This window comes from Phyllostomus discolor, chromosome 1 (genome assembly GCF_004126475.2).
Source record: "Phyllostomus discolor isolate MPI-MPIP mPhyDis1 chromosome 1, mPhyDis1.pri.v3, whole genome shotgun sequence".
Classification (NCBI taxonomy): domain Eukaryota; kingdom Metazoa; phylum Chordata; class Mammalia; order Chiroptera; family Phyllostomidae; genus Phyllostomus; species Phyllostomus discolor.
In genome coordinates, this window is record NC_040903.2 from 50422138 (window position 1) to 51443057 (window position 1020920).

The window sequence follows — 1020920 nt, forward strand, 5'->3', positions numbered from 1 at the left end:
ATTATGCTAAGTGAAATGAGCCAGGCAGTGAGGGGCAAATACCATATGATCTCACCTTTAAGTGGAAACTAATCAACAAAACAAATAGGCAAGCAAAGTATAACCAGAGACATTGAAATTAAAAACAATCTGATAGTAACCAGAGGGGAGGTGGGAGGGGATAATGGGGGTAGAGGGGAAGGATTTTCAGGAACATCTATGAAGGACACATGGACAAAACCAAGGGTGGAAGCAGGGGAGGGAGGTGGGGATGGCTGGGGTGGGGAGGAGTGGTGGTGGAGGGTAAATGCAGACAACTGTAATTGAACAATAAAATAATTTTTTAAAATTGTGTATTTAGATTTAGAGCCTTACCTGGAATGCCAGAAGAGTATCTGCCCATAATAATCAACCAAGCCATAAGTTACAGTGGGCACAGCAGCAATCCTGTGCATGAAGGCAGACAAAGTTTCTTTCAGGTTCAGACTTGCACCGATTTAGAAAGAGCAAGCAAATTACATGACAGGCTGCCATGGAAACCATCTCTGTTGTACCAAGGCCTTCCCTTCAAATCATACCTTCTAGAGGTTGACTCCTCTGGCATATGCTGAGATCCACTACCCAGATTTTCCTTTAGGAATTACCTACCTGATGTAATAGCCAACCGTCAGCTGTCAGTCCTTTTAGTGACTGCTCAGCTGAAAAGAGCTTTCTTGATTAAGAACACTCTTCTCCAGAGCAACCTACATTTATTGGCCATTCATAAAGGCATATAAAGGTCATATTCTTTTGTCCTATCTCAGGACATCTCTCAGAGTCTTCTAGTCTTAGACTTTTCTGCCCGGCTGACTCAGGAATCCCATAGATACTATTCTCAAGAGCACATTCTATTAAACCTCTTGCATGTTAATCTCTGCTTCCTAGGGAGCCCAACCTAAAACAATTATGACCAACTGACAGAGGAGGAAAAAGTCAGGTCTGGTCCACAGATGGGAAGACATAATACATTGGGATTAGCCAGAAATAACTGCTACCACATTACAGCCTCACTCAGAGGTGGCCCTGGAAAGACTGGGGAAGAAAATTCTCTCAGTGTTCAAAATTGTGAACACCACAACCTACTGTCTACTCTGTGTGGAAAGCAGAGTGGTTTGAGATATGAATATACATTGGTCCCTATTCCTGAAGGAACAACCATCAAAGAGCAGAGAGAAGGAAGTCTGAAAAAGAGGCAAATAGAACAATGGAAGTGAGTATAGTATGCAGCTATTTATGTCTCACATTGGAGTATGTTAGTATGCAAATATTTATGTTTCGCTGAGGAGGAGCATTCACCACAAAGGAGGCACTCAATCACCAGCTGGACAAGATGATCCATTTTGACTCGATCATCTTAATTACTCAGCCCAGTGATGCTGACACAATGAGTTACAAATAACGTGGCCACTGTGTCAGAGATTGAGGCTATACATGGACTATATGGCATGGGCTTTCTCTCATCAAGAGTAATCTAGCTACTGCCAGCTAGAATGTCCTACCCCCAGCAGCAGTGTGGCACCATTCCTGAGAATAGCCAACTACCTGGCTTCATTTTATTATACTGGACCACTTACATCCTGTATTATCTTTACCAGAATGGACACCCAGGTTTTCTTTTATACCTACAGAGCCTCCTCTAGCACTGCTATTAGAGTGTCTATCCAATGCCTGCAACATTAACATGGTAACACATATAACATCGCCTTCTACTAACAGATTGTTTTTTGTTTTGTTTTTTTATATTTTAAGATGTGGCATACATGTTTATTACAATTCACAGATAGGATTAAACATTGGGCACATGCTCCTTGGCATTGAGGTCTGGCTCTGCATAGCAAGTGCTCACAGTCTCAAGGGTGACTCTTCCTTCTCGCTGGGGCCAGTGTTAAGACAGCCCTGTCTTCTGAGGACTCTGTAGAAGAAACCTCTTCAAGGTCTGAGAACTGGGTAACCTGTTTTCTAGATCTAATGCCACATTTGCCTCATTTTCACTTTCATCCATGTCATTGAAACATTCAAGCTCAATTGTCTTATTCTGCCAGGAAATGAAGTCATACCCCATAAGGATCTCAGCATAAAAGGTGTCATCTGTGGAGTCCAGGTGGACTGCTTGCACAGTGAAAAATGGCTTAAAATCCAAGACATCCTTCCAATAAACTGTCTGAGGATCAGAACAGAAAGGAGGCCCTAACATATTTGCTTCCAGTCTCTTGAAATTGTTTTTGAACACAGGGTCCCAAGCCCTTGCAGCCCAGTCACAGAAGCTTTGCATTCATAGTGAGTTAGCTACAGCTCTCTCTGTCCCAGCTTTAGTGGAGCTCAAACTTCTTTTGCTCCCACAGACTTGTAGTCTTGTGCCTGCCCCACTGTCTGTACACACCACTTTGCCCTATTGTTTTCTGTAGTTCAAGTATTCTTTCTTCAAAACAAAAAAAAAATGTGCCATACTGCATCATTGCAAAAATTCATATTAGAAAATGCTTTGTAGCTGGTGAGAAAGTAATAAAAGTTGATTTTTTAATTCCTTACTATAAATTATTCTGACAGTACTTTGCAAATTCATGATTTCAAACCGCATTTTCTTTTTCTAAATTGCTCACAGTACTCAAAGTTCTTGAAGCTAATGTGGCTGTTTCAGAAAGGAGGATGGGAAAATGGAGAAGAGGAGGTAGCAGACATCAAGGAATTTCCATTTCTCTCTCAATGCCCGTGTACTTGGGCATCAGACTGACTGCAGTTGAGATCAAAACCAGCTCTTCACCAGTCTGGGGGGCTCTGTTAGAGAAAATCCCTATCTTGTGATCACCATTAACTATCATAACTTCTGCATGGCAGTTTAGATTTATTGAATGATTTGCAAAACAAATTTTGTTACTTTTGTGGTTGTACCCATCACAAAGTTATTATTTGAGTAGAAAGCTACACCTATATTTATCATGTATCTTCCCTCTTCTGCCTGCTTCATCTTGAGAACAGACCAAATTTATAGGAAATAGAGATATAAGAATGGGCACATGTCCCCAGAATCCATTAGTCTTGTTACACACCTCATCAGTCAGAAACAGTAGGCCTGAGTAGAACAGCTAACTATACAATCAAATAGTAGGAAGGCTTCACAAAGCTACCAGCTCAAGTACAGCATTCTGTGAGGTAGGCATGCAGTCCTCTAAAATGTGGCTATATTCTGTACCAATGGCCTTGTTCTGGTCCATGTCCAAATGAATAGAATATACAGACCTGAGAACTAAGGGCAGAAGTAGGTTTGGTGCTTCTCACCATCACTCCCAGGGACCCACTTTCAGAATGTATGCTTCTAATCACCATCACTTTAGGTCATAGTAGTCCTATTTCCCAGGATGGAACACTTCCATGAGGGCACACTATAATCATTCTAATATACCTGAAGCTACAACTACCATCTGGTCCAGTTGGGCTCATCATGCCAAGCGATTAGCAAGTAGAGTTCACTATATTGAGAATAATAATTGACCTTAATTCCTGTGGGTAGTTAGGATGGCTGCTCCCCATTGGGGTCAAGGAGGAGTATATCTGAGAGAGGAAGCTCACTGAGATAACTTCTGGTGCTTCTACATTGATAGGTAACTGAGAGTCGGCAGTTGCAACAACCACAGCCTAATAGGGGTAAGGCAACGCAGGGCTCAGATCCCCAGTGATAAAGGTCTGGGATCATTCTACCAGACAATGACTAGACTGTCTTATTAGCCAAGTATAAGGGATTTTCAAAATAAATAGTAGAGGAGAGAAAGTATTATGGCTTCAGGACTAGCTCCAGCAGTGAGGACTGTAGCTCATTCACTAATTCTCTTTTATTAAGTCCTTGCAAGTTTGGCCACTACCTTGGAAGGGACACTGTAATGGGAATGAGAGAATCTGTGAAGTGAACAGGATAAACTATAGCAGATGCCTCAAGCTCTACTCCAGATCCTCTCTACATTCTACTCCAGGGCTGTTGTGGTGACCAGTTCTTGGAAGGCTGTACACAGTATCCCACAGGTGCAGCCTGACAGCACTGGACTCAGACCTGTGAAAAGTATATGTCAGGTCCTGCCTGGGTGTTTGGTTTTGGTTTATGGGAAGTCAGCAGGAACATGTGCATCACTGAGAACTGCAAGGGAGTAAATATCAGGGAGGCTTCCCTTGACCAATGGGAGACAGAAGCTAAAGGATTGATGTTCACCCTTTTGCTACCCAGTTGGTCAATTCTGAAACACACGCCCTAAGGCTCTTCAGAAGGAACAGCAGAAGTGAGCACCACTGATGTGGCCAACTCAGTAATGCATCTTTATATTTGCTTTCCCACTTCCTCTCCAATCCTCCACCACTTCTCCTTACTTTCCAATATCACTTGTTTCTTGCTTTCCAGTTATTCATGAATCAACTACCTGTACAGAAGCCTTTGTCTTAGAACCTGCCTTCAGAGTGTCTAAGACAAATCCCTACTAGGGAATCTAAAGTCATGGTAAGCCAGAAAGTAAGAACTTCTGAAATATCAAAGTGTTAACCACTTCAAGAAGTTTCTACATTGGGGGCCTGGGAAACATTACTTGTTTATTAGATTAGGACTTACCCAAATTAAATTATATTTGTAGCTTTTTGAGGGCATTTAATTCTCTTTACATTTGATTTTTAAGCCTGGAAAGTATTCTTATATCTATAGAATACCCATCCCATGATATATCCAAGGCTGGAAGGACTTCATCCTGACATTCCCACTTCTGTCCCTGGGCTGTGTACATGAATGTCAAAAGACAATGCCCACCTGGCCTTTCAACAAAGAGAGGTCTCCGTCCTGTGGCAGATAGGCATAACGCACATCTTCTCTTCTGATTTTGAAACTTTTCACTCATCTCTGAACATCTCTTGATAAAGCTTGAGAATCTAGTGCCCTAAAACACAGCAAGGAAGAGGAGTTTGAGGTTCACAGATGATGTTCACAGCTACCCTCGCTTGACACATTTTTTAAGCATTCCACATTGGTATACAAGTGTTTCCAGGTTTTTTTGAATAAACAAATTGAAACACATCAAAGGCTTTATGTTGGTATGTTAGATATTTAAATATTAGACAAAATATATAATGCAAATATGATAATCAACAAACTTTAATTATTGAGATTTTCATTTTTTTTATTATTGTTCAAGTACAGTTGTCTCCATTTTCCTGCCACCACTTTCCCATCCCACCCTCAGTCCTTCCTCTCTTTAGCTTCGTCCATGGGTCCTTTATACATGTTTCTTGATGACCCTTCCCCTCTTTTTCCCATTATCCCCCTCCTCAATTCCCTCTGGTTACTGTCAGATTGTTCTTTATTTCAATGTCTCTGGTCATTTTTTGCTTGCTTGTTTGTTTTTTTAATAGGTTCTACTTATCAAATTTAAATCTAGCTATTTTTAGAATTTGAAATTAAAAATAATAAAAAACCCTCTCCTTATATATATAAATCACTCACTTGCTAAACAAATTTGGAGGGTGCTGAATTTTTTTGTACATTTTCAAATCAGACAGTAGTGATGATTATGAAAAATAGAAGTTATATGCTACCTTCAAACAAAATTTATCATTTTAAAATTAGTATATTCTTGACTGACCCAAATTTAAGTGAATAATGATGGTGATGATAAAGATTATTATAGCTAGTAGTTACTGAGTACTTGCTACTCCCCAGCATTTTGCTAAGCACTTTACATATATTACTCCATTTAATTTTCAAACAACTATAGCAGGTAGATTCTAATATTATCTCTATTTTGTAGCTGCAATTACACAGGTACAGTGAAATTTAAAAGTGTCACAATAACACCCAGCTTGTAAATCATGACACAGCAATGAAATTCATTCAAAGAACTAAAATGGAGGGGAAAATTTCTTCATATCGCTCCAAGGTATGCATTAGTAATAGTGTCTTTCAGTTCAGAGGAATGAGATAAGATTAAGTAACAACTGATTCTCTCTTAAAAATAACTGCCATTCATATTATGGATCTATTTGACAACTCTGAAAAGTCATTTTAGTAGACTGAGGTTTTTACAAAAATAAGTCATAATGTGAGCAGTGACACTGAAAAATGGAAAAGATCTTTAACATATATTTTTAATTATGAAAATACAGTGGGACTTTATGATTTGCTATGGGATTTCATGCCCTGTTGTATCAAGAGCCTCTGTTCTTAGGCTTTAGTAAACATGTCTGTCATCATATTACCAAATGCTAAGAAATATACAAAACTTTTAACCTCATTATAAATGTCTTTGCCCTGCAGTGTGGTCATGCCACTCAACTTGTGTTATGTTTCTCTCTTCTCACACTGCCCTTATATCTGTGGAAAGTGCCCTTGTGTTAGTTGGAAGTGTCCTCAGGCTGCTTAAGTTTACTTACAAAAGGGGATTTCTGGACCCTCTGTAGAATCCTTGGGGCTTTTCCCAATCATCCCTCCACAGCTGTTCCCTCTCCACCTGGCCTGGCTCCGAGGAGATGATGCAAGGCTGTGAAATGGGACTGCACGGGGATCCAGCTGAGGGGAAAGCCTGTTGGAAAGGTCACAGAAACTTCCACATAAACAGAACTGTGACTTGACTGGCTCTGGGTGAGCAGCATTAGACATTATCCTTCAGAAAGGAACACACAAAAAATGCTTCCCCATCATTTACGCAACACTGGGAGGTGCCTTTGACCTCTCTTGCAAACATGGTTCAATGTCTCATAATAAATTATTTCACCATGCGATGGATCTTAATGTATTACATTCAGAGCAGGCCCTCAGCACGATTGTGAAGCAAGTCAGATTCCTTCAATGAAGCCTCCTCCCTTGTGACATCATCAGTCACCATTGTCTGTTTTTGTTGTTGTTGGATTTTGAATGTCCTTAACCTGCACTCTTCTGATGTTAAAGTGACACTGCTCAGTCTGATCTCCCTGATGCTGAGTTCTAAATCTTCTCACAACCAAAATTTACTCCTGTATCATACCATCCTTTTTTCTCTTCACTTCAGTATCTATAGTCTTTAATGAGCACGTAGTTTTCAATAAGACTTCACATGTTAATAAGGCTTAACTTTTCAAAAGGCCTGCTAGAAATAATCTGTTATGTCAAAACCAAAGGTAACAGAATTTGAAGGCACCCTTGACCTTGGAGAGGACTGTATTTGCGAACATGTAGGGAGTCTCCCGTCCCTGACTTCATTGCCTTCATTTCATGATTAGGTAACAATATATTTTTGCCACACCTAGAGAAGACCAGGAACATATTTAAAACATTTTAATGCATAATTATCTTAATTATGCACAGTCATTTTGTTTATTTCTTGAAATTTATGTTTTGGAGAAATTCCCAGTGCCTTGTAATCCACGTCTTAGGCCTTCTGATCGTTTCCCAGTCTGTCCGGGTTGCTCAGTTCAGCCCCAGCTATAAGCCTTCCTTCAGTGTTCTCTTTACCAGAATGGAAACCCAAATAAGGATAGGTAAGAGTGAAGGATCACTAAACAATAAAAATGAGTCCTAGTCCCTAAAAAATTCTTGGCCTGAATAAAATTACTAAATAAAAAGTATGGTTTTAATTAATAATCTGACTTACCCTAAGGGAGTATTCTACGTTAGCCAGAAGTAATCAGTTATTCTTCAAATAAAATTTTATTTGGCTCAGTATAAATAAGCCCAGAGGAAAAAACCATAAAACGTAGAGTCAAAAAAAGGATGTTTAATTCCCAGCTCTGCCACGTTTAGCTGTGTGGGCTTGCTCGAGTTTTTAACCTTTCCAGATCTCATTTTCTTCTATGTAAATAGGTAAAATCAAATCTACCTAGCAGGAATACTACAAAATTACATAAAATTCTAGAATTCAATATACCAAAAAATGTTGTTTAGTATAGTATAGTTTAATTTGGAAAACAGGAAGCAAGAAAAATCAAGGAAAGAGCAAATGAAGCAGCCAGAAGCAAACAAACATGTCTTGAAGTGTTCTGTAATAGATGGCGTAGTGTGTGCCCCCTTAGGGAAGTACAGGCCCTGAAGGAAAAGAGACAGGTCTGCTCATACAATGCACAAGACCCAGTGCGAGCCAGTCTCTAGCCTCTTTTTCACCCTCTTCTCCAAGGCTTGAGTGTTCCACTAAGCATGTGTCATACCAAACTGCCTTGACTTCCTGAATTCCCCTGCTGTATTATGTCTTATTATTTTTGCATGAGCCATTCCTCCCACCTAGAAAATGGTTTTTCCATCTTGATCTCCAGAAGAAACTAAGACACTTGCACGTATGCTAGCGCATATATATATGCACACACTGGCTCATTCTTTCCAGTGTGCTCATGCTGTACCACAAAACTTCTAAAAATAAGATTAACCCCCATATGGACTTTCATAAATGACCTTGAGGGAAATTAAAAATCCAAACTCTTGAAATTATATGCAAAATTTTCTTAAATGTGCCTTCACACATTTTTTTCTTAAATAGGATTTGCAGCTTTGATCACAATCCTGTAAGTGTCTGTGACCTGAAACAGTCAATGTAAAACTGCCGTTGCCGTTGAGGGTGCAAATCACCACTCTACCGCAGAGTTGTTTGCAGAGATTGGGTCTTATTAATCTCTCTCTTTCCAGCCTCTAAAATGAACTAAGTGCTCAATAGCATTGAATGAATGATGAACTGCATTTGCAAGAAACTTTCCTCAGAGTACTGGGAATTATTGTAACAATGCTATACAAGGAAAAGTGATATTTGTGAAACAGAAAAGTCAACCTTTGCTGAACCACTGTTAGATAAAGCTTGGTTAGTGCAGTTTAAAATTTGCTAATAATTAGTGCTTTTCTACATACAAAATTAATTATAGCATAATAAAACCTAATAGCATTTGTTCGTAATTCTCCTCTGATCTCCATTCTGTTGTTTATTCTCATTTGTTCTGATAAGGTCCATTGTCTCTAATGCTGCTTCATAAAGGGTAAGAAATAAATCAATGGTATTTAGCTTTTCTAACCATCTGGTCTGGCAAACATCCCAAAATTAATGTTTAAATCTGGGTGCAGATCATGTATTTTGTCTTGTCTTAGGGAACATCTCTGGAGAAAGGAAATGAGGAGTAGGAATTGCCCTCTAATCTCACTGAGAAATTTGAAATTTTTGTAGATATGGATTTGTAGGTATTGTAGGTTTTTATTATATGCAATGAGATTCAGCTCTACAACAAAGGCTATGACTGATCAGTTTGAAAGTTCCCGCTCTGGACTTTTTTTTTATGTTTTACAGCAGACCTTAGCAGAATTTTTCCTGCAAAGAGCCAGATAGTAACTATTTTAGACTTTCCAGATCATGCAGTTTCTGTTGCTTATTCAACTCTGCTTTCGAGATTTGGAAGCAGCCATAGATAATGTGTAGAGAAACAGACATGGTTACAAAACTGGGTTACTCTTCACTTAGATTTCTGACGTTATCTCAGAAAGGACCATGCAGCTTCCTCCTGCTTCTCCTGGGACAACATTCTGGAGAAGCTTGTCACCAGGTAAGAAGTCCATGGCTGTTTAATTAAAAGCAGTACTCTTTACCATCGATTTCTGGAACCTCTATACTCTGAGGACACATTGCTTTCCCAGCCTTACCCTGCTTTAGCCTCTCTGTGCATCATCAGCTCCTGCACTTGCCTTCTGTTACAGTGATATCGGTGAGGACAGGATGATGTGAGAGCTGCTACTTAGTAAGTGGGTGTATCAGGGCAGTGAGAGGAAACATGATACAAAAACTTTCTGAGATTCCGAAGTTGGATGAATAAGAGGTGGTACTTTTAGTAGAAAAGGTAAAGTCCATTGAGGGAATTAATTTAAAAGAAAACATAACTCTAGTATTATATAAATCATGCTACCACAAAAATCCTCCTTGTGTACATTCTCAGTTCCTTTGCACTTCTCTCATTTAGCATAGTAGACTGGCAAAATCCCCATCCTGGTTAAATTCAACTCTCTAATTGCACTGCCCCTCCACCCAGCTGAACATGGCTGGGAAATCACACAACTTGAAATGTTAGGTGCTGTCAAGCGGGTCCATTATGTTGCTCAGGGACCATATGTATTTCCCTAATCCATTCACTCTCCCATCCTTCTAAGAACCATTTCAAACCTTCTCTATCCTCATACTCCCAACACATCCTGTCCCAACCTCACTTTAGCTGTTGACTCTGTTTCCTTTAACAGGAAAATAGAAACAATAAAAAAACACAACTCCCGTAAGCTTGCATCATGCATCCATCCACCTCCCTGCATCTGTGCCAGTGTGTTCTCCCTAGCTTCCTGTCATTCTGTCATTTTGTACAAACTCTGTTGCTATCTAATGTCCTCTGTTACTGAATCACATGACCTCTTGACTACTCAAAGCCATAACTCCAGCAATTCTTTGTCTTTTCTCACATCAACAACTTCCCCTCTCGATTGGATAGTTCCTAACAGCTTACATTGCATGCTATTAACTCTTCCATATTAACAAAGGGATCCTTCTCTTGTTTTCACAGACCCCCTTCCAGCCATAACACCACGCTGGTCTTCCCTTTAGAAGTTGTTTGTATTCACTGTTTTCTTTTTCCCTTTCAATTTTATTTTGTATTGGTTTCAGGTGTACAGCTTAGTGGTTAGGCAATTATCTACTTTACATACTATTCCTCTCAATTTTTCCAATACTCCATCTGGCATCATACATAGTTATTGCAATATTATTGACTACATTTGCTATGCTTTATTTATGTCCCTGTGACTATTCTGTAACTGCCAATTTGTACTTCTTAACCCCTTCATGTCTTTCACCCAGTCCCCCAAACCCTCTCCCCTCTGGCAACCACCCAATTTGCTTTCTGTGTCTATGAGTCTGTTTCAGTTTTATTTGTTTATTTTGATCTTTAGATTCTACATATAAGTGATATAATATGATTTTATCTTTATCATATTTTATGTACCTTTTAGTCCCTTTATGGCCCTCTCCCCTCAGCACTCACCACATTGTTGTCCATGTTCATGAATCCTTTTTTTTTTTGCTCAATTTCTGCACCCCTCCCACCCTCCTTCCCCTGCACTAGCTGTCATCATGCTCTCCATCTATGAGTCTGTCCCATTTTCCTTGTTACTTCAGTTTGTTCATTAGATTCCACATATGAGTGAAATCCTATAGTATTTGTCTTTCTCCAACTGGCTTCTTTCACTTAGCGTAATGTTCTCCAGGTCTATTCATACTGTCGCAAGGGGTAAAACTTTCTTCCTCTCTTACATCCAAGTAGTATTCCATTGTGTAAATGTCCCATCCACTCGTCTGCTGATGGATACTTGGGCTGCTTCTATATCTAGGCAATTTTAAATAATGCTGCAATGAACACAGGGGTGATTATGTTCTTTTGAATTAATGTTTTGGATTCCTTGGGATATATTCTCAGAAGTGGGATTGCTGCATCAAAAGGTAGATCCATTTTTAATTTTTTGAGGTAATTCCAATACTGCTTTCAACAGTGGCTACAACAATCTGCATTACCACCAACAGTGCAAAAGGGTTCCCTTTCTCCACATCTTCATAGGCACTTCTTTGTTGATTTATTGATGATAGCCATTGTTACATGTGTGAGATCGTATCTCATTGTGGTTTTCATTTGCATTTTTCTGATGATTAGTTACATTGATCATCTTTTCATATGTCTGTTGGCCATCTGTATGTCCTCTTTGAAGAAGTATCTATTCAGGTCCTTTGCCCACTTTTTAATTGGGTTATTTATTTTCTTGGTGTTGAGTTTTGTAAGTACTTTGTAAATTTTGAATATTAACCCTTTATCAGATACATTGAGAAATATATTCTACTATTCTTTGGTTGTCTTTTTATTTTGGTGATGTGCAAAATAACTTTTGTTGTTGCACAAAAACTTTTTAGTTTGATGTAGTCTCATTTGTTTATTTTCTCTTTTGTTTCCCTTGCCTGGGGAGGTATACCTGATAAAAAATTGCTATGCAACAATGTCCAAGCCTGTGCTGCCTCTGTAATCTTCCAGGATTTTTATAGTTTCAGTCTAATATTTAAGTCTTTGAACCATTTTGAATTTATTCTTGTATGTGGTGTCAGAAGGTGGTCTAGTTTCATTTTCCTATATGTATCTTCCCAATACCATTTGTTGAATAAACTATATTTAACCCATTGTATGTACTTGCTTCATCTGTCACATATTAAATGACTATAAAGTTGTGCTTTTATGTCTGGGCTCCCTCTTCTGTTCCATTGATCAATGTGTCTGCTTTTATGCCAGTATCATGTTGTTTTGATTTCTATGGCCTTATAGTATAGTTTGATATTACAGCATGATTCTGCCAACTTTGTTCATCTTTCTCAGGACCACTGTTACTATGTGGAGCCTTTTGTGATTCCAGGTAAATTTTTGGTATATTTGTTCTAGTTCTGTGAACTATGTCATTGGAACCTTGACAGGAATTGCATTGAATCTATGGATTGCTTTTGGTAGAATAGACATTTTAATGATGTTAGTTCTTGCTATCCATGAACACAGTATATGCTTCCACTTACTTGTATCTTTCGAAATTTCTCTCTTCAGTGTCTTATAATTTTCTGAGCAGAGGTATTTTGTATCCTTGGTTAGATTCACTCCTCTGTGTTTTACTCTTTTTGAAGCAATTGCAAGTGGGATTGTTTTCTTAATTTCTCTTTCTGTTTGTTATTGGTATATAAGAATGTAACTGATTTCTGGGTATAAATTTTGTATCCTGCTACTTTGCTGAATTCATTTATCAGTTCTAGTAGTTTGTTGGTGGAATCAATGGGCTTCTCAATGTATAGTACAATGTCATCTGTAAATACAAAAAAGTTTTACTGTGATTCTGTTCCTGTTCTAGTTGTTTGCTTAGCAGTTGGGCGGGGGAGGGGAAGAATGGGGAAAAGGTACAGGAAATAAGCATGATTGGTAGGCATAAAATAGACAAGGGGAGGTTAAGAATAGTATAGAAAATGGAGAAGCCAAAGAACTTATATGTACAACCCATAGACATGAACTAAAAAGGGCAGATGCTGGAGAGTCGGGGGTGCAGGGCAGAAGGCAATGTCAGGGAGAAAAAAATTGAGGCAACCATAATAGCATACTCAATAAAATATCCTTTAAATTAAAGAAGTTTTACTTCTTCCTTTCCAATTAAGGTGCCTTTTATATCTTCTTCTTGTTTGATTGCTGTGGCTAGGATTTCTAGTACTATGTTGAATAAGAGAAATAAAAGCAGACATCCCTGTCTTGTTCCCAATCTTAAGGAGAAGGCTTATAGATTTTGCCCGTTGAGTAGGATGTTGGCAGTGGGTTTGTCATATGTGGACTTTATTATGTTTAGGTATATTCCCTCTATTCCCACTTCACTGCGAGTTTCTATCATAAATTGGTGCTAGATTTTATCAAATGCTTTTTCTGCATCTATTTATATGATCATGTGATTTTTATCTTTTTTTAATGTGAAAATAAGTGTGAAGTGAATCACACTTATTGATTTGCAAACGTTGTACCAACCTTGCATTTCTAGAATAAATCCCATTTGATTATGGTGTATGATCTTTTTGATGCATTACTATATTCAGATTGATGATATTTTGTTGAGGGTTTTCACATCTATGTTCATCAGAGATATTGGCCTATAATTTTCTTTGTAGTGTCTTTATCTGGTTTTGGAATTAGGATAATGTTGGCCTTGTAAAATGAGTTTGGGAGCCTTCCTTTCTTTTGAATTTTATGAAATAGTTTGAGGAGCAGAGGTGTTGGTTCTTCTTGGAATGTTTGCTAAAATTGGGAAGCCATTCAGTCCAGGGCTTTTGTTTTGGGGAGTTTTCTGATTAGTGCTTCAACTTCACTACATGTAATGTCTATTCAGATTCTCTGATTCTTCCTGATTTAGTTTTAGAAGATTGTATGTTTCTAGGAATTTATCCATTGTGTTTAGGTTATCCATAATATTTTGGACACATAGTTCATAATATTTTCTTACAATTATTTGTATTTCTTCTGTGCCAGTTGTTATTTCTCCTCTTTTGTTTCTGACTTTATTTATTTGGGTCTTCTCTCTTTTTTTCTTGATGAGTCTGGTTAAAGGTTTGTTAATTTTTTTTATCTTTTCAAAGAACCAGCTCTTAGAATCATTGATCTTTCATATCATTTTTATAGATTCTATTCCATTTATTTCTGCTCTGATCTTTATTATTTCCTTCCTTATACTCACTTTAGGCTTTGTTTGTTGTTCTTCTTCAAGTTCCTTGGAGTGTGAAGTTCAATTGTTTATTTGAAATTTTTCTTGTTTTTTTTTTTTAGATAGGTCTGTAAGGCTATGAATTTCCGTCTTAGGATTGCTTTCCCAGTGTCCCACAGATTTTGGATTGTTGTGTCCTCCTTTTCATTTGTTTCAAAGTATCTTTTGATGTCTTCCTTGATCTCATTGTTGACCCATTCATCATTTAATAACATGTTATTTAGCTTCCATTTCTTTGCATGGATTTCAGTGTTCTTGTGACTGATTTCTAGTTCCATAGCATTGTGCTTAGAGAAGATGTTTGATGTAATTTCAATCTTCCTAAATTTATCTAGATTTGTTTTGTATCCTAATGTGTGGTTTGTCCTATAGAACATTCCATGTGCACTTAAAAATATGTATATTTGGCTGCTTTGGGGTGAAATGCTCTGAAGGCATCAATTAAATGCATTTGATCTAGTTTGTTGTTTAAGGCCACTGTCTCCTTGTTGATTTTCTGCCTGGAAGATCTATCCATTGAAGTCAATAGGATGTTAAAATCCCTGACTATGACTATTTCTGTTGCTCTTTCCCTTTATGTCCATCGATATTTGCTTTACAATTTAGGTGCTCCTATGTTGGGTGCATAAACATTTACTGGGGCTGTACCCTCTTGTTGGATTGTTCCCTTTATCATTATAGTGTGTTTCTTTGTCTCTTAGTTGGTTTTAAAGTCCATTTTGTCAGATATAAGTGTTGCTAGCCCAGCATTTTACTCTTCTCCATTTGCATGAAATATCTTTTTCCATCCCTTGACTTTTAGTGTGTGTGTTTCTTTCAATCTGAGAATGGTCTCTTAGAGGTAGCATATACATGGGTCTTGTTTTCTTACCCATTCAGCTACCCTATATCTTTTGGACTGAGCATTTTAAACATTTATATTTAAGGTGATTATTGATTGATACATATGTAGTGCCATTTTATTGTTAAACTGTTTTCCTTTTTTTCTTTCTGTTTTTCTTCTTCTTCTTAAAGCAAGCCCCTTAACATTTGTTGCGGTGCTGGTTTGATGTTAAAAACCTTCTTTATTTTTTTCTTGTCTGGAAAGCTCCTTATTTGTCCTTTGGTTTTAAATGATAACCTTGCTAGGCAAAGTAGCCTTGGTTGTGGGTCTTTGCTTTTTATTACCTTGAATATTTTACAGTACTCCTTTCTGGCCTCAAATGTTTCTGATGAGTAATCAGATGACAGTGTAATTGGTGCTCCCTTGTAGGTAACTGGCTGTTTTTGTCTTGCAGCTCTTAGAATTCTCCACTAGTCTTCAATCCTTTCAGTTTAATTAAGATATGTCTCAGTGTGGGCCTTTTTGAGTCCAACTTGTTTGGGACACTCTGAACTTCCTGAACTTGTGTGTCTTTTTCCTTCAGCAGGTTAGGGAAGTTTTCAGTCATTATTTCCTGATCCCTTCAGATCAGATAAATTCCTGATCCCTTGCTCGCTCTCTTCTCTTCCTGGTATTCCCATGGTGTGGGTGGTGTTATACTCCACACTGCCCAAAATGTTTCTTAAGTTCTCTTCATTTTATTAAATTCATTTTTCTCTTTGATTCTCTGTTTGGGTGTTTTTTTCTACCTAGTATTCCAAATCACTGATGAAGTGATCCTTTGCTTCACCTAACCTCTTGTTTATTCCTTCCAGTGTATTGTTATTTCAGATATTGTATTCTTTTTTTTTAAAGAATAAAAAGGCCCTGGCTGGCGTAGCTCAGTGGATTGAGTGCGGGCTGGGAACCAAAGTGTCCCAGGTTCGATTCCCAGCCAGGGTACATTCCTGGGTTGCAGGCTATAACCCCCAGCAACCGCACATATTGATGTTTCTCTCTCTCTCTCTCTCTCTCTCCCTCCCTCCCTTCCCTCTCTAGAAATAAATAAAATCTTTAAAAAAAAAAGAATAAAAAGAATATTTATTTTAAAGTATAAAATATTCTTTTTAAAGAATAAAAAGAATATTTATTTTAAAGAATAAAATATTTAAAGAATACATATTTAAAAAATATTTATTTATTTTTAGAGAGGGAAGGGAGATAGGGAGAGAGAGAGAGAGAAACATCAATGTGTGGTTGTTGGGGGTTATGGCCTGCAACCCAGGTATGTACCCTGGCTGTGAATCGAACCTGCGACACTTTGGTTCGCAGCCCGTGCTCAATCCACTGAGCTATGCCAGCCAGGGCTTCAGATATTGTATTCTTTATTTCTCACTTCATTTTTATCATCTCTATGTCTTTTCTCATGCTTTTCAGTATTCTCATAATCACTGCCCTAAACTCTTCCTCTGATAAATTGCTTGCCTCCATTTAATCTAGTTCTTTTTCTGGAGAATTCTATTTCTTTCATTTGGGGTCTGTTTCTTTGTCTTCCCATTTTGGCTGCTTCTTTGTATTTTTTGCCTTAGTAGTTTAATGAGCTATTAAAGCGATCTGTTGTTAAAATAATCAAAGTGTAAACAGCAGCCTGGCTTAAGCTCCACAGGGTTAGGCAGAATAATTATTTGGGCAGGGCTCCTCAAGTTGATGCCACTCGGGAGTGCTCTGCCTGAAAAAGATGGCTGCTGCAGTATGGGGAATGACTTAGCACAGGGAACCTGGAAACTGTTCCTTCAGTTCTTTCCCCAGAGCCACCAACCTCAGACTCTCCTCAAGCATCTTTATTCCACTTTGTCCTCCCTTTGCTGGAGCCTAGGTTAAGTGGCTGCATACGAAATTTTGTTCATTGTCCCTTTAAGAAACTCTCTGCATCTCCAGCCATTTCTCTCTGGCAGACAGAAACCCTACTGCTTTCCACAGCTGGATGTTATCTGGATCCCTTTCCAGCTCTGGTGCTATAGGCCGGGGACCCCAGCTTGAGGTTTAGACTCCACACTTCTCAGGGTATCCCCCAGGCTACTGAAATATCCCTCTGGAACCTCAGCTGCCACCCACGAGAGCCCAGCCAGCCCTCTCATGCCTCCTCCACACTCCCTACCAGTCTTGTTGTGGTGATGTGGTTTCTTTTGTCTGTCTGTGGTTGTAAGGGTTCTCTCTAGGGAGAGCTCAGTTAGTTATTCAGGATGATTTCTCTATAGTTTAGTTGTAATTCCAGACTGGTCTTGGGAAGAGGTTAGTATAGCTTTCAGTTACTCCTCCACCATCTTGGATCTCCAAAATCACGTGTTTTTAATCTTCTTGCCTCTTACTCTTGAACTCCATCTGACTGACTCCTCCACCTCTCTACTGAAACTGCTCTGCAAGATCATCCATGACTTCCACATTGTTAAATTCAATGATTAATTCCTAATTCTCATCTCGCATACCCCCAGCAGTGTTTGACACTATTGAAACTCTTCAGCTGACTGCTATGATTTCACACCATTGCTGCTACCCTCTACCTTAACGTCCAGTCCTTCTCTGGCTCCTTCACAACCTTCTTCTTAGCTGCTCAAACCTCTATACCTGGAGTGACCCTGACCTCAGGCCTCATACCCCTTTTCCTTCTCCCTGCACACCCTACCTCAGTGACTCATCCAGTTTTGTGACTTTAAATATCATCTATGTGATGATTATTTCCAAATTTACAATTCCTCCCAGGCACTCTTCTATACTCCAACTCATATATCCAGCCTATGCCTTACTTATATTTTCATTTGGATTTCTAATAGGTATCTTAAATATATTATATCTAAAACCTGATCTCCTCCTAAACCTACCAACTGTCAAATTCTTCCCAGTTTCAGTTGATAGCTATTCCTTCATTTCTGTCTTTCAGGTAATTAAAATTATCCTTCATTCCTCTTCTATCTCATATTTTCATTTGTAGCAAATTCTATGGTTCTGTCTTCTAAATACAGATATATCTTGAATTTTGACTCATCTTCCTACATCTATTGCTTTCATCTTTTACAAAGCCACTAATATTTCAGTAGTTTCTAAGAGTTATTAGTTTACACCCAATCTGTAGCCTGGTCTCAATACACCAGCCATATCATAACAGTCTTTTCAAAACTTTGCAATGACTTCTCATCTCCTCAGAGCCCAAGCCATTATCTTTAGAGAGGCCTACAAGGCTCTCTCCATCCTGACACCATTACCTCTCACTCCATCTTCTCCAGTTCTTCTCTCTCTGGCTTCCTCTCTTCTGTAACACCTCCTTTCCTTGTACTCATGAACATTCCAGTCATGTTGCTGCCTCAGACCTTCTGCACTTTGTTTCCTTTGCCTTGACTTCTCTCCCCTCAGAGAATGCCTCCCTCACTGTCTCCAGGTCTCTGTTATAACACTGTATTCTCAATGAGGTCTTCATTGACCACATTTTTGAAAAGTGAGACCTGCCCCTTGCTCCCTGTTGACACCCTTTTCTGCTTCCTTGCACATTCAGCATCAGCTGACATAATTTTGGTCTGACCTTCTTTGTGAAGGCCCAGATATGGCTGTGCAGCTGGGGCAAAATCCTGTCTCATCACAACTGCACACTACCTGTTGCTGTAGCAAAGGCTTGAGCAAAGAGTGGCCCAAGATGATGTAAGGCCGGGTATGTGAAACACTCAGTTTAGATGCCAGTTCAAATAATCATGCCAAAACTTCAGCCGGATTTTCCCAACTTTTCTATTTGAAACACTACCTCCAATGCCCTGCCCCTTTTTTTAAGTGATTCTATGGAAACGGATTTAAAACTTTTCCATTTCTCTATCTGCTTAACTATTTTATTCAGCCCATTAATCTTATATTCACTATATCTTTTAAATTTTTTAAAATTTATGCTCACTTTACTGTACCTTCCCTACATTACTGAAAAATGTGTTTGACATTATTAATGTTTTTCTATAACCCAATGCACCAGTTTTTTATGCCTCTGGACAGGTGTCCTTTCCTTGAAGGATCAAGGACATAAATCATTTTCATAGTAAGTTTAGTTAGGCTTTGTTGGAATGTCTTAACAAATGGGTTTTTAGCTCCCATTTTACCAACTTGGTATAATGAAGCAAATATAAAAAATATATAGCTTAATGTATAAATTTGCATATTTACATGTTTTCGAAATGAAGAGAAATATATGATGTTTGGAAGTAGGATATGAAAATATCATTTTCACAAATTACAGATGTCCTTATAACTCCTAAGCTGTGAAACTATATAAGGTCATCTCTAATTAGTAAAAATACTTTTAATTTCACACTTTCCACATGTTATAGTCTTTTTATAAGAATTGCTTATAGGGTGTTTTCAGATTAAAAAAATTAAATGGTAGTTTAATTTTTTAATTAAATTTTTATATTTAATTATAATTATTTAAATTATTTAATTATTAAATTCTTATAACTAAATAAATACCTCTTTAAACAGTTTGGTATTGTTTGTGAAGTTTTCATTTGACGGAAAAGGATTTGGAAATCATTTTAAGTAAATAGCTGACAGACATTTTTTATAACTCACAGCCACCTTATATATTTTTCATGTGACAGATTATTTGTGAGTTTAATGATATAATTGACCTCAGAGCAAAAAACATCTCAGAAACAATTTGTTCACTTTTTTGGGTCATTTCAAGGACAGAGTTCAACAGAAGCATAATAATTTCAGAAACATTTTTCTCTGACTTGTAAAGTTTAAATCCTAAACTCACACATTCACATTAATTATGAGCACAATTAGCCATAACACCTTCCCTTGCATATCAATATGGAAAAAGAGGTAGAGAGACCAGATAAGAACCCAGTTACTGGAATCTGAGTACAAAGTGAGGCCTGTGAATCTGGCCTGACCAATCATGATGTCACATCCAATGGTGACCATGGCCCTGTGGTCACCCCATCACTACAGGGATACATATGTGACACCCACATCCCTAGAACTTTTCATGCAGAGGCTTATAGAAACTTGTTAATTCATGCAAACTCACTGAATTGGAATGAAATGAACTTGAAGCTATTGATAACCATATTACCTGCCACACAGAGAAAGCCTATCTGGATTAGGAAAGGATAAGATGAACAAAGGCAAGTGAAATAATAAGAAATATATAGTTATTCCCTAGATGGTGTTGCTTCCCCCTCTGAATCACAGCATGGACCATAACTGGAAAAAGTGTGAACACAACAGATCAGGTGATAATCTGGAACAACAAGAAGCCTGAATTCCCTCTCGCTCGTGAAAGCCAGATTACAGTTCCAGCTGGACATGCTGGGATCCAGGGACCAGCCTGTGCATAAATATGTGGCCACCAAAGAGGTCCCAGGTGATGACATAGGAGGATCCTGAACTACCTCCTGCCAGGGACACGCTGAATCTAAAGATACATACAGAACAATTTCTTCTGAAAGAAACCCAAAATCTAGCTGAGTGACTCCTACACAGCAGACAAAAAAGAAAATACCCGCATCTAAATGGGTAGGAGAGACTGAGACACAATCTCCCCATAAACAGCACCCTAGAATGGCAACCCACTATCAGGAAAGAACTCAACTTCAAGCAAAGGGTTGGAGCCCCACTTCTGACACTCCAATTTACAAGAACTGTGCCTGAGTGATCAGCCCCCAAAACACCTTTGAAAGCCAATGGGGTTTGCATCCTCAAGAACTATAGGCTGTAGTGATCTGAGAAACAGACCTTAAATGGGACATGTGTCCTCATAGTGGCTACGCCTCATGGCCAAGTACAGCAGACTTAAACACCAAGTCTTCTTGCTTATACAATAATAATAGTAATAATAATAACAACAACAACAACAACAACAACAACTTTGTTTTTTATGGCAATCAGACTTATGTGTCACTTTCAACAACAAAAAAACTTGATTGAGATGTAACAAGTTAGTGATTTAATTAACTAATGTGTGGTAAAGAACTAACCACCACTGGGAGCGTGAACTGGATGTGAGTCCCTTTTTGTAATGTGATGTTTTATCTTTTAAATAAGTCATGATTTCTGTTTGACAACAAAGAAAATAAAGAGAATTTCTAAGAGAGCATGATACTTCTAACTTCTGAAAAGGGATACTCTCCTCTATGGACACAATACATTTTGAACATATATGTGGGTATTGGCTGGTTGTAACATTGTGATAATGCTGTTGGGCTGTATATAGGGAGTGGGGTCTCTAGTGAAAGGAAACTTCATTTATACAGTCAGCCATCATGGCTGATAAACTCCTGAGGATAGAAGCGTGCATTTCACACAGGTGTTTAACAGGTGGTCATGAGGAATAAAAAAATTAAAATTATTCTGCTGAGTTTGCAAAAGCAGAGCTATAAATGAAAGTTATAGGCACTAAGTTATAGGCACTAAGATTCAGATAAAAAACTGGCTCTCTAGCATTCCTCATCATTACAAGTATTCAAAGAAGACTTTTCAGGAAAATTTAGAGAGTAGAGTATTACTGAACTGGGCAGAAGAAAACACAAAGATGTTTCCCACATTGACTCGAATGACTTGTACAGTGCTTCCAACCATAACTTAAAGTATTCTATCCTCCAAGATACACATATAACTGTTTAGTATGCAAGTTCTTTAATAAGAACATATAAATTTGAATAACCAGTGTTTTCCCACTGATTTATATTTGTATAAAGCACTCTTAGCAGTATGGAAAGTTAGTAAACTTCAAATTAATGTGTTTTATTGCTTCATCTTTAAGGACACCATGTCAGATGTTTGAAACAAGTGCCAGCTATCAAGAAATTGTCAAAGACCTTAAGACATAAGAAATAAATCACAAAGATTTCTTTATTTGGGGAAAAGTTTCACTTGAAATAGAAAGAAAAAGTGGAGTATGGGAAAGTGTCTTCTAGAAAATTATATTTTTCCAAAGGTAATTTAAAATTTTTAATAATGTAATTAACCATCTGATTATGAATCAAGTTAAGAGTCATAAAGGATTATTATAAAAAGAGAAACTTGTAGTTATTCAAATACTGATGGCAGAGAATAACATCATGAACTGTGCTGAGCAGAAAACAGAAGTCAAATAAAGGAGAAAAATGTCTGATGATGCTCATCAGTTAAAAGTGCTTTTCCCCACAGGACCATCCTAAAGCCAAACCTGTGAAAACATTTCCTACTTGTGCATATAATGATCTCTATTCCATCTTTTGCATGATGTATGTGTCTCTGAAACTTGGTTTGTATCTAAGCATCTAAAGAAATACATTATTAGAATACAACACATTTTTGTGGTCATTGATGTGATCTCCAGATTTAGGGTTACCAATGACCTAAATGAAGAGAATATGGGTAATTTGTGAACAAGGAGAGGCAATCATATAGCTGCCCTACTGTCGTTGCTCTGTTCACAGTGAGGATTGAGCCATTCTAATCCCCTTGGATTTTTTATGTACCAAAACAGCTTGGGCCCATCAACAAATTGCAGTGACATATGGTCCAGGTTTACGAGTAATCTGGCACATGATTAAGGCAAGGGGGATGTCATCCTTCAGCAAATACTGAGACTATTGTAGGAGAATTTGGTGGGCTTTTAAAAAGTCAAACTGACAAAATTATAGTTATTACATAGTTTTGAAAGTCAACAATTTAAATTTTGTCAAAATAAAATTTTCTCTAAATATAGGAAGTTACCATGGGAAAAAGAAATCAATGCCCAAAGTGTTAAGAAATAGAAGTTCTGTTTCTCCATTATAGACTCAGTAGCTTGTATGCTGACCTTCAGGATCTCAGGGGAATCCAGGAATCCACTAGTCCTGGGTTTCAATGAGAACCAAGTTTCCACCCCCCTGCAATCAGTTTACCATTGTACTTACAGCTATTCTAAGGTGCCAGTGATGAAGGAAGCAATTTCAAAGAGAAGTGTAATGTGAAGACAGGTGTAATGGCTAGTGTCTAATGTAACATCCCCATTTCTCAAAGTGGAGTAAGTCGCCAGTTACATCAGGGATTCTCACAACTGGCTGAGATTATAAAATATATCAATGTTAAGAACCCATCACAGAGATTCAGATTCAACTGGACTTTGACCCAGACATTGGCATTTTAAAAATGTACTCTAGTGTTTCTACTGTTTAGCCAGAGCTATGACTCATTAAATTAGGGCAACACTTTGGCATGCTCAGTGGTACACAAAACTATAGAATAAAAACAGAACACAACTTTCTGGAAAATCCATCTTACTCAAAAATTTGGGGAAGAAAACCTTTCATAATTTTTGTTCCTCTTAAGAAATTATTATAAAGACATCACATATTATAAAGAAATTACTATGTAAGACATTCCCTTTATAATAAGTCTAAGACAGACACAAATATGTAGTAAATTGCAAAATTAACATGAAGTTTTCAGGTAAAACTGTATCCCAATACCCTAAGAGGACTATGTTTGTTCATTTATTAAATATTTTTGAGGAACTAATATACATAAGTTCCTCATGCAATACAGAAGTATTACACTTTCATTGAGGCTACTTCAGTGTGTTAAATTTCTCTCATTTGCTTACTCATACACAATATTATAATAACTACCTAAATACCTAAATATTTATTTAGTCATCAATTTAGGAATGTGTGTATGAGTTTATCTTTTAATCAGTAAAAAAAATTAAGAGTCTTTAATACTAGATTGCATCTATATCTTAACAGGTACAGTTATAAGCCTGATTTAGATTCCAATTCCCCCATAAGCTATTGGCATTTAGGACTGGGAGGACACTGAATAACAAGTCAAGCAGCAGTAAGAAAATAGGTAAAAATGTTTCATCTCATTCTGCTTAATATCACAGTGATCTTTAGAGCCACAATATAGCATGAACCATTTTTCAATTTCTCTTATTGGTCTAACCATTATGTTCTTATTTTATCAAGTTATTTCTCATTATGATAAAGCTAATTAGTACTATAGAAATTTATAACTACATAATTCAATCTGTGTATTAAAGGGATAAATTTCCCTGAACCTCTACTCTAAGCACATACCATATGAAAGTTTACCACAAGCCAAGTTTAATTTCACTATCATCTAGTCTTTGACCTTGAAAACATCAACACTTGCTTCGTCAGGATCTAGAAACTTCCCTTATGGACGACTGTCCTTACTTTTCTTCCATTTTCTCCTCACAGTTAATTAATCAAAATATATTCATTGATCCATATTTCCTACATCTTCCAAGGGAGAATAAAAAGTTTTGTTTTTCTCTCATCAAAGTAATTTTTGCAAAAATTCCTGTTGGGCAAACCAAAAAGTGACCACTCAGCCAGCTGTAGAATCACCATAGCAACATAGTGACCTCATCATGTCCAAGACTCCTGAACTAGCTGGGCTTTTAGGAAGGCTTCATGTCCAGTAATACAAACTGACACAAAAGAATGGACATGAGAGAATCATGACTATGGCTCTGTTGGGGAAAAGAAAATGTCTCCAGCTTTAATTTAAAATATTTATGTTGAATACTTTTGTTATTTGGAAAACCCCACAACCATAAATCAAGGAAGTGTTAGAAGAAGTGTGGACTAGATCCCATGCATTGGAACAAAATCTTCAGAAGTCTCCCAAGTTTACTGATGGGGGAGGGAAAAATGAGAAAATAGATGACATCAAGGTGGTTTCCAACATTGGAAGGAACCCACTTACTTCCTCCATTTGGTAAGATCAGAGTAGATTCTGATGATTTGCTTAGACTATTTTAGATGGTTAAGAGCCATTTTTCAGTCTGCGGATTTTTAAAGTAAAAACCAAAAAGATCACAGCATGAGGAAACTGTAGACTGGGCCAGAATCAGTGGTAAAAGGGTTGAAAGTGATTTTCCTGGCTTCCCCATGAGTCATATACACTCTAATGGTATTAGAGTGGGTTTCAGAGAAGTGAGCTACTTACCCCAACAAAGATGTTTCCAGGGCTGATGAAGAAGGAACTGGAGTCAAAGCACAGAGTCAAGAAAGCCAAGATGCGGCTCAGACACAAGATCTCAAAGCAAACCTAGGTAAGGAATAAAATAGCAGATTTAGAAAAGATAAATAGGCTTGTTGGTAGAGATCACCCAAATTCACCATATGCTCATCTGACACAGTATAATATCTTCCATTATTTAAATGAAAAATAATTTTGCTAAGATGTCTTTTTCATGACTTCAGTTTCCCCAGGATTTCTGGAAAATTTCATACTATAGCCAGTGATTGCCATTGGAACTCAAGGGTTTACACATTCAAAGAAAATCCAGGAGAGGCACAAACTAACTAGAAACCTCAGCCACACTCTCCCTCACTATTAGCCATGCAATAAGAACTGCATAACATAAATGGAAAATGTTTAGAAAATGAGAAAGTGCTTTTGGAACTTCTCCTTAGAGGAAAAGTGCAAGCAGGTTTTCCTAGGGGACGTGGACAAGCACACACAGCATTTTGCTGGCAAACTGGCCTCTGGCTGTGCTGCTGGAGCCACTTCCCTCTCCTTTATCTATTCCCCAGAACTGGTGTAGAGGTGGTGAGGGGAGAGCAGAGTGGGGAAATCAGCATTCAGAGGGAGCTCCAAGTCCTGAGAGACTGTCTAGTAAAGGTCGCCATGTCTGATGGCTACTGGGGCCTGTAGCAGTGCTTCATCATTTCTGTGAAGAGCATCCTCTCCACCTGGCTGCCTACTTCAGTGGGTCCGAAATGCCCAGAGGTGTGCTCCCTGAGCCAAGAATGCACACATTGCCATCAGCTGGATGATTGTGAGACAGTAACAACCGTGGTCAAATGGTCTCCTACCCCTTCTGACACTGTGAGGTGGTGGCTGGTGATGCAGTTGGCATAAAGGAGCTGAAACCATGTACAGGGGCTGCTGGCAGAAGATTTTCAAGGACAGAGGGGCAAGACCTTCTTCAGGGGTGCCTGGTCTGAAGTCCTCAGGGTCGTGGGCAGCGTCATGAGCCGAAGAAAGTCATTTAGGCACAACTCCTTGCCTAGACACAGGGACCAGGAGAGTGACAGAGAATAATACTTCACTGTTATGGGCCATTGGCCTTCCAGAAATTCCAATGTCCTTATCCAGCCAGATCATGTGTGGATGGCTGGGGAGGGCTCTAGAACTGGTTCACTGTGACCGCTCCCACTGGCACCCTGATTCCGTTCACTGATTACAGGGGGAGGAGAATCCTGACATCTTTGTGGGTCCACAGGCAGGAAAGCTTCCCCATTCAGACTCAGAACCCAGGTGCTTGTAGGACTGAGCTGTGTTTAAGCATTTACTTAAAGGAAATCACATCTCCCATTTGTACTTAAACATGATCCTCTTTTGCACACCTGAAGATTTGCAATTCTGTTTAATGTTAGACATTCTGTTGCAAACAATTACAACCCAGCACCAGACCAAAAACAAAACAACTTTTAAGAAAAAGTCGTATGCCAAGAATCAGCAATCAGAACAATATCAGGTGTTTCGACAGCAGCATTGGGACCTAAAATAGAAGATAGTAAAATCATAACTTACAACCTAGAATCCTAGAGCCTGCCAAAGTGCCAATGACTGAGCAAATGGAACACAGATATTCTCAAACATACAGTACTTCAGAACACCAATCTCCCATGCAACCTTCCTCAGAAAGCTACCTGAGAGCTTTCTGAGGAAGGCTCAGAAAGCTCTCTATTGATTCACTCTCTTAATTAGAGAGTGAATCAATAATGCAGAAAACATGAAAGCTAGCAATGTGGGATCCAAAGCAGAGAAGGCCGAGACAGCTGTGAAGAAATCCTGGAAGATCTTGTGATTGACAGTCAAGATTGAGACATGAAAATGAAAACTCCTGGACGAATATAGAGGACTTAAAAATGATAATTTAACTGATAGTTTATTTGATGTGTTTGGTCAGTTCTTTTATAAAATTTACAAACTAATTAATAACTTATAAGTAAATAAATGAAGAAAACATTCTTATAGAAATAACAAAAATTGTGCAAGAATGAAAAGCTGCTTTATTATAGCAAGTGACTCAACAGTAATGAATATCTATATAGTAATAGTAATGTACATGCTGAATAATGACTTAATCAAAAGTAGTGAAACAACTAGGTTAGAATGATAGAAGAAGGAAGCATGTATGCCAGCAATTAGGGGTGCCTGAGTGGGGGAGTGGATATAAATACTTATTGTCTGTAGTAAGAAATCAAACAATAATCTATAAAAATTTTAAATTAAGAAATCACAATATTATTGTGCTATTTAGACACATGGAGAAGATTACCAGAGGAAACAGCTGAAAGAGTTCATGTAGGAAAGTGGATCTCAGGGATGGAAAAAGGGTGTGAGATGTGAACACTTTGGTTTTAATTATAATCTCCACATAGTTTAATTCTAATAAAATTAAAATGCATAGTTTAATGTATATAAGAAGAAATACAAAATCTAAAAATCTATCAACCCTCAAAGTCCTCTGGATTCTCCACGCAACAGTGAATTTTCCACCAATGACATAACTTCTGCTAACTCTGAAAGAAAAGTAAAAAGTTTCCTTTGGTCTCTTACCTGGAACCCTATCTGCATTCCCCTTGTAGTACTTAATCACAGGTGTGACTCTTAGAAAAACAAATAATTAATTTAAACTGTGACATACTCCATTGCTTTGGTCACTAATTTGACCAGCACAGGCAATGATGTGGATGTGGGTTTTGTGTTTGTAGTTCCAAATATTCACTGTGTATCTTACCCCCGATCAGTTCGCCTTCATCAGCTACGTCACCAATGCACACGCACGTCATTAACAACACTAGGTGTCTAGGTCTGCGAGAATTTTCTTACCCCAACCAGAGAAAGCACATCTCAGGATTTTATCCACACTTCCAGCAGAGGAAACTTTGGAGTTTACCCCTAACTAATAAGGAGGACTTCCAGCTAGCAAGTTGTAAAACTCACCAATATGCCTTACAGTCCCTTCCAATATACATACATTATACTGAAAGCATTCCACTGTGGCCAAGAAGAACAAAACCCACAAACCAAAAAAGTTACTTCCACACAAAAAAATCCTGTGAACACAAGACAAGTTTTATAATCCTTTGAATAATCATGCTATGATACTCACAAGAATGTGTGGCAAAAATACATGTCACAATGGTGCAATTAAATGTTTTTAATTTTATCTAAACTCAGTGAACTCTTGAGAGATTTTAGCACCTGTGGTAATTTGCCTCTTGGTAAATATGCCTGCATGGTGGCATGTCTTGGCTTCTACTTAGACAATTTTCTCTTAGAGTATGGGACCCAACCGAAATTAAAAATGCATTAAAAAAAAAACCTCATGATGAGGTTGGTTTTCAGAAAGTTTCAAGTGAACTACAATTGTATAAGCAGCTTTAAAAACCTTAGTGCAAGCAAGGCAGAAATCTTCCTCAAGGGTGGCCACAAATGTAATTCCAACAATGGGTCTTGTGCTCCTAAACCTACTGAGTTACTCTGTTAGTCTTGCAGAGTCAGCACCAAAGCTGTAGCACATTCAGTTACGCACACGAGAGGCCCATTCGTGGGATTGTGGTTTATGTCAGTCAACACAGAAGCCACAAAATCAAAGTCACCACTCATTTTATTTTTTAAATTTCATTTATTTTTTTATCTTTTGATTTGAGAGAGATTGACAGAGAATGAATGATTTCTTGTTCCAGTTATTTGTGCATTCGTTGGTTGATTCTTGTGTGTGCCCTGACCAGGAATCAAGCATGCAACTTTGGATGATGCTCTAACCAACAGAGCCATGCAGCCAGGACCCACTTATTTTCTGAAATCTGGTATCATCTAATGAATTTTTATGAATTCAGGAACATTCTGTTTCTACTCAAGGAGTCTAAAGCACACATTCGTAGGGACATGAAAAAGAAAGGAAATCTATGTCCAAGCAGGGAAAATGCCAGAACTCAAACAGCCTACCCCTCCCAGCACAACCTATTCTTATGCCTGAGGAGAGGTTCCAAGCTCGTCATCTGTTTAAAAGATTCAAACAATTTAGCTTGATATAAAAATAAATTGTTACCCAATTAACTGTCACAGGAAGTTGCTTTGCTTGTCAAACAAGCTCTCAGTCCTACTGACATGAATGGTATTATAACTGAATCACAGCTAAGAACACATAGGCATGTAGAGAGAAGGCCCACCTCACCCCCTCAGACAGTGGGCATGAAGAGAGAGCAAGAAGAAAGGCAATGAGTGAGAGTCAAATCAAACTGATGTTTCGCAAATGGATTTTTGTATGAATCAGTGACCAGAAGAAAATTCTCAAACTGAATATTAAATTTCCATGACACATGGCAAAAGAAATTGGAAACACAGCTAGCCAAGAAGCTGAGATTTTCCCCCCAAGATATCAAGGAAAACATGACTGGGCACTTGACCTTTAATGACATTTTTGTATTGACTTATACTTTATTAAGTTTAAAAGATTAAAAGATAGTTTGCCCAAAAGAAATAAAGTATTCTCAGAAAAAAAATCCAAAGATGAGGTCATGGCAAATCCATTTTGATGTTTGAAGCTCTCACGTAACAATAACATCAAGAAAGGAATATCGGGTTTCTAATGAATCGTGTTATAACGAAGCTGAGCTCACAAGTTGCTCTAGTTATTTCTGAATCTCTGCCCTAGTATCTAGTACATGTTTTTTGAATGGGTGAGTGCATAGACAAGTCTATTATGGTTTCTCTATTTAGCAATGAGGAATAACATTGAGACTTTCCTGTCTTACTTTGAACACTTCAGCCCTCAGGGGTTAGATTTAAGGTAAAAGTGGGAGATAACAATCTTAGTAATGCTTTTGGGGGGATTGGATGGAATTCTAAGCACATTCTCACCTTGCTCACCTCTGAAGAGTGAACCTAAGGTCAAAGGAAACTCAGCAATATGGTCAATTTTCTGAAATCTATAAGAGATTTCTCATCCTGATTTATAAATTCACTGGCACTTGTGACTAACAGTTTGCTATAAAGCAAAATTCAGCATAAGGCAGGTCCATCTTGAACTCTATCCAAAGGGGTTTAATTACTGAATCTCACACACACAAAAAAATCTTGTTATAAAATGGATTTACCCAAAAGGCAGCCAGATGGCCTAGTTCCAATGCATTAGTGAGGATAAAAAGAACGACAAACATGTTGTTTCCCCCTCCAAGACGTTTGTTGTGTTGCTTAGAGGAGTCAAAGCCCAGGTAGTCAGAAGCTGATGCCTGGAAGAGGAGACCAAACCGGTTTCCTGACACCCCCGCAGCAACTGAGCAGAATTCCTTGACCTGGGTCTCGGCAGGTATTGTGGAAAGTCTGTCCCTCCAGACCAAGATCATTGTTTCCAAAAAATGTGCATGCTACTTGCCTCCATAAGCAACTGTATCTTAGGAACAGAAAATTTAATTGACTGAAGCCCACTGTGTGAAACTTAGAATGGAAATTGGGTTCTCCACCTCCGCAGCACCTTTATTTTGGGCTACAAAGCTCTGGAAGGACAGCAGGGAGTATAAACTGGCTATTGGCCGTCTACTGTATTATTCAGTTATGTACCAAAAAAGAGAAGAAATTAAAAAAAAAAAAACACCTTCCTGGTTCTAAGGAAGTCATATGAAGGGAGAGGCACTGCTGGAATGACCTGTGCCTGTTGGCTTGTGAAGTAAACAGACCTTTTGTACATTTTGTGATCAAAGGAAGGGCGATTGTGATCAGTCATCTCTGGGAAGTTTGTCACCCATGACAATTCTATCAGCCGTCAGTATAGCTTTACTCAGTTTTCTGCGTGCATTTCTTGGAGAACAGGGACTGTTTCTTATTCATCGCTGTTGCACCTAAGTCAACACAGGGCTTGGCCCTGAGCATGTTCTCAATAAATATTATGGCATAAAAACACATTAATAAATTAAATAATGAACCCATCTTATTTACATTTCTATGTATTTTAAAAACTCAAAAATATATCGGCACTGTGTATTATAGTGTAGACAAGAAGCTGTTGTGTAGGAAACAATCCTAAAAATAAATAAATAAGTAACAATCAATCTTGATTTTAAAGATAAGGAAATAAGGCATAGACAAATTTAACATATAATATTAACTACAAGAAGAGTAAAAAGGTCTCAAGATTTTGAAAAACACATATAAAGTATGTGTGATGGCCACAGTTTCAATTAAAAAGGAAGCATTCAGAAAAACAGGTAAATGTGAAAGCTTCTTTAAAAGGAATGTTAATGGTCATCAAGGAATTCAAATATTTATCCAGGCATGCGCAGTTGATCATTTTTTTTGTAACTGATTTTAGAGAAATGGGGAGATGAGGGGCATTGATTTGTTGTTCCACTTTATTTATGCATCATTAGTTGGTTCTTGTATGTGCCTTGACTGGGGATTGAATCCACAGCCTTGGCATATGGGGAGGATGCTCTAACCAACTGAACTACCCATCCAGGGCTGTGCAGTTAATCGTTATTTTTATAGCTCATGTTTTAATCTGCTGTTTTGGACTTACTAATTTTAATCTCATTTTGTTCTTGAACCTAAAGCTATTATTCAAACACTGTCCTTCTGAATGCACTTAAAATTAATAAGTAAACATAAAATAAAAGGACATCTCCACCCTTCCCAAAGAAACCAAAGCTGAACCACCCTTCCCTTCCCTTAATATTGAGACTGAACAGATGAGGCTTGGCCTGTGCCCTGGAGGTTAGCGCTCTCAGGGTGTGGCAGAATAACAACAGAAACGAACTCCACATGGAAGGTTCTCCACCCTCCTAGCACTGCTCAAACTCAAACTGACAAAGGCAATGGGTTCTCCTAATGGGAGGATTCATATCTCGTCACGAATTTCAATCTCTCTTCTTCTTAAGGTCAGAATCTCCTGGCAGTTATTGGAGTATTTCTTTGGACTTAACAGATGGGAAGAAAAAGAAGTATTCAGCCATTGAGCTTGGTTCAGTCACCTGGTGGAGGGAGATACTACTGTCAAGGGAGTTTGATCCTCTGTGTCTGGGACTAACGTGGGTTCCTGACTAAGTCAGATTAAATTACAAACTTTATCCCTGATTTATCTACATTTTAGTTAGACTCGGAGGCATAATTATTCCCTTCTTTGCATCTCCTTCTTATTACTCATCACATTTTATTAATAAATTGATTTTGCTTTCATTTTATACATAGTAGGTTGTACAGAGCTTATGGGTAGAGTTTGATGAATTTTGACAAATGACATCTGTGTAACCATTACCCAGTCAAGATACAGATGATTTCCTTTATCCCTGAAAGTTCCCTGTCCAGTCAGTACCTACCTTCCCACCTCAACTGTCTCTGGAAAGAAGGGGCTGGAAAGAAGTATTCAAAGTCATGAAAGGCAAGGACCTACATCCAAGATTGCTCTATCCAGCAAAGCTTTCATTTAGAATGGAAGGGCAGATAAAGTGCTTCCCACATAAGATCAAGTTACAGAAGTTCGTCATCACCAAATCCTTATTATACACTGGATGAATACATTTTCTAGAAGCTGAAAGAAAATGAAGGTTAACATTGAAGATTTTTCAATCTTTCCCTTTGTTCTCTAAATAAAATCCAAATCCCTTACCAGTCACTGCACGATATAATCCACTTGTCTTTCTAACCTTATTTTACAATGTCCCTGCTATGGACTATACTTATGTACACCCAAATGGACTGTTTTTGTTTACTCCCAATATGACCATTTTTTCAGATAAGATGTTTAGGAGGTAAATAAGGTTAAATGATGTCATAATGGTGGAGTCCTAATCCAATAGGACTGGTGCCTTTATAAGAAAAGAAAGAAAGGGAGATCCTTCTCTCTCTTCATTCACACATGCCAAGGAAAGGCCATAGCAAGAAGGTAACCATCTATAAGTCAGGAAGACAGCACTCACCAGAACTTTATCATGCTGGCTCCCTGATCTCAGAACTGATGCCCCTAAAACTGTGAGCAAAGTGTCTGCAGTTCAAGCCACCCAGGCTATGTATTTTGTTACAGCAGCCTGAGCAAACTAAGACTATCTGGAATCCTGTTCAGCATGCCCTAGCCACTTGAGCCTCCTTTTTGTTCCTCAGGTTCATCAATCCTCCCCGACTCTAGAATTCTCTTCCAGCTCTTTTAATTCTTTAGATCTCAGTTCACATTACCTCCTCTGAGAACTTCCCTCTAATAACCTTATCTCAAAGAGCCTTCCCCAGTTATTCTCCATCTCAGCACCCAGTTTATAATCTTCACAGCACTTTTATTCTCTGTGGCCATTTGCTCATTTATTTATTTGCCCACATACTTACTTGCTCACTTATATCACAATGTTGTTCCCTGCCCCCAACACACACATGTGGATTCTCCAGAGCAAGGATCTATATATTCCCCACTTTATTGCTAGTTCCTAGCATGCCTGGCTTATTACTGGGTTCACTAATATTTTTTCAATGAATGAAGAAATGATCATTTATGAAGATTTTATTATCTAAATAAGATTCTTATTCTAAAAAGTATTAACAGACTTTATTAAGTATAAAAATAACATTAACAAAGAGAATAATAGCATAAAAATTAGAATAATTTTGAAAAGGACAGATACTGCTCTACCAGTGGCCTCCATCTGATCTTGAATAAGTCAACTACACCTCCTGCTTAACATGTTGAGAAATGAATATAATATTATTTATTCTGCCTGCATCAAAATGATACTGAAACTTAAGTGGGGTTCTATATTTGATTGCATTTTATATATTTATTGTAAAGTACTTTGTAAATTAAGGAGTTGTTTCCTGTTAGGTACCAGACACTTTAGGGAAGAGTAATAACTTAAAATATACTGTGTCTGGCACTGAAAGCTGCCTTATTCAATATGGTAGTCTCTAACCAAATGCAGCTATTTACATTTAAATTAAGTAAAATTTTAGTTCCACAGTTATACTAGCCACTTTTCAGGTGCTGAGCAGCTACATATGTCTAGTGAGTATTCTGTTGGATAACATAGTTATAGAATATTCCCATCATAGCAGAAAGTCCTGTTGGGAAGGCTATCTCAAGAGCTTAAAAGTTGTTTTGGGAGACAAAAAAATATTGTTATAATAGTGTGCAAAAACAACTAATATGTTAGGATCTGCAGAGTAATATTCTAAAAAATAAAATAAAGTAAAATAGAATAAAACACAATACAATACTAAGGAAACACACAGGAAGAAGAGAGTGAAAGAGAAATCAGAGTATGGCAGATGAGTTCAAGAATGCTTCCTGAAGAATGTGATATTTGGATTGTCTCTTTAAAGAGCTGAGTCAGGAAAAGGATGGATGGATTCCAGAGAGGAAAAAGAGAAGGCATGCCAGGAAGAGAGACACTGAGACACAGGTTAGTATATGTAGAATGTGAGTTTCTCAACCTGGAATTTAATGGGCATTTATTTATACAGAAAATATTTATTTCCTGACATTGGTGTTACCTAGTAGGAGTTAAGGATATATGGATATATAATAATATATATTCTCTGCCAAGGCAAAAGGTAAGCACAAATGTCATGTAACATCCAAGGCCAGTTAAGTGTTACATAATTGTTACAAAGGCTCTCAGGTGTTCTGTACTTTGTAAGCAGGGAAGGGACTTTGAAGAAAAGTAAGATATTGGCAAATATGGGTGCTTTTAAGGGAAAGGAGGGATGGTAAGGGTAGGTTTAGGAAAGTATGGCTTGTCCAGCTGGATGGAGACGAGTGCATACATAGAGGAGAGAAATGGGACAAATCTAGAAAATATAGGCTGGTGGTGTTACCAAACCAAAGTGGGGTTCAGCTGTCTGCTACCACCAGAAGGCAAATTCTAGAGGCAGAAGCTGGTGAAAAGGAAAGAGGTTTCCGCTCCAATGCAGAACAATCTGGAATAGTGGGGGACTCCCCATCTCTAACCTCAACTCTCCTGCAAAACCCAAAACCAAAACAAAATTTAGTGCCTAGAATTCCTGCTCCATTTTAAAGTACCTTTCTTTGGAGCCCAAGGTGACTTCTAAGTGGTTTTCTAAGTAACTTAGCTTATTCCCACCTGGTGTCCAGCTTCAGCCTCCCTCCTGGAGGCTGTGTGTGGAGCCTGTGCTGCCATTAGCCATGCCACTTCTGGGGCCACAGAGTCCCATGCTACCAAGCCAGTGAGTGAGTGAAGGCACTGGCAAATGCTCTGCCAGGTCAGTGAAAGAGAGAGACTCCCCGCTGAAGGCCATGGGCCACGTGATTTCTGGAGAGGACAAGACAGTACACTGTCCAACTGCAGGTCCCGAGCAGCAGGCATGAGCAAGAGTGCAATTTCTTTGTTTCCCTGGGTTTATATTAGTTTCAGGTGTGAAACACACCAAGCATTTCCTCAGAAACACCAGTTAACTTGCTGGCTTTGGGTAGGTCCACACCCCAACCAACACCTTCTTTCCCCTGGCTAGACTGACAAGATACTTTGGTTCAGCACCTCCCCCTGCCACCATTTTAACTTCTATTGTGCATGTTCCTGCCTTCTCCTAGTCCCACCTTCATCTGGTACCAAAGTGGGTAGGAGAGCTTTTGGCCTCTTATCCAATTATTTTGCTAGCCTTGTACATGCTCAGTATAAGGACTTCCCCCTGCTGCCGTCTTGTGCGGGGTGGGGGAGCATGTGCTAAGTTACAATTCAAGTTGGCCTATAGGAGTGCTGCAAAACTCAATGCCCTTGCCATGGCCCCAGGTGGTTCACAAAGGTATTGTCTGGCTGCATGCCACACCCTTAGTGCCCACTCCCAGTGGTCCAGACAGTCTGTCTATTGGTGTTAAGCGGACAATGACTACAAATATGCAATTCCTACCCTTATGTCTGACAAGTGTCCAGGAATCTCAATGCCATATGGTAGGTCCTCTGGTAAGGAAAGTACAGATGTTTTGGAAGCATACTGGAGGTGGTAATGCAAAAGATAATGATATAATATTCAATCGAAGGTGAAAACACAGGCTGTGATTCAAGGAGAGGTTCATGTTGCACTGAAGGATTAGCTGGGTCTCTGAGGTCAATACAGAATGTTTTGAGAGGTGGTATTGCAGAGGAAAACCACCTTAATGACTTTTGTTTAGGCACAGAAAATATTTAAAGATCTCTCTGAAGGATGTGTATAAATGAGAGTTTCACTTAGTTTTCATTGGATCCTTCCCTCTCTGTTCTCTCTCTCTCTCTCTCTCTCTCTCTCTCTCTATCTATCTCTCTCTCTATCTCTATCTTTATCTCTATCTCACTGCAGTGTGTGCTGAGGAAGAACAAAAACCCATAGGCCAGCCAGTTGCTATTATAGCAAATTTGGATGAGAGACAATGGTGATCTGAATGCAAGGAGTCATCATGAGATACAAATGAAACAGAGTTTAGATGTTTAAATAATACAATGACAGGACTCGATTGTTGATTGCATTTGGAGTATAGAGGGAAGGGGTGTCTTTCTCCTTTTGTTTTGTGGCTGAGCAAACTGTGCTAGGTCCATTTTTGGACATGCTAAATACAGATGACTCTGCACTATCCAAAGAGTTGACATGGGGACAGGTGGGTGCATGAGTCTGGAGTGAGAAGAGAGACCACATTGAAGGTCAAAATATAAAACTCTTTAGCACATGGATGGTATTGTAAGAGCTTCCAGGAAAAATATAGTTCATCTATTTTAATAAGTTTTTTCTATATTTACTAATTGGATTAGATTTTTGAAGATGGATCAACTCAGTTTTCTTGATATTGTAGCAATTGTCATCCATTGCTTGAGGCAGTTGCTTTCATTTTTTGTCATTTAACTCCTCTATATAGAAAAAAACTAAAATAATGTACTACAGGCAAATCGCAAAATGTCTATCACAGTTTCAAGCTTCCCATTTAACTGCTTAATTTCTCTTGGGATATTCCTAGAAACCTGCTGATACTTCAATATTCAAGGACCTTGTGCTTAGTTGTGTGAAATAACCATGCTTATAATCAAGGAGGAAAGATATTTTCAAATACCTGCTCTTTGAAATAACCTTTTAAAATATTCTTTTATGTGACTTAAATTATTTTCATGTGTGCAAGAAAAGTGTCTTGATCATAAAAGTATTTTTGCTTCAATAGAGGTTAGGATTCCACAGTCTAATTTATAAATTTTATTCAATACTAAGTAGCGTATGAAGAGAAAAACTAAGTGAGAGTAAACATTCTAAAATAACATTAATCCCTCTAAGATTATGAGATATTTTTTCTTCTATAAATTTTTGTGCTTTTATGATTTGTAAGAATTAGTTTACATTATAAAAAAGAACATGGTTTTATTGTCATATTGCCATATATTTGCAGAAAATAATATTGGCATTGGTATTGTTTTTTAGTGCTTTGAGTTGTATTATCCAACATTCCTTTAAATGTCTTTATTACCCACACACTCATTTTAATTTTATTCTAAGAAAAATGTAATCCAGGTACAGATGGCTTAAAGATGACTTAATAAGCAGGAAACAAATCTTTCAACAATCTGGTTCTATATCCACCATGAGAACATTGTATTAAAAATGGTCTTTATCATACAGATAAAGCTGAGAGAATGCATGGCTTTATAAGATGCTCATTAGTGGCAGAAGTGAGATTAAAACATTAGTTCTTTGCACCAAGCTCAGGGGGAAATTATTAGCATTTTATATATTTAAAAAAATCAACTCAATTGACCTTCCTATTTCCAGATTCAGTATAATTGGCAAATCAATATCATCAACAGTAGTTAAAACTGCCAGCGTATGAAAGGAAATCACTCTGATAAAATGTATACAATTAAACTATTATTTAAATGGCCTTCTATCACAAATGATGGAAACAAGGATGGAAGCAACATTTCTGAAAGTGTAATATGTGCTCTATACTGGTAAGGAAAAAATAAATTCTGAGAACTCTTCCTTCTTCCCAATTAGTATTTGCCTTAAGAACTAAAACAAGTGTCCCATACACATTTTGGACTTCATGAAAGTCTTTTTTTTAAAAGAATAATAGAATAAAGGAAAGAAAGAAATGTTTTATGAACCAGCCAGTAAGGCCAGGGAAAAAAGTGTTCAACAAAATGTACCTTACTTTTAAAAATAATCAACAACTTAATTACAAATTACTTTTCACATAAAACCAATTTAAATCTCCCTAATAGTTACAAGAGGGAAAATGAAAAAATTTTAAAGGACATTAAATGCATTTGCTTTAGTAATTCTTTAGTGAAAATTATTTAGTTATGCTTCTGTTTATGCACTAAAATAATGGTGTAATTACAGTGTGTGGTACCTAAAATAATCTCATTTATTTCGTTTCATTCATACCAGCCTAATTTTTTTTTGTTTTTTGTTCTCTACTATAATATAGTGTCAAATGACATAATTTCCTGTATATTAGTCATAGCCCTCCTTTTTTCCACATAAAATGCTGGTGGCCAGATGCGTAACCTATTGAACTCATTGTTAATATCTTTGCCCTGGAACGTTTCAGAGACAGATGTGTTGGCTGGTTTCTGGTTAAGTAAAGTACTTCCTTAAGGAGAAAATCATTCATTCTATTTTATTTTTTGAAAATTATTCATTTTAAAAATGAGAAGCAGCCCATCATAAGGGCAAACATAAAATTACATCATCTAAGATACATCTCCAACCTTGGGTGACTCTAGACATGGAAAATTTATTTTTATATGCAAATATATCTAGTATTCTCTTAATTTTATCTCCAACTTTAGAAATTTTGGCTTACAAAATACTATTTTCACATGGGAAAATAATTTGCCTATTTATTTTTTATTTTTACAAAGCCTAATAAGGGATACAAAATAGATTAGACCTTGAAAACCAAAAAGAGGAGTGAGCTTTGAAACCTCTGAGGGGAAAGGGCAACATTAAAGCCTTCTGTTGAGATGTCCTTTCTGAGGCGAGCATGAGACAGAACACTCTTGAATGGCTACTTCCTCGTGAGCAAGTGATTAATGTTGTTAGTAGAAAGACATGATCACAACATACAGCTCAGCAGCTCAGTCTACTGCACCAGATTTATGAGGCCTGGGTCAATATAAATTGTTATAGGAGAGCTCTCAACCTTGTAACTCACTAGAAAAGAATGATCAGAGTGAAAACATGGCCTTGATGTTGTCTTTGCTCGCCATTGTCATTGGCAGATGTATAATTGAGTAAAAAACTATCTTGACATCTAATGAGGAGGTAAAGTGTGAGAAATAGCCCTCCTTGAATCCCGTCTTTAATCTTCAGTGATGGCTGAGGCATTAGAGACAAAGGTGAATTTTAAAGGGGCAGAGTGGACTTGTTTTGTTAGAAGACTCATCATCCAGTTTTCCTGGTTGAATTACCGTATTTATTTTTACGTTTTTACATGTCGAGTAAAAGAATTCTTTTACAACAGGCACATGTTGGGAAGATATTTTGCATATGAAAACTATGCCTTTCAAAATTACATAATTCAACAATCAACAGAATAAAGAAAGTTCTCTGACTTTGAAGTTTATTTTAAAGTCAAATGGTAAACCAGCTATTATCTCTGTATAACATATATCCACCAGGATGACTCTTAAAGGACCTTTCAGGCCATTAGGATAAAATAACAAAATAATTCATCAGCATATCATCAAATAGTTATTTTCACCCCCTTGTAATCTAAAAGGCTCGTTCCTTTTATTACATCTACCTTTATAGTATATCCTTTTTAAAAGGCTTTCATGTTTTAGCAAAATTGTCCTCATCAGTAAAAGCCTTGTATGAATTACATGGTTCTTTGAGTGTGGTGTTAACTCTTAGTTGCTCTCAGGTACCAATTCAGAAAGGGCAGACATTCAATCATTTTTCTGAGAGACACAAACTGGAACCTGCATGAGGGGAACAGTATTTACTTTCATTTGCAGGTATGGAAGGGAAAAATATAAATGAATGAGTCTCAGATAAGATGTCCAATATAAAAATAAATGGAAATTTCGTGAGATGGTTCTGGTCATATCAACTTAAACTGGTTTACAACATTTTGCATGATTTTTAGTTTCATCTCTTGTTTCATCTGTTTGATGGAAAAACTAGATATCTGGGAATAATGACTGGGTGAATTTACTTTTCACTTGCTATCTGCTATCAAGTAGACGAGTATGTAAATATACCATAATTTGACTATCACCTAAAGGATCCCTATTTCCAACACTGGCATGTCTGGAATTCACAATGTTAAACATGATTTCAGAAGAAATTATCAACAATCCTTATTAAGGTAAGAAAGTAATTCATTGAACTGCTAATAGCTTAATACCTTATTACAACTTAATTTGAGATTAACTCAATAGTAATCTGGTGGCAATAACACTAGCTAACACCTATGTTTGTTGGGGCATGGGGTGTAGAAGATCTGGGGTCCGTTAGTCCACCACAGCATCAATGGTGTCACAAAGTGGAGAGAGTTCTACACACACACATGCATGCACATGCGTAGGTAAGTGTGATGCCTCACGGACTTGTCAAGGGCCAGGGACATGTAGATCAAGATGGAAAAACAGTGTGGTTATGCATATATACTCATATATATAGGGATATGCATACATGCATATTTATGTTCACACATGCATAATGCAGGTTTATATAAATGTATCTGAATATAGCTGAGACACTGGGGACAATATGAACTAAGAGAACAACAGTGTTCTAACATCTAAGGCGTAAAACATCTGTATCAAATTCATAGAGTTCAAGTTGTAAGTTGCCTTCCACAAAAATTGTACTTAATTAGGTTCAAACTCTCATTTATATCTTTTTCATCATTTATATCTCTTTTATAACTTTTTCAAGTTTTGCCATTGTTTTCAGTCATTTCATTGCCATTAATTAGTATTTATTGAGTAACTGTATGATGATTATTAAGGGACTTAATTAATTATTATTTATTGAGTGCTCACAGTATGCCAGGGATGGCTGCTGGAGCATAAAGGGAGACAGTCCTCACCCTTGAAGAATTCATCAGATAAAGAGAAAAGACAAATGCATTTGGCCTTAGTCTTCAAATGAGGTTAATTGTGTTTTTGTTACACTGGGAGGATGTTCTTGTGTGTACATGTGTGTGCATGTGTGTTCAGCCAAATTTAACTATTGTGCCTGACTTAACTATTTACATGGTCACCAATCCACAGAGGCTTGGTCCTCAGAGACTGGAGGTTAAAGTCACATACCATGTTGGAAATGAGTACTAGAAGTCTTGTGGAATTATGAAAGTGTCCCTGATGGTGTTTTTTTAAAAAAATCATTAAGTATATTTTTAAGCATACAACAATAAAATGCTATAACAGATACCTGTATATCCACAAATAAGAAAACATGTTAACATGTTTCATTGTATTAGTGTTTCCTGTGTCAACCATGAGGCTTAGCCTAGTTGCCTCCCAGAACCTCCCTTTCCTTCCCATTTCACACACACCAGAAGTAACCAATTTGATTTGTGTTATTCTCATAGATGTTTTTGTACTTTTGCTCTCTATATTGATCCACCCATAAAATATACTATTGGTTTGTTTGTCTTAAAAATGGACATACATTTTAGCATATGGCAAGTATCCTTTCTCAGGTTGTTTTTTTTCCCCTCAATGTTATATTCTTCTGATTTATCCTCACCGATACATTTATTTTAACTATGTGAATGATCCATGCCTTATTCAGCCAGCGGCACATAAAAATCATTAGACGATTTCCATTATTTCACAGGTACTGATCCCTGGTAAACATTTGCACCCCGCGTTCCATTCCACCATCTGCTTCTGAGAATCCAGCCTGTGTAACTCGGGCAGTGGCTCCCAGCTGCGAGGAACATTTCTTGTGACAGGTTAGTTTCTGAATCCTGAAAGGACCCTCCAGACTTCCATTACTCTCATCAAGCACCTGCCCATTCTCATCCCAGTGATTCCCTCACTATCCTGCTGTGACTGGAACCTCCTTTCCCCACCACACAGAAAGAAAGAGAAAAGTCCATGTTCTTTGCACGACAAGGCACCTGTCTGCTCTCTGGATTTTGCTTTGCTCTTTGACATTTTATTTTGCCTTCCCTCTCTATTGGCTTCTTTATTCTTAGTCTTTAAATAAATGTAAGTCCCCGTGCTTTATAAAAAGCACTAACAAAAATATAACTTCTATAATAACTTCTTTAGAGCCTACAAAGTCCTATTTTTAAGGTTTTTCAGCCAGTCTCCTTATTAACTTCTTATCCCACTGGAATCTAGTTTCTACTACTACTAGTTCACTGAAATCACTTTTTATCACTATTTTTTAATCCTCACCTGAAGATATATTCACTGATGAGAGAGAGAGAGAGAGAGAGAGAGAGAGAGAGAGAGAGAGAGAGAGAGAGAAGAGAAATATCAGCGTGAGAGAGAAACACGAATCAGGTGCCTCCCAGACATGCCCGAGTTAAGGATCAAGCCCACAATCTAGTTAATATGTCCTGACTGGGAATGGAATTCATAATCTTTTGGTGCAAGGGACAATATTCCAACCAACTGAGCCACCTAGCCAGGGCTGAAATTAGTTATATTGAGGTCCCTAATGACCACATTATTACTAAATTCAATGCACACTTTTCAGTCCTTGCCCTACTTGACCTTTTGCAGAATTTGGCAAAGTTAATCAGTTCCTTTGAATTTTATTAATGTGATAAGTACTTCACATACACAAGTTTTAAATATAAAAGTATGTAAACATGTAACAGTCACTTATTAGTTACCATTCACATTAAGCAAATATAGACATTTATTGTATTTTCTTGAACTCAATTTTATTTAAAAAAACATACACACACACAAGTGATACCTAAATATCCACATCCTTTCCCTGTTTCTTCCTCTCCAGAAGCAGCTTATAACCTAGCCAATATGTATTATACCCACTCCTCTCTTCTAAAAGTGCTATAATTCATTCACTTATGTGCACCACTCTTGGTCCTCCTCGCACAGTTTGGCTATTAGTTTTTGGAACCATTTACTGGGTTCCACTTCCATCAATATCCTACTGTCAGTATCCCCAGGGGTTTCCTACAAGAGATTCTGTCTTTGGTCCTGCTGTTTCCACTCTCCAAGCTTTCTTGAGTGGTTTTCATCCATTCCCATGGCTTCAGCCAATATCTCTCCTGAGATATAAAATCATACATCTTATAGTCTGTTGAAGGTACCTGTTTATATTTTATGGAGGTAAATTAATGGGACCAGAGCTAAGTTCATAGTTTCCTACATTAGTTAGAGAAAAGTTAACTATTATAGATGAGCTTATATTTCCCCTACATTACTGTAGTAGTTTTAAAATATGTCCATAAGTTCTTTGATAACAACTCCTTTCAAAAGGTGGAGCCTAATTCTCTCCTGTCGAGTGTGAACGGACTTAGTGACTCCCTTCTAACAAATATGATATGGCAGAAGTAATGGTTCGACTTTCAAGACTAGATTCCAGTTTGTTCTCTCTCTCTCTCTCTCTCTCTCTCTCTCTCTCACACACACACACACACACACACGCGCACACACACACACACACACATTCTCCCTCGCTCTCTCGCTCTCTTATCACTTACCTCGGGAGACAAAACCTTCTGTTTCTTGGGGACACCCAATAAGTTCTATCAACAGGTTCTTATGTCGAGGAGCTGCAGTCTTCTGCCAATAGCCGTGTGAATGAGTTATCTCAGATATACTTTTCAGCCCAGGTCAAACCTTCCTGCATTAATGAGTGATATAACCAGTCCCTTGCAAGCCAAATTTGCCAATAAGAAACCTATTTGGTACTTGGTTCCCTGAGTCCCTTCAGCTTACCCAGGTAATCAATCATCAAATCTTGTTCATTCTAACTCCATGATACATTTTTTATATTACATTTTATGTTCTCTCTGTACTGCCACTGCAGGCTAAGATCACGGCAACAATCTCCCAATTGCCTTCTCCACAAATTTTGTAACTTCCATCCCATTATCCACCTTATATCTTATAACCTTTCTATTATTCACATTTAATTATATCTCTCTTTTACTTAAAATAAATGAAAAACAAAATAACCTTGATCAGTCCATTACCTAATAAATATGCCCTAAGCACCTTAAAACAGAAACAAAAAGTTAGACGTGATTGGCATCTCTGATTAACTTTCTAAGCTCATCTCATGACATTTTTTTCAAATTTCATATTTCAGTCACTCTGAAATTCTATAATTTGCCCCTAATGGAGCATGTTCTCTTTTGCCTTACTAACACTGTACACGCTTCCTGTATTTTCTCTTCTCTCATCTTTACTCATTACCCATAGTCTTATTTCAAGCTCCACCTTCCCCCAGAAGTCTTTTCTGAGCTTCTGCTTGATATATTCTATTCTTTCATAACACTCTGGGCTCACACCTCTATCACTTTATTTCCTTTGCCACTAGACACTGGGAATTTGAATTTTCACTATGCCTTGGTACAGGTAGTTTATCCCCAAAAATATTTTTAAATGACTAAATGCATCTATGAATGAAGTGAATTTGTGAAGCCCCTCACCTGTGCTTCCCAATACAGTAGACACTAGGTATAGCAAATAATTAGACTTAAATTAATTAAATTTAAATAAAATCGAACATTAGTTTCTAAGTCTCTCCACCTGTATTTCGAGTACTCAACATGTGACTAGTGGCTACCATGTTGGACAGTGAAGATTTATAGAAGCTTTCTATTATCTCAGACAGTTCTGTTGGATAACACTGCCTCATATTAAGTGGACTGGAATAGAAATAGCAATGATGAGAAAGAAAAAAGTACCAGTTAGGAATAGGAAAATAAAGAGAAAGAGACATTGTTTATGATTTCTAGATGTCATGATTGGTTGATGATTGATGGACACAAAAATGTTAAGATATGTGGGGGGCAAGATGACAGATTATTAGTTGCTGCTATGTTGTTGTTGAATGACAGTTCTATATCCTGGTGGATATTTCCTAAGTCACTGCCCACAGTTAATCTTAAAACCTCTGTTCTGTATTTTGTCCTTATATGAGGATATATTTCTTCATAAATTATCCTGCTTCTCAGACTATTTAGAGAAACCTCTCTAAACAATACTGGATTCTTCTTGTCATGATGCTCTTTTCTATTTAGAACAAATAAGTTCTATGAAAATCAATTGTTTCTATTGGTTTATTTCTCCCATTCAAAAGTATTTTTCCTGTGGATTAAATTTGCAATTAAGAAAAAAGATCATAATGGTATCATACAAGGAAATGTATAGAAAATTATCAAGCATTTGAATTTTTAAATAATTGCCCATAAGAACATCCAAGTATTTTTAAATTTCCCTCTAGAATGATATGACACTAACTCCCATTTTAACAACCCTGATACACTGCTCCTTAAGTGTCTCAGTGTATTCCTTTGAGACTACTACACTCTATCCTGTAAATAGGCATTCAGAGGCTTATACAAATATATGTTAAGTATGATGGATTACCTTAGAGTTCATATTTTCTCTGTAATGCAGTACAGCTGTTAGCACTTGCCATTAATTTACTGGTCAAGTTATCCAAATGTAAAGACTTTCCTTGTTCCATACGACAAAGCCATGCTTTAAAGCCAAATCCCTGAGCAGGATATTTAAAAAAACCCTGTGTTTTAAAAGACCTTTGATATCTTATGTTCTCTAATGAGTATTAAATATTGCACAGAATTGTGTCTAATTAATTAAATATAGCTGATTTGCATTTTTCTTTTTATATATTAATCTTTTATCATGTAATAATCAATAGATATTTCTGAAATAAACCATTTAATTTTCATCCAGTTGGAGTATTTAAACAACTCATGGGACATCTCATTCCCTTAATATCAGGTGCTCCCTCACAATCTGCTCCTCTATTTTCTTTATATTGTTTGGTGGGTTTTATTTTTGTTACTTTTGTTTTCATCCCAAAATGTAAGCCATTGTGTTTTGAGGATGTTTTATGAACAGTGAATCTTTGTATTTGACTTTTTATTTTAATAATAAATATAATGTACATAAAATAAAAGTTTCTAAATACTTAGTTCTATTGATAATTTATTACATCTCTGTACTACCACTCCAAAGTATTGATTCTCAAATGTTTGCACATATCCAAAATCTCTGGGAGGGTTTATTAAAATACAGATTGGTGGATCTCACTTTCAGAATTTCTGTTTCTGTTTTGAAAGTCTGGAGCATGGTCTAGGAATATTCATGTTCAGCAAGGTCACAGTTAATACTTCTGTTGTTGGTCTGGGACCACCATTTAAAAACCACAGATTATAGACATTTTCACCACTCTGACAGATTCCTTTCTCTTTAGAGTAAATCCAATGCCCCACAACTCACCCCTTGCCCCCATTCTTCTACCACCTCCTGATTTCTATCACTGTAGTTTAGCTCTGCCTGTCCTGAGGTGTGATATAAGAGGAATCATTACTTTGTGTCTTTTTCCATTCAACATAAGTCTATGATTTTGTAAGGATATTTAAACAATTCCATTAACAGTTACAATGTATTTGTTTGATTTTTGAACATTTAAAATTTTTGATTTCTGCATTTTACCTTTTATTACTTATAAACTTTTGTATTATTCATATTAAAATTATTGAATTTTACTTTAATTTATGCTTTCTGTACTTATTTCATATTATATTCTTATATCATTTAAAAATTATTAAATTTTGTTTTTATATCTATTTTAATTTTTACAATAAAATACAAGCCACTGAATTTTATCAAAGAGTTTAAAACACTTTTACTTGCAATTATAAATTATATGTTTGGTCTTGTTCTATCATTTTGGCATTTTGGTTTCTGTTCTTTGTCTTTATTTTATGTTTATTTTATGCTTACTTTTGAATCATCTGCTATATGAGCAATTTTGTTTGGTTTAGATCTGTTTTTGTCTCCCCTGGTTATTTGGAAACAAATGCTTTGCTTTTAATTATAAAACTGTCTACTTTTGAAATGATTTTTTTAAGGTTTCAACAGAAATGGCTCTAAATACCAAACTCAAGAAATTATTTACATATTCATATTCTCCCATATGTAAAATCAAGGCTATGACATGTTTCTATTTCTTCCACTTCATAGTTCTCTACACTATGAAAGTTCTACGGGTATACATCATGAGTTTATGTTATTTATATATAGTATATATTTTTATGATTTTAGTAATTGTTATCTTTTAAAAAATAAGCTCTTTTATTAAATTTGGATTTCTATTTTATAACCAGATTATTAAAGTGTGATATTGTTTTTTTTATTTTTCATCTTCCTCTAAATTTTTACATTATATATTATATGAAATAGTTGTACACTTGCATACAGTACTACAATTATATTTACAAATTTTAAAATTTAACTGAGCTCATTGATAATAATTAGTTCCTTAACTGCTTGACTTTTCATTTTTTGAGCACTTAATTTTTCTTCATATCTCAATAGTTTTCAAGATAGGAATGTGGATGCCATAGTTTATGTAGTTTATGAAGTCTTTCACAGCTTACTCTTTTCTTCACATTTAAAACAACATGTCTATGTATAACAAATAGAAGTTACCAAAGTTCTCCCCTCCCACTCTGAAGATATTATGAAGCCACCATAATTTTTCTTCTTAAATTCTAACTGAAGTTTTCCTGCTTAGACAAATGAATAATTTATTTTAACTCACCAATTTAATTAATGTACAGCTTTTCTTCCTTCCTCTCTTCTTCCCTCCCTTCCTTCCTTCTTTCTTTCTTTCCTTCTTACTTATTTGACAGTATATGATAAGGTCATTTCATCTGCATATTCAGATCTTGTTTGGAGCAAAAAATGTTTTCTTCACATATGCCTTTGATTACAGCTTTTGTTCCATTTGTTTTTTTTTCTTTTTCCAGTGGTTCCATGTGTTGTCTCATTCATTTTTATATCTTTAATACATTCAATAAATACTTATGGAAGATTTGTCATATATGGAGAATTTAGAATAACATAAATCCTGAGATCATATTTTTACAATTCTGCAGGGAACAAAAAGACAAAAAACTAAAAAACTGCAATATAGATTTATGATAGGAGAACTTAAGGGCACATGATGAGAGGGACATATGAAGGATCAGGGACAGTTTCCAAGAGAAAATGATAACCAGTTTGAGACCTGTCGAATAGAGTGAAACAATAGTGTTAAATATCTAAAGTAGGCCTAAGGGAATCCCCCATGCTAGAGTCCACATCAGCAAACACAACCTTAAGTTTCCATATTCAGCTCTCCCAAGAAAGGAAAGACTTTGTCAACCAATCAGCTTTTGCCTGCTCAGCCCAAGTTACCTGACTGGATCCAGGATTTCACTTTGCTTTCTGTAAGGGAAGTAACCCTGCTTTAACCAAACAGCAAATGCCCAGGACAATTTTCTAGTTCCTGCTCACTTTGATCTATAAAACTCTCCTACCTTGCACAGCAGTTTGGAGCTACTTTTTATCTGCTAGATTACATGTTGTCCAATTCACAACTGCTTAATAAAGGTCTGCTGGATCAGTACATTGTGGAACATTTTTTCTTAACAATAGTTACTAGCTTAAGAGAGCTGAATGATTTGGAGGGGGCACTTTCAAATGTGTCTTCATTGTTTTTCTTTTCTTTTCTTTCTTAATTTAAAAGAGCTTCTCCATGTTTTAACTTAATGTGACTAAATGTTCTGTAGCACCAATTCTGGTAACATTGATGTTTGTTGATCTAGCTACTAAGGTTCTTTCCAATTTTTACCTTTACTTATTCATTCCCTCTTCATCTCACTTCTGTATTCTTTGTATCATATAGTATTAAATTTTAATTTCCTTCTTTTATTATGCATGTTTACAAATGGCCACATCTGAGGTGACAACTGAAATGACATTTAACTTGGAAATATATTTGCTTATAAATGAAATTATAATAATAAAAAATTATATATCATTCAGTATTACTACTCACCTTTATGGTGCACATCTACTGCTATGTCTAAATTTCATATTTTTAAAATTTTACTTATTGCTATTATGTAACCTTAATTTTTTATGACAAAAATTACAGTATACATATATTTTACAACCTAGTACTTCTAAATAAATATATGGTATACATATTTTTCATGTGATCAAGTATTTTTCTTCAATATATCATATGCACCAAATTTTATTTTGCTAATACCCTATTATTGTTTTTTAGATGGGTTCCTATATTTTATTATTATTGATCGTGCTGCAATATTATATCATGTGGTTATATTTTTGTTTATGTATCTATTTTTTCCTTTTTAGGAAACAGAAAAAACATATTTGATTCCAGAGACTGCACATTAAAGATTTTCTGTCAGGTTTCAAAACTACTCTCCAGGAGAGAGAGGTATTTATTCTCAAGTGCAATAAAATTATACTTGATCCTGGAAAACTACACCAACGGACACAAACACACACACAGGACACCTTGTTTCATTGTGCTTCACTTTATTTAACTTTTCAGATATTGATCCTGCATTTATACAAACTGAAGGTTTATGGGAACCCTGCAGTGAGCAAGTCTGTTGGTGTCATTTTCCCAATGAACTCAGATAATGGTTAGCATTTTTTAGCAAAAAAGTGTTTTTTTTATTAAGATTTGTACATTTTAGGTATAATTCTATTGCACATTTAATAGACTAAAATATACTGTAAACAAAACTTTAATAAAAATTTGTGTGGCTCACTTTATAATGGCATTAGCTTTATTGTAGTGCTCTGGAACCAAACTTGCAGTATAATATTTCTAGGGTGTGTGTGTGTGTGTGTGTGTATGTGTGTGAATGGTGCTAAATGGTGGTTGACTCAGTATCTTCTAACAGTGTTCTTTAGCCCTGTAACAGAAGACTTGAAAACAGTAGATTAGAATTAGGAACATTTGAGTTCTAGCCAAGATGGAGTCATGGATGGAAACATTTCACTTCCTTGCACAACCAAAAGAAGGATAACAACCAATTTTAAAACAATAAACAACCTGAACTGCCAGAAAGTAGAACAGCGTGGAACTCTAACAACCAAGAAGTTAAAGAAACATTCATCCAGAATAGGAAGAGGGGTGGAGACAGGCAGACAAGTAGAGAGAAACCCTAGCCAGGCAGCAGGCCATGCAAGTGAGGTGGGAGGGGGCGGGGCTGGCTGATTGGGAAAATAAAGGCTCAAAACCTCTGGATGTAGAATCCTGCAGGGTTTGTGATGGCGGGAGAAACTCCCAGCCTCGCAGGAAAGTTGGTTGGAACCTGGGGCTAGAGCTGAGCCAATGAACAGCATTGTTCCCTCTCTGATCCCTCCCCTCACAGACAACACTGCAACACAGCAAAGTGGGTTGCCCCACCCTGGCGAATACCTAGGCTCCATCCCTTACAACATAGCAGGTGTGTGGAGACAAAGAAATATGCCCAAATGAAAGAACAGATCAAAACTCCAGAAAAAAAGCTAAGCAACGAGGATATAGACAACCTATATGATGCAGAGTTCAAAACACTGGTAATCAGGATGCTTACAAAATAGATTGAGCTTGGTTGCAAAGTGAAGGAAGAAATGAAGGCTATACAAAGTGCAATAAAGGAAAATATACAGGGAACCAACAGTGAAGGGAAGAAGATCAAGACCCAGATCAATGATTTAGAACAAAATGGATGAATAAGCATCAAACCACAACAGAATGAAGAAACAAGAATGAAAAAAAATAAGGAGAGGCTTACGAACCTTTGGGACAACTTTAGGCATTCCAACACCCAAATCATGGGGTGCCAAAAGGAGAAGAAAAAGAACAAGATATTGAAAACTTATTTGAAAACATAATGAAGAACTTCCCCAATCTAGTGAAGGAAATAGACTTCCCAAATGTCCAGGAAGCTCAGAGAGTCTCAAAGAATTTGGACCCAAGAAGAAATATACCCAGGCACATCATAACTAAGTTATCCAAGATTAAAGATAAGGAGAGAATCTTAAAAGCAGCAAGAGAAAAGGAGACAGTTACCTACAAAGGAGTGCCCATAAGACTATCAGCTGATTCCTCAAAAGAAACCTTACAGGCAAGAAGAGGGTGGAAAGAAGTATTCCAAGTCATGAAAGGCTAGGACCTGCATCCAAGATTACTCTATCCAGCAAAGCTATCATTTAGAATGGAAGGGCAGATAAAGCGATTCCCAAGTAAGGTCAAGTTAAAGGAGTTCATCATCACCAAGCCCTTATTATATGAAACGTTAAAGGGCCTTGTCTAACAAAAAGATGATGATCAAAAACTATGAACAGTAAAATGACAACAAACTTACAACTGTCAACAATTGAACCTGAAAAACAAAAACAAAAAATAAGCAGACTACTAGAACAGGAACAGAATCACAGAAATTGAGATCACATGAAGGGTTATCAGTGGGGTGGGAATGGGGGAATAAGGTATAGGGAATAAAAAGCACAATTGGTAGGCACAATGTAGGCAGGGGGAGGTGAAGAACAGTATAGGAAATGGAGAAGCCAAAGACCTTATATGTACAACCCATAGACATGAACTAAGGGGGTGGAATGGTAGAGGGTGGGGGAAGATACAGGGGAGAGGGGGGGATAAAAGGAAGAAAAAATTGGGATAACTGTAATAGCATAATAAAAAATATACACTAAAAAATTAGGAATATTTATGGTGGGTGTGGTGAACTGGCTATAGATAAAGAGCCTGAGAATGTTGAGCTTTTCAAAATTATCAAAAAAGACCCTACTTATCTTGAGGATAACAGAATTTTTCCACCTGGGTTTCAGTAAATTGGGCTTGTCTAAAATTAGAAGTAACAAATTGTCAAGGCCATTATGAAAATTTGAGTAATTTTTAATTTAGTTACATTCTCAATACATATGATATATATTTAAACTGTTACTTGAAATAAATTTATTTAAAAATATTTTTACTGGCCTAATTCTTAAATTCAATTCTCTCTAGTAGTGTAGTAAACAGAATAATGCTTCTGTCACCCAGAGATATCTGGAACCTGTGAACCTGTTACCTTACATGTCAAAAAGAGCTTTGCAGATATGATTAAGGTCTTTGGAATGAGATTATCCTAGATTATCCAGGTGGCCTGATCTAATCATCCCTTAACAGTGTGGGAGAATGGTAAAAGCACCAGTTAAAGAGATGAAAAGTAGGAAGATCTAACTTGCCATTATTAGCTTTGAAGGTGGAGGAAGCAAACTGTAAACCAGGGAATGTGGGTGGCCATTAGCAACTAGAGAAGTCAGTCCTATAACATCGAAGAAACAGATTCTTACTTATGGCCTCCAGAAGAAACACAGTCAGATTTCTGACCTATAAAGCAGTAAGATAATAAATCTGAGTTTTTAAAATCATTTGTTATTTTTCAATTACAATTGACACACAATATTATATTAGTTTCAGGTGTATACCCAGTGATTAGACATTACTCACTAAGTGATCATCCCAATAAATCTCATACCCATCTGACACATACTTATTATAATACTATTCACAATATTCCCTACTCTGTACTGCACATCCCCGTAACTATTCTGAAACCACCCAATTTGTACTCCTTAATCCCTTCACCTTTATCATCCACTCCCCCTACCCCTGGACCCAATCTGGTAATTGTCAAAATGTTCTCTGTATATCTATGAGTCTCTTTCTGTTCTGCTTGTTCATTTATTTTGTTTTTAAGATTCAATTGTTGATACATGCATATTTATTGCCATTTTATTATTTTTATTTTTTTCTTCTTAAAGAAAATCCTTCAACATTTCATGTAATACTGGTATGGGAGTGGTAAACTCTTAGCTTTTTCTTGTCTGGGGAGCTCTTTAAATGTCTTTGGATTCTAAATGACAGCTTTGCTGAGTAATCTTGGCTTTAGGTTCTTGCTTTTCATCACTTTGAATATTTCTTGCTAATATCTTCTAGTCTGCAAAGTTTCTGTTGAGAAATCAGATGACAGTCTTATGGGAGCTCCCTTGTAGGAAACTAACTGCTTTTCTCTCGCTGCTTTTAATATTCTTTCTGTCTTTAACATTTTGCATTTTAATTGCATGATGTGTCTTGGTGGGCCTCTTTGGGTTTATCTTTTTTGGGATTCTCTGCACTTCCTGGATTTGTATGTCTATTTTCTCACCAGATTAGAGAAGTTTTCTGTCCTTTTCTCAAATAGATTTTCAATTCTTAGTTCTCTCATTTCTCCTTCTGGCAACCCCATGATGAGAATGTTGGTATGCTTGAAGTTATCTCAGAGTCTCCTTATACTATCCTCATATTTTTGTATTCCTTTTTCTTTTTACTGTTCCAATTGGGTGTTTTTTGCTTCCTTATAATCAAAATCATTGATTTGATTCTCTGTTTCATCTATTCTGCTGTTGGTTCCCTGTAAATTATTCTTCATATCATTAGTGTATTTTTTATTTTATGACTGGTCCTTTTTAATACTGTTGAGTTTCTTACTAAGTTCATTAAGCATCCTGATAATCAGCATTTTGAACTCTGCATCTAGTAGATCTCTTGTCTCCATTTTGTTTAGTTTTTGTTCTTTGTAGTTCTGTTTTGTTCTTTCTTTCATTTGGGACACATTTCTTTGCCTCTTCATTTTACCAACCTCCTTTTACTTGTTTCTATGTATTAGTTAGAGTTTCTATGTCTTCTGGGTTTGGAAGAATAGCATTATGCAGTAGATGTCCTGTAAGGCCCAATGGCAGAGCTTCCTGGTTCACCTAAGCTGGGTGCTCCAAATGCCAGGCATGCCACTTCTCACATGGGCTGTGTACACTCTCCTATAGTAATTGAGCCTTGATTGCTGTTGTAACATCAATCGGAGGGATTTACCCCCAGGCCAACTGGCTGCAAACACTGGCTGTGACCAATGACCACTCTGAAGGATCAGCTCTTCAGGGGCCTACCTTACAAAGCAGGACTTACTTTAGCAGGGCTCTGGTGCCCAGTGAGTCCACCTCTGGAGTGTGTCACTTGTGGAGGGGGTTAGGGGGTGCTTCAACATTGTCTGAAACTGTCTACCAGGTTAGTTGGCTCTGGGGCCTCCTGGGAGGTACAAGTCAAAGTCAGCAGCTGCCTGTGTTCTGCCCAAAGCCACCTGGCATAAGCTACAAAGCAATCTACAGATGGCTGCTACTTGTACTAGGCTTGGCAGTCCCCAGGAGAGGCCAAGTTGTGAACAGAGCCTGGCTGCCTCTACTGCTGGGCCTGGGTCCACTTAGCTAGAGGTATGGTATGCTGAGCACAGTGCTGCTTGTTTGACAAATTTTAGGAAAACCTGAAGCATGAGCCAAGACTGCCACTCATATGGAAAAACCAGTAGAAACAGCTCATTTGGGCCCAAATGTTGGTGGGGGTGGGGTCTCAGAGAATCACCAGGGCAGAATAAATGGTGATAGCCAGGTTGATGGCAACTCAGATTTGGCACCCATTTACTGGCTATGTAATGTAGGGGGAAAAACTCAGCAAAGAAACAATGGTCTCTGCCAGCACTTCTGTCTGGGAGAAAGTTGACCCTCCAGCTATGACCCTAGTGCCAGATAATTTAGTTCCTCTCCGCATGTCTCTGGTATCTGTCAATCTGCTGCCCCAGCCCTGGAGCTCTGAGGAAGTGAATCCAAGTAAGTCTGTGCATGGGCCCTTTAAGAGGAGCACCTGGAACTCCTGAAGCTTTCTGCCTCACTCAGCCTCAATCCCCACTGACTTTTATAGACAGAAGTTATAGAGACCTCTCTTTCTGGCACTGGAAACCTCAGCTAGGAGGCCTGGTGTGAGGCGGGGAGCCCTGGCTCCTCAGGGTAGGTCTCTGCAGACAAGATATGTCTCCGAATTTTTATCCACCGCATGTGGATGTTGGAATAGTTTGTGTACGTCTCTACCCCTCCTACCAGTCTCAACACAGCTTCTTCTTTACATCCTTAGTTGAGTTGTAGAATTTCCATCAGCTATATTTCAAGCAGTTCTGAATGACAGTTATTCTGTAGCTTAGTTATAATCGTGACATGATTGTGGGAGGATGCAATTATTCCATTTATTATCTTGCCACTATCTTGCCCAAAGGCTAGATGAAATTTTAAATTTGTATTGTTTTAAAACACAAGAATCATATAGTAATTTCTTACAGCCGCTATAGAGATAAAAAGCTTCATGAAAGGTAAGATCATGTTTCTTTTTCACCACTGTGAATAAGTGGCCAGCAAAGTGTGTGGTATGTAGCCAGAATCCATAAAAATCTATTGATTTAACTAATTAACTAATTTATTCATGAAGCCCCAAACATTGTTCTCATTATTTTAGTTGTACTTATTAAGGAAAATAGTCTCACTAGATTTTAGGAGAGGAATAGAACACCCTGATTAAATTCTGACTTCTAAGTAGCTTGAAAATGCAAACACAACCCTGGGAAAAGAGTAATTTCTTATGTGATTAGCTAAGTATAACTTTGTATGAATGGTGAGGTTGGACCCTTCCAATGTAATGTTTGATCTCATTTTACTTGATTAGGCAAATTATGGAACAACAGCATGAAATACATAATGTAACCTCCAAAATGTGAATCTCATTATAACTGTGGTCTTGAGGGTTTTTAATGCTAAATCTGAATGAACAAGTTAAAGTAGTTCAAAAGAGTGTTCACATACATACACAAATGTGTTAATTAAACCCTTTTCAGAGGAAAGCTTAACCTTTGTGCTATTCAAAAAGAAAGAGGAGGAAATAGCATATCAGTCAATTTGTAAAAAATGGTAATGAGCGGTCAAAGCACTTGAGTGTTGCAGCAAATCCAAAAATGCTTAATTGTGTGATTTGGGAGATGGATGGTAGTGAAGGCAGCACAATAATATAAGTGAACTTACTATCACTGAATTATACACTTAAAATTATTATAATGGTACATTTTACATTATGTGTATTTCACCACAATAAAAAATAGTGAAAAAAATCTGTTACCCCTCCCAGGGAGGATGACTCCATTCACTTCTGCCCATTGCAGAATCACCAAGGGAAATGAAATGCAGTTAAGCACTGGATGGGACCATGGTTTACTTATATAGAGAAGACACGGGGCAAGCTCAGTTTCAGTAGTAGTGGGCATCAGTCCCCCATGGCCTGTAGGTCTTTCCCACAGGCACCTTGTCTGGGATGAGGCAACGAGGAAACTCAGGGGACTCACCTGCAGGGTGCTCCTCAAGTCCTGAAGCAGTGTGCCTTCTTTCCTCCTTTCAGAGACTTCCCATGTTTTTTGTTGTATGTGCAAGTATTATTAGTTGTTATAGGAGGATATGGGATGAATGGGACTACTCAGTCTTGAGGGAACTATGAGTCTAATAATTATTTTTTAACTCCTTAACAAATATTCATTAGGAGCTTATTATGTGCCAGGTACTCTGCAATTTTATGTTATATCTGAGTTGCTAAGTGGATAGGACTGACAGAGGAAGGAAGGGAGGGAGGAAGAGAAGGAGGGAGAGAGGAAGGGAGAGGAGAGGAAGAGAACTCATCCTTCCGGCCTCAGCAAATATTTCACTGTTTTCCATAATGACTCAGACTAGGTTAGCCCCTTCCCATTGCATGCTCTGATAGCACATTATATGAATACATAACTTCTGACCTCACATCTTCTTTTCAGTGTCTGTCTCCACTTGGCGATAAGATTGGTGAGATCAATTTGTCTTTCTCATGGCAATATTCCATGACACAGGCACAGGACAGGTACCTGCCAGTGTTCTTTAATTAAGCTAATGAATGTGCAAATTCAAGGCTCTTTTTCTCTCTTTCTGGCTTTGTTCTTATCATTGTTTTTCATCCCTGGTATAATTGCTTGTATGGCTCTGACCTTCTTGGTCAGTTTTTGGCTCCTTTCTCTTGGCAATAGAATCAACTCCCCGACCTTAGGCATGGTTTGCACTCATCTGGGTGGTCTTCACACTGCTGGCACTAAGCATAACTCATGTCCTTCTGTCCTCTACCTCCAAGACTCTGTCCCAAACACATCATCCCTGCCCTGTGCTAGGGGCTATCAGAAAACCAGCATGCTGAGGATGGCTGGAAGGTTGCCATGCCTGGCTTTGCCCTAAGCAGCATTATTCTTTACCTGCTTTGTGGAGGTCACTTGGTAAAATGGGAGGGAAACACTGATGTCGATGTACAATAAATACTCGGTACAGTTAATTATCACAAGGTAAGAAAACATTCTAAATCTAGTTTACTTTTACATTGTGAGGAGTCACTTTACCATACGATCCTTGGAAATTAAAACTAAGTCTCTGAGTTCACTTTCCTTTCACTGTCCTGGATTTTCTTTATTTTCTTGTTCAATATTAACTGCCCCTGGAATTGTGTTAAAGCAGAGATTTTTAATTTTTAAACCCTGCAATACCTGACTATTTAGTCAGGGGCACTGACCTCTTTTCCCTCAGATTGTCAAATTGAAAAATGACAACAGCCAACACAACAATGGCCATCTGGTGGGAATGAATAAAAATTATACCTATTTTTTTTGTCAGATGGGCAAAAAATTAAATGTATTTTTTTGGTGTGCCACAGAATTTTAGTAATTTGTTTGTGTGCCATGAGATGACAAAGGTTGAAAATCTCTGTGTTAAAGCCATCATCTCTGTCATAAGTGCCCTTCAGCTGGCCCTGAAAACAATTTTCTCCAGAAACCTCCCTTTTTCCTCGGAATCATGTCAAACTTCTTAACCTCATCATTTTTATGGTATTCTGTTTTGTTTACCCTGAGGGAACATTACATTTTTATGCTCTTAACTGACTTGGGAGTTAGACCAAAGTAATGTTTTGCAACAAATAGAATGATTTAAAACTATTTTGATTCCTCGGGAAAGCTGTTAATATACATGGAAAATGATGTGGCAGCAAAAGGAGATACTCTCAACAGCACAGTTTATGTGGGATTGCCCATATAAAACAGGCCTCATTTAGCATTAAATCTCATTTTATGTGATCAGGGTTTATTTTTAAATGGGCCACTCAGGATTCATGCTGTACAACGCTTCTTCCTGAGTAAAGCCCTCTATCGCACCTTCTACCTGCAACCTCCCACCACAATTTTATGTTAAATCCTGACTAGGTTTGGAGCCAGTCAGCACTATATATATATATTATACAGGCAGTACATGCTTATTAAATGAAAACAATGAATAATACATGTGGAAGTACTTTGGAAAATTCTGAAATTATATATAAATGCAAGTTATTAATGTTTCAGGTAGTTTGCCTGGTTTTCATTAAATATGGTAAGAAATCATTATTTTTAGATGTCAAATTGCTTCACTTGATATTGTGAAACACATAAAGTTCCTACTGTGTGTCATTCATAGCATTTTCAAATATAAATATACTTCCTAGAAAGCAGTGTATGTGTGTGCCCATGTGCTACTATTATATAAAATAACAAAATATATGACAGGCATAAACACTATTCTTACTGCATGTATAGAATTTAATAATGTGTTCCTAAGAACTCCAGGGCCGTTGGCATATGATTATATTTTAAATTTAGCTGGAGAATCTGATCCCTTTTATTTTTATCATTTTAGACTTTATCAATTTTATTATTGTCCAGTTTAAGATTATTACTTAAATAATTTTTTAAGTAGATGTTTGGTTTTATTAACTTTAAAATTACTCAGATATATACATACATGTGTTGTATGTGTATATAAATTCTTGGGAAAAACAGTTAACAGATGAGGACAACTTGCTTCTTAAGACCCATATGTTACCCTGGCTGGCATAGCTCAGTGGATTGAGCGCGGGCTGGGAACCCAAGTGTCCCAGGTTCGATTCCCAGCCAGGGTACATGCCTGGGTTGCAGGCCATAACCCCCAGCAACCGCACATTGAAGTTTCTCTGTCTCTCTCTCTCTATCTCCCTCCCTTCCCTCTCTAAAAATAAATAAATAAAATCTTTAAAAAAAAAAAAAAAGACCCATATGTTAATTTAAAACCACCCATTAATTTTGTATTGACCAGTCCTCAATGTCTCTGCAAGTTTTCAGAGAGGCTTATTTTTTATATTAATTTTAAGAATTCTTTTAAGTGACCCAAAAACTGAGTCAGCAAACCACTGGAATTATGAGATGGAACATCTTCACTCCTAAAAGTACACACAAAAACTTCTCTGTCATTTTCTCAAGTTATGCTTAACCTCCTGTGATGTTGCTGAGCCCTTCTCCCTCTTTTCTTTGTTCTTCATTTCATTTCCCTTCCATTTCAGGGGGAAAGAAAAAAAAAGCCTTCCAAGATTTGTTTGATGCTGAGAAATTCAGTTTTGTGCAGCCATTACTTCATTAACTCGGACCTGAGCCCCACTTCACGTGTAAGAACTCAACTGAAGCTTCGAATGCATGACTTGCAAGAGCCCTGCCCCCTCCCCTCACTTGCTCCACTGAGTTCAGTTTTTAGACAAAGGCTGGCATTCTCTTTTGTGCACTCCAAAGAAGGGCAGAGAAAAGGCCATTTATTTTTCCTGTTATCCAAGTACATAAGCAACTAGAGTGTAAAGTTTTTAATTTCCTGGTATTTCTCTTAATAATCTTATTATCAACTTGAAATACAGCTTGTCTATATTATTAATTCCTGTGCTTTGAAAAATATATACATGATCTTAGAATTTTAAAAACAGAATCTCTCAGTACTTCACACCTGTCTCTCTGCTTCCTCTATTTTTGCTTCCTAAAGTTTACTCTCCACCCAGAAGCTAGAGTACTTCTTTTCCTAGAATAAAGCAGAACAGACCAAAAGCCTGCTCAAATCCTCCAAGAACTGGCTTCTATTACAGAGTGTAATCTTATCTCTTACCTGGCCCTACCTCACCTTCCTCTCCTAACACACTGTCTCATCCATACCCTGTAGTTCCCCATTCAACTTCCGGTTCTTAATGAGCTCATTTTTTTTTTTGTCCCTGGACCTAGGAATGTGCTCTTCCCTCTATCTGAAGTTTGTGTGCCCTCAGAGAGGCCTTCTGTGAACACCTCAACTGAAAGTCCTTTTCTACTTTAATGTTTCTCCTTTAATGTTTATCTCATCCTGCTTCATTTTCTTCCTGGTGCATATGTCACATTTATATACTTAATACCTTATGAAAGAGAACATCTCTCTGCAAGTGCCATTTTTGTTCTGTTTCCATACTTAAATGTAAAATCCTCGAAAGCTGAGTTTTTGTCCCTCTTCACTACTGTTTCCCCAGCATCCAAACCGGTCCCATTTTAATAAATGATAACATAATGCTCCATGGGGTTTTTGTCTCAGTTGCAGTAGAAGCCCTCAAAGTCAAGAATAATGTAACAAGGTGACATTGTAATGTGCATTCTACTAGGTCTTCTGGAAAGGATATCCTGACATTGCGGAACTGGCTGTACTAGCATTAGCAGGTCACATCCAGCCAATGTGAGAGTAAAGCTGAAAAATCTAGAGCAGCTGCAGGACACCAGGTGGAGGTCAGTGCACAGAAATCTAGGCACAGGGTGAGAAGCCCCATAGAGACAGGTGTGGGGAGGAGCAGGGGGAGAGGTAGTACTGTGGGCCAAATTATTCAAAATAGTACTCCTCTTGAATAAGCAAAAGAAAAAAAAAACAAATGTGGAGCAAGAATGGCTACTTCTAACTTTAAACACATGACATCTGTTTAAAGCTGAGGGGAATGTTTTAATTGAGGGACTGGCAAATACATGCTCCCATAATTCAAAGGGAATTTAAATTATGACAAGCTCAAAAACTTAATATCCAGACAATGCGAAATGAAGATTTGAAGAGAGATGTTGAATGACCTGTGATACACTTTATTTTTATGTTTTCCTCTCTAATTCATGACTGCTTCAAAATCTCAACCTGATAATACTATTTCCTGCCTTAGACCTTCACTCACTGAATGACCTCTTTTTATCCTGAAGATACATACAGTCAAAAATAGTGAACTTTGTGATCTTTTCCCACGCCACCCTGCCCCATCTGTTTTCACTCTTCCTGGCTATTCTGTAATTTCTCTTCCCTTTGTGTCCTTACCCTTCGAAGTTCTTGATTCCAACACTTTCTCCCGAAGACCCTACACCCAGTTAAGTCCTCTTGTTCTATGCAACCACTGTGCTTACACATTCAAAATGCTCATTCAACTTCTTACCTATTTACTTAAGGTGATTTTTCCTCTACTAGAATATAAATTCAAGTTATTCATTACCACTTCCTTAGTGACCTATATGTTGCCTAACCCTTACTTAGTGGGCATTCAATAATTATTTGTGGAATTTTCTGTTGTGGAAATGTATATTCTACTGTGGAATGTATACTCTGGAATGTACATTATACATGGAACCAAATATTTACATATATAGCTCCTAAGCATATTGTTGGGGGTTGTATATATACATAATCTCCTCACAGATGAGTGGTAAGATTGGAATCATTGACCTATGTAAATACAGGGTGTGTCATATGTAAATGCCACATGATTTAGGACGAAATTGTTAAAACAACAACTTAAGAAGTGTTTATTGAGTTCTTTATATGTCTACTGCTGATGTTAGCATTAGAACATCAACAACCTTTGTCCTTTCTCTCTAGTGATATTTCAGTGCCTGCTAAGCAGATTGTCAGTGTGACAGTGGAAACTGTAACAGGCACGGATCCAGGTTAACTTCCGCACTTAGGCAGCAAAGCCAGGTAAATGCTCCAGCAGCCACAACAAAACTACCCATGTGGTTTTTAGCCTCATTCAAGACTTTCATCTGGCAAAAGTCTTCCAAGAATTTATCCTCTGCCATTTTCCCTTTGCTGAGAAAAATCTCAAATAAAATATGAAGCAGTAGAATGGGAACAAATAGAGTTGCTCCCACACTAGAATCATTTTGAATCATTTTGTGTGATGACAATATCTTAAGAATTTGCAAAGGCAAGGATTTCATGGAGAAAGTAGAACTCAACTTGTATATTTTCTTACGGTCTCACATACAAGGACAACACGTAATGAGAGGAAAATTATTATAACCTTTATGGAAGGCTAAATTAATACCACCTCCACAAGATGCCTATGTCTTCATCCTCAGAACTGGGGATTGTGACTTTATCTGGAAAAAGGGACTCTGCAGAATGATTACATTAGGGAGTTGAGATGAGTAGTTTATCCAGGATTATCCAGCTGGGCCCAGAGCAGTCACAACAGTCCTTATAAGAGGGAGGAAGGTGATCAGACAGAAAAGAAGTGATGTGACTGAAGGTAGAAGAAAGGTCCAAATGCAAGGACTACAGGGGGCCCCTAGAAGGTGAAAAAAGTGAGGAAACAAGTTTTCCTGTCACAGACCTCAAAAGAAACCAGCCTTGCTCAACCCTTAATATTTTTAGCTCAACGAAACTGGTTTTAAGCTTCTAACCCCCAGACCTATAAGAGAAAAGAATGTTGTGTTGTTTGAAGCCACTAACTTTGTGGTAATTTCTTGCAGGAACAATAGGAAAATAATACAAGCCCCGTTTTCTTAATTTGATTGTTATTAAGTGTTTTTTTCAAAGTTAGATATTATAAACATATGTAGTAATGACCTTGAGTTTAGATTTACTGGACTACTATTTGAAGAGTTCAGAAAAAAATATTTCTTTAAACAAATAATAATTAGCTTTCCATTTTATCTGTGATTTTAAAAGAATAATTTCCTGGTCAGGGCACATGCCTGGGTTGCAGGCTCAGTTCCTGGTCAGGGCATGTACTGCTGGCAACTGGTCAGTGTTTCTCTGGCACATTGATGTTTCTCTCCCTTTCTTTCTCCCTCCCTTCTCCTCTCTGTAAAAATAAATAAAATCTTTAAAAAAGAATAATTTGGGAAATATACCATTTTTACTCTACCAGCTCAACAAATGTAGTCATTTTGAAATTATCTCTGAATTGGCCATTATCATTTTGAATTAGGATTTTAAAATCATTGATATAAATACCTCAGTTCACTATTTTCTGGTGATGACAGGAACACAGAGATAATGAACAATTGTTAATGCCATGGTCATTTCCTTTTGTTTTTAGTGTTGTGCCATAGTAATCTACTGACACCAATCAATATCCCTTAAGAAGAGAAAAGGTACTCCTAATATTCCAGGGTATAGTTTAGTCTTTGATATCCTTTAAAAAATATTTAAAATCCTTCCAAACTTTCTGAAATATCCAGCTCTCTATGAAGAATCCCAAGATGTTAATTGCAAAAGTCCTGGAACTTTCTCTTATTTTTTTAACATTAAGAATTTGTTGAAGATTTTTTACACTTGAACATATTGTTTAAAATATAATCTTTCTTTCCATGTGACAGCCTCACACAAACAAAGTATTTAAAGAAGATGAAGATCTGTCATTGCTGTTTAATTAACAGACTTTTAGAATTAGAGAATGTTAAAAAAAACACGTTAGAGTGATAATGATAATTGTCTCATTTCACATCAGAATTTTGACTAGCAAAAATTCCATTTACAGGTGTCATCTGCTATAAGTAGCCAGTGTTATTTTATATTGTCAGTTTTTCTTTCCCCACTGACATATACAAATCAGATGGTGGAGTACAAACGCATGCTGAGAGGTTCAGATTTGCTTTCAATTTAGTACACAATGTAACAATTTGCTTTTTCTATCATCTATGACTTTGGAAGCTCTCAGTTCCTTTGTTCTGCATCCAAAATTGTTTAAAATCACCTTGCCTTTTAGTGCATAAAGGCAAGACATATCTTTTTGTTACTCTGCATTCTAGAAGGTTAACGCTACCAAACTGAAATCTACTGAATTGTACATTTTAATAAATTTTACAACGTATTTTGGGTTCTCCATTGACAGAACCTTGCAAATATAATTCATCTAAGATATAAATAACTTTACAGTAACTTGGAGACAATGTTAAGGATTCTATTTTTAAAAAATTCTTGTTTTCACAGTTTTCTTCTGCAATATGATGATGGTAACTTTGTGACAGGCTAGTAACTAACAAATTATACATCCTAAACTGTGGTCAAACTACTTAATAAAATGCTATCCATTGAATACTTCCTATGGGAAACCTAGGCATAGTGATTGTAAATTAACATTTTCCCCAATTTTGACTAAGAAAAAGGGAATTTAATGATTTAATTCTGCAGGGTACAAAGCACCTTGACCATTAAAGCTGGTGGCATATATCTCCTGTAGCAATTTCTGTACATTTTTACATATGCCTTTGAGACATTTGCTCAGACTGTAAAGTCAGATTAAAATATATGAATTCATTTCTCAATATTTTACTCATCTTTTGAAAGATTTCATCAGATTTAAACTTTATTATCAGTTGCCTCTTTGACAAATTCTAGTTAAAAGAAATTGAGAAATTATTATGGCTAATTATCAAATTATGGACTATATGATTCAATGCAATTTTTGTAACTAAATAGCAATTTACAGAGCTAATATTACCTTGCTTTACAAATAAAGCAAGTCATTAAAAATATGAGATAAATAAAAGCAAAAACCTGCAATCTGACTATATGCACTAATATGCTATCGGAGCTGGAATAAACCAGATAGCTCCAGTTCATCTCCAGCTTCTGGTTGAAAGCTGAGTTTTTCCATTTTAGTAAGTTAGTTGTGGCTAGGTCTATGGTTTAGGCCCTCTACCATCAGATTCTTTCACACACGCACACATACACACTCACTCACTTTACCTTAATATAGTTCTTGCAAAGCAACCTGAACAAGCACCTTTTAACATAAATTTGCATGTTATATTGTGTACTTTCTTATCAGTATTTTCTTCTGGTACAGAAGAAAAAAAATATACACCAGGCTTGTGACATTATGGGAGAGAAAAGAATTTTTTGTTTTTCTCATCAAATTCACTAAATTAGATCCTAGTAAGTATAGAGATATATTAAAATTAAACTGTTCTCAGAAATATGCCATAGATATTCACTAAGTGAAATATTAATCTAACACTGAGGCTATAATATATGGCTATACACACTTCACTACGTGCAAATAGACAACATTCTCCAGCTTCACCTGCAAGCTTCTTTCCTTAAACATACAACAAATGTATCAGAGTTGTTCTATGATTCTAGGTTATGTATTCCCATTCATATTAAAATGAAGAGTGCGTGCATCTCTCTCCTGTGTGCATATACCCACCAATAATTTCCAGTAGCAGTTGAACACGAATAAATTTCCTAACATAATATGATGCTGTGCAAAATATAGCAGAAGTTAACCATAGACTTTGCAATGAAAAAAAAATAACACTTGCTTTACAATACTTGTAAAAGTGATCTAATTCTATTTTGTCCTCTTAAAATTAAATAATATATATAAGATGATCAATGAAAAATATTTTAGGCACTCTGTTGAGCATACTACAGACTGTCATTTTAATTTTTAAAATAAACTAAATAAATTGCCTCTGAGCAGCAAACAATGGTCACTGATATTTTGATAAAGTTATTAAGTCCACCCAGACACCAGACCTTATATTCAGTAAAGATTTATTTGAAAAACAAATATTGAATAATTTATGATTTAAAGTGATTAGAATCAAGTTCAAGGGAAATATAAGCAAGTCATTTTTTCTCTAATGATTTGAAGTATACAAAGTTAAAACCTTATATATTTTTGTCAAAATAGTAATTATCCACAGTGACAGATGCTCCTCCCTACTTAATGGAGGGTCTCAAATTTTACTCTGCATTTCATTGGGAAGGAAATATCAAATTTTAAAATAGAATTAACTTGGGGAAAGGCATCAGTGCTGCAACTCTTAGCACCAAATGTTTTTTCTTGGAGCACCAAATGCTTTAAGGAAAACATTCCAAGTACCAAAGTTTTCAGATAGATAAATATTTATGGATCAAATCCATAAAGAACAGACATTGTTATGAAATATATATAGATGCCTTCAAAACTTTATTTCCAGGCAGAGTAGACACATAAGTTAGGAGTCATTTCCCACTTAATTGTTTTTGCAACCTTATGCAACACAAATGGATTATGGATAAAGACTTACTCTTTTATCCATAGAAAAGAAATTTTGACTGATATTATGTCCAAAAAATTAAATAGGAATTATTTCTCTATATAAATTATAAAACATTACTGAAATTATAGAAATGGCTTTATTTTCCTGGTTGAAAGTAGAGGTTTTCAATTTAGTGAGAAAGCAGTACTCTTTCAAGCAAAGTCCTCTCTCACTTGCTAGTTAGCCTAATCAGAGAAAATCATAACATAGATCTGATTGTCATCTTTCAGTGCAATGAATGTCCATCTGTCTTTGAACATTACAAATGGCACTTTTTTAGACTACATGTAGACCATTGCCTCTGTTTTCAATGACAACTCTTCCCAGTGGTGTTAGAACTGGAATTCCATATGGATGACAATCCACAGAGAGCTATTTTGTCATTGAGAGGCAGAGGTCTACTTACATGGCTTACATAGCAAAATATGAGTGTCATACAAATGCCAAATGATACTAAAGAAATTCGAAGTAACTATCAAAGAAACAGCCTTAGCTTCTAAGCATCCTTGATGCTCATAAATGCTATTTAGGGATGTGCACTGATCAAAAATGAAAAGTCAATTTAAGAAAATAGAAATAGGTCCTGACCCAGATGCAAATGTAGAATAAAGGTCTACAAGAACTCATTGGGTGTATATTTGGCTTCCAAGTCACACTTGCACACATGGATAATTACTGCCAATAGTATAATTTGTGAACATAAGGGACATTTTGGAACTCAATATAATTCTGTCTCAGAAACTAACCAGGACTATGACATATTCAACCAAATAAGGTTTGAGTTTATGTAGGCTTAAAGAAAATGGTAGCAGAGGCACAGGTAAAAATTTTATTTATGAATACGTAGACTCATGACTTTGGATCCAGCCAGCCAGTGACATAAATAAACTTGAGCAAAAGATTCAAGCTAGTAAATATACATGTGTGTGTGTGCATACATATATATATTTGTGTGTGTGAGTAAGGCTTCTTGGAGCAGTGCCACAATTCTGGACACCAACCAACAGAATCAATCCCGTCCTTTGAAATTTCCATTAAGAGCACAACAGGGATAATTACACTGGGTTGCTCCAAATCACTCTTTTCCATCTTGTGCACTCATGTGCCCACTAAATATGAAATGTTCGACTTCTCCCTTCCAACGTGATGGTTGTTGAACTTATTTTTAGTGTCATTTGATAAGCCTTTGTGCTCACAGAGAGACATCCCACTGACCCAGCCACTGGTCATTGTCTATACCAGTTCACATCAAAGCAGGCGCACTTTGTCAGGTTTCGAGTCGAATATCCATTTCCCATCTGAAATACAGTATCGAAAGTGACTAGATCATTTGAGCTTTTCTCTTCAGCTGCTGCCGTCTTCCTCCCCACAGTGTTTCCGCTCACACTAACATCATTTGGCACTGTCGACATGACACGATGGTAGGTTTTCTAAAACATTAGAATACATACATTTTCGATGTTGTGCAGTGGCCAATCCTCCTGAAAATTTAATTTTTAAATTGATGAATGGAGGTCTTTTCTTCTCTACTGAATCATATCCAAGGTAAAGTGCCTCCTCAAAATCCAAGTAATGCGCATACAGTAATAGGTCATTCAATGTCAGAAGGCATAAAAAAGATGAGCAAAATCTTCACAGGCTGCTGCTTGCTGTTGCCTTTAATTATATTAATTAAATTTTGAAATTTTCATGCAAAGAGAGTTGCTAGCTTGTGATGCTGAAGAGCCCTTGGAGACTTGGAGAAAGAAAAACCCTGAGCGGAAGCTTTGTGGTTATTGCTTCCTTTAAATTAAAAGCCAACAAAACTCCTAGGTATGTATACAGTTGTTAATGCTACATGCACTACTAAACCCTAAACATAGAAAAAGTGTAAATCTACCAATCACAGGGACAAGTTCTCAGTTCACGAATCCCTCACATTCCACTCAAGATCTCTGGTTAGAGGCTGTCTTCCTGTGGAATAACGCTCTATTAATTTTCTTCTTTTCCCGAGTGCATAATGAAAGAAAGGTGTCTTCAAAAACTAAAGGGCAAAATCTTGCTTGCTACCAATACCTTGAGGCATCCTGTCTACATTTTGTCATGCGTGTGCACTTTTCAGTGTTAAGAGTGACAAGATTTTCCAGGCAGAAGCTTCCCGTAAGGCACGTTGTCGGGGAACTTGGGAGGGTTTTGTAATCTGACAGAGCTATGAGGCAGTGGACTCCTTCATTTGCTTATCCTGGTGGGAAATTTCAAACTCTGTCTGTGGATACACAACCTCGCCTCGTAAAAACACAAGTGCCACGTTTCCGTGTTAAACACTCCTTCCTTCATTAAAGATCCATCATGGCCAGTGGTTTCATGGTTCCCATTTTGATATCAACTTCATGCTGTTGTTTTTTTATTTTTTCTCCCTTCTACACATTCATGCAAACTTTCTTCCATAAGCCATAGCGTGCAGATCAATATTCCTCTTCATTTTCAATGTCATGAATCATGAGTCACCTCTGTGTTTCATCGACTCCTGTGTAGACAGCAGAACAACTCTTTGAAAATATCTGGTGTGAGCAAAGCAGAAGGCAGAGAAAACGTTTCCTGACTGAGAGGAATAAAGCTGCTCTTCCAAAAACTTCTAAAATGCACTTATTTGTTTCTCATTTTGTTGGAAATCAGCAGTGTGAAGATGAACCATCTTCATACCTTCTTGGTCTTCTTCCTTTCCTTTTACTGAGACTGAACTCGGGAGAAGTTTATGCACCGGCCCTAGAAAAGAAACAAATGCTTATTATTTATTAAAGCAATTATAAAAAAAAGCATAAAAACAACTAGTTTTCCTACCATAATATAATAAACAATCAGCCAAGGTAAGGTCGCTGTTAAGATGAGACGTGAAGTCATAACTTTTTTTCCTTGAGTCAAAGCATTATGGCTCATTGAAGTATTTTCCATAGCAACTTCACCTACACAATTGTATGGTGACATTAGAGTGGAAAAATTCTTTGGAAAAGAGAAAGATTTTATTGCTATTTAAAGAATAGTGTTACGCCCTGGCTGGTGTAGCTCAGTGGATTGAGCGCGGGCTGCGAACCAGGCATCGCAGGTTCGATTCCCAGTCAGGGCACATGCCTAGGTTGTAGGCCATGGCACCCAGCAAACGCACATTGATATTTCTCCTCTCTCTCTCTGTCTCTCTCTCTCTCCCTTCCTTCCCCCTCTAAAAATTAAAAAAAAAAGAATAGTGTTACTACCCTAGCAATAAAAATATCAAAGTCACAACCTTGTATGTTTCTTTCTATAATGAATTTAAATGAAAATGTTCCTTTAGGCAACCTGGTGCTTCTAAAACTGATATAAAGTTGTTACTTCTAAAATGTATACATGAGGAGGGCATTTAAAGGAAGAGATGCCATCTCTTTATCATTCTCCTTTATAAAAGGCTTTTGCAAGACTTATTTGTGATGCTATCCATTGTTGTCAACTGGTTCTCACATGCGCACCACATTATGTATTCTCTCTAAAGGGTGACTGTTTATTTGCATTACACATTTCCAAAGAGACTTTGCTATTCCTATTCCTTAGTAGTTCGGTGAAGGCTATGGAGACACATTGTTTCATATGTAATTATAAATAATCTAAAATTTATTTGTAAACCAAGTTTCCAATTAGTGATAAAGGGTCCCCCTGCCCTTCCCTCTGCTTAGTATGACACTGTTGATACACTGTACTACATAAATCATGTCCAGATTCCTCAGCAGGCCAAATGCTAGCATACCACTTACTATTTTAGGGTCAAGATTATCACCCTATTGAGATTTTTATTTTTCTCATAATACCTGCTTTCTAATTTCAGATATTAGAACTTCTCTTTAATTCCCTCTAAATGTGAGCAATATGTTCATTTACAATACATGGCAATATTCAAAAGAAACAACAAACATTGTGAAAGAAGAAAATTTGAAATGTAAAAACAGGATTTTAGTCCATTTTCCTTTCAAAATGACTACTCAATAAATTTGAAAATTTTAGAAATGAGTGAAGTAAGAGAAGAACATAAAAGCCAATAGTTTTCATTAGCTTTTTGATTAGAAGATGAACATTCATCAAGTCTTTTAAATAATTTTGGAAACAACACTGTTACTATAATTGTCAATTTAATTAATTTATTTCTACAAATAATATTTGTGCAAAATGAAGTAGGAGAAAGTATAGAGAAGAGCATCTTAGAATGAGGTCAAAATTTGTTGGTAAATGCAATGGTCATAGGCCATGTTACTCACACTATATTTTTGTATAATCTAGAATCTTCAAATAAGATCTGTAGAATGAATATTAAGTGAAAATATACTCTTCTGCAGACTAGCTATTTATGTCACTAAATGCCATGAAAACATTAAAGACATTTTTATATGTATCCCTTTCTAAACTTTATTTTGCAAGGGAAACAAGTAGAAATCTGGCATAATTAATACATATTTGATCAAAGTAATAAGGCAGTGCTTCTAAGCCACAACAGTGTAACTAGACATGCCATGAGAAACAGATATTGACTATGTAATTTCAATAACGATGAACACTAAAACTATTACTTTCTGGCAATTTTCCAGAATCAAACAAATACATGAGGAATTATAACAGCAACAATATGAATTAATGATATCTTTTTCTTATGTATTTATGGACCAAAAAAGTAATTTTCTCTCTTCTGAAAAGTGTGGGCAAAGCAGTTATCAAGAATCTCTACTTTTACTTGAGGTTCATCACTAATTAATTGGGTATAGAGAGAAGGCTCCTTTTCTGACCACTTCTGTCATCAGATTAATCTTGGTGACTCTGATTCATTTACTTTAAGCAATTGGATAGTTTAAAAAGTGAGATTCACAGTTCACCTGAATTTTCATAACCACTTCAATGCCTAAATTATTCCAGACCTACATGATTTTCTATTTCATATGGTGTGGTTTAATTAAAGACATAGAAACTCAAAAGAAGAAAATGCTGTTGATTTTGATTGAGGTCCTTACTTCAATTCTTCCAAAGCTGAGGATTAAGTATTGGTTATCAGCTGCCAAATGTCTATAGATTCAAGTACCCAAAACCCCCTGCAAAATGCAGTATACACCCCCGTGTTTTAGTCACACTTACTAACAAAAACAACCACATGTCTTCTTCCCTCTAATCATGGACTTAGTGTTTTTTACTTTTATCAAGAGTTGTTAAGGTCTGGATGTACTTCCATTATACACAAATTAAAAAGTTGGTAACTTCGAGGAGTTTTGTTAAGCATTGCCTAATTCCCCCAGCTGTGGGGCTCCTTTCACCCAAATGCCCCATTGCATGTTCCCTGCAGCCAAATCACAACACGCCACTCAGACTTACTGACTGTGTGACCATGGGCAACATTCAACAGCTGTGTGCTTCAGTTTCTTCATCAGTAAAATTAAATCAGATGATTTACATCAGTAACCAGATGATTAAAAATTGGACCTATTCTTAGGACTGCTAAAAGGATTAAATGTACATATATGTGTATGTATATCTGTATATATATATACATCTGTATTTACATATATATAAAACTTAGAATACTGCCTGAGATATAATATATTCTCAGTGAAAAAACAGGTATTTATTATCCATCTTTCCTCTAACTGTTACTGCACAGTATCTAACATGGAACAGACTTGTGATAAATAATCACTTAGAAATAAATGTATGAATGAGGAATGTATAAATGAGTGAATACTAAATGACTAGATCTCAACTAGGGGAGGACCCAGACCTCAAATGTGCAAATACTGAATAAGTATGAATTTGAGAGAGAAAAAAAGGATTACAAAGGAGAAGAACTTAATGGTGGAAAAGGAGAGAAGCAAATATGGAGAAACAGAAGAGAGTAGCAGTAAGGAGAAAAGACAAAAAGGTATAATCAAGAAAAAAAGAGAAATTATTGGTCACAGGGAAAATTGTATTCAGTATTCCATCAGGTACCTCACTCCCAGGACTATTTCATGCCAGCTGCTAACATTAATTTACCAGAATATTCTAAAATCAAGGCAACACATGCTGGTTGTAAGTTGCTGTGATTTGGTGTCTGTGGCCCTTCAAATACTACTCAGTATCTTAAAAATCCATTGAGATGATGCTAATTATGTTCAAGGTCATGAGTGTTTGGGCTGTCACTGATACCATGGCAAGCAGTCTGTGCCAAAACTGTGCAGAGCAAGTTTTATTTGCAGAATATGGGGCAGGTCAAGGTTTACAAAACTCCATATCCTCATGCTTGCAATGCCTACACTCTAAAGGTATGTTATCAGGGTCACGAGCACAGCCATATAAAAGAGCTGAAACCTACAACTCATTAAAGAATTGTACAGAATAAAAAGTAGTAGTAGTTGCTAGTGTTCATTTTTCTTAGACTATTTTACTCTAATGATGAATAGTATGAATGCTGAAAAAATTTTAAGAAGTTAATTACATGGCTTAATAAAAACTATTCAATGTTACCTAAAAACATAGAAATATACATTGAGACATACATTTATAATTTTAATACCTTATTCTCCATATAGAGATTGATACTGGTATCAGGTAGGAGGACTATATAGTCTTTTGAATAAACCACTAAAAGTATAATGTGTTAAAATAGACGAACACAAGATTTCTGCTAGCAAGTGTTAAAACAAATGAGTAATATTATGCTTGTTGTATTTTACAAAATAATTTTAAAACTTTAAACTTCAGTAGAGTAAGTATATACAGGATAATATAACATATGGTATTATATTACAAATTATAATTAATAGGAACAAATATATAAAGTTAATTTTTTGAATTTTTAAATCAATATGTTTTCTAAATTTTCTTGACATAAAACCATGCATCTAAATGATGGACAGAATCAGAGCAGACTGTTGTGAGGCTTTGGGCAACCCCTATACTATGCCTTCCCATTAGATGATCAGTATGAATTTAATGTGCTTTGTGAGCCATTTGGTCATAAACAGCAACAGTAATGATACACAGTCAGTATAAACTTGAATTCAATTAGTATCTGAGGACTGCATTCGTTTAAAATGAACTATGAATTACAACATTCCTTGGGAATACAGCATTCCTTGGAGGCCATGAAATTATGTTAAATCTATTCATTTTGTATGACATAGGAGATTATGAGTAAAATTTCTTAGTATTTAAAGAAACTAGGTTTAGGCAGGACACACAAAATTGAACTCCTGACTTTAGAGCATAGCCAAACACTTTTAAAGAACGTTAACTTCAAATTGTGATAGCTTAGATATTGACTGACTAGGTTATAGTTTACTTTCCCATACATTAAAAAATCAATTAGGAAAATTAACTGTTAGCAAGGCTACTATGGCATGTAAAAATGTTTGTGACATATCAGAAGTCCATTCATATATTAGAATTTGACATCATTATATTATGGTCTTGGTATGACAACATTTTACATAATAAAAAATTATGGTTTGAAAGGACTAAAACTGCTTCCCTTTTAAGGCATGCTGTCTTGTGTAACCTTATATTAATCACATTACCTAATTAGTGAGCTTCCATGGCAAGAAAAAAGCTTCTGTGTATTGCTAGTGGAAGTATAAACTGGCAAAAACTATATAGTAAGCAGTGTATATAGTAATAGTTTTTAAAAGCTTATATTCATAATTGCCTCTGCAATTTCATGTCAGGATTCTGCACAACAAAATATCTAGACAAAGATTTAAAAATATTTACCACAGTGTTTTGATAATAATAAAACATAACCAGTCAATTTATATTTATTTCTGTCCAACAATCAGAATAATTAAATAATTATCTAGGTAAACATTGTGTAGCCATTAAAATAGAAAATTAAAAATGTAGGAAAATGGTAAGTGAAAAAATGCCAAATTATATATATATGTAATTGTTATTATGCAATATATATCTAAAGAGTAAAAGACAGCTAATGAACAATACACCAACATTCTATGAGTGGAATTGCATATGGTTTCTATTTTATGTATGTTCATATATTTGACAGTTTAGAAAATTAGTTTTTCAAAGAGTAAATTTAATCAGCAAAAATCCAACCCTTTCCAGACATCTGTATGTTTTTAAAAATCAGCCTAGGAACTAGTCCACTACTTACACCCAAAATCACCACCAACTACCACCTATGTCAAAGTTTCTCAGCACTCCTTGTTCCCATAGCTCAATGCGCACCAGTCCTGGGGTTGCATTTGACAGTTAACATCCTGATAAACCCATCTGGATGCAGTTTTACTCATGAGTGGATGAGCATGGAATTGTAGAAGCCAGTGATTAATACATCGTATAGTCCACAGTCAGCATTTTCATTTTCATGGTACACAATTCTAAGAGTTTACATAAAATACCTGTTCAAACATTTGTACAGTCACAATCAGTGATCTAATTTTTAAAATGTGGGTGTATGTGTGCATCTGTGTGTACACACAGCCTACTTCAAGCCCTGTGCATACTGGAGTTGAGTATATTTAAATAAAAATGTTATGGAAGCTCTTCCATTTTCTTTTTTTTTCTTTTTTTTAAATTTTAATCATTGTTCAAGTACAGTTTTCTCCCCCCTACTCCCATTCCAGCCCACCCACCCAACCCTCCCCCCTTCCCCCCCATTACCCCCCACCCCTAGTTTTTGTCCATGTGTCCTCCAAATTTGTTCCTGTAAACCCTACCCATTCCCCCGTGAAATTCCCTCTTCTCTCCCCTCTGGTCACTGTCAGACTATCCCCTATTTCAGTGTCTTTGGTTATATTTTGCTAGTTTTTTTTTTTGTTTTGTTGTTTAGATTCCTGTTAAAGGTGAGATCATGTGGTATTTGTCTTTCACTGCCTGGCTTGTTTCACTTAGCATAATGCTTTCCAGCTCCATCTATGCTGTTGCAAAGGGTATGAGCTCCTTCTTTCTTTCTGCTGCATAGAATTCCACTGTGTAAATGTACCATAGTTTTTTGATCCATTCATTTACTGATGGGCATCTAGGTTGCTTCCAGCACCTAGCTATTGTGAATTGTGCTGCTATGAACATTGGGATGCATAGGTTCTTTTGAATTGGTGTTTTAGTGTTCTTAGGATAGAGTCCCAGCAATGGAATTGCTGGGTCAAAAGGCAGATCCATTTTTAGTTTTCTGAGGAAGTTCCAAACTGCTTTCCATAGTGGTTGTACCAGTCTGCAGTCCCACCAACAGTGCACTACGGACCCCCTTTCTCCACAGCCTCTCCAACACTTGCCGTTTGTTGCTTTGTTTATGATGGCCATTCTGACTGGTGTGAAGTGGTATCTCATTGTGGTTTTAATCTGCATCTCTCTGATGGCTAGCGGTATTGAGCATCGTTTCATGTGTCTTTGGATTTTCTATGTGTCCTCCTTGGAGAAGTGTCTGTTCAAACCCTTTGCCCATTTTTTAATTGGGTTACTTGTCTTCTTAGAGTGGAGTCGTGTAAATTCTTTATATATTTTGGAGATTAAACCCTTGTCTGAGGTATCATTGGCAAATATGTTTTCCCATACAGTTGGTTCTCTTTTTATTTTGATACTGTTTTCTTTATCTGTGCAAAAGCTTTTAATTTTGATGAGGTCCCATTTGTTTATTCTTTCCTTTATGTCCCTTGCTCTAGGAGACAAGTCAGTAAAAAAGTTTCTGCGTGAAATATCTGAGATTTTCCTACCTACATTCTCTTCTAGGACTTTAATGGTGTCACATTTTATATTTAAGTCTTTTATCCACCTTGAATCTATTTTTGTATAAGGTGTAAGTTGGTGCTCGAGTTTCATTTTTTTGCGTGTAGCTGTCCAGTTCTCCCAACACCATTTGTTGAAGAGGCTATTTTTATTCCATTTTATGTTGCTGCTTCCTTTGTCAAATATTAATTGACCGTAGAGGCTTGGGTTTATTTCTGGGGAAGCTCTTCCATTTTCATACCACATCAGACCTCCTAACCACATGCCCAGTACCTAGGACATATATTTCTCTATTCAATCAACAACAAAAAAATATGCAACTCCAGGCACTTATTAGTAATAACTGTGGAATTCTTTCTCTCCCAATCAGTTGGCAAAAACTACCTTTGAGAGGGAAGTTCTAAGTGAATCTACCTCTGCAGTTCAGTGTTTTTCTCACACTGCAGTCCACAAAGCCCTGTGGGCTCTCCATGGTGTCTTGGGGGCACTGTGGCTGGAGTGGCACACAAGGGAGCCAGTAGCCACTGCAAGCCTCCAATCCTAATCCAACCCGAGAAGCTCCACTCTCATCTACCCTTTAAAATTGCAATTCGGTATAAGACTTTTTGGTTTGCACTAAAATTGTAGTTTAATAACTATGATTCAGGATACTCATGCCTATGGTAAGCCAGCTCGCCACTAATCTATTTACCTAGGCTTGGTTTCTTTATTTCTCTTTAGAAATGCCTTCCTAGGTTTATGACAACATTATAGCATTCACTTCAACTTTTGGTCATGTGAAGAGAATTTTGCATTTTGGAAAGGTGCTATTGAGGACACTCATATTAAGGGATCAATTCTTAGAGTTCAGAGCTAGCTAGAAGAAAAGCTTGTCACTTTTGGTAAGCTCGTGTGTTTTCTTCTTATTATATAATGGCAACTGTATAAGTCAGTCTTCTCTTTGTGCCTTGGCTTTCAAAAAGCTCAGATTTACATGATGTTCTAAAAGCAATTGCATCTATAAGATTGCATTGGGTAGTGTGGGCATTTTAGTGATATTAATTTTTTCTATCCATGAACACAGTATGTGCTTCCACTTATTTGAATCTTCTTCAATTTCTTTCTTCAGCATGATAATTTTCTGAGTACAGGTCTTTTACATTCTTGGCTCTGTTTATTCCTAGGTATTTAATTATTTTTGAAGCAATTGTGAATGGGTTTTCTTAATCTCCTGTACTGGTAGTCCAGTATTAGCATATAAAAATGCAACTGATTTCTGGATATTAAATTTTGCATCCTGCTACTTTACTGAATTCATTTATCAATTCTAGTAGTTTCCTGGTAGATCTTTAGGGATCTCTATATACGGTGTCACAATGACAATTTTACTTCCTCCTTTCCAATCTGGATGCCTTTTGTGTCTTTTTCTTATCTGATTGCTATGGCCTGCAGTTCCAGTACAATATTGAATAAAAGAGATGAAAGCAAACATTCCTGTCTTGTTCATGATCTTAAGGGGAATGCTTGTAGTTTTTGCCCACTGAGTGTGATGCTGGCAGTGGGTCTGTCATATATGTCCTTTATTATGTGTATGTACGTTCCCTCTATTCCCACATTGCTGAAAGTTTGTATCATAAATCAGTGCTGGATTTTATAAATGCTTTTTCTGCATCTATTGATACGATCATGTGGCTTTTACCTTTTCTTTTGTTTATATAGTGTATCATGTTTACTGATTTGAGAATGTTGCATCAAACTTGCATCCCTGGAATAACTCTCACTTGATCATGGTATATGATCTTTTTGATATACTGCTGTATTCTGTTTGCTAATATTCTGTTGAGGGTTTTAGCATCTACGTTCATCAGGGATATTGGCCTATGATTCCACTTCTAGGAATTTATCTGAAAATACCTGAAATACTAATTCAAAAGAATGTAAGCACCCCTGTGTTCAATGCAGTGTTATTTATAATAGCCAAGATTTGGAAGCAGCCCAAGTGTCCACCAGTAGATGGGTGGATAAAACAACTATAGTGCATTTACACAATAGAACACTACTTGGCTGCATAAAAGAAGAAAATTTGCCCTGGTTGGCATAGCTCAGTGGATTGAGCACGGGCTGGGAACCAAAGTGTCCCAGGTTCGATTCCCAGCCAGGGTACATTCCTGGGTTGCAGGCCATAACCCCCAGCAACCACACATTGATGTTTCTCTCCGTCTCTCTCTCTCTCTCTCTCTCTCTCTCTCTCTCTCTCTCTCTCTCTCCCTCCCTCCCTTCCCTCCCTAAAAATAAATAAATAAAATCTTTAAAAAAAAAAAAGAATCACTTTAAAAAAAAATGAAGAAAATTTTACCCTTTGTGACAGCAAGGATAGACCTGGAGAACATTATGCTAAGTGAAATAAGCCAGTCAGAGAAAGACAAATAACATATGATTTCAGTCATACATGGAATCTAATGAACAAACTGAACTAATAAGCACAATAGAGACAGACTCACAGATAGAGAGAAGGCTGACAGCTCTAAGGGAGGAGAGGAGTTTGGGGGGTGGAGGGACTAAGCAAAAAAGAGAAAGGACTCATGGACACAGGCCATAGTGTGGTGATTGTGGAGGGAAGGGGGCTGGGTGGATGTGAAAGAGGGTGTATAAGGGGGATAAGTGGTAATGGAAAAAATAAAATAAAAAAAGAAATTCTTTCCTCTTGGCTCAACTGATGGCCTCTTCTACAGCCATAAAAATATAAAAACTAAAATAAAAAAATAAGAGCAATTGCTACCCTTAGTGTACATTTTCTGGTATAGCTACATATTGACTTTGGCCCATGATTTTTTACTCTGTTTTTATTCTAAATTATTACTGTGTATTTTTAACAGTACTTATTTAAAAGTAGACTAGGTATAAGTAAATGTGAATTAGTATTTCCTTCTTCCTTAATTCTTTTTTAAAGATTTTTTACTTATTTATTTTTAGAGAGAGAGGGAGGGAGAAAGAGAGGGAAAGACACATCAATGTGAGAGAGATATATTGATGAGTTGCCTCTCATACTCACCCTGACCAGGGACCAAACCTGCAACCCAGGCATGTGCCCTGACTGGGAAATGAACTGGTGACCTTTCGGTTTCCAGGCTGGCTATTTCTTATAAATCCCCAAATTCATCTAAACCTCTAAAAAGCTCCAATAAATATATTACCTCAACTTCTACATTACACAAACAGATCATACCATGTCTATCTCCCTTCTCTGTTGCCTTTTCTAATTCTAGTAGGACTTATAGTACATTGCAGATAGCTGATTTCAAATGATGATAAAATTGAACTTAGCCCAAACTAAGTTAACATAGGTAATGAATATGAACTTGAGGTTTATACATGAAAACATGTTGCAACTATACTGTTCTTAAAATCCTGCATTCTTTTGCAAGAATAAATCTACCTAGGTCTGAAGACTGCATGAGTAACTTGATTTTCTTAAGTTGCTAGGAAAAATAAGACAATATTACTCTTTATAAACTAGAAATGTATTAACATTCCAATTGATCTTTTAAAGTAGAGCTCTGTGCAGAAGCTTTACCCCATTACTCACTTTCTCTCAGTATAAAAAGAACAGAATGTACCAAGGGTAGATTACCAGCGAAACTCTAGTCATGGCAAAGGCTAAATTCACAATTAGAATCTGTCAGTGTTAACTTCACTTAAGTCATTTTCAAGCAATAACAAGTGTCTATTAGAATAAAAAGTTCACTGGCATTGCTTTGGAAACCAATGTTGATGCAATGCCTTCTCTTGGGTCTCATAATAAGTAGGAATTAGAAGTTGATGTCCAAAAGAAAACTGTCTGGTTCTGTTACTGCTCTGCAGTGAACCAAACAAAGAGATGAAAACAAGACAACAGTAGGAACTGACATATTCACTGCTGGTTAAGAATATAGACCCCAAGTCTGTTGCAATATTCGGAAACTGACTTCACCCATTCCTTTTCACTGTGGCCAGTAAGAGTAGCATTAACCAGAGAAAGTGTCATGTTTCCATCTCTTCATTAAAATTCTGCTGGCATTAACACTTGCAAGCTCCTTTACTAGCTTTCTGTTCAGGATATATTTCACTGCTAAAACCTTTATAGTATTATGCTCACCTCATAAATATCCATTGACAAGCTGAAGCATACAACTGCACTTTAGTTTAGACTTTTCAAACATAGATAGATGATTTACTTATATTCTCACCTCAGAGAGAGTTTACTAAACCTTCATGTTCTGTGCAATAGTAAATAATGATTCAAATTTAAAATTGTATACAAAGCACAGATACAAAAGAAATACACAAAAGACAATTTAAAAGGAAATTTCTAGGAAAACCCAAATATCAGGCACAAATGCCAACTTGAGGACATAATAGGTTTTTTGAATAGATATTTTCTGTAGCTACGGGAGAGAGAGCACACACTATCATCTTTCTCTTTTATACATATGACATACATTTAAGAGATCTATCAGTATGTGTGATATATACAGAGATTTATATATAAATTATTATGTAAAATATGAGAGAATCTGTGCTATCTTCTGCTAAAAATAATAATAAATCTGCAAGATTTTGAGTTCAGGTATAAATTCCACATACTCTCTTCTGACGGATGTCCAATATATAAACGTCCCATTTCACCATGGAGGCCACATACCATACAGATATTTAGTAGATGTTATGAAGGAAACTGCTGAGTTTGCCTGACAATTGACTTTCAATTTTTTCCTTTGTGTTCTGTTATGACACCTGCAAAATTGTAGTAACTCTACATATACTGTTAACATTTATTTTGCACGTATTCAAGTCTCTTAATTTTTTTTTGAAATTCAGGCATATAATGGGATGTTAATGAAACACATAACCCATACCTTATAATAATAATATAAGAAATTGACCCCTCTAGTTTATTGCTTTCAAATTATATATACATATATATGGAGAGACAAAGAGAGAGTGAGTTAGAGTTCTCCACAAATCACTGGTGGCAATACCTTCTCTTGCACCTCATCATAAGTTACAACAAAAAGTAGATGCCCAATAGAGATACATACATAAAATCAGGAAAGAATTACACATATCTTTTTAGTTGGTTAGCTTTTTTATTTTTGGTTTGGGCACCTCATAGGCAGTACAGGAATAATCTCCTTCTTCCTTATCTTAGAGTACTATTTATGCCTTAGGTTTTAAACCAATAGTTTATAAACTATTTAAAAATTCAACTTATAGAAAAACAGAAGTTTTGCACATGCACATTGTGGCATTACTGGTATTAATAAAAGGTTGAAAACAACCCAAATATCCCTAAGTAGGGATAAGATGAATAGTCCATAAAAATCAGATAGATAATGAAATGTTATAAATAATATACAGCTGTTGAAACAAATGAGAAAAATCTGTGTATATTACTGTGAAGTGATGATCAAGATGTATTGGGTAAACAGTCAAGGTGCATCTATTACACACATGATGCTATATTTTCTATTACAAAAAAGGAAATTGGACTAGAAGTAATGTATTCTATTTTCAAAGAAAAAAACAACAAAATTTGTTTTGAAAACAAAATCAGTGAAATAGAGGAGCATTTAAATATCTTTGAATAGATCTTGTTATATGCTATTAAATGCAAAGATGCAAATATTTTATATTTGCAAAAAAGTTATGTAATCAAATCACATAACCTTTAGTCTATAGACTAAAACAGCCTTTTCTAAGTTCAAGGCAGACCCCTTGAACTTAGCAAAGTTCTTAGAAAAGCAAAGAAAATGGCAGGAAAGCTGAGAGAGACCACATCATAGCACATCAGGTTTTCCTTAAAATCAAGGAAATAGTCAACTGAAGTCTGGGAGAAATAAAGGAGGGCAGAGAAATATTTCTTTCTTCAAAAACACATGGAGTTTTCCCCAGGGGAAAGGGAACAGCTTACTGAAACTTTGGGCATGGCAAGAGTAATGAGAAAATTAGCCCTGTGACAACTGCCTTTTGAAACCTGGGAGCAGGAGAACTGAGAAAGATTTCTCTACAGCTCATGCGTACTTCTGAGAGTGCAAGGGATTGGCAGTGCAAGGCTATAGGCAGGAATCAATATAAAAATAGGTATCTCAAGGTACAAAAAGTAGTAGGGGCTGGTGAGACAGGTGTTCAGGATCTTGAAAGTAAAGAGAATTTGGATGCAACACAAGAAGCTCAGAGGTGGCAGAGAGAGAGAGAGAGCATGAGCACTTTGATGAAAGGAAATCTATAATTCTGCTCTCAAAATTTTGACAGTAATGAACAAAAATAACTAAGATGGCAAGATACCAAGAACTAGCCCAACTGCAAATGAGCAACATGTCAGATGGAGTGTTATATATGTTTCTAGAGGTAAATACCATCTAAATTAGTTCCAATTTTTATGTACAATGCCTGGCATAAAAATAAAAAATTATGGTATACAAAAAAATTACGGACCATAATTTATGGGGAACAGAATTAAGCAAATTTACAGTTAATAGACAAGACTTTAAAATAACTGTGATAGAAATATTTAAAGTTCTAGGGAGAAAAATGTATAACACATAAAATATGGTGAATTTCAGCAAAAATATACAAATTATAAATTAGAATGAAAAGAAGGATAGAGAAGAAAATGACAAATCAGGAATAATTTTTTGTTCATGTAAATTAGACTGGACACAGCAGAAGAAAAATTCATTAAAGTTGAAGGTACGAGTACAGAAACTGTTCAAATTGAAAAACAAAGAAAAAAAACTAAAGAGAATCTGAAACTTGTGGGACAACACATAATGGTCTGTTATAGGAGTAATTGATGTTACAGAAGGAGAAGAGAAATAATGGAGCAGAAGGAAAATTGGAATCATTATGACTGAGACCTTCTTAGAATTGATAAAAAGCATAAATATACAGATCAAAGAAACTTAGTGACCCTCAAGCAGAATAACGATATAGAAAACTGTATCAAAGAATATATAGTAAAACATATTCAAATCAAAGAATACCATAAAAGCATACCTCTCTGTCCTTCATCATCATATCCCAAGACATACAAATACTTCTCAATTTACAGTGGGGTTATGTTCCAATAAGCCCACGGCAAGTTGAAAATATCATTAATCAAGTATGCATTTAATACACCTAACTACTAAACATCATAGCATAGCTTACCTTCAACATGCTTAGAACACTCACATTAGTCTACAGTTGGGCAAAATCCTCTAAAACAATAAATACACTGTAGAGGTCACTTGTTTACCCTTGTAATCTCATGACTGACTAGGAGCTTCTGCTCATTACTACAGCCCAGCATCACGAGAGAGTATTGTACTACATATCACTAGCCCAAAGATCAAAAATCAAAATTTGAATTATGGTTTACACTGAATGCATATTGCTTCTGCACCACCATAAAGAAAAAAAAATCACTAGTTGAACCATTGTAAACTGGGGTCCATCTGTATGCAGAGAAAACATTTACAGGCATGACAGCCAACATTGTATATGAAACAATGGAAGATGCAAGACAATGGAACTCCCTAAAATGCTAAATGAGCAGTGGGAGTCAATCTAAATTTCCATATCCAAAAAAAATTATTTAAAAATGTAGGCAAATAAAGACATTTTAAGAGAAGTAAACCTAACAATTTACCTGCAATAGCCTTCAACAACCATAAGTGCTAGCAGCAATAGACTTCAACAACAATATGTGCCAGTAGAAGTTATTGAAGCTGAAGGAAAAGACACTAGATGGAAGCTTAGATTTACAAAAAGAAATAAACAAAAAAAAATTAAATATGTGAATAAGAAATATAAATAGGGAAAAGAAATAAAACTTTATGACATCATTGATTAGTTAAAGCAAAAAGTGGTAATATATTATTAACTTACAACATATATAGAAGTAAAATACATGACATTAAGAGTGCACAGAGCTGGAAGAACAAATGGAAATTAGGCCACTATAATGTTTATTTATTTTTCTTAAATTAGTATCATATTTGATGGTATATTGTGAAATATTAAAGAAGCATATTGTTAAAGCAACCACTAAAGCATATCTAAAGCAACCACTAAAAATGGTACAGAGATATAACTGAAAAAATTAGAGTACATGGATTACAATAAAATGCTATGTTAACACAAAACAGGCAGAAAACAGAAGATCAAAAAATGGACAGGACAAATAGAAATCAAGTACAGTAGACAGAACTGGAAATAAACTGAAACAAAGCAATTGGATACATTGGAAAAGAACTATGTCAGGTGACTTAAGACAGTCTGCATACTAATAACAATATAAAAGTAAGTAGAGCAGCAAATAAATCTTTTATTTTATTCATTATTCTTAATTTTATGAATACCATTTTATTATCAATTTTTAGCTATATATATTATAGAGTAGAGCAAATAAGTAGGTACTTTAATATTGTTAAAGCCAAAATTTCTCATGTAAGAGCAAAGAGATACAAGTATAAATTCAAAAATATTCGGTAAGATCCCCTAATGCTGTTAGAATTTAAAATATAAACTCATGAATTTTTCAAAAGTATTGAATTTCCTAGTTCTACCTGCTGAAAATGCATAGAAGCAATGACAACCCAGTAATAATTAGCACACCTATTATCCAAAACATGTCTTCTAAATATTATTTCTACTAAAAACATCTAGGGCTTCTTGAATGTTTTATTCCAGTTTTGAAACAGAAAATGTAGGAGATGAGCTTAGGGCATATTTTTCCAAAAGAAAGGAAAGGTATCAAAGACTGCTGTGGGCCATGTCAAAAATGTATAATAATAAATATGATGGATCAGGCTTTTACCATTTGCTTTGTCTGATTTACCTCAGCATCACTAATAGTAGAAAAATTCATGTGATGCATTATAAACTGTACAACACCACTTATGAATATCCAAGTCAAAAGAAAAAGGTGAATTTTAATCAGAGTAAGGAGGTACAGAATATCAGTATATGTCAGTGTGTGTTCGGGACCGGTACTAGAGGACTTGTCATTTCATAAAGAAGTATTCAGATGGCACTTGAGCAGACACTCAAAGGGAAGTCAATCAAACTGTGTCTATCTAGGGTGGAATGATTTTGGTAGAGAAATCTGCAAGTACAAAGGCCCTGGGGTAAAAGTGTCTTATCTGTAAAAAAATAATACAGATAGTGTAGCAGGAGCAGATTAAGTAATGGAGAAAGTGGAAGAGGGAGAGAGGACACAGAGACCCTATCATGCAAAGCTTTGTAGTAGTAAATACTATAAATCCTCTTTTTTAAAAAGATTTTTATTTATTTATTTTTAGAGAGGGAAAGGAGGGAAATAGAGGGAGAGAGAGAGAAACATCAATGTGTGGTTTCTGGGGGTTATGGCCTACAACCCAGGCATGTACCCTAGCTGGGAATTGAACCTGCGACACTTTGGTTCGCAGCCCACGCTCAATCCACTGAGCTACGCCAGCCAGGGAAAATCCTCTCTCTCTCTCTTTTTTTTTTTTTTAAAGCTACTAATTATACAAAGTTAACATCTGGATCCTTTCTCATTTCTTTTACATGTTAAATTATTGCATTATCAAAGTTCTGAAAATTCACAGGTACCAAAACTTTCTCTCTCTCTCTCATCTCTTATCTTTCTCCACTTCTCATACACCAATGCACATACACACATACCAGACCATATCAGAATAAGGAACCCAAATTCCAACCATTATGTCTGATAATGGTTAATTGAAAACTCAATCCATATTTAAGTTATACATTTAGGAAACTGTTAGAAAAATCCAACTGAAAGACATATTACATCACTCCTGTTTAATAAAGTGAGAAATAGAATATATTAATTTACTCAGCGGGGAAGAATGCTGCATGAAAACACTAATTTTCACTTGACTATTTCTAGATTTAAATTTTTAACTGTTATTAATACCACAAAACAAAAATTTTATAGGTAATTCATGTATTTCTCTCTAGAAAATTAGGCATTGAGATAATTCATCTTCACAAACTGATTTTTGCCCATTTAAAGAGAAATACTGAAAGTTCATATATCATCAGCACTGAAAAACATTATTAAGAGATTTTCATAATGTACATGATCTTAAGGATGCGATGATTTATCCATACCTAAGTTTCTAAGAATTAAGCCCTCACTTTTGGGAACCTAAAATAGTATATGTTGTCCCCATAAAAAATTAATAACTAAAAATGTGTTGATGAATTCAGCCTATACTTAATTCACATGGGTTTTCATTACCTCTCTCTACTTAAAAGTATCTACAACTTTGTCAGATGGTTAAATTCCTAGCTATCCCTTTTTGTATGTGCAGATACAAGTCTGACCATGCATTTCACAAAAACCACAGAGATTTATATTACAAAACTAGATGTCACTGAAACCCAGAGGTTATTTCACTGAGCAGTGAGTATATAATGACATTTAATAGGAATCCTTTGCTCAGTTTGAAAAGAAACACAACACGTATTAATTTTGTCCCTTAATTAGTACAGGCATTTCTAACATGTCAACTACAAGACTCTTAAAACAACTGTGAAAACACCAAACCATCTCTAGATCACGCCAGTGGAAAGGACAATTAATTCCACCAGTGGAAAGAATAAATTTTCAAAGTTGAAGCATTTATACAAGGATTTACAAGAAGCATGTAGATCCATTCGAATGGACAAGCATGATTGTGACAGTGTCTCAGAGCACTAATGACTTATTCATGTGTACTGAGTTGCCTCTATGTACAAAGGATCATTGGCTTTCTGGTTCACAGAACTCAAAAATACTAAAGACATGTACATTTAAGAGTCAAATAACAAAAAGTGATTGCCTTTGATTATTTAATCTCCATTTGATTGTCTGTATGTAATTATGTAACATAAACCCCGGAACCAGAAACTGGAGTTTAGGTCTATCTACAAGTCAAGGGTTGGGTCTGGTATTAGTGCAAGTCAGATGATATATAGATAGGTAGGTAGGTAGGTAGGTAGGTAGATGGATATGGATATAAAGAGTCCATTTTTCAGTTAGCTTACAGAAGCACATTCTGATATTCTAACATGAAATGATTTTCTAAACCAAAAGTATAATAAGACTAATATCCTACATTAAAAATATAATTAACTCTAGATAATGAAGTTTGTTCAGTATTATAACAGTTCTTCTATTTTTTTTAAATAAAGAAACCTAAGTATTTGTTTAAACTCTACCTTCTGTCCTAGATTGTTAACCTCATGATGGTTTTTCACTACCATTTTGCAAATGCAGTGTTCACTCTACAGTTCAAAGTGCTTAAAAACAGCCAAATTAATGATGGTAACTGGGTTTGAAATAATGAATTTTGACCCCATGTGGCTAATATAGCTCTGAAACATATAATTGATATTGATATTTGTATAAATATTGAGATAGTTTAATTCAACAACACAATGATTAGCAAGCTATAAAATAAAATACAATGTTTCACTTTTCTAAACATGCAAACACAAAACTAGAAAACTATACTTTAGGTTTTGCCAAATGATTTGTAGCTAAGCAATAGTAGCAATCATTCCATGGGCAAAAGTCTTCCTGGTTTATTTTGGGACATGAATATTCAAGCACTCCTAGATGTCACATTTCTTATATGTTGGCTCAATGGTGAGGCATAATAGGATAATGGCTGAACTGCAGGACAGAAGTGTTCTAAGCTGGGAAACAAGTAGGCATCAGAGAGGAACTGAACTTGATGTCAATTTTAAATAGAGAGCAGATGGTTGAAAATGAAGTCTGTTTCATGCTGGAAACCACCAACAGACAGAAAAGATAAACTATATATTCTAAGTCCATTATAATTCTTATATCTAAATATAACATGTTTTGACAAGCAGAAAGTGGTCATTATGAGCAACCTAACTACATGTAAACATATATAGTAGTGAAACATTAAATCAATGCCCACTTAATTAATTGGTTTCATGGTGCTTATTTTCCTTTATGCTCCTGTTATTCCCTGTCAAAGAAACCAATATTTTTTGTTCATACAATGGCTACCACTTGCTATCTCTATGTGTATCAACAAAATTCCAGAGACCAGGTTATGTATCAAGGAGATATTATTCTACATTTATTAGTTAATAACATCATTACATTTGAAAGCAATATAGCTAATTTATGCAGATTTCCCAAAACATATAATATTTTTAAATGCTCTCTAATTGATGGCATTTAATGACAAATACGAAAGTTAAAATTTAGTTGATACTAAACTCCTTATCAACAAGTAAAGGTTCAGGCTTAAAAGGAATGAAAATATTCTTAAAAAGAATAAAATGATACATTAATTTCAATTACTACATATTATCTAAATCTAATGAAAAAGTCTTTACTATACAATGCATCGTGGGAGCTGTTCTTTTGGTGAACGATAATCAGAGAAAGTATTAATTACAGGGCAGGACTGGAGCACAGAACATTCTTCAGACTCAGGAACATAAAAGGAAAAGACAAGAAACTGACTTTTTCAATTGCAAAAATATCTAGTGTGCACAAAGCTTGCTTTCTTTAAATGCAGTCTTTGGTACACTTTTTAAATATGACAATAAACATTCCTTTTCAAAACCTTGCTGCCTGAAAACATCTCTTTGACTGAAGGAAAAGAGAGGTGTTCGTGGTCATGCACCAGTACAACGCCACAGTAAAAGCTGTGCCGAGCTGTCACACCCTCACCTAGCGTCCAGAGAGGCTGTGAGATGACAGTGTAATGTGCCGTTTGGATGGTATTGCTGAGAAAAATCTAGCAGCAGCAGCAGCACATTTTTAGATCTCAATGTGAAAGCCCAGTCATTCTAAATATGTATCATTGTATTTTTTCATCCAAATCAACACCTATCTTTGGAACTTAGAGAAGAATCAATGAATAAGGTATTCTTCTATTGGCAAGCCTGGACAATCATATCAGCATTTTTATTCAGTCTTTTCTGACATCAATGCACCTTGTGAAAAGAAAGCCAGATGTTCATTCTATTTGGTGCTATTGAAAGTCTGTTTTATAGACTTAAATTATATTCACTGTTTCTTTTTCTCTAAATGATGATAGCATTGAAGCCTCTGATAATGAAGAAAACATATTTTAATGTGGGCTTTTTGGTACTTCTAGTTTTAAATATACAACTTAACATATGTTTAAAACAGAGCATATGAAAATAAGAAAAAGCAAACATGAGTTCCAGGCACAAATATTGGTTCAAAAGCTCCTTTATAATAACTTCAAACCATGCAGCCTCAAATCTTTGGAGACTCAGAACTAACAGAAATATAATCTCTTTGTGGTAGTCACACTAACCTTCAGGATTTCAACTTGCCACATTGATATCTCACAGTTCAGGCTCTAACAAATTTATTCCCAGATTTTAAAAGGATTACATCAAGAAAGTCCTTCTCTTTGTGTGACTTGGGATCATTTCTCATTGAGTAATAATACAAATAACACATTTACAAATCAGCCAGTATATAAAGCAGTAACCAGTGAGTACTGTTAGTATAACAATGCCCATCTATCCACTTAACTGCATTACCTTTCACAGAGGTGGTATCCATGAACACATAAGTATTGAGCAAACAAAGCTTGCCCCCCCCAAAAAAAATTAACATCATTCAGTTTTTTAAAATATTTTCTTCTGTTGTTTTTCACTTTCATAGGAAAAAGCCAAACTATACCTAACGAAATAACCTTAGAAATTACCTACCACCTATCAGTGTGTTTTTAAAGAATCACTTCAGTGCCCTATGTTCTTTTCTTGGAAAAATTGTGTCATAAAATTAACTCCCAAAAATTGGTTTTGAAACTTTCAAGACAGCAAAAGGTCAATAAATTAATGGCGATTTCTATGTGTTGAATAAAACAATCAATATTTTTGAAAAGAATTTTTAATCTAATTTCTTTAAGAATAATCTACTTAACATTCATGTTTTTATGTATGTTTCTGATATAATTTAGCTGATTATTAAATTTGCCTAACACAACAATCCCAATCATGTCTATAAAAAAAGTTTATTACACCATGTTCTCAGTGAGACAGGAAACATGCCTAACTTGATTTCAGAAGGATCTAGTTCTAACCTTCTTGTTTCACAAACCACATGTCAACAGCCCATCTAGAAGGCTATGTTAGCTCATGTGGATGGAAAGAGGAGTGAGATGGTTGCTATACTGAAGGAAATAAAGGCATTTGATTTAAAGTTTAAAAAGGAAACAGAATAAGATCTATAAATACTTGCATGTGAATGTAACTTTTATTTTAAAAACAAGACAATTTCATCAAATGTGGAGATAGCTGAACATATCTATAGATATTCTTCAATGAACTAAGAAGTCCAACTATATTTTACATATTAGAAAGCTGCTATGAGCTTAGAATAATTTATCATATACTTCTTTTGTCTTTGTATTGCGATGTCAAGCAAAATACCTGAGTTAGAAGGACATACTACCTATTTACAAGTGGAAAAACAAATGTAACTGGAAAAGTAGAGGTTAAAAAATCTGTCACTATCCTCCTTCACAACCATTATGATAGCTAGTATCAGAAAATTGATAAATAAATAGCAAATATAAAGTTCTGGAGAGGATGTGGAGAAATCAGAATCCTCATGCCTTCCCAGGGGATCTGTAAATGGAGCAGTGACTGGAAGACAGGATGGTTGTTTCTCAAAAAATTAACTATAGCATGTCATGGTATCCAGCAATTCTTCTTTGGGTATATACCCCAAATAACCCAAAGCAGGGCCTCAATATTTGAAATCCATGTTGATAATAGCATTATTTGCAGTAGCCAAAAAGTAGAAACAACCCAAATATCCAAGGACAGATGAAGAGATAAACAAAATGTGGTAAATACATACAACAGAATGTTATTCACACTTAAAAAGAATAAAATTTTGATGCATGCTACAATACGGATGAACCTTGAAAACACTATGCTAAGTAAAATAAGCCAGGCAAAAGAGGTCAAATATTGTATGATTTCACTTTTATGTAGTACCTAGAACAGTCCAATGAAGAGACAGAAAATTAATGATTGTCAGGGAATAGGGGCAGGGGAGAATGGGGATTAATTGCTTAGTGGGTACAGAGTTTCAGTTTGGGATGATGAGGAAGTTCTGGAGATGGATGGTGCTGTTAGTCGCACAATGTCAATGTACTTAATGTCACTGAACTGTAGACTTAAAAATGGTTAACAATGTAAATCTTACGTTGTGTAAATTTTACCATAATAAAAATTATTATTGTCCTGGCTGGTGTGGCTCAGTGGATTGAGTGCCAGCCTGCAAACAAAGGGTCACTAGTTTGATTCCCAGTCTAGGGCACATGACTGGGTTGCATACCAGGTCCCCAGGATGGGGTGTGCGAGAGGTAGCCACACATTGATATTTCTCTCCCTCTCTTTCTCCCTCTCTTCCCCTCTCTCTAAAATTAAATCAGTAAAATATTTTTAAAATTATTTATAGATTTTAAAATCAATTCAAATTTATCATAATTTACAGAAATCAGTAATAAAGCGAGATCAAGAACCAAAATTCCCCATATTACAATAATTAAATTAGGAATATTATTGAAGAATTATGTTTAAATTAAAACATTTATTAATTTATTTTAGATATATAATAGATTTTATTGAAATTACTAATATGTGGTTATCTATATATTTATCATGATTATTTTATATACCAAACTAAGCTCATCAATTAATTTTAATGAAATAAAACTACTGATGGTACATAGCAAAAAAAAAAATGTTGCTTAATACATATTTTTGTAAGACATATAGCCAAAAAGTACTTGGCATTTCAACTGTTAATTCAAAATTCTATTTTAGATATATTACTATCTAAATCTCAACAGAATGCTAACAAGTCAAAATCTTAACTGTATGTAATAGTTTGGAATAAGTAATTCAGAGTGGAATAATTATCCTGATCATTGAAAGTGGGAGGCAAAGGAGCCTCTGTTCCATCCCCTTGGCCGTGAGAGCTGGCTCTCATAGAGGTCTTCCTGATCACTTACCATCTGGTGAAGGTAGGAGATCACTATCAAGCTCACAGGCTTGGTCATCAAAGACCAAAAGGTAAAGGTTCCAACTATTGGTAGTGAAACAATAAAGTTCTTGTTAGCTGTCTTGAATGCTGCTGCCACCAGGAGCTTCTTCAACTGAGAGAGGCCCCAGTGCCCAGGAGGAATTGCTGTGGCACTTCTTTCTTGTAGTGCTAATGCTGCCAGACCTCTCTGGTTCTCCAGCTCTTTTCCAATGGATACATAGTTAAATATAACTTTAAAAAATCATAGAACTAGTTACAATCACTTTAAAAAACATAATCTGAACTATAACCAACTGTTTTCCACATGTATATAATCAATAGTTTTCTGACAGCAATACTAGTAATGACTAACTATTATACAATTTAGTCCTATGTACCAGGTGCTTTTTCCTAAGGGCTTTAGAAGTACTAGAATTATTTAATCATCACAATGGTTCTCTACGGCAGGTGTTAGTTTCCTGAATATATAGATGAGGAAACTGATGCTTGGAGAACGCAAGTCATTTACTCAAAATTCCATCCTAAGTAAACGGCAGCTCCTGGGTCTGGAGCCAGGAGAGTCAATCTCCAACACCCATAATCATAAAATTCTGTATCTTGGGTATTGGTATAGATCTTTCAAAACTACATTACACATAATGAAGTATTACTGGATGGGAATATAGGGGAAAATGCCTACCTTTAGGAAACTTATTCCAGCTAAAATACAGAAATTAAATATATTATAAATTAAGTCTGAAGAACATCAAGAAAAGGAGTATAAAATAGATTATGGGAACTTATATGAGAGAGAACACACCTGTGGGACCACAGAAAGTGAACCTTCTCTGGATCTCCAGAACTTAAAGCACAATACAGGCCAGTGCATTAAGGTTAACTGTGCATTAACTACATTAAGTCCTTCAACTTTGTACAATTTTCCACTTGAGATGGAACTCTTCAAGAATGTAGTCACATTTCCATCGTCCTCAACTGAGTTGTCTGCACATATTCTCATATCAAAGCTTTATAATGATGAATATTGATCATTACATCAGGATGTAGCCCACCAATATACTCAAAGCACTCTAGGGAATGTGAAGTTGTTTTTTCTTACATTACATCAACCCAGATTGCAGTGTTTGTCCAAGTCTGGTGTCTGTTCTCTCTCTCACTCTCTTCCTTGCAACTCTGAACTTTCATTACTTTGCTGTATCCATCTTTCACAGTCACTCTGCTCCAATTCTATTGTATTTCTTCTAATTTGCTACACATATGGAAGTCAGATAAGCCCACTAAAAGTAGGTGTAAAATAAAAATACATGATTGTGTAAATGAGCTGAAACTCTACATATCTATTTTTACTGATCAGAGTTATTTATCTATGTATTTCCATTTACAGCAATAGAGGAAGTTGCTGATCTATTTTGCAATACCCTGTAGTTTAAAATAGTATAATCTCATAAAGATTCTACAGGATATATTGAGTACTAATTATACATTGACTATAGAACCAGACTTTTCCTACACATGATTGTAATATTCGTAAGTCTACATTTCAACACATTTACCAAAATAGAGTCCAACTCAAGCAGTCTACCAAATCTAAATGAAATCCAATTCACATATGTATATTCACTGTGATTTAAGAAGTGCACACATATTCAAATTGTACATAATTTTTCTCAACTTGAAAATTTTGCAAATGTGTTTTGTTATATTTCCTTATTTAAATGCTTGGTTTGAACTTCTTTTGCATATCACAGGCTAAAAGTAAATAGCTGTTATACATACATTTTTAAGAGAAGCAAATGAATAGAGATAACTTTATAAGGGTTGAAGTCAGGGACACCAACTGAAAATATTTTATGCTTACCGATGTGTCTCTTTCCTAAATTCCACTTGTGCCAACAGTGAGTAAAATAAATGCTCTAGGATCTCTCTCATTCATATTTTCTTTTCTTTCTCTCTTGCTCTCCCCCCCACCCCGTCTCTTTCCTTCCAGATAAATGCCAGTCATTTGGCCAGGGCTAACTCACAGAAGGTACAGCAGGCACAGATGGCACTAATGCATAAATGTAATCTAGCAAAAGAATGCCAACGCCAACCCAGATAAGGTTCCAAATAACTGCAGTGCACTTACAGGAAGTCTGTGATTGGCAAGGTTAAAGCTGCAACCATGAATGCTCGCTATTTGTTCCCAGATCAACAATAGAAACTCTGGAGCAAATGTGCATATTTAATTTGTTTTATTTGTTACAAATGTATTAATTTAGATGGTATTTAGATCAATGATACATCTTTAGAAATAATACTAAATGAGGATAATCTGATTTATGCGATGTCTGAATGCATGCACAAATCCATGTGCATCTGAGTTGTCTGCACACTCTTTCCTACCCAGTCTCTATTTCCTTACCTCATAACAGTATTCTGGTGTATATTCAAATTTATGGCAAACTGCTGATATAATGTTACTTTGCAGATAGATAGTATGTTCTTTCTTTTTTTACCAAGTAATATCACCATACCCTAAATTTAGAATGCCCACAAAATATCCATTATATAGGTAAATTGACTAAGATCTTTAGTATTCATACTTATTTAAACTTTAAATACAGGCAAAACATTAATGAAATTTGTGTGTAATTCTACTTGTGAGTGCCTATCCCATAGTTGTTTGTTTCATGAGGAATGTCACCAGGAAGAGAAAAGGGTTAAACACTTAAGGTGTGACTCAGTCTAGAGAAAGCAGGAAGATCAGCAAAGGAGGCTGTGGCAGGGAACAGCCACAGCGCAGAGAGAAGTTCATTGTTCAGTTCTCAGTGACTCACCACAACTCTTAATGGCACAAAGGAGTGGTGCATTTTCCTTAGAGAAAGATATCCCTTCTTAATTCTTCATTATAAAAGTATTGATTTTCTTCTCAAATATACCCAACTTGGAGTAAAAGTCATCATTGCTGCATTAGTTACAATGGCGCCCTTCCCAACACCGAAAAACATCATTAAATATCCAAACACAGAGGATTCCTAAATTGACTATAGTAAGATGCTTGTTAATGTTATGTGATTGCTATTTTGATATCTGTTTAACAGTGTAAAAAACAATAATGACACAGTTTTAAAGAATAAAAATTAGTATTTATATAGTATATTTCAACTACATATTTTTCAAAGGCTCATTAAAAATACCCTGGCTGGTGTGGCTCAGTGGGTTGAGTGAAGACCTGTGAACCAAAAGGTGGCCAGTCAGGGCACATGCCTGGCTTGTGGGCCAGGTCCCCTGTTGGGGACATGTGAGAAGCAACCAATCAATATTTCTTTTGCACATCAATGTTTCTCTCCCTCTCTTTCTCTTTCTCTTCCTTTCTTTCTAGAAAATAAATAAATAAATAAACAAATAAATAAATAAAATATTTAAAAAATAAAATAGCCCATCTTAAAAAGAAAAACTTTGAAGTATTACTTTCTTTAATAGTTTTGGTTTATAGAAGAAAATATACTTTTTTCCTTCTTTATCCTGAAACTTTTGCAATTTTTCTCTAAGTACATATTTATTTTTATAAAAAAATAAAAGAAAGCCTACCACTTTATTTTCTTATTTTATCCCACATCTTCTACAAAAAGAATGAAGTTAATTTTTTCTCAATTATAATCTTACCATTGAATCAAATTACTGGAAGCAACTAGAGAGCTGTTAACAATTTTGAGTTTGCCCTCAGATGTGAGCTGTGTGAGGAAGGAGCAAGAGAACAGAACTTCTGCGACAAGAGCAGCAGCACCTAACCATCACTGCTGTTAGGCAGGATGAGAGGAGTGGTCAAGAACATGGGTTCTTTTTGTCTTTGGAAACCAAATCTACCATTTAAGAGTCATTCGACTTGAAGCAATGTATCTTTTCCATCTTATTTTCCTCATGTACAAAATGTAGAAAACAGTAGCACTGCCTCATAGAGAGAGCAGGAGACCTGTGGGCCTGTGCATGAAGCTCAATGCCCAACACACGACAAACTCAAATGAATGCCATGTACTCCTACTACCACTTCTGTCTAACAGAGATGAACTGGTAAAGAGTTTCATTCATAGAATTGTTTGCAATAAAACCTCAAAGTACCTACTGGAGAATAAAAGAGAACAAAAACAAATGAAAACTTCCTTCATTACTCAAGTTCCAAACCAAAGAAATATCGATGTACTCATCACTTCCTTTCCTGAAGCAAATACTCCAGTCGTGGGGGTGAGAGCTATGCATGCCACCTATGAATGTGAAAAGTTTAACAATTTTTTATTCCCTTCAAAAAAAGGGTACCTCCGTGGCCAGTTAGAACAAGTACCCTTTCCTCTAGGTGGACTCAGCTAGGCCAGCACAAAGCGGGTTGGTTTTTAGTGAATGCCCTCATCACTCTCTCCACTTTTATGCAGCACATAATTTGCTCAACTAGCACCAGCATTCCTTAAATTATATATGATCTGTGCTAGTCTATCATGAACCACCAATGTGAATGAAGAGTTGGGTGTACGATAGATTACCAAGAGAGAAATACTGAACAGAAAAAGAGAAGCTCAAAGGCCAGCTGGATGGGAAAAAGGGAACTTAAAACTGGGGGAAATACCAGAAGGAACAGTAAGTGGGGTGAAGGCTGGATCAAACACTAATATGAGGAAGCAAACTAGAAACCAAAATGCAAGACTGTACACTGATACTTACTTGCGTGCCTAAGGTATATGAAATAAAGGGGAAGAAACTCGTATTTCGTTTGGCTACAGATACTGCAATGTGAAGAAATTTTAAGCTATGTTTACAATTCAAGCATGGAACTTGCAATTGTAAGGTGAATTAGAGATGAGTGCCCATATGTGTCTAAGTTGGCTACTTGCCTTGGGAAGGAACCTTTGCTATTTCACATTCCCTGCAGTAATATGTAGTACATTTTGACTGCTGTCTAGCTGTTGGATAGCCATATTAAAGACACTTGAGTTAGTGTACTCTCAAGAGATGACTCAGCTTCCAGTAGGATCTGTTCTTAAACTAGTATTGCTTCTTCCACAAAAAAGCACCAAGAATTATGATCCCATTTTAAGGCTGTAAAAAACTGGGATTTATTAGGATTTGCCATTTGTGCAACCTGATTAGAGATCACACATTCCAATCCTAAGATCTTATTCATAGCTCTAAATGTAGGGAGTACTACACATCATTGCCAGTATGATTATGATGCTACTTTTGAAAGTTCAGTTGTTTCAGACATCACTCTTAAATAAGTTCTAACATGATATAATTATTTAGTCATAGGTACATTTTCTTCTACTGAATTTTTAATCAATCCCTACTCATGTAAATTTTAAATCGATATATCACTATTCAAGTGTGCTATTTTCAGATCTTCTCTCAGCAGAACTTGGCTATTCTCTTTAAAATTATTACCATTCTCTTACCTAAATCAGAACTATAATTGGTAGTGCTACTTTAGACCCTGTGTGAAGGATTCTTATACAAGTTTCCCTCTTAATCTCACAGTCAAAATCTAAATGAACAGCTGAAATGTCACATTTTTCTAATTATATAAAAGTTTCTTTTCCTTTTCAGATCATTTATCCCCTCATAAAAGTTCAGGTATAATTGCTGATAGAAGGAAATAGTGAGACATTTCAACAATATTCAAGCTGGTCTCAGAGCCTGGAGAATGATGTAAAAAATAAAAATCTTATATTAAATGTAAAAGATATGGAAGGAAAAAAACTAACATGACATAATTAGAAAACAATTAATTTTAAAATTATTGCACAATACTCAAAATAATTCACTTTAGGCTCTGGTTATCTGTCCAGAAAAAGTCCAGCCATTGTTAATATATTGAGAACCGTTTGCACAACACTGACGGAACCTGGCAGCCGAGGAGAGTGGGCTGGAATGTGCATACCTGAAACACAACTTCACTGCACTAGTCACTGGGGGCAGTAGATGCCATTTAGTGAGTAGATGCCATATAGTGAGCATCTGTGTGAGCGAGTAGAGCAAGGAATCTGCATCAAATTTTGCATTAAGCTTGAACATTCCTCTGAGACATTATTCGGATAATTGAGAAGGTTGCAGCTATGGGCAAGTGGTGATTGGCAGTTTCATCATGACAATGCGCCCACTCATGCATCATGTCTTGTGCAGAGATTTTTGGCAAAATATCAAATCACCCAGGTTTTTTAGCCCCCCCTACAGCCCAGATTTGGCTCCCTGTAACTTCTGGCTTTTCCCAAAACCAAAATCACCTTTGAAAGGGAAGAGATTTCAGACCGTCAACTAAATTCAGGAAAATACAACAGGGCAGCTGATGGCAAGTGGAACTGTGTGAGGTCCCAAGGTGCCTACTTTGAAGGGGACTGAGGCATCATTGTTCTATGTACAATGTTTCTTGTATCTTGTACCTTCTTCAGTAAATGTCTCTATTTTTGATATTACATGACTGGATATCTTCTGGACGGACCTCATATATTACCCTATGGTTTATAGTGATCTTTATACTTATAACCATTCCTACCTAGTACTACACGAGAGTAACAACTATACTTGTATTTTCTATTTTTCCATCTTTTGCAGAAGCAATGGAAAATTTGGTTATGCATTTACTCGATTGTTTGAAGGCATTTCTCATGTTATCTTTGTTACAAAGAAGAAAAAGTGTATTGATGATAGTTTTTTCCTTTACTCTTACAAAATTAATAAATGAACTAGTCTTACTTTTATACAGTTTAAAAAATACCCATAAACTTAATTAGGCTTTTAATTCCATCATAAAGAATCAGAACCAGTCACTACAGTCTCAACTGCAGCATTAAGAAAACAAGGTGGCCATTTTGGTTTCTTAATGAGGTAATTACCAGTAACAGGAAAATCTCAAAAGATTCAGATCTGGCTTAATTAAGTTCATTGAAAACCAATCTCATATAACCATCTAAAACAGTATCAAATAGGACAGAAGGAAATATTCTCCAATTGATAGTTTGCAATATCCATAAATATTTAGGCTGGTTTCTGATTATCTGCATTTGTATCTTCCTTGGTATTCTCACTGTACTATATCCACAGAAAACTGTCTATGTGAAAGTGACTTTTTTCCTGCCACTCACTTGAGCTACTCACTCCCAACTCTAATTTCTATCTATTCTGAAGAAATACTGCCTAGATTGTGCCATTCCCTAAAAGCAGATTTCTGTTTCAAGATCTAACCTAGAAATAAAGAAACCATAAAATGCTGTGCATCGGTAACAAGGTACAAACTTGAGCAAATACATATCTACTGAGTATCAATATTCATAATGAGTATCAACCATGTGCCTAGCACTGTGCTGGTGTTGCTAAAACTCACTGATGGTACTGAATGATTCATTGGTTTTAGGTAAAAACAAGAAATAATATTGTGATATCTATGTGCTATTTTATTGTTGTTTTACTCATAAATAACTGCCTTACCTATTCCTCACTTTTAGGGATTTGTTGTTCCAACTCAGCAAAAGCTTCCATGAGGTTGAGTGTAAATAATACTATTGCCCAGGTAGATAGAGAAGGTCAGAAGGAAAGAACACTAACTGAAATAGCAAGTTCTCTTGCTCGGTCTGAGGCAGAATGTCATTCATTTCTGAGTTTGAATCAACCTAATTCAAACCTGCCAGAGGCTTTGCAAACCCTAATATCACTGGTAGTGCTACTCATACAAACTACAAAATATTTTACTCTAGAGGATATCTCTGTGAACCACAGAAAGGTGAGATAAAAGCAGGAAAAAGAAGAGAACTGTAGAATTCAAGCCCCTTAAATGTATCCAAAACATCTGGAAAATATTTTGGTTGGCATCAGCATTTTCATGCCAACCTCTCTAGAACCAGTTCAATACCTACAGAAAAATTTAAATAATGCTGAAAAAGTAGTACATTATATTTAGCACTGCTACTTTGCTATCCATGGTGGTTAATATATCATGTTATATATGGGAATAATTACTACTATTATACTCATTAGAAACCACTACATCACAAGGCCATTTCAAACTGCTGCTGTAGGAGAAAAACGGTCAGATTTTTACAGTATCACATTCTGGCACCACACCAAAAAAATGGCGTACTGCACTGCTTGGGGGGGTGGGGAATGTGAACATGAGTTCTTGTGTTTAAGTGTAGATTTTAATTTGAGTGACAAATAAAAGGTATTTATTTCAGCCTTCACAATAAAAAGGCCTACTCCATGCCTGTCACAATACAAAAGCAAGCCATTGGCTTAAGCTGTAGTCCATATGGTTGCTATACATACATTTGTGAGTTTGGTAAAACATGCTTTGTGTTGGCAATTTTCATTTCAATAGCCTATTAAATACATTTCAGCAGGTCCACCACTGCTGCCAGGCCCTCCCACCCTGTGCTTCCCCTTCCTTCCAGTGTTTGCTCCCTGGAGCTTGGGGTTTCAGCAGAGTGACTCCTGCCAACAGGAAGATAAAGAAATGCAATTAAAATCACAGAGTTGTTCTGTGATCGCCAAATGACACCATGATTTTTTGTGCTTGAGCTTTCTAAAACCAAGCATAAGTGCTTCTCCAACAGATAATTCTTTGCTTTTTAAACCACCACATGAATTCTGTAACTCATGAATCCAGGCTTGGTTCCAGGCAACTTTAATGGAATAGGTTCCTCCTAATAGAGATGCTGAAATGAGGAGCTCGAGGCCCCCTGACCCTCCTCTTCTGTCCACGGACAGCAAACATGCGAGAGTTCTTGTCCAATTAGAGGGCAGCTTATTATGTGAAGCAATATGTACAAAAGTCTAACATGGAAATCTCTCTTCAGGAATATGCCCCCATATTTTGTATACAGCAATAGTTAACCTAAATATGGAATAATCTTACTCATCAAAATTCCCCTTACAATATCAACTTCCAGATTTCCATGAGAGTCATCATCCACCTCATGTCAATTTGTTGGAAGAAATGCACTAATCTATGTATTGTCACCAATGGTTAAAATATTTAACACTTACCAAGCATTTACTGAATGCCTGGGCACTGTTTTAGGTGTCTCACATGTGTTAATTCACACAGTCGTCACAAAAATGAAGCAGGATATTCACATGACGTAAAATAAAGTGAGGGAAGCAACTGTATGATGTTGGTGGTGGTATTGCTGCTTTAATAAGCTTACCATCTACTGATTTGAGGTCCCTAATACAAGTTCAAACCAAAATACCCGGTTTTCATTAGCTACCTGTGCATCACAGACATGCAGATTCCTTTCCTGGCGTCCATTTGGCAGGCTACCAGAAGATTCCACCATCCCTTCTCTGAGAGGGGAACAGTGGATGAAGGAGCCCATGCAGTCAAAAAGATCTGAATTACACCAACTAAAACTTAAATAAACTTATTTTGGGTATCACAAATAGGTCCTACTTTAATATATTTGTTCTTACATGTAAATATGTATCCTTGATTTACCCACTTCATAATTATCTAAATTTAAAAAACTTGAAATTTAAAAAGCTGAAAGCAGAGAAAGTGAGCTCTTCCTAAGTGGAATATTTAAAATGATAAAATGTAGAGTGGGGGTGAAATTGAGAACTAGAAACTACCAATTTTGAAAATAGAATAATAAAAGTGGTAAAAATAATAACAGTCAATGTTTATTAAGAACTTTCTGAGTTTCAGTCACTGAGCTATGTGCTTTACTATCTTAATCTTCAAACAACCCTGTGTGGTGCTATTAATACAACTATTTCCATTTTAAATACTTAAAAAAGAATAATGAGTTTTACAGCCTAAAAATGTGCTAAGGGCACAGAGCTGATAAGTAGTACAGTTAGGAATGGAATGAACAGGTATAACCAGACATTGAAGGGTTACTAAGTGAGGTCATGTGCCCCTGTAAATGGACTCTTCAGATGAATATTTGTGTGTAAAATGTTTTTTAGAGCATGCTCTCATAAACAACCTGTTTCTGTGAAGGAAGTAGGACTGGGAAGGCGAGAATTTATACTGTGTTGCAGTTGCAACAGAGGCCTCAGCCAACTCCATGGGGACCTCTGAAGCTGCAATGGCCCTTCTGTTTGCTCTTATTTGAGGAAGAGAGCCAAACCTTGGCATCCCCACATCAATCAGTCATTGACTGTGGGCTGTACTACTCCATTCTTATTGAACCATCAGAAGAAATACAGTTTTCCTATAGCTTTTCATGAGCTGCCCAACTGAAAGAAAGGAAGAGGAGAGGAGGGGAGGGGAGGGAATGAAGAGAATAGGTAATGAGTCATAAAACCCTCCCTGTTTTGTTTTGTTTTGTTTTAATAGAAGACATTTATTTTGTTGGGATGATCAATGCTACAATACTTAAAGCTATATATCAGAGAATTTATATTCTATAAAATCCTAATCCTAAAATCTTAAGATCTAGATACCATACAAAATATAAAGGGCACAGCGCTTTACCTCTTTTCTTTCTAAAGTGAAGATTAATATATCCATGCAGACAGTATTCCAAATTACTGTGCATCTCTTCATGTGGAAGATGCCTGCTTCTTCTGGCCAGAAGCAAATACAAACCAACTACAATAACTGAATCGCAGTCCTTACTTCTCAGCCAGACGGGGCTGTTCTAAGACCACTGAGAACAGCTGCCCCAAGGTTTGCAGCTCTTCCCATGAGGAACGTTCTCCTTCTTTCAAATTTCAAGCTAAGAGGGTCATTCACATTTGTCTTATTTTAAGCTAGCATATTCAAACAGGAAAGCTAGTTCTCATCAATGCAAGATAAAACTGGGAGAAAAAATAGTAATTATGCTATTCCGCATTGCTGCTACCTCCTCTGATAACCAAATCTGCCCTTGCAAATTGGTTCAATTAGGTAAATCTGATTATTTAGGCAGCAAGATCCTATTGGCAGCAAGGGTTGGTTTGGCATGACCATCATTCATGTTTTGAGGCTATTAAGACTAAACAGTGAACTAAGCTCATAATATTGTATAAACAACATAAAAATGTTTAATATTTTGTTTCAGCAGAACATTTTCTAACCCACAGCTTCCAATCACCCTATATTGTGGGCAATGTCAAAAGCACTTATTACCCAAGCAGAGATCTGTGTTTCCTTTGCCACAGACAATAAATCTTTAGTGTCTTTTGATATTCATCATTCCATGTGCTCTCAAGGGGCACTGCATGTCTCACCTTCCCCTCATCTAGCAAGGTCACTTTTGAGTGACAATACAACTTACTGCAAAAGTATATATCATGTACCATAATTATTATCTACTGTTAAGTATCTTGTCAGTAGATATTATAAAACTACTATAAAACTGTAAAAAAAGTTTGCATTCCAAGTGCAACACAATGTATACATAAACTTAGCATCACAAATACGGAACTAAATGAGCCCATTTAAATACGGATTTGTCCTCACCATTCATTATTGTTATAAAATTATACCTCATCTAGAAGGTACACATTTGAGAAATTAAACTTAACTTCAGAGAAATCTCATCTTTTCTAAGTAATACTCTGGGAACTAAAAAAAATAAATTGCTAGTTGGCTGCATTCATCTTTGGTTTGTAAAAGCAAATAATTTTTCTCAATTAATGAGAAAAATAGTGGTAAAAATATGTAAAGTGAAAAAAAACTTTTTAATCCTCATTAGCTTTTCTCAACCAGGGTTACATAAATACATTAAAACTTGGAAGGCATCTATTATTTATGATAAAATAACTTCTCACCAAAGCTTTATGATAGTTGTATGGCATACTTGGGAGAATGAGAAAATAGTCCCTTATATTATGTTCTCTGTTCTGTGATTCAGATAAAAACCTTAATTAAAAAATTTTGCTTAAGAAAAAAAGGTTCAGAGAGGCTATATAACTTGCTCAAAACCAGTTAGTTGATAAATTCAAAACCTTGTATTTGAATTTCAATTTCTGACAATAAAGTTGGGATAAATCACATAATAAATACAAGGCATGTGTTATTCAAAATTTCAGGTATGACTTATTTTGTGTTCTTAAAGTGACAAATTAGGATAAACAAATTCAGTAGCACATTTTAGGTTAAGTCTCCTAAGTAAAAAAAAACATAACAGATGCCTATAAGTAGGGCCTTAAGCAAAACAAAGATAATACAAGTCTATAAAAAGAAATCACAGTCTTCACCCATAATGCAACAACATTATGCTGACTCAGAGTCATGGTAAAGGTCTCTTCCATTTCAATAATATAGTGAATCCAGTGTTTCTTCCCTTCAAACTAAAGGAAAGAAAGAAGAGAAACAATTCTTCCTGAAAGCCACTCAGATCTTTAAACTAAAACAAAGTTGTTAATACAGGCATAATAACACCCTCTGTACATGATTTACACCATTTGGATTCAGTCACTGTCCTTTCCTTGTGTCAGCACTGCTGTGCCTTTCTCTGATTTCCACTTTAGCTGAGCACTGCTATTCCTTTCTCTGATTTCCACTTTAGCTGACCAGTATTTTTAGTAGGACTAATAGAGACTTTAAATTCATTGGCCATGCTTTATGTTCAGAAAATATTATCCCTTAATAAATGTCTGGCTATTATCTAAAAACTGAGGAGAAAAATCCTCTTGATATCAGTGATAAACTAAAATTACTTCACTTTAAGTATAAAATGTATTTTAACGTTGTGAGGAAAAAGGAAAGACAGAGGACATAGCAACCCACACACAGGATGAGGACACAGGAACTAACACAGGTTTGGTACATCATCACATGACATTTGCAGGTCTGGGATGACTAAGAGCTGTCTGTTAAATAGAGGATGACAGGCAGTAATTATTCTAATGCAATACATTGTACATTAAACAAGGATGGCTGGGATAAAGTGTCAAGTGCAGGTCATTAATGATGACAAGGGCTGGATGCAGCTGCAGTAGCTGTCAGCATCCCAGGTGGATGGCCACACAGCCATAATCCTTATCTCCATGGAGGTCTTCCTGAGAAAGTGCAGGCCACTATACCTGGTTAGATATAGGAATAATAATTCCTGTATATAGGAACACATAACATCTCAGTGTCCTCAATGTCCCAAGAATTGACTCATTGGAAGATTATATCTTTACAAGTCACTAACTCCAGTGTAATGTAAGTGAAACTTTGGTGTCATTAAATTCTGAGTGTAAATTTCACCATTTACCAACTGTTTGACCTTTGTCAACCTCCTATGTGCATCATGGGGAACCTGCTTTTTATGAGGATCACACAGGTTATTAGGATGCTCAGGGAATTCACTGGGTACTTCACCAGCATAAAATGATCCAATCAGAAATGAAGGTTACGCTAAGTGAAATAAAGAAAAATTTACAGGGAATCAACAGTGGAGTGGATGAAGCTGAGAATCAAATCAATGGTTTGGGACATAAGGAAGAAAAAAAAAAACATTTAATCAGAACAGCAATAAGAAAAAAGAATTTAAAAAATGAAATAGAAGCCCTGTCTGGCATAGCTCAGTGGATTGAGTGCGGGCTGCGAACCAAAGCATTGCAGGTTCGATTCCCAGTCATGGTGCATGCCTGGGTTGCAGGCCATAGCTCCCAGCAACCTCACATTGATGTTTCTCTCTCTCTCTTTCTCCCTCTCTTCCCTCTCTAAAAGTAAATAAAATCTTTTTAAAAATGAGATATAGTAAGGAGCCTTTGGGAAATCTCCAAATGTACCAACATCTGAATCATAGGGGCCAGAAGGAAAAGAGGAAGAGCAAGAAATGAAAAACTTATTTGAAAAAATAATGAAGAAAAACTTCCCTAATTTGGTGAAGGAAATAGACATACAAGTCCAGAAAGCACAGAGTCCCAAACAAGATAAATACAAAGAGGACAATAACAAGATGCATCATAATTAAACTACCAAAGGTTAAAGTTAAAGAGAAAATCTTAAAAGCAGCAAGAGAAAAGAAGATTGTTACCTACAAAGGAGTTCCTATAAGACTATCAGCTGATTTCTCAAAAGAAACTTTGCAGGCTAGAAGGGACTGGGAAGAAATATTCAAAGTGATGAAAAGCAAGGACCTACAACCTAGATTACTCTATCCAGCAAAGCTATCACTTAGAATTGAAGGGCAGATAAAGTGCTTCCCAGACAAAAAGCTAAAGGAATTTATTATCACTAAGCCATTATTATATAAATGTTAAATGAACTTATTTAAGAAAAAGAAGATGATCAAAATTATGAACATTAAAATGGCAATAAATTCACAACTATTAACAATTGAATAAAAACACAAACTAAGCAAACAAGCAGAACAGAAACAGAATAACAGAAATGTAGATCATTTGGTTGGTTATCAGTTGGGAGGGGGAAGGAAGAGAAAGGGGGAAACATTGCAGGAATTAAGAAGTACAAGTTGGTAGTTACAGAATAGGCAGGGGGATGTTAAGAACAAAAAATGGAGTAGTCAAAAAACTTACATGCCTGACCAATGGACATGAACTACAGGGGAAGACTGGCTGAAGGAGTCGGGGATGTGGGGTGCAGGGGGTCTTAGGGGGGAAAATTGAGACAACTGTAAAAGCACAATCAATAAAATATATTTCAAAAAATGGCAGAGTAAGAAACTAAGAACATTAAACCAAAGAGAGGACAGGATGGTATTTCTAAAAAACAAACAAACAAGCCCTGGCTGGCGTAACTCAGTGGATGGAGCACGGGCTGGGAACCAAAGTGTCCCAGGTTCGATTCCCAGCCAGGGTACATACCTGGGTTGCAGGCCATAACCCCCAGCAACCGCACATTGATGTTTCTCTCTCTCTCTCTATCTCTCTCCCTTCCCTCTCTAAAAATAAATAAAATCTTAAAACAAACAAACAAACAAAAAACCCTTAAAACCTATGCTGCTTTTGACTCATAAGAGAGAAACTATTTGATAATTTATGAATATAGTAACTTATAATATGTTAATTTTATGTGTATAACATAGTGATTCAACATTTATACTTTGTGAAGTTATCACCACTAGTGGTAAAGTTATCTAATAACCTCCACCACCATACTAAGTTATTTTAATATTTTTTGACTAATCCTATGCTGTACATTACACCCATGATTTATTTTATAATTGGAAATGTGTAACTTAGTTTGCTTCATCTTCTTGCCAACCCTGAATCATCCATTTGCTCTCTATATTTATGAGTCTATATGTTTTGTTCTGTTTATTATTAATTTTGATACTAGCATTTCTATATGAGAGAGAACACACAGAATGATACCCTGGATTAAAGGAGTTTACAATTTGGTAAAGGGGTATTTTTCTCATCAAAATAATAACAATAATAATGATAATGTCAGCAGGTCATGATGTGAAGTCTTTCAAAAATGCCCCATGAAAGACCGCTTTATCATAAGGAAACACCACCCTCCCCCACTGCACATGAAATGTAAGGAGCAGAAGGAACACACACATACACTGTAGACCATTATGCTGACAGCAGGCAGACTGAAGAGGCCTTCAGATGTCAACATTCAGTTCCCATTACTTACACACTAAGGATTTGTCTTGAATGTAATGGGCAGCAGCCCATGTGCCTGAAATTTCACTAATGTACCTGAAAGGACACTTTACAAACCACCTCAGTGAGGGAGCTTTGTTAGGATAATTTTGGGCACACTATTTGCAGCTAGATCAAGGGTATACATTTGACAAGTGGCATCAGTTGCTCCATAGATCAAAATGAGGGCTCAAGCAAGAGAGAATGATTGAGGAAATAAACAGTAAATTCAGAACAGATTTAACTGAGGTCTAAAATGATAAAATATTCTGAAAACCAGATTTTAAGAGGAATTATAAACAATAAATTATGTGACTGTGTGTGCTAACACTATCCTGAACCAAAAGTTACCACTTTTTCATTAGTGAATATGGGTTTTGATACAAAGCACATTTGGAAACTATAATTTGGGGTTTTGTCATCATCTTAGCCTCCAGACGGAAGTCTTCTTTCCAGTTTGATTTTATACATTAGAAAGAACAATCGTGCCCTGGCTGGTGTGGCTCAGTGGACTGAGCACCAGACTATGAAGCAGAAGGTTGCTGGTTCGATTCCCAGTCAGGGCACATACCTGGGTAGCAGGCCAGGTTCCCCAGTGAGAGGAGCACAAGAGAAAACCACACATTGATGTTTCTCTCCCTCTCTTTTCTCCCTCCCTTCCCCTTTGTCTAAAAATAAATAAAATCTTAAAAAAACAATCAATTTTTAAAAAGTCAAGTATTAAGTAACCCGTTGATTTGTTTTCTCCCACTAATTATATATATCTCATTTCCTTTTTAAGGAAAATACATGTCTTATAACCACTCTTAGGCCTGCATAATATCTGTAGTTGCAGGAAAATAAATCACAGGTAATTTTCTAACTCTGATATTTATAACAATGTGATTGATAAAAATACTTAACATTTATGTTTTGGATATTTTATATTTAAATATCGCTAGTGATTTGAATGTTATTTAATTAGTTCACTAGTAACTCCCATTTCTATATTGGCCTTTTCCATTAATTTCACTGTTTATACTCATTCACAACTAAAACCATGAATTCTAAACTGTGGTACATTTCTTGTATATCTGGCCAATTAATTTCAAAACATAAATTAAAGCAGAATTTAAGTGGCTAATTAAAATTTCCAATGAACTGTTTGAAGCTCAAAGTTAATGCACACACTACCAACTCCCTGCAGGACCCTGGCCACTTGCCTGACCTTTCTGAGCCTTGGTTCTCTAACCCCAAAGATGGGAATGAAAGCCCTTTGCCATTAGTTGCCTTGAGAATTAAACCAACCTATGTAGGATCACTAGTAGAGTTTCTGGTACACAGCTGCTGCTCTATAGATTATGTTGGTTTTTCATTAATAATGACAATAATGTATGCTGCCTTCCATAAACCATGTTCTAAATGTTTTAGTTAAGTATATTCCTCAAGTTTTGACTTGCTATGCTGCTGTCACAGCTTTGGGTCCTTGCACTGTCCTGATACTACTATAATTATCTAAGGTAAATGCCACAATGAGGTCTTTCCTGATTTTTTTACTCTTTTAAAAATAAAGTTAAAGATTCTCCATTTCCATGTCTTGCAGGATCCCTGCATTTCCCAATAACAGGTCAGTATTTCCATCCACATTTTATTTGTAATGAAATTATTCTGATATACATTTGAAACACTAATGGACTAAGAATTTGTGATTAAAATAATATTAACTCAGAATTTTTTTCTATTTATAATATCTAAAATATACTTTTATCTAAATGAGTAAGAATAAGATAATTCTAATAGAAGAATAAAATTATGATCAAGCCATTGACCTCAGAGGTTTATATTAAAAATATTTAAAGGCTAGACATTACCACCCATGTGACTTGTCTTCACACGCACACACACACTCACACACACACACACACCACTTAACCAACAGTGTATTCAGCTGATTTACAAAGTGATGGATTTTCATTTAGCATTTGTCTACTGCTGCCAGGCCAAGTTGGAAAATCAATTTCAGAGTGACCCCATGGCAGAACAGCTCCATGCAGCTATATATCACACATTCACAGACAGGGACACATTTGTACTTCAGTGCTTATACTAGTATTAAATAAAATAAACTTTGTGTTCAAATTATTTTGTAGTTGTGACCCTAGGCAGCAAGTTGCAACACATCAAAATAACAATGGAAATAATCTAATACTACACATTAATATCTCCTCTTTTTTTGAAAGAAGAAAACCAGCAAGAAGTAGACAATTCTGATAAAGACAAAACTGGCATAAATTTTAAATATATTGCTCTTTTAATCTGTATCCTGTTTATTTTCTTCTAAATACAGTCTTTTCAATTTATTTTAAGAATAATGGTAGCAAATACCCATTAAGGATATGTTGTATCATCATAACATTCAAACACATTTCAGAATATTGTAAAAAATATGTGCCATTTTTTAATTCTTATAGTAACTCATAAAATGTTTATATGTATTTATTATTTATTGGTGGCCTCATGAGATCTAATTACTAAAAAAGTATGAATTTAAACAGACTTGTAAACAATGACCCAACTTTTTATCTATAAAAATTCCTTCACCCATCAAAAATTATTAAAGCCCAGGTCTGAAGGACAAAGCACAAGGTCCCAGGCTCATCCAAGTGAACTTAGCAGAAAAAGTGCCTTCTTCATAGAGCTGGTTCGGCTGGAATTATATAAAATAACATGATTGCTAAAATTCAAAAATATTCTTGTGATTACTTATTTTTCTATAAACAAATGAGAAAACTGAGGATGAAAGAGATGAGGAAATTTGTGCTGGGTTTCAAGATAATCGATGATCATAGTGAATCCCAAGTTTTATGACTCCAAATGTAGGGACCTTACCAGTATGCCACCAAGGACATTAGGAATATCTGTAATTCTGCCATCTTACCATAACTTACCTCCCCAACTACCAGGGTCTTGCTCCAGCCTAGAAAATGGCTTGCAATTCCTAAAGTATACAAGTTAGTTCATCCTTCAGAAAGGGTTGCATGGTGCAACTTCTAAAGTCCTTTGTCATGCAAATGAACTTTCTGTGGAATTTATTGCCACTTCTAAATACTGCCTTTTGTTTATATATGCATGCAGAATTAAATATATATCATATTAATATTAAATAGGAAATTAAATATATGTAATATGCATGCATTCCGAACACCTGCTGAAACGATTTATCAATTTATCCATAGACATGGATACAAAGTTAATAACTTCATTACGAAAGAATCAGACTCAAAAGTGAAATTTTAAAAGTACTTCTCTACCTATAAAATAGCCCTAATTCATGCACTTATTGACTGAAGAGAGAAAAGAATACAGTGTCACACTGCAAAATGACAGTATGGCATAATGGAGCACTCACGAAACTGGAAATGAAAAAAAACTGGGCTTGAATCTAGGCTTTGTTACCTTTTAGCAATGCAACCTTGGGAAATGTGCAAAGCATCTCTGGGTCTCAAAGTCTTCATCTGTAAGATGGGAATGATATCACACCTATATCTCACACCTATCTCTTAGCACTGTTAAGAGTTGAACATACCTGAGAATAAGAGGTGCTCAACAACTGTTACCTGAGTTTGAGTTCTAAATCTTCCTTATAAAATAAATGGTTCCCTCTTTCACAAGATTATGAGTTGCTTTAACAAGTACAATGCTCTGACCCTCCCATTAGACACATAAACATCCACTCATATGTATATCCATGCACATACATATGAACACACACATGCATTCACATACAAATCTGCAGTAAGCCTGAGCTTCAGTTATCTATCTAAACATGTCTAATGAGACATGTAAAAGAGGCCCCCTAACAAATCAAGCAAAACTATCTAGAGCTGTAAATCTCTGACATTTTTTAGCTAATGAACTTGAGCTGACGTTCTTAAAAAAGAAAAAAATGGTGAGATTTCTGTTGGGGAAAAATGGTATTTTATCTAAGAAATGACTTGACAGCATGATAATCCACCCAAACCTGCTATATCATAATTTTATGTGATTCTTTTTGTGGCTCATGGTGAAAGACTACGTACAAAGATAAAAACATTGGTAAAGGTTAAGCTATACCAAAAAGACATATTATCTCTACTCCTGTCGTACATTTATTGTACGCTTTCCAAGAGCCCAATTCTAATTCCACTTGATCATGTTTCTGCCCGGCTCCAACACTTTACTGGATCTCTGCTGCTTATTAGTTAAAATCTAAGCTCTTGACGCCTGCAGATAGTTTCATTCTCTCCAATAATTAGTTACTATGTGAAGAAATAAAATGAATGAGCACTGTTTCATTTTCATGTTGTTTCTATTTACATTTAAAACTGATCATAAATGGGAGAAAAATGCTGTAAAGAATAAATATATAATTCAAATCCAAATGCATTTTAAATTTGTGGGCAACGATAGTTAAGCCGCTGACTCTAACTTGGATTGAAATGCAGGTTACAGTCATCAAAAGTAAGATATACATGTAAAAACTAAATTTGAAATTTAGTAAACCCTAAACTAATTTGGCATATTGTATGTTTTCATTATAGGCCTTTTCTTTTAATTTTGTCCAAATATATGGAGAACATGAGATACAACCCTGAAATCATATTTCCGAAGTTTTGAGCTTTATCTGCTTTTTAAAGATTTCCCCTTGAAGAATTACAAGACATTTTTTGAAGCCAAAGTGCTTGTAATTAATACAGTTGGTTGCAATTTCTCATAGAAAAGTATCTCAGAATAATAACAGATTTAATAGTAAAGGGAATTTAACCCCACAAACATGTGTGGAACAGCCACCAGGGGAGAAGAAAAAGAAGAGAGATTTTAAGAAAAGACTACTTAGTCATCTCAACGTTCAGTTTGTTTAATTCCAAATGATTAGGGTTGCACCAGTGAAATGTGACACCTTACAAGCATAATTCTCCTATGCCTTCATATTTTTCAGGAGAATAATCTCTCTTCCCCATTCATTTATTTTTCTTTGTTCTTCCCTTCATTTCTCCTTACTAGCTCCTGACTTTCCCTGCTTCTATTTCACTCTATAATCTGACATTTCCTCTTCAGTGCAGTATTTTGTATTCTGGTAACCATGAAAGTGATATTGCTCAGATTTACTGCTGTTGCTATACCCAGGGATTTTATTTGGATTTATTGTTACTTGTCTATAATTCCAACTGCCTTACAGTCACTGTTAAAAGGTGAAGGCCTGAATATTAACCCAGGGCAATAGTTGATAGATGTAAATGAAAATATTTATGTAAAGTACACACACACACACACACTCTCTCTCTCTCTCTCTCTCTCTCTTTCCCCTCCCTCCTAAACCTCTTATCTCATAAAAGAACATTTGATGCCAACGCATGAACAGTATATTAAGGGCTTAACTTCAGTATTAATAACTCAGATTTAAAACTCCTGGCAATTAATTAAGATTAATGACAGAAGTCATCCCCTTTTCTCCAACGTAACACTTCCTCCCATCTCTTCAATTCCCTACTCCCTGACCCTTCCATGCTCAGTTCAGGCTGTTAAAACCTGAGGTCCTGAAACTTTGATCCTGTTATCTGCTGCCATTTGTATTTGAGATTAACGAAGTAGACATTAGCAAATTTACAACCAACAGCTCAGACAGCTGCCCCTCTTTAAGTAGTTAATGAAAAAGGGACTAATCTAGTTAAGAGCACAGGACTAGTTCATAAATCTGGATTCAGAGGACAGATAAAGCCATCACAGCTCTTCTGGAGACTAGGAACGGAATTCAATCTTCAGCCCTCTTCTCACTATTTGTTGAGAAGAGCCCGGGTTTCCATAGACTGGACTAATGAGACACCAAGAGCTAGCACAATCCACATATATACCTGCACAGAAGATAATTATGCAAGAAATTGACATCATAATACATGATTTCACTGGCATAAATACATATTTCACAAGAAATTCAATCACTGAAAACTCTTCTTTGATATAATAGGACACAAAAATTAAATCTGCTTTAGAAAAGGTAAGAAGAATGCAACTACAAGCAACAAAATAAACGTATCCTGATAAAGAGAATTGATGAAAATTATAAGTCTTCATCTCAGAATTCAGCCTAAGGAAAATGATTGTGTCATGCTTTTTAACCCAGAAAATGTTTGATAGATTTAATTATAAATTGAAAATTAATCATCCTCCAAAATGATAAATCTTTGCACCATATAAATAACATTTTTTATGTAGCAGCATCCTCAGCCATATCTTTATAAGAAATAATTCAACTTTGTCAATTTAAGAATTGCTCTGATGTCTTAATCTTCTCAAGTAGCTTAGTTTCAGGGTAGAATCATGAAGGTAAAATTATAAGTCCTGATAATAAAAACATTTAAATTATACAATATCAAAATGACATCTCTCTTAAGAATCCCTAGAGTCTAATAGGGATATTCATCAATAGCTCATTTTTATTTTTAATTGCTTATAATAATACTAAGAGAGGCATTGATAGGCACAATTCTCTTCAATCAATCAATATCTTGTACACACCACAGGGAAATATTGTGACTTTTGGCATAGGACATCACACCGAGAATTAGGAAGATAAAGACCCTGCTCACTAAGTTATGGGAACCATGATGTCTACTGAGCCTTAGCTTAGATACAACAGGTGAAGGACAGAGAGAATGACAGAGAAAATTTAAAATTTGAAAGTCAGAGGTAAGGAATATGGTAATCCAGTTAAACACAGATAATGTGGTAACCATAGAATGTGCAAGAGGAAAATTCATGTAAGCTTTCGGAGACATGCAAGTAGAAGTCAGGAGGGAGGATAGATTGCTGAAACAGTGAAAGCCTAGTGCTCTCCAGAAAAGTACGATGTGAGAACATAAGATCAAGGGTTAAATTTTAGGAAATCATCCAGTGTTAGAAAGTACAAGAAAGGGGATACATGAGAGCTAGAGAAAGATAACCAGAGAGTAAATGCTCGTTTCTCTAGAACTTTTACCTTTATGCCCTATGTGTGTGTATATGCGTGTGCGTATATGCATATGTATGTATATATGTATGTGTGTATATAGAGACACACATACATATATGTGTTATTTAAATATTTATTAAAACATGTTTTACAGATTTTCTTAGTAACTCTTCTAGGCAATTAAGATATGATATGGTATATATGATATGATATGATATGATATATGATATGATGTTATATGCATGTAGTTACAAACCCATATAACCCCATGTGTATCTGTGTCTGTACAGTTCTCACTAGGGTTCTTAATGCTAAGTGAATGAAATATACTGAATTCATAATAAACTCTGTCCAGAAGTCATCAGCACCAGGAAATGGCTCTCATAGAAAAATTTATTATAAGCAAAAAATAGTGCCTGATTTAAAAAGAAAACTGTTAGAAATCTCTAATTCTGATTCAAACAAAACGTGTGCTTAGTACTGGACAAAACTGTGAATATATATATTTTCTTATATATATATATATCATATATATATAATATCTTCATCTATATACTATTATTAGTACATTAACCTGCTTGCCAAGAAGCATTATGGGAATCTAGAGTTTAGGAAATTAGAAACATCTTTTTTCCTCTCACATTTCCCATTTAAAAAGAACTCTCTAATGAGAGAGTTATGAGGTATATCACAGTATAAAATTATTTTGAAATGGTAAAGAGTTTGTAATAACTACTACAACTCCATTAACTCAAAAATAGCAAATGGAGATAAAAACAAAATTTCTTGAAACCCTCTTGAATAAAAAGAGTTCATTTTTAATCCAAAGTCAGATTTAAAAAATGGTAAAGAAGTCCACTGGTATTCTTAAACATAATTTCATGCAAAGTTTGAAAAGCAAACCATTTTTATTTTATACCTTAAAGTTATATCAGTTTCAAATTTCTCAAATGTTAGAGGCTGTGATTTGATTCATAGCAGAATTAATGGAAAACATAAGATTATGTGAAGCAATTTTAAGGATGACTTACTTAGATATTATAAATGTATATTATTATATAAAAATCCTAGTGTCCTATTTAGAATGAAAGGATATTAAATATATGTAGCCCAGAAAGGCATTTATTTCTCTTTAAAAGTACATATTTGTAAAATGTGTTAATATAAATTCATTTTTAAGAATAAGGGGGCAATGAAAGCTTCCTACTTAAGCCAATTTCCTTAACTGAGCTATGAAGTTTCCCTTAAACTGAATTTATAAATGGGGGACAGGAAGATAGAAAACCACCATCATAATTTACTCTTAAAATAATAAATTGTCTACAGTTTATTACTTTTCCCTACTTGGACCGAGTCCTTTGAACTCTAAATTGAAAACTGAATATTTAACATATGCAGAATAATATAGATTTTTGTAAATTATTAGATATTGTAAAGTGATTTAAATAAATATAAATTTAATCCTCTCTAAAATTATATAAAGAATATATATAAATTACATGAAAACAGGAAAATAAAGATTAAAAACTGTATCTGTGTTGATATTTCTGCTCCAAATTGGGTGATTTAATTGATGACCTCAAGGTGCTCTTCATCAAAATTGTATGCTGAGCCTAAGAAAATATTGTATGTTAAGCCTAAGAAAATAATGTGTTTAGCTCTGGACTACCAATGTTAATTTTTGATATTTTTAAAGCATTCTTTTTAGTGTGCCAAAGCTCACTGATAATGAAACAGAATTTATTTCTAATATCAGTGCATTGATTTAAAAAGAGAATATTTATACTATGTAGTATTATAGTACTTATATTATAAGTACTGAGTATAAGTACTTATAAGTACTAAGTATATAAGTATTATATATTATATATATACTATATGTATAATACTGTATATATATACACACAATACTGTAATTGTATACAATATATAGCAGATATATTGTATATAGTATACTATATACTATATAGTATATATATAGTCTCACTTATCAAAAGGTTGCTGATCCATTTCAACCAAAAAATACTAGTATATACCATAATTAAGAAATGGGTTTATTTAAGCTAAGAAGTAGTATAAAAAAGAACTGTATGTTATAAATTTATTATTTTCCACTGAAACAGACATTAGTTGACAACATACACACTGAGAAAAATGTCCTATAGTAATAGATACTTATATTAATCATATTGTATGCACATATACAGGTAGATATACACACACATATAGTAAGTGGGACTGTAATAAAAATGGCGTGTTCATGATGTGGGTTATTCTAATAGAAATTTATTTTTCAACTACATATAAACCAAATAATTACTCCTACTAATTTAAACAGGATATGTAAGGTATTTTAAGGATGCCATGAAATATAAAGACAATAAATAATAAGAATGAAAGACACCAGCAATAACATAAAGGACAGAAAAGTCTAGTGGTCCTCCCTCCTGGTGATGCAACATCATAATTGACTTAAAGAACCATATCAAATTTCAGATACCACAGAAACAAAAGGTAAGCAATCACTTTACAGTTTTAAAAAACTGATATTTTTCTACTATTGGGTTGGCCAAAAAGTCTCCTGTAAAATAAAAGATACATTTTTTATTTTCACCAATAACTTTATTGATTTGGATATTTTGAGTATGTTGGCTATCTTCCACATGGTATAACATTGATTGTTCTCAATTAATGTCTACATTTGATTGCTATCAACTTCAATTGTTCTACCTGACCATGGAGCATCATTCAGCAAGAGATCTCCAGCATGAAACTTTGCAAACCACTTTGGACACATTTGATCAGTCACAGCACCTTCTCCACACACTGCACAAAATCCTTTTGTGTGCTTTTACCTTTCTTGGAATAATAAAACATAATATGCTGAAAGTGTTGCTTATTTTTTCCATATTCAATATTAAAGTGGCTACACAAAAATTTGCCAATTTTGATAAGGTTTTTTCAAATGCATGGTGATATGACAGCTGTCACAACACAAGCTAACAAAATTGTTTTGAATGAAGTTAAAGACAACTAAGTGCTACTAGAGCCATCTCACGGACAAAAACAAACACACTTTTTGGCCAACCCTATTTTTAAGAGTAAAATAGGTAAGGTATGAAAGCAGTGTGAGCATTTTGTATGCAATTAGACTGACTCAGGCTAAAAACAAGGGTTTTCTTACAGTCCCTACAATCTATTAACAAAGTTCAGCTGTATGACTCAAAATAAAGGGTGTGGCAAAAGCAGGTTTACAGTCATTTGTATGGAAAATACTATAATAATAATAAATATAATAATATAATATAATAATATAGACTAAACTCTGTTTCACATATTCACAACTCTAAGGCAACATTTGCCCTGCTCTGCATTTAGATAGAACAGAAAAATTAAGCTTAAGAATGCAGTCATTAGCAGCATAATGCCAAGCACTAAAAACATTGGAAATATCAAATCATTTGAGTGAAGGTTTCAATCTGTTCAGAAACACCCATAAATGGTTTACATTTTGCAAAGGTGATGGGGAACTTAAAGGCCATGTGGCACAAAGTCTCTGCTATCAGCATGTTCATTCAGTCTGAAGGTGAAGTGTTTGAAACGACTGAGCAGTGGGCGACCTGTCAGCAAGACAAAGTTCAGGGTGATCCTTGGGAGGGTTCGACTCATTGAAGAAGCCACACTGAAGAGCATAAGGCCAGATTATTTTGAGCATGAGAGCTCAAAAGCAGGACTGTCAGAAGCGTGAACATAAATCTAGAACCAGAGGTGTGAATAGGAGCACCAGCCTGAGGTCACGTGCCACTGAGGCTGTCCAGTCACTCTGGGGCCTTTAAACGACCCTGCCCTATGTTTAGATGCTTTTCTGTAGGTTTTTTTAAAAATTGAAGACTAACACTGAGCTCTGTCAGAATGGACATTGTTTTTGAGTAGCTACCATTAATCTTTTCAAAAAATTAAAATTGTATTTGCATAATTAACAAAAGTAATCTCAACAAAATAAATTTAGCTTAATTGGAAATTCACCATGCACTCCTATTGCTTATTTCACCATTAACTGATGAAAACTTTGTCACCTTCTAGCCTCTCTCCCCACACCATTGTTCCCTGGCTACTCCCACTCCAAAGGATGCTTTGGAGTCAGCCAGCATCTTTCTTTTATCTCACAATGGTCAACCTGACATGCCCTCAGGTGAGGGAGCCTAAATTTCCTCAACAATAATAGTTTACATTTCCATTGAGTAGTTTTTATCTTACCATACCTGGAGCTTTATTTGCCACAATAATATTTTAACCAGGTCTGTTATGTCAAATATGTGTATGCACAATGACGAGTTTTGCCATATTCCCAGAGAAAAATACACACATTTAAAAAAATTTTGTGGGTGAATCTAGATGGTAGAGGGGAGAAATCCCCTCAAAAATGCCTTTTAACATGTAGTTCTTACTTTCAACCTCAAATGTTATTTTTAATAACCAATAACAGGCACTAAGGAAGAAAATAAAGTCAATGCAATTTTCTAACCTTCGTTTTACTAAAGGAGAATTCCCATCTTTAAAAAATCTCATTACATTTCATCTCCATGTCGTAAGAAGCCCTGTGATGTAAGTTTAAAAGCAAACAGTGGGTGTACCTCAGGGGTGTTACTATTACTAGGAGTCTTCCACTCCAGTATATAAATTTATGTCTGCTTACCGCTGAATGAGAGCTCGCGGTCTGAAGGTTAACGTAACCTCGATTACAGCCAAGAAGCTCCGCGGAGATTTAATGGGTTTGTGGAACAACTCCAAAACTAGTGCTAGGTTTTCCCCTTTCTTTGCCTTTTTGCTTTTCTAACTCTCCCTTTACAAATAAATTTAAATTAAAAAAGAAACAAAGGAGGACGCGTGGTGATGCATCATTTATAAATTACCTTGTTACTGCAAAAACAAAACACTGCTTTGAAAACCAAACAAACTCCTGCTGCGGACTCCAGCTTGTTTGATGGAGGCCCTTCAAAAGAGTCCATGGCTTAATGGAGGTTGTTTATGTGGAGACTTCGATCGGTACCTGCTGTCCCCCGTCACTCCCTGGAAACTTGGCGGCAGATGTTGCAGCGTTAAGGTGTCTCTGAAGTGGCTTTCTGTCCCTGTTTCCCCACCGCAATGAAGTCAAACTGCATTAGATCTCTTTATTTGTGCCTAAGGCAAGTTTGGGAGCGCAGCTGTGTCCACCCCTACTCCTACCTTTGTGTGTTTCGGGCCTCCAGGCAGCCAGTGAGACCAAAACGGTTCTGCCTCTCTCAACTACCTCCGCTGACAATCCTGTCGCTCGCCGCTGGCTGGGGAGGCCTCCGCGGCCGCTGCAAACAGATGTCGCCGACAACCTGCTAGCTTACACCTGGCCACGAGGCCCTCACCTCACGCGCGGGCGCTGAAACATTCATGACTCCGTGGAGTTGCAGCTACAATCAAAGCCTGCGTGTGGCTGGTGTGCGCGCAGCGCGCGGAGTGCCACCTCGGCAGGCGCTGGCGGCGCGGAAAGGTAGCGGGAGCCAGGGACGAAGAGATTTCTCGCGCCGCTTTGATACTTTATGCCTGAACTTCAATTACTTGATCAAGGACTTCAATTCAGCAGTGAATTCTGTAAATGAGCCCAGTGCAGCCTCTGAGCCATAAAAAGAGAGTATTTGACTTGCAGAATAAATGTGTGTGACTCTGGGTTTAGTTCTACGTTGTATGTTGGCTGATTTGTTTATTAAACCGCACTCTCAAGAGGCAGAATCTGCAGTAAACAATTTATAAATAGATGACAAGATTGTTTTCCAAGGTAGAAATCGTACCCCTGACTAGGCAGAGGTTCTGTTGTTTTGGAGCCATCAGCCACAGCCTGAAAACAATTGAGTTTTATTGTCTCTTAAGCAGCATCAAGTTTTGTTCTTTTTTGTTTTTTGAGAGAGAGTGACTATTACTCCCTTTAAAAATGCAGGCATGAAAGTATTCTCATTTGTTTCTTGACAGTATAAAACAAACAGCATTCAATTCCGACTATTTAAAATATTTTCCCAAAAGTCAATCTAATTCCTACAATACACAAACTGCTTCACATTTACATACACAGCTCCTACACCATTACACAACTACTTCATAGGGAGCATAATCAGTAGTGAACACACACTAGCCTTTATGAGTACAGGAAGATAACAATATTATTTGCAAAAGTTATTCCCCAGTTTACATGCTGATAAACTTTATTTTAAAAAGAATTGACCTTGAATAGCTAACAACTTTTGTTCCAATGAATTATTTGATGTTCAGAGGCAAACCTTTCAGGGGGAATCAGAGTACTGACCTAAAATAACACCATACTATTGGCAGATTTCCTAATAGTCAATGGAAAAGTTTAATGGGAAAAATAGATTTGTGATAAAAAATTGATAACTGGTTTCAGGGGGCAAGGAACATCTCATGTGTGTGGGTATGTGAACATATGAACATACATATCATTTTTCATGAGTAGTCTGAGTTCAGTGTTTAGTTTAATTTGGTTTAACCTGGTACTGGATTGTTTTAGGGGAGAACAGCTGAGGACAAGCTTTTACCCTTCCTTATGCTGTGGGGCCCTGTCACAAGTGAGAGTGGTTAACAAAAACACAATCACAACAACTCCAAGATTTTCTCACTCAATGATTATGCCCTGGCTACAGAGAAAGCTCAACACCAAGAGCCAGAGAAGAAGAGAATGCTGCCACTTGGACATCCCAGTTTCCTAAATTTAACATTTTCTTTACGTGTATAAGCAAATTTAGTGAAAACCATGGAGTTTAGGCAGTTTAGTTTTTATGGACTTAACTAACTAGACACAAGTAGGAGGTAACAGAGAGCCATGCTGTTCTTCTCAGGAACAGATGAAGCACTACCAAGGCAGGTCATCCCATTTTCACCATACGTCACAATGAACTGTGCCCAGTGCTACTTGCTGATTCTCTCTTTACTTCTGGAGCCTCCTTTTCATACTAGGTAAATTACTTCAGGTTTCTCAAATGAAAATTACTCTAAAGCAAAAAGTACTGGAATTTAAGAAATATTATAGTCTCCCATTTTATAAAATAAAATTTGTGAGATGGAGTCTCAGTAAAATTATGCCACTGCACCATGCAATTGTAATTTTATTTAAACAAATAATTAAATATGACTCTTTTGGATAATAATATTTGATATGTTTCAGTTATTGTAAAGATTTTTAAGTTAAATCCACCAAAATATTTACTATAATTAATTGTCCTGTGATTGGTGCAGATTCTTTTCAGCACAAGTATCATAGAGTTACATGGTAGGCCTTGTCAGTAATGATTTTACTGTGTTCATTAGGATAAGAATAGAGAAACTAAAAGTCTTCAGTCATTCAAATGAAGCCAAAAAGAAAATTGGCATAGTATATAAGAAATGCATTAACTGGTATAAGGAATTAGAAAACCTGAAAATGAAAGCATAGTGGAGGTAAACATATTTAAGAGACAAAGAACAAAAAAGATGGATAGAAAGAGGGAAGGAAGGAAAAAAGGAAGGAAGGAAAGGGAAAGCATTCTAGAGATCTTGTAACCAAAGCAGTACGATGGCTTTATGAAACATAACGTAAAGATATGCAAAAATTGGAACTCTTTGGTTACCCTAAATTATTAGTATACACAACACTAATTCTGCTACAGTATTGACACGATTCTTGCTGATTCTATCATTTAATCTCTGAAAAAGTCAGGTTATATTTCTGTGGGAGGGGAAATTTACATTGGAATTAATTCTATCAAACGTTGAGGACCTGGTTAATGATGTGGAATTCACAGAAACAAATATTCTTAATAGTCCTTGTGAAACATAAAACATGAGATGAGAAATAAACAAAGGAGGCAGGAGGGAAAAGATTTCCCAAGTTGTTTGAAGGGAAAAGGGTATATGTCAATAACTACAGACTTTGTATCAAACCCCATCCTAAAAAAATAGATATAAAGGATCATTGGCAAGAAAGCAGAAGCACAAGAATAACTCATGTAAAGCATACCTGATTTCCATGATCAAATAATTTTGCATCATTGATTGCTTGGATGGGGGAACCCATAAATATACATTATACCTTAAATTCAGCAAACAATTTAACAAAATATATTAAATAGCCTTATAAATAAAATGGTAATCTGAGCTTGTACAGTTGGGTGTTTGCTAACTTTACCATACTAACACTAGCTAACTGTGGAGCGTCAGCCTGTCAGGAAAAGCTTTCACAAAGGGTCACACTGAGATTTTAACAGTGGCTTGAAATAAGTGACAAAATTTGCAGGTGACAAAATGTTGGAACCAGTAACTGTATCAAAAATAGGCATTATGAACAAAGATTGTGTCAGACTGTGTCAAGCACACATAAAATCATATATATTTGACAGAACAGCAAATTAGCTAATTGAACCAACAATCGATGTTTACTAAGCTTAAAGTAAAAAACAAACAACAAATCAAAAATAGCATATATAGAGTATGGAAAAACTAATTTATCACACAGTAAAGGCCTACTATCTTTTATCTAAACTTTCAAAATATGAAATATTTGAAAACAAATTGTTGTGCAAAGTTTGTCATCAAAATGCATTTACAAGTAAAAACCTGGCCTGAGCTAACTTGAGACTACTTATAGTCTATATTTGTCCACTTTTAGCAATTAATATTTTGTAGCAAAATGTCTGAATAATGATCAGGAGGTGCTGTTTACATAAATGTAATATATGGACTCTATCAGATTCCTAAAATCTGAAAATTTATGAATTTTGAAACAATTTGGCCTCAAGAGTTGGAATAGAAGGCTTTGGGACTATATTAAATGAAAGTGTGTGCAATTACTAAAAATCAAAGGAAATCTTGGTCAAAATAATGGAAGTATTAGTCTTCCATCATGGAAAAATAAATACAAATTTAAACAGTTGGGGCAACATGTGGAATATTCCAGCACTATAATTTAAGAAGGACGCTAAATTTATTTGGTGTCTAACAAAGTTCTCAGTACATGGTACGCACTAGATAAGTATTTGTTGAATCAACACAAGAATGAGTGTAATGCATTGTTTTAAAAACCAAACATGTCAACTTATCCAGACTAAAAGATCTCTTCTGTTGCTAACTTATTCTGGTTTCCCCCCAGTCTCCAGACTATCTAGTAACCCTCAAGTCACTGTATTCTTGGCTATCTCAGGGACTTTGCTCATGATGCTTCCTCAATGGAAACTCTCATTCCTCATTTCACCCAACTCCATCGGATGAAATCCTACTCATTTTCATAGTATAAGGCCTAAGGTTTTGAATAAATATTCCCAAATTCCTCCAGGAAAAGTTAATCTCTCTTGCTGTGTGCACTCAAAAGTACTTGATACCAACCTATAATATGACCCAGATCACATTCTGCAATAAACATTATCTTTGTATATATTTTGCTTCCCAAACAAATTTCAGGTTTCTTAACAACAAAGGCTATGGTTAACCCTTTAGTATTACCTGATGGCGTTACTTATACATATTTACAATTTAAAAAGTATTGAATTAAATAAAAAATAGTAGGAATGTTGAAAGACTAAAAAACGTTTTAATTATGAGCATTAAAAGACTATATAGAGTATTGGCAAGAGCACTGGAAACACTCTCTTTTTTCTGGCCACTACATCTTCAGTGTTAGCAATACTCAACACACAGAAAGGTAAAAATGATGAACCAATGAACTAGTGTTTAACATGAGGGACAGAAAACTAAAATGGAACAAAACTACAATGTCATAAAAACAATTTTAAAACATAAAGTGAAAGTCTAGCATGTTGAAGGGCAAGTAGAGTTGTTATAGGTTGTTCCAGAGGCAGAATTCCAAATCACGCACACATTTAAACAGGGGCACAGATCTCATTAGATATTAAGACCATTCTATTAACCACAGTGGCGTGGTAATGAAAGAGGCTGCTTCATACACCACCTGGTTATCTCCTACCTGTGGTCCTAGCAAAGGGTAAATGATGTGCTGGGAACATTCCAGGAATACTTTCTCAGTTGGATTTCCTAAATGGTTGAACTCAGATGTTTTTAAAATTACCCCCATTTCAAAGAAGTAAAATCATAAGATTTAGATGTTTTTATATTTTAAGCAGCAAGACAGAATCCCATAACACTGAATATGACAGCTTGGCACTAGAAACTAAATATGAATCTCATCAAATATGTTATTATGTTATCTTTTAAAAAAAATAGCCTATTGGACTGGAATGAACCTAAAGTCCTCTGAAGCTTAAGTGAATGAAGTTTACAGGCTTGCTGACACATAATGAAGAGACCCTATTAATATCAGTAACAGTAGTGTGTTTCTGAACCAAACTTACCATTGTTACATATTCAAAGGTTTAAGCCATTTTTCTTACATTAACATAATAGGAAATAGTCCTAATATATTAATTATAAAACTATAGTTATTCCATATGCTTCAATGGTAGAGAAAATGCATATACACAAGTGTGTGTGTATTTATATATTTTGACATATATGTGTATGTGTGTATATACATGTATACACTTCTACAATGCTTTTAAAGACACTTTCATATATGCAAGAAAGTAGATTACATAAACTGTTGGGGGCAGGGAAATAACATATGTACACCTAAACAAATGGAAGCCCTGAGGCATGTTCTCCAGGCCTCACTGGTAGTGAGTGCTAGAGGCTTCAATTCTAATCGCCAGTCTGTTCTCCCACTTGGTAAAACCTCAGAATGTGATGTTGTCCAAATCAAAGGCTGAAGCAACCAGTCTGCTTATTAAAGCATGTGTACTTGCTTTAATAAGCAGTCATAATTTTTTATGTATTAGTTGAAAAGGGATTTGCATTAAACTGCAGCTTGAAGATGCATTCTAACAAATAATAATTTATTAAGCACCCTATGTAACAGGAATTTGCATGAGATGATAATTCCTTCCTCAAGTGTAATGAGGGCTTTCAATTCTTTCTGATTATTACTTTACTGCTTTCATTATATGGACCCAAGCAGTGAGCTGTTTCCCAACACAACCCCACACACAAACCTCATCTCCTTCCTGAGGTCGCATCAAGGAAACCCGGTCATACTGTCGCCGCAGCAAAGCCCAGAGCGCATCAAGCCGACCCTAAAGGGAACATGATTTGTAAATTCCTAGGGGACATACTCAACATCTATCGACTGAATAAATGAGTTATAGTAAAGAAGGTAAAGCCTTATTTCTACTCTCATTTATTTAATAAATTAAACTAATGAATAAGTAAATAACGAAAAAAGGAGGTTCTTGTTGTTCAGAAAGCATTCATTGCTATAATGCAGAATGAATGTGTGCTACTAAAGATAGTCACAGTTCCCCGGGGAAATTTCAGTTCAATTACACAAAACTTGGACAGTCACCTTAATGGGCGTGTACCACTTTGTCTGAGAAGGCTGGTATGTGGGTTTGGGTCGAGGTGGCCTAGGCCTGACAGGCTCCTCGGTTTCTTCAGGGATCGTCACCACAGCATTTTTGGCTTTCTCTAGCCTTGCACCTTCCTCAGTAGATCCTTTATCTCCCCAACGAACCTTTCAAACAAAGGAAAACAACCTATGTTAGACAAACAGTATCCTAGAAAAATTAATTCTGACTTAGCCAGTGGTCCTTCAATTAACCACCGCAGAGTGAAAAGATGAGTAGGTAGATTAACTCTAAATTCCTCCTTTTCTGAGTTTTAATAGATTTATCACCAGTACTTATATACTTAACATTAGGATCCCAGAAAATAAAAAAAAGACCCTTTGTAAAAATCTGGAGTCAATTAAAATTTGAAGCAAGCATTTCTTCACTGTTTTAAATATGGAGTTAATTTGTAGTTTACATATGAAATGCATGACAGTGTGTAATCCTATTCTCTGATTAGGGAGGTTTCCCTTCCAACTAAACACAGACCCATATATACTGATGGCACTGGAGGAAATAGATGATAGTAATAATAATTAGCATTTATTGAGTGCTTACTATGTGCCAATCTGCATTTAATCCATATAAAAATGCAATGAGATAATGTATTTTTCCTTCCAGACGAGGAAGCTGAAACACGGAGAGGTTTAGTGACATGGCCAAAGCTGCACAGCTAGCAACTAGCAGGCAGGGATTTGAATATTGACAGTCTGAAATAGGTTAATAATTTTCAAATACATTTGCATTTTATAAAGGTATTTTATGCAAAAGAGTTAATTGTTCCTTCCAAACTTTTTTCATAAATTTCTTTATTGTTGTTAAATTATAGTTGTCTGCATTTTCTCCCCACCCCTCCCCCACCTCCAGACAAACCCACCTCCCTCCATTGCTTCCATGCTCCCCCTTGGTTTTGTCCATGTGTCCTTTACAGTGGTTCCTGGTAACCCTTCTCCCAATTTTCCCCTCCCCACTTCCCTCTGGCTATTGTTAGATTGTTCTTAATTTGAATGTCTCTGGTTATATTTTGTTTGCTTTTTTCTTTTGTTGCTTATGTTCCAGTTAAAGGTGAGATCACATGGTATTTGTCTTTCACTGCCTGGCTTATTTCATTTAGAATAATGCTCTCCATTTCCATCCATGCTGTTGCAAAGGGTTGGAGCTCCTTCTTTCTCTCTGCTGCATAATATTCCATTGTGTAAATGTACCACAATTTTTTGAGCCACTCATTTGCTGATAGGCACTTAGGTTGTTTCTAGCACTTGGCTATTGTAAATTGTGCTGCTATGAACATTGGGTTGCATAAGTTCTTTTGGATTGGTGTTTCAGGACTCTTAGGGTATAATCCCAGCAGTGGAATTGTTGGGTCAAAAGACAGTTCTATTTTTAGTTTTCTGAGGAAATTCCATACTATTTTCCACAGTGGCTGCACCAGTCTGCATTCCCACCAACAATGCACTAGAGTTCCCTTTTCTCCTCATCCTCCTCAATACTTGTTTGTTGATTTGTTTATGATGGTCATTCTGACCGGTGTGAGGTGGTATCTCATTGTGGTTTTAATTTTCATCTCTCTGATGGTTAGTGATGCTGAGTATCTTTTCATATGTCTCTGGGCCCTCTGTATGCCCTCCCTGGAGAAGTGTCTGTTCACCAAGTTCAATTAAGGCAAAATGTGTGATTCAAACATTTAGCCTTCAGAAGTAAAATAATTATATGCCTTTTCTTTACTTTTGTAAAGCTTGATTTTATAAAATCAGTCTTTATTTAGTTCCTGCTCTCATCTGAGTATGTTAGTTGACATACCAATCTTTCATTGAAGTAGACAAATCTGGAAAAAACTGCTTTGGAGAAAAAATTCGGGGAATTCCATAAATTTTAGGGAATTCCATTTCCTAAAAATTCTGTACACTGAAAAACCACAGGGTCAAATGACAGTCTTCTTTATTTTACAATGAACGAGAAATAAGAGCTAAATCTGAGCTAAACTTTTTCCTGTGTGAGCACGTAAATAGGATATGGCCCCTTGAGGAGGGCTTTGCACAACCAGAGCAGTGGGGAAGTCCAAAACCAAGGACATTTCCAAAGATGACAAAGATAACCTAAGTGAAGTGCTGAAAAGCAATAGGAAGTCCTGTCCAGGGCCCCCTGACTCACCAGAGCTAAGTTATTTCTACAAAAAAAGAGATTAAATACACTTTAAAGCATTTTAATGACCTGAGTTCGTGAGTAGGAATACGGATGATCACTGTTCATAGGAAGAACTATTGACAGCTTTTTGATAAGGCTTACTTAGATATTTTTACCCATTTTTACTATAATTTTAGAACGGGCTTTCAATTTCAATTGGACCCTATTGAGACATTAAAATGTATCTGTATCTTTCATTGTGATCAGCGGTACTAGAATGTTCTTTATGAGGTTGTTAAAATTGTGTTAAACACCATTAAACCTTTAGAGCTAAATATCTGACTCTCTTTCCAAAGAAATGACCTTCTCTTTCAAATCATAGTGTCTTCCCCTAGATAAACTAAAACTTTTCAAATCTTTAGATACATCTAAATTGAATTACAAAATCCTAAAATCACAACACATGTCCTTATAGTTAGTTGTAAAGTCTCCATTTTAAGGGAAAAAATAAAACATGGAAAAAGATACATGGTTAAGTCAACATGTGACTATCATAACTCAAAGAAGTAACCCAGAATAGAAATATAAGAAGGATACATTTTAGATCCATTCAGAAAGTACAGATTTTAACATTTACTGCTCCCTGGCCTAGCCTCCACAGCTGATATTGCTCACAGAGGCAATGGTCATCACACTTTTCCTCCAAATTTCACTGATACCATTCTCAGATAAGAACACAAAGGTAGTTAGATTGGAGTTCTGACCCAATGTGGCATTTCTAGGGACTCAACTTTCAAAGGACTATACTTATGAAATATAGCTGCTGAGCTCTAAGGAACTTCATTAAAGGAATCTACGAGGGTTAGTTCATGAAGTAGCTGTATCATCATCATCAACATCAGCACAAACAACAAAACAATTCTCACATAATCTCAAAGTCTAACTTTATTGTTTTCCCAAAACTCTTAGAGCAGTTAAATATATGTGCAAAGTATGTGCATAAATTCAATATTTTAGTTTGACCACATTGAAATGGTCAGACAGGATAAAGGAATATCAAGATTAGATCACTAAAGGGAGCCTTAGCACAGTTGACACACGTGGTTATTTTTACTGTGAAAACAGAAATAAGCACAAGCTTGATAGCTAAATTCTTGCAACTCTACCTGGCTTTCATGATAAACAATACAAGTCCATAATTCCCAGAGCATATTTGGATGACCAGGAGATTATATAATAAAGGAGCAATTTCGGAATTGAGAAAAGAAACAAAAACAGTTTCACACTGAACTGGCAGAAACACACTTGAAGTCATTAGGTATTGTGGATGGGTTGTGCTAACAGCTGTTATTAACATCAGCTCGGTTCCAGTTTTCTGCAAATTTCCATTACCATAGTGTTTAAATATTTAATTTAAAATAGGAGTAAAAAAAATTTCTAGGTGAAATCCCTATACCAGCTTAAAACATTAGTTATGAAGATTTGTTCTGTAATTCAGATGTAGTCATATTTCTATCATTCCTTTTATTTTCCCCACTTGAATATATTTTTAAAAGGAAATGCTCTCCAGGTTTGAATAGGCATAATTTTAAAACAGATTATGTATCCTATTTTCTCTCTCCAAGTTTAAATAAGTTCATGTTTGAGAAAGTTTAATGATGCCTAATTCTCATTTCAATTTTTATTCTGCATTTTTATGTATTGTGTTTCCCCTTTGTAATGCCCTCATTTACTTTCTCATGTTTTCTCATTCTCATTCCCATTTCCATCTCATTGATAGAATACACCATGAAATGTAGCCAGAATTATCTAAGGCTAAAATGGAGCTTAATTTATTAAAAGTGGGTGAGTCCTTTTCATAAATTTTTCTCAACTGAATAGAACGGGCAATATAATTTCACATATTAAGAGTCAATAACACTTAAAGCTTGAAATGCAAGTTATTAAAAAATATGCATGAGTCCTTGGCTTTCTTGAGCATAAACCTATAATATGCTTCTTAACTCAGGAGCCATTTAGATCATGCCTAGGCTTTGCTTCTCTTTAGAAAGAGATCTCAGTCTTTGGAACACTGGAATATTGAACTAGCATAAATCTGGCATAATTTCTAGACTTTTCAGCAAGAACATGATTTACTCATTTAAAATATACTAATCTATCACATACTAACACATCCATATCTTGTGTGTAGTATTTTACAAGTGTGGATTTCAAAATAGAATTTAATTTATTATTCTGAATACAGGGTTGGGCAAAAATAGGTTTACAGTTGATCATATGGAAATAATGCAAAAATTAACAAATAATAATACAAGAATAATTATTTCACATACTTACAACTGTAAACCTACTTTTGACTCACCATGCATAAGTAGTGCACGCTCAATGTCAAATAAGTTAGGAAAAAACAGAGAAATATATAGCACAAATTGAAAATCACTCCATCCAGAGACAGCTATTCTAACATCTTATGGTGTATCCTGTCAAAACGTTTTTTTCCCTTGCATACATCTTTTTACACATACATTTTGGAATGAGGCTAAATTAAAAATAAGTTGTGACAGATCATATTTAGATATCCATATGTAACACTTTTATTTACAAGTGTATTTTTTAAATACATCAGAATATCTAATCCAATCTTTCCCACCCCTCCAAGCCTAGAACAACACAACAAAGGCAAGCTGAAGGAAGATGACCTGCCTTCTGTGTCAAGAAACAAGAGTTAGCCCAGCTACACTCTTCATATTACTTGATATTCCCAGCCACCCACATGCAAACACAGATGCCATCTCTTCTCCAAAACATACACTTAATAGCTTCTACTCCCTGCCTTTTCCGTGGCGTATTGGCAATGAGGTGCTTGTCTCAGAGGGTATTTCAGCAATACAGTGGCAAGCTCTGAGGGCAAAATGGGCATTATTTTAACATCTAAAGTGTTCAAGGAAGTGACAATCAGGATCAGATGACTTGAATAACCATTTAGATAATAACAATCATGTTAAGTAGGCCTGCACTTCTTTTTTAAAAATGCTGAAATTTATTCTGAAAAGAGGAAACTTTTCTTGGGAATTTGAATTTTACTGAAGTATATAAAAACAGGAAATTGCAACAGTTTTGAGGTTGTTAATTAGCTGACTTTTGTGGGCGGCAATGGGACAAAGCAGATATGACAGTAGGAGACATGTGCCATGAGTGCACAGCATAAAAGAACTCATCAAGAAGCAAAATTAAAGGATAACTAATGATGAGAAAAATGTCAAGATCTGTGTTTAGTAATAAAGTCAATATATCAATGAAAAAATTCCTTCAGTTGCTTGTTGAGGTGAAATGCTGGACTATCTAAAGTTGTTAAGGGCTCAGGGCTGGCAATCATTGCTTATTATTAACTAATCACTTTTAAAAATATTTATGTGGTGGCAAGAAGACCTCATCTGATTCTTAAGATATAATATTAAATTTCAATGTATTCCACAATTTGAGTCAGCCAAAAAATTCAGTACTTTCTATAAATGATACTTAATTATCATTGTTCATAAGTGGTAACTAAAATCTGTAAAAAAAAGCAATGAATGTGCTGCTTCTACATTTGTGATAAGGTCATACTCATACTATTGAATATTTTAACATTTTTCTCCTCAAATAGTACATAGCTATTAGATCTTTTCAAAGATGAGCATTGTTGCAATTTTAAGTGGCTAGTTTCTTCAAAGTTGATATTCTCTGCAGTCATTTTTTCCAAAATAGTGAGAGAAACCCTAACTTTGTTTTGCCCTTTAGAATTCAGATGTCTTATCAATGCAATTCTTTGACTAATGAAGTCAGTTCTTCTTGAACAGTTTTCAAATGGCTAAAATGATTCTACAGAGGAAAAAAATCCCCAAAAGACCCAGTGTTAAGTAAAAATGGATGTATTGTGAAAGTGAATTATAAAAACTACAGTTTCCATGGCTTAATAGTTCTGGAAATACATATTCCAAATTAGCAGCTTCTATTTTTTTAAAGATACCAACCTCCATTCTTTTAATTCCTCCAACTCCTCGACCTCCATAATAGGAAGCGTCCACAGTTGGCCATTTCTTGTTTGGCAGAGGATCTTCTTCCTCCTATTTCAGTAAAAATTTTAAAAAATGGTTAAATTAAATTATTAAAATATTGTTTAGTTAGAACTGGCTTACATTTAACCATTTTTATGATTAATGCAATTCATATGGCAAAAATGTAGTAAAAGTTTTATATGAGGAACACAGATGTATTTATGCTCACATGCACAAATTTCTAGTAGAGTTCTAGAGAACATGAGGACTCCCCCCATTCTACAACTTTAGGGATCTCCCTTATTCATTAGGTTGCCAAAAGTTGCTATGAGCATCATTTTTTCTCCTGTTCATCACTTCATATTTAAAAAGATAAAACATAAAAATCAGGATGGCATTTCAATAATCATTTAAAGCAGCAAAGTATGTATAAGTTTGAATTATGTAAAGTACTAAATTGTTAGGTAGTTGAGAAGTTTTGAAAATGTACACCACCAGTACATTCTGTATTTCATATTCTGACACAATTCTGGCTAATAGAGTTATATGAAAGTACAGTAGTCCTCTTCCATTTCCCCCAAAACCCCGATGGCGCCTGAAACTGGGAATAGTACCAAATCATAGATACAGGATTCTTTTTTGTACATACATACCTATAATACAGTTTAATTTATAAATTAGGAAATTTCATGGTGAGAAGATTTGTTCTCAATGTAGATCTTAGCAACCTCAGCATATTTTTTTCATATTAAGTTGAGAACTTTCAATTTTTTACAAAAAGGAAGCCCTTTATGGATTCTTTTCAGCACATCCAAACTGCTAGCATCACGAGTCTTGCACTTTGGGGCCATCGTTAAATAAAACAAGGTTTAACTGAACGCAGGCGCTGAGATGCTGTGGCAGTGGATCTGATAACTGAGATGGCTACTGAGTTAGTAAGGGGTGGGCATACAGCATGGCTGCTCTGGACATAGGGGTGACACATAGGGGTGTCCCAGGAAGGAAAGAGTGAGAGGGGGTGCGACCCTATCACCCCATTCAGCATGGCATGTGGTTTAAAACTTACGAATTATTTATTTGTGAAATTTTCCATTTAATATTCTCAGACCTCAGGTGACCACAGCTGACCACTAGTAACTGAAACTATGGAAAGGGAAACTGTGGATAAGGGGCCTGCTGTAATAATCCTTGTGAAGAAAGGGACACCTTTAAACTGCCACTTTGGATTTTCCAACATTTTGTAAACAAAATAAGTGATATCAGAACTATTGCTATATTGCTGTAAGAAGTCAATTAAATCTCTCTGTACTGTTGATCTCCATAGCCAGCCTGTGTTTATCAATGTGTGAAGCACTTGTTCTTTTAACACATGAAAGAAATCATAAGAGGACAAACAATAATACTTGATTTTCATGAATTCAGAAGTCCATACATGGGTGCCACAGTTATTCAACAATAATGTAATTGGTCAAATTTGGGGATAATACCTTCATACAGAGAAAAACAGACTTATTTGGCACTCACCTCTTTTGGTGCAGGGGGTGGTGGTGGGGGAGGATCCTTGATAACCTGTCCAAAAAACCAAAATCAAATGTAAAAACTTTTGGTGGCATAGAGAGGAAACAGTAAGGATGTGTAAAAAATAATTATATTAGTATAATACTATGTTAGCACCCACGATGTCCCCAGTGATCCTTGCCTCCCTATATGAATGTTCCTCCCTTTCCATTTTAACTCTACTCTAAGTAAGTTTTGACCATCTAGCATGAGGTAGAAGTGGTGCCATGTGACTTCTGAGGCTGGGTCAAAAGAAGTTTTTCTGCTTCCCTCGAACCCTTGAAACCATCATTCCAAGGGAAGCCTGCTGTCATGTCAGAAGTCCACCCTGAGATCATCAAGCTGTGAGGAAGCCCAGGATAACCTTACAGAATGGCTGGGTGATCAGAGAAAGGCAGCTGGCCAGCCCCCAGCTATGTCAGCTTTCCCAGCTGAGGTGCCAGATGTGTGAGGGAAGAATCTCTCTCAGACATAGAGGCCTCTTAAACTTTTAGTTGACTCTAGCCCAGCTGCCACCTGACTGCAATCACATGAGAGAACACCAGAGTGAGACTGTCCTAGTAGAGTCCATCTCTACATAAGTGTGAAGATACTAAATTGTTGTTGGAAGACATGAAGTTGTGGAGTCATTTGTTAGACAAAACTAGATAAAAAGCACCTAAAATTCACAAAACCCTTCATTCACATTCATTCATTTTATCTTATGGTATAGATATATCATTAGATTCATATTATTAGATTCAAAATTGTCAAGAACCTTGCATGAAATTTCACTAAGTGATTCTTCTAATGTCAAAATGTAAATGTCACTAGACTGCAGTATGTCCCCCCAAATAGAGTAGAAATTGATGAGTGAAATCTTCCTGTTAGACTCATTGACTTTTTCATAAAATGGCAATACTAAACTTAATTTGCTTTAGAGGAGATAATAGAGAAATTAACATACTCCTTCCCCAGCCTTTAACCTAGAAACAAACCAACTTTTTAGCCAACATTCCTTTTCCTGTGGATAACTACTTATTATATTCTTTCTTGAAATTTTATATCATTAGTTCTTTATGTGAATGGAATGGAGCCTGACATCTAATTTAAATGAACTCAATAGTGCTGGAGTATCTGGACTTTCACACCATCATGTTAGAAAATTATTGACCAAGGGTCAGTGGCTTCTGATTATTCAGGTACGCATCCAAGTCTCTACACCAAGAGAAAAAAAAGCTTTGAAAAAAAAAAAACTCTTCACTTCATCTAATGCCAAATGTTCCAATTATATTAAATTTGTGCAAGTTTAAAATAATAACTTTGAAAATGAATATCATCAAAGAATTATTACTATTTAGGTATGTTACTATTAATTATCCTAGATTTGTTTTTTTCAAAGACTGCTTGCCTTTTGAAAATATGTGCTGAAGTTTTTCTAGGTTAAATGATATGATGCTGACACTTTCACCAAAATAATTTGGACTTAGGGTTAGCCCAAAATTGAGAATCATTTAAGCTGAGTGAAGGAGACAGACATACGTGATTCATTATTTTAGTCTTTCTCTGTGTGTATGTTTGAAATTTTCCTTAATGAAAGGTATTTTTTTAAAAATTAATGTTATTTATAATGTGGAGAGGAACTGACTCTTAATTTTTTATGTATAATATTTTCATCATTCAAATTTTAGTTTAGATGTAAATCTCAGGGAAAGAATACACAGACAGTAATTACAACCCCACAGATATAACTGGACAGTAATTTAGCATGACTGCATCTCAAACTAACCGATTCTTGTTATTTTTGAATGCTACAAGAAGTGCTATTATTTCTATGTAACCATTTTGTTTAATCCAATTTTATTTTATTAATAAAATTCTAGTTCTTTCTGGTAATTCTGAAAGACAAAAATTTGTGAACTTTTACAGTTAACCCCAAAATAAATGCCAGTAGAGAATTAAGATGTAAAATATCATAGTAAAATAAAAGAAAGTTAAGAATATTACCCTACAGGTGAATTTCCTGTATAAAAAGAAGCACTTCATATTATTATGAACCTAAATGTCCAAAATCAATCAATAAAAACTGAATCTGTCCACATTTTACACTCAACAGAGTAAAAATCAACTTAAACACCTTCATTTAAAAGCCAACTCTTCTTTCTTCTCTGTTTCTTCTAGTTGCAGCCTCAAATTTTTCACATAATCTGTAATTTCTTCCTCTTTTCTAAATGACTTCACCAAATCATTTACCATATCCAATAGACTCTTTGAAGTATTTCCCCCCTTCCATGAATTCCTCCAAATTTCCCAAAGCAGATCAGATCCCAGTCATATGCATGGATGCACCTTTGCTCTTCCCTAGCATTTATGAGAGTAGATAACAGCTCCAGAAAAACTGTAACTTCCATAAGGATGGGTTTCTGTCTTCTTTGTTCCTTACTGTACTCCCAGTACTTAGCAAATTTTCTATTTTGTAAGGGAGAGAAAGGAAGGAAATAGGGGAACTTAAAAGGAGAAGAAATGAGGAAGGTGGGAAAGGTAGAAAAGAAGGGGAAGGCAGGGTCAAAGAGAGAAAGGAGAGGGGAAAAGGGGGAAGGGAGGGGTGGAGAAGGAAGGGGATAAAAGTACAACATTTTTCAACTTCTCCAATGTACATTCAACCAAAACTTCAATATCGTGAAAAATTCCCACGAAGCTGTAATCCAACTATGTCTGAACTTTTGCAGTAAAGGGAAATTCACTACCTCACAAAACAAGTCATTCCACTGGCAAGAAACTCGTATCACTGGAAAGTTTTTCCCCCAAAAGAAGCCAAAGCCTCCTTCTCTGTAGTTTCCACTCTTTAGTACTAATCTTTAGATGTGGAAACACATAGACACACAACTAATTTTTCATCTAGAAGAGAGCAATTTATATTTTTGAATACTAGGATGATAACCATATATCTATTGAGCCTATTCATCTGGAAGTTAAACATTGCAATGGTTCTGAGTTATTTGTTCATTTCGTTGTTTCCTTAGTATATATTCACTTGATCAATATGTCAAAGTGTGGTTTCCAGAACTGCTATTAACATATTAAGTATGGCCAACCTATTTTAAGTAAATGAATAGTGCTCATGGAAAACAGATGCACCCCACCACTCCTCACTCTCATTTTATGAATTCTAATTAATAACATGTTAATAACATTGACTGATAGTCTTTAATTACCATAAACTTTTATTTTTGGTATCAATATCTACATGCTCTCCTTACTTAAATTAGACATCTAGCTTGTCTCTCTATCTCTAAATCCATCCCTTAATCTAACCTATATAGCCAGGTCAATATTTTTCTAACAGAAGCTTAATTGATCACTTCATTAGTCAGAATGGATTAATGGTTCCAATGACCACAATTGAAATCAATGAATTACTGAATGTTATTCAGACAACATTACAAATCACACTCCCACTGTTAATTTTGCAAATTACCATCATGTGTTCTCTAAGGTTCTCTCACTAAAAAAAGACAAAGATATATCCTTCATTCCTGCGAGTATAATGTATCTAAACTCATTTCATTTCCTTGTAAGGATTTCAAATTTACTCCGCCTATTACCTCTACTTGTTGCACTGGTATATAAATTCCTAAGGACATAAATAGTATTGCTAGCCTTGTTCTATAGATCTCCCAAGAACTACTGAACCACCCACTCTCTGACTCCACCATTTTTTATGTCATACTCATTATCTTGAATAGCATCCAGTATTAGTACTGATATAGACAAACTGTATTTCAACTTAAAATCCTTATATGATCACTGCTCACAAACTCACAAACAGGATAGTGAGAGGTATCTTTGCATTCTTTCACTTTACTGGAAACCCATTATCCGGTATCATAAGCCACAGACTGAAAAACCAGAGACCTTCTCAGTACATTTACATAAGCCAGGTCTTCTATTCTCATTGTTCAAATGCCTCAATGTGGTATAGTTCTACACTAGCCCCTATTTACAAACATCCCTTTACAAGGACCTCTATGCCAAGCAAACTGAAGATCCCTTTGTTTCCTCCAAATAATATGACCATTTTCACATTGAGTCCTACCCAGCTTTCACAGACTGGTCTATCAAATTACTATTGTTTTATCTGGAAGCTTAAAAACTTCTAAAACTGTATTTTGCTGCTCAGTTGAACCATTCTTGATTTATATGTATATTTTGGAATTTTTCAATTACCCATTAAGACTGTAGATTTCTTAAGAGCAATAATCATTTCTCCTTCTTTTTAAACATCACTAGTGACTAATAAAATGCTCTGCAAACAGCAGGTAATAAAACATATGAAAGTAAGCTGAAGGAAATGGCTGAGAACTTTCTCAAAGGCTCACAGCCAACCTCTAAATTTGTAAGAAAAAGAAGAAGAAAAAATATAAATGATAAACAGAGATGACTTCCATGAAACTAAAATTTGCTTGTTCCAAAGAAGATAATCAAATTTCTCTTTCAACCAATAAAGTCAGAGAACTGAGGAACTCATTGGCAGGTGGGAAGATATAAGATTACCCAAATCTCTTCATTTGGAAAATTAATGTGATTAATTGTATGTCTTTTCCAGTATGAAAATTCTAATAGAATGTTTTTAAATACCTACAAATCATAATATTTCCACCAGGACTTTTGCTTCTGTGCCTTTCCATAATTAAGTAGGCCATATGTCTAAATGTATTTGTACTCACCTTATTCCAGAAAAGAATATTAGAGTTTGTTTTCCAATAACATGCAATTAATTTTACAAATGACTAAATGTGTAACATTATAAGTTTAAATTGATTTTGAAATCCTGAAGATATATACATTGTTAACAATGGAAACAAAGGCCTTAAAACTCTGCTTAAATCAAATATTTATCTAGTAAATTAAAAGACACAACCACAACCATGACAAATAACAGCACCTTCAGAAACTGACCAGAGCTGTGGCTCATTACTGCCCTTTATTGGTTCTGCCATATACCACACACTGTGTTTCTCTTATTTGCATAACCCTGTGTGGTTACTATGCTTCTCTCCATTTTAAATACAAAGAGAGGGAGACTCTTACTTCAATAACTTGCTCACGGATATACAAAAACAATACATTAGAATTAGGATTCAAACCCAGGGCTCAGGTCCATCTACCTCCAAACTCTAAATTCACCATTTCTGCCATATGACATCCTTTTAAAATAAGATTTGGACTGCAAGGGGAAAGAGTACAGATGAAAAGGTTTAAGATTTTTTGAGAAATTGTTACTGGCTAAGATTCATAGATGAATTGATGGATAGACGGATAGATGGATGGATACATATATAAATAAATAGGCAGGTATCCATACAGATAGAAATAGTTTAATATTTATGGTGACTGTGTGTGCAATAGAGGTTATCATCCCCATTTTATTGAGATCTAACTTGTCAATTCACATACCCAGCATGACTAACCTAGAGATGACGGAATGGAAAATAAAATGGTTATGTGTGTGTGTGTGTGTGTGGCATTTCAAAATACTCTCTCTCTTCAGTCTACCATGTGGCCTCATAAGTAACAAAGGAGGGGGAAAATAATCTGAAGCCATTCAGCCCAAAAGCCAAAAGTGGCAAATATCTGTGTTTAACTGATATCCCTGTATTTCATTAAAACTACTACAGGATAAAAGAAAACCTTACTGTAAGTCCAAATACATTTAAAAAAACAGTCATGAGAATCCCATTCTTGTATTAAATAGTGCAAGAACACATTCATTTCACAAAAAGATGTATTCATATGCACCATATTTTATGAGAATTTGCAGATTTTAAAAGGCATAATATTGCCCAGTTGCCAGGATTTTTTCCACTTAGCATCCCTCAGCTCTGTATTGAAGATTCTGGAAAACACTTTCACCACTTTATGAACCATATGCAGAGTTTGATTCTTCTCCAATTTTTTTTCATTTGTTATTATCATCATCAGGGAGGATTACATCTCATCTACTTAGCTGCTAGAATTAAGATTTCAGTTTGGAGGAGAGCCGATTTCTTAGGGAAAAAAAAGTTAGCTGCTTCAGGCAACAGTCCTTTTGATCTGCTCATTAACACTTTTCAAATGTTCGAGTGATGTGGGCATTCTTTGCGCTAGAAAATGTCAGCACTGGAGCCTGCAGCCAGCTTGCTGCAATCATATGTTCTGATATTCAGAAAAGAGTGAAAAGAACTGTCAACAGTGAACTGCATTGAATTAAAAGGGGGGGGGGGGGCATACAGTACAACAACTGTAGATCAACGACTATTTCAGACCTGATTCCTGCCAGTGACAAAAACAAATGCCCAGTTTGTCAGCAGTGTCATCTAAGTGCCTAGGAGCCCACAGACAATAGAGAAATCATTCTTCCTGGTTACAAAAATCTGTTTAAAATACCAGTGGATCTTCTTTTCATACTCCTTTCTCTTTTTAGTAAGATCAGAGAGCAAGTATAGTTCCTCTCCTCTGAAACACATGAATACAAAGTCTCTTACCCTGGTGTTTGGGATGTCCTTCTCTGAATCTCACAAACCTAGATGCTTTCAACATCCAGACCAAAATATGGTCCGGATTACCTTATCTTCCTTTTCCTTTTCTTCTTGACAGACTCAACAATGGTCAAAGACTCTTACTATGCACAAATAACTGGTGGGAAGTCTGGACAATAAATATTTAAAATGCCAAATGGGGACTGGGAAGAACAGTGCGAGAGTTTACTCTGCCAGGGGTTAAGTCAAGGTTCTGCTGTCAAAGCAAATACACTAAGACCAGGAAGAGTTTGCAAATGATGCTCTGTTGGAAAACATTACCATGGAAGCAGTAAGTACTAACATCACACACTATTTCAAGGAGGCAACCAAACATAAATCATTTTAATTAATGGTGCAAGGAAGGCATATTAAAATTTAAATTACTTCTGTTTTATTGTGTATTCTAAAAAAATAGGCTGCTCTCAAAGTAACTCAATAAAGGCACCAAGAGCCCTCCTCAACAATAAAAAACAAGTGAATGTAGAAGCATTATTACTAGTTAGAAAAAACCAGCACAGCTGTTGCTGGCTAAGAAAATGATTCCATAGAGCTCCAGTCAGATATATCCTCGTCCTGAAAGCTCAACTTACTCATAAGCAAATTGGGCTTTAAATAGATAACTTTTTAAATGGTTTTTTAAATTAAGATTTATGAGATTTTTTAGGTAATGTCTTAAATGCACTAAGGAAAATGAGCTTGCAGTATTCCCTTGAGGATGGAGAACTTTGGCCAAGGACACTAGAGCAAAGTAAACATTTATCATTTCCAGCATATTCAGATATTTATTTGCAGCTGTATAACACACTGTAATTGACAGCACTCCAGAAAGCCTTTGTTTGCCACCTCATTAGCCTTACATCTGTAATTCTGTGGAGTGTCTGTTTCTTCCAAATGATGCAACCACAGGACTGTCATTTCTGCCATCCTGATAGTACAACAAATCTGCTATAAACTCAACATACCTTCTGAGTTAAAAATGATGAGAACATCCATATTTTCTGATATCTCACTCATGATTCAATACATAAATTCACTTTTAATCTTTCCCATCCCATTTTATTTTAATTTAAGGGGAAACGATGTCTTTGTTAAAGAAAAGCAGTTGTAAAAGAGGGATGTGAGGCTAGTCAATAAGCAGGATGCAGACTCTTAACAGATGGTGAGAAATAACTTCACACAAAAATGAGAACTTCTCCCCTTATGGAATAGTTTGCAAACTCAACACACTCCATAATTCACTACTGGTAGCGCCTAAAAATTTCAGTTTTGCATGAGAACTCTTTCATTATGATCATAACTGGATGAAGCTCTCCAAATATCACTGGTTTAGATTTCTATTTGTCATGGAAAGCCCAGGCACACAGAGGACACTATTCTGCAACATTTTAAATTAATCTCATCTCCTGGCTGGTGTAGCTCAGTGGACTGAGTGTGGTGGGCCTGTGAACAAAAAGGGTTGCTGGTCAGGGCACATGACTGGGCTGTGGGCCAGGTCCCCAGTAGGGGGAGTGCAAGAGGCAACCACACAATGAGTTTCTCTCCCTCTTTTTCTCTTCTCCTTCCCCTCTCTCTAAAAATAAATAAATAAAATCTTTAAGAAAATAAATTAATATCATCTCTCTTTTATCCTTGAAAATACCCATTAAAATGAACTGAAGGAATTTTTTAAATAGTCTGTTCAGATTCTATTGCAGCATTCTTTTTCCCTTAACCTTTTTTATTCTAAGCCCCTCTGTGGCAATGCAGTGAACCTATAAAACCCCTTCTCAGAATAATTAAGCCAAATTAAAATACACAGGATTTAAAGAAAAACAATTAAATGTAAATATAATTATCAAATGTGTAAAAGAAACAATCTTTGATATAGAAACATATGTTTCTTCATTAATTCATTAAACGATGAGCTATAGTAGGTCTAGGAACTTTCATATTTTTGAAGTAGTGATATGTGTAAAAGATATTTCAAAAATTTCTGGACAACAATAAACATGATATAGGATATCTATGGTTACTATTAGTGACCAACTTCTCAGAACTGCTAATACTTTTGTAGACAGTGGCCTTCATTCATAAATGAAAAAAATGATAAATTTCAGTTAAAGGTAAATATAAATATTTTTTTCCATCCAAGTTCCTAATCCTAAGGTCAGAAATCCTTGTGGGGTATACGTAAAAGCAACTAGAAAAGAGTTAAATTGTTTGTACTTCAGTGTTTTATTACGATAGAAATTTTGTATGCAGTTGTAATCATATTTCCCTTTACATAGAGTTATGAAGGTCACATTTCCCATTATTTGTACATTATAAAGTACATAGTTTAAATAAAGTCAATGAAAATCCTACAAGAAACTGATATTGTACTGTGAATCCCCTTATGCATAATACTTCCTAATAGTTGACAGAATTTTTATTAAAACTGTGTACAGTTTGCCCTATTTTGAAATTATCTTCCAGGTAAAAAGATAAGAAGTGTCTTACTTTTAAGAACTGAGAAATTTCAAGAAGGCTAAGCACTTACTGTGCACCATGCCTGGTTTACAATGATGAGTAAAACAATACAATAGTTTGAAAAATGTTCAAAAAATCACAGAGCTAGTTGTTTAATCATAATTTCATTTAAGTGTCACAAAAAAAGTACCATTTTGTAACCTGAGTAACCTTTTAAGGATTTTGGCTAAAATTTTGATGTAAAATATTCTAGAGACGATATTCAAGACTTTGATGCACTTCCTATTCCCGATACTAAATCAGTACAGCCAAGGTACAACCTGTGCGCCACAGGTTCACAGACACAGGATTCACTTAATTGTTCAAGTTCTTTGATTTTCCCTGAAGAGTAAGAAGGTCAATTTCTAGCTTTCAGAGGATTTGGTGGTTGAACATCTAAACATGAATGGAACTGTACGGACTTCTTCCAACAAATAAGCAACCTGAGAAAACTGTCCTTGGATCCCTATTGTCAATTAATTCTAATGCCTTGGATACTTCTGAAATTAAGAAAACTGTTTCTTCCAAACTTCCTTGTCACTCTGAAACAGTAAGCAAATTCTACTAAGCATACAAAGCACTATGCAGATTTACTCTACAATTATCCCAAACAAATAAAATGGTAATTCTAATTTTAGAGAATGCATATTCACTTCAGTAGCCTTGGAACCACTGCAAACATTCTGAAGAAGAGTTCATTGTCTTCCACCTTGCAACCTCATGTATATCTCTTGTGTACTCCATGTACAGTTTTTGTAATGTGTTGATCTGAAAATATATTACATAAAAATTCCCCAAATCCATAGCCCGAAGCAATGATTCCCAACCCTGAGGAATATCAGAACCATTTAAGGAACATATTAGTTTCTTAATGGTGTTGTAACAAATCACCACAAAATTAGTGGCTTAAATCTGAGAAATGTGTTCTCTAATAGTTTGGGAGGCCAGAGGTCTGCACTGAGTCTGACAAGGTTAAACTCAGGTGTTGGCAGAGGTGGTTCCCTCTGCAGGCAGCAGAGGTATGTCTGTTCTTTGCCTCTTCCAGTGTCTGGTAACCCTCAGCACCCCCTGGCTAATACCTCTATCACTCTGAACTCTGCCTCTAGGGTCACATTGCTTTCTCCTTTTCTGTAGTCTGATCTCCTGCAGTCTAACTCTTATTAGGACACCTGCGATTGCATTTAGAGCCCACCTAAGTCATCCACAATAACCTCCTTATCTCAAGATCCTTAGAGGATCCAAGATGGCAGAGGACTACATGGAAGATACACTAACCTCCTCCCAGGAGCAATCTGGAATTACAACTAAATTGTAGAGAAATCATCCAGAATAACCAACTGACCACTAGCTGAGGAGAAGCCTTATAATGAAGGACAGACAGAGGAAACCACTTCACCACAACAAGAGTAGCAGGCAGTGCAGAAATGATATGAGAGGGCTGGCTGGGATCCCACGGGTGGCAGCTAAAACTCCAGAAGAATATTTCAGCTGCTGGGGTGTTACCCTGAGAAGTGTGGGGTCTAAACCCCAGTCTGGGCTCCCCAGCCTACAGTACCAGAGCCAGAAAGGGACCCAGATAATATCTAGCTATGAAAAGCAGCAGTGTTTCTGGCTCCCAGGAAGAGAAGGCTGGAGACACAGAGACCCTCTTAAAAAGCAATACACAAAATTTTGTTTGCAGCCACTTTCCCTGGGCTCCAGCAGAGAGAGGACAGAGTAGACTAGAGAAGCTTGAGGAGAGTATGGGGTTGGTGACTCTGGGGAGAGAACTGAATGAACAGCCACCAGAATCCCTGTGCTGGGTCATTTCACATACTCCAGAAGCCATCTCACTCATACAGAGCACTCCCCTCCAAGTGGCATCTGCCTGAGGGGAAGCAATAGCCCTGCCCACAGGAATTACTCTGCTCTGACCTGTGAAGCTTCAGCCTGGCTGCTGATTACAGCTTGATTATATTAACAGATCAACGAATCCAAGAGCTGCTTCTTTGAAAAGATAAACAAGATTGACAAAACTTTAACCAGGCTCATCAAGAAAAAAGAGAGGGATGCGAATAAATAAAATCAGAAATGAAAGAGGAGAAATAACTGACACCAAATAATACAAAGGATGGTAAGAAAATATTATGAACAAATATATATCAACAAACTGGACAACTTGGATGAAATGGCTAAATTCCTAGAAACATACAATCTTTGAAAACTAACTCAGGAAGAATCAGAGAATCTGAATAGACAGAATACACCTAATGAAATTGAAGTGGTAATCAAAAAACTCCCAAGAAACAAAAGCCCTGGGCCAGATGGCTTCACAGGTAAATTTTACCAAATATTCCAAGAAGAACTAACACCTGTCATTCTCAAACCCTTTCATAAAATTCAAGATGTGGGAAGGCTCCCAAACTTATTTTATGAGGCCAGGATTATCCTAATTCCAAAACCAGTTAAAGACACTACAAAGAAAAAAAAAATTATAGGCCTATATCATTGATGAACACAGATGTTAAAATCTTCAACAAAATATTAGCAATCCAAATACAACAAGGCTTCAAAAAGGTCATATACCATGGTCAAGGGATTTATTCCAGGTATGCAAGGTCAATACAGCATATGCAAATCAATAAATGTGATTCACCACATAAACAAAGGGAAAAACCACATGATCATATCAATAGATGCAGAAAATGTATTTGATAAAATCCAGCACCCATATATGATAAAAACTCTCAGCAAAGTGGAAATAGAAGGAACATACCTAAACACAATAAAGGCTATACATGACAAACCCACGGCCAGCATCATATTCGGTGGGCAAAAACTACAAGCGTTCCCCTTAAGATAGGGAACAAGATAGAGATGTCTGCGTTTACCTCTCTTATTCAACAATCCTAGCCACAGCAATCAGACAAGAAGAAATAAAAGGCATCCAAATTGGAAAGGAAGAAGTAAAACTGTCTTTATTTGCAGATGACATGATACTATACATAGAAAACCCCAAAGATTCTACCAACAAACTACTAGAACTGATAAATGAATTCAGCAAAGTAGCAGGATACAAAATTAATATCCAGCAATCAGTTGCATTTTTATATGCCAATAACAAACTAACAGAAAAGGAAATCAAGAAAACAATTTCATACGTAATTAATTGCTTCAAAAAGAATAAAATACCTAAGAATAAACCTAACCAAGGATGTAGAAGACCTGTTCTTGGAAAATTATAAGACACCAAAGAAAGAAATTGAAGAAGATACAAATAAGTAGAAGCACATACTGTGTTCGTGGATAGGAAGAATTAGCATCATTAAAATGTCCATACTAACCAAAGCAAACTATAGATTCAATGCAATTCCTATCAAGATTCCAATGACAGATTTCACAGAACTAGAACAAATATTTCAAAAATGTATATGGAACAACAAAAGGTCCCACATACCAACAGTAATCAAAACAGCTATAGTAATCAAAACAGCATGATACTGGCATAAAAACATACACATAGATGGAACAGAATAGAGAGCCCAGAATAAATTCACACCTTTATAATCAATTAATATTTGACAGATGAAGCAAGCATATAAAAGGGGTTAAATATAGTTTATTCAACAAATGGTGTTGGGAAAACTGGAGAAATACATGCAGAAAGATGAAACTAGACCACCTTTTGACACCACACACAAGAATAAATTCCAAATGGAATAAAGATTTAAATGTTAAACCAGAAATCATAAAAATTCCAGAAGAAAACATAGGCAGCAAAATCTCAGGCATTGCTCATAGAAATTTTTTATCAGATATATCTCCTCAGAGAAGGAAGCAAAAGGAAAAAAATAAACAAATGGGACTATATCAAACTAAAATGGTTTTTTTGTACAGCAAAGGAAATCATCAACAAAATAAAAAAGCAACCCACCAAATGAGAGAACATATTCACCAATATCTAATAAGGGCTTAGTATCCAACATTTATAAAAAACTTATAAAATTCAACACCAAAAACAAATGGACAAAGGACCTGAATAGACAGTTCTCTAAAAAGGATATACAGATGGCCACTAGACATAGGAAAAGATGATCAATGTCACTAATCTAATTGTCAGAGAAATGCAAACTAAAACCACAGTGAGATATCATCTCTCACCTGTCATAATGACTATCATCAATAAGTCAACAAACAACAAGTGCTAACAAGGGTGTGGATAAAGGGGAACCCTTTTGCACTTTTGGTGGGAATGCAGACTGGTGCAGCCACTGTGGAAAACAGAGTGGAAATACCTCAACAAAATTAAAAATGGATCTGCCTTTTGACCCAGCAATCCCACTTCTAGGAATATATCTGAAGGAACCCATAACCCCAATGGAAAGAACATAAGCACCCCAGTGTTCACCGCAGCATTATTTACAATCACCAAGATAAGAAAGCAGTCCAAGTGTCCATCAGTAGATGAGTGGATAAAACAACTATGGGACATTTACACAATGGAATTCTACTGGTCCATAAAAAAGAAGAAAATTTTAGCCTTTGCCACAGCATGGGTGGACCTGGAGAACATTATGCTAAGTGAAATAAGCCTGTTAGAGAGACGCAAATACCATATGATTTCACTCATATGTGGAATCTAATGAACAAACTGAACTAACAAGCAAAACACAGACAGACTCAGAGATGGAAAGCAGATGACAGTTTGTGGCAGGAGGAGTGGTTAGGGAGCGGAGGGATTGAGCACAAAGGAAAAAGAATTAATGGACAAGAACAACAGTGTGGTGATTGCTGGGGTGCGGGGGGTGTAAGGGGCTAAATGGTAATGGGAAAGAATACAACAAAGATTTTTTCTAAAAAAGAATATAAATTAAAGAAACATAAAGACAGGTAGAGGTTAAAAAAATCCTTAATTTAATCACATTTACAAAGCCCTCCTACCCATATGACATAACGTTCAGTTTCCAGGAATTAAGCCCTAGATACCTTCAGGGATCATTACTCAACCCACCACACAGGGCTTTCCAAACTGCGCTGATCCCTGGAGATACCTCACCCAGCCCCATGCCTTTCCTGGGGAAAGAGCCACCACCAGAAATCTGATGGGCACTGCTCTAAGGGCCTTCAGGGGCAACAAACAACTGAGAATCACGTCTAAGATCTAAGTGCCACTGTCACATTTGAGTCATTAGTATATAACCCTGAAATCTTAATCTCTAAGCAATGACTGATTAAATCATTTCACATTTATTTGAAATGAAAGATATTTTCACTGTCAGCCTGTTCTCAATTTCAGTGTCTTTGGTTATATTTTGCTTGTTTGTTTGTTTTGTTGATTAGGTTCCTATTAAAGGTGAGATCATATGGTATTTGACAGTGACCAGAGGGGAGAGGGGAGGGAATTTCAGGGGGAAAGGGGAAGGGTTTGCAGGAACAAGTATGGAAGACACATGGACAAAAACTAGGGGGGGGGGGTGGAAATGGGGCAGGGAGGTGGGGACGGCTGGGGGGGGTGAGCTGGAATGGGTGTAAAAGACAGAAAACTGTACTTGAACAACAATTAAAATAAAATTAAATGTAAAAAAGTATTTTCATAAAATATGAAATGATTGAGTGAAGAATGTGTGACAAGTATTGAGGCCTCTGGTGAGGGCTTTTCCCCAGGCTGTCTATCTTGATAAGAGGTCTGGAGCACAGGACCCCCAAAAAGGTGAATCACAGACATAATTTAAATGTGCTGGCGGACAGACCTTTCAGACTGTTAGTCATGCTTCAGCCGGAAGATTAGTTTTAGCTCTCTATCTCTGGTACTTAAAACACACTGAAACAAAAAGAAATGTGTGCAATACCAAGCTGAAATAAATATATCTTTTCCCATTAAAAAGTAATATGACTGCTAATAACAGATAATCAAAGTCAAATTTATCCCTAGTAAGTTAATGCTAAGGATTATTTAACTAAGCACACTCTAATTCCAGCATTGCACATGTATATTCTCTAAAAGCAACAAAATAAAATGAAAATCCGTCAGTCGTTCTACAGCACCAGATATACTCAAGATCTTTCTGTTTTTCTACAAGGTTAGCCTCCTTTGCCCCTTCTCGGATCACCTCCTCACGGTTCTCCAGCTCGTGTAGCCTCTGTGTTACACTCCAGCTCTCCGCACTTCGTCAGAGACACTTTGCTCCAGCCATCCCTAAGATGCACTATCTGTCACTGGCTTTCCATTTCAATTGTTGCTGAGACTGAGCTGGACACAGACTTTAATCCCTGCCAGGACCAGACGTCCAGCCAAGAAGCAAGCAAAGCTTCTTTCAGGGGATTTTACAGATCTAATCTCTCCAGTGGCTTCTCAGCATTCCTGGGGTGAGTTCAAACTTACTAAAAGACACAGGAGGCCCTCCCTGCTGGGGTTCAGTCCTGGATCTCAAACCATCTTTCACACTCCCTGTCAGCGGCACCCTAGGCCTCAGTCTAGGCCTCCCCAAAGCATGGCAGGATAACTTGTAATTCTGCACACATGTCACCTGAAATGTCCTTCTTCACCTGCCAACAATTTATTCATTACTCCAAACTCAGTTTGGAGTCAGCAGCTTAGGTTTCTCTGAAACAGTCCCCTAACTCTATCTAGCAAATCCCTCCTCCTTTGTGTTCGTGCTGTTCTTTACATGTATTGCTCTTGGGACACTCACCTCCCTCTGTATACATTTTGCCCACAGTGCTGTATTTTTTCATTAAAATGTGAGCTTCCATATCATATTATAATTATTTCTGGGGCCTGAGAGCCCCCAGCTCCTAGCACAATACTGGCACAGAGGACATTGCCATGGGCTGAATGCAGAAGTTTGCCTTTCCCTTCTCCCTGCTTTCAAACCCACTTCGGAGAAGACTTGCTGTGATTCATTTATACCTAGATCTAAGTATCAGCTGTACACAGTGGCAGCTGCCCTCTAAATTTACATTTCTAAATGTAAAGTAAAAGTGGTTTTCTTCATTAAACCAGCTCTAGAAATTAGCAAGCATTCATGATGTGTCTGAGGACTAGAAGCCCTCACATCTTAAAGGTATAGTAGGCCTGGCGTACACTCCGTGACTTGCAATCTTCAGAGTGCTGGGGTGAGAATGGATTCTTTCCTTCCGACCTGGTGATTGAATCCTCGCTATAATATCCAAAATGATAGTCAAGGCCTCACCTGAGCACATCTAGCAACCTCCCAAAGAAGCCTGTTTCAGTTTTTGCAAGTGTCTTTAAAAAATATCTTATACTTTGACACTTTTGAGTCCACTGGTCAATATTATATGAAACTGCAAAGTAATAAAGGAAGAAAATCCAGAACTGCAAAGTTAAAAAAAAAAAAAAACCCAAGGAGTACAAATCATTTTAGGGCACAGTTTTGCTTTTTAATGTGCGACTCAAGAGCCCTAGTCAACCTAGGCACAGCTAGGAAAGTCAAGATTACAACAGGAAGCCATTTGTGCACAAATTGCTATGGCAGGAAACTGATTATTTCAGCAAAGAGACAGGATGCTTCTTGTTTCTACTGTTGTTTAATTCCGTGCCTCCTGCTCTGAGATACAAGATTGTAAAGTTGCCTCATGAAAGCACACTGCAGTACACGCACTGCCTGATGTTGCAAGGAAGCTGAAATCATTCAGTGAAGGTGAGGGAGTGAAAGGCAGTCTCGTAATATTATGTAAAACAATACTGTGAGCTACAGAATACAAAGTTCTATATAATGTGCTGATCATAAAAGGAACACTATCAAAATAAGTAGTTGGCATGCTTTGAAAAAGTGCTTCTTTGGAGTAATCTTTTCTATGAAACCCAAAGAATCCAAATTGGGTTGCCTGAAATCTGTTGCTATTTATTACTCAACATTCCACCCTGTGGTAGGCAGAATTACAACTCCACAAAGATGTCCACAGTCTAATTTCCTGGAACTGTGACTAAATTGCCTTACAAGGCAAATGGAACTTTGCAATGTGATTAAGGTTAAAGACCTTGAGATGGAAGATTATCCTGGATTATCCAAGTGTCCAACCTAATCACATGGTTCCTTAACATTGGAGGTCCTGTCCCAGCTGAGTTCATAGTCAGAGGCAGATGTGACTACAGAAGAATGGTAGAAGAGATGCATCTTGCTGGCTTTGAAGATCCAGGAAGGGGCCCTGGAGACAAGGAATGTGGGTGGGAAATGTGGGTGGAAAAGGCAAGGGAACAGCTTTTCTTCCAGAGCATTAAGGGAAGAATGTATCCATGCTGATATCTTATAGCCCACTTTAGCCCAGTGAGAGACATGCTGCATCAGTGATTGCATCATGGTGAGATAATAAATCCATACTGCTTTGAGCTAAAATAATACCAAATGTGTGGCAATTTGTTACAGTAGCAACAGAAAACTAATATACTCTCACATCCTTTTAGAGGGTTTACTCAAACATGAAAAATGATATAAACTAAAACCAACTGTCACAACTTCAAAAGTGACTTTTAACAGATACCCTGACATTTGCACATGGCTTATACCTAAAATGTTTTTCTGAGGCGCAAACAAAGAAGGTTCTGAAATAGGAGATCTCTCAAAAAGGCAATGAGAGATGCAATAAGCATTTAAAAAGATAACTGACAGATTATCAACTTCATCCCATAGTCCAGTAGACCATATCATTCATTTTACTTAAAGTTCTTTTGTAATTGAGTGGAGAACCCTTTATCCCTATGACTTCTCTCTTACCTTTCTCTCCCCTTCTTCCTCCCAACCTGATTTTGAAATTTGGTTAGATGAAGTTTTATAACAAATATTTATTGGCATGCATGTTTTCTAGAAGTTATTGCAGTGATAAAAACTAGTAAAATTCAATTTGCTAACTGAAACTGCAGTTGTTGAACAATGTAGCATTGATTCACATTTCAGGTTTTATTTATATCTTACTGGTTAAGAAAAAAAGAGTAGGGTTGGAAATCTTACTCACCACTTTGCAGCAAAGGGGCCAAAACCACCACATCAAACCAATACCCAAGAGTAGCAATAACACCAAAATAACGATGACGGCTGCAATCCCACTAGACTGGAGCAGGAAGAAAACAAAAATAAGGCAGTTAGCAAAGCTAAGGGTCAAATCCCTGTGGAGAGAAAAGGGGCTATATACTAAACCTGATAAAGTCAGAGAAAGCCTGTGTGGTGGCCTTACAAACTCAAGAAAATGAAAAATACCACATAGGATGGTCTCAACATAAAACTTCCTAACTAAAAGTGAATCACTAAAAGTGGGTAGTCATGTCCTAGGCCAGTATCTTCCTTGGCAAAGGCCAATATTCACCTGAAGAGAGCCTGTCCATTGTCTTTTTGCATCTAAGATGACACACCTTTAAAATGTCAGCATGATCTCCTTTTCCAGACCCCTCAGGACATACCCACCAGAACTGTCATTTTGTTCCTTGTTCCCTGCATCCATCTCTGTGCTATAAATGTTAATTATGAACTATTGTATGTCTCTCTGTTTTATGTTCCATCCAATCCTAAAGATCCCCCCTGCTTTGCTTTCTCCCACCCCTTTAATCTACTAACAATGGATTTCACATAACTTTATTTAGGTCTCCTCCTCTGATTCCGATGGTTAAGTAAGCTGCAAAACTGCCCTTCTCTGGAGCATTTTCTCAACCCACGGAGATTTTGCTTCCCAGCAATGTCACCAGTTTGACTCAAATGAGCTAGAAAATTGTCAACAGGTACATTGACAACCAATACTTATTTTTTAGGAAACACCAGAAAATACTACAAGAAGCCTAATAATGTCAAACCACATTTCTATCATATTCCTTTAAATTCTTTAAGTTGTATAAATTCCTTTATATTCTATTTTATACGTGTTATTATAGAGCAAACAATAATAAATATAAAATCTTTCAAGATGCTAGAGATTGCTTTAAATTATGCCTTGTAGAATGTAGAAAGGGATGCAGAAGACATCACTCTCTGGGGTTACAGGAATAGTCCCTGTGGTCCCTATCTTTTGTCTCCAGGAAAGGATCATGTTGGTTGCAACCATGATTACCTCTAGGCAGAATTTTCCCAGACTATTTGGGGAACAGGACACTATTTGCTTTACATATTTAATGATAGAGCAGGTGAAGATCACAAATCACCAAGGAGGTGACAAATGAACAACAGTGGTTCTTGTGGGCAAATGGCAAACATGCACCAATGCAAGAATGCAATCTCATGTATCCATGTACCAAAACCCTCTCATGGCTGCTCAAGCACTATCTTTCCAAAGCCATGGTGGTATTTTTTCCCTTCTTATTGAATTTATTGGGGTGACACTGGTTAACAAAATTACACAGATTTCAGGTGCACAATTATACAACATAATATCTACACACTGTATTGTGTGTTCACCACCCCAAGTAAAGTCTCTGTCTATCCTTTGTCCATTACCATTTATCTCTCCTGTGCCCTCCACCTCTCCCCACCCCCCGCACTGCCCAGCAGTCAGTGCACTGTTGTCCATGCCCATCAGTTCTTTCTCTTTTTTGTTTCTTTTTTGCTCTATCCCCCTCCCACCCCCCTCCCAGGTCTTCCAGCCCAAAGGCCCTGCTCTGAGCTTGACCTCCAATCTCCTTCATCTAGCAACCACCTGCTTCATCCCACAAAGCTTAGCTGAAGCCACATCCCCAGGAAGCCTTCTTTGCACCCTCTGGCTAGCAATGCTCCTCCTTACTATACAATGCACAGTTCTCTATACTTTAATCTTTAGCACTTATCACAATTTATTTGTATGTTTATTTATTTATGGATAACTATGATTATTGTTTAATTTCTCTTTTCTGACACTATTCATTATGAGCTCTAGGAAGGCAGGGACTAGGTCCAACCCACATACCAATGTGTACTCCATGCTCGGCTATTTACTAAGAGAATGAACTCCAAAGAAATAAGACTGCAAAAGCCAAATCACAAAGAAGAATGATTACTAAACTTTTAATGTAGAGCTAAAGTTTCCAAGGGAGCAGGTGTCTCCTAATCTACTCCATGGGATCCCCAGTAATAATGTTTTGTTTTGTTTTTTAAGGGAAAGAATTCAGGGAAGAAACAAGAAGTAGAAGCCCGGAGGTCAGGGCGAGAGCCACATTTATCCAAAGAGCTGAGAGACAGAGGGGTTGGGGGAGGGGGCAGGGCAGAGAACCTACCAGTATATATCTTAGAATGCCATTGTATTAAAAGTATTAGAAAGTGGAGGCCCTGGGAACTTAAGTAATTTGATAAAATTAGACCCCTATACTAATCCACAAAATAAGAAAGCAGGTTGTTCCCAAAGCAACAAACTCTGTGGAAAAGCCACAACTACTATATCTCTCTTAGAAAATCACTTTGCACATTAACATATTTATAAAACTCTGAATTTTTTGGAGAAAAGAAGTTCAACTTAATATCAGCACAGAACCGTTCTTTTTTAACATTTTCAATATCCTACAGAACCAATTTCCCTAGAATCCACTTTGTAAAATATTAGCATTGATTAAAGCTAAAAGACTTTCTGATGTTTAAGCAAGAATGGTAGTAGCTTTTAATTAGAATATTTTATAATGGAATTTGAAGTATAATACATAATGACCTATGCCCCAAAAGAGAGAACAATCATTATGTAAACAGTTATTTGCAAATAACTGAAAAAAGAATAAATGGTAGTTTTCAAAAGGATTAGCAAGGAAGTGCTGAAAAATATACTTGGCTTAGTCAATCTGAAAAATCTTGAAATGTGTCATTTCCGTATCATCTGTTAGTATCACAATAAAAGACAAAGAAAAAGATTACCAGATAGTTGCTTGGAAACTATCCCAAAACAAATTGTTTCAAAGATATTTATTATTAGCAGACTTTCAGTTTTAATAAATCCATTTAGCTTTTCAAACAGTTCTCGGGGGACTGAGTGAAACAGGTGACAGGGTTAAGAAGTACAAACTGGCAGTTACAAACCAGTCACAGGGATGTAAAGTAGAACACAGGGAATATAGTCAATAATATTGCAGCAACTATGTGTGGGGCCAGGTGGGTACCTGAAACGTCAGGGGGATCACTGTGTAAAGTATATGATTGTCTAAACACTAAGCTGTACATCTGAAACTAATACAAAATAACATTAAATATAAACTGTAATTGAAAAATAAAACTTTCAAAAAATAAATAATTCTCAGAACAGCATAGACCATAAAACATTAATTAACTTCAGAAATTTTCAGGGAAAGGTTAAGCATCAAGTGTACTTGAACAATTATACTATCATTTGTTTTCTAATTTTGTATCTGGATGGAAAAGGGGATAACCATGGAAGCTACTTAGGTAGCAGATGTCATGTTGCAAATTAACCAAAACAGACACCACAAAAGTATCACTTAGAATCCTTAATCATTTCATTAAATTTATCTTTCAGAAGACAACAGGTAATTCCAGTCAAGATGGAAGCATAGGTAGATATGCTTCACCTCCCCCCACCACCAAAAGAAGGACAACAACAAATTTAAAAACAAAAATAAGCAGAACTTCCAAAAAATCGAACTATATAGAAGTCCAACAACCAAGGAATTAAGCAAGAAACATTCATCCAGACTGGTAGGAGGGGCAGAGACGGGCAGCCAGGGTGGACAGGACATAAGGCAAGGTGTCAACTGGCAGAAGGGCAGTGCCATATTTGAGTGTGGATAAACAGGGAGGAACAACGAAGGAGCAAGGCAGACCATGGAACCCAGGGTTCCAAAGCAGGCAAAATAAAGCCTCAGAACCTCTGGCTATAAATACTTGTGACAGTTGTGGTGGCAGGAGAAACTGCTAGCTTCTTGAAAGTGGGGCAAGAGGTGAGCAAGCAGCATTGTTCTCTCTCTGACTCCTCCCCAACATACAGCACCACAACGAAGCTACATGGGTTGCCCTGCTCCCGCAAATGTGTAAGGCTCCTCCCCTTACAACAGAAAAAATGCACCAAGACAAAGAAGTATGGCCCAAATGAAAGAACAGATCAAAACTCAGAAAAAGAACTAAGTGACAAGGAGATAACGAACCTATCAAAAGCAGAGTTCAAAACACTAGTAATCAGGATGCTCACAGAATTGACTGAATACAGATGCAAAATAAAGGAAGAAGTGAAGGCTATAAAAAGTGAAATAAAGAAAAATATACATATAGGGAACCAAGAGTGAAGGGAAGGAAATTTGGACTCAAATCAACAATTTGGACAGAAGGAAGAAATAAACATTCTATTAGAACAGAATAAAGAAACAAGAATTCAAAAAAATGAGGACAGGCTTAGGAACCTCTCAGACAACTTTCAACATTCCAACATAAAAATCATAGGGGTGCCAGAGGAAAAAAGAAGAGCAAGAAATTGAAAACTTATTTGAAAAAATAATGAAAGAAAACTCCCCTGATCCAGTGAAGGAAATAGACATACAAGTGCAGAAAGCACAGAGTCCCAGTGAAGTTGGACCCAAGGAAGCACACACCAAGACACATCATAATTACATTACCCAAGATTAAAGATAAGGAGAGAATCTTAAAAATCAGCAAGAGAAAAGGAGACAGTTACCTACAAAAGTGTTCCCATAACACTATCAGCTGATTCCTCAAAAGAAATGTTACTGGCAAGAAGCGGCTGGAAAGATGGATTCAAAGTCATGAAAAACAAGGTCCTACATCCAAGATGATTCTATCCAGCAAAGCTTTTATTTAGAATGGAAAGGCAGATAAAGTGCTTCCCAAACAAGGTCAAGTTAAAGGAGTTCATCATCATGAAGCCCCTATTATATGAAACCTTAAAGGGGCTCATCTAAGAAAAAGAAGATCAAAACTATGAACAGTAAAATGACAAGAAACTCACAATTATCAACTGAACCTTAAAAAACCCCCTAAAAAACAAAAACAAACTAAGCAAACAGCTAGAACAGGAACAGAATCACAGAAATGGAGATCACATGGAGGGTTATCAGAGGGATGGGAGAGGGGGGAGAATGGGGAAAAAGGTACAGGGAATAAGCATAATTGATAGGTGCAAAATAGACAGGGGGAGGCTAAGAATAGTATAGGAAATTGAGAAGCCAAAGAACTTATATGTCATACCATGGACAAGAACTAAGGGGGTGGGGGGAATGCTAGAGGAAGGGGGGCAGAGCAGAATGGATTAAAGGGGAGAAAAAAAATGGGACAACTGTAAAAGAATAATAAATAAATATACTTAAAAATAAATAAAATATCTGCTCAAGAATAAAAAATTACACTTAAAATAAGTACTTCTTTAAAAAAAGAAGACAACAAAAATACCTACAAAAACTTCACATACCCAGACTATTTTCACATAGCTCTACCATCTACTGTTAATCCATTCTTAAGGTACTCAAAGATGCTATTACATAACATTTCCCATAAAAATCAATTTAAAATAATAAATAAAAGGGCATGTACACATCTAGCAACTTCTTAGTGTAAAGTTAGAGAGAATGAAAATGTCAGCTCAAAATTTGGTTACTAATATATCTTAAACATCTAAATAAGTGTTTTGCATATAGAAAGATGTGTGTATGTGTGTGTGTGTGTGTGAGAGAGAGAGAGGATAGAGAGAAAGAAAGAGAGAGAATAAGTACTTTAATAAATGCTTTATAGAAATTTTTCCAGGCAAATACCTACATTCTCTTAAAACCAACAAAAACAATTCAAACATGCGTCAGCCTACTTACAAGGACACTCAAAGTACATCTTTCTACACAGAATTCTAAACATTCATGAAAAAAAATCATGTAACTCTCTACAGGTTTGATCATATTCAACTCTAAAATCTAGGCAAACAGGAATATTAGCAGGAAAGGAATGTTAAAGAAATAACATACAAACTGTGATATCCTATGGAAGAAATGTCAAATCCAAGATCCCACTTTCAAATGTAAGGGCTTAGATAAGATACATCCAGTCTGTGACTGTTCGTGTGTGGAGTGAGCACAGCATCCCCCAGCAGACCCCTCCTGTATGGGAATCTAGCTGTGGCACTCATGGAAACTGCTCACCATTTGGCTGTGCTTTGCAACTTTCAAAAGTCTTCTATGAACATTTGGCTTCCTTTCTTAGAATCCAAATCCTGTGTACAGAAATAAGGATATGCAACTAGGAGATATGAATCTGCTAAAAGTCTACTGATTAGTTTTTTTCTATGAATGTTTCATGAATAGGAAATTCAGAAAATCATATTGAGTGTATATAAATAACTCAGTAATATAAAATAGATGGGCTGGGCATGATAGGTAAAATTCTTGATGCCCCCCCCCCATAAAAGTCCCTATTAAGAACATTGACAAAACACTATGCATGTCCAGATGCAACATACATTTATTATGACAATATTATCTCAGCTGATTCCAAAGATATGCCTATGATAAAATTAAGACAAATATATAAAGACCTACAGACCTAATCTTTATCATATTTAAGCTAAGCATGATGGAACACAGGTCAGAAAAAACAGAGAATTTCATGCATCCTGTACTTGCTGTAAAAGTATGAAACCCAGCCCTAGATAACAGGACCCAGACTTAGCTCAGTTAATTGTATACAAATTCAGACTCTCCCAGTTCCTTTGTTTTGATTTCCTGAGCCATTATCAGAGCATGAAAGACTTTGGTCATGAAAGGAAAACAATTTCATTGTTCACATAACTTTATAAACAAATTATGGAAAGGTCAAACCCATAGACTGCAATCCCATGAGCAGATACTATGCTGTGAACCACAGACTTAAGTGTCAGATGAAACTAGATATGATTACACATAGATCTGTATCACAGGCAGAAACCAAATGGTTCTCACTTCTGGTTGGGCTCATCTCTGTTTAAACACCAGGCAGCTGAACAGGTACCAAAGGCATAATGTACAAGTCTTCCTGAAGCTCACAGTTTAGTTAGAGAGATAAACCTTGAACAAATAATTACAAATGTGAGTAGAATGGAAGGAAACTACAATAGAAACATGTCAAACTAGGAACTAACCTGGTCTAGGGTTCTGAGAGAACTTTGTGGAGGAAGTATAAGCAAGCCCAGGGAGGGGGTGGGGGGCAGAATTAGTGTCTTCTAGCAAAAACAAGAAAAAGACAACTTCAGCTAGAACACAGAGTTTGAGGATATTTGATAGCACCCGAAGAAGCTGAAGAAAAGACATAAACAGAAATTTCTAAAAAAGCAGTAACTCTCTTTATTACAGGAGGAATTGGTCATTTGTTGATCAGTTCTTCCTAACAACAGTGTTGAACATGAAGCATTATAAGATGTCCAAGGAGGCCAGAGTGTAAGAAGGAACAGAGGGGTCCAGTCAGCGACCTAGTACCTTGATGCAGGTCAATGCTGTGAAGCCAAAATACTTTTAAGAGTTAACTGGGACCATATCAGAACATTGAACTTGATGTTAAGGTAGAAGAAATATATTTTCTAATCATCTTGGACACATTAAGTTTTTTAACTTCCTCTGCATCTGATTTCCTTTACTTCATTGAAAGCAAGTTATTAATGTACAGTCAAAAACGTAGCCAAATATAACTAAAATCCTAGCTAAAAGAATCATAGAAGTACCAAAAAAAAAAAAAAAAAACCAGAGTCACTACTGTACTTGCAAAATAACTATGGAAAAGAAGAATCACAAGCCTGGCTGGCATAGCTCAGTGGATTGAGCGCGGGCTGGGAACCAAAGTGTCCCAGGTTCGATTCCCAGCCAGGGTACATTCCTGGGTTGCAGGCCATAATCCCCAGCAACCGCACATTGATGTCTGTCTGTCTGTCTGTCTGTCTCTCTCTCTCTCCCCCTCCCTCCCTTCCCTCTCTAAAAATAAATAAATAAAATCTTTAAAAAAAAAAAAAAGAAAAGAAAAGAAGAATCACTCAAAATTTCAAAACTGCGCATGAATCATGTTTTTATCTAGAAAATAATCACAGCAATCATGTTAAAATAAAACAGACACAGAAAAAGGGGAATAGGTCCCTACAATTTTGTTTCCATGAATTCAGAGTTAGGAAAAAATAATCATGGAATTAGCAGCAACTTCATTTACTGGATTCTTCTGGAATATTCCATATTAAGAATTGGCAAACTACGGTCCAAAGGCTAAATCAACTTATCTATTTCATAAGACCTCTGACAAGCTAAGAAAAAAAAATATTTTTACATTATTACATAACTGAAAAAAATCAAAAGAAGACTATGTTTCATGAAATTCAAATTTCAGTGTACATGTTTGTGTTGAACACAGCCATGCCCATTTGTTTACAGAAATCTATAGCTGCTCTTGCACAACATGGCAGAATAGTTGTGACAAAAACAGTACAGCCTCCAAGACCTGAAATGCTTACACTCTCACTTTTCACACACACACACACACACACACACATGTCGACCTGTTTTATAAAAATCAATTTAGGACTTAGTTACAAATGGCAGATTGTGCAACTGTTCAGGCTGGGAGCAAGGCAGATTTGGGTTCAACTGTCAATTCTACTGTTTACTCACTTGGGAAACTGAACAAGTAACTGAAGAGGCTTCAGAGCCTCTAGCTTCAAAATCCCCCCTCTCTGGGGCACAGCCAGGGCTCAAATCAGCCCATGTTCTCATCAAGCCATGTACCCCTGCTGAGGGCTGGGCCCACCTAACAGAAAAGGTACCTTCTAACATCTTTGCATAAATGTGCACTAACAGTTGAAGGTGGCTCTCTGTTCCCCAGTTTTCTAATCTGTAAATTAAGCAATGGCAATAGCCTCCTCTTGAGTTTTGAGTATTATATGAAGTCATAAAGGGATTAACACATACATAGTGCTTAGCACAGTGCTTGGTGCTTAGCACTGCACTTAATCATGCTCAGAAAACATTCTTAGGGAAAGGAGGGGGAAAGAGAGGAAGAGAAACATCAGTTGCCTCTCGAGTGCCCCCAGCATGGGGGACCGGTCCCACTACCCAGACATGTGCCCTGACTGGGAATCCACAGGTCTGTGTTGAATCCACTGAGCCACAGCAGCCAGGGATGTTCTTGGTATTATTATTACAGGTGATTCAGAAGAGTGGTTACAAGGAGGGAAAGAAGACATCTTTTGCTGTGGTTTTTTTAAACAGACATTCAGATCTTCTGAGACGGAAGAGAAATGACTGCCTAAATACCTCCTCAGGCTCTAACCTTAAATCTCTTCAACCTAAACCTTGATTTTTCCACTTTCAAACCAGATATACGACCACTTTCATTTATTCATTTAACAAATAACTTTGGAGCATGAACCCTGTGCAAGGACCAGGCACTGGGAGGGGGGCAAGCCCTGTATCAGCCTCTCTAGACTACTGAGAAAGGCCCAGAGTAAACAGGAAATGACAGCTCAGTGACATAAGTGCCTTCACAGAACTGAGCCGGGATGTTCTTGCAGCACCCAGACAGGCCTCTTCATTTGTGGGATTGCTGCAATTAATCAATTGCTAAACTAATGGTGTTTTTAAATGCCTGTGAAATCCCAAAGCATCACGGTATAATAAGTAATATTACTAAGTATATCTCACCTAACTAGCACATCTGAATGTGCAGAAATACTGGATATTTTAAATACAATGCCCGGGTATTTTTCATAATTTTACCCACTGTCATCTTCTATTCTGAATAGAGATTTAATGCATATGTCAGCAGGTACATCTGATCAGCCCCAGTCTTTTTATATCTATAAAATAGTGCTATTACTATCACACACAGAGGAATGTGAGTTTGAATATAAAATAATAGTTACAGTTAATGAGAAAAAGGACTATCCTGTGATTATCTTCAATATAAAGTAGATTATAATATTTATTATCCTATAATAATCAGTGTAATAATAAACTTTACACAAAAGTCTACAAAACATCAGCCTGGACTGAAGCATCAAAGTCACTGTGACCTCTGACCTTTTCTCCTTCCACTCTCAGAGGCATCTTACACTGCCTTATTTTCATGTTGGAATTCCGTGCTCCTTTGGCTTCTTCATGGGGTAAGCATCCTGACTATTCCATTTCTTGAGCTGTTCCTTCTCTAATTCACTTCACTTACTCTATCAGCCAAGAGAGCCTTACATTTTTTCTTCAGCTTGATTAAACTTCAAACAGGTTCCTGACTATAAGTCCCTGACTGCTCTTTTTTAGGGAATCTACTTTAGAAAATTTATAGCTGCAAAATCTTTCTCTGCTAGTTTGAAATACATAGATTTCCTTTAAAGTCACTTTCCAGTGTCCTAGACCCCAGGAGACTCTGTTTCTGGACCCAAGAACCAACCTTTTGAAATGTGATCGTCACAGTGTCTGTGGGATGGTAGGAGCCTAACCTTGATGGGTGCTTTGCTCCAAGTTTTAACATTACCTTAGGTCAGGAAAATGGGAAAAGGTGAGGTCAATTAGCAGGCACAGGTGCCTACACTCCGGCTCTTAGAAACTCTCCAGCCCTTTGTCTCAGCAGAGTTGAGTTCAATCTATTGTAATTGTGTTAAATAAGATCTTCCTTATCTGCTTAACTTTGTCCATTGTAATTTTTCTTTATCACTATGTATTCCTGCCACATCAAGAAAGAAAGGAGGAAAGAAGAAAGGAAGGAAGGAAGGTAGCAAGGATGATTATAGTTATCTTTTCCTCAAAGTATATTTTAAAATTAAATGGGAGAGAAAACAAATTCAGAATAAAAATATTCTTTCACGTTGAATAAACCTAGCATTATGAAAAATATCATCTTTTTTTTCAATTTCATTAGTTTGGATATCACTGGTTTATTATAAAGATACACAAAAATTATTTACATGATAAAAGATCTCAGAACTTCAGTAGAATGGGCAGCTTCACATGATGCCATTTCTTTTCTTTCTTTATTTATTTTAAGATTTTATTTATTTTTAAAGAGAGGGAAAGGGAGGGAGAAAGAGAGGGAGAGAAACATCAATGTGTGGTTGCTTCTTGCACGTCCCCCACCGGGGACCTGGCCTGCAACCCAGGTATGTGCCCTGACTGGGAATGGAACCAGCAATCCTTCAGTTTGCAGGCCGGTGCTCAATCCACTGAGCCATATCACCTGGGCACATGATGCCATTTCAATAATGACGTATTTCAGTCTACATACTTTCCAAGAATGTCACCATCTCTAAGTAAGAAATAATCTTTGCCAACTAGAACTACTTTGGTGCCTCCATATTCTGGGAGAAGAACTTTATCTCCAAGTTTCATGCAAACTAGTTAAATCTTTCCACCTTTATCTGTACTGCCTGCTCCAATAGCTAGTACTGTTAGTCGCAATACTTTTCCTTGAGACTTTTCTGAATGAATAATGCCTCCTTTGGTTACTGCTTCAGCTGCACTCCTTTGAATGAATAATCAAATAGAGAAACTTTCTAAATGCCTGTCCTGCCATGATTCCACTGCAGAAGTTTGTACTCTGCTCTGTCACCCAGCCACAAGAAGGGACACACAGATTGGTCCTTGGTCCTTGGGTTGTGAATGTGGGAGATTTTCTTTCTTTTCTTTTTTTTTTTATTTCAACACTGACATCTCTGTGCACTGGAGTTTAGAAAACACACACTGGTAGGATTAACTCCAAACTTTACTTTCAGGCTATTGATAATTTGGTCTAAATTTTCTATTTCTAAGCTTTCCTTCCACTATTTTCATTCCAATCAAATATATTTACCCTCAATTTATGTTAGCTATTTATCTGTAAAATGCTTTCCCCTCCTCTCTTCTTTCAAGAACCAATTTTTCTTGATTCCTCCATAAGTTCAAAAATTTTCCCTTACACTCTTTCACTTCTTGTTCTATCTCCTAAAAGTTTTTTTTCCCCATTAAAAATCAGGTGGAATTTGGGTGACTACTTCATTCCATACAACACCTCCCAAATGTGTGCCTCCAATCCAGAGCTCTCTCTAGCACTTTAGGCTTGTGTATTCAACTCCCTTTCTGACATTTTAAGGGAGACGGCTAAGTAAATATCTTTCATTCAATATTTTCAAAACAGAAATCCTCATCTTCTTCTAAAAACTGCTTTACCTGAAGACAACCCATCCTAGCTGCTCAGGTGAAAAAGATCAAAACCATTCTTAATGTCTTTCTCTCACATCCACAACTACTCTGTCTAGGTATCCATCCCATGGCCTCCACCTTTAAAATATATTTAAATTCAATCCAACAATTTCTCACCATCTCCACTGCCATCCCCATAGTGGAGCTATGCCCCCCTCACCTAGATCACTGAAAAGAGACACAAAATTGGTCTCCAATTTCCACTTTGGTCCCTACCTGCAAAGTCTGTTTTTACCTAAGAGCCAGAATGATTCTTTTAAAACATTAAGTCATACCATGTCACTTTCCAATGGCTCCCTGTTTTACTCCGAAGAAAAACTCAAGTCTTTATAATGACTTACAAAACCTTACATAATTTGTTTCCCTCCCTCCACTCTCTTCCACTCATCTCAAGACTCCGACTGCCCCCAACTACCATCACTCCAGGAAACTGGCTACCTTGTTCCTCTTTAAACTTGCTAAATAGAGTCCCTACCTTAGACCTTATTCTTGCTGCTCCTTCTGCATGAAACACTCTTCCCTTGGGTGATCTTCAGAGTTCACCCCCTCACCTTCCTTAAGTATTTTCTAATATATTTTCAATAAAAATTACTTTGATCCCTTATTTAATATTACCACTTGTCCTTTCACTCTCTCTCCATCTGACACAACCAACGTCCTTTCTCAAAATTACCTTACTCTTAAACCACCTTAAGTCACATCACATTTTCCTGAGTAGTAGCAAGATCTAGGAAGACCTCCTTACAGCACATAACTTACAAATTCCAGATGAGTCATTTAACCCCAGCATCCCTCCCTGCACACTGCAATCGTGTATGGTTATGAGATACAGAAAAGGTCTGTTTTCCTGCTTGAAGCAAAAAAAAGACAGGCAGAGGTGCAGAATAGGAAGAAGGATGGAGAAAAAATGCCATTTCAGTGAGCTAAACACTATCTATCACAAGTGTTTGTAATCTCAACCACATCCTGAAAGACCAGGAAACCTACAAATTGCAACATTCACAAAAACTATAAATTACAACATGAATGACAGATGAAAAGAGGGGAAAATATTTTCAAAATAGAAACAGGTATTGATAAAGACGTGCCCAGAGAATTCCATAGTGACCCAAGTCCATATGGATGCTTGTTTTCCCTGTAATGTTTTCTCACAATGAGAAACACAACTATCTCTTTAAAGGCAATATCAAGTTGTTCTGTTTGTTTTCTGGAGAACGAATGTCTCTCAAGTTAAAAATCAACATGTAAAATTATGAAACCATGAGATGTGAGAAAAAGTTAAGCTTAGGGATTTTCTTTTGAAGGGCAGGGTTTTCTTGTGCTTTGATTTATATATATTTTTACAAAGAAAATATATTCATAAAAATAATAGCCACATGGTCAGTCCATTTTAGTGTTCTGTTTTCATGTTCAACAATCTAATATCAAAAGTTTTCATAAACTCAAAAAATTCACCAGAAGGAAAGCAGTGTCTTATCGATGGAGTTTACATTTCAAAACATGGACAGGTAATGTAAATCAATCTCAACTAAAATATACTTTCAGTGCAGTTTCAAACTAAAATGTTTTCAAGCTATCAAAATCAAATTCCTCACTCATATGAGAAAGCACCAACATTAAAATGGATAAAATAAGAAACTCACTCATTAAGATGCACTAATAATTTCAAAAAACAGTGTGTCTCCGATACTAGAATTCAACCTTCATAACAAAAAGCATTATTCTGTTTATATTTAATGTTTTAAAAAATAATTCTTCATTTGGAAATCATTCACCTACAAAATTTTTATTTTAAATGACTTGGATTTTAGAAATATCAACATAAGAATCTCTTTAAAAGCAGCTTCGGGGGGAAAAACCTAAAATAAATTCTATACAAATTTTTCCTTGTAATGATCTCCAGCTTTATTGTTTGTACCCTTTTTATTACAGTACACAGCAACACTGAGGATCCATAAATTATTTCTGGATAGAATTATTTTTAAATGGTAACTTTATGCAAACTTTTTACTTACACATTCTGTGGCTGTGACTATTAATGAGCTTGAGATGACAGATTTTCCTCCATTAAAGCTCACTGATACATCAAGAGTTCTGAAAGAAAATGAAGACACAATAATTAAAAGTAAATTAAAAACTAGATTATTGTGGAATACTTTTATTTCCTTACATAATTCAAAACCAGCCAGAAAGTCTACTCAAAAAGTCAAAGCTTTTAATCAGTTAGCTCAGCCTTTTTCTTTCTCAGTTCCAGTCCTTACTGGAACAGCCAGAGGCAAATTCCTTAAGTGATGTGATTGTTCCTAAAGGAAGTATTAACAAAAGTGGAAATGGTAAGAAATTCCTGTTTGTTTACAGTAGTCCTCTCCTCATCTGAAGTTTTGCTTACAGTAGTTTTAGTTATCCATGGTCAACTATGGCCTGAAAAAATTAAATGGAGAATTACAGAAATTAAAAATTCATACATTTTAAATTGCATGCTGTTTTGAGTAGCATGATGAATTTCTCACCATCCTGCTCTGTCTGGCCCAGGACTCAATCATCCTTTCCTCCAGCTTATTCATTCTGTACACGTTTTTCCCACTGTAGGCACTTAGCAGCCTACTCCTACTCCTTTATCAGATGACTATGAAGCTTTCTCAGTGCTTGTGTTCACGTTAAGCTTATTTTATTTAATAATGGCCCCAGAATGTAACAGTGATGCTTGCAATTGAGATATGCCAAAATAAAGTCACTACATGCTCCTTCTAAATGAAAGGTATATGTATATAGGAAAAATATAGTATACGAACATATAGGGTGTGGTACTATCTACAGTTTCAAGCACCAACTAAACAACCTTGGAATGTGTCCCCCATGGATAAGAGGAAACTACTGTAGTTTAAATAAATTAGAAAAAAATTCCTTAATCCAGAGAAATGCTGAGATAGTTTCAGGTTTAAAAAAATCTAAAGAGAAAAAAAAAATCTTAATTTCCATATAGTTTATTTTTCCCACCTATAGATATTACTATCATCACAAGATCATTGATTAAGAATATATAATTGGAAATAATAAACTATTCCAAAATTAAACAAAGAAAGTGATAATAAAAGACAAAGATAAACTAAAAGGAAAAAAATAATGTTATTTATTTGTAGGCATTGGTTATACATGGTCCCAAGATATTGGGTTGGCCAAAAAGTTCATTTGGTTTTTTTCTATAAGATGCCTCTAGTAGTGTTTAGTTGTCTTGAACTTCATTCAAAATGATTTTGTTAAATTATATTGTGACAACTGTCACATCAGCATGCATTTTTAAAAGCTTATCAAAATTGGTGAATTTTATTTAGCCATTTTAATATTGAAGATGGAAGAAAATAAGCAACATTTTCAGCATATTATGCTTTATTATTTTAAGAAAGGTAAAAATGCAACTGAAATGCAAAAAAAGATTTGTGCAGTATATGGAGAAGATGCTGTGACTGATTGAATGTGTCAAAAGCGGTTTGCAAAGTTTTGTGCTAGAGATTTCTCACTGAACAATGCTCCGTGGCCACGGTAGACCAGTTGAAGTCGATAGTGATCAAATCCAGACATTAATTGAGAACAATCAACGTTATACTATGTGGGAGATAGCCAACATACTCAAAATATCCAAATTAATAAAGTTATTGGTGAAAATGAAAATATGTGTCTTTTATTTTAAGGAAAAAACCTTTTGGCCAGCTCAATACTACAATATCCTGACAAAGGTAGAAAAGAGAGAGTGTAAATTTTGTCCATGGCTAAGAAATATCATAGTTAAAATATAGTTCTCATTCCCTAAATATAACTTCCAATGATAAAATAACTCATAATAATTAAAATTCTATTAATTTAGAGACCAGTAGTTTATTATCTGGGATCAGTCAGCCAGAAGTTAGTATTTTTTTTTAAAAATAGCTCTAATAAACTATCAAAGGAAAAAATGACAAGAAGATTTTAAACTAGTAAGGAAACAGCTTTTTTTAAAAGAGTTGACAAAAAATATCATATAATCATCAGTTGGCTAGCAAATCAAAGCTATCCATTCATTAAAGCAAAAATATAGGTAACATTTTGTTAATCTGGCTTCTATACAATGCTGTGCTCCCAATTCTCATAAAATATTTTAAATTGCAAAAATTAATAGCCAGAAACTTTGCCTTAATTACTCTGAATTAATATAATTTTGTTATATTTAAAAGATTTCTTGTCTATGTTTTTGAATCAGTTGCCAAATACTATTAGTAATGAAGAGTTAGGATTAAACAAAAACAATCTCAAGCCACTGGTAAATTTTCAATAATGACACCGGAGAGGGGAGATGAGAAATGTCGTTTAGTGCCTGCTACGTGCCAGATGCTATCTTAGGCATTTTATGGACATTGTCTCTGTTACAATGTCTCCTCACAATAACCCTTCCAGCAAGGAGTAGTTCCACAGTTCTGCAAATAGAGTACATGAAGCCCAGAAATGTTAATTACCTTGCCCAGAGTGGCAAAACTAGGATTCTAACAAATTTTGAACTCTTTCCATCATACTACAGATGCTTGATGAAATGAAAATTCTTAATGTTTCTTGCCTCAAGGCGATATTTTGTTTGGATTTGTACAGAAATGGAGCCAACAGAAAAGTAACTACTAGCAAACTTCTTCAAATGTGTTTTTTTTTTTCAAAATTCAGGAATACTATTAAAAATACTTCTTGTAAAAAATTCTCTTCAAAACATTATTTTAAAAAAGCTTAGCTAAATCCACAAAAAAATGAGAACTTGGGGTGTTTATATCAACTTCACTGAACTTCTGAACTATTCCAAAGCAGAATGCCAAGTGGTTTGCTTAAAAAAGAAAACTTAAAACTAATTGCTTATTCTGCAAAACTGAGTCTTGTTTTGTTTTGTTTTGTTGAAGACTAAGCATGATTGAATCCAAAAATAATCTTTTCTAGTTCCTAATTCCTCCACTTCAAAGCACGTACCAGAAAACATATGACATGGTAGGCATTGTTTTAGTAGGGACAGAGATTATTTGATTTATGATACTGATATGTATGATGGTTGCAGGTAATCTTACTGATTCAACTTGCAAGGGATCAGTAGAGCAAAGTTTTTATTTTACAACCAAGTTCACTTTTTCCTATAGTAGAAATGCATGCTGATCAGATCTTGTAGGCAACCAAAATAACTGCACATTATCCCCAAACCTCAGCCTAGTATAATGTGTCTGGTGTCATATAAAACTGAATTAAGGCTTCACAGACATGATTCTTTTGATATCTGGACTCAATTAAAAAAATATAACCCTCACCTTCCTGATCAAAGCATGGCCATCAACAACACTACTAATAATAATGGCATTTATCGATTCCTTACTATGAGCCAGACACATTACACTTATCTTCTCATTTACTTCTCACAGTCACCCACTGAGTTTGGCAGTAGCATTATCTCCAGTTTCCAAATAAAGAAACTGAAGCTTAAAAGATAACTTGCCCAAATACTGGGTTTCTCTAATTCTGTAGTCACTTCTACCTCATACTACCTTAATCTTCGATAAATATTTTCGAGTGTTATATTTAAATTCATCTCACTGGCAAGAGCTTAGTATCATTCCTCTAATTATTCACTACATTCACATATTTCTCATGACTAACTATAATGACATTTACTATACGCTATTTATTTGTGAATGTATACACACGCACATACACATATATATTTGCTGGGAAATATTTTTGTAAGTGTTGCAAATAGGAAAAACACACTTTGAAAGTTCCTTATATATTTTTAAAGATTTTATTTATTTATTTTTAGACAGAGGGGAAACAGAGGGAGAAAGAGAGGGAGAGAAACATCAGTATGTGGTTGCCTCTTCCACACCCCCCACCAGGGGCCTGGCCCACAACCCATGGGCATGTGCCCTGATTGGCAATCAAACCAGTGATTTTTTGGTTCGCAGGCCCACCTTCAATCCACTGAGCTATACCAGTCAGGCCGAAATTTCATTCTGTTTTTAAATTTTTTTGCTTCTTCAGAAACACAGTTTTTAAATCATTAGGACAATTTTGGCAGGGTTATGAGCTGATGCCTTTGTCCAAAGCTGTGCCGCTCCCTCGCTAGCACACAGGCTGACAAAGCCACCGCACCCTCTAATCCAAACCAATACCTTGACCTTTCTTTACCTCAAGACTCCAACATGTGTATTTAATTTTTCCTGTCATATTTTATGTTTCTCCTGTTAGTATCTATGGATTTCTTACTCCTATTGCTATGTAACTTCTGCATAAGTATGACAGTAGAACCTGTACTCTTACTTATAGAGACTTTATTACAAACAAAAATGTGTAAAGCCAGGTTGTTTTTCCTTAATTCCATACAGGATGGGGCAAAAGTAGGTTTACAGTTGCTAGTATGGACAATAATACAATAATTCATAAATAATAATACAGGAGTAAACTCTGTGTTTCACATACAACTATAAACTTACTTTTGTCCCACTCTCTATATAAGTGAGAGGTGAGGGGAGATTTCATCTATATTTGCCACAAGAATAAAACTAAACTTAAAAAGAGGATATAGATTCAGCTCACATGTTAAGGAATAAGGAGTTTTGGGTTTTAACCCTAGTTACTCTACCCTCAATCTTGCATTCCTCAATCTGTTTAATGAGTATAATTGTAACCATTTCATAGTTATTTTGGGGAAGAGAACTTGATAAAATAATATACATCAAATGTCCAACCCAGTGTCTGGAACACAATACTTACTCTATAAATTATTGTAACACTTATTTGTCTAACAGATTATTCAAAATATCAAGGTAACCTTTTGATCCAAGTGTAAAAAAAAACACAGATATTACAAAAGAATGTAAAGCAGCAGTGAAATAAATACCTAACACTTTTTTTGTTTTATTTAAAGAATTTTATTCTCCTACTGCCATATAAAAATAGAGCTAAGCTGTTCACAAAATACCTAGTATATAATGTCATGCAGGTTCATGTAAAGACATTTTTCAAGGCTATTTCCTTCCTGTTGCAAAACATTATCTTGATTAAACCCAACATTATAGCAACATTGAGCTGTGTGTTAAACCTAAAATCTAAAACTGCAGTCTAAATTGGTTGATAAATGTTTGCCAATAAGTTTATTCAATCAATCCCTCAATCACTTTATTACTAGTTAATTAAATAATACTCATAAATTACTATAATAGACCAACCTAGGCTGTGCTTGATAACAGGGCTGCAATAGCCAATAAAACGAAGCATTACAGTGTAATTGAAAGGAAGTCACATAAACCATTACAATGAATGTGACAGTAACTAAAATAGGTAAGACACCAGGGTCCTAGAGGACAAGATGGGAAATACAATGACTCAGCCTTGCCATGGGAGCATCAGCAAAGGTTTTCTGCAGGAAGACCTCTCTAAAATGAATCCTAAAGAATAATCAGGAGTTAGGAAAAGAGATTAGAAGGGAATCCAAGTAGATGGAGCACTGTTTCACAGAGTGAAGGCAAGAAAGTCAAAGAACAAGCAAGGAACAAAGGCCATTCAGTGTGGCAGCAACACAAAGTGCAAGAGTGAGGATATATACCTTCAGCCTGAAAAGGGCAGTAGGGGAAGGATCATGCAGAACACAGGATGCCACCTTTAACCATTTGGAATTAGTCTTAACAGTTTTTCAGGTAGGTAGAAATATAGTTAAAATTGTGCTTTTACAAGTATCATTCTTGTTGCAGTGTAGAGCATGGGTTGGAAGAGTACATTTCTACATAGCAAGACCAGTTAAGAATGTATTTCAAAAAAACCAAAGCAGAATTGAACTAAAATAGTGGCAATGAGGGTAGTGTGAAAATCAAAATTGAGAGATAGTAAGGGCTTAAAATAAAAAGGACTGGGTCATTTATAGGTTGTGGGTGGGGAATAAGGGATAAACAGGACTTCAAAGGTTCTGTCCCGCACAGGTGGGTGGGTAAACTTACACAGGAAACACAGGAAAAGAAGCAGGTTTGCACAGAAGTACACGAGTGTAACTTGGGAACTTCAAATTTAAGGTGGCTGTGGGAAATCCAAATGAGTTAGCAGACACTGGGATAGTGGGGATCGTAGACATGTGAATAGTGGGTTTTGAGCAAAGAAAAAGATCTTGTTGGAGCTCTAGAGCCCATCTGCAGGAAAAGGAAGCCTTAAAGAAGATGGGTTTGTGGGTCAGGAATCCAGCCATGCTGAAAATTGAGAGTTAAAGGGCTGTAAGAAAAGGAGCCTGAGGTAACATCTGAAAAGAAACAGCCGGGCAGGTAAGAAAATGGAGTTGTGAAACACCAGGGAGGACCTTCTACCTTCTGAAAGAGGACGGGCCGCAGCGCAGACACTGCAGAGTGGGCGGGGAAGACAAGGCTGAGCGCTGACAGCTCCTCCCAGTTCCTTTTCTATAAACTGGTTCTACACTGTTTAGACTGCCTGGCAAATAGCTTAATCTACTCTGCTCCATCCTTAATATATTTTTATCAAAGTAGATGGAGAGTAGAAACCTAAACAACCTAACATAACAAAAAGATTGTTTGGAGTGCATTTTAATATCAATGATCACTACTGATACTCAATAGTGATAAAACTAAATTCATTACATATGAGAAATTATTCAATAGTATTGTGATATATAATTGAGTAAATAAAATTCAATAAGGCCTAATCGTCACAGTGTTTATATTTGATTTTTAAAGATGTATGATGATTCCTAAGCAGGAGAATAGCTAAGTGCCATATGTCAGAATACTATGATCTCAGAAATTTCACACTCCATGAAATATGACTGACATTTCAATCCACAGTAACCAATTTTCAAGGTATTCATTTGCTACTGACTTTATGCATATCCAATAAAAGACTGCCATTTTATGATCCATTAAAAAAAGATGAAAAAATTAAATAAAATTGTGAAAGACATTTGCTGGAAGTAATAAATAATTTACCTTCAATTTGCACATACTGAAAATTAAACTGGCAACTACTCAAAAAGTTATTAAAATTAAAGTGACTTCAGCTATTTTGAAATCAAGTGATACTATTAAATATTCTGCAGAGCTTTTTAAAAGTTAGCTTTATGCATAATAAAGATCAAAAGTAAAAAAAAGATTTCATATTTGTGATAGTTTAAAGATTATACTTCTAGTTAAGAATATATATGTAAATTAATGTTTTGTCTAAAATTATATTCTTCGAAATGGTTAAAAGATTCCTGAATAAAGTAGTTTCTTGTTCGGCTATCTCAATATATGTGTATAACTAAAACAAACATTGCAGTCAGGAAGACTGCTGGATTTCAGAAGAAAAAACAGCTATTTTCAGAGATGCTTTGGACTGTTGGGAACCGCCCTGATTGGTATCAGAAGCTGAAACCCCCACCTAGGCTAAGGCTAAGGGTACGCCCTTGGAACCATAAGCCAGCAAGGAGACAAAAGCTTATCTCCCTGGCAGGAATGCTGCTTCTGCTGTTTTATTCATAACTGAACCCCAAAAAGCTTGGTTGGTTAGCCAAAGACGGGTAAGATTCCCCAAGGGGGGAACGACCTAAGACAGACACGATCACTTTGGGAGGCCCCCCAAAAGGACTTCGGGGGCTGCAGCAAAAGGGGGTGGGGTGATGGACCCTCGCTCCTCAGCTTTGACATAGCCTGAGTTCTCATCATCTGGGAGAAAAACTCCTTATCTCTTGGTTGCCTTAGTTCCCTTGCTCTACCTAAGCCTGAAACAATGACAGGGTGGTGTAGCTCTGTGCTGAAAAGGGTGGACTCCCCGGGTGATCAGGCCTAAGAAAGAATATGTAAATTACTGTGAAACCTTCTTTGTTTAGAATGCTCTCAGTTGAATGAGAAGGGTCCTAGGAGGAAGTTAGTTTGTTCCTCAAAGTCTTACAGCTCTTTGACCCTGACTCAATAGACTTGCAGAGTTCCTTGTTTTCTATAGTTCCTTTCTTCCCCCTGATAAGTACTGTACTTTACCTGAATTATCATGCAAAATGAGCCCAATAAAAGCAGGTATGGACGGTTGGCGCGCTCCTCACTAGAAGGGGTGGCCATTTCATCCCTACTTCTCCACAGAAACTAGTTTGTCTCTATGCATGTTTTCTCTCGCGTGTTTTTTGTCAAGCCATCCGCAGCGTTCCATGATCACTGCTGGCTGGTGACCCATGCATCACTGGACATAACACCTAAATTGTATTGTAATGTTTTCAGTATTACACTAAAGATAACCTCTTTTTCACTGATTTACACATTTTAATAAAATAAAAAAGACACTTGAAAATAATCACTCAGTTTTTAGTGCCTTTCATTCAAATGTTAAATATCTTCATAATAGTAAAAGCTTTATGATAATAAAGTTTAGAAGCAGGTATATAAGAAGATTTACATACATATTTAAGGATATCCTCTACCTCATTATATAGCTGTCCCTCTTCAAAAATTTTAATTACCAAACACTCTAAAAATAATTCTAATTGTTAGAAAGATCTCTCTAATGTTGAACTAAAATGTGCCTCCCTCTACCTTCCACTCTTTTTTTCTCCTTTCCTAGGGGCAAATCAATCTTCCACATGACAGATCAGACCTGATATTTGAAGGGAGCTGATACGTTACACCTGAACTCTTTTTCAGAATTTTAAATTTTATCTTATTTAGACTTCCAGTCATGATGGAGGCATAGGTAAACATGCTTTGCCTCCTCAATCAACCACAGAAAGAATTACAGCTAGACTTCCAAACAAATAACACCAGAGCCATCAGAAAATTGAGCTGTATGGAAATCTGACAACCAAGAATTTGAAGACCCCACATTCATCCAGATGGGCAAGAGTGGTAGAGAACAGAAACACAGAGACGGCAGAGAGGTGCAGAGACACGAAGTAGTATGCAGAGATGGTAGTGGCAGAACAAGCAGTCCTACATTCACACGTGGTAAATAAAAATCGGGAGGGATGCCTTGGGAGCAAGTGATCCCAGCCCCAGGCCAGACCACACATCCCAGGGTTCCAGTGCCCAGAAGATAAATCCCAATAACTTCTGGCTGTTAAAATCAGTGGGGATTGGGGTGGCAGGAAAAAACTGCCAGATTTTCAGGAGACTCTGCTCAAAGGGCCTACATGGACCTAGAATGTACACAGACTCACCCACTCTGGGATTCAGCACCAGGGCAACAGCTGGAAGGGCACCAGTTGCACACAGGGAGTAAGTGAAGTGACTAGAAACAGGGAAAGTGCCAGACAAACCTCCAGAAGCCAGGAAGTGAAATTGTCTCCTCTGCAAGCCCTCCCTCCACACAGAGCCACAAAGTGGTGCAGTGAGTTTCTCACCCCAACAATTACCTAGGACTCAACCCCATGTAAGTTGCCCATGCCTTTCCTACATAGGCCATGCTACTAAGACAGGGAGTCAAAGGAACTCTATCTAATACACAGAAACAAACACAGGTAGGCTGCCAAATCTAGGAGACAAAGAAATATGGCCCAAATGAAAGAACAAATCAAAACCCCAGAAAAAAGACCTAAACAAAATGGAGATAACCAACCTATCAGATGCAGAGTTCAAAACACTGGTTATCAGGCTGCTCAAAGAACTCATTGAATGTGGTTATGGTGTAAAAAAGACCAAGGAAGAAATGAAGGTTACATTAAGTGAAATAAGGGAAGATTTACAAGGAACCAACAGTGGAGGGGATAAAGCTGAGATTCAAATCAATTATTTGGAACATAAGAAAGAAATAGGCATTCATCACAACAGCAAGAAGAAAAAAGAATTCAAAAATATGAGGACAGGCTAAGGAGCCTCTGGGACATCTCCAAATATACCAACATCCAAATACTAGAGATGCCAGAAGGAAAGAGGAAGAGCAGGAAATTGAAAACTTATTTGAAAGAACAATGAAAGAAAACTTCCCTCATCTGGCAAAAGAAATAGACATACAAGTTCAGGAAGCACAGAGAATCCCAAACAAGTTGGACACAAAGAGGACCACACCAAGACACATCATAATTAAAATGCCAAAGTTTAAAGATAAAGAGAGATCTTAAAAGCAGCAAGAGAAAAGCAGAGAGTTAACTTCAAAGGAGTTCCCATAAGATTGTCAGCTGATTTCTCAAAACAAACTGTGGTCAAGAAGTATTCAAAGTGAAGGAAAATAAGGACCTACAACTTAGATTAATCTATCCAGCAAAGCTATCATTTAGAATGCAAGGGTAGATAAAGTGCTTGCCAGACAAGTTAAAGCTAAAGGAGTTCATCATCACTAAGCCATTATTACATGAAATGTTAAAGGGACTTATTTAAGAAAAAGAAGATCAAACTCATGAACATTAAAATGGCAATAAATTCACAACTATCAACAACTGAATCTAAAAAAACAAACTAAGCAAACAACTAAAACAGGGACAGAACCACAGATATGGAGAACATTTGGAGGGTTATCAGCTGAGAGGGGAAAGAGGGAGTATAGGAGAAAAGTTACAGGGATTAAGAAGCATATTTGTAGGAACAAAATAGACAGGAGGATGTTAAGAATAGCATAGGAAATGGAGAAGCGAAAGAACTTATACGTATGACCCATGGACATGAGGGGCGTGATTACTAGAGGGAAAGGGGGTACTGGGCCAAGGGGGGGCAAACAGGGAAAAATTGGGACAACTATAATAGCATAATCAATAAAACATATTTTTAAAATTTTTTATCCTATTCAATATTTCCATACTTGGCAATACCTTGTTAGCTACCCCTGGCAGTGCTTAAATTAATTGTTTTTCCCCTTAAAGGACAATTTCCAGAACTGAATATAATATTTAAAATAGAAATATAATGCAGATTAGGTGAACTTATCACATTTCCATATATAATCAGAAAGCAATACACCCTGTGAAAGACAAACATTTCACCACCGAAGGGCAGGTAGCAAGATAGAGAAACAGAGAGGGTCATTGGCCTCAGTGCAGCTCACCAAGATTCTAATGTTTGTATTCAAAATAAAGACATAACTAATGTTCTGGTATCCATGATAAAAATAGATAAATTAAGTCTCATTCTTCATAGGAAACAGAAGAATAAAGTTGTGATTGTATCATCTCCTAATAAAATAGTGGAATCAGGGACTGTATAAGTAAACATTACACATGTATCTCAATACATAAGTATATTGAAAAGAAGTGTTCATGTGAGAAACTGGATTACAGGCAGCATTTGTCCAACCAGGAAAAAATAAATGAAATTAATCAATTTTATTCCAGAAAAAAATGGATTATATTGAAAAGTAACAATATTGAGAAAAATAAAAAGGTTCTATTATCAAGTCAGGCTCTAACCCCAAATCTGCCACACCATTTAGCTCAATGATCCATCAGCATCAGATCCTTAAAGTTTTCCACATTCACTGATATCCTTCCACTTCTTACTCAAATCACTTTGTCAAGTGTCTTCCCACACTGCCTTTTAAGAGAACTAATACTATCAGTTTTATCTGACTTAGATACTGATTTCATATTTGCCAGAAGATTCTGGCCAATGTTTCTGAAAGCACATTTAACTATACCATATGCCTCCTTAAATCATCTCTATCAAACAAGCTGTAGGATAAGGCTCTGGATCATTCTGTTCTGTTTTTCTTTCTTCACAATGTGTTTATGTATGTTTACCCAATTCGCTCTGTTCTTCTTGCCAAATTACAGGTTTGAGATCTCGATGACTGCAGAGCAGCTGTGTTATTGTTGATGTCTCACTAAACAAGGGTCAAAGCAGGAGGCCACCCTGCAAATACTGGACACACCTGCACTTAACACCACAAAGCGACTGTCCTGAAATGGGGAGGATTCAAAGACCTTCCCAGAGTCCTTTCCATTCAACCTTAAGGCATTTTGGCACAAGTGAACCACTTTTAGAAATAAACTCCCAAACAATCTACAGATTTGTCTTGGTCAGAAAGTTTAATCACGGGACATTTGAAAATCAAGTTGTATAAAATGAAAGAAATAGAAAACAACAGCCTTGTTACAACCACTTTTACATAATTCCTGCTTAAATACTAAGAATTTGTTCATCTTGGTCTAAACATCTCTATCAAATAAAGAACTTTAACAGAGATTCTCCCAAAGAAAGAAAGTACTTCAGAGACCTACTTCAACAATGCTAAACATGATATACCTGCGTAAGATTTTCCCAGACGGCTTTCCCTTTTGTTTAGTCCATGACATCAACTTCTGAATGCAAACTGAGTCCTAACCACTGGGCTACATTCTTTGTTCTCGTCTCCAAGTCAGCATTTTCATGTTAACACTGTTTCAAACCCAAATTCACAAGCCCTGGGTTTTTTACAAAATAATCTTCAAACAAATATAATTTGGGAAATATGACACAAGGAAGAGAAAGGAACTGCGAGAGTAGGCTAATGAGATGAGGCACATGCCCACAGAGCCAGCTCTGAGACTATGCATCTGGCTTTGAGGCTGTCTGTCTAAGGTTACTTCACCAGCACGATGTTAATTATTTAAGTGAGAGAACAGGGGGAACCATCACCACATCTGTCACCCTCACACAGGAAAAACCTTCATTCATTGTTGGGCCAGATGTGTTTACTTGAAATATAGACTAACTAGCTACTTAATGGGTTTGAGTCCTTAGCCAAAAGATAATTAGGCAAGTAAATTAAGCATCAGTCACCTTAAAGGGCTAAACTGTTTCAATTGTGTTGATTTTAATCCAATCTCAGAAGAGAGCTCATCATCTACAAAAGTATGTGAAGAAAATTCAAAGCAACGAAAAGCTCCAAATTACTTGCGACATACTTAGTAGAACAAATAATGATGTCCCCAAACGCCCAATACATTAACAAATAACATCTTCTTAACTTTTGCCCAGTGGTATCATATACTTGATTTTTTAAAAAAGTAAGTCAAAAGTAATTATTTTACTTTGGCTGGGGTGGGTGGGAGTGGTGGGGGTGGAAAAGGAGATAATTGTACTTCAACAATAAAAAAAAGAGAAAGAGAGAGAGAAAGTAATTATTTTAAACAGCGCTCCTTCCCCAAAACAATCTGTTTGCTTGTTGGTGGAATCCTAGCGTCAAAAGCCAAACAGATGATGACCTCTCATGTCTGATATTTATTATGCTGTATATGATTTTTAAAAATCACATCTCCTGAATATTTAGCCTATCTACCAATCACTAAACATTATCAGCAGCACTCTCAAAAGGAAAGTGTGCCCAAAGGTAAATTTTAAAGAAAATACTTCAGTATCTGAGAACAGGAATACTGCATTTTATAATTACTTTGGAGTAGAAAGTAAGGTGTCTTCCTTAAATAGACACTATTATTAATAAGCCAAGATAATTTTCTGCTCTCTTAACTGGCATTCCTTCCAAAATAGGAATCTGATCATTTTTCTCCTGCCTGATATAGGCCCCTGCCCTGGAACAACCAAATGTACTCTTTTAACTGTTTGTATAACTAGTAAATCAAAGTATTTGAGAAAAATATATTCATCCTTCAGGTAACAAACATTGAGCAAATCTCCAGCAGGTCAGGCATTGTGACAGGTGCTAGAGATACAGCAAGAAACAAGGCAAACGAAATTCGTCCTAGCAAAAAGCAGACACAATAATAAATAAATGCTTTGGAGGAAAACAAAAACATTAAAAGGGAATGGAGTACCAAACAAAGAAGGGAGAAAATCACATGATTAAATAGGGTGACCAGGAAGATCTTCCTAAGAAGGTAACCTCAGAATAGGACTTGAAGAAGATGAGAGTGAGCCATGAGGGAAAGAGCATTTCAAGCCGAAGAAACAGCAAGTATAAAAGCACTGATGTGGGAGCAAGCTGATGTGGCTAAGAAACAGCAGAGGCCAGCATGACTGTAAGTGAAACAGCAAAAAGAAGATGAAGTGTGAGACATGGTGAGGGGCCAGAGCCTGTAGACCCTCGTGAAACATTGCAGTGCCTCGACTTTCACTGTGAGTGGAATGGGGAACTCATTATGGAGGAGTTCATAAACCAATTTACTTCAATAGGGTCACTCCTGCCAAGAACAGATGCAGAAAGTCCAGTGGAGAGGCTAATATATCAGGCAAGAGATGAAAGCAGCTAGGTCTAGGATGGTATCAGCAAAGGTGGTGGGGAAGAATTGTATCGTGAATATATTTTGAAATTGGAGCCAATAAGGTTTGCCGATGGCCTGCATGGAAGAGAAATTATTAATGAATCAAAGGTTTTTGACTTGGACAACAAAAAGAGTGGAGCTGCCAATGGCTAAAATAGAGAAGACAGCTGTGGAAGCAGATTGAGGGGAACAATCAAGAGGACCAATATGGAATTACAGATTTGTTAAAACAGGACCTAACATCAAGTCAATAGATTTATCATTGCTAATACAAGATATGATTACCCAGCAAGTCATGGAGTCTCACTATGCACTTGGGGTTAAGATGGCTCTAGGCAGAATGGATCTACTTTGAATTCTAAGACACAGTCTAATATAGCCATAAGTGTGTTGTCAGTAATAGCAGATTCTCAGGTGATACAGAAAATGAACAGTTTTTTACAGAAAGAAGAAAATGGTTCTGAGAGTCTCACCTCTGTCAGTTATATTATGCACTCCTTTAATCAATGTAAAATAGAAAACCAATATTGCTCTAAGCTACTCAGATGACCAGAAGTGACGTCCAACAGATATCTTGCATATGTTTGCATCCACAGAAGCTGAATGTGCAAGTACACTTCAAACTACTAGATTCTGCTGGGTTGCAAGGAGAACAATATAATCTTCACTCTCTGAACACCAATTCAGACTGTGGGTTGTATACTTTACTTTCCTCTGTTCTAGGTTCAAGACCAGTGTACAATGTACCCTTCATCCTATTCATTATCATAAACATATTGCATCCATTACCATTGGGCTAGGGAACATTTGAAACGTTTCCAATCATTTCCTTTATAATTGAATGCATAGAAAAAAATCATAAGTGGGAATACTAAATTACTAGTAAAATTAATTGTAAGTGATTAAAATAAAGGTCTTCTTCCAAACTAAATATCCCTTATTTTAACCAGTTATCTTTATGGTTCATTACCACACCAAGGGAACATAAGAATATAGACCTTAACAGGACTGAGAAAGAAAGCACAAATATTTCCCAGTCTGAGGTGTGCCTTACTGAGCCACTTTCCTTTTTAACTTTAATCTTAATATTTAAAAACTATAGTAATACTCAGTCAAAATCTCACTTTCAAACTCATGTGTATGTGCATGTGTGAATTTAATACACTAAGGTAAAATATTGGCTGTGGCCCTGATTATTTAAAGGCTCTAACAATACTTCTCAAACCAAACTAGATAAATATTTATAGAGTTTTTTAATCAACAGGTAAGAAGTAAGATACAACAGACTTTACTGTTTTCAATGTGCTAATAAGAATATAGTTAAAGTACTAACCAGAGTGGTTTGTTTAGGGCTTACTATTTCATGTTCAATCTGTACAACAGAATACAATAAAACAACCAGTGTATATGTGTCATCATTTCCTAATCATCTGGAGCCAAAATGTTTTTGAAATGTTTTTAATGAGGTACTCACTCTCCAACTTTACTCAGGGAAGGTGCAGGACAAAGCATAGAATTCAGCTCCACACTTACTGGCTGTACACCTGGAAAATAAAATGCCACTGATTTGGTAAAGGGCTTGATAAATCTCATAGTTTCATTAGTAATATGAAGGGTATAGGGCAATCAGAGTTCAAGTGTGGCACATTAGCTATATTAGCATGAAAAAGCAAAAAGACACTCATCTAAACAAAGAGAAGAAAAAGAAAGTGAAACATAGAGATTATAGCATGCCTCATTGATACATAATATTGGTAAATTATAAATCATAACTTTTTTTACTTAGACTAAGTTCATACATTGTAGACACTGTATTGTTATCATCTACCCCCTCAATAAGTCAAATATTTTAGATTTTTTAAAGCTAGATGGCATAGATGTATATAAAAGCAAAATTTTAAAATGGTAACGAAAAAAAAGGAATCTCCAAAGGAGAATGAATTTATTTCAAGAATTTAGTAAAACAGTTATGTCTACAATAAAAAATACATTTTATAAAGCTGAATGCTTAAATTGCCCTTGCAATTTTAATAATATATGGGAAAAATAGTCTAGACTATAAATCTTCAGAAAAGTTACATAATCAAATGTATAATCCCAGAACGGTAATGGTGAAAATGCAATCTGACTCCACTTATTCATTTGAATATTTACTTTGATAAACTTAACTTTATGTAGCTAAGTGTAAGATATGTTTATAGTATAATCAATTCAGCTATGTAATCAAAAGGAATTAGGTAAAGCTCATTGTTAGATACAGATAACTACTGATAAAAACAAAATTATTTTTTCTCTTCAATTATGGAAACTACTAGGAAAAGAATTAGTTAAAGAATACTATTATCTTGCCTTACCAAAATGATCTTAATAGGAAATAAAGGAATTCATTATGACATTTATCACGCTGAGATCATCACCACTTGAATTCAACAAGCACATATTGAACAGTTACTGTGTGTATAGACCAAGCTGTGCTAATTGGAGTATTTAGTACCATCAGATAAACAGCAAAATTGGAGATGAACCTCTCAAAACACAATTCTACCCGAGTTCAGAGTTGTAGCATATGTCTTCCAGTATAACATTTTAGAAGACACAATAATCATCAGTGAGGAAAAATTATCTTAATAGGAACACAAAATGCTCAGAATACTAACATCATTTAAGTGGATGTTTTCTCAGAATGAAGACTGAAACATCATACTCATTTGCTTTTTTGAAAGCCAAGCTAGGAAAACTAAAACCTGATTCCATAAATGTGGAATCTCTAGAGTACCCGCTGGGTGGGCACTGGAGATACAAAATATCTTTAAGACAAAAAGTCTGTCTCGAAAAAGCTAGTTGACAAATTATGGAGAAACTGTTTAGATAGAAAGCAAGTGACAATACAATAAATAGTAGAGCAGTCCAAGTGAGATTTCTAAACAAGAGTGATAAGAAGTACATAAATCTAGAAAAAGAGGCAATTAAATCAGACAGTTGATATAGTCCAAACGGAGCAGGAAAACTGGGTTCAACTGTCAGCTCTGCCTATTATTAACTGTGTCACCACAAACAAGTTATTTGGCTCTTTCAGCCATGAGGCCATCCATCATCTGTATAATGAGGTTACTCAGAATGGGGCCCAGTATTCATTAAGCTGTGAATAAATATTGCCATCATTGCATAACTACAAAATAATTATTATTATTTGTATTATCATGGGACTGCATTTATTTCTCCTTTGTTAAAAAATACAGCAGAGTTGGTGGCAGTTGGGGAAAAGTAGGAAACATCTGATGCTGACTTGCTGTGCAGGTATTAGAGCAACATGGAGATTCTGGGGACCTACTCTTTGTGTAGGTTTCATTCACTGTGTAAGTGCAGAGAACGCTGCCACTGCGACTGCCCAAGTTGAATCCTCTTCCCTTCAAAACAATTTGAAATTCATCTAGAAGTAAAAGGAAAAATAAATATTTTAATCATTGTTTTACCAAAAAAAAAAAGCAAAAGTAAAAGAAAATGTAACTTGAACATATCAAGTTGCATAGAATGAATTTTATTCATACTATTCAGCCAACTAATAATACCAAAGAAGACATGGTTATGTTTCCAACTCTACTTGATTTCTTAGACCCTTTAAGGAAAGAGTGGAGATATTATTCACTACATCATAGCGAGGCATTTTATTTTTTAAACAAAGTGTTTTCCGATAGTGACCAAGATATCAGAATTAAAGCATAGCAGTAATTCCCAGATAGATACCACACAAACTTCCTCAAATTCTACCCTTAGGAAAATATATCAGCAAAAATGAAACCTTTTTGTTTACTCTACTATCAGGTATTGAAGTGTAGAAATGTAAAGAACATTAATTATTCCCATGTTTTGGTTCTTAGAACTATCATATATTGTATTTTCTTTAATCTATAATACTCTAGAATTCTTCTTTAATAACTTCTTCACATTATTAATCCCAGTTTCATTTTTTTTTGTTGCATACAAAGTTATAACTCCTCAGAGGAAACGTATTTTGGATTACTAATGATCTATAGCCAGTCACTAAAGTTGATTTAACTTACTGTACTTTAGGTATATAGTAGGAGCAATCACTTAATGTTAGAGAGTGAGACAATGCTAGAAAAAAACTTAACATCTAATATCTTGACTGGCAACTAAATGTTTGCTGCTTACCTGCAAAATGATATATTATAACTGTTTTAATGGTGATTGACTCTCAGTTCTCTCAAACACCTCCTATCTAACGTAATCTAACACATACACAGTAAGTAACTATGGAAGAAAATACTGCAATGCCACTCTCCATTAAGAAAGAGTGTTTGTTATAAAAGGAATTCTACTTGTAAGCTAAAATAAAATGCATGTAAAACTTAAAATAAGTCTCAGTAAAAAGGACATGAGCTTTAGTATAGCAAATACTGAACCTGTGCCTGCCTCAGTTTCCCCATCTGTGAACCAGGGATTATAAAAGTGCTGGGACATTCAAATGCGCTACTCCTCTTAAATATCTCAGTAACCAGTAGCTAGGAGACTAATAGGTGCAGAACTTAATACCATGTTCTGTCTGCACTTGGGAGGCTCTGTGGTAAATCACACAGCCCCATCAAGACACAATATTTTTTCTTTTCCTAAGTTAAGTCAGACTTGAAGACGAAATAGAATAGTCCAAAGAGAATCACACTCTCTTTGGATAAGGATGGCTTTGAAGTTTCAACACTTTCTTTTCTTAACACCAGTGATGAAGCCACTGGCTTCCTCCCTGCCATGCAGCTGTAAGTCACTCCCCTATGAGCCCTGGGCTGACAGACACTGCACTTTGGCCAGGTTATCAAAGCATGGAGCTAAAAATCAGCATATACACAATTGTTCGTACAATCAGAGAAAAGAAAAAATTTCCTATGTTATTTCAGTTGTCATAGGAAAAAGGTCTCAAACATGAACTAAATATACAGAAGATTCTAAAAGCCTGTCACACAATATGTTCATTATTTAAAATAACACTCCAATCTTAAAAATTTGAATTTAAAATAGAAATATTTCAAGGAATTATTTTAAAATTCTTACAGAAAATGATGCCAAAAAAGTTAATTTTGCTATTCTCTTTCCAACATGAGTTTCAAATCATATATTTTAACTAGGAAAAAATACATTTTCTTACATGATATTTTTAAATTCTAACCACTTACCCCCAACACATACACTTGAGGGCTGCAATTCCAGGATTTCAGTGCATGACTGAGCGAGTATCTGAAAAAGAAATCAAGGAGACAAAGATATCAAAGTGAATTATAACATGTGAGGTCCATTATAAGAGTACTAATAATCTTGAGGTCCTCCCTTTAACATCAATAGATAGCAGGAAAAAATCTATTAACTATCACATACACAGTTATGAAGCTCTTAGGAAACTTCTGTGATGTCTTTCAGTATATAGTCTAAGACTTTATTCTGTAGGAATCTTTATTTGATCAAACACAGATAAGAACAGATAAAAGTGAGTGTTGCCTCCAAGTCCATAGCCTTGGCTATAAAAAGATAAGTAAATCCTGGTAGCCATAAATTCAATGCTGGCTTTTTCCCACTAGGCAAAAACAAGATAGCAAATCAGACTTTCTGTTTAATTATTCTAAGTTAATGTTTTCTAATAAGAGGTTCAATATAATACTGATAAACACTTCTTTGTGGCATTTCTATTTGATTTCTCAGCCTCAAGTCCCATGAATGCTAATACTCCTTATATGTATCAGATACTATACTTGTGGAACACAGGCTCCTCGTATGAGCCAAATATCATTCTCGAAAGCAGAGATTGGCCCTGGCTGGTGTGGCTCAGTGCACTGAGTGCTGGCCCGCAAACCGAGGGGTCACTGGTTTTGATTCCCAGTCAGGGTGCATGCCTGGGTTGCGGGCCAGGTCTGCCAGAGGCAACTGAATGCTGTTTCTTTCCCTCTCTTTCTCCCTCCCCTCCCTCCTCTCTAAAAATAAATAAATAAAATCTTAAAAAAAAAAAAACCCACAGACTGCACTCCCTCATTCCCAGAGCACAGAAACACAATGGTTCTTCTCAGCAAACTTGCTCTGAAAAACAGAAACCACCATACAAGGTACAAGGCTACAAGAGAAAAACAACAATGATGAAATAAGCTGTTCCTAATGGACACACAATCCTGTCTTTATTTTTGGAACTGCTCTGCACTTCATTATCAAAGTCAGACAAACTCCAGATGATCTTTGAACAACATTCCTTTCTTGGCGGAAGTTGAAGACAGATGATGTACGTGCAGTGGTTTCTAGCATCTCCTGCTCATAACTAGAACAGGAAGGAAGAACTGTAGCAGGAAATAATGCTTTTCACTGTTGTTATTAACAGTGAAAATATAAATTGCCAGCCTCTAACAATCAGCTACATCAAATCAGGGAACTTTTGTGGCTAAACATGCATCAAAATATGCACCTTCTATATGTTTTTAGATTGTTTCCCTGTGAATCCACTTTTCAGCTGGTGATTAGAAAACATGTATATAGTAAAATTTTATATCTGAGAAACTCTAGATGAGGTCTATTTAAATGCAGAAATTACCAAAGATGTTCCACAGCACCCAAAATCCTTTCAACACCCAAACACCTCCTCTGAGGAGTGAGTACCATTGTTCAATTAAGAACTCAGCTAAGAATTGAAAACTATTGTCAAAGGCTAATGTGCCCTCTTGGACAGGATGTATCTCAAATTATTAACATCTTTAAATATTTTGACATCATCTAGATAACAAGACTATAAAGAGCACAGAAAAAAGTTTTTTCTAAAGGAATATAAATGTAAAAATGTTCCAACTAACAACAACAACAAAAAGGCATGATAGCTTTAGCTTTGGCCAATCTGAGATGAAAGCGAGAACAGTGAGCCACCAAAATGGAAGGTCAGAGGAAAACACAAAGGCCCCAAATCTGTTTTGTCTGGCAGCAGTTCTGCAAGACTTTATTTTGAAACAGATCTTATTAACAAGGCTGACTCTGTCATTTTTAGCCACACTCCTGTTAGAACCACTAAAAAGAGTTTCAAGCATCGGAAAAACAATGAGAGTGGTTTAAAGATTTAATCTATTGGAAACAGACATTTTTTTTAAAGTTTCTTAGAATGAGGCAAATCAAAAAGTTACAAAGAGATTTTATAAAGGTGATGTTGGTGAATATGTATCCCAGAATGACCTGTCTGAATTTCTGAAATTATGTTGGTTTTCTCTCTCCTACCAATATTGACCATCATTAAATTAGATCTCATAATATTTAAGACAAATCTATGTGTGTTGACTTCCTCTTTCACTTGAGGTAATGCGAATTTCCCACAGACCTTTACCTGCCCTTCTCTAAAGTTCATTTTCACCTTTTCAATTTCTCTGGCCTTTATATCATATTGTTTGAGTGGATGAATCACCTTCTTCATCAGAAGACAAACTCTGGGTGTAGAGATGGAGTCACACTAAACTGCACAACCCTCCCAGGACCAGCACGTTGTTTCGTAAATGCAGCACAACCCAAACACGTTTAGGGTCTACAGACTGAATGCGTGGATTAATGAGAATATTAAGGACGTCTATCTAGTAAGGAAAGCAATGATCATATTAGCACAAAAGTAAGGCAGAATAAAGTTAATTTGTATGAAAAAGCATCTACCTCTTCAATAAATTGTGAAGATTGGAAATACAGGAACATGTAATTTGAAACTAAGTTAACCAAAACCATTTCCAAATGAAAAATAATCAAAGACAGAGAGAAAATGTGGTAGGGAAAAAAGTGAAAAAAGAAAGTGTATGAATTTTTAGAAAATAATATTTTTTCTAACTTTGTTTTTTTATCTAGTTTACCATGTTCCTATTTTAAGAAAACAACAGGAAGTCAAAGTAATTTAATGTGCATATGCAAAAAGTTTACATCATTAAAATTTTTTAAATAGTTCAATAAATACAAAATAGTCCATAACTTAGTTTTACCAAGTAATTGTACAAGATCAAGTATTCAAAATTTTAAAATGGGTCTGTAATTAAAATTGTCATCACTAAATGGCAATAAACAGAGAGGAACAGATATTTTAAATGCTCTAGTTAATTTTTCACATATTAAATACTCTTATTGATTGACTGAGCATTGGATCAGGTGTCCTATCTGTGATCACTGATTCATTATATTTCATACTCTGCACTTTCATTATTTGTACAACAGAGGATCTTGTAAGGATGTTTCTTCAAATATGTGGTGCCATCCGTCTTCATTATATCCCAATAGAAACAGAAAACAGTTTCCAAGTAAGGTCAGCCTTAGTTGACACCGGAGAGAGCTAAGAGCCCCACAGACCAAATTTAAAGACAAGCCAAATACTATTAATACAACCAGGGCACTTTAAGTCATGTTGACACTAGATGCAAAATTGTACCATTTGAGATTTTGGAATATAAAATATTTATCAATTGACAATGAACTTAATGCCCACCATGAAAAATTATGCTACTGAAGCATCAGTTTAATCAGAAGCACCAGTTCACTCAACAAGTGATATTAGTATTATATTAAGGAATATTTATAAGTGCAAATAATGTATAGATCATTACCTAATCCCTACTTTAAATCCTCAAATATTAATATGGATGACAAAAGTCAAACTTTCTAAATTCAGTAAAAATATCAGTAGTCAAAAATTCAAACAAATTTCTAACCATGATACAATTTATCCGTGATAACCATAATTATAATTTGTTGCACAACTATTATGTTCCAGAAACTGTGCTATGCACTTTATCTGAATTTCTTCCAGAGTATTATAAATACCTACTATTACTATCACCATTTTATACATGGGGAGGCTGGGGCTTACAGATATTTTTTTTTTAATTTGCCCTAGAACAACTAATTTTGCAGCAGCTGAGCCAGATTTCCGCAGGTCTGATGAGTCCAAAGCCATTTCTTCTCACCAGTACACTCTACTACCCTCCACACTTTTAACAGTCTCATCATTACACAACTTGATATCTGAAAAACTAGTGAAATTTAGTCTGTTGTTTGCCTGGACTCCTTTTATACTAGTAAAAACAATAAAAAATCTATCTTACATTATATCTTCAAATGTATGTCACTAAGCATTGACTTTTGGGGAAGACAGATTTTATAAGTTTGTTTTAAAATTTCTAATACCACTGAGTTTGAATTAATTAAAAATTTAGATAATCCTATAAATTAGTAATATATATATAGGATAGGATACCCAAATGCATAGGGTTCTCTTTCTTTTTGTTTATTTTTCTCTATTATCTTACTTTTATACTGGCTCCTATCACAAATTTGTTTTATACAGATAAAACACTTATCCTGTTTACTTCTCAGCATCATCCAGAACCTAAAAGTCAGGATACCAGAGATTCTGGTTCTTGTTTGGGGACACAGCAAACATTTGGAAAACTAAAATTAAACTTTGTTTAGAAAAATTAATTTGTTTTTCAATCTAAGAGCACACTTTTTTCATAAAGGTAATGACATCAATGTCATTTAGTTGTCATAGTTCAAAAACCCTAGAACCTGCCTGGAGTTCTAGAAACAGAAAGGACATTCAGAAGTAGAAGGTAGAAGTTTGGGGCTTTTATTTTGCTTTGTTTTTCTCTATTTTTTCTGGACACAGAACTGACTTCCGGAAAAGTTTTAACAAGGAATACGTTAGTCTTAGCCCCTCCTCACCCCCACTGTCTCACACAGACACTTTCTTTCTGGACTCAGTCGCTATCTAGGTTTGCCTCACCTTCTAAAATGCTCTATCTCAATGTAACTGTTCTCACTTCACCCACTCATTCACACTAATACAGGGTGAGGTAAAAGTAGGTTTACAGTTGTGAGTATGCAAAAAGTTTATTTTTGTATTGTTGTTTATTAGTTATTATATTGTTTTCCATACAAACTGTAAACCTACTTTTGCTCCACCCTCTATGTGAATGTGAATATGTGAACTGATGATCCTTTGACAACCTAGATAGGATTCTATCTAGGAAAAATCAAGAGGATTTTTTTTTTAGCCATAAAAATCTATACATGGAAATTCAGGCAGCATAACCACTAGTAAAGCAAGTGATGCAAGCAGCATGAGGGAAAGTGATTCCTAAAATGAGATGCGGACATTGGAAGGTACAGTCTGCCTGCACGTGTGCCTGAAGGAGATTTGCCTTCTGCTCTGTCTTCTAGTTTCTTTCCCTCCTGTGTTTGTGAACCACAGGACCCTTTTCAACTGGCAGCTGCACCTGCAGGGCACAGGTTGGGTAGGAGGTAAATGTGTGAACTTCCGAGAGGAAGGTCTAGACACAGAAGCTGTCTACTGGTATACAGAGGACCATCTGCAAAATTTGTATTTATAATCTAGTAAAAAAAAAATCTATAATAGAAAAGATGTTAAAATACATAGAATTCTAAGTTCTAGTACTTTGTGTAAAAATGCTGCATTTCAGCATATTGTTGCAAACTGTGAATAAAATACATAAAGATGGTTTATATATTTACTCTCTATAATAAGTCACTGTCCTCATGATCAAAACTTTGTGCTATTTAAAATGTATTTGTTTTGAAAGCCTCCTTTAACATGCATGATTAAAGCCTGCCATATATTAACATAAGAAAGTTAAAAGCCAAGTGTTTTCTCTTACTAAATTCAATGATACCCAAACATCTCCAACATTTTAAAAACTTTATCAAAAATTCAAACTATTCACCACAGCAGTAGTTTTCTAACACTGACTTTGGGTATATAACACCACCTACAACAGAACACTACAGATAATTTACAAGCACCCTCGGTATGTCCTTAACAGATCGAAACTGCTCATTTCCATGACATATAGCATGTCAGACAGTATCAGCAGGAATGACAATAAAGTCTAAAAAGCAAGCATTTTATGTTCTGACGTTCTGAGCAGCTTTAAGCACTACAGGAGCTCATCCCAAATATGACAGATTCCAAGGTTAAATCTCACAAGAAAAGAAATCACTGAAACAATAGTTGAAAGCTGCCCCCAAAATGAAGCATCAGTAATTTGCCATACATGTGTATAAAATAAGCAGCCAAAGCAACTGGGAAGATGTTTCTCATGATTTTTTCTTGCTTGCTTTTTACCTTTCAATACACAGGTTTATAATTTTTATTTTCTCTCTGGCTGCCAAATATATTTTGGCAACATTACGACATATATTTTCCTCTAAGAGGTAATACTTCAGTGAAAAACAATGGTAATTTGTAATCACATGTTTTGGTTGAGTTCATTTTTAAAAAATGCTTGGAGATTCAAAACACCAGTTGCTCAATACAGCGTGTTCTGCACCGACCCGATTCTAAATATGGATTCCCCTTCCTCTGCAAGTAAGCCAGTAGTACAAGCACAGTGACAAAATTTTAAACAAACTTTTACCCAAAGAAATCTGGGGAAGAATGTAAGTTATAATCATTGCCTTTTACTATTTTCAGCTCCAAACATAACAGATGCAGAGTTCTGATTATACTATTGGTGAAAATTGTGAAATAATCCCCCCCCCCAAAAAAAACCCAAATGATATCTAAATTCCTCTACACTCACAATTACAAGTTTTACAACAAATCATATTAGCAGGCCTTCCTTTATGATGTTTTCTACAACATGGAAATATGCCAAAAATGGACTGTGACTTGAAAGAAGAGCTTATCTGCCTCTACTTTTTTTTTTTCTTTTCTTTTGGTCAGTACAAACTCAGAATGATGATTTTGTGTTTTCTTAAAGGATGAATTGAATTTCCACAAAATGTGCATGGAAACTATGGGATATAGTAATACTAAGTGTACATGTTTTAAGAATCTAAAGAAATTGAGTCCCAACATGTTTCTCACTCTGATGCACATATTACTTCAAATTAGTCCTATTTACCTATTTTGTTTTATTAACTAAAATGTGAAATAGATCTACCAAGCATTCTAATTCTATTTTTGTCCCATTTGATTTTTCAAAACTCCACAGTGGCAAATAAAATATTTTCCTATGCAAGAAAAATAGAAAAAAAGCTTTATCAGTTTTTCTATTAATTTTACAATCAAATATATATACCTGAACACTGTGAGCTCAGAAAAGTCAGGGGTACCATATCCACTTTTATAACCCAACATCCAGAAAAATATCTTGAATACAGTGCATATTCAATAAGTGTTTCTGAATAAATTAAGAATTATAAGATTTGGAAAAAAATAAGATATAACAGAGAAATCATGCACTTACCCATTATAATTTACACTGATGATACAGTTAGTCATAAACTTTAGCCATTTTATCCTCTTTTTCAGTGACTTTCTATGGAATTGAATCTGCTTTTTCCAGAAAGGGTGAGTCTCTAAAGATTGTCTCCTTTTGTAGCCCTACAAATGACTAGTAAGAAATAAACATTGGACACTAACTTTGGCTATTTAAACCTACATTACCAGTTAAGCTTTCTCACAAAATATCACAAAGCTGCAATTATTTATTCAAAGTGATTTGACTTCCTTAACCTACAATCCCAACCAACTAAAGAAAAATAAATGAATAATGTTTGTATTAAGTAAAATTGTTGTGTAAATACAAGTAGAGCACTGGATAATGAATATCAATATAACATTGTAAAATTTCAGTAAATAAAATGAATAATTTAAAGCAAATTTTCTATTTTTTTAGTTCATTGGAATTTAGAAGAGATGTAGTACCTTATTAGAATATATGTCAAAATATTTAAATGCATTTGAATATATTAGACTATAGTAGCCATTAATTTTCTTTTCTACCCAGAACACTTTTTTATCTTTAACATGTCTATGAACAGTGTTTCTGTTTCTATTGGGGAAATTATTCTCCACTCCATGTGGTCCTAGTGAGACTATGGATCAGAATGTCTTCTTTCCTCTCCACCTTGCTCCCAACCTCTTATGAGAGTGGCAAGCTACTCAAGCTAGTCCACACAATGTCAATGACATAATTGGCAGAGGAATGAGCACTTGACCCAATTGAGTTCATCAAGGTCCTCATCTACAACCAAATATCCCGACGTCCAGAGACAATAGCTCTTTCTTTTCAGTGGGTTTGCTAACTGAAGACCATGTAAGCCTGAAACCATTGACAATTACTTCATCTGACACTCATCTGAACAAGGAGGGTGAGGCAAACAGAAGCACAGGCAAAATTTGCAAAGGAAGAAGACCCTAAGAACATGGATTGATCGATTCCCTGGATCCAACTGCAACTGAGACAATTTCTTCCTCTGGACCGCCCAGTTATACGTGTATAAGCCAATAACATGTTTTTCCCCTTAAGCTAGAGTAAACTTGGTTTTTGTCACTTAAAACCAAACATCTTAATACAGCGGAATATAAATGAGAGGATGAAATCTAAGTTACATATATGGAATCAGAAGTCAATTCACAATTAAGCATTTCCTGACCCCCCCCCATTAAAAAGAGTTGCTTTTCTTAATGCTTAAATATACCATAACTCTATTATAAAAATAAAAATATTTTCAAGAAGCATGGATTTTATTTATTGATAAATTTGAATTAAGCAAAGACTGCTTACCGATGCTGTATTAGACACTAGTTAAAAAAAAAAGGAGAGGAGGGAAACACGATCCCAACCTTCCTACCATTAATATGAAAGATGTCACAATAAGGCCCCTCATCTACATTCAGTACTGAAGATCCTTGGATAAACAGAGGTCCAGCAGAATCTGATTTATAGTGAGCCTTACAGTATACCCAGGCTTGTTTAAAACGCATCCTAGAAACCGATTTACAATTTTGAGTAAGTCCTGCCAGTTTGGTTGTTTTTCCTGTTAATATATTTATATAGTTAACTCAGACTTTAGGTTTTTAATCAAACAGTGATTTTATAACTAGAGATTTCCACAACTAACCAGTCAACATTCATAGTAGAATCTGCTAAAAATCACTTAAACTAAGGTCTTATCTGAATGTTTATTAGGTACACTCTTCTAGGGAAATGTTTTATCTGAAGAGGAAATGATTTGCAATGTCTTCTCATTCCATTAAAACATAGTTTGACACCTTTCTTAGATATTTTTTAAAAAAACAATAACGACAATGGACATTACTGAGAAAAATAATTTGGCTCCAAGGTCCGGTGAAGTTTCTATTTCCAGCACTATGAATGAAGTTACTTTTGAAATGTATGTTACACTTTTTTTCCCTTTAAAAAGAACCTGTTACAGTTTTAGTTAAATTTCCTACATGTATGAGTGACCATTGCCTTCCTGTTTCTGTCCCTGTGCTTCCCCACTAGGAACTAGGACCTGGGACGTTAGCTGCCATCGCCTGGGATGCAGTGTTCTTAATCCTTTTCTACCAGGGTTATTTATTAAACCAGTTTCACAATTGATCCATCTCTTCTGTTTAATACTTTCTGAGGTACTCTATCAAAAAAGTGTGGAAATAATTGCTAAGTAAAAACATCCCATGATCTTGCTTTTAGAAAAAAAAAAGAAGGGAGGAAGGAAGGAAGGAAGGAAGGAAGGCAGGCAATGAGGGAGGGAGGAAGGGAGGAAGAAAGGAGGGGGATTTTCCACAAAGTATTTTGATTTTTATTCTTTCCATATTTTTCTGGAATCTTGACTTTTTAAACTTTTTTAACATTTTCTTCCACAGGACTGCATTATGAAACACTAATTTAGAAACCACGTGATACTCACATGTCAGTCTGACTTATACTAATTTGAATAATATTTTACTTTTAAATAAAAGTTCTGCATTCACCTCTCCAAGAATACAAAAGTAATTGTTAAACATTCTGAGATGTTAAGGATAATCTAAAGTGGAACATAGAATAATTATATCTGTGTGTTTGTGGGCAATGGGAGAGAAGAAAGAACAGAAGGAGGAACAATGCCTAAGATTCTGAAGTTTTCTGACTTGAGCATTTCACTGGACTCCCATCTCTCTATTAAGGAACATCTCCACCAGGATTTCTCATAGGACCAACTAATCATCTCTCTCTAGCCTTCTACCCAGTTCCAGCTTGTCTTCCAACACTCCAGGACCCTCTGTAAAAACAGCTTTCACTCTCACTGTTTCTAGTCAGTCATCTTAGGGGGATAAAGCCTAAGTTACATTTGACCCACTCTTTTTACTATTTATTATATATCCAGTGAGCTGTCAAGGTCCGTTAACTTTTTAAAGCTTCCCAGATTTACCTTTGTATTTCCAGTGTCACTGCTACCACAATAACACAGCAACAAATAGTTGCCAGCTAGTATTTGCCAGAGCCGTCAGAGCCCGACTCAGAAAGAGAAAAGAGTTTCATACCTACTGCCTCAGCCCCACCCTGTCCCTGACAAGATTCTGACAGGGACAGAGAATTTATTAGTCATTTCCCTCAAGGTTCCTGGCCTAGTTTTGTTTCAAAAGACCTAGAATCCCAGTGACTGAAATAAGCCCTGAGGAAGTAGTATCCATTAGGGATGCTCTTTCCTCCTTCATAACTTAAGTTTCTGTTCCGAATCACTAATTAGCACTGCAGGTTACCCCACGAGAATGGTGGCTCTTTTCCAAATGCAGGGTCCTGAAATTCCTCAGAGCTTTTGTCTTGGGAATACTGAATCTCCTCTCCCAGCTGTTGACTGGGTTCTAGGCCCTGGACCTCAGTTTTTAGAACTAGGGCACAGCCAAATACTTGACTTTGGGTAACTACATCATCTAGGAATCTTTGTTATTATGACTGGCTTGCTAGATTTGATCATCTCACATATAAATGCCATACCCTTTTAAACCCAGATCATTGACTGTTCAGAATGCTGGCCATCTCTCTAAAGGGACGGCTCTACAGAAGAATCAACACCCTCCATCTTACATGGTCCTAGTTCTGTGCCATTCTTAGCTTCCTACCAACTGCTTTAAAGGCCAGCCCTGCTGAGTTAGATCATTCTTAAACATTATGTCATTTAATTCACAAAACAACCCAATGAAATAGACATCATTATCCTCGTTTGACTGATAAGAATTTCAAAACTCAAGGAGATTACACTATAGAATATACAACAGGTCACCGTTAGGCAGTGACAGACCTGGAACTCACAGTCAGGTCGTCCTACTCCCAACTGTATTGTCTCCACCACTCTATTAGGTTTGCTTCACTATATATCACAAAAATTATTGCAAGGGACTTCGAATACACCTTTCCATCTTCCAAACCATCCTATGTATTAATATGGGTATTCTTCCTAAACATTCACTGCTATCATATAAATTTCGTGTTTTAAATTAATCTTCCATGGTTCTCCAATTATTTATAAAAAAGGGACAATTCCTCACCCAAATTTTTTAAGGGTCTCCATTATCTGGATCCAGCCTACCAGTCAGTGTTTATTCCTCATATCCCTCCATAATCCAGGCCAAGCCACACTCCCTCCTGTGCCTCAGCTCCTCAGCCCAGGTCGTCCCAAAAATTATGTTCCTTGTTTCTAATTAAATCTATTCTAACTGCCACAGCACAATCCAAATCCCACCACAAAAAGCCTTCCATGACTTCACACACCCAAACTTAATCCATCCTTCTGTACCTTTCACCATATTGGCCTTTTAACAGAAATTGCATTATATGATTCCTTTGTATCACAAAGGGGGGCTCATTGAAATTTCCCTCCTCCAAATCCGCACACTTTATAATTCTTTCAGGGGACACCATATTCCAAACCTCAAATTATCATTATTTTCAAGCCCCTTCAGAGCAGATAACTCATCTTATTTAAGGGTGTGTCCCTTCTTCAAATCCTAACGTGATGCCCCTAAGCTTAGTAAAAGCTCAAGAAATCAGCATATAAAAGAATAAATTAGACAATGGGAAAAGAAGAGTGAAAAAGAGGAAAGATTTTTTTTACCAGTACCTACTTGAGATAATGAATTTTAAACTTTCATACATGCTAATTAACATTGGAGATTAAACCAATATTCCAAAAACTGTTACATATCATGTTTGCCTGGAAGAGAAACCTAAAAATTTTGAAATGATATATTTCCCTCCCAATTAAAATAAAACATTAAAACAACTTTCTGAATCAAGTAAATTTTTCAAAATGTATTAAATTGTTAACAAAGTGTTCATAACAAAGACTGTTTTGCTTTTGAAGTTATCACAGATCAAATTACTATCGTGTTACTTTACTTTAACCACAATGAAGAAAGGCTCCGAAATGAAACTCCTGTGCTTGATGATTAAGAAGCTGATTCTACACAAACTATGTCTGAACAAAATGTGGCATCTTATGTAGTGAGGGGTTCAGACCATACAGGTCACTGGATTTTGATGGGTAAGAGACGGAGGACAAAAATCAAAAACAAAACAGGAAAACCATGTTATCAATTTTCTTCAATTAAAGATTAACTTAATGTAATGAACTGACAATTAAAAAGGCCAAATGCATTTAAATAACTTCTAGCAAGAAAATATGATCAGTTTAGCAAATATTCTGCTTTCACAGTCCCAAAGATCTGAAAGATTTAAATATTTGTATTTCTTCCATTTGCTTGGCTTTGTATAAATGCATTCAACATACAATTTTATACATTAGTTTGGAAAATCGTAAAAAAAATAGAGGGATAGTCTCTTCCATCTGCCCTTACCCTTTACATACACTTTATTTGTTTTAAGTATCAAATATAATTTTTAAGACAAGATTGTACGTAAGTATAAAGTGCTATTCTAATTTGAGGCAGAATTATAGTTTTTCTATGTTATTGGGTGGAGCAATTTTCTGCCTTGAAGAGAGTTATAGTGCCTGAAATTCCTTAAATTTTTACAAAGTGGGCAAAAATCCCAAACTGTCATCATGTTGATAAAAATCTCAGCTATTAGTGAGATCATCTTTGGTTGTAAAGGCTCCATTTGTCCACCTACCGACTCTGCCAGTGTTTCCATAAAGGCTGGCTTTCCTGAGGATAATTTACTCCTTTTGTGACAAAATAGCTAAAGTTCATCTGTATTGAGATGAATGCTGTAATCATCAGCCCCCTCCAAATGAAATTCAAGAGGCTCTGTTAGCCATTTACGGTTAAAATAATACAAATCTCTCTATTATTATGCTGTTTTTCTTAAATTAAATTAAGTTTAATTTAATTTATTGAGGTAACATCGGTTAATATAAGCTTCAAGTGTACAATTATATAATTCATCATCAGCAGATCGCATTGTATGCTTACCACCCAAAGTCTAGTCTCCTTCTGTCACCATATATCTGGCCCCCTTTACCCTCTTTACCTTTCTTCCAACCCCATACCCCTATGGTAACCACCATATTGTTGTCTGTGTCTATGAGTTTGTTTGTTTGTGTTACTTGTTTGTTTTTTCTATTTAATATCTCACATATGAATGAAATCATATGGTTCTTGTCCTTTTCAATCTGATTGATTTTGCTTAGCATGGTACTCATAAGATCCATCCATGTTGTCTCAAATGGCAGTATTTCATCCTTTCTTATGGCTGAGTGGTATCCCATTGTATTTATGTACCACTTCTTCTTTATCCAAAGTGTCCTTTATCAAAGGACACTTAGGTTGTTTCAATGTCTTGGCTACTGAGAAAAAGCTGTAATGAAGGTAAGGGTGCATATATCTTTACAAATAAATGTTTTCAATTTTTTTTTAGTAGATACCCAGAAGATACTCTTCTGGGTCAGGAGGAGGTTCCATCCTCAAGTTTTTAAGGGACCTCTGTACAGTTTTCCATATGGCTACACCAGTTTACATTCCCACCAGCAGTGCATGAGGGTTCCTTTTTCTCCACACCTGCTCCAACATATGCTAAGTCTTTCAGCACAACTCACTCAAGCTAAAGTCTGTCAATAACTTCAGAAAAGAAAGACTGTAGTTAGAGATTCCATTCTAAAGTTTCCCTAGTACAAATTTTAAAAAACAAAAGTTCACAAATAAATATAATAAAGAACAACAACAACTTTATGTCCTCTGATAGTCAACTAATAATTTCTTGAAGGAGAACTCTGTAGTCATAACCCATAAAGAGTTTTGAAAAGGCAATTAATCACCTGGAGAATTTTGAATTAAACATTTTATATTCAGAAAAAATATTACAAAGGGAATAACTCAGTGAGGATTTTTTTTCGTCCCAGTACAATTATTAAAATAATTGAGAATTCCCAAGCACAATAAAATCCTATTTAAAATACAGTCCATTGATTGATTTATTTATAGGGTCAAATTATCCTCCATTTTCAATGCCATCCATATTCCTATATTTTAAAACAAATCACAGTTGTATTTATCTTGAATCTGGCTATAAAAACATTGCTTTTTTCATAAAAACTAAATACAATAATATATGTAAACTCTTAAAATATTTAAATCTATGTTCCATTCTGCATTCACACTTGGCCTGTCCTCTAGAAGTACTAATATGTGATAGAGCCAAATTATATGTTTTCTCTGAAAAGTTCCATCAATTAAAAAAAGAAAAAAACCTACATGATACTAAAACCAAATTCAATAAATCTCACTCTGTATTTCTAAAAAACATGATCTTTAAAGAGAAATTTTAGTGCCAGAGCCAAATATCAGAAGAAATTGTGATTTTTTCCCCTTCGATAAATACCTAAAGCTTAAAGGAAAAGCTTTGACTTAGAGAATATTATATTATTCACTTCCATTTTAGGATGATGTTTACCCAAATATCATAAATACTTAATAGCAACTGTTCCTAGTGCTTCTAGCAAAAAGCAGTAAAATGAAACATAAACCTCAGCTGTGAAAGCCCAGGAGTTTTGCTTTGCATTTCATCATTCCACTTCCCCATACCCTGCTTAGGATAGCCCATGTTCTGATAATCACCAGAGACAGCTCAGCTGAATTCAAAACAGAAATGTTATGAGCTCCAATGAAACTATTAATCATGAAAATGGAAAGAACAAGAGCACTCAAATATTCAGCCGGTGGTTCAAGTTGCCTGACTAATAGCTAGGAAATACCATATTGGAAAGAAAGTAATCACACATTCCAATCCCAATTTTTATTTTACATTTCTTCTATAAAGCCTATAAAACTATCCAGATATCAAGACGGTGAGAAACTCCATGCTCAAATGGTGGAAGCATCTAAGATGGTTTATGAAAATCTTAAACTTGAAATCACAAACCCAATCTCATGGAGCTCAGTTTACAAGAATTAATGCAAAATCTAACAAACAAAATCTAAATCTTTAGAATCACACTGTGTTTGCAGTACTGAATCTTTTTCTTAATCTTTTTCTTCAAGATAATGACTATCTGAACCTGATATCAAGATTACTTCTTACAGTTTAAAATATGTCTGAAATTATTCGCCTTTCCTGCTCCCAGAGAAATACTCACAGAGTTAATTATTCCTTTTAGAGCTTGAAATCCACCTTTGACAGGAAAAACTTGTTCCTTGGAATCAGCAATTCTTTCAAGCTTTAGAAAGAGGAGGGAAACTTAATTAAGAGGTGGTTGAGACATATAACACTTTATAAACATCAGTGCATTTTAATTATGTTCTTTTGAAAAATTATACCACAGGATTAATCCACTTGGGTAGCCTATCAGAAACAGAAGGTGCTGGTACTAGGGAAACTCTAATGTGTCACAATGACATGAACTGAGATCAGCCACAGCCCCTTTACAATGACCTCAAGTTTCAATTTCAAAACAGTACAAAGCCCTACTGGCTATAAATATCATGAGAAACAGAAGTCTTAGTCATGTTCAACCAAAAATTTAAATGTAAAATCACTTTATGAGTGCAAATATTTTTAATATATAAACTCTTAAAACTTCATGAAAAAATTGTTTTTAAGGAAAATTATTAAAGATTTCTCATAAGCAAACTTCATAAATCCCTGCATCCCTAATGATTTAGTTTTAAGTCAAACTAAAATACCTATATATGACTGTCATAATAATCTTGTCAGTTGAGTTAAAGAACAGGAGTAGTCATATTATTTTAACCCAAATATTTGTCCTATATTAGTTTCTCCAAACCAAATAAATATTCTATAAATTTAGAGTTTTGTTTTCAGTAATGAAACCTATCAAAACCAGACATTATTAATGAAGATATACAACAATATGGCCCTTGTTATAGAAAATCTTTAACAATTAATGTCATAAGTCATCAATGAAAAGAATTTGATAAACTATCCTTAAAACAATTATGTGATTTAAATTAAAGTTTGCAGGTCAGCTGTACTCACCTGAGCTTGTTCAAAGTCAAGGACACCAACACAGTAAACTCTAGCCCCAAATGACCTGGATGTCTTTGCCTATGGAGAAAAATAGAAATAGAGGTAGGTGGAGAATGAGAGAGGTACATTATTCAAATATCAGGTTACACAGGCAGAGACACACAGTAAAATACACTAGGGTGTAAAGAACAGTTTCAGTTCAATACTCACCTCTTTCTCTGCATATGATGGCACCAGACCGTCCAACTTACCATCTGTCAGAGCAATTATGATACTGGAGGTTTTTAAGCCTCCTGCTTTCTCAATTTGTTCGTTAGCCTGAAAATGAAGAATAATTATCCAACTCACAATTTAATCTTAACTTTGAACCAACATGTTCTATCAAGCTGAATCAGTAAGCCTGACAAAATCAAAATATTATAGACTGGCTTTTGAAACATGACTTTTGTGTTAACTATTTTATTTGAAATATGCATGTATTTATATTATAAGGTAGTTGCTATTGGGTTTAAATGACATACATTTTTAGCTTTGCTTGACTATAACCATAGAGAAAATAGAAAATTTCTTAAAAGGCAAAATGGCATCTAAGGTTTTCTTTATTACCATGATACATAATGTTTTCTACCAGCCTTATTCCTAGAACAACTAAAAGAACTTCAAGTTTATTTCTGGAATAAACATGTAATGGGGTCTTTCAGTTTTACTAGGGAGTTAGAAATTATTTTATTACAGCATAAGAAAACAATTTCTCCCATACGCATAAAGGTAAAAGAACTTACTAGCTTTAGTCCTTCATGGATGTATGTCTCTCCTGTTGGAACAACACGTTTTAAATCCTCCAAGCCTTTACTGATTTTGCCTCTGAAAATAATGTTTTATAATGTTAAAATAAAGAAAAATGAGCAAAGATCATAATAAGCACTTCTCAAAACATAAGGTCGCATTGCAATGAAGGCATCTTCAGAAAGAAAAGGAAAAATGAGCTTTGAGGGCCCATAGCTCTTCATACTTTTCATCATGTTAATAAGTATTTAGCAATGCCTATTTTAACTACAAAAAATAAAAATACTAACAGTGTGAAATGTCTTGAAAATCTAAGCATATTCTAGGCATTTTGAGTTGAGAACAACTATTTTCAATCATATTCATTTTACTGAATGCTAAGGAGTAAATCATCTAAAAAAGAAACACCAAAGATTGAATAGGTCAGCTTAACTAAAAAAAGTATTTCTGGAGCACTTAACCCACCTCCCTACAGGTTGAAAGTTTGTTATCTGCAAATTCCTAAGTCATATTATTTAGCCATGTTACTTATGAAAATTAATATTTTTCAACTTTTCTCTTCCAGAGTCTCATGAGGTAGGCAATTTTGTAGCACCTTCTCACCCATCCAGACACCAGTTTATTCTCTTGAATATTGTAGATACTTAACACATATTTGATGAACAAATAAAAGAATTAACGGAGATGAGCAAATAAAAGAATAAATGGATGGAGACAATGGATTCCTCAGAGGAGTAATATAACTTAAAAAGAGACACAACCATAAACTAATCTTTTTCATCATGACTAATTAGTTGTCCCAATGGAGTATGTCTAAATGAAGTATGACTATATTAAAAGCCATTTTTGTGTATGAGAAAGAGAAGACTCATTTTTCAGGTTATTTAAACATAGGTTCCAAAGGTCCCTTTAAAAAAAAATAAACTAACCCATAAGAATCTTGAGATAAATATGATAATGTTGTGAAAACAACCCAAAATAAACTAAAAACTTATTTTTAGAATGTTAAATTTAAAAGATCAGAAGAGAGATCTTAATATAGTGCTTTCTGAATTTCAGTTTTAAACAGAAGCAAAGAAAAATACCTTTCTAAATTAAAATCTTGAAGTATTAAAGTATAGGTCTTTAAATAAAACATAAAGAGCAGTCACACTATTGAAGATGATAGATGAAAGAAAACTGAAATTTAATTTTATACCAACAGATGATAACAAGTGTATTATCTGAACATCAAGGAATTCGCTGGGTTTATACACAAAATTATATACATATATATACACATATAAAATACACTATTTAAACACATGTCAAAAATAAAAAAATATTATTATTATTTTGTCATACTGTAATGTTGTTTCAAATATTTGAATGAGTCATTCACCAGATCCTCACTCATATTTTAAAAGAACTTATTGGTTATATTTTAACACTGTAATGAAATTACTATCAGACAGGTTCTCCAACTCAAAAACTTCCCCCAAAACACAAAACAACTTTCGAAGTATGATCTTAATCTTCCCCCTTCCTGATTCAGTCATGTCTATGGACACACATTGTCTCCCTTAGTACTTGGTTTAAAATCTACCTAATCTGCACCTCTCTCTAACTTCATCAAACTCTTTTCCTGTGGTGCCCCAAACATATGCCTGTCCAACTTTCACTATAGTGAATGACTCGGTCTCTGAAAAACATTCTACTTTGAAATAATTTAACTAATTTAATTTAATATTGTCACTTCTCAACAAGACTAGAAGTTTAGAGTGGCCTGTCTCCGTGTCTATTATATATACTGTATCTCCCTACTCCATTATAATGCCTTTTACAAAGTAAGTGTTCAACAAATTTTTCAATCTACCATAGGAAACAATTCATAATTCCACACATGATGGAGTAAATTACATAATTTATAGTCTCATTTTATCTAAATATTTACATTTAGTATATACAGAAACAACTTGAAGCTGATTTTGTCTGAATACAGAGAAAACCCAAATATTTGGTGCTTTCCAAAAATGAGTGGCAGTGTGTCCTCAAGCATTAATGTTTGCTGCCAAAAAGAAAATGAAAAGACAACTGAAATTCAAGTTTACACAAACAGATTTTGCATGGCAACAATTGCCTTCTCCACTCAGTTCAGATTCAGCTCACCATTACTCCTGAGGGCCAGACAACAAAAGCAGAAGACTCTAAGAAAAGGAAGAAGAAGAAAGAAGAAGAAAGAAGGAAGAAGAAGAAAGAAGGAAGAAGAAGAAAAAACCCTTTGCCAAACGTGGAATTCAGACTCTTTTGGGAAGATGGGTGGGGGGCTCTGCCAGCTAATTTCATTGGAAGGGGCAGAGTGCCTCTTGCTTTTCTATCCATACTCATGCCTGCCACCATAATATTTTAAGGTACACTAAATCCCACCATTACTTTTGCATCTGCGCAGTCAAGGTGTATCTGGCTCATGTCAGTAACATCAACACATGTGAGTCCTGGTTGTGCTACCTTCCAGACAGATTTTGAGGCCTGTCAGCCTCTCTCACATCCATAAATGTCACTTTAAGGAAAAGGAAAGCCAACACAAGACTGGGCAGATTCAGGCCTTCGAAGGATCCTGAGCAACTAAAAATAAGTTCTAAATTTCTGCTAGTAAACAGTTAACTGAGGGAAAACAAAATTGTGTCATGGGTTAACAACAGAATTCATTCATCTACGCTGTGACTTAAAGGAATCTCTAATAGAAAGCAAGGAGGAAATGATCAAAATAAAGAAAAAATGGGTATATTATAAAGATCAACTCAAATCCAACAGCTCCTTAGAAGGTCAACCGTATTGAGTTGGGCTTTAACATTATGTCTTCAACTACCAGGAACAGAAATAACATAACTACTTGGTATTTGTTTTGTGGCTCTAGTCAAGGATGTTGCTATCCTGATACATAATGTCCCCTGTAAAGTCTCAAGACAGAAGTTTCTTGTCATCCCTGAGTAATCACTGTACACTTCCTCCTTTTTGCTAACTACATTATGTAAACTGTTTCTTCTCCTCCTATCTGGAAGTCCGCAGTAAATTTCTTACTCATTCACAAAATTTGGCTAAGCTCCTACAGTTATCATAATGCTACAGCATCTTTTCTAAGATTTTTACTTTCATCTTTATTCCTGCAAGTTATGTATGCAGCTTCAAATACTTTTTGGAAAGAAGAATAATTAAACAAAATGGTGTATTTAACCTCTGATTTTGTGTTTTTGTTGAGAATTGGCAGACCAAACTTTATAATCAACTCTTCTTCTTTATAATTATATGGACTAAAGGGTGAGGGGCACAAAAAACAGATCCTTTTCTTTTAATCTATAAAATTAACACTTTCATCTCTATTAGTATATCTCAAATTTCTCTTCTGAGTAGGGAAAGGAAGAGGTAAAAGGGAAGGGAAAGGATAAGAAGATGAGGGAAAGATGGGAAGGAAGGAAATGTAGCAATTACTGCTATCAGGCACACATTTCTCAGGGGCTTTTCCCCATTTCTAGACACTTTGGATTGTGGAAGGTGCCCATGACATCACAACTTAAAGATATATTTTTATAAAGCATGGCATAATAAAAAGTTTATGAGAAAATTCTGACTTTCCCAAATGACACAATTAGGCACAATATTATGGTAAGTACCTTTTACTTATGACAAAAGATGTATATTTATACAATATATCTGTATAGTACTTTTCAATGCACATAATCTTAACTTTCCAGATTCCAATCATTCAATCTACACACATCTGTTGCACACACACACACACACACACCCTGTTAACCCTGTGGTTCTATAGGATGGTGAGAGAACAACTCACACATAGACCGTGGCTGTTCCCTCATAGTTCTCTACAGATGCAGTGTAGTTATCCACCCTGGCTGCACCCTGGACTGACCTAAAGGGTTTTTTTTTTTAAATCTCTTCTAGGCTCTGACTGAAAAGATTTTAATTTACTTACTTTGTGATAGGGTTGGGTATTTTTTGGAAGCTCCTAAAGTGCAGCCATAACTAAGAACCTCTGGTCTAATCTAACTTAAAAACTTTTCCATGTTGAAATATTGTTTTCCTTACCAATGTTGCCAGTCGGTCCTTCTGTTGAAGGGGTTTTTGAGAGACTATGATAAATTGTAAAATACAGTTTCTGAAATGGTATGCCTTATAGCCAGAGAGAATTCCAGGACCTATCATGTTTCCTCATCTATAAAATAGGGATGAAAATATCTGCCCTATGGGGCCATCGTGAGGACTAAATGGCACATAGTAAGTACAGAGTAAGGTGTCACTACTAGTGTCATTTTTTGACATTAGTTATTCCCCATTAGTAGGACTTTGTTCACCCAGTTCACTTTGCCTCTTAATTTCAAGGAGAGCTCACTCAGCAGACTGAGGGTTAAAACATTTTTAATATAGAGACCAAAAAGGAAGGGGAAAAAGGAAAGGGGGGGGAGTGTTATATTGAAACTTTGGTGAGGAGAAGACCCTGGAGGAATTAGATGGGAAGCTTTATAATGAGGTGGGAACACTCAGGGACTGGAGTAAATCAGAGACGAACTGAGACTCTAGTTCTACAACTAATAAATTATGCAACCATCAGCAGTTATTTAATTTCCTGGAGCTCAGTTTCCATAAATAATAATGCCTGCTCCAATGAGGTTCAATCATTCAGTCTATAAATATTTATTAGGTGTCCATTATGATATTTATAGTACAATGTTATTTGGAAGCTTTGAACATTCAGTAAGTAGTGGGTGCCTAGATAAAAGAAATATTAGAGAGAGATAAGAAAAAGAAAGTGAGTAGCACCCAAACCAAACCCTCTTTGCTACATTTCTCCTTTACACTGCTATGTTGCTCGTCTAGAAAACATATAAAAGGTGGCAGGCTGGTTGTGAGGTAACAGACATCAAAATGGTAAGACACCAGGCTCTGGCACCAGACTGCTCCTCCACTTCCTAGGCATGTGAGCCTGGGCAAGTTAGTGAAACTTTACGGCCTTCAGCTGCTTCATGCATAAATAAAAGTAATGCTAATGTGAACTCCATAAGTCTGCTGTGAAAATCAAATGAGTTTATGCTTATAAAGTGTTCGGTACAAAGTAAGTGTTACACAGATATTAGCTACTATTCTTTTACCATGTGATAGATATGTCAGGGACCAAGCCAGGTCATATGCCAATCAACCCTCAATTCCTTCATTATGTCATTTTGCATCAAACAATGATCACAACATACGGGTCAAGCATTAGGATTTGGCCTCAATTCCTGGCTCAAATACTTACTAGTCTTGTGACTTTGGGTAAATTATGTAGCATCTCTGGTCCTGCATTTCTCCCATACGAAAAAAAATCATGAAAATCGTAGTGATCTCTAGAAAGCAAAACTTCTATCCTCACACTGTACTATCAAAGTATTTCTACATATTGTTAGTTCTTAAGTGCTTGAGAGTTTGAATTTAATAATACTATTTAAAATGATGGAGGTAAAGGAAAATGTGCCAATCTATTGTAACTTAACTCAAGAAGGAAATAATGCCAATATTATTAAAATAATAAAAGAGAATATATCGAAGTTATTAATAAACAAATATTTTAATTTATACAAAAGAATAAGAGGAATGAGAGGGAATGGTTAATAACAAGTAACAAAAGTAAAAGACATTTGTCATTAAAAATTTACTGAGATGGGGCATTGGTTGCACTAGAATCTAAAGGCTAGTGCCAAAATTACCTCTCTAATTTGTTATATTTGTTGTTTAAATCACTAAATTTTCAGGGGTTTTCTCATGCATCACTAAATAACCAAAAACAAAAACCAAAACAAAAAACCCTGGTACCATAAATGTCAGATATTTTATTGCTGCATTGTTCCCAATTCTGTGCTTCTCAATCCTACTTCCTGGAAATGTACCTTCTTGGCTCTTGACTCCACCCCCTGGGCTTTGACTACACGTTCTGAGTCATCTTTGTCTTTTCATTAGAAATAGCCCATAAGTGCTGGCTATTCCTGCCTGTAGGACATTGAGGGCCCAGAAGTTGCTTTTAATTTGATATATCTCTCTCCCAATCTACATTTATAAAACTCCTTTGAAAATTCTGTGAAATTCCAGTGTGTCAAATTATAATTCACTGTATTAGATAAAAGGCACAGGCACAAAATATCTTCAAAAGAGGCTCTTCTCTACTTCAGGCTGTAAGCCAAGCAAGGCACAAACCCAAAAGGTTTAGAAGCCGTGGGTTTACTTGAGCATATCTATGAGACACATTTTTCAGATTCTTGTAAGCCTTTTTGTCTAGATAAAATGGTCTGCCAGAGACCATCTTAAGTCTTTCTGAAGTCATAATAAAGGATCTTTTAACTGCACCTTTAATCTGATTTTTCTTCCAACACCATACTTTACAGGCAGCAATCTGGGTTTGATTGTTGAACTACGGCCATTTCTTAAATCGGGGTAATATTTTTGCCAAGGGAGGCTGGGGATAAGAGTTTTATTTTCAAGTCCATCAAGTCCTGACTCTTTATATTTCTTCTAAATCCTGTTTGAAAACTAAAAAGTTCCTTCTTTAGCTCATCTCATATCTCCCATATGTCACTATAGGTAGTTGAGAGAAGCAAAACGAGGCCTTCAACAGTCTTCCTGGAAATCTACTTGGCTATATCCACAAGTGCATTTTGTGCATTTTCTGTTTTCCACCTTACCCCCAAACTTCCTACCACTACATAAAATGGTCATCTCTGCTTCAGCCTCCAATAACAATTTGTCACTGCTCTTCCAGTTTTTACTATCAGTCTCCTCAAGGTCATCCAGCTTCTATTCTAGCCACAATTTCTACTGTGGTTGCCTATTGCTATATAATAAACTACCCAGAAATTAATGGTATAGACACATTTTATTGTTCCTCATCATACTACGCATTGCACAGGAAGTTTTTAGACTTCAGAGGGTGAGCTGGGAAGATAGAATGGCTGGAAGGGTAGAAGTGACCTCACTCACATGGTTGGCAAGTTGATGCTGGTATTGGTGCTACCTATGGCCTGGGAGCTCAGCCAGGACTGCTGATCAGAGTTTTTATTCTTCTCCATGTGGCTCGTCTGGGTTTCCTCCTACCACAGTGGTCTTATGGTAGTCAATGTTTTATATGGCACCTGACTAGCAAACCCACAAAAAAGGAAGCTCTCATGCCTTAATAAGATTTAGACCTGGAAATGATACAGTTCCACGTGTGTGTCTGATGTAACCTATTGATTAAAGTAAGCAACAGGGGCAACCCAGACTTTTAAAATGATATATTTAGGTAAATAAATATATTTATTTTATATACACATACATTTTATACATTAAGATATTACATATATAATGATATATACAAATATATATGTACGTATATATTCTGTGCTTCATTGGAGGTCACAAAAGAATGATCTACCACAAAAGCTGATAGCTGCATACATCTATATTACCAAATGTCAATTTTGGTAATTGCATAAGCATAAATGTATAGGTATTTATATCATAGGTCAATTCTGTTATTTATCCTTAAGGAATTATTAGCCAGGAACATTATTCCTTGAAATAAGCAGTAACTACAAACAAAATATAGCAATTCCTAAGAATTATATTATATAAATTGCTTATTATTATAAAATTAAAATTATAAAAGTATTATATAAATGGCTTGTTATTATAAAATTAAATTTCTCTTTTAGACGTAAAACTTAGTGGATTGAGTAGAAACAAAATTCTCAAGATGTTCTCAAGGTGTTATTTATATCTGTACAAAATTACTAATGATCTGAATCCACTTAGCACTGTACTTTATCTGCACTATTGCATATAAAACATTTAGCAAAATGTCTGATACATAGTAAGTACTCAATGGACTTTACCACTTTAACTGTCTCCTTCCTCTAATAAGCCACAATATTAAAAATACTAACCAGGCTGACAAAAACAGAAAAAAAAATTACAAAGAAAAACTTGTTCATTCATTCAAATATACCCACTCTAATTATCTACTTAATTGTGTTATTATATACTGCTATATTACATAGTGCACAAAGGATAAATTGCAAAAAATTAATTTTTCTCTTATTAGCTCCTCAAATGCAAAAACATTTATAGGTTTCAAAAGAATGAAAGGTCATTTCCTAAATGCAAACATTGCTAATATATTCTATTATCTTAGGAACTAACAGGTTTAGCCATCACTGTATATAAAAACTTGCTTATTATTTACATAACATGTCACTCTAAGGCCAACATATGCCCGGTCTCTGTGGTCAGGAGTCCAAACCAATGAACCCAAAGGTAGCAGTCCTGATTCAAAAGCATTTGCTTACAAAATGCTCCACACAATCTGTGTTTTGTGAGAGATTTTCCTCCAGTGTGGTTTACACTAACCCACGTGTGCTACATGGATCACACCTGAAGTCCATACCTCCTGCATTTTGTATATTTTTATTCCATTTCCCCACTCAATGCCTGACTGAGAAATTGACCTCTGTGTTACCACGTCAGTGTGCCAGGGCTGCCGCACAGGCATGAGCAACAGTGTAGTTGATTTTCTAGACCACACTCATGAAGCAGATGTGAGACTTCATTGGAAGCAAGTATTAATACATTCATGACTAGAACCTGAGCTGCTGCCACACCCTGACACTCCAGTATTAGCATGATGTGTGGCCAGACCACTTCCCTGTTAGAATTTTCTGTAAGCCCAACTATAGTCACTTCCTCTCACCACATCACTGGTTTTTAAGGTAGAATAAATTTAGAGAATGAATATGTCTTTGAATTATGACAAATCCTGAGTAATTGTGAAGGCTGGAGAAGGAGGAACACAGAGTCTCAGGCAGGGCAGCCGTTAAGTGCTCCTGCTCAGGAGTCGGACTGGGCCTGAATTCTGGACCTAACTGCTCAGCTGTGTCACTTTAAGCAAATCACTTCTCTGAACTTCTGTTACAATCCTGGCACGTCATTACGAGAACGATGATAACAGTGTACCCTGATAACCTCCAAATCCCATTTCAACCTTAGCCTCCGTCCCACCCTGTCATTACACTGGCCTTCTCACACATTATATGCGTTTATTGTCCCAATATTGCTGTAGGGTAGGAATGATTAGCTCCATTTAACAAGCAAGGGAATGGGCAATGAGGTGAAGTCACTTGTCCAAGGTCACACCGCTAGTCTAGAGCTCCTCAGTGTATTTGACCCCAGGTCTAATTCTAGTGTTTTCATTCTAACAGGGAGACTCTAAGAGCCTCCAGTGTAAGAGCTGGATATGCTCTATTCCTAATGCTCACTCTTCCCCACCCCTGAACTTGTTCTGATTTCAAGAGAGCCATCATTGGCTACAGAAAAAGTCACTAAGGTTTCTTTTAAATTTAAGCATTTGCTTAATTTTTACATAATACATTATGGTTGAAATAAAATAGAACAAGATGCATGTATGGAAACTGAAAATGTGAAGGCTTTGCCCACCTTGAATCTCACCACAAAGGCAATAACATTGTTAATAGTTCACTGCATATCTTCCAAACATTTTTCTAGGCATTTATAATCACACACACACACACACACCATACCCCATGAAGACAGTTAAAAGTTTTGTTTTTATTCTTTAAAACTAAAGGACACTTAACAGAGTGTCCTACAACTTTCTTTTCTCAATCAATATAGCTTAGATATATTTTCATGTCAATATATATGGATTTTCTAATTCTTCAAATGACTACATAGTATCTCATTCTATGTATATACTCTAATTAGAGTATCCTCAATTTATAGGCATTTAGACTGAATAGAGTTTTTCACTGTCTTGAACAAGGCTGCAATATCTAGTGTCTAACATGCTTGTCTTTGCACACTGGTGCTGGTAAAAGTAGAACTGCTAATAGGAACCTTCTAAACTTTTGCAAATGCTGTAAAATGTCCTTGAACCATGAATATGTCGATTATAAGTAACCAACTCTCAAAAGGACTATTTTAACACAAATAAATTTTTAACTGAGATTAAAAGGAATTAGGAGAAATTCTTTCAAATAATAGAAATATGCATATTATCTAAACTTAATCAAATGGCTTCCCTTCAATTTCCAACAAGTTTGCCTAAGGAATATTTTTGCCTAAGGAATATTTTGTCCTAAGTAATTGATAATTGTGTTCAGGTCAAACAATTATATAACTGTTTCAATTTGGGGATATTGAAAACAGAGTTGGAAACGTTTATAACTTATCTATGAGAGTAGGAGTGAGAAAATTAGAAAATATGTCATCATTTGCCATCTCTCAAAGAGAGAAAATACATTATTGCAGTTAATAACTAAGGTTCCAGAGTCAGACAAACTCAATCATTCATTCACAAATATTTATTGAGCATTTACTATGTGCCAGGCTCTGTTCTAGGTATTGGATATGTGGGTGAACAAGACAAAGAAGACCCCTTTACTCTCATGTGATTTACATAACAGTCATGGAGATAAAAATAAATTGATTAATTAACAGAATAATTTCTTTTTTTTTTTAACTTTTTTTTATAGTGTTTTCTTTTTTTTAAAGATTTTATTTATCTATGTATTTATTTATTTTTAGAGAGGGAAGGGAGGGAGAAAGAGAGAGAGAGAGAGAGAGAGAGAGAGAGAGAGAGAGAGAAACATCAATGTGCGGTTGCTGGGGGTCATGGCCTGCAACCCAGGAATGTATTCTGGCTGGGAATCGAACCTGGGACACTTTGGTTCCCAGCCCGCGCTCAATCCACTGAGCTACGCCAGCCAGGGTAATTAACAGAATAATTTCAAAAAGTGATAACCAAATAGAGTATTGTGAGAAATTACTGAGGGGGAGGGTCTGACTTCCTTTAGACTTGATGGCCAGGCAAAGCCTCTCAGAGGAGGTAACACATGGGATGAGCCCCAAATGACAAGAATGGCCTAGCCATAACAAGATCTGGGGCAGAGAAAGAATAAAATTCCTGCCATGGAAACAACCCTGGCCTTTTCAGGGAATGCAAAGGCCCGTGGACTAACCTGTGGCAACCGATATAAGAGGGTATTGGGTGAAGCAATCAGGTAGAACTTTTAGGCAATTGGGAGACATGTGCTCCTATTCTAAGCCATTAGACTGTATTAAGCATGAGAGTGGCATGATCTACTTTATACATTAAGAACCCATTCTGGCTAATATGCTGCTCACCACTTATTAACTAAGTATCCTTGGACAAGCTACATTACCTTTCTTGGCTTCAGTTTCCTCATTTGTAAAGTTGAGATAATAATAGTATGTATTACATGGAGTTGATAGAAGGATTAAATGAGGTAATGAATGGAAAACATTTTGCACACTGCCTAGCACATAATAATTGTTCACTAAATGATTTCAACTAAATCATTTTTATATCATTAAGATCATATTAAACAGAACTGAGCATAATCCACTATCCCCAATTATGCACCATACTAACTAAAAATATCCTTTAAAAATGGTCCTGTTTCAAATTCTCTAATACTGAGAGGCTGGATATTTTTCATATTTAAAAAAGTAACACTCAGCACTTTCCTTTTACCTGATCCCTTCATACAGCCCTGAATTGTGTGTGTGTATGGGCATGCCCCTTACTCTCACATACACTGGATCACACATCTTTGTGTTACACCCAGAACCCACAATGCTCAATACATCTTATAAGGAAGGCAAGCAGGTAGGAGGGTAGGAGAAAAAATGGACTAACATGTATGGAGGATAAAAATCATGTGACAAGAGAAAAGAAGGGAGTGTTTTTAAACTGAAATACTTAAAAGAATAAAATAAATAAGTATATAAAGTATATTACTGATTTTTTTGCCATGAGTATTATTCTATGCATGCATTTACATAGTACCAGACACTATGCTGAAGCCCTAAAGGAGGCCTAGCTAACAGAAGCCCTATCGTAAGGATGTATTGCCTTCCCATCTTGCCTCATCTCTACTGAAAATATTTGGCAACACTCTGAGAAACACGAAGGAAGCACTTCTCATATTTACCAAGGTACTGAAGAATTATGAGTACCAGAACCAAAAATTGTGAAACCCTCTGTACTTAAATTTTTGTCTTTTTCATGTACTCAGATCTATTTGTCAGTGTGATCAAGGAAGCTGCCATATAGAATACCCATTTCTATGCTTTGAAACAAAGATCCACAATAGTTGTGGAAACATTTGTTCAGTGATCTTGATCTAAATATGCAAATTGTTTCTACACACTTGAGAGTAACAGATGAAAAATGACACTATATCCAAATATAGAGGACCATAGAAATTTAAAGTTACTGGTTTACTTAAATAAAACTAGTATAAGAAGAACTACAAGCAAAAAACAATATTTTTTAATGGAGACTATTCTGTGATATACAAAGTAATTTTCTATGTATTATCTTATTTTGATCTTCATAACATCTCTATTAAGAAAACCTGATAGTTTATGACTAGAGTTCATACATATAAAAAGTAACACACTGAGTAGATACTTTGACCCAAGTCTCCAAATCAGTAACAAAACTGTAACTCTTCTTCATAGTGTATTTTCTGCCATCCCAAACTAATTCAATGTGCCCCAAATAGAGCAATTCATTAAAACTGAGTGTATTTCTATTTAAAGAGACAGGCAAGCAAGCCACATATAAAATGAGTTGCCCCAAACTAATTCAATGTGCCCCAAATAGAGCAATTCATTAAAACTGAGTGTATTTCTATTTAAAGAGACAGGCAAGCAAGCCACATATAAAATGAGTTGCAAGTAGCATTATGAAAATTCTGCCTGGAATATTATAAATCCTTCTAAAGAGAATAATACTCTCTTTATATCTTCCCTGATTACTAAAATACTACATATTCCCTAGCTCCAGCTCACAACAAATAAGAAGAAAACTTTAGTCTTTGAATATATAAATGCCAGAATCTATCCTACATTGTCCCATTGACTTCAATTCTTACAAAAATCTTATGAGGTAGGTATTGTCATCATCATCATCATTGTCATTAGTATATAGATGGGGAAACAAGGAGGCATAAAGAGGTTAAGTAACTAGTCCATCACCACTTGACGAGAAATTGGTTCAGTAACTCAACAATGGTATGCTGTCTCTTCAAGAAGAAGCCTCTTCACCCATTCCAACTTCTCCCCTATTAGATTCAACCAGTGATAAGGCAAGAATCTCTGATTTAGATTAATGATTTAAACTCTGTGTGCACCTCTAAGTGATATCAGTGTTGTCAACCAGTGACTGCTCTTCATCTTCAAAGTGCCAGAGGACCCATCTATCAGGTGTATAACAGAGAACCTGGCACAGCATATGCAGGTGACAATTACTGAGAGTCTACTGTGTGTCTGGTATTACACTAAGTGCTTTTCTCTATATGTGCATGCTGTAAATGTTAATATTGTTCTCTTATCTGGCCTAATGATAGGCTGGATCCAAAGCCACTTTTTTTGGAAATTAAGCTGGGCAGTGGAAAAAATTTTCATGAAGGCAAGGACTGTGGTATCACTGGGTATAGAAAGCTGTCATAAAAGGCTACTATTGCTCTGGCCCTTGAAGAAATCCAGATACACACAGGAAATGTGGAAGGGAAGGCTCAGTAAGAAGACTGAGGTTGTAAGCTGGATATCACATCTACACAGAGGTTCCCTCTCCAGAGAAACTAGTACTTGAAGCACAAATAAATTAAAAGTTTATGTAAGTGCCCTCCCTGAATCCTTTTAAATATTATGCATTTTTTACCTATTTAAAGAAAAAATAATTTGTAAAAGAAACCTGCATTCAAACATAACTCTCAAGAAATCCACATAAGCAAAACAAAGTACACCAGCCTCCCCTGCTAAAACTGCATTTGGGAGAAATTTGATTTCAAAATAATGCTAACCCAGACATTAATTCAATAAGAACTGATAAGAACTATCTTGCATACTCTGTGTTAAATAAAGTAAATATAAAAATGAAGAAGAAAATCTCCCATCACTATGGAACACAAAGTCTAGTAAACAAAACCGATCCCATAGAAACCAGCCATTTTTAAAAATACAGCAATGACTATTTCCAACTTGCTACAGCGGGTTCAAATGACAGAGAAATGGTCACATAAAATATTTGACATTGGCTTGGAAAAAGAGACAAGTTTCACAAAAGATATATATCTGTGTGTGTATGTAAATAGACACATACATTCATACTATATATCTTATAAAAGATGTAAGATATATATGTAATTTTTGTGTGAGTTATACATAATATAAGAATATATATTATATATAATATTATATATAATAGATATAATAAATAGCAAGTTCCTTTACAAAAGTAAATATATTCAGCACCAATGGACCTCAGAGAAAGGGTAGAGATCCAGGATGTCTGCTGAACCTAGTAAATTATCCAGCTAGACCTTATCTTTCTTGACCCCTAATGATCTTCAAATTCTTAGCTGATTAATGTGTTACATCTAAACAAGAAAGATGTAGAGCTATTAACAGTAACAGAGAAGGGAAAAGGTGGGAAGTAGTAAATATATAACTAAAGCAGAATTCTGGGTTTCATTGTACTTTCCACAGCCAATATGAATGATATTGATTTTCAGATTATCTGCTCTTTTATATCACTCATACCTCCTTTCCCCTCTATTAGTGAAGAGAACCCAATTGTATGTGCATTTGCTTGATTCCACTGAGAGGCCCGAATCACCACTTGGAATATCAATCATTCTCTTAAGATTAGTCTCTACTAAAAGCCTGCAGTGAAATGATAATGCACTAACCTGTCTCCAGTTAATGGCAAAATAATGGTTGCTTGAGAAGAAAACACAATGAAAGATAATCTCATTTGAGGGCTGCAAAATAAGAAGAGAGGCAGTTAAAACATTTTTAAAAGAAATATCAATACTGTACAGATGTATGGCTAGGGAGTCTCATTTAAAATCAGTCTCACTGAATGGTCCAGGCTTCTTTTAAATGGAACCCTCTAAGCAGATACACTAACTCTGCTTAATGTTACTGCCTAAATCATTTTGGATTTAGTCAGTGCTTCACAGCACTCAAGCACTCCTCCATGACCCACCGGGCCATTTAGGCAGAGACTAACTAGAAAGACGAATTCTAGGCCAGTGTAATTCTCTTTTCTTTTTTCTTGTAGAAACTGCTTGATGTTTTGCCTCATTTCCTTAAAGGAGACCAAATACTGAAGAATGATTATCACTAGCAATATCTAGGACTAGAGAGTAGCCAGTTTGATTTAATTACAACTCTGATATGAATTCACACAAAAGTTATCCTGAAATAAGAATACTTAAAGAGTACCGTGGACAATGTGAAAGAGACCAACAGACCCTCCTGCTTGATGAGGCATTTTCAATTTTCCAGGTCTCAAACGTCATACTTCCCCTTGTCAACAGTCCCCCCAGTTAGCTACATCTTTTAAACTTGAGATATATATGTCACAGAATGGTTCTTATTTCTAAGGCACTTTTGCAACTCTTACTAAGATTGAAAACTGCAGATAAGAAACTAAGATCTATAAACTGAAGATCAGAACAATCTTGCAAAGTCTTATGCATATTTTGAAAGTCATTCCCTTTAGCATCCACCCCTTACTCACTTCCTACAATGTATGGTTAGTAACCAAGCAACTAAACTGCCAGAAAACAGTGTATTCAACTTGCAAACCAGACCAGATAAGAACCCTGCCTCATGAAAATGTTCTATTGAAATGACCCATTACTTCTGGTCAAATTCTGTGATGCTCTCTGTACACTCTTGAGTAAAATCAGAAAATTTATAAACAACTGTCTCTTCTGCCTTTGACATGTAAGGATATAGAGCCCTGTTTACTTTTCTTTCCTAGGCAGTTTCACCTCAGACCCTCTCCAGAAATGAGAGTGTTATACTGGCTTCTTAAACAGAAGACTGATGATTGAACATGGACAAGCATACATTTTTATAGGGGTAAGTTTACTGCTGCCAATAAATGAAAGCAAGGATTGCCTAGGCCTCTACAGATTGTTGAAGTTACTTGCAACATGACTTTCAAAATGTTTTGATCATCCAAGCCTGTTTTACAGACAACATTTGGGCTAACAAGACTGAAAGAAGCAATATTTAATGATACGGCTCTTTTTTGTGTCCTTTCCATTATCTCAATAAACTTGCATTTGCTCATTGCATTTTTCTCTAAAAAAGAAAAATGAAAGGGGAAAAAACCCCTCAAAAGCCTAGTATCTTAGGGCTAATTTTAAATAGGGATGCCACTAATTCCTAGTTACTTCTAAATAAGAGAGTAAGTTGGATTTCATAGTAGTTATGCTTTTTATAGGAGGGAAAAAATCAGTCTTTCCTAGTAAGGCTTATTGCATATATAGAACAGTTAAATTTTAAACCGGTCACACACCCACACATTGTGTAAACACAAGTCATTTCTTTAAACATACACATAAGTGCCTTTGCTGGTAGTAGTTATTAACACATGTTCATTTGAAGTTTACCAACACTTTTTTTTAATGAGGACCTCTACAATACTAAGAATTGTATGGAAAGAAAAATATATTATGGGTACTATTAGCATAAAAATTGTTAATGTGACAAATTATGAGAAAGCATAACTGAAATTTAAAACAGATGAAAATTCAAAAAGGAAAGACATTTGGAATAGTATTTGAAGATGCTTCCCCAGAGCCTGGGCCAAGTTTCTGGGACCCAGATGAAATGAGCCCTCAACAACCGACGGGCTGTCCTAATAACAGCATATGTGTAATAATGATCTGGAGGCACATTAAAATCCACATTTCAGTGAGGTCTTTTCCTGCAAAGGGTCTCACAAAAGGGACACCCTGCATTTTAGTCTACTTCCCTCCACCTCAAACTCCAGTGGCTAGAAAGTGAGAGAAAATACCTCACAAATCGGTCCGTGAGTTGCTGGACAAAATTGTAAATTTCAATCCAGTTATTCGCCACACTCCCAGACCTGAGAAAATGAAATTGAACAAATAAGAAAAAGAGACATTTACATGGGGGTACCCTGGCCTCTTCCAGAGGCAAAGTAACAATGTCAGTAACTGAAACTTAGGTGCTCCAAGAATCAGGGAAGTCAACCCATTTTGGGGACCACCTGTCTGCTAATTGTTTGGAGTAGGATCCCAGCTCTTTAATAAAATAAACACCGCCTTCCTTCGAAAGAAATGCAAACCACACGGGTATGTTAACCTTAAGTATTTCCTAGGATAAAACCAGGCAAACTTCAGCCAGTATCACGGAGTGAGGACAGGGAGGCTGAGAAACAGTCTGGTCCACGTTCTAGGGACACAGAAGTGTATCCCCAGCGGCTGCACTTCCATTACTCAAAAGGCCCTTGACTGGCAAGCAGTGACTACCCCACCATCCGTGAGAGTCCAACCCCTTGGGGCTCCCGTCACCAGCCCCTGCCAGCAAAGATCGGAAGGCACTTGAATTGTGCACGGAGACAGCAAAAGGGCACCCATCAATGGATTTCTAACACCCCTCCCAGGGCACGCACACATCCCAGATTCCCAAGCCACAGCTCATCCAATGCAACCCTCACCAAAAGACACTGGACCTCCCTCTTGCACTCACTTGTCCAGGACGAAGTAGAGATCAAAGGCTCCTCTGCAGGAGGGCTGCTCCTGCGCGCTCAGCAGTCCTCCCGGGCCACTAAGCGTAAGCAGGCACAGCCCGGGGACCAGCCAGCTCCCGGGACTGCGGGCCAGGGACAGCCGCGCCACCATCCTGTGGCCAGGGGCCTGCGACTCTGCTCACAGCCCCCTCGGCTCGACTCGGTGGAACACTACGGTGGTAGGAGTTACCAGGGACCCTGGGGTGGGGACAGCGAGCAGCTGGGGCACTGGGGCCTGGGTCAGCGGAACCCACTAACTGACAGAGGGAGGAAAAAAGGGTGGGAGGGAGGTCCTAGGAGGACAAAGGGAGAATCTGCAACCTCCGCAGCTGCCGCCGGAACTCTTGGCGAATCCCAGTGGAAGAGCGATCCAGTCCTTCCCCACCGGATTCCGGAGAGTTCCTGCACACAAGGAGGGCCCACGGCGACAGCTCGCAAAACAAGTTCCTCCCCGTCCTCTAGTCCTCTAGCCGAGCTCCTAGCGCTCGCCTTGGTCCCGGACCGAGAGCCCCATTCCTCCGGCTGGACTGAAGTCTGGCTGCTGCAGGGCGCTGCGGGGCGGACGCCCCCGGAATGAGGCGACGGCCGCTCAAACTTTGAGTGGAGGTCCCTGTCCTCTGGCTCCCTTCCTCCGGCGGCCCAACTCCCCCAGGCGCTCCAAACTTTTCTCGTTGTGCTGGGCTCTGGCACCACGCAGCCGGGCGGTCCCCTTTAGGGGAGGAGGCTGAGCGGGCTCCGGGCTAGTGGCTGGGATCAGCCACTGCAACCCAAGCCAAGAGTAAGATCGGCCCAAATCTCATCTAAGTGTGGGCGGGGCCTGATCTGAAGCGAGCGAGCCTCACGGGCACACTTGCGGGGTTCGTGCCGAGTTGGAAATGACTAACGCTGGCCAAATTTTGGAAAGAGGAGGAGTTTAGAAAAACAAATGTCCTGTAGAAACTAAACATACCCATGTGTCCTACAGGCCTGGTCTATTTCAGCGCTGTGTGGCTGAGAGACCAAAGACCAAAGACTAGCAATTCCACGGGAAGTGATAGCCTGCTTACTCCGCCCCCGCCCCCACCACAAGCAAAACATGCTTTTTACTTGCCCAACCCTCTACCTAGGAAGGCAACTTCTTCTTTTTCTGTTATAAACCTACTTTGTACTTTCACTTCACCAAGCCAAGGGAAAGGTGGTGGAGAGGGTAAGAGGGGGAAGACAGAAGCCTTTAGAATTGAAAAGTTGGACTTCAAAATATTTATTTCCACTGTCATTTACCCCAAGCTCCAGATATTAAGAATTTCCTCTTGGGGCAAGCCAGGCTGCCTTTGCCATACTTGTGCAGGAGCTGACGTCTGCGTGCATTCAAACACTCTGTGTACTGAATCTCCATTCCCTCCCTCCTCTGTCCTCTCCACCACTTCCACCTAAGACTTTTCCTGCCTTCTTGTTGAAACTAGCTTTTAGAACTTATAATTATTGACAGTAATATCAGGTGTCGTCTCCTCCTTTGTCCTTTTTTATTGATTATGTTATTATAGTTGCACCAATTTTTCCTCCTTTGCCCACCCCCCCACAAACCACCTCAGCCAGATACCCACTTTCCATTTAGGAATCACCCCCCTCATGTCCGTGGGTTGTATGTGTGAGTTCTTTGGCTTCTCCATTTCCTATGCTATTCTTAACAGCCTCCTGCCTACTTTGTTCCTATCAATATGCTTCTTAACCCCTATACCATTTCCCCATTCTCACCCTTCTCCCTCACAGCTGATAACCCTCCAAATGATCACCATATCTATGATTCTGTTCCTGTTCTGGCTGTTTGCTCAGTTTGTTGGGGGGTTTTGTTTGTTTGTTTGTTTTCATTTTTGTTTTTAGATTCAGTTGTTGATAGTTGTGAATTTGTTTCCATTTTAGTGTTCATGGTTTTGATCCTTTTCTTTTTTCTTAAATAAGTTCCTTTAATACTTCCTATAATAATGGCTTGGTGACAGTAACTCCTTTAGTTTTACTTTTTCTGGGAAGCACTTTATCTGCCCTTCCATTCTAAATGATAGCTTTGCTGGATAGAATAATCTAGGTTGTAGGTCCTTGTTTTTCATCACTTGGAATACTTCTTGCCAGTCCCTCTTGCCTGCAAAGTTTGTTTTGAGAAATCATCTGACAGTCTGATGGAAACTCCTTTGTAGGTAACTCTCTGATTTTCTTTTGCGGCTTTCAAGAATCTCTCTTTATCTTTAACCTTTGAATTATGATGAGCCTTGGCAAGGTCCTCTTTGTGTCCAACTCATTTGGGACTCTCTGTGCTTATTGGACTTGTATGTCTATTTCCTTCACCAAATGAGGGAAGTTTTCATTCATTATTTTTTCAAATGAGTTTTCAATTCCTTGTTCTTCCTCTTCTCCTTTTGGCATCCCTATGATTTGGATGTTGGCATATTTGGAGATATCCCAGAGATTCCTAAGCCTCTCCTCATTTTTTTTGAATGTTTATTTCTTCTTTCAGTTCTGGTTGAATGTTTATCTCTTCCTTATGTTCCAAATAGTTGATTTGAACCCCAGCTCCCTTCCCTTCTCTGTTGTTTTTCTATGGATTACTCTTTATTTCACTTAGGGTAACCTTCATTTCTTCCTTTATTTTTTTGCCATACTCAAGGAGTTCTCCGAGCATCCTGATAAATCGTGTTTTGATCTCTGCACCTAATAGGTTGGTTATCTCTATTTCACTTAGTTCTTTTTCTGGAGTTTTATTCTGTTCCGTCATTTGGGCCATATTTCTTTGTCTTCTCAATTAAGCAGCCTCCCTATGTTGTGTATTAGGGAGAGCTGCTTTGACTCACTATCTTAGTAGTGTGGCCTATGTAGAAAAGGCACCTGTAAATTGTATGGGGTGGAGCCTTAGGTAATTGCCAAAGAGCGGCACCTGCTTCACCACTCTGTGGCTGTATGGGTAGGGCTTGGAGAGGAGAGAGTGCCTCTGCCTGGCTTCTGATGGTTTGCCCAGAGCTTACCACATTTGCAGTCACTTCACCCCCTTCCCATGTGCCATTGGTGCCATTCCAGCTGTTTCTCTGGTGGTGAATCCCAGAGTGGGTTGGTTTGCATATGTTGTAAGACTATGCTGGCCCTTTAAGAGGTGAAAATCTGGCAATTTCTTCGGCCTCCCCAACCCCCACTAGTTTTTACAGCCAGAAGTATCAGGGATCTATCTTCCCAATGCTGGAACCCTGGAATGTGTGGTCTGGCAGGGGGCTGGAACTCACCCCTAAGGCATCTTAGGGGTGGCCATCTGTGCCACCCCACTGCCTTTTCACCATACTACCTCTTCACCCATCTCCATGACTCTACCCCTCCTGCCTTTCTGGATGAATACGTCTTCTTTAAATCCTTGGTTGTCGAGCTTCCATACAGCTTGATTTTCTGATAGTTCTAATGGTGTTATTAGTTTTGAGATCTGGTTGTAATTCTTCCTATGGATGCACGAGGAAGCAAAGTGTGTCTACCTATGCCTCCATCTTAACTGGAAGCCTCCTGTTCCTTTGTGTTTTAACTAAATCAATGCTTTATGATAAAAAGTTCATATAGTACTTAGTCACATTTTGCCTTTTAGTATCTCTTCTGTTTGTTGTCTTGTGTATATAGCTCTTCTTTTATATTATCTTTGATATACAACCAGATTTGTTTGTGAGCATTTTGCAAATTGAAACCTGTCACTTTAACAAAGATTTACTGAGTATCAACTATCCATTAGGCACTGTCCTAGGACTTACAGTTAATGCACAGAACAAGGTGACTAGCCCCTGCTTTCATGAAGCTGGCAGTCTGGTTGAGGAGGAAAAACAAACAAAAATAAATAAATGAATGTCCGTGAGAAAAGGTGATTTGCAGTTTAAGACATGCTAATATAATAAAGAATGACTAACTAGATAACTAACAAAAAAAATGCAGCATTCCAGCAGCTGAAAGAGGAAACATCCCTAGCTCCTGTTATACCACGTAGGCATTAACTTAGCACGTTCAAGAAACAGGAAAAGCAGAGTGGCTGAAGCTTTGTGGATGAGACGAAGTAAGAGAGGTAGGTGGGGACCAGATTATGTGATGCCTTGTAAACTGTGATAAAGATTTCAGATCTTAGCCCTGGCTGGAGTAGCTCAGTGGATTGAGAGCGGGCTGGGAACCAAAGTGTCCCAGGTTCGATTCCCAGCCAGGGTACATTCCTGGGTTGCAGGCCATAACCCCCAGCAACTGCACATTGATGTTTCTCTCTCTCTCCCTCCCTTCCCTCCCTAAAAATAAATAAATAAAATCTTTAAAAAAAAAAGATTTCAGATCTTTTATATTAAGTGTGATAGGAGCCCATTAGAGGAGTTTAACCCTGATGGTGGGGTAGGGGATAAAATAATATGATCTAAGTTTTTCCAAGTTCACTCCAACTGATATGATACAATGGACTTGGAGGCAGTAGGAATGTAAGCAGGTAGACCAGTTAGGAGACTACTACAGTACCAGAGCACAGTGAAATGGCACTGTGGACTATCATCCTTTAGCAGCTAAACTGAGAAAAATGAATGGATAAGAGCTCCAATAAATACAAATGGACCTTCAGTTTGGAAATATCTGCCACTTGAAGATGGAAATTCTATATCTTCCACTGGACCCACCACTTCTTAAGTGATAGGATAGGGAAGGTACAGATGGGGCAAGGAGGTGATTGAATGAAAGATAACTTACACTTTTGTTACAAAGAGACAGGAACTCTCCATTGTTTTCAAGTAATTGAGCTCTAGAAGAAAAATGGCGATATTAAAAGTATCCTTATTCTGTCCCCCTTGGCTTCACCTTTTCTTGAGGTTCTGAAATTCTGATTCCTTTGCAGACTTTAGGCCTCCAGGGATGTGCTTCCACGTGTCATTTCACCTTTGAACCCAACAGTAGATACATTCATCCCCTTGATTTCTCATAGCAAAGCTGAAACAGGCTAGCATTTTCAGGAAACTTGTATTAACGGCTTGTTAAAGTTCCTTTTCAAGGTTTTTATTATTTATTGTTGGTTAAAACTGGTCTCCATTTTCAACATTAGTTTTAATCAAGACAATCAAAGACATCGCATACCTTTAGCAATGAATATCTTATCAGTATGACTGGGTAAAATCCGGGGAACAAATCTGCCAATAACTAATGATAACTGGTTTCAAGTTAGAAGGGGACAGAAGGTGAAGAAATCTGAGATGGGATGCTAACCATGTTCTCTATCCTCATGGTGAAGCATTTTGAACTCACAGAAAGCATTGGCTTCCTGTTCCTCTAGCTTCTTGACTTACTGTTTGTCTTCTGAGACTCCACAGATTGATCTAAAAAACTGTCTTATCTCAGACCCAAAGCAAAGCAGAATACCTTGAACTAAAAATTGTTCTTCCTCAAAATTTCCAGGCCCTTTTCAGGTTCTCCCACTCAGTTTCTCCTTCCTGGTTACAAGGCCGGAAGGGGTGATTGAGGTACTAAAGCGGGTCACCATTCCTTTGTTTGTTTGGGTAAGAAATTCAGCTCATTTCTGGAACTCTTTTCATTTCACTCACTTGCACATGTAAGTGAAATGTCAGCAAAGCAGGGAAATGGCCTCTCATAGCAGAGACCAATAATTAATACTTACATAATTATCACAATCACTTTCATCTTATCAGTGGGAAGAGCATTAGTTACTGGACAAACATTTAGTTACTGCCCTGATCTGTCCTAGATGAGGGATTTCCAGAAGTTTTCAGTGCTAAAACTGGGGTAGTCCCTGGGATAGTCCCTGGCAAAGGAGGCTGTTGGTCACTGTATTTCCAAGCACTGATGAGGTCAGAGTTGAAATGTCACCACACTATGAAGAAGGAGCAGTAACAACAGCAATGCTTACTCTCCTCCTCTGTCAGAGGAGAGGTGTAGGGCATTGTGAGAGCTGGACACCAGCCAGGTTAAGGTTTCAAAGTTACTCTTCTACCATAGCAGACCTGCTGGAACTCTGTTTAACCTTCAGTTTTAAATTATGAATGGGATAGGGAATGTAGATTATTCAGCACAGAGAGAGAAAAAAAGAAAAGAGGGGGTTAGGGAGGAAAAGGAGTATGAGGGACAGGGATGGAGGAAGGAGCTAAACTAGACTGAATTATTTAGGTAAGTAAATCTAAAATATTTCTCTTTTATAAAATTAGCTAGATGTCTGCTGAAGTATTTTGCTTCACAAACCATGGAAGCCCCTACTCTTTGAAGATTATTCTTTGTATCAAACTAAACTTCAAATGCAATGTTAGAATTTATCACTTCGTTATAGAAAATATGCTACTAAATACAAAACCCTTTTAAACCTAGTTTCATGCAGTCACAATAGTTCAGATTGACACCTGATGACTAACAATGTTCAGTAGGCCCTCTATCGCTGTCTCTTTGACCTGCAGAGCTCCTGTGAACTTCATGTTAAGTTTTAGTTAGTTATTTCTTTACTAAGTTTTATTTAACAAATACTGATACCTACTATGTATCTGGTAATGTTCTAAGCACAAGTGTTATATCCCCTCCTCTCAGGAGTTCACCTTTCCAATATCTTATCATTAATTTATTTCTATCCCCCCCCCACCCTGACAAACAACAAACAAGAGGGACAAATAAGCAACAACAATAAATGTAATAAAGTAAAACAAAATAAATGTATCCTTTATGTGTAGAAAACCGTATGATCTATACGATTTACAGGTACGTAATTCTGCATCACACCCACAGTGATAAACACGACTCTGCTGGAAGGAGCACGCTGGAAATGACTCAGAGTCACATCACATGTAGAGTGATTCGTCACATCTCTACAGTGATTCAGAGGAGGGAAATGCATCTTCAGCACCTATGGGGGACGAGACTTATCAGGTACAGTCATTAAAGAACTAGGCTTCCCTGATGTCTGAGTGACTTCCTGAGAGGAAACAAATGCTTTGAGAAGGAGCAAATACTTCAAAATTAATATCTCCATGTACAACAACAGGGGACATCAGCCAATGACAGAATGATTATCAACATCTACATTTGGGATCGAATGTGTTTTGAATCCAGTTTCCCAGGGACAGACCTGAGACTCTGAGATCTGCAGGAAAGAGGTACTTGGAGCATGCCCTCAGGATCTCACACTCTGCCAGGTGAGAGAAGCAAGAATGGTCAGAGGGAAAGTTGAACAGGATGTGGTTGCAAAGGAGTCCCCAGCCAACCCTAGGGGTAGCTCCTGGAGGTGGAATGGTCCCGATTTGAGTGAAGGAATGGGGCCAGGGTTTTTGTCCCCTCATGGACCAGTCATTAAGTGTGGGCCGACTCTTTACAGGGAGCATAACCTAGGGCAAGGCAGCTTCCCTTCCCTCAGGAGGAACTCGGTGGCGAGCTGTCAGCAGCCAAACTCCCGGCTACGGGGAACACGTGCTTCAGTCCTAAAGGAGGAATTTAGGGGAGACAGTCATAAAATCTAGAACATCCGCAGAAAGCCAAGACACCTGGCAGCTTGTTTGACGAAAGTCATATCTCACATGCAATGTCAGACCACCACAAACCAGGCCAGACTCAGAATGGCGTTCTGGAATGATAAAGTCCTATAACCACTCTGTCACCGCATCCCTTCTTCTCATGCCCTCTGTCATAGACCTGGTCCAGATCAGTTTCTCAATTCTCAGTGGACTTATTCCGATAGTATTCTGTCTTCCCACACCTCCTATACACTTCGGTGTGATTTACTTTTCTGAAATATAAAAGCCAATCACCTGCCTAATAACTACCAATATGGCATCAGTCCCTAACAATTTAAGGCCATCCACAGTAGCATCACAAATTAGCGCTGTATCCTCACCTCTCACAAGTTAAGTCCCCTCATGTACTCTATGCTCTGGAGAAACCAGGATAGTCACTGTGTCCCTCACATTCACACACAATTATACCTTTGGGTCTTATCTCACTTGGTACCCCATTTCCCTGATACCACACTCCACATGTCAAATCCTATCTCCTATTTCTCTTCCCTTCCATTGCCTTAATGAACAATTCAGGTCAAAAGCCACTAGGTAGAGCCAAGAAATGGTGTCAGGGGGGAGAGGTCTGATACAGGGTGTCAGAAGCCAAGCAGACAGAGGAGTGTCCCCCTGGTGCAGGAGAGACATCCTGGCTTGGGTCTTAAAGTCCAAAAATGGTAAGAGTGATGTCCACTCAGGAAGGCAGTGGCCCAACCTGAGGAGTCAAATAACAAGCCAGGTGAGGAGGATACGTGTGTGTGCATGCGTGTAGAGGCAGCACTGCCCAATGCATGGTTTTCAAGCTTAAGTGAGGGGTGGAGGACCTCTTCATGGGGGGAAACTCACCGTGGAGTAGTTGCAGCCCAAGCACGGACTTCTGTGCAGGGGAGTCACCCCACAGAAGGTGTCAGAGCATGAACAGGAAGAGAAGAGAGTCTGCACCGGAAGGTGCACTGTCCAGGATGTTGGAGCAAGAGTGGAGCAAACAGGGCAGGACAGCACAGTCCAGACCTAAGAGCCAGGGCACAGCAGTGTGAAGATGAATTCTGCACAAGGGAGCGAGCCTGGTACAGGGCCGAACCCAAGCAGGGGAAGAAGAACTTCAGAACAAGGATCATCCAGGCCTGGGAGATTACAACCTATGTAATGCATTGGAGCTTTTGAGGGAGGGGCATCACTTTTCCCCATAGGGTGTCAGAAAATCTGGGATGGGCTACAGAAAGTACCCAGGCAGACTGGCAGCCAAGTATGGTGTTTCAGAGACTGAGTGGGGAGCAGCGTGGTGACAGTGTCAGAACTGCTGCAGGCCGAGGGAATCGGTGCTGGGGGAGGCTCACAGTGGTGATGAGGAACTGGTTACATCCAGGGGAGACTGATGAATTAAGTAAATCTAGATAACGGGGGCCACATTCTCACCACCTGAGAAGAAAGTTATACAGAAGGAAATGGGGAAACAGTTATTTTTCACATTGTTCCTTGATGCATGTTGACACAACTTGATTCATAAGCTGGTTTTCAAATTCTAGTCATTTTTGCTCCTTGTCAACCTCCCAGCTGGGGGAGAGGTGGGAATCAAAGTAAAGAGAGAACAAAAGTTGCCTGACATGGCAGACTCTGTGGATGAACCCAGCAATGATCTGACTCCCCTCAAACTTGTCTTTCTGCATGCTGAGAAAAGCTTAAAATAGACATTTTCTAGATTCTCCTACAGGCAGGTTTCCTCATGATTGAGAATCCACCCAGGTAGGCTCATACCAGACTTTGAATCAGAACTGAGTCACACGAGGAGGGAGGCAGGACATGAGATGTCTCTTTTGCTGGTGTGGGTCCTGACAGAGGTAGTGTGTAGGAGGCAGCAGCTGGGGGCCCGTGGGATGGATCTGTGGTTCATCCCCTCCTGATCACAGCAGAGACAGCAGCATCCTCGCAGCTCAGTGCTGGAGTCTACTTTGGGAGTTGTTCCTGGAAGTTCAGCCTCCACTCCCCTTCAGCAATCCAAATGACTGTAAACTGCTTGTACCCCTGAATATACCCCAGTCATCCAAGGATGCTAGAGTCTCTTTTCAAAGACATTGACAAGTCCTAACATTCTATCATCTCTATGAATCTTAAATTAGTCATTTTGTTGTCATTTATAATTATGATAAAAAGTTCTAAATGAAAGGACAGAGATAAGAAGTCGTGAGTTTTTAAATTATCCATTGCACTATTATTCCTTTCCTTGGTAAACACACATGCCCTAGAGGAAAAAGAAAAATTAGATATTTAAAAAACAAGATCCAATCTACTTGTTTGAGAATACTGCAAGACAAGTACAAATCTTTTTAGCTACCCATGGGTTTTTCTAAATTTATTTTTACAGTATTTTTTCCATTGCCATTGAGCTCCCTTATACCCTCCCCTGCAATCACCACACTGTTGTCCATGTCCATGAGTCCTTTTACCCTTTTGCTTGATCCCTGTTCCCCTTAATCCCCACCCCGCCCCCCGGCTGTCATCCTGCTCCCTCTCTATGAGTCTGTCTCTATCTTGAAATAACAAACTGTTAGTTCAGTTTGCTCATTAGATTCCACATATGAGTGAAATCATGTGGTATTTCTCTGACTGGCTTATTTCACTTAGCATAAATAACAAAATTCAAAGAATAGGAGTGAATATAGATAGAAGCCGACAACTCAGAAGGGAGATGAAACAAGTTACAGCTAAGAGTAATTAAAACAGCAAAGGACATAAGGAGCCTTTCAATCTGCCAATCCCAGATTACTTTAAACAAATAAGTCACATATTTCTACCTACTTCCCAGCGGTTACAATACAGGATAACTTAGAAGAATTTAAATTGCTATTGTAATACTTATTTTATAATATGTTTTGATAATATAAAGCTTGAAAAATAATAACTGAAACAAATTTGGATAGCAGTTTATTTGCCTCTCCTTGCTCTCTTTCCTGCAACCTGCTGTGGGAGAGGGGCGCCCTATACCTATGTCTCCACCATTTTCAAAAAGAAAAAAAAAGTCTTGCTTTTAAGCTAAGCACTATTTTAAAGATTTTGCAGGCAACATGAAAGAGAAAACTTTCTTTTGCTTGTTTCAAACTTGTTTTACAACATTTTAAACAGCCACAGTGTTTTTGCTCCAGGATATTTAAGCTTTGGTACAAACTAGTTCTTCAGATAAAAAAGTTTGAAATGTAATTTTGCTATTTGGAGCGCCTACCATAAGTACTACAATTAAAAAGATTTTTCATATTTTGGAGGCCTTGTGTTTCTCATGGAAACCGCTTGATTAGTGCATATCCAACTTTATTTTAACAGCACATATGGCACATAGATTATCCATCCCAGTTTTCTTGGGAAGTTCTTTGAAAGGAGCAGTAGGAGAGTTGTCAATCCCCAAATGGCCAGTGGGTTTCATATGTAGCAAATTTGGCTAGCAAAAATGCCAACTTAAGTTCAACAACACTGGACCACAAGTGCCTGAGGATATTTTTTAAAGATTAGTAAACCAGAGGTTTGCTTTTGACCTTGATCTTTATATAGAGTTAACACTTTTTCATCAAATAAAGGGAGCTTCAATTTGAAGAAATCCATTTGTACAAGTGTTAAAAATTTATTAATCAGATAACCATTTAATGCCTACTCTCTGCAAAACACTGGTCTGTGCTCTCTAGGATATACAGAGTCTATTAGGAGAGATGCTCTAGTTAGATATTTTAGTTATTGAATTAAAATACTTAAAAATAACCATAATATCAAGATCAAAATGCATGATAGGGTGCAACAGGAATCCCAAAGAGGGAGGAATTACTGCCAGTTGGAAAGATCAGGCTTAATAAACGACAGAGCATTTAACCTGCAATGTGTAGGGTGGGTACTACTTTTACGATTAGAAAAGAAAAAGGAAAGAAAACGCAGAAAGAAAGGCACACCCAGCTTTTATATGAGAATAGGGGCTGATGAAAGGATGACATCATTAATTAAGACGGGTAGGAGAAGAAACATATTTTAAAAAGTGGGCACAACCCTTTGACTACCTTCTTTATCTGTTTCACAGTATTAGTGCTGAGTATTAGTCATATATTTTACTATGCTTTCTTCAGAATATTGTCATCATCCACTTAACAAGTAGTAAGACCATAAACTTGATGTAAAGGCACTTCTTATGAAAATGTGATTGGTGAAACCACAGTCTCCCGTGCCCCGCCCCAGCCCTCCTCCAAGGGAGTGGAATCATAGAGTGGTGAATGTACAGTGTAGCTAATGGGCACAGAAAGAAATTTCATTTTAGTGGAGCCCCGAGTGTGTGAAGGCATGGAGTAGGGAGTAAAGTGACAGAGCTGACTGAGATCTAGTATGAATCAGGCTTTAAGTCAATCCTATGTCTGCCATCTGTTTTGTAAATAAGGTTTTATTGGACACAGCCATGCTCATTTGCTTATACATTGTCTGTGGCCACTTTTGTGCTACCATAGCAGATTCGAGTAGTTGAGACAGAAGCCATGTGGCCCACAAGACTAAAATACTTACTGCCTGGCCTTTAATGAAAAGGTGAGAAAATGAGAGCACTTAAAACTATTTTCAAAATAGATAAAATGTACTATTATTTTATTTCTTTTTATCTTATGTTCAATGAAATATTAAAGCCTAGATTGCTTTAAAACTGTAAATTTAACAGTAAATTGGAAGAATGACACTCTTAACAGCAGGAAGGTAAAAGAATTTCCATGCCTCAGAAGAACACATGTATTCTGAAGGTAAGAATGTCTGGAAGAAAACTGGAGACTGGGCCCCCGTGCTGGGACTGTGGGTGGGAAGGCTTGGAGGAAGCAGTACAGAGAAAATCTTGCTGTTGGAATAGGGCCCCAGAAGGTCTTGACAATAGTCAGCCTGCATTTTCAAACCAAAGTCTTTAATCCAATCCATTGGGTTCACCCCAAGGAAGAAGTAAATCTGGTTATAGTAATAGATATTAATGTGAACTAGGTAAAAACAAAAGGAAGCATTACTAAATTACAGAGTGTGTCATATATAGAAACTAAGGAGAGGAGTATAATATAACGTATGGATGACACTAGAGTCTAATTGGAAAACTCCAAGTCCCAATTTCAAAGTCCCAGGAAAAAAAGATTTTATTGTATTGATCTAGTTTGGATCCGTTGTCCAGACTTGTTCACAGCTCAAGTTCATAGGCACGAACATGTAACCAAAACATGGCAGACAGGGCCCAACCCATGGTGGTGAGAGAATATTTCGTAGGGATAGAGTGCTAGGAAGATACCTCAAAATATATCTTCCACAAGAAATGTAGCCCCTATTTTATAAAGCAAGTCCTCAAAGGAGCAAGATTCACTTTCAAAAATTCTCCTTACACCCAAATTCTTTGGGATACTTCAGTTCCATAGAGTGTAATATCTGTTTTGTTTATATTGATTGTATTCTCATCTTCTCCCTGTCCAAAAGATTTTTCCCTTACATGAGGCTCAATTAGACAAAGAAAAGGCTGATAATGACTTTTATAAATTAATTTTTAACTATTGTAGTCACTGTTTTGATTGATAATCAAACCAACTACTAGAGAGAAGTAAAATGCAGTGCATGGTTCAACACGAGCCTCTGATTTTGCAACTCTGACCTTGACAAATTTGCATTTTAAAGGCATTTATTAATGACTTCCCTTCTGTGGCAAATATTGAATATGAACCAAGGGAGCAAAGTAGGTATAAACATCAATATGTAAAGAACACCGCAGATAAATTCATTACACCTTGAGGTGATTAGTTTAAAACTCATTGAATTTCTGGTCTTTGAATTAATGCCTTTTGGTTTATACATGCTATAGTACATGAAGAATCATGTGGCAGTAAAAAAAAAATAAGCTAACAAAGTTAATACCTTCACCATTCATCATATCCTTGACCCTTCTGATAAAATGGTTTTCTACCCTGAATTGACAGTCCAAACAGGGGGACTTCACATAGAATTTTAAACTGCAATCGTGTTAGACAGTGTCATAACACAATACCAAACTCACAACATCAAACAAATAATTTCTCTTTTCCCTGATACAGACTTAAGAAGTGTATCATCCCCTTTAACTAGCCATTTTTTTTACAAGACCATCTTGTAGGAAATAAAGTACATTGACATTCTTCATACATTACTGTATGCTGGGATTTAAACTGAAAGCAAGTTGTTCCATAGGGAAACATGGCTGAATAAAAACATATTTTTAAGATTTCTTGCTGTGGCTTAATAAGAAAGTTAACAGTGCAGACTAAAAATGTATATGTGTATAAAGCAAATTTCCAGGAATATGACCAAAGATTTAAAACCACCCATCTGCTAAAACTACAAGCCAGTAGTTCCATTTCCAGTACGTGACTGGGACTGCCCCGCGATGGTGTTCGCACTGACGGCTCACTCTTCGGTCAGACCTCTGCTAGCGAAACAGGTATTTGATCCTAATGCTTCAGGAAAATGTTTTGGATTTGGGGATGGGGTGGTGTTTTCCCTCTTTCTCTCTCTGTCTTTCTAACTTTGTGGACTTAGTTGGCCCAATATTTATACACATCTCTCTGAAATATTTATCTGTGAGTGCATATATGTACATTGCATCCCATGTATTAGCCTTAGGACCTGTCTCAGGTAAAGACATCTTCCTTTTATTTTACCTGTGCTTTTGATGTTTGCATCCTCTTGAAATTAAACTTTTATTTTTTTCCAACCTTCTCTGTAGGGCTCTGTGTTTGGAGCATTCATAGAAATGATATTATCTGACACACCTTTAGTCTCTGGGAAAGATGTATGTCTCCTGGATAAGAAAAATAAGGCACGGAGACTCGAGACTTAACCAGAACACTGCACAGGAGAAACCTGAATTTGGGTCTCGTGATACATGCCCAGGGCAGTTTGTTGTCCACTGTGCGGCGGCCCTGGCTCTGCAGGGTCTTCCCCTCAAGGGCACCACTTCTATGTGGAAGTCCTCTCTACACAGCTCTCTGCTACTACAATCTACTCCTTCCTGACCTATTCCTACCTCATCCTTTAGCAATCACCTCTCCATTAGGTTATTCGATTCAAATGTTTTCCATCTGTTTCCTGCTAAAAACCTGATTGGCATGGCTACAACCCTCCAACTCTCCCAACTTTCAAGCCCACTTCCCATTTCTACCAAGCTCTGTCTCAACTACTCTTTCCCTTGCTCCATTTAAAGTACACTCTCCTATTTCTTGCTCTAGACAAAATAAGTTCTTCAAGTTTTCCTCATAAAAAAGAAAACAGTCTGGAAAAATCCACATGAATTTATGCATTACTTCACACGAAACATGCATAAATATTTAATGTATTACTTTTCCTTCTATTCCATCTCCAAGTGGACCTACAGTATTTGCATGTTTGCCTTAATCTCAAAGAGTAAACATCCAATGGGAGAATGCCGGGCACCTGTTGCAGGTGGCCTAGGGGCAGCTGTCTTTGACCCTGTAGGCTCAAAATTCTGAGTGAAGGGCAGGGAGTGTTGCTAGAGCAGAATTTCAAAGCTACTTTTAAAGCATCTAACTCATACCCTACCTTGAATCTGGTTGGTGATAAAAGCATCTAATATAAAAATTAGTAGGTAATACATTAATATGAAACAAAAGCAAAAGAATGTGATTTAGTGGAAAGTTTCAAGAGTTTCCTCTATAGAGAGTTTCTATATAGGATGCTTGTGTGAGATCTCCAACTCTAAGCACATGGGCAGTTTGCTTAACAACAACAAAATCCTCAATGAGAAAATATAATCAAGTACTTTTCAATGAACATATTCTTTGTTATTCCAGGTAATTACTTATTATCTTCTTATTTAATATGAGTGCAAGAAGTCTTATGTGAGGTCTTAACTAAATAAAATAGAAAATTTTAAAATACAATCATTTAAAATTTTCCTGTGGACTTTTAAAAAAAGACACATTAAAAAGGATTGTAGATTGGATTGTCTGTACGTTATCAAATAATAACCCAAATAAAAATATGCCTCCAGACATGTACAGATGGCTGTTTTATAATGAAACTTAAGAAATGATGAAATATGGCTGGCCTTTAGGTTTCCTGGATAAAGTCTATTACAGGATGATTAAGCATCTGAGGATCCAGAGGATATATAACAAGTGTTATCACCAAAATAATGTTGGTAAAGTCTTGAGCCTAGCAGAAACAAGAAAGCAGCCTGGAGCCTTGGCAACCTTCTGTCTGGCCTGTGGCACCGCTATCTACCACAGTATCTAGTCTGTACAGAAACCTTATTTTAATTTCACTTGAGATCCATATGTTTCTGCTGACCTTTCCTTGCAAAGATGACTTTTTTCCCACATTTTGCTATTTTTTGCTTTTAAGCATGTGGGTATTTTTTAAAATTCTTTTGGTTTTGTTGAAGTGACATTTCTCTAGCTAAGACAAACAAAGCTTCTAACATAAGGATAGTAATTAAAAGAGTTTGATAGTATCTTAAATGTACACATGAGTTAAAGAATATGCAGATTGTGCATTCAATATTCTGACACTAGCACCTATGCTTCTGATGCCATATTTATTTAATCCAATAGATAAATCATCTTTAGCTTCATTCTTATCAAAATTAACTCAAGTTCATTTTATTTGACTTTTGGGTTTATTTTTAATGTGCTTATAGCAGTATTAAAAAAAAACAAATGGATATATTACTCATTTTTAATCCTTACAGAAAGTGAGTTTTCTCATTACAATTTAAAATATATCATACTCATCAAGAAGACATGCCTGGAATGTGACTTGATATAAAAGAAGCCTTTAACCTAACCCACTGAAATATATGAAATACAGCTGAAGAGTAAGTGTCACAGATGGGCTGCATGAAGTCAAAGAACACAGTGCTGTCAGCATACTTTCACCACCACCCAGAGATGGAGGCGACACGGCCTGCTAGCACGGATGTCCTGGTGGCCTGGCAAACACAGACTTAGAGTGTGCTGGGGGCCATCAGCTGTCATTATTTGATGAGATCAGCCTTTAATACCATCCCACAAGGGTGCCTTCATTGCATTTCTACCAAGCAATTTGAATTTCCATGGAAATATATTTTATAGGGAAGAGGATGTGCAAATCGGGTGATGTCAGTATTTTAGTTCATTTGGGAGTTATACTTCTCACTGAAAATTAATAAACAAATTGTCACACTGAGTTTTAAAAATAGGTACCTATAACAAAATTATTATCTCTTACTTCCATAGCTCTGCTAATGGTTAAGCAATTTCTGTAGTTTTTTTCTTTTTACCACTCTTTCCCAAATCCTTCCTCCTAACACTGCCAACTGTAAAGTGTTATCCATCCTATTTTACAGGGCAATTATAAAAATAAAGTGGAAGAATAAAAATAAAAATGCTTGTATTAAATATAATATCTGTATAATTTTATAATTGAAACTAGTGCCTTGTACATTGTAGGTACTCAGTAAATCCTTTGGACATATTTATGTCAACTTGTTCTACAAAGTAGAGTTAAGGTGAGTCAACAAAAGAATATTTAGGAATTTTATCTCTCTACCTCTTTCTAAGTAGAATTGACTGTTTCTTTTAATCTGATTCTTTTAATTTAAACATAAAGGACAAATGTAACCATCCCTATAATGTACTTATCCTTCACTCACTTCCCCTTCTCTTTACGTGCTCTGTGTGTGTTTATGCTTGGAGTCAGACATTTATTTCTCTCCTTACTCTGGGTTGATTTTTCTTCCCATCTTTCACGAAGCATTGTCATAATAGTATTAGTTAAGCTTTATTGGGTACTACACTAAGTATTTATATATATTATCTTATTTAATATTCAAAACCACCCTAAGATATTTATTCAGTGCTTGGTCCTTTTTTTCTCCCATTCATTTATCAAGGAGAGAACTAAAGTTCATAAAATTTAAGCAACATGACCAAGATCATAGAGTTCACAGGTGGAGAAGCTGAATCCGGCTGGATATGTTTGACTTTATGGCACTCTACTGATTGTCCTTATTTATTTTTTACTTTTATAAAATAATATACTTCTTACCCCACTCCTAAACCTTGATAGGAGAAACACAATGGATAAATCTATTTTCAAATACATTAGCAGCATCTTCTGGAATTATCTCTATATTTCTAATACTATGTAAAAACAGTTAACATAATTATTGTGATATGTCTAGATTTTTCAATAAATGACTACATGTTGTAAAAGGTAGGATTTATCTCCCTTATACCACTGCCTCACATGCTGACCTTTCCCTCCCCCTTCTTCCCAAATGATCTATATTACTGGCAATACATAACTATATAGCCTTCTTTATGGGCTGTTTCCCCAGAGAAGAGTCCTACAATCTCCTAACTGAAGAATATAACTTGAGCTTCCAGGATTCTGGATATTGAGAACCCTATGGAAAAGGATTCTTTGAATCTCATTTTTCAGAAGTTAGACTTTCATGTTTTCTTCATTTTTATTGTGATATCTCCATAACCACTCTCAACTGGATCTGGTATCTCCAAGAGCAGAATATCTTTGGTTCAACCAGTTACCTCCAGGCTTCTGCTTGGGGAGAAGTGAGAGTAAGGAGGAATGGAGACTCCTCCTTATAACTGTGTCCACCTGTTCTCCTACGACGTTCAGCCCCACCCTGCATTCTCACCTCCAGGAGCACCTTGTGGTTTCAATTTCCAGGATTCAGTAGTTTTAGTCAGCTTATTAGGAGGCTTAGATTTCAGCCTTCCTAAACCTTCCAGGTCAGTTACCATTCATCCATCTGCTTGGCAGCTTCTAAAATTATCTGTTTTCCAAAAATATACTGGAATGTTAAGTGAGCAATTAAGAAGTGAGGTCTTATACTTCAATTTAGCAAGCCAGATCAACCAATGAGAACTCATTTGTCCACAGTGTTCTCATTATCCTGGCCTTCTCCAAAGCTATTTAAGGAATGAGAATGTTGTTTGAGGGAGGATATTACAGATTGTTGAATTTCCACTTGAGTCTATGATTAAATAAACATGTGAAAATTACTTGTAAGAACTATAACTTCCATCACTCTTAATTCACATGAAATCTAGCTTGTCTGCTACATACAATCCCTCGCCTGAACTATGTATGCTTTGTATTGGTACACCCCCTGTGCCTGACATACAATTGGTGCTCAATGTCTGTTGAAAGAATAAACACAAAGACCCATCTCTCACATAGAGATTTAGTTCACCAAGAAAGTTTTAGGATTTATTGTCATTGTTATTTTCAAATACAGCTATATTGTATCAACACTGGCTTGATAATTATTGAGAACACAGTAATTCCTTATTCATAAGTATTGCAAGAACATAAGTCTTTCTTAAAATATTCTACCTAATGTCTATTTTGGGTAGAAATGAGAAATTCAATCAGAATATCTATATATATTTTTCCCAATTGTGTATATATACAATATATATACATCACATCTATGAGATGTATGTATGTTTCACATTTGAATCTCCTCTGCAAACTCAGATGTTCAAGAATTTAGTATTATTTCCTTTGTTATGACTACTAAATTTCAACTGGAGTAGAAAGTCCCTGAAGTAATTAAGCAACCTCCATCAATCACAGGGGCTCCCACTCCCTTTTGCATGAAGCTCCTACAACCAGAGGGGCTTTTCAGTACCAAGGTATTTAAAATATACAAAGGTGTTTAAACTATATGAAAGGAGTGGAGGAAGGACAGGTAGGTTCTTGTTCTCAGTGTCATCTTTCCATGTGGCACATGCCAACCAGCTTCAGTTCACAAAAAGGGAAGGGATGGAGGATGAGCTCAAGAGGAAGACACTGGGAATGAAAAATGCCAAGAAAAACTTGATTCGTAACTCAAAAATATTATCCCACCTTCTCCAATTGGAACCCCCTGGGGTTGATCTACTTCAGTTTTTACTTTAATACATCCCTGCCCAAACTTCTTCCTCATTCTCACTTGCCTCCCACGAGCTTTCTGCACCCCTTCCCATATCCCCCAGTGGTTCATTTCTCTAGGCCCAGGCTGTTTGTTTGTCTCACAGTTGTCCAGCTGCCAACAGGGTGGGATAACTAGGCTGAGCAAAGCAGTCCTGATAATGTCACTCTTGGCAGCGAGAGAGATTTGCAACAGTAACACACATTGCACCCTCCTCACATTCCGGACACTCCCAGGAATGGTGGGGCCCACTTACACAGAACTGGCTCTCTGCTTCACTCATCTGGCAGCCAAGACCCATAAACTAAATCTGGTTTCCAGCAACAGTGGTGGTAACAACAATATCAAACTGCTTTGGGCCATTCCACAGATGTAAAATTTGTTTTTTATTGGCTTTGACAAATACTCCTGTAAGCAGTGTTTCTGGAGACCACCAACAGCCATTATTTTTACTGAGAACTTGAGTTTTTATGACTCATAACAACAATAACAACTGACATACAGTGAACTGTTTTTTGAGCTTACACTAAAGAGCTTACATAAACAATCTCCTTCAATCCTCATCATAATCTCATCTTCACTGGACAGATAAAGAAGCAGAATTTTAAAGAGAGTAGTCACATTACTTACCTAAAGTCACACAACTTGTAAATACTGAGTTTACAAAGAATCATACCAGAACCTTAACTCTTAACCGCTATCATATGTGGCAGATACCATCCAGCAGTATCCATCTCTGCTGCAGATGCTCATCAAAACATGAGAAAAACACACACAGAGACAACCAGGTCCTGTGGGGAAATAGGGACAGAACAGCCACTCTCTCTAGTGGAGAGCACGCTGTTCCCATTCCCAAGCAGATTTTTACTGAGAATACAGACCTAGTTTGTGAATTCACAGTCTGGCAGAAAAGATCAAAAGAAGTAGGTGACTTACAAAGTTGTAGACAGAACCCCCACTATGATTCTGGGCAGAGGTTGGGGTTTTATCTAACAGGGCTCAAAGGGCTAGTTTTGGTTTCCTGTCTGTGCCTTCAAATTCTAATCTAATAACATCCTCCAGCAAACAGATCTCACGGGATCTTGCATATTCTATGTCCCAGGCCTGATTACCCTGAGGGTCTCTGGTCTGGGCTACACCGCCCCTGTTATTTCTGCAGGCCTGAGTTAACAGACAAGGTAAAGGAGACTTGGATTACTCACTTCTAAGAACAAGGACTCAGGCTTTGAAAAAACCGAGGGGGCAGGGGTTGATGTCCATCACCCCTTCATTTCCACAGCCCCGAGTCTATTCCCAGAAGCCTCCATGTGATCATGCCTGTCTTGGGAGAGTCCCTCCATGGGAAATCTTACCCGTCATTGGCTAACTGATCAAGCTTAGGAGGTCAGGCACAGAACAGGCAGCATTCATGCCAGGGAAATAATTTTTTGTTTCCTTAGCGGCTCCTGGTCCGGAGGTCTCTCACTCAGCCTAAGTCACGGGGGGTTACAGCTTCCTGAGACCAGGAAGGGTGGTCCCCAGCAATCATATTCAGCCAACCAAACAAATGTAAGAATTTTAAGTAATCTGCAACTTAAAAGATAGTACAAGAAAATTAAATGTCTTAAAAAAAAAGAAATTCAGACGCATATTAACTGTTCTAGGTAAAAACAATTTTTATCTTTCAATTAAAATACTAGCACAGATATACAATGAACATAAAAATGTGTTTGAAGAAAGCAACCATGAATATATCCATGTTTTAACTTTAGGAACATTTATAACTGTCACAATGGTGAAACCAAATAACCAAAAAAAAAAAAAAAACAAATAAGAAACATTGATCCAGTTTCATTTCTGCCTCTATTCCTTTAAAAAAATAAAACATTTCTTCTGGTACCTGTATATAAAACATTACTACAAAAATATACATATTTTAGCCCTGGCTGGCGTAGCTCAGTGGATTGAGTGCGGGCTGGGAACCAAAGTGTCCCAGGTTCGATTCCCAGCCAGAGTACATTCCTGGGTTGCAGGCCAGAATCCCCAGCAACTGCACATTGATGTCTCTCTCTCTCTCTCTCTACCCCTCTCTCTCTCTCGCTCTCCCTCTCCCCCCCTCCCTTCCCTCTCTAAAAATAAATAAATAAAGTCTTTAAAAAAAAGAAAATATACATATTTTTATCCTCATATTATGAAAAGACAGCCTGAGATACCTGAACCATCACAACACTAGGATCAGAAACTATATTTAGTGCAAACTCAACCACTAACCAGCTATTAGAACATAATAAAATAAAAGAGCTGGACTGAATAAACCTGCAGGTTCTTCCCAGCTAGAACATTCTATGATTTCAGTTATGCCGCTCAAATTATGAATATTCCTTTTTAAAACTAGCAGATCCAGATGGAGAATCTGAAGGAGAAAAGTGTACTAGGAAATTAAAATTAATTAAGGATCAATCACTACAGACAAGCCCAAAGTTCCATATACCTAAAGTTAAGTAATCCTATCCTCTCAACTCTTATATCCTATAAATGCAGTTGAAAATGACTCAGTAGCCCTAGCTGGTGTGGCTCAGTGGATTGAGAGCTGGCCTGTTAACCAAAGGGTTGCTGGTTCAATTCCCAGTCAGGGCACATTCCTGGGTTGCTGACCAGCTCCCCAGTGAGGGGCGAGAGAGAGGCAACGACACATTGATTTTTCTATCCCTCTCTCCCTTCCTTCCCACCTTTCTAAAAATAAATAAATAAAATCTTAAAAAAACTTCTGTTAAAAAATAGAAAATGACCAAATAATAGCATTTTTACACCATAAGCAGGCTCTATCTTAAGTACTACTCCATCTCTTTGTTTCAGTGCTACTTATTATTTTCTGTTTTCACCTCAAACATAATTTGCTCGAGGAACATTTCTCTAACTCCCTCTGGAGAAAGAGAAATGTACCCTCTATGTGTCCTGGTACTCTGTGCATTTCCTCACAGAGACTTTTTATAATTTATTTTATTTGTTTATGAATTAACTGTTCTTCCAATAATATCATAAACTCAAACTGAGAATCTATCTCTTTTACTCATCAGCACTCTGGCACAAGGTAGTTGCTCCATTAATGTTAACTAAAATTTTCTCTAGTCCAGTTTCCTCACTGTACAGATGAGAAGCTGGAGCTCCTGAACAAGAACACCAAACCACTAGTAAAGAGCTCTTTTTACCACACAATGCTGTCTCTTAAATTTTGAAGTACATATTATGTATTTCCAGAAACTTTAAGTAGAGGTAGGAATGATAATAACTAATTTTAAAATACAAATATGATAAGACACATGGAATTTAAAAAAGCCTTGCCCTAGATCAGCAACTTTCAACTGGTGTGCTGCAAGAATTTTTAAAACATGTAACACCTCACTAATTAGTCAGGGGCACTGACCTGTTTTCCCTTAGACTGTCAAATTAAAAAAATGATAATAGTTGAAAATAAAATGACAACAGTCATCCAGTGTAAAGGAATCAAAATTACATCTCTTTTTTTGTCAGATTGAAATATATATATATTTGGTGTGCTGAAGAATTTTAGTAATTAGTTTAAGTGTGCCATGAGATTAAAAAAAAAGTTGAAAATTGCTGCCATAGATAAATGCTAACAAAAGAACTTTAAATTGCAAGCTGAGTGTGATCACAGATGTGATTAAAGAAGTGGCAGGTGATTCCTCAGCTTTTAAATCTGATCGCCACAGTGATCAGTTCAAATACATAAAATTGGGGAGGGGGGAGCAGAGAGCTATGACACTTCAAAGGAAAGAGAAAGTTTGAAATATTTTTTGTTTTTTTTCCATTACCATTTATCTCCCTTTTACCTTCTTCTACCTCCACGCACCCGCCTCCCCACTGCGATCACAACAGTGTTATCCAGGTTCAGAGTCCTTTTTCTTTTTAGCTCAATCCACCCCTAGCTCCACCCCAGGGTTGTCAGGCTGCTCTCTATCTATGAGCCTGATTTGCTTGTTAGTTCAGTTTGTTCATTAGATTCCAATATGAGTAAAATCAAGTGATATTTGTTTTCTCTGACTGGTGTATTTCACATAGCATAATGTTCTTCAGGTCCAGCCATACTGTCAGAAGGGTAAAAATTTGTTCTTTTTATGGCCAGGCAGTATTCCATTGTGTAAATGTACCACAGTTGTTTTACCACTCATCTACCAATGGACACTTGGGCTGCTTCCATCTCTTGGCTATTGTAAACAATGCTGCAATGAACATAAGCATGCTTATATTCTTTTTGAATCAGTGCTCAGATCTCTTCAGATAAATTCACAGAAGTGGAATTGCTGAACCATAAGGCAGTTCCATTTTTAATTTTTTGAAGAAACTCCATATTGGTTTCCACAGTGGCTGCACCAATCTGCATTCCCACCAACACTGCACTAGGGTTCCCCTTTCTCCACATTCTTGATAGCATTTGTTGTTAACTTATTGATGGTAGCCATTCTGACAGGTGTGAGGTGATATCTCATTGTAGTTTTAATTTGCATTTTCCTGATGATTAGTGACACTGAACTCCACTCACAATCTAGCATTGATATATACATGTAACTAACCACACAACTGATAACAGCCAATAACTCATAATCTGTACATTAATGTAAGGCAAAGTGAAGAAAATGATTAAGGAGCTAGGTTATGTATTGCTAGTTTGGAGGCTTTCTCTTTTCTTATTAGCAAACTGTTGAAAAGCCACCTCTTTCTAATGCTTTTGAGAGGAAAAATAAACATACATTTCCCATGTAACCTCCCAGTTATTTTGTTATAAAAATGTGTCCTATGACACCCTTGAATATACAAATCCCATGCTCACTAGACTATGACAGCAAGTCTGCATGAAAAGCAAAGGGCTCATATTAACATAGAACAAGTGTGCATTCCATATTAGTTATATATATTTAGAATATTATCAAACATTTTATCTATTACAATTTAGATGTTATTAATAAAACTCACAACAATAAAAATAGGACACTTCTGCACATTGGTAAGCAAACCAATATAGGAAATAGAATAGATAATATATTTTTAAATTGGATCTTTAAAAGTATAAAATATGTCATTTTAAAATATATGTAGTTTCTACAATGTAAAATAAAACTGGAGGAAACAAGAGAGATCCTTTACATTGTTTTAAGGAAAAGGAAATTATCAGAATTATTAAGTAATGAAAACTGAAAGAACTCCTCAACCAATGCTTCTGCAGAAGATTGTTTAAACCTCTAATAACCAAAGAAAATAGGGAGAGGGGTATATTGCTCTTCAAAACTCTGCTGTTCCATGTCACCTAATTCGACCTTCTGTTTTCTAATAGTCTCAAACCCTGAGTGAATTCTTTCCCCTCTGTCCCTCTGCATTACCTTCCCCACAGCTAGGCTCGGTCTAGTTCTTCTTTTTGTAGATTAAGAAAAATATATTACATGAAAGGTACTGCTACCATTTCACTCATCTTATAAAACGCTCTGGTTCTAAGATTTTCCTCGAAACTTCTCTTAAAGAATGAGAAATCCTTAGAATAACAAGTGACCACTTCTTCACCAGGCGTACGAATGGAAAGAAATAATAACCCAAGAGAGAAAAAGTGATTAAAAAAAAAACAACTGCCTATAGCGGTGTTTGGAGAAAAATTATGTAAATATTTATGCAAAGACAGCTTTGCAGAACACGTCGAGCTGCATCAGAACTGCTTGTTCCAGTGCACACAGGCAGCCTCACAGTTGGATCAACAGCCTGAAAAGCAGATGTGCCAATTTCCTGTATTTGATTATGATGATTCCTAATTATGCCAAAGCTGTGGCAATGTCCTTCCCTAGAATGACTCTTAATTTTGTTTTGCTAAACCACACACACAACCTGTTATGGACGTGTAATTCATTGTCACGTTAAGTCTATGAAATACTCATTCGTTTGCGTAATGGTTCTGAGGACAATGGCTCACATGGATGCTGTTTTCTTTTTAAATCTGGCATTCTCAAGCACGTAGGGGAGAAAAGAAAGAAAATATGCATAGCGAAAGAGCCATGCTGTTCAACGCCAGTGAGGCTTAGGCTTTTCCACCAAGGGTCTACAAATGAAAAGAATACCATTATATGGTTGATCCTGAAAGGGCAGTTTCCTTGCTTTACTTGTGTTTACAATTACAATGTCATTATCAACAAAAAACTCAGCACCATTAATAATTAGACAGGGACTGTAAGCCATAGCAAAGAGATAATACCTACATCATACATCAACATTAACAAATAACTTGGCCACTAATGTGCTTAAACCTAATTGTATGATAGTTTGAGAGAGAAAAGTAAAATACAACTGATTCAATAGTCATAGAAGCTTCCATCTGATATTTGAACTTCTCTGGCACATAGATCTAAAGAAACATTTGCTAATCTGAACTTTAATAGAAACACTCCTTTGCCATTCTGACCCCACAATTGATACTCATAGTCACTTTATAATGTAAATTGTATTTTCACTTATAATCCTTTATTTACATTGCACAACAATACTCTGAGGTCAATATTGTTATTATCCTTATTTATAGTTGTAAAGTCAGTACAGAAGGTTAAATCAAGTGTTTAATGTATGCAGTAGAACAAGTACTTAAACTACAACTGGTACATAAATAAAAATTATTTATTAAGTATTTATTTGTTAACTAGCTTTACTCTTATGAAAAGTGATGTAGGTAAAGCATGAGCTTGGTCCCTTTCCATCTCAAACTTTTAACACACCCACCGTGACTGTGTCTCTCTCCCTCCAGGAATCTAGCAACCTCCTGCTTCCCTCTGTATGGGGAACCAACACTGCTCCTCTGCCTCAGGTTCTGGACCTTTCTCTCCAGGCTTCTCTCAATTTTTACTTACTTTCCTCTTTACAAACCTAATCCAGGTTCACTCACTACGAAAACACTTTGGTGACTTGATTATGATTTGCACTGGAACATAAGTTTGATGAAGAGAGTCTTTGTCTGTTTATTTCCTACTGGGAATACTGTAGGTCTCAGTAAATATTTGTGAAGTGAATATGGTTGTAGTCCATCCTTAAACTCATAAAGGAACTAGCTAACTGTCTTAATATGGGTTCCCCAAAAGCAGAGCTTCAGACAAGGACTCAGATTTCGGTAGTTTATATGGAACATGGTGCCTGGAAACAGAAACAATGGAGTAGGGGTAATGATTAGGGAAGGAGAAAAAGGTTTCATAATGAAGGATGCTTTGTAGATGATAGTTGTTCAACACACGCTCCTCTCCTGGCCCCAACCTTTTAACTATGTACAGCACACTCATAGACCTATCCCCTTAAGAAATAGGAGGCTGGAGCATTTATCTGTGGGCTCTACTGATTGAGGGCCATCCTGGGAACATTAATATGCCCCTATTTCTAAGAAGCACAAGTAGGTTTCCACAGCTTTAGAGAAGATCCTGTGCTTGCTTCGGCAGCACATGTATTAAAATTGGAACGATACAGAGAAGATCCTGAGGAAGAAAGTAGGAAGACACAGGGTAGTGATGCTATCAACATGAGGTGAGTTGGAGCTTCCACATAACTAAATGTGGTAGTAACAGCTAAAATTAGTGGGGCAGAGAGGTTGTGGTACAAAGAACTGAAGCATTTGTTCCACCAACACAAAAGAAAATAGATATGTATTCTTCTAATTTCAGAAACTAGAAGAATTTCTGGAATTTTGAAAAACCATGAAGAATACCATGTTTTGATGACTGTATTAACTAAATATCTCAAACATTGCAACTTCTCTTTCAGTTATCCAACACAGTTGAAAGGCACTTAGAAAGCAGTTCAAACTTAAAAAGATGCTACAAGTTGAATAATAAGATTCTTAAACCATATGCTCAAATAGAAAAAAGAATTCCAGATCATTATCGTTAAATTCACTTCCACTTGAAGACCAAAAGAGCCCTTTTAGAAGGAATCCCCATATTATTTAAATAAGAAAAAGATTGTTTCAGCCTTGGCTGGTGTAGCTCAGTGGATTGAGCATGGGCCTGTGAACCAAAAGGTTGCTGGTTCGATTCCCAGTCAGGGCACGTGCCCGGGCTGTGGAACAGATCCCCAGTAAGGGATGTGTGAGACACAGCCACACACTGATGTTTCTCTCCTTCTCTCCTTCCCTTCCCCTCTCTATAAAACTAAAAATAAATAAAATTTTAAAAAGAAAGATTGTTTTAAGCTGAAATATACACTCGGGACCAATGGCCTTACCAGATTTTAAGAAAACCATGGAGGCTTAAAATAGATTTATATTGGACAAGCAACTACTATATGCATAACTATTAGATATTAAAATGTTTTCACGCTGGACACATCATGAGGTCAGAGAGTCAAAGTACCTACTATAAGGAAACCAACACCGAGCTAGGAAAATAAATCACTTGACATCATAACGAGCATTACAGTCAATGCATTATACTTGCTAATAAAAGGTGAAGCAAACAATGCTATGAGCTCATTGTAAAAAGTAGCTTCATAAAGAAGATCAAATTGGGAGTTGGCCCAGAAGGTGAAAGGGATGAGGATTTGGTAAACAGAGGATAGCTTTCCAGGCAGAAAAATGCTGGCACAGAAATGATAAAAAGGAAGAGTATATCCCTGGGACACAAGATAAATTATTTTCACAAAATAAAAGTAAATTTTGAGAAATAATGAAAGAAAATAAGATAGGAAAGGTAGACAAGTCATTTTTAAGAGAACTGTAAATTACCAACACTACAATTTGAACTCTTAAGCTCTGAACAGTGGATAGCCATTGAAGATCTGGGATATGTGGTGGAGAGAGGATTAATGTGTTGTTTTCAGAACACCAAAACAATGATGGCTGAAGGGAAAATAGGTATTTTGTAGTCCATCTTCAATATCCCTGGCCTTGACTGAATTAAAGGTATAGAAGAATGTCTCCAAATGTGAGAAGCCCATGTAAAATCCCTCTGGAAAAATATACGATCTCTTAGGCCTCAAATCAGTGTTCCATACACCATGGAAGATCTGTACTCCAAGTTAAAGAGAACTTGAGAAGACAAAACAAACTGATCAAAACTAAGAAAAACATGAGAAAATAAAAGAGAGCCACAGGGATGTCAACAGTAATGTTAAAATAACTGTGCTTGAAACGTTAAAGGAAATAAAACTGATAATTAGTGAACTTGAAAGTGAGTCAGAGGAAAAGATTCAGAGAAACTATAGGGAGACAAAGTATGGAAAACAGAGAAAAACATGTTAAAGACGCAGAAGATTCACTAAAGAAAAATCTAACATGTATAACTGGAGAATCAAGAAGGCAGGAAGAAAAAGAATTGAGAAGGATGAACAGAAACGATAGAAGCCAAATTACTGCCACTTGGAATTTGCCACTGAGGGAAAATATCTTCCAAAAACTAAGAAGAAATAAAATTATTTTAGACAAATATAAACGAGAATTTGTTGATTTCAAACAAACATTGGAGGAAATTCTGAAGTGTATTCTTCAAGCTGGGGAACTACGATCCCAAACAGAAATGCAGAGATTCAAACAGAACACAAAGGAAAAAAATGGTAATTGTGTGTGCAATTCTATGTAAATACTAATGTTTAAGAAATAATAGTAATGTCTTGTAAACTTTAAAATTTCCTAAGAAATAAAATAAATGGCAACAATGGCATATAATTGGGAGGGAGATTAATGGAGTTAAAGTGTGCTAAGGTCTTTACACCATCACAAAAAAGTAATAATACTAACCTACATTACTTTGAAAATTTAAGGATGGATGCTTTAATCTCTAGTTCAATTAATAATAGAATTGGAAAAAACGTATGAGATAAAAAGGAAAAAAAATAAATGATTTGGAATTAATTGAAAACACATAGAAATATGGTAGATTTAAATTCAAATGTATCAGTAATTGCATAAATATGAGTGGCTTAAGTGTTCCAATTAAAAGACAAAGATTAGTCAGAGAAAAATTATAAAACCAAAACTCAGCCCTGGCTGGTGTAACTCAGTGGATCGAGCATCAGGCTGCAAACCAAAGGGTTGCTGGTTGGATTCCTAGCCAGGGCACAGGCCTGAGTTGTGGGGTTAGGTCCCCATTACAGGCCATGCAAGAGGTAACCACACACTGATTTTTATCTCCCTCTCTTTTTCCCACCCTTTCTCTAAAAATAAATAAATAAAATCTTTAAAAAATAAAAAATTCAATTATTTTCCACTTATAAGAAAAACAAGCAAAAGTATATAGATTAAAAACAAAGGGAATATACATGTGTATAATGTTTTGAGAGACATATCTCTCAAATATATATACGTATCTCAAACATTTGAGATATACATCTCAAGTATATATATTTATATATCATATGTATTATATATAACATATGTATATCTCAAAACATTAACCAACAAAAGAAAGCTGGAATAGCTGTATTACTATTAAGCCCAGTAGATTTTAAGGCAAAATCATTATAGAGCTCAAGAAGACATTTCCTAAGGACAAAAGGCTCAATTTGCCAGGAAGATGCAATAATTCTAAACGTGGAAAACAAAAATTGAGAGAACCTTTTGAAGAAATAGGTAAATCTACACCCAAAGTAGTATATTATAGCATACTTCTCTTAGAAACTAATAGGATAAGCAGAAAAAATTAGTAAGGACATGGAAGATTTTATCAACATAGTTAACAAATATAAACTATTATCATGTAACAGACACTGCATGCAAACTCTGTAAAAGACACATTATTTTTGGATGCCCACAGGACTCTGACAAAAACTGACTATATGCTGGGTCAATAATCGAAATTGCATGCAAAGTATGTACAAAGTATAACCACAATGAAAATAAAGAAAAACCAATGTTAAAAAAATAAAAATACAGTTTTAAACAATTGAATGATAGAAGAAAAGTGACAATCTTGAAGTTTTTAAAAAATTTTAAATGAATACTAGTAAAAATACTACTTTTATCAAAATTTGTGGAATACAGCTAAAGCTGAAATTATAACATTGAATGAACATATAAAAGAAATCAAGGCTAAAATTCTATCATCTAAACATCTATTTCAATTTTTAAAAATAGCCCAAAGAAATTAGGAAAAAAATAATACAATAAAACATAAGAAAAAATTAGTGAAATGGAAAACAAACATGCAATAAGGAGAATCAATAAAGTAAAAAACTGGTTCTTTGAAAATAAGCCACAAATTAGGCAAACAGCAAAAAGCAGAAAACTGGGGATAAATGTTTTATGGTTAAATGACCTGCAATGCTGATAAAAACAAAGATTTTTATTTTCAAATTTTTAATCTTGACATTTAGTCCTCTTGTTTCTGATCTAACCTCTGTCTCTCCATCTCATTATTGCCTGTGTAAAATGTAAATATTTGCTGAGCAAATGAAAAAACATTGCTGACATGTGGAAAACTTCTCCTGAGGGTACTCATAATTGGGATCCTTAGTAGTCAATCACTGCACGTGCCAACCACTCCACATCGTGCAAGCATTCTCAAGGATTCAGAAAATTTTTCAATCCCCATTAAGATTACTGCTCTTGCAACAGACAGGCCTTAGTATAGGCCATGAAGTTTGACCTCAGACTCTTTTGCTGTAACCTATTTTGTTTCCACTTCCAGCTTAGAGTTACATACTGTCTTTGGCCTCTAGTCCTCTGAGCCTTAGGGAGACTACAGTTTTTTCATCTTTGCACCACATAAAACGATGGAGAGCTGACTTGGGTAGAAGCCATAGTACTGCCATAACCACCTCCACTATACCCAGAGACTTCACTACCCTGTAACCAAAATGGACAGAACTAGCAGGCAAAAAGTCAGCAAGGACACAGTGGAACTCAAGAACATGATCAATCGATAGGTGCTGACAGACTACTTTACTCAGCCCCAGCAGAAGACACATTCTTCTCAAGCTCTCACGGAACAGTCACCAAGATGGAGCACCTTCTGGGCCAGGGATCAAATTTAACAAATTTAAAAGAATAAAAATTAAACTGAAATATGAAATGCTTAGGTATAAATCTATAAAATATATATAAGATCTATATATAAGATCTATATAAAGAAAACTATACAATTCTGATGAATGAAATAAAAAAACTATATGAACAAGAAGACATTGTTAAGATGTCAGTTCTTCTGAAGGTAACCTATAGACTCAATACAATCCCACTCAAAATCCTTGCAAGTTATCATTTGGGTATCCATAAAATAACACTAAAGTTTATAGACAATCAAAAGACTCAGAACAGCCAATGCAGTGTTTTAAAAAAAAGAAGTTGGAAGACTGACACTCCTAGCTTCAGCTGATCCCAATCAGAATTAAAACGTACTTAGGCTGCACCAAGGGTCTTTGTTTGGAGAAGCCCTGCCTGAGCCTAAAGCCAAGGAGCAGAAAGAAGAACAAAAAACGGGGGGCAGGACTGAGCTCCTTATGACATTAGTTGAGCCTTGGATTTGAAGCTATAGGAAATGATAATATGCTGGGAAGGGGGTTTGTATTTGTCTTCTGCTTAAGCTAGTTTAAGTTGGGTTTTCTGTCATTAGCAACAGAGTCTTAAAGACTCTTACCTAAGACTTTTATTTTGTCAACCTACTACTGAGGTCCTGGAGATACAATAGTAAAACAGACATTTTTTTTGTCCTCAAAATGTTTAGAGCCTGGATGAAGAGATAAGTATGTAAACAGTATGTCAAATAGTGAGACAGAAAAAAATCAGCAAGCTATTTGGGTATATGTAAATTATAGATAGCATCAGTTCTTTGGATGAACTGAAAACTAGATTATCACCAAGATGATCATTTAGACACGAAGTGGTAAAAGCTGGCTGGAGTTTAACACTTAAAACTTTGTAGACAGGCTGGTTGGAACCCTGGGAGCATCAGTGACCCTGTATTGACTGGGATCCAGAACCCAAATTCCTTACTGATGGGGTCACACTAACAAAGAAACCACTTATCAAGGGCCATGGCCAATTTGGCAGAACAGCTTCATAAAAGTGAATTTTAGGAAGATAAGCCTCAGGATAGTTTTTTCATTGGATACACACAGTGATCTGAAGTCTCTTAAGCAGAAGACAAGTATACAACAGGAAAAGAAAAAAAGGGGAAGAGTTATATTAGTTTCATATTCTAATCTTAAACAAGCTCAAATCCCTCCCTTTAATATAGAACTAAATACAGTTAAAAAAAGATTTAGAATAAGCAGCAGTAACAAAATAGTGTGGTGTTGATTAAAAAAACAGACAAATAGATCAGTGACCTAGAAATAGATACATATAAAAAGAATCAAGTGACCTTTGACAAAGAAGAAAAGACAATTAAATGGAACAAAGATAATCTCTTCAACAAATGGTGCTGATACAACTAGACATCCACGTGCTGAAAGAAAATACTTTCGAAAGACACATCTGGTAAAGAACTGTTATCCAAAATATACAAAGAAATCTTAAAACATGACAATAAGAAACTAAACAGAGTGACTTAAAAGTGGGCCAGCCCTGACTGGTATGGATCTGTGGGTTGGGCATCGTCCTCTGAACTGAAAGGTCACCAATCTGATTCTAGGTCAGGCCACATGCCTGGGTTGAGGGCCAGGTTCCCAGTTGGTGGCATTAGAGAGGCAATTGATCAATGTTTCTCCCACACATCAATGTTTCTCTCCGCCTCTTTTTCCCTCCCTTCCCCTTTATCCAAAAATAAATAAAATCTTTTGAAAAAAGAAAAAGAAAAATAGGCCAAAGTTCTTAAGAGTCACTTCACACACACACACACACACACACACGCACACACAAATATATATACATACATACACACATATGGAAAGCAAGCATATGAAAAGATACTCATCATATGTCATCAGGGAAATGCAAATTAAAAAAAAACAATGAGATGTCACTACACATCTGTTAAAGTAGACAAAACTCAGAACAGTAACAACACCAAATGCTAGTGAGGATGTGGAGCGATGGGAATTCATTAAGGCTGGGAATGAAAAATGGTACAACCACTTCGGAAGACAGTTTGTTTATTTCTTACAAACTGAACATACTTTTACCATGAGATCCAGCAATAGCTCTTCTTGGCACTTACCAAATCAAGTTGAAAACTATGTCCACACAAAAGCCTGCACATAAATGTTTCTAGCAGCTTTATTCGTAATTGCCAAAACCTAGAAGAAATGAAGTTGTCCTTCAGTAGGTGAATGGGTAAGCAAACTGTGATGCATCCAGACAATGCAATATTATTCAGTGCTAAAAAGAAATGAGCTATCAAGCCATGAAAAGACATGAAGGAATATGAAATGAATAATAATAAGTGAAAGAAGACTGTGTGATTTCAACAAAGACATTCTGGAACAGTCAAAACCACAAAGACAATAAAAAGATCAGTGGTTGTCAGGGGTTGGAAAGGAAGGGGTGAATGTAGGTGGAGTACAGAGGACTTTTAGGCCAGTGAAGGTACTCTGAATGATATCATTATGATGGATACAAGCAGTTATATATTTGTCCAATATACCAGCAAATGTTGCCAGCAAAGGGGTTCTTGCCTCATCCCCCCAGTAGAAATCAGAAGAGGGGACAAAACAGATTCAAAAGAAGAGGTTTACTGAAAACAAGGTAGAGGGAAAGGAGAAAGGGAGGGAACTTGATGCACCGAGGGAGCGCACACTAAGACAGCATGGTTCTTTCCCCCTCCAACTGCTGCTGGGGTCTGGCTTATACAGGTCTGGGTTCTTTAAGCAGGTGCCCAGTGGAGTTCCCTGCCTTCTAGGAGCTCTTTGCTTTCCAGGTTCCTGTGGTTGGCTGGTATCCACCCCCACAGGCTCAGAGCTCTTTGAGGAGTGCCTGAAGAGAAACTTTAAACATAACTAGAAGAAGCTTAAAATAAATAATTGAAGAGTATTCCCATCCTTTTAAGAAAGGCTCTGCCTGTCTCACCAAGAGTGAACTTTAATGTAAATTATGGACTTTGGGTTATTATGATATGTTAATATAGGTTCATCAATCACAGCAAATGTACCATTCTGGTGAGCAACATTAATAATGAGGGAAGCTATACATGTAGGGGGTGGAGGGAGGGCAAGGGTATATGGTAAATCTCTGTACCTTCCCTTCAATTTTTCTGTGACTTTAAAAAAACAAAGTTTAAAAAAGTCAATAAAAATAAACTTTAAAAACCAATTAACAAGAATGAAATATTAGCATCGTGATTAAGAGTATTGGTTGTATAGCCAGACTGTCTGTCTTCGCATCACAGCTGTAACACACACTAACATTGTAACCTAGAGCAGAGTAGTTAACCTCTCAGTTTCCTTATCTTTAAAACAGGGATAATAGTAGTACCTACCTCATAGAGTTGTTGTGACTAATAACACCTGGACAGCACTATGAACAATGCCTGGAACAGAAGTGCTCAAAAGGTATAGTTGTGGTTATTAGTAATTGGAATACTGGGGTTATCCCAACTGTTGGAATCCTTAAATTACTAGTATTTAGAGTTTCTGCCAACTCCTGAAGATCTACAAATCCAGTAACAAGAAAACTCGTACTAGAGATGCCCAATATATTTGTCAGTGATATTGAATGTTACTATCCCACTAAGAATGTGCTAATCAAAATTCAGCAAAAGAAGTCTTTTAAAAACTTGTACAAATGTTCTGCAAACACCCAGAAAAAAATCCAACTGCATTTGGTACTGCATTTAATGTATCTATTTTCGAACATGGAGGCACTATCCTAGAGGCAGGATGATTTAAAATACCAGGAGGGGTCAGGAGAGACTCAAAAGCCCACATAGTAAACGTGTTTCCAAACGTTTCACAGAGAGCTGACCCCAGGCCCCTGATACCATCTCAGATACCTGAGACTAAACAAAGTGGATGAGTAGTGCTGCCTTTTGAACCAACATAAAAGTTCCAATCAAAGCAATGTCTTCCTCAGATGTTCACAAATTCAAGTTTACTGCATCCCCTAACGTGTTGACACGTTTACCATGATTTGCTAAGAGGCAGGGGAGACTCTTTCCCACTTAACAGGAGGCATCTACAGTCAGGCTCCTGAAGGGATTTAGCAGTTCAGGCAAGTTAGGGACAAATGGGGTTCCAGTAAACAGGAAATGGAAGCTGGATCTGCAGCTTCTCCTACCCACCCCTCCCTTATAAAATATTCACCTTAAAATGCTACAATGATGAACCTCAAAAAATGTAGCCCAGTGATGCTCCCATTTTCAAGCTGTTTTTAACCACTAGTCAGACATCTAGTTAATACTGCTGTGCTTTGTGTGACTTAAGGACGAGGGAGCCTGAGTGATTTGCTTCTCACCATCATCCAGTACCGTCATCTTGTAGCAGTTGGGACACAGAGGGAGAATTCATGACAAGGAAGATGTGATATTATCAAAAAAGAAATGAACTGTATTGCTGCCAGTCAAAAAATAAAGACAGTAGTCTTTCACATGCCAGCTGAACTTCTCACTAACTTTTCCTACATACTACCTCTTACAATCTCCTGAATGATTTTTACAAAGTTTAACCTCTAAGATTAAGAAGTATTTAGGGCTCACACCCTGATGATCCTAAGAAAAAGGAATCTGAAAACTCAAGGAACAAGCATCTACAGCCAAGCAATTTTCATCAAGCCTGGTCATTATATTACCTTTGTAATTTTTATATGTCTTCACTCTATATAAGGAATATGACATTCTCAGGGAAGGAAAGTCAGATTTGCTAAAATCTACTTTTTAAAAATTGTTCTATAAATGATTTTCACTTAGCTCTCAAGTTTGCATTAATGAGAAACAATCTTCCTAATTCAGGGTGGCTCAGTCACTTGCAGATATGCCTCAGTCTCTTTGGGTTTAAAAATCTATTATTTCATGCTTTTCTCCTTCCCTTTCTCCTGAAGCAGGACCAAAGTTCTATGAGACTCACGCTGTCTGCAGCAGCAGACCTGGAATGTCTATCAAGTGCACCATCCTCAGTCCTCAAGGGCTGATGCTAAGTTTTGTTTGCTCTGTCTTTGGGTATAATTTTGTCACTTGATGCCTATCCTGACTCTCACAAGCCTGACCTGTCATAGCCTCCAGTCATCTCCCCTTTGGGATGACTGGCCTACATTTAGCTCTTGCCTCTCCCTCTAGGGTGCATGGGGCTCTGAGAGTCTGTCCTTGAACCTATTGATCAGACACCTCCTTCAGCAGGGCCAATCAACAAGTAAGGAATGATTCTGGACTTGGGGCTTCCCAAAATTTCAGTTTGGAGGCTGCACTCTGTGGAGGCTGCACTCCATGGTCCCGCCTGCTCTGCAATTCCCACACACCTAACCAGATTTTCTTTTGCCCTCCCTCTAGGGTTTAGACTCCAAGGAATTGGAAGTAAGCAGGGCCCTTTCTGGCACCATCAAAGCTCCAATAGGGCACTCTCAAATTTTCCACCAGCTGGTCACACTTCATCTCATCTAAAAGTGACAAAAAGAAAAAAGACCATGCCCTGGCTGGTGTGACTCAGTGGATTAAGCATCAGCCTGCAGACTGAAAAGGTCACCAGTTTGATTCCAGGTCAGGGCACATGCCTGGGTTGCAGGCCAGGTCCTCAATTAAGGGCATGCTAGAGCCAACCAATCTATGTTTCTCTTGCACATGTTTCTCTCCCTCTCTTTCTCCTCTCTCTAAAAAAAATAAATAAATAAAATCTTTAAGAAAAAGACCCTGATCCTGTATTATCCTGCATTTTTGCCGACTCTATGTTACAGTATGTGGCACATGGTAACCAACAACTGCTAGGAGCATTTCAGCCTAAGGAAGTTAAGCAAAAATCTTTTATGCATTAGAGTTTGACTAAGTGAATAATTTTAATTGAAATTACATGATAAGAAGGTTAGAGGAGTGGTAAACTGAATAATGGCCCACCGAGATGTCAAGGTCCTAATCTTCAGAACCTGTGACTATTACCTTAAATATCAAAAGGGACTTTGCATATGTAATTAACTTACGGATCTTGAGGTAAGAGGTCATCCTGGATTATCCAGGTAGGTCCAATGTAATCACAGGGAATCTTATAAGAAGGAGACATGAGACATCAAGGAGACGGTAAAAGATGTGAAGACAAAAACAAGACACAATAACCATGAGCCAAGGCATGCAGGCAGCCATTAGTAGCTAAAAATAAAGCCACCCCCCCAAAAAAAAGGGAGAGAGAGAGAAAAGATTCTCCCCTCAGACTTCATAAGGAATCAGCCCTACTAATACCTTGACTTTCTCTTCAGAAGACTCATTTTATACTTCTGACCTCCAAGACTGTACAATAATACATGAGTTGTTTTAAACTACTAAATTTATGATAATTTGATATAGCAGCAACAAAAAATTAATAGAGACTATGAAACAAAAATCAAGTTATTACCACTTTAAAAAACAATTTAGTAATATATTAAAAAGTTAAGTATACATTAACTATATGACTCAGCAATTCCACTCCTAGGTACTTGTCCAAAAGAAATGAAAATACAGATTCTTGTACAAAGTCTTCATAATAGCCAAAAACTGATAGCAGCCCATCAACAGGTAAATAGATAAACCAAATTATGATAAACTCACACAACAGAATACTACAGCATAACAATAAAAAATGAATAATTGATAAACAACATGGATGAATGTCTAAAACATTACGCTAGCTAAAGCCTAGAGCAAGGAAGTACATACTACATAACCCCACTTTTGTAAATATTAGTCTATGGTGTTAGATATTAGATGAGTGGTTGCCTGTGGGTGTGGGACATTGTCCATAAAGAAGCATAATGTGAGGTAAAGGAAATGTTTTGCATTTGATTGTAGTGGTGAATGCACAGGTGTGTGAATGTAACACAACTCCTTAAATTGCTCTGGTGAACCAATGGCTATATTCAACACTTTAAAAATGTGAGTCTAGATTAGAGCCTTAAATCTATGGGGATTCTTGATGTTTCCACCTAATTTCCAGAAAATAGCATGGCGAATTTGCATGGACAAATATTTTTCTGATGAATTACAAGTGATATAGCTGCAAAGTTTAAGATGCTATTCAAAATATATAAAACAAGAAAGAGTTGCTGTTTTAAAAAGTATCTCTTTTTGGGGAGACGTTATTCCTTTGAGACAGCCCTACATTTTAGGTTGAATCATGTGAAATTACCCTCCTTGTAGGTTAAAAATAATTTTTTAATATCAGCAATTTCATAGAATTCAATCTAATGAAAATCCAACTCTTTTTAAAAATTTTATTTATTACCAGAGAGAGAGAAAGTGATGGAGGAAGAGAGGGTGAGAAACATGAATTGGTTGCCTCTCACATGCATCCAATTGAGGACCTGGTCTGCAACCCAGGCATGTGCCCTGACCTGGAATCAAATCAGTAAACTTCTGGTTTGCGGGATGACACTCAGCCCACTGAGCCACACTGGTGAAGGAAAAGCCAGTTTTTCAACCAACTTCACTTCACAGCCAAGTATTAAGAACCAAACAAAAACAACAAAGAACCCAACACCCTGACCTGTATGGCTCATTCAGTTGTGCCATCCGGCAAAGTGATAGGGCTGGTTCCCTTCCAGTCAGGGCAGATGTCTGGGATGCAGGCTCAGCACTGGTTATGGTGCGCATGAGAGGACCAACTGATGTTTCTCTCTCACACTGATGTTTCTCTCTCTCTCCTTCTCCCTCCCCTCCCCTCTTTCTAAGAAAAACTATTAAAAATGTTTAAAAACTGAGAAGATATTCACTGTTTTCTAACAAAGTAAAATGTACATCCTTGAGTAAATATCTTCTTGCAATGTATACTTTAAAAATTAGAATAGGCCCTGGCCAGTGTTGGCTCAGTTGGTTGGAGCATTGGCGGTAAACCAAAAGGTCAGTTCAATTCCCTGTCAGGGCACAAGCCTAGGTTGCAGGTTCAGTCCCAGGTCAAGACAACCAATAGATGTCTCCCTCCCTCTCTTCCCTTCTCTTCCCCTCTCTCTAAAAGCAGTAAACATTTCCTTGGGTGAGGTTTTGAAAAACAATAGAATAGAATGATGATTGTTTACTCTCCATCAATTGAATTTCAAATATGTGAGTATTTTTACATTAAAAAATGCTGTCAGTTTAAAACACCCTGCATATATTTACATTCTAAATCAGTGTCACTTTAATCATATGTTACTATAGTGGAGTGTTTCTTCTGTAACACATTTTTAAAAAGAGCAAAAACAGGGTATTCTTAAGCAAACAGACTTTGACAAGCTGCTCTGCAAAGCTTAAGTACACGTTTGTGACTACTTTAGGTGTCTATAATTATCTAAAAAGCAATACAGAGACAAGTAATTTTAATCTAATGCAGGTCATTCCTTCAAGTTTTTCTGCCTCTACTTACTGATTAAAATAATGGTCTTGTTATGTTTGAAAACTACTGTATTATGACTGAGTTGAGTGACAGAGATCAGGTGAGAACCTATTGTAAAAATAAAATTTAAAAGTCAGATATCCATGCTACCTACTTCTCCTTGGTGGTGGCAACCATAATTGATCTGGATGAAGAGAGTTCTGAGGGAAACCTTTAACACTATGTTTTCTTGCTTTCTCTACCATTGAATTAAAAATAAGTATAAATATATCTGTCTTACGTTTCCGAAAGACTTCAGTCTTCTTGGACAAACATATACTGAAAACATAATGCTAGGAATCTTTTTCCTTTGATTGGAAGGGGCTTAAGTTTGCATTAGAAAAAGAAGTTTCTGTGAAAAAGAAATTCAGAATGATTTATCTTATTAAGATGGAGGATTTGGTGCTGGAAGAAAGGCCCTATAAAATTCTGCTTGTCATTATTAAATAATACCTAAGATGCTAAACCTGAAACAAATAGAGAGATGGCATGACCATGTGCATTTCCCCCCTGGATATTTAAGAAATATCCAAAATACATTTTCCTCCATTCTTAAACTCAGAAAAACTATTCGAGGTCATTAATATTTTGACCTTAATTTTTTTTTCTGAAATGATTTTCCTCTTTGGGAACCCTAGAGAGTATTTCATAGAATTTTCACAGTGTTTTTACTCAAAGTAATAAATTTCTTTCTGTCGTGTATCAAACCATTCCCATGCTTCTTGTCCCCCTTATCTTACTGTTCTTCGTTTCCCAGTGAGCGCAAACTTTCGGTTCCACTACCATTCAGAATCACACAAGGTACAATTCTTCAGTGTGTTTTTCTGTTTTTGCTGGTATGGCCTAGTCCACATATAATCCAGTGACCGAACATAACTATGAGATATGAAGACATATTTCAAATACTTCTTTTTTGAGAGGAAAATAAAGCCCTCTTAAATTGTTTGTTTCTTTTTAAACAGTCATACTTTTAACCTTCTGTCTGCCAGATGGTGAAACTGAAGATCTACTTAATATGAATGTGGTACCTAAATAGGTTAGTTTGAGTCATAACAGACAGAAAAATTGGAATGTCATTTCTCTATGCTTCAAAAAATATGCTTTTTATTTTCTCCTCATTTGCCTGACTGAGACAGTGAATACTTATTACAAAAGACACACTGGTGCACCCAACTTCAGTCCATTTTATCCATCTGGGTAGAGAAAGCATGACAGGCGTGCGTGGGTGTGGATGTGTGCTGTGAGAATGTATAAGCAGGAACACAGGCTTGAGACAGCGAGAGAGTGAGAGCAAGAAAATGGACTGTGAAAATTTAAGTCTACCCCAAATCCTGATTAACAAGTCTGTTATTTAATCTTCATTTATCTTAACTCATTTCGTAGTCAGGGCACACGGATGTCACTTTTTTCAAGGTAGCTTTCCCTCATTAGAAATGCAGAACCAATAGAACTGTGGGCTATTATTTGAAATGCTTCCCTGGTCCTTATCTTTGGATGCCTGTCAGAAAATACAGATACAAATGGGAAGGTTTCAAGTGTAATAACTAAAACAAAGTGTAGAAGACAAAATGGTCACACTGGTAATGAGGACAGATAAGCCCAGAGCTGCAAGCTTTCTATTCAGTGCTATGCCTGCAGACTTTACATTTACCCTGAACATACATTCCTTAACTTCGCCTTTTTAATTCTTTCCCCCATTAAATTCCCATTGTTGCCCCTATTTTGGTTTTGCCCCTTGATTTACCAATCATCTTCTACTTCTTTTATTTCTCTAATTTCTTGCTCTCTAATATTCTTTTCTTCTTCCTTTTTTTAACCCTCACTCGAGGATGTTTATTGATTGTAGAGAGAAAGAGGGAGAGAAAGAGAGAGAAACTTAGATGTGAGAAACACTGACCAGTTATCTCCCACACGCACCCCTACCAGGAATTGAAACTGCAGCCTAGGCATGTGCCCTGACTGGGGATCGATCCCGATCCCACATCCCTTTGGTGTACTGGATGGCACTTCAACAAACTGAACCACCCGATCAGGGCCATTTTTTTTCTTAAATGCTTATTATCATTTTTATCATTTATATCAGCTTCTACAACTTTTCTTTATCATTTCTTTTTACAAATTTTAGGGTTTATTTTTCTTTATAAATATACAATTCTTAAAACCTCACGATTATTTTAGTGAAGATTTTATTGCCACATTCTCCTTGGATTAATCCACTTCTCATTTAGGGAAACTGTACAGATTAATTAGCCTGTGAAAATACTCAGAAAAAAAATGGCATTTGCTAACCAATGACCCAGGATAATGGTAACGGTAACTGTTACTGCATTTAAATGTTTATAGGTGCTTCTCACAAAGTCTTCTCATTAATATCTAATTTAATTCTCACAAGTAAACATTACTATGGTCTCATTTTACAAAGAAAGAACAAAGTCTTAGAGAAGTTAAGCATCTTGCTCAAGAGGACACAGGTAGGAAGTAGAACAGGCCCTGATCCCAGGTCCTTCAATTGCAAATCTCACGTTCTTTTCAACATAAAACCCTGGGCAGAGCAGGACAGGTCTCAAAAGTAAAGGTCTACTGTACACACCAATTCAGCTAAAGAGAATTCCTGTGAAACACATGCTTTAATTTATTGTCTTTACTTGGAAAAGTTTGCGTAAGTTATGTTTAATATTAGCAACCCCTTAGTTTAGATGTCCGCTGACCTACAAGACAAGTGAGGCCTGGTGCCTGTTTTTGGAAGCCAAGCTCCATTGGAACAAATAGCCTCATTGGTTTGTTCGGGTGTTGTTTGGGGCTGCCTTTGTGCCAAAGTGGAGGAGCTGAGGCATTGCAACAGAGGTCATCTGGTCCAGAGAACCTGGAATGTTTATGATCCGGGCCTTTACAAAAAGTGTTTGTTGGCACCTGCCTTTGACAATTTGTTCACTATTGTTTGTCTTTAAAAATCTTCAGGCAAATAGGAATACATCATAGCCATCAAAGTATAATTTCTGTAGAAGTAGGCTGTGTCTATGCATGTCTGTCAAATAACCATTCTAAGGTTGTTTTTGAAGAGCATCAGGTGCCAGTCACACTATAGTTAACTGATTCTACCCCAGGGCACTCTTAATTACTTACCGAAAATCAACAGAACTGAATCAATTAAGGCGTGATCCAGTTATTTTACACCATAAACTCAAATCACAGAGAAATTCCTGAGCTTTCAGAATGTTTCAGCAGGGATTTTGCTAATATTGGCTAGTCTTCCCCAGATGAGAATTTATTAATTTGTTTAGGAAAGAAAAAATGTTGAGAAATGTTTCTGTTTTACAAAGATTAAATCTGTTAGATGTTCACTGCCTTGTCTCAATAGTAACTAAACAAGATGATGTGACAGATGTGTGAGAAACTCATGCACTAATTATACGTCTCCATTTTTAACTTCCCGACTCATGGAACTGCTGGTCCGGAGGAACTGCCACTAGTTTTTCTCTGTCTCTGAGGAACACCAAAGGTAGACAATAAGAATATTCAACTTGAAAAGCTAGAAATAAATCTGCAATAATGTTTCCCCCTAAATAACAACTTAAATGCATGCTACAAGGGTTTATTAAATTCTGTTTGGAAATTCTTTCACCAGGAATGATCTCTCCAGGAAAGAGTTTCATAAATCTGCTCTCTGCTGAATTTGCCAATTAAACATTCCTTTGGATTTTATCTTTGTTAGGGCTCTTTTAAGAGAGTTACCTAGTATTCTGATACAAAATAGACTTCTTAAGGATTTTGAAGGTTTTGACTCCATTTTCTCTCAAACGTTGCCATTTTATATTGGAGTTTATATCTTTTTAGTCTGTCATGCTACATTTACACGGCAGTATTGCCAGTCTTCTTGGTTGTTTCAGATGTCTTATCCTTTAGTACTTTCTATTTTATTATGTTCTCAAATATAAGGGCGAGACCTATAAAAAACAGGCATATCTATATCATGATTTTCTGTAAGAGGAGGATACCGTTTTATTTTGTTTCTCTTCTATTCTTGGTGATTGTCAGAATTTTAACAGCGTTTAACTGACACATTGCTTTCATCAGAGAAGAGCCTACAATGATCCCTGAGTGGTAACACTTAACTCGAAGCTATTGCTTGAAAGGTATAGTTTGGGTTATTTTCTTCCCATATGCATTGGTTCATTGTCTTTTTCTGCACCCTCTCTGAGGGTCACCTATCTTTTTTTTTTTCTACTAACCAGCCTCATGAGGTCTTCCTGCAATTTATCCCCAATCAGTTTGTTATTTCAGTAATCAGAGGAACTTAGGGTCATTGGTAAACTTGGGAATTTCACTGTGAACTCTTCCTTTTTCACATTGTTTGTAAAAATGTTAATAAGACCAGCCTCAGCCAGTCCCACATACTGAGTAGTTGAAGAGGTTGCTAAAATAAAATAGTTTATGGAGAATTAAATCCTACATTTGTTATGTCAGTGCAAGAGACAGTTTTGAACCATATGATTTAGAAATGAAGTAAATCAACTGTTGTATAAGGTGAAACAATAGTTAAGGAAACACTTAACTATTCATAGTAAGACCCCGTAGCAAACAACTACTTTCTTTAGCAAAAGACAAAGAAAGCAAAGTCCACACAGTGTGGTTGGACACTGCTCTTGAAGATTCCCTTACTCATAAACCATCACCAGGACACAAGATGTGGGCGTTATTATCCCTTAACATGAAGGGCCAATTGTGAGCACCAATTTTTTTCCTTAATATCCATGAGCATGACAAAGAATGAACTAAAACATTTCAACAAGGTTCTATTTAATGCCAGAGGACAACAAAAGAAAAAATATACAGAAAGAAATTGAATATAGCCCTGGCCAGGTAGCTCAGTTGGTTATCAGTACAAAGTCAGTGCAAGATAAGGAAGTCGTGACTGGGTCAGTGGAGAGAGAGATAGACAGAGAGATGTACAGATACAGATATATCTGACTGCTCTGGATTTGGAAGGACTCAAAGCAACTTTACTTGAATTTGTGAAAAAACAAACAATTGTTTAGCCATACAAGATCCACAGCGAAGGCACTTATTGATGGGATGAATTTAGCAAGTAGTTGCACTCTTTTGAACATTTTCTAGGTAAATATTCTTCCAGGTAATACTCGAAGCAGGCACTTAGAGCCCTGTGTCCCATCCCTTCAATTTATACTGGTCTTCAGCTATAGCTGTGGTGGACAAGCTGTGGTACAAGCATTCAAGTGAGAGTTTCTCCATGCCCCCAAGTCCCTGCTGGATCATTCCACCTTCCTTCATTCTGCTTATACAAGGGGTGGCCCAGAAGTTGGGAGTAGTTAATTATCCCAGTATCAGTCAATTGGAAAGAAGAATAACTTTTGGCCAAATGACCTGATCTCCTGATCTCTTGTCCTTTGGAAGGACAATACTGAGTGCATTTTACTTGATTCCTCAGAGGATCCCAGTAGGAATGAGCTCCTGTTGCACACAGCAGAAATCAGTTCAGAAAGATATGTTATACACTGGCCCTCCTTCCCTGTCTCACTCTCCTATCTTCTAACCAGAATCCCTCCTACCCCCAAGCAAATAAACTAGCAGCATCCAAAGTGCTTGCTCCAGTCTCTGCTTCAAGGGAACTCAGACTAGCACAGTATCTGTATATCACATTTATCGACACACTTATCATTAAACAGTCCATTTTAATACCTGAAAAATAAGGCAATCAGTCATAACATATAGCAATGTTAACCATGGGCAGCATAGATGTTACTAGCAAATAAAAGAAAAAGAACTTTTGTCCATTAAGAACAATTTTGTAAAGTAAAATTATAGAAGAATGACAAAATATATCACAGTCTTAGAAAAGTCATAGAAATATATGTCTGATTTGGTTTTGAAAGTGCAAATCTAACTGTAGTTGTGAGATTTGTGGAAGAGGAACTACATTCATGACAAGAAATTGTGTAATATTGCAATCATTGTCATTTGTAACTATATACAAAAAGAAAGAGTCTGTGAGGAAATTTCAAGCTTTCTATGGCTTGAAGGTAGGATGATGTTGGAGTGGGAATAACAGATAACACCTTTCTTTTTATAACCACATTTTGGATAAAATAAGAGACAAACAAGGGAAAAACAAGGAGACAGAAATCAAAATACCACTCTTATTGCTTAGACTTGTTAACAGGCCAGGGGCTTTCCTTGTACTTACTCATTCAATCACAGGGAACAGTTTGTCGCCACAGGCATCCTGAGTGGAGAGGCGTGTGCTATAAAACTTATAGCAGAAGAAGTGAAACCGAATGTTTATTTTCTCTGTACAGCTAGATATTAAGAGAAATGAGAGATTAGAAGAATAAACTATGCTTGGCTACTTTCTCAACTATCATTTAAGTTGCCAAACTCAACCATCAAATGAGTTGCTCTTACTTCTCTAAGGGAAGAGTAAGGGCATGGGCAGAGGGCATAAACTCCACACTAATTAAATGCCTTCCACTTGGGACAAGACACCAGGAGTGGGGAAAAGCAAAGTATCAACCCCTAACAGAGTGGGAAGAAGTTTCTCTGGATCTGCTTCAAGGGAACTCAAATTTGCATGATATTCCAGATAGTGGAATGTCCTACAACCCTTGTCATTATCTACTTTTTGTTTCTGTGAGGAAAAGAAAGTATATATTTGTTGAAGTGAATCTAAATATAACATGGGAGATTACAAAGTAAATACAGGCCACTATTAGCTACCTAAAAATTACTCAAGAATGAGTTATTCTTAATTCTTTCATTTGAATTAGAGTTCTTGCCTACATTTGAATTAGAGTTCCTGGGTAGTCAGAAGTGCAAGGATTCCCAAGGGTAACCTACATGTGCACATTTGTGTATAATGTTTCTTACATTCTTTCTGAGGCAAACATTGCCGTTTGGCTGAGTCAATATTCACCTTTATCCCCCTCACTTTTGTTGCTTTGCATTATAGCAGATATGGAAACAAATACTCAGTTGAATAGTCATCAATACAATTAGGCCATGTGCTACAATTCTGGGCAATGAGATGGGAGCTAGTAAATCAACATGCAATTGAGTCCTTAGAATATTCTTCTAGAGGGACAACAATGAAATGGTGGTAATTCCTATACTATTGTAGCAACATAATAAGAGTCTTACCTGTGGTGCATTGGGATGGGCTTCACGTGAAAGAGGAACATTGGTTTATGCCACATCTCTGGGTTTTGAGAGGCTAGGAGACAGTGGTAATGATAAAACCTGTGAAGATGTCTGGGTGTTGTTTGCACCATCAAAGTGATGAAGGAAGCAAATCACCAGGTCATATCAGGGAACTATCAACTCAAAACATGGTGTGAAAGCCAGTGGTCCATTACCTTAATATTTAAAGAGACCCTTATCTTTAGCAGCCAGAAGGCACACTGTGCTGAAAATCAGGCTATGGATCTTATAGGAAAAGTTGCAGTTACAAATAAAAGCAGAATTTATAATCCCCTGACAAATCCCTCTGCTAAAATCATAGTCCTGATTGAGAAGAAAGGGACCTAAAAGCTGGAATAAGAACATCTGGGTATATACACATAAGTATCTTGAACCACTAAATCCTCTAAAACTCTGCTGCAAAAGCAACTCTCTCGTGGTAGAGGATCATAGACTTTCCTTGCCTGGAAACCATGAAAAGTCATCACTTAAGGTAGATGACCCACAAGATGAATATCTGCATTTCTTAGTATCTATCCCTGCTTCTGCTCATGGCTTCTAGATAAGCCATTTACTATGCATCAGCATCACCTGGAATGCTTGTGAAGTCACAGGTTATTGAGCTACAACCTCAGAGTTTCTGATTCAGTAGGTCTTGGAGAGGACTTTGGAATTTGCCTTTATAATAAATTCCCATGTGATACTAATGCTGCTGGTCTGGAGACCACACTTTCAGAACCACTGTTTTAGAGCAATGTAATCAGGAACAACTCTCAGGCCAGCCCAGATTAAGGAAGTACTGTCTCTTCTGTGAAGGCAGAAGTGATTTACCAAAGAAGTCACAGAATCTGACTCATCTGTACCAGTTTTAGTGAAGAAATGGTGACAACTGATACAAATTTTCTTTGTAGCCAAACAAATCCCAAGAATGGGTCTGAGGGTAGAAAATGAGGAGGGAGCAGATGTAAAGCAGTTTGAGTTTGTTGACCTGCAGCCATACCCCTATGACTCAGGGCTCTGTGAACAAAGATGCTTTGAGTCAATCCAACCATGCTGCTGGGATAGCTCCTTGAAATGTGGAGATGATAGTGATCTATACCAAGTGAGATAGAATTGCTTTGGCAAAGTATAGATGATGGGGTCAAAGCTTCCAAGGAATGGATGTGTTAAAGTTGGTGTATCATATATGACCAGAAAACCCATCAGCTATTTTCCCCAGGAGGGCCCAAAGGATATTCCTTTCATTAAAGTAATAAGGAAGGCACCAGCATCCTCAAGTAGAGGTGTCAGTCCTCTTTAAGTCAGAGATGTAAACAGGATTTGTTCATATGGAGTGGGGTCCCCTAGTTTCAATGGGAAAGATGGAATTCAAAATAGGAGAGGCCAAGTGATAGCATTTAACCTCCTGAAGCAAAATGGATGTAGGCAGCAAAACTGGAATGGCCACAATGGGTCCTCACCCAAAGAAACCATATAGAAATAGCTAACAAACCTTGGTGTTTCGAAAGGCAAACTTGACAATGTGTGTATTGCTTTACCTGTAGAACCAAAAAACAAAAACAAAAAGGCCAAGAGCAAATAAGCAGAAAATCGGTGTCAGTGCAACTAAATGTCACAATCTTTTACCCAGTTTCCAGATCTCAGCCAATTTTCAGACCTAGAGTCCATCAATCAAAGGGGAAGTCTACCCCCTTGCAGAAGGATCCTGCATACTACAAATACTATGTATACAATGGTGATCCCCTTATACATACCTGGAGTGACCACTTATAGGAGAAATTTTACACTCATAAAGTGGAATACCCAGGAATACAAGGCTCGTGGATACTAAAGACTGAGATAATAATACAATACCAACATGTTATAAAGAAGGAAGTAAGACACATGACCCCTTATCCTACCATACAGGGCATCATCCAGAAGGTGCAATATTGGATGACCTCTTAAATGTGAAGCCAACTGCTAACTAGGGTTGACACCCTGTAAGAAGTGCTGTCTTTTAATATGGGCTATAAACTTTGAAACAATGGCCATTATATGGTGCTGAATCCACCACCAAGAAGTGGAAGTAGGAATGGCCTCTCACACCATTATTCCTAGTGCTTCTTTTGAGGGAATTTATGCATCCCATTACAGAGTTCTAAGCTCTGCAGAACAGGAGTTCATGATTCCCTATGGGTGGTGACTTTTTCTACCAGGAGATATGGTAAGTTTTCCAATAAGCATAAAGCTGCAGTGACATCTAGTTGTTTCAAGCAGAGAAAAGTCATAATACTACCTGATGATCATCATCAATCACTATACTGGCTAATATAAAATAGGGAGAAGTATGTCTGGAATTCAGAGAATTCACTGAAACGCCTCTTAGTGCCTACATGCCTGATGGTAACCACAAGTGGAGAAAGTAAAAAATTATAGGAAACTAAGCCAGACAAAGACATAGTAACTAGGTACTCAGACCCCTCTGAGTGAAGGTTTAGGATTCTTGAGTCAGCAACCTAGATGAGCAGAAATGCTTTCTGTCACTCAGTGTGTAATAGAGGAGGAAAACAAATGGATTTCAGTTACAACCACAACATTAACTACAGAAGTGAGATCTGCAGTTTGTCCCAGTAACCCTCTACTGATAGTTTATTTGGGGATTTAGTGTTGTTTTGTTTTCTTGAATTCTGACCAAGTACAAATTTGAAAAATCAATAACAGAGCAGGGTAAACTCATCATGGGTCATCAGTGTATCTAAGTGGGACCAGGTAGAGACTGTTGCAGGCACTGCTGATGCCCAGCCATATCCCCGCGGCCTTTGCCATCTGTGCATGCCAGCCTGAATTCCAATGACAGCACCTACATCCCTCTGCCTGATGGCTTTCTCTGGCCACCAGTGACTGTTCTTCTTCCACACACAGAAGACAGAGAATTCTTGAATATGAAGGACCCCAAGATTAACTCTCAAGCCAATACTGGTGGACAGGGTATATAAATACCCCAACTCAGTGATCCCTTGAACAACATAACTCTGAGGCTTATGTTCTACTCTTTTTCAAACCACATCATTAGTTGCTTGATCATGCACTCTTTATTAGCTTTTTTCCTTTCTTGGTCTCAGTTCCCCACTTCTCTACTGAGGTTTCCATAGATCCTCTCCCAAATAGGTACACTTAAATATTTGTTTTTGGCAAGAAATTCATATTAAAATATACAAGTAAGCAGCATGGGAAGTAAAGTTTCTTCACTTTCTCATTTGGAATTCTAGCAGATCAACCCCTAGGCTGCCCATTATCAACCCGGGACATCTGATGGAGATTAGAAACTGTCATGTGGCACTTAAGCATAAAACAGGGGCAAGAATAGCACCTTCTGAGTCTTTCACTATGTGGATTGTAAGAGATTTAGAAACTGATGTGACATAAATGAGTCAAAGGCCAGAAGACTTGCAAGGCTGAGATGAGAAATGAGGTGGTATCATTATTAAAACTGCTGAGGATCAGCGAGGTCACCAAGAGATAAGATGAAGCCCCTTCTGGGAGTGTGGGAATCACTGGGCCCTGGCCATAACAAGAGGCCAAAAAACAAGTTTCATCAGCTTCAGACTTCTGCAGGTGATTCCATGCTGGTGCTCACAATAAGGAGTGACAAGAAGCATTGTCCAGCAAACAGGGAGAACACAAACCCCCATGCAGATCAGTCTCATTCTTTCCCATGATCAGGAGGACAAACACACAAGCCCTCTTAAATGCAGATAACATCTTTCAAGTGGGACAGGAGAGGAGGAGTCATAGGAAGCTGAATTTTGGAATGTCTGACTATTTCCAGAAAATGGGACTGTTTTAAACTGAAAGGCAGATCATTTTAACTGGCAAGTGAAAATGTGGCCCAGCATAATCCACACTATCCAGCAAAGGGAGATCAAGAGGAAGAGTTTTATGTTAATGTCATCCCACTGTATAGATTAATGCTTCTCAAGAGTAACTAAGTCCACAATTTATTTCATTTATGTTAAGGGAAAAATACTTTTGCTTTTAGATCTCATTTTTTAAATATGCATCCTGGAGTACATCAAGAAGTACATAAATACATGTACAGTTTCCAATACCTTAGAGAAAGAGAAAGGCAAGTGAATTAGCACAGCAGGCTGTATAGACAAGAGAGTTCTCATATAAAGCCAGCACACCCACCTGCATCCAGGAAAGAAATGAGGCTTTGTATTAAAAGATCCTGAACCTCAGGGCACCTGAAAGGTACAACTGGCTAAAAAGCAAATAACAACTGTCCCTGATCCTTCTCCTTCTCTCTGGAGACTCATGTCCTAAAACTTTTTCATACCTGTCTTATGTCTTCTCTTAACAATTTATAATTCAACTACTCTGAATGCCATTAAGAAAGATAATCACACAGAAAGGGAATCTTTAGACAACTTCAACCTGAAGAACTTCATTAGGAGGAAGAAATATATACTGTATTTTGCCATGTATACTACACACTTTTTTTTGCCCAACTATTTAAAGGAAAAATAAGGATGTGGTAGTATATGGTAGTACATGAAATACCTTGTATCTGTTCTTGTGTTTTGTAATTATTTGTTACATAAAATTTCTTGTACCATACGATGTTGAAAAATAAATGCTAAAATTCCTATATAATACAAAAACAGGTATCTAAATATAAATAAATAGTTGAATTAAAAAATTAAAACAAGGGTGAAACAGAAAGTGGGAGCTGCACAGAGAGGGAGCAAAAAGCGGGGCTGAGGGTTGCCATCACAGCTGGGAAACCACCCCAAGAGTCAGTGCCCTGGTGGTCCCAGCTGGCCTGAGAGCCAGCTCTGCCTCTAAGGCAGAGCAAGAATGATCAGTAACCCAAAGACAAGGTGCCAAGGTGCCTTCCTCCACCCTGAAGCAGCATGACTGGGAGAGTTGGAGAGTTATCCAGTATATTAGTATTTTATTGATAATGGCAGAACAACCACCACCACTGGACACATCTCAGATTTTAACTAGTGATATTTCTCTTCTATCCGCCCCTATTGTAAGTGTAAATGGAATACAACAAAATACAAGATGAGGCAGGAGTTGTGACTACCAGTAAGCCCACTGGGGGGGAGAACCCAACAACAAAGAAGCCTCCAACAAGTAAAGCCCAAGTACAGTAAGAGAGCACACACAAATAGAAGAAAAGGCAACCCTAGAGCATCCAGACAAGGAGATCAAAAAGTCTGTACCACTGAGTCCCATAAAACCCCTACCACAGAAGTCCACCCCATGAAGACAGGCAGGCAAAGCAGAGCACCTTGAGATGCAGAAACATACAAAAAGAGTAACATAAAATGGGGAGACAAAGAAAGAACCTCCAATCAAAAGGAATGGAAGAATCCCCAGTAAAACAGCTAAATGAAATTGAGGCAAGCAATCTATCAGACATAAAATTAAAAAAATGGTTATAAGCATGATCAAGGAACTCAGTGACAACTACAAGGAACTGAGTGGAAATTACAACAGAATAAACCAACCAAGAAGAACCAACCAAATAAACCAGAACCAAGAAGAAATGAAGAATACAACCCCTGAAATAAAAAATACACTAGAAGGAACTATGAGCAGGCTAGATGCAGATATGCACCCAACATAGGAGCAACCAAATATATAAGGAAAATCTTGGAGGGCTTCAAGAAAGATATAGACAGCAACACACTTATGGAAGGGGGTTTTAACACCCCATGGTCAACAATAGACAGATCTTCCAAACAGAGAATGAACAAAGACATGGTGGCACTGAACAGCATGCTAGATCAAATGGGCTTAACTGATATATACAGAACCTTCCACCCCAAAGAAGCAAAATATACATTCTTTTCAAAAACTCCTACCCTTCACAATAGCATGGATGAAACTGAAGAGCACTATGCTAAGTGAAATACGCTAAGTGAAACGAACCATATGATCTCTCCTGTAAATGGAACTTAATCACAAAACAAACAAATGAGCCAAATCTAACCAGAGACTTGGAAATAAAGAACAAACTGACAGTGACCAGAGGAGAGAGCGGAGGGTGATAATGGGGGAAAGAAGGGTAAGGGGCAAGCAAAGGAACACAAATAGAGAATTCGTGGGCATGGACAATGTGGGGGATTGACTGTAGGAGTTGGAAAGGTGGGGCAGGGTAGAGCAATATGTAAAAAGGCAGGACAACTGTAACTGAACAACAATAAATGGGAAAAATATTAAAAATAAAAAATTAAAATGGAAGATGTTCTCCTTAAAGTTTGGGCCAAACAGATGGGTGTGCACTATACATAGCACAGAAAACAAAAAGGAAAGAAAGCACGAAGGAAGGAAGGAAGGAAGGAAGGAAGGAAGGAAGGAAGGAAGGAAGGAAGGGAGGAAGAAAAAGATCTCAGAGGGTAACTAGGCCATACAACTGTTAGTCTGTGGTCAAACCCACATCAGTATTAATCAAGATGCCTTAAATTATGTCTCTAAAGTACTTTGTAAAGTGACACATCAAGAGTATTATTATTGAAAACCTAAACCAGAAAAGACATACAACATATAAAATTTATTTTACAGACTCAATATGATCATTGGTATAGGGAAAAGAAAAGATGAGGATGGATTATGTCTTCCATATGTCTGGGAAGTAGGAAGGATTTTAATGATGAAGAATCAGGGGCTTCATTGGTGCCTTTGTTAAGGAAAACAGCAAAGTAATTAAAGCTTGGCTTTGACACCAGATGGATTTGGATTTTAATCCCAGCTCTTCCACCTGTTACCTGTACAGTCTTAAGTAATTTATGTAACCTTTCTGAGAATTAACTGGATGTTGTTGTATAGATTAACTGAGATAATATAATGTTTCAGGAACATCATAGATGCCCAATACCTGTTAATCCCATCCCCACCCAAAGCCCTACACATTCCATATCCAGGAGAGGAAAGGAGTGGAACCTCAGGTAAACAAGGCTGAATGTACAGAGAAGAAAACAGAGCATTAGGGGAGAGAGAAGAAAGAAGAATGAAAGACAAAATATTTTAGGTGCTTGATTTTCTAACACAGGTGCTCTAATAAATCCAAGTAAATTTTTATGTCTAGTCTGAGAAGCCAAGTACTCATGTCATTATAACACTGACCAGGTCATTTCCAGTCTCCTCAAAATCCTCTGGAATCCATCTGATGTCAGTGCCCAACATGGGGAACCTGCTAAAATGCTAATATTTTGAGATAACACCTGAGGTTTCTCTACCCCATTTATCACTCAATTCCTAAATTCTTTTGTTGCTCATCCCCTATTCAAGCAGAAAGAGCATTACCTTAGGATAAAAATGATAACAAGAATCTAATATCAGTGTTCAACAGAAATTTTAATTCCACAGAGCCTACAGCTTTGAAAGGTGGGGGGAACCTTACAGCAAAATACAAAGATTACACCATAGACAATGGATTTGAAAGAAGGCAGATAACATCACATTTCCTAACCACCCCCCCACCCAAGAAGGGATGGAGCTTGCCCAACTAGAGAGAAAGGAACCTGGCAGAAGGAGAATACAATTATGTGTAATGTGGAATTCCTGGCCAGCAAAGATCCAGAAGCTTAGAGGACAGTTATGACCAAACTTCTAATGCTGTAGAACCATTTATAAATAACTCTGAAACTTAGATACAACTCCAGGAAAAAGCAGAAACCTGTTGCCAATGGCCTTTCACTGGGAACATGCCACCCATTACTCCTCCAGAGAGAGAGTCTGTCCTTATAGTGAAGTTCACCCAGGTCCAGCATTATCTGCACTTGGGAAACTCTATTCACCCTGGCCTCAGTTAGTAGGCACATTTAGCTTTCAGATCATTTAACTTACCTTCTCTAGGAAACAAGATCTTGTTTTGGTCTACAAATGCGTTCCTTTGTATTATGTATTAGTTTGTTTGAAAACTGGACAGTGAAGAAGACTGTTATTTAATGAGTTTCTAAGAAATCCCAGCACTTATTTTAAATGGGATAAGTAATAGCCGTGAAATTTACCCAAAAGTCTTGATTTTTATACTCTGTGGCCCAGAAGTTTCATCTAAAAAGTTAAGCAAGTATAGAAATATTGATGCATAATAATTTTTATATTTAGGCATAATAAATTTTACAGTTGAAAAAATGTAAATATCCAACTAGTTAAATTATGATACATCCATAAATTGAATGTTATGAAGACATTAAAAATAGCATTATAGATTTCAAATTCTAACCAGGTGAAGTAACAGAGACTAGATATACTCTTCCAATTTAAACAGCTAAAAACATGGACAAATATATAAAGAAACAATTTTCAGACTGGAACGACAGCAGCACAGGACTGTGACCCCTGAAAGATGGGAAACAACACATAGCTCAGCCCTAAATTTTCACCAGCTTATTGCTTGGAGACAGTTTCCGGCCCACAGAACAGGAAGGAAGAACCCCAACAAAAATCATCAGTATTGCCTAGCTGAGGAGACAGGGATGGAGTACAAGGCAGTTATAGTTTACAGAACAAAGTAATGAAAAGGAGAGAACTCTCCTTTCATCAAAGAGCTCCATACTCTACACCTACAGGTGGATCCTACTGAGTCTTTGGCTGAGTAGTGATCTCCACATGTGTGAGAGAAAACTATACAAAGCTATGGTTGGGAAAGTACCAAAGAGGAACAGGCGAAGCAATGCTAGAACTCACACAGGACTGAGAATAATTTGTCTTCCCTCCAGTCAGAGTGAAAAGATCTCATAATAGGTCATCAGATGACATTCTCAGAAGGACATCACCTTATTAGTGGGGCTAAATCAGTCCCAGACTAAAGGGTTGTCTATACTTACAAAGAGTAAACCTTGAAAGAATACAACTGATTAACTGTGCACCTGAACAAAATCCAACATTACTTAAAATAATAAATCAAAGTCCATCCACCAACAACATAAATTCACAATGTCTAGTATGTAATAAAAAATTACAATTCATGCACATGAACAAGAAAATATGATAATTAATCAGAATAAAAATCAAACTGTGGAAACACACAGAAAAATTACATAAGTATAGAAATAGCAGAAAAGAATACTAAAACAGTTAATATAAATAAGCTCCGTATGGTTAAGACAGTAAAGGAAAACATGACCCTGATGAGGAGAGAAATGGGAGAATTTATATATATAATTGTACTTCTAGAGATGTTAAATACCATATTTCAAAAGGGAAAAAAAGACATGGAATTAAATCAAGAGAAGATTAGATGCTGGAGAACAAAATATCAATGAATTTGAAGACATAAGATTAACTTTCTAAAATGAAAGACAACAGGAGAAAAGTATTGAAAACTAAGTAGGCAGAGAATTAGTAATGTAATCAAACATACAAATGGTTAGAGAACAGGAAAGAGGAGGTGGAGAGAGAATACAATATTTAAAAAAATAATGGATGGAAATTTTCCAGGTTTTTTTTATTATTGTTCAAGTACAGTTGTCTCCACTTTTACCCCACCACTCCCCCCTGCCCCACCTCCCACCCTTGAACCTACCCCCTTTGGCTTTGTCCATGTGTCCTTTATACATGTTCCTTGATGGCTCTTCCCCTCTCCTCCTCCTCTCTGGTAACTGTCACTTTGTTCTTTGTTTCAATGTCTCCGGTTGTATTTTGCTTGTTTGTTTGTTTTGTTGATTAAGTTCCACTTATTTTCCAATTTTGATTTAAATACTAAACCTACAAATCTAACAAACTGAGTAAACCTCAAGCAGGACAAACTTGAAAAAAATATGCTAAGACACATAATAATCAAATTGCTGAAATGTTTCAATAGAAGCAAAAATCATAAAAAGTTGACTAAATTCAATGCCTATTTGTGATAAAATTCTCTGTGCTACAGGCAGAAAGGACGTTCCTCAATCTAAAAGATACCTATGAAAAACCTATCATAGGTAGAATACATAGTGGTGGATGACTGGTTACTTAACCTGTAAGATTTGGAATAAGTCTAGGATGATCACTCTCAGCACCATTTTTCACAATGTGCTAGAGATCCTCCTAGATGATGAAATAAGGCAATAAAAATATATCAAATTAACTCTATTGGAAGGAAATAAATGTTAAGAGTTTCCTTTTTCATAGAGGACACATAGTCTTTGTAGAAAACCCTAAGAAATTTAAAAAAAAAAAAAAACAGCCCTGGCTGGCGTAGCTCAGTGGATTGAGCGCGGGCTGCAAACCAAAGCATCGCAGGTTTGATTCCTAGCCAGGGCACATGCCTGGGCTGCAGGCCACGGCCCCTAGCAACTGCACATTGATGTCTCTCTCTCTCTCTCTTTCTCCCTCCCTTCCCTCTCTAAAAATAAATAAATAAAATATTTTAAAAATATATTAAAAAATAAATAACACTTTAAAATTTAAAGAACCCTAATTCTAATAAATGAATTAAGTCACAGAATACAAGGTCAATCTATAAATACCAATTTTATTTCCGTACTCTAGCTATACATGTTTGAAAATTAAAATTAGATATGTATCAACTTTAAAAGTCTTGCAAATTCTGTTTTTCTGCTAAATAAATGTTCACTATTGTACTTAATTTTCTATTCATTCTGTATTCTTGTTCTTAATGAACTTCTCCAAAATTCTACAAGCTTCAAGCCCCACAAAACCTGGGTCCTTCCATAACACAAATTTTAGGGTCTACTTAAACAAAGTTTCACTGTGTACCACTGTAATTCAGAGCATACTTAAGAGACAATTAAATTTATCAATGCAATATTTTGTGTGCTTCCTTCCAACAGAATAGTTCTGAATTATCAATGAGATCATTGATGGAAAGCATTCTGAAAAGTAGTAAGTGCCATATCAGTGCAAACTATTATCTTTATTACCCTTTTAAATGCAACCATCTGGAGCTCTCAACATGTGTTGATAACTGTTTTGTGATCTTCCAGTAAGTGCATGACACTCTTAGGGCTGTGGAGAGTATAAAGATGAAATACATACAATATTTGCCTTCAGGAAGTTTTCGGTCTCCAGTATGAAAATAATGTAAACTAAGCACAAAATTAAGATACAAACTGTTAGTGCTATAAACTGTTAGTGCTATAAACTGATTTGTGTACTCCCAAAATTCTTTTAATGAAGCTCTAACCCCCAGTATGATTGTATTTGGAGAAGAGGCCTTTGGGAGGTAATATGATTTTGATGAGGTCATGAGGATGGAACCCTCGTGATGAGATTGGTGTCTAAGAAAAGAGCTTACACTCTGCCTCCCCCATCATGTGAGGAAGGCAGCTGTCTGCAAGTCGAGGAGAGAGTTTTCACCACAATCCAACAATGCTGGCACCCTGATATCTGACTTCCAGCCTCCAGAACTGTGAAAAAATAACTTTCTGTTGTGTAAGAACCTAGTCAATGGTATTTTGTTATGAAAACTTGGTAAGACTAATATAGTCAGCATATTTCAACCTTTTTAAAATTACAATCCATATTTTAAAGCGAAAATTGTGATCCAAATACACATAATCACAAAGGTTTCATATACAAAACACACATACAAACCAACAATACTGACATTTATTACATGCTATATACACCCTCTCATAGTTTTCTATTCTACTTTATTTTGTAAAATGCTGTTCACAACTCTGTCTTAATGGATCACAACCTATCATTTGAAATACTGTTCTATGTGACTACTTTGTTCTGAGGGTGACAACTAAAAAATCCATTAATGTACCCTGAATGAAAATCTCTGTTAGCACTGATAAATTTGAAGTCTACTGAGTGAAAAAAGGGGCATGAGAATGCTAACAGGCCCCTTCTGCCAATTATTCAGTGTATTTCATTAGAGTAAAGACCTCAGCTGTCCCTCTATATATGTACACACTCATGTACACAGGAGCGCACACACACACCTGCCTTCACTCCCTGTATCTGTATGTTAAGTTTGAATGCTTTTTCACAGTGACAACTGCAATGAAAGCTCCCAGCAGGGAGTCTGAGTAAAGGGGTTATTTTAGTGGCTCTTCGGCATCTGAGAACCACATTGAGCCACAAGAGCTTTCTGACAGGACTTGGCAAGCTTTGCATTATATTCAAGATTGTTTATTCTGTTGGCAAATTTGACATAAAGGGGTTTAGCTCTTTTCTAAAATATATTTTGTGTGTATGCACATGCATGTATATAATTAAATATTCCATAACATACATACAGATGGATATATTAAAATATTTTCACCTTTCTTTAATGGTAACATTTGTACCTGAGTTATTACAATGTCATTATAACGATAAATAATTATTTACTTAGAAAATACATTATGTTAATGGAATAGCCCTGAGCTCCTACCTCCTCAGCCAGTACTTACCTCTATTTAAAATGCACTTTCCGTACTGGCAATTAGTACTTCTTAATCCCTTTGACCTTTTTCACCCATCATTCCAACCCCCCTCCCATCTGGCAATATAAATGTCTAATTACTATGTTGTACACCTAAATCTAATGTAATATTGTATGTCAACTGTAATTGAAAAGTAAATAAATAAAAATGCCTTTTCCATCATCAACTCTGCATATTTTCAGAGATGATCCACAAGTATAGGTTGAGAAAATGTGCTTTAAAATATAAGGATATTAATAAGCTTTCATTACTGTAGATGCTTTAAAATACAATATTAATATGGATTTATAGATCCTTTACATGAACAAAAGTTATACTGAATTCATTTCTCTTTCTTTATCTGAAGGATACATGTTACCATTGCCCTTCTTTGGATATTCCATTGACCAGAATTCACCAGCAGATTTGTTCTCTTTGGTCATTTCAAGAATGGGTAAAATCAGGCTGAAGTAAGGACATGACCAGCAACCATGGGGAATCCAAGAAATGTCCTTGTTGTAATTCCCAGAATGATACACGATAGCCTGTGGTAAAATTAATCACTCTCAAACCCCCAGCTGTTTAACCATGCCACAATACCATGTATATTCGCTACAGAGACATTTAGTGAGGTGAGGGTCAGGGGATGCAGGGAATGGAGGGATAAAATGGTGAGGAAAATCTAGAATTACAGATATATGACACACCTGTCACCATTTGTGAGTGTGCCTAAATTATGCCAATTTTAAGCTAAGTTGCACTTTGCATCTACTAGTTGACTAATCACAGTAACTGGACCATCAATAATTTCCTTATTCTGCAAATTACTAATAATATCTAGTTGCTGTATTTCAAGTTCCCAAATTCCTGTTTATAGTTCATCTTCTAGTTATCTTTTCTGTAACCCATTTTTCAATAAATCCCAATCTTTTATTTCCTGCTATTTCCAGTATGATTCTTTCAGACCTTCTAAACCCACTACCTCCTATTCCTTTGACTGTAAGATCTTCCCTCCCATTCTGGCAGGATCCTCTTGATCTCTCAAGATCAAACTCAGCTACTTCTTCTTTGAAGTCTTCTGTGGTCAATCTAAACAGAATGAATCACGCCCTACCTCATACCATGGCAATAGTGAGTCTCACATAGTCTCCTTCCTCTTCCATTAGACTATCAACTCCTTGAGGGTTGAGACTATGTCACATTTATATTCTATACCGTGTCTCTTATAGAATCTTGTTTTAGGGTATTTAATTGATTGACTGATCTAGAGACTAATATGTCTGTCCTGTGTTAATGTGTCTGTCATTCTTGGGAGCCCTACTGTTTTATGAAGCACTTTTCTCAGTCCACTCTGAATTTCTCAAAATGTATTTATTAGTAGTTCATGAGGGTGCTCACTTTGGCAGCATATATACCAGAAGTTCATGAAGGTAGGTTGAACTTCTTTTGAAGTCTGACTTCTTTACCTAAGATGTAAGTAAGCATTGTGGCCTAGTCTCATTTGGGAATTGTTATAATCGATGGTGGATGATGCTAGTAGTCTCTGGAGTAGGTCTGCATTATATTGGGCCCTTCTAATGATCAAAGGTAAGCTATTTTGAGCTTCCATCACCACTATTAGTTTTGTCTGATGGAAAGATTTCTCTGGTAGAGCAAGTATATCTATCTAAAATGTCCAAGGTCAATGGTAAAACTAGGATAATAGGATGTTGCATTTTCTGCTAAATTTGAGAATGCTATTTTCTCCAACCCAGACATCTCCTGTCTGAAGATAAAAGTGTTAAAATTCTACATGGTACTAGAATTGACATTATTTCCTCAGTAATTGGAGCCCAATAATAAAGGGACTACTTGTTCCTAATTGCTGATTCTCTGCATGTCTGTCCAATATGCCATAGCTAAAAGGAGAGAAAGTGTCGTTTCACTTAGTACTTTTTATTATTGTTTTTCTTGGCAGAAATTTGGAACAATTTCACCTGCAGTGAAACTCAACCATAACTCCCTTTTATTTTCTTTGGAATTCAGAGACAAGTTTTTCCTATTTTATATGTGGATATATACATATCAAAATACTTATTAGTCAAATAAAATTCCTAAACAAAAGCAGCTTCAAAAGGAGAATTTATTTATTTTCTTTCAATTCAGTGATGAAACTTTTCAAAAAAAGAGTTCAGCAACTTTAAGTTACCTTGTTTCAAAAAATAGTCATAATTACCCATTTTATCTGTACCCATGGGAAGGAAAAGTTATTATTACATTATTCCAGGGACCTCAGACCTCATTTGGGAATTTTCCTATGGAGTTCCCTGTAACATAAGCCCATCTGCTTTTCCTGTAGGTAGTCTAAGCTCTCAAGTTTCCCAGAGAAATAATTCTTCCAGACAATTTTCTCCTACAGGTAAGAAGAGGTGTATTCCCTGACCCCAATGACTGGCAGTAAGACCATGGGTAGTTTTAATAACTCTTCGAATGCAAGTTCTCTTATCTTCCTCTTTGGAACAGCTCTTAGCACCCATTTCCTAAGCATGCAGTTGCTCCTCTAACTTTTGGGTAATGTTTGTAACATCTCTTCATACTTATATCTTGGACCTCAGATTAGACCTGGAGAGAGTTTTCAGTCCTGCAGACTACATTCCACCTCCCCTTCCCAATGCCCTCAAATTACCATCGAAGCTACCACAGACAATTATTAGGTAAAATATTACATAGAAGGATACTTCAATAACCTAAACAAGAAATGAAGATTTGAGCCCTGGCTGGCATAGCTCAGTGGATTGAGTGCGGGCTGCGAACCAAAGTATCTCAGGTTCGATTCCCAGTCAGGGTACATGCCTGGGTTGCAGGCCATGACCCCCAGCAACCGCACATTGATGTTTCTCTCTCTCTCTCTCTCTCACTCTCTCTATCTCCCTCCCTTCCCTCTCTAAAAATAAATAAATAAAATCTTAAAAATAAATAAAATCTTTAAAAAAAAGAAATGAAGATTTGGACTGAGGCTTAGCAATGCAAAAGTGAGATTCACTTTTCAGAGGCATTTCAGAGTTATAAACAAAATACTTTGGTGACTAATTGGGAGAGATAGAAAGGAAAGAAGCTGTTAAGCAGAAATGGAAATCAGAATGCTCTTCCAGTTACTAGTTACTTCTTAAAAGAAAAGGATGGGAGCCTCTGTGTGTGTGTGTGTGTGTGTGTGTGTGTGTGTGTGTGTGTTATGGGGGACCCACCAAAACAGCTACAAAGATCCAAATGAAATTTCTTCTATTAGACCACTTTGATTTATAAAATGGCAGTTGCATGTGATTCAACCTAAAAGAATTAAACCCAGAAGGAGTAATTTTCATTGGTGTCCATCCTATCGGCATGTTCACAATTTTCCATTTCCACTACTTCTTCTAGGTTTTTGTACAGAAAAATACTCAGTGGTAAGTAGTCTCTGGACTACCAGAAAAATCTACAGCTGCATTCTTTTAAATAACAATAATCCTAGATAAGTGCACTTCCACAAAGATTATATCATATTATCCTCACAGCAACATCCCCCGGGAAGGTATCCTCCTTATTGCACATCTGGAAACAGGCTCAAAGAGGCTTGTGTGGTGACGAATGGAAAGTACTGACCTCCAAGTATTCCAACTGCTGGCCTGTTCTTCTTTCTTGGGATTGCCCATCTAGAAACAGAAAGGAAGAGATTAGGTGTGCTTCCCATCAGCTATGTCTAAATCAGCAGGGAAAAAAAGCAATTCAACAAAACAAGGTTAATTTTTATCCTCTAAATTGAGATCCTGAATGTTTGCAGGAACTTAAAAATATGAAAATTATCATTACATCCCTTTCTAAAGTAACTATATCTACAGGCCTCCTCTCACTTTACATCCTACAGGACTGCACTGCTGGGAAGACCACTGAACACCCTCACAGTAAAGAAACTGCTCCCCAAATTTACAGTTTCGGTGTTCACTCCTTTCCCCTGACGACTGCGTGCTGTGTGGAGAACATGCCTAGTGTATTTTCTTTGTTTGAAGAAGAGGCCTGCAGAAGACTTTGGATTTTAATTTGAAAAAAAAAAAAAACAAATAAATGCCATTGAAAAGAGATTAATGTATTCCCTTAGGCCTCTTTCATTAATATGAGCTTCATGAAATGCAGAGTTCAGTAGTGGGATTCAAGGTTAGAGGCAAAAGACCACACAAACTTGGAGAAGCCTTACAAAATAAGAGAGGAAAATGTGGTTTATTAGTTACACTAGTTACAGAATGAACAGCATATTGTATGTGCTGTGTTAGAGGTATGTTATGAATAACAAAAGCCCTGGAGCATTTACATATTTGTTTTCAGCAATCCTGGCAGTTGGATTTCACCATTCTATGCCTCTTTGCCAGAATCACTAAACACTGGTACATATGGCATCTGAAGCACCATATGCCATAGGAAATGTTAGCTGATGCCTATACTTCTATATTATATTTTTATTTCAGATTTTTGCAGTTTGAACAAAGAATAGTAGAAAAAACAAAATATTGGACAGGCAGTAAACAGTAAAGTGAAAAAAATGCCTTCAGAGAAAGCAAATAAAGGAAATGAATTTATCATGAGTTAACATGGCTACATGGTAATGAATCAGATATGAGAAGTAATTGTTTTGCATGAATAAATTTAGATAGCCTTTCATTCTATTATTTTGGAACTAAAGGCTGCAACATGAATAGTGAGTGTTGACATGTTTTTTTTTACCTTATTCTTTTTGCTATTTCTTGCCGAAATCATAGTCTCCCCTTGATTGAAATTAACATAAAGATCATAGTGATGCTGAAAATACAGGTTAAAACAGAAAAATTCAAATACCAGGAATTATTAACAGATATTTACATTTTAGACTGAAATTTTCAGCTAGTGTCTAGATTTTTTGTTTTGTGCTTAGATACAGAAGATTTTAAAATTAAAAACAATGTAATCAAATATTTAAGTTTCTCAAGCAGAGAAATAAACAAAACCCCCACAGCCAATGATTTACCAATAAGATAAACATCAGAATAACTGGATGGTCCTGGTATGCAGCAGGTAGTAGCTAGCCAACTGGAATGACTTGGCAAATGTATTGATTGCAGGAGGAAACTGCTATTCACAATTTTCCAAAGGCATCTTATTCTTTTTAATAGTGTAAAAAATGGGACACAAAATTCTTAGTCTGAATTTGCCCTGAAATAAGTATATAGTCTAAAATGTGGGAACTGATAAGAAGTTGACTCAGGCTTGAATGAGTGAGCCTAATGGAGTAAGAAGTGAGAAAACAAAAGCAGAAACAAAATGAATTGACAATGTAAAGCAAAAAGTTGTAATACTTGGGCTTTATATCTTCTAACAAAATGAATAGATTTAAAGTAAATCTGTGTAATGTGTCAAGGTTCTCCAGAGAAAGAGAAACAACATAGAATTAGAACCAAGAAAGATGATTGATGGATGGACAGACAGACAGACAGGTATACAGGTAGATAGGTAATGAGGAACTAACACACAGGATTATGGAGGCCAAGAAGTCTCACAATCTGCCATCTGCAAACCAGAGACTATGGAAAGCCAGGAGTATAATTTAGAGTTTAGTCTGAAGGCCTAAGAACCAGAGGACCCGCTATAGTAATCCTACCATAGAGTAGGATTACTCTATAAGAGTTTGCTCTGCTCAGGGGGTGTGAAGGGGTCTGTGTAAACTTTGGGCTGTATTTTCCACGTCTCAGTCATTCCAGAACCAAGAATCCTAGGGTACTAAACTTATACAAAGAAACCAAATACATATGAGGGCTCTTCAATAATGCTAGCAACCTTCCCTTGACAAAGCTCTAAATCTAAAAACATAACAAGTAGGTATATTTGCTTCCTAGGGGTACCATAACACATTACTGTAAACCCTGTGGATTTAAACAACAGAAATGAGTTCTCTCATAGTTCTGGGAGACAGAAGTCCAAAATAAAAGTGTGCTCTCTCTGAAACTCTAAGGAAGAAAACATCCTTGCTTCTTTCAACTTCTGATGTCTCCAGGCATTATTTTGTTTCTGGTGAATAACTCCAATCTCTGCCTCCACCTTCCCGTGGCCTTTTCCTCATCTTCCTATGCATCATATTTCTGTGTCTTTTACAAGGACACTTGTTATTACATTTAGAACCCACTCAGGTAGTCCAGGATGATCTCATCTTTAAGATCCTTAATTACATCTGCAAAGATGCTTTTAAAAAATAAGATCACATTCTTAGTTTCTAGAGACTAGAATGTGAATGTATCTTTTGGAAGGTGACACCATTCAACTCATTACAGTCTACTCTCTGGTCCCCCAAAATTCACATCTGTCTCACATGGAAAGTATACAACATCTTCCAAAGCCTCAACTCATTATGTCTAAGACCAAATTCTCATCTAAATATCAGTTCATAAGTCCCAGATTTCATCATCTACCTTAGGTATGGGTTAGACTCTTAGTATAATCCATCTTGGGACAACAGTCTTCTTTCTGTGGACATGTAAAACAAAAGAACAAATTATCTGCTTCCTAGAGACAATGGTGGGATGAGCATAGATGTTAGATATAGAAAGAAAGGCATTTCTTTTAAAGGTGTCCCTGGTTTCGGGTAAATACAGACAGAAAAATTCCATTAGGTTTTAAGGCTCAGAAATAATACTCTACTCCTCAGTACTATAGTTTCATCTTTTTGAGAATGTCATATAAACAAAAACAACAGTATGTAACATTTTCAGATTAGCTTTTTTCACTCAGTTTAATTCCTTTGAGAATCATCCATGTTTTTCTATATACCAATAGTTTATTCTTTTTTCTTGCTGAGTAGAAAAGCATACATACATACTGTATGTATATATGCTTTCCACTGTAAGTATGTACCAAATTGAGTTATCCATTCCCCATTGAAAGAACTTTGGGCTATTTCTAGTTTTTCGCAATTATGAGTACAGCTGATATGAGTGTTAGTGGCTGATATTTTGTAAGTTTCAGTTTCATTTCTCTAGTGTAAACACACAAACAATAGGATTGCCAGGTCAAATAGGTATATGATTAACTTTATTGTCTTTAAAGATTTTATTCATTTATTTGTAGAGAGAGGGGAAAGGAGGGAGAAAGAGAGGGAGAAAACATCTCATCAGTTGTCTCTTACACGCGCCCAGCTAGGGACTCGGCCTGCAACTCAGGCATGTGCCCTGGCTGGGAATAGAACCAGTGACCTTTTAGTTCTCAGGCTAGCATTCAGTCCACTGAACCACACCGGCCAGGGCTGATTAAATTTATTTTTAAAACTTTCAAATTTTTCCAGAGTGACTGGATATCACATTCCCATCAGCATTATACAAGAGTTCCAATTCTTCTGCATCCTCCTTAGCTGCTGTGAACTAAATGTTTCTGTTCCATCGAAAATTCATATATTGAATCCCAGTGTAATGGTATTCGGAGGTGGGGGCCTTTGAGGGGTAATTAGATCATAAGAGTGAAACCTTCATGGACAGGATTAGTGCTCATATGAGAAGAGACTTGATACTGACATTCTCTCTCTCTTTCCCTCCCTCCCACCCACCTTTCCTCTCCTATTTGAAGAGGGAAAACAAGAAGGGAGCTCTGCAAACCAGCAAAAGGGCCTTCACCATGCTGACACCTTGATCTTTGTGAATTTCCAGCCTCCACAACTATGAGAAATAAATTTCTGTTTTTTGAGCCACCCAGTCTATGGTAATTTTTTTTACATCATCCTAAGCAGACTAGTGCACTGCTATTTGGTATTATCAGTATTTTTTTAATTTAATCATTCTAATATTGAAAATCATTATAGTTTTAATTTTCCAATCTGTACTGACTAAAGATATTGGACATCATTTCATGTATTTACTTGCCACTCAAACATCCTCATGGGTGTCTCTTCAAATCATTTACCCATATTATAATTGGGCTCCATATTTACTTACTGTTGAGTTTTAAGAGGATTTTTTTTTTGGTTTTGGATAAAAGTCCTTTGTTAGACATCTGATTTGCAGATATTTTCTCCTTGTCTATAGCTTGTCTGTTCATTCTCTTAACAGTGCCTTTCATTTTTAAAAAGTTTAAAACTTTTGTTAAGTTCAGTTTATCATTTTCACTTTTTTAAATCATTCTTTTGATATCATGACTAAGAACTCTTTTCCTAACACCAGGTAATGAAGATTTTGCTATGTTTTCTTCTAAAAGTTGTATATGTACAGTGTCAATGAGTACTAGCCTTATTGGGATGAGTTATATAAAAATGTCCAGTCAGTACATTGTATACCTGAAACTAATATAATATTGTATGTTAACTGTAATTGAAAAAAATTAAAAATGAAGTTTTATAGTTTTAGGTTTTACATTTAGATCCATGGCCATTTTGCAATAGTACTGGTATAAGGTATGATATTTAGCTGTTTTCTTTTGGTTTTTACATAAGGATTGTTCCAAATCACTTTTCAAAAATATGTTTCTTTTGCCCTGGCTGGTGTATCTCAGTGGACTAAGTGCCAGCCTATGAACCAAAGGGTCCCCAGTTTGATTCTGTGTCAGAGTTCAGACCTGGGTTGCCGACCAGATCCCCAGTTGGGGGCACGCAATAGGCAACCAATTGATGTTTCTCTTCCACATCCATGCTTCCCTCCTTCTCTTTCTCCCTCCTTTTCCTTCTCTCTAAAAAAGAAATAAAACCTTTAAAAATATTCCTTTCTCTATTTAATTACTTTTTCACCTTTGCCAAAAATCAAATGGTTATATTTGTCTGAATCTGTTTCTGTACTCTCTATCCTGTATCATTAATCTATTTGCCTATTCTTTTGCCAATACCACACTGTCTTGATTACTGTAGCTTTTTAAAAAGATTTTATTTATTTGTAGAGAGAGGATAAGGGAAGGAGAGAAACATCAATGTGTGGTTGTCTCTCACATGCCCCCTATTGGAGACCTGGCCCCACAACCCAGGCATGTGCCCTGACTGGAAATCAAACCGGCTACCCTTTGCTTCCCAGCCCATACTCAATCCACTGAGCTACAACAGCCAGGACTGATTACTGTAGGTTTATATTAAGTCTAGAAGTTAGGTACTATGAATTCTATAAATTTATTTCTCTTTATCAAAATTGTTTTAGCTATTCTGTTTCTTTTGTCTGTCCATATAAATTTTAGAATCATCTTCTCTCTCTATATAAAATATGCCTCTGTATTTTGATTATAATTATGTTAGATCTACAGCTTAATTTAGGAAACTTGACAACTTTCCTATATTGAGTATTCCAACCCATAAAAAGGGCATATTTTTCATTATTTAAGTTTTCTTTACTTCTTCCATCTTCACTTTGTAGTTTTCATCATATAGATACTGCAAGTTTGGTTAAATTTTATTTCTAGGTATACCCCTTTATTATGGAAAAATTTTGCTTGTAATTTTCAAATTTTTTGGTATTCAATTGTAGAATGATTGTTTTTGTGTATATATTTTGTGAGATTGTATTCAGTGACCTTGTTTAACTCACACATTCATCACAGGATTCAAAAAATGGATTCCTAGGTATTTTGTTATGTTGGAAATCATATCATCTGTAAACATTTTTAAATTTGTTTTATTTTCTACTTTACAGTCTTCCTTCCTACACTATACAGCTTGTATTTCTTCATTTCCACCCTGTACACTTTTTATTCTTTTTCTTGCCTTACTGCAATGGCTAAGACTTCCAAGATGCTGTTCAACACCAATGGAGAAATCAGACATTCTTGACTTTTTACAGTCAGTGAAGAGAAACATTCTATCACCAACAAGTACAATGTTAGTGCAAGACTATTTCTATATTTCCTTTACCAGGTTAAAGAAGTTCTTCTCTACTGCTAGTTTGCTGAGAGGTTTTGTTTTTTTATCAATAATAAATCCTAGTTTTGTCAAATGTTATTTCAGCATCAATTGATATGATCATGTAGGTTTTTCTTCTTCTGACTGTTGGTATAGTAGATTATTTTATTGCTTTTCAAATATTGAACCAGCCTTTCATTTCTTGAATAAAATACATTTTTCTTTGGCACCACTTTTATTTTATGTAATGCTTGGTTCAATTTACTAATATTTTACTGGGGACTTTGTGTTAGTTCATAAGTAATATTGATCTGTGTGATTTTTTTCTGGATTGCCTTTTTCTGGATTTCACATGTGGTCTCATAAAATGAATTTTGAAATATTTCCTTCTCTTGCATTTGCTGGAAGAGATTTTGTAGACTTGGTATTATATCTTCTTTAAGCATTTAGTAGAATTCACCAGGTGAGACAATTTAGTGTGGAGTGTTCTTTTTCAGAATGTTTTGTTGTTTTTGTTTTCCTATAAATTCAATCTCTTTAGTATTTATAGGACTGTTCAAGTTATCTATTCCATCTTGGGTGAGTTTTGGTAGTTTGGTGTTCAAGGAATTGGCATTTCAGCTAATATGTGGAATTTGTCGAATTTTCATAGTATTAGCTTAATATCCTTTTATCTGCTTCTCTTCTTTCATTCCTAATATTAGAAACATTTGCCTTCTCTCTCTTTGTCAGCCATGATAGAGGTTGTCTATTTCATAAATATTTTCCAAGAACTATCTGTGTTTTCATTCATTATATTTGTTTCTTGTTAAATTCCTTTTATTCGTTTTTCTTTATTACTTATTTTCTTCTCTTCTCTTTCTTTTTCTAGTTTAAGGTGGAAGCTTAAATTATTTATTTGAGATCTTTCTTCTTCTTTAGTGTGCTGTATGGGAATAGCTCTCAGGAAGCAAGCTCAACCAAGCAGGGGTTTTTTTTTTTGTTTAAGCATACTTAATATGCTAGCCTTCAGTCTTCTGGTCTCCATTATTTCACCTGAGAAGTAAGCTATTAATTTTATTAGGGTTCCTTTACAAATAAAGTGTGATTTTTCTCTTACTGCTTTCAAATTTTTTCCTTTTCTTTGACTTTCGACATATTTACTATGATATGCTTCTTCACAGCTCTCTTCATTTATCTTACTTGGAATTCATTGAGTTTCCTGGATGCATAGGTTTTTGTTTTTCAATAAACAAAAGAATTTTTCAGCTATTATTTCTCATGTTTTTTCTTCCCCTTTCCTTCCAATACTACTATTACGTATATGTTGGTACACTTAATAGTGTTCCACATTTCTCTGAGGCTCTATTCATTATTTTTCCTTCTCTTTCCTTACTGTTCCTCAGCTTGTGCACTCTCTATCAATCAATATTCAAGTCTGCAGATTCTTTTTCCTGCCAATTCAAATCTACTGTTAGGCCTATTCAATGAATTTTTTACCTCAGTTATTTTGCTTCCTAATTCCAGAGTTTCCTTTTTAAAAAAATTCTCATATTTATATCATCTACTTGCTGTATAGTACTGTCACCATACATTCCTTTACTTCTTTAGTCATATATGTTTCTTTAGTTCTGTGAATATCTTTATATTAGTAGGTTTGAAATATTCGCCTGTTAAATCCAGTATCTAGTCATCCCACTGGCATGTTCAGTTGCCAGCTTCTTATACAATATATAAATCATACATTCCTGTTCCTTTTCATGCCTTGCAATTTTTTCTTGGAAACTCAGGAATTTAGATAATTAACTGTAGCCACTCTGGGACCTGGTCGCCTGCCTCAAGCTCATTATTCTTATTACCTGCCCCTACTCCTCCACAGATACAAACATGCGTGTTCTGATCAGGTAGACATAACCTACAGTGATACTACTAGGATTCTCTTCCACACTGTCCATGATCACACCTACCTGCTAAACTGTATTAATTCCCAGCCTATTGTCTATTTCAATAGTGCCCTCACCTCACGTTTTCCAAAGAAATAGAAAAATTTGTAAGAAACCCAAATAGCCAAAGCAATTTGAGAAAGAATAAAGTTGGAAGCATCACACTTCCTGGTTTCAAACTATATTACAAAGCTATAATAACAATAGTACTTTCAATAAATCATGTTGGGAAAACTGGATATCCAATTGCAAATTGGATCCCTATCTTACATCATTCACAAAAGCTAACATGAAATGTACTAAAGACTTAAATGTAAGAGTTGAAACTCTGAAACTTGTAGAAGAAAACATAGAGTAAAAGTTTCCTGACATTGGTCTTGGCAATGATTTGTTGCATATGCCACCAAAAGCATAAACAGGAAAAGTGAAAATAGAGAAGCAGGACTACATCAAACTAAAAAGCTTATGCATAGCAAATGAAACAATTAACAAAATGTAAAGAAAACTTACAGAATGAGATTAAAATATATGCAAATCATCTAATAAGTGGTTAATAACCAAAATATGTAAGGAACTCCTATAACTTAATAGTAAAAAAAATGCAAGCAATCCATTTAAAAAATGGAGAAAGGACCTGAAAAGACAGATACACAAAATGATGCCCAATAGATGATGAGCACATGAAAAGATGCTCAGCATCACTAATGATCAGAGAAATACAAATCAAAACCACAATGTGATATTACCTCACACTCGTTAGGATAGCTGTTACCGAAAAATATTGGTGAGGATGTAAAGAAAATAGATACCTTATACACTATCAGTGAGGATGTAAATTGAAATAGCCATTATGGAAGATAGAATAGAGGTTCCCCAAAAAGTTTGAAAACAGACCTACCAGGTGGTCCAGCAATCCCACCTCTGGATATATATCCAAAGGCAACAAAATTAGTATTGTGAATGTATATGTGCACTACCACATGCATTGCTATATTATTCACAATATTGAAGACATAAAAGACAACTTAAGTGTCTGTTAATGGATCAGTAGATCAAGAAAATTTCATATATGTATATGTATGTACATGTATATATGTATAAATATGAAAATTTATATATAATACATACATATACACAGTGGAATATTATTCAGCTGTAAAAATGAGAAAATCCTGCCATTTTTGACATGGATGAACATGAATGCCATTATACTAAGTAAGATAAACCAGACAAAGAAAAACAAATACTGTGTGGTTTCCCTCATATGTGGAATTAAAAAAAAAAAGTCAAATTCAAGGAGACAGAATAGAATGGTGGTTGCCAGGGACAGTGGGGTGGGGGAAATGGAGAGATACTGGTCAAAGGATATAAACATTCAGTGAGGAGTATGTGTTGAGGATCTAATATACAGCATGGTGACTGTAGTTAATAATACCATATTGTATATTTAAGATTAGCAAGGAGAATGGACCTTAAACATTCTCAACAAAAATGTAACTATATGAGGTGATGAATGTTAAATTAACTTGACTGTGGTAATCATTTATTTATATGTATATATTTGACGAATATATTTATATCTATATTTACCTTGGACACTTTAAATATATTTGTCAATAAATCTGGAAAAAGATTAAAAAAAAACAGTTCCCAGGAGCAGAATTCCTCTATACACTAATATAATCATATCGTGGCTCTTTGGATGAACAGTTTCTGAGGTCAGTGTTAGATTTTTGTATTAACCCTGGGAGGGCTCCTCAGAGCTCTTACTCCCTGGTTCTTTCATAGGAACTAGCTAGTTTACATCCTATGCTATATCTCCAGTAGATTCACAAATTTTCTCCGAATTACTTTTAACCACAACCTCTACTGTTCTTGAAAGCAGCCTTAAATTTAAACTTCACCCTGCAGTTGCAAATGAAGGCAGTTCTTTCAGGAAGAGATTAGGAGCTATCTGCTCCCTGACCCAGTTTTTCCCCTTCTTTTCAGATGCAAAATTCCTGAGCTAGGGGTATAGAACTGTGGGTAGAAACAATGACAAGCTTTTCTCTCTAAGAGACAACCCTGCTCCAGGAGTTGAGTGCCTGGAGAGAAGTTGGAATGGGGATGTTGCAGCAATTTATAGTCCTCTCAGCTTGCTTCTCTCCTGGCATGGGACCTCCTCCTCACATACTGGAGGAAGGGTTGTGCAGGGATGGGGGCAGGATTCTCAATGCACCACACCCAAAGGAGATCCTCCGTTCCACAAGTAAATGTTGAGCAGAAGCAGGAAGCTTCTCCCATCCAACCACATTCAGCTGAGACTTAGCCTTAGCAACAGGCAGCAGAGACCAGGATCAGATAAGCAGATGTGCTGTCCCTATTGCATAGAAATTCTCCAGCTGGGATATGAGGAACAGAGGAAGACCTGCACTCTTGGCTGCAGCAGTCTGGAGTTGAGTCTATGGCTTACTGAGTTGGGATGGGGCAGGAAGGGTATATAGTCTTGGTTCAAATACCACAAAGTCTAGCTTTTTTTTACCAAATTTTCATAGAATTTCTTAAGTGGTTATTTCTCCACTTGTTGTTTGCCTTTAGGACCATTTCCAGAGGCTTTAAATAATTGTTTTTATATACATATAATTTTTACCTCTTGGAGTGGGGAGTGGGTCAACAGAGCTCCCTGTATTGTCATGCCAGAAGTTGATCTATTTCAGTTGCATTTATTTTTTAGTTCTACACAGCCCTTCCAAAAGTATTCATCTTTGATTCTCTCTCCTAAATCTAGAATTTTCTATAATTTAATACTCTCCATTTAAACAGTGATTGCAAATTTTATATCAGTCCTCTCAAATATTCAAACTCTTAGTTTCTAGGAGATTAAGAAATTAGGCTTTTGCTGTGCAAGTATCTAGAGTGAACACTCAGACTCTGGTATTAGTTACAATTTTTGTCTAAAATTAGGGAACAGAAGATCTTTCTCCACTACTGTCTTCTTTCATTATTTTTGTCTATGGGTTAGTCTAAGTTCAGGAAGAAAGGATGGGATGGCAAAGTTGGAAAAAGGAAAAATTGCTTCAGTCTGAAGTCCACACAGACTCTGAACTCAAGGGAAGCCATTAGTAGGATTTCCTGTTGCTATGGGGTTGATTCATTATGAGGTAGTCATCTTTTGCTGAAGCCTGGCTGGCTTTCTTGAAAACAGCGGTCAGTAACTGACTAACTAGGCCTAACGAGACTAATCCCAACACAGGAAGCCACACAATGATGAGAGACCTGAGGACACCCAAAGGAAGTCAGTAGGATGTACTCTTGAATTCTTCCAGGTGTTGGCTTGGCCAGCCAAGACTCCTGGAAATCTTTCATGAGTGCTAGTAAGAACCTTTCTGCCAAAGGGCTCCAAGAGATAATTCTTAAAATTTTGGATGCTTAGGTTTGCAATGCTTGTTAACTTTTAATTCCAGTTGGCATTGTGCCTTGAAAAGATGTTTGCAGAAAGGGTTCTCTACGAACATTCTTTGTAAATAGTAATACTTGCATGGTAGTTATTCTACATTTGTGTCCCCAGAATCCATTCTACCCATTCTTCTGTGCCTGGATCTTTGTCCTCTGAAGCTGACCCATGCAGATTCATCGCCATGCTCCAGCACCCTGTGGACTAGTTTCCAGCTGGGTTTGGGCAAGGAAAGATATCAACATGAAACTGGAGGATGCGAAAAGAGAAATACTGCGCTGTTTCTTCACTGGTCCCTCCCTGGCAGTAGCTGTGTCCCAGGACTCTCACTGGGCCTCTAGAAATACTAATTCCTCTCCAAAGAGCTTCTGGCTGTGCTGTTTCTGTGTGCTTCATCATCGCATTTGTTCCCATAACTGTGCCCACATCTTTTTAAGTAGTCTCTTCATATTATCCATTTATACTGGCTTCTGTTTCCCGTTGGGTCCCTAACAATTACATTTTAAAACTTATATGTATCATTATTTTAAGCCTCACCATAACCCTGCAAGTCATTATTATCGTTATTAACTCATTTACAGATAAGGATATATAACTTACATAAGTAACACACCCAGAGTCACACATCTAGTGAGTCACAGAGTTGGGGTTAGAATTCTTGTTCTTCTAACAAAAGCCATTTTCCTTATTTCATTTAAATTTATAAACAGGTTCTATTTATATTTTTCTTCCAGATGTTTTATTTAAGTATAAGTCAAATTTTATGTCAGCTGTCTTATAAGCATATTAAGTCAAAGCCCTTATTTGAAATGGACTTTGGTGAAATTCACAAAGAAATTGCTAAATTCAAGTATAGGGTCCCTGACTGATAAGTTTTAATGACTATAGTAAAAACGAAAGATTTCATTCAAAACAATGATAAAACTTGATAATCTGCTTTTGCCAGATGCTACTATTAAGTCTTCAGTGTTTTAGCAGATTCCCTTGCTGCAACTCAACAAACATTTCCAATCCTCTTTCCCTCTCTTTAACACTTTAAAGGCCAGTTTTCCCAGACTCCTTTCACAGGATCTGTGGCCTGGTTACCTCAGTCTTCCTAATGAAAAGTAGTTCCTTCACAGATAAAGTGAAAGAACTACTTTTCTTTGGCCTATCCCTTTCTCCATGATTAGAACAATGGTATAATGCCTGGATTATAACAGTCATCTTGTAACCATAAGACAATATAAGTATGTCCCACATGCTTTATAATTCTATATACCTATACTAAAAAGAATTATAATTTTACACATATTTGTATGAATATATTCAATAAAATGCTATAGATTCACCTTAAACATGGAGTTCTGCAAATCTTAAACTTCTGAGTTTTGTTATTGTTTTATCAAATGTTGAATGGATAAAAAGAATATTTCTAAAATATATGCATGCCATAAAGAAAAACAATACACTGACTGCCTAGGTAACTATGGTTTAGAAAAAAGAATGTCAGAGACAATCTCTATTCTAGATTTTATGTTTATCCATCCTTGGTCACTTGAATAATTCCCTTGCTTTCCTTTGTTCATCTTTATGCCCCTTGAAAGGCTAGGAATTGAAATAAGAACTTTACCTTTTTAAATCCATGTTGTTAACCCTTTATCTTTTAAAATACAATAAATATTTTATTCAGTGAAGCCTGCATCCTCAAATTACAAGGTGAAGGGACTAATGCAATATTAAAAAGTTAGGTGCTGGTTATATTGGTAATCACAAAGCTCTGAGGAGGGCAGAGAAGCTCATCTTTTCAGAGCTACTTAGATAAGGAGTACATATGGGGAGGAGAGGTCTTACTGTTAGGGTTGTGGGGTAGGTCTTTGTGTATTCTTAGAGTAGCTACTTCAACTTTGAAGTTTCTGAAGGGGTTCCCCTGCCACTCCCTCAGCTCAGTCCTAGGCAGGCAGACCTCTGCCCCAGCCTCCCTCCTGAGATCCCGCATATGCTTTCTTGCTAAATGACTCTTCGCACCGTTATCTCCTCACGGGATACATCTGTTGGGTGCCTCGCATCCTCAGCTCTGCTTTCATCTTTTCGCTGCTCAACACATTGTTTCCTCCAGTCCTGGTGCCAGGGTGGAAGGGAGCCATCCCGCTCGGCCGCGCTCTGGGATTGGCAGCGAATGAATGATTGGCAGCGGGCATCTCTGTCAGGGCTTTGGCATGCTGCAGAGTAGAAGCCCTGTGCTAATGAATGCCATCTACACCTACCAGATGTGCCACTGGGTGACATGCCAGATCTTTTACATAATGCCATTCTGCCGGACATGAGACAGCTGGGGGGGGGGGGGGGGCGGAGATGTAGTTTAATGCCTCGGGGTGGGAGTGGGCCTGCCTTTCTCTTTTTTTTTTTTGTAAATTCAGACCTCCCGCCACTACCCATGCACCCAATCAGCTCCCCTTACATTCAGCTAAAACCGCGGCTGAGGGCATCCCCGCCACAGATAGCTCCGGAAGCTGGAGAGCTTTGTTCCCGGAACTTCTCCGGGGCCCGCTCCCACACTCGTCCTCTTTTCCCTCCCTTGCGTGTGCTCCCCGCCCCCATCCAAACTCAAGGAAAGACGAATTATTATATTTTTTAAGATGTGAAAACACTAGACGAATCTGAAACAAAAGGAGGGGAGGAGAGAAACCACATTTATTATAATTCGGAAATGATCGGTAATAATTGGGAAATCCCCCTCCCATTTATTCTCCCCTTCCCTACGCTAAATGTGCGAGGATGAGCTTCCCTCACCCCATCTCCTTCCTTTTCCACTCTCCATCGGTAACCAAAAGTATTCCTTCCCAAGGGCGATGCCCGGTCAGTGCCTGCCTGGTTGAAGCAGTGCCTTAGTGCGGAGGTGTCCAAAAACCCATGCTGTTTGGAGAGGAATGTTTCCTGGAGCGGGATGGGCTAGGTGGGAGGAGAGGGAAATGGGAAAACCACTTCTGAGGGAAAGCGGGTGTGCGCGCGTGTAGGAGTGTTTTGGTTCCCACCCTCCGGTCTCCCCACCTCGTGAAGGGTGCGGGGGCGTGGGGACGACTCCCAAGCTGGCGCCCAGACTTTCGTTAGACTGCCCCGGGACTCTGGGGACTTAGGAGCCGTAGGCCTCTGCTCCTCCTCCTCCCTAGGGGCCGCACACCCCCACACAAACTCTCCCGCACACACACTCCGGCACTGGGGCAGAGCGGGCGCTGCTCCCACGCTCAGAGCCCGGCCCTAGTGCCTCGCGGGCCCAGCCGCCAGGTCCTTTGCCGAGCACCCGCACCCCCGCCCGCTGCCGAAGCTCCACTCCAGATGGCGACTCCTCCAGCCCCCAGACGCCGCCCGGCAGCAGCCGGCGGTCGCTCCCTCCCTCTCTCCCAGCTGCTGCGGCGAGACAGGGCGCCTGGCAAGGAGGGAGAGCTCCACTGCAGGCTCGGACTGGGGCGGGAGCCGGGCCTCCGAGGGGTACGCCGGAGTTGTGGGAGCGGGGAAGGAGCCCCGCAGGCACCAGGTGAGAAAGCCGCGGGGGAGCGCGCAGGGATGGGACAGCCTGACTGCTCCCGCACTGCCCTCACATCCCACTCCGACCCCCGCCCTTCCTTCTTTGCCGCACCACCACCACGCCTCTGCGCCGCGGGCTGGGCAACCGCGGCTGCGAGGGAGCACCCTCCGGGCCACGGGAAACCGGCGCGTAACCTCCAGGAGGGGGCGCCCCGCATCGCAGAGCGCGGTGCTAGAGGGCAGCTCTGCAGGAGCGTCAGCCCCCGCCCACTGGAAGGCTGTCTTGTCCTGAAAGGTGCCCCCTACTGCCGGAGAACAGTAATGCCCACCAGCTGAGACACCACTTTTCTCATTTTTCCTCTCTTCTGAACACCTCTCCTTTCCCGCTTCCCATTTGCTCTCCCCCCTCCCCGCCCCCGCCCCCACGCCCTTGCTTGCAGGGCTACTTTCCTTTTCCCTGGCTCCTTGCATCCTGGAACTTTGCTCTCCTGCCCCTGCTCCTTCAGCCTCTCGCCAAGGGTTTGTCCGCTCTCTGGGGTGGTGGGGAGGAGAATGTACTTCCTGCCTAGGCTCTGGCTGATCTCTTCAGGTGCCTCCCTGGGTGCCCGAGAAAGCAGTCCTGAGAATGGCAGACTTGCGGAGGTGAGGGCATTCTCTTCCCGGCTGGGACCTCGAGGCTCTTTGATTTCGTGGTGAGTGGTGCTTTTGGGAGCAGCGCTTCCCCTGAATGCGGAGTTCGGAACTTCCCTTACTGGATGAATGTATGAAGTTCAGTGGTTTGGTAATGATCCCCTTTCTCCCACACTTGAGAGCATCCTCCCCTTACACCTACCCTTAACAACCCAAAATCCTCCACCCACGGCAGTCCTCACTGCGGTCCTCCGAAGCAGTTGTGCTGGGGCGGGGTGAAAGGAGGAAGAAGCTAAAAGGCCCGGTCGCCTGGCGCCTGGCGCGCACCTGACGTCTCTCTAATCCCTCAGAGATCGGGTGTGTGCCCACGATCCTCTGCTTGCCCCTGCGCTGGGCATTAGACCCCGAGAGCGCGTTTCGTAAGCTCCCAGCACAAATCCCCTGGGAAACATTAATCAGAACCAACAGTAAATGCAAAATGTGTTTTCATGCTATGTCTTCCTTTTAATCCAGAACGTTATTCTGGAAGCAGCAATAGACAGGGGCTCTATTAATCCCTTACACAAGGAAATACAATCTCTGACCTACTAGACTCTTGCAATTTCACGAGGAATTAGCCTTACTAGAAGCATGTTCAAAGACAGAAGGAAAACTGTGAGACTTGAGGCGCGTTGGCCCAACAATGGGGTGCATTTCAATCCAAAGGCGCCCCGGAAGTGGAGTGGATCACTGGCCAGGAGTCCTGAAATTCCGAAGGAGCTGCAGAGTGTGCTTTGGGAGGGCGGGGAACCGGCGCCTAGTGAGTTAGGAGCCCTAGAGGAACCCGGTTCTCTCTCCACTGAAGGCTTCGGATCCGAGTGACCTAATCTGGGGACTGTTCCCTTGCCACCCCTCTAGAGAGGGAGCGACCCCACCCGCAAGACCCCCTGAGGTCTGTACGTCGTACTTGAGATTTCTCTATCATGTCCTTCAATCAATCATATTTCTATTCTCCCATTTTATTCAAAACCGTCTTCCAGTTTCCTCATAATCATAATTTGCACCATTGCCTTTTATCTTTGATTAATTAGGAAATCGAGAAAGATAATGAAAGGTCATGCCAATAAATTAGCTTTAGGAACCAACGGACGGGATGTCTGGAGCAGCTGTGTGGGTGGGCACTGCCCACGGAGGCTGGTGGGGGTCGCCTCCTGCGCCGCAGTTTGGGCTAAGTGGAGAGATCCTCTCCAGGATACACCCAGTGGGACCGAGACTTTTCACCATAGTAGCTGGAGGGCCTCCTGTGAATTTTAGCTTTTCCTGTTTGAGTCTAGAAAAGAGGAGAGGAGAGATCTTGGGGTAGGGTGAGGGCAGGACTCTGGTTCTTTCAAAGAGGCGTTCTTTCTGGCCTAAAAACCCGATGTTTTTAGGCGGAGATTGTGGGGTTAGAGAGGTCTATTTCTTCGGGGGATGGCAAGTTAGGTTTACTTTTTTTTGCAACCTTTCCTTCCCTGTCCATTAGTCTATCAGTAGGGTAGAAGGTTAGGGAGAGGGGGAGAGAGAGAGAGAGAGAGAGAGAGACAGAGAGAGAGACAGAGAGGAAGAGAAAGAGATAGGGAGATTCTGTTATTCCCATTAGAGCAGTTTCTCTCTGACCAAAGAGGGGGCAGCTAGTAACATGGAGCTGCTCCTGCGGTGGCAGAGGTACTGGAGGGTTCTGGGCTCACCCCCAACCCCCATAGCCATGAAATCGATCACGCCTCCCAGACGGCTGAGAGAGAGCACTTTGCCACTCCTCACAGTTTCGCCCCAGCCTCTTAAGCTTCCAATTGAAAACCAATTAAAGGTTTCTATAAATCTGTTAGCTCTCCTTTTATCTGGAGACCCCTGATGCATGCGATATTGCCCTTTAGATGCCTCTTCCGTGTTTTGTTTTACAATTGTTGTATCAATATAATGCCGTCTTTCTTCCCGTCTCTATAGATACAGATACACAAGGAAAGCCAAAGCTATTCAGTCTCCTCATTTGTCCAGCAGCCGAACAGTGGTGCCCTTTCTCTGCTGCTGCTTTCCTTGCTTCGGGAGCAGCAGTCGTGGTAGAAGCAGATGGCTACTGATTGGGGGAGCTTTGTGGCTCTAATACTGAATACTTTATGGAAAAGGACTTTATCGTGCTCCATTGGGCAGACGAACAGGGGATGAGATTTATGGCCAGGAAAAAGAAATCTTTTCCAAGTTGTGACTCCTTCTCACTAGTTTCCTCCTTTGCTTGGGGCTCACAGCACTGAGGAATTGGTTTTATTTTATTTTATTCTCCTTTCTGCTAACAGTATTCTTTGGTCAGAGTCTGAGAGGACAGGAGACTAAAAGCCAAAAGTTTATGAAAAACACCTTAGATCAGCGATTTTCAACCAGTATGCCACAAAATTTTTTAAAACATGCAATACCTGACTATTTAGTCAGAGGCACTGACCTCTTTTTCCTTAGAGTGTCAAATTAAAAAAAAAAAAAAGGCAACAGCCAATGCAACAATAGCCATCTGGCATGACTGAATCAAAATTATACCTATTTTTTGGTCAGATAGGCAAAAAATATAATTTGGGTGTGCCACAAAATTTTAGTAATTAGTTTATGTGTGCCATCAGATGAAAAGGGTTGAGAATCATTGCCTTAGATTGCTGTTGCTGTATCAGCATTCTCTGCCCTCAAGAAAAAAGCAGATGAGTCAGGTGTTGAATACCATGTTCAGGAGGGCCACGTTTTCCTGGATGTCCTGTTAGTTGTGAAGAAAACACCATCATCCATTATCCTACTATGGATAGAGAACAAAAGAAAGATGTAAGTACTCCCATCAGAAAAGTCAGAGGAGGACCCTGGTATTGAAGGAGTGAGGCAGTGATGAGGCATGTGGTGTAGATATGCTTACCCACTCTGAAAGGGTCTGAGTTGTAAGGATGATAAGGGATGTCCATTAATGTATCATATTTTTCGAACTATAAGACGCACCTTGCCCCACCCCACCCCCCAAATTTGGGAAGAATAATGGTTGTTAATGCTGCTGTTGAGTTCTGTTTACATTTACATTGGTGAAATATTGTGTTATGTTATTACATATTTTACCACATTTTTTTGCTTCAAAATTTTTTCCCTATTATCCTCCTCTAAAACCTAGGTGCATCTTATGGTCCGAATAATATGGTAAGTGTTTGAGCTCCAAACTGAATTTTCAAGCTTTGGGGAACTTACGGATTCCAACCTTCCTCTGGAGGCCTAATTCACTGTGTCCTTGGCCATGACATAAGGATACGCAGAAATGCTCCCAATATGCCTACTGTTGGCCAAGCACAGAAATGGAAACCAATCCAAAGCTGAGTCTTCCACTCTACTTCACACTGACTCCTGGTCTCCTTACTATGTGAATATGTGAAAGGTAATTTTTGACAGAACAAACACTTGTCGAACACCTTCCATATTCTCAGCTCCATTCCTCTGCCTTTGCCGTTCTTTTACCTTGTCACTAGAAATTGAAAAGGAAAGAACAGGAGAGGCATGGAGATTCCAGAAGTGTTACCTATCTTTCTGCCCCAAGCTACTCTTCCCAATTCTGTGCACACTGCCATCCCACATATTGGCATGCACCTCTGCATGTTGTTTCTCTCTGAAGAAGAGAAAAAGTGGAGTGGGAGAGGTACAATTTAAAAATTATATTTACCCAGCATTTCGAAGTGGCAGGCACTAAGATGTTTTAAATAATTAACTATTTTTGGCTCTTACTCTATGTTAGGTTGAATGCATTGCCATGCTTATCGTATTTAATTCTTATGGCCTTTTGAGTTAAATATTATTATCCCTAGGTCACAGATCCACTTCCTTCACCGGAAGCAGTGGCTAATGAACCCAAGCAACCAGTCCAGCTGATAAGTGAAAACAGGCTTGTCCTTGCAATACTCTTAGCCGCCCTATGAGGTAAATGTTGTTTTTGCTATTTTACAAATGAGGGAACTAAAACTTCAGAGAGGGTAGGTGATTTGCTCAAAGACACACAGCTAGTAGATTGCAGATCTGAGTTAAACCTGTTTCGGATTCCAAATTGCTTGCTTTTAACCGACTGCCTCTCAGATCCTTCGGAAGAAAGCTTAACGAGGATCCCACTGACCCGCTGACCCCTGTACTGGGCCTCCTGCCTGGGCTGGACGTTTCAAGCCTCAGGTGACCGTAAAACGCTTCGCTCCGGGGGTCAGCTGCGCCAAAGCAGTGCTCTCCCAGCCAGGGTTGGCTGGGACGCGGTACCGTCCTCTGCGCCCACAATGCCCCGCGTACAGCCGCGTGCGTGCGTCGGGGGGCGGGGCTTAGCGGCAGTCAGCCTGGAGCAGTCCTGCTCGAAGCCCGGATGCCGGTGTGCGTGGACGCAGGTCCTGGCGCGGAAGTGCTTCGTCCCGCTCTGCTTCCCGACCTGGGCGTGGGGGGCGGGCTGAGGCTGCCCACCCTGATTCGGGGCCTGCCCGCCTCCCAGGCCTGCTGAGCCGCAGCCCTTCGAGGTGGAGGAGTGCCCGCAGCACGTGGAGGCCCGGGCAGACTCCTGCGTTCCCCAGCGTTCTCCGCCCACCCAGGCCTCGGCTTTCCGGCTTCGGCAGGGTCGCTGCTCAGCGTTCACGTGTTCACGTGTGTTCACGTGCGTTCACGTGTTTCTGGCCCCACAGGCCGCGACGCCTCAGCCTTGCCGACCTGACTTCCCCGTATCCAACGTGGCGCTGCTGTCGGGCCTAAAGAACGGCGTCCTGCATAGGTCTGGGGGTGGACCCCCGGCGTGCCAGCCTCCCGACAGGAAACCGCTCGCTGTTCGTGAAGAGCGGAGGAGGCTTGCGGCGTTTGGCTGGAACTTGCAGGCCCCTCCTTCAGCAGTGAACGGGACTCCTGGACACCTTAACGTATTCCTCCCGCGTGCTTTTACTCTCCAGGACTTCCTGACTATCTCCCTAGAGACATCGAGAAATCCTCGGCCTTCACTGAGTGGCTTTGCACGCGGGTGCCCAACGCAATTCCCAAATTTTCTAACGAGGAAGCCCAGGCAGTATAGTAACAGTAATGATAGCCAGCGCCGGAATGGGCATTTATGACACTGTGGTCTGAGCTTGCTAAGTGCCAATTCGGCCCTCACAATAACTTTATGGAGAGCGTTTCCTTTATTTCCCCGCTTCACAGATGAAGGCCTGAAGCACGGACAGGTTAACTTTCCTGCATACCCTCAGGAGTCGGGATTCATTCAAACCTAACCTCCTCCTGATGGGACTTTGCAGCCTGAACCTGAGTTGTTGCCCCTTCTTAGTCAGTTTTCCAGACATATTTCTTCACGAAGGTGACTGGGGCCTCTCTGGGATGCCCAAGGCTGAAATGAAACTAACCCAAGCTCTTGGAAGTAATCCCTTACCATCTGCTCAGCAACAGGCTTTCAAAAGTGCACTCACCTTTTTTTTTTTTTTTTTGACTGAGTCCTCACGGAGACCGGGGAGGCAACTCTCGCCAGCCTCGGTTTACCTGAGGAGGAAAACCGAGGCTGGGAGAGGTTTCTGTCTGCCCAGCAAGTAAGAGACAGGAAAACAGACCCACAACCCATGAAAGGTGTGGTGGTGGGGGGGGTGGGGGGGCAGCCAGGGGACCTGCGCAGGGGGCAAGGGTGGTGGTGGTGGAAAGAGCCTAGCTGTTCCTGAAAACCCTGCCCTCGGGACGCCTTTCTTCTGGGAAAGTGGCCGCCTAGCAGGAGGCAAGTTTTGACACTTTCGAAGGAGGTGATAGGAGGTTGGAGAAGGCGGAAAACGTGACTGGCCCTTGAGTGCACTTGGTTCGAACTCGGTGCGTCTTGGACTGTCCAGAGCATACTGCTGCATGGTGTCTCTCTGCCTCATGTTCATGGTTTCCTCAAGCTGCTTCTGAAAGAGTGACACCCAGCTGAAGGTGGCTTGCTTTGTTCTGCCCAGTGCCCTGCTGTGCCAGAGCTCAGCACTCTTGGCGAACCATCCCAAACAAATGTAATGGGAGCGGTGTCTGTCTTCTCGTGATGCTGCCGGTGGTGGTGTGGGGTGGGGGGGTGCCCTTCCTGGGTCTCTACCAGAGATCTCCTTAGCCTACACTGAAGCCCATCTCTGTCGTTTGGCCTTCTCTGCACACTTCACTCTGTTGTGATGCCCTTTACTGAGACATGAACACCACAGAATTCAGACAGGCATCGTCTGGGTCTAGCAGGCACTTCTTGCCTTGCCTTGCCACCCAAAAGTTGGGCCCAAACTCCGCTGTGAGTGGCTTGAGGGATAGAGCAGCTAATTCAGTCCTCCAGGTAAGAAAGGGAACTTGCTGTGCTCTCTCAGCCAGTTGGTTCTCCCCAGGCTGTTTCCAGAAGTTCAGAGGATCTGTGCCTATCTGGGAACATTAACTTCCTAGGGTCTAAGGTAAACTGACTCCAGAATAGATAATACTATGAGTCATCTGATCTCATGCACGAGGTCCTAGATACAAAAATCATATGTAGGAAACATATTCTATAGAACTCTCTTCAGCTTTGCTTCTCCAGAACCAACTGTTCTCTCCTATGACTTCACACAAACTATTTTCTCAAAACCATCTTACACAAAACAGGGGAAAAGGAGCACTGACTACTTTATGGACATGAGCCAGAAAAATGACATATCCAAAAAGTAATTTTTTAATTGCTACCCTCAATAATAATCACCACCAACCTTCATACACGGGACCAAATCTGATCAGGTATAAACTTGTTCAGACCTAAATTGAACTCTAGGCCTTCAAAAGTCTCAACATCTAGGTCTTTACGTACAATATGTTTATTCTTATTCACAATTTGTGAATGGTTTAATTGGACAATTCTGGATATTTATTCTTAAAATATGGGTTTTCCTTAAAACTTTAAAGGAGATTATTAATATCTTGGTTATCTTTGTATTGCATTACCAGATGGCTACCAAACAATCAGAGAATTGGCTTTTCAACCAGTAAGTTCAAGAGAACAAATATAGTTTGATCCCTCTGCCTGTCGTTTCTATAAAATATAGGTACAGGATGCAGGGGAGGGTAGTAAACAGTAAAGGGGGCCAAATACATGATAATGAAAGATGATTTTACTTTGGGTGATGGGCACACAATGGAATATACAGACCATGTATCATAGAAATGTACATTTGAAACCTATATGATCTGATTAACCAATGCCACCCCAATAAATTTAATAAAATAAAATATAGGTAGTGTTATTTATAGTAGTCATGCTATTACTATTGTATGTGACAAGTTGATCTTGGAATTCTTTAAGAGACTACTTCTCCAAGTATTAGAATTGAAGAAAGACTTAATTAAAAACTTGGTAGTTTTTATTTGCTTATGAAAAATCTGTTAAAAGCTATTGACTTTCCATGCATTGTTTAGGGAGACATTCTCCCATTGATGCTGTAGTAATAGCCCTGGATTAAATAATGAAACTTGCAATTTGAACTGAAATCATGAACAATGGTTTTCTCTCAAACAGTCCAATTTGCAATATGAGTGGAGGGGCACTTTGAGTATGAGAGCATAGTTTGTGAAGAAATAAGCTATATTTCCAAAGCTCTCATAAAGCAATGTGAATCATCACTGTGTGGTAACTAATTGATATCTACTCCCACAAATCCTTTTTTTTTTTTTTTTTTCCTCTCTTTTCCTTGGAGAAAATCAGGTATCTGTCTCTCTCTGGCTTCAGGGAAGTATGCCATGGACAGATTCCAAGCTAGAATGTCCTGGGCATGTTCTGCCTAGACCCCATTCCAGGAGAGGAATGGTTTATGCTGCTCATCTCCCAGCAGTCCAATTTACAGTCTAAGTCCACACCTCAGAAGGCAAGCTGAGTCCAGGTGCCAGGGAATCTGCCCACACTGTAGTATACACTGTGTGTCAATCCGCATATCTCTTTTTAACTCAGGAATTACCCAGAGTCTAAAATGGAGAGGAAATGAGGTTAAATTCAGGTACTGAGTGTTGGGATAATATCCCTTTTCCTGGTTGCTCAAAGAAATTTAATGTACAGCCTCTCAACTTGATGACATTCCTAAGGCCTAGAGTCAATTTTCCTCAAAACCTGATGTTCCTTTCCATTTTAGAGTGCTAGACACCCCTGGGTCCTCAGTCTGCCTGGAAAGCCCATCCAGGAGGGTGAGGAGGCCCAGAATGACTGGCTGTGGCCCTGCCTACGTTTCCTTCCACCCACCCTTCTCCTACTACTGAGGTCTATTCAAGGATTGCAGTGTCTGACTATGGAAAAACTTTGTATTCTGCATATTTGACAGAAAATCTTGCCAGCTCTCTACATAGTCATCTGGGAAGGGATATAAAAGCTGGGAGAACCCAGTGGGTCAAGATTCTGGGTATTGGATCTTGATTGCAGGTCAAAGACAGGTGAGCATGAGACATAGATTTTGGATCTGTGGTAGTTGCCTTTAATGTCATCTCAGTTGCTAGCCCTGCTGGAATTCAAATTCAGAAGCCATTAAGCCTGCCGACTATAATCCAGATCCAGGAGAGGAAATGAATTACACAAATTTCTCAAAGACCATCCAGTTTGCAGCTGAATTCCAGCAGAGTGTCAGGTAGAACTTGAGAACCCTAAGAGAGAAGGTTTTAAACTTGAGAAAGGCAGGTTATAATCATAAGAACAGCAGCAGTTGTAATGGTAGTAGCAGCAGCAACATTAAAAATAACTACCATTTATTGGAAAAGAGGAAAAGCTGAAGAGAAAAAATGTGAGTCAGGAGTTGGGAGCCTAGAGTCCCTCCCTCACAGGCTACAAAAGTATCCATCCTTTCCTTAAGTCTCTTGCTCACCCAGAACCAGTTTGGGAAACACTCACTGATTTCTCACCTGATGAACCAACAGTAATACTTAGTGTAAGGAATAGACGCACACCAAAATTGCCATGTATAATTATTTATTTATTTTTTAAAAGTATCCTCAATCCTACTCCACAAATCTGTCTCTTCTTGCCCCTAAGTGATTCCTCAGAAACTTTTAAATTCTCTATGGTGAGGCTGTGAAGCTCCATTATCTTCCTGCCCCCACCCTCACCATCCCTTCCAGAGATTTCTCTTTGGGAAAATTATAAGCGTAGGAAAAAGTCTCCATTGTCTGCTTTCTTGGTATCTCTCTTGACTTCCCGTGTGTTCTTTCTTCACCATGATAAATATATTTAAATCAACAAAACCTTTGCTGGTGTAGAGCTTTGGAAATTTGGGATTTTAGCAGAGGATAAAAGAGGACCTAGAAAAGAATAAAGAAAATGTGTGTTCATTTCTATAGGGTAATAATCTAAGTGGGTAATTCTCAGAGACTTTACCTGCCTCCTATCACAGAGGTTGAGATATTTTGGGCCCCATTTCTCTACTCTGGGAAGAGAAAGGACATATGTGTTGTAATACTCTCTAAGAATCAGATTTCCTTTCTTACCCTTTCTTCATCTTCTCACTTAGGTCATAAAAGTCACCACTCAAGAATCATTCATTCATCAGCCTTCTCTTCAAAAACAATACTGCAGTTGCCTACACATATATTTTTACTATAACTGCTGGAAACCTTGCCAAAGTGGAGTTAGGTGAACGTACCGTCACTATTCATCGGCATCTCTCTAACTATTTAATTGAAAATAAAATCCCAGGGAAAAGAGCTCCAAATATATGAATAAACCCATTGTTCCGTGTGAATTAAATAAAAACTTTTGACTGAGGTGTGCTTTTACAGCATTGTTTATGGATAAATGCCTCAAGTCTTTATGTAGTATTAGTGAATTCCAGAAAGTAGTAATGCAGAGTGATTTCAAAGTAGTTTATGCACGATTTTAGTCCATAAATTTCTAGAGAAATAAACATAATTTGTAGATTTTTAAGCTCTTATCAATGATTGTCATTTACACCATTTATATTACCAAGCAAATATGTTTCACTTAAAATACTAGAAAACCATCAAAATAGGAATTTCTAGCTTAATCTTGCCCATATTTGCTTTTTTGTTATGTCAGTCATTTAATACATAAGACAAATAATTGGATTAATAAAATGTTAGAAAATCTTTTATTTGGGCTTTTTTCTGATATCAATAGGGGAAATCTAATCATGGGGGCAGAAAAACGAAGCTGAGAGAAAATGTCATCTAATGGTCAACTTCTCAAGACATCCCTCCCCTTTTTGATGTATAGAATCTTAGCTATTTTCTGCTTCAGATTTGGAAGGTCAAGCTCCTCCACTCCCAACTTAAGTGTTGGAAGCATTCTTTATTTCATACAAACTGGAGTCTAGGTCTCAGTACCCCAAAGGAGACATAGTCTAAGATATGACCTTTATGTGTAAGGAGGAAAAAGCCAGGGTAAAGAAAAATGCCTTCCATTTAAAGTTTAAGATTTTCTAGAATGTCCACATTCTGGAATAGATGCTTTTATATTTAGAACGTGAAATAGAAAGTTTTTTTAAGTGGCCTGCATGGGCAGATGATTTTTCCTGGGAAAGGCAAACTTCCTGTTCTCTAAATAACAGCAAAAGGAGGCTCTAGGGAATGTTCTGTTCAACAGTTTAATGGAATTCAGTTTGAGGACACGCTCCCCAAAGCTCACACATACACCTCCCTTTGCTTTGACAGACTACAGTTTCTAAGCGACCACAACTCTCTTATGGCTACTTCTTTATCCAGCTCTTGTTTACACCTGTGCCTCCTTCTTTATCCTTTTCTCCTTCTCTGAATTCACTTAAGTGTTTGGAGACTATTTTCCCAACTTGTGGATTATTTCTGAGATGTTTGAGGCAATTCTTTAGATGTTTCTAATCCCCCTCCCCTTTCTTGAAACAAGAGATGGAGGGTGAGAGGGGAGTGGGAGGAGGAAGAGAGGGAGAGAGGTGAATGGAACATCTTGTCCTAAGACAATTGGTAGCCCAATGCAGTGATTCCCATATACGGACTGTGAGAGCCCTCGGCTTTGTGCTTTGGTCATTACATGAGTTGCCCTTAGGCAAACTATGTAAAGGTGTTCACACACGTATAAATAGAAATAATATGTGAAGACAACTGCAGTTTGAAAGCTTTCTTGGAAAAACCAGTAGCTAACCTGAAAATTAAGGGGGAACTGTCTTCATTCTCCGTGCCCCGTCACCCCACCGCAATATGTAGGGATTTTTCAATCCTACTTTTCTGGAGTCCCAGCTAATCCTAGGCAACGCTGGCTGAATCTGATAGGAAGGATTGTGAATTTATTTGTGGGGGCTGACCAGGGGCTGTTGAAATGTCAAGGGGGGGAGAGAGAGAGAAAGGGGGAGAGAGAGAGAGGAGAGAGCGAGAGACCAAGGGACCAAGGCCAGGGAGGAAAGAACTCACTCTTTCTGGCTTCCTTGGACCACAGGCGCCAGCGAGGAGAGGCGCTCAGAGCCTCGCTGCCTCACTACTGGGTTCCAGAGGGAAGTCTCGAAGCTGCGAGAGAGAATGAAACTAACACCATGAGCACCTTTTCCTTTTAAACTGCTCTTTGCCAATCCACATCCCACTACCTTATTCCAACGCCGGATAAAAATGAGGCTGTCTTCACTCCTTCTTAAATTGTTCGGCGTCCTCCAGTTTAGCAGGCTACACATCCGGCTTATCCTAAAGCTAACCGATTGTCCTCTTCCACGTAAGGTTTTGTGGGTGGGGCTGAAGGAGTAGGACGGTCTATAACACTCAAAGGCCTTCTTCCCTTAGGATTAGAGAGTTGAACGGCGAAAAAAATACCCCGAGAATTCCCCAGCGAAAATGTGTTGCAGCCCCTGTGGAAGGAGTCAACTTTCAGGCTCTTAAAGACCTGGAGTCGTTAGCACCAGCCGCTGCCCTAAAGGGGCCAGCCAACACCTCTAAGTGGCCTAGCGCGCAAAACTAGGCTCCCGAGGCAGCAGCGGTGGCTCCATCCACTCTTCCACTACGGGCTGGACGAGAAAAGCTCCCCGGAGCGCATCTGGGTGATAATTTTTACATTGACACCCACACACACACCCAGAAGTCTTAGTATATGGGCCTCCCCCAACACGGGCCCCCTCCCTCCAGGACTACGCAGAATGCGTGGGGCAGAGGGCAGAACAGCGGGAATAGCTGGAGTGTTCAGTAACCTGGGTTCATCCCACCCATCTGTCTCTCACCCCTTCCCCCGCCCAGGTACTTGTTTCCTGGGACCAGACGACCCCTGTAAATCCCCTTAGGAAGTCTGGCAGCGTTCTCACTTTATTGTCCTTGCTCCATCTCCAGCTCCACAGAAAGACTGGATCAAGTTCTCACCAAAGCGCATCCTTTCTGTATCTTGCTTAGAAGGGCTTGGTGGAGTGAGCGCTCCTGGAGAGAGCTGGAGCTGTTTTATCAGCCCCAAGCGACTAGCTGCGTGAACCAGCGACGCCTCAATGACCAGAGAATCCCTTGGGGCTAATCTGAAAACCCCGTCCCCAGCACAAAACTCAGACTCTGGAGATGCGCGTGGGCTCCGCGCGCTCGCTGAGTGGCCACCTTTCTGTCAGAGGTTCCCCAAGTGCCAGGGGAAACGGGAAAAGGCCATTTCCACTTATTTTGGTACTTCCCTTTAGGGCCTTTAGGCCCCCGAAACTGATTCCCCCCTTCCTACCAGTCCCAGAGGGGCGATGCTTTAGGAGGAGGAGGACCAGCCAAGCTCAGAGAGGCGTTGCCTTTTGGGGAAGGAGCTCAGGACAGGCGGGCAGCCGGCAGGCCGGAGAGAGACCGCTTCCAGGCAGGCAGCGCCGGAGGGAGCGCCCAGCCCAGCAAAGAGTTAAAGGGAGGGGACGTGGGCTGTCACGCGTCATTGGGCAGATTATGTGCAGCAAACAAAAAGTGTGTGTCTGCGTGCCAGTCAGTCACTGCATCGGGTCCATCTGTACAACTCTCATTCTCTCTCTCTCTTTCCTCTTACTCTCCTCTCATTTCGCTCTCCGCATCTCTCCATCTCTCTTTCCCCTCTTTAGGCAGCGCCTACTAGACAGCAACCAACACCTCTTGACATGGAAATACACTGATACAATAGGCAAAAGAAACAGTCGATAGCATCTCTCGGTTCCAGGTGGCGTTATTTGGCCGATTCTATCCTGACCTTATTCCTGGTAAGTCTATTTGCATTGATGGGGAAGGGGGATGGGAGGAAGGCTGGTTTCGTAGGAAGAGTGGAAAATTTTGTCCTCCGTTTCCTTAGTATCCAGAAGAGGGGGGGAAATAATTGTAGAGGGGATCTCTGCTGCCAATAAGATTATACAAAGGGAGGAGCTGGTGGAGAGCACTTTGCCGGAGAAGCAAGCGACTGGGGCGCGCGCGACCGCCAGACAATGCCTGCTTCCAGGGTAGGGCGAGCGGCCGGCGGCAGTGCCCGCTTCCCAGCGAGCTCAGCCGGCTCTGGAAAAGATGCCCCGGCGGACGAGAACCGGGGCCCTGGAAGAGGATGCTGAGCTGTGCAAGGCTGGGTGGCAAAGGCCACCGCGAGCGGGCGAGCGAACCCAGGCTTTCGTCTCGCCCCGCGATGACTGTGACCGGCTGGGTGCTCCTGACGGCCGCCAAGGCGACGCGGTCCCCTATTAGCGCGCGGCGAGGACCTTTTCACCGTATTGTTAGGTAAAACTGCATTTTAATGATTGTGTCCCTGCTGTTGCCCGACGTGACGGGGCGACCTCACGGCACAATGAAACGTTTGTTTGAAAGACACTTTTAAAAGGACGAGAGAAATTGGAGCATAAAACGCTGAGTTGGGGAAATTGAAAAGGAGAGAATAGGATTCCGTTGAAAAGGAGATGGGAGGTTCTGGAAGATTTTTGAAATATATCTAAAATTTCAATTGGCGATAAGAAACGCTATCTTGTGTGGGGTAAAAATGTTCACGGATAGATGCTCTATCTCAAAGTAAGTTTCTACTTTATGGGTCTTTCTCTTATTTCTGTCTGGCAGATGCTGCTCAACACTTGACATTTGGTGGGGGTGGGGTGGGGTGTAGAAGAGTGAATGAAAGAAGAGGCTGACCAAAGTTTCATGCTCTGTTAGCTGTAAAGGGGGAAAAAAAGCAGTACCTTGTAATCACATTGGCAAAATTATTTGGTTAATAGACATTAAGATAAAAATGGGCATTACTAATATTATTCCATAATGCACAATTTCTCTGGAAAATAATTAGGTCTATTCTGTCCTGCTACTTAAATTACACCAAATATACATGAAATACTGCCTATGGTGGCATTATTGGGGAAAAACCAAATTGGGGAAATCTTCTAATCAATCAGAAAGAGTGAACAATGCAGTTACTTCAAAGCCAGTTTAAATGTTAAATAACAGGTTTTTCAAATGGTAAATATTGTAGGCAGTGTCCAGTGAAAAAGGGAAAAAAAGTCAAATGATAGCTTAATAGAGAGCCCTCCATTGGGGCATCACTTTCTAAACTGCTGTGGATGAAACAGCTGGAGTGTCCACTGAGGTCTATTTAAGCGGGGCTGCCCCCTCTTGCCCAGACTGGGTTGCATTTAGGGAGCAAGAATTCACCAGTCATTACACACACCGTGCTTCACACAGGGGACGCTTCGGACCTGCCCTGTACCTTTTCACTTCATGAGGCACGTGTGACTCAATCCACCCCCTTGTATAACAAGGTAACTGGGATTCACCCTCATCCATAAATAAGCATGTTGAGAAAAAAATAATTACCTCTGCTTGCTGCTTTTAATTAAAGCCTCGGAGGGACAGTGTTGGATTATGGTAATGAGCAGACATACGTCCTTTCTTGTAGGCTGCAGAGAAAGGTTAGCTGACACGGAATCAGTGGCCCTGACACTCCACTTGAAATCCATTCGCCATGCTTGACTGTCTCCACCTGTTCTCTATTGCGGCTCCCCTCTTTGGAAGAAAATAAAATAAAATCAGCTCCCAGGCATCCAGTCCAGTGCATAAGAGAAAAGGAGAGGAGCTTTCTCCCAAAAGAAGTTTCTTTCAGTCAAGAAAGTCTATAGGCTAGTAAAAAAACAGTTTTATCCTCCACCCTCACTTCCCCCAAATCCTGGCCCATCCTCCCCAACTTGACTGCAAAACAAAACAAAACAAAACAAAAACCTTGTCTTCCTTAGCCCTACATGTTCTCTCTCACAAGCAGTTAGTCTACCTTGAGCTGACACTATTCCAATTTTTTAGTTGGTATCTTCAAAATATGCCAGATTTAATCTGCCTTTGGCTTTATTTCTGAAATAAGAGCTATGCAAAAAAGCAGGCGAATTCAAGAAAAATCTGTTGAGTAGTTAAAATGTTCTGTCTGGATTCATAAAGGCAAAACGAGTAATGTACTTCACTTTGGTGTCCTATGTGTCTGTCTCTAGTGATGGAGGATTCAGGCATCCAGCGAGGCATCTGGGATGGAGATGCCAAGGCTGTCCAACAGTGTCTGACGGATATTTTCACCAGCGTTTACACCACCTGCGACATTCCCGAGAACGCTATATTTGGTCCCTGCGTCCTGAGCCATACTTCCCTGTATGACAGCATAGCTTTCATAGCTCTCAAGTCTACTGACAAGAGAACAGTTCCTTACATCTTCAGGGTAAGTCTTTGCTGATACTGCTTGGGGTAGGAAGGTGATGTCCAGCTGAAAACTGACTATTATTCTAATGACAAGCTGAGACAGGTTGTGAATGTAGAAACTGCAGTAAAGTGAGTTGTCCTGTTTCACACACCCAATATTGAAAAGGAAAAATTAAACTGAAATCATTGTCAACTGATTTTTCTGGAATAAATGACAACATTTGGTTTGGAGTACCAGCTATACCTAAATCAGTGGCTCAATCCTGGGCTTTCCTGATAATGGTATTGACTCTGGGAGATTTCGGAAGATTGAGGCTATTTGCATAATGAGTACTTTCTGTAAGTATGGGAGCACTTGCCTTCCAGTATAGGGGTCCCCTTCCCCTAAATATATTACTCTTTCTGGGAGAGGTAGCTAAGGCCCAGAGTTTGTATTTGAATAAAAATGTTAATAATCTGACAATAAAACATCTTTAAATCCATATGTTTTAGTGTGGATATAAAAGTCCTTTTCTCATTCTTTCTTTACAAAGAAGAACTAATACTTGTTTAAGTCAAAATTAAGATGAGTGAATGCCATATGACAATTTCTGAGATCTAAATTTTTCATTTCCAAAGCAAACAAAATTCCCCCACATTTTTGTAGTATGGGATAATTTAAAAGTAAATTCTTGAGACATTAACACTAATTTGAATTGAAAGAAGAAATTTCGTCATTTGATGTTCAACTGGTATATGAAAACGACGACTTAAATAAGCTCTATGATTTACCCAGCATCTCAAAGAACAGTTCTCTTGCCTGCTGGACACAAACAAGAGGATGGGTGCCAACTTGGGTCAAGTTCTTTTGAATCTTGATCTCAAATAATTCTTTGGAAAAGAGAGACGCGTAGGAAATAGCCCCCAATCCCTTCAGCTTTATTCTCTCACAAGAGTGTTCCTCCCCAAACACTTTCCTCCTTGTATTCTTTCTTTCTTTCTTTTTCTTAAACTGTAGGTAGACACCTCAGCAGCAAATGGTTCCTCAGAAGGTCTCATGTGGCTGCGTCTGGTTCAATCGGCCAGAGATAAAGAAGAGCAGAACCTTGAAGCCTATATAAAAAACGGACAGCTGTTTTACCGCTCTCTCCGAAGGATTGCCAAAGATGAGGAGTTACTAGTTTGGTACGGCAAAGAACTGACTGAGTTACTCTTGCTCTGCCCCTCTAGACCCCACAGCAAAATGAATGGTAGGTTGGCTTTTGACCCGCGTGTGGGCCCTTAGCAAACGGGGGGCGGGGGGGGGGTGGAGTGCAGGGAGCGGCGGGGTCTCACTCTGGCTCCTGGAGGCGCCTTTCCTCTCTTTCGGTGTCTCTTAGGAAGCTTCTGTGATCTAGTCCGTAATGAAGCTGGGGCAGATATGTGAGGATAAATTAGGGGGCACTTGGCTTAATTACAGCCCTCCTCCCAAATCAGGAGGGAAAGTTAGATCAAGTCGTACAGGATCCCTTCTTTTTCAGGCAGAGGCCTGAGAGATTAAGGTGGATTTGTGAAGGGGATGATGACAACTGGCCTGGAGACGATCCTGAGTAATCATGTGGTGTGCGTGCGTGTGCCTGCGCGCGTGTGTGCGTCTGTGTGGTGTTTGCTCACTAAGCAGGGTCGTCCCCTTACACATGCCTGGAATGCAGCCAACGTTTCCAGTTTGAGTTCCCCTATGTGGCGCATCTGCGCTTCCGCTGCCCCAAGAGAATTCACAGCGCTGATAGGAGCCCCCAAGACGAACAGGGTGGCGGCGTGGGCACCAAGGATCACGGGGGCGGCGGCGGCGGTGGCGGTGGCAAGGAGCAGCAGCAGCAGCAACAGCAGCAGCAACAGCAACAGCAACAGGAGGCGCCCTTGGGCCCGGGCCCCAAGTTCTGCAAAGCCGGCCCGTTCCACCATTACCCGACCCCCTCCCCGGAGGGCAGTAACCCTCCTGCGACTGGCGGCGGCAGCTCGAAGCCATCCACGGACTTTCACAACCTGGCACGGGAGCTGGAAAACTCCGGCGGAGGTAGCAGGTGCTCCCCGGTTCGGAGCCTCAGCAGCAGCAGCAGCAGCAGCAGCAGCAGCAGCAGCAGTGGCCACCAGGAGGCGGAGCTGAGTCCCGACGGCAACGCCGCGGGCCTGGGCAAAGGAAAGAGGAAATTCCCAGAGGAGGCGACTGAGGGCGGTGGCGGCGCGGGGCTTGCGGGGGGCCGAGGCCGCTTCGCCGAGCGGCCCCTGCCCGCCTCCAAGGAGGACCTGGTATGCACGCCGCAGCAGTACCGAGCCTCGGGCAGCTACTTCGGCCTGGAAGAGAACGGCCGCCTCTTCGCACCGCCCAGCCCGGAGACAGGCGAGGCGAAGCGCAGCGCCTTCGTGGAGGTGAAGAAGGCGTCCCGAGCGCCTGGACTGCAGGAGGAGGCGGCAGCCGATGGCGGGGTTGCAACCGTCGACGACCAGGACGCGGGTAGCGGCGGAGGCCCCTCCACGCCCGTGGCCGCGTCGCCGGCTAGTGCCGAGAAGCTGCTGGCCCCGCGGCCCGGGGGCCCGCTACCCAGCCGGTTGGAGGGCGGCAGCCCGGCTCGTGGCAGCGCTTTCACCTCGGTGCCGCAGCTGGGCGGCAGCGGCGCTGGGGGCGGCGCGGGCGCGGGCAGCGCGGGTGGCGCGAGTGGCGCGGGCAGCTGCCAAGGCGCCGCGTCGGACGAGCGCAAAAGCGCCTTCTCGCAGCCGGCGCGCTCCTTCTCGCAGCTGTCCCCGCTGGTGCTGGGCCAGAAGCTGAGCGCCCTCGAGCCGTGCCACCCCAGCGACGGTGTGGGTCCCACCAGACTCTACCCCGCTGCTCCTGACCCTCTAGCAGTGAAGCTCCAGGGAGCCGCAGACCTGAACGGAGGTTGCACGGCCCTGCAGAGCGGCGGTGGCGGCCTTCCCAAACAGAGCCCCTTCCTCTACGCCACCGCCTTCTGGCCCAAGAGCTCCGCAGCCGCGGGGCCGCTGCAGCTACAGCTGCCCTCGGCGCTTACGCTGCTGCCTCCCTCCTTCACCTCGCTGTGTCTGCCCGCGCAGAACTGGTGTGCCAAGTGCAATGCCTCCTTCCGCATGACCTCCGACCTAGTATACCACATGAGGTCGCATCACAAAAAGGAGTACGCCATGGAGCCCTTGGTGAAGCGAAGGCGGGAAGAGAAACTCAAGTGTCCCATTTGCAACGAGTCCTTCAGGGAGCGCCACCACCTCTCCAGGCACATGACCTCCCATAATTGACACCGAAAGGACCCCAGCTTTCCACTCGGCACGTCCACGCACAGCACAGTCAAGCCACCTGTAGGAACAAACACGTGATGGCATCCACCACCTCCTAGTGATCTGAGACATTGCACCCAGAGAGACGGTCACATCACACACAGAGTCTCAAACACGTGGGCTCCTCCAGTAATCTCATTCAAATGTTTACCTGCCACCTACACTACGCACACACGCACGCACACACAGGATGGTGGATTTTTGATTGGGTGGGTTGTTTTGAGGGGTTTTCTTTTGAATGCACGCATTTTCACTTTCCAAAAAACAAAGGTACATTTTTTAAAATGTCATATATTGCAACATATTGATGCATTTGTCATACGTTTCTACTTAAATTATTAAGAACTTACAGTTTAGATGTAATAATTGTATGTAAGGGCAAAATTTATTTTAGATAAAAAGTAAAGGAGGAGAATGAGATGCTTTCTGCATTTCTTGATGACAGTTTGTGTTCTTACAAAAATCAACAAACGGGGGTGACTATTCAATCAAAGTTTCCAGGGGGAAGTGCATGTATCATGAAACGATTATGGACTTCAATGAAGAATGTCATCATTATGTAAATATATATTTCCTTTTAAAGAAAGTGTAATTTTGTGCCAGTGAAATGGAGTCTGAATAGTTATGTGTTTCTTTTATCCCTGGAAAGATTTATTAAACTTTATAGATGATCTGGGTATGTTGGATGCTTTCAGAATAAATGACTATTTTCTTCAGAGCAATTATTTGGAAAGTTTTTAAATAGACTTTTGTAGCCAAGAACTACACTTTGAGGAGATACCATGTATTTTCACTGAGTCCCTGGAAAGAAGAGGTAGCAGGAGAGGGACGATGAACTCTGCCCCACTTGCATTTCTTTGCTCTAAGACAATTTTGAGCCCCAAAGAGAGGATATGAGGTTTGGTTATTAGTTGGAGAATCTTTAACTGGAACGTGGTGAGTGTCCTGACCAAAGGACAAAGCATTTAAGCAGAGATGCCTGCCTTGAAGCTAGCCTGTCACTAGGACTTCAGTGTTCTTTTCAGCAGCAGGCTAATTAGCATCTTTACATGTGACCAGAGACAATTTTCAGGCCTGGACCACAGAAACCAGATGAAAAGCCCACTTAAGTTTCTATTGGTGGTGCCTACGTGGAAGAGTATGTTGTCCTCTAGAACTAGTTAACATTCTCTCACTACCCATTAAGAGGCCCTACGGAGGGTTTCTTTAGAAACCAAAGTGAAAGGACCACAGTCATCTGTATCGCAGGGCACAGCTCTCCGTCTGAATTTTTGAGCAACTGCACAGCTTCTGGAAAATACTAGTCCTGGAGTATTACCATAGAGAAGAACCAGATAACTTTCCTCCTCTCCCTGTCCTTCCTCTTATGAAAAGTCCCTTTGTATTTTTCATATACTGACAACAGATCTTAGTTAAATAGAGTGTATGTGAGAGTGTGTGGTATATCCAGTAACCATTAAATGCAAAACTAAATGGATCATCATCCTTTAGGTATTAGGATGGCATGAACTTAGTCCCTGGGCATCTTCAGAGTCACCCTGTGCATGCTCTAGTTACAGACATGACACTGCGTAGATCACAGGTGTTCTTCCCACTGTCCCCCTTCCCTCATATCTTGCCAACCCTCCGCTGTCAGATGGAGGACACTTGTGAAGAGGCCTGAAGTGGGAAACTTGCACAAGTTTTCATTGTAGGCATTCAAAGCTTTTTCCCAAAAGTGTTTCAAAGACTTCATTATCTTGGGGCCATTACAGAGCAAGTTATGATTAGGGCGGGGAGCAGGCAAAGACCAGAGGCAGGGCAAATAGATGTATCCATAGTGTGACCCAGGTTGGTGAAAATTCAGACTGACTTTCCTACGATCATCCAAGTACTTTTTGTACTATGTATTGTTGAAGCCTTTCTCACTTTTGCTAGGCAACAATTGGATAATCTGAAACACTCATCCCCAGCAATGTGTGATAAGAACAGCAGTCCAAAATTCCAGTTCCAGCTGCCGCTCATGACTAGTATGACCCTGCATCATCATCGGCACCATTTGATTTACCTGCATCTTGGTTTTCTCATCTGTACAGAGTGAGGCAGGTTCTACAATCTTTAAAGTACTTGTAGTAAGGGATTGATTTTTCTCACGGTTAACCAGACTCCTATTAAATCTAAAGGGGGCTTTGTAGGGAAAAGAACAAGGCTGGTTGCGAAGCAAAGGTGAAAGCAAGGATTGAGAAGAATATGTGGGGCAAATGGAAGATGGTGTTCAAGAGACCCTTAAATCACACTGCTTTAGAGGCTGACTTAATTGTCCATGCCTGGAGCACTAGTGGGTCTCTGAAGAAAGTCTCTTAAAAACAAACAGACCCCAGGTTGCCTGGGGTCTAACTGTAAAAACAAACAAAAATAAACAAACTTGAATGCCCTTTGTTATATGTCCAATCCTTCCAGAATCTCTTTTTCACTGTGGTGGCTTTACTACCTGTTGGGGATTCAGCAATGAACTTAGGTCTAAAACAATGTAAGCCAATACTGCTTTTTGATAAGGGCTTCCTCATAGTTGGGAATCACATTTTTTGGGGGGTACCGGTAGACACTCCCTAAGCTTCCCTTGTGTTTTCTTTCATGTGGTCATTAATTTAATCACACAATCAGGAAGAAAGCCAAGTGTTGGCTAAGCTACTGCCCAGGTGATCCAGGTAGGTGTGTTGTGGCAGACACTTTAGGGCTGGGCAGCACTACTGATCAATCTGCCCACAAGACCTTTTGGGCAGGAAGTAGTAAGGGAAGAGTGCCCAGAGCTAGTTTTGTCCTCAGCCAAGACAAACTGACAAATGTTTTATTTTATTCCTGAATTTTCAAGCTTTTCCTGCCTGATGTATCTTAACTCTCTGTGTCTGAATTTTCTCAGACGAGAGTTTCTAAATTCCGTAACCCCATCATCTGCCCAGCTAACTGAGGTCGCTGGCTCAGGTCTTGGGCTTAAACGTCTGCACACAGCTGCGGAAGAAATAAGGTCTCGGGGTCATGTGGACTTGGAGCTACTATGAAGTCCCGGCAGGTGGCCTGAGTTCCCAGTGCCAAGGCCGCAGGTCCTAAGTAGGGAGAGGGAAAACCGACCGGTTGTTGCAACAGCATTTGTTGCGTCCCAGAGGCAGAATGTCTGGGAATGCAGCGCTAGAGATCTCCAAGCGTGCACTAGAGTGGATCTGACTCCCTCTCCTCATTTGGCATTTTTTAAGTTGAGGGACACCTCTATTACCCACGATGTGCTTCCAGGGTATAGAATATGCCCACAGGCGTGTGGGAACCAGAGGATGCGGATAGAGACGCACGCACATCTCAGCACCAGTTTGCAGGTGCTGCAGAACCCAGATGGAAACCGACCCTCCCGGGAAAAATTCCCATGGTCCCGGGCCCACTTCTACGCTCTGCGGCCCTCCGAGGACCAGAGTCACGACTGTTGCAGTTGCAGCCACGCGTGGACCAGTTGCAAGCCCAGACGTGGGGACGCCGTCGGTCGCCGAGGAGGGAGGAATGGGGTGGGGGGTGGAGACAGTTGTCTACCCAATGTTCGCATTTCCCGCATCCCACCTGGTGTGTGAACCGCTCAGCACCACCTTGCCGGTCCTCTGCTGAGTTCCACCTCCCACCCCCGGCAGTTTATCGGCTTAGGGGCCCTGCCCAATGGGTGTGACCCTGAGCAGGGAAGTGTTGGACCCCCGAGGCCACTCTTACCCAGAAACTGGCCAGGGAGTGCGCCCTCTCCTCACTCTATGGATTGAGCAGCTCTCCTGAGTCCAGGTCTTCTCATCTCTTTCTCCACCTACTACCGGCCAGACTCCCCTCCGCTGCGAACTCGGGTGGAGAAGTCTTCGCGTGTCTGCAAGGCTCAGGGCAGGTGCGCACACAGCCCCTCCCGCCTCCAGTGCAGCCCTCGCTGCTGGGGCCCGCACCTAGACTCCCGCCGCTTGCCGACAGAGCGCGGGGCAGGCAGGTAGAAGGATTCGCCTGGAGGTTTCAGATTTTCTTTCTATTTTCTCTCCTTGCCCATTCCCATGCTCTGGAGTCAATTTGGCCCTTTCTACGATATCTTCCAGTTTTTCTTCCCTCAATCCTTCTTCTCCTCCATGCTCTCTTCCATGTTTAGGGACTTACAGAGCTTTGAAATCATTTCTGGAGTTTTGTGAGGAAACCCCCTTGATGATTCTCAGCCATACAGACCACTCCTATGGTGCTTGAACCAGCCCATCAGGAAACTACACTGTCAATTATCTGGCACTGAGGACCACCCCACACACCACCCAGGATGCAAAGAGATGGGCAAAGTGCCAGTGCCCCCCCCCCCCCCCCCCCCCCCGCCCCCAGAACCACCTCTTGGACAGTTCCTCCCAGGAGAGGAAGTACCAGGTCTGGCTTTTGAACTGATGCACTTTTGGCTTTCTTTGCAAATGTCGTCTTCCCCTGGAGGTGCAAAAATATCTTCAAGGAGTGTAGAAAATTTAGCCTTCCCAGAAGCTGAACTGGGTATGAAGTGAGAAGCTGGGACACCTCCCTTTCCTCTTCCAAATGTGTTTTGGTAGACAGGTGGGCCATGAGGCCTAGAATGTTGCGACAGAAACATATGTCTTACTGGTGGGCCCGAGTGCCTTCTGGCTTTGTAGTCTGTGTGGCACGGAGAAGTGATGCTCTGTGACTCTTCTTAACAAATCGTAGTGCTAAAGCAAACTTGGTTTTTCTTACTTTAAATAGAGACTTAAAATTTTTAAGAAACGTGTCTATTCTCCAAAAGTAGTAAATGAAGAAGCTGAAGAAAAAGTTCTTTTATAAATTCTTCTCCTTTTTCAATCTTTAGGGTTAGGGATATAGCTAAGAGCCTTACTTGATTAGCTAACCTGGTTATGGTAACTATTATTTCCTTATCCCTTTTCAAGTTCTGTGTGTGCCTGTACATGCACCAGAACATACATGCATGCATGTTTGCACACATAGCATATGTCCACATATCTTGTGTATACTATACATACACATATATTTACATATACAAATGCACATATCTATTTTAGTACATACACATGTAGGCACACAACTGACAGGCACTATTCTTAGTACTTTTTACATGTTGACTGGGTTTAATTCTAACAACCTACGCAAGAGGTGGACCATGAAGGATCCTACTCCATCATGTTTTAGGATTGTGTGGTTAGTATGGCTGTCATCTTGGAACAGTAGGATGAGAAATAATGGGAATGTAGTGGAAAGACTAGTGGCTCCTAAGTCAGAAGGCATGCTCCAAATTTTGTGAGCCTTTCATCTATGTGTCTCAGTTTATTGTACTTGAACTTATGAATAATACCACCTTTGGACTTATCACACAGCTATGTCTTGGAAAGCAAGTAAAATCACTCATGTAGAACCTTTTCATACTATTATATATGATTGCCTTTCCTGCTGGTGAAAGAGATATCCTTTTAGCCAAAACTTATCTTCCTCAGCTTATCAGGATGCTCTAGTAATTCTATAAGAAATCTTTTGTGGGCTTGACTTCCTTTAATGATCTTTGCTCATTCTTAAGCAGAGGTGAGAGTGATAGCTGGTTTGAGTTTGTAGATGTGTATTTAACTATTCAGTGGTTCTTCCTAAATATCCCAAACATACAGAAGGGTCACTGAAAAAAATATTGAGCAATACAGTTAAGTATACCTGTAGTCTATTTGAGCAAATGAAGTTTTAATTGGCTTACCTATAATAATCCTAAATTATAAGTACAGTGTGTTCACAGTACTTAAAGATTATAAACCAGCATAGCACTGGCTGAAGAGTGAAAAGGGCTATAAGAGGAGTCCTAACTAGAATTTGTCCTGCTGTAGAAAACATGGTCAAAATGCAGAAGAATAGCCCTTTTTCTTCCTAGGTACCATGTGAACAAATGATACCTTGTTTAGAACGCTGTTCTGTGCTCAGTGCTTAAAGAAGACAACTCTGGGTCCGCAGATTCTGGCAATTCATGAATGATAGTCATCATCAGATAATGTCCTTAGAAGGGACCCTTGATTCCAAATCAAGGTTTTGTTTTGTTTTGTTTTAGTTTTTTTCAATGGAGCTTGAGCTGTAAATGCATTATTTCATCACACATTTTCCCCTCTTTTAAAATGGAGATTTGAAAAATGCATACCATATCTTCTTTTTCTCAAATTCTTGAGGGAATGAATTCTTTGGGAAAACAGAATGATCCTTTGTAAACCCCAGAAGAGGAATGATATTTGCAAGAAAAAGATCATGGGACAAAACCAATGAACTCTATCCTTTCTTTGGCTCTTCACTTCTGTTCAGATGTCCAGCCATCAATTCCAAATTCTTTTCATCACTTATTTTACATTTTCTCTGGAGAAAAGCAGGGCTGTGAGTGTCAGGGAAGAAATCTGGAAATCAATCCTACCCTTGACCAGGATCCTAAAGCACAACTGCCACAGGGGTCCAAATCTAGAAACCTGTAGCGTGATTCCACTTTTCCCTGGGGCTTCATCTGCATATGGGTGTGCTGGTCTTCCACCATGGCTTGTAGAACCTCAAGTGGCTTTATCTTGGCTTTGTCTGCGTTTAGTTACTTTTCTGTGAAGTGTGAAACTTGAAGGAGGAGGACGGACGGAGGGGGGGGGGAGGAAAAGGAGGAGGAGGAAGAGGAGGAGAAAGAGGAGGGGGGAGGAGAAGGAGAAGAAGAAGAAAAAGAAGAATTATTATTATTAGAAGAATTATTTGATTACTCTTTTCTCCCAAACAAATGGATTATCTATATTCCACATGCCCCCACCCCTCCACAACATAGCACTGGGTATTTGAAAAAGGCAAACACACATCCAAACAGCAACACCCAGCCCTGAAAACGGTGTGAACCACCCAGTTAGAAAGATTTTAGTGTCTATACTGTTCTCTAGTGTAGGAGATTAATGAGGGTGAAAAAAAAAGTAAAAGGAATATTACTGCAAGATCCCTTGTAGAAAGAGGGGTAAATTAGACTTCTCTGTGCAAATGCTTTTGGAGAGAGCAAAAGTTTTAGCAGGGCTGGATAGAGGTAAACAGTTATTGCCAGCAAGCTTATCTTTATGGACATTCATTCTGCTCTATGATTTCTATCTCAGAACCTCTCGTCTTCAGTTGCCTTTTGACTTGAAAGCTTAAGCTTGAAAGAAAGCTTAGATTGCTCTTGGTCTTTTCTCCCACAGCAAAGCCGCTGTATACAAAGTTCCTTCCTATTGGTGTGAATACATAGCAAAACAAACAAACAAACAAACAACAAAAAAGAATTTATATGAAGGTATTTTTTTCTCCATTTGTTTTCTTAATCTCAATTTCTAATTTTGGAACAACCTAAGGAAAGATGAGGCATTTGTAGCAAAGGTACTTTTCCTCCTTGGATGATAATGCCTAAAATGGCTTCCAAATCAGAGGTCTTTGATTTTGAGGTTGTATTTGTAAGTGCTTATTAAGCTTTCAAACATGCCTAAACTTAAGACCAGTGAGATATTTAGAAAATCTACCTTTCGAAAATCTAATTCCATGCATACTAAAGATAATAGCATGGTAAAACAAGTTTCATCAAGTTATGATTGCCAACAGCTCACATCTAAGTTTCTTAAGCCCTTTAAATATTCAAAATACATTTATTTTGGTATTTAGCCAATGTTATAATAGCTCAGAAACAGGGACTTGAGATTTCAGATAGTACAGTTTTCTTCTCTGGAATGGTGGCTTGCCTTTGAACATGTTTCAGGAGAAATTTCAAGTTTAATATGTATAGTTTCTGAGTCTCTGTTGTATCAGCACTTTCCAACAGCCAGCTCAGGGACCCAGGAACAGGGTCACCCCTCAAATCAGAAGAAAATACTGAAAAAAGGGGGATTTCTGATAATGACTTCATAATTTTATTGACTGTAAAGAAACAACTCAAAAAGAAGATAATTTCCCCCAAAGTCCCATTCGCAGAAAACTTGGCTAGAAGTGGTAGATATTAAGATCTTATAGAGGAGGGAAAAAGTAATAATGTCTATAGGAGGACATAATAGAGACCTCTTTAAGTCACGTAAGTGGCTGTTAAAAGTGCAATTCCCAGACATACCTCCAGAGATTAGAGAGATCTCGTGAGGGCCTAGGATTTGATTTTAGGTCATTATGCTAGGTGATTCTAGAGCAGGAGTTTCTTGATCCAAACTTTGAGAAACACTGATGGGGTTAGAATGATAGCCAGCTCTGTAGAGACTTAAATTTTCTAGTATCTCAGTCTAGAAAATTACTATGTATCCGACATATTAAGGCTCAATTGATTTATAGAGTTATAATATACATACAAATTTTTAAAATTTCCAGTAGTGCTCTGTTTCAGATCAGTTTCCAATTTCTGGTTATTTGTAACATGTCAACATTTTGCTCGTCATTCCCTACTCAAGTCTGGGTCACTAATGTGAACAAAAAAACACATGAAGGCATAATAAGGCTCTGTTTCAGGAAACCTTTAAAGAAAAGTCCTAAAATGTTCATGGATCACCACCCCCTGAGGGGTTTGCCTTTTAGTTTTTGGAAGTCAATACATTTGGTTTTCTAACATTGTATCACGACTTATTTACATGTGTGTATTCATGACCTTCACCAGCTAAGTGTCTGACATCAAGCTCCCAAGAGCTCTCTCATCCGTGATTTTTGAATGTATAAGAGTAGTGGAACTGAAAATCTCTTGAGCTACCAGTTTGCTTCCCATTCCAGCTCACCAGTCAACCACGGTGCCTCTCTGCCTGCCAGTTGATGCTGCACAGAGGCTGCCATTCTCTGTCAGCGAGTGACTCTAAGCACCAATTCCTGAGGCAGAAGCTACTGGTAGCAGGAAAACAGACTCTTCCACTGACTTCATCTCCCTGGATTTGCTAACCGGGTACTAGTCTCCTTCCACCTAAGGTTTAGGCGTCAATCTGAGGAGGCGGGGCCAGAAGAGCCTGGCAGTACCAGGTGTAATGTAGTAGTAACCAAATCCCAACATTTCTAATGATACCTATTACCCCTGAACACAGTATGGGCTCCTAGAATGCGTTTTTTTAAAAAGATTTTGTTTATTTTCAGAGAGAAGGGAAGGGAGCGAGAAAGAGAGGGAGAGAAACATCGATGTGTGAGAGATACACTGATCAGTTGCCTTTTGCACGCCCCCAACTGGGGACCGGGCCTACAACCCAGGCATGTTCCCTGACTGGGAATCAAATCAGTGACCCTTCAGTTTGCAGGCTGGCACTGAATCCACTGAGCCACAGCAGCCAGGGCTAGAACACATTTTTTAATGCAAACATAGCTGTGATGATCCTGCCCTAGTAGGCTTCCAAAATTGTCAAGACATGTCTGCATTCAAGAATAGATGCAGTCTGCCCTGGCTGGTGTAGCTCAGTGGATTGAGCACGGGTTTGCAAACCAAAGTGTCGCAGGTTCGATTCCCAGCCAGGGCACATGCCTGGGTTGCAGGCCATGACCCCCAGCAACCGCACATTGATGTTTCTCTCTCTCTCTATCTCTCTATCTCCCTCCCTACCCTCTCCAAAAATAAATAAATAAAATCTTTAAAAAAATGAATAGATGCAGTCTAATACTGGGGTCAGAGCTTTACAAGATTATTTTAAAGTCCATACAATTCTTTATTAGCACAGGAAATCCTTATAAAAATTAGATGGGATGTCAGATCTAACATCAATCTAATCTTCTGGCTCTGTCCTTTTGTAGCTGTGTGAGCTTGGATGAACTAACTTCTCTAAACCTCAATCTTCTCATCTGTAAAATGAGAGGGTTAGACTATATCAGATCTTCTCACACATTGGGGTTCATGATCATTATAAGGAGGCTTGGTAAATGGACCCTGCTTTGTTTCTGAGGATTATAATGAAGGTGCAGTGGTCAGTGTGTTGAAATTTAAATTTTAATAAACCCTCCATATGATTCTGCAACCACCTTTGAAAAATATTTGTCTAGATCACTGGTTCTCTACTCTACCTCGATATTAGAAACATTTGGAAGTTTTAAAAAAATATTCATGACTGGTCCCACTCCAAATTAATTGATCAGAATATTTGTGTGTGAGGTCAGGACATTAGTATGCCTTAAAAAGTTCTTTGGTGAAGCAAGGGGTGAGAATCAATGAATTGGGTCATGTCTAAGATTTTTCTTTCATTCTAGAGCTGTGACTTCCAATCTAGGATTCTTGGCTCTATATCATAATACCTCAGTTTAGAATTATGGAGCATGCTGTGTGGACAGATTTACTACTTGTTTTGGGGCTGAATTCTATTCCTCTAGAATTTATATGGTAAACTCCCAACCCCTAGTACTTCAGAATGTGCCTGTAGTTGGAGAGAAAATTTTTAAAGAAGTAATTAGGGTAAAATGAGTTTGTACCAGTGGCCCCAAAGCCAATGTGACTAAAGTCTTTATAAGAAGAGATTCGGAAACATGCCACTCAGAAGGATGACCATGTCAGGACACAGTGAGAAGGGGGTCGTCTATAAGCCAGAGAGAGAAGCCTCAGAAGAAACCCATCCTGTCAACATCTTGATCCTGCACTTCTAGCTTCCAGAATTGGGAGAAAATAAATTTCTGTTAACACCCTGTCTGCCCCCCAGTGTGTGGTATTTTATACAGCAGCCCTAGCAAACTAACACAGTAGTCAAACAGTTTACTGGAGATTATCTGCTTTAAAGAAAATATTGTTTGTCTTATTAATCGTTCAGAACCAAGTTAACTCTAAGCATGAACTAAATAAACTAAACTAAAGGAAAAAACAAAAAATATGAACAAAAAATGAATGTGATTTTGGTTATTTTTTAAAGGCCTGATTGAAAAAAAAGGCTATGGAAATAAGTAATGCAGTTTAAACTACTATGACCTAATCTTGAGGATCATGTTTTAACTAACAGGATCAAGGAAAATTTCAGTGATTCTTGCTACCAATCATAAATAACAAAGCTAATTTCAATTAAAGCACAAATGCCTGTCATTTTAAAAATGTGGTCATACAAATTTAATGTATAGTTTAAATATGATGTATTTGAAGCTGAATTTGTTATTTTAATTTTAATTCTGGGTTTTATAGGACAGCCCTGTCCCTATCTAATAAACCTCTAATTTCTCATGTCCTTTTCTTAAGGTTTTCTAATCTTAAATTTCAGTTGACCTGGAGACACAGAGTGTAAAGAAAAAAGACATATTGCCACCTAGTGGGAAACAAGCAGAATCATCTCATTATAATTCCATTTTTAAACCACAAAATGATTACTACAAGAAATATTTAAAATGCTTTTGATCATGAATAATTATGCTTTGTTAATTAAAGGATGCCTTCTAGGTTTAGCTGCTATGTCACCTTTAACTTTTTATAATAGGAAGTTTTTTATTTTCTTTTTTAAATTTATTTTATTGATTATGTTATTATGTTGTCCGAATTTTTTCCCCTTAGCACCACTCTGCCTGGGACCTCCGCTTCCTCCCAGCAATCCCCACCCTTAGTTCATGTCCATGGGTCATGCGTATGAGTTCTTTGGCTTCTCCATTTCCTATACTGTTCCTAACATCTGCCTGTCTATTTTGTACCTACCAATTATGCTTCTTAATCCCTGTACCTTTTCCCCCATTCTCTATCTTCCCTTTCCCAGCTGATGACCCTCCAAATGAACTCCATATCTATGATTCTGTTCCTGTTCTAGTTGTTTCCTTAGTTTGTTTTTTTTAGATTCAGTTGTTGATAGTTGCTAATTTGTTACCAGTTTAATGTTCATAATTTTGACTTCTTTTTTCTTAAGTATGTCCCTTTACCATTTCATGTAATAATGGCTTGATGATAATGAACTCCTTTAAGTTGACCTTGTCTGGGAAGTGCATTATCTGCCCTTGCATTCTAAATGATAACTTTGCTGGATAGAATAATCTAGGTTGTAGGTCTTTCCTTTTCATCACGTTGAATACTTCTTGCCAGTCCCTTCTTGCCTGCAAAGTTTCTCTTGAGAAATCATCTGACAGTCTTATGGGAACTCCTTTGTAGGTAACTCTCTGCTTTTCTCCTGCTGCTTTTAAGATTCTTTAACTTTTAGCATTTTAACTATGATGTATCTTGGTGCAGTTCTCTTTGAGTCCATCTTGTTTGTGACTCTCTGTGCTTCCTGGGCTTGTGCGTCTAATTCCTTCACTAAATTGGGGAAATTTTCCTTCATTATTTTTTCAAATGAGTTTTCAATTTCTTGCTTTTCCTCTTCTCCTTGTGGCACCCCTATGATTTTGATGTTGGTATGTTTGGAGATGTCGTAGAGACATCTTATACTATCCTTGTTTTTTGTTTATTTGTTTGTTTTAGAATTCTTGTTTCTTCTTGCTATTCTGGTTGAGTACTTATTTCTTCCTTATTTTTCAAATCATTGATTTGAATCCCAGCTTCCTCCCCTTCACTGTTAGTTCTCTCTAGATTTTTCTTTATTTCACTTAGAGTAACTTTCATTTTTTCATTTGTGTTGTTGCCATACTCAGTGAGTTCTTTGAGCTTCCTGATTACCAGTATTTTGAACTCTGTATCTGATAGGTTGGTTATCTCCATTTCTTTTAGTTCTTTTTCTGGGTTTTGTTCTATTCTTTCATTTGGGCCATATTTCATTGTCTTCTCAATTTGGCAGCCTCCCTGTGTTTGTTTCTATATATTAGGTAGAGCTGTTTAGACTCCCTTTCTTAGTAGTGTGGCCTTTTATGGAAAAGGCACCTGTAAATTGTGCGGGACAGAGCCTTAGGTAATCAATCACCAGGGAGGGGCAACCTGCTTCAATGCTGTGTGTCTCTGTGTGGTGGGAATGCTCAGAGAGGGGACAATGCTGTTGCCTGGCTTCTAGATGTTAGCCTAGCACTCGCCCCATTTCCAGGCACTTCACCCACTTCTCATATGTGATTGGTGCTCTTCCAGCTCTTGCTGTGAGGGTGAATACCATAGTGGGTGGGTTTGTGTATATTCTAGGATGCTACATGTGCAGGGCCTTTAGGCAGAGCCTCCTGAAAACCTGGCAGTTTCTTCCACTTCCCCAACCCCCACTAGTTTTTACAGCCAGAAGTTATGGGGATTTATCTTCCCCATGCTGGAATCCTGGGCAGTACAGTATGGCTTGGGGCTTGAATTGTTGTTTGCTCCCAAGGCATCCTTCCCAATTTTTATGCACTGCACATGAATGTGGGACCATTCTTTCTACCACCACTACTTCTCCACACCACACTGAATCTCCTTGCCTCTCTGCCCATCTCCATGTCTCTATCCCTCATACCAGTTTGGATGAATGTGGCTTCTTTAAATCTTTGGTTGTTGGGCAAATACATTTTGATTTCTTGACAGTTCTGGTTGTTATTTGTTTTGAGATTTAGTTGTAACTCTCTCTGTTGTTCTGTGAACAACATAGGAGGTGAAGCATGTCTACCCATCCTCCATCTTGACCAGAAGTCCTCATTTTTGACTTTTAAGATAAATGCTCTTTATTTTTATTTAGGAACTATTCATATATAGTACTCATATTCTTGCTATATGCTGAGTGATAAAGTTAAATGTAATTTTCCTCAAAGACATTTAACTAAAGTGACAAAAATTTACAAGTTTACAGGTAAATATAAAAAATATTTACCACTCTCAGAAGTTCAGTAGTATAGTAAATACCCAATGTAAATATAGGTGACTGATCTTGGACAAGTCACAGCTCCGGGACTGTTTTCTCATCTGAAAACATTGGGTTGAACTACAAGATTGTAAGATATTTTCAATTCTAATGTGATCAGATTATATATCTAAAATATATGCTCAGGATCTTTTAAATAATTAGGTGAGTGCCCAAACTAGATTTAGGATGTAGTGTTAGTGGGTTTATAGGTATATCTCTGTGGAATAACATTTCATCATAGGACTAAAAGAAGTTTATTAATGGGAAGGAAGTTCCTATCTATTTATTTGGTTGCCAGGATCCCAGGGATTTTTTTTTCCATCAGAGTAAGGTGACCTGGCTAATTTTAACTTCAGCAATTACATTCTATCCTTCTAAGTTATCCTTGCAGCTTCTATTTGGATATAGCATCCTTTATTGTTTCCTGTTCTAAACTTTTAGGAAGTTGTTATTAACTGATTTACTGTTGTTGACCTTTAACAAGAATGAAGGATGATATTCACTGCTTGGTAATTCTGTAAGTCTTTCTTACTAAAGGCCAGGGAGGGAAAGGAGAGTTTAAAGATACTTCTCTTTTAATAGCCTTTGGTATGTCCCAAGAATGTCACAGTCCTTAATTAGTTAACCCTACTATGTGTATGGCCTCTGAAAAGGTCCTATTTCAGATGACGTAATTCAGGGAGCTTAAGTTATCAAGTTGTTTTGGCTCAAATTGTTGGATACAATTTTACGTTGTACAGCATTAAATAGAAGTATTACCAAAAGTCTTTCTCTTTCAAATAGAATGGGCTTAGTGTGAAAATGTTCATCTGTTTATTCAAAATAAAGAAGTATGCTAAGTTAGTAGGTGTTATGATATACTATAGGTAGGTAGTTTGCTGTAATAATTCAACTTTTAAATAATTATGAGAATCTGCTTATATATGAGTATTAATAAAAGTTAGAGGACATAGTAAAAATTAATATCAAACTTCTATTTGATGTTCTTGTCCAGAGCAAAGGAACTAAAAATGCTAATTATAACTTCTCTTTTAAACACATTTTATTGTTTATGCTCTTCTAGTTGTCACAATGCTTCCCCCTTTGCCGTCTTCCACCTGGCAATCCCCTCTCCCCTTGGTTCATGTCTATGGGTCATGCATATAAATTCTTTGGCTACTCCATTTCCTATACTGTTCTTAACATCCCCCTGTCCACTTTGTGCTTACAAATTTGTACCTCTTAATCCCTGCACTTTTGCATTCTCCCTATTCCTCTTTCAAACTGATAACCCTCCAAATGATCTCTATGTCTATGATTCTCTTCCTGTTCTGTTTGTTTGCTTAATTTATTTTTTAGATTCAGTTGTTGATAGTTGTAAATTTATTGCCATAGTTTTAATCTTCTTCTTTTTCTTAAATATGTCCCTTTAGCATTTCTTATAATAATGGCTTGGTGATATTGAAGTCCTTTAGCTTTACCTTGTCTGGGAAACACTTTATCTGCCCTTCAATTCTAAATGATAGCTTTGCTGGACAAAATAATCTAGGTTGTAGGTCCTTGCTTTTCACCACTTTGAATACTTCTTGCCTGTCCCTTCTTGCCTGTAAAGTTTCTTCTGAGAAATCAGCTGAGAACCCTATGGGAACTCCTTTGTAGGTAACTCTCTGTTTTTCTCTTGCTGCTTTTAAGAATCTCTCTTTCTCTTAACCTTTGCCATTTTAATTATGATGCGTCTTGGTGTGGTCCTCTTTGGGTCTAACTTGTTTGGGAGTCCTGTGCTTCCTGAACTTGTGTGTCTATTTCCTTCACCAAATTAGGAAGGTTAAGAGATCTTCATTATTTTTTCAAGTAAGTTTTCAATTCCTTGCTCTTTCTCTTCTCCTTCTGGCACCCCTATGATTTGAATGTTGGTATGTTTGAAGTTTTCTCAGAGGCTTCTTAGTCTATCTTTTTTTTTTCCTGGATTTTTTTTCTTCTTGCTGCTCTTATCAAATGTTTTTTCTTCCTTATGTTTCAAATCATTGACTTGATTCTCAGCTTCATCCACTCCACTGTTGGTTCCCTATAAATTTGTATTTCCCTTAATGTAACCTTCATTTCTGCCTGGGTCTTTTTTATGCTGTTGAAGTACCCATTGAGTTCCTTGAGCATCCTAATAACCAGTGTTTTGAACTCTGCATCTGTTAGTTTGCTTATCTTCATGTTATTTAGTTCTTTTTCTGGAGTTTTGATCTGCTCTTTTATTTGGGCCATATTCCTTCATCTCCTCATTTTGGCAGGCTCCCTGTGTTTGTTTCTATGTATAAGGTAGAGCTGTTTTGACTCCCTGTCTTAGGAGTATAGTCCATTATAGAAAAGCGCACTGGTAAGTTTGTTGAGGTAGAGCCTTAGGTAATTTTCAGGGTGGGGCAACCCATGTGAATGAGGTTGATGCACTCTCTGATATGCTGTCACCACTCTGTGTCTCTATGTTGGAAAGGGCTCAGAAAGGGGACGATGCTACTGCCTGGCCTCTGTAGTTTTGTCCAGGAAGATACCTTCCTCAGCACTCACCCTGATGCCAGACACTTCAGTTTCTCTCCCTATGCCACTTGTGCCCTTCCAGCTGCTGTCCCACTGCTAAAGCCCAGAGGGAGTGAGTCTGTGTAAATCCTAAACCTGTTGAGCATCCTTTAATAGGAGACACCTTAGAATCCAGAAGCTTAATCTGCTGCTTCAACCCCCACTGATTTTTACAGCCAGAACTTATGGGGACTTATCTTCCTGGCGCTAGAACCCTGGGCTGCGTGATCTGGTGTGGGGCTGGTATCCCTCACTCCCAAAGTATCCCTCCCAATTTTTGTCAACCACACATGGATGTGGGACCTCCCATTCCGCATGTTTGGGTCTCTGCCTCATCTGCATGAGTTTGATTTTTTTAATTTGCTTGTGGGACTTCCATACAACTCAACTTTCTGATGATTCTGGGTGCTAGTTGTTTTATAGTTTGCTGTAATTTTTGCTATAGTTGTGTGAGGAGGTGAGCCATGTTTACCTACTCCTCCATCTTGACTGTTAATTATAATATTTATAATAATTTCTCTTAGTTCTCCCATCCCCCCACACAATAGACAAAAAGGAGAAGAAAGAAGAAAGAGAAAAATAGTTAATTTCTAAGACTATATTTATTATGAATAATGTCTAAGAAAGTTGCTTCTGACAGCTGAGGGTAGCAGAGAAGACATCTGGAGTCTTGTTTTTTCTTCCCAGAAACTCTTTTTGGGTATTCTCCTTAGTAGTGACTGATTCTTAGGTGGATTATGTGGCATTTGTTGCCAATTTTACCTATTATCTTTGAAATTAAGGAAAACAGAAAAATAATGTTCTAAGTCCTAAATATAAAATTGTTTGCTCTCTGTCTTCTTAGCATGTATAACTGTTTCTCCTCTATTGCTCTTTGTGTAAAAATAATTTAGTAAGCAGATCCACCTAGTTTCATAGATAAAGATTTTAGTTCATAATGTGAAATGCTGTTTAGACTAACAGATTATGTGACTGCCTCACATCACTTTGATTATTGATGTCACCAGCTTATTATATATCTTTTAAATTCTCACATAGGTAGATTCAGCAAGAAAATATGGAAAATTGGTACTGCATGCTTGAAACAACAGTTGGATATGACGAGGACAAATTAAAGGTCATGACGCTTCATTAGGGAAGCAGTTTCCAGAGGTTTGAAAAATACCTCAGGTTTATCTATGACTTAAATTTCAGCATAATTTAATATATCTCTTCCTTGAACAGATACATCTGTCAACTGATTACTATTATTATTTTCTTCAAGGTAGCACTTTTTCCTGCATTGTGGTAGAACAGTACTTAATAACATGCATGATGATGAAATGAGGCCCCCTCTGGTCATCTATAATTAAAGTATTCCAGTTCAGTCAGACAAGGCATCTTAAGTGCAAACCCATGGAGTGGGGACTTTGTAAAGTAACTTTGTTTTAACTGCATTTTTTTTAATGATCCGAATGCACATTCATTTGATACACATTCTGGAAAAGCAGAGTAAAGAGAGTTAAAAGTCTTTGCCATAATAAATGAGAAGAGATTTCTGAAGTCATACATGTTAAATTCTAGGCATTTTTCATAGCTCATAGTAGAAAGAAGTTATAGTATAATGAAATAAGTTGGAAATACTACTGATACTTAGAATTCAGACTGTGTTAAGATGGAAATATGTTCTGGAAATATAGACAAAATTGACAGTGGTTCTTTCTGATGACCTTTCATCTACTTAGGCATAAAATGTTTTATTAACCCTCAATTCTATTGTACACATACATGATAATAAACATTTCTATTTAACTGAGCATTTATTTGGAAAGCAGCCTAGAATATTCTAGTGTTCTAATAGTCAAACAACTGCCTCAGAAATTAAAATTCTGTTTCTTTTTCAATGTCTCAAATCATAGTAATTCTTTGTCCTTTTGCTGCTGTACTCTAATAAGTATACTAATTGCCAGGTGACATAAACTGCCTAAACACTTTCTATTTCTAATCTTAGAACTAGAAGCTTCATTGAGGGATTATAGATTATATCTTTAATACTTCTGTGTACTTGAGTGGATGGATGTCTTTGGTTTCCAGGTGGCCCAAGAAAAGTCACAAGTTTATGTTTTATTTTATTTTGTTATTAATTTCTTTTTTGTTTATCTTGTTAAGTCAGGGTTAGGATTTATTGGCTAGGCAGCTAAAAGGAATGATCATTCAGATATAGAGATTACTGAGAATTTAAGGAATGACCACTGTCTTTCCTTGCTTTCCCAACCTATTGGAAGGTGGAGTGAAACAGGTGTTGGAGTCAGAGAGACCCAGGTGTTAGCACTGAGTAGTGTCCTGTTACAGTGGGCACTCTTGGCAAGCCACCAGCTTTTCTGAACCTTACCCCCCCACCCCCGCCCTCCCCGTAAACTGCAATATCAGAAACCGTGTGGGATTGTTGTAAAGACTGGAGAAAAAGAATGGAAGTCCAAGTCACATGGTAGGCACTAGATACATGAAGATTATTATTTTCATAATCTCCCTTTATAGGTCTTTGTGAATTTTCTCTTTTCTTGTGTTTTCTCAACCTTAGGGCTACAAACTCTCTTCTCCATTTTGTGAAGGAAGCAGGACGTCTCCTGTACTCTTTCTCTACGGAGAGGAGGGTGTTGTTGGGAAACTGTGAAAAGACAGGAGTGTTCCTTTTCCTGAGGACTGTAGATGGGAAACTAAGACATTTAAAGCTGGAGTCTGAACCTGGACTCTTGTACTTCTCAGAGGTGAATATTTATCTCTTCTAACCATCTTGGGTAAAAATCCACTCCCCCAGAATCCTTTGAAAGCTCACCACTCCAGAGAGCTACCTTCCTGGTGGTCTGCTGGAGCCCAGGAATGCTGGCCTTTAGGGCACACTGGCCAGACCTGTTTGCTCACTCCTGCTTGGAGTGAGCAGCTTGGGAGGTCCTGATAAGCTGGCTACTTCAGGACGGAAGATGCCTTCTAAGCGCCTACATACGTGTGCTGGTAGACAGACCTCAAGTGGCCACTAAGAAGTCTATATTAAAAAAAAGAATAATACAAGCACAAGTATTATTACAATATTATCATATTAGATACTAAGAATGATTTTTTTTGTAGATAATTTTCAAATATCTATGTTTGATGCTGGAAAAGAATTATCCTGTCTCTTTAAATAGCCATTCAGGTCTTTTTTCCCTCTAAATTACCCAGGTGCTAAGCATTTAAATCAATAAAGATGAAAAGCCCATGGTTCATAGTTGTCATTCAAAGACAGCAGAGTAAAAAGAAAAAAGCAAAAAGCACAGATCAGAAGGTAAAATTCAATCCTTGTTCAGTCTCAGCCCAAATTGTTGGAAATATATATGAAAAGTTGATGAAAGTAATATTAAGCTTTTATACCCCATTCCATTTTAATATTCTCTGATTGGGTGTGGGTTTCCATTCGGAAACTGGCAGAGGTTTCCAACAGTTGCTAAAGCCTCGATAGACTCACTGAATTATATTAGTGGGGGAAGACCTATAAAGTTCTATGTTTAAAAATCTTCAAACCTCGAAATGATTACTGATTTGAAAATTTTCCTGGGTTAGAAAGAGTAAAATGGCCATTCAGGGAATTTCCATATGCACTTGGATCTTATACAGAATTTGTTTACTTGGATATATAGTTTCTGAATACATTTACTTTTCATTCAACAAATTTCATTTTAATTTTTTTCACTTTTTGGGAAAAATGGTTATCTGTCCTTTATAAAATATATTTTATGGTGCTTTTTGAAGAGAAATCTTTAACTCAGCGAGGACTTCTTTACTATTTAATCACACTACTATGGAGCAACATCGTGTTTTCAACACGTGCTTTTTAACAAATTTCCTTCAGGACCCCAAGGTCGGGAAACAACTGGTACTGGTTTGGCCCTTGTTCAACAGAGGCCCTGGGCACCTGAGGAGGATTAGCCTTATTTTGGAAGATGAGAAGCCAGCACGTGCTGGGCGGTCAGTGTTGCAGAGGTGTGTTGCTGACCAGCAGTGTGGGAGGGAGAAGAAATGAAACATTAGGCTTCGGATGCACATGCTGATGAGATCCTATCACTCATTTCCTTTTCCTTTTCTTTTGAATAAGAGTTTATTCATCTCTAGAACGAGGAGAAGGAAGAGAGAAAGAGGGAGAGAAACATCAATGTGAGAGAGATACATTGATTGGCTGCCTCTTGTACACCCCCAACCAGGGACCTGGCCTGAAACCCAGGCATGTGCCCTGATGAGGGCTCCAATAGGTGACCTTTTGATTTGCAGGAAGGCATCCAACCCACTGAGTCACAGCATTCAGGACACTTTACGTTTTTTTAAGTGTATTAGATTATATCAGGAAGATATGTGAACTCCTTTTGAAATAATTATTGTTAAATTTTGAAAACAAGCAAAATAACATATTATTACTAAATGTATTTTTAATATGTTATCCAGATTCTAGGTCCTCAGAAAATTATATTTATTATAAAAAGTTCTATTTATATTTTACAAAGTAAAAGCCAGTCTTATACATGAAGCTAAGAGTCCACTAGAGGTCACTTTTTCAACTTATTTCCCTTAAAAATGGAAGCATTCAAACTTGATCTTATCATTCATCAAATATTTTTTACATAACTTTGCTCCCAGTGTTGGAATTTTGTTTCCCCTCAGAAAAATGTCTGCTATGTCTCAAACTTCTTTTTTAATGGAATCTTTCTGATACTGGGGTTATATATTCTTGTATATCAGGTATAATTTCTAGTGTGACCTTTTCAGTGACTTCTCGCATGCCTAATAAAGTCTATATTAATTCTGATTGTTTAATGTAACTTTGAACACTAGCAGCATGTACTTATTTCCTAAAGTTTTAATAGACTTTATAAGGCTGTATTAGTGTGTTCAGCGTTCTTAAGACTTAGGAGTACAATTGGTCTCTATCTTTTCCTTCTTAGAAGAGAGATGTCTATGTTTATCCATCAACACAGGATCAAGCATTCTTCTACAGTGGATACTGTAAACAGAATCACTGAGATCATAGAAAAGAGGCGTTAAATGCTTTAATATGCACTGCCAGATAGTTCATCTACATCAAGGCCTTCTCGATGAGCTACAATTGGAGAAAAATAGGCTCCCCACCTCCGGACGGCATGCAGTATCAAACGTTATATTTTTTGTCATGTCTATGCTATCCTATGTTTGAAATTGTATTTGCTGAGTTATTAGTACTATTCAGGTACATCATCTTTCCAAACATTTATTGGGTATTTGTATTTCCTTTACTGTGAATTCCTTATTCATATTTTTGCCCACTTTTCTATTGCATCATTTGCCTTTTTTATATCAAGTGTTTTTAGTTATAGTCATGCAAATGTGTTCCAGTCTGTCTTTTTAAAAAAAGATTTTATTTATTTATTTTTAGAGACAGGAGAAGGGAGGGATAAAGAAAGGGAAAGAAACATCAATGTGAGAGAGAAACATCAAACCCGCAGCCCAGGTGTGTGCCCTGACCAGGAATCCAATAGATGACTTTTGCTTTGTGGGGACACCCTACCAACTGAGCCATACTGGTTGGGGCTCCAGTCTGTCCTTTAATTTTAACTTTGTTTCTGATATCTCTGTCATAAGGAATTTTTTAAAATTTTATGTGTCAATTTATCAATTCTTTTCCTTATAACTTTAATTTTGGCATCTTGCTTAAGAAAACTACACTTACCCTCAAAACAAATGTATACTTATCTTTGTATATTTATCTTTACCTCACATTTAATTCTTTTATAGTTTGTTACAATTATTAAGTTTTCAGATTTTCTGAGGATTTGCATGTGTGAGGTACAAATCTCATGTCATTCTCTTCCCCAAATGGATAAGAAATATTTCTAGCATTATATGATAAATCATTTATATCTTCCTAGTCATTTAAGATATTATTTTTATAATAATATAAATTTCCTTATGTTTATGGAGTTACTTCTGGGCACTTTACTATTAATTTATTAATATTATTACTATTATTATTATTATATTTTTGTTTAACACCAGATTTTAAAAATTAACACATTTTGCTAACTGACATATCACTTGTTTTTCTTTATTTTTGTTAAAATTATCTTTGACATTTTTATTCATTTTTATTTTTTATACTTCAAAATATTTTACTGTTTATGCTATTACAGTTGTCCCAATTTTCCCCCTTTGCCCCCTCCACCCTGTCTACTCTCCACTTCCATAGTCAGTCCCAACACCACTGTCTATGTCCATGGGCCCTTCATATATGTTCTTTGACCAATCCCTTCACTTATCAACCAGTCCCCAGTTCCTCCCTCCCGTCTTACAGTTGTCAGTCTACTCCATGATTCTATGCCTCTGGTTCTATTTTGCTCATTAGTTTCTTTTACTCATGAGATTCCTCTTATAAGTGAGATGATATGGTATTTGTCTTTGACTGACTGGCTTATTTCAATTAGCATAATACTCCATTTCCATCCATGCTGTCACAAAAGGTAGGAATTCTTTCTTTTTGCTGCATAGTATTCCATTGTGTACACTCATCTACTGATGAGTAGTTTCCGAATCTCAGGCTATTTCCAAATCTTGGCTATTGTAAATAGTGCTGCTATGAACATAAGGGTGCATAAATTCTTTTGAATTGGTACCTCAGTGTTCCTAAGGTATATTCCTAGCAGTGGAATTGCTGGGTCAAAAGACAGTTCCAGTTTTAGTTTTTTGAGGAAATTCATACTGTTTCCACAGTGGCTGCACCAGTCTGCTTTCCTACCAACAGTGCACTAGGGTTTCCTTTTCTTCACATTACCACTGCTTGTTACTAGCATAACAAGAGATGCACAAATCAGTGGAACAGAATAGAGAGCCCAGAAATAAACCTGCATCGTTATGGTCAATTAATATTTGACAAAGGAGGCAAGAACATACAATGGGATAAAGACAGTCTCTTCAATCAATGGTGTTGGAAGAACTGGACTGGTATACACACACAAAATCAAAAAGAAAGAAAGAAAGTAGGCCACCAATTTACACCATATACTAAAATAAACTCAAAATGTATAAGACAAAAATATAAATTGTGATACCGTAAAAATCCTAGAGGGAAATATAGGAAGTAAAATTTCATTTATATTTTATATTAATTTTAGAATTGATTTGCTATGGTTACTGAAAAGTTCTATCAAAAGTGAAAATTGCACTAAATTCACCATTCATCTGTGGAGAAATGTCATATTGAGTCTTCTCATCAATGCATACATGTATCTCTGAAATTTTTGTCATATATTTCTTCTGGTCAATGTATTTTTCTAACAGACTGTTCTTGCCAGGTTCATTCAGTCATGCTATAATTATTGACATTGTTAATGGAACCTTTTATTCTCTTGCCATTTCTGGTGATTACTAGTGTAAAAGAAAGATACAGATTTTTGAAGATTGATCTTCTTGTGTCTGTCTACTCAAATAAAAATTCTAATAGTTTATTAAATGATCTTTTTGGATAGTTTTTATATCAATGATCACATCATTTTTGAATAATGGTAATTTTATTTCTGCCTTATTAAAACATATACCTTCTCTTTGCTTTTCTGGTTTATTACACTAAATAAAATCTTTTAAATGTTGAGTAGAAAGAATATTGAGTGTCTATGTCTTCTATTATTTTTCATAAGAAAAATTTTAATATGTCATGATTTTGCTGAAATTTTTGATAGCCACCCTTTATTAAGTTAGAGAACACAGTATTAATTTTAAATTTGCATGTAGCATAATAAAATACTATTCTTGTTAAACAGGGTCATTACTATTTTGAAAGTGTTAAGCTATAGTAAATTATTTTGGTGCCCGATACTCCTAATAAATGACACATAATATGCGTTAGTCTATTTGGCATTTAACGTGAGTGAAACTGCAGTCAATTGTAGACAAATATGCAGAGGCAGCTAAAACACCTAATCCTTATGTTTTCTCTTAAATTCATTTTTAAGGCTGCTTGTCAGTACAACCTATAGCCAAAAATATAAAGAATATACTACTAGTGTTGATTAAAACACCAAATGCAATGAGATTTTAAACTACATAATAAGTATTGTACCCATTTTTCCCTAAGAACACTGGTGTCTAAGATTTACTAACTAATAGTCCAATATTGGTCTTGATGCTGTTATAATGAATATTTCTAACCCATGACAGGATTGGGAGCCTGTAATTAATTCAACAAACATTTAAAGCATGCTTATTTTGTGCTGGGAATAGAAAATGAATATTGAAAACTGGAGGGATATGATGCCTCTGAAAGTCTGAGGAACTGATTCAATTGTCATTCCCATGTTCAAGTAGTAGAAGCAGGCATTTGAACAGAAATATTACCAGTTGTGCACAACATCAGTTCAGAGAACCCTGAGATACTTTTTGGGAGTCTATAATGTTAACACTATCTCAAATCATCTCAATTTCTCACACTGAATTGGAGTGTTTTGGAGGCTACAGGGTTTATGCTATCTCCACAAATTGCTGGCAGATATGAATCTCCAGCTCTCTTTTAATACAGATAAAAAAGAAATTCACAGATATGTTATACAATGCTTCTCTTTCTACTAAATCATTTTTGGTTTTGGAAAATATGGTTATTCTTTGTAAATATATGCAACTCTACTCTCACAATTTCTCAGGTTAAAAAAACTTGAAGTAATCCCTGATTCCTCTATTTTCTCCCATTCTACATGCAATTTATTGGGAGATCCTATTGGCTGCACATCAAAATGTATCAGAATATGATACACATATTATTTTTGCCACTACCAATCTTCCTGGTCCAAGCCATGATGATCTCAAGCCTGCATTATTTTAACAACCTTCTAATATTTTGCTAAAACCCTTTTTCACCTTCAGTAACTCGATCTGACTTAAGTTTTAAAATAATTACTCTAGCAGCTGTGCTAAGGATAGGCTGCAGAGAAGGCAAGAGTGGGATCAGTGGGATCGATTACGAGGCAGTGCAGTGATTCATTCAGGTGAGAGGTGATTGTAGCCCTCTTCCTGAGCTAGTGGGGGTAAAGATAGTGGCAGTGAATGATTAAATTCTGGGTGCTTAAAACATCATGGGAAATTTCAAACATACAAATGTAGAAAGAATAGAATAATGAACCCATATGTAACCATCTCCCAACTTCAACAATGATTACCTCTGCATTAATAGATTATTTTGAAGCAAAATTCAGAGAGCGAATAATTTCATTCATAAATATTTTAGTAGGTAATAATAAAAGATAAGGGATCCTTTTAAAACAAAAAAGATCACTATCACATTTCAAAAATTAAGGATAGCTTCTTAACATCATCAAATATCAAATCAGTGTGTACATTTCCTTGATTGTTTTTAATACTAATATTATAATCTGTTTGATTTAATATCTAAATTACAACTGATTTATATTTGTCTCTTAAACCTTTTTAAATCTACAAATCCTTTATTTTTTCCTGCAATTTATTACATGAAAAAACTGAAAGACTTGTTCTACAAAGTTTCCAACATTGTAGATTTTTATGATTGCAGTATCATTAAACCATACTTCTCTGTCACCTTTATTTCTTGTAAACTGGTTGTTAGATCACTAGAGAATTGATCCAAATTCTTCACAGGTGGTATTAGGAACATACATCAGAAATCACCTGTCTGACTGTTTCATTTAGAAATGATAATGATAATTGATGGTTAGTTTCATTATTATTATTATTATTATTATATGGTTAGATTCATTATTTCATTCAATCTTGAAAATTTTCTATGCGAATTTTTGCTCATGAGTAAATCTAGTAAGTTTCCAAGATGAGAGGGTGGTTGTCTCCTTACAACAGTAACTGTGTAAACACTTGGCCTCTTTAAACTTTGGTCGCCATTCCTTGGCTCTCTATTTCAACTATTTGTATTATTATGCAAACTTCATTTTCTCTAACTGTGCAAAAATGAAATGATCTTTCTTCAGTTGTATTTTATTATTTAATGTTCTCACTTAGTGAAACTATCAGTAATGCACATTTAAAATGACTTTCATTTTAGGAGACATATGAATCATAGATTTCAAATTTCTCTAGTATTTTATATTTACAACAGCATTCAAATACATTTTTTAAAATTTAGTCTTCATAGGAACCATGGGAATGATCTATGAGTATATTTTTAGTCTTAAAATTAACAATGTTTTAAACAACATGTACACACACTTATTTCTCTTTTTCTGAGGTTTAAACTTTTACAAAAACTTTCTTGGAAAATATAAAGCAGCCTCCCTCACCTTGTCCCTGCCCCCCCTGCCAAGTCTCCAATAGAGAGAATATCAGGCCTTCGTGGCAAACAAATGAAATAGCTGAGAAATCAGGCCTGGTCCCCTATAGCTCCTCTGGTGTTAACAGAACTCAGAACTTCATTGTTTCAAAACATGGGTGCAAACATATCATCAAACCAAACCCAAGTCCCCACTTTCCTTGAAAATACTTTTTCCATTCAAAATTTAAATTACATATATTCATTCTTGAAATAGGATTGCTGCCAAAACCTTTTTCTTACCAAAGCAACATATGAGGAGAGTTTGGAAAACTTTAACTGCTGGTCATATGAGTCAACCTTTGCAGCTCAGTAGCAGAGTGATTCGTAGAATTTTAACCATATTCCTATTCTGACTATTCCTAAACAGTTTATATAAACTGTTTAACTCTCCTAGAAATTATTTCTGTATAATATATATTTATAATTACATGATACACAATATATATTATATAAATATATCTCTAGGACCAAATACGTAATTCTTTGATAGAGCCTAAGCTATCTATTCTTAGGTATCTTTTAACAAAGCTCTTATGGCTTGCTGCCTTCTTTAAATTTTGTTCTGGTGACCCATCTCTATTTTAAATTCAGATTTCTTTTCCTTCTGCTCACTTTCCATTCCTTCAGCTGGGACACACCAATACTTGGAATACCTCTTAACACTCACACTTCCTCTCTTCATGGTGTCACTTTCCCTGCTTTTTTCCTTTCTCAGGTGTTCAGTTTCCCTCCTCCGGTCCCTTGCACTCCTTCCTTCTGGTTGGTGTAGCTGACCGGGAGCTGTGAGTTCCTCCCCAAATGGAGAAAGCATATTCATACTATAGTTTTTGATTACTTTCCTGGTCTTGCTCCTCCTCTACGAATTCCCCCCACCCCTTCTCTGGGCTATTATCTTCTTTTCTAGCATATTCTCCTCATTCTTTTCTCTTTTGGATATTTTTTATAAGTACTACTGGAATTCTTTCAATACTTACTTCTCCTTCCTTCCAGGTATTAGTTATCATGTAATGGCTTAAGAATAAAGGTGAAAAGATACAATGATTGTTTAAAAAGAATAAGCACTAGTTATTAAAGTCACCAAGGAAGGGTCACACGGGCATTACTGGAGTTTACACCGGAGCCTGGCGTCCCCACTCCCACGCAGTTCCCGAGCTCTCACATACTTCTTTAACGTCGTGGATCATTACAGAGGATTCTAGCTTGCCACTGCCAAAATCCACACCAAAGGGAGTGCCCCTGCTTTTGGCAGAAGGCCAATGGTATATATTTAAGATAATTATGCATTCATGGAAGAAGCAGAATTGTGGCTCTTGTCGGTGTCTTAGGAGACGTGTCTGCTGAGCACCTAAAGCGGCCCTGAGGGTGAACACTCTCGATTACAGCCGCTCTGAAGCGAACACACTTTTGATTTTTTTCCTCCAGGGCCCCCATGAAAATGATTCACAAGAAAAATCTACCAGCATGTAAAGTTGGATGATGGGATTTGGAATGATTAACTCGAAAAGGGGAAGAACTTGGAAGGGACATGATAACTGTCTTCAAATAGCTGAAGTGCTATTAAATGGACTAGCAATTAAATAAATGATTAAAGTTTTTTTCTAGAGGATGGTAATTGGACTAAAAGTGGAAACACATTTTTACTGTAGAAGAAAGTGAGGGATTCTTTTGCCTAATTATACATTCCCCCCTCTACTTGGGCTATACCTTTTTTCTATGGCTTAGTTACTCCAGGCAAAAGGAGTATTTTTTTCATCTCATGGAAAATTTTATCATGTAAGTCCTTCAGACCTGACTTGATTTATTAAATGGAACCAATAGGAATTTATTAACTATCCTGTCACAGGTGTTCTTAACTAAGGGTGTTTTCTGGGGAAATTTTTGATGTTACACTTGAGGAAGGGTGCTGCTAGGTAGAAGCCAGGTATGCTGTTAGATGTCTTACAATGCACAGGACAGGCCCCCTGAGAAAGAGACATTGTGGAGGTTGAGAAACCCTGGTCTATCAAGACAGTAGACTGGTTTGCAAAGTTATTCTTACCTAGTCTTGCTGCCTAATTCTATTTTGCTCGTCAGAAATAAAATAGTATTTTGTTCTTTTTCTTCATGTTTTACAACAAATCCTTATTATAATTTTCCTTTCTCAAATAATTGTATATTTTGGCTCAGCTTGATAAAATTCTTATACTGAAAAAGATGAAGGAGAAAACTATATTTACAATTTTCAAAATATGACCCTTGTTAGAGGTATCTATTAGTAGTCACCATGAATAGCTTGTTTTTTACTTTTTCAGCTTTATTGAGGTATAATTGATAAATAAGTTTATAATACACATATTTAAAATGTACAGTGTGATGATTTGTTATATGTATGCATTGTGAAAGGATTCCCTCTAGTGAGTGCATTAACACATCCATCACCTCACGTATTTACCTTCTTTTTTCAAAAATTTATACATTTTTTTATTGTTCAGGTACAATTGTCTTCATTTTTCCCCCATTACTCCCCTGCCACCCCAGCCATCCCCACCTCCCACCTTCTATCCTACCCCTCCTTGGCTTTGTCTGTGTGTCCTTTACACATGTTCCTTGACAACCTTTCCCCCTTTCCTTCCCATTATCCCCTCCCACCTCTCCTCTGGTTACTGTCAGTTTGTTCTTAATTTCAGTGTCTCTGATTATATTTTGCTTGCTTGTTTGTTTTGTTGATTACGTTCCACTTATAGGTGAGATCATATGGTATTTGTCTTTCACCGCCTGGCTTATTTCACTTAGCATAATGCTCTCCAGATCCATCCAAGCTGTTGCAAAAGGTAGGGGCTACTTCTTTCTTTCTGCTGCAATATGACAAGATAGCAGTCTGAGCAACTAATTCTAAGCCCTTTCTCCATATGTTTCACTTTCCCTGATCTACATCCATTGTGCTATTGGGTCAGAATTGAAGCTAAGTGTTCTTCTAGACTATTACCCTTCACTTCTTCCTAAAATCCCAGTTTTGAAGTTCATATCATCAGATTATACCACTTATTACTCCTTATTGGAGACATCTTCAGATGCCCAGATTTTATTTCTTGAAGATGTTATCTTCTCTCTCTTTCATACCTGTATCTATATCTATCTATATATAACTTATTATTTCTGTTTTATCTCTTAATGATTTCCATATTTATATCATGTATCCTTCAGTATCCTCGCCTCTCAATTTCTTGTCCTCCACTCGCAACCATAGTCATCTTGCCTTAATCATGCTGATTTTACTTTAAATTCATTACCACTACCTTTAGTGCTCCCTGGCAATCCAACTGGATTTTTCTAAACTATTCACTTTCCTGTTCTTCTCAGATGACGCTATTTCTTCTCCAACTTCCAGGGCATATTTTGCCTTTCACATTTTCAGGTGAAACCAAAGTAATCAGAAGTAATCCTCATATTTGTACTATCACATCTTCAGGATTATCTGAATCCATGACCATTTACTCTGCCTTTTCTCCTGCTACTGGAGATGAACTGCCTGTACTGTTACCTAAGACCAAGCCCTGTACCAATAGTTCAGTCATTTTGCCCCCCAGATTCTAGAGACATTTTTGATCATCACAGCTCAACTTTGGGGAAGGGGTGCTTCTGGCATCTAATGAGTAGAGGCTGGGCATGCTGCTAAACAGTTTACAATATACAAGGGAGCTCCCACAATGAAGTATTGCCTGGTTCAATATGTCAATGCCAAAGTTGGGAAATCCTGTCCTTCACTAGAGCACTGAATCCCATCTGGCACCTTTCCCCTTCTTCTTTTACATCAAGGTTTTCCTCTTACTTGGTCATTCTTATCTTCGCACAAACGTACTCTCATCTTAAAATATCTCTTAAGAAAACTTTTTTTTTCTCATTCCTACATCCCCTTTTAGGTGCCTCCTCATTCTCTGATTCCTGAACAACAAAATTCAAAAATGAGTAAAAGAATTTCCAAATCCTCTTTTCTCACTCTCTCTTGACCTCACTGTAGTCAAGATTTCTTTCTCACCACTCGCAAAAATATTATTTGCCCAGGTCACTTGTGAGTATCAGGCTCTCAGATTTAATGGTCAGTTCTTAGATCTCATCTGACTTACCTATCAACTTTATTGATTATTTTCCCTTTTTAAATAATTTATTCTCTTTTTCTGAATACTTCTCTCAGTTTTTCTTGCCCCACTAATTGAAGGTTTCAGATAACCATTGCTTTCATTTTACTCATAGCTCAACTGAGTGGTCTTTAGACCTCTTTTCCACCTGTGGTAATTTCCTGGGTGACCTCAACTGGTAACAGGGCTTGAAGCATCATCTATATGCCGATGATCTTGGAATTTAAATCTCTAGCTGACTTCTCCCTAACTCCAGACTTTTATAATTAATACAGACCCAGTATCTTCTCATAGTAGCCTAATTGATAGCCAAAACACAGCTCCTTATTTTCTCCCTAAAATCTACTCTTCCTGTGGTCTTCCTTATCTCAGTCAATGGCATGTCCAATCCACTAAGTTGTTCAGTTAAAACAATCTTGGTGTCTTTTCTGGTATCCTCCATTTCCCTTGCACTGCACACATTCTATCCCATTGCTCTATCTTCAACATGTATCCAGCAACCGACTACTTCAGTTCTTTCCAATGCAAATACCTGAGTCCAAGCCATATCATCACTGGCCTCCAAACAGAACTTCCAGTTTTGACCATTGTTCTTTACAGTTCATTGTCTATCCCACAACCAGAGCAACTTTTTGGAAAATTAATTCAGACCATATAACTTTGCTCAGAGCCCTTGAACAGTTTCCTTTATCTCATAGAATATTTTCATGATCTTTGCCATCATGTATAAGGACCCCCCACCCTTGGACGTGCTTCTCAGACCACTCTCATTCTATCTCACTGTTTCAATCATTCAGGCAAAGAGGGCCCCAATGGCACCAAGCACGTTTTTTTCCAGAATACATTTCCTTTACACCTACACAGCTTGCTTTTTTGCTTTTGATGTCTCTGGCAAATGGCGAATTGTCAGAATGTCTCCTTGATTGCTCTATACACAATAGCATTGTTCTGTCTTCCAACCTGATGTTTCATCCTGCTTGCTCTGTTGAACACTTTTTAGTGGTTTGTTTATTTATCATTTACCTCCTTTACTTTAAGTGAAAGTTTAGTAAAGGTCATGGTTGGTTTTGTGTTGCTGTCTATGATATCTCTGGCACTTAAAACAACCTCTGGTACAAAGTAAGTACTAAGAAAACCTTTCTGAATGAATAAACCAATTTTGTCATTGTTACTAGTTGACATTTTAAAAATTGTGATGTTTAAAATTATTATTGGGTGTATCAGAAAACATAATATATTGTAAGTTACTGAAATTAATATCTGCTTTGCAACTCAGTTCTTCCCTGAGCAGGATTGACACTTTCAAATACTATCCTCCTAGAGGAATATCTTCATGTGTGAGACAATTTTCAAAGTAAACATAATAAAATATTGATGGAGTTCTATCACTGGCCATGAAAATGCCTTCACACTGTATAGTTACATTGTGTCAAGCCTGTATCCAAATGCAGCATAGCAGCAGTCCTCTGTGACTCACTGCCTTATAGAACTTTTATGTAGTAACCTGGCATCAGTAAATATTTACTCAATAGAACCATATGAGAGAAGTATTTTACAGCCATCTATAATTACCCATCTTGATATGTGGTCTCAACACAGCTATACAGCAGATAGAATTGGGGCTATAATGAGATGTTTAATCTCTGATTCCAACCTAAGACCTCTCTGGGTTCTTAGAACATTCAGGGATGCCCAGATGCTACTCTAAAATCATTGCTTCTTGAGTGGATAGAAACCAAAGCATCAACAATAAATGGAAAATAAAATATCACTGTGTTTCCTTTCTCTTTGTTTTTTTCTCTCCACGGTGGCTGCTGTGAAAGGACTGCCTTCTGACGCGTGAGCTCTGGGTGACTCGCACGTCTGCTGGGGTACTGCAGGCTTCCCTGGCATCATGGTGTGATCCTCCCAAGCCAATTTGGGGCCTCAGGCCACCATTTCCACTCTCATCATGCTCCCTGTTTGTGTTTGTTTAGGGGGTACCTGTCATCCTGCTACGGCAGTCTGTTCTGCCCTGCTCCTCTAGCCCCGTGCCGCAATCTCTGTGTTTTTTCTGCAGTCGGTAGTTCCTGAACTCTGGTTACCGACAGCTTGCCAACAGCACACTCTGTGCCCTTGTCATCTCTCGCCTATCACACCTGCTGCTGCCACCTGTTCCCGTACCTTGCCAACATCTCTCCCACTGCCTTCGGTGCTGGCCATGCTCCTTCAGGGGGGGAAGGATTTTTTTCTAATCAGTGGCTACTGCTGGACAGTGACACAACTACACAGTGACATCTGGGAAATATCATGTCATCTGTCCTTGTGATGGTTTACTACTCTCTTTGCTGCCAAGATATTTAACCACCAAGCTCTGAGGGTTGTGGTGTTTACTGTTCTAAGAACATTTTATATTCTTGGCTTTCTAAGAACTTCAATCTCTACCAAAACAAAATCTAACTGTTAAATAAAAGTACTTCTTTAATTTTCATATAAAATTCTGTTAGTAGGGGACAAAGGGAGGGAAGTATTATAATTTCATTCCACCATCATTTACATCAGCCAGCGTAATGAAAATAAGTCTAAGTCAGAGTCCTATTACATCCATAGATAATTCTGAAATAAACTTATAGATTTTAAAGTAAATATTATTATCTGATGTGTAAAAGATAAATAATTAGGGTATTGATGATTGTACCACATACTTCTATATAAATGGTGTACCCCATGATATTCTGTTTTTCCAAAATGCCAAAGAGAAAACTGGGTGGAAGAGAGAAAGAGAAAGAAGGGGGAATGAGGTGTTTGGAACTGATATACACTTTCAGAAACAAGACTTAAAAAGAAAACAAGCACCTGCATATCTAGCCCAAGCCAGGTAGCCCAGTTGGTCATAGCATCATCCTCATATGCTGAGGTGCACCTGTGGTCCTCCATCAGGGCGGATATAAGAATCAACCAACGAGTACACACATAAGTGGAACAGCAAATTGATGTTTCTCTCTCTTTCATCAATAAATAATAAAATTTAAAAGGAGCTTGCATATCTATAGAATGATAGATTAATGAAGATTCAAAGATTAATGGAAATCAAAAGATATGAATGGGTTGGATAAATGATAAGTTATTATGAAAATATAAAGATTACTGCCTTTTGACCCAGTAATTCCACTACTAGGATTATATCCTAAGAACCCTAAAACACCAATCCAAAAGAACCTATGCACCCCAGTGTTCATAGCAGCACAATTTACAATAGCCAAGTGTTGGAAGCAACCTAGATGCCCATCAATAAATGAATGGATCAAAAAACTATGGTACATTTACACAATGGAATTCTATGCAGCAGAAAGAAAGAAGGAGCTCCTACCCTTTGCAACAGCATGGATGCAACTGGAAAGTATTATGCTAAGTGAAATAAGTCAGGCAGTGAAAGACAAATACCATATGGTCTCACCTTTGACAGGAACCTAAACAACAAAACAAAGAAATAAACAAAATATAACCAGAGACACTGAAATAAAGAACAGACTGACAGAGTTCAGAGGGGAGAGGAGAGGGAATTTCAGGGGAATTTCAGGGGAAAAGGAAGGGTTTACAGGAACGAGTATAAGGACACAGAGATAAAAACTAGGGGCGGGTGGAAATGGGAGGGAGGAGGGGAGGGTTGGGTGGGTTGGTTGGGATGGGAGTAAAAGATAGAAAATTGTACTACAACCACAATTTAAATAAAGTTAAAAAATTTAAAAAAAGAAAGAAAATATAAAGATTATTTTAGTCAGGTTATTTCTAAAGCATGGTTTCCAGAAACAGTAGACTGATCTTTTAGTAAGGCACTCTATTTCGTTTACAAACAGCTCTAATATTTAGAAAAATACCAAGCCAAAAGCTGATTTCACTTATACTAACTAGTTCTGTTAGTACAGAACTAGAATGATACAAAACAGTCCAATGTCATTAGCAGATCCTTTTAAATAATTAAATACATTTCTGCAACAATGTAAACTCTATAATAGCTATGTTCCTTTAGAAGTGGAGAGTCAAGAGTTCCATGCAGTGTTGGAGGGGTCTGTGGAGAACTACACTTCTTGAAAAGTAATCTGGAAAAATTATTCAACTAAAAATTGCATGTAACCTTTGACCCAGTGTCCTAGTTTGGGGAATCTATCTCACGGATTAAATTATAGGTACATTTGAATGTTTTGCATTATGAGTAATTATAAAAAATACTGGAAACAATTAACTATAAAAGAATATGTTTATTATATATGAGTTCATGAAACATAAAACATATTTAAGAGGACAAATTCAATCTATAGGTATTAATCTATTCCAAGAAGACTACCTTTGGTATATTTTTATGTAAGGGAAGCACAAGCATGGGTATTAATAGATTTCATTTCCTAAAGCAAACAAAAACAACCCAATGTATCCCAGGGGACAAATGTTTGAAACACCAGAGGAAAAGACATAGACTAACATAACTACACATCAACATTGATAATATATTTTAAATATATATCTGTTTTGCTTGAATAAGTTTGCATTCCTTTTAAATTTAAATTACCTGATATCTAAAACAAAAATTACAAGGTCAGTCCAGAAAGTATCCAGCCATGTAATATGAAAAATAGAGATATTTATTGAAGAAGATACAAGATACAATAAGATTGTACATAGGACAAATGGCACCTCAGTCCCCTTCAAAGAAAGCACCTTGGGACCTCACACAGTTCTCTCAATGACCATCAGCTGCCCTGTTGTATTTTCCAGAATCTCATTGACAGTGTGAAATCTCTTCCTTTTCAAAGATGATTTTAGCTTTGGGAAAAGCCAAAAGTCACAGAGCACAAAATCTGGGCTGTAAAGGGGCTGAGTCATGTGGATAATTTGAAGTTTAACCAAAAAACTCTGCATGAGATGTGATACGTGATTGGGTGCATTGTTCTAATGAAGCTGTCAATCCCCAGTTGCCCATAGCCGTGGTCTTCTGAACCATCTGGATAGTTTCTGTGGAGGAATTTTCAAGGTTAATGCAAAATTTGATGCAGATTTGTCGTCCTACTCACTGAGTTATTTTGAATGTGACAGCTATACAGTACACACGCTCACTTAATGGTGTCTACTGCCACCATTGCCATCAGTGAAGTCATCATTGTTCACACATGTGCATTCCAGTCCACCCCCCTTGGCTGCCAGGTTACAATGACACTACAAAAACTGTTCTCCTTATATTTATAATGGTTAGACTTTTTCCATACACATCTTATATTTTTAAAAGTAAAACTCAGTCTGTGCTGTTCTATAACTGTACATGACATTGAAGTTGCTTCTAGGATTTCTTCCTCTTTAGAAGTCGTACACTCACTTTCCCAGTAAAATTTATTTATTTTAATTTTTTATTGTTATTCTATTGCTGTTGTTCTAATTTTTCCCCTTTTTCCTCTTCTGCCCAGCCCACCCCCTACTCCCACTGTCAGTCCCTACATTGTTGTCCATGTCCATGGGTTTTTCATGCATATTCTTTGACTAGTTAGTCCCTTCCCCTTCCTTCTATGATTATGCCCCTCTCTTCTCCCCTCTGATCTCTGTTGGTCTGCTTCATGTTTCCATGTCTCTGGTTCTATTTTGCTCATTAGGGTTTTTTTGTTCATTAGGTTCCCCTTACAGGTGAGATCATAGGGTATTTGTCTTTCACTGACTGACTTCTCTTAGCATAGTGCTCCCCAGTTCTATCCATGCTGTCATGAAGGTAGGAGCTCCTTCTTTCTGCTGTGTCATATTCCATTGTATAAATGTACCACAGTTTTTGATCCACTCATTTAGTGATGGGCACTTAGGTTGTTTCCAGCACTTGGCAACTGTAAATAGTGCTACTGTGAACATAGGGGCGTGTACGTTCTTTTGAATTTGTGACTTGGGATTTTTAGAGTATATTCCCAACAGTGGAATTTCTGGGTCAGAAGACAGTTCCATTTTTAGTTTTTTGAGGAAATTCAATACTGTTTTCCACAGTAGTTGCATCTGTCTGCATTCCCACCAACACTGCACTTTTCATATGTCTATGGGCCATCTGTATGTCATTCTTGGAGAACTATCTATTCAGGATCTTTGTCCATTTTTAAATTGGATTGTTTGTCTTCCTGTTGTCGAGTTGTGTGAGTTCTTGATATATTTTGATGATCAAACCCTTGTCAAATATCATTGCCAAATATGTTCTCCCATAGAGTCAAGTCCTCTTTTCATTTTGATGATGGTTTCTTTAGCTATACAGAAGCTTTTTAATTTGATATAATCCCATTTGTTTATTTTTCCTTTATTTCCCTTGTCCTAGGAATATTAATGGTAAAAATGTTGCTATGTGGGATATCTGAAAATTTCCTGCCTATGCTTTCCTCTAGGACTTTTGTGGCATCAAGACTTATATTTAAGACTTTTAACCATTTTGAGTTTATTCTGATGTATGGTGTAAACTTGGTCATCTGGTTTCATTTCTTTGCATGTCTAGTTCTCCCAACACCATTTATTAAAGAGGCTTTTTTACTTCATTGTATGCTCAGGCTCCCTTTGTCAGATATTAATTGACCAGGGACACATGGGTTTATTTCTGGGCTCTCTATTGTATTGATCTATGTGTCTGTTCTTATGCCAGTACCAGGCTGTTTTGATAACAGTGGCCTTGTACTACAGTTTGATATCAGATATTGTGATCCTTCCTACTTCATTCATATTTCTCAAGATTGCTGAGGCTATTCAGGGTCTTTTTTGACCCATATAAATTGTTGAAATATTTATTCTAGATTTGTGAAATATGCCATTGGTATTTTAATGGAAATTACATTAAATCTATAGATTGCTTTGGGTAGTATGAACATTTTAATTCCAGTAATATTTACACTTAAAGCATCATTGGTTTTCATACATGAACCATTAAAGTATCCCAATATTGCACCTGAGTTTTAGAAGCCTTATCTTAACAAAGATATACATTGAGATTATGCCAAACAACAACCCCAGGTCTTTTATTTGTGTGTTGTATTTATGAATGTTTTAGCATAAACTATGTTAGATCTTCTATCATCTATTTTGTACATGAGAAATTAGTACTTTTCAGCCTACATATAGGACTTAGTCACTATCTATATTATTTATTTATTTATTTTTAATTTTCCCAACTCTTTTTTGAAATATTTTATTTATTTATTTTTTAGAGAGAGGGGAATGAAGGGGGAAAGAGAGGGACATTAACAGCAATGTGTGGTTGCCTCTCACATACCTGTTACTGGGGACCTGGCCCACAAACCAGGCATGTGCCCTGACTGGGAATCAAACAGGCGACCGTTTGGTTTGCAGGCCACGCTCAATCCACTAAGCTATATCAGCCAGGGGTCATTATCTATATGAAGATAAGAAGGAAATATATTGTACATATGGCTTGATTACAACTCTGTGAAATATATATCTATTTGTTTTAAAAAAATTAAACAGACCAAACTATTGATTATAAAATGTTTAGGTATTAAAGTCATTAATAATTTGCCATTTTTAATAGTTTTCTAATTCTCAAGGTTCTTAAATAAAAAGTTATATTATTTCAAACAAAAACTTAAATGTTTATTGAATGCATTGCAGTGACATAGGTTAATAGAATTACACAGGCTTCAGGTGTACAATTCTATAACACATCATCTGTGCATTGTATTGTGTGTTCACCACCCCATGTCAAGTGTCCTTTTCTCACCATTTATCTCCCCTGTATCCTCTCCTACCCCCACCCCCTTTCTCTCTGGCAATCACCAAACTGTTGTTTGTATCCATGAGCTTGTTCATTTTTGTTGCTATATCTTTTCATGCCTTTTTACCATGCTCTCCAAACCATCTTCCCTCTGACAGCTGTCAGTCTGTTCTCTGTATCTGAGTCTGTTTCTATGCTGTTTGTTTATTTTGTTCATTAGATTCCACATATAAGTGAAATCATATATTCCTTGTCTTTTTTTAATTGTCTTATTTCATTTAGCAAAATATTTTCCAGGTCAATCCATGCTGTCACAAAAGGTAAGATTTCCTTCTTTTTTATAGCCAATTAGTATTCCATTGTGTAAATGTACTACACAGCTTTTTTATCCACTCATCTACTGATGGTCATTTAAGCTATTTCCAGATCTTGGCTATTGTAAATAACACTGCTATGAACATAGGGGTGCGTATATTTTTTGTATTGGTGTTTCAGGTTTCTTAGGATCTATTCCCAGAAGTGGAATTGTTGGGTCATAAGGCAGTTCCATTTTTAATTATTTGAGGAAACTCCATACTATTTTCCACAGTGGCTGCACCAGTCTGCATTCCCACCAACTGTGCATGAGAGTCCCCTTTTCTTCACATCCTCAACAACACTTGTCATTTGTGCATTTATTGATGATAACCATTCTGACAGGTGTGAGGTGACATCTCATTGTGGTTTTAATTTACATTTCTCTGATGATTAATGACATTGAATATTTTTTCGTATGTCTATTGGCCATCTGTATGTCCTCTTTGGAGAAGTGCCTATTTGGATCTTTTGCCCATTTTAAAATTAAATTGTTTGTTTCTTTAGTGTTGAGTTTTATGTGTTGTTTATAAATTTTGGATATTAACACCTTATCAGATGTATCATTGGTGAGTGTGTTTGCCATTAAATGGGTTGTCTTTTTTATTTTGTTGATTTTTTTAGTTTAATTTAGTCTGATTTGTTTATTTTTTCTTTGTTTCCCTTGCCTGAGATGATATAGTGGCAAAAATATTGCTATGAAAAATGTCTGAGATTTTACTGCCTATGTTTTCTTCTGAGATTTTTATGGTATTTAGTCTTAGATTTAAGTCTGTAATCCATTTTGAGTTGATGCTTGTACATGGTGTAAGGAGTTGGCCTAGTTTCATTTTTTTTACACATTATCTGTCCAGATTTCCCAACACCATTTATTGAATAAACTGTCTTTACCCCATTGTATGTTCTTGCCTCCTTTGTCAGATAGTAATTGCCCATAAAGGCATGGGTTTATTTCTGGCCTCTCTATTCCATTCCCTTAATCTATATCTGTTTTTATATGAGTACTGTGTTATATTGGCTACTATGAACTTGTAGTATAGTTTGACATCAGGTAGCATGATTCCTCCAATTTTGTTCTCAATATTGCTGTAGATATTTGGGGTATTTTGTGGTTCCATACAAAATTTGAGATTATTTGTTCTAGTTCTGTGAAATATGCCATTGATTGTTTGATGGCAATCACCTTAACTGTACAGAGTGCTCTGGAAAGTGTGAACCTTTTTAACAATGTTAATTCTTCCTATCCATAAGCACAGTTCATGTTTTCATTTATTTGTACCTTTTTCATTTCTTTCTTCAGTGTCTTACAATTTTCTGAGTACAGGTCTTCCAATGAAATAAAAAATGAAAATTACCTTTATCTTGTTTTTTGTTTTATAACAAACTGCTATATATCTGTTACTGGAAGTTTTTCTGTGGTGTTGCAGGAAAAGAATTTCAGGGACCCTTACATACAAAAAGTTTTAAGAGATGGAGGCTGGATTTATTAAAATTAAAAGCAACAATACTCTCTCAGAGAGACAGAGAGTGGGCAGGAACACACTGCTATGTATCCAAGGATGACACACAGGAAAGAGAATGTGAGACCATTTAATTGTGGAGTAGCAAGAGTTCCTTGTTGATAGGATCTTGGATGTTGATATGGCCTGTTCCCTACCTACAGGTATAAAAGGCAAAAAGGAAGAGGGAGTTGTAGTTTAATGGGTATGAAGTTCCAGTTTTGCAAAATGAAATATTTCTGAAAGTCTGTTTCACAACAATACGTCTATACTTAACATAACTGAACTAACAACTACTTAAAAATGGCAAAGATGGTGAAGGTACCAAAATTCTGCCATCCTGAAGTTGCCCTTTTGGAATATTGACTTTAGGCTGTTTATTAAAAAAACAAGACTCAAAGGGAGGATTTGACCCTCCCCCCTTTCCTGCCCAAGAGATTCAGACAGAAAAACGTGCTTCAGGAAGGAGATCTTTGCATGTTCCCCCAGCCTAATGGGAATTAAGTGCAATACACAAGAGGGCTTCAGGCAGGCACCTCTTAGTTGCATGCCCACCAAATCCCATTGTTTCTGAGTTGCCTAGCAAGGATTTTCCTGCAATATGTATCACTCTTCCTCAACCACCTGTAGGTCACCCACTCTCACATCTGAAATCTAATACTCAGTCTCCCACCCACCTTTCTCCTTTGTCCAAAATGTCTTATGTACCCAATGTCGTCTCACGGTCGTTGCAATTTTCATGCCTACATGAATTCCCCATGTCCGTTATTAAACCCTTGATTTTCTCCTTTAATTAGTCTCTGTTAATTTGATTATTAACTAGAAAAACTTAGATGGTAAAATAAAATGTATTACTATTTTGAGCCCACACAATGGTAAGTTTTATGTTATGTGTCTTTTACCACAATTTAAAAAAAGCATGGAAAGAGCCTTGACTGGTGTTGGGCATTGTCTTACAAACCAAAGGTCACTAATTCCATTCCTGGTCTGGGCACATGCCTAGTTTGCAGGCCAGGTCCCCGGTTGGACACATGGCAGAGGCAACCAATCGATGTTTCTCTCTCACATCAATGTTTCTCTCCTTTTCTGTCTTCTTCATTTCCCTTCTCTCTAAAAAGTAAATAAATAAAAAATTAAAAAATAAAACATGTGGAGAGAGCAAAACATTTCAATATTAATTATGGTGCATGCAAAAGTATTTGATCAGTCAAAGCATTCTGGCTGGTGCAACTTGGTAGGAGGTGATTGCATTAATGGAAAAGGTGAATATATATGAGGAAGAGCAATTTGGAGTGAAGATATTAATAGATACTCTGATGGTTTGCACCATCTCTTCTTTACTCAAGTGATTTCAGCACTGCTGCAGTAAGCAGTTTTATGTGTATTGCCAGGGTCCCAACTCAACTGGGAACAATTACACCTTTCTGCTTTTCTACCTCAGGGCTTTCTTTGGTGGCATCAGTACCCTCAGCCAGCTCACAGTTGCAACCAGGAAATGGGAGAAAGAGGCATCTATGGATAATTGTTCCAGCTTCCTTGTCCTTCTGTGAGACAATTTTGAAGAAGATTCTACAGGGTGCCTACCATGTCCCAAGTGGACCTGAACCCCAGTTACTGATGCTGGTGACCAGTTCAATAATCTATTTTCTTATTTATTTATTTTTTTTTTGCTTTTTCCCATTTCTGGTTTCATACTATAGCGACTAAAAAAAGTACTTTTCTTTCTACCTTCTAAATTCTTCTAGCTGGGCTAATAATCAAATTAACGGAGACACTAACAGGAGAAAATGAATGTACATGCTGGAGGTATGATAAGATAGAAGACCCCAAGCACATTGGGCAGTTGAGGTATATATACTATTATGAACAAAGGAGAAACTAGGTAAGTGTCTCATATTTTGAAGGAGATGGGCAATTTACAGGTAGCTGAGGAAGATCAGAACACATGTGGCAGGAAAATAGGATAGGAGCATATAAAAATCAGGCTACCAGGCCCTTGTGTGGAGTCTTCCTGTCTAATTCTAAGGTGACTATATAAGACTTGCTTCCTGAAGCAGGCTTTCCTATCTGAATCTCTTAGGCGGGAAAGGGGGAGAATCAAGGGTTCTTTCTGAACCTTTTGTTTCTTAATAACCAGCTTAAAATCAATATCCCGAAAAGCACATTTTGGAGAGACAAAACTTTGGTCTCCTTCAACACCCTCTTTTCTGCTTCTTAGGATCATTTTCTGATAAACACTAAGATAAAGATATTTAGGACATAACATTTTGTGAGTCTTTGTGTCAGCATAGGCAGCTAGATGTTAATAAAATAATGGAGTCAAGAAAATCAGACATTAGGAAGCCAGGTGAACTGGGGGACTGAATCAGATAATAAGCTTGCTTGCTTCACTAGTAAGCTACAGCTTCACAAACTCCCCAGGGAACTACTGGTCCTTTCCCCACAGATTACTGGGGTGAGAGATAGAACAATAAAGTGGAAATACCTCTGCAGGGCACATGCCCAGTAGAAGCCCAGATGGTGCATGGGGAGGTTCTTCTACTATGAGGCATGTGCAGTGGAAGCCAAGATGGCAACCACAAAAGGGAGGAGCTTAGCCTGGGAAAAGGATCAGATTGGATAAGGGACACAAAACCCTTGAAGATATAGAAAATGAATTGGTAATGGTGGAGGGGGCCCAATGCAAGCCCATTAAGGATTGCTTAATTAAATTGCATTAAATTGATTGCTTAGTTTGAAAGGGTGCTTGGTCCTTCCCAAGCTCCAGATAATATAACCCAAGTTTAACAAAGAGAATTTTAATGATGAATCTCTTCTTCCTTCCTTCTCTCTCACCCCCCACAACAACACTCACTCACCCTGTTTGTTCCCAAATCCTCTCCTTTTAAAAGCCATGCATTCCTAGCAGTGACCTGTGGCCTGGCAGCCTTGTGGACTCCAAGTGGGGGCCTGGGCACAATACCAGCCAGCACACAGCCAAAACAGGCTAGGCTAACCAGATGGGGACAGACATGGACTAAACTGGACTAAGCTTTGGCACAGCAGAGAATTTTGGAACTTGGCCTTTGTACTGGGCTTGAGGAAGACAAGGTTGGAATTTTTTCATAGCAGAATAGACAGAGATGAGACAGCAGAGCTGAATCCAGGCCAGTGCTTTGTGTTTGCTCCAGTGACTTCAAAAATCTTACCACATCCTCCCATATGTGGGTTCCCAGAATGCTTTCCTGGTGACCCTGTGACAGAGACATTGACATTTTCCATGGCAACATTTAGGAGATTAATTGAAGATGCCCCTTAGAAAATTTGAAATTAATTAACATCATCTCAGAAATAAATCTTTTCTATTGCCTTGAGCTATTTTCCTCTTCTTCTTTAAAAAAATTGTTCCTTTTGTCAGTCAAATACAGTTATCATTATTCTGTGTCCCCTCTTGTATTTTACTGTTTGTTTTTTTCTAAGCCTTAGTTCTTAAGAATGCTACTGAACAGAAATTTTGTTTAAATCATTTCAGCTTTTTGTTCTTCAAATGCATCATATGTGACTATATACAGCTCTAGTTTCTTTCCAGTCTTCTGTCGCTCTTGAGTATCTGGCCATAGGGCTGCACCTAATTTTTTCTCAATCCAATTGCTCTGGACAGGGTATATTCTTTACATTCTCTGTGCCTTTATTCCATCACATACAATGTAATATCCTTAAAAGATCTGAAAGAATACAACAAAAGATATCTGATCACACCTGGTCTTATCAGTTTAAGAAAGGGTAACTTTTGTAATGAAGAAGCGAGCTTTATTTTTTCTTTCTTTTTAAATACCTCTAGGGACCCCCATGTCCATGTGTCATATCTTATTGGATGCACAGGGTCAGAAATGTGGTTGATATCTGGAGAAATCCAAGATCTTTGGCATTTTTCCAAGGCTAAAAGAAATCTTCGTAGAAATTAAAACTGTTTGTGTCTTGGGAGAAGTAAAATTTTTCTGCTTGAATCAAAATTGTGGTCTTAAAGAGACAAACAGTGAAAAGTTTGGGAGATGAAGTGATGATTAATCCACTCTTGTAAGTTAGAACATTCTTCCTCATCTTGTGGCGAGGATACTGTGATCATGTTTCCTTATCCTAATCCCTTTCCAAACACAGTGACCCCCATCTCCTGGGATATCATTTCCCCTTATGTTTCGTTTCTCCTTGTTTTACACCTCTCTCTATTGCTTTTTTATTGAGAAATAACTTTTCCCTGTGATATTTATGATCTTATAATGTTTGTTGATTTAACTTAAGTTTAAAGAGAATCATTGGAAATCAGGCATTTAAAAGGCATTAATTCAAAGATTTTAACTAAAAAAAGCAACTTTAAACAAACATAAAACCCTAACTAGAATAAGCAAATACTAGTGTTAAAAAAGGTGAGAAATGATTGTTTTCTTCTCTTAAGTTCATATATAAGAAAATGAAAGGGCAGTTTAAGTGATACACAAAGTCACATACAAACAATAAATGACACCAGGCCTAAAATATAATCTACCTGCCATTTAATGTAGTTTAATTGAAATAGGCTGCAATATGATTAAGAAAAATTAGGAGTAGAGATAAGTGACTTTTATTTTTCATCTTATGTCTATGATATTTGTGTCATTTTTAAAAGAATCTTAGTGGTGATTTAATTGAATCACCTCTGCATCTTGCAGTGCAGAAAGCCTGATACATGGAGAAAGTAAGTAACTTGGCCAACCACATGGTTAATCAATGGCAGAGTCAGAACCAGAACCCAGTTATTCATTCATTTCTTCATGTATGAATATTTTCTAGCACATTCTCAGTTGCAGGCACCATAGTAGGGAGTGGGGATATAAATAGTGACTAAAATAGACATAGTTCCTTCACTCATGGAGCCCACGGTAGATCATGGCTGAGCTTCTGTAAACTCAATGATAACATAAGAAAGAGAACTTGGGAACATTTCATTGTAACAGCAAAAATTTCTACCTGATAAAATATTGGCTGCTGATGTGGCCTATTCCCCCAGCTTTAAAGTATAAAGGGCAGTAGGCTTATGGGGTTTTCTTGACTCCTTTTACATTGTTGGTTCTTTAAAGGATGGAATAAACCAATGCGTTTTGCATACACCAGTGTGAGGAACTGAGAAGAAATGATCGGTCCCATATACTCCCTTGTAAACTTTGTGGTTCCTAATTTTTACTCTGTTTAATTGTTGGCTCTGTAATAAAGCAAAGTGAAAGCAATGTTTGCTAGCACCTACGTTACCTTTTTTGTCAGTATTTGAACCTGGATCAACCTTAGTGGCCCAGCCTGGCCTAGAGTTTATTGTCCAGTTGAAAGCTACTAAAACATGTAGCTAACTCCAGGGTCTTACCCTAAAAGGAGGGTGACTGGTGACAGGTCTTGTGCCACTTGTTGGTTGAAAACAAATTTATATGAAAAAGCTTCCACATTTAACTTTATTTGTGTACTTTATAAATATACTGTTGGTTTTCCATTGTATACACTGATCTTTACTTTTATACAACTTTTACCTAACCATTAGAGGAAAGTTGGTAGATGTAATTACCAATTTAATGAAAGAATTGGACTTTTTTAAACCTAGTGCCTGAAAAGTATTATTAAAGCAAATGCCATCTTCGGAGAGGCGATCAGGACCAATCACACACTCAACTCCTTTTTTTAGCTTAGGCTGTGTGGAAGGACATAGATATTAGACTAATTATTCTGAAAAAACCTATGTACAAAAAGAAAGCTGTATAGCTACCATTGTGATAAATAGGCATACTTTAAAAAGAATGGGATGCTCTGGAAACAAAACACAGATGGGAGGATCTTATCCATATTTGAGGTTGGAGATGGGTTAGGGAAAGCTCTTGTGAGAAAGCAGCTTTTATGCTAAGATATTAAAAAAATAAAAAAATAAGAGAGAAGAAATTAGTCACTAAAAAGTATGGGAAGTGGAGAGTCCATTTCAAAAAACAGAACCCCCCATACTTTTCTTCTAAAATTTCCCCCCATTCTTCACATTTTCTGTTTAAGGGACTGAATCAGTCACACTTTGTCATTAATACTGTATCATGTAATCTTAGGGACAATTAAAACCACATTAAGATCTTGATTGTGGTGATGGTTCCATGCCCTTGCACTTGTTGAAACTTAGACCAGTACACCAAACAGGAATGAATGTTACTATATGTAAAATTTAAAAAATAAAACAAAAAACAACTTAGACATAGCATTGACTATTGTAGTCCAGTTGCTCCTTTGGCCCCAGGTTGAAAAGCAGCAAGTAATGTCTAAGTGCACACAGAATTATGTGTGCTTTTTGGGAACTCTTCTCTTCCTGGTGCGAATGGAATGTTTGCCTTTGCTTTTATTTGTTTGAGTGATTTATGTTTCTAATGTTAGCAGGACTCTTTAATATGGCTATAATATGTAGACAGGCTGGGAAAATCTCTAGAAGAAAAATATATTTGGTAACATTCCGATTTGACAAATGGAGTGTCATTTGAAGACTTGATTCTGGCATTACGTGACAGGTGTCTGTGTTATCTAGAAGAGATATGGCTGCACTCACTGGTGGAACACACGGTATCGCTGCTTGAATGTCATCACTCCATTAATGGGAAGGCACGAAAGATTGTTAGTTCATACCCTGCAAAACTCTCGTACCATTGTTTTTGGCTAGAAGGCCTGTCACTCCTCTACGTATCATATGATGACATAGTCTCTATGTTTATGGCAATGAAAATCCCATGGTTGTTACCACTGAGGTTAACTCCTGTTTTTTTTTTTTTTTTTTTTGCCTTTCACAGATTTGAAGAAAAATGACTTAGAAAAGTCTGTTTAGATGCACTTGTTGACTTGCATTAAAATGTAAACCCTCCTCTTCTCCAACATAATTTTCTCCAAAATCGGCGAGAAAAAGAGGGATTATATTCTTTTAAGATTTTTTATTTGTTTATTTTTAGAGAGAGAGGCAGGGAGGGAGAAAGGGAGAAACACAGATCTTCTATGCACCCCTACTGGGAACAGAACCCACAATTCAAGCAGGTACCCTGACTGGGAATCAAATCAGTGACCTTTTGCTTTGTGGGACAAAACACCCAACCATCTGAGCCACTCCAGTCAGGGCAAGGGGTGTTGTATTTTGATGGTTATCCATATTGAGGCACCCAGTGTGCCAGGGAAGGACTATGCTGCTTCATTTATGCGCACTAGCTCCTTAGGTTTCACACCAACAATCAAAATAGCACTCAGAGGCAGAAGTTAATACTGTCTCTAGTATACAAACATAGAGAATGAGGCCCAGAGGAGTTAAGAAACTTGCTCCAAGTTGCAAAGCTAAGAAGTGTTCTTATCCTTGTGCCTGCAGCAGAGAATTGATTGTGTTTCATGTGCAAGGACAGCTGTGCTTGTGGAGAGGAGTAATGCTGAGTAATTCACTCAAGCAGCCTCTAAATCCGATGTTGAGCTGTACACTGATTTCTTCCCACAGGAGGCCTCCATCTTGTGTCAGTTTATATTGGGACCTCAGCACTTGCTGGTTCTCATCATTTCCATAGAAGGTAGTTTCCTGTGATTCCTTGGAAGAAGCTGTAACTAAAGAGTCCTCCAAGATTTTGCTTTATTAACAATCCCATTTTCAATGGCAATAGTTTAAGTGTGAAATAATTGCAAAGGAAAATGCAAGAGTTTCCTCTTCCTTATTAATAAATACAAAAGTAATATTTGAATAAATTAAAATTTTTCAAAGTCTTTGCCATTGAAATAGACAATTCTTTTATTTTTTTTCTTAAAGCATCACCTTTACATTTTTGTCTTAGATGTGCCCCAAGCTTTCACTGTGTTACATTAAGCATAACTTTAAAAATTTAAGAGAAAAACTCTTAAAGCTGCCAAGTTTGTATCTCAGTTGCACTAATGGAGAAAGCAAGGTAAAAATGGGTTAGAGCTTGTCTCAAGTGTGGGAGTTTGGCTGAGTCTATCCAGAACCTGCCACCCTGGCATACAGATTATTTTGAGCTTTAAACAATTTAAGCTCAATTTAAACAAGAGCCCGGCAAACTCAGGAAGAGAGGTTTTTTTTTGTTTGTGTTTGTTTTTGTTTTTACCTCCCTCCTCTTTTCCTTAAAGGGATTCCAGTAGAAAAACAGAACCTGCTTTGGGAGGGGAACCTTAGCATAATCACCTTAGCATATTCACTTTAGCACATTTGAACTAAGTGTGGCAGGCAGGAAGGATCCAAGCAAAGATCTGTGCACCGGAGTCTCCCCTGTCCCCGTGTTTCTGAGTTGTCTAGCATGAATTTGTCTGCCACTGTCTCTGCAACCTGTGAATGCCTATTTCCCCTTTGAAATTCCAGACCCTCCCTCCCTTTTTAACTTCATCCTATATTCTTCATTTTACCTCGTTGTGTTTGGGATTTTTAAGCTTATGTGAATTCCCCATGCACATGTATTAAAATTGATTTTCTGCTGTTGATCTACTTTATGTGGTTTGCATTCTTCAATCGGCCAGAAGATCTGAAGGGGTAAAGGGGAAGTTTCCCCAGCCTCAGCTCACATTATCTTCTCTAACACTCAGGCGTTGTGAGGTCATTGGTGTAATTTTAAGACACATATTTTTAACTACCATGGCATTAAGGTGGCTGCTACAAAGGTATTGAAACATGGAAATCTGAAGAGAAACCCCTTTCTTTCAAAGGGGGGACGAGTTATCTGGGCAAATCCTCATGTCCTGTAAGCTGCTGTGCCGGCTGGAGGCGTGAGAGTCAGAGAAGATGACACAGAGCAACTCTTGCTGCCTTTCTCCTGGTGAAGAAAAGGATCACTATTTGAAGAAGGCAGCTGAAAATGCAACTGGGCTTCTTCACTTTATCTTCTTTCTTTATCTTCTTTTCCTTTAGGGTTCTTCAAAATAAGGCAGATAAATCTCACTCATCCTAAAACTCACAGTGTTCACTGGAATCGTCTTTCAGCTGCTAAAATACCTGTAGGGATTCATAATCCAGCCTTGTAAAAAGCTACTGGATGAGGCTCTTCTGCTATAAGTTATGATATACAACAGCATTAATTTTTTATTCTATTATCTACATCTCTCCAAAGACAAGATGAACTGATAAAATACTTTATACTCATACATTAGACCTTTTTTGTATATTAAGAAAGTACAGTATTTTTGACAAATTTAACATAAATGACTAGAATTTTTATTTTAAATTGAGTTTGTGTAATGATTTCACATTCATAGTCACACCTATGTTCTTGTTTACTTCTCAAACAAAGTACATTGGAATAGAAATCATTGCCCTTACTCCTTATTTTTATAGAGAATAAAAAATGAGGTTATGGGCCCTGGCTGGTGTAGCTCAGTGGATTGAGCATGGGCTGCGAACCAAGGAGTGGCCAGTTTGATTTCCAGTCAGGGCACATGCCTGGGTTGCAGGCCAGGTCCCTGGCACAGGGCACTTGAGAGGCAACCACACATTGATAATCCTCTCCATCGAATTTTCCTCCTCTTCACTTCTCTCTAAAAATGAAAAAAAATAAAATCTTAAGAAAAAAAGTCTGTGCTTGTTTAAAAAATAATAAAAAAAAAAGAAATTTTCTTTAAAAAAATGAGGTTATGGGGTTGACCAGGACTATACAGTTACCGTGTGTGTGTGTATGTGTGTGTGTGTGTGTGTGAGTGTGTTCATTTGTTGAAGGTAAGCTACAGAATTTAGAATTCAAATATATTGGGTCTCAATAAGCAGTTTTTCACCATTTGCCCACTGTCTTTACAAAATGAACAAAATTGTGAAGCATATTAGGCTTCCACTTCACTGTGATGAAATTTTAAGAAATCTGGATTATGAAGTTATGCTTTGTTTTATTTCCAAGTGTGGGTACCACAATGAACCAGAAACATTTCTGTCACCTAGTCCCCATTTTCTGACTCCAGAATCCTCTATCATGTGTATTGTTTTTATTACAAAATTCTTACAGGAAATAAGGTACAGGAATTCAAATGACATTCCTGTCATTCTTACAGGAATGACAGTGTTCAGTACATGTGTAAGAACAAGACTGAACCACTCCCTTCTCCTTTCCTTCTTTATTTCTTCTCATATCTACCTACTCCAAATACAGGATGGAGAGGGGTAGGTGGAGTTGCAAAGGAAATTTAAAGTGAAAACAAAATCAAAGATAAGTAAAAGTATCACTGTTACTTAACTAAAGGGGTTAATTTGCCTGTACTCATCAAAGCCCAGTAAGACACAAATAGGATCTTGCAGCAAAGAAAGTAAGGGTTATTCATTGAAGAAGTGGCCCACATCTGGGGTTCCAGGTCAGCAATACTCCAAGACCTGACTTTCCAATGGCTTTCAGAAAAATGGGATATACAGGAGAAAAATCACTAATCATGGTGACTAAGGGAGTTAGGGTCATGGTTAGGGTTGTGGTCTTTATTGATTGGTTATGCTAGGGTAGGGGCAGTTAACCAATGCACCTGGTTCTAATGTCAGCCATGGTGTCATTCTGCCTGATTTTGCAAGGATCTGGTGGGTAGGATGTTCCATTTTCCTGGGTCCAGAGATGAAACATAACTGAGGTCTAGATGTTATCTTCCTGTAAGGTCATTAGACCTCAGACTTTGTTCTGAAGATTGTTTGATGCTGACCAGGGCTTTTCAATCCTGAGGACTTAATGCATATGGCAGTGGTCATGTAAGAGAGAAGGAGACAGGTGAGTCAGGGTGGTGGAGGAGGAAAGTTTGAATCAAAAGGAAAGAAAAGAGAAAAGGTCAGACTAAAGAAATGAAGTTTCTGCATGGTTACAGAATCTCTAAAGCAATTTCACGCTTTCAAAATTATAGGGTGAAATAAAGTATCTGAACTAGAATGCTGTTTCTCCTCATTCTTCTCCATCTGAAGTCTCACAGAGGATGAATTGAGGTCCCTGAGAAGTGGAAGCTTTGGTAACAAGCTTAAAATAATGTATCTCAAGATGGGGAGCAGACTCTCCATCATCAAGTTCATATACTCATCCAACAAGTATTTATTGTGCCTCAAGAATGTGTCAAGCATCATTCTTTGTGTTTGTAAACAGAGGAAAGATTCTTACCCTCATAGAGCTTACATGCTAACAAGGTGAAACACACAATAAACGATAAACACAACACAAGAAATATACCCTATAGTATAAATGCAACAAAACAGAGTTGTAACAGCATTGCTCCTGAAATCAGACTGTCTAACTCTGAGCCTCAGCTTCACCAGTTCCTAGCTATGTGACTTGGGTAAGTTACTTACCCTTGCTGTGTCTCAGTTTCCTTATGACCTATTCAATATACAAGACAATAGTACCTGCTCCATAATGTTGCTATGTGCTTTGGATGAACTAATACCTAGCTAAAATCCCTGGATGACAGTAAGAGCTATGTAACTGCTCGTAAATAAATCATTGCAGTGGGAAAAAATTAAAAAGTGTGTTAGGGAGTATGTGAAGCAAGTAATTTTATATTAGGTAGTCAGATGACATTTGAGAAGGAAAAATATGAGCAAAGCCTAGAAGAAGAGTCAGCTAGACAAATATACTGAAGAAGAGCAGTTCAAACAGAGACAGTGACCTTTGTGAATGTCCTAAGGTGAGTAGGTAGCTGCTAAGTTGAGAGAACAGGGGCTTGAAGGGGTGAGCATTGGTATGAGGTAGGAGTTGCAGCACCACTGGGATGATGTCAGCTTTTATTCTGAGTGAAATGAGAAGTGATTGGTAGTTTTAGGAAAAGGAGTGGTATAAACTGACTTTTATCTTTAAAACAATTATTTTGCTGCATTAAAAATAAATCATAAGGGGCCAGGCTAAAAGCAGGGAGACTAGTCATCCATGTGAATGACAATGATGGCTTAACTGTGAGCATTGCAGCGGAGATGGCAAAAGTGTTTGGATTCTGCCTGTATTTGGAAGATAGAGCCAAAGGGAGTTCCTGATGGACTGCATAGAGTGTGCACTGGAAAGAGAAAAAGCAAGGCTAGATCTAAGATGAAGTATTCTCTTAATGATTTCTGCTATCTGCTCTCCTTCCTACCTACAATTTTCTTCACCCACTGCCATTTTCCTTTTGTATGTAATGCCAGCAGAGTCCTCAAGTCTAGGGGGGAACATCATAATGTAAGAAAAGGAGAGTTGATCTGTGAGAGAACAGGACAGAGGAGAGAGCATAATCCATCTGGAGGAGGCATTCAGGCAGGCGGCCCCTCCCACAGGGTATCCTGGACAACAGCTCCGACTGGAAAGAGGTACAGATGGAAAGGCTCGATGGCTCCATCCTGGTAATACCCAGCTCTGTGGGTAATCTTTCACAGGATGAAGCAGTTTCAAGAAATTTCTCTGAGCCAGCGTGGATTTCTGTATTTCTTTACTTTTCTATTTTGGGGAACAAAAGGTTAGAAAACCTAAAAATAAATATTGATGCTATCTTTGAAAAACATAGGCTTTTTATCTCTTCTCTCTTCTTCTCAGTCTTTTTTTGTCATTTCATTCTCTTCCTTGTCCATGGGTAGGAATAAGCCATATCTAAATGTCTAAACTGTCAAAGAACAATTGATTAGTTGAGAAATCGGTACTGACATTTCCCAATGATGCTTATTAGACTGGAATAGCTGTCTCTACATAGAACCAGCCCAGTACTGCCAAAGAACTTAAAATGGTGGTTTTATGAAGAGGATGATCATATGGAAAACATCTTCTTTTCCCCATTTTCATACTCTCCCAATGTTTCCTTGTGTCCCCTCTCTTTTCTTCTGGCTTCCCTTCCTCCTCTCTCACCAGCTAAATAGTCATCCATAAAAGCCATTTAGAGTTTGATGCCTCAAAGCCCTGTATCTAGTAAACTACAATCTCCTTTAAAAAGAAATTTTTCTTGAATCACCACATTCATTCACTCATTAACAGATGTTGCAGCCCCAGGATGCATTTCTCTGGAGTAGGCCAAGGAAGGGAATGGATTCATTGACATCTTCTGTCCTAAGTCAATAAGCTATCATTCAGCCCTCCTGGGCTCTGAGCAGGTGCTCTGTCCTTTATTCTGACAGTAGCAAAGGTTCCCAAGACCCTGGGTGACAGCCCCTAAGTTAGTACTTAGCAGCTCCACTGACAGGTGTTTCTCTGTATATCCAGACAACAGGTGTTTGCCTGGTGCCTCCTGCCAAAAGCCAAAGAGCCAGAGTAGAAAACAAAGCCCATTTGCGAAAATGATTGCTGTAATTAAGAGAAACAGTAATGCAAACGATGAAAACACACACATACTCACACTCTCACTTTCCCAAATCCTCTGTCCCCTTGATAGAGGAAATGACAGACACATTACCCAGTATGATGATGTACTGTATTTTTTGTGTTTTTCTTCCTCTTAAAAAAATAGTTGACATACATACAATGTCTTTTTAAGTGCTCAGGGCCTCACTTCTTTGGGGGGAGAAACTGCAATGATTATTAAGCTATCTTTTGAAACCATTTCTCATAAGGCTTCCCATTTAGAAGTTATACTTGATTGTGCATCTGGGGAGTTGCAAGGCAGTGTATGCTGAAAGAAGGCTGCCTTTGAAGAGCTTATGATATACTTGAGACCGTACATACCCATCAGAAGAGTAAAACAGCTGAGCAGTAATCAAATCACAATACTTTTGGTGGTTACTTTCATCATAGTTCCATTGTGTGTCTACCCCTATGGCTCCCAGCAGGAAATTGCCTTACTTACACCCAAGAAATCTATGTATGTATGTATGTATGTATGTATGTGTGTATGTATGTATTTATTTATAGAGAGAGGAGGAGGGAAAGAGAAATAGAGAGACAGAAACATCAATGTGTGAGAGAAACATCAATTGGTTGCCTCTCGCACACCCCTAACTGGCGACCTGGCCCAACCCAGACATGTGCCATGACAGGTAATCAACTGGAGACCTTTTTGTTCACAGGCCAGCACTCAGTTCACTGAGCCACACCAGCCAGGGCAAAGATTTCATTTACTTTTTTTACTTTTTAAATTTTTTTAGAGAAAGGGGAAGGGAGGGAGGGAAGCATTGATGTGTGAGAGAACAGTGATCAGGGAGTGGCAGGCAGTGGGGTGGTGGTGGTGGACCTGGCCTACAACCTAGGCATGTGGTCTGACTGGGAATGGAACCAGTGACCTTTCCAGGCCAGTGCTCAATCCACTGAGCTACACCAGCCAGGGTGAACCAAGAAAGGTCTTGATGATCATATGTTGCATGCTCCTCAATCCCTTCCTTAAGGATCATTCAGGAGCTTCAAAGATAGGGCAGATAGAATTGTGGTTTGCCTAAGATAAATTCTTCTTTTAAAAAAATTTGTGAATATGAATTAGCTATTCATTTTTTTTTTCTAAGAGCTAAGGATCCTTTCACTGCTCTCATCTGAATCAGCCATTGGAATGATAAGCAAAGGATGGTTTGGGCGAAAGGAGAGGACACAGATAAATCAGAAGTCATAGATTTTGTCAACATGATTTTCATATTATGTATATTAGACCACAATATTCCAATCAATTATGTGTTGAATCCTTCTGCTCCATTTTGAGTCTCTTTTATATGCTGCTTGGGAGTTGATGGGGATAATCATGTAAGTTCTTGCTGTTATATATTGTGATTATCAAATGGTATTATACTGCAAAAGAACAGCCCAGGATTTTTGAGCTAGCAATTTTACAATGTAAAAAACAGGAAGAAAAAATAAGGGCTGTTTGCAAATAACTCTCTTTCAAGAGTCCACAGGAATAGGATGCTGGGTTTTTTTTTAAAGATTTTATTTATCCATTTTTAGAGAGGGAAGGAAGGGAGAAAGAGAGAGAGAGAGAAACATCAATGTGCGGTTGCTGGGGGTCATGGCCTGCAACCCAGGCATGTGCCCTGGCTGGGAATTGAACCTGCGACACTTTGGTTCGCAGCCCGTGCTCAATCCACTGAGCCATGCCAGCCAGGGGGATGCTGGTTTTTTTTTAAAAAAATTCTAAGTTTTTGATTAAGCTGAAACAACTTTTTGTACTTTGCAGAAAATTCCTGATTTTAGAAAAAGCATGCAAAGAGTATTTCTCTAGAAATGTGAAGCCTAAGCTTTTCTTGGGGGAAAAAAAAACTAAACTGAAACAAGGCACTCACTTGCTATTGTTGAAGTTATCTTTAAAAGTTTGTGTATTTGTCCTCCAACAGTTGCATCTCTGACTCTGGTCCCCCTAGCCCTTTAACACTGAAGAAAACTAAGCATCTTATTATGTGGGGGGAAAAACAGTCTGTGTGGACAGACTCTCAGACTTGGTCTGAGAAACCAGCTTTGATCAAATTACTTCCTGAACAAGTGGCCTTTGACTGGTTGGTGAATGGATAGCACAGGCACCCTGGGTTTCAGCAGCTTCCTATCTGTTTATCACTGCCACCAGGCTTGGTCTCACTTCTGTTCTCTTCCTGCCTCCCATTTGGCACAAAAAGAATGTCCTAGAAGAGGACACTGTGCTTCCTTTCTCACTATTTTCCCACCCTCATTTTTGCTTATGGCCTCTCTGATACAAAGCAAACATCCAGAATGCTAGAGCTATTCCAACAGCAGCAATTCTAATTCACACTTTTTCTCTCACAGATGAGGGAAGTCCCTGATTCCCCACCCTTCTAATGAGGAATCAGGACTGGAAGTGCCACACATCTCCATCTACATGCACTCAGAATGGCCTCTTTTGACATTATTCAGATGTGCCAGGAACAGAGTCCACTACAAAGGACAGAGTGGGCTCTGTTTGGAGACATGGATGGTGACATGATCTTTAAAAATGACATTTGCACTCACAAGGAACTGCATCCTCCATCTTTAATGGCTGGCTCTGGATAGGGGAAGGTGTTTCCAGTAGTATTTTAAAAGCAGTTATTTCCCTTCGATTGTATTCCATTGTATGCTGAGATAACTGGGAGCCAGTAGTGCTTTGGGAATCATGGCATAGATGTACCAGAAGCTAGCTGGAAAGCACCTGAGTTGACCTGAGTTGAGCTTCATAGTTGAGCTTTCAGTTACTTTTCTTTTATTTTAAGTAACTGTTTTCATTGAGCCAATTCAGGTCACAAAATCCCTTTCTTTTGCTTTCTGACTTCACAGATATAGAGAAGATCAGCTGCCTGCGGCCATTTCACGACAAATGCCTCCTCAGAGGGAAGTAACACACCCTGGAGAAAGAGGATGAGATCAAACCCCAGGACCTGCAGAATCTCTAATCACACCATCATCACCCTGCATGTACACTCTTGGTCTTTGTTTCCTTCTCACAGTGGGCCCTTCCTCCCCTCCCAGCCTGCTCCATGCTCCTTGAGCCACAGGCTATTTGTTGTGTAGTCGCTGCCAACTTGGCTGGTGAGAAGCCAGGCCTGGAGGAAATAGAGGGTCCTGGCAAGAACACCGACAGAAGGCCCCAAAAGGGTCAGCTCCTGATTCCTCCCTCAATACAACTGTGCCTCCATTAATATTTGTATGGAATATAGAAGTCACTCTGGAGTCACCAGAGACCTGGTTAGCAAAAAGCTGTCCTGCTATCCTGATACAGCCTCTGAGTGTGTGGCAGGGTGGCAGGAATGGAGAGAGAGGGCTGCAAGGTCCTTTAGGGAGGGCCTAGATCAAGCAGGTCACTTAGGAAAACATTGTGAAAACCACTAGGCTCTTGCCTGGTTGGATCAAGCAAAGAAAATCCTTGCTTTCCATGATAACAAATCTCAAACCAGGCAAATGTCATAGAGTGCAGCACCTCCAGAAGCTGAGATTTGGTGTGGCTGAGGCTCTCTGAACAAAGGCCTGTGAGAGGTCCACTGGCAGGGTGGCAGCATGTTCGTGGGTTGGAGAGTCTCCAGGGACTCTGTCTTGCACCGTCTAGGGTTGCTCACCCTGTATCACCAGCTACCTCTTTTCCTTCCCTCAGTGCCAGCACGATGCCCCCTGGTACAGACCAAATCCTGGCGGCATTGCTTTAGGGGCACTGGTTTCTAGGCAGCTCTGGCTTCTGTATACAGTCAGAGGAAGCTTGAAAATAGTGACCTTGTCCCTTCAGCGAAGAGAAGCTTAAGCATTAACTTCTCCTCCCCCTCTCTTTCCTTAGGCTTTTGGGTGCTAGCCTGGAGATACTGGCTTTAAATTGATTCCTGTCGTTAGTGACTGCATCATACCTATAGCCATAGAAGATGAGAGATATTTACCGCCCGGTTTCTGCACAGAACTAAGGGAGGAGAGGAAAAAAGGTTGAGGTGCTTGGGCTGGGAAAGGCGAACCTGAGGTGGTGAGGCTACCGAACAAAAAGCCGAGGGCTGGAGGAGCTGCAGAAACGGTGTGCCAGGGGATCCCGACCCCGGAGCTGACGCACGCGCACTAGTAGCCTGGCGCCTAAGCGGCCGGTGGGACGAGTTAACCTGTTTAGTTTTCGGTCCCCTGTCGGGTGGCGATGATTGAAAACCATTCTTCGAAGACCGTTCTTTTTTTCTCTGCAGGTAGACAGAAGCATGCATCTTCTTCTCCCCAACTTTGCTTTTGGGGCCGGGAAAGGGTGGGGATAACAGCACCGCGCGCACGCACCCAGCCCTGGCGACTTGCACAGGGCTCCGCGGTTTGTGAATGGATCTTGGTAACTTCTTCTGCTACGAGGCTTTTGATGATCCTAAAGCAGCCACCGTCAGCGTGGTACAGGCGTGCACTCTCTGCTGAGTGGAGTTTACGGGTGTAGACCCCGGAGTAGACCAAACGGTGAAATTAAAAATTTTCCCACTGCAGGTTTTTCCGACGCGGGCTCAGGGGAAATCCCACGCTCTGCGGGTTAGGCAGGGCCGAGTCAGGGCAGGCGCAACCCCGAGCGCAGGGCTTCTCTCTGCGGAGCTGCGGAGGGACTTAGCTGCTCCACGCGCGGAACACGCGCAGTGTCGTCATCTTTCACGGTTCAGCGTTTTATGGGTCTTTTTTTTTTTAAAGGACACAAATACATGTTCAACACTCGTTATAGATTTTAAGTTTAGTGGCTTCCACCCTATTTACTTACTCACACCATGCAAATTCAGTTTTAAGAGCGCACTTTTTTTTAACCCCTTAGCATTGAAGAGAGCTGAGAAGGGGCCCTAGGGTCTGGCTTGCCACGTTCAATCACTGACCACAAGAACTGGTCACTTCTTCAGTAACTACACAGCTCTTCTTAAAGTCACACCGTCAGAACCCAGAGGAGGTCGGAATGCACCTTGCCACCCCCTCAGGTAAAGCCCAAGAACGTGTCTTGGCCTTCCTGGGTCATCTCTATACAAAAGTTTGATCCCCATCTGTAATCTTGTGGGGATGAGAGATACAAGAATGGATATTTCAGTGCGGGTAGGGCTTAAAAGTTGGAACAAAGAAGAAATAACAAGAGGCGAAATCTCAGCTCCAGAAACTTGGCCGCAGAGTGGTCTTGCTCTCCCGGGTTTGAGGAAGCGGATAACAGTTCGTCTCGGGTGGGGGGCGGGAATCCACTCTCCTGCTCTTTCAGCAGATAAAGGGGGGGGATGGGGGGACACACACAATTAGATTTATTTTGGAAAATCTTTGCCACCTGATACATGCAGAGGAGAACTTACTGATGGCATTCAGCAGCACCATCAGGCCTTAAACCATGACAGATTTGTCACAGACCCAAAGGCATCACTTGCAGAAGGCACAGCATTCAATATCTCACATTTTTTCACCCTAGAAAGAGGTCAATATCTCACAATTTTTCACTCTGGAAAGAGGTCAAGTGGGCCGTTTTGAGGGACCAAGTGTTAGCTTTCAAGGTCCACTTTCAGGATTGCTTTGTAAGGGTCTGAGTACTCTAGTTAAGCCAGAGTTTGAACCTTCAACAGAGCGAAGGGAAGGGAAGGGGTGTTCAGCTCAAGACAGCAACTTACTGGCGTCAGGGGCACTGTGCCCAGGCTATGCACATCTCTGTGAGATGTGTTCTTTCTTCTCCACAGTGGCTTTAGTAAGTTGTCAAGGTGACTTGTTTGACAGCATCTTTGATGTTAAATGTACTCTAGCCATGGAAGATTTCCAGTCTTGAAAAATCTACGTGCTTTTTGTAATGCTTTTAATTAGGAAATAGGAATCCTTAAGTGGATACTCAGTAACGGATAAGGCCGTATCATAGCGTCAATTTTGGCTTACGTGAATTGACCTTATCAAAATCATAGCCTTTTCATTAAAATGAATAATGTATCAGAGCGTAGTTTAAAGCTTCAAATATGTTTTCAGACAGAAATATTCCAAGAATGCAAGTCAGGTATATTTCTTAGATAAATGACAGTGGGGGCATTGCATACACTGAAATTCTGAGTTCTCAGGTTTCCTGAAATCCAGCGCGCATCATTAATCATTCATTGGGGTCGGTCCTTCAGTCAATGGCAGCTCTGAGTAAGCTGAAGCTAGTTGTTAGCTAATCCTTCCTGCCAAGGGGATCCTGGGGCGAGACAGGACAACTGGACAGTCACTCACACGTGCTAGTGCCCAGACCTTGCCCCTCTTGCCTGGCTCCCAGGGTGGGTATGCGTGTGCGCTCACCCTCCCAGACACATACCCAGGGCTTCCCAGAAAGAAAAACAAATTTGGCATAATGTTTAGCGCGACCGAGAGTTTCCAACAGAAAGCATCTCGAGTTGTGGCATAATGGCTCAGGGTGGCTCTCTAAACCCTGAATAAACCCATCTCTTAGCTCTTTAATCAGTAAGAACCACCATTACAACAAAAAGTCTTCTTCCACCACTCCGCACCAAAATCTTCCCAAGTTGGGATGCGAGTCCTGGCTTGGTTCCCAGCAGAAGCACTTGAAGCGGTGGGATCTCCGGGTGGGACGCAGTTCCCTAGGGATTCCGGGCCCCGGGGTTATTGTGAAAGCCCTGCAGCACATAGGGAAGGAAACACGGAAATGGGGTCCTGACTGCGTTGGCCAGAGTGTTTGGCTGGGACGCAGGTGTGCGCAGAGGTTGAGAGGACAAGAACTCACTTCCACGCTTTAATCTCCCACTTCCTTCGCTGTCCCTGGAGGACTCAGCTGCACGCGGGCAGCTGAATTCCGCGCAGCGTTGGCTGGAGTCTGAGGGTGGCCGTGTGGCGCGTGAGAACAGCTGGGATGCGTGGCCCCGCGTCCGGGTGCAGCTCCCCTGCACTCGGCTTCTCCACCCCCTCACTCTCTCATCCCCTCCCTCCTCCACACCCCCGCCCCCGGGACCGCCAGCCTCCTTCTCCGCACCCGCCAGATAGTACACAAAGCGGCGGGTGAGAGGAAGCCTCGCAGGCGTGCACCGAGCAGTGAGATCACTGGCGTTATAAATATCTCAGTGCCAGCGCCGAGATCCGTTCGGGTGGCCTCTCTCTCTCTCCCTCTCCCCCTGTCTTTCCCGAGGCTATGTCCACCCAGTGCGGCGAGGGGGGCAGCGCCAGAGGCACGCAGCCGCGCGGGGGCTACAGAGCCCAGACCCAGCTCTACAAGATGCACTTAGGACCCCCGCGGCTGGAAGAATGAGCTTGTCCTTCCTCCTCCTCTTCCTCAGCCACCTGATCCTCAGCGCCTGTGCTCAAGGGGAGAAGCTCCTCGCCCCTAAAGGGCAACTCGGACCCTCTGCCACTGATAGAAACCTGGATGGTTCCAGCAGTAGCCAGAGCAGCAACAGCACAACGTCTTCCTCATCTTCCTCCCCTACGACTTCTCTGGGCAGCCAAGGAAGTGGCTTGGAGCAGAGCAGTTTCCAGTGGACCCCCTCGGGGCGCCGGACTGGCAGCCTCTACTGCAGAGTGGGCATCGGTTTCCATCTGCAGATTTACCCGGATGGCAAAGTCAATGGCTCCCACGAAGCCAATATGTTAAGTAAGTTGCTCGCTCTCTAGCAAAACCAGTCCTAAGCGGGTGGCCAGACATTCGGGAGGGACAACCCATTATTCCCTGGGCCACCGGGTCATCTTCGCAAGGCCGGGTCACTGGGACCCAGCTGGCTTTCAAAAGAGCCTGGTGGGTGGGGTGGAGACGCGTTTATATGGCGTGCATACACATACGGACTGGTGGGCACACGGAATGGCGATTCCTGAAGTGCAGGCTGCCTGGGGGCTGGTGCGCAGAGATAGGCACCTTATTTCCAGTCTGCCCTCGTCCCAAAGAAGAGCCTCCAGCCTGTGCCTGGAGGAAAAACAAAAATCTTTCTCCTTCAGTTTCTGTTTACTAGGTTAGCATTCTTCATTAAGTAGTATCAAAGTGCATCCCTTTTTCTTACCCATGACTAAAGGTATTTTTTAGAAGAATCAACTCTCACATACCCCCAGACCTGCCACCATAAACCCCAAATTATGTGTGTGTGTATATGCATACATATATCTATTGTGTATACATACTTGCACATTATATACCTACAGAATACATGTATATTCTAGGGGAGACCAAACATTGCTTGTTTGGAAGAAAACAGTGATCTGGAAAACTGGACATCTTTAGAAAGGGTGACGTGATAGACATTCGAAGTATTAGCTCTAGAGCTGGGTTTAGCAATGTTCAGTATCTTGAGATCAAGACGACACCTTGTTAGGAAGAGTGACTGGCCTTTGGTCCCCAAAGACAAATATAGGGTAAAGTTCTTTATTTTAGAAGAAATACAGAAGATGTTCAATTTGGTACAGGTGAAAATTGTGTAGGGTTTTATTTTGAAACCAAGTTTTAAATTTTCTTTGAGTTTTCTCTTTATGTATTTTCTTTCTCTACTTTCTCATTTCTCTTCTCTTCCACTCCGTCTGCAATTCCAGACCATCGCCTCCGCTCCTCTGCTTCCTCTCACTGCCTCTAGGCAGCTGGGGGTTGTGTGCGGAACTGGGGCGATCTCTGCCGGGCTTTTGCTCTGTAGGGCCAGGTCGCTCTTTCAGCGGGGTTAGTCCATCGGATAGAGTCACAGCCCAGTCCCCGATATACCAAAGAGAGGGATATGTGTCCAGGAGACAGCGCTGCGGGCAGCCACTTGCCTCAGGAGGTCAGCCTGGTCCTTCCCAGGTGTACTTCAGTCTCCACCCTCTGTAAGTTTGGTTGTTTTGACCACGTATTGTTTTCCTTCTCTACAGCAACGCCTGGGTCACGGAAATTGCTCACTTAATCTGTTGCTCACTTAAATTTCTCATTTAAGAATGAGGAAACTGAGGCTGGTAACTTGCTCCTTCTCAAACGCAGGACCACATGGGCTTTTTTGGGTTTCTTCTTTCCCAGGGTCCAGAGGCGCCCACATTGATGGGGTGGCCGGCTGGCAAGCCTCTTCCCAGGGTTCAGGAGCCGGGGTGAAAAAGACTGGTGGTTTGCTGTGGAAGAGAAGCAGGTGGATGCCCCCGTCCAATCCCCCCCCCACCCTTTGGCCCAGACTAGTCACTTGGGCTGTGCAGCTCCAGCTGACTGTGTTGCATATGGTGTGGTGGCCTGGATGCAGCTAGAGAGGCCCTCCATACACGCGCCAGTGGTCCCAGGGCTTCCCACATGCTTCTTACAGGAGCCCGAGCCTATGTTTTAAGGTTCATTTAACTCTTATCAAACAACTCACCATTTTTGGTGGTAGGGTGAAAGGAAATTTCCTGAGATTTCAGGGGCAGCGAGAGTTAAGTCTATTTCAGTATTTCCATTTGTCCTTGTTTTGTCCGACACAACCTTTTACTCCTTCAGACATAGGAGCTCATTCCCTACTGCTAGGAACCTTTCCTCCTTTTCTTAACTGAAAACCTCTTCTATTCTGTTCTTACAGTTCATCTAGGAAATTGGTATCAACAGAGGATAACTTCTGTGTTCCCAAGGGGCAGACCCAAAGTTAACATGCATTAAGCAGCAGTTGGATCCCAGGGGAGTCAAAGAGTGTGTCTGGGGTGGGTTTCGTGTGCTAGGGATCTCTGAAAAACAGACTTATTCCCAAGACATTCACCCTCTTCTCTTGGAAAAAAAAAACACATAGACAAAGAAATGTTTGCAGCTTAGGCCTTGCTCAGGGGACAGTTGCAGAAAAGCATAGGAAGGGAAAGGACAGCTCAGCAAAGAATATATTCAGCTAAAGAAGACCTTGACCAATATGTTATATCCAAGGTCCAATTTATTTTAAAATCCACCCGAAAGGTATCTATAAAAGAACAGGGATGTTTCCTAAACAGTGACTAAAGAACTTTCTTTCAATTAATAATTTCTTACTACATTGCAACTTATAGTAGCCTTTTAGCGTTCAGTGTGTAGGTTTCATATGACATGTGATCATTCACTTATTTATTCATTTATTTATTCATTCCTGCACCTAGGATACCTACCTACCCCAACTTGATATTTTGGTTACTTTTAGATTTGTTGCCAGATTGTTTTGTTTTTGGCTTCCATAAATTTTTGTCACAGAAGAAAGAATGACTAAAGTGTTCAAATCATGGTGATTTTTCTGCTTTGTGATGCAAGTGTGCAATACTACTTCGTAAGATTTCACTATCTTTGACTCATGAAGAACTTGTAGAATACATCATGTTTACCAGGGTAGCATGTAATTTGGAAATTTAAAATGAATCTCTGCCCTTAAGTAGCAGTGAATGAGAAACAGAGGCCTAATTACCTCTTTGAAGGTGCAGCACTTGATGGTTTCCTGACACACTGGTTAGGGTGCATGAGGAAACATTTGTCTAAGTCTCACAAGGGACACGGGGAGAGCTGGGGTGTATCCACTACAGTTTTATCTGATCGTCTAGTTCTGCTGTCTATGAGTGAGCAATGACAAAAAACTTACTTTTTGTCCTAGCTTGCTACTTCAGAAAAGAGTCAGAACTTGCCACAAAACTGCATTCTAACAGGTGCTTTTAAGCTCAATAGTTTTCTGTAATATTTGTGAGAACAAATATATATATATATGTCTCTCATCTATCATTGAACATCGAAATTTTTGCAAACTGTGAATGTTTTCTAGTTTCACCATCAGAAGCACACGCTGGCCATCAATTTTTGAAATGTAATTTGTTTAGTTAAAGTATACCCTCTTAGTATATTCTTATTCTTATAAGAATATAAGAATATTCTTAGTTCCCTCTTACACAATAGTTATCCCACGTTTTGAACACAGAGAGGAGAATCAAGCTTATTGCACATAAACTCTCTTTGGAGGAGATACTATGGAAGAGTTGAGAAAAATGGAGCAAAGATAGATGATGGCATCCAACTGTTGAGTAACAAAGGCTTTGCTTTCATTTATATTTGGTAAAGTTAGTTTCAATACAATGCTTTTGCTGACTTCTCTTGGCCCATTAAAGAATAGGCAATTGAATAATTGTCAATCTAAGGAGCAAAAGTTTAAGGCTATGGCTACAGAAAGCCAAAGTTTCATATAAAATATGAAAATTCCAATCATATATTTTGATTAAACTGAATCCTCAATATTACTGACTTTTAGAAATATGAATTCACTATCAATATTTATGTTATATAAGGTTAGCCTTTATGTTTTCCCCAAACCTAGATAAACCAGAATCTTTATCTACTGTATAGAAAAACTCAAGTGGAAAAATTCTGTTACTACTATAATCAGTAAAGACAGCTAAACCTGATATTTTAAAACTCAGATTTGATAATGATGCAGCATATGGGTCACTATGTGAACATAAATGGAGAAATTTCAGTTTTAAATTATTTTTCCTTGAGGACTTTCAGATAGGCTGTTGAAAGCTTTTGAATACATGGACTATCCGTGTTTTATTCACTAGGTAGGAAAAGAGAGAAAAGGGTGAAGAAGCCTATATAACTATATTAGCCATCTTTAATAGAGTTTTATTGTTTTAAAAATCTGGAACATACTGAAAAAGTCTAAATGTGTATTTTCTTACTGAAATACTTCATTGTAATGCATGCTTATGTTTGCAAGTCAGTGGATTAAACAGTTGTGTGTATAATCTGGGAGACACCAAGTGCTTGCCTCCTGCAACCTAGATGTCAACCCCAAAATTCCACCCAGAGAATTCCTTCTCTGAGCACTGACCTTTTCTTTTGATGCTTTTAAATGTGAATACCCTAGGAAATACAACATATTGTTGCCTGCACTTCAATATGAATTAATTTATATTGCTCCCTTCCCATTTCCAGGAAAGGACTAAAACATACTTCTGTAGATGTGTGCATATGGCGGGTCCTCAAAATGAAAAGAAAGGTAGTGAGGTAAAGAAAGTCCAATATAGAAAACATTCATAGACTATCCATGGTCTGTGAGACACACTTGCACTTAACACACTTGTGCTTAAGGATATTATCTTGGCATCCACAATGTAAATTGTAAATGTTCACTAAATGTATTATTACTGACTCCCAGAAAGAGTCAGGAAATTACTGAAATTGAAAAAAGAATTCATTGCAGACAAATATTTCTTAGGACTTAGATATGTATGATTTAATGCACATAGATTTATTATCTAGAATGTTATGTAGAAAATCTTTAGTGAGTTACTTACTGAGATTTAGCATAGTAAAATCATAGTAATCTCTTGAGGGAGGCAGGAAGTTGAATTATGGGGCTTATAGACTCTTCTCTAATATTCTAGAAAAAAAGTATTGTAAAATTACTGTTACAATTACTTTGGAAATTCTGATCTTACCAACATTCATAATATTATGCCGTAATTAAACGAAGACTTAGAAGATCATACCAAAGTTGCCTATGTGAAAAATTATTTTATTTAATCTCATTTACTCTCTATTCCTCATAATTTTAAGTAGAATGATATAAGTAAAAATAATTTTAGCCTTCAATTAAATATAATGTTCTTAAAATGGTAACATCCTTTTATTTTCAGGCAATCTATCATTTGTATGCTGAAACTTAAAAGAAAAGAAACCATGTAGCATGTAATAAAATAAAGTATTATTTCATTGACCCCATATATGAAATTCATTACAGTGCAAATTTTGCATAACATATATACATACAGAAGATACAATGTTAGGAAACAAGTTAAATAAGTGAAAATGGGTCTTTCTTAAAAATAGAATGTTAATGATTAGAAACCAATAGTGTACATAAACAGTTATAGAGCCTTTTTGCTTTGACTTCCTAAATGTCAGCATGCAAATACATATACTTAATGAGAATGTTACCTTTTATGCTGCCATGTAGTTTTTCACTAACATACAATACATTTGCATTTATAAAATGTAATTTACAATACATTTGCATATTCCACAGAGTGTGAAATAAAACACCTCTAACAATGTAGAGCCATGGGTGAATTGCGGGAAAACATGCGACCAAGTCTCTTCTACAAACTCCACATTGTCTCTTTGGCAGCGATTATTCTATACCCAAACAATATCTCACATCCTCTCTGTCTCACTATTTAACACATTTACACAGCATTCACAATCACAGCCACTATCTCTCAGAGATCTAAAATCCATTAATGCTCTTTTATCAAGATCATTCTGTACTTTTGATAGAAATATAACTTTCTATGGGATTTCTATTTATGTTTTACAAATATTATTAAACCTGCTCTATCTTGTAGTGTTTTTCATTATAAAAATACTCTGTGTGCTTCATTACTATTTGATAAAGTGATAATGCTTCTAAATCTTTGGAGGCACATCATAGTTTATAACTTATATAGCCAAATCTATTGCAAGTAGCATTTTTGAAAACATTTTGCAAAAAAGGATTTGAGACAGAAGTTTTTAGCAGTTTCTTTCTATAAGCAAAAAAAGTTCTTTTCTAACAGTTTTTAGTTTTTCTTCTTCCTTTTAAAGAAACATCTAATAAATTGGTAGCTGCAGTTTTCTTGAGATGTATTTTATTTATTCTAGGTTAAGAAAACTTAGTGCTGCTACTCCCCATCCCGGCAAGCTTCCTGATCAAATATTGTTCAGAAATCAATTTGAACAAATAAGTGGCAGTATTCATTACAATTGTAGGTGTTAGCTCACATTGTGCAACATCAGTGCTCAATAAAGATATTCTAAAAAAGATATTCTCATGTGTTTATACACATATATGCATATCCACAATATACTACTTTTTTGTAAGTTGAATAATCTTTGTATGTATTTCAAATACTCCAGGAGGAGATTGTTATTTCAAGAAAAACAGATGAATTATGCTATTTCACAATGAGGTCTTAACTATATATATAGTTAATATATAACTATAGTTATATATTATATAGTTATATAGTAATATATAACTATATATATATATTTGAGTATATAGTATATACTCAAAGTATTATAGATTGAAATATAGATTTTCCCTATCCCTCCCATCTTTGCTGTCTTACTTTCTAGGATAGAAGATAGGCCCCTTTGTAGTATTAGTGAACTATATTATTTTGTCCTTTTTTAAAACCAATTTGATGTAGGCAATTAACAAAAAGCACTATACATTTTTCTTATTCATATAACATATACGAGACTATAAAACAGGTAGGAATTCCAAGTATATACAGACTGAATCTCATTTTTAAAAATGCTCTATGAACAGTGGTGTGTGATTCTCATGACCTGGTGGATTTGGGCTTTCAAATTATTATAGGAGACAGAGCAACTTTGACTTGGTAATACTAAATATAAGCATTAACATAATAAAATACTTCATTAAATTTTTTCTGAGAAAAGTCATTCAAAATGCAAGATGTCTCAAACCATAATCCATTAAACACTTCATTGAGCCAACAATCCCAAATGATTTATAATGCTTTTAGTAGCTTATGTGTAATCTTAAATAAGCTACTCACTAAATGATTAAGTATAGTATATATTGATTTGTACTCTTCTGATTATGACACTTTGAGAAAAGGGATTTCTTTTATGAAAATAAGTATTGTTTTTATGTCTTTCAACAGTTTATGCTAATCTTGAGTTTAAATATTAAATATTGCATTACTTCTTATAGAAAGCAATGCATAAAATCATTTTGAAAAATATTTTCTAAAGGTCCTTCAATTCCTTCAAAAGTTGAAAAGATTCTACTGTCAAACATTATTTCCTAAAAGCGACTTATTATTTGCAAAAAAGAAAAGAATTACTTATGAAGCAGAACTACATTTTTGAATCTTGAAATCTATTGTATTAAATGAACATTTTATGGCTAGCCTTTTAAAAACAGAATGTTTTTAAAAATCACATTAATAAAGAAAGGAAATAATTTATGTAGAAATTTAATTCTTCACAATGGTATATGGAGGAGTCTGTGTTTTATTTTGGGATTTCTGTCATCCTAGGTATTTTGGAAATATTTGCTGTGTCTCAGGGGATTGTAGGAATACGAGGAGTTTTCAGCAACAAATTTTTAGCGATGTCAAAAAAAGGAAAACTCCATGCAAGTGTAAGTAGAACGACTTTATATTTGCTAAAGGTGTTATGGAGATTTTACATTTGTAAAATGGAATGAAGTGACTTTTTAAATTAATAAGCAAATAGGACAATTTGTCCAGAGAACTTAATGTTTTTTGTTTTTATAAAATTATATGTACATTTAACCAAAAACATTGTATATGTTTTTGTAAGTAATCATGTAAATGTTTTATTTACTTGAAAAGACAGAGCCTACAAAAAATTGTAAGGGTAATTGCATTAGAAAATAACATTCTCAAAGTGATTGCCATTACTTATTTCTTAGAGCGGTTCAAGTGAGAAGAAATATTATGGAAATAATACATTATGTAACATTTTAAATTTATATGTTTATGATGGTTGTGTATGTGTATTTAGTTGACCAGGTTCTTATTTAATTTTACAAGCTGCTCATGATGTCAACAACTGGTTCTAAGTAATATAACATATTTTCATTTTAACAAGTACTGAGGAAAGAAACCAATAATGAAAACATTTTGACCTTTCATAGAGAAATTTTATTTTATCCATTTGCAAAATTTTCACCTTGTATTTTTGGAGCATCAAAACAATTATTAAAACTATGAAGACTTCACTTACACTCATAAGTACTTCTTCAGACCACCTATACAGTTTGTGAGCAATTTATAAATTATAGAGTTCTGTGCTTCGTTCTGAAAATGTTGATTACTTGGGAAACATTAACACATTTTAAAGTTAGTAAAATATGTTTAGCTTAGTTTTCCTACTCACAGATTCTGTTAATTTGTATTAGTACATAAGCATAGTACTTAAAAATGATTTGTGCCTTTTCTATAGTATACTAAGTTGGGTTTTTTAGATTTCACTTATTTATTTTTCAGAGAGAAGGGAAGGGAAGGAGAAAAAGAGGGGGATAGACATAGATGTAAGAAAGAAACATGAATTGGTTGCTTCTTGTGTGCACCCTGACCAGCACCAAATCTGACCAGGAGTCAAGTGGGCAACCTTTTGCTCTGTGGGACACTGCTCCAACCAGCTGAGCTGCACCAGTCAGTGCAGTAAGTGCACTACATGCACTGTAGTGTACTATGTTTTGTCACATTAAGTCATTGGAAAAAGCAAGTCTTTAATGGTAGTCCTTTAATTCTTATGCCCTTTGATTCTTATTAAATGAATTGGAGAACCATTACTTTTACAATTTTCAAAATATATAGGAAGTTTTAGTTGTGTGCAATCAATTGAAACTTATCATTTATGATTTCTACTTTACAGTCCTTTAGAAAATTCAATGAGAATTCCATTTGGTTCACTGTAAGACTTTCAATTTTCCTTTCCCTAACACCTAAAGGTGGTTTGTTAAATAGCAATTAGAGGAGGCAGTAGAAGTAAAGCTTTTCCTATAGCTATTTGAGGATTAACTGAAATAATACATATAAAGCTTTTGTATTAGTATTTGGTGCATTGTAAGTGTTCAACAAATATTAGTTATCACTGTATGATTATCTAAATATAATAAACTACTGAAATCTCAGTTTATTAAAATAAATAGAAAACCTTTATTATGTTCTTTAATCACATAGTCAGAATTTTTAAAAGATTTACCTATTTCATTTTCTGGGGTGGTTATTATATTTTAGCAAGGTATAATATAGCATTCATAAAATAATTACTTTTTGATTGTTTTACTATTTTAAGGAGCAAATTTCTGCATTGCTTTGGAAAAGTAGGACATGCCACACTACTTTTTAAAAATCGATTGTGACAAGTCCACATACAGAATAGAAAACAATGGACCAAATATCTGCATGGAATAAATTTTCCTCAGTCAGCTTCAAAGTTATGAAAAGATTGAAATCTTCAAAACCTAAACATCAGAATAATATGTGGTGCATGTAAAAAAATCTTTTTCTTACTGGTTTGTTTTGGGTGAAAATCTTGATTTTTTAAATATTCAGATTTGTGCCTTAGAACATGCAAAAAAATAGACTAAACTTAGGCCAGCTTAAGGATAATTGCCACAAAAAGCAAAGTATTACAAATGGATGCCAATTAGAAAGGTCAAACCGAGAGGTTAGGATACATGAATCCTGTGTCAAAAGCAAGTAACAAATTTCCAGAAATTTGACCCAAATGTCTAAGGACGGCTGGCTGAAATAATGCAGATAATGCAAAAACAGCATCTGTTATTCTTTCTCATCTTGGCAGGCTAAAGTTATTTCATGGAATAATGACTTTTAAACAGTACAAAGCAAGTCTTGCTCTTGTCACTCATTGAAGCTCTTTGATATAAAAGTCATCCTGATGACTTTGGGCTGAATTGTAGATAAAAAATTAAGCCCTATGATTATGTGGATTCTTTTTAAACCAGTTGTCTAAGCCCACTTTCTCTTATCAGAGCTTTTATTAGCACTTTTTTTTCTAGATGCAAGACTAATTAAATTATAAAGTGATTTGCTTTTAAGGAAGTTGAATTTAGAAATAGTATTAATCCTAGCAATGATCAGTTTTAAGCACAGATGGCTTCTTTCCTGTAATCAGGTTTATTTAAATGTTGAAAATTGTTCTTGTCACGTTATATATACTTCCAGTATTTGATTTAGTTGTTTTACCAAATTGCATCATTGCTAAAAAGGCTACAAACCTTCTACTTTCAGGGTTAAATGTGTAATTTGTAGTTTTTTTCAATTTAATCATTGTAAAGGGTCATTTAACAAGTACCTTTGTAATCATTGTGAGACACATACAGCCGCACATGACAGTGAGTCCTCAATGTCATCAATAAGCTCTCGGAAACTGCAACTTTAAGCAAAACTATGGATATGGAAGACAAGTTTACTACAGGCTAATTGAAATAAATACAAGTTAATTACTATGGCATATCTTATCATAAAATATCCCTGAGCTTCAAATAAAGATCTAAAACACTTCTAATATTAAACATGGAAATGTATACGAGCTCTATAGACCTTTACGAAAGATTAACGAGAACAAGAATTCGAATTCTTTCTAAAACCACTTATTTCAGTTCAGGTCACAGGTGGCCGGAGCCTCTGTGAGCAGCTCAGAGCACCAGGTGGGGACCCACCCTGGACAGGACACCCTTTCCATCAAGATACACTCACACGCACCCACACTCACTCATGCTGGTGCAATGTAGGCACACCAGTTCACCCCACGTACACATCTTCAGGATGTGCGGAGACACTGAGGTTTCTGGAGAAAGCCCATGCAGACATGGGGAGAGCATGCAAACTCCACATGGACAGTAGACCTGACTCAAAATAGATTTTTTTCATCAATGTTATAATAAAATGATGCTGAAAAAAACAGCCTTACATGAGGACCTGCTGTGTGTATAATATCATCATATATATATCTTAAATTTACACAATGTTACATGTCAATTATATCTCAATAAAACTTGGAAACATTTAAAAATTAATAAAGAGTAGTTTTACAGTTTTTATTTACAAAGTAAATGTATACTAAAAATGTAAAGTATTTATATAATTATGGAGAAAGAAAATCCATACTCTTAAAAATATTCATGGACAATTGTAGATTCTCAATTTGATTTTTATAGTAATAAATCTGAATGTTAAATATTAGTTACTAAACAGAGATAATGTATTTGCATAATTTTTAAAAGTTCTTCCAGTCACATTATTTCATGACATAATTTGGTGAGAAAGAGTCTCAGAGATGTTAAATATATTCCTAGGTTCACGCAGTTAAGTGACTGAACCAGACCCATGTCTTTATAGGCTGAAATGCTTGGTAGGTAAAAGTTAGTTTGAAAGAAGATATGTTTTGTTTGGGACTAATTACCGGCACATTGTTTTCACCTATCATTTTATAGGAATTAATAATTCCATGATTTAATAATAATTTTTATATTGCATTTCAAAGAATGCACACTGTTGTTCATCCTTAGAGTACTGTGCTTGCCCACCCTCTACACACCACCTGTTTCTCCTCTTCACTCATTTCAAACTCTTTTTGAAATCTTTTTATCCCCGTCTACTTCTGTATTTTCCAATACTTGCTTTTAAAATCTGGATAGGAGGGGATGTGCCCACCACTGAGCAAATTAGAGCTTTACAAATGTTGGTTATTCAATGTGGTGATGACTTTCATAGGGAACCCCTGTCAAGATGAACTTTCAAAACAGAAAAGACATCTGTTTTGTTCACAGAAAATCTTCGTCTAGAAATGCTTCATTGTCAATGGACACAAAGATGATACATGGTTTTATCAGCACAGAATAGTTAGATTTTGGCAACATTTATTCTGATTTCTTTTGTGTGCTAAGTTTGTAAATTCGGCAAGAAGTTTTCTTTGAACTTCAACCATCTCTGTACACACTGCTCCCTGCACTCATTCAAGGTACATATGCCTACCAATCTACTCACAGCTCTCCTTAAAACCTCTGCTGGTATATACTTTAATTATACAATGCAACCAAATTCCTACCATGCAGGTTTTTTTTTCAGTATTCTTTACAAGGATGAAGGTGTATGGTCTTCCCCCAATAAGTTGGGAATTTTGGAGAGTAAGAGTAGAAAGCTGCTTCCCAAATGGTGAAGGGGGTTGGTTAGTCAGAGCTCCCCTTATGGTCTCTTTCTGAACTCATCCCCAGGCTGGGCTCACTTACAGAACTGAGCACCTTCTTCTTCTGTCTCTGTCTCTCTGCCTATTTGTTCCTGCTCCTTCTTGACACTGTTCCTGTTCTCTCCTCAGGTTTGTTGTCTTTATTGAAAGTCCCACTGAGAGCCTTTCTGCATTTATCTGAGGTGGGTCCAGTTGTAAGAGGCCTTGAGTGCAGTGGTTAAAAGCACAATTAGAATGTGTCATTCTACTTAACTTAAACTGTATCATTGTCCATCATTTTTCTATTCCTTGGCTTCACCAACTCTAAAACTAGGAAAATGCAAGGTACAATCTATTGTGATGGTTGAGCATTTTAAATGAAACAACACATATAAAGCACTTAGAATAGTGTCTGGAAAGTGTATCAACATTTCATGTTAAAAAAAGGATCTTGAATTTGCTCTCAGGCAGCTGTTTGATGATCCTCAATCTCCTTTCTTAGAAGATTTTCTGATTTGGGGGTCAGGCAGCTGTGACCCCTCAGATATTTAGGCCATCCCCAAATCCTATTTATCATTGACCTTTTTTTCTTGAGGTTCAAACTTTTCATGCATTATGTAGCTCCTTATCTCCTGAGTTTTTCCTTTTTCCAAGGAACTTAATTTGAAAGCAAAATTTTCAGGCTTAAGCTCTTAAGGAGGCAAGAATTTCCAGTGCTCATAATCTCATAATTCTTTCAGAGTTTTATTGTGCATCTTATTTTTTTCTTCCAAAAGTGTAAATCCCAGAAAAGGTGGTTACCATGTGTTCTTTGTTTTTTTTTTTTATAAAGTATGCATGATAGCTCATTGCCTATTGGGGAAAAATGTTTTAGCTTACTTTAAAGATCCAGACAGAAGCATGTGGTAAAATTATTTTTGTTTCTCAGGGTTTTAGGGGATCATGTTTGGAAGGAAAGCTAATTGCAGAGTTTACGAAACAGGCATGGAATGTGTGCTTGATCACCCCTAAGCAAGGACGAGAACGTCCTCTTTTCCTGGTTTTAGAGGGTGCCAGCTGGCTTCCTTGGGATAAGAGTCTGGACTGGACTTCCTGTGCCCGGCAGAGTGAAGAGGAGTGGGTGGCCCTAGGGCTGGGCATGTTAATGGAAAGGGGAAATGGAGGTTTGAGTAATAGTTACCATCATTAAAAAATAACTTATTAAGCACTGCACCCTTCCAGTCAAGACTATGAGCCATATAAAGACACTCAAATAAAAACTTCCCTTGCCCTCTAAGAGCTTCCCATTTACATAACAAAGGTGAAAGTGTAGTAATTCAGGCTCAAAATGGGTTCAGGACTCTGCCTTTACATAATTACCAGTTTCCTCTCTTTTTTCCACACTATGTAAATCTGGTTGGAGGACCTATTTTACTGAGGAAGTGTGGTTGTGAGGAAATGAGTTGTAGCTTTAGAGATTCAGTTCAGCCTAAAGAGAGATACGGGGTTATATTTCTCTGATGGTTTAGGGAGTGGCACTTGGTTTTCACCAGTTTTTTAACATGGAGCAACTTCAGGGCAAGTGAAACTATGAAAGCCTAGGGCATGCCCTTGGGTGGTATGGTGTTATGGAAAGAACTTGACTCTGAGATTTAAGTCACAGGTCTACCCTGGCACTAGATAAGTATGAGGCTTTAGATGAATCATTTTATTTACATCTCTGACTAGAAAATCAGACAAAAACATCTTAATAATCATGGAATTATTGTGAGAATTAAGTAATATATGTAAAATACCCCAATAGCCCAGTTTTATTGAGTAATTAAGAACCTTTGAAAGAAAACTTCTATCTTACGATCTCGAAGTGTGGTCCTCACCTCACCTGCATCCAAATCACTCGGGATGCTGCTTAGTGATGCAGACAGACGCAAAGTCTCACTTCAGACTTACTGAAACACAATCTCTGGAGATAGGGCCTGAGGAATCTGTATTTTGAACCAGCTCCCTGGGTCACTTTAAGTCAATGCATGAAATTTGGAGAAGAAATTCTATAGTTGGATTTCTTCACTATGTCACCTCAGGTTGGTTTATTATGAAACCAACTTGTATGTTCCTTTGGTTGCTGAGTATAAAGAACTGAGATATAAAATGGACAGATGGACAGCGCCAAGCAGGAAATATGCCCATGTCCTGGAGATAGCTTGGTATGGCTACAACTGGCCCATGTGAGATTTCTATTACAGTGAGGAGTAAAAGGCAGTCAGTCCCCTTGCATGTATGGGACCCTGTTCTGGGGCATTCTGCTTGGGAGAAATTGCAGCAGGGTCTGGCTTTCAGCCTTCACTCACCATCACAGGCAGGTGCTTTTGTGCAGGGAACATCCCACACAACCATCCAAAACAGCCTGGGGTAAACGACACCCGTCGGGGCACCCCACTGGTGGCAGTAGGGATGGGACAAAGAAGCACTTTAAGGATATGGGGGAAAATGAAGTAGAGATGCACACAGCAAGGAAACTTTAGGTAGGGCACAATTTGGTCTATAATTGTTTTTTATTACAGTCTGTAATAGTATTTTAATTATTTAATAATCTTATAGCCTATAAAAACATTTTAATTGTTCATATTTGGTTAATTATTTCTTAACTTTATAAAGTTTAAGGAAAAGAGGCAAATCAAAAGAAAGAAAGTGAAATCAAGAATTAAAATTGGCTAAATATCTAGCAAACACCAAGATTTATGATGGTGTTAGTCCAAATTTATTCCTCTTTCTATACTTCTTTCACAGACTGCACATTTACTTTTTTAGTTGCACATAATGAGAACTGGTACTTGTTTGCGTAGCCTCAACTCACTCATTACAAGATCCTCAATTATCTTACAACATGATATTTACCAAAAAAACCAGAACTATGTTAAAAGGGTTTAGAAATTTTTTTAAAAACCCTTCTAAGGGTTTAGAAGTTTTTTAAAAAACCATTTTGTTTGGTTTAATTGAACATCAGATTTTAATTAACCAGAATTAGTTTTTTTTTAATATCCCAGTTAATCAAAGTTTTATCTTCTTTTAACTGAATTTGATCTGTCTTCTAAATATCCATTGTATCCTTATGTGTGAACAGTATAATCAAGGCAAAGTATCCCTCTAATTCTAAAGTTCTTGTCTTCATTAACACCACCACATTTTTTAAAAAATATTTTATTTATTTATTTTTTAGAGGGGGAGAAGGGAGGGAGAAAGAGAGGGAGAGAAACATTGGTTGGTTGCCCTTTCTTTTCACTCTGACTGGGGACTGAACCTGCAACCCAAGCATGTGCCCTGGCCAGGAATCCAGTCGGCCACCTCTCACTTTGCAGGACAATGCCCAACCAACTCAGCCACATTGGTCAGGGCAACACCACCATGTTTTCCCTTCTCTGAATAATTTGGATATTCAAGCAAAAATAGTTTAAGTTATATATTTTTTGTCAGTTAGGACTACATTAAATTATATAGAACTTAGCTCATTTAAACATTTCATTTTAATTATGCAATTATGGCTTATTGAATGAAACTTTTGTTCTAATTACTATTTTTAAAGTTTATTTTATTTATAGTTAACATACAATGCTAAATATTTTTGTGGTGTACAAGAAAGTGATTCAACACATATATACCTTAAAAAGTGGTCTCAACAATAAGTCTAGTCCCCCCTAATACTATACATAGTTATTACGATATTAATGGCTCCATTCCCTATACTGTACATTACATCCCCATTATTTATTTTATAACATGATATTTTCAGTTCTTTTTTGTTCAGTTCTTTTCATTGCATTTACTGGGGTGACATTGGTTTATAAAATTATAGAATATATCATCTGTATATTTTATTGTGTTCAAACCCCAGGTCAAATCTCCTTTTGTCACCATTTGTCTCCTTTTACCCTCCTCCCATCCTCCTTTCCCTCTGGTAATCACTATACTGTTGTCTGTGTCTATAAGTTTTTTTGATGTTGTTTTTTTAATCTCCTTTTTTTCATCCTGCCCCCTCCCCTCTCCTGGCTGTCAGTCTATTCTCTATCTAGGTAGCTCTTAATCCCCTTTCCTTTTTCTGCTGAACCTCCCATCCCTTAATACTCTGGCAACCGTCAGTTTGTTCTCTGCATCTACCAGTTTGTTTCCTTTTCATTTTATTTGTTCATTTATTTTGTTTTTTAGATTCCACATAAAAGTGAAATTACATGGGATTTGTCTTTTTTTGGTCCAACTAATTTCATTTAACATAATACTCTCTAGCTCCATCTATGTTGTCACAAATGGCAATATTCCATTCTTTTTTATGACTGAGTAATATCCCATTCAATGCAACTTGTTTTTACACTTGCAAGATCAATTAAAAACATAGATAATTTAAGCCAACAAAGAACATGGGCAGGACAATGTGTATACTGTTTTTCATTGTAAATGTGGTAACTAGCACCATGCCTGGCATGTAATACAGTCAATGAACATCTATTGAATAAATTTGTGAAAAAAATGAATTTGAAACATTAATAGGAATGCTTTACAAACATCTTAATGATTGGTTTTGTTGTTGTGGTCAATGGAGGCAGGGCAATGAGGTGATGAGGATCTTGATTTCAATATCTTATTTGAAATTTGATTCCCTGTCCACAGCTTAACTGTGGGAAAAAAGTCTTGTATCAACTTCACTTTGCCTAGGGAAATAATACAGCTCTATTTTAAAAATACATATTTTGCTACAGGACTTTTTATAATTCAAAGGAGAGTTTAAAAATTAAAAGTAGCCTGAAAACTTTATTATGCAAAATTATGTAATGATAAATGTATATATATTTAAATTCTTGTAGCTAAGACCTATGCTGCTTATTGGCTCTGTTATAAAGATGCTTCGTGCGTGACTTTAGAGACAGGGATGCCCTGCTCAGGGTCACGATCTTGTCAAGAGTGACAGGAACAGTCGAACCCTCAAGAAGAAACCAAATCTCCAGATGAAAAATCTCACTGAACTGTTTGTTTCAAATGGGTCTGTTCCATTGTAGCTGGAGGAATTTTTTAGACAAAACATTAAATTAGAAGTCAATTATAAAAGCCAAAACAGTCTGACTGCCTTTACCCCTGTCTTAACACAGGATTTAGAGAGACTGAGTGACTGCAAGTGGTGTGTGGGCCCTCAGATTGTGCACATTTCTACCCATGTGACAGTTAGGTGACCTTTGAAAAATCCAGAACCTGAACAGCCATCTTTTAGCTTAAGAAAGAACTTCTAAACATGAGTCTAGAGGAACAAAAGAGAAAGTTTCTAGATTAACTAATTTTAGAAGGTGATACCAGTGGGCTTTCACTCACATGAAGACTCAAAGGAGGAATGGCTATAGGTTTCATTCATTTCGGGCCAGTATGTGTATGCACCGCACCAATGAAAAAAGGATGTTTTTTTCTTTATTTTCTTTGACACTGCCAGGGGAAAAAAATAGGTTACATAATGTAGTGTACTTAAACCTAACTGCCAAAATTAAAGGCAATCACAGCTATCTCTAGTTTAGGAAAATGGATTTGTGTGTGTGTGTGTGTGTGTGTGTGTGTGTGAAAAGGGTAGAAGTCAGATCAAAGTATAATGTATTATGTATTTATTTTTAACTGTTTTCAAATGTATTTTAAGAAAAAATATCTGAAGCAGGGTAAATATACCTGCTGTTTTTTTTTTTTTAATTTTCAACCTATAACATTTTTTCCCATTGCTTTTAGAGAAAGAGAAAGGCAGACAGGAAGGGAGAGAAGCATCAATCAGTTGCCTCCCATACACACCCAGACTGGGGATCATATACTGCACAGTGGGAATTGTAGGTGTCTGGACCACACCTGGTCCAGGAGCAATCCTGCAACCTAAGCATGTGCTGTGAATGGGAATTGAACCCGCATTCTTTTGGTTACAGACCACTCTCCAACCAACTGAGCCACACTGGCCAGGGTCCTGCTACTTTTTAAAATGAAACTTCCTATACCTTTCTAAATGCTTATCCTTTTATGTAACAGAAAACATTCCAAGTGGCTATAGCCTTTATTTTGAAATAAAACTTTGGGGCTATCTAATTGAATTAAAGAACATTTACCTGTATTTTTCGGACCATAAGATGCACCTAGGTTTTAGAGGAAGAAAATAGGAAAAAAAATTTGAAGCAAAAAATGGGGTAAAATATTTCATAACATAAATAACATCATATTTCACCAATATAAATGTAAACAGGACTCAACAGCAGCATTAACAACTATTATTCCTCCCAAATTTGGGGGGGAAAGTGTGTCTTATAGTCAGAAAAATGCCATAAGTCCTTTAAAGAGCTAGGCAACTATAGACAAATGTAGATTTGAATTGTAAGAAACTATTTTTATTTAAAAAAAATATGTGCTCTTCTAAAGTGAATGTCAGTGTCAACCTTGGCCTAAATGTAGGCTGTAGATTACAGGATGAGAAAAAGCCACAGGCAGCAGTTCTTTAAAACACCTGCTTCCAGCCTGCTGAAGATCAAATCCAGGGAATCACCAGTAGCCATGTGGCCGTTCCAAATATATACCTTCATAGCCCCCCAAATAAAGAGCCTCATTGATTAAACTACATTTGAATGTAAACTGTCATACATAAAGTCAATGTGCTGTTGGAAATGCTCTGGAACTGATTGGCTTCTATGTTCGTCTTTTGCATAGACAATATTCCACGTAACTCTATCAACAAATCTGTGTAGATTGCCTCCCAGCGTCCAGGCTTCCAGTTGGTGTTGTGATCTATACTGCAGAGAAAAGTTTGGCATTGCTAGAAAAAGCGAGGACTTTTAATTCCAGTATAGAACATCTTGGTCTGATATAAAAATATATCATATACAGCAAGTCTTCAAATAGCATTGCTTTGTTCAATATTGTTTCATTATAATGTTGATGAGGGGAAAAGATTGATTCCTGGCCCAGGTCCCTCTGTCTGTGTTGAGTCTGCCATTGTCCCCTGTCTGTGTGGATTTTCTCTGGGGATCCTAATCCCTCCCACATCCCAAAGATATGCCCACAAAATGAACTGATCTGTCAAATTGTCCCTGGACGCCCACCACCCTGAACTGTAATAAGCAGATTGGAAGGGAATTCCCTTATTTGTTTTTATTAATGCTTCTTAAACCTCTGTATAGATCTACTTTCTGTCTTTCTGTGTTTAATATTAGAAGTATTTGGTTCTTTATTTAGAAGTTTGGTGTTTTTTTTTTGATAAAAAATATGTCATAGGAACTTAACTTGTGTTTATATCAATTAGCCTATGGTAACATTGGTTTCCTAATACACCATTTCACTTGAATCCTTTATGTCCAAGAATGATGCCAAGTGAGGACTTTTACTTTATATATATTTAGTGTTTAATATATAGGCATCAGGTATTTGATATAGAATATATATATTTAATATATATTTTGTATTTAATATTTATATAAATATATATTTAACACATATGTCTCTATTTCTAAGCCCAGGATTTCTATACAAATTGTGCTTCCTGAAATTGTAAAACCTGGTGGTCTGGTTTACAATAGGAATTCTAATTGTTTTGAGGGTTATGAACTCTTGTGTTTGATGAAAGCCACAGATCTTTCCTTAGAAAAGTATTTTGATTCTCACAATAGCCCTATGTGTGTAAAGATTGTGGATACGAGGAGCTTAAAGCTAAGGACCCCATGCTCAGGCTCTTCCCCCATGCCATATTCTTTTAGCCATTTCAGAGCTCGTACTGGCCTACTTTTGTCAGCCTCATCTCTTGTTCCTCCTCTTGTGCATCCTAAGCGGAAGTCACACTGAATTACTTCCAGTAGTGTCATGCTGACCTGTGAACACACTGTTCCAGCCCTGCTCCCTGAAAATCCTTCATCACCTGACTACTCACTGCTGGAAGACTGAGTTCAGATGTCACCTTTTCTCGGAAGACTTTCCAGCCCTCTTGCCTGCTACCTCTATCCTTTTAGGCTCCTTTCCTTTACCCTAGCATTGTACCCTCTGTATACTGCTGTCACAATTCTGTTTTATTTATCAAGCTGCACTGTGATGGATATTGACTTGTCTGCTTCTTCTACTATTTCTACTATTCCAAAGGCAGATATTGTGTGTGTGTGTGTGTGTGTGTGTGTGTGTGTGTGTATGGGGGAGACAGAGAGAGGTCGATGTTTGTCTGAAGTGTTGCTAATGATTCAAAAAGTAATTTTTTCTTCCTAGCATCAGATATACTCTTCTGCATCACCGTGTGAAGATATATTTTTTACTAAAAGAACTCTTAACACATGCAATATTAATAGGGCCATATGTTACCCCTCTCTCAGTACCATGAATCCTACTGATAACACTGAAAAAAACGCATTCTCGTTTCAAAGGAATAACATGACCACATTTCTCTGAACATGAATTCATATTTTATTAGGCAATTATTTCTGTGTAATACAGTTCTATTTTCTTGATGGCTTAAAAGAGGAAAATCTTACAAGTTAATTTTTAACTACAAATTTAAAAGTAGTTTAAAAGCAGTAACCGAATTTAAATATATTAAGAGTTTCTGTTATCATGTTTATATACATTGATGTTATTTTACTAAGCACATAGTAGACAGAAATCAGTTTACAAAGATGACTAAAGTAGGACTATAGAAACAAAATAGTAATTTTAAAGTGACTTTTAAAAAGGCAAGTATTTCCTTAGAAAATAGAATGTAGTAGGAGGACAGTAGTCGATGGAATTCTTGTTTTTTTCTTTATAGTACAAGACCTCTTTTTATTACACACTAAAAATACTTTATATTTTTATTCCCTAGGCCAAATTTACAGATGACTGCAAGTTCAGGGAGCGATTTCAAGAGAACAGCTATAATACCTATGCCTCAGCAATACACAGAACTGAAAAAACAGGACGTGAGTGGTACGTGGCCCTGAACAAGAGAGGAAAAGCTAAACGGGGCTGCAGCCCCCGGGTGAAACCCCAGCACATCTCTACCCACTTCCTGCCCAGATTCAAGCAGTCGGAACAACCAGAACTCTCTTTCACGGTTACTGTTCCTGAGAAGAAAAAGCCACCTAATCCTATCAAGCCAAAGGTTCCCCTTTCTGCACCCCGGAAGAGTCCCAACACAGTGAAATACAGACTCAAGTTTCGTTTTGGATAATGTTCAGCTTGGCCTTGTGAGAAAGCACACTTTCTCCTCAGGAGTTTCCATAGGAGTCTTTACGGATCTGAAGAAACATTTTTGGACACAGCTTCAGCTCTACTACACTGTAGTGAAGTCAGGTCATTTGTTTCAGTGTGACTGAAACAAAAATGTTTTCTGATAGGAACTGAACTGGAATTCTTTGTATAAATACAGGGAGCACCCTGCTTCAGTTCAGTAAGACATAAAGCCTTTATGCTTAGTGCATACCAGGACTCTGTGTTTCCAAAGCGTTACACAGCGTGGACTATGTATTTTTCTGACTTTTACATATCAACATGAAAGAAAACACATGATATGTTTTTATTTTTGGTTTCCAAAGAATATTTTGATGCAGATAAAATATTTTATTAACTTTTGGTGGTTTTTTTTTGTTTTTTTTTAAAGTACCTCTGCATTGAGCATATTTTCTTACTTTTATTATTTTAATTAATATGACATGAACAATCATTTTAATGAATTATAAATATGTTTATAACTCATGTGTAACATGTGAATTTATTTTCTATTTTTCTTATTCATTGCACTTCTTAGTTTTATTATAATTATTTTTACCATATCTCAGATAATGTAAGTTTAGTTTTACATCTTAAAATGTTTAAATTTTCTTCAACACACCAAAGGTTCAGATGTGTGTGTGTGTGTGTGTGTGTGTGTGTGTGTCTGTTTAAATTCATGATGTGAAATCGTACCCCTTTTGTGGCTGAGTTATAATGGGTTAGGAGTAAGGAGACAATATAAGGACTTTCTGATGCAATTAAAAGTTGGAGAAAAGGAAGAGGATCAGAGCTACAAGTATACTAAGTTTACAGTATTTATTGATAATCTCATCTGCCTTGCTTTCTTTCCTCCTTTTATCAAACCCTACCCTCATTCTTGAGCAGCTGGAGAAAAACATTTTATTCTGTCCCTCAAGCATACACTATGAGATTAGAGTACTTAAAATACCTCTTCTATGACCGTCTGCTATCCCCACTGTATAGATCCATGGGGAGCAACCCACTTACTGAGAACACGTGGAGAACTGAAGGACATGAATCGTGTAACAGTTACCCATGTCAAGTCCCAGTTTGAAAAACATTCTTAATTCTCAGTAGAACACCCTTTGAGTTTCCTGTCTGAATGGAAACCATTCCAGTGAGTAGATTTGCCCTTTTATAAGGACACTTTCTGATGTATACTTTTAAAAATCTGATGTGTGATATGGGGAACTTAATTTGAAAATTCAATGAGCTGAAAATGGCATTTAATACTAAATGTTGGGCATAAATCAGAAGATTTCACTTAAGAGAATTTACATTATTTACTTATTTTCTTAGATAATAATTTTTATGGAGTTCTATGAAATACAAGTGTTTATCTTCCAAAATGTCACAATAAAAAAGGTATAGTTGATGTTTAGAAGCATGTCTTTCATAGGAGGAGCAAGAGTTCACAGAAGGTTTGTGCTTTTTTTAAGGAATACTGATAATGTTTTTTTTTAAAAAAAGTATAGTTTATTTTGGTTCACAATCACCAAGTGGAAACTTGTCAAAATTGAACTTACTACCCCTTAAGCAGATTGCTTTGTTTTAATAAAAGCAAACAATACCCCTATATGTATAATATACATAATTATATACAAAATCCATCCATCAACTAAAACATAACACATATACTCCAGTATGGTGTTTTATTATAAAGCTAATAATCTAACCTTTTCTGCATTTAATGCATGATTTTTAAAAGTATAAAATGAAATACCAAACTTTATATTAAAATTCTCTTCGGTTAAATGAAACAATGAAGTTTTGCAAACAAAGATATGTCCAACTCTTATTCAGTTGTCATCTCACTTTATATCATGGTATAAAGCTAAAAGTGACCTTCTAGTTTATTCTAATATATTGTTAAGAATTGTGCATTGTATATCAAGTTCTTGGTACAAATAAAACTTAAAGTCGCAGAACAGGAGAACAGTAAGCATGTGCTCCTAAATGGGCAAGGAAAATATGATAATTAATGATGATTAACAACAAACTAAATTAATGCATATATCGTATTAGGCTAATGCTGCTGATAGTTTATGTTAACTAAAAATAATAGCTTGTCTTGTACTCTTAGTTTAATTTGATTAATATATGAAGGTTAAAGTAAGATAGGTACCACATATATATTATGCAAGTCAAGACTCATTAATTTCAAATTTTAAAGCCAAGCTAGAATTTTAAAACACCTCCTTTAAATTACACTTATCTTTAATTTACTGGCCATACATAATTACATTTAATTGAAGCTCACTGAAGCAAAAAGTTACCTAAATTGATTAATCAAATGAACTCATCAAGTACAGAAAACATGTACAGTATAAATATAGTTCCTTACTAATACCTAGAACTTTCTAAGGGGATGCTTGCTTATCTAGTTTCTGATGATATTTTAAAGTAATTGGACCTATCTAACATCAAATAAATTTGTTTAACTGTAATGATATTCATTGAGAAACATCAATGAATTTTATATTATAACTTAGAAACTTAATTTGCCTGGAAGATAAATGACAGACACTTTCACACTGATGTTTCAGTTCAATTTTACATGTTTAAGAAATTCTTTATTTGAAACATCAATAGAGGTAAACAGAGATTTCCAATAAGATGCCATAACACTGTGGATTTGTCTCACAAAACATACCATCACTGCCTTCTACAAAAAGTAGTTTGAGAGTGTGGGTGTATATAAATTACCTTAGTTCCTTTCACTGAGTTAAGAGGCCCAGCAGTTCAAAATCATATGACAACAGCAGAGGATACTAACAAGAGTTATTTCTAAGTTTAATAATTATATCACCTCAAATGCATTTATTTTATGTAATTGAAAATAAAACCATACATCTGGTCAGTAAATTTTCTATAAAATTGACCTTGAAACAAAACACTGAAGAATTTTCTTACTTTAACAGTTTTTACCCTTCCAAAGGAGACAGGAGCTAGGTCATGACTCTCCACATTTTCAATAACAAAATACAAATATTGCATTAAGCCAATACTTGAATTCTGGCACCATTTTCACAGTTGCAGAAAATTGCTCAGTTAATTTTAAAAATACAAATGATATTATAGACATTGCTGTAATGGGAAGCAAACAAAAATAACTTGTCAAGGGAATTCAACACTTCCTTTGATACTTACTTCATTGATACATCTAAATTTTAATCACATAAAATCAAATTTTAAGCCAATTGATCTTTTTAAAATTTTTGAAACAAATTTTCGGGTAAATGAACATGACATATTTTTCTTTTAGAAGTCAGTCCAACTTCACTGTGCAGTGTTTGAAATTAGATTATCAGATGATGAGGTGTCAGTCAAAGAAATTACCCACTGCATCCGCCTCTGGGAGAAAAAGGAGAGAAACCCAGCCTGAGCTGAGTCAGTGGAATCATTTTTACATCTAAGACTCATTTTCAACATTCAGACACACCATCAGACAACTGTGTGACAAGTCGTCCCTCAGTATTTTAACAATTTCATGTAATAAAAATATTAGATTAGATATCAAGGGTTCTCACTTTTTATTTTATTGTGTTTTGTCCTAACTCTGCCATATAATGATCACAGGTCACTCTTTAGGCCTTGTTTTGTCCTCCACCATGTGATCTCTAAGGTCACTTCCAGCTTTGTCCTCAGTGGCTGCGTGAGTCATGAGTCAGCGAATGTTGAGGTGTCGAAAAAAGGACATGGTTCCTTTTCAGGTAAAACTGGATAATCACATGAAAAAAAAGTCAATGAATTAATAAACACATTCTTAAAGCCTTGTCTTAGATTTAGGAAATTAGACAAATGTGAGATTGGATCAAAAGATTTTAAAAATGGGAAGCAATTCTGGGTTTCATGTTTTATGAGCGACTTGATATATTTGAATTAATCTGGAGGGGAATGGTCACAGTGTTATCGTTGTTGATAACAGTTCTAGAACCTTAATTAAACATGAAATTTTTGAACATCTCTATTTTGACTGAAATCTCACTTTCTCTATGAAGCCTTCTAAAACTTTATGAAGAAATATCAGTAATCTCATCATGACACTCTCCAAATAAGTATAGCTTAGTAACATAACTTTCCACTATCATTCCCTTACTTTCCCCAATAATTCAGTATTTTCTGAGTTCTTGCTCTGCACAAGGCACTCAGCTAGTGAAACATTTCTTTATTCACTCCATACTTGTTCAGTTCATTCCTTGTGTATGTTAATATCAATATATTCTCAGATTTTGAACTTCTGGAGGGAATATGGCTGTCCTCATTGAACATGGCCCAAACCAGAGTCACACTTGTAAAGGGAACTTATAATGTGCTCTCAGCTGACAGCAGTTTTGAATGTGTTCCTCTGACTTAAATACTTTGTGGAGGCTATTGGATGTGCTACTAATTCACAGAACGGGTATCTAATTATAGGTCCTTAAAGTATTTCAGGTGCTCAAAATGCTTGTAGGATGGATATAAGTGATTAATAAGGTTTGTTTGAAAATGCTGATTATGGTTAAGAGAATTTCATGTGAAATATGAAAAGACCCCTTCAACAAGAGTAAGAACACTACATAACACCCTTACTGTATTTGGACTTGTCAAATGCAAACTCTGAGTCCAAATTGAAAAATATTAGGCATTGATATTTTTGCAAGCTGCATTTAAGTATCAATAAATTAGTCCTCATATGAAACTTCAGGTTCATTGGCAATCTTAAATATAGGTGACTATGCAAATCCTATGCATAGGACTATGATGATTTTGCTATTTGTAGGCCAAACATGCAGTCCAGTGGGAAAGTGAAGATTTTTTATTTTGGTAATGTGTTTCTAGATGTGTTTTTTCTCTTTCCTCAGATAAACTCTCTCAGGGAAGACAGCTTTTTTCTGTACCCTACAGAGAGATTAGTGAATGCATAATCACACAGTAACAGGTCTGGTTCCAAGGTGTTTCTCATTAAATTCTGTCATTCCCTCTGTGGGAAACTGGGAAATGTATCAGATTTTCATATAGGGAGGTGAATTTCTGCTGAGGAGGCAACACAATGTCTTTTACTCTCCAGAGTACAATTATGACTGCTTCCACAGCAGAACTTACTTTTACCATAGTGCTCTCTCTGTAGGATGGATGTGTTCCATAACCTGTTTCCATGTCCTGGCACAGCTTACATGCACACATTTTTTAAGCTCACTAGTTGTTCTACATTCTCTTCAATAAAAGACCCCAAGAACGAGTGTAACTGTTGACTGTATACTAGAATATTAAATGTACCAAAAAACTATACAAAGACCTCCCTAGCAGTCACCACCCTAATGGAGCATGAGGCAAAATAAATTTAAATTTTAGAAACAAAAAGCTGAGTAAAAGTTGTATGTTCTCAGTTTAATTTTTTGCATCAAGTGTGCATTACAAAGGGATAAAACATGTTTTCTGTTGAAGTAATGAAAAGGTAAATCATCCCAATGCCCATTCTAAATCCCCAAGGAAGCTTGCAGTTCCTGTAAATTATGGTCAGGGGAAAAGCCATGCCCATTATGTTGCTACATTAGTTGTATCACTGGGTAATAAAATTGGGTCAGCGCTGAGAGAGTATTTGTGTTCACCTTAAAAATTTTGTTGCTCAAGATTCTCAGCCCTTACCACTGGAGAACAGGAGATGGAACGAGAAAAAGACCTGTATCCCAGCATGCTGGCACAGAACACAGACCGCAAGATATTTCTACTAGTCAAGGGAGTTTAATGTTTAATGATGCAAAATCAACTTGGTCTAGCAAGTTCCAGGGTCCAGAGGAGCCTACACAAAAGGAAAGAATAATGATTTCTTGGTTGCTAATAATTTATGGCAGAAATCTTTAATAAATTTCTAATAAAACATTCAATGTTTACTTAACCCCTTACAGTATAGTGGAATTGTGCTGGGGTCTTAGGAATGAAACAGAACACGGCACCTGTTTGGGGGGAAACTGGCTTTCTTGCTTATATTATCAGGACCATAGATCATATCTTTCAGTGTTTTTACTCAGTTCTCAGTTAAAATGACAATCTTGCAAAAGGAATTTAATATGTCAGGATAGTATTTGCTGCAACAGACCCAAAAACTTAAACTAAGGTACATTATATACTTTGGGGTTGCTTCATAAATTCCTTTGATGCTCCCTTTGGGAATGTATGGCATGCTTTCCATCACTTACTGACCAAATGCAAGGTAATTCTACACTCATTAAAAGATAATTAGGGGCCCAATAGAGCATAGAAAAAAATGGGATACAGACTATTCTAGGGAGACTTCAAATTCTGTCTGTTACAACCAAGACTCACTTGACAGCTGGGTTTGGAAGAGCAACAGCTACCTAATTTCAGGATTGCTCAGAAATGGGAAAAACTGATGTGTGTTTCCCAGAGTCTGATTTATTTCACAAGAAAAAAAATGTCTACAGTATAGAAACAAGTGTGTGGATTGAAAAACCAAGAAGTGAATTTGGTCCTGGAGAGTCTCGCCTGATTTTTAGCTCTTTTTCTACCTGTTTGTAGGAAGCTGCAAAATTGTTAACAATTTAGCTCTTTAAAAAAGTAGTAAAATGCTACCTCCCACTGTTGGTCTTAAAGGATTATATCAGGCTCCTGAGAACAGCTGCTGCTTTGGGGGCTGCTAGGATTAGTGCAAACGCACTTCCCTGGGGCATTTGAGGGGGTTGGCAAGTGTTGCTGTGTCTACCTGGTGTTACAGAGGCACCCTCACAGTGGTTTCAGCCAGCGTTCCTGGCCTGCAGTCAGTAAGTCTTTTGCCTGAGGGTGTGCTCAAAGGACCACCCTGCAAGTGTCTGCCTCTGTAGTCACAGCTTCATGCTGTGGGCGGAAAGGTAGGTATGGAGCCAGAGGCAGGATGTGCAGGCAGGATCCGATGTGGTTAAAATTTGGGATCGCTGGTCTGGCTGTAGGGGAACTGGAAACTTCTTCATGTCAACACTCATTCTGGAAGGAGAGGCATGTCCACCAAGGGATTATCATTAAGCATCAGCGTGACTCACTCAAGGGTTAATGGAAGGAAGCATTCATGAGAGGTGAGGTTGCAGGTTAAGAGAGAAATAGAGGCCTCTTGTACTCAGCAGGCGTTCATGGTTAAGGTAAAGTAGAATGCCCTCTTCCATTTAGGAAGGAAACTCTCTAAATTTCAAATGACAGGCACCCAAATGTAAAAGGGTCCATGTCTCCTTAACTCTTTAAAGCATGTCATGACTTGTACATCAAAACAGTAAAGCACTAAGTGAATATCTAATGAACTGAATGATTCAGATTTTGATCAAGGTTCTAATTGCCTAATAAAGAGACTCAAATAAAGATCACAGAAGGTAGAACCAGTTTTGTATCCTGAAGAAAATAGGAAGAAAAGTGAAAATGATGTCTCATATTGATTTTGGGGCCTAAAATTGGCTTTGCTCTACCCTAATGAAGGTTGGGTCTTGCTGTTGTAAATTATAATTTAGGTGGCTTGCTTATTTATTTACTTCCTATTTATTTTCCATAGACTGTATGCCTAAGGTAGTACTAAGTATTGGGTACACAGAAATACATAAGACATGGTTTCTTCCCTCAAGAAGTTTATAGTCTAGATGGGAAAATGAACAATTAAACAAATAAGCCCTAATATTAATGTTAGCAATTTGACTACTATAATTGCTACCATTACCTCAATTAGAACATCACTTTTTAGCTTAGTTTAGCACTTCTAGTTTTCAGAATGTATTTAGCTACCTTATCTGATTAGATATAGAGATAAGCCACCTAAAAGGTAATGAATAAATTTTAAAGTCCTGACATTTAAACCTTGGATATTGTGGTGCTCAGTGCTGATTCCCTCTTCAGTGCTAGGACATTCTCCCCAACTTCTGGAGATGCAATTGCGCAAGGTTGTACCCCTTGGCCCTGGGAAACTGTCCCATCCAGAGTCATACTCACAGCCAGGGGCATGGTGAGGCCAATGACTGGATGATGCACAGATACAATGTCCTGGCCCACCTGGCACAATATCCAATAAATATGGAAGGCCATACTAGCTTCAAAGCACTAGCAGGATAAGCTAAGACCTCTTTTGGATCACTTTCTCTTTCTACCCTGCCTTCTTTACTTCCTTGTAAGATAAGGATTCAGATATAGTACAACAGTCTCAGTTAAATGTGAATTCCAAGTTAAAAAAATTTAGCATTAGTATATTCAAATAGTGCATGGGCCTTCTGTATTTTTATTTGCTAAATTTGACAACTCTACTTACAGATGTGACTCTCAAGTGTGCTCTCCAATAAAACTTCTGTGTGTTCCTCTCAGCCTCAGACTGTTTCCATTGAATCCACACTTTAACAAAAGGTATTATGATTAGTAAATACCAAGCAGCACCCTGGACCGCAAAGGGAAATGCAGAAGGGAACAACAAGAGGATCTAGAAAGATCTCTTTCCACATTTTGGGACATATTTCAACATTCTTATGGGCATAAAGACCTTTAGTCACAAGCAGTACTAAATCATAAGTTTCAATGAGTATACTACCCTAAAATATTATCTATGCAAAGCATGATCTTCAGGCATTAACTCTTCACTCCACCAATTCCACAAGAAATTAACTGTCATTCTGTGTTGTATTTGTTTACCAGGTGCATTTTCCTAAAATTATACAAGAAATGTAATCAATTTGTGACTTATCACCAAGGGTTTGAAAGTCTCTTAAAAAGCTGATGACTCCCTCCTTCATGAAATACACTTCAAAATTATTATTCCAAGCGGCAGATGATCCTGGTCTTTCCGCCAGCTCAGTGGCAGCTCCTTCCTTTTCTCTTTGCTGAACTCCTCTTCTATCTGACCTCTAAATCATGTAGGACCCCAGGGCTTAGTTTTTGGCTCTTTCCTATTCTCTGTCTTAACTTTCTATGTGATCTCATTTCTGCTTTAAATACCATTTATATGCTGATGACTCCTAAATTTAAAACTCCATCCTCAACCTCTCCCAGAGCTCTAGGTTTACATAATCAGCTGCCTACTCTACATTTTTACTTGGATGCCTAGCAGGAATCTCAAACCTAGCATGTCCAAAATTCACCTCCTCCTCCCAGACCGGTTCAGCTTCCAGACTTCCACAGTTTAATAAACAGCATGATGATTTATTCAGTGACTTGAGCCAAAAAATCTAGGAATCATTCTGGTGCTGTCTCTTTCTCTCATAACTTTCATCCAATATTCCAGTAACTCCTTTTGCCCAAACCTTCGAAATGAAAACCGAATCCTACCATTTATCTCTACCTCTTTTCTAACACCTCAGTCTAAGCTACTCTCATATCTAGTTTGATTTATTTCTGTAGCCTCCCAACTGGTATCCCTTCTCACTGTAGTGGATCTTACAGAGAAGTCATTCTCTTGCTCAGAACCCTTCAGGACCTTCCCAGACCACTGGGATAGATCTTCACTCTCCTGTCACATCCCGTACTCTCCTCCCACCTCACTCACTCTAAACACAATGGTCTTGAATGTCTGTCCTCTGGTTCTATACCAGCATTACTTTTTCTCTTCTCAGGGATGCCTTTCCTGATGGGTCTATGTAAAGTCTCTTCCCCAAGTTATTCCATCTCATTCTCATTGTATTTTCTTTACATCATTTTTCACACTCCTTAATTATCTTGTATACATCTCTGTTTACTGGTTTGCCCAGGAGAATGCAAATAGTCTGTCTCCCCCTAGTAAAATGTAAGCACCTTCAGCATATAATATTTATTTATTTATTGAATTAATGAATGCAGTCAGTTCTGCTACATTTGTTTTGAACATACTAAGTTAAAACACAAAATTCAGCTGAGTAAATTTTAAGATCTAATTGGCTATATTGAGCAATTCATGATTTGGGCACATCGTATCCAGTAATTAGAAGGGTACTCCAAGGGATTGTACAAAATGAAAACTTTTTATGGGAAGAAGGGTGGGGCAAAGTGGCTATTAACAAAAAAAATATTTGGGGGCCTGGACATCTTTTTGGGGGAGGTTAGGTGTGGGGATGGCCAATGAAGAGGTTTTATCATGCAGATTGCCTCTTTTTTCTACAGCAGATGAAGAGTGCCTAAGTGACAGATTTCCTTACTGGTGCCTGACCAGAAAATTCCAGACTGGCTGATTAAAATTAGGTTTCTGGGAGAGGTTGAAATTGCAATTAGATTAGATTTAAATCTAGGTTTGGTATCATGGGCTTTTAGCACAAGCACTGCCATTTTAGACCTGCGGTTTTCTCTATAAAAACTAATTTGTTCTAACCCAGTTGATATATTGAGTTGGCCAAAAATTTCACTTAGTTTTTTTTTCCGTAAGATGACCTTAGTAGTGCTCAGTTGTCTTCAACTTTACCTAAAACAATTTTGTTAGATGGTATCATGATAGCTGTCATATCAGTGTACATTAAAAAAGCTTACCAAAATTGGTGAATTGTTGTATAGCCATTTTAATATTGAAAATGGAAGAAAATATGCAAAAATTTTGGCATATTGTGATTTATTATTTGAAGAAAGGTGAAAATGCAACTGAAATGCAAAGAGGGATTTGTGCAGTGTACAGAGGAGCTGCTGTGACTGATGGAACGTGTCAAAAGTGGTCTGCGAAGTTTCATGCTGGAGGTTTCTTGCCGGATGATGCTCCACAGTTGGGTAGACCATTGGGTAGACCAGCTGAAGTTGATAGAGATCAAACTGAAACATTAATTAAGAATAGTCAATGTTACATCACATGGGAGATAGCTGACATACTCAAAATATCCAAATCAATAAAGTTATTCATGAAAATGAAAAACATGTCTTTTATTTTAAGGAAAACAATACAGACTTATATTGGGCCAACCCAATATAAGCAAACAATTTGAGAGTAATGCATATTTTGGTTTTTTTATATGCAATTTTATCTGTGAGAAATACTAGGCATTTCAGCTCAGGCAAGCTATATAGGAATATACAATATATTTTACAAATAAAGTTTTTAGAATCAATAATTTCAATATGTGTGTGTGAGGGTGGGTTCCCATGTCAAGAAGCAGTTCTCTGACACCAGCTGGGGTATTCACAATTCAAAATAAGTCCATCTCTCTCTCTCCTTTTATTCAATTCCATTCCGTTTGGGCCTTCAGTGGGTTGAAGATGCCCTTCCACATTGGGAAATGTGATCTTTTTGATTCAGTCTACCTATTTAAATACTACTCTCTTCTAGAAACACCCCCATAGACACACCCTGAAATTATGATTTATCAGTTATCTAAGCAACCCTTACTCCAGACAAGCTGACACATAAAAGTAACCATCACAGCTGGGCTTTCTACTGTTTCTCCTCCAGCCCTGCTTCTGTATTGGCTCATTTAGAGAAGAAACTTCTGTTCAGACTGAAGATGATGTTCTGGAGAACTCTTTGTTCTCTCGACTAAAGTGTGTAGACCTCTGCAAGCGCCCTGTAGAAAGGCCCTAGTGGGTAGACATGAATAAGAAAGCTTTCTCTAAGAACACATAGCTCTTGAAACTTTAGACTATGGTGCATTCAGAAATCATCAACCTAACAATTACAGACCATTGATGGGGATGAAGAGGATACCAATAAGACTTGGTTAGTTTAACCAGTACAGTTGGTTAAATGAATAAAAAAACTAACAGACATCTATTTTTTTTTTTTACTTCTTTTGCTGGTGTAGGCCAAATCTCAAAGGTCTTTTAACATGATTCCACTCTGGAGTAGAAGGAGTTGATGGGATTATTTCAATTTAGAGGTAACCAAAGCTTTAAGCTCTCCTATTAGATTTAAGTCTTGTTTCCAATTATCATCCCCAAATAGATCATGTCTTCTAATGTAGCTCCTATTAATCCATTGATACATAAGCTCACATCTCCTTTGACTCTTTTATTATTATTTTTCGAAGTTAATTCTTTCCAAATGATAAGACAGAGAAAAAAATTGTTATAAACACAAAAGTGACAAAAAAGGGCAAAGATAGAAGTATACACTGAGATACAAGAAGTTGAACTAAATTGCTTCTAATGCACTAACCAAATCTAAGCTTTTTAAAAATATATAAAACTCAGTAGTTATAAACATGTTGGTTTACTAGCAGCTACATTAGTTATAATTTATTTGTTCCAAATATCACTAAAGTAGAAAACCATGGTAATAGCCCTCATAGGAACTGACCTTAAGATGTATTAAATACTTCAGCATCAGCCACACATTCAATAGTGATGTATTCATTCAGAGCTTGTGATCTTGTCCCTGAGAAAGTTGATAAGATTAATTTTCCACATATCTTGACTGGGAGAAATGAGAACACTATTGTTACTGAATTCTACAAAAGATACTCTGTTTTGTCTTTACAATACAGGAAGGGGCAAAGGAAAGAGCACTTTAATAAAAATGACATGCATGTTTTTAGCAGAAGTTTTGAGCATTCATGTGATTCAATATAGACTATGTTGTCACATCTGCATAATAGCTTCATGCTTGCTATTGTGCTCATTGAACTATGTGCTTTTGATGCATGCCCTATTTGTGTTGAAGTGTGGGGAACAAATGATGGAAGTCAATAGCCACAGCAATTGGAAACACTGAAAATCTTTCTTCTATGACTGAGTCAGTCTCCTCAGTGGATTACTAAACACATTCCAGAAATCTCATAAGTTACTACTGGTCTAAAAATGGATATAATTAAAGATGAGTAAACCTACCGCAGAGCTTGATGTAATCTTTTAGAGTAATTAACACAAACTATTTACAATGGGCTTTTTTTCTACTTTTCTAAAGATTGTGTATCTGTTACTACAAGTTCATATACCTTACCATTACAAAAGTGCACCCCTCTCTCATGTATTTTTACAAAGCCAAGACATTTCTGATTTCTAACAGTTCTGGAGGGGATAGATCAAGTAACTATGGCTGTAGCTTTGACCAGAGCCAGGCTAAGATCTGGCAATTCTTCATGACTTTCATTCTGTAAGGATCTATCAGGAAATACCTTTAACGTTAGCAAGTACCGTGATTTAGGGCAATAACTTCCGATGTCTAAGATCTGATAGCCTAGCGAGGTAGCTTTTCTTGCTATGCCACCAGCTGCTTTCCAAGGTCAGGGAAGAGATGATTCATTCCTTAAATTCTTCTTTTCAGGTCTGACAGATCGTTATTATATTGTAGAAAATAAGGTTCCTTGTCTTGCTGTCTTCTAGTTCTTGCTTAACTCAGGTACAAACTTTCCCTAGTAAGGCTTTCCACCATATGTGGACTTATTAAAGGACCTATGAAACTGGGTAGGACTTTTCTGGATAATTTGTTCCTTCTTTTTATTCATACTTGACTATTACTTTTTATGTTAGAGAGTGTGCTGAGTGCTTTCACCTGTCTCTTTAGCCCTCACAGTCACTGCATGTGAATGAGCAATTCCCCCTTTTCAGGCTGAAGAAATGAAGGTTAGGGATTATATAAATCTCCCAGGATCGAAAGGCAAAGCTGAGAGTCAAATTGCATTTTTTTTTCTTTGTTTCTCAAGGTTTAGTTTAGTTTATATTCCTCCTTGAATCTCTGCTATACAGTATATCATTCAAAACCTAAACTTTTCCTTCTCTATCAAGACAGCCATGACAATGCTCTTGGGTTTAAAAGAGAAAACAAATGGCAGATGTAAATTTGGTTCCCTGAGCCTGCACATACAGAGTGTGTGAATCCATGTGCTGGTGTGTATGAGAGATGTGCTGAGCCCTGAGGAATAATTTGACAGCAAGAGAGGCTGGATAGAGATTACAGATATTAAATTTGACCTGCCTTAGTCATCCTATATGTCTAGAGGTGCCCACTGATCTTTTGGTGTATTGAATTTCTTTTTCTTTTTTAAAAAATTTAATCTGTATTATATTTTTTCAGTGTATTGAATTTCTTTTACTTATTAATTCTGCTCTTTGAAGAATAACAAAATTTTTCTTTCCATAGTTACACCTAGAGTTATGCCTGGATGTGCTCTGACATCAGGGATTAAATTCACCTTTATTTTTTTTATTTTTACATCAAAGAACCCAAAAACAAATTGCAGAATCTCATTATCACAATATCCAAGACACAAACCTGCCTTCTAGATACCTAAGTTTCATTATAATTTGACCTGATCATTGCTTAGGAATAGTTGAGAACATTTCTCTTTTTCTAAGCTGCCAAAATGCAGTTGATACATCACAGATCCCCAAAGCTATGTAGGGAACTCTTCCCTTAATTCCACCCGCTTTAATTCTAAGCATCTGTAATAGTCACGCCTGGGTTCAGTGAGAGTTCTGCTTGCCATGAATGTGAGATCATGCCCTAAGTAATTACAGTGAACGTGCAGTGAAAATATGTAGTGAATATAATGTCAGGAAATCATGCAAATTTTATTATCATAGGTGAAGTGGTGGCTGGTGGAGAACTTGTCAGTATTTGCAACTTGAAGCCTCTAATTACCCTGATTTACTTGTAGTACCATTCATAACCTTGCTGCTGTGCTGTTCCTGACAGCCCTTTTGCATTTTACAAGAAAGGAATAATGCCACATAAATAATTTTAAAACAATAAATCATTTAGAGTGGCTTTAAACCAAAACATAATGCAGTAGCTGGCTGAATACTCACGCACTTGACAGGTAGCTGGCATACAGAATTCATCTATGCATTATAGGTACTTACTTCTAAAACTGACAAGTCCTAAATAGACAGATGGAAGCAAAAATGAGACTGAAGTCTCCTCCATTCTGAACCGTCCATTTCACCTGAAGAAGGTGAAATGGGAAATAGAGACGTTAAGTTCTATACAGGCTAGTTCTACTTAAAACACAGATTTGCTGAGTTATGCTAGGTAAGTGACTAATTAAGAATGACTCTCCAAGCAGAGCTGGTGAGTGTTGGAGGAGTGCGTAAGGTGCCTGTGGCGGCACCCCCACCCCTGCCCACGCGAGAGCTGGAGGGAAAAACCTGGAAAGGCTGGGGAACAGGATGAGCAGATGAGATGATATGTAACCAGTCCCCACCTATTCTCAGGGGAGGATCACGCTCTGCCTCTCTGGTCATTTCTATTCACACAGGACAAAGCAGATAATGAATAGCAAAAACCCATCAAGAAAAGCTACTACTTAAGAAAAAAAGGTAGGATTGCTTCCATTATGCTGGAGGGAGAGCTGGGTCTGCCAGCTGCCTTGGACAATTGGGTTCCTACTGGGTGCCAAGCAAGTCATTATCTCTTTTAATCCTCACAACAATTCTCTGAGGTAGGTATGATTATTCCCTTTTATAGATAAGGACAAAGCCTGAGCTAGGTTAAGTAATTTGCCTGAGATCACCAGCTAGGAAGTGACTATCAGAATTAAATAGGAATTCGTCTGACTCAGGCAGCTCTCCTCTTCCATTCCCGGCTTTGTCCCCACCACCTCTCCCCACAAATCAGATTTCTTTCTTAACCTCCCCTATAAGTTCATTTATATTTTCAATGTGTTTGTGAGGCAATACTGAAGACGTTCAGAATGGTGGACTCCCTGGGGTGAGAAGGGATGCTGAAAGGCAGGCTATGTCTAAAACATCCTTCTTCCACCTCTCCAGAAGGTGGCCTCCAGCATATTTAGCCCATTACCCACCATAGGGTAATAGGCATACATGCAGCTTGCCTGAAATAAATGATGGCTTCATTTCTTCTCTGTACCTTGCTCCCACCACCCCCACCCTGAGGGTATTTTCTCCAAAGTTCCCAGCTACCATGGTTCCCTCACAGGTATTTATGTTTCAGGGGAGACCTCACAACAGCTGTTAAAATCCCAATGTGTTTTTTTTCTTTCGAAATACCAACATTCAAATATTTATTTTCTTAGACCAATGGCTCTCAAATGTTAATCTGTGTGAGAATCACCAGGAGGACTTGCTAAAACACAGATTGCTGTCTTGTGAATTAAAAATGTGTGATGGTCAAGGTAGGGACTCAATAAAGGTCAGTTCCTTTTTAATTCTAAATCTTAAATGATCTTCAAGTTTTCCTGATTGCAGTTTGCACCAGCTTTCCCCAGACTTTAGGTATCCATTTCCTTCTGTAGCATTATCTTCCTTGAATTAATGCATTCAGAAGAAGGAAAATCAGGAGAGTTTTTACTCATTCATTTGTACAGTGTGAAGAGGAAAAAGGTAACAAACTGTGCTCTCTCCTGTCTACATGACACGGCATGGACAAGAGACATCGTAGAACAACCACTGTTGGGCTGCATTTGTGGAAACACATCATTTCTTTAGCAAATTATTCTGTTCAAATATGTTCATAATGGTTCAAGAAAAAAGAGGGTTGACCTTTATAAACTAAAAGCCAATGTCAGAGTCTAGCTGGTAATATCAGTTAGAAGCTTACTAAAGCTACTAACAGGGAGATCTACTGCAAGAGGTGAAGCACTGATCAGAAGGGAGCTTGGGAGAGTTTTGTCTGTTTTTCACAGAGTCTCGCCTTCTGTGAAAAGATTGTTATGGAAGAAGGAACCTGGTGGGCTTTTACCAACCGCTCAGGGTAGGGATTCTCACACTGCAGTCCTTTGAGTGGCAGCAGCAGGATCACCTGAGAAATGGAAATGCTCTGGTCTCGTCCTGGACCTACTGAGTCAGAAACCCTGGGCAGCGGTGGGGGAGGGGGATGGGGTGGTGCGGGGGAGCAGAAATCTGGGTTTTAAAAGACTTCTAGGGATTCCAATGAACAGGGAGGTTTGAGAATATTTTCCTAGAGCAATTCTCCTAAAGAAAGGCACAAAAAGGGTAGAAAGAACATTGATCTGTGATTTTAGCTGTCACTCTGGTCTGTCACTCCCACTAGAGCCTTTTACAAGGACAATTAAACTAACAGTAGGCAGAAGAAATCTCTGGGTGCTTCTCAACCCTGGCTGCACAGCAGAATAACTCAGGAGGCACTTTTAAGAATGGCATTCTACCTTTTCTTACTATCAAAGACACCTACCACCAAACAAACAAAATTCCCCACTCTGGGCTACCTCTATGGGTTCTTATTTCATTGTCCTGAAATGGGACCCCAGGCTCCCATAGTTAAAATGTTTCCTCAGATGATTCTAATGTGGTGACCTGGGTTGAGAACCACTATTGTGAAGACTTGAAGTTTGGAACATTGCAAAACTTAAAATATCACAAGAGAAAGTTAGTGATAGTCCTTTAAAACACAATTTAATTAATTAAGTACTGTATGATAGCAGCTACTAGTTCTCTGAGTTATCAGAGCTGCCGTCACAATTAGGAGACCATCTAGATTGCAAGGCCACTGCCATTATTCCTACTCTGACATGTCAGCAGCCTTTACAGAGCCGCTGGACCCACACACAAGTAGAGTTGTACACTGTTGAATCGAGTCTACAGCTTTTTTTCCCCCTTCAGATATCTATGGGAGAGGCAAATAGTAAGTAAGGTTCATGGATAGAATTCAGTCTTAGAGTGAGCAAATCTGCATTGGAGAACCTGCCTTGCCACTAACAAACCCTATAATGAGGTCAAATAGTTTAAATGCTCTGTACCTTTTCCTCATCTGTACTATTCAACATGCTTACTCCCAGCTCTATAAGCTGTACTCACAGTTTCTTTTGTTTCGTGCAAAGTGGGCATTTGTAGATTTATATATTATTAAGAGGCAACATAGTGAGATGCCTTACAGATTTCAATTCTTGAATCTTACTCTTTTGGCTTTTTCATTTACTGAAGTTAACCTTTCACTTCTGATAAATAAGATTAATGCTCTAAGGGAAATACAGAAATTGCCAGCCTTACATTCACACTATGAATCGACAGTGTCCACTTTACTTCTTCCAATGTAACATGACAAAAGCCACCAGGAACAATGCTTTAGGTTACCTGTAAAATCAAGTTTTCATGAAAGAAATGGAATTGGCTATGGAAAAGATGAAGCTTCTCCAGCTGCATTTTAGACTGCTGTTAGATGTTCTTCCATTTGATTTCATGATTCTTTTTTATTCTGAAGCCAACTTAAGCTCAGACTGAGAAGGGTTTAGCCACAGCACATTCCTTTCCTCTCATAAATGATGCTCCTGGTAGTATGCGATTCTGAAAGGTCCCATATGACGAGTGTCACACAATTATTACGGTTCATTCATCATTCTTGGTTTCAACTGCTGGGTTTGGAAACCAGACAAAGATCAGGTTCTAAAAGCAGAACTTAGGAAGGAGACAGATTTGCACTCTATGTTTATTGCTCTTTAATGTTGTAAATATTCCTCCTGGTGTAGCATGAAAGATCTCCTTCTGTTCCCATCTCTCTCTCTCCCTCTCACTTTCTCTCTTTCCCTCTTCCTCTCATATACCGTATTTTGCCACATATAATGCACACCCATGTTTTTGGCCCAGACTTTCAAGGAAAAAAAGCTTTCATTTTAATTGTTTAATTCAATTATTTATTTATTTATATTTAGAAGCAAAACTGATTATTGTATTCCAGGGTGTTATTTTGCATACAGTTATCATTATTGCTTTCTATAGTTACACTTTTAATGCATAAGCATAAATAGAGAATTAAAAACATTTATATGGATACAGAATTAGTATTTTCATGTATAATGTGCATCCTTATTATTCCCTCAAAAATTTGAGCAAAAAAGTACACATTATACACAGTAAAATATGGGCTGTCTCCAAGTACTATTAAATCAGAAAAGCTCATTTGAGAGTTTCATGTGAACTTTTATTTTTGTTGTGGCACAGGTCAATCGAAAATAAGAATTTTCATTCACATAATAAACTTTGATGCACATATGCCTCTGTGGAGATATGTATATATGTGTATGTATATATGTGTATACACACACACACACACATATAGTGAGATATTTCAAATACATATTAAGAGTTTGACAAGTAGAGCTATTCTGAGGCTATAACTTGTGGGTACCTATGAGACTTAGGGAATTAGATGACTCAGGCTTCTCACACTCCATTTTATGCTCCCTGATAATCATACCTTTTGTCATTCTCTCTTCCATCATACCCAGATGTAAACAAAAATTTCAGGTGAGAGAAATTTCAAACAAAAAAAAAGGTGGATAAATCAGGTTAATAAATGAGAAATATTTCAGCAATACACCTACCTGCAAAGTACCCAAACTTTTAAATATTAACCCTATTAATAAAAAATTATTTAAGCCCACACCTCAAATTTTATATCTTTATTTATAAATTGCATAAAAGTACTACTGTACCAATGAAATTATTACTATGTATTAAGAGTAAAATATTTTATATTGGTTTATAGCATATCCAATGGAACTTTTTTCTTATAGTCATATTTTTATATTTATTGGCCTCAGAACTTGTCAAACCCTGCACTCATTGCATTTTGATGAGAAGAAAATGTTTCAGCACTCGCTACTTACTCGGGACTTGTTATGCTTGCTAGAACTTGTATGAGTCACGAGGTTGCCCGCAGGAGAAAAGTCTTCATCACTTGTTGTGTTTGGTACTTGTTGGTTTCAGCACTTGTCACGAGTTCTGGAATGAACTAACAACCAGTACTAATTTCTTGCTCTTCCTCTTCTCCTTCTGGCACCACCATGGTTCAGATGTTGGAATGTTTAAAGTTTCCCCAGAAGATCCCATTTTTTAAAAATTCTTGTTTCTTCACTCTATTCTGATTGAATATTTATTTTTTCCTTTTGTCCCAAATTGTTGATTTGAGTCCAGGTTTCTGTCCCTTCACTTTTGGTTCCCTGTATATTTTTCTTTATTTCATTTTGTGTAGCCTTCATTTCTTCCTTTGTTTTGAGACCCTACTGTCATTTCTGTGAGCATCCTGTTATCAGTGTTTCAAACTCTGTATCTGATAGGTTGCCTGTCATTCTTCTGGAGTTTTAGTTATTTTTCTGGAGTTTTTCTGGAGTTGCTTAGAAATTTTGCTTAGTTATTTTTCTGGTGTTTTTATCAGTTCTTTCATTTGGGCCATATTTATTTGTCTCGGCATACCTGTTACATTGTAAGGGGCAGAGCTTTAGTTATTCCTCAGGGAGGGGCAACCCATTTCACTGCATTGTGGTGCTGTATGAGGGGGAGGGGTCAAACAGGGAACAATGCCACTTGCTTGGCTCTCGCCCCACTTTCAGTTACCTCCCTCACTTCCTACAAGTGGACTGTGTCATTTCAGGTGCTGATTCTCCAGTAGGTGGGTTAGTGTATTCTAAGATCCTGTGGACCCCTCCAATGGACTCTCTGAGAGACTGGAAGTTTCTCCCACTGCTGCAATCCCCACAGGTTTTTAGGCTTTTAGTTAGAGGTTTTGAGGCTTTAGTTTCCTGCACTGGAACCCTGGGTTGCATGAGCTGTCTCTCTCCCAGTTGTAACTCCCCATGTACTTGCACACAACTGTGGGATACCCTGGCCCACCAACTTCCAGCTTGTTATGCATCCTTGCTGCCCCAGTTTCCCATCTCTGCCCCTCCTACCAGTCTGAATGTATGTTTCTTTACTTCCTTGGTTGTCAGACTTCCATACAGTTCAATTTTCTGGCAGTTCTGGTTGTTTTTTGTTTTCATATTGGTTGTTATCTTTCTTTTGGTTGTGTGAGGATGTGAAGCATATCTACACGTCTCCATCTTGGCCAGAAGCTCTTCTCCTATCTTTTTGTTGGGAATAGGATGTGTGTTTTGTTTACTGAATACTTTTTTAGCTCCTACTATTTCCTACGTCTTATGCTAAGATTTCTAGGTGTTACACAGATGAAATAGACATGTCATATCTCTTCTAGTGTTTGCTTAGTGCCTTTGAAAAAGACACACTCTAGACAATAGCAGCTGATGAGTTAATGTGGGCACATAGTCTAATGTGGGCTGTGGTTTGTTATCTGCTAGTCCTCCATCCAGAAAGTACTGCCTTCCTGGAGGTAAAGGAGGTAATAAACTGAACGCTAAGGTGGAAAAGTTGCAAAATTTTATGTACATGTATACATATGATATATAGTATGTATGTGTACAGTATAAACATATATACACATATACATATATTCATACATAGTATATATGTATGTGTATATATACACATACACTATATATATATAGCTTTATATATACTTTATATATAGTTGACCTTTCAGAGCTGTGGGTTGGTTCCCCACTGTAAATTCAGCTAATCTCAGAGCATAAATATTTGGGTGAATTCTGTTATTCTGTTATTCTGTTGCTGATGTGTCCTGTGGAGTTATGCCTACCCCACTTGCACTGAGCATGTACAGACATTTCTTTCTTATCATTATTCCCTAAATGATACAGTATCACAAACATTTACATTGCATTTACATTAGGTATTATATATAATCTAGGGATAATTTAAAGTATGTGGGAGGATGTGTGTAGGTTTTATGCAAATACTACCTAATTTTATATAGGACACTTGAACATTTGGAGATTTTGTTATACTCAGTGGGTTCTGGAACTAATTCCCTGTGGATACCAAAGGGTAACTATATATAAATATATATAGTTTACATAGAATAGATATATAGTATATAGAAAAAATATATATACAATATATTATATATATATTTTAAATTTTAAGTGTTTCATTAATATCAATAATAGTATCAATGCATATGTTACAAATGAGGAAATTGCAGTGTATTGTAATTAGCTCTCAATTTTAATTAAAATAAATGTGTGTATAAACATATAAATTATTAGTTAAGATTTTCAAATAAACAGACTAGGAACAGGAACAGTATTCAAAGTCAGTTTGAGAACTTACTTTTTGCCAGTCATTGTGCTAAATTTTTCGAAGTGCATTTTCTCTTTTTGTCCTTTAAAATACCTCATAAACTAGGTACTTTATTACTTTCAGTTTACAAATAAGAGAACATGCTTACAAGACATTTTGTGATTTATCTAAAGTTAGGTACCCACAAAAGGGTAGATCCAAAATTAAAATTCTGATCATTTTGGTTAGTGGCTAAGGCTCTGGAGCCATCTAGATAAATTTTCCTATGTCTTTACTATTATGGATGCTCCAGCATTTCACTGAAATTACAATCAGCAGCATTTAAATACAGCGTAGGGGTCATATTCTGATAGGTCACTTGTAAGTAAGCATTCTTGTGGTTTGCTTTATTATGATTTAATGGTAACTTAGGCTATCAACTCTGCCAAATTTTAGTATGCTTTTGATAACCATTTTTATAACAGTTAAAGTTGGTCTTAAACAATGTGCTAGTGGGAATTGTTAAAAACATGAAAAACAACCAACCAGACTAGAGGACTAATTGCTTAAACCTTCTTCACTGTGTTTCCTGTATACAAGCATATAATACAAAACATCTCAGAACAGAGCTGAAGTTATATCACAGATTAATCTAATTCCTTCTGATGAGTGATTCTACTTTTACCCTAAATGCAGCATCTGTCTCTCTCTGTGTGTCTCCCTCCTAATTTCCAGAAAAAACTTGAACATTTTCTTAGAGAAACTTCATGGCCACCCTCCTTGTAATATTGCTTGGTTCTGGAGGCCAGAGGGTTGCCTCTGAACTCAGTCCCCTCTTTGATAGTTAGAGCCCTCTACTCTCTATCATATTCTACATTCCCAACCTTTTCTTTGATTCCTCTCCTGCAAGTACACAATTCTACCACCCAACCAGGTGAGTATATTTCCCTTCATCATGTTGTCCTTTGGTCTTGCCTATGCTTTTCTAGTTCATGACTATCTTTGTTTATCTTCATCTGACTATATTCAGCCCACTTCTTCATAAATATAGATCAAGAAAATTAAGAATAGAGAGCCCAGAAATAAACCCATACTTTCATAGTCAACTAATATTTGACAGATGAAGCAAGCACATACAATAGGATAAAGAAAGTTTATTCAATAAATGGTGTTGGGAAAATTGAACAGATAGATATAGAAAAATGAAACTATACCACCTTCTTACACCACACACAAGAATAATTTCAAAATGGATCAAAGACTTAAATGTTAGACCCAAAACTATAAAAATCATAGAAGAAAACATAGGCAGCAAAATCTCAGACATTGCTCATAGAATTTTTTCATCAGATATATCTCCCTAGGCAAGGGAAACAAAAGAAAAAAAATAAACAAATGAGACTTCATCAAACTAGAAAGTTTTTGCACAGCCAAGGATATCATCAACAAAATAAAAAGACAGCCCACAGAGTGGGAGAACATATTTGCTGATATATCTGATAAGGGGTTAATATTCAAAATTTATAAAGAACTTTCAAAACTCAACACTAAAAAACAACCCCATTAAAAAATGGGCAAAGGACCTGAATAGACACTTCTCCAAAGAGGACATACAGATGGCTAATAGACATATGAAAAGATGCTGAACATCACTAATCATCAAAAAAGTGTGAATAAAGATCACAATGAGATATATCTCACATGTGTAAGAATGGCTATCATCAATAAATCAAAAAACAGTAAGTGCTGGCAATGATGTGGAGAAGGGGAATCCTTTTGCACTGTTGGTGGGAGTGCAAATGGTGCAGCCACTATGGGGAGCAGTATGGGGATATCTCAAAAATTAAAAATGGATCTGCTTTTTGACCCAGTGATTCCATTTGTAGGGATATGCTAAAGGCACTCAAAACACTAATTCCTAAGAACATAAGTGCCCTTGTGTTCATTGCAGTGTTATTTCCAACAGCCAAGGCATGGAATCAGCCCAAGTGTCCATCAATAGATGACTGGATAAGGCAATTATGGGACATTCACACAGTGGAATTTTACTCAGCTGTAAAAAGGAAGAAAATTTTACCCTTTGCAACAGTATGGATGGACCTGGAGAACCGAATGCTAAGTGTATAAGCAAGTCAGAGAAAGACAAATATTATATGATTTCGCTCATATGTGGAATCTAATGAATACACTGAACTAACAAGCAAAACAGACAGACTCATAGATGGAGAACAGAGGACAGCTAGTGGTGGGGGGAGCTGAGGGGTAGAGGGATTGAGTGAAAGGGAAAAAGGATTCATGGACATGGACAACAATGTGGGGGCCAGGGAGTATAAGGGAACTAAATGGTAATGGGAAAATATAATAAAGATTATATAATTAAAAAAATAAAAGTGAAGAACCATGATGAGATACCACTTTAACTCCACTAGGGTGGCTATAATCAGTAAGTTAGATAAGTGAAGATAAGTGAGGATGTGAAGAAATTAGAATCCTCATATACTGCTGTTTGGAAAGTAAAATGGTGCAGCCACTTTGGACAGCGGCGTGGCAGTTCCTGGAAAAGTTAAACCTGGGTTTAGCACTTGAATCAATAATTCCACTCCTAGGTGTATATTCAAGATAAATGAAAACATATATATACAAAGACATATATACCAATTTTCACAATAGCATTATTTATAATAGTCAAAGGGTGAAAACTGTCTAAATGTTCATCAACTAATAGATGGACAAACAAAATGTTCCATATAATGGAATATTATTCAAACAAAAATAAGTATAAAATACTTATACATACTATAACATAGATGACCTATAAAATATTATGCTAAGAGAAAGAAGTCAGTCACAAAATAGCACATGTTATGAAATTTATATAAAATGCTCAGAATAGGCAAATCTACAGAAACAGAAAGTAAGTTAGCTGACTAGCTCTGGGGATGAGAGTCTTGTGGTTGGAGAGTGATAACTAATGGGTACAGGGTTTCTTTTGGGAGTGATAAAATGTTCTAAAACTGATTATGTTGAGCCCTGACCAGTGTGGCTCAGTTGGTTGGCCATTGTCCTGCAAAGAGAAAGGTCGCCAGTTAGGATCCCTGGGCAGGGCACATGCCTGGCTGCCAGTTTCGCCGCCTGTTGCGGCATGCATGAGAAGCCAATCAATCAATGTTTCTCTGTCACGTCAGTGATTTTCTCTTTCTCTCTCCCCCTCCCTTCCCCCTCTCTAAAAATGAATAAATAAAAACTTAAAAAAACTGATTATGTTGATTGACTTTACAACACTGTGAATATACCAAAAACCATTGAGTTAAACACTTTAAATTTGTGAATCATGTTGTGTGTGAATTATATTTCACTAAAGCTTGTACTAAAAAGAATGATTTCTGAAGCAATAATCACATACTTATAATATTAAATATTCAGTCTCTCAACATGGGTTTTCCAGTTATACCTGTGAAAAATAAGGAAATATTTTAGACTGTTTCCCAAAGAGAACTTCATTTGGTCTGGATGAATAAACATCCAATATACTTCCAAAATGCATATTCAAACTTCAGTTTGTCACTTACTAGCATTGTGAAGTTAATAGTTGAAAAGGTCAGGGGATGTGAAATAGGAGAACAAATTCTTCAGACATTTTTCTTTTCTAAACAGGTGCACCCCATCCATAGAAACAGTTGGTGTAACCCTTATATATTTTTTTGTTGATATCTCAGTACAAAATACTATTTTCAGAAAGTATTATCTTGCCAATGAATTATACACTTCCATCCTATCATTCTTGCTCAGCTATGAAAATAATCTTAGGGCATGGCACCAGAATCCTGAAGAGCCGGTGCAAGAGCCAATTCTGTTTGCCTCTTGTCCCTCTTTGGCCTCTGAGCCATTCTACTTAATAAATCTGAAAAAAATGTATTAGTCACAGTGGTTTTGGATTCTGCTTTCCTAAAGCTTTGTTCTGAGTGAGCTGTTTCACGTCTGAACTAAAATTTCCCTGCTCTTTGCCATCTTTCACCCTGGGCTTTTGCAGACGTAAAATGTCAAAGTATCAAGCAGATGGAATTACATTTGGAACATCGGTTTGGTGGGGAGTGATTCCATGCTTTCAGCAGATCTGTGGTTGTATTATTTTAAAAAACAGTGAGCTGTTAATAAAAGACTCATTGAAGCCAGTTCCCTGTCTCAAGTAACTAATGTATTTAGATAAAATATTTTCTCCTACAAAATAAAATCGGCATAGGTCATTGACTGAAATACATAGGAAGTTATAGTAAGTCAGATTTTTGTCTAATTCCTTGAAAAAAAAGGGGTTTTAGGTATACTTGGATATGCCTCAGTACTCTGTATGTGTGTGTGTCTGTGCTAACAAAACTAAAACACTCCTAAACCCATCAGAGCAGAAGGTTAGAATGGCTTCCTTTTTGGCAGGGACCCTTTTGTTATATCCCTTGAAAGAACTGGCAATATGGTTCCCTTACAAAGTTTACAGAAATGCATTTCCATGACTGGAAGTGTTGTTTTTTTTTTTTTTTTTTTTGCTTTCTCCCCTCCCTTTACATATTAGAGTTTGGACCTACATGACTATGATTATGTCTTCATGCCAATCTGGGTAGGGGGAATGTGAGGATGAGTACTGCAAAAACAGCTGGCCAGGGGTCAGGAGTCCTTCCAGCTTCTAACACTTGTTCTGTCACTATCTGTGGCTTTGGGTTGTTCAGCAAAGATTTATATGTACATAGTATACAAGGTACTAACTAGATTTCTCCACTTGGATTTCAGTTTCCTCACTTGTAAAATAAAATATGTTCTTTAAACTGTAAACTCAATTATTCTCCTATGATCCAGAGAGCAGATGCTAACACTTTTGTCCTTTCTTCCAAAGAAGTCAGAGATTTTACCCACATCTGCACTTAATACAATGCTTTCTCACTCACTGAGATGTTACCTGTTTTTCTACATAGCATATTAATAAAGTCTCCTATGCCTTGAATTGAAAAACATTTTCAATGGAAGTCTGTGTGTGTATACAGCACTACAGTAAAGGTCACTGGTGGAAATATGACATTGGGGAACTTATAGTATGGTGTCATAAATCCAAAATGGCTAGAAACTCCTTCTAATTTGAAAATGAGATGAAAAGATATTTTGTTATTCTTGGGATACTTAAATTCTAGTCCATCTGCTCTTTTTTCATCCTCTTTTGAAGAAAAAAAAACAACCAAATACGCACGAGGAACAATGTGGTTGTAGCCCAGTAAGGCTGGCAATGTTCTCGGTCATATCAGGGGACACAGGTCATTGTGTGAGCTGCTCTCTGGTGCTTCAGCCCTGCTCGGGTCAGTCTGCTTCCTCGTGCTGGGCAGGGAGAAAGAGGCTGAAGCATGGCCTCATGTTTTTTAAGTGGATCTTCCTCTCCTGCACTCCCAATTTATTTGGGAAGTTAAGTGGTCAAAAGAACAAGGCTACCTGGATCTGATCCTTTCCTTTTAGACTAGATTTTGGGTACCTGGGATTCCAGAATTTCCTGTTAATAAAGCCCCCACACTGCAGATGTATGGATCTGGCCTGAGTGGTGATCAGTCCAGATTAAACCTTTGGGCCTGGGGTGCTCACACAGGTGGGCGTCAAGGATGAGAGAAGAAGAGAGAGTGGGTTCCAGGCTGTGCAAATATTGGGGGTGGACCTGGGAGTAGGTATCGACTCTTCTTTAGAAGACATCCTCTTGTATGTTTCCATAGCTGATCACTCTGTTCTGCAAGAAGGATGTATTTTCAGAACAATTTAACTGTAACCCTGGGCAAGATGGTAAAGTTGGTTAAGATCTCTTTTCGGTCTCCTCTGCTCCCTCTTTATGCCTCTCTCAGTAGTGTTGGTGATTTCTTCCCAACACCCTAGTCACACCAGGCCCCCGTGTTTAGCCCCAGTTGCTCTGATTTCCAACCACAACAGGTTGCTTCCCCTGTCCCGGGCACTCTCTTTTGATTCATCTCATCCTTCCCTACCCCAAATCAGCAGGTCTAAGTCCTAAGTCCTCTTTTTCTCCCCAGGAAGTGGTTACTTCTGTGCTGCAGTAACTAGCTTAATGAATTAATTAAATGCATCTTTGATGATCCATTTGCTGTGTTTCTTTACTCAGGCAACAAAAGGCTTAATTTTGTTAAAATTTACCTCTGCTTAGAAAGCATTTATAAGGAAAACAACCTCTACAGTGAAACAAAAACTCAGAACATTCAAGGTTTTAGGAATAAAAAACCCCTGGTGAGGATCAGTTTGGATACGGTTTCCCATGTGTCTACTTGGATTTCTATCATTTTGGTTAGTTTCGGTCCCTTCTGTTACCTTCATCCCTGGGCCAATCTCCTCTTCTGTGCATAAAATCTCTGGTCCTGAGTGAGGAGGCAAACTTTAAAAAAAAATACTTTTCTTTTGTTTCAAAATACTAAGTAGAATAAAAGGGAGATAAACTGATTAGAAGAAACAAAAATCTTGTTTACCAAGCACCATCTCTTCTTCTATAACACAATTGGTGAAATCTTGGGGAAACTTGAGTTCTCAGTAATCTGTAGGAAAACAATTATTTCAATAGGAAAAGGTAGGAGTGGAGGGTAGGAAGATTCAGATTCAAAACAGCCAAGTTATTTTAAGCAGCAACGCTAATGATCCTTGGCTGGCATTTCAGGTAAGCTGCCAGGGGAGTTTTTGCAGACAGGCTTGATGCCCTTCAAACCACACCCTATCATATCCTTCACCTGTGAGTAAAGCTGTTCCTGCAGGACTTCCTTGGCAGACACTGAAGCAGCAGCCATTGGATCCTGCTTTCAGGCGGTGGAGCTGCAAGCAGCAGCGCCACCCACAGGAGGTTGGGTTAAATGCATAACTCAGGGAAAGGAAACAACGTAGAATAAAAATCGGTCTCCAGGCCGGAGCAATGGCCAAGGTCATAACTGGGAAAGTAGGGTAACATATAGGGCAGAAAAAAAAAGTTAGATGGTAAGTGGAAGAATGAAAAAACTTTAGCAGCAGTGGAAGTGCCAGATACTGGTTGGGACATGGTATATAGTTATATATATACCATATAGTTCAGGACAACAGGTTCTGGACCAAGAACCTGAACAGGGATTGGAAGCCAGCTGTCGTCTGATGTCCTGGGCGGAGACCTCATGGACTGAAGAGCTCCTGACTTAAAATGAAGAGCAGTAAAGAAGGATCCTGTTTTATGTGGCTCATTTCTCTCAATTAACCTCACGGTTTAATTATGACTTGAAGGAAGTTGTAATTTATCATCATCTCTCAATAGAGAAAGTAAGATACAAAGGAGTTATAGGATTTGATTATGGTTTCCGAGTAAATAAACAAAATTGGACCTTGATTTATCTAAAACCTCAATTAGCACTACATCTATTAAATGTTGGCTTTTTAGGAAAATTGTCTTACATAATTTTTCTTAATCTACCAGAGGTTTAATTACTTTGTTCTGTTAGTATCTGAAGACCTACATAGAAATTACACTCACCTAAAAAATGCTATTAATTAAGATTGATTAACATGTGGAGGAAAAAATTAGTTATGTAATCATGTATATTATAGTGGTCAATAAATTTCCATAATATAATATAATTCTTCACTCTTGAATAATTATGCAGGCCAAACTTTTAGAAATGTTAGGAGTTTTAATTCTTTATTCAAATTACTTAGCATATTTGCAGGCTGCTTAAAATTAAAAATCAGATTGTCCACTGTGTATTACTAATTATTTGAAAACACTGAGTGATTTTAGTTAATTGGAATGATTGCCAATAGTTACACTGCTCTTGATAGATGCCCCTGCAGTAATGCTTCAAAGCAAACACTACATTTTTAATCAAAGTAAGGGACAGTACTTTTTTATGTTTTAAATTTTTAATTTTATTTCTTATTTTTTTAGAGTGTATAAATTCACTGAGTAAAAATGAAATTAATGTCAGACATATTAAATTTTGCTTGCTTAATATTTGGCCACTGTTCCTTTGCAGCAGAGCTGAGTGAAGAGAAGACACAGGGATGCTGTCGTGGGGACACTGAACAAGAACAATCTTCCATTTATTATAAAACAGGTATCACACAGCAGTGCCAGTCTGCTAACAAAGGTAGAGGGAAGCAAAGTTTCATGAACAAGGATGAAATCAAAGCAAGCACGGACTTCCAAGAGAAGAGAGGGCCAGAGCATGTGGAAAACAAGTAGCACCAGGGGCCACGTGGAGATCTGAGAGTGGTCAGGTCTGCTGGTTCTTTTGGGAAACACAGTGACCATGTCTAGCTTGTGGGTGGTGAGACTCGCTCTCAGGTGTTCTTTTCACAGTAGATTTGATCTTACACAAGGAAATGGCCCTTCTGTTTCAGGTTCATGCCACACTGGCACACATGTAAGACTCAGGGTGGCAGTGATGGTCACACAGCTGCACAAACACACCAGCAATGCTGGTGCCATGTTTGTCACATGTGAGCACAATGGATGCAGCCACTTTGGTGACTGGAGCCTTAATGCTTCTGAATCCCGAGGGCTTATTGTGGTTTCCTTTCTCCTTATACTCCAGTATTTCTGCAAAACTAAGAATGAAGTGGACTGTTTTGGGGGCTCATTTAACTCCTGTTTCTCCTGAAGCATCTTGTACTTCAGCTTGTTTGTTGATGATGAGTTCACTTGGAGACTGAGAATGCTCTAAGGTTGGGGTGTCAAACTCATTTTCACCGGAGGCTGCATTGGCCTTGAGGTTGCCTTCAAAGGGCCAAATGTAATTTTAGGACTGTATAAATGCAACTACTGCTTAACAGTTAAGTGAGAGCTGGGCGCTGCCACCAGGTAGAAACAAGGTGCCCTGCAGATAAAACAAGGTGACAAGCCGGATTCAGCCTGAGGGCCTTGTCTTTGTCACCTGTGCAAGGCTTATCTCTGGTCCACTGGGCTGCCTTCTTTGACTCCAAGGGTCCGTTGAAGTCAAAGCTGTTTTCAGAGGAGTGAAGGTCAGAGGGATTGTTGTCCTGGTTGGTGACAACCCCAGCGGCAGAGCTGGAGGCAGGCCAGGCAGTGAAGGGTCCTGCATGTGTGCAGCACCCCTTGTAGTTCAGAGGCTCAATTTATCAGGGACAGTATTCTTAAACTACATTTTCTAAAAGAAAAAATCAGGAGCTTACTCTATTCTATATAGAGTATATAGTGCACTCTTCTGGAATATGCAATCTACAGGGAAACCTTATGAAAGAATGTGGAATAAAAACCTGTTTTGCCAAACAAACAAACAAAATATAGTGAGACACTGAACAAAGACACTGAAATAGAGGACAGGCTGACAGTGACCAGAGGGGAGAGAAGAGGGAATTTCAGGGGAGAATGGGAAGGGTTTAGGGGAACAAATATAAAGGACACATGGACAAAAACCATGTCCATGGTTTTTGGGGTGTGGGGGGGTGGAAATGGGAGGCAGGTGGGGAGGGATGCGTGGGTGGGCTGGAATGGGAATAAAAGGCAGAAAACTGTACTTGAACAATGACTAAAATTTTTTTTTAAAAACCCTGTTTTGCTCTCTAGAGTGGTCAATATGAAAGGTTCTCAGAGTACTTTGCAATACATTTTTATAATCAGCCCTTTATAAAACCCCTCAAAATCCAATAATGGACTCATAAATAGTAAATGGAAAGGGGGAAGACTAGAAACATGGTGCATTGTACATGGTGTCATAAACAGAGGTCCAAGCTATCATTATTAATGGATTTGGTAATTGATAAGCATGCATTAGAGCCATATTTTAAAGTTTTGGTTAAGCAAATACTTTAATTTTACAGACTTATATTTCAGTCCCTTTGCCACCCTCACCTCCTGTGTCTCAGTGTTGTATAATGCCAATCAGAGACACCAGCACTGATGTTAGTGTCTGAATATAGCAATGATTTAGAAAAAGATAGATGTGGTTGGAATATTCATATGATGGCAGATATTGTGAATGGGCATGGAAAAGAGGTTTTCTGAATAACCTTTAAATGGAAAGGTAGAAAGAATCTGGAAAATAAAAAAATGTTAATGAGGCCCTGATAGAAAACATAAGAACTGGGGACTCTTTGATATGGTCACACAAGTACACATTTCTGTTGTGTTCATTACAGTAAGTTTACATCTAAAATGCCTACTGCTGAGACACAATAGTTGCCACAAACATCCACTCTTGGTCATTGAAATCAGTATTTTGGGGTCCCTTTGGCTAATATTAACCACATCATTTTGACAAATGGCAATAGTGTCCATTTATAAGAGCTTTTCATTTTTCTTCATAAATATACTCTAGGATGTTAATTTATTTATTGTTATGTGTCTGGGGTTAGCTTTAGTGATGTCTGAATTTTCTTAAAAATAGTATCCACCTTATCTGTTTTTATATTTAAAAATTAAAACTGTTGTGTAGACATTGATGTATTGGGTGGAAGGCCAGGAGCAGTGGTGGAGGTGGTTAAAGGGGAGGGAAGGTAAAAGTTTTAAACAGGGAAGAAGCTGTGAAAGAAGACTTTTTTTAAACAAGAAAACAGACACAATAAGACAATATGAGTGTTACCTAGCACGTAGAGATTAGTGTCCATAAAATAATGTAGTACAATATGCATTTTTTCCCCAGCGAAGAGCATTATAGAGGAATAATTCTAGCCTTTCCGTCTATTCTGGGACTTCTGTAGGTTAAACCCAAACACTTAGTGAACATAGAGGTGTAAAAGAATGTCATAGCCCTGGCCGAGTGGCTCAGTTGGAGCATCAGCCTGGGCACCAAAAGTTTGAACGTTTGATACGGTTGCAGGTTTGATCCCCTGGTAGAGGTGTGTACAGGAGACAACTGATCCAAGTTTCTCTTTCACATTGATGTCTCTTTCTCTCTCTCTCTCCTTTCCTCTATAAAATTAATGAACATATCCTCGAGTGAAGGTAAAAGGAAAGAATATCATAGAATTTTGAAGCTAGATGTGATGTCAAGATCATTCAGTCCTATCTCATTCTTTTAGAAAAAGCAAAATTATTTTCTGATTTCTTAAAATAGAACATTTGTGCATTCTTTCTATATCTGTCCTTTATACCAGGAATCAATTTTTCACACCTATATTCTACTCTGTACACTGTAACTATTTTTTTATTATAGCTCCTATAAAATTTTATGTTTCTTATTTATTTACAAATGTGTTTCCCAAAATCTGCTTAGTTCATTGCCTTTTCTTTCACTCAGCCAACTACCTGTTCAGGCCTTTTATTTCCCTCACTAAATTATAATACCCTTGAAGATAGACATGACCAGGCTTTATTTATTTTATCTGTAGCACTTTCAGGGCCTGGCACCGTGACTGACCTGGTTATGTTAAATTATTGCTGAGTGAATAAGTTTTACTTTTGCTTTGTTAAGTAAAAGTCAGAGGGAATGATGGATTAAACATTCTTTACTGCAATTATTGTGATTAATTTATCTGTAATCAGAAGAATGTTTGATATCCTGGAGTAGTAAAGTCAAGTACAATGAATTAGCTCTTAATGGAATTAGCATCCCTTTCTTTAATGTTTTTTTCTACACAGTCTAGTATTTTTTTCCACTTTTCTGTATTGGCTTGGTTGTGACTGGGATTGTATTATTACCATGGCTGCAAAATACTTGAGTACCTGATAAGCTCTGACATTGCTATGCAGAGTCTAGAAAGAAGATGTTGGTTTAAAATAGATCAAACCTCTTCTCTTAGGAATTCCATAGAGGTCACTGTGTATTTTGGATGGGCTAAATATACCCCCTCAGAGAGGCAGTGTGTTTCCACCTCTTCTCTGGGGCTTTAAAGATGTCACTTTTTATCTTCTCCAGAAATGTTATCTGAATTTTTTCATCTTCAAGTCAGTGCCTCATTATTTGAGTTTATTAAGTACCAGCAAGGTTTCATTAAACACAACCACATTGTTGTATATCTTATATAGAGCAGGCAATATTTTTTTTAAACACAATCTTTTTTTTAAAGATTTTATTTATTTATTTTTAGAGAGGGAAGGGAGGGAGATAGAGAGAGAGAGAGAGAGAGAGAGAGAAACATCAATGTGCAGTTGCTGGGGGTTATGGCCTGCAACCCAGGAATGTACCCTGGCTGGGAATCGAACCTGGGACACTTTGGTTCCCAGCTCAAGCTCCATCCACTGAGCTACGCCAGCCAGGGCTAGAGCAGGCAATATTTAATCTAAGGTGAAATTCTTCTGAATCTAACTCGGGGGTAAAACATGTGTATTGAACTTGAAATCAGTTCCACCTCTGTAAAGTTCCTTCCCAAACATTTCTTGAATCAATACCCTTACAACTGTTCTTAAATTCACAGGACTTTTAACATGGCTTAAAGGCCCTTCATGGTCTGCCTCTCCTCTGACACCCTCTCTCTCACAGATTACCTGCTCCCACCACACTGGACTGCTTTCAGTTTTCAAAGAAGCCACTGCCACCATCTCTTTTACTACTGGGGGAAAGGAGGGAGGGAGGGAAGGAAGGAGGGAAGGAGGGAGGGAATGAGAAAGAACAGGAAGGGAAGGGAGGGAGCAAAGGAGGGGGAAAGGGAGAGGAAGAGAGAGAGGGGAGAAAGATTCATGTTTTAGTAGAGAGAAGGGATAATAAAATCTTGAGAAGGAGGCAGAGAACACCTCTGTATATAATAAAGGCCTACGAGTCGGCAAAACTCTTCCTTTGAAACAAAAGAGAACAAGCAAAGGATTGGTTTGTAAGTTACATATTTGACTACAGAATATCTAACCTGATCTTTAAGGTCTTCCAGCCTCCTCTCCAGTCCCTTACTGCTCTAAGGATAATCTTTCTGACGTACAGTTCTGATGATCAGTTCTTTACAAACACTCCTTTTTGTTTGCCTTTCCTTGGAGAAATGGTAAAGTTTCTTAAATTGACAAATCACATCCTGCACTGTAATCAAATTTACCTGGTGACTCTTTCCTGGACCTCAGGTTTCCCTGAATCTTGTTTTCTTGTTTTGGAACTTTAGCACAAGTGGTCCATTGACTTGGACATTTATTCAGAGCCCCAGGGAGCCCTGTCTCAATGGTGCACATTTACTATAAAGGACATGTTATCTTTTCAACTTTCTTTGAATTCCTCCAGTTTGAGCTGATTTTTAGCTGCTCTGAGTTTGTACAGTGCTCTGTCTTGTGTTATTATTATATTAGTAAAATACTTTTCTAAAATGTAGGTGATAAAATTTAGGTATCTCTATATTCTTCACACTAAGTGTAGTGCATTTTACCAAGTAGTTTCTAAAATGAATGGGTGAAACAGATAGGAAGTTGTTTTATTTAGCAAATACCCTTGAGGACTCACTATGTGTCAGGTGCCATGTTGGATGCTGGAAATACAGTGCTGAACAGGGATGAAAACATCTCTGCCCTTATGTGCACAGACCCTAACATGGAATTAGACATTTTCCAAATACTTGATCATAAGTGAGATGTTCTTAATAGTTTGGAGGGAATAGGAAGTGTTCTGGAAATATGTAAGAGAAGATTAAGTACTATATCTCTATTTATAATAGGAGACTCTAGGTGAAAAAGAGTGTGTGTTGTCAAAGAACATTCTAGGTAGAGGCAACAGCATGTTTTAAAATCTAGTGGTGATAGAGATGGTGGCTTCCTGGAAACTGAAAGCAGTCCAGAGTGGCTGGAGCATGTAATCTGTGAGATGCAGGCTGTCAGAGGAAGAGTCGGAATGGGAAGGGCCTTATAAGCCATGTAAAAAAGGAGAAGGAGAGGGAGAAAAAGTTATTCCAAGAACGGTGGAAGGCCAGTGGGGGTATTCAGACAAGTGGGGTGAAACTGGACCAGTGTTTTAGACAATCACTCTGACTGCATTGTGAAGAGTGGAGTGCAGAGGTGTCCGAGGCTTGTAAGGAAACCAGAAAAGTGGCTAATTTTGGAGTCTAGATGTCAGTCTCTGGTTTAGGCAAAGGTGCAATGGATATAAGGTTGGGGAGAATTGAAGCCTTTAAGGAAAGTACTTGGAAGACTGAATGAAATAACAGGCCATATTTTTCAGGGATGAAGGAGAGGCAGAGACCCAGGCTGGCTTCCAGGTCTCTGCCATGAACCAGCTAGAGCAGGGCACACTTTATGCTGAGAGAGGGAACACTGGGGGAGGAGCAGGCTAGGGAGCAGGGGAGATAAAAAAGTCAATTTTATACGTTATACCTCCAATGGTGTCTGATAGACAGGTGGATTTGGGGTCTGATGCTTAGGAGAACAACCTGGTTAATTTTATAGATTGGAAATCATATGCACATAGGACATAAGTAAAGTTATGAATGTGGATAGTATCTCACAGTAAGAAAGTGTAGAGGCAGAAAAGGTCTAGGAGAGAACCCCAAGACTCTAACTCTTAAAAGCTAGTTAAGCAGAAGAGGAGCCAACAAAGACCACTGAGAAAAAAAAAAAAACAGCTGATGAAACACCACCCAACCAGTGAACCAACCAACCAACAAATCTCGAGACAAAATAATGTGATGGAAGCAAAGAGAGAGTTTTGAAGAGAAGGAAATTGTCACAGGGTCAAACACCCCTGAGAGTCAGGCAGTGTGAAGGACAGAAAAAGGTCTACTGACTTTAATGGCAAGAAGGTCATAATTGACTTTGGTGAACAGCCTCAGTGGAACAGAGTGTAAAAGCAGGTTGGAATGTGTTGGGCGTGAAGTGGAAGGTAAGGAAACGCAGATGCTGACTGTAGCTAACTCTTTCCAGAAGCTTTGCTGTGGAGGGTGGAAGAGCCTATGGCTGAAGTAAGCTATGGAACTGAGGGAAATCTGTTTGGGGGTTTCTTTGCTTGTTTTTAAAATCAGAAAGAAGGTGGGGAGGAGAGAGAGTAGAGAAAAGAAGAGAAGACATAAATTCATGTTGTAGTAGAGAGATGGGATAATCAAATCCTGAGAAGGAAGGAGAGAACCTTCTGTGTTGAGTTAATGTCTAACAGGAGGTAAAATTCTTCCTTTGAAACAAAAGAGAAGTAAAGGGTTGATATGGAAGTTATATATTTGACCACAGAATATCAGATCTGATTACTTTTACTTCCTTTGTGGAGTAGGAGTTAAAATTATTTGCTTTGAGACAGGAGGATATAGGGTTAAAGAGAGAAGAAAAGGTAGGAAAAGTCATTATACAAAATAAGAGTGAATTAAAGGAAAAACACTTAGTAAGATGTCGGGCAGTGCTGGGCTACTATTCCAAACCGGCAGCTCCACGTTGATAGTGGTGGCCTTCTTTTCATGTGTGATGTTTTCTGAGTGTCGGGCCCATCAGGAGAAGTGGTGTTTTAGGGTAGAGCCTGATTTCCATGTGGACAGAGAGGTTGAGGAAATTTACAGTGAAATTGTAAGAAAAACCTTGTAGAGCCACTGGGAGGGCCCAAGTTTTGCACTGGTCAAAAGAGATGGTTGTGGCAATTATATGCATCCTCTACCGCATTTTCAACCTTTAGCATCTGCTGACACCTACCAACCCCAGTCCTGGTAGCAGTTCCATCTTATACTTGTGCTTCTTCTGGATCCTTCTTCGTACACTGTCAGATACAGAAGAAGATTTCATGAGTTATGACACGTGAACTCATGTGTCTCTATGACGGAGAAGCTGTGGAACCAGAACTGGAGCACCTTGGAATAACTGAGACAGTGTGGAAGTCCAATGATCTTATCACAATAAACAGCTTAAGTACATTCAGTGTCATCATTATTACGAAGCACAAAAGAGCTCTCCTTGGCTGCTGATTAAGCAATAGTCCTCATCTGCAATCCTCAGAAACTTAGTAAGGAATTGGGCAACATCAGACACAAATCTCTAATCTTACTGGACTGCACATATGTTTTTCTTTCTTACAGTGTGGTAATGTATTATTAAGTCTATTTTAATGGAGCCTCAAGTTCTTACTCAGAGTATCAAGCATCTTATTAACATAATAAGCAAGGCATTCCCCTTCCTATCATGTCAGCAATACCAAAAATATGTTTCCTACTGACTTCCCTGGATATCATGTACATTGTTTACCGTTTGGAAATAGAAAAGTGTAGAGATTACTTCGAAATTATTTCATGTACTTTCACCAGGTAAGTACAGTATGAAAGCTTATTGATTTCAAAGAGATGTTTGTGATTAGATTTTCCTACATTCCTGTGACCTTTATTTTACATGGTACCTTGTTTTCACTCAGTCACTAAGCTAAATATGGCATATATTTGTTATTCCTACATAGTGCACGTTTCTTCTCTCTCACATTTTGTAGTGAATGTACATAGTATATTCTGGTCCTTTTGAAAACAATGGAATTTCTTGGGGGATCTGGTGCTAACTGCCAGGTTTCCATCTTTAAAAAATCCTGGGTAAGTAGGAATGTATCCAGAATAAAGTATTTCTGGAGCATAACAAAGACTTTGAAATAGGAAACAGAGACTTACTGAAGCTCATTACTTTCTTTGTTGCCCTTCTTTCATGTAATTTCTCAGACACAGGTCTGAAAATGGTTTTGAACTTAAAGTAAAAAAAAAAAGACAATTGAATTAGGCCTCTTACCACTTAAGTCTTTCTGTGAGGAACAAGTCTAAACTTATAAATTTTTTAATTTCAATATCTATAGAGAAACTGATTTGTTGAAAATCACTGTGTTTTTAGTTGGAAGGTGTTACTAGACTAAAAATATTTTTGTGATTGTTTAACTTTAGATACTTTAGAGATTATTTCATCAAGGAGCAGTTGACCAAATGGTAAATTTACTGAGGTTTCCACTGAAAATGCAGTCACAATGGGTCACAATAGAATGAAATACAGGCTAACAATGACCTAACATTTTACTAACACATGGGTCCTTGAATCAGAGTATTATAGTTCAGTGGGCCCAATGACTCCCTAGATGCTTTCCTGTTTCTTAAAAGCCATGAAATCTTGGCGGAGGAGAACTAAAAAGCAAATATAAAGAGTGCTAATATTTAATAGTGAGATACTTTTTTTAGTAGTACATAATCAGAAAAGTCATTTTCATTGTATTCCTCTCTTATTCAAGAGTATAATGATTACATTTTGCAAACCCTTCAGCCTAGCCTTCAAAATCCTTTTCCCAGTTCTCCTCCCCTAGTCGGCTTCCTTTCTTCGGCTCTTTCCTGGGTCCCTCACAACTGTGGAAATAATGCGCTCTTTCCCGTACACAGGCCCTCGTCTTCCTTGCCTCCACATCTCATGATACACCATTTTGATTCTTTCTTTCCTGCCAATCCATGTTTCCATTCACAATTTGACATATTTTTTTCTAATAAAAGCCAACTTTCATAATTAATTGGATCTGGCTCTTCAAACCTCTATCTCTGCTTGCTCTTTGTGGAAAATTGGAAGTAGTAAGCCATGTTGCTATTCTCTTTTCTTTTTTTTTTTTTACCTTTAAAACTTTGGCCAGTGTATTTAGGCTCATTCTGTCTATTTTGAGAATAATGCTTATGCTACTTTCCTAGTTGACTTGTCATTATGATTAAATAAGATAATATATTTAAGGTATTTAGAATAGGGCTAAAACATGGTAAAGAATACATATTATCATACTAAAGCAAATATTTATATTTTCTGTATGTACTAAGTGACTGAGACTTTTCTAAGTCCTTTCTTGTACTCAATTCACCCAGTTTCAGGAGGGACTTACAGATACCCTTTACATAAGAGAGAATACTGAGACGTATGTCCCTTATCAGTTAGAATAGCCTAAAATGAATTAAATGAAAAAATGAATTAAATCAAAAAATGAATTTCTTCTCATTTTTGGGCTGCTTGGATTTATATTTTTTAGATATTAGATAATGTCAAATTGTTAGTGGATGTTAATTTTAGCACAAATGCTAAGGATATAATCCATTGTTGGCACTAAGGACAGTGCCTGGCATACAGAAGGCACTCAATAAATGTTTTTTTTGTTGTTGTTGTGTTATGAATGTCCAGGGTTTCTCTCTCCTTTCTTTCCCTTCACCTAAATTCAATGATTAAATTGCATTTTAAAACAATGACCAAAATGCCCTTTAAAATTTTTCAGAATATATTTATTAATTAAGAAACAAGTCAGTGATATCCTCGAGATTGAGTCTATATCACTTTGTACATTTGTGACATTCTAATTTTTGAGGTGGCCTTTTTAAGGGAAAGCTAACTATATGGGAAGTATCTTACCAGATGATTTCACTGGAAGAAAACTTTTTTGATCATATGTGAAAATTTTCAAAATTAATTCAGTAAGATCTTACCAGATTGCATTTACCACAGACTCTACATTGTAATATGTGTTACTTTTGAGGATGATTTGAAGACTACTAAATCCAAAAAATGAATTCTAAAAAGTTTTACCACCTGCCATGTTAGATTACTTTAATTTTTGTTTTTAAAATGCAAAACTTTGTTCTAGAGGAAAAGTTTTTAGTGTAGAACTTTGCTTTCTAAGTTTCCACATATATTTTATCATTTACAAAAGGCAGGTTCAACAAGTCAAGCTCTTTCAATGTGTGCTTATTGAACTTAAAAAGTAAAAAGGTTTTTTTTTTAATTATTATTTGTTTACTTGTAGAGAGTAGGGAAGGAAGGGAGAAAGGGAATAAAAAGTTTAAAAAACAAGCACTTGGGACCAAAAGAGGTCTTTAAAGATATTTTCTTTCAGTTTCTTCCCTCTGAAAAATTCATAAATTCTTCCTCATATTCAAACACTAGCAATAATTTGCCTTTAAGTTATCATTTTTCAAATAATTGGTTTTTGTCACAAGACCATTACCTGAGACTTCTGTTTTAAGATACTCTCCTACAAAAATGGACCTTTGGTCACCAGAGAAATAACTTTGATATTTCTGTCCTAAACATTGCTTTAGAACAAGATAAGAAAGTCTGATCTATAATATTTTGTCTACATATGGTGGCAACCTCATAATTTTAGATTTTAGACTGCAATTTGCATCTCTGCATGGCTCCAAATTTCACCCAATTGTGAGCCAGTTGACGGGTGTCAGTCCTGAACTTGGAGTGGGTAATATTTGAGACCGCGTTCCCAGGAGTAAGGCGGAAGCCCGAAACCGAAACAACACCTGGGGGCGGGAATAACTTCCAAAACTCGGCAACGGTTCCTAACCGATTGAAAGGAAAGAGGGGGTGGCACCCTCTGCTGTCGTCGCTAGGGACGCTTCCGCCGAGAGTACTGCAATGGATCTGGAAGACGGCCTGACAGCCCTGGACAAGATAGTCACTCAGTTCAACACCTATGAAAATTACCTCGACTCGCAGATAACTGACGAGGACTTGTACTACCTAGAGGTAAGGTCAGCGGCGCGGCAAAGTGGCCACTGCCTTCCAGTCCTTGGGTCCCTCCGCGTCTTGGGGTGTTTGCCCCCTGGCGGCGAAGGCCGGGCCTAGCAGTTTCCTGGTGGTGGAGGTGAATCGCTGCATCCTTCGCACTCCGCGTTGCCCCAGGCAGTGCAGGATTTGGGCGCCTACTGTCTCATCCAGGGCAGAAACCAGTGAATGCACACGCAAGCCCGCTCGCTGGACAGCCTTGAGTTTCCATAGCTCAGCCTCACCAGTCACATCCCCACCCACTCCCTTCCTCAAGCCATTCTCTTGTAACGCGTGGCTGAAATCCGAGGCCTGCTGAAACTGCTGTAACTCAGGTCTGACACTCTGCTTCTCCTTCCTTTGCCAGTCTTCATTAAAGAACAGAAAGCTATTTTTTTTTTTCCGACGCAAGGGGCAACAATAACAGTACATCTGGTGATATACTGGGCATTTGGGTCCATACATTTCTACCTTACACTAGTTGATTCAGAAAGCCCTTTAATTATGGCTACACAGGTCGTTGTGCCTGCATATTACTGATTCATGTTTATCGAGTTGATGATTCACAGACAATGTTGACAGTAAGAAAACAAAACAAATACCACCTCTCCCCCACCCCTACCCCCAGCTTGCAATGCAGCAAAATCAGACACAAGGGTATTGACTACTGTCTTCTACCCAGCAATCATGCCCCTCCCTGCTTCTTAAAGGTGTGTGTGTGTGTGTGTGTGTGAGAGAGAGAGAGAGAGAGAAGGGGGAATTGCTGGGAGGCTGGGAGGTGGGGTTAAAGCTCTTGTCTTCTCCAGGAAAACCAGGATGGGCCAGAAAACAATAGGCTACCCATCTTAAGAAGTGGGAGGTGAACCTTTTGGATTCCTGTAGCCCTCGTATATTCCCAAACCAGGCCAACTAAATGGGCACTGACCCGGAGATTCTGCTGTGTTGGAACAAAGCCACAGAAGCCCAAACTGTCCCATTTCTCTTTAGGCCAAAGAGAGCATCACCACCATGTGGTACCAAACCACACCTGAACCTGAGAAGGATTTGTGTACTGCGGCCAACTCCAAACTCCTTATCTACAACAACACGATTTTGCATTGTAATGGATTGAAATTTTTGGACTCCAAAGATCATGTGAAGTGGCATTTCAGTTAAATGTAGATTCTAAAAGTCCAACAGTGCTTAGTCTCCAAACGTATTCATGTACTATACATGAACTTAATGTTAATGAAATGGAAACATCTAATTCTAGTTTTATCTCTAATACAAATCAGTTGTGTGACCTTGTACAAATAGTTGGATCTTTTTGAAATTATCTGTTAAAAAAATAAACCCAGTTAGTATTTTCAACATAGCTTCTGACTTCAAAAACAACCTTTTAACATATTTTATACAGATAATATGTTTAAAGTCATAAAAGTGTGTTTTTTGCCTTGCATTTAAGTCACTGAGATGAAAGGAAAAAAGTAATGGTGCTAAACAATGTTTGCATCTAAATTTTTGAATGTATAAAAAGAATGAAATATAGACAATAAACACCTCAATAGAATAAAATTAACTTCATAGTGCATGTGGAAACTTGCCAAGCTTAAGCCTTAAGCCTAGTATCTTTAAGAAAGTTTTCATTTTTTTAAATGCAGGGTTTTTCATTTGAGAAAAGAATTAAAACATTAATGTTAATTAGGAGTGAGTAATTAATAATTTGTGTTTCGTCAATCAGAACTTTAAGGTCTCCAAAATGGGAAATGGTGACTATATTTGAGGGAATGATACATTTTAAACTTGGTATTGATTTAGTTTATCTTATTGTACTTTTATAGAAAAAATAAGATGACTTATTTGAATGATATTATGGCAAGTATATATATTTTTGGATTGAGTAATGAAAATTAAGAGTCATTAGATCTGGGAACCTATATTCTCAAATACTTTCTGTGAATGCAGGTTAATTGCCTGAGTAGGTTGCAAGGAGACAAGTAGATTCCAAAAACTGTTTCCATAATATGACTAGTATGGCAGGCCTGTGTCAGGGGTCATGGATCATGCTCTGTGAGGTGATTCTTCCTCTTTTGTTTGGGGAGGGGTATTTGTAATTGATTTTGGTTTGAATGAAGCAAATTTTAAATGGTTAATGAGAGACAGCATGTTATAGTTAGAAGACCCTAGGGTCATGAGATTTGGGTTCCAAATCTGTATTATTGTATTTTGAACCAGTTTGAAACTCCATTTATTCATCTGCAAAATGCAGTGGCTGGACTAGATTACAATGAATGGTTTTGATATTTGTAAACTTTTATGAATCACCTGTCTATCCATCTGTCCATTCATGCATCCATATAGTCGTCTAACTATGTATTTAACTAATAAACTTTTACCAAGTGGCTATAATAGTAAATATTGCCCTTATTGCCAGGAATTTAAGTAAGAATCAATTCTAGAGTTGATCTTAGTCACCTAACTTTAGTGTAGTTCTTACAGTTCAACTGTTACAGGGTGCAGCCAAGAGGGGGGCCCCAAATAGGCATTTGAAATGGGGTCCAGAACTTAAGGTGTCCAGGAGATTTTGGGATGTCTCCATCCCCCCCTGCCCCCCCCCCCAGGGTGTGGGTTGGGGGAAGGGACAAATGGAGCAGGGCCATTGAGAGCTGTTTTGCATAGCAACAGCCTTGCAGCTAACCTCTGGGTTGGTCATTTAACATATCTATAGCCTTTGGCTGGTCGCTTAGATATGTTAAATAGCTATGATCAGCTCTAAGCCAGGGGAATGGAAGTAACTTCCCCACCCAGATGTAACTGGGGGGGGGGGCGAGTCCCCTGAGTTACAGCGCCTGCGTGGGAGCTCAGAGAGGATTGGCTCCAGGACATGGGGCCACGCCTGCCCAGACTCATGATGGCAGCCCAGTAAAGCTGGAAGGATACGAGTTTCGGCATGTGAAGCCGAGTGTGGGAGGAGTCGGAAATGGGGCTGCAGAGGACGATTGGCCGTGGGGATTTAAAACCCAGATTTGGCGGCCATTGAGGGGAGAAGCACGCGGACTTGACGGAGTATAGACTCCTGCAGCCCTGAGAGAGGGAACCACGCGGCCTGGCAGAGTGGGGACCCCCACAGCTTTAGAAGGGGGAACCACCACCTGGTTTTAGCAGAGATCCTGGTGACTCAGCTGAGGGTGCCGGGAACCCAGGGAGGTCTCCCAGTCGAGAGGGATTACTAACTGGGAAGAACCAGAGGACTGCCTGAGCCATGGACTTCTATTTCCTTTCCTGAGATACGGTACTCTGGACTGGGCAAAGGGGGAAGGAAGGAAGGACTGTGTGTTTGTGGGTGTTTTTAGGGACTTTAGGATTTTGGTGAAGACATTAGGTCACTACTTTAAGTTAGTATAGCATTAAATAAACATTTCCTTTCCTTTTCACGAATCTCTGGCATTGAGAGACGTCTTTCCTCTGGCGGCGGACATAACGGACCCGGGGCCTTCTTTCAATAATAGTATATCATCCCAGGCCCCCCTTGTTGTGTTCTGTAACACAACCTAAGTTTTATTTATTCAGTAGACATTTCACAAATATTTACTATCTTCCAGGTACTCTATTGTTTCATATATTGTTCTAATACCAAATGTTTTCAACTAATTTCAATAGAAATTAGCACTATTAATTCACATACAAAATGACCACATTATTTTTTTGCTAAATTTATTCTCTACCCTTCTACAGTCTTATCTGTGCCCCTGGTAGCTATCCTCTGAGGTCATTAACCAGACTCCTTTTGGCTTTGGGTTTGTTTCAGCCAATAGGAGGTCAGAGGACTGGGATTGGGTAGAGGAATCATTACCTGTCATCTTCCTCCTGGTTGTGGTTTTGACATGGCTGCATTTGTTAGGTTTGGCCAACTTCTCATGCCATCAGCTGGAATCACTCCCTGTTCTAGGAACTGTATCCTCTCCCATCTCCTTTCAGGCCTGATGGTGTCAGTGGTTTCCCACTGTTGCTAACCCCAGGATGCTTTACCATCGCACAGTGGTTTCCATGAATCCTGCCCACATCTTTGTAAATTATGCTTTATTGTTTTAATAATCTATTTTGAGTTTGCCTGCCACAACTCTGACCTCTATATTATTATTTAACATCTCAGGCCACTGTAAGTACACAGTTAGCATATGAATATAATAACTACAGTGCCTTTTAATATGATAACTGATTAGGAAGAAAAGGAAATTGGAGGAGGGAAAAAAACCCCAAACAAAGACTGACACCAGTTAACTATTAGATGCATTAGAGGGGGTTAAGGTGGTTAAGGAGGTTGAAAGAGGCTGTTCAGTCTATGTCTACCTTGCAAGCATTTTATTAAATAACTATAAACTACCAAAAGAAATTTATAACAGTATCTACAACTAGATTTATCTCTGCCTACCCAAATAACACTATTTGTTTTGGGAGTTAGTATCATCTTACCTAATTAAACCAATCCCCTAAAGCAACATACAGAAATACTTTAAATACTTTAGTTTTGACATTTTTGCACTGTGTTTCCCTAGATTCTTGGTGATTCTTCCCTATGAAATAAGCAGAATACCTTCATGTCATTGTCTGTGACCACTGGAGAAGTGAAAGTCCTACTGAATTGCTTTTCTCAGATTAGAAATCAAGGGGTGATTTTAGAATTATTTTATAACTTTCCCAATAAATGGACCCCAATCATAGCTAAATCATTTAGAGAGATTAGCAATGTGGAAGTTTTATTTAGAGATTATATTCCCATTATTAAGAAATGAAAAAAGTAAATCATACAAATATACAAATTCAACCTTTTGGATATAATTTTAAAATTATTTGGAAGGCATTGATGAAGTGTGATTCTAGGAAAACTCCAGTAACATAATTTACCATGATTATACACCAAGTCAACTAACAACAGACCATTGTAGTTGTCTTCCCATTATTTATTGCATCAAGGTACAGAGTAAATACTGGTTCCCTATGAACCAGTATCTTAATTCATGTACTTCAGAATTAGCAATACTGTTTTGTTGATTGAATAGGAAAAATTGGCATAAATTAGCTGCTCTCTGCTTAGGAGGCATCATATATTTTTCTTTCAGTAAGTTTGTAGAGGGACTTCTCTCTTAGTAAAAATAGGTAGTTTCCTCATGGACATGAATTCTGATGATTGGGGAGTGAAACTAAACCAAGAATGCCGCATCCACGATACTTCTGAAACTTTATCATAATGATAAAAATAAAATTTTATGAGCCTATGATGCGTGGGTCACCGGCCAGCAGTGATCACGGAACGCTGCGGATGGCTCATTGAAACTCGAGAAAAACATACACAGAGACAACCAGGTCCTGTGGGGCAATAGGAACAGCAGGGCCACTCCTCACATGGGGAGCGCCTTGGCCACCCTCTCTCCTGGAGGGTGCCACTTGGTCACCCTCCCTTGTGGGGAGAGTGCACCGTTCCCCCTCTGGAGAGGCTTTTTATTGGTTTCGTTTGCATAAGAATTCAGGTAAAAGCTCATTACTCATTGCTAGGAAGTAAGGATCAAACAATAGATAACAAGGAAGTCTGAGGGCCTATTTTGAGTCAGGGTCCAAGAGCTGTATGACTTTACGGAACAAACTAACTTCCTCCTTAGACCCTTCTTATTCAACTGAGAGCATTCTAAATAAAGAAGTTTCCACAGGAATTTACATGTTCTTTCTTAGGCCTGATCACCCAGGGAACCCACCCTTTTCAGCACAGAGCTGCACCGTCCTGTCATTGTTTCAGGCTTAGGTGGAGCAAGGGAAGTGAGGCAACCAAGAGATAAGGAGATTTTCTCCCAGACGACGAGGACTCAGGCTATGTCAAAGCCGAGGAGCGAGGGTCCATCACCCCCTTTTTCTGTGGCCCCCAAAGTTCTTCTTTTGGGGGCCTCCCACATGATCGTGCCTGTCTTAGATCATTCCCCCCTTGGGGAATCTTACCCATCTTTGGTTAACTGACAAGCTTTGGGGTTCAGTTAGGAATGAAGCAGCAAAAGCAGCACTCCTGTCAGGGAGATAAGCTTTTGTCTCCTTGCTGGCTTTTATGGTTCCAAGGGCGTTCCCTTAGCCTTAGCCTAGGCGGGGTTTACAGCTTCTGATACCAGGCAGGGCAGTTCCCAACAAGCCTAATGTCCTCAGTGTCTCAAGTAATCCCCTAAAATCTATATTCTATGCATATAAAGTGTGTTCCATTCAATTTTTATTTATATGGATTTAAAAAGCTACTGCTGAAAGGAGACAAGAGAGGAGGTAGGAAAAATCCCCAGGGGTGTGTGCATAGTGAGACAGGATGCAGGCTGAAGACAGAATGCATGAGAACAACCATTGCTTTGGGCATGGGCATGGAGGTGGTGCTGACAGAGGAGAAGGAGAAGGGAGGTCAGAAATGTAGGAGAATAGGATGATTCAGAAGCTAAGAGCAGCTGGATAGCCAAACCAAAAACCCATGGAAAGCATTTACACAAAACTATATGAGAGCTATTCCTACAAACCCCCAACATAAAAGCAGATGGGGAGCTTCTAGCAGACTAGCGTCATCCCAGAGGGCTAAAGGTCACTGGTTTGAGGTTCAGTCAGGGAACACATCTGGGTTCAGTCCGTGACCAGGACATGTGAGAATGTCAACCAATCAATGTTTCTCTTTCACATCGATGTTTCTCCCTCCATTCTCCTCTTTCTAAAAATGAATAAAAGCAGATGGGGAGAAACCATCATAGCCATGACACCTAGAGGGTATCATCATCTATGTGTGAGAAAAGCAGAGAAAACTGTGAGGCATCTAAAAGACCCTTAAAGGAGAAACTGCGAAATAGTCAATGGGTATTCACTGGAAGTGAAACAGTCCAATTTGAGAACAACAGCTGAAATTGGGAAGGGTTTTGTGACAGCAGTTCAGCTACCTCAGGAAGGAGAATCTGGTTCATGCTACTAGATATGCTATGAAGATCAGCAGAGGCTATTGGTTGAGGATGAGAGGACTCTAGCCTCGATGGTGGAGGTGAGAGGTGATGAGTATTTGTTGTGTTTCTGAGCCAAGCTGCATTAGCAAGGGCTGAAATTCACCCTAGTATCTTTCCCCTTTTTGCATACATATGAATAGTCTTCAAAAATTAAATATATTTTTATTATATCTAAAATTATCATTATATGTAAATATATTATTCTTTGTTGGTATTTTCCACATAAAAGTAATATCTATATTTTTATGTAAAAATATCTAACATTAAATTTCAGAGACTTTTTAATGTCACTCTGAATAGCTCTCCCTATTCTTTAGAAATTAGTTTTCCTTACCGAGTATTGATAAACAACAGTGAAATGAACATCTTTTGCATATTCACCTTGTGTGCAGTTGTGAATGTATCAAAATGTGTAATGGATAGGTAACAGACATAGTCAAAAGGCTCTCTAGAGTAGCCATTACTCTCTTAGAGCAGTATACAAGACAGCTTGCGTTTGCCTATTTCATACGTGAAAAATTCATTGTTTTAATTTTAATTGCTCTGATTATTAGTGAGGTTTATTATCTATTGAAATGTTTCTTGACCATTTGCATTTCTTTTGTGAATTGCCCATTCATATCCCTTGATTTTTTTCACTTTTTAAAACCACCTTTACATACGTTAGACTTCTGACTCTTAGTGGAGACCACACCTCTTAAAGTCAACAAAGAAGAACTATTCAGGCTGGAACCCTCTTCAGTTTCCTACCATGAAACTTACACCTGCCTTAATTTCTGCCCACTCTCTCTTTCTTCCCTCCTATGGTAATATGTTAATGGAGTCTACCCTGTGTAGTGCCTACCTCTTCATTTACTGAATATGTTATTTTGAATGCCCATTAATATCATAATGTTTTGAAATTTTCCCAACTCTGAGTCCACCTTCCTAAGGTAGAGGCAGAAATTCACTTTCTCAGTTTCCTTTGCTGCTAGTATATCTTTGTGGGACTAAGGCACTGCTCATCACCTTTAGAAAAGAGTAATGTGAGGAGAAAGCACCATGTGGGATCCATTTCATATTGGATTCGGCAGTGGAGGTGTTTGTCTTTCAGCTGATGCGGTGACAAAAGTTCTGGGGTCTAATGTCCTAGGTTAACAGATGGAGTTGTAGTGTCTGTTTTCAGTGGTGGCAGCAGAGGGATATTTGCTTTGCTCCATTCCACTCCATTTCATTCCAGACTGGCCTGGTCTGCTCTGTCCTGCTCTGGTCCTCTCTGGTCCTTTCCAGTCTGCTCCACTCTGCTCTGGTCTGGCAAAACATCATCTGTGTTTCAGCTCCAACCAGGAAGATACAGTCTTCACTCTTCAGTGGGGAGGGAAATTGCACCCTCTGAGCCAGAGGGGAGCTGACTTACATACCCTGACAAACCCTGATGGGTTTGTCCTCATGCAAAAGAGTCCTCCAAAGCCTTGTTGTTTTATTGGTCCAAAAGGACTGTCCTGATTGATCAGAATGGAGCTGCTCTGAAGCATCAGTGAAGATACTAATGGAGATATACTGCATGGTGCTGTCTGGTCAAAGAAAGTCTCAGTGTTACCAGATTGAAGGGGTCTGTTTACTTGTGGTCTCAGAGCCCAGTAAGACATGAACTGGAGCTCACAGCAAAGAAAGTAAGAGTTTGTTTTCAAGAAGTGGCCCGCACCTGCAGACAGGTGAACTAATGCTCAAAGACCTGGCTTCCAGAGAATCGGTGATATAGGGGAAATACCATTAATCATGGTGACTAAGGGAATTAGGGCTGTGGTCAGGGTCGTGGTCTCTACTGATTGGTTGGCACTAGGGTAAGTAGTAGTCGATCTGGTCCTGATGTCAGCCATGACGTCACTTGTCTAGTTTCACCGCTTTTCTGGGCCTGCGGCTGAAACACAACTGAGGTGTAGATGTTCCCTCTCGTTTGACCAAAACTCTGTCTCTGGTTTTGTTCCTGGCTATTTGATGCTGATCAGAACCTCATTGTCCTGAGGGCTTAATGATTAAGCAAGTGGTTGTGAAAGGGAGAAAGAGGCAGGTGAGTCAGGGTGCTGGATGAGGCCAGTTTGAATCAAAAGGAAAGAAAGGAAAAAAGGTCAGATTAAAGAAATGAAATTTCTACCAGTTACATCACTCCTATTGGTTGAAAGAGGATCCAGGAACCCCTTTATAAGGGTTGGCTCAGGCTGCAGGAACACAGTAAAGGCAGGCAGGTCAGTGCCAGAGGCAGGCAACTCAGAGAGGGCTTCCCCCTGAAGTGAGGTTCGCATGCTCTTACCAGTGGGGAAGCAGCTGCTGGGCTCTGTTTGTAAATTAAGAGCCCTTCTTGGTAAGTATCTTCTTTTTCAGGGTCAACACAAGTGAAATAAACCAGTCACAAAAAGACAAATACTGTGTAATTCTGTTCATACGAGGTACCAAAGGTAGATAAAATTCACAGACACAGAAGATAGAATGGTTGCTGTCAGGGTCTGGTAGGGAGGAAGAACAGGGTTGTTGTTTAATTACTGTAGAGTTCGAGTTTTGTAAGATGAAAGTATCAGTTTCGTTCTGATAATGGATGATGGTGATGGTTGCACATCAATATAAACTGTGCATTTAAAATGGTTAATTTTATGTTATGTATATTTTTCCATAATTAAAAAATAATTCACTGTCAACAACTTACCTTTAAGTGAGAATAAGTTTGGTCTTAGACTTTGCATTCCCTATGCTGATTCCTAGAAGAAAATGGAGTAATTTATTTAAACTTCTTAGAAAACTTTGTTTTGAACCGAGAAATCGGCATTTTAGATCTTCTGTTTGGCCCTTGAGATCTTCATTCTGCCCCACCCCATCCTGCTTTGTGCTCTGCAACCCAAGAGCTTGACTGCTGTTGGCTGCTTCAGCTGGGCGCTCTTTCCCTTTGGCCTGCTGGGTTCAGCCAATCAGGGCACCAGCAAGAAGCTAGAAGCCAGGAGGAGAGAGAGGTTGGGTGGTTTTTTTTTTCAGACTTATTTGTACTGTACTTCAGGTTAGCAGGATATTTTCTTTTATCAAGCCATAACATCGGGTTCAGTAACTTTTTCTATAGCTACCTCCCTGGGTTTTATCAACTATTCCCTCCCCTTACCTCATTTGGACTAGTTAATAACTGTTAATAGTTTACTGCCATCAACAAGTGTTAGCTGCAGGGTGCTTCATTGTCCCTCTTGGATTACTCTTAAACTGCCTATACTTTTATAAATTAACTTAGCCATTCAATTTGCTTTGATTACTCCATTTGAGTGTATCATCTATTTCCTGCCTGGACTTTGACTAACAAAGTAGAAAATCTAGCATTCAAATGGGAGTGAAAAATACTTTCTGAAAAATCAAGGATTTATAAAAATCCCTGTAGATCTCTTCTAAATTCATAACTTGAGTAAATCTTTCTTATATTTTCATATAGATTTTCAAATTTCTTGCTATACACTTGTATATAGTTTTATTTATTGTTATGGCTTTTTTTGATTTCTAAGATTATTTGTGTATTCTTTCTTTTCCACCATCAGTCTTGTCAAATGTTATTTATTTTATTGGTCTTTTAAGAAAATAAGTTCTTGGCTTACATTAAGTAATCAAAGCTTACTGGATTTTTATATTTTAATTTCCTATTTTATTCATTTTTGTTGCTTTTATTAATTCTTTTCTTCTGTATTATTTGAATGTTATTTTGTTCTTTTTTCTCTGTTTTTTTAGTTGTTTATTTTCAAATTTTCTTTTTATTCTAGTAAATGCATCAATGCAATGTTTTCTATGTACTCTATTAAGGTTTGATATGTAATTTCTTTGTCAAAAAAGTTAACCTCTCTATGATCAAATGTGTCATAAATAAGTCAAAAGACAAGAAACTGTGAGAATAAATATTTGCAAAATATATAATTAACTTGCTCTCTAGAATTTTGCTCTATAAATCAGTAAGAAATAGATAAAATTTAATAGAAAAATGAGCAACTATAACAAACAAATAATTCTTATATGGGCACTAAAATTATCAATAATTTATAAGTTGCATATATGTATGACATAGTGGAAATCATTGGTGGAAAGAGTTTTAAAAACCATGGAACTGTACCAATATTTTTCCCTTTTACAGCTTGCTAATCACCCAAGCCCTGAGCTCCTCCTCTTTTCCCTGCTAAGGCCTTGAGACAATTATATTTCTTATATTTCCTATTGTCACTAAAATGTCTTCTGGTGGCAAACACTTGGGTACCCAAAGCCTTATCTTCGTTTCAGGTATCACAGAGGTGATAAATAACTTTTGCCTCTGCATTCCATGGTCTACACTGTACTCTTTACCAATGTAAACAAGGCTTTTAATGTCTTTAATAAGAGTAGAGAACCAAGTCCAGGTAAACATAGTTCAGACAATCCATTCTTAAATTTCTGTTCCTCTGGAATCATTACCAGTAGCTAATTGTGAATCATTCAAGGTTCAATCAGAGAAGCAGAATACACACATACACACACTCACATGCACACACACGTACATATATGTATGTGCATGCGTGTGCGTCACAAGTATATAATTTTTTAGAGATTTGACCATATAAAATGAGAACTATTTAAACAGTCCATTAAAGCTGTTTATTTGGTATCTGGTGCTAGAGCTCTAAGACATTAGGACAGACAGCCAGGAAAGAAAGATACATAAGAAGTGGGGAAGCAAGGTCCAACTGAGATCTAAAAGGAAGAGTTAAAATTCTAAGGACAAACTGGAACTTGTATCAGGTGATCCACAGGAGAAGCTGGCACTTTCAGTCACAGAGTGGAACATGCACAGGCCCCTGGCCCAGCCATAGGGGAGGCTGAAGGTAAAGATTGTGCAAGAGGTAGAACAATATGGTTGCTCCTTCTCTTCTCCCTCCCCAATCTATTGCAAATGTCTCCTCTGGTCCAACCTAACCTGTAACTATCTGAGGAAGTAAATTATGGGAAACTAATTCTAACCTAGCTAAGTTAATGCAATAAAATTGACTATATCTGCCATGTTTTAATTTTCACAAGGAGAATGATTTATATCTGATTTAATTAGAATTAAAAAGAAAATAATGTAATTTTAATTTTCTTAAATTATTTTATAGAACTTGTGTAATCATGGCATCAATTCAGAAAAGGATGGCATAAAATAAAAAGTTAAAGACTAATTTTACTTATGAACTGGATAAAAAGAAATGTAAAATGAATCCAGGATTATATTAAGAAATAGTAAATTAGAGTAAGAGTAGTGTGATTTGTCATAGGATGAGTTCATGTCATTAAAAAATTAAAAAAGATAAATATCTATAGATGTGACAATAGCTATAGATACAGAAAAAAAATATGATAAAATTCTGAAGTCACTCATTTAACTTGATGAAGAGTATATAGCCAACTGTTGTAGTATACTTTTTATCTAGTGGCTAAACGTCTTAGCATTTGAATCAGCTTAACTAGTACTCTTTATTTTTTATTGGCAGTCTGGCCAAAGCAATGCTACAATGAAAGAAAAGTGGCATAAGTATTTGGAAGGAGTCAGAATATTATTATTTATAAGCAGTATGATTACCACATAAATGCAACAAAATTAACTGGAAACCTATTAGAACAAGTTAGCGAGTTTAGTAAAGAAATTTAAGATGGAGCTACAACAACTGCTCTCCATCAATAAACAATATAATAGCAAATGATACAAATAACAGTCAACTGAACTAAGTAGCCTGTAGGACAATGTCAAGGGTTCTAGTGGCCATAGACTCTTTTCCTTTTTTCTTCTCCAGATGAGAAACACCTAGGTACCCAGGTTGCTGGATGCCCCTTGTCCTAGACTCCTCACTAAGGAATCTGGCTGAGACCACCCAACATGCTAACCCCACTTCTCATCTACCCTTGCATCCACCCCCTCTCAGAGAAACATTGAGGAGGTGCTTGTCTCAGTGGCCCAGCCATGTGGGGGGAAATGGGCTCTGACCCAAGGGCTGTGTGTGTGTTTGTTACAGCCTGAAGCCAGTGCAGGGAGTGAGCTGTGCAGATGCAGCTGCAAATCTGTAGCCTTCCAGGAGCAAATCTGTAGCCTTCCAGGAATCCATAGGGCTGGGGCATTGACCCTCTGGCTTCTAGCATGGAACTCATCTGCCAAGATCTAAAGCGGGAGAAAACCGAAGGTGCTGTGCCATTGCACATGCTTGGGGCCAGGTGTTCCTTCCAGCACCTGGTAGTGTCTAAAATTGTCCTAGCAGGGTATAGCCATGTATTCAGAACCAAGTCTTTTATTGCGTACTGGTGGGAACCTACTTTTACTGCATGTCTCACAGCTCCTATAAAGTAATGAAGCCATCTCTTCAGGGCTGAGCCTTTCAGGGTTCAGTTTTGCATGATGCTGCCTTGTAGCTAAAACCCTCAAACGTCTAGCATCCAAAAGTTAGTGACTCATGATCACATGAGGAAAAAAAGCATTAACAATTAATAAAGTATTACTGTCTTATTTATACAAAGCATACTGCAACTATCCTGGCTAATCACTTGTTTTTGCTAAGATGAACTGTTACACTTAAAATTATTAGAGTTTGATAAAAAATGATAACATTTTCTTTGAACCCCTCCCCACAAAGTAAGTATAACCTCAAAAGCATCAGAAGGAATAAAACATATTAGAAAAATTAATGGCTAAAATGTTTTCAAATTTGGTGAAAACTATAAATTCATAAGGCCAAGGAGTATAAAGAATTCCAAACATAATAAATGAATAAACACAAAGAAATCACTCCTATCTTAAAACCACAAAACACCAGTGATAAATAGAACATCTTAAAGGAATCTAAAGCAGAAGGCCACGTGTAGAATAAAACAAAAACAGGAAAGACTGAAGGCTCACTGGAAATAAAACCAGCCATGAGACAATGGGGTGACATCTTGAAAGTGCTGAAATGTAAAAAGTCAGCCCAGAACACCACTAATCTAGCAAAAATGTCTCAAAAATTAAGGTGAAATAAGTGGGTATTTGTTTTCATTGAAAGAAAACAAAAGCCAAGATAAATTTGTTGTTAGCAGACCTGAATGCTAAGAAATGTTAAAGTGTCCTACATAGAAGGATAATCGTGTACCAGGAGGAGACTTGGATCTACACAAAAGAATGAAAAGCCCCACAAATGCTAAGTATGTGAATCAATATAAATATTTTATTTCTTGGTTAATCTTTAAAGATAATTTCTAAACAGATAATGGGCCATTTCAACTGGAGAGATGATTCATGATTCGACCAGTTAGGTCAATTAAATGAGGCAACCAACTTCAACTCTCTACTTGTTTTCTAAGTAGATCCTGTCATTTGTTGCAGTATGCATTAGTGTAGATGAGTGAAGAACTATCCAAATAATTCTGTTCAGCCCAGGTAAGGTGCCACGAATGCATAATTCACTCTACATACAAAGTTAATACAGCAACTTTCTAATGGTCTTTGCTACATAAAATACTCTGTTGACCACAGCAATTTATGTTCTGCTAGAAGACTCTCAGAGGCCCAGAGAGCTAAGCCGAGACTTCTTCCGACATGCTCACTTTTAGTAATATATTTAAGAAAATTTACATGCAAATCATCTCACTTTTGTAAATCAAACCCACAATAGTTTAAATCTCTTTTTAAAATTAAATATTAATTCCACTAGGTGGAGACATTTGCCCAGTTTTGCGGTTCAGACTAAAGAGACCAGAGCTAGCAGTCCAGTAAGCCAGGGAACAAGTAAGAAAGAAGGCGCACAGCCTGGACAAGGCCTGCTGCTTCACATTATATTAGTTTGGCAAGTAGAGCCACATTGCTACACGGCATTTGCTTTTAGTGTCTACCAAAGAAAAGCAGCAAGTTTTCCAGGTTGATAGTATGATTATTTTTTGGTTTGGTTCCAATAATTTCAATTTTAAACTAGCCACTATGGGTTCATTAGATTACTAACCATGCATCTTAAGTTTTCTTATTTAATCCTGTTTTATAGTTGTTGCATTCAACAGTGAGGTATTAAGTAAGGGTCTCTCTCTAATAATAATATATAGCACAGTTTCACTATATTTCAGATATTTTATATTTACTTACGATGATAATATAAGGGTCATTATTACTATGTGCATATTTTTATGTGATACTTTAGTTTTTATATTAGTAACTTCAGGTAAATTAACACCTTCAGATGATTTGCATGTAAATTTTCTTAAATATATTGCTAAAAGTGAGCATGTGGGAAGAAGTCAGATTATTTTTTGAATATAATTTTCAAGTGACAAAAATGTGTGACACAATTCCTAAAGTAACTGAAATCTAAAAGGCCCAATGTATTGTGGGAAAACTTTTTTCAATTTGAAGCTTTTTATAGTCATCTTGAATTTCTACTTTTCTGCTTTTATTGGTGCCAACATTATATGGAAACAATATCTTTTTACTTAAACAGAAAATTCGCCTGCTCTTTATTTTGTGTTTGAAGTTATAATTCTCTGTGTCATCAGTTAATTTACTTCAAGGAAGTAAGTCTCTGAAATATTGAATTTTCTGACAACAGCCCAATTCTGTTTTTGTGTGATTGGTTTTTATAAAAGTCTTTCTTGTAGGAGTACAATTGTCTCTAACTTTATTGTTTTAAAGATTCTTTATTAATTATCTACAGCTGTTCTCATAAATTGATTTAAAACACAACAGACTTTTGTCTTCCAATCCCTTAGAGAAAATGTAGTGATTGATTTGTTTTTCATTTTACATCTGTGGGAAAGAGATGACAAATCAAATGCTTGTAATACAGTATTGTGAGAAAAATTCTAATTTTCATATCTAATAGACCTTGTATCATTTAAAAATGATAAATTTGATTTTCCATTTAACACAATTATTCAGTATACATTGGGTAAATAAGATGTCTAATTCATCCACAAATCTAACAACTGGTATTCTCTTTAGGATGAAGACCTGGCCCGCCAGTTGGTGGAGCTCGGCGGCCGAGGGACTGGCAAGGTGGTGAAACGGGGAGATTTTGAAGCAAGGAAGGCAACTATCATGGCTATAAGGAGGGCAGCTATAGAGGCTGCAAAGCTGGCTGAACGAACTCAGAAAAAGTGAGTGTCCATGTTCCAAATCGAGACCTTATAGTATGTTGTAGAGCCCCTGGAAAAATTCATTTTGTTGGCACTGTTATAATTTAGAAACATTGACTATAGCCGGTCAAGGAGCTGGAGGAACTGTGGCATTCTTGTGAGAAAACCACCTGCAACTTTGAGCTACTAAGCTGTGAAAAAATAACTTGATATTATTAGTTTTATGTATTTACATACTAAAAATATGAGTGACTTTTGTCTTAGAATTCTTTGTACTTCTGAGGCCTGTAAAGATCTGGCATCTTTATGTCCTCACATTTTTGTAAACATTGATTCATTCAAGTCTATTAATGATCACTGGCCTTTGTTCATGTGACTATGACATTGCTATATAAAATATGAATCTAATAAAATATATTAAACATGTTTGAAAAGAGATGTGCACCTAAAGTAGACTGTATGAAACTGGTAAAATAATTAGAAAAAGATTTGACAAAGTGATTATCTATTTCTTATTTTAAAATGAATGCTAAAGTTGTAAATATTGGAGAGGATGGTTACTTAGAAATTGGTATATTATTCCTTAGAATTGGTATATTACTTAGAAATTGGTATATTTAGATAACATTTTAAAAAGTACCCCGTAATTATCTGTTATCAGTGGTAGTGGAATTCTTGTGGTGTCACAAGGGAAAGAATTTGCCAAGACCCACACAGAAGGATAGGGCTCTGTGGTTAACTTTATTGATGATGTAAAATTAAGGGGCTTCCCTCCTGACTTCCCAATGGTCTCATCATGGAAAAGGTCTAGTCTTGTCTTCAGAAGGGCCAGGATGAAGGCCACTGTCCAGGGTTTCTGTTCCATAAGAAAGTCCAGTCCAGTCCAGCATCCAGCTAGCTAGTGTGTATTTCCAGCTGTAGTTTGTTGCTGTGCTGCAGGATTCGGGCTCCCTTCTGGAGTCTACACATGGTGTCCACATGGTCATGAGCCACATAGCTGCTAAGGCCACATGGCTATGGAGAGATGATGCGAGAACACAGAGTGTGTACATCATCAGGTGGGTGAGAGAGCAAGAGAGATTCTTTGTTCCCCTGGGGTTATGTCTTGGGCTTGGAAAAGACCAGAAGCTTTTTCAAAATGACCAGTCAACTTCGCAGGCTTTCATGGGCTTTTATAGGTTTATGCTTCTTAGTTAGACTGACAGGCCTCTATGGTCCAGCACCTCCCCTTATACCCACACCCACAACAGTCCAGCACTGGAAGGGGGAATGGAGGTGTGTTAATCCCCTTGGGGAGCAATGCTATGGCCCCCTGGAGTGTGAGCCTGGAGCTTCCTGGTGAAGCAAACAAGCTCAATGTCTAATACCCTTTGTTCTCTTTCCTTTATTAATAATTAGCTAAATACCAATGGTAACAATTATGAATGGACATAATCTTTGTATTTTTTGTATTTTTTTATAAAACATAACATTCAGTAGTAGGATATGAATTGGTTCTGAAAATGTACAATTTTAATTGATTATTCTAGTAATTATATTTCAGAACCATAGAATATTAGAATTAATATTTTGATATTTGGTAATATATTAATTTTCTGCTGCTGTCATAGCATATTACTACAAACTTAGTGGCTTAAAACAACACAAGTGTATTTATTTATTCGTAGTTCTGTAGGTCAGAAGTCAGAGTATAGTGGTTTAGGTGAGTTTTCTGCTCAATAATATAGCACAGCATTGAAATCCTGGTGCTGCCTGGACAGAATTCTTACCTAGAGGCTCTGAGGATGATGACTGTCCCTCTATGCTCATTCAGGTTGCTGGCCAAATGCAGTTCCTTGTAAGAGTGTAGGACTGATGTCCAATTTCCTTGTCAGCTGTCATTTGGGGACTGATCTTTTCTCCTACACGCTGCCCATTTCTTCTCATGCTTTCCATGTGGTCCCCCACCAGCAAGAATAGGTCAGGATCCTCTCACCCTTCAAATCTTTCTCATTTCCCCACTGCAGCATCTTTCCTGACCCCAGCCAGAGGAAGATCTCTCCTTTTAAGAACTAATGTGATCACACTAGGTCCATCTAGATAATTCAGGATAATCTTCCTATATTAAGGTTTGGACCTTATCAAATCTGCAAAGTCTATTTTGCCATGTAATGTAACATATTAACAGGTTCTAGGGATTCATGGGCATCCTTGGAAGGAGGGCACAGGTATTTTATATACAGCTTCAATGTTTTATTCAATATAGTTACACTCAACTCCTTTTCTTGGAAAACTGAAATGATGCAAAGTACTTGTGTACAATGTGTGTGTCTTTCATAAAACATTAAGGGAGTCTTCTTCTTTCTATAGATATCAATAAATGCTTATGAGTCAGAGGCAAAAGTAGATATTTATGAAGTTTTATAAGGAATTAGTGTTTAACATTGATATTTTATCCATTTACATGTCCATCTTGTGTTTGAGGATCAAAGGGAGTACTTACTCTGTGCAGTAGACTCTTTAACTGGCCGGAGCTGGAAGTCATTAGACTACTTAAGTGCCAGTCATGGGAGACTAATCCCCACCCGGAGCTGCTAGAATTGGAAAGCCCTTTCATCTCCAGATCTTCTCAGCCTCCCTTTGTAATGAGTGGGCTCCATATGTTTCCTCTTGCCCCATGTGGGAGTCACTTTGCTCCCTTCCCTGCCAGGTTCATTGCACTGTTACTGGCAGCAGGGCCAGTAGAGAGTGTTCCAGAGCCAAACATGCCCTGTGCCTGTGTTTGCTGGAGGATCACTTTGAAAATATGCACAACCAAAAGACTGCCTGCCAACTGGTACCAACTTGGAAATACCTGATTTTACTATTGAATTATCTGACATCAAGGTCTCTAATGTGCTGTGAGCAGCCCCAAGTAGATCACAATCCTCCGTCCTAGCAATCACAGAGCACCTATACAAGAAGTGCTGGCACCTAAGAGGGTGTCATTTAATCATATTAGTTTCATAGGGAAAAGAGTCTGGAGAGATTAAAGTCAAAGATAGCTGGAGGGGGCATTTTGATAAGTATTTTGCCAGAAGAAGGCATAAGGTGAAAAAAATTCTCCCACGCTACTCAGTCAGTCACTTCATGAATTAGGCACTCTGCTCGGTGTTGGGGAGACTCTAGACTGTAACAAGACTGAGGCCCTGGTAATCCTACTCTCTTCAGGCCACATTGCAGCATTTATCATTTTCATTTACAGTTTTTAAGGGAGTAACAGGTGGATTTTAGTTTGTCGCATGTTCCTACCCCTATTCTGTAACAGCAGCCCTATTTCTCTTGCTGATCAGCATCAATTACCATTCACAAGATAGTGTTCTCTCTTCTTGCCTTCTGATCCTGGTCACAAGAAGCCCAATGTGCAACCATAGCTTGTAGTTCAGTGAGACACTTGATGTTTTCTCTGGTGACACTGTCCTGAAGGATGGCACCTCATCCTCAAACAATATTGCCTTGAAGGTAGCAAGTCAGACGTGCCATCAATATCTACCTTGTGCTACGGTTATATGCACACCACTTATCCCTACGGTTGTGGACATGATTGCTAGAGGGCTCATGAGAGAAAAGTCCCCAAACCCCATCTTACTGCCTGTTTTCTGGCCACTCCAGGTGCAGTATTTACAGACTAGCCTTTCTGGGAAGCAGGCACAGAGATGGAGTTAAGAATTCAGAAGGTTAACTGGGAAGTAATAAACGTAAAAGGAAAAGGGTAGAAGCAAGATCGAAAGGGGTATCTGTGAGACCTTAATGCCTACCTGGAAAGTCTCTACCAGATCAATGGAGGGTCTGCAAAACAAAGCTTGCCTGTTAGAGGGGTCTCCCATTGGTGAACCACTGTCACACTCCCTAGCTGGTGAGGGCTACCCCAGAGCACCATGACATCTGCTCAGTTGCTGAGGCTGATCAAGAAAGAGTTAACTGGAAGCTGTAAGCTAACATACTCTTTGAAGACAGGGAGCAAATTCTTTAGTTTTATAATTCATTTTTGTTGACAAAAGTATTGTGTTTTTACTTTTGAGAGATATTTTTGCTGGGTATAGAATTCAGGTGTCAGATCTTCTTTCAGCTACATGCACATCTGTGCTTTGTTGATGGGGTGGGCTTCCTGTCTCTCCCTGCTTTTGCTCTTTTGCCAGCAGCCAGGACTGAAATTTAATGTTGGTTCACTTAGTTTTTGTTCTGGAAGTTGCTGTGTTCTGCTTCTTTAGCTTGATGAAGATGATCATCTTTCACACTTTCACCTAGAAAGATGAATAATTTATATCTCTTAGGTTTGTAGGGATTAAGTACTATAAGTGATGCCCTGTTACTCTTTGTGTACAAAGTACAGTTTAATTAGCTTAGTAATTGTGTGTTTTTATTTATTTATTTTTTCATTGAACTTTGTTTTAATGGGTCTCAAAATTCTGTGACAAATTTAGGTCAAGTTGTTTCCATTAAAAAGTACTGATTTTAAAAACTAATAACTTTAAAACTGCCACAGACAAAAAAACCCAAACAGCCCACAAAACATTCTCCTTTTCTTCTGAAGGTTTTACCATGCACTGTAATCATTAACCAGTCCTTCACTATTAAACTTAAGTGGCCGACTGAGACAAACAGTTCTGAGACTGTTCTTCTACCACTGATTAAGACTTGGTCACATATGTTGGGAATAATATTCATTTAGCCTTCTGAGCTTTCTGGGCAGACTTGGTGACTTTGCCACCTCCAGCTGCCTTCTTGCCCACTGCTTTGATGACACCCATAGTGACTGTCTGTCTCATGTCACAAACAGCAAAGCAGCCCAGAGAAGGATAGTCAGAGAAACTCTCAACACACATGGGCTTGCCAGAAACCATATCAATGATGACAACATCACCAGATTTCAAAAGCTTTTTCCCAGAAGGATGATCACTCTTCTCAGCAAATCTGCAAGCAATGTGAACTGTGTGACGATCCAGAACAGGTGTATATCCAGCACTGATTTGGGCTGGATGGTTGCAGATAATCACCTGAGCTATGAAGCCAGCTGCTTCCATTGGTGGGTCATTTTTGCTGTCACCAGCCACAGTGCCACAATGAACATCTTTGACAGACACGTTCTTGACATTGAAGAACTTCAGTGTCAAAAACTTCATTCAGAGCTTTATGGTGCATTTCAACAGACTTTACTCCAGTTGATGACTGGAACAAAGGTGACCTGACACATGCCCACCTGCCTGCAGTGAGCATGGAACGCTGTGGATGGTGTTGAAATACGAGAAAAACATACACAGAGATAACCAGGTCCTGGGGGGAAATCGGGACAGAATGGCCACACTCTCTCAAGTGGGGAGAGTGCCCCACCCCCCTGCACAAGCAGGATTTTATTCTTGAATACCAATACAGTTTGCAAATTACAAGTAGTTAGCTTTTGAAAGGTGCTGGCAGATTTCCTACTGGGATCCTAAGCCAGAGAGAGATTTGGGGGTTTTATCATTTCAAAAGACTACAGGACTTAAAGCTTAGTTCTATTTCCTGCCCGTGACTTCATATTCTAACTAAAGAGCATCCTCCAGCAAGCAGATTTCACAGGGTCTCTCATATTCTATGTCTTAGGCCTGATTACCCCGGGGAGTCCACCATTTCTAGTCTGGACTGTACTGCCCCTGTTACTTCCAACAGGCCTGAGTTGGGCAGAGGAGACAAAGGCAGCTGGGAGACTTGGATTTCTCAAGGACTCAGGCATTGGCAAAGCCGAGGGGCAGGGTTTGATGTTGATCACCCCATTATTTCCACAGCCCCACGAGTTTTGTCCCTGTCATTCCTTCATGAACGCATCTGTCTAAGATTCATTCTCTATACAAGAGAATTGTTACCCATCATTGACTGCCATTCAAGCATGAAAAGGAATGAGGCATATGAACAGGCAGCGTTCAAGCTAGGGAAATAAGTTTTGTCTCCTTCGTGGCTCCTGGTCTGGAGGTCTTTCACTCAGCCTAAGTTATGGGGGGTTACAGCTTCCTGAGAACAGGCAGGGTGGCCCCCAACAGTGACCACCATGCTGGGTTTGAGAACACCAGTCAGGAACAGTACCAACCCCACCAATTTTGTAGATGTACTGGAGGGGCAGACACCCCTTCTCAGTTGGATGAGAGGGTGACAGAATACAATCTAGAGCTTCAAGTAGCATGGTTCCACTGGAACTGCCATCTTTATGGGTGACTTTCCATCCCTTGAACCTAGGCATGTTAGCACTTGGTTCTAGCAACTGACACAAGTGCTACAGTGTCTGGGTTGTAGCCAATTTTCTTAATGTAGGTGCTGACTTCTTTAACAATTTCCTCATACCTCTTCTTGCTGTAGGGAGGCTCAGTGGAATCCATTCTGTTAATACCAACAATCAGCTGTTTCATGCCCAGTGTGTAAATCAGAAGGGCATGCTCACGGGTCTGCGCATTCTTGGAGACCCCTGCTTCAAACTCACCGGCACCAGCAGCAACAATCAGAACAGCACAATCAGCCTGAGATGTGCCTGTAATCACATTTTTCATAAAGTCTCTGTGTCCTGGAGCATCATTGGTGGTCAGATAATACTTGCTGGTCTCAAATTTTCACAGAGAGATACCAGTGGTGATACCACACTCACGTTCAGCTTTCAGTTTATCCAAGACCCAGGCATGCTTAAAAGAGCCCTCCTCTATCTCAGCAGCCTCCTTCTCAGATTTTTCGATGGTTCGTTTGTCTATCCCACGTTTGTTGATCAGATGGCCAGTAGTGGTAGACTTGCTGAAATCTACGTGTCCAATGACCACAATGTTGGTGTTGATGTCTTTTTCCTTTCTCATTTTGGCTTTGATTAGTGGTGGCTTTCTTGACACCTGTGTTCTGGCAGCAAACCTGTTGCAAAAAAAAAAAAAAGAGATTAGTAATTTTAAAAGCAGTTATCTTCTAATCTCTTAAATTTCTGTATCCAATTAAATAAGCACAAATACTCTCAGCTGAAATTCTCCATAAGTTTTTTTCTGCAAGGAAATTGGTTTCATTTCAAGTTTCTTAGAATTATAGCTCTTTTAAACCAATAGTTGTGTGGAACTCATTGAGAAATCATTTCAAACACAGCATTTTATTTTCCAAATAAGATCTATGTACAAAAACAGTGAATGATTTATTCTCTCCTATGTTTAAAGGTGTGATTAAATTTAAAGATTATTTCAGGTATACTTACTGAGTCAGAAAATTACACAGGGCTGGTCAAGAATAGGTTTACTGCTATAATACAAATAAATAATATGATAATTAATAATAATATAATAATAAACTATCTGTTTCTTATACTCACAACTATGAACCAACTTGTTCCCACCCCTGTTTATTGATAAATGCTCATGGTAAATATCCAAGTAGCTGAATACTGGAACATCAACAAAACCACATACTGAGCTTTTTCCTTCCTTCCTCCCTTTCTCTTTCCTTCTATCTCTTTCCATTCTTTCTCTTATCTTTCTTCTCTCTGTCTTTTTCTCTAACGAGCAAATAATTGGATGGTATTGATGTTTTTCAAGGATAATCATTATCTATCTATGTCTATCTATGAACAAAAATACAGTTGACACTTCAGCAACACAGGTTTGAACTGTTGAGGTCCACTTGTATGTAGATATTTTTCAATTAATACAGTAAATGTATTTTCTCTTTTTAAATGATTTTTCTTAATAACATTTACTTTTCTCTAGTTTACTTTATTGTAAGAATGCAGTATATAATACATATAACATACAAAATAAGTGTTAATTGACTAGTTATATAATTGCTAAGGCTTCCAGTCAATAGTACACTGTAAGTAGTTAAGTTTGAAAAGTCAAGAGTTATATAAAGGTTTTCAGTTATGTGACTGTGTGAGGTATCTGTGCCCCTAAACTTGATGTTGTTCAAGGGTCAACAATATCTATATTATTATTCTTTTGCTAAATAGTTATAGTGATTTTCTTGTTAATACTTACAATTAATTCTAATTCAGTAAATAGGTCCATTGCTATGATGAATTCTTTTTTAATTTAATATATTGATACTATTGTCACTTTTACTTATAAATGTTAGCCTCTTTAAACTTAAAACGAACTTAGAAAAAGTCAAAGAGAAAACTATGTGACAAAATAAATGATTAGTCAAAAAACAAATAAAATTCATATTTAAAAAGTTATAACCATTTTTCAGAATATTACCTAGATTCTGTTTCTTTTTTGTTCTTAATTTGGCTCATGTTAAATTTTGTTGATTCACTTAATAGTCATTCATAACTGCTTTGTAGGCAGATTCAGATATCTCGTTTCAGATTTACCTAAAGTACTTGACCTCTGCTGATTCCTTTGACAGTGATTTTGGATTATTCATTTCTTGAAATCCTCCCTTCTTTTGATTTTTATCACCTGCTAACCTCTAATTTTTCTTCTATGTTTGCTGTTGCCTGCTAACTTTATCTTCTTCCTTTAGCTCATTAATTTAGATCTCTCCTATTGGATACTCCTTTGTTTTTTTAAAAGATTTTTTATTTATTTTTATTTTTTGAGGGAGGTGAAGGGTGGGAGAAAGGGATAGAAAGAAACATCAGTGTATGGTTGCCTCTCCCATGCCCCCTACTGGGGACCTGGCCCACAATCCAGGCATGTGCCCTGACTTGGAATTGAATGAGTGACCCTTTGGTTTGCAAGCTGGCACTCAATCCACTGAGCCACCCCAGCCAGGACCATTTTATTTTTAATCTTTTTTGTATTCCACTATTTTCACATCCCAAATACTTTTATGTTTTCAGTTATCCCAAATCAAATATCTAATCCTGATTTATCTCCTGGGCTTTCAGTTCCATATCTCTTTTTAAATATTAAGTTGTCAAACTATTAAGAAAATACAAAAACAAAGTTTTATTACTTTTTTCTTACAGGTTTCTTATTTTTTCTGCCCCCATACAAAAATACCATTAAAAATTTTTAAATGCTATTAATACTTTTTAAAAAACTCTGTAGGCTTTATATTTTAGAGTATCTTCAAAATCTACTTGATGAGCAATCCTAAAGGGTAATTAACAAAGGATTTCTGTTTACTCTTTTGCTATACTTGATCCTACACTCATACATTTTTAACTTTGCTACCTTGCTAATCCAGTTTTTCTTTAGATGGACTTCATATAGTGTAATTTCTAACCTGATTGTTCAATCTAATTTTTTTTTATTCTCTAATACCAAGCTGCCAGATCATGCTTCTGTGAAACAGCTTCCAAGACATCTCCTTCCTCCTATGCTTCCCCCTTTCTTTTCCTTCCTCTTTCTATCAACTGTCTAAATCTACATTCCTGCAAAAGAATTTGAGGTGGTTTATGAAGAAAACGTGAATACCTTATGGCAATAAAATTTTGTGAGGTAGGGAGAAGGACAAATAAAGGTTGAAGAAATGCAATGAAACTGAGGTTGAGGTTAGTGCCCAAAATCTATGTCAGATTTGGGAAGATAATGGAAAGAGGAAAGTATTTATATTATATAATTTATGTCCACCTGAAACAACACAACCACTAACCAGAAGTGTTATGTGGTTCTAAGAGCTAAGGAGAGAAGAAATTTTTCTTGACCTTTTTAGGGTCCCTGAATGTGTTTGAAAATTAAACAGAAATACAGAGATTAACAAAAAGGATCTGGATATATGTATGTATGTGTATATATATATATATATATATTTATTTATTATTTTTATTAAATTCATTAGGGTGACATGGTTAATAAGATCATATAGGACTCAAGTGTACATTTGTATTATATATGATCTGTATATTGCATTGTGTGCTCACCAAAGTCAAATTGTCTTGCATCATCATATATTTGGTCTCCTTTTATTTATTTAATATATGTTTTATGTGACACAGGAACCCTCATGAGGCTCCTGATAAAGACCTGAGTATTTCATGCTCTGTTTTATGAAGAGTAGACAGTTGTGGAGGAATGTAAGAAGAAAAGGAGTATGAGGTAATTTTCATAATACTGAGGAAAACTGGCAATGCCTGTTTGTTCAGATTCATCTTGGCGTCCCTTTGTCTTCAGAGATAAAGTTGCTCTCTTCCTTTGGGTATAGGGAGGAATCCTCTACTTTGAGGGTGTAAAGATTATTTTAAGGAGGAAGAATAAGTAGGGAGGAGAGCAGAGTGATCCTCTTGTTCCTACCTAAAATAAGCAACATGTCAAGGTGCCATATTTTGGGGCAGCGTATCCTTAGCCCCATCAGAGCTATTTGTTTTTCCACTAAGGAGTTGCATAATGAGAACCTAGTATGGCAGAGTAAACTATATCACCATCAACTGTTTATAATGATAATACCAAGTTTTATAGAAAAAAATTATTTAACTCATCCTATAGGATCAATAGGAATTTTTATTTATTCCACTTAAAATTAAATTACCTGATTGTATATACCAAAATTACCTGATTGTATATACCAAAATGTATCTTTCCTTATTACTGGTTAAGCAAATATGTTGACCAATGATCTTAAATTAATGTTAACCAATAGCAAGAGAGAAACCTTATTACCTTGGACAGACAAAAGAATCAGCTTTGGTACAACCTATCTGCACCTACACAACAGTACACAAGATGTAGTGGGTGGAGCAACCCTCAGTCAACCAGCTGGATGGAAGGACACAACAAAGAACAATCAAAACCCAATTACATCCAGAGAACCAACACAAATGGCATAAAGGGCATCCTGAGAGCATCAAGTTCAGGAGATCAAGGGGACTGCACCACTGAATCTCACAGGCCTCCTACCACAGAAGTTCATACCACAAAATCAGGAAGTCAAAACAGATCAATTTAAGCAACAGAAGCCAATAAGAAGAATCTCACAAATAATGGGAAGACAAAGAAATAACTCCTGATCGAAAGGAAAGGAGGAATTCTCAGAAAGAGTGCTAAATGAAATAAGGCAAGTCAACTATCAGATATTGAGTTCAAAACAATGGTTATAAGGAAGTTCAATGAGCTTGCAGAGAATTACCAAAATCTACAAGGAAACTACAATGAATTTACTGCAAACTATATCAGCATAAAAAAGGACATAGAAACAATCACAAGGCCAAAAAGAAATGAAGAATACAATTTCTGAATTGAAGAACACAATAGAAGGAATCAAAATCAGGCTAGATAAAGCAGAGGATCCAATCAGCAATCTGGAGAACAAGGTAGAACAAAACTCCCAGAAAGAGCAAGAAAAAGAAAACAGACGCAAAAAGAACAAAGAAGTAGTAAGGGAACTGCAGGACAACATGAAATGAAATAATATCCATGTAGTAGGGGTACCAGAAAGAGAAGAAGAGCAAGGGATAGAAAACATGTTCGAAAAAGTAATGATGAAAAACTTCCCTAATCTGATGAGAGAAAAGTCACACAAATCTAGCAAACACAGAGGGTCCCAATCAAGAGGAACCCAAAGAGGCCCACTCTAGGACACATCATAATTAAAATGACAAAATTCCAAGACAAAGAGAGAATCTTAAAGGCAACAAGGAAGAAACAGGAAGTAACATACAAGGGAGCTCTGATAAGGTTAGCAGCTGACTTCTCAATGGAAATACTCCAAGCTAGAAGGGAATGGCAAGAAATATTCCAGGTAATGAAAAACTAAGGCCTGCAATGAAGACTACTGTAACCAGCAAGGCTCTCAATTAAAATGGAAAGCCAAATAAGGAGCTTCTGAGACAAAAGAAGTCTCAAAGAATACACCTCCACCAAACCAGCACTGCAAGACATGCTAAAGGGTCTGCTTTAAAGAAGAGGAAGAAAAACAGTGAGAGAGAGTGGAATACAGGTACAAAGAAGGGGAATGAATAAATACCTATCAATAATAACCTTAAATATAAATGGATTCAATGTTCCAATCAAAAGACGTAGAATAGCTGAATGGGTAAGAAATCATGACCCACACATATGCTGCCTACAAGAGATCCACCTCAGAACAAAAGACCTACACAGATTAAAAGTGAAGGGTTGGAGAAAATATTCCAAGCAAACTGACAGGAAAAAAAGCTGGGGTAGCAATACTCATATCAGACAAAATAGACTTCAAAACAAAGGCTATAAAAAGAGACTCAAAAGGACACTTCATAATACTCAAGGGAAGAATCCATGAAGAAGACATAAATCTTATAAACATACATGTACCCAACATAGGAGCACCCAAATATATAAGGAAAATCTCGGAGGACTTCCAGAAGTATATAGACCATGATACAATTATAGCAGGAGATTTTAACACCCCACTGTCAACAATAGATCTTACAAACAAAATATCAACAAGGATATTGTGGAACTGAATTACGCATTAGACCAAATGGACTTAACTGATAAACAAACAAACAAACAAACAAATAAAATATAGATATACATATACATATAAAATCTATATATGGATTATATATATGAACTTTATATATATATTATATACATATAATATATATGTATAGAATGTATAGAAACCAATACAAAAACATTAAAAATACATATAATATATACAGAACCCTTAATCCCAAAGAAGCAAAATACACATTCTTTTCAAATGCACATGGAATATTTTCAAAGATAGACCACATGATAGGACACAAAACAAGCCTCAACAAATTAAAAAAAAAAAATGAAATCATATCAAGCATTTTCTCAGACCACAAGGGCTTGAAACTAGAACCCAATTTCAAGGAAAAAATTCAAAAATATTCAAACTCATGAACACTGAATAACATGCTATTAAACAATGAATGGGTTAATAATGGCATCAAGGAAGAAATCAAAAAGTTTCTGTAAACAAATGGAAATGAACACACGACAGTCCAAAACTTATGGGACACAGCAACAGCAGACTTGAGAGAGAAGTTCATAGCAATACAGGCCTACCTAAAAAAGATCCAAACATTTCAAATAAACAACCTAACCCTACATGTACAAGAACTGGAGAAGAAACAAACAAAACCCAGAGTGAGTAAAAGGAAGGAAATAATCAAGATTAGAGCAGAATTAAATGACATAGATACTAAAATAACAGAGTCAATAAATCCAGGAGCTTGTTCTTTGAAAAGATAAGCAAAATCAACAAGCTTTTAACCAGATTCATCAAGAGAAAAAGAGAGAGGACCCAAATGAATAAAATCAGAAATGACAGAGCAGAGATTACAACTGATGCCACAGAAATACAAAGGATTGTAGGAAATTACTATGAACAACTACGTGCCACGAAATTTGAAAACCTGGGTGAAATGGACAAATTTCTAGAAAAATATAATCTTCCAAAACAGAATCAAGAAGAAATGGAAAACCTAAACAGACTGTTAACAGCTGGTGAAATTGAAGCAGTAATCAAAGAACTCCCATCACACAAAAGCCCTGGACTATACAGTTTCACAGAAAAATTTCACAAAGCATTTAAGGAAGAGCTAATCCCTACCCTTCTCAGACTATTCCAAAAAATCCAAGAAGATGGAAGACTACCAAACTCTTTTTAAGAGGCCAGCATCATCCTAATCCCCAAACCAGACAAACATACAACAAAAAAAGAAAAAACTACAGGTGGATATCGCTGATGAATATAGTCTCTAAAATCCTCGACAAAATATTGACAAACCACATCCAACAATACATTAAAAAGATTGGCCCTGGCTGGTGTAGCTCAGTGGACTGAGCTCGGGCTCTGAACCAAAGGGTTGCCAGTTGGATTCCCAGTCAGGGCACATGCCTGGGTTGCAGGCCAGGTACCCATTAGGGGGAGCCATGTGAGAGGCAACCACACATTGATATTTCTCACTCTCTCTTTCTGCCTCCCTTCCACTCTCTCTAAATGAATGAATAAAATCTTAAAAACAAAATCATACACCATGATCACATGGGATTCATCCCACAGATGCAAGGATGGTACAATATTTGCCAATCAAAAAACATAATATATCACATAAGCAGAAGGAAAGACAAAAATCACATGATCATATCAATAGATGTGAAAAAAGCACTTGATAAGGTACAACACCCATTTATAATAAAAACACTCAGAAAAGTGGGAGTACAGAGAACATACTTCAACATAATACAGGCCATATATGAAAAACCTATAGTCAACATCATACTCAATGGGCAAAAACTAAAAGCTTTCCCACTAAGATCGGGAACAAGACAAGGATGTCCACTTTCACCACTCTTATTCAACATTATATTGAAAGTCCTAGCCACAGTGGTTAGATAAGAAGAAGAAATAAAAGACATCAAAATTGGAAAGGAAGAAGTAAAACTGCCATTGTTTGCAGATGACATGATGATGTACATAAAAATATGTATAGACTCCACCAAAAAACTACTTGATTTAATAAGTGAATTTGACAAAGCAGCAAGATACAAAGTCAGTATTCCGAAATTGAAGGCATTTTTGTACACCAACAAAAAATATCAGAAATAGGAATCAGGGAAAAAATCCCATTTGTTATAGCAACAAGAAAAATAAAGTACCTAGGAATAAACCTAACCAAGGAGTTAAGATACCTATACTCAGAAAACTACACAACACTGAAAAAAAACATTAAGGAAGACACAAATAAATGGAAGCATATACCATGTTCATGGATTGGAAGAATTAACATAATCAAAATGTCCACACTACCCAAAGCAATTTATAGATTCAACACAATCCCTATTAAAATACCAATGACATATTTCACAGATATAGAACAAAGATTTCAAAAATTTATATGGAACCATAAATGACCCCCAATAGCTACAGCAATTTTGAGAAAGAAGAACAAAGCAGGAGGGATCACCATACTTGATATCAAACTATATTAGAAGGCCACTGTAATCAAAACAGCCTAGTACTGGCATAAGAACAGACATATAGATCAATGGAACAGAATAGAGAGCCCAGAAATAAACCCACATCTCTATGATCAATTAATACTTAACAAAGGGGGCAGAAGCATAAAATGGAGTAAAAATAGCCTCTTCAACAAATGGTGTTGGGAGATCTGGATGGCTAGATGCAAAAAAATAAAGCTTGACCACCAACTTACACAATACACAAAAATAAACTCAAGATGGTTAAAAGACTTAAATATAAGTCTGATATCATAAAAGTCCTAGAGGAGAACATAGGCAGAATAATCTCAGATATACCATACAGCAATATTTTCACCAATATGTACCCTAGAGCAAGGGACATATAGGAAAGAATAAATAAATGGGACTTCATCAAAATAAAAAGCTTCTGCACATCTAAAGAAAACATCAGCAAAATGAAAAGGGAACCAACCATATGGGAAAATATATTTACCAATGATATCTCAGACAAGGGTCTGCTCTCCAAAATACACAAAGAACTCACACAACTTCAGTCCAGAAGACAAACAATCCAATTAAAAAATAGGCAAAGAACCTGAACTGACACTTCTCCAAGGAGGGCATACAGAGGCCCAGAGACATACGAAAGGATGCTCAGCATCATTAGCCATCAGAGAGATGCAAATTTAAAGAACAAGAGATACCACTTCACACTGGTCAGAATGACCATCATAAACAAATCAACAAACAACAAGTGCTGGCGAGGTTGTGGAGAAAAGGGAACCCTAGTGCACTGTTGGTGGGAGTGCAGACTGGTGCAGCCACTGTGGAAAAGAACATGGAATTTTCTCAGAAACCTAAAAATGGATCTGCCTTTGACCTGACAATTCCACTGCTGGGATTTTACCCTTAGAATCCTGAAACAACAAGTTGAAGAACCTAGGTACCTCAATGATCATAGCAGCACAATTTATAATAGCCAAGTTCTGGAAGCAACCTAAGTGCCCATCAGTAAGTGAGTGGATCAAAATATTGTGGTACATTTACACAATGGAATACTATGCAGCAGAAAGAAAGAAAGAACTCCTACCTTTTGAGATAGCATGAATGTAACTGGAGAGCAGTATGCTAAGTGGAAATAAGCCAGGTAGTGAAAGACAAATACCATATGATCTCACTTATAAGTGGAACCCAATCAACAAAACAAACAAGCAAGCAAAATATAACCAGAGACATTGAAATAAAAAAACGACAAACTGACTGTAACCAGAGGGCAGAGAGGAGCAAAATAACAGGGGAAAGAAGGGAAAGGGTTGCCAAGGAACATGTAAAGGACCCATGGTGAAAGCCAAAGGGGGTAGAATTGAGGGTGGAAGGTGGAAGTGGGCAAGGAGGGAGGAAATAATGGTGGCAAAATAGAGACAACTGTATTCAAACAACAATAAAAAATGATAGAACAATTAAAATTAACCATCACAAATGTTGCCATTTGTTCTGTTGATCCAAATCATTCTGTTATTTCTGGTTTTCTTTCCCTCATTCAAATTCAAGAAGACAGATTTTGTCTCAAGAATTGACATTGCTTTTGTGCTGTTTTGTATATCTACTTGGTTTTGCTCTGGTAAGACATTTGTAAAATATCTTAGTAGAAGATATTAAAGTCTTCATAATGTAGTTAGGTTATAAGGCTCAAGAGACCTTGAATCTACTTGACTTTTATTCAAAATGTCTCATTTTGCTAGTACTCTTTTCCTCCCAGGATTGTTTTCTGTTTACATTTTCCCTTACCCATTCCTTATAATCTCTCTAACCCAAACAAATACGCACGTTCTTCCCCCACATACCCTAAAAACATATATATATATATATATGTTCCACTACCTGTTATCCATCTTTTCTACTACCCAGAGGACCAGGACATAGGCCCTAAAAAAATGCTGACCAGAGGCATATACTCTATTTTTCTGCTGAGGATTATGATGAGAATTAAAAGCAAACTTATTCTGTAGTGTCAATATCACTCACAAGTTTTTGAATGATGTTGATTTTAGAAAACCATTGATGACTTTATAGAGTCTGGCATTCAATTAACAATGTTTCATTCACAATCTTTTGTCTGCATTTTTAATACTGTGATTTTCTGAATGAATGCTGGGTGAGCTTGAAAGCAGCACACTGACTATAGTGCCTGTTTTCATAGATGAGAGAAAAACACCAATCTAGTGATCAATCAGGACAAAAAGTCTCATGCATGATTTAGGAGATGTGATGAAGGGAAGGAAGGAAATTGCACAGAAAAGTTAATACATGATCCAAGAATATCGAAGATGTTCGTTTGAGAAAACAAATGTGATGCCATGCCTCCCACTTCCTTTTAAATGTAAGATCCTCAGGAACATAGAGTTGAATAGATTGTAGTCCTCATTGCATAGCATGCTACTGAGTGCCTGCTAGGCTCCTCCATTAACAAGATTTTTATGAATTTGAGTCAAACTGACAACATATACTGGGGAGCAAGATCTCAAATGTTCCCCAAGCTCCTCTTTAATGAAAATATTTTTAATGTTTTCTTTTTTTACCATCCCATTTTCAAGCACATTTCTCTTCCTCTTCTCCTTATACACCTACCTTAGAATATTTATTTCTCTTGCTTTCTATCACTCACATAATTATTTAAATATATAATTTCTAGAAAAATTATTTAGAGAAGTAGGATTTCAATGTAGGTAATCATATCATTTGTAAATAATAATAATTTAATGAATTTCAATCATTTTGCTTAATTTCTTATATTTTTATTGTCCTTGTAAGATACTCCAGTATATGGGTAGGTAGGTGGAAGTGCTGATAATGAGCTTTCTTATGTTGCTCCTCATTTTATTTTATTGATTTTCCTTACTTTTAAAAAAATCTATTGGTTTGAGAGAGAGGGAGATGAGGGAGAGGAGAGAGAGAGAGAATAAATTTGTGTTTCCACTTATTTATGTACTTACTGGTTGATTCTTGTATGTGCCCTGACCAAGGATCAAAAATGCAACCTCGGCATACAAAATGATGCTCTAACCAACTGAGCTACCTAGCCAGGGTGCTTCTCATTTTAAAAGGACAGCATCCACTCTTTCTCTGCTGAGAGTGGTGTGTGTGTGTGTGTGTGTGTGTGTGCGCACATGTGTTTGGCATGGAAAGGGACTATATACAGTTTGCTGAGGTGAATGATGTTTTGTCCCCCTTTTTCAAGTGGTAAAAGATATTTAATTTCTAATAAACTATCCATACATTCCTGGGAGAAACTCAATTTTTAAATTATCTTTAGTATTCATTGTTGGGTTCACTTCGACAATAATTTTTCTGGATTGTCTCTTGTATTTTTCTACCAAAATTATATTATTCACTTTTACCTGATATCACCATAATAAACAACTGTCTGTTCAGAGTTTTCCATCCTAGCCTCCTGCTACACCTCTGGGGTTAAATCAGTCTTTCATAAGCCCCATTTTAAAAGTCTAAAGAGTTATTAAAACACACTCAATTAATTGTAGCTCTGGTTATGGGCCATTATCATTAGCCCTGGAATTAAAAAACAAAGCAAATCCCCAGCTGTTTCTAAATCTGTAGTCCAAGCAAGAGTTCTGTGGTTAGAGTGGACAAATACCAGAGCAGAAACTCAATAGTATCTGAGGGATGAAGGATAAGTGGAATACATGTTGGCTTTAACTGTGCCAGGGTATCAAGGATGAATAGAATTATACGACTTTGGCAGAAAATGCTTATTTGAGGGCAAAGGCTTAGTTCTGTCCTTGAGACATCAAGATCTATTGTCTGTGTAATATGTATTTGGGTACCACACTAGCTGAGTTAGAGGCAGTTTTACTTCATGCCTCCATTGTTTGAGTGATAACAAAATAGCTAACATTACTGAACACATCCTAAGATCCAGACATTTAATACTAAAATTCTTTTTATAGTATTTACTACATTACTTTATAATATTCACTTTATAGTAAATACTATAGTATTTACTATGTTTAATTATGTTCTATATATTCTTAATCATATAAGTCATATGACCAAGCACATACTAAAGTGAAATCATAAGCACTAAGTACCACTTGATAATATTGGGTTTGGAAAGGAAGTCTGGAAATGTAGGTTTATCTTTATCAGAATCCAAGTAGCTTTTTTCAATCACTCTAAGTAGTAAATTGGGCACTAGAACTTTTTGATGACTAAACATTCATGTCCTTAATATATTTACTTTAACACAATATTAAATCAGTTCTGAAAAGGTGCAGGTGTGTTTGGGTAGCCTTTCTCTCTTAAGTAGTGAATTTGTAACATTAGCGAAAATGTTTTTGCACCTGGATTTGGACAGCAATAACAAACTTTCTCAGCCTAAGAATAAATTTGGACTCTTTCAATACTTTCTTTCTGTGATTTTAAAATATTCTAATTCTAAATGGTTTTGGAAAAGCTAACAGCAATAAATAAGTACAATTCATTGACATGGTGAAACAAAACATTCCCATTTCATAGGGAGTGTTGCTCCTTGTAACAGTTAGTGATCTTCAAACAAAAGGGGCTAGTACAATAGAAGAAATGATCTGTTTGTGGACTCTGAGGCTCTTATGGATAGGTTTAAAATGATTCTTTTTAAATAATTTTTTAAATTATTGTTTGAATACAGTTGTCCCCATTTTCCTACCACCACTTTCTGCAGCCCCACCCACCCTCCCCTCCCACCTTCAATCCTACTCCCATTTGGCTTTGTCCATTGGTCCTTTATACATGTTCCTTGGTGACCCTTTCCCTTCTTTCCCCCATTACTTCCCCCTCCTCCTCTCTGATTACTGTCGGTTTGTTCTTTACTTTAATGACTGGTTATATTTTGCTTCCTTGTTTGTTTTGTTGTTTAGGTTCCTGTTAAAGGTGAGATCATATGGTATTTGTCTTTCATCGCCTGCCTTATTTCACTTAGCATAATGCCCTCCAGTTCCATCCATGCTGTGGTGAAGGGTGGGAGCTCCTTCTTTCTAATGACTCTTGTTTCCAATCCTTCTCTTTTTTTTGAATATTAACTCATAGTTCTGATTTTTTTCCTTTGTGAACATGAATCTTCTTAACATAGACTCTACCCTGACTATTCTTTTTCCTTAGAAAATTCTTCTGCTTGATCAATCATTGCATGTTTGGCGCCATTTTTGTCATTCAGACCCCAGTGCACATGGACTCTCAACAGAGGCATTCCCCAGACTGCCATCCAAACCAGCCACCCAGTCACTTGTCACATAACATTGCTGTATTTTTTCCCTCTGAGGTCTTATTACTTAATATGTTTTTATTTGTATCGGTTGACTGATAGATGTATGCAACCTTTTTCCTCAGCTACATGTAAACTCCGCATGAACAGGTATCTTTTTTCCCTTGCTAACCACTGTCTCACCAGAGTCAATCATAGTGGCTAATAAATAGTAGGTTCTCAACTACTAGTTGGAAAAATGGCTTTTTGATTCAGGGTTTGACAGTGCCAGTTGTTGGATGCATTATGGACAAGGTAGCAGAGAGATAATTTGTTATTCAGTCTGCAACACTAATGCTTATCCAGCTTTGACAACGATGTTTATCCAGAATTATCCTAGATATGGAGCCCATGGCTTCACCTGAGCTCTGGGATTTCACTCATGCAATGTGAACCTGCATCATTAAAAAAAAAAATCACATCACCAAAACCTACATCTACATGTATTTTTTTAAAACTTACTTCCACATGTAATTATATACTTAAACATTTAAACCAAGCAAATATTTAAAAACACATGTGCTTAATGTAATTATTATAAAATGGACTGGGATTAAAATTGCAAAACTCAAACTAGACTTAAAATGTAACGAGGACTCACCATTTTCATAAATTTATTGACAAATTCGTCTTTAAATTTTAACCTTTTCTTTTTTTGTTACTTGTTTACAAGACATACCTGTAAAGTCTGTCAGATTATATCATTCTTAAGTAAGAAGAAAATGAATTTCTACATACATACGGAGAAAACATGTTTTTCAAAATGTCATCAAGATATAAACGTTGCTGGCTATTTTTTGGATTGTATGAATTTTGATTTTGTTTCACAGCTTTTCTATTTTAGTTTTATGGAAGGTAGAAAAATGTTCTGGAGCTGTGCACTTCTAAATTTGATCCTCACTGACAGGGCGGGATTATTTGAAGCACCTGAAATCTGATATGAGCCCTGGAGAAAGGTACCACAAGATGATAGTGTATATGGTTACAAAGCAAAGAGGATTAGAAAGAGCAATATATTTTTGGAAAATAGGGCAAGCACACCACTTGGAATGTTTTATCAGGAGAGGGATACAGAAGTGAAAAGTAATCCTTCTGCTTTATTTGGCATTATTGCTGTGTTCGATTTTGGTCTTTTCATTTGGCAAAGGATATATGGAGATTCTGGAGAAGGTCCAGCGAAGATCAGCAAAAGTGATGTAAGGAATGGGGACTAGCTCCTAAGAGAGGGCTCAGTGGGATCAGAACTGTTTAACTTGGAGAAGGCAAGACCAAGGGGTGATTTAACTGTCTTCAAGTATTTGAAAGGTTATTATATGAAAGATGCAGAACAGATGTTCTTTACTTCCACAGGAGACCAAATAAAAGGAAATACTTTTAAATTGTAGCAAGAGAAAAAGTTCAGTTGGTCATAAAGATAGACAGAACTATAAGGAAAGGATTAAACATTGAACAGGTAACCAAGGAATATAGGGAAGTTCAATTCTTAGAGATCTTTAACACTAGGAATAGATAGACAACTGCCTAGGATAGTTTGTCTGTCCACCTCTGTGCAGGGACCTACCCTGTATCTAATCTTGAACCTTTTCTAACTCCAAGATTCTAGGCATGTTGTTTCCACTCTTTTGGAGTTGCCTGGAAGACAGTCAGGAATATTTATCCAAGGATAGAAGCTAGGATTCAACAGAGGCAGAGATCAAAGAGCTACCTAGTGTTCCCCTGAGTACTTGTTCTCCTAACTTCATAGGAATTAGTGATTGGACCAGAATGGAGAAAGTATTTCTTGCCCATTTATTTGTAGAATTGTAGCATATATAGTCTTTCTGTTCTGAGCTTTCGGAATCTGTAATGATAATTCAGGAAGTTACAGTAGCTACTGTTATATGGAAGGTCAGGTATTGCATTCAATTATCTCAATCACAGGGAGGTGGTATGATCTCTTTTCACAGATACAGAAACTGAGACTTAGAAAATGTAGTCATTAGCTTAAGTTCCTTCAATGAGTTAGTGACAAAGGCAGGATTCAAAGCTTGACCTTCTTGACTTTTTATTCTATTCTAAGGAGAAGTTTTATGTATTTAGAAACTGTCTTCATTGACACTGGCAGATGTTGTTAATATCAGGAATTAGAATGAGCTCAAAAACTAATAATCTCTGCTAGGAAAACGAGGAAATATGTGTCACATGAATGAGGACCAGCATTGGGGTAAAATTTGGTGATGTTTAGGGACATGTGTCATAATTAAACTGCTCCCCCATCTACCAGAGGAGCACTTTATGTAACCAAGGACAGTTATTTCCTGTGCCCATTTCATCCATAATTAAGATGATTGAATGGTGGCTTTATGAATCATGAAAGCTTTAAAATTCAATTAAACTTTCAAGTTTGAGCAGCTAGACTAATGAAAGACATGAGTGACATGGGATATTGAAAACTTACACAATTAACATAAAAATTGATAATATAACTGTTTTGGAGGAAGTTTAAGTAAATAGAAATTTGTATTTATAATTTGGTGTTTAACTTACTAATTCTTAACTGGCCTCAATCATTTCTTCATTTAATTTTATCACTGTCTAATGTTTATTTAGAGTTAATCTTAATTTTTGTATTAGTAATAAAAATTTTTGTATCAGTAATAAATGGGATATTAAAAAATTAATTATGAATTAGCAATTAACTTGCTACAGCATTTATCTTACTTTTAGAAAAATAGTACCTTTCTTACCTGTTTATTCAATAAAAAGTTTTAAGAAGCTGGGACTCTGTATATTATGCATTCTTAATTGGTTAGGGTAGTAGAAATATGAATTCTTTCACTATTTTTTGTTATTGTTTTGTTGTTGTGAAGTCATCTGATCCTTAGGAAGCTTATCAGCAAAGCAGCGTTGAGTGTCTTTCAATGTTAGTTTCTAGGATAAAATTTCTTTTTGCCCAGTTTCTCTCCTGCAATCCATAATTCAGACTTCTTTTACTTCATAGCACAGAGTAAAAGAGATCAGTTATATATTGAATTAATAATAGTGGATAACATTTATTAAACACTCACTGTCAGTGTCCACAGAGCCATTGTTTATGGTATATTCTGTGTAGTGGCTTGCTTTTTATATGACAATATGACAGGTATTAATCTAAAAGCTCTGCAGGTATTTTCTCATCTGAGCCTCATAATCATCCTCTGAGTTTTAAGGGCTTGAATTAGGCCCCTTTTATGGAATAAGAAATGGAGTCATAGACAGCCCTGGCTGGTGTGGCTCAGTGGACTGAGTGCAGCCAGTGACCAAAGGGTCAGTGGTTCAATTCCCGGTCAGGGCACATGCCCAGGGTATGGGTCAGGTCCCCAATAGGAGGTGTGCAAGAGGCAACCACACATTGATGTTTCTTTACCTCTCTTTCTCCCATCTACCCCCCTCACTAAAAGAAAATAAATAAAATCTTAAAAAATAAAAGAAACTGTCTCACAGACTGGTTAAGTAATTTACCCAGGATATCCAGATAGAAAATTGAAGAGTTAGGCTTCACACCCAGGCAATCTGGTGACAATGCTTTGAGCCTCAAACTGTGCTGCCTCTCTATTTGAGACCACTTGCTTGTGCAGGATCTCCTCATGGTCATTGCATTTGTCCCAGGCTTTTTGCACCTTATTTCTAATTAACAGCCTGAATCAATATACAGTTCTTACTTTTTGCTTATTAAACACTAATTATAAAACTTTACAATTCAAATAAATATATGTTTGTTATAAGGTAGTTCTAAGTGAATGTGTTTTGCATGATATACTTTGGGATAAAAGTTAACCACTCAAAATCCCTTTGTTAAGAAACTTACAATTCAGAGAGGACAGCAATGCATACATTCAACTGAATAGATTGCATAAAGCAGAATGTGCTAAATTGTACAAGAGAAGTACAAACAACATATTCCAGAAGCATGGAGAAGAGAGATTCATTCAAGGTGCCATGAACCTTGCTTGCTTTAGGGAGAGAAAGCTAAAGGATTTGTATTAAATAGGATAACTATGAAGTGTGGGGGCACAGACAATGTGCAGTATGGGATATGGGGACATGTTTTACAGCAGCTTTTCCCATTGAGATTTGAGGGAATGCAGTGACATATAGGTGTATAGCTCCATTATATGGTGGTTTATGAACATCAGGAAATAATACCTTGACCAACACACATTTCCACTCATCTCTTTATTCACTCTTAAATCAAATCTCTGGTTAAAGTAATCTCTGTTCATTGGGATGGTGATTGTATTTCTTAATGAACATGCATTTTTCCATCTCAAGAAAATTTAAAATGAAGTGTTAAAGTGTTTTTTTTTATTTTTTTTATTTTTTTTCTTTTCTTTTTTTTTAAATATATTTTATTGATTATGCTATTACAGTTGTCCCATTTCCCCCCTTCTCTCCCCTCCACCCTGTACCCCCTTCCCACCCACATTTCCCCCTTTAGTTCATGTCCATGTGTCATACTTATGAGTTCTTTAGTTTCTACATTTCCCGTACTATTCTTGCCCTCCCCCTATCTATTTTCAACCTACATTCTATGCTACTTATTCTCTATACCTTTTCCCCCTCTCTCCTCCTCCCACCCCCCTGCTGCTCAGCCTCCATGTGTCCTCCATTTCTGTGGTTCTGTTCCTGTTCTAATTGTTTACTTAGTTTCTTTTGGTTTTGCTTTAGGTGTGGTTGTTAATATTTGTGAGTTTGCTGTCCTTTTACTATACATGTCTTTTCTTTATCTTCTTTTCTTAGATAAGTCCCTTTAGCATTTCATAAAATAAGGGCTTGGTGATGATGAACTCCTTTAACTTGACCTTATCTGAGAAGCACTTTATCTGCCCTTCCATTCTAAATGAGAGCTTTGCTGGATAGAGCAATCTGGGATGTAGGTCCTTGTCTTTCATGACTTGGAATATTTCTTTCCAGCCCCTTCTTGCCTGTAAGGTCTCTTTGGAGAAATCAGCTGACAGTCTGATGGGAACTCCTTTGTAGGTGACTGTCCCCTTACCTCTTGCTGCTTCTAGGATTCTCTCCTTCGTTTTTACCTTGGCTAATGTAATTATGATGTGCCTTGGTGTGTTTCTTCTTGGGTCCAACTTCTTTGGGGCTCTCTGAGCTTCTTGGATTTCTTGGAAGACTGTTCCCTTTGCCAGATTGGGGAAGTTCTCCTTTATTATTTGTTCAAATACGTGCTCAATCTGTTGCTTTTCCCCTTCCGATTCTGGTACCCCTATAATTCGGATATTGGAACGTTTAAAGGTGTCTTGGATGCTCTTAATCTTTTCCTAAATTTTTTGAATTCTTATTTCATCATGCTTTCCTGCTTGGTTGATTCTATCTTCCTTCTGGTCCACTGTATTGTTTTGAGACTCATATTCCTTCCTTTCACTATTGGCTCTCCTCTGCGTGTCTTCCTGCATCTGTTTTATGGTAATCTGCATTCTTTCATCTAAATTTCGTCCAAAATCAACCAGTTCTGTGAGCTTTCTGATCACCAGTGTTTTGAACTGCGCATCTGATAGATTGGCTAGTTCTTGGTCGCTCAAAAGGATGAGTCCTGGGGGACTGATCTGCTCTGTTGAAAACATAGTGGTTTTTTTTTTTTTTTCCCCCTGTCTCTCCTTTTTTTTTTTTCCGGTCTGGTTGCTCTTGTTACGGTGGGGGGCGGAGCCTTAGGTGCTCACCGGGGCTGGGCACCCCAGTCGCTAGATTGTGACGTTATATGTGGGGGCGGGGCGGGAGAAAACAATGGCGGTAGTTCCGTTCCCCTGGACTCAGACCCTTGTCTGGGCTTCTGGGCCGCGAGTTCTGCCCTGGTCCACAATCGCTGCCCCTCTGGGTCTGCCAGCCGCAGCTTGCGTACTCAGGGATCACCGCTGCCTTCTTGTGCGCCGGATGGCTTTTGCGCCGGTTTCGCGCCAAACCTTCCCCCGACCTCCGCGCGCCGCTGACCTGAGCCAGCCCCGCGCCCGCCGGCTCGTCTTCTCCTACCAGTCCGGATGAACGCGTCTACTTTAACTTCTTGGCTGCCCGACTTCCATTCAGATAAATCCTCTGCCGGATCTGGGTGTTATTCTGATAGTAAATTATTGTTGTAAATTATTGGTTTTCTAATCTTGGTTGTGCGAGGAGGCACGGTGCGTCCACCTATTCCTCCATCTTGCCGGGAAGTGTTAAAGTGTTTAAGAGTCAAAATTATAGTATTAATATTTGTGTGTTAAGGAAAAATCCATTCCTATTTAGACTACGATTGCTTAAAATGAATAAATTTCAGCCTTTGGAATAATAGTCTAGTAACTTCAAATTAAAATGTGTAATTGGGAAACTGGTTTCAGCTTGTGATTTTTAAAAATTTTTTAATTAAAAAATTAAATTTGTTGTGGGTAACATTGGTTGACAAGATCATATAATTTTCATGTATACATTGTAATTTGACATCTTGTGCACTCTATTGCATGATCACTACCCAAGGTCTAGTTTCCTTCCATTGCCAGTTATTTGACTCCTTTACCCATTTTGCTCTTCTCCAGCCCCCTTTCTCTCTGGTAACCACTATTCTGTTGTCTGTATCTATGAGTTGGTTTTTCTTTGTTTTGTTAGTTTGTTAATTTTTGTTTTATATTCCACATATGAGTGAAATCATACAATTTTTGTCCTTTTCTATTTGACTCATTCACTCATGTTGTTACAAATAGCAGTATTTCATCTTTTTCATGGCTGAGTAATACTCCTGTGTGTGTATGTGTGTATGATATATCACACATCTTTAGCTAATCATTAATCCATGGACTTAGGTTGTTTCCATGTCTTGATACTACAATGAACATATCTTTACAAATAAGTTTTTTCATATTTTTCAGGTAAATATTTGGAAGAGGAGTTGCTGGATCATATGGTAGTTCTATTCTAACTTTTTTTTTTGAGGAACCTCCATACTGTTTTCCATGGTGGCTATAACAATTTGTATTCGCACCAATGGTGTATGAGCATTCTATTTTCTGCACACACTCTCCAGTGCTTGTTGTTTCTTGTGTTATTAATAATAGCCATTTTAACAGGTGTGAGGTGATATCTCATTGTGGTTTGCTAACTTGTAATTTTATGTATAAATGTTTCTAAATTTCCATATTGTATTGGAACATTTAGAGAACTTAAAATTGCCCTTTTTGTGTGTTTAGTTTACTATATGTACAAAAATAACTTAGGTACTTTGGAAAATTTTTTCTGAGTAAGACAATTGAAGTATTATATCAAATGTTATAAATTGTATCAAGTATTATAAATTATACTGAATTTATAAGTGCTCTTTAATATACTTGAAAGTATTTAATTGTGCAGATAGAGTCTAATGTCAATCAAAGACTGCTTAGATAGACCCTAAAAGATTTCTGGTCTTACAACTAAGATTTATCAGCATAATTTAAAGGTTAGAGAAAAAGGTAGTTTGAGTCTACATAATTTTGTTTGTATCCCAAAGCCACCTGTAAGAATATCAATAATATAGGTAAAAGTCTAATTGTTGGGTTTAAGAGAGAATGGGAGGAGTGTAATTTAACAGTGAATGGGGTTCATGGACCAGTTCAAAGGTATTGCCAGTAGTTGTCCAAGAATGAAACTCAATTTTGGCACTATTTATCTGGACAAATTGTCTTCCAAAGTATCTGTACCTTTTTGTATTCCTGCCAACAGTGAATGAGAGTTCCTGCTGCTACACATCCTCTTTGGCATTTGGTGTCATCAGTGTTCTGGATTCTGGCTATTTCAATAGGTATGCAGAGGCATATCATTACTGTTGTAACTTGTATTCTTATGATATATGATGTGGAACTTTTTTTATATGTGTATTTGCCATTTCTATGTTTTCTTTGGAGAAGTATCTGTTAAGATTTTTAGCCAATTTTTTAAAAATGAGGTCATTTGTTTTCTTGTTGTTTAGCTTTAAGCATTCTCTATATATGTTGGAAAACAGTCCTTCATCAAATGTGGGTTTGCGGGGAGGTTTGCCTACATTTCCTTCATGCCTGTAGCTTCTCATTCTTTCTCTGCTGGCTTTTTGAAAAACATTCTTTTCTCAAAGGTTGCTGAAAGCAAGTACAAATTGTCAGTAGTACATATGCTAGAAAATCAGTTGAATACTCATATTTTAGAAAACCTTACACCCTAGGGTTACTAAAAAGTTATATCAGAAACATCTTAATTATGGAATATCTTTATGATGTTCCATATAGACATCATGGTGTATTTAAATGGAAACTTGACTTTGCCATTTACAACGTTTGTTTTGTGATATATGTTAAGACTGTGTTTTGATTGCAATTTACCTTATACATATTTTATTTTCATTTTTACATTTTTTGGTTAGGTTTTGACAAAGCAGCTATTATCCTTTACTTGAAGGTTTATAATTTAAGACATATAGCTGACAATATGTTAAAAGTAGACATAGACAATAGAATCTCACTATACATATAAGTGGCAGGGTTATTTATTTGTATGGTGTTATAGAGCTACACAATTTTGCCCATCAGAAACAAAAGAAATATAGCAAGTTTCTGTTTGACATTTCAAGATCTTCCCATAAACTTTATCCTACCAATTACTGACTTGAGTAAAATGAGGACAACTCTCAAAAGATGCTATTATAATAAGCAAACAAGATTAACATGTAAAGATATGTTATACATTGCATCATTGTTATAATTATTGACTTAAATATTAATTTATAATTCATCTCCCACATATAGATGTTAAAGCCTGGAGATTTGGTAGAGGCTCATTATATTGACATTGGGAGAGGGAGAGCAAGCACTGGGATGGGAGTTCTATCACAACAGCTTCCCAACAGTAAAATAAGCCCATCCTGGGTGGGACATTAGACCAGGATAAACACTCTGATGTCACAGTGGTGGCTCTCCCCTCCAGGTTGTAGTCAGTGTGTATGTGTTTCTATTTTGACAATAACGGGTCATTTTTACTATTAAAGAGTAGTTTCACATTTGGGTGGTGATTTGAAATCCAATTGTGCTTCATATTCCATTATATTAAAGAGTGTTTGTAGTGCTTCATACCCAAGATGCAGGGTGATGTGTTGTGATGTAGGCAGTTTTTACAATGAAGTGGTTATAATGTGCCCCACGATTCTGATTCTGGGGCTCTCAACACCTGTCTCTGCCCTTAGATTTTCATGTCCTGTTTTTGTCTCACTAAAACACAGCTCTTGTTTGGCTTCTCCCTAGCTTGAACCCCTAACAACTTCTCACCCATTGTTCCAGCCAACTCTTCCCATTGAATTCCCCACAGCTCTCCTTCACATTGACTTTTAGCAAAATGAGTTGCTGCCTGTGCCTCATATGGAGCTTGGACTGATTGTCTTCTTTGCCTTTTCACATTCCTTTGTTTGATGATTTGGTGAATAACTATGTGTCAGGGCCTGCTCTGTGCCAGGCACAGCTTTGTTCTGACTAAGATGACCTCTTTCTTAATCTCCTCTTATGTAATCCTGCCCACTATTCAAAGCCCAGCTGAGACATTTGTGGGTTTTTAAAAATTTTAATATTATGTTTTATTTTTCAATGACAAGTTACATTCAATATTATTCTGTATTGGTTTCAGATGTACAGCATAGTGGTTTGACGATCATGTACTTTACAGTGTCCTCCCAGTATTTCAAATACCTACCTGGCCCCACAAACACTTATTACAAAATTATTGACTGTGTTCCCTATGTTGTAATTTACATCTCTGTAACTGTTCTGTAACCACCAATTTGTATACACAGTGGAATAGTACTCAGCCATAAAAAGAGTGAACTCTTACTTTTTGTGATAGGATGGATGGACCTAGAGGGTATTATGCTGAATGAAAAGAGTTAGACAAAGACAAATACCATATTATTTCACTTACATGTGGAATATAAAGAATAAAATAGATGAGTGAAATAGAAATAGGTTAATAGATGTTGAAACACTTCTTGAAGCCTTCCTTTGATGTACCTTGATAGTCCCATGTGCCTCTTCTTCTGGAACCTCATGCCGTAATATTATATTATCTATACTTTTCCTAATGACAAGTTACATTCAGTTTTGCATTAGCATTTTTTTCTGTAAGGCTTTTAAAACTTCTGTTAGATTATAGTCTGTTTGAGGACACACACTACACAGTCTCAGTTCCTCTGCTTCCCTCGGAATCCTGGTGTGGTACTTTGTAGATTGCCAGAAGCACTTGTGGAATAAATAACCAAAGTTAGATTATTTTAAACCAGTTTAAATTCAAATGGGTTTCTGTGTTGAGAAATTAGAAAACCAATATATCTGGTACTTTTTGATATTTTTTTGTGGCCTTGGTACAGCAACATTCTAAATAATGAGCATTTATTAATTACTTATATTCCCATAAATTTTTATTTCCTGATGTCCTATATTCCCCTGACTTAAAATGCATAGACAAGAAAGATAAGTAGGAAAAAAACATAGAAAATAATTTAAAGTAAGCCAAGTCAGGTTTTGAACCCGGGTTTTCCAAACTCCTTGGAGAGGAGAACTCCATGAATGGACTTTAGAGGGCTTGGGAATTCCATGATATTATATGTATTTCTTGTTGTGGTTAAGTCAGTAGTTTTTATCCAATTCTCAAAGGATCTTTTTACATAAAAGCAAAAATATACAAAATAATGATTTAAAAAAACTCAGTGTTTTAATTAGACTTCTTCATCTATTTTATCCTGGCATTTCAAAATAGTGTCATTATATGTGAAAGGCTTTTGTGAATCTGAATTCTATATGCAATTTAATTTTGGAGATTATGATTGTCAACAAAATGCCATGCCATAGAAATAGTCATGTGGTATAGTTGGCTAGAACACTATTCACTAGTAAGACTTAGAGAAGTGAATGTCAAGGTTGATTTTTTCATCCATCTTAATGAGATAAAACATAAAAATGTGAAGAAAACAGCCCCAAAAGCTGGTATGCAATTATGAAAGAGCATGTTATTTGTTTCCTAAATACTACAAGAGACTGAAAAAAAGGCTGTGTTGCTTAAGGTTGGCTGAAGCTGGAGGAAACAGATAATGCAATGACTCTGGAATGATGCTTTCATTCCCCTGAATCTGTACTCATAACTATCCACTATGATTCAGTGTCGTATAAAGTTTTTAATATTACAAACCTAATGGGAAACAGGCCTCTGCAGTTTAGGGAATAAATGCTCTTACCACTTACTAATCTAAAAAGCATTGTTTCTTTCTGGTGCTAACCAAATTAAAAAGAATTCCTCAGCTTAGCGATCCACAACATGGTAGAAACTCCACTGCATCTTCTGGGACATTGACACACAGATCCTTAGTTCCTTACAAAAGAGATTACTTAAGGGGCCTTGCACTTTTTCAACTTTCTGCTTTTTCTTATCCTATTGTTTTTTTCCCTTAAATGGAATTAACTTTTTTTACTCAACCAGTTTTTTAAGCAAGTATACTATGCTAAGATTGAATATTATGGATTTAATGATGAGTAAGATGTAGTCTTCAGACAGCTAACCCTGCTCTGGCCATATAAATAACTAAGTAGAATAAAATATTAGTAGATGATCAATATGTTTATTTGATATGCATGTATAGTAAAAGTATCCAGGCAGAAAAAATTAGTTTTTTACATGAAAATCTATATAAGATAGGACTCACAGTCATTGCTGCAAAATCCATACTGCCATCTCTATGTAAAAAGAACAAGGTAAATAAACACATATACCAACATCTGGAAAATATTTTCCTTATGCACCCTTTTTAAAAAAATGCATTGTATTGATTATACTATTCCAGTTTTCCCAGCTTTCCCCCTTTGCCCCTTCTGCCTGGTACTGCCATTCCCTCTAGCAATCCTCCCCTAGTTCATGTCCATGGGTCATGCATATAAGTTCTTCAACTACTCCATTTCCTATACTGTTCTTAACATCCCCCTGCTATTCTCTACCTACCAATTGTGCTTCTTAACCCCTGTGCCTTTTCCCCCATTCCACCCCTCAACATCTGGTAACCCTCCAAATGATCTCCATGTCTATGATTCTGTTCCTGTTCTGGTTGTTTGCTTAGTTTGTTTTTTAAGTTCAGTTGTTGATAGTTGTAAATTTGTTGCCACTTTAATGTTGATAGTTTTGGACATCTTCTTTTTCTTAAATAAGTCCCTTTGACATTTCATGTAATAATGGCTTAGTGATGATGAACTCCTTTAGCTTTACCTTGTTTGGTAAGTACTTCATCTGCCCTTCCATTCTAAATGATAACTTTGCTGGATAGAGTAATCTAGGCTGTAGGTCCTTGTTTTTCATCACTTGGAATACTTCTTGCCAGTCCTTTTTGCCTACAAAGTTTGTATTGAGAAATCAGCTGATAGCCTTCTGGGAACTTCTTTGTAGATAACTCTGCTTTTCTCTTGCTGCTTTTAAGATTCTCTCTTTATCTTTAACCTTTGGCATTTTAAATATGATGTGTCTTGATGTTGTCTTTGTGTACAACTTGTTTGGAACTCTCTCTGCTTCCTGGACTTGTATGTCTATTTCCATCACCAAATTAGGAAAGTTTCTTTCATTATTTTTTCAAATAAGTTTTCAATTTCTTGCTCTTTCTTTCCTCCTTCTGGCACCCCTATGACTCACATGTTGGTACATTTGGAGATGTCCCAGAGGCTTCTTAGCCTATCCTCCTTGTTTTGAATTCCTTTTTCTTCTTGCTCTTCTGGTTGAATGCTTATTTCTTCCTTATTTTCCAAATAGTTGATTTGAACCTCAGCTTTATTCCCTGCACCTGTTGGTTTCCTGTAGATTTTTCTTTATTTCACCTAATGTAACTTCATTTCTGCCTGGGTCTTTTTTATGTTGTTGCCACACTCAATGAGTTCTTTGAGCATCCTAATAACCAGTGTTTTTAACTTTGCATCTGTTAGGTTGGCTATCTCCATTTCATTTTGTTCTTTTTCTGGGTTTTGTTCTGTTCTTTCACTTGGGCCATATTTCTTTATCTCCTCAATTTGGCAGCCTCTCTGTATTTGTTTCTGTGTATTAGGTAGAGAGAGCTGCTTTGACTCCCTGTCTTAGTAGAATGGCCTATTGTAGAAGAGACACCTGTAAATTATGTGGAACAGAGCCTTAGGTAATCACGAGGGTGGGACAACATGTTTCACCACTTTGTGTCTCTGTGTGGGGGTAGGGCTCTGAGAGGGGACAGTGAGAGGGGACAGGGCTGGCTTCAGAAGGTTTGCCCAGGACTCACCCTATTTCCAGTCATTTCATTTCTCCCTGTATGTGAGTAGTGCCCTTCCAGCTGTTGCCCTGGTGCTGAATCCCAGAGGGAGTGTGTCTGCGTAAGTTCTGTGCTTATGCAGGGCCTTTAAAAGGAGTTTCCTGCCCTGGCTGGCATAGCTCAGTGGATTGAGTGTGGGCTGCAAACTAAAGCATCATAGGTTCAATTCCCAGTCAGGGCACATGCTTGGGTTGCAGGCCACAGCCCCCAACAACCACACACTGATGTTTCTCTCTCTTTCTTTTTCTCTCTCCCTTTCCTCTCTAAAAATAAGTAAATAAAATATTTTAAAAAATTATAAAAAAAGAAAATAAAAGGAGTTTCCTGAAAATCTGGCCATTTCCTTCACTGCCCTAATGCCCACTGGTTTTTATAAGCTGAAGTTATGGGGACTTAGCTTTTTCTTGCCACTACCCTGTGCTATGTGGTCTGGAGTGGAGCTGGGATCCCTCACTCCTGAGGTATCCCTTCTGATTTTTATTTACCACATGTGAATGTGGGATCACCTGTCTGGCCTCCTCTCCATGCCTCTTCACTTGTCTCTGCCTCTCTGCCTGTTTATGCATCTCCACCCCTCCTACCCATTGGATAAATGTGGCTTCTTTAAATCCTTGGATGTTGGACTTCCCTACAGTTCCATTTTGTAATTGTTATGGGTGATATTTGTTTTGAGGTATAGCTGTAATTTTTTTCTAGCTGTGGGAGGAGGCAAAGCGTGTTTACCTATGCCTCCATCTTGACAGAAAGACTATGTGCCTTTTTTGAAAACATTATTTAAGAAGTATTCTATATGGTAAACTAATATGTGACTAGGGAGCTAAGAGTACCCAATGGACAAAAGACAATTTCTTCAATAAATGATGTTGGGAAAATTGGATATTCACTTGTAAAAAATAAAACTAAACTCCTATCTTACACCACTCATGTAAATGAACTGAAATGGATTAAAGGCTTAAATGTGAGACCAGAAACTATAAAGCTCCTGGTAGAAACATAGGGAAAAAAATCTTCTTAAGGTTTGGACAATGCTTTTTGGATGACACCTAAAGCACATGCAAAAAATAAAAATAAACATGTGGGACTACAATAAACTTAAAAGCTTCTGCAGAGCAAAAGAAATAATCATCAAACTAAAAAAGTGACTTACTGAGTGGAACAAATATTTGCAAATCATATATATGATAAGGAGTTAATGTTCAAAATATATAAAGAACTTATACAATTCAGTGGCAAGAAGCAAATAACCCAATTAAAAATTGAGTAGAGGACCTGAATAAACATTTTTCCTCATGTGATATATGAATGACCAATAGTACTTGAAAAGATATTCAACATCACTAATCATTGGGGAAATGCAAATCAAAACTACAATAAGATATGTCCTCATGCCTGTTAGGATGACTGTCATCAAAAAGATAAGAGATAACAAACATTGGGGAGGATGTGGAGAAAAAGGGACCTTATGCACTGTGGGTGGGATTATAAATTGGTACAGCCACTATGACAAACAGTATGGCTGTTCCTCAAAATACTAGAAATAGAATTACCATATGATGCAGCAATTGTATTCTGGGGATATATCCAAAGGGAACAAAAACACTATGTCGAAGAGATAGATCTGTACACCCATGTTCATTGCAGCATTATTTACAGGAGCCAAGGTATTGAAACACCTGAGTATTTACTGACAGGCAATAGATAAAGAAAAGTAGTACATACATTTTTGTCAGGAAAATGGGAGGATTTCCTCCTTAAATTTTTATAGGTGAACTAGTAATAGAATTGACACAAGATTAGATTAACAGAAGGAAAAAAAACAATATAATATGTACACACAGGAGAATCACAAATAATGCTCTGAGAAATGATGAACTAGTTAGCCAACATTTTATACTTTTCTAGATAAAGAAACAAAACATTTGTGAAGAATTGACAGGGTAAAGAAAAAGTAATGCTCATGAGAAAGGAATCTAAGGTTTGGGTATTCATTAGTGAGGAATCCAAACAAAGGTTGGGCTTGGTAATAAATTAATAAAAAGACAACAAAGTTTGCTTATATAGTCTCTTGGGCCCTGGATTTCTTAACTCCAAGAAGGAGGTTGTATCAGAGCAACTTTCAGATGGGAGAATTATTTCCTGAATTCAAGGAGACAAAGACAGATTAATGTGCTCTTCCTACAGTGTCTGTTTTTCAAGTAACTTTAGTTCATGTAACAATATACCATTGTGGTATATTTTTCTGTGGCCTTCTCTAGGCCCTGACAATATAAAGTAGAATATTACTGAGCCATAAAAAAAGAAGAAAATCCTGTCATTTTGACAACATAGATGGACCATAAGGACATTATGCTAAGGGAAATAAATCAGACAAAGGCAAGTACTGTGTGAATTCACTTAATATGAGGAAACTAAATTTCAAAACAGAAGAAAGAAAACAAAAAAATGAACTCATAGAAAAGAGATAAGATTTGTCATTATCAGAGGTGGGAGTGTGGGGAGCGAGGAAATTGTAGGAAGGTGATCAAAAGTACCAACTTCTAGTTATAAGATAAATAAGTACATGGGGACATGATGACTATAGTTAACACTGCTGTGTGGTTATCTGAAAATTATTAAGAGACTAAATCAAAAGACTCCTCATCATAAGGAGAAAACTTTTTTCTTTTTTTGTATCTATATAAGATGATGGATGTTAACCAAACTTACTGAAATGTTAATCATTTCATATTATATGTCGGTCAGTCCATTATACTGTATACTTTAAACTTTTACAACACTGTTGTATCAATTATATCTCAGTAAAACTGGGGAAAACAAGTCAGAAAACAGTGGAAAAAGTAAACAGTGCCAGGCAACAATAAGTTTAACAAATTTTTGCTGAATAAATTTATGAAAGGAAAAAAAGAACCCTGAAAATTCCAAAACAGAGTTATGATGAGCAGGATCTCAGAGGTTCTGGGATCAAATTCAATTAAAAACATTCAGACCATCAAAAAAAAGTATTGTAGATGACCAAAAAATCAATCAAAAATAATAATGGAGAAATCATGGTATAATAAATGGATTATTGATGATTCCTGGGATGAGTAAAGCCTGATATAGCTGGGATTGCCAGATTTAGCAAGACAAAATGTAGGATGCCCATCTAAATTTGATTGGAAGAAGCCCTATCTTCAACTATTTGAAGTCCTATTCTGGTTCCTGGGGCCTGCTGATACCCCTGGTGAGTTCCAGAGCCTCACTCAGTGTGGGCTGCAGTCCCTGTGTCTCCCGCTGGGGGAGATCTTCCATCCTGTACCCTGCGCATGATGCCAATCAGATGTCCTGGGAGCACTGGAAGCCCTGCCTTTGTTGTGGTTTCAACCCAGTGGCCAGGTGGGATTTCTAGTTCACAGTCTGGCAAGCAGATCCCTCCTCTGACAGGTGCAGTTCTTTCTCTGATGAAGCAACAATGAGCCACCAGATGGGGCTGACACACAGATTATGGGAAATTTGCCCATTTAGGAAAATAAATTAATTCAGGGCTTTAGGTGAGTGACTGAGCCTTGGGCTTGAATGGTTTATACAGGCCCACATGATACATGGTGCTGCCTCCAGGCTACTGCACCCAATTGTCAGATGACCCTCCTTCCTACCTGGGATGGCCAATCACCCCTCTTCAGGTGGTCTTGTCCATGAGTGACCATGTCCATGCCTTCTGAGGACTCTAGAAACCATTTCTCTCAACACCTATGGACCCTCATGATCAATATTCTTCTGGTCTCTGATCTGTGTGGGTACATGTTCTCCCAGTTAGTCTTAAGCCATGATGGAAGAGAGTGAGACATTTCTTGCTTCAACAGGATTGCTTTCTTTCTGTCCATGACTCTTCTTCTTATCTGCTCACTTGTGGTGGTGCGGGGAAGATGGGGCTGCAGTTTCAGCACAACTAGGAGATCACATTCTAGGAGTGCAGTGATTTTAGCCTGAGGAATTGAAGAAGAGGCACTATTGGGAAATGTTTGTTCTGCATTATAAAATTCCAATGGTAGATTTAACATGACGAGAAAAGGAATTATCATTCACACTTTTCCTGCATGCTCTGGGTAAGACTTGCTTTTGTGGTTAGCATCGATATAGCACGATATCATCTTCTGAGAGTTATTGCATACCAGAACTCAAGGGTGGCACCAGGGATGAGGCAGCTTCCTAAGTAATGATGGATTCAGAATGACAGAAGTTATGTTAGGGAAGTGCAGATGCAACAAGGTCTAATATTGTTTCAATATGAAAAAGTTCCAAAGGGCCATGACATTATGAGCAACAATAGTGTTGATATATTTTCCTTGCTGAGAGAGATAGGAAATTAACCAAGAGTAGCACACTTGACAATAAAGAACCTGAAGAGATATCTTCTGGACCTGTTCAAGAAAAGATGTTAGCTAGACATTAGGGTAAATCATCACATGCACTCATTCGACAATAAAAAGTTACTTAAGTACTTCCCTAACCTTCATACTAAATTGTCATCAGCCACTAGATATGATATATTGTAGGCTCATGACTTTTAAAATTACATTATTCAATCAAATAGTTTATATAGATGGGGCCCTGCATACTCAGGGCAGCCCAGTGAGAACCATCACTTAGTCCATGGTTTTTCCAGAAGGAATGGCTCCTTTTGTTCCTCGAGACTGTTCAGCTCCCATCTACTTGTAGGGGACAATACCCCTTTTAATGGTCTGAAGACTTGCGAGCTACTCAAAACACCAGTATGGCCATGGACACCTAAAGAACAATTGGAAATGTGGGGAGGAATGCCCTCCCTTCCATATAGAATTAAACAGAATTATACAACCAGAAATCTCTGCCAGATCTGGGTCACCCGTGTTTCAATAGTAACAATCGCATGAAGATTGACAAGGGTTTTGAGAAACTCAAAGTAAGCTAAATTCTATAGCCATGTCCATGTACAATAGGATAAGTTAAATAGGTAAATTAAATTAAGTTGGTAAAAAATATTAACAAGATAGGACCATATGGTAAAAAAGGAATTTTATTTCGAATTGTTTTTAAGAGTTTAACTTTTGTAACAAATTGCGTGAGAATAGTGTTATATGTGTATATGTGTACATGTGTTCTAAGTCTTTATTAGAAATAAGTATGAAATGGTAAGATGTGTGGGATTTCCTCTCACATACTTGAGGAGAGGAAAAGAATGAGAGATAATAGTAAAATGATAAACATTGATAATTGTGGAAGCTGGGTGATGGGTGGTTGGGGGACTTAATATACTATTCTCACTATTTTTGTTTATATTTTTAATTAAAAAATAAAAGAAAAGATTCAAACAAGTCAATTGGCATAGAATAGAGTCAGACATAAGGAAGAGACTCTACAAGTCTTTATTACATTAATGCATATCTTTTTCCTTCTCTTTTTGATTTCTCATAGTGCTCGGTGTTATTCTGGATAGCTGGTGTATAGTATCCTTTGTAATAGCAATTGGATTGTAAGCTGTACTTAGTATTTCTATTTTCTATGTACATTTTTCATCTTGCAAGGCTACTCCCTAATTTCTCACTTTTTTTTACACTGTATACACAGCACATATGGTAAGTTCTCAATAAATATTTATTGAATGAATAGTAAGTGCTAAATACATACCTGTTGAATCGAAAGAGGTAACTGTATAACAAATGACATTGAGCAAATTCTTAGCTCTTGCTTCTGGTAACTATTTCTCCATTGGGGGATAATAAGAAATATTTTCTCTTATAATCTAATAAATGTATTATTACTACACAAATTTCTGAGAATCTCTGAGGATACCTTTGCTAGATATAAGGATTTTTCTCATTCCTTCCTTTTCTTGGGGAAGGACTGATTCAGCCTTCTGTGAAGACAATGTTTAGTGTTATTTCTTGTTCCATTATCTGTTCCTAGGTCTTTTCATTTAAAATCTTTGTAAACACAGGTGTATAAACAGAATTGTTTTCAATGAAAAGGAACCTTGCCCTTAGCAAGCCTCTGAATAGTTGCATTCTGCACCTGCAGCAATAAAATTTGAAAGAGATAATGTACTGAATTTTAATCACATGTTGTTGCCTTGTTACATATTCAATGTTTAAAAACATTTCCTTTATTGTGAAGTTGTTACGAAAAGGGCGGTGTTGCTAATTAAGCCACTGAATCGCCTGGATAGTGATTTTACAGTGGGGAAGGAATGTAGTCTTGTGTAAAAATAGCAGATGCTGAGGAGGTTAAAGTGAAAAAGTTTGGTAAACAAGCTCAAAGAAAGTTGTTCTCAGTAGAAATGTTTTGTGTGCGCATGCATGTATGTGTGTGTTCAACTTTTAGATGAAGTTGGATTTTTGTCCAAATGCTCAGAAAAAAATCATTTAGTTAACAGCTATGTATATTAAAATTTTTATAATATCAGTACATTTAATAACATTGACCAGTGAAGGAGAACAGAATTTGCCACCCCAAAATGTTCCTCTTTGGCATAAAGAGTATCTTGAGCTGATTATTAATTTTTTTATTTAATCGTTCAAGTACAGTTTTCATCCTTTACTCCCATCCCAGCCCACCCACCCATCCCTCCCCACCTCCCTCCCATTTCCACACCCCCTATTTTTGTCCACGTATCCTTTATACTTGTTCCTGTAAACCTTTCCCATTCTCTGCTGAAATTTCCTCCACTCTCCCCTCTAATCAACAAAACAAACAAAAAAGCAAAATATAGCTGAGGACACTGAAATAGAGAACAGGTTGAGCTGATTATTTTTTAAGAAGCAGTAGAGGCTGGAAAAGCTCTGAAAACTTAGAAGTTACCCTTTTGTAGGGGATATTTACATTTGTAAGGAAAATCTCCATTTGTAAGGGTGTCTCTATCCCCATAACAGGAAGAGGAGGCTGATTAAATCTGTAGAAACTCTAATCAGTGGAGAAGGCCTAAGACTGTGTAACATGCTTACCCTGGTTTATTTTGCTTGTCTCATAACCTCCCATAACTGACCCCTCCCCAAAACATCTTTTAACTGGAGATTGTTTTTAAGGTCATGGCTTGATCCATTTTGGAGAGTTACTCGGTATTCCTGGTTTTTTTCCTTGTATATGAGAGGTATACATAATACTAAACAGTCTATTTTTCTTCTGTTAATATGTTTTTTATTGGGGGGGTAGGTTCTCAGCCAAGAATTTAGAAAGGTAGAGGGAATATTATTTTTCCTTCTCCATAGCACCAAAGACGGTTTAACAGAGTTCAGCAGAGTTCCTAGAGTTTTAGGGTGTTTTTTAAAAGATTTTATTTATTTTTAGATAGGAGAAAAAGAAAGAGAAACAGGGATGTGAGAAAGAACTATCAGTTGGTTGACTCCTGTACATGCCTCTAACTGGGGCAGGAACCTGCAACCCAGGCATATGCCCTGAAGGGGAATTGAACTGGTGACCCTTTGCTTTACAGGGCCACACCCAGCCAACTGTGCCACACCAGTCAGGGCTAATTGTTGTTGTCATTGTTGTCGTTGTTGTTGTTGTTGTTGTTGACATTTTAGAAACATTAGCTTGACATTTAACATGTTGAGTATTTCCATATTTATTTACCTGATCATATTAAATGATTATTGAATAGATTATTGATTATTTTGGTTATTTTTAAAGGTAATTATGAAAGGAAAAAAATGTTATTCTTATGATTTTTACTGTTTTTTAAAATATAACCATCATATTATGTTTTGCTATGTTTTCTAGAGTGCTCTGGATATTTTCTTTATATTGGGATGCGGAGTTTGCTAACAATTTTTTAAAAGGTGGAAAATACACAAATATAAAAGAATATCTGCTATTCTTCATCCTCATAAAAAAGCAAATCTAAAAGCTAGAACATATGAATTTAAGTTATATATATGTGAGAATTTAGGTTACACATATGTTAGAATTTTCAGAAATTCAGCATAGCATAGTGTTGCTATTGGTAGAACAGGAGTTCTTGCGGTGTAGAGGAGAAGGCTTTCCTGTGATCTGCATGGGAGGATGGGGCTCTGTGGTGTAGTTTACTGGTAGCATTGAGGGGGTTCTCCTGACTTCCCAATGGTCCATCTCCATTCTTTTCAACATGGAAAAGGTCCAATCTTATCTTCAGCAAGAACGAGACAAAAGCCACTGTCCAGAGTTTCTGCTCCATATTAAAGTCCAGTTCAGTCCAGCATCTGGCTAGGTTAGTGTGTGTTTCCAGCTGCCGCCCAGTGCTGTGCTGCAGTATTCAGGCTCCCTCCTGAAGCCTGTGTGTGTAGAGTCTCAACAGTAATGGGCATGTGACTGCTATGGAGAAAAGGACTCATGAGTGCATGGTGCTAGTGCGTTCACTGGATGAGAGAGAGAGACAGAGAGAGATTAGACCTTTTGAAGCTCATGCCATCTGCTGTAGGCCCCGGCAGCTGCTAGACCCACATGACCATGTGCTCCTGGGCAAGAGAGCACACACAAACGAATGGGGCAAGTGCATCGCTGGGTGGGGGGGGGGGGGCGGAGAGAAAGAGAGATCCTTTGTTCCCCTGGGATTGTATTAGCTTGGACTTGGAATGGACCAGGTGCCTTTTCAAAAGAACCAATCAACTTCCCAAGTTTTCATGGGCTTTGGATGGGTTTATAAGCCCCAGTGAGACTGACAGGCCTCTATGGTCCAGCACCTCCCCCACAACAATCTGGCACCAGATTGGGGAGGAAGTACTGTTAATCTCTCTGGCAGAGAAATCCTATGATCCCCTGGAGTGTGAATCTGCAGTTTCCTGATGAAGCAAACTGGTTTGTGCTCTCCATTAAGTTCAATGTCTATTTCCCTTTGCTCTCTTTTCTTTATAGTATCTAGTTAAATACTGATGGTAACAGTGTGGGATTTCCCAAACTTGCTTGTTCATCAAATCTTCTGGGGGGATCCCTTGCTCAGTAGATTTTTGGGCTCCCCAGGCCTTCGAGGTCAGAATCTCCAGAAAGAGGGGCCTAGAGTGTTTGTGAAATATAGGAAAGTTGGTCACAATGGTTAAGAGCAGGCATTTGAGCCTAGAATACCTGAGTTAGAATATTGATTTCACCACTTGATAATAGGATATTAATGGGGAAGGTTTAATGGCTCTAAGCCTCAGTTTTCTTATATATAAATTGGGGGGACAACAGGAGTATCTACTAAAAAGGATGCTGTGTGGATAAAATGAGATGGTAAATGATGTTAACCAGCATGAGTGATGTTAGACATGATAAGATGTGTGGGTTGGGTACAATCTGTCCAAGCACCACCACTTTTGCATGGCTGGGTAGAAAAATTAGGAGCACCCAACAGCTTAATCCCTTAGATTAATAGAGATACGTAGACTTCAATCCTTTATTTTACTGCTCAGAGGAGAGGGGATTGCTTGATTTAACTAGAAGCTGAGATCAGCTAATTCTGCCCCCAGAATGCTCTGTTTGTTTGTGAATCCATCTTTAAAGCGAGGCTCTTGTTGGAGAGCCCAAGGGCAAGCAAAGGCTTAATCGAGTTTACAGAACTGGGTTTGTGCTTCCTTGCTATACATGTTTATACATCTGGCAGAATTCATTGTGAAGCTAACTTTGTTTTCTACATACTCTGGTAGTGAGTTGTAGGCAAGGATGCTTTTACCACTCACTGGCCTTCAATCATTAGAGGCAATTAAACAAGAAATACTGGAAAGGAACTTACAATATGGGAGGAAAAATTATTTGTTACCCCCCACAACAACATGTAATTAGTCCTTGGTGTTTAATTCACTTTGCTAATCTTTGTCTTTTAATTGGTATACTCAGGCTATTTACATATACCTTTTATTTATTTATTATTATTTTTTATTGCTCCAGTCAATGAAACAGAAACTTTACTGAGGCCCAGGACCACAGAATTCATTCAGGGGCCTCCCTTTGGGGCCAAGAAGGTGGTGGAAAGGCCTTATTTGGCCTTTTTGGGGGCACAGGTTGTTGGTGAGGCTGTACTTCTTGTGGCAGTTGACAGCAGAGGGGTGTAGGCAGGTGGGGCGCTCTCAGCAGATCCTCTCATCACAGTTGTACGCCGGGCCAGTTGGTGGAGGGATGCCACGCCACAGACAAGCAACAAGTGCAGGGTGGACTCTTTCTGAATGCTGTAGTCTGAGAGAGTGGAGAGAGTGTGGCCATCTTCCAGCTGTTTGCTTAGGAGAACTGTTTGCTGCTGGTCAGGTGGGGTCTCTCCTTGTCTTGGATTTTAGCTTTGACATTCTCAGTGGTGTCACTGAGCTTGACCTTGAGGGTGATAGTCTTACCAGGCAGAGTCTAAACCAAGATCTGCAAGTCTATGTTGGCAGGGAGGCTGCTCTGCTGCCTCGATCATCTATGTATTGCCACGCTAAGGTTTAGACCTGCTATTTTATTTTTTTTTGTTCTCTGTTCTCTTTTTCCTTCATTCTTGTGTGTTACTTGAACACTTCTTATAATTTCATTTTGGTTTATCTATATTGTTTGAGCGTGTCTTTTTGCAGAGGTCTTTTTCAGTTGTTGCTAAAGATATTAATTATTTATATGTAATTTATCACAATGTATCGGGATACTCATTTCTCTAGTGTGAGTGAATTATAGAAGCCTTGCCTACTTTTTAATCATTTTACTTTCCTTTGTTTATAATATAATTGTCTTAAATATCTCCTCTAATATATTTTAACTACATCAGACAGTCTTACAATTTTTGCTTCAACTATCAGTTAAATAGCTGATTTGACTCTTTCTTGTGTTATTCTTACTTAACTACCGCTCAACTGCCCCACTTATTACTTATAAAATGTAAACAAATGGTAAAGTGCTGTAGATGGGCTAATCATCTGAGCTCAGGAACTATAAAATAGTCACCATTCTTAGAAGGGCTGAGTATGGGAGTAGGGTCAAGTTCAATAAGAAGCACTATATTTTAGTTCTTGTTATTTTTTCCCCATTAGGTTTTCATTTTGTTTGGGTTACGAATTTTAAGAAAGTTGGCATTCTTATTCAAAGATGTACAAAATGTGTTTCTAAAACAAATACAACCTTTTGAAAATTAGTTTCTGTTATTTAATATCTGCATTCTTGCTTCAGGGTTCCAGGCAATATACATGTCTGCAAAAATTAGAGGAAAATGCTCTTTGGGGAAAACATCGTACAAAGTTGCCATTTCTCAGGGTTGTCGCAGCCTCTTAACATGGGGGCTGAAATTTCTACCCTCCAGCTCTTGACAAGGTCTCTGTCTGCTGGGCTTAACCTGCCTCCCTGTCTGCTGCCTGCGCCCCTGCCCTGTGTAACACTTCTCATGTTTGAGTACATAAGGGGACAGAGGTACCTGTTCAGTTCTAAAGAAATAAAGAAATTTTCTAAGATATCTGCTCATATATATTATTTTTATTTTATTCTGATATCCTGTCATTTTAAGAGGAATAATATATAAATTAAATATAGATTTATTTCCATTCAAAATTCAGTATTGATAAAAACAATTATAGCTCTTAAAACACTCATTGTAAGTAATTTCCAACAGGTAACAGGTGTTTTGAGGGAAAGGGACTTCATGGTCAAGTGAAATTGAGAAAATGCTCCATAGTATATCCTGTTTTGTATATTTGTATGGTAACAACTCAAAGTTGTATAGTAAAGAAATACCTGCTTAACTTTGTTTCATCTAGCATTCAACTACATAATTCTACACAATTAAATAATCCCTACTTATTTGACTACATAATTTCTCTCCAATATATTTTATTTTACTTTACATACCAATAATTAATAACTTTTGGTCTATTTATACTTATTAAGACTAATGTATGCTTGGGAAATATAAATTAACAGTAATTTATTTGGTGCTTACAATATGTGGGATATTGTACTACGCACCAATGTAATTAATCTTTCCTCGCCTTTTAAAAGAAATCCGTAACTTCACTGTTAACCTCCTCTGTAGAAATAAATCTGTAACTTCACTGTTAATCTCTTCTATAGAAAGCTTTCTTAATCAGCATCCCATGGACGTTTTGGGGTTTCAGTGACTGGCATAAGTAGTCCCAAAATTTGGTATGGCATTTTGTGTAAGATATGCATATATCTGGAGAAAGGGCTCGTTGTTTTAAAGTTAGATCTTCAAAGGATTATGTGACCCTAAAAGATTATGAACCTCTCTGCATAAGAGGTAGTTGCCACTGCTGATATTATTTTTCCTTTCCCAAATTAAGGCTCTGCATTAAATAACAATTTAGGTATCTAAACAAGATAGGAGGTTACATTATAATATATTGATGATGGCATTGAAAACATTTTATTTTTATTCCAACTACCTATAATGCATAGAATTTATATAAAAAGGCATGTGCAGTCATGCTCTTTATTTTTTATATATTTTAAAAGATTTTTATTTATTTATTTTTAGAGAGGGAAGGGAGGGAGATAGATAGAGAGGGAAACATCAATGTGCAGTTGCTGGGGGTCATGGCCTGCAACCCAGGCATGTGCCCTGATTGGGAATCGAACCTGCGGCACTTATTTTTTATATTTAATAGCAGATTCAAACTTTATTTTTCAGTATTGCTCCAGATTCCTGATGTGTTTATTTAAAAAAAATCTATTTGTATTAATTCACAAATGGTTATTAAATAGCTAGTCTTTACTATATATTAGAGATTATTAAAAAAAAGAAGAATCATTAGGTGATTTTAAGGGATAGTTGTTCTTTGAACTTTCCATTTTCCAGAAGATAATAAAGTTAACATGCCAGAGCAAGCTGTGCAGAAGCTGTTGTCTAATAAAAATAACAGAATTTGAAGAGATGTGTTTTTGGGGAGTTTGTTGAACAACGCTACAACTTACCTCTGTTCTTGTTACCTCTGACATCTATTTTGATTTTGTTCCTTGGCTGTGTACTTCCCATTAATGACTGTCCTTTTATTTTTAGTTTGATTCTTAATTCTACAAAATGTCTACTTTCATTCTGCTTCCATCCCTATCTGTTTAATATCTTGTATAAGAAGTGTGTTCTACACTGAAAACAGGCAGGACTGTTATCTATCTGTAGTCCATAAAGTGGTGTGGGTAGAATGTAGCCACAGGGCATAATTTTAATTACTTGAATGATCTGCATGGGAATGGGGAACGACTGGGGCTTTGAATCTGAAACCTTAACCTTAGTAGCATCATGTTTTAGACAGCTGAATTAATTACTCTAAGAAAATAATGTACAAATGTAATAACATGTGAAGAAAATATTTCCTTGGGAGAAAAGTGAACTAATTATGGTAAAAATATTTCAGCAGAAACAACACTGCATTCTTTTAAAGTGAAATCATGAGTAGAGGTAAACTAATATTTCCAAAATTATTGACATCTATACACAATGTGTATATTTTTCTTGGCCTTAAACACTTTTTCCACTAAATCCGACTCATTGTATTTGGCAAGATTTTCAGAAAGAGCATGAGGTGATTTGTGGGATGAGTATTTGACAAGTTCACACAATGTACAGTTCAGAGTTCAAAGTTGAAATCACAGTACTGTTTTTCTTGACAAGAATTCTCTCTGGCAAAAAGCCTAGGAAAATTCTGGTAGGTTTCCATGCATCCCACCCAAAATTCAGCTAATATTATAAAATCAGTCATCAGCTGGGACAAACTAATTGCTCCAGAGTTATTTATCTGAATAAGATGACTCTTTATTAGCCCTGTTGAAACAATGAGGCTCATTTAATTGAAGGACTCAGATTCTCTTTTGTCTAAAATAGAAATGTATCTTTGAGAATATAAAATATTTTAGACTATTATTGGTAAGATATAGTTATCGAAACACCTAATCTGTGTACCTCTATAAGATCTAAGTAGGAACTTCCTAGAAATATTTCTGCTTTAAATTTATGTAATGACATGTTACTGTTAGATTCTGCTAGGCCATCAGCATTCTTCGCTTGTTTATTTTGGTGTCTACAGTGCTGAAGTTTTATGTCATTTTGAACTATAAACTCTGCTCTATGGAAATCTTATATCACATTAGATAGTACAGGCTTATATTGATTATTATAACATGAGTATAAAATTTTACTTTTGTTTGACCAAGCTATGAAATGTCTAACTAATGTGATTCCAGTAGAGTTATTCAGTGTCTTTTAGTATAATTACATGTTATTTTCTGAGGAGTTGATTTGGGATTAAGAACTGCAATTTGTAATGTGTCACTGCAAAACATAATACTAAATGGCCATATTAGTAAATGTGCAAAGTTTAGGAAAAAAAGAAAGAATCTGGATACTAAAGCAGAAATTAGGAATGCAAATTGTTGTTTTATTTCCCAGTTTCCTTTCCTATATACTCTGTCTCTGAATTTTGTATTTAAATTGTTGCCATCTATAACCAGGAAACTTTATAGCAAAGTTTTACATTCTACATATTTTAATGCAACAATGTTTACAAACATATTTCCTATTTTATTTTAGATTATTATATTTATATTCATAACAGGTTTTTTCACTGACTAATATTTACTGAACATGACATAAGTGCCAGGCACTGTTCTAGTCACTGGGAATTGTTAATGGTTAACATAGAAAAAATACCTGCCACATAGTGTTTATATTACAGCAGGAGAGAATACAATAAACAAAGCAAAGCCAACGGCTGATTCTCAGTCCTTACCTTATTTGACTTCAGCAGCATTCTACACAGCTGATCTTTTCCTCTACCTTGCAACACTTGTCTTCACTTACCTTCAGAGTTCTCCCAGGTTTTCTTCTCTGGCTGTTCATTTTCAATTTCCTTTGCTAGTTCCTCTTCATCTTCGCAATTTCTTAATAGTGAAGTGCTCCTGGGCTGTCATCTTTGTATCCTTGATGGTTGTATTTATTAGCATGTCTACGTTTCCAACTTAGCCCTCTCCCCTGATCTCCAGATTCATTATTGAATTGTTTACTCCCTATATCTTACTCCCTCTCCCCCTCCCCTTTCTTTTTTGTAACAAGCTTGGAGAAGCCACTGAGTTAGGGCTGATTTTCTATTTCTAGCTCTGTGTTTGGATTGGCAGCTGCATGGTTATATGGAAAATCTGTGCCTAGTCTCCCTGAAGTTCTGGCTTTCTGGACATTATAAAGAAGCCTCTTTATCTTCAGAGTCACTATCCATTAACCTACAATCCGAATTCTGCTATAGGCCGCTTGCTCAGTTGCCATTGAAAGTTGTTGACACACTGCTGCAAAAGTTCTATTTGGGGAGTGGCTTGTTCCTGTAGAGAGTGTTCCTGGCACTGCCTGCCTGCCCACAGGGCTCTGGATGGCCCTCCGTCAGTTATGGTGATAGAGTGTGCTACATCATGGAATCATTTATTGCTCTTCATGGCAGCAAATTGTGAGCTCATGAGGATAGGGACATTTTTTTGAATGTCAAGTCCTAGAACAGTGCTCACTAAAAGAGCACAATAAATATTTCTTGAATAAAGGAAGGAATGTCTGAATCTCGCTTCATAAATATTAGATAGAAAAATCTAAAAGCAAATAAGGATAGAAACTCTTTTTTTGATAATAAAGTATCAGAAATCCCCACTTAGTTCTCTCTTTCATTCATCTGTGCTATTTCTAAAATAAAGTCTAGTTTTTGGCACAAAATTTCCAGCTTCTATACAATGTGTGAGCTATTTTTTATGTACTTTTTGTTCATGCTAATGGGAATTTAGATTTGGATGGAGAAGAATGTGTGCCTAGCTTGCCAACTTTCCCTGAATATTTTAATCAATGTTTATTTTTTTTAATATTTTTCTTTTGTTTTAAGATTTTATTTATTTATTTTTAGAGAGGGAAGGGAGGGAGACAGATAGAGAGAGAGAGACATCAATGTGCGGTTGCTGGGGGTCATGGCCTGCAACCCAGGCATGTACCCTGACTGGGAATCGAACCTGCGACACTTCGGTTTGCAGCCCAAGCTCAATCCATTGAGCTATGCCAGCCAGGGCCCAATGTTTATTTTTAATAAAAATATTTCTCAGCTTTGTAACTTATTTTTCATGTCCAATAGAGCACTAAATGACTTTGCTCTCAAAGAACAAAATTTATTCTCGTCAAGAAGATTTCAAAAAGGATCTGTTCTTTGTGTGGCATGGCAGATAGTGAGCAATTGTTTTGTTATATCTGTTGTCCTTAATTAACTTTTTATCTGCTCCTAAATATGTAAAATTATAGAGAAAAGGTAATCTAAAAGGCTTCATAAAGATGTATGATTTCTCCCAAGGTGTTGTTTTGTAGAAACAGTATGGGTGTGTCATGTATGTGAGTGATTAAATAAAGCATTTTACTTTACGTATTTCTGAAAAGGATCTGTGTTGAGAGATAAATTCTGCTTCTAAGATGGAAGAGAAACATTTGTGGAAAAATGAGACTACTTTACCTTAAAAAAAGTACTGCTTCAAGTCTGCTTTTCTCAGTTTCTCAAAGCTATAATAAATTATTTTATTCTTCATATGAATGTACAAATGGCTTTGATGGTTGTAAGTATAGTTCATTTACTTCTTATTGATTACATTACTTGAAAAACATTTTAATTATTTTTTTTAAGATTTTATTTATTTATTTTTAGAAAGGGAAGGGAGGGAGAAAGAGAGAGAGAGAGAGAAACTTCAATGTGTGGTTGCTGGGGGTCATGGCCTGCAACCCAGGCATGTACCCTGACTGGGAATTGAACCTGAGACACTTTAGTTTGCAGCCCGTGCTCAATCCACTGAGCTATGGCAGCCAGGGCAAAACATTTTAATTCTTAACAAATAATTATATGTCACAATTTTGTGATAAATGTTTAATTATTTTTTACTAAAATTTTAAGTATGGAGTATTTATTTGTTGGTAATATAAAATTACATTAAAAATACCAATTAAGCTTACCATTCCTTACCCCCAGGCACGCACACATGTCCTTCTGCACCACCCTCTCTCTGTGGGGTGAATCCTGGGGACACAGGTCCAGCCAGCCCCTGCTTGGTTTCCTGAGTGAAATGAGAGGGAGCCCCACCAGGGTGAAAAAGCAGGAGCTGCTCCCAGAGAGGCCTGAGATTGCCAGAGACGCCCATCCCCCATTCACAATGCAGCTTGCTTTGGCAAAGTGAATTTTGTGCTGAAGGCAATAAAGATATTAATGTGAAATTTGAAAAATCCAAACTTATATGCAGTTGTTTTGGAGGAAGTGATAATTTTAAACATTTAAATGAAATTGAACTTTGTCACTGTATTGACCTGAATAATTCCAAGTGTAAAAGAACAGGCAGATCAATTTTGTGTTGTTTATGAAAAGGAGAATCTGGCCAGTCATAGCCAAGGTTAACAAAAGAAAGGGCAAAGCTTAAATGGCTTAGTGTGGACTTGAATAATTTTGATGTTTCTCTGAGATGATGAACAACATGGGTGGTGATGAGGATGTCGATTTACCAGAAGTAGATGGAGCGGATGATGATTCACAAGACAGTGGTGATAAAAAAATTTCCAGATCTAGAGTAAGGAATGTTGCCCTTACCAGATTCTGAGAAAGAAAAATAACTTCTCTGCAAGATTTCATAATTGAGAGAATTCCTGAGGAGATAGCTCTAAAGGCGGATGCTTCATTTGCCTCCTTTAACCCATTTTTCAAACTGTTCATTTTCTTTAAGGCTTCACTAAAGGTTGATGCATACAAATGTATGGGGCAAGTTAAGACAGCTAAGGCAACAGCCTTATGCATAAACATTTCCCAGACTTCCATGATGCTGTTGAGGTCTTAGGCAATGGATAAAGCATTTGTGATCATTAAAAATATTTCACCTAAGTCTCCTTTACATTATAGCATAGATACTGACATGATAGGAAGCTCTCGGATTACAGAAAGATAACTAAGTTTTATATTTTAGAACATGGACCCAAACTGTCTGAAAAAATTGGTTGATTCCTTAAACTGGTAAACTGTTGTTCCTCTGGTACATTCTTCAGGATTATTCCACTAAAGTTTTGTTTTTCAAAACATTTACTTCACATTATTGTCCATGTGATTACTTGTCTGTATTCCAAATGTATCTTAGCTAAAACTAACGAATGTCTTAACTTAGAGGGTTTTTAAAACCTGTACATTTGTTTTTATTTGACCCTCAAACTTTTATATCTCCCAGCATGGAGGACAAGCAAAGACTGTATATTGTGGCTTGAGAGTCTGTACTCTTAGCCCAGATCTGTACTGGCACTGTTAGTATGGCAAATGAGTCCATGCAATTGGTAATACACCACTAGGTGATTTATTTATTTATTTCTGATCCAGCTTATACCAGTGCAGAAAACTTCAATTTATGTTCATAAAATGGAGATGTTCTAAAGATTTTATTTATTTATTAAAAGAGGGAAAGGGAGGGAGAAAGAAAGAGAGGTAAACATCAATATGTGGTTGCCTCTCATGTGCCCCCTCTGGGGACCTGGCCTGCAACTCAGCCATGTGCCCTGACTGGAAATTAAACCGGTGACTTTTTGGTTTGCAGGCTGGTGCTCAATCCACTGAGTCACACCAGCCAGGGTCAACAGTGGGTTTTTTTTTAAATGTCTGCATTCTTTCTAATAAACTGTTGGAAGACTTAAAAAATGCAATTAATTCATTTGCCCTTGGAGTAACTGTCACCATTCAGAGCAATTAAAAAGAAGACATCTAAGTTTTGTATTTTATTTCAAATTTTAAAATCATTTTAAGCACATCATTTAAATATAGAAAAGCATTACAGAGCTACATAATAGAAAGGACCTGGATATCCCAAATGAGCCCTGAACTAGCACCTCCAGACTTGAATGTGAAATGACTCAGCCTCTGAATTCTTTATGTATTATATTTGAATCTGTTACACATTCCAAACCAACATCCTAACTAAAATGGAATTTGATATCAGAAATAGGGTGAATGAAGTGGCATAACCTACACATGTGGCACAATATATTTAGTGGGTGAGAAGCAGGAGGCAGAAAACAGAGACATAGATATTGGAGGTTAAAAGCTGTTGGACCTAATCCCTGGCTGGCGTAGCTCAGTGGATTGAGCACAGGCTGAGAACCAAAGCATCACAGGTTCGATTCCCAGTCAGGGCACATGCCTGGGTTGCAGGCCATGGCCCCCAGCAACCGCACATTGATGTTTCTCTTGTTCTCTCTCTCTCTCTTTCTCCCTCCCTTACCTCTCTAAAAATAAATAAATAAAGTCTTTAAAAAAAAAGCTGTTGGACCTCTGGTGTGCTGAGGCAAAGTACTGAAATAATTGTTGCTCACAGTATTTTAGAAGGCAGACCACATAGTAACCGAAGCCCCAAATAACATCAGGGGAAATCATAGGAAAGCTGCAGAATCTTGACATGTGTTGGCCGCTTCTTGTTCTTCCAGTAAAATCCTGTGACAGAGATGGACCCAGGCTAGAGTTAGGCTGTCTGCAAGCAGGGGTGGAAAGGAGTACAGTCTGTTAAAAGAGGCTCTTTTTGTCAGGTTAGCGAAATAATTTCACTGAGTCCTATAATTTGAGGTTTTTAAGGGTTGAAAAAGTCAACCTATTCTGTGCTCCAAACCAAAGCAATTGTAATTGGTAGCTTCAAAGCCACTGCCTTAGTAGGAGATAAGCTCAATGCCCTGCCAGATTTGGGAGCCAGACCAGAGGCAAAATCAAATTAAGGGTATTGGTTTTCCACCCAAACAAAATGATTCAGATAGCCTGGATGTAGCTTCCATCCAGAGAGGGGGTTAGCAAAGTACACAGGGTAATAAGGAAAAGACAAGCATCTTCTGGCTTAAAAGACTACAGCTAGATTAGATCTTTGGCTATAGTTACTTACATATGGAATTAATCCAAAACAAATTGCCTGGAAGCTTGCTAAGGTTTTGAGGGAATTGTATAGATAAAGAACAACAACATAGCCTACAAAAAGCCTGTAATTGTTTAACCTATTAGGAAATCCCTGGGCTGCCAAATCTGGACCAGCAAAAACAATGCAGTCTCTAAGAAGAGCAGTCCTTATAATACCTACTTGATTCATGGCAAAGGAGGACAAAAAATATCAAAGCACCTTGCAGGGGGTAGAACTATGGACTTTGGAAGGAAATGGGCATTTCTTCCCAGAAAGCAGAATCAATAGCTTCCAGATGAGACTAACCAATAAAATTACCTTATTGTTAGATCAGGGAATATTTGTCACTCCTACCCAGTAGGATTTCATTTTTGCCATGGCCCAGTGACTGCTGTACACTTCCCAATGCCCCTTGCTCAGTAGGGTGCATTTAGTTTGCTAGATCTACCTTCTCCACAAGCCTTGAGTACTGAATGTGTTGAGGGCAGATAAACCTATGTTTTAGTCTATAGTGTACAGAACCATGAGACTCCACATTCATGCTGAATTGGATGGGTCACATAACCAGAAGAGAGAGAATTTTAGCTGGGCACAGTAACCAATGGGACTTTGGAATTTTCTCCCATGTGGAGGTAATCAAAATATTCTATGTGAAGGAGAGAGGTTCATATGAATGAATAGCAAATAATGATGGTTTTGTTCAAATATTTATTCTCTACTTCTTTACCAGAGATATAGCCCCTGATTTTTCACTTTGTGCAGGACTGCTAAAAATAATTTTTCTTGTCTTCCTTTCAGTTAGATGTGGCCACAGAACAAATATTTGGACAATGGGATTTAAGGAGACTTGGTGGATGCAAAATCTGGGAGGCATTAAAAAGGAAAGTGTGTTGCATCTATCACCTTTTCTCTTTCCCATTTTTTGGAACATGGGTGAGGTAGTGAGCTACTTTGGAATGATAAGGATGGTTTTGGTGGAGAGGGAGAGCAATAAGATAGCATGGACATTTGTATTGAGTAACTTTGCACAGCTGAGCCACCATGCTAGCCCTGTATTGCCTACCTCAAGAATATTTCACAAGGGGGAAATAATCTCCTACCACATGGAGAATGTTGATATTATGGGTCTATTATTAGTCGACTATTACTATACAACAATATAAGAATTTCAGTGGCATACAAAAATAAGCATTTATTTTTTGCTCATGGTTGTATGGGTTGGCTGGAACAGCTATGTTTTGTACTTCAAATAATCTGGTAAATATTGCTTCACGTATATTTCCTTCTTATGCTGAGATCATATCCTAGCCAGAGTGAATATATTGCTTGTAGTTACAAGGTTTGATAGCCAGATAAATGACAGTAGTGAGCTAATCTGCCCTGTGAATGATATACATTTAGGAACTCGTTTAAGTGAAAGAGAAGTTGAATGATGCTTCAAAGGTATAATGTAGTGCTGTACCGTACTGAGAGGGAACAGATGACTCTTATTGCTAATGTTAGTATTTCTGCACAAAATCCTGTTATTTTGACATTTCTCAATCTAGAACTGTGAAAGGTCTGGGATTTTACTCTACCTGCACACTAATGAGTTAGCCGGCTATAGTTTTACAGATGCTGGCAGGGGACCAGGACTCTTGGGTCAGAGATGAAGGAAAATATTTTATTCACAGTATTTGCAGCAACATAGTATCAGCCTTTTTTGCACCTGTTCTATCAGCCCAAGTTCTTGAGAATACAAAGAAGGTGAGTTGATATTTGTACACTCAGTAGTTTGCATTACAACAGAATAATTCAGAACACAAGAGAGCCCACTTTTCTTTATAGTAGGCAGTAAGCACGCCTGCCTGTTACTCCAGAGGCAAGTCATTGTCTTTATCTTCCAAGAGCAGGTCTGCCTGTTACTCCAGAGTAAAACACTGTGTCTTTCAAGTCTGTTCACTATACAAATATACTTGATAACATATTCTGGAGTAAAGTACAGTCAATATTTCTGCTAGCAACACAGATAGAAATGAGAAACCCATGGAGAATTGTCTCCCAAACTACTCTTGCCAAAAAGTCATTGATAATGACATATTAATTCTTATTGTAATGGACACTTTATCTGCTTATCTAACTTGGTCTCTCACAACTTATAGCACTGTTGTCATTTCCCCTGTTGTGACTTTAGTTGTGACTTTTTCCTAGGCTTCTTACTCCTTTCACCTCTTAAAAAATTCATTTATTCATCAAATATATTTTGAGCACTTTGCTCCAGGTAGTGTTGTAGGTGCTGCAAAGTGGGGAAAAAAAGCACCTTAGCTTTTATAAAGTTTGCAGACTAGTTGGAGAAGTAAGATAATAAAATAATATATGCTAGATGATGGAAGTGCTAAGGAGAAAATTAACTCAAGGAAAAGGAATATGTGAATAAGGAGTTTAGGGTGTACTGCAATATCAGAACTAAAATGAAAATATGAAGAACGTGAGCAAACCTTGAGGCTATGTGGGGCGGGGTGGATGGGAGAGCTCTAGAACAAAAACAAGGGGAAATGCAAGGCTCTGAACCTGGGCTGGGCCTCCTGTGTCTGAGGAATAGAGGGGAGGCTACTGTTGCTTGTCTGTTTTATGTACAACTTCCAAAGGTCATCTCAATGCTGACAATCTGAATTTAATTATTTTTTCTCCTACAATGTATGGTTTAATGTGTGTATGTGGGTGTGTTACATGCCTTTTCTACCTTTATTCTCTATTTTTATGCTTACATATGGATACATCCATTTGTAAGCATAAAAGTAGAGAATTTTCCAAAAGCTTATGTAGGTTTTCTAAGAAAATTTTATTGAGTAATATTTTTCTTTCTCCACTGATATGAAATATTATCTTTTTTATAAAGTAAATTCTTGTCTGAGTTAAGTATTTATTTTTGTACTTTTTTCTATTCTGTTATTCTGTTTGTCTTTTTAATTATCAATGTGTTTTTTAAATTCATTATGAGATATTTTAATTATTATGATGTTTAAAGAAATTTATAGACTTCCCCCTTATTTTCTCAATCAAAATGTACAATTTTTATGTACAATTTCATATCTTTTAGGTATTTTAATTTATATGGCACCCCATAGGTGATAGGTAGACAGATGTGATGAGTCATTTCATACATGAATGTGGTTTGTTTATTAATTTATTTAAATAGCCTTTTATGTTCTTCAATAGATAAAGTATAATAATATGTTGCTTTGGTTATTGAGTTTATACTAGGTCTTTTTTTCTTTTCAATTGGTAGTTCAAATGACATTATTTTATTTATAACTCTTTAACAGTGTTTACACTATCTATCTTTTTAAACATTAAATTTGTAATTTACTACTATACAAGATAGTTTTCAGGCAATTTTTCTGACTTATTTTGGTAAAGATAAAGATAAGTCTTTGGTAAAGACTTATTTTGCTACATTATTTACAATTTAAAATTTGTCTTGCCCCTTTCAATTTTTATATGACCTATTTCTCTCTATTTTCTACTTTTTTTTATTAGTACATTAAGAACAATTTAAAACTATAGTGATGATCCTGGGAATCTTTATCTTGTTCCTTACTCTAAAGAGAATGCTTTTCATGTGTCCTCATTAAGCATAATAAGGATACTTGTTTTGCGTCATATACTTTTACAAATTAAAGAAAATATTTATTGTGATACTGTTACTGACCCAAACCAAACAAGAGCCTGCCTATTGGATATGCAGCAAAGACAAACACTGAACATCAAGGTTTGCAATGGAGTTATTAAACACATTTTATTTGCAGGGCACCGTGCAAGGAGAATAGGAAGCCATCTGTCTGTCTGTAAAAACCTGTGGGGGTGCAGCAGCAGGAGAAACTGCCAGTCTCAAAGGAGAGTCCATTGGGGGTGGTCCATGGGGTCCTAGAACATACACAAACCCACCCACCCAGGAATCCGCACCTGGGAAACACTTCAAAGGGCACAATTTGTGTGGGGGAAGTGACTGAAAATGGGGCAAGAGCCAAGCAAGCAGCATTGTTACCTCTCTGACCCCTCCCCCACAGATAGTGCCACAAGGCAGCAGTGCCAGTTGCCCCGCCCAGGAAAATACCTAAGGCTCTGTCCCTTACAACATAACAGGTGCACAGAAACGAAGAAATATGGTCCAAATAAAAGAACAGATCAGAACTCCAGAAAAAGAACTAAGTGATGAGGAAATAGCCAACCTATAAGATGCAGAGTTCAAAACACTGGTAATCAGGATGCTCACAGAAATGAATGTGATGTTTGTTGTTGATTTCAGCAACAAAATAAAGGAAGACGTGAAGGCCATCCAAAGTGAAATAAAGCAAAATATACAGGGAACCAACAGTGACAGGAAGGAAACTGTAACTCAAATCAAAGATTTGGAACAAAAGGAAGAAATAAACATTCAACCAAAACAGAATGAAGAAAGAAGAATTTTTTAAAAATGAGGGGGGCTTAGGAACCTCTGGGACCAGATTTAATGTCCCAATATCTGAATTGCGGGGTGCCAGAAGGAGAAGAAGAAGAGCAAGAAATTGAAAAGCTATTTGAAAAAAATAATGAAGAAAAACTTCCCGTATCTGGCAAAGAAACTAGACATGGAAGTCCAGGAAACTCAGAGAGCCCCAGACAAGCTGGACCCAAAGAGGAACACACCAAAACACATAATAATTAAACTTAAAACATTAAAAATAAGGAGAGACTCCTAAAGCAGCAAGAGAAAAGCAGAGAATCACCTACAAAGGAGTTCCCATAAGACTATCAGCTGATTTCTCAAAAAAAACTTGCAGGCAAGAAGGGACTGGAAGGAAGTATTCAAAGTCATGAAAGCAAGGACCTGCAACCTAGATTACTCTATCCAGCAAAACTATCATGTAGAATAGAAGGGCAGATAAAGTGCTTCCCATATAAGGTCAAGTAAAAGGAGTTCATCATCACCAAGCCCTTATATGAAATGTTAAGGGACTTTCTAAGAAAAAGAAGATAAACATATGAACAGTAAAATGACAACAAACAACTATCAACAACTGAACCTAAAAAAGCAAAAAACAAATCAAAACAAACTAAGAAAACAACTAGAACAGGAACACAATAACAGAAAAGTAGATCACTTGGAGGGTTATCAGGCACGGGGAGGAGGGGGGGGGTGGGGGGGGGGGGGGGGGGGGGGGGGGGGGGGGGGTGTAGAGGAAAAGTACAGGGAATGAATGAGCATAAATGGAGGAACAAAATAGGCAGGGGGAGGTTAAGAATAGTATAAAAAATAGAGAAGCCAAAGAACTTACATGTACAACCCATGAACAAGAACTAAAGGCAGGGAATGCTGGAGGGAACTGGGGTACCAAGCGAAGGGAGATAAAGGGGAGAAAAAATGGGACAACTGTAACAGTATAATCAGTAAATATACTTAAAAATAAAAAATAAATTGGAACTCTACTATGGCTTTTAATCAAGGGTTTTTGAAGGCAAAAGTTGAGGATTAGAGATTGGGGAGAACAGCTAGTATGTGGAAGCAGGGGCAGTGCAGGCTTTGATTGGAGAACTTTGAAAGTTGGCCCTTTTTGTTAAGATATGGCAAGGGGCCTCAACACCAGATCTTTCTGCAGAGTGGACACTTCCTTCTGAAAGGGCTCTGGTCATGTCTGGGTCTTTTGGTTCTGTGATGAAGGTGAAACTTTGGTTTTTGGTGCAGCTGGTGGTCAAAATTCTTTCCTCTGTTCCTACTTCTGCTGTATAACTTGTGATTTTGGTCTGTAGTCTCTGAAAGGCAACTCAGTATCTTGTTGGATAGGACCATTTTGAGCTGAGATTGCACTATCAAGAATTTAAAGAGTCAGTAATGGAAGATGAATTTTGTTAAACATACTTGTCGGCATCTATTGAGATCATATGGTTTTCTTGGGTATAGTTTATGTGGTTATTATACTAATAAAGTTCCCATTACTGAGTCATCATTGTATTTCAGATGTGTGTTTTTGTTAATGTGGTATTAAACTGGCATTTAAAAAAACTTTCAGGTCTTTATTCTTTTTTTTATAAGTTTATGTTTTAAATGTAAATGCATCTATTGTATATGACTGTCCACTTTTTAAAAGGTTTTATTTATTTATTTTTTAGAGAGGGAAGGGAGGGAGAAGGAGAGAGAGAGAGAGAGAAGAGATATCAATGTGTGGTTGCTTGGGGGGTCATGCTGGAACCCAGGAATGTGCCCTGACTGGGAATTAAGCCTGCGACACTTTGGTTCGCAGCCCGCCCTCAATCCACTGAGTCTACGACAGCAGGGCTTCAGGGCTTTTATTCAAGTCTTTTATTCAGGTCTTTTAACTCTGCTGGAAGTTTTAAATGACATCACTCCCTTCAATGTCAGTGTTGCACACTGAAATTCACAGAAGGAAGACTTTGAGATAGAGGTCAGCATGCGGGGTGTGTATTAGGGAGTGACTCACTTGAAAACAGTGCTGTGGAAGGGAGGCTAAGGAAGTAGGAATGCGCAGAGAGAGAGACTTGAAGGTGTGGAGTTGATCAATGAAGGTCTCAGCCTATCCCTAGTGGGGTCCTGAAGTTGTGCATACATAGCCATGTGTCTTGTGGGGAGGGCCATAGTTTTTCAGATTTTTCAAGGGCTTTGTGATCCAAAAACTAATTAAGCATTATGGTGCAGAAATTCTCCTTTTATGTAACTTCATTCTATAAAATCAATGCATTCATCCTAGTGTAAGGATTCAGAACAAGCTACCCCAATATGTGTCAGTGCTGTGCAGATTATTTTGAACTATAGGCAACTGAGACCCTGTGGGCTCACACGCACCTCCTGTTCGCCTCTAACTATTCAAAAGAATTTAAGAGCATGGCCCATGATAAGAGTTATCACCAAGAAATAATATTTAATCTATGTATGTGGCTGACAGGGCAAACTAATAATCACTGAACATGTTCTTTTCATGCAATTACCTTCTGAAACCCCAAATTGCATTACCTTATCCCTCCTCAGAATGTCTTATATACCTCAATTTCCCTATTTCTGAACCTCTCATGTATGTGGGGTCTCTGACTTATTTCAGGTATGTGAGGTTCCTATATGTAAGACAGGGTCTGTCCAGAAAAGTCCAGCCATCCTTAACATAATGAGAATAGCCTGCAGCCCCAGAGAGTGGACTGGAATGTGCATGTGTGAACAATGGCAACTTTTACTGAACTAGTCAGGGGGGCAGTAGATGCCGTTGAGTGAGCATATGTATTGTGTGAGCACATTCAATTGACTGAGCAAGTAGAGGAATGAATGAATCTGCATCAAATTTTTGCATTAAGCTTGAACATTCCTCCATGGAAACTATTTGGATGATTCAGAAAGCTGCAGCTATGAGTAAGTTATTGGCAGCTTCTATCATGACAGTAAGACTGCTCATGTGTCATGTTCTTCTGCAGAGCTTTTTGGTGAAACATCAATTATCCAGGTGACTTAGCCTTGCTACAGCCCAGATTTGGTGTCCTGTGACTTTTGGCTTTTCAAAAACTAAACTCACCTTTGAAGGGAAGAGATTTCAGACAGTGAAGGAGATTCAGGAAAATAGGATGGGGCTGCTGATGCCGATTGGGAGAACTGTGGAGGTCCCAAGGTCCCTACTTTGAAGGCAATGAGGAGTCATTGTTCTATGTACAATGTTTCTTGTATCTTCTTCAATAAATGCCTCCATTTTTCATAGTACATAGCTGGATACCTTCTGGACAGACGTTGTATGTATGAAATTAAATTTGGTCATTTTCTCTTGCCAGTCAGTCTCATGTCCATTTGAATATTAGAGCGGACAAAAGAACTTTACAGGTAGAGGAAAGTTTCTTCCGGACACTGCCTACTAATTTTTCCAATGATTAGGCCTCACCTCTTTCTAAATAGGCAATTATTTTCTCTTATATTGCCTTAGTGACCACAGTGTCATTAACCTCAGTTAATAAGCGCCTTTTAGTTTTAACATCCTCCTCCCAGTACATACCCTTCCCCACTTGCTAGGTCCAGTTTCCTATTCTCTTGGCCAATGTCAACCCTCAAAAAATTTAGGCTGCAATAGAGAAGAAAGGCATTTATTTGACCAAGGGACTGTATCCTGGGAGGCATAGATTTAGGTAGCAGCTCCAAATTGGTGCTCCAGGAAAGACCTAATCAGAGCACATAAAGGCAAAAACTATTCTAACAAAAGAAACTTTTCCTGTTGGCTATCTTACATGGTGTGATGGCTTTTCAAAAATGATGGGTGAGATCTACATGGTAGAACTTAGAGCTAAGCAAGTTCTAGGATGTCCTTCAATGGCAAAAAGGGAAGTCTAAGAGTTCCAACCTCTTCTAAGTCCTCTATGCAAATGAAGGATGCTGGCTGGTGAAAGACTACCTCCTTTCAAGGTTGAGAGTGCAGATGGTCTAGTTGCTGTGGTAAGAAGTAAGGGAAAGTTCAGAATGCAGTTTTAAGGCTGTTTTGAAAGTTTAAAATTTCTGAACTGGGACCAGCATAAGGCAAACCTCTCCTGGACTACGGATCCACTTTTGTTCTCTTGACAGAAATGTTCCATTCACTCCAGGTAACTTTTTAGAGTGCAAAGTTAGACTAGGATGTTCCCCTAACTTAATTATACCACTGGGTCATCAGGATAGTTCTAGCTCCTTCACTAGACATACAAGGCTCTTCATGCTCTAATGTTGATTGAATCTCTGTGGCTTCACCTGCTCTTACTCAGTCCTCATGTTTTAGGAGGGTGATCCATATACCTCGCTATGTGTCTTGTAGTTTTGTTCATGCTATACTCTCTACTTGAGTGCCCCACTTTGTGGCATCTTGCAAATTTTATTTCTCCCCCAAGTTTATTTTTTCATTTGGAGATCTCAGCTTTTAGTGCTTCTTTTATGGTACTCTGTAATACATGTCAACAGCTGAGTGTTGTCTGCTGGTGAAAGTGTCAAAACCTTAGGGGCTGTATTGTTAACTGCTGACCGAGTAGTACTCCATCGTATTTATGAATGGCTAGGACTCTGTTATCCTTCGTGATCACAAACTCTAATCATCAGTCCCATGAATATAATAAATTTGAAAAGGTTATAGAGGGTATAAAGTACAATACAGTTGGTTGAGTTTGCCCTTCAGATACTACTTAATATATTTTGTGGTAAGTATATATTTGTAGTTACTATATATAAACACAACATTGAATATTTAAGATAACTTTCATTTAACCTGGACATTTAGAAAAGTTCTTTACCCTTCTCTTGCTAAGAGAACCAGACCCTGACAGAAAATTGATGCAATCACTAACACCTAAAGCTGAGAATGCAATTGAGTGTCCTGCTGTGTTTAGGTGTTAGTGATTCAATTTAGCAGTTGATAGAATTTATTTTCAGCTTCAAGTAGTTCTTAGAATTCAAGTTGCTGTTGGTTGATTATTTTATTGAAAATTGTGCTTTATTCATGTAGAAATGTATCAAACATATGTCTAAATGAGAGTCCTTGGTGCCCTGGGATTTGCATACACTTGTATGACAATTATAAGGCAGTTACAGATCCTGGGACAGAAACAGATCCCACTAATTTCCTGTTTCCCCATGGCTAGGATGAAATTAAAACACTGGCAGAGTAGCTTTACATATGTTTTTGGAGTTTCAGGTCAAGATAATAAATTTCATATCTTCCTTGGATACACTCTGCAAATATGCCAATCCTTTTGTAGATGGTCTTATATTTGAATTGGGCAAAGATATGTCACCTGCATGTCTGTGTGTTGTTTTTGCTTTTTAGTCAAAGTTTGCATGATGGCATGGTGACTGTTCCTTCACTTTCCTACCTTAGTCTAATTTTTTATTTGTCATGATGTTTTTCAATAAATTTCTGTTTTGAGGCTACGAGGAAATGTTAGTTTTTAAAGTTTTATTTTGCTCTGAATTTTCACATGAAAATGGTTTTATTATTAATTTTATTGTTATTTTTATTAGTCTCTTATTATTAGTACTCACAAATACATAGAATTATTTATTTTCTCTCTTCATTTTTGTTTTTTAATAAATTTCCTTATTGGTTATTGATTTAAAATTAACCAAGTCTGATTCTTGATGTAATTCATGATTTTTTGTATGTAAAGATAGAAAAGGTTTATTCCTAAAAGCGATAATTCAATACTACTCAATATTTTATTAAGGAAAATAATATGTCCAACTGAATTTAGACATTTATTTTTTAAACAATTTAAAATTATGTTCCTACCTGATAATTATATTTTAATTTTCCAGAATGACATGAAATTAATAAATAATTTATCCGTGTTTTCTATTTTACGAAACATATACTTGATTTTCAAGTTTTCCACATGTTTTTATCTTATATAATTTCTAAGGAATGCCAACACCTAAAAGACACTGATAAACTAATTATCTGAAGTTAGAAAGACCCACAACTCAGTACTTATATTTAACTCAATTCAATATTTATAGATAACTGATTTTCACCAAAATGTACAACTTCTTTGTCAAAAGTATAAGGTTCTTTTATTCATAAGATTGACTACTTTGCCATTAAGTGAGCAACATAATAGGAAACAACTCCAATGGCTTTTTTGTGCCATTACAGTTTTCTCTCGTTCTCTGCCCAAATGCCTTATTTGCCTGGAAAATGTATGCAAGTACAGCAGTAGAGCAAAGTAACTAATGTGGCACAAAGTTTAAAAAACCTTATGTTAGGATTGCTTAAACAGTGTCATATCAATCCTGAGAACCTAATATCAGAATTAATTATTAAATCCAGAAAAGACACCTTACATACCCCAAACCTTTAATTTTGCCAGCCTGTATAAAAACTTACCAATACTGTACTTAACACCAAAGAAGAGAGTAGAAAAAATTGCCTTTTCAAATAATGCTATAATACATTGACATTTATATCAAATACAAGAGAGAACATGAATCCAGGTTAGTATACCAAAGTTTTCATTGCAAATGGATAATTCACAGAAGTAGTTAACAATACTAATTTAATATCACACTGCTTAGAATCACTGAAGATAAATAATTGGAAGAATATTATTTATTCTATAGAAGCTCTCAGTTGAACTACTGAGGATACAATGTTTGAAGTGGTAAAGGAATACTTGAAACAAATCAATACTAGTGAAACACGATATCTTTTTTTCAGCACTGATGCTGGGGTTGCAGGAAAGTATTACAAAACTTACACCAAGAGTTCTTTCAAACCCCAGAATTAGAAGTACATTATTTAATTAACATTAGTGATTTTACATAGACCAATATATGGCGTAAAATATGATTAGAACTCTACTTTATGTTGAAGTGCATTAGTTGCCCAAGAAGAGTTAGGGAAAACTTTATAAAATAATTGATTGTGCATATATATTAGAAAGAGAGAGAAGTGAGGAGAGGGAGGAAGACAGGGAGGGGGTGGAAATTGATGAGTGGAAGGAAGAGGGGAAGGGGCTTGTTTCTCACTTTGAACCTTTTTAAAAAGGGATTGTTATTGGCATTCAAAATAGTGTACTTGACTGATGTTTTTTCTGCTTCTAAGGTGTTTAATTAAAATATTTAACCTGTACTGATAAAGTCAGTGGGGAAATTTGAACCCTGAAACATGACGAGCAAAGTAAAATCGTTGTAGGCTCAGGGAACCTTTAGTTTTTTACATACTTGAAGGTTCAAAATTAGCATCACCACAAGAATGTTCACTGTTATATTTGTCACAGGAAAAGAAGGAAGAGTTTTCAAATACTGATTTCACCATTGAAATATAATTTAAATAGAGTATCTGAATTCTGGTAGTTCTGTAAAGGAGCTGTTCAATAATTGAAATGCAAGAAAATATATATATATTCATTTTGCTACCATCTTTTATGTGAACAGCATTTTTTGAAGAGGGTGTCCTTCCTGGCATTGTATGTTCTTGGCTTCTTTGTAATAGATTAATTGTCCACATATGTGTAGGTTAATTCTTGGCTCTCAATTCTGTTCATTGACTTGTGTATCTGTATTTGCCACTGTATGCTTCTGTTTTACTTATCATAGGTTTGTTTTATAGTTTGAAATAATATCAAGGAGCATGATAGCTTTGTTCTTATCAAGATTTCTTTGGCTATTTGGGAGCTTTTGTGGTTCCATGCAAATTTTAGTATTATTTTGCTAGTTCTATAAAAAATTCCTTGGGAATTATTATAGGGAATTTCACTGAATCTGTAGATTGCTTTGCATAGTAAGGACATTTTAACAATATTAATTCTTCTAATCCCTTGATCATGAATATCTTTCTATTTATTGTGGTCTTCCTCAATTTCTTCCATTAGTATCTTATAGTAGTTAATTCGCCATCTTGGTTAAATTTATTCTTAGGTATTTTATTTTTTTGTTGCAATTGTGAATGGGATTGTTTATTATTTCTACTTCTGATAGTTCATTTTAGTGTATAGGAATGGCACAGATTTCTGTGTACTGATTTCATATCCTGCTACTCTACTGAATTTATTTATTATTTATTGATTATACCTTTTGGCTTTCCTATGTACAGTATCATGTCATCTGTATATATGACAGTTTATTTCTTTTCTGATTTGGAATATTTAAATTGCTTTTTCTTGCCTAATTTGTGTGGCTAGAAATTCTAATAATATGTTGAATAAAAGTGGCAATAGGTTATTTTCTTGGGTTCCTGATCTTAGAGGAAAGGCTTTCAGCTTTTCACTGCTGAGTGTGATGTTAGCTGTGGGTTTGTCATTTAAGGCCTTTATTATGGTGAAGTATATAATAAAGTTGTTACTTGCTTTGTTGATGGTTTTTAAAAAGATTTTATTTATTTTATTTTTTATATGTAGAGAAAGGGAAGGAGAAAGAGAGAAAGAGAAATGTGTGTGGTTGCCTCCTACATGCCCCCAATGGGGGACCTGGCCCTCAACCCAGGCATGGCCCTGACCGGGAATCAAACCTGGGACCCTTTGCTTTGCAGGCCCACGCTCAATCCATAGAGCTATACCAGCTGGGGCTGTTGATAGTTTTTATGATAAATAAATGTTGACTTCGTACATACTTTTTCTACCTGTAATGAGATGATTACGGTTTTTATCTTTTATTTTGATAATGTGATGTTATCACATTGATTGATTTGCATATGTAGAACTATCCTTGCATTCTTTTGAATAAATCCTGCTTGATCATGGTGTATGATACAATGTCTTATTGAATTTGGTTTGCTAATTTTTGTTGAGGATTTTTGCATCAATGATATTAGCACGTAATTTTTTGTGGTACACTTCTCTGGTTTTGGCATCAAGGCAATGCTGGACTCCTAGAATGAGTTTGAGAGCACTCCCTCCTCTTTAATTTTTTGGAAGAGTTTGAGAAGGATTGGTATTAAAATCTTTGAATGTTTGGTAGAATTCACCAGATATATCACCTGATCCTGAATCTTTGTTTTTCGGAGGGTTTTTGGTTCCCTATTTAATCTTCTTACTAGTATAAGTCTATACAAATTTTCTATTCCTTCATGATTTAGTCTTGGAATACTGCACATATATTTCTAGGCATTTCTTTTAAGTTGCCCAATTTTTTGGTGTATAATTGTTCACATGGATGTCTTATGATCTTTTGTGTTTCTATAGTATCAATTGTAACTTCTATTCTTTCATTCTTGATTTTGTTAATTAGAGTCTTCTCTTTTTTTTTTCCTTGGTTAGTCCAGCTAAAAGTTTGTCAGTTTTGTTTATCTTTTCAAAAGCCAGCTTTTAGTTTCATTGATCTTTTTTGTTGTCTTTTCAGTCTCATTTTCATTTGTTTTTTTTCTCTGATCTTTATTATTTCCCTCCTTCTATTGACTTGGGGACCTGTTTGTTCATTTTTCTACCTCCTTTAGGTATAAAGTTAGATAGTTAATTTGGGATTTTTTCTGTTTCTAGAGGTCAACCAATATTTCTATAAACTTTTCTCTTAGAACTGCTTTTGTTGTCTCCCAGAGATTTTGGTAAGTTGTACTTCTATTTTCATTTGTATGTAGGTATTCTGTTATTTTTCCTTTGATTTCTTCAGTGCCCATTGCTTATCCAACAACATATTGTTTAATCTCTACATCCTCCTGCTCCTAGTTTTTTGATACTGATTTATAGTTTATTCCATTGTGGTTAGAGAAAATGTTCCATGTGAGCTCAATTTTCTTGAGATTTGTTGTGTCCTAATATGTGATCTGTCCTAGAGAATATTCCATGTGCACTTGAGAAGAATGTGTATTTGTTACTCTTGGATGACATGTTCTATGTTTATTTATTGATCCATCTAATTTAAAGTATCATTTAAGGCCGATGACTCACTTTCTGTCTCTATGATGTATCCATTGATGTAAGGTGGATTATTGAACAATACATTTATTATTGCAAATTTGTCAGTTTTCTCCTTATGTTATTTAATATTTTGCTATACATATTTTGGTGATCCTATGTCAGGTACATATATATTTATAAGTTTTATGTATTCTTGCTAGATTGACTCCTTTATCATTGTGTAATACCCATCTTTGTGTTTTTATTACAGTCCTTGCTTGTCTATTATGAGTAGAGTCCACCCAGCCTTTTTAAATTTGAAAGTATCTTCATTTCCTTTATGTTTAGTCTATTTGTGTCCTTACTCCTGAAGTGAGCCTCTGGTATGCAGCATATAGACAGATGTTGTGTTTTTAATCCATTAAGCTATTGCATCTTTTTTGGTTTGATCCTCATTGTACTTTTTTCCCATTACCATTTAGTCCCCTTAAATGCCCCTGCACCCAGCGATCGCCACACAGCTGTTGTCCATGCCACGATTCATTTTTACTTTTTGTTCAATCCTTCCACCACCTCACCTTCCCCCACTCACTAGCTGGCATCCTGCTCTCCATCTATGAGTCTGTCCCCATTTTCTTGTTAGTTCAGTTTGTTTATTAGAATCCACATATGATTGAAATCATATGGTATTTTGCCTTTCTTTGACTGGCTTATTTCACTTAGCATAATATTCTCCAGGTCCATCTATACTGTTGCAAAGGGTAAAACTTTCTTTTTTGTGGCCAATATTTTATTGTGTAAATGTCCCATAATTGTTTTATTCACTCCTCTACTGAAAGAAACTTGGGCTTCTTCCATACCTTGGTGATTGTAAATAACGCTACAGTGAACACAGGGGTTCTTATATTCTTTTGAATTAGTGTTTTGGGTTCCTTTGGATATATTTCCAGAAGAGGGACCACTGGGTCAAGTGGCAGATCCATTTTTTAATGTTTGAGGTATCTACACATCACTTTCCACAGTGCCTGCACCTGTCTGCATTCCCACCAGCAGTGCAAAAGGATCCCCCTTTGTTCACATTCTTTCAAGCACTTGTTTGTTGATTTATTGATGATAGCCATTCTGACAGGTGTGAGATGATATTTCATTGTGGTTTATGAGCTATCATAATTATGATTATGTGCTCTGATGACTAGTGCCATTGAACATATTTTCATATGTCCATTGGCCACCTGTATGTCTTCTTTGGAGAAATGTCTATTCATGTTCTTTGCCCATTTTTCATAGTATTGTTTATTTTTTTGGTGTTGAATTTTGTAAGTTCTTTATAAATTTTGGATATTAAGCCCTTCTTAGATGTATTGGCAAATAAAGTCTCCCATTCTGTATGCTGTTTTTCTATGTTGTTCATGGTTTCCTTTACTGTTTAAAAAACTTTTCAGTTTGATGTAGTACTATTTGTTTACTTTTCTTTTGTTTTGCTTGCCTTGGGAGATATATCCAGTAAAATATTGCTATAAGCAATGTCCATGACTTTGTTGTCTATGTTTTCTTCTAGGATTTTTATGGTTTCAAGAGTAACATTTAAGTCTTTGATTTATTTTGAATTTATTCTTGTGTGTGGTGCAAGAAGGTGATCTAGTTTCATTTTTCTGCAATGCCGATTCAATTTTCCCAACAACATTTATTGAATAGACTACCTTTTTACAATTTTATGTGCTTGCTACCTCTGTTGAATATTAATTGGATTATGAAGTTGTGGGCTTATTGTGGGCTTTTTGTTCTGTTCTGTTGATCTATGTGTCTGCTTTTATGCCAGTCCCATGCTATTTTGATCACTGTGGTCTTAGAGTGGAGCTTCACATTAGGCAACAGAGTCCTCCAACTTTGTTCCTGTTTCTCAGGATCACTGCTGCTATGTGGGGCTTTGTGGTTTCATATAAATTTTTGAAATATTTGTTCTAGTTCTGTGAAATATCTCATGGGAATCTTGATAGAAATTGCATTGAATTATAGATTGCTTTAGGTAGTTTGAACATTTTAATAATTTTAATTCATCCTATCTTTGAACATGGTCTATGCTTCCAGTTATTTGTATCTTCTTCAATTTCTTTCTTCAGTGTCTTATCATTTTCTGAGAATAGGTCTTTTATATCCTTGGTTAGATTTACTCCTAGATATTTTATTCTTTTTGTAGCAATTGTGAATGGGATATTTTCTTATCTTCCCTTTCTGTTGGTTTGTTATTGGCATATAAAAATGCAATTGATTTTTAGATATTAATTTTGTATCTCGCTACCTTGGTGAATTCATTGATCAGTTCTGGTAGTTCCCTTTTGGAATCTTTAGGGTTCTCTATGTACAGTATCATGTCATCTTCAAATAAAGACATTTTTACTTTTTCCTTTCCAGCTTAGATGCTCTTTATATCTTCTACTTGTTTGATTGCTATGACCAAGACTTCCAGTATTATGTTGAATAAGAGTGGTGAAAACAGACATCCCTCTCTTGTTCCTGATCTTAAGGGGAATGCTTATAGTTTTTGCCTGTTGAGTATGATGCGGGCAGTGGGTTTGTCATATACGGCCTTTCTTATGTTAAAGAATGTTTCCTCTATTCTCACTTTGCTGAGAGTTTTTATCATAAATGGGTGCTAGATTTTATCAAATGATTTTCTGCATCTATTGATATGATCGTGTGGTTTTTGTCTTAATTTTGTTTATGTGGTGAATCACATTTATTGATTGTGAATGTTGTATCAACCTTGCTTCCTAGAATAAATCCCACTTGATGTTGTAGTAAGAGATAAGGAAGGACATTACATAATGATAAATGGAACAATTCAACAAGAGGATCATCTAGTAAACATTTATGCACCCAATATAGGAGGGCCTAAATATGTAAAGCAAATCTTGATGGACATGAAGGGGGTGATTTACAGAACTACAGTCATAGTCATGAACTTACAATGCCCCATTGACTTCAATGGATAGATCTTCCAGGCAGAAAATCAACAAGGAGACAGTGGCCTTAAACAACACACTAGATCAAATGGATTTAATTTACATCTGTAGATCATTTCATGCCAAAGCAGCAGAATATACACACTTTTCAAGTGCACATGAAATGTTTTCTAGGAATGACCGCATGTGAGGATGCAAAACAAGTCTCAATAAACTTAAGAAGATTACAATTATATCAAGCATCTTCTTTGACCACAATGCTTTGAAATTAGAAATCAATCACAAAAAGAACTCTGAAAAACCCACAAAGATTTGGAAGCTAAATAATATGCTATTAAACAATAAATGGGTAACAACAAGATCAAGGAAGAAATCAAAAGATACCTTGAAATAAATGAAAAGGAGAACATAATAATCCAAAATCTGTGGGCCACTGGGAAAGCAATCCTAAGAGGGAATTCATGGCATTACAGGCCTATCTCAAAAACAAAAACAAAAACAAAAACAAAAAAACAACAAGAAAAAGCTCAAATGAATGATCTAACTTCACACTTAAAGGAACTTGAAAATGAACAACAAACAAAGGCCAGCATGAGTAGAAGAAGGGATCATAAAGATCAGAGCAGAAATAAATGAAGTAGCATCTAAAAAATGATACAAAAGATCAATGCATCCAAGAGCTAGTTCTTTAGAAAGATAAATAAGATCAACAAACTTTTACCAGACTCATCAAGAAAAAAAGAGAAAGGACACAAAGAAATAAAATCAGAAGAAATGAAGAAGAGAAATAACACTAATACCAAAGAAATAAAAGAATTGTAAGAAAATATGAAAAACTATATGCCAACAAACAAGACAACTTGGATGAAGTGGGTAAATTCCTAGAAACATACAGTCGACCAAAACTAAATCAAGAAGAATCAGAGAATCTGATAGACAGATTACACCTAGTGAAATCGAAGTAGTGATAATAATAATAATAATAAAAAACTCCCAACAGACAAAAGCCCTGGACTAGATGGCTTCACAGGTGAATTTTACCAAAACTTTCCTACAAGAACTAATACCTCTCCTTCTCAAACAATTTCATAGCATTCAAGAGGAAGGATTCTAAACTTATTTTACAAGGCCAGCATTATCCTAATTCCAAAATCAGATAAAGACACTACAAAGAAAGAAAATTACATGCCAATATCCCTGATGAAGATAGTTGCTAAAATTCTCAAGAAAATATTAACAAACTACATATAGCAATGTATTCTGTATGTTTTGATTGGAAAGTTTAGTCCATTTAAATTTAAAGTAAGTAATCATTGATGAGTATGTACTTATTGCCATTTTGTTGTTTTCTGGGTGTTTTTGCAGTTCTTCTCTGTTCCTTTCTTCTCTTTCTCTCTTCCCTTTTGGTTTTATGGCTTTCTTTAGTGTTAAAAAAGAATTTGAAAAAGTTTTGTTTTGTCAACTTTTATATAGTTTTTTTTAAGTAATTGAGAAACACATTGAATGTGTTTCTGTGGTTCACTGAGCAGCTAGAAGGGAGTAGTCTTGCAACCTTGTACCCGGCCCAGACATCTGCACCTACCATGTCCCTGATCATGCTCAGTTAATATTTGTTGAGTGACTGGGGAGTGTATTAGTTTGCTGGGGTTGCTGTAACAAAATATCTGTGACTGATTGGCTTAAACAAGAGAAATTTGTTTTCTCACAGTTTTGGAGGCTAGAAGTCTAAGATCAAGGGATAGGTAGATTTAATTTCTTCTAAGACTTCTTAGTTTGTAGATGGCAGCCTTCTTGCTGTGAGCTGTCATTCCTGGTGTCCCTTTGTGTGACCAAATTTCTTTTTAGAAGGAACCAATCAGATTGGACCTGACCCACATATATAACCTTATTCAACCTTAATTACCTGTCTAAAAGTTCTATCTCCAAGTAGAGTCACATTCTGAAGTACTGAGGGGTTTGGACCTCAACACGTGAATTTGGGGGCATATCTTAGCTCATAATAGGGCTCTAGTAGTATAATTTAGTGTATTGTAAGTGCATATTAAAAACATAATTGAGTTTATATTTTTCTGGGTAGGAATTTTTATTATTTAGTAATGATAAGTTAAACATAGTTCTGTCTGATATACAATGCAGTTATCAATAGAAATAACTACTTTCTTTTGAACAACTTTCTTTTTAATACTTGATTTGGCATTTTTTTCAATCTTTGACAACATAATTGATTCATTTCGTTCCCTCTTTTGACTGTTTTACCCAATTAAAGTCCCAGTGATGCATATCTTTTTAAAAAATTATTTTATTGTTGTTCAATTACAGTTGTCTGCATTTTCCCCCCACCACTCCCCTCCACCCCAGCCAAACCCACCTCCCTCCTTTGCTTCCACCCTCCTCTTTGGTTTTGTCCATGTGTCCTTTATAGTAATCCCTAAAAATCCTTCCCCTCACTGTCCCCTCCCCTCTCCCCTCTGGTTACTGTCAGATTGTTCTTAATTTCAGTGTCTCTGGTTATATTTTACTTGCTTTTTTCTTTTGTTGATTATGTTCCAGTTAAAGGTGAGATCATATGGTATTTGTCCCTCAGCATATCTTATATTAATATATTCTTTTCTACACCTTTACTTATTGCTTAAAAAAATAGAGAAGATGAAGTCTAATTTACAATTGACTGCATTGATCTGATAATTACCCAGTGAAAGATTACTAATATTTAAAGCCTGAGTCTGTTATGTGTAAAATTATTCCTAGGAAACTGACTAGGTCCTGTGGTAAACACTCAGAAATGTGCTAGAGTTGACTTGGGTCTAGAGGGCACAAGAATAGTTGATGGGGTTAGAAAGTATAAATACACTAGAATAAATATACATGCAATTTCTAGAAGGCCTTGTAGGTCTTCACCCCAAAGAGACATTATCCTGGTGATAGATGTTTGGTGAGGCCTTGATGCAGCAAAACCTGCCCTCTGCCAGGTAGTGCTGTAACATCATGTTTGGTGTATCTATAAGCTTTATGTTATAACCTCAATTTTTCCCTTACATTAAAGGGGCATGTAGCCTCTGCATGGCTCTGTGGGTTTCTTTCAGTCAATTACACCATCCTGTTGGGGCAAACACACCTTCAGCTATTCATTTCTTTCCTCACTTGTTCCTCTTGTTACAGAGGAATACCCAACAGAATAATGACTAGACATGAATCCAAATTAGTTTTTTTCTGGATTCTCTAATTTCTAGGAAAGAGAAGAAGATAAAATTATTTTTAGAAGTTCTACTGAGAGTTTGTTGGTCTCTTAGGTTTATAAAGGCCATTGGTATCCTCTATGGAAGTAGCTAAGTTAACATGCTGCTCTTTGGGTAATGATCATTGTAAAATACATCAGATGTTTGGTTTATTGTAGATGACAGAAATTTAATGCCTTTCGGAGTTAAAGCTATTGTTGTTAATATTTTTAACATTAAAAGAGCTGTCAAACCAAGCTGAATGAGAACAATGTGGTACAACAATAAGTTTATAAATAATATAATTAAATTATTTTATTTTACTTGATTACTTGTTAGTCAGAAGTTGTGGGGGTAGATTATGGGATTTGTTTGAAGGGGTGTAACACATTTCCCCACATGAAAACATCTGTCTGCATTGGTGTTTTCCATTAGACATCTTCAGAGATGTTAATTTAAATTAAAACAATTCACACTACTCTGTTGATGATTAATTTTAAAATGATGTTTGCATTGTTAGTTGAAGTCAGAGACACCATGAGAAATGGTAATAAGAACAGATGACCATGATGATACATTTGGTACTTACAATGTTTACATTAAATCTGCCCCTGGGATTTGTATAGAGATTGAGAACAGAGGGGAAACTAAAATTGGCACAGGTTATTAGCATGCCCAACTCATGGAGTCAATGTATACCCTGAGTTCTTCTAATAGGAACTGCAGCCTTGTCAAGTTTCATGTGATTGACATAACATGTACTCACCTACTATTCTATAGAGCAATAAACAGTCAGAATGTAATACCTTTTATTTATATATATATATTTAAGAAAAGTTTTAAAATCATACAAACTGTTAGAAGAGATCACACTTTTGTCTACTGAACCTTGTATGTCACAAGCATTTCAGTTAATAATAGGCAACAGAGGTTTCTGGCAGAGGCAATATTCAGGCAAAGGCATTTAAACTCAATTAAGAGAATTCAAACTAAGACATGTATTCTCATATATCATCCTTTAAATTTATTTGTTCTCAAATTTTAGTGTGTACTCATCCTGTTCTACATATCTTAATTTAATCAGTCAGTGGTGTGATCTAGTACTTGATATTTTTACCAAGCTTTCCAAATACTCTAAAAATAGTCTTACAATTTTCACATATATCCATATTTCAAATCATCCTATAAAAATAATTCTGCAATCCTGATATTCATTTTTATATACCTAGCTATTTTCCTAGCATTTTAGCCTTAGAGTAGTTTAAAAGGGCAGAGGAGAGTTTTGGTTCCTGATGGCACACTCATCACAAGGTACTGTGTCCTCTACCACCTCAGATCCCCTCATTTAAAGGGGGTTAAACATATAACCACACCATGGTGAGCATAACAGGAGATGACTGTTAGTAGTTGACGGTTGTCAACACACTGCAGACAGAAAGCAGTTTGGGGAGAGGTACTGAAAGAAGCCAGGGCCAGGGAAGGGAGCTGATCTGACCCAATGAATCCTGAAGAGGCCCAAGACTCAGGAATTCCAGATCTGATGAAGAACCAGAATGACGGGTGAGTTAAAAAACAAGAGCACTAGATGTGTGTATGCGAAGGGTCACGTTAATCTTAACATGGTGGACACAACACCTAACAATGAGCATTAACCCTTTCAGAAAAAAATATTAGAGGGCTTTTCTCTTTAGAAAGAGGTGACTGACTGGATTTCATGGGGAAAGCTGGTGTGGAAGTTGGTATTCAGAGCAAAGACATCAGCATTTTCAGATAGAGTAAGTCTTTAAGCATAAGGACCAGCTCACCACCAAAAAATTCCACCAACACCCACACACACATTCCCAGATAATTAGGTTATTTATTGTCTCATTCCTGAATGTGAAAAGACAACTAATGTTCAACAGACATTTGAGGAAGCTTGAAAAATAAGAAAGGAAAATGAAGATAAGCATACTTTTAAAACTGGCCATAAATATACACATGGGCATAAATGAAAAAAATACTTGTTCAAATTATGTGGGAATTTTAATGAACTCTCCCACCACTGACTCCTACATGCTTTCATACCCTGCTCAGCATTCTTAAAAACAAGGATATAATGCTATGAAAAACCAACGCTTGGAGAAGAAAAATTTTTTAAAAAGGTGAAATAAAAAAATTCAGAAAAAGAGTAAAGTTAATGAAACTTCATATGTATATATATATATATAGTAAGTGACCTGTTTCATTTTGTAACATGTAACCTAAAGGAAAAAAACACTTCCTTGAATATCTTTAAGCTTTTAAAGTTAATATTTTAAGATATAAATTTTGGCCATTATAAGTATATAATATTCAGTATTCACTTATCAGTGAAGTATGCTTTTTCATTTATTACTTCATCAAATCACTTTATTGAATGAGCATCTACTCTATATCTGTCATTGCTTTAAGCACCAGATAGTCACCAATATAGTGTTCAAAACATACAAAAATTTCTGTATCCACAGAGTTTATGTTTTATTTAGGGGAAATAGGCAATAAACAAAAACCAAAAATATATGATAGAGACATGTAAGTGCTTTGGAAAAGATAACACAGGAGAATGGGGTAGGAAGGTTCTATATGGGGTTGTAGTTTTAAAAAAGATGACCAAGAAAGACCTAATTTCAAAGATGACAGAAAAAGCTGAAGGAAATAAGATAGCAAGCCAAGGATAGATAGGGAAAGACACTTCCATGCAGAGGGAGAATGGAGCCAATAACCTAAGAGTAACAACTTGATGTGCTTAGGACATAGCAAAGAAGCCAGTGTGGCTAGAGTGGAGTGATTTTAAGGTAAATGAGGTCAGGGAAATAAAGGGATTGGGTAGATTGACTATAGGCCATAGCATAGATTGCCTTCCACTTTTGAGATATCAAACCATTGGAGGACTTTGCCCAGAGGAATGATAAAATCTGGTATAAAGGATCTCTCTCTGGTTGGAATAAGAATAGATTACAAATAGGAATAAGAGTGGAAGCAGGGATAGCATGTAAGGCTACTATAATAAGCCAAGCAAGAGACAATGCCACTTAGATCAGCATGGTAATGGTAGAGTTGGTGAGGGGTGTCTTTCTTGCATGTATTTTGAAGCTAGGGGAAAAAATAGACTTTTCTGATGATTGGATATAAGGTATAAAGAAAAGACTCAAGGATATGATTTCAAGTGTTTTGCCCTGAATATGTGGAAGGATGAAATGGCCTTTCAGTTAGAAAGGGAAAACAGTAGGAAGAGGGTTTTTTGGAAGGTTGGAATCTGGAGTTTGTGTTTCAGACACATTGAGTTAGTGATGCCATGTAGAAATGCAAGTAGAGATGGAGAGCGCAGTTCAATAAGCATTGTGGAGTTCAGTGGAAAGGTGTGGGTTGGAAATATTAATTTGTGAGTCCTGCAAGTATAGTGATATTTCAAATCATGCAAATCAGTATGCCAGAGAAGAGTTACAGGAAATGGGATCTGCAGCACTCCAACATGTAGTGGTTTGGCCGATGAGGAAGAACAAATTAGCAGAGACAGAGAAGGGATAGCCAGAAGAAGAACAAAGGGAGTATGTTGTTCAAGAAGGGAAAGTATTTTGAGGAGAAGGCAGCAATCAATCATTTGACATGCTTTTATAAAAATGTTTCATGTGCAAATGGGTAGTGATAGTGCTCTTATTATTTCATGAGACTACGAGTGTGTAAAAATGGAAGAGTTATACTGCACAAGTATTAGTTTGCATTATACTGAAATGTTGCCACTTCAAATACAACTTTGAAGTAAGAATATTAGGAAGAAATTATTCAGTTAACCACTGAATTGAAAGGCAAGGGTCATACTATTTCATGATCCACAGGCAGCTTTTTCCCCCACCATCGCTAATAAGTCACATGGGAAACTGAGTAATTGTCTTTGTTATTTGCCTATGTCCCAATAGCATCTCTGAAATCTGAAATTATAATTGGAACATGTTGGCAAGTTGTTTTTGGTAGTTTCTCCAATTTAGGGAAGAGAGTCAAAGAGGCTGCCATGTTGATGGTATTTAAAAACATATTCTTTTCAGTTTTCACACTTACACAAAATTAAATGGGGTGACAGATGTTTATCCACTGAATCCCTTTGGCTTGAATTGATGGGCAGAGTGGCAGGAAATATTCATGCTTTCAATATAGTCTTTGAGTGCCTAGAGTGCTATTAATACTTCATTTATTATAAACATATCATTATGAGGTAAATGAACTTGCTGAGATATTTTTTGTTGGTCCTTTGCATTTTCTTACCACATTATTTTGCTAAGGCTTCTGCTTGGAGTCCTGAAGAATGGAGGGAGCCCTGCCTATGAAAGTAAGACAAGGTACAGAACAGATTTCTTCCTGATTCAGTAGGAAATAGGTTGCCAGATTTTCTGAATTGCAAGGGATCCACCTCTACCTCAGAGCAGTGTCCTGGAGAGTGGGCCTGGGGAACCTGGTCCCTAAAAATGGAAGGTCTCAGCCACACCACAGATTCTGTGCCTCAGGTGTAACATGGGAGCAGCCTTCAGCTTCCAGGACTTATGTGGCTAGAGTCAACAAATGTCATTCTTCTGTGGCCTTCGGGAGACATGGGAACAGATTTTTGTGCAGGAGTTCTATGTAATACTATCATACTTTTCTCATTCATGTCCTTGATTTCAATGCTACTGCTCAAAACTCAAAGATTTTGTAGTCATGGCTTTTCTCCTGAGCAACACAATTTTGCTGGTTTTTGTCTGCCCCATGGTGCATTTTCAGATGTCTTCTAGGCCTTCTGTGACCACATTCTACTGCAGCACTCATTTTTCAAAGGATGGCCTTGTGCAACATCTTGCTCTAACTGAAAGTAGGTCCCCTGCTGCTGACATGGTTTTTCTGGCAACCATCTGCATAGAGACTACTTATTCATCCTATGTTTCACTAGGCTTGTAGCTGCTTGTTAATTTTCTGGACTATTTCCTCCGTCTTCCAGTAAAAATCTTCCTTCTACTTTGAGACTTATTCCTGACATCAATTTCCATGCTCTGTGACATATGAATTCATCTCTGTGTTTGTCAAGGACTTTGGCACCTAGGTTCAATCTTGCTTGTCACTGCAAGTGCTATTATTGTTATTATTATTATTTTCATTACTTTCTGTGGTTAATGCAGCTGTGAAAATTCAAAGTTTTTATAGTAACCTGCTTTTATTTTTATTTTTAACACCCTAGACCCTTTTATTCTCAGGAGTCCCCTCTGTCTTTGGACTTTAAAATTCTGCTATCCTAACTTCTGGTCACAATCTGTAGTATTTGTAGCTTTCTCATTCCTACTTTCCAATCTTAATCTCTAGTCCCTTACCTGCTTACACTTCAAGTCTCTTTTTTCCCTCTGGTTTAACCTCATCTTCTGTTACTACTTAAATCTTGCTTTGCCTGTGTTCTCAACTTCTCAGTCTATGCCTTTTCCTCTTTCAGTTTTCTTCCTCCCTCACTCCCTCCTTCCCTCCCTCCCTCCCTTCCTTCCTCTCTTGTTTCTTTCCTCCCTCCTTCCCATTTTTATCTGTCTGACTCTGTTCATCTGAATGCCTGAACTTCCACTCAATTTTCCACCCATTTATTCATTTATTCATCCTAACTTATTAAAACCCCCACCCCTACCTCATGTTAGAAAATGACTATCTGTTCACCAAAACCTCTTTTCTTCTTAGCACACAAGCATGAAGTTAAGTTTGGGTGCATGCCTGAGGTTTTACCAATGAACTATGAGGAGAAATTATGTGTTCCACTTCAAGACCCGGCCTGTTTAAAGTTCTGGAATGACCCCCCACATTCTCCCTTGCCCCCATATGCTGGTTAGATGACAACTCCTTAGGTGTGCTTGGAGGTGTGCTCTGAAGATGGGTGAATCTCCACTAGCTTGACTCCCTAAATAACTTCATGAATAAATCCCCACTCTTATTCTGAAGAATTGTAAATGAATGAGAAATAAGCTTTTATTGTATTAAATCATTGAAATTTCTAAATTAATCTGTTGCAGCAGCTAGTGTTATCATAACAAAAGATAAATCCTAAGCACTTCTGACTTTTCTCTTTCCATATTTGGTCTGCCACTGAGTGCTACTGGAGAAAGTCACACCATCATGTGGATTTACAACAAAATCTACCACCTTCAACTTTAGCTGGATTATCAGTTTTGCACTGTCAGTATCCCACATAGCATATTGCTTCTTTTTCTCATTTTCTTATTTTAAGTCTTTACTGTGAACTTCCTCATTTGGGTATCCATTTTGCATCCTATGTCAGAGATAGGAAAGCCCATGAAGTATGAACTTCAAACTCTTATTCCATCCCTTCCATCTACAAACATGTCTGCATTTATCATGTCCACTTTACCTCACTTCCAAGACAGAACTGATTCTTTCTTCTTGAGGCTAGTGACTTCACTTGGATTCTAATTTTATTTACCTTTTTGGAGCCTTTGGTGCATCTTGGATTCCCAACAGGGTGACAGCCATGTTTCTTTAACCCATCCTTGGTCACAAGTAATAAGCACAGTATGTGGCACATAATAGGTAGCACATAATAGGTGTTCCAAACATGTTTATTGACTGAGAAAACAAATTTTATTTCTTGTATTTTCATCATCATCCTCTCTACTAACATGTATCTGCTTAATTGACAAACAGTCAATTTTGTGCCTATGGGAAAAAATTAGGTACTTTAATAGGTATTGCATTGAATCTGTAAATTGCTTTGGACAGTATGGACATTTTGATGATGTTAATTCTTCCAATCCATGAACATGGTATATGTTTCCATTTGTTTGTGTCTTCCTTGATTTCTTTCTTCAGTGTTGTGTAGTTTTCTGAATACAGGCCTTTTATCTGTTTGGTTAGGTTTACTCCTAGGTATTTTATTTTTATTTTTGCTATATGGAATGGTATTTTTTCTTGATTTCTGCTTCTGCTGTTTCATTGGTGATGTACAGAAATGCTTTTGATTTCTGGATATTGACTTTGTATCCCACTGTTTTCCCAAATTTGTTCATTAGGTCAAGCAGTTTTTTGGCCTATTTTTACAGACATAGAACAAATACTTCAAAAATTCATATGGAACCATAAATGACCCCGAATAGCTGCTGCAATTTTGAGGAAGAAGAGTAAAATAGGACTGATCACAATACCTCATACTAAACTGTAGTACAAGGTCACTGTAATCAAAACAGCCTGGTACTGGCATAAAAACAGGCAAATGGACCAATAGAACAGAACAGAGAGCCCAGAAATAAACCCAAGTCTCTACGGTCAATTAATATTTGACAAGGGGTGCAGCAACATAAAATGGAGTAAAAATAACCTCTCCAACAAATGGTATTGGGAGAACTGGACAGCTACATGCAAAAAAAAAAAAAAAAAAGAAACTCAAGCACCAACTTACACCATACACAAAAATAAGTTCAAGGTGGGTAAAGTATTTAAATATAAGCCATGACACTATTAAAGTCCTAGAGAAGAACATAGGCAGGAAAATCTCAGATATTTCATGCAGCAATATTTTTACTGGTATGTTCCCTTGAGCAAGGGACATAAAAGAAAGAATAAACAAATGGGATCTCATCAAAATAAAAAGCTTCTGCATGGCTAAAGAAAACAGTATTAAAATAAAAAGAAAACCAACTGTATGAGAAAACATATTTGCCAATGATACCTCAGACAAGGGTTTAATCTCCAAAATATATAAAGAACTGACATGACTCCACTCTAAGAAGACAAGCAACCCAATTAAAAAATGGGCAAAGGACTTGAACAGATACTTCTCCAAGGAGGACACACAGAGGACCCAGAGACACATGAAAAGATGCTCAATATTGCCAGCTATCAGAGAGATGCAAATTAAAACCACAATGAGATACCACTTTACACCAGTCAGAATGGCCATCATAAACAAAGCAACAGACACCAAGTGTTGGAGAGGTTGTGGAGAAAAGGGAACCCTAGTGCACTGTTGGTGGGATTTCAGACTAGTACAACCACTATGGAAAACAGTATGGAATTTCCTTAGAAAACTAAAAACATATCTGCCTTTTGACCCAGCAATTCCACTGCTAGGATTATATCCTAAGAACCCTGGAACACCAATCCAAAAGAACCTATGCACCCTAATGTTCATAGCAGCACAATTTATAATAGCCAAGTACTGGAAGCAAGCTAGGTGACCATCAGTAAATGAATGAATGAATCAAAAAACTATGGTACATTTACACAATGGAATTCTATGCAGCAGAAAGAAAGAAGGAGCTCCTACCCTTTATAACAGCATGGATGGAACTAGAAAGCATTATACTAAATGAAATAATCCAGGCAGTGAAAGATAAATACCATATGATCTCACCTTTAACAGGAACCTAAACAACAAAAAAAAAAACCAAGCAAGCAAAATATAACCTAAGGCAATGAAATAGAGAACAGGCTGACAGTGACCAGAGTGGTGAGGGGAGGGAATTTCACGGGAAAAGGGGAAGGGTATACAGGAACAAGTATAAAGGACACATGGGCAAAAATTAGGGGGGGTGGAAATGGGAGGGAGGTGGGGAGGGATAGGTGGGTGGGCTGGGATGGGAGTAAAGGACAGAAAACTGTACTTGAACAATGATTAAAATAAAATAAAAAAACAAATTAGGTAAGCAAAACTTCATTAACCTTTACATTCCTCTAGTAACTACTGTATTTTTTTTCTATTCATGAGCACGTAGAGAGTCATCTATATTTGCTCACCTCCTCAACTACCTATAGCTGGACTTCTGTTGCTATCACCCCACTAAGATGTTTTTGCTAAGGTCAGCAAAGACTTTGTTCCTTTTGGATTAAAAGCAAAACCAGCACTCTTCAGGTCTTAGTTTCCTTGACTTCTCTGCTGAATTTCCCACTGTTGGCACTTCCCCACTCTCACCCCATGTTTCTCTGACATGTAGTTTTGGTTTACTACTTGTTGTTCTGCCCTTGCCCTCCCACAATCAATTTGTCTATTAAATGCTGGTGGTACTTATTTACTCTCTTTTCTGTTTACAGATGATTCAATTCCAAGTTCATCTATGCTTTCCTCATTTAAAATAGCCCTGATCTTAGATCTGTTGATGGCAGGTATTTGACTGGATGGCTCATAAACGCATCAGACTCAACATGTCCCCAAGTGCCCTCATTGGCCTAATCCCTAGGGAAACATCCTCTTCCCAAATTTTCCTTCTCAGAAAAGTCCTAATAAGTGTGTGTACCGGAAGTTTTTCTTCACCATACTATTTTACTCTAGAGTATTGGAGAATGAGGTAGTGAAAGCAGAAGTTGACTTCTCAGGACAGCAGAATAGGATTAGGTGAATATCTAGGCAATATCTGAAATAGAATAAGGGCTGTGTACACCAGGATTTTTTTGAAATTATAGATCTGAAAAAAGAAATCAACAGCTTCTCCCAAGTAATGAGTGTGACAGGACAATCGTAAAAATCTCTTTAGGCAACACTAAGTTTGAATAAAATGATTTAATAATTTTAAAATTATTAATACAAGCCTTATTAAAACTTTTATAAAACAAAGCTTTATAAACACTCAGAAGAAAAACAAAACTCTGAAAAGGGCAAAGGGCTATTTCAAAAACTCTATCATAGGAGTGAATTGGTTAGGAATTAGTGGTACAAAATTATATGAAGAAAGAACATAAAATACCAACCATCAAAGGAACTTCTATAAAGAATTTTCGGAACAAAAGAAAATGGTCTTAAGGAGATGAAATACAAATATTTAGTTGAAATAAACCTAGGTCCTTCCAGTTTTGCATATATTATGTGTATTCGTCTGCTTGGGCTGCCATAAAAAACACCACAGGCTGGGTGACATAAACAACAAAAAATATTTTCTCACTGTTCTAGAGGCTGGAAGTCTGAGGTCAAGGTGCCTTCAATATTGGCTTCTGGTTAAGGCCTCTCTTTCTGGCTTCTTTTTGTTTTCTCAGGTGGCCTTTTTCTGTGCACATGCAGAGATCTTTGGTGTCTCTTTCTCTTCTTATGAGTACACCAGTCTTATCAGATTAGGATCCCATGCTTATGGCCTCCTTTAACCTTAATTACCTCCCTAAAGATCCTATCACCAAGTGCAGTCTCACTAGGCTTTAGGGCTTTAACCTTTGAATTTTGAGGATACACAACTCAGTTCATAACATTATACTAAATAGAGTTTCATTGAACTGATGTTTTGCTTACTTGGTGATATTATTACTTTATGCATAGGCTCATGTGTACAAGCATTAATGCTCTGCCAATCAGACCCGGTCTTCATTATCCACAAATGTCTGCAACATTTCATTTTTAAAGTGAAAACTGATATTAAATTAGAGATGCATAAAAGTATCTAAATTCAGCCAAGTTTGTTGTTTTTGGCCACCTTTGATTAAATGACAAGAAAACTAATTTTGAATATTTTTTAAGTTAAAAAATTTGCATACTCCAATCAAGAATATTCACGCCAAGTTTAAGCCTGGAGCCAATGTTAAGATCAAATTATAACTCCTTAAAAATGTGAGAGGTTGCTAGATCCTTAATATCACTGTGCTATCAACTGCTTACTGTAATATTTACTTACATTATTAGTACTTAAACTAAAGGAACTGAATGCAGCTATATAATTCAAGACATGTGAAACTATGTGTGGGTTTTCTGTGTATTTTAATTTTTTCAGCATTCAGTAGGAAAATGGATGATTTTAACCAAGAATTGCAAAAAAGGTGACACTCATTGGCTACTCAAAACTTTACTGTGCTAAATGTTATACCCGTAGTGTGTGATGCAGAACTTTAAAAATAACGAGTGTCTTTCAATTTTTCAATATTTAAAATTGAGCTTCCAACATTTTAGAGCTTTACAGATGAGGTACATCATGCAGGATTCTAAGCTTCAAGGCTTAAAAAATAAACTGCAAACTAGCAAACTTTTTTGTTTTACTTCTGTTATTTTTCTAACCTTTCCATTAAACACACTTTTTCTTGCATCTGCCATTTGCAGATAAAGTTAGTGGCACCAAAATGATTTATTTTTAATAAATTATAGATGTGTTAGGCTTTCTCTGACTTGGACAAAATGACATAAAAACTGTAAACCCCAGAAGTTTTATAGCTTCTTCTACGTTGTCATAATATTTTGACATCTTCTAGTGAGTGTCATATTAAAAGGGTACCTGGAATATTACTGATTAATAGAAAAATGAGGATCCTATAAACTGCCAAGAATACTTTCATGTCTTTTACTTTTCATTTATTTAGTTTTCTTCTCTGGCAAAATTAAACTGACAAGTATTTTTTCCTCTTCTATGATGAGCATAAATATTTTACTAAGAATAGTATTAAAATTATAGCATAATTCCAGTTAAAATTATTTCCCATGGCTAAGTAGTTTAAAATATTAATAAAATTTTATTTACAATAAAAAATAAATACAAATTATAATTTTTGGGTGTGTGTGAAAACTAAATGATGGAGATTATTTTGTTAAATTACTACTCATTGTATGTACTAGGCCTTACTTTTAAGTTGACAGGAAAAGACAGAAGGAAAAGACAGAAGTTGACATTTCTATTTTATATGATACCCCGATTTAGATAATGCAAATTAACATTCTGGGCAACCCACAAGTGAAAAATCAAATAAAATTCTAGTATCGGCAACACAGAGTAAGCTGACGGGAGAGGAGGAAATGGTGTTGAGGGGCCGCAGTTCCACGGGAAGGAGAAAAGGGAAGGGGAAAAGTTTATACAGAGTGAGAAACGAGGACATACAGGGTCTCAAAAGGAAAGATTCCAAAATACCCCACGGGTTCTGGGAGCAACCTGTGAGTTTGCAGGATTCTGGGGAGGGAACTAATGGCTTCAACTTTCTCTATGTTTCTCTGGCCCTCCATTTTTTCCACACTCTAGAATTTGTTGCTATATTATGAAGAAACTAAAAGAGATCCCTCTCCCCCCGCTCTCTTGTACCTTGGGAGAGATAAAAAGAAGGAAAGTCCAGAGAAGAAATAGAGTGACACAGAATAAAAACCAAACCAAACCAAACAAACACACAAACATAACAAATCACAGCCTTCCAACATATTTTGGAGCTTTTCCTCCAAGTTTTAACCCTCTTAGGCTGTTCTTTCCTTGAACATACATGAGCAGGGCTTCTGGAACAAGCAGTCCCAAAGAAAACAAAAAAGGAACACCTAATGAATAAACACTTCGTATGATTAACATTCACAAACTTGAGGGTTGCAGCCAGGCAGTTCAAGCTGTATTTCACACACAGGAAAGCAGACTCCTCTTTCATTCAGCAGCCATAATTTCTGGGAAAACAGAGATCCTCTCAGAGGTGCGGAGGAGTGCGGCAGTTTCCAGCTTTTGAGGTTCCCAGTGGCAATGTTTTTTATTTAAATGAGGATACCTAAAAATAATTTAGGGCACCTTAAAAAACCCAAATTACTTTTTGGTCATTTAAAATGCATAGGAACTAATAATTAAAGGAAAAAAGATCTAGTTTTTATGTGATACCATGTCAGACCTGAATGGAATCTACCTAAATGTAAACAACAACAAAAAATGACATGAAGTAGTCATCAGAAACCCTTTTTGGGCCAAAATCTTTCTGGAATCTGTGAAAATGAATCACAAGCATAAATCATGGAAATACTACCATAAATATTTGTTATGTCCTTTCAAATAAAAAGAAATGAGTATTTTAAGGTTCTAAAAATTCTATATGAATTGCATATGTATGTTTTTTAAAGATTTTATTTATTTATATGTGTGTGTGTGTATGTATGTATATATGTGTGTGTGTGTGTGTGTGTATATTTTAGAGAGAGAAGGGAGGGAGAAAGAGAGAGAGAAACATCAATGTGCAGTTGCTGGGGGTCATGGCCTGCAACCCAGGCATGTACCCTGACTGGGAATAGAACCTGCGACACTTTGGTTCACAGCCCACGCTCAATCCACTGAACTACGCCAGCCAGGGCTGCATATGAATGTTTGAAGAAAGGACTTATATGAAACTTTCTCTCAAAGTATTTAAAAAAATAAATATGCATAACTATCTAAATAGGTGCAAAGTATCTGGAACCAGATTTCAAATGTGTAACCAGAGGGCTCAGGGTTGAGGGAAGGCCCTTTTCTGGACCATTTGCCTGCACTAGAACTCTGGTAAGCGGTCATGGGGGGCTTTCTGCTCCTGGGGCAATCTCTCTCCCTCTAGTTGCCTTGAAGCCAACTGTGATAGAGAGACTTACCCCCCTCACCAGCCCACCCCAAACCACCTGGAGTCAGCTTCATCCCTCAGACTCTGAATTTTGTTTTCACTGGTCCCTATAGCTGACTTCCACCCCGCCTAGTGCTCTCTCACCCCAGGCTGTAGCAGTCTTGCATTGTCTCAGATCTATGAGAGCAGCTATGAGTGAGAGATGCATGTCAATACCAAAAGATGCAATAATGGCATGCTAACTAAGGCATTGCTTAGAGACTTGAAAGAAGGTAACCCTATGCCTCTTATCAATTGCAGATAAAAGATTGTTTCTATTTTGCCTGGGAGGATTTTAAGGTCCACATTCCAGCTGAAGGCTATGAGAAGGCTGTAGAACTATTGTGCTGAAGCTGTGTTTGAATAGCAAGTCCACTGTTTTTCTCTGAGGTTGTGTTTTCATCTAAGGTGGGTTTGCTACTGGAGCCAGCTTCCACAAGCTAGCAAGTTGACTGGCATTTCTTTTCCCAGATAGGCCAAGGTGGTAACTCTAAATTAGCCATCCTGGGAGTGTTTACACCTTTAACCATGGATGCTGCCAGATGCTATCTTATCAGGGCCTTTTCCATCCCATTCCTCACTCTTTGGGGAGGGGATATTAGTGGTGATTGGAGTAGAGCTGCTAAAGCTACCCTAAGTCAATACCTTGGTGGTACCACTTCCTAAAATGCAAACCTTACCTCCTTTTCCTTATTTTCTCTCATCTTTATTTTGCTCAAGATTCCCTCCCCAAACTAACCCATCCTCCAGCTCTCCAACTTCCCCCACTCCACCATTATTGTAAATTCATCTCTCTCCTGAATCTCTTCCCCCAAAAGTTCCCTGATCCCATGACTTATCTCAACCTGGTAGGCTTCTGGGTCCACAGCTTAACTTGTGCCTGCATCCCTTTTGTTCCCCATATGGGAGAATGTTTTCCATTCATATGCCCTCCAACTCTAGCAATGTATAATACTGACTAAATTATAGATCTTAATGCTAAATAGCATAAGTGTGGATAAGAGTCAGGTTACAAAAAGAAAAGCTGATACCACATAGGCATAAAATTACCTGCTTTTTTAAGCCTTTATATGAAATCCAGAATGTTCAGTTATAAAATCATATTGAACAAAGGAAATATGTGAACTTTGTAGATGTCTTCAATAAATAAAGGCAGTGAGAATTAAAGTGAGCATTGGTTCCTTTGTTAGCTTTAGAGAACCTGTTGGTAAATACAGGTTAGGAAAGGATCCTGTTTCTAGATATCACCTGGAGCTCCTCTTCCAGTATACTTTATCTCAGTGACTGAAGCTACATAGCTAAATAAATATGAATGACTGTGAAAAAACAGCCAGCAAAAATGTTCTATCAAGTGTGGTATATATTTAGAAGGTTTAAAATTCTAGGCCCGTGATTCTCAATATGTGGTCCCTGACCAGCGGCATCAGTATCATGTGGGAATTTGTTAGAAATGCACATTCTGAAGCTATACAACAGATCTACAGAACCAGGAACTCAGAGGGAGGGAGGGACCCTGTAATCTGTGTTTTCACAAGGGCTCCAGCAAACTCTGAGGCCTGCTGACCTTTTGAGAACCACTGTTCTAGGCCTTGGCTATAGAACTGACTGCCAATTCCATGCCATCTTTTTATCTAAAAGAGAGCATGGGATTTTGAGTAATAAGACATGCATGAGTATTTATGAGCAAAATGCATGACTATTTACTTACTAGTTATATGATAAAGAGATGCTATTAAGTTTTTCGTTAGTACAAATGTTTTCTCATCCATTAAGTGGGGATAACTATCAAATTCAAAGGATATTCTGTGGGGAAGACATAAAATTGTGCATTATTGTACATATAATATTAATAATAATAGTACTGACAATAGCTAACAATATATAGGACGTTAGGAGAGGGCATCATTTAATACATTATCCATGAATATCCAATCCAAGAGACTAGGTAAGAAAGCTCCTTTAAAAGTTTAATATAAAGAAAAATGTCTTATTTTTCCTTAAAAATAAGTGTCTTTATTCTTTTCTGCTAATGGAGATTATACAATTTTTTTTATGTATTCATTTTTACTTTGACAGCTAGGACCAAATTTGATATTCAGCTGCAGCAATTACGTACAGCTTCTTGTGTAACATACTACTTCCTCCTTTCCCCGGTTCTTGTCCTTATCTTATGTAAGTCTCTAATTAAAAGCTCCTCACAATTTGTTTTTGTCTCGGTAAAAAATGAAAGAGAGAAAGAAGACAAGAGCTAGGAGTATTATATGATTTAGTTAAAGAACTTCACTTAAGAATTTTAGGAATATTAGGAAAGTTTTCATGCTGAAGGAATGCCTGTGTTCTTTCTGTAGTCATGAGCTTTCTCAAGCTCAGCCTCTCCTTTGCATAGTGAAAAATGCTGCAGTATCACATCGTGAAAAGAGCACAAGACAGTGTTCAGGAAAACCAGTTGCAAGTCTCTGTCACCTTGGACATATACATATTCAGTTCCCTCATCTCTTAAGTGGATTATGAATATGGAGGAAGAAAGTATATGTAAACGTGCTTGGTAGACAGCAAACCTTTATGCAAGTTGAAGGGACTGTATATGAGATTTTGGTCACATGGTTACTATTTCTTAAATAAATGAATGAGCAGTGAATGAAAAGATTCTCAGTCTACCTTCTTTTTCTCTCTCCAGTATTGTACCTGAATTTATTGGCTTCCAGAACAAAGTTTAGGGCAATGCTTTAATAAATCAAATTATTTTTGTCAGTGAGAACATGGTATTCATTCCATGTAGACATCACCTCAAATAGAAAGATGATGCTTTTAAATAAATACCTTATACATATGCAATTTTTATATGTATTATTTCTGAGTCACTTGATGTCACTTAATGGCTCACATTTGTTTTTGTTTTCTTTCGCTTTAATTGGGGATATGAAGTTGTCTCAATTTTATGAGAATATTGTGTTGACTTCAAATTTGTTAGTTATTTTGTGATTCAGTAATGACAACATGGCTTGTTATCAGTGAAATCCTAGGATGCATTCCACCAGTTTTCACCAGGGTGCCATCTTTCATCCAGCAGAACACTGGCTCAGGAGAAACGTTCAAATCTGAAGAACAGGATTGGATAGGGGATACTATTTTTCCCCATCCTATCCTGTTTCTCAGATTTGAATATAGTATATACATATTGTAGCACAGAAACTAATTACATATATATTTATTTGCATTTCATAATCATTTCATAAAATCAAGTAGTTTGGAAAACATTAAATGAAGTAAAATTCTAAATGAAATAAGCTGATATTATAAAAAAAGTGGTGATAGTGACTGTAATAATTATTTTTCACTATTTCTAGGCACTGCACTAAGGGCTTTCTGTGTATTGACTGATTCAATCAACAAGATAACCTCCTACAGGGAGATATCACAATTCATCTCTATTTTACAAAGGAAGCCCTGAGGCCTGAGAATTTATATAATCTGCTCAAGCCTCACAGTAGTAGGTTGTTCAGCTAAAATATGAACCCAGAGTGTCTGCCTTCAAACCCTATGTTCATAACTACTGGCTACCCTAAAAGTTATTGCCCACTATTTTAACACTATTTTTATAAGAATAGACAGATGTATTAGAAAATTAAACAACCCCTCCTCCACAAAAACAAAAGCGAAACCCAAAACATCTACAAAAAAGCAAAACCATAAAAATGAAAACAAATCCTCTTGAATCTATCAACAAATATTATTATTAATGCATTTATTATAATGTATGTCATATTCATTAAAAAGCTCACTATGCCATTTAACAGACTTGGGCAAAAAAAAAATTGCTTTTGTGGCATTAATTCCATGCAGCCATAAAAAGAATCTTTGCTAAATGCCAGCAAATGAGGTGGTAATAACTTCCAGCTACTTTACTCAGCAGGGAGATGCTCAGCAGGGAAAAAAAAAATGGTCTGTTTTTCAATCTCTTAATTTTTCAATATAAAACAATGATAAGAGGGTCAGGTGTGCTTCACGAACCATTTAAATTGAGGATGTATTAACATGCAAAATTAGATGTTTCAATTTCATAAAAACAATCTATTTTCAAAATTGAGCATTCAGACTCCACAGCGTGACTGCCAGTGTTTCTTTAGCTGCTGGAGGGGAGAGCCCTTGTGCTCCTTCCCTCACACCTGTGTTTACATTGAGGCCTTGGCAGCCCGTGACCCCCCACGGCCATCCTTCACTCACAGCTTTTGGTCTGGTTTCAGCCATGGCAGGCCACACTGTCCCCATGCTCTCACTAGCCAATACTGTTAGAATGTTGACTGAGTCCTAAGCTTGGAATTAAATATAAATCAGTTTGTTGAATCTCACTCATTCTAGAGTGTGACATAGACATTCTCTTAAGTCCTAAACTGGAATGATGTCTTGTAAATACTGTTGAACTTTAAAAAGAGTGTGTGTGGGGGGGGGGGGTGAGTTGTTTTTATATAGCTTTTTGCTTTTATATAGACTTAACATTGTTCTCCTGCCCCCATTGTATCTCTTGGAAAATAGGGATCATGGGCTTAAAATGCTTTAGTTAGTAAAGTAGATAGGGGAGGGGTATAAAGTTTTTCTGAGGCTTCTTTAGTTTCAGGTACAATATATTAAAGCAAAAGAAATCTAGAACAGCATACCTTGGTAGGGACATGTAAAGGTTCTTTTTAAAGAAAAATTTGATGCTTAATCAATACTTTCATCAAATAGATGCTGCTGTAGTTAGAACCTGATGAATGACTAAAAGAGTGCATTGATTTCTAGATTCCTGGGGAAACAATGGGCACTGGGGCTACATTCTAGTACAGTAAGTGTGACTGAAGTGATTAACTGGTACTCAATTCAATGATTCATTAAAAAACAAACTAACAATTAGGATACTTTGCAACAGTTACTTTGCTGAGGAAGATAATCAGGTCCTGCCTGCAACGAATTTAAAATAGATTGGGGGTTAGAGACAAGCAAATAAGCCATTAAAATACAACATAAATATGAGAAGGGAAGGGAAGGGAAGAGTGCCTTGGGAATCCACAGGAGGGACCCCTAACCCAGGTGCTGTGGGGCCAGGAAAGCCAGCACAGAGGGATACAGCCCAGCCAGGTAAGGGCAAGGGTGAAAAATATTCCCGGCAGAAGGTAGAGCATGTGTGAATCCCCAAAACCCAAATCATAGTTCTACAAAACAAATTGAGTAAAATGAATCTGAGGGCCAATATTATTAATTCTTCTCTAGTCGCTCTAAAGCTTAAAATATTAAGTTTTTCATATGTTTAAATGACCCAATGCTTAAAAAAAACCCAATGTGTAACTTTTTTAGGGTGGTAGACTATCCTTCATGGAATGTCTGATTTTAGTTAGAGATTCTGTGCCTGTTTGAGCAAAATAAAAAGAGCACAGCCTATTCAAAAATAATTAAAATTTTGTTTTAGTCAACAAACTACCTAAAGAGTTTGATTCTAAACTACATTGAAAATAAATATCTTTATGCAAATTAAAAATTTCTACAATTAAAATCTTATATTATTACAAGCAATTCTTTTTACTATTTAAATTCTATTTTGACCATTTAAAGTTATGATTTTATAATTGAAATTAAATAATTTAATGAATAAATTTAATTTAATGAATTGATTTAAAGAATAATTTTAAATTTAAATTAAAACATTGACTAAGTTCTTGGACTCTAAGGTACATATAATAGTTATAGTCAGTAATGCTGTATTGCATACTTCAATGTTGCTACAAGAGCAAATTCAAAATGTTCTCACCACTAAAAAAAAAAAGAAAGAAATTATGTGACAATGCAGGTGTTAGCTAATGCTGTGGTGGCAATCACTTTGCAATATATAATTGTATTATACCGATAAGTCATACACTTTAAGCTTGCACAATGTTATAGTCAATTATACCTCAATAAAGTTGGAGAAAAATACATTTAATTTTCATTATGTTATATTTGTGTCTCAGGTTGTTTCAGTTTTGTATTAGTGTTTTCATTAAGCAAAGTAACATACTGAGTTATAAGAGCAAAAATAATTTATTTGAACAATAATGTTTTGAAGAAGCTGATAAATGAGGTTACTCACATGACAAGTAATATTCCTAATTTTTAAAATGGAAATAAGAAAAGTGAGTATACAGGGTGGAGCAAAAGTCTGTTTACAGTTGTGAGCATGTAAAACACAAAGTTTATTCTTGTATTATTATTTATTAGTTTTTGTATTATTTTCCATACAAACCACTATAAACCTACTTTTTTCCTACCCCGTAGTTAGAATCTGGCTTTTCTACCTGGAAATTTCTTTTATGAGAGAATAAATTTAAAGTCAGTAAATTTGAACACCAAAAAGGTTAATATGGTATTAAATATTTGCCCTGTTCATCTATCAAGAATCATTTAAGACAAATTCAATTTTCCTTCTTTGACATGGTGGAGTAGGTTGGAGAATATACATGTTTAAATTTGACTTTAAAATAATTTTCTGCATCTCACCATCAGTATACTATGACAACTATTTAAATACAGTTTTATATCATATAATGGGCTATAAGAGATAGGTCAACTTAGAAATGTCTTGCAGGATGCAAAGAAGAATCAGATTGAATTGTGCAAGCCAGTAGAAGTTGAGTTTAGTATGTAAAGCAACAAGAAAGAATGAAAGTATAAAGGATGTATTTATACTTTGACCATTAATTTATTCATCAATTCAGCAATATTATTTGTTGATGGAACTAGTCTAGGTTTGGGGGCTACAGGGATGAAAAAGATAGATGTGGTCACTGTGTTCGTGGGGCTTATATTCTCATGAGGAAGACAGGTAGTAAAGAAATAAACAAATAAATTTGAAATGCAGTTTCAAGTGGCATTAGAAACTATGAAGAAAATAAAGTGGAACAAGGTGACTGGGTTGGCTTGATGTGGTACGGTTTGCTTTTTATAGTGTGTTCAGATATAGCCCATTAGAGGCTTGAAATTGAGAATGAGCCCTGCAAAGATTCTGGAGGGTTGAGACAAATGAAAGAAAGGCTGTGGGTGGGGGTGCTGGTGTTGGGTGGCCAATGTGGAGAGTAATGAGAAGGCTATGAGGCTGGTGTGAGGGCCAGAGGGGGAGTGAGAGGAATGGGAGCTAAAGAGGTAAGCAGGTGCCTGTGGAGCCTGGGACTTGGAAGCCATGTAAGGACTTTGGGAAACATGTAGAGCTAATACAGGGTAGTAGAAGTGAACATATTTACTTTTCTTTTCTTTTTTTTTAAATCACTCTGTTGGCTGTTGTGTATGGTGTAATTATGGGAGGAAACAGATGCAGGCAGAAAGTAGTTAATAGGTACTGCAGTAGCCCAGGCAAGAAATTATAGAGGCTTGTCTGGGCGGGGGGGAGTGGGTTGGTAACAGGATTAGGAATCTTTTTTTTAATAGAATGGCAGAATATACTGATGGATTTGATATGCAGAGGGCATATCAAACAAAACAGAAGAATCAAATGAAGCATCTAAGTTATTTTTGGCCTGAGCAACTTGATAAGTTGTGGAGCCATTTACTCAGATGGGCTGACAAGGACAACTGAGAAAGAGGTAGGGTGTTCTTGGGGTATGAAGGGCATAAGGATATCTTTAGTATGTGTTAAAGTTGAGATGCCTTCTGTTATCCCAGTAGAAATGTTAGGTCACCTGTCGATATGTGAGTTTTGGACTCAAGACAAAGTTGGGGCTAGAATTGTTCATTTAGTAATTAATAAGCATCATTAATGAATATTTGGGGTTTGAAGCTATGGGACTGGGAATGCACTAAGGGAGAGAGGGAGATGGAAGTAGGAGAGTCAAGGACAGAGCCCTAGAGCATGCCAGAATTTAGAGATCAGGAGAAGAGGGTGATCTAGCAAAGAGACTGAGAAAGCGAGTCCATGAGGCAGGGTGTTGACCAGGACAATGTGATGTCTCAGAAGTCAATCAAGAAAGAGGTTACTAATCTTTTAGTAGTTGATGGTGTGGCCAAGCAGTCTGTTATTTTAATTGATGAATTGTATAAAACAAGGCCCACGTAATTTTCAAATAAGGCTGTCCTGCCTCCAACTTCCAAAGCATCAATGACAAGAGTAGTGAGAGAGTTCTTGAATTTTCCAAGATCCATTCCTGTTACAGAACACACAAGGGGGGGGCCTGGGACAATATACTATTATTGAAAGAAGGCCCCAGTCCGTTATGTCCGCCGCCCTAGGAAAGATGTCTTTCAATGCCAGAGATTCGTGAAAAGGAAAGAAAATGTTTATTTAATGCTATACTAACTTAAAGTAGTGACCTAATGTCTTCACCAAAATCCCAAAGTCCCTTAAAACACCCACAAACAGACACAGTCCTTCCTTCCCTCCTTTGCCCAGTCCAGAGTACCGTATCTCAGGAAAGGAAATAGAAGTCCATGACTTAAGTAGTCTTCTGGTTCTTCTCAGTTAGAACTCCATCTCGACTGGGAGACCTCCCTGGATTCCCGGCACCCTCGGCTGAGTCACCAGGATCTCTGCTAAAACCAGGTGGTGGTTCCCCCTTCTAAAGCTGTGGGGGTCCCCAGTCTGCCAGGCATGTGGTCCTCTCTCTCTCAGGGCTGCAGGAAGGGAGAGTCCCCCCTCTGCCAAAACTGCATAGTTCTCTCCTCCAAGGCTGCCGCATGGTTCTCCCTCTCTCAGGGCTGCAGGAGTCTCCACTCTGTCAAGGCCGCGTGGTTTCTCCCTCAATGGCTGCCGTGTCCGTGTTTAAATCCCCCGAGCCAATCTTCTTCTGCAGCCCCATTTCCGACTCCTCCTACACTTGGGCACACTTGCCCTCAATCTGCTGTCTTCTCCAGCTTTTCTGGTCGCCATCGTGGGTCTGGGCAGGTGTCACCCCATGTCATGGAGCCAATCTTCTCCCAGCTCCCACACAGGTGCTGTAACTCAGGGGACCTGCCCCTCCCCAGTTACTTCTGTTCCCCTGTCTTAGAGCTGATCACAGCTACTTAACATATCTATGCAACCAGCTAAAGGCTATAGATATGTTAAATGACCAACCCAGAGGTTAGCTGCAAGGCTGTTGCTATGCAAAACAGCTCTCAATGGCCCTGCTTCATTTGTCCCTTCCCCCAACCCACACCCTGGGGTGGGGGATGGAGACATCTTAAAATCTCCTGGACACCTTAAGTTCTGGACCCCATTTTAAAATGCTCATTTGGGGTCCCCCCTCTTGGCTGCACCCTGTAACATTCCTTCTTCCCTCCGAACAGTCACAACACCAGCCACTGCTATCTGCCTTGATAGGATTGGGATGAAAACTCTCTTCCAGTTTGGGTTCAGTGACTGAGTTTGTACAAATTAATTGATAATAGATTAGCAGGAGAAAAGAAAAGACAAAATTTTTTTGTGTGTTCACAGCTTAGGTTATAAGCCTGAGTGCTTATTGATGAGTACAACAGCCAGAGATAAAAGCTTTATATACCAAAATTAACTGGGGGGTTGGGGCGTTAGGTCTTAAATGGGAAGATTAAGAAAGTCTTTTGGGCTTTTTGATGCTAATGAGAATGAGCAGTCTGTGTTCCAGGCAGTTGAAGTAACAGGAGACTCCCTTGGAGGAGGGTTAAAGGTAGTAGTATGGCTCTGCTTGAGTCAGATCAATGCAGTTCAGATATGATTTCTTTCTGCATCTTCTTTTCACTTTATAAATAAACTTTATATCAAGACTGGGTCCAAGCAGTTTCCTACAATAGCATCCAGATTAATCTCATTATGTTAGGTATACAAACACTCAAGACTTAACAGGATTTCTTATCCCCTGGAATTTCATTCCATTTGTTCATCTCCTTTTCTAACTCAGTCTTTTATCACTTCCTCACTTCCCAGTTTTCAATCCCATCCACTATGCTCTCTGGAGCTCTTTTCCAGTCATTCCCTTGACCTCCAGCTGGCTCTTCCTCTAGGGTACCGTCCCCTGAAACTCTCTCTAGACCTGGTTGAGTTTCACACCTTCATTCCCCCGGGAATGCTGTTTCCAGACAACTTTCTCCAGCTCTCAGTTTTGAAAATCATGTCTGCACTACAAGACCATCCATTACCTCTGCATCTTAGTGTTATCCGTAGACCTCAGTGTTGCCTCCTGGGGCTGTCAGCTTCTTCAAGCTGCTAAAAGATAAACAGCATATTAAAAAAATTCAAGTGTTTATTTAAGGAATAATAGACTTTCATTAGACAGCGCCAAACCGAAAATGATTTTCGGTTGGTGGTTTGGATCAAAACACTAAAATTATTGATTGAATGTATTTAAGGCCTGATTGGCTGTTTGTGACTGGTTGTCCTTGGGTTTAGATTCTGTATCCTGGAGGCATTTTAGGGCTTATATTTTGTTTGCTAATTTATGTAGGTTTCTCAGTCTAATGGCCTGCCAATTTAATTAATGTAACAATCCCTATGTCTGTGGTAACTTAGAGACTCAATAAGCACGGAGATAAACCTTCTAGTCTGGCCACTCTGATCCCGGCCCTTCTTTCTTCCGTGAGCTTGCGCACCAACCACCTTGTCTCGTTCATTCTTCCATCAGATCCTAGATCTTGCGTTACTATATTTGTAATCCCTCCACAAGCTCAATTTCAGATATTTTTCTTTTTCAGTACTAAGACTGAAGTTTCCACAGTTCTCTCTTTAGTTCTCTTGGTTTATTCTTTGACTCTCATGAGCTCTATTGCCCATTGTTCCTACCACCTTTATAAACTTCTAAGTCTCCATTCTCCTATTTCCCTCAGTACTTAGTTGAGATTCCACAATCCATTATTATAATCACTCCCTGAAGACATTATCAGCTCCCTTGCTTTTATTTTTTGACTTATTGTTGTTTAGCGAAACTCTAATTCTGGTTAATCCAGTTCTCTCCCTCCACACCTGCACTTGCAGACCTGATCATGGCTAAAGAAAACCTGCAAAAGTAACAGATCTCGATTTGGATTCATGAAAACCAACCTGTATGGACAGCCAATGCTCTAGCAATCACACTGTGTTTCTCTAGTGCCTTTATTTACCACCTCACTTTGCTGTATCAGTCATCTTTAAACATAGTGTTCATTTACTCCTTAGCAGAATTTTGAAAACTATGTTAACTCCTCATATAATTTTAAGTTTGCATCAATATTTTCACCATAATTTAAATTAGTATAAAGGATGTCACACCTGGTCGATTGTCTGCTGCTTTTTAAAATGTATTCAGTGGAAACTAAATACCATAACAGATGATGTCCATCATGTTCCACTTACAAACCCATATAAGCTGACCTACAACAATTGAAAATATTTATGACTCACTTTTTTTCTTGACTCTATTTCCATTTCACTTACTTCACAGAATTTTATTTTATTCTAAGGTAAGTTCTGAAAAATATGTGCCCTGATGCAACCATTTGTTTCTGAATGCAATAGTTGGGTATGAGTTAATTCTATTTCCTTCCATGTTCCTGAGATAAAAGCTTCACTCTTGTCTTAATTTATTTATCATTTCATTTATTATCATTTATTTATGAAGTTTAAAATACTTCACTTAGAAAGGCATTGCTGTAAGGATGTGCTCTGGCAAGTAAAAGCCATAATTTTTTAAGGCGTGGGGAGGATGTTGTTGATATGGTGTTTTTGCATAAATTTTCAAAGAATTCCATTTTAAAAAGGAATGCTCATAAAGAGTGTCAGACAAGTGTCAGTGTTTAATAAAATATCTCCTGATTCATTGAGGATGCTACATTGATTAGACTAATATGCCTAGTGTTGGTTATAATAATTCAAAATAATTGTAGATATTTTTGAAAAGATAGGGTTCCAGAAAGATGATCAGATGGATGTGAATTGTGTTTTATAAGGAAAAAAATAGCAGGACATTGGTCTACTTAGTTTACCCAAGTGAAAACTAAGGGATGGCATAACAGTTTTACAATACCAAGCATAGTGCCTTACTGAATATTTACTATATTGAGTTGGATTATGTAAAAGTTGAAGTTAAGGTTACCAGTTTATTAATAGCCTCTATTCTTTTTAATGAGATATAGAAGCCTTAAAGTGAAAAAAAATTTGTAGACTTGAACATTTTGGAAAAAAATTATTTAGGAATTACAAATGAAGTGTACAGCCCTGACACGTGTGGCTCTGTTGGTTGGGCGTTGTTCTGCAAAGTGAAAGGTCACCAGTTTGATTCCTAGTCAGGGCACGTGCCTGTTGCTGGTTTGGTCCTTGGTCAGTAGGAGTGCATATGAGAGGCGACCAATCAAAATTTCTGTCTCACATTGATGTTTCTTTTCCTTTCTTTCTCCCTTCCTTCTCCTCTCTCTCTAAAACTAAATAAATAAAATCTGTAAGAAAAAAATGAAGTATACAAAGAAGACTTGGTGACCTTTTCCATCCCAAGGCTTTTAAAGTCCTTTCAGCACGAGGTTGATTTCTTCATGGGATCTAAGGATTCCATAGTCAAATAAATTTTGGAAATGCTGAGTTAAGTAAAATCAAACTGATTTCTTTATTTCAAGATTCCCCAGACCATTTAATCTGCTAATGTGCATGAGAAAATCAGATAAAATACTTTGATGTTTTGTGGAACGTACTGCATGAAAACGCCAAATTAGACTTTGAATAATTGTTTGTCATTAATTGGTCTTTTCAACTTTTAGGTAAGACTAGGACACATTCCTGATCAAAAGTATAACCATTTGCTACAGGCTAATAAAGTAATGAATTATTTGTTATGAAAAGGGGTCCACTTTGAATAACAGAGCATTGTAAACAAATTCGTTAATTAAATCAAATTGATAAATATTTTAATGTTAAGTAATCATGTAGAACTTACTGAAACTTCATAGACGGCTATATTAGTTTAGTCCAATAAACATTTTTTAGTTCAGTAAAGTTAGACTACATCTTGAAAAATCTTTATGTTGGTACTAACTGAATTAAGTGGACACCTGGAACATTAACACATTTTGGGAAGCCTTAAGAGAACCAAGTGACAAAAAGCTCACACTCTGTTGCCATAAAGCTAAAACATATGTTCTGCTTTATGCAGGCCAAGTATCCTCTAGTAGTTGTATCCAGATTTTTTTAATGGTTGTACCCAGCTGTAGTCATTTAATGTGAACCTGGGCAATACCTAGTTGGGATATTCTTTTCTATAAGGAAAATCAGGCCATTTTCTTTAGAAACAAATTGATGCAAAACCTTTAACTTTGTGCTTTCTTCAAAAATTATTCCCATGCTTCCTTATGGATTATAGTATTCCCATGGCAAATGTGTCTAAGTAGATATAATATCCTTACAATAGTAAAGATACTGCTGGCTTTGGTTTATTGGATTAATTGTTACAAAAATCGCATTCTTAAGACACTATATTCCTATCAAACTGAATTTCCAATTACGGTGTATGTAGAAAAGCCTCTTCAGCTCCAGGGTTGGGTTTATTCTCATTATTTATAGCACAACTTAATCTACATAGAGTGTGCTGTAAGATACATTTGTCCATGAAGTATTTTTTCTTAAATTATTCTGCATTGATTTAGTCATAGATCATCTAAACAACTAGATGCCTTTGTTAAAGATCAATTGCCCAAAAGATGTTTATTATTCCTGCAAAAGTATAAAAATACTCAACTGGTATATTTTAGACTGTGGCCTCTTTAAGACAAGTTAGCAGAACTAGCATGTTCTAAGACAATGACATTGTCATGTATGGCAGCTGGGAAAATAGAATCACAGATAATTCTAAGAGGCAACAACAACACTTTGTTGTAAAAGCTTAGTATTAGTAGGGGCAGCCAACAGATGTTCTAAGGATTTTAGATCTGACTTGTAAAGGCCAATAGTCTAAACAAGGATGATGGTACTTCACTGAAATGAGGGCACTCTTGTGAAATTCATAGCTGCTTGTTTCTGGAAAGTCTCAATATGCCACAAAAACAAAATAAAGGGTCCTAAAATTATCAATTACTACTGGTTAAATCCCCTGGAACTCATAGCAAAGGACATAATATTTTAAGATCTATGTATAGGTTAGTGAGCTATTGATTTTTTAAATTAACAGAATTGAAACTCACTGCAAATATTGCACTCTTAAGGCATACTGTTGAAAGAGTACATTTATTTTTACTGGGTTTTCAAAGTACATATGAAATAATTTTGTTAATATGATTTTTTTCTTGAGAGAATTTTGATTAGAGACTATGTGCATATAAAAATTTAAAACTAGAAGGAAACCTGGAGACCTAGTCTTTATTTTCTTACTTTATAGATTAAGGAAGCCATGCATGACCGCAAAGGCATAAAAGTAAATTGTTTAAAAAATATATGCTAATTAGTTGCAGAGCTGGAGCTACAAAAAGGTGTTCCTACTTCTAAACCTTTGAAAATAGCAAACACCTTTGAACAATTATATGATTACTGTCACCAGTTAACATATAATGATAGTGGGGCTACCATGCATTTTTCCTCCATTTATATTTTGTCCACCTAAGACTTTTCCAGTATGATCCAGCCTGATTTATATTTTGAACCTAGTACATGGCTAATATTCAATATCAAACATTTAATTTTGGATACCATTCCAAGAAATGGAAAGAATATGTTTGTGTTCTGGCAGCATTTGAAAATATGGAAACATACATGTTCTGAGTGATTATAGAAAAAGAATTCCTGTCTAAGACTGTCATAAAAAATGTGGAAGAGTCAGAATCTGATGGAATGGCTCTATAACTGCATAGGTGGCAACTCCTCTGGGGATATAGAATTTAAGGAAAAATTTTATGATGCTTAAAATCCTTTTACCATAAACAGGTACTAGATCAATAGGAACATAAATAATTAAACTCTTTAAGGTAACAACCATACTGGCTTTAATAGCCTTTTCTCTAACCATGAACAGATAGAGTGAAATCCCATGGATTGTCATTTTTCGCTAGATGATATTTCTATCATTTGTTTAATAATAATATTACCCATACATTGTTCTTTTTGGAAAGATTAAGATACCATTCAAGATTATAATGCTCCTCAGAATCTCTTATTGAATCATCCAAGAAATAAAGCTTTAGTATATCTTGGCATGTTGGCTATAGTGATATATACATTTTAACAATTATTCAAGTTAGTAAAATATTAAAGAACAAAGCAGTAGAGAATACATGAAAGAAAATAGTTTTAATCCTGGGCAGAAATTTGAAGAGGTTGCAAATAATCTATTGTTTTCAGTAATGTAGTCACATTAGCTAATGTTTTTGAAGGACTTACTATACTAAGCTAGGCATTGTGTTCACTCTCTTACCTTTATCATCGCAATCCTGTGAAGTAATTTTGTGTACATTTTGTTTTTTTAAAGATTTTGTTTATTTATTTTTAGAGAGGAGGAAGGGAAGGAGAATGAGTGGGAGAGAAACATCAATGTGTGGTTGCTTCTTTTGCGCCCACCCCCCCAGGAATCTCCCCCACAACCCAGGCATGTGCCCTGACTGGCAATCAAACTGGTGATCCTTTGGTTTCAGGCCAGTACTCAATCTTCTGAGCCATACCAGCCAGGGCTTTGTCTACATTTCTTCGATGAGGAAAGCATTACCTTGATGATTTCAAAATATGCTCAATAGTCATTAAATGCTGAAGCCGAAATTTGAATAAGTTCTTTCTCTGAACACTAGCTCACAGTGAATGGCATGGCACTTCAACCTTTGTCTTCTAAGTATATTTAGTAGTGTATATGCTTTAGTAGTAAAGCAGGGACTTCAAAGCAAAGTGAAGTGCAGTAGGCAAAATAATGGGTGCCCAAAGATGTCCATGTCTTAATCCTCGAAACCTGTGAAGCAAAGGGGAAGTAAAACTGTAGATGGAAGTAAGACTGCTTGCTAATCACCTGACATTAAAAGAGATATGTTACCCTAGATTATTCCATTGGGCCCCGGGTAATCACAGGGGTCTTTAAAAGTCGGAAAGAGAGGCAGAAGAGGAGGTCTTGTATTTAATTAGATCTGTGTTATCTCCTATATACTACAACATTCTAGTGAACAGAACTTACTTCTTAAATTGCCAAGGTACAAGTGTATTTGGGCACTCTGTATACCATAGCCTCTTTCTCCACATTTCTAGGTGCTGCTATTTGTGTAATGCTATTTCAGTTACATCAAATATTTGGAAAAATTTACAAAACTTATATCACCAAAGAACACACAAAATACTCAAGTAATATCAAGCTATTATTTACCACATTATTTCAGCAATAATGGAAGGTACATTCAACTTTTTTAAAATTTACTTTTTTAACAATAATCTTTATAATAATTTCAGTCTATGATAATTTAGGACTTGGAGTGGTGAACACATGATACAAAAGACAGATGGTATATTAAACAATAGAATGATACAGCTGAAACCTACATAATTTTATTAACCAATGTCACCCTAATCAAGTCAATAAAAAATAAAAAAATTAAAAAGAATACAAAGACATTTAAAAAATGAAAAAAGTAATATAAATATTATTTTATTTTTTCCTGATAGTTCTCTTTGTGTTCTACTTAATGTCCTATATGAAACTTAAATATAATCTATCCAGCTCAAGGATTTTTGGGGAAATTTATAAGGGTGTCTTTATCCTTTCTTACTGTTTCTTACATGCGAGTGTATGGTTATTTTTCTGGGTTGGGCAGATGAGAGCCCCATCACATCACTCATAGGATTTCAGAATCCTTACCTACTTCTCCTCACTTTGACTCTTGTAAACTTTTGCATGTTTGGCGCTTAGTCTTTGTGTTTCCACCTGCATATGCTGTTTGTCTTAAAGAACCTGCTGACTGTGGTTTCACTGTTCACCACCTACTTCTCTTCTGCTTTATCAACCTTCATTCCTCAGAGTAGAAAGTACGTGGGTGAAGAATCCTTCTCTGTCTTGTTCACTGTGAATGTCCTGTACCCACAAGAACTGCTAGATAATAACAGATGCTACATATGGAGTAAAAGCTGAACCAAGTGGGTCCTTATCCTATTCTTCTTCTAGAAATAGTATAATTTATATATTTGTGAATTACCAATTTATATTCTTCACATTTACCAAACCTTTTCTGTATATTTTTTGTTTATAAATACATTTAAAAACATCAAATACATTTGTTTTGTGATTACATTGTTTGAAATTCAGTGCATTAAATAGTCATTATGTATACGATTTAAACCCTAACTATCCAGTAACAATAAAATGTTCTACAGAAGGAATTACTGACCTTTTAAAGATATAATTTCATTCATCACTTTTAATTTTCTATCGTATCTCTAGAAAGGGGATTTTTAAAAGTTAATCAATCTTACACACCTCTCTATTTTAGGAAAGGCAAGTGTTTAGTTTTAACAGTGCTCGTCATTCTCCTAGTGAAAAGTTCGTTAGCATTTTACGATATTTGCCAAGAGTAAAAATACTCAGACATGAAATGCTCTGTTTAATATGTTTAATTTTGTCTAATATGGATGCCATTAAGCTGTGAATCAAAATTATTTAACTACAATAAAAATAATTGTAATATGCTTTTCAGGAAAGACCACACGTTTTACATAATGATCGTTTTAATGAGCAAGACTTTAAAAAATTCTAAGGATAATTTCATGGTTTAAAAATAGAATTAATATAGGCTGGACACCAGGCTTTCTGTAAGTTTAATATGTTCATAAAATAGAAGTAGTAAATTGGACTTAGAATTCTGAATGCCATTTGATAAAAACACTTAAATAATAAACTTTGCTCAGACTTTTAAAAAGGGCTCATCTGAAAACTATGGTATGGAAAATAACACATATAATATGCACACAAATACAATAGTTATTGGGACATAAGGGTAATATTTATAAATGGGACATAAGGGTAATATAACTGTTTTCTTTCTCTATTTAAGGAACTGTTTTATCATATTTTGGGTAAATAGTATTACACAGCCCTTTATATATATGTAACAAATTTGAGAAACTTTTACTTTTCTGTTCCTTCTCACCAAATTTCATAAGTTAACATCTTTTACAGTCCAGTGTCAAGAAGGATTAATGATAGGAATGTTTGTACAAGTAAACAAGCATGTAGTGGCTCATGATAAACTAGTCCTTTGGTGAGTCCAGGGAAAGCAGCAGGGACCAGTAGGGAGTCAAAGACAGAGAGTTTTTTCATGCTCAGATGCTCATGACCTCTGATTGTCCTGACTTCCTTTTCGTGCCTCACACCCTAAGTGCATTCCCACTTTACAAACTTGCTTTTCCCTTTACTGGGATTGCTTGGCTAGACATTTGTGATTCCTCCTCCTCCCTCCTGTCTCAGCTCAAATGTCAATGAAGTTCAGCAGTTTTCTGTGACCTGTTGCACTCACTAAGTCATCCTCTGATCTTTAAGCCTATATCACTTTCATTTCCTTCACAATTTTTTAAAACAAACTTCATAATTATCTTTAGTTATTCATGTACCTCTTGTTGCTTTTCATACCACTAAGATAAAGCCCTTTAAGAGGGCTGGGCCGTAGCCTGTCCCTCTCACTCTTTTTGTGGAATAGATAAATAAATATATTGATGTATATAGCAAGTGCAGAAAATTGAAAGTGATCATTTATGGCAATTAAGAATCTTGATTCCAATATATCTGACTCCAATCCAATACTTTCTCACCTCATGTTCTTTTAAAAAAAATGATCACAGTTTATATACTAAATTTTATTCATATTTCATTTTCTTAAAACATATAAAGGTAGACTAGATTTTATGGATTTGGTGTTCCTCACCAATCCTAAAATTCAGTATTGTATTTTACAATGCAGGTAGCAAGAGGAGGGAGAAGAAAAAACTATTTAATTTGGCTGAAACTCTAATTTCCTTCCTGAAATGTATACTTATATGGCTTACTTTCTTAGCAAAAAAGGGTCTGCAGGAAGAACAAATTTTACCAATATATTTAAAATAACATTTTAGAAAATGATATAAAAAATATTATAGACACACACTGCACCAATTCTTGGTCATTGTTAAATTTTTAATGTGGCTAAAAAAAGACCTGAATTATTGTTCATTAATTTCTCTTCATTTAGAAGAAGAGTTTTATTTTCTACTTAAGTAATTATATAATTCATATCAACTTTTTGATCATTAAATTTCCTCAAAGAAGTAAGGCAATTTTTGTTAATTAACAAATGGGTTTTGTGTTTTCTTTTGAGATAGATTTTCTTACTTGGCTTTGATATATAAGATGCTTGAAATAAAACAAAAATGTGTCAACTTTAAAGTTAAGAAATACAGTATCAAATAAGATAAAGTCAATACTTGTTATACTAAAGGAAATCTTTTATTAAATTGATATACATTCATTATAAAATAAAAAATAAGTGATTTTGCCAACTGGATTTGGTATTTTGATATACTTCTTTCCTTTCATTTTTTTCATATATATGAATCTATATTTACATACTATGTAAAATTTTGATCAGACCATATTTTTTATTTTGAAACTCACTTTTTAACCTAACAATATATTATTCTGTTACTTGTTTTTTTATTTATAAAATATACTTAATAAAAATTGTATATATTTAAGGTGTACAACATGATGATTTGTTCCTGGCCTGTCATTCTCTCTCCACTTCCTGCTGGAGGCACAGGGCCCTCTCCTCTGCATCATGAGACTGTTGCCGCAGAACTTGGATCTTGCCATAGTGGTGATCCCAGCCATGGTGCCCACCCAGCTCCTGCTCTCTTTCGGTTTCCTGCCTCCTCTCCTCAGCACTGAGCCGCTGCTCTGGGAACCCTTTTCTAAACTTTCATTTAGTCCTCAGACTGCTGCCATCTGCACTGAATTTTCATTTCAACTAAAATTGCACTTGCCAGCATCACCAACATCTTCTAGTTAGTCAATCAATTTGTCATTGAATAGCGCTATCCGAACTTATCTTTCTGACGCATTTGGCATTATTGACAAAGGATTTCCAGAACATGGTGGGAAACCATGAGAGAATGGTGTCCTGGTGGCTTTCTTCCACTGCATGGAAAGTAGTTTCATTCGATGTTCAATCTTTGACTCTGTTCTCTCTGACTTATTAATTTCTCCTTGGGAGAGCTCATTTAAAAGCTGTTTCCTAATTTTTCACATAAAATATCCTAATGTATTCTATTACAGTAAAATTCTTAAATTTAAATTTGAAGAGGTTATATTGTTTAATAAAATAAATGTATCAAACTACCATATTTTAAATTGCAATAATTCTAGTAGTTCCATGTACTCAATCTTCTCCTTTGTTTGAATAGCCAGGTATTTTGTTGAAACTGCTGTCAAAGCAATAGTAAATTTATTCTAAAATGGTTTAAATTTGTAGTATTTGGCAGTATATTCCGTAAGTCTTTAATTACATCTGATAGAAATACAAGTTCCATCTGTCTCACACATGCGTTCTACTCAAAGCATGGCACCCGTGTAGGACTGTTTCTGATGCTCATAAATAAGATACCAACAAACCCACAATATTGGTAGACTATTCTGAACTAGGTTCTAAAACGTTAACCACAGGAAGTGATTTTAGTTCTTTTTTAAAATCCTTTTTTTCCTTCCATCAGGCCGCCTACGTGCTCATGTGGCACTTTAGACTTCCTGGATCTTTCAAGTTCTCAAAATTACTAGAATAACCAAAGAGAAGATGATATTATTTACTTAAATAAAATGTGGATAAATAACTAAAGTGGCAACTATCTATGCCTTATTGTTCTGAAACTGGAGGTTTAAAGGAATCCACGGAAGCTTGTGAAGCACTTGGTCACAGCAAGTACTAATCAGTGCTTTAACCATCAAACTTTCTGAAAATTTGTAAAATAACCTGAGCTTTCATAACTCTAGCTTATCTTAATACTGCTCTTGAACAGTTTTAATTTAAATGTTATTGCTTGTTGAATTTTAAATTACTTTAAATGTGAACAAAAGTACTAAAAATGGAATTGGTGCATTGTGTTTAATATTGCACTCAATTTTTCTCAGTAGGTACTTTCTTTTTTAATTAAAATAATGCAGTCTTCATTAATTTCAACTTATATATAACATAAATATAAGTATATATAAGTTACAGCTATTATATTAAAATTAATTAACAATTAAAAATATTCACATAATTTGGATAGGGCTCTAAGAATTTTCTTAACAGTTTGAACTTGTTTCAACATTAAACACAAAGAAAAGTATCTACAGTGTTGAAATGTGGCACTGTTTTTCATGTAATATTTACCATTTTCATTATTTTTTGTTTATAACATAATAGTGAAAAACAAAGCATATAAAGTGTAGTGGTTTGAAGAATACTGTTTTTCATTTTTCAAGATTTATTTTAATATGATCATTTTGCTATAAAGTTATAATTCAGTGAGTTGGTCTGCTCAGTTCTGCCCAACTGCCCATTATTTTACAATATGGTAAATAATTTGAAATATTTTCATATTGAGGGTAGTCCATTTTAATTATTCTTTTTAAATATATTTTATTAATTATGCGATTACAGTTGTCCCATTTTTTCTCCCCTTTTCCCTAATCTGCCTCTCACCCCCTCCCTCTAGCATTCCTTCCCCTCACATAGTTCATGTTCATGGGTCATACATATATAAGTTCTTTGGTTTCTCCATTTCCTATACTATTCTTGACCTCTCCTTGTCTATTTTATGTCTACCAGTTATGCTTCTTATTCCCTGTACTTTTTTCCCCCATTCTCCCACCTCCCCTTCCCCACTGATACCTCTCTATGTGATATCCATTTTTGTGATTCTGTTCCTGTTCTAGCTGTTTGCTTAGTTTGCTTTTGTTTTTGTTTTATAGGTTCATTTGTTGATAGTTGTGAGTTTGTTGTCATTTTACTATTCATAGTTTTGATCTTCTTTTTCTTAGGTAAGTCCTTTCAACATTTCATATAATAAGGGCTTGGTGATGATGAAATCCTTTAAGTTGACCTTGTCTGGGAAGCACTTTATCTACCCTTTCATTCTAAATGATAGCTTTGCTGGTTAGAGTAATCAAGGTTGTAGGTCCTTGCTTTTCATGAATTTGCATACTTCTTTCTAGCCCCTTCTTGCCTGGAAGTTTTCTTTTGAAAAATCAGCTGATAGTGTTATAGGAATTCCTTTATAGGTACTGTCTCCTTTTCTCTTGCTGCTTTAAGGATTCTCTCCTTATCTTTAATGTTTGTCAATTTAACTATGATATGTTTTGGTGTGTTCCTCTTTGGGTCCAATTCTTTGGGATTCTCTGAGCATCCTGGACTCCCATGTCTATTTCCTTCACTGAACTGGGGAAGTTTTCCTTCATTATTTTTCCAAATAAATCTTCAATTTCTTGCTCATCCTCTTCTCCTTCTGATACCACTATGATTCAGATGTTGGAATGTTTAAAGTTGTACCAGAGGTTCCTAAGCCTCTACTCATTTTTTTTCAATTCTTATTTCTCCAACTGAGTATATATTTCTTCCTTTGGTTACAAATGTTGATTTGAGTCCCAGTTTCCTTTCCTTCACTGTTGGTTCCTGTATGTTTTTTTTTATTTCAATTTGCATAGCCTTCACTTCTTCCTCTGTTTTACAACAATACCCAGTCATTTCTGTGAGCATCCTTATTACCAGTGTTTTGAACTCTGCATCTGATAGGTTGCTTATCTCCTTGTTGCTTATTTTTTTCTGGAGTTTTGATCTGTTCTTTCATTTGGGCCATATTTCTTTGTCTGTGCACAACTGTTATTTTGTAAGGGGCAGAGCCTTAGGTATTCACCAGGGTGGTGCAACCCACTTCACTGCCATTGTGGTATTGTGTGTTGGGGAGGGGTCAGAGAGGGAACAATGCCACTTGTTGGGCTCTCACTCTACTTTCAGTCACTTCCCTCACTTCCCACAAGAGGATTGTGCCCTATCAGGTGCTGATTCTCTGGTGGGTGGGTTTGTGTGCATTTTAGGATTCTGTGGGCCCCTCCAACAGACTCTCCTGTGAGGCTAGAAGTTTCTCCTGCCATCGAAACCCCCACAGGTTTTTACAGTGAGAAGTTTTGAGGCTTTAGTTTCCCTGTGGTGGAACCCCGGGTTGCACAGTTTGTCTCACTCCCCAGTTGCTCCTCCCTGCTTATCTGCATGGGAATGTGGGTCCACCAGCCTCCTTGTCAGATGTCCTCACCACCTCATCTTCCCATCTCTGCCTTTTGTACTAGTCTGGATGAATGTTTCTTTAACTCCTTGGTTGTCAGACTTCTATACAGTTCAATTACCTGGTTGTTCTGTTTTTTTGTTTGTTTGTTTGTTTGTTTGTTTGTTTTTGCTTTTAAATTGGTTGTTATCCTTCTTTTGTGAAGGAAGCAAAGTGTATTTACCTACACCTCCATATTGACCAGAAGCCCATTTTAAGTATTCCTGATGAAGGATAACTGATTCTAGAAGGCCATGATATACTCCCTCTCTCATTATTTTTATATTGTGAAGTGCTTAGATGAATGAGTCAAATTTGTTCAGTGTGGGCAAATCACAGTTTTTGAGTCAAAAATTAATTTTATCAGCATTTGGAACTTGTTTTGAGGTTTTGTAAATATCAGTTCAAAAGGTGATTGTTAAATAGGAAAAAAATAAAATATTAACACTTTGTATTTTGATTGAAGATATGGGATAGAAATCACCTACCCCAATGATTTTTCTCACATTGAAAACCATACCTGTAGCCAGTGCTACCTCGCCCATCAAATAATGCCATAGGAGGCAAGCTGGTTTTAAACTGATACCTTCTTTAAGGCACTACATACCCACTTAGAGGGTGAGTTAAAATTGCAAATTACCCATGCTCAGGTGGCTCTTCTATTTTCTAGATAGAAATAGACAAGAGATGCTGACTAAATGCCTTTCATATACTAAGAATTAAATCCAATGCAAAATTGATAAAACTCTAAAGGGAAACAAGTTTAGGGGGCAAAGTGTACAATGTAGGGAGGGAAGAGGGTAAATAAGTACTGTTAACTTCCTGGAGGAGTTATGGCAGAAAACATGAGGCTAAAAATCTTTCTGTAGTATTTTGAAAGACCCCTAATTCCCACCCATGGTAGGAAATATTAAACAGAATTATTACAGAAAACCTGAGGAATTACATGGAACTGGTAAACTGAGATTATTTTCTTTTAGTTTCTGAACAAGTTTCCTCTAAACTCTGATTGAACCCTGATGGTTTTCTTTTTTAATAATATATTTTATTGATTATGCTATTACTGTTGTCCCATTTCGCCCCTTTTATTCCCCTCCACCCTGCACACCCCCTCCCACCCACACTCCTCCCCTTTAGTTCATGTCCATGGGTCATACATATAAGTTCATTGGCCTCTACATTTCCTATACTATTCTTAACCTTCCCCTGTCTATTTTCTACCTACCATTTATGCTACTTATTCTCTGTACCTTCCATCCCTCTCTCCGATGGTTTTCTTTACCATGGAGTATCTTTAAGATGTCTTTGGCATTTGATCTTTTTCCTTCTCAGTCCTTAGATATTTATCTGATTTCCTTGCCTCATTTTATTGGAGATCTTCTGGAAAAGGCCAAGTCCACTGCTTTTTAAAAAATCTTCATCTTACCTAATCTTTGTTCAGCATTTGTCCCTGGAGACCGACACCTCCTTGATGTTATCTCATCTCCTGCCTACCAGGTCGCACCCTCTCCTAGTTTACCTTCTGCCCCCATGGTTCCTTTTCAGGGGTATTTCCCCTGGGTTTACTTATTCTGCTTAAGTTTACTATAATGGTGTTCTTCTGGTATTTCACATCTGCTTTTTTGTCCTCCATCTCGCATGTGTTTCTTTGTCTATTTCATTTATTCCTATGGCTTTAACTACTGATGACTCCAGTTTTATATGCATGCAAACCCTTACTTAGTTCATGACTTTGGGTCACTCATGAAACATAATTCAAGCTGTTGTAGGTGTTAGAATAAAATTCCAGGGGAGCTGTAAGAATAAACAAATGATTTAAAAGAATGAAAGGGAGAATCTGACCTAGCTGGAGAAAGGTGGTTAGGGAAGGCTTCCTGGAGGAACTGAGAGTTGAGGCGTAATATGAAGGCAGTGGTGGAAATGATATCAAGAGACAGAAGAACAAGTGATATTCTTGCATTTGGACAGAAGTGATATTCTGTCCAAAACAAAATATGCCAAACATCATTCTCATAATAGTAGTACCTGATTAAAATCCTTCAGTGCTATCTTATCACCTATAAAATAAATTAAAAACACTTTAGCTTAGGAAGGCCTCAAAGTCCTTTCCACCCTTGCCTCAAGGTGATTTTCATCTGATTTCTAGCACTCTGACCTATTAGGGTAGTCCTTAAATGTTAGTGCACATTTAAGACTTCTTCGTTTGTTTTCTATTCTTCCCTTTGCCTGGATTGCTCTCCTCCTCCCACGTTTTGTTTTCCTGGGGACCTACACATTCATAACCCAATGAAATATTATTGTTCCTCTGTAAGCTTCTTAACCAATGGGATTTTGTAGAACTTTTTACATGACTTTATTGTGCTCATATCAGCCTTACAAGAGGCAGTGTTGTATTGCTCCTAGGAGGAATAGCTCAGGACACAAGACCACCTGGAGTTAGGATCTGATTCCTCTATGTAAGGCCTGTGTGATCCTGTAAAAGTTAATGATACTGCTTCCCTCATAGGGTTGTTGCAAGGGTCATGGGTATTTATTTCTTAGAACAGTGGTGGCCTGATATTAGTTGGTCAGTTTCTTAGTTTTTGTCACTTTTTTATTATACATCATTCAACACTTTTAGGCTACAGCCTTGAGAGTAGAAGCTATTTTATTCACCTTTGTGCTGGACACAAAATGAACTAAAAAATAGATACTTGTTAGACTGAGTTGAAAGAGATGCCAAAGCATCAATGTTCAGGCTTTAGTTAGTTGATGAGGTGGTATTTTCTATTATGCCTCAGAACAATTTATTAATTTAACAAATATGTATGGAACACCTACTCTATGTCAGGCACAATGCTAGCAACTAGAGATGAATTGTTAAGCAAAGATATAAGGTTTTTGCTTTTGTGAATTTATAGAACAGTAGTTAAAGAAAGATATTAAGTAATTATGCAAATAGATGCATAATTCTAACTATGTCTAATGCTGTGAAGGAGTGGAATGTGGAATTTCTTGTGCTTATCATGGGGAGAAGGACTTGGTTTGGGAAGTAATGAATGACTTCCTGAGGAAGTGATAGTTGTTTTGAGGTGAAATACATGAGGAAGAATTAACTTGGTGGTAGGGAAAATCTGGTGCTGAGCATGAAGGAAAGATGTTAGTGTGCTTGGGACACAAAGAGCAAGGGGGATCATTGTAGGAAATGGGGCACTAGAGGTAGGTCTTTGTGGAGTAAGAGTATGTTTTCTATTGTAACAATAATAGGAGACTATATTTTGTACTGGATGTTATTAATTTTACACTTAGAGAAAAACTAATTCTTAACATACAATGTGGAGAGCAGACGGAATAGCCTGGAAAGAACATAAATTGATACTTTAGGAAGATGATGATCTGTTTCTATTGGTTTGATGATGGTTATATGTGGTCAGGAAGATGGAGAGACTTGAATGATGGATGGACTGGAAATAAAATGAGTGTCACATAAGATATATGAAAGGTCCTTCCTGGAGCTTAAATCCAGGGAAAGCTATAAAAACATACAAAGTATATAGCTGCCTAGCATTTTTACTTAAATTTTGTACTTTTTAAAACTTACTTTTAAATTTTATTTAAATATTTACTTAAATTTTACTTAAAATTATATTATTATAGATTTCTTTTTCTTGTGGAAGGATGGAATAAATCATTTCTTCTTAGAATTTTATTGGAGGAATAAAATGCAACTTTTTAAAATGTATGTACTACTAGGGAACCAAAATATTAAACTGTTTTAGTTTAAGTTTATTAATATCTCAATTTTTTTAGATTTTTGGGAGTTTGTAGAGAATAGGAGATAAGAAGGTACTATAGTAATGAGGAATTATATAGCTTTGTTTGGAAAAGTGAAGGCAAATGGGCTTTGAGAAAAGAAGAATATGTGGTTACCAAGGTCTAAAAGGAACAGAAGTGAGGAGGAAGATGAAGGGATACATCTATCTATCTATCTATCTATCATCTATCATCTATCATCATCTATCTATCTACCATCTATCTATCTAGATATCTTGCATATATACAAAGTCTATCTGGAAAAAGTCCAGCCATGGTTAGTATTATGAGAACAGTTTGCATGCCATCCATGTAATCTGGCAGTCAAGAAGGGTGTACTGGAATGTACATGCATGAACAATGACAACTTCACTGTACTAGTCAGTGGGAGTGGTAAACACTGTTGAGTGAGCACGTGTACTGTTTGGCCATCTCATTTAAAATGACTGAGCAAGTAGGGCAATGAATTTACATCACATTTTTTGTTAAGCTTGAACATTCCTCTGCAGAAACTATTTGGGTGATAACATTCCTCTGCAGAAACTATTTGGATAATTCAGAAGGCTTTTAGGGATGACTCAATGAGTGCAGTACAAACAAAAGTGTGGGAGAAATGCCTCAAAGATAGTCAAGAATGTGCTGAAAATGATCCATGTTCTGGAAGGCCTTCAATAAGCAGAACGCCTAAGAATGTTGAACGTGTATGGGCTGCAATCAACGAAAATCCAGAGATCAGTGATTGACAGTGTGAGAACTAGCTGATTTGTGGTTTCCAAAAACTCTTGTGTCCAAGATTTTGACACAGGATCTTGGCATAAAACATGTTATGGAAAAATTCACTCTGCTGTTTCTGCTACCAGAGCAGAAGAAACATCGTGCTGCCGTTGCTAATGACAATTCAAACTGCTACCAGTGAACCAGATTTCCTTAAGAAGTCCATACCTGAAGATGAATCATGGGTGCCTAATTTGAAGGGTCCTGAGGCTTCACTGTACATTGTATGTACAGTGTTTCTTGCACCTTGTATCTTCTTCAGTAAATGTCTCTGTTTTTTCATATTACATGGGTGGATACCTTCTGGATAGAACTGATGTGTATGCAATATATATAGGATGTAGAAAGGATATGTATGTATGTATGTATGTATGTGTGTACATATGTATACATGGGATGGAAATACATCTTAACTTTTATACAATGGTTTCTAGAGGAGTAATAGATTAGGCACTAAGGATTTTCAGCTTTTACTTCTTTCACACTCCTTTAGAAATGTTGAACCATACTACTAAGATATATATATATAGGTAGTGACCAAAATTTAATCCAGCTCTTTCCTGAGTAGAGGAACTAACTGGGTACATTTTCAATGTTTTTCCTCCATTAATTTGCTTGTGTAGGTGCTAACTGATTTACGAAATAGTATCCTATTATTACAGGAGAGTGACATAAGCTTTCATCACCTTCTGTCATGTGCAGTTGTATTTATTTTGACAGAGGCCATGAATGATAAAACTGTTAAAAGTAGCAATTCAAAAATGCCTATTACTCTAAAAATTTAAAAGTGAAAGTCATTTTATAAAACGTGAATATCATTATGAATGATAACAAAAACAGTTCAATCATCCTCTCACTTTTCCCAGCCAAGTCACTTGGATACTGAGCAAGGATACTATACAAGAAGGCTGCCTAAAAAAGTATAAGCATGTATAGATATATAAATGTGTGTTTGAGTAAGGAATATATATAAAAATATAATTCCTTTATATAAATATTTGAACTGAAAATAGTCTCTTTTAAATGTGAAATCTTGGATGATATTTTATCTAAAAAAATAAAGTATATAATATATATGAAGAAAAATATTTTTATTACTACAAAAAGTAATCCTAATGGGTCATATTTGTGTTCTCTATAAAAGTGTGACGATGGCTGGTGTGGCTCAGTGGATTGAGTGCCAGTCTGTGAACCAAAAGGTTGCCAGTTCAATTCCCAGTCAGGACACATGCCTGGGTTGCAGGCCAGGTCCCCCTTTGGGGGTGTGTGAGAGGCAACTGATCAATGTATCTTTCACACATGGATGTTTCTCTCCCTCTTTTTCTCCTTCCCCTCTCTCTAAAAATAAGTAAATAAAGTCTTTAAAGATAAAACATGTCTGCTTGCTAATTTTTACTTGTGGCTAAATTTGAATGTATTCATTTTATTTTTTTTTCTTGACCTAGTGTGTGAGATGGCATTTAAAGGAAAGTGACAAAAATGACAATTGCTTTAGACTTTCAATGTAAAATGCTGCCATCCATAAATTTGTAAAGTGAGTTATAATAGATGGGTACATTTTAACATCAACTGTCATTTTAAGAATTTTTGGTTGTAGTAAATCCAGGTGAGATTATTTGAAACACATACCTATATAAAGAGATTCCTGGAATTTGGAAATCTTATTTCTTTATTGTCATAGGGTTATTATTAAAATCAGTGAGGGTTGTATATATGCAAGACTCAACTATAATACTATAGTTGAGAGAGTACTTATTAGCAGAAAAATCTCATTGAAGCTAGACTAGTTAAATGGAAATATGATTTACTATTTCTAAGAAATGCTTTGAATGAAATGTTTATTACCACCTTTGTGTTACATTCTATTTATGATTTTTCAGGAAAAGAATTGGAGAACAAACTTTAATGTCTCTATCATTTGAATAAGTTAATATATTGACTGATATGTTGATATAAAATATCTAGGAAGCCCTTCACTGAATTGTGAGGCAGACAAAAGTTGTCTTTTTTTCTTTTAATTCTGCATTAATTCCCAAAGTTCTTTTGTTCCTAATCTCAAGTAGCTGTTCTTTAGCTGTCTCATAAACTTCAACTCTTAATTATTTGATAAGCATATTAAAGGCAACGGGATTAGAAAATAGTAGGTGTGAATTACTATCAATGTTCTAGACCTAGAATTGGTTGTTCAGTATAATATAAATAAAAGAAGAAAAATTGATCATGCACAACACATGGTGATTAATCAAATTCTATGAACTAAAGTTTATCCAATGATATTTTCTGTTTTAGATGTTAAAGATACTATACTTTTCAGGATTATTTGAATTTCAAGTGAGAACTGAATTACTTCAACTTAAATGAAATTTATCTTTTAATAATTTTAGACCCAATTTCATATTGTTCTATTAATTCCTGCCTTAGAGATTTTGATTATTTGGCATCATATATCCACTCACATTCTTTCATGGAGGTTTATTTCCTCATTCTACACTAAGTATATATGCACTGATGGTGGGCAGGAACAAAAGGAGCTGTCCATATCAGCTCAGCTCACCACATTGCCACAGACACAGAAGGCATTGCTAATAGTGAAATTCTAGAGATACAAACCATGGGTGGTGTGATGGGAGGGGCATCCTTTGTGGCATCACATGATCTTCCTACTCTATCTGCTACTAAGGTGGATCTGATTATGCTTATTAAAAAATAGTATTAGTGTATTTAGAAGCCTTTAGAAACTGTATTGTATAAAAACAATTGAGGCAATTTTTTCAAGTAGTGCATTCAGAGCATTGCATTAATTTTTATAATACTACCTTTTTAAAAATTATTTTATTCTTGTTCAGTTACAGTTGTCTGCATTTTCCTCCCACCACTCCCTCCACTCCAGCTAAACCCACCTCCTTCCCTTGCTTCCATGATCCCCCTTGGTTTTGTTCATGTGTCCTTTATAGTAGTTCCTGAAAGTAATTCCTTCCCCTCATTTCCCCTCCTCACTCCCCTCTAGTTATTGTTAGATATTTCTTAATTTCAAAGTCTTTGGTTCTATTTTGCTTGCTTTTTTCTTTTGTTGATTATGTTCCAGTTAAAGGTGAGATCATATGGTATATGTCCCTCGCCTGCTGGCTTATTTCACTTAGCATAATGCTCTCCAGTTCCACCCATGCTGTTGCAAGCAACAGGGTAAGAAAGAAAGGGTAAGAGCTCTTTCTTTCTCTCTGCTGTGTAGTATTCCATTGTGTAAATGTACCATGTAACATAGTTTTTAATCCACTCACTTACTGATGGGCACTTAGGTTGCTTTCAGCACTTACCTATCATAAATTGTGCTGCTATGAACATTGGGTGCATAGGTTCTTTTGGATTGGTGTTTCAGGCTTCTTAGGATATAATTTTAGCAGTGGAACTGCTGGGTCAAAAGGCAGATCCATTTTTAGTTTTCTGAGGAAATTCCATACTATTTTCCACAGTGGCTGCACTAGTCTACAATCCCACCAACAGTGCACTAGGGTTCCCTTTGCTCCACATCCTCTCCCACACTTGTTTGTTGATTTGTTTATGATGGCCGTTCTGACTGGTGTGAAGTGGTATCTCATTGTGGTTTTAATTTGCATCTTTCTTGATGGCTAGTGATGCTGAGCATCCTTTCATATGTCTCTGGATCCTCTGTATGTCCTCCTTGGGGAAGTGTCTGTTCAAGTCTTTTGTCTATTTTTTAATTATTTTTTAAATCTTCTTGCAGTAGAGTCATGTGAGTTTTTAATATATTTTGGAGATCAAACCCTTGTCTGAGGTGTCATTGGCAAATATGTTTTCCCATATAGTTGGTTCTCTTTTCATTTTAATGTTTTCTTTAGCTGTGCAGAAGCTTTTTATTTTGATGAGGTCCCACTTGTTTATTCTTTCCTTTATGTCCCTTGCTTTAGGGGACATATATAACACTACTTTAAGAAACATTGCATTCTTGAATCTTTTATAAGTCTTCTTTTGGGATATTCATTTTTAATTGAAATCTCATCACCAAATCATGTTGATTCCACTTTAAAAAGAGATTTTAAATCATTGACATCTGTCTGGTTTCATTGCCATGACTCTCATCCAGCCACATCATTTCTCCTAGAGACAGCCAGCCACCATGTTGGCCTCTTACCTGGTCTGGGTGCTCACACTTCTGTTCTTCTCCACAGGTTCCCCTGTAGTGTTTTCACAACACACACACACACTATGGGTGCCAAAGGTACTATGGGTGCCTTGGGAACTTTCATGATATACTCTTAGGTTCCAGAAGCTTCACTTACTCAAGATTGTGTTGTATTTCCTTGATTCAAAAAAAAAAAATCAAATACAACTGATTTCTATGTAAAGACAGATGACACTTTAAAATAACAGTTTGTCTTCATAGTATACACTATAATTAGACCAAAATAACTTTAATTATACTAGTTAGATACATTTTTAAAATTGGTCTCAGCTGGTATACAAGAATAATACATAATTGAGACCTTAAAAAATTATGTCATGTCTACTACATCCCAAAGGGAAAAACACAAAATTAAAATATATATATATATATTTATATTTATTTAGATTGTACTGAGAAAGGTGTTATTTTTCCACAGACAAGTTAGTGTGAATTTGATTTTAATCTCACTCATTTACTTATATTCTGAAGTTTACCACACTTTTGTCTTTTTCCTATTAATGTCCAAATAATTTGACCATCCATGAAAGTAATTGTTTCATAGAGGATTGTGTAATGATACTATTTTGTCACATGGTTTTGTATATCACAACTATTTTTCTATAATGTGGTAGAAGGAGATAATTATTTTTTTACTAGAATCAATTCTGTAGAATGGATGATTCCATATAAGCATTTTTGTTTTGATTTGTTTATGTCTAACATATTAAAATAAGGATCTTTTGCAATAAGAACTTAGTTGTATAAATCTTGTAATGCCTCTGTCTTGCTCTTAAGTAGATTTTGTCTTCAGAGTCTCTTTACCTTTTCAAATTTAGTCAATTCAGTTGGCTACCTAAAGTAAATTGGAAGAAAAATACTGTATGTGTGCATGTGTGTGTGTGTGAGAGAGAGAGAGATGGAGAGATTGAAGGAAGGAAGAAAGGAACAGAGGAAGGAAGAAAAAGAAAGAAAGAGAATAAGAAACTAGAAGCAGGCAATAAGACTAAGGTGTCTTAAGGTGTCTAAGACTAAGCAGGCAATAAGATGTTGATTATCAAATTTCAAGCTTTCTTCAATAATAAAATTTGATTTTACCTGTTAATTCAATAGATTGAAACTGAACATCATCTACACTTTGATAGCTAGGTCTTGTAGGCAGAAGGTTGTGGCTTATATTAGTTTCTATAAAATATTTCTAGGTGATTTCAATATCTCCTACTACTCCAGTGTATCATATCATTTCCTTGTCTCTTTCTCCTCAAATTATGTCATCTTCCTCTCTACCTCTGTCCCTCAATCTCAGTGCTATAATCTAGACTTTATCACCATTAGTAACTTGAACCTCCCTTTAATCTCAGTTTCAAGGAGACCACTCTCCAGCTACCATGTATTTTTTTTTTCAGTTCACATCCAAAAGGACACCAATTTCAAAGGTTCTTCAAAGTCACCAGGAGGTCCAGTTCCTTTATTTTATGCCTTGTCTCTGTCTACTCAGTATCTCACATTTTAACTTGTGCTTCAATTGCCAGTTATCCACTCAGATTCCATGACCCATCACTATAGTCACTCATTGGTAGACTCAATCATTTACTCCTTTGCCCTGTTCTCACTCTTGCATATTCATCCACACTTAGTAAAACACAATTTTCTGCTTAACATGCGGTTGTACCTATGGAGCTGAACATGTCTGGAAAACCATGCATGCTATGTTGAAATTCACTCTAAATTCATTATCACTAAACCAGGTGCCTTGTTAGTGCTTCCAGGCAATCCTATTACATTTACCTCTTCCATTTGCTCCCCTACTCTCCCAGATGAATTTTTTATATTTTACATCTGTTCAAAACACCTCTACCCACCCCCACTATACTCATTCTTACTGAGAACATAGAAACAAAGCAAATTATAAAAGCTACTATCACTGTAGCAACCTATCCATCTACATCAGTGTCCATATATTGTACTTTGACTTACCTCCTGTTTTTATCAATGAACTAATTGTGCTTCAGTTAAAAGCTAATCATGCCACTAATATACTAAATCCCATCCCCTTTTACCAACTGAAGGATATTGCTCCAGCCACCCCCTCTACTTTCAACATAAACTTTTTCCTCACTGTTAGGTCATTCACATCATTGGAAAAATATGCTGTAATTTTTCTCATTTTATAAACCCCTATCTTGAGTCCATATTTCACTCTAGATATCATCTCATTTCTCTCTTCCCCTTTACAATAAAACTACTTGAGGTAATTATACTTTCTGCATTCATGTCCTTTCCTCTTATTATATTTCACTTTGAAAAAATTATGTTCAATTTATTGACCAGCACCATGTAGCATACAAGAACTGTTTTATTTTTTCATGGTTTCTGAACTAGTGAGTTCTATCTAATTTTTCCAATTAATATATTAAAAACCTTTTGCTTTCTATCATATTAAAAACATGGCTACTAATAATGTCTCCCATTACTAAATTCCCAGTGGAAGATACTTAAATGTGGCATTTCACTCTTTAAAAAATGCATGACACATTTTATGGCTACTTTTGTAACCACAAGAGTTTTCATTTTATCTTGGAATTGACTATAGTTCGCTAGCAAGAAAAGTAGTTTATGAGAAAGGTTATAGTCTTAATGCAGGATGCTGTCACTAGAACACACACCATCGTTTTTCCTGTCATCAAGCTGCAGTGCCTTCTAGAACCCACTGTCGTCAAGCTTCTTTCCATCCCCACTTCTCCACTGAATCTGCTCTTGTTCATGTCACCATTTTCTTCATGTTGTTTTTTCCAGTGGAATATCCTCAGTCTTGGTCTGTCAGAGACAATCACTTTTTCTTTTAGAAACAAAATCTTTACTTGATTTCCAAAGCTCTTTCAGGAAACCATATTCCCTCCAATTTCTGTCCAATTTATTGCTCATTCCTGCTCATTCTCACTGACTTGTTACTTTTAATATTTCATACTTAAAAATGCTTGGCTACTCTAGAGCTAAGATCTTGGTCTCTTCATATCCTACTATATGATGTTACCTCCAAAATTATACCTTCAGCCCAAACTTCTCTCCTAAACCCCAGACTTTTATATCCACATGTCTGCTGGATTTCTCCACTTAGATGACAACCAGGCAACTCAAACTTATCATTTCCCAAAGGGAACTTCTGACCTCCCACTCCATCCCCAAGCCTTCTTCTCCCACAAGCTTTTTCATATCAGGTAATAGAAAATCCATCTGTCAATTGTTCAGACCCCAAAATATTGGAGTTATCTTAATCCTTTTCTACCTCACCCTAAATCAAATCTGCCAGCAAATTATGTAAGATCTACTTTTAAAATATACCCAGAATTGAATTGTTACCGCCTTATAGCTACCTCCTTGGTCTATACACCATCATTTCTGGCCTAAAGTGTGATATGCTGTATTATAGCCTCTTCATTTGGTTTGCCTGATTCAGTGCTCTTCTCACTACCCCACCATTTTCTTTTCTCAACTCAACCACCAGATTGACCATAATAAAGGCAGATCATTTCTGTTCTGTACCCCAAACTTCTAATACATCTACTTCACTATAAAAGGCAGAGTCCTCACACTGGTTACCAAGCCTCACCAAAACTAGCTTCTTTCCAACTTTCTGACCTTATCTATATATTGTAGTTCTACCAGAACCATAGAAATATTGTCATTTATCTAATATTTCCTTGAGAATTATTGTTATTATAACCTAAGATTCTTTCAAACTCTTCTTCAATGCATAGCACATAATAGTATACTAGGTCCCTTTGAATTAAATTTAAAAACATTTTGCTGACAATCTTGACAACTTGATTAATATTAGTTAATGGGTAAATGTTTTTAATAATTTTAAAACCATACTTTCTGTATCTTAGCGAGTTAAGTATTGTTTGGTTGCCCATTGTTGGACTGAAATTCTAGGTGAAGTACACATCCAATGTTTTCAGTAATCTTTATCAGTGTTATAACTGGTATTTTCATATCTAGCTTCTATTTGGAAGAAAGAGGTCAAGATGAAGCTGACTTCTTATAATACTCCCTTAGAAACCAACTGGCTTCATATATCTTAGGTATAATGATGAAAACTGAATGCTGGCTATCCTCATGGTACATTTTTGAAGCAATGTGGGTAATTTGAAACCATTTTAGAAGGCTTCTTCAAGTTTACTCTTATTTGCTTATTTAAGAAAGAGTAAAATGTATAATGCATGTTAGAAGACCTTTATAAAATTGTTAAACTTGATTTGTACTGTTTATAGTCACTTTGGCTCTCTGAAAGACATGCATAATTAGTTCTATTATTTCTTGATAATGTTCAGTATAGGAAGTGTTATCTCACACTTTTAATTAAATATACAGTAAACACAAAATGTACAAGAATAATTTTTTAAAAGTATTATATGTAAGTTATATCATTTGAGGATTTTTAGGTTAAAAATTTCTTTATTAAAAATGTATATATTGAATAAGTAAGTTGGCTGACCAGTGCTTAAACAGTAATAAAATCATTGTAGTCAATAGTATTTTAAGTATAATCTGCCTTCTTTCCCCAGTGGTTTTGTTCGTTTGTTTGTTTGTTTTTGTAGATCTTGGTCCATCCACTATTCAATATGTTAGGGCAGTCTGTGTTCATTTCTTTGGAAAAGTAAGCACCAGTAAAAATACTGAAACTAAAGGGAATAGCTAAAGGATGTTTGCTTTAGGAGGATGTAGACATTGGGATGGGGAGAAAGTCAAAGGAGAAGGGACGTGGGCTTTGACTCGGTGTCAGGAATCCCTGAGAAAGGAGCCATGTGCTCTGAGTGCCTCCTTTTTCTAGTTGAACTCCAGGTGAAGAGGAATAGGCACCCCAGGGGGGATTTTGAGATCTTAAAGCACAAGAGACACAGAGCTTGCCTATATAGAATTGTCTGGGACCTGGAGAAGGGGAACTAATCCCCAGAGTAGAAATGACTATGTAACATCTCTAAGTAGACAGGCTTGCACCAGACCCCATAACCATCCCACGGACCACCATACTCTGCAGTGACTAAAAGTCCTCAGGGACCCAAGCAGTCATGAAAATGGCAGGGAGAGTTGCTGGATATGATGTTATGAATGAGAATTAGGTTTGACAGAATTGTAATCTCTGTAGATGAACTTCCAAGACCAGACTATGGATAAAATAAGATTCAGAGGGTGTAAACATGGACAGATGACCCTAAGGAGCACCCCAACCCTGTGTTTTAACTAAGATGCTTGGCACTTAGACTCAGTCTTGAGCAATGCTGAGCAATCCTCAAGTTCATGGTAAATTGCCTCCTACCCTCATTTTTTTAAGGTTTACTCTGGAACATAGCTCTCCAGACACCAGAACAGGCCAGATGACAAGTTGCCAACAGACTGAGAACCACAAACTTCTAGAGCTAGAGGTCAACTCTAGGATTTTAGTCTTTCTTAGATATAAACCCTGAAGACATCCTCATGACCCCAGATGTCTCCATGCAGATCTTGGTGACTAATGAGGGGAATGAGGAAAGAAGATGTTTAAATTACATGATATAGTATTTGGCATAGAGGCCTAAGTATGACTGATGGAAATCAAATATTAAACATTTTCTCACATACTCTGAATATATGAAATTATGTAATTTAAGTTTTAAACACCTTATAAAATTAACGATATGGCACTCTATATTTTATTACCTTATAACATGCTAAAATTTATTGTTAACTCTTGAATTTCTGTGAAAGTATTCTAGAACAAGCTTGAGTAGAAAAGGCAGAATTAAACATGTTTATTGAAAACAGTACTCTGTGTACAGAGTAACAATGCTGTAAGATATATTGTATTTGCTTTTACATGAAGAATGCTTTTAATTAGAATGAAGTGAAGGCTGAATAAATACCCAAATCTTTTATCTCACATGGGGATATGGCCTGTGGTAAAAAATAGTTTGGCCTGTACACTCATAGCAATTTTCCTTAGCTGAGTCTTCCATCTTGACTTCTGAGCATGCATATTGGAATTCTCTAAAATTCCACATATTTCTGAAAAATAGTAACTCACAACAGAATTTATAATGTCATAAATAATTTGAACATTATACATTAGAACATTATCCTTTAAGGATATGTAATTATTATTTTTTTCAGATAGAATTTACTTTTACAGATGTTAATATTAACTAATCAGCAACTGAAAACAGACATTTTGAAAATTGAATGTTTTACTTCATTAAGATAAATGATGAGGCATTTAAATTGACTAGAAACACCATGGATTTATTACAAAATGAATCCTCTGCTCTGCTTCCAGAAATTGCTTTTAGAATCACAGATTAGAGATCATAACTCATCTCTTTCAAATCCTGTTGGTTCCTCATTGTTCAGATTCTTCACCATCAGAGCTTCAGGGGTGAGTGCCTGGTGCTGTTGCAGAGCTTCACCTTTTGAAGGGCCCTGTGCTTGGTTTAATATTCTGTCATCATTTTGGAGTGATTAATAATTTTGAAGAAGTTGCCCCACATTTCATTTTCCACTTGGCCCCACAAATTACTTGGGAAGCCTTCTCCAGCTGCCCCAGACATAACATTCACTTTTCCTCTTTGTTCTTATACTTTTTTGTACATATATCAACTATGATAACAAATTACATTGTAATTTGGTAATCATTTACATTCTTACCCACAGAGCTGTAGTGAATGCTGGTGGTACCCTCCTAGATTTCTCTTATCAGCCAGTTCACTCATCTCCTAGTTGTTGTGAGTACTGGCTGCTAATGACCCACAACTGGCTTTTTTCAAAGAATTTTGCTATTACTGAGATACAAATGGTACATCCTTTGCCTTGAGGTGGGAGCACTCTATGCTGTTCATAGTCCAGAGCTCCCGGTGCTCTGCCTTAGGATCAGGCCAAAGCAGGCCATTGCTGCCTTGCTTCACCCTCTGACTTACTGTGCTGCCCTCACTGCTTTTCTCCTTTGAACATTCCCTCAATAGTGCACAAGCGCTTGAATCCTTATCCCAAGCTCTCTTCCAGGTACTCCTGTCTAACCATAAATTAGGAAAGGGACAGTTTGTTAGTCACTCTGCAATTCTATCACTTAATGCAGTTCTTGGCACATTGTAGGTATCCTTCAATGTTTGAGTAAAAGGCCTTTCTAGGATGGTTTATTTGAGTGGTATACTTCCTTCAATTTAATATTGTTTAAGATGTAATTACGGAAGTTACTAACTTTGGTTTATTTTTTCCCTCATGGTAACACACTTCCCTCTATCTTCCTAGTATGGTATTTCCTGGCAGAACCCCAGCTCTGGATCATCACCTCTATCTTTCCTCTCGGATTTTTAAAAAAGCCTATTTCACTGTTTCTTTAGAGTGTTTCGAACTCTTAGAACATTCAAATGAGAGGAGTCTTAAAGCATATCCAGAAAGGAAATAATAAAAGAAGAAATCTTGGAGCTGAGGAAATAAGAAGAAACAATGGAAAGATCAGAAGTATGAGTGCATATCAAGGACTATCATTTTTCTAATGAGTTGAATGAGTCATTTTGATGATTGTAACAAAATTATAGTACCATCTGATACACAAGACAATGAATTTAAAAGTGAGAAAGAGAAAGGGATTTAAATAGCAGTGACGTATCCTGACTTAACTGTAAGTGGTAAAATTGCTGATACCAGTAAGTTGTTTTAAGTCATATTTGTATACTGTAACACTCAGAGACACACTACAGAAACTGTACAAAGAGATACATTATAAAATAACTCTATAAATAAATCATGATGGAATCCTAAAAATGTTCAAGTAACCCATTGAAAGGCAAGAAAAGAGAAACAAGAGTGAATTCCAGGGGAACAAACAGAAACAAAAACATAATGGTAGACTTTAGTTCTAAAGAAACAATAATATTGATATCAATGATACCACGCAAATTACACCAGTCAAAAGACAGATTGGTAGAATGAATTTTAAAAAATTTAAAAAAATGACATGGTTTTTACAAGAAACTCACTTCAAATTCAATGACAGAGGTAGATTAAAAGTAAAATGTGAAAAAAGGTAGACATGAAAACAATTTCAAAAAGAAACAGTAGTAACTGTATTTATATCTGATGAAGAAGACACCAAGGCCAAGGAAATTACTAGAGGCGGAAAGTATATAAAAGGATAAATCCATCAGGAAGATAAAATAATCCTAAATGTATATGCAACAAACAATGGAGGCTGAAAATTCAAGAGACCAAAACTGACAGAGATGAAAAGAGAACTAGACATATCTACAATAATAGAGGATGACCCTACCACCACCCTCTTAGCAATAGAGGAATACTACACAGAAAATCAGCAAGTATAAACAATCTGAACAATGTACTTAAATCAACAGAATCTAATTAATATACAGAACATGTTAACATATTCTGTATGTTAATACAGAACAACAAAAACAACAGCAACAACAACAAAAATGAAATAACAGAAGAATACACAGTTTTTCAAATGCTCGTGGAATATTCATCAAGGTAGACCAATTGTTGAGCCATGAAACAGACCTCAACAAATTTAAAGGAATTCAAATAACACACAGAGGGTTCCCTGAGCATAAATGTAATCAAACTACAAATCGGTAACATCAAGATAACAGAAACATCTCTAAATATGTGAAATTAAGCTACATACTTCTAAATAATACACAGATCAAAGAGAAAGACTAACAAATAGAAAAAATACCTAGAACTGAACAAAAATAAAAGTACCACATTAAAATATGTGGGCTGCTGCAAAAGTGTTGGTTAGAGGGAAATTTGTAATTTATAAATCTATAAATTGTCTATAATTTATGGCTTCCATTAGAAATGAGGTAAGGTTTTAAATATATAGTCTAAGTTTTTATGTCAGAAAGTAGAAAAAGAAGATCCAAAAAAATGCAAAGCAAACAAAAGGAAATAATTAATCAAGATCACTAGCCAAGGTGATAGAAAATAGGAAAAAAAATAGAAAAATTCAATTGAAATAAAATTCATAGAATCAATAAACTTCTAGCAAGATTGATAGAGATTAAAACTGTGACAACATGAATAGCTAACATCAGAAATAAAATAAGGAATATCACTACAGATTCTGCAGCCACTAAAAATCAATGAATGAATATTAGGGACAACTTTACATTATTAAATTTGATAATGTAGAAGAAATAGAACAATATCTTGAAAACTACAAACTGTGGAATCTCAAAAACAAGAAGCTGCAGAAAATCTGAATAGCCCTATAATAATTAAGAAAATTAAACTTATAATTAAAAAGCAACTGAAAAGAAATCTCCGGATGCACATATTTTCACTAGAGAATTCTGGAAAGCACTGTTAAAAGAATTAATGCCAAATTTACACAATTGCTTTCATAAAATAAATAAAGCAGGAGCACTTCCCAACCTATTTTACAAGGGCAATCTGATGGTAAAACCTGAAAAAGATGATACAAATAAACAAGATAACAGACTAATATTTCTCATAAATTCAGACATAAAAATTTTCAACAAAATATTGGTAAACTGAATCCAGCAATGTATAAAAAGAATTACATACCACAACTAAGTGGCATTTATTTCAGGTCTCTAAGGCTTATTTAATGTTTAGAATCAATCAGTGTAATTCATAGCAACAAGCTACAGAAGAAAATTATATAATCATATCAATCGACAGAAAAATCATTCGAAAAAAATTCAACATCTTTCTTATGAAAAAAAATCTCTTAGCAAGTTAGGAAAAGTGTATACTTAACAAAGCACGTTAAGGTTATGTATGCTGGAAATTTTAGAAAATGCTGATAGAAGTGATCAAAAATCTAGATAAATGGAAAGACACAACTGGGTTCATGGATTGGGAGGCTCAGCATAATATAGATGTTAATTCTCCCTAACTGATCTCTGGGTTTAGTGAATTTCTATCAAAATCCCAGCAAGGCTTTCTATAGAAATAGACAAGGTTACTATGAAATTTATATGTAGGGCACAGGCTGGGATGGCTGCAACAGTCTTCACAAAAAAGAACAAAATGGGAGGAATCACTTTACCCAATATTAAGGTTTACCGTAATCAATACAGGGTACTATTAGTAGAAGGGCACTGATCAGAGGAATAGTATAAAGAACCTAGAAACACACATACACAAATATGCTCAACTGATTTTTTTAGAGGTACCCATTTTCTCCTCCTCTGCCCACCTCCATCCAGCCACTATCCCCCCTTCCCTCTGGCCACCACCACACTGTTGTCTGTGTCTACAGGTAATGCCTATGTGTTTTTTGGCTTATTCTTTTACCTTCTTTCATCCAGTCCTCCTTCTCCCTTCCCCTCTGACAACTGTCAGCCTGTTCCATGTATCCATGTCTCTGTTTCTATCCTGTTTGTCAGTATATTTAGTTCATTAGATTCCACATATAAGTGAGATTGTATGGTATTTGTATTTATCTGACTGGCTTATTTCACTAACATAGGTTCATCCATGCTGTCACAAGAAGTAAGATTTCCTTCTGTTTTACAGACTCATGGTATTCCATTGTGTATATGTACCAGAACTTTTTTTCCCATGCATCTGCTGATGCATATTTGGGCTGTTTCCAGATCTTGGCTATTGCAAATAATGCTGCTATGAATATGGGGGTGCTTATGTTCTTTTCAATTGGTGTTTCAGGATTCATAGGATATATTCCAAAAGTGGGCTTGCTGAGTCAAAAGGCAGTTCCATTTTTAAATAATTTTTTTTTGAGGAAACTCCATACTGTTTTCCATAGTGGCTACATCAGTTTGCCTTCCCACCAACAGTGCACTTGGGTTCCCTTTTCTCCACTTCCTCTCCAGCACTTGTTTGTTGATTTATTGATGGTACCCATTCTGGTAGGTTTAAGGTGATATCTCATTGTGGTTTTAATCTGCATTTCTCTGATGATTAGTGACATTGAGCATCTTTTCATGTTTCTATTGGCCATCTGTATGTCCTCTTTGGAGAAGTGTCTCTTCAGGTCATTTGCCCATTTTTTAATTGAATTGTTTGTCTTCCTGGTGTTGAGTTATGTAAGTTCCTTGTATATTTTGGAAATTAAGCCCTTATCAGATGTATACATTGGAAAATATATTCTCTTATACAGTGGGTTCCCTTATCATTTTGTTGATGATTTCTTCTATGCAAAGCTTTTAGTTTGATGAAGAATATAGGCCTAATTATGAATGTACCTATTCATTGGAGAAGCAATACAACATGGTAATTGAAGTCATGGATCTTCAGTTAGGACAATGTGAATTCAAGTCCCACTTCCACTTATCTGTACATTATGTTAACCTAAAAATATAGGGCCGAAGTGAGAGGCAACAATAGTTTATTTGACATCCAATTAATAGCTATTTTGGAAGTACTGATTCAGGCAGAAACCAAAAGAGTGTTCTGAGTAGGAGATGGAAACAAGTAGTATTTATGAGAAAGGGAAGTGGAATGATTATGTGAATAAATGGAAGAAGTTTCAATGGGTGTTAATAAGCTAAGAAGAGGATTTCTCTAGGTGTAAGTAAGCTAACATAGTGATGCTCATATTAAAGAATGTCTTCAGTTTTCTGTCCAGTAGTCAGGTCTGCTTTCCTGTTAGCTTTGCAAACAGTTATTTGATATTCAAGGCTGCTTTAAGCCCAGACCAAAGGTTGTTTTGCACATAGAAGAGTAAGATGTGCAAGGCAATCCTCTGGGATGGCTGCTCCACTCCATTCTGAAGTAGTCTGTGGGTTGTTTTTTTTTTCACAATTACCTCGGGAAACTTGATTAAACTCTTTGTGCCTCTCCTTATTTATATAGTTAAAGTGACTACCTACTTCATGGATGAACTAAGTTAATAGATATGAAAGGTTAGAATCAAGAACACATGGAAGCATTATATGATGTTGGTGATGGTTCCTATTGACATGATGTACAGGAGATGCTGATAGCATCTAATAATTTCTGTGGGAGGACTTTGTAGCTATCGCCAATGCTGATTTGAAAATGAAATTTGCTGAACATATAAAATGATTATACATCTTAATTTGGATAATCTTTTTTATGAGGAACTAAAATCATGGTTTAGTGTAACTAATGTATTGAAGTGTTCAAAACTACTTGTTTATATTTTCACTAAAATATGACTGATATTGTAATATCTATATTTTGTTTGTCAATAGCTACTAACAATGAAGGTATTGGCTATGGAAGTGATAATGGAACTGGTCATTATACAGCACTTAGGGTGTGATAATTTTCCTTGAATGTTATTAATGATGAGAATCTTCAAACAAACCATATTGCGACCTTCATGAAGCTCTTGACCCCTGGCCCACCACATGACCTAAAGATTGACTGAAGAGAATATATATTGTAATGGTATGTTTAATAACTGCAGTCAAACCAAGCATAAAATAACAGGTGCTCTTCTCTTTAAAGTTATATTAACTCAGAAATTGTCTTAAAGCTCATTTCTCTTATGATTTTTGTAGAAATCACTAAGCTAAGACTAAGATTTCATATGTAATCCTGAGAGATTCATAGAAGCCTAAAAGTTGATTTTTAAAATTTCTTAAGTTTTTAAACTTAAGTTCAATCAAACTTTATGTGTTTTTGTTTATTTGTTTTAATAAGAGAGACTCCTCCTTTTAGTGTTTTCCCCCAACTGGGACAAATTAAAGTGTTCGGCTTCAACTCATAATACTTTTATATGTATGAAATAAAATTAAAATAAAGATTAAGTGCAACCATAGGAGAGGAAAATGGTGAAAAGGTCAGTTCTACTTGGTAGCAGTGGCAGACACACATTTTACACGATGTATGTGGAATAGATCACAGCTACATCTGTACCTCAGCCACCTCACTGATTTATTACCTAGGTATCCACTAGATCAAAGCACGTGGGAGAAGGTGACACAACATACTATGCTAAGAAGAGTTGCATCCTTAGAAAAGTTGTACACAATTTTTTGAGAATAATTTATGGATCAACATGCTTACAGAGCATGCATGGAAAACAGCTCTAAATGGTAGTACTCAGTAGAGTGACACATTTTGAATTCAGATGACATCACAGCCCTTGGGGCTTTTAATGAATAAATCACATTATATCTGTGAGCTGCCTAATAAGACAACTAGAGCCATTTATTATTGAGGTTGTATAGTAAAAGAATGCCTGTGAAGCTCAAGAAGTCACACTGCTTGGGTTCAAGTCCCAGCTCTACCATTTGCCCATTGTGGGGCCTTGTGTCAATTGATTAAATCCTCACTATCTCTGTATTCTCATCTGAAACATGGGAATAATTCTAGTCACCTGATAGGGTTGTTATATAGGGATTAAGTGAATTATTATACTTAAAACAATGCTCAGTACTTAGCAGCCACTCAGTAAATGCTATTTTTAAATTGGGTAACCTAGTAGTAAACTGTATAGGACTCAAGAAAAAATATTTCCCTATTTTGATTTCTACTTTGGAATGATCAGTAGTCTTAAAATGTTTAAGGATTCCTTGCCTTTTTTATAGCCATTTTCTTCATTTATTATTGCAGTATTTTTAAATGCATTATTTAAAATGTTTTGTAATCTGATATTTTTAGATATAATTATGTTTGTCTACCTATGTCAGGAAGAAAGTATATTAATAAAAATAATTGCAAAAATCTAATTTACCTCATTTTATCTTGGAATACTGAAAAATTATAAACAGGAATCAGATTCTATGAATTTTTAACATATAGCTTCAAAATCATTGCACAAACACAGATTTTCTAACCTAAATGCAATCACAAATATTTAGTTCTCCAGAACTACTGTAATGGAAGATACATAATGTAGAAAGCATAGGAGTAAAGCCAAATTCACCTTCTAACACAATTCTAGTATTTAAATCCATGCCAAAAGCTAGCTAGTGAAAATAAAGTGCAAAATTGGTTGTACTGCATGGTTTATTTAATAAGTTGCATGCTTAAATAAAGTAAAACACTCAAAGTAATTATAAATTTTACAAAATTCAATTGGGAAGTATTTGAAAGTATAGTTTATAAAGTACAAAATTGAAAATTAAAGTTTAGACTTAAATGGTAATAGGTTGTATATACCTGTACCTTTCCCCCAACCCCTGCCACCATCCCAATACTCACACCTATAGAATATCATGGTGGTCCGGAGCTCAGACACCAAGACCAAAATCTAAGGGTTCAAATCTTAGGTCATCCATTTGCTGGCTGTGTGACTTTGACTTTGGAGGAATTATTTATCCTCTCAGTTTCCTCATCTGTGAAACAAATTATGCTAGTACTGTAACAGGATGCTGAGCTAGAGGTCCCTAAAGCCCCCACAAACATAGCTGGGGAAAGGGGAAGGAGAGCAGGGCCATTGAGAGTTACTTTGCATATCTAAAGGACTTGGCCAGTGTTTTAGTAATGCTGATAGCTGTGCCTGCAGAACTGGGAGCTGGGAGAGGGGCATGACCGTAACCCGTGTTGCAGCTGGGAGACGCTCCCTGGTTACTGCTCCTGTGCAAGCAGCTTGGAGGTAGTTCCCCTACATCACAGGGCCAAGCTTGCTCCGACTAACAATGGCAGCCAAGAAAGGCAGAAGAAACCAGAGCACTGACAGGGGTAACCCTTTGTGGGAGGAGTCAGAAATGGGGTTAGGGAGGAAGATCCACCCCAGGATTTAAACCCAAGGGTAGGGCAGCCATGCACTCTTAACCATGTGGCTTGGGAAGAAGCAGCTCTGCACCATGTGGCCTGGTGTGGTCATGACCATGTGGTTTGAAAGGTTGCAGAAGGACCCCCACCAGCCCACCATGAGGAGGAGTCATGCAGATTTGATTAAGAGCAGGAGTCTAGCCAAGCACAGACAACTAGGAGAAGCTAGAACATTCAAGTGGGAATTTGCCTAGCCAAGTTGTAGACTTCTAATTCTTTTTCTGAGAGATAATACCTCTGATGGGCCTAGATTGAGAAGGAGAGGCAGGACTGTGTGTGTTTGTGGGTGTTTCTTCTGCTTTTAAGGAAGTGGGGTTTAACAGGAAAATTTTACTGTTGTTTTAATACTGTATAACTTTTGAATAAATAGGTCTTTTCCTTTTCACAAGAATCTGGCATTGGGAGTCATGTTTTTTCTCAGTGGTAGGCAATAGAACCCAGTGGTTCTGTTTCAGTAACAATTTCACTGGGTTTATGTGAGTATTAAAGATACAAAAGGAACCTAAAAAACCGAAATTGTCTTCTGGAGGGCAGGCCCTTATAGTACGGGCTGCTCCAGCCAGGTGAGTGTTCTAACAACCCATCTGTATTAGTGTACCACCTGACATTGTTGTGAAAGGTTACATTCAGTTTCAGTGAATTTGTTTTGAAGACTCTTTTAGTGCCTTTGCCCATTTCATAATTTACGAGTGCACCTGCCCACACCACACTGAGTGTTCAGCAGTTTTTGACTGAAAACAGCATGGCCCCTGGGCCCCACCCTCTGTATTCATCTGGTCTTTCCTCAAGTGACTTTTTTCTGTTTCCCTGGATGAAAAAAGTCCTCAAAGGGAAACATTTTGCCAATTAGAAGAAGTGAAACAAAAAATGGCAGAAGCACTAAAAGGCATAAAAATTGATGAGTTCAAAAACTGTTTTGAGCAGAAGAAAAAACAAATCATAGGTGCATTACATCAAATGGAGAGTACTTAGAAGGTGACTGAAGTTTAAACATGTAAGAATAAGCACATAATTTTTTATAAATAAATTCCAGATTTTTTTGTGTTCCCCTTTATATATTGATATGTAGATACAGATGCACATACACAGGTATATGCATGCACATACAGATGCATGTATTTAGACATACATGTCTATAAAATAAATATACATGTATATGTATGCATTTGTCAATATATGTGTATATATGTGTGCATACATATCCACACACCAAGTGTGTATCAGAAGAATCTTCATACCTGTATATCTGGTTTCTTCCTGAACCATTACCACTCTTGAGCCTTTCTCTATGTGTAGAGGGAGAGAAGCTAGATCATTCAATAAGACCCTCACTAGCATGGCCTGGGAAAAATACTGAAATTGTTAAAATTTAATTTTATGCCATCCCTTTTCTCTTTCTGTGCTCTCACTTCTTTTCCAGCACTGTATACTGTTCTTTCAGCCACTCACAAATTAATGCATTTCAGCTGCTTATGCTTGATGTCTAAAGCCCCTCTCTCTAGTACTTTCCTCATGTCTTCCTCATCACAAAGTGTTAAAATAAGAATTTCTTAGCTACTTGCTCCCTGTCCCATCAGTTCCAAACTTTTTTCTTTCTCAGCACTTGGGACCATATCCCATAAACAAATACACACCAATGTATGACTGATTAGAAGCCTTAACTGGGGCTCCCTTCCTTTGATGAAGAAAAAAGAAAGAAAAATTATGCCCTTTCACTGGAGTAGTGAAATGGAATTGTACGTTTTGATTTGTATTAGTGGGTGTGAATAACGGAAGATGTGACTTGATGCCTTTTTGTGGAGAAGCTGATTGTAAAGAGAAGGTGACAGCCTTGGCACTAATATTTAGTAAAATGACTATCATTAAAAGGAAATGAAAAGAATCTAGAAACTAAGGGAAACATTACTGTTTTTTATTTAGAGTCACTATCTCTCACTAAGAGGTACTGTTTATTTCCTAAACCACTATCTAAAAGTTATCTTGAGTGTTTGAATACTTGTTTGAGGATGGGGGAGATATGAAAACAGACCTAGTGGGTTTTGTTTACCCACTGTGTCTCCCATGGTAGGTGCTAAATAAGTGCATGGTGAATACAAGAAATAAAAACAGACTTACTTAATTTTGGCACTTTTGTAGGGGAGGGGCTTATTTGCTTCCATGGAAGGTATTTGATTTCTTTTGGTGAGTTTTAAATGGCAATTGATAACAAATAGACAGGTTTTTCAAAGCACGGTGCAATACAACTTCTGTATTTTCAACACTACTAAATATCACACATGAGCAATCAAAGGTACATTATTCCTGAGGCCAAGAAAGAGCCTGAAGAGAATGCACAGATGATGCTAACACAGCTCCATCTGATAGCAAAGCCAGAACAATCCAAATGCCTTTTAACCAGTTTTCCTCTCCCAGATGTGTTTCATTGACCTTTTTTGGGATAGATAGATAGGCCCGGAAAATACAGGTCCTTTGAAGTGTCCTCTGAGTATAACCTCACAACAAGCGCTCTTTTGGGAAAGGTAGTTGGACTATAATATTTCTATAAGTAAACACTTTCAAGCAGGTGTTGAAAGGTAACTTTCTAATAAGTGTATTTAGTCAATTCTCAACTGAAAATGTTAACTAACTCCTCATTATCCAGTTGCAAAAAAAATTGCATTAGAGCCTTTATATTAAAAAAAAAACAAGACCAAGAAAGTTTAGTAAAATGTATTTGATGATTACGTAATAATAATGTTGAGGAAAACAATACATTTTACTTGCCTCTACAAGGTTAACTCCAATTACATATTGTCCAATATCTGCCATTTTTAGAATTTGTTCTCATTTTATCACACTTTCTCCACACAAATGACTATTAGTAATAATTAAAATAAGTTAAATGTAATATAGTTTTAAAGTAATTTAGTTGAGGGCATGAAATAACTAGTAGTTTAAGAATATTTTTGATTATTACCTAAGCTGAGTTCAAATTTTAAAACTCAGTTGAACTTTCATTTAAATAAAAATGTATAGAGGACCGCATATCCTTTCCTCCCCTGATGTTCTGGAGACCACATTCATGTGATTTCTGATGGTCCCCGGTTGTGTCAATTGTCCCACCATGATAATTCGTATCCCCTTCTTTAACTCCAAAAATACTGCGCTTTAGGTAATGAAACACATACACATCCCACCTAGTGCAACAAATTTGCTTGTCAAATGCTGTTAAAACCTAAAAAATTCTGAAACTGTAGTCAATCAATAAGATCATAATAACTTTGGTGACAGATGGTTATTAGACATCTGGTGGTGATTTATTAGACATCATTGTGGTGATTTATATGAAAGTTGAATCACTATGTTGTACAGCTAAATCTAATAATATTATTGTATACTAACTATAATAATGTTTTTGAAAATTCTGAACCTTTTCAGGCAATAGCTGTGAGCCACAACTAGTGGTAAAAATGATAGCCAGTCAGAGCAAAGGTCATTTCTACTTGCTCATTCTTGCTGATCATTCTTGATGTCTTTCTACAAATATTTTTCAGTACGTATTCTTTAAAATAAAATACTTATTACTACTTTGTAGCACATTTTATTCAAATGATACTCTAAAATTCAAATTCACTTTTTTATACATATTTCATTTATGTTGATTTTAATTTGTGTAGTACTCAAGAGTTTCTGTTATTATTTAGTAAAGAGAACATATTTTGGAAAGCTAAACTTTTGTTAGATAATTTCATCCCCAAGTAAACTCTTGGCTTCTGGAAGGGCCCCCGGGATATATATAGCATGGTGTCTGCCATGCAGTAGTCCACTACCTAAAAGATACGTAGTGAATGAGTGCATGGGTAGCAATGATAGTTTTTTTAACTTTTAAAAAATTATTAACTTAACAGTATTTTTTTTCAAGTCATCTGAGCTACAATAAAATAATAACATTCTTACTTGCAGAGTATCTGATTATTACTATGTACATTTATTAGGTTAAACACAGTACACATGTACATTGGAGGGTGATTAATTAAATTAATTGTGTATGATATTAACTGAGAGACTCTAACTCATATATGTTAACTATGAAGGAGGAAAAGAAACAATATGGAGGGAGAGTATCATGAAGTAATTGAATTTGTCATTATGAATGGTGTTAAGAATAAATTTCTACTATAGAATTATTGTTGAAAGCCTATCAGTCATCGTGGACCTCTTAAAATATATTTTCTATGTTATGTTATAAGTTTCTTTCATCGTCAGAGATATAATTGTTATTTCAGCCCAATACACAATATTATAGAGAAGGAGAGCCTGGGACCCCAGAAGGCCATGAACTTTTCAGACATAATTTGAAACCAAAGTTTGAGAACTGACTTTTAAGGGATGGGCTTTGGTCTTTGATCATGTTATTAATTTTCCAGGAATTTAATAACACTTAAGCCAATTTGATAATTTAACTAAGAGGTGGCCAATAATTACAATAAACTTTAAGTGTCCATAATAGCATGATGGGAAAAGAGAAGGCCAACAGTAAAGTACATCACAATTTCAAGTTTTAAATTCTTCAAGTTAATAAGAAGAGAATTATTTGCATAAAAATAATTCAGGTGAATTACCACAAGGTGACTGGGAAGCCACTGCCAATTAAAATGATTGCTTAAGGCCCACTAGCCCCTTGATGCTGCAATTGAAGCACATCAAAGCCCTAGCCTGAAAGCTTCTTGTCATTCTAACCACATCTTTGTTTATCTGGTGATTCTTTCCCTACGCCTCTACTTCTTTCTCTTGGTTTCACCTACCTTTTTGGATAGATCTCATTTGTTAAAAAAAGAGTATCATTGCATGTCCTTTGGGAAAAAAACATCTAATGGAGATAAAAGAATGGCCACCTTAAAGTTCAATAACTACATATTTAAATTCCTGGACTAAATAAAAGAAAATTAGCAATTTAATATCTTACAGTACTGTTGAAGACTAATTTGTCTTACTTCTAAATTTAATTTGATGAAGATGGTTTTCTTAATACAAAGGGCACAAAATATGAATCACTTCCCCCAACCCCAGATTATGTCTGTTCTAATAGGACAAGACCTGCAAAACAAACTTATTTAATGTAACACTCAAATATCGAAAACTGCAAGCAGTAATTTAAATATCTCATGTTACATATCAAGAAAAATGATCTAAATTTCTTTCTTTAGAATAATTTCTTTAAACTTTAATACCCAAAGAAATGTTTTTAAAGAAGACATCAAGCATTGCAAAAGTCCCCACCAAGTGCTTTCCCACTAAACAAGATTTTTCAGGAATGCAAACATTAGAAATATATTTTTACATAGAGGCTATTGTCAATGTAAGAAACATTGAAACCTGTGGAAAATTTTTGTGAGTTTATTTGAGCCAAACTGATGACAATTGCCAGAAGCATAACCTCAATGAGTTGAGCAAATGCTCCAGAGAATGGCAGTTTATACATTAGAATCAAAAGAATAGGTGTCAGTGGGTTATGTGAAATATATTGGTGATAGGTAAAGGAGACGGGAGGAAGCAAAGTTGGGGAAACCTCTAGGGTCAAATAAAAAGGAAAATGATAGATACATCTTTCACACAGGTGGGAACAGGATGGTTAACAGTCAACAATCAATGTAATAACAATAACAATGAGGGGATTTGTGCTTTCCCCTTGGTTCAGTGCCTGAGTTTTGAAGGGTCTGGAAAAAGGAAATTTGACATTCCAAAGGCATGTTATTGCAGATGCAAAAAGACAACAGGTATGATCAGTTAAGGTAAAGACTACCTTTGTTTGGGAAAAATACTGGCTTAGGATGTGACTATCCCCCATGAATAGCTTTTAGTTCAGACTACCATTCTATGTGGTTACTTTAGGTCTCTGAGTTTGTAAGACTGCCATGCAGGCCTCCCTGGAGCTTGTCAGGTTTGGCACATGAACCCTTTCCTTCCACACTATTAAAACATGAAATTATAATAAAAGCAGAGATGGTTGTTGAAACAAAGGATTCTTCACACTGTATTGTTGCAGAAAGCCCCAATGTTATCTTGAGTTGTCTGTCTTAATTGATCTTAATTTCCTAGATAATTGCTATAGTCTGAATTTCATTTTGTCTCTGTAGGCACAATCTTTTTCTTAAAAAAAATGGCAAAAACTCAGCATCATTTAGAATAGCCTGCCTACGTCTCTGAAAAGTTTCATATTTTGTACTGCTTACTTGATCAAAAAAAGCTTATGATTAGTGTTATGTGCCAACAATTAAGACAAAAGAACTTTAAATTTATTTTCACTTAACTTTCTAATTAGAGTGGAAAACAGTTTGGTGTCACAATAGTTATAGAACAAGCTGTGATAACATAAATCATATAAATGGTTATTTTGCCTTGTGGAATCTATAGAACCTAATAAAAATTCATTTCTTTCTGGGCAGAGGTAATTGTGAACTTAATGCAAAATCATTATTCTTGGGCCAACACACATATCCATTTATCTGATTATCTGTTTATTTAACAATATTTTAGAAATCTTGTATGTGTTAGGCTCTGGGATATAGTCAGAGAACAAAAGGAGAATTTAATATAAAACCTGTGCTGAAGGAGCTTATGGTTAAGTGTGAGTGACAGATAATTTGCATGATCCTGGTACAAGTAAGGAGATAAAGATAAAAGTATATGCATTAGTATAGGGGGCCAAGTATGATTTCTAGACTAACAGGAAACTTGGTCATATCTGACCTTCAAGAAAATAGTTACCATCTTAAAGCTTATAAGGTACTCTGGTTATAAATTTTAAAAGTCAGCTGGAAAGTTTGCATAAAGAAATTCTTTCAGGAAGTATACCTCTCAGTATGTATTTAGTATATTACCAGAGTAACCAATTAGAACTCATATACTCAAGGCAGCATCTGTGTTTATTTTTTACGACTATCTTCAGCACCTAATTCATGGCCTTGGGTGTAACAGGATTCAATAAATATTTATTGAATGAATGAGTGGATTGAAACAAAGATGAGTTTTCACTGGTTTTGGCAGCAAAAAATTATTTGTAATTTTGGAGAGATCCGATTTTCTTAGTGAAATGTCTAGTTTCACATTTTGTTGAGGAGTAAATGAGAGGGGTCTAAATATAAGCCTACGTGCAGCTGCACTTAAAAAATGTTGATTGTGGACTAGGAAGGAAAGTATTTGAGCAAGGACTTTTTGTTTTATATCAGAAAGATCTATGTTGAGATGGTGGCGAAAAGCCTCCTAAAGCCAGACAACATAAGCCACAGAGCTGACTCCATCAGAAGCTGTCGGAGCTATGAGCTACACCATGGGAAGAAACACCCTCATCTGGGTGGGCAGACCCTTCTCCACTGTAGCAGGAGAGAAGACAGATGCATATAGGTTTGGCTAAGGCTATAGATTTGACGGCAGTAAACTGAAGGAATTCTATTGACATTAATTGTTGTACAATGTTAATTATTTTATATTGAACAAAGTTGTATCCAGAGCTTTGTGATAAGTGGAGAAACTGCAAAATGGCTACATGGGGAATGGAAAGACAGCATTCCCTAGTGAAACCTAGAAATACTCTTAGATAGCAGTGAGTAAGCTGTTGAGGGTAGAGGCCACAGACCTGATAGTGACCTTGATATGAGCTTCTTAGTTTCTTTAGGAAGGTTCAGCTGTCCAGGTGTACAAGGCCAGCAGGTTTAAATCAGAAAGGGTGTGTTATAGGGACAGTCCCGAGAGTTTAGGACATGGTCAGAGTGATTGATGTACTGCACTGTGGAACTGCATATGAGAGAAAATAATGTGTGTGAGTAGGCTATTTGATAGGGAGAAAATAGCAGCATTTAGAAGTTGGGTGTCTTACCGAGATCCAAGACCTGTTGCAAAGGGGGAAAAAGCTGAGTAGCAGAGCAAGGATAATGGATAGCTGTGATTGTTCATGTGTTTGGTAGTGTACCAGGAAATTATAAGGTCCAGGGCATGGGCATCAAAGTTAGATGGTAAAAACAAAAAAAGAACGGAAATGAGGTTTATTGAAGATCTGGAAGCAGAGGAACTGAGAAATTAAAATTGTTCTTATGGATATTATAGACACCCCAAATAATATTATCATTTCAGGTACAGGAAATGATGCTGAGAGAAATGAAAAAAGACTTCAATGAAAGTGGGGGAAAGACTAAAAGATGGGCAGGTATCCCCTGACCAGTGTGGCTCAGTTGGCTGGGCATTGTCTTGCAAAGTGAAAGGTTCCAGTTTGATCCCTGGTTAGTGCACATGCCTGGGTTGTGGGTTCAATCCCCGGTCAAGGTGCATATGAGAAGCAACCAATTGTTGTTTCTTTCTCTCATCAATGTTTATTTTCCTCTCTTTCCCCTCTCTCTAAAAGCAAAAACAAAACAAAACAAAATAAAAAACAACAGATGTGTAAGTAAATAATAATAATGAAAGATGGAGGTAGAAAGCCAGAGTCCTACACAAACCTTTAAATATCAAAGGTTCTCTTAGAATTCCATAGGTATCAGGATCAGAAGGCATCATCAAGAATTCAGGACAATGGTAACTGCTCATCTTGACTCCAACATAAAAATAATGTGAGACAATGAATAGATTTTACTATTGAGTCCTATATAAGAAAACCAGGTTTGAATTGAGGCAAGGACATATTGAGTAAATATTTTCAAATGCAGGTCAGTTTATTTTGCATACATTTTTTTGTTTTAATTTTGAAAGAGGCAGGAGAACACTGAAATGTTTGGTCAGATGAGAGGAGTTGTAGAACAGTATGGAGATAATAATTTAAGAGAAAGAAAATGACTGAAGAAATTTAACATTGGGTGGTGACCCAGGAAAGATAACAGGATTGTGTGAGGCATGTTGGTTTAACATGGCCATCATGTTTCCTTGTCTTGGTGAATGGGAGTATCAATACTAGTAACTAGTATCAGTATTAGTGACTAATTCTGAGCAACATAAGAGCCTAGGTTAGCCATTAAGCTAAGTCTTGACAAAATGACTAAGAATTTGTTTAGAGAAGAAGCATATTGGATGGGGGGAATAACAGGCAGAAGGAATAGCACACACTAAGAAATACAAGTTTGAAAGTACTTGTCAAGTAAAGTGCATGCTGAAAAGTTCAGTATGGATAGAGCAACAGGATATTGGGCTGGATTAGTAAACCATAGTGCTTGATTTTAAAGGAGTAAAAATTTTTTGCCAGTGATGGTGATTAAAGAAAAATCAATTTTGTCTTTTTCATCTCTGTAACCCTATTCCTAGCATAGTTACTAGCACATGGAAAGCACTCTGTTAATATTTGTTGAACATACATTTGCCATGACCTAAAGCCTTGAGGATTAATTAACACGTTTGAATTAGAATTCAAAAAATTCAAAGACAGCCTGGAATGGGCCAAAAACAATGAGATATAATTTAATATAGGGACCGATACACAATCTTAGCCTCATGTTTAAGAAGTCAACCACCTAAGTGAAGAATGGAAATGGTGGTGTGGTGGTAAGCCAGTCTGGAGAGCAGTTCAAGACTAAAAAATATAGGAATTTTAGTTGACTGGAGCCAAATATATGTCAACACCAACTTACACTGCCAAAAACTGTGGGCCCACAAATGTATGTCGTATACTAGAAGTTACAAAAGCAAAGTGGGTAAGAGGCCTGTAACCTACGTGTCATTTCACACCTGGAGCCTCAGTCTGAGTTCTGAGCACATAATTTTGTAATTCACATAGTGTCAGAAATGCAGTTAGTGAGTGTTGGGATGGGTCAGGACAGAGAGAGCTACAGAAAAGAGGCTTTCTACCCTTTGCCTGCCTCCCCTATCTCCATTCTAAGCAGGCACTAGTTGGTGGTCTTACTGGATAGCCAGCAACAGATATTTGGAAACAGCATGAAATAAACATATGTTGACTTTTAAAGTTCTTTAAAGCTTTTTATTTAGTTTTCTATGTGTTTACTCTGGTGTAAGTACTTAATATGTTTAATTGTCTCGTGTAGCACATCCAGACAGAAATAACCTTGGCTAAAACATTGTTCTGGGAGGGGAATTTCTTAACTAATTGTATCTCCTCTGAGCACCCAAATATTGACTGTACCAGCTAGACAGGGTAGATCCTATACTGGTACTACCAGGTCCTGTTCTCTGTTAGCATTCTTTCCATGATAACTTTCACTGAAAAACTAGGAAGCGTTATATTTTACCATAATTGGCCCCCCAAAATCTAGTTGTTATTTAAGATTCTTGTTTTTCTTAAAATCTCATTTTTTATCTTTAATACAGAAGTGTTAAAACATTTTCTAAAGGGGTAGCAGCATTAGGATCAGGAGCAAAAGATGTCCATCAATTTTTGTCCCTCACCAACAACAAATATTTGGCATTCATCCATGAATAAAGTGACTCTGTGGGAGTTGGGGGATTTAGCACTATATGCCAACCAGAGAGAGTCTTTCCCACCCATGTATCAGGTAATAGGCTGACAGAACTCGGTACCAGCTGTGGAACTTTCAGTAGCCTGTGAACCAGTTCCAGCCCCTCTTGGCAGTGGTCCGGAGCACCTGGAGAACACTGACTTGGGCAGTCACCCACAAGGGGACAAGAGAGCTTTTATGGAAGTCCAGGTTTCCAGAGGAGAAGTTCCAGCATTCTGTAGGAGAAAAAAAATGAGTTTGGAGAAATTGGAGTGGGTAGAGCAGCTTGACTTTGCCTGCATTACCCCTCCCCCAGGGTGGCACAGCTTAGAGCTAAATGAGACCTTTTTGGCCTGAGATTTCTTCCTCAGGGGAAAGGGAAAGCTGGTGAATGTGCCCCTAACTTCTTTAGCTATAAGGGACACTGCCAGAGCTTTACTTCTCTCACAGCATTCAGAGTCCTAAATTAGGAGCTCCATGACTGGATGAAGGGTTGAAGACAAAATTTTCAGAAAACAGCATTAAAAGGATGGTGTTACTGTTGATTGCATAGTGAACATTATCAGGAAGCCTCCCCAATATTGGCTGGGGAAGGCTCATGTGTGAATTCTCCCACCTGGTCCATGGGCATACCTAGTAACTGCATGCCTTACCTGCACCTCTCCACATTCTGCTGCTAGCTCCCTATGCTTATTCCTGAGAATGGTGAGAGTTAGCTTCAGTAGAATGCTAGTGAGCATAAGCAGAAAGCCAGCACATTCAGGCCAGGGGACAACCACAATCTTGAGCTGTAAGGCTACCTACAGGAAAACAAAGGAGAGGCTATCCTGCATTGTGGGATTAAGAGAAGACACACAAACTTAGGAATTCTGTCACAAGAGGGAACAAGAAGCGTGGAGTAAGTATATATTCATACAAGGTCTGAGAATGTCTCAGAATCCCAAACACAGCTGACAAGAGGTATTTCTACCCTGAAGGCAGTTGGTAACGATTGGAAGAGGTGAATGATATCTGAAATGTGAAGATAATAATGCAAAACTTCAAGGAACGTGAAAAAATCAAAGAAACATGACATCATGAAAAGTATCACAATAATATTTCAGTAACTGAATCTAAGAGGTGGGGATCTGTGATTTACTTGACAAAGAATTCAAATAGCTGTTTTAAGGAAAGTCAGTGAACTAGAAGAAAACACAAAAAGACAATTCAATGAACTTGGGAAAACAATACATAACCATAGTGAAAAATTTAACAAAAAGAACTTATAACAAAGAATCAAACAGAAATTCTGGAGCTAAGGATTCCATGAATAAAGTGAAAAATGCAGTAGAGAACACCAACCACAGAATAGATCAAACAGAATAAGAATCTGTAATTTATAAGATAGAAACATTGAAAATATCTAGTCAGAGGACAACAAAAAGGAAACAATGAAAAAAAAATAGAGAACACCTATGTGATCTATAGGACATCATCAAAAGAACCATTATTAGAGTTCCAGAAGAACAGAGTGAGAGGAGGGGTTGAAAGCTTATTTAAAGAAATAATGGCTGAGAACTTCCTGAACCTGGGGAGAAATTTGGATGTACAAGTTCATTTAACTAATAAATCACCCCATTATTTCAGTCCAAAATAATTTTCTTCAAGACACATTATAATAAGACTATCAAAAATGAAGGTCAAAAAAAAAAAAGCAGCAGCAACAAGAGAAAATAAGTTTGTAACCTACAAAGGAAGGCCTATTAGGCCATTTGTAAATTTCTAAGCAGACACCTTATAGGCCAGGAGAGAGTGGGATGATATATTCAAAGTGCTGAAAGGAAAAAAAAAAACTTAGCAACCAAGAATACTCTCCTCCAGTGAAGTTATCTTTTAGAAACGGAGAAGACTCTCCCAGACAAACAAAAGTTGAGGAAATTCATCTTCAGTAAACCTGTCTTATAATAAATGCTGAAAGGGGTTCATCAAACTAAAATTAAAAGACACTAACTAGTAACGTGGAAATATACAGCACAATAGCAAAGGTAAGTAAACAGTCAAGTTCAGAATATTATAATATGGTAGGTAGTGTATTAACCACTTAAGTATTGTATAAAAGTTAAAGGACAAGAGTATTAAAAATAATGACAACTACCATAATTTGTTAATAACAATATAAGATGAAGTAAATTATGACATTTAAACAGAAAAGGGGGAATAGAAGACTAGAGTTTTGTGTTCAATTGAAGTTAATTTGGTATCAGTGTAAACTATACTGTTATATTTGTAAGATGTTTTATGTAAGTACCATGGTAACCACAAAGCAATTACTGATAGTAGATTTACAACAAAAGAGAGATAAGAATCAGAGCAAACCACTCTAGGAAATCAATTCAAAAAGGAAAGCAACAGGAGAGGAGGAAGGAGAAAGGAAACTATAAAACAGCTAGAAAACAATGATTATTCTAAATGTAAATGGAATGAATTCTGCAATCAGAAGGCATAAAGTGGCTAGATGGATAAAACAAAATGACTCAACTTATGTGCTTCCTACAAGAATCTCACTTCAGCTTTAAAGACACATGTGAGCTCAAAGTAAAGGGATACAAAAGGACATCCCATGCAAGTGGAAACCAAAAGAAAGCAGAGTGGCTTCTTTATATCCAACAAAGTACACTTTAAGTCAAAACTGGTAACAAGAAACAAAGAATAATGAATATCATTATATAATGATAAAGCGATCATTTCATTAAGAAGGTATAACAATCATTAATATATACATACTCAACATTGGAGAACCTTATTGAGATCTAAAGGGAGAAATAGACAACATGAAATAACAGTAGGGGATTTCAACACTCCATTTTTTTAACAATGTTGACCATTCTAGATTGTGTTGATGAGATTGGACCTACACTTCAATTTTGAAGAAATTTTAAAAGGCTTCCCTTCTGTAATTGGCCTATTATGTGTTTTCTGACTCACTATTCCCTGAGACACAACAGTATTGCAGTTAGGACAATTAATGACCCTATAATGGCTCTAGCCAAGTAGCTTGGTTGATAGGAGTGTCATCCTGAGCACCAAAATGTTGCAGGATATATTCCTGGTCATGGCACATATGGGAGGCAACCAATCAGTGTTTTTTTCTCACATGGATCTCTCTCTCTTTCTATCCCTTCTTCTTTCTCTAAAATCAACAAACATACCCTTGGGTGAGGATTATTTTTAAAAAACCTATAATGGCCTTTAATTATTCAAATAAAAGGAGGAGTCAATTGATGCAACAAACTTCATTGTCTTATTTTAAGAAATTACTGCAGCTGCAACACCCTTCAGAAACCACTGTACTGATCAGTCAGCAGCCATTATCATTAAGACAAGACCCTCCACCAGCAAAAAAGATTACTACTTGCTAAAGGCTCTGATGATCATTAGTATTTTTAAACAATGACTTAAGGTATGTTCATTTCTTTAGACATAATGCTATCACACACTTAATAGACTACAGTATAGTGTGAGTATGATTTTTATATGCACTTACTGGAAAACAATGTGTGACTCACTTTATTGCGATACTCGCTAAATTACCATGGTCTAGAATTGAACCTGCAATGTCTCCAAGATATGCCTATATTGGCATAAAAAATAAACACATAAACCAATGGAATAGAATATACAGCCAAAAATAAACCGTTCAATATATGATCAACTAATATTTCACAAAGAGCTAAAAATACTCAATGGGAAAAGGATAGTTTCTTTAATAAATAGTGTCAAGAAAACTGGGTAACCATATGTAGAAAAACGAAATTGGACTCCTGTCTTGCACCACTCACAAAAATTAACTTGAAGTGAATTAAAGATTTAAGCATGAGAGCTGAAACTGTAAAGCTCCTAGAAGAAAACATAGGGGAAAGCTCCTTAACATTGATCTTAGCAACACTTTTTTACACATGACCCCAAAAGCACAAGTGACTATAGCACAAATCAATGAGTAGGACTACATCAAACTGAAATGGTTCTCACAACAAAAGAAACAAGGACATGAAAAGGTAACCTGTGGAATGGAAGACATTCTTTGCACACCATATAGCTGATAAAAGGGTAACATCCAAAATACATAAAGAACTTACACAACTCAACAACAATCACAACAACAAAACAATCTGATTGAAAAAATGGACAGAGGATCTGAATAGATCTTTTTCCAAAAAAGACATTCAAATGCCCAAAGTTGTACGAAAAGGTGTTTAATATTACTAACCCTCAGGAAATGCCAATGAAAACTACAATGAAATACCATCTCAAATCTGTTAGAATGGCTATTAACCAAAAGATAAGAAACAGCAAGTGTTGGTGAGGATATGGATGAAAAGGAAACCTTATACACAGGTAATGGGGGTGTAAATTGGTGCAGCTACTGTGGAAAACTGTAGAATTTCCTCATAAAATTAAAAACAGGAATTTCATATGATCTAGGAGTCCAAATTTCCAGTTAGAAGATAAATAAGTTCTGGGCATCTAATGTAACCATGCTGTATTGTATACTTGAAAGTTGCTAAGAGATTAGATCTTAAAATGGTATCATCACAAAAAGAAAATGGTAATTATGTGACATGATGGAGGTATTAATGCTATAGTGGTAATCATTTTTGCAATATAGATATAAGCATGTCAAATCAAAATATTGTACATTGTACATCTATGTACAATAAACTTACACAATAAATTAAACTTACACAATATTATATGTCACCTATATCCCAATAAGGGTAGAAAATCATTTCCAAGATGACATCATTAAGCACTTTCCAGAAGTCATAGCTCAACTATAGCCTCACCAAATTATGCCTCAACAGCATGGAAGTTCACAAGATACTGAAGTTAGCCTTGAATATTAGAAGATGAAACCTTTATTATCTCTGTCTAGTCAGGCATAAATGATTGAGCTAGCATAAAACTCCAAATCACACATTCTCTTAAAAAAGTAACTTTAAAAAAGTACAATTAAGGACAAGTTTTTTAAAAATTAAAACTATAGATACATTCATGCCCATTTAACAAGACTTTCTTCTGATTTTTAAAAATATATGTAAGTCAATTATAATGTAACTTATTCAACAAGTGACTTAAGGTACCTTATAGCAGGCAATATAAATGAGAAGCATGAAAGAAAATGAATAAAAATAAAGATAAATGCAGTTAGGACTGCAATTCCTATGAAAACACATATTACGGAATGCTATATATGGGAATAGTGAATAGTGGGCTACTAATTTGTTTTCTATCAGTCAATAAAAAAAGGAATTATGTAAGTAAAGAGAAAAATAGAGAAAACTTTTGCCATTAAAGCAATGAAACCAGATATGTAGATAAAAGAAAAACTCAGGGTCACTGGAAAACTTATGAATAGTACAAAAAGTTAGACATTAGGCTTAAATATAAGTTGTGACACCATAAAAGTTCTAGAGGAGAACATAGGCAGGAAAATCTCAGACATTCCACACAGCAACATCTTCACTGATATGTCCCTTAAAGCAAGGGACATAAAGGAAAGAATAAACAAATAGGACCTCATCAAATTAAAAAGCTTCTGCATGGCTAAAGAAAACAACATTAAAATGAAAAGAGAACCAGCTATACCGGAAAACATATCTGCCAATGATACTTCAGACAAGGGTTTGATCTCCAAAATATATAAAGAACTCATATGACTCAACACCAGCAAGACAAACAATCCAATTAAAATGTGAGCAATGGACCTGAATAGACACTTCTCCAAGAAGAACATACGAGGTCCAGAGACATATGAAAGGATGCTTAACATCACTAGCTATCAGGAACTAATATTTTGATATTTTATATTAATTGTATGACATATAATCTTTGGCTATGACAAAAGTAAGAGAATAGTCTTAATATGCATAAAATTTCTTGTTCTATGCCAAATATTTAAAACACTTTTCTGGAAATGGTTACTTAGATAAAATATTTAAGAGTTATTTCACCACTTTCAGAAAATCTTCTGGAAAAAAGGTAAATACAATACATAAGTGATATAATAAATTTAGGGGGAAAGTTTTATAGTCTAGTGTTTGCAGAACACGAACCTAAAATTTTGAATATCATGTCCAGTTTTGTTTTTTATCGCAGTGTACTCTTGGACAAATCTCTACTACGAGTGCTGTAACTGATGCTTATACAATGGAAATCCATCTTGTCTAACATGATGTTTTCAAAAGAGAGAATTATAAAAACACCAATTATGGTCATTAAACTAGAGACTATTTATCATTTTAAATAAGCTGCAAGGAATGCTCTAAGTAATTGTAGAAGCAGCTAAAATTCATCCAAAATGAATAAGACATCAGATAATTTGCTGACCCTGTCCTTTATTCAATGACTGTGTAACCTTGAAAACCAATCCACTCATTTAACAAACATTTAATAAATGTCTGCTTCTCCAAAGCACTGTGCTATTTTTGGTGCCAAAACTAAAATTACAGGTGACATAATCTCAACCCTCAAGGAGTTTTCAGTCTATTAGTAGAAATTAGACTAATACAAACATATTAAAATAAGATTAAAGCAAACATAGGAAATAACAGGAGTTTCAGAAGGCAAAATATAAATAAACTATGTTTGAATGTCTAGTGTATGAGCTAAAGACTGCCAAGACACTTACCCCAAAATGTCTCCCTGACTAAAACTTTAGATAGGTCTTGAAGGCTTTTATGTTGTTAATAATTAAATGCCAGTTTTGTAAACACTAATGTCTTGGAAATTTTAACATCTTAAGATCCAAAGATTTTTATAGTTGTTTATTTGGTACCTACTAGGTAAATAACCTTGGGGTCATGGGGAGGAGAATATAACTTTTAAGAAGAACAGAAGAGCACATAAAACAGACTCTAAAAGCTAACCAGCCCTGGAACCCGAATCTTAAGGCTTTCCAGGACATGATTAACTTCCCCACTAGAGATGCTGCCAGCTTGTTTGCCCAGAACTTTGATAATATTATTGTTAAGACCCTCATTCAATTGTTCCAGAGTGGGTGACTCTACTGGACACTGACCGCCTGCCCAGAATTTATTTTCCAAATCCACTAACTTTACCTTAATATTTCAATAAGTTGAACATTTGACATATGTACCCCTCAAATAGATTCTTTAATATTCTTCATATTATTTGAGTTTACCTTTTATCTCCCACAAAAGCTGAGTGTCATCCCAGACTCCTCCCACAGCCTCTCTCCCAATTTCTGGTCAGTTGCCAACACTTGGCATTTTACTCCACTAATATTCCCAGAATGCAATTTCTCCTGTTTATCTTTCATGTCATTTTCCTAATTCTGCTCTTCTATACAACTATTCTGATTTCCCTTATTTGTTTCTTTATTGCTGTCTTAACACAATACCACAAATTGGGTGGCTTAAAGCAACAGGAATTCATTCTCTCACAGTTCTGGAGGCCAGAAGTCTGACATTAAAGTGTCTATAAGGTTTGCTCTTCCTGAGGGTTCCAAGGGAGAATCTGCTTCATGCCTCTTCCCCAGCTTCTGGTGATGGCCAGCAACTGGACATTCCTTGGTCTGTAAATGCATTACTCTAATCCAGTATTTTCAACTGTTGCAGTGTGCTGCAACAGTTTTTAAAATATGCAATATCTAACTTTTTAGTCAGGAACACTGACCTCTTTTCCCTTGCATTGTCAAATGGAAAAAGGACAACAGCCAACACAATAGCTGTTTGGTGTGAGTGAAACACAATCATACCTATTTTTTGGTCAGGTCAGTAAAAATAATAATTGATTTTTTGGTGTGTTGCAGAATTTTAGTAGTTTATGTGTGCCATGAGATGAAAATGTTTAAAAATCTCTGCTGTAATCTCTGCTTCTGTCTTCACACAGTGTTCCCCTCTTTCTTGTAAGAATTCCAGTCACATTGGAGTAAGAGCTTTGCCGTACTTCAATATGACCTCATTTTAATTTAGCTAATTAAATTTGCAATGATGCTCTGGGCAAATAAGGTCACATTCTGAGGCACTTGGGGTTAGAACCTCATTATGTATATTTTGCAAGGCGGGGGGCACTCTTCAACTCATAACAGCTCCTAGCTAAAATTTCTGCCTCCAGGCTTGTCTTTAGCTAGAACGTCTAAATAACTGTCAACATAGCTTTCTTTTATTTTCCTTACTTAAATTTTTGATTTTAGAGAGAGGAGAAGGAAGGGGGAAAGAGGAGGAAAGAAACATCAATGTGAGAAAGAAACGTCAATTGTCTGTCTTCTGTACGCATCCCTACTGGGAACTGAACTTGCTGGAACCAGCCACCTTTTGCTTTGTGTGACCACAGCCAACCAACTGAGCCACACTGGGAGGGTCCAAAATAGTTTTTCTAAACTATGATCTGTGAAGTTTTTCCTTAATAATATTTTTAAAATTTCTTTCAGATATACAGTAAAATTCAAATGCTTTAATGTGCCTGAAAAGTGTTGCTTAATTCCCCCAGTTAAACTCTTATTTGTCTTAAAATCTATAAGTCCCCTACTACTGTGTTTCCTTGAATGCAGTATGCTCTTCCTGGTCTCTGTGTGATGTCTTATGCTATCATCTTCATTCAGAAGTTTTCTTCTTTTTCCCAGTTCCTGATTACTTGCCCCTAAGAACATCTCAGGAATCACATCTCTAGCAAGTCAGCAAGTCTTCTCAGGCGCTTTCCTTTCCCCACATGCTAGTTTAGAGCTCTCATTATAACTGATCCCATATTCCTCAGTATTTCTGTCACTTAGGGAGGAAGTATTTAAACAAAGCAAGAGTCAAACATAAGCAAGAATTTTATAGAACTCATGCAAATAGGGTTCTATACATTTTGTTTAACTCTAGTTTGTAAAGCTCAGGCTCATATATGATTATAGCAGATTACTAAATCTTCACTTTTTGTTTATTCCATATGGTTTATGTACCTTATGTCTCAGAGTCATTATTCATTTCTTGGAGTTGGTCGGTTTCTCCATGTGAGCTCCTAAAAATACTTTGGCAACACTGGGTGAGAAGAATACTTATTGATGTGTGCTGTATCATCTAGGAGCTAAGGATGGGTATGCACTTCCTCTTAGCTACAATAATGTAGCATTGATGTGACATGTCTTCGTATTTCACATTTCGGACTTTAGTGTGTAACAGTGTAGTGTGACTGCTGTGTCTGTAGTCGACTGCAGTGGTATTTGCTTGACTAACATAATGAAAATAAACATAGCATTTTATTAAAATATTCCAATATTATTGAAAAAAAGAAAGGACCAATTAAAAATGCAACTTATAAATCCCTCTTAGTTTCACTTAGGGAGAAATCTGCTTTTGCTCTAGGCATGAATTGTAAACTGTACTCCACTGTAGATTTTTTTTGCACTATGTCAACAAAGTCAGGCCTCCAGGATCCTGCTTCCCAAACTACCCCATAAGCATCCCTTCACTTAAGAAAACCAAAAATAAACCAACAAACCAACAAACAAAAAACTTTGTATTTTTCTAAAACTCTTTTCTTTGTTTTGGAACCTACCCAGTTTGTCTGACAACCATATTTAAGTCCTTTTAAAGGGAATTATTTTTAAATTAATTAAACTTTTTATATTATTTTCTATGTGTTCTTCATATTAGAAAATTTATTAAATCTTTTTGAGGGAAATTTCATTAGATATACAGAGATAATCTGATTAATATAGCACTATTTACTGGAATTTTTCAGATTGATGTCATTGCCATTTTTTATTAAAAGTTTGATAAACAACATGATAAGGGGTTAATGTCAAACTATACAAAGAATTTATACAGCTTAACATAAAAAAATTAATTAAAAAAGGGCAGAGGACCTGAACAGTCATGTCTCCAAAGAAGACATACAGATGGCCAACAGACACATGAAAAGATGCTCAACTCACAAATCATCAGGGAAATGCAAACCAAAGCCACAATGAGATAGTACCTCACACCTGTCAGAATGGCTGTCATCGAAAAGACAAACTGATGGTTGTCAGGAGAGGGGATGTGGGAGTGGGTAAAAAAGGTGAAGGTGAATATGAAGTTAAACACTTACAGCTATAACATGTACAGGACAGGGAATACAGTCAATAATATCATAATAACTGTGTAAAATGACAGGTGGTTACTGGACTTACAGCAGTGATCACATTATAAGGCACATAAATGCAGAACCACTATGCTGTATAACTGAAACCAATGTATCATATGTCAACTGTCCATTAATAAAAGAAAAACATTTTTTGTGTTGTAGTTTTTCTAAGTTGTTGTTACAAAATAATATATATTTATTTTAAAAGTTAGAATATAAAATTGTATGAAGTAAAAAGCACGAATCTCTCTGTCTATACCCTTAATCCACTCCTGGGAGTAAGCTCCTGAAAATGTTAAGGCTGTCATCTTCTCAGACATTTTCTTTTTACAGAAAATGTATACAGTTTTTATATTTGTATACACACACACACATTTTTACATGTAATGGAATAACACAAAGTATTGCAGCCTTTTAAAAATCACTTACCGCTGTATTCTGAATATCACTTTGTGTTGGTAGGTATAGATTCACCTCATTACTTTAATATGTGAATGATTTATGATTTATTTAACCAGATTTTTATTTGTAGACATTAAGATTTTTTCCAATTATTCACCTTTATCAAAATATTCCATTGTATAACCTTATATAATATCTTTATTCTTTTTTATTAGTATGTTTGGTAAATTCCAAGAAGTGGATCCTGGTCTAAACTAAGTATATTTTTAATTTTAATAGGTATTTCTAAATAGTCCTTCAAAAATGTTTTACCATTTTACGTTCCTATGAAAAGGCTATGAGATTCACTACACTTAACTTCCATGAGACATTATCAATATTCTTTATAATAAATCTTTTCAAATTCTCAAATGAGAAATGGCACCTTACTATATTTGTACTTGTACTTAGTTAATTTTGAGTGAGGCTGAGCACCTTTTCACATATTTACTCATGGGAAGAATCTTGATCAACTATTTAGAATTATCGCATTCATTAAGACCACCATTCATTATTATTTTTGTATGGAAAATTTTGTTTGATTACTTTTTAAGACATGAAAGAATGATATTTATATGTTTATTTGAGAAAAGATGAAATATTTTAGATTCATATTGGACAAGTAAAGACTAAGAGAAGAATTGATTTACATTTCTAAGACCATAGACACTATAATAAATTGAGCATAAACTTAGTCACTATTGATGAAATACCATAATGTGTCCATTACTGGGTGAATGCTTATATTGGCCAAGTCATGGATTGAAATAAATTGGGGTGATTTCTTAAATACAAATTCACAGATATCTGAGACCATGGTAATAGGAATCAATTCATGCACCATTGAGTTTTACAACAGCCAAGCCTTGGGAATAACTCTGGAATGCTCACTTCTCTTGAAACTCAATAGTGGATGAGATCATTAAAGGAGAGTACAGCCTAGAAGAGGAAATACCTAGGACAAACTCTGGAATAACTCAAAGCTTTATGTAATATAGAACTTACTCTTTCTTCTACCTTTCTTGCAACTCCATCTTCATTTCCTTCACAGGTTAATCTTTCTCTATCTAGCCATAAAACGTTGACCTTCCTGGAGGGTTAACCTTAGGTTGTCTTGACTTTTCATGTTATGCTTTTTTCTAGATAATTTGATCTGTGCTCAATGAGTCATATCATCTACACAAATGCATAAATTTGTATGTTTGGTCCAAAGTTTCTCATTGTCAGCATTATTGACTTTGTTTTTCAGGGAGGAGGGAAGCATGGAAAGCTATTCTGTGCATTATAGGATTTTTGGCAGAATTCTTGGTTTCTTCCACTAGATGCCAGTAGTAACCCCCCAGTTGTGACAATTAAAATGTTTCTGGACATTATCAAATGTTTCTGAGGGGCGACATTAACATTTATCTAGCCTAAGGCATCTTCTGAGATCCAGCCATATTTACAACTAATTGGCATGCCTCTTGAGTGTTTCAAGAAACCTCAAATTTAACATGCCCAAAGCAAAACTCATTATGGAACTCCTGCCTCTAAACCTGGATGTTTACCATTGTTTCCTCACTCATTGAAAATAACTAACCCCCTGGCTATGCAAGCCACAAAATAGCTATCATTTTCCTTATTCGGGATATATTAGTTTTTATTGACCTCTAACAAGATATCAGCTTAAAAACAGCATACATTTATTATGTAACATTTTTCTGTGGGTCGGGAGTCTGGCACAGCTTCTATGGCTCCTGTCCTGTGGTTTTCACAAGGCTATAATCAGGGGGTCAGCAGGACTTTATTCACATTTGAGGGCTTGACTGGGAAAACATTTAGTTCAGACTCACTTTGGTTGTTGATAAAGTTCATTTCCTTGTGCCTTGTGACTGAGGGCCCTGGCTGTTTGCTGGCTACTGGCTGGAGGCTGTCCTCAGGTCCTAGAGGATGCCCACAGTCCCCTACCACACAGCTCTCTCCATGGAGAGGTCATAGGAAGGCCATTGCTTCTTCAATGCCAGGAAAAGAATTAAAGAATCTCTCTCTCTCTCTCTCTCTCTCTCTCTCTCTCCATCTTTGATATGATGTAATCAAGAGAATCCCCCCTCTCACCCCCCCTAAAAAGAGAGATGAAATCCCCATACCTTTGCCATATTCTGTTGGTTAAAAGAAAGTTACAGATTTCACCTGTATGCTAGAAGAGGAGATTATATAAGATCAGTTATTGGGGATCACTATTGCCCCACTAGAGAATCAGTCTATCACCAAACCCTGTAAATTTTACCTTAACATATTTATCCATATAGATCCACTTCTACTGGTCTCCTCCTTAAGCTTTATCATGCACCTATTTCAACCTGTCATCTTCACTTATCTGGGTGGTTGCATTACCTTCTTCAATGAGTTTGTCGTATCTACCCTGGCCCTCTCCAATCCATTCTCCACCACAGACCCACGGTGGCTTTTGGAATGCAGATGTATTCCTGTCCATGCTCCCTTAAAAATCTTTTCAGAGGCTTTCAAGAGCTCTTAGGAAGTTCATTAAACTCCTTATCAAAACTTACAAGGCCCCTGCATTATCAGGTCATTTCCTACACAAACCACTGATTTCTTCTCTTACTGCTTCCCTTCACTGTCTCTGCTACAGTCATTTTAGCTTCTTTCAGATCCTCTGCTTCCTCCTGTCACAGGGCCTGTATGTATTTCTTACCTTCACTTAGAAAGATAGCACCCCTCCTCTTCACTCAGCTCACTTCCTTAGAGAAACTTTCTGAACTCTATGATTATAAATTCTACTTATGCCTAGTTTCTTCTCTTAGAATTGATAGCAGTACCAGTGTTATGAGTGAATGTGTGATAAATTGAATAATTTCTCCTCCACTAGACAATAAGCTTCTAGGAGGCAGGGACTGCATTTTTTTCTGTTGACTATTTAGCCACAGCATGAAGCACTGAAGCACCATGCTTGGTGTGTAATAGACACTTAATATTTATCTGCCTTAGTAAATGAATAATTGATCAGACAGATAATTAAGGAAATTGTAGTCATATAGAACTTTAAGATTGGGTTTTAATATCAGATTCTAAAATGAGGAACAGTGCATATATACACCACTGAAGAGTTAAGAATCTGAATTTAGTTCAGCTGAATTCTCTGCTTGTGGTCTGCTATGGTTTGAATGTTTTGTGTAACCCAAAATCCATGCATTGAAATCTTAACCCCTAAAGCTGATGGTAGTAGGAGGTGTGGGGAGCTTTGGGAAGTGCTTATGTCACAAGGATGGGGCTTTCATGAATGGGATTAGTATCTTATAGAGGAGGCTTTAGAGAGATCCCTACCCCCTTCCACCACATGGGGACACAGTGAGAAGTTACCGGCTATGAACCAGGAAGGAGATCCTGACCAGAGATCATTATCATACCCACACCTTGATCTTGGACTTTGAGCATCCAGATCTATGAGAAACACATTTCTGTTGCTTATAAGCTGCCCAGTGTACCATAGACCTTAGTTTATAGCCATTTGAATAGACTAAAACAGTACAATTAAGTACTCAGAAAACTTCAACTGAGATGAAGCACTCAGCAATTTTGATTAAGAAATTAAGAAAATGTATTCATTTGGAAAGTAGCTTGAAAGACTAAATTTTGGCATAGAAAGCAGAAAATTCATTATATAAAAAAGAGCAGAAGTTCAAATGGAAAATAATTCTCTATTCCCTTAGGCCCCAAATCTTTCATGCTAATTCTACTAATACATACTAATTATAGTCATAAACCTCGAGAGACTGGAGACAGAGCTTTTACTATTTATGCTAATGTGTATTTATTAAAGAGCAGATTTAAATTTAAAAATCTATGTGTTATCTTCAATATCATGTTGTCCTAACATTTAAAAAGGAAGTGAAACCTTCTAAATATTCTAATGATTTTTAATGAATATAGATTTTTTATTTCTGTACAACCATGCATTTTCAAATTAAAGTATTAAAATCAAAGGAGGTTTTTCCATTATTGAAATGGAATTTTTGGTCCTGTGTTATTTCAGTAAATAAGGTTATTCTATAGTTTGTAAGGCATATACTGTGATTCCCCTTAAAACTAACCAATAAACATAAACAAACTGACATATAGGCATAGCAGAAAGGATTCACTTAGCTCTTCATCATCTTCTATCCTTTTAAGTTCCCAGTCTAACACTGTACACACTCTAAGAGCCTAACATCTAGTTCTGAAATAAAGACATATCTAATAAGGATTTTATTTTAAGATGTTATAATTAATTAGGTCAAAAGTATTTTTGGTCTTTTTCTATGTATTCCTAAGGTATAGTTTATAAGAACCAGATGCCAACTATGTGATCTTGGGGCAATTACTTAAGTTTTCAAGCTACATTTTCCTCACCCAGTACCCATCTCATCTACTATGAAGATAAAATGAGATAATGTACACAAGTGCTTAATAGAATGCCTAGTTTTCACTATGCATATTCAGGAAATACTACCAATTATTATATTCTCTTTGTATAACTTTATCATCATCTTTCAGAAATGTGCTCGTCAGAGCCATGTCATGCTTGCTGGGGACCTGCTTGCAAGAATTTTTAATCTGAACAGTAAGATTTGTTTCTGTAAAAGATGTTATCTTATACTGGCAGCAGTTTTCATGACAATTTGGATAGAAAGAGATAGGAAGATGATATAATAATTAGTCATCTTTTCTGTTTACTACACCTTTCCATCACCATGTTTGTGTATGTCAGTGTTGGCAATGAAGAAACCAAAGAAGGACATAGGGCCTTCCTAGTCATCCTCATATACCACTTTCCCATTCACCTACCTTTACCAAAGCCCTTAATGAGGTTCTGTTGCTAAGAGGACATATGCGAAGTCAGAATCAGAGAGTAGAAGTCCTATAATCAGGCCTTTCCCCACCTTTTATCAAAGAATACTAGTCCCCACTGCCCCAGCATTACTGGTCTGCTCTACATTCCACTAAAGCTGCATGGCCATTCTCCCCCCTGTGCTTCCATTTGTGCCTTTATCTTTACCTGGCGTGACTCATATGTTTCAGAATTTGTTAGGTATTTGTGGCTTCTTGACTGTGGGAGATTGGCAGGGCAGGGGAAAGCAATGGGGGAAAGATTGGGACAACTATAATAGAACAACATGAAAACTAAAAAAAAAAGATTCCTGATTTCTAGTGCAGTTGTGGGTCCTACTTGTGTGTTACTTTCTCATAAAGTTAACAGGAGAGGCTAGATCAGAAGTTACTGGGTAGTTTCCATCTTACTGGAAGCTCTCCCATCTTTGCCTTTAAATCCAACCCTTAGAATTCTTCTAGCCCTCTTTGAGTCCAATAGACCCTCTCTTCAATAGTTGCAAGCTCATTCTGTTTGATGGATCTTTACCTACAACATGCTTATGCCACTCTTGAAATTGTCCTTGCAGAAGGAAGCTTCCTGGCTCAAGGTTAACACCTCCCAGCCCTATGACTCAGACCTCAGGAGCAGCTGACATCCAATAACCAGTATATGTCAAGATATACATGTCTGACATCCTTGCCTCAAAGTAGACAACTCTGGAGAGCTATGTCAGCACTGTAAGACCACTGTTGTACCCATATGACAGTCAAACTTTTCCTTTTGCTCAGTCCTGCTTTGCTCATTTTTTATAGGAGTTATGAGAACACACACCAATGAGCCTTCTAACATATAAATCTCCAAGCTCAAAGCCTAATTCTCAGATAATTCAACTAACTACTCCTCTTGACAATATTTCTTTCTTCTAGAAAAAAAATCCCTCTTGTTTTCTGCTGATAAATACTAAGTTCTGCTATTCCTGCCATTCTGATCTCTTACACCATACACTAGAGCCACACCCAGTTATTTCTACTTCCAGAAACACAAGATGATATTCCATGTCTCCCACGCCCTGTCTTTGAACATGCTCTTTTTTCTCCTCTGAAATGTCACATGTCCCTGTATTATGTTGACATTCTTGTTATTTTCCAGTTTTACAAATCACTACCAACTCCTATTCCCAAAACTGGGAATTTACACCCTTTTTGTTTCTTTTTAATATCATGATGTACTATATTATATTTTAATTATTTGTGTTTCTGTCTTTTTCACTGAACTGTGTTTGTTGGTTTATCTTTAGCATTGCCAGCTCTGACTGTGGTATTTGGCATGAAATAGATAGTTATTGAAAGTTTGTTGAATGAGTGAATGAATGAGTGTAGGGGTAGAAGGTGGATGAGAGGAGGAGATAGAATCAAGGGGTAATTTAGGTCCTAGATTTGATGGAATTTCTTTTTTTAAAATTTATTGGTTTGAGAGAGAGAGAGAAAGAGAGAGAGATCAGGAGAGGGGAGGGAGAGAGAGAGATATCATTGTCTTGCTCCACCCATTCACACATTCACAGGTTGACTCCTGAGCATGTCCCCACTGGAGAACAAACCCACAACCTGGTACATCAGGAGGACCCACTCACCAACTGAACTACCCTAGTCAGGGCTTGATGAGATTTCTTAACTTCAGGGGTGTGAGCAAGAGAGGAGCCATCTGGTAGGGGCACTTGTGTGATACTCATGTAGAGATATCTAGAAGAATAAAAGAAATATGAGAATAAAACCTGTAAGAGAAAGGTGGAACCCTGACACACAGATATGAAAGAATTTTATGTCTTAGCCCCTTTCTCCTGTGATTGCCTGGCACTTAAATGTTGGAGTTCCTCCCTCCTTAGGAAACATTTGCTCTTATGGCCTTAATTGTTGTAACCAAGGACTACCAAATCTGTATTTTGAGTTGACTAGGTTCTTTTCATACCCATTTCTCCAACTGCCTTTTGGATAAATCCTCTCAAATTGTTTAAAAAATATTGGTTGATCACCTCCTATGTACCACAAACGTTTATAAGAGTTAGGAATAGTGATCAAAACAGATTCATTTTTTTCTTTTTTCTTTTTTTTTTTTAAGATTTTATTTATTTATTTTTAGGGAGGGAAGGGAGGGAGAGGGGGAGAGACAGAGAGAGAGAGAGAGAAACATCAATGTGCGGTTGCTGGGGGTTATGGCCTGCAACCCAGGAATGTACCCTGGCTGGGAATCGAACCTGGGACACTTTGGTTCCCAGCCCGCGCTCAATCCACTGAGCTATGCCAGCCAGGGCTTCTTTTTTTTAAATTAAGTACAGTTTTCTCCATTTTCACCCACTACACCCCCCACCCTTCCCATCCTTGCCTCCCACCTACCCCTTTTAACTTTGTCTATGTGTCCTTTACACATATCTCTTGTTGGCCCTTCCCCTATTTTCCCCCATTATCTGTCTACCCCCTCCCCTCTGGTTACTGTCAATTTGTTCTTCATCTGAATGTCTCTGGTTATATTTTGCTTGCTTTTTTCTTTTTTTGTTTAGGTTCCTCTTACAGATGAGATCATATGGTTTTTGTCTCTCACCACCTGGCTTATTTCACTGAGCATAATGCTTTCCAGTTCTATAAAGGATAGGAGCTCCCTCTTTCTTCCTGCTACATAGTATTCCTTGTGTAAATGTACCACAGTTTTTTTTATCCACTCCTTTACTTCTGGGCATTTAGGTTGCTTTTAGCTCCTGATTATTGTATATTATGCTGCTATGAACATTGGGATGCATAGGTTCTTTTGAATTAGTGTTTCAGGATTCTTAGGGTATAATCCCAACAGTGGAATTGCAGGGTCAAAATGCAGTTCCATTTTTAGTCTTCTGAGGAAATTCCATACTGTTTTCCACAGTGGCTGCACCAGTCTGCATTCCCACCAACAGTGCACTAGGGCTCCTTTTTTCTCTACAACCTTTCCAGTGCTTGTTGTTTTTTGTTTGTTTATGATGGCTATTCTGACTGGTGTGAAATGGTATCTATGATCTTTTTTTTTCATTTTTCCATTCCATAGATATGGGCACAGGCAGTCAAAATGTAATTAAATGCATAATATAATTTCAGGTAATAAGTATTATGAAGGAAAATAAGGATGACTAAACAGTAGAAGAAGGCAGGGTGATGTTTTAGATAAGTTCATCCAGGAAGACCAACCTCCCCAATAAGGTCACTCAGCACAGGAGAGAGCTATGCCAATATCCGGCAGCAGAATGTTCCAGGCAGATGGAGGAGCACTTGTAGAGCATGGAGATGGGAGCATGTTTGTGTTGTCAGAGGTGGCAAGGAGGATGGTGAAGGAGACATAGTCATAGATCCAGACAGAGAGTCTGGAGCAGAGAGTAAGACCTTGGAGGTAATGCCTAAGCACTGGATTTTATCATGTATGTGTCATTGGAGGTCTTGGAGGGTTTTGAGCCAAGTAATGACACAATCTGACTGAAGTTTAACAGGATCAACTGGCTGCTACATTAAAAAAAATCCATTGTAAAGGGACAAGGGAGAAATCATGGAGGCTATTTAGGAAATTGTTGCAATAAACCCAGAGAGTGATGGTAGCAGCTTGGACTAGGATAAGAGCAGAGGATACCGTAAGAAGTGGTTAGTTCAGATTCTGGGGATATTATGAAGTTTGAGCCAATGGGATTTTCTCATGGACTGGAGGAGAAGAGACATGGATTCTTTCTTGGTTTTGGCCTTGAATATCCTACAATAACTTCAAAGACAACATATCCTCAACTGACCTCATCCTGTTCTCTTCAGATTCCACTCTTCCTCTGGTATGTCAGGGAATGTCATCACCATCTGCCCAGTGTCCCATGCAAGAACCCAATTTCTCTTATTCTTACAATTTTTTCTCTTTCTGAGCTTACCCAAACTATTCCTAAGTCCTACCACTTTTACTATATTTTTGAAAAGATTTTATTTATTTTTAGAGAGAAGGGGAGACAAGAAGAAATAGAGGGAAACATCAATGTGTGGTTGCCTCTTGTACGCCTCCTACTGGGGACCTGGCCCACAACCTGGGCATGTGCCTGGACTGGGAATCAAACTGGTGACCCTTTGGTTTGCAGTCCGGCACTCAATCCACTGACTACACAAGCCAGGGCACTTTTACTATATTATTCATCCCAAATCTATTCACTTCTATTCACCAATTATATTATTTCAGGCCATGGAACTATCTTGACTAGATAATTATTATAACCTTCTTTACTTTCCTTCAGAATGTCTCCATTTCAAAGTAAATTCCACTTGTAGCAAAAGCAATCTTCCTAAAACTCACTGACATCATTTTAGTGCCTTCTAGACCCTTTGGGACTTGGCAGCAGCCTGCTCTCTGTTCTTGAATTCTTCAAGCCCCAGTCAGTCACATGCACCTTGACCTGTACCATATTCTCTTATGTGCAGTCCTTTGCCTGTACTGTTTCCTCTGCCTCATAGGCTCTCTTCTAACTCTTTCCCAGGAATAAATGTGACAGACCTGAAGTCTCAATTTAGTCATGTAAATAGTTTGAGAAGCCTTCTCTGGTTCATTTTTAGAATCTGTGGAACATACTGCATCATATATGACAAGCTATGTCTTTATTTTCTAAATATTAACTAGCACAGTATGAATACTCAAAACAGTACTGTATGCATGTTGGATTGTTTATTCCCTCTCAATCTGTGCTCATAGTTTTACTCATTTAGAGCAACTTAATTGCTGTATGAATCTCATTAATGAGGTTTAATCATTGCTAAAATATAGTCCTCTCTTGTCTTGAAAACAGTAGTTAAAGACAGTGAAGGGAAAATAAATGTGATCTAAGGGAAGAAACTGTATAAATCACTAAGTTGAAATATTTTTTTCTTACAGGCTATAAAAACTAATTTTTAAAATGCATGTGAGTTAGCAAAACAGGTCACAGTCACCGGTGTGGTGAAAATATTTACCTGAAGGACACAAGGTATTTGAACTCCTTGATATTTGCTTTGGAATGTGATTGCAATGACATCACAGAAATACTTGAAAATATATATGAAACTATGATCATAGTGTTTCAAAATCTGAAATGCAAACAGCAAAATATATTAATATTGGAGATTTCTTTCAGCAATAGTATATATTTTAATTATAAAATACAAATACTTCCTGAAGTAGTCAAGTGAAATGATTTTAAGGAATTTTAAAATATATCATATGGGTACTCTGCTACCAAGATGATATTTTCTTGAGAATATCAGTTGTAGAAATCTTAAGCAAAAAAGAAAGGCATTTAATTAAGCCATAATCCAGGTTTTTCCCCTTTTTATTTAAATGGTGATATCCAACAAGCCATCCAACAAATATTTAGTGACTATCTCCTATTTGCCAACAATGTCGGAGGCACAAGGATTCATTAGTTAACATAAAGTAATGCTTTCTCATAGAGGTGACTCTAGAGGAAAGAGGCAATCAACAGGTGACAATACAAGGTATTGTTTTTGACATGATGATTAGGCAGTGAAAAAGAGAGCAGAAGAGGTGAAATGAACGCTAGTGAAGAGGGCTGTGCCTTCATTTTTCATAGTGTCACCAGGCCATGCCTCATCCATAGGATGATAATTCAGAAGAGATGAGAGGAAAGTGAAGAAGAATGCAAAACACATTTGGGAGACAAAGTGCTCCAGGCAGAGTGCGGGCTTGTACAGGGAGTCTGCGTGGACACATGCTCCAAGGAGTGGCGAGAGTAGGTGAGGGCTGATAGGAAGTGCGATTCGAGATCCGTGCTGAGCGAGTGGATGACGGCGTAGATTGCGGCCTTGTATGTGAAAGTATGAACCTGGAGGTTTGTTCTGAAAATGATTGGAGTCTTTTAAATGGGTTAAAGCAGTGGCAAGAAATACTTTACACTTTATAAATATGGCTGTGACTGTTGTGCTGAGAGACAAAAGACAGAGTGGGGAGACCATTTAAAAGACCAGTTTTATAATCTAGACAAGAGATGAGGCTGGCTTTTGGACCATGACTTAGAAGGGCCAAATTAGAAAGCTGTTGCCACATTTTAGACATTCGTTGAAAGTAGCTTTCAAAGAGCTTCTGCATGTATTGGATCAAAAATGTGAGTGAAATAAAGACATCATGAATTACTTAAAAATTTTACCTTTATACTTTAGTATACATGTTCCCTTTTAATGTTTAAAATATAATCTAAAATGTTCTTAAAGTATCGTACCAACTACTTGCTAATTTTTGTGATTTTTAATATTTTAGCTTGTGATGGGATTTAAAGATTTGTTTTCATCCATCACTTCAGAAAAGCAGGAACAACCTGCACTGATATAATTTTTTAATTTAGAATTACAACCTTAATTATAATACTAGATTTTAGTCCTTTATCATCTTTCAAAATCTGCAAAGAAAAAACAGAGACTATTCTAGAATGCAAGAAGCAACTGATGGTGACTTACTGAATATTCATTCTCTTCATTAAAAATAGATCTCTTATTTGGGTCAAGGTGGCCATGTGCTCAACTAAAAATTCTTACTTTCTCAGCCTCCCTGCAAGTAGATGTAGCCCAGTTCTGACCATGTAAGATGTAAGAGGCCAGCACAGTGCATGAATTCGCTGAATGGTTTTTTAAGAGGCAAAGATATAATATTTCAACCTATCACCTTTTTGTCTTCTTCCTACTTAGACTTGAGCCATCTTAAAATTGCAATTGCGTATTTGATGTGTTGGAGATCTGGCTATTTTGGGAATATCTTGTCACTGTTTAATACTTTTGTTTTTTAAATAAGAGAAATGAAATGAGCATTAGGAAGAATGCAATGTGTTTCCAGATACTTCACTGTTGGGAGTGAAGTATTGGGAGGAGATTTGTCAGAAGGGAACATGATATTAAACAGTAGTAATTAGTGCATATCAATTCCTTGATTCCTTTTGTTCATTTCTTCATAATATACTGGCATATAAGATGGGAGAGACATAATTTATCTTGCTTGCTTCTCTGTAGTGTTAAATTGAGTTAGGAGTGTCTCCTGCTCTGTCCCTTAATTACTATGTGGCCTTGGGCCAGCTAAGCTCTGTTTTCTCATTTGCAAAAGAACATTAATTGTTGTCCTCTCATTAAGCTTGCTGTGAAGATTAAATAACATCATATAGGTAAATTGTGTAAATCCCCTGAAATCCCATAGCCTATGCCTGGCACATGGTAAGAGCCAATCAATTACAGGTTAGCTGCTACCATTGTTGCTCTTACTATTTCCACTGATACTCAGCAATCCATGTGTTATTTGAAATGAACATTTTTTATAAATTAAGTTTAAATTGAACATGATTTATAAAGCAGCAAGAAACTCCACAGAGCTGGAGAGACCACAGATCTGATGAAGCTGCACGGAGGGTGGTTGCTCAGAGAACACAAAGGACCTCCCACCAGGAGAAACCTGTGGATAGCTGGGTGCTGTTCTTTACCTTTTTTCTTCTCATTACTTTAATGTCACAGGGCAAAGCGTCTCAATATTAACAAACATCTTCATAATTTAGTATACTTTTGTTGTGTCTATTTCCCATCTGACTATAGCTAAATCTTACGTATACTGTGCCTTACTGAATTCCTTGAAAGCATTGTCTCTTTTTGAAAAGCTTTCACCTGCTCTACTGTAATCTGAGTTGAGCAATCTCCCATGCTTGTCTGTAGAACAGGATTTAAGAACTCATTAGAAATATTAAATCCAGAGACAAGCACAGGTGCACAACTTATGGCTTCAGTTTCATTTGCATAATAGTAGCTGGGTAATTGAAGCTGTCAGTGGTCACCTGACTAAACATAAAAGGTAACAACAATGTTTTCGAGCATGGCTCCTTAAAATCTGTCTACCCTTTACTCTTTACAAAGTTGAGTGAATGTTGTTAACATTTATTAGTATGCACAGGTGTGGAATTCTAGGATTCCTATTTATAAATTCTTTTACTGGAATGTCCCAGTCTCCTCTTTAAAACTTATTTTTGACTCCTCTAGCTAGAAAGGAAGTTTTTGCCACCAAAACCTTTTTTTTTCTTTTCCGGGTGGGTACCTCTTGCAATTTTAATTATACAGAGCCTTAACTGTTGGCAAAACAAAGCCACTGGGTTTCCTGACTCAGGCAAACTTTAAAAAAGGGTTGGAGAAGATTTCATGGACTAAATATGTAAGATCCAGTCATTCCTCACAGACTCAATATTTGAAACAAGAAAAATGTCAAAAAGCTTTCTAACAATAATTTAACAATATGTATCAGAAGTATTTTAATGCAAATGAATCTCATATGTATACAGGATACCAGGGTGTTCATCTTAGAGTTATTTATAATGTCGAATTCCTGGGAAGCTCTCCACAGTAAGATGTAGAACACGCACAATTGGATACTAAGCTGCCCTTTAATGTGATATTGTAAAAAAAAAAAACTTCTTCATGAACTGGGAGTAATTTTCTTGACTTCTTAAGTAAGAAATAAAAACAGCAAATATGTTGTGTAGTATTATATACAAATAATGTAAATTCACATAAATGCTGATTGATTCAGTGCTGCCTTCAGAAGAATTGTGAGGCAAACAGTATGATCACTAGGATAGAATGACATGATTAATTATTGATATCTGCCATGGGTAAAGGAAAGGACACTAACACCCTGAATGTTATGTTTTTAAAATTCTTGCCTAAAACAATAAAGTGATCATTTCTGGGAAGTTGGAATAAAGGAAATTTTATTTTATTTTTTAAATTTATCTTTGGTTTTCACACCTTTGAGAAGTGAATTTGTTATTTTTATAAATTGAAAAATAACAAAATACTTTTTCAGAATCTTTCCTTAATCACATAAATTATGTACAAATGAAATAGAAAACATCTCTGGCTGATGTGGCTCAGTGGATTGAGCGCTGGCCTGTGAACCATAGGGTCGCCAATTTGATCCCCGGTCATGGCACACACCTGGGTTGTGGGCTAGGTCCCTGGTAGGGGATGCATAAGGGGCAACCATATATTGATTTTCCTCCTTCTCTTTCTTCCTTTCTGCCTTTCTCACTATAAATAAATAAATAAATAAATAAATAAAATTTTATAAATAAGTCAACCAACGTTTCCTTGTAATACTTTTTTAAGGTTTAGAAAGTTCAAATAACATCTATAATATCTGTATGAGGTGATTCCATCTTATTTAGCTTTTGGCAATTTAAACTGGCTTGGTTTTAGTAGTTAATATACTTTTAAGTACAATGCACCATTGATCTTGATAATTAGAAATAGAAGTTATCTCTGAACATTTGGTCATTTTTCTTAAAGTTTAACAAATGTACTTTTGTTCTCTGTACCTACAGAAATAAGCTGACTTAGTGTAATGTTAAGGGAAAATTTTTTGTAGACATTTTACTGATCTAATTGGCTTTTATTTAGTGTTCCATGAATCAGGACACATCTAGTTTATAAAATAGTAGAGTTACAAAGAATTGTAAAAGATGAGAGGGTTTTTTAGACTAAAATGAGCAGAAATAGGGAGTTAGAGCTCAATTGGGCACACAGTTTGTCTGATGTACAGAGGTTTGAGTTCAATCCCTGGACACAGAACATAGGGAATCAACCAATGAATGCACAGGTGAGTGGAACAACAGCTCAATATTTCTCTCTCCCTCTCCTGCTTAATCTCTCTCTCTTCCCATACCTTTCTCTTCTTAGAATCAATAAATGAAAATTTTAAAATCAAAATAAAAATATAAAAAATAAAGTGAGCAGGAACTAGGGAGTTAGACATTTGCTGATTAGTTGAAGCAGGGTTACTTTGCTTATATGGTTGGTGCAAAAGGAAGTATTGGAGCCAGGTCAGGAAAGTGTTGAATAACTGATCCAATTGCTACTTTTCTGTAAGAGCGGAGCATAGAAACTTAGGTAAGTTGGTTTGCTGACATGGGGTTTAGCATGAGTGACTCCATTTGGGGGCTAATATAGTTACTTTAGCAGTACAAAGCAATTGAATATAAAAAAATAAGATTTTTAATTTTATAGTTATATTTCAGGAATATAAAGACATTTTCATCTTTTTCCAAAAAGAGAACCATGGACTCATGTAAAGGAAATGTAACTAAAATATTTTTAACAATACATTTATAGGGCAAAGATATCTGGAGTCACACAGGAAAATTTATGAAAGGTATTCTCTAATATACAGAAAATAAATGAGTTTCCTTATTCATTAATATTTTTAAATAAATGTGGATTTTTTTTAAATGTAAGAATGATTGAAACCAATGGATAATACAAATAATGTATCAGAATATCAAGAAGTCTTTTTTAAAATGCTAGATTTATCAGGTTTTATACTTGATTTCTGAGCAATAAAAATAATAAGGATTAGAAGAGCACTTCCATTTCACCCCATGCCAGTCATGGATGAGACCATGTGATATATCTACACATTAGAGGAAAGAAACTTATAGTTTAGCTAATTTGTGTATGTGCCTCTTCTATCAAAGACAGTGATCTTCAACCTGGGTAGAGCAAAGTATGCATGTGGAGAGCAGGACCTGAAGCCATGTTTACAGCATGTACAGTAGAGCAATGGCTTTGGGGGACGGTGCAGACCCCCAGCATGCTCAGGACCGCGTGACAGACAGTATGTGCTTATCGGAAGGGTAACCCCATCCTCTGAGAGACTGATCTAAAGCAATGTGTGCCTATCAGGACTGAGGAAAACAACATGTGCTTATCCAAATTAAGGAAAACATGTCTATGAGAAATTGTGCAAAATCAACATGACTTTGCAACCCAAAGAAGCATACAAGCAGAGGATGACAGACCATGGACAACACATCCAGAGGACCGTCACTGTGAGACATCCTGCACCATCTGCCTTGGGAGAGAAGAACGCTGCTGAGCTTCTGTCCCTCTGACTCTGCCTTGCAAGACATCAGATGCCCCTATTGCCTCCCAGACCCAGACCTGGTCTGGACTTTTGGGACTTTGGTTCTTTTTCCCCCAATTTTCTCCTGTGATATTATTACTGATTGTTTCCGAGCGATTGTTATTGTTACTAGGTTAGTATGGATTTGGATTGAATCTGCATTAACAAAAGCTGAGTAAATTGCATGGTCACCTGTGTTGACTCACTATTATCCTTCAGTACCAGTGTCATCTGTAGGACTGAGGTCTGGGTCAGATGGCCAGAGTGAGGACGAGGGCTGACTTACAGGAAAGACTAAATCACAAAATATATGCTTGCAACAATACATCATAAAAATATAAAAATATGAGAGTGAAATATTTTCTAATTGCCATTTCTCAGCCTCCACAACTCACATGCTATGACGTTCAACAAAACGGTCATTCTGTTCTGAGTCATCTCTAAGAATAGGAGACCTGAAAGAGGACCCTTCCCATTTTTTTAAGTGAGAAAAAGGTTCAGTTTCAGACACTCGAGGCTGAGAAGCTTCATGTAAATCCCTAGCCATGTTTTGGAATATATAATCAAAACAACTGATCCGTGACACTTAGTGAAGAGGACATGATAACACTAGGTAGAATAGAACCTTGATTCCCAGGAACAAGAATCTAACAAACCTTTTTCCTGTTTTGATAAATTCACTAGCTTAGTAGCCAGTTGGTTAGCCTTGAGCTTAAATGGGGTGTGACTGAACCTTGCAAATACCATGGGCAATTAGTTAAAAGCGACTCTAAAGTTTATGAAGATCAATATGTGTCAAAAGCATCATGTAAGTGCTTACAAATGCAGGACACAAATGGTCTCCTGATATGCCCTCAGTTATCTACCTGGAGAGCATAGTTCTGAATTGTGGGACTTTATTTTATAGGAAATACTTACAAACTGGTGGTCACTCAGTCAGTCCTCAAGCTAATGAGAGCCCTAGGGTGATTGTGCATTTTGATGGTGTTAAGGAACTGGTGAATATGCCTGATGGACGGACATAACTGTAGAGTTTAGGAAAACAAAACTAGAAGCAGTGGGTGGTAGTTACAGGGAAGAAAATTTCAACTTAGCATAAGTAACTGTTCTCTAATCAGCAGAACTGCTAACAAAAATTCCTTCCTTTTGAAAATATTGCAGCAGAATCTGAATTTCTGCCTTTTAAAGATGTCACTAAGTAGATTCCTACATTGGGTAGGAACAGTTACATTCTCTGATTTTATGATTCTGTAGTTTGGTTCTACATAAACAAATCTGCATAACTATTCTACCAGGTAATTAAATTATAACATATATGTTATTTAATTTTTTAATGTACTACTATGAGATTTACCAGGTAAATATTTCACTAATAAAAACTAATAAAAGAGTGCTATATCTTCCATTACTCTTAGATTAAGGTACTTTAAAATGTGTTGTATGAACAATAGAGTTCACATTTTTTCACTGTAAATTGCATAGTAGGTTTGTAGGAAGCTGAACAGCTCTAGAGACATTTTCAGATCAAGGACAAGTTTAAAGGACCTTTCGGTGGTCTTTCAGGGAAGTGTCATAAACTGAAACTTGTTTACAGTTTCTCTCACTGAATTTAACTAACTGAAAAACTTTCTACTCATAAAATCATCTCATTTATTTATCAGATGTACCAGTCATTTATCATATTTGTGGTTATATAGCACCTTTGGAATACCTGTCCTTTATTTGAACAGTTCCCTCGATTTTATGCCTTGGTCTCTGGTTCTAAAACCTGTATACTGGATTTTGTTTGAATTTGGTATGGTAAAGTGACAGGCATGAAGACAAATGCCTTTGAAGAAAAGAGTTTTTACTTACATTTTCTAAGAGAAGGGAGAATGCCATGCCAGATAGGGCTGCATGGAGAAGCACCAGTTTTTGTTAAGAGGCAGAAGCCAGAGTGAGGGGAAAAGCATGGCCCAGAGACTTCATTGTTTTATTTCTTTTTTTTAAGATTTTATTTATTTATTTTTAGAGAGGGAAGGGAAGGGGAGAGAGAGAGAGAGAGAGAGAGAAACATCAATGTGTGGTTGCTGGGGGCCATGGCCTGCAACCTAGGCATGTACCCTGACTGGAAATTGAACCTGTGACACTTTGGCTCGCAGCCCATGCTCAATTTTCCTTTCTTTTTTTAAAGTTAATTTCCATAATTGTGCATAAGAGATTTTATTGAAACATAATTAAACAAACTATTTTCATTTTTATTAAAGAATCAAATTAAGACTAATTTATTTATTGTATTAAGTTCAGTTTCAATTTGGTCTGATTATTTGCATAAACACAACAGGAATAACAATTGATTATATAGGTTTTTAAAGACTGCTGGAACTTACTTAAGGGACTTTTTCTTTTCTTTTTTTAGTATTTTTATTTTAATTATTGTTCAAGTACAATTTTCTATCATTGTTTTCCATGGGAAAGGCAAGGCAGGTCAAGGCAAAAAGTTTGTGATTGGCTATTTTAAATAATGTTAGCAGATCTCTGAGCAACGGGGTGGTCTCTAGTTGTTTGGTACCTGGCTCTGAGTGATGAAAGGCATGAGAAACATTGGCTTGGCATGTTAGAGTTAGATAAAGGAGGTGGTTAGGAGTATGGAGTAGCAATTGGTTGGGCATATGATCTTCACATGCCTGAGCAAGCTGTGTTACAGAGGAGATGTAAACAATTTTGATTGTTAATTTTGCCCTCTGATTAATGGAAAACAAATAGACAAATACAGAATTTAAGAAAACACAGAAGGATTCCCCAAAATAAAAGACAGATCATTCTCCTTGCCTGTCTTGGGGCATGAATATGTGACTTCAGCTTGACTAATTAGTGCATTTGCAAGTGATTTGGATTTGGAGTGGTCCAAGAGGAGGGGAGCAGAAACATGAGGAATGTTTTTTGGTAAGTAAAGCATCCGGTTTGTGAGACCAGAAGTGGAGAATCTTCTGGGATCTTATTTTAGTATTTATGTATAAGCTATGGAGTCTGTAAAAGTTGCCATTTCTTGGCCAAGTGCAGAGGCAATAGTGTTTTACCAAAGCTATCAGGTCACTGTGGCTGAGCATTTTCCAAGAGCTTCTGAGTCTAAATTTCTGACCTGCTTTCAAGTTCTGTGAGCTCCTGAAGATCCTTTTGTAAAGACCATTTGTGCTTACCCTAGCCAGACTAGATTCTGTTGTTTTCAACTAAGAACATTGAGATATGAGCTATATTCTAGGAATCTTTGTTTTCCTGAATTTTCTTTTAATACATAGAAAACACAAACATAAATAGCTGAAATTTTGTTTTACTGTTTTAATTAAACATGATTATCAATAAAATGATTTGGGTTTGAAACAGAAGTGGCTACTGTGCCATGTGATAAAATGGAGAAATTGTAAGCAGGTTGAGAAAATAATATGTTACAAGACTATGTAATTCAAATATCCCAAATAAGGACAGAAAAAAAGTAGTCAAATTGACTTGTAAACTACAATTATAAATATAGACTTTTATGACTATTTTAATGACACAAAGACATTTGGAAGAAAATGGCTCTTTATAATTAGCAACTTTAGCTAGAAACCAAAACAAAGTCTGTTTGCATGTAACAGAGAGAAAAGAGAGAGTTGATGATCACACTTCAGGATATCCAGCACACCCCTGCACATGGAGAGCAAGCTAAAACCCTCTGATTCAAACAGGGAGGATGAAATGTATATTTTATCCGTATGTAGTTTTTTTTTAATTTCCATGATGTAAATATTGTATACTTGAAACTCAGAAGTAATGAAGAACTAGTTCTTAATATGCCACAAATGTCCCCAAGTAATTTTTTCCTATGCCATGTAAGAAACCTTTGTAGTTATTAGCAGGCATCTATCGAAAAAACCCTTTCAACTTTTGCAAAACTCTCATATGTTCCTTTGAAGGGGACTATTATTCTTGATAATTATCAGAGCTGCTAACCACAGAGAAGGATCAGAGAAGCAGATGACTCAATTCTTGCTCTGATCTTTGTGTCCCAGTCAAATTAAAACCTTGTTACAAAAGAGAAATTTGCTTTCTCTAAGACATTTAGAAATACAATTTGCTTTTTCTGAGAAATGTGATGGAAATAATATGTGATTCAGACATACTGTGAAGAGAAACTAAATGTTTCATATGACAGGAAGGATAATTGTGAAAAATAATATACATATAATTTTTCTAATTTTCCTTAGATATTGCAGAAATATAATTTCTCTGTTTATGTATATTTTATGTAAACATGGTTAATTGCTTGTTGCTTTGTTTTCATGCTGCTTCATCATGGTTGGTAGTTCTGACCATTATAAGAATTAACCATTTCTTCAAAGAAACAGATGGGTTAGTTCAGTCAATGTTATAAATGTGTTAAAGATATGTGTGTTTTCCTTCCTAATGTTATATGTTAGTTAAGAGAAACTTAGAGTATTTTTGATGTAGTATTACATGCCATTTCCATAGGCTTATTTGGTACTCATTATATCACATAGATTTTACCAAACTTCTTTTAATTATCTACTTAATGTTCTATATCTCTTTACTGCATTTATAACTTTTAAGGGAAGAAAAGATCCATTATCACATTTCTTCTTCTAGTTCTTATCAGAGTAACTGGTGCAGTAGGTAATTCATTTATATACATTTATTGAAGCATTCTGCTACTTATTGGGTATGCAGAGTTAAGCAAAGTTGATAAGATTCTTGGTCTCACTAGATTCAGCCCAATGAGGATAATAAACATTTCACAGTTTAAAAATGCTATATATTTAGTTTATACAAGTGCTACAAAGAAAAAGAAAAGAAAAGGAGCCCTGGCTGGCATGGCTCAATGGGTCACCAGTTGATTCACAACCAGGCCACATACCTGAGCTGTAGGCCAGGTGCCCAGTAGGGGGTGAGTGAGAGGCAACCATACATTGATGTTTCTGTCCTTTTCTTTCTCCCCCTCTTCCTCTCTAAAAATCAACAAATAATATCTTAAAAAGAAAAAGAAAATGATTCTAAATGAATTTATTGGTACTCTAAAAAGACATGGTAGGTGTTCCAAGTAGTTTACTTATTATCATGGTACCAAATCACTATGAGATACTGGCCAAGTGTGAATAAGGGAATCAAGGATAAAAGGTGTCTTCATAAGGGAAAGCTATTGCAACATATGAGAACTAAGCTCTAAAAATATCCATCTTTGTAATTATGCAAACCTTAAGTTATAAGAAGCTCTGGTTGTATGACTGCAGTGTGTTTTATCTCATCCCAGTGAGGGTAGCTTAAGGCTCTACCATCTCCTCTCTGTTTGCGAATTTGTGTGAATTAGAACTCTGAGCAAGGTATGACAATTTGCTTAACTCATTCTCTACCTAGTATTACTATCTTACAAGGTCCAGAGAAAGTCCAGCCATTGTGACTATAACGAGAACAGTTTGCACAACATCCATGTAACCTGGCAGCCAAGGAGAGTGGACTGGAATACACATGCATGAACAATGATGGCTTCACTACACTAATCAGTGGGAGCCTTATATGCTGTTGAGTGAGAATGTGAACTGTGTGGCTGTCTCATTCAAAGTGACTGAGTGAGTAGAGCAACGAATCTGCATCAAATTTTGCATTAAGCTTGAACATTCTTTCCCAGAAACTATTTTGATAATTCAGAAAGATGTAGCTATGGGCAACTGGTGATTGGTGGCTTCACTACGACAGTGTGCCCACTCATTCATCACATCTTGTGCAGAGTTTTTTTGGTCAAACATAAAATCATACATGTGACTCCGCCCGCCTACAGATCAGATTTGATGCCCTGCAATTCCTGGCTTTTCCCAAAACTAAAATCACCTTTGAAAGGGAAGAGATTTTAGAGTGTTGATGAGTTTCAGGAAAATATGACAAGGCAGCTGATGGCACCTGGGAGAACTGTGTGAAGTCCCAAGGTACCCTCTTTAGGGGACTGAGGCATCATTGTCCTATGTACAATGTTTCTTGTATCTTGTATCCTCTTCGATAAATCTTTTTCATATTATATGGTTGGATACCTTCTGATAAGACCTTGTCATATGTAATATAATTTTAGCTTTAATCTGTTGTATTTTCAAGTGCTGTGATTATCTTTCACTGAAATTGTGTATTTGTCTACTATGTGACCTAAATTAGAATGGAGGTCAGGAGGGTGCTCTGAGGATATGATATTTAAGCTGATATAGATAAGCAGGAATTAGACAAAAACAATCCTACATACTATTTTCAGCAAAGGAAACATCTTGTAAGGAGACCTGAGGCAGGAAAAACCATCACGTTTCAAGAACTATGCATGGCTATTATGGACAGAGAGTAGCGAGAGGAGAAGAGTAGCAAGCAAAATCTCGCAGTGCCTTTAGGACAGGTTTGTGATTTTTATATTTTATTCTAAGTTCTACAGGAAACTGATCAAGCAATCAACACGCACACACATTTTTAGGGTACTCTGGCTTCAGTGAAGAAAATTAATTGGAGACACCAGCTAAGAGGCTATTGTAATTAACATAAATGATGATAATGGGTCGGGTTTAGGATAATGACAAAGAAAGTAGAGAAAATTGACTGGATTCTAGACATATTTCAGGGAGAGACTTAGGAAAACTTGGTGAAGAGAGATGGAATTCAGGAGTTAAATTATTAAAGTGTTGGCAACAGCATTTACAAAAACATGTAAAATATGTTAATGTGTATACTTGTTACGTATATGTTTATAAATATTCTTTGAAATGACAGAAACAGATTCTGTGGTAAAAAAAAAAATTTGGAAGCACCGAGTTTCACCCAAGTTTTAGAAGATTCTTAACTGTAAATCTTTTTCGCTTTAATATGCTAACGTGCATTGTAGATTTTCAGCAGGGTGATGATGAAAAGTTATTTTTGGTGAAATTCTTGTAGGCTTAGTCTCGCTGAGAACACTTTGTGATTTGCTTCTTTATTAAAGGGATCAATAAACTTTCATAGGAATATAATTAATTGTTCTCATTTTTAGGATTAAAGTTTTATTTCATTTTTTAATTGTTCAATTAAACTGAATTTTAATGAATTATTTTAGTTGATTGAGAGTATTCATTTGTTTTAGGAACTGAGAGGGGAAGATAGTTTGGAAAAGAATGAAAGCAGAATATAATTTTTGATAAGTTTATAAAACAGAAAAACATTTGTATGTTATAAAGTCCACTTTCTTAGTGCTGCAAGGCAAAAGGAAAAATAAAAATTTGTCTACACAAAGTACTCATTGCCAATTTTTTTGTTCAAACTCCTCAAACTTTAGTAGTTATTAAATGATATCTTCCTTTTTATGCTTTGCGTAGTTTAATTATCTATAAAATACCAGTATAATTTTATTATTGCATACCATGGTAGGAGTAAAACATATAGCTAAAGGTTCACACAATACTGCTTTAATCTCCCCATCACAATAGATTGTATTCATCTATTGAATAATCATTCATTGAGCTCATGCCTGTGCTAGGCATGTATGGCATATAAAATTATGGATAAAACATGACAATTATATTATACCCAGTCAACATTTAGCCAATGTTAATATTTATTTATTTTTTATTTAATCTTTATTGTACTTTTTCCATTACCCATTAGTCCCCTTATAATTTCCTGCCCCCAGTAATCACCACATTGTTGTCCATGCCCATGAGTCCTTCCTTCTTGATTGATTAAGTGCAGGTTATTCCTTTATATTGTAATTGTATCAGCTGAATCCTTAGTCACCATATCCAACTCTTTCTTTCCTACACTTAATTACATGTTTATGTACATATGTTAAACTGATCTGATATAGATAAATTCTACATTTTTGTAGTCAATTTAATGCTTAGATGTCTTTAGATTTGGCATTTGGGTAATAATATTCTTGCTTCAGTGGTTTACAAATAGATTCCATTTTATTATTTACTATTATTAATTAGTCATATAGAAAATGATGTCAGAGTTTGACCCTGATTTCTCTTCTTTTAATTCCTACCATTTTTGTCCTAATATTAACATTGTCTAACTCCTCAAAATTAGGAGGAGTTATATGTGTATCAATGTATATAACTTATAATATATTCTAAATATTTAAGAGTAACTCTCAACACAAACACCATACACATAGACACACATTTCTAAATATGAAATATGAAGTTGAAAAATTACCTCTTCATATATACTGAACTATATGACAATCACATAAGGAGAGCTTCTCAGTTACATTTTTTTTCCTTTCTGGAAGTGGTGGATTTTACAAACTTAGCAGAAAGTTGATAAAGGAACTTTAAAAAAAAAAATATATATATATAGTTAATGCTGGATAAAGGACATAGCCATGCTGCTGGTAGCTCTGTGAACTGCTTGGAAGGTTTGTGCCAATGTTTGGTCAGGTGTGGGCTTCCAGTGTAAGCCAGAACTCTGATAACCATGGAAACTGTTCAACTGAAGTATGTGAGCAATAATAATATTTTTAAAAAATCATTTACTCTGTGGAGTTTCAAATATCATATATTAAGTGTAGTTTTTACAATTACTTGTTCATTTTATTAAACAATAAAATATGTGGTATTAAGGTCGTTACAAAGGCATTTCCTGCACATTAGATTATGTAAGTAGCAATCAAATTTTTATAGTAGATTTTTCAGCTGACAAGATGCCAACAATGTCAAAATGAGTAACAGTCTAAACTTTAAAAATGACTTCCTAATCCAATTATTTCTTGTAAAGGATAGAACAGTTAAAAAGTATCTTTAATTCAGAAGTAAAATACATGATAGAAAGATAGGTATACATAAATAAAATATATTTATTCTTACAATATATAAATAGTTATCTCTAATTCATATGTATTTTAAGTCTAGATATCAACTAACCATACTATAAATAATAATATCATGTGTTAAATTTTTTTCTTGTAGTGGGTTTTATTTTTATATGTAGAAATTAATGTGTATAATCTCTCCAATATTAAACCTACTATTTCTTTACATGACTAATACTGGAATTTCTGTGTGTGAAAGCTTTTAGTATAATGTATTTGTTAATATTTTTAAAGAAGCTGAAACCATTAATTTACTTAGGATAAGAACATGGCATTCTAAGTCTTTCTCACTCAAATAATAGAATGTAGTTTGTTTTCTTAATTGGGGGAACACAAATAAATGCTGGCTGGGACATCAAATAATAAAAGGTATTAAAATGTTGCTGGTTTGAATTAGAAATATGGTACTAGTTAACTCAGGTTACCACACTCAATAGCTTTTATAATTGGGAAAATAGAAATAGATTCTGTTTTCACTGAAGTAGAGAATGCCTTCAAATGGAAATGAAAAGAAAAATATCTTTTTCCTGGGCCTGACCTGTTCAGTGTTTTCATAGCACATGTATAATCATACCACCAACTCTGAGCCAGCCAGGTGAAATTCTCAACCAGAAGAGCATGGACCATAATGCTTTTTATTGGAAATGATTGGTTTATTTTATTATCTAGACTTTAAAGTCTTCTAACATGTCTTCTAAGTATTTGTATGGTCTAGTATATTAAAAAGGAAACTGTAGAGAGCAAAACAATTGTAGAAAAGAGGAAATATTTTGTTAACGTGATAGCTGACTTTATAAAGACTTAAATATATTTGAACAAAAGTTCATTAGTACATCAGTGATTTTATTCTTAGAGTGTGTCGAATGAATAGTTATGAATGAGAGACAATTTTATGAAATGAAAGATAAAATGTGGCTTTTCATTCATTGCATGTGAATATCATTCATTTTAAGCATAAAGATAAAGGCTTGTAATTTCTTTTCAAAAGAAATAAATTCCACACCATATCTTCTAAATATATATTTATTCTGGTTATCTATTTCTACAAAACATACCACAGCTTTAAATATCTATCTTGTTTTTCTCAGTCCTGAGGGTCAAGACTTCAGGAAAGACTTGGCTGGGCAGCTGGTTCAGTGGGTGTCATGTGAGGGGGCTGGGGGTGGAGGGTCCACTTCCAAGAGGGTTTCCTCACTCATCTAAGTAGGGTCTCAGTGCTCTTCAAAAGTCTCTGTCTCTCTCCTTCTCCCCACGTGGCTGCTCATTGTCTAGGGCTCCTCCACATGGCTTGGGCTTTTCACAGCCTGGTGGTCTCAGTATGGCAGTTGAGGTGTAGGACAGTGCATTCCAAAACAGAGGGAGAAAAGATGCCAGTTTAATCACAAGCCTGGCCTGGAATTGACACCATGTTATTTCCCTGTAACTACTGCTCAAAGTAATCTGATTCAAGGAGGTAGAGGAAAAAAAAAAAAGACTTTCTGGGAAGATGGCATGGACATGATGCATAAGAGCATGTAGGATAGGAGACATTATTGCTGTCATTTTGGAAAACACAAGTTAGCACAATGGCCAATAGATCTTGTAAAAACAGTGGTCTAGGTGGACAGTTTAAAATTACCCATATATCTTCTTAATCTGAACATAAGGAGAGACAAGTGAAGATAAAAGAGACTCAATATTTAAATGTCCAAGTATATAACCCAAAACTTTGTTACACTAGCAATCTGTTTTCTGTTTTGATTTTTCCATCAAATAATGGTAGTGATAATCATAATTATAGTAAAACTAGTTTTATTTATTGAACACCTTTTATGTGCCAGGCAATGTGCTAAGGGCTTCCTTGCATGGATTACTTCAAAGAAATTTTATTGATTATATACTGTTGTTATTGATGCTATTTTTTTATTCTGGGTTTATTCTGGGATGCTAAGAATTGCTAAAGGCAGCTATCAGGAATTTTTGTTGATATTGCATTTATCCAATGTTCTTTGCTTCTCTTTTTCCACTGGACGTGACATCAATCACAGTGAGTTCACCTTGTATATAGTTCTCTTAAAGACAAAGGCAATGAGAAAAAAAACTTAGAATCTTCTTTTTTATTGTTGTTGAAGTACAGTTGTCAGATTCTTATTATTAAATTAAGAAAGCTATCAAAACATAAGAACAGTTAGAAAAATATATTTGTTAAATAAAGGAACATAGGTGTGATTAAAAGCCACACACAATGGTTTAGCAGGAACAGAAGATTAAAAAGGAGAAAAACATTAAAAATTACACAGAATGAAGTGTTTAAAAGAATGTGAAAATAATAGAAGATAGGTGAAGACTATATAACAGATTAAAGAACATGGATAGCATATATATACAATACTACTAACTGGAGAAGAAAAAACAAAGCACCAAATTAAAATTAAAACTAAGCATTATACTTTAAGGAAACTTGAAATTACACATCAGAAAGGCATAGACTACCTAGAAAAAAAAACACAGAATAGCCAACAACAAGACATGGTCTAGAAAAATGGAAATTAAGGGGGCGGGGAAAGCTGCTGGGAACAGAGGCAAAAAGACCAAGACCTACAAGGGAAGGCATTTAGATTGTTATCATATTTTTAAATGTTTTATGCCAGCAAAATAATAGACTAATATTTAAGAGACTCCAAGGAAGAAAACTTGATCCAAGGATTTTATACCCAGCCAAACTAAACTTTGTGAATAAAGAAAGGTACAAGCAACAACATGGGTGTGGGATAACTCAGGGAATATTGTTCTCATGAGGTTTTCTGAGGAATTAGCTGGAGAATACACTTCAGACCATCAAAATGATGAGAAAGGCATAAAACAAAGAATTCTTGGTAAACACCAAATACATATTTATCTGTAACACTAAGACTAACTGGGACATGAGGAGACAGTATAGTATGAAATTATCATGTGCAATGACAATACAAGTAAAGTGACTATCAAAAATGAGGCAAAGTATTCAAAAATAGAATATGTTTACTGAGAGTAAAAGGTACATTATTTCAACTTGGATGTTTAGGGATAGAAAAGAATAGGAAGAAAAAAATGCTACTACTTAATTTTAGTATTTTTTCATAGTAGGAACAATAAACATTAATTTAAAAAAAGGAGAGAACAAGAATTTCATATAAAGGTAATCATTTGAATAAAATACAAACCTTTCTTAATGCCAGAAAATATAGAGAGAAAGAGGTTTGACAAAGTAGTAATGATGTAATTTCACAGTGAAAAACTGTGTGTGTATGAGGCAATCTGAATTAATATGACATATAATACAATATGACAAAACTAAGGCTGTATTTATTAATTAAATCAATACATATAAATGAACTTGTTCAGTCATAAAAGCAAAATGTTCTATATTCCACATGGAGACACATCTAAATTAAAGAAATATAGAAATGTAAAAATAAATAAATAAAAGACCTCAAGTATTCTAGACAAACAAAAGACTAAGAGTTAAAATTTTGACATTTAACAAGTTAGTATTCAAATCAAAATGCATTAATAGGCAATGAAGGACAAATTATAATTTTTAAAGGTATAATTCACATTGTAGGAATAAAAGTTGTTAATTATTACTTAACTACTCAGAAACAAATTGATGAATCAGAAACCATAGTGGAAGAAATAACAAATAGCAGGAACACACTGATAATAGGAGGCTCTAGCACATTTCTCTCCATCTGAAACAGAGCAAATGGATGAAAGAGATAAAAGAAAATGTATAGATAAGGTCCATTTTAATAAATGTGTTGTAAACTCTAAACTCTAGTAACAAAACTTCACATTGGAAAGTCCGCATGGTAAACAGGCTGTAAATTAACCTATATTTTGCTCACAAATGTACACCAAAACCAAAATCCCTTTAATAAATTTCATCACCCCAGTTACTACAAAGATCATTAGCAAACCACAATTCAATAAAATGTCATTATAATAACAATAAAAAGTCTTTTGAAATGGAACATTAAAAAGCATATTATTAAATAACTCTTGAGTCAAAGGAGAAACAGAGAATCAAATAGGACTTCTTAAAAATAATAACAGTGAAAATACAAGTATTAGAATATAAAGGATACAGTTAAAGCAGTTTTCAGAGAAAAATATATAACATTAGGTATCTATATCAACAAAAAATAAAAAAAGAAAAACAAATGAATCAACTACCCAATGTAGAAAAAGGACTACAAAGTATACAAAGTACCCTCAAAAAGGAAAAGGAAGACATTAAATAAAAATCTAAAATCATAAATTTAAAAATCTAAAATAAGTGAATAAGAAAAATGCAGAATTAATAATAAATCCAAATGCCAATTCTTTGATGAAAAAATATAAAAAGTAGTCTAACTGCTAGATAACAACCCAATTAAGATAAATGAAGAAACTACAAATATGTAAAATAAGAAATGATTAGGGTGGTATAATTATTAAAATAGAAGAATTAAAAACATCAATAGAGACTACTTTATACAACACTATGAAAATAAAGTTGTAAACAGTAGGTGAAATAAGTTTTCTAGACAAATGCAACTACCCAAATGGCTACAGTAGAGATGAACTGATTGAAAAGATCAGTTATTACAGATAAAAATAGAGTAGGTGATGTGCAGTATGATAATTTTTGTGAGTTCAATTTGGTGATAAGACATGACTTTAGTGCAACATTTAGTTAGCTTAACAGAAAATTTTAGTCTGGGGACGAAGCAAGTGGAGCATCTTCCTCACTGAAAGACCCAGAAATAATTCAAGTACCCAGCATTTACGGGAGCCGAGATACTGGTGTCTCACCATGCCCTAGAGAAGCTGTAGCTGTAGCTGTACACCAGGCCCTCACACCATGCTAGTCAATGCCTACCTTTCAGTTGAGAGCTCCCTCAGTCCTGAACAGTCCCACATAGCAGAGAGAGCAGATAAAAATTTTCATATTAATGTCCATTCTATAGTTCCAAAGAAAACAGTGCTGTGCAAATGTTTTAGAGGTTATTCTCTTTGACAGGCCTGGATCAACATCAGCCCGAGGCTAACTCTTCATTCAGAGTAGTTAAAAAGCTGCACAAAAAGATTTGCAGGCACAGATGGTGTTGCAGGAATTCCACCAAACTTTTAAATGTGTGATGGTCCTAGATGCTACTCAGAGTATTTCAGAACATTAAAAAAGAAGGAAAGTTTCCAAATTCATTTTATGAAGTGTTTAACATTGATTCACAAATCTTACAAAGCTTATACTTAAAAAGATATATGACCAACCTTGCCTCTGAATATAATTCAAAATCTTAAATAAAATTCAACAATGCATTCAAAATAATGCATCATGATTAAGCGGAGTTCATTCTAGGAATTCAAGGGTGATTCAATAGAGGAAGATAAGAAACAATACAATCCATCATAAAGTAGCACTAAGGAGAGAAATCTTGATCATTTCTATTTTGGTTATTTTATTTATTGCTCCAAATCAAACCTCCCTAAAATTCAGTGGTTGAAAATAATGATAATAATTTATTTGCTCATGCTTTTGCAGTTTGGTGGGGATAACTTCTCTTTATTTTATGTGGTATTTGTTGGGGCTGGAATACCCAAGATGGCTTCAGTTATATGTCTTTTCAGATGGGATGGCTGAGACAACTGTGTGCTGGCCAAACATCCACCTCTCTTTATGAGAACTTTCCATGGAGCTAGCCTGGGCTTCCATATAACATAACAGATTCAAGACAGTTATACTTCTTACATGGTGGGTGGCTTTCCTAAAATATAAAAGTAGAAGGTTTCAGGCTTTTTTAATGTCACTTGTTCCATATTTTACAGGTGAAAGAGAGGAGAAGTTGATTCTGCCTCTTAAGGGGTAGAGCAAAGCTCACTGTACAAAATAACATATGAGATGGGAGATATTATTCCAATCATCTTTAGAAACACAAGCCATGACATTTAGAAATTTAAGTAATCCTAGTAAATTGTGATCAGTTTTTGCAGGGTTTTTTTTTTTTTTTGGCACTCAACAACTTAATTATAAAGTTTACTTGGAAACAGCAAACAAGAACACACACACAGAGACATACACACAACCTGAAGAAGAATAGCAGCAAGAGAAGCTAATTTTACCAGATATTAAAATATACAATTTCTATCATCAAGACAGAGTGGTTCTGATGCACAGACAGACAAATCAGTGACACAAAATAGAAAACACAGAAATACACTCAAGTATATATGGAAATTCATTATGGAAAAAGAAAAGACATCTCCTCAAATCAGTGTAAAAAACAAATGTGGAGTTTTTTTTTAAAAAAGGTGTTGGGATAGTTGAATAGCCAAATGAAAAAAGTTAAAATTGGATCAATTTATCACACAGTATATCAGGGTCAATTCCAAGGAATTAGATATATATCTTAAAACAAGTGAAAAATCATTTAAGTTTTAGAAGAAATCATGTAAGAATTCCTTTATAATTTGTAAGTGATTCAAAAACCAATAGTCAGTAATGGAAAGACTGATCATTTTAATAACATAAAAATAAAATATTTTCTTGGTAAAATGCACTATAAGCAAAGAAAAATCTGGGGAAAATATTTGCAACTTGTATCACTTCTGTATGTCAGAGAAGAGCTAAAATTCTTCATGTTTACAGAAGAAAATAGAGAAGAGGCCAACAATACTATTTAAAAATGAGGTATCAACATATAGTTCACAGAAAAAGAAATGCAAATAGTCTAAATATATGAAAATATGCTCACTTTTGTTTATAATAACATAAATGCAAACAGTATACTGAGATACAGTTTCTCACCTATAAGATCAGCAAGATCTAAAAGCTTTGCAATGTACTTTGCTGATGAGGCTGTGCAGAAACTGACACTCTTATAACCCGTGGGGTGGACTGCCAAATGGCCCGAACCCAGTGAAGGGGAACTTGACAGTATTTAACAAATGAAATATGCCTGCACTCTTGGACCAGGAATTCTACATCTAGGAATTTATTCCAAAAATATATTGGCAAAAATGTAAAATGACCTATGCACTAAGTTATATATACTAAAGCAGTATTTGTGATAGCAAACAGGGAAAAACCAAAATGACTGTGAGTAACTAAGTGACTAAAATATTGTATACAGTATTTCCATGATAGATTACTATGCAACACAAAAGTACTGAAAATGTCTCTTACTACTATGGCATAATTCCCTGAATATAATGGTAAGTGAAAAAACAAAGTTGAGATAAATGTATAGGATGCTATTATTTACATACATAAATATATAGCTAGCTAGGTAGGTGATGAATAGGTAGATATGCTATATTACCTATAACAGTTTAAAGAACAGTATAAGGCTAATCCATTTTTTAAAATTACCTATCTAGAAGGGAGGAAATAGAATAGGGAAAGAGAACTGAAGGTGGCGCAACTAGTGTTCTTTACCTAGCTACACTGTAGATTTGGTTTTAGGATCCTATGAATATTTTATATAATTATAAAGTGATATTTAAAATATATTAAAAATTGGAATAAAATCCACACATGAACCTAATTGTTCAGCACATTAGTATCATATCCATAAAGAAAGAATGTTTTCCAAGTGTAGTGATTTTCAAGCACAGTAACCTGGCTGCACATCCCTAGTGGGATGTACCCTAAGAAAAAAAGAGATCTGCAAAATATCTTAACATGCTTCCAATACACATATTATTGATGACAATACTGGCAATTTTATTTTGAGACCATATTTGTGATAAAGCAAGTGATTTATTATGTTGGTTTTTTTAAACTTCACGATATTTGATTCAGATGAAGAGAGAATTGTCAGGAGAATGAGTCTTATACAGGGAGTGTATTTAAGTGTGGGTCCCATGAGATGTTCTTTGAAACTGATTGTGTATTTGTGCCCAGGCCACACCTCCCATAGGCTTCTTTCCCCCAGTGAGTGAGAGTGGCTGGAATATTAAAATGGATCCATTTCTGGGGGCCATAACTCTTTATTGGTTCACTTTGGATTAAAGGCCTTCCTAACAGTCTTCTACAGGTGTCTTTCTCCCCAAAGTCCATGCCAGTACTCTCCTTCCTCCACGCAGTCCCTTCTCTCATCTGTATACTCCTCTGCTCTGAGCACTGATGTGCCCTTTGTTCCTGATGCATGACAGTCCCACTGCCTTGTACAGTTACTGAGAAATGCAGTATTCTTCTGCTCTGACTGCTTTTCTCTGGTGAGGAGTTGCTCCCTGGAATTTCATTGCATCAGATTCTCTTCTTCTTTATGTAGAACCTTTCAGAAATTGTTAACTATAGTTATACATGTAGGGACTAGATAGATACAACATAAAGATGTTGAGCCTTGAGACCTTCACCTTTCTGAAGCCTCACCTGCTCAGGGTGCTATGCACAACTAACTTCAGCGTTCTGTGGAGCAGTGAGGCCGATTCTCACAGGCAGAAAGGAGTTGGGAGGCAAGCGTATTGAATGGGGGATTACTTTCCTTACCTTTTATTTTCCCATTGGCTTGCATTGTATAAATAAAACAAGAAGATCGGAGAGTATATTTCAAATCAGAAAAAATATTTAGCTGCCTCCCAGAAGAGAGAAAAAGTTGTATTTTAATGTGTTTTCAGAATAAAATCAAACACATTCAGAGACTAAAAACATTTACTTCCTAAGCAACCTTTTCCCCCCTCAATGTGTGAGAACATCTTAACCTACGATATTTAAGAGTCAGCTAGAGATATATGCCAAATGCACCAAAAGAACTAGGAGTTCAGAGACGCTTTCTCACACAGAAGCCAACCCATTTTTGTCCCCTCAAAGGAAAGCACAGGTTTTCATCCCCAGGGAGTAGAATGTGATTGATATAAGACTCCACAGTTTTCAGGACTCCCACTTGGGTTTCCCTCAAAACAGGAAAAGAAAAGAAACAGCTGTCTAGTGTACATACTATCATTTCCCATGTGCTGCTGACAGTTGAAGTTTTCTCCCAGAGATGCCAAGGGCTTTACTGAACATTTGACCATTTAAACACTAGCATGGAAAAGGGTGAGGGAAGTGGTGCCATTTGTCTTCTCAATGGGAATTTGATTCTTATTCCTTCTTACCAAGAAATGAATCTCATTTCTCAAGTAGTTTTCTTTTCTGAGAGCTATTAGAATATAAATTGATGACCTCCTGGAAATTCCATGGAAATCACAGTATGTAGTATAAAAGTTTCTAAGCCATAAATCTCTTTAAATGTAATCCTGACTGATCTGACTCCTAAGGAATATTTTTTCAAAAAAATTACACATATATGAAAAAGAAAGACCACCACGAATAGCTTACAAGAAAAAACAGGAGATCAAAAACCACACATTGGATTTACCTGCACTATTTCCCCTCTAAGATCTTTAAAAAATAATCCCTCATATATTAAAAGTAGATTCTCCTATTGAATTTATGCTCAAAGGACAGGACTTAAAATTGTTCCCTGGTTGCTTTTATCCTTCTATACAATTTCTGGTATTCATGTAACTTTTAGGTGACATACAAATGAGATATAAAAATATGTACATACAAGAACAAAAATAATAGGTACTGCAAATTAAAAACATGTTGAAAGACTAGTAAAAACACTCTGATTTGCTTAATATTAAAAAGTTCTAAAATACGATATGTTGGAAATAATGTGGAGCAAAAGGAAAGTTCACGTGCTGTGGTAGTGGGTGTGTAAATTTGTTTAACAATTTTGGAAAGAAGTTGGCATCATTTTGTAAAGTTGAAGTTACAAATATCCTATAACAGCTATTCCATTGCTAGCTGCAGATCTTAGAGGAATTTATGCTGAGGATACATGTGCTGGAAATTCTAACAGCATGTTTGTAATAGACCCAGAGGAGAAACGACTCCGAGGTCTGTAATAGAAAGTATAAATAGTTGTATATTCATGTAAGAGGATGCAATGAAAATGAGGTATAATCATAAAGAACAGGAAGGTTTCTCCATACTATTTGAAGCAAATCCCCATGGTCTATGTCACTTGGATCTGTTTGTTATCTGGCTTGAAATCATTTGCACCTTATAGAGAGAGCTGGAAAGGAACAAATAGCTGACTTCGGTAATTTAAGCAAGTCTATCTCAAGAAGTAAGTCCTTGAGAAAGGAAAACTTGAAATTGTTCCAAGTCGTACAGAGTATGGTGAGAAAAATAAAATGTAGGAAATGAGTTATGAAAGGAGAAGGAGCATGCTGTAGAAGGAATTGCGCCCTCTATCGCCCAAATTCATATGTTGAAACTCTTAACCCCCAGTGTGACTGGTATTTGGAGAAGGACCTCTGAGAGATAACTTTGTTTAAATGAGATTATGATGGTGGGGTCCTCACGATAGGATTAGTGCCACATGAGAACTTGTTCTTGGACTCTCCTTGTATGAGGACGCAGTGAGAAGGGGGCCGCCTGCAAACCAGGAAGAGAGCTCTCACTAGAAACAAACCATCTGGTACCCTGGCTTTGGACTTAGAGCCTCCAGAACTGTGAGAAAAATGTCTGTTGTTTAAAGCCATACGTTCTATGGTATTTTTATGGGGGCTTGAGTTGACTAATATTGAGCAAATGTGCTATAATACATTAAGAAAAGAAATGTGAAGATTTACCAGTGTCAGAGATATTTATAAAAAAAATTTATTTGGGGAAAGTAAGATTTTTTCTTTATAGTTTATGGAAAGGACAAAACAAAAAAAAATACTGTGCTGTCTTGGAGAAAATGTGCAATATTTATTTCTCTCTGAGACAGCATCGGGTGTCCTACATCAAAATACTGTAAGAACATATCTTCCATATTTAATACTCAAATGATTGTCTGAAAATCCAGACATTGTTTTATATAAAATTATATTTATAACAAGTCTGCAAATAATTTTTGAATTGGGCCTCTCAAATACCAAATTTTAGATTATTTGAGACCAAATAAATAAATATATATATCAATTGTTTTGTCAGAATACTTGTCATAGGAAATAAAGCCATTTCTGTCTAAAAACTGATTTTTCATAGACAAGTGTGCTCCTTTCTTAAGTGGATAACATTATAGAGTCTTTATAATAAAGTTTTAGTAATCTATTTTTTTTTACTTTCCACTACATTTTCCCAAACTGAATAAATAAAAACATCATTTTAAAGTAACGGAGGCAGAGAGAGGTTGAATTATATATTCAAATAAGTGCTATGAGTAAAATATAAATTCTAGAAATATGAAATGTAGGCGGTGTCATAGTTCACTGGCTGTGAAAGAAATCAACATTGACTCTGAATAGACAAGTCGATCAGAGTTCCAGTCCAGACTGGATGGATGATTATGGCTGATTAGCTTTCCAAAGAGGTCTTGAAATCTGACTCTGATAACTCTCAGGGGCCCTTTCAAGGTGAAGGTTGCATACCTCTCCCCATCCCCAATCCTGCCACCAGGTTCTGTCTCTTAAGTGCATTCTCATTGTTTTTATGATGTGAAAATATGTGATATAAATATCATGTTTTCATATGTTTTGAGGCTTCACTATAGTAGAATAAAGCCTTGGGAATAATGATATCTAGATTAAAAGACAAATTCTAGCTGATTACAATAATCTCTAAAGTAAAACATACTCTGCTTTAGGGCTTGATTTGAGGATAATTAAATTTGTTTCAAAATGTGGCATAAAGACTAGATTAAAATAGATTAATCTCAGATTTGATTTATTGATCATTCAGAAATTGCTTATTAGAACACATCACAGTGATGAGTCAAATCTTGCCTATTAGAACACACCCATTTGTGCATTTAAAGTACTGAGTTGATTAATGTTATAAATATTTATTGAAAGACCTTATCTTTAAAATAAGTGAACTATTAAGAAAATAACTCTTGGCAATAAGTTTCCCATTTAACCATTTTCCAAATTTTTTTCTTCTGAGAGCATGATCATTTAAAATTTCACTTGAACATTGAGGAAACATTTAAGAAAGGTCTATTAAGAAAATATGTGTGGGACACAAACAACATAATTAAATTATAAAACCAGTAGCCTAATTGTTGAAAATTACAAATGTATTTAGAGTCACTGATGGAGGATTATATAAACCTGTTTAGCTAATGATTAAACAAAGTTGGTAAAATATAATTCATCCATGTAAACTTTACCCCATTTTGAAAGTGCTAGAGTGTAAAGAACAAAACTGGAGTATTTGCCTTTATAAAACTTCTAGCCCTGGGATTTTGTAACAGACCTGCTTCACTTCTTGAGGAAGTAACTCTTTCTGTAATATTTATTTAGGCAAGATTTCTTAGGTCACTGTTAAATAAATCTAGTTAAGCAAGAGTAATGCATGTTAAAAATTTAAGAATTCCTAACCACACACTCTGCATTAACTTTATTTTCTAATATTTCCCAGTGCTGAGAAGTTTCAGGTTCTCAGATATAGTGTGGTATAATAATTGATTATTTATATAACTTTCTTAGTCTACTGAAAATAGTTTAGGGGTTATAGACTTTATCCTTTTTGTTTCCAATTTATATGATAAAAATACTTTTTATCTTCCTCATAGGTGTTGTAGGAAATAATGTAAGTCTGTGTATGTAAGACTTGAATAATAGTAAGAGGAACAGTGTTATCTTAATGTATTGTTAGTATAAGGGTCACATTTCTTAGACTGATTATAAATTAATGTGTTTGGTGATTGATGATAGAGCATGCCATTTTAAATCATAAGTTTTGCGGCTGCTAGGGGCTTGGAGATAATTTAGCCCATCATGAAACTAAGGTTCAGAAAAATGTGGTGAGTTGATAAGTAAATAGGAATTAAAGACTGATGTCCATCTTAAATTTTAGTTCCATTATTTCATGTTTCCTTTAAAATGCTTAACTTTATGACTATTTTTAAAATAACTTATTTCAGTTACAGAAGTAATATACAGTTTCCTGGGGGAATTCTTACAGTATTCCAGATAAGTGCACTTTGATTACTAAGCCAATTCTACAACAACATCTTTTTCAGAAGGATGAGCAAATTTCATAGGGTGAATGTGCCTGTTTACATTAGGTTTTGTTAAAAACAATAAAAGAGCCCAAAATGACAATGGCTGAAACAAAATGTAATTTTTTCAGCCCTGTATTCCAGAAATGCATATGGTGTCAGTCAAGACTGAGTTGGTGCTCTGAGCTGTCCGGGACCCTGCTCCTTCCTCTTGTTTCTCCATGGCAGTGGCCTTCCAGTCAAATCAAGGTGGCAGCTGGAGCATCAGTCATTATGTTGCCTTCTAACTATAGCAAAAAAGTACTCTTCCTCTATAAGTACACTGCCTAGAAGTTATACATAATTTTCACCAGGATACTGTTGTGGAAAAGTTAGTCATATGGGCATAAATAGCTATAAGAGAGGCTAGGAAAAGTAGTCTTTATTTCAGAAATCTTCATGCCCAGGTAACAACTGGGACTTTCATTTTCACTGAAGAAAGAAAAACAGTGTCTACCATAGCCCAGAGGCAGCAAGAATTCTACTGCTATTACTCCCTTTTTCTGTTTGGCCAGATAGTTTCTAAAAACCTCAGCCATTGTTAATAAGAGAGCCAGGCCTGGCAGGATACTAGGGGTTCCTTCCCTATTGGTGAATGGTGCCTAGAAATCTATTCTTTTGGCTATTTTCATGTCTGAATTTTTATCCTTTCTTTCATAAACTATACCCGGGAACAATAACAATAGTGCAATAAAACAGCAAGCTACAAATTATGAAATAAAATAAAGAACCAAATGATATTATATATGTTTTTATGGGTACACAAATATACATGTAAACTGTAGAAAATAACCTTGAAGAATGTATGTGATGCTGGTAATGATGGTTACCTTTCATGTTTTGGGATTGTGGTTGGTGATTAAATTGGACTTTAACTTATCCATAATGCTCTAAAGATTTACAATAAAACAAGATGTATTTGGGGAGATGGGGGTAGTGAAGTGTTGACTTACTGTATGGAAAACCTTTGGAACTCTGGTGTGTCTTCACTGGATAATCACTGTTATCAATCACAGATTTTGTTTGTGAACAGTAGAAGCCAATTTTAATGAACTGACTCAAAAAGGGGGATTTATTGCAGGAGCACTGATTATCATAGATTTGAAGAGAAAGTTGAATAATGAGGCTATGTAGTAGGAATTAAGGGCAGTCACTATAACTCCAGCTGCTTGTCATCCTGGGTCTCTCTGTTTATGCTGTACATTCACAGGAGGTGCAGTGACATTGGTCAAACTTGAGGCATTGGCTGAGGTTTGGCGCACAAAAGTTGTGAGTAAGCAGTTACCTTGATTGACTGTTCTACTAAGATACAGATTGTGGGAAGGACCATTGCCCAAATAAAAATAAGGGTTCTCGCCTTGGCTGGTGTGGCTCAGTGGATTAAGTGCTGACCTGCAAACCAAAGGGTTGTGGGTTCCATTCCCAGTCAGGGCAAGCCTGGGTTGCAGGCCAGGTCCCCAGTAGGGGGTGCACAAGAGGCAGCCACACATTGATGTTTCTCTCCCTCTCTTCCTCCCTCCCTTCCCCTCTCTCTAAATATAAATAAAACTTCTTTTTTAAAAAAATAAGGGTTCTATTACCAAAGGGGAGGCATGTTGGAGAGGAAAAAACAACAGGCATCTACCACTGTCACAGAAGACCACATACCAAAGTGTGTTTTATTCCTTCCTCCATAATTTTAAGAATGTTTTATGGGTCTGCGGGGATATAGTGTGTTTTGAGGTCAAGATAAATTCTTTTTGTTTTCACACAGGTCTTAATTTGGTTATATTGCAATGAACCACATTGTTTAACAACTTTTCTGTGCTTTTAAATTTCAATCAAAAAAGTGTTTTTTTATTGCTCTTGTTTGCTTAGCTAACTAGTCTCAAGCACAGGGTACGTAAGCCAATGTTTACAACTATTTGTTACTCTGGACAGAATTATACTTTCCTATCTCATTGATTTCAGGCTTGGCTTTGACACTGGCTTTGAGCAATAAAATGTGAGTGGAAATGACATGTTTCTGTTACAAGCAGATCTCTAATAGACAGTGTGTGGCCATGTCCTCTTTTCCCTCTACACAATAATCAAAGATGTTTCAGATAAAGGATGTTTCATCAGCTTCTCTGCTCCTTCCTCCAAAATGAAGAGCCACAGTCAGTCTGTTATTGATGCACAGCATTATTGAGAAATAGGCCTTTGTAATTGTAAACCATTGAGAATTGGACCATTTCTTACTACACCATAACCTAACCAGTCCTGACTGATGAACTTGTAAAACTAAGTCTCTGTTCAAACATCATAGAGAATTTCTAACTGATTTTTGTTTTAAATGTAAACCATAAGCAGGAAATTAGGCAGAAACTGACCAAATGATAAGATTATCTTGTGAGAAATGGACAAACAATACATATTTTACTGGGCAAGCAACTAACAAAATAAATTTTATATTTTAGAGATTTAATATAAGAGCAGTGCACAGGTATACTGTAATAAGGAAGACTCATTTTTGTATTGAATAATGAATTGAAAACCTTCTCAAATATCTGATTTTTTCCATTGGTACTAATTAGTGTGTTTTAAATGTGTATTTAGATGTTTAAATTATTAGTGGGTATTAATATCAAACCAAGTCACATAAAGCTAGAACAGCAAAAGCTGACATGTTATGACCAATTTAAAGTGTTGCATTTCTAGATCAATAAATAATTAGCAGGTGTCATAGTGTACATGTCTATATTGATTTAATGAAACCTGATGGTCATCTGTTTTTAACTCTTTACAAAAAAAAATGACCAGGTCCACTTTAGCTCTTCAATATTTTTCACGCCTATCCCTTCCTATCCTTACCACCACTGCTTTGAATCAGGGTCTCCATCACCTCTTAATAAAGCTTTGTAATAGCCCCCTAATGAAGCCCTCCAGTGCTGCTGTCCTATAGGCTATATTTCTGATAGCTACTGAATGTTTTCTCTAAAACACAAACTTGAAATTTTTATTTCCTCACATAAGACCCTCATAGTTCAACATCTTCTGGAAGGCAAGGAACAAGCTCCTTAAAGTAGCATACAGGTCTTAGTGGAAGGGCAATGTATCCTAGTGGTTATGAGAATGAGTTCTAGAACCAGATTGCCTAGGTTTGGATATGGGTTCTGCTGCTACCAGCTGAGTGACCTTAACTAAATACTTAGAACAGTATGCCTTTGAAAATGTTCATCTTTATTAGTATTTTATGGTTTATCCTTCACTTCCTGAACTTACTTTCTGACTACTTTGCAATTACTGAAGGGCACTCTACAGTTTTTATGTCTATTCTTTCATCCCTTTGTAGTGTCTGATACCTCTCTCCTTCTGCCACCCCGTCCTTGCCCCAAACTGGCTAATCTGGCCTTATCTTTTAACTTCTAGTTCAACAGTTGCTTTAAAACTTAAGATTTAATGAGTTTTGCTTGAATAGATAGTATATTTCTTTGTCCACTGATATCCATTCATATCTCCATTATAATTATCACATGGTATGACATTCTAATGTTCATATATCTCTTCAAATCTATGAGACCACAGGCAACTTGACAGCAGGAATTACAAATTATATTTCATTTATTTTTGTGCCTGACATAGTTCTCAGTACATAATAGGCACATAAGAAAGATGTTTATTGAATATATGAGAAATTCTCATGTAAGGAAAGGATTGTTATTTTGCAAATTATTCTTGGACCCATTTTATTATGTGGTTCAATGCTGCTTGGCTGAGATTTTTAAGATAAATTTCCTTTAAAATTTACTTCAAGAGAAAGCCATTTCTCTCTTGAATTTCACTGTTGTCATTTTACAGTTCATATTTTTTATCATCTTTTTCTAAGATAAGTCCCTTTAACATTTCATATAATAAGGGCTTGGTGATGATGAACTCCTTTAACTTGACCTTATCTGGGGAGCACTTTATCTGCACTTCCATTCTAAATGATAGCTTTTCTGGATAGAGTAATCTTGGATACAGGCCTCTCCTCATTTTCTGAATTCTTGTTTCTTCATTCTGTTTTGATAGAATATTTATTTCTTCCTTCTGCTCTAAATCATTGGTTTGAGTCCCAGTTTCCTTCCCTTCACTTTTGGTTCTCTGTATATTTTGCTTTATTTCACTTTGTATAGCCTTTACTTCTTCATTTATTTTGTGACCATACTCAAAATAGCATCCTGATTACCAGTGTATTGAACTTTGTCTGCATCTGATAAGCTATCTTTCATCACTTAGTTGTACTTGTATTTTTTCTAGAGTTTTGACCTGTTCTTTCATTTGAGGCTTTTTTTTAATTTAGGAGCAATCTGTTACCCAAGGGGTAGAACCTAGGTATTTGCCAGGGTAGAGGAACCTGCATGGCTGTGTTGCAGAGCTGTCTGTGGAGGAGGGATCCAAGAGGGAACAATGGTACTTGCTCAGCTCTTGGCAGGCTTTCAGTCTTTTCCCCTGCTACCCACAAGCATATTGGGCCTTTCTGGTGCTGATTCCCAGGTGGGTGGGTTTGTGTACATTCTAAGATGCTGTGGATCTCTCCAATGAACTCTCCTGTGAGGCCAGGAGTTTCTCCCACTGCTGCAACACCTAAAGGTTTTTTTCAGTCAGGGGTTTTGAGGCTTTATTACCTCGCACTGGAGCCGTGAGTTGCGTAGTCTGTCTTGCTCCCCAGTTGTTCCTCCTGGTTTATCCTCATGCAAATGTGGGACCACCTGCTCCTCTAGCCACCACCTTGCTGCGAATCTTCTCTGCCCCGGCTGTCCATCTCCACCCCTCCCACTGGTCTGGATGAATGTTTCTTGGTTGTTGGATTTCCATACACTTCAATTTTCTGGCAATTCTGGTGACTTTTTTTTAAATTTGTTGTTCTTCTTTTGGCTGTGTGAGGAGGCACCATGTATATACCTACACCTCCATCTTGGCCAGAAGTCTCTTTTGAATTCCTAATGCTTCCTGTTATGGGACAGAGATAACCTAGTTCCCTTTCCTACCTTGATTATCTCTGGTCATAAAGCTAAACTTAATACTCTGTTCCAGTAATTAAATGCCTTAGGTGTATAGCATTTTAATTTTCTTATGTAAGATAAATAAATTATACTTATATTATACTAAATTTAAAATTATTGCAGGTAGTGGCGATTATAAATATATTGAATTTTCATGGTGTAATAAAAGAATAAAAGGGGGATGTAAATGAAATTAACTATCTACATGAGTATTAAAATGGGAATGTATATTATTTAGAGAAGTTATTCCAATCATTTGTAAATAAAGACTATAATTGCATAAAATTAAATTGAGAAATCTAGTAGGTTAGTATAATTGTGCATGATTTATAATGATTGAGTATAATGTGTATATATATAGTTTTAGTGTTATAAGAAAATTGTCATTTGAAATAAAGAAGCATATTGATGGACCAAGAGTGTTCTAAATGTATTTGTTACCTAATATATTATAACTGAAGACCTGCTTTTTATAGGACATTAACAAGTACTTCTAAAGAACTGCAAGATAATTTTCTGAAGGCTCTGGCAGTGAGAGAAGAAGACAATCGCAATGGAAAAGTGAGTGTGAGTACATTTTATCCAACAACTAAACGTGTAACTGAAGGCACAAGTTAGTATATAATATGTAGTTAGTGCATAATATAACTTTTAATATCTTTCCCCAAAAGTAATTCATGAAGGACATAATATGGCTTTTTATTATTCATATTGTGGAAATGTATGTAGATTTTTTATTCCAATTTATATCTGTAGAAGTAACCAATTGGTGAAAATAAATGATTCTGTATATCTATTGCTCAGAAAATACCTATATTTGGCAGACTGATTATCATCCCCAACTGTGTACTAGTCCCTTATTTAAACTCCCTGCTTCTTTTCAGCCCAACTCCCTCCTAGTAGGCTTCTTGGAGTGACAATATCACTTCTTCCCAAGTTGTGCCCCCACCTACCTGATTTCATACTGCCCCTATATATATAAGACAGTCCTAGAGTCTGCCCTTTAGTCCCTCCTTGGGAGATGTAATAGATCCCATATAATGAGAGACATGCTCTTGTCTTATTTAAATGTGCTACTTTCAAATATGTCAACTTGCTATTTGGAATGCTATTTACTTTTGCCCTTCGTTAATGTGATATTAGTGATAACAGTCTTCCGTGAGTCTTAAAATGTTCCAAGTCAAGAACACAGTTTCATGTTGGAACTGTAATAAGTGACTTACAGAAAAGTAATGATAGCAATATGATGAAAAATTTAGAGCAATGGCAAAAAATATGTGTAGAAGAAAGTTTATTTTACCAGAGTTTTCTCAATAAAATGTTGAAATTTTTCTCACATTCAGGTCTCTTGAAAATTTCACATATCAAATTGTCAATGTACTTTACAAAGAAAAATGGTAGTTTGGCTATATAATTGTATAGAATTAAGTTGGGCTTTAAATCAGGGAAAGTGTCTTGAAGGAAGTGGTCTGAGTGAGATTTAAAGATGTGAAGTTGGAAATATGGGCAGAGGCTGAATTCTGGGTGATTTTGCAAATCACAATAGCAAAGTTTTAAATCTTTTAAGTTTTAGAAAGAGCAGGTAGAAAGGTTGAAAGAAAGGCAGAAAAATGTGGTGTCACAGGATTCTATGATAATGACTTTTAAGAAGCAGCAATCGATCGTTAGTGATCAAGCACTAAAAAAAATCATTCTCTTTGGCAACATGCATATTTTTAAAAAGTCCAGTCACAAGAATATAAAGTTCAGCATAGGGAATGCAGTCAACAATATTATAAAAATTATGTATGCTGTAAGATAGGTACTAGAAATATCAGGATGGTCCCCTCATAAGATATAAATGTCCGATCACTATGTTGTATAAATGAAACTAATTCAATATTGCATATCAACTGCAATGGAAAGTTAAAATTATTAAAAAAAACAATTTGACAAGGACAAATTCTATCCATAATAAGGATAGAATCTGTTTCCATAGGGTTGAAAACATGCTTCATGTTAGACACCAGCTCCACCAAACAAGAAGTGCCTCAGAGAAAGTAGTCTGTGTTTTTTACCACAATGGTGTATGCTTCCTATCGAATTCTACTGAATATAAGTCAAATCACTTCACTTTGTGCCTTTGCAGGTTATCATTTAGTTGATTTAAATTCCCATTATATCTTAAATAAATTACTGTACCGGCCTCCTAAATAACACACTTAATGCATTTTCTTGGCCAACTTTTATCCATTTTTAAATCACTGGACACGTATTGCGTGTGCACCTGCTCCAACCCAAAACTGTTGTAGTCACCTGGGCACTGGGGCACTGCAGATTTTATGACCTTAAAGAGTTTATATTTTAGAAAAGAAGACAGAAAATAAGTAATGAAAATAAAAGTGGAACAATTAATTTCACCTCTGGAAAGATGCTTTGGAGAACATCAAATCAGAAAATTGAAGAGAGCAATCGGATAGAGTGTGCTTGGTTGCTTTTAACTACTGTATACAGAAAAATCACTTTGAGGAGGTGACATCTTTGGGACTTGAATGAAATGGAGAAGATAACTGTGAAATATGAAGGGAAAGACATCCCAAACAATAAATATTTCAGAGGGAGAGATATTCCAAGAAGGAACAACATATTAAAATCTCCTGAGATAAAAGAAATAGAGTCATATTCAAGAGATGAGAAGAAGACCAAAATGGCTGGGATATAGTTATTGAAGGGGATAATAAAGATAGATGCAGTGAGAGAGGAGTCAGCAGCCAGATCATATGGGTTTTAAGAAATTTTGATTTTATTCCTTAATTTTTATATTTATTCTTTTATTATTATAACTGAAAGTTGATGGATGATCTTTAGCAAAGAAATGACCTAATCTGGTGTACACTTCAGAAAGGTTGATCTTGCTGCTGCTGTGCAGGGAAGGAGATGGGGGAAAGAGATTTAGATAGAGCACGGGCAAGGAGACATTAGGAAGACATCTTATAAACAACCAGCAAGAGATGAAATTTAAAAACTGTGGTAGTGGTTGAGATAAAGGAGATCATCATATCTGTGTTTTGGAGGAAGAGCAGACTGGACTTACTGATGGATTGGATGTGAAATATTAAAGAGGAAATTAGAATGGCTTTCAGGTTTTGGGCTTGAACAAGTAGGCAGATGAGGTGGCACTTTGACACGGACACTTTTGAGGAATGCTTATTTCTGGAATCAATATCCAAATGGAGAAGCTGATTGGTCATTTACATATTTTGATCTGGAACCTAGTGTAGAAGTCTTGGATGGAATATAAATCTAAAAAAGTTATCATCATCTAAATGGTATGAAAGTCATGAACTTGCAAAAGTTTACCAGGCAGAGAGTACAGGTAAAAAAAGACTGAAGTTCTATGAAAAATCTTTAGGACATTCCAACATTTAGAGGTCTGAAATGTGTGAAAGAGGCAGATACTGGGAAGTAGTAAACATGGAGAAAATCAGCTGAGAGCCATGCTACAAATATGGGAGAAGAAAAAAATTTCAAAAGAAAGAATGCTCACCAATTCAAATGCTGCTGAGAGGTTAAATGTGATGATATATTAGTTTTCCATGGCTGCTGTAACCAATTGTCACAAGCTGGGTGGCTTAAAACAAAGGGAATTTATTGTCCACAGTTGTGGCGGCTAGAAGTGGGAAGTCAGTGTGTCAGCAGAACCATGCTCTCTCTGAAGCGTCTAGGATGGAATCCATTTCATGCCTTTCCCTTAGCTTCTTTGCCAGCAATCATTGGTGTTTCTTGGTTTGTAGAGATACCACTAATCTCTGCCCACATCATCACATTACATTCTCCCTGTGCATCTGAATCTCTGTCTTCTGTTCTTATAAAGACAGACCTATTGGATTATCCATCCCCCCAATTGAATATGACTCAATCTTAACTTTATTACATCTACGAAGATGCTATTTCCCAATAAGGTCATATTCACAGGTACTAGGGGTTAAGACCTCAACATAACTTTTGGGGGTGCGTAATTTAGCCCACAAAAAATGATTAAAAATTAACTATTGTTTATGGCTGGATAAATAAATACATTGGTGAGGGCTATTCCAGTGGAGGGCTGTGGTTAAATATTTCATTGGAGTAGGTAGAGAAAAGGAAAAAGTATGCAAGTGAAGATAGGGAGAAGCAACTGTTTTTGAGAATATTTGTAGTGAAGTGTAGCATAAACAATATGCAACAAATGGTGTAGGGCCTGAAGTCCAGGAAGTTCATTTTGTTGTTTTTTAAGGAGGATAATATTAGCTTGTTTCTTACATTAATGGGAATGATGAGGTACACAGATAGGTATTAATGATGTAGGGGAGAAAGGGAATCCTTGCTGCTGGAGAGAATTCCTTAAAAGGAGGGTGGGATCCAGAGCATCAGAGAAGAGTTTGCCTTTGAGAGGGACAGAAGCCACTGGCATGGTTGCAGCCAGAGAGAACAGAGAGGTGATGGGCATTTGAGATAGTTCTCTGGGAAGTTCACATCTATTTTCTCTATATTGTTGCTCCAAATATTTAATTACACCATTATGATTGTTTTTTGCTCTAGAGAAGTTTCTAAATTTAACTTTTATTCAGAATGCTAAATAGTTAGCATAAAATGTTGGGTGGGTGGTCATTGATTTGGAAACTAGAATTTTGTCAGTCTCATAGCTTGCTAACTGTAAGTATAGCATATGGTCATTTATTTGTGCCTTTGAATTTATTGTATCATTACGATCAGCAGAATACATATTTTTATATCAAGTTGGCACTTAAAGCTTAATTTTCTGTTTCCTACTCTTGAATTAAAACAGACTCCAAGTGGTTTTATAGAATACCATTTACAACAGAATATAACATATTTTAGAAAGATCTAATTAGGGTCATAATCTTACTTAAAAGCCATTTACCAAATGGATATACTTTTTAAAAAAAAGTAGTCCTATAAAATATGCAATATTCATGAGATTTAAATTTTATTAATTTTCTATCAGGAGAAACTATATGTGAATTTTATGAGGTCTGAGGTCTCCAAGGGAAATGACTGTTTCCTGAGCATTAGCATTTCTCTGCATAAAGTGTGAGTGCAAAATAAATGGAGAACTCCAACCCTGAGGCACATTTGCTGTGCTATTTCTTTCATCTCATTGAAACTACATACAAGAAAAATTATGATATGGTTTCGGAACTGACATAGTTGACCTGTGTGGTCTGATAAGGCTTGAAGCACTAATTCCATAGCAATTTTCCTAGGGAATTTTCTTTAAATGTAGCTAGGATATTAGAAGATTAGATATACTTTCCCACACATTTTCTATTTTATTTTTAAGTGGTGATTCCAGTTTGCAAATGCTATTTTGTGTAGCTGAATCTTGTTCTGTATGTCCTCTTTCTCACTGATGGCAAAATTAATGTATTAGTTTTCTCCATTTAGGCCTTGGATTTATTCTCCTATAGAGCCTTGGAGCTCTGGGAAACAGTACTCCTTTCGGTACTCCATCCCCTCCCTGTATTTTCAATGCTTAAGTTATAGAACTATTTGCTTATTAATACCATTCCCACGGAGCTACTGCTTGGACACGTAGTCTTAGGCTGCACCCTGGGAAGGAAGAGGGTTATATGAAAACTTTATAAGCTTATATAACTGCTTACTCAAAGAAAAAAAATCTTGAATATGTATTTCCTTCAAACTTGTCATGATTGAAAACATCAGACCCTATTGTCATAGATATTGTTTAGATAAATTGCATTTTTAAAAGCTTGTAACCAATCCAGAGTTAACCCAACTTAATTTAAGAATTAATATTATTTCATGAATGCCTCTGAATTTCACATACAGAGTGGACAAATGTAGGTTTACAGATGTGAGCATGCAAAGCACAGTTTATTCTTGTATTATTATTTACTAGTTATTGTATTATTTTCCATACAAACAGCTGGAAACTTACTTTTGTCTCATTCTGTATAATATATATTATGTATTTATATATTAATTATATCTACATATTAATACACATAGTTACTAATACATACATAAGTACTATGTAAGCACTATATAGAAACATATCTACATTTCTTTTCATCTTTTCTGAAATACTGTTTCAAGTGATTATAATGTTCCATGCATTTAGTTTGGACAAAACATTGAGCTTTATGTGCAGTGCATGTACAAAAATATTTAAAAGGATAAGTTGTGTAGTACTTCAAATAACAGGTGCATGGAGTGTTTTTCCTACTAATATAACTACTTAATTTTATTTTAAATGTGAACCCTTTGTGTACGAATACATTTCTACCTCATGTATTTTATATTTTAAAATTCTTTAAATACTAAAATGATTAACTATTTCCTTCTCATGTGTAAGCAGATTTCTTGTTACCTGACTGTTCATGCTATGAAGTTCTTAACTCTGCCACCAGAGTGAGGCATGAATTAAGTGCATGTTTACAACAAGTGCTTGGAAAAGCACATGCAACAGGCCTGGCTCTGGGTATCCAGAAACTCACAGCAGTTTTGCAAATTATCGTCCTGCAGGTGGATATAAAATATATCACAGAAAACTGAATGCATTGGGTTAATATGTGAGGCATATATGTAAAATGCAAAATGCATTTTCTCAGAAAAATCAGTAAAAATGTCAAAAAGCTTAAATATTTAAATGAGGTTGCGACTAAGTAAATTTTTCTTGTGATTTCTAGTCTTAGTAGAAACGGTAGAATTACAAAGAATGCTTGAATGAAGATGTAACATCTAGAGAGCACTTCATGTGTATGAGAGAGACTAAGGAAAATTTTAGAGGCCAATGTATGAAGACTGTATGATGAGAAGAATACATAGAAATTAAAAAATTGAAATGGATTATTCTGAGACAATAATTTCCAATTTCTTTCTAAACTACTCTGAGATATTTATATAGTTCATCAATCTCTTCCTTTCTATCTTGGTGTCTGTAACATAATTATGCTATAGTTTTCCTACTGTCTTCTGACTCAATCTCTTTCTTGGGCTGACAACCTTATACCTGCACTTGGCCTGCATTGCCTTTCTTACCATATATACACATTTTCCTTTGGTGAATCATTCAGACCATGAACCTTCTGGCTATATACTTCTTGCTACCAAAAACAAAGGCCTAGATCTTTGCTAGCCACCTGTTCATTAATTTATTTAATTATGCTTTAAATGGTGATAATGGGTTCTGTACCAGGCATTGTACTAGTTTGTGGAGATAGAATGGATAGCAAGTGCCTTATGGAGTTTAGAGTTGCTTGGGGAAAAAAAGAGTGTAATTAAGTAAGCATACAAATAAAAATTGAAATTGTGATAGGTGGTATGAAGGAAAACCAAAAAATTCTGTGTATAATTGGATTGAGAGATAATATGATCAGATTTTCATTTAGAAGGTAAACTAGGCAGGATGTGGTGGCAGGATCTGGCTCAGGACAGGGCTGAGGCACAGGGAAGGCCATGGATAATAGGTCTTTCACAGCTGGGTAGACGTGCTGCCACTCTTTGAGATGTGGTACACTCAAAGCTCAGAAATGGGGTGCAGAGCATGAATCTGATTCTGGAGATACTGAGTTTGACTGGCCTTTGGCAAAAGTTGTTGAGATACAACTTTTAGTAGATTGCTGGAGGAAAAGATCTCCTGAACTTAACCCCAAGTTTATCTCCATATTGCCATACCTTAGTTACTTACATTTAATATACAAGTAAATTTAACACCTTTTCCTCTTCCACTCCTCAGATCTCACATCCAGTTAGTCACCAAGTCCAGTCAAGTCTACCTGGGAAATATTTCTCAAATGTGTGTGGGAAAGAGGGTAAGAAAGCCAAATAGGTGAGCACTAGCCAGCATAGACTTGCCTCAGAAATGATGGGTATTCATGAAAAAACATAGACAAATGTTTGCTATGATCAGATATGTATTTTAAAAGTACACTGGCAGCAGTATGTGAGAGTAGGTATGTGTCTGATGGTTGGGGGATGATGTATGAGACAGGGAGGTTAACTGACAGGCCTTTGTAACATTTCAGACAATAGATAATAAAAGGCTGGGATAAAGAAATGACAGAATGAATGGTGGGGAAAAGACAAGTAATTTAGGAGATAATTGCAAAGTATGTTCCTTGTTTTGAGGAAGGAATTTTTGAGTCCGATCCACAGGCTCCTATTTGGGGTACTCAATGGAGTATATACAGTTGATGATAATTTTTTTTAATGGGAAGAGAAGTGTGATTCTGGCTTTAGGAGATTTAGTGTGGTTTGGGGTGGAGCATAAAAGTTGGAGGTAACTACACTCAAATTCCAGATTTATTATTTACCCCATATTACAGATTGCATAAGGACTCTACAAGTTTTGTAAGCCATAATGCCCTGCTCTGTAATGCAGAGATTAAGAGTGCTTTCATCTTAATATTGAAAATTTAACAGAAAATGTCGGTTAAACATGTGGCACATTACATGATACATAAGTATTTAATACATAATATGACTTCTACAGTAAAAGAAAATTATGTTGTTATAGCTATGATTGTGAATAAAATAGAAATTTTTAAAATATGCAATACTTTTGTTGATAATTTTTAAGGGAAGCATTGAGTAGTTTTTAGTCTCCTTTTAGAAAACATGGTTGAATGGGTTCCCTGTGAAAATCAGGTACTTAATATTGATAGATTTTATTAAGGATCTAAAGATTATTGGTCACGGGCAAGACATCGTAGCAATCAGAATATTAAGAAAAAACACTTTATGTTATAGAAATTTTTATGTTCTAGGAAACCACATTCTATTTTATAAATTTTCTACTCTGTGCAAACTGATTTGTTATTGCCATAAACAAAGATGGAAAAGACATGGGTGCTTCCCACAGTGTAACTCTTTTAAGTGGCTATGGGGCAGGGTGGGGTGGAGTGGGTGAAGTTGTACTTTTCAAATGGCAGTAAACTAAGAATGAGTAAACTAAGACTCATGAGGATTGTAATGAAAGGTCACATGCTGTTCCTGCCTGGGAAAGTGGAACCTGTTGACACTTACTTTCCCACTGAATGTTGACTATGTAAACAGTTACATGGCTGACTAGTTTGGGCTTTGAAATGTACATTATTGAAGGTGATATAAAAGCACTGCTTAGGCTTTTTCTTCAGAGTCATTCAAAGAAACCAGTGTACGTGGGTCGGGAAAACCTATGAATTAGGCAGTTCCTAATATACCCACTTCCTGTGTTGAAATCTCTATGAAACATAAGACGGCGTTGTATATGACCAGCAACATCACGCTGACATGATCTTTTCCCTCCTTGCTGTTTTCCAACTTCTATAAAATGTTCCCTTTTAAGAAAATGAAGGTATTATACGGATGTTTATTTCCTTTTTAATCGAATCCATGCTTGTCCACTAATAGACCCTTATGGAAATTGTATGACTCATACAATCTTACCTTCATTTTAAACAAATTACATCAATGTTTATGGAAAATAAATGCACATCAATTTCCATTTCACCAAAAAACATATAGTTGAAGAGATATTTAATTTTTTTATTCCCTGGTTAAAAATATGATGGAGAGGCAGTGAGAAATTCTGTAGAGTTTATGGAGCTGTATTAATCTGAGTTTTGATTCTTGAATACTGATTACTAGCTAAATGCAGGTTCCTCAACTCTACAGAGCCTGATTTTCCCCACTCACAATGTGGTGTTAATAGTTATCATACAGCTTAGATACTTCTAGAATAAAATTATGTAATGTTTAAAGCACAGATAAGCCAAATCCTTAGTTGGTGTTCAGTAAATTATAAATAACATGTGTTATATTAATTCAGGTTTTCTAGAAGCAGAGCCTAGTATGCATATTTTAGGGCAAGTGTTTTGGTGAGAAAGTTCTCCCATGTGAAGCCCACTATGGGCAGGAGGGAAGCATGATAGCATAGAGGACAAATGATATAATTCACACCCTTGAGCTCCCTGTGTGATCAGGTGGTTTCAGGGGAAATCTAGCCTCAGTCACTCACACAGGGAGCTCTGGAGCGTGAATTGTATCAGTTTGTTCTGCCTTGAGGCAAGGGGGATGTGCTTATACATATTCTTCTGCACCTTTCCTGTCTCCATCAATTAATCACCAGTTGCCACAGGGGTTGGGGGAAAAGGGAGTACAGTGACTTCTGTCAACTAAGGGCCGTCCCTTTTGAGGAGAGTGCAGGTGTGAACCATTAGCCTTTAACACCTGCAGCATCTGGAGCTGGGCAGGCAGACTAGCCTGGGAAAAGGGATCCAGGAGGGACACTACCACTGTGCACTGCAAATACAAAGCTTAGTTTTTGCCATTTTTGAAAGAAATGAATGTCGCTCTTTCAATAATGTAATCTCATATAGACAAATATTTTAAGATATTTAAATTAATCATTTCTGTAATAAAGTTTGTTTCTTTAGCATATCATTTGTTAATCATTGTATATGATAGTCTAATTTATTTCTTCAGTGACCCATTTCCATAGTCATTTGAAGTGAAATAAAATGTATTTACTGCAAATGCAGCTTCATTTACAAATAATCAGAAGTACAAACATGGTTTTCAGGTCCATAAATTTTGCATATATAATAAACTTTGCCATTTAAATCTTATATATGCTAGTACATGTTCCTATATAGAACGGGTGCTGTTTGTTTTGTTTGGATCGACAGAATCAAACCTGTGAATTCACTCATGAATGAGCAACCAGCATCATGTCTGGGTGCATTCACAAAAGATATGTCTGCGATTATAAGTAATAACTACTATCATCATGAATAGAGATAGAATTATTACTTTCTTAACATTAGGCATTTTCAGATACAGTGCAAATTTTTTGGATGCCTTTGGCCCTTGTGGACTACAGAAAACAATAAAGTTGATTAAAGGTCACTAAAATTTGAAAAATGAATCCCTTTGCTACATTGTGGAGTTATTTTATTCCAATGTTTTATGCAAATAAGTTACCTTAGATATTTGTCTAATAGTGAAGTGCAGTAAGATTGTTTAGGCCCAGGGGTGTCTAACCCACAGCGCACGGGCCACATGCAGCCCAGGATGGCTGTGAATGAGGCTCAACACAAAATTGTAAATTTACTTAAAACATTATGAGATTTTTGTGTGATTACATGTCACAATGTATTTAATGTGTGGCCCAAGACAATTCTTCTTCTAGTGTGGCCCAGAGATACCAAAAGGTTGGACACTAGAGATATGAATTTCCTATGAATGCATTGCTCCTCTTCATGAATAAAAATAGAACTAAAAGTGATAAAAAAGCCCACTGACTTATTCACAACAAATATGCTGATAGCAAAAGTTTATGTGAGCTTCCAAGTTCACAGTTCCTTAACCACCAATCTAAAATCCATGAAGTTCTAAAAATGAAAGGGTTTTTAAAAATTTGAAATAAAGTAATTTGGCAATGAAACCTAACCTTATATGAAGTAATTTGTGGACTTTATCTCATTTAGTGTTAACATTCCTTTAGTTCATTGCACACAAATTAATATGTTTGATTATTGGATCCTGAACTAGGCATACCTGGGAAAGCTGATACATACTTGTATGTTTATCTACCACGTTACCTGTCCAAAATCAAAATATTCTGAATTCTAAAACAATTCTATCTCCAAAGCTTTCAGATAATGGATTATGGACCTGTATACTATAAATATATGAAACAATATATTAGTTATGGTAAAATGAGCTGTATAAGAAAGAAAAACAAACATTAATGGTTTAATAATAAGAATATATTGCTCTCTGACTTTTCTCTCACTTGCTTGTGTATTGTAAACACACAGTAGGGCTTTTTCTGTTTCATGTACTCATTCAGAGAACTATATTGATAGATAAGCTCTATTATCTTTATTTTACAGCTTCTGAAAATTCTCTGACTATTGAGAATCAGTTCAGGGAAGAGAGAGGGAAGAATCATGCAGAAAGTTCTGTGTGGGTTAGGCCTGTAAATGTGATTCACAATGCTCTGTCCCAATTCTTCTGTCCTGGACTGAGCCACGTGGCCACATCTTACTTGGAAAGACTGGGAAGTGTAGTCTAGCAGAGTGCCAGGAGGAAAAGGAAATGTGGTTGACAAACTGCCAGTTGATTCTGTTATCTGCCTCATATACATATGTACACATTATATTATCACTGTCTCATGTTCCTAAAGTAAAATATTTACTCACAGAAAAATTATTTCTTAATTAAGGCCATTAGTGACCTTATGAACTGAATGACATTTAAATACCTAAAAATAATGGGAAGATTCTGAAAAAGAAGAATGTTGTGGGTAACCAGTCTTACCAGACAATAACATATATTAAAAATATATATTACTAAGAAAATACAGTACAGGATCATGGACAGATGCTGAACTGTACTAGTAATCAGGGAAATGAAATTAAAGTGAGTTATATTTCACATCCACAGGATCAGCAAAAATTAAAAAAAAATAATCTTTCCAAATGCAAGTGAGGATGTATAGAGAGAGGTAAGACAGCATGTTCAGAGATGGCAGGGGAGTGCTGATGTTCACAGTCTTTAAACTAGTAAACACATCCCTAACAGAAACTGTTGATCATATTTATGAAGGTAAGTGCAAGTATGTGCATTGTAGCATTGCTTAGGATAACAAAATAACCTAAATATTCATAAACCAAGAATAAGTTGTAGTTCATATATAAATGGGATATTGTGTAGTCTGTATAAAAACATGGAACCATCTTTAAAACATTGTGTTAAGTAAAAATGAAAAAATGAACAAATGTGTGTTTCTGAATGATCTCTACAAGACCAAGATGATACTCTCCCAGTCAGTGACAAGCTCTAATCCTTTCTATGTCTCCATTTTTTTATCTTGCTGTTGGGTTAATAACAGTATCATGAGAGAAGAGCAGGTGTGAGGATTAGAGGAATTAACACAGGCAAAGTAGTTGGAACACTATTTGGAACACAGAAAAGTTTCAACAAATATCATCATTAAAATATTTCTATGAAGTTTGAAAATGTACACAATTATTGATAATTTTTATGGATACACTCATGTTCTAGAAAAAAACTACCTTAGGACAATACACACCAAATTTAGAGAAGTGGTTACATTGTACAAAGTAGGAGAAGATTGGAAACAAAAGAAGAAAGAATAGGATTGAAGAAAATGCTTTTATATAATGCTGTCTTTCTGTAACATTTACGATCCCAATATGGGAGCATGTGAAGATTTGAGTAAGCTGCTTAGGTAGATGTTGGCAAATGGGTATTAGTCAGGGTAGTTGTGTTAATAATATTAGTTATTAAATATTTCATACTCATAAATGAAAGCACAAAACAGATTATATCTTTATAAACACTTTAAATAAGTGACTTTATGTCTAGCAAATGTTTATAAAAGGATAAACAATGCAGTCAGGAGATCCAACACAGAGGGCAGCCCTTGGAGCAGCAGCTCACAACATTCTTGTTGCTCTGGGAATGGAGCCCAGATCCAAAGGAGGGCCTACAGTGGCCACGGGTATCCTGCCTTTTCCTATCTGCATAGATGACTGATTCATGTTGGGCCAATAGGATTCTGTCTGTTGAGCATTAAGATTAGAAATGCTGAGATACAAAGCCAAGGAGCCACTGAAGCTGTCATCAGCATGTTTGTGATACAGTCTTTCTATAAGTCAGGAAAGACTTATAAAACTTATAAGTTGCCCTTATAAAGGCAACTGCTTGGCTAGCTGCCTGCTGAGCATCCTGGCACCAAAGAAGAGACAAAAGTCACACACAGTAACTATACTATTCACTCAGCTTTTATTGAAGGCAAGTTCACTCAAAGTAGAACAGCAACATACATTAATATCCTCCTTATACTCTAACAATCTGAGAGAATTATAACACACACACACACACACACACACACACACACACAGAGCAATCAATGGGGGATAACAAACCTGAGTCCCAGAGTCCCAGTCTGGAGGTCTGGGAGACAGTATGGTGGGCAAGGGAGTTGTCAGCATCTTGCAAGGAAGGATGTCCAGAGCCCAGTGGGCAGTAGAGCAGATGAAGTCCTCAGTCTGGCAGGGCAGAGCCTCTGGTAGCCAATGCCAAGGGAGATCTGTGTGGCATGAAGCAGCACTCTGGTGTGTGGAGCTTGGCTGTCTCAGCAGTGGTCTGGGGCCTGCCTCAGTTATACCTTGAAAGTGGTGCACTCTACCCTTCTGGGTCTCTTGTTAAGTGTCTTGGTACCCATGATGGCAAGTGGGGAATCTCCCCAGGAGCCTATCTATGGGCAGTCCTGCTCTGCAGACATGGCTACTCTAATCATGTGAGCAGATATCTTAGGTGTGTCTCTTTGACAGATATGTCTGCTCTGACCAATGTAGTTTCCCTCTTTAACCAAAGTGTCATGGCTGACTGGCAGCCACATCAGTTGAGTTTTGTACACTTTGTTTTATATACTTTGTGCTGCCTTGATCAGACCAATGCCATTTTATTGATTCTGCTCTCCACACAATCTAACCCCTCTAAAGAGATATTCCACAAACTCCAGCAGCTGAGGTCCCTGAGCTGCCTGCAAGTCTACTGACTTTAAATCTGAGAGATAAATGGTTCTGTAGAACCATTCCAATAAACCATCCGTTTTATTGAAATTAAAGTCCCATTCTTGGCTTATAGCAAGAAAATCTTAACTATAATTTTAAAATCATTATAGTTTATCTCCAACGCAGAGAGGATAATCATTTAGCAGAATCCTTTTGTGGAAACAGATTATTTCCAATTCCATTCAGAGTAACCCTTCGAAAGCATTGATAGAGTTGGAGTCTATGGGTTCATGTTCTGTGTGCATCTAAGAAATCCATTACTGCCTCTAAATTAAGTTCTGGGTACTTAACATTTCACACAGCAATTCAAAGGTAATTAGAACTATTGAAAAACTGTTACACATTTTGGTAACAGTGCAAAATACAGCGAGTTTAGTAAAATATAAAATTAAAGGATATGCTGATTGTGGCGACATACATAGGACTTTCATTTTATTTTTTTAAGTTTGTGTTAATGAAGCTGCTACTCTCCATAGCTGAGGAAAAATTTATGGATTGTTTTTGATTTGGACATGTGCATTGAGGGTGAGTATATTTTTGAGATGGTTTGAACCTTGCTGTAATGTTATAGCAATATTCTTTTCTTCAAATTCATGCATTTTAAGAAAAAAAGTCTGACTGCCTAAAGTTAACAAACACAATGGCTTTCATATTGTGAATGCTACAAAACAAACAACAGGAAAAGAAATGTTCTTGACATGAGTACAAAAATCATATACAGACAACAGTATGGTGATGGCCAGAGGGGAGGGGGGCAGGGAGTAGGCAGAGGTGGGCAAAGAGGGAGGAAATGGAAACAATCTAATAGTGCCAATAATAAAAATAAAGAAAACAAACAAAACAAGAGATGTTCTTAAAACATGAACTATATTATTAGAAATGAATGAATTAAATAGATCTTCTGTTGACAAATTGTTTCAATTCCTCTTATTAACAGAAAATCTCATAAAGAAGATTCCAGTGAAAAGTTAACTAAAGATATTAACTATACTATAGTAATAACACAGCAGACCTTCAGTTCAATAAGAGGAATAATACAATTATTACTCTTCAGAATTTATGAACATTATCACTCAACCTACTTTGCAGAATGTGATGATGAATTTGGGAGAAAGTTGTAATATCTAAAAGTTCTCATTGAATGTTTGTGCTATTAATAGAAAATTTTGTTGCATCATATTCAAAATTTTTAAAAAAAATTTTAGCTTAATATAATTTAGTACTTTAAGAGATTGGTATATATGCTCTCAGCAAGATTTGGATCACGAACAGAAACTTAGCAATCATGTTGAATTTTCTTTTCCTCTTCAACTCTGGTATGTGGTGAATTAATTAACTGCTCTTGACAGCAAAGCTTTTGAAACAGTATTGTTTATTTAGATTCTATAACCAAAAGGAAACACATTTGAGCCTTCCCATTCCTCACTCCACCCCCTGCCCCAACCAGGACTCCCAAGGGAAAGATCTATTTTACAGCTGGGTCATCACAGGGTTGTGTTACTTAGTAGAGAAAACAGTGCATATGTTGCCAGGTGCTCTTCTTTGGACCAATTCTACCTGCCTGACCATTGCTGGTTTCTATATTCAAGGGTAGAGAGGCTAAAAGGGAGGGATCAGATGTGAATCAAGTCTTCATTACAGTTAAGATTGCAAGATTACTGCTGTGCTTTGGCATGAGGGCCAAAAACATTTACATCTTACTTTAGTTCTTGAGAGATGGAGGAAAAGTTTCCAAAGGGTCAGTTTATCTGTCATTCTTTTTTTAGAAATCTCATTCTTCTTCCTATTTGACCAATATAGAGCCTTTGCAATGTTAACAATTATAATAATGAATAGCATAGCTGTCTTTATTGAATGCCTACTTTGTATTGACACTTGTAATGTATTAAAGTTTTGTATGAAGTTATTTACAATATAGTTCCTTATCATTGTAATGTCTATAAGATTTATAGTGATATATACTTTTTATTGCTCATGTTGGTAATTTGTGTGTCTCTGTTTTTCTGAGTTGTCTGACCCAAAGTTTATCAATTTTATTGATCTCATAGAACCAGCTATTGACATCATTGATTTTCTCTATTGTTTTTGTGTTATTTATATCATTAATGTCTGTTCTTCATTTCTTTCTTCCTGCTTAACTTTGAGTTTGATTTTTTTCTAGTTTCTTAAGATTAAAGTTTAGATTTTTGACTTTGTGAAATTATTGTTATTTTTATTTTTGTTTAATTATAGTCATCCCACCTTCTTCCCCATTGCTCCCCCCGACCCTGCCACTGCCCCCTATTCCTCAGTCAGTCCCCACCCTGTTGTCCATGTCCATGGGTCCTTTATACATGTTTCTTGACATGGCCTTTCCCCTACATTCTCCCATTACCTCCTCATCTCCCCTCTGGTCACTGTCAATTTGTTCTTTATTCCATGTCTCTGGTTCTATTTTGCTCACTTGTTCGTTTTGTTGATTAGGTTCCCCTTATAGGTGAGATCATATAGTATTTGTGTTTTAGTGCCTGGCTTATTTCACTTAGCATAATGCTCTCCAGATCCATCCATTCTGTCATGAAGGGTTGGAATTCATTCCTTTCTTTCTTCTGCACAGTATTCCATTGTATAAATGAATCACAGTTTTTTTGATCCATTCATTTACTGATGGACATGTAGACTCTTTCCAGCACTTGGCTATTGTAAATAATGCTGCTATGAACATTGGGGTGCATGGGTTCTTTTGAATTGGTGTTTCAGGATTCTTATGGTACAATCTCAGCAGTGGGATCACTGGATCAAAATGCAGTTCCATCTTTAGTTTTTTTGAGGAAATTTCATACTGCTTTCCACAGTGGCTGCACCAGTCTGCATTCCCACCAACAGTGTAGTGGGGTTGCCTTTTCTCCACAAACTTGAGAGCACTTCTTGTGTGTTGATTCTCTAATGATGTCCACTCTGACTGGAGTGAAGTGGTATCTCATTGTGGTTTTAATTTGCATCTCTCTAATGGCTATTGATGTTGAGCCTTTTTTCATGTGTCTATGAGCCCTTTGTATGTCCTCCTTGGAGAAGTGTCTTTTGCCATTTAGATTATCTGTCTTCCTGGTGTGGAGTCATGTGAATTCTTTATATATTTTGGTGATTAAACCCTTGTCCCAGGTACCATTAGCAAATATGTTTTTCTGTACAGCTGATTCCCTGTGCATTTTGTTGATGTTTTCTTCAGCCATGCAGAGGCTTTTAAATTTGATGAAGACCCATTTGTTTATTTTTTCCTTTATATCCCTTGCTCTAGGGGATGTATTGATGAAAATATTGTTGCATGGGATGTCTTAAATTTTCCCGCCTATGTTCTCCTCTAGGACTTTAATTGTGTCACTTGTTATATTTAAGCTGTTATCAATTTTGAGCTTATTTTGGTGTATGGAGACAAATTTTTTTCTTATATAGGTGCTTTAGTGCTACAAATTACCTTCTAAGAACTATTTTAGATCCAACAGATATTTTGATGGGTTACATTTACATTTTCTTGCAATTCATTTTTTTATGCAGTATGAATTACTTTCTAATTTCCCTTTTGGATTCTTTATAACCCCTGGTTTATATAAAAGTTGTTACTTAGTTCTAAATATTTGGGTATTTTCCAGATTCTAAAATTGCCCCAGCATCTGATATTAATTGATTCCATTACCCGTTCTTCATCTGTCTTTACTGTCACGCTCTTGTCATTTGAGACCAACAGGCCGAACAGGTGTATTGAACAGTTCGAACTGATGTTCTTTCATCTTAATATTGTGTTCTCATGTGGTCTCTGAGGAGGTTATAGCTTTCCATTTTGTTTTGCTTATTTGTTAATTTTCTCCGTTGTATAAATTCTTTCTCTTCCAAGGTAAACCTGTTTTGTATACATTTGTATCTGTCGTGTTTTAAGATATTTCTCAAGTTTTTAGTGACCCAAGGTTATCCCTTCATATTTAAGAAAAAAGGCAACATAAAAGCTGACTATAAGCTCTGACAGGTTTTTCATTAACCTATGATTGGACAGGGAACTCACTACTAGGCAGAAGCCCTCTGAAATATGGAAGGTTTTGTTCTGTGGCATAAATGCCTGTTCTGATTCTCCACAAGGACTTCAATAGATATTAATCTTCAATCCATCTAGGCATTTGAGGGCATGCCTGTCTAGCTCTTCATAATTTTGTCCATACAGATGGAGTGTATTTTCAATGGACCTTCTTTTACCCAGCCCCACCTCTCATTTCTTGACTCTTGCATAACTGCAATTTCCAAGTTCTGAGTTATGCAGGGCTAGACTGATAACATCAGTTTTCAAGTTGGATGCAGTCCTCTTCCTCCTCCCTTCTGCCAGTCACCCCTCCTTCCATTCTTCCTCCATGAATAAGCTCAACTACAACTGCTTCCCTTCCATTAATCATCATAAGTATATTTTAATACTCGGCAATTACAAAGCTTTATTTTTAAAGCAACATTATACTACCATATCCTTTCTAATAAGTTGCTAATGTTTGGTGTTACATAATACATTCATCCATACATTGTATGATTTATCTATATGTAAAATAGCCTGTGCACATATTAATGTAATTTTTAAAAAATCAGACTTTTTGCCCTGGCTGGTGTGGCTCAGTGGATTGAGCACAAGCCTGTGAACCAAAGGGTTGCTGGTTTGATTCCCAGTCAGGGCATATGCCTGGGTTGTATGCCAGGTCCTTAGTAGGGGGTGCTAGAGAGGCAACCACACATTGCTTGTTTCTTCCCTTGTTCTCCCTCCCTTCCTCCTCTCTAAAAATAAATAAATAAAATGTTAAAAAAAGCAAAAACAAATTTCCTCATATTTTAAGGATTACTAGGAATACTAGGTAAAGTAATATATGTACCAAAGATATAGGATCTCTTTGAGCATTTTGTCCAGGAGGCTTGTCCAGCATTAATATGTATTCATTGCTTTGTGATAGATGCTGCTTGGTAGGCCAGAACTAAGGTGACTTTTTTTTTATCTAAAGTGCTTCTACTCTTATTGGATTAAGGTAAAAAATCAAATAAAATGATATCTCAAATTTTTTAGAATAATATGCTAAAATGAATGTATAATTAACAAAGTGCTGTTATTTGGGGGCTGGTTCTGTAGACCTGACAGAGAAGGTGTCATTTAAAGGATACTGCATTCCACTTTGGCATCTGTAATCAGGAAGAAATATTATTAAGGTATCTAGCAAGGGCAATTATGCTCATATTTTCTCATGTGTTCTCTGAGGTAGTGGAGTTCTCCAAGATTCTTGGAGAAATATTTGAGGAGGAGGAATATCCAGTTCCAAAATACTTTCTCATTTGGGGGAAGTGGAGTTAACAGGGCACGAAATACACATCCTTCAACATCAGGCCCCAAGTGAGGGGTCCTAACACTTGTAGGTCTCTGTATGGCTAACCTGAATGAAAGTGAATTAGGAAAAATGAACTGATTTTCTATTATTATCTTTTTGGAGTCAGGGGAGAGAGGAGGATTGTGGAGGGCAGGGAGAGAGGAAGAAAAGGAGGGAGGAGACAGGGACAGAAATATTTGAGACAGTTTTATCATGAATCATAGCATCTTAGAAATGCAGAGAACAGAACATATCTTGCTCAGCCTCTTTTCCAATATTAGAATCTTCTTTTAGCTTTCTGGCATAATAGTTTAAATACTTTTATTGATAGATAACTTATTTCTTTGTAGGTTGTTATGTGCATTTCAGAGAATTCTAACAATTAGTGCTGGGGTAAAAAAAAACACCTTCTTTAGTTACTTGCCTTCTGGAAAAATAAAAAATAATGCTTTTGTTATACTGTGATTTTTAACATAGCTTCCATTTTTTTTAAATTTTCTGGGGCCGTTTTAAGGTTAAACTTTTAAAAATTCCTTCAAATCATTTTTTGTTTTTATAATTAAAAGTGATTTTATTTCAGAAGTTTTGTTGAATAATTCCTTTCACAATGTTTAGGAAAAATGGTGTGATACCCAATTTAACACTAGGAGTTCTAAATATAACATAGCATCTAACTGGAGCAAAAAATGTATCAGTATTTTAATAAACTCAGTAAACCATATGAATGAACAAAGACAATTCAACTACATTTTATAAATTATTAATTTGTATTGAATTTTAATGGCACTATTTATTATTTATGGAAATTATTTATCAGATTATATTTTTTTAAACCAAAGAATACTACTCTACATAATGTGTCATTACAGAAACAAATGAGAAAAGCTACATTTATTTTTATATTGGTGTTTTACAGAAAAATTTTGTAAAGGTATTGAATCATATTGGAAAATACACTATTTATGTAAACTTCCAGTATTTTAATAATTTCTCCTTAATACTTCCTTAATTTCTGTCTTCTTTCCTTTGAAATCCTTTACCTGAGGATATGTTTATTGATGAGAGAGAGAGAGAAAGAGAGAGAGAGGAGAGAGAGAGAGAGAGAGAGAAACATCAATGTGAGAAGAAACATTAATTTGTTGCTTCCCAATATTCACCCAACGGGGATCGAACTGCAAGTGTTTTTGGTGCAGAGATGACCTTCCAAGCAACTGAGCTTGATGGCCAAGCAGTACTTCCTAATTGTCTAGTGTTCTTTAAAATTCTTTTAAATGGAAGTAAAGCATATATATATGCTTATATATATTATATATATATATATATATATATATATATATATATATATATATGATATAATTGGCCAAAAAGTTAATTTGGTGTTTATAAGACAGCTCTAGTAGCACTTGGTTGTCTTTAACTTCATTCAGAATGATTTATCATGATTGTATTGTGACCAGCTGTCAGTATCAGTGTGCCTTTAAAAAAACATAAAATTAGTGAATTTTTGTGTAGTCATTTTAATATTGAAGATGGAAAAAAATGCACATTTTCAGCATATTATGCTTTAGTATTTCAAGAAAGGTAAAAACACAAACTGAAAACAAAACAAAGATTTGTGCATGTATGGAGAAGTTCCTGTGACTGATCAAACATGTCAAAAGTGGTTTGTGAACCTTTGTGCTGGAGATTCTCACTGGATGATGCTCCATGGTCGGGTAGACTAGTGGAAGTTGATAGCGATCAGATCAAGACATTAATGGAGACCAATCAAAATTATACCATATGGGAGATAGTCAACATACTCAAAATATCCAAAATCAATGAAGTTATTGGTGAAAATAAAAAATGTGTGTTATTTTATGGAAAAACCTAAATAAACTTTTTTGGCTAACCCAATAAAAGTACAGAACTCATAAATGTACACAGCTCCTTAAATAACCATAAAATGAACAAACCATTGATTAATACCCAGATTTTTTTTAAAAAGCACATTGCAGATATCAAGTGAGCCCCCTGTGTGCCCATGTGATCACTACTGTCTTACACCCAAAATTTAATCATTATTCTGATTTCCAACATCATAGAACAAACAGTTCCATCATTTTTGAAATTTATATAAGTAGAACCATATGGTCTGAATTCTTTCATTCAGCATTTGGTTTTTGTGAGAGTCATCCATGTTGTTTGTGTGTAGTTATAGCATATACCATTTCATCTCTGTGGTTGTTTCGTTGTATGATAGCACACTTTATTTTTCTGTTTTACTATTTATGTATAGTCGCTGTTTACAATTTATTCTCTTATGAATAGTGGGTGCTATGAACATTCTTGTACACATCTTTGTGCACATATGTGCATGAGTTTCTATTGGATATGTACTTACAAGTGAAATTGTTAGGTCCTAAGATACATGCATGTTCACTTTTAGTAGATAGTACTAAATATTTTCCAAAAGTGATTAGGCAATTTATATTCCCAGCAGTCATGCATGAGAGTTTCTTTTGCTTTTGTCTCATTAACATTTGGTATTTTAATTTTTTATTTAGATATTCTAATAATTGTGTAATATTATTCTTTTGTGGTTTGAAATTAGAATTTCTGTTGAGAAAGCCTTCCTTATGTTCATCAGTCATTTGGATATACTCCTCTGAGATAGTGTCTGTTTAATATCCTTTCCATTTTTCTACTCTATTTTTTGCCTTTTCTCATTGATTTAAGGCATTTTCCATACACTCAAAATAAAAACTATTTATTAATTATGTGTGCTGGGAATATCTCCTCCACTCTGTACCTTGACTTTTTGCTTTCTTGAAAGGGTCCTAATTTTAATGTGGTCTAATTTCTTGCATTTTTTTTCCTTTATGGATAGAGCTTTGTCCATCCGGTTAAGATATCTTGAGCTATTCCAAGATCATAAATATTACCCTATGTTGTCATCTAGAAGTTTTAGTGTTTACATTTAGATGTTTATTTTACCTGCAATTATTTTTTCATGTGTGGTGTGAAGTAGACATCAATGTCCATTGAGGTAATCTATTGCTTATCTTAGCAAAGATGTCAAGCAGGCATAGATGTAAAAATTGAATTTCAGAGTGGCAGTCTACATTGAGTTAAAGTTTTGGGAGTATTCAGTGTACAATGCTACTTAAAGCAATGAGATTAAGTGTGATTGTTAAATAAATGAGCATAAATTAGAAGAAACTGAGGACAGAATCCAGGAGCACTCCAACATATCACCCACCATTATGTGTAGCACTCCACTATGCGCTGATGTAGAGAGCAGTATACTAATACAGAGCACGGTTTACTATAGATTCCTGCCATCTAAATACTAACTTTAGAGTATATGCCATAGTTGTGTTGGCTTACACCAGAGACAAGTCAGAATATAAATTTGATTAACTATTATGGTAAACCAGAATGTCATATTTTAAAATATGAATTGTTATTAAGTCAGTCTTTCATCTGTACTAATAGAATTGACTAGTTTGCACAAAACAGCAGCAATTTTCATTTTTTTCTGAAAATGTTTTTTAAACATTTTCTGAGGTTTTCATGTTATTAATGTCATTTGTCTTACCTACTAAGAAATTTTGGACATACTAGCTCTGTCATACATCTGCACATTCAACATTTGTAGATTTGATAAGCAAATGACTCACAGCAAATATTGGATACTATAGGCTCATACCCTAAAATCTTCAGTGCACTAGAGCCCTTCTTCCTCTAGCTGACATAGTTCCCAATCTCACACCTTGTTTGGGCAAAGCTGTTCAGTGATATCTAACCTACTATCATCCAGGTCATATTTCTTTAGGTTTTCTAGAGAGGAAATCATAAGAGAAACCGTCTTTTTTGTGTGTTTCCATTTCAAAGACTTGAGTGGGGCACCTAACATTGGAATCTTGCCCACATTTTTGTCAGAGTAAATTGCTTTCTGTGTCAATTTATTACCTTTCTGAGAAAGAAATATCCACAAGATGGTATGATGCATGCCCAAATGTCATACTTGGCCTCTAGCCACTTCCATTATGCGAAAGTAAAAACTTTGTGCAACGTAGTGGCTTTTATTCAGTCAAATTAAGGAAGGAGAAGTCCCTGAGTGTGCATTGATTTCAGTTGCCACATTTACAAAGTGCCTATTTCATGCAATACACTGTTGTAGATGATGTGAAGAACATAACGTGAATTATGGATTCTTGCCATCACACCTCACATCTAAGCTCTAGGTCTGTTTCATAAATTACTGTTGAATCCAAACTATAATTTTCTTCATTTTCTGCATAATTTGTTTCCAAACCATTCCCTGTGGTTTCACTGTTTCTTAGGACACCTCCATAAATTGTTGTAAGATGCTTTTAAGTTCTTCCTAGCAGTGACAGTATCTGACTCTTTATCATCACGTGCTTAACATCCATAAGCTGTGAGCCACCTTAGATTCTCTACTGTCATCATAGACTTGGTAATGAGAGATAAGAACACTTTAAATTTAGTCTTTTTTAGTTTAAACCACATAGGTAGTAGCCCAGCAGGATCTAGAAAATAAATTCACTCACCTTCAGTACTATCCTTTTTTCACTAGTCCACAAATTATGACTTCTGCATTGCAGAGGTTTTACATTTAAGGACCCCTGTTAGCAATGAACAGAGACTTGAAACTCTCGTAGGTGTACCTCATGATTGTGTTGTTATGAGTTTCATGTAAAATGAGGTACTTCTGCTCCTGATCTTGCAGGCTACTACTGTTACACTCCCAGGAAAGCTTTGAGGTCTGAAACTTGTGTTTAAGTTGTAAGGGATCATTTATTCCTAAAACATTTACAGTAGTGCTTTTATAAGGCATGTGACCAAATCATAATATATGCCTTTAGCAATGAAGGAAGGAAGGTTGCTGATTATCAGCAGGAAACTTGGATGTTGTACACTTGAAACTGGGATACAAAACAAAACAAAAAGCTAAAGATTATCAGATCTCAAAGGGGAAAATTAGTAATCCATGAATAATAAATAGGGGAAATATTTTAAAAGGTAGGGTGTCAGAATACCTCTGAGATCAGTTTAACACATATGATCTGCAGTTTTATATAGCAGATTACCTAACTTCAGACTGACCTTGGCCACTGTATGAGGGCAATATTTTTGCAAGTATGAGCTGTACTAAAACAGTTTCTGCAATGTATTAGGCACAAATATGCTTTCCTTCCACGTTAGGCATGCAGAACTTTTTCCCACCTGTTTGTTTTTCCTTAAACAAACATATTATCTGATATAACTAGTCCAAAGAAAATTTTCTCTTCCTCTACGTGAATGAACTCCCCTTTTACCCTTTTGCTAAATCCTGGAGTTCTGATGTAGTTCAGGATCTTATATTACATCCATGTCACTTTTTGGAACCACTTCAAGGGTATAGTGCCTTGAATTATTTTCAAGCATTTAATCGGCTTCTGTTTAAGTCAGTTTTCTCCTTTGACAGTGTAAATTTATTCTCAGTTGCAAATGTATGATAATATAGGCTGGACTCCTTGTGCCTGTTATGAGGTTTGAAATAAAGAAACAAGCTTTGCCTATGTTGTATAGCTGTAAAAATTAGCAAAGTTAAAAATGAAGAATATTTCATCAAGTTGTAGCTCTGATGACAGTTACTGTACATTGTCATATATTTTCTCTTCATTATTGAAAAATTCAGGGGTTTTTTTGTTAGAAATGGACAGCTCCTAAAAGAATGGCTTTGAGTGTCCATAGTACAAGGAAGAAAGGTTCTATTACATGGACCTAGACTTATTCTATGGTAAAAACATAAGGCATTAGAGTCAGAGTTTTAGATTTATAGTTGAGTGCTGATGTTCACTAGTTGGAACACTTTGGAAAAATGACATGCCCTTTCTGTGCCTCAGTTTCCTCAGCTGTAGAATGAGGGTGACAATGGGGATCTCACTCATTGACTTATGGAATGCTTTAAATGACATAGAATATTTGATGTACTTAGTATGTTGTCTGTACGTAATGATTGCTTTATCAATATTAATTATTTTTAAGACTTACATAGTAGATTGTTATATAAAGTAGTGACTTTCCCAGATGGCAAAATATAGGAACCATTAGGAAAGACTTAAAAGGTTCTATTACTTACAGTTTATAGACAATAACATTGAGACTTGAAGATGTGCTAGCTTATTATATCCATCTTACTTATCTAACAAGATAAAAAAGTTAAGTTTCTAATCTCACCGTTTTTTATTATGGAAAATTTCAATAGGAACATTTGTACAATACTACTATAACTCATTTTTGCCTAAATTTTAAGCTTTTCTGATTCAGATACTGCTTAAAACTTTTCATTTGATGAATTTACCTTGATGGAAAATATACCATGTTATGCATTTTGAAAAGCAAATGGTATGAATAAATATACTATAAATATGGTTGAAGTTTGAAGACTTTATGTATGACTTCTCTATCCCTCCCCTAAATTTGGAATTGATTGAAAGAAGATTTAAAAGTCAGAAAGAATGAAAAAATTGATATTAACTCTCAAGCAGGTAAATCTACACTGAAAGGATGTTTAGGATAAAAACAAATGGGCTTGCCATATCTATCCTTTACCCCAGACTAGATTTTGGAAAACTAACCTAAGGGAAAGTTGGTTCTGTAGAATCTGTGGTTATCCAGAATGACTACACCTCTGTACACACACAGCTTTTCCTTGACAGGCTATATGTATTTGAGCAGCAAAACCATTAACTTATCTATTTCTGTGGGGAGGAATAAGGAGTAGAACAAAGAAGGTTGTTTTTCTTTCTAAGAGGTTACAAGTAAATGTAAATGAGAAGATAGAGATGAAACCCTAGATATATATGCCTATTAAAGTTAGACTGCTTGGCAAGAATGTTGGCAATCACTGAAGGTATGTGAGATTATCCTAGAGGCTCTAGACTAAGAAATAAAATAAAATAAATAGAAATATATAAACAAGGAAAAGAAGAATTCAAATAATCAAAAGTGAACACTGATTTTTTTCTGAAGTTCAAAAGAATTAATTTTTTTTAGAAATGACAAAAACGACTAAGTAGGGAGCAAAATATTAAATCTTTGCCTTATGCCAGAGGAGAATTCCTGTATAAAAATAAATATAAAAATAATCAACCATTATATTTAGGTTAATGAGAGACAAATCCAGTGGCCCTCATGGTGAATCTTCTTTTTTCTTGGTTGTTTAGTAGAGAGTTGGCTCAGCAGGTATGAGTTAGTTCAACAGAATAGTTGCTGGGGTCCAGAGGCTCCTCCTTTCTCACAAGGCCATCCCTTAATGAGAAAGTTTCTACTGTTACAGATCAGATAGATTCCCCTGCCCCTTAGCCTTATAAATATGTGCTCTGTTCCTGACTCAAGTTTCCTCTATGTTGGAACCCTGGCCATGTGCACATAGACTTGAGCAGTGGCTGATGAGACTTGAGGGCTAGGGATGCTGTATGCTCTCCTCCTCCTTTGCTTACCAGATTTCTCTTGATGACTCCATCTTTGACCTGCACTGTGAAGGGCTGCTGCTGTGTGCTCATGAATGGCACTGGAAAGGAAAAAGGGACACTCATGTTTCAAGGTGAATGCAGGGATAACTTTAAAAAGCAGTGAAGTATAAAAAAGTATAAACTGCATCAGAAAGGCAGGGTGGATAGCTGTCAATGACTTTGGCTTGGACCTCTGTCCCCTGAGGTCATTGTGATACCAAGGAAAAATTTAACTGAGGAATGGATTAAAAAGAGAATGGGGAGGAAGAGAAATTTGAGCCAATCAAATATTTTCCTCAAAGAAAGTGTGTTTAACTAAAAAGAATGTAACTGAGTTTATTTTACACTGACAAGATCCCATTTTTGGCCAGTGAAAATGGAGGCTCAAAAGGTAAATTTAGTTGTAGACAAAAATTTTAAAGCTCCATTTTTTTTATGGCTGACCTATGTAAAATTTATACCTCAATTAAAAGAGAAGTGGCTATTTGAAGTTGTGTTAAGATAATTTATTCATATTTTAGACAGTGGGAACTAGATGATTTCATTGAATAGATACTTCTGTGCAAATACATTTTCTTCTGAACATTTACTTTTTAATTAAGTACTAAATAAGCACATCTATGACATTATTTTCCAAAGGTAAAAAGTAGCCTAATGGGAGGAGAGAGAAAATGCCAAATGATTTTCCTAAAGTGCTTTCATAATAATCACTTTTTTAAGAACATAAAAGAAGTTATGCTAATAAATCTCACTCTGTATACAGACTGGAAAACTGAAAAACTAGATTATAAAATGAAGAGGATCATATTATGAAATATTCTTACTGTCTTTGCTACTTCACCTTTTAAATATAAGAAGAAAATCTCAGGAATGTATTTTCAATGAGTTCCTTGCTTGTATTTCATTCTGGGTCGAAACATAACATGCAAATAAAGTAAAAGAGGACATTCATTTGTTTTTATTAAAAATATACACTTATGGCACCTATTTGATATCATACCATGATGACAACCTTTTTCCCCTTTTTGAATCTTTTTCTTTAGAAATCATTTCAAACTATTGAAAAGGCAAAAGAATAATACAGAGAATACCTATATACACTGTATCCATATTCACCTATTTTTACCTATAGGTTTTGTCATGGTGAAATATTTTTTGAAGAGAAAAGAAAGTTGACGATAACTTCTCAGCAATATGCGGCGATCATGCCAAACCTGTTTCTCATGTGGCAAGATCATTTAACTGAGCGATGATACTTGAAAACAAGATAATTACATTGTATATATAGGACACAACCAGTTAAAAACTAAACAAATAATAATCAATCAGCTTGCTTCTCACACTTCTGTTTTATATCTTGAAAGCAGTTGAATGGGTCTTTTTCCTATTTTCCTGTTTATTTGATCACTGTGTATATCAAGCAGGTAACTTTTAGCTTGAGGTTACTTTCAACTGCCTCAAGCATTTCCTTATTGTCAATTTATTTTTATTTATTTATTTAGACTTTAATAAATTTTTTATTTTTAAATTATAGTTGACATACATACACTATTATATTACTCTTAGGTATACAACCCAGTGATTAGACATTAATAATTTCCTAAGTGATCATCCTGATAAATCTCATACACATTCATCTCTAATGCCACTCTTCAAAATCTTAATATACTGAGTACTTAAAAGTTAGGTATGCTGCATTGTTTTGTGTGTCTCATGAGCAGCATGCCTGTTTCCTATGGTTTTCTAGGAAATACAGCTTTGGCAAGTTCACCCACATTCTCGTAGGGCAACCCGGCCAAACTTCGTTTTTTTTTTTGTCATCCTAAGGGGCTACTTCACTTGTCAAAAGAAGAGTCAACAAAATTTTAACTATTTCTAGCTAACGAGTAAGTTAAAAAAATAAATAAATGTGTAAAGAAATAAATGTCTTAATACTATGAATTTTAAAAATTTTAATCCCATTTAAAACTCATCTTTTTATCTTATAAATCTTCCCAGAAACATCCTATGTATGTAAAAATATATATAGTCACCAGTATAGTGGTAGGAATATAATTATAGACAAATACAGAAGTATACATACACTTATAAATAGAATTACAGATATAGTTTTAGAAATGTTTTGTCATATTTTATATAATGGGATTATATCATATATACTCTTTTGCCACTTGCTCTTTTCATGTAGCAGTTGTACCCAAACTACCTTGTGGTATTAGGTCATGTAGATCAGTCTCATTCTTTCAAAGCTGCATAATATTTTTATAGTATGGATATGCCATAATTCTTAAATCTATACCCCATATGATAAACATTTAATGTTTTTCTCTTTTGCTGTCATAAAACAAAATACATTTGCTATAATATCTTTCTCTTATCTGAGACATTTTATAAAATGTTAGCAGAGCATTTAAGTTGAGATATTAATTGTTAAATAATTTTAATAATCATTTGAAATTTCTTGTCTTTGGCACATAGTATGCTTTCAAAAAATGTTTGTAGAAAAGAGGAAAAAGGGAAGGAGGAAGCAAGAAGGGAAGAAAGTGAGGAAGGCTAGTATTTTGAGGACAGTTTTACAGGGCTCTTTTAGTTAAGATTATGATTACCTTTACTTACCAGCTTTCTATAATGCTTATATAATTTTTATTTGTATACTTTTTATGTTGTGTACTTTTTATATCTTTCAGAAGCCAACTTGAATGCTACTTCTTTAGGGACAATATGACAAACAGAATGTTAAATATTTTTATTTTATGATCTTGTCATATTTTAAACTTCACCCCACCTTCAGTGGTTTTCAATGTCTGTCTCTGGAGATAGACAAAAAGCAAGAAGCCCCCCCAAGGATAGAGACCGTGTATGTCTTGGCTGTCAGTGTATTCCCTACTTCACAAAGATGTCTAGGAGCCCAGCATTTGTTAAAAGGAAAAAGGGACAAGGAGATTATTAGAAAGGGTAACAGAGAGAAATAGAAAGAAGACACAGAGAGAAAGATAGAGACAGAGTTGGAGACAAATTGAAAGTAAAGAAGAGAAGGGAGAATGGAGAGAAGGAGGGATGAGAGGAGACAAGAAGGTTGACAATGCCGGGTGTTAGAGCTGTAAATATGGGAGAAATATGTAAATATAATGGTAAGGAAAAAAAACACTGAAATATAAGAATTTCAATATTTTCTGGCTATAGAATCAGGGAACTTTGGGCCATTTCCAAAAAACCAAAGGAATCGATCACCACAGAGTTTGGTTTCTGACTGGCAGGATGAAAGCTGTGTGTGTTGGAGGGCATGGGTCCAGAATAAGGATTGCTTTGAGAGCTTGTTTTGCAATTTAATGATGCAAAGACAACTGGGAAAACTTTCACTATAAAGGTGAATACCTGCTTTCTATTGCCTAATGGTCATGGGAATAGAAATGTAATAATAGTCATAAATCTATCATAGTGCAGGTAGCTTGGAAATTGCACTGGACCAGGAGCCTATGTAGTGTAACAATGTGGGGGGTATATGAGGTAGTGTGTGCTTATTTTTATTTTAGATACACTGTAATACAGTGGAGACAGTGATAAAATATTTCCTAGCTAAAATTTCTTTTGGGTTCTACTATAATTATATATACTTCTATACCTATATTTCTGTGTGCCTCTCTAGACATAACATACATATATTTATACAATTATTCTGTATGGAGCTATCCATATTAAAGAAACAACTATCTGAAATTTTATAAACCACTCAAAATGTTGCTGAACCAAAATAATTAGAAACTAGATTACTCAGTTTATAAACTTCTTGCTTTTTCTAGCTCACCATCTCCTTTTGGGCCATGTGTCTCTTTCCATGAACACTGGAAAGTGGTTCATGAGAGGAAAGGATAGCAAATGCAACATTTGAATAGTTAATGGAAAGTTACACATTTTTGTTTATTTTACTTATCAATATCCTCAATTTATCATTCTGCCTGACTGACAACTGATTCCAATAACACCAGAGGGTAGGATTCAATTATACATTAGCAGGAAGCTTTAGCTTATGGAACATGGCTCACTGGATTTCCTCTTAATTATTGGAGTTAAATCAACAGGAGGCTGATGCTGCTTATACCTTGAAGAAGCAACTGGCAGAAAGTAGTCCTCATGGAAAAGTTTCCTTTACAAGTTAGAAAAACATTTTTGGCTTCATCCTACATATACTACACTCCAAGGTCTATTGCTACTGTTTTCCGAATTACTCACTGGCTGGATGAATGGCAGGTACAAGTAGTGTTTTTTACTGCAATACACAGATGTTGATATTTTCCACTATTTTCTTGGAGAAAGGGAGGCTTTCATATTTAAAAAAACTCATTTAGATGTAGTAAAAGTACTAGATTCCCACTTTTTAAAGATCCATAAAACTTCCACATTTTTATTTTTAAAGTTTATTTTAAAACTTGTCTTATCTGGCATTGATAAAAGCAGATGTTACCTAATGGGATGAAGCCGGGAGTTTTAATGAATAATACTGTGAGTAAGAGATAGAATAATCATGTGGAGGGTCAGAAATGGGTTGGAGTTCCTATATAAAACTAGGTAAAGCTAACAATGTGTATGCATTTATGTGAGTGTGTGTGTGTGCAGAGAAAGAGAGAGAGAATTGAAAAGAAGAAAATGCTGGGTGAAATGTTTCATGAAAATCCAATTCTACAAGTGATTTGGGATTATCTACATTTAAATTTATTCTAACTGTGTATTTGAGGTTTGCATAGTGTGTAAGACTTTTAAATTGGGCCTTATAAAGGACTGCAATATAAAGGACTGCATAGATGAAATTTTCTAGAAAAGTTTCCAAAGGTTTTATATATATATAAAGGTATATATATATATATATATATATATATATATCTTTTTAATTTTTATTGTTGACACTAGGTTGTTTTGAAAAAAATAGTAAGCTTACATTATGCTAAATAATACAACTTGTAAATAATTAGGATTTTTGCTCTGTGTGCAATATTTATACTAGCAAAACTCTGCAGTGCAGTCTGAGTAATATCTGTAGTTAATATACTTATTTTAGATATTATTTAACTGTGTTAGGAATCTCGATATCTTTGTCATTCTGTACATGTAAATATCTCCAAGGTCAGAAAACTATATAGTGAAAGAAGGAAACTATTTGGGGGGATACTTTTTTAGAATTTTTTAAGGTTTGGTTTATAGGGTTTATTTAATAAAGTGTAAAAATTCTCTCTTTCTTAATATTAGATTATTTTAAAATAGTGTTTCTTTAATGTTAGTTGAATTTTAAGCAATCTAGAGTAATAGGAGCTAATTTTATGTGTATTTCTTGCTTATGTTTGTAATAGGCCATAGTATTAATGAAATATGTAATGACTTTTCTTAAGACTTTATTTTTTTCAGAGCAGTTTTAGTTTCACAGCAAAATTGAGAGGAAGGGAAAGAGATTTACCAGTGGCCCCCACATGCGCAAAGCTTCCTCATTATCGGCCTCCCTCAATGTGGTGATATATTTATTAAAATCAGAGAACCTACATTGACACACCTTAACACCCAAAGTCCATACTTTATATTATAGTTCTATATTCTATGAGTTTGGACAAATGTATAATGACATGTATCCATTTATAGTATCATATAGAGTATTTTCATTGCCCTAAAAATCCTCTGTGCTTTGTCTATTCATCCCTTTCCCCCTGCTTCTCAGAGCCTGGCAACCGCTGATCTTTTTATTGTCTCCATAGTTTTTGCCTTTTCCAGAAAGTCATTCAGTTGGAATCACGTCAGCCTTTCACTTAGTAATATGCATTTAAATTTCCTCCATACCTTCTTGTGGCTTGATAGCTCATTTTCTTTTAGTGCTGAATAATATTCTATTGTAGGGATGTACCACAGTTTATTTATTTATTTAGTTTTATTTTGTTCTTCAATTACAGTTGTCTGCATTTTCCCCTCACCACTCCCCCACCCCAGCCAAACCCACCTTCCTCCCTTGCTTCCACCCTCCCCCTTGATTTTGTCCATGTGTCCTTTACAGTAGTTCTTGAAAGCCCCCCCCATTGCCCCCTCCCCCTCCCCTCTGGTTATTGTTACACTGTTCTTAATTTCAATGTCTCTGGTTATATTTTGTTTGCTTTTTTCTTTTGCTGATTATGTTCCAGTTAAATGCGAGATCATATGGTTTGTCCCTCACCGCCTGGCTTATTTCACTTAGCATAATGAAACTTAACATCTGGAACTTAACATCTCCAGTTCAACCCATGCTGTTGCAAAGGGTAGGAGCTCCTTCTTTCCTTCTGCTGCATAGTATTCCATTGTGTAAATGTACCACAGTTTTTTGATCCACTCACTTACTGATGTACCACAGTTTATTTATTCATTCACTTACTAAAGGACATTTCAGCTGCTTCCAAGTTTTGGCTATTATGAATGAAACTGCTATAAGTATCTCTGTTTTCTGTGGCAGGTTTTCTGTGGCCATATAAGTATTCAACTCCTTTGGGTAAATATCAAGCAGCTATAATATTTTTTTCACATGCATTTAACATTTACAACTTTTCCTACTTCTTGTTAGTATGACATTATGGAATTTTATGTGTATTGGTATGTTTTGGTAGTTTTCCCATAATATGCAGCTGTTTGTGTGCTGTGCCCACTAATAGATTTTGTGTGGTGAAATATATGTTTGAATGGTCTATAAATGACTCTCAAAATGATAAAGGAACAAAAGAAAGACCCAAATTCTAAACTGTGTTTGAACAAACCAAATGTTGTTTAGTAGTTTCATCCTTCTCTGAATCATATCTGGGCACCATTTTACCCATTAAAATTCAAAAAACTTAAAAATATTAATATTTATTAATAGCCATGGATTTCCAATAGCTTGCATATTCAATCTTCATACTTCATGAAGTATTTCTAAGTAATTTATTAATTCAAGAGTTCAGTTCCTCTTTGTAATGACTCTTTTAGACCATATTGACAAGTTCTTATTTAAAAAAGATTTTATTTATTTATTTTTAGAGAGGGGAACAGAGGTAGAGAGGGAAAGAAACATCAATGTGTGGTTGCCTCTCATTTGCCCCCTACTGGGGACCTGACCTACAACCTAGACATGTGCCCTAACTGGGAATCAAACTGGTGACACTTGGGTTCACAGGCTGGCACTCAGTGCACTGATCCACACCAGCCAAGGCAAGAATTTCTTTAATTTAATAGAAACTCTAATAAAAATAAATGACACATTTCACATTCCATTGGAGTGAATATCCTTGAACTCATCTGAACCTCCAGGCCCCTCCAAATAAACACAGTACTGAAATATTAAAAATATGCATATTTAAGAAAATACAATGTTTTTTTTAATCTTTATTGAGATACCATTGACAAAAATTGAGCATATTTAAAGTGTACAATGTGATGGTTTGGTACATGGGATTACCACAATCTGGCTAATTAGCAAGTCCATCTCTCTGCATACTTAAACTGTGTGTGTGTGTGGTGTGTGTGTGTGTGTGTGTGTGTGAAAGAACACAAGATCTCCTCTCATAGCAAATTTCAAATCTGCTATACAATATTATTAATTATAGTATCAGGCTGTACATTAGATTCCCAGACTCTATTCATCTTCTGAGTTTGTATTTTCTGGCTAGTATCTTCCTATCTTCCCCACCCACAGCTGCTGGAAACCACCATTCTACTCTTCTTGGGTAAGTTTGACTATTTTAAGATTTCACATAAATAAGATCATGCAGCACTTTTTGTGGGTCTGGCTTATTGCATTGCATGACGCTTGAGGCTCATCCATATGTTGCAAATGGAAGGATACCCTTCCTTTATGTCAAGTAATATTAGGACAATATTTTGAGGCTATACTACACAAACATACAGTAGAATATTTATATACCACATTTTTTTATTGATCCATAGTTAATGGACACTTAGGTTGTTTCCATATCTTGAGTATTGGGAGTAATGCTGCAAGAAATATGGAAGTGCAGATATCTCTTTGAGATTCAGATTTCATTTCCTTTGGATAGCTACCCAGAAGTGGAAATCCTGGGCTGTATGGTAGTTCTATTTTTAATTTTTTGAGGAACCTCCATACTGTTTCCCATAATGGTTCTACCAGTTTATACTTCTACTAACAGTGTCCAAGGGCTTTCTTTTTTCCAACACTTATCTCTTGACATTTTGACAATAGCCAGCCTAATAGGTATGATGTGATATCTCATTGTGCTTTTGACTTGTATTTCCCTAATTACCAGTGATATTGAGCATATTTTTATATACCTGTTGACCATTTATGTATTTGTTTTGTAAAAATGTCTATTTAGGCCATTTGCTGTTTTTAAACCAGAATATTTAGGGCATTTTTTGCTATTGAGATGTATGAGTTCTTCGTATTATTTGCATATAAACTTCTTATCGAGATATATGGCTTATAAATATTTGTTTCCCAAAGAAGACAAAGTCTACAAAGTAGTATACAAATTTAATGGCTAAAGAGAAATAACCACTTCTGCCCTGGCTGCCCTCAGTGGATTAAGTGCCAGCCTGTGAACCAAAGGGTCATGGGTTTGATTCCCAGTCAGGGCACATGCCTGAGCTGTGGTCTAGGTCCCCAGAAGGGGGCATGTGAGAGGCAACCATACATTGATAGTTGCCTCCCTCTCTTTCTTCCTCCCTTTCCCTCTGTTAATAAATAAATGAAATCTTTTTAAAAGGAGAAATAGCCACTTCTTATTCATCTCCCATGCCATCTGTGTATTTCTTATGACACTCATAATATTCTTTTCTTACAATATGATATTAACATATCTTTTCTTTGTTACATTCTCATTTCCATAACACAGTTTTTTAGTCCGTGCCTTAATAATAATAGTGTAGATTGTAGTTGTTTAATTAATGAATATGATTTATAGACTTTTTATCTTAAGGTTTTATCAGAATGGACCTAAAGCCTGAATAGTTGCTTAGGACCTTATTTTTGGTACTATACAATCTACAAGTGATATAGAGCATCTTCCTAAGCGCAAACCTGTGGTTCATGTTCAGGTGATATTATAAAGGCTTTTTATCTCCCATATTGCTATCTGAAAACTCTCTTATTAGCCCAGGGACTTGCTGGCAAGAGGGATTCATCAGTCATGGTTAAGTTACCTGGGTGCCTCTAACCTTACGTCATTATCAGTTGTGGGATGAGCTGGTAACACTGTAGTTTTCACTGAGTTGTTCTATCAGCGCTCCTGAAGTAAACGCAAATAAACGGGTTTCCAACCCCTTCAGAGCACACTGTAAATCTTTGTAACTTCCTGGCCACATGGTAAACCACAGGACCACATGACTCAAGTCCCTCGAGACAGTCGTGTTTATTCCTGTCAGACTTCTCTTCCCTCATTCATCAGCTGGAGCTTTCATCTCCTTTTAAAGCCCATGGCCTTTAAGTAGGGGTGAAATTACACCCTGTCAGTAATAAGGGTACCCAGTATTCTCTCTCACCCTGTCATTTCACAAAATAAATTAAAAGAAAGCATAGCTTATACATATTCATTTAGCAACACTTCTTATCTTTCTCTATAACACTTTTAAATACCTTCCAGTGATGTAATTGTTGAGAGAATTAAAAAAAAATATTCCCTAAACTGTGGATGATGTGGAAGCCTTCAGAAAAATTAACTTCCCTTTAAGCTATACATTCTATTCAGTAACATATATGCATTAAACATATTTGACAGAAAGATTTACTGTGTACTAATCTATAATGGCAATCTAAATGTGCCCCGTGCACACTTGTTCTGTTTATTTTTTCTATGTTACACTCTGAGAACTTTGTGTTGCCCGTAATACCATACAGCAGGTGCACCTGGACAGCAACCTTTTAATTTACATAGAGAACAAAGTTAATGTTTTATCAAATGCAGGCCACAACCTGGGTTGGAAAGCAGTGCTCAAAATCAAATTGAAAGTTGCTTTTAGCCTGATATTTAAACTCCATTGAGTACTTCTCTTGGAAATTTTGAAGACTTGGCCTCTGAACTCTCCTTAACCAGAGGATGAAAGGGAGGCAAAATACTGAGTACATTACCTGTAGTGTTACCATTCATTCACTATAGAAGGTCTTGACTTAGGCAGTGAATACTGAATTGTGTCACTACTGCCCACACTATGTGGCTGTTCCAGGCAGATAATTCTTTAAGTACAAATGTATTTGGCCCGATTTACCTGAGTGTGAGGAGCAAGGTTTTGATTAATGGCCTAAAGCTGAACTAAGTGAATGAATGAATATTGTGCGAACTTCACAAATCACTGATTATGGTGATGCTGCAAAGGTTTTGTTATTGGTTATTCCTCAGAAGAATGCATGTGCCAATTTTTTTAGATTAGTGCTAGAGCTAAGAATATATGAGTACAATTAGCCATCTACAATAATTAGGCAAAACAGTATATTTTATTATTTGAGAACAAAAAGGAAACATATATATTTATTTATATCTTGTTTCTTACCCTCTGTCTTCCCTTTTCTTCTTTACTCTAAAGAGAAAAATAACACAGTAAACTAAAAAGCAGAGCCTAAAGCGTAGTGAGAAGGGTGGGTTAACTCAGCTGGTTACTAACTGAAGAATTTATCTCAAAAGCACAATGTGAATTTAATTTCTCTGGAAATGATTATTTTAGAGTTGATGAGAAAAAACTACATTATTTCTAGTCTTATTAACTAATATCCTTATTTATAGAAACAACTTCATACATATATAAGGCTGAAATGAATTACTATCACATAATATTACGTTTTTATGAAATCTTTACATGTAAATTATTTGTATAAATTAAATTATCTCTACATGTGTATCCAAATCATTCTTATACTCAGTAATCTTCTGAGTTTTAATTTAAAGTGTTCCAACACTGCATCCACTTAAATAGCAGTTGAACTTAATATTCTCAGTCCTCTGAATTAAATATAAAATGCTTCTGAATATCCCAAACCCTAACATTGTTGCCTTTGGCTCTTCCTCCAAGTCTTTTTTCATTTAATACATTCTTCTTAACAAGCTTGTTTATCTTATTCCCCTTTATGAAGTAAGAAGCATCAAAAAAAGAATTAAGTGCAACAGTGAGACAGGAAAGACTAACAGGCAAGGTGAGAGAAGGCAAAGTAACAGTGCTGTGCTGGCCATGTTACTGGTTCTTTCACATGCATTACCGTATTCCATCCCCACAACCCTACGTGAGCTACTCCGCTTTTCACAAGCAAATACTCCAAGGTGAAGGACATAACACATACGGTTTCCCCATGGCTAATCAAAATGGGATGTTGACTCAGAATGTTTTACCTTAGGCCTGTGGTGAAGGTTCACCAGGATGACATAAGTGACCTCTTCAAGTTTAAATGTGTCAGCTGTATTTGTTGGAGCAAGAAGTAGAGAAATCATTCTTAGGAAGATTCATAGATTTGGTTAAAATATACAGAGCTTTGAAGTTATTGGCGTCATATCTTTTAGAAACCTCTCATTTTCTAAAGTTAAAACATCATTTTATATATTTTTCTTGTGGTTGCCCAAATAATTTCACTCTAAAACTGACATAGCAAATACGGTTCCTCAAATAAATTTAAATAATTCATTATAAGCCTAAATTATATTATTTTTTCCATTCCTTCCATTCCCTTTCCTAAACTAAGTCACACATATATTGCCAACCAGGACAAATAGGAGTACTTGTTTTCCCCCTTTCCACCTTAAAGTCACTTCCATGAAATATTATGTCAGTTTGCTCTGAAATTATGCTCTTCTTTCTATCTTGATGGAAAGAGTTCTGATTCAAATAAACTGCACTGGAATATTTTAAGTCTCAAGGCTTGATTCAAAGCAAATAGAAAGTGTGTTCCTGACAGAAAGAATCCTAAGAGGTACATTTGTGTGACTAGTAATGACCCAGTCCTAGTAGCTCTAGATTTAGTAGAGATGACAGGCAGTCCATGCCAGTGGGTGAGGGCAGATTCTAAATTAAAGCACTTGTATTGAAAAGAAGACCTTGATGTAATAGCCATCACAGATACTCTAATTAGAGAAGGTGCTCGGAAGAGATGTGTGTAATGAGGAAAAATTGGGACCGGGACTTCTACTGGAGAAGCTTGTATTATGCATGCATTTGGAAGCCTGGCTGCACTACTGAAATATTAGGAGAAAAAGTTAATGTAATTTGTTTGACAGAGAAGTTAGGAGATACAGTATAATATTTTTTTGACTTGAACGATTAAATTCTGAAAATTGCTGGCAATGAGGCTCTTTCTAAATATGATTAGAAGTTTTAAATTTCAGTGAGGCAGTCCCACTAATCAAAAATTTTGTAAAAGTATCACAGATACTTACTATTCAAATGTCGTTTGAGGTTGAAATATTTGAAATGGTTTCTAATCAGAAGAGAAAAACATGCTTTTAGTGTTAATGTGCAGGAGACACACCTTTGGTTGTATTTATAACACATCTTTAGGAATTAGTACCATATTTTGCCTTGTGTAATGTGCACTTTTTGCCCAAATTTTTGAGGGAGAAATAAGGATGCTTATTATACATGGGTAGTAGTAATGACATATCTATATATGTAAATGTTTTTAATTCTTTTATTTATGCTTCTGCTTTAAAAAGTGTAACTCTGCAAAGCAATAACATTATCCATTTGCCAAAGAGTACCCTGGAATACGATAATCAGTTTTGTTGAACTTACAATGAACTTGCAACAAAAGCAGTTTCAGCCAACAATTCAACAGAATGAAACAAAGAGGGATTGTTATCAACAAAGATAGATGATGTCGATTGTTATCCACTTGATCAGAGAGGTGATGCTGACCTTATTACCATAGGGTGAACAGTGCAACATTTCTCTTCACACACTTTAGGAAAGAGAAATTATTGGAAATCCCTCAGAAAATGTCAAAATGGTTTTTGTACACTTCAAGCTTTAGGCTAAAAGTTATTAAACATGCCAAAAATCATGGCAACAGAGCTGCTGAGAGACACTTTGAACCTTCTGCCACAGAGAATGTCAGCAGATTGTGGAGGCAACAGGAAGAAAACTTCTTCAGATGCCAAGACAGAAGAAGGAATGAGAAGGAAGCCTTCAAAGTAGCCAGAGATGGACCAGGAGGTGAGGACCCGGATTCTGGCCAAACTGGGACTTCTGTTTTGACCAAGATGATACAAGAAGAAGGTAAAAGGACTGCATGAGAAAAAAAATCGATGATTTCTCAGGGTCACCTAAACAGTGTTTTAACTTCTTGAAGAGAGTATGTGTGAGCACAAGGACATGAATGAAACTTGCCCCAAAACTTCCAGCACCCTATGAGACTCAAGTTTTGGAATTTCATTCTTATGTTATCACTCTTCAAAAGACTTGCGACTTTGAGTTGTCCCAAATGGCCAGTATGGATGAGGTCCCACTCACATTTGACGTGCCAGCCAACAGAACTGTGGACGTCAAAGGGGCAAGGACCATGGCTGTTAAAGCTAGTGGTCATGAGAAAACACATTTCACTGTTGTTCTAGCCTGTTGTGCAGATGGGACAAAGCTACCATCTATGATCATCTTTAAAAGAAAAAACATTTCCAAAGGAAAAGATTCCAAATGGAGTTATTGTTCACATGCTTGAAAAAGGGTGGATGAATGAAGAAGGCATGAAAATCTGGTGTAACAAAGTCTGGTCACGAAGGCCTGGAGGATTACTTAAAAAACCAGCTTTGCTTGTTTTGAATCACTTCAAAGCTCATGTGACACAAAGTGAAACAGCAAACATAGTAGACTTGAAAACCCAACTTGCTGTGATATCTGATGTGCTCACCAGCCAACTGCAACCTCTTCATGTGTCAGTAAAAAAGCCCTTTAAGGCCTTAATGAAGAAAGAATGGATGTTGTGGACTCAGTCAGCTGGTAATGATTTAACATCTACAGGCAGAATCAGGAAAGCATTCCTCATCCAGGCTTGTGATTGCATCCTGAGGTCATGGAATAATGTCAAAAACGAAGTGGTTGTGAAATTGATTAAAAAATGCAGCATCACAATGAGATACCCCTTCACCTCAGTCAGAATGGCCATCATTAACAAATCAACAAACAACAAGTATTGGTAAGGTTGTGGAGAAAAGGCAACCCTAGTACACTGTTGGTTGGGATGCAGACTGGTGAAGCCACTGTGGAAAGCAGTATGGAATTTTCTAAGAAAACTAAAGGTGGAACTGCTTTTTGACCCAGTAATTCCACTGCTGGGAATATGCCCTAAGAATCCTGAAACACCAATTCAAAAGAACTTACATACCCCAATGGTCATAGCGGCATTATTTACAATAGCCAGATGTTGGAAACAGTCTAAGTGCCCATCAGTAAGTGAGTGGATCAAAAAACTATGGTACATTATATAATGGGATACTATGCAGCAGGAATAAAGAAGGAGCTCCTACCCTTTGCAATAGCATGGATGGAACTGAAGAGCATTATACTAAGTGAAATAAGCCAGGTGTTGAAATATAAATACCATATGACCTTGCCTATAAGGGGAACCTAATCAACATAACAACAAATGAACAAAATAGAACCAGAGACATGGAAATAAAGAACAAACTGACAGTGACTGGGGGAAGAGAAAAGGGGATAATGATAATAGGGAAAATAAGGGAAGGGTCAAGTAAAGGAACATATATATAAAGAACCCATGCACAAGGACAATGGGGAGGGGGGTGGAGGATTAAATGTGGAAGGAGGATTGAAGGTGGGAACAGGGAGATGGGCAGGGCAGAGGAGATCATTGGGGTAAAATGGGGGCAACTGTAACTGAACAACAATAAAAAAATTCTTTAAAAAATGCAGCATCAGCAATCCTATGGATGGAAGTGAGGGTGATGAAATTTACCAGGATGAGGTAAGTGACTCTTCAGAAGACACCAGTAATGTAGAAATTGAAGAAGATTATACTTCTGATATTGACAGTGATGAAGAGTTCTTGGCCTTCTATGATACATAAATATTATAATTTTGTTACTGGTATATCAAATGTCTTGTATCTTACATCTGTTCTTGTACTTTGTAATTATTTGTTACATAAAATTTCTTGTACCATAATATGTTCAAAAATAAATGCTAAGATTCTGTTATAACACAAAAAAGTATCTACTGTTAAATATAAATAAATACAAATTGTATTAAAAATTAAAATGGAAGATTTTTTATTGAAAGTTTGGGCCAAAACATGGGTGCATATTATACATAGCAAAACATGTATAATAGCATGTTTAATTATAGCCCCCAGTTTCCCATTTCTTCATTGATATATTTAAAGTTTTATCAACTGATTATATTTTAAATACCATGTTATATTATGGATTTCCACAGTGGGAAAGGGTATTAAAACTCATGTGTATTTTCATAAAATATTTTATCTGAAAAATCTCTGTATTTTCATTACATTAACTCTTTCTCTTTGCCCTTCATGTAGGAAATAGATTTTGGCTAACACTTAGAACGGAAGCAGTTAATATTTAATAATATGAGCCAATTAGTTTACTAGACTTTGGGAACCTTGATTCGAGCTTAGGTCACTGCAAACAGACTGCAGCATTTGGAAATCACTGGCCATTTACTGATGAAACATTGTTCATTGAGTAGGTAAATAGTGATAAGGAAGCAAACTTGTGCAAGTGCAAAGTAAATAATAGTGTGTTTACTTTTTTCTAATATTTCCATGTATTTATAACAAAGTGTTATGGGTTATTAGAAGTCAAACTTCTTCACAAAGTAAAACTTAAATGATATTTTAATACCTAACTGCAATGTGTCTATTTGGAACAGAAAACTGACACCACAAGTTATTCTCCTAAGGTAAGCATGCATCTTGATACTTCCTGCAACGATACCTTAGAAGTCATTTAAATCTTCCCTTTTTACTCAGCAACCTCTGGAAAAACTTTAGAATATTATTGGAAGAAAACACTATTGCTTGTGGGTATGGAGTGGAGTTGGTTAAGCCAGGTGGGTATCTGGGCCATCAATACCTCCTTCAAATTATAAATCCCTGGGGGTCACCCTCAACTCCATTTTTTCAGCTGCTAAGGAGCTGGTAATTAGCCTTGATTATCTATTGCCTCATTATTAACCCTCTCCGAGAAAGGAGAGTTGCTTCCTCTGACTGGTCAACATAGCCTCAGATGTCTACGAGTTAATGTCACCTAAAATTATAATAATTATCACATTGTATTTTATCATATCCTATTTCCACTTAAGTTTTCTTTATGTGTCCTTCCCAAGTAAACTAAACTTTCATCTGTGTATTTCAAGTGTCAAATCTGGAACCATATCAAAGTTGTTCTTCTTTGTGAGCCAAGGCCTTCTGGCTGCCCCCAAACATGTCAACTGACAATGAAAGGTTAAGGCTTCCTGATAAGATATGAAACATCTCACTGTCATGAATGCAAGTCAAGTCTGGCAGGAATAGGCTTTACTCTTTCAGGTTTTCAAAGAAAAAATAAGAGGTGGAGCAAGGTATACTTCTCAGAATTAAGAGGAAAGAGGTATTACATAAAGATTTTTTTTCAAAGAAAAACATATCTGTAATAAGTAAAAATTTTATCTTATGAGAATATAAGTAAAAGGAGTAAACAGTTTTTCTCAAACAGAGGCATAGGACTAAAGAACAACAAAGCAAGAAAATAATTTGATAATAATTAAATATAATTCACTCAAGTTTGTAGTCAAAAAAGCTGAAGATCTATACTATATTAGGAAAAAATTAGGGCTATATAAAAGTAATTTAGAGGTGAAATGATATGAAGCAAATATCAGTGAAGTCTTAGAAGGTAAAATGGAAGCATGAATCAAAATCTTATAATATCAGTTGAGGGAGAAGGGAGTTCTTTCAGAAAGCTTGAAGCCAAATTAGCCACATGAACTCTGATTATTTCTATAATTTTTATTACTAATAAACTAAAAAATTAATTAAATCCATTTTTTTCATTCCAGTTGAGGATAAGGTGGGTAAGAACAAGTGGGTTTTTACTTAGTGTAATAAGGGTAAGTTATCCTATACTATTAAATAAAATAAGGTATTAGTTAAGGGTTCAAAATAAATACATTCAAATAGTATAAGTGAAATAACAGAATTTTTATTTAAAGTGCATATGAAACCCACACTAAAATTATTCATGAAGAAATAGGAGAAGGACTCCCCGTCAAGATGGAGGCATAGGTAAACACAGTTCACTTCCTTCCACAATCACATCAAAATTACAACTAAATTATAGAACCACCATCACTCAGAACCATCAGAAATTGAGTTGAATGGAAGTCCACAACTACATAATTAAAGAAACCAAATGCATCCAGACTGGTAGGAGGGTTAGGAGACACAGAGATTCTGAAGAGGCTGATCCTATATGCATGTGTGGTGGATAAAAATTTGAGAGGGATGTCTCAGGAGTGAGGAGTCCCAAACCCATACCAGGCCCCCAATCCAGGGTTCCAATGCCAGGAAGATAAGTCCCCATAACTTCTGGCTGCAAAAGTCAGTGGGGATTGAGTCAATTGAAGAAACTTCTGGAGTCCCAAACAGTTCCTCTTAAAGAACTCACACACAGACTTACTAAGGCTCACTCCCTCTGAGCTTCAGCACTGGGAAAGTTGCTTAAAGGTACCAGAGACATACAGGGAGGAACTGGATTGTCTGGTATCAAGGTGAGAGAAATGGAAACAGCTTACTCCCAACAAAGGTGGGCAGAGGCAATTGTCCCTTTTCTAAACCTTCTCTGCAAAGAGTCTCAGAGCCAGCAGGTAGATGCCATATCTGAAATTGCATCAACCTGGCTAACACTGTTTGTCCCACCCTGGAGAGCCCTTGAAGCTCTGACCCACCCAACTTATAGGCCCACCCAAGTTGTTAACAGTGGCTTTTCCATATGAACTTCTGGCCTTCCCTCATGTTTCACACCTTCCTAAATTCTTTCAAATAAGCAACAGCCAGTCCGAGTGAGCTCACAGCCCCTGTACCTCTTGATAAGTGGCCCCAGGCCTGGCATTAACAGCAGCCAGCCTAGGTTCACAGCTTGGCTTCTTCTGGGAACCTCCAGGCTCACACAAGTAGTAGCCACCTGCAGATACCTTTGTAGTTCATGCCAGGTGGCCATGGGCAGAACACAGGTTGGGGTTTGACTTTAGCCTGCACCATCCAGGAAAACCCAGAGCCTGCACACCCAGTGGATAGCTACAGACCATGTCAGAGTACCCCCAACCTGCTCCTGCACAGCTGATCCCCTATGGGAGGCAGAGGTGGGTGGTCAGTTGTCACAGCCAGTTGTTGTAGCTGACTCGCCTGGGTAAATCCCTCCCATTGACCTGCCAATAGCAATCAAGGCTCAACTATAAGAGGAGGGTGTACACAGCTCACACAAAGAGTGGCACCTGGAGTACCAGGTTGGATGATAGAGGAGGCTGTGCCACTGGACCCTGTAGGACACCTACTATTTAGGCCATACTACCAGGACAGGGAGTGAGAACAGCTGCACCTAATACATAGAAACAAACACAGGGAAGTTGACAAAATGAGGAGATAAAGAAACATGGCCCAAATGAAAGAATAGATTAAAACTCCAGAAAAAGACTTAAACAAAAGGGAGATAAGCAAACTATCAGATGCAGAGTTCAAAACATTGTTTATAAGGATGCTGAAGGAAATCAGTGAGGACATCAGCAAGCAGCATAAAAAAGAACCCATCAGAATGGAGGATACATTAATTGAAGTAAATAACAATTTACAGGTAAATAACAGTAGAGTAGATGAAACTGAGAATCAAATCAACAATATGGAACATAAAGAAACAAAAAACAACCAGTCAGGACAACAAGAAGAAAAAAAGAATTGAAAAAAGTAAGGAAAATATAAGGAACCTCGGGGACAATTTCAAGCATTCCAACATTTGCATCATAGAGGTACCAGAAATAGAGGAGAAAGAGCAAGAAATTGGAAATCTATTTGAAAAAAAATGAAAGGAAAGTTCTCTAATTTGGTGAAGGTAATAGAAATGCAAGTCAGGAAGTACGGAGAGTCCTAAAAAGATGGACACAAACAAGTCCACACAAGACATATCATAATTAAAATGCCAAAGGTTAAAAATTAAGAGTGAATCTTAAAAGCAACAAGAGAAAAATAGTTACGTACTATAGAGTTTCCATGAGACTGTCAGCTGATTATCAAAAGAAATCGTGTAGACTAGGAGGGATCGGCAAGAAATTCTCAAAGTCATGAAAGCAGGGCCCTACAGCCAAGACTGCTGTACTCAGCAAAGGTATCATTAGAATCAAAGGGCAGAAAAAGAGCATCCCCAACAAGAAAAAACTAAAGGAGTTCATTATCACCAAACCATTATATAAAATGTTAAGGGGACGTATTTAAGAAAAAGAAGATCAAAGCTATGAACAATAAATGGCAAAAAATACATATCTCCTCAAGAATTAAATCTAAAAGAAGAAACTAAAGAAACATGAACAGAGATAGAATCATGGATACAGAGAGCATTTTGATGATAGTCAGATGGGAGGGGTTTATGATGGAATAGGTGAAGAAAAGGTGAGGGACTAAGAAGTGCAAATAGGTAGTTACAGAATGGCCATTTGGATATAAGTACAGTATGGGAATTGGAGGTAGCCAATCAACTTATACACGTGACCCATGGACATGAGCAAAGGTGTGGGGGTCACCAGAGGGAGTGGGGGTGTGCTGGTGGAAGAGGACAAAGGGGAAAAAATTCAGACAACTGTAATAGCATAATCAATAAAATATAATTTAAAAATAAAAATAGAGGAAGAGTGATCATCTATCATCTATCTATCTATCTATCTATCTATCTATCATTTATCTATCTTTAGGTTCCTTGACCCATTTCCTCTGTGGTGTGTGTGTAGGCTTTCTACACCAAGAAGCAATTCTCAAAAAACCAGCAGGGTGTCTGAGAATTCAACTAAATTCTGACATTATCTACCAGGAAATAGAATCAGATAACACAGGTGAAGGCTCAGTCCCACAAAACCACCATCCACTTCAGATGCCAATTGCAAGCCGACATTGCTGCCTGTGCTTCTGACCTACTGGCTGTAAATCAGATGTTCTTACCACCCCTCTTTGGAGTAATTAATTTGCTAGAACAGCTCACAGAATTCACAAAACCCATTTACTCACTGATTACCAATCTATTACAAATATACTCAAGGATATTGATCAAAAGCAATATGAAGGGGATTCAAGGGGGAAAGTCTTGAAGAAAGGAAGTTTGTCCTTGTGGAGCTTGGGACCATGTGGTAGCTGGGGGAAGCATTCTGGTTCTGAGATGGGGAGCTCTCCAAATACCCTGCCTTTGGGTTTCTATGGAGATTTTATGAGACTGGCATGATTGATTAACTCTTGGCCATTAGTGATAGATTCAAACTGAGCCCCTCTGCCTCCCTGGTAAACAGGGGATAGGACCCAAGAGCCAACCCTCTATTTGTTGGTTCCCTTGGCAACAAGTCCCCATCCTTAGTGTGACTCCCAAGAAGCCACCATCAGTATCATAAACCCAGCTGTGTGTGGAAAGGGGTTGTGATGAATAACAGGACACCTATTTCACCTTTATGACTCTGAAGCACTTTTGGGAACTGAAGACCAGAGATCAAATATTGTAACAAAAGATACTACCATGCTCCTACAACCTCAGGAAATCCCACAGGCTTTGGGAGCTTTGAGCCAGGAAGTCTGAAGACCAAATAGATATGAGAAATGTATTCTGGTCATGTATTTCTCACAATTGCTAAAGTGATCTTTAGTTACCTTCACTTTTTCAACTCATTGAGAATCAGACATCTTAAGTGGTTGAATAGTTTATTTTATTTTATTAGGAGATAATTAATTGACATGTCTGACATGTGAAACCACAAACTAAGGTAGGAAAAGAATTAATTCTACAGAGTTATGATCCAGTGAGAATCAGTGTACTCCCAAAGTAAGTATTTGGAAAGATGCCCACTCCAGTTTACACACCGGATTCTGTTACGTTGGGATGGGTCACCTATCAAAACTCATTGAATCAAAATGCCACCAGGTGGCAGCGTCCTGCTCAAGGTGGATTCCTTTCAGAGGGCAAGGGAGGCCCTTGTTTTTAGAGGTGACATCTATTTTCTTCTGCTATTTTTACTTGAGACACAGGGATTTTCTGAATATATTTAGTGTTGAAAAAACATTAAATGACTCATTTTTTGACCTTTAAATACACTCTTCAATTCTAAAATAAGGAGAGAAGAAGCACAGGGGAAGAAAATATTTATTATATAGGATGTGCAAGTCATCTTACCAAGATGCCTTACATGTAGTATGTATCTAGAATATAGTAAAATAGTAGATGTTTAATACTTTTGAGAGACTGAATACAACAGTGTATTTTCCCTTGTCTCAAAATCCAGTGCAAATAGGTATTTACTAAGTACTTATTAAAACTCTTGGCCCTGGCTGGCATAGCTCAGTGGATTGAGCGCAGGCTGCAAACCAAAGTGTCGCAGGTCGGATTCCCAGTTAGGGTGCATGCCCAGGTTGCAGGCCATGGCGCCCAGCAACCGCACATTGATGTTTCTCTCTCTCTCTCTATCTACCTCCCTTCCCTCTCTAAAATAAATAAATAAATATTTTAGAAAAAGTGGGAATATGGAAGAAAAAAACTCTCTGTAGGCTCCTATTGTTGGGTGTGATAGTTGATTTGATCTGCATATACAAAATATCTGCCCACACATACCTTTTAGGCTTAGGCATATGTTCCATTGTGATTGTGTCTGATATAATGACATTGTAGTATATCTTTATTATAAGGGACTAAGCTGAGGCTAAACTTGTCATGACACTGTTAAGTGTCCATTTTATGCTATGAAAATGACTAAATGACCTTTAAAATTATTTTATAATTTCCTTAGAAAGATTGATATATTAATAAAAACACTATTAATACTCAGAAGCATTGAGAGAATAAGATAGTATAGTTGTGGAACCAATATTTAAATAAGTGATATAAAATACAAAGGCATTTTGTCATTGTTATTATTCTTGAATTGAATGCTCTATATTTTCATAAGTTACATTTATGAAAAGTGATGCAAAAACACTCAATTATCCCCCTGGCATGCATTTGTCTCAACACCTACAGACAAAGCACAGTGCTTAGCACTGTGTAGTGAATTTACAAACGTGAATCTTGGGGTTGAATGTCTGCTGTCATCTGTGCTTGTTCCGAGCAGTAGTACAATATCTAACATCATTTGTGGGTGGCTCATCAGTGGATGGCTCCAGAGAAGAATGAAAATAACAATTCACTGAAAAGGGCTGATTGCGGAGGTGCCAGGGAGGCATGTTGACGAGGGAGATGTTGGTCTACTCGGGTATAGCAGACAAAGATTTCTGAGGAGATTTTGTGATTGGCAGGCACTATGACTCTCCCCAAAGATGTTCATGTAATGGTTTTGAAATGAATTTAATAAATCTTTCATTTGTATTTTATATTTTGGGTTTGATCTACAATTGAGTGAGCTTAAACTATGTTTCTGTTGCTTTAGGGTGATAGCTAGATTCCTGATGCTGTACTGATAAATTCAGTTTGCTCTCTTTATTTCTGTCATCATTCTCATTACCAGCTTTAATTAGTTCTTTGAGGTCATGTTTAATCAAGTTTACACTGACTGACAGTTCCTCCTGCCTCTTTTGTCTCCTTAAATCTGTTGCCTGCATGAAGTCAGAGCATTAGCTCTGGAATATAGATCTGGGTTCAAATTTTGACCTAGTCTCTTTCTACTAGATTTTGGCCTATTTATCCTAGTAAACCTGTTTTTATGGTCTACAAAATGAGAAATATAGTAATAGCCTTGGGGGTTAGTTTGTAATGAAAACTAAATAATATAAGTACATAAAGGATCTGGTCTGAAGTGAGTATTTAAATACTTTCAAGCTCCCATTTGTGTGACTGCTACTTCAGGCTCTGCACTCTCTCATCAGCTCCATCTACTCCCTCATCCAATGAGTGACCTTCAGCAAAGTCACCTTTTTCTGGTGGTCCTCAGTGGAAATTTCCAATGGAGTACTTTCCTTCTTATTGCCTTGGATATTTGGCATATCAAGAATAATATTTTTCACTAGGATCCAGTTATAGGTTCAAAGCTCCACTCAATTTTGTCTAAATGTTTTGAAATGTATGTTATATATGTTGAAGATTACTTCCTTTCTTTTTCCCAAAGCATAGGCTTTGACCACTGAACATCCTTAAGAGAGTATTTTGGAAAACTTACAAAAAATTAAATGTCAGATTAAAAAGTTGTTTTTGCCCTCACCAAGTAAAAATCTCAACTAATACTTAAAGACAAACTTTGAGGGTCTTGGAGTGATTAAGACAAGGAAGTCTCTCTAGAAAATCTTAGTTGTAATTATTTGTTTATGAATAATTAATACAACATGATAAGTGCTTCAAATAGATCTCCACCAAGTGTGGAAGCATGCATAAAAGGAAGCTATTCAGCCTGGGTTTTTAGGAATTAAGAATTTTCTAGGGAGAGGAGAGGCTGCTTAAAAGAATGTATTAGAGGAAAAATTGAAAATATTTCAGGTAGAGGAGTTGGTAGGGAGAAAGACCTACTATAGTCTTAGAATGACGCATTATGTTAGGAATGTTTTGGCTGACAAAGAGGGTATGTAAGGTTCAGTACTATAGGCTCAGTATAGGTTCAGTGTAGTACTATAGGCTGAGACTGTAGAGGTCAGTTGGGGGTCAGACTGTAAACACCTTGAGTGTCATGCTTAGGAAGCTGGCCTCTTTCATACACTCGGAGCAATTTCATTCTTTAATGCAAAGATCTGCAGTGATCATTTTTATTAGAATAATAATCCTTCTGGTCATGGAAGACCAAAAACTTACACAGTTAGACTTCCTGGGAGACTGTTGCAATCATCCAAGAGAGAGAGGATATAAGGTGAACTAAGAAGGCCACTAGTATTGAATAGGAATGCAACAGGTCAGGTGTAGTCTGGACTCTGCAGAGAGATTCCATTTTCTCTTCTAAGCAACAGAGTGACTTTACCTCTGACATGGCCCTACTCTCTGTATCAGGCCATCCCCAGATAAGTTAGATCAGAGAATATGGATCAACACTCCATTTCAAATTTCAATATGCCAAGATTTTCTTTCTTGGATAAAGACAGTTATATAGGCATCTTTTCTAAAACCAGCTTGTTTAATAATATACTAACTTTATTGGCCTTTATTTTTTATTATCAATATATTTAATAATTACTTGCATTCTGGTTGGGATAGCACAATGAGTTCATATTTCAAGTGCCACCTTTATTCCAAACAACAGCAGTGAAATATGAAAAGAAAGAACATCTAAAGGCATAACTGGACTCAATAGAAAGATCAATATCTTTACAAATTAGAAACAAAGTTGTGGGTGAGTCTAAAGTTTCAGTCTCCTGGGTTCAGTTGCTGAGTCACATGGTCTAAAAATCTCTATGCAATATTCAAAACTAGAGAGAGTGCGCTTACTTATTCATGTCTGGGATGGGAATGACTCTTGCCTAATTCAGAAAACTAGGACTGAATTCTGATGGTGATCATGAGCCTGGGGCTATGGCTTTATAAAAAATCACTGTAAGCCAAAGTAGGCGAGAGCAGCAAGACATCACTTTTTAAAAAATTGGAAATGAGTTAAGTGGCCCATTTGTTTAGTGACTGAATCTGTGTCATCACTGATAACACTATAAAGATGAACTATTTTATGGTTTGTTTCTGTACTTAAATAATTAGGGGGCTAAAAATAAATAGCTAAAATATAGAGGAATAAAAATATAATAGGGAAGAGACAAAGAGAAAGGAAGGAGGAGAGGGGATTCCTTTCATTCAAGTGAGCTTGCAAGCCAAGATTCCAAGAAGTACATGAGTGATCTAATGTATAGAAGCACAGTCCACAAACTGGGACATGTTCACAACAATGCATCCAAGATGAAATGGAATTTAAGAATAATCTGATAATATTAATGGATAAAGAACAAAATTATGAGGCAAAAAATGCAAGAAGGAAACAAAATAATTAGACATGAATAGAACCAAGTGAAACTTTTGGAACTACAGCAGTTTTTATTGAAGTTAATAAACTTCTAGATGGAATAAATTCTAGACTGAACATAGCCTATGAGAAACTTACTAAGAATGTAGCACAGAGAGGCAGAGAGATGGGGAATATGATAGAATAGCCAGAGATATGAAGGAAACTTTGAGAAGCTCCAAATACTTTGAATAGGACTTCCAGAAAGACATGGAAGTAATAGTATAAAAGCAACATTTATATGTGCCTATTTATTTATTTATTTATTTATCTATTTATTATTTGAAAAGGAAAATACTGATTAAGGATAGAGTACAGTTATTTTAAATTCAACCTCATCATTCTATATTCCTGTAAGTTGCACATGCTGGACTTAGCTGTTATCAGAAAAGTCCTGTCTTTAAAGATGTCTTAAAAGAAAAATTCACATTTGTCTTCTATACTATAAACTGGTAAATAGCATAATTTTATAAATCTCTAAGTTGAGTGGTGATTAAATTAAGTTTATTATAGTCTTTAAATTATGAAATAATGAGCTTCAGAAATATTATATTTTATGATTTAGAATATGTCTTAATAAAAACATATACTATAATGTTTATCTACTCATATTTTGTTCATTTCAAGGCAAATAAAAGGCATAAGCTTATTTTTTTTCATAGCAAAAGCTCTGATCACTACCACTCCAGTTGAGTTTCTCACCTACTTTGGCCTACAGTGTCTTACAGACTTCAGTGACAGTAGGTTTTAATAGTCCAAACTCTAAATATGTTACAGATTATGTAATTTCCTAGGAAATGTTTTTTTCAAAAAGAAAACTACCAAATTAGGTAATGCAATATGTTGAAATTTGGAGAATATTTCAATAATGCAATTATAGAAGTACTAGATTTGCTAAGATATGATGTACAAATATACTACACTGCAACTATAAATTAATTTTTCTAACATTTGTTTTTTTCTTCTAAGGAATGGCTTACTTAGGGATGTACTTTTTAGTTTGCTCCAACCTTACAACTTATAAAATTGTTTCCCAAGTATAGTATTTGAAAGCATTAATTGTGTGTATATTTTGGAAACAGAAATAATTCTATATTTTGCTTTTCTCCTTCAAGGCCTTGAAATTTTTTTCTACTTGGATGAACTTATCAAATGTCTGAAATATCTTAGGGGCCTGGAATGAATTTCTCTAAGGCCATGGGACCCATTCAAAGAAGGACAAAGACATAATGATGATATTTTCAGCATATATATTTAATTATTTAGTACATGGAATTTAAATTATTATTACTTACTATTGTTATAGAAGGAAATTGATGATGCATCTATTAAGTAATATATTGACCATAGTTGCATGATATTTTTTAAGTACTTAAAGGAAGTTACTTGATCAATGGTAGATTTTCCATAAAATAGACCCTGTAAATCATTTTTTCTTACCCAAACATACTAACGAGTTATGTTAATTTGTTATGTAGCAAAAAATGTTGTAGAGATTAATTAGGTTGAAAATGAGAACAGACCCTCACCAACTCCCTTTAATGATAGGAAGATGTTACTTAGTCTGTTAAAATATTAAAATTAAAAAGCTTAGCCCTGACTGGTGTAGCTCAGTGGATTGAGTGTGGGCCTGTAAATCAAAGGGTCACTGGTTTGATTCTCAGTCAGGGCACATACCTGGGTTGTGGACATGGTCCCCATTTGGGGGCACATGAGAGCAACCACACATTGATATTTCTCTACCTCTCTTTCTCCTTCCCTTCTCCTCTCTCTAAAAATAAATAAATAAAATCTTTATTAAAAAAGGAGCAGTTACATTTATTCAAAAATGCTTAAAGGAAGTATGATTAGTTATAGGGCTAGTCATAAAATAAAGTTGCTTCCTGTATTAGAGTCATGTTGTTTAATTATAAAATGACATTATTTCCACATCAAATGACCCAGCATTTGACACATTAAACTGTTATAGTCACTAGGATAATCTTTTTAACTTTAACTTCAAAGGAAAAAAATAGTGTTGATGTTATTTTTATTGAAATTTGCCAGGTTAGTAGAAGAAAATAAACTTTGTTATTATTTTACAATTTATTTTATATGAAGTATTCATTGCTATAGTGTTATATAATAGGTATATGCCTTATTAATTATATTTACATTTATTATTGGCTAATAAATTATATAAGTTATACAAGATTCAGTACAAATATTTCAAATAGATACTGTCATAAATACTAAACACAAGTTATGAATTAAAGAATAGGGCTAGACATTAGTAGCTGATAAAATTAAACTAAAAAAATCTATATAGTGGGATTACTGGTCATACGCATTTCTTCCCTTTTAATAATTTGCCATGAAGCAAGCATCTTTTTGGTATATTATAATACATGTAGTTCAGATGTTCAAATATGTTTCATCTGAAAACAAGGACGTACTTCCCTTTGCCTCTTGTAATATTCAAGGATTGTCATAATTCTGTCTGTAGGAACGTTGTTTTCAAGTTAATTTACATAAATTTTCTTTCAGATGTTTTCCTTTTTAATTTATGTCACCATGGATTTTGGCTGCTTTAGTCCTGTTAACAATAGTAAAAGCATTTTGGGATATTAGGCTTATTCAGACCATTTTCTCTAGTTTCATGTTGTAGTTTATTTTATTGATTTATTGCATTATGACAAACATTTTTTGTGATAAAATATTATTTTATTGTGTCCAAATTGTTTTTAAACAATATAATTTTCTTTTCACAAAAGCCAATTATGTCTGAAATTACTATTAAATATAATGATTCATTTCCTCTTTTCTTCATATTAGTTGATTCACTCGATTATTCAATAAATCTACATTTATCCACCATCTGTTATGAAACTTAGGACAGTATTGGCAAGTCTCTGGACATCATGGGAATTAGTGCTCCACAGAGAGAGATAGACCATAAATGAGTGAAAAATAAATAAAATATAGTGATGACTACAATACTGTGAAGAAAACAAAGATCAAGAATAATTGCTTATGTGGAGTAATTTACATATATACTTATGTGGCTCAGACTAATTTACATATACATACCTATGAGATATATGTGCTTGTCACTATCATGCATATTAATAAGACATAAAATCATTTTTTGATGAGGAGATATCCTTTTTGCAAATTTATTTCCATATATTCAACACAAAAATAAAAAACTAAAAGAAAATATATTTTCTTTTTTTAAAAAAATTTAATTGTTGTTCAAGTACAGTTTTCTGTCTTTTACTCCCATCCTAGCCCACCCACCCAGCCCTCCCCACCTCCTTCCCATTTCCACGCCCCCCTAGTTTTTGTCCATGTGTCTTTTATACTTTTTCCTGTAAACCCTTGCCCTTTTTCCCTGAAATTCCCTCCCCTCTACCCTCTGGTCACTGTCAGCCAGAAAATATATTTTCAAGTCAATAGAAATTTAAGTATTTTCTAAGTATATCATTGATGGAAGTTTTAAATTTTTAAATCAGATTTATAAAAAAGTGAGAAAAGGCCTTGAAAGTTATCTTCTATGTGAATAATGTAATTTCAATAAGCACAATTCATATTGTGTTGAAAACTCACACTGTGATAAATGGACAGTTTCATATAGATGACTTATATTTGATAACAATGCATTGTAACAATTTTTTGAAAGGACATATATTAACTGTCATTTTCTTTTTAAAATAAAATAAAACATTTAAGTACTTATCTTTTTAAAATGGAGAAATTTAAATTATATACATTATGTTAGTTGAATCCTCTTTCCTCCTTAAAATGTGAAAATGACTACTTAACTTTTTAAATCACAGTTTAAAAATCACCATGCTTATTTTAATAGACCTTATGGCTTGGTTCAATTTTCCATTCTTAGGACACATATTATGTATTTAGATTGTTTCATGGTTTCAGGGTTTTATGAATGGCAAGATACCATCAGGAATGTAGATGCTTTTCTTTCTGAGTTTTCATTGCAACTAATTAAGATTACAACTTAACCAGCCTTTAAAAAAAATAAACTCTTGCTCCTTTTCTTGCTTCTTAATTTCATGGGAGAATAATTTATTTTAACTGTACTGATTTTATGCTTTGCTCAGACAGCAAATTTGTATAGTAATATCAATTATATTATTGTATAAGAAGCATTATTTCTTGAAAATAATTTGTCTCAATTAGTTGTTTTTTTCCTTCATAGTTTGACAATTTTTCCCTTAAACATGTTTAACAATATAGAGAACAGAATGAAAAAACATGAAATTATTAAAACAAAAAACATCAATGTGAACTTCTGCTCACTGAGAGAAAAACTCTTACAACAACATAGTGCAGTGGTTAACATAGAGGCGTAGTTGCCGAAGCAAGATCGAGGTTAGTTCAAATCAGGTCTGTCGCCACCGTTGGGCAAGTTACTTAATCTGTTCTAGCCTCAATTCCCTCATATGTAGAACGGAAAGATAGTATCTAGCTCAGAGTGTCCTTTTCATTGTGTATATATAAATGCCAGCTTTTAATAAACACTACATTAATTTAAGAAATTTTAAAACATTTTTCACTTAGTGGTTTAAAACATTCTATCTCACTTGTAATGATCATAGAATAGTATGATCTTAGGTTGAAATATTGGACAAAACACACTTTAAATTTTTTTAGTAGGCTACTATTATGAATGATTACATTGTGCTAATAATACAACCACATCAGATCTCCTAATTTAATTTTCTAAACTTCTACAAGCATTTAGGGATATTTTTTAAGTTTTTCATACACATCGTTATGAACACCTAATACTATTTAATTGTAGTTGTATTAAAGTTTATGGTTGACAAAAAATTTCATTTAATGAATGCAGTAGAATATCCTTTGTCTAACTTGAAAGGAACAAAATGTGAATAGTGAAATACAGTTGACACTATGTATTCCATTGAGGTTATTGTAATTCATTTCGTATGCTATCTCCCAGCAAAATTTAATATATGAAATGATTAATTATACAAAAATTATACAATTCTTAATATCGGCATCCTTAGCATTTGAAATTCTGTAATCCTTAGAATTATAAATTAGGAATTGGATTTTGTGCATGTTTCCAGAACGATTTTTGCTTTTGAATTTATAGCTCATCTTGAATTTCATACAAGTGGAACTAAGCTGAGAAACATAAAATATTGATTGTCATATGCAGCTTTCCCCACAGAAAGTGTTTCATGGGAGCTCCCCCAGACTAGTGAATCTGGAATAAGATCTCTCTTCCATAAATTAAAGATCTAGAATCTGTTTTTTCTCTCTTCTTTTGTCTCCCTCCTACAAATAGCCGTACTATAACTGACAGCCACTACCACACTCCTACTTTAACTCATTTACATTTGACTAAAATAAATAATACTCAAAAATAGAGTTACAATATTAAATATTATTAAGACATAACATTTTATGGAAGGCTAGATAAATTCTCCAAGACGAAATTGATCACAAATTGAATGCATATGTTAATGATTGCTCTGTCCTATTCATCCTCCGTGACATTCTTACAATTAAAAATCATTAGATATATAAAGATAAAATAAAGTTATTTAACGATTTTACATGCTCATTTATGTTTCCACAGTTGCCCTCAGATTCCTCTCAGGTAATACACTGGTAATTTTCCTGAAAACAGATTTTGATGATTCATGTTGCTATTGAAAGTAGCAGCAAACATTCTTTTGTTGGTTAGTAGTATTCTAACAATGATGGACCCTCGTTTACTCAACTTTATTACCTTTAATAACTGCCAAGAATTTGGAGATCTTAAATTTTCTGTTAAAGGTGGCCAGCTGATAATTGGATAGTTTCACTTTGTGGTAGAATTAGAAATTATGTATTTCTTGGACCAAACTTCACATAAATTCACTAATACATCAAAGAAATAAATGTACCATGAAAAACAAATCTTATCAGCACTTCTGCTAGTAATTAGGAGTCTTAGATTATTACCAAAATAACACATTATTTGAGTACTTCCCCAATCCTCAGTTATGTGTCATGTCTGCTAATAATCATTAGAATGTTCAGAAGAACATAATGGTCCATCTTTTCCTGAAAGCTCGCTCTCTTATTCAGAGGTGCAGACAGGAGTTAGAGAGGGAGAGAGAGGGCACCTGCCTAGCTGGGCACAACAGGAGTCCAGCAGTCACACCTTGGTCATTCAGGTGATAGCAAACCACAGCCAAGTCATTCTCAGACCCTTAGTTTTCACTAGTAAAAGTTCAGCTATGGGTGAATGTAGTGTTTCATTTATAACAATTCAGAAATTTTATTTAGTGGTTTTAAAAATTTATTCTTCAGCCCTTGCTGGTGTAGCTCAGTGGATGGAGCATGGGCCTGTGAACCAAAGTGTTGCCAGTTTTTTCTAAGTTAGGGCACATGCCTGGGTTGCAGACTAGGTCCCCAGTAGGGGGCACATGAGATGCAAGCACACATTAATGTTTCTCTCCCTCTCTTTCTCTTTCCCTTCCTCTCTCTCTGAAAAATAAACAAGTAAAATCTTTCAAAAAGTAAAAAAAATAATTCTCCAAAAAAAGCACCTTAGAGTAAAAAATTTTGCACAAGAGAATTTTTAAGATCAAAAATACTGTTCACTAGTTTTAGTATTTAGTTTATTAGTATGTGTTTAGGAGTAGTCAAGGGGATGCTCAAGTGACTATAGACAAATTATTGAAATATTCACCTAGACCAAATTGCAAATCAGGAAGCTCAGAGGAGACGAGACATGTCCCAAGTGCCACAGATGATGGAAAAGGTCCAAAATCAACATATCCTATATTTATGATTTGCACATTTATGGAATAAGGTAGAACAGGCGTCCACAAAGTATGGCCTATGGCCCAAATCCAGCCTGCAGTTTGTTTTGTAAATAAAATTTTATTGGAGCACAGCCATGCTCATTTATTTGCATACTGTCCATGGCCACTTTTGTGCTAGATGGCAACGTGAACTAATTTTAACAAAGACTGTATGACCCACAAAATATAAAATATATACTACCCATCTCATTATAGGAAAAGTTAACCAACCCCCTGGTATAGAGAGTTAAGGTATGAGGATATACTAGGAATAAGAACAATTAATATTTTCTAAAAAGTGTTGTTCAGTGTGTTTATCAAAGGCACATTGAAAATGTGCCTAGCTTGAAAATTTACAGTGAAACTCCATTAAAATAAAGTCTATGCCCACACACAAATGCTGTAAAGACTGGTTATGTCATAAGTTACTTTTCACTTCTAAAAGATCAAGAATCTAAGACCCATTATATTATGTTTAATAAAGATACAACATATGAAGTTCTGTAAAAATGTAGGGATAATATTATCTAAGTTGTATGCCAACAAAACAGAGGGAAAATGAGAAAAAAAGTCATTGTCAGCAAGGCATAATAGATATACTATAAGGTACAGTAAAATGGAGAAGTGATAGACATGCATTTTCACTCTGTAAAACTCCCTTGCCCGGGAAAGGAATGGTTGTCAGTGCCTGTGCATTTCATTGACAGATCGCACCACGCTGCACAATGGCAGCATTTGTCTTTGGTCTGTGGACCTAAGACATTCAGTATCGATGGGACCTTTCTCAGTACAGGTAATAATAAGGTGGTCAGTCATGCAACCAAAAGATCGAGTTTAAAGTTAAAGAAGAATTCCCAGCACTATAGCATTTCATTTTATGTAAAGGCCTCCACGGGCCAGGCTCGTTTACTTGTCATAGGTCCCCAAATGAGAATGCAAGGTTGACATGAAAGATGGAAACAAGTATAGTAGTCTGATTCCATAGAAAAGGAGCTAACAGAAACACTAGAACAAGCCTATTAGATGACTTAAAAGAATGGAAAAAAGAGCAATTAACACAAGATCTCTATCATGTCCTTGAAAAAAAAATGTCCAAGGAGTAGTTCAGCTAAAGGTCAAGGTGCCTTACTTCCCTGGAGAAGTCACAGTTAAAAAATCAGTCCAGTTTTTTTTTTGGTTACACATAGGTGACGGTCTCAAAATATTTATATTTGTAAATCATTATAAATATACAAGTATATATATATTATAAATATAACATTTATAATATTATGGTTGGTTTCCAGCAATAAGAAAAATTCATTTTTTGATTTACTTTTAGCTTGCACTTAGCATTTAAACTGGGGGGAAGTTGGGGCTTCAGTAACTTTGAAGTGTTCAGAGTTCAGGGAGATTCAGCTCACCAAGGCTTTTGTGTTGACCGATGAGGATACTGGAGCTCAGAGGGCCCCAGTTCTCAGAGCTGTGCTGTGGGGAGGAGCATGGCTGGTAGACCAGAAACAAGTGACTCCAACTTCCTGCCACAGGCTCTTTGTACAGTACCACTTAATTCCCCTACTTGGGGAACTTTTATTCAGTTTACTTGTTATGGTGTGGCATGGAATTCTGTTATGTTAAAAGGCTCTGATTTGAGAATATTTTCTTCAACATTGAAATACTGTCATTCATTTTGCTGATATGTGTGTTTGTGACACTATGAACTTTGAAGCCTATTTAGCCATCCTTTTTAGAGTCTAGTTCTAGGTCTCCAGATGAGGGCACAAGGTGGACATGAAAGATACAAACAAGTAAGGTAGCCTTATTTCAAAGAAAAACATCTAGAGGCTTCCAGGATCAGAAACACTATGACAAGCCTTTTGGATGATTTAACACACAAGTCTAAGGCTCTACACACACACACACTTCCCCAAGAATATAAGCACTAGGTTACTCTTCAGAGTTTCAGTGACTGTATCAAGCCCTTGACTATGGTTTCTGCCTGTATCACCAAACTATCTCATTTCTTGGTGAAAAATTCTATTGTTTCCCTCTCAGCTAATGTTAAATTCAAAGCCCAGTAACAATGCCAAGGGTGGCTCACTAGGGGTGCATGTATCCATTCTTATATTTGGTGAACGTTTTAGAGTGCTCATTAGGTAGGAAGTTGTCCTTAGTCTTTTGAGGCTGCCGTAACAAAATATCATAGACTATGAGGATTAAACAACAGATACTTATTTTCTTGTATTTTTTGAGGTGGAGGTCAGAGTAATTTCGTCTAAGGACTCTCTTCCTGATTTGCAGATGGCCGCCTTCTCAATGCATCTTCAGTATGGTAGAAAGAGAACAATAGTAGGCACTCTGGTTTCCCTTCTTATTAGAACACTAATCCCGTCATTACCTCCCCACCTCCTGCCTCCGTATGTATGACCTCATTTAACCTAACTACCTCCCAAAGGCCCCTCTCCAAATGTCATCATACTGGGGGTTAGAGGGTTCAACATATGTGTTTTGAGAGGACACAATTCAGTGCATAGCACAGGAGCTACACTGGGCACAAAGGATGCGAGGGTAAGACAGACACAGACATTTCATCTAGCAGGGAAGACCTTTTAAAAATCACAGATCATGATGCAATGTGTGCAGTGCCATAACTGAACAGAATACAAACCTTCTAAGGAATGTAGTGGGCCATAGTAGCTGCTCTTCATTTCACATAAGAGATGAAATTTAAGTAGGACTCAGGAGGACATGGGGGTGTTTTTGGTGCCAAAAAGACACAGGTTGGGAATTATAAATATTCACATAGGAGCAACTACATAATTTGTGAGGGGCCCGGTATAAAATGAAAATGGGTGGGGGACTCTTGTTCTATAATTATCAAGAATTTCAAGTAATGAAATTCTTTATTCATTACTTGAAATAAAGTAATGTACTCTCACTATTTTCAAGATAGTGAGAGTACATCATTAACCACTATGGACAAGATGATAAATATTGCATGATTCTACTTGTATGAAGTACCTACATTCAACAAATTTAGAGACAGGAAGTAGACTAGTGTTTACCAGGGGTTGGGAGTGGAGAATGGGGAGTTATTTTTAAGGTGTAAAGAGCTTCAGTTTGGGATGAAGAGAGAGTTCTGGCAATGGGCGGCAGTGAAAGTTGCACAGCAATGTAAATGTACTTAATGCCAGTAAATTGTACGACTTAAAAATGATAAAATGGTTATTTTATGTTATGTATGTTTTACTACAAAAAATAAGTAAAGCCATCTGTCCTACTTTCTCTTGTTTGAAAAAAGAAAAAAAACTTTACAAGAAAAGGGAGTTATAGAAGGGTCAGCAAAGGTGGGTTTGAGACATTTGAGTGAGTCAAGTGGCATTTCAACAACATGGCTTCTCCTTTGGCATGTTAATTATGATGTTTAATAGACATCCTTGCAATTTAAGATGACACTTTTAAAATAAAATTCTCTCCTAATGATGATTTCAGCCTGCCACTCAATGGGAGAATCAGCAGAACCTTGTAAGATATTACTCAGAATTGACATTTCTCTATTGTAATTTTGTTCCTGTTTATTTTCAAATTCTCTTTTTCTTTCAGTGGAAAAAAAGATGATGCTCAGTTTTGAATGTTAAAAGTGTACAAGTTGCTTTGTTACACTAAAACTAAATGTGTAAACACACACACACAAATAAGAAAACCAAATGAACGGCCCTCCTGAGTCCAGAGCACTGTATGAGTGCTGGGAGGTGTGCCCATGAAGCAGGTTCTGATTTGCAGCAATCTAGGGAAATGGTAAGTCCTTGGATCTGGCTAGAATCCTGGAGGCTTGCATGTGGGTGTGTTAGGGATGGCAGAGATGAGACCTGGAACAGTAGACTGAGACCAGGTTGTTTTAGCATATGGTATAGCTTGCCTACACAACTACATTTACCTTTCTTTCTTCTTAATAAGCCACCTGTTTTGTTCAGGTGTTCATCTCTTGGGCAAAGTAATCCTATCTCGAGCTCAGAGCTTAGTACCGATTAGCCTATGAAAACAGAATAATATTCAAAGTATCTCCATTGCCAGCAGTTACTTTAGCAGCAGCCTCAAATACATCTTTATATATTTTCTTCCAGGGGCTGGGAAACATGTGAAATCCTGCTTCTGGAATAGTCCTGGGAATTTCATAATTCCCCCATAGTGAACTTCAGTAGTGACACTAGCCATCACCTACAATACTCATTGTATTTGTTTAAATGTGGTCCTTCTTTTTCTCTGTGTCCTTTTCTGGTGAATTATTATTTTCTTCCTATGTGCACATAGCTTATATTCTGCCTCAAGGGTTAATTAGTGCCCCCTGTATATAGAAGGTGACAACCTCTGCAGTTTATCATTGGGGAATATCAATTACTGTGCTCTACAAATCCAGATGAAAAAAAAATTGAATTACAAGTATTAAAGTGATACATGAAAAATATGCCATGACCATTTTTAAAATTTATAAGGGTTATTTTGTCACTTTAGATGTAAAATTTTAGTATCTGCTAAATATAATACCAGGTGAATTACATAAATTTGAATAGTTTTATTATACAACATAGTGTATTTCAAGACTTGTTTTTGTTGGACCATCAAAGCACACTGTTACAACTAATTCTTTATATCTATGCAGATATAACATTATCATATCTGTAACTCAAAAGGCATTTTCATAAATTAATATTTATCATAGCATATTTAGCTACATATCATTTTTTTAAAATCCAGTTTCAAGATGGTATTTATCTGGAGATTACATCCCATTTGCCTAATTTATCATCTTAGCTTAATAACATTTAAAATTAAGCATATACTCTGTCCAAGATATTGTACTAAATGCTCCTAGAATTTGATTAGGAATGAAAAATCTACCCAAGCTTGCACTTCACACAAGAGTGCAACGATGGTGGTAGTAAGAAGACCAGAGAAGGCAGCGTGTGGGTGATACTGAGCATAATGTGGCCCCAGTGGGGGACATTCACATGACATTGAGCTGAATGGGGGTGTGAGACAGGCAAACAGGGTAGGGAGAAGCTGTTTAGGCTGAAATGAAGCAAAGCACAATCCAGCAAGTGCTTAATGAAGGGGTCATTTAAGGCAGAGAGGAGCCTGTGAAATCAGTGACCCTGCTGGATTAAAGCATGTACCTGCTTCAGGAAAAAGGGGTGCTTTGGTTTCATGGGTGTTTAGGGGTAACTACAAAGGGGGGGAGAAGTATGTTTACATTTGTGAGTATGTAAAGTACAGTTTATTCTTTGCTTTATTTTCCATACAAACACCTATAACCTACCTTTGCCCCAACTTGTACGAAGCTAAAGAAGGGGGGTGGTTTTGTATTTCACAGGGCCTTGAAGCCAAGCCTAAAGTGTTTGTATTTAATCTGTTCCTTTAGGGAGTTATAAATTGCAAATCATTATTTTTAATCTTCTCTTTAGGATAGATTAATTTGTTAACAGTATGGAGAATAATTTGAGATACGAAAGATAGAGGCCAAGGGATCCTGTTGAAAGGTATATGGTGAACATAAAACTTTACAGGAGTGGCAACAGACTAAATTTGAATTTAAGTACTGTTCTGAATAATCTAGTTGGCCAGGAAATGAATAGTGGCATTATTAATTGAACTAGGAAAATCAGAGGAAAAGTTGGTATATGACAGAATATAATTAATTCTGTTTAGGCATTTCACAAATTACGGGAACTCTTGAGGTCCAAAGTGACAAATTATCAGTCTACCTTAATAATTCAGTGAAAATTCAACAAACAATTCTGTTTTGCTGACATACTACGGATCTATGACATGGTTTACTACATGCCAGACCTGAGTTTAAGTGCTGGAATATCAGGCACTTAACAAAACAGACAAAAACAAAACCCTCCCCTCATGGAGCTTACTAGGTTAGCCAAATAATAAAGGACACTGAGTGAAATAGGAGGGAGATCCTGAGCTATGGTAAACTGGAGGAAGCAGAAAAGAATTGTTTAAAGAAGGGGAGAGTGGCCTCCTGGGCCACGTGCTGCCGGTGGATGTGAAGGAAGATAAACAAATGTTCATTAGATTTGGCAAAATGGAAGTTGTTGGTGATTTTGTTAAGAACTGTTTTGAGAGAGAGACAAGGATAGAAGCCTGAATGGAATGGGTCCAAGGAAAAAAAGGAAGAAGAAGGAATGAATATATACAACTCTACAAGTTGTTAGGGGAGTCTGCTGTAATGGAGAGTAGAGAAACAGGCCAGTGGCTAGAGAGGAAAGAGGGGTCGAGGGGTGTTGGCTTGTCTGTTTGGAAGTGGATGAAATTGCAAGTTATTTGTATAATGATGGGGAGACCTACCAGAGAAGGAAAAGTGATGATAGAGTAAGTGGAGGCAAGATCTAGAGTAATGTCTTGAGTAGGTCAGAGACAATGGCAGCCAGCATACAAATTGGAGAGTTTGCTCTTGGTTAGGAAGATGGATAGGTCATCCTGTATGATACGGGGGAAGCAGCATTTTTGGGTCTAGATGCAGGATTTAATAGATTTGATTGGGGGAACATGTGGAAGTTCTGTTCTTACTGCTTCAATCCTTTTCACTCCAGAAAAAGAAGCAAGGAAATTATCTGAGAATGAGTATTTTTGTAATTGCCATGAAAAATATTATTTAATAATAGATTTAAAAAGAAGCAAAAGAATAATTTTATGTTACAATTTAACATGACCTTTTGAAAGATATAACATTAGAAAGTATAGGACACTTTAGTATCCATATGAGATATTGATTTTTTTCATTATGTGAATTCTAAGATAAAGTTTTAATACCACTAATGTTCATTAATAAGGTAAGTAGTTGAATGCATTATAGTATGTCCACACCTGGGGATATTATACAACTATTAGAAAAGGGATTTTCAATATGTCTTTGTCAAGTGGGAAAACCAGTTACAGGGTAATGTACTTATTGTGATCCTCAATTTTATAAAAAAAAAACAAAATGTGCCTTGTTTGTGTTTTTGTGTATCATCTTATTACGATGGAAAAATAATGCAGAGGGGTACATAGTAGGCTGTTAGAAATAATTACCTTTTCGGAGGTGAGAATGAAAGGGTATTGGAGGGGTGGATTATCAGCTTCATATTTATAGAATGTTTTACTGTTCTCCTGATGAAAATGAGTAAACATTTTTTAAACTAAAAACTAATGAGCCAATAAGCCTAGAGCTCAGTAAATTATTCAATACCATCTTTCCTTAACATATCCGATACTAGAAACCAGACTTAACAATTTCACTTGATGTTTTTTCATATAAAAATAAAAATTTTTGTTGACTTGTTGCATATTTTAGATTTTTCATAGTATTATCCCATTTTCTTCCTCCTACATCCCCAAGGAATTACAGCTCAGTTCGTAATTGGGGTGCAGGAGGCAGTCATAAGTATCCATCTAAGTGTTCTGTGATAGCTAATTCAGATAAACATGTTTAGAGAATTCCAATGTACCTTTTTCAAGCAGATTTTGCACCCCATTTAGCAGAATGTTATGCCACAGCAGCTCCTTCCCCTGTAATGGGCCCGTTTGTGACTCTGGGTCTGTTTTCCTAATCTCATAGGGCAATATTCTTCATGCTTGAATATGAAATGAAACAATTTCTAGGATTCATGATTCATAACAAAAAGTGTGAGAAAAGTTTATTAGATGCAGAAGCATTTTTTAACTCCACTCTTATCCACTTATTTTTTTTAGTGTCTGTCACTTTTAATCAAATCGTCCTTCTTGTAAGACTTATTAACTTAGCTTCTGTGACACAACCATCTCCCGCAGAAATTTCACTTACATTTCTAACTCCCAGTGCAGATTTCCTCCCTGATTTGCAGAGTACCTGCTTTACAGATCTTCTTCACCAGATTAAAACACTTCAAAACTGACTTTGCTCAAACTGAACTCCTCATCTCTCCCATTACTATTCTCCAAGAGATGCCATCTCAATGAATGTTGAGGGTCCTTGGAAATCTTTATAGCTCTTGTACCTGGAAGAGAGAGGCTGAAGAGGAGGGGGAATCAGAGAGACAGGGCTCTCACTCATCCGGTTACAAAGTGGTACTTCAACAGCAAGCAGAGAAGTGAGCCTGCAGTCCAACAGCCCACAAAGAACTGCTGACAGCCACAAGTGAGCTTAGAAGCAGATTCTCTCTCAGTGGAGACTTCAGAAAGTTCAATAATTAACATCTTTGATCCACGTTGATTTTGCCTATTTCTGTACAGAATATATTAGTTTCTTATCGCTGCTGTAACAAATTACCACTAACTTAGTGCCTTAAAACAAGACAGATTTATTATCCTAAAATTATGGTGGTCAGAATTTCTAAAATTCTGACAGTCAGAGGCCTGAAATGGGTCTCACTGGGTTGTAAAGGAAAATGTGGGCAGGGCTGCATCACTTATGGAAGTTCAAGGAAAGAAATCAATTTCCTTGACATCTCCAGCCTCTAGAAGCTACCTGTGTTCCTTGGCTTGCCATTCCGCTGGCAATGTGCATTTCTCACGCTGCCATCTCTCAGGTTCCTCCTCTTCTGCCTCTCTGTCCCACTTATAGGGCCTTTATGATTACATTGAGCCCACTCAGATAATCCAGAATAATCTTCCCATCTCAAAGCCAGCTGATTAACAAACTGAATTTCATCTGTAACCTTAATTGCCTTTCTCCATGTAACTAATATATTCTCAGGTTCTAGAGATTACATTGTGAACACCTTTGGGAAACACTATTCTACCTAACACAGGGGTTCACCATAGAAAATATATGCAAATTACACACATGCACAGGGCAGTAGCATTGCAGTGTCAGATATTTATGAGGTCTGTCCATAAAGTATCCAGCCATGTACAATAAAAGGTAGATACATTTATAGAAGAAGACACAAGATACAAGAAACATTGTACATAGGATAATGATGCCTCAGTCCCCTTCAAAGTAGGCACCTTGGACTTCACATAGTTCTTCCAATCACCATCAGCTGCTCTGGTTGTATTTTTCTGAATCTCATCAGTGCTCTGGAATCTCTTCCCTTTCAAAGGTGATTTTAGTTTTGGGAAAAGCCAGAAGTCACAGGGCACCAAATCTTGGCTATAGTGGAGCTGAGTCACCTGGGTAATTTGATGTTTCACCAAAAAACTCTGCAGAAGACATGGTGCATGAGTGGGCATGTTGTTATGATGAAGCTACCAATCACTAGTTGCCCATAGCTATGGCCTTCTGAATCATCCTAATAGTTTCCGTGGAGGAATGTTCAAACTTAATGCAAAATTTGTTGCAGATTCATTGCTCTACTTACTCAGCAATATCGAATGCCATAGCCCCACAGTACACATGCTCTCTCAACAGCATCCACCACCCTCACTGACTAATACAGTTTACGTTGTCATCGTTCATGCATGTGCGTTATAGTCCACTCTCCTTGGCTGCCAGGTTATGTCCATGTCACACAAATCATTCTCATTATATTAACAATGGTTGGAATTTTTCTGAACAGACTCATATAATAAAAGAGGAAGAAAGTGAGAGCAACCATGATTTGAGTAACATGAGTGACTACGGGGTCAGGGACATCTTCCTCTGAATATCTCTTAAGTGTTCTAATAAAGTCATATTTGTACAATAAGAGCTTATAAGAGCTTATGAGTTTAGAATCACAGTAGATTAACAGTATAAAATAAATTGGTTACTGGAGTTAATCAATGCTTATTCTTTCCCTCATATCTGGACTCTGTTTGTGACAGTGAATCTCCTGAGGCCACACTGGTTCAATGTGGCTCAAGCTATGCAGACGGGAAGCAGCCCACAGCAGAGTGGTGCTGGACACCAGCCTAACCCCCACCTTTAATAAACTCCCTTTCTTGGAAAAATTACAGCCTCTGTGTCCCCTTCTATAAAATGAAAAATTCTTTTCCACCTCCAAAGCACTATGATTTTTATGGTCAATGCTAGCCAAATATCATAATGACCAGGCAAACTCCCCTCTCTATTGTAAAGGTGGGCTGTCTCTTATTTAGTCTTGAAAGGATAGATGAAATATTATTCAAATAGATGAAGACATGAACATTGAGAACAGGAGCTTTGGCTTTATATAATGCATGCAACTGCCTAGATTTAGAGCTGACTTAAAGTAAGTAATACTATTCAGAAGTTGAATTAATTATTTTTAGGTCACCCTTGCAGTAATCAGTTGGGAAAATAACTTAGAATTTAGGATGTTTGGGTTGCATGCCATCTAACTTATGGAAGATAAAATAACTAGGGGAAAAGGGAGAGCTAGCAGCTCTTTGGGTAGTTGAAATGTCTTCCCATCACTTGGCTTATTTTTAAGGCAGGGAAGAAATATTGGCCTCTGTTGTGGGAGGTCTTTCCCTTATTTGGCCTATTTCCCCAGGCAATTATGACTTGAAAAATCAGCCACTGGTTGTACCTTTTCTAAAAAACAAGAGCAGGTAAAAATGAGGAAAGGACTTAGTAGACATTATCTGCAGAGAGGTTTTTTTGTATATAACTTGTGTTTTTATTGTAACTGAATTGTTCTCAGTTTGAAATATTTAAAATTTAGCATGATTTCCAAACAAGTGGTTCTTTCCACTCTTTGGCTTTTAGGACTTAGCTTTTACCACACCAGTCACCAAAAAGACAGGATCCTTTCATAAATGTGGTAGTATCTTTAAACCACAAATTAATGAAAATGGACTATTGTCACTGCCAAACCACAACAGTGCCTCCCATGTCTGTAATCTTGCTTTGAGCTGGTGCAAATGCATGTGTTCTACATCTGTATGGAGAATTTAGTCTTGACATTCCTTCGTCCCATGCAATATTTGTTAAATTAAAGAAAAAGAAAGGAGCAGACATGCTTCATCCAGATGGGATACTTAGTCAGTGTAGAAATTCTTTCGCCATGGCTTTACTGTCATAGAACAGTAACCGATCCAGTGCTCCCCTCCTGCATCCAATTTAAATCGATGATTGCTAGTGACTTATTATCCAAACTTATAATCAGCTTATTACAGTACATGTGCTGTGCAGAACGAGTGCTGCAGTTTATGCCAATAGAAGTTTTTATTCTCAGTTTCATGTTTACAAATTCTACAATTAATTAATGATTTCCTGTGTGAGCCCCTTTAATTTTTGAGTGTCTTTAAATGGTTAGAAAAAAAGGCATACAAATCATTTTTAAAAATTTTATCAAAACACAAAGTCCTGTGTCACATCTTCATTATGTTCATTTCTGGAAAACAGTGCACAGTGATTTTGACTAGTGATTCTCACTGTTTTCTCTCCCTCTGAGACACCAGATAATATGGAAAGTCTTTACACTGTTTTTATTGTATTTTTTCCACCTTCTCTTGCCCCTACTTTTTCCACTCCTCTTTTTCTTTCCCCTTCCAAGCTATGAACCATACTTGATGGTGCTAATTAGGTAACATAAATGCAGAATGGATTAATAAATGTTTCCATTTCATATTCTTCAATCTGGCACTATGGTTTTGAAGCATGTAAAGTTTTTTTAAAAAATTTGTAACTGGATTTCAACTAGGTTTTTCAATTCTTAGAATACATAAATATTTCTGATGTATTGAAAAAATAAGTATAAGCATATAGTTTGTTGTTCAAGTATATGAAAAATTTTCCTTAAAATAACATTTATCAAGTAACATATTATGGAGAGTTTCTGTGCCAGACACAGCACTGAATGCTCTAGACCAGAGTAAAGGTCTTCAAACCATGTGCTCGCAAATGCTAGGGTTTTGCAGAAACTCCATGAACAATTCTTCAAATATAATTTAAAACATTCTCATGGGTGTTGTAAAACATTTTGTGTCCACCAATTTCTTAACTTATATTGAAGGCAGGTATGTTTGATTTTGGTGTAGATCACAAAATAAACGGGCTCTTTCAATCACTGTGCATATGGCTTATCTTATAATTCTTATCAAATGAATAACTGCATTTTTCCTAAGAAGAACTCACTTCTGTGCATGTCTCCTTATATAAAATGGAGGAAGTAAAATTTTTTTTACCAAATTCAGGTTCATGGAATTTAAAGCTGACTGCGTATTTCATAACACATAATATGTACTTATGTACATGTATATAATTTATAAATATACATATATGCATATGCATATTTACATATAAGTATGTAGATAGTATATATTTATAATAGATCAGTAGATATAGATACAGACATAGATATAGATAATCCTTAAATATTTTAACTGGTAGAGACATGTGAACAAAAAGTTTACAGCCTGCAACTCAAGAACATAAGTTTTATAAATGAATGGATCTTTTCATCAGTATACTTCTAGAAACCAGCATAATTTGTCACATGTTGTGGAAATCAAGGAATATTAATTAAATTAATTAATGATAACTTCAACTCACTTCCGTAGAGTTCAATCAAATGTCAGTCAAATCTCAGACACCTCTGTTTGGTGTATAACTGGTCTTTGTAGTCAGTTGAACAACATCAAGTAATGTTTTAAGGCAAGTAGTAAGATGATATTAGAGATAGATTTAAGATGTATTTTATGTTTTTTTCTGCATTTTATATTTCTAACACAGAGTCCAAATAGTGTTAAGTAATTACCTCAATAGAAACCCTCTAAATATATGTTTCATGATTCACTGGACTGTGAAATAGATCCTTTTCCTCTGAAGGCCAATGGTAGAAGGCAAGTTCAAGGTTAGGGAGATATTCCAGCTTGTGCATTCCTGCTCCTTGTAGTTGTGTTGTATACTAATCAAGAGCCATTTATTTTGTTTCCAAATCTTTTTATGCTAGTTATCTTATTTAATATTACATTCAATTTAACATTAAATTGTTCATTTGATTGAATCAAATTTTAGGTAAGCAGATGAAATATGGGAGCCAAATGAAATGTTATTTCTAAGAAAAGTAAGTTAAATGCTTTGGAAAATTTTGATTAAAATTGCAGTTAAGTTTGGTGTAGAAAAAACAATGAAACATTATTGGGAAAACATAATTAAAATACTAGATGACTTTGATGTGAAATTAGCTTTTAAAGTATGTAGACATTCCTGCTATGTTTTGAAGAAACAGGTAGTAGACTTTATGGATGATGCATTGGAGTAATTCATGTAAAAAGATTTTGAGAGTCTCAGAAGAGCAGTTGCTTTCATAGAAAAGGCCTTATCCATAGTTTAAAAGTGGCCACTATATGGACCTTTGTATGTTTTATATAAAAAATTAAGTTTGTATCCTCTCAAAATTCTCTTCATAACTTTTTTTTGACACACAAATTAATTACTGTGAAAGTTAAGAGGTATCAAATTTGACATTTTCTACTATGCTTCTCTCATTCTTCTGTGATAATGTAATTAAAAGGTCTTGAGATTGAAAGACAAATTAATAAAAATCTATAACCATTAAAAACTTAATGGTTTTCTTGATATTGTACAATCTAAAAAAATTTTAGAAACAACTGTCAAAGTACAGCTGGTAGACATGATAATAAATGTTACTCAGACTCCCTCCTTTCAAATATCTTTCAAAATAGCCTCATCATTGTCACTGATTAACTGCAAAATAAGTGAAGATGAAATTATAAATGCAAATCTTAGCAAACAATTCTAAAGCACATTTTATATTGGGTGATCTATGTAAATGATCATCTGATAATCATTTATCAAAAATATTTTAAATGTTCTATTTTAGAGTATATGAAAATAATTCAGACCCTGCCTGGGCTTTCAAGAAACAAGCATAAGAAAGCATGACATTTATACAAAGGGGGAAAAGGGTATTTTGTGCATGAAGTGTGGTTTAAACCCAGCCTTAAAATAATAAAGTTTTTTTGGCAGACAGCCAGAGAGAGAGGTAACTGTAGAGAGAAGAAACTGGACCAGCAAAGAGTAATTGATACAAGAGAAGTAGAAAGTATTTATAGAAAAGGGGTGGGATTAAAAGGCAGAAAACTGTATTTGAACAATTAAAATTAAAAAAAGAAAAAAATTTTAAAAGAAAGAAAAGGGAAGAAGCTATGGGCCCTGGCTTTAGGTAAGGGAGAGAGCTGCCTGAAGGCCAAGGTACTAGAACTTTTAATTATTAGGACTTTTAAGGTATTAGAACTTTCTTGACCCACTGATGCTGCTTGAATCTTAAAACGACACCAATCATTAATTTATGGAGCATCTGTTATAATGGGTTTAGAGTATTATGGAAAAATCTGTAAAACAATGAAATTATGCTTCAATTGGACTTGATGGATGCATATTTAGGACATTATTTGAAGGGGAAGTAGACCAGAGGCAGAGATACTGATACTATCATAGCACAATGCAAAATATTTCTTTTTTTAAAGGTTTTCTTCTCTATTAATTTTTACACTATTTTTTTTTGTATTTTTCCATTACCATTTATTGCCACAACACCCTCTTTTACCTCCACCCACTGCCTTCAGCCCTGCAATCACCACACTGTTGAAAATAATTCTTGAACTTACTAAAGCAGTTTCCCCTGCCCTGGCTGGTGTAGCTCAGTGGATTGAGTTCGAGCTATGAATCAAACGGTCTCTGGTTTGATTCCTGGTCAGGGCACATGCCTGGGTTGCAGGCCAGTCCCCACTAGGGGCCATGTGAGAGGCAACCACACATTGATGTTTCTCTCCTTCTCTTTCTCCCTCCCTTCTCCTCCTTCTAAAAATAAATTAAATAAAAAAAAAAAAACAGTTTCCCTATTTTTTAAGGCAGTTACTGTTGATTTTTTAAAATTTTCAAATGAATAGAAATTAAATTTAAGAACTTTCAAAAAAGTCCTTTTCCCTTATATTCAGAAATTTCACCATTTAGTCTTGAAAGAGTCTGACTAATATAAAGTGGAGAATTAACTTTAAAAACCTGTAGACAAAAACTGAATGTTATTATTATTCCTAAGTAAAATTAAAGGTAAAAGATACATAATTTTATTGTGTAGAAAAATAAAATTTTTGCTCAAATTATATTATTATTAAAAGACAACGAAAATTGGATTTTAAAATCTTTTTGAAAGACTTCTAATTGTTGTCATATGGTTCAGTTTCATGTACATTTAAGAAAAATGTCTTCTCTAGGCATTAAGTAATTTCCCTCCATAAATCACTGAAGGATATGTTCCTTATGAAATTGACTTTCAGTTTTACATACGATTAATAGGGAAAAAGTATATTTGTGTCATTTTTTCAGTTCTGTACAGGCTTCCAATTGACAGGTTAGCTTGTAAATAAGCAAAATAGTGACAAAATACCTTATGGCACAGAAATACCTTATATAATAGCATATGATGTAAGAAAATATGAATATAGTTTATACATGGAATTATTCTAAAATATATTGGGAAGGTTAATATTTTCAGAATTCACAGCATTCATATATTGAGAGCTGTAATTTTTGTGTATTAGAGTGCTTATATTTAAATTAATAGTTAATAAAGTTATGAGACATCAATAAGGCAAAACAATTACTTTTTATCTTAATACCCCAAAATGCTTTGTAGGATATATCTTTTATGTGTGCAAAAATTATCTTAACTACATTTTATTTTTGCTGTTTTCTAATAGAGGTTTTATTGACATATCATTTTACCTGTTTTTACTCAGCATATCCTTTTAGTGTCTTTTACTATTTTCAATTATTTTTTAAGAATGTGATCTTAATGGCTTACACAAATGTTACCATATTGATGTACTATAGTATATGTTATTTAGTCAATCATCTATGGTTGGCATTTACAGTGTTCATATTCTATTTAATATAACCATGGGGATTAACTGCCTGAGACCTAAATATCTGTGCCTGTCTCTTGGAGGACAGTACAGGGATATGCACAGTATCTTAAGACTTTTGAAACAGGCTGTGAAATGGCTATCCAATGTGTGTACACCTGCTTTAGCTAAACCCTTCCATCCTAGGTAGTTGGTGTGTTTCATCTTTGTTTTTATTACTTTTTTGTAGTTTTCTGCTTAGAAATAATTTTTCTGACATTCAACATTAATTGACTATTTGCCTCTTGTGTAATTTGTACATTAATGTAGCTTTCTTTGCATTTATATGGGTATCTTTTGTTATTTGGGTGGCAACGATTTTTTTCTGCTCTTGTCCTTTGCTTTGATACATTGTTTATGGCACTTTCAAAGTGCAGGTATTTAGAATTTGATGAGTTTAACCTTAGGACCTTGCTTCCCTGTATAGGCTGTTAGATTAGTGCACAGGTGTTTGTGTGTGGGGGATAGCTGAGTGGGGGTGGAGTATGGAGCTGCATTAAAGAGGCACATGAAAGGGAAGAGTACTCAGGTAAATTTTGAAATATTTTCCCACCACATATTATTCTGTTTTACTCAGGACAAAGTCAAAGAGCCCCTGTTAACAGTTCATACATTTATGACTTTGAGAATTCACTTAAGTTGCAAGGTTGATGCCTTAAAAATGTTGTCGGGCTCATGAATTCTCTCTAAAAGAAGGATATTACTTTTACAATCAGAAACCAGTTCAGAATTTTATACCACCCAAAATTAATGTATGTGGGTGGTTTTTAAAATACAGAAGAGAAAATTTCAAGGAAGATGAAAAGCTACATTTATGCTAGAAGGTAAAAATTGATGCTAAGCCTTTCAGAACACGCAAGACCAAGTCATCTGTGATTGGCACAACAGAAATGCTACATGGTGAGAAATTAAAGCTGACTATATGGTTGTCAATAAATTTTTTCCATTAGAAGTGACACTGTACATTTTAGATGATGCAGTATTGTTGTCAGTGGATATAAAACTTTCCACAGTGGCAAAAATATTTCATCAAGTGGATTCTCTGCATGCGGTAAAATTTCACGAAGTATAAAAGTTTTATGAACAATATTTTGTAAAATATGTATTTATCCATTTGGCAAAACTATAGAGAAAAGCAAGAAATGAAAAACACAAATTTTAGGTCAATAGTTACCTCTGCAAGGGAGGGAAGAGAGTGTGATTCAAGAGGGAAGGGGTAACTAGGGGACAACATATGGTGCTGAGAATATTTAAATTGGAGGTGTTATACAGGTTTTTAAAATTATTATTCCTCATATAAACATTATATAGAGAGAGAATTTGTTTGAATAAGCTATTAAAATTCTTAATAATTAATTTTTTAAATCACAAAAATGTTTGAAATGAACGCAATAATGACCAATACTCACTGAAGGCATCCTGTGTGCAGGGTATGACCCCCTCACTCTGGGCTCCTTTCCCCATCCTGTCCCCACACTGTGCTGACCTCCCACCCATGTGTGCCTCCACGGTGCCTGCGTTGCTTCCTCACTCCTCCCTGGTGGATGTCTCCCTTATTCGACTGCCCAGAGTTTTTTCTTTACCTTTGGTCAGACTTGCAAAAGGAAATATTTTTATAAAATACGTTAAAGGTCAATTCTAGGTAATGCTACATAATTATCAAAATTAACTATTATTTTTATTTAAAAATAATGTTCCATGAGTTTGTATTCTATATGGAATTAATGAAGGGCAGTCAAGGTTTTAAATGAAACTGACTTGCTAAAATAGACTTTGCCCATTAAATCATTGGTAACATATTAGTTGTGAGTTCACATTTCTATTCATCTAACTTTTTGCTAAGCAGTCTCTCTACCATGATGAATAGAAAGAAAGGGTTTACTATGAGGCAATGCTAGAAAATACTAAGAGAATCTATCTCCCATTGGGGCTGCTACGATATCACTGAAATAGGGATTTAAAGATAAGTATTCTGGAATCATGGCTGGAAATACATTTCACATGTATTAACTGTGAATCTATAAAAGCTAGAAAGTATACTGAATAGACAAAATTGGTATGGTAAGTGGGTCCTGCAGCTGCACTGGCTTCACAAAGGCTTCAAATGTGTTGTTCTTGAAGACCAAATAAAAAAGCAATCCCCTCATCTTCCAAGGGCATGAGAATATATTTTTTCTTTTAATAATAGTCACAAATATGATCCTCATTTTTTTTCTTACAATGCTTGAAACAATGAGTAGGCACTTCAACTTGAACACAGCTGTTCTGTTGATGAGGCACAAAAGAAGCCCAATAAAATTCTCAAAGCAAAATTGAAATTGTAATTATGTGAATTTTAGCTACTGGAATTATAAACATGGAGCTCCACGAGGAAAGATGTAAAGCTGCCAACTGCATTTTATGAAAACATTCACACATATCACAAAAGAAATTTACATTTTGTCACCCCTTTCCCTTTATTGGCATGCAGACCACCTCCCTGCTCTCTGCTGCTTTCTTTTTCTGGGTGAAGGTGGAGGTCAGGTGGTTGAAGTGGCTTTAATGATTATCTTTCATCTGTTCACAATGAACAGCTGTACTAAATTGTGCAACATTATTATGAATATGCATAAGCCACTGCTCAGCTCAGATGAAAAATGTAACTTTATCTTCATGACTGCTTCAGTGTATACACAAAACTTTTTTAAGGCATTTAAAAAATGGTGTGAAACAATTGTTGCAGCTTGATACTGTACAGACTGGTGTGTTATTGTTACAGGACCTTTGAGATATATTTTCAGTTACTTCCAGTATACATTGGAAATTTTTGGCAACCTCTGATGAATGGTATAGATATTTTTTTCTTTTTAAAGTTTTTAAAAAACTGTTTAGTCTTTTTTTATGGTTACCCCTCAAAATGATTAATTGTACTGGTGGTTATTAATGATAGTCATTTGCCCTTGTTGGAGCCATGTGAAATACTGTGCTCTTTTTTTACTTATTTCTCTTTATGAGGATGATATTAGAACTTTGTGACTTTTCATTAGTATTCATATTTTTACTCAATTTTTGGGTCTGCCCAGCTATACATTTGTTGTATTTTTCTAATCATTCAAAATTCTTTTGAAATTTTTAATTTTTTGAAAATGTTACCTCTCTGAATTTTCTTATTATTGCCTTAAATTTTAATTTGTTGTTTATAATATGACCTCAGATTTTTTCATAAATATCCAAACAAAAAGAAAAATATGGGTTATCATTTGAATTTGGGGTCAGCATCTACTATTTAAACTAATGCTAAAAAGATATATCTTTTATCTACAGTTTTCTTATTTCTTGTGGATTCTGAATGCTTTGGAAGGAAAGTGAATACTTAAAGTATAAAAATTATTTTCATACCCATTATTAGGAATTTTGAAGTGGCAAATGATTTTGAATTATAATCAATATTTAAAAATATTTCAATACTGATAACAAAAATTTCATTTAAAATATACTACTTGTGTGTCTCAAAATTATGAACTATTTGGAGTTAGAATTGTTTATCATGACTAAATGTATTATTTACTTCTAAGGCTTGGATTGGATTCTTTTTGCAGCATTTGACAGTATTAGTCATTTATGCTTTTTGCCTCTTTCAAACTCTTGCTCCTACCTTTAGTTCTGGTACTTTTTTCATAGCAGTATCCCATGTCACTACTAGTCTCTTAAATATGTCAGAGTTCTACTCATGTTTGTATATATTCTTTTCTCACTATGCTTTCTCCACCCTGCATACGTTTTCTCAATTTTTACCTGATGCTCAAGGCTCACAGATCTGTCTTTGTTTGTCTGAGCTTTCTCCCCTGAACTCTAGAACCATGTTATCAACTACTGGAAATCTCTGCTGAGTCGTTCTTTAGATACTTGAAACTCAGCTTATCTAAAACAGAGTTTACGATTTTTCATTTCTCCTATTCCAACCCGATCCCTGTGGAATAAGGATCCTATGCTTTGTTGCCTATGCTTTTGGTGTCATATCTAAGAAATCACTGCAATCCAATGCCATGAAGCTTTTCCTCTATTGTTTGTTCTGAGAGTTTTATCATTTTGGTTTTATGTTTAGGTCTTTAAGCCATTTTGAGTTCATGTATGTAAATGGCATAAGGTGAGAGTCTAATTCATTCTTTTGCATGTAGCTGTCCAGTTTTCTCAACCCCATTGGTTGAAAAGATTATCCCAGCCCCATATGTTCTCACCACCATTTTAAAAAGCCAGGAACATTGACATTTTTCTTTATATCCTGTCTTCCTTCTCACCTTGTCTCTCACATTGTCCAACAAGACTTCTTAAATTTAGCTTTTCAATACCTGTAGCAGATTGTCTCATTTAACATCCATTCTAACCCCCTTCAGTCTTGACTTTTCTTAATCTAGAAGCTGGAAAATAGCAAAATTATCTATTTCTAGACTTCTCTTGCAACCAGGTTTTTACATGTGACATAGGTACCACCAAATAAGGAAGAGCTGAGCAAGAAGAAGTAGTTGTCATACTCATCAAGCATCATATCTTCTGTCAAGCCTTGATTGTACCATATGATTATTCTGGACAGCTGAAGCATAGTCCTGAATATCAAAGGTTCCAAGGGAAGAAGAGTAATTGAAAATTTTTTTTCTAATTAAATTGCCTTCAGTTTCCCTAGCCTGACAAATGCTCTATGATCAGCCTATCTATTATTATTTTCTATTAATCTTTCCATTACTCAGTACTATAAACAAACAAACAAAAAACCCTGCTTATTATTCATGCCTAAACCATAATTTCTTGTGGTCATGCTTTTACTCTGCATTTTCCTCTGCACAGGGTCCTAGGTTCACCTCTACAAATATAATCTCACTGTTCCTAGATCACTCAAATTCTATCACTTCTCTTATAATTGTATACATTGGAATTCATTTATTTATATGAAGATATTTTCTGTTTTATTTATTTATTTGTTTGTTTGTTTATTTATTTATTTATTTATTGTTGTATGTTTTTTCATCACTTTGTGCTCCCCTTATACCCTCTTCTCCCCCAGCAATCACCACACTGTTGTCCATGTCCATGAATCCTTTTTTCTTTTTGCTCAATCCCTCCACCCCAACCCTCCCCTGACCTTACCTGTCATCCTGCTTTCCATCTATGAGTCTGTCCCCATTTTGTTCAGTTTGTTCATTAGATTTTACATGTGAGTGAAATCATATGTTATTGTCTTTCTGTGATTGACTTATTTCACTTAGTGTAATGTTCTCCAGCACCTGTTCTACTATTTTATAATTTTCTATAAGAAGCAGTTTATATTATTTGTTGTATCACCATGTGTTAACATGAGTCTTTGGACCTTTGATATTTGAATATTTTGAATGAAAAATTTTGATTAAGGATTACTGAGATATGAATGTAATTATTTGCCAACATTTTATATTGTGGTAAAATACATTTAACTAAATAATACCATCCCCCATTTCCTCCCCCCAGACCCTGGAAGTGACCATTCTACTTTCTGTCTCTGAATTTGAGTGCTCTACATACCTCACATGAGTGGAAATACACAGTATTTTTTTTCATGTGACTGACTTATTTTACTTAGCATAATGTCCTCGAGGTTCATCCATGTTATAGTACATGTTAGAATTTCCTTCTCTTTAAAGGCTGAAAAATATTCCATTGCAGGTATAGACCACATCTTTTTTGTGTATTCACCCATTGAGAGATACATGGGTTGCTTCCAATTGTGAATATCATGGTATGGATATAAGTGTACAGATATCTGTTCAACTCCCTGCTTTCTTTTTTTTAAAGATTTTTTTAAATGTAATTTTTATAAGATTTTATTTATTTATTTTTAGAGAGGGAAGGGGGAGAGAGAGAGACATCAATGTGCGGTTGCTGGGGGCCATGGCCTGCAACCTAGGCATGTGCCCTGACTGGGAATCAAACCTGCAATGCCTGGTTCACAGCCCACGCTCAATCCACTGAGCTATGCCAGCCAGGGCTCAACTCCCTGCTTTGAATTACTTCCGGCATACACCCAGAATTAGAATTGCTGAGTCATATGGTACTTCTATGTTGTGAGGAACTGCTTTACTGCTTTCAGTTTTGGCTTTACCAATTTAAATTTCTCTGAGTACTGCATTCATTTCTTCACATCTTTGTCAACAGTTATTATTATCTGTTTGTTTTTGATAGTGGCCACACAAATGATGTGAAGTGAGTATCTCCTTGTTTATTTGAGTTACATTGCCCTAATAATTAGGGATCCTGAACATCTTTTAATATGTCATTTGTAAGCCTTCTCTGGAAAAAATGTTTGATTCAGCTCTTTGCTTTATTTGTTATTTGTGTTGTGTGTGTGCTTTGCTGTTGAGTTGTAGAAGTTAGTTTATATATTTTCAATATTACCCCCTTATCAGATACATGATTTGAAAATATTTGCTTCCATTCTATGTGCTTTCTTTCACTCTGTTAATAATGCCGTTTGATGCACAAAATTTTGCAATTTCAATAAAATTTAATTTATTTGAGTTTCTTTTGTTGCCTATGCTTTTGGTATCATATCTAAGAAATCATTGCAATCCAATGTCATGAAGCTTTTCCTCTATTGTTTGTTCTGAGAGTTTTATAGTTTCAGATTTTATGTTTAGGTCTGTAATCCATTTTGAGCTCCTTTGTGTAAATGATATAAGGTAAGAGTCTAATTCATTCTTTTGCATATAGATATCTAGTTTTCTCAACACCACTGGTTGAAAAGATTATCCTTTCCCTCATGGAATAGTCTTGGCCTCCCTGCTGAAAATTATTTGAACATACACATGATGGTTTACTTCTGTCCTCTGTATTCCATTCCATTGGTCTATATATTTGTATTTATGCTTGTACCACACTGTTTGATTACTTTGTAGTGAGTTTTGCAATCAGGATATGTGAGACCTCTAACTTTGTTCTTTTTAAAGATTATTTTGGCTACTCAAGGTCCATTGAGAATCCATATGAATTTTAGTTATCCACCACACTTTTTGTCTTTTCATTGCTCACACATACAAATGGCCATATGAATAAAAAATGTTATTCCATCAATTTTTTTAGTGCAGGAGAATACTGCTTTTTAAAAAATAGTAGTAGTATTTGAAGAATTAGATTACAAAGAAAGACAGTATTATGTGATGGGAACGACCCTGGCATAGCAGTTGAGAAGTTGAGAGACTTTAGTTCTAACTTCTAGCTATGTGGTCATCAGCAGGCTATTTAATCCTTCTGGTCCTCAGTTTCTTCATTCTTATACTAAATGTATTGAAATGGATTATCTCTAAGATGTGTTCCAAATCTAAAATTTTATGAAAAAACATAATCTTTGGAAACCCTTCATAATAGTATTTTAGTCCCTTTCCCTACTGACTCCTATTTGATATGATTATGAAAAATAGCTCTTCTCTCTATTGAATGTGTATTATTTGTATCCCTTCTTGTGTCAGAGGGAAATCCCTCTTGTGAATTCTGTATATACATATGTTTGTTAATGTTCTATCAACCAGGAGATATACTTATGAGGTGGAAGTTTAACTAAGGATGAGAGACAAGTTGTACCCAGGTACGCAGAGAAGAGGCATGAGTCAGGTAAGCCAGAGAAATCACAAGGAATCAGCACTAGAGGAAAAGCATTGTGAGAGGCCAATGAAGTAAAGGAGGTAAAAACCCTGTAGAACTAGAAAGTTAGGGGTAAAATGCTGGAAACTTGGGCAGCAGAAGATATTTCTTTTGTGGGGAGTGGCCTTCATTAATTTACATATAAATTATAGAATACATATAATAAAAATCACTCATTTAAAGTGTACAGTCTATTTAGCCATGTAACCACCATTCTAATCAAAATATGTATTTATTATATATTTATTATAATTTTATTTTTCATAGTGTTGATCTTCTTTTTCTTAAGTAAGTCCCTTTAACATTTCATATAATAATGGTTTGGTGATGACAGACTCCTTCAGTTTTTTCTTGTCTGGGAAGCTCTTTATCTGTCCTTCCTTTCTAAATGATAGCTTGGCTGGATAGAGCAACCTTGGCTATAGGTCCCCACTTTTCTTGACTTCGAATATTTTTTTCTAGTCCCTTCTAGTCTGCAAAATTTCTTTTCATAAATCAGCTGACAATCTTATGGGAACTCCCCTGTAGGTAACTAACTGATTTTCTCTTGTTGCTTTTAAGATTCTCTTTTTATCTTTAACCTTTGGCATTTGAATTATGATGGTTGCCAAAATGAGGAGACAAAGAAACAAGACCCAAATGAAAGAACAGATCAAAACTCCAGGAAAAAAACAACAACTAAACAAAATGGAGATAAACAATCTATCAGATGCAAAGTTCAAAACGCTGGTTATAGTGATGCTCAAGGAACTCAGTGAGGATATCAACAGCAAAAACAATCCAGGCAGAAACAAAGGATGCACTAAATGAAATAACGAGTTTATAGGGAGACAATAATAGAGTGAATGAAGCTGAGTCAAGTCAATGATTTGGAATGTAAGGAAGCAAAAACAACCAATAAGAAGAGCAGAAGAAAAAAGAATAAAAAAAATTAGGATACTATAAGGAGCCTCTGGGACAACTTCAAGCATTCCAACATTCACATCATAGGGGTACCAGAAGGAGAAGAGAAAGAGCAAGAAACTGGAAATCTATTTGAAAAAATAATGAAAGGAAAATTCCCTAATGTGGTGCAGGAAATAGACACGCAAGTCCAGGAAGCACAGAGAGTCCCAACCAGATGGATGCAAAGAGGCCTGCTCCAAGATACATCATAATTAAAATGCCAAAAGTTAAGGGCATTTCTATTTAGTCTTCAAAATAGGACTACCCACTGCTTTAGTTACCCAGGGACCTAGAGATAGAGAGGTGATAAAAAGAAAAATATTTATAAAGCAGTCAAAGAGAAGAGGGAAACATAAAAACAGGATAAAATTAGAAAGAGAATGTAATGTAGCATAGGATTAGCCAAAAATAATTTAATGGAGGCCAAAATGTATAAAATGCTAAGTGTGATCCTGACCAGTCACTACCAAATATTTGGTAAAATTCCCTAAGCTCATGAATGATTTATGTGAGAAAAATTTGGTCTGGGAACAGAGAAAGGGCTAATTTTCATGCCCATAACCATGTAGTCAAATACAGATGCAGCCCTTGATAATTCAAAAACCTGGAGAATGTTAGCCCACCAGAACTTCCCACAACTTTCAGGAAAACCCTGGAAATTTATAACTTCAGAAACTAGTGGATAATAACCATACAAGCTGGTAATGGAATACATATGAAAGAGAAAAAAAGCCATTAGCTTTTTTTGTTTGTTTAAATAATTTGTACAAGTTTACTTAGTTAATAAATGGCAGGGTCAAAAATGTAACTGCCTTATGACCCAGTGATTCCACTTCTGGGAATTTATCTGAAGAAATCCAAAACACTAATTCAAAAGAATATTAGCACTCCTATGTTCATTGCAGCATTATTTACAATAGTCAAGATTTGGAAGCAGCTCAATTGTCCATCAGTAGATACGTGGATGAAACAACTATGGAACATTTATACAATGGAATATTACTTAGCTGTAAAAAAGACCAAAATTTTACCCTTTGTGAGAGCATGGATGGACCTGAAGAACATTACGCTAAGTGCAATAAGCCAGTCAGAGAAAGACAAATACCGTATGATTTCACTCATGTGTGGAATCTAATGAACAAGCTGAATTAACAAGCAAAATATAGACCAACCCATATACAGAAAACAAACTGACAGCTCTTGAAGTGGGATTTGGAGTGGAGGAATAGAAAGAAAAAGAAAAAGGACTCATGAACATGGACAACAGTGTGGTGATTGCTGGGGGTTGGGGGTGGGTGGAGGTGGAAGAGGGTATAAGGGGGATAAATGGTGATGGAAAAAATACAATTAGAAATGGCATGATTGTAAATGAAGAGCCATTAGCTTAGCTTTTTGAATGGACTGGATTCAGTGGGTTATACCAAAAATATTAACCTTGTTTTTCTCCAACTGTTTTCATATTTGTTCTGTGGCATCTGCCTTCCTTTTCCTTGGACAATATTGCAAGCATAGTTTTCTATTTCCTTTTTTATCTATGAAAAAATAACCTCATGGCAATTCAAATTCACTTTCAGTTTTAAAAAGTCCAATCTGGTCTAAATCAAATCTTAGTCTAATGTCCAGTTATTATTATCAGATAAGGTCTCACCTTACATGGGAAGTAAGGTGAGGTCTGTTTTGTTGTTTATGTTACATCACTTTGAACATGCTTTCCTCTGCATCTTGTTCATGTTGGAGAAAGAAGAGAGATTAGAGAAAGTGGGGAGGACAGTCTTATGTGATTGGTGCTATTGTGTTCAGCATCAATTTCAACCAATTCTTTTGGTTATGAATAGTGTCCTAAAGAAGATCTTCCTCATAAAATATGCCACTGGGCTCTTCAGAGGACCTTCTGCTACTCACCCCAACCACGGGAATACCCACTATACTGGGTCCTTGTAGAAGTGATGTGATTTCTAGTTAATCTCTTTGCTACTCCAGTTCAGTTTCTTTCTCTAACTATAAAGTGTACCAGACATAAAGGAAAAAAAAATATCAACCATTAGCTAACATTGTGACACTGGGAAGTCACTAAATCTCTGAAATTCTCATTTATAAACTTGGAATTGTACCCTCCATCTAGATACAATAATTTAAGATATATACAGTGCTTGGAACAGTACATGCAATATTGTCTATTATTATTGGGCTAAGTTCCACTTGTCATCAATAAACAGTTCTCTTACATAGATAACAAGAGAAAGCAGTTCTTAAACCTTCACCTGACAGCTGAACCTCTACAACTGATGCATTCTTGTCCTGCCAAATGTAAAAATGAAATTTGCCCCACTAATGATCATTATCTTCTGGATTACTTTCTTGTATCACTTCAGCTATTTTCCTAACCCAATGCAAAGACAAAGCTCTTTGTAATCCTGTAAATTTTCCTCTTCATAACTCTTTAGCCTTCTCTTTGCAGAGTGAAGAAGAGAGTTTAGTAACATTTTTCCAACTATTCACTAAATCCTAGTTTCTAGCATTCCTCTTTAGAATGTGGGAACACTTGTTCAACTGTTATTATCATCACTGTCAAGTCTTTAGCCAGATTCTGAGACAAAAGATATAAAATTTTATTTAATATTTATTTAATATTGATCTATTTAGGAGTAGAATTTTCAAAAGGGAAGTTATAGAACACAGAGGCATGTTAATCCTTGGGTGGTAACAATCATCCAACTCACAGGTCCCTTGGTTCTATTACAAGCAGCAGGTTGATTCTTGAAGGTTTTATTTTTCATTCTAAAGTCATTAATCTCATTATTGTGCTTAGAAATTACTTACTTTTTTTATATTCAACTCCATGAACTTGATTTATTTGGGGACATTGTTGGAAAGCAGGGCGGAAAGGAAATGGAGCTTATTTCCTAGACATCTCTCCCACATTCTCACAGCCATCAGGGAAATTTTTAAAAGATACTCAAAATCATTTGACAATGAGCTTTAAATATTCAAGTGTGAAAGTTTCACAAACACATAGATTCCATTTTAATTTAAAACATAGCACTTTAAAAGTGGAAGCAAGTTGTCTGTCTGAAAAAGTTCATATTGAAATCATTGACGTTCTTTGTTTACACCAAATAGTTGGAGTAAACAAAGGAGTAAACAAACCCCATCTGTTGAACAGGCTTCTTCTGCCCACATTTCTGATTTATTTCTTGCCTAATTGCAATGAAAATTAGGGGAAATAAGTGTTATCTCTTTTAAAGTGTAATGTTCCTTAAGATCCTTTTACTATTCACAAGTTTCTTGCTACAATTTATTGTACTTTGATTTTTTGGCTTAAGAAGTGAGTATGTCAACTTGCCCTTGAAAATGCATTGGTTTTGGCTCCTGCTTACTAACATCTGTCGTGTCTTTGGTGAGTAAAAGACATTGACGGAGTTGTAAAGACTGCAGGTTGCGGTGATTTTTGGAACGCTGTGAACAAATAATCCAGGCTGATAGACTCAGTCCCTTGTTTTAAGATTTCAGTTCTTGATTAAAGTACATTTACATGAGACAATCAGGGAATCATAGATTTATCAGATGTTAACAATTTAACAGGTGTAACTTTTATTCCAAATAAAGGTGAAAAAATATAAGGGACAACAATGAAATAGAAAAGGTTAGCAGAGAAGAAAGTATGGAGGAAGCTCAATTTTGAACTGACAGTTTCTGTCCAGTTTTCGGGACACCACCCCTGACATGAAGTTAGTATTTCATGAATAGCTAATGAATGCCTCAAGGATACGATTTGCATAAATTCTCAATAGTATTACAACTATCAAAATGTGGAATTCAGAATTCAATCTCTTGTCAAAATATCTAATATGAGCTATAAACATGGGAATGAATTATTCTACATAACCTCATATAGGTAATGAAAGTTTATTAAATTACTTTGTTTTATATATATATAGTCAAAGACTATTTGTTTTCTTGCAGTATGAATTGTTTAATTTACATGATACATATATCTTGCTAATTATTATAATAATTAATATTTATTGAGCATTTTCTATTTGCTCATTTTATCCTTGGAATCCTTCCTCCCAACAATGCTATAATTTAGCTATTCTTATTCCCATTTTACAGATTAGAAAACTAAGGCACAAGAACCTTAAGTAATATGCCCCAAATCACACTAGTAGCTAGTGACAGAACTTGTCAATCTCATTTCAAAGTCCATGTTTCAGCTCTCAAAATTGTGCCTAACTCTTTTATTTTAAAAGGCCTGAAATATTACTAACACTGTATATGCTTAAGAATAACAGAGTTTTAGTGATAGAAGAGAAATAGTGTTTTCTATTGAACAGCATATACTATTTATCATTGTGTTTTATTTTGATAGTTTGTGATGGAGTTAATGAGATATTTGGCAGATTCCAAAACCCTGTACAAGATATTTAATCATAAGGACATTAACCAAATTGCACTGAGCCCTGACTAAATGCTAAGCACTGTGCATTCTATATGCATAATACATTTGATTTTTGTAGCAACCTTTCCATCAACTCCATCACATATATAAGAGAACTGAGATTTTGAAGGTTAAGTTCCTGTCCCAAAGGTCACATTTTCACTGCTTTTGAGCCAGATATGCCCCACCCTGTATTTTAAGATTCCAAGGCCACATTTTATGTGTATCACTTAAATTTCATTTTTCAAGTTTCACCCTATCAATTCTGACCCATTGGGATTCCTCCAATTTTGTTTCTGCCACATGTTTCTGCTAGCGCTCGAAGCCTGCCATTGGGTAATAACTCCACTGTCATCGTCCCAGTTGTTGATAGGAATGCTGAACATACAGTTACCAAGCACAGAGCCCTGAGCTCCTCTGCCAGAGACCCCTCCCTATATTGAATCAATTCATCCTTCAGCATTCTATGAGGACTGCTGATTTACAGGTTGTGAATTACCTCTCATTTAGCTCATTTTTCTTCATCTGGTCCACAGATTTTATTAAATTCTTTCTCCTCCACTAGTATATGTCAAATTCTTTCCCCTCCACCTCTATCTCAAAGACAGTGTAAGAATGACTTTTCTACTATGGGTTGATATGGTAATGGTGGTGGGAAGAATATAAGGTAAATATGAAGCCTCTATAAATTATGTTTGTAGATTTACAAAGGTGAAAAACATCTCAAAGGATCTCACAATACATTGTCTTCCATACTGATAGCTTAATGATGCATCATTCAATATTTTTAAATTAAATTTATAGGGCGATGTTGGTTATAAAATTATATAAGGTTCAAGTATACAATCCTATGATAAGGAGGTCACATATATGGTGACAACAGACTTGATTTTGGGTGGTAAATATACAATGCAATATACTAATGACGTAACATTCAATTCTTAAATTATCCATAGTTCCTCATGCTTCTTAGTAATGCAATCCAGTACCTGATATCTAAATTTTGATAAAGTCAAAAGTCCTACAGAAGTTCCCCTTGAATATTCAATCTAAATTTTTCTTATTCTGTCAGTAACAAGATATGTTTAATATGGGAGACCGATATTTATTTTATAACACAAAACTTTGAGATATACCTCAAAAGTCTGTACTTTCTTTCAATGAACCTGGTATGGATCTGTCAATATTGAATTTAATAAAATATCTCTTGAAAATATTTGTCTTTTTTTAGCTCAATTTCTAAAGTTAATAAAGTCTAGTTTACTACTTCTTAAAGTAAGTGTCTTAGTTCTATTTTATAATTTTGGCCTTGCAAAGTAGGAACAGCACAAAATTTTTGAGCTCTTTATTGGGCACATGCTACTTACACTGTGCCTTACCTAAGTGTATGCTCAATAAATATTTGTTTGAAGAGTTTTTGTGTTATCAGGGAATCTGATAGCACAAAAGCTATCATGCACAAAAGTGCACATGCTAGTGCACTTTCTTTTCTCCACTATGAAAAAGTACACACTAGTTCTAGCATCTTAATATTTGACAGGTAAATCCATTTTTACAACTTTTAGAGTGTCGTAGACTTGAATCCTGACTATTTTTAAATGCCACTTTCTAAATTGCAGTCCCAGTCATTTCAAATATATTTTTATGAGAGCTACATGTCATCCTTGCTAATCGTAGTTATCTGTTTCTCAGTCTTTGTCAGATTGCTTTTAATGTTCCTGTTCTACAACTAATGAATCAGACCATAAGCTCCTAGATATACATGGCCATTATTCATTGTTCAAGTCCATCTTAAGAATTTTTTGTCTGTTTTGTCATTTACCCCAAGATGTCTATTTTTCAATCTTTATAACTATTACATTCTGATTTAATTCAATAGAATTAGTGTCATTAATATCATCTAAACTAGACACCTGTTCCAAATGAACTTCATTTTTCTTTTTTTTTTTACCTGATAAATAAGGTTTAGTCACTATTTGCCTGGACTGTTAGTCCCTTACATCATTTAAAATTTTATTATAATCACATTCACACTTTTTCTGAGTAAGTAAAAGTACATCCTTCTGTAGATTCTATAATTCTCTGTTTCCACAGTCTCAAAACTTTTCCATTGAAACCTAGACTTCAGACATATGTACTATGCTTGTTCTAATTTAAAGTCTTGAAAATTTAAAAAAATAAACAGAAATGGTAAAATACTAAATTTCACATAAACAGTACAATTATATTAAATGTATTACTTCTGCAATTATATATAACTTAAAATATATTAGAAAATTACTTAAATTTTGCATTTGAATGTTGCTTTATCAAGCAACAAGCAGAATTTTTTTTCTCTAAACCAGAAGTAAATACTCTATGCAATACTATTGTCCATTAAAAAGACACTTTGGAACTACCCCACACATTTACCTAAACATTTCTCTGGAGTTTTCATCAGGTACTCCAAGAAGCTCTTGTTCAGCGAATGAGTTTCCAGACTGTTATTAAATTTAGGTTACTAGTTTCTCAGATTTGGTTTGAGATCTCTGAGGGAACAAACCCAGAGCTTCACCATTAGCTACCCAGCACATAATGTCTCCATTCAAAACAATGAGGAGGGAAATATGACCCCATGCTTGGGAATTGAAATCTTGCCAATTGCACTGAAGTGTTACATTCATTATGTCATACCACACACATCTGATAAGGGAAGACATAATGCTGTTGGATAGGTTCTTGTATACAAGAACTCTATAGGTCAAGTAAAGAGCTGTTTTTCATTTAATAAATGAACTATGCAGGTGCTAATTTGGACCATATGTAGGACAATGCAGAAATATGTTAGTCCACAGTGGAATGGTAGCATGTGTGTGTGAGTTGATATTAAGGGGAAATTTTTGATTAATTAAGCTGCCTGTGCTCTGGTTAATTTAAACCATAGAAATAAATTGACATAACTTTGTATAAAATAAAGCTTGCAGAAAACTGTCATAATGCTGAAATTTTTTCTGTTCCTTCTCTTCACACACCCTGACTTTTTGAAGCTCCCGGTGGACCAGTTCATCTGAGAGAAAACATATTGGACACTGGGAAAGGCCAAATGAGAACTGTGGCAGCACTTGACTCCCTCATTAAATATGCCTGCCATGGGATCTACATAGTGGATCTGGCACAAGTAATACTGAGTGATTCAGGTTCTTAATATTTTTCATCTTCTTGTGGGAACTAAGTTTTAAAAAAAGACCCCAGAGGTAACATGCTAAGAGCCATTTTCACAATTTAATTGCAAATTTGCACTAACCAACCAAATATAGCCTACAGGTTGAGGATTAACTAAATCCATGAGAATTTTGATGGAAATTTTGTTTCTGTGCTTTGGAATGTACTTTTTACATTGTTATCCTGTCTAGTGAAATCCACATTTTGCAACCTTCTGCCCTTTAGTTACACATGTGACTCTCTCACTCTTTGTACATTTATTTTGCTCTTTTTTGAGTCTGTTCTAAAAATGCTTTTATTTGCATTACAAATAGTATTCCCTTCTTAAAAAAATCATTAGAGCTAAGTAATTCTTTACTTCATTACAATCCTATCAATGCACTTGAAGAAGAACTTTTCACCCTCCTGGATATGGAAATGCTGCCCCATCTCTAATTGTTCTGTTTGCCTCCGAAGAGCCACTGCAGGGTTCGTTGTGGTGCTGTGGCAACACATGGATGTCATTTCTCCTTCTAAGGAGGAACAAGATTTCCAGAGAATATCATTGTTAATCATATGTCTGGCATTTAACCAGGATGTGCCATTGCTGAGCTTAGATTTTTACTGTGATATGAAGCATCTGCCCTGCAAAATGAAAATATGGACAGATTTTCTCCAAAGATACATGTGAAATTTATCTCCACCCTACAATACAGTGATCTGGAGACCATGTTCATGGTATATTTGTGGTCCACTTTTATGCTTTCTTTTTAAAAGAAATTTTTTTACTGTTGTTCATTTACATTTGTCCCCATTTTTCTCCCATTACTTTCTCCTTCTCTCGACCCTTCCCCTTCTTTCCCCTGTAATCCCCCTCCCTGCTCCCCTCTAGTTACTTTAAATTATTATTTATTGCCATGTCTCTGGTTCTGTTTTGCTCACTTGTTTGTTTTGTTGATTAGGTTCCACTTATAGGTGAGATCATATGGTATTTTTCCTTCACCACCTGATATTTCACTTAGCATAATACTTTCCAGTTCCATCCATGCTGTCACAAAGGGTAGGAATTCCTTTTTTCTTTCTGCTGCATAGTAGTTCATTGTGTAAATGTGCCATAGTTTTTTGATCCATTCATTTACTGATGAACATTTAGGCTGTTTCCAGCTCTTAGCTATTGTAAATAACACTATGAACACTGGGGTGCATAGGTTCTTTTGAATTGGTGTTTCAGGATTCTTAGGGTATAATCTAGCAGCGAAGTTGCTGGGTCTAAAGGCAATTCCATCTTTAGTTTTTTGAGGAAATTCCATATGGTTTTCCCCAATGGCTGCACTAGTCTGCATTCCCACCAACAGTGTACTGGGGTTCCCATTTCTCCAAAACCTCACCAGCTCTTGCTATTTGTTGATTTCTTTATGATGGCCATTCTGACTGGTGTGACCTGGTATCTCATTGTGGTTTTAATTTCCATCTCTCTTATGGCTAGTGATGCTGAGCATCCTTTCATATGTCTCTGGGCCCTCTGTATGTCCTTCTGGGAGGAGTTCAGGTCCTTTGTCCATTTTTTAATTGTATTGTGTCTTCCTGGTGTGGAGTTGTATGAGATCTTTATGTATTTTGGAGATCAAACCCTTGTCTGAGGTTTCAATTGCAAATATATTGTCCCATACAGTTGGTTCCCTTATCATTTTGCTGATGTTTTCCTCAGCCATGCAGAAGCTTTTTAATCTGATGAAGTACTATTTGTTTACTCTTTCCTTTATGTCCCTTGTTCTAGGGGACATATCAGTGAAAATATTGCTGCGTGGAATATCTGAGATTTTCCTGCCTATGTTTTCCTCTAGAACTTTTACGGTGTCATGACTTATATTTAAATCTTTTACCCATCTTGAGTTTATTTTTGTGTATGGTATAAGTTGGTGATTGGGTTTCATTTGTTTGTATGTAGCTGTCCAAATCACCAAACACCACTTTTTTAAAGAGGCTATTTTTACTCCATTTTATGCTCCTGCTCCTTCTTTATTGAATATTAATTGACTGTAGAGACTGGGGTTTATTTCTGGGCTCTCTATTCTGTTCTGTTGATCTATGTGTCTGTTCTTATGCCAGTACCAGACTGTTTTGATTACAGTGGCCTTGTAATATAGTTTGATATCAGTTAGCATGATTTCTCCAAACTTGTTCTTAAGTTCATTGTTGCTATCCAGGGACTTTTGTGGTTCCACGTGAATTTTGGAAATATTTGTATTAGTTCTGTGACATAAACCATTGGTATCTTGATAGGAATTGCATTGAATCTATAGATTGCTTTGGGAGGTAGGGACATTTTAATGATGTTAGTCTTTTTACCTATAAACATGGTATATGCTTCCATTTATTTGTATCTTCTTCATTTCTTTCTACAGTATCTTTTAATTTTCTGAGTACAGTTCCTTTACACCCTTGGTTAAATTTATTCTTAGGGGTTTTATTCTTTTTGAAATAATTATGAAATGAGTTGTTTCCTTAGTTTCTATTTCTGATAATTCATTTTTGGTGTATAAAAATGCAACTGATTTCTGGATATTTATTTTGTATTCTGGTACTTTACTGAATTAATCAGCTCTAGTGGTTTTCTAGGTGGAATCTTCAGGGTTATCTAAATGCAATATCATATCATTTGAAAATAATGACAGTTTCAGTTCTTTCATTCTAATTTGGATTACTTTTTATTTCTTCTACTTGTCTGGTTGCTGTTGCTAGCATGTCCAGAACTATGTTGACTAAGAGTGATGAAAGTGGACATTCTTGTCTCATTCTCAATTTTAAGGGAAATGCTGTAGTTTTTACTAATTGAGTATGATGTTGGTTGCAGGTTTGTCATGTATGACCTTTATTATGTTGAAGTATTTTTCCTCTATTCTCATTTTGCTGAGAGTTTTTATCATAAATAGTTGCTGGATTTTGTAAAGTGCTCTTTCTGCATCTGTTAATATAATCATATGTTTTTTTTCTTTCATTTTGTTTATGTGGTGTATCACTTTTATTATCTGCAAATGTTGCACCAAACTTGCATCCCTGGAATGAATCCTACTTAATCTTGGTGTATGATCTTTCTAATGTATTGCTGGATCCAGATTGTTAATATTTTGTTGAGGATTTTAGCATCTATGTTCATTAGGGATATTGGCCTATAATTTTCTTTCTTTGTAGTGTCTTTATCTGGTTTTGGAATTAGGATAACACTGGCCTCATAAAATGAGCTTGCAAGTCTTCCCATCTCTTGAATTATTTGGAATAGTTTGAGAAGGATAGGTGTTAGTTCTTTTTTGAGTGTTGGTAAAATTGGCCTGTAAAGCTATCCAGTCTATGACTTTTTTTTTTGTTGGAAGTTTTGATTACTGCTTCAATTTCAGTAGTTGTAACCTATCTATTCAGATTCTCTAATTCTTCTGAATCAGTTTCAGAAGATTGTATGTTTTTAGAAATTTAATCATTTTGTTCTGAATGTCCAATTTGTTGGCAAATAGTTGTTTGTAATATTTTCTTACAATACTTTGTATTTCTTTTCTGTCCATTGTTACTTTTCCTCTTCCGTTTCTGATTTCATTTATTTGGGTCTTCTCTTTTTCTTGATGAGTCTGGTTAAAGCTTTATCAATCTTGTTTATCTTTTCAAAGAACCAGCTTTTGGTTTCAGGGACCTTTTGTATTTTTTTGGGGGGGGGACTCTACTTCATTTATTACTGCCCTGATCTTTGTTATTTCCTTCCCCCTACTCACTTTGGCTTTGTTTGCTTGTTTTTTTCCAAGTTACTTTAAGTGTAAAGTTAGATTGTTTATTTGAGCTTGTTCCTTGTTTCTTGAGATAGGCCTATAATGTTATGAATTTCCCTTTTAGGACTGTTTTCAGTGCATCCCATAGATTTTGGGGTGCTGTTGTCTTGTTTTTATTTGTTTCAAAGTATCTTTTGATTTCCTCATTGATCTCATTTGTTAACATTTTCATTGTTTAGTAACATGTTATTTAGCCTCCATGTCTTTATGTGTTTTTTTTTTTTTTCCTTCTGATTGATCTCTGGTTTCATAGCATTATGGCCAGAGAAGATGTTTGATATGATTTCAATCTTCTTAAGTTTATTGAGACATTTTTGTGTTCTAACATGTGATTTGTCCTAGAAAACATTCCACATTCACTTGAAAATAATATACTGCTGCTTGGGGATGAAATGTTCTAAATGTATCAATTAAATCCATTTGATCTAATATGTCCTTTAAGGTATTTTGTTGATTTTTTGTCTGGAGGATCTATCCTTTGAAGTCAGTGGAGTGTTAAAAATCCTCTACTATGACTGCAAATCTCTCCCTTTGTGCCCATAAAGGTTTGCTTTATATATTTAAGTGCTTCTATGTTGGGCACATAAGTGTTTACAAGGGTTATATCCTCTCATTGGATTGCTTCCTTTATTGTTGTGTAGTGTTCTTATTTGTCTCTTACTATAGTTTTTGTTTTAAAGTCTATTTTGTTAAATATTAAGTATTGCTACCCCAGCTTGATTTTTTAATTTCCATTTTTATAAACTATCTTTTTTCCATTCCTTTACTTTTAGTCTGTGCATATCTTTTGTTCTGAGTTGGGTCCCTTGTAGACAGCATATATATGGGTCCTGTTTTCTCACCCATTCAGCTGCCTATGTCTTTTGATTGGAATATTTAAACCATTTACATTTAAAGTGATTATTGATGGGGTGTATTTATTGCCATTTTATTATTTTAACTATGTTTCACTCTCCTTCTCCTCTTCTTCCTCCTCCTCCTCCTTCTTCTGATACTGTTATTCAACTCATATCTAACCCATGCTTGCCTAATTCCATTTGTCTGGAATGTGCTTCTCCATCCTATCTATTTATTAAAGCCCCATATTTTTCACATTCCCAACTGAAACATCAGCTCCACCACCCATGATTTCCTCAGCCTCAGAACTCTTGAAATTATTTTAGAATTTCGTAATTTTTATACCTAACAGGAGCTTTGTAAATGCTCTCTCATATCTCTTTTCACACATACGATGAATTATACCTATGGAAGATAAAATTCTTAGCTTGTTATTACAGAAAGCTTTAAAGATTCTAAGAGAGGGGATTTACCCTGAATTGAGGCATCACTACTATAAATTCTTTGATATCAGAGTTTTGGGCTTATATCTGTAACCTAGAAAGTATGCAATGTGTACTTTTTAAATAATTGACGATAACATCATCATATTTACACGGTAGAATATGGGAACCAATTTTGGTCATCTAAAGGCTATCCAAAACATAGAGTATTAGCTTTCATTATTAGAAACTTTGCAAAAAATAATTTGTAAAATTCATTCATTTAACTCAGTAGATTGTTTCCCTTATAAGCATCATAACCAGCTAAATTTAGTCACAGAAGAAAGCATTCCAAGTGCGCCACTGACTATTATTTATAGACGAACATTATAAAAACCTCTTATTTGAAAATTTGTTATGAATAAAACTGTCACTTCCCTCACAACTGTGGTGTTTCTGCCTAACCACTTAGCAACGGAAATGCAATACTTGAGTTTTGAAAATCACACGTGGAGTACATTCTTTGGAATCTTCTTTGTTTGATCACTGCTGAACAACACACAAAGCTTTGTATTTTTTCACCTGAATAAATAGTGCTCTGCATTTCACCCTTTGAGGTCAATACATACAATCTCACAAGAGAGGAGTTCTTCAGCTCTTTTTCTGCAGATCCCTATGAAAAGCAGAAAGTTCAGCACTCATCTGACTAAGAGTGGATGACTCTGTTTTTTCTTTTTTTTTATTTTACAATGCCAGATGCTAGTCACCAGAAGTTTTATGTATGGTTATGTTTTCTTATCACAAAAGAACAGTGTATATCTCTGTGCTGGTCTTAATTTTGATTACCAACATGGTTTCAAAGCAGATAACTTGCCAAATATGCTCAGTTTTTAAATTTTATTGTAACACATAATAGGTGTACAGAATAGTTACCATTATCTGCAAAGTGTTTGTAAGTTCAATTATTACCATACTTTCCAGAATAAAATGGTATTTAATTGATATCTTGAATTTTTACTTGGCAATAGCTCTTTCAAAAGTTTCAGCTATTAATAAGTATCATTGTATTTATTATTTATAAATGTCAAGGGGGTGTAGAAAGCATGTTAACTATTCTTAACAGTATCTCAGATTATTTGCAACGTGTATTTAGACAAAATTGTTTTAATTCTGTCTTGAATTTAACTCTTTTAAAAATAAAGTAAAAGAACTGTGATTTAATTATTCAGAAAAAATTATTATAAGTTTTAGAGTCCAAATCAGAAATGAACGCTTCATTTGCATAACCCGAGTCTCCAAAGCTTGACATTTCATTAGGTGCAAGGGCTAGATTTGGGGGCTAAAATTGTTTCAGTGGTAACCAGATCATTAAGGTTTTCTCACAAACCTTATGCACTCTGCAGTATTTGGATATGTCTTACAGTAGTATCATTAAAATAAACTAACTGTACACTTAGATGTGATGAAAGCTAAATTAATACAAACATGCAGATGGTTTCTCTTTGTTTTGGTATAGGATGATATTTCTATAGCACATCCACACTTCATAATTCATTTAGGAAAATGTTTTATGTATTGTTAACTAGTAGACATGTGGACTATTCTGGATAATCTTAGATGTATTAGAAAATCAATTCCATTAATGTCTCTGCCAAGTAAAGTCTAGTGATAATCTATGGACTGCTAGCGCCTTCTTATTTTGTTTTGCTTCTAACCATCTAGCTTCTTGTCACTTACCTTATTCCAGGGACAGCTTCGTCACATGCCATGAGGTCCAATTGCCATCCTCAGCAAATATTTTCACTACCCACCCAGATGGAACAAGTTGTATGCTATTCATCTACATGCTCATTTTTTTTTTTCAGAATGAGAATGTGGCCCAAATGGATGAGAGCATCTGTATAAATATTTTTTGTATTATCCCCATTCACCACATCGTCAAATGATCCTTTTCTTTCATATAGCTAGAGTTGACTGCATTGGAAATCAACCAAGGCAGACCACACATGCTCTCCTAGAGTAGAAAACAACTGCGGGTCTTACCTTTATCATCTTAAATGCTATAAAACCTTGGGCATAAACACAACAAAAAAGTCTCATATATGTAGAATTTTAAAAAGAGTAGAAGAAAAATTTTATCCACTATATCTTAAATATACTAATAAGTATAAGATATATTTAAGATATATGCTATATCTTAAATATATTTTAAATATACTAATATACTAATTTCCCTTTTTCTATTCACATTTTTCTATTTTTTTAGTTTTATTTTTTTATTGTTTTTCAAGTACAGTTTTCTGCCTTTTCCCCATCCCTTCTTCCCCCTCCCCCCCATTTCCTCTGCCCCTTGTTGTTGTCCATATGTCCTTTATAATTGTTCCTGTAAACCCTTCACCCTTTTCCCCCTTTATCCCCTCCCCTCTTCCTTCTGATCACTGCCAGCCTGTTCTCAATTTCAATGCCTTTGGCTATACTTTGCTTTCTTGTTTGTTTTGTTGATTAGGTTCCTATTAATGGTGAGATAATATGGTATTTGTCTTTCACCTCCTGGCTTATTACACTTAGCATAATGCTCTCCAGTTCCATCCATACTATCTCAAAGGGTAGGAGCTCTTTCTTTCTTTCTTCTGGGTAGTATTCCTCATGTAAATGTACCATAGTTTTTTGATCCATTCATTTGCTGATGAGCACTTAGGTTGCTTCTAGCACTTCTCTATTGTAAATGAGTTATTTGTTCAGTGGACATATAAGAAAGAGAATACTTTTTAAGAATGTTGTGGTCTCACTGTACCATGTAAGAGGGAGATACCCTAGTAGCAGACAAAAGTGACAATTGACAATCAAATACCAGGATAACAGACAGAAAAATAAAGAAAGCAGCACAAAATCTATAAAAGTACATTGAATCTGCAACTTCATCACCAGGTCTCTAAAATTATTCTTTCTTTGATAATCATTGTTCTTCTTTGTTCTAGTAGATAGGAAGGCTACGGAACAGTGAATAAAGCAGACACTGCAGATGTAGAGCTGGGGATTGAACAGACAAAGCCCTTTTTCTGATGTAATTTAAATTCTATTTTGAAAGACACACAAAAAAAGACATAAATAAAAAATAAACTTGATAATTTCTTGTGATAAATGCAAAACGGAATAAACAATGTAAGCGATAAAGCATGAGGGACAATTCTAAAGGGTGGTTATGGAATCTTTTAGGTTAGATTATCGTTGCCTTCAAGGACAATGCTGCAAAGTATGCTGCAACATAATTTCAGCACAGATAGGGGTTAGAACAGTGAACCAATCAAGTATATTTGGGAAACTGTCAAATGTTTCATAATTCTGGCATAATTTGAGTTTTCTCACACCTCATAAACTTATTGGTACCAAAGAAATTATTTAATGGTAATACTTAAATCCTGTTCCTTTCTTATAAGTCCCTAGGCTTCCAGACCCCACCAGGGTATAATTTATGCCCATCCCCAGCAACCTAGTGATATATACAGTGAGTCAATATTATCTCAAATGTGTATAAAAACTTTGTTCCGAATAGGTTCTGCATGTGCTCTGTTGGTCAGGGCAGGATCTCTGTGGGGATGTGGGCGTCCTGTGAACATTTAATTGCTTCTCTAACAGATACCATGTTATCTATAGCTGCTTTTCCAGACTTCACAATTCCCCATAAGTTGCCACATTTCTTCCAGACACAGAAAGCACAATTAACTTTCCACCAGATAGTACTAGAGACACCTTGAATCCCCATTGTGCCTAAGATAAAAAGGAACCTGTGGCAAAATGGGCAGGAGGAAGGTGACCTCATCTCCTCTGATTTAAATTTTATTAGAGTCTCCAGAAATGTTATTAGCTAATATTCTATAGTCTCTTCAATTGTTCCATGTTCTGAAGTTCCAGAACAGTTGAAGAGATGGTCAATGTGCTATATTTGAAATAACTCCTTACCTCTGGTAACTAGGGCTTTGTTACTAGTGCAAAATTATTTATTGTTTATTGACATATGGATTTGCCATTGGCTCCTCAAATTCAGTATTTCTTTTTTTTTTAAATATTTTTTTATTTATTTATTTTTAGGGAGGGAGGGAGAGAGAGAGAGAGAGAGAGAGAGAGAGAGAGAGAGAGAGAGGGAGGGAGAAACATCAATGTGTGGTTACTGGGGGTTATGGCCTGCAACCCAGGAATGTACCCTGGCTGGGAATCGAACCTGGGACACTTTGGTTTCCAGCCCGTGCTCAATCCACTGAGCTATGCCAGCTGGGCTTAAATTCAGTATTTCTAAAGTTTAACTCATTATGCCACATATTTTTGGCCAGTTCTTGATTTTTTTTTCTAGTTCCAACATTTGACTTCTCCCAGAAAGTTCTTAGGTCCCCTACTCTTAGATTCTGCTAGGTTATCATATATGTTTGAACTTCAGCACTGGCCACAGCTTAGACTCAATTTGGGATCACTGTTCTTCTGGGATGTTGTGTGTGAGGAAAAAAAGTGTCAAGAGTTGGCATTGAAGAGGTAGACTGTACATGTATATTGAAACTTGGGTTTTATCCTCAGAGTCATTGGGAACCATCGAAGCAGGGAATTAATACATCAGAATTTAATATTACATCTTCTTGGCAGGATATGAGTAGATATATTGGAAAGAACTAAAATCAAAGAATTTAACAATCATATATGTGAGATAAAATGAGAATTTGAAGATGTCTATTTGTTGTGTATGTAGGAGCTAAAATGAGCTGAATATAGTACTAACCCAATAAAGAAAGTGAAGGCAGTTGAGAAGTTAAAGGTGACTTTTGTCTTTCTGGCTTTCAAACTGAAGTCAGTGAAGTATAGGTTCCAAAGAAATAGCTGGTTTTACTACTTATTAGCTGTGTGACCTTGAGCAAGTTGCTTAATCCTGTGCTTCATCAGATCATGATAATATTATAATTACTTCATAGGATTTTTGTGAACACTGAGTTAATATTTCTAAATACTTTAAACAATGGCACACAGAAAACATTCAAATTGCTTTAGTCATAACTATTATAGCTTGTTGTTAAAATACTTCTAGTATTTTAACATCAGCGTGTGGATGGTAGTAGTGCTGCAAACTAAAATAGACAATGGAAGAGGCAAAGCAAATTTGAAATATAAAGTGATGACATCTAGTTGAGAATCACTGAGTTTGAGGCACCAGTCCTATATAAGGGTAGCAGCATATAGCCAGAAGATGAGTCTGCAGTTCTAGCAGGCTAGAAACATGGGAGTAAGCAAGATTGCCTTCTAAGAAATATGCTAGGGTTGGGGTATTGTACAGAAATGAATGTGTTCAGGAATACATGAAATGAAAATGTGGTGACAGGATGTCTAGATCAGATGCCTGATTCTTTCAAGAAGTTGTAGATGACAAGGAAAATAAGTGTGGCAGTAGCCAAAGAGAGAAGAATTATTTTAAATGCTTTCAAAGTAAAATTTTAAAGTACTTCAGAAACATGTAATAGATATAATATATTGATAGACTGAGTGTATATAAAGCCAGAAAAAGGCAAGAAAAGGAAAATTCTTAGTAAAAATCATAAGGAAACCTAATATTATTTACCAATGAAAATATATATTTTATATTTATTTTGTGTAAGCCTCTGTTCTAATCACTTACATGCATTATCTCATTGAAGACTTAGAACCAGGCAACATGGGTACCAGATGAGAAGCTGGAGGTTTCCGAAGCTAACTAAGCTGAATGTGTGGCTTTGACCCAGGAGTGCCTGTTGCCCAAGTTCTTGTCTCTAAGTACTGTACTGTTTTGCTTCCAACACTTGAAATAAAAGGAATAAAGGACAATGACCCTAAAAGCAGTAGCAAGAATTAGAATTAAGAACACAAATGGAAAAATCAAGAGCATCAAATAGTTGAGGACATGGTTTAAGAATTTTTGGGTTGGATTAGAAAGGAAGATATTAAATGAATAAGAGAATATAGAAAACAGATTTTTCATAACTCTGTTTTGATGAAAATACAAGTGGCATGTTTATATTAAAAATGCCTGGATCTTAATATTCAGTTGTCAAACACCAGTCATCAGACAGGTTTAATTAACTGTTTTCTAAAAAATACCTAAATGTGTTGGTGCTCTTGAGATAGTGCTAAGACACCTTTGGGAAGAAGGATTTGAAACTGATATCTAAAGGTAATAATTCTAGATGTAGGTCCATATATCTGCATTCATTTTAAGCAAGAAATACAGTGGAATTTACTGATGTGTCTATTTTTTCTCCATACAAGTTTGAGTGTGGTTAATGGGATAATTGTTAGCAGAAACTTCTTTTTTATAGCAGTGCTGGTGGGCTTCATAATCTCTTGCACTTAAATTACACCCCCCTTCTTTTAAGCTATGCAGTATATGCTCTAGAGAAAAAAATCCCAATCAATTCATACCAGGCTTATAAAACTGAATGTGTACTTCTACTTTTTATAGGCAAGTGAAATAGAATGATTATAAACAATGAACTTGCCAGCATGATACTACTAATCAGCTTGTTTAAACAAAACCCAAATCATGTGCCAAATACCTGCCATCTTGTTAAGGAACAGTTTGTGTTCTTTGTATGTGGCCAGATTTTATTCCCCAGAGATTTGATGCTATGAGGCTGGAATTCAATTTGTATGTGGTTAGGAATGATATTAGGTCCCAGACACACTGCCAGGACATATCTTTCCAAACAGGTGGGAGAATGAGGTGGAGTGGAAAAACTCTACGGTGATGCTTGAAAAGATTCCTAAATAGATTTAATTTTTAGAATGTTCTTTCAAAAATCTTCTTAGCCTTTATCAATAATTCAAGTGAATTGCAAGGTTAGAAAGTTTGCATTAAATACATTGTACTTTCTTTTGCTTAATGCAATGAAGAGGACGTATTTCACTATTTGTAAAGATTCATTTTTTTCAGGGTCTCTTTTTACATGTATTTTATGAGTCCTTACTTGGCTTTTTATTTTTTCCCCTTCTGTTAAAAAGGCATTTATTATTTAAAGAAACTTAAGGCATAGAAGATTTCTTTTGGAAATACTGAAGAAACAAATTAATTCTCTGCTTCAATATATAGTACTAAGCTGCTTTTTAGGTGGACTGGAGATAAATGCCTCACCAAATGCCTGCAATGTTGGCATTAGTTCAGACTAATCTACATGTCTGTGGTGCAGATTAGGTCATTCCAGAAAATTGTGCTCAGATAAGGCCGTACAACTTCTTTTTTATTTATCCCTTTTAAAGTTATTGCTGTTTGGGCAATTTCTGGAATTTTTAAAAATATTTTTTCCTGGCCACCTTGACTCACAACATCTGCTAAATAAGAAATAAATGCCTCTCTGCAAATCTTTTATATTTTTAAAAGTATATAAGGTCTCAATTAAGTTTGTCTATGTGAAGCATTCCATCCTAGTTAATTGCTAGTGAGGTTTAAAATCTTGTATCATATAACAAATAAGCCTCATCAGAAAAACTGGAAACTATTCCAATTGAGTCTGTATTTTTGATTCATGGAGTATTTCTGTACTAGCCTTGGAAAAATTGACATAGTGGAAGAAAAAAAAATGATTAACTTTTTGGAAAGATATCATGGAAATAAACTGCTAATGCCATCCTTCAAAGTTAGATCAACCGCCAGCTCGACATATACTCAGCTGTCTTTTCCCTGCTTACGTCTACTTCTCCTCCCATGACTAGTCTTAGTGGGAGTGGAGGGGAATCTACACCTGTCCCTTACCATAAACGTAGTATATGTCTACTTGACAAAGAAGTTAATAGGTCTTGCTACAGGTTAATGCCAATTAACATTGGTACTTTTCTTGTTTATTAAACTGAAATCTTTCTGACCAAAGACTGGTGAGACTTGGATCTGCTGACTGACTCCTGTCCATAACTAGAACACTGCTACATGAGAAAAAGATGTCAGTGTCACAAGGAACTAAGAAGAGACTCATCCAGCTTGCCCTCTATGCATCCCCTTAAAAACATGAAATGCTAATATTACCCTTAGACTATTGAAATGATACTGGTGATCACTGTATCTTTAGACCTGTGCAGAATAATGGCATCTTTCTTAGGACTAAAGATGGAAACTTTAAGAAATAAGCCTGCATTAAAATCAAATTATAAGAAACTAAGGCCTATAAACAAAATAGAAATATCTACAGAACTCTGTCTAGTCTCTTCCCCTCTCCTCTCTGTCCTCTCATTCCCATCAGGGAATAAAGAATATAATTGAAAGAAATAATTGATTAGATGTAGCAAAAGACATAATGGCATTGGGAAGAATAGCTCAGGCCTCTTACCCATTTTCCTGAATGAGTAAACAAGTAAGTGTATTCTCTTATTTTGTTGAGTTTAAAAGTTAAGTAAATTATATTTACTTAAAAAATAACTACAGTGAAACAACTGAATATAGTACATAGGATTTGATATTTAGAACCCTCTACTCTCTGTAATATTCTACATCCCCAGCCCTTTCTTCCATTCCTCCCTTGCAAGTACACAATTCTACCGCCCAATCAGATGAGTATATTTCCCTTCATCATGTTGTCCTTCTGTCTTGCCTTTGCTTTTCTATTTCTATGACTATTTCTTTGTTTATATTCATCTGACAATATTTAGCCTGCTTCTTCATAAATCAAAATCAAGAAAAATTAATAATAAAGAGCCCAGAAATAAACTCATACCTTTATAGTCAATTAATATTTGAAAGAGGAGGCAAGCACATATGATGGGTTAAAGAAAGTTTATTCAATAAATGTTATTGGGAAAATTGAACAGATACATGCAGAAAAATGAAACTATACCACCTTCTTACACCACACACAAGAATAAATTCAAAATGTATCAAAGACTTAAATATTAGACCCAAAACCATAAAATTGTAGAAGAAAACATAGGCAGGAGTATCTCAGACATTGCTACATTGCTATAGCAACATTTTACTTGATGTATTGCAACAGGCAAGGGAAACAGAAGAAAAATTAATAAATAGGACTACATCAAACTAAAGCTTTTTGCACAGCAAAGGAAACCATAAGCAAAATATAAAGACATCCCACAGAATGAGAGAACATATTCACCAATACATCTGATAAGGGGTTAATATCCAAAATTTATAAAGGACTTACAAAAGTCAACACTAACAAAACAAATAATCCAATTAAAAAATGGGCAAATGATCTGAATAGACACTTCTTCAAAGAGAAAATAACAGATGGCCAATAGACATATGAAAAGATGCTCAACATCAATAATCATCAGAGGAATGCAAACTAAAACCTCAATGAGTTATCATCTCACACCTGTCAGAATAACTATCATCAGTAAATCAACAAACAACAAGTGCTGGCAAAGATGTGGAGAAAAGGGAACCTTTTTACACTCTTGGTGGGAATGCAGATTGGTGCAGCCACTGTGGAAAGCAATAAGGAGATATCTCCAAAAATTAAATAGATCTGCCTTTTGACCCAGCAATCTCACTTCTGGGAATATATTCCAAAACACTAATTTGTGTTTTCCTTTCTGGGAAAGGAACCCAAAACACTGATTTGAAAGAACATTAGCACCCCTAAGTTCATTGCAGCATTATTTACAATTGCCAAGATATGGAAACAGCCCAAGTATCCATCAATAAATGAGTAGATGAAACAGCTATGGGACACTTACACAATGGAACTCTACTCGGCCATAAAATTTTATGGCCGAAGAAAATTTTACCCTTTGCAATAGCATGGATGGACCTGGAGAACAACATTATGTTAAGTGAAATAAGCCAGTCAGAGAAAGACAAATACCATATGATTTCACTCATATGTGGAATCTAATGAACAAACTGAACCAACAAGGAAAATGTGGACAGACTCAGATGGAGAGCAGGATGACAGCCAGTGGGGCAATGGGATCAGGGATGGAGAGACTGAATAAAAAGAAAAAAGGACTCATGGACATGGACAACAGTATGGTGTTTGCTGGGGGGCAAAGGAGGTAGTAGAGGACTAATGGTAATGGGAAAAAAATAAGATAAAGATTAATATACCATGTGATCTCACCATTAATAGAAACCTAATCAACAAAACAAGCAAGCCAGCAAAGTATAGCCAAAGACACTGAAATTGAGAACAGGCTGAGAGTGACCAGAGAGGAGAGGGGAGGGGCTAATGGGAGAAAAAGGTGAAGGGTTTACAAGAACAATTATGAAGGACACATGAACAATCACAAGGTGGGGGATGGAAACAGGAGAAGGAAGTGGGGAGGGCTGGGGTGTTAGGGAGGGGCAGGGGGAAAAGGCAGAAAACTATACTTGAACAATAATTTTTAAAATGTTCAAGTAAAAAATAAATAAAAAGAAACCAGTTGCTAGAGAAGGAAAGCAAGCAGAAATGGTAGATTATTACTTTAATAATTTGTTAGTAAGAAGGAAGAGAAAAAGGAATAACATTGAGAGTCTTTGAGAAAGATTTTTTAATCTTTTTTGTCCTCTGAATACTATAATTTTGCTTTTGATTGAAAATAATAAATTAATAAAAAGGAAGAGACTATTGTATTTACTAGGAAAGACCAAACATGATAGCTGAAACCTGAAAGAGTTGAAAATAAATTGAATCAAGGGCAAGGATGGATGTGTATCTGGAGTTTAGGAGGTATATGATAAGACTTCAGATAGATGCTGGAAAGTTATTCACCTGCTATGAGAAATAAGGAGGAACATATAGGTGAAGATACTGAAAAGCCAAAGGTGAAGAATTTGAGTGACCTCATTATGAAGGCCTGCATCTTCTCAGTAATATAACTGCTGAAAATGAGAAATGCAGAGTTGGAGGTGAACACTTAAGGAAGAGTAGAAAAATTCTGGAATATCTATCATAAGAAATAAGATAGTTGCCAGCTGAATTTAAGGAATGCAAAATTAAGTTGAGATTAGATACATATAGAGATGATGCAAGTTGCATTTAGGGTTCTCATATTTTGTTCACTTCCGAAAATGAGACATGATGCTGTACAGTTATAAGTTAAAGGTGGTTTCATGATAGATGTGGCAGGTAATAGGTATAATTACATGTCAGTGTTATTGTTGGCAACAGATCAAACATTCCTGAAATTGCAGAAGCAGCATGCCTTTCTTCAAGCCTTTAATTTTAATTAAATGGATAGATATTGGTTGCCAAGACAATCCCATGGCATACCAGCCCTGTCTTTGATAGAACTCTATCTGCAGATATATTAAGCACTTTTGGATGTTTCAGCCCATTTTAATTCATTCTGGTTTGTAAAATGTTGATATACATGGTTTTATATTATTAGAGTTGTCAGTTAAGAAATAAGACTGCAGGACCAGAGAGGAGAGGGGGGGATTTCAGGGGGAAAGAGGAAGGGTACACAGGAACAAATATAAAGGACACATGGACAAAAACAAGGGGGAGTGGAAATGGGAGGGAGGTGGGGAGGGATGGGGGGTGGGCTGGGATGGGAGCAAAAGGCAGAAAACTGTACTTGAACAATAATTAAAATTTAAAAAAGACTGCAGGATTAAAGTCACCATTTTACATATGATAGAAATTGGATAAAGCTCACCCAGTTTTTGTATAGATAGGCGAGCATGGATCCAATGTCTTCAGGCTCTACTACAGGCTCCAGCAGAAACTAGAGATGGTGATGGCAGTGAAGCAGAAGGAATGCAGACAATGGAGGTATAAGACTGTCCCTCCACTTTTGTCTTAAAAAGAAGGAAGAGAGAAAATGCAACTTCCTCTTTGCCTATATCTCCAATTCCATAATAATAGAGTAATAGTAACTACTATAAAAAATAACCACAACACCTGTAATTGCTTAAAAACTATAAGTTTATTTCTTGTTCACCAAATAGCCCTAAGCTATTCCAGATCAGTGGAAAGCAGGGGCTACTCCATTCCAATAAGTTACTCAGGGATCCAGGTTAATGGAGTCTCTATCATCTTTGAGATATGGTTTCCAAGGTTGTATAGTTGTCTCCTTCCAATGAGAAAATGAAGAAGATCATGGAAGCTGGCTCATGCAGTTTGATGAGCCTATCTAGAAGTATTGCACTTTGATTATGTTAATATTCTGTTATCCAGGACTCTGTATGTTGCCAAACCTAACTGAGAATGTGATCTAGTTGTGTACCCAAGAAAAGAGGAAAAGGGGTGTGGAACAGCTCTAAGTAATAGCGGGTGCCATTCTACCTGCTGACAACAGCACTAGTCTAATGGGCAAAGCTACCTCCTGCCCAACCCCATTCTCCAGTAAACAATTATGAACACTTGGCTAGTTTACTTCTAGGAAATCTTGAATACACTTTTGCTTGAATACATTTTTTAAATTAAAAAAATCAACAATTAATCTTATTATCCAACATTTGGCGATTGTTGAATATAGTTAGAATTTGCCTACTCAATGCTGTAACTATAAATGACCCTTGAAGATGAGGCAACGTGAAAAATTCTTACCTTTCTGAGGACATGGAGTTTTGTCTTCACAGTGATTGGCAACACTAAAATAATTAGTGCATTTTGTCAAGGAGCAGGAGAATGTAGATATGTTAAGATAATGGGATTTTACATGATTTTTTATTTTTAAAATTCTGCTATTGCTGAAACATTATTTATGAAATAAACAAAATCTCTTGCTGTTTAAATGATGAGTACAAGTTTCTCGAGTATGTTTAAGTGCATATGTTAAGGTATGTTAATGTATATATTATCTTTAAATGGCTTCTATGGAATTTTCAAAATCATATTATAGTTTTCTTTTAATCTTAATTTAACTTTCAGTGTAGGCTGTCATAAGCAAGTATACCCAGATGTATTCTCTTAAAAATTGTTATCATTGTTAGCCTTTGTTACTATGTGGTCTCTACTATGTCTCAAGAAAATATTGCTTATTTTTTCTCATATTTGAGAGTTGGGTTTGTGTGCATGTATCTTAAAACATTGAAACTTTTAATTAAGACAAATGAGAATATTTCAGAACCCCTGTATTGTCTATGGATTAAATGAAAAGCTATTTATATTATGCCTTGGCCTCACAAATTAGTACAAGCTTCAAAATTTCAAAGAATAAAGGTTTTGCCAAAGGAAATGTTTTTCTGGGTCAAACAAGAACTCAAATCAGATTTAAAATGATCTTCTTCTCTCCTAATACCTTTCCAGCATATAATCATACAAATTTGTGATAATCATAGGTATGAAAATATATAAAACTATAGCCTGAAAAATCATAAGAAGAAAGTCAGAAAAGTTTACAGATACATGAAGTTGTTTCATGAGAGGACAGATTATGTGTGTCTATGTGTATATCTCTGTGTGGGGATTATGGGTATATGTTTAGCATATATGTAAAACTGAGTTTTCTAGTTTTTCTTTGTCCTAGTGCCAATTCATTAGAGTAATATTTTCTTAATGGGTTAATGTCACAGTCATTTTGACATTTCTATAGATAATTAGAAAGGGGATCCTTTGGTTTCACGCATAAACAATGAAACATCATTTTGGTCCTTTATAATACCTAACAAAATATCTCCATCTTATGGAAGTATTTCTTGAACTATAATATAAATAAAAATTAACTGGATAACTTATTAAAAGTATAGGTTTCTAGTGAAATAAAATTAGAAGAAGGGTATGAATATGCATTTATTATAAGCCATTCCCCCAAGGTGCTTGATCCATGGATCACATGTCAAGAAATATTCCCTTAAGGAGTATCTCAAGGAATATTTTGATGTGTGACTTGTTTATCATTCATCTTACATACAGGCTTAAACAAAATGATTTTTCTGAAATGAATATTTTATGTTCTCCCAGATTTATATTTAATTCATATTTTATGTGAATTCTATAGTGACACATGGAGACCCTGATCAGCAACCTACCCTGTTTTGCCTCTGAGCATGGAGCATCTAAAGCTTTAGAACAGGGGATGGCAAACTATGGAAGTTATATGCAAATTGCAGCTCACCCAGCCTGCTCGTCTGTTTATGCACTGCAACGACAAAGTTGAGTAGCCTCCATGGAGACCATCTATTGTGCTCTCATCACTTTGTATTGCTGATCAGTGCACTACCAGTCACTGTGATGCTATTATAATTCTACAGTCATTCAAGTGCCATGTGTATGTTCATATCATAGCATTGGCAAAGCATTGCGTGTACTATGCAATGGCACTATTGTTGTGTTAAAATAATGCTACTAACATCAACATCACCAAACTAAGCATTCAACAATATTCCTGACTCAAAAGAAAACAATAGTCAGAAAATTAGACAATTAACATGTCATACCTTAGCATGGTGGAATTTCTTCACAAAAGTGTAAAGTGAAAATAAAGATGCAACTAAAGTAAGTTTCTGTGCTACTCCTTTGTTAGTCAAGTAAGGAAAGCCACTTGCTGATGCCAAATTGATTAAATCATGTTTGATTGCAATAGCTGAAAAAATGTATTCAGAGAAAATAAACTTTTTAGGACTATTAGTATTTTTGTAAGAACAGTTATTGAAAGAATTTAGGATGTTGGGAGCAGCATTAATATTCAGTTGAAAAATGAAGCAGGTGATTTTGAATTGTTTCCTTGGTTTTTAATCAGCCAACAAATACTGCTGATACTGCTCAGTATTGTTTATTTAAGGAGTCAATAAGTCTAAAGTAAAGAATTAGCCCCTATGCATAATCTGTATGGAAAAATCACAGGCAAAACGTTTTTAAAGATGTCGAGAAGACTTTGGTACGACCGGAAGTAGAATTAGCTGATACTGTAATTAATGGTGTTGTAAATCTGTATAGCACAAAGAAAAGATTAGTTTTACAAATTTACAGTTTGTGAAAAAAGGATGTTTAAAGTATTATTAATAACTAGGTACTTTGTGGAAAATATTTGAATTTATATGTATTACTGAACCAAAAGTGTCAATGGTGAGCTTCACTCACTGTTGTGGCTTTGACCTTTGTCACATCCATGAATTGTCATCAGAAACTAAATATCCTTAGTTGCCCCACCATGTAGCAGTTCAATGACTTACCAGTAGTTAAATTTTATTTTAGTTTTCTTTTTTAGGGCTGAAATTGAGATTTTTTTAATAGCAAGAACAAACTTGAACCATTATTTTTAAATCTCAAATGATTTTAGAAATTATCTTTGCTTGCAACTTGACATGTTTCTTAATGGACTCAACCTAAACTTACAAGCAAAACAGGGCTTACATGTGAAAACTTTATGTCAGTAAAATCAATTCAACAATCACATTGTTTGAATCAAATATATGAGGCAGTTCCCCCGTAAAACCTGGAAGTTATGAAATATAGTGTGTTCATTCTTACATGTTTAAACTTCAACCACCTTCAAAGTACACTCCATTTGATGCAATACACCTATTGAGGCATTTTTTCCCACTTCTCAAAACAGTTTTTGAACTAATTGATTTTGGTGCATTTTAGTGTTTCTACCATTTTTTGTTTCACCTATCCCACCTTGGCAAAACATTTCCCTTTGAGGACTTTTTTAATCCAAGAAAACAAACAAACAAAAAGTCATTCAGAGCAAGATGGGTGTATAGGAAGGGTGGGGCATGGGGGGTCATGCCAGTTTTGGTCAAAAACTGCTGAGTGCAGTGTGGAAACGTGTGCTCAGAAATCACCCATAATGAAATGGGTAAATGCACTGAGTGTTCAAAAAAAAATTCACTGAAGCCAAACACAGCTTCTCACAAAAATGCCAGCAAGTACACTGATACAGATGGGTTCCTAGAACACTCACAGAGCAAGGGAAAGGGGCCTGCACTCCAGAAGATAATTCCACTTTGGGGTGATTGCCCCTCATATTACTTTTCTATAGCTATGTAACTACAGCAATACTTTAATAAGTACTAAATAAATTACTCCAGCTAGGCAGCTTAAAGAAAAACCATTAATTAGCTCACAGTTCTATATGCTGAAATCAAGGTGGAGGTAAGGCTGAGTTCTCCTACAAAGGATCTATGGAAAAACTCACTCCAAGCTCATGCTTCTTGTTGGCAGAATTCAATTCCTTTCAGTTATTAGGACAGAAAATGAAGTTTTCTTGATGGTTTCAGTCAAGAACCACTCTAGGCATCTACAACTGCCCACATTTCTTGCAGCATGGCTCTTTCCATCTTTATGTCAGCAATGGTAGAAATTCTTCTCCCTAAAATCTCAGACTCACTCTATCTCTGACCTCTATGCTAGATGTAGGGATCTTGTGGTCAGATCTAATTGTGGGAGTGAAATCCACCCTATTTATAATCCCAGAGATTGTACAGGGTGTGTACACTAGAGGGTAGGGTTGGGGGAGTCGTTTTAGAATTCTGCCTACCACACACAAGTGAGATCAAGGTGTTCCATACACTTCCTGCACTGCCAAAAGGTAAAAGGAAATACAAAAACTCCATTTCCACAAAAATTTGCAGCAGATATATTTTTAACTGAAACTGTAGATCCAGTAATATTTTTCAGACCTCTATGTAAATATGAAGGAAATTTTTATTTTTTTAACATATTTTATTGGTTATGCTATTACAGTTGTCCTAATTTTTCTCCTTTGCCCTCCTCCACCTAGTACCCACAATCCCTCCAGCAATACCCCCCTTATATTATCGGCTACTCTATTTCCTATACTGTTCTTAACATCCCCCTGTCTATTTTGTACCTACCAACTTGTGCTTCTTAATCCTTGCACCTTTCTGCCCATTTTTCCCCTTCCCCTCTCCTAACTGGTAACCCTCCAATTCATCTCCATAGCTATGATTCTGTTTCTGTTTTGCTTGTTTGCGTAGTTTGGTTTTTAGATTCAGTTGTTGATAGTTGTGAATTTATTGCCATGTTGGTGTTCATCATTTTGATCTTCTTCTTTTTCTTATATAATTCCCTTTAACATTTCATATAATAAGGGCTTGGTGATGGTGAACTCCTTTAGCTTTACCTTGTCTGGGAAGCACTTTGTCTGCCCTTCAATTCTAAATAATAGCTTTGCTGCATAGAGTAATGCATGTTGTGGGTGTTCACTTTTCATCACTTTGAATACTTCTTTCCAGTCCCTTCTTGCTGCAAAGCTTCTTTTGGGAAATCAGCTGACAGTCTTATGGGAACTCCTTTGTAGATAACTCTCTGGTTTTCTCTTGCTGCTTTTAAGATTCTCTCTTTATCTTTAACCTCTGGCATTTTAATTATGATGTGTCTTGGCGTGGTCCTCTTTGGGTCCAACTTCTTTATGACTCTGTGCTTCATGGACTTGTATGTCTATTTCCTTCACCAAATCAGGGAGGTTTTCTTTCATTATTTTTTCAAACAAGTTTTAAATTTCTTGGTCTTTCTCTTCTCCTTCTGGCACCCCTATGAGTTGTATGTTGGTATGTTAAAGATGTCCCAGAGGTTCCTCAGCCTATCTTTCCTTTTTAAATGTTTTTTTCTTCTATTCTAATTGAATACTTTTTCCTTCCTTGTGCTCCAAATTGTTCATTTGATTCTCAGCTTCATCCCCTCCACTGTGGGTTCCCTGTAGGTTTTTCTTTATTTAACTTAATGCCACCTTCATTTCTACCTGGGTCTCTTTTATGCCATTGAAGTACCCAATGAGTTCCTGGAGTGTCCTGATCACCAATGTTTTGAACTGTGCATCTGAGAAGTTGCTTATCTCCATTTCATTTAGTTGTTGTTTTTTTCTGGAGTTTTCTATTCTTTCATTTGGGCCATATTTCTTTGTCTCCTCATTTTGGGAGCCTTTCTGTGTTTGTTTCTGTGTATTGGGTAGAACTGCTTCGACTCCCTGTCTTAGTAGCTTGGCCTATTGTAGGAAAGCACACTGTTAAGTTGTATGGAGCAGAGCCTCAGGTAATCACTGGGGCAGGGCAACCTGTGTCACCACTCTGTTGTTCTGTGGGAGGGAGTGCTCCCAGAGGGGGCTACTGCCTGGCTTCTGAAGTTTTGTTTTGGAGGAAGCTGTCTCCTGGCAGACACTCTCACTTCACTTTCTCCCCATATGCCACTGCTGCCCTTTCAGCTGTTGCCCTGGTGCTGAATCCCAGAGTGGGTGGATCAGCATGAGTTCTAAGTCCGTTGTGGGCTGTTTAAGAGGAGTCTCTTAAGAATCCTGAAGTTTCATCTGCTGCCCCAACCCCCACTGGTTTTAGACAGCAAGAAGTTACAGGGGCTTATATTCCTGGTGCTGGAACCCTAGGCTGGGTGGTCTGGACAGGTGCTGGGGTCCCTTGCTTCCTAGGTATTACTCCCACTTTTTATCCACCACATGTGGATGTGGGACTGCCTATTCTTGTTTCCTTGCCTCTCTGCCTTTCCATGACTGTGCCCCTCCTACTCATCTGGATGAATATGCCTTTAAATCCATGGTTTTCAGACTTCCACACAGCTTGATTTTCTGACAGTTCTAGGTGATATTTATTTTGTAGTCTAGTTGTATTTTTAACTATAGTTGTGCATGGAGGTGAGGTGTGTATACCTATGCCTCCAACTTGTCCAGAAGTCCAGGGTCTCAAAGGAAATTTTTATATTTAAAAGTCCCCAAATTTGCCCTGGCTGGCATAGCTCAGTGGATTGAGCATGGGCTGAGAACCACAGTGTCTCAGGTTTGATTCCCAGTCAGGGTACATGCCTAGGTTGCAGGCCATGACCCCCAGCAACTGCACATTGATGTTTCTCTCTCTCTCTCTGTCTCCCTCCCTTCCCTCTCTAAAAATAAATGAATAAAATCTTTAAAAAAAAGTCCCCAAATTTTGGAAGTGATTAGACAGTAATGTAATAACATGCTAAATAGAAACTATAGATAGAGTAATGTGGTAGAATTTTATAAATGCCCTCCAAGCAATGAAGATGCTCAATTGAAATCATAGTTTTATGGATTGACATCATTATTTGAGAAGAAAACTGTACTTGAACAATGATTAAAATAAAACTTAAAAAAAGATATTTTCAAATAGATTGGCATTAATAGATGACCATTTGCAATAGATTTTGATAAGTAACAATATATCTGAACCCCAATTAAGCAAAATATTATTTTAAAAAATAAGTTTTACTATTAATAAACTTGTTTTATAAAAAGTTGAAATCTATCATTATTGTTTGAATTTTATCAAGAAATTTTCTTTGTTTTATAATTACCTAAAAAATCTTCTCAATTTTGTGTCTTGACCCACAAAACCTAATATGTTTACTATCTGTCCTTATAAAGGAAATTTTTGTCACTCCTTGCTTTAGAATTATGCAATTTACAACAAGACCACGATGATAGTGATAGTCTAGATACTTTGGTGTTTCTGAGTGATACCTTAAGTAGGACTTAAGCATTCTTATGAAGAGTGTCCACGGTTTCCATCTTTGTAGCTGCCTTTGGGCCATTGCTTGTCTATACACCTTTAGGTCTCAGATTGATTCAGCTTTATTATAAGTTTCATGCTCCAGAAATTTGAACGCATATAGAATTTTCTATTAGTAAATTGTATATTAATCTTCTTTATATTATTTGGTAGTGGAATTAGATGTTATATAATGGTGTATGTATACACAAATATAGGTCACAAGTGGGCTTTGAAAAGAGGGAATTTATTAGTGAATTGCAATTTATTAATGACTTCTTGTTACCTTATTTAAAAAAATGTGGGGTTAAAACTTAAACCTATGTAGAGCATATGTAATAGTTCTATGTTATTATTAAAATTAGTAGACTAATCACTTCCCTAAGAAAGACTCAACGTCACATTGTCAAGATTCAGCTAGGACTACGTCAATGAAATAAATCAAGCAACATATTTTACATTTTTATTTGATCTCCACTTTGAGGAGAGTATATTTCCAAATTTCCAAAGTTAATCTTCTTCACTCCTGTGATTTCAGTTTATGACCACTGAAGACTCTATATCTATTATTGAAGGAATTCCAAATCCCAGTTTCATATTTTAAACTTGCATGCAGGAGGCCTGTCAAACTTAACATATCTAAACTGAACTCATTTCTTCTTTTATCCAAAATGAAACAAAATCAACAAAATCAGCCAACCCTTGTCCATACATTTTCTAATTTAGTATGTCTTCTCCATCCTCCCTCTTTAACTCTTCCATTTCTTTCCATTTATTTGTTTATCAAGTATTTATCATCTATTAAGTGGCAGGTCCCATGTTAATCATGGTAAAGAGATAAAGTGTGAATAGGACAGTCTTAGCTCCTGCTCTCATGAGAGTACATCCTAATTAGGGAAGGAGAATAAAAATAAAATAAAAATAAGTAAAATGAAATTAAAAAACAAATATATAAAATATTCCTAAATTGTAGCTAATTTTATTAATTTGTTCATTCCAGGTACTTAATTGATTTCCTTTCTGAGCTAGGCACTACTGTCGGCATAGTTGATGCAACGGAAAACAAAACAATCAGAGATACTTTTCCTCATGGAGTTTACATTCTAGTGGGAAGAAACAAATAAACATTGAAAAAGTAAATGATCAGGGTCTTTATTATATCAAATGCATAGGGAATGCTTCCTTGTGGTGAACATAGAAGTTAAGACCTAAATGGTAAGAGGAGCTATTCGTGCAAAGAATGGAAGGAAAAGTGCCCTAATGAAGGAGACAATATATGCAAAGGCCCTGAGGCAGGGCTTATTTTGCTCACTGCAGCATTCACAGCACTTTGTAGATTCTCAGTAAATATTAGAAAAAAAATTCCCTGTGTGTAGCATGTAGCATAGTGTGGGAGAAAAGGAATGGCACAGATTAGGAGGGAAAGACATTATTCAAGGCATCACACACTTCAAAAAGAACTTTGATTCATCTAAGTGAAAGGATAAGCCATAAAAAAAGTTTTAAATGAGGAGTAATATCATAGGTTTTTGTTGAGAGGTCATTTACTGCATCATCACAACCTACAACCACCCCATGTGATCCACTCCTTCACCCAGTGTCTTACCAAAATATACTTTACATCAATCCCTAAATATTTCATGCCCTATCAGCATTCCATGCCTTTGCTATTCTCTCTGCTTAGAAGAATCTTCTCCTATACCTTTTAAGACCCCCACTCAATTATTAACCATTATGTGAAGCCTTTCTGGATTCTCAGATTAAGTTGCTCCTATTCTGCTGGGTTCCTTATAATGTTATTATTGTAGTACACTCTATTTTGTATTATATTGTCTGCATTTGTCTCCAGTGCCTTGAACATGAATTTTTCAAGTTCAAGTAAGACTCCATGTATTACCCATGTTTATATCCTCTGCATCTTTCACTGTGCTTGAAACTTAGTAGGTACTCAGAAAATGATGACTAAATAAAGAAAACCATGAAACATTTTATCCCCTAATATAAGACTTTATTATTTTTACTCTTTTAATAGTAACCACAATTTCTAGGAGGCTCTCTGGTGTGTTTACAAAATTCGAACACTTTCAGTGTCAGAAGCAGAATAATTTGAATTAAGTGTAGTTGGCTAGAAAAAAAGAAAAACATATTGAGTTCAGATTCTAAGAACTGATTCCCATTCAGATAACTTTTTAAAAAAATTATTCAATTAGTACTGCAATTCTGCTATAAATGAAGAGATATTTCAGTTTAAGCTTAGGGCTATGGGTTCTAAATTAATAGTGATCAGGCACGATAACTTTACTAGCATATCTATGGGACAGCTGCTCACCAGCAAACAACTCTTGGCAAGCTTTTCAGTTTTGTTGCTTTGTTTGGTGTGATTTTCACAGTTTACCATTTGATTCATACACAAGGTTTTCCTGTTACATTTCAATGAGTGTTCTTTTAAGATGGCTAGAAAGAAAAGATTGACCAATCTATGCTTTATGCCTTTTGTATTTTTGTTGTCTTTGCAGACCAACTAGATTAGAGCTCAATCTAAGTAGGAAACAGACATGTTGTTTGTCATGTTGCTCTTTATGTGAGTATATTCCGGATTCATTCTGTTTTACTGAATGTAAGTAAAACTGAATCCAGCATTCCACATGATGCCTGACATTTTCTTTGTTAGATTGAATGTACTATTTACAGTTCAAATTATACTCTTCATAGAGAAATTCAACTGAGAAAAACCGTCAGTTGGTATTTTTCTTATAAGGTATTATTCTACTTTAAATTAGTATAAAATTTTTATGGAAAAGTGCCACTGATTTTTTTTAAAGATTCTTTGTATTTCTATGTAAATTTTAGGACTACTTTGTGAATTTATACAAAAGTAGAGCCCTGTGATGGTTTTGGTTGGAATTTTATTGAGTCTATAGATCAACTGAGGAAGACTGACATCTCAGCAATATTGAGTTTTCTAATACAAGAACATTATATATCTATATCTAATTAGGAATTTATAATTTCTCTTATAGGTGTTTTGTATCTTTCAGTGTGGAGATCTAGAGAGAAATTTTTATGCTTTTTAATATCATAAATAGTATTTTAAATTTCAATTTTCAATCTTTCATTGCTTGTATATAATATACAATTTTTGTTTATTGACCTGTATCCTGTGATTTTGCTAAATTCACCTATTCTAGCACATGTTTTTGTAGAGTCCTTAGGACTTTCTATGTGCATATTTGTGTTTTCCGTGAATAAACAAAGTCCTACTTCTTCCTTTTCAATCTGAATATGTTTTATTTCTTTTTCTTCCTTTATTGTACTGGCTAAGGCCTCCAAAATAGTTATGGTGATAGTGTATATCTGTGCGTTGTTCCTGATGCTAGGGGAAAATAATTCAATTTCTCCCTTTTAAGTTTGATGCTTGTTACAGGTTTTTTTGTGGATGCTTTTTAGCACATTGAAAAGTGCTAAAGTTTCTACAACTTATAGAAAGTTGTTGTCATGCGTAGGTAGCAAATTTGTCCGATGCCTTTCCTACATCTGTTAGATGATGATTCTTTCCTCCTTTATTCTGTTAAAGCTTTGAACTCTATTGGTTGATTTTTCATTGTGGTAAACACCCACAACATTAAATTTACTATTTTAACCATTTTCAAGTATATAATTCAGTAGTATTAAGTATGTTTACAATGTTGTGCAACCACCACTATGATCTAGTTCCAGAACATGTTTGTCACTTGAAAAGCACATCCCATGTCCACTAGACAATCATTCCCCATTCACCCCTTCTCTTGTTGTTTGTGTCAATCACATACCGGAAGGAGTGGACATGGATCTGTCCAAACAGCTTTCTCCCAACAGAGAGCCACTTAGGCAGTTTTCCAAAGTTGTTATACTATAGATCTCTCTCCTCACAGTTACTCACACACAAAAGCAATCTAAATGATATTGTAGTTAAAAACAACTAACATTTAAGACTAATAGATCATAGAAAAATACCCTCGAATTTAAACTTTTGATTACTAATAACCAGAAGTACTACGTAAAATATTAAAATAGATGACTATAAGCATTGTTTTCAAATGTAAAAAATAAAGGTTAATATTGGGAATCAGTGTATGATTCATTTGCCATGTGATTGGTAGAATATCAGCCTTGGAACTATAAAAGTCACAGAAAATAAATGTTTGCTCTGTTTCTATCCTTGTAAACACGATGGCTGTTAACACTTTCACTATTTTTTCAGTAGCTGGAAAAAGTATGCTAAAGCAAAATGAACCCAATAAACGTTATAACACAAGAAAGGCAAATATATTCCTATAAACAAATGCTCTACATTTAGATATCAGTCAGTAGCTAGAAAAGTCCATCTTTCTTTTTAAAGTTTAGCTGTTTTAATTTTCCACATGTTTAACATTTGTTAAGGGATGTGGCTTTTTTGAAACACGTTTTTACTTACAGCCTCTCTGCTATATGGGTAAATGAAAGCAAGTGATGCTGCTGTAAAGTATAAAGATGAAAGAAAATTTGCCAAGGTTGCGAACAAGTATAAGCCTGTAACACATGTAGATAATCTTGGTTAAATATCAGGCTTGTCAGAAGCACTGTTATATATTGCTGCTCTCCTCATTCATATTTTGATACAAATCACTACTATGATTGAGAACTTTTATTTTGAATGTTTATTCCCAAGGTCAAATTGCTTCTTTAATGTAAATGGATCAGTGACTCATCTAGACCTAGTAGTCCAGATGCTGGACAATCTTACTCAACAAAGGCCTGTGGTGTTCTGTCATCAGCAACATAACACAGAGACTGTGTCCTCAGGGTCATTAAGCACAGGGTTGAACAGACTGGCTGAACAAGAAGTTTGTTTATTAAGTCAACACTTCATACAGTGATCCAGAGTTCAGTCATGTTGGTGGCAATGGGCAAAATCCTTGGTATGTTGCTTCAACATTGTAGGGATTCAAAAGTTATCTAAGGAAGGGAGGGAGGGAGGGAAGGAGAGGGGGAGGGAGGGAAAGAGGAAAAAGGAAGGAAGGAAGGAAGGAAACAAGGAAGGAAGGAAGGGAGTTTTGTCCAATGTATAATGGGGATTCTCATTTTCTTTGAAATTATTTTACCTTAATACAACTTTTGTTTAAATAATATGAAGAGATGTTAAGAAATAGTAGAGTGTATGAATAATAGCTAAAAACATGACCATTGGAGCAGGCTTCTAAGTGTTACAGCTGTATGACCTCAAGCATATTGCTTAGTGTCTCTGTACCCCAAGTTCTTCATCTGTGAAGTGGCAGTAATACTAGTACCTACATTCTAATGTAAGAATTAAGTGAATTAATACATGTTAAAGTCCCCATGACAATTAATAAATACAGAAGGAACGTTAGTAGCTCTCATTGCTGTTATTCAGCTAGAATAAAAACTGTCTACATATAATTACATATATATAATAAGTAGTGCACAAATGATTGACTTATTATTGTATCTATAGTAAGCAATATAGTTAATGGCTATTAAGCAACTATCATATTCATCTGAATGCTAGATGGAAATACTGATTTCAGAACAATATAAAAGATAAATCAAGACTGAATTACATAAGGCAGTGATGATTAATAGAGTAGCTGAAAGAAAATCGGTGGGATTCAAGAATACAAAGAGGGAAGAAAGCTCTGTAACCAGCTGTCTCCAGGGTTGAAAAATCAGAAGAATTTGTGCTGGGAGAGCATTTTATCTGAGCCGCATTATTTGAGGCCCAGTGTGGAGGTTAGTGAAGTTGTTTTCCCATTGGCCAGGATTTTTGAGGAAAGTAGGTTTAACATTGTCCAAGAAAAGCAACATGCAGAAACCAGAAAAGGAAATTAGATTTCTTAGGGATTTCAGAAAGAGACAAACTGGGATTAAAAGAAAGGATTCAAATAAACATGCTGGAGAAGCAGATTCTGATTCCAACTCTGCCACCAAGCTGCTGGGTGATTAGGGAAGTAAGGCTTGCTCTGCCATTGACTTTCTTACTTTTAAAATTATTGTGTTGGAATATCAGGCATTACAGATTGATGTCCTGGGATCAGATTTGAAGAACTGAAGTGAGGTTTTTTGTTTGTTTGTTTGTTTGTTTGTTTGTTTTTTGGGGGGGTTTAGTCTATGATATTTAAAAGATTTTGAATCTAAAAACCTTAAAGAGACTTACATACATTTCCTAACCTTCCAGGGTTCCCTTACTCATGGGGAACTCCCTTTGTTCCCCTTACTCATGTACTTGCTTTGTCTCAGATAGAACTTGAATTTGAGACCTTTCTACCTCTCTTTATATAGTTTTTTTTTTGTTTTAAAATTCCATTAGTCTCTATGCATAATAATAGAATGAACAATAATACCAATTATTGGGCCCCTTTCATGTGCCTGAGACTAACCTTCAGAATAATCTTAAAGGGTAAGTAATAGTGTATTTATTTTACAGATAGTAAAACTGCAGCTGAGTGATGCAGAGTGACTTGTTTAAGGCCATATATATAGCTTGTGAGTAGCAGAGCCAGGGTCCTAACTCTCACTTCACTGGGATCAAGGTCTTTCCGTTATACTATACTTCCTTAAACTGTTGTTCACTATTGATATTTGTAAAATATGGAGACACACAAATCCAAGAAACACAAAGAGTCCCAAACAAGATAAATCCTGAGTCCCACACCATGACACATCTACAAAGATGACTAAATATTTAGCCATCTAGGAAATGTTCTCATCTATAGTGACATATTTCTAATTTTTCTGGAAAAAAAGGAGTTGCTACCTTTCATCTAGTTGAGGGCTGCTTCAAGATTGGACCCAGATACTATAAAATAGAGTCTGTGGATTGATTTTGTTCTGTTAAAGCAGGTTAAATATGAAGTTGGAGTTATTATACCAGTGTTTAAAGTGACGTCTTTTGCTTGCATTTTTAAAATACAGCATCCTCTGTGGTTAAACTCTAATGATAGTAATGAAAAAGCGATAGTTACCTAGTTTGAAATGTCATTCAGAAACTTCCTAAAAGTTTAATCTTGCCAAATGTTGGTGAGTTAACATGCTGAGGCTGTGGTTTGAAGTAACCATACTTCTTGAAAGCTGAGAGTATAAGACTCTAACAACATGCCCCATTTATGTATCTAAGGCATGTGGTTATTTCTCAATAGCCATTACTATTCTCAGAACCATTATCTCCCAGCATCTCCCAGTTAAATATTATCTGAATTATGACTGCTTAGCATACTAAAAAAAAATCCCCTATGTTTGTACCATGTTGATATTACAAAGTCAATACAGCTGTGGTAGAGTAGATTAGCTTAATTTAATCTTGTGTATTAAGAAAAACTTCAGATAAGTTCTAAGTCCAGAATCTAGGTTATGAGTGATAATTTAAAGTATGAGGAAGACCAACCAGAAATGGCAATCTTCATTTCTTAGCTACTTGCTTGAGCTTGTAGTACTGGCTGTATGAAAAAATCTTGTTTTGACTTGAACAAATTAAATGTGTAAGTCAATAATGGTGACTAATTATATGATCCATGCATAAAAATTTCAATCATTTTCCTCACTAAAATGAATGAATGTTAAACTTATTATAATGGGTCTAAAGACTTAAAAAAACAAATACTGAAATGATTTAGAGTGACTTTATCCTTTCATAAGAACTGGATCATTTTAAGAAATCAGTGAACAGTTTGTGCTGAGAGGATCTGTTGACTTTTACATTTAACAAAAGTGGTACTAAAAGTTAATGTATATGTGGACTATTGTTACAATCTGACTAATATTGTGCTTCAAATCTGCAAATGCAGGTTCTTATACCTCTATTTCCTTGTCTTTCTGTAGTGGGGTACCCTATCAGAGGAGTATCCTTTTACCCATTTGTTCTTTGATAGCCTACAGTGTGCCAAGCACTGTACTAGGAACTGGGATATAGTGAAGAAGCAACCATTGAATTCGGGGAGACTAGGAAAGGGTATGAGCACTGATTATTCAATGATACTTAGGAGTTAACCTGATAGGGGAAGAGAAGGCATTCCAGGAAAGCAGAGAGACAGGAACAAAGGCATGGACGTGAGAGGCAGTGTGATGTGTAAAGGACTAAATGTTAATGGTGGTAATGGATCATAAAGTAAGGAGAAGAGCCTGGAGAGTTGGACAGAAACTTAGCTGCAAAGACCTTGTACAGGGCTTGAGCCCCTGTAGGGGACCATGTTGCTGCTGAAGTCAGGAGAACTGCATATCCAGCGGTGCAGCACAGAGCTGTGTACAATTTTGAGAAGAGAACAATCAGTATGACAAGAGATGATGGTCTGAACTAGACTGTTCTTATTCCATAAATAATACATTGTTCTGTATAATCTGGGAGGAATTTGAGGATATCAGAAGGATCCCACAATAGCAGCAATGGTAACATCAGTGGCAACATCAGTAGCAACCAGAATTTATGTTGCCATGCACCAGGCATTCTGCCAAGACTTTACATGCTCCAGTGAAATCCTAACTCTGACTTTGTGAGTTAGGTACTCTCATTATTCCCATTTTTAGAGAGAGTCACACAGCTAGAAAATGGGTGAGCTGAGACTCCAAGGGAGACCTTTTTTAGAGCTATAGTCTTAATGACCATGTTATGTAACCAAGCTTATTTAATTTATAACTTTAAGTTTGTGTAAAATAATAAAGTAATGGCTTCCAGAATAAAGACAATCAAACTAAATGGGTTTTGTGACTGCTTTTACCCTTACTTCACAGAGAAATTTATTTTTATTTATGTTGTTTTAAATTAAAGTATAATTGGCATATAATGTTATTTTAGTTTCACGTATACAACATAATGATTTGACATGTATATACCTTATGATGTGATCTCCATGGTAAGTATAGTAACCATCTGTCACTGTACAAAGTTACTATGATTTTAATTGAATATATTCCCTGTGTTTCACATTGTACCCCCTAACTTATTGTGTAACTGAATGTCTGTGTCTCATTCCTTCCTCTCCACCTTTTTCACCCATTTCCCTGCCCCACTCTAGAAACCATCAGTTTGTTACATGTATCTAGAAGTATGTTTCTGTTTTGTTTTGTTTTTTCTTTTTTTTTCCAATTCCACACAAGTGGAATCATATGGTATTTGTCTTTCTATGTCTGAGTTATTTCATTTGGCCTCTAGGCCTGTACTTGTCATCACAAATGCCAAGTTTACATTCTTTTTATTGCTGAGTAATATTCCATCACACAAGGGGAGACCCCCCCAAAAAGAAATTTACTTATAAAAAATTGAGTATTTATTGTTACATATTTAAACTTCAGTCACCTTCAAAGTACTCTCCATTTGATGCAATACACCTATAGAGACTTTTTCCCACTGCTCAAATCAGGTTATGAACTCATGGATTTCGATGCCTTTTAGTGCTTAAACTGTTTTTGTTTCACTTCTTCCATATTGGCAAAACATTTCCCTTTGAGGACTTTTTTCATCTGGGGAAACTAAAAATGTCATGTAGGTGAGATCAAGTGGATAGGGAGGGTGGGGTATGGGAACCGTGCTATTTTGGATCAAAAACTGCCAAACACTCAAGTGCAGTGTGGGCAGGTATGCTCATAAATCACCCATCATAAATGGGCAAATATGTTGAAAAAGACATCAAAAAAAATCACTAAAGCTGAATGCAGCCTCTCACAGCAATGCCAGCTGGTACACTGATACAGCTGGATTCCTAGAACACTCACTTAGCAGGGGAAGCCTGTTATATAAAGAGCCCACCCTCAAGAAGATAATTCCTTTTTTCTTTTGGGGGTTCGTATATATATATATATATATATATATATATATATATATATATAGACTGTCCAGAAAGTATCAGGTCTGTAGTATGAAAATAGAGGTCTTTATTGAAAAAGACACAAGATACAAGAAACATTGTACACAGGACAATGATGTCTCAGTCCCCTTCAAATTAGTTGCCTTGGGACCTCACACATTTCTCCCAATCACCATCAGCTGCCCTGTCGTATTTTCCTGAATTTCATCAATTGTCTGAAATCTCTTCCCTTTCAAAGGTGATCTTAGTTTTGCAAAAAACAGAAGTTGCAGGGCACCAACTCTGGGCTGTAAAGGGACTGAGTCACCTGGGTGATTTGATGTTTTGCCAGAAAACTCTGCACAAGACATGATGCATGAGCAGCACATTCTTATGATGAAGCTGCCAGTCTCTAGTTGCCCGTAGCTGTGTCCTTCTGAATCATCTGAATAGTTTCCATGCAGGAATGTTCAAGCTCAATGCAAAATCTGATGCACACTTGTTGCTCTACTTGCTCAGTCATTTTGAATGTGACAGCCACACAGGACACATGCTCACTCAACGTCATCTACCGCCCCCACTGACTGGTACAGTGAAGTTGTCATTGTTCCTGCACGCACATTCCAGTCCCCTCTCATTGGCTGCCAAGTTACATCGATGTCATGCTAACCTTTCTCATTTTATTAACAATGGCTGGACTGTTTCTGTACAAAAATATGTATCTCACATTTTCTTTATTCATTTATCAATGGGCACCTAGTCTGCTTCAGTATCTTGGCTATTGTAAATAATGTTGCAATAAACATAGGGGGGCATATAGCTGCTTGTTTTCATTTTCTTTGGATAAATAACCTAAAGTGTAATTGCTGGGTCAGCAATTACACTTTAGTCACTTTCATGGGTGCCTGAACTCTATCTAGAGAAGGAGGCTATTTATACCCAAACAGAAGTGAGCCACAATGCAGGCTCTATTGAACTTATGAAGTAGTAGAATATATCTTCAGCACTTCCTGTCTCTTTACCCTTATTTCTTGTTGACTTTTATCTTCTTCCCTAGGTTATCTGTGATCTAATTATGTCTTTGCTCCCTCTGAGGATGCAAGTTACCTGAGAAACTGATTTGAATAGCCATGCTTGTTAGTGACTCAATGGGATATTTCTCCTAGAGGAGGGCTTTGTACACAGAGTGGGCTGTTGGAAGGCAGAGGAGAAGGAGGCATCCTGAATATGTGGAAAAGGTTGTCTCCCAAAAGGGCTCATTCTAATTTTAAACTGGTCATCTGGTGTGATTAATTTAAACATTCAAATCACATAGCAATAAATCCTTATTCAAATTCTTATTATAATTTGACCTTTATTGTAGTTGGACTGCCTGGAGACAGTGCTCTGGGTAAAGGGTGAAGGACCTGCATACACAGACAGTTGTAGTTCTCAATTTCAATGCGGCATATAGCACCTGGTTTTACCTGTTGTATAGCTATGAGGTTTGGTTAATCTGAGTCAGTTCCTGCAACAAAAAGTCTGTTCCCAGAATGCTCTTGAATCAAATTTCTAAGTCTGAAACAATGAGGATGAGACTGGAGTCATGGTGAATAACCCAAGGAAAATGCTCTCCTTTAATGCTGTTTGGCTGTAATCCAGCTAGTTTTCCTGTGTTACACCCTTACCTTGCTATGTGCCCCTTCCCTCTGGAAAGTCTTAAAATACTTGGTTGGAAAATCAGATTGTAAGCCTCTCAGGACTTGAAGGGGTGGGAGAGTTTTGAGAAAGGAGACTTTCTCATTCCCTTTAGTCCATGCCACATAAGAAAATTGAGCCACTTTTGAAAATCTACTAATCATACTTCCAACACTGATGGCTTTTTACATTATTCCAATGAAACGTATCAATTCTGACAGCTGATAGTTTCTCATAATTTCATTTAATCAGTGAGTTTATTTTAAAGCTGCCTAGAGTTCTTACTGCATTCCACACAGCTGACTCTTGGCATATTAGGAGTACTGATAGCCTTATTAAAGCCTCATAATTTTCCAGGTAGTTCTGTCTTGGGTAATAAATCTCATTTTCTCTTCGCAAAAGTTATTAGACTTCCTGGGCAGTGCACCAAGTTGGGAAGATGTTTTGAAGATGATCTGATCAATTCAAATTAAGGGAAAGGTGTTTGAAGTTCACTATATAAACATAATGGTACTGGAACTTGGCTGTGTGATTTGGATGAAACACAGTGAAAGAAACACAAAGCGTTTTGCTACCTCCAGATGACCCAACTTTAACAGAAGGGGGGAAATGACAAGTTGGCTTACCTCAGATATATTTTGATCTCCCTACAAATTCTGGCAATACTCCCTACAAATTCTGGTCAGTTTGTTGCTGATAATAACAGATCAAGAAATATTTTCCACAAAAAAGTTTTGTTTTATGTTTTGTGATGGCATAAACTTAATTTTGTTTCTGATGTAGAAATGACGCACCTTTTCATATTCTGACACAAATACTGCACTTTGAAAGTACAAAGTGAGTCTAGAGTATGTTGTCAAAGATATATATTCCATTGCTCATCAATTTACTTAACATTATGGGTAAGTGCTTTTCATAAATTTTATAAAAATGATTTAAAAAACAAATGAAAGTTTGTTTCAAATATAGAAAATACATTTTCCCTTAAATGAATGCCTTCCTTAAATATTGACTATGTAAGTACAGTGTAAACTCCTTATAGCATTGCCATTCATAATTTGAATGAATTTGATAACTTTAAGAAGGTTTGAGGTATTAACCCCCATTTTATTGGCGAGGAGTTCAAAGTAAAGATCAGTATGCTAATAAATGCAGAGCTATGTTGAAAAGTCAAGTTTTTTTCCATCAAATTTTCTTGAATTTTTGCCCATTTTAATGGCAACCACAACATAGCAAACATTTAGTGTAAACTTTTTTGTTATTTTTCTGGGAATCTGATTTGGTTTTCATTATGTCAGATTCTGAAAATAATTTTGCTATTTGTAACCATAATGGGATGATGTTCATAAGCATGAAAGAATATAGGAATAGCAACATATATGGTTATAAAGCTCAAAAAAATAAAAATAAGAAAACAAACCTTGCTGAGAAAAATAGGAATAGAGTAAGAAAGTTGACATGATAGCTCTGTTAACAGCCTTTTAAAACTCTGAAGCACAATATAAATACTATGTAACTTTCTCCCAATGACCCTGTGAGAGAAACAAAGCACATGGCATTTTTCTTTGCAGATAAGGAAAATTAAGATTAGAAAGCTTAAAGATCTAATATCTGACAGCAAGTGAATGTTAGTAACCATAGCACTAATTCCTAAGGTGTGCTATAAATAAGTTAATTTAGGCTTCAGTTGAGCTCACTGATAACATGTGCCGACCTGCCTGCCCCATGCAAAACAGCTGGAACATAATCACATCACTATGCTTTACCCCAAAACACTCACTCTTAACACGCAAGCTTACATCTTATATATGCATCTGGTTCTTCTACTAACAGGCTAGATTACTTTGCTCAAGTTATGATATCTTTTGTAGCTACTCTCCCTATTTACAGTAGAAATGATCATTCTACCACATTAAAGTTTGTGCCATTGAGTGAAATTACATGATAAATTACATAGCTCTTAGCCTGGTACATAGCTAGTTCTCTACACTCGTTGAATCTGACTATATATATTCAGTATGTAGCAGTGGGTTAAGAAGTCCTAGCTGGTTCCAAAGTAATGCCAATTCTGAAAGTCTCTGAGGGCCTGTGATGATTATCAGTAATAGAATGTTGCCGTGGGAATGCAAATAATATTTTCTCACTCTGTCACAACCTTTGAAGGTGTGTGTTTCATGTTCTCTTGTGTCTGCTTCAAACACAGATTCTAGAGCTACCTCTGACCCTAAATTTAAATTTGTACATATTATTAGGGAATGCATTCATTTATTTAGTAAATATTTTTGTAGTTCCAATGTTGTGCCAGATAGTCTGCTTGGTGCAGGAGTAATGCAATTAATAAAATAGGTGTGTCTCCTCTTTTTATGTAGTTTGCAAAATATTGAAAAGTATAATACAATTAAAAATAAATATAGCCCTAACTGGTGTGGCTCAGTTGGTTAGCCATTGTCTCACAAAATGAAAGGTTGCTGGTTCAATTCCTGATCAGGGCATTTGCCTGGGTTCAGTACCCTGTCAGGGCATGGACCAGAGGCCACCAATTGATGTTTTTCTCTCACATCAGTGTTTCTCTCCATCTCTTTCTCCCTCCCTTCCCCTCTCTCTAAAACTAAATTAAAATATTTTAAAAATAACTATGAAAAATTGATTTATAATAGGGGAAATTAGGGTTTTGGCATAGGACCTTAGAGGGGTCTACTTTAAAGAGGATGGCCTCACTGAGGAAGTGAGCATGTTTATGCAGAAAAATGAAGGATGAGTTGAGTTTGCTTTTTTAAAATAAGAGAAGAGAACCAGAATGTCTGGCAATGATTTTCTACTGTGTAGTTCCAGCTTCTCGCATGACATTCGAAATATACAAAGTCATATTTGAAAGCTTTGTTGTGACCACTGTGTGTTACTGGAAATAAACTCAGGTCAGCAGAAATAACATAGACTACTACTCTTTCTTTTCAACTAGTGGTAGAGAAAACATTTCCCCAAAATGCATCCTGGAAATGCCTTTAAGTTATTGTGTCTCAGGATAATTGTTTAAACTTTTTAAAAAATGTCTATCTTTATGTAAATTAATAATCAAAATGAATTAGTGTACATCAGTGTCTGCTATGTGTCAAGAAAGCTCTTGTATTCATTCATTAGCTCTGATTGTCTAAACAACATCATAAAGCTGGCACTTCTATCATCATTTTGTGAAAATAAAAACTGAGCTGAAGTTGGCTTAGTCTTCATTTGATGCTGTTAATAGTGAAGTTTCACTTTTATAAAATATTAGATGTACAAATGTGTGGTAGTTGAAACATTTGACTTTCTCCTTCTCACAAATATCTTTTCATTATTAATCCCTGTAATTTTTTGCCAATTTAGTCTTATAATTATAATTGTATATTAGCTTCTTATTATTTTATACTTGGCAGTAGGAATACCCTGCTAATTATTGAAACCAGAGGTTCTGTAAGTCAAGGAAAGGTAAGAGAGAACAGGGAGAGATGAAATGCATACCATGGCCGTAGTGATCATCAGCATAGTGTTTCTGGACAGGCTCTACAATAATTTGAGTAATACTATATGGCAGTAGTAAGACTTTGGAATATTGTACTTGAGAATATGGAGACAAAACCATAAGAAATGGTAGCAAAACTCAAAAGGGAATAACAGTAGATTATCATGTTTCTTCTGGGGAAGAGACCAAGCCTTCAACCTGATATCTATGGTACCCACATCATTATACTTGATAAATTTTTGATGAATTGAAGAATATATGGGTGGAGGGGAAAAGATCTCTTCAATAAGGAATATGCTTAAAACAGTTATTTTCATTTTCATTTTCATCAATGAAAATATACAGGAGCTATCTCTGTTTAGTATTTTGGTACAGTTGTCAGAGTAAATAATTATTGATAAGGGGGGGTTAGGAAATTTGTTGGAAAACAGAGAGGAGGATTGAAAGTGTTAAAGATGAAGACAAAAAATAAAAATAATGCTCAAAAAACAAATTGTTATTTAAAAGATCAAGCATATATTAGGTCACCAATAAAGCACCAGGAACTTTCCTAAAGTGAAAATAGTACCAAAAAGCACTCTTCAGTTAAAAGGCAAAAAAAAAAATAGAGATTTCTGACAAAAATAAAGAATGAAAAGGTCCTTTCATCTGTAAATCAAAAAATAAAATCTTCTGTTAACTCTTGGGTGAAATGGGAAAAATAAACTGAACAGAATTTCTAAACAGTATTATAATAAAAAATACTACATATCAATACCAATGGCATATATTTAAACAGTAATCAGAAGAAAGTTCAAAGCAGTAAATGTTTTATCATCAAAAAGTGAAAAAATAAAAATGAACTAGTTAAGGCCTTTGCTGCTGCTATCCTAGCGCCTAGGTGGAGAAATGGGATGAGAAGCAGGTAGAATCACCTGCCCTGATGGTTTACAAATAGTTAAGAGATTTTCACTTCTGACTAAGGTGCAGTAACGGGGACCATATTTACTTCTCTCATACAACAACTAAAGAAATGGTGGGGGGACCATATAAAACAAAAGTTGCCCTGATATTGGATATCAGGAACAGTGCAAAGCGTCCCTGAAGAGACTGAGAGTAGATGAGATAAATCCTGAAATTTCTCCAAATTACTACCCAGAAAAAGTGCCTATGATGCAATGCAGGGAGGGGAAACTCAGCAGAGCCCAGAAGTCTCTGTGAGTTGAGGGGATGAAGCTGATAGTCTGGGGAGGCCAATGCAGCTGTGGTTCACTGGGCGGTAGAATGGAAAAGAGTGAAATACACAGAGATACCATAACATCTAAAATATGATGAGAGTCCCTTCAATCTTCAGGTTGGTTATCAGTAATGCATGTGACAACTTATATGAAATGGGGGATGAATTACCTGAAAGGATGAGATGGAAAATATTTAAAACCAACACCAGGCCTCTCATTTGAATGGAAAATAAAAATCCCTCACAATTTACAGAACGTCAAGTAGAGTATTCAGAGGGGTTTTCCCTCTGCAGCAGGAAAAATTAACCCTAGACTAAATATCAATCTGGTCCCACTTAAAATTTAAAAGCAGAAACTAAATTGATAAAGTGAATTCCAAGTAATGGCCACTTTTCGGGATAAATTTCAATATTTCCAGGAATACAAAAGTGTTCAGTACCACAAAAGGTAAAATCCAGAATGTCTGACATCTAATAGAAGTTACAAAGATATAAAGAAATAGGAAAATACTACACATACTACACATGAGGAAAAATTTTAACAAAACTGACTCAGAATTGGCACAGATGATAGAACTTATGGTCAGTGATATTCAAATAATTATTATAACTATATTCCTCATGTTTAAGAATTAGAGGAAAGACTGAACATGTCAAGTAGAGTTGGAAGATATTTTTTAAACTACCCAAATAAAACAGCAATGTTTGAAAAGAAAAATAATCTGAGTAGGATTAATACTAAATGAGGTGTTGATCAAAAAGATTAGTGAACTTAAAGAATTAACAATAGAATCTACCCAAAATTAAAGACAGAAAGAAAACAGGATGAAAAAATGTATAGCAATTCTGTGAGCTGAGGAATAACTTTGAGCAGCCTACTGTATATGTAATTTGAGTTCATAAAAAAGATGGGACCGAAAAATATGAGAAATAATGGCTAAAAAAATTCCAAATTTGATTGAAGCCAACTTTTCCAAAGATACAAAGGTCCATCTCACCATGAAGGACATACTGATTGGAGAACGCAACTGATTAGTCAGGAAACCCTCCTCCCGACTCAGATTCTTTCTCTTCAGAGGCAATTTCACCAGCAATGACTTCTCTAATCTTCTGCCCACAATATGCATAAAAAGGTGCCAAATATAGGCCTCATAGCCAACTAAGAGCTATGTAAAAAAAAAAAAAAAAAGACAGGGTCTTCTCAGGCCTTCTGGTTTGCTGCCTTTCACTTCATGGTACTCTTTTCAACATGGCTGCTGATGCTTCTGCTTGACTGATTTCTGAGTTCCAGAGACCCTGTGTTTTTCAACTCCTCTAAACATTGGTGGTGGTAAGGGGAGGGGACCCATTCTTGGCTGCTAGGAAGGAATGAAGGTAGTTCAAATTGGTCCTCATACAGGCTTTCATATAATTCTCCTGATTTCAGCCCCACACCCACTGGCCCCTTCATGAGCCTAGTACCTCTAATCTTCTTTCCTCTCTACAGAGAACACATGGGCATCAGCTTTCTGTGCTGTATTAAGTAATGATCAACAATCTGTTTTGCATCTTCTACAGTTTTGTGAATTTCTTTCTTCTTCACTTCCTACCTAGTTCTCATTTCCCTTTATGCGTTTATACATTTTTATCCTTTTACTGTTGTTATTTCATTGGGTCTTACAAAGGGAGCAGAGGTAAACGGCTGTGTTCAGTCCATCAAATGGAACCAGAAACATGGACTCTTCCTCTCTGAAACAATTGGAGTGATATCATTGAAATTTATGTATTGAAGCTCCCTGTAATTTTAAAGTATTTTAAGTTTTTTTTTTCTTTAGGTGATCACTAATACTTTGTAAATTTAACTTGTGTTAGTAGAGAGAAGAAAATCTTTCTTAAAAAGCCTCCAAATACATTTATTTTTTATTTATTTATACTATACTTATTTAAATATATTTAAATTAACAACAAACGAATACATATATACAATCTATGTTCAAAATAGAATAACCATAAAATAATGAGAATAAAATGGAAAGGAAAAACAAAATGCATCAAAAAGATATTAACTTTTTTTCACACTTCACTGGTGCTGAAATGTGTTATGAGCTATCTTTCTTTGTAATGCTTTTGGCATTTCACATCCACAGCAGATCAACACTGGCATATGTTCTTTCCCTGATTTTCCATTTCTTCACTAACTTAAACATTGTGGGACTGGCTATATTACTCACCAGTGGTGGAATAAAGTAGTTGGCTTGAACTGGATTCAAATTAAATCTGATATTTCAAAGATATGAACCATGTTTTTACAGTATTACCACAGCACCCATGAGGTATTATATAATCAGTTGGATGCAGGTATGTGTTTATCAATTGGACTTTTCCCATCTAGGAATACTTTTCATGATCGTATTGCTTTTCTTTTGGTTCAGTAATTTAGTTAAAAAAAAAAAAGGAAAACCTCCAGTTTTTCTCTTTCTGCACCTACCCCAACCTTCTAGCAAAAAGAAAGTAAAAAATAAGTAAAAGAAAAATAGATCATTATGACTTAAGGCAATGTCCTATGTATTACAAGATAACATTTAGGTGTTTTAAGAAAAAATATTTACTTTCAATGTGAAAGAACATCTATATATGCTTTCTACAAAAATATTTTTATTTTGGCTCAGAAGTAAAATATGACATAGCTCAGAATTCCAGATCATTTAATGAAAATATCTTCATGTTCTTATTTTCCTTCTGGAAAATTTTATCTACTGCTTTACTACTATAATATTTTAAAATAGCTAGAATATCTTTGGAAAATTATTTAACTAGCCTGTACTGTACTTTTATGACTCCAACAGCATACAGATTGTAGAATATGAATTGTATTAATGTATATGCTACTATCATGTGTTGTTTCTTTAAAGACTACACATACCTGCAAAAACACAGAGAGATGGTTAATAGCAGTGGACTCTTGAGCCACAGGCTGAGTTCAAACCCTGATTGTCTTCTGGAAGCATGGCCCTTGGTTTTCTTATTATTAAAATAGTACTAATAATAGTGCCACATAGACATATTAAGAAATTAAAGATAACACATATAATAAGCCTAACATAGTGTCAGTTAGTAAGAACTCAGTAAATGTTATATATTAATTGTCAAAATTATCATAAACTATTATCATAAACTATCATAAATACCAAGTCAAGAAAGCTCATTTTAAGATGTCACCCAAGTGCATGCTGGAGTTAGATTTGGGACAGAAACATTATCCTGTTTCCTGACTTCCCAAGCTTGCATCAAAAAGCAAAATACATTTTTCAGAAGACAATCTAGAAAAACAAATGTGAACTATTTGGTAAAATATGTTAGTAAATTCCTTGCACTATTTTGAAGGGATAGCAATATAAATAAATTTATAAATATAATGTTTTGAATAATTAATTTGCAGTTTAAGAAAAGATAAATCATTTCTGCCTTTAATGCATAATAAAAATAATTTCTATGTCTAAAACCATGAATGAGATTGTCCTTCAGAACATACTACAATTAAAAAATTAATAACAATAAAAGAATTCCAGGTTATTTTGGAAACAAAGCTGTTCTTAATATTTCATGTAAGTAATTTTTAGTAACTAATTTTCCAACTGTTAAAATGTGTTGCTCAATAGTAAAATTATTTTTCTATCCCTTATATTTCCAAACCTATATAGAATATTTTTCTCTAAGATTATAACTTTTTTAAAAATTCCAAGTCCACAAAACTTTGGTATAGCACTTTTCACATATTCTGATGATGGAGGAGTAGTAGACCAAAAAATATATATATTATGGGAAAATAGAAGACAGTAGGCTGAAGAATGTTACTATGCATTCTATTTTCTATTAAAAAATAATACTCTTTTCTCAGTGTTACAGTTTATTTAGTTATTTCTGTTATCAAACAGAAAATGAGGTCCTGCTGCCCTCTTCTACTCTCCAGGTAAAATTCTGGAGGCAGAGGTTTGGAGAAAAAAAAAGAGCCTTTATATTTTTTATTGAAAAGCTACACAATTTTGGAATAACAGCTTTCCACAGGCATTAATCACTTAAGCCTAATAACTAAGGTTAAAATCTTTAACTCTTGAGTTCCTCTATTATTCTCCCTATTTGTTTTTGTCTTACTTCTACAAGGTTAGCTTACAAACTAAAACAACATAAGAACAAAAGCTACACAATTTTGGAATGATAGCAGGCTCTGCCTCAGAGCCCACTCCCTCCAGAACACCCAAAGGAAAATAACTCTGCCACCCCCTGCCGTGCCAGGCTAGTCCTAGACTGCACCCAGAGTTCCTTCTCCCATTTAAAATCCTGTCTTTGGGAAGCACAGACACCTGCAGCACAATCATCCAGGCATCCACGAGGAAGAGGGCACAGTCTCTGTCTTCCTTCTGTTTTAAATCTATAATAATTCCCATAATTCCATGTGCTCCAGAGGTGTTCAGCTCCTCAGCCAATCTCATTCTAGATTGTTTACACTTGCCTCGGGCAACCTCCACCTAAACCCCTCCGTTCTCCTCCCGGGAGGTGTGACAGGATCTCTCTGTATCATTTCATTTTCTTTTGATCTTAGATTTATAAAATTATTCAGAACTATATTCTCTATTTATCTTTTCCTTTTATCAGTTCTTTCAAACATATTTTCTTCTATATTCCCCATTGACCTCATCAACTGTACTAGGAGAATGGGAACTAACCTATACACTTCCTTTGTTCATACACAGTACATTCAGTTAATCATTCCGTCCCATGTATTTTGCTTTTTATTAATTTCTCCATTCCATTCTCTTTGTCTTCTCTGCTTCTATCCTAGTTCCTGCAAAAGTCCCACAAATTGACTCTCTTTCCACATGGTTGTCTAAGCGCTCTCTATAAAATGTAATCCCCTTTAGATGTCGTATGTTGCCCAGAGCATAAATCAAAGCTCTTAATAAGAGAGACTTAAGCCTATCATTCTCAGTTCTTGCCTACCTATCAAGCTTTTCTTTGCCCTTTGCACCAATGGTACACTCAGTTTCTAAAAGATGCAATGCCTAAAATCTCCCCTCAAGCAGTACACAACCAAAAGAGGTCATCTCCTTTTTCCTGTGATAAGGAAAAGTGAGTTTAATTAACAAAGACAAAGTTTCTTGGAAAGACTTGCAGTTGCTCTTGGCTTGTCCCCTTCAGTGGTGAGGTAGATATTAACAAAAAATAAATAATTAAATAAAAGGTAGCTAGATGCATCTTTATGCTAAATAAATGTCTGTAGCTCTGGTTGCTGCCAGAAATCCTTCACAAATTCCTACCATCTGTAGAATTGAGGCTACCAGTTTGGTCTCAGGCAGGGCAATAGAAAAGGTCTTCTGTGAAAGCATTGAGATGCTATACCAAGCTAGTTTAGTGCTCTCTTGGTTGCTGATTCCTCAGTCTCTGTTAATGCTACCTTTAGCCACACCTGGAAATTAATTCACATGCGTTTTTGGTAGGCAGCCTCTTAGATGGCTCCCAATAATCCCCACCCTGATATGTATGCATCTACACAATCTTCTCCCCTTGAGTGGGCTGGATTTTATGACTCGCCTTTAACGAAGAGAATATAGCTGAAATAGTGTTATCTCACTCTTGAAATTGGGTTATAAAAAGCCTGCTGCTTTAATTTTGGGCACTGTCCATTAGATCAGTCACTCTGAGGGGCACAGCTGACACGTTGTAACCAACTCTGCGGAGAGGCCCACTTGGATGAGCATGAAAGCAGATCCTTCGGGCACAGTCAAGTCTGGCCAAAAGCCTGACTATGACCTTATGAGAGACCCTGATTCAGAGATACCCAGTGAAGCTGGACGCAGATAGTTGGCTTACAGGAACTGTGAAATAATAAGTGTTTATTCCTTTAAGATGCTAAATTTTAGGGATAATTTCAGCAATAGATTATCTTCTTCACACTTCTTACACCTCAATGCAATGCACTGGCTGCTTCTACCTAAATTACACTGCTAAAATAGTGTAGTGCTTTAGAAATTCCCACACGCATCAGGTTGTTTCATTTTTTTCTGGCCTTTGCACATCCCTTTCTTCTCCCCAGGCTGCACTTCAACTCCACCTGTTCTCTAGTCTTACACTGCGACTTCCTGAGGTTGTAACCTTACAGATCACTTCTCTGTGTTCCTTCTATCCTTTGTCCCTACTGCTCAGAATCTATTGCTATAACTTGAGAGATATGTTGATTCACAAACATGCAGCTTAATTCAATGTGCCTCTTTTCTCTGTGTGTATGTTTAAAGATGACACCTGCTTTTCCTCTTGAAAAATATAAAGGAAAGCCTTTCCTTTATATTCTTATGAGAGCAGTAGGTGCCTGGCTTTCTTTCTTTCTTTTTTTTTTTTTTGAATCGCTTGAAAGTTTTAAAATGCAAATTGAATCACACGTTGAAACAGGTACAAGGTGGTTCCAAGTTGCTAAAATAAATGCTAACTTAGAATATGTGTGTAAACAAAAACAGCCACAGTAAAATCACCAGGTCTTCTGAATTTTAAAAATGCCCTGTGGTAATTTCCCTTGAAACCTCCACTGACAATAAAAAGGAAGGCATGCATGAGGAAATGCACACTGATTGCTAGTAAAATAACTTTCAAATTACAAGGAGTCAAACATTCTGGTTCCTATCAGGGCCCAGTGGCCGTTACCAAGCTTTAATGGGTGCAGGTGCAGTTATTTCTTCACATGTTTTTGTTTTTATTTAATCCCCTTATCACTGGCTGTTACCAGGGCCTGCTCCATCTGTTTGCCCTCATCCTCTCACTAATTCAGCACTGCCACAGCAAGCTCAGTGTGCCAATGGAGAGAAGACAGTTCCTTGATTTCAGCATGATCAAGTAGTGAGCGACCTTGTATTCTTAAATTCATTGACCTAAAAATTGTGGGAGCCTTCGACTGAGTTGATTTTCATCAGCTATTCATGTTTTTTCTCATAGTGTCATGATTATCACCTGTTCACTTTCTAGGTATTGGATTAAAAAAAAACCTGACTTTTAAAATTCTCAACCACCATAATGCGACCCTTTGTGGATTTATTTTTTATGATTTATAATGTTTAATTTATCAACTTGCCATGTGTTTGCAATGATATAACCCCTAATTGCCTCATTAGTAAAAGCTTCCATAACCTTTTCTCTCTACTATATGTGTTTTCTCCTTTAAAATGCTGTGTGAAGATTTCCCTGCATTAAAACAGCAATATTTTGTGTTTTGAGTACAGATTACTCTGAGCAGGAAAATGGCCAATCTGATTGGAAACATGCCAGAATGGGTGGAATATTTGAAAGAAGTGATTTGTTTCATGGCTTCCCTTCATAAATCTTGCTGTTTACTTGGAGAAAAGCCATAGACACTCTGCAGTTTGCTTTAAGAACAACACACCTTGAACTATGAGTTCTGCTCACTGTTCCCAGATGCATAGAGCGACCTGATGCCTAATCTTCCATTATACATTAACCTTGGTTCCTCAGATTTTTAATAATTAAGAAATTGCCTTTATTTTTAACTAGAAGGAAGACAGTGAGACTCTAAGAGGGTTAGTCAAAAAATGTATCTGAATTTTCATCTACTTAGCCAACAAAAGAAGGAAACAACAACTAGAGGGAAATTCTTTCAAAACACTGTAATTTTGAATTATTACTGTTCCAGTTGTTTAGAAGCAGAGCGGCAATTGCCCCTATTGATCATTATCCTTTTCTTTCCTGATGAGTTCTTCTTCTAACTTCAAGTCAACCAATGTCCTTGAGGAAAGTCTTCTGGCACCCTCTCTTGTTCCCCACACTGAGTACTTGTAACACTGCATTATTATTTTGTTTACTTTTCTCTGTCCCTCTAGAGCTTGAACTCATTCCTTTCTGTACTCCTTGTGTTATATAATAGATTCTCAACAAACGATTTGAGAAAAGAAAGAAAGAAGGAATAACAACAAATTTTTATCATCTGCCAAGAGCCATGACAGTAATTTTAGCCTTGTTTTCTAACTCAGAATGAGTTATAAGCCATGTAGAAATGTTTGACATAAGTTATACTTCAAAAGTCCCAGGAGTCTACCTGTATACTAATGAATCAGTATTAATGGGGCTCACATCAGCAATGTAACTATGTTGCTTATTATCTGTAGATGGCTATAATTTCAAGACAATACTATAATAAATTATGCATGTAATAATTCTGAAGCCCACATAAATCTGCCAGCCTAAACTATAACTAAAAAAAATCTATGAATGGGTATTGGATGTAAATTAAAACTCGTGAAAGCATACAAATAAACTTTTTAAATGAACTACTAAGTTACTCTTTGAACTTATGCCAATTTTAATGAATAGCTAATATTGTCTCAGCTTAACATAGGGTATTACATAGGGAATAAAATCAGAAGTATGCAAAGTTCACATAGAAGAAGTAAGACATTTTCTAATGAAAGGCATTACATTTATTTATTTATTTTCTTATTCACTCAAGAAATAATTATTGAGCCTCTAAAGAGTAGCAGGTATCATTCTAGCACTAGGCAGTAGCCAGAGATAAAACAAATTCCCTGCCCACATGAGGTGAAACTCTAGTGGTGAAGATGAACCATAATAAATCTATCACAGACTGATGGTAAAGAGGTGCTAGACAGAATCACGTCAGCCATTGGTAAGTGCTATAAAAAAGGGTCAAAGGATAAGTGGGCTGTTTTGGTAGGTGGTAAGAAAAGACCATTTTATCAAAATGATATTATCAAGATCTTAAAATGTTTTCTACAAATGAGGTAATTTTAAAGGCTATCTGACTTGATAAGAATGAGATGTAGGAGACCAGCACTGGATGACCAAGGAAGCCAAAAAATGTTGGTCTTAAGTTGGTTTGACATGAAGAAAGTCTTAATAATGTTCTGGGTTTAAAAGCACAAAACAAGACAAATTTATCTCAGAAACAGAGGCAATGTTATATCATATAGGAAATGTGACTCACTATGGCAATTTAATTATCTTGCTCCTTCATGTATGAAATGTGTTTCAGATATACCGTACATGGAGATAGTACTGCTTATGAAAAAAAAACAGACATTATGTAAAAAATATTCTCCTAAAACTGTGACATCAGTTGACTTGTTTGCATCTAATTACTTTTGTTAGTTGACTCAACCTTACTGTGTAGCTTGTTATTAAATTTATTTTTTAAGATTTTATTTATTTCATTGTATTTATATGTTTATTTTTGTTCAAATACAGTTATCTACTTTTACACCTCACCATGCTCCCTTGCCCCACCCATCCCCACCTCCTACCTTTGAACTTATCCCCTTTGGTTTTGTCCATAAATTTAATGTTTATCTTACATGTCATCAAAAGATATACAGCTTATATGTGTGTGTTTATACACAAAATGCATTTAAGTTATATAGTAATGTGGTTCACTCATAGAAAGGTTAAGGCTACTTTTCAAACATTATTTTGTTAATGATCATTAAAATATCAGGCTTTTCTGGAAGTAGATTGGCAAGTAATTAGTCAATAGCAAACAGTATGGTATCATTTTTATTCCTAGAATAAGTTCAGTTTAAGTCATCAAGTTTTTTTTTTTTTCAAGTTCAGGTAGCTGGTAATGTTTTCAGACAAGTACATTACAGGTAATCCTGTAACCTGGCACATAAATGATAACAGAGCAATCTCAAATCAGCACAGAAATATTCAACAAAAGTATCTGTAAAACTATGGTAATTTGTTGCTAGAAATGATGAAAAAAGTAAGAGGAAAGAAAAATTTAAGAATCGTAATGTAACTTAATTCCTTATATAAATTTATATGTATGTATATTATTTTCCACCCCCAGAAACACATTCCAACACACACAGATAGGTTTATCTGATGCTGTGGTCAGTTTTTGACCTCTGATGCAAAAGGAAATGCATTTGACAGTAGACAACAATATATGTGGATAAATGTTTATGAATACAAAGTAAGGTCAGATTAAATTTTGCATTCACAATATATAATGATTTGATTTTCACGAACTAGTTTCTGGCTTACCCTAAGGAGAGATGTTAAAAGGACTATTCAACTCCTTGGTGGAATTTGAGAATGAGTTGAATCGAAATCTATAAACTATGACTTAATTTGCCACATGTCAGAAGTCATACAAGCAAATGTACCTAAATGTCTTTCATGCCTCCATGTATAACACAAGTGGTATTTTTTGTCATTTATAGTAAATATGATTATTTCCAGATTGTAAATATGGACCCAGGCTGTTCCTTGGGAAATTTAGTGCAATCTGTTTGCAACTCTTTACAGATGTGAGTTTTCCATAAAGATGGTATCTTTGTACTTTGCTTCAAACTATAGATTACCTTACTTGATTTGTCTATGAAAGGTATATGCTAACATTACTTACATAATTCATGTTAGGACTGAATATTCATGATTTTCTATGATAGAAAACAATAGGAGAAAAGGGTAGGAAAATAAGATGGCAGATTTTTCACAAAGGAATTATCTCATTTTAAAGACAGCAGTATAATGACTTTAACATAAGTGCTATTGCTGTCTTCCCATTGCCTGGATGTTCTAGGAACATCCAGGAGGAATGGCAGGACAGCATCCCTCATTCCTGTTATGGTTGTAATTCCTGCTATATTCTGTCTGTTTGTGGCTGTCCTTCAAACCTGGCCAGTTAGCTCAGAGGTATTTACTATGGTTCACAGGAACTGGGAAAACATAGTGGAATATAGATGGATAGGCACTCATTCCACTTTTGAAAAGCCTGATGCACATATTTCACTAGTGCAGGGCAGCCCTAACATTTTTGCATGGAGAGCACCATTTTTGCAAATAGTCCTGTTTCTCTGCCTATGAGTACTTCTTCTCCCTTACCATTTATAGATTTCTTCTTTTTCTTTTTAAAAAGGCTGTTTACTTTATTATTCCTTATTAACCCACAAGATCCCCAGCATATAAATTATTCCTCAGGAGTCATTTATATAGTTGATAGGAAGTGCATTGATTTGTTAAGAATTTAACCATCTTTTATAATAATTATGAGTTTCAAATTTCTCCCTAACTTAAGAAACTGAACTCATGATTGAAAAGTACCCAAATTAGCTCAGACACAGATGACTTTTAAAAAATATATTGTGCGATTCTACTGGTTGTGGAGTTGTGTTGGTCATATTATATGTAGCAGTAAATATTCCTGAGGGATAATAAAACACTCCTGATAGATGGTAAAATCATTCTGAACCAAGGCTCACACTACCAAACTTTATTTGTTTCAGCCAAGACAAAGCCAAACAATTAATCTGGTTAAAAAAAAAAAAAAACTAACAAAAAAGAAAAAAGAGAGAAAAGCTGACTTTGAAATAAAGATCATAAATATACTAAGTGTCTGAGCCAGCTCTGCAGTGTACGCCGGCATTCAGTCACAGGAAACACAACCTGGAAGGAATGAGACAGCTAATCTTCAGAAAGAGTGGCTGTGCATCACTGTGTTGTAACATCTCAGCACTCATGTCTGGTGATTCATCCAGATGTAGTGGGCCTTAGCCCACATTCAGTGACATCTTAAAGGGTATTTCTCATCTGCCACATATGCTCTCTGAAAGTTTTCAGATAATTAAAAGCCAGGGAGCAAAATTTGATGTTGTAATCTCAAAAACGGTGTTTTAATAGAATAGCAATGTTAAGAGATTATATATATGATCTTTTACTAGACTTGATACCATCATCTCATTTTATCTTACCTTCAGTCCTGTGAGATATCTTTGATATACCCAGTTTATATATTAAGAAACAGACTAAAACTAAACAAGGAGTTTGTGAAATGTCACTCTTTAATAATAAATATGAAACTCATGATATAGGTTATATAAAAATAATACTACTAAAAGTGACCAACAGATGCAAACAGAATATGAACCAAACCTTAATTAAGCCGCAGGTTGGAATATCACCATGAATATGATCCCCCACATAAAGCTGCCTCTGTACGTTTCTGGAAAGTCTTCACCAAAAATGTTGCATTCAGTTTGAGAATTGTATTTATAGGTCTCATTAGTAAAAATGAATTAGAATGAAGCATGTTTCAACTTTTTAAATAAACTTTTTATTTTAGAATAGATTTGGATTTACAGAAAATTTGTGAAGGTAGTACAGAGGGGTCCCATATTACCACATGCCCACTTTAGACTATTTTTGTCTTACATTAATATGATACACTCATCAGAATTAATGAACAAATATTGATTTATTATTATTATTAGTGTCTCTATTTCAGATTTCCTTAGTTTTTACCTAAAGTCTCTTTGCTGCTCCAGGATCCCATTTAGGGACTTAGTTATTTAGTTATTACATTGTATTTATTTATCACATTTCTTTAGACTCTTCTCAGTTTTCCTGCTTTTGAAGACTGACCATTTTGAGGCACACAGGTCAGAACATCCCTCAGTATGGATTTGTCTGATGTGTGTCCTGAGCTAAGAAGTCTCTGCAGGGATTCAATTTCTGTCCCAATTTTCTACAGTCTTCCAGCTGTTAACAGCACCTAAGGTGAGGTAGTCATGATATAAAGACACCAAGGAACAAATAATTTAGGACCTGGAGCTTTTCTGCCAGTACAGAGTTGGGACTATCACAGATGGCACAACAGATCTATGCTTGAGTCTTGGTTTTTTATTAGATTTTTATTCTTGGGCAAATATATTAATCTCCCAGAGCCAGTTTACAAATAAGTTAAAGGGCCACTTTCTACTTTAGAGGGTGTTGTATGGATTAAAAGAGATGAAACATGGTAAGTTTCTAATATACTCCCTTGATAGAGTAAGCTATTAACAAATAATGGTCTTAAAAACTATTATTTAATACCACATATTGAGTTGGACACAGAATAGGCTTTTATAAAACTCTGTTAAAATGAGTGATATGAAAAGCAAGTCAGCCTAATATGTGAAAATATTTAAGTTTGAAAATATGTATTATCCTAAGGGATAATTTGTGGCATATGGTTTCACTATAATGACCACATAGCTCTTTCTATGAGTAAAATATCTATTCAGTTTTTTTTAGAGTGCTAAAATTTTGTTGTTTATCAAGTTTAGAGGTTGATATAAATCAGGTTAACATGACTTCCTTCAGGAGCAGCGATGCATCAGCTCCTTAGTGGCTGATCACACTTGAGTAATGATTAAATATTGGGACACACGGATGTTTGCACAGACTTCTGTTCAAGTGGATAGTAAAAATAGCAAGAGATTGTATGTAGTCTTATTTGTAATGTATTTTTCAGTTCACCTGTTAGAAGAAACCCAATCAAGTCCATTCAAAGCTTGTGTGTACAAATATGGCCATTAGGAAAACAAAGTAAAAACTATGAAATGTTCTTCAGAATATGACAAGCTACATAAGACTGAGTGACCATGATAACAGGGACTGGCCTTTGTATCCATGGCTTTAAAGAAACCAGAGTGGGTTCAATGGAAATTGTGCTCTGAGCCCAAGAAGACTTAGGCAGGGAGCTTAAAGGGAATTTAATGATTTCTGTTTCTTTTTTTGCTTTCTATTTAATTTAGTTTTGGGGAGAAATCTCCATTTATAAGACAATTTTAAGTTTATCTGAAGCAGGTGGAAGATGGTTTTAAGTTTATTGAAATGGAGAAGCAGAGAAAGATATGGAAAGAAAGGAGTGGGCAGTGCTGGTACATGTCAGAGAGACTGGGGAAATCTTTTCGGATAGAATTTGATCTTCTGTAAGGTAAAAAGGATTTGTAACTTTTGCCTGGGTGAGCTGGATATTTGATTGTTTGTCTTTGCTTCATAGTTTAGCTAATCTGTTCTCCATTAAACTAATATAATTGTAATAATTGCAAAGAAAAGACCTGGAATTGTTTGATTTACTAGACAACATTCCCACTGAAGTGAGTCCCATGTTTTTGGAAAATATATTTATATGTAAAGAGCACTTCCTTTATTTTGCTCTCAACCCAATGCTATTTTTAAGTGTGTGAATATAAACAATAGGGTAATGACCCGCAAATTCAAATGGGAATAAATATTGTAGGAAGAAAATAAATAACTAATATATACAATAAAATAAATATTTAATTGTTAAAAATACATTTCACTAAAATTCTAATACAGTTATAAGGTTTTTAATTAAATACTTTTGATTTTTATTGTTGTTCAAGTACAGTTTTTTGCCCCCCCCGTCCCCACTACCCCAATCTTCCCCACTTCCCTTCTTCCCTTCCCTATTTTGACCCCAACTTGGTTTTGTACATATGTCCTTTATAGTTGTTCCTGTAAACCCTTCATGCTTTTCCCCCATTATCTTCTCCCATCTCCCTTGTGGTTACTGTCAGTTTGTTCTTAATTTTAATGTCTTTGGTTATATTTTGCTTGCTTGCTTGTTTGTTTTATTGATTAGGTTCCAGTTAAAGGTGAGATCATATGGTATTGTCTTTCACCACCTGGCTTATTTCACTTAGCATAATGCTCTCCAGTTCCATTCATGCTGTCGAAAAGGGCAGGAGTTCCTTCTTTCTCTCTGTTGCATAGAATTCCATTGTGTAAATGTACCATAGGTTTTTGATCCATTCATTTACTGATGGGCATTTAGGTTGCTTCTAGTACTTGGCTATTGTAAATTGTACTGTTATGAATATTGGGGTACATAGGTTCTTTTGGATTGGTGTTTCACTCAAAACACACACAAAAAATTTATTTGCTCCAAGCAATATATAGAAATTGCTTATACATGTGTATTATGGCTAAAATTGCTATTTAAGATTTTACAAGTAAAGTTTAATAAAATATCAGGAACTTTACAATGTAAAATACATAGTATCTAATTAAAAATTTACAAATGAACTTTATCCATGTCTCTTCAATTTTTCAATAAATGTACATACTAACTTGTTAGTGATTTCATTTATATAAGACATATTCAAGTTTTATTTTAAGCAAAAGGGCATAACAATTAGCACATGAATTCCAGACACAAAAGCCTAAGGTGGACTCAGATGTAAATTGATTAAAATAGTTGGCAGGAATATCTCGAATCAATAATTAATGACATTGGTGAATAGAGTTTAAATAGATAACATAAAAAATAATTCCTTTTTAGATCCAGGGGCTGGAGTTGCTCTTTTTGGGTGGAAGAGATTTCATAAGTAGAATAGTGAACCAAAAATAAAGAAGATACTGAATTAATAAACTGAATAATCAAATGATGCTAAGGTGATATTTCGCTTATTCTAAGTTGATTATATAATTAAGGCCTAAAGAATATAGTTTGACACATTAAAAATATTACTATTAAGTATAAAATAAAAATTAAAAATAGAGAAAAAGGTATTTTGACCAGAATCTTGAGCCCAGCTAGGTTGCTTAAAATTTATTATTATTTTGAATAAACATTTTCATGATAAGACCAAGAATAAGCTGGAAGTTTTTCATCAAAATTGAATCAAACATAGTTATTTATGTCTCAGTTAAAGGAATGTGCTTTTCTCAGGTTAGCAAATTTCACCTGAGCCTTAAATCTGAATCTATTTCTAGGCAATAATTATAATTATAATTATAGTTCCAATTATAATTATAGGAATACAGACTCATTTGCTCTTCTCACTGTTTACTGCTTTATAAGAACAAAACAACATTAAAATTAATAAATTTAGGGCCTCTCAGTATAGCCAATATTCCTAAAATGCATACAAAGGTGGGAAACAAAGCAGAATGGCTATGTGTACAAAAAAGAAATATTATTGGATTCAAGCTTTCTTTGTTTTATTTTATTTCTTTTTAGAAAAGACACAGTGGAACTAGAAAGACTCAATGAACTTAATCAGTGTGAAATGGCAGCCCTGTGTTTGGAGCCCAACTGGCTTACAGATGAGTCCTTTTTCTGTTTCCACTCCAGCCGCCATGACATCAGCATATCTATGGACAACGTCCCAAGCATCCAGTCTGTTTTCCCTAAAGCAGTCTTCATACAGACATTGCCAAGGCAATAGTTCTAAACACTTGGCGTCTGTGATTTCACTACTAATCAAATTACTTTGACAAGGAGCAGTCACTTGAAAAAAAATGAAAAGGAGGGTGACTGATGGCACTCAACCACACAGTGGTATGTCATCCTTGCTGTGCAGTTAGTTATTAGCTGTGGACTTTTTAATCTGTCTATTGGGATTATTAATGTTTTAAGTCAGTGGTCCTTGAGTTACACAGCAGCTAGTAAGAACACATTTATCACATTGATGGAATAATATTTATCACACTGAATGGAGTTGCTGGCAGTTAACTTGTACCCATCTGGATGCCTAAAAAAACCAATATCCCAAGTAAAGACTGATGCCTATCATGTTTTTCCTCTTTTTCCTTTTTCCACATCTCCTTGATTCATTCTAGTAATGACATGTTCCAGATTCCCACAGGCTGCAGCTCTGTAGTTTATCTTGGGATAGCAAGTGGCAGCAATTAGCCAACCAGTGATAATTTTGCTTCTATGTGTGTGTTGCTGAACAGATGCCACTCAGACACAAATTTTACCTAATTAAAATTATGTCTGATTTAGATAGTGGGGATCCCTGAACTTTAGTGAGTATGATGTGATGTATATGAGAAATGACATAGTTCTTATGAAATATGAGTTAAAACTGGGCAGAACTTTGTGAGAGAATGATTAGGGTCAAAAAGAGTTAGAGAAACAAACACCAGGCATTTGAGCTGTTTCCACTTTTGGCTTATATGCATAATGCTGATATGAAAATTCTTTTATGGTAGACTTGTGCATACATTACAACAGGAAATATAACCAGCAGTAGAGTTGCTGGGCCATAGGTTGTTATTGTTAGAATCATATTTATTTGAAATATTAACAATTCTCTACAGTAGTTTTAACAGGTTACATGCCCACTGGAAGTGTGTGAGATTTGCAGTTACTCTATAACCTCATCAAAATTTGGGATTGTTGATCACTTTTTTAAAGCTATTCTGGTGGATTTGTAGAAGTATTACATTATGGTATGAATGATTTCTAATGGGGCTGACATATTTTCATATGTTTACTGGTCACTTGGATATATCTTCTGTGAGGTTATAGAAGTAATCACCCATTTTAAATTGGATTGTCTTTTGCTTGTTGTTTTGTGTTCCTTACATACTTTGTAATATTCAAGTCTTCTATCTAATTATATGGATTGTAGATATAATTTCTCTCTCTATATACACTGACCTTTACATTTCTTTAATTTCATCTTGATAAGCAGAAGTTTTCAATGTAATGTGGACCACATTTGTTAATCTTTGCCCTTACAGGTCTATAGTTACATAGGAGATAGTTATATAGTAGAGTATTGAAATAGATTTTGACTTCATCTTTCTTGAAAATGAATAAGAATAATCCTGGCTATGATTTCTTTGATGTGGTATTTATATTCTCATCTTCTGTAATGTCTTGGGATCATTCTACATAGTTGATTTTATACTAGTCAGTATTTCCCTGTGTTCTGCGACATAGCTAATACTTTCCTGAAGTTCTTGTTACTTCTCAGTCTCTTTCAACTTCTACAATATTTGGCTTAAAATGATGAAATTCATACAGCTCTCACTCCTAGACTTTCTTCTTTTTATTGTTTATTCTCTCTCAGCTATATGCAGAAAACTTATACATTTATATCTTTAAATTAAACATCTTTTCTGAATTCCTGGTTTATAGACCCAACTAAGTAATACCTGTACTTGAATATCTTTCAAGCACTTTAAATCAAACATATCCAAAAATAAAATCATGAACTTTTCTGCAATTCCCCAGTGTTCTCTGGCTAGGTAACTCATGCCACCACACATCCTCTAGTCCAAGTTTTATACTGTTTCTTTATCCTCCCTAAATAAGTCACCTAGTTCTGCCTTTCTGCTTATTAAGCATTTCTCTTTTTCAAGGCAGTATCAAGTTTAAATACATTACAATACCTCTTTAATTAATTCCCTTATATTTAGTCTGTGGCTCTAATCGTCTCTTCACATTGAAGAACTATCTCTTTAGAATGCAAATACTAACTTGTCATTTACTCCAGTAACCCCCTTCAATGATTTCCCTTGCCTTTTGGATAATAAAAGTCCTGTAATCTGTTAAAGTGCCTTAAACAATCAGACATAATTTAGTCTTGCTGACTTCTCTAGTTTCATCTCTATCACTCTCCATGGAGCCAAACTGAGGTTTTGATTTTTGTGGGGTTATTTCTTTGGCACTTAGTAGTAGTTAAATATATTTTTATGAATGGATAGAATGTATCATGCTATTCTTTTCACATTTTCATTTGCCCTGGAGTACTACTTTTTGATTTCAGATGTGCATCACCAATGTTATTTATGAATATGCTCAAATTCATTTTAAGCACAGTGTCTCCATTTATTATATCTCTAAGGATATTTCTTCTCATTAAAATGCTCTGCAAAATTTCTGCCACTATTTTTTAAATTTAATTGTTATTGTATTTTTTTCATTACCATTTAATCCCCTTATACTCTCCTTCCCCCAGCAATCACCACACTGTGCTACTGTTTTCTTATATGCCTGGGACTGGTTTTGCCCTCTTGAGAGGATTATACATTCTGATCATTTGCCCACATATTCAGCCTGTATATTCCTTGCCATACTGCAACAGCAGACAGGATTATTTCTTCTTTTTTTTTTGGCAAAAACTGGTATTCAATATGAAAAGTAAACTTCTGTCCATATATGCAATACAACAGAATGCTTAATTATTGCTTTAACTTCCTCTTTCTCTATAGAATGTTTTTTTCTCTTTCATTATTTAATAGGCAGTATTTTTGTAGGTATATATGCTTCAGGTCTAGTTATACATAATTAAGTAGAAAGTAAACATTCACCCATTCATTTTAAAACATTTACTGAAGAGATAGGGAGTCATGAATAATAGCACTACCTGAGGTTTAGTGCCTGGAAGGCAGTACTGATTATCAGACGCAGTCATTTAGTGCCTACAACCTGGTTTTGAATTGCCATTTTACTGCATAAAAGCTGTTCAACCTACTGGTTTTTGTTTCCTTGTGTGTAACATAGAAATAAAAATAAATATTTCATCACGCAGGGCTGCTATGAGAATTAAAAAAGAAAGCACTTATCACAATACCTGGCCCTTGGTAAGCAATTAATAAATCTTAACAATAACTAAGGTAAAACTTAGGAAAATAAATATTTTATTTGACATCATCACTTTTAATATAAAACATAGTTAATATAAAACATATTTTAATATATGACATAGGCCAATACTTATTTTTCTAATGTAAAATTTCTAATATTATAGTTTATTCAAATACATAATGAATCATTCAAACTGTATAAAATGGTATTGTAATGAAGTCTCCTTACCCTTGTAGAAGTACATTTTAACATAATAATATTCTTTAAAAAAATAAAGGATAGAACTTTAAAGCATTTATAACATTCTTGGCATGTCTAGATCATAAGTTACTAAGTGTTTTGCACACTTAAAGGGGAAGAGGATTCTATTCTTAATATTCAAGTCATTGCTAGACTTTATAACATTCTGATATACTTTCTTATAATTGCTGAGTTTACATGTAGAACAATGTCATTATCAGGTTTATTACATGCGTAGTAACAATGCCTGTGAATAAGAATCATAATCCTTGTATAATAGTAATCCACCTGTGGCTTTATGGATTTGGAACTCATCCACAATTTTTCAACACCAGTGAAAGTGCACCTGTCTATCAGATATGAAAACACAGTGGTCATTAATTATATTCTCTCTTTCATTATCTTATGGTCTTGAAACCATGAGTGTTATTTACAGAACAGATTTTGAGTTTGATTTAAGTCATGTTGAAAGCTCAGTTCATGAGTGAGTTACTTTGGCAATATCATGGTTGATCATGTTGTGAAGGCATCAGAAAACAAAATGTCCTTTGGATTATGTGAGGCTCTGCATAAACTATTCTTTAAGGAAGACAAAATCACAAAAACTGTTGCAGGGTAATACCATGTTCAAAGTTTCAGGAGTTCAGTGTACCTTTTACTTGTCAACCTAAAATAGAGGCCCAAGAAAGGTGGAAGAAGGAAAGAAAAGCAAGATTTTCAGAAAGCATGCTAAATTTCCACACATGAAGTCTGTTAAGAAGAAGCATCCCTTCAGAATAGTGAAAGTGAAAGTGAGGAGCTCTCTTCAAATGAGAATTGTCTTTTCACTATTCTTGTCTTTTAAAATTTACTCATTGAAAAATTTAGGTTAATATTTATTACTCCCACTTTTCCTAAAGTATTTTTTATTATTTTCTTTACTCTGTGTTCTCTAAATATCAGCATTGCTGTTCACAAATTTTAATGCATTAAAGTTTTTACTGACAAATAAACAGAGACTGAGAAAAACAATGATGGAGTGACAGAATAAGAGGAAAAGAAGGAAATGCAAGAAGAAAAATAGACAGGAAGAGGAAGAATTATAAGAAAAAGAGGATGAGATTCTCTCTTTCCAATATCTAAAAGATTCCCATGTACAACTACCTCTAGTTAAAAACACGGTGTTGTGCACTGTGTGTTCATTTGCTATGGCCACTCTGGTGAAGTATCATAAACTGGGTGGCTTCAAAGAATAAAAATTGCTTTTTTACAGGTCTGGAGGCTAGAAGTGCAAACTCAAGGTGTAAGCAAAGTTGATTTTATCTGAGACTCCTCTCAGGCTTGGCTTGTAGATGGTCTTCTTTCACATAGTCTTTCCTCTGTATTTCTGAATCCTAATCACCTCTCCCTATAAGGGCAATGGTCATATTGGATTATGGCTTGCCTGCATGACCTCATTTTACCTAATTACCTCTTTGAAAGCACCAGTGAAAAGATTTATATTTTGAAGTGCTGGGGGTTAGGACTTCAACAGATGAATTTGAGGGGGAGCACAATTCAAATATCTGTAATAGATTTTGGAGCAAATGAGTTTATGAAAAGAGTAGAACAATTAATTCTAGCCAGAGAAATTTTGGACAGGCTTATTGTAGAGGGAGTATATATTCTTAATATTATCACATGATGACAGATTTGAATTTTAAGGCTCTGGACATTTCAGTCAATATTTAATATATTGAATATAATAATGTCATGTATATAAGCAGGATTAGTTTTTCAGGAAGCAAGCTAGATATAATGTTCTTAGTTGCTATTTATTCAGGAGAAATGTTAAAATATTTCAACTCCCCTGCATTAACATTCAATTCAAAGAAATATTCTACATTAAAGATTGCTTCAGTTATAAGCATATACATGGGCCTTTCCCCAAATCTTCTTCAAATGTATATGTCTTAATATATTTCCCTATAGTTTTACCTCTTTACTACCACTTTGGGGAAAAAAACTTGAAATGTAAGAGTTAGGTAGACTTAGTTTAAAAGAAAAAAAATAGTCCATTTTTAAGATATGTTGAAGTTTTTAAAACTTAACAAGCTGTAAACCAAGAAGTGTAAAATTATAAAGCTATGCAGACATTCTAATTTTATTTGTTTCATTTGTGTTAAATACAATATTAAATCTTCTTTTCAAAAGGGAATAGTGCTCTTACACTTTTGTAAAATATAACCAGACTGGTTTTAGTTCAGCCTACGTTTCTATTGTCTGCAAATATTCCTGTACTGCAAAGATGAAGCACTCAATTTCAATTTCATTACTATTATTTTATTCTACATATTAATTTAACATGTCTACTATAGAATGAATTCTTGTGTCATCCTTCCAAATTCCTATATTCAGACATAATCTGCAGTGGGATGGTATTTGGCGGTGGGCACCTAGGGGGTAATTGAGGCTAGTGACCTCACAAATGGGATTAGTGCCCTTATGAAAGAGACCCCAGAGAGCCCCCTTCTCCCTTCTGCCATGTGAGGACAGAGCAACGAGACAGCCATCTGTGAACCAGGAAGCGGGATCTAACCAGACATTGAATTTGCTGGTGCTTTGATCTTGGACTGCCTAGCCTCCAGAACTGTAAGAACTAAATGTATTATTTATGACCCACTTAGTCTATGGTATTACAGGCATTGTCTCTGCAAAATTGAATCCCCAGAACAACTTTAAGAAATATGTCATTGGGGGAAAAGAAATTTCAAACATTTTAAATTAAAAAAAAAACCCTCAATAGATAAAAATCTCAAAGGTTTCTTTAAAAAATAATACAGATTGTAATTTAATGTAAAGTCTTTACTTAAGGACATGAAGCACTTAAATAGTTTATATTGATGACAACTGAATTGAAGAAGATTAAGAGGGATAATGATAATAGTGATGAAGTTGTAGTTTCATTAATCCAGATTTTGAGGTACATAGAAATTGTTTTAGGTTCAGTTGATTAATTCCTTTCTTATGGTTAGTGCATTTTTCCTGCCATGTTTAAGAAACATTTCCCTTTCCTAACGACATGCAGATATTCTTCCACATTGTTTTGTATGTTTACCAACCACCTAGAATGAATTCTTATATATTATATCAGGTAGAGAGGTCAGGTTTTAATTTTTCTTTCCCCTGTAAGGATATTCCCTGGACTTGGAACCATTTATTAAAATAACTGGGCTCTCTCTCCTCCTTTCAGAGGCACCTTTCTTACAAATGAAATGATTGTTTATTGTAGATTTATTTCTCTTTCTTCTCTATTTTGTTGATCTTTTTGTCTGTTCTTGCATAAACACTCCTGTCTGAATTAATATAAGCTTATAAAAATTCTTGATATTAGGCAGAGTAAATTCTCTCCCATCTTGTTCTTCAAAGTTGTCTTGGCTGTTTGACCTTTGCATATTAATAGCTGCTTTACAGTCATTTTGCCAATTTTCACCAAAAAAATATGGAATTTTGAATTTTATTGACTATATAGAATAATTTGGAGAAAATTAGGGCCTGTAAAAATGGTCTTTTTGATTTATGAATATAATATTTGCTTCTATTCATTTAGGACATTTTTTCTCAAAATAATATTTTAAATTTTTCATTAGATTTGTTTCTAAATGTTTAATGTTGTGATTATTATAAATGGTAACTTGAAAGTCTTTTTCTTAACTTTTTTGACTGGTAAATGGAAATGTGAATGGTTGTTTTTTAATGCTAACTTTCTATCAAGCCAAATGGTTAAACTCACTTATTCGATTTAACTTTTTTCTTTTGTATTTTCTATATACACAGTCATGTTATATACAAATAAACTATCATTTTTACCTTCTAAGATTTATAAATACCACTCTTTTTTCCTTCTTTTCTCTTTTCCCTTTATTTTACTCATGAGTCCTCTCTTCACTGTAGTTTCAATAGAAATGCTTATAGTTGGCATCCATATTGTGTTCCTAATATTAGAGGGAAAGAGTTACCACTGAGTATGAAATATGCTTTAATTTTTTGTTAATCTTCTTTGTCAGATTAAGAATATTGCGTTCTAATCTCAATTTTGCTTATTGGTCATGAGAACATGATAACTAGTAGGCATTTCCTTTGCATGTGTGGTTCCAAAGTTTTCTATATTTCTTGCTATCCCACAGCTATTCAGTAATTTGTTAAAAATTTTAGCTGAATTCTCCTTCCATTTGTTCACTGATATCTGCTCCAGGTAAGAAAGTGCTCGTATCCCTGTCAGTCTTTGGAGAGTCTTCCTTTTCTTGGATTTCCTGCTAGTTAATGTGTGACTTCAGTTCCCTGGTGAACTCAAGAAAAGTTGTGTTTGTAAACTGCTGGAGGTGTTGCTTTAAGAGTGGCAAAGATACTACTCTTTCCTTCTTTCTACATCATGGGTGGAACCAGATATTCATTTTTACATCATTAATTTTCATGAGGCAATGTGAATCTTAGTCCTAGAGATCAGGGCAGTCTGAGATTTGTCTAGGTCAATAGTAATCAAATGAGATAGAATCTGTAATAGTCCAGATGTTATTTCCCTAGTTTTTGTCCGATTTTTTTAATACAAAGAATCAAAATGTGACATAATTTGCTCTTTGAGAGAGATGAGTGGAATCATTCAGCATTAGGCTAAATGCAAAATTGTCCCCTTTGGAGGTGAATCTAAACAAAAGAAAAGAAACAACCAAACAAAATCATGACTAAGAAATATTAAGTTCTTCACAGGGCATTAAAATTTAGAACATCTATCCATTTCATTTGATTGATTTTCAAAACAGTCTTCAATATTTTCTCAATTATGTATTATGACAAATAATTTTAGGAAAGAAATTAAAGGACCATAAATCATGTAGAAAAATATGTTCTTAGATGATTCTACCATTCAGTTATTAAGTTCACCCTTTACTTTTCAGGGTGATAAAGTAGATAATAAAAACTGAAGTTGACTGAATGGGAGGTGGAAATCCAACATAATCCAATTAATAGTAGATCCTAGACAGATCTTTGTCATTGCTTAAGAAACTCTAAGCCTCCCTTTCTAAACTGGAATTCTTGTGTACTGAGCATTGCAGTTTTCATTAGAACTCTGTGGCCAGCAGAAACATCCGCTTAGTTCATTTTACTAGCAAGTATTTTTGTACTTTTACATGAATAAATAAAAAAACTGGCTCAAGGAGGCCTATTACTTTCCTTTGATGCTTTTGGTCTCAGTTTTAGGACAGTCCTACCACACTGCCCATAGTTTCTCTCATTAATATATATCTGAGAGCTATATTATATGGACTGGGCTCTTTCTACCTTCAAAAAGATATCAGTTACCCAAGTTTGTAGAGTGAAGGGAGACCCCCTTCTTCTGTGAGACCCCTTGTTGTCCATCAAAATTACATCTTTCCAAAGGGAACCAATATGCCTTTGCTTTGTAGTTAAGGTAGAAAACAACACTGTTTTGAATAAATTATAATAGTTCTCCAACAAAAAATCAGGTAGTATAATAGATTAATCTGTGTGGCTTTGTGAAATTTATTTTTTGTTTTCTGTGCCTCAGGTTTTTCCATTTTTTTTTTTTTCTGCTCAGATATTTGGCTGGTTATATTTGTTGGTGTTACCAAATCTATTTATCCTTATACAAACTAATTATAGTTCATTCTTTAAGTATAAAAGTACATTTAAGCTGATTTTATTTTTATGTCCAGTCACCATCAATGAGCTTAAGATTGTTAGCTAGCAACTAAGAGCAGTCGGCAGGCTCCTCTACATATTATGTCAGGGGTTGGGAACTGTGGCCACAGGCCAAACCTAGCCCACCACTTTTTTTTTGTACATTCAGGAACTAAAAATATTTTTTACATTTTTTGATTGATTAAAAAATCAAAAGAAGAATATTTTATTACACAAAAATTATATGACATTCAAATTTCATGTCCATAAATAATGTTTTATTGGAACCAGTGTTTTCAATTTATGGCTGGTTCCTGCTATAATAGCAGAGTTGAATAGTTGTCACAGAAATGCATGGCCCACAGAGCCTAAAATATTTATCTGCCAATTTACAGTAAATGTTTGTTGACCTATGCTATGTATAAAGTATCTAGATTTATCAAGATCAAGAATATTTCAAGGAGAAAAAAAGTGTGCCAAACAGTAAATAATTCCAATGGGTGGACATTGTCATTATAACCATAGAATTCATGACTTCCTAAAATATACTCTCTATTTACAAAATAGTATCATTGACATTTGTGGTTATATGCAACTAATACTGATACAGCTCTAGACTTCTGGCAAGATGGAGGTATAGGTGGATACACCGTACCTCCACGTACAACCAAAATTAGAACAACAACAATTTAGAGCCAGAATAAGACTCAGAACTGATAGAGAATTTATCTGAATGGAAGTTGGACAGCCAAGAAGTTGAAGTAGACCGGTTCATCCAGACCGGTAGGAGGGACGGAGAGGAGGAGCCGGGCGGGCTTGGGTCAGCGGTGTGCGCGGAGGTCGGGGAGAACTCGGCTCAAACTCGGCGAGTACTCGGCGCATAAGCCATCTGGGGCGCGCAAGTTCACAGCGGTGGACCCTGAGTACACAAGCAGCGACTGGCAGACCCAGTGAGGTGGCGATTGTGGACCACGGCAGAGCTCGCAACCCAGGATCCCAGATAAGGGACTGAGATCCCAGGAGAACGGAACTACTACCACCATTGTTCACTCCCGCCCCCGCCCCCACATATAGCGTCACAATCTAGCGACTGGGGTGCCCAGCCCCAGTGAACACCTAAGGCTCTGCCCCTCATTGTAACAAGAGTGACCAGACCGGAAAAAAAAAAAAAAAAAAAAAAAAAGGAGAGACAGGGAGAGATATGTCTCCAACAGAAAAACAGATGAGTCCCCCAGGACTCATCCTTTTGAGCGACCAAGAAATAGCCAGTCTATCAGATGCACAGTTCAAAACACTGGTGATCAGAAAGCTCATGGAATTGGTTGATTTTGGGTGCAAATTAGATGAAAAAATGCAGGTTACCATAAAAGAGATGAAGGAAGATGCACAGAGAGCCAATAGTGAAGGGAAGGAAACTGGGTCTCAAAACAATAGAGTGGACCAGAAGGAAGAAAGAAACAACCAAGCAGGAAAGCATGAAGAAATAAGAATTCAGAAAAAAACAAGGAGAAGCTTAGGAGCCTCCAGGACATCTTTAAATGTTCCAACATCTGAATTATAGGGATACCAGAAGGGGAAGAGGAAAAGCAACAGATTGAGCATGTATTTGAACAAATAATAAAGGAGAACTTCCCCATTCTGGCAAAGGAAATAGTTTTCCAAGAAATCCAGGAAGCTCAGAGAGCCCCAAAGAAGTTGGACCCAAGAAGAAACACACCAAGGCACATCATAATTACATTAGCCAAGGTAAAAATGAAGGAGAGAATCCTAGAAGCAGCAAGAGATAAGGGGACAGTAACCTACAAAGGAGTTCCCGTCAGACTATCAGCTGATTTCTCCAAAGAGACCTTATAGGCAAGAAGGGGCTGGAAAGAAATATTCCAAGTCATGAAAGATACAGCTCCAAGAATGCACACACCATGGTTTGGATTTTAATCATTTCAGTTCTAAAATAATGAGAATAATTACCCAAACCACATATAGAAATTAATACACAACCATTCACAACCATTACTCTTTGGTTTTTCTTATGTTCTGGTAAGCCAGTTTTTATAATTCCTCTTCATTATTTCACGAGAAACATTAGAAATGATTTTTTTAAAAGAAAAACCAAATTTATAATGTATATTTAATAATTCCTGAAACTTTAGTTTTTAAAAATAACTTATTAATCAAAGGGTGGTTTAATATTCAAAATTTAGTAAAATATACTTTTAAGATTGTTTTTCTCATGACTGTGATCAATTGAATTTATCACCAATGAGTGATATCAATGTTTTGGGCTATTTCAGTATGAAATTTCTGTTATTTTATGTTTATTATTTTTAAAAAGCTGATAACTAAGTTATTTATACAAAAGTTATTTTATAATCTTTCCAATGTAAAGACAATGCTTTTATCCTGAATGCTTCTATATTTCTTACCAGACCTAAGATTCCATTATTCACTTTGCTAGTCTAGTATTAGATATAAGCAAGCTAATTTGGATATTTTTTCATTATTAAATGTTAGTTCTATCTTTGTCACAAAGTCAGTTTTTTATATTCCCAATCTCAGTTGAATAGACTGATGTTTCCTCAAGAACCTATGTTCCATAACATATTTATAATAAAAACAATAAAGATAAAAATGCTGAAATTATGTATTTGTGAACCTAAATGATATTAGTACAGACATAACAACATTTCACTTCCCAAGGTGGTTATTAATTTGATTGCAAAACATGTATGTTGGTAATGTAAAGATGATATATTTTCTAAGGCTAGCAAAACAGATATAATTACTTCAAAATGACTGGAAAGAAGAGGTAAACTTTGTAAATATGGATAAAATCAGGGCAAATTGTATTGGCCAAAAAGAATCCTTATAATCTGTTAAATATTAAAACAGCAGGAAAGTATTATTAATTTTTTTCACTGTCCTGGGTTTTTTTTTTAAAGATTTTATTTGTTGATTTTTAGAGAGAGAAGAAGGGAGGGAGAAAGAGAGGGAGAGCAACATCAATGTGTGGTTGCCATTTGAGCACCCCCTACTGGGGACCTGGCCTGTAATCCAGGCATGTGCCCTGACTAGGAATCAAACCGGTGACCCTTTGGTTTGCAGGCCAATGCTCAATTCACTGAGCTACACCAGCCAGGGTTGTTTTTACTCTTAAAACTAACTCTGGAAAAGAAATGGTGAAGCTCACTCAAATTATTTTGAAAAATATATTTATATTTTTATACAAAATAATGACCATGACTGCAAAAAGACATAAAACTTGACTTGTGTAATATTTGTGCCTAAAACTTTCTCTTTTTTTTAGCATGGATCAAATCACTTTAATTTAATAAATATTTCCCAATGTCTCTTACATGCCGAACACTGTTAGGATCTGAAGAGAATACAACGTTGATCAACATGTAGACCTGGTTCTCATGGTACTCACAGTCCAACAGTTGATGTAGAATATAAATGACCTCTATGAAGCCAAATGTATTATGCGAGGTTATGAGGGGAAAGATTTAAAGTGGTAGTTTGAGATCTGATTAAAGGGAAAACATTGAATAACATGATTATAGTTTGAACTTACTTTGTACTCATTAAAAACTTTTGAGGAAATGGCAATTACAATTATGGTTATGTTTAAAAACTATAGAAGAGATGGGGACTTCTGGCTATCATGGACACATAGGTAGACACACTGTGCCTCCTCTCACAACCAAAAGAAGGACAATAACAAATTTAAAAAGAAAAAACAACCAGAACTGATGGAAAATCAAACTGTATGGAAATCTGACAACCAAGGAGTTAAAGAAGAAATATTTATCCAGACCAGTAGGAGGGGTGAAGACAGGCAGCTAGGCAGAGAGGACTCACAGCAAGGTAGTGACTGGAGGACTGGGTGAGGCAGCAGCCAGCAGACTGGGCAGTCCCACATTCATGTGCAGATAAACTGGGAAGAACAACTGGGGAGTGATACTGACCACACAACCCAGGGCTCCAGCATGGGGAAGTAAACCCTCAAAACCTCTGACTGAAAACTGCTGTGGGGGTTGAGGCAGTGGAAGAAACTTCCAGCATCACAGGACAGTTTGTTGGAGAGACCCACAGGGTCCTAGAACTCAACACAAAACCACCCACCCAGGAATCAGCACCAGAAGGGCCCAGTTTGATTGTGAATGGCCAGGGAAGTGACTGAAAACTGGTAGAAAGCAGAGCCAGTGACACTGTTCCCTCTTGGACCCCTTCCCCACATACAGCATTATAATGCAGCGATGTGGGTTGCTTCTCCCTGGTGAACACCTAAGGCTTCGTCCCTCACTACGTAACAGGTGCACTGAGACAAAAAATTTGGCCCAAATGAAAGTACAGTTCAAAGCTCCAGAAAAAATACAACTAAGTGATGAAGTGATAGCCAACCTATCAGAAGCACAGTTCAAAACACTGGTTATCAAGATGTTCCAGGAACTCACTGGGTACTTCAACAGCAGAAAAAAGACCCAAGCAGCAATGAAGGTTGCATTATGTGAAATAAAGAAAAATCTACAGGCAATCCACAGTGATGGGAAGGAAACCAGGACCCAAATCAATGGTTTGGAGCAGAAGAAAGAAAGAAATATTCAATAGGAACAGAATGGAGATACAATAATTCAAAAAAATTAGGAGAGGCTTAGGAACCTCCAGGACACCTTTAAACATTCCAACACCCATATCACAGGGGTGCCAGAAGGAGAAGAGGAAGATGAAGAAATTGAAAACTTATTTGAAAAAATTGATGCAGACACCAGCCCACAGTATCCATGTCATTATGGATGAAATGAGACAATCACACAGACTACTGAGTCTGGTGGAGGAAAAGGGACAGCATGGCTTTTCTCTCAATGGGAGCAAAAGCCTTGGTCCTTGCCGTGACTGGCCTTCATTGGGTTTCTCTGCATGTTACATGATGGTCCTCATTTACTATGCACAGGTTCACTTTAGGTGGTTACCTTCTACAGAAAACAAAGGAGCCAATGCCGCTAATCACATCACAGAAGAGGGATATTTGCAAATGAAAGGGCAAAAGTGGTTGAACCAGTTACACTCGTCTTTGGAAGGTTTAGCATGGATTTTAGGAAGTTACTTTGCAGGAAATGTCCTCAATTCAGGGTGAGGGAGTATTTTAGCAAGAGCAAGACTCAAAGTGGCCTAGGCATATTGCAGGTCTGATTCCCCATGGGAGAACCCATCTGTGGGTGTGGGTCCTGTGCATCTCCCAGTGGGAGCTGGGCCCACACCACACTGAACAGTCTCCTACAAAAAATAATAAAGGAGAACTTCCCCAATCTGGCAAAGGAAATAGACTTCCAGGAAGTCCAAGAAGCTCAGAGAGTCCCAAAGAACTTGGAACCAAGGAGGAACACACCAAGGCACATCATAATTACCATTACCCAAGATTAAAGATAAGGATCTTAAAAGCAGCAAGAGAAAAGGAGATAGTTACTTACCAAGAAGTTCCCATTAGACTATCAGCTTATCTCTCAAAAGAAATCTTGCAGGCAAGAAGGGGCTAGAAAGAAATATTCCAAGTCATGAAAGGAAAGGACCTACATCAAAGATTATTTTATCCAGCAAAGCTATCATTTAGAATGGAAGGGCAGATAAAGTGCTTCCCAGATAAGGTCAAGTTAAAGGAGTTCATCATCACCCAGCCCTTATTATATGAAATGCTAAAGGGATTTATCTAAGAAAAAGAAGATAAAACATATGAACAGTAAAATGACAACAAACTCAACAACTATTAACAACTGAACCTAAAAAAACAATAACAAAAACAAACTTAGCAAACAACTAGAACAGGAACAGAATCACAGAAATGAAGATCACATGCAGGGTTATCAGTGGGGGAGTGGGAGGGGGATAGTGGGGAAAAGGTACAGAGGACAAGTCGCATAAGTGGTAGGTAAAAAATAGACAGAGGGAGGTTAAGAATAGTATAGAAAATGTAGCAAAGAAGTTATATGTACAATCCATGGAGATGAACTAAAGGGGGGAATGCAGGTGGGAGGGATTGTACAGGGCAGAGGGAAATGAAGGGGGGAAAATGGCAAAACTGTAATAGCATAATCAATAAAATATACTGAAAAAAATTTTAAACAAGAAGAAAGAATAAAAACAAAACCAAAAACAAACCAAAAAAAATCTATAGAAGAAAAATTTGACCAAAGTCATCTTTTATTTGGTTTGGTTTTATTGCTATTTTTCTCATTTAAACCAATAGTCTTATCTATATTGAGTAATGTGGGGGGAAATCCAACTAATAATACTGACTAGTGTATATTATTACAGTTTGACACCACCATATTTCATTCTTACTTGAAATGTTTTATTGTTTTTTTTTGTTATAGACAGCCTTTGTAGTGAACATAGCAAACTGGAATAATTTGATGTCAGTGTTATCTAACAAAAATAGAAATAATAATGATTTATATAACCTTTACACTGAATTTATTTAATAACCTGATTAATTCCATAACTTTATTCCATATTTTATTCTTAAATTTCCATAGCTTTATTCACCTGAAATGTGGACCTAATGACTTAAGTTTTAATTTTTTTTAATTAAAAATCCCCTCTAGATCATATCATAGCATTTCTTTATTTGAGATTATGTTTTAGATAAGTGTGCCCGTAGCTGCAGACAACCTCTTCACAAGTCTACAAAACATGTCCAGGGAAAAGCCATGACTTAACTTGCCCTGATTTAGTCAATTTTATGAATTCTGTAAACTATAAAAAGATTATATTTTTAAATTTTTAAATTGGTTCAATATTTTTCTACAATGAAAATCTCATAGAAAATTACTCACTTTGATTTTGATGTTTAGCATTTCTAACAATGCATGAAATAATATGAAGGGGAGAGAAATAGTGGCTGTCACTCTTTGTATCACACAGGATTTTATCAGAAAAGCAGAACTACTATCACAATTATGGAATAGTAGACTCATTACAGGAATAAGATCTAACAGAGTTGTGGATGAAGCTGAGGAATTATATGGGAGGACTCTCCCAAAAGAAAAAAGAATTATCTTCTGGGGGGCAGGCCCCTTGTAGTACAGGCTTCCCCTACCAGGTGAGTGTTCTAGGAACCCATCTGTATCAGTGTACTGTCTTGGGGTTGTTGGAGAGGCCACATTCAGCTTCAGTGATTTTTTTTTTGAAGACTCAATGCATTTGACCATTTCATGATGGGTGATTTATGAGGTCACCTGCCTACATTTTCTACATCACTCAGTGTTTCGCAATTTTTTCACCAAAAAACAGCTTGACCCCTGTGCCCCACCCTCCCTATTCACCTGATCCTGCCCCAGGAGACATTTTTGTTTGTTTCCCTGGATGAAAAAAAGTCTTCAAAGGGAAACATTATGCCAACGAGGAAGAGGTGAAACAAAAAGCAACAGAAACACTAAAAAGCATCAAATTGATGAGTTCAAAAACTGTTTTGAACAGTGGAAAATGTCAATAGGTCTATTGCATCAAATGGAGAGTACTTGGAAGGTAATCAGAGTTTATACATGTAAGAATAAATACACAATTTTTATAAATAAATTCCAGTTTTGGGGGTCTTCCCTCATATTAGGGGTCTGGAAGGAAGAAGAGCTGAACAGAAAGCAAGAGAGGGCAAGGCAAACTGTGACTCACCACCCCCTCTGCAACTACTTCCCCCACATCTAAGCACAATGACATTCAAAGTGCAGTGGCTACTGTTTAACTTCCAATCTCCAAACCTTGTGCAAATTTTTCTTCTAACTTTAGCCAAGAACTACACAGAGAATAGAATCCTGAGAATTACAGTTTCAGTTTAGATAAATTGACATAGCATAAAACTATCACACTGCTATTTTGTAGTCATTTACATATCATTTATTTATTCAAAATTTATTTAATAATGACTTACCTACTTTCCAGTCTCTTTGTTAGTTGTTAGAAATACAACTCTAAACAAAAATGCCCACACTCCTCAAAATTCAGCTTATTTTCAGGAACAAAATTATAAGAAGCAATTAAAATACAAGTGGAAGGAGAAGTACAGGTAAGAATCAGAGCAGCTAGCTGAGCCCTTTCCAAAAGAATTCACCAGGGAAATCATCCTGGGTAACTAGACTTCTAAACTGATACCTGATGGATAGGCAGATGCGACAGACAGAGGGAGAAGTAGGGTGAGGGAAAGCACCGTGTGAAATGTGCCTGGACCAAGAGAGATGTCATGGTGTACTGGGAGAACTGAAAAATATTCAGAATTATTGAGTACTGAGTCCCCAGGGGGAATGATTAACTTGCAACAAACAAATTTCTAGGGGTATTTTTTTGATAAATTATTACAAATATATTTAATTTTAGTCCTGCTCCCATACTCTTTTTGGTAGTGATTTAGTCCCTGAGGATCATAATTGTTAAAAGTTCCTCTGATCCTAGATAAGACTATGTTTCAGTCGGTGTCATTGTCTCACAGCAGATGTTTTAGAAATAATTAAATCAGATAGGAACTGTCTTATTAAATCTCAATTTAAATTTGTCTAAAAGTGTAATATAAACAAGAACATATGTTTAAGCAAATGTTTTTCTTTCTTTATATCCTCCGAGCTGTAAGTCCTTTACTTCTGGGTGGTCATTATTGTGGTGTTTGTTTTTACACAAAGAAAAATATAGGAGAATTCTCCTATAAAGTAAACCGCAGTGGAAATTTGCTTAGCATTAGACAACTAGAGAAACCACAATTGTGCATTACTTCCTGTGTTTATTATCAGCATGGCCAATCTCTAGTTACAATGATATGCTGAACTATTCAAAACTGAAAAATTGATATATTTGTATGGGAGAAAAGAAAGAATGCTTCATCTTAGAGTCGAATACCCAAGCAATTAAAAACTAAAATGTATATTCAATAAAGCAGATGACTCCACAATGTACATAGAAAAATAGCAAAAGCTTTCCTCTATTACTATACTAACCATTTCAGAATTTCTGTGCAGTTTTAAAGGTTATTTTAATGTTTGTTTTAGTAAATTTAGCTATTTACTAAAATAGGAGAATGTAAGAGGATCTTGTATAATAAAGTGAATTATGAATCTACAAAATCAATGTGACACTGGTACAAAAATAGATAAGCAGATTAATGGGGATGTATAGAAAACACTAGAATAGATTTTCAGTGTTGTACGTATGAAAGGAGAGAAGGTTAGCACTCCCCTTCCAATGTAGAAAAGGCTCTTGGGCCTGAGGGCATGCATATTGTTAAGGCATTGCCACCTACTTAGTGGTCTTTAACCATCATTTTTTTTAGAAGAGGGTTCAAGGGGAATAAATGGTGATGGAAATAGACAACTTTGGATAGTGAATACACAATACACTATACAGATGATAAAATATAGAATTTTATACTTGAAGCCTATATTATTTTATTAACCAATGTCACACCACGATATTAAAAAAAATAAAAAACAGATTTTTTTAGAAAGATACTTTTTTTGAGATTTTATTTATTTATTTTTAGAGAGGGAAGGGAGGGAGATAGAGAGAGAGAGAGAGAGAGAAACATCAATGTGTGGTTGCTGGGGTTTATGGCCTGCAACCCAGGCATGTACCCTGGCTGGGAATCGAACCCGGGACACTTTGGTTCACAGCCTGTGCTCAATCCACTGAGCTACGCCAGCCAGGGCTAAAAAACAGATTTTAGTGTTTGAATTTAAAATTGTGTATGCATATTTATGTTTTTAGGATTGAAATATAATACCTGTGTCATTTTAAATCAATGGATATGTGATTAATTATTTCAAAACTGGTATTGTACTTGTAATTTGGTATAAAATATAATAGGACATGCATATATTACATTTGGTACAATTCTGATAAATTCAGGTTAAAATTTAAAAATTGAAAATGTGCATTTTCTTTCCTGCAGGTTGATAGACTAAGATAACATACAAAAGCTTCCCATTGTATACACAGAAATGCTGGGGAGAGGAAATGTTCAAACCAAAAAATTACCTTGTGGAAAAAAAAGCACAGGAAAAAGATAGTTGGAATAAGTAATAGATATCCCATTTTGCCTGGGATAGTTCTGCTATCCAATGTAACTGGACTTCTGAAAATGTCTTGGTTTGGATGACTCCAGTGATTGTAAACAGGAACTAGAAGCTCATGAACAGCTAATACATCTGGTCCTGGTGTAGGCTGTGGAGCATGGTGGGAAGGGAGTTGGTAATTTTGATGTCAGTAAATTAGAGCATAAGTCTAATGCTCATGTGGGAACAGGAGATGAAGTCTAGAACCCACCTGAGGAGGGGAGTTGGGGCCTTTGAAGTCTGTACTGTGGTGAATGGTATGCTGCTAGATTCCCTTTCGGGAATAAAAACCCTACAACACCAGTTGTTAGGAGTACTGCAGATCATCCTTTGCTGTCAGACCCTTTTGGAAATTGTATTTCCGAAGACTTCACAGTTGAAGAAAAGAGGTTCAACTTTCATAGGGACAAAAAATGTTATGCTAGAATTCTAGACTCAGCTAAACTTTTTAAAGTATGACTCTCCTTATACAAATATAAAATATATATGGGAAATAATATACTTATTTTAAATGCTTAATGTAATTGAATTTTATCCTCCCTATGCAGTTACAGTAGAAATCATTGGCAATGATCAAAGACTAGTTTTACATCATTTATGGGGTCTCTTTTACAGGGAGTAACACTGAGTCTCTGAAAGACTTTGTGACTTCTCCAGGCCTTTTGACTCCAGTTCCTCTGCTCTGTTTACTATACCACACAAATTAGAACCAACCATTCAACCAAAATACAAACAATCGTAAATGTTAGGATTTTGTGAGTCCCAGATAGCATGCTAGAAATGAGGTTTTGTGTTTGAGGTCTAAGTAACTGAAATGTTGCCAGATCTGATTAAATTTTGCTTTGCAAATTGCTATGAAGCCATTGCCTTGTTCTTATTTAACTCTTTGAGTTAAGAATCTTAAGCAAAAAGTCAATTTGTTAAATGTGTGTGTGTTTAACACAATTTGTTAAATGTGTGTGTGTATTTTAAAACAGTAAATCTTAGTTTTAAGCAGATATGAGTCATGTTAAATTTCTACAAGCCCTAAGTAATGCAATAAAGGCAATAACTGGCTTAGTATTATTTTCAGTATTCAGTTGTATCCTTCTTATGACTTTTATAACCTGATTTATTGCTCTATTATTGGACGATTTTCATTCTTTGGAAGAACTTGTGTTGATGTTTCCACTTATTATTTATCAAGCACAACCCTTCTTTATCAAAATAGACTATTTTTGTCCCACTAGTTAATTATTATTTCCTTTTAGTTGCCCTATATACATATTTGTCAAATTAATGTTAGTATTTCTGTTTTAAAAACCAATGCTGTAATTTCTAGTGAAATTCAGTATTTCTGGTTGTACTCAATTTGTTTGCCTTGGATGTAAAACTATATTTAGTGCTTTCAATTTTGCAAGTGAGAGCATTTTCTTAAATGCAGTCCAGAGTGCCATCAACATTATTGGCACCCATTTTATTCCCTTTGGGGAGGATGAATCATTAGTAACCAAATAGATTTCTTAATGACACCTAAGATTCTGAAACAGCTTTTGAAAAGCACAGAGGTTTCCACAGACGTGCTCAAGAAGTCATGGAGCACACCTAAGAAATAAGGAGGCATCAGCTAGTAATAAATTGTATCTGTTTACTGTTCAATGTGTAAATGGCTTAACCTGAAGACAAGAAGATTGTTCAACAATAATAAGACAAAAGTCAGTGGAAATACAAAAGACTTCAACCCATCTACCAACTGGAAGACATTATATTCATATATGATAAATAAGACATTTTGATTTTTAACTGAACTTTATAAATTATCTGGTTGTTCCATACTGTCTAAAAACTGGATGAAATTAGTAGCAACATGAAAGACAGATTTGTTTTTGAAGCATGAAAATTTATTATTCACCAGGTGTATTCTATGTGCTTTGCCAAAATAAGTCCAATATTTAACCATTACAAGTATACAGAAAACCACTTTTCTTGTCATTAATTGATACATTGTGTAGCATTCCCTTCTGGTGATTCATTTCAGTTCAATATGTATTAAGTTTCTACTGTGTACCAGGCCCTTTGTTAGATTCTGGGGTCAAAAGTCCAAGACATAGATACCAAGAATAAAACTGACTTAAAAAGGGCTTGCCATTTAAGAAGAATATAGACATGCAAGCAGCCAAATACAGGATAGGGTGAGATACACCTTAAGTAGAACTCAAATAGCATATATAGGTGTGGCAGAAGTAACACCTGCTTGAGTGTGGTATGGTATCATTACCATATTTCAGGGTAATTATATGTGTATAATAATTCATAGTTTTAATTTGAACATTTCACCTAAAATGTTATATGGTACACCTGAGTGTGATATTATTATGTTACAGAATGACATGCTTATGATTTTGTAATAAAAGACACTGTAATGCAAAAGGGGTGTTATTAGTGGCAGACCCCATACGGCGTTCATTCAGAGAATAGTTTGATAAATGCTATCTATCTGAGAGGATCCAAGTAAAGCTTTAGGCAGAAGGAGACATTGGAATTTGATCTGTGATGTTCAGGAATGCTTTCCAAAGGTGGAGAATAAGCAGGTGAGCAGAGCAGATTACATTACCCTAGGTTACATTTTTGGATAGATTCCAATATAGTTAGTTAAAAGAAAAATTTAAGGTTTGGGAATTTTCTTGGAAATAATGACATATACATGCTGTTGAGTGCTTACTATTTCTGATGTTTTACTTAGGCTTAGTAAGAATTATGTCATTCAATATAATATGGTATGATGTAGATATGTAGATATTGTGATCCCATTTTACTGATGCAGAAACTGTTACTCAGTTTGTTACAGAACTTGTGCTAAAGTTGGCTTAGCTCATTAGTGCTATATTAGATTTATATTGCCAGGTAACAAACAACCATAAGCTTAGTAGCTTAAAACAATTTCCACTTATCATCCCACAGCCCTATAGGTCAGAAGTGCAGATACAGGTTATCTCCTGCCTAGGATCTCATCAAGCTGAAGTCTAGGTTTTAACCAAGGGTGATTCTCATCTGAGGCTTGGGGACATCTTCCAAGGTCATTTGTTGTTAGCATGATTCATTTCTTCATGGTGGTGCCTAAGTTCCCTGTCTTCTTGCTAGCTGCCAGCTGGGAACCATACTTTGCACCTAGAGGCTGTCCACAGTTCCCTGCCAGCTGACTACAATGGGCAGCTCACAGTGCTTGCTTTTTTCCAAGCCCGAGAGAGCTGATACCTCCCTCTAGCTTCCGAATGCCTCTATCAACTGTTATGATGGAGTTTTATATAACGTAAGGTAACCACTGAGTGACAATCCCACCACCATTTGGCATAAAACTTAACCTGAAAATGAGCTACCATTGCATCATAGTCACAGGTTCCACCCACGTTTGAAGGGAGGTGGCTACACAGGGTGTGTACACTAGGGGGCAGAAATCTGGGAGGCCCTCTCAAAATTCTGCTTACCTTGAAAAACACACTGACTCCCTTTCCTAGGTTCTCAAAGACTCATCTCATCACAGCACCAGCTGTGTTCCAAAACTGCAACCTTGAAATACACATTTCACAATCTCATTAGGTCAAGCCCCAAATTGTGTCTAAAACTCCTTAAAGTAAACAACAACTCATCAGCTAAATCGTCTTAATGAGGTACCGATGGGGGTCTTACTATAATCCATAAATACAATACCTGGGCTCAATTCCTCTCTACCTGTAGACCTACAAAACTGAAGAGGCAAGTCATCTGCCCTCAACACTCCCAACATACATGGTGAAACAGGCACAGGATTATAGCTATAAACACTCTGCTCAAAAAGAGGTGGGGGGAAGTTAGGGGGTGGAGGGATTGAGCAAGAAGGGCTCGTGGACATGGGTAACTGTGGTGATTGCTAGGGGGAGGGGGATATAAGGGTATAAATGGTAATGGAAAAAATGCAATAAAGATTAAATTTTAAAAAGTGGGGTGGGGGAGGGGGGCATGTAAGGTAAAAAGGAGTCACTCATCCAAAGCAGTTTCCCAATCTATTTGGCAAATGGGAGTTTCTTGATAAGTTTGTAAAGACTGAATAATTTTTTGTGACTCTTCATTCCACCTTCTGGGTACTTAATTTCATCCTCTGAGTCACCCTTCCTTTTTGTGAAAAGTAGCACATGTTTGCAGTTGACTAGTAACTCATCAGCCTGCTTCCTGCAGTAAGAACTGTGTGTGTGTGTGTGTGTGTGTGTGTGTGTGTGTGTAGGGAGTATGGTCTGGAAATCTCCTTTTGTTTGTGCTTCTTCTGTCCTTTTCAGGTCAAGCTTGAAACTCTCTGGGTCTTCCATGGGTTTCTATGGCATTTGCTCCACACACAAAAAACCCCATACCTACAAATCATTTTGATGTATGCCCTTCTTTCTCTTTGGCTCCTCTTCTCAGAGGTCCTTTGGGTTGGTTGAGATCTGTGAGGTTATGCCTAATCTCTTGAAATAGCTTTTGAACTGAATCTTTTGGCATTTTACTGTAAGCAGCAGAAAGACCCCAGGCAGCAGCCTCAGCGCAGTGCTTTACTTGGAACTTTCCTCAACTGTACATCCAAGTGTATTGATTAAAAAAGCTCAGCTTACCACATAACTTCTGGAGACAGTCCTGCTAAGCATTCTGCCATTGCAAAGATCTCTCTTCCTCTTTTTAAGAACAGAGCAAGGTATATATAAAACCGAATTAATATCTCTGCACTTCCAAACATCCCCTCCAGATACAGAGGTGTGTATCCTTTCACTCTTTTTTATCTGCTCATATACATGTGTACCAAAACATGTATACATATTTGAAGTTTAGTTTTTCTTTCCTTTCAAAGACACATTTCTTTGAATCAAGGTGTCAGCCAGCTGCCTCCTCATTTGGAGACTCAACTAAGGAAGTTTTCACTCCCCACCTCCCTTAGGTTGCTTGCAGAATTCATTTCTTTTCGTGGTGGCAGTAGTGTCTGTGTTGTCCTGCCATCTGTCAGTGGGGTATATGTTAGGTTTCAGAGGCTGTTCTCAGATCCTTGCATGCGCTGTCCCTCCATTGGCCCACTCACACTGCCAGTCTTTCTGACTTTAGGAAGGTCTGGTCTTTTTACTAAGGGCTCAACCAATTAGGTCAGGGCCACCTGGCTTTTCTACCTTTTAACTCAAAGTCAACTGATTAATAATAACTAATTGCAGGAGTGTTATCCTATCATATTCTCATGTTCTTTCCACTTCCAAAGGGAGCAGATTGTAAGAGATACGCTCACCAGGAAGTGGGAATCTTGTGAGCCAGTTAGGGTGTTGCCAGCCACTGTGGCATAGCTATAACCCAGCTCCAGAGGTCCTTTACTCTAAAGTTCTTTCCCTTACTGTTATGCTATACAGCCAGCACCTATTCTGAAATTATGCTACTATTATGCTGTTACTAATATGCTATTCTGAAGCACATTTCTTAATTGAGTTTGCCAAAGTGGGCATAGATATATATGCTTTTTCAAAGCATCAGGCACATGCCAAATTTATTTATGTCCCACCAATGAAGAGATAAATCCACATTTGTACAGAAACAGGCATTTGCCACAGAAACTTTTCACATGTGTAAATATAGTTATAGTATATTTGAATCGGTATAGTTAATATAAATAAAATTTTTCTCCCACCCGATCAATTCAATTGAATAAAATCTACTGTGTTCCAACTAATGAAAAATAGATTGTCATGTTACTTTGCATCTTATCAGCTTATATGCTTTCTGATTAGTAATAAATGGTAAAGTTCAAGATACTATTTTTTAAAAATCTCCCTTAAGTTAACAAGGTGACTATAAGCATCTAGGTCAGAGTCAGTGGCCCTGTGGTGCTAGGGACCCATGCTTTATCTATGTTGTTGCTTAGCCATGCTAAATGAATGTTTTCCATCATGTACTCTAAGGTGGACCCTCCGGTCCTGCCATAATTCTAGCTAACATGGACAAGGGGAAGAACAGAGAGGACCTGGTTGTTTCTGTTTAAGAGAGGAGCTGAAAGTTGCTTCCCCTCACACCCTGTTTTTATAGGGCCTAGTCAAATGGTCCCTCCCAGCTGCAAGGGACTCAAAGAAATTTGGCCTTTGCTGAGCAATAATAGACCCAGTCACAATTTTTATTATTGTGGAAAAAAGGAAAAATGGAGATTGGAGGACAATGAACAATGACTACCACATATTTTGGAATTGTTGCAATGAGTTTCTAGGTCATTACTTAGGTTGTTATAACCGGTTTTGATGTATCATTTGTGGCTAATCAAAGGCAGACAAGTAATAGTGCGGATGAATCACACAGAACATGAGAAGCTGAAGTTATATTAGCTTGAGCCGACAAGTATCTTCAAGGTTCCAACCAAATAAAGAGATGATAAAGATCAGTTGTCAATACAAAATGAATGGAAATTCTTTGCTTTACAAAGGACATTATAAATATCAATACAGTCTGAAGAAAAATGACAAAATATGTTGAGTTGACAGAAAAAACGTGTGGTGTGGGCATCTGATTTCTTTAGGGGATGTGAAGAAGAAAAGATATATATGACCAATCACATAAAGGCACAGGAACACAATTGTGTGGAGAATAAATACTGTTCATTCGATTTGGCTCTGATTTAGATTACACTCCAGTTTCAGGGAACTCTCACCCTGTGTCAAAGAGAATGGCTATATGTACATCATTAAACTAAAATCTTAATGCATGATTAGATTGATATTAATCTATAACCACTTAAGAAAGCACATTTTTCAAATACGTACTATATTTTCATAATTGTCATTTGTATGACTTGAAAGATGTACTCACAGAATCAGTGTATCTCTGATAGCTGTAAGGAATGTAATCAGATATCATTTAAATATCCTTAAGAATTGTGGCCTGGCTATACTGTAAGATATGAAACAAATTCTGGATAGTATGAAACAGTAAATAGATTTCATTGAATTCTAGCAAGTGGTAAAGTGAGTAGGGTATGAGATTATGGACTCAAACCAGACTGAAGATGATCTCTGCTAAATCTTCTTGAGTTGAGTGACATACTGCTATCAGCCAGCTACGTCTGGAACATATGGACTTGAATCCATGGTTGTTATAGTGCTAGAAAAGGTGACCCAATTTGTCCCTCAGTGCTAAGGGAAAAATTCATCTGGATGTCTAAAGTTCATTTTTTAACCTTCATTTTGAAGAAATGGTGATCCCAATTTTCTTTTTTCCTTGGTGGATAATTTTCTTTAAAACTCTGGGAGTATTGGAATTGCAAATATAGATGATAAAATGTAAATTATCATATAGACTTACTGTATTTTTGTTTAATCTAGAAATGGAGGGTTATGTTGGTAATGCTTTTACCAGATTTATTATATATTTCAATATTTTAATTAAGTAATTAGAAATAGATTGTTTAGCAGGTTAACTTTATTTTCCAATTAATGTGTATATGAGTACTTTTTTAGGACTTGCAATTGGTAGGTCAAAAATTATAAAATAACTTTCTTAAGATTTTATTTATTTATTTTTAGAGAGTGAAGGGAGGAAGAAGGAGAGACAGGGAGGGAAACATCAATGTGCAGTTGCTGGGGGCTGTGGCCTGCAACCCAGACATGTGCCCTGACTGGGAATTGAACCTGCGACACTTTGGTTTGAAGCCCGAGCTCAATCCACTGAGTTATGCCAGCCAGGGCTATAATTTTTTATATTATATTTCAGAGAGACTAATGTTTAAATAATCAAGCAAATTGCTAACGTGGAATAATTAAATTATTTTCAAAGAAAGTCAATATACTGGTAATATATTTATACATGAATTGTAATTGAAAGTATTTCAAGGAATTTAACTAAGTTTGTAAATGGTATAGCAATTATGAGATTTCAGTTTGTTTACATTAGGCTGATTATACATTAAACAAAAGCTCTCTTGAAAGAATGTTAACATTTATTCAATTTATGAAAAGGATAATGAAAAATATAAGACATCTTAGAATTTGAACTTAAAACCTTAGGTAAAATAAATCTGAATTTGTGACTTCATTAAGTTCAGTATTAATTAAAGGACACCTAATAGCTATAATTAATTTCTAGGTGTAGAAGTTATCTCAGAGTCACCAAAATCTTGCACAGACAAATACATTTTTAGGGGAACCATAGTAATACTTATATATTTAAAAACAAAACTCAGACTTCTGGTCAAGATGGAGGTATAAATAGACATACTGTGCCTTCTGGCACAACCAAAATAAGGACAACAAAAATTTTGAAACAAAAAACAACCAGTACTGACAGAACATTGAACTGTATGGAAGTATGACAACCAAGGAGTTAAAGAAGAAACGTTCATGCAGACCAGTAGGAGGGGCGGAGCCGGGCGGAGAGGGGTTGAGGCCAAAAAAGCATTGGCTGGGGACCCCAGGTGTGCAAGGCAGCAGTGGGCAGACCCAGTGAGGCAGTGGATTGTGGAGGGGTGCAGCTCACAAGGTGGCTGGCGACCCAGTGGTCCCACATTCATGCGCAGATAAAACAAGCGAAACTGGGGAGCGAGACAGATCAAGCAACCCAGGGCCCCAGCATGGGAAAATAAAGCCTCAAAACACCAATTGAAAACACCTGTGGAGGTTGAGGTGCCGGGAGAGATTCCCAGACTCACAGGAGAGTTCATTGGAGAGACCCACAGGGTCCTAGAATGTACACAAACCCACCCACATGGGAATCAGCACCAGAAGGACCCAGTTTGCTTGGGGGAAATGGTGGAAATGACTGAAATCTGGCAGAAAGGGAGCAAGTGCCATTGTTCCCTCTTGGACCCCGCCCCCACATACAGTGTCACAACCCAGCGACTGGGTTGCCCTGCCCTGGTGAACACCAAAGGCTCCACACCTCACTACGTAATAGGCACATTAAGACAAAAAAAAAAAAAAGAAATGGCCCGAATGAAAGAACAGATCAAAGCTCCAGAAATAATACAACTAAGCAATGAAGTGATAGACAAATTATCAGATGCACAGTTCAGAGCACTGGTGATCAGGATGCTCACAGATTTGGTTGAATTTGGTCACAAATCAGATGAACAAATGAAGGCTATGCTAAGTGAAATAAAGGAAAATGTACAGGGAACCAATAGTGATGGGAAGGAAACTGGGACTCAAATTAATGGACCAGAAGGAAGAAAGAAATAACTAAACAGAAAAGAAGGAAGAAATAAGAATTCAAAAAAATGAGGAGAGGCTTAGGAACCTCCAGGACATCTTTAAACATTCCAACATCCGAATTATAGGGGTACCAGAAGGGGAAGAGGAAGAGCAACAATTGGAAAAGTTATTTGAACAAATAATAAAGGAGAACCTCCCCAATCTGGCAAAGGAAATAGACTTCCAAGAATTCCAGGAAGCTCAGAGAGTCCCAAAGAAGTTGGACCCAAGGAGGAACACATCAAGGCCCATCATAATTACATTAGCCAAGAGTAAAATGAAGGATAGAATCCTAGAAGCAGCAAGAGATAATGAGACAGTTATCTACAAAGGAGTTCTCATCAGACTATTAGCTGATTTCTCAAAAGAGACCTTATAGGCAAGAAGGGGCTGGAAAGAAATATTCCAAATCATGAAAGGCAAGGACTTACATCCAAGATTGCTCTACCCAGCAAAGCTTTCATTTAGAATGGAAGGGCAGATAAAGTGCTTCTCAGATAAGGTCAAGTTAAAGGAGTTCATTATCACCAAGCCCCTATTATATGAAATGTTAAAGGGACTTATCTAAGAAAAAGAAGATAAAAAACATGTACAATAAAATGACAGTAAACTCACAATTATTAACAACCACACCTAAACAAAAAGAAAAACAAACTAAGCAAACAACTAGAACAGGAATAGAACCACAGAAATGGGGATCACAAATGGAGAGTTAGCAACAGGGGGGTGGGAGGAGGAGGGGGGAAAAGGTACGGAGAATAAGTAGCATAGATGGTAGGCAGAAAATAGACAGGAGGAAGGTAAGAATAGTATGGGAAATGCAGAAGCTAAAGAACGTGAACATGAACTAAAGAGGGGGAATGTGGGTGAGAGGGGGTGTGCAGGGTGGAGGGGAGTGAAGGGAAAATGGGACAACTGTAATAGCAAAATCAATAAACTATATTAAAAAATTGATGAATCAAACAGGTTAAAAAAACAAAAAACTAATACCAATTTAAACCAAAGATACATATAAAAAGTGAATAACCTATGTGCACATCCAAACACCCCTTCCAAAACATATATCCTTTCATACTTTTTTCTGTTAATATAAATATATACATCTATATGTATATATAGTTACAGTTTATTTTCTCTTAAAAAACACATTTCTTTGGACAAAGATCTCAATCAATTCTCAAAAGAATTACAAATGCTCAATTAATATATGATAAAATATTCAAACTTACCTTGACTTAAATAAACATATATTAAGATAAGCACATAATTTTCACATTTCAATGTGGCAATGGTTCACTGAACACTTGGCAGAGTTGTTGATGTGAAAGGACTACTACAGACATGGATGATGCCCCTGCAAACAGGCCGATTCTCTGGCAGATAACTACTTAGAACATCCACATTCTGTGATCTAGTGTTTCTGTTTCTAAGTATTTATGGACAAAGATACTCCTCACAATCATACTGATAAAAGTTGAAATAAATTAAGTGTCCAAAGAAAGTACTCATTAAAAAATAGTGTTTTTATTTGGTGAACTATGATGTAGCTATTGAAAACTGTGTTTTCAGAGTAATAGCATACTCTTAGGATATTGCTTATTGGAAACTAAGATACAAATCTATATATAAATCATATACATATAAATAAGTTTATATGCACCTCCTATGTAAACATGTTTCTAATTAAAATTAATATTTAATATGGAGATATATTTATGAAGTCAAAAGAAGTCATAGAAGTATTATAATTTTAATATCTTGGGGTGGTAGAACTACAAATTCTTAAATATGTATTCCTTATTTATCTCAATATATACAGGTTTTCTTCCATGAGCATGAATTACCTTAGTAATCATAAATAAAAAAGATTTGCAATACAATAATAAAAATAATGGATATTTAATTTATGTGTATGTATTTAATTAAATGGAAATTCACATTTATGTGCTCATTAATTATATTCACTAATTCATAACTAAGCCTCTTTTAGCTGTGATGAACCATATTTATTTTATCGCTATTTGGCTTTCTTTAGTTGTTGTATTTTTATTTATTTTTTCCATTACCCTTTATACCCCATATAGCCTCCTCCCACCCACAATCACCACACTATTGTCATGTCCATGAGTCCTTTTTCCTTTTTGCTCGTTACCCCCACCCCTCACCTGTAGCTGTCAGCCTGCTCTCTATCTATGAGCCTGCCTCTATTTTGCTTGTTAGTTCAGTTTGTTCATTAGATTCCACACATGTGTAAAATCATATGGTATTTGTCTTTCTCTGACTGGCTTATTTCACTTAGCATAATGTTCTCCAGGTCCATCCATGCTGTCACAAAGGGTAAAATTTTCTTCTTTTTTATAGTCAAGTAGTGTTGTATTTTTAGATCATCTAGTTAGCGAGTTTGGGGAATGAAATCAGAACACAGTCTTCCAAATTCCAACCAAGTGTTCTTTGACTGAGACTATACTGCAAAATGAGAAGTCATTTGAGAATTAACTAAAAGAAGCATCAGAACACTAAAAGTGGAGAAAAAACTCAGTGCAAATATATTTGTACAAAAGTTTAAAATCTTAGGCTTATGAAAGTTTTGGAGAGTATTTTGAAAAACTGGTCATCCAAATAAAACAAGTTTGTCTGGGATGCAAATTTATAAACAAAATGGTTGTATGAAGTGAGAAAGGCATGAGTCTTTGTTTGCTTCGATATTATTTTTAACACATTGAAATATTCCAGTAAGTGATTTGAATTGCAGTTTAGAAACCAACTGAGTCAACAAAATAAATACGACAATTTGATGCCATTTGAGGATATTGGCTTTTTATAAAAGAAATTGTCTTGTGGAGTGGATGGTGATTCTGGCTCGAGTTTCATCTCTTTTTCTCCCTTTTTTCCACCTGGATGGAGATGGTTGCCACTAGTTTCAAAGCACTTGCCAACTCTAACACCATGGAAATAATTTAAAAGGTGCAATGGATGAAATGCTTCAAGGTAATAGAGGCTTTTACAACTGTTTAGGATACAAGGATATACTTGTACAGGTGAGCAAGAGAGGGAACATACAGATATATCATGCTAATTTGGCACTTTTCACAGTTATTTTAGGATCACTGCCAGAAGTTCGTCAATCCGTGCTTCCATTTTCTCTACAATGTCAGGCCACAGTGGCTGCTCAGCCTCTACTCGAATGTTTCTTGAAAAGAAGAACTGCCAATTTTTCCTGGGTTCCTAACTTAGAATCACACACATAGGTATGTTTAAATGAGTTTCAGAGATCAGATAACACTTTAAAATTCTATGCAAATTTTTAGATATGTGAGTAGAAATTTTAGTCAAATTTCCCAAAGTGTCAGTGTTCTCAAAAGAACTAAGAATCTTTAGTTCAGAGGTTGCTGATTCCATTTTCAAACAGATCAAGTAATTGAAGAACAGATGAAAATTGTAATACAACAATAATTTTTACCTTTCTATCCCCCACAAACTCCCTCAGGGACAACAAAGAGTAAGTCCAGTCACTCTATCTAATTATAGTCTTATAAATGGAACAAATCATTCACCATTTTTTATGAAATGCCCTCTAACCACCCTAATTTTTTAAGCATTTCCTCTCTGATGACTTGCGCCTCATCATCATATCCTCTCTTTTATACACACTGAAATTCGATCATTTATTGATTGTTGAAGTGTTGTCTCCAGATTGTAATTTTGAGATGTGATCTAAACCAGAAAGGATGAACTTTTCTCTTATTCTTTACACTCATATTACTAGAAAAATGGTTACCTTTTGGAGGCATTCCCTAACAAATATTTTCCTTCTTTGAAAATAAAGTCAAATACATTTTCTGTATGTTCAGATACACCATTTGTCATAGCTACTTAAAGTATGCTGAAATCTGGTACTCCCCTTTCCTGCCCCAGCTCCCACACCCATTGCACCCACCCTGTTCTGTCACCAGGATGTTCTATCACTCATCCTCTGTTGAGTTACTTTTACCTGCTTTTAACTTTTCATTCAAGCAAGGCTAGGTTCTTTGTTCATTTACATTCCCGCTGACCTTATACTAACCTTCCCAAATTTTCCAACATGGCATATGGAGAAATACAAGTCACATAAATATAAAATACTGAAGTAGGAATCTTAGTCCTATAATTTATTAGTTGTGTGAACTTGCACATTTAATTAACATCTCAAAGCATCAAGTTCTTCATGGAAAATAGAAATATTAATATCTAATTCATAGTGTTATAATAATTAGAAAAGATTATCTATATATAATTTCCTAAAATAGCTTTATTCTTTTCCTCTTCTCTGCATTCAATTTTTAAGTATTTATAGTTTTGTAATATTATATATATGTAAAAAACTGATAAATGCTTAGCAAATTCTTAGGCCTTTATACCATATGCATCACTCTATTTAAAACTCTTCTCCTTCTATGGGCCTCCTTACTGTTCAGCTTTGGCTATACTGATTTTCTTGCTATTTCTAAAACACTTAATACAAACTTCCATATAAAGACTTACAATTGGCTACTCACTTTGTAATACTCCTTGCTTCCCTTCCACCTCCCCCAGTAAAAAATAAGTATTTCCTCTCCTCTTCATCTCTTTCTTTTTCAAGTGAGGCCACCCTATCGATATTGCAACTTGTTCCCCTTCCAGATATAGGAGATAAACCTCTAAAATATCTTACCATACCAGAAACCAAGGAAGCTATAAAAAAATTCTGAGGTTGAAGATAGCTTCAAAAATGATAAGAAGAATGGTATGTAAATGAAACTTCTATTTCTGGCTATTATGGAGTAACCTGTATTAGTCTATCTCTTCTATAAGGTATCACATAAAGGCAGGATGAAAAATGGTAAATAAGTAAATACAATGTTTTAAAGTTAATGAGTGAATAGCCAAAGCAGCCAGCTTTTAAAGGCCTCATCTTTCAGAGAGGAATTTAGTAAGCCAACTTTCTCTGACATTTTTTCCTATGGAGCCTTAGCCATTTTGGGGGGCACAGCGCTGAGGTGAAACAGAAGGTAATGGCCTAAAAGCAGGAGTCAGCAAACTAGGGTGTGGGCCAACTCTGGCTTGCTGGGCACACTTGTCGTGCTCATTGGTTAATCTCTTTGTCTGCTTCTATAAGACAGTGGCAGAGTTGAGTAGTTTTGTTCTATTGCTTGGCATGTAAAGTAGAATTTACATCCCTCTTACAGACCTGGAGAGACAGATATTGAATTTTAGGGCTGCCAGTGAGAAAGGGTTCTGGAAAACACACCAGTGTTTCAGTTGCGACCTCTGAAAGACCATGCACTATGAATAAGGGCGAACTCAAAAGAGACCAAACTCCACAATGCCTAAGACCAGCCTTACTCCAGCTAGTTCCTTGACTGGATCAAGGTCCTTGATTTATACCTGTTCTTATTGACAACTTGAAGAAAAATAATTCTTCTCTGGACTAAAATAATTTTGCCCAAAATTTCTACAATTTTTCATGCTCAATCCCTGCATTTAATCAACAACTACCAGAAGTATCAGAAGATAGGGAAAAAAAGGCAAAAATTAAAAAGGGACCCTAAAATGATCAAGATATTGATGTTATCATGTATAGGCCTTAAGATAACTGTGATTAATATAGTTAAGAAAATAGATAAGGATTGTGATAAATTACTTAAGAACCATTATGTACTCAAAATTTAAAAATTCTAAAGGTGAGAATATAATTAATGAAATTAAAACACAATAGACATGTTTAGTGGCTAGAAACTATCTAGAGTAAAGCACTGAAAGAAAGAGGGATAAAAATATATACAGGAATATAAAAGACATGAGGTCCAATGAAAAGGCTTAACATAGCTGTCTTAGGAGCCTAACATAGAAGAGAGAGATAATGGGGTAGAAACAGAATTTGAAGAGATACTAGGTGAAAGTTTTTCTGTTTTAAATTATTATTATTATTATTATTATTATTAATGGTTTCATGAATTAATGAAACCCTATGCATCCCAAAAGGGATGAATGAAAAGAAGCCATACCTATGTATCTCATAATAAATCTTCTGAAAACCTAAGATAAAGAGAAAAATTATAAAACAGCTAGACAGAAATTTTTAAAGAAGGTTCATTTCTCTCAATGATACTGTAGTAAGACTGACAGCTATTTACCAGAAACTGCAGAAACCCAGCTTCTAAATATAAATACAGAACACACAAGAGTATAGAGGAACATGTTCTCTGTATGTCATCATGTATAAAAGCAGCCAATGACAGCATGTCAAAAATTTGCATGGGCTGTGACCTGGTTTCTAAATCATACAGAAGAAAAGAAGAGGAGATGGAGGGGGGAAAGGTAGATGAAGGAGGAGGAAGAAGAATGGATTATTTTGAAATGCAAGTTAATCAAATGAAATGTTCCTGTGTCCTGATTTCAGTAAACAAACAAACAAAAAAAAGACATTTATGAAACAACTGAAGGATTTTAGGTGTAATAGTCCTATTTTAAATTATATTTTGTTAAGGCCCTTAACACATAGAAACGTATACTAAAGTATACACAGATAATAATGCGATTTCATAATTTCCTTTAATATATATTTAGTAGCAGTGTGGCTACATGGACAAATGGGATAAGAAGTCGATGGATATAGGAAATCTATTACACTGTTATATTTATATTTGTGTTTTTCTTTTATCCTTTGTATAATTAAAAAGACAAAATTTGCCCTGGCTGGCGTAGCTCAGTGGATTGAGTGTGGGCTGGGAACCAAAGTGTCCCAGGTTCAATTCCCAACCAGGGTACATTCCTGGGTTGCAGGCCATAACCCCCAGCAACCGCACATTGATGTTTCTCTCTCTCTCTCTCCCCCTTCCCTCCCTAAAAATAAAATAAATAAATAAAATCTTTTTTTAAAAAGACAAAATTTTAGGAAGAAAAAATTTATTTTTAGCTAGTTGAACAAAATGAGCTTTATATACACACACATGCACACATATACACATATAATATATGTGAATCATATTGTGGAATTATTTTATTATACCTAAGTCCTGGAAACATGAAAAGTCAAAACAATAAGTTTAGCTTCCAAAGTTCTAGTCTCTTTATACAAGCTCGGGATAATTTTTTTTAAATTTCCTTTCTCTTTCTAAGTTGTGCTGTTGAAAGTGGTTCAAAATTTCCTAGCTGAAGTGCAATAGATATTTAGAAACCATTTTCACAGACTGTGCTTTATTTATATACCAATTTAGAGAGGAGAAAGCCTCCTTGTGTACCTGTTCTAACCCTTAGAACTCCCTTGTGTGACTTAGAGAAAAATGTATTTGCCACTGCTGAAGGCACTTGTTTGGGGTCTGGGGTTTAGCCTTTGCTGATCCCTCTGCTGGGTGGTATTGTGCAGAGTTGGATTAAGCAAGCACTTATGCAGCCTTAGGGATTATGGAATCTTCTCTCCATTTTCCAGTTCCACTGCCAGTTATGATGACTTTTTTTCAGAGAAAATTACTGATTTACTACCACCTTCTCCTCCCACTGGTTTTCTACATCCTCCTTCCCTCACACACTGCGGGTGGAAACTGCTTTTAAGCCCTTAATGGATGACTCATCCCCCCATATCACGTGAAATCCTCCCCTTCATTTGAACTAGTAAACTGCAACACAGCCATTTTTCCACAGACTTACAAAGGGATAGAGGGCAACCCACACCTTTTTAAAATTATACTTTATTTTGAGATAATTGTAGGTTCACATGCAGCTGTAGAAAATGATATCCTTTACACCATTTCCCCCAATGCTAACCTTTTACAGTCTATTTAGTACAATATCACAACCAGTATATTGCCATAGATACAACCCATCAATCTTATTCAGCTTTCCTCAATTTTACTAGCATTCATTTGTGCATAGTATTTAGTTCAATGTAATCTTGCCACATGTATAGGTTAACCCACACATTTTTTCTTGTATGCTTTTGTACAGATACTATGTCTTAACTGAAGTATTGTAAGAATAGTAGCTAACACATATAGTGTTTAATACATACCCAGCAGTGTTACTTAGTACTAAAAATTGCTTAGAATGTAAGTATCATTGATTATCTCTATTTTAAAGACAAAAAGCAGAGGCATAGAGGGGTTAAGTACCTCAGTTCTGTGTCCCATAGAGAACCAGGGGCAGAGCTGAAACTTGAGCATAGCGTTCTGATCACGGGTCTGTGCTCTTAATCTCTGCACCATATGCCCTAACAAATTACTTCATTTTCCAGCTTTTCCATATTGTCTAAATAGACACTAAATGTGAGATTTTTGAGGCAACATTTCTATTCAATATATTGCTTAGTTCTGCTTCAGAGAAGCTATTTTTTGTTGACTTGAAGTTCAGGTTACAGCCTGGCCAGCACCTAGCTAGCTATAATACCCTGCTTTATTGGAGCAGAATTAAATGAGATCAGGCAAGTCACTTGTCTAGCACAGTGTTGGAGAGAGAAAACTGAGAGTCATTTGCCTTGTCTCCCCTTGAATCTATTATTCCTTTTCCATTTTACCATAGGTAGGTCCAAATCCTATCACCACCACACCTCCATTCCTTTAAGACAGTAAATTCGGATTTCAGACACTGGTCATATATACACTGCAAGAGGCTGTGGCCTTTGTATCTTCCTCAAGCCTTGCCAGCCCTGTTTCCACTCGCAACCCTCTAATGACATGGATTCTCCTGTTCGTGCACCTGGCCCATCATTTCCTACATCTCCACCTTGTTCCTCTCCTACTCAGCATTTTAGTGTCTTCTCCATCTTTGGCAATCAGCTTTTATTTTTTTAATATTTACTTATTTATTTGTATACAAAGCAATAGTACTCTTATTTGAAGACAGCACATGCAAAAACCCAGTATGTAAGAGGCATTGACTCAAAGCTTCAGGCTCCGTGGAACAAAGTTGAAAACTTGTACATAGTTTATTCCACCTGTACATATTTACTCAACCCATTTCACCCCTCTGGACCTTCTTCTCCTCCTCCCTACACTCCCAGTTTTGTTGCCATGGTTTTTCATTTTCCACTTTGATTCATATTTTTCATTCTCACCTGGAAGGTGCTGCTTCCTCCCCTCCACCATTACAATTTCTATTTATTCTTCAAACTCTAAAAAAAAGTAATGCCTCCTCTCATTCCACCTCAACCCCTGTTTTCCTTACCAGCATCTCTTTGGCTACTGTTACCTGCACCCATGCTTCATTTAGGCATTTATAATATTACCTTTGGTTGGGATTTATCCCTGCTGATGGTCTTTTTGTGCCATTGTAAATTGTTAAATGGCAGTGCCACTTTCTCATAATCCTGTCTATGCCACTATATAATCTTAGCCAAAGTCTTTCTTTCTATCCCCATTGCAGTTAACACAGCATACTACATATATAGCCCACTCAGGCATTTTTGTTAAATTAATAATTGAAATGTTCACAACATCACAGCATTGGGTATAGAAACTGGATTATGTACTTAGTATTTAAGGGAAACATCACTTAAATTCCAGGTAGCCTTAAAATCAAGCAAATGATTCTCATTGGCCTCATAGTTCTCTTAAAACCAATTATCTCCTTCTTATCTATCACTACAAACTTTTGGTAAGAAAAATGCTTGTCTTTCATCACATGCATGGAGTTATTGCTTATGATTTATGCTAACAGAAATTAAATAGTTGAGCCCATATGCCTACACAATTAAATTTGGAAAAGAAACATATGCAAAAATAGTACCTAAGTCTGTTAATTATGATACCATAAGTAAATAACTAAAGTCTATGTTAATAGTAGAAATAGATATATAGTTATTATAAATAAAAATCTGAAGGAAAAAGCATTGATAAATTGATTTTTCCCCAAGTGTGTTATGCCCATGAATTGGACTCAAACTCATGCATTATAATGCTCATGCTGATTCTTTGTGATGATATCCTGCCATAAGAAGTTTATATAAAATATGTGTTGCATAAGTATCACATACATAATTATATATACTTTTATATTTAGATAACATATTTAATCAAGTTCAAGAAGACCAGGTATGAGATAGGGAAGAGGGAAATTCAGATGCCCCCTAATATCTGTTATTGTTGTTGAATAATTTAAAGAACCCTGTTTTTAGGAAAATGTCATACCATTTGCTTAGTTTAAGTGAAGGTAACATAGAGGGAAATTCATTATTATCAAAACTGTTTTATTAATATTGTTAGTCTTGAAGAACTTAGAGTGGTTTTAATAATTACTAAAAATTTTAAGGTACTTCAAAAGAGTAAAACTGGTATAAGAATACATTTCAAACAAAAGAGGTATATGCAACATTGATATATTAAATAAAGAGGGAAGGTAAGCACCTATACCTTTGTATAATTGTCTAGAATTATAGATTGTTTTTAAGATTTAATCTTCAAGGAATAGATGACTTAAAGAGCAGAAAGGACAGCCAACAAAAATTTGCCTGTCACAGGCTTGATCTAGTCTGCTGGGAACTGGAATAAGACCATTTACAAAGACTGAGGGGGGACTTATTAGACTCATTGTTCATCTCGTAGCTACAAGGGAAAGTTTAGTTAACAAGATTATACATTGAGTTTTATATAGCCCAGCCCATGGTAGGCATTTTGTCAGACTCAAACATTTAGGTGTCACAGTTGAGTAGATAGAGTAATTAGAGAAATTGACCAAATTATACAGGTCAGGGGTATAATTTAGGATAGAAAGAGTAGAGCAGATGTAGTGTCCAAATAACTCAAATTGCTAAGTCACAATAAAATAATCATTTATAGCATTACTTTGAGAGCTATTATAATTTAATAAGGTGGTGCAGCCTGTGGGCTCTGGAAACTGATGGGCTCTTCCACAGATAGCTGTGCAATTCTAGCTAAGCCATTCAAGCTCTGTGGGATGTGGTAACATTATTAACTACTTCATATGATTATTATGAGGCAGGGAAGAGAATACCATGTTTTTCCCATCATCCATTTTATCCTTCTCCTGAACACAAGACCCTACTATCCTATGTTTCCTCTGGTAGCCAGCCCCTCCTCCACTTTCAGCCCATGCATTCACAAGAGGAAGCCTGCAATGTAACCTGGCTAATTGTGCTTTCCTTCCCTGACTCTGTGATTGGGTCAGAGACATTGACATTGTGCAGTCAGAGCAAAAGTGATACAATGATAATTTTTATGGCATTGTTGAGAGAGACAGAAGCATTTTCTTTCCCATTGGAGTGGAACCTAGAAGAATGTAAGGCTGTATCTACTAGGAAACATCTTGCCAAGAAGAGTTTGAAAACTAAAATAAGATGGGAAAAGAGCAAAGCCCAAGGTTAGAGGAAGACCAGAGCAATATTGCTTATGCCCCTAAATCTAACAGCTTGCAAAACAAACTCTTGTACTTTTAGTTATTTGAATCAACAAATTCCTTATTTGTGGGTGAGTGGGGAGAGTTCCACTAAAGCCATTTTGAGTTGGGTCTTCTGACACCTGAAACATAAAGAATGCTAAATATACGAGGAATGAGGTTTAAATGAGACAATTTATTTATACATATTCTATCTCAGTTCCTAAAACATACTGACACTCAGGAATATAAATAACACTTCTTGCTTATTTATTATATTCCAGATATTATTCTATTAGCTTCACATAATTATCTCATTTAATCTTTATAACCTTATCAGGCAGTATTTATTAGCTATCTATTGCCACATAACAATTACACCAAGGCCTACGTTTATGATTGCATAGTATCTGTAAGTTAGGAATTTGGGAGCAACTTATTGGAGTGGTTCTGGCTCATAGTCTCTCAGGAGGTTTCAGTCAAAACATCGTTTGAGATTGCAGATATCTGAAGGCTTACCTGTAGCTGGAGAATCTACTTTCAAGACAGAAGAGTGAGTGATCTAATAGAAGCTTCAATATCTTTTATGATAGAGTATTGAAAGTGATCCTATGTCACTTACATACCATCCTATAGGTCACACAAGTGAACCCTATTTAGTGGACGAGGAAACTGCACAGGAAATGAATGCCAAGAGGCAGCAATCATTGGGGGCCATCCTGGAGACTGGCTACCCACTCAAAGTATATTATTATCTCCAGTTTATAAAGAAATTAAAGCTTAGAGTATTTAAGTACTTTATTATTCAAAGTCACATTACCATTAAGGTATGGAATAAGAATTTATACCTAGTCAGACTTATTCTAGAACCTGCTCTATTAAGCACAATGCAATGTTGTTAACTGTCTCAGTAAAAGATACCCGTTGTTACTTAATTATAGTACATTTAGCAACTAATTTTTTTACTAATGGATGTAAAACTTATTTAATGTTTGTCTCTATCACTTCAATACTGACATAGGTCTTTGTTTTAAAACTGACACCTGGCTGGCATAGCTCAGTGGATTGAGCATGGGCTGCGAACCAAAGTGTCACAGGTTCGATTCCCAGTCAGGGTACATGCCTGGGTTGCAGGCCATGACCCCCAGCAACCGCACATTGATGTTTCTCTCTCTCTCTCTATCTCCCTCCCTTCCATCTCTGAAAAAAAAAACTGACAAATATTAATAAGGCTTAAAGCAACATATTCTTGCAAAAGACTTGCAGAGAGATTTTTAGATATATAAGGCATTTGAAACAACATCCCTGGTATCTCCATTGCCCAAACCTAATGAGACACCAGCTGGTGTGGAAACCTGCAGTGCACTCCTCCAGGGGATGACACCAGGCAGAGAAGTTTTGCACAGGCACACAAGCCCAACAACCCTGTACTTTTAGTTAGTAAATAGCTTACTTGGAAAGAAATATATTGGGAAATTAAGGAAACAATCTATTCACAATTGCTTCACTAAGAATAAAATACCTAGGAATAAACTGAACCTAGGATGGAAAAGACCTGTAATTGGAAAATTATAAGACACTGAAAAAAGAAATTGAAGAAGATACAAATAAGTGGAAGCACACACTATGTTCATGGACTGGAAGAATCAACATGATTAAAATGATCGTACTACACAAAGCAATCTATTGATTCAATGTAATTCCTATCAAGATACTACAAATGATGTATTTCATAGAACTAGAACAAATAGTTCAAAAACATACAGAACCTCAAAAGACCCTGAATAGCAAGAGTGATCTTAAGAAAGAAGAACAAAGCTGGAGGAATCACACTAATAACAAATTATACGTTAAGTCCATAGTAATCAAAACAGTATGGTACTGGCATAAAAACAGATACATAGATCAATGGAACAGAATAGAGAGCCCAGAAATAAACCCACATCTTTATAGTCAATTAATCTCAGATGGAGGAAGCAAACACATGCAATAGCTTATTCAATAAGTGATGTTGGGAAAATTGCACAGATACTTGCAGAAAAATGAAACTAGACCACCTTTTTATGCCACACACAAGAATAAATTCAAAATGGATTAAAGACTTAAATGTCAGACTCAAAACCATAAACATCCTATAAGAAATCATAGGCAGTATAACACTGGACATTTCTCATAGCAGTATTTTTTCTGATATATCTCCTCAGGCAAGGGAAACAAAAAACAAAACAAAACAAACAAATGAGACTACATCAAACTAAAACTTTTTTCTACAGCAAAGGAAACCATCAACAAAATAAAAAGACAACCCACTGAATGGGAGAACATATTCACCAATACACATGATAAGGAGTTAATATCCAAAATTGATAAAGAACTTATGAAACTCAACACCAAAAATATAAACAAACAATCCATTTAAAAAATGGGCAAAGGATCTGACTAGACATTTCTCCAAAGAGGACATACAGATGGCCAATAGACATATGAAAAGATGTTTAACATCACTAATCATCAGAGAAGTGCAAATTAAAGCTACAGTGACATATACTTAACACCTTTCAGAATGGCTATCATCAATAAATCAACAAACAACAAGTTCTGGCAAGGATGTGGAGAGAGGGGAATACTTTTGAACTGTTGGTGGGAATGCAGATTAGTGCAGTATTATGGAGTTACCTCAAAAAATTAAAAATAGCACTGCCTTATGAGTCAGTGATTCCACTTCTGGGAATTTATCTAAAGAAACTTGAAAAACTGATTCAAAAGAATATGTGCACCCCTATGTTCATTGCAGCATTATTTATAATCATCAAGATTTGGAAGCAGCCCAAGTCCACCCATAGATGAGTGGGTAAAACCACTATGGAACATTTACACAATGAAACATTACTCAGCCATAAAAAGAATAAAATTTTACCCTTTGCGACAGTGTGGATGGACCTGGGAACATTATGCTAAGTGAAATAAGCCAGTCAGAGAAAACCAAATACCATATGATTTCACTCACATGTGGAATCGAATGAAAAAACTGAACTAACAGCAAAACAGAGACTGACTCATAGATGGAGAGCAGGCTGACGGCTCTCGGGTGGGGCAGTTGGGGGTGGAGGGATAGAAAACAGAAGAGGATTCGAGGATGTGGACAACAGTGTGCTGATTGTGCAGAGTGGGGGGTGAGTGGAGGTAGAAGAAGTTATAAGGGGGATAACTGGTAATGAAAAAATACAATAAAAATAAACCCAAGAAAGAAGTATATTGTAATTAAAGTGAAAAATAACCCTATATTGAGCACATTTGTGAAGGGATCTTTCAAAAACTTTAGCTCACCAAAATACATTGAATAATTAATATTTCATTCTTGTTCATTCTTCTTGCTTTAAATAGCCCGTCTTTCCTCATCTTTTCATATTGGATTTTTTTTTTTTTTTTTTTTTTACCAACAGTGTATTTAGAAGGCTTTGCCCAGTTCATAAAGTCAGGAGTTTAGTCACTGTTTCAATGTCTGTATGCTCTGCCATCTGCATTACACATTTCATATTACAGAACAGATGGATGCTGTGTGATTGATAAGGAAGCAAATTATGTTAAATAATTATATTTAAGAAATTATTTTAGCAGAATCGGGTTGGCTGATACATTCTACCAAATTTCAATATCATTTGTAATGACAAACTGTGTGTACAAAACCCTTTAATTATTTTTTCACTGTAGCTTTAGTATTTCATGTTTGCTTGACATCTGTAATTATTGTTATTGGTATTATTATTAATTATTTTTCTTAAACTTAAAAATTGTATTTTCATGTGTTAAAAGTTCTCTGCTGAAAACATAAGGTTATACTTCATGGATATCGATATACAGCATCCTAGTTCCCCACCTTTACCAATAGTGTCCTGTTTACTACTGTCCCTAAGCAAAAGTGTCCTGTTTCCCATTTGGTTGAGAATTCTTCTTGCATCTCTAGAATCCACCATTGCCTCTCCATTTCCATGGCCAAAGTTTCAGTCTATCTTCCAAGCAAATCAGCAACTCTCTGCTGAGCTCATACATTAAATACCTCAACTATTTGTTCTCTAAATATAGTGAAAATATGGGCTTATGGGCTCTGATGTAGGCTAACAATAAAATATTAATGCTCTGCAGATAGTAAGAATAACTAGGCTGTATGGAGGGCAAGGGGTCTGGGTAGAAGTCTGATCCATGAGGCATAAAAAGTTGCCCATTGATGCCATGTGAGTAGATGCTTTTCCCAATGACTACGAGAGCTAATATTTTCCACAATATAACTTTTTGTAATTGGAAGAGTCTATAATTGGTTTCATCAAAATACAAAAGTGCCTTGCTTCAAAACACAGTTAAAATAATTCGGAGCAGTAAAATAATATTTTTTGAGGTACCCTTCTTGGGTCTGGCAATAGAACTCAATGTTCAGGGCCAAGCAGAACAGAATAATGAAAAAAAAACCCTCATAAGTTTTAAGTTTTTTTTCCTTTAATGTCAGAAATGACCTCCACATATTTTCTAGAAATCTTGCAATTTAGAATTGCTATTGTCTTTGGCTCTGATTTACCCAGTAAAGTAGCTACCCTGAATTCTAAGACACTCGTGATAGAAGTGTGGCTAGTGAAATAGACCCTCTGTTTAGTGGCCTACGGTTTCAGCTGAAGGAATTGTAGTACTCCAGGCTATTTTAATGTCATGGTTTTAAAAGGATAAACCTTAGTGCAATTAAGTCATAGTTTGGAGTGGAAAGGAGGTGGAGAAGGAGATATTAAAACCAATGAAAACACTGCTGACCAAATTACTTTGGTTACTTGATGGAGCAGATACAACAGATTAAAAAGTGGTGATTTGCAATACCATGTATATCAGATACTCCAAGGGGGTTTGACTTTCAGATTAATGAAGTTGCAAAGAAAAGTTGCCCCCTATGTGCTTGCTTACTTTTCAAATATGAAATACTTTAAAAACTAAAGTCTAATTATGGACTATAGTCCTCCTGTGAGCATTAATAAAAGTTTGACCAAACAGAAATTATGCTTTCCACAACCTTTTTAAAGTCAAATGAAAAAAAAATAAACCTCAACCAATTATAGTAACAGTGCTGTGTAGGAGGTTTGCAAATATATGATACATTTTGACAGCTGTTTTTTACTGGAATCCTATCAAGACAATCACTAAAATATTTTGGAATGCTTAAAATGAGGGAATGCTAAATTTGTAGCTGTGCCTAAGCCACAGGAGGCCCCAGAGTTCGAAAGTGTTTTTTGGTTGCTACAGTGCTACCAGTTCCTGAAGTCTGCCACATTCTGTAACCCAGATTCCCCAATGATTAATACAAAGTATTTACTTTTAAAGTAATCCCTCAGTGTTCAACATTTGTGCAAATAAGTTTGTCCTTCTGACACAACTGATGAATAATAAGTGGACAAGTAAGATATTCATAAGTGGTCCCTATAAAATGGGCTTGATGATTATATAATGACACTCCCAAACTTGTAAATAACAGATTGCTGTGAAGATACAGGAAGAAATAAATGGAAGTGTGCAGAGTCAATCCTTTACTCTGTCATTGTCGAGAGTATCTTAGATAATGCTGAAGTACCTACAATGTCCTGTCTCCTACTCTGTGAACTGAGGATCTACAGCAACTATATAATAGCTGCATAAATTCATGTGGCTAATCTTAATTCCCCCTTTGTTGTTGTGTGTGTTATTTAGAATAAAGTTAACCTGAATTTTAGTTGGCACCTTTTCCCACTCTTCCTCCCTCCCATTTTTAGAATTTTATTTATTTTTAGAGAGAGGGGAAAGAAGGAGAAAGAAAGGGAGAGAAACATGATGTACAGAGAAATAGTGATCAATTGCTTCTCTCCCTCCCCCAACTGGGGACCTGGCTTGCAACACAGGCATGTGCCCTGACTGGGAATTGAACATGCCTTTCTAGTCCACAGGCTGGCACTCAGTCGATTGAGCCACAACAGCCAGGGCCTTCCTCCCTTTTTTTAAAACCTCTTTACTTCAACTCAGTTACCTTGGTTGAATTTGTCATAGCCCAGCGAGGTCCCAGAGCTTCTGCACTTTTACTAGAGGCTTTCTTCTTCTGATTCTGTCTTCTTCTGATTCTTTCTCTCTCCCAGCATTTCCTTATTGGACAGCAAAAGATCTCCCTTATACTACCTAAGAGCACCCTGACCATCCTTCCAGGGAGCTGCAGTCAGTAACCAGTAGATGGTGAACAAGAAACCCAAATTTTGCAGAATTATCAATTCCAGGTCCTTTTCACAGCGAGTCCCTTAAGTTTTTTGCTATGACCCTTGTGCCAAGCACTGTATGAGACAAGGCCTGAAATATTTAAGGCATACACATAGGTGCTGGTCCCAATCTAATTCTAGTTTGTCTGTTACCATCCTCTCTGCCTCTGAACATCAGTCACTATGAACATCCAACACATGGCATTCTTCCTCCTCTGTATTTGTTAATGTTGTCCCTTCGACCCGGAAAAAAATAAATAAATCAGTGCAGTCCCATGTCAAGTGTCATTCCCTCCAGGAAGCCTTCTCCCACATTTGCAAGATCAGTGTGTTTCCCTGCACCCTCTGTCTCTTTAGGCCACTGGTTCTCAAACTTCAGTGTGCACCAAATTAAGTAAGCTGGAGGGCTTGTTACAACACAGACTTCTGAGTTTCTGATTCAGTAGATCTGAGATGGGACCTGAGAGTTTGCATTTCTAACAACTCCTTAGAAGTGAATGCTGATAATCTAGGAATTACATTTTGAGAATCTCTGTTCTAGCTTTTAATTAAACATAAAAAAAATGATAAGACAATATAGTTTACCCAACTCAACTGTAAACTCATTGAAGGCAAAATATTTACTCTTATCTGTTGATGCGTGTGTCACCGGCCTGCAGTGATCATGGAACGCTGTGGATGGCTCGTCGAAAAACGCGAGAAAAAACATGCACAGAGACAGACTAGTTTCTGTGGAGAAGTAGGGAAGGGATGGCCACCCCCTCTAGTGGGGAACGTGCAGATTTACCGTCCAAACCTGCTTTTATTGGGCTCATTTTGCATAATAATTCAGGTAAAGTACAGTACTCATTACGAGGAAGTAAGGAACAATAGATAACAAGGAACTCTGCGGGTCTATTTTGAGTCAGGGTCAAAGAACTGTAAGACTTTGAGGAACTAACTAACTTCCTCCTTGGACCCTTCTCACTCAACTGAGAGCATTCTAAACAAAGAAGGTTTCACAGGAATTTACATGTTCTTTCTTAGGCCTGATCACCCGGGGAATCCGCCCTTTTCAGCACAGAGCTGCACCACCCTGTCATTGTTTCAGGCTTAGGTGGAGCAAGGGAACTAAGGCAACCAAGAGATAAGGAGATTTTCTTCCAGACATTGAGAACTCAGGCTATGTCAAAGCCAAGGAGCGAGGGTCCATCACCCCCTTTTGCTGTAGCCCCCAAAGTCCTTCTTTTGGGGGCCTCCACGTGATCATGCCTGTCTTAGATCGTTCCCCCCTTGGGGAATCTTACCGTCATTGGCTAACCGACCAAGCATTGGGGTTCAGTTATAAAAGAAGCAGCAGAAGCAGTGCTCCTGCCAGGGGGATAAGCTTTTGTCTCCTTGCTGGTTTACGGTTCCAAGGGTGTTCCCTTAGCCTTAGCCTAGGTGGGGGTTACAGCTTCTGATACCAGGCAGGGCAGTTTCCAACAATCTGCCTTTATAGGTACTTTCAATACCTAAGCACAGTGCTTGACAGTAAGCAATCAATGCCAAAAAAATAAAAATTACAGACTTGGAGTTAGGCAGAAATGCATCTTTAACTTTAGTGTACCAGTAACTAGCTGAACTAACTATTGGGTAACTAGTCTTAGCTGTCAGGTTTTAGTTTCCTCATCTCCATTAAGGCTTAAACTAATGCTGACCATGTCTGGTTATTTTGAGAAGATTAAATTAAATATATTGACACTTATGTTAAAAATATATGTATTTTAATATAATCCTCTTTGTGGATTTGGGGCTATGTGCAGTGATGAGCTCATTGCTCAGTATTTCTGAGTTAATAAATACCATTTAATAAGTGGTATCTAATTAGAATTATGAATAAATTAATTTGAAGTCTCTCTCTTCTATTTCCCAATGATATTAACTGCAGTTTGTACTGGCCAGTTTCATTGGGGGTTGGGTAGGAGAAGCAGGAGAAAGAGAAAAGCCATTATAATGATGACAAAAAGGCACTTAAATAGGCCTCTGAAAAAATGATTTTTTGTGGTAACTGAAAAGTCCTTGTTTATTACAAGTGGTTTAGGGTTAGACAATATGTTCTTGGATTTTCAAAGCTTTGGTTTGCATTGGAATAGGTAAGCCTTTAAATTAAATGTGGTTGACTAATATAAACATCTAATACTTTCTTCCTCTCCTGTATCTGCTGCCCTCGGCATATTGCCGAGTCACCTGAGGGGTGCTGAAATACAGTTCTTGAATAATGATTAACATATAGTATGAGGTTAGTTTTCCATCTGGAGACTTTGTATTTTGCAAACTAAAATATGGAGAGATTTTGATTATGAAAACATCGAAGATTCTAGGAAAAATAGGTGAACAGCTATTGTGTGACAGAAATATACAGCTGGCTTTGTTCTGACCAGTGTTGGACAAGAAGGAAGGTGTTTCCATCAGTCAAGTATTTAGGATTTCACTGAGGCTATTTCTACAACACTGAAAACTGGGCATGCCTATATTATTCCTCTATTGGGGTGACTTAAGTATGAAGAATAAACTGACCTCTTAGTATATTTAGGTAGGGGTGTGGGAGGAGGGTAGCATTAACTAGAAAGGACTGTTGATTTCCATTAGAATCTGACCTGCTCTGTACTTTAGATAACCTCGCCAACCTGGGTAAGAGTTAATATTGATACAAAGTTACCTGATGTAGAATTACTAGAAAATGGTTTGGTTAATAATCTGATAAATTATTCTACCCCAAACATCTTTATAAATCAATGCTCAGTTACTTTCACTACCTGTAAATGAAGAACCGAACATCACTAGGCATGTGCTATATTTCATGGTCATTGACATATGTTTATTCTTCATATGGCTGTTTTTTATCCCTACCTTTGGCATGAGTAAACAGAAGCTCTGAATAAGAGAGAGTTACCTGGCAAAATAACTCTCAGTAAGTAAGCAGACTTGGGACCAATTCCTGACTTCAAGTCTAGAACTTACTACGTTTCATCTTACTCTTTCTCATCAAGCGTGAAAATCTCTTATAAGCTGCATATTAGCTCTTTCTACATCCTAACCATTCAAATTAACCTAAGGGTTAATTTGCCTTTAAAAAGTGAAAATGCACCTTTCACCCTTACATATTCAACTTTTGATGGGCAGATAAAGCTTAATACTAATATATCTGCTATTATTTTAGGAATCACTAAGATATTTGCTCAAAATTATCCAACAAATAAGAGTCTGCATCACTCCCATTTGGGAGTCTCCCCCTCCCATTTTTTTGCCTTTTCATGTGAATTCCTGTTAGAGTTCTTTTGTGCATTAAGTAAGATAAAACATTATTCTTATTGAAACATTGCTATAATTTACTTTTCAAGAATTTGAAAACCACCAGGTTTCATTTTAAATGCATAGGTTTTCTTGACACATGAATTTACCAGTGGCAAGATGTGTGGAACCTCCCCACTGTCTTCTGATTCACACCACCACTGTAAGGCTTCCCAGTCACAGGATGACACAGGCAGACTTCACAAGCTAAGAGGTCGGAAAGCCTCCAACTTCATGGTCACAGCGTGCTTTTCTTTCCCATAGACACTAGCACCCACCTTGAACCACAGTCACAATACCCAAGAGAACCTGAGGAGATTTACTTGCTAAAGGTGCCACAACCATTACATGTGAGCAAAGAACATTTATGTAATGATGAGATTAGAAATATTTCACCTCAAATCCTAATAGTAGAAATGGTTCCTTTGTTAAAACTCTAATGGGGATACTCATTTGAGAATATCTCTTAAACTGTGGACCGTATAACTGAAACTTTGTAATTTCCTAATTATATGATGAACATACATCCCCCTTCCCCCTCAAAAACAAAAACAAAATTCAGGAAACCTCTTTAGTTTTCAATGACTGGATCTTAATGGGCTTAGAAGAAACGAGCAAAATTTCAAGTTGAATTTTCTGACTGGTTGCAGGTTTCATTATTAATCTAGACAAAGAAAATGTGTGACTTAGCTAGTCTCCTTTTGTTTCAGGGGTATAAAAGATAAAATTTCCCTATTATGAATGAGAGTTTCAGGAAAAAAAAAAGTACCAAAGTCTGTGGACTTAAAGTTGTACAGGCCAAGTTTGAATCCTAACTCTGTTATGTCCTAGGTAGATGACATTGGGCAAATGTTTGACCTCATTGACTCATAGTCCAAGGGATGTCGGTGGAGATAATGATACCTGCTTTCAAGAGCAGTAGTGAGGATTAATTGAGAACATCCACATAAAGTACTTAATACCATTCTTTCACACAGGAGTTCTTTCATATATAACAACTATAGAAATTGCTGAGATACACTACTTATTTTGATAAGGTAGAAGAACTCCTGTACATCAGAGGGAGATTCTGATACAATGTTTAGGTAAAAGTATGGAACTAATGATATATAATTTGTTTATTTTCTGATCTTGTAATTAAGGGATACCTATTTTTTATCCCCCCAAAAATATGAATTTTGAGCTTCAAAAATCATTTTCATTATGCTAAAAGAGTAACTAACTTTTGAAACTATGGTTTTGAGAACTTTCTACTCACAATGGTTATCCACCATCCCCCAAAATAAGCATTATGAAATAGAATGTATGAATAACAATGTAAGTAATGCATTGATTTTTATCAATAAAATGGGTATCTTATCACTTTAAAAATGTTTGTAAAATTCAGATAAAGAAAAAATTGCATTGTCAGTCATTACTAAAAATACAGTTGACAAAATGCTGATAGGCTGTTCTTAAGTTCACATACATAAGAGGAAACAAAGGTGGTATTTTGGAGCATTTGTTCTAAGTCAGTTTTTATGAATTATGAATTATTAAATCAGACTCATGGTAGGCAGAAGAAATTATGAGAGGATGTCTGTCATGTTTCACGTACCACCTCTGAATTATTTGCAGATTCTTCCTAACTTCTGTTCAGTTATAGTATCAGTGGGAAGAGGGACAACGAGAGCAAAATAGATTGTCGATCAAATTGGAATAGGCAAACATCTGTGCCAAAAGAAGTGCTCTCTAACTTTTTCAATCATGAGTTTAAGTAAAATCTCAGAACCATTCTGCCCAAAGCTCTCTTTGCTTTTTCTCATTTAAACTCCTGGGAAATTCAGTAGAAACACAGTCCTTATGTTTCTGATTCATTTTCAGATAGTTCAGCACAGTACTGTTTTGCAAGCACTTCTTATGTCAGAGAAACATGTTGTATTGTCTCTAAAAAGCCATTTTTTTTGTTGTTGTTGAAGCAGGAAGTTGCAAATAAGCATAGAAAACAAAACACTTTTTTTCAAAACACAATTTAAACTTTCAAAGTGAACTAGCTTAAAACTTGTCAAAATGTGGTTGTCATATTATCGTTTAAATTAATGAGTCTGAAAACATTCTCCTCTCATATTCTTGTTATGTTTTACAGCAGAAAGGATAGTTGCCAGATTTTAGAAATTGAAAGAGGACGTGATTAACTAATTGTAATGTGTTTTGAATGCAATGGGACACAGGTTTTAGAACACATAGGCCTCTTCATTTTGAGTCCTGGCTTAACTCAAAATATACTTGTAGGTTTTCAGAAGTGAGTGGGTGCTTTGAGTGCAGTATATATCAATATGATTAGAGTGTTGTTTAATTTTCATTTTATATTCTATCATCTTATTTTTAAAAATAATAGAATTATGGGTTCTCTAACACACGCCTTTAACATAAGTTTCATTACTAGCTGCGATGACGTTGGTTTGTTACCGGTCATCGCTGAGCACCTCAGACATTCCCTCCTCTATCTTAGATGCACTCCACTCTCTGCCACCAAAACCAGTCTTTGATATTTGAAACCTCCAGTGTTTCAAGAAATTCTGGAAAAATGATCGATATTTTTGAAAGGAGCCCTACCACACATTCTTTTTATTTTTTCCATCTCTTTCACTAAGTATAATTTTAAAAAATTATACTGCCTTTCACTTGGCCTTTTCTTAGTATAAACATTTTGTGTCCATTTAACTATAATGAATTTCATAAATTTAGAAATATCTCATAATTTTAAAAAACACACAGTAAATTATGGCACTTGTATTATTAATTTGTATAAATTTCATTGACTCTTTTATGTTGAAATCTCTCATTATCTTTAAACCAAAACCCAGAAATATTCTTTACTAATAAAAAGTTAAGTGGCAGGAAGCTGATATAAAGGATATATTTTTTGAAGGGGCCTCCAATGGTATGCAATAGAATAAATACAGATTTAGCTCAACCCCTTATATCATCTGCCTATTGGAGTTTAAATAAATTTTCAAATGTACATATCTAATCAGTGATGAGGACATAATTTAGAACAAATCTATTTGATTTCAAATTCTATTTATGTCCTTTTACTCCACAAGCACTTATTAAGCACATTTACCATTTGTGGGAGGCCTCATTCTGTTTTAGGAGATGACTGTGTACCAATGATTCCAATAGAGAGCAATAAGGGAAATCATTAACATGCCTGGTGATGTGAGAACCTCATCATTGAAGAAGTGATCAGTGCTGCCTTGATAGATCAGAGATCTTCTAAAACAATCACTGAAATAAGTTTTGAAATAGTACTAGGATCTCACCAAGGAAATCAAAGGTTGAAAGGCTTTCCAACAAAGAGATGAGAGTCATTAAGTCTGAACTCTGTAGGTGCATCATAGAGGCTGGGTCATGAGGGGACCACAGCCTGATTCAGTGACCCACTCAGAGGCTGAAGAGGAAGGTGGAAGCTAGAGCCAGGGGAGGCTCACATTTATCCTGTGGATCAGTTCAGTTTAATAAAAACATAATATTAGTTACATAAATAATTTTAAATTTCCTAGTAGCCATATTATAAGTGAAAAAGTTGATAAATTAATTTAAGTAAAATTAAAATTAACTTTAATAATAATATATAGAATATAACACATTGCATTTAATATGGAATATATAAAATATTTTTATTTAACTCAATATACCTAATATATTATAATTTCAACATATAATTAAAATAAAATTACTAATGAGTTATTTTAAATTTTTATACAAAGTTGTCAAATTTCCATGTATGTTTTACACTCATAGCATATCTGAATCAGAATTTATTATGTTTCAGGTGCTCCATATCCAAATGGGTCTAGTCGTTACCACACTGGATGATTCAGCTATAGACAATAACATATTTTAAGCAGGGGAATAATATGACTGATTTTTGTCACTTTCCTGGCAGTTTGGAAAGTGAATTAATGGTGGACAGATTGGAGGCAAAGAGATTCCAGCTGGAGTCTGAGAAGTTATTGTCCCAGTCCGCATAATGATGAGGAGGGCGTGAACTAAAGCAGGGATCATGGGGTGGCATTAAAAGATGGATCGGTAATAAAGCTTAGTGAACATTATTGATCATTTTGAAGTGGGCATGAGGGAGCAGGAGGTCCCAAAAATGGTGCATAGTTTCTTATATAGAGAGGTTCATGGTTGATTGTCTCATTAATTTTATAGTTGATTCTGTGTAACATAGTATAGAGTCACTCTTCTTGTGTTTAAATCTTATCTCTAACACGCACTGGTAGCGAGGCATTGGGCAAGTTATTTAATCTCTCTGTGCTTTAGTTTTCCCTTTTTTAAAATTGGGATAATAATAACTTGCCTTCCTCACAAGGCTGTTGTGAGGATTAATTGAGTTAATAAATGTAAAGCATTTAGAACAGTGCTTGGCATACTATTATATGAGTGTTAGCTAGATCATCTATATGTAACATATGAGGTAATAATACTCTGATAAGCAAACAATTCAATTAACTGGAGCATTCACAACTTATCTAGATAAATGAAAATTTTCTAATCTGTGCTTTACCTTTATACCTAATAGTGGAATTGTTATGATATTAAGAAAATGCCTTTAAAATGGTATGGTAAACAATTTTGTGAGCATAATGTAGGCATACTTATTGTCAGTATATTAGCAAATGTCATTGAACTTAAGAAAATTTACTTTATTCTTATCCCTGTAGTTACATTGACTTCCATTGTGGCTTGTGAAAGTTTCAGTCAGGTGATACATAAACTTAACCATTCAACCATTGCTTCTTCATGCTTCTCCACTGTCTAGATGTTTTACCTACTGAATTGTTGTTATTTTAGATATCCCTTCTATTTATTATTCCACATAATTTATCTGTAGGTAATTTCAATAAGTAATAATGTCAACAAAGAGGTATTGGGCATTGCTGGGGAAAGTGGGAGCCTTTCTAAAGACACTGAGGGACACGGGGGGTGGGGGGTGGGAGGACAATAGTACCTGTTCACACCCAACACTCACTCCCTCTCAGATGGTCGGTATTAAGGGCATCTAAATCTTATTAGATGGTAGAGCACTCCAGGACATCTCTAGGGTGTATCTTGTTAATTTTTAATCATCTGAAGACATTAGCTTTTCTGTTAATAATTGTAAAAGTATAGATTTAATTATATTAGGTATGCTTTGAAAATAAGAAAGAATTATCTTTGCACTCATTCATGAGGTATCAAAATTGTTAACTGAAAGATGATAGCTTACAGATATAAAGTTGCACCAAATACTTCTTCACTTAGAAGCAAATTATCTGCCCAAAACAGGGTTTTATACTTTAAGGGATTTTTTCCTTTAAATATGTAAACTTATTTGGGGAAGGAGTAGTTAAAAATGTGAGTGATAAATATAATAATACACTTTTGCACTTTGTTTTGCCTACAGAGAAAGCCAAGTATTTTAAATTAAAATTACCTTTACAATGAAATGTATATGTGCTGTAAAGGTACAACCATCTTAAGAATCCCAGCATAGGAATACATAATGATTTCAGAGTTAACTTAGGTTAGATTCAAAACCTACACATGGGTCTGCCATCTGTGCAGTCGTCCTTATTGCACTGCCCAACCGTACACATGTGAGGCTGTGCTCACTTGTGACAAAGGAAGCACCAGAGAAAACTCAGAGATTATTTAGGGACTTTATTTAGTGCTTAAAAAAATTTCACTACTAAAATACAGTACATAAAATGAGTCCATTCACTGTCATAATTAAAAGTTGGGCTGGGGGGAAATCTCACCCTATGTCTAAAATTTGCATGTAGATATCACAAACAAAACAAAATAATACAAAACAAAACAAACAAAAAAATGAGAAGAGAACCTGCCATAAATTGTGAACTATTTGGACAGTGTTAGTGAGGAAAAAAGAATACAAAGGGAGAAATAAACATCTTATTTTATAATAGGGAACTTTAAAACAATCTAATAATTAAAAAAAGATTTTATATGTAAGAATTGAAAGTTCATAAAATAATATTTGTTTTCCATTTTCATAGTAAACTATTAAAATAATAAAAATTAATTTAGCTGTTAAATTTTTCTATGATGTACATATTTATTGTTATGACAAAATTATATTCATTTAGAGCTTTTTGGTTACTAATCAAAGTTCTGTTTGAAGAGGAAATTTGGCATTCATAGATCATAATAGACTGCTACTCTCAATGACCTCTATGAAAGCATTTGCATGCATCAGGGCAGAAGCATTACTTTAACTCAAAAATACTAAACTTAGTGATACATCGTCAATCTGATTTTATGTTATTTTCCTACAGAATAGCCCCATAATTTCATTCAAATATGTCGCATTTAATTTTGAGTTCAAATGTATGCTCCATAGTGGTCTAAAATACATTGTTAATTCTGATGTGTAGGAATTGATTGAGTTTTGTGAAGTAGAGATCTCTGATGTTCATATATGTTACATGATCTGACATAATGCCTTTGCATTGAATACATTGTGATCCTTTCTGTCTTTCCACAAAATAAGCATCTGCAAAGCCAATAACCTGCCATTCCATGTGCTGCACATGTTAAACATTAACTAATGTGATTTTTTCAAGCATCTCCTACATGTGACACATTTAGGACTAAATGCTTGTGAGGGTCTTGATTCTAAGAGCCACAATTATGGTCAGAGACCATTCTCCCTTTTTATTTGTGGTTAAGTTTTAATGTGGTCATGGTACATAGTCACATGATTTACAATCAGATAGATTAACCACTGACTTATGCCTCACATAAGCATTATAAATTCATGTGCATACCTTCCAGATGCAGGAAAAATGCAGAGACATTTTCATAATGGATTATTCAGACCATTTTGAGTGGGGAGAAACCAATCCAAAGCAAAAACAGCTTTTACATATGGCATCCATAGCTGTAACATTATTTTGCAGAAAATTCTTAGATGTAGCAGAAATGTCCTTGACAAAGACAAAAAGAAAACCCCAACAAACTATTTATAGCTATGGCTTGAGCTGTCAAATTTAGAGTAAACCTTTTGCCTCCAACCACATTTGCTGCAGAATTCTTCTGGCTAATTGCAGGCTATTCCTGCTTTGTATGGAGACATCTGCACTGTGGCACACCCTGTAATTATACAGGAAAGGATCACGCGTGATTTTGTCGATAGCATATTATAGCTAAACATTTTAGGTGGGAACAGGACGTTTGCATTGTTTTGCTCTAGGTGATAAAAACTGAAACTTTTGAGGAAGTAGAATTGTCCACAAAATAAACCATATAAGTCATAATTGCCACCATAGTCTAGTTCAGGCCTTTATCACCTCTTGACTATCACAAAATCTTCTTAGTGCAAATATCTCCTAACAGATCGCATCAAAACCCTGATTCTTCAATCTCTCCTGAACATTAGTCATTGGTATCATCTTCCCAACTTAACTGTTTATATGATGTTACGTATCCTCTCAAAAACTTCAATTCCACTTACTTCTTACCAGAGACTAATCTTTCTTATCTGGATTTCAACAACCTCAAAAGCTGCCCCCAAACTTCTTCCCAGCTATATCCCTTCCTATAGTGGTGGATCAACATTGACTTTGGGAACACCCGTGGTCCCCTGAATTCAGATTGTCCAAGTTTGGGGTCTAGTCCCATCACTTACCAGCTCTATAACTGGGGCACAGTGGTTTAACATCTCAAAAGCTTAATATTTTCTTTAAACAGTGGGTGTAATAACTACATCCATATTATAGGGTCTTGGTCAAAATTTAGCATATTAATAATACAAGGAGAACGCTTTGACTGTGCCTGGCACATATTAAGGGCTCAAAATGGTTAGCTGTTTTAATGTTATTGTTTATTGGAGAATACATGGTGTACCCTCTAGCTGAATCTTTCCTTCAGTAGTGTATTATCTGGCAAGCCATGTTTTAATTATTTTTTGAGTTTTTATATTTTTTAGACTTATCTTGCTATTGAATAATTAATCTTCACATTTTTTAAATGTTACCTACCAAGTCTTTGAACAAATTCAATCAGAATCCTCTGCCTCTGTGAGAATTATCTTTCCCAGCTATAGTGAGTTGTACAGTGTCCCACTCAAAATTCATGTTCATCCTGAACCTTATGATGTGACTTTGTTTCAAAATAGTGACTTTGTAGATGTAATTAGTTAAGAATCCTAGAATGAAATCAGCCCAGGTTTGCCATCAGCCCTAAATCCATTGGCTAATATCCTTCTAAGAAAAAGAGAAGACACAGAGAAGGCCATGGAATTACAGAAGCTGACATTAGAGGAATGCTTCTACAAGCCAAGGGGCACCCAGGATGGCAGCTACACCAGATGGTAGGAGAGATGCATGGGGAAGTTTCTCACTTAAAGTCTCCAGAAGGAGCCAATTCTTCCCACACCTTGATTTTGGACTTTTGGCCTCCAGAGTTATGAGAGAATAAATTTCTAATGTTATAAGGGACTCAGTTTGTGATATTTTGTTGAGGCATCCCCAGGAAACTAGTATGTGAGTATCTTTCTGTCCATCTTATAAGTCTCAGTTTAGTTCCCACCTGTGTGGGAAAATCTTAACTGATTACATCACCCCAGCCTGATGCAAATGCTCCCTTCTCTGAACCCGCACTGAAACAAGACATCTGTCCATTCATTTGGTTTCTATATTTTCTTACTTTTTTGTCTTTACACATGCATGTCTCCATTTCACAGCAGGACTATCAACTTTGTAAGGATGAAAAAGTGAACAACCACATTGTTACACTCTTTAGACTAACTTCAGTACTGTAGCTTATGATAGATATGAGTTGATTGATCCAAATCAACTCTGAACTCTATGAATAATGGTGATTCTCTACATATATGGAAAAAATATACCATAAAACAATTTACTTACATTGTAGTCCTCTTTTACCAAGATATTAATAATATACAAATTGTATATTTAAGATATATAAAAGTATGTGCTTAACCACCTTTTCAGCACCATCATGTCACATTGATAGCAAAAAGTATATATATTCAACATCAATTGCAAAAATATGTATATACCCCAAACAAATATACATATATATGGCTATCATTGTATAGCTGTTCTTTGAAACATGACTTAATTGCATAAATTGTGATTAGCTATGCTAACAATTTATTTTTCATGTAAAATTTTTATTCATTAGATGAAAAGTTTTGCATGCTTGAAAGCATGTAACTGAAGTTTGCCATCTAGTTATTTTGAAGGGTGCAATGGTGACTGTTCCATTGAGCTGTTAATCATTAGTGCTTCAAGGATCATGACTAAGTCCATGGGTGTGATCTCCTTATGGTTTGGTTCATTTTTGAAACTACAGACTGCTATCACAGCAGGCTAACCCTCTATCACAGCTGGCTAACCAACAGATTTGTGGACACTTGGTCAGTTGTATCTGCTTTGTTTTCCAAGGGCAGTGACTTAAGAAGCTGCATCGCTGGGGAGCAGGTTGTAAAGAACCTCAAAGATAGAAGATAAGGCATCCAGCACTTGAGATTTGAGAGGTCAAACTTGGTGTAAACCAAAGGTCCAGGGTCAGAAAGGAGAGCAGTTTTAAAGTATAACAAAACCCAAGGGAGAAAGCTGGAATGAATCAGGGAACAAATATGGAATAAAGCAAGATTATGGGAGGTAATAAATATATAAAATTGCAATAAATGAAGTAGCTGAAAAACAAAAGTGTTGTATGAAAAGAGGATGCAATAGCAGCCACATAGTTTCAACAGTGGGAGATGAAGTCTCTCTTTTTAAAAATTTATTTTATTTTATTTATTTATTTTTAGAGAGAGGGGAAGGGAGGGAGAGAGGGAAAGGAACATCACTGTGTGGTTGTCTCTCTTGCACCCCCTACTGGGAACCTAGCCTGTGACCCCAACATGTGCCCTGACTGGGAATCAAACCAGTGAACTTTTGGTTCGCAGGCCAGCACTCAATCCACTGAGCCACACTGGCCAAGGCGTGACATCTCTTTTTAATGAGACAAAGAATGATGTACTCATACATTTCAAAATTTCAAAAAGGAAGCTTGTGAAATGATGCTTAGTATGTCTATCATTTATCTTCAATGAGATGTTGACCAATGAGACATAACTAGAATGAACTGTTTTCTAACTGCCTTGACTTTTCTTTCTTCAACATTTATGGATCATCTTTTATGTGCTAGAAGCTTCTCTGCAGACATAGTCCCAACCTCCCATGAGACTGCAGAAGTGGGTGGATACACTGACACTATTAAAGTAGAAGTGACAAGGGTTTTGATAGAGGTTTTTACACATTACATAAGAGACTCCCCTCCATCACCCTGGGCTTGAGCATGGAAAGCTTCCTAAATGAGATAACACTTAAATTGAAGAAGTAAACTCTAAAATGTGGTGGAAACACTAAAATCTGTCATGAAAAGTAACTTGAATTTATTCCATTTACTTAATTAGTAAGTATTTCACTCTGGCTGGTGTGGCTCAGTGAATTGAGTGCCCCTGTGAGTCAAAGGGTCACTGGTTCGATTTCCAGTCAGAGCAAATGCCTGGGTCCCCAATAGTGGGTGTGCAGGAGGCAACCACACATTCATGTTTCTCTCCCTCTCTTTCTCTCTTTCTGAAAATAAATAAATAAAATTTTTAAAAATAATATTTGTTAAACCACCTACTTTCACCTAGAAAAAGTAGAGCATTAATTTTAAAAATGGCTACAGAAAAAAATATTTTAGTTGGTTATAACTTACATAAATATAATTTGCACATCATTTTATCATAAAGACTGGCTAAAGTATTATTGAGATTGTTGTATTACTTATTACAATGCAGGTTGGTTTCATCATATTTTATATTTGACTCCAATGACATGACTAATGTGTTTATAGGCTTACTCATTGAAATCTATGGACATTGCAGTAGTAAGAGATTATTGACATTTTATATAAAATGTTATTTTCTATCCCAATGTTCTATTCATATTTTCAGAAAGTGTTAAATTATAGGAGAAAGATCTGTGGCCTTAAAACCTTAAAATATTTTTATTCAACACTTCATTATATAAAAATAATATGAGAAATCTATCATTGTATATTAATTATAGCATTTATCAGTCATATAAAATACTTTTTCTACCTGTATAACAAATTTGATACATGTAAAAATTTATATACTTAATTAAAATACATTTATTTGAACAAAGAAATAAGTTTATATCATCAAGGCTTAGAATGTCATTAAAAATATGAGGAAAAATATTATCTTGGGTCTTTGACATAATAAATTCAAAAGCAACAACTGGATTTATGCAAGGCTTATTTCTATGAACAAAGGAATTTTTCTGGAATTTATACATTTATTATTAAAACTATATTAAATTCTTCAAATAATTTTTGTAAAAATTAAGGAGACAATGAGGCAAAGTAGTTCTCTCTATATATTTATAGAAAGGACATCTGCTGATCTTAATACATTTGCTGGAGGTAGGTATCTTGTCCAAATAATAATCTTTCTAAATAAAATTAATGGCTCATCAACATATCTATATTAAAAGAGACAGAACTTGCATGAATCAAGTCTTTAATTCATATAGAATCCAGAAGCTTAAGAAACTAAAGTTTATTTACACATCTGTTTGAGGGGGAATTATATGAATAGCAATAAGAGATGTTGTAAGACAAAGAAAAAAACAAACAAAAAGAACGACACTATCATATCATTGCCAGAAATAAAGTATAGATTTAAGACCCAACCAGAAGCAGCTGAAAAATTGATATAATTTCTTACCCAAAAGAAAAAAAGGACAACCCAGCAAATTTAAAGTATTTGAAAAGTTCTTAGCTTATTGTAAAATTAGTTTGATCAGTTTGTCTGAATTTATTGTTATTCTCTAAATAAAGGTAAGTGGCATTTTATCTTGTTTCTTCTCTAAATTAACAAATAATTTTTAAGTTAGTATACCTTATTTGATATATTCCAATCTGCTAGGATTGCTTATATGTTAGATGCCTCTCAAAAGTACTGGAAAGTTTTATTAAGCACAATTCTTCTTCTTCTGTCTTCTGTCATTGCTCTCTCCTAAAACTTGAAGAAGTAGAACCTTCCTGCTCAAAGTGTTGTAGAGTGTGTAAGAACAGAATGGACTTCGTTATACCTCATCACTTCCCTTAGACGAGTGAGCTAATGCGGTCCTTTTCTTTAAAATGTTTGTTCAGACATCCACGTGTTCCTCAGCAGCCCCCTAAACTTGTTAAAAGCACGTGCCTATTTCATCAAGTACTTGGTGTTGGCACTTGGTATCAAACACAGATGGCCATGAGTGTCATTGTGTCATTAGCAAACTCACGAGAGAGGCATTACTCCATGTTTGTAGTGAACTTGAAAGACCTTTAGGTAGTTTTAAGGAAAGGGAATACTTGTGCCAGAGCACACATTCCATAGAAAAATATTCAAGAAATCAACTCCCCAGTGAGTTCTGTGTTCATGTGATTTTTTTCTAAGATTCTTTGTATTTTGGGAGTAATTTTAATGTCTCTAATTGGTTTTTAAGCTCTGAGTATGTGATTTAAAATATTGTGCTTCCTTAGAGTATTGAGCAAAAGTAGTTATTTTAACTTGCTTTCAGCTATTAATTTAAAATAAAAGTTTAAAAAAATATTGGTTTCTTTCTGAACAAAGTAAAGAGTTTGCCTGAGAGGAACTCCAAAGTGAATGTTGATGCTAGAAAAATAACATGGGGGAAGCCTGAGGTAACCTCTTATCTACATAAGACAGTCCAGGGAGAAAAGCATTAAAGAACAAAATTTGCTCCTGGGAGAAAGTCTGCATTGAAAATTCTGACCCAGAGATGAGGACAGTGCCCCAAGAGGTAGAAAATCCAGGAGAGTTACCACCCATACATCTCAAACGCATACATGTTCTACACACACCACAAAAAGCTGGCCAAGGCAATCAGCCCCTACATTTTCCAAAGGAAAACTGGAGTTATCATGTACAAATGTGAACAAATATATCAAACTTGCTAAATATTTGATGAAAACCAATAGTCAAGAGAAGTGACAAACTCAACAAACTGAAGAATTAGCAACCAAAAAGAGTCAATAAAATAGCGAAATAGAGAAAAACTTTAAAATTGGCATTTAAAGTACTTGAAGTCAAGAAGGTATTGAATCTATAAATAAAGTTAGGCAACTATGAAAAAGAAATAAAATCTGAAAATTAAAAATATCATGTGTCAAATACTGTAGATATCCTCCCCCAACTCTATTCCAACTTTTCTGTTGCATGCCATATTGCATGCTAGAGACTTGAAAGTCTGCATTTCTCAAACACTTCTACCATTTGGGTTCTGTGTAGGACCTAGCTAGCTTCTTAAAAGAAGAATGCAATGTGTGTGGTTTGGAAGGCAGTTATAAACATACTGAGATGGAGGCCACACTGTTGCTACTTTCGTTGTGCTCGGTGACGAGTACAATCAGGGAAGCATTTGGCTTTTGGGGGGCAGCTCTAGCAGAGGTCCAAGTGTCCGTTCTCTGGCTTCGTAGGCATTCAGAAGCCACATGTGACATCTGTTTACTGGTACATGTCAGGGCTGAGGCCTCATGGTCTGGTATCCAGCAGAGGTGTAATGTAATGGCACCTGATGTCTGGATTGTGATTGAGGCATTTGGACATGAAGGCAGTTGTTATGGTGGTGAATTTTTCACAGTACAGAAGCAGAAGAACTGCCCAGCCACTTCTGTCATGTCCTAGGAGTTTTCCTGGACTTCTCAGTTACAGACTGTTCCTCCTGACTAAGATAATTTTGTGAACATCTCTTTCTATCTATTAAATTTTTCTGCTTGACCCAACCAAGTGCAACTGACCTCCCAATTGATATATGTGGTCATCTAAACAATACTACTTCATATATATGGGTTAAAGGGGAAAATAGATGTATAAAATTCATATCTAAAATGTAACAGAAAAGGGCCTGGAAGTGGAAAATATGAAAGAAAAGCTGAAACATGAAAGATACATTTACAACTTCTACCATTTGTCTAATAGGAGTGCTAGAAGGATAAGACTGAGAAAGTGCAGAGGAAGAAATTAAAAAAGGCATAAAAGGAAATAAGTTCTCAATATTAAAAACAAATTTTCATAGTCAGGTCTTACAAAGTCACTAACTAAAGACCCTTTATATTCTAATACATACAGTTACTATAACAAGGTTAAAATAATAAATATGAATAAACTCAAGAAAGAAGACATTAAATGAAATAAACAGTGGCCTTGAGTGATGAGGCCTTGGTTTAAAAATACATAAGATAGCAGGAAAAATAAAGCAGTAAACATATTGCTAATCACAATAAATATAAATTGATTAAATGTCTCTATTAATATAGATATTCTATCTTTTCATTTGTTATAAGCATACTATGGAGTCCTGAAAAGTTCTTAAAATCCATTATAAAAATAAAATAAAATAAAATAAAATATAATGTAAATTATGACCACAATGAAGTTTGAACATTGTATATGTGAACATATGTATAAATGTGAATGCATAAGTAAAGGTCTAGATGGGTATACATCTAATTTTTTTAACAATGCTTCCCTCTGGAATAGGAATTGAGCTAGAGTTGAGGTAGGGATGGAAAACTGTCATGAATCATTTCTTCCAATATGCCATTTTTATAATATTTGTAAGACAAAAAAATAAAGATGTTGCTACTTTCCAAAGATAACTCTATCGATAAAATCATTTTAACTCAGAAAAAAATTACTATATATGCAAACTTAAAACTTCTATTTGACAAACCATTTCTGCAAATCAACTTGTAAAATCAATGATTTGGTTAAAATCCTTCAGAACTTGAGAATAAGTTTTTAAAAATCACCCTCTTTGGAATAATAATGCATGTAAAATACACGGGAAACTTGCCCAACACCAACTCACCCTGTACACGATTTGTAAATGGATATAGATAAGACTCTTCTAAATCTAGAACCAACATATAAACTATAAGAAAGATCAAATAAAATGTAGAGTTTAACGTAAGTCTTGGAAAAATGAGAAAAAAAGACTTTTCAGCAGTAAAAAAAATTGTCTTCATCAATAAAGGAAATGAATTTTTCTAATACAAAAATAATGTCAACCCTGGCTGGCATAGCTCAGTGGATTGAGCATGGGCTGCAAACCAAAGTGCTGCAGGTTCAATTCCCAGTCAGGGTACATGCCTGGGTTGCGGGTCATGACCCCCAGCAACCGCACATTGATGTTTCTCTCTCTCTATCTCCCTCCCTTCCCTCTCTAAAAATAAATAAATAAAATCTTTAAAAAAATGGCATAATGGAACTATTGCAATATGGGAGCAGGTAGCTTTCAATATGATCATACTTTCCCCTGACACAACAGAAATCAAGACACCTTCTGGTATCAATTGTTTCCACAAAGAGCTTTTTTTCCATCCTTAGTAGAATGTGTACTATCAGCCAAGACACTATTTTGGTCCTTATGTAGGCTACATATCTCAGAGAAACTTAATAGAGTTTTGCCATGTATATCACTTATAAATTGAGTAAATGAGAATCCATTTCTTTTGTTCTCATCAAGGGAGCAATTGATAAATTCAGGAGAAGAATAAGACTCTAGACTCTTGATAACTCTGTTCAGACCCTTGACAATTGTGCAGACTGTAATTTTCAGCAGGGACCCATTAGGATAATTGATGCTCTAGTGCTCTGCGCATTATCCATCTACAGTGAAAAATGCACTATGTATTTACTTATGGACTTTCAGTTGTTTGAAAAAATTCAGCTATCAAATGATTCTTCAGAAAACATCCTTGTTTATACATGTTAGTGAGGATTCATGATAATTTCCTTAGGGTATGGTTCTCAGTATAGAATTCCTGGAGCAAAGGGCGTACACCAATTTAAGTTTCTTATTGCTTAATTTTCCTCCAGAAAGATTATACTAATTTGGCAAACAGATATGTTTGAGAATATGCACTATACTTGGAAACTACCTTTTATTAAACTATATATCTTGTTTCAATTTGAATTTTTTCACAAGTGAGATTAAATATTTTTCCCATTTGTTGATTATTTGTGAATTTGCTTGATGAATTATGTATTGATTTGCTGGGCCATATTTTTATTTTTTAAATTTTATTTTAATTATTGTTCAAGTACAATTTTCTATCTTTTACTCCTATCCCAGCCAACCCACCCAGCCCTCCCCACCTCCCTCCCATTTCCACTCACCCCTAGTTTTTGTCTTTGTGTCCTTTATACTTGTTCCTGTAAACCCTTCCCCTTTTCCTCTGAAACTCCCCTGAAATTCCCACCCCTCTCCGCTCTGAACACTGTCAGCCTGTTCTGTTTCAGTGTCTTTGGTTATATCTTGCTTGTTTCTTTGTTTTGTTGATTAGGTTCCTGTTAAAGGTGAGATCATATGGTATTTGTCTTTCATCATCTGGATTATTTAGTTTAGCTAATGCTTTCCAGTTCCATTCATGCTGTCACAAAGGATAGGAGCTCCTTCTTTCTTTCTTTCTGCTGCATAGAATTCCATTGTGTAAATGCACCACAGTTTTTTGATCCATTCATTTACTGATGGGCACCTAGGTTGCTTCCAACACTTGGCTATTGTAAATTGTGCTGCTATGAACATTGGGGTGCATAGGATCTTTTGCATTGGTGTTTTAGGGTTCTTAGGATATAGTCCCAGCAGTGGAATTGCTGGGCCATGTTTTTTATCAGGTTAAATATAATTTTCCTATTAAATTAAATAATTCATTGTATTTTAAGAATATAATACACAATATACTAATGTAAGGGCTGATAAGTGATAATATAACTGACATTGAAATGCTTATAGTCTATATATTTTGTAACTATGAATATATGAATAAATAAATTAAAATTGATTTGTTTTATAATATTACTATGAAAAATCAAAAATTACATCCAAATGCAACTACCTCAATGTGATCTTCTAGATTCCAAAATACAACCTAGATTTCCTTAGTATTGTTCCTTATACCATCATGCAATTTTTCTTCACAGAGATTATCATAAATTATAAATATGTATTCATCTGTGTGGATATTTAATAAGATAAAAAAATATTTAATCCCACTAGACTGAAAACTTTGAGAGCAGGGATCATCAATGATTTGCATGTAGGACAAATCTGATATAGATTATGTAACTAGAATTATTTCTTGTTCAAAAGTGTTTTTGTAGGTAGATTTCTATTTTTCCCAACTTTTCTTTATCTCTTGATTTTATCTATGTTTTAAAAAATCAAGGTTAAAAAAATTTTTTACGATGATATAGTTTTCTCAGTTATGACTTTGGTGGCATGCTCAGTATGTGTTTTTACCATCCCAACATTTTGGGGGTGCCATTATTTTCTTCTAGTGCTTTTTATAGTTTTCCTATTATATATTATTCAGGTTTAATTTATATGCAATGTATTTCAATTTTAGAAAGCAACCTTTTTAAAAAGATTTTCTTTTGTTTGGTTCCAAATAGTTTTCCAAGAGCTTTTTTAAAAAAATAAACAGTCCTTTCAGTGCTGTTTTGAAACACTACTCTTTTTTATACTGAATTATTTAGTATGTGCTGAGGTCTGTTATATTATATTTGGTTCCATTGCTCAATCTGACAACATCTTGGCTATTGGTAGAATAGTGAAGTTCAGCCACACATGCTTCATTATTCTTCTCTTTAGCATTTCATAGATTCTCTTACATTCTTTCAAGGGAACATAAGGAACTGTTTTATCAAATTCCCTTTACCCACCAAAAAGAAAAAAAAAGGAAAAGAAAATCTAGATGTTCAATAATTTACTGAAATTGGAAAAAAACACAGATCAAAGAGAACTATCACAATAGACATTTAGAAAAACTTGACACATGGAACTAAAAATAGTCAGTTGTCATATCAAAATGTTCCTAGGACCATAGAAATGTACCATTTACTGCAGAATTATTGTCTAGTCCTTCAAACAATAAGCATGAAGGGAATCAGAAATAACTAAATTATAAGATAGAGAAAGCAAAATACTGTATGATCTTATTTACATGTGAAATATAAAAAAAGTCAAACTCATAAAGCAGAGGCTGGGGAAGGAGAGTGGGGAGGTGCTGGTCAAAGGGTAGAAAATTGGAGTTAGGTATGATAAATAAGTCTAGAGATCTAATGTATAGTCGTGGTGACTGTAGTTAATAATACTGTACTGATATGCTAAGAAAGTAGATTTCATGAGTTCTCATCACAAAAAAAAGGTAAATATGTGAGATGATGTATTAATTAGCTTGACTACAGTAATCATTTCACTGTGTATTTGTGCATAAAGTCAGTTTATTTCACACCTTAAACACATATGATCTTTATTTAATTAAAAACAATGACCTGGTTGTGGCTGGTTTAGAACTGGGAAACATATCATCCATCAAAAGCTTGTTCCACCAAAGCCAACAGGAATATATACCATCCTGGCAAATGGTGGTTGATGAGCCATCTGCTCTCTCCACCTCCCCCACTCCCTCAGACCTTTCACTGCCTATTCTGAAATGGGGTCCTTTTACCCACTCTTTTAAATGTAGCTTATGAAGTCATCATGCTTTCTGTTCAATTGAGTTAAATGAAAGCCACTGACTAAAAATTGTAAAAAAAAAAAAAAAGGAGAAAGACCTAAATATCCAAAGCACATTGAAGCAAGGTAAGCGGAGAGGTTCTCTCTCAACAAGGAATGACCTGTAGTGGTGGGAGTTGGTAATACTTCAACTTCACAGTGTTTTAAACTGGGTTTTCAAAGTGTATACATGTAACTCAGAGTGAGACAGATGGCTGCTTAGAAGAACTGGTGAACATGGAGGGATACAATTTTCTTTGATTTAGGTATATTAGGAAGTCATTGTAGATGAAATTGACTTAACAGGTGATGAGAGAAAGCTGGAAATGATAACATCTGAGCAATCAATGATCAGCTAGGAGAAGCTCCGTAGGATTTATAAAGGCTTCAAGTAGGCAACATAGAATTCAAAGTGTAAATATGACTTGTCTGTGAGCTTCAAAAAAGTCACTGAAGATTTTTGGGATGGTCTCAGAATAAAAAACTGCCTAAGAGGTCCAGTCTTATAGAGGGAGTACAGGCAACCTAGGACTTTTGATCAGGTGTGTTACAAGTGTGTTCATTGAAGGGAAAGATCAACTGGTAGGTTTTGGAGACTGTCAAGAGAATGGAACCAGACAAACATTACACTATTGAGTTAACCATGCCTACAAAAAATGTTTTTAGGTCAGATAAGCCAGGTAGATGGTCAAGTAGAACTTGATTTCTAAACAATTGAAAAAGAAAAGTAAAACTCTAATTGGTAAAGAAAAGGGAATTAATAGTACAACTTATGTCAGTAAGAATAAGAATAGGAGCAATAGAAATTACTCATTTCTAGGCTACAAGAATGATTTCTGTGAACACACCTTAATCATTTCTATTTACTAAACAGAAACAGTTTATTGGGAAATATCCCGACTCACAAAATACAAAACAAAACAAAACAAAACAAAACATTTTTAGCTTAAGTACTATGATTATCTTAATGTAAAACTAACAAAAACAAATTCAACGATGTTGTCAACATCATGCTCCTACTATTTATAGACCTTTAAAAAGGCATCCTTTTCATGGATAGTCAAATAGGAGTTTTCCCAAGATTGACTCCAAAACTCCGAAATTCTAGACAAAGTTCTTGGAACGAGCTGAAAATTCCTAAAAAAAACAGTCCTTCCTTCTTCTTTCCTCCCTTCTTTCCTCCATCCTTTTTCCCTTTTTTTTCTTTTTTAACCTCCCAACAGTTTGAGAATGAGAGAATTATACACAAAAGTAACCAAAAGAAATATTAGAAAAATAAGAAAACTCGACACAAATAAGGCTTTTCTTGACTTCTAAACATATCTTTAATATAATGTGGATCTATATTTTAGTAAATTTGCATTTTAACAAATATAAACAGAGGTATGATTACTATAGTATATTGTATATAACACTATAATGGTTTATGGTGATATAGTATGGTTGTTTATTCACATTTGACTATTTCTGATAAGAGCAGATACTACACTTGATCTTAGCCAAAAGGCTGAGAAGCAATACATGTGACTCTTTCTAATTAGAATAAAATCCAGGCATCAATGCTTTCATTCTATCATTGAGCCAATATTTATTAAATTTCCACTATATGAGGAACTGTTCCAGGCACAGGGGACATAAGAAAGAAAAGCTTTGTCCTCATGAGACTTAAAATAAAAAAGAGACCAGACCAAAGCTGGAGAGTAATGAAAAAAGAATCAAATCAGGAGATAAATACCATGATGATAATAGAGAAATGCACAACTACAGTTTGTAGACCAGGAAGTCAGGGGCAGATTCTCTATGTGTTTGAGGAACAATAGCAAAGCCAGCAGTGCTGGAGCAGAGTGAGGGCAGGTGTGGGGTGTGATGTGAAGGTGGGGAGAGGGTGAGGAATTAGCCTTAAAGGTGATCACAGCAGTTTTAAGCAGAGGAATAATGAGAGATGACTCATGTTTTCAAAGGGTACCTCTGGTTGCTCTAGGTCAGGTGAAGGGTGGGCAGAGGGTAGGAAGATCCTTGTTTTTGTGTCACTGCCTTGTCTGCCACTGCCTACCACACAGTGTAGACTCCATCTGTGCTCACAGAGTCAAATGAAGATGTTTAAGACTGATTATAGATTTCATGAATATAATAAATAGCAACTTCTCTAATGATATAAGCTATCGCTTTGAATAATATAGGTCATTAGGCAGAAAAAATTTTTTGTCATTGAGAATCAGTTCAAAGATTTCCAGAGTAGTTATCAGGGTAGTTACAGGGAAAGATGACAAAGATGGTCACAGAACTGATTTATCATAAGTCAATTGTGCTGAGTAAGTTGCATAAATGAGCACTTCCTTCAGCAGAAATTATAGATATTAAACTTGATATACCTTACTATGAGTGAGCCTAAGAAGTAAACCAGTGGTGTTCCCATGTATTAAGTGGTGTTTGGAAACTCATCACATGGCATTCTTGATAAGAAAACTGCATTCTTATTCTTGGGTCATGGGAAATGTAAACTGAAAAGGAAAGGGCTTCAAATTTTAAAAGATGTTTGCTTCTTTTTATTCAACTATAAGGCATAGATTTGAAAAACAAAATAGTTCAACATCATGGAAATGACTCCTAATGCCTTTAATAGTACTCCTCCTTTCTCCATTTTTGGAAAACAAATTATACAAACAAACTTCTAAAGAAGAGAAATGTCTCAGAACCAAGCAGAGGATGTGTTCTTCTGGGAAGAGCTAACATGGAAAAGCAGCGCACCTGCCTCCAGCTGGGCCCCTCTGCGTATCTCACACTGCCCTGCCATGTGAAGTCTGGGCCAAGTCAAACAAGGGGCAATTTTAAAGTAGCACCTAAAGAGAAACTCAGGCAGAATTTGCTAGCAAAACCCCAGACCATAAAAGATCCTGCTGCACAGGCTTTATTTTCATTTCCTTGACCCATTTGCAGAGAGTTGCTACTGATGGCCGGCTTGGCCTCCCTGTACACAGCATACCAATAATAAACAGAGGCCAGCTGACACCCAGAGACACCTGCAGAACACTCACAGTGCAGGATTGTTCATCCAAGGGGAAACGTTTTGCCTGTGGGGTGGATGGGTAGCCATCCACTGGCTCAGTACACACACAAACACACACATATACACACACACACATACCCCTGAAAGAGGTTTCCCGAGGACCCTCCTGAGGGCCTATGGACTTCCAAGAGACCTAATAGAGAAGGATCTCTGACTGTGGGGAGCAACGTGTGAAAAGGCCTCTGTATGCTGTCATTCCCTTGTATCCCAAGCACTTGGACTTGCTGGAATTAATTTTTCAAAGTTTGGGAGAAACAGCTTGCAAACCTTTATACCAAGACTTGAAGGCATAGAGCTTATTATTCCAGTTTCTCAGGATCCAACTTCTTATTTATTCATAAATTACATATTTGCCAATGAAAATACTTTGTTGAAGCTCTGATCAAGCAGGTGCATTCAAGTAACCTGAAAAGCCTTCACTAATATTTGAAAACTTTTCAGAACTGGGTTTCTTGGAATTGACAACAAAGGTCTTTTTTTTTCTTCCATGAATTCAAGTTTGGAATATTTTTTAATAATTCAGAAAATAATTTATGTTGGTAATGGATCAATAGAAATATATGTAATAACATTTGTCATTTATGAAAGTAACTTATTTCAAATATGTTTAAATACAGTAATTAACATGTTTCAGGACACTGCTTGTTATTTTCAATATTTGGTATACTCAATGTTTTTGGTTAATGGTTATTCATAACAGGACAAATTAAGAAAAACTGATTTTTTTATAATGCTAAAGATTCAAAAACTTAAGGTTCAATCTACTTATAATATTTCTGACTGGATAAGTTCTATGAGAGAGCATAAGAATGAAAAAACAGAAACCTGAAGCCAGCCCTGGCCAGAGTGTCTCAGTTGGTTGTATGTCCTCCCACAAACTCCCAGGTCACTGGTCAGATTCTTGGTCAGGGCACATGCCTAGGTTGTGGGTTTAGTCTTTGGTCGGGGCACATATGAGATGCAACCAGTTGATGTTTCTCTCTCACATCGATGTTCTTCCTCTCTTTTTCCCTGCTCTCTACCCCTCTCTCTAAAAATAAAATAAAGAATAGGGAATAGAATAGAATAGAATAGAATAGAACTGAACCCAAAGATGTAACATAACATAACCAATGGCCACATAAGATGAGGGCAGAGTTAGCATGGAAACTAGATTTCAAACCTCTAATACAATATAATCTTTCTGGAACATTGTGCAGTCTATCTTATGCATGTCTTCCTTCTGAATTTGCCAATGATACAGTGATCTTCTGCAAGTGAAATTAGGGAAAAAATGGCTACTCCCTGGCTGGTGTGGCTCAGTGGTTTGAATGCCGGCCTGTGAACCAAAGGATTACTGGTTCGATTCCCAGTCAGGGCACATGCCTGGGTTGTGGGCCAGCTCCCCAGTAGGGGGGGCATGAGAGGCAACCACACATTGATGTTTCTCTCCCTCTCTTTCTCCTCTCTTCCCCTCTCTCTGAAAAGAAATAAATAAAATCTTTAAAAAGAAAGAAAATGGGTACTATCTTTAAATTTTTTAGAGACTCCAGTATATTGAAATCTTTTATTTATATCAAGTCTTAGGAATAGTCCAAACCATTCTTGGACAAGAGAGAAAACACCAGGTGTGACTTAAATAGCAGTGCAGTTGACCTTAAGCTGGGAAAAAGCCAGTTTGCCTTAAAAAACCCTCCACCTGGACCTACTTAGCACCCCTTCCTTTGCTGTAACCCTAAACACATGCCCTTGGACTCCCCAGGGGACAGGAATGAAACCTGTAGAAAGCAAGAGACTTAGTCTTAGTTTGTGTTGGCAAGATTGTTCCAAGGCACTTCTATTTCCTGCTTCACCTTAGTTTGGCCCTTCACCTGCCTCCCATACCTCACATCTTTGTTCCAACAGGCAACTGAAACTCAGTATAGCCAATAGTCACTGTATATATTAATAGATCAGAAACTATAAAATCTATCCCATACTATCTTTTTGTTGTTTTTATGAAGAAACCCAAGGGATATACTGGAGGCCTTCTTTCATGGCATGTCACCATAACAATTAGAATGGTAAATTGGTTCAGCTATTTTAAAATAAAGCCTGTGTTCATATTATTTAGAATGCTTATCCTTAGAGACACTCTTATTCTACAGCAGCAGCTAAAATATAGACATTAAAGCCCCTTTAGAATACCCAGAAACTTTATTATGCATTCATTCATTAATTCATTTATTCAATAAATATTAACTATAATAGCTTATACTGACTGCATATATCTTATCTGTGTCTGCTTATAGGTAAATATTCTGCATAGATTAAATCATTTAAGCTTTGTAGCAATGCATAACATAAGTACTGTTACAATTTCCTTTTTCTAGTTTGGGAAACTTAGATTCAAAGAAGTTAAGTAACTTGCCCAAAGTTACCCAACTAAGAAGTTATAGAATTGATATTTGAATAGAGTCCCTTGCAGAAATATTAACTATGGGAAATAGGCCCTAAGTGTACAAGAGTTCATTGTACAAGGGTTTACTCCAGGGGCTAGAGCAAAGAGAGAGTGGGGAGTTATTGTGTAATGGATGTAGAGTTGCACTTTTGTAGGATGGGAAGAACTTTGGAGATGCGCAGTGATGATGGTTGCACACCAGTATGAATATATGTGACACTACTGAACTGCACACTTAAAAATGGTTCAGAGGGCACATTTTAGGTTGTATGTATTTTACAATAAGAAATGAACAAAAAGACACTACAATAGTCATCCAGCTCTTCCAGAATATGCTTATTTTATTTGTATGGATTTCATCAACATTTAAAAAATGTTATAGTATTCTCCATTGTCAAATACTGTATGTGAGGACCATCCAGACCCCCATATCTCAGCATAAAAAGCTCTAAATGAATAAATAATCACAGTAAAATATGGTGTGCATTATGAAGGGTCATGTCCATAGAAAATTGATTAAGCCTAACCCACGGGGGAAGCATAAGTGTCCAGAGGAAGGTAAAGAAGATGCAGAAAGATGGATATGTGTTTTAGGCCAAGAGAATACATATATGGACAGAGACCCACAAGGAAAAGTACATTCCAGGAATGAAAAATGTTCAGAAATTAAGGTGTGGATAGGAGATATATTAAGAGACAAGACTAGAGGCTTGGGCAGGAATAGAATGAAGAGGATCTTATAAGTTATGTTGGCAAGTTCAGACTTTATCTCCAGGTAAGAAGTCAGCCATTGAAAAAGTTGAGTTAGGGGTAGGCACGTGAGATGTCTCTAACTACAGCCAGAAGGAGCAAGCCTGAGAACAGAGAACTCAGTTCATTGTACTGTCCAAGTAAGAGGTGATATGGGCTGCACTAGGGTAGTGGCCATGAGAATAGGTGCAAGTGGAAAATACTTGAGTTAATTAACAAGTGGAACAGTTAGAAAATAGTGAGTACTTAAGGGAAGAACAAGGAGTTAAGAATGATAATAATAGCTGACTTTTTAACAATGCTCAGCACAGCCCTGGGATTGCATTAAGCACTTTACATAAATCATCTCATATAATTCTCACAATAGTCTACAAGGCATTTACTACTGTAGAAATGCTGGGCAACATGTCCTATGTTGCATGGGTAAGAAATAGCAGAAATGGGGTTGCAATCAAAGACTGTTTACTCCCAAACCCATGCTTATCCCCACTTCCTGAATAGTCTCTTTTCAGCAGGGTAGACGGTATGGCCATTTACTGAAGAAAATGGTAGAGATCTGTTGGGGAAGGGGGTCAATATAATGACAATATTCTTTAAACACATTAATGGGAATGGATGTTATATGTAATTTATTAGTTTCATGATCAAAATATTGAAAGATGCTTTACTGTTTTTTTAAGTTAAACTATTAGGTCAACTATTAAAAATATTTAATAATGAATAGCAAAAGAAACTTTCTTAGCCCAGTTGTAAATCTCAATCACCAGCAGAATTTTTAAATGTAGGCATATCTGGACTTTACCCCACGTAATAAACAGCATATGGACGAGTATGTGCGTTTTTCTAAAGTGCTGCTCAGAAATCCCAGGCCTGTAAGCCACCATTCTATATACAGTTAATGATACCGTTTCTCAAAACAGGAGAACAAGACTGCTGGAATTAGGAATTCTGAAAGAGTACTTATTGAAATGCAAATTCTAGGCCTATTCCTGTGCTTCTAAATCAGAATCTATGGCACTGTGGCCCAGAAATTGTGCATTTTAACTAGTTTCCCAAGTGACAGTTAAATACAATAAAATCATTACAATAAAATTTTACAACTATTGTGTGCTATTCACCTGCATTCATATTATAGAGATGTGTCAATAATAAAAGTTATGCCATTAGTATTCCAAATGTGTGACACTGATACCATCCATTGAGGACATACCATTTTAGCATCTAATAATTTTTTCTTCCTTTCTGTTAACTGTTTAAAACATAACACTTCTCTCATCATTCCCCAAACTGTCACTATTATGTGAGAGAGAGCACGGATCCTTGAGTCAGTAGGAACTAGTACTTGTTGACAGTGCTCCAAAGAGTTTGTGCATCACAACTGTAGTACATCCACTTATGAATCTAGTCTGTTGCAAGGTCACAGGAGCTGTTTCCAAATAAGATTTCTATGGAAAATATGTCAGATTTATTTTTCTGTGTCAGGACAATGAGCACAACATGAATGAATTTTCACTCCTTTGACACTCTAAAATCCTTGTTTTTTAATGCTCATGGACTTTAAGTCTCCTCTGGAGCTGGCATCCCACACACCTATTAGTTAGGGCTGTCATGTGCCATGATGCAAGATGTTCACTGGACAACTCCAGAGGGCACCATCCTTATTGTGGTCTAGGAGGGCAATTCTCAAAGCCAGTAGTTATAGCCCACGGGAATCTTAAGTTTCTAAATTAAGTTTTCTTTTACTATTTCCTATTACATCACATTGGAAAACATGTTCATTACTCAAAATGGTACATGTGTATTTGTTGACTAAAATAACCTAAAAGTACTTGGTAAATAAAAGCAAGACATGTATTCATCAAAATCGACATTTGATAATTGTGTTCAGAAAAAAAATTAGACTGTGGCAGCTGGTCACAAAAATTGTTTACATAATTTTCAAAACCATTACATTTTAAAGTAAATATAAAGTTCTGATTTTTCTTTAATTTGACTTTAATTTAAAATGTAAAGATATCAGGTTGTTAATTTTAATCTTGACTGTTTATTTTTTTCATAAAAATATCTGTATTCAGATTGCTCTATAATTAATTCCCTACTAAGAAGTTTAGAAAAACATGTTATCATGTCTAAATCTGTTACAAAACTTTCAAGACAAATGATGAAAACAGAACATAATTAAAATCTTTGTGTACTTTGCATTTCTTGGCAAGTAAAAAGTAAAATTTGAACCTTAGTTAGGTTCTCTTCTTTGGACTGAAGTGATATTATTCTTTTTTAAAATGAATTTATTGGGATGACATTGGTTCACAGAGCTTGTCAAACATACGAGTTTTCAAGTGCATGACTCAACAAATCATCTGCACACTCCATTGTGTGCCCATGAATCGCCCCAAGCAAAGTCTCCTTCTGTCCCTATTTAAATATTGGATAATTTTTAATTCACTTCCAAAGCAGCAGTGTTTGTTTTCACAAAAGCTGAGGTCCTGCTTACAGAATGTGTTTTCTTTTTGTGTTACAAAAAGATCTGTTATGATGATTAAGTAAATGTTTTATATCAAAGAGATTAAATATAAATATTGCCATTTTACATTTATACTGGAAGCAAGAAAATAGTGTATCTCAAACATTTCAAGAAATTTGACATAATTGTTATCATTTAGAGACATCTGGTTTAAAAACTAATTCTTAAAAAATAAAATCAGGTGTTTATCTTTTAGTTCTGATTTGTCTTTCTTTTTTAAATCTACTCCAAGTGTCATAGAAGAGTATAAATGCAAAATATGCATAACTGGAAGAGAGTATTGCATTTATCTTTTAGGAGTTTACAATAATTATGTTTTCTTAACCATATGCTTTAACAATATTTTACTCATTTAGCATGTGATTATGCAAATCAGATTTTGCAGTATATACTGAACATAGTAACCAAACATGGGTTGAATATTTCAGATAATAAATGGCACAATTTATAAGCCCATAAACCTATTTTATTAAGTACTATCATTTTAATTTCAGTGTTGTAGTGACATATATTCATGTTTTTAAACCTGAAAATATATTGAATGTTGAAGGTTAAAATCAATACTTTCTTATTGGTGGACTAAGAACCCATGAGGCCCCCCTAACATTCATCTAGTCCTCTTCAACTACCTGCTTCAATTGTTATTATCAATGGTTCTGTGAGGAAAGGAGAGAAATATCATATACTGGATTTGCTATGAGCCACATAGTGTGTGAGGCTGGTACTTTTTTTAAATCAAGAGGGGAAGAAGAGGGAAAATGTGAATGAGACAATTTTGCTACCACTGGGGAGGACTACTAATCTCAATAAGGAATTAAATACATGGTGTTATTGACTAAAAGTATGCTTGGGGACTTTTATCTATATTTCATACTTCCATTCTGATCCCCTCTAATCTGTCTAGCTGCTTGATTACTGGAGATATTTTAATGAATATAGAATTTCAAATGCAAACAAATAGTGGAATGATGCTGCACGGAATCCTATCTGTGCTTACTCTAATGAAGGAGCAGTGTCCTTTGTACATACGAAATAAGGTTTGGTCTCTCAGCATTGACATTACTCCCACAACAACATACAGGACAACTTCATTTTAACCTTCTCAGTGAAATCCATGAATTAATTTTTGGCCCATACTAGAGTAAGAAATGAAAGCTGGCAGAGAACACCCCAAATTGGGATATGTTACATAGTAGATTGAAGTGATAAGTTCACAAGTAGAGAGGAGGTAAAAGGTAAAGCTCCTTTAGTCATTTCAGACAGGAAATAGTTCTGTTTGCTAACTGTATGTGCATCTATATAAAAGCCGAATGCTCAGTTCCCTGGTGCTTTTTGTCTTTAATTTCCCTCAAAGTGCAAGTGTATTCCCAGTTCATTCACATTACCTAGCACTCAGTAAGTATATAGTAATGGATGAGCTGGTTGAGCAGTCTCTCACTTGTGATTGTGGATGATGCTAAGTGAGGAGAGACTTACTGGCACCAAATAAGCACTTATAGTTGGTAGGACTGTTATGTTATTGTCAGTGCTGTAACTGCTAAGAATTCATGTGAGGCCAAGGTGTTTTAAAAGCTCTGAATTTAATGACCAGAGGATTTTTCTTAAGTATGTCCAATATGATTATGCCACTTTTCTGCCAAATAATTTATTGGCTCCCTTATACTGGTTTCTTTTGTGGTGTACTAAGACAGAAGAAGAGACGCTAATACTCAGAATACAGGTGTAATGAATCCATGCCCATTGTCCTGGACTAACAAATTACACTAATTTTGGTAGTCATTTCACAGAGCAGTTCATATCAAATTTCACATATAGCAGGAGCCGAACTTTGTGGAATATTTTACTTGAGCCTGAAGCTTGCCATCTGTACTTGGGTGAAGGAGAGACTCATATCTCTGGGCAGCAGACAAATACCTACAAGAATAATTTCTGAGACCAGTGACAATTTCACTCCATATATATCTAACTTTCTTCTCTCATTCTGGGAATGTGTTCATTAGAACTAAACATTTTTGTTCCTGTAGATTAAAACTTTATTTTTAAAATTACAATGGTTTTGATAAAGTCTTGTGTGCTGCTTTCCCTCTTACTCCGTGCCTTCCTTCATTGCCAGTCACCCCATCCAGTCACTCAAGGAGCTATCACAAGGTATGTTTTCAAATATTTCCTAAGCAGTGCTTTTCAAATTTTAATGTATACATAAATCTCCTGGGAAATCTTGTTAAAATTCAGATTCTACTTTAGTAGGTAGGGACATAATTTTTTAAACTAAATACAACTCAGAATAGCACCCAGATTTTTTAAACATTGTTATTACCAACATACTGGATATCAACTGTAGTGGGCTGAATGATAGTCCCCTAAAACATTAGGTTGTAAGATGTTTTAGATAAAATTATATTAAGCTCTGGAAATGAAAACAATTGTCCTAGATTATCCAGGTGATCCCTGAATGCCATCACCAGTGTTAGACAGATAGAGGGAGGTTAGCCACACAAAAAAGAAGAAGGGCACATGAAGACAGAGGCAGGGGCTGGAGCAATATGGCCACAAGCCAAGGAATGTTGAGCCTCCAGAGGAGGTTAGAGGAGAAGTTCATTTGAACTTCTAGCCTTTGGGACAAAGGGAGAATAAACTGGTGCTTCAAGCCAACAAGTGTGGGGTAATTTTCACTGCGATCATAGGAAACAAATATACCCACTGTAATTCCTTTTAAATAAAACACCACTCATTCTTCAGTGTTATTAAATCTCATCTCCTTTTTTTTGAGAACACTTTTTAGAATCTGAAGGAGATGGGTAGAGATTCCCTTGTATGATATCTTCATAAATGTTATATAACATAACTCGTTCTCTTTTCTCATATTAATTTTAAATTTTAGATACATTTACATATTTAACAATGAGATATTTCTGTATACCGGTAACTGCTTCTGTTTACTTAATTATTAATTATTTCAGTTCTTTCATTGGCTCAGCACTTTTGCACAAGCCAGTGTATAATTAATTATAGCATTTGATTCTTTTAAATAATTTCCTGGTTGTAACTAACATTTGAATAACCTCATTCTAATATCAAAGTAAATTAAGCAGTCTAAATTTCATGTTGTTTATTGTTTTCTATCCTGCTTATAACAAATTACTATGAAGTTAGAAGCATAAAACAAAACAATGAATTATCTCACAATTCTGTAGGTGGGTCTTACCTGAGGTGGGTCTTACCAGGATAAAATCAATGTGTCCTTTCAGCAGACTTGGGAAGATAAGCTTTTTATAGTTTCTGGAGGTTGCCCACAGTCCTCCAGGGGTTCATGTCCCCCTTTTCTCTAGTCTCAAAGCAGCAATGTTTCTTCTGTCTGACCTTTCTTCAGTAGCCACATCCTCTCCCTGATCATAGCTGGGAAGTTTTCTTCTCTTAAGGACCCTTGTAGTTATATTGAGCTGACCCAAACCTCCTGGGATAATCTCTCTATCTCCAGATCCTTAACCTTAATCACAAATTCAGAGTTCCTTTGTATGTAAGGTGATATATTCACAGGTTCCAGATATTAAGGTATGGACATCTTTGGGTGGGCCCTTATATGCCTGCCATATTTGCTACAGACTTTCTAGTTCTACAATCAAATTTTGATAATATCTAGAGGTTTTCATATCTCATATTACTTTTAGAAAACAAAACAGCTTTTTTAAATTTTTTATTTTAACTATATTTTCTAAAGTCATCCAGTTAATAAAAAGTTTTTACTTAAACCATTGATTATTCATTTTTTTGCCTCTCTATAATGTCATTAAATACAATTCTACAATTTTGAGAATCATTATTAGGATAGCTGTTATACTGAAATTATTGTTTTTCCTAAATTAGAGATACATAATAATTTTTTAAACTGTAGTCACCATGCTATCCATGACATCCCCAGAACTTGTTTATCTTATAGCTGGAAGTGTTTACCTTCTGATGACCTTCACCTATTTACCCATCCCCAATTCCCTACCTCTGACAACCACCTATCTGTTCTCTGTTTCTATGAATGTGATTTTCCTAGATTCCACATATAAGTGAGAGCCGACATTATTTGTTTTTCTGTCTAACTTAGAATAATGCCCTCAAAATTCATCCATGTTGTCACAGATGGCTGAATTTTATGTGTGTGGCTGAATATACATATATATATATGTATATATGTACATGTAGATGTGTGGCTATGTATATGTATATGCATGTGTGTATCACATTTTCTTTATCTGTTTATCTATCAGTGGACACGTAGGTTGTTTCTGCATCTGGACTACTGTGAATAATGCAATTGTATATTGTATTGTGTGTTCATCACCCCAGGTCACGTCTCCTTCCATCACCATTAACTCTCCCTTTACCCTCTTCTATCTCTCCACCCCCTTTTCCTCTGGCAATCACTGTTGTCTTTGTCTATGAAGGGTTTTTTGGGTTTTTTTGTTTTGCTTAATCCTTTCACCTTTTTTACTCAGCTCCACAAAATCTATTGGCTACTTGCATATTCTTGAGAAAATATCTATTCAGTTTTTCTGCTCATATTTTAAATACATTTTTCTATTGAATTTTATGAGTTCTTTATATATTTTGAATATTAACCCCTTACCAGATATACAGTTTGCAAGTATTTTCTCCCATTCTGTAGGTTGTCTTTTTTTTTATTGTTTTTCTGCTGTGCAAAAGTATTTTTGGTTCAATGTAGTCCCACTTGTTTATTTTGCTTTTGTTGCCTTTTTTTTTTACTCAAATCTAGTGAAATCATTGCTAAAACAGATGTCAAGGAGCTTACCCCTGTTTTCTTCTACAAGTTTTATGACCTTGGGTTTCACATTCAAGTCTTTAATCCATTTTGAGTTGATTTTTGTGCATGGTGTAAGATTGGATTCCAGTTTTATTCTTTTGCATGTGGCTGACCATTTATGGCAGAGACTATCTTTTCTCCATTGTATATTGTTGAGTTTTGTGTTTTAATTTACTATATATGTATGAGTTTATTCTCATACATTCTTGGGCTCTCCATTCTGTTCATTTGCCTATAATTTATTTACAATTATTTAAATTTCATTTTTACCAAGTTACTAATTTATTTTATTTTTTTTTACCTATTAACCAGATATATTGCCTAAACAAAAGAGAAAATCATCAGACCCTTATCTTCTGACTTTTTTAGGTATGTGGACACTTTTGCCTGTATCAGATTCACAAATATTAAATTTCTGCCTTCCAATGAGCCTATCTTGATCATCCCAACCACAGTGATATGGTTCTTCTTCCAAAGACTTAAACTGCTTATTTAGTATATTGTTCAGGTGGTGCATGTGAGCTGCACTGAATTATTCATTACTTTTATATAAATGAACCTTTTTGTGCAAGCAAATTGTAAACTGCTTGGTGGCAAATGAAATCTTTATTTTTCTTCATATTCCTTTTGTACTTAACACACTGCTCTGCCTATTGTAGGTAATTAGAATACATTTGCTGATTTGTTGGCAGTATTACATCCTCATCCTCATTATCATTTTCATCATCATCAGAGAGCATTTACCGAGGAAATGGCAAATCATTATCTAGAACAGCAAAGAATGTCCTCAGAAATGCTTAGCACACATTTTTCTTGCGTCATACACCGGAAAGAAAATACTGTCTCTTGTACTGGTGAAGTTATGGGCCGGTTATGAGCACAAAATGGCTGTGTGACCTACTGGGACTGAAAAAATCAAGACGTCTGTGTCACACTCCCTCAGACCTTCGCTAGCATGCTGACTCTATGTAAGCCAGGTCGTCTTAGGCATTCATCCGTTCTGTCATCTTCAAAATCCCCACTGTAGCTATTTGTTTCTTATGTAAACCACCGGAGTATCCTGCAGGTAAAGTAAGAAAAGTAAAGACAGTTCACTTTACAAAGTAAAATTCCTTATAAAAACCAATTTCTGTTCATGACTATCTTAAAATTACATTCTCAGATAAAAATTCTAAAGGTGATAAATAGTTTTTAAAAGATATTCTCTATGGGATTCCTATATTAAAAATCTCCCTGAATATGTTTCAAGATAATAAGAGCCCCTCTCTGCTTTGCAGAGCTGCACTAGAGCAACTCACTTACTTTTCTTGCTTCTGAGATCTTGAAGTTCCTGGGAAACATCCAGGAAATGATCATGACCCCAGCAAGGAAAAACCAAGCCCTCTCTGAAGCCTAATACATCTGGACTGTGATTGTTGTCCTCACTCTGCTGATGGCAAGACTGACTTATAAGATTGTTTTAAGTTTCAAATGAGATTTTTTTGTGTGTGAAAACCCTATGCAAAGGCTGGTTTTTAGGTGCTAAACTCAGAAAAATTAAAAATATTCATTTATTAATCTATTTGTTTTGTTGGTATTAATTAAGCATATTTTCATGAAAAATTCACAAATTTGAGATCTCAGATTTGAGTAATCCACATTCAAATTGATGTTTCCCATAATCAAAATATGTAACTTATACTAGATATGGTATAAGTTATGTTCTAATCTTCATCATTTAGTAAGGTACAGCATTAACTACTCCTATAGCTATGTCTATCAAAAATGCATGCTATTTTCATGAGCTCTTAAAATGCTTAAACAAATTATACAGAAAGGACATGGGTGACTTGATATTTTAAACTGACATCAATATAAGTCAACAAGTTGGTCTTTAAGATAAAAAAATGCTACTGGGTTATTTGGACACAACTATCATGGTTAATAACAGAAGTATTTTAAATGGGTCAGTAACAAAGATGAACATGCATTTATTAATTTTTTTTAATTCTGAGATTACAATTTAATATTTTTGCATTACCCTTAAACCACATCCTGCATATTTTGGGTTTCAGAGAGTTTAGGATTAAGAGAAGTTCTTTTTATCTAATGCTTATTCTCAGAGTTTGCTTTGATAATTTTTCTCTAGCATGATACATAAGAGTTTTGAGTTCTTTAAAGATCCTCTGGACTTATGAGCAAAGGAACATGAGGATTAAGATGATCTTATTTTTATTTAGTATTTATTAAGCACCTAAGTTATTCCAGAATTTGTGGAAAACACCAAACTAAAATAGCCTCAGAAATGTTTTTATCAGATATTTGGAATCATATGCCTAACCAATCCTGTCATCTTCCTTTCATAGATGAGAAAATGGAGTCACAAAAGCTTAAGTTCTTTATCTCTGGCCATACAAGCTGACTAATGGCAGAAAGGGGCATAGACCCTGAAGTTTTCACTCCTACTCAGTCAGTACTCTTTCTACTACATCAACCTGCCACTCAGGACAACTGTTTCCAAGAAGGATAAATATGTAATTGTACATTAGAATATAGGAACAATTGAGGGCAAGGGTAATGTCTTATTATCCATGTCATAACAATAAGTCCTTATAAATATATGTTGAATAATTGAGCTTCTGGCTGGTGCTCATCTCACTCTATAATATAGTGTAGGAATTAGTGCATCTTCTTTGACTGATGTAAGCATCTTAACTGAAACCTGGCTGTTTGATTAGCCTCAATGTTGTGGTCTCACTGGCAATAAAGGTCACAAACTCCTATCTAGGAAGAAGTAACCTCTAGGGCTCTGGTCTTGAAAATCCTAGCATTCAAAGTGACCGTGCAAACTTCCTGTGCAAATGTTATTTTCCAGCCCCCAAAGCTGATGTTTCAACACATTCCCTGACTGTATTGTTATACTGCCCAGGTGAGCAGACAAGTCCAGATAGGCACAGCAGTTTGTATCGCAATAGGGTCCATTAACAAGATTTTTAGAAACCAATTAAGTAATTGAAAAGTTACAAAATTACACTGAATAATGTATATCATAGATATAATTTACAATTATATTTTGATTTAAATCCAAAAAATCAGATTTGATCTCTGAACAGCTAAAACTTGTTTGACAACAATCTTCCCCAGTAAGAAGTACCTTAAGACAATAACCTGGGCAAACAATCTAGGCAAATGGGTACCCTCTTTTAAAATGAGGTTTCTGTCCCAAATCCCAAAATATACTTGTGATAAACTAAGTTAAACCACATAAAGGGTACATTTTTGTCTGTACCAGATTTTGTTCTAAGTGACCAAAGACACTTGAAGTAGATTGAGAAGCCTTCTTGTGTCTTTTTTTTTTTAATATTTTATTTCTTGATTTTTAGAGAGAGTGGAAAAGAGGGACAGAAACATGGATGTGCTAGAGAAGCATGGATATGTTGCCTCTCACTCACCACCAACTGGGGGCCTGGCTCAAAACCCAGGCATGTGACCTAAACAGGACCAGTGACTTTTCGGTTTGCCCAACCCATTAAGCCACACCAACGAGGACTTGTGTCCTTTTCACCCAAGCCCTCTTCTGAATCTTTGTTTACCAGATTAATAAGAAAGTGTTGTCAAGAAAACAAGCCAGAATTTCTAAGCCCAAGAGAAAATGAGCCTAATCTATTCACTCCAGTTTTAGTGTACAAACAAGGAAAAGAGAGTGTATGCCTCTAGCACCTCTGTGAGACACATATCCTAGAACCTGATTTCTGGGGTCGGTATAAGGAAGGTGACCACTGGGGATAGGAGAGCTGGGAGACTTCATCTGGATCTTTCTCTAGACAGAAACGACACATTACACATAGACGAGAAGAGGCTGCAACATGTTTTGGACAATGTTCCTGTGTTTCTGAGTTCTAATCCTGGCTCCACCACCTTCTACATGGGTGAACTTGACCAAGTAATTTACCAATAATACCCTAGACTTTGGGGAACAGATGATACCTCTTTTCTTTCTCGTATCACTGTGGTGATCCCTCCAGCCATTCCTCACTGTCAGAATGGTAGAGCGACAGTAGAGTGTAATAATGAAGAAAGTGGGCTGAAGAATCAGACAAGTTTTGCTTCTAATTCCAGCTGTCACATAGAGCTATAACTTTGGAAAATTACTTCTTGTAAGTTAGTTTTCTAATTAGTAAAACAAAGGTGATACGTGTGTTTGCTTAGTAAGTTCATTGTATGTGTTAGGTAAAATAATGTATGTACAGTATTTAGCACAATGCATGACCCAGTGTGATAAAATATTAGATCTTAATTATAATAGCCAAAGCTTGAATGTGAGCTTAAAAGGGGTGTGGGAAGAGGAGGCCATTCAGTCAGCTATAAACTTAAACTTAGGGTCACCTCAGACACCTAAATATAGATGATTCAGCCTCCATCCTTAGGCTGTCATTCCAGGGATTGTCAACAAAACCCTCAAGTAGTCACTAATGTTCACTAGTCTGAAATGTTCATTTCCCTCAGACTTTTTGCAGCAGTAGGTAGTGGATAAGGTTTGAGGATCTGGGGTATTCTTATTAAGTCCAATCTTACTATCATTTCTTTCACCAAAATGTAGGTTAAATGCCAACATACTGCCTAAACATGAACCAATAGAATTTATGTCTATTGTGCTCATATTGGTTGTAGCAGTCCTCCAATCCTGAAGTATCAGGACAAAATCTTCACTCAATTTGTATATTTCAGTCATCTCTTCTGTTCTCTCTTCCATTCTTATCACAGCACACTGTCTTTTCCAGTAGACTTGTCAAATTCTCCAGGGATGTCTTTAAACTGAATATACATTCATGGTATTCTTGAATAAAACTACTCAATGACTTCCTATTGTATTTAAATCAAATGGAAAGCCATTCTTAGAGCCCACTTGGTCTACAGAATTTGACTTCTACCTAACCCCCAAATTATTTCATGGCATCCCTTCCCTACCCCCTTCTCTGTTCTCACTATAATCCAGCCATATTGGCCTCCTTTCTGCTTTTTGAACAAACCAGGCTATTTTCCCTATGAAGGCTGTTACATTTGTTCCCTCTATCTGGAGTATTCTTTCATTGCATCTTCTCATTGCTTTCTAATTATTCAAGTTGCAATTAAAACATCATCTTCTGAGAAAGGCCTAATTTAACCTCCCTATCTAGTAACTCAGCCCTTTCCAAATCATGCCAACTTTATTATTCTCACAGTACTATCTTCAATTGTTTGATTACATATTTATGATTCTTCTTTCTCCACCAGGAAGCATTCTGCTTAGAGCAGGACCTTATCTTACCATTTATCATCAATGTCTAGAATAGTGGCTTTCTCATGGACTCTCAAAAGTAGGGGGTGGAGCAAAAGTAGGTTTACAGTTGTTCATATGGAAAATAATACAATAATTAATGAATAACCATACAAGAATAAACCATGTTTTGCATACTCACAACTGTAAGCCTACTTTTGCCCCACCCGGTATTTATAACTGTGATGAGGAATGAATGACCTGACATCTTAATAGTAGGCAGTTTTCCACCTACTCCCTCTTCAGTAGCTCTGAAATTTATTCAGCAGTGAATAAGAATGCTTAGGACATTGCTACCTTTATGGAAGTGATAGTTTCCATAATCCTGTTAGTTCTCCACATGGTGAGAATTTCAGCTTCCAGGTAATATTGCACAGTCTTCCTTTGAGCATTCTCACTGATTGCTGGGTGGGGCACCATCACCTCTCGGGGTGTGTGGTAGAGGGCAAGATGGAACACTTTTTAAACCCTTAGGTAGACAGTAGAGTTTCTACCAGAAGGGACTCACTTCCAGGCAGTGTTCCTTGGAGATATCTATTCCCAGAAAACACAGACATTCCTAAATTCTTTGTTTTTCCTCTCCCCATTGAGCAATTCCAGACTATAACTATTTTTTTCACATTGCTTTTTGTGGGGCATTCTTTATTTGTACATTCTTATGCCATTCCTCATAACCATATTTATGGTCTTCCAGTCTTGTTTGCATTTTCTCTGCCCCTCATTACAACCCTATAATAATTTAAGCAAGAAAATATGGCAATCAACATGAATTTGAATTTGCCTCATGCCTAATTATCTTAATTCAATTAGCTATTCACTTATTCATCTAACAAATATTTATTGAGTGCCTAGCTTGTGTGATATGCTGTGCAAATCCTGGAAATATCCTAGTGAACAGGCTAAAGTCTGTGGCCTTAGGTAGCATACATTCTAATAGGTATCGACAGCAGTAAATAAGATTAAAATAGATTTGTTGTATGCATTATGCTATATGTACAATAAACATTATAATATATTGAGACATACAATATATCTATTTTGATTGTCCATCTTTAGTCTTAAAGGTTAAATTTTAATTTTTGTAAAGTATACATGATGTATATGAATTCTAAATAGTGTTCTTAATTAAATCATGATTTACTCAATACATTATGGTTTACTTAAGAACTAAATATGCTGTTATGTGTCCATACAACTCTTGACAAGTTATAACAAAAAAACAAGTTTAGCATGCCCTATCACTTTTAATTTAATAGTTTTATTATAAATTATGGATTAACTTGAATAAGCAAATAATCACTGATATTTCACAAGAATATCAAAGTTCTCCCATTGTACCTCTCTTCAATCCCAAATACCCATGTATTATTTGTAAATTCATATGTGTTAATATTATTTTAAAGGTCTTTAAAAAAATCTAAACATTTTAAAGGTCTAGTTAAGGCCACAGGGAAATAGTTCCTTTCAATTTTACTGTAATTAGGTTACAGGGGTTTTTGTTTTTTCAGTTTTTTTAAAGATTTTATTTTATTTTTAGAGAGAAGGGAAGGGAAAGAGACAGAGAGGTAGAGAAACCTCAATGCGTGGTTGCCTCTTGCATGGCCCCCACTGGGGACCTGGCCTGCAACCCAGGCATGTGCTGTGATTAGGAATCAAACGGTGACCCTTTGGTTCATAGGCTGGCACTCAATCCACTGAGCCACACCAGCCAAATCTAGATTACAGGGTTTTAAAAGTTTATTCCATCAATGAAAATAAGGAGCTTGATATTTTACCTACTACAGGTTAAAGAAAAGAAGTGGCCCTGAACCCAAGTGTAAGCCCCCAGTGATTAAGCAGGGAAAATGAAATACAAATTTGCGTTGTTCCTTTAAACCATGCACAATCATCTTGCATAGAGGAGAAGTATGGGAATATGAGTTTTCACAACCCCAATATGTTCTTAATTTATTCATAGCGTTGAGGACGCCCTTCTAGAGAATGTGCTAATTATCATAACAATAGTTTACAACTAATCTGAGACATTTTTCTATGCTTGCTGGAATGCATACTGGTGGACTGTAGGGATCAAAGACTTGAGTTGGTAAACCTTCATTCAAAGTTCCAACTGGGCCACTAACTGGCTGTAGGTCCATGGGATAAAATATTTAAGGTTTGCCCTATGTGATTTAAAAGTGGAGATAGAAAAGCCGAACTTACTTAGCAGAAACAAAGTAAAGCCTTTGTCATCTAGAAGGTTGTCAATAAATGTGACTGCTATACTTCTCACCATCAAGTGTGCAGATGACTTGTGCCCATTTCGAAGTTAACTTACGGGAAGTAGGTAGAAGAAAGGTATTTTTTTCTTTTTTCCTTTGGCAATTTATACACTTAACACACATTACTGCATGTCTTCTCTGTGCTGGGCATGCAGCATGACTATGGAGGAACCAAGGAAAATGATAGCTCCCCTAATCACAAGCAGCTCACAATCTACTAGGAGGACAAGATATTGGAAAGACCAATGAGATACAGTGTGCTAGTTTAGGGAAGAGCTAAGAAATGAGTTCTGTGGGGACACACTCTGACGGTGGGGATTAGTCTACAAAATGTTCTAAGAAGATGAGTTTCAAAGGATAAGAGAAAATGATCAGATGGTAAAACAGAGGAATTTTATTCTAGATTTCCAGATGAAGGAGTCATCTGTCAGTAGACTGTGAACTCCATGAGGTCAGGGCCTTAGGTTGTCCAATATGAGATCTCTAGCACCTAGGACAGCACCCAGTACACATTGGTCTCTGAAGTAGATTCGAACGAGCCCCTTTAAAGCATAATATGATTTATTGTATTCAGAAGCATATACTAAGAGATATAGATGAGCTTTAATCTCAGGATTCTATGGAGACAAAGAACGGATTTTTTTATGTTGATAGAATCCAGTCTATAATGAGAACAATGTTCATAGTCAATGAATTATAAAGCTTATATAGTAAGTTAAGATACCATTTTATAGTTTCTCCTCATTAAGGAAGTGCTTTTAACCCACAATTAGTCTGGTTAGTTGGTGAGATTCTATTCTGGCTTAGTCACATAGTCTATTGTGTGTCTCAGGATGTTGTTACTCCATTTGGATGACCACATTCTTAGACTTTCTTATTTTTGACTTTTTAGTCTTTGTTTGTGTCTGAAGCCCTTTGATCCAAACCAACACACTCTGCAAAGTTGTGAGTGCCTATCTGCATGCTAACGACTGCAATGTCACAGTCATTTCCCTGTTAGGTTCCAAGGGAGTCTCTTATTTTCCTAATTGATTATATTCTCCCTGCAAGGTGGAGGTCACATCAATGTTGATGGTGAAAAGTAAATAAAAATCCCTTTGTTTATAAGAATCACTTTGTTTTTGGAATCTGTACTAAAAACAAAACCTCCCTTCCTGCCTGCCACCCCAATGCACAGCATAGTAGTAAGAGCTTAACTGTTCCTAGTATCTTTGTTTTGTTGCTTCAGATCCTCTTCCTTTCTTCTCCACCCCACTTTCTACCCAAGGAGGCTGCTTCTGTGGAAGTATATACATGGAATCAGGTCTCTGACCCTAGTTAGTACAATATGAGCCTCCAGTATTTATTCCCTTAGCCTTCCTTCTGTGAGATAACCTACAGCTACCCATGTCCCTTGACATAAGGTCTCTGCTCTTCTCTAGGATGCTCTAAATCTATACCTTTCATTACTTTTGGGGATTTTATAAACTTATAAACTCTCCCACTTGGGGAATGAGGGGAAGGCCAGTGGCAGGGATGATGTCAAACAAAGAAAGATAAATACCATGTGATTTCATTTATATGTAGAATCTAATGAACAAACAAAACAGAAATAGACTCATAGACACAGAAAACAAACTGGGGGTTACAAGAAGCAAAAGGGCTTCGAGGGGTCTGGATGAGAAAGGTGAAGAGATTAAGAAGTACAAATTGGTAGTTAACAAAATAGTCAAGAAGATGTAAAGTACAGCATAGGGAATATAGTCAATAACATTATAACAGCAGTTGATGGTGCCAGGTGGATACTAAATTTATGGGGGGGTCACTTCATAAACTATATAAATGTCTAGCCACTGCACTGTACACCTAAAACTAATGTAAAATAATATTAAATATCAACTGTAATTGAAAAATAAAAATAAAATGAAAAAATAAATAAAACCACAACTGTGACCAAGTGAAAAAAGAGAGAGAGAAGTCACTTTCCCCATCCCTTGAACGTAGGCTGGTCTGTGGCCTGTGTTGGCCAACAAGACACGGAGTGACAGTGCCAGCTCTGGGCCTAGGCCTCCAATGGGAATGGCTAACAGCAGTCTTACACACCATTGACGATTGTGTGAACAGTGAAAATGTGTCTGAACACAATCGACTAAGAGAATTTTAAAATAATAACAAGCATAAAAATTTTCAGAAAATGACTTTTCAGGGAAGTGTATAATGATTATAATTTATAATCAAAATTTCAGGGAATTTTGAAAAGCTACAAAACAATTATTTGTCAGAACATAGGCTCCATTTGCAAAATGGTTTCTCCTCTGAAATGAAATGAAGATTCCCTAAAATTAATGACTCATAAAAGCATTGCAGAGTTTTCATATCCTAGAAGATAAAAATTCGTGCTTTATTTGTCTTCACAGGGAGCACGCTGACAGCCCCAGAGGGCAGTGCGAGAACTTAGTTTGGCTGACAGCTCTCATCCCCTGGAAATGGATGTTTCAGTTTCAGTGCAGAGACATACTGCTTAATGTGCATTTTTTAAAGTGACTTTGGCTTCACTGTTGAAAAAGCCCCAATTTGATGTATCAGGTTTATGTCTCCTAGTTAGCGTTTGGCAAGAAAAATCAGGCAACACATGTACTTAACTCATAACAAGTTTACGATTTTGTATTTTAATCCACTTCTGGGAAAAGACAAACAGCCAAAGATCCAAATGATATATTAATGGTCTAAATTATATTTTAATTCATCTTTTTACCAACATATGAGAAGTAGTGAAGACCTAACTAAGCTTTCCATAAGTCTTTTCAACTGACATTGGCTTCACACTTGAGGTCACAGACCATCTCAGTAAAAATCTGAGTCCCCATAGTCCTTGGCATCAGAAATACTCATATCTTGGTATTAGCAACAACTTGTTCTAGTGGGTTTGTTGTGGTTGCTGTTGTTGTTACTGAAAGAAAAACTAGGGTTTTCTGCAAAGGTTTCAAATAAATGTAGACTAATATTCATGCCTTCGAATGAATATCATTTGATTTACAGAAACACTTGTTTGGTTATATCTTGACTTGTCTAGAGGGGATTAAAGGGTCTTATCTAAGAACAATGAGCATTTTGGAAGCTTTCCTTTTAGAAACAGTCATCGTTTAAAGGAGCCCTTAAATAAATCAAGTCTGGTTTTCATGTTTCTTTTGGGAAATTAACTGTGATAAAAATGTTATTAGAATGAAAAAGATCATATATTGTTGATTCTATTCATATGAAAAATCCAGTGACGGCAAATCTATAGAGACAAAAAGTAGATTAGTGGTTGCCTGGGGCTGGGGATAGTGACTGACGTGGACACATGGGATCTCTTTGGGGTGATAAAAATATTGTACAGCTCTACAAATTTACTAAATATCACACGAAGCTTTGGTGTAAATTTTTATCTCATGTAAATTATACCTCAATGAATCTGTTATATTTTTAAAGCAAAAAGAATTGTTATTAAATAAACTTAAAACAATTATTTATAATATTTTCCAGTTTCTTTGGAAACAATAGAGGGCTCCAAATATGAAAGCTTTTAATTACTAAAAAATGTCACATTCAGTCTGAAATAAACCTAATTCTTCAAGGAACTCTCATAACCTATTCTGTATACTCTGGATGCCAAATGTTAATTTTATGGTAAATTGCATCTATCCTGTATGATACTTGAAAATATTGTTCAAACTTTAACTTCAAAATATATTCAGAGTTTTAACTGAGAGTGACTAAACTTAACAAAGGAATTGAACCACGTACTGCAACCCAAACACGAGTATACACACCTAGGCAATGGTGTTCCGATATAATCACAAAGTATTTCATTTCCTTATCCTGAAGAACTGATGAAGCTCTTAACATAGTATAAATACACCAGCAAAAGTAATAGTAAAGTAATTTGTAAAGTGATAGGTTATATTTACTGAGTTTTTAAGAGTGTGCCAGGCATTGTTACATACTTAATGAAAATAGCATTATATAATTCACATGACACTGAAAGGCTGTTGTTATGCCTGTTTTATAACAGAGAACACTGAACTTTGAAAAGGATGACGGATTTAGCAGTGCCACAAAGTAAGCAGCAGGCAGGGCCAGGGTTCAGGTCTAGGGGTGTGTATCCTGTGAAGAGGGTTAGAAACATGGTCATTGCGGGAAGCTGCCCCAACAGTGAAGTGGGTACCCCTCTATCAAGCTGCATGTCCCTAGGGAGCTTACACTGTCAATGACTTGAGCACTCACATTTATAAAATGAGTATAATAAATGCTATTTACTCATTGTATATTTTGGGGAAAATCAAGTAAGATAATGAATGCAAAGCTTCTGATGTTTTGCTCAGAACATAATGTTTTCTTTTTTTTTTTTTAAAGATTTTATTATTTATTTATTTATTTTTAGGGAGGGAAGGGAGGGAGGGGCGGAGAGAGAGAGAGAGAGAGAGACATCAATGTGCGGTTGCTGGGGGTTATGGCCTGCAACCCAGAAATGTACCCTGGCTGGGAATCGAACCTGGGACACTCTGGTTCCCAGCCCGAGCTCAATCCACTGAGCTACGCCAGCCAGGGCATGTTTTCTTAATAAATGATAGCTGGTAGTATTAGTAGGAATAACTAATACTCACTTTGGAAGAAAATATATATATATATATATATTTTAAAGATTTTATTTATTATTTTTAGAGAGGGAAGGGAGGGAGGGGGAGACAGAGAGAGAGAGAGAGAGAGAGAGATTCAATGTGCGGTTGCTGGGGGTTCTGGCCTGCAACCCAGGAATGTATCCTGGCTGGAAATCGAACCTGGGACACTCTGGTTCCCAGCCTGAGCTCAATCCACTGAGCCACGCCAGCCAGGGGGAAGAAAATATATATTTATAAATTAGTACATTAAATTAATTATTCAAAAGTTAATTAACATCATTCTAGTTCTTGGACAATTCATATAATAAAAAATAAACAAGAAAAAAGAAGATTTTAACCACCTCTCAAGTGCTTTACAAGTACCTCTCACCTCTTCTATCCCATTATTTTTTCTTACATTCCTGCTCCTCACTTTTATAATGATGTATTCCTAGTTATATGTTGTTTTAATTTCCTGACAATTTATCACCAATTACTACACATCAATAGTTCTAATCAATTTTTTAAAATAATTTCATGCCCTGGCAGGTGTGGCTCAGTGGATTGAGTGCCAGACTGTGAACCAAAGGGTCTCACAGGTTCGATTCCCAGTCAGGGCACATGTCTGGGTTGTGTGCCAGGTCCTCAACATGGGGTGTGCAACAGGCAACCACACATTGATGTTTCTCTGCCTCTCTTTCTCCTTCCCTTTCCTTCTCTGTAAAAATAAATAAATAAAATCTTAAAAATAATAATAACAATTTCATGAAGCATGTTCATTGGGAATCTTTTTTATTGTAGCAAATATTTTTTTTCTATTTCACTCAAAAAACTCTTAAAATATACGTTGGCACACATGTAGCCATGCTGGAAAAACATGAGTGGAGTCGTTTTTTATTTGCTCTGTATAGATTTGTGTGCAAGAGTTCCTTGTGTTTATCTTTTCTAGTTTTAAAATTACAAAAATTTTAATTGAATATTTTGTTCTATTAAAAAATTTAAATTATAGATATGATGGTCATCGGGATTTCCACTGAGAAAGAGACAGTATTTGCATATTGCTTACAAATTGGACAGATAGGACAGAAAGTAAGACCCTAACAGCACCTGAATGTGAGCTGAGTGATTCCATGTAAGACAAAAGGAAGAGTTTATCCTGTTGCTTTATACAGTTGAAGGAGAACCATAAAGGAAAGGCTGCAAGAAGGCTTAATTAATTAAATGCTTAGGTTCAGGCAGGATTTTGGTCTTTTAGTTATACTTTTTTGGTTTGAGGGGTGTTTGGCTTGGTTTGGTAGAAATTTGCTGGACTTTGTGGGAACTTACTTAAGAGAATATAGGCCTTATGAACATAGAGAAGCATTAAGTGTTTAAGCAACCCACCTAAGGACAGAGAGTGAACCTAGAGGGACCACACTTAGAGTCAGTTTGGCCTCACTTGAAGTTCTCTAGCTTCAGAAAACCTCAGGATTCACAAAAACCACAGAACAGACACTTAAGTTTCACAAGGCTGGAAAGTGAAATTTGAAATAAACTTACTCAGATTTACATAGACATGAGGCTTTAACTCACGAGAGAGGAATACATATACTAATGTAAAATAGTAAAATTATGGCCAAATATATATAACTTCAGACTGTCAGTCATTTTACCCACAAGAACATTGAAAAGTAAAGATATTTAAGTATTCAAATAAGGTAAAAATAGAGCATTCAACTTTGTGTTTTTAGTTCTTTATAATATATCCTTATTCTATAGTATTTATGTATTTATTCTTTTTGATAATAGAGCTTAATGAGAAAGATAAATTAACCACAGTGGTGATGACTTGTCTATCCTTATAGTTTTATCAGTTTTTGCTTTAAATGTTTTGAGGCAACATTTGGTTCGTCCAAGTTTGGAATTGTTTTATCTTTCTCTGACTTGAATATTTTGTTATTATCTGGTGACTCTTTATCTCTAGAAATGCTTTTTTCCTCTCAAATTCCATTTAGTCTCATATTAATATATTGATACAGATCTTTTTTAGATAGAAATGTATTATTTATAGTCTTTTATCATTTAACTTTCCACCTTATATTTAATATCATATTTTTGTGTGTACTCTAATAACCTTTGCCTTTTAACTTAAACATTTTGTCATTTACATTAATTGTAATTACTTACCTATTTCAATTTATTGCTATTTGCATTAGTTTGCTAGAGATTGGTTTGCTAGAGATGTGCTGTAACACAATACCATAGACGGGGTGGTTTAAATAACAGAAATTTATTTTCTCACAGTTCTCAAGGCTAGAAGTCCAGGACAGACCAAGATGTGAGCAGATCTATTTTACTCTCCTTGGCTTGCAGATGGCTCCTTTACATCGTGTCTTCACATCATCCTTCTCCTGTGCACACAAACCCCTGACATCTCTCTGTGTTCAAATTTTCTCTTCTTATGAAGTCTGATTGGATTAGGGCCTACCCTAATTGGTTCATTTAAACTTACTTAAATCTTTAAAGGCCCTATGTCTAAGATAGTGGTAGTCAGGGTTTCAACATGTGGATTCTGAAAGAATATAATTCAACCCATAACACTACCATTACGTTTGTATATTTTATTTGTCCTTCCTTTTCCCATATTTTCCTCTTTCTTTTTACCTTCTGTTTCACTGACTGGTCACTATTTTTCATTTTATTGTTTCTCTAATAATTTAAAAGCTATATAAATAGTTTTCAATTTATTGATGGTGATTCTAGATATATACACGCATATTTATCAAATTCTAAAATTATTTAATATATTGATAGCTGCCATTATTCTAAAAAAAATCCAAAGACATTCCAACATATTAATTCTGATCACTGCTTCCAAATATATACTTCTTAAAAAAATTTTGGACATATTGTTCCTTTGTTACTGTAGAAAATTCTGCTGTTATTATTTTAAATCATCAAATATTTTATTTACTACTTTCTTCGCTTACCATTCTATTCTTTATCTCTGACTTTCTATCTGGAGTAATTTTCTTTTGCCTTAAGTACATCCTGAAGAATTTATTTGAGGAAGAGTCTGATATTCCCTTCTATTTTTGGTCTAAAATTTTTAATAGGTTGCTTACTAGAGATACTTTATCTGGATGTATACTTTCTCTGGATGTATAATTCTGAAATGATTTTTCTTTCCTCTAGATACATTGAAGGGTTTTTTTTATTGTTTTTTTCTCAGCTCTTTGTTGAGGAAATAAGTCTTGTTAATCTCCCTACCTAAAAGGTTTTATTTACTGTTACCAACACCCCTTTATTTTACTCAATAAAATCCTTGAGTAAATTCCCCAGGGTTTGGAAAATGCCTTCTGGACAAAGATGACCTTAGGGCTCTCCTTTCCTCTCTGGGTTCCTGCTTTCACTTAGCTTTTGGCCTCTGAATATTTCTTATTTTCTTGCCAGAGCATAAATACATGTTACAAGTTGCCTTTTAGATTATATCCAGAATTTTTATTTGTTTTCAGCAGGAAGGTCAGTCTTAATATCTGGTATGCCAATCTGCTGGAAAAATAAAGCTGACTCATCTTTCATCTAAAAAGAGAGATAAAGAGAGACAGAGACAGAGACAAAGACAGAGGAGGGTTTTTTTTTTCTTTTTCTGTTCATTGAGTTCCCTTTAAAAGTTGAGGCTTATTTTGGACCTTTTTTCTCCTCTCTCTTTCCTTTCATGACTTGCCTAACATCAGAAGAAGTCTTGATGGAATAACAATTTCAGGCACTTTTAGGACTGAGTATGAATTTTTCAGTTATAGCTCATGGTCTCATATAAGCAGGTACAGCCATACTGGCTACTGGTTTGGTAGTGTAAGAATCTCAAGAAGTCTTTTTGAATTACTATCCATTTAGGATTTGTGCTATAAAAGCTGAAAAGCAAGTAGGTAAAAGCATGCAGAAGTCTATATAAATTTAACTCGAAGTGATGTGGGGGAAATGAGGTGGACTAAGGATTGAGTCTATGTAAGATTGAGCGCAACAATAACAATGAATGCTAGTTCCTCCAGCCACATTTTCCAGAACTATCACTAATCCATCACAACACTCCCTCTACTTTCTCAGCACAGTGTTCTGACAGTACTTAATGTCATAGTACCAGAGGAGGCAGGAAGATGATGCTTATCAGCAAAGTACCAACTAAGTGTAAATTATGTTTCTGTTCTTCAGTTTTTCAATTAGAATATTGTTAGTAATATGTTTTCTCAGGTCAATAGAGAAGAGAATTTTTTAAATTTCCTAACTTCACCCTTTTGGAAACTCTGCTATGTAAGGTGAACCATATTAGTGCTTCCTGTAAGTGACTTCACAAAGACCCAAAAGTACCATCCAGTAATTGCTAGAGACGTAAAGGAATATTTGCTTACAGGTTCTTCCAAATGAGAACTTGCTGGGGAATTCTACACTTTAACCTAGATTTGGAAATAAATGCATTAAGAGCTTTTCCAATTGCTTTTTTTTTCTCCTAGAACTTGAGATCAATGTCTTTTAGCTTGATTGAGAAAAGACAATGATTCATCCATTTACGCTACCTTGTTTCCACTTTAGTGCCTACTATCAGCTGTTCCTTTGCCCAACAGGCTCCTGTGCTAGATTGTCACATGGCTTCCTTGCTCTCGTTCTTCAAGTCTTGGCTTAAGCGTGACCCACTCAAGGTTTTCTGATTACCAAAAGTAGCCTTCACCACCAGCAACTCACTCTCTATCAGCTGTCTTTCACACTTGCTTTATTTATTACCCACTGGAAGTGTTTTCTCATGCCTATTGTCTGTCTTCCAGCACCAGAACATGACTTATGAAAGCTCAGATCTTTAATGTCTTGTTTATCATTGAATTCTTGGCACCTATAATAATGCCTAACATGCTCAATGATATCTGTGAAGGAATTAATATGAATGGGAAATATGTACTTACTATATAACTTTAAACTATGGAGTTAATTTTATAAAGTTATTTTAATTTATAAAAAGATTTTGATTCTTGTGGTACCAAGAAGAAGAGCTACAATTTATATTTTTATAACAAAAATACATAGGAGTTCAGATAAAAGAAGATTGTAAGGATCAGAAGGATAAACACATGAACCTGGGTTTTAATCTGAGTTTTTTCATTTACCAGCCATGAAACCTTGAGTGAGGTACTCAGTCTCTCTGTTTCTCAGGGTGTTTTTTTTTTTTTTTTTAATTTAAAAGTGTTAACAAAGAGAAGACAATGGGATTGAGGGGAAAATAAATAGTGTATTATAAACACTTCAAATAATGTCTGTATTTGCGAAGACCTATAAGAATTACCATTTATATTGTTACATAAATTACTATAAATGCACACCTCTTTCATGCTCAGTTAACTTGTCACAAATTTATCTGTCATAGGATCATTGTAAGGTGAAATATAAAGCACTTAGGATAGTATCTGGCTCAGGTAACACTCAATAACTGTAGCTTTTATTATCAAACACAATTTACTCAAATGACTAATATTCATTTACTTTCTCCATTCTCTATTTTCTCTGTTACCAGTCTGTGATCTTCATTCGTGACAGGAATTCTCATGGGCAGCAGGTGTCAGCATACATTGACTATGCCCACAGGCTAAAGACTGAAGATTTTGAACCCTACTTTAATGGAAAAAAAAGACTTGTTCCAAGACCCACCGATTTGAGGTAAATTGTACTCATTTCTCACACCTTTGGTAGGAGAACAAGCTCCTCAGAAGCAGAATTAGAGGACTTTCATCTCATGTTCTACAGTGTGCCCAGAACTTTAATGTGTGTACAGTAGGAACATGGTAAGAGTAGTTTGAATAAAAAATAAATTTGAAAATAGAGAGTGAACATTGGTTCATTTTTCCCATTAACAGCATGAGGAAGTTCTAGAACTCTTCAGAGTTGAGGTAAGTAAATTCTCAGTGACATTCCTTTTAAAGGATAGGTAGAGCCTAAAAACTGCTAACTTCATAAGGATCTTGCACCACTAGGGACTTGGTTTGTCTAGAAGCCACAAGACCAGTCCATCTAACACATTCTCTTTTCACTGTTCTTTGGCCACCAACCAAAATACAACTCTGTGACTGGCTCACGTTCATTTACTCTCAGCACAGGCCTATTCGGGGATTCCTTCTACCCATCATTCTTTTTACTATGGACTTTCACATTTTCCTTTGCAGCTGTGAGCTCATCCCAAGGAAACTGCTCTAGTCACAGATCCCATCCCTCTGCCTTATTTTGAAAAGCTCTCAAGCTTAACATTTAATTCTACTATCTCTCAACTGACCATAGAACACAAAAACAGCAACATTCTGCTTGGTCTCTCCACTATCATATCCAGCTCATTAGTTGACACTTGAAACAGTACTCCTGACACCCCTGCCATCTTCTATCCATATTTACTGTTATTATCTAAAGACTTCCTAACCCGTCACTACTTTCATGGACTTATCTTTTTCCTATCTAACCTAGATGCATGGTGTATGATGTAACTTCTCTTTTACAATAATCCCCACTGCCCATGTCTTTTTGTGCTTTGTTTCTACCTTCCCTGCTAACCCCCTAAAGTAAATGTCTCTTGCCTGTATCTGTAGCCAGACGTCTGAATACTGCGAAAGGAAATTGAAGGAAATTTCACACGGGTGTGTGTAGCTGCTACTAATAATTTATGGTTTCTAAACTTAGCTGGAGTGGCCATCAGCCACCCATTGTGGGCTTTTTCTTAACTCTTAATTTCACTAACTTCCCCCAAAATACAGTATCTGTCTTTGAACTCTCACCTTACTTATTCCATACATGTTGGTACTCACCACAGTTCGTCCTTGGACTTCTTACCACATACATTCCCTTGGGTGTTTCAGTCACTTCTCTGGAGTGGGGTAGTTTTCACACTGCAATCTGAACACAGATCGCTCTTTTTTATTTCAGACTCAATTATCCCACTGCTTACTTCAGTGAATCTCTTAGCATCTTATGAGCATTATCAATACAACTTATTTCCAAAATTAAATTTAGTTTTAATCTCTGAAGCTTGTTGTGCCTTGTGTATCTGCTCCCTTGGCAAACTGCACCACCCCTGCAACCCAAGGCAAAATCCAGATGTTAATCTAGACCTCTTCCCCTTCATAACCACTCATGTGACTAATAACTCACTGAAAGTGCTAGATTCTATGACCTTAACAGCTTCACTTATATTAAAGCATATACAAACTATGCCATTCACTTGTTAACACTGAAGTATGAATCTTTAATAATATTTTGAAAGAAAACATGATGATATTATTATACCTAACAAAATAATTCCTTAATATTTGAATACCTAGTTAGTCCTTATTGTTATTTCACTGTCTTAAAGTTATCTTTTCAAAGTTGGTTTGGCCAAATAAAAATCCAAACAGTATTGTTTTCTTATTCTATCCTTTGTGACTCCTTTAATTTATAAAGCCCCCCTTCTTCTTATCTTTTCTGCTGTAGATTTGTTGGAGAAACCAGTTCACCTGTCTTAAGAGATGTCTAATATTCCAAATACCACTGACCCCTACCATACTGCTTTTTGTTACACCATACCTCTATCTTTCTGTTTCCTGCCAAGTGGCTTGATGAAATTCACTGTTCTTTTTTTGTAGGTAAAAAATGTTCAATATATGAAGCTCTGTGAGCTTCATCAGTGGGTTTAGATAGTGTCTGGCTGATCACTCCATTATAAAGTTTTCCCATCAATTTACAACCTGTGATTTTAGCACAAAGTAATGGAGGCTACCTAAATATTTTAACTAAGGGTTGCATAATGGTGATTTTCTAATTCTATTATTCATTCTGCCTTTTTAGCTATACTTCTTCCAAAGTGGATAACTTTTCTTTATCACTTATTTGGTTATCCTAAAATAGAATTCAACTCATTGAATTCTGTAGAAAGACAAAATAAACATTTAATTATTTTTTCTTAATTTATGAATTAAGTGCAAAAACACAAGACTATGCAGATAATGCCAAATCATTTTCAAAGTGTTATACTTCTTTATACCCATCAGGAATTTACATAAGTGTTCTGGTTAACCTTTATTCTCACCAGCACATGCTATTGACAATCATTTTTCTCTGTAGTAAGTTATAAATATCTCTCATTGTGGTTTTAATTTTCATTCCCATGATTACTAATCATATTGGGCATCTTTTATTGGTTGTTCAGATTTCCTTTCTGGGTAGTGTCTATTAAGATTTTCCTCATTTTGCTATTAGTTTATATTTTTTTTTTTTGCCTTTTTGTGTAGACTGTAGGAATTCTTTTTATTATTATATTTGGATATTGATTAATCCTTTGCCTATTATACGTCTCATAAAGTATCATCTTTCAATGTATAATTTTTCTTTCACTTCCTTTACATGGACTTTTGGTAGTCAAAAGTCAGAAGTTTTGATAGATTAATGCATTTCGTTAATCTTTTCCTCTGAGGTTTGCATTTATTTCTGTGCCTTTTGTTTAACAAATCCCTATCTTTCTGGAGGTCACTTGCTTTTTATTTTATACCTTTAAACTACTCAATGTAATATTGTATATGGTGGTTAGGTAAGGGTCCATTTTTTAAATTGTTTTCCATTTCACTAATAACATGTCTTAGCAAAACTTATTGAAAGGCTCACTGTCTCCTTCCGCACCTCTGCAATACCATTTGTGTGGGAACTTAATTCTATATGTGTTGGTTTGCTTCTGGCTTCACTCTTTTGTTTTATTAATCCCTCACAGAAACAACAGCATCTTGCTCATTTGCTTTGTTGTCATAATAATTCTTGATATAAAGAAGACAATTTATTTAACTTGTTTTTCTTCTTCAGGAGTATCTATGCTATGTTTGTCCTTTATAATATAAATTTTAGAGTCAGCTGATAAAGTTCACATGCAAAAAGTTATAGTTTTGATTGGAATTGCTTTCAAGTTGTGAGCAATGTATAATTAATTGACATCTTTCTAATAGTGTCTTCCATTTATTTATTTATTTATATTTATTTATGTCTTCTTAAATATATTTTATTAATATTTTATTATTTTCTCCATTAGAGAGTTTTATTTTCTGTGTTTTTTTGTCCTCAGTGCCACATAATACATGACTTTCTAAACAAAATTTGTTCTATTCCAATGATCCCACTACATAGTTTTTTACCGAGTGAGTTTAATTTAAGTGAACTAACAGAATTAAACTTCAGATTTTTTCACACAAGAGATTTCATGCCAATAAATGACTTAAACAGTTGTTGCTAAGGGAAAAAATATCTCTGATGTATGTAGTTCCATACTTGGTTCAATTAGGATGAAAAAAATCTTTAAAGGTTTCATAAGGTCTCTTTCTATTTACTTACCTTTTACATGCTATTTTCCCCTGTGTAGGAAGGGACTTTACTTTTGTGATTAGAATCCTGTCTTGCATTTTTACTTGGAAAATAAAAATATCAACAGACAGTCACCACTATTAAGGAATGCAGCAGTAGGGAGGGCTCTGAGCACTTGATCATCCTGTCAGTTCAGACTCCATTTGGACCTTGTTTAAGATTCAGTACCTTCCTCTCAGCATACTTGCACATAACTCATAATAGTGTGTTACAATTTACCAAGCTCCTTTACACTTTTCTATAACAACTTCATGAAATAAGTCCAACAATCATTGTTCCTATCATCTGAGAGAGGAGAAAATAGAGTAAAGCACTTGCTAAAAGCTCATAAGCAAAATGATGAATATGAACAAGTTCTTAGAAATTCTAATTCACTGCTCACCTCTAGGACACTACGTTGGGCTTAAAAACTTTTGTATCCTGAGAAAGAATACACTATATAGAATCCTTGAGTTATATTCTACCCCACATTCAGACACTTAAATTTCTATATTTATATATTTTTGAATAAATATCTAAATCTGCCTGTAGAGCTCTATCCATTCCCCAAATAGAATGATCAGGAGAAAATAAAAAAAGTTCCCTTTCTGTTTCTGCTGAGAAAGTCCATGAAATATTCATACCCTTGACCAAAGAATGCCCCTTAACCCTAAAGCTTTGAGAAGTATTATTGTCAAATTTCCCTCTCAGTCCTATTGTCTGTTTTATTAAAATGCTTAAGATGCCAAACCTATGAGGCTAGAATTATAAAGTTGTGCTTGTCCTGTATCCTGTGCTTGTTATCTAGTGCATTCTTGTGAAAGCATCTGGCAACACTGGCAGATTCCCAAGTGTATTTTTTAAGGAGTAAATAAAGTTAGTTTTTCTGCAAGTGGTATAGAAAACATTGCTTATTTTAAAGTTATTATTATCATTCCATGTCTAAACATGATGACTGACTAACCATTAGAATATCAGGTTAGTCTCTTCAACAGATATTTGCTGAATTTGAAAGAGGAGGGAAGCTTTGGGTGAAAAGATGCTGACCATCTAGCTCTTTGATATTCAAAATGTGGTCTGTCTACTGGTAGCACTTATACCACTTGAAATCCCAGCAGAAATGAAGCATATCAGGTTCTATCCCAACCAGTGAATCACAATCAACATTTATAACATGATCCCCTAAGTTTCAATACGCATATTGAAATATTAAAGTTTGAGAAGCTCACTTTAGACCTATACTGTCCAATAGGAGGGATCCTAGCCACATATAGCTATTGAGCACTTTGAATGTGACTAAGTGAATGTAACTAACCCTGAATTAAGGTGTGCTATAAGTGTAAAATATGTACTATTTTGAAGACATCATTAAAAATATAAAATATATAATTAATAAACTCATATTAATATCATGTTAAATAATATTTCAGATATGTTGGGTTAAATGAAATATATAATTAAAATTATTTTCATCTACCTTTTCACTTTTAATGTGGCTATTAGAAAATTCAAAATGATATATATGGCTCACATTTTTTCTCTCTGTCTCTCTGTCTCCCTCTCTCTTCTCTCTCCCTCTCTCTCATTCTTTCTCTCACTCTCTGTGAAAGAAGAGAGAGCACTTTTTTTGCCTACTCGTCCCCAGTCCAGAGGTTTAATCCTGTCCCAATCTTTAGGACCAATAATGATCTTAGACAGACATGATGTAAGAAGCCATAAATCCGAGTTCACCAGTGAGTAGGATCTGGCTGCAGACATGTTTTATTTGGCCTATACGATGTATTCAAAACTTTTTCAATGTTTTAGAAACAGGAGATATCATACAATTATTGACTTGCAGATTCTTTTAAAAACTACACTGGGCCTTCATTTCTCATCACAACCATGATCTAGAATTAAACAGCAGCTACTTCTCTAGATGGGACTTGTTCTCACAAGATAAACATAGACTGACCACTCACATGTGCCAGCTGCTGCACCATCACCCTTGAGTCATTCTTTCATGGTACCTATCATATTCTTCTACACTTTTGAATTTGTGACTTCTGGTCTAAATTACTGTCTTAGATTTTAAAAGTCATATTTGCTAACATTATGGCAAATTGTCTCAGTCATTATCTCCCTTGCTCGACCACTCTGAGTGGGTTTAATTTCAGTCTCGGTGTTGGGAACTGCCCTGCCTGGTATCAGAAACTGTAACCCCCACCTAGGCTAAGGCTGAGGGAGTGGCCTTGGACCTTAAGCCAGCATGGAGACAAAAGCTTATTTCCCTGGCAGGAGTGCTCCTTCTGCTGCTTCATTCATAACTGAACCCCAATGCTTGGTCGGTTAGCCAATGACGGATAAGATTCCCCAAGGGGGGAACGACCTAAGACAGGCACGATCATGTGGGAGGCCCCCAAGAAAGGACTTTGGGGGCTACAGCAAAAGGGGGTGATGGACCCTGGCCCCTCAGCTTTGACATAGGCTGAGTCCTCCTCATCTGGGAGAAAATCTCCTTATCTCTTGGTTGCCTTAGTTCCCTTCCTCCACCTAAGCCTGAAGCAATGACAGGGTGGTGCAGCTCTGTGCTGAAAAGGGCGGGTTCCCCAGGTGATCAGGCCTAAGAAAGAATATGTAAAATCCTGTGAAACCTGCTTTGTTTAGAATGCTCTCAGTTGAATGATAAGGGTCCAAGGAAGAAGTAAGTTTGTTCTTTAAAGTTGTACAGCTCTTTGATCCTGACTCAAAATAGGCCCTCAGACTTCCTTGCTATCTATTGTTTGATCCTTACTTCCCGGCAATGTTTAATGAGCTTTACCTGAATTCTTATGCAAACAAAACCAATAAAAAGCCTCCCTGGAGGGGGAATGGGGCACTTTCCCCACCAGAAAGAGTGGCCATTCTGCTCCTACTTCCCCACAGGACTTGGTTGTCTCTGTGTATGTTTTTCTCGCATGTTGACAAGCCATCCACAGCATTCCATACTCACCGCAGGCAGGTGGGCACGTATCATCTTGGCCTCTGTCAGTTTGCTCTATATCACTAGTTAACAAAGCTGGACTGAGTCAGAGTCTGAGATGATTATGATTCTGATAAAAATTAATTCAGCACTTCTTGTACACAAGGCACTGTGCTTAATTACATATACACACACACACACATATGTGTGTGTGTGTGTATATGTATAATTTCACTTACTCTTTACAACAGCCTTATGGTTAGGGATCTTTTTCACATTTTAACAAGTGTATCACACAGGCATTAATTGGCTTAACCAGAGTTACAGAGACACATTTGTACTTACAACCAGAAAAAAAAAAATCAAGTAAAGACTTGTGGAACCCCAAATGCTGTAACTTTTTAAAATAAATATATGATCCACTTTAGAACTTTGTCATGAAAAAATATTATTTTCCCCTTTTGTCTCATATCCATGTTCTAGTCATTGTCAGTTAGAATATTTCTTTACGAGACCTAATTTGAGGTTGTTTTTCAGAACTGTTTTCAGAACCTGCTGTCCATAGTTAAGACTGGGGAATTGCAGCCATCCTGTACCCACCCTGGCCACTTCCTCCTTTTATTGAGCTTGGTAGAAAGCAGCCCTTTGTACTTAACTAGGCTTTTATTTTCAGTCACTCTGAGTAAGAATTATAGTGTCCCACAGCTTTGTGTGTGGAAAAGCTCTGGTCAGAACTGAAAGTGGCCTTTAATTGTGGCTTCAGCCTAAAAGTTTTTAGGAAAAAATTGGCCCTGACTGAACCTCAGTTATGTCCCAGAATACTTTTTAGAATCTATTCATACCTTCTAAACTGTGGTTCACATAATTTTGTAATATTTACTTGGAATTCTTTGACAAATAAATTTAACTTTACAATACTTATCTCATTTAGTTTCTTTTTATCCCAGTCTAAACATTAAATGAGATCTTTCGTGGATAACTCAAGGATTAAGAAGAGAGGCCTCAAAAAGTATATTTAGATGGAACTTTTCCTGCGTCTCTATAAAACCCATACATACTAGAAACAATAATACCTCCTAAAGTTTTACTGAAATATCTATACAATCACCTGGTAGTCTCTTTAACTTTCTAGAATGTGTTTTCCTGAAGACTATCTCTGAGTAAACCTTAAGTGAATAATTAGAGGTCTGAGACAACCTCTAGTTTATTGACTGTACTTACTATGGCTAAGATAGAACTATTCCTTACACAATATTTTTCGAATATTTAAAAAACTTACCATTTTAAGTATACTATCAAGTGGTATTCAAATTGTGCAACTTTCCCAACTTTTTCTTATAAAATTTAAAAATTTTTGAAAAACCTCAAAGAATAGTACACTAAATACCAATATACTTACAACCCAGACTAAACAATTGTTAATATTTTCCAAATTAGCTTGAGTTCTACAAAGTATGTTGATGTGTGTGTTTGTATGTGTGTGTGCCATTTTGAAGTAGCTTGCAGATTTCACCTGTAAATATTTTATCATGAATTTCATAACAATCAGACCATTCTCTAATATAACATCACTGTTATTATACATAAGGAAATCAATAATTATTTCCAATTCTCATGTAACATTTAGGTCATATTCAGGTTTTCGTAATTATTCCTCAAAATATATTTTATAGCTGGTTTTGTGAATCATCACCTAATTAGCCTATCCACCCACCCCCACTTTCCAACAAGATATTTTTTCTTAGTCATGTCCTTAACATGTTTTTAGGAGTTATTTATTTATTTAAATTTTATTTTTCAATCACAGTTTACATTCAATATTATTTCATTTTAGTGTCAGGTGTACAGCATAGTGTTTAGACAACCATATACTTTACATAGTGTTCCCCCTAATATTCCAGCATCCAACTGGCACCATACAGAGTTAATATACTATTCTTGACTATGCTGTATTTTACATACCCAAGACTATTTCATAACTACCAATTTGTACTTAATCCCTTCACCATTTTCACCCAGTCCCTCAAATTCACTCCCTTCTGGCAATCATCAGTCCAATGTCTGTATCTATGAGTCTGTTTCTATTTTGTTTGTTTATTTTGCTCTTCAGATTTCACGTATAAATAAAATCACATGGTATTTGTCTTTCTCTGTCTGATTTATTTCACTTAGCATAATACCATCTGGGTCCATCTATGGTGTCTCAAATTGTAAGATTTCACTCTTTTTTATGGCTAAGCAATATCCCATTGTATATGTGTGCCACAACTTCTATAAATACTTGTCTGTTGATGGTTACTTGGTTGCTTCCATATTTTGGCTATTGTAAATAATGCTGTAATGAACATAGAGGTGCATATATTTTTTTTAATTAGTGATATTGATATTTTAATGACATAGGCCAGATGCCTTATACATATAAGATACATATATCTTTTGGAATTAGAGTTTTCATATTCTTCAGGCAAATACCAAGAAAAGGAGTTCCTGGTTCATATGGTGATTCTATTCTTAATTTTTTTTAATGACCCTCTATATTCTTTTCCATAGTGATTATACTAATTTACAATCCCACCAACAGTGTGCAAGGGCTCCCTTATAAAAGGATGTGTAGCAAATTTGCTTTGATATTGTTGTTTTTATTTAATTTTCTAAATTAAAGACAGAATGAATTTGCTTTTTAGTATATTTTATTGATTATACTATTATAGTTGTCCCAATTTTTTCCCTTTGTTCCCTTCTGCCCAGTGCCTCCTTCCCTCCGGCAATCCCCACTTTAGTTCATGTCCATGAGTTGTGATCTTTGGATATGAACATATAAGATCTTTGGCTTTTCTATTTGCTATAGTATTTTTAACATCCTCTGTCTATTTTGTATCTACCAGTTATGCTTCTTAATCACTGCACCTTTCCCCCATTCTTCCCCTTCCACTTCCCAGTTGATAACCTTCCAAATGATCTCCTTATCAATGATCGTGTTCCTATTCTCTTTGTTTGCTTAGTTTGTTTTTTAGATTCAGTTGTTGGTAGTTGTGAATTTATTGCCCTTTTAATGTTCATAGTTTTTGTCTTCTTCTTTTTCTTAAATAAGTCCCTTTAACATTTCATATACTAAGAGTTTGGTGATGATGAAGTCCTTTAGCTTTACCTTGCCTGGAAGCACTTACTACCCTTCCATTCTAAATAGCTTTGCTGGATAAAATAATCTAGGTTGTAGGTCCTTGTTTTTCATCACTTTGAATACTTCTTGCCAGTCACTTCTAGCCTGCAAAGTTTCTCTTGAGAAATCAGCTGTAAGTCTTATGAGAACTCCTTTGTAGGTAACCCTGCTTTTCTCTTGCTGCTTTTAAGAGTATCTCTTTTTCTTTAACGCTTGGCATTTTAATTATGATGTGTCTTGGTGTGGTCCTCTTTGGGTCAAACTTATTTGGGAGTCTCTGTGCTTCCTGGACTTGTATGTCTATTTCCTGCACAAATTAGGAAAGGTTTCTTTCATTATTTTTTCAAATGAATTTTCAATTTCTTGCTATTCCTCTTCTCCTTCTGGCATTCCTATGATTTGGATGTTGGTGCATTTGGAGATGTCTCAGAGGCTCCTTGGCCTATCCTTGTTTTTTTGTAATTTTTTTTTTCTTCTTGCTGTTCTGGTGAATGCATATTTCTTATGTTCCAAATCAATGATTTCAATCTCAGCTTCATCCCTTCACTATTTGTTCCTTGTAGATTTTTCTTTATTTCACTTAATGTAACCTTCATTTCTGCCCAGGGCTTTTATATTCCATTGCCATACTCAGCAGGTTCTTTGAGCATCCTGATAACCAGTGTTTTGAACTCTGTATCTGATAGGTTGACTATCTCTGTTTCATTTAGTTCTTTTTTTCTGGGGTTTTGTCCTGTTCTTTCATTGGGCCATATTCCTTTGCCTCTTCAATTTGGCAGCCAACCTGTGTTTGTTTCTGTGTATTAGGTAGAGCTGCTTTTATTCTCTGTCTTAGTAGTGTGGCCTATTGTAGAAAAGACACCTATAAAATGTGGGGTGGAGCCTTAGGTAATTGCCAGGGCTGAGCAACCCACCTCATTATTATGTGGCTGTGCATGAGGGAATGGCTTGGAGAGGAGACAATGCCAAAAGAATTGATTTGTTATAACAAAATTTGAATAGGGTTAAATTTATAGTATAGACTCTACACTATAATATAATTTCATGAATGTAATTTCAACTCCTTAACAGTTAAGGAGTAGTTACATTTATACAGTCCTAAAATTACATTTGGCTTTTTGAAGGCCACTGTGAGGTTGATGTGGCCCCCAGTGAAAATGAGTTTGACATCCCTGGTATAGAGCTATCATGAATTATAGAAAACTTCCAGTGTACAAATAAATGTGCGAAAACCTTACTTGTTTATTTTTTAGAACTCAAAACCATTTTCCTAAAGAAACTGCCAGTTACTTTTCACAGGCCATCCCACAAAATGCCAAACCCATTATTTCCTTTAAAAATTTATTTTTGTATGTATCAAGAAGAAACTTAAAGACATCAGATAAATACCTCCACCTTCTTATACTTTTTCTGTCTCAGCTATATGAAGATCATCTCATTTGGGTTAATAAAATAAGCATGGATGTATCAAGATTATCTTTCTATAGATACCTTATCTTTGGCTACTGCAGAACCAAAAAAGCAAAGTAACATGACATTTTAGGAACTCATCTTGCTCTCTAGAGTAGCAGGCAATATCAGTTTCTACTCCTGGAAAACATATTGGTCAATAAATTTCGGGTAAATTCTGTTCAAAAGTCCAACATTCATAACTTAAGGAACACCAGAAATGTAGTGATGATTGACCAATCTAGAAATCTAAAGGTACTTGAGTGTAAATCTCACAAATAGAGGAAAATAATAAAGGCTTGCTTTAGGAGGAAAGGGTAGATGCAACAGAAGTGGAACTAGGTCCTAGGGCTCCTAATTTCTAGTCCAGATTCTTAACATGCCAGCATTTGTGTGTTTATCTACTTGTACATATAACTTGAGTCCCTTTATTTTGCTTTACTTTCTTTTTAAAGATACTATTGAAAAGATGTTATTTTAAAAACCATACTAATATTATAATAAAGCCCTATTATTATATTATATTCTAAGTCTGAACATTTGCCAGTGATTCACAAAATTTGTTTTGATGGTAGGAGAAAATAGTCACTGGATTTTGAACTGTCAGCTAACATTAGAACATCTGTATGAGTTCTCCACATCAAAATCCATCTTACTACATTAAAAATTTACAAAATAATTAAAAGTTTAGTATAAGCTCTTATTTTTCATAAATATCCAAGAGTTTATAAATAGTGTGATATGTATAGAATTTCTGAATTTCCTTCTGCTTTAGTATGAAATAATTGTTTTTATATTATCACATGCCCCCTCGATTCTAGTTTCTTGCATAAAAGGATTGCATTGGGCAGTACATTGGGATACAAGAGCTTATGCTTAAACCTTAGAACTTCAACTGCCAAGTTACTTATAAAATTAACTTCATTCCATTTTTACTAATTTATATAATTGAATAAAACAATACAAGACCAGTTCCTTCAAACAATACACGATTTCATTTTGAAATATTACAAAATTTTAATACTATAATATTTTAAAGAATTTTAAAACCAGAACAATAATTTGAAAACTTGAAGTGATCTTAAAGATTTTATTGCAAAGAGAATAATCTGCGTACTATTTTACATTTTTCTATGCCTACTTTTAGGAGTAAAATTAGTCATTTGAAAAAACTGAATAACTAAGTTCAATTTGATGATCTCTCAATTTGTATCATGGCCAAACCTGAGCATGAATGAAACAGAAACCCCAGTTTAAGTATGCCTTACTCTGGTCAATTTCTATGAGAAGATCCAGGAAAGATTTTACACATAGTCTTAAGCACACTCAACTAAAGTAGTCAAATCTAACTGTAATTTTCCTAAGCATTTGAATTCAGGGACAATTAATATAATTAAGTTTCTGATTTTCTCACATTAGCAGAATTAGATGTTATTTGATGATGAAATAGCAGTACAAGGTACATGTTCAAACTTTTACACACATACATAAATATAGCCCAAGTTTGTTAACATTAATATTCTGAGTCATTTATGTTCAATCACCCATAAATTTATGAAAGCACAACAGAAGTTAACTTGTCTGTGAAATGAATCTAAAAATCCCATAGAAATGTTTTTCACATGTGGCATGTTTACTTTCTATCAATATTTATATTTGATTTTCACTAATTTTTAATATAATCATTTTTTAAAGAATGTGAACCGCATACACCCTCAAGCTGTGTAATTCTGATTCACGAACACACCTTATAATCTGGTAACATGTGCATGCACCTCTGTGCCAAAATGTAATAAAAGAGAATAATGGTACTTTCTTAGTCATAATTCAGAATTCAGCCTCTCATTTCCCTCTCTCACTTTCAAATAAAGAAAGCAGCGAAGAAGTTCAACATGAAAATGCAAGTTATTAGAAATGCCAACCTACCTTCCTATTAGTTCTTACAATCTCTATCCATTATTATCCATCTCAGTAGAAGCTGCAATATCAAACCTATGGGAGTTTCTTGTTCAAATTATAAAGTATCCAGGATGCTTTCGATTATGATGCACTGTGCAAAAGTGTGGAAAATGAACATGGAAAGGAAAGGGAAGGGAAGGGAAACAAAAGGAGAAAGAGGACAAGAAAGGGAAGGGGGGAGTAAGGCAGGAACACAGAAAGAAGGAAAAAAGGAAGGGAGGGAAGGAGAGAAGGGCTGAAGTTAACTGAAATAACTCTGAATTGGGAAATCTCTTTGAATCTTTTCATTTCATGTGTGAATACATGAAATAAGTTTATTAAACAAGAATCATTGCCTTGGTTCTTCAAACATGTTCAATAAATCCATTTTAAAAGTGTTTGAGTGAAGTACTCTGTAAAAGTTGGTTAACCAGCCTTTAGTAGATAAGAACAAAATTAGAAACTTTCTCAATTTTCTGGAAAAGCCTGTTTTTTCTTTATTTTCTGAATACTTACATTATGTTCTCATTAAATCTAAGCCTTGCCCCATTAGTTTTCAAAGAATACATGTGATTTTTAAGGGTGCAGAACCAGATAAAGATATTTTATGTTTTTCTATAGTCAAGTTTCCTTGAATATTCCCTTTAAAAAATTGTCACAATGGAAACCATCATAGATTCCAGTCACTATTTCTGTGAAAGCCATATAGGATTAGCCCATAGTTTAAACTTGTGTAAAGATGAAAATGAGCTATTTAGCTCATCTGGGAAGCAGCTGTGCAGAATTGTGAAAGGCAGTGGTAAGGAAAAACCACTGTTAGGTAAACAAAGCAACAGAAAGATGGTAAAAACAGTAAAGGAATAAGAAATTAGAATCCATTCAAACAAAACTTATTTGGATGAATGAGGAAGAAAGTCTTTTCCTGCCAATGCAGTAAATGTTTAATCTGGAAAAGCATGCTTCCACATCTGGCTTAGGTTTACTATTATAAATGTTACCTCCTTAATTTTTTATTTTATTTTTATTTAGATTTTGGTTTATTAACAAAAATAAAATAAAAATCAGTGGAGAGATACAGCACTAATGTTACAAATGCTAAATGTTTCAAGTAAAATATTCAAAATACCTGCTCTCTAATATGTGCTAATAAAAGCCTCTAAGGAAGAAAGTTGAAAATATTGGAAATAATAAACATTTATATTGCTTGAATATTAGTCACCTAATATATTTCATACTATAAATGAAAATTCTTCAAATGATCAGAGGAATAGTTATTTGAGGATAATTGTAATACAGCATGATTTTCAAAGTGGTTATAATTCATTTAAAAGGAAAAGGGGAAGTAAAAATGATTCATTTATTTGTTTGAGGATAGTATTTTGGTGTTTGTATCCAGGAGTGAAATAGTTCCAAACTGAATTATCCCCTAATTTTCAGAGAAACGAGCCTGAGGGAAACTTCTACTCTTCAAGTCAACCACAGAAATTAGCATGTGGCTTCCTAGGGCTTCCTGGCCATTCCTTCCAGGGCTTGAAGAATTCAGGTCATGTGTAAGGCAAGTCAGACCTGAGAAAAAAGCTAAGTAGAATAAACTGGAAGCCTACCTCTCAGAAAATAGAAATAAGTGAAATTGAGCAATAATTTTTCTCTGTTCCTGCATGTAATAATAAAGATAAGTTATATATGTGAGTTTATAGAACGTTTTTAGAAACATTGTGACATTTTAACATTCTTCACCCATATACTTTACCTACTAATTATGACATGACTCAGAATAATAAAATGTATCTATTATTCTAGAAAATCTATAATTAAATATATATGAAGTATCTTAAGCACATAAATTAAATGTAATTAATTATTTGGGGAAGTAAGTACAGAAAAGACTTCTGTCAGAAAATAATTCTGTTTGCTCTTGAAAAATGCATAGGAGTCTGCTCAGTAGAATAGTGGAGCACCAGGTTTTCCAAATATGAGCAGAAGCAAGAGAAAACATGGCAAATATAGGGACAGTAAATATCTGATACCTATTCAATAATCTCAATTCCCTAAATATATCATATTCTAGAACCAAACTGAAATAAGAGATAATATATTGAGAGAAAGAGCATAGCAGGCTTACAGGAAGTTATTAAGAGGGTTTTCCAAAGCTGTTTCTATCATTGCAGAAGAAACTAAACATTTCTAAAATTTATGTCATGAAATTCAATTATTATATATTAATACCTACTATGAACTAAGCTGTACCTGACATTGGGAATTCTGTAATTGATATTAAAAGGTTAATTTCTCTTGAAGTACACATAGTCTAGTAATAAGACAGACACAAAAATTATTAGATGTGCTGATCATTGTTCTTAGTTACAAACAGAGGCCACTGAAACTGCCTTAAGCACAAAGAGATTTAATAAGCATATAAACAGTTGACAAAATCACTTGGAGAATGGAATAAACAGACTCTCGATTGTTTCCACACTTAAGTCACACTGCAGAGCTGAGCTGACCAGGAGGCTGCAGCCTTCACTAACCACAGTCAGGGAAGCACATTGTCAGGAAGCTTCCACCACTGCTGACAGCTCTAGAAACATGCTGCTTCCATGACAACTAGGAGCTGTCCTGTCTGGCATCTCTGCCACACCTGGCAACCTCTAGAACTGTGCCTTTTCTGCTGTAATCTGAGCAACATTGTTCCTCGAGTCCTCTGTCCCTTCCCACATAACTTAATTCCAAGTTAATCCCTCCTGAGAAAGCTTTTGATTGGTAAAAATTAAATCACTTGGAAAAACCCAGCTGTGAAGTGACCTTAGACAAGTAGATTTTGTGATGTTCACCTCTGAGGTACAGGAAGGCACACCAGAAAGAGATTAGAGTGAGTGCTGAGCAAAACAATCCATGGTGTCTGACAAAAGTGATGCGTGAATTGCTTGTTACAACTTTTCATAAATAATCTCGAGGAAATAAAGAGGAAGCGTAGACTGAGGATAGGTAAACAGGAACTGCTAGACAAGATGATCAAGGACAGCCTCTCTGAATAGGTAAAATTTAGGCTCATTCCTAAAGATGAAAAGTGCTTCCTAACTTCCCACATGGAGTGAGAGGAAAAGACAATTTTAAGCAAAAAGATTATAGAGTCCAATAGTTAATGAGCATGATTTCTAGAACCTAACTGTGTTAAAAGCTTTCTCTGCCCCATATTTACTTTCTGCTCTTGGACAAATTACTCTGTTTCCAACATATTATCTTTGTATAATTCATACTTAAGAAGATTACTGTGAGGATTATATGAGTCAGTGTATGTGAAGCACTAACAGCAGTCACTGGCACATAGCATGTGCAATAAGAAGTTTGTTTTTGTTGTTAACTTTTCCAACAAACTAAGTGTGAATTACCTATGAGGTACATCTAGAGTTGAGAAGTCCGTGGATACAAATTTAAAAGTATTCAAAGAAAGTTAGTGCTTAAATCTCTGGGGAAAGATATTACTAACTAGGGAAGAAAGGACAAGAGATACAGTATGAAAATGCCAAATTTTTGAGTTGGAAAGAGGAAAATAACCCAATAAACTAAACTGAGAAAGACGGTACAGTGGCACAGGCAGGATAGTAGAACATAACAGTTCATGGGATTCAAGAGGGAAAAGTATTTCAGGAATGAAGAAGTGATGGAAAACAGTATACAGATCCCTTGAAAATTAAAAAAGAGCTACCATATAATCCAGCAATCCCACTTCTGGGTATATTCCAAAGGAAATGAAAACAGGATATCAAACAATAATCTGTACCCCATGTTCATCGCAGCATTATTCATAATAGCTGAGATAAACAACCTACGTGTCCATCAGTGGATGAAGGGAAAAAGCTGTAGAGCATGTAGCTCAAATCACCACCACAGTAAGCAACAGATCAGATGGCAAGCAGCCTGTTGAGGCAGGACCTCTCCCTTGGGGCATGATGAAAAGTAAAGAAGCGATGGGAGGGGTGAAAAAAATATATCCATCACAGTATAGTCACACATACACCCACATTACATATTACGCAATTTTAATTTTTGAAATCCATTGCTTTATCAAAGGATTGCATTTTTTTAAGCAGCTCTCAGGATCTGTTAGAAACATTCTCCTCTCCTTTCACAAAGCATCCAAGAAGCAGTATAATGATGTAATGGGTGTTATTAGATACTATAAACATCACAGGTCTTTCTTGGGGGGGAAAGAGCAGAAGTCATTTGGTCTCATGTCCTCAATGGCAGTAAACACTTTCTTTTTAAGAAAGATATTTGGCTTCCCTTTGTTAATTCTAAGATGTTTCAAGACCTTCAGGTCTTGCCACAGGTATGTTGCAACCTATTTTATCGGCTTAGAACTTTAAAACCCACTGAAATGGGGTCACTGTTCACATGTTCATCTTATTCCACCATCTAGAATAACAGGTTTCTGGACTACAGATTTAATAATTATTAACATTTTATTCTCTTAGTTTAATCATTGCCAGCTATTTATCCAACTCTCTCATTTCTTTTAGATATGGGTACCTACTTTAGCTTGAATATAACTAGAGGCTCATTAAGCCTACAATTTCCAAAGGAAATTCTAAATTAAACCTTCTTTGAAGTTTTAAAATAGTTCTCATTTTTTCTTCTCAAGAATTGCCAGTTGAATTCTTCCCCTTCCTCCTGAGTTGGCCAACTAGCTTTTGGCTTAGACTAATGTTTGTTCTCCCTCTCCTCATCCCTAATTTCCCTCCCACTCTCTAATATTATGCACTTTTGCATTTATGTATAGAGCCTTCTGAAAAACAGTTAAACATCAAGAACAGGGCTTTTAAATAGTAAAATTGTGATTTTTTTTATCCGAGTTGGGTGCCGTCCTCTTTTTTATTGAGATGCACTAAAATTACATTTATTCTGTGAGAAAAAGATTGAACATTTTTTCTGAGGTAGAAGAAGGAGTGGGAGGTATAATGCAAAACTGTTTCTTTCTGGGGGGCATGTCTGCAATAAGTTTGTGGCAGAGGTTGGTTGGCTCCTGCTCTTTGGTCTCCTTTAAAAAAAATCAGACTGCAATGTATCATCACCTTTTGGTAAAAAGAGGATGGTTGATTTACTAACCACAAAAATAAATGTTTTCAATACAATATCACTTTTTATAAATACAAATATTCTTAGAGTAATTTTTAAAGTAGTTAATAAACTAGTTTTTATCTCCAGTTTGATTTAATAACTATTCAAATTGGAGAATAAATTAATTTTACAAAGTAAGATGCTACACATGGGGCATTATGGTAGTGTGTTTTTAAATTATATATATACAAATATGCTTTGTAGACACACATTACAAATACCTTTCAATAAATATTATTATGCTACAAAGAAATTAAGCTTATTTCAATATATTAGTGTAACATCTTATAGTATTACAGTATAAGTAGGTCCATATTCTTTACTAGATTTTCAGAAATTCTCAATCAAGGATGAGCCTTTTAAATTAACTTATTGGAAAAGACAAAGTGGGATATTAGGAGGTTCCCTATCTTTATTTGGACAGGGGATACTGTGGAATGTTACAAAATATCTTAAATGTTGATTATTACTACCACACTGGGACACCCTTACCTCAGAAGTCAAATCACATGTCTGTCTACAGATGGGTCAGAAATAAGAAGTCTTTAGTGTTGTCTGTGTCTCATACCATTAGTCTGTATAGTTCAAGGAAATAATTTTCCTGTTGGTCCAACAAAAAGTGTAAAATTCCAGAGAAATGGGGAATGGAAAAGGGAAAAGTTCACTTCTATTTATTATCCAGAAGGACAATTTCTACTTCTATCTCAGTTACATAGAAAACAATTAAAATCAAATGTAAGAAACTTTTTCATAAGAAAATTTTATTATAATACTGTTTTTGTTCTAATTATAAAGATAGCTTATCTTTATTGAAAACAATACAGAAAGTACACAAAAGCATAACAGAAATTAAAATCACCCATTATTTTACCACACCAAAATATTACTATTATTATTTGGATTTTTTTCCTGTAGTATTCTTTTCTGCATAGAGCTATATAACTAATAATATCAAAGTTGATACCAATATAGGTACAAACATATAGATAAACATGTAGATCTTTATATAGCTCTTAATCAAAATTTGAATAATGCTATCATGCAAAATTATTTCAATTGCTCCAAGAAATTCTACTTAAGAGTAATTGTTTCAGTTGCTATCAGGACGTCTCTTGAACCTATATCTGAGATGTAGTTAACATGTAGTCATTGGTATCAATAAACATTTATTATTCCATTTATTTATATAGAAATATATAGAAAATATGTTAAAATTAAATTTATACTTGATCAGAGGCATAGAGACACATACATGAAGCATAGATACATACACTTAGTAGAAAATTTAACACTATCTGATGACGACTTCATAGATACAATGTTATTTTTAAGTAATTCTCCTATGTACTTGGGTACTTTAGACTCTATTTAGAATGACACATTTGAGGTGCAGTTAGCTGATTATGGATTTAAAAGTAAAATTGAAAGTTTCCCAGGTTTAAGTGTATTAATTTTGAAATTCTACCTTCATTGCCATGATAAGGGTTTTCTGGCTTAATGTTCACAAATGACCTGATTGGAGGATGAACATTTTTAGTCTGAGGAACACTGGATCCTAACAATGCTTCTCAAAAAATGCTTACGGAGTCAGGCTTGGAACATGCCAACCCTTTTCAGAGTCTTGGAGCGTTTGTTAGCAGGCCAACAAGTGAGGCCTCCTGCAGACACCTGCCTCTCTCTACACCACCCCATCCGACCCCACACTCCTGATGGCAGTGGCAGGTGGGAGCCTTTTGCTTGAGTGTTGTGGGGAACCCTTCTTATGAGGCCCAAATGGGACAACATCATCTTTTTATTTTGCACTCAGGCTAAGGGAATGCTCTTTCGCCCTCATTTTCCTTGAAGGACTTTTCCTTAGGGCTCTTCTTCCCTCACGATTAGTGTGGTAAGATCTGGAGGCACTGATGTTGGTGATTGGGCCTAGCTAAAAGGGACAAGGATGCCCCTCAGCATGTTTGTTACAGGCCTTAGGTCAATCTACTTCAAGAAAAGCCATTTTTAAGCCAATTTTTAGAAGATTTTATTTATTTTTAGAGAGAGGGGAAGGGAGGAAGAAAGAGAGGGAGAGAAATATTAATGTGTGGTTGCCTCTCACACATCCTCCACCGGGGACCCAGTCTGCAGCCCGGGTATGTGCCCTGACTGGGGATCGAACTGACAATGCCCTGGTTTGGGGGCCGGCACTCAATCCACTGAGCCACACCAGCCAGGTCTCAGCCTAGGTCTTGAGAGAACACATTGGAATTTGGAACAAAAGCCTAATAATAAAGAGTACACATGAGTACATCTTAGTGACATGAATTGAAACTTTTGATGTGCAAGAAACTGATGTTGGTCCTCAGCGAACTCTGCGATGTGTCATAAGAAGAAAACAGGAGTGTCTTATGTCTTTGTCACAGTCAATAAAGTACATGTGCCAAATATGAGCAAATAAGTATTGTACTTTGGTAGATGAATAAAAAGTAGTTTTGTAATATGATAAGCTTATCTTTTAATACACTATTTTATGATATTTAAAGGCATGTGTGAGATATCAATGAAATTTTACATGAAAAAGTGTATAATAAAAATATATTTCAAAATGTGTTACCATAAAATGATTTTTAAAGGCAGTACTGCCACTCCCTATTGCCTTTAATACTATTTAAAACTAACCTTTAGATATTTTTTAACACTTTTATATAAAAGGTCCCCACTCCTCAAGATTGGGAAAACTAGAAAAGCTTAATTAAACTATTAGAATACCCAAGTTGCAGTGCAAACCTATGCATTATTTCGCTGCCAACTTTATTGATTTCTACCATTTGATCATTTCCATCCATTAAGTTAATGGTCAATACATTCAATTCTAGTCCATTCAGAAGAAGCAGCTAGGAAATTATCTTTTAGACTAATTTTAGTCTATTCAAGTTAGCCTTTAAACTAATTAACTAGCTATTATATTCACCTTTCTAGTGAGTGGGTTCACAAATAAGAACTGCCATCTAGTTTCTGCCCCTGACCCGAGACCGCTGGAACGGTTCTGTTAGTTCCCATTGACTTCCAGTGCAGAACTTCCCTGTGGCTAAGGACTTGTCTCTGCAGTTTTTTATCATGCTTTTTATCTTGAGATTAACAGGCAAATGTAGTTTTTTTTCAGACTTTTCTCACAGAGCCTAAAGTGCCTTGTTCCTTGGTATTTGAATTTCTCAGCTCTCAAGAACTCTTATGCTGTTCTCTCAATGGTTCAAAACAGTCGCCAAGTTAGCAAGTGTGTAATGAGCTGTGGTGTTGCAGCTGAGACATTTTACATCTGCAAATGATGACAACTTGACTGCAGGTAGTGGTCAAGTCTTCCAGGCTACATTTATCAGAGCTGTGAAAATAGCTGCAAAGCACAAGCCAATAACGCTTAATTTATTTTGTTGATAGGATGTCCCATGGAGTTTAAATTTTAAAGGCATTTGTTGGGTTCAGGTTTTGTTCTCCCCCACTTCTTTATTTACTCTTTTGAGAATATGGATTCAGTATGACATTCCTACCTGCTTAAGTAACAAGATTTGAAAAAAAAATGAGTGAAGAAGTGTTCCAAGATAGAGTTGCTTACATGCCCAAATTTTACTCTTCCATGTACCTGCCCTTCCATATTAGAATCATCAGAGAGAACATTTCCTTAACTGGCATTTCTCACTATACTTCCAGATCAAAGTACACTTTAGAAGTAAGAGTGCAAGCCACATTGCCTTTTTGGTATCGATGGACCCCACCTCCAATAATACTGCTAAGGTCATTCAGTTGTCAATTGATGTATTTGCTGAAGAAGGCTCCAAGTTTGTTGATGTTATCCTCAGGTATTATAATGCTCACCTCTCTCATCACTATTTACTCTTGTGCTTGCCTATACCCAAATTGTAAGTCAGAATTGAATCAAACATTTGGCCATGCATTTTAAACATGCTAACATTCATGTGTGTGTGTGCACACAAACACATGCATAGTTTGTCTTAATTCTAGCTGATTTGAACCCTCAGGTAGTGAGAGGCACATGCTGACACTGACATTATGCCCCCAGACCTCTGGGAAGTCTCAAAGACTCTTTACTATACAAAATACATACACAACTTTGTTAATTCTCATGATTCTCCCCAATTTTACAAAAGCAAAACCTAAAATCACTTCCTTAAAACATATATCTACAACAGCAGTTGTGAGTTTCTGTCTTACCAATTGCCTGATGACATCCTCTGTAGTTCTCAGGGTAGATTATTGCAAAGGCTTCCAAATTTAAAAAAGGAATTTGGATAATTTAATAAATGTTTGATAACACTATCTTACTAAACTTTGCCTAATCTTAGCTCTCAATGTCTTGACTCAAACTTAACATTTTATTCTTAAAATAAGTGTTTATATTTAAAGTCTTTAAGCATTTATAGTTAAGCCCTTCAAAGTACTTGAATAAAATAAAACATCAGTTGTTTGTCCCTTTCTATCCTCCTATATCTCTGGTCTGCTCCATTTTTTAATGTTTTTTTTTTTAATTTTTATTTTTTGTTTAGTTTTATTTTTCAAGCCACTGTATATATTTTTCTAGTGTAATTATTATATTTTTTCTTTACTTTCCTTCTTTATTTACTCATATGCCTCTCTTATTCTATTCTGCCAAATTCATATTTAAAGATATTATTCCGACAAATATAAATCGCTTCAAAAGAAATTTCCCATCAAATACACAAGTGATTTTGCTGATTAAAAAAGAAAAAGAATCAAAACATTTTTTGGTTTAATTTTACTGCTAACATAGGATTTTGATAGATTTGGAATCAGGCATCTACTCCAAATGGCAGATATTTTTACCACTTATTTGTCTGTATGCTAAAAGGAAATTTAAATTGAGTGGATTCATCATCTAAACTGATGTCAGGCTTAGATTGTTAGGAAAAATCTGGCTGCAATAAGATTCTGGTCAAGTTCATAAATCTCATGATGACTTTTATGTCATATCACAGTACATCACACCAGCCTTTCACCATACCACATACCAGAAAAAGGAAATCAAAATTGCTTCGGTCAGTATCAACATAATGCCATAAGAAGCATTTCTTTTGGGAGAAGGATTTGCAAAAAAAGGAAGAGGCACTTTTTTTTACATTCAAGAAACTTGTGTCTATTTACTTCATCTCTTTAAAAACATGCAAAAATGGTTTAGTCTTTGACATAACAGAACTCAATTTCAAAAGCAGAATTTGTCTGGAATTGTGGAAACAAAATAATGTATATTTTACTTTTCTTTATTTCAGGAATGCTGACCTCAAGGCAATAAGCCAAAGTTATTTAATAGCTTGCTTTTTTAGAGAAGAAATGTTAAGCATTTGATACCCTGAATGAAATGTTTGATTTATTGAGAATATTGAGAATTCTATTGACTTATTCAACAATAAAAACATGCTAGTGCCTAACAGAACTAGATGAGATGAAAAATGAAAAAGACATTTAAAATACTGAGCCTCTTCTCCAAGATCTTATTCTATCTCTACCAGCAAACTTAACATTTAGGCAGCAGTTAAAGAATACTTGACATCAAATTGTCAGCCCACCCCTGCCTTCCACACATTATACCAGGAGAACAGGTGGGAGGCTCATGGTCGGAATAAATGAGGAAGGTGCAACCCTAAGCCCACACAGCCTGAGACAGACCTGGGAAAACACGGTGACACTATATCCATCTGAGTCAAAGCAGAATATCAGTTTGAAGCACCATTTGGCACAGCTGAGCAAAAGCGCTAAAAACCCTTGAAAGAGATAGGCACATTCAGGCCTAGATCACTTCCTCCCTTGTTCCATGGTGCTGGTAGACAGCATGGGATGCTATAGACAGACCTCCACAGACTGCACCCCTGACATGGCTACAGCTGATGCATCCATCAGGGTCAACCTGGTGTCCAAACAAGTCCTGTGTCTAATCACTTCAAATGAACCTTCAGCCCTATTCTGGCAGCACAATCCCTCATGATCTCATGAAAGAAATGCTGTGACAGCCAGTTAGAATAATCCACATGCCAGGCCATCCTCCTGGCCCAGCCAGAGGGTCCAGGAAAATGCCAGAGGTGTTGAGTCCTGGAGCTTCTTGAGTCTTCTGGTGGATATCACAAGCAAGAGCTGGGGGCAGAGGGCCATAGAACATGCTGAAGGGGAGAAACAGACAAGGAAAAACACAGGTCTTGATGCAGCCTGATTCTCCACCCACTCACAACCACAGTCAATCCCCATTACTAAGTGCCACTATAATGGTACTCAGACAATTTTGGGAAAGGCACTCCAAAACATGAGACTCCTGAGATGTAAGCCCTGTTTTCCTGGATCTAAGAGCAGAAAGAAAGGTTAGAGATGGATTCAGAGAGATAGTGAGGGTCTAGATGAGAAGAAAGAAAGACTAGACAGCAAGCAAGAGAGAAAGGTTAGGAGGCAGCAAGGGAAAGATCCCAAATAAAATGGAAAAAAAAAATAAACATGTGAGAAGCAATGAAGAGACAAGCTACCCAGAACCTGAAGGTGAGCTGAAGAACTGTTGTATGCACTTAGAAATGGCTCATTTGTTTTCCGTTCCAACTTTCAAATAATATGCCTTAAAGTAGTACGGAATCTGGACAACTCAAGAACACATTGCTCAGACTCCAATACAGCCAGGATTCTGGCTGAGAAATACATTTCTCTACTTCAGTTTGGAGTTGTGTCAATGGAGAGAGAGGTGAGTAGTAGGTATCCAGTTTTGTGCCGTGCACCCTGGCTGAGGACGCAGAGAGATCTGGCTGTGCAGAGGCAGCCTCCTACCTGGATGAGACGCTTCCCACTTTTGACAGAGGCTGAGTGGTTCTGAAACCCATAATTATAGAAGGGTTTCCACTCATTTGGTAGGCAATTCTTTTTCCTTTAATCGTCTTATTTTGAGATGTAATCTACATACAATAAATCTTCCTGATTTTAAAGGGTATGATTCATGAGTTTTGACAAATACATTCAAGTTGTGCAAATACCATCACAAGATACAGACATGTTTATTATCCCTAACATACACTTTTAGCACTTTGTAGTTAGTCCCCAATGCCCACTCTGGCCCATTGGTCTCTCTTTTTTGGTACTATAATATGTTTTTTTTAAATCTAATTTCATATAAAACTTAACTAACAAGGAAAATTTGGACAGACTCATAGATGGAGAGAAAGATGACAGGTGGGGGAGCAGTTAGAGGGTGGAGGGATTGAGCAAAAAGGAAAAAGGACGTGGACTCCAGTGTGGTGATTGCTGGAGGAGTGGGGTATAAGGGAACTAAATGGTAATGAAAAAAATACAATAAAGATTAATAAATAAATACATACATAAATACATAAATAAATAAATAGAATTAAACAGCATGTAGTCTTTGGGGTATTGCTTCCTTTCAGTTAGATGCTTTTGAGATTAATCCAGTCTCTTGTATGTGTCAAGTTTTATATTGCTTAAGAGTGTTTCACTGTATAGATATGCCACGATCTGTTGACTCATTTACCAGTTATTTTGAATTCTTTCCAGTCTGTGGATAATCTAAATAAAATGAGCACTGCTATGAACATACACAAATATTTGTGTGGACATAAATTTTCATTTCTCTTAGGTAAATACCTATCAATATGATTGTCAGATATGATAAGCTCATGTTTAACATTATAAGAAATGCTAATCTGTTTTTCAAAGATAGTGAAACACTTTTCACTTCCACCAGCATTTTATAAGTTTGTTTTTTTTTTTCTCCACATCGGCGTCAACATTGGTATTATCATTCTATTCATTGTAGGATGTTTAGAAACATACCTGTCTGATACCCACTAGATGCCAATAGCAACCCTCCAGTTATACAACTACAACTGTCTCCAGACATTGCCAAAAGTCCCCTGGGAACAAACACTGTCCTCTGATTAGAAACCACTAATGTAGTTAATGCAGTGGTATATTATTGTGGTATATTATTTTCATCTTTTTATATTTTCTTCTTTTTCTCTTAGATGGTTAATTTGAAGACTTTTTTTCTAAAATAAACATTTATTGCTGTGTTTCTCTAAGCACTGCTTTAGCTTTATCTTGCAAAGTTTTATATATTTTATTGACATTTGTTTTAAATATTTTCTAAATGTTCTTGTGATTTTTTTCTTCTATTCATGGGCTATTTTTACATATTTGGAAAATTCTCTCAATTATCTTTCATTCTTTATTTCGCCCCTATTATTGAAAGATATTTTTTACTGTGTAGAGTTCTAGGTTGATAGAATTTTTTAAAGTACTTTAAAGATGTCATTCCATTTTCTCTAGCTTGCATAGTTTCTGATGAGATATTGTCTATTGTTCTCATCCTTTTTTTGTCTATACACAATGTATCTTTTCTCTAGATTTTAAGATTTTTATTTATGTCACTCACTTTCCAGAATTTGGTATATTTTCCACAATTTTTTGGTGTATCACTGTGTTGGTGTATTTTTCTTTAATAATGTGTGTTCCTCTTTAAGTTATTGAACTTAAAGCTGTGGGCTTATACTTTTCATTAAATTTGGAAAATTTTACTTCTTTATTTTTTCAATTGTTTTTTTCCTGAACCTACTCTCTACTATGTCCCTTGATTCTCATTCTGCTTCCTCTTTCATTCAAGTAGTTCAATTAAACATACATTAGTTCACTGAACTTCTGTTGATTTTTTTGATAGCTTCTATTGCCATGTCTTCAAGTTCATTAATTTTCTTCTTTCTGCAATGTCTAATCTGCTATTGATTTTATCAAATATACATATTTTATTTCAGATGTTGTATTTTTCTCTAAAATTTTATTTGACTATTTTCATATCTTTTATGTTCTTTCCTTAGCATGTATATTTTTATTTTATTTATAATACATGTAATAGCTATATAATTGTTTACTGTTCATCATCTTTGTGACTCTTTTTTCCAGTAATTGACATTTTCTTCTGGCTACACATCATATGTTCCTACTTCTTTGTACATCTGGCTATAAACCCTAAGTTTCTATTTCTTTGTATATCTAGTATATTGATTAGGTATTGGGCATTGTGGGTTTTACATTGTTGGGTGTGGATATTTTTGTATCCCTTTAAAAAAGCACAGCACAGTCCCAGCCAGTGTGGATCCATTGATTGGGCATTGTTCTGCAAACCGAAAGGTCACTGGTTCCATTCCCAGTCAGGGTACATTCTTGGATTGCAGGTTTGGTCCCCTGGGGTATGTATGAAAGGCTGCCAATCAATGTTTCTCTCTCACATCAATATTTCTTTCCCTTACTTTCTCCCTTTCTTCCCCTCCCTCTAAAAAATAAAAAATAAAATATTTTTTAAAAAGAATGTAACACATCATCCTGAAACAATATTAAGTTACATGGAATCAGTAAGATCCATCTGACACTAGATTTCAAGCTATGTTTGGGTGGATCCAGAACTGCCTCAAGTCTAGATCTAGGGTGTTCCTGTGACTCTTCCCAGTAAACCATGTGCTGTGAGATCTACACTCTGGCTGGGGGAACATGGGCTACTCCCAACCCCATGTGAGTTCTGGCAAGTCTTCCTTTAATACTTAAAACAAATTCCTTATTTCTTCAAATTAGCAAGAACAGGCAATGGCAAGACATAGTGACAAACTGGATTAAATGATATTAGAAATGGAATCAAAAGAGTCAAAGAAGACTCCAAGATTTCTGCCCAGAGTGATACTAAAAGCAATGGACAAGGAAAAGTAGCTTCCAAGGGGAAAAGGTGAATAAGTGTTGGATTTGTGTTTTATGATGATGGTGGCCTATCCAAGTAGCAATATCCTGGAGACTGTAGAAAGATAAAATACTATGTTGCAGATAATAGATCTAGGCAGAAAACCTAATTCTTGACATAAAAAAAGTCATGGTCAATATTAATAAGTTTAGTTGCTTCTCAAATGTATTAATGTTCAAAATTCTACCCTCATGTCAATCTTACTTTCATAAAGGAAAAACTAATAATGATAATATTTTCTCTGTTTTAGATTTGTAATGCTTTCTGGATCCTAGAGTTGAAAAAGAATTAGAAATATCATAATAATGCAAGGGAAGCTATTCTTCTGTATAATTACTTACACAAGTATTGGAAGACTCACATTAAATGTTGTGTTTGAGGGAACTCCAGCCCATATTCTTTACCAGGATTTTGGCTAACCTTCAGCTAAACAAGCCTCCAAATAGTTCAATGGTCACCAGTAGCAGCTGCCAGGCCCCTGCTTTCATTTCCTTTCCGTGGCACATTTCTCAAAGAATCTGAGCCTTTGTTTTGAGGAAACATCTTGTACAGCAGAAATAGGGCCTAAAAACACAATAAAGTATTATTTTTCTCATTTCATGATACAGACAAGTTCCAGAATACGTCACATAATTTTCTGTTTTCTACAACCAATTTCTGAGGATAGCAACCCATTCAGCACTGCTACTTTAAATTAATTATTAGACAAAAGCATAAATGATAGCATTTTGGAAATTGTAGAAATCACTCACTCCAATGCTTTATTGTGCTGGTACAGAAATTGTTGCTAATAAATGGTATAGTACCTGTCCAGTCTGATGGCACAGTTAGAACTAGAATTAAATTTGATATTCTGCTCAGTGCTACATGCTGTACTATTAGCTCTGCTGCTTTGCAAACATTTTTTAAAAGTCTTTTAAGATAAGAAGATGCCAACCAAGCATGATTTCTTTGATTTATTCACCTTGAATGTCAGTCTCTCATGTCTGGTTTTCTGTTACACTCATAAAGCAGCTGGCCTACAATGATTCAGTTGATTTCACAACACATCTAAAACACGCATTTTGCTTATATCTCTTCTGTTACTACATGCCTTGACTCTCATTATGAGATAAATTTCTAGTTTCCATGGCTATGAATAACAAAGTGAATTTTCTGCCCACTTTAAAATGATGGGAAAAGCTAACACACAATAGATTCTGATTTATGACTCATCATACCTAGCTTATCTTTATAGACCCCAATTTACAAATGAGTTAGTTATATTACAGATGTTTGCAAGCTAGCTATTAGAAACATTTATTGTATTTTCCAACAGTATTACATATCACAGTTAAGTGAACTCAGTGATACTATCACATCTATAGTGTTTGTATGTGTGTGCATGTGTGTTAACTTTTCATGGCAAACTGATAACTATCCTTTATATATAATACTGATTTTATATTTAAAGGGTTTTACAAGTTCTAAAATTTGTTGTCAGTAATATGTCACTCTGAAAGTAAAAGGGAGACTTTTCTACATTACCCAAGTACAGGCTGTGTAATGGAAGCTCCAGCAGAAGAAGAGATGGGGAGGAGAGGGGCAAGAGGCTGATAGAATCTTAAAGTTCAATGGCAACTACTAAATCAAGGGGAGCTTTGGGTTCAGGGAAGTCATTTCTAAGGATAAGTTTTATGAAAGGAAGCTAAGTAGAAGTATCTGTAGACCATGATGGTGGCTGAAGTATCTGGCAGCAGCAGGAGCCCCTCTGCCTATCAGGAGGGTCAAGGAAGAGTCTCACAGAACAGCATGTATTAACTGTTGGTTATAAGTATGGGCAAAAGCCAGGGTCTGTAGTTTCCACAATTTGGCAATGAACCCCAAACCCTGAGGACCTAAATTTATTTTCTTTTCACTATTTTGGTAAATGCACATTTAGTTCTAAATAATAGTTCCTAAAGCATGCTGCAAGTCAAGCAAATTACAAAACAGAATATCCCTAGTTAGAATGATTTCCAGATTCTACAATTGAGGCTATAATCCAATGCATTATATCAGTATTTTAGCCTCCATATGTTTTAATAGCCATGTTGAATTAACCATGCAACCCTTTAATTCAACTTATTGGACAAATGTGGTATATGGAGTTCCAGAATTTAGCCTCAAGTCACAACCATGTCTGAGGCAGAAATGCAGTCATCTGCAGTTCTCAACACATTACATTTCAAGTGGGTGAAATTTTCTATTATCGTTTTAGGCTATTCAAATGTTTTCTATTTTCAACTATTAGTGTGAGATCCTGAGGTAAAGTTGAATTATACATTACTTAGGCTTAAGCAGTTCTTTCATTTTCTAAACTACATAAGTAACTTTCTTCTGAGTCCATGACTCACAAATTCAATATGTCTGGATCATTTTCCTAAGTGGACATCATTTCCTAAGGTGGAAATCATTTTCTATTGTTGTAGTCCAAATTATCTGGTTCACATAGAATCAGGACAACAAGTTCATTCAAGGAAAGCTTATTAAGGGTCTATTAATTCCAGACCAGTGTCAGATGCTGCTATTGTAAACATCACCATCCAGATAAAATCAAAAGTTGGATACCCACCTCTGATCATTTGCTTAGGCATGGTTTTGATGTGCCCCCAATAAGTAGACCTGCTAAAATACCCCACCCAGTTCCACAATATTGGCCACAAATATAATGTCTCTCATAGAGAATTATTTGACCTGCTTTTAAATGTTCTTGGTAAGAATTTGGACTTGCAAAACCTCCTACTGGCAATGTACTACCACTGTGTGATGCACTACCCCTCCCCCAGTACCACCCCAAGGTCTTCCACTGGAGTTACTTCTTCACTTATCTGCCCCCTTTCACACTTTATTAGGCCAGACAAATAATCCTCTCAAAATTCCTTCCTGACAAACAGTTACTAATGAAGATTAGTCAGTATCCATCAGACTAACATGGAGCTGGATTGCTAGCTCTTCACTCTGAATGAGGCTCATCTATCTTCCCTCCATTAAATACATGTTGGATGCTATTGTAGACAAAAGCATTTCCTAACTAAACCAAATGGAACCAAAGCAATGGGGGTGGGGTCACATAGAGTAGGGGCCAGATTATAGTGCACACAACTAACCTGCTTCCTTGTACCACAGCAGAGACTTAAGATTCATGACTTAAGTCTTTACATGATGGCCTTAGGTCTTGAGAAAGTATGCCACCCAGAAGCCCTCTTATCCTGTACTTCTAGCCTTTCTCCTACCTCCCCTTCTCATTATGCTTCTTCCGGTTAGCTTCTTCCCATGGGATGTCCCTGAGCCATTCTGCCCTAAGACATGTAACCTTGTACTGCAAAAGAGCAATGCTTCAACATTCCAGGATTTGTTGTGATTTACTAATATCAGAATGTCCATGACTTCTTTCAGCAGCAGAAAGGGGCAGCTCTGCACTGAGTTTCTACTGCTTTGTGGGGTATAGATGGGGATTCAGGAAAGGGAGGGTTGAGATGTGATTAAGATAGGGGTGAGGGCTCCTAATCTGGGCTGTGGCTGATTTTCTAAAAATCATTAAAAGTAAGCCCAATTTACCAATAAAATATTATTTTCCCATTGAGACTTACTTATTCAACCCAATCTTTATAAAAAACACAACTTCCTTCCAATAACCTGATTTTATTCCTTTCTTTACTAATTTATAACCATTATCTTATTTGCTAATTTGTGCACTTGTCCCTTTCTAGTCTAAAGTTTTGTGACACAGTTTTCCCCGCATTATTTGCCAAAGCCAAAGACCAGGCTTAATTCTCATATCCTTAATGCCCAGAAGGTTTGAGGAGAATAGTACAATATATCCTCCCACACATCACTTTTACTTAATTTTCTAAATTTCTATTTATGAACCTTTTATAAGTTGGGCACAGTATTGAGTAATTTGGAAAAAAGATAAATAAAATACAATTTCTTTCCTCAAGGAACACATTGGTAATAAGTCAGACACAGAGACAGAATTATATAAAATAATTTGGAAGTATAAAGCTATAGATATTCCCAAGATATATCCGAGTATAGAAGAGACTATAAAAGGAATTAGTGTGAGGAGAAGGCAAGGCTTCCTAGCGCAGGTGCTGACAGAGTTAATTCTTAAGGAATGTGCAAGCATTTTCAGACATGAAAGTCAGGAAAATGGCATTTAGGCAGAGAGGGCAGCATGAAAAAGGGCATGAAACTGAAGAACAACATGATATAGGAAGAGAAACTATTAGCAGCTCAGGGTTGCTACAGCATAGCCTCAGACAGAGCAGTAAGACATGAAGGGCCATGCAAACCAAATTCAGAAGTAACGGTGAGTCACTGAAAGGGATTTGCATAGGGCGGTAAACACCCCTGGAGGCTGTGTGGGAGATGAGTAGATACAAAACAAGAGCCAAAGAGACAAACAAGCTGCTGCTCAGAGCCTGTATTAGGGCAGGAGGGAGGTGTGATGATAAGGGACCTGATATGAAGGGGAACTGGCAGGACTGAATGGAAATGGGCTGTGAGTAGAGAGGAGCGCTGAGACAATTCCAAGTCTGAAACTTGAGTATATCAATGAACAAAGGAACCAACAAACGTGAAATAGAAAATTTAGGGTAACAGTAGTTCAGGGGGAAGATCAGTACACTCAGTTCTGGACATGTTGCATTTAAATTGCTAGCAGAATATCTGTTTAAAAATAATGCATACTCATTATGGAAAATATGCAAATTATAGGAGAGCATAAAGTGTAAAAGGGAATACTGAACTCTCTCCTGAATTTCCAACTCAAAATCTTAAAGTGCTACAAATGTTAAAACATTATAAATTTTAAATTTTATAAATATTATAAGTTTTTTAAATTTATAATTTAAAATATTATAAATATGAAAATTTAGTGTCTACATGTACATACATATATAGCATGTAATAGACATGGCTATGACACACATATGCACGCATATGTGATAAGAGAGAAGATTGGGTCTTGGGCAAAATTATGTGTTCAACAAGTCAGTGACTGTAAGTCAAATGTTTTCAGCTATATGTCTGCTAGTTGCTAAACAAGGCAAGAGCTGCAAAACATTTACATTTTTCTTAAATAAGAGCACTCTGAAGGGAAAAAAACCCACTAGATCAAGGAGGGTTTCCTTCGAGGTTGTTATGGGCTTTGCCTTCAAAGGGTTTCTGCCCATAGAACAGTTTGCCCCCAGCCAGTTGGGAAAGAATGCCTGACACTCCCAGGCATCACCGGTTTATGGAGCTGCAGATGAATCCACTGAGTCCCAAGCTGTGAACCTATCACCACACCTACCACTATCCCTATCACTATTGCTTCTATGTTGCCACTCATTATACTCTTTCAAAATAAAACAGCATGACTACTATGTAGGTTGTTCTAAGTGCCAGTAACACTCAAGAATGGATTTGTCCATTTTTGCTGTGATGTTGCTGTGGAGAAGGAAACAATGGGTGGAATCTGAGTGCCAATTGTGTATGTGGAGATACTGAAAAATTATTCTAAGTTTACTTATATACTAAGGTATGATAATACAACTCTAGTTCTATTTTTCCAAAGCCATCTTTTAGAGATCAAAGGAAAACTGTTTCTCTGTTCACACTTCTAACAACAAACGTGGGGGTTTTTCCTCACACCAATTGTCTTTTTTTTCATGTATAATCTTTATTACATATTTTTCTTTTTTTTAGAATTTTTTAAAAAAGATTTTATTTATTTTTAGAGAGGGAAGGGACGGCAATAGAGAGAGAGAGAAACATCAATGTGCAGTTGCTTGGGGTTATGGCCTGCAACCCAGGCATGTACCCTGGCTGGGAATCGAACCTGCGACACTTTGGTTCACAGCCCGAGTTCAATCCACTGAGCTATGCCAGCCAGGGCTTCATATTTTTCCATTACCATTTTGACCCCTCACATCCCTTCCCCCAGCAATCACCACACCATTGTCAATGTCCATGAACCCTTTTTCCTTTTTGCTTAATTCTTCTATCCCTTCACCTCTCACCTCCCACCAACCAGATGTCAACTCTTCTCCATCTATAAAGGCACCAACTGGGTATCCTCTAATTTAATACAAGTCTGACACCAACTCCAGGTAGCTACTGTCAGATTTGCAGGCAGTTTGTGTCAGACTTGCCTTAAATTCTGACACTAACTTGCCCAGAGTTAGCATCACACTCCACAAGCTTAAGGTCTCAGTCCCACAAGACTGCCCTCACTTCAGATGCCAGGTGCAAGTAATGGATGCCCAGGGTATCCACTTCTGTCCAAGTCGGCTACAAAGTCAGAGGTTTCCACAACCCCTATCCCTCTCCCCAACACACACAGATTCAATAATTTGTTAGAACAGTTCAAGACTCGGGGAAATGTTTACTTATATTTATCAGTTTATCAGGAAGGATATGACAAAACATGCAGATGAGCAGCCAAGGGAAGACATTCATAACGTGAGGTCTGGAAGGGTCCCAAGCACAGGAGCTACTGTCCCAGTGGAGTTTGGGGTGTTCTACTTTCCTGGCACATTAAAATGTTCACCAGCCCAAAAGCTCCCCAAACCCCAGCTGGGTAGGGTTTTTAATGGAGGTTTCATTACAGTGGGTAGATATGTAAGTCTGAATTATCCCTTTCTGAGGGGTAATCACCCTTTTCTGCAGGATATTTTAGAATATTTTCTATTCTAGTCTACGCTATTCTATATTTTCTCCTGGTTGAGACCTGCTAAACCGATTTTGCAATTCAATGCAGCACCACAGTATCTGCTGCTTAGAAAGCACTACTCTCTACATTCGACCTTCAAGTTGGCCTTTTTCACTACTACCTGTTTCAGGCAGACCCAATTTAAGTCAGAATTTGGGAACCACTTGGGCTAACTCCAAACTATTGCCATTATAAATGACCCTGTGAAGCCTCTTTATGTACATATATCTTTGTCTCTAATTCCTGGAAGTGGAACTGTTGGGTCAATACTTATGACTTGTTATGCACATTGCCAAAATGTTTTCCAAAAATGTGTAATAACTTGAATTCCCACAGGCTATCAATAAACATGTTTGTCTCAAAGCACCCTAGGTGTAAAAAGTTTTATATCCTTTTAAATTATTCCTCACTTTAAAAGACAAAAACACCTCATTTTTCTCAAATTGCTTTTAGTTAGTGAAGGCAATACCCAGTTTCAATTATTTGTTGGCTATTATTTTATTTTCTGTGATCTACTATCTGTTCTTGTCTTCTCCCAATATTGTAAGGTAGGGACATTCAAATTTTCAAAGCTACTTTATAAGAGAGTTTTATAATTTAATGACATTTGTAACCTATATTTTTCCTGTTTGATTACTTATTTATGACTTCCTTTGACATAAAAATATCTTAAATTGTTATGAAGTTAAATTGATCAGTCTCTTCCTTTAGAATTTCTGCCATTGTTTTAGGCTTAGAAAATTCCTTTGGACATGCTGATCAAACAGTAATCTACATATCCTCCTCCCTTTTATTTCTCTAGAGGCTTTATGACATTCATAATGTATTCTCTCTTAATATTCTTCCTCTGTCTTTCCAGAACAAAGTATTGTTAGTTTACCTTTTTAGGTGTCATCATCATTATCAAGTTCAAATATGTGCCAAAGGTACATGTTACCAGCTTCTTAAGGAAGAAGCAAAGGATTTTTAAATGCAGTATATTTCATCCAACTGTAAGGACCTCTGCTATTTAACTTCCAACAGATGCCTGATGCTTTGGTTGTACTGACAAGAGTCCCAAGCTGTGAATCTCTCATCACACCTACTACTATCCCTTCCACATTGTCATTCACTATAATCTTTCAAAATATATATAAAAGAGCATGTTTTAGAACAACAAACAAAAGAGGAGACTGACATTGTCATGTGTTTGAACAAGTGTTAGAAAACTGCCTCTCCTTCCATTCAAACAGATTTCCTCTTAAAAGTGACCAAGCATGCACCCCAACAACTAGAAATACATGACATCAGCAAGTGAAAGAGGAGATAGCTTATTCTGTACTAACGTATGAGCATCTAATAATGCCCTGACTGCAAATACTTTGTGGGGCAGGAGACAACCAGAGGAGAAAGGTGAAAATTGATACAAGTGCAAAAGAGGAGCTGATGCTAAGGATGAATTGCAGATCACATGGCTCATGGCAATCTCATGGCAGCAGAGAAATGAGTTGCACATCCATTGAAACTGACCAAGTGCCAAATGTTGCAGTAAGCTCTAGGAATAGCCAAATGAAGCCTGGTTCCTAACTTCTTGAGGCTGAAAGGTTAGTTGAGAAGACAAAATTGTAAATCAATTATTAAAGGATAGAAGATGAGCTGCTATAGTAGAGTACCTATTCAGCCAACAGACTAGAATATAAATTGGACTAGTGGAGGGTGTATGTTCTCATGGGAAGTATTGTGTGCCATGAGCTTTGAAGAATGAGTAGGACTTAGCTAGATGAAAAAAAAAATATGGAGAGCTCAGTTCAGGCAAGGAAAATAATGTGTCCACAGGTAGAGAGGCACTGCCTGGACTGGAGAGTTCAAAGAAATGCACATAGTGAAAAACACTGGAGACAAGTGTGGGGTTGGGAGTGTGGTCATAGATCAATAAGCCTAAAGAACATCTCAGTACGCATAACATAAAAATGAGTGATGAAGCTGCTGATGCAAGAGTTTAAAATAACTTTATATTCACAAAATTTGAGTTTCCAAGACTTTCCAGTATAGAAAGAGTGTGTTAAATCAAAGCACGTTTTTTAAAGACAAAATTTTATCTTTAGAATTTCAATAAAAACAACAAATATGTTTTTATCTATACAATCTCCTTAGCCTAAGAGAAATGTGCACTAACGCCTAATAGGACAGTTACCAGTAACAGCCACCAAGGTTTGGTCTTCAGATTCTCATTTCTTTCTTGCATTTGTTATTTTATCACACCTTCTATTCCCATTGATTCTCACAGCACTGCCTTAGCACTCCTACCTGTGTGTGCAACTCTGTCTCCTTCTCAGGCACTTCTCTTATGTATATCCATGTAAATTGTGGCATCAAAAACATCAAATGAGGGGAAATGTATAAATGAAGAGCTTCTGTATACATTGAAGTTATCAGCTTAAAATAGGCTGTTACAAATATAAGATGTTTTATGTAAACCCCAGAGTAACCACAAAACAAAAACCATAATAAATATACAAAATATAAGAGAAAGAGCTTTAAGTATCACATTACAGAATATCATTAAACCACAAAGGAAGAGAGCAAGAGAAGAAAGAAGCAAAGGAATTGCAGACAGCCAGAAAATGAAATGACAATAGGAAGTCCAAACTTATCAATAATCACTTTAAATGTAAATGGACAAAATTCTCCAATGAAAAGACTTAGAGTGGCTGAATGGATTTAAAAAAGATCCAGCACTATGTGCTGCCTGTAAGAGATTCACTTCTGCTTTAAGGATACACACAAGCTGAAAGTGAAAAGATGGTAAAAGATATTTCCTTTAAATGGGAATCAAAAAAGATAACATGCAGGAATAGCTAAACTTATATCAGAGAAAATAGAATTTAAGCCAAAAATTGTAATAAGAAGCAAAGAAGCTCATTTAATGACAAAGAAATCAATCCCATAAGAGCATATAACATTTGTAAACATTTACAACATATGTAAGATTATAGGGTCTATTCACAGGCAAATGTTCTTCTCATTCCCACCAAATCATTAGAGCAAAAGGCCAGATCTGCTTAAGGAAAACTCCTCTTCATAGAAACCAGATGCACACAGAAAAGGTGTTTCTTCTAATATAGTACCACTATCCATCTAATCTCTCAATCTAGAAACCTAAGAGTCATCTGTAACACTTCTCACTAATGACTTCTATAATTGCTATCTGCTATATATTCCCTAATTGTATCTTTTTTTGTCCAACTCCATTAACCTATCATCTTTTTTCAGTTCTAGCCTGGATTTATGAAACCACCTTTAAACTTATGCCCTGGCTTCTAGCATTCTTCACTGACAGCCCTTTAAACTCATTCTCCATCTGCCAAGATAATCCATCCAAATTGCAGATCTAGCCATGCTACTTTTCTATTTATAGCCCTCATATGTTCCCATTGCCTACAAGATAAAGATAATATGGTCTGGTGTGGTAAATAAGGCCTTTGGTAACTTGTTCTCTAGGTGTATCTCCAATCTCATCTCTCTCCCACCTGCTTGAACTTTCTGTTCTAGTGATATTGAACTGTTGACCACTTTCACCCATTCTGATTCTCCATTCTGATTCTCAACAACATGCCTCCCCCATGCTGTCTTATGTGGTTGAAAGGCCATTTTTCCATCCCTCTGCTTGGCTAATGTCTAGGACTCATTCAGGTTGAATGTTACTTCTCAAGGAAGCTATCCTTAAATTTTCCTTCTGTTCCCTCAGTCTGGGTAAAATTTCCCTCCTCTGTCTTCCCAAAGAATTCCATGCATATTTGTATTGTTTGGATGATCTCTATTCTCCTATTAATGACATCATTAATAAGTCAGGGACTGTATTTTGTACTTCATTCTATCCCCAAAACATAAAATTGTGCTTGATGTATAGTATATTCTTTCCGTTAGTGTTTTTTTTAATGAACGAATGAATGACAATGTGACTTCACAGGTACTTCTCTCAGTTTGTTGCCTTGGTCTAGTAATCCATGTGGCCTCTAGGCATGTTTTCCTCTTAGCCTGTAGGAAAAATTGGACAAGAAATCTACTTTGAAGCCAGAAACCTTCCCCAAACCTTATTTATTCAAATATTTACATTATTAGAACCTCTCAGCTGGCCTAGTTGGGTGGAAGGAAGAACACATGATGGTGTCTAATATGTGGAGCACCCCTTGAATCTAGGCAATTGGCAAAGTTTCCATGAATGACACCATGGATCTGGGATGTCCTGAACCAGATCATCAGCTCTGTTCACCTCAGAGCACACTGTGTCTCACTTGGGTGGTAACCCTGGCACTCACATATGTAGTTGTGCCTACAAGATCTACTCATTACAATATCTGTGTCATGCCAAGAGGGGCTCCAGAACACAGAGAGACTGCCCAGAATGGCTTTATTGCAATCATCCCCCTGATTTAATGAAGAAATCTATCTTGAATTTTAATACACACGCATCTCACTTACACCTAGCCTGGAGAACTCAAGCAAATTTCAGAGGTTTCTAAGCCTGCTCTAATGCACCTAGTGAAGTAGGCCTAGTTTCTGAGAGGGCTCACTCTATACACTCCCTGAGATAAAACAACTCCTTCTTTGTAGCTACTTTTTTACTATAAAGTTCTTTGGCTCAGACAATTCGTTGCTGTTTTTTTATTTTGGAATTTATTCCTTGCTGCCTTCTCTCTATGGTTTGCTCTCAAGAGAGAATCATTACTTCTGTCATAGAATATGGGACTTTTGCCTTGCCCAAGAAACCTGACATACAGTAGACAAACCATGAAATAATCAACTGAAAATCATAGATTAATGCTGATTTGGCTATAAATATCTAGAATATTCTATAGCTTCAATCTTCACTTTTTTTTAAGTAATAATTAATGATAACAATAAATACATACATACCCTGCCTCTCTCTCTATTGTTTTAGACATTAAACAAGAGTCTAAAGGTGAAAGATTTATAAATGATAAAGCACTATATCAATGTAAAATAATATTAGCAGCAGTTATTTGAATAATATCAGAAAGAAAATGAGATTAAGGTCGGGCTATCTGTGATACCCATCCCATCTCCTCAAGGTCTGCTTTGGAAAAGCACTTCTTCTTCACTTGCTTTACCACAAATGGCCATATAGTCCAGTTGCTATAGAGCTAACTACTGGCATTCTTGCTAGATCTTGAAGTTCTCACTCTATGATGTGCAACTGAGAGGTACTCCAGGATACATCTAATACTTGCTCTGAACAATCAGAAAGAGCTTTGTGTAACTCATAAACCTGTTTCCATAGCCCTACTATGGAGGGTAGAGTGGGGAAAGACCTGGTAATAGCTATATGTGTTATTATCACCCACTCCTTTCCTACTGCCCCACCACAAGTCTACGGACCCCAGTGAGGAGGCCAGCATGCAGTTTAGGAACATACAAGCAGGTACAATATCCTTCCTCATAATCCCTACCTATAAGAAAGTTTCCTCTGAACAAGGATCTCTGTAGTGGTGGCTTAAGAAATCTACCCATTAGGCCCTAGCCAGGTGCCTCATTTGTTTGAAGTATCATCCTGTATACCAAAAGGTTTGGATTCAATTCCTAGTCGGCGCACAAACCTAGGCTGTGTGTTCAGTCCCCAGGTGGGATATGTATGGAAGGCAACTGATGGATATTTCTCTCTATCATCGGTGTCTCTCTTTCTCTCATTCTCTCTCTCTCCCTCTCTCACCCACCCCCCTATTTTTCTCTTTCTAAAAATCAATTAGCATAACTTCAGGTGAGTATTAAAAAATAGAAATTTACACATTGACATACATTATTGTCTATGAGGATGTATTACAATTAGTCAAGTGTCCCAAATATTATATTCCACTCACCTCTCCCTCAGTACCTTCCACAGCCAGTCCATCCACTTGACACCACACTTTTGGTTCAGAGCATATGACATGCTGAACATGCCAAACAGGTGTCCCTCTGACTTTTTACTCAGAAAATTAAGAGTGATGACCAGCTAGCAATGAACTCTTCCTTCCATCTATGTGCCTTAAAGTGATAGGAGAGCCAACCTTATTGGCCTCCTTTGTGTCCTCCACTCTAAGTCCACCCTGGCTCCAAAAGGAAGGCACATCCAAAGTTGCCACACTTGGGTAGGAGATTGTTAAGAATCACAATTCATATTAAATATCAGCCCACAGAAATTTACCTTCTGCCGTATCTCCCAGTGTACTACTGAAGATCTCTCATAATGGTTAACACTGACTTATGTGCATTGTTTGGTTCTTATCTAATCTAGTTTCTACACTGTTTGGCCTAGATGCTTTCCCCCAGGAAAATCTCATTAGAATATATTTCACTAAGACATTTATTTTCTTTGACCCCTACAGTCCAAAAGTACCTTACACAAATTTCTACTCTATTATTTTCACAGTGTATTATAATCCTTTGTTTGCATTTTTGACATCCCACAAATGATGAGTTTCTTGAAGAACTGTTTCTTTTCGTTGTTAAATATTTGGGACAATTCCTGGCACAGAACAGATGCTCAAAATTGTGTTGAATTGAATCGAGTGACTCTTCTGACTATCTGTCATTAGGGTTTTTAATGTGTTCATTATTTTAATAGTTGTAGCAAGCTATTCAACAGTTATCTATATTTTCCCAATGGGCATATGCATTTATTAAATAGCTGATTGAATTTAGAGATACAATATATATCCATGAATAGGAGCCAAGTTAAATAACTTATGAAAACAACTTTAGATTTCATATTCTTACCAATGAAAATAACTGATCAAACATATACTTTTACATGGAATATGATATTCCAGATTAGTTATTATAGAATGTTTTATTGCTTTGATATTATTTGAAACATAGAAAAAGAACAGGGATATTTATTATTCTAGATTAAATTTCATGTCTCTGTACCACAATTGCAATTCCACATAATATAATTTTCCCATAACAATAAAATAAAATAAAAAGGATTAATGATGAGAACATGTTTTAGTATTGTTTAAACATCTTTATCATATTTTTGGCAAATCTATGGCAAAACTCTGGACACATTTACAAAAACATTGGGCAAATCAACTCTAAAACAGCAGTGTTTACATGGCTTGTAGGTGTGGATACCACACATCTGTTTGCCCAGCATTGCCTGGACTTTTGCTCTTTTGGCACAGTCTTTAGTAAGAGCCCATTTCTTTCTCAAAAGGATCCTAGTTTGAATAATAAAATTATAAGGGCATTCTACCTCCTTGTTACCTATACAGAGATGAAAGGGAAGACGATAATATTTAACACTTAAATTCCCATGATTGATACAAAATCTCCTAAATTTTCATTTGTCAATAAAATCTTTTGATTTTAAAAAGAGTAGTTTTCTAAGTGTTTAAGGTAGTTTGTTTCTACAAACTTCCGTTAAATATAAATATTTCTCTATCCTAAAAATTATGTTTTATAAATATTTCTTGACCTCTCAAATGAAATGTGTTTTAATTTTATAACTACATGCAAATCTCTGGTACTATGAATGCCTACTGGTCCAATTCCATAAAACTCAAAAAGGTTCCATTATTGATGAAGTTTGAAACAAAAACTCCCTCTTAATTATTAAAAACTGTTGTGTATATTCATAGGAAAAATCTTAGACATTAACAGCTTCATTTTAAGCTGTGATATCAAATTTCATGTTCATGTAGTAGGGATTTTATTTTTCTCTATGCTTTATATACTAGATGCTAGAATTGTTACAACTCATTATTTTTATTATGCATAAACCCCTAAGATCTTAGATTGCTTTTTAATGTATTTTATATGCATTTAAAAGACATCTAGATAACATTGTCTTTTTGTGCTTTAACAGTTTCCATAAATAGGCCCTTTCCATTCCATTTGAAGGAAGATATTGAGCAAAACTAGGCTAAGCAAGGTATTTGGAGACATCAGCTTTGAAATTCCCCTCCCCTCAGTGGTACAGAGCTCTGTTGCTCTGTGATGTCATCAAAATATTATCTCTGGTACCAGGAGTTATCATGTAAAATAAATGGCAAACAGGTACTTGTTTTCTAAAGCATACATTGAGATTCCTTATTATTTAACAAATACACATTATGCATATTTGTTTCATTATTCAAATTTATTCATAGAAATTGTGTATAAATATACTCATATCTGTGCACTAAAATACTCAATTCCTAGGATGTTTATCAAAGAGAGAAAACAGGAAATTCTTCTTTTGTTCCAAAAACCTTAAATCATTTCATAAAAAGTATCTCTTACATTCTTCTATGTATTATAGATATATGTTTGAAATTTTCTGTATTTTCAAGATATGAACACTAAGACATAAATCAAAATAGCATGTAAGAACTTACTGAATAAGAGGCTTTTACAATCATGGAATATCAGCATTATAAAGAATATTTTTGATACATAATTCAATCTCTGAATTTTAGATAAAAAATTGAAATTATTGTATCAGTGTTCAGATTTTTTAATTCATAGATTAATGTTCTTGGTAAGTTAGTTATCTTAATTTCCTTTAAAAATATTTACTCTTGTTACTTCTATCTTTTAATTTTGTAATAATAGAAAATAATATAATCAATTGGGTCATAAATAATAATAGTGGACATGGGTTTGTATCATTTGTTTAGTCAATAAACATTTCTTGAGTGTCACTTATCAATATAGAGCATACAGCAAGGATAAATAAATTTGGAGAGTAAGATATAAAGTTTTTAGTTTTTGATATGTTGAGATTTAGGAGTTTATGATTTATCCTAGTAAGTACAGTTGAGCAGATGATGTGGATTTGCAGCTAAGGCAAGAAAGCTGAGATGGTGGGGGGGGTAATGAGTTGGTATAGAGAAGATAGGTTTAATTATGATGTGTTAGTAGGAAAACTTAACAGCCTGGAGAGAATCTCAGTTTGGAGAAGTGTTTTAATCTTCTCTTTTCTCTTCTTTCCTTTTTCCTTCGTCTTCCTATTCTATTTTCCCCTTCTTTCACCTTTCCTCTTCTTTTTTTTTTCCACTCTTTGTTTAGTTGGGGTCATTTACATGAATTTGTTAGTTCTGGGAAAACATTTGTGGTGAGGTGAGTCATATCAGAAAAATTCGGGATAATTACTGAAAGTAACCAAAGAGGCAATAAGGGATGGAATTCAGACCGCACGTGTTATTGGTGACCAGTATCTTGTGAGTCATAGGTTAGTAAAGAAGTAAAAAAAAAAAAAAGTAGTTCTTGTAAATTAATGTAAAAAGGGGGAACTAAGGAACCTAAAGCCTTAATGAGTCCAAAACAGTAGCATAGATGAACTAAGAAAGACTACTAAGAGACAATAAAAAATCAATAAGGTTATGAGTTATTAAAATACCTAAAGTGAGGATCTGAATGTATGTGGTTAAAAGGAGTGAAGTTAAGGTTGAAATATATGTCATCCCATTCTGCATTGACAATTACTTGGCCATATAAAAGTAATCAAGGAAAAATGTAATCAAAGAATAGCAGGGGGAAATAAAGAGCATTTATATTGGTGACATCATCAAGTACCAGAGTAGTAGGCTATGGCTCCTCCCACCTCCTACAAACATACATATTTGGCAAAGTCCCCAGAGAAAATTTCTTTGTATGAAATCCAAAAATTAACTGAAAGGCTCATCCACATCTCAAGCAAGTGCAAAGCCACCCTCACCAAGCTAGTAAAAGGTTTAGGACACCTTCTTGCTGAAATCCTTATCCCTAGCATAACATCTTACAATCAAATAGAAACCCCCTACCTCTCAGATTCTTCCAGGGGAAGAAGAGGTTGATTTGTATATCCAAAACCCCAACATTTCTGATGGGGTTCCCGAGAAGACTGGCTTCTATCCTGTCATTCTTGGAGCTCTGATGGGTCTTGCACAGTCTATCCACCTAGCAGAAAATGGAGACAGTGGCATTGGCTGGTAGACACCATAAATTCTATCTTCTGTTCACTTCAGAGCAAGCAGACAAAACCCACAGCAGCCTGTTTCCACCGGGGACAAAAAAGTTGTAAGAGGCCCCCAGAATCACTAGCCAGGCAATTGGTAGCAGTTTTCTTCTTCATGGGCCAGTCTATGAAGACCAGAAGAGTGGTCTGCTTTGTCAAATATGCAGGCCTCAACTCTGAGAATCAAGGAAAATCAAGAATTGAGCAAAGATATTCCCTCAATAAAGGAATTAGATAAATCTCCAAAACCTACCCCCAAAATGGAGTAATATGATTTATCTGAACAAGAATTAAAAATAACTGTAAAAGACAGAAAACTGTACTTGAACAACAATTAAAATGAAAAAATAAAAATAACTGCCATAAAGATGCTCACTGAGGTCAAGAAAGCAATACATAAACAAAGTGAGAAATTCAGCAAAAAGAAAATATTTAAAAGTACAAAACAGAAATCATGGAGCTAAAGAATATAATAATTGAACTAAAAAGTTACTAGAGGATTTCAATGTTAGACTATATCAAGCAAAGGAAATGATCAGTGAACTCAGAGATAGGTCATTGGAAATAAGTCAGAGGAACATAAGGAAAACAGAATGAAAAAGAGTGAAGAAAATTTAAGGGACCTATGAGACATCATCAAGTGACCAATATACACACTACGGGATTCCCAGAAGAAGAGAAAGATTAAAAGAACAAGCAACAACAACAACAACAAAAAAAATGGAAAATGTATTCAAAGAAATAATGGCTAAAATCTTCCCAAATCTGAAAAGAAATGGACATCCAGATCCAAGAAATTTAAGGAATACCAATTAAATATATCCAAAGAAATCCATATCAAGACACATTATAGTCAAATTCACAAAACTCAAGGACAAAGAAAAAATTTTGACAGAAAGATAAAAGTGACCTGTCATATCCATAGGACATACTCATAGACAATATGCAGATTTTTAGAAGAAACATTGCAGAAAAAAGGGAGTGGAATGATATATTCACAGTGCTGAAAGAAAAGAGATACCAACCAAGAATACTGTACCCAGCAAAACTGTCCCTCAAAAATGAAGGAGCAATAAAGACTTTCCCGAAACAGAGAGAAGCTGAGAAAGCTCCTCATTATAGACCTGCCTTACAAGAATTGCTAAAGGGATTTTTTTCAAATTGAAATGAAAGGATACTAAACAGAAACATGGTAGCATAAGAAAGTATGAAACTAATTGGTAAAGGTAAATAGATAAAAATATTCAGAGCATGCATTATTGTAATTGTAGTGGGTGAATTACTTTTAATTCTACTATGAAGGTTAAAACACAACAGTTTTAATGTAACTATAACTAAAAAAAACATTAAAAGATTCATAGTTTGAATAGATGTAAATTGTGACAACAATAACATAAAGTACATGGAGAAAGAAGTTAAAGTATAAAATTTGTGTATGATTCAAGTTGTTATCAGCTTAAAATTTATTATCATAACTATAAGACATTTTATGTAAACTCCAAGGTTACTACTAAAAAATACTTATATCAGATACACAATAAAATAAGAAATTATTCAAACCTTCAATAAAAAATCAACAAAACACAAAGGAAGATAGTAAGAGAAGAAAAGACAGACAAAAGAATTCCAAGATTAATAGAAAACAATAAAATGCCAAGAGTAAAATCCTTTCCTATCAATAATCACTTTAAGTGTAAATAGATTAAACTCTTCAATCAAAAGATATAGATAAGCTGGGCAAATTTTTTAAAAAACACTCAAATATGTACAATCTAAAAGAAATTATTCACAGCAGACAAGATATGGAAATTACTTAAATGTCCACTAACAGATGAATGGATAAAGGAAAATGTGGTGTATATATCCAAGGGAATATTTATTCAGCCTTTAAATAGAAGGAAATTCTTCAATATGGGACAACATGGATAACCTTGAGGACATTATGCAAAATGAAATAAGCCAGTCACAGAGAAACAAATATGTATGGTTTCACTTACATGAGGTATCTAATATAGTCCAATTCATAGGATCAAAGAGTAAAATGGTGGTTACCTGGGATTATGGGGGGGGGGGGTGAGTGGGAAGTCAATTAATAGGCATAAAGTTTCTGTTTAGCAAGATGAATAAGTTACAGAGATCTACTCTACAACATTGTACCTACAGTACAAAAATGTTTCCTACATTTAACATTTTATGAGAGTCAATCTCCTGTTAAGTGTTCTTACCACAATAAAATAAAATAAAAAATTTAAAGAGCACTAGTTTTATATTTTGTAGTCTGGATTTGAGACTATATTCTAATAATTGTTAAATATGTAAACTTGAAATTTTTATTATCTTTTCTTAACTTTAGATTTCTCATCCATATAAGAATGAGAATAAATAATATACAGAGCTCCTACTAAGAAAAGTTTTCTTCCCAACTAAATTCTTAGAGGAATTATTTTTATTCAATATTTTTCTCACCTTCCCTTACATTCTCTATAACCTGCATTTTGTTCCTACAACTGCACTACAACTATTCTCCCTGTACTGTTCTTCCAAGAGCAAATTTTTATGGACTCTTTTCATACCTTATCTAATTTGTGAAGCATTTGGAACTGTTGTCTTTCTTAAAGTGCTTTTGCTTAATATATTCTATTTTTACAATAAAATAATGCTCTCCTAGTTCTTTTTGAGGCTTTAGATCACTGTTTTTTACTCTCTTTTGCTAACTCCTCCTCTATCTCTGCAAAACTGATGTTCCCAGATTTTATCCTTGCCTCTAAGTTCTTCATCCATTGCAGCCACCTTTTTGAATTTAAGCACCATTAATACTTCAAAATCTATTATTTTATCTTATAAAAACTTTCTAAACTTCAGAAACTCATCCATTATCTATTTATTCAATAAATATGCATTCATTATGTATTATGTGTCAGGCATGGGTTCAGAGGAGGTATTGGCAGTAAAACAGTAAACACCAAGATCCCTGCTTTCATTGTCTTGGATGTTTCACAGGAATTTCGACTTCGACATGTGGAGAACTGAACCACACCCCTCTTACCTCCTGCAATCTGTTCCTTTTCTTATATTGCATATCCTACTATTAAATAAATGCAAACGCTAAGGAATCCAAACCAGAAATCCAAGAGAAGTCCTATACTCTTCTCATTGATATCTCTCTCAACTATTAAGTTCACTTTTTAGTGTCCTCTCAAATGTAGTCTCCAACTTTCATCCACAAGTACACTTCAGGACTATGTAGACTATACATGCACAAAATGGGATACTTGTATACTTACTTGGTAGGGTTGATGATAAGCTTAAATGAGATAATACATTCATTAGGCTCTGAACAGTACCCAGTGCATGGTAATTAAGTAAATGTTAGTTATCCTAGTTAACTGCTAATAATTATTAGCTATTTGAATTGGATTTCAAAATGAAGTCTGTTTCCCATTCTACCAGAAGAACAAGAGTACTAACAAACAATCCAAATTGCTTCATCAAAAGTACCATGTGCTCTGTAGATTAACTTTTTAATTTTTTTATGGTTTTTTAATTATATTTTTCCATTACCATTTATCCTCCGTACCCCTTCACCCATGCAATCACCACACTGCTGTGCTGTCCATGAATCCTTTTCCCTTTTTGGTCTATCCCTCCACCCTGTAACCCCTGCCCCCAACCCCAAACTATCAGCCTGCTTTCTATGAGACTGTCTACATTTTGCTTGTTAGTTCAGTTTAGTCATTAGGTTTCACATGGTACTAGTATAAAAACAGACACATAGATCAATGGCACAGAAGAGAGAGCCCAGAAATAAACCCATGCCTTTATGGTCAATTAATATTTGAAAGAGGGAACTAGCACATACAATGGGCTAAGGATAGTCTATTCAATAAATGGTGTTGGGAAAATTGGACAGACACTTGCAGAAAAATGATGCCGCACACAAGAATAAATTCAAAATGGATCAAAGACTTAAATGTTAGAGCCCAAGTCATAAAATTCTAGAAGAAAACATAGGCAGTAAAATTCAGACATTGCTTATAGCAATATTTTTTCTGGTATATCTTCTCCCATCAACAAAATATAAAGACAACCTACAAGATAGGGCAACATATTCACCAATATGTCTGATAAGGAATTAACATCCAAAATTTATAAGGAACTTATAAAACTCAACACCAAAAAAAAAAATCCAATTAAAAATTGTGCAAAGAACCTGATTAGACACTTCTCCAAAGAGGATATACACATGGCCAATAGACATGAAAAGATATCAATGTCACTAATCATCAGAGAGATACAAATTAAAACCATAACGAGATATCACCTCACACTGGTCAGAATGACTATCATTAATAAATCAAGTTCTGTCAATGATGTGGAGAAAGTGGGACTCTTTTGCTCTATTAGTGGGAATGCAGACTGCTGCAGGTACTATGGAAAGCAGTATGGAGACACCTCAAAAAATTAAAAATGGAACTTCCTTATGACCCAGGGATTCCACTTCTAGGAATTTACCCAAAGAAACCCAAAACACTAATTCAAAAGAACATAAACACCCCTATATTCATTGCAGCATTATTTACAATTGCCAAGATATGGAAGCAGCCCAAGTGTTCATCAGTAGATAAATGGATGAAGCAACTATTGGACACTTACACAATGGAGTACTATTCAACCATAAAAAAATTAGCTTTTTAATATAATGACTATATATACACCTAAACGCACTCAAGCTGCTTGAATTTTAACAGGAGTTTAATTTGAGATCTGAGAAACAAAATAGGAATGTGTGATATAAACCATGTCACTTCCAAGCATAGCTGTGACTCAAACATTTTACTGGGATTACTTATATCTATACATCTTATAAATAATTATTTAAGAGACTTATATGTAAGGTTTAGAATCACACCCATGTTTCCTATTCCAATTTAGCAAACTCCCAACTGAGTAACCAGTAAGATGGAGGTCAAATGATTTTTCTGGTACAGATTAAACTGAATTTGAGAACCTAGCTTGGGTGCATGGTCAAACCAACTCCTAATACCTTCACCAGTGCATTGAATTTATCACCACTACTATAGGCTGCTATCTACCATTGCCCTACTGGGGACTGAGCCTGCCATGATGAACCTCACGTATGAAGGCTAGCTAAAGTGCAGATCCCCAAAATCATGAATGCTCAGCTCCTTTCCTCAGTTTACCAGTCATTCCTACTCACTCAGAAAGGACTAACTAAACAGACAAATATGGTTGGAAAACCAATTTTCCTAACTCTGTGTCTCAGAGAGGGCAGACATGCCTATGTTTTGCACAAAGAGTCGGATGAGAGAGATACAATCTCACTAATATGCCCTCAAAAGATTTAAATATATGATCTATGTAATTAGTCCTTTCTGAGTATTGAAAAATTTGAGGGTAAACATTACATTTTCAGGTAATAGCACAAAAGTTGATGCCTCAGAAAACAATATAATTTAGAGTGAATGTAATCAATGAAATATACTATTCCAAAATGGAGAAAGAGAATAATAGAAGGCAAAACAACCCAGAATAGAATAATATTAGACATACTAGAAACATGTTAATATTTGAACATATTAGCTTAATATTAGAAATGTATTAACAGCAATAATACATGTAAAATAAGTATGTTGAGGATTTTCCAGCTTATATGACAATACTATATTCATTTTTGATAAGCAGGTATAAAACAGAACATGGAAAAATTAGGAAATTTCCATAGATCAAGAGCAACAACAAAAAAGGGATAAGCTACAGGCAATGTTGAATAAGATAAAGAGCACATTATATACTTTGAAACACAGAGATCTGGGTTGAAATATTAGTTTACAGCTGATTAGTTTAAGGGCCTTAAACTAATGCTCATCAACCTCCCCTGGTCTACTCGCCTTGTCTGTGAAATGAGAACAACTTCACACGGATTATGATAGAATACATCACATCATGCCTGGCCTGTGGTAACCAATATATCTAATAATAGGTTAATATCCAAAATTTATAAAGAACTTATAAAACAGATGCAGATTGTTTCCTCACTCTCTGAGAAGTATATTATTTTTTTTTAATTATTTATTTATTTTTAGAGAGGGAAAGGCAGGAGAAAGAGAGAGAGAGAGAAACATCAATGTGTGGTTGCTGGGGGCCGTGGCCTGCAACCCAGGCATGTGCCCTGACTGGGAATCGAACTTGCGACACTTCGGTTCGCAGCCCGCGCTCAATCCACTGAGCTATGCCAGCCGGGCCTGAGAAGTATATTATTGAAAAATAAAGCCTGAAAGAAATTCATTTGTTTGGAATGAAGAGAGGTGACTTAGCCTGCCTTTCCTTCCGGTAAACAGTCTCTTAATACCCTGAAGAGTCTAAGTTGGAAAAAATAGCTTTAAATTGCATCAATTTTCTTCTTGATTTCCTGGGAATATAATACTGGAATAGACCTTAGATCCTAGAGTGTCCAAACCAGGAAATCATGCAAAATATCCACAAATATGTATCTGATTTGAGAAATATGTAAATGGTTTGAGAATAATTCAGTCTAAACTCCTCCGCAAGAGTTTTCAGCACATGTGCTCTCCATGGTTATGCAAATTATGCTCTGACCCACTTATCCTGAAACTGAACTTTCCCAAATATTGACAAATATATTTGTCAATGTAATGTATTATACATATGAATTCCTAATAAATATTTATTTTCATAGCTTTTACAACTGGAACAGTAATACTGCTATGTGTAATTCAACTCCCAATTATCAAGTGATTGCTGATAATCCGGAGGGATTGGTTTTCAAATACAAAAGAGATAGCAAAATCCTCAATGTGGACCCAAAAGTAAGTGTGCTTTTATATTTATCTCCAAATGCTATTGTATTTCTACCATTATTCGAAATTTTGTTAAGTATTTGACCACCTTAAGTTTTTAAACCTGGAAATGAAAAGCTGAGTTGAAACTTAGAGCATGTACTGTTGTTTAAAAAAAACACAAAAAACCTCCAAAGCTCAATAAATTATTGGAAATCAATAAGGAAGGATTTGGGGGAATTAAATAAAACACAAATGGGAGAACTTCTCCATGCCCAGCAGCAGAATGAGACCAGGGCACCAATGGGCACTGCACTTGTTTGCTCAGATCCCAAAGAAGTCATTACTTTTTGCTTTAAATGTGGAGATGGACCATTTGAGAGGTGAGATTCTCACCTCACATATGCACCCAGAATTCTAATATCCCTTTTGATTTGTTTATTTTTAATTTTAATATAATAGTTTTCTTTTATTCTTTAATATTTTGGTATTTAAAATAAAATCTTGTTTATGAAACAATAGTACTTAATATTTTTTATTATGTCTCCTCCACTTCTCCTCCACTTCTTCCTGCCCACCCTGCCTGGCAATCAATACACTGTTGTCCATGTCCGTGAGTTCTTTCTCTTTTTTTCCTCTTTTTTGCTCAATCCCTTCACCCAACCAGCACCACCCCCCCCACACACATACAGCTTTCAGCGTGCTCTCTAACATGTAGGTGACACTGAAAACACGTATGACCCTTAGAAAATTTTTAACTCTTAACTTAGAAAATATATTTTATTTAAATATTTTAAAGGTATGTCCCATGATATTTTGAATTTATTCAAAGACAAGTATTTTTATCTTACATATTTCAAAGACTGCAATTGCTTCATTATTTGAATCATGACATATACTTGGGGTGAATTTTAAAACATTATTTGAAGTCCTATGTGATTGAGTTGTTTAGGCCTTTTTTCTTTGAAACTCTTGAAATATATATTATTCACATGGCAGCATCAATCTAAAATTTAAAGTCAATAAAAACATTTCTTTATAGTGAAAGAAATAATAATTATATGATATGTCTGGCATAGGGGTAAGGATGGACCAAGGAAAAGGGGAATCTGGTTCTAAAACTTTTCTAAAACATTTTAGAAATTAAAAATCAAAAATAAAATCATTTTTGTTTTGTATCTATAGTGTAGCTTTTGATCATAAAAAGTACTCAATTACTGTACTTAAAGAGTGAATGAATGAAATTTCTGTAGCAAGAAATGATTTATTGTCTATAATCAGATACAGCTCCACATGTCAGAAACCAAGGCAGTGACTTAATCAGGAGAAGCTTCTTTCTTTCCCACGCATGAGTGTATATGGTGTCAGTCCAAAGGTGAAATGGCAGATCCACAGTCATCTAGGTGAGGGTGGTCCTCATGAAGCAAAATAGATCTCCAGCCAAAACAACCACATTCCAAACAGAATCAGGGGTGGAACTCAGAGAGTGCAAAGGACAAGCTCTCACTGCCTTTTAAGGAAGCTTCCCAAAAGCTGCCACACAAACGTTCACATATACTCCATGGCAAAAGCTTAGTCAGGTGGCTATACCAGCTCCACGGAAGACTGGACAATGTAATTTTCTAAAGATGGCCATATGCTCAGCTGAAAACAGGTGTTCTGGGAAAGGAAGTAGAAAGGTTTGGCTAGCAGTTTCTCATAATGCTATCTCCTTCAAAAGAACATTACTCATGGGTTTTTTGTTTGTTTGGTTGGTTTTGTTTTTTTTGGTCTCACATTTATCATTAGTGTAATGAAGGACTAGACCTGAAAATCTTTGCCATACCTACTAGAAATCTATAAGCACCAGAGAAATTTATCAGCCCACCTTCTCTCTAGTGGTGCCTCTTCAAAAGACCATCATAAATGAGTGTCAAAATGTGATCAGTTGAGGCAAGGTACAGAAAACTTATTAAATAGCATTTATAGAGTCTTTTCCTTTTAGAATGCTGAACTATATATAAGAAAAGATATAAAATTATTAATAGCTTCATTAAGATGTGTGTAACAAATTTTTGAATCCATTTTGAATATCACGCAAAATATTTTAGGGCTCAGTTTTAACAAATGGCATATACAAGGTCTGTCTGGAAAAAGTCCAGTCATTGTTAATATAACAAGAATGGTTTGTGTGACATCAGTGTAACCTGGCAGCCAAGGAGAGTGGACTGGAATGCACATGTGTAAACAATAAGGACATCACAGGACTAGTCATTGGGAGCAGTAGATGCCACTGAGTGAGCATGTGTATTGTGTGGCCATCCCATTCAAAATGACTAAGCAAGTAAAACAATGAATCTACATCATATTTTACATTAAGCTAGAACATTCCTTAATGGAAACTCTTCAGATGCTTCAGAAAGCTGCAGCTATGAATAACTGGTCATTGGTAGCTTCATCACAAAGTCATGCCCACTCATGCCTAATGTCTCATGTAGAGTTTTTTTGCAAAATATCAAATCACCCAGGTGAATTAGCACCCTTTCAACCCAGATTTGGAGCCCTGTGACTCCTGGCTTTTCCCCAAACTAAAATCACCATTGAAAGGGAAGACATTTCAGACCATCAGTGAGATTCAGGAAAATACCACAGGGAAGATGATTGCAAATGGGAGAACTGTGTGAGACCCCAAGGTGCCTAATTTGAAGGGGACTAAGGTGTCATTGTCCTATGTGCAATGTTTCTTGATTCTTGTATTTTCTTCAATAAATGTCTCTAATTTTCATATTACATTGCTGGATACCTTCTGAACAGACAGACCTCCTACATAGTTCAAGAATGTATGTCATGAATTATAGTTTTTATAGTCTTTGTGGAATCATTAATGAATGCAAACTGTTACTTGAACATGGTTCAAATAACTTTAAAATACTCATTTCCAAAATAATCAACCACAAAATTTCAAAGATGCAATCAACAATACATAAAATGTAACATGTTCCTCTTTATTTCTGGAAGATTTTTACAATTCAAAGATCCATTAGTCTGAAGGAAAAGTATTTCTAAATCCTAGAAAAAGAACAAGGATTTAGTTTATTAGCAATAAGAGAAAAGAATTATTAGTGGGACACCTGGTAATATTTAGAAACTTATATTTCTTTAAGTTTTGTTTAAATTTTACCTTTCGAAGATAAAAATTAATAGCTGACTTGCTGGAAAAGCATGTTGGTCTCAGCATCAATAAACAAAAGTCCAGGTTTTACGTTACTGTTAGATGGCTGCATGGCCTTGAGAAATTAACTTCCCTGGGCTCTAATGTTCACAACTGGAGAGTGGTGGTGTTTTTCTGTTCTGGTCTCCAGGGTCTTTCTACAGCCTGGGCTCAATTCACAGTGATTCTGACTGGACCCATGAGCAGCCAGTGTGATTCTCCTACAAGTTGTCCTTGAACCACAATTTGAAAAAAATCTTCTACATAAAAAGACTAAATCACAAGAGATCTGGCACTCTGTTTTCAAACATAAGTGTTCTCAAACATTTGTTCTCAAATAAAATATAACACATATCATATAATTTTATGGTTATATATAAAATTCTGTACATTTCCTATGTAATTTTTTAACTTATTTAACTTCTTTAAAGGGCCACGATCCTTTTATATTTTATGCATCCACATAGCATCTCATAGACCTACAAGAGAATCAAGAAATTACCTAAATTGTCAAGTTTTTGAAACTACTAATACACAATGATAGGAATTACATTTTATATTTAATATTTTCTCAATAATTTTGCTTGAAATTCTTACTAAAATAAATACCTTTTAACTCTATAGTTAAGGTACTCTAAAATATTGTGAGAACAATATAATTCAACTCCTTTTTCTGTCCTTCAAATATTCTCTTTGAAAAATTTTATGCTTAAAATTAAAGAGGTCAAGTACCATATGATTTCATTTATATGTGGAATCTAATGAATAAAATAAACTAACAAACAAAATAGAAACAGACTCAGAGATACATAAAACGGACTGATGGCTGTCAGGGAGTGAGGGTTTGGGGAGGCTGAGTGGAAATGGGGAAGGGATTAAGCAAAAAAGGAAAAAATCCTCATAGACACAGACAACACTATAGTGATTACTAGAGGGAATGTGGAGGTGAGGGGAGTAGAAGAGGGTAAAGGAGGAATAAATGGGGATGGGAAACTGGACTTGCCATGGTGAACACACAATACAGTATAGAGATGATGTATTATAGAATTGTACACCTGAAATCTATATAATTGTATTAGTTGATGTCAACCCAATGAATTCAATTTTAAAAAATTCAAGCAATGTCAGTTTCTAATTGTTTATTGCTAGTATACAGAAAAAAATAAAGAGGTCAAGATAAATGAAAGGTGGAAACAGTAATAAACAGGATGTGTTTCCTTTACACAACACAAATGTAGACTCATTAATTCTGAAGTATAGTTTCCAGGAATCACAGTTGTTTGTGAATGGTAACAGTGGAAAAAAAAAGAAAATTGTGCAGGTCTTAGAACAAGTAATGTGTGTTCATTGGTTAAGAAGTTCCAAATGCAATAAGAGTTTGGTTGCATTCAAAACAGGACCACTGGCTTTAACTTCCCTGCAGCTGTATAACATCTGGAACAAATAAGTCAAGTTTCTATTTTTGAGTGAAGAATGCTTATTTGAGTGATTCACACCCACCAAAATGTTTCCAGTGTATTATCTTTAGGAGGACTGAGTGGAATCACTTTGCACTCACTCCCCTATATTTTCTGTACAAATAAAAAACAAATAGTTTTTTGGGGGGGAAATATTAACCATGCAAGAGTTTGCTTTGAGCTTTAGCATAACATAGGTGGTCTAAAGCTTCATAATCTACTAATGACAGAAATAAATTGTATAGAATAGTTAAAATTGAAAAAAAACTTTCCTTAGTTACACTAGGTGTTCTCTCTTTCCCTCTTCCATTCACGAAAAGTGAGAGCCCATCACCTGGAAAATTGCCTAGTTAATAGATACTCAAAAAATATTCATGGAATAAACAATTGAATGAATGATTCCCTCCTGACACACAGCAATGTTACACTAATTAAAAGTTGAGAAGTACATTACATCACTGATACCTGATGTAGCAATGATAGCCAGAAAGGGTACAGCCGCTCCACTCTAGTGATCCAAGTAAGTCGGAAACAAAAATTGAAAGTTTTTTTCCAGTAGAAACAGCTAGTGGAGGCATCATTTTCATGTCCATAGAGGTCATACAGAAACCTTTGCTTTAGTATGTGCTTTCAAGACTTGTTGTGCAGTTCTAGAAATAGATCTTTAAGCCATCCCAAATTAAGACAGTTGAATTAGAACATGTTTTGATTTATGAGCAAATTGACTCCAGTTGATGTGCTGAAGGTCATATAGTTCATTATTAATAGAATCTAGCAATGGAGTTTAAATTTAAGTATTATGCGACACCATAGAGGATATAAAGGTAAGTAACATTTCCACCTTAGCCCTCTTGGTACTTATAGTATTTGGGGGAAACAGGCATGTAAAACAAACATAACTACAGTATACGGCATAAAATGGCATTTTGCCAAAGAGAAATCCTTTAGGAATTCAGTGGAAGAAGAGATGGTTTGGGATCTGGGGCAGGAGCCAGTAGAGAGGGGATGGTGAGAGGACTGCATTGGGAATAATGTAAGATGATCACAGAGGAGGAAATCTTTTAATTAGATTTCAAGAATGATTAGAAATTGAACTCATAGAGACAAAGAGGCAGGCAACACCAGGAAAGAAACCTACTAGCAACAATTTGCTAAAGAGTGGTTAAATCTGGTTAAAGAGTGTAAAACAGACAAAGCAGTACCTAAACCGTTCAGTGTGGCTGCTGCATTGGCTTAGAGAAGGGGGAGAGCGGGAATCAAGTGTAGAAAGGTCATTAAAAGCCTTGGATGCAGGACTGATGAGGACTTGGGACTGAAGTTGATAGGAAATCGAGAAATATGCCAAGACTCCTTGTGCAGGGAAATACAGAATAAAAGTTATGTTTTAAGGACATGAGAGGGTTTAGTTTAAGGCAGACTGGGGAGGGAAAACTGGAGAAGCTGAGTGAACAATCATTCAAATGCAGAACAAAGAGGAGGAGAACTAGGGGTCCTATTTCAGTGAGCAAGTTTCAGAGTTGATGTTTTTAATATTTCAACTACACAGTTACTCAAGGCAAGACCATAGAATGCATAGTTATCTACAAAAAGTGGTTAAGAGATCTCACTTCACCCCAACCCTCAGAAAAGAGAGGGGATAGGGAGAATGGGAGACTTGCACTGGAAGAGTATAGAGAAAAAAGTGACCTTGGCAGATGTCAGTACATGGGTCTCCTCTTCATTCTTCCTACTGTCCTCCTCTTCCTCATTTGATGCTTGCTAAGCGCCTGCTGGACAGTGTGAGGTATAAAAAGTGAATGAGAAAGGTGGTGTTTCTTCTACAAAGCTTATGGGTGAATTTGTGGGTGGGTGGGGAAATACAATATGCACAGAAATGACAATCTAGAAAGTGCCCTGGATGGACAGAACAAGCTCTGTAAGAATTCAGAGGAGACAGAACATACTTTTGACCTAAGGCACTAAAATGTGAGTTAATGGAGGACCTAGGATCTGAACTGAATTTTGAAGGATGGGAATGGTAAGGACCAGAGTAATAGAGCAGAAGGGGTATTCTAGTAGGAAGGAACATCACATGTAAATGGTCATGGAAGGCATGTGCAATGTAGATTGTGCACTGATTTAGCAGAATGTATTTCTATTCTTTTCACATATCAATACTCCTTACAGTTCAACAGGAGCCAGACTCACCTATTTGAAAATCAAAATTGGTCAGACATAAAAATGTATTATTTTGAAATGTGAAATGTTTTCACAAGAGTTCATTATCAAACCCACCATGGCTTAACTAAGAGTAGTTTCTGTCAATTCAGTAAAGCATTTCCCTTTCTCTCTTCTCATGCTAGCCAATTGTGAGGGCCCTAGGCTCCACCCATAGATATTCAAACCGAATGCAGCTGTGGTGATGCCCAGGAATCTGTATTTTTAATATCTCCCCAAGTGATCCTAAAGATTAGCTGGGTTTGATATCCACTGCTTTACAATAGTTATATTTTATTAGGGGTTGTCTCACCTTACTGTATGTCCATACAGTAATCAAACTACATTCTTCTAAAACAAGTTTTAATTCAACAGTCTTTGAGATGGCTACCGAGCCAGTGGTATTCATCACGGCTGCAGATGCTTGTCAAAACATGAGAAAAACACACACGGACAACCGAGTCCTGTGGAGAAATAGGTACGAAACAGCCACCCTCTCTAGGTGAGAGCGCCTTGTTTACCCACCCAAGCAGGCTTTTATTTTTGAATACAGATACAGTTTGCAAATTACAAGTAGTTAGCTTTGAAAGACGCTGACAGATCTCCTGCTGGGATCCTAAGATTTTGGCATTTTATCATTTAAAAAGACTACAGGACCTAAAAGCTTAGTTTCATTTCCTGCCCGTGCCTTCGTATTCTAATTAAAGGGCACTCTCCAGCAAACAGGTCTTACAGGATCTTTCATATTCTATGTCTCAGGTCTGATTACCCCAGGGGTCCACCGACTCTGATCTAGACTGCACCGCCCCTGTTATTTCTGTAGGCCTGAGTCAGGCAGAGGAGACAAAGGCAGCCGGGAGGCTTGGATTTCTCAAGGTCTCAGGCTCTGACAAAGCCGAGGGGGCAAGCGTCGATTTCGATCACCCCTTCATTTCCACAGCCCCCTGAGTCTCTTCCCTTAGGGCATTCTCATGTGATCGCGTCTGTCTTAGATTCATTCTCTTTCCTAGAGAATTGTTACCCGTCATTGACTGCCGATCATGCAAAGGGAGCCAGGCATTAGAACAGGCAGCGTTCATGCCAGGGAAAAATGTTTTTGTCTCCTTAGTGTCTCCTGGTTCAGAGGCCTCTTACTCAGCCATAGTCACAGGCGGTTACAGTTTTCCTGAGACCAGGCAGGGTGAACCTCAACAAGTCTTAATTTTAGGTAGTCTAAATTACACATTCCTGAGACTGTACAAACAGACTAGAAAGTACAGACCATATGCCAAAGACTTCTGGATAACCTCTGCAGTGATGTGACCCACCACACTAGGTGCTTCCACTGTTATATTGCTGCTAGTTTCCACTGCCCCCTTATTTGGATCATTACAGAGTGAGGCTGGTGGTATCCATTCTGGATAACACTGCCTCCTCAAGAATCACTTGATCGGGTAAGTTTGTCCAGAGGCTCAAATGAAACAGTGTACTGACAGAGACTTGGAAAACATAAATTGAAACTTGGGGCAGAAACCCTTTCTGATCATTTTACTATTGTATCACCAGTGCTAGCATATGGTTGGTGCTCAGTAAACATCTGTGGAATGAACAAATTGAATATTAAATAGTTGCTAAAGAAGTAAATAGGCAGATCAAAAATAATCCTGGAAACTTTTCAGGTTAACTTGAAATATTGTAGGGTCTTAGACACTAGAAGCACATATAGAACTAACACTGTTTTTAGCTGAAAATTATCAGAGTACTTTTGACTCTGGTGCTTCCCTCTCCTTGGTAGGTGAATTAACCCTGGGGGTTCTTTGCTGAACTTTGGAGTATGACCCTGGCTGTCCAGAGCAATGGCAATGTGCTAGGTCCATGGGTAAATGAAAGAAGCAATTATTTTATTATTTTTAAGCACATATGTAGTCATTATTATATATTACACGGGTGCAAAAATGTCAAATTCTACTTCCTTTTTCTATGAGGAAAAGAACGTCTAGATGAACAAGGTTTAAAATTAAAAATAACTTCTACCAATAAAAACACATGTTTTTATTTAGAGGGATTAATTTGGAGGAAGATTCCAGCAGTACCTTCCCACAGCTCCTCTCTCTGTTCTCTTCCTCCCAAGCAACCCTCATCCAGCACTTGTTTCTATTAGTAGGAAAGGTGTTAATTGCCTCCTTAATGCTGCCTCCCAGTTCATTGACTGGTCTTAATTTCCCTTGCCATGTGGACATTAAAATCAGATGGAGCCTGTCACGACCTTGAAATTGCTCTTCTCAAAGCATAGGCCCATAACATTCCTACATCCTTTCCACACACAGATGGTTGGAATTTAATCTCTTAAAGCTCCACCCTCCCAATGAAGGCCCTCAGTTTTACAATGTCTTTATACAGGGCCCAGGTATATTTCCTATTGGACATTAAAAACAAACAACTCACATTGAGTAGAGTAAGTTTAAGCAAAGCTATGGTTTCTTCAAAGTCTCTTTTCGATTGCCACGAAAACTTGAAGTAATGAGGCAGGGGACACTTACTGAATCACCAACACCACTTTTTTGGTTCCTGGATTTTCCTCGGAGGCCCTTGTAAATGTTGCTCTTTAACTGTGGCATAGTCACACTTATTAAGTAAAGCTGAGGCCTTGCCAACTTTCTGGTTTTGCTGCCCAAATTACTGAATGTTTGGTTGATTATAGCCCTAAAACACCCACATACTAAGAAGCTTTTAAACATTTTCTCCCCTGGGCAAGCACCTGGTATACCTGCACTGAAAGTCCACCACATATAAATTAAGTATTTACTCAACAAACTGCTGCTAAAATCAATGGCCTTGAGGTATACATCAAAAATTACAAAACAGAGCTTGGCTTTTATGAATTAAAACTCCTAAAACTTAAATGTTATGCCCTCATTTTGACCTGGAAAACTGATTTTAATTTTATATTCAGTAGTATGGAACAATCCCTAGAGATAAGCATGTTGTTGTTAAATATCCAATATATGAACTCATATATATGAACTGCAACAAACGAAAGGTGAGCCACCAGAAAGAAAATATTAAATACCTAACATTTAAATTATTATATGTATGACAATGTTTAGTAATAAAGAGTATAAATGATAACCCTTCACCATCCAAGTTAAATATCTGCAGGAAAAAAAGTACATATCTCAATAATATATTCATGACCAAGAAAAATTACTGTTTTATGCTCTAATTAGAAGGACAACCTAATCAAAGGGACCAATACAGCCTAGGGAAATGAGAGTGTAAGAATTTGTGGAAGAGAGGTTAGCCCGAATTGAAGATCACTTTCTCACACAATTTTTCATCACAAATCAGGACAAGGAGTATGGAGACAAAGGAAGGTTAGTTTCCTTGCTGGGTGAAATGATTGCATAAGAACAATGGTGTACACAGATGTTGTATTATAAAGCTGTACACCTGAAACTTGTATAATGTTATTAACATTGTCACCCCAATAGATTTAATTTTAAATTAAAAAATTGAAGATTAAGAAAATTGTTTCCTCCATGATTTCAAAGACCTAATAACTAGTGGTGAAGAAGTAGGCATTAAAAAACATGAGTCAGGCATGCAGTCACTCACTGCACATGTAAGACAACAGGTAAGGTACTATTTCTAATTCACAGACAGCATTTCTCCTGGGTCTCGATGGTTGAACAAGTAGTCCACTCTCATGATTCCTTCACAGCTGTTCACCACCCCAGCAGATATTTACAATTTCTGAGACACTGAAATCCCAAAACAAGGTGAGGGATATTGAAGCATACTGGAACATAATAGCGTAACAGTGATCAAGTCCATTGGCAAGAGAGGGAAATCTCATGTTGACAATGGCTAAGTGGTTATTGCTGGCTGAAACATCTTCAGTGTAAACCTTGGTGACCTCAACAATATATATTGCCTCAACTAGCTGCAGCAAACATGAAAAAAAACAACAAAACAAACAAACAAAAAAACCGGCAGCCCCAACCTGGGAGCCGGGAAAACTACCCTCACAAGCACACGAGGCTGCTCCAGAAGATAGGATCTTAACCTTTTGGGAAATAGAGTTCATTTAAAAATCTGGTATTTCATTGATTTTCTCAAAAAAAAAAAAAAAAAGAATAAGCAGCAGCACTCATGGCCATACACACAGAGTATAATGGTATAATGTTTTGGGTTATTCAAAGATCTGCTTATGTCTCTTAATGAACCCACTGAAGAATCAAAGACCTAAGGATGCACCAGAAAACATATTTGGGAGCAGCTAAACGGAGCCAGATAAGCAACAGGACAGTAGCAAAGGGTTCAAATAGTAACCAGTACTTGGCCAGGGAAAAGCTGAGTAAGAGTGGCAATGGGTAAAATGAGTTGGAATTAAATAGATCTTAGGAGTTTTGCGATTAAGGAAAATTACTTAACCCCTTTGAACACTTCACTACCTCTGTTTTCTCATCTGTAAAGTTTGTAAAAACAACCATTTTATAAAAGGTTGCTGTGAAGATTAAATAAGAGAATTTGTTTAATGTGCCACTGAATAGGTGTTCCCTGAATGAATATCGGTTCCTGGTGGTATATCAAGTTAGAAACAGAGTTCTAAAAGGATATAATTTTCACTGTGATAGTTAAAATCTGGAAATCATCTGTATGTCCATAGTGGACAATGATAAAATAAGTTATGACATAGCCACACAATGAAATACTATGCAGAAGTTTTTAAAATCAGTTCAAGCTATATTTACTGAAGCTGATGTAGTAGTGTGAATAGGTGTTCAGGCTATGCTGTTAAGTGGGAAAAAAGTTGGCTGTATAATAATGTAAGTAAAATTCTATCCTATAAGGTAATCACAATGTATATATGAATTTCCCACTTAGGTTGGTTTCTGTTTTTCTCCCCAACTTTAAATAATAATTCTTTATAACTGAGTTTCAGTTATTTTTTCTTTAAGGTGAATTTCTAAAATTTACATTGCTCAGGAAGAAGATGTAAATTTTGTAAAGCTTTAGAAAGATACTGTCGAATTACTTTGCAGTTAAAACATATGAATTAGCCCTGGCTGGCGTAGCTCAGTGGATTGAGCGCGGGCTGGGAACTAAAGTGTCCCAGGTTCGATTCCCAGCCAGGGTACATTCCTGGGTTGCAGGCCAGAACCCCCAGCAACCGCACATTGATGTTTCTCTCTCTCTCTCTCTCTCTCTCCCTCCCTTCCCTCTCTAAAAATAAATAAATAAAATCTTTAAAAAAAAAAAAAACATATGAATTTAAAATTGCACGTACCTGAAATAAGGCTGCCCATTCACCATACCCTATTTATTTTGCACACTTCTTGAATGTTGTTCATTTTATATTCCAAATTTATCTGGGGTCATTTTAATTTGCATTTTTGATATTATTAAGGATGAACATTTCTTTCATATGCACATTAGTACATTGTGTTTCTTCTTCTGTAATTATTGTCCTCTGCACACTTTCCTGTAGGCTTTTAGTAGGTAATTTAAATTTGAAATACTCTATATATAAAATGTGGAAAACCTTTGGCTATCATCTTGATAATTGTGCCACATATAAAAGTGCTATGGGGTCCTTGGTAAGTCCCACAGTTGTGTAGGGGTTCTTAGAAGCAATAAAACAAAACAAAAGGCCTCAAAAACTGTAACAACACACACACAGAATCATGCAGACAACTTATAACTTCAGATGTAAACATTACCCATAGGTCAAAAGTAAACACAAAATATAAATACTCCATTTGGCCAAAAGTTGTTCTCTTTCCTAGTGAGCATGAGATTCTTAATTTGAGCTCACCTAGACAAGTAGACACATAAACAAAGAATAGAAAATACTAACAAATTATATTAGCAAATTACATATTCTATATAATACTAACAAATCATATGTTCTTGGTTGTCTCTCACCTAAGAAAAATATATTTCTATAATCTATTAATTCATTTACAAAGATCACAATGGTTAAACATAAAACCAAATTCCAGTCATCGCTGTCACCATTGGGGAATAATTTATTGATTGTAAAAGTGGCAAAAACAATACCCAAAAATAGTAAAAATAGAAAATATGTAAAGAAACAGAGGATCAGTAAAGTGGAAGTTCTGTTGCTCCTGGGAATTTACCTCCCTGAGCCAAGAAAAGAAATGCCTGGGTTTAAGTCATCCTCCAGGAGGTTCAAACCTCCTACAGCCACAGAGGCTGCTCACTGTCAGGGGAATCCATGGGCAACACAGTGGAACTTCAAAAATGTTTACAAAATAATTGTTCTTATAAAGGTATATTTGCAACTCTCATGTAGGTATAAAATGAATATGCCAAAGATTTTATATAATTTATTAATTACAAAGGGAACCAGTAAGATATTACAAACATTTCAAAGGAGAATTCAAAGAGCATAACATGTATGAGGAATAGGAAAAATTGAAATTAACTTACAAGTAGATATAAAAGCAGGTCCCAATAAGGGGCAATAATTAATTGCATTCCAGTAAGCACAATTCATTTGCATCTTTGTAGACAAGAAGATTTTTTGCTTTATTACCAGTTTTCTACAACTTAAAGAGTTCTGAAACAGGACAAAAACAATGAAAGGCAAAAATGCTTGGATGGGTGAGCCACTGAGGACACCCAATCTTTTTGTTTAACCCATTTCAAAGTCTTTACAATTTTACTGACACTTAATAAAAGATAGACCTAAGATAGTCGTTTTGCAGCTAGCATGAGAAATTAGTATTATGCACAAATGGCAATACCAGAACTTTTCTCTTGTCCCAGATCTAAATTTCTTTCTATCTCTTCCTACCAAGAACAAGGGCAAATAACATTGTTCTTTTAAACATCAAATATAGTAAAGGCCCAATGAGTAATAATTTTCCAGTTGTAGATAACATCTAACAAAAGTATCTGTCTCTCTCTCTCTCTCTCTCTCTCTCAAACCACATCATTGAATATTTGTTTTCACATAAGCTCCCCAGAAGGCTGTAAGTGTCATAGACTATCCTGAATAAAGGTAAAAGGAACAAATCTTTTTTAAAGATCATAATTTACAGGGGGAAAAAGCACATCAATAGTTTTTAAAGTGATAAGAAACTTCATGAAACCTACCACGAACAGGTTACTTTCACAAGTCTGAACCCATTCCAAACTTGAGACATCTTTTATTACTTGAAGCCCAAATAGAATTTGTTTTAATTTATTAACCTGTGTTCACATGTGTTTGTGGAACCCTTCACTGAAAACTCTGCAGAGTGAGTGACACTGTGGTTCAGCAGAGTCAGGATGAGTAGGAGCCTGGGACGCTCCTTTGATCCTAGATAATTTCAGTAGTGTCACCACCCGGGGCCTCAGATCTCCTTGTTGAAATTATCACCACTCTTCAGAAAATGAACCAGGAGAAAAACATGAAAAAGTCTCCATGGCCACAGCCTTTTTAGGTGTGCTTGCTACAATACTGAAGCAAAAGGAAAATGTATTTAATGCCAATTATTTGCATGGACTGGGCTGATTAACAACATGATTTATGTATTTCAGGCTCTGCCAGGTGATGATTCTACTAGAACCTCCATCGACACAGAACTATACATCCAAGCTGTCATTTTTGACCACATTTTCAGAGGATAGACTTAACTACCAACATGTTACACGGTTCCCCAACTGTATGCTAAATTTAAATGAAACCTGTAACCAGAAACAAATTAGAATAGTAAATGAGTCCTATAGCTGGAAGGCAAATTAGAAAATTAAAAGCTAATAAAGAAATTAGAAAGGAAACTATTACCTTGACTATTTTTTAAATTAGTTTACAGATGGCCTTTTAATATAATGAGTTTTTTTTTTCTAATTTTTTTCCTTGAGCACTGAAGCTAATTGCAACACTTCATGGAAGAAAATTTTTTTGCTACTTCAAGTATATAATAATTAGTGACACATTTTATAGACCAGATTTTGAAAAATAAAAGTGTTTCAGACCCTACTATTGCCAAATTTAGGGGGCCAAATCTTGTGCCATGCGGCATAAAATCACTGAATATTGACAAGAGTCACACACTGGGACAATCATAGAGAAATACAAATATACAGTCTTCAGTAATAGTCAGTGAGTGAATAAAATCTGAAATATCCCATGAGATGATGTATAAAATGAATGACAGTGTTAGGTATGTTTAGCGCCCAGATGATGTGAACCCCGGGACAAGAAAGCTGAGGAAAAGAAATCTAAAGGAAAACAGAAAATTGAAAATACCATATAATGTCATTTATATGTGGAATCTAATGAATAAAATAAGTTGATGACCAAAATAAAAAACAGAGTCATGGATACATAAAACAGACTGACAGCTGTTAAAGGGGAGAAGGAAGGGGAACTGGATGAGAGAGTGAGGGGATTAGCCAAAGAACATACGTGAGTAAACATGCACACAGACAACAGTGTGGTGCTGTCCAGAAGGAAGGGGGCACGGGGGATGCGTGGAGGTGGGGGATGGAGGGGAATGAGGATGTCTGTATTAATGTCAACAATAAAAAAGGAAAAAATCACACACACACACATACATACACACACGCACACAAAGATTGCAGAGAGGTGAGGACTTTGTAAAAGAAAAAAAAATATATTTTCCTAACGTAACCTTGCACGTGGCTTTTGTGCAGAAAAGGTATCATTCAGAGCCCACTTGTTATTTAAAACCAATCTTTGGTTCTTCCACTTCCCATTCTTTTCTCTCCCCTTTCTAAACAACCCAAAATTAAGGCAATTAGATGGGACCAAACAAGGTGGGAGTCAGCTCAGTGCTGTGGGGAGGGATAGCCCAGAGCAGAGAGCTCACAGTTTCAATGGGGTGAGAAGAGTGTATTTATGGGGGATGGCAAGAGGTGTCAGATCACAGTCAGGGTGAGTAGAGTGGTATTAAGTTAAAATTATATATACTGATGTGGTCTCATCCCTTTCAATATACAAATACATGATATATATTAATATGTGCATACATATGAGTATACAGCCCCTCCCTTTGTGAGCTGAGAGTGCCTAGGGGAGCAACGTCCAGTATCAGTGAGCACACTTAATACACAAATCTGTTTCTCCACACTTTCTACTAAAAGGAAGCAGGAGTCCTTGGGGGAAAAATTATTCCAGAGCTGAGGCAGGGAAAATAGGAGCCTGAAATATCTATTTTGTGCCAGAAAGCAAAGAAGTTCTCAAAAAAAAAAAAAAAGGGGGGGTGGATTTATCAGCAAGACCCAGAACCCAGCTTGAAAGGGTTCCCACTGGTCAAATCTGGGACAGTTAAGGCCATCAGAATAGATAATGGTAACAATGGACATAAAAGAAGAAACCAGGAGTTTGTTCTGATCTACATAAATGAATACATGGAAAGTATGATGTTTATAAAGTATCTCCTCACAAAATACTTATTGATTACAACAAAGGAAACAAAGGAGGAAACAAAGGAAAAGCCTGGAAGACGCCGTTTTCAGTAAGTGACCAAAGAGAGTACGATCACTATTAAGGTGAACTAAATTTGTCCTCCAAGTAATAAGACGCAATCAGCACCTTTTCGTAATATTCCTGCCCGAGTGTCCTAACCTGAGTTTAAACAAGAGTAACTCAGGTAAACCCAAATCCAGTGACATCATACAAAATAACTGGCCTGAGATGTTCAAAACTGTCAAGAACATGAGAGCAGGAGACAGAGAAACCATCCCAGACCAAGGGAGATGACAAAAACATGATAATCAAATGCAACAGGATTCTCAGTTGTATCATTACCCTCAAAAGGGAATTTGGAGACAATTGGTCTGAAGATTAGATGATAGTAATGTAAAAATGTTTATGTTCTGGTTAGGTTGTGAGTGTATTAGAAAATGCCTTTGACTGGATCACATTAAAGCATTTGGGAGTCAAAGGGTATCATGTCAGCAAATTACAAATATTTCAAAGGAAAGTGGTCTTTGTGCTGCCCTTATAACTTTTCTGCAAGTCTGATGTTGTTTTAAAATATAATAAATATTTGATTTATTACATTTTAAATTCAAAGCTCTAGTTACTTATACTTTAAGTATATACATGTATAAATTTTATTGTTCTAGCTATAGATTTGATGAAATTTTCAGTCATTTTTATGAGTGCTATAGTTTAACTAAATTATTTTAAACATTTTCTTTTTTTTAAAGATTTTATTTATTTATTTTTAGAGAGGGAAGGGAGGGAGATAGAGAGAGAGAGAGAAACATCAATGTGCCCTTGCTGGGGGTCATGGCTTGCAACCCAGGCATGCACCCTGACTGGAAATCGAACCTGCAACACTTTGGTTCGCAGCCCGTGCTCAATCCACTGAGCTACACCAGCCAGGTATTTTTAAACATTTTCAATTGTATTTATGAACCTCATTCATTCAATTTTTAATGACTTCAAATTTTCCATTAATGAATAAGCTTTCATATATATTTAAATAACTCATAAATATAATTAAAATGATATATATGATGGCTTATGTGCTCTTAAAAGTTTTAATATGGCTTACAAATTTATAAAATTTCAATTTAAAATCATGTCTAAATTAATTATTGAAATATCACATTTAAGACCTGGTGTAGCTCAGTTGGTTGGGCATTGTCCCACAAGCCAAAAGGTCACCAGTTCAATTCCTGGTCAGGGTGCATGCCTAGGTTATGGGTTCGGTTCCTGGTTGGGGCAGGTATGAAAGGCAACCAATCTATGTTTCTCTCTCACGTTGCTGTTTCTGTCCTCTCCCTTCCTTTCCCTCTCTCTAAATAAAAATAAAATAAAATATAAGAAATATCACATTTAAAATTAGAACAGTAAATCTTATGTATTAGAAACTCTGGGCCAGTTTAAAAAATATTTTAGCTATTTTAAATATTTGAAAGTATAGGTATTTAAAATATTTAAAATACTTAATAAATTTTGACATTTTTCTTATGTTTAGCCCCAAAGTTGAAGACACTAAAATATCAATTGTATCATAACAAGTAATTTTACATTAGCTTCTGAACTGCATTTACTAATAGTAAATATTGAACATAGATTTGAGTTGGTTTATGAAATATTTATTTGCTAAGGCCACCATAACCAAATATCACAGACTGGGAGGGGCTTAAACAATATAAAATTATTTTCTGACAGTTTTGGAGACAGAAAATCTGAGTGAGACCAAGGTGTCTGCAAGTTTGGTTTCTTCTGAGGCCTCTCTCTTTGGCTTGCAAATGGCAGCCTTCTTGCTCTTGCTTTTTCTTTTTCTTCTTTTTCTTTTTCTTTTTCTTTTTCTTTTCCTTTTTTTTCCACATGGTCTTTCCTCTGTGCAGGTATTTCTTATATCTCTCCAAGTGTCAGATTTCTTTTCTTATGAAAATACTAGCCCCTGGCTGGTGTAGCTCAGTGGATTGAGCACAGGCTGCGAACCAAAGCATCGCAGGTTCGATTCACAGTCAGGGCACATGCCTGGGTTGCAGGCCCCAGCCCCCAGCAACCACACATTGATGTTTCTCTCTCTCTCTTTCTCCCTCCCTTCCCTCTCTAAAAATAAATAAAATCTTAAAAAAAATACTAATCAGATGGGATTAGAGTCTACTTCATTTTAACTTAATTATCTCTTAAAGGCCCCATCTTAAAGTACAGTCACATTGTCAGGTACTGGAGAAGGGTAATGTTTCAACTATGAGTTGAATTTGGCGGAGGAGTGGGGGACACAGTTCTTTCTCTTTCTTTCTGTGGACTACAAATATTCAAGACACTTCTCTAGATTAGACTCTCTGAACCAATGCTAAACCAAATCTAGACCACTGAAGATTACCACGTCTGTCAAGTAAAAGTTGCCTTGGTATCCATGACCCTTGGATTCAATGCCATATTACCTAATTTTGTGGTCTGGTTTGAGTTTGCAACACTAGCCCGGGTTGATTGATATTCAAATAATCTATGTAAGCTTTCATTCTATTTCTGAATTGTTTTTATATTCTTTCTATTAACAGTGCCACAACTCCTATAAATATTTAAATGACATCTGATTATATTCAGCATATCTCTGATGTCTTGCCTTGCTCTGTGGTCACAGTTCTAAGGTCAAACTAATGCAACTACAGGAAATTGGAAACTCCCTTCATGTAAGCTCATTAAGGTGACTTTCACCCAGTACAGAAGAGAGAGCAATTAGAGAACTGCTGTGCCTGAGTCCATGGTACACTAAGAAAGTAATTTTAACCTAAATGCAGAGCCAAGGAAAGGGAATATGTGAAATGTCTATGAGAATCAGCAGGACAGTGGGCCAGAGACAGAGTACCAAAGAATGAGCTAGTTGACCAAAAGGAAATTAAACAAGAAATTGAGCAATGCAATAAAGAGTAAAGAACATTAAGAAGCAGACTATTTGGCAAGCTAATGTTGGTAATTGGCCAAATCACTTTATCTCTCCAGACGTTGGCTTAAAGGAAGGTCTCTTCAAAATCTGAAATATCTATGATTTCTCCTTACTGTTTTTCTAATCTATTTACAGACTCCTTCAGCTAAATAGAACAGTCTTCCAAGTTAAGTGTAATTTTCTCCAAGATGATAGCTTAAGTGTCTTATCCAAGATTCTGGTTGCAAGTAACAGAAACCCAATTTCAACCTTATTATAAAAACATGGAAGTATCTCCCACCACTAAAGAAAAGAATATGTCTGTATCCCAGAAATAATCATAATCGAACACTTGAACACTTTCAGAACTCTCCCTTTATTCATTAGTCTGTTCCTTTTTGCATTGCTATTCTCTTCTGACAAAACAAACAGCCTGTTTCTACAGATACACACACATCTCTCCCCGCCCCCCTTTCTCCTCCCTTTCTCTTTCTTTCTGTCTCTCCACCTCCCTCTTCCCTTTCCTCTCTTCTGCTTTTTCCTCTTTTTCCTAAGTCCAGAATCCCAGAGAAAGGACATGGCTCAGCTTTAATCAGAAGCCCAGCCCCAGCTAAAATTTAAAATCTTATTTTATTCTCAGGTTGTGCAGACCTATGTTCCCCACAATTATAGGAACTATGATCACCTTGTGAATAAATGAGAAAAGGTAATCATGCAACAAAACAATGCACCCAGTTCAGTGAGGGTTCAGGAGGAAGTGTAGGAGAGGGGAAAGAGAGAAGTCTGGGATGCCCAGGCACTCCGTCATTACAGCAGCAATTCCTTTCTTCTCACTTTTCTGGTGGCGACAACAGAAGGAAAAGCAGCAGTGTAATGCTGACTGGGTGAATATGCCCTTTGTATGCTTCTTATTTTAAAACACACCTCTCTTAGATAAGCAATTATATAATCAAAACTACCTGACATGTGACCAGCGTCTTCAATGTTATAGTATCTCTTAGAATAATGTTTTTTAAACAATAGACAATAACAATAAACTACCTTTTTTTTAGATTTTATTTATTAATTTTTAGGGAGGGAAGGGAGGGGGGGGAGAGAGAGAGAGAGAGAGAGAAAGAAACGTCAATGTGCGGTTGCTGGGGGTTATGGCCTGCAACCCAGGAATGTACCCTGGCTGGGAATCGAACCTGGGACACTTTGGTTCCCAGCCTGCGCTCAATCCACTGAGCTATGCCAGCCAGGGCTACAATAAACTACCTTAATCTCAAGGAAATTGAAAGGAAATATCTATCCGTTCATTCATGGAGACCAACTGTGAGCCAGAATACTCCTCCAGGGCACAACAGTGTATGCTTCCTTCAAGAAATTCACTATCTTTAACTAGAAAGGAATCTAAGGGATCTTATGTTTGTATTGTTGTTGCTGTCGCTGCTGCTATTGTGAATGGATCTCCCCCTATGACAGCTATGATAGATTATTATAGATACTACACGAGTGGGCCAAGACTTTCCCAAACCACGTTAAACCATGAGGGTTTATTGGAAATATCACCAGGGAAGTATTTCCCAAAGTATGTTTTGTAGCACATTAGCCTTTTAATGCATCTTCCCCCACCTACCAAAAATTATGTGATTAAATAAGGTGGTGAAATTACAACCACAACTTTCTCCTGGAGATTCACAATGTGACATATCATGGACTGTGAGAAGTTCCAAAGTAAAGAGAGCTCTTTAAGTTTGTTTAGCCTAAGTTCCCAACAAATCGTTGAGTGAGCAACACCCACTCACTTTCACTTTGACACACCTATTCATGCCTATGTTACTTGAGGCTTTTTATTGTCATTTGCAAGCCACAAAAATACAAATCTCACAGATTTAAGCAGAAAGGAGAATGTACTAGAATCCAAGGAAGAGTTGATATCTGACAATCAGTAAAAAAATGAATATGGAGGAATTCTGGAAGCGTCTCTGCTAACACTACCAGTAATAAAGCTGAGCACAATTATTCTCTAGTCTCTGTCTTTTAACTACAAATTCCAAATTCTCGAAAGAGGAAAACTGATCAACTACAATAGAGTCAAGTGTCCATCCCTGGATTAGTCACCAATAGTCAAGGTCAGATGGTAGGCATAGCACCTGGTGAGCCATCCCTGGTTCTTAAGGGCTATTTCTACAAAGTAATTATCATGAGTTGAGAAGACACCCCCCAAAAGATCTACTATAAAATCTCTTAAAACTAATATGTTAAAACACACTTAGATAAAAACCACTTAATGTGATATTGACTCTTCTGTTTTTAAATCCTCATCAGAGGACATTTATTCATTCCTTTTTCTTTTTCTTGAGAGAGAGAAAGAGAGGAAAGGAGAGAGGGAGAAACTTGAACTGGTTGCCTCCCATACACACCCAGACCAGGGATTGCACAGGTCCACACCAGGGACTGTGCAGGCTCAGTCCAGAACCAGATGGAACCTGCAGCCTAGGTGTGTGCCCTGACTAATATCAAGCCCGCAACCCTCCACTTATGGGAGAACGCTCCAACCAACTCAGCCACACCAGCTGGGATGTGATATTGACTGGTGATTTAATATTAATTTTTTAATTTTATTATGCAGTATATTCCTATTTATAATTCTGTTTTGAGACTTAACCAACAATGAATTTCAGTGTTTCCTTCCAAATGCAGTTTTGCTGTCAACTGAAATTATTATAAATAAAATTAAGTTATATAATATGCTATGTGCATAAATTTCAAATGCATTCCAGGTAAAATGTTTCTTGAATGATTTCTTTAATAAACTGTCCAAAGTAGTTCGTTGCCCAAATAATATATTTGAGATTTTTGCAACTTTATTTATGAGGACATTTTCTTTGTGTATAGTTTTGTTTCTGTTTTCCATTGAAACTATTTCTGGACGCTTGATAATGAATTATATATTTTTAAATTAATAGACTTTATTTTCTTAGATAAGTTTTAGTTTACAGAAAAGCAGAAAGTACTGTCAGTTTCCATATACCTCTTCTCCCCACACTTACACAATTTGCCCTGTTATTCACATCTTGCAACAGTGTGCTAAATTTGTAACAATTGATGGATCAATACTGAAAAGTCATTAACTGAAGTCTATGGTTTACGTTATGAATCACTCTTTGTGTTATTCAGTTTTGTAGGTTTTGCCAAATGCACACTGTTTTGTGTCCACCATGACATTATCAAAGCAAACATCTATCAAGCCCTAAATATCCCATTTCCCACCTAACCATCTCCCCCCCATTTACCTTCCTTTCCCTTTGCAGCCACTTATTTTTTTTACTGTCAACAATTGTTTTTCTTTTTCAAGAATGTCACATAGCTAGCTAGAATCATATAGTGTGTAGCCTTTTCAGTTGGCTTTTTTCACTTAGCAACATACATTTAAGTTTTCTCCATGTCTGTTCATAACTTGATAACTCATTTTACTTTATCACTGAATAATATTCCATTGTATTGATGTATCACAGTTTATCAGGAAAAATGAAAACAAATACTTACTAAACACCTACTGTATGCCAGACAGTCTTCTAAGCCCTGGCACTGGAGTAGTATCCAATAGAGTTGAAGCCCCTGGCCCCAAGGGATATTACCTTTCATGAGGAATACATATGAGACAAATATATTGTCTATATTTGACAATATAGATAAAGAAACAACCCAGAATAATTTTAAAATGTGCTTCTGAGATTGAAAGACAACTGTAGTAAACTCTAAAGAACAATGACTTTGGACTCAGAAGACCTGCATGTGTGTGCCAGTTTATATACATTTTAGTTTAATTATTTTAAGCAAATCACAACTGGTTTTTTTCTGAGCCTGTTTCCCTACATGATAAATAGGAATAATAATATATATTATTGTTAGGATTAACTAATATAATACCTGAGACAATCTTTGCAATAAAATATTATTGCAGAATTCTCTTTTTTTGCCCAATATTAAATATTGCAGAATCCTTGCTGCCCAATATAAAGCACATTTTGATGTTGTATTAACTTCTGTGGAACATCAGTAGGTAATAGCAGAACAACATAGGCAAAAGGCCAGGAACAACGTGGCTAAACTCCAAAATTAAATACAGATAATCTTTTCTCAACTATTAGCATTTTTAGAAGCAAACCTCAATATCTTTATATTAGGCAGAGATAACAATCTGTGATATTTTGAAATGTTTATTTGAAATAAATGTAACCACATTTTAAAATGCCAAAAATACTTATAAAGCATAATTAAATTTTGGGAGGAAATATTAAATGCTAAGTCACATTTTTATATTTCAGTGTGAAATCTGACAACATAAAATGAAAATATACTATAAAGTAGAATTTGATGTGGACTACCAATTTTGCTCTATTAATTGTATTCATTTGACAAAATGAAATTTGTTTTTTTATTTTTATAAAGAACATTATAGAAAGATGTTTATCTATGTTAATATATCACACAGTCAATAGGGGTATATATATGGTCCCTTGACACAGGGGCTTATATCTTTATTGTAATATTTCTGTGTCTCAGTCTATCTCTCAAAAGTCAGATGCATATTTCCAACTGCCCGTTGAATTTTTCTGTTTGAATAATTTACTGGCACATCAAGTTCAACAACTTCAAAATGGAATTCATAATTTTTCTATCTAAACTTTTCCCTTCTGTTGATATCATCCTTCCATGTTCAGGAACTTCACGCAGTTTCAATGACTGTAAGATCATCAATTTTTTATCAACCCCTTCTTTGTTTCTTTTTTTAACTACTTCTTTATCTTATCACCACCATTTCTCTATCTCAATTCCATACTCCCCCTTACCTAGGCCAGATCCAACACTTACTCCTGGTTTCAATTCAAAGATGTCCATGTCCTAATCCTCAGAACTGGTTACATAGTAAAAGCAAATTTTGCAGATGTGATTAAGGTTGAGGACCTGAAGATACAGAAAGTATCCTGGATTACTCACAAATCCTTAAAGTCAAGGAGACTTTCCTCATGTGATCCAAGAATAGTGTGACTAAATAAAAAGTGTCAGAAGGATGTAACATTACTGGCTTTGATGGTGGAGGGAGGTGGCCATGAGATAAGGAATGCAAGCATCTCTAGAAGCTGAAAAAGGCCAAAGCAACATTCTTCCCTATGGCCTCCAGAAAGGAGCTTGGTACTGTCAACACTTTGATTTCAGTTCTGTGTCAGAAGTCTGACCTGTGCTGGAATGGGAGTAAAAGGCAGAAAATTATACTTGAACATTAATCAAAATAAAACAAAAAGAAATATATGATAATAAATTTATGTTGTCCTAAGCTGCTATAGCAGCCTCAGAAAAGGAATACTCTACACTGCTGGACTGATTGATTTAACACCATCCTTACTTTATTATTCCAACTCAGTAAACTTTGCAGCAACCCTTTGCCTGCCCAGTATGATTCAGATGGCTCAATCTTACCTACAAAAGATCTTTTAATTTCTTTGCAGACATCTTTGACTATTTCTTTTCAACACCACCCACCTTCGGAATGTTTGTAAGCCAGTCCCCAAATTGGTCCACTTTCTCACCACTGTGCCTTTGCATATCTTTTGTCTGGAATATGCTTCCTCCCATTTTGTTAAAATACTAGTTATCCTGAAATTCAAATTTCATTGTTATCTTCCTCAAATGGCCCTCTGTGATTTCTTTAGTTGGAAATGAATCATTTTTATCTTCTGTGCTTGTTTCTCACCATTGTTTATGTCTCTTTAACTTTGTTTTACTTCCTTCTACATTTTAGTACAGAAATGTTGATTTGTCCTTATTAAGTCTATGAACTTTTTAAGAATAAAAATTTTAACTTTTAGCTTTGAACCTGTTATATGCTGAATTTGGCACATTGCACTAAATAAATATTCAAGAATTCTTTGTTGGCAAAAAGGAACAATAAAAGAATGGATAAATAAAGAAATATACACAAAACATTTATGCTATTTCCCCCTGACCAGTTTCAAGTAGACCTGGTACAACATATCTGATCTGCTTTAAAAGGAACACTAGATTTTTAAAACTACTTCATTGAATTATGGCACTAAAGAGCAAATATCATACTATGGTCTTTAAAGGCAATCATAAAAATAAATCTTCTGATAAAATAATATCATCTGGGTCTCTTTGCAACATACTTGCAATAAACAGTGTGTATTATCTTTGCCCCAGGAACAATCTTGTAGTATGAACAACTTCCCTATGGCTGATATAGTTCTTTAAAGATATTTGAATATTTATTTCTCCATTCTCTGATTTTCTTGTTTTTCCATAATTTGAAAATGACAGTTTTGTTGTGTCTAAACAATGTCATCCAGAACCCTAGGCAATAGTGAGATAAATGTGCCAAACATATGGATGACAGGGGAATTGTTCTCCTACAGATGATAACCACGTGAAAGTTCTTAGAATGTCCTCCTGGCTTTGGGATATTTTAGCCAAAGAAAAGGAAATTATATGTGCTGAAGTAAGAGTTATATAAAAACAAAATGGATAAGGAAACTGGTTCGATATTCTTAGAAAAGAGATTCACTATCTTTATATACATACCTTCATTATTCATACAAAATGTTGACTCTACTTCTAACAGGGCACTGTTGAAAACAAGATAATCACTGTTGTTGAAACTGACATTTGGAGACATACACGGAATACTAACTAAATTATATGGAGGAGATCGTTTATTGAATGCCTGCTCTGCTGAGTACTAGACTACAAATTCTGGACACCGAAATTAATAATGTAAGGCTTTGCCCTCAAGAAGCTTAAATTCTAAGCCAAGTCACACTTGGTTAATTCACTAAAGGGCTAACTGGCTTTCAAAGATGTGTTTTAGTGATTTGACTTTTGGTAATTTGACCTGCTTTTGAGAACTTCTAAGAATTTCTGAGAACAGAGAATATAGTAGTAGTGATAGGTAATAAATGATTTTAATTAAGTGAAATGAAGAGAATGACAGAAATTTTCACGAGATTATTTGATGGCTTAAATAAGAAGAATCTAGTTTTCTGGATGAGGGGATACCTAAGACAAGTACTGAAGAAAGAGAACAAAATAGCCAGACAAAAGTGAGACATCTACAACAAAGGAAGAATTCGAGAACAGGGTGTCTGAAGAACTCCAAGTAGATACGGCCACCTGGAATAAAATGTCTGAAGTAGGATGTGAATGGTGAGACCCAAAGTCGTAAACAGCAATCAGAACATGAAAGTTCTTGTGGACTCTACCCCCACATTCGTATTTTGTTTTTGACAAACCCTAGGAAAACTAGACAGGAAAAGGCTGAGATATCACTAAGAATGAGGGAAGAAGTGGGAGAAAGGGCATTAACTTTTTAGATCAGATTACATGAGCTTGGAAAGAAAGAAAAAAAAAGAGGCTTGGTTGTACTTGAGCTTCTGTAGAGATGTGAATAGATCGTACATTGCAACAGGTACTGACCTGGAGAGATGAGACACAAAGGGGTCACTGAAGAAGCAATCACAATGATTCATGCAAGAATCTTAAGGCAGTGACAAAGTCCTGGAAAGAAGAAAACAAATGTGACAAAAAAATTGGAAGTGATATTAACATGAATTGGAGATCTGCTGGCTATGGGGAAGGAAGAATTTACAGATGTGCTGAGTGATCTCCAGCCTGGGAAACTGGGAAAGTGATGCTGGCATCAAATAATTTGAAACCTCTTGAAAGTGGCTCACAGTTCATTGTGGAGGTTCATTGGCTTATTATTTTGGCTTGTACATATCAGCCCACCATCTTCATGGAGGAGTTTAAAGTTATTCAAGAGCTAAAAATGTATAACTTAGTGTGATGTTTCATTTAAAATACTTTTTAAAATTTTACTCAAACATGTTTTAATACATAAAACAAGATGCATGTGAGTGGATCTTAGAGTCATTTCTATATATTTTGACTTGGCAAAAAGAAAGAAAATAATTGCCGTATACCCGTTACATGTGTATGAGTATGTTTGCATACTATGTGCTCTAATACACACAAAATTAGAAGAAAATGATGCCCATGGAAGTTCAGGTAACTTGGAGGTAGTCATCTTTGACTTCACCTATAACCTAAACCTTAACTTCATTATTGGCTGTCTGTGCCCAAGGCCACAGACTAACAAATGTTCTACCTATCTGAGCACAGAGGTAGGCCATAGACAGAATAATAATTTATGTTGGGAGTACTTAGTTTTGTACATTTTTTATAAAGTGGTAGTGCATGTGGTCCTATGGCGTGTGATAGGTCAAAACTGTAATATATCATTTGGACACTGGATGGCAATACGTATTCTAAATCGACTACTGTCTGCCTCCCTGTGTTGGGACATCCTTACGTTGGGTTTGCATAACAAAGCTTCATTTCTGAAATCCTATTTAGTCTCTGGCTTTGTGAGCCTGGCAAGGTATTCTTGCCAATAGAAAATAAAAAAGGCAGTTTGGCTAAACCTTCCAGTCAGTCTATCCAAACACTTGCAACAAGTCGATCATATTATCCTGGATGGATAATGCTGAATACAATACATGTAGTAAATTAACTCCAGGAGGCCAAGGGCTAAGCTAAGGGTTTTTATGGTAAAATTAAGAATCTGAACACATTGAAATAATGTCTGTCCCAGTAGGAAATGTGAGAATCAATAATCTGTAGCATCCACATTGTATGGACATATTCTGAATGGACATATTCTGAACTGGATGTGGTCTGGTTGTGAGTATGTCTCCCCACCCCCAAAATTGGGGGATCTGTGTAATCTTTTATTATACGGATCCATTTGAGACAGCATAACACTAGATTAAGAATTTAAGGGAAAAGAAATGAGAACAGTGTCAGCTGCCTGGAATTTGGTATTAAGACAGAAGGAGAAGGACTGTGTGTGTGAAAATTAGAGAGAAGGAGATCTTTATCATATTTGTTTCTGCATGTTAAAAAAAAAAGGATTTCCCCTTATCCTTAAAGAAGGAATATAGAGCTATGTGTATTTTGATATCTTGTGTTTACTTGTTTTTATGGACGTTTATGGAGTTTTTTATGTTGTTGTGTTCATTTTTGAAATATTCAAGGATGTGACTTGCAGCCAGACGTTACAGCCCACTAAGTCATGTGGCAGGTCCCTCAGACATTACATAAGATAAACTCTAGGAAAGCTCAAACTTTTCAGAGATGAACCTTTACAATGGATTAGAAATCAAAGCTAATGAATAAATCACTGAAGCCAGCCATGTGTCATAAAAGCACAGATCTTGGCCATTACCCTAGGCAGTGGCTCAAAATGGTAATAAGGAAAAGTAATTTTAAGAATTACATTCACCCAAAAGCATCTAGTGAAGTTCAGCTCTCAGGGCAGCTGTCAGAGCTGAACTGGCTTCAGCTGCAGGTACATGCACTTGGGCCAGAGAGATTTCTTCTCATCTATCACATCTTGCTCTGCTAAACCCCACTGCCATTCTCTGTATAGTACAAGTGATATTTGAAACACAAGTAAATATTATATGTAAACAAATAGCACCAGCAGCAAACACTAGTTTCCATGAGGAAGGTATATATTACATGTATATCGTTCAGGTGTTCTATTTTACAATATGACTTATATGGGAGTTTAACTGAGATTGTTAAAAATTACAGGTGATGCTGGAATATTAAAAAAATCATTTTACAGCTTAAAATATCAGAAAACAAATATATTTTATTGGACTTTAAGTCTTTTAATTTCTAAAGCAGGGTAGAATTAAGAACAATTGTATCTTCTCTGAATAGCTGATTTTCAGTTTCTGGGCATACATCTAGGTAACAATAATATGCTAAAGAGAAATATTATATTTAGACATAATAGAGTACACACTTGTTTGAGCAGTAAGAGAAATAAGAAATTATTTCTATGATTGCATGTACATGCCCACTTGCACATTTATATATGCTGTTTCCAAGAAGCCTGGAAAGTGTACTATTTCTAAAAGATTTATTATAGCTGTAGACTGGCACCATGAGAATAGGTAGGCAGGAGGTTGTTGAAGGGATGCTCACAGAGGTTATCATCAAAAATCCAGTGGATTGTAAACTTGACTCAATGTTAGACATAATTGAGAAAGTATTTTTTAAAATATGTATTCTAAGCTACATTCTAACTCTAGTGAATCAGAATATTTAGGCAGTGGCATGTTCAGATACTTCTGTTAGAAATTATAAAACAGCCTCTTTCAGTGGGGGAGCCATGGCCCATAGGGCATTTCTCCAAATTAAGCTTCCTTCAGGATGGCTCAGACCTAGTCACCATCCTACATTCTCCTTGATCTTCTGGAAATAACATGTTCCATTTTCCTGCCAATGGATAGAAGGGTATCTTACCCATCTTTGGCCTTTGACCTTCACCCTACTAGCTTCCCTCTTTTAGAATTGTTCAGGTGGGAAGCAACCACTAATTCCTGTAACCAAAAACACTCCAAACTCCAAGGGAATATGTGTTGAGATCATACCTGAAGCTTTGGTAAGGGCCTATGGTTATACCTCAGTCCATAATTCTGCATCCCAAATCAATATCCAGTGCATGCCTGCCTAGTCTCCCTAAGTGTTTCTTGACTTAGAGACCCCATGGGACTAGGAAAGGGAGCACACACTTCCTCTCTCTGGAAAGAAAAGAGTCACAACATTTTCTATTCCTACAAATTTCTTTAGAAAATTAGTCTTTCTAAACTGTAGTTTTCTAGATGCTACAGATGAGTCCTGCCAGTTGAAAGACTAGTATTTTCATCATGTAAAAGGAGGAGATAAATTGAGTAATTCTCTTCAGAATATGGCAGAACTTACATTGTTGTTTTCAGCATTCAGCTTTAGCAAATGTCCTATTTAACATCCTTTTCCATGGATATTTAAACTCCAAGTTGAGTCCAATAATAAAAATGTTGCGATGGTTGATTTTGTGTATTAACTTGACTGGGCTATGACACACCCACATACTTGGTTAAACATTATTTCTAGGGTATTCATAAGAGTATTTATGGATGAGACTGACATTTGAATCAGTAGGGTGAGAAATGAAGCTAGCCCTTCCCCAGTCCATTGAAGGCCTAAATAGGATAAAAAGTTGCATAAGAACATATTCTTTTTCTGTCCAGCTGGCTGTCTTCAAGCTGGGACATGGGACTTCTCCTGTTTCTGAACCTGGACTTGGATTGATATTGCATTAGCCAAAAAGTTTGTTCAGGTTTTTCCATAAAAGTAAAATATACAGTTTTCATTTTTGCAAATAATGTTATTGATTTAGATATTTTGAGTATGTCAGCTATCTCCTATGTGGTATAACATTGATGATTGCTCCTAATTAATGTCTTGATTTTATCACCATCAACTTCAGCTGGTCTACCTGACTGGAGCATCATTCAGTACAAAATCTCTAGCACAGAACTTCACAAACCACTTTTGACATGTTTGATTAGTCACAGTACCTTCTCCACACACTGCATAAATCTTTTTTTTTTTTTGCATTTCAGTTGCATTTTTACCTTTATTTAAGTAATAAGGCATAATATGCCAAAAACATTGCACATTTCTGTCCATCATCAATATTAAAATGTTTACACAAAAATTCACCAATTTTTGATAAGTTTTTTTAAATGTACACTGTATGACAGCTGTCACAATACAATCTAATAAAACTATTTTGAATGAAGTTAAAGACATTTAAGTGCTACTAGAACTATCTTATGGAAAAAACCAAATGAACTTTTTGGACAACCCACTCACTACTTATTGACTGTCCCAGTACTCAGGCCTTCAGACTGGACTGGAAGTATACCAGGGGCTCTCCTAGGTCTCCAGCTTGCCCAGCAGGGATCTTGATACTTCTCAGGCTCTATAATTGCATAAGCCAATTTCATATGATAGATAGATAGATAGATAGATAGATAGATAGATGAGAGATAGATAGATAGATAGACAGACAGACAGGTAGATAAAGATGAATAGATGATATCTGCTGTTGGTTTTGTTTCTCTGGAGAACCCTGATGCAGATAAGTAATTCTTTTTCACCACCCTCTGTTAAACCGATTCTATGGGCCTGTTTTCTCCCCCTCACATGAATCCCCACCTAAGACTCCATAAGAAGCTCATCCCATAACAAGAAACTCATTCCCATTTTCTGTTCTACATTTACTCAAAAGCAACTTCAACTAGCTTATACTAATTCAGTTAAATTTTAAATTTGCCTACTATTCAGATATTTTTTTACCCTAGTTTTTAAAGCTCTGGTAGCTTGATATTGGCCAGAGTGGGAGAATTTACACCAAAAAATTGGCAAGTGCTAGAAATCTGGGTTTTTCAGGGGAGATCCAGTTTTATTAACACAAGTTAAATTTAAACATTTAACTTAATGTTACTCCTTTCCTAAGATTTGAACACTGTACTATAAATAATAATGTTACATAGTCTTAAACCATTATTAAAAATGTTTTAAAAATAAAATAGTAAAAAAATTAGTTAAAACAAAATAATAACTCTTCATTCCCCTAACCCCAACACTATGGCTAGGTTTAGGCTTAGAAGCCTAGAATAAGGGAGAACAGAGGAACATGACTAGCTTCTCTATTTTCTTTGCTTGCTTGCATAGTCCTCCTCCCTGACTTAGTAGTTACTGTTTCTAATCTTTCTAGGGTCAGACTTCAAAGGATAATAGTCTGGCATTAGTTCCCCTGGGCTATAGTGGATGCACAGTTGCTATTCTCTTCTCCTGTGGGTTTCACTTAAGGTCATTTAAGGTCAGAGTTCCCAGGCTGGGGACTTCTAACAGCTGGTCTCTGGTTACTCCTCTGGTTCATTGCTTAACTCATTCCCTCAGCCTTTGGTCTCAGAGAGTCCAGCCCTTTGTTGAAGTTACACAGCTCCTCTAGGCAGTTCTCTTGGACAAGATCCCTTTTAAGATCACTCCAGGTAGACTCCTTCTGTAACAGGGAGCAGCTGGCGGGGGCGGGCACAAATAGGGATTTGTAATGGGGTCCAGAACTCAGTGTCCAGGAAGTACTAAAATGTATATATAGGATATCCTCACCCCCACAAGTCTGAGGTGGGGGATAGGGCGCGTGGAGCAGGGCCATTGAGAGTTGTTTTGAATAGCAATAGTTTTGCAGATAACCTCTAGAATGGTCATTTAACATATCTATAACGTTGAACTGGTTTCATAGATATGTTAGACAGCTGTGGCCATGCTTTGAGCCAGGGGGATGGGAGTGACTTCAACCCACAATGCAACTGGGAGGCAACTATCCCTGGTTACAGAGCCTGCATAAGAGCTTGGAGATGATTGGCTCTACACCACAGGGCCACACCTGCCTGGACTTACTATGGCAGCCCAGTAAAGCTGAAAAAATACGGGAATGCTGGCACCTGTGGCCAATTGTGGGAGGAGTCAGAAATGGTGGCAGAGGAAGGTTGGAGCTGGGATTTAAACCCAGGTGCGGCAGCCATGCTGTGTCTTTTGGGACCACAGGGCTTGAGTAGAGAAGAACCACAGACTTCTCTTTCTTTTTCTGAGCTACAGTACCTGGGACTGGGCAGAGGGGGAAGGAAGGTATTCTCAAGGACTTTGGGATCTCAGTGAAGACATTATTATTCTTAAGTTTGTATAACTCTTTAAATAAATAATCCCTTTCCTTGTCACCAATCTCTGGCATTAAGAGACGTCTTTCCCTGGCAGTGGGCAAGGCGAACCTAGTACGGGGTGGGGGACTCCTGGAGCACAAGGGTGGGTCCATTCAGTAATACTGTATCATTCACCTCCCCCCCAGGTCTGTTCTGTAACACTTCACCCACATTTGCCCTCTCTTCCATCTTCTCCCTCAGAAAATAGGCACTTGCCACCCTGCATCTACTCTGTCTCAGGAATCTCTTGCCTTTGACTTTGAAGACATGAGTCTGATCCCTGTGCCCTTCAAACTCCTGGCAACACAGGTCAAGGTCTCTAAGTAATTCTGTTGAAGCATCATTTTCCACTTGGGCCAATGTAAAGTGGAAGGATCCCCCACGTTCTCTCATGGGAAAGGAGTCCATAAACCGTATAAACAACTCTCCAAAAATGCTACTATCCCTAGTTTCTTTTCATAGCCTTGTGATACATGATGGGCTGATTGCAAATACACAGGTTTTACAGCTTCTGAGTACGTCCTGTGTAGACAGGCTAGCATCCAATTTACTATGTGGAGAGAACTAAGTACCTAGTTTATCATTCTAGGCTTCTGGTGTCTCAGCAAAAATTTTGAGATAACAAGAAAAGTCATTTTAACATCTTAATATATATCTATAATTATGTTTAGATTTATATATAAATCGTCTTGAGCAATAGAAATATATATTATGACTTAACCTCTGTGGAAAAGCATTTGGGAGATATATGTGCTTTCATGGTATAGTTTTCTGTAGTATGTAGTTTATTTTTACAGTGTGGATATATTAACATATTCTTTAAGAGAAAACAATCAACAGAATGGCTCTAGTGCCCATTCAGATTTGAGAGCCTCTGACCTCTCAGGACCCATTGCTTGTCTAAGGAACTTGTTACCATTTGTAATAATTCTGCTATTTTTCTGTATTTTTACTATCTGCCCCACTTTCTAAATTATGTCTAAGGTACATTTATATTTGTTACTGTTAAATCCCTGGTACTAAGCAGGTACTAGATGCTCCTGGTGAAGCAAAAATGAGAAACAGTAAAACAGGAGTTAATAGAAGTGGTTTCCACCTATAGCATTTCGCATAGGATAGACGGGAATTGGAACAACACTTTTCAGTGAATATTTGTTTATGTTGTTTGAAGTTTTGAACAGTGTAAATGTATTACATTGTTAAAAAAAAGCAAGAGAGTGTTCGAAAAATGCTGAAACAAATACAGAGAAAAAAATTCACATGTCTTGATGTGTGTGAGTTATTTTCTGAACTCTTTGTGTGTTTAAATATTTCACAGTTTGTCATTTTTAAGGAAAAGATAAAACTAAAATACCACATGATGTAATTGTTTAAAAAACATGTGCCGTGAAGTCAGAACGACAGCAGCAAATCTGCTGTTACCCCTCCGTCTCCCGGGCCGGGTCACCAGCGAATCTGGACGTTGTATGATTGCCATCTTCCTCATTTTACAAACTAAACAAAGTGACATATGTTGAAGTGCCTTGTAAATTTTAACATGTGATGCAAATATTAATGTTTTTTCCCTTTTCAAATGTCTTGAAGTTGGGGGCCATAGTTGATTCTTCTTTATATACTCCTAAGTTATTAGCTCAGTCCCTGATTATGGGACTCATATCTTCATTTCTTGAATGTAGATTTCTCAAGTTTTCACCATTAACAATGCCAAATAATCTTTACACAGGGAAAAGTGAATAGGCATTGTAGCCTTGCCTTTTGTTCCTTGAAATTCATCCTCTGTACGGGAAAAATGGCTGTTAATTGTGGCTGCCTTGTACTCAGCATCATTCAGGGCCACTCTTTCTCTAGCAGTGTGGTTCCATGACTTCCTTGCCTGCTCTTGGCATGGCTGGAGATAAACCAACACATGAATAGACTTTACTGAGTACTTGGGGAATCTTAGGGAGAAGAAGAAGAAGAAAGAAGAAGAAAATAAAGAAGAGGAGGAGGAAAGAAATAACATTAAGCCAAATAAAGATTTAAAACACAAGATAAAAGAAAAATATACTAGACCAAATAATCTTATAAATCTTTGTCTTTTCTTCAGAAGTCTCAGACTCTATCCCAGCCTAGACTTCATGCAGAGGGCTCTGTATGAGCACACACCATCAGTGGTGCCCACTGAAAGGCACTTTCACAATTCAAAATGCATTGTCAAAGAATAGAACACACACATAAACACACATACATGCAACAGTCTTTTAATTCAAATTTAATATAATGTAAAGCCTTACTCATTAACTAGGAACAGTTTGGACTATTTATCAGGTGAACTAGAATTAGTGTCTCAGAAACTCAGAATTTTAAAAGGGTTCTAAGCTTCAGAAAAACAAAACCCCTATTTGTCTGAGTTTGGTGTTAATAATATAATTCACATTATACAATTCAGTTGAAGAAATTAACATATATGGTAAGCTAAGGAGTTGCATTTATTATTTTTCTGTGGTATAAAAACATGTGTTTGTTTTCTAACTTAAGTAAGATTTAACAGGAAAAGAGAGAAGCCCTTACAGAATTTTTCTAGGGGTCTATAAAGTTCAAATTTTCTTATAAGTTATAACATAAACTCAATTAAAGAAATTGGCTTTGTCCCTGAAGAAACATTTTTTCTCACCTGTTTTTTTAACTTAATTACCTAATATTTTAATAGAGATAGTCTTAAAGCTCAGGAAGTGGAACAAAATGGAAAAGATGCATAAAGGTTCTTGAGGTATAAATTACCTCAGGCAGATCAAAAACATGAGAGCCATTATTATTGTAGGAGAATAAAATACAGACTTTCTAATCAAATTAATAAAGAAAAAGAAATAAACTTTCCACTGCCAAACTGATTCAGTATTATGGAACAAATTCACTTTCTGATATAAGTATAACATGAATCATGTCCAATTATGTAATTTGAAAACTCTACCACAAAGAAATGGAGTACAATCATCAGTCATTCAGGGAAAAAAAAAAAAACTCCTTAAAAAGGAACTTGCCCTCTAATTCATTTAAACTGTTCAATGCACATTACATTTTGAATAATAGCAAATATTTAATCAGTTCAAATGGCAACTCCCTAAAGATCCAACTATTTCTGATTCACTTTCAAGCAAACATTCCAACTTGAAGATCCTGTGCCTGCAGAATAGATGTGGGGGAAATGTAATGACATTCCAGCAGTCCAAGGTATTATGCTAGTCCCTACCTATATATTAATGCATTCAATATTAATGCATTCAATAGAATGCATTCAGATGCATTCTATACATCTTGTAAGTGCATGTTACATGCCAGTCTCAGTGGTGTGAAACGTATTGCCAGCCTTTATGGAACTTACTAAATAACAAGGAAATGGCTAAACAAGTAACGTAATACAATGTGGTAAGAACCGTAATTACAGAGGTGCGGTATTCTATGGAAGTATATGGCAGGAGCAACTAAAGGTGTCATGGAGTCTGTGGGTGTAGAAGGGAGTGGACTCCAAAGAAGTGTTCTAAAGATACGTGTTTCTTTCTTCCCCTTGCCTCCCCTGTTTTCTCCTCTGTTTCTCTCCTTTCCCTCTTTCTTGTCTTAGTCCTAATATCTTTTTTTTTCCTTTTTTTCTCCACTTGCCTGGTACCAGTTTCTTTACTCTTTCTGCAGTTGGGATTGACATAGGACTGAGCAACAGTCCTCTTTATAACTAAAACTCACTTAATTCATATATAAATTCAGTTACCTAAAACCGCATGGAAATCTACAGCCTGGTGGAGTGAGAGAGTATTGAACTAGCAGTCAGAAGTTCTGGATTCCGATCCTGATTTGGGTGTAGCAATAGCTGTGTGGCTGAAGGCAGATGACATCTTGAAGTCTCAGTCTCCATCTTCAAAATAGGCCTACAGGGATGTTGCAAAAAGGAATATAGAAAAATGGTATATAAAATGCAGAGTCAGTCAGACAAAAGGGGATCTTCTCATCAAAGGAACAAATAAGTCAAAAACATGTCTAGTTTAATTCAGTCAGGAGATGTTTTAGGACACCATTTTGAAACACACACAAAGTTATACGGCAGTTGTGCCACCTACAAAATAAATTAAATGAGAATTGAAATAGTTGGGGCTTTACTGTACAGAAGTCTATTTTGTTTTTAATAGATTTTGTTAGTGAAATGTAAGTCTCCAAACATGACTGACAGTTTGAAGAATATTTTTAAACTAAATGTTCAGCATATATCTGACTCGTTCATTTACATAGCTTCTTCCCAGCAGAATGACAGCTCCCTGCCATGGGAACACTGGAAGCTGTCTCAGGCATGGAATGGACTCAGTTAACTGTTCAACATACTCAAACGTAGATTTACATTATTACCTATATTTTTATTTTTAAACATCTAAATAATACTGAGCAGTCTACACTTTATTTTCCAACATCATTTTCTTTTTTTGAGGGCACTACAGAATCCTAAAAAAACAAACAAGCAGACAAAACACACCAAACCAATGTTAGCTCAAAGGAAAAAAGAACATAAGAGTGAGTTACTGTGGCCCCTTGCATTTATAAAAGACCTTCATGGAGGACCCAAACTGACAATCCACTCTTCTTGCAGTATTTCCAGATAGGAGCCACCTTTTAGCAGAAACCCTGGGAAGAGTATATTTTAAACTGTATCTATATCTGTATTTCATAAAATAATTTATCTGATTTATTTTCTTATAAGATGATTTTTTTAAAGTTTCCTTTCCTTGGCAAGGCACTGTTCAATACGAGGCATGTCAGGGAAACGACTTCTGTTTTGGTGGTTGACTAATTCAGTCACTCTTTGAACAAATATTTATTTAGCAACTGGTGTGTGCCAGGTAGTCTTCCAAAGTTTATTCCATTTAACTCTCACAACAACACTGAGATGTAAGTATTATCCACATTTTAAGGGTAAAGATACTTGGAGATAGAGACAAACCAGGTAAGATTCTGTCCAAGGCATGTATACATAACATCTGTCATCCATGACTTTGTGGAATTAGTTTGCTCATCTAAGTACACTGGGCAGTAAACACCAAAACCTGTTTGGAACTGTTTTTCAGTGGCATCCCTTTCACTGTGGAAAGAAAGGCGCTTTGGAGTCACTGTGTCTTGGCCGAGGGTGCTCAGTTAGATTTTCATTCGAACTGCCAGCATTATTTTAGAACCCGGAAGAGAAAATAGGAGATCACCTTATAGGTATCTAGAGGATTTGCCACCTAGTGGTAAAGTTTAGGAAATTTTTTTGTTGTCTATTAAGACAACATTCTTTCAATTGTATTTTTCTTAGCTCTAGGTAAGAGTCTTAGTTTTTTCTAGCCACCTGCCATAAGTGCAGACACATTTTCATGATAATCAGTTACTAGGCAGAATTTCTAGGGATTACAGGAAAACTGGCTCTCCCTTCCTCGAGGAAAGACCAAAGTGCTCCCCTCAATCAAATGTGCTGCCTTTGGAGAAAGGCAAAAAGCTCTGTATGCAACAAAACTACACAGGCGCAATCTGCGTAGAGCATTGCAAAGCATTCAGTAGACCAATTTGAAATGTAGGTGCTTACAGATTCATAAGTTATCTCCCCTTTTGTTTCTCTGGATTTCAAAAAGGCTATTGGCAAATGTTTACTCGTTGGTTTCCTGGGTTTTTTTTTAACTTATTAAATACAAATTTCAGTATTTCTAGTGACAAATGTAAAGAGTTTTGGAACTTTGAAAGGAACAGTGTTTCTGCAGACACCTGAGTTTGCCAAAAATTCTGAAGTTGAAGTCTGAGAAGTCATAAGACTTCAATTTAATGACCAGGCAAGAAGTATATCATTTCTACATCTTGTGCAGGTATATAATTTTTTTTTAAACTTTATGTTTGAATTATGCCACAGAAGCATTCACAACATTGAGACCAGAGGCCGGGGTGGGATTTGTTTAAGCAGGAATGAATTGAGGCAGTCATTCTCAGATGAAATGCACAGTCAAGAGCTCTACAACTATCTGCGAGACAGATGGGAACTCCTGATGCATACCAGGCAACTGTTCTTCAGCAAAGAAAACAAAAACCCAGGTGCAGAATGTATTGGAACAGTGCAGATGGGCCTTCAGGGGTGTTCACTGTTTACAAGAAAAAGGAACGGAGCTCTGATCACTGAGTGACCACTCTTCCTGGGGATCTATTTCCCCCAGCTGGTCTCACACAGAATATCCCTCCAAAGGCCCCAGCAGCAGCTGTCAATGACCTCTGCCCCTTCAAAGAGAGAGGCTGGGTGGCCGCTTTCACCCTGTCAAGATGTGCTAATTACTTGAATGCTGAGAATCAGAGCCTACATGCTAGAAAGGTATTTCTATAGCCTGTCTGCCTCCCACACATCTTTTTCTTGTCTTTTTAAGGAAAACAATTTCCATCTGTTTCTATACAGATTACTGGCATCTTTTCTCTCCAGTTGTAGGTTATCAGCTCCCTTGTCTGAAATATGCTATTATCTGGGGAATTGAAAGCCAACTATAGAAAGAGGAATTTGGAAAGAGAGGAGTGTCCCCTTGATATCTACCCTTTGCCAAGTGCACGGCCATCATTTAGAGACATGGCTTCATTTGATTGTCATAATGTCTCCTAGAAAAGACCGTTATTGTTCATGCTTGGCTGACAAGGAAATGAAGAATAGGAGAGACTGATACTCTTTCCTACTCCCCAGTCTCTCCCCTCTCCATATTATTTTTTACATGACCTAATTAATCTTTCTAAAACGCAATCCTGATTACTTCATACTCCAGTGTTCTTCCCTGTCTAATCAGTGAAATACCAACTTCTCTGTCTGTCTTTTAAGATGTAGTCTCAGCCTGACCTTCCAACCACATCTCAACTACTTACTAACACAAATCTCCCCCTTTCTACCCCAGGTCTCTGCCCCTCCTCATGCAGTTAAGTCTTCTCTGGCCCATTTATCTTACCATTTACTCTTGCCCTTCTCCCAGGGAAATCGTACCATATTTTCACATCAGCACAAAGGTTATCTCCCTCATAAAACTTCTTTTCCTGCCTTTGCTATATGTTAAACCCATTACACTCCTATCATGTTAAACTTGTAACTCTTATCACAGTCCATCAAAGATGCTGTTGAAGGATCTCTGCCTACACTTAAAATCAAAACCAAAATAAAATGTTATAGTGATCTTCATGGGACACTTAAGTATCATGAAAGAAGAACTGGAGAAAAGAGGCCAAATTTCTGGTATCTGCTGAGCTGTGCTGAAAGAGAGAAGCAGAGAGAAGAGAACTGAGTCACACAAATACCATAAACTAAGTCTTGAGATAACAATATAAAATAGAGATTCCAAATAAAAATCTATTATCATATTGTTTTATCTAGGTGTGTTGCAATCAAAAGTTTTCAGAAGCATTTATTTATTTGTTTGTTTGTTTATTTATTTATTTATTTATTTTAAAAAGATGGAAAAGGAGAGAGGGAGAAACATCGATTTGTTGTTCCACTTATTTATTCATTCATTGGTTGCTTCTTGTACGTGCCCTGACCAGAGATTGAAGCCATAATCAGGACAACACTCTAACCAACTGAGCTACCTAGCCAGGCCCTAGATGCATATGTTCTATAGGAAGAACTTAGGTAAAGGAAAATTAATATTGCACCCCTATAATTGCTCAGAATGTATTTATTGCCTCATTTTATACATAAGTGGAAATGTACTAATAAATGTTTAACAACAGACACTCCATGAAAAGGAGGGGGCCTTGTTTGCAGTCTTTACCAATTTCTTTAGTGTTAATGTTTCCACTAATAATATTTCAATTTCAAGTAACTAATATGACATCTCTTATCATAGAGTTGGAAAACATGGGCACACCGGGCTCCTACAGATGGATACAAGCCCTGCCCAGCACACTGCTCTAAAAGCCAAATATTGTCCCTATTAAGCAGATGAAAAAGAATCAGAGAGATTTTATAACTTGTGCAAGACGGTGTTTGCTTTTAGTCTGATAACGTTATGAATTCTACTCTTTTTGCTAGATCACAGTATTTGGACCATTTCCGTGATTGAATTAGTGAACCAAACATAGAAGCCGCTTAACCCCTCATGGTTGGTTCTACCAGGAATAGAGACATAGAGCACAAAGGAAGAGTCACATGATGGATGGGTAATCAGTAAAACATGTCAACTGGGGAGACATGTCTGGTCAAATCTGTTGATTATTCTCAGAAAGATAGACAGATGAGCAGGACTAGAGATTGTTCCTTTGCACATAATCTTAACCTCTTCTTATGTAAGTCCCTTACCTTTATCCCTTAACCTAGCCACACAGTGAATTTCTCCTTGTAGTTTATAGTTTTTCTCCCCCCTCCAGGCCTCTTTCACTTTCTTCCTTCCTTCCCTTCTTCCTCATTCCTTTCTCCAATACTATTTCACTGTTGTTCTTTAGTTACCAAGGGTCTGAAAGAATACTTGGGCTGTTTCCCAATGTTGCACATCACATGTAATCTATCCTGCATTGTCAGGAAAGTAATTTGGCCAAATAGACCATTAAAAAGTAGTCTCAGAGTCCCGATCTGTTAATGGAGTGTTGTGAGGGTGTCAAATAGATTTACCCAGAGACATATAAAACACTCCTGTTAAAAGTTTGGAGTGAAAAATTAATTTCTGGGATATCAAGCTGAGTTTTGGTCCTTCTCAGTATTTATAAATCAAGAATAAGTTCTAAATATCCATACATGTAATGCTCAGATCCCATTATCTCACTGAGCAAAAAGATTATAGTACTATAAGAAATGGACAAAGTACACTTCCTCTTATTCCCATAATGAACTTGCCTGGTATACTGTTTAACACTAATATGAATGTTCACCTTAGCCTTTAAAATAAAAAAAAAAGACCAGTTCTCTGATAATTGACATTGTATATCAAGTGAAATATCAAACAGCTCATGACAAAAAGAAGCATTCCATGAAATCGAATGAGGCATTTAGAAAGTCACATACTCAACAATCACTTTGTAGCCCTTAGCTTTTTGTCTAAGGTATTCCCAAGGGGAGAATTAGCCCCCTCTCCCACCCACCCGCACCCTCTTCACATCTCCCATTTGTCAAGCCATTTGTCAGCACACAGCAGTATCCAAAGTGCCTGGACTTTGTCAGATTCTCATCTGGGAAGCAAAGCAAAGCTGTCTAAAGTCACTGTACAGCCACCTCCTTACAATGAACAGAACCCAACCCACATGAAACTTGCCACTCCTGAACCACATGCGTCGTGCAGAGCCCTCTGAGTAGCCATGACGCATCTATCTAGAGACCATTAAGAAAATGAAATAACAGAAGGGACAAGAAACAGAAATTGAGGTTTTGCTCTGAGTGCCACCAGGCCTCAGTTTCTTCATCTTTACATTAGACAGGATCAGGGCCAGATGGTTTTAAGGTCATTTCCAGCTTGAAATCCATAAAACATAAATAAATGCCTCACCAGGCTATGAATTACTTTTCATCAGTTAGGGTACAATAATACTGACTAAGCTATGGTACTTGCTTTTAGCTTCTGAAGAAACAGATCAGAATGGTATACCTTCCTGATTGCTTACTTAAATAGTGTCGCAGATAATTTATATAGCTAGCACGCATATACACTCTCCTAAACACTTGACTGTGTTATATTCATTAATCCTCACAACAGCCCTAAGAAAGAAGTGTTGTGAATTGTCCTCGTTTTACAGATGCAGAAACTGAGGCACAAAGGGGTTAGGTAAATTTCTGAGGGGCACACAGCTGTAAACAGCAGAATTGGGATTTGAATGCCTTCATTTGAGCCCCAGTTCACACCCTTATCTACCCTATTGTACTGCTTTTAAATATATTTCATACCCCATTTTTGCTAGTTTTATTCTTCCATGGTGACAAACATCTCTACATTCAGGTAATATTTTAGAGACTGTAAAAGTAGCAATTAAAGGTACAATTGACTCAGCACCATTTTTGTCACATATACAGAAGAATGATCTGAAATTAACAAGTTGTCTTTATAATATTCACTTGTCATATTTCCATGAACATAGCACCTACCCCCATTCAATAATTATCTTTAAATTACAGAATGTAAATTCTATACATAAATTGTCACTTGGAATATAAAATTAACTAGATAAAACAGTGTGGTGCAATGCATCACTTCTCTCTTCCAATGTCATCCCTCCTGCTTGTCTAGATGTATTTATTGATAAATTATTTCAAAATCACCAGTACTCAAGTTAATGTAGACTTTCTATTTTACAATTCCACCCTTATCTTATCACTGCTGAGCTAATTTATACTTTTTACATCTATTTTTGAAAGATTTCTTTGAAGACCAATGACGTCAGGAGGTAAGGGTCTGCAAGAATGATAACAGACCAGACACAAGCTGTTTCTGCTGCTTTTTCTCTTTTGTGTGAAGCCCTGACTTAAACAACATCCTAAAATTTCCACTCTGGTCTCACTAATGTTGCTTCTGCATCTCTGTCAGATAGAGACAGGATCATCTGAATTTTCCACAGAAGTGATTTAGGAAGCTGTAACCTCCATTGGAGTTTGAAACTGGACAGTGTTTCTTCTTGAAATGTTTGTCTTATTTTTATAAACAAAGGAGCAAGAATTTCCCTCTTTTTTCCCTTCCCATTGCTTTGATTTTATGTTGGGTTGCTAAATAGCAACCAGCCTACAATATTTCATTTTAAGAGAAACCCCAGCAAGTCCCTGAGGGAAAAGGTAAGAGAGACCAGTTACAACCATAAGTTGAAGAACAGTCAGTCATCACAGATTCAAAGTGTGAAAAGCATAATTAGTCAAGAGTGGCTATTTTAAGCTTCACTTGCACTCAGAGCAAGCAGCGTGTGAAAAATGTAGCCCCCTTCTGAAATCAGAGGGGAGACAGATCAGAGTTTCCCAGTTAAAATATTAATTATTTGTGGGTGGTACTTTTTAAACAGAGCCAGGAGTTACTATTCAAATGCAAATATGTGTTTATTGCCCTAGGGAGATGTTGTAAAAAAAGAGTAGACAATACCCAGAGCTGGAAATTACCCCCTGGGCCAAGGACAGATGTTGGGCAAGAGTACAACTTGCAAAAAAGACCAGAAGGGAGGAGGAGTGGAGAAAGAAGTAGAAAAGGCCAACATGGACATCCCTCAAGAGCTGATTAAAAAGTCACAGTGGAACCCAGCCTTTTTCATAATTAATGAGAGGACTGGCAAGATTTAATGGGTGGAGTGACCAACTAGTGAGGATTGAGTTTTCCCAATAGAAGCAAATATGGCAAAGCTGCTCTATGCTGCCTTAGTAATGTGACATGATACTGCACCTGGTGAGATGAAGACAAGTCAGGTGTTCCTTTCCCTTATAGTTAAAAGTTGGCTTAGACAAAAAGTAGCTTTAAAAAGCAGAATATCTGTGTCATTAGATGCAATAGAGAAAAGGCTGAACTTACACAATATTAACTGGAGAGACTTCCCACTAACCTATTTTTACCCACTCAATGGTGGTAGAAGAGAAAACTGAAGCCTTACTAGGAATAGATCTGGAAGAAATAGGAAAAAGCCAGTTAATAAACTCCCATTGTTTCATCACTTCCCCACTTTGTCATGCTGGAATATTGAATGAGGAAAAACAACAGCTAGATATGCTCATGGACTTAGGCATACTTAATCATCTATGAACCATTGCTATTTCTGGATAATTTAATATATAAAGACTAATGCTAAGGAAACTTGAATATGTATAGCTTTTCTGGGAAGCAGAACTAGAACTAAATTTATATCTTCATCTGTCCTATAGACTCACAGTGCCTTTGTATGTGACTCCACATACATGAATACAAAGTGTCATAGAACTACATTTCATTTAGCATCATATCTAAGTCAAATGGAATTTAAAATTCAATTTTCTTCATTGATTTTTTTCAATCAAAAGTTGTGTATAAGTACCTACCCTGTGCCACGCACCCTATTGGGCCCCAGGCTAGAGCAGAGAGCAAAGACAGGCATAGAGTTTAGGGTCAGATCATAGAAATGTGTGAGTGCCGATGACACTCCCCTAAAGTATAAACCCTAATTTGGCCAGACCTTTTATCCTTAATTAGATGGACAATAAGGAACCATTAAGTGTTTATCAGAGGAAAGGTAGAATCAATTTATATGCAGAAAAATTATGCATTTGTTGTATGTAAAAATGAATAGATGAAAAGGAGAATCAAAAATTTGAAAGGTTAGGAAACTGTTTTATGAGGTGGCTGGATTAATGTAGTTCTGAAGACATAGAAACATGCATTAGGGTGGTATCCATTTGAATATTTTTAAAAAGTATCAGATCTTTACTAGAGGAACTGGCAAAACTTGGGGACAAGTAGAGGATAGAAAAGGGAAGAAAGATTACAAAATAATGAGCAGATTTTGGTTAACAAAGTCCACATGATGGGGAGTAATTTCAAAATATGAATGATCAAAGTCATTCTAAGAACCACAGGAAACCAAGAAATCAGTAAGTTTCCTCAAAGTAACTGATAAGACATGCCAGAACACTCACAGCTCTCTAGGCACCGGGGTCAAGAGTGGTTCTTATAGTTCCGTGTTACTTATCTGAAATTCATCAGTAAGATCCTCAATGTTAACATATGAGGCATTAGAGCTAACAGTTTGTTTTACAATTGGTGGAGATATCCTTCATTGTGCCAAAAAAAAGGTAAAGTGTTGGAAGAAGAAAAACACACTTGAGAATGACCCTTTATTTATTCTTAAGCAAGTGGGCTTACTGACTTACATCCTTTCACAGACCAAAAGATCTCCCCAGAACACGCTAGGTCTTAAGGATCCCAAATGTAAGGTTGGGGATAAGGATTAAGGATAGAGTGTAAAGAACATTGGATCAGAAAGAACCTTTTGTATTTTTTCCCTTTAGCCTTGCTCTGCCACTTACTAGATATGTGACTTAAACAAGAAAGGCAATATGCTACAGCTAAATGCACACCCATACAAACCTGGAAACTTGGATGTCATTCATCCATTCAACAAGTTTTATTGAACATCCTCTTTGTGCTAGGCACTGTTCACAACCCTGTGGAGATGACAGAAAAGAAAGCACAAGGTACTAACAGTAAAACACAAGAAAACACAGTGCGATGAACGTGCTACCAAAGACAGGAAACTCCTCTTGGCTGTGGAGAACTCTCTCAAAGTTTGAGCAGGAGTTTGCTTGACATGTCTGTTCAGGATGACTTTCCTGGTAGAGAGAACTAACTAGTTACCAGCAAACTAAAGCCCATTGTGTTGATGTTTAAATGTTATTTTTTGTAACCAATATATCTTGTAAATATTAAATATGAAAGTATTTCTTTCCAGCGAAGAATATATATTCTTTCAGGCAGAGGTTAAAAGAGTAAGAGGATGTAATGAAATTACCCTCTTTTGAAGAAATTCTGAAGCATTTTATGAAAGCTTCAAAAAGAGTTGAAAAGAGTCACATTTCAATATTATCTGTGTAAGACGGATAGAGGGATGTTTTAAAATAGTGACTTATTAATTCAATATAATAGGACATGGGATCTTACAGATTTTTTTCCAATGTGTTTTTCATTCTTTCTGATTCTGCTGAAAAGATCTCAAAATGTTTAATTTAAAAAAAACCCACAAAAGATTCTGTTCAGTTGTATGAGGACTTAGAAGCTTCCTGATTTTTCCCATCGCCATTTATCCCCCAATACCCTCTTCCTCTTCTACCCACCCTACCTCCCCCACACCCACAGCACCATTGTTTGTGTCCATGAGTTCTTTCTCTTTTTTTCTTCCTTATTTTGCTCAATTCCTCCACCTGATTTTTTTAAAGTCAATGTTTCATTCTTATGATTGGGAGATTTTGTGCAATGAGAATTTGTCTTTTGACAAGATAATTACTTGATTCTATTTCATAATTTCATTTACCTACACTTGGGGATTCGTACTAGGTCTAATAAGCAACCATTTTTGCTATGCATTCTTCAACTATAACATTTAAAAATGTGTCCTGTTGTTTTTTTAAGACACAAGTTATAGCATTATTTTTAAAGGCACCATTTAAAAATGATGTATTGGAACAGTGTAGTAAAATTTTCACTAGAATGCAAAAATAGAATGAAGCAATACAGAATATTGAAAGACAAAATAATCTTACTACAATTTGTTGAGTTTCTACTTTATGCCAAGCACAATATATTATCTTATTTAATCCATATAATACTCTTAAGAAATAGAGTTCATTGTTGTAGAAGTTGTGTTCTGTAACATCATCATGAACACTGTATTAACAAGATACTCAACTGCTGCTCCTGAGGAAACACAGGGCTAGGTTCCAGCGAGTCTCTGGTCACAGCACGGCCAGGGCTTGTTTCTGATCATTCAGCCCATTCTCTTACATATCAAACATATAGTAAACCATAAACACTCACTTTTATGAAACAGCAAATTAGAAGAATTAAATTCAAATTTAAGTATGGACTCTAAATAGAAGAACAAACATAATCAGCAGTGCTCAGTCAAGATCATGGCATTACTCGTGGAGTGCATACCTGATGATGTAGCACACTGAATTAAAAAGTTTCCTGAAGGACTTGACTTCTGAGCCACTTTGACCACCACTTAAGGAACAAAGATCACAAGAGAGAATGTGAGAAGTGTTTCAGGTTTTAAATCATTTATTCATGCATTCTACAACTCTTTATTGAACAGCTACTATAAAACAAATGCTTTTCATAGAACTGAGCCTATAACTGTCCTCTGAGTCCCAGAGTCTACTCACAGTGTAGGCCATTAGTGGGAAAATAATTGAGATGTATTGAGTTTATGGAAAATGGAAATGAAGCTCATGGATGATAGAAGCCCTTGAATTCTGGACTGAGTTCAAATGTTAAATATCTTGGGCCCTAGAAACTCACTACAGATTCTTTAAGCTTTAAGTGACCAAGCTATCCTTGTCCTATTTCTGATTGTGGAAAGAGATAGGGTTCATAAACAATCATTCTAAAGTGGCATGAACATGAATGTGGCCTGCCACTGAAGAGTAAGACAATAGTAATGATTGTGGGAAAGAAGGCCTCCCCACCTTTTCACAGGATTAAAAAGAAATCCTCCTTAGACTGACTTTGAGCAGGGCTTAGCTAAGCATTTGGATATTACTCTCTGATAAGAAAAAACATAAAACACCTGTGTTAGGTAATAAAAGCCAACAACGTGTCCTTTATATCAGGACTCAATCTGTATTCATCAATATTTAGTAGGACTTCTACCAAGGCCTGGTAAGTAGATATAAACAAGTCCAACTTTCTGCAGAACTAGAGATAAGTACTGTTGCAGAATATTACTATTATGATGCTACTTAGACCACCTTTACAGTCCTGTAATAAAACCAGTAATAACACTTTGTACTTATGAACTTCCTCACACTGACAACCTCAAATGTTTTATAGACCATAAATTCTCCCAACACCCTTCATGAGATAAAGAATAATCACTCTCCCCAATTAACAGGTGAACTAGAAACTAGCTTAGCTGCGTGACTTGCCCAAGGCCAATGAGGTAAGACAGAAGTCCACTTGTTCTGGAGACTTAAGCAGAACTGATCCTGGACCAAAGAGTGAGGTAGGCACTACTTTATCCCAGGGACTTTCTACTTCCTCTTTCTTTTTCTATCACCTCTGGCAACTCTCCTAAGTTTCCCTTAAGGTGTTAAGTGATACTGGTTGATAATGCTCAAGGTGTTAGCCTTCTAATGGATATCTACCTTTTATTAGGGGGCTCTTGAAGGCTGGCTGAATTTCAAGAACCAAAGAAAGGAGCTCTTTGAATCCCTGATGGAAAGTTTATTCCCTTCTCATAGCTCACAGGGTATATACTACTGAGGGATCATTTACCCCTGCACTCTGCCGCCCTGGAGTCCATCTCTAGGGAGAAACCTCCTCTCCTACTGCATCGACCAGCACACTGAGGTTTTGCTTTGTCTTAAGGACAGAAATGAAAACAAAAGTCACTTTTGTGCCCAGAACTAGCTGACATCAGGATCCATCTGAATCCTCTCTGTGTGAGGCAGCAGGATCTCTGAAAATATTTGTAACTCATTCTTTGTGCCCAGCTATTATTAAGTGAATTCTTTCTTAACATTCACTGGGAATACATTCTAAACACTGCCACCAGGTGGGATTTCTCTCACCTAGCAGATGAGAAAACATTCTTCACAGCATTTTCACAATGGACAATATTTAAGATCTCTTCCTTCCTGATTCGCAAGAGGGTGTGGAGGTTGGGAGGAGGATGGAACAATTTAAAATCACCGAGAAAATGCCTGGTTGCCCATTGACTTTGTTGGAATTATATTTAATTTCCTGACCTAATTACATGTAGTCAGTCTTTTACCCCTGATTCAAGAGAAGAGTGGGAACTCAGAACTCAGGGGCTGAAGTGTGCTGTGTGGTTCCTTACATGTCTTTATAACATGCATAATTTAAATGATTTGGAAAAGGCAGTCACATTTATATTACATACAAGCACTGACTACACAGAGAAAAATATTGAAAATGTTTTTTTTAATTCCAATCCTTTCATCACTGGAAGAAAAGTAATACTACCTTTACCCGAAAAGGACATACATTTCTGCTATCAACATGGAGTTCCTTGCTGCAACTCTGTGAGGGCTGCGGACGCATTATAAAATAAGCCCAGGTTTGTTTGTTTGTTTGTTTTTTTAAAAAGGAAGTCTCTCGTTGCATTCCTCCGCTATCTTAAGTAACAGATTTAAGGTATCACTGATTCTGCTTCAGTGTTCTTTCAGCTTCCTTTCCAGAGGGTACTTATTAAAAAACCAGTCTGCAATGCACACTCCCGGGTGCTTGCATGATTTCTGTCTTACAAAGCTGCATTTGAAATAGAAAGGCGAATGTACCCAAATGCCCATCTAAATGGTCAGTTAACTTCTCATGTGCATTAAATAAAAATGGCCTGAGTCGTCCAGGGAGATTTTATGAAAAACAAAACAAAACAAAACAAAAAACAAACAAACAAAAAAGAAAGAAAACTGAAGTTTGCTGATCTGGAAAGTATTATCATTCTGGTTTGGGTTGTGTGTCACATTCTGAGGAAACAGACCAGAGTGTTTTTGAAGCAAGAACAACTCTGCCACAGGACAGCAACAGATTCCTTGAGGTTACTCTTTACCGTTTCTTTAAATTCAAAAATAGATATGCTGAAATCGCTACAAAAGTAATCACAAATCTCTCTTAAGTTATTTATACTTCCTGCAAAATATGTCCATTAATAAAAACAAGTGTTGCATACTTAGAATATATGTGGAGATTACAAAAACGGAAAAGCAGCAGCCTCTGGTCTTGCAGAGATTAGGATTTGTCAGCTTCTATTCCTTTTTCATTCCTGTCCAGCCAAATGCTGCACAGCTCACCCAGCACTATCCAGACACTTCTGCTCTGTTTACAGCTCAGCAATAGTTACTAGGATTGACAACATGGATACTTGAAATATTTACGTACCGTTTATACAATCACTCTTCGTTGCCCAGTTTAAAAAAAAAGTTTGCAGGACCTGGCTTTTTGCCAAAGTTATCTAGCTCTTAATTTTATAAGGCAAGAATTTAACCCAGAGTTCAAAAATTGAAAAAGAGGGTGGAGGAGTTGTTGTTGGTAATCATTTGTGGTCAAACAAAGCTGTTTGCTTTTCTGTGGGCAGATATCCAGGGCCACTTCCCTCAAGGAAGAAATGATCGAGAAAAACACCTGGAAATCCTGAAGCAAAAGGAAAGAATGAAATTAGTTCCCAGTGGTGATATTTTTCATTTCTACACCCCCATCTGTCCATATTTTTGAAGCATTCGTCACCATACCTAAGCAACTTTAATTGATCCTGTTAAGGTTTTATATGGGTCATCTGAGTAGTTACACCTGGAAATTTGCAGGGTGGAAAGGCAGATGCTTGCAATCATGTCAGTGACCGAATCCCTGGGTTGCTGAGGTGACAGATGAGATCACCTTCTTGCAGTGCCTTTCTGCTCCAGTCACTGGATGGTCAGTAATCTCTTCTGTCCACAGTCCTATTGCCAACCATATCCTAGACTGCATTGAGGGGTAGGGTTGGTGAGAAGGAAGAGGGACAATAGGAGGTAAAATTGTAAAAATGGGAGATGCAGAGCTAGGGGTCTGAGCCTGAGAGCAGAAGGAAAAGAAGAGGAGAGAGAGAGCCACATGTATTTCAGCACTACCCGGGACAATGCTGTGCAAATATGAATGGAAACATCCACTGAATTGTGTATGGTACAATTATTAGGGTGCAAGATAATTTGTGTTATGCTTTTAGATGCAAAACTCAAGAAACCATTGCCAAGGGGGTGAAGAGGAAAAGAGAGTGAATTCTAAGATGAAAAGATTTTTTAAAGTAACAGCTTTTCCCAAAAGACAAAAATCAGACTCAATGAACTGTTGTCTATAGAAATCGCTATGTTCCAGGGAGAGACATTTGCTGATAAAAGGGTTTTAGGAGTCTGTAGAATTGAAACGCAAATTACAGAGGATGGACAGCACCTGAACTGCCTGCAGGAAGAAACTGATCAGGTTGGTGGGCAGTGTCCTGCCTGCAGATCCCACAGACAGTGAGGGAAAACAATAGCATAGCACCTGAGGAGACACTCTGAGGATCAAATCACAAGGTGGGCTTGCAAAATTTCCCATGCTGTGATTCAGGCACCACACAAAACATTCTACCGAGTTAAAAAACATCAGCTGTGTTAAGTAAACTCTTTCTCACTTTGGGGGACGAGGGGAAAGAGAAGGTGCAATTCTCACAGCACCATTATCGGCAGAAATTTTCAGTAAAAGTAGAATAATACAAGGGAACATATTACCAGGTACATTAACTAGTTATAAAACATTCACGTGCATGTGGCTCTGATGTGTTCATTATGAAGTGTAATATAAAAGAGCACAAAAAAGATCCAGCCCCCTCGCAATATTTATTTTTTAATTAAACAAAAAGTCAAAATACTGTGTAGTTATAAAATATAATTAATACGAAAAATATGCTATGCCCTAGGCATAAAAAAAAGGAGACTGGGAAGATGTATCCCAAGATGCTAATTTAGGTTTTGTTTGGGTCCTATGACTACAGGTGATACAAAAATACATGCAATACAGTTTCTACCCTCAAGGAGCTGACTAATTCTTATTACTTATTATATTTGTTTAGTCACCTTTAATTTTCATATTGTTAACATTTTAAGGAATGTCTTAGTTGAAAGCAGTTGAAATGATTTCAGAAGAAGGAAATAAGCAAAGGCTAAAATCAAATTTTTTGTGTTATTCAAAGATAAACACTTCTTGTTCTCTATATTTACACAGGAAAACAAATGTATTTGAGAGGAGATATCTGATGTAACACCCCTTCAGTTTATCATTATTCAATTGCATTTAGCTTGAAAATATTTGTTAAGCATGTCATAATGTGTAAGGAAATTAAGGGAAAGCAGTGGGAGTAAAAGATGAATAATTATTTCTGTGTTCTAGGTCCGTACAACCACTAAGCAGTAAGGTCAATGTAACATCACTTCCTCCCCTCCCCAACCCCAACTGTATGCCTTGGATTCTTGTCTGACTTCCCTACTTAGGACAAAGAATAGGACCAAGCCTTTGGATAAAACCCTCTAAATGACTTATTATTCTCAATATAGATCATTAGGAAAGTGAGAGATCCTCAGTCACTGGACAGTGCTCAGCAGGCTCTTCCTTCCATTTGCCCCTATTGTCTGGAATATTTTCCTTCCAGACTTTCTTTTGGCTGTCTACGCCATCATTCAGGTAGGTCTTGGTTCAAATGCTGGGCCCTTAGAGAAGCCTCTCTTGACCACATCACCATCCTATGACACTGACCCCTGTCCCCCTCAACATCCTTTCTCATACATACACACTATTCTTAATTCTCTTACTTTGTTTTACTACCTTCATGCTACTTCTGTGAAATCCCTATATTTTTATTTGGGTTTATTGTTCATTTATCTTGGAATATAAACTTCATGAGAGTGGGGATTTCTAAGATCGTTTGTATGGTGATATCCCCAACTTCTAGAATAACATATGGCTCATATATTCAATGAATGTTTAAGAACAAATGAGAGAGGAAACATCTGCTTCTGCCTCTCTGGGTCTTACTGTCTTGACCTTGGAATTTAAAAAAAAAAAAACAAAAACAAACATTCACATTGTTCCCAGCTGTATCTCTAGAAGAATCTCTGGTACATAGTGAATGTTCAGTAAAAATAATTAACAAAAATGATAGAAGGCCCTGGCTGGGTGGCTCAGTTATTTGGAGCATCCTCCCATACACCAAAAGATTGCAGGTTTGGTCCTCGGTCAGTGCACATGCCTATGTTGCAGTTCCGTCCCCTGTCCAAGTGTGTACGGGAGGCAACCAATCGATGTTTCTCTCCCACATCAAGTTCTCTCTCTGTTTCTTTCTCCCTTCCTTTCTCTCTAAAAAAGTCAGTAAGTATATTCTTGGGTGAAGATTTTAAAAAATGATGGCAGTACAAGAGTCAGAAGAAAAGGGCCCAAAGGGCAGAAAATCAAGAGGAAAAATGTTATGTAAGCCAGATTATAGAGTTGTCTGTTGATTTGCATGTTTATTTCCATGAAACTTTAGTCAATTATTGTTTCCAAGTTCCAGGCTTGCCTTAACTCTATGACAAAAATTAAGGATGAGCTGTGTGTGTAAGCCTAGCCAGAATGAGAGGGAAAGGGTAGCAATCCCTTACTGCTGTGCAGTAGTAGAAACAGGAATCAGCCAGAGAAGATCAGGCAGGTGGAAAACCTCTGGGGATGAAGAGTCTGACAACAGTCCAGCCCCTTCTTCCCCAGGTGGATGTTTTCCCATTACTGCCAACCCTGAGGAGCTGGGTTTTATTAGCGAGGCAGCCATTTCTTTATAAAAGCAAACAAAAGCAGCATATGACAGAATCTCATAAATGCTATGAGAGGTACTAAATGCTATGAGGATTTAGAGGATTAAGAGCTCACAAGCTGATTAGGAATCACTTCATGGAAAACGAAGCATTTTCAGATGGGTCTTGAGGAGCACAAACCAGGCAAAGGAAAATAAGCAATGAGGAAAGTGGAAAATAACCATCTACTCTGGCTACAGCGGAGGGTATATGTGGGAAAGAATGGAGAAACAGAAGGAATTAAGTAGGACAAATTGTGAAAGGCTATGAATATAAAACTGAGGTTTTGCTATGTTTTGTTAAATTTACTTGGTAATGAGCAACTACTTACTGGTTTTTTGAGAAAGTTTATAGTATTACTGAATTAAGTTTTGGGAAAATAAATCTACTGGCAGCATTTAGATGATTATTATGGTAGGCAGGATTCTAAAATGATGGCCGGTCATTGGTATAATACATCTTCAGTGTAAGAGGGAGCTATGGATAAGATGGGGCATCACTTTGATGATTAGCTTCTATTTGTTATATAACAAAACTGAGTTTAAGAAAGGAAGGTTATCCTTGGTGAAGGTGATCTTAGTCAAGTCCTTTAAAAGGGTGTGAACCCTTTCTGGAGAAAGAGATTAGAAGTACTAAATTCAACTTGCAAAAATTCTCCAATGCTGATTTAAAAATGGAGTGGACCATGTGGCAGAAATAGCAGATGGCTTCTGGGAGCTGATAACAAGAACTAAGAGAAAATAAATGTGTGCTGTTTTAAGCCTCTAAGTTGGTGGTAATTTTTTATGCAGCAATAGAAATCAAATACAGTTGGAGTGAGAAAGAACTGGAAGCCATTTGGGAGACTATAAAACTAGTCTAGATTAGAATAAGTGAGTAACTAAATGGAAGAGATTGCAATAAAAACAAAGATGACAGATGGGGGAGATATCAAAGAGAAAGTCTCTACATGGCATAGCACTGAACTGGACCCGGTGGTAAGAGAGAGGGAGGTGGTGAATGTAACTCTAAAACTTGCAACCTGGATGGCTGAAAGGATGATGGTGTTACTCAGAGAAGAATGAAAACCCAAAATAAAATAGGGGAAGGTGATCAGTTTTGTTTCAGATGCACACAGTTTATAATGCCAACGAGATATCCACAAGTGTGTTTTTAAAAGTGGGAATGTGAAATTCTGTAAAGAAGCTTAGGATAGAAATGTCATTTTTAGAGTTACTGGTAAATAAAGTGAGTTACTGAGAAAATAATTGGAAAAAAGGTTGGTATGAAATTTGAAGAAGATCCCAAAAATAAAGGCCTCCCCCACCTCTGTGTCCTTGATACTTCCTGTGCCTAGAATTTTCTATCTGAAATCACCCTGGGAAAATAACATATTTAACTTTCAAATCTCAGTTTAAGTATCATTGCCTTCATGCATCACTTTCTGCCTTACTTAGCCACTCAAAATTATCTTAAGGTTTCTTAAGTGGTAAAATCCCTGGTTCCCCAGTTGACTAAGTTTTCAGAGGACAGGGACCACTTCCTCTTGTATTCTCAATACCAGATTAAGGGTTGAGAACATAACAGACACTAAATACTTGTTGAGTGAATGAAACAAAGATAGAAATAATCAAAAAGATAGAAAGGAACAAGAAGAGTGTCATATACATAAGATAAAAAAGGAAGAGAGTTTTCATGAGAGAGTGGTAAATAGTGTCAAACACTTAAAGATAGATAAGGATGAAGGCTTGAGGGAGGTGAGCAGTTGTTGGATTGGTGATTAGAAGTTCAGTGCCTAATACAAGAACCAGTTTGGAAGAGTATGAGGATCATATTATATATATATTAATAAGATGAAGTGATGGGATTATAGAAAGTGAAATGTCAGGTGTAGATTACTTTCTAAAGGAGTTCATAGATCAAAGGTAAAATGATAAGATAATTTGTTAAATAGATAAAGAAAAGAATGTTGGCATTTGTTTTTGTTTTTAGAATAGCAGAAAAACTAAACAAGTTTACATCAAAAGTAAGGACTGGATTAAAGATTCATAGACTCTTGTTGGAAGGGCCTACATAGAAGACCCTATTAGTTACTTCACATTTTCTATTCCCTCTTCTTTCTTGACAACTTAACTCAGAGTCTGTTTGCAGTGGCGATGTGCCTGGGCCCACACAAGATACTTCATTTCCCAGACCCCATGCAGGTAGAGGTGACCCTGTAATAAAATGTCGACCCTTGAGGTATAAGAGACACTTGCCAGGGCTCTGAGAGAATTTTTGCTTTTCCTGATGAAAAGAAGATATGGCCGGTGCTTCCCCTTTCCTCCTTCTTTCCGCTGTGAGCAAAAGCTTAGTGGCTGGAGTTGCAGGAACCATCTGGTGACTGTGAAGCAGCAAGAAAGAAGAAAATGATGTCAGTCACATAAATACTAGTAATGACATTGCCAAGCCACTGAACAAATAACAACGGCTCCTTAATTGCAGACTTCTTACAACAGGAAGATAAATAAACCCCTATATGTTTAAGCCACAACAAATCAGATATATACAATATATGTATATATTTTTTTTATTTCCAGCCAAATAAGTTTGCAACTAATACAGCTTTAAATATCTTCAGTCAACCTTCTGATATTGAATTAGCTCTAAAATTTCTCCAAGTTCTCATCTACCTTATGTTTATACACTTCCAGAGACAGGAAATTTATTAGCTATTAAAACTTTCCAGACCATTTTGGAGAGTTCTGACCACAAGAAGCCTTCTCTTCTCATAAACTTTCTATGATTCCCTATGTTCCCCTGATCTAGCATTGAAGGTCCTCTATAAATTCACTCTACCCTACATTCCATCTCTATTTCCTGTGGTCTCCAGAATACATACTCTATTCCAATCAGTTCAGCCTTTTGTCCCAACAGACACTGCCTTACTAATGTGGAAAGCTCATTCTTATTTCTGCAACTTATTGCTTGCTGCTATTCTTTCCTAACTTACAAGTCCTTTATGATTTACTCTTTAAAATCCTACCCATTTTCAAGGCTACATAAAGCCCCACCTTTTCCAAGAAATTTTCCCTGGCTACTTCATCTCTCATTGATTGTGGCATAGTTTAAAAAAACATGGCTGAACACTGTATTAATACTTCTTTCACTATTTGTTAGTTCTTCTTCTTGGGTTTCTCAGGTCACCTATTAGAAGGTAAATTCCTCCAAACTTAAGGCACACTCTCTTTATACATTTTCCCACAGCTATCAATGTATCCTTACATAAGTATTCAATAATAATTATCAAAGAACATGTATGAAGGACACATGGACAAAGCCAAAGGTTGTGGATTTGAGGGTGGGAGGCAGGGATGGGTGGGGATAGGGCCGTGGTGGGGTGAAAATGGAGACAAAGGTACTAGAACAACAATAAAAAAAATAAATTAAATGATCACTATAAAAAATAACTTTCAATGGGAGGATTTTGTAATATAATGTGTGTAGTACTTAAGAGAGCTAATAAAGACACACATAATGGACACACACACATGATTTGGTTGTCAAAAGCAGAGCTCAACTTAACAGAATGCACTAAAGTCTCAACTTGGTACTTGCTGTAATTTTTAATTATAGAAATGCCTTTTTTTTAAAGTTGTAAGCATTTATTAACTGGCAGTGACTGATACTGGGTAAATGAATAATGGGGATTTGCATCATGAAACACCTGCTGAACATGAAACAGAAGGAAGAGGACATGACCAGGACACGCTGTTAGTAGAGAAATACAGGTGGAGGGAGATGCTCTAAGGGGCACTGCATGTATATGAGTGTGTGTGTGTGTGTGTGTGTGTGTGTAAATGCAGAAAAAATATATGGAATTAGACCCTCAAGAACTGTTCTCAGTAGTCACATCTGGAGAGAGGGAGGGGAGAAATGTCTTCCTTTAACTCTCCTTGTGTTTAGGAAGAGAGATAAGTGTCCTCTGGTTCAGTGGTTGGCTGAACTGTAACACTTACTCTATAGCATAAAATAAGAAATTGCTATTATTAAAATATAAAACAAATTTTAATTAACCATACTAATAAGAAACCAGACACAAGACACTTGTAGCAACATCATATTGAGTTCTGAAGTTCCTCTTTCTGAATAACTGCAAATCCTCCATACAAGCCAGATGTTCAGCCAGAAATTATGAATCCAATAATTTATTTCCTTGTGGGGAAGACATCTACAGATGCCAGCATTCTGAGACAATTTAATCCATCCAGGTCTGAGATCCTGTGGCCTTTGATAAAAGAAACACTGTGCTATGGTCTTGAAGTATCCCAAGATGGTATCTCCAGGTGTTTTGATGACAGAACTATTACTTCCAATTCAATGTTCTTTCAATTCAGTTCCTTGGGAGGTCACTCAGAGGGTATGGCATAGTTGCCATTTATTTGTCATTGCTAGAAATGGTGTTCCTGCCTTCATCTGTTCATCACTTGATCCATTTCTGGTATAAGTTAATTGCAAATGAGACAATTTTTTTTGTCCAGATTTGGCTGCTCCAAGTGTTTCTTCAATTTGCTGGCTTCTATCTGCATTTTCTTTTCTAGTCCTTCAATTACAGCTGAGAGTCCTGGCTAGGGTTTAGTCTACGGGTTAACATCTCTTTGCTTTCTTACTCTGAATGCAACTGCATCTCACTAAAATACAAGGATGTGTATCACTTGACATCTACTTCAGATGAAAACATACAAGTGTCTCTCTTAGCTTTGTAAATGACTCTTCTTTAGCATTCACTCTGTGCTAGGCACTGTACTAGTATCTTGATGTGACTGTCTAATGATTCTTTACAAAAACCTTGTGAGACAGGAACTACTATTTTATATTTATGTCTCAAATAAGAAAATGGAAGAATGAAGAAACCTAAAGAGACTTCCTGTCAAGATGGTGGCATAGGTAAACATGGCTCACCTCCTTGCAAAACCACATCAAAATTACAACTAAATTATAGAATAACCATTACTCAGAACTATCAGAAACAGAGTTGACATAGAAGTTTGACAACTAAAGAACATAAAGAAGTCACATCCATTTAGATGGGTAGGAGGGATAGAGTTGCAGGATCAGCTAGTCTCATATCCATGTGTGGTGAATAAAAATTTGGGAGGGATATCTCAGGAGCAAGGAGTCACAGTGCTACACCAAGCCCCCCACCCCATGGTTGCAGTGCCAGGAAGATAAGTCCCCATAACTTCTGGCTGCAAAAAAAACAAGCAGGGATTGAGTCAGTGGAGAAACTTCTGGAGTCCCATGCAGTTCTTCCTCTTAAAGAACCCATACATGGACTTATTCAGACTCACTACCTCTGAGTTCCAGCACCTGGGTAGCAGCTTAAAGGTACCAACTGCATATAGGGATGAATTGAAATGTCTGGCATCAAGGTGAGAGCTGGGGGACATCTTTCTTCCAGGCAGAAAGGCAGGCAGAGGCCATTGCCCCTTTTTCTGAACCCTCCACCCACAGAAACCACAGAAACCAGCAGATGGGTGCATATCTGGCTCCATCAACCTGGCTAACACTGTTTGCCCTGACCTGTAGATCCCCTGAGGTTCTGTTTCATCACCCAACTTACAGCTATTAACAGTGGCTTTTCCATATGAATGCCTGGTCCTGGCTCATACTTCACAACTTCCTAAATCCTTCCAAACAAGCAACAACCAGCCTCAGTGAGCCCTCAGCCTCCTAACTACTTGCTAAGTGGCCCCAGGCACAGCAGTAGCAGCAGCCAGCCTAGATTCACAGCTTGGCTTCACCTGGGAGTCTCCAAGCCCAACACAAGTAGCAACCATGTCAGATTTCTTCATAGCCCAGGTAGGGTGGACTCAGAAGAACACAAGTGGGAGCGGATCTTAGCCTGAACCACCCAGGAACCCCAGAGCCTGTGCACACCAGTGAACAGCTACAGACCATGTTAGAACACCTAAACAGGTGATGCTCCTGTCCCTGAACAGGTGTTGCTCCATGGAGGGAAGAGGTTGGTGGTGAGTAGTCATAACCAATCCTTGCAGCTGAATGGCCTGGGGTAAATTCCTCCTATTGACCTGCCATCAGCAATCAAGGCTCAACTATAAGAACAGGGTGTACTCAGCCTACCAGAAGGGCACACTTCAAATATCTATCTTGGGCGATAGGGAAGATTTGCCACTGGACCTTATAGGACACCTATTGCATTAGGTCATGGTACCAAGACATAGCAGCTCTGCCCAATAGATAGAAATAAACCCAGGATGGCTGCAAAAGATGAGGAAACAATGAACATGGCCCAAATGAAAGAAAAGATCAAAAGTTTAGAAAAAGAACTAAACAAAATGGAGATAAGAAAACTATCAGATACAGAGTTTAAAACATTAGTTATAAGGATGCTCAAGGAAGACTTCCAGTCAATAAAGAAGGATACACTAATTGAAATAAAGAACAATTTCAGAGAAACAACAGCAGAGTGGATGAAGCTGAGAGTCAAATCAATGATTTGGAATATAAGGAAGCAAAAAATAACCAACTGAAATAACAAGAAGAAAAAGAATCCCCCAAAATGAGGATGGTGTAAGCAGACCCTGGGACAACTTGAAGCATTCCAACATTTGCATCATAGAGGTTCCAGAAGGAGAAGAGAAAGTGCAAGAAATTGGAAATCTATTTGAAAACTAATGAAAAAAACTTCCTTATTTTGATGAAGGAAATAGACATGCAAGTCCAGAAAGAACAGAAAGTGCCCAACAAGATGTAAACAAAAGGTCCATACCAAGACATGTCATAATTAAAATGCCAACAGTTAAAGATAAAGAGAGAATCTTAAAAGCAGCAAGAGAAAAGCAGAGAGTTACCTACAGAAAAGTTCCCATAAGACTGTCAGCTGATTTATCAAAAGAAACTTTGCAGGCTAAAAGGAACTGGCAAAAAAGTATTCAAAGTGATAAAAAGCAAGGACCTACAACCTGGATTATTCTATGCAGCAAAACTGTCAGTTAAAATTGGAAGGGCAGAAAAAGTGCTTCCTAGACAAAAAGCTAATGGAGTTCATCATCACCAAACCATTATTATATGAAATGCTAAAGGCACTTATTTAGAGAAAGAAGATCAAAATTACGAACAATAAAGTGGCAGTAAATACATTTATCATATCAACAACTGAATCTAAAAAAACCTACTAAGCAAACAAGAAGAACAGAGACAGATTAATGGATACAGAGAGCATTTTGATGGTTGCCAGATGGGAGGGAGGTGTGAGGGAATGGGTGAAGGAGTGAGGGGATTAAGAAATACAAAATATGTAGTTACAGAATGGCCATGGGGATGTATAGTACAGCATAGGGAATGGAGTAGCCAAAGAACTTATATGCACAACTCTTGGAAATGAACAGAGGTGTGGGGATTGCTTGAGAGAGTGTGGGGAGGGATGCTGGGTAGAGGGAGACAAAAGGGAAAAAATTGGTACAACCTATAAACATAATCAATAAAATATAATTTAAAAAAGAAAATGGAAGTTCAATGTGAAGGAAGAACATACACAGTGGCAAAGTTTGCTATACAGATTTGCACCAGAGCTAAAGGAAGAGAAGTGTCGAGAGTGGTTTCAAAGGGGAAGAAAGGTAAAATTTTGGCAATGCAGAGTGGGGCTGTGGAAGACCCAGAACTATGGTATTTAAAGGTCAGAGGTGATCATCAAAGCAGAAGATTTTTCTTCTCAATTTGGCATCCTCCCAGGGCAGACTATAAAGATGTGAGTAACATTGGAGACAGGCCTAGAAAGAGGAGATGGCTGGCGATGTTCTGGCTTCACTACAGAACTGGCGAAGAGTAGGAAGGAATGGGAAGAACCAAAAACTCACAGGGGTGAAACAAAGAGGGAGAGTTTCCAGGGTCTATTGAATTTTGCAATTAGGTCTTTGTTATTAATCACAAAAGCTATTATGTTATTTATGCCAAGCAAACATCACACACAATCTCATTCAATCCTCACAACCACCCTGGAAATATGTGTTATTATCTGCAGAACGTTTTTACAGGGGTGCGTGGTGCTAAAGGCAAAACACAAACTGCAGTGGGTTGAGAAAGTGACTGTGCAGAGCATGCAGTCTGCATTCGGGATAAAAGTTGGGATAATAAGGAACCTGAGCCCCAACCAAAAGCTAGTCACTTTAGCACTGGTTTTCTAATTTCATCCAAAACAAAACTCTAAAAGGGATGTATTGTTATTCACCTTCAAAAAAGAAACTGAAGTTTGGAAGCTCAGTGGTGGGTCCTGTGGCCTAACTTCTTTTCAATAAATCCCATTCAGCTCCTAAGAGGAAACGGACAGCTTCAAAAGACATTACTGAGAGCCTTAGTGCACCAGGCCAGACATTGTGATAAGAACATTTACATGAATTGTCACATGAAAACTTCAGTTAAATGTTAGTTTTCTAATTAGGAATAATGTGATGATGAAGGGCCTGAGCCCAGGAGTCAGACTCCCTGAGTTTAGAAGATCAGCTCTGCCATCTAATGAGTGTCCTTTTGACTCAGGTTCCTTATATGTAAAGTGGGCTTCCTCATGAAAATTCTTTAAAGATAATGCACGTGAAATATAAAGAACAAGTGCCTAGGTCACAGCAAGTGATGGGTAAAATGTAGCTAGTAACTCAATGGCCATTTTACAGCCAAAGAGAGGGGTGAGGAAGGATCTAGGAGTCAGCAGCTCTAAGAGCCTGCTTTGAATTTTGGGGGTGAGGGAGGGAGTCTCCTAGAAGCCCTTGTGTTTCACCACCACACACCATCCTGCAGAGAAATCTCGTGAATAGGGAATGAGGGAGTGGGGTGGGTGTTTATGGTGTGTTTGCCTGTTTGTTTGTTTCTAAGATGGAATTGACTGGCACATCTTTTCCCTGCTGGTTTGCGGGGGGAGATGCAAGGGGAAAGATGCAGAAGAGAAGGAGATATGATGGGTAACTTCTTCAGACAGACAGGAAGGGACTGCTGCACTGCACAGTCACAGGTGCAGGGTCGTGAGCTCGACCCAGTAATGGAAGAGAGGATGGTGTTCACTCTTGATTTCATTTGGAATCGGAGGAGAAAGAAGCCAGCAAAAAAGTTTACTTTCTTTTGCCCTCTTGCTGGCCAGGTCAGAGAGCCAGTGTTCTTGAAGGGGATTAAAACAACAACAACAAAAACAGGGTCCCTCCTGCCCTTTCTTTCTTCCTCTATCTTCTCCTTTCCTCCCTCCTCTCCCCAACCACCACCACCCCTACTTCCTTTTCTTCCCCTCCCTCTGCTGGTTTGCCTGTTACTTCCCCGTTCCCTTCTGTCCTCGCTACAGTGGGTCCCAGCAGCCACGGAGGGAGAGGGCAAGACTGGCTGCGGACTGTACAGATCAGGCGGAGAAAAAACTCTCTCTCTCTCTCTCTCTCTCTCTCTCTCTCTCTCTCTCTCTCTCTCTCTCTCTCTCTCTCTCTCCCTCCCTCCCTCCCTCTCTCTCTCTCTCTCTCTCTCTCTCTCTCTCTCTCTCTCTCTCTCACACACACACACACACACACACACACACACACACTCAAAACTCGGCTCGGCCGCACCACAGCTGCTCCAATCCCAGGAAAAGGCGAGCGAGTGGGCCAGGCGTGCGCACCCCTCTCCGTGCCCCACGCAGCGCTAGTCCGGGTCCCCAGCGCCGCGCTACGGACGGGTGTGCCGGAAAATAAAGCAGAAAGGGTAAAGACAGATCCTGAAAACACCCTGGCCACACACGCCACAACTTAAGCTCTTTCTCAGCTCCGGAGTGAAGACGGCTCCTGCAGCGACCTGAGCCCGTGAAATCCGCGCCACTGTCGGTGAAGAGCCCACCTGCCGTTCCGCGACACGCCAGAGCAAAAAGTGGGGCTTGTCACTGTCCTGCTCAGGCAGTGCCCGGGGCTCCGGGCGCTCTCACCTCAAGTAGTTTGGAATTCAACCTCGGCTCAGTCCCCAGCCCCTCGCGCTTTGGAGTGTCCCCCCGCGACCCATGGAGTGGACACGCCACCGGGACCTCGCTATGACAAGGGCGCGTAGGCTGCTCTGTCTGTGGCTGGGCTGCTTCTGCGTTAGCCTGGCGCAGGGAGAGAGACTGAAGCAGCATTTCCCGGAGCTCAGCAAGACTGTGCCAGGTGACCTCTCAGCAGGTGGTGTTCCTGGGCCCCTGCTGCAGCCGCACGACAAGGTGTCCGAGCACATGCTGCGGCTCTATGACAGGTACAGCGGCGTCAAGGCCAAGGTGGCGCGGACACCAGGGTCCTCAGAGAGGGGCGCACAGCCCTTGCGTCCCAAGTCCCTGCGCGAAGGCAACACAGTTCGCAGCTTTCGAGCTGGAACAGCAGGTGAGTGTCCCAGGAGCACCCCTTTCTGCGGTCCCGCCCCAGGTCTCCCACACACCCCATCTTCCATAGCCTCCTCATCTGATCTAGGCCCTGTAGTGCTACCTGGAGACCTTTCCTCACCCTCCGCAGCTGCCCTCTGAGCCCTTCCTCCCATCACACCCCGCATTTCGCCAGCAAGTAAATCCAGGTTTAGAGTCCCAAATGGGAGCAGTGCAGAGAAGGGCGGCTCAGAGCAGTGGAGGGGGTAGGCTGGAGGAACTGCATGGGGACAGAAATGGGCTAAACACGCCCACCTCCACACACACGTGCCCCGGGGAGCTTCATGCCCTGGGTGGTTGGAGCGCTCTGAGGTGCTTATGTGGATGTTTCTTAAGTCAGTCAGCGGAAATTCCCTTGGACTGGGCTTTAGCCATGTTTACATGGAGGCAGGTGTCATTTTATGCCAACCGCAGGGCGCAGAGATAAAAGTCACACTTGAACTACAAACCTTCCTCCCATCTTTTAGCCACTTCTCCAGACCTTGCACCCTTCCTAACTCGTCTCCTGTTACTGTAGTTGACACTTTTAAATTGATAGTCCCTTGGTGGCAAACACACACTAAGCCAGGTGCTCCGGTGTTTCTATTATTTAAAACCCATCTGGGCATATAGGGTTGTACCATCCACCCTGGGAGGAGTGGGGGTGGAGGGAGGAGCCGTGGATGTAAACACCTCTTGGAATCTGCTGATGAAAATCTGCTCATCCCATTTTTCAGCACACAGATCACTGTGGTCTGAAATTCATGGCTTAACAAGGCTTCTCCTGGCCCCTGTGGTGAAGGGAATAACTTATGCTAACAGCCTGCCTCTCCTGTGCTAACAGCTTGAGGGAAAGTTTCCTGGACATTAACTCGGTTTACATGCTTTGAGGATGCACCAGGCTTTTTGTTCACTGCATTCACGATAAAGGGAAACATAACTGCAAAGCCTGTCTTCAGTGAACCGTTGAAAAATAGCCAAGACTCTTCAAGTAAGGAGGCAATGCCTCATGCTCTATCAAGTCTGTCAGAATCACTAGAAAGAAATCTCCCAAAGCTTTGATAGGTAGGACTCCTGGAAAAAAAGGAAAACCAAAGCATCCATCAAGGAAAGCCCCAGGTTGACACTGTAAATACACTCTAGAGCTCTTAGGCATGATGACATTTACAATAAATGTGAATTATGCTTTCTAATGCAGAAGTCTTTAGCTAGAGTCTGAGCTGAACCAGATTTCACTTTCTTCCTCAAACCATGACCATAACCTGAAAGGAGCTGGCCTCTGCTAAGGAACAGAAACCTGCTCTGGGTTCTCCATAGTGCACCAGCCACTTAAGGAGGTCGTTCTGACAGCTGACCACACCAGTGAATGCTCTGTTTACTTTAGTGCAGGTCTGAGGGCATAGCTCAGTGAGGGAGCAGTGTGGGAGCATCAGGCATGGAGGAAAGCTGGGTGGGCAAGGCAGGTGGATACATGGATACTCAAATCACTCTTACTTTGACATTTACTTTTTTGGTAATATTCTTAAGGAGCAGCTCAGGTACCAAGAGATGAATAGTATTTTTTTGTATCAAGTTTTATTTTTAGTGGGAATCATAAGCTTTGGAAGCAGAATGTGACTTTGTTTCATTCACACATGTTGCATAGTTTTTGTATGTTTGTTTTAGGCTGAGTGAACCATGAGTGGGAGATGGATAAGAATTTGAGTAACTTGGGGTCCGTATGCTTTTTGGCTTCAGCTCATTTCACGCATTATAATTTCAAAGTGTCCCTTATCAGCCTCACTGTAGTCTTATGCCATCAAATGATAAACTCTGATATGGAGGCCAGAAGTTCCCTTGAAATGATGAATTGCAGCTTGGAGCATATATACAAGGCTGTGAGCCTTGATAAGAAAAGCAGTCCCTTTAGCATCCTAGAGACTGTCTTAATGATGTATTCATCAAACTGGACACTGGTTTTTGTAGAAGCTTAAGTGTCATGTTACTGCATTGGAGATTCCTGGAGAGGTGGTTCATGTCGGATCCCTTCCAAGAGTGTTTAGTTATTAACACACTAAAAGGACCTGCTATAAGGCAATTCTGGCTCTTAAGGCAGGACTCCAGCAAGGTGCTGAGGCTCGCATGTGTGTCTCTCTCCTTTATCAATATCAACATTTCCATAACACCTTTTATCTTGTGACATATGTTCTGATGTAGGCGAAAAATGCTGTTTGCATTAATAAACTAGATATGTTTTCTAGTGCATGGTGTTTAGATTTCCCAACATATGGGCTTCTCTGTGCCAACGGTGTTCCAGATTTTAATGGAATGTCAGGTGGTATGCTGTTATATGGAGTAGCTGCTGATCCAGCAGACTTTCCAAGTGCTTATTCAGGCTGAGTTATAGCCTTAGAGCCCTATTTGCTCCTTGGAACATACCTGATTAAAATTATTTATTGTTCTAAACCTAGAATATCTTTGGTTGAAATTTAGCTGCTGTGGTCTCCCTCTGATTACTTTCTACTTAAACCATTACTTGATGGTGGGTGGCATTCATCCTAAATACACTCCCTGCCAGCCCCTTTCTCCTCCTTCAGTGTTATGCAGTCAGTGTGCCAAAACCATTAAGTTTGGAACGCTCATAAGTCTTTTTGTGATGTGTAAGGATTTACATAAAGACAGGTTTTATCTTTCCTTTGTAAAAGGTAATTTACAAAATTATTGATGACAGAGAAGTTCAACTTAAAAAAACACTCTATCTTGAAGGAAGGCAAGAGGGATATGAGATCAGCTTTCATTTTCATCTTAGTTGAGGTTGTCCTTGGCTAATATATAATAAAAGAAGAATAGTTTACATGAGGTTTGCTCCTGGCTTGATCTTTTAAGATACATACTTTGTGTTCATTAGTTTCTCATCATTTCCATAGTCGTTTAATCTTATTTTTCTTCATCACAAATTTAACCTCTTTAGAAAGAGCAATTAAAACATACAGGTTTTATTAGGAAACTGTCATTATTTTAATTTATGACATGTAAGTACAAAGATGCATTTCAGTGGACATGTGTCACCTGTTTCAAAAATAGTCACACTAGTTTCATAGATAAAAGAAAATAAAATTGAGTTATTCCAGACCTCAAAGTGAATGTTTTTTCCTTCAGTGAGGAAGGGGAGAATCTTTCCTACTATGACCAAGGGTCTTTACAACTAGAAAATATCATTTGATATGTTTCTGAAGTGCTAGGCTAAAATATAAGGCTTTGGGAAAGACACAGTTAAGGAGGCATTCCTATGAAACGCATGGGCCTGTGGGTCTGATGGCAAGGGGATATAATAACTGTATTAAAACATAGTTACCTTGAAATTTGTGGCACTTAGAAACTAGGCTTGAAATTAAAGAGTGCTTAGATTATCTGATGTGTTTCTTCTAAAGACAATAGTACATCTGGAGAGGGGGAGGTGGCTGTACAGCTGCTTTGAATTACACATCACTTGGAATACACGATAATCCTTAATGAAGTTTTTACTGTAATAGGCAAGACAGCTTTACAATCTCTGACATTTACAAATCCATAATACTATGAATTCTTGATTATCCATGCTAATGGAAAGGAGAAAAGAATGGTTTATATATAAAATAATTTAAATTTAGGTTTTCATATAATTAGACACACTCAAAGAGACCAAGAGACTGTGAGAGTCAATGAAAAAGATCTCCTAAGCAGATAATTTACTCAGGGA

General features: G+C 36.5%; 5 protein-coding genes, 3 long non-coding RNA genes, 1 other non-coding gene and 5 pseudogenes across 13 annotated transcripts; 7 read left to right on the plus strand and 7 right to left on the minus strand.

Annotated features, from left to right (window-relative positions):
• Window positions 1-65677: 65677 nt before the first annotated feature.
• On the minus strand, window positions 65678-220335 carry ANTXR2 (ANTXR cell adhesion molecule 2). Of its 2 annotated transcripts, XM_028505607.2 has the most exons (17): window positions 219523-220333; window positions 218825-218896; window positions 216699-216770; window positions 201897-201978; window positions 201325-201432; window positions 201124-201192; window positions 200264-200344; window positions 185071-185131; window positions 183216-183314; window positions 181359-181428; window positions 165759-165837; window positions 151632-151727; window positions 133621-133665; window positions 132073-132165; window positions 125893-126060; window positions 125543-125623; window positions 65678-68970 (listed from the first exon to the last, which is right to left on the minus strand). In XM_028505607.2, exons 1-17 carry the CDS (start codon window positions 219672-219674, stop codon window positions 68932-68934), a joined length of 1467 nt encoding a protein of 488 aa, XP_028361408.1. In that variant the 5' UTR covers window positions 219675-220333; the 3' UTR covers window positions 65678-68931. The 2 variants fall into 2 exon arrangements, with proteins under 2 accessions (XP_028361408.1, XP_028361409.1); XM_028505608.2 differs by lacking the exon at window positions 65678-68970 and having other exon boundaries at window positions 117547-125623; window positions 219523-220335.
• On the minus strand, window positions 162644-165495 carry LOC118499898 (annotated as a pseudogene).
• A 90270-nt stretch (window positions 220336-310605) lies between the features above and the next one.
• PRDM8 (PR/SET domain 8) lies at window positions 310606-317841 on the plus strand. Of its 3 annotated transcripts, XM_036022562.1 has the most exons (5): window positions 310606-311415; window positions 312863-312939; window positions 313657-313877; window positions 314856-315087; window positions 315495-317841. In XM_036022562.1, exons 3-5 carry the CDS (start codon window positions 313659-313661, stop codon window positions 317123-317125), a joined length of 2082 nt encoding a protein of 693 aa, XP_035878455.1. In that variant the 5' UTR covers window positions 310606-311415; window positions 312863-312939; window positions 313657-313658; the 3' UTR covers window positions 317126-317841. The 3 variants fall into 3 exon arrangements, with proteins under 3 accessions (XP_035878455.1, XP_028361173.1, XP_035878457.1); XM_028505372.2 differs by lacking the exon at window positions 312863-312939 and having other exon boundaries at window positions 310612-311415; window positions 315498-317841; XM_036022564.1 differs by lacking the exons at window positions 310606-311415; window positions 312863-312939 and adding an exon at window positions 311453-311917.
• Window positions 317842-377702: 59861 nt separating this feature from the next.
• Window positions 377703-399823, plus strand: FGF5 (fibroblast growth factor 5). The gene is made up of 3 exons (XM_028507836.2): window positions 377703-378285; window positions 385653-385756; window positions 399152-399823. Exons 1-3 carry the CDS (start codon window positions 377940-377942, stop codon window positions 399497-399499), a joined length of 798 nt encoding a protein of 265 aa, XP_028363637.1. The 5' UTR covers window positions 377703-377939; the 3' UTR covers window positions 399500-399823.
• A 29433-nt stretch (window positions 399824-429256) lies between these two features.
• LOC114491895 lies at window positions 429257-434362 on the minus strand (annotated as a pseudogene).
• A 6084-nt stretch (window positions 434363-440446) lies between these two features.
• CFAP299 (cilia and flagella associated protein 299) lies at window positions 440447-967555 on the plus strand. 2 transcript variants are annotated; one of them, XM_036022568.1, is made up of 6 exons: window positions 440447-440611; window positions 456569-456723; window positions 654519-654609; window positions 901286-901428; window positions 952894-953023; window positions 967367-967555. In XM_036022568.1, the coding sequence occupies exons 1-6, from the start codon at window positions 440501-440503 to the stop codon at window positions 967454-967456; spliced, it is 720 nt and encodes a 239-aa protein (XP_035878461.1). In that variant the 5' UTR covers window positions 440447-440500; the 3' UTR covers window positions 967457-967555. The 2 variants fall into 2 exon arrangements, with proteins under 2 accessions (XP_035878461.1, XP_035878462.1); XM_036022569.1 differs by having other exon boundaries at window positions 440458-440611; window positions 654519-654603.
• On the plus strand, window positions 459210-472691 carry LOC118499927. Its single transcript, XR_004902466.1, has 4 exons — window positions 459210-459221; window positions 460195-460196; window positions 461731-461829; window positions 472681-472691. It is a non-coding gene; the product is annotated as an uncharacterized LOC118499927 (long non-coding RNA).
• LOC114492914 lies at window positions 461092-463595 on the minus strand (annotated as a pseudogene).
• LOC114491410 lies at window positions 499185-504893 on the minus strand (annotated as a pseudogene).
• On the minus strand, window positions 554308-571352 carry LOC118499931. The gene is made up of 3 exons (XR_004902468.1): window positions 571240-571352; window positions 560130-560138; window positions 554308-554320 (listed from the first exon to the last, which is right to left on the minus strand). It is a non-coding gene; the product is annotated as an uncharacterized LOC118499931 (long non-coding RNA).
• On the plus strand, window positions 625112-632107 carry LOC118499934. Its single transcript, XR_004902470.1, has 3 exons — window positions 625112-625204; window positions 629623-629626; window positions 632066-632107. It is a non-coding gene; the product is annotated as an uncharacterized LOC118499934 (long non-coding RNA).
• LOC114493730 lies at window positions 820341-820468 on the plus strand. The gene has a single exon (XR_003684331.1). It is a non-coding gene; the product is annotated as a U6atac minor spliceosomal RNA (small nuclear RNA).
• On the minus strand, window positions 871419-871519 carry LOC114493494 (annotated as a pseudogene).
• A 48804-nt stretch (window positions 967556-1016359) lies between the features above and the next one.
• Window positions 1016360-1017384, plus strand: LOC114491897 (bone morphogenetic protein 3-like). The gene has a single exon (XM_036021179.1). The coding sequence runs from the start codon at window positions 1016834-1016836 to the stop codon at window positions 1017323-1017325; it is 492 nt and encodes a 163-aa protein (XP_035877072.1). The 5' UTR covers window positions 1016360-1016833; the 3' UTR covers window positions 1017326-1017384.
• The last annotated feature ends 3536 nt before the right edge of the window (window positions 1017385-1020920 follow it).

Excerpts from the sequence above, each read along its gene's own strand:
- ANTXR2 (XM_028505608.2), bottom strand. The coding sequence starts at position 219,674 with ATGGTGGCGCGGCTGTCCCTGGCCCGCAGTCCCGGGAGCTGGCTGGTC. Across the intron at positions 201,193-201,324 it reads CATCATATGCAGAGAAAGAG|GCAAAGACATCCAGGTCATT; the intron begins GTGAGTATTGAA and ends TTTTCTCCATAG. Across the intron at positions 165,838-181,358 it reads TCCCTGAGTAAAGTTGGAGA|AACTCTTGATGTATCAGTGA; the intron begins GTGAGTACCTCA and ends ATTTTCTTTCAG.
- PRDM8 (XM_036022562.1), top strand. The coding sequence starts at position 313,659 with ATGGAGGATTCAGGCATCCAGCGAGGCATCTGGGATGGAGATGCCAAG. Across the intron at positions 313,878-314,855 it reads CAGTTCCTTACATCTTCAGG|GTAGACACCTCAGCAGCAAA; the intron begins GTAAGTCTTTGC and ends CTTAAACTGTAG. Across the intron at positions 315,088-315,494 it reads ACCCCACAGCAAAATGAATG|CAGGGTCGTCCCCTTACACA; the intron begins GTAGGTTGGCTT and ends TTGCTCACTAAG.
- FGF5 (XM_028507836.2), top strand. The coding sequence starts at position 377,940 with ATGAGCTTGTCCTTCCTCCTCCTCTTCCTCAGCCACCTGATCCTCAGC. Across the intron at positions 378,286-385,652 it reads CCACGAAGCCAATATGTTAA|GTATTTTGGAAATATTTGCT; the intron begins GTAAGTTGCTCG and ends CTGTCATCCTAG. Across the intron at positions 385,757-399,151 it reads AAGGAAAACTCCATGCAAGT|GCCAAATTTACAGATGACTG; the intron begins GTAAGTAGAACG and ends TTTATTCCCTAG.
- CFAP299 (XM_036022568.1), top strand. The coding sequence starts at position 440,501 with ATGGATCTGGAAGACGGCCTGACAGCCCTGGACAAGATAGTCACTCAG. Across the intron at positions 456,724-654,518 it reads GCTGAACGAACTCAGAAAAA|GACATTAACAAGTACTTCTA; the intron begins GTGAGTGTCCAT and ends TGCTTTTTATAG. Across the intron at positions 901,429-952,893 it reads CCAAGACCCACCGATTTGAG|CTTTTACAACTGGAACAGTA; the intron begins GTAAATTGTACT and ends TTATTTTCATAG.
- LOC114491897 (XM_036021179.1), top strand. The coding sequence starts at position 1,016,834 with ATGGAGTGGACACGCCACCGGGACCTCGCTATGACAAGGGCGCGTAGG.